This window comes from Cheilinus undulatus, linkage group 1 (genome assembly GCF_018320785.1).
Source record: "Cheilinus undulatus linkage group 1, ASM1832078v1, whole genome shotgun sequence".
NCBI classification, from domain to species: Eukaryota; Metazoa; Chordata; class Actinopteri; order Labriformes; family Labridae; genus Cheilinus; species Cheilinus undulatus.
The window spans coordinates 33,737,503-34,844,001 of NC_054865.1; the positions used below are offsets into that span (position 1 = coordinate 33,737,503).

The 1,106,499-nt window shown below is 39.3% G+C and overlaps 14 protein-coding genes and 1 pseudogene across 29 annotated transcripts; 7 read left to right on the forward strand and 8 right to left on the reverse strand.

Moving 5' to 3' along the window:
- Positions 1 to 2,054: 2,054 nt before the first annotated feature.
- On the forward strand, positions 2,055 to 10,935 carry zgc:162592 (uncharacterized protein LOC561993 homolog). The gene is made up of 2 exons (XM_041785553.1): positions 2,055 to 3,026; positions 9,480 to 10,935. The coding sequence occupies exons 1-2, from the start codon at positions 2,198 to 2,200 to the stop codon at positions 9,773 to 9,775; spliced, it is 1,125 nt and encodes a 374-aa protein (XP_041641487.1). The 5' UTR covers positions 2,055 to 2,197; the 3' UTR covers positions 9,776 to 10,935.
- A 6,635-nt stretch (positions 10,936 to 17,570) lies between these two features.
- On the reverse strand, positions 17,571 to 22,677 carry LOC121514493 (cytochrome b5). The gene is made up of 5 exons (XM_041794624.1): positions 22,211 to 22,677; positions 20,472 to 20,600; positions 19,535 to 19,561; positions 19,414 to 19,445; positions 17,571 to 19,033 (listed from the first exon to the last, which is right to left on the reverse strand). The coding sequence occupies exons 1-5, from the start codon at positions 22,409 to 22,411 to the stop codon at positions 18,940 to 18,942; spliced, it is 483 nt and encodes a 160-aa protein (XP_041650558.1). The 5' UTR covers positions 22,412 to 22,677; the 3' UTR covers positions 17,571 to 18,939.
- Positions 22,678 to 26,090: 3,413 nt separating this feature from the next.
- dhx38 (DEAH (Asp-Glu-Ala-His) box polypeptide 38) lies at positions 26,091 to 53,871 on the forward strand. Of its 2 annotated transcripts, none has more exons than XM_041786700.1 (27): positions 26,091 to 26,363; positions 27,178 to 27,506; positions 27,847 to 28,055; positions 28,420 to 28,581; positions 28,687 to 28,849; positions 29,166 to 29,284; positions 29,378 to 29,454; positions 29,553 to 29,708; positions 29,813 to 29,974; positions 30,081 to 30,188; positions 32,625 to 32,749; positions 32,847 to 32,984; positions 33,078 to 33,264; positions 35,228 to 35,413; positions 35,603 to 35,743; positions 36,214 to 36,324; positions 36,592 to 36,708; positions 36,827 to 36,934; positions 37,038 to 37,150; positions 38,084 to 38,292; positions 41,112 to 41,266; positions 43,331 to 43,486; positions 43,756 to 43,890; positions 44,319 to 44,444; positions 44,544 to 44,639; positions 47,764 to 47,885; positions 52,815 to 53,871. In XM_041786700.1, the coding sequence occupies exons 2-27, from the start codon at positions 27,181 to 27,183 to the stop codon at positions 52,894 to 52,896; spliced, it is 3,789 nt and encodes a 1,262-aa protein (XP_041642634.1). In that variant the 5' UTR covers positions 26,091 to 26,363; positions 27,178 to 27,180; the 3' UTR covers positions 52,897 to 53,871. The 2 variants fall into 2 exon arrangements, with proteins under 2 accessions (XP_041642634.1, XP_041642642.1); XM_041786708.1 differs by having other exon boundaries at positions 27,850 to 28,055.
- A 243,510-nt stretch (positions 53,872 to 297,381) lies between these two features.
- Positions 297,382 to 757,641, reverse strand: zfhx3 (zinc finger homeobox 3). 4 transcript variants are annotated; one of them, XM_041786249.1, is made up of 17 exons: positions 757,541 to 757,641; positions 751,338 to 751,412; positions 678,942 to 679,027; positions 603,321 to 603,434; positions 541,103 to 541,137; positions 513,389 to 513,437; positions 481,225 to 481,598; positions 407,745 to 410,252; positions 406,985 to 407,564; positions 400,844 to 401,340; positions 372,450 to 372,681; positions 330,430 to 330,537; positions 317,637 to 317,773; positions 316,904 to 317,104; positions 311,034 to 311,157; positions 305,098 to 310,614; positions 297,382 to 303,969 (listed from the first exon to the last, which is right to left on the reverse strand). In XM_041786249.1, the coding sequence occupies exons 8-17, from the start codon at positions 410,214 to 410,216 to the stop codon at positions 302,231 to 302,233; spliced, it is 11,607 nt and encodes a 3,868-aa protein (XP_041642183.1). In that variant the 5' UTR covers positions 410,217 to 410,252; positions 481,225 to 481,598; positions 513,389 to 513,437; positions 541,103 to 541,137; positions 603,321 to 603,434; positions 678,942 to 679,027; positions 751,338 to 751,412; positions 757,541 to 757,641; the 3' UTR covers positions 297,382 to 302,230. The 4 variants fall into 4 exon arrangements, with proteins under 4 accessions (XP_041642183.1, XP_041642176.1, XP_041642192.1 ...); XM_041786242.1 differs by lacking the exons at positions 481,225 to 481,598; positions 513,389 to 513,437; positions 541,103 to 541,137; ... (2 more) ...; positions 751,338 to 751,412; positions 757,541 to 757,641 and adding an exon at positions 469,271 to 469,673; XM_041786258.1 differs by lacking the exons at positions 481,225 to 481,598; positions 513,389 to 513,437; positions 541,103 to 541,137; ... (2 more) ...; positions 751,338 to 751,412; positions 757,541 to 757,641 and adding an exon at positions 417,065 to 417,125.
- LOC121504378 lies at positions 673,725 to 675,264 on the forward strand (annotated as a pseudogene).
- hnf4b (hepatic nuclear factor 4, beta) lies at positions 684,251 to 772,409 on the forward strand. The gene is given in 9 exon segments (XM_041779249.1): positions 684,251 to 684,366; positions 735,581 to 735,678; positions 764,196 to 764,352; positions 767,714 to 767,808; positions 769,823 to 769,971; positions 770,219 to 770,316; positions 770,318 to 770,352; positions 772,149 to 772,276; positions 772,278 to 772,409. Coding segments are annotated over 9 exon segments (1,008 nt in total).
- Positions 772,410 to 805,596: 33,187 nt separating this feature from the next.
- crispld2 (cysteine-rich secretory protein LCCL domain containing 2) lies at positions 805,597 to 828,562 on the reverse strand. Of its 2 annotated transcripts, none has more exons than XM_041783979.1 (17): positions 828,374 to 828,562; positions 826,780 to 827,501; positions 825,115 to 826,693; positions 822,874 to 823,224; positions 819,913 to 820,031; positions 818,069 to 818,201; positions 815,403 to 815,518; positions 814,897 to 814,997; positions 814,622 to 814,816; positions 814,482 to 814,542; positions 814,328 to 814,394; positions 814,106 to 814,236; positions 813,906 to 813,949; positions 813,719 to 813,791; positions 811,304 to 811,379; positions 810,232 to 810,362; positions 805,597 to 807,245 (listed from the first exon to the last, which is right to left on the reverse strand). In XM_041783979.1, exons 4-17 carry the CDS (start codon positions 823,147 to 823,149, stop codon positions 807,194 to 807,196), a joined length of 1,575 nt encoding a protein of 524 aa, XP_041639913.1. In that variant the 5' UTR covers positions 823,150 to 823,224; positions 825,115 to 826,693; positions 826,780 to 827,501; positions 828,374 to 828,562; the 3' UTR covers positions 805,597 to 807,193. The 2 variants fall into 2 exon arrangements, with proteins under 2 accessions (XP_041639913.1, XP_041639921.1); XM_041783987.1 differs by having other exon boundaries at positions 828,173 to 828,562.
- A 6,702-nt stretch (positions 828,563 to 835,264) lies between these two features.
- On the reverse strand, positions 835,265 to 870,939 carry usp10 (ubiquitin specific peptidase 10). Of its 4 annotated transcripts, none has more exons than XM_041783128.1 (15): positions 870,662 to 870,939; positions 853,242 to 853,310; positions 853,065 to 853,110; positions 852,638 to 852,697; positions 848,935 to 850,173; positions 846,114 to 846,205; positions 845,436 to 845,545; positions 845,295 to 845,353; positions 845,106 to 845,209; positions 844,602 to 844,701; positions 841,799 to 841,979; positions 840,221 to 840,386; positions 839,596 to 839,740; positions 837,443 to 837,508; positions 835,265 to 837,223 (listed from the first exon to the last, which is right to left on the reverse strand). In XM_041783128.1, the coding sequence occupies exons 1-15, from the start codon at positions 870,680 to 870,682 to the stop codon at positions 837,036 to 837,038; spliced, it is 2,646 nt and encodes an 881-aa protein (XP_041639062.1). In that variant the 5' UTR covers positions 870,683 to 870,939; the 3' UTR covers positions 835,265 to 837,035. The 4 variants fall into 4 exon arrangements, with proteins under 4 accessions (XP_041639062.1, XP_041639053.1, XP_041639080.1 ...); XM_041783119.1 differs by having other exon boundaries at positions 848,935 to 850,176; XM_041783146.1 differs by lacking the exon at positions 852,638 to 852,697.
- Positions 870,940 to 872,600: 1,661 nt separating this feature from the next.
- On the forward strand, positions 872,601 to 874,767 carry marveld3 (MARVEL domain containing 3). Its single transcript, XM_041789252.1, has 4 exons — positions 872,601 to 872,699; positions 873,125 to 873,394; positions 873,516 to 873,613; positions 873,818 to 874,767. Exons 2-4 carry the CDS (start codon positions 873,135 to 873,137, stop codon positions 874,426 to 874,428), a joined length of 969 nt encoding a protein of 322 aa, XP_041645186.1. The 5' UTR covers positions 872,601 to 872,699; positions 873,125 to 873,134; the 3' UTR covers positions 874,429 to 874,767.
- Positions 874,768 to 880,738: 5,971 nt separating this feature from the next.
- Positions 880,739 to 938,967, reverse strand: phlpp2 (PH domain and leucine rich repeat protein phosphatase 2). The gene is made up of 19 exons (XM_041788523.1): positions 938,637 to 938,967; positions 935,651 to 935,931; positions 923,298 to 923,431; positions 906,072 to 906,262; positions 904,274 to 904,399; positions 898,193 to 898,347; positions 895,638 to 895,784; positions 893,167 to 893,397; positions 890,974 to 891,176; positions 890,760 to 890,820; positions 888,886 to 888,981; positions 887,823 to 887,978; positions 886,608 to 886,808; positions 886,295 to 886,457; positions 886,073 to 886,203; positions 885,260 to 885,373; positions 884,335 to 884,529; positions 883,999 to 884,230; positions 880,739 to 883,872 (listed from the first exon to the last, which is right to left on the reverse strand). Exons 1-19 carry the CDS (start codon positions 938,847 to 938,849, stop codon positions 882,586 to 882,588), a joined length of 4,317 nt encoding a protein of 1,438 aa, XP_041644457.1. The 5' UTR covers positions 938,850 to 938,967; the 3' UTR covers positions 880,739 to 882,585.
- A 5,326-nt stretch (positions 938,968 to 944,293) lies between these two features.
- Positions 944,294 to 968,288, reverse strand: ap1g1 (adaptor related protein complex 1 subunit gamma 1). 2 transcript variants are annotated; one of them, XM_041811240.1, is made up of 24 exons: positions 968,159 to 968,288; positions 962,162 to 962,365; positions 960,967 to 961,091; positions 960,663 to 960,804; positions 960,412 to 960,508; positions 959,032 to 959,108; positions 958,610 to 958,618; positions 956,270 to 956,365; positions 955,938 to 956,018; positions 955,747 to 955,845; positions 955,612 to 955,667; positions 955,406 to 955,519; positions 955,168 to 955,308; positions 954,836 to 954,890; positions 954,541 to 954,663; positions 954,353 to 954,442; positions 953,631 to 953,755; positions 953,423 to 953,527; positions 953,154 to 953,295; positions 952,932 to 953,058; positions 952,645 to 952,749; positions 952,297 to 952,457; positions 949,016 to 949,114; positions 944,294 to 948,889 (listed from the first exon to the last, which is right to left on the reverse strand). In XM_041811240.1, exons 2-24 carry the CDS (start codon positions 962,360 to 962,362, stop codon positions 948,788 to 948,790), a joined length of 2,472 nt encoding a protein of 823 aa, XP_041667174.1. In that variant the 5' UTR covers positions 962,363 to 962,365; positions 968,159 to 968,288; the 3' UTR covers positions 944,294 to 948,787. The 2 variants fall into 2 exon arrangements, with proteins under 2 accessions (XP_041667174.1, XP_041667263.1); XM_041811329.1 differs by lacking the exon at positions 958,610 to 958,618.
- A 40-nt stretch (positions 968,289 to 968,328) lies between these two features.
- On the forward strand, positions 968,329 to 986,235 carry LOC121520628 (zinc finger protein 821). 4 transcript variants are annotated; one of them, XM_041804375.1, is made up of 6 exons: positions 968,329 to 968,464; positions 978,135 to 978,266; positions 978,421 to 978,539; positions 979,094 to 979,192; positions 981,067 to 981,233; positions 983,849 to 986,235. In XM_041804375.1, exons 1-6 carry the CDS (start codon positions 968,461 to 968,463, stop codon positions 984,834 to 984,836), a joined length of 1,509 nt encoding a protein of 502 aa, XP_041660309.1. In that variant the 5' UTR covers positions 968,329 to 968,460; the 3' UTR covers positions 984,837 to 986,235. The 4 variants fall into 4 exon arrangements, with proteins under 4 accessions (XP_041660309.1, XP_041660149.1, XP_041660230.1 ...); XM_041804215.1 differs by lacking the exon at positions 968,329 to 968,464 and adding an exon at positions 970,416 to 970,761; XM_041804296.1 differs by lacking the exon at positions 968,329 to 968,464 and adding an exon at positions 970,416 to 970,761 and having other exon boundaries at positions 978,424 to 978,539.
- Positions 986,236 to 991,589: 5,354 nt separating this feature from the next.
- atxn1l (ataxin 1-like) lies at positions 991,590 to 1,004,404 on the reverse strand. 2 transcript variants are annotated; one of them, XR_005991803.1, is made up of 4 exons: positions 1,004,294 to 1,004,404; positions 1,001,402 to 1,002,573; positions 993,003 to 998,545; positions 991,590 to 992,574 (listed from the first exon to the last, which is right to left on the reverse strand). XR_005991803.1 is itself a non-coding variant. In XM_041785387.1 (3 exons), the coding sequence occupies exons 2-3, from the start codon at positions 1,002,449 to 1,002,451 to the stop codon at positions 997,115 to 997,117; spliced, it is 2,481 nt and encodes an 826-aa protein (XP_041641321.1). In that variant the 5' UTR covers positions 1,002,452 to 1,002,573; positions 1,004,294 to 1,004,404; the 3' UTR covers positions 991,590 to 997,114. The 2 variants fall into 2 exon arrangements, 1 of the variants encoding a protein (XP_041641321.1); XM_041785387.1 differs by having other exon boundaries at positions 991,590 to 998,545.
- A 1,979-nt stretch (positions 1,004,405 to 1,006,383) lies between these two features.
- Positions 1,006,384 to 1,025,717, reverse strand: mtmr10 (myotubularin related protein 10). 2 transcript variants are annotated; one of them, XM_041786344.1, is made up of 16 exons: positions 1,025,160 to 1,025,717; positions 1,023,407 to 1,023,467; positions 1,020,330 to 1,020,466; positions 1,019,758 to 1,019,830; positions 1,018,627 to 1,018,769; positions 1,014,417 to 1,014,510; positions 1,014,137 to 1,014,284; positions 1,013,346 to 1,013,433; positions 1,013,042 to 1,013,130; positions 1,012,649 to 1,012,779; positions 1,012,446 to 1,012,515; positions 1,012,088 to 1,012,158; positions 1,011,631 to 1,011,803; positions 1,011,352 to 1,011,522; positions 1,010,503 to 1,010,685; positions 1,006,384 to 1,009,947 (listed from the first exon to the last, which is right to left on the reverse strand). In XM_041786344.1, exons 1-16 carry the CDS (start codon positions 1,025,214 to 1,025,216, stop codon positions 1,009,336 to 1,009,338), a joined length of 2,301 nt encoding a protein of 766 aa, XP_041642278.1. In that variant the 5' UTR covers positions 1,025,217 to 1,025,717; the 3' UTR covers positions 1,006,384 to 1,009,335. The 2 variants fall into 2 exon arrangements, with proteins under 2 accessions (XP_041642278.1, XP_041642273.1); XM_041786339.1 differs by having other exon boundaries at positions 1,006,384 to 1,009,950.
- A 4,294-nt stretch (positions 1,025,718 to 1,030,011) lies between these two features.
- myo1ea (myosin IEa) lies at positions 1,030,012 to 1,103,096 on the forward strand. 2 transcript variants are annotated; one of them, XM_041786478.1, is made up of 29 exons: positions 1,030,012 to 1,030,299; positions 1,053,474 to 1,053,617; positions 1,054,497 to 1,054,586; positions 1,055,818 to 1,055,912; positions 1,065,278 to 1,065,365; positions 1,067,206 to 1,067,295; positions 1,069,336 to 1,069,467; positions 1,069,724 to 1,069,858; positions 1,070,125 to 1,070,257; positions 1,078,191 to 1,078,387; positions 1,078,473 to 1,078,553; positions 1,079,205 to 1,079,291; positions 1,079,419 to 1,079,502; positions 1,081,432 to 1,081,599; positions 1,082,525 to 1,082,610; positions 1,086,332 to 1,086,413; positions 1,086,595 to 1,086,701; positions 1,087,895 to 1,087,993; positions 1,089,537 to 1,089,681; positions 1,092,684 to 1,092,798; positions 1,092,885 to 1,093,054; positions 1,093,146 to 1,093,291; positions 1,096,183 to 1,096,329; positions 1,096,586 to 1,096,743; positions 1,096,940 to 1,097,029; positions 1,097,128 to 1,097,332; positions 1,098,069 to 1,098,104; positions 1,100,129 to 1,100,298; positions 1,101,667 to 1,103,096. In XM_041786478.1, the coding sequence occupies exons 1-29, from the start codon at positions 1,030,297 to 1,030,299 to the stop codon at positions 1,101,741 to 1,101,743; spliced, it is 3,360 nt and encodes a 1,119-aa protein (XP_041642412.1). In that variant the 5' UTR covers positions 1,030,012 to 1,030,296; the 3' UTR covers positions 1,101,744 to 1,103,096. The 2 variants fall into 2 exon arrangements, with proteins under 2 accessions (XP_041642412.1, XP_041642420.1); XM_041786486.1 differs by lacking the exon at positions 1,098,069 to 1,098,104.
- Positions 1,103,097 to 1,106,499: the final 3,403 nt, after the last annotated feature.

Genomic DNA, 1,106,499 nt, shown 5'->3' on the forward strand with positions numbered 1-1,106,499 from the left:
GGTTCTAAAACTCAAAGACACAAAATTGCTTCTTCACTTTTCACTATTTGAAAAGAAACCATTACATCCAAAGCAAGTTTAGTAACAAATATTGCCATATGTAAAACAATTAAAGGGGTAGTTCAGTGTTATTGAAGTGAGGGTGTATTAGGCACTTCTCTAAGAACACATTGGACTAATAAAGTTGTTCTCTAAACTACAAATGTTGTTGAAACCTTCTGTTTCCTTCAAGACTTTATTCATTTTCCATCCTCTATAATTTAAGAGAAAAGCAACAAAGCCCAAGAAAAGGAAAATAGAGGCAGGCTGCATGCTTCCGCCAGTCCTGGAGGACCAAGTTTCACAGCGGAGGAGAGAAAATGCTTTCCTCAAAGAACAACTTAAGGAATCTCAACATTTACATCACCTCAATTACTGTGTAAACTCAGCTGTGAAGAAGGAAAATGCAGAGCTGAGGTCTCAGTTTAAGAAGGCTTGCTTAGACCTTTTTTGAGCTGAAGACAGAGTCATAGTATTAGAATATGAAGTACAGACAGAAAAAAAGCTTTAAAAGCTGAACACGGACTCTCAAAATGTGTGCCATCAAGAAACACTGACTGGAGAAGGGGACAGCCATGAGCTGATTCTGCAGCAGCAGACAGATCATGAGGATCTAGAAAGACAGACACTGAAGCTCCAGTCCTGTGAAGAAATTGGAGAAGCTGAACCAGTGCAGTTTAAAAAAATTTCCTATGTAAAAATGTGCATCAAAAACCTGAGTTTCAAGCTGCATAAGGAACAGGCAGATTTGCTGAAGAAGGCCTTCAAGCCCAAACAATGCCCAAGTGAGGAGGCCAGCACCAGCCAAAGGAACCAGTGCGGTAAGACTGAAGAGGCAGAGAACATCAACCTTCACCTTCAGAACCTCCAGCTGGATCTCCTTAATCAGGCCCTTAGTTTGAAGACTCTACCAATAGAGAAAAATCCAAATATGTATTAGTGGGTCAGAGCCCACCAGGATCAAGCGCAGCATACCATAGATGTGCAGTCCAAGGGGGAGCTAGAATAGAGCGCCCCCTTTATAGCCCAGCTCGTTCAGCTGCAGAAAGAGAACACAGAGGTGAAAGCTGCACAAAAGAAAGCAGAGAAGAAACTTTAAGAACAGCAGAGACTGAGAGATGCTCTGTTCATGACACCCTGCAGCTCCTTCACAAAAGCCAGGGGAGAAGAAGAAAGAGTGGGCCAGGAAAGAGTGACGGATGACCCAAAGGATCGATGAGATGGAGAATAAGATAGAATGTGTGCACCAATTGTGGAACTTAATTAATCATGATTATTACAATTAATCTTGACAGGCCTGGTAATTACTATTTTTAAAACTCTCATGGGTCTTATCCCAGCTTATATTTCTGAGACCCCTTATGCTGCCTTAGATCCTCAGACGGGGGCTTCCTGGTTATTCCAAAGTTGAGACTCAAATCTCAGAGCTCCCCAGCTTTGGAACGACCTGCCCAAGGTGATAACTCACTTTTACAGACTTGCTTTTTTGTGATGTCTTCTTTAACTATTTATCTATTTTTGTTTATTTGTTTTGCTGCTCTTACGTGTATTTTCTCTACATTGTCTTAACATCCTATGTTTGCATTCACGTACTTGTTCTATCTCTTTTTATCTGTTTTTAAACTTGTTATCCTTGTTTAGGGTTAATAATAATGTCTAACAATATCTCTAATTATATGATGTCATCTTTATATTGAATTTTCCTCGATAAATATATATTTTTATCATTTTCTATTTTTCCATGCCTTTTATGACCATTTGTCATTTCCATTCCTTTCATTTTTTTTTTTTTTAATTTACTGAGTTCATGCCTTCTCCATGTGCGTTAAAGCACTTTGTAAATATCTGTTTCAAATGCGCTATATGAATAACCTTATCATTGTTATCATAATGATAAATTTTTTTAACAATTTTATTAAGGCCCTACAATGTCATGAACACTATACACGTCTCAAATTCTTAAATGTAACTCTTTTGATAACAGGGAAGGAACTACATACAGGAAGGAGGTTGTTAGCTTGCAGCACTAATTGCAGCAGGTGTGCTGCTCATTGTTTGCTAACAGGCCATAGTCCAGCTCTCTCATTTAACACCACATCTCCGCTTATGGGCTACTTTTTGCTAGCTTTCGGTGTCCTCCGAACCCGTGTTGCCCTACATGCAGTCTTGGTTGCAGTCATGTTTCTGTGAAGGAAAAATGTATTCAAACTTCTCCAATGACTCCAACCTGTCAGTTGATGACCCCCAGAGACAGCACGAGCTCACTCACCGGTCCGTTAAGGTAAGCATAATCGTCGTGCTGGGCCTGATGATTACTGTTGGAAACATCGCGGTCCTCCTGGTTATTAGTTCCTCCGTGGCTGGCTGGTCGAGAAACTCTCGGTACCTTCTCCTCTCCCTCACTGCTGCAGACTCTGCGTTTGGACTGCTGGTCATGCCCTTGAATCTGTGGGTGAGTTTGCTGAAGGACTACACTGAGGGCCCAGATGCTCTTTGTCACATCGTGGCCTTTTGCAACGCCACCGTGTACTCTACCTGCATGTACACACTGGCCACGATAAGCCTGGAGAGGTATATAGCAGTGTTTTACCCGCTCCAGTACTCCTCTCTGATGACTAGAAAAAGGGCACTGCTCCTGATTGCCTTCGCCTGGTGCTTCCCTCCATTTTTACTGTCGCCAATTTCAATCCCAGATGGCATTATCGAGGTTCATTTTTCTACCTCGTCATTGGTCTGCAATCCGTCCTACTCCACAAACACAGGATACTCTCTGAGCCTGACATGCCTGATATTTTTTCCCTGCTCCATCATCATGACATACGCCAATCTGAGAGTGTGGTGTGCTGCCAAGAGACAGAGACTGAAACTGCGCAAATATGACTGTGCACGTAGCAGAAGGCACAATGTGGCATCCAGGGTGCTCATACCTGTGATGGCAGCCTACTACACCTGTTGGACACCATGCATGGCTGCTATGATCTACAATGGTAAGCAATGATTCAGTGGGATAAAGCCTGCTGTGGGGGAAAGATAAAGAAGGGACTGCCAAAGTTGAACCCCTTGTTTGATTCAATAACTAAAAGTTTATGTCTTCGTGATACTTTGGGAAATATTATAGTAGCCTGCATATTCAGTACCCTATTTGGAGAATATACAGAGGATTAATGTCTAGTTCTGTTCCACCAAACACAGAATCCTAATGCATTAGTAAAATTTTGATACATTCGATACCCAATGAGAATTTAATGTTTGACCCTATTTATTGCACATTAGCCAAATTTTCAACAATATTTACTCAATATTTATATAAAACAAAGGCAGTAATGTTAGACATGAAGTGCAAGTTGATAACTGTGATCACATAGAACTTACAAGCTAAAAGCCACATCTATCAAAAGAAACCCTTATTTTATAGACTGATTCAAGTCTTCATAACTCCTTGATTGTTCACTGTAGAAATGTTGCAAGATACGTAAACACTGCTCCAAAATTGCACTTCTTGCTAGTGCTAGTCAGTTAATTGAGTTGTACTTTCAGTTATAATCTTGGCTTAGCACAATCATTAAAACAAAATAATTGTACACCAGGGATGCACGTTATTATCGGCATGGTATCAGTATGCCAGATATTAGCTTCAAAATGTAATTATCACTGGTAATTCACTTCTTAAGCAAAAATCTGCCAATATTGATGATTTATTTGTATCAACAGACATGAAAATTTCTGCTTCTATTTTTAACCAATAGTTTTGTTATGAAAACCTGCCTATATCAGCTGTAAGTATTGGCCTTAAGAATAAATAAGTTAGTGGAGTTTTAGGCTGACCTATATCAGATGAAGTCTTTTTCTTTCTTCATCATCATCCTCTACACTTTAAAATGTGCTTCAGGACTGAAATTTGTTAATTTGTTCATCTGAAAATCTTGAACTGTGTGTTTCAAGAACAGAAGATCTAGGTCTGAACTACACTGAAATATCAGAATCGGCCAAAATTAATCTGCAGATATCAGCATATTGGATATTAGCAAAAATCCAATACCATGCATCCCTATCACACACCCTCCCTTTATAGCACAGCATATGTTCTGATTCCCCACCAAACCAGCTCTCACTTTAATTTAAGTGAAGAGCAGAGGAAACCAAAAGAGGATGACAGAAACACCCTTGTTGGGTACCAATATAGGTAAATGGACCAAAGCCATATGGAGCCTTTCTGGTTTTGAGGAATCTGACCTTGAACAGTGCAAAATAACTTGCAGATTTATTACCCCTTGCAAATCAAAAATGCATTTAATCAAAGTGGCAGGCATGGTAATCATGATTTCTAATCAATCAGAATAATTGTGCTTATGATATTTGCAATAATTATGCAGCCCTACATTTTGCCCTGTCAGGTGTCTTTAAAGGTCACAGATTATGCAAAAGTTTTCTGACAAAAAATGTGTCCCTGCCTGGTCTGTCTACAAACCCCCTCAAAATGAGAAGAGTCCTGTCTATCCTTCGCTTGCTGGCTTTGCTTTTCAGCAAAATGTTTACTCAGATAAGCAGTTTAGAGGTTTTCCTTTGGTGTCATGCAGGGAAATTCTATTCAACTAAACGTCAAGGTTCCCAAAGTAAGAATTTCATGCATTTCCTCCATAGCATATTTGATTTGTAGCCATAATGTCACAGATATCCTAGTTAGACTTACCACGAGCTATCTAAGTCTGAAACAATGGTATGTGTTCCTGTAGAACAGTGGATCCCAAGTGGGGACTGGGACCCCGGAGGGGTCACGAGATGATGAGAAGGGGGTTGCTGGATGCCTTCCATTAAACAAAGAATGTTTTAAATGATTTAAATTGTATGTTTTACCCATTATTGTAAAAATACATGTAAAAGAATTAGTTAATCGTAAACTAAAACATCATTATGTGACATTTATTCTGAAGTCAAAGTTATATTTAAAAAAAACCTAAAATTTCAGTCTGCACTCCACTATTCTTGATCATGCACGGTGTGCGCAACCATGCTTTAACCACCTCCAGAGATATTGGGAGTCCCCAGTTAAGGCATGGTTATTTTGCGGTTCCTTAAATTCTAAATGTGGACACACTGAAGCCCAGCGCTCTCTGATGACAGCCTTTGACAGCTGTGAGCTGATTGGTTTTGCCGTTGAGTTGACACAAGTCAGAGCATTTCATTCTATTAATGCACTGCTATCTCCACTTTGTAAAGCAAGCTTTGTAACCAAAGCTTGAAATATTCCTGACAGACACTCCTGGTGCCAGTTCACCCACCTCTTGTCTTGTTCCTGGCCCATCTCAACACGAGCAACAGAGAAAAAAAATGGTAACGGAGCAACAAGGGAAGCCACACCATGCTGCGTCACTGGTTTTTTGATATTGAATATCTGCCAATACAGAGTCCCAATCCGATATAATTACCTAGATTACAGTTTCAATTGTTACTACTAGATATCTCAAACTTATTCCATTTAACTCAGTACAGCCAATATTGTTGTAAAAACATAAAGTCACATTTCTGCTCAAAATGGTGTAATAGCTCTGTTTTGCTTTAATTATCTGTCTAAAAATAAATTTAAATATTCACTTAGTGCAGTGTTTAGTATTCAATCTGGCAATCAAAATCCACTAAAAGTGGTCAGCTAAATGACCTGAGCAGTCAAAAAAGTGAACTCAACCTCAGTTTCACTTAGAGGTGGTGTAACAGAGTCAATAGTCACAATAACATGAGTTCAGTAAATTAATTTTAAATATTGTAATTCCACTAAGAAGTGAACTTGACTCTATTAGTCACAACAAAAACTGAACTCAAAAAATTAATTAAAAACATCCTAACTCCACTTTAAAGTGTTGTAAACAGTTTCACTTGAATAGGGTCAAAAACATATGAATCATACAGATTCAAAACAACAATCCTTATTAAAATGTAGCAGCTTAATCTGAGATGTAAACCAAAACATTAACACTGGGATAAAACCCAAATACAAGGCACTCTTGTTATTTCATTGCAATTTCTAAAGTGCGAATAGAGCTGCTACATCACTTTCCCCCCTCACTTTTATTTCTCAGAAACCCAGCAGTGACATGGGGCAAACATCTGAGCTCCAAATGCTGGTAGTGAAGCTAACGGCGGTAAAGTTGCCTTTCTCTAGTATACTATCACATACTTTGTTGTAGAACTCTGGTAAAGCAGTGTCAGTAATGTAACGTGGAGACGGCTGGGCATAGCATGGGTCCAAATTCTCCACCACGGAGACCGGCTGGTTGTCCAATGCGATGAATTCGACCACCTTTTCTGTTATCTTTTTTTGCCTTATCCATCTCTCGAGGGTACTTGTCTGTTCTCTTAAAGTCCAGAGGCTGTTGCTTCGGTGAAGCTGCCTGTTGCTCTTGTAAAGTCCCCGTATTCCGCTGCATGTTTTGATCGGAGATGTCAGGTCAAATTTGTAGAATTAAACACAGCTCTGCTGCTACCACCTCGTGAAATGGTCGTGTTAGAGATGCTGCAAGTGGCCGTTGGACTGTTTCTGCTTTTAAGTTTGAAGTATTTCCACACCACTGACATTTTTAACATATGAAATGCTACTGCTGCTTTGTTTTTACTGGTGCCTTTATGGCCTGTTGTAAATTGTGCTCCATTTACGGCAACTGACATAAATGATCGGCTGGGCTGATCGGATCAAATTGCAGATCGCCGATCAATTAAAAATGCTTAGTATAGGCCCTGATCCGATACATGTGATCGGGATCGGGACATCCCTGGTCATTTGTATGTCCCCAGGATGTGAGTGATGTTGCACAATGTTAGTAGGATCACTGAAAGCGATTTTGACACTGATGCCAACTTGTGTTGTGCGTAGTCAGCACATGGTGTTAGGCTGCTCTGCATTTGTTAGACTGTTATGTGTATTTGGGCGCAACAAAGTCAGAAAGTAACAAAATATTACTAGCCTACCTAACATAAATATCAGTGAATATGTCAAATGAATTAATTTATCACAAGGGTGCTCACAGAGCAGACTGAAAGAGATGTTTTTCCATAGGTAGGCAGTGATTATAAAGGATACAAACACCTTGATACCTTCATAACTGTCCTTGTGTTAAAGGTCACACATTCAAAATACACTTTTCAGGCTTTTCTAGCAAAAATATGTGCCCCTGGCCCATCCACAATTCCCCCAAGAATCAGACCGCCCCCCTTCCCGATCCTCCTCTCATCTTACAGCTGAAAGGAGGATCAGGAGAGCCACATCCATTTTCTGAGAGGGGCAGAGTCAGACAGCTCAGTACCATTTAAAGCCACAGACACAGAAACAGCTCGTTCTGGGCAGGGATGAAACAGAGGGCTTTTTCAGAAATGCTAAAACCCAATACTGGAGTGTTTCACGGGCATGTTTTGTGGACCTCTGAGACCAATATGAACTTGTCTTAAAGGGGTAAAATATGTGACCTTTAAAACATGCTCATCAGACTACACAAAGAGGTACTCAGCAGTACTCTTTATGTTTCAAATGTCTCATTCGGTTGAAAGTCACTGATAAGCACAGTTACATTTTAAACCCTATACTGGTGTTTGTTAGTGTTGGCCGATTCATTGCCTCTACTGTAAATGAGACATTACTATCAGAAATGCTATTTTATGTTTTTTTGCTGCCATTTAGCGCTGGCATCCAGGAAATAAAATGTGCATTTTACATCCAGATGGTGGCCGGGTCAGGTGGGACAGACTGTGTGATGCCAGATGTAAAAGGTCTTTTACCAGCCATACCTATGCATCTGAAACAGAGAGGTTTAGACATGCCAGAATCCAAGATCTGAGTGTTTTCAATCAAGAAATTCACAGACATGTTTTTGGACCTAAGAGGCCAGTGTCAACTAGTAAACTTGTTGAGAAAGAGTATAATAACAACCTTGCAAAACAGATGGATATGCCCATTTTCTTGATTTTCACTGGCAAATCTATCTTGCAAAGCTCCTATCTGAACCGTTTGGGCCTGGTTAGGAAGTGACAGGACCAATTAGCGATGAGGGACAGTACTTTGGGTGCTGAGTCGTGACGTAAGCAGGCAGCAGCAAGAGACCGGTGTAGTTATGGCAGAAGAGGCTAGCGTGGATGCTGCTAAAGTGCCAGTTTTATTAGAACTTGACATTTCTTCGTTAGAAGAAGAACAAAGAACAACATTGAGTTATTTTCTTTTCAAAAATGACAAAAGTTGTGCACTGACATGTCTACAGTCATCATGATTCACACTATGCAGTTATGGAGGTTACTCCTTTGGTAGGGGCGCAGTTCAATAAATGGCTATGTCGCGTGTTTTGTTGCTCTGATCGGCCTGTAAAGATGTGACAGAACGTTCATCCAATCACCCTTAGAGTTTTTTTTCAAAGGCACTGCTCTTTCCCAAATGTTGTGTATGAGTGGTCTACCGGATGGATGTGTGAAACAAATCCATGCCAGGTTAGTATAATAAGTGACCTTTAATAATCCAGTATTTCAGAGTGTTAGACCAAAACCTTGTAATGTGGCTCAAGCTAATTTTATGACTACAGAATTTAAAACGGCTGTGTGGTGGCTGGGTTGGCACATACAGGAAATGTAATATCATTCATGCATTTTGAATTTTAAACAGTCTGGGCTGACAAGTTTCATAATTACAAATGTATTTAAAGTCAGTTCGGTGAGTATCTAGAGATATTTCACTGATAAGCAGAAGAAATCAGTGCAAGTTTAATTTCTCAAGATAAATTAATTTGGTTTTACACATGCATGCTTAACAGCTTTCCTCTCAATACAGATGTCTCCTTGAGTTGCTGAGAGAAATAGCTGTCACAGTTATTTATGTGCTTCTTGGCATGAATAAACTGATTCGAGGCCAGTTTTATGACTCAAACCTTTTTTGACTCTGTCTCATTTACCCCAAGCGTGTGCTGTCTTGGACTAATGGAGAATGAAAATGGTGTCACAGCTGAATATTTTTAGAAGTGAAGACCTTATTCTAAAGAGAGCTGTAATTCATCTGATACAGCTGAAAATCTCTACAAAATGAAGCTGACAGTCTTAACTGAAACTTCAAAGTGAGCTGCTGTCCAAACCCTACTGAACCTCACTGTAAAGTGGTTTCTGCCACTCCAACAAATCCATCAGTTAATTCAGTGCTTTTAATCCACACTGTGAGTGTTAAGATGATAGCTTTGCTATCATTGCTCTCTGGGGAAAGGCTCACGTCTCAAGGGTGACTTCATTTTTTATTATGCTCATCTGTGGTTTAAGCATTGGGTGAACAATGAAAGATTAATTTAGAGGCTTTTAATGATTATAAATCTGCCGTAAGTTGACTATTTGTGACCCTTTGTTGAGATGAGCCAACAAAAGGGTGATCTTTTTTATCCATTAAGAAACAGATGTTAACTTTTGTAATGTTTTCTGCCCCACAGCAGTATCAGGGAGCAGCGTACCAGAGTGGATTGAATTTGTCGTGGTCTGGCTGCCAACATCCAATGGTTTCCTCAACTGCATCTTCTATTTCTGGATAAACCGGAGCTTCCGCAGGAAATTCAGACTTGTCCTGCAGAGGTTTGCTCTGTCCCTCTGCCCCAAACTGGCTGACTCCTTTGGGTGTTATGTATCCTCAAAGGCACATTTTGTGTCAGGGGTTAACCACAACAACAATAGTGTTCATGAGCGGTCTTCCAGTGTATCCTCCACCTGCACACTGTTGAGCCTGGCTTAGGAGGAAGATCAGTTTCAGGCATGGGAAAGGAAAAGGTCAGTGATGTCTTTGGGGTTTTGTGTTGTCCTGCGAACTGCTTGACTGGAGTAAGATAGAAGCTATCAGGAGTAGAGATGGAGTAATGGCCAAATGGGTTGAAACAGAAACAGGTAATGATGGCAAGATTTGAAACAACCACTGTACAGTCTTTATTATTATTATTTAAGTTATCTTGAGTATTATATATTTTCTCATTTTTAGTTTATTTTATACATTTTCAGTCTAAGTGTTCAGTTGACTGCAACATTTCTAACTTATTCTATTTCTTTTTTTTACATAAACACGTAACTTTTCCAGAACTTGATTTTTTTTCCATGTATGCCTTCTTAAACCACCTTTTTAGTTGTTTTATAGTCAGCCATCAACCTTGTCTGTGCCCCAGAATGTTTTGCTGTTATTCAGCTTCATACAGTCTTTTAAAAGTGTCCAATTTTTCACATTTGAACTTCCCGCTGTAGTGAACACATTTCCTGTAAAACGTCAAGGTTAGCCGATTGTTTCATCACAAGAAACTGATATTTTTACTTCCATTCATGAGACATTTGCAAGCACACAATGCAATCTGATTACAAACACTTTGAAGGATTGAAGACATCAATCTTGCCTTCATTTTAAACTCTGCGTCAAAGACCTTGGCATATAACAGCTAGGAGAAGTTAACCTTTCAGTCACAGCATTTCAGTGCATGCATGGAGAAAGTAATTAGGCAGCTAGACTGTAGAAAGGTCATCGTATTTATGCAGGCAAGAGATAACTTGGGTAACTTCTGTGACTGTGGTTGTTTATTTTGAGATATTAAGCCCATAATCTTTCTCTCAGTATCCTCTACTACAGCATGGATTCAGCTTTTTAAGACCCTGTCACATCTCTATCTGAGTTTAACAGTTACAGTGAAGGAACATGAAATGTCTTATGCAACTTATTCTTGCGCTTGAGTTGCTGCTTGGTGACACCATGACATACTCCTGCCCCCCACGCCCACACCAAAAAAGCAAGATGTCCATCTTAAAAATGTAAATACTTTGCTATGTTTCTAAATTTTGAATTTTAAAAAAGATGAAAAAGTGTTTGATAATTATTGGTTTATGGGTTTTCTATTAAATAAAGTATTATGCCTTTCATTGTGTGTGAGTTGGGTATCAACAACTGTATCATTAGAAATATCACATTATCACATTGGCATTAAGTAAAGTTTCAATGTAGAGGTTTGTAAACATTCTTACTTCAATACTGAAGCTTGGTTTAAAACAGAGGTTCTAAGCCACTTTTTCCCCTTCCCCATACAAGAAGTATTTAAAAAATAACATTTTACATCCCCATGCCTGATGAAGGATTTGTTTAGTTATAGAATGAGTAAGATAAATCTCTGAAGCACTCTTGGGAAACAATTTAAAGACATTGGATGAAATGGGTAGGGGTCATGCAGACCTTAAAAACCCAATTTGATGCATTCCTTACTCCACAGTCACCTGCTGACTTGGAAAAAAACTGCATGAGCCCTTCACTAATGTGGTTTCAGGAGCATATGAGACAATTCCAATTACTGCAGGGTAGGGAGTCAATGGTTTAAAGAATCTATGCAGCTTTTTAGAAGAATGAAATAAGTTTATTGCTTACAATCCCAAATGACAATCTGATTCAATGGATTGTGAATAACAGATGGATTCAGATTTAATCATCTGTATTTCTGCAACAGGCTGAACAACAGAACTTTTTATTTATGCATGTGAGGGAATACAAATTATCTGTTTTTGGAGCAAAATAGTTCTGAGGTTTGGAAAAAAGCAACACAGTTATTCATTACTTATGATCTGATGTGATTAAGATTTGTAATTTACTTTATTTGGCTCACTAGCATGATTTGGACTGAATACAAAGAAACTTTCTTGAGTGAATCACTTATTTTCAGAGATTCAAATCCTTGCGGGAAAAGGGAAATTTGGAAATGTTTTACTGTTGGAGGGTTAGTGTTTTTAGCAAACCTTTTAGACACTTGTCAAATCTGCAAAAACCACTGGGAATCCCTCTGCAGACAGAAAATCTGACACTGGATCTCTGCATGTGGGGTGTTCCTCTGCCCTCATTGTGCCCTGTCTGTTTAATAAAACCCACTTAATCCATTTTTTAACATTGCCCCACATACCAGAAATGGTACTTATTAGGTTTTTCCTGAAGAGTAGACCTTTTCAACAAAATCAAAGCACTCTGCAGAGATCATGTGTATTCCTGCAGTGTCTGTAAGTGTTTTTCCAGCTGTCTGAGATTTCTGCCTCTCAGCTCTCCTAGGACGCTGAAGTGATGTGCATTAGCAGCCTCAGCTCTCCTTGAGGATCGCTGCTGGTAGAAATGACAGGCAATTCAGTCATGGGGAAGGAGCCCATGTGGGAGCTACATGTACTCCCACATTCATTCAAAAACGCTGCATCGACAGAGAGATCATCAGTCTCTGGGATCCCAAAGCTGACACATGAACATTGCTGATGTGGTCATGTTCAGTGAATGTAAAGATTCTTGGCTCAAAAAGTGGGAATATATCTAGAAGTGGAATCAGAAAATAAAAAAGCATGAATAAAAAGGCTTCTAATTCAAATTAGTGTGTACTCATTGTTTATGTAACCTGACACGCCAGATGGATGTGTTTCACACATCCATCTGGGAAACCTTCAATACTAAGCATTTGGGAAAGGGCAGTGCCTTTGAAAAACAACTTGGAGTGTGATTGGACGAACATTCTGTCTGTCACATCTTTACGGGCCAATCAGAGCAAAAAAAAAATACATGACGTAGCCGCGACTAAGCTGCGCGTGCGCAGCTACCCAGGAATAACGTGAACCATTGCAACTTTAGACATGTCAGCACACGACTTTTGTCGTTTTGAAAAGAAAACAACTCACTGCTGTTCTTTGTTATTCTTTTAATGAAGAAATGTCAAGTTCTGATAAAACTGGCGCTTTAGCAGCATCCACCCTAAGCTCTTCTGCCATAATTGCACCGGCTTCTTGTTGCTGCTTGCTTACATCACAACACCGCCCTTGCCTGAAAGTACTGCCCGTCGTTGCTGATTGGTTCTGTCACTTTCTAACCGGGCCCAAATGGTTCAGATGGGAGCTTTGCAAGATGGATTTGCCAGTGAAAAACACAGAAACAGGCGAATCCATCTGCTTTGAAAGGTTATTGTTCATGTACATCAGCTATAAACTAGTATTTCAGGCAAATGCAAGGGTGCAAAAACAGTCAGTCAGGGAAACAATCCTAATTATTTCTTCTTCAATTGATATCTCTAAAGTATTTTATTACACACTTCATCAGTATCACATCATCACACTTACAATGACACGTTGTCTGTCAGTTGCATACTGTTGCTCCCATCATATGTGACAGAATTGTGTTTAGTGTGCTGTTTCTTGACCATGAAAACCTGGAATGCTATGATGAATTTAAGTGGGTGCTCAAGTCAAATTAAACCTCTGAAATGACTGACCTCTAAAAATCTTGAGGTCGTACTGCCATCTTCTGTTTATAACAAGTATTGCATGTCATAGAAGGGGAGATGCTCTAAACAGTAATCTATTCATGACTTCTTGGTTGTTTTTTTAATGGAATGAATTTCTTGTGTTTTACCTTATTGTGTAGATTTTGCATTATATAATTTCTCAGTTTAATGTTGGTTTTAAAATGATGGTACATTGTGTGAAAGATGTGTTTTTGAGAAAACCAATGCAAGCAATTACAGTTAATTTGTGGTTAACTTAAATCCTTTATACTTTTTTATTCCATCCATCTCTGTGTGTAATTGGAGGTCATGCAGCTCTGGATATGTTCCATCTGATTAAGAATGAAACAATGGGTACTGATTTTTGCTTTCTGTGCTGTGCCACTCATGGACACTCTGCTCTGTGAGAGCTCTTATGGGGTTGCGGATGGATAGGCTTTAATTTCAATCACTGCTGAATGCTCCTCTCCTCGGGAGAAGTATGAGTGGAGCAGGCATATGCAGGACTCAAGTGATATTCTCTTTGGACTGGAATCCCACTATGGGACAGTTACCTAAGAAAACCAAATGTGTATGTTTTATGTACAGGTACTGTAAAATATTGCTAAGGCTAAAACACAAATGCACTGTAAGAGATAGTGTTATGCCTAAGATGTGAAGGTTTAGGTCAGCATGGTGAACTGATGTATAATGGAGAGATAAGACATTTAACACAGAAGGGTTGCACGCTTACAACACAACACATTGTATTTTCCATATATAGTCAATATTTTCCTCTGCTAAGGTTAGAGTTATTAGTGAGTGGCACTTTTTTGTGTACATTGAGAACAGCTAAGGTTAACGTTGGCTCCCTGTGCGCTTCAGGATTGATTTCAAGGTTCTTTTATTAGTTTTCAAGTGTCTTAACGGCCTTGGGCCCTCTTATCTGTCTGACCTGCTTTTACCCTATTGGCCCTCGCGCACCCTGAGGTCCTCCAGTACTGGTCTTTTAACTGTTCCCAACGTTAGAACAAAAACTCACGGTGAAGCTTCATTCTGTTATTATGGCCTACGTCTGTGGAACAGCCTCCCAGAGAGCCTCAGGGCTGCTGAGACTGTTGATGTTTTTAAGGGCAGGCTCAAGACCCACCTTTTTAATCTGGCTTTTAACTGATTCTCTTTCCACTCTCTTATGCTGCTTCTATTGTTTTATTGTCTTTTAGTTGCTTGTTAAATAATTTCTTTTTACTCTTTAATACATATTTATGTTGCTTGTATTGTTTTATTGTTTTTAATTTATTAATACTCATTTATGTTGTTATATTGTTTTTTTATTCCTTTTAGTATTGATCGTATTTTACTCTGTTGTCTTTTAGTTTTTTAGCTCCAGTGTTTTCCTCATGGGGCCCCTCCACACCAGGAGCTGTGTCTTGCCTGCCTGCGGGGGTGCCGTCCTGGGGGTTGTCCAGGCCTGGATGGTTGGGGGCCCTGCTCCAGGGCCTTATGGCTGTGGTGTGGGCTCCTGTCTGTCTGGGTTGGGATGGTCTCTGTGGTGGCGCCCTCTGTAGTCATGGGCTTGGACGTCTCCTGGTGTGGATTGCTCCCAAAGAATGAATGGTGTTTCCTCATCTGGTCCCTCAGGTCACAGCCATATTTTATTTTATCTTTGGGGTGGGGTGGGGTGGGCTGGGGTGTGGTGGGGTGTGTGCCTGGGGTAAGCATGTGTGTAGTATGCTGTATTTGTGTGTGTGTTCGTGTGCGAGTGCGTGTGAGGGGGTGGGGGATTGGGGGTGTATGTCTTTTAATGTAAGGCACTTTGTGTTGCATTTCTTTTATGTATGAAAGGTGCTATATAAATAAAGTTTGATTTGATTTGATTTGAACGTTAGTGAGACTAGGCCACAGCGAACTGGGAAGTGTCATAATTCACAGGACTTCTCCTTTCAAGGAAGGGCTGTAGGATCATCCTCTAAAGGGTTAAAGGGAGACACTTCTGTGTGCTCAGGGGCTTTTCTTCTCTGGGAGCTTGGGTGGAGACACACAGATGGGTGATATTCGTGACATTTGTAACTTTTTATGTAACCATTAATAAACTTTGGGTCAATGACCATTTAAGTTGAACTGATCCTCTCTGTGTCCTCCTGTCAATAAAAGAACAGCAGAAAAAGTCAGTAAATCTCAAAAAATTAAAATATCATGAAAAAGTTCAATATTTTTTGTCACTCGTTTCAGAAAGTGACACCCATATATTATATAGACTCATTACACATAGAGTGAAATATTTCAAGCCTTTATTTGTTTTTTGATGATTATAGCTTACAGATAATGAAAACCCAAAATTCAGTGTCAAAGAAAATTAGAATATTGTGAAAAAGTTCAATATTGGAAAATCATGGTGTCACACCCTAATCAGCTAATTAACTCAAAATCCCTGCAAAGGTTTCCTGAGCCTCTAAATTGTCTCTCAGTCTGGGTGAGTAGGCTACACAATCATGGGGAAGACTGCAGACTTGACAGATGTCCAGAAGACAGTCACTGACACCCTCCACAAGGAGGGTAAGCCACAAAAGGTCATTGCTAAAGAAGCTGGTTGTTCACAGAGTGCTGTATCCAATCATATTCATAGAAAGTTGAGTGGAAGGAAAAAGTGTGGTAGGAAAAGGTGCACCAGCATAAGGGATAACTGCAGCCATGAGAGGATTGTCAAGCAAAATCCATTCAAGAATTTGGGGGAGCTTCACAAGGAGTGGACTGAGGCTGGCGTCAGCGCATCAAGAGCCACTACGTACAGACCAATCCTAGACATGGGCTACAACCGTCGCATTCCTCGTGTCAAGCCCCTCCTGAATGAGAGACAACGTCAGAAGCGTCTTACCTGGGCTGTGGAGAAAAAAACGAAAAAAACTGGACTGTTGCTCAGTCGTCCAAAGTCCTCTTTTCAAATCAAAGTAAATTTTGCATGTCATTTAGAAATCAAGGTCCCAGAGTCTGGAGGAAGAGTGGAGAGGCACAGAATCCACATTGCTTGAAGTCCAGAGTGAAGTTTCCACAGTCAGTGATGATTTGGGCTGCCATGGCATCTGCTGGCGTTGGTCCACTGTGTTTTCTGAAGTCCAGCAGCCATCTACCAGGACATTTTAGAGCACTTCATGCTTCCTTCTGCTGACAAGCTTTATGGAGATGCTGATTTCATTTTCCAGCAGGACTTGGCACCTGCCCACACTGCCAAAGGTATCAAAAGCTAGTTCAATGACCATGGTGTTACTGTGCTTGATTGACCAGCAAACTGGCCTGACCTGAACCCCATAGAGAATCTTTGGGGTATTGTCAAGAGGAAGATGAGAGACACCAGACCCAACAATGCAGATGACCTGAAGGCTGCTATCAAAGCAACCTGGGCTTCCATTACACCTGAGCAGTGCCACAGGCTGATTGCCTCCATGCCATGCTGCTTTGATGCAGTAATTCATGCAAGAGGAGGCCCAACTGAGTATTAAGTGCATAGAAATGAACATACTTTTCAGAAGCCTAACACTTCTGTTTAAAATATCCTTTTTTTTAAATTGATCTTATGTAATTCTAACTTTCTGAGACACTGAACTTTGGGTTTTCATTATCTGTATACCATTATCAATATTTCAAGAAATAAAGGCTTGAAATATTTTACTGTGTTTAATGAGTCTACATAATATATGGGTTTCACTTTCTGAAATGAGTGATAAAAATATTGAACTTTTCATATTTTAATTTTTTGAGATGTACCTGTAGGCTATATTCTTTTCACCCTATATTCATAAAAGACTGGGTATAAGACATGCCTGCACACACTCAAGATCTTGTACCATTGCAATTTCACAGTTCATTATGAAGCATAAGAAAGGACTTCGGAAACCTTGCACAGATATACTGTATGTAAAGCAGGAATGGTGAAGAACTTCACTTTCAATGCAATTAGTATCCTCTGCCACCAGATACTAAAGTGTTGCTAGAAGAAAAGATTATCTAACACAGTGGTAGACATGCTCCAGTCCAAACTTTTTTAAAAAATGTGTTGCAGGCATCAAAGACAGATAAAAACATTTACATACATTTAAAAAGATAGGATAAAGTTCACCTGTTAAACTTCAAATATCTTGTTTTTGTACTTTATTCAGTTGAATATAGGTTGGAATATATAACAGGTAGCATATTAAAAATGATCATACATTTACAAATGCATGTATACACAAAATACTCACAATTCAGTTATCACTTGTTTTTGAAAATAAACAGATAACTTGCAAATGAATTTTTGAAAGATATATTTTATTCAGACTTTAAATGACAGAAAATCCCAGATGAAATGCAGAGTTGATAAATATTTATCTCAGGTCAACCAATTCAGTGATGACATCTGGAAGGAAATAATGTGGTTACATGTAAAAATAGCAGCAAGTTATATTCAAAAATGTAAAACTTTTGTGAACTTACAGGTGATAAACTAATGATGAATTCTCAAACTTTGTCCTTTGATAGATTTTTTTGGAAAATATGAAACGTCTCAAAATTTGTTTAAAAAGTTATTACAATTCTGTTTAAATATGTTGACAAAGTAAGGCTCTGATAAAACCAGGATGACCTCATTCAATATCTAATTCAAACACTCCACTGAAAGTTGGCAGTACCATCCACCCAAAACATAAGCTTAAGATGCATTACAATTAAACAAAATTTTGAAAAATCATCTGATAAATAACAAATGGCATAGTCTAGAACAATGTAATTACAAAAAAAATAATAATAATAATAATTAACTTCTTTCAAGGTACTCCCATAGTTATTCAGTTTCATCTGTTATATCTGGATAGTAAAATATTATTACATATTATAACAGTAAATTTATATTCATCTGTGGATTGGGTTTGTAAGCATTTTGATACTTTACTGATGACATAACTAGAAAATGGGAAATACTTAAATAATCAGTGATACAACCACCATTTTCAAAAAGAAATAGACTTAATAGACATGACACTGCAATTACATGACTGGAAAAAAGCACAAACAACTGAGAGATAAATGCTATCAGGCATTGCTTAACACAGGAACTGTGGTATGGAGTGCAGGGAATAAAGTCCTTCCTATTCAGAGTTGGGCAGCAGTAACATTTCTGGATTTATCAAACTATATCTAAATCAGCATAAAAATACTCATCACTGCAGACTTGATCCTTGATTCCACAACCACTTTGCATAAAGACATCTCCTTGGATATTTCCATAGTTGCAATCTGTCTGATACTCATGTTTGCATACTGGGATATTAATAAAAACTATCTTGGGAAGCATAAGGGCAAAGAACAAACAGAGACAAAACTGGGTCAAATGCATATGAAAGTTTAAGTTAAAGAAACAACATGACAACAAGCATAGTGACAATGATACTCAAAGAAAATGAAGGCAGACAATTTAATAAAGTCTATGACTGGCTGTCTATTTGGTGCACTTTATGTAGACGGACAAGAACAAAAGCACTTTATCAAACTGCTCTCCTCCTTTTCTCATTACAGAGGACGCACTCACTCCTAACTGTGTGCCTTCAGTGTCAGGAGATTTTGGTCAAACATTTCAAGGCCTCCAGATGAAAAGAATGAGAGGAAAGCTGGATGCCAGCACTCAGGAGGACTTGTGTTCCAGTGTGTAGTAGCGATACATAATGCCAGCAACAGTTGCAATAATAGCTGGTATCAACCATGTGGCCCAGGAGGTGCTGGGGGAAATTGAAAATATATATTCAAATAAAATGCACAAGTTTGGAACAATATTAAGATAAAGCTTAAAGATCTGTGTTTATTTTGCACATTTTTAGAATATTAAAGTTAAAATTGTTTACATTGATACGTTAAAGGAAAAATAGTTGGAGATAAAAATCATATTTTTTTCATTACAAGTAGAGAATATACAGCACACGCAGCAACTTATTTGTGCTGTGCAGTAATTTCCTAAGATGTCAGTATATTAAAGAAAAAACTTTGAACCATGCTGATCAATGTATACTTTCAAAAAGAAACTTGACTTACAAGCATATAAACACAAAAGCTGATGTGTAAACAATGAAACTAACGCATATAGTTTATCAAGATGACTCACCTGGACTCTCCTGAATTTGTGTCATGCGCCTCCTTTATCAGAAAAAGACACAGGAACACAAATTAGAGATATTCAGTATCTACAAAAAAAAAAAAAAAAATGAAAGATGTTTTTTTTTTACCTTTTCCTTCTTCTTCTGTCTGTCATTCTACAAAGAAAGTCAATAAAAAGGTATTAATTTCCTCACAAGATGACCGATACACATGATCACTTAAAAAAAGCCAGGATAAAAGTTATGTCAAGAAGCAGACTGCTCTCTAACACGCAGTTCTAGACTTGGATGTATGCACACACAATTGAATAATCCCACTGATAAATTTCAACCACTAACATTATGAACACTTAAACAAAAGGGATTTACATTTAAATTTCACAAAAAAAAAATGACTGGCAAAGAAACAATGACACTGATAATCACAAAAAACAGTTTCTTTACCATAAAATGAATCCATCAAATGAATGACAATGTTCCAAGTGTATTTTTTGCCTCAAAAATGTACAATCTAAAACTAACCCTGCCTAATATTGTTTGAATGTGTGGCCCTCTTGTTGTCTTATCTGACTCTGTCACTATCTTCTGTTGCTGTAAAATAGGCACCCCTTTTGTTTCCACTCAGTTAAAGGATGGGCTCAGTATTTCTTCCTTTAAACAAATGTCATGTCCCCATCAAAAACAGGTTCATCTAATTGTTTTACTCCTATGATTTTAACTGCCAAGTTAGAGATCAACTTTAAATGGCTTTTGATGCATCATCCTTATCAATCATCCTTGTTTGTGTAAAAAAAAATGGCATCCCTTTGTGGTTAAAATTTTGTACAATAAAGTAAGCAGGCAAACTCTACATCTGAACCAAAGCTGGTATTTAAGATGCAGTCTTTGTGTTTCCTTGGAGAGTTGCAGTGTAAAACTACTAGTAGTTGCATGAATACAGCAGACATTTTGATGGTATGAACCGGACAGCTGAATGATGTGTCAAAAGATATACATACTTATAAATACTGACTAACTTGTAAAGGTAGGCAGAAAATTAGGTATTTCAAAGCTAATAGTTTCTTACCATGTGAAGCTCCCCAATGTAGTACTGTTCAAGCATCTCCCTTGCATCTGTAGAATGACCCACATCCTCAAAGCTCTCTGTGGCATCTGCACCCGCCTGCTCCAACAAAACCTCCTCTCCTCCTGGATGCTGAAAGCAAAATATGGATTTACAGGTGGGGAGCCATTTTTTTCCTTCAATGGTTGGATTAGAGGTACTTGTGGAAATATTGTAATCATGGAATGTCCAGTTATTTGACTGAAGAGAGTTTCCATCTTATGAGTTACGGCTATTAAATAAGTAGACTGTGATTATGAGGATAAAACCATGTGGTTCACAGTCATAGAGAATGTTATACATTAAAGGTTGGGTATTCACGCACAACCATTGTAAGTTCCAATAAGTGACATCTTTAGTTCCCTGCTACTGATTAAAGTGCACATGTTTTGCTAAGGGGGTCAGAAAATGATTAGCTTGAAAGCTGAGCAACACATTAACTTGAATATTTTGGTGAAAGTGAACAAAACAGCAGCTGAATCTTTTGGTTTATTAACCGAGGCGTATGGGGAACACTGCATGTCACGTGCACGCGAATTTGGATGGCACAAAAGGTTCTGTGAAGGCAAAGAGGATGTCCAAAAACAAATCACAGTGCTTGATCACTCCCCCATTTCACCTGACCTAGCACCGTGTGACTTTTTCCTTTTTCAGAAGATCAACTCTGTGCTCAGAGGAACACATTTTGAGTCTGTGTCAGAGGTTAAAAAAAGCACAACATTGGTTCTGAGACAGCTGGCCTAAAAGACCTACTACACTGTTTTGATCAGTGGAAGACCTGAATGCAGTGGTGTGTTAATGCAGAAGGGGAGTATACTGAAGGAGAAAGACATTGAAAAATGTTAATGTTAAATAAAACTGTGTTATAGCATTAGTCTCGTTTTTAAGTCATACCTGGTGTTATACTTAGTATACAATCATGACAACGTTTTAGATCTACTTATTGTGCCTATGTGCCACCACAAACGACTAAGTTTTAAATTGCTTCACTTGCAACGAGTTCAAGTTAAAAGTGCAATATCAAAAGTCTATTATATTATTCGCGTTGAGAAACCCAGCATCAGCTATGTCTAATGGCCACGTCACGTAGTTACACTGCTGCTCATCCTTATCTTGCAGCTGCATAAGCGAGGTGAAATGTCACACTTTAATTAGATAAGATCACTGGAAACCTAGCATTACAAACAGGAAATATTGCAGTCACATCAGCCAACATAGATATTATTTTGAAAACTAATCTGCTGATATGATTAACAGGATACATCTATGTTACTATCATGCTTGTCTAAATATGCAACAGGGATGTTTGAAAACAACCCACATCTCATCTGTTAGCCACGTTAGCAAACGTTAGCAGGTATTTATTCATGCTAGGTGTTTCAGTTGTGCTTACGCTAGAGAAATAAGCTAAGGTAACATTGCTGTCACCTTGTTTAACCCCAGGGTTACTCAAGATTGCCGCTTCACACCAACAGCCATTCATGCTAGAAAAAATAAAATCACACTACAGACATATCAAGTCAATAGCAAAGGCTAGCAATTGTTTTGTAATTCCAGGATGTAGCGTTTGCGTTATGCGAAATTAAGTACTATGATCGGGTTGCCGAACACAATCTGCAGCCATAAACCAGCATCAGCATACCAGCATATCGTTAGCATTAAAGCTAAGTGCTTTCTTTCAGTGGACGGAGAGCATTTCTTACCTCTTCAAGGAAAGTTGTGATGTCATAGACTTTGTCGTGGATGATGAGCCATGTGTCATTGCTCATATTATGTACTCTTATATCCTCTAATGTGTAATATTTAACGCCATCTTCAGTGAGTTCGCATGTGTCCTCAACGCCCGTGGCACTAGCAGGTCCACTGCTAGTGTTTGTTAAGTTATCATTGATTTCCTCTCCCATTCTGACACTAACGCGAATAACCTACTAGCAGAGCTGTGTAGTTAGCTAACGTTAGCCTCAGTTAGCCTGGTAACGCTGATGTAACGCTAGCTTGTTCCGTTTAATGTGTTTCTCCTCGGCTTGAATGGGGTTGGTTGGCCTCAAAAGCACCGCGTGTCACCGTTAAAAACAGTCACAACAAAATTATTATACAAACGCTAAACAATGCTGGTTACGAAATCGAAAAACACCCCAACCCGGCACATCAGCAGACATGTGAAACTGGCCAATCACATACATGTTATTTTACTGTGCAGCACAAACATGACAACTGACCAATGAAACGATGACTTCCAGAGTGGGGCCCAATCAGAATCGACCACTTGATGATCATGAGACGAGGAAACCTACAATTGTTGTTACCAGTGCGCTGCTAATGCGCATACGATACTTTGCATTTCCAATTACATTACTGGAGTTTTTAATTGGTTCTAACGAGCATTTCGCAGTGGGGATATTTTAAGTTTCCCTTTTCAAATTTAGTGCTGTCATGAAAAAACGAATTTTTAATTGATTGTATTAGACCAGTGACAACAACGTTACTGTCAATGTAGGACTAAATGACCACCTTTTTAATTAAACTGGAGCAAAAGGTTACATAAAATTCCCACTCATTAAAAGCAAACTTGCCATACTTTAGTCATAACACCTTAAAGCATACCCATAACTTTATGCAAATATGGCTGTGTTTGTGATGATAGGGGGTCTTTACACAGATGTATTGTACTGATAGGTCACAGTTAACCGGTTGTCTCCTGTCAGTGTCTCAGCACTTTGGCTACCACTACAGTAAATATTGTAGTCCATCCGCTGTAGCTCCATTCAGGTGTGTATTTTGAAAAACATTAGTACAAACATAAACTGTTGCTAAACAGCGCACATTTTTACAAGATTAAGAATCCATATTCATGTAACAAATTTTGACCATATTATTCAAACTCTTTAACCTTCCCTCAGCTTAATCCCAACAGGCCGCCTTAATTCCCTGATCTCTATAGTAATCTCATGCTTTGCATAAACCCCTACTTCTCATGTGACAGACTTAACCAAAGTGTGAATGACTGACTTTATATCCCAGCGACACATTCAGGTAGCCAAAAAAGAGCCCAATACCATCAAAAAGAATACCACTGTTTATGATCTTTATAGGCTCTATTGATTATCATAAAACACAAAGAAAAATAATATTTTGATAGGAACTGATAAGCCAAAAATTCCTGGCCTGTGTGTTCATAAAGCAGGATAATGTAACTTTATTTATGATAGATTTTGGACATTATAGTCAAGGTTGTATAGTGCAATATCTCCTCCAGTTGGAATAATTTCACACTGTGAGCTTTTAAAAATGTAAATATGTTTAGGACTCAGAGAACATAATTGATTAATTGGCATATTTACTTTAAACACAAAAAAGACAACATAAAACCAACTGAAGAAAATAGGGCAAGAGAAGAAATAAGACACAAAAACCTTTATGTGTAAATGTCTGAGTTTACATGAGTGAAAAGGAGTAGGAAGAAGTATTAACTTATCTAATCCTACCTCTTATTTTCTGAACATTGGGCATAGATGCAAATTATTCCAGCATTATAGGCAGCTACATACTTTCTATATGTAAATAAAAGACAATATTTAATTAAAAACTTTTTTTTTGTCAGGTGATTATGTTGATGATGTGGATAGGCTGTCTGGGCCAAACCACTGAAAAAACTGACAGGGGCAAGTTGGTACTAACGCTGCTCTTTGTATACCAACAAGAACATAACAATGTTGTAGGTTGATTTGAGCTTTTTAAAGCTTATTTCTAACATTTAAAGTGACGTTTTTTCACCTAATTAAATGCAGTATTGATTATCATGGAGAACATCTGCCACACAATTATACTTTTCTTTTACCATGATCTTTTTCTCACAGCATTTGCCAGACAGAACCATGTACAAATTTTGGTCACAATAAAAACAATAATTTTGCAAAACGAAATGAAGAAAAGTAAAACTTCAAAAAGGCTATAGGAGGTTACCTAACTGTAGAGCGGTGATCATCAACTGGCGGCATGGGGGCCATATAAGGGCCCCCAAAGTTCCCCATCCGGCCCCTGAAACATCATACATTCAGAGTTTTATCAGCAATGAATTAATCTTTGATCCATGTTTGTTTTACAGACATCCATCTGTCAACTATTATAAGAAATTTGTTGCATGATTAACATGATTAAATAAATCTGCAGTCTTCAGTGTCAATTTTTACCATAGGCTCTTGGAGAGTGCAATTATGCCTGAGGATCAAAACAATAGACCTTTTGTTTTATTTTCCAATCAAACCTAGAGATGGACAACAAGTAGTCCTAGAAATATGTAGCTAAAATGTTTAGATTGCCTATAGGCAGTAGTGGTTGAGCTCACTGTGAATGCTTGAAAATTACTAACATTTTGGAAGAAAATACTAATACAATAATATGGTATTCAGACCAAAATATGGATTTTATCTTAGTTAATTTGAAAGTCTGCACCAGCATAAATCTGGCACTTGTGTAAATGTAGTTGATGACCCCTGCTTTGGAGACTCATGCAGCAATAGAACAGACAATTATTAATACATACATTCTTGTTGTTTATTAGGCCTAGTAATTTATTATAATCTATATTACTTTTATATCTTAATAAAGTTGTTTTTCAATTAAACACAAATAATTTCTTTGTTTTCTTGTGACCTTGACTCATTTTTTGCATTATCTTGAGATAACAACACCGTTTTTCTCGTGACCTTTATTTAATTTCCAGCATTATCTCAAGATAATGCTGTTTTTTTGTGATAATGACTTAATTTACGTTTGTTTTCCCTTGATAATAAGTTGATTTATGTCATTATCACAGGAAACCATACACTGAGAAAAATAAATCTGGGCAAAAGTAAATTTCACTCAATTTTATCTGTGATATCAACAATAAAAATCAAAGTTTCTAGCTTAAATACATACACTTCATTTTGTAGTCAGTTTCTTTTGTTAAAAATACAAGACATGATTTTTTTCCTAACAAGAATAATTTAAGTAATGTAAGCCAATCTTTTAAATTATACAAACCTAATTATTGTATTAAACTGTATTGAAAGCATGAGTCATTTTACAAGCTGAGTTTAATTGAAATCACATGTAATCAGAAGAAAAATTAAGTTAAACAAAGATTCGTCTTGTTGAATCTACTTGAAAATGTAAGTAAATTTCACTTCGTTTTTTGTTCTTGAACTGAACAGAGTAGTAGTTTTTACGAAGATTAATTCGGCCAATCTACAAAAAGAATGTATGCAAAAAGTTTCCTTCGCTTTTCTAAGTAGGTTGGGCCGAATATTTTTTTTCAGAAAACAATATGTAAATACATGGCCCTTTAGTAAGGCGTTTCTCAAAATTATTTATATTTCGGCCCTTACCCCTGTATTCTCTTAAAATACTATAATTTGTCTTCATTTCGCACGGTCTTGCTTTTAAGTATCGTATAAGTCATGACATCGATACTATTGTCCGTTGCTGCCTTGCTGCTAAGGTCTCTCTGTGTGCAATCATATGTTTCCCCCCTCTGATTTCCGCTGTCAATCTATCACGTTTAAATAAAGCTTAGGTTTTTTTCCCCCGCGCCCTGGAGAACTACGGGATTGCAATGGCGGCTTCCTTGTCTGTAAACATACGCGTTGTGTTTAAGACAGCCGCTGTTGTAATATTTTCAGTGACAACCACTGGTCACTTATTTTCTGAGCTACTCACCCACCCGGCTGTGGACCTGAAGCGCTAAACTATATGTGTGTGATTTTGCTTTTTAGTCCATTATTAACACGTGGGAGTTTTTTCGCGGCGTGGGCCCTGTTTCAGGGCAGAAACGGAGAGCTCACAGGCTAAACAAGGCTAGCTACTCAATTCAAGGTACGATATGTTTTTAATTTATTGCAAGCCTACTGAAATTAAACAAGTGGTGAAATGATATAATTCACTATTTACTTAAATTAGTCTAGCCTCAGTCTGACTCTGAGGCAACTTATGTAATGTTGATAAGGCAGAGAATAATATGTTTAAGGTGCAAATGTCATGTATGAATTTATCAGAAAGTTATTTGTTTTGGTATTTGCCGTGAAAGTTAGTCGATTTAAGATGCCCTTTGTACTGTAAATACAATTTGATAAAACAAATGATTATACTTGAGAAGAATAAAAACCAAAATATCAAGTTCATAGTTGTAATGCATCAATGTATTAATGTATTAGGTCACACTTCTTGTTTCAGAAGTGAAATGATTTGATTTGACTGCCTTAAAACTCATCGATACCAAAATACATAATCCATCAATAGCATTTTATGAGATTAAGGAAGTATGGCTTCCATACTTTAATGCGAGCTCCTTATCTCAAAAAAGCCTATGTTTGTTTTAAGGATAAATCCGAAACTTTGCCAGTTCCAACTCTATTTCTCTCGTCTTCTATATTAAAGTGAAGCTCTCTGGATTTGTGCTTGTTGGTCTGGCAGAACAAACATGAAAAACATGAAAACGCTTTCCTCAGATCTAGCATATTTCATTTGACATTCATCACTATTATCTTACCTTAAGTTATGGTAAATTTATTTAGATTTTAAATGAGATGAGATGTAGCAATAACATGCTCATCTACGGGTTTGAAAAATGCTTTGAAATATCTACTTTTTTACCTTCTGCACTGCATCATACATTATTATTTCCCCACAGATTATGGATGACGATGTGTCCATGCACAGGCTGGAAGGGACGGATCCGTCTGTTCAAGTCGGTGGACTGATAGTCAAGAAGAAGAGTGCTGCTGCAGAGCCCCATGTTTTCCGGGCACCGACTCCACGCACATCCTTACTTGGCTTGGATCGTCTGGCTGCTCAGAAAAGAAAAGAACGTGAGAGTAAGGAACAATCTGATGGTGGCGGAGATGACGGAAGTACAAAGAAGTCAAAAGTTTCTTCTTACAAGGACTGGGAAGAAGGGAAGAGTGACTCCGGGTCTGATGAAGAAGATGATGATCAAAACCAAAATACTAAGAAGGAGAGGTGAGAATAACTGAGACTGTATACAGACAGATGGACAAACAGACAGACAGTGCTAGTTGTTTAATTGTGTTAAACGCAATTTTAAAAAAATTAAATACATATAAAACAATCCAATAAAAGGTTAATTTGTTTCATAATGATATTTTGCAAAGACAGGCAACATTATTATTAGCGTTATCATACATGAAACTGCAAATTATCTTTAAACATTACCACCCCTTTCTCCTACATTTTTTGTCTTCTAGCATTTTATTCTCCTTTTACTGTGTGATCATTTACATGCAGTAGAAGTATACAAACAGTATGACCAACGTGTAATATTTTATTCCTGTCATTCCAGCAGGAAGTATCGTGTGACCGGCTCAGAGACTCCCTCAAATCCTGGAGGTGTCAGTGAGGAGTTTCGACGCAGACACCAGCAGAGAGAGAGAGACAGACGAGAGCATGGAGTCTACGCCTCCTCCAAAGAGGAGAAGAACAGAGACCGAGACAAAGACAGAGACAGAGAAAGAAGCAAAGATAAAGGAAGGGACCGAAGAAGTGAAAGAGGTAATTTAAAAAAAAAAAACACTTTGGTTACTTAGTCCCGTCATGGTAAATATATTTCAATGCAGCGTCGCTTTCATCAGTCTGCATCACCGTCTGGATCCAGGAATTTTTTAAAGGAATCTTTACTATTGGGCTAATGGCAGAGGTCTGCGCTCTCCGAGTGCTTTTCTAGTTATAATATTGTAAATTGGATACTCTTTTTTTTTTTGACCAGTTTCCTTTTTTAGAGTAATAACACCTAATATAACAAAGGGCACAATATGTACAAACCAGGCATGATGCCACCTTTTTGCAGTTTAACAGCTCTCTTTCTTTAATCTCTATTTTTTATTGACAGTAACTTTGTCTTGCCTGTGTCTGTCAGATGAGCGTGAGGGCAGCCGCAGCCGTGGAAGCAGCAGCAGTCGGTCAGAGCGTTCAGAACGAGGTGAGAGGAGCGATCGATCACAGAGAGACAACTGGTCCGAACGAATCAGCCGAGGGACTAAGAGAGACGAACCTCAGACACCACAGCATCATCCTAGAGGTAAAGTTCTTTCTTAAATCGGCTTTAATTTTAACACGTGATTTTCCTTGTATTCACAGCCTTTTGCTGTGTTGGTTGATTGGACTTATTTTTGTCGTTTCTAAGATTCTTTCACACCCTCACGCTCCAACTGGGACGAGGATGACAGTGGTTATTCTAGTTCAAGACACTCACAGTGGGAATCTCCATCACCAGCCCTCTCCCACAGAGAGTCAGATCGCTCAGACAGAAGTCATCGCTCTGGTAGAGAGAGTGAGAGGAGAGACAGGTAATAACAACACGCACCTCTGTAGCCATAACATTCATAAAAGCAATGTCCTTATTTTTCTGGTGCTTGTTTAATGATTTATGACTCATCCAAAAACCTCTATGAGATCAAACAGTACCTTACATTATTTGTGTTTAAGCTCCATGATGCACTTTTTCAAATCGTAACTGCAAAATTTCTTCAAACCCATCTTTAATGTTCTGTTACTTAAGACATCTCCTTATCTCATGTTCTACTTTATACTTCATAACATAAAATGCTTTGCTTCTGAGTTACTTTTGCTTGTACGTAACTTTCTCTTGGTCTGTGTGTTTAGGTCCGTCAGAGGCCGATATCCCGATGACACACCCTTGCCCACCCCATCATACAAGTACAACGAGTGGGCCAATGACAGAAAACATTTGGGCTCTACACCTCGTTTATCACAAGGAAAAAGTATTTTTCCTTAAAAGACACAACATTTTATGCTTTTTGCAAGCTTTGAGTGTTGTTTGTCCCATTACATTTCTTATTCCGTGTCTTCCACAGGTAGGAAAGATGAAGGCGAGGGAGGAATCTTATTTGACAATGAGGACGAGAAAGAGCAGTGGCAGGAGGACCAAAAGGTACGTTTAAAGTTCTCATTTATTATGCATTATAGAAGATATTAACTTATTTCCTGGTGATACTTTTTTTACATCTCCACTTATCCACTGTTTTGCAGCAAGCTGACAGAGACTGGTACATGATGGATGAAGGCTATGATGAGTTCCACAATCCATTCACCTCTACCTCTGATGAATATGTGAAGAAAAGAGAGCAGATCCTTCAGAAGCAGACTCAAAAGAGAATTTCTGCTCAGAAACGGCAAATCAATGAGGTACAGTGAAGTGCTTTGTGTGTTTTTACATATACATCTTTGTCTGTTGTTAGAGCATCTATATGGCTGTATATCATCTTAACAGGGTGTGTTTCTTGTTTCAGGATAATGAGCGGTGGGAGACCAACCGTATGCTGACTAGTGGGGTGGTGCAGAGGCTGGAGGTAGATGAAGACTTTGAGGAGGACAATGCTGCCAAAGTTCACCTGCTAGTTCACAACCTGGTCCCTCCCTTTCTGGATGGAAGAATAGTCTTCACAAAGCAGGTGACCCAAAAATGTCATATTCTGAGGCCTGTTATTACTAGGTGTGCTTTTCTGTTTCTGTATCTTTGGTTTTGATCTAACTGCTTGTATATTTTTCCTTCTGCAGCCAGAGCCTGTCATCCCTGTCAAAGATGCTACCTCTGACATGGCCATCATCTCTCGCAAAGGCAGCCAGCTTGTCCGAAAACATCGAGAGCAGAAAGAACGCAAAAAGGTAGATACAGTGGCAGGAAACAGTATGTGAACTCTTTGAGATGATCTAGTTTTCTGCATTGATTGGTCATCAAATGTGATCTGATCTGCATCTAAGTCACAAGTATAGACAAACACAATGTACTTAACCTAATACCACACAAATAACTATAATATTTCTTGTCTTTATTGAATACAGTCATAAAACATTCACAGTGCTGCTGGAATAAATAAGTGATCCTTTAGGCTGATGACTCTAAAAGAGCTAATTTGAGTCAGGAGTAAGCACACCTGAAGTCCAATCAATTAAAGGGGATTTGAGCCAGGTGTAGAGCTATTGTGACTTATTAAAACACAAACTTTTTGAGGTAACGCTTCACAAGAATCATCTGCTGATGTGAACCATGTCTCACAAAAATCTCCTAAGACCTTCAATCAAGAATTGTTGAATTGTTTAAGACTGTCAGGGGTTCCAAAGCCTTCTTAAAGACTTTAGGTGTTCACCAGTCCACAGTTAGACAAACTATCCACAAATGGAGATGATACAGTATCGTGGATACTCTCCCTAGAAGTGTGTACCCTGCCAGGTTGATGCAGAATGCTCAGAGAAGTAAAAAAAAAAAAAAAAAAGGACCCTAGAGTAACAGCTAAAGGCTTAAAGGAATTATTGGATCAATCAACATCTCTGTCCATGAATCTACCATACGCTAAAGATTGAACAGGCGTGGTGTCCATCACAGGACACCATTGAGGAAACCGCTGCTTAAAAAAGAAACATCACTGCGTGTCTCAAGTCTGCCAAGGAGCACCTTGACACTCCAAAACACAACTGGGAAAAAAACATTTGTGGACTGATGAAACTAAGGTTGAGTTGTTTGGGAAGAACATGCAGCAAAGCGTTTGACATAAAAAGGGTACCGCATACCAACCTGAGAACATCATCCCCACAGTGAAGTACATTGGAAGGAGCATCGTGATTTGGGGGCTGCTTTGCTGCCTGGACTGCGCACCATCATCGAGAGGAAACTTGAATTCCCAAGTTTCAAGGTATCCTAGCGGATAATGTCAGGGTGGCTGTTCCCCAGTGATCATCTGCCTTTTGGAGAGACCCAGTCTGAGTCCAGACCTGAATTCAACAGAGATGCTGTGGAATAATATCAAGAGAACCGTTCACACCAGACATCTAAGAATATGGGTGAGCTGAAGCAGTTCTGTAAGAAGAATGGTCCAAAATTCTTCCTGAAATTTGTCTTGGTCTGATCAGCATCTACCAGAAACACTTGGTTGAGGTTATTGCTGCCAAAGGAAGTTCAACCAATTACTAATTCCAGGATTCACTTACTTTTTCCAGCAGTACTGTGAATTTTTAATGGCTGTGTTCAATAAAGACATTGAATATTATAATCATTTGTGTGGTATTAGGTTAATCACATTGTGGTTGTCTATACTTGTGACTTAGAAGCAGACCAGATCACGATGATGACTAATTAATGCAGAAAACTAGATCATCTCAAAGGCTTCACATGCTTTCCTTGGCACTGTACATAAGTTTATCTATAAGTACTTGTCAGACAAATTCAGAGACCTCATTTATGTGTCTGCCTTAGGGTTGTGGTTATGATACTGACCAGGGTTGCAACATTTTTTATTATAACCCTGTCCAGAGTTTCTCTAGCCAGAAATGAGTACATTTCGGTTGTAAAAGCACCTATACATAATCTTATTTGAGGGAAAGTCTTTGCATTAACCCTTAATGCTAATAAACAAGCAAAATAATAATAAAAGCCAACCAGGAGTTTACTGTAGAATGAAATGTAAAAAAAACACTGGATCAATATGGACAATGTCAGTAGATAGATAATATTAATATGTGTATTACACTATTTAAAAAGCTAATGGCACTCATGACAGAAGAGTTTTCTGTCTGTTTTTCATGCATGTTGCGTTCTTGCACTGCACTAGTTTATCTGTTCCTCAGGTAGAGACTGAATTTGGTAAAAGAGCTTTCAGCTTTGCTGCCCCCTTTGCGTGGAATACTCTACAGACTGAATTGAAACTCTCATTAGTAATTCCACTTGGAGCCTTCCGTTCTATCCTGAGGGACAGACAGCGTGAGACCCTTGAACAATGCCTGTGTTTTAAATCTTAAATTATTGTTTGCTGTTGTGTTATAGCTCCTGCACTTGAAAATACTATTGCACCTCTAAAATTGTATGTTTTAATCTATACTGTTACTTCTTTGTAACTGTTCTTATGACATGTGCTGCTGACCTCTTGGCCAGGTCACCCTTGTGAAAGAGATCCTGATCTCAATGGGTTTTTATCTGGTTAAATAAAGGTTAAATAAAAATAAAATCTCCTCTTTATGATGGCTATTTATCAAATGGAAATCTACGTATTCAGCTGCAGACTGTATTTTTACAATCAAGTGATGTAACTGTGATCATTATGTTTTCAGGCACAGCACAAACACTGGGAGCTGGCAGGGACTAAGCTGGGGGACATCATGGGGATCAAGAAGACAGAGGAAGCAGATATGTCTGGGGGCCAACCAGTCGGTGAGGATGGTAAAGTGGACTACAGGTAACATGGCATTTTGATCTTTCTTTTTTAAAGTTCACAGGCTTAAATCTGTCACTTTGTCTGACCTGACCTTTTGGGGGATTTTAATCTTTCATAGAGCGGAGCAGAAATTTGCAGACCACATGAAAGAAAAGTCTGAAGCCAGCAGTGAGTTTGCAAAAAAGAAGAGTCTTCTGGAGCAGAGACAGTACCTGCCAATTTTTGCTGTCAGACAGCAACTTTTAAACATTATAAGGTAATTTTTACCTCTGAATTTCTCATGATATGCTCCAATGAGGTTTTATTTACTGACATAACTTTTCACTGTTTCAATGTGTTTCACCCTCAGGGACAACAGCATAGTGATTGTTGTTGGAGAGACAGGCAGTGGGAAGACGACCCAGCTGACTCAGTACCTGCATGAGGACGGTTACACGAGCTACGGCATGGTTGGATGTACACAGCCCCGAAGAGTGGCAGCCATGAGTGTGGCCAAGAGAGTCAGTGAAGAGATCGGCACTAACCTGGGAGAGGAGGTGAGGCTGCTGACTGCTCGAGCAAACATTAGTAAATGTGGCCTTTCATAGATTTTCTTTTCGGGTTAGGAAATCAGAAATTATTACAATACCCATAACCATCAAATCCTAAAGTTTTTACAGTCTGCTGTTTGAAAGGCCATTAAGATATATTTTTACTTCATTTGTGTTGAATAGAGAGTATGCCTCAATAAATTATGTTAGAAGGAACATAATCTCCAAAATGCAGGCACAGCTTTTATTAACATTGTTTTTCTCTGATTGTTAAGTTGTTGAATTACTCCTGAAGTATGAAAGAATAGCAAAGAGCCATTTTAAAAAATATTATATTGATAATAATATTAAATACTTTTAGCCCCCCCAAGCTTTTTTTTCTAACATGAAAGACAGTGACAGCAACAATGCATACAACATGCATTAACAATGACACACCTTTAGAAGCCAACACTACAGACTATTACCATTATTATTGACTTGAATTGCACAGGTGTGCCTACATAATGTAACAATTTAACTTTTCTCTAATGAAAGAGAATCTGGAAAATAGACTGCTATTACATAAATATCTGATAAATAACCACCTTAAGGACTTTTTGAACATTTAATTGATGGAGAGTACATCCTCAACTCTGAGTTACTAAGACTTGGAAGAGTCCCACTAGTTCCCACCAGTAACCTGGACTGTGGCTCAGTAGGCAGAGCCGGTTGTCTCACAGTCAGAAGGTTGTAGGTCTAATTCCCAGCTCCTGCAGTCACACACGTCGATGTGTTCTTGGGCAAAACACTTTTTGCTTCATCGGTTGTGTGTAAAGGGGTATTAAAGCATATGAATGGATTAGCTAATACTGATGGCCAATTTTCCATAGCAAATGCAGCCATCAGTGAATGAATGTGTGAATGGATGGGTGTGACCTGTGGTGTAAAAGCGCTTTGAGTAGTCGGAGGACTAGAAAAGTGCTACAGTCCAAAGGCCAATTTTCGTGGGTATTTTATATCAGGCATTGTTACTTCCGCCAAGGAGGTTATGTGATTGGCAGGGTTTGTTTGTTTGTTAGTTTGTTTGATAGCAACATAACTCAAAAAGTTATGGACGAATTTGATGAAATTTTCAGGAAATGTCAGAAATGGCATAAGGAAGAACTGATTAGATTTTGGGAGTGATCCGGATCACCGTCTGGATCCTAGAATTTTTTGAAGGATTCTTCACTATTGGGAGATAGGTCTAATGGCGGAGGTCTGCGCTATCCGAGTGCTTTTTCAATTTAGTCATGTTCTGATTCAATTAAATTTATTAAGAGATTTAATTTGGTGCATCCATTTGCTGCATTCATGACCATTTCCTCTCACATGATACCATTTAAGAAGGCTTAACTCAAGAATCGAAATGGATTTGTGACCGTCTACAAAGCCCATCTGTTCACAGCTGCCCAAGGAACAGTACTTTAAAAATAGAATAGGAGATGAGTGAGAGCTATTTTGTAATTTTAACCGCTTAAAACACTAAAACTCTTTGTATTTTTAAATCCTGTTCAAATGCCTATTTATTCATCCGAAAACTGCTGAGCAAAGACAGACAGTTTTGACTCCCTCTTGTGTTCTGCTGAAAGGTGTTTGAGAGTCATGTGAATTTTGTATTTTGTGATACACAGTCTGTAGGCCCCCTTCCTCAACCCAAGTACCAACTTACAAGCTGTGTCACAACGCCATCTAGTGAAAAAAATATAAACTGCAGCATGTTTTTCTGGCCTTTAATTTTGGCAACTGATGAGCTGCAACAAAGGAGAAACTGGTTAAATAACATGAATATCTGGCATAGATTATAAAATGGCTCTCTTACTGTAAACACTGTTAACTTGTTTTTAATCATTTTAATAATGTATCACTAGCATTTGCCCTGTAAGAATATACTGTGAGATTTGTATGACTTATAATCTTGAGTTGACTTTTGATGTTTGTTCTGCAGGTGGGCTATGCAATACGTTTTGAGGACTGCACATCTGAGAATACACTGATCAAGTACATGACGGACGGTATCTTGCTCAGAGAGTCACTGAGAGAGTCAGACCTGGACCACTACAGTGCTGTTATCATGGACGAGGCTCATGAACGCTCCCTGAATACAGATGTGTTGTTTGGCCTGTTACGTGAGGTCAGTGTACAGCTACATCAATATTTTTACAGATAATTCTAATTTTTATTTTCAGGGTATGAATGCAGCTTGACTTTCTGTGCTAAAACTGATAGTTAACCTTGTTAGTTTGTTGTTTTCTTGAGGGATTTCTTTGTAAAAACCTTTAAATTGCATGCATTTTTTCTGCCTTCTGCTGTTTCCTGTCAGGTTGTATCCCGACGCACTGATTTAAAACTCATCGTTACTTCTGCAACCATGGACTCAGACAAGTTTGCAGCATTTTTTGGCAACGTACCCATTTTCCACATTCCAGGAAGAACATTTCCAGTTGACATCTTGTTTAGCAAGGTATGTTTCTGATTGCTTTACTCTTTGATTTAAATGCACTTACACAGCATCCCCAAGTGTCACTACATCATATCATTATAGCAATTTTGGCAGTTTTATAACTTAACTAAGTATTTTAGCTAAGTTAATTGACATGCAACCTTAATCAGAGATACAACAATGGTGACAATCAGTAGTCAGTGATCAGTAGTTAGGTGTACTAGATGCCAGAATTCAATTATTACAATATAACAGACTGGCCACTGGCATTTGTTCTGCCACATTGTTTTCTACTTGGCTGGTGTCTGTCAACAAGACTGTCATCTGTTAGTACTGATGTTGAGCTAATGTATTGGTGCATTCTCAGCCTTTATTTGTAGTCAGTTAAACTATAATCATTTTTTACAAAATAAGAAAACTTTCTCTAACATTTGATTGTTGTAGTTTTGATATTGCATTGGACTTAAATGTTGTGTTTTGTGTTGTGCAAGACCCCTCAGGAGGACTATGTGGAGGCAGCAGTGAAGCAGGCTCTGCAGATCCACCTCAGTGGGCTAATAGGAGACATCCTCATCTTTATGCCCGGGCAGGAGGATATTGAGGTGAGGGATATCCTGCTGTATTATCACTTACATCATATGTAAAAACTGTGACCCCAGTAGCCCCCCCCCCCCAACCCTCCAATGAAATAAACATTTCCAAAGATTTTGGTAAATAATGCATTTTGTCCAGTAGTTCTGTAAGTACCTCTGACTGTAGCTCTAAAAAGGCTAATTATGACCTTTGCAATATTCTGTCCACATTCTTTTTCCATTTTTTTTAATTCATATTTGAAGTAAAGTATATCAATTTCACATTTATCCCTGTAGGTGACTTCTGATCAGATTGTGGAGCGGTTGGAAGACTTGGAGAATGCTCCTCCTCTGGCAGTGCTGCCTATTTACTCCCAGTTGCCCTCTGATCTTCAAGCCAAGATCTTCCAGAAGGTCTGTATCTATTACTGCCCATTATGATGCATGCATCTCTATACTTCTCATCAGTAAGTACTTGTAATTAAAACTACGAAGAAACAAAGCTGATTGTCTTTATTATATCCTTTGTAAGGCTCCAGATGGTGTGAGGAAATGCATCGTTGCTACAAACATTGCCGAGACCTCCCTCACTGTGGATGGAATCATGTTTGTCGTGGATTCGGGATACTGCAAACTAAAGGTACTACACCTGCATCACTTTTTTACAAATACTTTTTCACACATTAGCCCAGAACTTTACAGTAAAGAAATCAAAACTATTTTGAAATTTTTTCATTTACCAGGTTTTCAATCCTCGTATTGGAATGGATGCTCTCCAGGTTTATCCTATCAGCCAGGCTAATGCCAACCAGCGCTCTGGCAGAGCAGGACGTACAGGGCCAGGGCAGTGTTACAGGTAATGACCATGTTGTTATTTCTGTTTTGAACTATTATTAATGCATGGCTTTCTCAGTGCATTTGCTCAAAAAATACCTTGACAAGATGTTACATTCCCACTCTTACTTCCTTGTAAATCTCACATAATTTCAGAGTCTTTGATCCATGATCTCCAGAATGTTTCATGCAGTTTTTACTCTGTTGATAGAGGCATAAGTGCCATTAAAGACCCTATCTTTTTTTTTTCTTGGACCCTCCTTCTGTTGTACGATTGAGCAACATAAACACACAAAGAGTCATATGTTTTTTTCTGATAAGGACAGAAGATCTCTATGAATGCCTCATTTTATTGGATTTATCCTGTCCAAACTAAGCTTATGCAATTAGAGGAATCAGTTTGGTGAAGATTTTTACTGAGTACAGTTAAGGTGTTTGAGTAGCTGACTTTTAGCACAGAGGTAACAAGTTCTGCTGGTTTGCTTAGTTTGAAAGAAGAATTTATCCTCTCAAAGACTCATTTAGCTTTGACTCCAGGACTCACTTGCAAACCTTCATAGCCTGTACATTCAGTACATTCTATATATTGAAGGCATTCTGCAACAATAAACCCTAAAGTCAGACATTTTTAACTCTTGAAAGAGCTTTGTTAAAGACCTTTAGTTATCATTTCCCTTGAATGAATTCAGACTCTCAGAATTTTCCTCTCTGGCTGATTCAGAGCTGCAGATAATTGTTCACATCAAAATAATTCACACAAGTGCCACATAATAATATTTCTAAGAGAATCTTGGTCTGTTCATGACCGCAGTATTTACTGCAAAGACAACAAAGAATGTACAAATACTGACACAGTTTTCTAGTTTTAAAAAATACAATTTCAGTTCAGTTTAATTCTTGCTATCTTAAATTATCCACTCAATAAAATCTGTGTCCTTTTTTTTTTGTCCCCCAGGCTCTACACTCAGAGCGCCTTCAAGAATGAGATGCTCACTACCACCATACCAGAGATCCAGAGGACCAACCTGGCCAATGTAGTCCTGCTGCTGAAGTCTCTGGGTGTTCAGGATCTTCTCCTGTTCCACTTCATGGATCCACCACCTGAGGACAACATGCTCAACTCCATGTACCAGCTCTGGATCCTGGGAGCTTTAGACAACACAGGTGAGTGGTGAGCACGGGCTGGAATACCTAGAGGTGTCTTAAGCTTATTAATTTACCAGGCATGAGATTTTTAATTAACCTTTAATTTGACAGCATCACTGTGCTTGTCTTTTAGCCCTTATGATTTAGACTTGTTACAGTGAGGCCATTCGGCACATAAAGTCTCAGATTTCCCTCCAAAATAACCGAAAGGGCTGGTCTCTTCATCCATTCGTGCATTTTTACGCAGCGCCAAGGGCTTTGATGCTACATGACACACATAAACTCGATACTCACACACATATACTGATACACACTCGCACTGATGTGTTGGTAATGTAGACTGAAGGCTTCTTTCTGTTTAGGGACAATGTTTCAGAATTTTGGAGGATAAACTCAGATCTGAACTTTCTCCTTCTGCTTTAAAGCTTCTCTCTGTCCATGGAGGATCAGTGCGTCAGCGCCGTTTGTGTGTGTGCGCTCCAGCTGTCTGTCTCTGTCGCTTGTGCGAGCCAGGTTGTGAAGTGTGTCTGAACAGTGTTTGATTAATATTCTCATCTATATTCTTTGTTTGTTAAGGGTGATCTAAATGACAAAACTTCCGCAAATGTGAGCTTCATGCACCAAATGTCAGTCATCTATTATTTAAACAGATTTTTCAATTAATTTTAGACACGCATATGAAGACATTTCCACCATACAGTTTAAAGGAGAATAGAGCAGAGGACAGGAGAAGTTTGACACTCAACATTCTCTGGCAGAGATTCGTCATAGTGAAAATTAGAGATGTTCTTGTAATCTGCTGTAGTTTTTTCCTAATAAACATCCAATCAACAGTATTTTAATATTAGCTTAAACTTAATATACATTGAAGAAAATAAAAATATAAGTTGGCCTGGGGTCTTTAAACACATCTCTCACTAGTTTTCTTTCCAGAGTCTTTGAAATCTTTCTCTTCCTTCCTCTGCCAGGCTTGTTCTGATTCCTTGAATTTCTTGATACTTCTCACCTCAGTTCTTGACATTTGGAAACGCTGTGATAATAACTTTGTATGTCCTTCTCCTGCTTTGTGAGCATCAAAGATTCTTTTTCTCAAGTTGATTTATTTTATTTTTGCTGTGCTGCATTCTCCAGTGACAGCTCAAACCCTTTCTGAAATTTTTATACTGTGTGTAAATATGAAGGTAAACCTCAGTTTAACTTGATTTTACAAGCTTTGAGCATTACAAAGTCAAAGCTCATAATTGCCCAGTAGTGGTTTGTGCTATGGCTCAACAATGTGCTATGACCCTGGTAGTTTTTGTTTTTTATCATGAAATAATTTGGTTTCTGTGTGCAAAGTAAAATAATGTTAGCATCCAAAATAAAACTAGGATGTTTGGGAAGCTGTGTTTTCCTTGCTCTGTTTAACAACACTTGGGAAATACTTAAGCACTTAGGAAAACCTGAATTTTCATACCAGGGCTAATAATTTTTGTCCTCATCCATTTCTACATTTGCAATTCAAAGATAAACTGTATTACTTCACAATGCTGTGTTACTGAGACCTTCGTCTGGTTGATTTGTTATAAGAATCAAACAGGATAAAAGAAATATCTCATCATTAGAATCGACTCATCGTGTGTAAACTGTGACACACTGTGCTGTAAGTGTGTGAACTTCTGCCATCTGTGGTTATTATGCATCACAAGTGCACATTTTCGTTAAAGGGTGATTGATTTAATAATTGGGTTAAGGTCATTGATGATTTGGTTCAGCCAATGGGATTTTAGTAAATGTGAAGAAGTGTATAAAGTCTACAAAGTTGATACTAAAACACAATATCATTGATTCTTTATTTTAACAGAGCTGCACTGAAAATTATTCTAATCTCAGTTATTATTGGTGGACAAGAGGCCATTATATATTAAAGGCTGTATGGGAAAATAAAACTTCATAGTAAGGAAGTAAGGAAGTTTGAGCTATATTAGTCCTGCCATTTCACAAATATGTGTACTAACATTAATGACTTTTAGATTTTAAACTTTCCTGCTTATAGATTCACAGGCTTTCCTCTCTCTGCCTCTAGCAGCATCACAAATCTTCAACAAGTCTTGTAGAGTAGGACCAACAACATAAATCATCCTCTTTTTGAGATGAAGATGAAGCAGTGACAGAGAGTATTGGGTATTTAAGCGCTGTATTTCCCCCTTAGCGCTGCTTTGAGCTGTTAAACACAGTGATGCTGACACCACAAACACAGGCAGGAGAGTGGCTGTTTCAGAGGGAGCTGCAGCGATGATGCAGTCACTACAAAAAGGCCTGGAGGACTCTGTTGTTCAGTTTAGCCAGAGGAGTAATTGCCCAGTAACTGATACTGTGTTTGATTTGACCGGCCAAGTCTCATTTCTGTCTCATCCTTAGTCAGATTCCTGGGGATTTAGGGATTTGGGGATAAGGGGGGACTTTTGATGATTCCCTGTATGGTGTGTTAACAGCAGATTATCTCTGATTAAGGCTTACCTGCCCCAAACTGGCTGCTCTGCTTCTCTGCTTTTCCTCCTTGTAAGCTTCTTAGACTCTGTCGTCTAATCATTTAAATCAGAAGCGGCAAAGTTTTTGATCTTACTCTCTTTTTTCTCTCTGAGTATTCTCGGCTGTCAGCAGTTCATCCTCCTCTCTCACAGTGTTAGACAAATAAGTGTCACTTTATGCCGGCTTCTCCATCATGCCTGCAGGCTTTTGATGGAAAAGAAGCTTATCACTTGTCTTGGGCTTGTTCCTCCTACATTCTTCACATCTCATGCACCTGGATTTACTTCATGTGTGACCTGTTACTCTGTTTTTTTTGGTCTTCTCAGGTGCTTTAACACCTACGGGACGTCTTATGGTGGAGTTTCCCCTCGACCCCGCCCTCTCTAAGATGCTGATTGTTTCCTGTGACATGGGCTGCAGCGCTGATATCCTCATTATTGTGTCCATGTTGTCTGTGCCAGCCATCTTCTACAGACCAAAGGTATACTTATTGTTAATTATCAGTTTCATAATTAGTACTGACTCCAGATTAAGCAAATTCAACTGAAACTTTAAGCAAAAAGCAAGAAAAGGGGAAAGTAAGATATAACTTTCTGGCAGCCCAATTTTTAGGACTGATTTCAAGGTTTTACCTCAGCGTTATTGTGACATGTCTATTTATTTATTCATTATATCTTCAATTTTATCAATCAAATATTGCTTATTTTGTGGTTTTGGCTTTTTTGACTCGTAAAGCACTCAGTAAACCTTCGTCTTAATATTGCTCTTTATGTTATTACTACCTACAATTGTCACAATACCTTATTTTAATCTTAGTTATGCTGTTTATAAAAATCCAACCAAAAAAATATGTATTTACAGCAGCAAAAGAAAAAAGTCTAAAGGCATCCAATATGGGATATTTTATTTTGATTTCCAAAAATTGCAGACAAAGTTGTGCCCATTGTCCATATTTCATATACTGTATATACAGGTGCATGTTAAAAATCTGGAATTTCATATAATTTTAATTCTAGAATTAAACCTTCCATATATTTTAGATTCAACATTACAAAGTGAAATATTTCATGATTTTTTTGTTTAAATGAGCTTTCAGCTTACTAAAATCTACTATTTCAAAATATCAGAATTTTCCAAAACATCATCCAAAAAGGATTTCTAGTACAGAAATGTTGACCTTCTGGAAAATGAGGCTCATTTATGCTCGCAGTACTTGGTCTGAGCTCCTTTAGTCCGTGGCACTGCTGGGGTGTTATGAAGTCCTGGCTGCTCTGATAGCAGCCTTATGCTCGTCTGTTTTGTTGAGTCTGGTATCTCTGATCTTCATTTTGACACTCTTTATATATTCTCTAAGGAGTTCAGGTCAAACCAGTTGGCTGGCCAGTCAAACACAGTAATACCACGGTCAACAAACCAGTTTCTGGTAGTTTTGGCTTCACTGTAGGTAGGTGTCAAGCCCTGCTTTAAAAGGAAATCAGTATCTCCATAAAAATTCTCAGCCGATGGAAGCATGAAGTGCTCTAAAATCTCCTGGTAGATGGCTGACAGCAATGACTCTGGACTTGATAAAGCACAGTGCACCAACAACAGCAGATGGCATGTCACCTCAAACCATCACTGACTGTGAAAAGCTCAAGCACCTTGGATTTTGTGCCCCTGCAATCTTCCTCCAGACTCTGGGACCTTGATTAACTAATTGCAATTTAAAATTTACTTTAATCTTAAAACAGGACTTTGGACCACTGAGCAACAGTCCAATTCTTTTTCTCCTTAGCCCAGGTGAGGAGCTTAGAACATTTTCTGTGGTTAAGGATTGGCCTGACACTAAGAACCAACACTTGTAGTCCATTTCCTGGACCTGTCTGTGTGGTGGCTCTTGATAAACTGACTCCAGCCTCAGTCCACTCATTGTAAAGCTCCTCTCAATTCTCTACATTCTGTCAGATCAGCCGTCTTCCCCATGATTGTGGTTTTTATACTAAACCAGAGAGAGAGAGTATGAAGGATCAGGAAACCTTTATAAACTGGACTTTCCCACGATATGTGATTTTCATGAGCTTTGAGCTGCAGTCATTAAGATTAAAACAAAAAAGTCTTGACATGTGTCACTTTGTATGATATGAATCTAGAATATATATCGATATATAACTTTCTGAAGAAAATCACAGGAAAAAATGAACTTTAACAAGATATTCTAAATTTTGAGATGCACTAGTAATTGGAGCACATGGAGGCTTATAAGACAGATTTGTCCCCCAGGAATTATTAGAAAGCAAAACTTACAATTGCAAAACAAGTAACCAGATGCTCATGCTGTTCAGGTTTTAGTATTTGATGTATAAGCTGACAAAGTAACAACATAATGTCTCTATATGTAATGTTCATAGCTTTTTTTGCTGCTTTGCTTCATTTTAAACCCTCTGTTTGATAATTCTCACTATTCATAAAATGATCTGAATTAGAATTTTATTCCACAATGGGATATGATACCTGATGTTAGAAATTTTAGAGAGTTAGAGATCACCCTATCTTTGTGTCTCCGCAGGGCCGTGAGGAAGAGAGTGACCAGGTTAGGGAGAAGTTTGCAGTCCCAGAGAGCGACCACCTCACCTACCTCAATGTCTACATGCAGTGGAAGAACAACAACTACTCCAGCGTGTGGTGCAACGAGCATTTCATCCACACTAAGGCCATGCGCAAGGTCAGACTCTCTGCTACTGCTTTTTTACCCCTGGGCCTTGAAACCTGTCGATTTTCTTGTATTTATTGTGTTTGATTAGGTGTGGTGTGTCATTCAGGTCCTGTGGTCTTCATACATCCGGATGAATTATTTCAAATGTAGCCTGCAAACATGGCAGGGTCTCTCTGGGAAACAGAGGAATGTTTTTCCTTAAAAATAGTTGCTAGTCAGTGTGCTGGATGATTTTTTTTTGCATGATTCCCTTCTCAATGCTCTCTGTTTTTGTGCAGGTGCGTGAGGTGCGTTCCCAGCTAAAGGACATCATGGTGCAGCAGAGGATGAACCTGATTTCTTGTGGGTCAGACTGGGACATCATCAGAAAGTGCATCTGTGCTGCTTACTTCCACCAGGCTGCCAAGCTCAAGGTACTTTGTGCACTCTGGGTTTCCCTCAGTTAATACGCTACGCCTAGTGGCAACTGGTTGTGGCAGATTTATAGCAGCATAATTACAGAGCGGTGAAATATCCCTCCTGGCCTCACATTAATACAGCTCTAAAATCTGAAAGGGAATTTGAAATCATGACTATATAATCAGGGCTCTCCATTTGACTTATGAGCACCCAGCTAACCCAAGCAATCGTAGCCGTGTTGGATATTCTTCAAATTTATTTTCCTGCTGTCTAGGCCAGGTAGAGAAGCAAATTAACCCAGAGGACCTGCTCTGCTCTGACCTCAACAAACACACACTGGGACAAACACACACAGTTCAACTTCACACCGGGTCCCATTTTCCTGTCAAGAAATTCACCGTCATATGCTTAATTTGCTATTTATGTCTGTGTTTGCTCCCAGGGCATCGGTGAATATGTTAACGTGAGGACAGGCATGCCATGTCACCTCCATCCTACCAGCTCCCTGTTCGGTATGGGTTACACCCCAGACTACATCATCTACCATGAGCTTGTCATGACAACCAAGGTAAGAAGTCTGTCCCCTGTATAAACAGAAGCTTTGGTAGCGTGAAGAAAGTGACATTAAAATGTTTTGTTAATCTTAAACATTTGCTCTGTGTTGTAGGAGTACATGCAGTGTGTCACAGCAGTGGATGGAGAGTGGCTGGCAGAGCTGGGGCCAATGTTTTACAGCATCAAACATGCAGGACGGAGCAGACAGGCAAGTCAAGACATGGTTCATTTATAACACTGCCAAAAGAGTGCACTTACGGTTGCCAGTATACCGTATGTTTATTTGGCTGATTTTCATTCTTCCTTTTGTCCCAAACACTTTGATTTTGAGGTTTATTAAGAAGAAATATTAACTTGTGACACTTTGTCCTTTCTCTTCCCTTTCTAGTGAATCCCCTCTTGAATATTCTAAGGTTTATCAGTTCTCTCATAAGCTGCATTCACACTGCAAGCAAAAGTAGCCATTTCTACTTTCATATGTGTATCCAAACCAAACACAGGTCGGATCTTTATGCATTGCATCTTAGTCTGAACAGTGATGTTGGAACAGTGCATTCAGACCCCTTGGCTTTCACCTAAAGGTTTTTTAAAAATGCCAAGTAGGCTTTTATGTGTTTTTACTCTGAGGAGAGGTCTCTGTCGAGCTTTCTATCATAAAGCCCAGATCAGTGCAGGGCTTCAGGGATGTTTTTCCTTCTCCACATAGGATCTCTGGAGCTCAGTCAGAGTGACCATCAGGTTCTTGGTTACATCTCTTACTCAGGCCCCTCACCCCTGATTCCTTAAAAGGAACCCTGCATGATCAGACAAGTTCATCATGTTGGATAGATATTTGTATCTCTCATATGTACAGTATATTGAATTAAAAAACTCACTAGATATCTGCATTTTGAGTAATTTGAGTTTATAAACTCACCAGGAGGTCGCCATGTTTTGGTCCACACTGGTAGTGTGACGTCACAGTGCCGCAGCGCTTCTCAACATTCTTAAGCAGTAACCGCTGTTTCAGACTGGCAGCCAGTGATAGGCACAGACAATTTTAAGATTTAAGGTCTCTTCTATTTTTTTCTTGCACCACGAACGGTAATCGGTCAAACTAGACAGGAAAGTGATAAATACAGAGCCATATTTACCTTGTTGTAGCAAATATTTACGTCCACATTGGTAGAATATGTTTGAAATAAGTTTTCCCTCTTCACATGGCAGAAAGACAGCATTTATTCCAGAAACACCTCTCATTTTATGGCACTGTTAACTGTTTTCTTAGTGTATTATTTTTTACTGTAGTATTTTAGTCAAGTATTTGTACAGTATTTCTATAGCCTGATAAAGTAGCAGAAAAGTGCAGAAAAAGTAGTTTTAAATGTATTTTTATTGTTCCCAATAACTTTATCTCAATTAATAACTTTGCCAGTGAACAATGAAATTTCAAGTTGAAAACAATATCATGTAGGGACTTTTTTTCTGCTTTTAAACAGTGACAGGTTGGGGTTGGGCAATTAATTGAAATTTAGATTAAATCACAATATGGTCTGCTGCAATTTTCAAATCGCAGAAGGTGCAATATTTCTTTTGCTTGAGATGTGTCAAAATACCAGTTTAAAGCATTTTTTGCAGATGTTATGCCTTACACATCATGCAATCATTCAAGTGTCTTTTTTGAGAATAGTTTACAGAAAATCCTACTTTCGTCTTAGTTTTCTTATTCAACATGAGAATACAACCACTCATTTCAAATTAACAATAAGAGTCAAAATAATCACAATGAGATATTTTTTCAAAATTGTTCAACCCTAGTTAAATCTATTGTGTTGGTTATAAATAGACTAATGTATTGCTTGTGTTTATTTAAAATAACGTAAGATGAGGAACTTAAAGAATTATCACATATTAAATCACAATGTTGTGAAACAGTATCACAATTAAATTATTTTCTCAAATCATTCAGCCCTAGTGACAGGTCATTTTGACCTGAGGACATCAAGTTAAAAACAAAGATAACCATGAAATTATCTCAGGAACTGTAAAAGATGGCACTTCATCTTCTGCAGGCGGTTGTAGATCATCAGTTCTGCTTACTGTGAAACAATATTTCTTCACATGGTGCTGTGTCTGTCTTAGGTTTTGTTTTTTAGCACATGCTAGTCAGTTCAGGACTGTCCAATTCACCCCTGAGTCTGATACAAGCAGCATTCAAAATGAATATGAACAAGATAATCTTCACTGAGCATTAAGGCTTGCAGTGTTAACGCAGCTTTACTGTGGGCAGCTGATTTAGACAACTTACAATTTGGTTGCAAAAGTTTGGAAAATTTCCTTTCTTCTCCTCACACGATTGTACCCTCAGTCAGGGAACTGAGTCTGTAGAAGAAAGATTTCCTCAGTCTGGTTTGGAGAAGCCTGGACACTAACTGCTGAAATCGTCAGGTTCAGAAAGGTTTTGTGCCTGAATGGGAGAAAATGTGTATCTTCAGAGCCCAAAACATTTTTGAATCAACTTAAAACTATAGAGGACTGTGCCTCTGAGATTGTAGCCCCTAAAGTTTGGAGCTGTCTCCCTCTTTTATGGAGAACAGCAGACTCTAAGGACATTTTTAAGAAGTTGTTAAAAGTTTTTATTCAGTCTTAGCTTTTTCAGTCACTCTGGTTTTTCTTTAATATTTGATTGTAAAGCACTTTGTGGCATCTGTTCTAGATAGGTGCTGTATAGATAAACTTTACTTTAGCGATGAACCAGTTATGAAAATCAGGGCTGATATTGATGCACATGTCTAAGATAATGCATATTTAATTACATCTCCTTCATTTTGTGTGTGTTTTTCAAATGAGCCGTAAGATTTGATGGTTTTGTATTGTTGTCAATATCTGCCTTGTCTTTAAAACTGGTCTTTACAGCGGTGGTATAACATTCTCACACTTACATGTTCTTTAAGATTTGACCTTCAAGCCAACATGGGACTTCTTTTGTCCAAAAAACCCTCTTCTCTGAATCAGAAGTTACCTGTACAGGATTTTCAGCTTTAAATTGCTGCACATCAGCTCCTGACATCATTTGCAGATGCAGATGTTTGTCCACAGGGATGATGTTGGCTAATACTGATGCATCCCAGCTTTCCTCACCTACTTTCTAGGGAAGAGAAAGCTGATGCAGCAAATATTAGCGGCTATTGTTTTGAAATAAGGTTTTAAAGAGTCATTTAGGAGTCTGTTTGTTTTTTGTTTTTTTGTTTTGCCTCCTTGTATTTTTTGTAATATTTGCGGTTGTAAACGCACATCTTTACAGTTTTTTATTTTTCTTTAACCCTTCCTATCGCCCTTTGTTGCCTCTCCAGGAGAACCGCCGTCGGGCCAAGGAGGAGATCACCAACATGGAGGAGGAGATGTCCCTGGCTGAGGAGCAGCTGCGGGCACGTCGAGAGGAGCAGGAGAAGAAGAACAACAGCACTGGTGTTAAGTAAGTCACAGACTAACTCTCTTCTTTGTGCCTCCTCATCACACACGAACCTCCTCTAACAATAGTTCCCCCATGGCCCTCATTTTCCATACACAGTCGAGATAGAAACGTTTAATTTACCTACCTCACTGCCAATCCATATCTACACCCCTCCTTCCCTCTCCCCCCCTCTACCACTTTCTCTACTCACCCTCTCTCACTCTTCATGATGAGCTTTTCTCACCTCTGGTCCCCGCAGACGAGACAAAAAGAAATAATATTGACTCCTGGCTGACCCCCATTACTGCAGCAATTTAAATTGTGCCATAGCAGAGCAGAGAAAGGAGGGGAACGTTCAATTTCAAATTAGACCAAAAAATTAATTTCACACCCATTTGCCAGCTTTGTAGAGAGAAATAAGGTTATAAAGACAGACTTTAAAAAAAGAACTTTTATTGTTAATTAATCGTCTGGTTTATCTCTGAGAGTTTGTGTGAGCACGTCTGTAACAGATCTGTTGAAAATAATCACACTCGAGGTATAGGATTAAGAATTAGATTTAAGCAGAGGAAGCAGGATGTGTGATAATGAAAGGCAGCAGCTCTCCTGGGCTCTCTCTCGGCTGTCTTTGTCCTCCGACAGGCCTCACCAGCGTCTCCTCTGAGTTCACTGTGACCAGGATGGAAGATTTTGTCAGGCTGCTTATCACCTGACTCCCTGCTCACCAGCACAGATCAGTGGTGTGAATTAGGAAACGGTGAAGACGGTTGTTTTGTTTAGAAAAGTGGAGCTGTAAGTGATCGCTCTGAAGCCAAACCAGCTGGAAGTGGGTGCTGCAAGTGGAGCCAGTGGAGCTCCATTTGAAGCACTTAAAAGGCGATGCCAGGAGATTTACCACCAGTTATGGTTGGCTTTAATCTCAGTAGCAGTTGTGAAAAGATATTAGTATGTTTTTTTTGTTCTAATATGATTGTGCAATAATAATTATTGCATCAAGTAAAATGATTATGAAAGAAGCCTGTTTCCGTCTTGTCTATTGTTAAGACTCAGTCCTTCTCTTAGTCAGATGACATCATTCTATCCATGGATAAATCCATCCATACATCTATGGATACATACTGTAGAAAATACTGGACAAATCCTTAGAGATGTCAGCTATTTGGTTATTGAGGGAGGCTTTAGAAGAGGTGATCGAAAATGTCTTAAACTAACTTCAGATTAACAGGGAAACAGACAAAGGTTGAGTTGAGTCAAACCAGAAGTCAATTCTTTCCTATGAATGGCCTGTGAAACTCCATCTACCACTAAAGTTCAATTCTAAGAAGTTCTCGTGGCACATTGCAGAGAGACTGTATGCCTGTGTGCTAGCTTAATTTATTAATGTATTCATCAGCTTGATATGACTTACAGTCAGGGTAATCATTTTGGTACAAAATATAGCCTTGTTTATCAGAAAGCATGGAGTGTTGTCAGATTGTCTTGGCAGTTGGAAATATATTCATTAGGATTTGCATTAATCAAGATTAATTAGGGTGCATAATTGATACAGCATTTTAAAAAAACAATAATTGCATAATTTATTGTCTTATTCAGCACACTGTGGTGTAAAATAAGCCCACTTCTGTACCTCAGTCTTATTTATATCTTGAATTTCCCTTGGGATTAATAAGGTAACTTTTTCACTTATGAAAAACTCAACTCAGTTGCACCATCTGCACCTTGTGTTATTAAACACTTAGATTTTTTATTGTTTTCTTATTCCCTTTTCAATCCATGACAAGTTCCTTCTCTGTGTTAAAGTTAATGTCATAATCTTCAATCCACCCAAAGATCATCATTTACTTTCAAAATAAATGCAAATCTGTATCCAAACAGGAAGTCAATTGTCCTTAGTTGAAAACAGTACACAAATGCAAAATGAAACCAAAATGTTTTAAATGCAAAACAGTGGAAGTTTGAAAATCCAAAGAAAAAATGGATTACTTCTACTTAAATTTATCACTTGACAGTTCTAATATTAATATTACTGTTAGTTAACTAAAAAAATAATCAAGCTAATCACCCAATTACACTATTTAAATCATGATTAATCATATATTTAAAATACCACAATTTACATACATTCTTGTTAAGATAAAAGAAGTACAAGTATGGTATTTGCATAAAGAAATATCTAACAAACTGGAGTTTCAAACTATTTAACATCTCAACTCTGTTGTAATGGTTTGTAAATTACAAAATCTTCATTCTCTGAATTATATTATCCATAAAACTTCAAACTTAATCAGCAGACAAACATATCAAATACATAATGACTTCTGCTTTAAAGTAAACTGTTTGCCCTTAAGCCTTTTGTCTTCAATGATGTTGATGGTCTGCAGTCTTTGGTGACTCATTTAGCGATTGCATTAATCAGCCTAGTTGTTGTTTTGTTGACAAATCCAGGTCTGCTGTAGCCTGAGGTAATGTGTTTCACACATCCATCTGGGAAAGCTTCAATAGAAAACATTTGAGAAAAGGCAGAGGCTTTGAAAAAAAACTCAGTGTGATTGGAAGAACATTCTGTCTATCACATCTCTACGGGCCAAGGCTCAAGGTTTGTTTTTGGCATTTTTGTGCCTTTATTTGATAGAGGACAAGGGCGGGGGAGAGACATGTAGTAAAGGGCCTCAGGCCAGATTCAAACCCTGGCCGTCCGCGTACATGGGGCGTGCCTTAACCACTCGGCCACCTGCGCCACAGCTTTTATTGTTTTTGAAAAGGAAACAACTCACTGCTGTTCTTTGTTCTTCTTCTAACAAAGAAATGTCGTCAAGTTCTGATAAAACCGGTGCTTTAGCAGCATCCATGCTAAGCTCTTCCGCCATAATTGCACCGGCCTCTTGCTGCTGCTTGTTTACGTCACGACTCAGGCACCTGAAAGTACTGCCCCTCATCGCTGATTGGCCCTGTCACTTTCTAACTGGGCCCAAATGGTTCAGATGGAAGCTTTGCTAGATGGATTCGCCAGTGAAAAACAAGGAAACGGTCGTATCTATCTGCTTTGCAAGGTTAGGTCTGCTGCACTCCGCCAGTGTAGCTTGACGACCACTGCTTGATCCCGTGTTGGTGATAGCATCATTGCTAACACACAACTTTGGTTTCATCCAAACTCAAATAAGCCAGCTTTTTAAACCGACCACAGTTCGTCTCCTCATGGATCATTCCTGGCTGCATTTGGCCCTCCTTTCACCTCTTTATCCCCTGCCACGTGAACATGCGCGCTGTAGGACTACAAAAAGGAATATGTGTTTAAACCTGGTCATTTGATTAATATGTTATTATTATTTTTGATGAGTTGTTTCAAGATAAATCCTGAGTGTTAATGTTAACAGCCCTAATTAATAGATTTAAGTGTAAAGGAGTCAGCCTTGCGTAGCTGTTTGAACTGTTAATACGTCTTTTTAGTAAAATACTTTTTAAAATACACGCCATTCCTGGTTGGCCATCTCTCAGAAGTGTGTGCGGCTAATGACCTGAACATGTCAGATTAAAAAGCATTTTTTACTAAGCTGTAAACATTTTTATTTCTTTTGTAAAAATTGACTTATTAACATGGGTGTGTGTGACTTTTAGTGCTTCTGAAGCCATCCTCTAGAGGACACTGGAGGAACTGCAGATCATCGATGCTTGTTTATGGGTTTCATTTTTCAACCACAGAGGTTGACACTTGTTGTAATTATTTAAAAAAAAAAAAAGGTGAAATAGGTTGATAGAATAAATAAATAAATAAATAAATAGGTTAAACAGGAGTCAAGCTCTTGTTTGATTTATTTACACTGTAGACAGATTTAATTTCACTAGACTTAGAGAAATGTTGTGTTTCTGTTCTTTTCTTAGATATTTAAAACACCTAATTCCTCAAACCTGCCTGGTTTCTATTAACCAAGACCATGAGGGTCTTTATCCTTATTTCGGGACAAAGTGTAAAGTGTAAAAATTGGTAAAAGGTTGTCATGATAGTCGAATTGTTTACTTTGAATTACTTGTTCAAATCAAATGCATCATCACCAGTTTTGGTACCATGGTAAAAAAAAACACATTAATGTATTTTCTGGTCTTCAAAGATCATGAAATGCAAGCAAACTTTTATGCAAAGTCTGAGCACAAATATGTTAAGATACCAGTGCAATTTTGACAGTATGGTGGATTTTGCATGCTCATTTTGATGGATTCCCTCTCTATTCATTCACTTTTCATTATAATTGTTCAATAAAGTAACAGAATGAATTGTTTTTAAAACTTGTGGTATTAAAAAAGTATTTAAGCAAGGAAAATATTGACAACCCTTTCCTTTAAGATTTAGAGAAAAAAAAAGTTCAATATAAATTACTGATCAGAAGCCAGGTTAGTTCTCAGAAGTTAAGTTTCTCATTCAAAAATAAATGAAAACTTGCAGATCCTTGGATTTAATTTACTGTTAAACTCTGTGTGTAGCTGTAGTGAAAAATACTCATATTATGTACTGAATGGGCTCCTGAAAAGACAAACTTATTTAAATTTGCTGTGAAACCACCAGAAGCTCCTGTTTCAGGTGTAGTGCAACTGTTTTTCTGAAGTGTACTCGCAGACAGACGCTGGGGGACAGTGACAGAGGGGGGTTATGGCCTGATGGTTGTAATTGCTGTAGGTGTGTGTGAGGACAGAGAGGGGGAGAGATGAGGGAAGCGTGGGTAGTGTCAGAGTGTCAGCCCGCTGTAATTAAAGATGATAGATTTGCTGTCAGTGGCGTCAGGCTCTACTTCCCAACACTCATCCCAGAAACACCAGCTTGCCTGTTCTGGTCGTGATGCTTTTCATGTTCACACTCACCTTCAGCCTCATTTACAAGATGTTAAAACTAAACTGAGCGGTAAATAAGAGGCTTAGTGCTCTGTGCAGTAAATAAAACTTCTTTTTTGTGTGATTCAGGGGAGTGAAAATCTACACACCAGGGAGGAAAGAACAAGCACCCATGACACCTAGACGCACCCCTGCCCGCTTTGGACTGTAGAAGAAGGACCGTAAACCTCTTCCTGGACACCAACACATGAAACAAGTTCCACCTGCCTTCTGTTGCTCCCAGTGTGAAGGCAACCACCTGCAGTTCCTGCTCCTACCACTAGAGTGAGAACTTGTATAAGGCACAAGACTGAAACAAGCGTCAGGTCCCTCACACTGCCCCCTCCACTTAAAAAAAAAAAAAACACAATAATTCTTTATACAATGTGATGAAAAAAGGACAACTGTGTTTCTGTATATATTTCAGTTTATAGTTAGTGTTGTTGCAATAATTTTATTTGATATAGAAATGATTCATGTATGTTGATTCATGTATGTTGCACTTTTCACTACTCTTGAGAATACTCTCAGACAGATAGGGATCTGATTTCAGTGTTTTTTCTTTTTTGGGTCTTTGCATTTGTTCCTCTTTTCGCCGTTGTGCCATGACGGGCTCCTCTACAGACTGAAGCTCTACTCTGACGTTGCTTGTGGCACAAGTGTCTTCAAATTTTTGTCATCTTGTAAACACCGAACATGCAGACTTGGCCAGCTGACCCTTTTCTCCCTCCCGTCACCTTGTTTCAACAATAATCCGCAGCAGATTTGCTTTATACAAACATCAACATGCAGGAACATTTCAGCGGCTTTATTTTTATAGTCCTTGTGTTGAAAATAGCACGCAGCAGCTTCCTTTGAGTTTTTTTCTCTAAACAAATGTTTGCAAATGTGTCTTTTAAACAGGTAAATTTATTTGTAGACGTGCGCCCTGCTCTGCCCTCTCGGCTGATGAGAATATCACGCAGCTTCAGATAGACCGGCCTATCTGCAGCAGAACAGTTTATAGGAGGCCATGTTTGTAGTGACACAGGCTGTTTTGTCTTTTTATTAAACACAGATCTGAGGCAGCAGGACGACTGCTAATGGACTTTTTTTTCCTCTCGACATCTTTTGTAAATGAACAAATAAATGTTTGCTATTTTTTAAACTGATGTGTTTTTGTGCACTGCAGGAGCCTAACATAATTATGTCAGTCAAATACACTTTGTTAGTTTCACAGTGGTATGATTAAGTGTTCAGTGAGTGAAAGTGGTGCAAATTGGCCAATGCTATAACATCTGTAGGTGTAGTGTTGAATATTATTTCATCTGCTTCTAAGTCTACAACACTATTGTATTGTTCAGCTAGATATTGACTATTGTACTTTTTCTCCAGAACTTTTCAGAAACATCTTTCATAAATTCTTGATTCATAAGGGAGACACTTCCCAATCAGGGTTTCATTTAATAGATCATTGTCAGTATTGATCAGTTACTTGATTGATAAAATATGTCAAAACAAGGAATTACTACAGATTCCAAGCTGATAAACTTTGTTTTATGTAGTTTACAGTCAGACCAAAAACCAAACATCAGTTAGATCACTGGTTCCTAACCTTCTTTCTCAGGGCCTTCCTACTAAGAAAAGCAAATCCCCCACTAGTACCCACTTGTAAAAATAACATCAATTTTAATTGTTTTCACTGGAAAATCCCAACATAATGGGCCCATATGCACTTGTTCTTGACAAAAGATCTATATATAAACTAATCATTTTAACAATGGTGTTTAAAGGTCAATTGAAAAAATAAATAAATAAGAGGATCTGCTTAATTTACAAGAAAAACCAAACATTCTTAAGTTGAAAAAGTAATTAATTCAAGAGTTTTTTACTTTAATCTCAAAAATGTCAATACCCCCCCCCCCCCCCCCCCCAAATTTGGACTTTTTTGCTTAACAATTAACAGGTTATTTTTTTTTATCCTTAAGGTTGACCCAAATATGCCATCATACATTATATTTCTAATCATAATTTACAAAATTTACAGTGCTTAACAAATTTATTAGACCAACCTAACATTGTTATCCATGAATTTTCAAATTTACTGATTTACAAAAAAACTGAAAAAATCGTAAAGCACATTAATTTTTCTTGATTAATATGTCAAATTATAGTTATTTACTTGCATTCCTGAACAGAAAAATTAGTTTTAGTGTTTGAATGTTATGCTTGATTAATTTCTGACTTCTCAGAGAAGCCCTGTGAGCCGGCTCAAATTTGGGTGAATTCAGTTTGAAATTCCTCATTCCTGTTCAAAATGGTAAAATGTGGAGAGCTCACTGAAAATGAAAGAGTCCGCATTAAAGCACGTCATGATGCTGGATGGTCTTTGAGACAAATATGACAGGTGGTCTAATAAATTTGTTAAGCACTGTATACATCTGATTTTGCAAACTTCAGAGCAGACAGAGTCCCTGAGATCTTTGGCGCCTGCCCTAGGGCTGCCTGGACCCCAGGTTTGGACAAGAAACCCTGACTGCAGTGTGCAGTTTGGGGTGGAGCTCAACGCTGCTCAACATTGGCATTCCATTGGCTGAGTTGGAGCTTAACGTGGGCATGCTGGATCAAACCAACTACAGGGAGAGGGGTGGATGTTTTTGAGGTTTGGATAAAGGCACAAGTAGAGGACTTGCTTTGACTTGAAAAATATTAAAGATGACAGGACCATACTTAAAAATGGGGGATAACTGGAAGAAATTACAAATCGGGAGTACAGCGGGAGACGGTAAAAAGTGGGAGACTCCAGTGCAGTAGTATTAAGTAACGAACAGTGTCAGCATTGCCCTATCATTAAAGACCCTGTAAAGTAAAAATAAATCTGTATTTAGGTTTGTCGTATGATAGATCACTGTGTTGTGAACCCCCGGGTCAAATTTCAGTCACATAAAGCATCTCCAAGTTTATAAAATGAAGCTTCAAATCATGAAAAATGAGGCAGTAAAATCTGCTCCAGGATGGTGTGGGCGTGTCTGTTGAATGAGCTGAAACCACGCCCACTCAGGACACAGGTAGTCTGCAGCATTAACCCCTTCACTCATGGTGTCATACTTGGAAAAATATTTTCCCCTAAAAATATGAACCAATAAACAAAACATGCATAACCATAACTTTGCAATGAAACAAGAACATTATAGAAGCATACAAGGGTACAAGACTTAATTCCTTTGCACAAAATGAACCAGAAGTCCCTGCTCCAAGCGACTGCTTCCTTCCACAATATTGTAGTGTTAGAGGGGCCGGGTCATTCCCTACTGTGGGCTCATGACATCGTGAGCCCACATCTTGGCCCCGCCCACATGAAACCAAGCCAGGAAAGAGATGAAATGGCCTAAATCCAGAATTCAGTCACATGTAGATCTCAGAGTTTTCACATTTACAGCAACCATATTCCAACATTTCTAGACAAAAACTTTGGATTTCACTTTACAGGGTCTTTAATACTGAAAAGTATTGAAAGTATTCACAGCTATGAGAGAAATAAAGTCTAACTTACCTCCATTGTTCGTATTTCGATGCCAATGTATAACGATTTGATCGCTACCAAAAAATGAAGTTGTATGTGACGAGACTGAACACGATTGGTTTATGGAATGTTGAGATGGGTGGAGTCAAACGTTGGACCTGCCCCGAGGGTTGAGTGCCGCCTGAACTGCACACTGCAGTCAGGGGCTTCTCAGTTAGGAACCACTGAGTTAGATCACTGGTTTCCACCCTGGCTGTTCGGTCCAAGAGTACCTGGATGCATCAGAGGAACTCCACTTCATACCGGAAGTCGGAAAATCACCGCCATATCTTGTCCTCTAATACCGGAAGTCACTTGAACTGAACATCTTTGTTGTTTTCTCCGTGTGTCGCCGTCATGTTAATAGAGGCAAGTCCTCCAAGTAAGGAAATACAAGTAGATGAAAAATTTGCGAGTTGTTGGGTTAACAAGCATAGCAATAACGTTACATTAATTTTAATCAATCGATTTATGATCCAAATTCACATATCACAAGGATTGTGCACACTTTCGGAATAAAAAGCTCAAACGACGAGATTGCATGGTTTTTAGTCAATCATTTATAACAAATGATCCATGTTACCCAGTTTGTTGAATAAGGTCTTCACAACTAGTTAAGCTTATACAGTAACTGTACATTTTCTCTTCAACAACTTAAATAACATCCACTAACCAATTTCTAGCTTTATTAATATAAAGATATTATTATCTTGTGGCAAAGCAAAGCAAATTCTCACACTTTAAAAGCTGAAACTACATAATTTTAGGCATTTCTGTTGACTGAAACAATTATTTAGTATTTTGTGTCTATTAATAACTCATTTAAGTGAAAACCTTACACGAATGGATAATTAAAGCTACCTGATTTAAATGTCCAGAAAGTGAACTGCCACACTCATGATGAACTCTCTCTTCTAACTAGCTGTACTGTAGGTCAGAGAGGTTGAGAGTTTTGGTAGCATTTTGATGTATATAATTCCAAACATATCACCATCCTGTGAATGACAAAAGGGAAATTTTTGTAACACAGTCCCCAGAATAGTTATTTTTTTTGTCAGCTTCACTAAAGCGAGCCTGTGTGAGTGAATGTGATCAGAGAGAAACAAAAAGCGCGGGTCCGTCCCTCCCTCAGACGCTTGCACCCACAGATGTCACACATATCCATGAGTGATCCCCAGGCTTTGAAAGCCCTCAGCTGTAAAGATGTTGATGTGCTTTAGATGAAGAGCCAGGCTACATGTGGGTGGATCGTGTGTTTGGCTTTATTGAAGCTGTATGTAAATCTTCAGGTCACAAGACTGTTGAACAAAAAGCCTGCTAGATGCGATTCTTCATCACGTTCAGCCTGACATTTCTTGATGTCTCTTAGCTGAACTGCTCTTAGTTGCTGGCATCATTCTGGTGGGAAAAGAGGGAGAGAAGCGTGTGATTTCTTCTAATGTAGTGTGCAACAACTGGCTGTTTTTCTCTTAGCTGGATCCCTGTGAAGCACTTCTTTTCTTGTTGGTCAGTGATGGTCTGTCTCACTGTAACCCTTATGCAAATAAGAGTGATTATGAGCGTTCCCTCGACCTCCTCAATCCTCCGAGGCGTCTTGATTGAGTGTGGCAGGCGGAGGAGGGGACAGCTATAATGGACTCTACCAACTTTAATGAGACAAATCTCAGCTACGGGCTGACATTTTGAAATAGTCCTTGTGAATGACAGTGTCAGCAGTCACCTTTACCAAAGCTTTCGAAGGAAGGTCCCTGTAATGATGGAAGGAATTGAAATGGCCTCCAAGGCGGATGAGACAGGAGCCTCAGGATTACGGTGAAAGCCACGCCTCTTACACGGGCTCTGCTGCCACACCCAAAAATAAAGAAGAGAACAGCTCTTCCCTGCAGACATCACATCTCCTCTCTGAGATTTGATGGAGGGATTACGCTGAATGTTAGCTGTTGACCACCGTGAGATTTGTCGAGATGAGCTGTCCCTCACTTTAACTGCCCCGCCCCTTATTTTCCTCTCATCCCCCCCCTTCATTGTGTGTCTGGTGGAAGACAGGGACAAGCTCTGCTGTCATTACAAACTTAATAAGAGCAGAAGTGAGATTGATGAGAAAAACAGAGGCATCAACCGCTCTTTTAATTAACTCTTGTCCCATAATGGTGGCGGGACTGAGGCACCGAGCAAAGAATGAGACATTTTCTTTCTCTTTCCAGCCCCTCTCTGTTTTGTTGCCTCGCTCACCCCCGATAATGAACAGCCTTCTGGGACCCAATTACATCCAAGGCTGCATTAGGAGCGCAGCAGGCCCAGTGGAAACTTCAGCTGAGTTTCCCCCTTTGTCCCCCCCTTCCCACTCCCAGTTACCCTGCTGGAGATGGCCTTCACTTGATTGAATTTTGAATGTTATGCCCTCTCAACAAACACCCCCTCGTCTGCTGTAGTCCCCTACCTTCACCAGTCCTGAGCCCACATGTGGTTTTTGATGGAAACAGGAGACGATGAAAGCTTGTTGTTAGCTGTCCTTCACTTGGTAACTGCTTGCAAGCACAGAGTTGCTTTGTATACAAGGTGCAGGGCCACATGAATTTGTGCATGAGAGCCTGCTTTGTGTCCCTTTAGCATAATGAATCTTCATCTGAGGACCTGTGAAAGGAGATAATTTATATGACAACATCATCACAATATCAGGGTTGTAAAAAAACATTTTCCATTTCACTTAAAAAGGGAATCAAATAGTGAAAACAAAAAAAAAAACATATTGAGCATGCATGGCCCTTCCCACACCCTACAACTCACAACCAACACACAATATCAAATCAGCATCTGCCATTTATAACATGCTTCTCTTTACATTTAGAATAAACATGCACACAGTAAAAATGTTAACAAGTTAAAGATTAACATGCTCTCACACCAGATTTAACATCTATTTAGAGCAATGGTTCCCCAACTGGGGTCAGGACTCCTCGAGGGGTCATGAAACACTGTGAGGGGGTCAGAGAATATTTTTAAATGATTTTAAATTGTATAGTTTACCACTTTTGTAAAGATTTATGCATAAACAGTTTAATTTAAAATAAAAAACATGGTTATTTGGTGAGATTTATGTTGAATTCAAAGTGATGTTTAAAAATTCTTAAAAATGTAAGTCTGCACATGACTGTTCTTAAATGTATATGGCTGTATTCAACTTTGCCTCAACCACCCTCAGGTACAGAGGGGTTGATAATCTTACTTTTTAAACTACAATATTTAACAAAGGGACTTCAGGAGCTTCTGCAGCCAGCCTCAAGTGGACAGTTGAGAAACTGCATGCTTTTGCACTTTCACATTGTCAAGATTGTGTGTCTAATGCTGATGTGCTCAGGAGAGTGAGAATGGGAAGGGGTCAACTAATGGATATGGGACTGGCAGCTGATCTTCTACCAGCACCTGGTGCTCTTTTCCAGTCCTGATCCAGCTTACCGCATTAGTAGATGCCCAGGACCCGGAGGGTAGGACCAGACCTCAGGGGCTGCCCTGTGTGTCATAGATGGATCAGCTGGGAAGATACCTGGAGATATAGCGCATGGTCCAGGTGCAGGCCTGGATGATGGCCATCAGGAGGCTGAAGCAGTACAGGACCAAGGTTGATGCAGGAAAATGCTGAACAGGCATATGCTCCCATACTTGACCTGATCTTGTCTTCAAATTTTAACAGCTGGCATTGTCTCCTGAGTGAAATGATTAAAATGTCAATAGTTTTGCTGTAAACTATTAGGCTACCAATGTTTTGAACAAAATATAGTTTTAAAACTTGGTCAAGGAACAAAGACAACACATCTGCCTAATCTGCTTTCACATCCCTTCCATCCAAAACCCCTTTCTGTCTAACTTCTCTTGGTCTAAATATAGGAACCACTGGGGGTTCCCTACTGAGGGCAACAAGGAGATGACCCCCCCACCCAGAGTCTCTACTCCTCTGGATCTCTCACGCTGAACCAACAGCAGTGGACACCAGTCAGTCATTTGACCCCTCCATCCGGCTCTCAAGACCTTCAACTTTCTTTGTGCCATCGCCGCCTCAAGCCAGTCGATCATCTGTCTTAGATTAGAATCCAAAAACTCAAGTCTCGTAACCAGCTCACAACAGACCAACATCATCTCTGCATCCATCTGCTCAGCTCCTCATATATTCATCCCTCTACCCTTACCCTCATCCCTTACACTCACCCATTTTCCTACCACTTCATTATTTCAACTATACAAGCCCGTTTCTGCCTAGCGTGGTCTTTGTAAGTGAAGGGTCTCACAGGATAGACATTTCATAATCTGAGTGCCATGGCAATCCACTTAATGCTGTTTAAGTACAACACAAAAAAGTCAACCTGCAGGATCAAAGCCCGATCCTGGCACTGTTTGGTGAATGTCTTCTCCCACTCTCTTTCTGCATCTCCTGTCTTTCTTCAGCTGTCCTATCACAATGCAGACCAAAAAGCCCCCAAAATAATCTTTTAAAAAAAGAAAGTATTGACTTTACAGCTCCATTTGAGTGAGTACTCTTGGGAAGCACTTGGGAATGGCAGTGTTCCTTAAAACCTGCCTATAGTAACCACATGCATGCTGTCACTCAGGCTTCATCCAATTCTCTCTACAGTCTATGTTGTGCTATTTCCCCTTTGTACCATACCTACATACACTAGAATTGTGTCTGAGACCACCACTTCAAGTGGGCTCATAGTCCTGTATGCTTGTATTCACACTGATCAAATGAACCAGACTTTGAAGTGCACTCAGATCTAGGCTCAGCTCCCTAATGTGGAAACCACCCACAGCCATGCCATCAGTGAAGCTAATAAACCCCCCATGTCAACACAGCAGCAAAGCTGGGTACTACAGGGAGGGGAAAAAAAAACAAAATGTAGTGTTACTTTTTTGGACAATGTTCTTCAGAGTGTTGACAGACTCTTAAAAAGTGTCTGGAAGTCTCTTGTAGGACACGTACAGTAAGTGATGGCTGAATATCTCGATGTCACTGAACATAATGCTTTGGAATATTCAAAGCATTAATAACAATTATTGCTGTTCTTTAGTTTTCTCAGACACCTTAAGTGTGCTGTATTGACTGCTGTGCTGGAACGAATGTTGCCTATTGATTCTGCCAAGGCTGAAACCGATGGTGTCCTCCTCCCGTAAGGTTGGAATTAATCCTTGCATGCTGCTAGCGTGTGAACAACTTACCTACTGCTGGAGCGGAGCACCACCTCACTGCTTCTGTTTTGAACTCACTGGGTTTCTCATTCCTGTCTTCTGAAAGTCAAACCAAAGAAGTGATGGAAACGAACAAATGCATGATATTACAGTATACTGCAATGAAAAGGACAAAAAGCTGCTTAAGCTTCTTAAAGACAGGGAGAATCACTGACTACAGTTGGAAGAGGACTTTGAGTAATACTGGAGGATTCAGTAAGTGGTCTATGTTTGGAATAAATGCCCCATTAAAAAAAAATTACATTTTTCCCTCTGAACTTTGTTTTGATTTGTTTTCGGTCAAATGAATTTCTACCCAACAAAAAGACACCATTTACTTTTCTTAGAAAGAGTTACAAATGTGAGAGTGCTGCAGCAAGCAGTAATGTTTTTACTGGTCCTTTGTCTCATCCCTAACCAACACTTTGTGTATACTGTACTATCAGGCCTGGTCTAGCTCCCTGTGGACTGCATGGTTACTAACAGCTCATCCACTATTGCTTAGGGGTCTTATTTTGTTCTCCAAAAAAGACTTTATACTGTCAAACTCAGACATCCCATGTGATTGAAGGCCGATGGGCATGGAACTCTCAGAGCTGCCCTCAAAGCTGCAACAATGCCTGCTTTCACACAGCCAACTTGTGGTGGGTGGAATGGAAGAACAAAGGCAGACTTGTTAGGGTTTAGATGCCTTTATTATTATTTTATTTGGCTGCAATTTCTTGTCTCTCTGCCCATGTTCATTAAGATTTTGGCTACATTGGCTTGTGGGTTCCATGGCTTGAGGAGTAGATACTGAATGCGACTCAAAACACACACGTAGTTTGACTTTTCTTTGTTTAAATCAATGCACAGAAACTGGATCGTAAAAATTTAATTGCTGTTCCTTTTAACCCATCATAAATGCAACTTAAATTAACTTAAATGTATTAAAAATTACAGAAATTAAACAGTAAGTCCCTGTGTCTTAGTGGTGTTTTTCAGAAAGGAAAAAACACCACTAAGACACAAATATAAGGATGCAAAAAAGGATGATTCTACAGCTGAATATGTGAAAGTCTATCTTATGCAGACTAAACTTTTATCACAAATAGGTCAGGACTTGTAGTACACGCTATAAAACATATTTACAGTCCCATTTTGTATAACTATGCAAAACAGAAATGTGTAACATTAACCATCAAATGTGACTCAAAATGATACAAAACAAAAAAATGCACACATTTTTTTTCTTCAGCAGAAAAAAAACATTTAAGCCTATAAAATAATTCATGGAAACTGAAGTAAAATAAACCACACTTTCGTTAAGAAACCAATTAAACATAAATACGAGTCCCTGGAATTAGACAGTGACCTTTACTCTCTAAAAGCGAAGTCCAAGAGTCCAGGACCTGCAGAAACTTGGCCAGCATGGCTGCTGAAAACACACTGACGTTGGGAGTTTGGCTTCAAGAGACTCCTCTCCTCCTCTTTGGACTCTGTTTCAATAATCCAAGCTCGTCTCACAGTCAGAGCACAGCTAAAGCACATGGGACTTCATTCAGACAATACATGCAATAAATGGATGATCAAAGGGCATTAGAGCTGCTGAATTCAATGAATGTTACTCCACGCCTAATGGTTATTTTTGATTTAAAGCAGTGAAATGATGCTGCATGCTAGGTATTGTTTAAAGTCTCTGGAGGTAGTTTCAAAGGTTCAACAGAGTAGCCTTGATGATCACTGTGATGAAGATTATATTGTTAGACGGATTAAAGAAAACAAGCTTGAAAGATGCAGAAGACATTGGACTAAAAGGGAATGTAGTCATCTTCTGTTGTGACTACTTTAAAAAAAACTAGTCTTCTGTGAGTCCTCCAACTTTATGGTATGCCAAAGTCTCAAATGCTACAAGTTGTTGGTCAACATTACAAGTAAAATATTTGACAAAAAAAACAGGCATATTTTGACTAAAAAGTTAAGAATTTAAAGATAAATGTCTGTGTCAGCTCCCTGTACTTGACACTGTATGATATTTCAATCAGGAGAGACCTAAAGGGATATTTTGGGATTTTTGAAGTTGGTTCATATGAGGCCTTGTAGTGGCATTAGCCTCCAGTGATTTTTGTGAAAGTTGATCCTGTAGTTATCACAAGCTCAGAGAGATTTGGGGAATAGTGGCTGTGAATGGGAATGTTTTTTCCGCGTAGGTTAACAAGTTTTACATAAAAATGAACCAAGAAAATATGTTGTCTCGCCTCTATGCTGTAGCGAAAACGTACAAAGCGATTAATTTCTCCCCAAAAACCCCTCTGTGTTGGGCACTAAGTAACAATGCAGCTTATGGTATTTTGTCTCCTTCCACCACGCACTGATCCTCTGATTAGCTGTGTGGTTCTGGGGGCTTCTACAGGGATAACACCACACCAAGCTAAAACAAAGATAATATGAGCAATTCCAACTCGACTGATGATGATGTGCCATTTACTGTGGATACAAGAATTCCTTGCTCTGTTTAACAGCATTTGGCAAAGTGCCAGGAAAAAACTAGGCTAATTATATTGTCTACAACTGTAGCTGTCACTGGGAAACAGGACAGGTCACTTCTCAGTCACAGGGCTGATAAAAAGAGACAGACAACCAGTCACTCTCACACCTACAGAGAATTTACACAGACCAGTTAACCTAATAAGCATGTCTTTGATCTGTTGGTGGATGTTAGACTACTCAGAAGGAACCCACACTTGCAAGAGAGAACATGCAAAAGTCAAAAGAACCTATTCAAATGGGATTTAAACCATAAACTGTTTTACAGAGAGGTGACACTAACCTCTGCACCACCATGCATAAACAATGCATGTTATCACTTTTTTCTGCTAATTAAAGACCCAACTGATCATTTCTTATGTCTCCACACTGGTGGCAGCAGAGGCTGGAGGCGTTATTTTATCAGTTTATCTTAATCAAACTTAGCAAAAATATCCAACCTGACCCAAGGTTAAAGGGATTAGATTTTTGAGGTCATAGGTCACAAGTTAAGGTCATTGGGCGTCATGATAATCGCTTGCTTTCCAGAGCATTTTTGTGAATATATCTGAACAACAATTTGAGGGATTTTCTTCAAACTTTGCACAATTGTCTAATAAGACTCAAGGAATAACTGATTATATTTTGGAGGTCAAAGGTCAAGGTTTTGGAGCTACCATATGTCAAGTACACTTTGAGGGATTTCCTTCAAACTCTGCACATACTGTATGTTCACTCTCACTCAAGGATGAACGGCTTAGATTTTTGAGGCCAAAAGTAAAAACCATTGAACCTCATGGGCAGCCCTTGCTTGTACCACAGAAAACACTCCAGCCCTTCCTCTTGACCCTCTTCCTTACCTACACAGCCAGACAGCTCAATAATGTACAATGCTGACTTCAGTACAGGAAATTGGGGGTTTAAACCCCTGTCTGGGCACAGTCAGTATTCATAGTGGACCCTTGGGCAAGGTCCTTAATGCCACGAACACTTGTCTGCTAAATAACATTGTAACTTTTACTGTTTGCTGAGACATATAACCACCAGGCAGTAGTCGTTTTTTGGAGCTGTACACTATTCTTTTCTGGAGTCTCATATTTGGTTTGACCTTTGCCACCATGACATGTGTGATTTAAACTGACCTACCAGACCATGGAGCCAGCTTCTGGCTGTGTCACTAAGGTCTGGTCGATATACAGTAGCTGGAGGGGGGGGAATTGTCAGCTTGAAAAATCACAGTAACTTAAATCCCCTGTAACAATGCTAGCCAGACCCCCAATCAGCAACTGCTTGTTATGCTCCTTTCTGTGTCAAAACACTCCCTCATTACATGATTGGACAAAAAGGCTGATGGCTTTGTTATTTGTGATACGCTCTCTAACCAGATGTAAATTATAGCACAATGCAAATTTGCTCGAGCTCCCACAGTGTCCCAATCCCTCTTAAGCTTCTTGTTGACCGCGTCTGCCAGCTTTGTGTACACAATTGGCTCCTCAGCCGTTCCAACTGCATCGTTAATGTCTGCCCTTTTGTGCTTCTCAATTCCACCGGAATAAACAAAATCACACGTGCAAAATTATTTTCTAACACAGATAATTAGCGAGAGAAACAATCCAGAGTATGAATAATAACAATGTGCCTCAGTAACATTATAACTTTTAAGCATGGGAAAAGGAGGGATTTGAATGCCAGGGGAAATGAGCTTATCAAATAAAGCTTGAAAATGTGCAGTGAATGAAATGAGTCAATCATTTTAATGTGAGATGGGAGCCCTGAGGAGAATAAATAAGCAATCGTCACATCATGCAGGGAGAACAAATGAGCATGGTACACAATTAGGCAGGGTCACATTCTGCCAGAGCTGTGAGCGTGGGATGGGCTAATGAGCTGTGTGAGCCAGTGTGTTTGTGTGAGTTTGCGGGAATGTTTTCAGAAGAGAAAAAGGAAATTTGAGATAAAAAAGCTGATCCCTAGCCCTCAAAAAATTCTTATGTGCACACTAAGACAACAAGACAGCCAGACACACAAGCAGCAAGTCAGGCGAGAGACAAAGATGAAAGTAAGAGGGGCTGGTGTAGAAGAGGTGGGCTATCAGTCGACTTGGCATCTGGGGCAAGTAAACATGCAGGCAGACTGAGCAATGGGCAGGTACAGCAGCCAAACACGCACACTAAAAAAGAGAAGTGCCTCAGAAGGACCGGAGCTTTCAAAGGCGACTCATAGTTATTAACTATTCAATCACATAAAGGAGAGCTGAAGGCGTGAAAGGTTGCGGACCGAAGCACTTTTGCTTCAGTGCATTAAGAGCCTGGTCCAGCACTCTGGCTGCGTGAAAGAGAAATAGATTGCCTCCCAGGAAGATGACTGCTCAAAGGAGTTGGCTTTTTCGCCTTAATAACAGCAATCTGCTGTGAAAATCTAATCCCAAGTACCATTTACACCGAATCTAGATAACTTCTGCTTGGAAAGGCGTACAATATGAATATTTCATTCCATGATATACAAATAAACACAACACCCCCCATCAATCAGAGGACGTTCCCAAAGTGAGTGAACTGGAAGAGCAAATTGCTAATGAATACCATGCTGCTAGAAATGCATATTACAAATAGCATTGTGGGTATGATGTATAACTGGCAACAAAGAAAAACAATTCTTCACGAGTGTTAAATGCATCTAAATGTATAGACATGAGTGTCATGACCTGCTCAGTCCCAACAGAGAAAATCCAAAGTGAAACACTAACAATGTGGAAACCCGATTGACACACACAACAATCCAAGCATGAACACTGTCCCTCAATTGCAGTAATAGCTCCATCTTTGCCATTAAAGTCAGATATGGACGCACCCTTTAAGCCCCCTGCTCTCCTCCTGGCTGGCCTAATTCCCCCCTCCTCAGTGGTGGATGAGAGGGATCAGAAATCCATCCATATGCATGGCCAAGTATCTGCAGAGGGGATGTCAGGTCTCAGCCTGGCCAGCTTTCTGAAAGTACTGGTAATGACACTTAATGAAAGCTGGGGAGCTGAGCTCTGAGAGTGGGGAAAGCCTGTGCACCGAGCTCCCCTGGCCCCCTGCTGACATCCAGATTGGGGCCTTCAGACACCATAAATAAACAAACGTGGGAATAGATGTGCTATATCCCAAGCTTCTCCATGCCATTCCATCCACTTATTTATCTATTTATTATCATTCCCCAGATCTGTAGTTTGCTTTCAGCCTAGCTCTTTACTCTGGGCTCCCTGCAGGCTTTTTGAAAGTCCCAAAACATTAGCTGGACTTTGCTGCAGTCACCCACAGCCCTTAATGGGCTGAGTTTGCATCATCAGCACACCACTGGGCTCAACAAATACAGGCATGAAGAGCTGTTAGACCACCATAAATTATGCAAATATTCAGAAATGTCATAGAGCCCCTCTTTTTTTAGCAACCAGACTGCTAATTTTACTTTCTCTAATGGATGAATCACCTAGACTAAAGCTGTTCTCTGCCTTCATTAGCCTGTCATTTTCTAATTAAACTGGATGGATATGGAGGACTTGTACTCTCAGCAACAACTGTAACACTGCTTAACATGGGCGTAGCACAGGGGGCAAAAAGGGTACTGATTACCCAGGCCCACAGTAGTGGGAGACCTTAGAGAAGGCTGGAAACAAACATGGATTTATTTAGATTCATTATAATGCCTTTGTAATAAGTTTCATTATTGAATCAAAAATGACTACATGAAGCAGTCAACAGACTGAAACTTGTATCAAATAGAGTAAAACAAAAAAAAAATACTGGGGGGCAGAGCAGGGACAGAGAGCAAGAAGAGGATGATGGAGAAGAAGAAAGCAGAGACGAAGAGCAAAATGAGGATGATGAAGGAGAAAAAAGCAGGGACAGAGAAGAAGATTTGGATGGAAGAAGAGAAGAAAGCAGGGACAGAGAGCAAGATGAAGATGATGATGTTTGAAGAGAGGAAAGCATGGAGGTTTTTTTGTTGTCTAGAGGAAAGAGTAAAGAGGAGGAGAGGACAGAGGACGAAGGTAAAGAAAGTGAGAGAAACGCAGAAGAATTTTGCTTGTCGACCCAGGATCATGGCAAAAGAAGCTCACTGATTAAGAGAGACAGAGACAATTGATTGTAGACTTTAAAGATGTAGATATACAAAAAAATGGCACCCAAAGATAAGGAAGGCAAGCCATTTCAAAATTGCCTTTAATATTAAAAGTCAGCCAATGGGTGTGAGAAAACAAGACGAGATTGGCTCATTACAGTGAGAGTGAAGAGGCTCTGTACTGCATCCCATGCTTTCTGTTTAGTCATGGGGTGTCAAAGCCGTCCAAAAGCATTGAACAGCAAGGATGGATTAAAGGTAGTGAAAATCAAATGGCAAAAACTGTACAAAAAACTAACAGAAGAGAAAAGCAAAACCCACAAGGAGTGCTATATGAAATGGAAATGCCTAATAATACAAGTAAATTTAATTTAACCATAGTAAAAATATTGTTCATCAAAATAGCGAAGAAATTGGTAGAAAATACATAAAAATGCATTGATATTTTTAAGACAATGCAACATTTTTGCTTGGCTAGCAGGCTAAGGGGGGGGCTCTGTGTAATTTTATTTCTGGGGGCCCAAATTCACTTGCTACGCCCCTGCAGCTTAAGCAGAGAAGAGACGAGTGAGGAGGGCAAGCTGGCTGCAGTAATTCCTGTGTTGAAAAAGGTTCAGAGGCCCAAAGTAAATAGAAGGAATGAGGGGATAGAGAGGCTCTTCTTAGCACAAGCCCCTAATCAGTACAGTCAACACGTGGTAGATTGGGTTCACATCTTTTCACCCAGCTCTTGCTCTCCTGCCGTCCTCCCACCACTAAACTTATCCCTTCAATCTGCCCCAATTTCCCTCTTCTGAATCTGGGAGGATATCTGATAGGAATGTGTTGCAAGCAAATGCCAGGTAGCACAAATCTTCCAGGAAGGAGGTTTTGGCCAAGAAAATGAGATTGCCTCTACTGGGGGCCCCATTCCTCCAACAAATAGCCCTTCTTCAGGTGACAGCAGAAGTTCATATTTTATTTAGAAAAGGTTTCCATGGTGATGCTTGAATAACATGTTTACTTAAAGAGTCCTGTGTGGTCTCTGACAGCGACTAACACTTATCTGTCTGTCTGGACAGAGGAGTAGACGTCCTTGGGTCAGGAGGGTGCAAAGTTGGCCAACTCCAGAGGCTCAAAATGTGCCAGGGAGGTGAGGCTTCTTCATCTTCTGCAACATGTCCTTTGATCACTAACTACCATTTTCCACCTTCAACATTTCCCAGATAACTGCATAAATGTGTCTTTGGTGTTAACAAGCTTTAGCCATCAGTAGAGTCTAAGTCACACAGGTGGGGAGTGACACAAGCTGGCCAGAGTGGAGCAGATTACAGTGGAGGTCATGCTGGGTGCAGGAGGGGAGGAGTGCTAAACATGGTTGTATGTAAAGGAGAGAGGTGAGGCCCTGTGAGGTGGAGAGAGAGAAAAGTGCACAGGCTGCATTAGCAGAAGGACCCAGAGGCACAACCGGGGGTGTGGGTGTGGAGGGGGTCAGCAGCCTTCAAACGTAGATGTGAAGCCCATCCAGAGCTCTCAGGCTGCTGATTTCAAAGTCAAAAGACACAGACCATTACTCACAAAAACACACCGAGGACTATGCAAATCCCAAAACAACAGAAATCAACATGACGGCCAATAAAATCCTGGAGTTATGCAGCAGCTTTCCTCTTCACTTACACTGTCTGTGATGTGTTGGAAGTGTTCTTATTGACCCATGTTTCAGAGGAACCATTCCTCAAACACTTGCTCTGTCTGAAAGCTCACTGCTTTGTTACAGACTCTGTCTCTGGAGTCAGAGTAGAGACTACATGGTCACAGGGAGGGCGAGTATAGATTTGCACCATTTTAAGTGTGCACTATGGTAGTTTAAGGGAGTTGAATGATCAGAGCAAAAGTCAACAAATTGTCGGAATGGTCTCTAGTCAGAGTATGCAGCAAAGTCATCAGAGGAAAGGTAAAACAACATTCATGTAGACGAGTTTTCTGTACTGTCTGTACTGTTCTATGCTTCCTTTCGAGTGAGGATGTGGATGTAGGCTTTGAAAACAATAAAGTTGTGATTTCATTCAAGGTATATGCAGAAAATCTGACATCACATTGAATACTTTTTAAGACCTTTTTCCAGACCCCCTTTATTCATTTTAAGACCCTATTTCATCTACAATTCTTGACCTGTTACATAGCGACACAGTTTAGTTTATGTCTTGGAGTGATTGTAGGATGTTAATGTCAATACAATGGAAGGTGCTGGTAGTATTCTTAGCACAGTTTGCAAATGAAGATTTTTGGGAGCATTTGGAGATTTGACTATGTGGAAAAGGGCCTCAGTTTGATACCATAAGGTAGCTGAAAATGGAAGGTCTGTTATTTTTTTAAACAACCTCGAGTACCCCTGCACAGTCTCAAAGCACCTTCTAACAAGCTTTGAACTTCATTTGAAACTATAAAGTCGAAAACCATACATTTAGGTTTTGAGAAAAAAATTACACGGCATTATTGCCCATATCAGGATACTTGTTGCTTTAAAGGTCACATATTATGCAAAATGCACTTTTCAGGCTTTTCTAGCAAAACTATGTGCCCCTGGCCTGTCCACAATCACCCCACAAATCTAAAGAATCCATTGCCTCTCCCCCTCTCTTTCTCCACCTTTCAGAAAATGTGTTTTCTGAAACAAGCTGTTCTCAGATTTTCCCCTCATGATGTCATGTGGGGAGTTAGCACTGCCCCCAGGTTCGGTTGGCCCTCCCTGCTTTGAAGAAAGTTCCACCCTCCTCTCCTGATCCTCCTCTCAGCTGAGAGGTGATTCAGGAGAGCCACATTCATTAAGGCGATCCATTTCCTGAGAGAGGCGGAGTCAGAAAGCTCAGTAACATTTAAAGCCAGAGACAGAAACAGCTCATTCTGAGAAGGGCTGAAACAGATGGTTTTTTAGACATGCAAAAATCCAATACTGGAGTGTTTTATCAGCAACAAACTTCTCAGGCATGTTTCGGGGACCTCTGAGACCAATATAAACTTGTCTCAAAGTAGTAAAATATGTGACCTTTAATTCAGATTTGATGTAGTGTTGTGTCTATGGTGATTTAACTGTTGCAGCTGATAAAATATCACTCACTTTAGTTGAGTTAAATCAACTTTAATAATCTGCAAAATTCCATAAGAACATCATATGTGATCAAAGCTTAATATGAAGCACAAAAGTAACTACAACCCTGTTTGGTGAATGTGAAAATCTAAAGGGCAACACAATTTAAGACCTTATAGTATGGCATTTAAGACTTTCAAAACTTTTTAAAAGGCTTAATTAGGGCTAATTTGGGCCCAAAACCAAATATGTAACATGTGACTAGTGTCCTTGAGTACTTCTTAATGGTGCCTCTTCAATTTATGAAAACACTGACAATTGTATGTACACCCACAGCTTCCACCTTTATGCTTACTTCATTTTAAGCCTAAGAATTTTCTTTTTCTATCACTCTTGAAGTGAAGCTGAGCCTCATACTGTGCCAATCAGATGTTCAGACGTATAAAGGATAGACCTGTCATGCTTTTGGACCAACAAATATATTTTCTTGAATGTAAATAACACTGAAGAATAATAAACAGAGGTGGACAGTAGATAGGTTTTTTAATTCAGTGTTTTAATTATTAAATACAAATAGGTGTATTTAAATCATACTTTTAACACAAATTATAAGAGGAAACTTCTGTACACTACCTCATTACATTAAAAGTACACATTTTCAATTCTATGTCCAGCAACTGTACAGTAGTTTGTATTAACCATGCCCAGTATTAACATTATGTACAGACCCAATTCCAAAAAAGTTGTAAAATGTGATTTTCAAGTCCTTTCCAACCTATATTCAGTGTCTTTCAACTGCATTCAGTACTGTTCAAAGACAAGATATTAAATGTTCAAAGCCTGATCAATTTAAACTAAATTATTCAGAAATGAATGCCTGCAACATATTCCAAAAAAGTTAGTGCAGGAGCATGTTTACCACCTTATCACAATTTTGTCTAATAACACTTTAAGCATCCACAGGCACTAACTGCTGAAGAACTGAAAGGTGAATTCTTTCCCTTTCTTGCTTGTTGTACATTTGAACTTGCTTAATGGTGCGGGCTTTCTGTTTTCATATTTTTTGCTTTATAATGTGCTGTACATTTGCCGTGGTAGACAGGTCTGGACTGCAAACACTAGCACCAACACTCTTTTACTGCACAGTTTGTCTGTTAGCCCTGATGAAGACCTATGTGGTTGAAACACGTTGGCTTTAACCCCTTAAAAATGACCATGTTAACCACTCCAGGATAAAATCACCACAGCAGCCACAATTAATGCATTGGTAAGGCTACAAAGAAACAAATGTTAATAAAAGTGGCACAGTTTACCATTAGAAGCTCTCCTGTACTCATCTGATCATTATGATCTATCAAAAACAGACCTGTGGCATCAGACAGATTCCCCACAGTCTAAGTCCAGTCATTGTTTTGTCCAAAAACAGGATGACAGCCATAAAGATCCGTGGACTGGTTTTGTTTGATTTCAAATCTGCCAGTTGTTCTTAATAGTCTACTGTGTTTGCTGTAATAATGTCATTATAAGCAATGCTGTAGAGAAAAATGTCTGCCAACCTCCATCATTTCTGGAGTCTCCCGTTTGAAAACACCTAGTCTTTCCCTCATAAAACAGGTGTAAAATCCTCATTTTCTGTTCTACTGTTATCAATTTGGACCTGAACTAGCTAGGGCCTCATGCTCTGGTCCTTTTGAGTTTTCAGGCTAATACCTCCTGGCTACAGTCATCTTCAGACATCAGTTTCACAACACAAATTCAGACGGGAAAAAATATTTTGTTTTTTTGTTATATTAATCAACACCAGCAGCAGCTACAGTGAGTCTTACAGTCTGGGAACAAAAATCAGAGTGTCACCTTTTGTTGTAAATTGTTTCCTGTTAAAGGTTACAAAATACACTGTTTCATATTCACTTAGTAAAATAAGGCATTACAAATGTTAAAACTAACTTTCATTGTTTATACTGATAAGTACAGAGTCTACTAAGTTTTGTGGTTAGAATCACATGCTTTTATTTTGAAGTGCTTTATTTAAATTGTCGTTTTTTTGAGTGTTGTTGTTGCTAGCATGACAATAATTTGAATAAGCAGAGCAGAAGCCTGCGTTGTAACTTTTTCCTTTGTTCTAAGTGCCATCTCTAAGCAGTAAATTTTGAAGCTTGAAAGATATCATTTTTGTCATCAATGAAGCTTCACTATATGACACCATTCTAAAGACGTGTTTGTGCCTGTACTCCAAAAGGTTCAAAAACCAGCTTTTAATTTTGGTTGGGAATTCCTAGGAAGGTATTTTGGACTCATTTTGCTAGGAATTCTAAGGGGTTAAATGATTTGGACATGATAATAAAGGCTTTTGAAGAGTATCCATCCTCATTTTTTTCTACATTTACATGCTCGGTGTACTTGGTTTCCTCTTTTTATTTTCATCTTGTCTTTGTGTTGCATTCAATTCAATATGAGATGAAAAGTATTTGCAAATCCCTGTTTTCTCTTGTATTCACATTTTACACAGTGTCCCATCTTTTTGGGAGCAGGGTTTGTACAAGTGTTTGCTAAGGTTACGGTTTGTGTGGCAAACACATATTACATAAAAAAAAAACTTAGTTTGCTCAGAAATATTCATTATTTTGGAGCACGATTAAGGTCTTTCATTTTCTTTGTATACCTGGATCTTCTCCTTTTCAATCCTCTTCTCCTCAGCCTCAGCTTTAAATCTCCTGACCTCAATTTGCTGTACATCCAAACCCTCCTGAAGGTAGATTCATGTGTGCCTTTACTGTAAACACACAAACACACAAAAATTATTTTACACACTGTTGAATTTCAGAGTAAAGCACAAAAATACAACCCTCCTCAGTCCACTTTCACTTTCTCAGCAGAGATGGATGATCTTCAGGCTTTGCTCTTTTATTTTCAGTGCCAGTTTTTCATTTGTTGGCCTGCAGCTATGTACGGATATGATAAAATGTGCATTAGCTGTTGTTGGGATGGAAACCAATTATTGTTCACGTGCAGAGAGACCTCAGCAGTAGTATGATGTGAATTAAGGCCATACTTACATCCAGGTCCAACTGGTTGAGAGTGGAAAGCATCTTGTTGACTTGAGGGCCGTCTGACCAAAAACAGAACCTCCACCTCAGGAAAGAGAAAGAGAGAGAGGGAGGGAGGAGAAAGAGGGAGTAAAGGACAGAGGGGAGATAGCTTTGTGTATATTAAAAACAAATATCTAAAGTTAACTACTGTTGCTCCAATGATATTTCAAAAACTTGGAGGAAGAGACTCAGAAGCATTAGGTCCGAAGAAGACATTCATATGGCTAATTCAGGTTTTAGACTGATGATAACTAAGATTTGTTTGACTTTAACTACCATTAAGTCATATAAAGGATAGCATCTCTACTGTTATCAAATTCCCCCATAGATTAACGGCAACACTTCCAATACTTTGTCCCATAACCAATAAACCACACAAATATTTCTTCTTTAAATGACAGCATTTATTCAGAATTTACATCAAAACCGATTTTTTTTGTTGTTTTTGTTTTTGTGTGTGACATCTGAACACATTTCCTTAATGTTCAATACTCAGAGTCATAATTAAAGGCATATCACAGTGTCACTTTATGTCACCTTGTTTAGTTCACTAATTAGTGTTTATCTTGCCAATTTTAATGCAGACTTTGGATTAACATTTTCAACTAACCGGGCTTTCTAAAAGATTTGGGAGTTTTTATCACAGCTGCACTGACCAAGACTGAGCAGGATTACAGTAAAGCAGCAAAAGCTGCTAATACAATAAGTCTAAACTACTCAACAATGAATGTAGTTTTTGAACAATTCAAAGGGTTAGGGTTAGAGTAAAGACTACTGCATGAATAGAGAGAAGAGCTAAAGGTTTAAACTACCTAACAGCTCCACTCTCTGTCATGCTGCCTGACACACTCAGACATGCAGGAAAATCAAGTAAGAACAGCACACGTTCCTGCCTTTCTCTGCAGATAAGGAAAGCCTGAGGCAGGGAGAGAAGCAGCAAAAAAAAAAAAAAAACAGAGCAGAGCAGGCATTAGTGAAACATAATAAAATTTATTAGTGAAACAGAATAAAGAAGGAGCTGGGGTGGAGGAGGTTGCAAAAGAGCAGCTTGCAGAGGGAGCAGCAAAGCGTAGCCAGGCTTAAGCAGTTTGAATATGGCAGCATGAGTGCTGGCCCTGGAATCCGATCGTCCTCCATGTTTGTTTTTATTCTGAACTTATCTTTGATCAAGCAAGTTTCTTCTAGACCTCATGTGAAGGGAATTCTCACTGACTGTTAATCCAGAGGGCAGGTGTGTGGTTGATGGTCTCTTAGAAGATCATGAGATAATAAATCATTTGAAACTGTCCTTATTTCTCCCACTTCTGAAAATTGTTTAGTATGTGCCAAGCCCAAAGGCCATTGTACACTGAGCTTTTTTAATCTGAATTTTTGGCATGTTTGAAAATAAAATTGAGCTAATATTATTCCAATCATGTTTGAACACTGACGCTGAAATTTTTATCCGTCAAATATTTTTCAGGACAGGTTTGATTTTATGCGAAATTTCGCATCAGTCCAAGTCATTTAAATGGGTGCTTGATGATTCAAAACAGTGCCCAATGCTGCCTCCTCTTTTGCTCACCCCCGCCCAACCCCTCCTCTCTCTCCATCTCTCGCACTGAAACCTCACTTTCAACACCAGAGTTTACCAGTGTATTATGTGGATATCAGCCATGGAAATATCACAGATGAAAGCATACGTTTGTAGCCTACTCACAGGTAAGAACAGAGAATGAATTAAAAAGTTGCTCTCCATCTCTTCAACTTGGCTCAGCGCTATGACGCATGAGCATGTGCTGTATGAAGCTCTCTGTCAGGATGGATCCAGCGGGATTTTAAAGGCATGACAGAGCCACAGGCTCGCAATATGAAACGATTTGCCAAATTCTACGAATTTTTGAAGTGAAGGCAAATAAAAATGCATCTGACTCAGTGTGCAAGGTCCTAGTATATGCGTTCTTTCTGATAAAGCATCCGAAAATAACGGACCCAGTGTGTAAAGACCTTAATTAAAAAAAACTGATGAGCCATTTTCAATAGTTGCAAGTGTTTGTATAATGACTGGCAAATTCAGATTGGTTTAAGATATCTTTACCTCTGAGACTGCCACTTCAAGATCCCCCTTTCCTTTTTTTTTTGTAATTTTGCTTGTTTTGAAAAATAAAAATAAAAATAAAAAAAAGAATCATACAAGGTGAGAAAAACCAACACACTTTCTGTTTGTGGCTACCTTGTTGTGTCACTTATTCACCAGCCTCAGCCCCACAGCCATTTCCTGCCAGTCAGGGAGAGGAAGGCTATGAGTACACCATCACCACCATCACAATGACCTTTCCACAAGCCCGGGGAGCACGCAATGCAGAGGAGAGGCAATAAAAGTAATGAAAGAAGCAAAGGCAATTAAAGTGGTGTGTGTGAGGGGAGCGTGGCGGAGAAGAGCCTGACTGGAGGCGGCTCTGTAATGCACTACAGCTCCATATCCCCCATAATCCCTGTGTGATCGTAGAGCAACCCTGGTGTGCTCCCAGTCTGATCATCCTCTTGCAGCATTCACCAGCTAATCCATGCAAAAGGACAGCCATGCACATGCACTGTAAATACTACACATGCACAGACGCACACATGCATGTGTACTGAGGTCACGCAGAGGTACACACATCTATGCATTCACTGCAGGAGTAATTATTATAGGCAGCATACCATATGTACAGCACGACAAAGTAGGAAAACTACTAAAAATAAATGACCAAACACATTCAGGCACAAATGCACACACACACTTGCTCACACATGTTTGCTTCGAGAAAATGAGTTGCTCTCCTCCCGCCCTCTGCAGCGCCGCGTTTCCTTGCGGCCAGTGAGAATCATTAATGCCCTTCCTCTGATGCAGCCACACAACCAACAGCAATTATTTTTAAAAGCAAAAAGTGAAAACAGACAGCGAACGCACAAATATACACGGCACATAATCATTATTTTTTTTGGTAGGCCGACTTTGTGGGGGTTGAGGAGGTGGCAGCAGCTTGGACTTCATTTTCTCAGGCGGAGTTTACTGACCGCAAAATGACAAGGATGCTTTCCCTAAACCAATTAAGAGGCTGCAGTGCTGCTGTTACCATGTGACATTGACAGCACTTAAGGAGGCTGACACCAGGCCTCAGAGATGAGCCAGAGATGTGCTCTCGGTCGAGGAGTCAGCACACGCACACACTTACAGTGGAGTACACATGTATGCAATCATGCATGCACAGTCACACACATCAATAAAAGGAATGACACTGCAGAGCACAGAGCAAGGAACAATATGTACACCAAGAGCTCCAGAACAAAACAAACGTAATACCAGAAAAATAGTAATACAAGAGGGCTGCATCACTGAGGTCTGAGTGGAGCTGGAATATGAAAAAAAACATGAAAAACTAGTGAAAATTTAAGAAAGCATGAAATCCTTCTGCAAACCGTGGCCTTGAGTCTGAAAAAGACCTCATTATCTAATCAGCTTTAGGAATACACAGAAAAGGGCAAAGCCACAAGTCTCCCCTTTTCTTGACAACAGAATCTGATCTTGCCTGTAGTGTTCAATTAGTGAACAGTGTGACCTCAGGAGGTTACAACTTTTCTTGAGAAGAAGGCTGCATGGTCCACACTAATGACCACAATGCTCTGTGTGAAGGAGCTAGCACTGTGCCCCTTCTCTGTGCAGGCTATCTTAAACTAAAACCCACTGTTGAGAAAGAAGATGAGACTCATTTTCCTTCCCATTATAGAGTGCTCACATCGTAGTGTTGCTCAGGGCGTGTAGGGCATCGACTGGTCAAAGTGCCGCTTAAAGACGGGAGAGCTAGTGGGGAACTAGGCTCAATTATTATCCACTGTGGTCCTGGTTGCTTCGATGCTGGTAGCAGGTTTGGGTGACAGAGTGCAAATTCTAAATCTGCAAATCACCAATCAAGTATCTGCTTCTGTACTGCTACTCTAGTCTAATCTAATCATCTCTTTGTTATTGTGTAATCCTCTCCTGCTCACCTTCCGTCAGCTGGGAAAATCTCCTGCTGCATATTGGACAACCTATGCTTCCTCTGTTTACAAGCATACATATACAATCAAACATATGGTATAAGAGCTGAAAGCACACATCTAAAGCCATACCTCTATACCCACTAGGGGGCCTTGCACTTTTAATCCCAGAACAAGCTTTGGATTGTCTGCTGACAAATTAAAGGATTCTACAATTACCATCTCATGGTCTTAGTCTTCTGCAAATCAGTCAAGTTTGTAATAACCACTGCATCTTTCTCTGGAAGAGAGGGGGCAGTTGATGGGAGAACAGATTGTGGAGCCTCTTGAGGCCACCTTTTGATTTTGATACATGAAAAGATGTATAAATAAAATCAATTTTACTCTGGCACGTTAAGCTCTTGTTTTTGTTCTGCTGTATGTCTATTAACATTTAAGCTTACTGGGGGAAACAGTCATATTCATTGAATCTGTGTAAATGGTTGAACAACTAAGCTAATTTTACCAGAACATTAAGTCTAGGCATACCAGTAAGCGATTCAGATATGGATGTAGGTCCAATAAGCTTAACTTTATTAATTCAACTGCTTCAAACACATCAGCACTCCATGTAGTGTAGGTGACCTATAGCAGGGATGTCCAAACTTTTTTCACTGAGGGCCAAATACAGAAAAAAAAAAAGATGATGGTCACTTTGGTATAGATCATCTTAAGTAAATTAAGCTAGTAATATCAATCCAATGAAGGTTACTATATATGATTAGGGGTTACAGAAAAAATCAGCCTACATCACAGCTTTCCATTAATGCTGATATGGCAAACAGCCTATCAAGGTTAAAGATTTTGGGGCAGACAGTCAGATTTCAGGAGGGTTCACTCAGGCTACCTCTGGCTCCACCCTTGGTCAGTATGAGAATGACGTGTTTTATTGTCACAGTGTCATTTAGCAGATGCTTTTGTCCAAGGGGACATACATCTGAGATTAATTATAACACAAGCAAAGATCTAGACAGAAAGAAGTAACATCAGTAAGAGCCACAAAGTGTTTCAAGGAGCAGACAGTGGAGCAAATAAAGGCCGGCTCATCAGAGTGCCAGGAACGACAAAACGTTCTTATAGTGTGACATCATCAGTGAAGTGTCAAGGATGCCCCACAACCATGATTCAACAAGACCAAGATGTTAGAAGTTTTTGGCATCATCGTCTAGTTTGTCACCCTGACCTGATGACAGTGATGTGTATCCTGATGTTAACTATTATTAACCAGAGTGAGTCCCTACTTTTCGACATTGTATCATATTGTGTTATATTGTATCATGTACTGCATCTTCTTGTGTTGTATTGTGGAACTGTATTAGGTAGGCTAATTGGGCTCATTTTCTTTATGTTATCACATTCATACCTCAAGTTCTATCTGAAGGGTAGCCAAACCATATTGTCCTCCTTTTGATACATCAGGATGAGTCTATTATTGTTATCTATAATCCATAATCAAATCCATAATTGTTTCTTGTTTTTTTTTTCCTTTTTTCTGAGCAAAAGACCACTAACATCACAAAAAAGCGCTTCTGTTGTAGCCCTGACTGACACTCTCTGACCTGCCTCTCTGACGACCTGTGAACTCGCACACAGTTGCGGGGACAGTGGTGATGTCAGCATACGATGAGTGATTGAGATCATACTTATAGTGCATACAGGACAGACGCGATGCGAGATCTTGTGCTGCAAGCATCGGGAGAGAGAGAGGGAGGGAGAGCGAGTGGACACTGCGTGCACATAATTGATCACAGATGGCACCGATCTCCAGAAATAGATATCTTTAGGGTTAATTTACTAATGTGATGGCCAGGTAAAGTTTACTTTTGGTCAACTTTGTATACATTACCTGGACCATATTTATCATACAAACACTGTACTGATGTGCAGAGAGAAAGAAGATTAAAAACTCAAATGAGGGCCCCCCACGATGATGAGGCCCTACGCTCTATGTGTAGTCTCTGTATAGGCAGGGGCGGGCCTGGTCAAAACTAAGAAGTACAACACAATCACGCACAAGCTTTGTTGAAATGAAGGCCATTACATTTTGCTGCTGGTCAATTAGAAAATGGACTGAAGACTGCAGTTAGCCCCTGGGCCATAGTTTGGACACCCCAGATCTATAAAATCAATGCAGTTCTTAAAATGTGCTCCAAAGCCTAGTCACCAATTCAGTCCCTGGCCAACTGTTAAAAAAAATGATCACAAACTGTCCCTGAATAATAAGAAAAAAGGGATTTTTGCTTACATTGTGGGGTCACTTATAACCAACTTCAAACTATTTCCTCCCTGCATTCAAACATATATTTAGGTAAAACATGAAGACACTTCCAAATGGCATGCTTACTGACAGAGTTGGTTTCGTGGTGCACACTAGTCTTAAATGTTGGTCAAAGTAACTGAGGAAAAAAAGCAGCAATGAATATTTGAACTTGAAACAATCTTTATCTGAAACAGAAGCAGCCCAGCCTCTGGGTAACACTTTTTGCAGCTCTGTCACACACTCCTGAAGAGCGCTTACAGTTCAGATAATACAGATAATAGGCGGCTGTCAGTTACGCCCCTCTGTCCTCATCTCCTCTAATCAGCTCCCTCATCTCATGAAGCTGCATGGTTGTTTCACTAGGACTAAGTTCGGCAGTCACGTTCCATCTTAGCTCTGTGGTGGAGATTTAAAGCACATAGGTGGGCAGATGAAAGATACCCCTTATATGCATGAAAGAGATCAAATTGGGATTAAGGAGATTAATTTCAGATGGTAATTGAGAAGGAAACTTTTTCAGCAGATTTATCTAACTTTGTAAAAGATGTCAAATGTGGTGTGATTTAATTTGCTAACAGATGAATGGTTGGTAAATTGCTGTGCTTCAGGCTTGTGTCCCTTTGGTTGATGTAGAACCGTACATCGTCAAATTTCATGACTTGTGAAGATCTGACTCATTTCTCTTGGCTTCCTCTGGGGTTAAAGAATAATTACTAGTTTTGAAACACAAATTCAGACTGAAACTAATTCAATTTGTGGGCATGGCTTGAGGGTGACTCTGAGTGCTGTATAAACGTTGCAGCTTGGCTTCAATAAGAAGGCAAGTATGGGAGGGAACATCCCCCAACCACCACCGCCACCACCAGAGATGACAAGATGACCTTGGAAATCACAGTGCAGATGCTCATCTGAGAACATGTTTTAATACTATAATGCTCCCTGTACAGTGTGGTACTGCTAGAGGTCATATAAATCAACAGATAAACACAGAAGAGTGATTACGTGTCTTTTAATCACACAAGTAGTCTCATGTTTGTTGGCACTGAAACTCACATCTGTAAATTAAATGTTATGTATTTCAATCTTGTATACATTTAACTTCTTCTGATCTTCCTCTCTTATATATGCAAATGCAAAAAGCATGCAGATGCCTTTTATACAAAAAGAGTTTTTATGCAGGTCTTGTGCATTATGGGTAATGCCCAGTATATGTTGTTTGAGGTTTTCAACTGTATTTGCTTCTCTTTGGATTGTATCCTATCATATCGTAAGGTATCATATCACATCATAACATACTGCATCGTATCGTATCATCATATATCCTGTTGCAGCGTATCAGATCATATCGTACTGCATTACATCGTATCATATTATACTGGGTTAAATTGTAATGTAAAATGTCTTATGTTGTATTGTCTCGTGTTTTATTGTATTGTGTCCTATTGTATCCTGTTTTATTTTATCTTGGTGTATCATTTTTTCTTTTGTATTGTATCTTTTATCGTGTCATATCATATTATATCAGTTGTAATAGCAGTTTTATTGTATTGTGTTGTATCCCTTTGTATTGTTAAGTGTTGTACTGTATCATGTTTAATTGTATCATGGCGTATCATATTGTTTGTGTTGTATCATATTTTTTGTGTTGTGGTATTGTATCATATTGTATCATATCATGTTGGATCATATTGTGATTTACTGTATTATGTTGTACTGTATCCTATATCATGTTCCATCACATTGTGTTGTATTGTATAGTATGACATCAAATTGGGTTGTATTGTAAATTGTCAAATTATGTTATATTGGATCCTTCATCAAACTGTAAGACCTCATTGTTAGACAAGGCTACGGAACCTATAAAAAAATGAATCAGAGCTTCCTGCAGTTTTATTGTTTATGTACATTTGGTAATATTAAAAAAATCTGCATCAGTTCTTTTCTGTAGTCATGATCTGAAGAATTAATATCAAAATACTTTCAATAAAGCCAGTAATCTCAGCAAGTCAATTTGATTAATTTAATTTAAAGCAAAAGATCCATCGGGGTTCTCCTGATATATTGTCTGATGGTGTATGTTATGTATAAAAGTTTGACCAACTACAGAGTTTGAGTGAGCATTCAAAAACTACAACGATTTTGAGCTTTTCTGAAACTCTCTTTTGACCTGGCTGTGAGCTGAGTCAAAACTAGAATGAACTTATTCTCTGTCCACTTCATATTGAATTTCTCTCTGACCTGTTGATCCTACTGCCTGGCTTTTTTCATGCTACATGGTGCAGACTTCATGATGATCTTAAAGTTGGCACACAGGCCACAGGTTTCACCTAGCGTGGAAATTTCTCATTCAGTGTGGCATACAAATCCACGAGCTAAGCTGGCTGTGTGCCAGTAGAGAGTTAGACATTTCTAATATGAGCATTAAGAAAATAATAATATATATAATAATACATGTGATTCACATGAAACAAAAGTAATTATCAACAGTATTCCCTTTCATGCTGGTATCTTGTGTTATGTCTAGGGCTGGTAAATTAATTAAAATTTTAAATAAATTGCAATGTGTCTTACTGCAATTTTCAAATTGTAGACGGTGAAATATTTCTTTGACATAAAATGTGTTCATAATATCAGTTTAATACATTTTTGAGGTGGAGATGTTATACTCTACACATTGTGTAAACATAAATCATAGTGTCATTTAAAGAATAATTTACACAAAATCCTACTTTCCTTGATTTTTGTACGTCTTGTTAAAACGAAAGTCATGAAGACATCATTCACAATCCATCTTCAATTTGCAATGACTCAAAATACTCACAACTACATATTTTTCAAAATTATTTAGCCTTAGTTTAATCTACCATTTATTGTGTTGGTTATAATTTGGAATGATTTATTGCTTGCTTGTTAAGAAATACATAAGATGAGAAACTTAAAAAGTAATCACAGTATTGGGGAAAAAATCAAAATCTGATTATTTTCCCACATTGTTCAGCCCTAGTTATGTCACTGTGAATTTTTTTTAACAGATCTGAGTAAAGTGAGTCAATGCTTTGGCTCAAAAGCCGATGGGCCCACGATTAAGTGAACTGAAGATGAAAAGATTTAAATCCTGATAAGATTCAAGCAGATAAAACATGCACATTGAACCAACTGTGTGTTTACAGAGCAGTACACTGAGACACTTACCTCAATCAATATATTGATGTTTTGTAATAGGCTCTAAATGACTCAGGTTAGAGACTGCTGTGAAGTAAGCCTTCACCATGTTTCTCAATTCATTTCAATACAAGTATAAAACCCCTGAGATGACTAAGAAAAATAAACAGATTAAAATGCCTATTAAACTAATAAATCCTTTTCTTGGGGATCAAAATGACACGTTAAAAGTAGCCTGTAGGTTTGTTTCCACTTGACCACTTCACAGAAGTCCATTGAGAAAAATATATAAAATAATTCCTGCCTTGAGAAAAAAAAGGTTTGATTGAGATCATTTGCATCAAGATAAGATACACTCACTAAAAAAGTTAGCATAGCTGTTGGGTCTTCTATAAAATAAAAATGATATATATTGTACTCTCTTTAAGATCAGAACTTGAGTTATCTCAAGGTAATATCTACAGTTTTCTTTTAGTTCTCCTTCAAACTAGTCACTTCATTGGGGAAACATATTGAACCCCATAAACCCTATCACAGACTGTAAAACAACCATTCCAACCATCTTTTAAATACTAGTCAAATTTGCTAATCTGCACATTAAAATGAGAATTAATCAATTTTCCAATTGATTGTTTCTGCATTTAAAATAGTCTTCTGACATTAAAAGTGCTTCCAGTTTGTCATGCATGGAATTAAATCAGCAGAAGACAATGTTTGTTTGCATAGGGGAGGGATTCAATCTGACTGGGCAAGCTTTAACATTCGAGAGGATGTTTAGTAATTCTGCCTGCACAGTGTTGTTTTGTAATGTTGGTGTGTCACTGGAGCAGAAGTGATAGAACGAAAAATCAGCATGTGTGTTTGAGAGTGTGTGAGAGTGTTGACCAGGGCCTATTTACTGCCAGGTGAAGCAACTAATTAAATATCAGAGGGCAGGCGTGCTCCGTCCCTTCTCTCTCAGACATTAACCAGGACCAGAGCCACGGGTCAGAGCCCTCACTAACTCAGCGAGGTGAATTGTATGGAAAAGGGAAAGGAAAAAAATAAGAGGAGAAAGCTTGGGCTGGGTGAGGGGTGACACTTTATTAGTACATAAAAACAATGCTAATGAGGCTTCTAAGTGCCTTTTTTCTGTTCTCAGTTACACCACGGGTCTGCCTGTGAGTTGCTTTGCAGATATGGAAAAGGAGGTGGAGAGCACTTTCATCACAACATGCTGTGTCACCCAGTCTGACTGCCAGGAGCTAGTGGTGGTGAGGGATACTGTGGGAAAAACCCAAAGCCTTTCCAATGCTCACCTCCCTCTTCCATTGACGAGTGAGGTGCTGTAGCAGCTAATCGATGGCTTGTGAATTCCCTGTGCACCCCCCTCGCCAGGCTGATCAATATTCCTGGCAATTAGAATCCCCTATCTGCATGGCTGTAGGGACCTTGGGGTGGCTCGCCAGCCCACAAACACCCAATTTAGTCCTCAGCCTATCACATAATTACTAAATCCTCCCTAATGCCTATTGGCAGGTGGCAGGCATAGTTACAGCGGCCCCAGTGGCTGAGTGAACATGAGACCTTTGGCAAGGTGCTGGTTAAGATGCTCCCATCCCACTTCAGCCGGCCAGTTAAACATCTGATTTCACACGAGGGCCCCGACCTGAAATGATCCACCTATTGAACGCCTGGCCCACACACAGCCCAGATGGATGGTGTGGAATAAGAGGAATGGGATGAGGGATACAGGACAACAAAAGACACTGAACTAAAACATCTGTCAGCAGCTGGAGGTGACTGTAAGAGATAGAGCTGCGTTTACAAAGGTTCCCAGTCAAACGGAACACCATCATTTTTGAGAGAAAACCAAAGGTACTATACAACAAACTTGATTGCCAATCATGACTGTTTATATCCTTACAGCTCTAAGGAGAGACAATGTGTCAGGTAAGAGCTATCTTCTTCAGATGTGACTCAACCTCTGGCCTTATATAAGATATTTCTTTGATTCAAGACTCACTTTTTTAATGTATTTACCTTAAAAAGACATTCTCCATTTGCATCTTCATGTTTAGATTCTCATGAAATGCATTTAAAGGTTGGTGTGCTGTGTATCACTCCAAAGGCCCAGGGCTGTGAATTGATGGACACTTTCCTCGCAGGTGAGTGGCTGAGGCAGCTGCCACATCATACACACAGAGGTGAACGCCTCACACAATATATTAAAGTCAGCACTGGAGGCAAGCTGACCTGACACGAAAGCCTGTCACCGTCACTCCGTTTTCTGCCTGCTCTCCTTGACTTGCACAATTTCAGTCAATCTCTCTGTTTCAGTGACTTCCCACTTTGTAACTTAACACCTTCTCTTTTAAAACACAAGAAAATGGAGATTCACAGAAAGCCAACAGCTGAACAAAAAAAAAGTATCTGACATATTTCACTCCAGCAGGCTTTCAGGAGTTTGTGGAAGTATTTGCCCCAAAGAGACAGAAGGATGACATCAACCATATGTGCTGTGTCACACAAGTAGTCTTCTAGGCCCACAGACAGGCTGCATTTTGGGTTGTTAGCAGATGATGTCACGTTACAGCAAAGAACTGCAGGCAGGGGCAGGAGGTTTCAGCATAGAGAAGCACTTTCAAATGCCAAAGTTTTGTGCTTTTTACAACTGTGCCAATAGTTCAAAATGAAAAAAAAAAAAAGAAAAAAAAAAGCTACTCTTGTGTATCGAAAGTAGTGACATTATTAGGCAAAACAGTTTAAAAAGCTCACAGAAAAATAGCAGCAGACGTGGTTTAAAAATTTCTGTCTAAAGCCTGGACGAGCAGCGCCAGACAACACTCACATACAGTGCAGCTTGAAAGTTTGTGAACCCTCCAGACATGGTCACTGTTTTTGTAAAAAACATTAAAATAACCTTATTGAATGCACATCCATTCTCCAAACATGGTGGTTTTGATTGTGACCAAATAAGTCTACTTTGGACTCATCTATCCAGAGAATGGATATCCAGAAGGCCCCTGGTTTGTCCAAGTGCTCTCTGGCAAAGTTGAAATGGGCAGCTTTGTTCTTTTTTGAGAGCAGAGGCTTCCTTCTGGCAGCCCTCCCATGAATGTCATGGCTATTCAAATTTCGTCTGATTGTACACATGGACATCTGTCCCACCATAGAGGTCTGCAACTCTCTGGAGGTGATGTGTTGGTTGGCCTTAACCTGATTTACTATTTTTCTGGTGCTTCTGGGTGATATTTTTGATGGGCGTCCACTTCTAGGCAGGGTTTCTGTAATATTGAAGTCCCTCATTTGTAAATAATTTGTCTTAAAGTGGATGGATGGAGCTAGAATCTTTTGGAGATGGTCTTATAGCCCTCCCCAGACTGATGAGCTGTCACTACCCTCTTATTCATGTCCTCGGATATCTCCTTTCCTCTAAGCATTGTTGATCTGTATGGAACTACAGTGGTTTGTCTGGTTTCCTCTCTTTTTTGATTAGTGCTGGCCAAACCCTTTCCCAAAGAAGGCTAATTTCATTGGTCTGCTTAAATTATTAACTAAGCACCCAAATGTGTTTCACCTGAGTCTCTTACCTGCTTGACTTCACCAATGCAGCTGGGGATTTACTTATGCACAGTCCCACTAAACAAGTACATACAATGATAAACATAAATCTGACATTTCATAAATAAAAACTTGTGATGATAAAATCAGAAAACCATGGCACAACAACAGAAACAGCTAAACTGCTCAAGGGGTTCACATACTTTCAAGCAGCACTGTTGTGTTCAGATTCCACCAAGTGGTCCAGTTTGTTTTTTTACAGTTTGTCATGGTTTTGCATGGTAAACTTTAATCTTTATCTTCCAAGTGTTACCAGTAATGCCTACCCAGCCTTACTCTTACTCTTTGCAATGAGGAATCTGTCTCTTTTCAGAGATATGCATTAGAGGTCTTCATTTGGTACCATGGTGGGAAATTAGCAGCCAAATGCAGGTATTTTTAAACAGCGTCGGGTGAATTTTCTGAACCTGCCTCTGGGGCAGGCAAATAAAAGTAACGTAACTGAATGGCTTTGTGACGTAAATAGCATATATTGAGTCCCGTTTCTCTGCTTGTTCCTGCAGACTTCATGATCAGATCCGAGCAGAATCTGAACACTCACTAACCAAAGAGCTCTGCGGTCTCCTCCCTTTATCAAAGCTGCTGTCAAATGTTTTCAGTCGGCTGTGTGCTAAAATGGTTTGGTCATTAAACAAGGCCTGAATTCCAATTTGAATACTATAAGCATTGATTATCATATCAAACCTCAATATATTATGTTGATTGTAAAATTAGGGTGGCTGTAAAAAAAAGGAGAGAAGATTGTAGATTTTTGAGTCCACCAGCCACAATGGCAAAAAAGTTTATTTCCAACCCTATTTGGTACTAGTTTGGCATTTTTAAAAAATATGTATTAAATAACAACAAGAATGAAAACAGGAGCAAGCTCGTGAGGTTCCACTAAAATAGATGTTTCATAGCAGGCACATTTATGAACAGGAAATTTCTACTTCAATAGTACATCACCATTTCAATCAAAAATATGTTTGTTTTTTAAAAAAAGGAGGGGGAACTCTGTTGAAAAGGCGTAGCAAGCCTCTTAGCTCAGTTCAAGGATCCTCAAGACCCTTGTCTCTTGTCGTCTGGCTAGGAACGGAATAGGTCTGCAGGACTAAGGAACATCAACAACCTCTACACCAGGTACAGTGTATTGGTTAAACTGTGGGGAAAATCACTTTTTGTAAAATGCAGAGATCATACCTAATACTATAATATATTATACTTAATATTTCACATCCCTAGGACCACATCAGGAAAGAAATGAAACAAAACAACAAAACAAAATGATAGAATTACAGTTTACAAATGTTCAATAATTAAAACACAAAGGGACATTTGTATCCTTTTTTTCAGCAGCAAAGTGAAAACCTTGTGTCACTGCTTGTTGGCTGAGTAAGCAACATTATCATTTCATTTTCTGACTCAATTAATTGATTTACAAATGTGGGCAATGGGGAGACATTATTGGTAACATGTGTCCAGCACTAGTCCATCTTGTTATTTTAAGAAATGTCATTATATGCAACTTGTATCTTTCTCGGCTACAGCTTCATGACTGTAGAAAATTGCAGTGTGCAGGTCCATTCTGAACTTTAACGTACCAACTTTCCTCCTTTGAACATTGATTCTTAACAGGTGTCCTTCACTTCTTGCCCCCCACGTGAAATTCCTATGTCACTCTGATAACGTAACTACAAACAACCTATTGCTATGCCCATTTGAAGCATTAAGAAACATTTGACAAAACTATCAGAGTGAGAAACTGCACTATACTGCCATAGCTCACTCATCACAGAAGTAATTTCTGAGCTTCTTCTTGTGTTAGACCGTCCTTTATCTGTACTGCTGGTAACACTAAGGATGTGAGAGATCATTGCTTAATCATTGAAGGGTCAATGCTTCTAACTGTAAGGTAAGAATATGTCCCAGCTGGTACCTGCTTCCTCTCAGTGATGGCTGTGAGTAGTTCTTGCTTCAGAATGGTGACCCTCCACTTTTGAGCTGTTACCTCCTGTTGACTGTATCTGCCCTGGACCTCTGCCTGTAGTCAACCCCCTCCTCAAGATGCAATACCTGTAGAAAACAATTAAAGCATGCAGTCAGGACCCATAAATAACCTTACATTGTCTTACGTTACATTAAGATAAAATAGCCTTATTAAGTAAGCCTTTTTTTTTTTTTTTTTTTTTTTGCCATTTTTGGAAAATTCATGTCTGCTAGTCAGAGGGCCATGTTTGAGTTGGTGAAGTCTGGACACCTCTGCACCATGCATACTCAACTCCTTAATGCCTAGGGCACACTGCTCCAGGGCCTGGGGGAGAGGGGGCAAAGTGCACACATTCACTTGCACTTGCACACAAACGCACTGCGCTGTCACTTTTCTGTCACATACCCATGAAAATGGCCTGAGGTGAAGTAAGGAGAGGTGCCCAGAGCTTTACAAATCCTCTTGAAGGGCAGAGCAGAGAAGCATCTGCCTTCCTCCGCCCCCGAGCCATCTCAACACCTGCTGCACCGTACTCACTCGGCTGCCTGCCCTTAATTTGGTATTCCCACAAAAATGACACATGTATCAGGCAGAGCAGGAAATGTCCTGGGTCGAGAGAGAACAGCTTCCTGACAGGTGTCACCTCCAATCTGCACAGGCCTGCCTCTGATGTGTTAACTATTCAATTAACCAGGACATCGCACTGAGTGGGTGCCAACACCTAATTACCTCTGAGACCTTGCCTGTGAATGGAGTGAAATATGTGTATGTGCGTCTGTGGATGACAGGTCACACATCATGTTACTGTTAAGGGTTCTTCTCACTCTGAACCTCCTTGGTATTCAGATGTGTGGTTTTAAGTATGTGCATGTGTCTGTGACACAAGGAGGGGTAGGGCGTTCTTTTCTACCCTCAGTCACTTCTCTCCATTTATCCTTCTCTTACTACCAACCAATATCCTGCAAGAACTATAGCTTTCTGTTTTTAGTAAATATGAGAGCAAACATTAAATGAAAAGAAAAACAGTGTAATTTAGCCCTGTTTAAAAAGCACTCCTGCCGTGCAGCCTCTTCTTTCACCATTAAAATAATAACGAGGTGTCATTGAGCTCTGCTTCCATAGCTCCAATGTTGACACCCATCAAGACAAATCTATATTTCACGAGCACTAACAGATGTATAAATAGCCAAATGAGGTGCGCTAACCATCTATAAAGAAGCACTAAATGGTTGCCAGAAGATGGCGAGTGTCATGAGCCAGTTGCGTTGGCCATCAATCTGTGGATAGAGGAGAGAAAAGGGGAGAAGAGTAGCTGAGGAGTGGGCTGCATTGCGTGGGTAAGAGGCGAGGAGCGACGCTGCGCAACAAGCAGGGCAGTAAATCACATCTGCACGGCACGCTCGCCCCACTGACACACAGCCACTTCAACTGACACGGGGCTTGCTCGACAGCCTGATGGATCACCGCACTACACTCCATTAAAGGCAAACGGGCACAACAAGCACTGACATAACAAACAATTAGTCACTGCTGTGGGTATGGACTTTACATGCCAAGGGCCCGCCTGGTGATGGGCACACATTTCTGTACTAGTGCTCTAAGGTGCATTACCACAGATTCTTTTGTTTGATGGCAAAGGAAATGTACTGTTGTGACAGCTGTACCATGTATAATAGGATTTCATCTCAAAAAAAAAAACACACACCTGGATCAGATCTATAACTAGAAAAGCACTCAGACAGCGCAGACTGTCCCAAAAGTACAGAATCCTTTAAAAAAATCCTGAAACCAGACAGTGATGCTGATCACTCTTAAAATCTAATCAGTTTTTCCTCATGCCATTTTTGACATTTCCTGAAAATTTCATCAAAATTCGTCCCCAACTTTTTGAGTTATGTTGCTAACAAACAAACGAACACACTAACAAACTAACAAACCCACCTGATCACATAACCTCCTTGGCAGAGGTAATTAATAATTCTATAACAAACTGCAAAGGCTTTTCTTTGGATCAGTTTTACATCAAAATCTTTCTAAAAACTACATTAAACTAAAGTCTAAAATGTTGACCACAGGTAAACTCAATGCAGGTTATAAGCTGATCAACAACTAACATTGGCTGTAGCCATGTAAAGCCTAAAGCAATCCAAAGGAAAACAAAAAAAGTAAGGACAACATTAACAAGAGCATTTCTGTACATGTTCAGTTAACTTTAGATTGTGTCTTATCAGAAAAGGCTGGCTGCTGATCACAGCTGCCACTAAGTTTACCTTTTTTCACTTTACTTTTTTTTTTATATATATGAGATCAGCTGTATAAAACAGAAGATCCTGTTTTAGCCCACGGAAGCATTTTGTTTGTCCTGTGTGATTTTTTGTCCTGTAAAGATATATTTTGGGGCTTTTTGGCCTTTATTAGAGGGGTAGGACAGTGGATGGAGCTGGAAACAAGGGTGAGAAAGTGGGGAATTATAGGCGGTTAAAGAGTCACAGGCCAGACTTGAACCCTGGCCACCTGTGTACATGGGACGTGACCTAACCACTAGGCTATCTGCACCCTGTCCTGTGTGATTTTTAATGAAATAAACAAACTTAATCACATGCTGCATGCTATATAGCTGGTAACTTCACTCTGTTTGAGGCATTGATGATCCTGAATCTTAACTACATTTCCCCAACAGCTCCTCCATCCTATACAAACTGTTAAATCTTTGGCTGATTCTCATAATGAAAACAGTCTGAGTTGTTTGTACACAATTTTCCCTTAGGCATCTACTTTTTGCCATTTTGAGAGCAACTTTTTGTGCTTTTTCTTCTCTGCAAGTTAATTAACACATCTGATGTGTTTAGAGTTGTCTAATCTTTTAACTTTTGATTCTTGCCAATACTCAACTGAGAATAACAGTGGAAATAAATGTATACTATGGGCTGAGATTTGTGCCACCAGAAACTGAATTTGAATAATGATATTGAATTTGAATAGCATGATTTGAATTTGAATTTAATGTTTTGAAACTGAATTTAATGCTTTGAAACTGAATTTATTTGCTTTGAAACTGAATTTGTTTGCTTTGAAATTGTATTTTATTCACATGAGCATCCAACTCTATATATTCCTTAAATTTAAAAATAAAAAAATTCAATTTCAGTTCATTCCATTTAAATTCAGTTCTACAATTCAATTCCAGGTCAACGTGGCACACCCTTTATGGTATCCACTTCCATGAAGAGGAGTAATCGAGCACAGATAGTTCTCAACTGAGCGGGACTGCCGAAAATACAAGTAGAAGAAGAACTGAGCGGAGCTGGCGTCTTTTCTTTTTTGTCTCAAGACCAGGGACGCAATAATCAGGTTTGCATTAAGCTTAAAATTATTCATATTTATCATCGTTTACAGGAAGAAAAACACAATCCAAGTCCTAACATTACTGTAGCTATTGGAGCTAGCTACTAATACGGTTTAGCATAGCTTCAGTCAATATGACAGGGATACCTGGCTTCCAGTATTTTCCTAATTGTCACATAGACAAATCACATTTGCCATTTGAATCTGAAAATAATTTTTCTCAACGTTCATAATAATTGACAACTTTTAAGCATTAAAGTCTCCATAAATCCTCAAGAAATGTACTTTGTGATATATTAATCAAAACTTGCATAAATACCAGATATTAACTAAATGAATTAGGTGCTACTGACCTCTCTAAACCTGGGACGCATGATATAGGATTTTTGTCAACTTCCTATGTAGATATTTACAAATTCATTTAAAAACAGATCAGACCTAAAACTCTGGTCTCCAAAACAGACATTGTAGTTTGAGAATAAACAAAGAAATAAGCTTCAGTGCTTTGAAACATACTTTAAAGAATGAAAATAAACACACTCATCCTCTCACTTCACTCTTGTTTTTTGTTTTTTTTTTTGTTTTGTTTTTTATAGAAAGGACATATGAAAAGGACAAACACTGGAAACTGGGCTTTCATTGTGATGATAATAAATTGTGTATTTTGTAGGTAAACACAATGAAAGGAAGAACATAGCCAAATATTAACAACATACAGGTGTAACTCACAGTGGACACAACTGTTTACTGTCTTGCGTTGTGTGTGAGAGGCATGCATACGTGTGATTAAGAGGTCTGGTATTGCTAATGGAGCCTTGTCTTCAGAGGACAGCGTTCTTTGGATCCTTAAGCAGAGAGTTTCGTTTGAAAGAGCCGGACTGAGCACTTGGGGATTTATTGTGTCTGTTTATTGTTTACATGGCCTGGCAGAAAATGAGTGTGAAAATAAGTGTGCAGAGAGCAGCACCTCCACACTTCAATCACAGATGGAGGTGAGCTCCCCCATCAGACCTTTAGCCACCTCCACTCCTGGTCTCCAGCAGGCACCAACACCCATTATTTGTCACACACACATCTCTGTCTCAGCATGACTTTCCACTTTAGTGTATCAGTGTTCTGAGATCATCTCTCCTCTTGCCTCAGCACTCACTTGTGTACGCACTCAAAGTCACAGAGGCAAACACAACAAGTCTATGCATACGTGTGCAAAAACAATCCTGCTGGTGCACATCTAGGCATCAACACATTTAAGGCGCTTACACATTGCTATTTAAAGATGAAATATGTATTTTCCTGCGACATCTCACCTGTAATTTGTAACACATGGAGGCAGAATGGTTGGGCAAAATCATCTCATCCCCTGATTTGCGGCTGGAGGTAGTACCAGAGGAAGAATTCAGGGAACAAGCCAGCAAAGTGATTTCAGATCTACCACACAGTTACACACAACCACAAACATAAATACCATTTAGCACGTCTCACATCAATTTATCCTTTCCATTGACTGAACCATGCAGTTCAAGAGCTTCAAGAGCTTTTTATAACAACAAATCTCTTTCCTGACTGTATCTCTCTGACTCTGAAGGTTTCTCTATTGCAAGGCAAGATAGCTGCTGCTCTTTTTACTGTCCAGCATTTTCTTGGTACATTCCCAACTGTATTGCTACTGTGTCTGACTGCAATCGATTAAGATCAGCTGAAGCACTTAGTGAGGTTGTTTTTCTGATAAACTCTGTCTGTAAAAAAGGCACATCACATGCCAGAGTATGCGCTTGTCTTCAAATGATGGACACTGCAACCAGACTGAAAAAGAAGGTGATGTGATCTAAAAATTGATAATATTGTGAAAGAGAGTTTAAAATCATGGCAATCACTGCAAAACTTATCACTAACAACACCTACTTCATCCCTTCTTTCCCATGATCAGCAATATTTAAAATACACAAAGCCAACTTGATGATACACAAAACCACCTATTCATTCAGCATTGCAGCTCCAAGAGTTAAAACACCATTTACTCAAGCTGAATCTCAATGGACATAAGCACTTTCTAAGTAGGCTCTATGTACACAAGCACAATTTCTATGCTCAATTCCCAACTTTTTTATGGGATTTTTTTTCATCTTAACCTTATTAAGAATTCTTCCAGCCAGCCCTCTTGTACAATTTTTGTGTAAATCCAGGGTTTGCAGATGTGTGAACAAGCAGCAGCAGCAGGTTAATGATGAATATGGAGCTCAGCGGAAGTTCAAGCAAGAAAATTATTTCTTACTCCATAATCCGTCAACACTCGTTCATGTCTCTCCCTTCTTCCATTCCCTCTCTCTTCCTGCTCTGGCAATCAGCTGACTTTGAGCGTTCACTATCTAAAGTTCTAAGCTTAACAGATTCTGCCCCACAATGTTGTTTCACCAATCATCATGCACCAATCATATTTTAAATCACTTTTCTTCTCTTCCACAGTCAGCCTGTTGTTTCAGTGTGGACGCTGCAACCCTCCTCCACCCCAGCCACCTCCAATCAGTTCATAAGCATCTAGTCCAGATCCTCATAAGTCTTCTGTTCATCTCTTCCAGCAAACCTCTGTGTCCTCCTCCAAGCCACTTCATTGGTGTCCTGGTACAGCTTCTCAGAAGTCTACTCCTCATCTGATCCTGAATCCCTCATCAACACTAACACCAGTGTCTGGACTCAATAAAGGGCATCCTATTCCTGCTGTTGGCCTCACAATCCCTTCAAGTACATGAAGTCAACACGATGGAGTCTAATTGCCAAAGACATTTCACATTTCTCTTAAATCAAAATGTGTAAAACAAGTAATTGTTGACTTGTATTTAAGTTTTCTGATTGAAATATACTTCAAGAGATGGTCAGATTCACCTTTGTGCATATAATGAAGCTGCTTCACACTAGTTTCTGTTTGCCTTCATTCGATGTTCCTCTATTTTACTCGGAATGAAATATATAGTGTTGATATAATGGCAATAACTGTCAACATGTTGTCAGATGCTGCTTCACCAGCCATTTCTGCTGCATTTTTTTTCTCTGTTTCTGTCACATAACCCTTCCAGCCTAACAAGGATAATCTGCTGCTGTGAGGGATACATGTGAAAGAGCAGCTCAGGTAAACTTTAGGGGCAAGATGGTCTTGCTTTTAAAATACAATGCATTGACAAAGTTTGGTGAGTTTACATTGGGTGTTGGGACAGACACAGGTATATAATCACAATTTGCTCCCTTGTATTTAACTATTGTCTGTTACAGAAACACTATAGCCAGTGGTGGATATACTATTAATGGGTCAATTTCTCCCTTCATTGCTCCTACAGTTACAGCACCAGTTATGGGACTGAGAGTGACAGTTTGGGGTTTTGCTCCCACATGTGCGTGTTTGTGTTAGGGTTGATGCTGGGATGGAACCCAAGCACCGTCGGGGATTCAGAACCAGACAGATGTTTACCTACCATCTCCCTACAGCTCCAGTGGCGCTTTAATGACACCAGCTCTGGTGTACATTAGATTATTAGACTCCAGAGTACAATATCCCAGACTGGATAATATTGTTTTTCCTCTGGCTGATGATGCATTACAAAAATAAGGAATGGTGTTACAGATGTCTCTCGGGGTAAAAATAATAAATCACACAGACTTGTAACACAGTTGAAAAATGTGTGCCCACGAACACACCCACACCCACCAAACACTTTGGTGATTCATTTATTCTCTTTATTCCAACTGAGCGGTAGGCTGGGAGAAAGGAAATGAGACAGAGAAATGGGGAAAAAGCGATTAGTTTGCATTTAACTTGCAAACATCATTACAGCCTCGATACTAATTGTGTTGTTTTAAACTAGGGAAATCTGATAATGACTTCATTAGTGACTATGTAATGATGACTCCTTGGGTTTATAGAGGAAGAGAATAAATACAGAGAAAAGCAGAGTACATTTGTGTGTGACAGGAAGGAGAAAAGAACAAACACACTGTCTGTCTTTGGGATCACCCTTCAGATACACAAAAAAAAAACACAGTAAGAAGAGGATGACACATGCAGAAAGAAACAGCACCAAAGGCTGAACGGAATAAATAGAATAATAACAGAAGGACAGACATGGCTAAAGAGGTGTGTGTGTGTGTTAGTGTGGGTATGTTTCTAAATGTGTGTCGTCCTTAATGCAGGAGGGGACTGCTTGCGAAGGGGAGAGGTCTAATCCATAATACGGCAGCTCGCTGCATGGCTGCATACATTACTGCATACATTACTGCATCAATCAGTGCTAAGCTGCAGTGTAATTTTCTAACTCCCAATTTCTCTCCCTACCCCATCACACAGACAACACCCCATGGCTATTTCTGATGAGATTCAGAGCCAGGGAAGGGAATGAGGCTGTGGGGGGGTGGGGGTGTTTATGGAGCAACCTACCTTCCTCTCTCCCCTCCTTTCCTCTTCTCTCCACCTATCCATCCTGCACCCTGATTAATTTCCCACTAGATTGCTTGGCCAGCAGTATTATTAGCATAAAATTTCCATGGATCAAGCCCGGCTATGAAACACTTTCATCAAGCTGCTTGTCAAACACAAAATTTCAAATCTCATTTTGTTTCTAATATCATTTTCATACTAGGGGAGTGATGGGGAAAGGTATGAGGGGCTGCAATGTGGAGAGAGAGGCTGATGAGGGGTTGGGGGGTATCAGAGGATTGTTATTTCAGAGATAAACGGAGTCATCAATCAAAATTAAAAAGAGCACGAGCTTTGGAATGAGATTCTGTACTAGAAGGCACAAGTATGCACGCATGCGTCTCCATGTAGCAGGCCAAACAGACAAGGTCAGCACTGGGTGGATGGGCGGGCCAACATCTGATCTGAACACTTGTACAAAACAAAACATGTGAGCTCAGCTTAATCGCTCATCTTGTGGCACTTTAAGTCAAAAGCATTTCCTCATATCTGCATCCATCACCCCACATGGCACACCTCTACAAGCTCATAAAATGCCTGTCAATGTGATAGTGTGTTTGACAACCAGCACAATAAATTATTCTAACCATTGCCTTGATTACAAAATGTGTAGCTTTTGCCTCCCCCACAGCAGCACACTGTACCATTAATTATGAAAAATAAGGAAGGAGAGTGGTGGGGGTTTATTTTAATAAGGATACAGAATCAATGAAATCTAATCAGTCTGGGCTAATTAAAAAAAACTATATTGCTAAACAATCAAGGTGCATAAAGAAGATTACAATAAATGAACTGTGCCAAAAGAAACAGGCTCTAATTAAATGATATAAATTGTCATTCCATGGCAGCACACTGTTTGTTGACACCTTGAAGAAGAGTGCATGACACACCTGACCACCCTCAGGAGGCCCACTCCTGTTGCATCCTAAATAGAATTCATTAGACTGAGGGTCCACGGTCAATTTGTTCACACAAAACAGAGGACTAAATCTGTAAAGTAGCTGTTAAATTCTTTATTAATATAAAAGGGAGTCAGTGCTTCAGTTCTGGCAAAAAAGTCCTTTGTGATTAATCCACTAAGACTCTGTAAAGGATATTAGACTTTTCACTCATTGTTTTCAAATGCCTGCTAAGAATTTTCTTACAAATTCACTTTTTATACTCCTAATTAGACACAGTGATCAACCACAAAGGCAGGTCACTCCCCAAGTATATGATAGACACTTAATATGGAGCCAAAATACTCAATGCTAGAGCAGAACTCAGCAAAAATCTAAAAAGAAATGTTGCCTTCAGCTCAGTGGATGCATAGCTGTTACATTGTTACCTGACAACTACTGACTACTACACTATCAAAATAAATTAAATGAAAAGTATAAGAAGTAGATCTGTAAAAGCCTGACAGTTACTTGTCATTTGTTCAACATCAAGTTACCACACAATATGAAGTTATATAACAGTGCCTAAAAAAGTGTTACCCCATGGATGTTTCACCCTTTTATTGATTTTATTAATCATGTTCAGCAGATTTTTTTTTTGACAAAAAACTCTTTAATCCCAAAGTGAAACAGATTTCTACGATGTAACGTCAATTAAATAAAAAAATATAAAACATAAAATGTTACTAAGTGATAAGTGTTAAGGCCTTTACAATTAAGGGGGACGGGAATAAACGGCACGAAAATGCGAAAAATTAGGAGGCAAATTTTGTCGCGCCTTTCTATGTACATCAGGAGCAACGCAATTTTGCGTCGCAATATGTATGGGAGCAGATGTTTAAAGGAGGTTTCTCCTCCTCTCCTCCACTCCGTGCCCATTTTTTTAGTTTTCTTGTTTCTCACTGGTGAATCCATCTTGCAAAGCTCCAGTTAGAAAGTGACAGGACCAATCAGCGGCGAGGGGCAGTACTCTCAGGCGTGGTGGAGTTGTGCCGTAAGCAAGCAGCACAAGAGGCCGGTGCAATTATGGCGGAAGAGCTTAGCGTGGATGCTGCTAAAGCGCCAGTTTTTTCAGAACTTGATGACATTTCGTTATGCAGAAATGTTTGTTCTTTGTTAGAACAAGAACAAAGAACAGCAGTTATTTTCTTTTCAAAAATGACAAAATTCATGTACTGACATGTTTATAGTTGCCATGGTTTGAGTTTTTCCTTGGTAGCTGCGCACGCGCACCTCGGTCACGGCTACGTCACAGGTTTTGTTGGTCTGATTGGCCTGTAAAGATGTGACAGACAGAATGTTAATCCAGTCACACTCTGAGTTTTTCCAAAGCCTCTGCCCTTTCCCAAATGCTGAGTATTGAAGGTTTTCCATCCATATGGCGTGTCAGGTTACTCTACACTTGCAAACTGAAAAAACTGTCCTCTAGTATTTTACTATATTTGCCACATTCACTTTACCCTCTACCTTTATAAACCTTCCAGGACTGGCTGCTGAGATGATTTCCCCCAGCATGATGCTGCCGCCACCATGCTTCACAGTGGGATGGTGTGTTTGTGGTAATGTAGAGTGTCTGGTGCCTGCCAAACATAGCATCTTGTCTGATGGCTGAAAAGCAGCATTTTGGTCTCATCATACCAAAAAACTTTCTTTCACTTGACCATGGAGTCTCCAAAATACCTTTAAGTTAACTCTAGTCAAGATTTAATATGAGTTTTCTTCAGCAGTTGCTTCTTTTTCACTCTCCCCATAAAGCTTTGACTGGTAAAGGACTTGGGCAACAGTTGTTGTATGCAGAGTCTCTCCCATCTCAGCTGCTGAAGCTTTTGACTAGTAACACTAGTCATAGGTGTCTTGGTGGCCTCTCTCATTAGTCTCCTTTTTGCATGGACACTATTTGTGAGGACAGCCTCCCAGAGATCCCAGTATTTTCTTTTTATTGTTATATATGTGATATTGCCATGGCCATAAAATAAGAGAGAAAGGCAGTTTGGAAATATTTGAAAAAATCTTCTTTTGAACCTTCTATTTAAATTACATTTTAATTTGAATACAGCAGATTCTGGGACAGCTGTCTCTCTAAGAACCAAGAAATTTATGTAACTTTTACAGAAAGTATGATGTTTTTAGTGTACCAATATGTGCCCTTAAGTCTTTCAATTTTGACTTTAACATGTTCATGTGATACCTTTGAGGCAGTGTTAATTTTGTTGACTAAAACTATGACTAAATGTTCTTCAACAGCCTTTTTGTCCATGACAAAAACTAGACTAAAACTAGCCAAAGATAGATCTTTGATGACTAACACAAGCAAATACTAAGTTTAGTTTGTGTCAAGATGAATAAAACTAGACTAAAATGTTATTAAATTTTGGTCGGACATTCAAAATCCATTACATTTCACCACTCTGGTTAAATCTGTCAAAAAACAATGCATCTGTATCTTTTCTGGCTCTCAGCTGTAGAAAGCTGGGACCCCAGGTTTGACAGAGTGCAGAGAACACACTGCCATGACTTGGTACCAGATGTAGGCAAGAGAATAAAGAGAAAGACTAAAATGTGAGGACTTTTTATTGACTAAAATACTTTTGAGTTTTCATCGACTAAAACTAGACTAAAACCAAAAAGGGTAGAAATGACTAAATGTGACTAAAACGAATAGACATGTTATCAAAGACTAAGACTAAAATTAAAAATACCTGTCAAAATTAACACGGCTTTGAGGAATAACTGTACCTTTCATAATGAAGCTTTTCTCCGCCTCTTTAATTTCTTATCAGTCTTCACCTCTGTTCACAGGATCACCTCCTCCAGCTTCACTGCTCCATCACTGAAGGCTATGCAAACACAAAGAAACACAATCAGAAGGTCCAAGGTCAAAAAGACGCGAAAATGGACATGTGATCAGTGACCAAAGGTTACTCTGGGTGCATGTTAATACACAAATCCTTTGTATATAATGCTAATTGCATTTCTATGTAGTTTATGTGGCAGTATGTGACACAAGGTTAAAGTCACTGCCACTGACTCACAGATGTTAATGCATGCTTGCCCACACACACCAACACACTCATTTAAAGTTCAGTGAATCGTTATCACTTATCAGGAATAATTGCTGCATGTTTGTGCAAGTGTGAAATTGAACAAAATCCCACTCCATATAATTAAAGAAAACACAGTGAGTACACAATAACACAGAGAGGCCATAAGGGCGTAAAGACAGGGATACAACCCAAGGCAACCACAGCTTATTATGTTCATTCTCTATCTAAACCCCTGCCTCAGGTCCAACCTGTAGAATCCTGTCAAGGCTTCAGAAAATTTGATTTCCTAACCTATCACTGCTGCTACCCAAGCTCAGCCCTTCAACAAGATGGATCGTAAGTTCAAGAAGAAAGAACACTGAATTAGCCGCATCTCTACTTTCTCTCTGATACTATTTCCACCTCTCAGCTCCCACTTGCTTCTCTTCTTGTCGTTCTTTTCCTGTCATCTGACCCATCTGCCTGGATAAAAATGTAAAAATGACGTCTGCTGGTGCGTCTAAGGAAACACTGCATAAAGCAATTACTAACAAGATGTGCCACCCCCTCCCCTCCCTTTGTAAAGGGGGGGGCGTAGAGTGGGGCCAAGTGCCCTTCAGCAAAAATGAATTTTCCAATTTCAGTTAGTTCTTCCATGAATAAATAAACAAATGAATAATTGAAAGGAGCAACATAAATAAATAACATCACAAACATTTCGCCGGTACTCATAAGTATTCTACAGATAACTCCGGCTGCATGCTAATGATAAAAACAGTACATGAAGCAGGTTGAGATGCATTATTCACTGCTCTGCTCTAACCAAAATTAAATAAATAAAAATCTCTAAAGGAACTCAAAACATCCTCTTAGAACTGAAGTGACAGGCCTGTCCCATTTATAACACACAAGGACAGTGTGGAAAACAAATAACTGACCAGTCAGAGACATGCAAGAGGGAAAAAATAAACCAGCAAGGAGCTGGCAGCCATTGACAGAAACTCCAAAATTTTGGCAAGTTGTTAGAGGGAAAGTATATAATACTATAATACTTTCAAGGTCCAGAAGATGCAAAATGTTTATAAGCCCTGCCAAGAGTAATGTGACAGGATGAATTCTCATCCTGAACAGTTATTGAAAGGGGTGAACACTACTAAAAACAGTCATTTTCAATTACTGACAACAAAGTTTGCTCTGGGATGTTACAAGTTTTGTATTTTATGCTCCTGAAGAGACTCACAGTTCAGTTGTGTCAAAAGAAAAGAATAATGCCTCCAACATGAATTGCTATTAGTATAATTTGTAGTGTTTTTTAGAAGTCAAATACAGTGATAAAAACAGATGGAGGTGAGGGTCAAAGAGTGGGGACTAAATGAGGACAGGCAGTATCACCATCATGAGGCAGGTTTAGCAAAAAGAACCAAAGAATAACCAATAGCAGTGGTATTATGTGTCATGCTGATGGTTTTAAAATGAAACAAAGTAAAAAAAAAAAAAGTCAGTGTGATTCAAAGGTTGCTTGTTTGAGGGTCTTGATAGAAATTAAGGCCTGTGTACAAAGCTGGTGCTACTGTCAGTGCTTCGTCCTTGGTTTCAGAGCAGTTCTTATCTGCATTTATTGAGTGCTAAGTTACAAAAGTTGACTTCTTCTTACTCTGTAGTTCCAGTAACATTGTTTTTAAATAGCTCCATGCCTTCAAAGTTTAAATAAACCCCTAGACCAAATTTTCCAGCTGTAAGGGATGTACATGGATATTCAGTAGTGCTGTTACATAACAACTATCAACATACAAAGTATTCAAATCTACATTCTTTGTATGAGATGTACATAGTGACAGCCCTCTACAGGCTGAAACCTGGCTACTGAAACTAAATTTCTCTAATGGCTGAGCTGTTACTAACTGACATCATAAATCCTTTAAGAATCAAGTAGCCCAGTCCAGGTTTCTGTTTACCATCATGAGCTTCAGATGTCATGCCACATCACACTGCATCCGATGCTTGCTGTCCACACTGCATCCACTAAAAATGTAATTCTCTGTGCCATTAATAGGAACATTGTGACAGAAGAACAACATTGCATCACATCGCACACATTGTGTCACAACATTTGAAACTAAAAAAGTAATCGGTATCATCAAGCTGATTTTGTCACTTGCTTGTGTCAAATTGTGTTCAGTTAGGACATGGTGTATCACAGTGCTTTTATTGAGGTGTTTCATTAACTTTATTCTACAGGTTTACAATATATCAAAGATGTTCTAAAGGCATCTTACTCTACTCTTTTTACTGATGCACTTCAGTAACCCTAGGGCTTATTTACCCTTTAAAAGAAACCCTGCATGATCAGATAATTTAATGTTGTTGGATAGATATTTGTATCTCTCATGTATATTGAAGAAAAAACTCACCAGTTATCTGCATTTTGGGTAACTTGAGTTTTTAAACTCACCAGGAGGCCACCATGTTTTGCTTGCACTGGTACTGTGACGTTACTTAGCCGTAGTGCTCCTCACTGTAACTATGCAGTAACTGCTGATTCAGACCGGCAGCCAGTGTTAGGGCTGCATTTCACATGCTGTAGAGATGCTGAACTTCTTATGCACAGAGAGTTTTGAAATTTGAGGTCTCTTCTATTTATTCCTTGCACCACAAGCTGCTATCGGTCAAACTAGACAAGAAAATTATAAATAGAGAGACATATTTAGCTTAGCAAATATGTACGTCCACGTCAGTAGATTATGTTTGAAATCTGTTTCTTAAAAAACCAGATGAAGACATTGAGCTAAAATGTGTCTGTTTAATGAAGTTGTTCCCCAAACTGTTTCTTCTATTATATGTTTCCTATGTTCTATGTTTTTACCTGCCTGCAAAGCAAATTTCCCCTAGGGGACAATAAAGTTGAAGTTGAAGTTCTGTTTCAATGTTGCAGGTAAAGATAAACATAGTACAAAAACACTTCCGGTTTGCACTTTTCAAATTAAAGGCCCTCTTTAGCATCTCTTTGGAGAAACTCCCTTTGTTTGTACATAATGCTTTTATTTTGAAAAGCTACCAGCACGCTTCCACTATACACTGAATCAAGTCACTTGTAGAGAGGTTTATTGAGGTAAAACTTAGGAGAAATGACAGAGCTTTGACAGCAGGTAGACAAACCCAACACAGTGTACTCGTGCCTGATATGAAAGCTGTTATGGCAGCAACAGCTGCAAGCAGTAAAACGTACTGCCAGTCTGGAAAACCGGTTACTGCATACAGTTGCAAGAAAAAGTATGTGAACCCTTTGGGATTTCTTGGATTTGTGCATAAATTGGCCATAAAATGGGTTCTGATCTTTATCTACTGACAAGCACAGTCTGCTTAAACTAATACCGCACATGTTTTAATGTTTTTATTGAACAAAACATGTAAACATTCACAGTGCAGGGTGGAAAAAGTATGTGAACCCCTAGGCTAATGACTTCTCCAAGAACTAATTGGAGCCAGGAGTCAGCCAACCTGGAGTCCAATCAATGTGATGAGATTGGATGTGTTGGTAAAAGCTGCCCTGCCCTATAAAAAAAACACAACAGTTTTGAATATGCTATTCTCAAGAAGCATTGTCTGATGTGAACCAGTCCTCGCACAAAAGAGCTCTCAGAAGACCTATCATCAAGAATTGTGGAGTTGCATGAAGCTGGAAAGGGTTACAAAAGTATCTCTAAAAGCCTTGATGTTCATGTGTCCACAGGAAGACAGACTGTCTAAACTTTCTGGAGAAAGTTCAGCACTGTTGCTACTCTCCCTAGTTGTGGTCGTCCTGTAAAGATGACTGCAAGAGCACAGCGCAGAATGCTCAGTGAGGTGAAGAAGAATCCTAGAGTGTCAGCTAAAGACTTACAGAAATCTCTGGCACCTGCTAACATTTGTGTTGACAAATCTACAATAAGTAAAACATTAAACAAGAATGGAGTTCATGGGAGGACATCACGGAGGAAGCCACTGCTGTCCAAAAAAGAGCATTGCTGCAGGTTTGAAGTTTGCATAAGAGCACCTGGATGTTCCACAGCACTACTGGCAAAACATTCTGTGGACAGATGAAACCAAAATTGAGTTGCTTGGAAGGAACACACAACGCTATGTGTGGAGAAAAAAAAGGCACAGCACACCAAAATCAAAACCTTTTCCCAACTGTGAAATATGGTGGGCCATCAAGGTTTGGGGCTGCTTTGCTGCCTCAGCCCCTGGACGGATTGCTGTCATTTACAGAAAAATGAATTCCCAAGTTTATCAAGACATTTTGCAGGAAAACTTAAGACCATCTGCCCGCCAACTGAAGCTCAACAGAGGATGGGTGATGCAACAGGACAACGACCCAAAGCATAGAAGTAAATCAACAACAGATATGGCTTCAGCAGAAGAAAATACACCTTCTGGAGTGGCCCAGTCAGAGTCCTGACCTCAACCTGATTGAGATGCTGTGGCATGACCTCAAGAGAGCGATTCACACCAGACATCCCAATAATATTGCTGAACTGAAACAGTTTTGTAAAGAGGAAGAGCAAAATTCCTCCTGACCGTTGTGCAGGTCTGATCTGCAACTACAGGAAACGTTTGGTTGAGGTTATTGCTGCCAAAGGAGGGTCAACCAGTCATTAGCCTAGGGGTTCACATACTTTTTCCACCTTGCACTGTGAATGTTTACATATTTTGTTCAATAAAAACATATAATTTTTTTGTGCGGTATTAGTTTAAGCAGACTGTGCTTGTCTGTTGTTGTGACTTCGATGAAGATCAGAACACATTTTATGGCCAATTCATGAACAAATCCCAATATCCCAAAGGGTTCACATACTTTTTCTTGCAACTGTATCTCTCAAATGCCAATACAAAATTCTGCTGTCCTTATTGTTAAGTCAACTTTTCATATTAGGATGAGCTTGAGGGCTATCATCCCTGTGGCTTAATCAAAAATAAGTGAGGTCCATTTAGGTGTTTGGGAACTCTCAGGCCCACATGGCCTTCAGGCACATGAAAATAAAAATATTTGGAACTTGTGAAATCATGCAAAGCAAATCCCAGTGTCTCCCACCAAATCTGTATAAAAAATTTTCAAAGCCACAACTCTTCAGAGAAGCTGCAAAATTATTAACACTAACAGAAATGTCAGTAAACCAATGTAATCAAGACCATAGAACGGCAGTGTTAGGATTCTTCTCTTCCAAGAGCTCAACAGCAACAAATGGCCACAGTAAACTACATCCAAATCTAGACAGATCTCCATTCCACGACTCAACACCGTAATAAATAAGGGCCCCATTCTATCACAGCTAATGTCCTACTCCACAATAACAATGGTAGAGGAGGGGAATGTATTGAATGAGGAGTTAAACAATGATTACTAATCTCGTTGCATTAGAATAAAGAACAGCACATCAGCAAACACAAGGGAAGTTACCCTTTGTCCTCAGCGAGGCTCATTTTCCACAAAGCTCATTAAGGGATACTGTTAACATGCTTCCTAAGCACAAAATGTTAATTAAAAACACAAGGCTAATATGCATTTTTACGCCACGCTTTCCAACGCCATGGAGAGAAAAAATCTCATTTCCTCTGTGGTTCTGCTGATTGCAGTCTGATGCGTGCTGAAGTTAATTAGAACCCTGTGATCTGATGTGATGAGGGGGTGACCGCATGCACGGCACACTGCCACCAGCCCCCCCACCCCACCACTGCAATCAACCCAGGTCTGCTCATCATTGCTGCCGTAGACTAGGTCATTTCATCCAGACTGAAGGTCCCACCCTGCTGCTATCTCCTTCTCATCTTTCCATCTCACAATCTTCCTCCCTGTCTCTTACAGTGTTTCAGGGTGGGTGGACTCTGTTTTTCTCCTTGTGCAGACCAAAGAACAGGACGGTCAGATTCTTTAGTTTGGCCAATGTAAATCTCAATCTCTCAAAGGTGTATTACTAGTGTGCAGGCCAGGTAAGAATTAAGTGTTTGGAGTACTTGGCCCGGTTTATTAAGGCCAGTACCATGTCTTTTTCTACATTAATCCTGCTGTGGACTAATATGGTCAGTGAACTGAGTTACCCTTTCAAGTCATGGTGACAGCCTCGACATTAAAACAACAAGTCTGTAACAGCTCTGATAAGTTTTCACTTAAAGACGCACAAAGAGGGGGATCATTTTTATGAAGTGACAAACTCATACAGTGACAGGATCACCCCATAAAAGTCCATGGGAATGAAATGAACGAGTGTTCGCCGGGTGTGAAAATATACTGCAGCACGCACCTCTGCAGACCCTCCTATTAATCAACCTGTCCACACTTTGTTTTGAGAGTAATCTCGTCCAACCACCAGAGAAGCACTCAGCAGTAAGTGGCGCTTGGCTGTGCTTTGAAGGCCGTGGTTTATTGCCATCCCAAAGCACAGCAAGACTACGCTGTAAAAACACATCATCTCAGCGCTCAACACTTGCCTCCAGTTACTCACCTAGCACACAGAGATACAGCAGCAGGCCTTAAGACTGCCATACTGGCCCAAATTGAGATACCATAGTCAGAGTTGGGTAGTCCATCTCTTTTTAGCTTCTCTGGCACAAGACAATATCATTTTTTTACATTTCATAAAAAATGACAGTAAAGGTTGTGCTTTCTGAACTCCCATCAACATACAAGAGGAGTCAAAAAGCAGCACTAGAACAAGTTTGAATCAAAAGCTTTAAATCCTAAATAAAGAATGGTTTCTTGGAAAAGTCATTTTATGGAAAGGTCAGTCTGGTCTTATCGTTCATCCAACTTAAGAAAGGGAGAAATGTTATTAAACAGATTTCTCTTTAACTGACTTTGAGTATCAAGGTGACAGGAGTAAGTGTGCATCTTTGCACAAATGTTCATTTCTGAATGTGTTGTACGTACATCATGCTTGTGGACAAATTTTGAGGGCCTCTGTCGTCCTTCAGCTGCACTCCTTAAATCTTTTCATTTCTTTGAAAGTATTGCAAACATTAGGAAAACACACAAAGAATCTAGATTCAAACTTTCCATTACAGTTCTTTCTTTACTACCACTGAGCAGAGGCATATCAGTGGAAGAACATGGTTCATGACTGTGACACACTCTGTGCCTTTTTCTTGTTTTCATGAGCGGCATGGCCAAGGACACCGACCCCTCCTACACACTCCATCCTCTTGACTAAAGCGAGAGGCATCTAAAACTTTAACAAAACAAAGTGCCTCTTCCTGTTACTTGACCTCCTCATGAATGCTTCTTTGAATATTTCAATATTAGGACGGAGAGTGCCGGGGAAATCTTAAGCAAAAGTAAATAAAGTGCTGAAATATTGAAGTGCTGTGTGGCAGTCTGCAGGGGTAGTAGAGGAGTTTTAAAGCACAGATTCAAGCAGGCTGGAGATGAAGCTCTTATGGATTGTTCAAACTTCATAATCTAAAGCATCCATGAGCCTAATGAATACTACAGAAGCTACATCAGAGGTTGTCAATATTATAAAGGGCCACTGAGAAGCTGGGAATACTGCAAGCATGAATGAGCATCAACAATAAACAATGTACAATATTGAATCGCCACTGAGTGAAATCAGATTTCAAGCTAGAAGGAGGGAAACACATGTGGATGTTCTTAAGAGGGCAAGGTAAGCAGGTTCAGAGAAGTGATTGCTCTTAAATGGGTGACCTCCTGTCTTCCACATCCTTGAAACATGACATTACATTGAACCTGTGTCTAAACACTTGGTAGGAGTACATGAATGTAACATTCATCCTTCAAGGACGCACAGATTGAATGTTTTCTTCCAGGACCTCTGAAGAAAAGAGCTTTTGACCCACATCTTAAATGTGGCAAAGATGCAGCTTCTTCTAAGACATGGAGGTTAAATGGTCAAGGTTTTTAGGCCCCCTACACTCTCAGTCTTTTCAAGCTTCCCTCTTTCCAAACAAAGGACAACTGAAGTCAAAGTACATATAGGCACTTACATGTAGTGGCAAACTCTTAACCTTTTATTTAGGAATAGAGTAACATAGATATATACGTGCATTCATATGCCAGTATAATTACTTTCAGTCAACAGGAAGCATCTGACCTTTCTTTGCAGCACTTGCTGTTCATCCAGCACCTGCATCTTGCATCCGCCTTTCTCCGCACCTGTAGCTCAGGAATCTGTTCTCAATTCTGCCTTTATGCCTCCTCCTCCTCCTCCTGCTCAACACAAAGAGAAAGGGGGAGCAGAGGTGAGGCGTACAGAGGATTGAAGCTGTCTGTTTTTAAAGGTGTCAGCACACCCTGCTTTTGCATAATACATATCACACCTCAGAGATGATCCATTAGCAGGTTACAGCAAGAGAGCCAAGCAATAAGCTGACGAGATACAGCTTCAGCACACATGCACACAAATACACATGCGCATATTATCCTCCACTTTAACTGCTAGATGAGAGGCTGGGATTGTCCCTGTGGGGCAAACTTGTGTATGGCTGCATTTAAAACCACTTTCACTGGACTGACTTCTGGACTCCAACTTCACACTGCCTCCAGAGAAAGCACAAAAGATCAAATGTGTAAGAGAGAGAAGAGAAAGAAATAGAGCGAGATGAATATAAAGAGAGGTAGACAGAAAAGAGAAAAGGCACGCCACCACACCCCTCTGCTCTCCCAGACACTGATTTATAATTTTAATATCTTTAATTTCCACAGCAGCGCCCATTCTCCAAATGTCATTTTCCAATTTATGTCAAACTGTGTGACCATTTTTCTTAATACAGCTTATGACAAGCTAGGTGGTAATGCGGATATGCAATTCAGATTGAGTGTTTTACAGGCACAGCAGCAGACACACTGGGGTGTTTGTGTGTTTGTCTTTATCAGTGTCTGCTCTGTATTTTGGAGCGGAAAGACCGGGAGCACAATACACCCGGGAAAAATTGGATTCACCGCAAAATATGCGCCTTCAGGGAACAAAACCATAATTCTGTCATAAATCTAATAATTATAGTTATCATAATAAGAGTTATGATAGTGGCAATGATAATGTATTAAAATATGCATTAACATTAAGAGCTTGAAATTGAATGCAGGCTGGCTTTACGACCATTACATGAATATTGATGTTAATTAAAACAGAACCTTCCTTTTTATGTAACACTCCATCTTGTTGTAATGGTAAGAGTTGGACACAGCAGTGAACCACAAGGAGCAGAGGGTTTAACTGGTTGGTTTACTCTACTTAAGGCACTGTTGAGTCCCTCTTTGATGTGAAGGGGTCTAAGACCACCTCAGAAACATTGACTGTGTATAAACAGTTAATCAGATGAAGGATATATTTTCTGCTGTTTTTAACCTTCTTATTTTACACATGAAAGCATTGAGAAGCTTAGATATGGAAAGTTGGCTTTAAGGGACAAGTGTAGTAAGAAAAGCCGCACAAGCAGCATGGATGAGCTCAGCCTCCAGAGGATTGCTGCTTGAAGTCCAGTGTTCTCAGTTTTCCACATTTAGTGATGTTTGAGGTGCCATGCCATCTGCTGCTGTTTGTTCACTGTGTTTTATCAAATCCAGAATCAACGCTGTCAGCCATCTACGGGTAGAATTTACAGCACCTCATGCTTCCGCCAGATGATAAGCTTTATTGAGATTCTGATTTCCTTTTCCAGCAGGACTTGGCACCTGCTCACAGTGAATCCAAAACTACCAGAAACTAGTTTGGCGCCCATGGTATTACTGTGTTTGATTGGCCGGCCAACTGGCCTGATCTGAACCCCCAAGAGAATCTCTGGGATACTGTCAAGAGGAAGATGAGATACACCAGACTTAACAATAGAGACAAGCTGAAGGCTGCTATCAGAGTGGCCTGGGCTTCATAACGTCCCAGCAGTGCCACAGACTGATTGGCTCCATGTCATGTTGTATAGATGCAGTCATTTAAGCAAAAGGAGCTCCAACTGATCACTGAGTGCATAAATTATCACAATTTTTGAGAAGGTCAACATTTCTGTATCATAAATTCTTTTAGGATTAATGTTTTGTGATATTCCAATATTTTAAGATTGTTTTGTGAGCTGTAAGCTGTAATCATCAAAACAAAAAAGTCAGGAAATATTTTACTTTGTATGAGAAGAATGAAGAATATATGAACGTTTCACTTTTTGACGTAAATCAAAGGAAAACAATGAACGTTTCAATGATATTCTATTTTTTTAGATGCACTTGTGCATTGGTATAATACCTCCTTCATAACCACATGGAAGAATATGGAGGTGAATTTGATGGACATACCCAATCAGTGCTTGGACGTGTCAAAAGGGAAACAGAATCATCACAAACAACAAGTAAATGGGTAGCTAAATCATTTTCTAAAAGTATGGGCAGAGGAGGTTAAACAATTTCAAACCCAAATCAGATTAATCTGCTAAGATGGCTTGCATATGACAGAGAAGATTTTATACCAGCAATACAAAACCAGGGATTCAGAGCAATTTATAAAGGTATACCTTCATTGTGTAAAATTGAATATTCAGTCATTCATTTTCTATACCACTTATGCTGTTAGGGGTCGCAGGGGGGCTGGATCCTATCCCAGCTGTCATTGGGTGAGAGGCAGGGTACACCCTGGACTGGTCGCCAGTCAATCGCAGGGCTGACATGTAGAGATAGACAACGAGGCATGCTCACATTCACACCTACGGCCAATTTAGAGTCACCAAACCTAATGAGCATGTTTTTGGTAGTGGGAGGAAGCCGGAGAACATGCAAACTCTGCACAGAAACGCCCTGACCGGGAAGCGAACCCAAGACCTTCTTGCTGTGAGGCAACAGCATTAACCCCTGCATCGCCGTGCAACCCAAAATTGAATATTTATTTAGCCAATTAATATATATATATGCTTAAATGATAGATACGTATTCATGTATGCAGGTATCTATCACTGAATGTCTGTATGTGGGTGTATACATGTATGCATATTTATATGTGTTTGATAAATACACCCTTTTTTATAACATCTCATTTGAATGAGGCAATTTTATTGACCTTAAACTGAGTCCAATCCAAGACCATTTGCCTTTTGTATTTTGTTTCTCCTTTTCTTTTACTGTGATGTGTTAATATAGCTCTTTCAAAACAGCTACAAACACAGTGCTTAACAAATTTATTAGACCACCCTAACCAAAGTAAGGTTTATGCCACAGCTGCCATAAATTAACAGCATTGGTAATTACCAAAATCATTTTTCATGTTTCTGCAATGGTTAATACATGAATATGTAGAAGCTCTTTAACACAAATGATATTTTTAATGCTCAAATATAATTATTATTGTTATCCATGAATATTCAAATGTACTGATTTACAAAAAAACTGAAAAAACAGCAAAGCACATTAATATTTATTGATTAATATGTCAAATTATAGTTATTTACCTGCATTCCTGAACAGAAAAATGACTTTTAGTGGTTGAATGTTATGCCTGATTAATTTCTGACTTCTCAGAGAAGCCCAGTGAGCCAGCTCAAATTTAGGTGAATTCAGTTTGAAATTCCTCATTCCTGTTCAAAATGGTATAACGTGGAGAGCTCACTGAAAATGAAAGAGTCTGCATTAAAGCATTTCATGATGCTGGATGGTCTTTGAGTCAATGCAAGTAAATGCACCATCAATACTTAAATAGATTACAGTGATCAAAATGCTGACACACCTCATGGAAAAATGTACAGTGGAAAAATGTCATAGATTTTGAATGTCTGACAGTCCAGCTTTAACGTTTCAGTCTTATTTCAGCCTCCTTGATGAAAACAAAACTTACTTTTGGTCAGAGTTTTTATCTCCCAAGTTCTATTTTAGCAAGTCTTTGTCTCTTCATCCTCATGAAAAAAAGGTAATCGACCAGCGCTTTCAGTTATAGTTCTAGTCAGTGAAATTGACACTGATTTGCAAAGTTCGTCTCCAAAAGATCTAGCTTTGATTGTGAGACAAACTGTGAACCTGCACATCCAGTGTTTTAAAAGTCAGTGCTTAGATGAACTGCCTTGAAATCCCCTTCAGCTGACCAACAAAAAATTAAAATTAAATTTAAATATTGGTTTAATTTTGAGCTGGGAGACTAAGTAAATAAGAGTGTTCATTAAATGTACAACTGAAACAAATAAACTTAATCTGCATGTTGAGTGAGATATTGCCTGCTGTTGAGTTGAACTGCTTATTGTTGGCCTAGAATGGGGGTCAGGAACCTGTGGCTCCAGAGCCACATGCGGCTCTTTTGCCCCTCCCAAGTGGCTCTCAGCAGCTGTGCCAAATTTGAAATAAGGGAAACTTTTTTTAACATTAAACAAATAATTTTTGTAATGCTGTACGGAGATAGTTTTGTGTATTTTATCTCAAAAACGTGTAGCTCTTTCATTCACTTCTAGCTATTTTTTTTTTTAGAAATAGGCCTATTTTATCAACTTAAATACGCGTCATATCATGCCTCTATGGTGCAGCACATACTAGTGCTTTCCTATCATGGGAACAAAGGTCTGTGCGTGGTCTTATGACACCTGAAGCAGGAGTTTTGTGCCCACCGCACAAGTTAAGTTTTGAATATCTGAAATCTGGTTTAGCACAGCAAGAGGGAAGGTCGACTGTGAAAATGACGATCAATTTTGATACATTTCATACTAAGCCTGTGCATCCGTCAGACTAAAGTAGTGGCAGCCAAGAATGTGAGCAGTGATAACGTTAAAAACAGCATGAAAAACTGATACAATCTCACACTTTACATGTTTTATTGATATTCTCTACTCTGCTGCTTTGAAGTTGATATTATCATTCAGAAGATCAATACATTATATGATGATTTAAATATTTTTGGCGTGTAATGACTGTAAGGTTCAGTGTAAGAGTGTGCATTTGTGCTGTACAAGATGAGATTGTTGATGTTTGAGCTGAAAATGTCACATGAGTTGATGTGGCGCTGTCCACGGTGCTGACATGTGTCACTCACAGAGAGGCAGAAAGGCTATAAACAGCTGTTTCTACTCTCTTACGGATATTTGGAGTGATTATTGTGATTGCTCTGGTTTGTCTTGACTGTATTGTTGATCAAGTCTGTAACCCAGTGATCACGGATGTTATTGTTTATTGATCGGGCCAAAGCAGTATTTCCTACTACATTCCTGTGTGAAACGTAGACAAAAAGACAGCATCATAGAAAGAGGAGATGAAGTGGAGGTTTCATCCATAGGTGAACAGTAGGCTACTACCATATCCTGTATTATGTCTGTCTGACAGCAGGTGTAAGGAGTGTGTTTTGATGAATAAAGAAGTAATGGTAATGATTTTATCAGTACCATTAAGGATAAAATTGAATAATTGCTGCTGATAATAGCACTTATAGATAAAAATAAAAAATATGTACACAGTTGTTGCTATTGTAGTTCTCAATCCATAAATGCATCACATTGAATATCATGATTAAAATGCCAAGTAAGAATAAAATAACAACTAAGTGGAAAGTTACCAGTGAGATCAATAGAAGGCCACATACCTTTTCTCAGTCAGTTATGTTGATAGACCAAGACTTAGGCTAACTGACTGCATCATCTCCACTGGAAGGTTCAAATGTGTTTTGCGGCTGTTCAAAGATTTTCGGGAAGTGGGTGCGACCAAAAATGGCTCTCTCAACCAAAAATGTTCCTGATCCCTTGCCTAGAGGGACACAACAGATAAATAAACTTTGTTCAGACTGTTTATTCATTCAGACTTTTTTTGTATGACTGTGTTGCTATGGTGTCTGTAATGTTCCATGATATCTGTTTTTGTGTTTCTCTTAATGTTTTGGTTGTCTGGCAATAGTCCTGTCTTGTCTGTATCTTTGTCTGAGACCCCCTAGAAAACGAGATGATGCATCTCAACAGGCTATCCCTTTGATATAAAATATCAAATGTATACTCCAATGATCATTGAGGGGCAGGACTCATTTATAATGAAATGGAGCCATAGCAGTCATTCAGACAACAGATCATTAAAAGAACTAGAACACAGACAGATACAAGGCTATTTAAATTAAAAAATGAAAGATTCCTAAGAAGCCAAGACAATTAAAGAGACTCATTTAAAAACTAGAAAGACTAAAATAAAGGAAAACAGTTGAGTTCAAATATGTAAAATAAATCAAACCAATAAAACATACTGGAGTAGAACAGTTACAAACAGCGGTTGGGAGGTTTAAAATCACCTTTCTTAAATGTTCCGAAGTTAAAAGTGTATTGCCCTAGACTAGATGTTTTAGCTTTTTCTAAGTTCTGACCTAACTTGAGGACAATCAACAGTAACTGTTCAGAGGAATGTGTGATAATGCCTATCAGAGAAATGTATGAGCTTGGTGAAGCTTTAAAATATAAAGATGCCAAACAGAGATCTCACTGACAAAATTTGAAAAGAAATAACAACCTGGATTTGATTCATGACAATGCATCCAAAGTGGGAATTGGAAAATTTCAAATTAATCTAATTTGTGTTGTTCACACTGATAAAAAATAGATTTGTATCACTTTTCCTTCCATTCTGAGTATGTCCTAAGTGGCAGAGCAGACCAGCCTGTGGTATAATGGCTTCAAGACCTGCTTAGGATAATCATAACACTCTCACTTCCATCCCTCCTCTCCCCTCTGAGCCACACACTGATCGACTCTCTGTGAGTGGCGGCCCGCCAGCCCATGTTCCCCACTATTGAAAAAAGGGTAAAAATAACAGGAACAAGTTGTCGGAAATGAAATTTCAATTCATCCAGTCCCTTTATACACTGGTGCGAGAGCCTGTCGTTGAGAGGGAGGGATCAATAGTGTTTAGACAGCAGGGCAGATTTTCTAAGCGCCGGATCAATAGGAAGGAGAGAGGAAAAAATACCCTGGCTTTTCTTTGGCTGTTGTAGTAAATACGAACAAATCAGTGGCCTTAGGCTAAATGGATTGACCAGCTGTTTCCGAGTTCGGTGTTGTAAATAAAGATCCATTCTGAGGTGTGTAGTGGAGGCCCAAAGGCGAGAGTGCCGCTCTTCAGGTTGGCCCTGTATGGGCTTTAGTGGACTATAGTGTCCTGATGGGAGGGTGAAGGAGGTGAGGGAATAGAGGAGAGACACCGAGGGCGGGCCTGAGACCTTACTATGTGCAACAGTCCTTTTTTCCATCGTAACCTAACAGTTTAATAAGGGAAGCTAAAGCATCCTGTTATACATTTAGAATTTTCACATTGGCCACAAGTCAACTCTGTAAATAATCTCAATCACTATCCAACAGATTTTTTCCCCTTCTTTTCTTTATAGGTTAAGTAACACTTGAAATATCTAGCTTTGTCCATTACAAAGTCTTACAACCATTTTATACATTTCTCCATTTAGAGATAAGAGGTGTTTATGTTGCTTTGTTCATATCATACAACACTAATCTTGTTTCAAGGTGTGTCCTTTGCATTTTGCTAATTGAATCTGAGTCTGAGTCTGAATCTCATTTTGAGAGTTCACTTAAAAGAAAGCAGCCTAACACCAATGTCCTTTACTACGTATGCGTCATTTTTCTTTGAACATACAGTTTATACAGTTCATCCTATGTATGCATTTCTCATCGTCCAGTCATTAAAACATGTCATTTGTAAGAAAAAAGTAAATGAAAATAACTTCTGTATCTCTATCAAAGTTTAAAAAATGCATTCCTACAAGAAGTTAAAACAAACAATACGACTGCTCATTGATGTAAGCGACCGTCTCAGACCCATACAGTGAGCTAATCAGAGGCTAAGATCCTGAAAGGATGACTGATGTCCTGCTTGCTTTGCCTCACCTCTGGACTTATTAAAGAAAAACACCACAGGCAGAGCCTTCACAAAACTCATTGGTCAACCACGGTAGAGAATGTGATAGGTGAAATTCATCACTAAAACTTTTCAGCCCAAACAAAACACACATTGGAGCACCAAATGACACAAAAGCCTCTGGTTAAAAATGATGGCCTCCAAACTCAGTGAGGAGAGACTTTAAAGGACAAGTATGAGGGAAAAAGAATGGCTGTTGACTCACGCTGCAGGGTTGGGGGGGGGGGGGGGGACAAAGGAAAGAGAAAAAGAAATCTTAGGCTTTGCTTTGGCTGAAAACACTGTACAAGTAAGTTCAAGTCTGAAAACATTGGTTTCTGCTATAGAAAAAGCTCCCCTAACTCCGCAATAGTCCTACCTACACATACAGCACCGTCTGTTGTCTGAGAGTGATATTATTCTCTTTGCATCAGGAAATAAAACTGCAGTTTGGTGGAATTATTGTTGCACTTGCAACTGCACAAACAAATCCCACAGACAAGCCTTTTGTACAACTGCAGACACAGACAAAGAATCTTTACAAGAATACATAAACGGAGCAGCCAGACATGTTGTATGACTCATTTGAGAGCAATTCCACAATGTAATTGAAGCTTTGTGTGTATGCTTGTGTTTGTAAGTGCCACCTCTCTGTGATTAAGGTCACCTAGGATGAATCTGAAGCTGAGCAGCAGAGGTTAGAACACAAGTCATTGGCTTCCTGAACACATTACCTTAATGATGCCATTCCTTACGCCTCCATTCCAACACATTTAGAGATGGAGCAGTTACAATGTCTATTAAGACATTCAAATGTCTCCCTAAGCTATTTACCCACTGCTCGGGCAGAAAAGGGTAGCCTGAATTAAGTGTGACAGCGCTGACTCGTTTCCCTTTCTAAACAGACAAAATACATAGACTAAGTCATCAAGCAGGAACAGCCATTAAAAATTTAGATTACAGCTTCCTTGCCTTTCCGAAAACTCTCGTCTTTCTCTGCTTGTTAATAGGATTGTTTTTCTTTTATTATTAAAGTGTTCATTATGACAGATCGTGGAGCTGACTCTGAAGGCTGATTGTTCTCCTGTTCCAATGGCATCTGATCAAACCTCATTTACTCGACGGGTGGATAGAATGAAACGTCTGATCATTAACCCCGTGTCTGCTTTAAAGGAAGAGGTGGCTGTTTGCCTCCTACATATTTCATCTTTCAGTGAATCTTAGCTTTATATGCCTTTTTATGTAGCAAACATCAATGAAGACGGCTGAAACCTACTCAGAAAAAAAAAATGTGTTTAACACACTTGAGATGAATGTGGTGTCCTTAAACACCATTTACTTTAAATGACAGCTGAGAAAATGTCAAAATGTCATCATCAGCTTTTCTTCTTATACTCTAGTTCCCGTCAAGGTCACTGTCCTATGAGCTTTGCATCTGAGTGAGCAGTTCTTAATGTGTTCAACTCCCCACAGACTTTTTGTTCCATATTCTAGTGCATGTTGGTTTTTCCCTGTTTGGGGTATTCTTGGGAGGAGACAAGGGCTATTGAGAGTGTTTATGTTCCTGGCTTGTACAGAGGCTTCTAATGTGTAACACAGGGCACTTCAGCATTCCAACGCCTGGGGCTATTCTCTAAGTGGTCTTTACTTTGAAAACACAGGTGCCCTCCAGGGGTTGATGAGTGGTGGTTGTGTGCATGCATGTGCATGTATGAGGACGCAGGAAGCTGAGAGGGTAGATAAAGGAGTGGCAATGTTTTGAGGCTCATGCAGTGGTCTGAATAATATATCCATACATCATCAGTCCATGTCAGACTTTGATTCAGTGTGGTGGTCTAGTAGAAAGCACTGTGGTATTATCTTTAATAATGCAAGCTGGGATTAGGCGCTCACTCTCTTTTTGATAAATATGGACAAATCAATTAATTCTGCTGACATTCCCCCCAGAGCATGTACATAAATCCAACAGTGTGTTTGGTTTTCTTGTTTTGCTCTCTAAAGCAGGCCTGACTAGTTTAGTTTTAATGTCATTATTATTAAAAAACTCCTCTGTGTTAAGAAGATTTGGTATGCTTGCATAACACTATGTAATCAGTGTGAATGTTGATATTTGAAAATGTAATGAGATTTGGAGATCATAGATTAGAAACATAAAATTGCATATCCTTTGCTGCTGATGCATGAAAAAATAAATATATAAAAACCCCATAATGTTTCACATTTCAGCAACAATAATTACCAATCAGGCAACCATGACGAAGCAGGAAATGCATTCTACCACCTACTGTAGTATAAATGTGCAGCCATAATGTAAACCCAACACACATGTTTTTTAGTTTACAGGTGGAAAACAAGAACAATGGATGAAAATGTGAGTCTGTTATGCATTACATCAAGTTTATGGTGTCACTGAGGGCATTTCTGATGGGAAGGCCTCATAGCCATTTTAAAGGCTATAGACCACTTAGCAGATCTCAGCTGGTCCTGATGCCACTGACCTTGATAATGAGGTGCAGCTGGCACAACAGTCATTAGGCCTCCATATCTCCACCTTCAGGAACCATCTTTTATTTCCATAAAACCTTTTATCCATTTCTCTCCAGCTCCTCTGCAGTCTTTCACCAGTCGAGGGCTGTTAATGACTACAGCAGTATAGCAAATGTCATTACATAGCTTGTCTTATCAATACTTCTAAAAACAGAACATCAATGGAAATGGAGGCAGAGCAGATATAATATGTTCCTGGTTGTGTCACAATCTTGTACGTCTAATTAAGCTGAGTTTAACTGAAAGACTGCATGAGGGGAGAGAGGAGAGGAGAGGGTGACCCAATTAAAACCAAATCGAAACTCAGGCTCACTCTATAGTGTGGCTCATCCAGACAATGAGCAAGAACCTGTGAAAACAAGCAGAACAAGCTCCAGCAGTCTCTAAAAAGCCCAGTTACTGCATTAATATTCAAGCCTAATGAAAGTGTTGTGTTTTTTCTGCACTTGCCTGTCACTGCTCAGTTCATAAATATTGTCTTATTATGATCATCATGACGATATGCAGAAAATTTCAGAGCCAATTACCAGAATGACAGGTGAAATGGGTGCATGCTATGAAGAAATGAAGGGTTGCTATGGTGATATAGCCAAAGAATCAGACTGAATGTGTGTATGATCATGTGACCAATATCTGGCTGAACTGCTGCTGAGGCCCCTTACACCAAAGGACACTTAACCTCAATTGCGGGCTGCAATTGCCAGCCAATCTGGCTGAATTTATAGGCCATTTGTGTCTGCAGGTCCAGGCTGGCTGTGTATGTACTGCAGCCAAAACCAGGCCTTACAACCAAAACATGGAACATTTTTAACCAATAATTTCCTAATAACAGCTCTGAAGAGTCGAACACAGAGCTAAGGAAGATCCACCGGATAAAATCTGTATCCAAGGACACTTCTGATTACATAAAATGTCCAAGACACAAATCTGGAAAATAAAGGCACAGGAAAAACCCCTTATGTAAACATAAAATAATGCATATAAAAACAAATTGTCTACTAGGACTATGCAATTTGTTGGTGGTAGAGTAGACAGACACACAAGAAAATCTCATCTACTCTAAAAATATGCATATTTTCCAATCTATGTGCGGTTCACTGCACATCTTCATACCTGTATGTGCTGCGTGAACTGTGATCCCCCTTATTAGGAATACATTACCTTATGCATAGATGAGGATTAATATTTGAGAATGTGTAAAATGGAATTGGAAATGAATTGACTTGGATCAGAAGTTAATTAAAGAGCCCCTTGCACAAATATATCTTTTTTGATTGTGTCTGCTTGTACGGCAAGCCAGATGGGATACAACTGCACCAGTCAATGTCGACTCATACAAACTACAACTCTCAAAATAGAGATGAGCAAAAAAAAAAAAAAAAAAAAAGGTTATTCAGACAAAATTTTTTTACTTAGTGATTCAACCAATTAGAAAGCAAAAACATGAAGTGGTAGCACAGGAAGGCTACAAAAATTACTCTGATAGAATATGTTTATCTGCTAACAACTGATTAAAAGTCATTCAAAAGTGGAATACAACATAAAGCAATGCAGATCAACACTGATAATGATGCTGGAGTGAGGCGTGTGGACAGAAATTATACAAATAAATAAATAAGCCCAAACAAACGGGGGGGAAAAAAAATCATCCCACCAGAGCAATTACGGATCTAATCAGGGTTTGTGCTCTCCTATCTCGCTCCCATTTGCATCATAACACAGTGTGCAATATTAATTTCCGAGTTTACTGCTTATTGGAAGTGCAAAGTATGAAAAGCCATTAAGGCCCCAAATAGGAAAGCAATTTGCTGTCACATGGATTCAGCTCTATTAAAAAGAAAAATCTTGTTAACCATTTGGAATTAGAGTCATTTGGCAAAAGGCATTCTGCCGCACTCCAGTAAAATACGTAATTATGCTTCTCTTCCTTCCATCCCTCTCTTTCTTTCATTTGCACAAGCGTAGTGGGGAGTAGTGGATGGGGAGAGCGACTGGATGCAAAGGTAATTAAAGTTGTTGGCTATCTGTTTGTTTAATGTAGGGATCAGGCCAGCTGAGAGCCTTGGAGGCGAAGGCAAGATGAGAAACACATCCATTTTTCTGTCTCTGTCTACCAACCCCTGGGCTCTGGTCCATATATCACCAATTCCAGTTCGGCAATTCACTAAACAGGGATCTATCCATACAGGAAAAACTTGCACCACTATTCCTCTGAGCTTATCTCAGTTTCATTTAGGTTCCAATGGAGTAAAATCTCATTAGTGCTTCTCAGTTGTGGGTTTACTGTTTCAATTAAACCATCTCTGCAGGTCCTGGCGTTGTAGCAGATTAAAAACTATGTACTTTAAATGCTGTGCGCTGCATACGACATTTGAAACATCACTTTTGTTTAACAATGAAGAAAAACAGGAATGGCTTAAACTTTGTATGTGCAATATTTTTTTCAGCCTTATCAATATCAGTCTGATTAGTGATGGACTTCACTGTTTACATGAAAGCTGAATAAGGTGATCCCATTAAGCCATGCATACACTGTACATGCATCAAGCATTTAATGAGAATAAAACCCTGCTGTTCTGATTTGGCAGGGACAGCATAAGTTTGTTGTTGCTAGCCTTTCACCTTTCTAGACGTTAAACAACGCTGAGTCTTTTTAATGTGTCCAGCAAAAAAGTGGTGCCGGTCACAGACAAGTTTTTTTTTGCTTTGCTTCCATCATTTCCAACCAGCAAAAAAACTCATCACATTGTTCAGGGAACATGCACTTAGAATAACCCCCAGCCTTGACTGAGAAAAAAGAATCTAATCATGTGTTTACGTAGATACCAACACAAATTATAACGGCATACTGGTGCCCAGCCCCTCTTGATCAGAATAAAATCCTTCAGAATGGGTCAGATCAGAGCAGACTCTTCTAACTTGAGGCATTTACATGCAGCTGATTATTCTGATCTAAGGTATCAGATGTTCTTTAGAGCAGTGGTACTCAACTAGTGGGTTGGGACCCAAAAGTGGGCCAGAGTTGCAGAACTGTTTGTAATGGGTCGCAAAGTGCAAGACTATCTCAGATGTAAGGAAATTCAAGGCAGGCATGTTTCCATATATGTTATCTTGCTCTGTTTTGCTAGACAAGGGTTAAAGTCTGGCTGTTTTCTTGAGAGCCTAACCTACATATCCTGTTACCTAACACTGAAATATCTTGAAGAAAGCTGGGTATCCTATGATTATGTCTTAATTTCTTATAATATTAAAAAAAAAAAAAAAAAAATCTATGTTATTACAGAAAACAGAGGGATATAACAGGTTCACATGCACGTCTGTAAAGAAGTTCCGTCCAGTTTCTTTGCATGGGTTACTTTTTTTTTTTTTCCATCTAGGGTACAAACTGCAATAGTTTCTATTAAAATTAGTTTTAGTTGGTAACATTTTTTTTAATTTGGGTCTTGATTTCACATAAGGGCAATGGTGGTGGGTCCCATGGCTAGATCAGTTGAGAACCAATGCTTCAGTGTTATGTCATAACTATATAAAAAAAACACTACACAAATATTCAAGTCAAGTTTGCTATAAACGAACACAAAATGTTTCCAAACCTGTTCCCACCACAGTCTTCCACCACCAGACTCATTAGAGGTAAACTCTTGGCTCGAGTCTTCAGTTTAGCAGCATTTTCTAGATAGTGTCATGACCCCTTACTCATTGTTATCAGCTCAATGGGTAACTTATCCAACATAGGCTCAGCTTCCTTCACTCCTCCAGGAGAATGAAAGCCAAAAAAAGAAAAATGCAATTTATGGGGTGGCATGTATAGCCTCTTAGGTGTTTTATGGCTAGACCTGCAGGGCCCATTTAGGAAGCACTGCGTGCTCCGTCCTGACCACAGGTATTGATCGTCAGCAATGGCCATGGCGTGGCTGACTAGTTAAAGCCCTGCATGTGCCCTCACAGGAAGATGAAAATGAGGCCTCTGTGTGTAATGATCTGTGTATGAGCTGGGAGAGGAGGCCACAGACGCAGAGAGGAGGAGAAATTAAATCATTCCTTTGCTCTTTGAGGAGAGGCGCTGCAGCCAGCCATGCTCGGCTGCTTAATGTGGGATCTGTTTTTGAGAGGAAAATTAAAAAGGGAGAGAGAGAGAAACGAGTGAGAGCAGGGGAAAGAGAGATAAATGGCTGGATGTGGAGGCGGTAAATGAGAGCATCCTGATGCAGAGAGCTGTGTGCGGATGTCCCTAATGGGGTAGGCTGATGTGAGCTGTCTGGTAGCTGACCACCACTGTTACATTGCCTTCCTGCCTACCCCACACCAGGCCCTTCCAGCGCTGAGACAACCACGCTCCATGCTAATTGGCTGAAAACGACAGTGCATAACAAGTACAGAAGAGACATTGGTCTAATTTGAGAGGGGGTGAAACGATGGATAAAATGCTTCTAATCATATGAGGAATTTTCTTGTCTGTGAGGCAGAGACTGTGGCTTTCTCTCCCTCCCCTGAAGAGCCATGAGTCAAGACACAGAGGAACAAAGACTTTATGAGTTAAGGATTGTGAATCTATGCAAGCTTATGGACAAAAATAACCCAAGCAGCAACACCTGAAATCCACAAACACAAGTTAGAGAGTCAGCAAATACTTACTTCACAGTGAAGCCATTACTATAACAAGGAAAAATAACACGGTCTTTTAATTCCACTGTGAATACAAGTTTTATTCCTGCGCTGAATTTGTGAGTAGCCTAGGAGATGTGTGAATTGGACGATCACTCAGTGCCAAAATCACAGAAGAAATGGGCGTAGTTCAAAAAATAGAGTGACATACTCTGAACAACAGCTAAATGAACCAACTTAAATAGAAGTGATGGTGGGTGTGAAGATGCCAATCACTGAGAGTAACTAACAATGTATTGTATTGTTTTCACAAGACTAAGTCAAACAAGGCACAAAAAACCTCTGCTGAACATCATAAAACAAACAGTAACAAAAGAAGAGAAATGCTAATTTTCCTCACAACAACCACTTCCTTTGACACGTATGAAACGCTCAGAAGATGTGCAGGTAGTGTAAAGAGATGCCAGGGAAACGCCCAACAGGGACCAAACCTCTATGAATGCAATGCACCCTTTGCATGACCCCATCCTCAAAGCCTCTCAGTTCAGCCCCACAGGGGTGAGTGCTTGTTCATTTCACCTCAGCGGCCTCATTAACGCAGCCCTCTGCCATCATTAAGACGTTTGCAGTAAAATTAATTGAAAGACAGATTAAAAATAAATTAAGAAAAATGCGTTGCAGAATGCCTACGTGCACTTCATAAATCACCGGGGCAAAGCCAGGAGCTGGCTTCCCATAATTAACTGCAGACTATTTATTTTATCCTGACGGTATAAATTAGAATTCAGACGCACAGATTATATTAGGGCTGTCTGCCATGCGGAACTGCTGAGGGGTGTGCAGAATATTTTAAGGATACAAAGAGAAGAACACAGAGAGAGAGAGCGAGGTAGGGAGAGAGAGAAAGATAATGTGTAAAAAGGCAAACAATATGTAAATGCATACAATGTAGAAAGATAACATTTGCGTCCCATAGAGAAAGTATTTGCCCAGGCAATTCAGAAAGAAACAACAGACAAAGCAATTAACAGCAACAATCAAGTGCATGATTAAATGAAACAACAAATGTCTGATTAAATGAACTGTGCCAATTGTTCAATCAACTCATTGTTTGTAAAAAACAGGATACAATACAACTGAAAGTTTCAATAGCAACCCTTAAATTCACTTGTGTTCACTGTAATCTGGTGACATAACACTGCCCAGGAAATCTCCCTTTCTTCTTCCCTGCTGCTCTCCACTCTCTTGCTGTATCACAACCTGGCCACTTCACATGCAAATGCAGACTAAACCTCTTCTGCCAGTCAGCCTTCAGAACCCCCCCTCTCTCTCCCTTGCTGTCTATGCGTCACTCTCTGTGCTACAGTCAGTGCTGCCTCCTCGTGGGCACAGTGCCCAGACTGGCAAGGAGCCAGACCTGCTCTGCCAGACTGGACTGGCAAAACGCTCCCTTTCTTTCCACACTCCAGATTCCTCGCACATCCTTTCATCAGAATGCCTGTGGCCCTCTCCTCCTCCTTTCTCTGTCTTTATTCTGCACCACAGCTGAGATCCACACTTTGAAAGTATGCCCTCCAACCAGAGAGAGAAAAAATAATGCTGCCACTACTACTGCTGGGGAACAAAATAAAGCACTGACACATTTGAATGCTTGGTTATTATGCAATCACACTGAAGGCAAAACCAAGTTCTCTATAAACAATGTTACATCAAGGCACTGCACCAGGTATCAGGTGCAGAGTACAGGAGAATGAAAAAGCAAAGCAAGCCCTGAGATGTATTCGGTTTTGTACATTTTTATGAATCAACACAAAAGGATGGAATTTGAGCCTCCTTGTTTGCAGTGGTTACAGTGACAGATATGACAACACAATATGTAGCTGCCAGCAAACTCTGAGCTGTTTTTGACAGAAGAAAGGATGTGATATGATCTATATTGCAGTCTTTTGCCAAGGGATGGATTTTCTACATATGAGATGTACATTGATCTACTAAATACATACAAAACCAGCATAGTTAATGTACTGCAATTAGTATGTCAGTAGTCTTCTTTAAACAGAAGCATAAGAAAACCATGCAAACGTTGTACTGCTATCTAAAACAAGCAATTAAAAATATAATGGAAGTATCTTTTAATTCCATTTAGTAATTAGCTGGTACATTAAGCCCCATATACCAAGGCTGCTCAAAATTTAATAATTAAGACACAGGAGGATCTTTTGTAATGTTTTTAGTGGCCAATGTTGATGCTAATGTGGGCAATATGTTCAAAAGAAACCATGGGATTTGGAGGCTGTTATAGTTATAATAAGAAATCCTGCAGTGTACCTTTAAGAATTAATATTTTCATAGCCTGTTATGCAAGTGCGCCTGTGTCCTACTGTGACAGCCTCTCAGAGGGAGACTTGTGCACCGTGCTGCTCCCAGCACACCATCCATTTAAATCCTACTGTTTCACAGGGTTAGATCTACTTCCCCTCTGAGTATAATGCCAATTTCAGCCCTGTGTGTGTGTTGTGTATTTGGGTTTTGATGTGGAGACTCTTATCATGCCAGTGTTTTTTTGTAGGTCTGCTAGGGGTGCACAGAATAAAGAGGCAGACAGTGGACTGTGAATAACCTGCGCTGTTGATGGCGGGCTGTCTAGCTTGTTGCCAGTTATTACAAGTGTATAAACAATAGACTGATGACTCAGTGTGCCTGATCAACTGTTCATCTATCAACACTGGTTTTGCTCAACTAACAAATCTAAGATTTACTTGTTTAATAAAGCCAATGCCACATATACAATCATAACCTCACCCAGATGGTGTTAGCAAGGTTTACACCCCAAAATAACAAGCAGGTTTTTACAGTCATAGCACGTAAAACAACCAGTCTGACTCAGATGTATAATTTTGTTTCCCCGGTGAGTAAAATGCCTTGGAGGCGAGTGCATACGCAGCAGTCATGTTTGTTAAGATACATGGCAAGAGCTGGCCTTTTTTTTCTAAAGCACCGGAAAAACCAGTAAATCACCAGCAAAGAAAATAAATATATACTTATTACATTTTGCACACTGTATATTTTCACCTCCTTAACATATTGCACAGGCACAGTGCAAATGTGCAGTGCTGCACACGGGCAAAAAACATGCCATGAAAAATGACAGCAGGGAGGGGTAACTGCAGACCTGGAATATAATGGTGCGGTGGAGCGGAGGAGAAATAATCATACCTAGTGGTGGGGGATGAGGGGAGGTGGGAGGAGCAAGAGGAAGATGAGTCTGTGCCCTGTAGCAGGGAAATGGAGCTCCACTGCTCTGCTGCTGGGTCCCTGATTCCCCAATAACGCTGCACAAGAGCTCCCTTCAGCAAGGGGCAACAGCAGGCAGCGTCTGTACCAGAAATACATTTTCCTGACATCCCACGGTCATAGGAGGCAATTACAGATACAGCACTACTGGACTACATACTGAGGAACTCAGGGTTTAGTTACAATAAAACAAACAAAACTATGTTTATCAGAAATAAAGTATGTTATGAGGCATTCTAATGACACCATGATTCCAGCTGGCTTATGTCCTTCACAGAATTCTGATTATGGCCAACATATATTTGCAGTTCCCTCTGAAGCCATTAGGTGTCTCTCTTTCACTTTGCATGGCTAAGGCTCTCTCTCACCGAGTGGAGCTCCTCTGTTCCTGAACTCCCATCCACACATAATATATACACCATCATTTGAAAATGGCAGCTTTTTGAAAATTCACCTTGATTATCAGACATTAAAAGTGACTTCTCCAGAGCTGAGTGTCTGGCTAGGGGGATGGCTGCAGACGGTAGAACAATGCAGCAGGCTTGATATTAATGCCTGGCTGGGGTGTGCAGGGAAGAGAGAGGAGCCAGCCCTTTGTTCTCTCCTACAGCCAATTATTTTTTACGTGTGCCTCTTTTCAAAACAACAAGAGAAAATTTAATTTTAATGCACTCACTGGAAAAAAGGGGGGAAAACATCGAGAGTATTCTTAAACAGAAATATAGACTGGTATCAGTGGTTAAGCAAATAAGCACACATCTCTGTATGAGGCAGAGACATATGACAGTGCTAACAAGAATGATATCAACCCAAACACACACAGCAGCATGAATTTAGTCATGAAAAAAAAATCTCAATCTCAAACCAAAGCCCAACTGTGCAGATACCCACCTTTGTAAAAGAAAGACCAAAATGTGGAAAGAGACAACAAAACAAACCCACAGTTTTTTCATTTTACAGGAATATGCTGCAGCAGTGAGGTGCATGCTAGCATGTGCATAACGTGGACATGATAAGAAAGCACACTGTAAAAAAGCAAGGATTCCTGATCAAATGGCATGAAAAATAAAAACCCAGGATTGCTGTTGGTAGGTATGTGGCCAAATATTTTTCTAATTGGAAGGGCACTTTATCTTGCTGTCAAAGAAGCAGTAAAAAGCGGTGCTGTTCCCAGAAGGAGAGGAGCACAGCTTGCTGGCCTTTTATTAGTGCTGGAGCTCTGATATATGTGTCTGCACCAGACTTTCATCAGGAACCAGCAACATAAACACACAAAAAGTACACAACAAAATACATTATGAACAAGCCACACTGAAACCAACATTAAACATTTTGTCTGCTCTGCTTTCTTAACATGCAATCAGCTTACACTCAACAGAAGATTACTGCCAAGAAGTTTTCAACAGCAAATAAATGATGTTAGCGGTAACCAGGGAGATTTCTTAAGTTTACAGGTTAACAAAGTAGTAATAGATCAATTAAAAACTAGAAAAGGCATCCAAGTGTATAACAGTGATAAACAGAAAGAATACATGCTCAGTGCAAACCAATAGTGTAAAACGGCTCTGTGCACAGGAAGTGTAGAACCATTTAGTCACCAGAGAATAGGAAAGCACAAAATACAGCATGCGCACTCAAACACTGCAGCATGAACTCTTACATACGCACTTCATGCAAAGCTAGTTTTTGCTCACAAAGGGATTTCAAACTGACTCATACAGACAGACACACAGGCACAGACAAAGACAGGACGACTGACAGACACATGCACATACACACACACATACGTGCATCCACACACGCTTACAACACACACACGCCCACGCTCACTGCACACAGGCTAAATTAAATTTCAGTCCTTGGGCAGACAACTAAACTGCTTGTGTGTGGGACCTCCTCTGCAGCACAGCAAAAGCAATTCTCTGTAGATGGGGAAATTAAAGGGCAGAATCCAGCCTGTTTATGGTCCTCACTCTTTCCTCCTCTCAATCAAATGTTTTATTAGCAATCATTTGGTCCTAAAAGTCATGTACTTGGTGGGTAGCAGGTGCAATGACAGCCGGTGCCGGACAGACGATATCATTCCAGCTGATTCTGCTCCCAATTACTTACACCTGAGAATTCTAGAAGCTCTAATTGCCCACAAGATAACCATGTTTAAGAGGAGGTATGTTTACCTATACATTATACTTCCATTATGCCCTTGCTTTTAATTGTTTTTTCTTAAAAAAAAAAACAAACAAACACAAAACTGGTTGCATAAGGAGAAATGTGATTGAGTGCTATACAGTGCATGTTTATTGTGTTTTGTACACAAAAAAGGTTGAACAGGCCAGAGGGTGTCTGGAACTAGCTGAGCAAAGAATAAATGTATAAAGAAAACATTTTGATCCTACAAAGGGAATAATAATGTGAACAAAATGCAACAATAACACAAGACTTTATTGATTTGCTATGGAGAGTGCTCTACCTTGTAAAATCACTGTGAGCTTCTGTTGGCTGAAGGCTGAGCAGTTGGAAGCATTGTACCTGCTGACTGAAGTAGCCATGTTGTACAACTCTGCATGTAGTGGCTCGATCTTCTCTGGAGTCTGGATTGAAGAGAAAAAAAAGAAACACAATCAGTGATGTTAGTGTGTCCTTATAATTAGTATGTTATCTTCTTTATAGAAGGTATGACTCAGCTTTTTTATTGCACAATGCACTGTGTAGGCATGACTGTGACAAACATTAACAACAGAAAAAAGAGACAGTGTTTGTTTCTAGTTGAATAGCTATATAAAAATGAGTGAGCCATAAAAGAAGAAAGGGAATATTCAATTAAACAATTTAGGGAAAATGCTTCTGGTGATTGTTTTTGCTGTAAATATTTTGATGGGCAGGCTTCTGTTTGCACATTGACATGCATGTGCTGCCCCCTTCAATCACTCCATATTGTATCACTGAGGCATCTCTTTCTTACCCCCCAGCCCCCACCCTGCTCTGCTCCTCTCTCCTGGTGTCTGGAAGCAGTAATCTGTTCCTGAGCCAGCGCTGCTGGGATTAGGTAGTGACTGGAGATAGGATATATGCGTCATTAAAGCGGAGAGAGCAGCGTTGCAGAAGGAGAGAGACAAAGTCAACAAAGGTGACATGGAGACAGAGCAGACAAATAACAGAAACCCACATGTGCCCCCCCCAACACACACACACACACACACACACACCCCCACACACACACACACACGCACACAAACACAAAAAAGCCATACAAACAAAATGAAAGCAAAAACCTTTACTGTACGCTTGCAGCAAAACACATACATAGAACTGTTTTATTTTTCTAGAACTTTTTTTACAACTTCCAAAATTTTAAGTACCTCCAGTGAATGAGAATAATACATTGTTGCTGTCATGGGGCAATGTTTAAATCTAAGGCAGTAATGCTAGACAATTTATTAACATTGTGTAGACAGATGCTGATATAACTCAATGTTAAAATTATACCCTACATGAGCTCACTGTAGTTTTGTACAAAAAACAATGACTCGCTTAAGTGGCTTTTAAACTGACAGATTACTAGCAATTAATAATTAATAGTTGTACATTTTTAGGCTTAACTGTAGCATCATACAGTGCATTCAGAAAGTATCCAGACCCTTCACGTTTTTCTATTTTGTTATGCTGCAGCCTGATGCTACAGCTGAAAAAATTAGTTTTATTCTCCTTAATCTACACTCAGTACCCCATCATGACAATGTGAAAACAGAATTTTTAGACGTTTTTGCAAAATTTATTAATAAATATATATCACATTGACACAAGTATTTAGACCCTTAGCAAAAACACTTAAAATTTAGGTGAGGTGCCTCCATTTTCTCTTGCTCTTCACTGAGATGTTTCTAATCCTTGACTGGAGTCCACCTGTGGTAAATTAAATTCATTGACATGGAAAGGCACACCTCTCTATAGAAGGCGTCACAGCTGACAATGCATATCAGTGCAAAAACCAAGCCATGAGGTCAACGCAACAGCCCGCAGAGCTCAGAGACAGGATTGTTGCAAGGCACAGATTTGGGGAAGGCTACAAAAAAAAATCTGTTGCACTGAAAGTTCACAAGAGCAAAGTGGCCTCCATAATTCTCAAATGGAAGAAGTTTGACACAACCAGGACTCTTCCAAGAGCTGGCCAAACTGAGCAATCAGGAGAGAAGAGCCTTAGTAAGGGAGGTGAACCAGAACCTGATGGTTACTCTGAATGAGCTCCAAAGATCCTGTGTGGAGATGGGACAAAGTTCCAGAAGGACAAATATCACTGCAGCCCTCCATTGACCTGGATTTGTTGCAGAAGCCTCGTCTCAGTGCAAAACATATGAAGGAATTTTTGCAAAAGGGAGGAACCTGAGCTAAATTTCAAGTGTTTTCGCGAAGAATCTGAATACTTATATCAATGTGATAGTTTATTAATTTTAATTAATTGATTAACTTTATTATTGTTTTTATTTTTAATACATTTGCAAAATTTTCTAAAATTCTTCACTTTGTCATGATGGGATACAGAGTGTTGGTTTATGAGAACAAAAATGATTTTTTTCGACTGTAGCATCTAAGTGCAACATAACAAAATCAAAAAAGTGAAGGGGGTCTGAATTGTTTCTGAATGTGCTATACATACTAGATGTAGGGGAAAATAATTCATTAAAGTAATGCTAGTTTTTATTGGATAAATTTAAAAAATCCCTCTGGATGGATAATATTGTTGTCATAACCGTTTCAAGAAAAAAACATGCTGTATGCCGAGAGCAACTGACAGAGCAAACATGCCTCATGTTATCAATAAGGTTACAACTCTCAGTCATCTTTCATCTCTCATACAAAGTGAGCAAGTTAACACAAAGGAAAGATTTACTAGTGGAGAAATAAAATCTGTTTTTTCATCCTAATTAAAGAGGATAACTAGTGGTGAATTGATGTCATGTCTGTCTTGCCCTTATGAGCAAGTGAGCCGAAAACTTGGCCTCTGTGTAGACATAAAAGTCAAACCATTTAAACATGGATATGGATATTATCAAAACAAAACTATCTCCAATTTTTAAAACAAGCTAAAAACCTTGCTGAGTGAGAAAAGTGAAAGAAAATCAAGTACATCTTTCCTGTCAGACACTCCTGGTGCTATGCCATCTTCCTTATTCCTTGTTCCTTGACCATGTCAAAGTGAAAGTGACAGACAGGTAAATAGGAACTGAGTAAATAGGGAATTAACATTCCCCTTGTTGCTCTGCATTGTACTGTGTTGATCTCAGGCTGTCAGGATATTACAATAGGAATCACTGAAATCAAGCTGAATTTGTTACTGACATTTGCTTACGCCATGTGCAGTTAGGCCACTAGGTATGTTTTTGAAGAACTGTTCTTAGAGAAAAAGTAAAATCAGCTGCATGTTGGTACTTGAAGTCAACCACAACATTCAACGCCTTTTTACATCTATTCAGAGCGTTTGTTTAGAGTTTAGTCAGTCGAGAACAGATCACCTGAAAAGCAAAGACTTGACTGACTAGCATGTGATGTTCATGTTTTTCATAAATATTTCTCATAATACTCTAATCTCCTCTATAAAATTAATTTAATTTTGTTTTTGTTAAAGAAGAAAAAATACAATAACTAATAAATACAGAATCACAATACTAGCTGTACTGCAATTCTTCAGAATAACAATAAAAATCAAATCCAGCCCTAATTCATACAGTCAGAAATGTATTTGTTTAGATATGCACCAGGACGGAAGGAAATGTACCTGACAGAAAACCTTTAGGACCATTTCTAATTAATACATCTCATAATGAGCAGTATGTTCTGGCGTCACGATAAGATTTATGACTTGTTCCAGTAATTAATCCTTTTAATACTTTCACAATTTTATCTTCCAAGAATCTCTTTACCTGTTTCAGTGTTTCTATGAAGGTGTGCCCACAGGGTATCAGACATGCAGCAGATGTCCAACTCCTCCTCTGTCATCATATCCTGGCAATAAACCAGGTGAGCCCCAAGGTCTTATCCACCATCTTCCTGCTTTGTGCTGAATTCTGCAAAGGGCATAACTTAATGTAACATGCATAATTGTTAACAAACAGTTTGATATAATGAACAACAAACAAACACAAGACTGCGTTTTGGTCACTAACACACATTGTTTGTGTTACTTGTTAATTTCTGAGAAAAAATGCTGCAAAATAAGTATTTTAATGAAGAGATATGTTCAGGATTCTCTCTTGGCCAGATGCCATGACTGGTAGTAAAGAAAGTTAGCAGTGAAGCTTTTGTCTAGATGCTTTTTCAAGATCAGCCAAAACGAGTAAAATCCATTTCTTTCCCCTAAATCTGTGGAAATATAGTCAGTATGCCTACTACTAACCATCCCTATTCTTTCTGCTATGAATGGCAGTTAAAACTCTCACCTATCTTCTTCAGCTGTCACTTCTTTACTGGGGACGGCAATGACTATGTTTTCAGATATACAAATACATACACAAATGATTTACTGAATCATACATACAAGCTACATCCTGTAAGTATGTGATAGATCATTGCACATACACTGAATGGGACCGTTAAATATCTAAATCCCAAACAAGGGGCATAAGTATGACATTCATGTGGTACTTTCATTCATTATCTAATTGTAATTGTTTGTTTCACTAAAAAACTAGCAGGGCAGAAACTCAAGAAGCAGAATTATTTCAAAAACTCTTCCTTAACCAAAGTACTTGTGATAACTGATGTAGCTGAACCCACTAATTCTATATATATCGGGCAAAGTGTTGCTAATGTTTTTTTCACAACTAACTGCAGTCAGCCAAACCTTTTTTTTTACTACCACTTCCAGAGGAAATTCAACAGTTCAACTAGGCTGACATTAACAAACCTCAAGTTTACCTCCAACTTGATTACAGACATCTGTACTACCTATGCAATGCTTTGGCCAAAGTAGACTTTTAAGAGCTCCCCTTGTGATCTGTGTAGGAAAAGCTGCACTAACTGACACTTGTTGTGCCAAACTTTTTCCATTTGAGAATTATTGAGGCCACTTTGCTCTTGTGAACTTTCAGTGCAAAAGATTTTTTGTAGCCTTCCCCAAATCTGTGCCTTGCAACAATCCTGTCTCTGAGCTCTGCAGGCTTGGTTTGTGCTCTGATATGCATTGTCAGCTGTGAGGCCTTCTATAGAGAGGTGTGTGCTTTTCAAAATCATGTCCAATCAATTTAATTTACCACAGGTGGACTCCAATTAAGTTCTAAAACATCTCTGCAGAGATCCAGAGAAATGGGAGGCATCTCAGCTACATTCCAAGTGCTTTGCAAAGGGTCTGAATACCTATGTCAATGTCATATTTTTGGTTGTTTTCTTTTTAATTTATTTGCATTTTCAAAAAAATCTGTTTTCACTTTGTCATGATGGAGCACTGAGTGTAGATGAATGAGAATAAAATTTTTTTTTTTTTTTGACTGTAACAGTTGAAAAAATTGAAGGGGGTCTGAATACCTTCTGAATGTACTGTTGTTATTCAGAATCTTTTCACAGGTCTTGAAAGTTGATGACAAGAAAAAAACATGATTTTTTAAAAAATAGAGGTGCACTGAGGGGCAGGCAATATCTTCATTCTTGTGTACATCAGTTTGTACTAGTGATTGCATGTTATTAACTAACAAAGGTGAAAGGATAAATGTTTTCATAAGAATCAAACAGAATTTTAAATTACCATCATTTAGATGTTTTAGAAAAGGAGTTTTCACCATCTTTTTAATGTTTACTATCCAGTAGGAAATAAAAATAATTTCCTACTCATCTGTGCTTTTCTATAGTAGCCTGTGTAGCTACATAGCAATGCTATGACAAACACTGTAAACAATTTTGCATCTGTATCGATGACAAATGCAAATATGGGCATGGTTGCTTTTAAATTATTCCAAAGCTGAAATATAAAAACAACTGCCACTGAGAACTGCACCTGTATGTACAAACAAGACATGGACATGGTGGTCATGGTGCCATAGGTTGCGAGTTTGATAGCCCAAACTCACCTCTATAACATGGAAACCCCAAACCTCAGCATTTCCAGCGAGTTAAACCCAGCACTGCTAAGCACTGCCAGCCTCAGCAGCCTCCTTCCCAATACGACTTTTTCTTAACTGAGGAGTCTGTTCAATAATTATGGCACCTCATAAGGCATATTTACTTAAGAGAACACAAACGTTTTGTTTTCATTCACACATTTCTCAGACCTCAATTCAAAATAAGAAGTAAACAGCGGAGATGGGCCAGTGTGTACTAATACTGTGTTATTGTTTTGGTTGTGACCCCCTGGTGGAGGAATATTATATACTGTGCATTTAATCTTTTTTAAGTGCATGTGCACCATTATCAGAGAAAAGTCACATGACATGACAAGTATGTCATCGGAACTTTGCTCAACAGTGCCACTAGTGGGCAAAATCTCTGCAGGGTAATGATTTGATTGAAGTCTGTAAATGATTTACAAGTTAGCAGTTCTTGGAAAGGTTTGAATGAGAAACGGAGAGCCTAGAAAGCAAGTAATAGTGTTGGGAGATTTTTGGCAGAAATGTATAGGAGAGCAGTGGGGAGAAGTGGTAATAAGCAATGATCTGCACAGTAGCAGCACTGTGAATGTTGCAGTCAACAATACTGAGAGTGTGTGGCTGAAATGATACCTTAGGCTCTGACTGAACAACACAAACAGAGTCTGCCCAGAGGCATGGCAACAGGTGACACAGACAACATCAATCAAGGCAGTCAGAGATTCAGATTGGTCAGTGTTTTGTCCCGAGGGAAGGCAGCAGGCAGCATTTATTTTAAAACATGTCGAAAACCACAGTCATCAATCATCAGAATCCTGGTTTTGTTTTGCCTGTCACTGTGAGCAAGTGCCTGTTTGTCATACAGAACATGTTTGTCTGTTGACTCCATAGCTTGTGTAGTGGACATACATTTCTGCCTACCTGTCTGTGTGGTACTATTGTTACTCTTTTTCCTTCAGTGCAACTATTCTTTAAAAGTAATACCATTAAAGAACTAGCAGATGCCATAATGTTTGCATTTTGGATCATGTACCTGTTAGCCCTGAATACAATACAATATACACATGACACTAGAAGCTCCTTTTTTTCATCAGACAATAACATAAAAAAACATGATCAAGCTAAATGAATCAATGTTGAACTTAAACACCCTTTAGATGCACCTTTTAAGCAAAAAATGTCATTCTGCTTAAAACACACTGTCTGAGATGGACACATAAAGCATGATGAGTCCTGGCGAGGCCTGATGCAAAAATGTTGGCCTAGCAGTGAGCACTGTACCTGACTCTGGAGTTCTCAGGCCTGCTGCATCTGGCTTCGAAGCTGCTTGTGGTTCTGCTGCATGCAACTCTGCTCCTTTGGAGATCCAGACGCCTCTTCTGCAGTACAGGCAGCGACTGAGAGATCCTTGCCTCTGGATGTCCAGCTATTGAACCACAAAAGGAGGCAGGGCAGCGAGAGTAGGAGAAAAATCAATCCAGTACACAGAGCCTATCCTCTCTGCGCAGCCAACCTGCTCACTCTGTAGCTGATTCTGAGATGCACCATGGTTCTCCATCCTACTAAGCAGATTCTCAGAAAGAAACCACTCTTGGTCCTGTCTAGCTAAGGGCAGTCCTAAATCCTGCCTTTATTAACTTACGGTCAGTAAAAAACAGGAATGTGTTTGGGCTGAATTTTCTCCAAACCCAATTCAATACTTACTGAAAACAAATCTTTTACATTTTCACCATGAAATTAAACCTGAAAAGATAGTATGCAGTTATATCCTGCAAATTTATGATTCTGCTTGTAATCATCTTTTATGTTCGGCAACACAGAAGTAATTTTTTAGCTTTGTTTTCACAAATTTGTGAGACTTTCATGTCAGATTGAACGTCAGAGTCCCTGTTTGTATATAAAAGTGCATCCAAAGTTACCAATACATAACTGAAAAGGTGTCAAAGAAAAAAATCATGCAATACAATATATCATTAACTACTAACATTAATACTTAAGACTTTAATGTTGATATTTTAATTGCATAAATGCTGAAATTGTCCAGTTATGAAATGCTTTGACAACAAGCCGATGGTGCATCTTAACGTTTATGTAGAACATACCAAACAGTTGGCTGTCCAGTAAGTGCACCAATAAAAATAGGAGGGCTACTAATTAATACAACCTTGTCGAGCTAAATCACAGGAAGGGAAGGGATGGAGGGGAGGAGAGAGCACAAGACGATGAGAGAGAGAGAAAGGAGGAAGGAGCTTATGAGAAAGAAGGGAGGACAGAAAGAGAAAGACAAACAGACCTAGCTGCTGATTCATTTGGACGAATGCTGTAGTCCAGTGCGCTTGTTGTGGTTGTAGCGTTGTCGTTCTACAGGAAACCGAAGGCAGACAAGATGGAGACCCAGACAGGAACCAGGACAAACCATTATTCAACCATCTGCAAAACGGACTGGCAAATTCTCCCTGGAATCAACAAAACCCACTGATGAAAAAGATTTATCTCCGTTTCTGCCCTGTTCAGAGCACTGTTTTCTCCCCGTGTCTGTTTTTCTTCTCAGAAAAAGTCAAACAAAAGAGCCCGGTGGTAATTCCTGAATTAAAAATACAGATTATGCAGAAATCCATTTCACGGAATCGCTTTAAACATGTCTCATCCGTTAGCACTCTCTTTCTGTATGCGATCCACACTGATAACCCTGGTCTTGCTTTCTTTCCCTCACAATCGCTCCCTCTCTCTCTATTCTCCCCTCCTAAACTGATCAATACTTCATTTAAATCATGACATTAGCACACTACTACTAGAAAAAGAGGGCGAGAACAAATACAACAGAGCTTCTTATGTTTAGCAACACAGTAACGGATGTTAAATGTCAAAACATTACAAAATAAGTTCAAAATATAATGTGAAAAACAAAGACAAATATATGCAAGTGTGCGGGGGCTGTGCTGCTGTTTTGATTTGAGCTCCTGAGCCACACTGATCAATACACATTTAAATCCAGGCTGAGGAGAGCTATCACAATATCTCGTCTCATCAGAAAAAGGCAAACATGCAATCCCAATTATCATCTCAAATGACTAGTGTCAAGGGGACACATGTTGGATGCTGATAGAGGCATATTTCATATTTATTCAGCAGAATTTTTACATTAGCACCTGAGCGCATAATTGCCTAATATATATGCACACTCACACTTTTATCTATTCACATAATTCACAATGAGCACAATCAATACTGCCCTCGCCATACTCTGGTCCATGCTCATAAAGTGCGTCTGCATTAGATCATATAATAAGCTGTTCAGAAAACCCCAAAAGAGCCCGGCTAATTTCCTGGCGCTCACTGAAATTGTGAGCGAGAGTTACTGGCTAATCTTCCAGTTCGTCATTAAACCGGATATTTACCTGAGCAGCCTAAGAGTCACGGGCCTGGTGAGGGAGCAACACATCTCGACAAGTCTTTGAATGGTCTGATCCTGCAGAGATAAACGAGAAGAAGCCGATCAGGTCAGGTTTTCTCCATTGCGAACATGGATGAACAGAGGCGAGGACAGGAGAAAAGAGAGAAGAGAGAGGGGCAGACCGTAAGCCCAACACTAGGCGGGAAGTGGTGGAAATACAGCCAAAGTCGATCACTCCGGGGAACATGCACTTACATATAGTCTGGCGCCAATGTCAACCAATGAGCAATTAGGCAGACAAGACTAAAGTTATTGATCGGCGGTTCAGGCTCTTTTCTCAGGGCTAACTAGCCTGCCTCAGGTTGTGTGATGGCTGCTACAGCTGTGGACTGCAGGGCAGGAAAATGCTGTCCAGGAGATGTGGGAGGAAGGGCAGGGCAGGTCTCTCCCTCCTCAGGCCCTGAGCTCTTGAGTTAGGCAGTGGATATTACCATTTCAGTTATTATTGATTGCCACATGCCTAATAAGCCTTCATTTCAAACAGTCACTGACAGAAAGAAAAGCACTTAGGAAAATGCAAACATCCAATCAGAGCTATTAAGGAAAGCAAACAGTCTTGGCAAAGCATCAGTGACAATTTCTATGAGTGTTTTTTCTCCAATTTGCAGGATAATCAAAAAGATTAAAGTCAGGAAACAACCTGAAAAGAAAATGTTATTTAATACCTAAAGTGTCAGCAAGTTCAAATAAATTGTGCAATTTAAGCAGTGAAGAAAGCTGCCGTCATTTGGTCATACTAAGCTTCAAATTGTAAACAGACTTTTTATTGCAACACTGGTACTTAAGAGTAACAGTGAAAGTCAAAGCTGAGCAAAACAACATACTCACTTGCTGGAGTTTTTCCCTTACCTAAAGTGAGTCACAATGAGAGCAAGCATCTCAGAAGTTGTTAAAATTGTTAAATGACTATTCAACACGTTTGCTACTAGTCAAGCGAATTTTTAAAAACTAATACACGTCTTTAAGACACTTGAAATAAAAGAAATGATGGTTAAGATAAAACATAAGACAAGCAAAGGCACTACTGAATTTAATTGCAATTAATCTCAGAATTTCTGGAGTAAATCATAATTAGTTCCCCTTTTTATCTGTATATTTTGTTTTTCTATTTAAAACTGTTTTTGTTTCGTTTGGATTTTTGTACTGTCTTATATAAGGGCCAGTTGACTTCCTGTTTGGATAAAGACCAGCTTTTATTTTGAAATAGGAAAATTAAGAATATGTAAGCTCAAAACAAAGAGGATCATGATTCACATCGTGTAAAACACAAGACAAGTATTGTTCAAAATTGCTGCTGAAGTTACTGCAGTTAACAACAATTAGTTTCCTTTTTGTTTTCTTTAAATATCGTAAATATTTTGCTTTTAAAACTGTTTTTGTTTTATTCTGGATTTTTGTACTTTATTGGGCAAGACATGCTTTTATTTTGAAAGAAAATGAGAAACTTTAAGTCAGTTGATCCCAATGAAGATAATGCTTGATCGATCCACAGACGGGAAATACTGGATTTCACCATGAAAGCAACTATGGAAAAAGGAACTTGTAATAACCTGAAAAAAGTGAAATGTTTAACAGGATGCATTTGACTTTTGATATGTCCACTGACCTGTCTGTAATCTCTCTGTTATGATACTTTCAATGATCCATAGGCCACTTTGGCTGATAGATCCGGCAAATTAACCTCACAATAAACAAAAATTCATTGTGAGGTTACTGGCTGTCATTTCACTGGCTGTTAACTTTCAATGAAGACAGTGACATCAGCTAACAACAGACTGTACTGAGATGAACTGCCCGGTGATTTTGAATCATTGTACAGTTAGGGGGGGGCGTGGAAATTCCTCACTGTGGCTGGTGATATCATCAGCCCACATTTTTGCCCTGCCAAAATTTAACCCAGCCAGAAAAGAGATGAAAACTTTTTAAATTCAGCCACACATAGATCTCAGTGTTTTCATATGTTTACAGCAACCTTATTCCAACAAATCTAGTGTGTTAAGACACACATTTTGGATTTCACTTTACAAGGTCTTTAATGTATTTTACTTATTGTATACATATATATGTTAATGCACTAAGCTACTGTGGTCTTGTTCTTCCTGTCTCAACTGCCAATCCCTATTTTTTCAAGTAAAATCAGATTGCATTTTACAGTATTGGCAGATCCTTTTTTCCTTTATTTCTTTCTTTTTTCTTTTCTTTTTAATGAAGAAATGTGTTCTGGAAAAAGTAATATACTAGACCTCCATTAAAGCTGATTTGCCCTCTATTTTTAATGCAGACAGGTTTTGCATAACTGTGCTGATTTGGGAATTTGCAGTACCATAGCTAACTTTTCTTTTCTTTTATAATCTAATAGAATAGCTAGACATTACAGTCCCATTACATGGCCCATAAGGTGAAAAGAACAATGAGATACAACATGTTAAGTATAGTAAGAATGCATGGTAAAACAGATATTGTTCAGAGTAGCTTGATGTGGTGTACAGCTGCATGTATTAATTGTGCACCATGGGCGTAAGTAGCGCATAGCTTCAATAAGCAGTGTACTACAAAACCTTTCACTGAAACAGCAGTGGAGCACACAGCATTCTGAATTTACAAAATTCACAGAAATCATCTTGTACTTTAATGTTGAATCGTTTGTCAGTACATAGAAAGCATTTCTGTTTCCATTGACAATTCCAACTCCAAGTAAAGAGTTGCTGATACATGGGTCTTTAATCATTAGTAACATCAAACATTACTCTATTATTTCATATTTTGTTTATATTGGCGTTAATTATAAAGAGAATGTAGAGAATACTTTGTAATCCATGAAAAAGTACTGTATGCAAAGGCAATGTCTTACCCTTTTGTTTTAGCCTGTGCTTCTACCTGCAGTTCTTTTAGTGTTTTGAAAATCAAGTCTGACATTTCAAAAAGAGAGGGGCATAATAACAGAACGCCACATTTGAAAAAAAAAAAAAAAAAAACACTATCTGAAGCGATTGCTCATTCTTCACAGCTTCCATTACCTCTGCATCAGGACACCTTTAATATTTGGACTCTCCACGTCACTCTAGGCTAAATCCCTAGCAACCACCATAGCAACATACTCTGAGTTTAACGTGAAATGCATGGCAATTTCCCTCCTGCCACCAGCCAGAGGGAAAAAAACCTGAAGGAGACAGATACGCTTAGCAGACCAAAATTAAATGGAGGTAGGAACACCTAACAATCATAGCAAAATGCAAAACATACTTCATAATCAGTTGGTCGTATGTGTGGCAAAGGCAGAGCAGATGACAGTGCATGCTATAAAACTTACATGAGATGACAAATGTGCACTATTTACTGTGAAACAAGTGGGGTTTTAATTTACACTTTACAGAGAAACATTGCTTTTAAAATCTTTATACTTTTTCTCCCTTTGAAATCAATTTTTTGCAATGAGAAACCCCTAATCCGCTTTCTTTTTCTTGAAGCTATATTTGAACACATGATGAGGACTTAGCCTTTTCTAACAGTCATTTTAAAAAAATGTTATGTCAGCTTATGTGCAAACATCTACACTAACTCAAGTTAGTTATCAGGCTAATCTGGACCAGGATGTTGAAGGAACAGGCTTATCTGCTGACTAGAACAGGGATTTAAACACAGATTTCAACACTGGATTTTTATTTATTCTAATTAAAGTAACACAAAACAAAGCTTGGGGGATTTTAACACAGCTGTTTCAAATGGATGACTGAGAAACTACAACCACAACATCAACAACAACAGGAGAAAAGCTTTCAGAGCTGTTATAAAGTAAACAGTTGGAGGTGCTGCATTAAAAGGAACTCTGCATGATCAGACCAGTTCGTCTTGTTGGACGGATATTTCTACCTCTCATATGTAAACTTTTACCTACTTACACTTGACACTCTTACTGGGGTATAGGCTGTCAACCAGGGACCTCCAGAGTACTAAGTCACTGGTATTATTCTCTATCTGCAACCAGGTTTGGTGTCAGACTGGAGATCCCGCCGCCGGGTGTTTTTTGGTCGGCCTCTTTTCCGCTTCCCTTGGTCTGTCTGAGTTTACAAACTCAGCAGGAGGCCACCATGTTTTGGTCTGCACTGGTACTGTGATGTCACAGGGCTACAGCACTCCTCGCCGTTGCTATGCAGTAACTGGTTTTCCAGACTGGCAGTATGTTTGCTGCTGTTTACAGCTTTCATACCAGGCACGATTTTTGCTGCATGTTGGCTTTGTCTCCCTGCTGTCATAGCCTTGTCATTCCTCCTAAGTTTTACCTCAATAAAAGTCCCTAGACGTCACTGGATCCCGTGTATAGTGGAAGTGTGCTGGTAGCTTCTCAAAATAAAAGCATTATGTACATACAAACAAAGGGAGTTTCTCCAAAGGAATGCTAAAGTAGGTTTTTATTTTGAAAAGCGCGAACCGGAAGTGTTTTCGTACTGTGTTTATTCTTACCTGCAACATTTTGAACCATGTGGAAACAGAAAGCTTCATAACTAGTAAAAGATTGGGGAACAAATTTATTAAATAGATGCATTTTAGCTCATGGCCTTCATCTGGTTCATCAAGAAACAGATTTTAAACATTCTACCGATATAGAAGTACATATTTGCTACAATAAGGTAAATACGTCTCTGAATTTATCATTTTCCTGTCTAGTCCGACCGATAACTGTTCGTGGTGCAAGAAAAAATAGAAGATGTCAAATGTTTAAATTCCACGTGCATGAGACGTGCTGCATCTCTGAGATGCAGCCCTAACACTGGCTGCCAGTCTGAAACCGCGGTTATTGCATAGGAACATTGAGAAGCACTGCACCACTTTCTCTGCTCCTATCCTTAGACTAGGGATGTTCCGAAACCATTCTTTTCTTCCCAATACAATACCGATACCAAGGTGTTGGGTATCGTCCGATCATGACCCTAAAGTTATTTTTCTGCTGATTATTGAGTTTTACTCTTAAATATTAAAATAATAATACAGGGGGCTGCATCACAGGCTCTCTCTCTGTCTCGCTCTCTTATGCTCTACTCAGGCACCATGACGTGATTACGGAACAGTCTGCAAGTGGCTGACAGACCCAAACAAATATGGCGGTTAGCATTTGAATTAGCATTCAGGCTAGCGGTAATACATGATCAAAGTGGATAAAAGTGGATCGATTAAAGTGGATAAAAAGACGTTCAATATCGGGTTTACTGGTGTGGATTTAATCATTAAAGTCCCCAAAAGTCACACAAGTTCCAGGCTTGCTGAAAATGCTCCCAAAAGGGATTCAAAGTTTTGAGCCGTCAGCGTGCATTTCTTACTTGAGCATCGCTTTTCCCATTTTCTCTGAAGTCATCTCTCTTACAGCTGAGAGCTCACTCCTCAGTCCATCCAGAAAACTCTCCACTGCGCTTGCACATTTTTGTATCTGCAGAGTTGATAGAAGCATGGGAGAGTGAGGGAAATAAACAGACCGCAAAGGCGAACTAGCAATGTTAAGAGACGGACAACAAGAAACAGCACTGGATATTTCATCGGGCAGTAAATCAGATTTAAAAAGGAAGACGTTGAACTTAAATGCAGTAATCTTTAAACTATGCCGTAAGAAGATGCCGAGATATCAGCAGCACTAACACAACACGTCGGCAAAGACACGACCCTGGTGTCACAGTGATGTAAAATGAGTCCATCACTGATCCATAATGTCTCATGTCATTTAAAAAAATCTCTGCCATCAAACATTTACTCTTTACTATCCCTTCATATCATTTTTCAATCCATAACATTTTCATTTTTTCTTAGGTTAAATCATTTCATAATATTTGACCTGCCAATAAAATTAGGTCACAAAAAAGGTTTAAAATGCAAAATAGGGGAATCAAAAAAAGAGTGATTAATTGCGATAAACTATAGATATTCAGAGCTGAATTTCAATTAAAAATTGTAATCTTTATGCAGCCCTTATATATATATATACTAACAGGCAATGGGGAAATGGGAAATTGAATATAGAAATTGAAATTGAATACACAAATTTAAACTATCAAGGCCATTATTCATGACCAAAGAGGATGAGTGATGGATTATGTTTTCATGTGTTATAGTCCTCTAAAAAAGGGTATCCCTTTAAAACACTAAGAGCAGATAAACCCGGTTCCATCTATGAGTATTTATTGCCAGCCAGGGCAAAAACACACTCACTAAGGTGCTCTGAATAGCTATTAAATGAGGGTGGAGGTGACCTCTGGTTTTAAGCGGACGTTTTTCTGACAGTCAAAGCTCCAAAGGCCATCCTAAATGGATTTCCTAAAGTTTCATTCAGGAAAATAAAAATGGAAAATGATGGTGAGGCAAAGCTGTGTGTTTCAGGAACACACTGAACTGCTTGAGTGCTTACTAAAATTCTTTTTTTATGGAGTACTTGACAGGTGCTCACTCTTCCAAAGCAAACCTTTTGAAATTAACAATCATATATCTGAAATGCATTCATAAGAACTAGAATAACTTGTTTTTAGAGCTGTCAGAATTAAGGCATTAATTGTGATGTGAGTAAGGTTGTGTTTTTGCCCACTTTATTGTCCCTCTCGGCACACTTTGGTTAAGTCACTGCAGCGTCTCCCTGCGGCCACAGTGATGTAAAATAAGTCCACCACTGATCTATGATGTCTCATTTCACTCAGTGGACCAGTCAGAAGTCATCTGTACCTTCTGTTCTCAAAATTTTTACTTTTCAATGTTCCTTTATTTACTTTTCATTCCATAAGTTCATTATCAGTGGTCATAATCTTTGATCTATCGAAGGCTTCTTATTATCTTTAAAAACAAAAGCAGGTTAATATCCGAACAGTAAATTTCTGAGAGGCATCTGGCTGTAGACCTTTAGCAAACCTCTACGCTGGGGCGTTCAGCCGCAGACCTGCACGCTGGGGTGGACCTCTGTGCTGGGGCGTGACGTACATTGCCCGAGCCCACGGACCTCTACGCCGGGGCGATGACGTATATTACCCGTGACAAATTTTCTGCTCTATCCGCTTACTCACTGGCCTACCCTAAATCTAACCACTCTGATTTTAATGCCTAAACCGAACCACTCGGGTTTTAATACCTAAACCGAAGGTGTCGGGGTCTGTTACTGCATGGCCCATTGTAGACCCATACGTATGGGTCAGGGACTGCTACTGCAGCGTAGACCCATACGCTGGGGCGTAGGGGTCAGGGTCTGCTACTGCACGGCCCTTGAGGGGTCGGGGTCTGCTGCTGCATGCCAGCATAAAAGTCTGCCCCAGCGTAGAGGTCTCCAGCTGAATGCCCCAGCGTCGAGGTTTTGTCGAGGTCTGCAACCAGACCCTCTTGAATTTTCTTGTGACAATGCAAAAATTGAAAATGAAACAAAAGCAGTTGTAAATGCAAAAAGTGTGATCTTATAATAACTGAAATTATGAGATTAATTGTGATTTAAAACTTAACACTGACAGCCCTACTTATTCTATATATCAAGGAGTGGTGTGGCCGTCTAAGTCTTAATTTGGTCTGCATTCAGCTTACAACCCAGAGATTGACACATAGCATTTCTTAAAAAATACAACATGTTTTAAAAGGGAAAGATTTCTACTAATGAGAATATGCACCTGTCCTACAGCTTAATAGGTTTGATTTTTATGCTTTAGACCCATAGTGTAAAATACCACATTGTATAATTAAAGGTCTATTGTTTACCATAAAAAATAAGAACTGTTTCTCTTGGCTACAAAACAGCTGCATTCTGTAGCCTGTTAGCTGTTTAATTCATTTCTGCCACTGTGTACACCACACAGCCACACTCTTGCTGGTTAAAGGGATGAAAAAGCAGGGGACATTTTAATGAAAATCTGAAAAAACAGCCTTTCCCTGACCCTTTAGCCTTTGAAGTGACAGGGGCTTTGTGCGACAAAAGGCGAGAAGGGCTCAAAAGCTGGGTCTGAATCAGCTAGATTGCATCCCATCTTAAATGCAATTAATGAACCTCACAAAGGAGGATTATGCTGACAGGATTATTTTCAACAACAATGCAGCACCCGCAGCCAATTACAGACACACGCTATTCATGCAAACGCTAGCCCTCTTTAATTCAAGCATACAACAGCCTTCTAACTGCTAGCAAAGTCGAGTGTCCACTGAAGTAACTACAGCAGTATTCATTTCACCATGACTATGACTGTAAGATTTCATTAAGTTTCACATTTATTAAATTATTTATGTTACTAATCCATTTGTAGTGTGCCTTGTCTGCCACTCATCTCTATATAGTTTCACCTAAAATCCTCCATACTGCACATAAAGTGCAGAAATAGTAACTTAATCAACTCCTGTGAACTTTGCAGAGGAACGGAAATGTTTGCCTTCCTCCAACATCTGATCTCAAGCCCCTGACAAGGATCTAAAACTGTCTGCAGGCAAATAAGAGCTGTCTGGAACTTCTCGGGGCAATGCTAAATCAAATTAGCAAAAGCAATGTTAATTTCAAGCAGCATTTCATTAAAAAGGAAAAGATAATCAGCAACAAAGACTCCATGTCCTTCGGACTAATCTAATAATGCTGCGTTTGTTTGCTTTAATCACATTTAACGATTAAGAAGCAGAGACAGGGCTAAGTCATGTAGACAGAGGGATCTCATAATCTGCCTTTCATGGCCACCATCTGATTTCCTGCCATTCGTCACAGTATAGATGGAGGGATGAGCGGGTGGTGTGTCAAACTCTCAGCTGATGTTTTGCATTTTGCACTAGCCTCAGGATGGGACTGCTCATCTTCATCAGAGGAGAGGAGAAAGGGGTTTCAGGTATCACCCTATGTCAAACAGCGGCAGGACTAAACCTCAGATACTGACAGACCTCAGCTCTGAATTCTGAGGCCAGGATATTGATGGGGCTAGAAATCTGAGAACATCTTTATAATGTTAAGTTTTGTTATGCCAGTTTTCCATTTTCCCTTGATAGTATAATACTACCTTAATTGAGGACCTTGTATGTACCTCTACAATATATGCAGAAGTGCTATCTGGTAGAACAAGTCTCTTTTATTGTTGTTTACACGCTATAATAAAGGTGTTTAATTTCAAGCAGTGTCTTCAATGAAATTGCTTTTAAAGACATCATTATGCAGGTACATTTTCATTTTAAAGTTACAAAACGAGGCTGTTATTAATTTGGTAGGGTTTGGTCATAAATAAAAAGAAGTTGATTAAATTATTTCAGATTTCGATGTCTCTTACTATGTTACCATGTTATCCACTTTTTACCTCTGAAATAGTGCTTTCAGGCTTTTCTAACAAAAATATGTGCTTCTGGCATGTCCACAATCCCCTCAAGTTCCAGGAAATCCCCCCTTTCTCCACCTTTCAGAAAATGTGTGCTGAAACAAGCCATTCTCATATTTCCCCCTCATGATGTCATGTGGGGAGTTAGCACTGCCCCCAGTTATGGTTGGCCCTCCCAACTTTGAAGAAAGCTCCACCCTCCTCTCCTGATCTTCCTCTCAGTGGGCAGCTGAGAGGAAGATCAGGAGAGCCACATCCATTTCCTGAGAGGGGCGGAGTCAGACAGCTCAGTAACATTCAAAGCTACAGACACAGAAACAGCTCTTTCTGAGCAGGGCTGGAACAGAGGGGTTTTCAGATGTACAAAAATCCAATACTGGAGTGGTTTTTCAACAACAAACATCACAGGCATGTCTTGGGGACCTCTGAGACCAATACAAAGTTGTCTTAAAAGGGTAAAAATATGTCCCCTTTAAACATTAGAATGTAATACAGCTACAACAGTAAATGTAGATTGACATTGGGGGGAGTGCATATGATCCGTTACGCGGAAAGAGAGAGAGAAAGAAGAGACCATGCTTAGTTTGATCCTCTGTCCTGGTGTAACTCAGTTTACCTGTGAAGTGTGAAAACAATACTGCAACTGTGAATTACTTCAAGCACACAATCTGGTTGTTTTTAGACTGAAGACACTTTGTAAAAGGAGTGTGAAATTGCTGTAAAAGTGCACACTCTGCTCACTGTGTTTGTAACTGCTTCCTCTAGGTTGTGACTTTTAAACATAAAACTGTGAAACACATTTAACAGTATTAAAAAAATAGAAACCACCCAATCCTACCAGTTGTCAAACATGGTTTGTGACCAGGGTAGTTAAGCAAGAACAAACTGGCATAGGATAGGCTGACATTATGTTTTGTCTAAGACGAAAGCTTCAGCAAGCCAATGGCATTTGTGGAGCTGGAATAAAGCCACCATCAAGACAAACACCAGCAATGAAGTGTGGAACAGATGTGTAAGAAAAGACCAGCATGTCAGTGAAGTAACAGGTACAACGGATGCATGGACAGATCTCTCCATAGACTCATATGTTACTGTTAGCTAATTTGTCTCAGGGTAGTGTGTTTTAATCTGAAAAGGAGGTGACAGCAATGGCCTATAACGTTTGAACATCTTGTTCATATCATGGAGCATGATGTAGATGTTTTCTCTATATGGACACATTTAATAGCCCTCAGTTATATTACTATCTCATGTTACTCATTAAGAGCTGGGATTTTAAGTGCACCAAAAAACAAAGCAAGCCAACAGCAGCTCATGTGTGATGTATTTTGGTTTCTTTTACAGTAATTGTGAGCTGTAGGTATTCAGGTATTTGTTCATTAGGTCCCTACTTGAACCTGACCCAATGTCAGCAAAAGAAGACAATAAAAATAGCTACACAGAAAGCACCAGCCTTCATGCTAATAGTCTGCTTTGACATAATTTCTCATATAAAGGTATTAGTTTTAAATTGAGTCAGTTTCAAAACCAGGTAAAACCGTCCCATTTTTCAGTAAAGGATCACATTCAATAAATAATTAATTCTTGAGTTGTTGATACTGTAAATTATGCAGTGAAACATAATGTTTGATGGTTTTCTGGATTTAGGACACAATCAGCCAGCCATGTCTGTTGTGGTGATTTTGCCGTTTGCTGCATATTTTGCTGTATAACATAAAATTGTGGTAACTATTTCAGCAACCAGCACTGTAAAGGGGGTCGCTTGCTGAATAAGGAATAAGGAATGAAAACACTTGTGTTGAATTTTAAAAAAGCTCATCAGATCCTCCTCCCTCAGAAAACATTAAAATAACTCATTCCTCATCAGCGGCTACGATCACTTGAATGGAATCAATCAATTGTGTTCCGCTTGGCTTTGCTCTTCTTTGCTCTTCGTTTCCAAATCCAATCTCTCCCATGTCATCTCAGAGCACATTTATAAGAGCCCAGCCTCTTGATTATCTCCCTCCCGCGCCTTGACTCCCCCGCTGCTGCATGCTCCAATGTATTAAATTAAATGAGGTGTCTGTCCAGGTCACCCTAGCCCCAGCCTCCCACAACCCCCCGCTCTCACTGCTGGTAATCACGGGAGAGGACCCCTCCCTGCTGGTTTTGTGCCAGGCAGGCTGCATAAATTAGCATTAATAAAGGCTGGAAGGACCTGCAGTAAAGGAGGGAGGGGAGGACTGAAAGGAGCCAAAAGAGAGAATAGGGAGGGGGGCAGTAACAGCTTCAAACTGAACACCCACAAAAGGTTACATTTCTCTGTCGCCTAACCGTCTGCCTTTTCATACCTATCTTTCCATTCTGCAGCCTAGCCTCTGTTTCTCCAATTGCTATCTCCCACAGACAGGCTGCACGCAGCTCTGAGAAGTAAAACAGTGGTGGCTTGGGTTCTGGCAATAAATGAATCATAGATGAGGTTATGTGAACACTGTTAACATAATCCCATGGCTCTAGCTCAAAAAATACTGCAGGGCTCTAACGTCTTTGTTGTTCATCAAATATTGATGCATACATAATTATTTAAGCATAAGTGCACAGATGGTGTGAATATGTAGATACATTTCAGAGGCAGATGCGCTCTTAGTGTTAGCCTTATGAAGGCAAATTTGATTCTGCTGGATCTTATTAGTTTTAATTACCTAGGGGATACATATAATTATCTTGTCATAATGCAGCACTGATTGTGTGACGTTTGTGTGTATTCAGTTGACCATGATTATGTATGAAAACTGTCAAAGCAGCATGATGATGTACAGTATACTACTGCTTTTTGCTCGTCACTCCTTTGCTCTCATGTAATCATTTGTGAAAGCTCTGACAATTACAGGAAAAATTATCGTATCACTTCATTCTACGGCTCCCCAACTTTAATTGCTTAATGCATCTTTTACTGCTGCGCTGCTCTGCTCCTCTTGGTAACCCCCTCTATCTCATCATTTCTTCCTACCCCTCCTCCTTTTCTCATCTCCTCCACCACCACCTCATTTACTACCAACTTCTTCCTGGTAATTAAAGTTGAGCTGCAAGTAAGCCTGTAATCCAAGGGGAGCAAAATGGCAAAATCAGCCAATAAATACTAGTAGGTCTAACGTTTTCACAGAAGCTAATGCTAACTAGATGCTAACAAGATATCCAAAGATGACAGTCCATCAAAGACTGGACTCAGAAATCATCATGGGGGTTGCATGCATGATGTGAGTGTGCGGTAGAAGACTGCAGTGTTAAAGTTACACTTGTGTGCCTTTGAACCCAAAAATGGATGCTTAATGGAGCCTAATCTTTTTTAGCAGGAATTCAACTCAAGAAACAAGTGCATCTGCTTCAATGCAGTGAAACAAACATACATCTCCTGCATGAGCTGTTGTCAGTGTGTGGCCTGTCACCATCCCTGCAAAGTAAAATTAAAGCACTTATATTTGCCTGAAAATTTTTTGGCTTTCAATAGCAGTTAAGTGTAATAAACAATTGATTGTCAATAATAATTTTATTATGAGACTCTAATGAAGTTTACATTTAACAATAAAGTTAATATGCTGATAGCAGTTTCATACTGGGGGTCTCACTGGACAGAGGAACCTTCTGTTCAGTGCAAAGCTAAGTGAAATTAAAGGATGCTCCTCTTTGACAGTATGTGTCAAAGAGGAGCATACTTGTCCTTACAAAAATTTAACTTGGCCACAATGATTCAGCTCATCAGATACCTCCTTAAAAAAATTCACGCATTATGATCATCCCTGGAGAACTGAAATGGCACTTCTAAAAAACAAGATACAGAAAAAGTATGAATATCTAAGCTGAGATTCTAGAAAGCATGCAGACTATTATTAGAGGCTAGTACTGAACATGCCAACATGCTGTAAACACATCTCCAGTCAGCCATTACTCAGCTGTGCATTTCTCTTGACAGCAGCTTCAGTAGTAGCTGCTCTGAGGGTAGCAAGAAAGGCCATTATTAAGCAGCAGCCCAGCACCGCAGCTTGAGCAGCAGAGCACAATAAAAATTCCTTTTCTTTAATTAACTTTCATGGCCGGGAAAGATGACATGTTGACACTTGTCTTGTGTAGCACCACCATGATTTCTGCCTCCACATCTGCGCATTGTATAACCTGTGTGTCTGCATGCCATTTACCTTGACTAACACAGCAATGCTGTAAACATCATTGCTGTGGACTTTCCCCTCATTGACCCTGAGGTAAAAAAACAACAGCAGCAGTCACAGAGATGAAGATAGAAAACCAGGTTTGTAAATACCCAATTCTGTATTTTTTCAAAACCTGAAAATCAATTAAATTTAAACCGTCTGAGCCCTAAGCTATTTTTTAACCATTTTGTCTTGCCGGGACTTACAGTTTTAAAAAAGCTCGTAAAACATCAACTCTGCAGAGCACAGTCAAGCTCTAAACATTTTTTTAACAACCTGGGCTTTCAGAATATGTGTGCTACAGTAATGTCACTGAAATTTTGACAAAATTATGGGGTTATAACCACAAACACAAAAAATAAACAGAAATTAAAACTAAAAGATTTTCATGTGAGACACAGTAAACAATAATGACTAAGACTCGTTTTGCACAAACTTGTTCTCCTGTCTTTTGGGGACCAAAAGGTGAAAAAAAATCCTTCTGTGACAAAATGTCGTCAAAATATTTCCATGTTTACAAAAAAAGAAGTCCATGTGCTTTTTTTAAAACTGCTGATTATGAGCCATTATTCAAAGCAATTCCTGACTGCAGTGACAGAGGGATACATCTCAGGCTGTCTCTCTTTCTCTCCATTATGTGCCATTCTGGCCCTCTGCTTCAGTTTCAGCCTGCCACTGGTTGTCACAGCCCATGTGACGCCTGTTTTGGGATTGCTGCATGGTGGCTAATGCCATGCTAGTGGAAGAAACTATCAAAAATGGATTAAAAAGTGGATAAAAAGACATTCAGTTTCAGAGTTACTGGTGAAGATTTCATCTCCATATATAGCAGCATAAGAATGCTGAAACAGAGGGCTTCCAGAATAAAAAAGGTTAAAAAAAAAAGTTGTTTAACCTTTAATAATCCGTGAGTCTTCATGTTGTATACATCAACGTTGGTCTCAGAGGGTTAACTTATTGATACTGCTATCGAGTCTCTCAGGTTATTTCATCTTCACTGGGACAAAAACATATGCCCACATGAGCTTAAAGCACACAGCATAATGCATCAGAGTAAACCAAAATGCAGTACCTTCAACTGTTGGCTTAAAGTCATAAGACTCAGGCTGTGCTGGGAGTTAACATGCACTCATAACACTGGCTTCAGATGCTACAGGACTATTTTCTTCCTCATCTGCTTAGACCAGAGAGGAGGGTGGATCAAAACTGTGTTGCAAGTTCCATTAGTTAACTAGGCTAGAACCTAGTCTATGGCTGATCGCAACTATCTGGGATGTCTGTTGAAACGCCGGACAGGGGAGAGGAGTAGCTCCGCCTACTCCTCGGAACAAGGTATCAACAATGCTATATACAAAACATGGCACCAGTGGAGGTTCACTTAGCTTAGGGCCCTATTAATGGGGAGGGGGGGGGGGGGGGGGTGTCCATTTAAATTTGTTGGAACTCTGTTTTTTATCTTTACACTAATTTTACTGTTGAGGAGAGTTTCCTATTCATGTAAGTGAAAAAAAATCTCTGCAAATTAAATAGAATAACCTCAAAGTGAGATAATTTATTGACTGACCAGAGTTGGCCCACACTTCAGCACTGTTATCACTCTCTTTTATTCTTTATTTATTAGGTAAAAAAAAAAAAAAATCGTAGCACAGAACCATTTTCTTAAAGCATTTGCAACGCTATGCTGCACTGTACAGCCGTGTGTGAAGTTACATGTGTATTTTGCCAGTGTTTCAGTTGGCCACTTCAATAGGCTTGTGTTGTGTTTGAGGGGGTCGGGCTAGTGTTTGTTAAGTGACAGCCATGCATTAGCGATCCCCCCCGGAATATTCTCTCCAAATTTAAGTTCCTCTTTCTCAAGGAAGCAGTACTTTAGTCACATTAAATCAATTTCCGTGATTATCAGCATTTATTAGAAGATTCCATTTTTATTTGCCAATTCCACAATTCCTTTAACGCAGAAATTAGAGGGCTCCATATGCTCCATGGACTGCCATTAGATATCACCAATCTTCCCCTGACACAACTCTGTATGGCTCTAACAGTAGAGTCACTTACTCAGTCAGTCAGTCAGACAGTCAGGCACATGCCGACTTATATGTAGCGCTGACCATGGTGATCAGCCAAAAATATGAATCTACTGTTAGGCTATATTTCATGTTGAAATCAGAGGAATAAAAGTTAATTTTCTTACTTAACTAGAGAACTGAAGGTTATATTGTGATCAGTTCAAAGTCAGCTTGGTAAAATAAGCATAGGGTAAATGTAAGTTAAATATCATGAAGTGTTTAAATCTCACATAAAGAAAGAAAATTCTTTTATTGACGAAAAATTTGCATGAAGATGTGAAGATTAGGAATGTTTTTTCAGGAATATAAAACAAATGATCGATGGCATCATGACCTTTTTAACTTTTTAACTCAAGCTTTACTCAGCTTTTACCACTTCTGTAAAAAAATGAAGACTATAGAAAAGGGTATCAATTATCAATAGAAATTTACAAAAATCAGCTCCATCCCTAGTCACAACTGCGATAAAAAACACAATTATGAGCCGCTACACAGATGAATGTATTAACACTCCTGCTGATGCATGCTGAAATGAAAAAAAAATATATGATCAACATGACATTTTCACACAAGCCTTTTCTATTAATTATTTCATGCTTTACCATACCTTGCAGTAAACATCTTTAAGAACCAGCATGATCACTGTACATGTGTGCAGAAGTGTGTGTGTGTTTACACGCACGTTTGCCAAGGATGACACAAATTGGATCATCCAAAAATAAAAATGAATTTCAAAAGAACAGCAAAGTTTAACAACATCTAGAAACTCTACAGGGATTTTAATTAGTGTTGCACAGTCAACAGTATAGCAACCTACTTCCTTCTTACTAATAAACAAAGCCAGACTTCTTTTCATCATGAGTTAAAACACATAGCTGGTGCTGATAGGAACCACTCTTTTTCTGCTTAGTTTCATCTCCTGCATCTTGTCGTGCGTGGTGTGATAAAAGAAATGCTGTAGAGAAGAGGAAATTAAATCTGTGACAGATATCAAGACTTGGTCTGAAAGTGAAAAAAAAACAGCCTAGTATTTAAACTTAAGCCAAAATGTAACAAAGTAGTTTTCTTTACTGATAGGGGATTCAAAAGCATGTCCCTTTAGGCAAGAGTAACATGACATTTTTAATCTTATTTTGACTAAAACACTGACTCTATCAATATTGCTCTTCAGTTTTTGATGACAAAAAATAAACTCTGTTTCATGTTTTTTTAATATATTCTAGTGGACACAGCTGTTATCGACAGCCAAGGAGTAAAAAAGCCATTCATTCAGGAAAAAACTCGGAAAGCTGCAGCTGGCCACACTGGGAGTAGAGCATTGGCGTAAAGTAGCTTGGTGCATCCAGGTGCCCGGCAGGGGGTGTAGATTGTTTCATAGAAATCATCTGGACGTGTGTCAGATGACGTTGGTGTGTTTGGGGCATTTAACTTTTTTTTTTTTTGTTAGGTTTGAGTTAGTGCTCAGCAATTATATGGAGTTCCAATTTCAATCACAATTTTAGCTTCCCAGGATCATGGAAAAAGATAATTGTCATTAAATGAAAGCAAAGATACTGGATTATTTCAGGTTTCTTCAAGCATCAGAAAATCAGGAGTTGGATAAGAGTCATGCTATATGTATCTGGCAAAAGCAAGGTAAAATACTGCAGCAACACTGCCAATCTTTCTCTACATATAAGAAGACACCAGTCTGATTAGCAGTTAGCAAGAACAGCTAGGCTAACTATATTGGGCCAGTTCGTGCCATCACATACACTATGATGCTGTAAAGTCAATTTAACCCTCAACTTCGAAATGTGATCAGGGTCACAAGCAGAATTTCATACTGTATTTGTAAAGACTAAATACATACAGTGCAGCTGGAAATGAAGGCTTCAGGTAACTGGTTAAAGAGTGTGTAACACTTTTTAATCCCTACTTGCTGAACCATTACAGAAACTGTGGATCCATGTTTAATGCAGATGTAAAGCATAAAGGCATTTTTGCAAATACAGGTAAGTGTATAGTAAAGTGGAACCACAATGCTATTGTTGTATAAAAGAAAAAAACAACAGAAAGGTCTATTTCAACTGACATTACATGACAGCAGAAGCTCAACCACAGTAGCCCCATACTAACGTGGGCAGTAACATTACATGCTGTAATGCAAAGTGCATTAGGACATCCCAGCCCAAAGACTGTTCCTGCATGTCAAGCTTAATTTTTTCTAAAGATTTCAACCATGCCGCACTGTCAACTGTCAAATAATTAAATATTCTAAAATCCGTATTAAGTACTTAAATATGCATAAAGGTGGAGTTAAATATTAAAGCCCAAATTACAGGAAGGATGACACAAGAAGTCACTAAAGAAATTATGAGCCTTTAGTTGAGGGGGAAAAAAACTGTGGGTTCTAGACAATGCAACTGTTCTGGTGTAATCTCCTATCATCTCATTTTATTGCTCTACTTTTGTACCAAGAGCTAGACTCTCACAAGTCTGCCATTAAATCTCTCACCGAACACACTTCTTAGCAACTTTAAGGTTAGAGAAAGCCACAAAACACAAGAACTTACTGGTTTATAGAATTCGACCTCACACATGACAAGAATAATGAGAAAAATATTTAACTGGGGTTGATGACTGTAAGTATTCTGGTAGCCCATTAAAAACGTCCTTGTAATGTGGTCTTCCAAAGTTCTGTAGGGGCATGAGGAAGCGAGGGGGGAGGCCTAGTTTGATGGCAGAGGATGAGTCTTTAGAGGCAATAATATCCTCCAAAGCCAGGAGTGCTGCAGGAGTCAACCACAGCATTGTAAACATTTTACTGCATCCCTGCATGCTTTACTACTTTTACAGGGGAGGGAGATGTGCTTTTAATACTAAAGCAAGCTGCTGTATGGGCTCATTACCACAGCACCATCCAAACATATCATGACATTCATATACCCATTGAGAAAGACACACGTCGAATGGCAGATGTTTTCATATGTACAGAAACCACCAGCCATAGAGCTGGCCAAACACGTTATGCACAAAAAACCCTGAAATACTCTTCTATTTTATATCCAAAGTTACATCAGTTTCCATGTATCAAGTCCTTTGGATATTAGATGATACTCTTAAGCTCTGTCTCTGTAGCTTTACTTTTTTGATTTTGTTTTCAATGAGTGTGACTTGAGACGTTCTGCTTTGTGGAAGGGCAATTTGTCTGTGGCCTTACAGCATTAACTAAACAGGCGTATAAACTAACACTCGAGAAGACTACAGGGGCTGAGTGCACCAACTGGGCTTAAAGAAAGTTGTTATTATCTCCTGTGTTGGAATTAGCTATGACTGACTTTGAGGTTTAATTTTATACTGAGTGCACCACCTGTAACAAAAACAGACATAGCTGCACTTGGTCTTATTGTGCAAATTCACATAAACTTTCATTGAGAGGGGAGTGTAGCCAAGTAGCATGCTTACCTCCTGTTTTAACCACTGCTGGGCAATTAATCAAAAATTAGACTAAACTGCAATATCCCTTGCTTCACCCTTTAAATTGCAGAGAGCACACTTTTCTTTTTAACCTGAAATGTGTCAGAATACCAGTTTAATACAGTTTTTAAGTGGTAGAGATTTTATGCACCAACATTATACATTGCGGTATGCGGCAAAATAATCCCAATTAGATCCTTTTTCTTTTCAAAATCCTTCATTCCTAGTTTGATATCAAATATTGTGCTGGCTATACTATAAAACTGTTTTTGCTTGGGTTGTTGAAGAATACATAAGATGATGAGGGGGGTAATTTGGCTGACCCTAATGTCTGTGGGTTAAGGACTGAAGGATCCCAAAAGTTTAAAATGTAAAACCCCGTTGGCAGAAAACACCAGATCAACTCATATCCATTCTACGAATATATTAGACAGTCATCTAGGAAAGCTCCCATAGAAAACACTTGGCAAGGGCAGGACTTTCAGAAAATCTTTAGAAGGTGATTGGAGGAACGTTCTGCCTGGCACATTCATGACGGGCCAATCAGAGCAGAGCTCAGAGATGAAGCACTGAGCAATATCATCCCCCCTCCCCACCAGCTTTTCTTCTATCACATCTGATTGGCTAAAAGTTGTTATACACAAACACACATTGAGTCAAACACAGCCCTTATGCAGAACGATCAAAATAAAATATCCTCCCTTTATTCTGTGCTCTTTTTTGTTGGTGGAGGGGACAATCACAACAGGAGATGCGCAAGAACATCTCTGACAAGCAAAAACACCTTCTCTGTCGCAGAAAGCTTTCAGTGTTGCTCTCTTCACTTGTCTCAATAAAGAAATGTCCAGTTCTGACAAAAGTGTAGCTGTGGCTAAGTCAGAGCTTATCATTCCACTAGCAGCCATTGTATACAAGCAATTCACACAACAAGAAACCCTTTCCCTCTATCATTCAAGAGTGAAAAGATCTTTCCCAACATGAAAAGCTTTTAGGGTTGTTTTTATTTTTTATTTCATACAGAAACGTGGTCCAGTTCTAGGGAAATGGATGCAATGCTAAAGCTATATCGAAGGTATTTAAGGCAGTGGAGGCAGCCATTAGAGGGCTGTCAGTACAACTAAACCCCACCCGTAGCGCATCTCTGTATGTATGGCTCTATTTACCGCAGTGGAGGGAGCCATTACTGACGGCTTTCGGTAAAACTAAACCCAACTCTGTATGGTATGACTCTGAGGGTCAGCCAAAAAAATTATGAACCTTAAAAACCTCTCACAGTCTTTTATAGTGTATGGAAAGTTATGAAAAAAACCTACACAAAAACTTGCCAATCACAAGATGCAGACGATGGCCAAAACACTGCACTTGTCCACTCATTCAGGATCACAGTTTTGATTACATTAGTCCTGTTATCTGTACTGATGGACTCTGGACCAGTTTCTGACAAGTTTCATGACATGAGAGCCTCTTTAGACCATGTTCAAGGAGCTCTCCTGCGTGATCATCACGAAACAAGCTTGCTTGGAGGCACACATTTTGTAACTCCTCTCTGTCGATGTTATGAACTGTTAGACTAAGATAAGTCTCCGTAGTTGTGGAGAAGTGGAGCATGTTTGTTAGCTGCTAGGCCATCTTCTATCTGACGTGGACAACTCTGGCAGGGAATTTTAAGCAAAATTTTCACGCCCAGACAAATCATACATCGAATTGAGTGTTTTTATGAGATTTTGAATCCTGGCTTTTCAACAACACTTACTGGGGTCATGTCTTTGGCTTTGTGTTGTGTTACTGCTGCTGTAATGTCGGCATCATCTTGCGGCATGTTTTGCAGATTACCGCAGTAAGTTTGATGTCTTGTAAACCCGAATCATTGTCAGATGACAGATCCAGTGCTGTTACTCCTCTGTCTCTTAAACCGCTAACTCGTCACTGACTTGGTGGTAGTCTTGGTGGTCTGTTTACTTTCTGCTTTCTTCTACTGTCCCAAGCTTTTCTCTCCTCTGTTGATATAAAAATGTGCATGCACAAGGAGAGTTTGCTGGATGGGTGGGGGAGTGAACTCTCTGCTGTTAGAGAGAGGCATTCATAGACAATGGGAGAAGAGAAACTCCAGAGAGAAATGCTTGGAAACTCTAACTGTAGCAAACTAACTCTTACCTGATTCGCTCTCTCCCTGCCTCGGAGACTGGTTACATTTCAGAGGATTCATCTTGTTTGTGCTGTTCTTTTATCAATAGACTGTGTTCACAGGTCAATAATATGCCAAGTGGTGCGTCTCATAGTATGTCACAGCATTGTTACAACTCATTAACATGCTGATTTGTTAACGTAAGACTTCTATTCAGTAAAACAAAACAAGCAAGGGTGCTAAAGATTAATTAAATAATAGTTAATAATAGGATTTTAAGGCAAATTTCTGTATAGAGAGAAGGAGAAAGAGGCAGACATGACAGAGTGCAAACTTATGGACAAAAAATTGAAATGCTTACTGTACAGTCGTCCCATCACTGCCATCTTTTATCAAATTTTATTCCATGCTCAAGGAAAGTTTCCAGTCACATATATTGCCAACTTTTTTAATAATGATGACCAGGGAGGAGTATCGAAATCCAGTACCGATGTGGTACCGGTACCAACACATCTGATACCTACGGGACCTAATTACAACACAGATATCGATACTTCATTTTGATACTTGGCTATCCCAATACGACGCCCAGCCACTCCAAATGAAAGGTAAGAAAAAGGTTTTGGAAGTTACACAGGTTTCCTTTTCTTATTCCATGTTCGACTTGCATCTTATAAAGATAATTCTGTGAATAATTTATGATACCCAGAAAGCTTTTATTCTCCCATTGATTATCAACACACTTATTTTTCACCAAAAAGCATCGATTCAGACATGTTTAGGCACCGGCATTGTATAAAAAGTATCAATTTAGAACCAGAATCAGAAAAACCCTAACGATACCCAACTCTAACGATGACTCCTCTCTGCAAACAATTGTTCTTTTTGTCTGTAATTATTTTGCTATTACCTCTATCATCACTAGGACTAAAGGAGCAGGGCTGACACACAGACAGAGAGATGGGTACAGGCAGCACTGTTGAACATGCTTGTCACTTGAACAAGAAAAAAGATAAATAAGATCATACAGTGTTTGCTAAAACACATAGATTAGATAAAGACGAGTCTTAATCAAAGTGCCTTCTGAAATCTTAAGTCTCTCACGTTACATTTACGTGTTTATTTATAGAGGAGGACAGTTATTAGAATCAGAAACAGAGATGACAAATTGTGGAAGAGTTGTCGGCAAAGGAGCCAAAGGCAGGACTTGAACCCCGGCAGCCCATGTACATGGGCCACAATCTAACCACTAGGCCATCTGAGCGCCCCAAAATGTGACTTTCTAAAACTATTTATAGCCTTGAATTTCAAAAGTCTAATTTAGGTATTCTTAAGGATGCACAGGAACCCTGCAGATAGTTCTTTGTGCCCAATTAACCCTTCTACAAAACCTGTGACACTCCAACAATTTTGGCGTTACAACTTCAGTTGAACCACAAATCTCTGGGCTTTCTGCAAAACATAATCAGTACAATCAGAAAATATCATTCAATGTGAGCCAAACAGTCACCGTTTTGCCTGGTACATGAAATCTTAAAAACCCCAATAACATCAGTAAATAACATTAACATGTATCTTCCATAAGGGTTTGTAATTAGAAATAATTTGTAGTGATTATTAAGTGAAGCCACAAATATTGTCTCAGTGAATCATGATCATCTGGATTTAAATAGCTGTATAATGATTTGAATACAGTCATTGCTACAGCCAGTAAATGTTCACAACACAATTCCCACACACTTGGCATGTGTATTCGTACAAAGATGCACATACAAGATCAGTAGACAGGCAATAAGGAACTGTGTTATGAGAAAATGTTTCCCTATAGACACCAAGCCAACATCACAGACCCCTCCCCTCAGTAGGACTGTCATCACACTCTGACACAACTGTCTTTCATATTGGACGCCAACAAGAACAGGAGTTCAACAGACTAGTTTCTCCTTAAATTAATGACATTTGGACTTGACAGAGGTTACCTACAGTTTACTAAAGACATGGTATCCAGTTGCCAAAAATCATGTTTCCTGACATTTATGTACCAGATGCACAGAGTATGTGCTACCGTAATGTTACAGCTCAAAACCTTTCTATATACATATCAAATCAGGTGAGAACCTAATCTGCCTGCAGTGAAAATAGTATAGAAATGATTACTGAGAAGGCAGCCCTATTCAGATGAATTAAAGACATTTCCTGCTAATTTCCTATTGATTTCTTTTTTTTTCTGCTGCTCAGCTGTTGGAACTGCAGTTATTTTTTCTTCTGTTACATCATGTGTACACCCTTTTAGCTAACCTACTACCTCGAAACTAGTTCTGATTAAGGGACTTGGGGCACAAATACAGCAAGGAACCATTAGAACGAAGAATTACGTCCTAAAAGGCAGGGTTTGGCATTGCTCTTGAACCCTGTAAAATCGTATGGAATGTGTATAAATGGTGTACAGAGAGCCAGAAAGAAAGAGAGGAGACAGAGCAATGACTGCAGATAAATAGAGACAAGATAGAGGAATAAAAAAAGCAAGAGGGAGGGGAAATCGTAGTGAGGGATGGAGAAGAGAAATTAGGTTGTTATGTATATTGCTGGCAATTCAAACACGCACATTCCATCTGAGATCCCATCAGCTGTCAAATTGGGAAAGCGATGGGGATGTGAGAGCGGTAAGAATCTCAACAAGGCCTGAACTTGGCGCACCACTGAGACCTAATCAAAACACAATCACGTTCACTGCCAGAACAGACGCACACAGGCCTGCACCCATACACTCATTCTCTCCACTCAGATTCCTCACTCTCTTCCTCACACAAACACTGTTAAACAAATGTACACATAATCATGCACACACTCACAGAAAAACATTAACTTGCAGTCATGCATGGACGGACACATTTTGTCTTGTGCAATCACACTTTGGCCAATTTTAACCTATCCACGATTCTGACGTGAGAGATGATGTGTAAAACTGCCCGGTTAAATACAGGCTCTTATCTGTCGCTATGACCCATGACTTGGGTTTATCTCCATTATGCAGCGGCTCATTTCAAAAGCTTCACCTCTGTTGGAGGTTATTGGTATGGAAGACACTTACAGGAACTGCGGTTGCATATAGGGATCGGCTCAAATGCTTTTCCAACTGAGTTTAGCTTTTCTTCCTAATGCTCCTGCCCCCTGGCAGTCTATCTGCAGCCCCAGTCGAGTCCACTCACTCAGGTGTGACAGCATCACGGCCGACTAGCTCTCAGGTCAGCATTCTCCCCATTAATCCACACAGATAGGGTGAATGCTGACCACCGGCAAATAATTGCTTGCAGTAGGCTCTGCCAAAGACACTCTAAAGTGTGAACAGGTGTCTGAATGTAAAAAAACACACTTTTTTTACTTGTGTTTTGTTCAGTTCTGCTAAACTAAGAGATTCTCTGGGGTAGATGTCACTGATAAGATTAGGTCTGTTATGGTTGGTGCATTGTTATAATACTCAAGCTTTAACAGGAATACTGAATGTTTATTTTTTTTCTGTCCTATCCAGATGCCAAGGAATCTTACTGAGTGCCAAGTGCACAGATGTGTCAGATTCATAAGGTAAGAAGTGCTGACTTTGAAGTAGCTTCCTATTTACTCCTTTCCATTGAATTTGGCACCCTATCCCAAGAGAACAAAGGAGTAGAGCTGCTGCAGCTCAGCTGTGTCAAGAGCCCTATCAAATACTCTTGACTCCATCTGCAGGAGAGTAGACAATGGGGAAGCATACTAAAGATAAAGCGATGACATGATAGTGATGCACAACAAACTTCACTTTATAATACAAAAAAACACCATAAATAAAACAGAATATAGTATGCCCTTAAAAAAGAAAGCAAAAAAATTCACCCTCTACCTCCTCCTCTCGACATGATTTACATTGCCATAGTTATACTGATAAGTGGATGTGTCAGATAGTGAGGAAAAGTCAACCCAGTTTAAAACACAGACATCTTGTGGGAGGTTTGTGTAGGGTGTTCCTAGTGTGTTCAGAGTTTGGCACTAGTGCAGTTGTATTACATATCAATGAGACATATGATTAAAATGGAAATGTTTCACGACCAAATCCTTGCCACTAAACTCAGGGTTAGACCTTATGTATAAAGCATTAGCCAATTCATTAATATTGTGTCTGCCAGGCACACAAAGGTCAGCTACAAGAACAGGTTTCTAACTAACATTACTATCGCCAGTATGACATCAGGCCTCCAGAACAGGCAGGCTGCCAAGCACAGAGAGCAAGCTCTGTACAAGTTTCCTTCCCAGAGAGAGTCACTCCGAGGGGAGGATAAATGCTAGTTCACCCACAGGCTTAAGGGGGTCCTGTGGGGCCAAAAGTACGTGGGCAACGCAAGGGAATGAGTGGAAAAAGGAATATTTTGTCCAAAGAAAAGAACAGTGAATCTTTAACACATATACTCTTAGCTGTCCTTTTGAGAAGGATTATGGGTTTAGGTGCTACAGTGGAGCTGTAGATGTGCAAGTCCACAGAGAAAGCCCCAAAGCTTGGTATCAACTTAACACTGACACACCACACCATGGTTTCAGAGATTACAGGGAGCTCGATGTGCCGTTTGTGACACAAAGTGCAGTGTTGCAGACTTTAACACCCCTTTTTCTCCTCATTTCTTTTCCTCCCATCTGCTCTTGTCTCCTTCGCAGTCCCTTTTCCTGTCAAGTGGCGCAGAGGAGAAAGAGCCCAATGTCTGTGTCTGCTTACTGGGGCAAGTGAACATTTGAAATGACAGAGGGTGACGTTGGCTTGAGTGCTGGAGAAGATGCCTCAGAGCTAAGTGAAGGACCATTAGAGAGACGGTGATAAGATGCATGCATGTAGACAGGGCTACAGAGTGTTCACCTTGAGCAGTCTGGTGTCATCTGCTGAGGGGGGCTATCACACAGTGAGAGCATAGAATCTAACTCCAATAGGACTACATCGCAGCTGACAGCAAAATCAAACTGATGCGTATATGCACGGAAAGGTGCTGTGACCTCCACACCCCGTTATTATTCATGCACAGTGACTAGCTTTTGCCTTGATGCCTTCTCACTTCGGTTAGCATTCTTGTATTGGTCAACTTAGCAAAAAGCTTTCAAGAGCTACAGTAGACACTTAACATCAAGACAAAGAGAAAGCTAACACTGATAAAGTGGTGTAAACATCACAGAGCAGGCTTATATCATAACAGCTGGTTGTGTATTGGTGTGAGAACTACTGAAACATGGACCTTTCCTTTAAATAGGCATTCTCAGTTGCATTAGAGGATGCTAGTGCTTTGCAAGTTAAGTAAAGGTATGAATGACATCCTTTTGAAGTAGTGTGATGGCGAGCAAAAACTGTTGGTGATTTTGGACATTTAAATACGTACTTCACCTGTGGAAAACTCTAGGATTATGTGGTCATCTACCAGAGATGGGGACTTGAGTCCACGACTTGGACTCGGGTTGCACTTAAGTCACACACATCAGTGACTCGAGACCCAACTTGGACTCGTGATTTAAGACTCGTGCACAATCTTCAGTTTTTAATTTTTCCGTCATGATCTCCTGTCCCCCTGTCACTCTTTTCCCCATCGTCCCGCTCCCTTTAACTGTTCGTGCGTCTTTTACACGAAGCGTGTCAGTGCTGTTTGTGTGCGCTCCAGCTGCGTGTCTCTGTGTCGCTGTGTGAGCCAGGGGTGTGTGCTATATTAAAATATTATTTGGTAAATATTCCCTTAATACGATATGTTTATGGGGAACAAATAAATGTTAAAATCTCTGCATTTGCGTTGTAAGAAAACGCTAATTAAACGTTTGAATTGTCTTTATTTGCAGGGAATATAATAAATGTGATGTTTATTAATAATTAACGGATATAAAAAACAATAGTTCAACTTATTCTACAAATTACTTTCTTAGAAAGCTAACCCTGGGTAGCTGAAGCATTTTTAGTTGCATGAGTGCAAGGATACAGGATCAGGTAGCAGATGGCCCAAGTTTGTCTCTCATGGGTCAAACTCAAACATGCATACACACATTCTGCCTTTCTATCTCTCTCTCTCAATCTGATCTCTTCCTAGCAGTGTTTGCAGAGTTGGAAATGTTTTTAATAATTTATGCTGTTAATAACCAGCTCTGTCTCTATGGTAGAGTGGTTCTCTTCAAACACAGCTACGCGTGTGTGTGCCTGTGCACCTCACAGTGAAAATAGGACAGTGTTTGAACAGTGAAGTGAAGGTGTACGTATGAATGTGTATGTGATTGCAGTGTGAGTTATCACAGACTAGGCAGAATTGACTGATGTTATAGTAGAGGTTGGTTACAGGTTTGTATGGAAGCCCATTTCCAGCACTTAAAAAATAAAAATGCGGAAGTTAGGGAATTAAAAAAAAAAAAAAAGGATCTTAAGTCATAATTATGAGATAAAAAGTCAAAATTATGATATTGTTTGCACATGCGCACCACGTCCAGAGACTTTCCTGCATCCACACACCGTCCATACAATATGAACACTTAACAGTCATTTGTTTTAAGGTAAGTTTAATGTTTAACTTCAGTAAAGGACTTCTTATATTATTTTACGGTATCTTCAAACTGTCAATGGATGATTAAGTTCTGTTTACACCACAACACAGTGTCCCTGAATCAACAAACAAATTCAATGCATTGAGCTGCTTCGTGTTGCTCGCTGTCTGTGTTTCTTCAGATATATTATTGATCTTTGCACAGTTCTTTAAGTTAGCAATGTTATCACAGCCACAGTAACCTCTCATGATACACAGCATTGTAGCACGAAGAATCACAACATGCTCAAGACATGCAGCTTATGCACAGAGGTGCCCATTGAAACTTTGCAGTTCTCCTTTTCTGTCTTATTAAGTATCCTCAGTGTCACAGCTAGCATGGATAGTATTGATTATTGCATGAATACCTTGGCTGATCCTGAACGTAGAACCTTGAAATTAGATTTAAAAAATGTCTTGGTGCTTCATCAGCCACAGGTGTCATTGCTAGGTATAATAACCTCTATGTTGTAGTAATTAATTACAATATACAGTAATGAGGATTACTGTAATAATACATTTTTTTCTAACACAAAATATTTGGTTTGGTCCCACATTTTTCTCTGTTGAATTTTAATGACAATGTAATACAGCCAATAACGTGCATGAAAAAGGCAAAAAACTTGAATGAATGACAAAAAATATTGAATTTTTTCATAATAGTCAAATTTTTTGAGGTGTACCTGTATAACAAACAACTGGCTTCTTCCTGTAACGTATCCATGGAAGTGGGAAAGGGCCATTCGGAAGACACTTCCTGAGAGAGAGGTAGGGTATCATCAAGACTGGAGTAGTCCATCCCAGAGATGCTTTCTGTGTGCTTTCTTCTTGGTGGTTAAGTAGAAACGTAAGAGAGGTAACTTTGTCTTATCATACAGTTCCCCAACTATGGTGCTATCCTCTAAAGGGTGCTGTTGAAAGTCGGTTAAATCAATGTCAAAATCTGCATTTTTTTCAACTGCAGAGCCAGCTCAATCAAGTTCTGCTTTTTACTGTTTTTGGGACACTCTCTTTTATGGTTCTCCCCACCTTTTTTGGTGCATACCTGCACAAATACCCCTTCTCTAATTTTTTTTTTTGAGAGCTTTCCTCTAAGTTGCTCAAAGACCTTTAACTTGCGACTGGTTGGATCTTTTTACTTCTACCTGCAGTAACCGGAGACAGCCAGTTGGTCACCATACGATGGCAGGTACTTCCTCAGCTGTTCATCTGTCATGAGATTAATAACACTGGAATCAATCTGAAGTTCAGAAGTATTGAATTAATTGCAAACACAAGCTAAAGCACAATATTTCATTTACAAAGCAATTCTTAAATCTAGATTTTTAATTCTGATCTTCTAACTACCTTCTCCTTTTCCATTTGCTGTATGTCTTTTCAGGCACCTGCCTAAATCTTAAGTAGTCACTGAGCTCATCCATCTTGAGAGAGTTCAAAAATGCTCTGCTGAACAGAAATAAAACTAAATTAGAACTTAATAACTTTATTACATAACTTTACAAAACGTAACTTTAACAGATTTACATAAAATCTACATAGTTTGATTAAAAATGCATTTCCAGTAATTTTAATCCCTACATGATATTCAACTGATAAGAAAAGGTCCACTGTGTCTTGTTATTATTTGTTTATCTTTAAGTGTTTAAAAAAATTGGTCTTCTGATTTTCTAAACCTGCTCTATTCTGTCATTAATTCAGTACTTCAAACTGAGTAAGGGAGTGGCTCAGTCCTTTTCATTTTATAGTGAAGCAGCTATGACAACAACAGATGGTCGGCTAACTTTGAAACACATGCTTGAGTTCATACTGAATTATCAATAAAACACACTGATGACAAGAGCAACTATAATGCATGCATTATAAATATTTGATGAGAAATACAAAAATTCCACGAGTATGGGGATTTATTTTAAAACCATGTACAATGTGGAAAATACATTCATTGTTCAAGTCAGTTATTTTGACTTGTTTTAACATTCCCAGTAATATTTTGCTTCCTTCATGCATGTTATTAGCTATGTTTTATTGTCATTAAATTGTACATAAAACCACGGGTAACCACATATTGTTGTCTCTAATAAAGCGTATAATTACAATTATTATTATTATTATTATTATTATTATTATTATTACTACTACTACTGTAGCCTATATTATAATTAATTACAACATGAAGATTATAACGCCTGGCACAGGCACCAGCTCCACGGCTGTTGAGAAGAGAAAGCACCAAGACATTCTCGAGGTTCTACATTTGGGACCAGCCAAGATATTCATGCAGTAATCAATACTATCCATGCTAGCTGTGACACTGAGGATACTTAATAAGGCAGAAAAGGACCAAGTTAAGGAACTGTGCAAAGATCGATAATATATCTGAATAAACACAGACAGCAAGTAACACGAAGTAGCTCAATGCATTGACTCTGTTTTTGATTCAGGGACACCGTGTTGTGGTGTAAACAGAACATAATCATCCAATGACAGTTTAACGATACCATTAAATAATATAAGAAGCCCTTTACTAGAGTTAAACGTTAAACCTACCTTGAAACGAATGACTGTTAAGTGTTCACTTTGTACGGATGGCGTGTGGATGCAGGAATGTCTCTGGACGTGGTGCACTTCCGCAAACAATATCTCATAATCTCAACTTTTTAACTCATATTTATGACTTTTTATCTCATAATTTTTACTTTCTATCTCATAATTTTGACGTTATATCTCACAATTATGACTTTATATCTCATAATTGTGACTTTTTATCTCATATTTATGACTTCTTATCTCATAATTTTGACTTTATCTCATAATTTGACTTTTTATCTCATAATCATGACTTAGGATTTTTTTTTTTTTTATTATTATTCCCTAACTTCCACATTTTTATTTTTTAAGTGGCGGATATGGACTTCCATAGGTTTGACCTCTGTTTCAACAACAGGAAAAACAGAGATTTTCTGTAACAGCAGAAGGTGCTGAAAGTCCCACTTAAATATTATAAATGTCCCTGTGCACAATGTGCATAATGCAAATAATTGCAAAAGGGTCTGGCTGCAGCCCTCGAGAAAACCTCTACGCTGAGGCGTTTGGCTGGAGACCTCTACGGTGGGGCGAAACCTCTTCGCTGGGGCGTGACGTCATTGCCCAAGCCTACGCTTGGGCGTGCAGCGTGTTAGCTGTTGTTAGCATGACCTAGCTGTTGTTAGCATGACTACACCGCTGTGCATATGACACATTAGCATAGCCCTGTACGTACAGGTCGGCGCTATTAAACCCTGACTGGTTCGGTTTGGGCGTTTAAATCCGACTGGTTAGGTTGAGGCATTAAAATCCGACTGGTTAGGTTGAGGCATTAAAATCCGACTGGTTAGGTTTAGGCATTAAAACCCGACTGGTTAGATTTAGGGTCAGCCTGTCGGCAAGCGGATAGAGCTGAAATTTCGTCGCGGGTAATATACGTCACACCCCAGCGTAGAGGTCCGCCGGCTCGGGTAATATACGTCACGCCCCAGCGTAGAGGTCCGCCGGCTCGGGTAATATACGTCATGCCCCAGCGGAGAGGTTTCACCCCAGCGGAGAGGTCTCCAACCGAACACCCCAGCGGAGAGGTCTCCAACCGAACGCCCCAGCGTAGAGGTTTGCCCGAGGGATGCAGCCAGATGCCTCTCAATAAATGTTACATTTATAAACATCCTTACAAGTATACGCACTGCGGTCAGGATTTAAGATATTTTTCAAAAACATGTCATCCATTGCCAAAACACAAATACAGCTTACACAACTGAAAAGTATTATGCAGCATACAGGTATGTATAAAACGGTCTTTGCAGCCTCTTATATGGATAATGGTTTATTGGATGTCTGCACATCATTGCTGTTCTGATTATAATCTTGTATTGCTTTGGTGTATATTTTCTCTTTGGTACTTGTTATTGTCAGCCAGTCTATGGGAGCTCACCCTTTATTTCAGCCTGTCTAGCTTTCTGTTCCTCTAGATGGGAGGTGCAAGAAAGAGGCGGGGCATACTCTCAGCAAGAATGACCTTGGCAAAAGTCTGATGATTTGAGCCAAGCAGCAATATCAATAATAATGTAGAAATTAATAAGCTGGTGCAGTGGCCCGAGGGTTAGACTACAGGGGGTGGAGGTGGTGGGGATACAGTAGCGAGCTGTAATCGGTGCATTGGGAGGAGGCACAGCTAAAGGATGGTAAGAAAGAGAAAAGGGTGAAAGGGTTTTGAAGGGGGGGTTAGGGTGGTGTGGCAGAGGGAGTGATAAGTGCATGATTTCCTGAGCAGCAGTGTGGTGCTGCAGTCCATGCTGTCACACGTCAAAGAGGGAAGCAAATCAAAGGCAGCTCTTTTGATGAATATAAAACAGAGAGTCCTGCTGAGAAGCACTCTCCCTCCCTCCCTTTCTAATCATGGAGCCGCAGAGGCAGCGGGCTGCAGCCCCCCACCCCCCCCACCCTAGCACAAAATGAAAGGAGAGCAGAAACAAGGAGAAGGGGACGGAGAGCACACATGATCACAACAAAGGCTGCTTTATAATAGCAATAAACATTTGCCCTCTCGAGACATCTGCAGAGAATGATGGGTGCGGTGTCGCAAGATGGGAGAGAAGATGGAATGGCATCAACACATTTTTACCCCCCACCCATGCCTGAAGAAGACTCACCACCTATCTCTATTCTCTATAAATAGGGTACATGCATTTTCTCTGCAAACAAGAAACAGTCCAGCACTCCACAAAGCACTGTAGCATGACTCTTAGCTTGCAGGCTTTTAATAAAATGTCTCATACTCTACACAAGATACTCAAAAATACTATTACCTTACATATAAAAGTCATAAGTCACAAATCACAACATCTCTACTCCAGATCTAAAGCACATTTTACAGGAAAGATTATTACCTTCACCAAGGAGGTTATGTGATCAGGTGGGTTTGTTAGTTTGTTAGTTTGATCATTTGTTAGCAACATAACTCAGAAAGTTGTGGACGGATTTTCAGGAAATTTTCAGGAAATGTCAGAAATGGCATAAGAAAGAACTGATTCGATTTTGGGAGTGATCCGGATCACCGTCTGGATTCAGGAATTTTTTTAAGGATTCTGTACTATTGGGAGATAGGGCTAATGGCGGAGGTCTGCGCTGTTACCACTTTACACCAGGAGATGGCAGACATGAGTAACTTCAAGCCCAGCAGCATTTTGGCTGTGTTTCTATTCAAAGTTTTGGAGTTTGTAGAGTTTGAAAGATGCACGCCTGGTCGAGGAGACGAGTTGAAGCGTAACAGAGAGAAAGACAGCGAGTTGTAGTGAGAATACTCACAATGCTGGGAGGAACAGAGGAATATTCACCCTCTGCCATGACTTCCAGTTGTCCAGTGAGAACATGGGTGAGACTGTCAGTGCATCTGTTGGCACCAGCAGGCAATGCTTCCACCATGACAGTCCACCTGTTGCGAAGCTAATGCTTTGCTTCACCGTGTTTTCACTCCACTGGGGAGGGAGTAATCGGCGAATGCCGTGGTGGGGGGTACATGGGGACTGATCCAGGAATTTTTTAAAGGATTCTTCACTATTGGGAGATAGGGCTAATGGCAGAGGTCTGTGCTCTCTGAGTGCTTTTCTAGTTTAAAATTGTTTCTATTTTGTTCTATTTGAAAACTGGAACACATATACAAAAGCTCTTAACAAACAGTGCATATGTTTTTAGCAATGTAACAAAGCAATGCTTTACAGTAAATTACATTTACATGGTAATACATTACACTACATGGTAATGCAGTAGTGTGACACAACAGTTGTCAACTTCGGTAATCACTTTACCACAACTAATCAAACTTAAGTTTATTTATGCAATTAAACAATCAGTATCTGCATAATGGCACAATAGAAAAACAAACGACACGTTTCTTCTTCATGTGTTCCTATGCAACACATGTCCAACATTTAACATGGGACGCTAGCTTGAAAAAAAAAAAGGCAGAGCAGTTCAAATCAAGAGACCTTTTAGGCTTGGAGATATGATTGTAACTTTGAATTACTTTGAATGTGAAAGTAAAGTAAGACCTGTAGCCACAATTCTCCATTGCTGTAAACTTGTCATCAAGTCTTTCCAAGCACCTGCAAATTTGATATGTGTTAACACAAATCTACAGTCCTGCTTTAGCAGCTAGGGACCCCAAGACCCTGAGGGGCATGATGAAGACACCAACCAAGCAGCTGAAGCTTTATTTCCAACAGCAGGAATGGACAACAAGCAAAGATTAATAGGTTTGGTGTCACAAAATGTTACCTTTAAAACACAATGTAAATAGAATAAAATGTACACATTAGTTCCTCAGAAAGAAACAGTCGGGATTCTGGTAGATGATGATGTGAAGATATGGGGCAAATGCTCTCCTGTCGGTAGGCGTCAGGATACATGTTGTTGACGTCAGATCGGGGGTCAAACTAGACGACAAAGCAAGAAAAATTCTGACATGCTTGTCTTGTTGAATCATGGCCGTTGAGCGTCTGGGATGCATCCTTAATTATGTCACACTACAAGACCATTTTTCATTTACAACTTGCAAAATCTGGCAACGATTAGCTCTGCCGTTGCAGTTGGGCCAAAATCTAAGTGAATTCATGCAGTCTGAGTCTGCTCCTCTTCTGACTGGCTCCAGCTTGAGTTTTATTCACCAACTGGCTTAACTGATAGGGAACATGGATAGCTGCAGGGCATCAAGCTCATGTTGTGTAGTTTAATCACATGGGTCACACATAGTAGTGTGGGAAAGTGCCAAGTCCTGCTGGAAAATAAAATCAGCATCTCAAGAAAGTTGGTCAGCAGAGGGAAGCATGAAGTGCTCTAAAACTTCCTAGTAGACAGCTGCGCTCACCTTGGACCTGATAAAACACAGTGGACCAACACCATCAAATGACTGTGGATACTTTATTTGATTTCCAGACTCTGGGATCTTGATTTCCAAATTAAATGCAAAAATTTACTTTCATCTGAAAAGAGGACACTGGACCACTGAGCAGTCCAGTACTTTTTGTCCTTAGCCCAGGTAAGATTCCTCTGATGTTGCCTGTGGTTCAAGAGTGGTCTGGCACAAAGAATGTAACAATTGTAGCCTATGTCCTAAATATGTCTGTGCGTGGTGGTTCTTGAAGCACTGACTCCAGCTGCAGTCCACTCCTTGTGAAGCTCCCCCAAACTCTTGAATAGTCTTCATTCTACAATCCTCTCAGGGCTGCAGTGATCCCTGTTGTTTCTTCTATTCAACTTTTCACTGATGTGACACAGCCCACTCTGTGAACAGTCACTTTTGAATTGAATTACTGAAATAAATCAACTTTTTGATGATATTCTCATTTATTGAGATGTACCTGTACATCCCATGCGATGGATATGTGAAATAGTCTGACCTTTCAGGTTAATATTGAGCCAGCATGACATAAAATGAGATTGTGATTGTAAGATTCATATGTTAATTGTCAATGCTAAGTCAATAAAGGTTCTGCATTTTTTTATCACGTGAGTGTTAAAGGGAAGCAGGATTAATTATCCACAACTTACACTACAATCCACATAACAATGATGAACAGAACAGGGTCCATGAAAGTGCAATAGTCAGTCACATCAAGAGCTCAACTTGTGTTGCACAGCAGCCTCTCCTTCCCTGGCAGTGCTCCTTTACTGCTCTCCAGCCAACATTTGTGTGTGACACCAAAGCCTACTCCCACCCAAGCCCTGAGACCGGAAAGTGACACATGCATGGGTGTTGCTGCCGTTTCACCTCCTGCCTACTGAAGTATGAGGCAATTTCCTGCGAGTGGTGCATGGTGAGAGAAAGAGCGTGAGACGAGACGCAGCCCAGCTCTGCTGCTCTCTTTGATACTGTCAAGGAAGAGTAATGGCTCTCTGCAGCAACAGCCACCACCAAACTAATGTAGTGTGACTTTGGTTCTCCTTTTCAATGCGTTACCACCATAGTGAGTAAGAGGATGGCGAGAAGACAGCAAAACAGTGAAGAATGAGAGGGGAAGTATAGGTCTATCCAAGGAAAGACAGATTCCTTCACAGTTAGCATTCAGTTTCATTAACTTCTAAATAAACAAAGACATGTCAGTGATGTTTCTGTAATTGGAATGCATTTGTGCACTTGCCCAGTTCTTACCAGCCAGACAGGATGCTCCTTAGACTGTAGGCTAACCAGGAAAGCCTACAAAGCCAAAGCAGCACTGTTACTAAGGACAGCTCGAACTAATCTTTACAATGATTTCAAGGTCACAGTGCCTTTAAACACAGAGAGTGCAGCTTATCACTGGAAGGACCTCATCTAATTGGCCAATGTACTATCTCAGCAACAATAGCAGGCTTGTTCATTGTGCCTGACCTTGCAAATTTAATAAGCAGAGAATGAAAGTTGTCTCATCATATTTGCATATTTTTCCAAACAATTTCCACATTAAACCCATAAAAAGGCAAAGAAAGCTGCTCTATTGCAGACAGGCATACCTCTCTGGATGAACTCTTACCCTTCTGTCAGTTACAGATGCAGTCATAGTCAAACCAATCCAGAAATTATCCCACAATTATGAAGAATTAGAGGTGGATTCAAATTGCACAATATTACAATTCATTACAGTTAATTGAATGCCAGGGTCTTTAGGCTGACTGCCAGTTGCAAGATGTCAGAAGATAGTGGGTCCTCTGTGAAGCTTCAGGATGTGGGTTGTTATAGAGGGACAGACTGCTATTTTGACTTGGCTCAAACACTGAGTCTTACATGAGCCATCATTTGAACCCCATTATAGAGGCAACAGTTCAAAAAACTCCAGAGCACAGACAGGGCAATTACATCTCTGGCCAGTAGTAACACAACTGTTTGAATTGTATTAAAACAGCATGGAAGTAGTGATAATGTAAACAGTTTAGGAAACTAGTGCACAACACATCCTTGTCAATCAAAACCCTCAGGGCTTTTCCACTATGACTTTTGGCCAAACCAAGCCATACTGATTTACTTTTACATTACCAGTTCGGCCATGCCAAACCGCGTTGAGAGTGGTCCTGCTCTGAAGCAGGGCTAAAGCACGCCCGCCCCACCTCCAAGTGCGCCAAGCTGACATCAAAGCCATTCGGGTGTGCAGGGTGCGATTTGCCGTGGGGGATATACCCCTTTTCCTTTTGATATCCTCTGAGGACACATTTTAAGCCTACAGGGATTACATTTTATATCTGCCTCTGCTAGGACTGACTACAACTCTGCAACAGTGGTGGTCTAATGTCGGCATTCGCTGTGCGACTGAAACATGTATGACATAATGTGCTACGAGTGAAATCAGGATGGAACAGGCGCAGTGCCAGAATTACAACTTTGTCAGTGTCTACTAATAACAAAAGTTTAACCCTTTCCTCTTCTCATAGACAAATCAATTCTAGACTTTCTAAAAATAAAATACTGGCTATGTTTGAAACATTTAGACCATGACAGAGACAGAGTTTAAGAGAGAGAGCGAGAGACAGAGAGAATAGGAAAATAGCGGCACGTGGCATGTGTATGAATTTTGCTTTAAAACAATGTTAAGTCGATCAGACCAAACAGTGTAGCGATCAGACTGTGGATGAGATCGATGAGCGTTCAAAATGCTGCGTCATCAGTTCTTGACATCCCCCCCAAACGGGTAGCTCGGTTGTGGTGGAAAAGCAAATCCCTGTTGCACTGAGCTGCTGTGCAGAGTCAAACCAAACAGAGCCAAGCCACTCCATGTAACGGAAAAGCCCCAACTGCATTGCATAAATTACTGCTTAGGTTCCCACTGTTATTTTACTTGTTAACCTGAAAATGAGTCTTAAGACAGCATATAGTAAAAACAATCAAAATGCAAAAACAATTATCTGAGAATGCTTTACTTGTTTTTCAGGAAACATGCAATAAAGCCAAAAAATAAGAAAATATATGTTGTTGCAACAAACACCATGTTTCACAGAAAGCACTAATGAACTACAAACTATGAGAGAAAGTGACTTAATTCAAAAATGTAGTTCATGTTCCTTCCTTCAGGAGCCTCTTGGCTCTTTGTTTGCGGTGAGAAGGAAGGTTATCTTCTATCAATACTTTTCGATTACAGGTTGTCCTAAGATGTTGTATAGAAACGTGTATGGAAGGTGGTACAGGAAGCTTTGAATCACAACTATTATAAATATACAGTATTTTGAACACTGTTACACTGTCACCTTATTCCTAGCCCCCATAATACCTTGTGTGAATTCTGGATGTGACTTTTGGAGTGATTAATCTGTGTGCCACCTACTAGAGAGAGATGGGAGGACAATATGAAGAAATATCCTGAGATAATGTACACAAGAATATTAAGATAGCTTCCATAGCTACTTATCGAATTGACATACTAATTAGGTAGGCCATGTTTGTAGGTGGGGACATGACTTTATATTACATTAACGCTCATGTAGAGCCCAGTCAGAGCTTTAACATCTCAGGCTACATGCCTTGGTTTCAGTGTAAGGGTTGTTTGCTTGACTGTTAGCTGCTGACTAACAGTGTATCATATTTTGAAGTACATGTACAGTCGGCACAAAAACACAAGCAGCCAATATGGTCAGTGCTGTCAAATCCAAACCAAGCTTGGTTAGAACTAGAGCCCGACCAAGTGATCGACGGGCCAATTAATCTAGTGTATCAAAGATTAATCAACATCGGCCGATACGTAGCCGATACATTAACTTTTTTGCTGCGCAGGGATTCTGTCTGTGTGTCCCTGCTGAACTCAGCCTGAGTGCCTGGCCCTTCCCCCTCAGACACAAGCGAGTGCAACAGCAGCTCTCCCCCACTCAGTGTTGCCAACTTAGCGACTTTGTCACTATATTTAGCGAGTTTTCAGACCCCTCTAGCGACTCTTTTTCAACAAAACAAATCTAGCAACTTTTTCTGGTGTTTTCTGGGAGAGTTTTGGAGACTCTGACGAGAAAGCACATATCGTTGTTGCTCTTCTCAGTGAGCAGTGGGTGCTGCTGTGGGCCCCTCCCCGCCCCTAAGCACTCACAGGCAGCCCAGTCCTTGCACAGCAGTCCCTGCTGCAGTCAGACTCACTCAGATGTAGCAGAGAAGAGGACTAATGCCCGTTTCAGACTGGGAGCATGTTTTGCTGCTTTCATGTGCTGCACGTGTCAACTCCGGTTCCTGCTAGTGCGGCTTTCACACAGGGCGCGTGTCAGCTGCATCTCCCTGCTCTCAAAGCCCTGTCCTTCTTCGTAAGTTTTACCTCAATAAACCCCCCATAAAAGCGACTTCAGTGTACAGCGGGAGTTTGTCGGCAACTATTCAAAATAAAAGCATTCTGTACAAGTGAATGGAGTTTCTCTATAGAAATGATAAACTGGGCTTTTACTTTGAAAAGCACCAACCAGAAAAGCATTCATACGATGTTTATCTTTCCTGTGACATATTTTACCAGTGTGGAGACAGAAAGTTTCACTAATAGTAGATCTTTAGAGAACAACTTTATAAAACAGGCACATTTAAGCTTGTGGCCTTCCTCAGGGTTATCAAGAAACACAATGCAAACATATTCTATGTGCATATTTGCGACAACAATGTAAGTATGGCTCTCCATTTATCATTTTCTTGTCTAATATGGTCCACAGCCACAATATAAGAGTATTATACCACATTTTATCATCATCTAAGTTGCATCTTTGTGAAATAAACAAAGATAAATGCAACTGTTGATTCACATGTCCACATTTGTGTTCATGTACAGTATATATCCTGTGTATATCAATGTTGTTATTTCATATATCGGCCGATATATTGGTTATCGGCCAATATATCGGATATCAGCTGATATATCAGATATCGGCTTTTTTTTAGCCCCCAATATCAGCATCAGCCCCAAAAATCCTATATCAGTCAGGCTCTAGTTAGAACTCAACATAAATAATACTAGCATAGATACTTAAAGTTTTGTCACACATTTAGGCGGAAGATGTTCTAAAATTCTCATTATTTCACATATCAGTTCCTCTTTTTGAATGTCTTTTACTGATATTCATGATTTCTGTGGGCTACCTTTTCAAGTCAGTAATAATTCCTGATTAATTCTAAAAGAATCAAATCCCTGATACTGCCAGACCGGGAACAGCGCTTTTACAACACACTGTTCAAAAAGGGATTTAGGTTTGTCTGATTATTAGTGCAACTGAAAATGGCATAATGGGTAAAGGAACTTTGCAAGGACAATTCAGAAAATGCAACATTAATGCAGCGTTATTTACAACTTGAAATATAATGCAGTTGAACATCTGATTCAAATTAACAAAGTGCTGTTGGGTAAATTGAGGGTGAATTCTTTCAGAACAACCTTTGTTGGTGGTTTGCAACTAAAGTTAGACATTGGGAGAAACACATTTTCATTGCCCCAAAGTATCACTCATAATCACATCTACAGTAGGACCCCAGGAATAAGGATGACATTTTGCCTTTGTCCAAAAGGAAATTATTATGAATTCTACCTTCAGAAATCAATTATAATAATAATTTAAACAATTTAAGTCAAATACAACAATTTGATACAGGAGCAGTTGCAGTTTTTCCATACATACTAAATTAAAAGGTAAAATCCAGACTGTATGATGACTGCAGCAGTAAAAACTTTGATCATGTTGGAACTCAAAGAATGTTTTCCAAGATATCCGCCCTAATGTTTAGTTGTTATTTTCATTATTCAGTACAATACTAATGACACATTAACCAGGTTTATGAAGATATCAAAGTTTTTTTTAAGTGAAAACACATTGCAGATGTGAAAATACAATCTTAGGTTGTCATCACCCACAAAGCAAGCCTAAACAATGCAGCATAGTTCAGTTATGAACAGATGTAAACATAATGAATTTTTATTTGATTGCTTAGAATATCATACAAGTTCTTTGTGCCCAAGCACAGTGTTAGCTCATCTGCTTATACAGTACACAGTTTTCTTTGTTTTGCAGATTTATATTTGATGTATAAATTAGTTCATAATCAGCTCCACCAACACCACCACCCCTTAATCAATGTGTGTCACTCTGCAGGAACAATCTCAGGGAGACCATGGCATCAGCAAGACGTGACTGCTCAGTTAAATTTAGGAAAACTGCCTTTGGACCAACTGCATTTTGAGTGGGCAGCAGTAAAGTGGAACTCAATCGCTACAAATATCAGAGACTGCACAAGCTTCAGGGTTTAGAAAAAAAACCTTGGCTCATGGCTCAAGGCAAACCAATCACTTGATCACTGATTTAAACCTTTGTATGCACCAATCTCAAAGAGAGCCAAATGTTATTCTAAATGTGTTGTTCATGTGATTCACTATTGAAGAGTTTGTTTTGTTTAATTGTTTGCATGTTGTTGGTGTTTTATTCGTTGTATTGTCTGTGTTTACATCTTCTTACCCAGGGACCACATTTGCTCAACAGTTGCAAATGAAAGTATGTGAACCCTTCAGGATTTCTTGAATTTCTGCAGAAATTGGTCATAAAATGTGTTCTCACCTTCATCTAAGTCACAACAATAGACAAACACAGTCTGCTTAAACTAATACCACACAAAGAATGATATGTTTTCATGTTTTTATTGAACAAAACATGTAAACATTCACAGTGCAAGGTGGAAAAAGTATGTGAACCCCTAGGCTAATGACTGGTTGACCCTCCTTTGGCAGCAATAACCTCAACCAAACGTTTCCTGTAGTTGCAGATCAGACCTGCACAACGGTCAGGAGGAATTTTGGACCGTTCCTCTTTACAAAACTGTTTCAGTTCAGCAATATTCTTGGGATGTCTGGTGTGACTTGCTCTCTTGAGGTCATGCCACAGCATCTCAATCAAGTTGAGGTGAGGACTCTGACTGGGCCACTCCAGAAGGTGTATTTTCTTCTGTTGAAGCCATTCTGTTGTCGATTTACTTCTATGCTTTGGGTTGTTGTCCTGCTGCATCACTCATCCTCTGTTGAGCTTCAGTTGGCAGACAGATGGTCTTAAGTTTTCCTGCAAAATGTCTTGATAAACTTGGGAATTCATTTTTCCGTCAATGACAGCAATCCGTCCAGGCCCTGAGGCAGCAAAGCAGCACCAAACCTTGATGGCCCCTCCACCATATTTCACAGTCGGGACGAGGTTTTGATGTTGATGTGCTGTGCCTTTTTTTTCTCCACACATAGCGTTGTGTGTTCCTTCCAAACAACTTAATTTTGGTTTCATCTGTCCACAGAATATTTTGCCAGTAGTGCTGTGGAACATCCAGGTGCTCTTTTGCAAACTTCAAACATGCAGCAATGTTCTATTTGGACAGCAGTGGCTTCCTCCATGATGTCCTCCCATGAACTCCATTCTTGTTTAATGTTTTACTTATTGTAGATTTGTCAACACAAATGATAGCATGTGCCAGAGATTTCTGTAAGTCTTTAGCTGACACTCTAGGATTCTTCTTCACCTCATTGAGCATTCTGCGCTGTGCTCTTGCAGTCATCTTTACAGGACAACCACGCATAGGGAGAGTAGCAACAGTGCTGAACTTTCTCCATTTGTACACAGTCTGTCTTACCGTGGACACATGAACATCAAGGCTTTCAGGGATACTTTTGTAACCCTTTCCAGCTTGATGCAAGTCAACAATTCTTGATTGTAGGTATTCTGAGAGCTCTTTTGTGCCAGGCATGGTTCACATCAGGCAATGCTTCTCGAGAACAGCAAACTCAAAACTGGTGTGTGTTTTTTATAGGGCAGGGCAGCTTTAACCAACACATCCAATCTCATCACATTGATTGGACTCCAGGTTGGCTGACTCATGGCTCCAATTAGCTCTTGGAGAAGTCTTTAGCCTAGAGGTTCACATACTTTTTTCACCCTGCATTGTGAATATTTACATGTTTTGTTCAACAAAAACATGAAACATGTCAATTTTTGTTCGGTATTAGTTTAAGCAGACTGTGTTTGTCTATTGTTGTGACTTAGATGAAGATCAGAACACATTTTATGACCAATTTATGCAGAAATCCAAGAAATCCCAAAGGGTTCACATACTTTTTCTTGCAACTGTATGTTGTGCATTGCCTCTGTCAACTAAACAAAACTAAACTAAACTAAACTAAACTAAACTGTTTATCAAGCTTATCAATTAAATTGACTGTTCAGATTAAGTTGGTCAGTGTAAACTTAATCTGCCTAAACAAATAAATACATTCTGATTCAATCAGCAGACTGAACGGACTTGAATAAGCGTAGAAAAGGGAAAATATGAAGGGGAAGAGGTAGAGAGACATAACGCAGAGAGCAGAAGTGAGGTGGATGGGGGGAGTGTAGAGAGGCAGGGGTTGTCTGGAGCCTGTGGCCTGGGGCAGTGCAGAGAGATGAGCTGGTGTGCACACTGCAGGTTATCGTCTGCAAATGGTGGGGCTCCTCTAACAACTACTGAGGCAAGGTTTGTAGCACAGTGGGTCACAACCTACAAGTGTTTATGTGTGTTTGAAAGATGCATTTCAAAAATTGTGAAGCAATGCAAGACAGAGAAAGTAAACAAAGAGATAAATGAAAGAATGAATAAATAGACTAAAGGTTTTGAATAAAACATTGGTTAACACCTCTGCCAGTACTGTGCGCATAAGTTCCTAGGATCCCTTCACTGTGAACTGTAGGACAGATGTCTTCAGCTGAAAGCAGCCCTCCCTGTATCTTCAAACAGGCTCTCTGAACACATAGCACTGTTTCCTCTATGAAGCCAGTCATCATGTCTACCCTGTTCCAAGGCATCCCACCCACATCTTCTATTTGTTCATCATTGGTTCTGCAGCTCTGCGACCTGGCCACATGGGCTCTCCTTTATTGCTAGCTTCCCTAAGGAGAGCTGGGTGAAGCCCTGCGCTTACTTTATAATGTCAAAAGTTTGTGTTTCTAAAGGGACTATTATACTATGTTCATTATGTCTCACCTGGTACGAGCTGCAGCAGGTCCTGAACACTGTTTGAACTGGGTGTTCTTATTCTTCCTAAACCTCGGTACTAAGTAGCCTCTTTGATCTCTCTCCACTGTGACAAAGCAGCACCATGAAGCCCGCTAAATGAACCACTCAGAACTCAAGCAGCAGGCAACAACATCAAGTAGAGCTAGAGAGAGAATATGCAGATCCACGAGGTACCTAACAAAAAAAGGAAAAGATAAAAATACAGGGTCCTCAGTATAATTAACTAAAATGAGCTGGAGGCAGATGTGTGACTCTGAAACATAAAAGAAAAGATTACTTCCAGTATTTTTCACAAATTGCTCTGAAAATTAGGAGTTTACTCAATAGAAGCAGAACATTTCATCTGTTAAAGGTTATTTGTTATCTCCAGGCGCCCAGAAAGTACTTCAATTGTCTTGATCTTCCCAGGTCTCAGTGCTAGTCATTAGCATGCTAATCATAGATGATTTTAAAAACCTACAGTGAAGAAAGACACTCACAGAGAGAGTCTTTGTCATTGTACGGTCCCAAAAAAGAGCTCTGTGTAGCAGCAAGAAAGAATAAGCTTTTTGAACTAAATTACAATAAAAAAGCATCTTGGAGTAGAACAGGTGCTCCCTTGACTTACACCGGAGAGGCAAGACCAAAGGCTTGTTTTGTGATGCCATAATTCCTCATCTGCTCTTTGTAGTGTGACTGGAATAACAGACACAAATTTGAATTTTCCCAGATATTTTTCAGCTTAACATTGTTATGTTAGCCTTTCCTGTCTCTTACCAATTAAGCAGAAAAACTGGCACAGCTAAGATATCAAAATAGTGGTTTTGGAAGTTAATCAAATGTTTTTTAATGACCCTTTGGGAAGACCTCAGTTAAACTGATTCTAACTGATTAAAAAAATGTTAATTCAAAAGTAATGTCAGAGGTGTTGCAGTTTAAAGGAAGCAGAACCTTTATGCTCATCAGGAGAAACTAAAGCTAGTGTATCTAGTAATGTAGCAGTTAGACAACCATTGAGCAACATTTGTCTATCCAAAAATACTTATAATAAAAAACTAAAATGAGGAATACATCTGGGGTGCAAACAATAAAGACAGTACAAAGTAACTTTGAATATGCTTAAAAAACAGTATACAGTGCAATGGTTTGGTTACATGTCTTGCTTTTTGTGCTACACATAGTTTATACCTTACCATGCATATTTCCTCTCGGAAAATCTGCTTACAAACTCACCAAACCCATATTAACACCACCTCAATTACATCTGTTCCCAAACAGATCATCAGGGCTAAATGCCAGAGGTTACTCTCCATTCAGACAGAAATCAAAATGATAATGACTGCTTATTAGAAATTCTATCTTAAATTGTAAAGGGGAGACATCAAAAGGTGCTGACAGGGTGACTGGAGGCAACATTGGAGCTCAGAGATAATCCACATCAAAGCAGAGGCCAAGGGTGTGAGGACATCCATCAGGAAACCAGGGCTTTAACACATGTGCTGCAAAAATAAATACAGGGAGACAGAAATTCTCAATCTACAATTGGGATAATTGAATGCTCTGAAATTGAAATGTATTATTGGTGACCATTCCCAAAAAGGAAAAGGCAATTTTTGGGGGATGATGAGCCCAGCTGAAGGCAAGCCAGTGCAGACGGGATGATGTAGTTTGGAAAATTATAAATGATAGCTCCCCAGTAAAATGACATAAAGGAAATAATAAAATAAAACATCTAGTGGAGCCGTGATGAACGTACACTGAAAATGTGCACTTCAGTAAACAATCAGCCACTGGCAATTATATGAAATTGGACCAGATATAGAGCATTTCTATTCCGGCACTGGCACAGTCAACCTTTTAATGGCAAGCTGTTAGGTAATAGCTATGTGTCCATTGGTCATCAGTTTGAGTTCCAAACAACTCCTTTTCACACAGATCCATTACCGAATGGAAGCTATGGTTCACAGCTACAGGACAGTGGCTATCCATACATCCAAATTTCCTATCATGACAACCATAGTTCAGATAAAGGAACAACCAGAGCATGGCCATTTATGCATCACAAGTAAGACTCATATTACAGATCTGGAAAACAGAGATGAACACCTTCCCTGACCAGTCATCTGTCCTTCTGAAAAAGGTACAGGCAGACGCCATTACAGCACCGGCCTCATCACACTGCCAACACTTCCATCAATGTCAGTGATATGCCTACAGATAAATAACCTTTTTTTTTTATTGAGAATTTTGTATGAAAGTAATTACCAAGCAAATCTTAAATCTAATCCCATTAGTATACCAAAGGATCAGGCAGCCAGACTGCTGACTACTGATTTCCTCACATCCACAGCAGTTAAAAATTTGCTTAAGACTGCACTTAGCCACTACATGGCTCTCAGTTCCTCTTGTTATTATATAAAGCCACAACTCTTTCACTTACGGACTAATGTAATATCACACATCAATAACTGAGATTTTATTTACACATGGATTTAACAGCATTACACTGTGGAGTCAACACAACACAACACAGCACAGCACCATAATTACACTGATGAGTAAACCAGCAGCACATACTTCATTAAAGTCTAATTTTAGTTTCCCATAAACCTTGGATTAAATATTGGATTGAAAGTATTATTCTCTTGTGTGATAGGCAGCTACTATTCAAATATATACATAGGGTAGGTTTTAATAGCCAGGAACATGGTTACTACAGAAAACTAGGCTAGGTTAAAACCTAGTATATCACTGACTGCAATTATCGGGTATGCCTGTTAAAATGCCAGACTGAACACAAAGCCCTGTTGGCAGAAACCAGCTAATCTGACACAGATCGACTGATTATATTTCAAAATCATATGGGAATGCTCCCAGAAAGAGTTTGGTAAGGGCAAGACGTTTTTGAAAATCTTCAGACGGTGATTGGAGGAATGCGAAAAATGACATCATGTGCAGGCCCCCGCTGCCTGAGATTGCTGATGTTGGAGCTTCATGTAAAACTGATACCAAGGCTGCTCGGGAGACATGCAAAAACATCTTCTGTGCCAAAACAAGCTTTGCGCTGGTCTTCAAAAGAAATGCAGTCCAGTTCCGATTAAACAGCCGCTCTCCTGCAGCTACATCCAACCTAATGGCTACCCTGGCAGCAGCGCCTGGATACAACAGAAAGCCCCACCACAGCGATTGGAAACCCATGCCAAGCGAGAGAAGGGCGAAAACATCTTTTCTGTCACTGAGAGCTTTCAGTTTTGCCTTCTGTCCTTGTTTACAAAAAAAAAAGTTGAGACCAAACCGCCACTGTGGCTATGTCTGAGCTAACCCCCTCCACTAGCAGGCATTGTATACAACCACTGGCAACAACTAACCCTTTCCCCGTAACTATTACATACTCATGCTAAGCAGATTGGCAGAAGAGCAAAAACAATTTTTCTGTCACAGAAAGCTTTAAATGTTGCCCTCAGCATTTGTTTTAAAAAGTTCTGACCACTGTGCCATTGTGGCTAATTCAAAGCTAATCACTCCACTAGCAGCCTTTCCCTGTAACCATCAAATAGTCGTGCTGAAGCAGGTAGACAGTAGAGCAAAAACATCTTTCACAAAATGAAAAGCTTTTAGGGTTGTTTTTATTCTTTATTTCATACAGGGATGTGGTGCAGTGCCAAAGCTTTATCCAAGGTAATCACCGCAGTGGAAGCAGCCATTACCAATGACTTTCAGCACAACTAAACCCTGCCCAAAGCGCAACTCTGTATGTGTGGCTCTAAAAGTTGAGTCACTCACTCAATTACTCGGTCACATACAGACCCATGTGTAGGGCTGACTTCAGCAGTCAGCCCAAAAAACGTGCTACTACCCTGAATAAACCTACTGTTGCAATACTTACCAATTAATGTTTTTTTTCTCTCCCCTTTTTAGTGCATTTAATTTAATAGGTACACATATAAGGCACCTTTGCATAGTTTCAAAAAAGTGTATGCAAACACAAGTTATATGATTTTGTTTAAGGTTATATGAATTGTATTTTGTAAGCAAGGCATAAAGAAATGTTTTACACTATCAAGTGTAAAAAAATCCAGAAAATGCAAAAGTTGCTCAATTTTCCTGGGACATGTTATACCTAATCCAAAATTCTGTTAAAAATAGGAGCTAATGTGCTGCTTCTTCTGTAACTCAGTTTGTCTACCTTGATTTGTGAGTTTTCTAATGTCTGTACATAAAATTTGACCTGAGGGTACCCTGCATGACAGTTTTTACAAGTCATTGGGTATTCAGAAGAACTTGTAACAAATTACAAAATCTGTAAGAGATAATAAATTAGTGAAAGCAAAGGCTTCCTGCTGGATTTCCTGCTCTATGTACTGTACCTGCAAAAGAGCAGAATAGAAGAAAAAGCCTCCATCTGGCACACACACATTTCCTTATTCTATATTCTCCCCTTTCGCCCTTTTAACCCAACCCTCCACCTACAAGCCCTGTTATTCAACACAGCTGGGGAATTTCAATCCTACTTCATATCCTCGAACAAATTCCTTCCCTGATTACTGATGCATTTCAAAGCAGGCATCATTATATTTTCAGACCACTTTCTTTTAAAAATGTACTGAAAACCTTTATGCTGGTTCCCAAGGGCCCCCTTCTACTCTTCTGTTATGCTCTTATTAGTCTGTCTCTCTTGCTGCCTGCTGGGGGATCCACATTGCTATTCATTTTCTGTCTCTCTGACCTCTATGTGGATGGAATTCATCTGACCTATCCCTTGTTCTTTACATTACTTTGGAGACGAGCAGCTTCTGTCTGGTGCAGCTATTAAAACATAAACACCATTAAATAAAAATGTGCAGCAGGGAGGCATGTGAATAGAGCAAAAGAAAGGCAGGAAGGAAAAAAAACAGAACTCTTGTTACTGTTCAGTCCAACAGGGGTTGGTTCCTTTCTGCAAAGTGTAACATTATAATTCATTTGGACACAAGTTAAGAAAGTCAGCTGCCACAACTTGAAAAATGAAAAGCTACCAACTACTAATAAAGTAATCTGATTTTATGCAATTGCAGCCACTGAGCAGTTGCCCTTTACAACAACATCACCTTTAACAAAAACAATGAATAAACCTGCATTTTCATATTGGTTATATAAGGATTATATTATTCTGATTCAAAAGGCTGAGCTGGAAGTAAGAATTCTAGTTTTACAGAATGTGTGATGATAGTTGTCTAGTAGGGATGTAAAGGTATTTGTATTCACCCCAAACCGTCACAGCTCGGTGCACAAAGTCACATGACAAATACCATTTACTGTAGATTCTTCCTACAGTCTCTGGTCTCAATGGAGAAAACAGGTATCACAGATGGCAGCATTACCCACCAATCTAGGTGGCAGTAACACTTGTAATGGTTTGCTAAGCGCTTTTAAACGACCAATGAAAAAGAGGAAGAAGCAAGCATTACATACAATAATGAAAGAATAGAAGAGTTGGCTAGAGCAGTAGCAGAGGAGCCAAGAGACACACTGGCTTCTTCCTCTTCTCAGCTTCTCAGCACTGTTTTTAAAAAAGCCTCTGGATGTGAAAGCAGAGAGAAACAGCACAAGAAGTTATGCTAAGCAGACTACCTTGATACACACTTGTAGTCACTGTTCTACTCTGATTCCATTACAACATCCCATCCTGTGTTTACATCAGCTATTCTGCAGTCCATCACTGATGAACATGAGTCATAATTTGCAGAAGTTTTACACACTTTAGCCAGTGTTTGCAACCTCTACATAATCATGTATAAGGATGTTCCCAGGCGTTTATTTCCCCAGTCAAGGGTGACCATATGCCCCAATTTTCCCAGGACAGTCCCATTTTCAGGCCCTTTGTGCCATGTCCCAATAAAAAAATCAATAAAATGCCAATGAGTCCCATTTTTGAACAACCCCTGTCCTGACTTTAGCCAGTGGAAATAAGGAAACACCAACACCTGCCTGCAACACTTTCTCTGTATTATTGTTGTTGCTACAATTTGACAAATAGGAAAAACAACAAATGTTATGCACGTCAAAGCTCACTCTTGATTTGTCAGTACATGTGTCAGTCAATTTCAGAGTAATGATGTACAAAACTTAATGGAACTGTTGCTACTTAAACTGACTGCTCAGGAGGGGATCTTTGCAAAGCACCCCAAGTTATATCGCTATACAGTACAGAAAGATTACACCTTTTTTAAACTTGATTTTTTTTTTTTCAAGACAAGATTTTTGGGTAGACTCTCTGCTCTGTTTTTCAAAAGAAAAGTGGTCCAGGTGTTCCAAGAGTGACATCTGAGCTAACTGCTAACACGCTAGCAGGCCTAGGATACACCGGACAAGCCCATCGTAATTATCGGTAACCTATACCAAAGGCGGCTGGGAGTAGAGCAAAACATCTTTTCTTTTCTGTCATGGAAAGCTTTCAGTGTTGCTCTCTGCACTTGCTTTAATAAAGAGATGTTGTCCAATTCAGACCAAACCGCTGCTGCAGCTCAGTCTAAGCTAAGCACTCCACTAGCAGGCCTTGTATACAACCACTCTTAACAAGTAATCCTTTCCCTGTAACTACTACATACTCGTGCCGAAGCAGGTTGGCAGAAGAGCAACAACATTGTGTTCTGTTGCGGAAAGCTGTGTTGCTCTCTGCACTTGCTTTAATAAAGGAATGCTGTCCATTTCTGACAGAAGTATGGCTCTGGCTAATTTTGAGCTAATCGCTTCACTAGCAGGTCTTGTACACAAGGATTCACACACCAAGTGACCCTTTCCCCCTTAACTATTACATACAGGTTGGCAGAGGAGTGAAAACAAATTGTCTGTCATGGAAAGCTTTCAGTGTTGCTCTCTGTGCTTGTTTTTATCAAGATATGTCCAGTTTTGACAAAAGTGCAGCTGTTGCTAATTTTAAGCTAATCGCCCCACTAGCAGCCATTGTATACAAGCACTCACACCACAAAAAAACTGAGATACAAACAGATATGTGACCTCTATTAATTGTTACACAGCTATTGCCTAGTTATAGATACCCAGTCTAGACCTGAAATTTTGAGGACCATATTTACTTTTAAGAAACCTGCAAAATAAGAAAACTATCATATCTCTCAACATTATAAGAATGATGTAGTCTGGGGATTAAATAGACATTTAAGATACACCTGCTTTGCTCATTGCATTGTAATAAATGCTTCTGTTTCTACCACTATTGAAGCTCTACATTAACCCTTTGAGTGCCAGCGTTTTTGGCCATTTTGAGTCATCTTTCAAGACCCACAGAATATTTTGTACTATGGCTCTGAAAACACAGAATAGCTCAAATGAAAGAAGAAACTCTCTATTTCATCAAACAAAAACTGTTTGTTTGCACCTTGTTCCATTCTTGATTTATCTGAAGTTGAATAGAGGCTAGTTTTACCAAAAACACCACTTGTTTTCTAGAAATGTGAGAAAAATGCATTTTTGTGAAAGAGAGTCTGTCAAGCAAAACAGTGATTTGAATGTTATAATTTTGTCTTCAGTAACATAAAAGACATCTGAAAATTTTATTACAAATATTATTTTATTGTAAAATAAATAAATTAAATAAATATAAATACAAAATACAGCACAATACAACTAGACGGCCTCCACGGGACCCCCCTATGCGTCCACGTCCTCTCCTGCTTGCGCGTCCCCTGGCACTCCCTGTAAATTATAGAAGTAAACCCATTGAGACTGAGATCTCTTTCACAAGGGTGACCTGGCCAAGAGGTCAGCAGCACACGTCATAATAAATAATACATATTCAAGAGACAGATATTACACAATAAGTTAAAACAACAATAATTAAGAATTAGAGTTACATCACATTTTAAAATGCAGGAATAGTGGTCACAATAACAATTTAGAAACATAAGCACTGTTTCATGGACTCACGTTGTTTATCGTTTAAGATAGAGCAAAAGTTTTCCAATGAGATGAGTTCGGACAGTTTCAAATCAGTCTGGAGAGTATTCCATGCAGAGAGGGCAGCAAATCTGAATGCTCTTTTCCCCTGTTCAGTCCTGACACAAGGAACAAGCAGGTGGAGAATATCACAGGAACCCAAAGTGTAGTGGCTTTTAGTTCTTTGCAGAAGAGTACATAAATAAGTGGGAACCAAGCCAATAAGCGCCTTGTAGATCAGAGTCAGCCAGTGAGTGTACCTGTGAGCACTCGGAGAGGGCCAGCCAGATTTGGCATAGAGTTCACAATGATGAGTGAGGCGACTACAGCCAGTGACAAACCTCAGCACACAGTGATAGACAGTGTTCAAAGACTGTAGACATTTAGCTGAAGCAGTCATATACAGAACATCACCATAATCAAGAAACGGTAGAAAGGTTGCAGAAACAAGACATTTACAAGCTCTGACTGAGAAGCAGGACTTGTTTCTGTAATAGAAACCTATTTTAACCCTGAGTTTGGTGACCAAACTGGCAATATGTGCTTTGAAAGAGAGCTTGCGGTCGATAAGAAAACCCAAATATTTGTAATTTGAGACTAGTTCAATGGGAACACCTCATGAAATTACGACTGATGGGATGTTCCCTGGTAACACACTGGAGCTAGAAAACACCATGAGTTTGGTTTTGTCTGCATTTAAAACCAATTTAAGGTTTTTTAAACGAGATTGCACAACATAAAAAGCAGACTGTAAAAACTCAAAAGCCTGCATAATCGAAGATGACCAACAATAAATAATGGTATCATCTGCATAAAAATGGCACGAGGCATTTGACAAATTATCATATATGTCTTTAATATAGATGGAAAATAAAATAGGTCCTAAGACTGAACCTTGGGGCACACCCTTGATACCTCCAGAAATGACGAGATGGAGCCAGCCATCTGGACACATTGGGTTATCTTAGACAGGTAGTTGGCAAACCACGATGCTGCACTTTTTGACAAACCAATCTGACGAAGCATGTTTATCATTAAACTGTCATCTACTATGTCAAATGCCTTTGACAGATCGATGAACAGTGCAACACAGTATTTCTTACAGTCCAAGGCATCAATAAAATCATTTAAAACCTTAAGAATGGCTGTAATTGTGCTGTGTTGCTTTCTGAAACCAGCTTGAAAAGGTGATAAAATGTTGTTTGTGTCGAGAAACTCCTTCACCTGGTTACTGACGATACGTTCGAAAACTTTAGCAAGAATGCACAGTTTGGAAATTGGTCTGTAATTATTTATATACCAAGTATTGCCCCCTTTTAACAGGGGAAGAACAAAAGTCAATTTCCAGATTTTTGGAATTTCACTAATGGTGAAGCTTAAATTAAAAATATGAGCGAGAGGCTCTGCAGTGAAATCAGCAGCCAATTTAAGAAAGAAAGGGTCCAATTTATCAGGACCGGCTGCTTTTCTGGTGTCCAGTTTTGACAAAGCTCTCTGAACCTCAGAGGCTGACACAGGAGCAAAACAAAAAGAACAATTTGCAGTACTGGTTGCAGCCTGAGTATCCATAATTGAGGCAGGCTTAACCAGTTCAGGGTTTACAGAATCGATTAAGTAACCAGCTGAAATAAAATGTTCATTAAACCAGTTCGACATTTCAGATTTTTCAGTGAGAGTACAAGAATCTTTAATTAGAAAGCTAGGGAGTTCAGTTGCGGACCCATGACCAGAAGTAGTTTAAACAACTTTCCAAAATTTCTTGGGGTCATTTAGGTTTTTTGTTGTTTCAGAGAGGTAAAAGTCTGACTTGACCCTCTTAATTAAAGAAGTACATTTATTGCAAAGCTGCCTGAATGAAAGCCAATCAGTCTCAGTTTTAGTTTTTCTTGCCTTGGCCCAGGCAGCATCTCTTGTCTTAAGTAGATTACCAAATTCTGGACAGAACCAGGGATTATTACACCCTTTAACATGAAATTTATGTAGAGGGGCATGTTTATCAATTAATCTCAGAAATTCATCATAGAAGTATTTCCAGGCCAGCTCAACATCATCAAAGAGCGAAACTCTGCTCCAATCAAAGACAGACAAATAATGATAAAAGGCTTGCTCATGAAAGCATTTATAATCTCTTTTCAGCAGAAGTTGTGGCTTTGTCTTTGGGAGCTTGGCGTTTCTCACAGTTGCAATAGCACAGTGATCACTTAAGTCAGTAGCAAAAACACCTACATAGGTGTACTTACGTGGAACATTAGTTAGGATTAAATCAATTAAGGATGACTTCGTAGGATGTTTTACATTAGGACGAGTTGGACTATGAATTAATTGGGCAAGATTAAATGAGTCACAGACAGATTTCAAGCTGTTTGACAATGATGTCAACCAGTCGATGTTCAGATCCCCAACCAAAACAAGGTCACTCATATTAAACCTCTCATATTAAAAATAATAAATAAAAAATAATATATATAATCTATAATATAGAATGTTTTTTGTTCTTACCTCTTTTTCTGCCAACAGACGGTGTTGCAGAACTGCCTAGGGCTTGCTCTTCTCTCAAGTCTGCTTCTGAAATCACATGAGTGAACACATGAGTTATGGTTTCATTAGATAAATTTGGCTGAATAATCAGTGGGTTCTTAACGTTAAGTTACCTCCATCGCTTTGGGACGGAGAACAAGATCCGCTCCGCTCACTCGGCAGCCATTCCTCAGAGTCTGGGTCAGAAAAGACCGTCTCTGAAGTGTCGTTGCTGTATGTATTGAGCTGGCAAGTAGATGCCTCTTCTCTCTGACACACGGGGGAGACCTCGCGGCATTCTTTAGCCTCTTGGCCGGCCAAGGCAGATGAAGGAACACGCTGATGCCTGGATTTGCTGTCGGTTTCAGTGAGTTACCAATCTCTCATGCAAAAGTTTAAAGTTTCTTTCAGCGTCCGCTGGTGAAACTGGCCACTTGATCCCTCAGTTTTTTTGGGGGGCATTTTGTGTCAATACTGAATTTTTTAGAACTTGTAGCTTAGATTACTTCCGTCCCTGTGTCTCCACTTCATACTCTGATCTCACTGGCTTTGATCTACTGTCTCTTCCGTGTTTTGACTACGTATCCCAGAAGCCCCAAACATTACTCACAGGGAGCATGAGAGCGCCCCCTTGTGCCAGCCGCTGAAAAAACACTTTGACGTATATATACGTCAATGGCACTCAAAGAGTTAATATATTTTCACATTAGCTAGCTGTACAATTAAAACATTAAAGAATGAAATGAATCAAGTAGAAACACAGAGAAATACAATCAATCCTTCAGGCCTTTCATTGCCCCTGATGAGGACTGGGTGTTGACCTTTTTAATACTGTTAAATGTTCCCAAAATGTCCCTGCAGTATTACTGCATGGTGTTTAAAAACCACATTATATAAGAAGCAGATCAGACCAAGCAAGCAAGCAAGCAGAGCACATGCCTCTACAGTTTTTTCCTCTTTTAACGTGTGGTTTGGGCTGCTGTTACAAAACTTTTATTTACTCTGTAGCTAACCTTACAATGAATGGCTTACCAGTCAGCTTTTCTGGCCTTGTTTGATAGAAAAGCTGTGTGTGGTTCTATAAAGTGAGAAGGAGTATTAATCAACAACAGAGCTGTATAGAGCACCAAGCAACACTTAAAGCTAACAAGACATAATTTAATGGCAAGTTTAAGTAAACCATTACTGTTAACAACTAATATACATTTAGTGCAAATAAAATCCTGTTTTATGTTTGCATATGCTTAAAGAAAAAAGTATAAATAACTATGTGAGTCTAATCTAAGAATTTACTGACAAAATAAATTGTTTAACAGAGAGGAAGGTGGACAGATAAAAGGGAGGGGCTTTTATTGCATGAGTCTTTGATGTAAATCCTGAATGGCTGGTCTGGCTGGGAAGCCCTGCAAAGAACTGTTGGAGTTGATGAGGTAGTCCAGCTGAATGATATACATCGCCAGCCACAGGCGAGAGCTGTCCATTAGTTACAGAGGTTCCTGTAATGCCCAGCTCCAGTACATTATTTCCAAATGCATCAGTCAGCGTCGTGAGCACAGATAAATTCTAATGCTTAAAATCTGTAATGCATACTCTCACCGCTGCTATATTACGCTGCAGGTTCAGGAGGGCAGGAAGAGAGAGGGGGGAAAAATGTAATTTATTTTTCACTGCAGCCAGTATTCTTCCCATTAGCTTCAAACGTGAGATAAGTTATGGACTTTAACGAGTGCCTTTAGCCACCAGAGCACGCTGCACACAAGACTGCAGGCAAAGAGGTGGGGTGAGAGCTAAGAGAGGAGGGACTGGCAATGTGGATGCATGACGCTGATGACCCCGCACAAGTGCCTCACTGTGCTAAGTGAGGCCAGGATGCAGCTTTCAGGAAAAAAAGGAAAAAAATTACATTCAATCTTGAATACCACCATGATTTCATTTTACCCTGTTTGTGCTACTACAAATGCATGATTGCAACGAATTTCAACCGTGTCATTAATCTATATTTTGTGACCACCTGGCAAACAATTTAAAAAACATGGAAATGCTAACACAAACACACTGTATACAACATGTTAGAGGTAGGGATGGGTACTGAATTCGGTACTTTTACAGGGACCGACCAAATTCTGTTAGTACTCCCTAGTATTGATTCACGCAAAATCAAACGGTACCATGTCTGTGACTGGAAGAGTACTCAATTTTCCATGCTGGACGTGAATGCAGCATTGCACCCACAAGAGTAATCTCACTTGTCATGTGACCTCACATCGTGCTGATCGTGCTGCACAGCTGTGTCCTTAAAACCTGATATTCTGCCTCAGAAAGACAATTTACTTAAACTAAAGAACTGGATCTGTTTATTTAAAACACTGCTGCCTTCCAGCATGTCTTTTTCTGACTCTTCCCGTGATACCCAGGCAAAAACAAAAGAAAGTGAGCGGCGCCTGGGCTCAGCTACTTCTAAGTGACGTAAGTAACCTCAAAGAGTGGTTTGAACGAAGACTGGATGAACTTGGCAGCTCAATAAAAGACCTGAAAAAAGAAACTCAGGCTACTGTGAACAGAATCTCAAATGCCAAAAAAAAGAGTTGGACATCTAGAGGACCAGTGTGCAGCTGACACCAAAGCCCTGGAGGTCCTGTACAAAAAAGTGAACACACTACAATCAAGGTTCAAGGTCACCAATCTGGAGGCACACAGCCAGAGAAATAATCTGGTTTTTGTTGGCCTGGAGGAAGGTCTGGAGACACGCAAGCCTGAACATGGTAATCCTGATCCAGCCAAGATGATGGAAAAAATACTAAAATATATTCTGGACCTAAAAGACAACGAACCGGCGCCAGAAATTGAAAGACAGCACAGAAGTCTGCACCCCCGTCCTGGCCAAATAGAACCACCTTGTCCGTTTCTCATGCACCTGCTTCAGTGGGGTGACAGGCAAATGATCCTTGAGGCCGTGGCGAAGAAAAAACAGCTTTCCTGGTCAGGAAAGCCATTCCGCGAATTTCGAGAAAGTTTTGGAGCCAACACTTTATTTCTTCTACTGTAGTTTATTTCTATTCTCCAATTTGTCATTAAAGTAAAGGGACACTTAATAATTTTAACATTCTCTAGTTTATGCAGGAATGTAATATTTCATGTTATAACAAGAATAAAGCTCCATCATTCACACACTGGTCTGATGATGGCTGAAAGGTGAACCTTTAGATTACAGGAATATGGTCCATTTTTCAAAGGTTGTTCACTTTTAATTTTTGCACATTTTTGTTTGTGAGTTCATCCACCATAATAAGCTGACCTTTAAGACCCTTCACTGACCTGGAGAGCATATTTTAAGGGATAAAGCTGCCTCTGTGACCTGTTGAATCCTGACTGTATGATGATAAACTTTAACCTATATAGTCTCTGTCTCAGTCACTGAATGTGACAATAGTGTGTTTCTTTATGTTGGTGTCAATTTTTTATCAATATAAGTCTTATCAAATTATTTGGGATGCTGAAACTTTTTGAAAAATACGCTGTAATCAAGACGTCAGGGCGTTGAATTTAAATAATTTATAATTAAATGTGCACACGCAGAAGAGAGGGAGAGAGGGAGAGAGAGAGAGAGAGAGAGAGAGAGAGAGAGAGAGGGAAAGCACCAAAACAGGATCTGAATTGTGACGCCTGACAGTTTTCTGTAAAACTGTAGGGTCCATCAGAGAAGCTCATGAAATGCCCTGAAGTCCAGAGACACAAACTGAGCAAGTCATGCAGACAGCGCGTAAACCTGAAGATCTGCGTAGGTTCACCAGTGCAGGCATAGTGCCATTTTTCCATGAAGCCACAGGCACTGGCTGCGTTACACAGGACGCACGCCTGTAAACATCACTGCATCAACTTCTCTTCCCTCGTGATTTTCACGCTTCAAATCATGCATGTTACGTTATAGTAACGGTAAAAACAAGTGCATTGTGCCACACAAACAGCCGTTCATGCAAAACACAGCACACCGTTCAACAGTGATGTCCAGGCTTACAGCATGGGCACATATGGATACAGGACTGTTTTAAGCAAGGCAGATAATTTGCCTTGAGGAATTGTTTTAACCCAGTCACCCCAATAATTCGAGGAATTGTTTCAGCCCTAATCTTGTCGTCCTTGTTTATCCATTTGTGGGGCTGCATATTTTTCAGAAAGGAAGCTGCAAAGTTGTATAATAAAATAAATGGGTCCAAATAATGTCAGTTTGATTAGCTGGAATGTGAAGGGTATTTCAAACAAAATGAAAAGATATAAAATTATCACACACTTAAAATCCTAATCATGTGATTTGGCAATGCTCCAAGAGACCCAGCTTAAAGAAATAGAGTCTGTTAAACTGAGACAGAGATGGGTTGGTCAGGTTTTTTTCAACACCCGGCAATGGAGCTTCTAGGGGTATCAGTATTTTAATTTCAAAAATAATATTTCAACATTCAAAACAAATAATTGATAAAGATGGAAGATATCTAATTTTATCAGGCTTCCTTCAAAATGAAAAATGTACTTTAGTTAATGTGTATGCCCCTAATTCCGGACAAATACTTTTTTGGCTAAACTGAACCTGGAGCTGGCTGAATTTGCAGACTATCCCATCCTGTTGCACGGGGACCTGAACTTGGTTAGAGATGCCTCAACTGATAGGTCTGGACATCCCCTCCCTTCAGATTAGGCACTGTCTAGCGCTCTTAAAGAAATGAAATATTCACTTGCACTATCTGATATATGGTAGACTGTTAACCCAAACACATGCAAATACACTTTCTATTCCCATGCCCACAGGTCCTACTCTAGAATTGATTCTCTTATTCTCACACTCTTTAGTAGGCAATGTAATTGATTGCAAAATTCATAACATTATTTTGTCAGACCACCCCCTTATCAGTTCTCTTGGCTCCTACTGTCATTAACAATAAAACTAGACAATAGACATATAATAACTCCTTACTAAGAAACAAAGACTTTGCTTCTATAACTGAAGAAAAGACAGGAGTTTACAAGCATTAAACTTACATCAGTACAGTCAGTACAGACTGTATGGGAAGCTTATAAGGCAGTGATACTCAATACGTGGCTCTTGAGCCACATGTGGCTCTTTAGTGAGTATTTGTGGCTCTTCTATGTCTTCGTTTGAAGTTTGTTTTGTCCAGAAAACCTTAAAAAAGGTCAACTTTGACCTCGGACCGAAGAAAGCCATACTGTTGTGCAGCTATAGCTTTAACTGTCAACCTTTATTTTGTTGTCTGTAGGTTTCTAATGCCTTTATTTCTAATTCTCCCCTTATTTTTCCTTTTTTTGCCACATTTAATCAATTTTTCTGCTTTTTAAGCCCATGTTCCCACTTCTTTTTACCACTATCGTCCTATTTTTGGCCCTTTTTTAACCAATTTTCGACTCTTTTATTCAGCTTTTTGCTATTTGCAAGTCCCCCCCCAGTCATTTTTTGCCCCCTCTTGCCGATTTAAGCTACCTTTTGCCATTGAATGCCACTTTTTTCCCCATTTTGCCACTCTTGCTGCTTTCTGCCCACTTCAGTCACTTTCCATTCATTTTTTTGCAACATTGTTACTGCTTTTTGACCGTTTTTACCACCTGTAACTTATTTTTTCCCCCATTTTTGACAACTCTTACCCAGCTTTTGTAGTTTTATGCCTACTTTGCCCCTTTTCACCCATGTTTTGCCACTTCTTTGTCACTTTTTGAGCACTTTTCCCACTTTAACTTATTTTTATTGCCATTTTAACCCATTTATGCCACTTTCACCACTAAGATTGTGGCTCTTGCAAAGGTATTTTTCAATAATTTGGCTCTTTGGTTGAGCACGGTTGAGTAACACTGTTATAAGGCAACCTGTAGGGGGTGGATTATAGGGTACTCATCAGCTAAGAAAAAGGAAAAAACTGCAAGAAAGAATGCTCTGATTACTGAACTTAAAACCCTAGAATTGAGACACATGCTGGCCTCTGATAATATACAACATAAACGTGCATTGCTGGAAATTAGAATGGAATTACAGAAAAATCTTGCATGAAGAAAATGTGTTTACCCTTTTTCAGCTACGCCAAACATACTTCGAATTAGGTGATAAGTCAGGTAAAATGCTTACCCTCAGATTGAAGCAGCAAGAAAACTTCCAATCAATTTCAAGCATATGTAATTAAGATGGGTCTTGGTTTATGATCAAGTAGACATTAATGAAGCATTCACAAAGTTCTATAGCTCACTGTATAAATCAGAATATTGTATGTCTGAAGATGTAATGGAAGCATTTTTTGAAGATATAAACCTCCCAACTATATCTGAAGAGGAAAGGGAAGGACTAGACACTCCTGTATTGGAGGATGAAATTAAATCAGCAATCAAATCCTTTGTAACAGGTAAAACGCCAGGAGATGACGGCTACACAAGTGAATTCTTCAAGTGTTTCGAAGACACTCTCCTACCGCTTCTAATTCTGTTATTTAATGATATAGTAACTAATCAATCCATGCCTTTATCCATGCGGTGTGCGACTATCTCACTAATTCCAAAACCAGGCAAGGACCACCTGCAAATGTGTAACTTTAGGGCTGGGTATTGCCACTAATTTCCTGAATCGTTGCGATTCCAATTCTCCAGGCCCGGATTGGATTGGATTGGATTCTCGATTCGATATCGATTAATGTAGGGATATTTAAGTAAAAAATCTTGTTGGTTCTACATTTAAGAGATTCTCAGAAAACTTAAGTTGGAAATAGTAGAAAAATGTTCCAGTTAGGTGCATTATTAAAAATTTCAGGGTTAGCATTAAAAATTGATCCTAAACTAGTAGTATTTACATCACTATTTTATCTACCATGTGGCACATCCTGGATATGGTCTTTTTGTCCAGTTTGTCTCTGTAGTTGTAGTGTTTATATCCAAAATGCAGTCAGGTTTGGAAGTTCCTTCAGTGGAGCAGAGCTGCCAGACTCCCCCATGTTTGTTTTTACAGAGATAAGTCACTAACTGCAAGTCCAAGTTTAAACTCTTGTTGTTAAATGAATAAAATTAAAAAATAAGTAAATGTAATAAATGATTTTTAACTGAGTTTGATTAAGTCCATGATGTGTAATGACACTGAAGCTTATAATGTGGTAGTAGTAATAACAGTCACATTTTCAGATATAGTGTATACAGTCTGGTGCTTTAATGTTTGTCTGTAAGCTGTGTACTACAGACAGACACCTATGCTCTTTGATTAAAAGACAGAACCCACAGTGCTTACAAAAAGAAACATGCATCATGGTAGCTATCATATTATGTACATATTGTGTCGTTGAAAATGTTATATTATGCTAACTTGATAGAAAATCTACATGAGATGTGAGTTTATTACTCATGTCTTTCTAAATGACTGAGCGCTTTGTCATTTCACTGCTGTAAACGGTGGGGCTGTGCATAATTTGCACAGCTGTGAAACGGAGGACTAGGAGGTTGTATAATTAAGCACACTGTACAGAGCGACATATACGGGGGGTTCAAAAAACAGTCAGGTTTTGCTGCTGTTGAATGTAGCATCCTAAACGATCACTATCATGTGTATGAGTCTGCCAGGTCTGTAGCAGCAGCAACTAATGCATGTTATGTCAAGGACAGAGGCTTCTCTGCATCCAGCAATAGCTGTATCGCGGGATAAAAAGGGATACAAAAGGCTTAAAAAAGGAGTGATATAATTCATGTTAAATGTATGTTGAAAGTTTGTATCCAAGAAACTTACAGCATTCCTATTGCTGATTATGCCCTTTTTTGTTCTTAGTTTCACCCTCTTTCTAGTCAGTAAACCTGCGGACAAACTGCTGACTGTCTCCAGAGTTTTGGTGAACAGAAGGTATTTAACTGACTGCCAAGCTATATTCAGCAAATATATCGAGGGCAGTACAAGAGGAAAAGGAAGTAGTGGGGCTAGGTTTTAATTTGTGCAATGCAAAGAAAACCCACAGGTACTGTTCCCTCTAAGGGGGTTTACTGTGCAATTGTGCACTGCTCTCCCCAACAAGTTCTCACATTTTTTCTCATGTGTGCTGTGATCAAAGGCTCATTAATGCACAGGTTAGTTGGTACTGTAGCCTAGGGTTTCTACCTCCATGGGTGTCTCATACGTGAGAGATGTAAAGTGTGGCCACCACATAATGCAACAGCCGGCACACTGATGGCAGGGCCTGATACTGACAGCTGCCGAAAGTGTATGGATACCAGCCACGTAGGGTTCCTCAGTGAGGCACTTTGGTGAGCTGAATTTAGCATCCTCACAAACTCCACCTTCCTCTAAGTGTGCGTGGCTCTTAGTGCCAGTATGTGTGTGAATTGGATGCCTGTTTCAATGACTGATTTACAGATAAAGGGAGATTTTTTCCTGGTGTGTCCGTTGTGTGTCTTTGCACAGACACTTTTGGCTTCATGCAACACAAACACGAACGCCACTCACAGACAGACAAAGACAAGTGAATGTGTCAGTCGTTTAGACCTGAGGCTGCTATCTGCAGAAGAGGATTAAACACAGAACTGAACTTTTCTCCTGCTTTAAAACTCCTCTCTGACCATAGCGCATACGTGCGTCAATGCTGTCTATGAATAACCACTCTCTCTCTTTGCTCTCTCTCTCTCGCTCTCCTTTGCAGGGCATATTATAGATTAACTGTTTATTTATATTAACCATTCAAAAATCATAAAATCTCTTAAATCGTAATAACTGATCAGCAGGGCAGTGAGAAACAGAGGTGTACAGGAGCCAGGAATAGAAAAATTCTACAGGAGTTAAAGACTTCAGCTGAAGTGAGTAAAGCTGTAAATTTCTCAATTTTTATCATTTTATTTATTACAATAATGAGTGTTAAAACAGCTGTGGACAAATGCTTGTTAGTTACAATCACATTTTTCTTTACATTTCAAGGATTGTAAATTGGGGGGGTCAAAAATTTAAACAACTATATTGTCAAACATTTATTTCTCATCTGTAAACATTTTTATTTTAACATTTGTCTTTTATATTTTTGCTCTACACTCTTATTTAGCGGGATCTATAAATTTTCAGATGTAGCAGGATTGTATCGCTGCAGATCATCCTCCACCTTCAGACTTGCCTCGCTTTTGATCATTGTCAGTGGCCAAACCTGCACTGCAGAAACTGTCTTAGTGTTCAGTGACCAGAATAACACTGCCTTACATTGTCATTAGCTTGTACTTCGTTGCAAATTAAACACTGTGACTGTAGAGCATCATTAGGATTGATAGAGGAAAGTCCGAACTTAAATAGCTGACTCTATAGTGTTGTCTTTAGTAACTATAAATCTGTCCAGTTTACCCCCATGCACAGCAGATGCTAGCAAAGCAAATCACCTTTTTCCTGGTTTGCGGTTCTGCGCCTCCCCTGAAGTCCCGTGGCACCCCCCAGGGGAGGCCGCCTCACACTTTGAAAACCACCCATCCATCCATCCATCACTATTTATGCATGTATGAATGACAGGGTTGGAAATGAACTTTTTTTTTGCCTCCCTGCCACATCAGGAGTAACTTTAGGACTGTATCAGACCAATAAAAAGTGTAAAGTTTACCTCTGCTGTCAAAAAAGCCTTCCCACAAGCAAATGAGTCTGACCTCTGAAAGATTTAACAAATAACCAAAAAACTATTTAGGAAACCGTTAACTGTAACATATAACATATTTACAATAGGTAAGATTATACATTTCGGTAAATGTGCTTTATGATGATTGATTGTCCTCCACTGACTTTATCTACTCATTTTCTCTCTCTTCACTATTATTGTCCACACACATTGCATGTCTCTGTCTCCTCCTGCTGTCTCTATGCCTGTGTGATCTTTTGTCAACATCCCTACATTTAAAAGGTTGAAGAGGTTCAGTATCTGCATGAGGACGAGGTTTATTTACGAGCATAAATAACAATCATAAATATCGCCAAAAGCATCAGGTGCTATGAGAAACATGCACGCAAGGAATAAAAAGACATAAGGGGTTGTCCACCGGTTTATTGATCCCAGATGAACGTGTTTTAAAATGATAAAATGATTGTCAGGTGACCCGGGATAGGCCGCTCAGTCATAGTCTGTATAGGAACTGATCCCCTCCGATATTTACAGCTCACCTGCCCACATACACCTGTGAGGGACCACGCATATTTCTTCCTGCTGTGGTGAGAAGATCAAGAGGGAGCCGGTACGGACATGGGCCCACTGTTGCTGATTTGAACCACGTTTCCCACCAGTTTGTCAGTTTGCAGCGTGACATACGGGGGATTGCAGGGTTTTCCTGAATTAAAAGTGTCAGACTTGTTGCAAGAATTTAATAAATTGTGCTCAATTACTGCAATTTCGTGCTGAAATCCAGCTCTCATTTAACTAACTCAGACGTAAAACAAGCAGGGCATCGGTTCATGCACACATTTAGAGGATAAATCAGTTGCATTGAGAACTCTCTCTCATAATACTGAGTCAAAGCATCCTAGCAAACATTAGACCCCAGCTCTGACACGGGGAGAAGGGGGCAGGGCTCTCTGGTCAGTGAGCATGTAGGTTCGCTCAGCTCTGGTCATGGAGTCAGAGGGAACGAGCAGAAAACCAGGACTCAGAAATTGAGGCCTCGTCCACACGGAGAAAAATTCAAGGAGTAAACCCAAACCCGTTTTCTTGTCGTATCGGCGTTTCATCCTCAAGAAAAAGGCATTTTGGGAGGCCATCAAACATCACACATAGTGTAGGCCACTTACCTGGTATGCGCATATCAAATAGAATGGTAGGGGAAACACTGGACTCTACCTTTGAGAGTGAGACAGAGAATGCATAATGAAGTTAGAGCTGCATGATATCAAAGACAAAGCTAACTAGTGAGAAAACATATTAAACAAAGCTTCATGACAAACTTATGGTTGATGGTCAACTTTTTTCTTCATTTCTGACATAGATTTTAGACACAGGTAAGCAATATATGACATATGTAAAATACAACTTCAGTTAAAAGTTATGAGTATTGTACCTTTATCATCATCAGTCTGATGTCTAACCCTTATGGTTACCTCCCAAGATGGCTGTGACAAAAACCAGTAGACAATTTGTTCACAGAGGATGCTCTGCTCATCTTTTTTCACACTTAGATTTCTCATTTTGCTAATTAAATGTCACAGCAATTTGTGTAATAATAATATTTTGTATGAGACTGTAATGACTTTTATTGAACAAAACTAATCCTGAGGAACACAGAAAAAAATCATGGAATTTCCTTTTTAGAATAATGACTAACCTGACATTAGTGCTTTGTGACTGTACTTAGCCTATTCTTTTGTTCAGTTTTCTTACACAATAACAATGATAAACATTTAAAGATAAATAACAAGCCTTAGCAAATTAAAGATCTAAGCTATATTTAATGCTGCTTCTAACATTTGCTGGGAAATATCCATATGCACTACAGTGATGTATGAGAGAAGTTACTATTTTGATGTTTTAGCATGACACGTGCCTTCCCTATCCTCCGGGGGTTTTTTCTGTTTCAGCAGCGCTGAGCTGTAGTTGACTTTCCTCCTGAACATATCCTAATGTCAGTTATCGACAAGTGACTAATTAGCTTTGGGACTTAAGATTTTCCTTCAGCTGCAGTGGGGAGAGTATTAAACATGCATAATCAATATTCCCTGTAATGCTCAGCTATCATCTGTTTCTGTTTGTTAAAACTATTGGACTACTCAGTCATATATCAAATCTCTTCTTTTTCCATCACAAATGCAATTCACATATTTTTGTTGAACTTCATTCTGAATAGATGTTTAGAAAAATTTAAATTAACTGTTACATTATTTACAAAACCACTTCTGCTGTACTTGCAGTCAGTCTGTTTGCTTATTCATACTATCTGGTGCCAACACACATGTAGTCAACAGCCAAAAGTCATCATAATTTATCCACCTCTGACACCATCAATATTAATATTTATTCTAAAATTATACATTTTCTTAAAATGTATATGCAAAACTCCGGGTCAACCTTGCAGAGTTTTATGCATTTTTCCTCTGAACCACTAACTGGTGTCAGCACAACAGGCGTAGGCTATGTTGGCAGAGTATATAAAGGATTATGAATTTTTATTTACAACTGTTCTAACTCAGCCCTAACTAGCTGGAAGCTAAATAAGAAAAGACAGCAAGTGCCATGTTATCTCAACCAATATCATATCATGTGCCAGCTCTGTTTATCCTAGTTAAACCGCTGAGCCTTCAACGCATATAAATTATAAAGTGACTACAAGTATCTTAATTACTCTATCCACTCAGTTTGAATAATGCAGCATTCTGCTTACAACCATGTTAGTTCATTTTTCATGCAAAAGTTAACATAACTGCTTAACACTGCTCTGGAGTGGTGTATATTTCAGGAGTAAGCTCATTAGAGATGTGTCTGCATGTGTGAGTAGACACATGCATATGCTTCCATTGACTTAGCCTTATGGTGCATGCTAAATGCAGCTATTCAAGAGAGAGACATGTGGCAGTGGACATGTTTACCCTCTGGCACTTGTGTCTGATTCATCAGGCATGAGGGGGCAGGCTGCTTTAGAAGCATTAGCTACTAAGTGTCATGGTTAGTGCAACGAAGCAAAAAGACACACATTCATATTTACATGAACACATACAAGCACCTGCTCAGCACTGTCACTATTAATGTAAAAATCTAATTATGCTGCCATGGCAGTGAATTTATCCGCTGTGCAGTGACAGACATGAAATGACAAACGACACAGAGAGTTTTGCCTCCATGCTGATGCAGTATTATTTTTAAAGTTGATGGATTATTTTAGGAAGAAGCAGATCTGTTAAATGTAAAGCCAATTTAAGACTTAGATACAATAGCCATTTCTCAAAGCCAAGGAAGGATCCTCACATGGCTGTTTTTGAAGGATACTACGTTATCGACTGCCATTGGAGGACTGTTCCAATCTCGAGGATCCTCAAAAATTTTCCAAGGACTGAGTCCTTCAAACAGAGAATTTTCAAGGATACACATCTGTTTCCTCCGCTCACAGGAATTACCAACAATCCAATGCGTATTGATTTTCTTCTCTTAAAAATTAAAAAATAGCGTAATATCAGGAGAAATTCTGGTCCTAGCGAGCTCAATGCACGTTAAAATGTCCTGTTTCCACTGTAAATTTGTTGTCATCATTATTTCATATCATCAAAGTAAAGCTGGACAGGTAAAAGTAGTGCCATATAATATGATTATACTTTATAATTATATTCTATGATTATATTAAATGATCAATATGATTATACGATCACAATATTATATGCCACCTAATAACCTATCACATTATCATATAATGTAATAGGTTTTTAGAACCATAGGCAAACCATTTTGGTTTCTGTCACTGCCATGTATATGGGCCATGGAGGACTCTGGCCTGGCCTCCAAGGGTCCTGACTCAGGAGGATCCTTCCCACAGAGGAAGGATCCTGGACTTTGAGAAACAGCTAATATAAAGATACTAAGAAAACGAGTATAGGACTGAGAATACAACTTTATGTTGGTCTCTTTTACCTTTCAAACACAGTGTTAATTTTCATGCAATTGGGTAAACTTTACATCTACTTCAAGACCTCTCCTTGTTAATAAACAGCAACAGAGCAGAAAACCCCAGCTTCAAAAAAGAAGCATTAAGCTCTGACCCAGTAATGAGCATTTACAGACCTATTATCTCACTACAGTACAATGCTAGGTGTGACCTTTGGCCAAAGTCAGTCCTGTCATCGTTGTACTATTTCATCAGTTCCTAGATCCACTGTCAAGATGCTGATCTAGCCCATCATCCATGTCTCAGTGTCAACCAGTACACCAACAAGAACCTTAAGTTGACTTGTTAAGTTTGAGGTCACAACAGAGCAAGAGATGTAAAAATGTGACCCCTACTGTTAGCAAACTATGGGTTTTAACAGATTTGAGAGCTTAATCTACAAGAGAACAGTGATGTCTTTCACCCCTGCAATAGTGTTAACCCAACAACAACACCAACTTTAAATAAAGTCTGGACCTATAACTTTAGTCCTTCGAACATGCTTTAAAGTTAAAGGATGAACAAAGAAACAGACTTGAGACCTTGAAACACACTTTAGGTTAGAGTTATGAGGATAAGAAAAAGACGTTAGCTGTTGTAATGGTCCAGCCTGAAACCTCACAAACGTATTCATAACTATGGCTGATAATCAATATATAGTGACTGATAGTCCATATATCAGTTGTAAATATGAGCAAAAATTTTTAAATCTGCCGATTCTGATCATTATTTTTTTTCAGCTAGTATCTGCTGCTACAGGTATTATGCTGATAATAAGTGCATCCCTTAGTGTAGATACAATTATTACCACATTTAAAAAAATATATAATCAAAAAGGTTGTTTGCATCTCCCTGTAGAATCAAAGGAATTCTCTACATGGCCAGATGTGAAAGCTTGATAACAGCTACTAGTACTGCAAAACTAAAATGTATTAAGTGTAATCATAGGGGGGCTCAATATGCGAAATGTACATACTGACCCTCTTAATTAAGAGTCTTTCAGGGGAAAATGCCTGGCAGATCTGATAGATCTGTTCTTTCTCTTGTTTTTTTTTTTTGTTTTTTTTTTTTTTTTAATTAAGGCATAAAGAGATCCTTAAGCTTACACTAACAAAACACTATTCAGCTAAAATCAAGTCCCAAAACCTTTTCATACAAGAAAGATATGTTCACTAAACGAGGAAGGTAATCATCCCATTATAGGAAAGAAAAGCTTTTTCAAATGACGTGGCTTTCATACTAGCCTGGCTCAATTATTCATGGACGTCGGTGTTTATGGAGAGACCCATTTGTGTCTTCGTGATTTCAGATGCTGTTACCCTGAATGCTAAAACCTTCATGCTAGTGAAACAAGATTGCCACTTTTATGGGAACATCTTGTGCTGAAATAAATCCTTACCTGCTAATGTGAGATGAGGGGTCAGGGGGTGCAATGAATGTGAAGCAAGCTTTCAGTGAGAGTAGAAATCAAGCCTTAATTCGAATTCATGCCTCTCCTTAAAAACAGGTGCTAATTCACAACCACTTTGCTCATTCACATTTGTAAAATATGATCTAATTTGTGTTGCTTCAATGTTCTGAAATCGTCCTGGCTCATAAACTATAGAAGTTTAGACTCTGCCTGAGTAACAACAGCAGTAACACCACCAGGTTGGAGTCCGAAATATGAATGCACTTTAGAAAAGTGGCACACCAATTCTCAGTCTCCTTTCGCCGCATTCAGGTCATAGACAGCACTTGACAAGGTCTTTGTTACTATCTGATGCAGTGAGATATCTGCTTTCAACGAGTCCTGTTGAAGTTTCAGGTTAACTACAACTGCAACAGTCCACTCCTTCCTTTTGCTTATCCCTTGCTTAGAAGAGATGCTGCAGTGGCAGCCAGGCAGTGGTACCACCACCATGAGGAGGATTACCAATTGTCTGACAGGAAACCAAACTGCATATTTCTGCAAACTGCTAGGCAAGTGTCATTCATGCTGCTCCGCTTACTGTACAAGCTTGCTGTCTTGAAATGCATCATAATTTACTAGCATTTGCTAATCTGGCAAAACACAAGGCAGTAGCTAACAACAATGATTTCTTTTCTGGCTCACTTGACAGTCAAGGAAATCTACTTTGGCTGCTTGTTTTGGCTTCATTACAAATAAAACTGACTTAGGCAGACTTTCGAGATGTGCTGATCGTAAAAATTAGGGCCAAAGCAAACACAGATAGAAAAAGCATTTAGTCAATGGCTGATACCAATGCCAATGTTTGTTTTATTACTTCTTTTGGTGTAACACTCCCACCATGTCAACATATTCTCTCATGTTCGACCATAAAAACAAATCAGTATGTCCAACACATCATCACATCTTCTCTGCCAAATAAAAATCTCTTCTCTATGTCAGCAGTTAGGTGCACTAAATGCTTGCCTTTAATTTCTATGACACAAAAGATAAACACCTGCTACTGATACAAGTTAACACCAGCATTTTTTGCAGATGGCCAAAGTTGGTGAAAAGGGCTGCTATCAGCCAATACCAATTAGTAAAACTGATGAGGTTTGGTACACAATGTTTTCTAATAACACAAATCTTAACCAATCAAGAACACAGTCAATTAAAAAAAAATCTATATCATATAATAAGATATACAAATAAAAAGGGGGTGCATCAAAGCTTTATTGGAGGAAGAGATAACCAGCAGTGATCCTGTACATTTCCCAGTGGGCTGTACTGTCTGTAGTTGATGTGTCCTTCTTTGTCTCATCCCTTAAGAACCAAAAGATATCCAAAGGTGACTTGAATAGGGAAACTGCCTGATGTTTACTGTGTCTATGGACACTAGAAACACTAAGAGGCACATTATGCTGTCTTACATGATAAAATGTGTTTGGCTCTCTTTGTGCCTCTCAGTAAGCATGACCTTCATGATCAATACCTCCTTAGCTACAGTAAATCATCAGCACTGTACAAAATGGGTCCCCTATAATGACAGCATCTTATGCTAGTCAGTTACAAAACCAAAGTGCCTTAACTTGATGCACCCCAACATTATCAACACAGAGAAAACTACATCAAAAATATGAATGACATTGCATTGGTAGGAATTTCAATATCAAGTTCTGCTAAACAAGGTCCAAAATCTGGAGTAAGGTTTGACAAATTGATGCTTTCCTGCTTGAATAAGAAACAGAATCTACATTAAATACTTTGCATTTATTTCTCAAGTATGCAGGTGTATTTCTACGACAGAAAGGAAGTATCTATTCTAGTCTTTCCAAAACTTTAGTATGCTGTAGCCCAACTTGAGACTTAAAAATAACCTTGGACCGACCAAGAACCCTTGTACAAATATAACATGGAACTCAAAGTATTTTCCTTTGTGTATCTATTTCATGAACAGAGAATTGAGCTGCAAACGCCTGGCTTTGAGAGAGAGTAACATTACTTACAAATTGTTTGTCAGTAACAAGGTACATTTATTTTGTTTCTATTAAGCTCTGCAAAATCACTTAAATTTTCCTTGGTAATATTCATGTCTTAAATGTACTTTGTGGCCCAGCAAACACTTTCTCAGCAATGTGACTGACTCTAAAGGCACCAACAGATTTTCAAAATTGAGACAGAGACAATGTCACCAGTTCATCCAATACCAATGAAACCTCGACACAGGCCAGGATAAAATAGATGATAAAAAGTTACAGACAGTTACAATTTCTGTCTGTGCTGTCCTACTTCCGAGACTTGTATTTCATGAACATGTAAAATGTGTGTGGGTTTTATTGTTTGTTTGGTTTTTGTTCTTTTAAATTTTGTTTTTAGATACTGAACATGACCTCTCGCGTCTCACCTGCAGTACTTCTGGGCTCACTGGCCCACACTTTAGGAAGCTATTCAACTTAAATAGCTAATACTGGGAGTTTAATAACAACAAGACAGGAAATTTTAAGTAGCTTTTCATAGACCTTATTTTAAGGATAAATTTGTTGAAAACACACTAAATTCATAATTACTCACTTTTAAAAAAATGTCTGAATTGCTCAGATGTACCTCTTCTTTGGAAACTTGCTGTTCTAGGCAACTCCTCGTGCCAGTCATAGTCATTAAAATCTGTGATCAAGCATTCAGTTCACGACATTGTTAAACATGAACAGAACTTTTCTCACATCATACTTACTGCTAATGCACACATAAGACCAAAAAACAACACATAAACAGATCTAAAGCTTATACTGCCTTCACAATTAACATAACTTAAAATGTATAAATGGTTTATGACATCAAGCAGCAGAGACTTTCTCACATTAAAGACTTAAAATCGATCCTAAAATGATAAATTTAACTTGTTTTGGTTTTTCTACCATCACATTTAAGTGGCAGTCTAAATTAAAAGTTCAAAAGTGCAACAAGATGACAATGATATTTGTTTTCAAAGCTAACTTATATTTTTTTTAATTTGTGTCTATTTTGGATTAGTTAATAACTGGTGATTAATGAGCAGATAAGCAACCTCTCTTAATCCTGCTTGTTCCATCAAGCAGTCATTATCTGTAACCCTTGTTCCATCACTCAATTCAGGCCTTTATCATAGCTACATTCATATTAGACCTTATTTATTGATCATTGCACATACTTCTTATATATTTCAATCTTATCTCAGGAACTATGTTACTTTGTTTCCTTTTTATCTATATCACTAAAATTGTAATTTAGTGGACTGTGCACAAAATATAAAACCAGTTTGTCAAAATCATTGGTTAACAATAAGATCTGCAAAATCGACAGTGGTGTTTGAACTCATTTTTTACCACAGGATAGAAAGTGCAATATGCCATTATAATATAAGCTATTACAGGACAATTTGTGCAATTATCCAGCCTGAATGTTATTCCTGATGCATATTCAGATATAACCTTCAAGTTCACATATTCTACATTTAGATGAGCCATTTGTTGGAACTAATGAAAGGTATGTGCAGTATAATGGACTGCCAGCTGAATGATAATTTGAGAAAATAATTGCAGGCATGAATACATACAGAAAATTAATATTGGCAATTTGCCCACATTATCATACATGAGAAAAATGATGAATAGAAAAATGAAAAGCAAGGAACCTGGTCATGTAAAATAGCATTGGGAAAATTATTTTGACATTCTAATTGAGGAAAGTCTGTGTTCAAATTAGAAGAACATACTAAAATCGCAGATGGGGGAGAAAGAAACACAAAAAAGGTGAAAACAGAACAACAGAGGAGAGTACGTAATTCCACTATTTGGTCCTCCTAGCTTTATTTAATGCAAAGTCTGGATACTGCAACAGAAAAGTTGACACAATTCCTTTGTGTTAGTATGTGTGTATTCTTGTCCATGTGCTGGAGAAAGAATAGGAAACACATTATGTTGTCTTACATAATACGATCCCCTTTGTCTCCTTCTGCTTCTCAGTAAGCATGAACACACACACAAACATGCTGCTGTAAAATCTGTTCAACAAGGAAGGCTTCTTCAGCCTCATGAGGAGGTGGGCACATGCTCTGCAATGGGATGGTCATGGCACAAACACCTTTCTACTGTCACAAGCCCAGCAGTATCGAAGTGAGAGAAAATGTTAAACAATGCTGACTTCCAGCAAAGAGGCTGATGCAAAACTAAAATAACACCAAGTCTGGAATGTCTCTGAGAGCAGGCCCTGAATTCAGGGGGGAAAAACGTTGTTTTCGTGGTTTTAGTTTATTTTTTTGGTCAGCCGTTATGTCCTCTAAGAATTAGAGTGCGGTGGTAAAAGCCTTTCTCCAAGCAGTCCCCTGTGACTCTTCTTTTACCCCAGAACAATGTATGAGCGTCTCTTTAATCGTCAGCCTTACATCAAGTATGCAAAGCAGGCCAGTCTAACGAGTCGTAATAGAATAATTGCAGCGAACAAAAAAATCCAGCCGGGGAATGAGAAGCCCGAACAAATGTGGTACAATTAATATCACCCATCAGGATATGTCTGGTCCCGGTCTCCCTGGATACAGCCTGGATGCTCTAGCGTGGGCTTAGCTGGTCTCTGTGGTGGCATCCCCGGGTACTGCCAGAGAAGTGGAGCCCACCCACTCATACCTTGACATGCAGCCTCTCTCTCCTTCTGTTTGGCTCTTCTCTCCATCCCAACCTTCATCCAACTGACTCATGAGAAAATCCTTCGATAGGAAAAAGCTGCCAGCTCCAATGACAAGGGGGAAAAATCTCCAAAGCGGGCATCAAAGAAAGGGAAAGCGCAGTGCCAATGCTCTTGCAACAAAACAAGAAGAAAAAGTCAGATATCACGAACGCTCCGCCCCGTTGAAATCTCCCTGCTTTGTTTTTTGCCTCTCATTTTATTTAGTTTCACAGTTGTTTTAGAGAATTAGCATCTGCTACTGAGCCTTTGTAGAGGGATTTATGTGCCCCCCTACACATTTCTTCCATACCACGTGTCCCCGCCCCTTGCCTGCCTCCTTATCCTTCATCAGTCTGCCAGACAAGTTTTTCCCACCCAGTCATAGTACCCAGCGAGCAGCCCTTCATTGTTGGTGTGCTTGTTTAGTGTGGGTCTGGTCTGTGAGCGTGGTGCATGTCGTGCCAGCTTGGATAGGAGGAGAGAGGAGGGAAAAAAACTCTTTGTAAGTTATGGGAACACTATGAGACGAGCGCAGGCGCTCATAAATTATACGACTCATTTGCATATTACTGGCATAAGACATTATGCAAATACTGCCCAATTTGCATAATGGATTCTTCTTGTTGCCTCAATTGCCCAGACTCTGCTTTTTATTTCATAATAAAAAAAAACAAAAGAGAAAGAATCAAGAAAAAACAGCAGATTTAAGCACTGTAAAGCCATTGACATCGCTTCCTGGAAAAGACAGACTCTGCAGAAGAGAACTTTGTCTGTTTTCAGATCATCTTTTGTGACACAAACACAACACTCAGCAAAAAATTTGTACAAAACACATCGAGGCAAGAAAAAAAAAGCAGATAATCAGGAATTCAAATCCTGAAGTATGTCACAGTATGTACGAGTGTTGGTTAATTTCTCTTTTAATTAGTCCATTCTGCCTCGGCTATTACAGCAAGCTGCAGCACTGCTAATTAACAGCCATGTGCTTCTCTCCTCAGAGGGAGGGGGTTTTATTAAATAATTAAACTATATCAGCCTCCCACTTTTTAACCTCGTCAGCGCCGGACCAAATGACCAGAATTAAAATAAAAGAAAGAGAAAGCAGATGTGACCAAGATAATTATTTGATCAAATTGCGAAACTGATGAGACAGCTTAAGACGAGAGAGAATCGATAATTACCCGACATATATACAAAGCTTTTTCATAAATGTCCGATTAGACAGTAATTTGTTTACAACACTCGTTACGCTGCTCATCCAACAGCAAAGCAGATGGTCATAAATACAAGATAAATGATCGCGGTACAATTAAGGAAAATTGCAAATAAGACAATTAGGGAGAGACGAGGGGGAGTCATGGAGAAATATATTTGTAAAACAAGAAGGTAAAAGGTGGTCAAATAAAGTCTTTCATGTTTTTGAAATGCCAGGACAGCACTGTGTGATGGGATCAGCCCACAAAATGTTGTCTTCAGTCCGCTACCAGTGAATAAGGAGATTATAATGGTTTACTTTGTACTGTGGCACCATAAAGGCAGAGTTCATCCTGGTTGTGTTGCAAAACTGATTTTGAGTAGAGGTTTTTTCTTTTTATATACAGGACGAGTAAAAAGGAAAGAAAGAACAGTCAGAGCCAAAGACAGACACCGCATTTTCATGTCAGAGCGAAAAACAGCTCGCCAGCCGGCTTACGAGCATTGTTCGAACAAATCACCAGCTTTTAGAATCAATTAACCCAAATGTTAATTAATGTCAAGCCTGTAGAAGAAGAAAAAAAAGGAGATGGAAGGCGGGTGTGCTGGGCATGTGGAAGGAAAGCTAGAGAGAGGAGGAGGGTGGGTAAGAGAGGGACTGAGTGAGAAAGGGGATGGGCAAATAAGGGAAACAAGGAGCGAATGCGGTTGATGGCAGAGAGAAGTTGGCACAGTGCCATCCATTCAGTGGTAGCACCAAGGCGGACTTATCAGCGCTCTGTAGTGTAGATGGTTAGATGTGTCTAGGAGACAGAAGAGTCTTGTCGTCATTTTGGTAGAATCATACGTTTTGAGTTTTCCACATTGTTTTTTCTTTTCCTCTTTTTTGGTAGATGAGGGCAATCTTCAGTTAGAAGTTTAACTGAAGATTGGTGTTAAGAAACACATTCATTCTTCGACATCGCCTTAAAGAACAAGTAAACATCTGCTGATGAAGACTTCAAAATGTGGTTCACACCTGCATGAATTTCTGGAGCTTGTATTTGGATGGATTAGCTGTTGCTGCATGGCACCATGATGGAAGTACAAGAGCGGATTACCAACACTTTGAAAATAAAACACAGCTGCCCAGTACAGGAGATGTGGGACAGGAAGTGCACCGAAGTGATGGGTGGCACAAGAACAAGAGTGACAAATTTCTGGAGGCAGCTTCACATGGAATTAATGAAGGAGAATGAAATTCCAAAACAAAAACAACAGAAACTTGAGGCTGTTTTGTTGGTCTGGTAATAATTGGAGGGGTGGCAGTGGCACAAAAGCGAGCTCCTCCCACCCACTCCTTCTTGCTCTCTCTCTAATCATCTGAGGCACAGCTCTTCGTGCCAGGCAGCCAGCCATCTGGGCAGGAGACACCATGCCAACTCAGCCGCTTGCAGTAAAGGACATACCCTTGGAAGATCCCGGCAATGATAAACGCCATTTTCATCGCACAGTTGGCATTCATGGACTTGGGTGAAAGTCATTGGCTTTTGAGGATGCCCAAGGAGCAATAATTTGGCAATAGCGGGTCTCAAGTGGTGTGCCAGTGGGAATGTGATGGCATCATATTACACGACAACTGGCGAACGACGAGGGACGTATACCACTATTAAGCCAAATCAACAAAGTCGGATATTCTTCATGAATCAGTCGCCAAAAACAAAAGAGGAAATAACCAACAGACAGCGCCTGTTATGACTAATTACAGCGAAATTTGCTTTGTTAATTAGGGTGCCACCCTCAATCAAAGAAGCGACTTGAATTAACTACAAAAGAATCTATAATTGGGATTAAAAAAACAACAAACAAGATGAAGCGAGACAAAAGCGACAAACTGTTTAACTATTAGTAGAGGGTGTGAAAGGAGTGCCTCTTTTTGTGCCAGCTCCCTTCCCCCTTTACCCCACATTTTCCCAAGTGTAAACTGCCATTTCTTATTGGACTAGTTGGCAGACACACTTGAACATCTACCACAGGCACTGCTGCAACAGACACTGCCAATCTGCCAATCAGAGGAATGCCTGCCTACCATGGAGGAGGGGAAAGAATCGACCTCTGGGACTGTGCCTGAAGCTCAATGGCAGCTGTTTACAATGCCACAGACACAAGAGAGATTACAAATGCAAACATGAGGATGCATACTAATGAACAGCCAAATTAAATTATAATTAGTGGGCAGACAGGATTTAGTTTACTCCTATCCTTTCTATCCACTTCTGCTGACCAAAGTTAAACAAACATATTGTTTGTTCTTTAGAACATATTTTCTTGTAACAAGAGAACATTTTTGCTGCAGAACCATTTCATAAGTCACAAAAAGATCATAGAGTTCTGCATCTGTGGCAAGCCAAAAAATAGCAGTGAAAAATACAGTCATTTCTTAGTTTTACCTTAAATTCACAGCATGGTGGATATCAACTACTTTAGAATATAGTATCCAGCAGCAAGACAGCCAGGTGAGAAAGTGGCATGGACTCGAAACTCAGTGGAATGGGTACAGAGGGCACAGGAACAAGGATGAAACCTGAGTTCAACAGACACTGAGGGGGAGGTGCTGGCCTGCCTGCAACCAAACTGGGGGTAGGGAGGCCGTGGGAACTCATTACATCCTCCACACCACACATCTCTACCACTTTTTGCCCCTTTCTTGCCACCAAAAGAAATGAACAAACTCCACCCTTTCCAGGTTATTTCCTCCTGCGCTTAACTATCACAAACAGATGCAACGCAGACTTACCAACTGATTTGAGTTGCTGTCCAGGATACTCTCTTGGTCCGGAGGACTGTGTCTGGGATCCCACTAGTACACTGGCATCAGGCATGAAGCCAAGGATGGGCATCGCTACAAAGGCACACAATGGAGGATTTAATTAAGTTTGTTGTCATCGTTAATATGCACGGTCGGAATTAAGACAGTAATTAGCAATGCCAGGATTTTCATCGAATCAAAAATTGTTGTTTTTTTTCTTTCCGGATTTCTTGGAAAAAGAAGCATGGTTTGGAAATATGAATAATTGAAGAAGTCATCCAAAAAGAGGGATTATAAAATCTTTGTGCTGGCTACCCAACCTTGGCACTGCCAAGATGCCTGAATCTCGTTATACCACTGCTGAGGAGAGACTGCATGTAAGATGGCATCTTTTTGGGCATCCCAAATGTGATAATCGTGATCGCAACAAACCCGATTACTAACTGAATTTGTAATTGGTGTCCTACTTTTTTTCCATATTCATTACGGAGAAATGCGGATATTCTAATCTTTTGGAGCTAATGAACTTTGGATAATCACTCTTTTATATAATTCCATGGGGAATGTTAATTGTGTGGCGACTTCATTACACAAATGGATTACCAAAAAAAAAAAAAAAAAAAAAAAAGAGGGCTTGCATGAGAGAGCAGGACGAAATGGGGGTGGAGTGTGTATGAAAGAGAGAGAGGAAAAGCAAGAACGGGGATATTTTTCTTCCTTCGTTATTTGCCAGTAGTCAAATAATGCCACAGTACTCACAAACAAGCAGAGAAAAGCTCCGGCACTGCCAGTGATGTTCAATGCTTTCTCTTGGAAAACCTGCTCTCTTTGCTCTCTAGAGCACCAACTCTCATGTATGAAGACATCTGCCTCTCCTGCTTCTGGATCTTACAAAACTGGAGCGAGAAGAATCCTTCCCGGAATCTTATTTCTCTCAGAACTGGATACTATTGCTGTTATTCTATGATTATGATTAGTGAATTAGCATCATTGATCTTTATTCGAGTGATGATGTTGGCACCTGATCGAAGCGGAATGCAGAGGAGACAGCAGACGCTGTGGCGGGCACTGGCTAATGTCCTCTGTGCTTAATCATCCTACAGCAGAATGGTTTTATGCATATTTCATTTGCATATCATTAAACCGCCAAGGCATACAGGCAAATGGCAGCGGAGAGCGAGGGACTGGGAACAGAAAAGCATGAAATATAAAAAGAAAAAAAGCGGCTCATTATGCGATGACAATCTTCAAAGCTGTGTGCCTGCTTTCTGGCAACCTGCCAATTCGTTTAATTCAACGTTAATTAAAAAAGTCAGGGCGCTCAACCTTTCCGACACGGACTAATTGAGCACCTTTCAATCTGTGTAAGGAGCCATCTCACATACACTGAATGTCTGTTCATACTGAACTAATGGATGCTTGTGGATTTTTGAATGAAACTGAAATTCGACCTCTGATTTCACACTTTGTCAAATATTTGCATTGATCAGCCAGATTACAAACACAAAAACTTGGTTTAATTAGCAATTCACCGTTTCATGTTTTTGAAAGCGTTTAAAATGTTTTACAAATAAAGGGACAGATGTGAAAATAACTGTTGGCAGCAGGATGGAAAAAAAAAAAACGAGTTATGTGGACTAAAAACATTCTTTGATAGGAATATATTGGTCTCTATGATTATCATTTCCTACTGGCTCCCTGAGCAGGAAAACAAAACTGTCTCAAGTTATTCCTCTCATAAACTTGCCCTAATACAAATACATCCAGTCCCACGACTGGTTTTGCTCTTCAATTAGGCTTATGTTATTTGGATATCTAATGGTTAATTAATCCCCACTGTGCACTTTTACTGGCCTGTAAAAGAACACAAAACATTTTATTCAGACGTGTTTAGTTACGTAAGAAAATATAATGAGAATAAAGCACTTTGAGAGCTGGGCAGTTCTTTCCCTCAAATCATTCTAATGTCAAGATAAATAAAAAATTATAATACAAAAGGATCACCTCAGAGCCATGTTCTTAAGATATCTGCCAAAATAATGACTGAGATAAGTGAATTTAAAAATATCAGACAAAATAATACTACCTTAAAAAGTGAAAGAATAAACAAACAATACCCTGGTGAAGTTCTGTATTTTGAAGCCCTGAAAACAACAATTCCCTGGTAAAATTTTACTCCACAGAGACCTGTGTGTCTAATTGCGGATCTTCCCTTTTCCAGACATCCTTGCTTAATTCTTCCCCTATGCAAGTCAAATCCCCCCAAGCCAGAATATTCAAATGAAGTGAGCTTCACGCCTCCTGCAATTAGCTGTGTTTAGTAATTTGAGAAATGATTGCCTCAGGTGAGGAGGAGGGGCACCACAGACGGGGAGCAGGCTGGCAGGGGAAGCCCAGTGAGGTGGGTGGGTATCAGCCTGGCGCTTTGTAACCATGGCACATGCAGATGTCGCTGTAGTTCTTCCAAAAGCCTCTACCATCAGATCGGAAGGGAGGTAACGAGGAACTCGTTTGGCATCACACACCTCCACCACACTTTCTTAAGAGGAGTGTTAGTTTGCAAGATGGGTAGAGTGTGGGAAAAAGGCTGGCAGCCAGGGTTAAAGGGGCTGTCGTTGGTGAAACCAGGTCCCTCTATGCATGAGGAATTTGGACACAAGTGACCACAGTGATGCCTAGGAAAGGTTAGGCAACACAAGTGAATTGTCAGGGCATTTCTAAGTCTGTCATAAGGTGTAGACATTATGCATAGAGCTTATATTAATATGCATGTCCCGTTTTTTTGTGCAGCTCAGTATGTGGTGATATTGTTGGACTTCTCTGCCCTGCTTAGGCTTAGGTTATGACCTGAGAATCTCTATCTCTCTGAACAAACAATGCGTATTTCTTCACCCTTCTGTTACATGTTTGATTATTAATCATAGTTACATAGGTCAATCTGAAAGAAAACACAGAATCACACATAAGTTCTGCCATTGACAGAAAAACAGTACATTAAGCAGAGAAGAGAAAGGCTCCATACAGTACTAAAGTTATGAAATAAATACTTTGGACCAAAGTCTCATCATTAAATTTATTTAAGAGCAGACAGACACAGTTTATGAGGAGATTTACACAACAGCGTATAATGTTTTTCTACTACTTGACCAAAGTTTACTGATACAGACAATGTGTGCCAAAGACAGTATATGATTTATATTAAAATATAAAAACACATTCAGTTCTCTTTGCATCTTTTCAAGCTTAATTTCAGCCTCGTTCTCAAACTTCTCACTCTTAATTTGCATTTAAAATGCTAAGTCTAAGTTTGCTTCACATACATCATCGGTCACAGCTAGCACAGTGGTAAGGCCATACAACATGTAAGGAGGCTCCAAGAGAACTTCCTGGATTCCAGTCCGTCTGTACAACCAGTCATACACAACAGATGATAGGTTGAAGTAAATTAGCAGATTGTTAATCCTAAAAATCTGTTCAAATAAATTTTCTTAATAATCTCTATCAGAAGATATCAGCAGATTTCTTCTGTGTGCAGCACATTCATGCTATGTAATAGCATGAATGTGCTGCACACAAAGCTGCCTCATTTCTTGCTCTAATAATTCAGTAGTGTACCACGCTGAGTTCACCTAACCTTGCCTAAGCATCTGCACAGCAGTGAAATCCATGCACCTACACTATTTTCACTGCCTGCCAAACCAAAGTAAATTGTAAAAATCCCAGTAATCACAAAGAATCAAACTGAGCGTGCAGGAGTGGGCATTTAGTGACTACATGAGCCAAACTGTGAAACAGCATTTTCTCTTTAACCACTGTCTTTTCTGGGGTCTGCAGATGAAGTGGTTCCTAGTAATTCCATCAAATTAGTATTAATATGCTGTCACTGATGCAGTCGAGGTGGTCCACTGTATCTAGCAGGTTCTCCATAAACTAGTGTGAAGGTCAACTGTCAATCAGCCTACACAATATGATAATCAGCTTTTAAAGCCAGCATAGGGATGCCATTAACACCAGCAGTAATGGCTGATGAAAGAACTGTCATAACGGCAAGCCTCCAGGGATGAATGCTTATGGATTGGCTGGGAGCAGAGGAAGAGAAAAGAAGGAAGAAGCTCAGCAAAAGAGGGATATTAGCAATTTGTGAATCATGTCTTAAACTGCAGGTGCAACTGAGCCACTGCACATTAGCAACGCCTTTGGGGGGCTCTTTGGGAATTTTTAATATCCTGTTTGTGTCTTCACAAAAACTGAAAGCCTTTATCGGAGACTACTAGAGTAGGATGACCTTGTGCTGAACATGTCAACGAGGAAGCTGACTGTGAACTCCCTTCTAACAGAGAGGTCCTTAAAGCATACTACAGCTGTCAGAGAGATAAAGATGTACCATCAGAGTGTGACTATTCTGGCTGGTCTTTTGAGAAGCTGCGGCCTATTTCACTGTTTCAGTAGGGCCTACGTGACCGCTCATGAGAAACCTACTGCATGTTCAACAGAGACCATCCTGTGAGATACCGTCACTAAATGCCCCTTCTGAGCCCAACTGTGAGATTGTGTATGTGTGTGCATATGACTGTTGGCATGTGTGCAAATATGTGCAATTTACTGTTGAGGCAATAGAAAGTGACATAGAAATGAGAGGCCTGCCATAGTCCCGGCCTAGGTCAGAGTTTTACAAAGGAGAAAGGGAAAGGAAGTGAGAGGATACGGAAGACAAGACAGAGAGTGGGGGAGAGAGAGAGGAAGGGAGAGTGAAAGAAAGTGAGGGAGATGAGACGGTGAAAGAAATGGTAAGTCTGTGCTGAGTCCCACAGGGCCTGAACTGGGCAGCTGGCAAGGGAGCCATTACATGCATTTTTTCTGACAGCTCACTCTCTCATTATGCCAGCAGACAGTTAACACTACCTCTCTCACACCCCAGCTTTCTAATGCAGACGGGATTATTACCCACCACACATACACTTTAATAGTTTAAGTGGCTGCTTTGATACACTATACATTACAGTAGCAACTTAAAAACCATGATAGTTTACATTTGAGCCCTTCAGGGCCACTAAAAGCCTGGACCACAGTTAATGTATTTGCCTGCATTTAGTCAGGCAATGGCATCTATTGATGAAGTTAAAGATATCTCTACTCAGGGACCCCATAAAAGATTTAAATGATAGGGATGGGAATCAAGAACCGGTGTAAGTTGAGAACTGCTTCCAACTGGTTCAATCTATCAATATCACTTGCATTAAATCTTAACAATTTCCTTAACAATGCCTTACTTCCATGTGCCTTGAAAAACACAGTCTTGTGAGAGGTAGTCAGTAGGGGGGTGAATCTCTCCTTAAGACGATTTGATCCCAACCTCTATTCACAGGCTACGATTTGATTCACTGACAATTCATTAAAATACAGAACGATTCGGTTCAGTTTGTTCCGATTTGATCTGGTACCATCTGATTATAGAATAAAAACAACTTTTAACAAACTTACTTTTAACAAAAATAAATAAATAAAAAGGGGGGGAAACAAGAAAATTTCATAATAGTCTAAGTGTCTTTGAGCTTATTTATCAAAGCGACTTAACCCCAGGCCTCCTGTGCAAACATTATGAAATCATGTTTAAGAAAGTTTTCATCACACATATGCCAACTTTGAGAGTTAACTGGTGGATTGGTGGATAAATTAAGGTTACCAGTACCTACATTTTTGTCCTTCTGTACTTGTAACTTCCTTGGCATTATTAATCCTGATAACAGTAAAAACTAATCAAATTTGCCCAAGAAGCACATATTATAACTAATTTATAATCAAAAGAAGATTTGGATAGACAGAGCTCTGTGTGTCTGCTAGTGCAGAACAAGGGGTTATATTGAAGACCATAAAATAAAAACAGATTTATAAACATTAAACTTTCTCCTTTCATAATTCCTCTTAATGTGAGTATTTAGTCAACCTGTTGCTAAAATTTCATCTCCTCTCTGTCTGTATCTGACCATTTTTGATTGTTTTTGTTCTTGAATTAATTCACTGGAGATCACTTGATCTCCAGCTAGGGGAAGTCCTCTCTGTTTAATATCACATCAGTAGGTTCAGACATATTGATTTTGTCACTAAATCAATCACTCCCAACAACATGTTATGGTTATAAACCCCATGAATAAACGGGCTGTTGTCACGGTGATAACTGAAGACTTCCCCAAGTTTTTTTTTTTTTTTTCAAGATTTATTTTTGGGCCTTTTCATGCCTTTATTTGATAGAAGAAGGACAGTGGATAGACTCGGAAACAGGGAAGAGAGTGGGGAGAGACATGCGGTAAAGGGCCACAGGCCGGATTCGCACCCAGGCAGCCCGCGTACATGGGTAGCACCTTAAACCACTTGACCATCTGCACTCCCGACTTCCCCAAGTTTTTAACTAAGGAAAGTGTTTATGTTGGGTCTGTTAGTGCTCTGTTTAGCATCTCAGCTAAACTCCGCCGACTCAACAGGTGAGATTTATGTGCTGCCGTTGTCTTTTATTGCTTTTCTCTGAAGTGTACAGACGGGCAGACATTTTGAAAGTTGGCATTCCTTCATATTAAGTCCACATGACTTGATTTTTGAGGTGCAGAACTTTAACTGAAAGACGTTTCTGAGATGACCGGTGAAACACATCCAGCTACCTAGAGAGCACCTACAGCTACCGTAACTCTTGGGTCACCGCAGGTCACGCAAGTTTACAGATGCTGAGCCAGAGCATGGTGGAACGGCTATGAAAACAGGCTGCAGAGGCTCAGTGAACCGATCTCTAATGTTAAAAACAGTCCAAAGACCGTTTCATGCTTCATTTTTACCAATCCAGAGCTCTGCAGACCGATGCACTCTGACCTTTGACGTTAAGATCTGTTAATTGATCCATATTGGTTTATCTTTACACCACTAGTAGTCAGTGAAGCCAGCAAGAACAGAGAAGTTGAGGAAGTAAACACGGCAGAAAGTTTCAAAAACAGGCTAAAGTGGTAGGAAGTGTGGCTTCATTTCTCAAAAAATGACAGGAACAGCACTACATGTATTGTCTGTTGAACAGTGATTTCAAGTAAGACGTGCATCTCTTTGCACAAGAACTAGGGATGTTCTTAGGCGTCTATTTCCCCATATGGCTAAATGCCAAGTTAAATCCAGTTTAACTGACAAGTATAAAGAGAAGAAAATACCTGGAAAATAGTCAAATTCATCACAGGGTCATTGTGTTAGTGGGTGAGATGAGAGCCTGATACAGTGTAAAGAGTAGCTAACATTAGCAGCTAGCTCCACCAGCTTCACCATTATTTGCAGATTAATATCATGCTTTGATATTCGGCATCTTTTCACTTTGGTTGAGTAGTAATATGTACGTTCAACCCCCAAAGCCTACATACAGCCTGCAACAGCCTACATACCACTTTATTTGTTGTACCTCTTAAAGAAAACTAGGAGTAGTATTGTATTCAAATCTAAGTTCAGAGATTAAAGATCGAAAGAGCTGTTTGTCTTAACTGAGGCATTTCCAACAAAAAGATCATTTTTGTATATTTTAGCATGTTCTCCCTTGTCATTTAATTTTTTTTCGTTATCAAAACTGTTTACTATAGTCAGTAATTGAAGTGTGCTTGTCACAGACCCTCACTCGCATACACTGGCATACATGTTGTTCAGTGTTCAGAGAGAAAGAGACTCAATAAAGTTTGAGTTGCTAACAGTGGAAACCTATATAGTCTACTTTTTGCAAAAAAATAAAAAAATAAAAAAACAAAATTCACAGGAAGGAATCAATCGGGGATCAATTAAGAATTGAATCAATTAGAAGAATAGATAATGGGATTGACAGATAAAATTGTATCAATTCCCATCCCTATTAAATGATTTGTCTTACACTGAGTTTTGCATGTACAAAGATGTCATGTCTACAGTTGCACTGTATTTTGTAAATAAATTCCAGACTAATTTCAGTTTTGGATAGATATGAACCAGACATCTCTCATGAGATCAGGTTATAAAAATACAGTTTGTCAATGTTTGTCTGCGTCAGTCTGCAGGACCATTAAATACATTACAATAATATTATTATCATACAATACAATGTATTACTGCTGTTTTATTATGGGCTTGAAACAAATGGAGACAACCAAGTGAAAGAGAGGAGTTTGCAAAGTGCAGTATTAGGAGATATAACAGGACAATTGACATGCCAAAAACACATCCCTAGCAGTATGGCTATATCAACCCTGTGTGCATTGTGTATGTCTGTGAGGATAATCAAAGCCAAATGTTGCATGCTGTTTTGGTCACACTGTATACATGTTGAGGTTGAAGCAGTTTTGGAGTAACTTCTCTATGGAGTCCATGTCTCCTGTTATTTTCATCACCATGTCATTAATGGCCTCTCCCCTCATCCAACTTTTCTTCCCCTTTTTCCTATCCATTAACCTACCTGTAAAAGAATATGCAGAGTTTTTCTTGGCTCACCCTCACTACACCCATGGCTCTCTCTGCTTTGATAGCATCGTCCTGATACACTATAGATGCCAAGATGAATTCAGCATGTTGGACAGACAGCTGCAGTATGACTGAAATGAGATACTCCCTGTCAAATGTACAACATTGATCAGTAACACTAAATTCCTTAATAAACAAACTAAGTATGCAACATTGAGAACCTTGAGAATTATATGTAACTCACAACTTTTCATACTGTCCAAAAAAACACTAGTCTGGCTGGAATCTCCACTGATCTATAAACTCCAAATAACTGAGACTAGGATTGAGCGGTATTCACTTTTAATACCGTCATACTCTCCCCTTATCGGGGTATATGGTATTACCACCAGGTGTTTACAAACAACATTAGATAAGTGCTTGCTGGTGTGCACGTGCAACTACAGCGAGCAGAGCGTGCACCTCTACAGCTGCTTTATTCATACCTTAAACAAAATGCTACCAGTTAAAAAAACAATGTGTGTGAGAGGACTTGTACAGGATGGAAGTGATTTATAGTAGAAGCATCGTTAGCACTGAACTAAAATAAGCAACATTAGGCGAGACGCTCAAATTAAGTTTCTCTTTTTCCTCTCCTCTTCAACACATATGCAACCCCCTCCCTCCAAACACTTCCTCCCAGAGGTAAAATTAAGAATAATAATCACTAATTATCATACAGGATCTTTTTTAGTGATGCACGATAAGTATTTTTTTGAACCAATACCGATAACCGATAATTTCCTACTCCTGATGGCCGATAACCGATATGAAACCATCTTTTTTTTTTTTTTACAAATGTTGATTTTAAAACAGAAGTTTATTCAATGTATTTATGTACATCTGGCAGTAATAAGGGGTTATTATGTATTGAGCAAAGATATTTATTATGAATTCTGACATCACTCATGTTTACATCAAAAATGAAGAACAGTTCTGATAACTGTGATTTTAGTTACCTTTTTTTAGTTAAACATTTGTGTACCAAACACAGTACAACAGACACAAACAACTGACGTAAGTTTTCCCCCTTTTCTCTTAAAATGAATTTAAGTATCTTGACAAGTGGTCAAATCTGACATTTTAATAAAGTAAGCAAGAACTCAGCTGACTTATGTCAAATCAGACATAAAACCAAATGATACCAGGCTGTCATGCTTAAAAAATGAAGACGTTATAGAAATAAAGAGATCTGATGTTTTACATAAAGATTAATAATATGCACTGGCAGAAGTCATATCAGAAATAGGTTAAAAATGTTCAGGACACTATGGTCTGTGGCTAAACTTCTGTTCCTAACGTCAATCAGACTGAATGAAACCACATCGAACAGAGCAGGCAAGGATACGTCTATGAAAGCAGCGGTGGATCAGGAGACTGTGAGACTGATTTTGTCATTGTTAGCGTTGCGCCCTTTGGCTCTGGCAAACTTTCTGCAGTTTCCAATGCCTGCCTAAACAGCACTCTGCCTGGTAGCCTTTGGCTTGGTCCTAATGCCTGTCGCTTTGTTTTAACATCGTTAGGATGATGACTTTGAAGTGACTTATAAGAATCGTCATGATAAAACTCGAGGATCTTTGCGGGGCAAATTTTACAAACACTGTCGTGTTATCTTCCCAGTAAATACTGAATAACTCCACTGTGTTGTTAGCCTCCTGGCAGAGGCTGCCACCTCTTCTTCTCTGGTGCTTAACAGCGGGTCACGTACAGTGGCACCACCTACTGTTTCGGAATGTGTAGTCTTGTGAGAAAGAAAACAAACGCCTTTATTATCAGTGGATTTTATTGGTTAATATTTTATTATCGGAATAATAAAAATATGTAAAATATATCATCCAATGATTTATCGGTAACAATAATTATCGTGCATCCCTTATCTGTTTAGTGTGCTTTTAAACATTTAAAAATTGGACTTAAATATTTCTGCGCTGTGTTTCAATGGCGAGCTCCATCCACAAGTTAATTTTATCTAGTCAGCTTATAAAAGGACGCAGCACCTGTGGATATTGATATATTTGATCATTTCTCATGACTAATGTACAACCAGAAAGAAGAATTAAAATGTTTTTAAACTCATGTTTCCGTGGATCACATTACAACCAAAAGTCAACGTTTATCAGTTTGACGTCAGAGAGGACCAGAGCGCTGTGTCAGAGCGGTGTCAGTCCATGGTGCACGAGTATATGCACCTGTATATATGTGTGTGTGTTCACCAAATTAGCCTGACATCACTATCAGGAGGTCTGTTATCACGTTTAAAGCATCTTCACACACAGTTATGGGTGCTGACACATATTCTAGAGGAATTTATAACAAATATTCACTCATCACACAGAACCATCTTTATGACATAAATAAAGCAATACTATGGCTATTTTTTTATACCCTGGTATACGGTACTACCCTATTACTGCCCATTCCTAGCCAAGACTGCAAATGTGACGAGAAAAAAGCAAGACTAATAAGAATACAAGGAGGTAAGCACACATAAACATGAACACTTTTTGCAGTAGAAAAGTCCTGCTCTCATAAATTTACTGTTACAAGCAAATGATGGACATAAATAGACAGCAAAAAGATATTTCTTCAAGACTTTATAACAAATCCTCAAGCTAAGGCTATGAGAATTGCTCTGAAGAAAAAGACATGGCAACAAGCAAGTGTTAATGTATTGCAGCAAGCTGTAAACATAAAATATCAAATCAAAAACTCAAATTATATGAGTACATTTCTCAAATTTGTGGATATGTTCAATAAAGCATCATGAATAATTTTATCTTTGTAGGCTATGGGATAGGGTGGTATCTGTTTTTTAATCTTTCTAACATTTACTGGTGTACATGATATAACTGCAAGGTGTTTAAAAACCACATTATACAAGTACTTGCCAGCGTACACACGCAAGCATACCAGATTGTGCGTATCTGCTGGCGTTTTAATCAGTCCTTTAAAAAATCCTTCCAGTCCGAGACATTTAAAATGATGACACTGATTACAAGGGTGCTGAAAGTGATTTATAGTTGAAGCTGTTTTAAAAAATTCACAAGGAAGCTAAGTTACATCAGGACAAGGGATCAAATGATCATCTCTTTTTTCTCTCTCCGTCTCTGTGTGCATAATAGGTCCAATTCATATTTTTCCCTCATTGTTAAGAGGAAATGTAATGCATAGCAATAATCTTATGGTATTTAAGAATGTGAAGTAATGTTCGATGTGCTTTAAAACAAATAAAGATGGGCCTCAATTATTTGTCCTGCCAGCCACAGGTTCTCTTTACTTGAAGCTTTTTAAAAGTTACAGATTACTTTAGAGCCTTAAATAACCAACAAGCACTGTTTAATGACATCTAAGTTTCACATAAAAGGGTTAAGATAAGGTTAAAGGTTTTCAAAAACTCATGATGGTTTTCCCGCTGCAGCACACAACACCTGTGGTCATTAATAGCCTAAATTTCATCCTTTCTCATCACTGATCTACACACAGAAAGAAAAATTAAAGTGTTTATTTCTTGTTTATATTTGCGAGTGCCGGTGTAGTGCATGTTAAGAGCATATCTTCTCCCATTCTCTGCCAGGCCATGGCCATGTGCATGGGTATAGTGTATATTCACTGGTATATATGCACGTGTTCATTGTTTGCCATTGTGGGCCGAAATCATCAGCAGGATTTATCACATTTAAAGCATCTTCAAACATACAGTAGGTAGTGGTGCTGATGGTGGGTATGAACACATCTTCTAAAGGAAATTATTACTAAACATATGCTCATCACACAGCTCTGTCTTCAGCATGGTAATCAAAGCATTACTGTGGCTACTTTTTAATACACCTGCCCATTTCTAGTGGGGTAAAAGTATCTGTTTAAAGTGTGCTCTTGGTCATATGTGTGTCTGTATACTAACTACTGCTACCCTACATGGCTCTACTACAAAAACACTTGTTTTGATAATCTTAATTTATTCTTGGAAAACTCGATATCTGTCCACTCCTTGTAACTCAAGGACCTAGTTATAGGAGGAAGGTTTAGCCTCAATGTCTTTCCTTACAAATGACCAGTCTTACATTAAAGTCTTAAGGAAGGACGGAGGGAACAGTGATCCTGTAGATGGAGGCCCTATTTAAAAATGATTGACACAAGAGGCTGGTAATAAGGACCTTGACACCAATTTTCATTTTTTCCCAGAAGCTAAAGACATTAAACTGTGTTTTTAGTGCAAGTCTGAAGAATTAGAGAGAAAAAAGAGGAAATGTTCTTCTTACAGCTTCAGCTCTTTTCGCCTTTTACTTCTTAGAACTTTTTATAGATCTGCCTTCTTCTTGTATGTCTGCTCTTAGGAAACGGTTCATTAGGAAAAACTGCCTTTTTCTTTCTATACTTCTCAATGTGTTGGATAAGGATATTAGCCAATCTCTGACTGAGCTAGAGAGACAGACTTTCCACAGTCAAGAGTTGGTAAATGTGGATTTTTCAGAGTGCTTTCCTTATGTCTACCTCCTGTTACATTTGTCAAAGTGCAGGAGGATCAAACAGATATGAAACTACTGTAAGTATACTAAAGATTCTGACAGGGTTAGATAAGCTAGACAAAATACAAATAAGAACTTGAGAAAAATTAATTGGGTTAAAGATTAAATAACGTGAGACTAGTTTAAAGAACAGCAGTTGGTATACATTTAAGTAACTAACTACCTAAACTGAAGCTACTGTAATGGAGTAGCCTTTTTGTACCTGTAATTTCTTAGTAGCTTTTAAAATCAGTAATTTTACTTTTACTTAAGCACAGTTTTAGGGAAGTATTGATTGAATTTCACTATATTTTAAATAGCAACAGTTACAGAGTAAAAAAAAAAATTAACTAAATGATGAAAAAAGGAGGAGATCCAAGCTTTCTGCCAACTGTGTGAAACTGGCCAGTTGTTTGTTTTACAGGTTCCACATGTTGTTCAGCAACACATAGCGAGAGAAACACTCAGTTCCTATTAACTTGTTGCCCCTTCCATGTAGCCCTATTCCTATGTTTTACACGTTCACATGTAGGGGTATAATGTCCTTACTACCTCCGCCAAGTAGATTATGTGATCGGCAGGGTTTGTTAGTTTGTTTGTTAGCAACATCTGGATCCAGGAATTTTTTTGAAGGATTCTTTACTATTGATGGATAGAGCTAATGGCATGAGGTCTGCGCTCTCCGAGTGCTTTTCTAGTTAGAGATAGAGATCACAATTTTTGGGGATACAGATAGCAAAAAAACAAACAGATTGACACTTGTCGTAAACTTTTTCACATTTGTATCATGAAAGAAAATATAAGGCAGCAGCAAAAAGAAACCGAGGCCCAAATCTTTTACCAGCATATCAACAGCACCTGTAGGTGCGAATCTTTTTAGAAACAATCAACACTAAGTGGCAAAAAAATCACCCCGAAATGTCACATAAGGAAACCAAATTGATACTATTGAAAATAAACAATGAAAACAAACTTACCAAGGATACTGAAAACACAAGCAGAAGGAATTAATATACAAGGAAAACATTTCTTTCTTCTTTAATAAAAAAGTGTCAAACTTAATGATGAGTCAAAATCTTTTTTTTTTTTTTTTTTGCTATTTAGTGCTTTCTGAGCTGGCACTAACAGTCCTGGATTTTGTTGAGTTGAGCTTGGCAGTCCTCTAATGTCCAGTATTGTTGTCGCATCTGATGAAGTAAATGCCATCAAAGCCATAAACTCTACTACAAGGTGCACTCAAAAATGAGGGTTTAGGGTAAAAGTTAGTATTAGGACTGAGCCAAAGTTTCCACATTACATCCAAAATTTAAAGTTGTGCTGCAATTTATTAAAAATACGTAACTTTAATAAGACAATGTGGTTGTACACTCATATCATCTTACCTTATCACATAGAGGGAGAACTGGTTCTTCTAACACAAAGAATAATATTTACTTTAAGTTTACCAGTCTTTTACTATTCAAACCATAAAATTTAACTGCTCAGGGAAAGTTGTAAAAAAGTATATACCAACCCTTGAACATACTCTAATCATTAATATTTTGGCACACAGGTGTTTGCACACATGCATAAATCTTGTGAAGTTCTGAAATTTTCAAGATGGGCTGTAAATGCAGTCAATCCCCCCCTCCCCCCCTTAAAATGTTGATCAACAGAAAGCTATGCTCCAAAGATAAAAAATAGTTATCACAGCATCAGACTCAGTTTCTCTATTTTCAGTCTCCAGCTGTGAGGTGCATGTATTAACAAGCAACAAAGTTTCAGGGGCAGTCTGCCTGAGATTTTCTAGAAATTTAGGTTGTGCACAGAAAAGTGACAGAATAAAGTGGCGGTTGGGCAAAGAGAGTTGTAAGATTGGACCAAAGTATAAACTAAATAAAAAAAGAAACACTGCATCAAGAGCCCTTGAGAGGAGCATTACAAATGGTCACACAGAAGATTGATGTGGGTGGAGACACCGCAGAGACAGATTATGTACCAGGATATACTGTAATTGAAGTTGCTGTGAGGGCAGAATGAGAGAAATTAACAGCACAAACACAGGGAAGACAGAGACAAGGAATAGAGATAAGAAAGAGTAAACAGATCCATCTAAACACTTGTGAAATAAACTAGCTGTCTTCTAGTTTGGGAGTAAAAGCTGTCTGGCTACCATAGCCTTATATAATTCAGACAAATATCTTCAAAAGATTCCAACTGGGCACAATATACGACAAATAATCAGTTGTGATTTCTGGAATCAAAGACCAATATTCATCCACTGGCGCTGCGTCAGAGACAACTCATGAAGTAAACAAAGACACATGCGAGCAGGGTAGAGACATTACTCCAGCAGCGAAATGAATTAAAGACGCTCCTGCTCTGCTGAACTAAAACTAGTGTAGCACTACATTAATTACTTAGTCTAAAGTAATTTGTGCCTTTCGTTTGGACTGGTGGGAGTACACTGAAGTGGTGCAGCGCCAAAATCCATGTTATGATTCAGTTCGGTAGGTACCACATGTGCTGACACCAGTGTCATGTTGGTACCGGACTTCGGTTCTCACCCCTATGGTCCAAGTTTTATAATACCAATTGTTGTGCTCAAGTCAAACTAAGTTGATCCAGCGGAGCACACACACTTCAAACTTGGAGAGAAAACAACACACATTTTGCATAATACAATGCTGCATTTTTAATAACACTGATAAGATGGATAGCATTCGATTAGTTCCTGGCTGAGACACATGCTGATGAAGACACTCAAACTGAGCTGTTGTCTGTAACATATCACTCTGCTATGTTACTTTTATTTACCCACCACAGTGACTGCTGTTTTGAGCCATCAGTGAATGAGGTTATCCCTCCTGTATATACTAAAACACAACACATGTTTAAACCAGTGATAATGGTGTTAAAAAATTCCATTCTGGTGCAGAAAGTATACCAGAGATTGCAATGATACCAGTTTACTTACCACCGATACTTTGGATGTTCTAAAGATACTTTGCAAAAGCAATCAAATGTACCTCTGTCTTAAAGCTGGATTAATGTTTAAAAGAAATAAATGTACATGGAATATTTCACTTTCTGTGCATACATTTTTGTTGGATTGATTGAACTTGTGAATCTTATTTTTGCTTTTAATTGAGTAAATAGAAACATTCAAATCTGTGAACAAAAACATTTTCTAAAAAGGGGGAAGAGGGAAATTTATTTTGTAGTCAGTCAGCTTACATTTGCATTTTCTTAACTTTAAGCACCTGACTAGAAAGAATCATGTAGAACAAAATCTGATGATCTCTTTGATAATACTGCAGCTACAGAGTCACTAAATTGTTCTCTACATATTTTTGTCCGACGCTTCAGACCTGCATTATATAGTGGCAACAATCTGTACAGTACAACACTGCAAAGCTGCCAAGGGAACTATAGCCTAATTAATCGATAAATATCAGCTTTACTTATGCCTTAAATGTTAGTAGAATCAGCACATATAGCTAATGAAAAGGAAAAAAAAACATTTTGTAGTCTTTACGCATGCTGTAAACATTCTCTTCACAGACACATGTTGACTTTCCTACAAGAGCCTTAGTTATGAGCACTAAAAGTTACAGCATGTCATTTGATTGTGCCAGAGTCAGAGCAGCAGAACTGTGTATGCAGGGACACTGCAATATGCTACTGATACAGCTACATGGACAAGAATCTCTGAGTGTTTGACATTTTCTCATGATGACACTAATGACCACATCTTATAAATGTCTACTCGTGAGCAGATTTTGGAGTACAGCTTTTACTGCTCCTATTCTCCTCCGCACTTACTAAACTCAAGGAGAAAAAAATAATGAAAAAAAAAAAAACACTTTATCATGAATAGGATCTTAAATAATGTATGGTAAGAAAAGAACACCAAAAAAACACTGCAAGATGTATTTACTTGTAGGAGCAAGATAATTTGTTAAAAGCACATTAGAGCCATTATCACATGGCACATTACATCATTCAATAGTAGCCCCACTGCAAATATTAAAGCAAAACAAGGGCCTTCAACACAGAACTCTTCTTTATACCCTCCCTACAAGGCTCAGGAAAATTAGATTTTCCCAGCACTGTTTGGTAATTTGAAACATCCATCATTTATTATTAAAGAAAAGAAATAAAGGAAAGGAAGGGAGGTACTGCCTTTGGCAGCATTGGGAAGCATTGTCTTAAACCACAACCCAAAACTTTGTGGTTTTCCCTGCCTTTCCTTTTCAAAGGAGGTTTCTCACTTTACTCTCTCAAAACTGGTCAATGTGATGGTAGGTCTTAATTGTTTCCTTCTGTACTGAAAACATCATTTACTTCATGTTACAAAAATATCCAAATATAATAACATTTGAATGAAGCACCCAAAAAGGAAAAAATAGGGATTGAAGGGAGAGAAAGAAAGATCAATAGAATACAAATGATACAAATATAATACAGAATCTTACAACTACAGGAGTCATTTTGTTGAAAGAGACATCATTATTAAAAGGAAAAAAATGTTCTCTGTAAAAATATTAGACTTTTGTACAAAATGAAATATTCAAGTATTTGTAGGTTAAAATAGAAACTTTTTTATATGCACGGATTGTAGGATTCAAATTTCTAAATGTTTTTTTTTTAAATGACTAAACCTATGATATATTTTCAGAGCAGTGGCATAACCTAACAGTTTTAAAGCCAGAGAAATCCCTAACCTTTATAGCCGTGACAGAACATGTCTTGGCGGCTACCATGACAATGCATGTCATTTTAAGGATGCCATCCAAACTCATCCAAAGTCCACAGAGTGATGACATGTACACTGAACATGTATTACTATAACTATTGCCACAGATTGTCAACACAGTAAATACGACACACGTTATTTACAAGCTGTGTTAAATACAAACCTACAATCAGATTCACAACTTCCAATTAAGACAAGACCTTTTTCTCTGTGAGTCACCAAAGTCTGCATTATTCTGAACAGGCATTTGCCTGGTCAGGTAAGTATATTTCTCCTGAATATTCATCGTGACTTTGCAAACACTTTCCTTGTTATCTAAATGCCTTTACAGAAGCCAATAAACTCTTATGAAGCGAGGTGAGTGGCACAATTGTATGTTCCACATTAATAGGAAAGTAAAAGGGAGTCCTAGAAATCCAACCTAGATCATCTGCTTGACTATCACTGATCAATAGTTAACAACCAGTTAAACTGGCACTCCAGGGCTTCTGTCTCATTGTCACAGATGGCTTTATGCTTACCTCAGCATCAATACTGTTACAATAAAGTGTGATATAGCTCTGTGATTTGACTCATGCTGTAACATTACAATGTTTTCATTTACTGTTAAAAAAAGGATACAGTCCATTCTTATCAGGGGTTTGGGGTGGAGTAAAGAAGAAACAACAGTCATTGACTGCTTTGATTGAGAGCCTCCTAGTGGCAGAATTCTCATATTGTGCATTTAACAGTCCAGTTTTATCACATTCTGGCTAAAAATCTTCAGTATACACAGACCCTCTAGCTTTCAGTCCTTGTTTATTCGTTTTGGGCTCTTCAGCCATTCAGGAAGGGTTCAGTTTTCTCAAAACAATCTACATCTTTATGGATAAAAAATAATTCATTTTTGGTTCACACTGATTAGGTCCAAAGGATAACTTAGTTTGGAATGTCAGAATGATTTATATGGTAATGGATGCTGAGGCAGCAATTCGTAAGCATCTGAATGATGGATATGTCATGTCAGCTGGGACAAGGTGACAGACAAACTGCTTTGAAAGGCCCCCACAGAAACAGAAGGTGGTGGTGCATCTCACAAAGACATCCGGGAAATCCTTCTTAATAAAAGCTGCTCCATGTCCTTTTATAATCCTGCTCTGTATTATCAGTATGTTGCAGCTAAGTGTTGCAATTAGGGTGGCCTTTTTCATGCAAATCAATTTGACAGCACAACAATCAGTTGGTTATGCTAGCTCCTGCTCTCTACTCCTTTGCTCTCTTGCTCTCCTTCTGCCTTCTACCTCATTTTCTGTGGCATTTGCAGAGGTTGTTACATTTGCATTATTTATCATATAAGGTGAGAATATCTGCCACCAAAGGTTAGGGCATATTGTTATTAGCACATTATTACAAATGCAAAATACAAATGGTATTGATTTCCCCTGCCAATCTACAGTTTATCCTCAAAATATAAGTGGATCACTTTGCAAAAAAAATCATTCAAATCCAGCATGTGATGATGGGGAATGCACCCATCTTTAGGCAAAATTAAAAATGACACATGCCAAATAAACAGGAAGTAGAACCAGAGTTTTCCTGGAACAAACAGTATCCCATCCTTCCCAGTAGCGTACAAGACTGACAGACATCATTTTACTAGATATACTTGACATTTGATAGGTGGAAATACAACCTCCAGCCTTGACAGAAATACAGTCTAACAACACTCAAACAAAACCATACGCCTACACTGCATGGCTGCTATCATAAGCGTACATGTTAAAGGCTTCTCCAGCATATAGGTCCCTCGTGATGCCTGTGCTGTTGGAAGGTTGGTCATTCAGAATATTAATAGATATCATTTGTTCATAGGAGGAGTCCCATCAAAGGCTTGCATGGACTTGTGCTAGTATGATGGATAGATTTGGGTTTATTACCATTAAAAAGTCATTTACAAGACAAATAGGGTCTGGCTTTTTGAGTTACGGTTACTTTATAACACACTGGACCTAAAGAAAAAAGCATTAAAAACAAGCTGTTGCCCTATAGTTGTGACAACTACTGATTACAAGAGATTTTCACCAACAGCATCTTGTTTGTATGGGCAATAACCCAAGTAAACAGACAAAGTGTAGCCAGGAAGGTAGAGTTCAATATGGCTGTGGCTCTTTTCACATAAACTGTATATTCGTGTGAGTGCGTGTGTATGTGGTGTGACCAGAAGGCTTTTTAGTCTCACAGTGGTGGTGTCTCATTAACGTGCCAGCCTACTATAAAAACAGTCTAAATTCATCTCTTCATCAAAGTCCTTAGTTAAGTACAGAGGCTAGATGGGGAGACAGCCTGGCAAAATCAGAAGGAAATAACTGCATGTGATCTTTTTTCTAAGGGTCAAATAAATTAAATCTGACAGAAAAAATATCGAGGGAGGATTTAAAAGAGAAAAAAAAAGAGCTGTGGGTGAAAGATGAGAGAGGGAGAATGCAAGTGTTAGAGTGGAGAGAGAGGGGGGAAAATGTAGAAGAAATGCTGCAGGATGGTCTGTGTGCCTTTAAACTGAAGTCTCAATCTCACGTAGTTTTGTTCCTTAAAAGGAAATCAGAGGGCTCAGCTAAGGCATTGCCTTGAAAGTCATGAATAAACATCAGATTGCCTTTCTGTGCATACATCATACATCACAAGATGACACTACCTAATGGAGGAGGATTCCTCACCCTCCGACACATGAAAAGGCAGTGAAATTACCCACCAAACCATGCAGTTGTATGGTTCTAAAATGGACCACTGAGGGAGAGAAAGGGAGGGGCTAAGGAGGAGACAGGGGGGTAGTGATAAAAGGGTCTCTTAGCAAAATGGATCCCTCTAATAACCACATTGTGTCTGTCTTAGCAAAACTATGGCTAAATGCAGGAAAAATAAAAATAAACAGCAACAACCAATAAAATTACATTTAATGTAATGTTTTTTTTCCATATCTACAGGGTTTATGATCAGTTCTGGTACTCCTCTTGCCACAAGCTAGACCTCTCAATAATTTTTGCTGGCTTTGATAAGATTACTCCATAAATTAGCTATAGCCATTTCAAATCAGATGTTCAACAATGAAAAAGAGTCGAAGAATTCTGTTTGACTAAACAACGTATTTTTTTAACGAGAAGACGTGAAATGACCAGAAAGAAGTCATCTGCTAGTAAGCGCAGAGGGCATACTGATAAGAGCAGAAGCCTGTCTCGCAGTGTCACTTCCCAGAATGGACGTATAGCGAAGGTGCTGCCCCTGGCAGAAGAGCAGACCCATGAACATACACAATCTGAAAAAGATCATACACAACAAAGGGCAGGGGTCACACAAACAAAAGCATAGATGACTCTCAGACAGTGCAGCATATATGAACACAGTGTTTCCTTTGGTAAAGGGACAATCACCAGTAAGCCAAGTAAGAGGAAACAAACTCAGCATAACGGGCTGAAAAGTCTCTTCACTGTGCCAATTGCAAGAATGTATTCTTAGACAGATTCTACAGTCTAAAAGTGATTGTAATCCTGAACAGCAAACTTTGTAATTAATACAGCAAACATTTTAGACAAACTTAATGAAAAAAATGAAATGTTATCTAAACAGCCCTGAAGACAAGGCCAGATAAAATTCAGTCAGAAAACACTTGCGGTAATATGTTCATGAATAATTTGTGGTGGGGGGAATGGAGAACAGAGTATCATTTTGAGCTCACGCATGTCCTCCATTTCCTATCTGCAAGCGTGGGTGCATCATCTGCAGAGCCTAAGGCAACTATGCGCAGGACATTTCCACAGAGGATCACTTGGAAAATATCCATCAGAGGGAGATACTAATTAGTTTGAGTCTGTGTGTGCATGTGTGTATGTGTAGGTGTGTGCCTGCCTGTGCATGTGCATGTCGGGGCAGAGGGATGTACACCTAGCCAGGCGTGAGAGCAGTGTTGTGCAGCCGAGTGCAGTAATTTCTTTGATCATTTTTAATGGCCATTCTTTCATGTGAGGCTGCAGCTCACACACAGCTCCCTGCAGGTGTCATCTCATTCCTTCAGTTGTGGGATTAGTATGCGGCTGGCAATAAAAAGCCAGGCCATTACACTGTGCAGCACACATACATAATCTCAACACAGTGGGATCATTACCCTTTCAAAGGATGATATCAGCTCACAGTCTGCAGAGAGACACAAAGAGAGCAATAGAAGCTGAGCAAAAGAGGAAAAGGAACCAAAAGGAGGAAGAAATAAAGAGGCAGCGAAACACAGTTGCAGTGTGGGAAGAAAGGTGTGAGAGAAAGAGCTATCAATCAGCATTGCAAATAATGGCAGACAACACAGGGAAGCAGAGGATGATGGTTCTGTTCCCTCTGAAGAATTGCATGATATGGACGCAGTACCTGTTTGATTCTGCAATACAGCTGAAACATTCTCACCTCAACCACTGTACATGCTGTGGATAAATTATTTACCTGATTCCACCTTTCCTCTGTCTCTTACTTACAATGAGGTTGTGAAATATCTCAACATTTTCACAAAAAGGGCAAGTTCTGCGACAAACAAGTTCTTAACTTACAGTATGTTGAATTTTAAGATACACAGTGAATCACAGAAACAAAAAAGTCCGCTCAGTGCTCTAAGTCCATATGGTAGGATATTGTAGTGCCCCTCTTTCTACATATTATCTCAACACCCCTACACATACAGTGCTCTCCACACCAGCAATGGTAAGTATAAAGTCCTCCACAAGGGCAAAGAGAGCTCCCACTGTGCCTTTCAAAAACCCCTGCAGAAGTGAAAGGCGAGCAGATGGGTAAAAGGTCTGTTTGAGCAACTAAAAAGCCAATTTCATGATATGTGAGTCTGTACAAACCAGCATGTTGTTTCATTATTAATCGTTCTAAGGAGACTCTGAGAGTCTAGAAACAGCATCTCCCATGTTGTTCTATTGAACTCACTATAATTTAAAGCTGTCATCATTTCATAAACCTCTGTGTTCTCCAATCATTAGCCAGCAGCCTCTGATTTAGGGGCAGTGTGTTCACATGTTTTTAAAAATGCACTGTAGGTCTATAGCGTGTAAACAGTTTAATGAAGAAGGGCAAAATGAAAGCTGTTTCTGGATACAAACATTTAGGGTACAATTTTTAATCCCAATCACTGAATAATTGTTCTGATTTTGACTGAGTTACAGGATCAGATTTATTTAGTCTTGCCCCTTTTTTGCCTCAGTTTGAAGCCACCATCATTACTCTCCTCTCATTTTAACAGTCTGCCATCAGTCATCCAAATTTGCATTACTGAAGTTTCTCAAGCCCATCATGGATCAATATTTGGCCTGACATAAGGCAACGGTGCTACATCTGAAGTGAGAACTTTCAAATGAGATTTACTCCAAAGCAAGCCTTACACATCAGAGTAATTAGCTGACTCCAGGGAAACACAAGATACAATCCCAGAGCTTTGCATTTAGGCAGAGCTGCTAAGCCCTGGTATTCTTCAGTAAGCCCATTAATCACCAACAATCTGATAATATCAATTATTTCAGTAAACAAGGAAGCTGAGATCAACCCCCTGCCCCTCACTCAATCTCTGCATTAAATCACCACACAAAAAAGCTTTAGTAACTAATTGGAGTAAAATGGAGCTTTGTGAGGGATAATTGAGGATTTCTATACAGTGTGTCGTTTTGTCTTTGAGACGATGTACGTACCAGAAGAATGGATTATGGCTGTAATAGCTATAATAGGGGACCATTGTTTTTTAAGTCCTCCAGTAATACATGACTGTTGTTAGGATGTAGAAGAGTTAACAGGTTTCAGCTTCTCTAGTAGATACAATTCTGTGTTTTGGCTCAATATATTGTTATTTTTCCCTAAATAAAGTCTTGAATGGGATATTAAAACTCTCAAAGGTGAAACAACCTATTTTGAATTTCTAATGGATCTTGGCAAATTCTATCTTATCCCCTGGCCACTTACCACTGGACTATTTTTTAGTGAAAGGGAATTGTTTGAAGTAAAAACATGTCCTACCAGTCTGAGACCTTCTGATTCCCTGCATGCATAAGCAAGGGCTCCCGCTGGTCTGATAAAAGGCATGGGTTCCTGCAGCAAATGATGCCTTTCTCCAGACGCAGGCCTACGCTCGGCTTTTAATTGGGCTCTGCTGTAGCTGTGAACCTTAATGACTTTGTTCTGGTATTAAAAGATGCAGTGTTCAGGCAAGGGTCCTAACCTTTCCATGGCTGATATCTCTGTACTACACCTGTACCTTTACCCAGATTTCTCTTAACTGCTTATTATTTCTACAAAGCACATGTGATTCTTCGATTTCTGATAATCTCTATCATACATCTTATATGCACCTGTTACAGGAGCCAACCTTCACAGAGACTATGATGATACAACACTAAACCATTTAACCATGATTAAAGTAACATTCATTTTTCAATTTGAATTTGTACAATTCAGGGTACCTTCTCCAATTTAACAAAGACAAAACAGAAATCCTGATTGTAGGTCCACAAAAACAGAGACAAGAATTGCTATCCATTTCATCTTCACTTCCTTTTAAGCCCAGTGAGCATGTCAGAAATCTCGGTGTTATCATTGACACAAGTCTAAACTTTCAAAATCATATAACCAACATTACCAAAACAGCCTTTTACCACCTAAAAACATTTCCAAACTCAGTTCATTCATGCCTCAAACTGACTCAGAAAAACTGTTTCATGCATTCACATCAAACAGACTAGATTACTGTAACGCCCTCTATACTGGACTCCCTAAAAAACCATAAACCACCTTAATCCCAAATAGTGCAGCTCTAGTGTTAACAAGAACAAAGGAAATGGAACACATCACACCAACTCTGAGAAATCTTCACTGGCTTCCAGTCCAGTACTTCTCCTTGTTTGCAAATCTTTGAATGGTATGGCACCCCAGTACCTTCTGACCTGCTCACAGGCTATTATCCAGTTAGATCACTCAGATCTTTAGGTATGGGCCTCCTTAATGTACCTAAAGTTAGAGGTAAATCTGGTGAAGGAGCATTTAGTCGTTACGGTGCTGTCCTATGGAACAAGCTGCGGGCTGACCTGAGATCTGTAGACACTTAAGGCTCTTTTAAGAGTGGTCTAAAAACACAGCTTTTACTCTTGTACAGTACCTTAGTATTCTGGATATGTTGAATTGTTGTTTATTGCATTTACTGTTTGTTTTTTATCTTCTGTAAAGCACATTGAGTTTACATTTGTATAAAATGTGCTATAGAAATAAAGTTGAATTGAACTGAATTTATCAAGAACTTGCCTTTTTATTTTCCTTTTAAGTTACTCCATTTGAATAACCATTTTTCTTACCATCATTTTCTTACTACTGCTTCCTTTCTTCCAATCCTGCCTTTAAGAAAATTTGAACAGCCGTGTAATGGTTTTTGGTCATTTAAGTATTTTAGTAATTCATTAAGTAATTTAGTTTAATTCTGCCACAAGGGAAATTTAGCACAAGCATAAAAGGGCTTAGGGGATTTTTTTTTTTTTTTTTTTTTTTGTGATAAACGGTAATATTTTAATGTAGTAAAAGTTACTTGACACAAGTGATATCACATTTGGCTCATCCTTGAAACACATAATTAAACATTGTTTGTGTACCTAATGCACATGTTTAAATCTTAAGTATTTGTGTGAATACTTAGGATTTAATTTAAGTAAGGTAATTTCTTCAGACAGGCTGTCAAACCTCCCTCATCCCCCACCATACAACCCACCTCCCTCCCAAATACCCAGACCTGGCCAGTGCTGAGTGATAGACTAATCGATGTGCAGCCTAATCAGCCAGCTTAACTCTAATACCCTGGACAGGTCCACATCATTATCATATCAGCCTGCACACGTTTTGAGGTGACATAGAAGAGGCTAAAGATTAAAGACAATCTTGTAAAGAGGCAGCACATTTTTTAATATGTTGCCAAACCTAAAGCAGTATGTGGAGGCTTGGGGCTTAAGGTACAAAGAGTGATGACCATAAAAAAAAAAAAGAGGAGACTAATAAATTCACATAATGTCAGGCTGACGCTGACACTTTCTCTGCTTGGCAAGCATCATGCAGAAAATTGATTATTAGTATTACTGGGGAGTAATCAAAGCCACTAGTTGCTGCAGCCAGGCCAATGTCATTGTCAACCCATTGCAATACAACTGAAAAAATTTAGATTCAATAATCAAATATTATGGAGAGTTCAGGAAACTTGTTGAAGTGATCCATAAAGTGTTTTAACCAAACTGTAACCCGGCTGTAAAAGAGAAAAATAGGGCCAACATTAAGTCTGTGTGATCGAGAAATGTGGAAGACTCTACACACTTAATGCAATTATCTTCACAAAGACACACAAACAAGATGATCGGGAGTTTATGACGCTAAGCAAGATGATGACTTGACAGTGTTTCTGGGATCCTTTTAATGAGAATCACAAAACTGACAATCATCACACAGACGCCAAACAAAAGATGTCAGTAGAATCTGAATCATTTTATTTGTGCATAAATGTGTTTAATCACCAATCATCTCTGTAATATGTCTGCCTCCTATGTATTAAAAATGTTAAAACTCAAAAGGAGATTTATGTCATCTATTTTACATCGTCTTTTGTATGAATGTGCATCTTAATGACTTAACCCTATGTCTGTTTGTTCTTGTCTTTTGAGCAGAGATGTAATGAATTATCAGACTGACAAGGTTAGGATTTTGTAATGAAAAAGGGCAGGAACATTAGATCTAAAAAAAAAAAAAAAGAAAAAAAAGGAAGAAACCACTGTTGATTTTTTGTTTAATATCAAAGTTTTTTTTCTGATTTTAATATAATGGCTTCATAGTTGGATATTAATGTATCTCTCTCTGAGTCAGGAGTGTAACTAGAGGCCACAACCCCCCATCATCATTAATGTTTAAGATGGCTAACAACTGTGCTGTCAACAGCTTCCATGATAATCGACATGTCAATCAATGATGGGTGTGAGGCCAGCTTTTAGAGGGTCCCTAAGGTGGCTGCTTAGAGCACGCTCACTTTAACACAGTGGCAATGGAGGAGTGTAAACAGAGAAGAATATAGACTGCTGGATTGACTGACTGATCAATGCCATTGATCATTTAGCCCACAGTACCTTCATGTCTTTGCATGGGCTGCTCATGCCCCCCTCATTCATCCCACTCTTAGGCGTTAAGCTCTGGATCACAACAACCTTCCACTCAGTCACCAACAAGTGTAGCCTGCACACTAGAGGGAGACAGAGAGGAGGACCAAAAACATATGCCTGATTAATGGATCCTGGTTAAGATGTACTGAAGAAAGCATCATGTGTACACACACTGTTTGCTCATTTTGATGTTAAACAAGCTTTAATTTTATCTTTCATGTTATCATTATTAATTAATGGTCAAATTAACACTCAGAATAATGGTTGTTCATTGCTGCCATTGCACCACATAGTCATTTTATGGAAAAGGTATTCACTGAGGAGCTGGTGAAGACCAAAACGGAGCTAAAAGGGACCAAAGCAACTGCTCCTGTCGTAAGTATACTGCCACCAAGTGGCAAAAAAACAGCACATCGTTCAGTCAGGATATACAGTATGAAGGATGCAGACTTGATAAGATTTCTAATTTGATTCTGCATTTATTTTTTATTCTTTTTTATCTATTTTCCTCACTTGTTTGTGGTTTTATCCCCTTTTAGACTATAGCAATGTTCTGTCTCATATATGAATAAAACCATCATTGTTCTGAGGGGAATTTTTTCTTCACCAAGGGCTCAAAAAACATGAATAATAGGGCTAAAAAGATTCCTCGAATTATTTGAGCAATTTCGATTAAAAACATTCCTTGAGACAAATTATCTGCCTGGAGGCTTTGCTTAAATCAGTCATGTACCCATATACGCCCATGCTGTAAGTCTGGACATCACACCCTGTGTCGCAGGGCGGCTATTTGTGTGGCACAATGCACTTGTTTTCGCTGTTACTACAACGTAACATGCATGAGTCGAGGCATGAAAATCATGAGAGAAGAGAAGATAATGTAGTGATGTTAACAGGCACGCATGCTGCGTTTTTACGCGTCTACTGGCTGTGGCTTCATGGCAAATATGGCACTATGCCTGCACTGGTAAACCTACGAAGATCTCTGAGTTTATGCGCTGCCTGCATGACTTGATGGTGTGAGACAGCGCTCAGTTTGTGTCTGTAGACTTCAGGGAATTTAAAAAATTAAAAAATGTGTTCTCCATGTCAGTGGATGGTCTTAAAAGGTCAGATTCATACAGTGGATGAACTTGCAAACAAAAATGTGCAAAGAGTAAAAGTGAACACCCTTTGAAAAATAGAACATATTCCTGTAATCTAAAGATTCACCTTTCAGACATCATCAGAACGCTGTGTGAATGATGGTACTAAATATAGAAAAACTAAATATAGAAAAACTAAATATAGAAATATTATATATCTTGACTTTATTTATTCTAAAAGTCAGTCTATAATGTACGTAAACACCTTTCTTTTGTTTTCATTTCAAAAGTTGGCTGTATCCTACACCAATATACCAGTAAAAAGTGCTGAGACACAATATGTAATGGCCACAAGTGGATGTGCAACTATCACCCATTCACACTAAGGGAAATGTAACCTTATTCATTGTGTATTGCGAGCTGACACTTCACCGTGAAAGCATTCAAAACTTCAAGTTGTAAGCTTTGCTGAATGCATCTGAAATCATCATGCAAGAAGACAATTTAAAGAGGTAGTGAACAATTTAACATTTTTTTCAGCTGTACACTGAAGTATCTGACTGAACTATGATAAAACACATCAATGCTGGTGTTATTTCTGACATTTGCACCAAACTGATAAAAAAAAATGCATTTCATGGCTTTTATTAAGCTCAAACAGACATATGCTTTGAAAAATCTTTTCTGAAAGAGCGTGGCTTATGTGACGTAGAATCCTACCATCAGTGCTGGAGCCAACTGCCCAAACAGGTAGTGCTCAGGACCACCACAGTCAACCACAACACCACAGCCTGCATCAGGGGGACTCTGGAAGGGAAAAATCCTCCACCTCAAAAGACAGCTGTAAGCCAGTAATGCTGCAGCACTCTGTGTCACTTTCTGGCAAGGGGACGTCACTGTCACTCCCGCCTTATATGGAAAACCCAGCCCTCCCTCCTCTCAGTACCAAACTGCCCATTATTTGGGCATTTTCAAAAGTCTGAAGTGGGTGGAGTTAGCTCTGAGCTGGGGATTTACTTACACTTTAAACTTTTTCCCCACCTCTGACACCCCCTAAAACATACTGCATCTCATATACTGGGCAATTTATGTTCCAGACTTTATGGTAGTTCGATTCCTATTGCAAGTGAAAAGGGTACTCATTTTAGTGCCAGATTTTTGCAAGCATTGGGTATTAAATAAGACATTAATTGGGTATGCACAATACTAGAGACTAGATTTACTAGAAAACTAAATTTATGTCAATATCTGATATGCCACAACTGACTGATTCATTTTAGCTGATACAAATATGGATATAGATATACTGCTTCCAAATGTTAGCATTATTACAATTCTGATAACAGTATCAGAAATATGTCTGGTACTGCTTAAAATGCGGGTATTGGTATCGCCAAGTACACGCATTTATGTACTGAGGCAGTTTTATTCAACTTCATATTTTGCTTCATTTAGCCATGCTAAATGTTAGCTTTATAATATAAACCAGAGGTCAGTTCTTTTCATTACAGTGTTAATTTCATCGACTGAAACTATGACTAAAAATTTTAGTCAACAGTCTTTTTTTCCATGACAAAAACTAGACTAAGACTAACAAAAATAGGTCTTTGATGACTAAAACTGGACTAAAATCCATGATATTTCTCCACTGTGGGTAAATCTGTAAAAAAAAAAAACAATACATCAAACAATGCAAGAGAATAAATGCTTGGACTAAAAGTAAAGACTAAAATGTAAGGACTTTTTAAGGACTAAAATTAGAATAAAATATTTTTGCATTGTTGTTGACTAAAACTAGACTAAAACCAAAATGGGCAGAAATGACTAAAATGTGACTAAAAGTAAAAGGCATGTAATCAACTGTCAGAATTAACACGGCTTGAAAACACTGCACAGACAAACCACAGAAAGCAAAATGCCTTGATGCCAGGCTGATTCCACCGCTTCAATCATTGTATCGGTCTACATAAGGGGTGCGCGGTATATAGGGTAGATGGTATAAATGATTAAATTTGGCCTACGGTAGAGATTTGGACTCTACCGACCAATCGCGATAACACTTGTTGATGACGTCATCGCATCTGCCTCAGTGTGACATTGGCCTCAAGCACAGAGACCACGGAGCAGGAGGAGTTGGTTAAAAAAAAAACGGTGCTATGTAGAGGTGGGCGGTGGAGAGTGAGTTGTGACACACAGCTCAGGCTGAGTGTAGTCAATAGCGCGTTCAGCTCTAGCATCACGTGTAGCCAGGTAACTAATCGAATGTTGGCACAGTTAGCAGGCAGAAACATGTTTTTTCTCTCAAAGTCTGATGGCTGTACCACAACAAAGTCAGTGTGCTGTCTCTGTCAGCCTGCCTGAGGCTGTAACACAAGCTAAGTGCTGCTTTAGCTGGTCTCAGAGCCCAGCGCTGCAGCTCTTCCTCTTACAACGGCATAAACAACCGTTTAAAAGTCTATTTTAACTTATGACTTTTTTTCTAAGTCCACAGTGAGTCAAAGATTCAGGCTGCGATGTTAAATGAGGTCAGAAAAGCTGCTGTAAACTAGTCGTATTCTCCGGTATGGCAGCCAAAGTTAAGCTAACTCAGTGCTAAACACAATACTTCCATCAAGCTCTTCAAAATAAAAGTCCACGGCTGTTATTTTCCTAAAACGCTTTAATTGTGAACGCCTTTATTGGGAAGCGTGTTCAAGACATCAGCAGCTTATCACACCTCATCAGTTTAGAGATGAAATGTGAAACTTGGAGTGCAGGTAAGCAGAAGTAAACCTAGAGAGATTTAACCCTCTAGTATCCCTACAAACTGCTGCCTAGTGTGCAAAAAAATGCACAGGGGGGCTATAACTGTAAATAAAAAAGTTATATTAGTGTATTTTTAATTGTTTAATTTTTTCCTTGTTTCATCAACTTGTGCCATTAACGAAAATACCAAAAACTCAACAATTGTCATATCTTTTAACCCTTTAATTGCCATGTTTGTAATGTAAACAAACACATTTTTTTGATGAAAAAAAAAACACAAATTGATTTTTTTAAAGATACTACACTAAAAGTGAATAACTTATTTATGGATGATTGCAGCCTGGCATATGTCATTGATTAGTAGCAACATTGGTTAAAATGCATTATTTTTTTGTAAGGTTAATTATTCTAAAATACTCAAGTTTTTCACCCTTCTGCGCAAAAAAGCACAGCTTTAAATCGTGTTACAAATATCATACATTTCAAAATTGTTTTACCGTTATTGAATTTTATTTTTCTCATTTAGGGTCAGCCCTAATCATAAATGTCAAATACTAATTCATTTTAATTTTTTTAACTCTTTAAATGCTATGTTTCATTGATGATGTCACTGCATTTTTAGATGCATAATACACAAAAAATTATTTTTTTTTTGCAAGTTACTACATGAAAATTAGATTACTTATTTTTTGATTATTGCATAGATACACTCACAGACTCACACACTGATCTGCATTTAAACAAAACCTCAGAGGGGAGCAAAGGGCAGTATAACACTGAAATCTGGTGGAAAAAAACATGTTTTTCCTGCCCTCGCCCATATATGGTAAAAATGACATCACAGGGTAAAAAAAGGTCCAGGTGCAAATGTAAAGCCCCAACTCTCAAATGAAGCCCAGAAATCAGAAAATGTATGATTCATGCATTAATGGCTTATAGATCAAAAGAGGTGGTTTGAATGGGTTTAAATGCGCATTTTTTGCACACCAGGGATATAACGCTATAAAAAAGGTTTAATTTATTTATGTTGGGCTGATTGTTGAGGCTGGGACAGAATTTTGAAAATTGTGCAAAAATGAACAAAAAATAAAATACATGATAATATTAATTAAGAAAGAGGGCAAAATCAAAAAAACAAAAATATATCAACTAAGTGTGCATTTTTGGCACAAGGGGTACCAGAGTGTTAAAAAAAAATAAAACATGTTTACTGTGTTCCTATACTTAGAGATAAATTGAGTATGCCATCAAAGGCTTGTTTTAAGGGGATAAGGGGGTTAATAACACTTGAATTTGGATTAAAAAGCATTATCTCTTTTTAATTTTGTATTATCGTCAAAGGCAAGAAAAATACCGTGATATGATTCTAGGCCATATCGTCCAGGCCTAATCTATATGTTCTGGCAGCATCTCCTCTGTGAACTGTAGACCCTACATAAAAGCAGAGACCTCAAACAAGGAGCTAATTTCCCCATTTTAATGCACTAGTGGGAGTCTTTTCTCTGCCCTTAAGATGGGTAAATTCACAACGGCTCTTTTCAAGAGGCCCTGACATAAATTGAACAAGTAATGGCATTAAATGCTAACCTGGCACACCAGATGGATGTGTGAAACACATCCATCTGGTAAACCACTCATAGACAGCATTTGGGAAAGGGCAAAGCCTTTGAATAAAAAAAACTCGGAGGGTGATTGGATGAATGTTTTGTCTGTCACATCATTACAGGCCAAGAAACAAAACACATGACGTAGCAGCTATCAAGCTGCACCCCTATCAAAGGAGTAAACTCCATAACTGCCTAACATGAACCATGGCAACTATAGACATGTCAGTACATGAATTTTGACTTTTTGAAAAAAAAAAACTCAATGTTGTTCTTCTTTTAACAAAGAAATGTTGTCAAGTTCTGATAAAACTGGCACTATAGCAGCATAATGTCTTCCTCCATAACTGCACCGCTCTCTTGTTGCTGCCTGCTTACGTCACAACTCCACCGCACCCGAAAGCACTGCCCCTCGACACTGATTGGTCCTGTCACTTTCTAACCGGGCCCAAACGGTTCAGATGGGAGCTCTGCAAGATGGATTCGCCAGTGAAAAAACACGGAAACGGGTATATCCATCTGCTTTGCAAGGTTAATGAGTGCTGAGACAATGACAAATTTTAACACCCAGTTGTGAAAATGTTACCAAACAAATCTTTAATCTAAGATAAAACAGCAAATCAAATGACTCATATCATAATTACAATGCAATACCTATTACTTGCTGGTCGAAGAGATTCAAGACATTGGGTATCAGCACCTACACACAGTTCCATCAATTCTAAATTCATGATGAATTTTTATTCTTGCTCTTTTCTCAAAGCATCCATTTCAGACGAGATGAAAAAGTAATATTTCAGCAATAAAGCTTGATTTACATCCCCTTCGCTGCTCCCCCGTCTTCCTTTTTTTATTTGATCATTTAGCCAGGATCATATAACTGTATATCAGACACAAATGAAATCAGGTCCCCTGCACATTAAGGCCATGTCTTTCTGCAGCTAACATCCCCTCCAACCCAACCACCCAGTTCCCCAGCAAGCCAAGGGCATAGTCCCATTCATTTTCAGGCCCATTTCCTCCTATGATTAGGCGATCAATCAATCCCAGCATTCAATCTCATCAGGCAGACGGGATTATCTGCCCATCTTCCCCTCTGCCTCTTTCAACTCACTCCCTCTCACACACACACACAGCACATTAACATCAGATCAAGTATCACCCAACACAAGCAGTCTGCCACATCCTCTAACCACAAACAGACAGCTTCTCATCTTAGCCATCTCTCACTCAGCCATTCCTCCTCCTCCAGTTGGCTATGATCCCCCCCCCCACCCCCACATACACACACACACACACACACACACACACACACACACACCCACATACGATGTTAAGGCTAACTTTATAATTATCATGGAGGTGCAAAGATTCCCAACAGCCAACATCATGATGTAAAAGTGGAAATATGTTCAGCAACTTCATACAGATAACATGTTCCTTCACAATTTCTTCAAAGAGGAAGTGCATCTACACTTGCCCCTTAGTCAATAAGAGACTCGTAAGGGATGGCACCAAAACACAATATGTCTCTATTGTTGCATAAATACTCTTTATTTGTTGACCAATATGGACCACAAAAAGGAGGCTCAAGAAGCTTTTATGTAAACCAACATAAGTTGAGTTTACATTTGGTGTCACAGATACAATTATTGTGTACTTCTTTGTGGTCGAACAACCAGGGTTAATGCATTTCTTTAACTTGAAATGCAACAAAAAATGTGTATGCTGATTTTTCAAGTTTTTTTTACATCCTGCATTGTTTACATTTATGTTCATCTGACTACATATTTATTCCCTGCTTTAGCTGCAAGACTTCTATGTAGTAGTGCCGGGAAATTAATCGAGTTTCAATTTCAATCACAATTTTAGATTCCCACTGTCATGAAAACAAGATAATAAACTTTGGCCATAAAATTTTTTATATTTGTTAGTCAATTTCCATATATTGCTTTTTACAAAATGTAAAAAAATGTTTCAGTTGCTGGAAAGTGTTAAGCCTAAGAGTATGTGTTGCAGAAGTTGTAAAATCAACAAGCAACTACAAAAGCACTCGGAGAGCGCAGACCTCCGCCATTAGCCCTATCTCCCAATAGTGAAGAACTCTTCAAAAAATTCCTGGATCCGTCCCAATGTGCCCCCCACCACGGCATTTGCTGATTACTCCCTCCCCAGCAGGGTGGAAACACAGTGTGGCAAAGCATTGGCTTCGCTACGTGTGCCAACAGCTATACCCATGGTCTCACCGGACGACTAGAAGTCATGGCAGAGGGTGAATATACCTCTATTCCTCCCAGTATTGTGAGTATTCTCGCTACAATTCGCTGTCTTTCTCTCTGTAACACTCCGACTTGTCTCCTCGACCGGGCGTTCGTCTTTCAAACTCTATAAACTCCAAAACTTTGAATAGAAAGACACCCAAAAACTGTTGCTGGGACTGAAGTTACTCATGTCCACCATCTCCTGGTATAAAGGGGTAACAGCGCAGACCTCCACCATTAGCCCTATCTCCCAATAGTATAGAATCCTTAAAAAAATTCTTGGATCCAGACGGTGATCCAGATCAGCCCCAAAATCTAATCAGTTCTTCCTTATGCCATTTCTGACATTTCCTGCAAATTTCAGCCAAATCCGTCCACAACTTTTTGAGTTATGTTGCTTACAAATGAACAAATGAACAAACAAACCCACCCGATCACATAACCTCCTTGGTGGAGGTAATTATGTATTACAACTGTGATCTCAATACACTGATAATATCAAAACTCATCCTAAAAGAGTAACCTCTGGAGTTCCACAAGATTCAGTATTAGGGCCAAAGTTATTATATGAATGATATTTGTGCAGTAGGTGTTACATAAAAATTTGTTCTGTGACACTAATTTGTTTTGTTCTGAACAGAACCTAAAGGAATTGCTAAAAACAGTAGAAACAGAATTGATAAAAGTTACACAAATAGTTTGCTTTAAAGAAGTTATCACTAAATGAAAGTAAATTTAAACAATGTTGAAATTGAAAGAGTTTATGAAACTGAGTATCATAACTAATGAAACAGACATTATCTAAGTCTGTTTCTGTTCTTTCCACAGGATTCACTTAGTAGGAACTGCCTTCACTAACTGTACTCTTCACTTGTAGTGCCTTATATGACATACTGTGCTGAAATTTGGAGAAATGCATATAAAACTAACTTAGATCCAATAATTAAACTGCAGAAAAGAACTATTAGGAAAATAAATACATTTGGATACCGTGATTCTACCAATCAGCTTTTTATAGGATCATCTGCATTAAAATTTCTGGACTTTGTATATTCAAAAACATTAAAAATGTTTCATACGGTGAATAAGAGCATTCCAGTTTGTATCAAAAAATCCTTTAAACTGAAAAAGGGAATTTATAATTTGAGGGGGTTGCTAATGTTTGAAACCTTTAAAGTGAGAACAAATCTTAAGAACAGATGTGTGTCAGTTCTGGGAGTGATGAACTGAAAATGTATAATTCTATGTTGGTATTCAAAAAGACTTTAAGATGTAAAATAATCAAAGTTTACAATGTGAACTGAGACTTGATGGGCAGGATAGGCAAAAATAAGCCACTGGCTTCAGCCTTTTCCTTTTTCAGTTGCTGACTTACAAATTCTATGTAAAAATATCTTATTTGATGCTGGTTTTTATCAATATAGCATGTTACTGCTGAGTCTCACTACACAGTCCTCCACCTTCGAGTTAAAGTGTACAGTATTTCATGCATGCCAGTTTTGTGGGTCTCACACAGCAGAGCATGTAAAGCAAGCCATTGAGGATGCTGTTTTTTCCTAAACGAGAACCTTCATTTCATTTTAAACGAACAGTGGGTATCAGATCTAGTTGCACTTTAGAAATTGCACTGTAATAACAAGAGTGCCTTGTATTTGATATTTGGGTTATATTGCAGTGTTGATGTTTTGGTTTATGTCTCAGATTAAGCTGCTACATTTTAACAGGGGTTGTTGCTTTGAATCTGTATGATTCATATGTTCTGATCCTATTCAAGTTAAACTGTTTACTCCTCCTTAACGTGGAGTTGGGATGTTTTTAATTAATTTTTTGAGTTCAGTTTTTGTTGTGATTAATATAGTCAAGTTAATTACCACTTCTAAATGGAATTATAATATTTCAAATTCATTTATTGAACTAATTTATTACTAACTGTTACTACTGACTATTGACTCTGCTTCCCCACCTCTAGGTGGAACTGTGGTTATTTGAGTTATTGTTTTTGACTGTTCAGGTCTGTCAGCGGTTTTGACCACTTTTAAGTAGATTTTTGATCGTCTGATTTAATTCAAATACTGCAATAAGTGAAAATGTAACTTTATTTATTTATTTATTTATTTATTTTGACAAATGATTAAAGCAAAACAGAGCTATTACACCATTCTGAGCAGAAATGTGATTTTATGGGTTTTACTCCAATGTTGGCTGTACTGAATTAAATGGAATAAGTTGAGACATCTAGTAGTTGTTCAGTTTACTTTCGTTATTTTTGCAAATAACAACTCTAATCTAGATAATTATTAGTATTGGATTGGGACTTGGTATCAGCAGATATTCAATTTTAAGAAATTGGATCAGGATCAGAGGCCAAAAATGCTGATCAGGACAACCCTAGTTTTGAAGCATGGATTGTCCTTGTCATTAAATTATAACAGTTAACATGCTCAAGACTAGGGCTGCAATGTGAGCACTGGTAATGAACAGAACACAAAAGGTTAGGTTTCCTAAAGTCCAAAAACTTACTGATAATAGGGATGAGATAATTATAGATTTTTATGGTATGAGAATTACCTTGGATTCACGATAATTTGAATAATTTTTATATGTGAATTGGGCCCCAACTAATAAGGTTTATCAAAATAATTTGGAAGTTCTGTCTTTGCCTCATCTGTCAAAGGACTTTGTTTACATCTGCATCTAAAAATATCTTATAAATTCAGCTGTTATCATTTCTGTAATAAATGTTTTTCATAAGACTACTAATATAAACTCACATTGACATTCATCAGAAATTCAAATATTTATTGCTGCCTTTTGAAACAGATCTATCACTAAATTACACTGTGCATATGATTACAAGAAACAAAGCTAATGACTTATTTCGTAATTATTTAATTTCAATACTTACAAATTAGTATTTCAAACAATATTGTAATTTTAATAACACTGAGATTCATTTTATTCATTTATTCATTTCTCAGGGTAAAATGTCCCACTCTGGGTAATAAACTGAAGTATTATTGTTATTAACTATTACATATGCCTATTTTTTAAACCAAAATTTTTAATCCATTTACTCAATGTGGCTGACAGAAATCCCGGCCTTTTTATTTTACTTTATATTGTTATTAAAGTCTAAATCATAATTAATCAAATTCCATAGTACTGGTACTGGAAGTGTTCAAGCTGCTGATTTTCAGTTAGTTTTTACCCCTGCTATACTAGCTATACTACCATCAATATCAAATGTTTGTTGCTCACAGATAAGAGAAACAACATTAACATTCACTGAGTGATGCTCAGGAGGAATATTTTATCTTTTAATACATTACATTCATTACAGTTACTAAAGGCAGCAGTATTGTTTTTTAAATCAATACTAAAGCCAAACTTTAAGTGCTACATTGATTGTGACTGACACCTTTAATCTCTGGCAAACTCTATGTTTAAGCAAGTCGTAACAACACTCAGGTAGCAGGGCATTGTTTTACTTTGGTGTGTAGTGCTTGGCAGTGTTCAGCACTTAAAGACCCTGTAAAGTGAAATCAAAAGTTTTGTCTTAACACGCTAGATATGTTGGAATATGTTTGCTGTAAACATGTGAAAACACTGAGGTCTACATGAGACTGAATTCTGGATTAAGACTGTTAGATCGTTTTTCACCTCTTTCCTGACTGGGTTTTGTGTGGGCGGGGCTAATATGTGGGCTCATGATGTCACGAGCCCACAGTGTGGAATGACCCCGCCCCTCTAACACTACAATATAAAACCACAGAGCAGTCAAAAGTCAGTCAACAGACACGCCCACAACATCCTGGAGCAGATTTTACTGCCTCATTTTTCATGACTTTGAAGCTTAATTTTATAAACTTAGGGATGTTTTCTTTGACTGAAATTTGATTTACAGGTTTCACTTTACAGGGTCTTTAAGCTTGAAATATTTCACATTTACAGACAGGTGCTCCGTCGTCTAATACTGTGGTTATTGTTGATGACCATTATACCCCCAGACTGCCATCATTCCTACTTTCTTCCATTGGTGAAGAGTTATGCTATTGTTTCCCTGTGTTAGAGCTTCTAAAAGCTATTGTAGCATAGCTGGCCAAGCACAGTGCATCAGGTGTCATTTTGCTTTTCATTCTGCACAGGTTTCACTGAAAATGAGGTGCCACTCTGTTTCTGAACATGGGAATAGAAAAATAAGGAGAAGCAGAGCCTTTAAGATTAATTCAACCTGGCTAGTTACACCACGGTTAATAGTAATGCTATGTAATCATCCCATCCCCAACTAATAACTAAATTATGATTGCAAAATTCAAATGAAAATTGCAGAAATTCAAGTCTATAGAAACTCACTGCTTTTTTTAAATAAATTTTGATTTTTTTTAATATCTCAATTTACTTTGCAGAAGGCAAGGTATTGCAATGCCTCTTGGCAGACCATGTTGTTGGTTTCCTCACAAATCATGTTTTATATCTTTTACAGGCACAGTGTGACTGTCTTTGAATCTGCAATGTTGTGAGAATTCTTTTCAAATTTTAAGATAACAGCCAACACATCAAAAAATTAACAAATACAACCTCAGAAGGCAAACTTGGAAATAACACATTTACTGATCTAGAAGACATCAATAAATTAATGAATAAGCTATTGTATAAATAAAAGCCTATCCTACTCAAAAGTCAATAACAGTATCACTGTCAAAGTCAGATGACAATGTTATACTTAAAGATCTATCCTTAAGTCTCTAAACTGCCAAGAGAAGCTGGACTGCTGTGATAAATACCACTGATTAAACACCTAAATCCTTCACACCCTTTACTTAATTCATGTCATTGTTTTAATTTATGTGAAGGGACCTACCAAGAACTGCTAACTCCTGGATGCCTGCCTTGGTGGGTCCACTTTTCTGGCATAAATCTTTGATTCCCAAGAACAGCACAGTCTCTGTTGAAGGACAAAAAAATTAATCATAAAAGCTACAAACAGAAGTTAGTGTGTTTACAGGGGCAATTATGACTGTGTGCATATCAAACTGATAACATTTTCAAATCTATTATACACCAGTCACAACATTGGGTAAAGAGTCAGTGTTAAGAGCTCCTCTCAAGTGTGATGTGTTACTATATTTGACTCTTTGGTAAACCAACATTTTGGTTTTATTGATGAATTTGACACAATGAGGGAGGAAAGTTGTAAATGCTGCAATTAACTCACAAGGCATTCCCTCACATTCGGAAGGTCACTAACAACTTTTCTGTCACATTATGTGAAATTCATCCATGAAACCAAAACAGTGGTTTACTGTATAGTAAATACACCATATGGATACCATTTTTAGAAACAGAGTCCTGAATTAAAAACAAGCAGTAAGCTGTGGAGGTGGGGGAGCTGAGCAGCACTTCTGGTCACTAACTGGCTGGGAAATGCCTGGTGTGGCCACAGTGATATTGCTGGGGTGGTCCATGTTATGGGGTTGCGCTTGAGCAATGAAGAAAACTGAGGTCCATCAACTTCCAGTAGCAGTTCCTGCTCTGTTATTTAGCAGTCTTTTACTAGCACCCAGCCTTTCCACAAGGATAAAAGAGACAAGTCAAATTACAATTGCAAACTATAAGAATTAATAAAGCATATGAGTAATCATTTTTAGATATATATATGTGCAAATCTTTGTTGTGTGGCTTATAAAGAGAACATACTGTATATCTGAAATATGCTCAGCCATATTCAAAGCGAACATGGTTTAAGAAAATAAGCTGTGAATTAGGTTAGAGTTCAAAAACTTTGGACAGTGCTAATATGCCAACTCAGAAGGCTGCCACTGTGAGAAACTGCATTACTGATTTCTCCAGAGAAAACAGCAGTTCACATCTGTGGGGAAAAAAAAAGAATCTGCAGATGAAGATATGTAGTTATAATAAAGGTATTTAGGTGGGTATTTTTTTCTTCTGTGTGGGTGGCTGGTGATAACTCAGGGTGGGGTAAAGAGAAGGTTACGAGGAAAAAATCAGTTTGGCTACATCATATCCTCTTGCGGAGTAGCCTTGACCTGCTGGATGATCTTGATAGAGCCACAGTCCATTTAATTCATATGGATACTCTGACATCCCCCAGTATGCCTTATCTCAGTGAGGACCAAGTAATATATTTGGGATAGGATTAGAGCGATCCCACTGAGAGAGAGGAGGGGTTGATGGGTATTACTGACAGATGCACATAAAGGTGTGCAGACCAGCAGAATTGGTGCTACCAACAGAATATCACCTTCTAACCTTGAAAAGTAGAAAGGCAGTAGTTTACAAAAAAAACATTTTACTAACAAACTATATTACTGAGTGTCATACAGGTAAGCCTGCATGCAAAATATCAAACCCTTTGAACTAGTTAATTAAAATGGAGTGAGGTCATTTTTAATAATTAATTGCACCTGTGCTTGTCCAGTGATGACATGCCAAAATGTCAGAGAAACCTTGTATTGTCTTAGCTTGTTTGTTCATCACAGTGTAATGACTTTCTGGAGATTTTTTTTTTAATAACTGGACCACATTTTAAATTTACAGTTAAATTTTAGCCATTTCTTCCACAATTTAAAACTCCACCTGTATTAAAATCCTTATCGATTACATCAAAATGATGCATGGGCATGGACAAGTGTTGCAGTTAAGTTTCGCGTATTACCCCGAGTTAAAGAAAGGTCAATAATTGACAGTAGTGGATAGTTTGAATCTTTAGTTTCTCTAAAGATTCAAGATTGCTGTTTAACTTAAAAACTTCTAATAATACTTTAAAAAAGATGTTTGACGACGCCAACGTCTTTGTTTCTCAGCTATTTCTGGCTACTTTCCCTCTTTTCTCGCTTGTAGCTGTTAAGATAACACCAAGTCCAGGTCTTTTTCCTTGGGCTAGGATTTGGAAGTGATGTCCACTGCGGAATTTTAGGAACCCTGACCATTTTTAACTGGATTTTGTATGAGTAACCTCTACATATGTTGAGGTAGTCTGAGTATCTTTATTATGGGAGCTAGCTTGGTTCGCGTGTCAATGTTAGCTAAATCCCTGTAGGAATGTTTAGCTAGCAGGGCGTAAAATAGGAAAAAAGTCAGCTCCACCACTTAAGTTGTTTTGTGTCTCGCACAAGTTTAAATTGCGACAAAGCGTTAGCTAGCTGATAAACTTACATTTACTTTCACAATATTTGTAGTATTTGAGATAAATCATTAGGAAACGTGCAGTATCTAGAAGTGCATTTTCGCTACCGCTATGTTGGCTACGCACTTGACCAGTTACGTTGTGGCTGAGTTTTTGGTCGCAGCCTTGATGCCAGGGGTAGAGCGTTTAATACAGTTAAACATTGTCTACGCTATGCTGAAATATATTATTGTGCATTCAATACATATAATCATCATTAATTGTGCATACTTACTGCATCTCACTCAGTGTACTCCCACCAGTTTGTATACATCCAACGCCGACAACTCCATGTACACTACTTAAGTTAGCTGACAAGATCATTGATAGACCAATGGCACCCCCTCCTGGTCTGAGTATAAACCGTTCACCTCAGGAAGCAGTCGCAAAGTTCCCTGGATTAGGGCAGAAGGATAACCTGACACGCCAGATGGATTTGTTTCACACATCCATCTGGGAAAGCTTCAATAGGAAACGTTTGAGAAAAGGCAGAGGATTTGAAAAAACTCGGAGTATGATTGGATGAACGTTCAATCACATCTCTACAGGCCAATAAGAGCAACAAAACACGTGACGTAGCTGCTATCGAGCTGCACGTTCACAGCTACTGAAGAATAACGCGAAACATGGCGACAATAGACATGTAAGTACTCAACTTTTGTCGTTCTTGATAAGAAAACAATTCACTGCTGTTCTTTGTTCCTATTTTAACGAAGAAATGTTGTCAAGTTCTGATAAAACTGGCGCTTTAGCAGCATCCACACTAATCTCTTCCTCCATAACTGCACCAGCTCTTGCTGCTGCTTGTTTACGTCACGACTCTGCTGCGCCTGAAAGTACTGCCCCTCGTAGCTGATTGGTCCTGCCACTTTCTAACCGGGCCCATACGGTTCAGATGGGAGCTTTGCAAGATGGATTCGCCAGTGAAAAACAAGGAAACAGGTGTATCCATCTGCTTTGCAAGGTTAGCAGGAAGATACGTCACAGTTTATCTATTAAGGGTCATTCAGTTGCTTCAATTAACAAGCACTGACAAAACTGTATGAACCTGGTGCTCTTCACTTCACTGAACTTACTACCTACTTTATTTTTGCCTGAATAATTACCACTCTTCTCAAAGCAACATTTTTTAAAATTATTTATACCACAGTATGCTTCTTTAAAATGTAAACCATTCTTCTTTAAACAGAATTTAAATGAGTGGCAAAATGGATTGAAACTGGCAAAAACTGGTTAACAGAGGAGAAAAGAGGCAGAAAGTGGCAAAAAGGGTAAACAAAAAAGTTAAATGCAGTTAAAATTGGCAAAGAAATGGGCATAAAAAGTAAAAAAGAAGTTTAGAGAGGCATAAATGGATCAACAGGGGCAACAGAAGGTGGAATGTGGCCAAAAACAGGCAACAAATGTAGTGGAAAGCGTTACATTTGTGGCAAAGTGGCTTAACAGTGTCCAGAAATGGACAGAAAAGGTGATGAAACAGGATTTAAAATGGGCAAAACTGAGTCAAAAGAGACATTAGCATTAGCATTTCAGTAGAGAAATCCTTTCACTTGTACAGAATGCTTTTGTTTTGAATTAATCCCGACATATTTCCTCTATACACTGAATCAAGAAGCTTTTAGGGGGGTTCATTCAGGTAAAAATTATGAAGAAGGACAGGGAGATGCAGCTGACACACAGCAAACTCGCGCCCTGTGAAAGCCGCACTGGCAGGAGTCGGAGCAGACACGCGGCACACGCAAGCAGCAAAACATGCTCCCAGTCTGAAACAGACTTAAAAGTGGCAAAAATGGGTGGAAAAAGGATTAAAAGTAGCACAAATAAACAACTGATACCCAATAATTGCTTGACACATCTTTCAACACCAAAATTAAGTAACTGTTAGCCAGGGTGCTAGCACCAATGCTACTGAAACAACACACAATTGTACTGTAAATAAATCATAACTGGGGAGGGCCCTCTTTCTGGGTTTGTCAGGTGCCCAGCCATCTCTGTAGGCTGGCCTTGTACCACTTTTAGACAAACAAAGGTTTCATTCATTCATTCATTCATTCCTTTCAATGGTATGCCTGACACATGTTTTTTAAGTTTACATTTTATATTTTATAAAACTGCTAAATTGCAGGGGTGGTGGAATATTAACCAGAGGTCACATTCCACCCTTGGCACAATATCAAGTTAGGCTACTTCCCCTGATTAAATCTAATGCATTAAGTAGCATTTAGAAATGGAAAGTTAGACTAAATCCAATAAGTAGACTAAAAGGAATGTCTCCAAAAAGCTGACAGTGAAATAATTTCTGGATTTTTTTCTTACAGTAGCTTTGTAATCTTCAAATAACTAAATGCCCAGGAACTGGGATTAGGCAGTAATAAAGTTTTATATCTGCTCTTGACTAAAAAGCATGATGTTTGTAATTAATTTGTTGTTGCAAAACAGTCAATTCTTTATTGAAACATGTAGGCCTATTTCTTGAATGCCTCTATATAGTAGCATGGTTTAATCATTTAAGCTATTATTAGTAAAGCAAAAATACTATTTCAACCCCTTCAGTTGTATTTTAAATTATTTTATTTAATTTTATCTATTTAGAAATTCTTATCATTAAACTAATAGGCTACATTTCATAGTGGAAAAGAAAATGTGGTTTGATGGCAAAACTCAACTGCTGAAATTAGCTTTGGGTCAAAGGTGACTTTATCAATCAGATTTCAGTTTTTGAGGAGGTAGAGGGTTTCTCCATGTATCGCTTTGGTAGCAACACAATTTGGCCTTTGACAAATATGCCCTGGCATCATGCAAGGCCAATCTCAAAATGTAACCCAGCACATACAGAGGACCTAATTGCTGGCATGCAAATGAATTACTGACCTGACAATAACCTGATTACTAACCTGACACACCAGATAGACTGTTTCAAATCTACATTGCATAAATATATTTTACATTCATCTGGGAAAGCTTTCATAGAAAGTGTTTGGGAGGGCAAGAATTTTCAAAAAATCTTTGGAAATTGATTGAAGGAACGTTACGTCCGTTACATTCATGACGGGCAAATCAGAGCAACAAAACAAAATAAGCTTGTACACATGTGCTTCTTCTAGTAATTTGTAACATAAAAAAATCACAGTATACATATTTAAATCAGTGTCAGATACTTCCTGGGTTAGGAGGCTACTTGACTCAGGAGTGGGTGAAATGCTTATTTATGTTTGAAAGAGGAGGAAACAAAGAAGAGATGGACTTAGAGGAAGTATCAGCATCAGTACAGATTACTAATACAGACTCTAATCTACATGACACAACACTGCCAGAGTTTTTAGGAGAGAAGATGCTGGGCTAATGTTCCCTGTCATTAGCTAGTTGCTGAATAGATACTAGAATACACATCTTTCACCGTGGGATGAAAAACACATACTATCAAACAAGAAATCAGTGTAGGTCACAAGGGTGCATAGTAATGACATTTCTTTTAATTTCTTATTCTTCTTGATTTGAATTAATACTGATGTCTGAAATGAAATCATTGGTTTAGTCAGAAGGTTTGATAGGAGGGAGAACCCTCCTTGGGGCCAGTGTGAAGTGTCTAGCCAGTAAAAGTTGCTTCCCAAGGCTTATAATGTGACTATGACTTGGCAACATCTTTATTACAAACTAAGATTATTAAAAAGACGTCCCTTGGCAACTCATTATAGCATCAGCTCAGGCCATTTTCTCCTTAAGCCGTTAATTAAATTTGAATGATTACAAAAGTGCAGAACAGTCAACAGCTACATGACTGCAAGCTAGAATGGTAATGTGCCTGCAGGCAGATGACTTACTAATATTTTATGTGTTTTCCTTCATGATCAGAGGTCCTCGGCATGCTTGTTGGTCTTTCCAGAGTTGACATTTTTAACTGTCTGTGTCCTCTTTAATATCTTTGTTCTCTTGTGTCTTCTTTGTGTCTTTAAGAACTACTCTAACTTGTCTTTATGGTGATAATTATCATAACTGGGTTATTCAATAGGTTGGGAAAAGCTAAGAACAATACAGAAAAGGGTACTTTACTATACTTGTTCATTGCAATATTTTTAAATGTGAGAGCAAAAAAATCAAAGACATTGATAAGACATGCTAAGCAGAGAAGTATACTGTATGTGGTAACATAATTGCATGTTTTCTTCCAAGGAATCACAGTACATTAAAAGAGCAAATGTTGTGCTTTAGTACTGATGCTGTTTGGATTGCTTTAATTATTAGCAAAAGAGGATAAACTATAAATAATAAGTGACACAAGGATAAGTAAGCAGTTTTATTCTGACAGTTCATTAAAATAAAGTTCTGTTCAATTATTTAAAGTCTGAACTTTGACATTGTTTTCTAAAGCTTTACTATTTTTGTGCAATTAACACTGAGTTGCACACTGTACATGACAGTGTTCAGGGACATTATCATTAGGTTTTGGGAGATGTTAACGCCACTCTAGAAGAGGAGTTTGTTTGTGACTATGGCAAACTGAAAATAAGATTAATTTCCTACTTTACTGTCAAATCAAAGATGACAAAGGGCATTTGCTTTTAAGTAAAATGTGTTCCTTTAAGTGGATAGTCATAAAAAAAACTGAGTATGGGGCACAGATGGCCAAGTCCAGCCTGTGTCTCCTTTACTGCATGTCTCTCCCTCACTCTCTTATCCCTGTTTCTGACTCAAACACTGTCCTCCTCTGTCAGTAAAGGCATGAAAAGCTCCAAAATTAGTCTTTATGTTTTTTTTTTTACTGGAGTTGTGTTGGAAGAGGAACCTTTTCTTATACTGTAGTAGATTGCAAAGTCTGGGAGAAAAGCAAGAGCACTATGCTTAAACTGAGCTCTAAACAGACATGAAACATCATAAATACTTGCAGGCCTGCCCACAGAATTGGCTGGCCAAAGTTTTGCTTTATTAATGATATTAACACATGCTGGATCAATGGCATTAGTGCTAGCATCCTGGCTTACAATAACTTCAATCTGGAGCTGAAAAGTGTGTCAATGCGTGTCAATGTGTGTCATTGGTTTCTTAGGTTGAAAATATTCATTTGGGCCACTTTTGAACCCCTTTTCCCCACTGTTCCCCTCATTTATGCCGCATATTTCCAGCCCATTTTGGCCATTCTTTCACCCCTTTTCACTATTTAACCTGGCCATTTTTTCAACACTTTTAACACCTTTAACCCATTCTTAATAGTCTTTGACCCTTCTAATCCCTTTCACAACTTTCCCATCCATTTTTGCCTCACATTTGCATAACAGTAACACACTTTTACAACTTGTGTCTCATTTGTGCCTCATTTAACAATTTTTACTTGTGAACCCACTTATCACTATTTTACTGGCTGTTTTAGCAACAATCTGCCAATTTTAACCCATTTTTAAATACCTTTTGATCTTTTTTAAGCCTATTTGAACCATTTTTTTGCCACTCTAATGCTTATTTTCACCACTGTCCCTGCCAATTTTGCCACTTTGTACCTATTTAGGCCATTTCAATACATTTTTGCAATAATTTAATTACATTTACCTTCATGCTGTCTCAATTCCTTCCACCTTTTATTTTTTAAGATTTATTTTTTGGGCATTTTATGCCTTTATCTGATAGAGGACGACAGTGAATAGGTTCGAAAACGGCAAAGGGCCACAGGCCAGATTCAAACCAGGGCCATCTGCATACATGGAGCATGCCTTAAACCACTTAACCATCTGTACACCCCAACTTCCACCTTTTTTCTTGAGTCTTTTGAGACATTTGTGCAGATCATGGTTTAGCTATAAAGTCTGACATTTCCCTCTAAGTAGTTTAGTCTGTGCGCCCATCCACACTGTCAACAGTACCAAGAGAGGTAATTCTACTTACTGCATTAATAAACACTTTTTTGTTGCTTTGATAAGTGTTACTTTTCCAGTTCAACATAAAATATGGTTATTACAGATTAACTTTACAATGGATAATGTTTTTGCTGACCTCTTCATGGCACCCTTGTCTGGCTTGGCCCCAGGAAACTCTACCCTTTATCCCCCCTTATGGGCAGCCTTGATTACTTGTGAATGTCCGATATCTGCTGTCTTGTAAACCTATGAGGGTTTGGCACACTGTGTACTTGATAGGTGTATACAAACACAATCAGTCAATCATTTCTCAAACATACAGTCTCTCTACATAAAATATAGGCTTTAAAAAGCTTTATTCTTGTTGGAGCAAACCTGCCTAATTGGTACTTCTTTTTCATTTTATCAGTAAAAGTGTGATTTCCTTAACCAGAATTATGTTTGTCATCTGCAGCCAAAACCTTTTCTCATCATTAATGGTGGTGTTAAAAGGCTCACAGTTTTATGTCTGTGACAAGACAATGACAAATAAAACAGAAGGAAAAGACAATATGCGTCAAGCTCAATTATAAAAGGTGTCAAGCTTGAGCTCTTGTTTTTGTACCTAATTTGTTTCTAAACCCTGTCTTTCTAAACAGCCACAGTCTGTATCTGCCCTCTATTGGCTCCCTCTGTTCAGACACTTTTTTCCTGACTTGCTTCATTTACATGGTGATTTACTGACTTGAAGACTGGTTTAACATGTGTTTTCAGTGCATGGCACTTTTAAAACAAGTGTCTCATATGTTTGTTCATGGGCGAGGAGGACGGCACCAAGTGCCAAAAAGAAATAAAGCACAGCACATCTTGAATATGGAGGGAGCAATCGTTGGGTAACAATAAACAGTACAAATAACAGTAATTGACAACAAAAGGCTGGAAGTGAACCTTGAGTCAAATTTTATAATTTTCTTCTACTCTCTTTTCATCTTACTTTCATATTTTCTTAATTTTTAACTGAACTTTAGCTTTTTTCTTTATTGTTTTATCAGGTTACAGATGTACATCTTACCAAGTCATGCATTAGCTTTTGCCTTGCAACTTTTTTTAAATGTGCGGTATAAATAAAGTTAATATTATAATTAGGGCTGGGCGATACAGCTTAAAATTGATATCCCAATATATTTTTGCTATATCCTGATACACAATATATAATGCAATATTTTGAAATGGCCTCTCAACAGCTGTATATTGTTTAATTTAGCCCCAAATGACACTAGTTTGGTAATAAAAATAGATGGTTCTATTGAATTTTTAATAAAATTGTTTGCAGAAAGTAGGTTAGGTTCATGCCACAGCTGCCCTAAATTAACAGCATTGGTAATTACCAAAATCATTTTTTTATGTTTCTGCAGTGGTTAATACACCAATATGTAGAAGCTCTTTAACCCAAATGATATTTTTAATGCTAAAATATAATTATCATTGTTATTCATGAATTTTCAAATTTACTGATTTACAAAAAAACTGAAAAAATAGTAAAGCACATTAATATTTATTGATTAATATGTCAAATTATAGTTATTTACTTGCATTCCTGAACAGAAAAATTCGTTTAAGTGCTTGAATGTTATGCTTGATTAATATCTGACTTCTCAGAGAAGCCCAGTGAGCCGGCTCAAATTTGGGTGAATTCAGTTTGAAATTCCTCATTCTTGTTCAAAATGGTAAAACGTGGAGAGCTCAATGAAAATGAAAGCGTCCGCATTAAAGCACTTCATGATGCTGGATGGTCTCTGAGACGAATATGACAGGTGGTCTAACAAAGTTGTTAAGCACTGTACATCATGAAATACTCTGTCTTTTACAGTGTATGGAAAGTCCTGAAATGTTTTCTATGTTATGTTTACTACTGCTGACTATAAAATGATTACTTCCTCATTAAGAGTGATGCAAACCTACACAGAACTCACCAATCATGTAGTAAATGGCCAAAACCCTGCAGTCTAGTCCTCCATTCAGGCTCACAGCTGTGATTATATTAGTCCATTATCTGTGCTGATGGACGCTGGACCAGTTTCAGACAAGTTCATAACATGAGAGCGTCTTTAGACCTAATTCAAGAAACTGTCCTGTGCGATCATGGGGGAAGACAAGCTTGTCTGGAGGCAGGAACATTTTAACTTCTTGTTGTCGGTGTTTTGGCCTGTTAGGCTGAGATAAGTCTCCGTAGTTGAGGAGAAGTGGATCACATTTTTCCGCTGCTGGGCCGTCTTCTCTCTAAAATGTATGACTCTGGCAGGGAGTTTTCAGCAAAATGCTCGCGCCCAGGCAAATCTCGTATTCTGGGTTAAGTGTCTTTTCAACAACACTGGGCTCATGTCTTTAGCAACGTGTTGTTACTGCCGCCGTAATCTCGGAGTCATCTTGCGGTGTATTCTAACGAATAGCGCGTCAATTCGACCTCTTCCTTTTCAAAGCTGAACGACTGCTCAACGCCGCAGATCCAGGGTTGTTTCTTGCTGTCTCAAATGTCAGCTAACTCCCCGCTAACTAGCCATGCTGCTCTGTTTATCTTCCTCTTCCCTTGCGTCTCGCCGCTGATGCGCATGTGCAGAGGAGTTTTCTGGATGGGAGCAGCCGCGCAGAACAGAGAGTGAGCTCTTTGCTGTGAGAGATGCGTTCAGGGACAATGGGAGAAGCGAAATTCCAGCGAGAAATGCACGCTGACGGCTCAAAACTTCCACATAATTTATACTCGGATATTCGCGATATAGTTATTTTATACACCGTGGGTGGCAAAAGCCGGGATACATCGAGTATACTCAATATATCGCCAAGCCCTAATTATATTTAATAATATTATCACTGTGGCCACCCAGCAGGTACTAAATTTATCTTTTGAAAATACATGCAGTGCTTATTAAAAAAAAAAAAACCTTCACCCCCTTGGATGTTTTAACCTTTAGTTGATTTTATTAATTAATCATGGCCACTATAATTTAGCTTTTTTTTTTTTTTTTTTACGAAAATAAACCCTCTAATGCCAAATACAACATATTTCTACGAAGTAATGTCAATTAAATGAAAATATGTAATGCACAATAAGTGACAGCATAAATATTCATCCCCTTAAGGCAATATTCAGTAGATGCACCGCTGTTTGCAATCACAGCACTGAGTCTGTGTGGATAGGTCTCAATTATGCTTGCACATCTGGACACTGCAATTTTACTCCACTCTTCTTTGTAAAACTGCTCAAACTTTGTCAGGCTGCATGGGGATCAGGTGTGTATGCAGTTGCTGTATGTCGCAGCTCCTTCAGAGTAGTCATAGGTGTCTCAGTGGCCTCTCTCACCTGTCTCCTTCTTGCACAGTCCATGAGGACAGCCTGATCTAGGAAGATTTACACATATGCCATATTCCTTTCATTTCTTGATGATAGATTCAACTGAACTCTAGGGAATGCTCAGTGCCTTCGTTTTTTTTAATTCATTTCCTTACTTCTACTTTTCACTAACCTTTTGTCTGAGTTACTTGGGGTGTTCTTTTGCCTTCATGGTGTAATGGTAGCCATGAAAACTGATTAACCAGTGACTGGACCGTTCAGACACAGGTGTCTTTATACTACAATCACTTGAGCCACATTGACTGCACTCAGGTGATCCCTATTTCACTAATTGTGAGAGTACTAGGATCAACCTGCTGGACCTCTGTTGAATTAGGTCAGTCACTTTAAAGTGGGTATATAATTATGCAATTACTTATTTTACCTTAGATGTTTTTTCTGTTTAATGGCATTACGTTGTAGAAATCTGATTTCCCTTGGACATTAAAGAAGGGAAAAAGGCCAAATAACATTAACCATGATTGATTCATAAATCAATAAAAGGGAAAAAAAATCCAAGGGGGTGAATTATTTTCAATGGTAAAATACATTACTGTTCAAGATTAGTACACAGGTGATTATCATAACAACATTAGTATCATTTCAGAATTAACATTCATGAATCAGTCTGTGCTATATATGTGGATTAAGGCACTGTAGGCATTATCTATAAAACCACAGGTATGGATGTACTTGTGTAAGAGTCTCCTGCAAATCCAGCAGTCTGTCTGCTCTGAAGAGAGATGTTGTGTAAAGGTGATCCTGACATTAGCCACAGCTGTGAAAAGTGTGACATTAGCAGCTGTGATAATTGTGGCTTCAGCTGTTACAAGTGTGAGTGTGGCTGCAACTCACATCCTCACAGATCTGAGCATTCATGGATGTGCACATTTTAGACAATTACATTTATCTTAACCTCAGGAAACCAAGAGAAAGCTGGTCAAAAATGCACCTCAGTGCATTTTTTAATCTTTTGTTCTCTGTTTATACTGATTAGAACTCTTCAACTATCAGAAGTCCCTGATATCAGAACATTAACACTATTTGAGTTATTTGATTAAATCATTGATTAAATGGGGACTGAGCCAGATGAATACAAGGTAAATCTTTGCTTGTTTAGGTTATCATCTCCATCTGCTCAGTGTTACCCAGTTTACCCATTGTAGGACTGTGTGTATGTGTGCAAAAGAGGGCTGAATTATCAATCTGCTTTATATTTGAAAGTAATTAGAATTCTTCATTTCTCTTTGAAGCCCTGCAGAAAGACGCTGGCTGCTACTGGTGGTGGGGGTGACAGGTTAATTGAGGAATAATACCCTTCAGAATGATGGATTTTGGTGACTTGAGATGTCAGAATCCATTATAGGAAATTTAAATTTGCAATTAAAGTGGGAGGTTGGGTGCAGAATTCTTTCATTTTAATTCCCCCCTTTGCTTCCTCCCCTGTTATTATTAATGTTCTGCATTAAATGTCCAGGCCCTCTGTTCCCTGCTTTGGCACTTACTCACCTTCTAACACAGTTTGCCAAAACCAGGCTTAATTAATGAACTCATACATACAGTGAATCAAATAGTTTTCTCAGGGTGCTAGACAGGAGGGACATTTCAAGAGGTAATTGGAAAATGTTCAGGCTTTGGTGTGGAGAAAAAGAAGCAAAAGAATTCAAACCTCTACATATCAGGTTTCAAATTAAAATAACTCCTTCCTTTATTCTTTGTAATTCCTGATTTGATAACTTTACATTTTGATGCTTAATGTAAGTCTGCTTACTTTGTAACCTTTAAAGTCCCTGCAAAGTGAAATCTAAATGTTGTGTCTTAACACACTAGATATGGCAGAATAAGGCTGCTGTAAACCTGTAAAAACACTGAGATCTACATGTAACTCATTTTCTATTTAGCCTGGTAGAAAGTTGTTCATCTGTTTCCTGGATGGTTTTACTTTGGCAGGGCAAATATAGGAGCCCATAAAAACACTGGTCCCTTTGAGGAATTACCCTGCCTCCTTAAAGCTACAACGATATAAAATAATAACTAATCACTTCATCTCAGTACAGTGTTAGTCGTTGGCAATGTCTTAACTGAAAGTAAACAGTCAGTAACATGCTATCTTTTTGTTCATTGTGAGGTTAATTTCTCAAATCCATCAACAGAGAGATTTGCACCAGAAAATTTAAAATCCCCAAATTCTGTCTCGCTGCTCTGGCATAAAGCCAGGCAGCTGCGATCTGATATTTCTTCTGAGTGGGCGTGGCTTCAGCTCATTCAACCAATATGCTCACAATATCCTAGAGCAGATATCACTGCCTCATTTTATAGGATTTTGAAGCCTATTCTTATAAAGATGGAGATGTTTTCCATGACTGGAATTTGGCCTGGTGGTTCACAACACAGTGGCCTGTCATACAACAAATCTAAAATTAAGAGTTTTTTTTTTTTTTTTAATCACTACAGGGACATTAATTTAAGTAAGCTTTCTTTGTAATGTTTCGCCTTTACTCCTATAGGTAAAGGGCAGAGTCTGTAATTTAATACCGAAAAGCAGTTGACTTCTGGTGAGTGTTTGTGCAACATTTCACCTGTTTATGGAGGTTGTATAAAAAGGAGTTTGAGTGTTAAATTGTGTATGTCAACAGCTGTGTCATTAAATCAAATCTTTACCACCTGCCACACTCGATAGGCTCTTATATGTCCTGTTGTGTGTCTGACTCTTCTCCACAAATTACATTTCCAATTCAAATTGTTTGATGTACATTTCAAGGTGCTATTTGTTATGCAAAGATTTATTTTTTATGCATCAAGAATTCATGACATGATTTAGTAATCTTTAATATCCATGTATAGAGATGTTTTTTTTAAAGAAAGTTAACTTTCAGAGATAGCTTTCCCACCACTTGGAAAGAATTTTTCTTTGTCTCAACAATATTTTATACACATTCTGTTTTAAACAGTATGATTAAAATCCTTCAAACAAAACCATATTTGATTATAACAGAATAGGTTAAAAAACTGCAACATGAAGGAGAAAGAGGATGAGGAATGATGAGGAATACAGATGGAGATTGCATAAACACAGAGTCTTATAAATCAGGTCAGTTTAAATTTCACAGAACTATATCAATAAGAAAAAGACATGTAGGAATTTAAAATATGTATTATAAAATCCCACTCATGATGTGGATATGATTGAAAGTTCAGAGAATAACTCCACATTACTGTGAAGTTTAAACTGGTGCAATAAGGGTTGTGTTTGTGCATTAATAACCTAGAAAGAAAAGAGACTGAGTGTTTGGTAACTATTATGAAAATTGAGTCAGTGGGTGAATAAATTCAGCGTGTCTGTTCCCTATGAGGACTATCTGCAGCAGCAGCACATTAATGCCACTATCAGCTACTATATCACCAGTCAAAGTGACAAATGGCAGACAAGCGCCTCTCAAATATTCAGGGAGGGTGGAGCAGTGCAGGGGTGGTAATGGGTGATGGTGTTTTTCTCCATTTGGCAGGATTGCTTGTTGTAAAATTCTGGGGAGAGATTTTTGGGAGTAAAAGTGTAAAAAGCAGAGTTTGGAGTGTGTGTGTTTGCATGACTCTATTACATGCATCTGCATGTTTAGTGTTTAAGAGCTGAGAACAAATTATTGTCCTATTGTCCTCTCTCTACACCCCCCCACCCTCCCATCATTCGGACAGCTGGAAACAGAATTCATCTGATTCGTTCTGCTGCTTTTCTCTCTCCCAACTGCCCCATTCCCCCCACCATTCCCTAGTCCCCCTCACTGTCGTAATAGGATCTGCAGGAATCATTCAAAGGCTAGATATAATTTACTGCTTGCCGTGCACAATACCCCCTCCCGCTCTCTCCCCCCTCTCTCAATAGCACAAGGTGCCCTGCGGATGAACTAATCATACTTGAAATATTATTTCTGCTTCTTATTCCTCCATTTTATGAACAGCTCCTTTTTATGGTGCAATGGATTTAACCCCTGCCTGGTCACACCCACACCGGTCTGTGTGGGGAGAATGAGGGTGGGTGGTGTGGGCAGAGAGAGAAAGAGAGACAGAAAAAAATATTGTTTTTATATTTCTTTGTTTACATAGCTGACAATTTGTTCATTTTGATATACATTTCTTATTTTATCCAAACTCTGATTTCCCCTGTTAATGGCTTCGTACATGCTCGACCACAAAAAAACCCCATCAACTTACATAACACAGTGGCACTAGTATGTTATTAGCTGGCAGATACAAGTGTAAGAAACAAAACCATAAAAAAGCACAATTCCATGGGGCTCTTTTACCCATGATCCCTTTGCTCTCTTTATGCAATCCACATATTTAGACAAGTAACTCTTCTTCATTCATAATACATACACCAAAGTAAATGCTCTCATGCATAACCTGCTAGTATTAGCATGCACCCTGTGCTTTGTGGCTCTTTAAAACAGTACATAGGAAAAAATGTTTCAGCAATAATAGCATTAAGTTAAAAAGCTTTGAGTCACATTTTAAGGTCATATCTTTGAATGCAGATAGAACTGTTTCATGATCTAAGGAAAAATGATCATTACAACAATGTATTGGCATGGCACTAGAACCAACCATCTCTTGTGGAACAAGTCTAGATTAGGAATATTGCCCTAAAAACCTTCTGGGGAACTAGCATCGTTATTATGGTCGCAATTTCATATTTCCTTTCTTCAAAGTGGATAGATTGACTGACCTTCTCTGTTTTTTATAATAATTATTATAGTGAGCAGTGTCCTTAAGCAGTTGAATGAATCTGAGGAGTAAGTTCAAGATTTTCTCTTAAAGTTCCTGTGAGGAGCTTTTAGATTGTGTGATTTTGGTGATAAACGGACTTGAGCACTTTTCTAGACACGATTAGTCAAAGTAGGGCTGGGCAATTAAGTGAAAAACAAAACATCTAGAGCCTCTAACCTGCTGTTTCAATTATTTCAATTTTTACCCCTTGTAATTCTCTCTCTACTAATGTACCACCCCCTTAAAAACAAACTACTGGTTGTGTAGTTACATGATAGGAAGCCAGGTGTAGCAGGGCACTTATCCTACTGGAAACCCAAGAAAAGAAGTTATTTTCTACTTTTTATACAACAGTATGAAAATAACTTATGTTGTTTGCAAGAAATACACATTGTTTATTTTCTACTTTTCCTGGAAAATTTGACTTTTTACAAAAAAAAATTGTGATGTGTTTTTTGATTTCAATTGTTTCAATAAATAACCAAAAATTGTTTACATGTGCGTGTTCCTTGCAATTATTCGTTTTAAAATATCCCAATATTTACAGAACAAACAGAGTCGGAGGTTGGGGATGGAATAATCGTTCATTAATTGTAATCGAGGAGAAAACTTCAATTAACCGAGATTTTGATTTTTACCATAATCGCCCAGCCCTAACTCAAAGAGCTTTTGCAGACTAAGGCGGCCTTATAACTAACGACTTTTCCTACAATTTCAAAGTTGCAGACAAAATTCCAAATTTGGAGTAAAACCATGGGAGTCCTACTAAAGTCACAGCTTGCTCCTGCTGTCTCAGTCGTTAGGTGTAAGGTGTCGGACTCTGGTCTTTCTTCAGTCTTGGCGTTATGATAATATCAAACGTGTTTGATATGGTCGTAAGTCTTAAGTCTGGTCGTATGCAAATTGTGTTTCTCAGTGATGCAATTGCGTCCACAACCAATGGGAGCCAGTGTTGTGCGTAATCATATGAATTTACCACATTCTTCAAAACATGAACTTAAGCATAGATCAATCTGGAGTCGCTGACTGTCTGCTCAGAACTCAAGAGATTGAAAAACTTTTCTGCTCAGAGCTGCAGTCAGATCTCTGCTCATGTGCTTTTGTGTGCCTTGTCTGTCAATCCATTCCAGGCTGACATGACAGGTACAGTATACCGCCACTGGGATTTTCAAAGTAAAAGCTTGATCAGTTTGTTTCTGTGGTGAGACGACTCACATTTTCATACGTTACCTCTATTCTGAAGTGTTTCCAGGATAGTTCCTCAGTTGTTGTAGTAACATGGAAAGTTCCTTCAGTGTTTCTTTTCATTTCTACTAAATGTAAAAGATTTAAAAACATCACATTTTAAGAGATATTAACTCAAATGCGATCTCATCTCCTTTTGTGAATTTCCACCAGATGCATGATGGGAAATAATCTCAAAAGGAATCTTATTCTAGTCTTGTAATTAGTGACCCACAGTGTTTGCAAAATCTTAGTTTGCAAAATCTTAGTCTGAGACTAAAAACTCAACAGTTTGCCGTCAAATTGTCTTTAGATGTGAGAGGGTCTCAGATGTTAGTCTTTTTTGAGTCTTTTGAAAGTTTCAGAAAAGTCCTCTGTGAGGCCAGCCTTACACTTACCCATATAAATCCATTCACACACTGATGGTGATGTATGTAGAGTGTCCGTCAGTTTAATAATCCTCTTCATCCACACACATTCGCACACTACTAACTCAGCAGTGGGTGCAACTGAACCCCTGACCTTCCTGTTAAGCAATGACCAACTCGACCAACTAAGTCAGTCACCTTTGTTGTGGATTCTTTCCTGTAATTGCATGAACAGGGATTTGGTAAAACAAATCTATTGTATTACAAAAAAAAATGGCCTTATTTTAATCTGTTTGCTATGGTTATTTGAAAGGGGTCTGGCCGCAGACCACAGTTTTCAGACACATCTGTCAGGACTGACATGATCTGTCTGTCTCATCATAAAAATAATTATACATTGTTAACATTAGAGACTAAGCAAAAATAAAAAGGATGTCAGTGGGAACAGTAGCTTGCCTTAGCTTCATTAGCTTTAGCTAAAGCTACTATAGCTATGCTAACTACATATTTAATGTTATTAAATAAGCTAATGTAACTCCATTAGCTTCAGCTTTAGAAACGTGAGCTTTTAACGCTAACATAGCTAAGTTAGCTATGTAAGTTACATAGCTATGTAGCTTCAGCATATGTAGCATAAGCTAACATAGCTAATTTAGCTTTGTCAGCTTAACTACATTAGCTAAATTAACTATTTTACATGAAAAAAAATGTTGGATTGAGATTTTCAAAACTGTAACTGTAAGGTGCACAGTCTCCAGCTACGTTACCTACGTAGCTTGTGTAGCCAACATAGCTAATATAGCTAACATAGCTAATGTAGCTTATATAGCTTTAGCCTTAGCTATGTAAACTGCATTAGTGTATTTTCATGAAGAACAAGCTTAAACCTTTTTTAATTGGGTTTTGCAGGTCAGTGTTTTTATATCTTTTAATATATTAACCCTTACCTCAACCCTTACTTTAATGCTAACCAGGTGTTTAATCCAATTTTCTTTTGAAAGTTGAAGCGTGTATTTATATATATATATAAGTGCTGTTAATTGATTAAAAAAAATTAATCGAGTTAATCACATCACTATGCTGTGATCAATCATGATTCATCACAGCATTTCTTTAGTTTTAGTCTTTTTCAGATTTTTAAAAGTTCTTATTATCAAGTGTTTATTTTTTTTATTATTTTAACTTTATGTACAGCACTTTGAAAGTGCTATTTAATTGAAAAAAGTGTTTTATTATTATTATTATTGTCTATAAATTAACATTTAAAATACTACCATTTTCTCTTTTTTTTTTGGTTGAGATAAATTAGCACAAGTTTGGTGTTTAAATGAAGAAATATTAAACAAATTTATTTGTGGGTTATAAATTAAGTGTCTTAATTCACTGAGCAATAATATTTACCTCCGCCAAGGACGTTATGTGATCGGGTGGGTTGGTTTGTTTATTTGTTCGTTTGTTTGTTTGTTAGCAACATAACTCAAAAAGTCATGGATGGATTTTGATGAAATTTTCAGGAAATATCAGAAATGACATAAGGAAGAACTGATTAGATTTGGGACTGATCCTGATCACCTTCTGGATCCAGGAATTTTTTATAGGATTCTTTACTATTGGGAGATAGGGCTAATGGTGGAGGTCTGCGCTGTTACCACTTTATACCAGGAGATGGTGGACATGAGTAACTTCAATTCCAGCAGCATGTTTCTGGTGTCTTTCTATTCAAAGTTTTGGAGTTTACAGAGTTTGAAAGACGCACACCCGGTCAAAAAGACAAGTCGGAGCATAACAGAGAAAGACAGCGAATTGTAGTGAGAATACAATGCTGGGAGGAATAGAGGAATATTCACCCTCTGCCATGGCTTTCAGTTGTCCTGTGAGACCATGGGTGCTTCCGCCATGACAGTCCACACATAGCAAAGCCAATGCTTTGCCTCACTGGGTCTCCACCCCACCAGGAAGGGAGTTATCGGCGAATTAGATTTTGGGAGTGATCCGGATCACTGTCTGGATCCAGGAATGTTTTTAAAGGATTCTTCACTATTGGGAGATAGGGCTAATGGTGGAGGTCTGCGCTCTCTGAGTGCTTTTCTAGTTATAAACTGCAAACGAGCCCAGAAGGCAAACACATCAGGTACAAAATAACTTCTGCTGTTAAGTGAATAATCAGGTGTGCTGTTATCCCGAGGTAGCTGTGTTTGTTGGCTGATGTCCCGTGGTCTCTCGTCAGTGTAATAAATGTAGCTCGGGCCAACTGCTCCACTTTAATTGCCTTTTTAGCTGTCGTGCATTTTACGGATTCTTGTGACAGTAGTTCTCGTAGGTGTTTTGTGGTACGGGTCATCAGAGGTGACCCAGATGAGGTCTTGAAACCCCTTGTCGTCAACGATATTGATGGTCTGCAGTCTCTGGCAACCCATTAACGATTGCATTAGTTAGCTTAGATGTCATTTTTGGGAGAAATCCAGGTGTGCTGGACTGCGCCGGTGTAGCTTGACAAAATGGCTTGATCCCGTGTTGTTGTCAGCGTCTTTGCTAACATTAGCAACATTAGCTACCATGGCTTGATCCTGTGTTGTTGTTAGCGTCTTTGCTAACATTAGCAACATTAGCTATCATGGCTTGATCCTGTGTTGTTGTTACCATATTTGCCAACATTAGCAAAGATGCGCTTTGCCTGGAGGTGGTACTTCAGACTCGTTGTGCTTCGGTGTAAAGACAGTTCATCACCGCAGTATGTACACACAATATTTGTTTCATCCAGACTTCCATTAGGCAGCTTTTTAAATCAAAATTGGCCGTGAGGCAGACCTGGGTCTGTCTCATCACTGCTGGCTGCGTTTGACCTGCCTTTTCATCCCAGGGATATCCATGCAGGGGGACTACAGGAGGAAGCTGTGGTCAAACTTAGTCATATAATTAAATTGCGTTATTATTTTTTTAACGAGTTAAGCTACAACAAAATCCCAATTTGATATGTTATGTATGTAAGGTACATCAAAAGATGTTACTACACTGAGAGTTCAGTTATATTGATATGCCTTTTTTACATCTGCATTTGTTTGGTTGGTGAACAAATATTAAAATAAGATGGCTATAATAAGGGTCATCAGCAGCCACAAGTAGCTAACTCTTATTACAGTCAACTTGTATTTTTAACTTATCACACATTATCAAGTCAATACTTGACAAAATTATGTTAAAGAGCCGATTTAATGTTTATTTTAAATAGAAAAATTTACAAAAAGCATATGGTGCAAGTAGTCACTGCTTCAATGAGGCTGGTTGAGTAAAAAATATATATACCAGACCTGAATGCAGCAAAAATGCTTAAACCCACAAAATTATTATTGACTGATTTACTTACTTCCTAATAATAGTCACATATTTGTTGCTTCATCCTGATATCTGGCCGGTCAGGTCCAAGCTCTTCTTTGTCCTCCTCTCAAAACGCCTTATTCTTAAACACTCCACTGAGTTTTCTTATTGCATTTTGCTACAGTCTTCCTAGCATCTCTTGATTAGCTAACCAATGAACACAGGCACAATACCTGGCAGAAAGCCAGTATTTACCCCGACGGTGCATGACTTCTTCTGTGTGTTGCAAATTATGAAGCGTTTCTTTCTGCTGCCACCTGTTGGCGTCTGGCAAATGGTTAGTGATAATCCCTTCGTCGTTTTATCTATGTTCATATAAATTTATTGATATTTAAAGCAAATGTTTAAAAAATTATTTAATGAACTTAAGATCTGTCCTCTCTTTGTGGAGAGTCATGGGGGGGGGGGGCAGTGCTCCTATTGGCTAGCCGCCACTGCTACAGATGCAAATGAAGTAAAGTATCAAGAAAATGTGAGACAGAAGCTATAAGGATGATTTAATGATAAATTCTTATAGATTTCTGTCATAATTTCTCTAACAATACCCTGCAGATACAGCTGTACCGTAAAACAAAACAATCAACACAAAGTGCAAACTGTGTTAAAAAATACTTATGAATAATTAAATAAAATATTTTTTCACCTGCCTGATTAAATGGAGTAGTAAGTCTAACTTCATGTTTTCAGCATACTGCTTTTACAACCACGTACCAAGTGGTAAACAAAAAGAAATGATAAACATCCCTTAAAGTTTCCCTATCACTGTCTGTATTTATGCTGCATCTACTTTAAAAACAGACTGAAGCTATACCCTGTTGGCTATCCTTCATTAAGCTCTTCGCAGACACACTTTAACACCCTCACAAACACATTAAATCATGTTGTCTCTGTTGAATATGCTCCTTTTGGCTCAGCAGATGTAGAGATGTAGGGAGTGTGAGTTAAAGAGAAAAAGAGTAACAGAGGGAGAGAAAAGCGAAAAAGAGAAAGAGAGAGAGAAGTAGACAGAAGGCAGCGATCAGCTGTTCACTTGTACTTAGGGAGCACATTTACTTTCCATTGATTTCCAATGCTTTAGTCAATTTCCTGTCACTTTTCATTGCAAGTACATGTGATCTCAGTTTAGCTGCTTGTAGAAGAAAGAAGAAAGTCCAAAATGGAGATTTTAAAGAGCCTTAAACCCAACCAGTATGGTCTGTGTTTCATGCCTGCAAAATTTAAGATTATTCTTGGCAGGTTGATAGCAAGAAAATGGCTTTGATGTAACTTATTAACCACCAAAGTCCATTATGAGGACATTACATTTTTTTGGTTTAGTGATAATTTCTGCTTTAAGACTTTTTTAAAATAATTATCTGGAATTTCCATTAAATTTTAAGTAATTTATTTCAAATACTGAGAGAATTTGGTATGATTTTAGGAATTTTCATGGATATTTTGGGAACATATCTTGAAATTTGCAGTATTTTTATGGATTATTTTTGTTAGCCTTGTTTGTATATTTTGGAGAGTTTCATTGGAAATTTTGGAGGAAATTTGCTATGAAATTTTACAGTACTTTCATGGGACATATTTTGGATGTTTGACAGGCAAAATTGTGAGGCATTTGCATGTAAATTTTGGAAATGAATTTGAAATTTTGGCCAATTTTATTGGAATTTTTGGGGGAGATTTGCTTTGAAATTTTGAGAGTTTTTTATTGAAACTTGGGATATTTATTTGTTACTTTTTGCAACCTGATTGGGAATTTGTTCACGTGTTTGTGGAAATTTTCTATCCTTTTTATGGAATTGTGGGGAATATATTTGTACATTTTTGGGAGTTTGCTTTAAAATTTTGGGAGGGATTTGTTTGAAAATATTCAAGAATTTGCATGGACATCTTGGGTAAATTTTACTGGAATGTTTAGGCTTTATGGCAAAGTTTGAAGTTGAAAGAGTTGGCCAATATTCAAAGAAATTTTGAGTATTTTTAATGGGATCTTAGATCTCTTAGAATTTTCACAGAAATTCTAAGGAATTTGTGTGGATTTTAGAAAGGAAATTTACAAGAAATCCAAAACTTTTAGTGTATTATTTTTCTTCAAGCTTGGTCTTAACAAGTCCTGGTCCACCATCAAAATGACTCCACCATACCTCTCTAAATGACTGACACCATTTCTGACTGACTGAAGACCCCCAACAACTGACCACCTGGTTGGCACAGAGCCAAAACATCTGCTCTAAAACACCCAGTGCTGTATTTCATACAGATACAGAACCATCAAGAGATCTGTGGACCTAATTTATTGCCTGGACTAATTCCTGTTCAAAGACAAGGCTGAGCTTTTAAACTTACCAGGTCCTACTGATTTCAAATAAGTGGCAAAAAATGAAAAATGCATTCCGAAAAAAATGTCAGGTCTCAGGAGATTAAAGAAGACAAAAGCTTTAAGAACAACTAGTGTAAAAATAACATGTTTACAGAGTGAAATAAATGTAGTGAAAGTAAAAACATACAGAAAAATTCAAAAGTAGATCAAGCTAGATAAAACATCAAACTGACCATCTTCAGACAGCAGTCCCCATAAGTCATTAAATGTACCATATCCTAAGAAACTGTTTTTACCACTTTTTCCACTCCCTTGCATTTGCTCCGTAGCTGTTTCTTCCTTTACTATTTTCCACAGACAAAGCAAACAGAAATATTTATTTATTTATTTTTCAATCTCCTGCTCCTTTGACAGTGCACTGAAAATACTCATTCACCTAGTTTTTATTTTAGTCTTTTTTCCCCATCCTCTTCTCTCTGAGAGCATTGCTAACTTAATATTCAGTTTAAAACAGCACAGCTCCAAACAAAGGGCAATTTTTTTCCTTTACCGAGCACATCTGCTTGCGAGGGAGACAGGCCTTAACACCTGGAAGTAATAAAAGACCAACAACGAGAGAGAAAATAAGGTAGGATTATTGTTCTGTGCAAGGAAGAGATTATGTTCAGAGAAAAGACAGCGAGGCATACGGCTACACTTTCACCTCAAACAACAGGAGGAAAAAGCAGCTGCTGATTAAAACTGAAATGAGGGGAGTAGGAACATGTGAAAATGAAGCACACTTTCAAGTAGAAAGCTTTATCTAAAATGGAAATAAAATAGACCCAAATATTTCAAAGCTCCTGCTGAACTATTACTCAGTAACAATGTCTTTATCTTACAAAAATGATAGCTGAGAGGAAACAGCATTACAAATTCCAAATTTTGATGAGACGCATTTGTTTCATTCTCTCTTTTTTCTCTGTTTTGTGTTGAAGATGCTGTGCATTTATTAGTTTTTTTTTTTTTTTGTAAGACCCGATCTGGCTGTAATTTCATCTGAGTGGTGCAGAAAATAATAAGCAGGAGATGTTATCTTACTTTCCATTGAAGCTATCCTAATTAACTCCCTTTGAAATTGATATTTACTATAAAACTTTGTGAAAAATGAGCTGCATTACTCATTTAGCATTCAAGTGCAGAGTGATATAAAGAAATAGGAACATGAATATCTAATTATTTCAGGGCCAAGGCAAGGGACAAAACGTGCTGCAAAGACAGGTAATTATTCTGCAGGATCCAGACGTTTTTCTTATATGTACGCCTGATTCAAAGGAGCTGGATCTAGGGAACATTTAGAGACAACATGAAATGCGTCTCTCCCCAGGTATATGACCTTACAGCGCCCCTGCACACAGTATGTCGGCCAATAACATCCAGCACAATCCAAATAATCCACCCAAAAAACGTTTCAAACTGTGTGAAGGGAGCGAGGGATCCTACACAGTCTCTCCCTTTCTCATCGCTCTCCCTCATGTTGACTGGAATGACATTAGATGCCAGTGCTTGTTTGTGCTCTAATGACAAGTAAGAGGGGACTGCTGTCTCCATGGCAACTGCTGAGGCTCAATACATCATACCTCGTTACAGTAGTCAAGCGGGGACGTTTGGTCAAAAATTAATATGTCAGGGGAGATGGGGGGGGGGGGCATTGTGGGAAGATTGCCCAACATTTTTTTAGATGAGTTTGATAACAGAAGCATTTAAATGGAGGCCTGTTTATTCATTTCAAGCTGCTAGGTAGGTCATAATTTCAAATGCGTGTTCAGTGACCTTGGCTTGATGCGTTAAGAGTGTCATGTCTATGCAGGAAAGTCAGTGTGAAGGGGAAAGAGACATACTAAAGGATAGTGTGTGATTGTGAGTGAGTGTGTGTCAGGGGTAGGGCTGGGCCTAAGGCTGCATTCTGCAAATTAAATGTGTATGATTCATATTTGTAGGAATTATAGCAAAACAGAGAGAAAGTCATAATACTCACCAGTCTGTGTCTGACTCCTGTCTCTGTGTAGGATGCTTAATGTGAACTGAACGGATGTTTGAGGATGAGAGAATAGAAAAGGAAAAATGAATGTTTTTTTTTTTTTTTATTAGACTGCTGTATTACTCATAAGTATGCATCAGAAAAACACTGCTTGAAAAGGCACTTTTGCACATGCCAGAGCAAAAAGATACAAAACCACCCTGGCCTCCATCCTTGTCTCCAAAACCAAAATCTAAAGCTGTGCATTTAATCCGAAACATTTTTGGAAGCCTTTTATATTTAAAGGACAGCTAAAGAGAGAGTGGAAAACATGGAGTAAAGAGAGGAGAGTGACATGAGTCAAGCCATGTAGGACAAGCGGCAGCCTCCAGTGTTGAAAAATGAAGCCAATGCATTAGTCTTATAAACTGCAGTTCCTCAAGTGTCCACTTGAGGCTGGCTCCAAAAGCCCTAGAAGTTCATTCACACCCATATTAAAATGACCAGTTTGACAGCAGAATTAAAAATGATTGCCATCTGGTGAATCAAAATAATTTTGTCTAAATACCACAGAATTTTATTAGCACACTTACACTGTCACATGCGAATCAAGTGGGCCCAAAGAAGAACCCAGACCGATCATCTATGACAGCCACTCTCACCAACCGTTCGGCTGAAACACTGTGTATCTCAGAACAGAAATAATAAAATTAATTTCAAAATAGTAATAATTTCAAAATAAAAGTGGATTAAAATTCCATTTAGGGTTAGGATGCCAAAAGTTAAAAGTTAAAAATCTGACCTGCAAAATGATTATAAAAGGTTTGATAAGGCTGAGTGAACAGTCTTCCTACAGGAAAAAAGCTCATCTTCTATAACATTCCAATGCAGCAAGTGCAGTTACGTACCTCCATTAGTTGCATAAGCTAAGTAGATAACAGAGCTACATACCTATGTAGCTAAAGTAGCTAAAGCTAAGCTCACAAAGCAGCTATGAATGCTTTGTATAAAACAGGGGATGACTGGACCCAACTACAACACACTGGCGATGATGAAATAGACAAAATGTCAGTTCAAATTCACTTAAGCAAAGCAGGGTCAAGATAGATAAACAGTCAGAAACAAACAGTCTAACTGGGGAAAGGCAGAGGATGGATCAGAGCCAGAAATAACCAGCAGGATGAAAAAACACGAGCTGGTTCACAGAAGACAAACTCAGTGTTTCTGAGCAATTCTATGAAACACCAGAAAGTCCAAGAACAGAGCAGACAGGATCCAAAAACGCAGAGGGAAAACTCAAAGCCGGGAAGAGAAGGCTTAAGTGTTTACTGGGAAAGAGACAAGGTTCAGTGGTTAGAGGCTGGTAGGGTCGGTGCCGGGTAGTCAATCCAATGAAGAGTGCTGGAAAGTCTTGCACGAAGGCTAAGGAACAATCTGGTAGAGAAGCAGATGAGGGGCAGCTGTGAGCACAGGTGATGGTTGTGGCTGGCAAGCAGGGCAGAGCAGAGGCAGCAAGAGTGGAAAAGTACTGACTGAATGCAGCGACAAAGCAGAGGAGTAAAACTATGACAACTTATCTATGTGTTTATATTATCTGCGTAGCTAAGCTAGCTTTAGCTACATTGCTAAAACTAACTTAGCTGTAGATAATGTAGCCACATAGCTAACTTAATTAAACCTAAGCTCACAAAGCAGCTATGTAAGATATGTAAATACATTATTTACTATATAGATAATGTATCTATGTATTATGTAATATATCTACGTATTAGCTTTTGCTACTCATGTTAAATCTTGGGTTGCTAAAGCTAACTTAGCTACATTGGCTTATGTAGAAACATGGTTACGCAGCTAGCGTAACTATGTTAGCTTTAGCTAAAGCTAAGGAGGCTTAAGCAAGCCACTGTTAGTGTAACTACTTCTAAAATAGGTTTATACATAATTTAATCCCCGATTATACAGCATCTCTGATGAACGGTCTGTGGGAGTGGCCATCAGAGATAAATGGTCTGCAGCCAGACACCCCTCAAAGGAATAGGTGCAGTTATGCAAAAGTTAAAAGGGATCTAAATAAACTTACAAACAAAAACACACTGTACTGGGTGATTATTATTATTATTATTATTTTATTTTATTTTTTTTATTATTATTATTATTGGAGCTCATCCGTTTTATTATACTGGGGCTAAGTATTTCATACAGTTAGAGGCATGACAGGCAGGCTTGTTCCGGCCATTAGCCAGGACCCTAAATGTGCACCTCAACGCTATGCTTTTGCCTATTTTGAGGCAGATCAATGCTTTATTTGAGATGGCATTTCCAACAATCATTTTTAGCTTCAGAAGTCTGTTTAATAAACCAGTGGGTGATGTTACTGAGACTGCACCCATGTTGTTTTCAATTTATGGTCAAAGACTCTAGCTTACAGTGTTGCTGAGCTTACCCACCAACCTATCCAAAGACATACATTTTGTACAGCCAGATCAGGTGCATTTACAGATTTGACCTTGAATGAAATTTCTGTGTCATAACTGTAAAAGAACTGATTTATTTTTAATTGAAAAAAAAAAAGAACGATTCACTCATTATTCTTCTTCCTGACAGAAGACTGTTTCCACCTAAGAGAGATTCTGTTGTATTTTTAGAGCATATATTTACAACTTGCCATTTCATTTTGCTTTTGAGGTTTTCAATTACTTTGAGTAGGTTTTTGTTCTTCCTCTAAAATGATGTGATAAATATAACGACTTTTTGATTTCTGCAATATAAAATGCTCTGTTCCTCAAATGTGAAACCACATTTTGATAAACCATCTTGAATGGCAGCTCTTTTAATAACGAGAGTAAATCAGGAATCCGCTTTCATGTATTCCCATGTCCTTCTCCAGCGACTACCTTTGCATGCTTGTGCACATGGCAGGCTCAGTGATTGCCACTTAATCATGTGGGAATAATTAGTCATTCACTCACTTGACAAAAAGGCCTCAGTAGGACCCTGTAAGATTTAATTATGCCACAATCTCAGGAAGACAATAGCTAGTGATGATAAGAGAGTCATTCCTATTTGTACGTAATCAATGTTTAATATTTATCATTCAACAAGCTCTTATGGAGACAGCTTTAATGAGGACTTATCTTCACTTGAGTCCCTCTTCAACACTTTCAGCTCTCGCTCCAATTGACATTTACTGACCTCCTGCAGAAGACAGAAGTGGGACTGTTTCTCCCACAGGATCTGTTCAAGTCTTTGAAATATGTTCTTAGAGGGTTTTTTGATGAAGGGTTAAATTGTTGATGTTAAATGAAATGTTGCATTCTGCCTTGCTTGCTGCTAATTAGACCATAATTACAGCAGAGCTTTGCAGGCCTGTCGCTTCCAATTAAAAACACTTTTGCAGCCAGTTGTCCTGACCTTTCTTTTGAAAGTTGTAGGCTTTAAATTAGCAACACATACAGGGGATAAATACTTAGAAATGCTCAAATCTTCATGTTCAGGAATATAAGCACACTTTTTCTTTGAAAAATACTTTTTTTCAGGAAATATTCCCACTATACAGACTTTGTTAAATACAGGGTACCAACTTAGATGGTCAACTGCTTTAGCTACTATGCAGATGCATTAATTACATCTTTATCATTTATACCATAATGCTACACACATACAGTACAGTGCAGGAATATTAGGCATGTTTGGTAAGGTGTAGATATGGAAAAGAAGTCCATCCAAGGGTAGACATGAGCTGAAAGGAGGATTGGCACAACCCCAGTTGTGCTCAGGATGTCCTTGCATATTACCAGGGACACTGGGAAATAAGTTTTTGAAAAAAATAAACAAAGTCCATACCTTTAGGACGGACTAAGGGGTGGATGTGGCGAGTAAGCATGGCCTAGGGTACAATATGGGCAGGTAGGGTTGCCAGGAGCCCCTGGTCATGCTGTGGATACCCCATGGCCTTAAACCTGCCAGAAGTCTTCAGGTGTCTTACCAGGTGTGAAAAGGCCTGGACAAAAGAGATAAGCTTTACTTTGGCTGCAGAGCGACACGTGTGTGTCGACCAGAGGTGGGTAGTAACACATTACATTTACTCCTTCACATGTACTTAAGTAGTTCTTTTGAAAAATCCTACTTCTGAGAGTAGTTTTTGAGCAGAGTACTTTTTACTCCTACTCCGTTACATTTGTGATTTAAAAACGATACTTCTACTCCCTTACATCGGGCATGCACTGGTCGCTACTTTTTCTTGTCTATCATTTATTTTCATTAATTAAATTTTTACACTCAGCTGAGCTCTCACAGCAGTGTGAGGTAAAATCCTCAGCACCACAGAGTAAACTGAGGAGTGACCCCTCCCCCTTAACTATCAACAGTTGGAGATATTGGCTGAAGATGTAATACCTGCATCTCCTTCAGAGGAGCATGTTCATCCCTGGTCCAACATCAAGACTCCTTGCCTTTCAAACAACGAGGAACAACAGCCACATAATGCGCTGCCTACTGTGTCTACCTAAAACGGTGGAAATCTCAAGCTTCAAAAATAGCACGTCAAATCTAAGAAAGAATGGTATGGTAAGTAAGCTTAACAAGCTAACGACTGCACTGCTAGTTTGCTAAACGTGTAAAGTTCAAATCTCTGTTTTAACTCACAGACTGTGAAGACACAGTTGTGTCAGTGATAAATGATGTCCTTCCCCAGTACGACTGGTGATGTCATGGGCTCATATATTTGCCCTGCTTAAATTAAACCAAGCCAGGAAAGAGGTGAACAACCTTTTAACAGTCTAAATAAAAAAATCAGTCACAAGTAGATTCCAACATACTGTATCTAGTGTGTTAAGACACAATGTTTGGATTACACTTTAAAGGGACTCTAAGGTTTCTGACTTATGCTATGAGGCTGACAATACACTCAATGACTGATTAAAATGGAATAAATGTAGGTATAAAACAAAGATTGGATAAAGACACATCTAATTCAAAGTGCCTTCTAAAATTTAGAAACACTCATTGGTAAAAAATAATTTTTGAGTTTTTTTTTTGTTGTTGTTGTTTTGAAGGCCTTTGAACAAAAAAAATCCAATGTTAGCGTCTTTGAGACTTTTCAAGGATCTGCAGGTATCCAGTTTATGTATATAAATATATACTATAGGTGCCCTTGACAATGATTGTCTTTTTTTTCATGTGAAAATTTAGGACTTCTGTTAAAACAAACATTTTTAGGCTGCATATCAACAGGCTATTGAGCTCTTTGCAATTCAGTGTTGCACATTTCCTGTTATAAATTGGCGACTTCAAATTAAGACTTTAACACACGTCTTTTTGAGTCCATAAAGAACTATACTAAGTAGATATCAATGTGACAATTCTGTGGCGCTACTCCTAAAGTAAAAAAAAAAAGAATTAAAAATATATAAAGATGATTATTAGATCTGTATAATGCTTAGATATTAGTGTTACATATGACTAGTGCTAAGGATGCATATTATCAGCAGGAATTTTAGCTAAAATATATGATTATTGGTATCAGCAGCTCTAACATTCTTGCAAATATTTACAATATATATACAGGCTGTAACTATCAGCCCATATCTGCTGTAAATATCAGTCATATAAATAAAAGGTTTGTGGAGTTTCAAGCAGGACCATCAGACCTACATCAGCAGAAATCTTTAAATCATGTTCAAAAGTTTTTCTAAATGAATGCTAAAATGAATTTGTATATATTGGCATATTGGATTTGCCAAATCTTGACATTGTGTATCCCCAGTTAATGGAGATTAAAGGGTAGATGCATGCTTTCATTTGTGTATGTACACACAAACTGACATAAGTCAGTCATAAGTCAGTGCCTCAGTCTGGCCAAAAAGTGGCTGGACTCACCACTGCAAAAGCTTGTCCATCTATAAGTTGCAGTGAAGAAGAATTGCATATATAAGAGATGATTTATTGCACATTGGACCCTTATTGAATGAGCGGAAGGAAGGTCATATTTCATTAATACTGCATTGCTCAATATAAAAAAGTCAAAATAAAAGTCAGACACTCTTTGATTCCTTTAGGGTGAAGAATTTGTAAATGGCCCAGCCTGTTTTCCACAGTGGTAATGTGCCCTCCCTCTCACTGAGAGGAGCTCTCAGACTGACTGAGGAGTGTCTCAGGCCTCCACAGCACACCTGGTCTCTATTATCTCTCCATTTCACAGGCTTGCACCCCCTAACAGGGCAGCCTGGGAATGGGCCTGGCTCTTTCATCTTCCCATCATTATAGCAGGCAGCCCAGGGTCAGGGCCCAGGCTGACAGGCATTCCAGCAGCAACACACTACGACTGATTTTGGTTAAGGTTTCAAAAAATACAAAACCAAAGTCAGAGAAATATTAATAAGAACAAGTCTCAGAGCAATTATTGTATTAAGAATTCTTTTCAGATTTGACATTCAGCCCAAAGCTATGTGAAATATGACGCTGCACCTCAAAGCTGTGCCTCCCGCTTCCTCAACAGCATCACTTTCCCTCGAACAAGCCTCAAACCCTAGCCTCCTTTATGTTCTCTATAACATAGATAGATGTTCTACTTGCTGAACAAACACACAGCAAAGACTACAGGGTAACCCTTTTTTTTATAAAACCTACCAATATGAAAGTAGTGTGTACAAGTGTGTGGTGATATCATGCTGAGTGTTGGGTTTATTCTGCTGCTTTATCACCCTTAAATCTTGTCCGCAGAGGGACATTTGAAGACAGATCAAGGGGAAGCCAAATTCTTCCCCTTCATCTTTTTTTAACTGTTAAAGGGATTTAACAGACCCCTTCAGACAATCTGTGAAACACATTTATGGAGAAAGGATACACCACCTGATGGTTCAGGTCTGACATGGTCCAACCATTATCATTTTGCATATGAGAACAAAATGAGGTGTGATAATTGATCTCTCATGTACTCCAGCTCACTCTCTCACGCTACTATCAGCACAGCTTGGTTTAAAGGCAAAAACACTCTCAGGTAGAGCTACTCGAAGCCTTTTTAATGCATCATCACTTTGAGGTTACAGAAATGACACCATGAGAAGCACTTTGAAGTGAAGTAAAATTATCCCTTATTTCTGCCCCCACAAATGATTTATTAAGGGGGAAAAGGGGGGAGGAAAAGGGCAGAAGAAGGATAGGGAAGGACAAACACATTCCCAGCACATATTCTCTTCATTACGAGTGAGGGGGGTGAGCCGATCATTCAATTACTGACTGCCGTCACAGGCTAATATTCCTGCCTGTCAGGGCCCATTCTGGCTCAGTTTTGGTCAGAGTCCTTCTGATGGACCTCATTTCCTGTTAAACAGAACCAGAAGGTGCTGTGAAAATGGCGACACCTGATCCTGTGTTCAGGAGACGGGAAATGCTTCGGCAAAGGCCCAGAGCCTGCCAAGACCCTCCATGCCTCCTCCAGCATGGGTCCCATGTGGGTGGGAAGCCAGCATGATGGAGTTTAGGCAGAGGGGTTTACAGGCCACTCACTTGAGCACAGGTGGGGGCTTGCTCCTATATGTGTATCATGGAGTTTTTGTTCTACATTATAAAGCCATATGAAGATGGGTTAACACATTTAAACCAGAAAACTTCAGGCTACAGTTCAAAAGAAACAGACTTCTCCCTTTTATTTTTTTCATCCCATTCAATTTTTCTTTGATTGTCGCTCACCCATCATTTTACCTGACGGATTAGATTGAATTAGTTTGACCTGTCCTGAAGGCTGCAGCGTAATTTGGCTTTGACATTGATAGGGTAAGGAGACAATGTAAGGAGGTATGCGTGGGGGTGGAAGTATGAATAGGACTATGTAATTTACTGGGAAATAATAGGACTGTGTGGCTTTCAGGCTCAGCAGGGAAATTCCTGCCCCATGTTGTTTCTGTCTGTCAGGGGTTTACCCACAGTAGTATCAAACCCATTAGCAAAGTTAGCATGGCAGCTAATTTAGCGAGGTGGTTCACTAGCTTGGACACAATAGTATCTGTTATCCACAACACCTAATGGTGACACCCTCCAGTTTGTTACTTCAGTGCAGCTCAGAACAGTTACACATCTCTCCATCAAAGCTTTCAGGTTTATGGTGAGTGAAGTCTACTTACTTTACCAGTTTTGTATCCAATTCTTCCTCGTGAAGTCAGCATATCCACATGGCGGCTATTTTCCTTTCACAACATGCTCACTCTGGAAACACAAATGCTGTTATGTTAGCATGCTGTCTTTAGCCTGGAAGTCTGTTGTAAAAATCTTTTTGGTTTTTTTCACTTCTTTTTTAACAGTCAGTAAAGAACGGGAAAATCAGGAAGACCTGGGGGAACTTTTTAAAACAAAAAGTGTGTCCTGAATCACTTAGGCCTACTTATGTACTAAATGTTGAATATGTTAATTGCATTGGTGCATATAGCGTGTTCACACTAGTACTCAAATGCAGTTTACTACTGGTACACTCAAAACTGTCCAAGAATTAACTGTGGAATAATGGACACTTCACACCCTCAATGAACGCCATATTGGTAATGTAGCAGATTTAGCAAGCTAGTGCGCTAGCTAATGTTAGCTTCTGCTAGCTAGCTAGCATGTAGCAACTGTAGCACATTTCAGTCAAGAAAAGGGTATTTAGGGCTAAATAAGTGCATTTTCTTTAAGGGAATAAAAAAGCAAGTGACATAAATCTAATAGTGAGTGAAAATTGTTGTCAAATTTTGATTGCTATCGCTGACATCAAATTACAACTTTGTTAACTAGAGGAAGAGGAAAACAGGCAGTTAAAGTGTCGTCACTTAATGTTAGTGTGGGAAATACTTACCTGCTGTGATTAAGTGCTCTGTACTGCATTTAAAAATACTGTATTATAGTAGGCTGAATCAACAGAAGTATGCGATTTGAGACACACTGACCACCATTTGCCATTCTGCCACCTTGCTAGCTAGGAAGTGGATGCAAACGTTACATTCAGAGAGTGTTGTAATTATAGGACAAAGTAGGCGTGAACTTCCAGCTAGAATATTAGATAGTAAATTAATGATTGCTTGAATTAGCCGTTGTCTGTTGGCAGCTAATGTGTTAGGCTATAAAATATGTTGTTTTGATGAATTAAAACCTGTGAAATCTTTGCTATGGAGTAGATTGACCATGTTTTCAACCCTATAAATAGGGACGCTTTGATTTTATCGTCATACCATATATAAGAGCTCATAGCAACCAAAAGAGATCAACTGAGTGCACTGTGACACACTTTTCAGGCCTCTCAGCTCTTTCTTTCTTTCTTTCTTTCTTTCTACTGTCACCATTTTTATTTAAAATGAAACATAAAAACACAAAAATGTCCCAACAGTAAAACTTTGGATTCTTTGTGAAGATGCCCTTCTGAGCAGCTTGTTTAAACTGGTATTGCCTCACTGAAGTGGGTTTGAAATGGCGTATGTTGGATGTTTGCCATACATCGGAATATACTGAAAATATACACTAAGATTGCAAAATGCAGCATACTTATAACCTGGCTTTTACAGCTTTTTGGAGCTCAAAAGGAAAGACTGACTTCCATTTCATTAACGTAAATAATAGTTTAATTGTACTGTGTTTATAATAGCAATAAAGCTTATTCATTCATCATTACAGCTAGCCTATCTGATGTTATGCAGCAGCTCTGACACAAAAAACACATCAGTTGGGAGCTTTAACATGCAGTGTATCAGTCACGTTTTTCTATTGGTTAAATGGCAACTGTCTTGGCGATGACAATGACAGACAGACAAATTAAAAGGAAGTGTTGCAGGAAGTATTTCCATTGGCTAATATCAAGACAGGGGTTGTTCAAAAATAGGATATTAGTGTTTATTTATTATTTATTTTTACAGGACATGGAAGCAGAGCTTGAAAACATGACAGTCCTGGTTAAACTGGACATATGGTCACCCTACCGTGGAGTCATTTTACAGCTACAAAGGATATATTAATTTAGCTCCTTAGCTAACAGTAGCTTAATTAAAAGTAGCAGGATGCCTACAACATAGAAAAGGCATAAATAAAACATAACAGCTAGCAAAGACATGGATAATAAAGGCTGTCAGATAACTGCACAAAATATGATATTTAAACAAATTTTGTTAATTGATTTTAATCCTGATTTAAGGTTTTTGCTAGCTTACAGCTGTCTCTCATGGTAAGCTAATAGCTACATAGTGTGTGAGAACTATTATTAGCTGCTCTTGAATGACGGCTAATCAGTTATCAAGTATGTTGTTATGAATTTGAATGTGTATATTATCCTACAGATTTTTAATGTTTAATATTTTTTATGATGATAGGAGGCTAGAAAAAGGCTTCCTTCCAGTTTTCCCTACATGTGTTGTAGGCCTTCTGATAACTGAACATCTACTCTCACCCTGGACGGGATGTCAGAGGGAAAATGTATGTGTGAAGTGGTTCTTGTACAGCTTCTGCTCCTCATTTTCTGCCTTTGTGGTGTCAAGTGGTAATGCCAACTCTAAAGTCAAGCACCCATTAGAGAGCCATGTTTTCTATTTAAGACAAGGACCAAGAAAGCACAGCAAAACCTCTGCTTTGTAGTCATTTTGAGGAGAATTATAGTCTGTTTGTACCATTTATCCCACACAGAGGTTGAAAGATGATACTGAAGAACTTTAAAAACCCCAACAAGCCATTATTATAACAAAGCCAGAACTTAGACCTCAGCCTGGTAACACCACCCAGCATGGGTCAAACAGAGTCTGTGATATTCTATCCAACAGAGCTGTGCTTGTCTGCTGCGCTATGAAAGAGAAAATTCAGCGGTATGTCAGGGGATATTTGGGATATACGGAGGGTTGACTGGTCTAAAGAGACAAATGACTGGAGGAAGCTGCCTGCTCCACCTCTGGCTGAAATGACTGAGTCAGTGAGGTGCATTGAGAATTATAATTAAATATGGGGCCAAAGATTGGCAAGGTGGACCCTGTACCTTTGGGCTGGGGGAGAATGGGTTTGGAGGCTCACATTGCCCTGGGCCTGTGTTCGACTCAGGCACTAAACCAATTTCACACTGTGTGACTGGGCCTGGCCTGTTTCATTGCAGCATCTGAGTGTGAGTGCCATCTGGTCCAGGCCTGTGAAGGAAATGGCCTTGCTTTTCACACTGATCGGATTAGGGTGTTTTTAATTCATTCGGGATGTGCCCTTGCGTGTTAATTGGCTCAATATGGCCAATGAATCTTGCCTGTTGCTCAACATAGGATGGCCTCTTCCTTAAACTCTTTTCAGGCGTTTGATGCTTCGATGGATGAAGCTGTTTATTTCGCTTTATTTTCCTCCTACATGGGCATTGATCTGATAAAGTTTAGGATTGTACTTAATGTTTAAAAATATCTAGTTTTAATTCCTTTAACTACATTGAAAAATGATATTTTTAAAGTTTGGATTAGATAAGACACATGTAATACACAGAACATGCAGTATCCTGTCTAATAAAAAACTTTTATAATTTGACCAGTTTAGCGGGTGGACCTTTAAAGTCTGCCCACAGATCAGGCAGGGCCCCTAAAAAACCCTGCAGAATGGGCCCTCTACAGTTGTGATTTAATGATAAAATCATTGCTTTTGTAGTGGATCAGCAGCATTGGTGTTAGCATGCGTCTTGGTTAAGTTACCTCATTTTGGAGCTGAAAGTGTGTAAAAACATTATTGGGCTCTGATGTTAAAATTATTTTTTCGTGTCACTTTTTAACCCTTTTTAACCACTATTTTTACCCATTATTATTTGCCACTTTTCATGAATGTTGGATTATTTTTGCTACTAAGAAACCGTTTTTGCCACATTTTAACTCATTTTCATCATTTTTTTCTTCCAATATTTGCCACTTTAAACACATATTTTGCACTTTCAACCCAATTTAGCCACTTTAAATCCATTTTCGTCTCACTTTCCACCTATTATTTACCCTGTTGACACATTTTAGCCACTATTATACCCCTTTTCATAACTTTTTATGCCAATTTTAACGGCATTTTACTACATGTACTGGCCATTTTTGCCACTTTCCATCTATTTTATGCCAATTTTAACCCATTTCTGCCACTCTCAAAGCATTTCTGTTACATTTTGAATCTCATTTTATCACCCTCTTCAACCATTCATGCCAATTTTAACCCATTTGATCACTTTTTCAAGAAAAGGGCTGTACATTTTTAATAAAGCTATATACGAAGGCATAAATAAATAAAGATAGTATTGATGATGATTTTGCTGACTTCCATGGGCCCCCCGTTTTGTTGGATCCCAGAAAGTTCAACCCTCTGTCCCCCCTTAGGGACGGCCTTCAGATCTTGCCTTCTAGATTAATTCCTCGATTAATTTTGGGACTTTTATGCTTTTATTGTGGAGATAGGACAGTGAATAGCATTGGAAACTGGACAGAAAGTGGTAGATGACATGCAGGAAAGGAGCCACAGGCTGGATCTCAACATGTGGCACACCATCGGACAGGGATTATTTCTCTGTTTTATGATGATTTTTCACAAGGCAATGCACATAAAAAAGCTGCATCAGAGCAAGAAATAATTGTACTCTGGTTTAAATGATGCTTCAATATTTATTCAAATGGTATTCCTGCATTTTTACTCATAAGTGTTACAGATATAATATTCAGTCAGAATGTGGGTTCCAGTGCTGAACAACTCTTATTTCAGTGAATATAGTTCAGCTCATTCTTTCATAAGGTAAAACAACTAAAATTGAGGTTATTTTCAACTAGCAGTTTACAGGAATAGTCTAAAATGAATTTCCTTTTGGTAATTATTTCTTCCAACAATTCATGTCATTTTGGGTTCAGTTTTTCCGAGCTTTATCACCACCTCCTCTGATTACATTAGTTACACGCAGCCACCTCTAATTACACAGACGTTCACAGTTGTTGCTTAATCTGCATCAATTAGAGTAGGGCACTGAGTCTAAATATATCACATGTGCTGATAGTGTTTAAGGGGCTCAAAGGATCTGACTAGCACACTCTACATTTAAAGTAAAACTGTGTTCAATTGTATTATAGTGGATACAAGCCATAATTTCTAACTGTATCTCAAATAACAGTAGGAGCTTACAAGTGCAACAGATCAGTGCTTGTATCACTGTTACTATGCTGAAAACTCAGTTTTATCTAACAGTCAGAGCTTTGTTTTCATTGGGAAAGATCCAAACTCCCAGGCCCCCTGAACTCCCCTCTGCTTACTCTGCACTTTGTATTGCTTTTCCAGAGGGAACATAGATGCAGAATTTGAAAGATGGAGGGAGATAAAGACTGAAGAATAGACTAAGCTCTGAATTTATGACACAGGCAGAACAAGAAAACAGCCCATAATGGAGCTTTTAGTCTGATAGGCTGAATTTGGCTGTGTAGCATACCGCTGAAGAGTTTGCCGTATGTTTAAATTTCACATCATTTAGGGACTGACTTTAAAAGTTGATATGTGAGCTTTTGTGTTTCTCACTGCAAGTATAGACTGCTCCTTGTGTTGAAGATATAGTGACTGTAAAAAATAATGCAAGTATGTAATTAAACTGTAACTGTTAAGATAAAGGGAAAAAGATGCTGCTTCAAATATGTTTGTCATATCTTTTAAAGTGTGAGTACATACACTATCAATACACTAGTTATGGTTTATTTTTATCCAATACTGGTCGGCCTTTGTGGAACAAACCTGATTTTGACAGTGAGTAGTTGTATTCCTTAAAATTATATCTATAAACAGCTTTTGATACTTTTACATGTCATCAACTCACTTATGAAGCTCGTAGTAAATAAGTCTGTATCAGCGATTTTGACATCTACTGTTTGCACAAGTCCTTAACCCATAAAGGATGTGTAAGCCATTTTAAGGCCTTTTTTGGTCATATTTTTTTTTTTTTTTTATGTCAATCATTTTGACTGGGTTAATTCTATCAACATTTATTTTGAAAGGTATATTTTTATAGAGAATTTTATTTTAATACCAGAACAAGTAAAAAGCTCTGTAGACTTTTTCTACATGTGAGTGTTTGTGACCAAAAATACCCAATTCAAACCCCTTAAAACAACGTTTGATGCTCCATCACAGTAAAAAAAAACATGCATTTTATGATATTAGTCTTTAATTCTGGAGTCATTGCTTCAGATTTGCAGGTTTTCCTGTTCATAACAAAATATCAGGCATTTTCCACATATTTTGAAAGCGTGCTTCTTCTTGCATGCATTACTGTAACTACTTAAAACATTAACATTTAAAAAAAAATCACACATAGTTGTTGCTGAGTGTTAACATATTCAAGGCTGTAATAATCCCTTTCAAAGAAATTCAATTTGCATGCTATGTAAATATGTTTTAAAAATTTTACATTACAAACATCAAGTTTTTCCCACTTCAACTGGCATTTAAAGGGTTAAATTTTAAAAAGTTACTAAAATAAATCAATTAATATTAATAATTGATACTTACGATGAGGTCTGATCTACTTTTATTTTATTTTTACTTTTATATTTTTATTGTCATCAATGAATCCTGCCATTTTTGGACACAAACACCCAGAGTGTAACAATTTGTTTCACACCATCTGAGAGTTAATAAGTAGAGCTTACACTGAATATTTAGGCTTGGCATATCAAATTTGGTTAGTAATATCGCTGCCGATATAAAAGAAGCAAGAGTAAGACACCACATACTACCAGAGACCTGTGTCTTTTTTTTTAAAGACTTTTTTTTGGGGCCTTTTCATGCCTTTATTAGATAGCGGAGGACAGTGGGTAGGCTCAGGAAAAGGGACGAGAGAGGGGAGAGACGTGCTGCAAAGGGCCACAGGCCGGATTCGAACCCGGGCCGCCTGCATACATGGTGCGCGCTTTAAACCCCGCAACTGTCTGTGCGCCTGAGACCTGTGTCTGTCAGGGAAACTTCGCTGAAAAAAGTCATAAACATTAGCATTCATTTTAATGGTCATACTGCTTGCTGCAATAATAAGGATACCATTTTAAATATCCTTCTTTTTTATTTTAAAAAATTATCATCACTATGGGTTAATTATTATTATTTATAAGTTATCAGTTTTATTGGTGTCTTCTTCTCAAAATAAAACCAAAATAAGCCCGTCTTGCCCCCCTCACATGCACCCCTGTGCTTTCCTTTCACACTGCAGCTCATCCTTTTTCTTCTCTCTCTCCTGTGTTTCACTTTAGTGTTATCATCATTGGTCTAACTTTTATTAAATCCCCTTTAAATATACATCGTCAATATTTTTTTCAACCACAAGCTGATTTTAAAAGCTGATGTGCTCAAGGAAGGAAGGAAGTTAATGTTTGATTCCTGATCAGAACCAGCAGGGGAACTTAACAGATTTTAAGAATGAATTCACAAACTAAATAATGGATGAAGTTGAAGTTTGACAAGAGGATGCAGAATCTCCAAAAGTAGTTATCTTGGGGTTCATTTAATAATTTGTGAGGCCCAGGTAAAGTTTGTTTGGTCAAAATTGTATAGACATTTCCTTGATCGTATTTATTATACAAATATCGGCCTGATGTGCGAGAGAGAGAAGAATAAAGTCCATCAAACCCCACAACAGAAAAAGAGGACACCAAAGCAGTGCAACTTATGCTCATACTTTTTTAATGTATCACAATGAGCAAGAAACATACTTGATGAAATATTTTCAAAGGAGTATATTCAATTACCATCTACAATCAACTTAACTAGGACAACAAGGTTTTGTGACAAAAGTTTCTTTAAAAGTCTGAAGTTCCATGTGGTTGTATGTATGTTAGTTTCCATGTAATTTGGTACAGTTTGGAAATCTTCATCATATAATTACAGTAACAAAAAAGCTAACAAGACTACAGTATAGAAAAGACATCAAGAACAACATTTTTGGTTTAACTTGCTCTTTTTTGTACATTGCAAGGCTGTTTTTTTCTACCCTCGGATGGGCTGCCTGGAGCCACAGAGCCATGCTTATGAGGCTCGAAGGAGGAGTAATTCAAGGAAACAAAAAAAGAAAAACAAAAAGCATAAAAAAAACATTGTGGCACCAGAAGTCACAAAAGGAACAGAGAGCTCCAAGTAACAGTTCATCTTTGAAGTTGGAGCAAATGGTTGTTTGGTTGTTAGTTTGGTTGTTAATTTTGGTTAATACGCTTTTTTAGTGTAACTGCCTCTTTAAGAACGACAGCTTTGAGAACCCGTCCCCTCTCTCTGTTGTTCATTTCTCTCTTTTTCTAGATAATGTACCCAACAGAGAGAGGGGTGAGCCGCCATTCAACTGGAGAGCTTTGACTTGTCAACCAGAGACAAGCACGAGGAAATGAAACGGGTAAGCAACATGAATCGGGAGAAATGAAGCAAGCATCTCTGTCCATCCTGTCCTGAAGTTTGGAAAAAAGTCCATCAAAGAGCAGAAGCAGAGGCAGAGCTGGAGAAAGAAAGAGACAGACAGAAAGGAGAAAAGAGGCAGCTGGAGCCACTTAAGTTCAGTTTTTCTCTCTGTGTTACACATGTCCATTGGTTCCAGAGTCCATTCCCATTACAGAGTTGTCAGTAATCAAATAAGGAGGTGGTTTTTAAAGCTGTTTTCGAGCCTGCCTTAGGCTCCCATGCCCAGTTTTGGTGTGCCCACAGCCTCTCGTGTCCTCCTAACAAGACCTCCAAAGCTTCTGAGAGTCCTTTTTTTCCATTCCTTCTTCATCTCAAAAACAAACATAAAAAAGTTGATGTCTCGTTTTAAATATATCTATATCTGTATACAGGTACACGTTCGTTTTTCACAGTGGGAAGAAAGATGACCTCTACAGCAAAACCTTGTCTTTATCTCTCTCTTTGTAAATGTCCGTTAAAATCAAGTATCCCAATGTAAGTCAGTGGATCCAATCATCCACTATAGCATTTTGTGCCACAATAAAATATACAGTTATCTGGGGCACAACTTGTAACTTTTTTCTCTTTTTGTTTCAACTGCATAAAGCTTTGGCCACATTCATATATTCAATCAAAGTAAAAACTGCTCAGTGCTTCGGTTTCATCATTTCTGATCATTGATGTTAAAATTTGATTTTTTAAATTTCACTTATTCATAATCCAGCTTTGTGGTTCAGTTTGTTTTGGTGTGTAACATATATATAAAAAAGGCAAACAAGAATAAAATTGAATTGATGCTGGCTCTTATGAATGCACGTTCACACACATACACACACTTAGGCATACAAACACACAGTTCATGCTGGCTGAATCTGATGCAGAGACCTCCGCTTTGTCCTCCACAAAAGAGCCCAAAAAGATTACACTTTGGAAAAATTAAAGCGCAAACAATATCATAGAAACAATATCACACCATAAAGTGGCCAGGTCATACTTTTTGTTTTCAATTCAAATTAAAGCTAGTGTTAATTTAGGATAAAATTAATATATAAGAACTCAAATAAAATACAAATACTTATAAGAAAATAACAATACATGTCTGACATTATATGAAAATTAAAATAAAACCAACTTTTTGGAGAAAACTGTACAACTTAAGGGTACAAATGAACAGTTTTTTAGGGATTGGACTTTAGAGATATAACAAGCTTGCAGACAAAATCTCTTGACTTTAACAGCATGCTGTAGTATTAACACCAGATCACACTGCTCTGCAGCACAGAGCTCTTTAAACACATCGGAGATTGTGCTGTGTATTTGTTAGGGCAACTATATTGGCTATACAACAGTGGCCAAAACGTACTTCTTCACAAATTTAAATAAGGTTTTGGTTTAAAAATAAAACTTTTAGTTCATCGGTAAGAGAGTGGGGGTACCTACGCACATCCATTTCCATTGCAATAAAATGACTTGGGAGACTTCTTTGGACACGAAAGCATCCTAACTATGTGAAATCAAGGGACATCTTCAAGAAACCTCCTTCCTTTCCAGAAATAATGCTTTGGAATGAAGATGTCCCTTTGGAAACCTGTAATCTAAGTGTGGAAGTGGCACCCTGCAGACACACGGGACAAGTCGCCAGTAGATTTCACCTCTGCAAAAACAGCAATCATTTCCCTCTGAGACTATGTCGACTGGCATAAGTGTCATTAAACCTAAGAGACGCATCAGTACCAGATGTATTATATACATTTTTTGGTAACCACTATTACTTGCTTAACAAGTAAGCAACAACCTTGACTGGATGGAGGGATTCTCAGCAATGTTCCATACCAGCACAAAAAGACATATGGAGGTCACTTTGTTCAGCAACCAATGATGCAAAAAATGTACACAACAGTTTACAGTCACTTTAAAAATTAGGAAAAAATAGATTGTGACAATTCAAAGTAATTCAAATGAAACAGGATCAGTCCTTGCTTAAGAAAAAAATCCACTGTGTTATTTGGAATGCACTGTTCTTTACAAACGTTATAGATCATTGGCTTTAAACATTGGTCTGTTCAAAAAGAAAATCGGCAAAATGTCCTTTGGAACATATATTCACAGTCTTCAAAGTTCCGTTTTTGCAACAAGAAAAAAAAAGGTGTTGCAGAGGCAAGAAATTGGTTTATTGTTTGTTTTAGTTAAAGCTTAGCCAAAAGCAAAATGAGCATGCATCTAGGTACTCTTTTTTTCTTTCAAAATTCTACATTAGCAGCAAAACGTATGTCCTTGAAGACCAGACCTTATACATTTTCTTTAAAAAATGGACATTTGAATGTGACAAAAAAGTCAAAGAAACATTAATAACCTCTATCTTACAAACTGCAATGGCTCTGTAACGGTGCTACTCCACAATGCAAGGACAAGGGCCCTTTTTGGTTTTTGGTATTTACGTAAAAAAGCCACCTGTTTGCTTGCAAAGAAGCAAAAACGGCAACTCTGATGCGTACTCCTTTATCTTCTAAAACTTTGTTTTCTTTCCTCTAAAAACAGCAACAAATTCTCAAGTATAAAGAAGCCTCTTTTCTCATATTTATGCACCAATGGTGAAAGTGTTTAGTCTTTGGATTTTCTTTTTGTCTTAAAGCGTGAGAATTATTATTAGTATTCTTTTTTCATTTTCATTTATGACAACAAAAATGTCAAAATGAAAATAAAGACTGTAGCCACACTACATGAAGAACAAAAGACCTGCTTTGTAGTGTACATATCTACAAACACAGGAGAGCAGAGAAAAATAAGTGCGAAGAGAGGAACAAGTAGTGAGAAATAGGAGTCAGACAGTGATAAGTGCACAAAGGTAACGCAAAATTAAATAATATAAAACTTTCAATATTTCACCCAGGATCTTTCTGTTTGTCTGATTAGCACATAACTAACCACACAATAAATTTAAATAATTCTAAAATAAGATCCTGCCTTGTCAGGAGGGGCATTTTGGGTGAACATTTCCCAAGAAGTTAAGAATAAGACAGAAATAAAGTCGAGATAAATTACTTGTCCATAATCTAGTCTATCGGAATGACCAAGACAACATCAAATGAAGCGTCTTAAAGTTGGACAATACAAAAGCTAAATGTACACAAATTTTTTTTCAACCTACCATACTGTTTAAAGTCATTTCCAATGCAACAATCTACTTAACACCAAAAATGTTCATATCTATCATAAATACAGAGGGTTGCTTTTTTAATTAAAACTCTTTTTATCGCCCATTATTATGCCTGCAATGCTCTCCTATGTCTGGGTATAATGGGATTGTGACCCCTCCTCTTCCCCCTTGAAAACAATTTCTAATGTGAAAATCAGCAACTCATTTACCCTTTTTGAATGCCCAGAAACAATGCCTTGTTCAAATATCGTTCAACTTAAAAAAAAAGGTTATTAAATCAAGTTCAGAACAAAAATGCTCATCTTCTGTTGAAAACAAAAGATGCCAAACATGGATCTGTAACAGAAAAACATCTGTGAGCTGTTGACCTGAGAATAAAATAGACATTACATTATTCTTTTTCTTTTGCAAGCCATTGGTATCTGAATGCTTAAATAGCAAGAAAAGTGAAAGACTATTCTCCCATACAGTACATACTGGCTTTTTGTGACTGTGCTATTAAGTAGAAATTATTACAAAACAAAGGGACAGCTTGTTGACTTGGATTTCTTCAGAAGGGTTCTTGGGCCATTTGTCAACTTTGAGGCAGTCCATTGCCATACAGTACAGCATTCCTCTACCATTATCCAAACATAACTGCAGCAATCTTTTCTATTCTCATATATTAGTATGATGTATTTCAGTTGAGTAAAACAAAACAAACAAACAAACAAACAAATAAAAAAAGAAAAAATGAAAACCAGCATGTTGATATGGGAAAACAATCCACTAACATTTAAATTTTTGGTTACAAGCTTTGGAATTGCAGTTAGTCTTTACACATCTTTTCTGAAATTGGTTTGTATACTTTACTGTATTTTTAACATTGCTGCTTTTTATGTTTTTTTCCATTTGTGATTTTTTTTGTCTTTTTTCATATTTTTTAAATATTGTCCATCACTGAAAGCTCTTTTACAATCTGATGGAGTCTGTTCCTACACTAGCAAGATTACTACTACAACTACTACTGTCTTTGACAAAGCCAGGCTGCTGCGGCTCCTCCGCCGTCCTTCCCAGCCTGTCTGCTGACTTCTGACTGCTGTCAGAGTCAGACTCGTCGGTAAAGACGTCTGTTGGTATCGAGGTCTGAACTCCTGAGGTGCTCAATGAACTTGAGGTAACCGTTGAAGGTGAGGACATTGGAGGAAAAGAGGAGGAAGAAGAGGAGGGACTGGCATTGGGCTTCCCAGCTAAAGCTCTGGAGAAGGGGGCCTGGGGCCATGGTTTGCCGGCAGCTGTGGTGTTGAGTGGGGTCGTAGAGGAGGAGGAGCACAGGGTAGAGGACACAGCAGAGGATGGCATGGTGGCTGATGTTGTTGGCGGGGGAGGGGGGCTGCTGATGGGATGAGTGGCAGACTGCGAGGTAGATGCGGTGTTAGGATTGGGGAAGCAGGCTGAAGAGTGAGGTAATAAACTAGTAGCGTGCTCTTTGGCATTTCTGGCTGATCGCTTGATTGTTCTGTGTTTGTGCAATGCCGATTCCAGGTGTTGACTGAGTGCTTTTTCCCCATCCAACGTGGTGTCACAAGCCAGGCAGTCGTACTGACTTCCAGCCCCTGCACCTACGCCACCGGGGACACGCAGCAACATCTCTTGCAGGTTTGCCACAGACTGACCAAAAAAACAGTTTGATTTAAGGTGGGTTATAGCCGCTTCTTCCTTGGTGAAAACTGCTTGACACTTGCGGCATGCCAGTTTATACTGCACCTTGGGGACGATATACTGGTCTAGATGAGGGTCCACAGCTTTGCCATCCATGTCATTCTGCTCAGAGGGAACTTTATTATGAGAAGAGGAGGAAGAGGAAGAAGTGGGGGGTTCACTATGGGGATTGCCCTTTTGCTCCTCTGTTTTCGCTGGATCTTTGGCAGATTCTTTGCGATCCCCCAAGGTTTGTGGGGTAACTGGAGTTTGGCTCGCCTTGGGTTGCTGGATCTGCTGAAGCTGCCGCTGCTGTTGCTGTAGTGCCTCCTGCAAGCTCTGCTGATATTGCTGGTAATGCTGCAGCAGGGACCCTGGAGACAGGCCCATCAGTGCTTGTGACAATGCTGGGTTGTAAGGGAAGAGACTTTCCATACCATACATGGGCTGCAGGTAGCCCCCCTGGAGAGCCCCTGGGATCTGTGGGGTGTAATACGGGGAAAAGCCAGGCATGAAGTAGGGCAGGAACTGGTTTGTGAGCAGAGCTGTTGGATCTGATGCCAAAGCAGCCTGCAGGGCCTGAAGCTGCGCAGGGTCGACCACATACTCCATGCCAGGTGTGGGCATAGAGGTGGCAGGTACAGCTGTGTCTGGTTTCTCTTTCTTGGCGCTGGCGGCAGAAGTGGAAGGGGCAGGGGTGCTTCCAGTTGATGATGGGGTTGGGGGTTTCTCTGTCTTTTCCTTGGGCTTCTCCTTTTCTCTTACCCTCTCAGCATCACGTTCTTTGGGGGGTTCAGGCCGGGAGCCGGACTGGGTAGTCGAGGGAGTGGAGTTGGATGTGGAGGTGGGGCTTGAATGGGAAGCAGACGTATTGGTCTGCGCCGGGCTCGACGCGGCGAGAGACGATGAGGAGGGAGGCTTGTTGGGCAGTCCAGACGTGGGGAGGCTCGGTGAGGGGACGCTGGCACCAGGCATGTTCAGGAGGTTTGAAGGTTTTGGAGGAGTTAAAGCTGAAAAGATTCAGACACAAACAACAATGTAGGTATAAATAGGTGCATTTTGATAGACAAACACATTTTTATTAGAGGATCATTCAACTTAAATTAGGTTGCTTATTTCTGAACATACATAGGCTGAACAATATGCATGTTACAAGTCAAAGAGTAAGGCAGTCAAAATGTTGTTACCATGTTTTTATCAAATCTGTAATTACCTCTGCCAAGGAGGTTATGTGATCAGCAGGGTTTGTTAGTTTGTTCGTTAGCTACATGACTCAAAAAGTTATGGACGGATTTTGATTAAATTTTCAGGAAATGTCACAATGGCATATGGAAGAACTGATTAGATTTTGGGAGTGATCCGGATCACTGTCTGGATCCAGGAATTTTTTAAAGGATTCTGTACTATTTAGAGATAGGGCTAATGGCGGAGGTCTGCGCTCTCAGAGTGCTTTTCTAGTTTTAATTTTAAAAAGTAGTAAAAATAAACTAAATCTTTTTCATAGGACAGGAGCTAAGGAGATTAATAAATCTAAATACAAGATGAAAAATGCAGGAAAACTCCTGCATACTGTCTAAATCCTTAGTTTCCAACTTGTGGGTGAGGACCAAGAAGTGGGTCTCAAGGCTATCTGCAGTGGGTCACAGAAAACAATATGTGGCAAAAGCCTACAACTTACTTTTACTTTGAAGGATATGTCACTGTCTGTTTTCTGCCATAGCTTTTGTTTAATCTCAAGTCAAACTTGCTCAATTTTTCATTAAAAACATCTGGTTATGATTAAAAAATACTTCAGACTGTTGGGTTAAAACGTCTCATAAATTAGTTGGTGATGAATCCTGATGCCAGACCACCTGAGAACCACAGGTTGTACAAAAACATAGGCTACTTGTCAGTACCAAACATTGCCAAAGTTTTGTGTAAAATAGACAGTATGCAAAAGTTTGCCTATAATTTTGTCTTATTGCAAATCACAACATGTGACTGATTGATGGGATGAGAAATTGTGTAAAGAGTATAAATGTTATATACGTAAGTTATGACAGGATGTGGTTAATTATATTACATTTTGCCATCAACAGCTCTGCACCTGAAATATAACGTGTGCATTAGTAAATCACTGCCAAATTCTGACGTACCTGAATTAGATGAGTTAAAGCTGGAAAGAGAGGGGCTGCCAACCCCTGGCAAAAGCACAGGTGGGATGCCTTGCAGATTTGGATAGGCTGACTGTAGATTCAAAGCCTGCATTGCAGGGTTATCAAACATCCCTTGCTGCTGCATGGCCTGCTGCTGTGCCAATCCTAACACTTCATTGGCCTTCTTAATGCGGTCCATCTCTTGCTGGGCCATAAGTTGCCGAACAGTAGCTGGGTCAAAGTACTCTTTCTCTTTATCGATCTGGCTGCCAATGGTATCCTTCACCTTTGAGATGTGTTGCTGGGAGAAAATGTGATCACGAACAGAGAGGCGGGCACTGTACTTGACACCACACAAAGTGCATTCAGTCTTCGGCCCCTCGTAGGATGTCTGATTTATTCCGAAGTGCTTGGCCATGTTGAGCTTTGCCTTTTTCTCCTTGGCACGTGCATTTTGAAACCAAACCTGAACAACTCTCTTTGGAAGTCCGATATCATTGCCAAGTACCTCACATTCCAGCATTGTGGGCGTCCTGTAGTCATTAAAACAGGATTTCAACACTTTCAGCTGGAGGTTGGTCATCTGGGTTCGGAAGCGCTTTTGGCCAGGTCGATCTCCGCTGTCGATGCTCCTGCTACCCGAGGCTCCAGGACTTGGTGAACAGGGGTCAGCAAGGCTCGACGTCTCACTGTGGTCAATCATATTTTCATTGTCATAGTCCTTAGCATAATAGCTTGTTGCAGGACTCACCAGCCCTGAGGACATTTGGTCATCATTATCAAGGATGGGGACCGAGCCCCCAGACTTAGACAGGTAATCAGCACTGTTGTGACTGTGCTTAACATCAGCACTGTCATTATCAGCATTGGCCTCGTCACCTGTTGTTGTGTCTGTGATTGCTGTATTCACAGAGGAACAGTCGTCATTATCCAGTTTACTTTGATCAAAGCTGAGGTTCACTGAAGACATAGCTGCACTCTCAAAATCCTCCATTCCCTCAACTTTAATAGAAGATGGGCTAAGCAGAGCCCTGGGAGACAGATCCATGCTTTTGTTGACCGGTGACATGGAGGAGCTCTGTCCATCACTGTTTGATGGGGCTAGTTGGCTTGAAGTCTCTAGGGCGTCCATTTTTATTTGCATACCCTCGTGTTCTGGTAACATACCTGTGAGAGCTAAGTTATAGCCAGCACGTTTGGCTTCATGCCAGTGACGAGAGCGAATGTGTGCCTCCAGGGCAGTTTTGGCCTTGAAAAGAGCTCGACAAAAAGGGCACCTGCGATGAGCTTGTGCAGGCCCTACTGCTCTAAACTGGCCTTTCCTCTCTCTAGCTCTGGTGTTTTGGAACCATACTTGGACTACCCTCTTTTTTAATCCCACCTCATGAGCAATGTGATCAAGCATTTTGCGTGTAGGATTGGAATCTAATAAATACTTCTGATAAAGGATCTCTAGCTGCTCAGGTGTGATGGTGGTTCTGAGCCTTTTGTCTCTCTGTGGCTCCTCTCCGCTATTTGTGCTGTCGTTTTCTCCTGGGCTGGTGCCAGCTTTCTCCTCTAACTTCCTCTTCAGGGAGTTCATGGTGGAGGTGGGGGTGGACGGAGAGGTGGCAGAGCTGCTTGGGATCTGTGGCATTGCCCCAGAGAGTAGCTGACTAGCCAGGAGAGGATTGCTGGGATCAAATAGCATGAAAGGCATGTCAATTGGACGGTCAAGGAATTGAGGGTGGATGAATTGATTTTGCACAGAGAGGAAGTGTAATTGCTGGTGCTCCTGCCAATGTTCAAAGGAGGGGAAGCCAATTTTGCACTGCTCACACTGGTAAGGGATCATCTGCTGTGCCAGTTGTTGTGTGGCAGAGGTCAGGTGTGCATTGAGGCTCATGTGAGAGGCTTGCGATGAGGCTTGACTTGTCTGGGAGGCTGAAGGACCACACTGCTGTTGTTGCTGAGAGAAGGAAGACGATGCATGTTTGATAGGCTTTTGAATCTTTTCTTCTCTTTGAGGTCTGTGGTGTTGTGCCTCAGACTGGGGTGGATGTACAATCTCCTGCTTAATAGAGGATTGGGTTTCTCGTGGATCAGCTGATATTTCTGGCAACTGCTTGGGCTTCTCATCAAAGAGGTTTGAGGTGGTTGCTGGTGATGCTTCCTCTTTTTCAGTGGATGGGAGGTGTGAGAAAGCTGAAGTGGAGGGTGGTAGTGGGCACAGACTTGAAGAGGAGGGCATTGGGGTGTGACAGGAAGACCCAGAGGGAGTGTAACATTCACTGGAGAGATCCAGCGAATCCTCATTTTGGCTGTCATACTGTCCATCCTCGTCTTCATCTTTGTAACACAGCTTCTTTTGGTGTTTTATTAAGTCAAAGATTCGCTGGAAAACCAGACTGCATTTCTTGCACTGGTAGTTCAGATTTGAGGTCCGGATATAGCGGTCATTTGACAGCTCTCGTCTTTCTCCATCTTTTGCTCCTTCTCCCTGGTTTTCATAGTTCTTTCTTGCCTTTTGGCGAGCATTTTGGAACCACACAACGATGACACGAGTGGGGAGGCTCAGAAGGTTGGAGAGCTGTTCGAATTCATCATCTTTGGGATATGCATTGGCATCAAAGAAGTCTTGCAGCACTCTGAGCTGGTAATCAGTAAATCTAGTCCTGGATGATCTCTTACTGCCATATAGCTCATGTTTCTGGGGCTCAGGGGAAGGAGGTTTTGAGTCAACTTTTGCTTCTTCTAATGTTGTAGTTGGTGGATTATTAAAATTGTATGGCGAATCTTTATTGCGTTGCCGTTCTTTGAAAAGAGTGTTCCTGAACCAGTGCTTTATGACTTTTTGAGGGAGCCCTGACTTGTCGGCCATCTCTTTAATCTGCTCCTCATTTGGTGAATTGTTAATATCAAAGTACTGTCTCAGGATCCTGAGCTGGTCATCTGTAATACGTGTGCGTGGCCTTTTGTTCTGCTGCTGCTGCAGCATGGCTGGTGTAAGCTGCTGCTGATAAAGCTGGGCCAGGTCTGAGGCTAGGCTTGGCTCCACAGATGGCAACTGGGGAGGCAACTGAGTGGGCAAGGACTGAAGTGACATGGGTTGCATCATGAGTGGAGAGAACAGGGGCAAATCCATAGGCATGGGGATTTGGGCCATCTGAACTGGCGGCTGTGGGGTGGGTACAGTTGGAGGTGTGAGTGAAGCAGCAGAGACAGGGATGTTTGGTGTAGGAGCTCTTTGGGGTGGAGGAGGGGGCGGAGGTGGAGGAGGAGGCGGTGGAGGAACGGGAGCAGCCTCTGGTGTAGGAGGTCTCAGTGGATAGAGTTTATCATAATGCTCTCTGTATTCCTTAGCAAACCTCTCAAGGGATCGAAAAGGAAAGAAAGCCTGGTGGATATGCTCCTGGTGGCTCTTTAGAATCAGTATGTTTGAAAACAGCTTGCCACAGGCTTCACATTCCAGTTTCTCTAATCCCTCAATGGGGTCCACCACTCTTGTTATCCCACCTGGACCACTTGATCCTGTAGGGCCAGCTGTCTTTTTCTGAGCTTTCTGTTTGTTTTCATTGTATTGTATTACCAACTCAAACCCAAAATTTTCCAGCAAGGCTTTGGTTGCATTCCCTCGAGCATCTGAAGCAATCCTAGGTGGAGGCAAACCTGTATCATGGTTAATGTTTATTGAAATATGCTGAATGTCCTTCTTGTCTTTTGACTTGCTGTCTGAAGAATCTTTGTGAACATGATCCTCATTCTTCTCAGCTGTGTCCCTCTCCCTTTGTATTTCTTGTTCTTTCTCATTCTGGGAGGAGGGAGTTCTTTGCTTTTTCTCAGCATGCTGGAGGAGAGATGCACTCTGCTGGAGCAATGCCATCTGCCCCTGAGCCTGTGAGTGAGACTGCTGCTGCTGTTGTTGTTGTTGCTGCTGCTGTTGTTGTGAATGCTGCTGCTGAAGGTGGTGATGCATCAACTGTTGTTGCAAGCAACTCTGTTGGGCCTGCTGGGCTGAGTTTTTTAGATCTTCCAGCAATGAGGAGGTTGACGATCCTGCGAGGCCAAGTGCTGAATTACTGATGCTAATCTCTGGGTTTAGTTGAAATTCTGCTCCAGGGATGTAGAAAGGAAAAAGCAATTGCTGCTGTTGCAGGGGGAGAAGTGCATCAGTTGTCATAGGGAAGTGCTGCAGAAGTGCTGGGTTGAATAGCTGTGATTGTAACAGAGCAGCCTGCTGTTGGAGTTCTTGCTGAAGCTGAGCTTGAGCTTGTGCTTGAGCCTGAGCCAGCTGCTGCTGCTGAAGCTGCTGCTGCTGTTGTTGCCCCCTTGTAGACAGCATGTCATACTTGGACTTTTTTAACTCATGGTTTTCAGATGGCGAGGAATGGCAGCTCACTGAGGAGTTTCCCAGATTTTCAATGCTATGACTCTGGCCCATGTGGTTTCCTCCATGTGAACTCTGAGCAGTATGAGACCCAGAAGAACTGTGGTTGGTAGAGCCTGTAGTTGAGTTGCTGGCAGGGCTTGGACTAGGTGTTGAAGTGCTAATACTGGACCCCCCACCGCTTAAACCAGTAGCACTTGCTGGGCTAGTGAGCCCTCCTGCTGCTTCAAGTTTGGCTGCTCTAGCTTTGGTCTGGTGTAGAACAGAGCGCATGTGGATCTCTAGAGTAGAACTCTGGCTGTAGGCCACATTACAAGTGCTGCACTTGAATGGCTTGTTGTCAGGGCTGCTGGTGGGCTCAGGCTGGCCAGTAGTGGACTCCTGAAGAGCCCTCTTCACCTTGTGTAGGTGGGAGACAGAGTTATAATGAACCAGAAGGATGTTCTTCTGTGTGAAAGACTCTTTGCAGACAGTGCACTTGAAAGGGCGAGATGGATCCAAAAACTTCTCCATGGTAAAGTTTGGGCCCTTTCTGAATGGCAAAGCACGTTTTGGCTCAGATCCAGAGTCTTCCTGTAGAGAGCCAGAGTCACTGCCTGTTGGGCTTTGTTTTTCCTCAGGATCACTTTCATCTCCTTCTTTGTCATCTTCCAGCAGACCTCCGTGCTCCTCACCAAGGGTGGGGTCACCCATAACCATTATGTCACCATTCATCAACAAGCCCCCATAAAGCTGCTGGATATCAGCCTCACTCAGCTCCAGGTGGCTGGTTTCTAGATGTTTCTTCAAAGCCTGCAGTGTTCTAAAGCTTCTCTGACAGAGGCAGCACATGGTGGCCGCTCTGATTACGTGGTACTGTGAATGGAGCTGGAGCTTCTCAACAGTCTTGAAGGCCAGGCTGCACTGGTTACAGCGGTACTTGTACACATGGCGATCTGACACAGGCAGCTGGGGCCTTTTGTTGTGAACTTCATTAAAGTGCATTTGGAGGGAGTTGGAGGACTTAAACACTTGATTACAGCCTTTTTTCCAGCACAGGAATCCAGTGGCATCGTCCCTCTCCGACTGTTGATCTTCCAGAGGTGACTTTTGAGCTTGAGGCATTTCTGTCGGGAGTGACACCCCAGTCTCCAGATCAGCCTCTGATGCATCTGTGACAAAAATAAACACAACAGAGAATTCATTAGATTTCTACATTTACAAAGTGCAGCTTTTCCACAGCAGTGTCAATAGGTATAATCATATCACTCATCTTGTTGGTTATGAAAAGAAAAAGCAGACTTAATTACAAGGCCTGTGAATACCAAGCATCATTCAAAGCTTCTTGCTGAGTCTTGTTAGCATGCAAAGCTTCATTGTGTGCCTTTACACTGCCTCTGAGAGATATGATGAAACTATTACCAACACACTTCTTTTGCAGGTGATAACATTTTTCACACTTCATTTATTGTGCATAAACATGATTACATGTGATCATAACAGAACAATATGATAAATATGTTTTTAAAAATGGCAAGATTTGGTGGGAAAAAGATGTCTGCTCTAAAATAACACTGAGTTGTATACTAACCAGCTTGTTTCTTTGTATCTTCAGAAGTGGAGTTGGCTGTAGCATGAGGGGTGCTCTGAGACTCTCTGTCTGGACTCGGTACAGGTATGAACATGCTCGCTGGCAGTGCTTCACTTGCTGTTACCTGGAAAAATAAAACACAAAAGAATTTAAGGGTGAATAGTTGTACTTGGAGATACTGCCATTTTTCATTTTACTTTCAATTATCAGCAAAAAAGTAGATTACAAAGTAGATTACTCATTACCACACTGCTTTCATTGTGAGTCACAGAAAGTAAGCTTTCTTGCTTTGGTATATGATTGATTAAGTTCATGGACATTGAGTCAGATTGCATCACAGCCAGCTAAAAGCTTTATTATGGGATCTGATGAAAGAGTCTAATGAAAGAATTCAAAACAGTAGGCACACAGCTGTGAGTTCAACTTAAATTAAAAATGACTCAATCTTGGCCATATAGCAAAATAAGAATATGCTCTATAATATGAAAGTAAAATCAAAAGTAAACATTTCAACTAAGAGGGTTTGCATTTTAAACATTCTCCCTTTATTTTATAATTGAAATATATCGAGGACAAATAAGTATTGATTGAAAAAGTACAGAGAGGATCACAGTTTCTTTCCACTCTAAAAAAGTTGGAGCCAATTATGAGTAAATGACAGCCAACTCTGTTTATTCCTGCCGTCTCCCTAAACTTTCTCTGTATCTCCCTCTGATAGCCTTTTTTCACCCACAAAACCTGATAAATCATCAGAATGACTCATTAACACTTCACTATTTAACAATAATCATGGGATGAAATTGGGTGAGGTTGAAAGACGAGGTCCTGTCTTTTTTCACCTTCCTTCAATTAACTTCTCAAACAGAGTAATCAGATTCACTATACATGCTGCATTTTAATTTTCACCAACCAACTGACACAATCCTTTTTTCTTTTTGTTTTTTCCTTCTGAAACTCAGATTTGAGACCCTCTTCGGCTTTTGACTTTAACATGACGATGTAAAAAGTTTCCTTTTAAGTAATATGAAATAAAGTCATCTTTGATAAGTAAGACAACTAGGAGACAAAATGTGGTTAGCAAACAGTTGAATCTACTTCCTGGCCTGGTTGGGAATTAAGACCTTTGGTATTGGTATGGCTATTACATAATGAGACTGTGATTATGAGGATAAAACCATGTGGTTCACAGTCACACCAAGCGTCATATATTAAAGGTTGTGTATTCACACACAAGTGCTGTAAGTTTCCAATAAATTACGTCTTTAGTTCACTGCTAGCTGCTGATTGAGGTGCACATTGTTGCTAAGGCATCAGAAAACTATCTTAAAAGCTGAGCAACACATTAACTTGAATATTTTGGTGAAATTGAACAAAGCGACAGCTGAATCTCTCCTACATTAACTGAGGTATATGGGGAACACTGAATGTCATGTCCATGGATGTCCAAGACGATGAACATTCTGGGCACCCATGCACATAAAAAACCTCTGACATTCAATAAATTGAACAAATTGATCTACAACTCATGATAGCAAAAATGGTCTGATCAAGGAAAAATGTGTCCAAATTTGTGGAGACATTTTGGTATAAATTGAAGGATATCCCACATTTTTAGAAAGAGTGATTATATACGATAAAACTTGGATCTACAGTCAATGCATTGGAAAACACCATTCTCACCAAAGATAAAAAAAAAACACAACGCAAGTCCAAATTCAAGGCCATGTTGATTGTTGTCTTTGACATTAAGGGTATCAGTTTGGAGGAGTGGGTTTCAGAGGGGTCAACAGTGAACACTAATACAAACAGGTTCTAGAAATTCTGGGAGAAAAAGTCAGAAGAAAGAGACCACAACTGTGGAAAAATGGTTTCACTCTTCATCAAGACAATGTGCCAGCTCACATTGTGCTCTTGGTAAAGCAGTTTCTGGCCGAAAAACAAATCACAGTGCTTGATCACTTTCCCTATTCACCTAATCTAGCAAAATGTTACTTTTTCCTAAGATCAAATTTGTGCTCAAATGAACACGCTCTCAGTCTGAGTCAGAACTTAAGAAAAGAATGGCAGAAGTTCTTTGACAGCTGTTTGAAGAAGACCTACAGCACTGCTTCGATCAGTGGAAGACCCGAATGCAGTGGTGTGTTGATTCAGAAGGGGAGTATATTGAAGGAGACAGGCATTGAAAAATGTATATATTCAAAATAACTGTATTACAGCATTAGTCTCATTTCTTGATAGCCATATCTCGTATGTCATCATATAGCTCCTCCCTATGTCTTTCTCTTTATATTGTCTGTTCTGGTGGTCTAAACTGTAAATAATATCAGTAAAATTCATCTTAAAGAAATCAGATCCATATTTCACCTAATGTAAATTACCTCAGCAGTATATTGTCCATTTACAATGTCAGACAACGTCATTATTAAAAAAAAGTCTAATAAAAAAAATAAATCAGCAAATAAACTGGTTATGTCTGAAGGAATTAGAATCAACACATAGGATAATGCAGTGACAATTCTGAGTGCTTGATGCTTTGGTTCATTCATTCCATATGCTCTCTGACAACTTCTCTAATAAGTACAGTGAAGATGCTGCTAAATGTACTGTGGCTTGTCATATAGCCTTTAGGGCACATCCAAATGGAGTAGAGCCATTCTGAAGTAGCAGAAGCTTAAAGGTTAGCTTGAATATTGACGCTTCCTTTACAAATTACAACCCTACGAGGTTAGTGTGCCCAATAATTAAGCAGAAAAGAACCATCTATGTCCTCCTTTTTTATTGTTACCTTGCTATCCCTTAAAAAATGAGAAGTGGAAAACAAAACACAAAAAAGCAATAATTTACATTACAAAGTGAAATGTTTCTCGACAACTGCTTCATTAGTTGATAAGTGGAAAGAGCAGAGTATCCCAAGGTCACTTTTAATTTGGACGGCCTAATTGGCAAACATAGTTCAAAATGGCTATCATCCAGCCGGACTCAGAATTAATGAAGCACAATTATTTTCATTACCCCTATCGTACAGGGAGAGAAAATGAGACACAGTGAGAGAAGGAGGACCAGAGGAGTGTCTTTATATCAAGTTTATACATACTGTACTGCATATATGTTCTGTACAAGAGACAGAAAGGCATGAAAGACATGAGCTAGAACGAAAAAGAAGGAGGACAGACAGAAGAGATGATGGGTGGATGAAGGGTGTAAGAGTGAATGCATCATTATGCATGCTTGGCAAGAAATAAAAGTCACCTATTTCAGAATTAATTAGGCTCTTCTCCTCAGACATGTGAAAAGGATAAAGTGCTGCTCAGTCTGCATTCAGCAGTTATAAAAAGGTACTAGCTTCAATGTGTGTTATATTACCTCTGTTCTATCACCGTCCTCTTGTAGTGGTTCAGTACATTACTACCTCTATAAAAGGAATAAATATTGCTGCCTACCATACTAATGTGCTTGCCATTTACTTTCTAGATGGGGGATGAAGATGGTTTTGCAGCAGAAAGAGCAATGTTTTATCTGGTGATTGTCCGGCAAGCTATTTGGTTTCACAGAATAGAGCAGAACAAAGATTTGCTCTGTGATTTATAAGAAAACAGAGCAAATAAAATTTTATTTCCCCTTGATGAGCATTAAAGGTGGCAAAGAGAGTATTCTCTCTAGGTGGATGAGGGTGTGTCAGTGCATTTCAGCTGAAATAAATGTGCCAGTTTCAGTAAATAAGGGTAATGGAGCATAACTCAACGTAAAACAGTGTACACATTTGGCATCTTATTTCCTTTAAGAGTGCACCTGAGCATTGACTTAAATTTTAAGAATAAAGCTGGGGGTTTTTTAGACAATCCTCATATAAAAGCATTTTTTTTCTAAATAAGACTTAATTTTCACCTGGATTCTAGTGAATAATAACATTTTGTTGCTTGGACTTGAATCTTCTATTGCAAGGAAACTGATCAGTTAGTTTTGATACATATGAGCAGTTAATTTGGTGAACTCAGACAAGGCAGTGTTCAAAATGGTAGAATCTGAACTGGAATTAGGAGACCTGCTCTTCCTGAAAAAATTATAATAATACTAAAATATACATTAAGCCAAACAAAAAGAAGGGAAATGTGCAAATCAGAAATATAGGACAAATCATTAACAGTGGGCAAGTGAATTTGCCTACAGCTATTTTACAATAAATGGTCTTTGTTTTAGACAACAGGCTGAATTTTAGCTGTCTGGAGGGAAAAGAAGGGAACTGTTCTTTCTCCTTCAGCTGAGCAGTCACTGCAGGGTGAGGGTTTGATTAGTAGTTAGTGTCTCATACTGCTGAACCCTACACTTGTCCTTGACCTGACCCCCTGCCTGCAATATGAGCGATTATGATATGTATAAGCATTAATATGATGGGGGCTTTCATAGCATAGGCTTAACTTGCTGTGATTTTGCTGCCATTAAGAAAAAGTATAAATGACTGGGTAGATGATGACATGCACAATATGCAATGGAGTGGTAAGAGGAGCTTATCTCAAGGCATTTATGGTGTCTACATGCTTACACAAGTACACAGAGTAGACCCACTCATTTTCCAGTCTGCATTGAGTATACCTGCTTCTAAATCCCCTCTTCTAGGATGGCAAAGGCAACAAAAAGTAATCTGAGTACACTAGTGTGTATTACCCCCCAGCTGCTGAGGAATATGAAACACTTCGATCAAAATCAGGGTTCCTACACACTTTTGAGAATCAAATGTAAGGCTTTTCAAAGTCTGCAGGAACCTTGAAAAATGCATAATTATGAGGTTGTCTGTTGCCTATAGTCAGTGGTGACGGTAAAATCTGCTCCTGTGTGTGTGTTAATTTCATGATGATTTGTACTTCACAAAGCGTCAGAAGTTAAGCTACACTTTGCAATTCTAAAGGCCCATTTTAGGTGAACTAAATATGTAGAATGCTCTTATTTGTCTTTGTTTATAACACCGGGTGGTCATCCTTGGCTGGATGGGCCGCTTAAAAATGTGGGGGATATATTAAGAGTCTAACCACTTCTCCAGACACCACTAAGCCACTGGGTGCCTTTCAACTATGTCATACTGACTGAACTAATCTCAACTCTACTCCTTTTTCATGATTTTCCATTAGGAATCATACCTGTTTTCTGTTTTTTTTTTTTTTTGGTATCACTTCAACTGTGGTTCCAAGCTAGCTTAGCATATAATAAAACTTGACATAAGCCAGTCACTGAGTGGTCAGAGTATCATCTCTAGGAACGTCATTGTTGGGACGTCTGACATAACAATCAAACCACTGTTGTATGTAGCTCCGTATTGCTGTATGACTTCCCAAACTCTTCTGTACCTTTCAACAGTATTTTGTCTCTGAAATCAAACTCATCTCCTTGCTGAAGACTAATGCCACATACTGAGAAACCAGTTTCACTTTTTGCCAGTGTTCTCCGTTGTTGTTGTGTTGGACATCACGGCAGTATTGCATAGAAATGCAATGTAGTCAAGTAGGAGGAACTATCCAAGTATAAACTGTCAGTGGAAAGAAAGTGTGATACCAAAACCAAGTAGAGTCGGGCCAATTTGAGACAAATTGAAAACAGCTATATTTTGTCATGAGCTTTGCTTTTCTCAACTGCTTTAATGAATAACTGATCACCTAAAGTACTTACATTCTTTTTCTTATGGTGCTGGATGACCAGAATAAGCTATTTCTACTTGTAATGCCAAGCTAAAACAACTAGCAGAACACAAGGAAAGCAAACTGATAAGGGAAAGGGTTGAAAAGCATCCTGTACTGAAAAGTGTAAAAAAAATTAAAAATAATGTTAGGATAAAAACCCCTCAACCAACCAGCATCCAGTCAGGCTACAGGGGGACTTACTGTGGCAATTAGCTTATCAACACAGTCTGGAGCCACACTGTGGAGGTGTGTGAGGTGGAACTGCAGGTGGATCTTGTTGTTGAGCATGTCCTGACATAGTGGGCAGCGTAACATAGGCTGGACAGAGTGCTGCGTCATCACGTGCATTCTGAGACGGTTCAGGTCCGTGTTGGTGAACTTGCAGTAGGGGCACTGGTACATCTACAGACACAGAGAAAGAGACAAAGGGGGGTTAAAGGGTTAATGGGGTGAATTAGGTGCAGTGAGCACGTTGGGCCTGCTTGAAGAGGGGCTGCAGATCAGGGGAGATATTTGGGCCCCTTCTCCCTGAAGCAGACAGATCCCTCTGATCACAGACCACTGTGTAATACTGAGCACCACTGAGTCTTGGCACTCACTTCAAAGTGCTCTCATCTGTCAAATACAATATTGATTTTCCACCTTATATACAATTAGCAGTGCAACTGAAGCAGAAATGTTAAAATACTTTTGAGTAGATTGGAAAAAGGAGCCGGCATATTTAAAGGTCACTGAGATAACTAACTAAATTTATTAGTAGTATATTTTACATTTCATATTTTAATTGATGTGAGTTTGAATCTTATAATGAGGGCCTGGTAAGTGAGGATAAGAGATAACCTTCAGCAAGACTCCCCTAATTCAAAGAGAGGGTATTTTATGAACATCTGAAGACATCAATAGTATCAAAACAGTCTGCTTTTCTAACTCTCACCTGCTCTGCAGCGCTCTTCTCAGCCGTCCTGGGACGCTTTGAGGAAAGCGGGCTCTCTGAGGTCTCGGACCGTGAGGAGGGCCTCTTGGAGGGGATCGGGGAATCCGACTGGTGCCGTTCTTGGTGGCCGGTCACCGCTGAAGATACACAAAACAGAGGGATAAAGAGAGGAAGAGCAGACATGTCAAAACAAGGCGAGGACTTGGCAGCCTGGGAGCAGGTCAATCAATAACAGTGTGGATAAAGGGCTTTCTTTAATGTGATACTGCTTCATTTAATGGAAACTGGGCAGAGATGGTGCTTTAATACGACTCATGTCTGCTCCAAAAAACACATCTTCCACGCTACTGTATGCTCTTATGGCTGTCTTTCTTGCGTTGACTTGTAAGGTTATTATACAACAGCAGAAACAGCTGATAAAATATTGACCTGACACAGGATGCAACTAACTACATAACTTTCTTTACCCAAGAGAAGGTATACAAAGAGTATCTTACTACATTTTACCCTTGTTGTTAAAGAAAGGATCCTCAAGGAAGAGCAGATCAAGATAGCAATGTTCATATTTTGATTATCCCTAACAGTAGCCTGAACTTTGCCTAATAATTAAATAATTTCAAAAAATAAGAAATTTGCCAGAGATAAAGAAAACAGATCTCATAGTCAAGTGCCCTTATTATTGCCTGTCTTAAAAACTTCCTCCACTCTATGTTTTCAATGCAAGTGAAATGATCAGCAGCTATTTCTCCTACCAGCTAAGCTTGCTGCACTGTGTTCTGTTCAAGTGGTCTGTGACAAAGAGAAAAAGGAAACAGCAGGGTTGGAAAGCCTCTTGTTAAACCTTTGGGCACATCTTGATATATCGTCAAAGCTAGGCTGCACACAACAAGAAGATTTGATTTTTTGTTCAGACATGAAAACATGCCATTGGGCTCAGAGAGGACATCAGACCAAAGGTTAGTCATTCCAAAATATTTCAGCAGGACACAGCCATGTTTCAGCCCCTGGAAACAAAGCTGTAGTCTTTTTTTAATTAGCTGCCAGTCTTTAAAAATGTTTTCACAACAGTCAACTGCACTTTGACTTTCAAAAGCTCAAAAATTCAATCACTTATCAGCTAATCATTTAAAAGAAAATAACACTAACAAAGTATTTTTTCTGCAGAGCAAGGCCTCACACAAGATCCCTAGCAAACAAGATACCCTGCAAACCACTCTAAAACTACTCCACTTTACAGAGCAAACGAGAAACCAGAGGTGGCACACAGGGAGGCATCACAGCTGAGCACTCGGTTAAGCACTGGCTCACAGAGAAGTTAAACCCACATGAAGCCAGCATGGGGGAGCTGCAGTAGCACCACGCTGTCACCAGTGGAAAGAGTTCACTTTGAAACTTAAAGAGGTGTCTTGCCGATCCCTAACCAACCCATAAAGAGTTAAATTTGGCCTGATTTGTACAGTCCTAGAAGGGCAAATTGAGAACAGAGGGCATCTGTGGTGGTGGGTGGGTGGGGGCTGTTGGCGGGGTCAGGTTAAGCAGGGCTGACCATGCTCCTGCTCCAGACATTAAAATGTCAGCTCCAATCAGGACGAGGGCAGTTGAGCTGATTACCCAGTGGGGGACCTGGCTTTGGACGGAGCAGCCTGCAAGATCTCCCAGAGACACCGGGATCAGCCGGGGAGGCCCTATTAGGGTCCAGTCACAGTCAATCCTATTAAACACATCCGCCAATAAACAAAGAGAATGTTAAACAAAAGGAACCTCCCATTCGCTGACATTAACCTCTCAGTCATGGTCCTGTCCTCGCCACTTCCTCCTCCTCCACCTCAGCTCCCTTTGATTCCACTCAGACTTCCCCTGAGCTCATCTCTGGAGGAAAACAAGGACGGTGATCTCTGTAGCTGCTCAGTAACACTATTAGCAAGTTGTTTTTCTTATTTCAGTTTTCACACAAAAGGCTATAGGTTTGAAGTGAGTGTCATTATACAGTAACGGAAACAAAAACGAACAAAAAGCAACTACTGTATAAGAAAAGTAGATGGTCAGCTTTGCCGTGTTGTATAGCACAACTGATGGAAAGCATAGCCTCCATTAGCAACTTTTGACTTCTTACCAAAGGCCTCATAGCTTTAAGTTTGAAGAGGAAAACTAGTTGCTCAAGTACGATGCAAAAGAAAAAAGTTTTCTGCCCCCACTGCATGGAAAAATCTACAAACTGAACTTTAACTTCAAACTTATTTATCCTGAATCTTCTGTTAACTTTGGTGAAATCTTTGTCGGACAACCTTTGTGACATTTTATGTTTCTTGAATCTACAACACAAGTTTGCTTGCCTACTGTTGAAACTGTAAGTAACGGGTTAGAAGGAGGTTGCAGATCTTCAGGCATTAAGGTTGAATCAAATCAATCGTAAAGAATCAGCATCAATCCACCATAATAGGGTAAAACTATTTATATGTAGTTGCAGCATTTTAAGCAACAGCTCCCTTTTTGGTCATATAAAGGAACAACAATAACAAAATCTTAGGTAGACTGCATTTCTGCACGGAGTTAAGTTTCATTGTTATTTAGAGTTTAATCCAAGTATTACTTGTAAAAGAGTCCCTTCTTTTGCATCCATTAGAGCTTATAGTGCATGAAATGTGCAACAACTAGTAAGTGCACACGTACAGTATTAAGAGTAGGCATAGATTAAGCAGACACAAGTATCCTCTCAGCCTCTCGATTAAGAGGATAAACATAATTGATTAGAAGTATATTCCACTTTCACAATTACTCACTGAGCACCAGAGAGGTGAAACAAGTGGCAGTTTACGGTGCGTCATTGGAGAGCTGCTGCACAGGGAACCGAAGCAGCTGTCTACTGCATGGTGTTTTAATGTTTATCTGCAAGGGAGACACGCTGAGAGAGGAGTGTGTGGGGGGGGGGGCAGATGGAGGTCCAGGGAGACTCACTCACACGCAGTCTTCTCTCTCGTCACGGCCAATTAGGACTCCATAAATCTGATCAATCGCCTTCTCTTGAGAACTCTACACCATGACTAACCTTAAAGAACTGTATCCTGTTTTCTCTTGTCAAAAATGATGAAAAAGTGACCGAAACATTAAAAAGCTTGAAATGAAATAGAGTTAACAGTTTGGGAGGTTTTTTCATCATTAGGTACGGTTTTAGTGTGAGAGATTGGACACTGCTGTCCGAGCACATGTGAGATACAGGCGCACAATCAGAACCAATGACCGAAACATTGGGTCCTAGTAGAACAAGGTACAGGACTATTAAGGGGGACAATTTTAGCAGAGAAGGATCAGACATATACTATAGATATCAAAATAGATGATATATACAATTTTTGAAGTCAGTGATAGTGGTTCAACTGATGGAAGCAACAAAGAGTGCACAGGAATGCCGCAGGAGAATTTCTTTTTTACATTATCAATCCACCCTCACTGAGCTACTCTTGAAATTAAAGTTTCATTTAGGGGCACTTAGATGGCCTAGTGCAGTAGTTCTCAACTGGTGGGTCCAGACCCAAAACTGGGTCATGCAGCTCATTCCAGTGGGTCACGAATTTATGCCAGGAAAAATTGTAAGAAATTCGTGCAGCAATTTCTCTCAAGGGGGTGTTGACGAGTCCTGAGTGAGAACCACTGACCAAGTGGTTAGGTCGTGCCCCATGTATGCAGGCCGCCTGGGTTCAAGTCCAGCCTGTGCCCCCTTTCTCACATGTCTCTCCCCCCACTCTCTCATCCTGGTATCTGATTCACTGTCCTTATCTATCAATAGAGGCATGAAAAGCATAAAAAAGCATAAAAATAGTAAAGTCTGGAGCTCAGACAGTTCAAAACATGACAAATCAAAGAGGCAGGGCAAAACAAGCATGTTTCAAAGACCACTCAAAAAGGTTTGGCAACCCACTTTTGGGTCTCAGCCCACCAGTTGAGAACCATTGGTTTAGAGGTCCTGTTTGAGTGCAAGTAGACTTTTTAGGGTTTTTAAGTAATACTGCACTTCTAATGTCATGCAAACATGCAGCACTTAATGTTTTCATCCCATTTTTGTCTTAAAAACTCATCTGATGATTACTGACCTGTTACTGTTTCACATAAGTTCAACTTTTTATGTATTTAGCCCATCTTTAATCCATTTTAAGCTTGAAGTTTATCGTTCTATAATCTTTTATCATTTTCATATGTTTTATAATTTCATGATCTTGATTTTTTTTCACCTGCATGTCGGATTCTAGCACCAACTTAATGTTTTAACTACCTTCAGTCTTTTTCTGATTTTACAGCAGCTCAGTGTTTCTTTTAATTTCTTTAGTAACTGACTAGATATTATTTTAAATAAGGGTTATCCCCTTAATAATCTCTAAATAAAGAAAAGGACAACAACAATATTAAAATTGGGTCAAATTACTCGCAATTTTACAAATGTCAAAACAATTTTCTGATGTGTTTGTTTCATCAAGACTAATCAAACCCTAGTTTTTTTTTTTATTCTAACAAGCTGCACATATTTAGCAATTTTACCTTCTTGGGACAACCCTGACAAACTCCTATGACTGATTAGATTTACACATCTTGTAGCTTTTCATGGAGACCACTTCATGCCCCCCTTCATCCTGTGACCTTAATGTCAGTCCGTCTGCTGCCACCCTGACCTCCTCTGCCTGGTCATTACACACAGACCCCCCCTCATCCAAGCCAAACCTCCTCTGACAGATACATAGATAGGGTGGTCTTTTGTTTGAAAGCACAAAAAGAAGCAAAGCGTGAGTGGAGAAAAGGAACCTTAAGAGTCAATTAGGTGATTATTAATTCATGCCCCTTTTCCGTAAACCACAGGCTTCTGTGCTGTCGAGTCCCGTAAGTGAATTGGACTTTGGCACCTTGTCTCACCTCGCAGGGCTGGACTGTATTATTCAAGCAGCAAAGGGGGGCTGTCAGCACACTGTGCTGGTCTCTGGAGCAATCACAGCCTTGTTGTGCTTTTAAAGAGGAGGGGGGGTTAAGATGGCGGATGGACAGGGTGACTGACACAGCACAGACTGAATTAACTATGACGGGTCATCTGCCATTGAAATGTTCCAGGAGTGCAATCACAGCTGCTATTAATCTGTTTTGTCCTTGATGGAGGCTTTCCATATTCTAAAATGGTAGTTACAGTAAAAGCAAATATGTGAGGAAGAATGTAGAAAGATTCCTGGTTAGGGGGAATTCCCCTCCTACTGACTGACATGGGGTCCTCATCATCTCCAGAGCCTCTGCCCCCTCATTACCACAGTTCATGTCTGGCTGTGGCAGCCTCAACTCTCTGGTTGTGAAACAAAAAACAGTAAAAAACCCCACACATAACCTATCATCCAGTCCGTCCATGCCAGCCAGTCTGCATAAATTTACTGTCACTTTGCCCAGAACAGCCGCAGTCTGACAGTCATTTTTAACTTAAAACCAAACACACAAATTCTCAAACACTCAAACATTGTCATTGGTGCACTTTCTGATCCCTGAAACCTTTCACCTTCACACTGCAGAGGCCTCCTGATGTCCCTCTGCTCCTTGCGATGCAAAAAAAACCCTTCCCTACATCTATTCCCTCTGCAAGCTGGCCATTAATATGGAGATGATTCTACTCCCCAAGTGCTAAATTCATCCTCCTTGAATGATATGCTAACAATACCTGAATATTGTCTTTTCCCTTTCCCTATATCTGTCCAGGTTTTTAATCTGCAGCCGGTGTCAGAGCCCAGAGCAATAAAGGGCAGAAAGTGTTCATCTTATACTTCTCAGGTAATTATTATGCATTCATTTTAAAAGCAGAAAACTGAAACCTTGAACTAAAGATATTGAAGGTACATATGAAATCATTTCCTGTGACTCCCTGGTCATATTTCTTATTCCTATTATAATCCAGATTTGCATTTATAGAACAAATACTTTAAGATGTAGAGACAGAGTTTGCAGCGTTATAACATGATTGCAAGAAAGGGGAAATCTGAGGTAAAGAATTTGAGAGTGCATATTAATTAACTGAGGTGTTATTTATCTTCAGTGTGCTGAATGGACGGGATGACACAGCGTTCACCTTTACAGGACGTTCAGAGACACATAGCAGCAGTGCTCGGCCATTAGACACCTCGTGGTAAAACTCATAAACACTGAGCTTTCAGGGAGTTGGCTCACAAACAAGGACAATTTATGGCCTATTATCTTCAAAGACAAAAGGAATTACAATTTGAGGGATGACAAGCACTCAAAGGACGTGAAATGAATATGTTAACATTTTCAACGCTCTGTCTCCTGATTTCTCACACTACTTAGGGTTTAAAAGCAAACACAAATCACTGCTGCACTGAATATCTCCCTGTTTAGAGTCACATGAAGTGAAACTTAAATAACTTGGTTGTAACTAATCAAAAGCGTGCAATTTCAACTCCAAACATAGCTAATATTTAATATACATATCTGCACTCTAATATGGAGAACTTAACATTTGGTTCATAGAGCACAATAAAAAAGGAGCAAACTGCAATGCCACCAATCTGGGTCTAGGGGATGCTAATCATCTTCATTAAAAGGATCAAATCCTGCAGCTAGAGTGAAAAACACCACATCTGATTCCCCTGCATACAAAACAAACCTACATGTGCACATGTGAATACTACAGCACATTTAAAAAAGCTTGGACCTTTTATTTTTAATCTGAGCTGAATTCAGAGCAGGGGAGCCTGCACTGATCATCAGAGAAAGATGCTAACAAATTGGGCAGTCATATAAATATGTTATAGCATTACATGTCAAAATGTGTTATCTTATTCAAAAAAATATTGATTTGTGCAATTCTACAATAAGAAAAAAACTCAAAGCAAAACCTCTGCCTAAGGTGTTCTTTCCATATAGCAAAATCTTTCATTATGTATAAACATAGTCTTTACAAATTTATATTGCACTTATCAAGCCAAATATGTGAGTGTGAAAGCAAAATGTTTCAGGCATAATGGTGGGATTATAGCATGCTCTTTTCATTCACAAACAATGTGTAACAGTAAGCGGCCTCTAATCAAATGCTAAACTGGAACCTGCATGTCACCTTTAATTAGTGCTTCACAAATTTATGACAAAATACTCCCACATACTTTTACCTGAACAATACTAACATGTAAGGTGAAGCTAATTAGCCAGCATAGAAAGTGAATACATTCACTGCATACAAACACTAAATATTCTGTTTCATGTTTCTATTGAGGAAAAAATGCAGCATGACAGCAATGAAGGCATCTAAAAGCACCAATTAGTTTCATTATAAAGATTAAATCACTCTCAATTTATTAAACTCATACACTGGTAATGGCAAAATTATCAGTTTTTGTGTTTAACCCAATCTAACCCTCACCATATACCTAGACAGGTTGCTCCTGTCTTGTGACCTGTGTGTCATAATAGACGTTACAATCTCACTGGCTGCCAACATATCTGCCTACGGGTACAAATAAAGTAACCTGAATCTCAACCTGACAGACTCTGTTGTTCTGAACAGCTTCAAATGTTTGTTTGATGTTATATTGTATATGAAAGGAAAAATCAAACACAATGGCATGATTCAGGACTTAAAATATAGAAAGACAAGTAAAAATAAATTTTCTCATTGATATCTCTTTTTGAGTAAATGTCCAATCACTGTTCCTCTTTCTCACTTGTTAACATTTTGTTTTCTATACACTTTCTAGTTGTTTATAATTCTTACCCATGCTTATACTGCTCACTGGTGTTTTAATTGCTCATGTTTTTTTGCATTTCCTATTTCTTATTCCATATTGTTGTTTTCCCACCTCATTTTGTTCATATTGCTATTATTTATACTTTTCTTTGTGTCTATATTGACATGACATTTCCTATTGGTTTTACATCATTTAAATGTGTTGCTAACCCTGTGTGTTTCCTATAACACTCATCGTTGTTTTTATACACAGAGAAGGACAGTGGATAGAATTGGAAACAGGGATCCAGAGAGTGTCGAAGATACTTGCGGAAACTGTCTTGAACCCGATACCCCACATATCTAGCTCATCTATATTTGTCATTACTGTTTACACTTGCTATTATTGTTTATATTTTCTATTTTGTACATTCATCTTATTTAGATGTCCTGTTTCATTTCTATTTTTTTCATACTTTATTGCTCCTTCATGCAATTATGACAAAAGCTGTAACCCTGAAATTTTACTCTAGTGATAAATAAAGTACTTCTGATTTTGAAGGAAGTGAAAATTTCAAAGTAGATTCTTTGTTTACAATTCCATCCAGGATAGTGATATAACTTTAAATTGATCACATCTCTTTCGAATTAAGTTTTTAAAATGTATTTGTCCCCTTTTAAGTCAGTCTGTTTCTCGTAAATTGAATAACCTGAGAATGTGGTTGACATAGGCTGCAGAATACTTTCCAACCTTTGCACTAGTCTGAATGTCCAGAAAGAGCTGTAGAAAGAATTAATTATCAGGCTCAATTTCAGGGGATTACCCTCTTCTAGCCCTAAAACTGAAAAATAATTCCTTTCACACTCATCCTCATCAATCCTGCACCCTTCTAACTTTCTCATACATTTAAGCCAAATATGTCAAAGCACAGTGTGTCCATAAACAGTTCCTCTCCTTCCTCTGCTCTTTGAACGTTCCTAACCACCCTACACTTGTTCCTCTGTTTTCCTCCATTCTGCATCCCCATACATTCAGCTGCTGCATAAATACGCCACCTGCTTTAATGAAGGTGAGCGTCCTGCTCCTCCTGAGCTGAAACCCTTCCTCTTTTAGGCGCTGCTGTCTCAGCTTGATGAAGAAGGTGTGAGGAGAGAGGAAGGGGCTTACGGCTATCCATTTATACATATTTCATGGCTAACATTAAAAATGACCCTTTGAATTACTAATCACGCAGGCTGATTAAACTACAGCTACCGCCAACATGAACAAAATATATGAAGATTTTTGGTGTTTCATTTCTAATCACTTTTTTTAAACTGGTTTTTATTTCCATCTAAGGATATACAGTTTGTCTTTATATTGTAAATCATGAAAACTTGCACCACAGCTGCCTGCAAGGTGGAGGTATATGACATTAACATATGCCTGAATGCCTGTACATGAACATATAAGTATTATCTTTGAGATAAATAAAAAAAACAACAATAATGAAGGCATCTTTCAGGAGCTGACATGCTGAATACATATGCATTTTACAAAGGCTTCTGATGTACCTCTAAATGATTTTAATGAATACTGAGGAGCTGCAGAACAAGAAAGAGAAAATAAGATTGACAGTAGCTTTAAAAAGGAAGAAGCCTTTTTTCTGTGCACACTAATGCTGTCTGTCTGACAGTGACTGTCATTTGTAAAGGAACAATGTTGTGCTCTGTTCCAACAGCTACATGACAATGATGAGAAGAAATACTTCAGTAGTTCTAATGATGGACCCCAGAAACAGCTCCGCCTCAGACAGTGGGAGACTGAACACCTTTCAGATAAATAACAGGTTGGCCAGGACGCTCATACACCACATTCTTACATGCACGCCATCTGTGTGCCGACTGTACAAACATCTTCAGACAATCACCAGCCAAACAAGCACTCCTCTGTTTACCAAATGCATTGTGAGGTCTTCCCTGCTTTCTCTCCTACAAGATAGCTTCTCTGCACTCGCTCTGAATGGGCATTGTATTCATCATCACAAAAGTTTGAAGTACAAAAAAAGGACCCTTCCATTAAACTACAGCTGTCGAGCTTTCGCTGACAACACAGCCTTGAACCCAGCACCCCACCCTACCTACCCACCTTTTTTCATTGACATCAAACAGAACCTCAGACCTGGTTCCCTAATGCACATGCTATTTTTAACTAAGAGTTTCTAATAAGCTGCTGGGAAGCTGTAAATTTTTCATATGCAAGCACATATTTCCTTTGTGAAAACACAGAAACACACTTATTTGGTGATTAGCGACTGACAGAGGGGAGGAAAGGAACTGAATATGCTTGTATCAAATTGCATGCCTTTCAAAAAGGAGAAATCCTAATGCGAAGAGTCGTCTTCCTGTGCACCACAGGTATGAGTGAATTATTAATCGGCCAGCTCATTTTAATGCTTTTTAAAGTGCTTTATTTTGATGTGCTAAAACATACTTTTAGCCATATTCAGTCAGGCATGCATATCATTATTTCTTCCATCAAAGAAGAGTGTCGCCCTTTCAAAGAGCACAAACAACTCAGCCTCATTTAAAATAGAAGTTCGAATATCAAAGACATTTTACAAAGGCTGGGCTTCAAACACTGTGATGAAGTTTTTTTTCTACACTTTATAAGAAAAAAAAATCTTAGGTATGCAAAAGGTCTGGATTGTTTTCCAGCTTTTAACCTGACTAGTGTAAATCAAAACATCCTGCAGTAACACAAGAAGTGAGACATGTGAGAAGCATCCATCCAGGCCTGTAACTGTTCAGAGTCATCACTATCAGAAATCTATTGAATCAGACATGTCTTATTGTTTTTCACACACAGGCTCACAAAGTAAACTGAGCATGAAAAGGAAAATTAAACTCTATTTCATCTACATTTAGGTATCAGGAACTTGAATACAATCAACAAACAAAGCACAATTTAAGATTTAGGACTAATCAGATGAAGTGATACACATGTGTTATACTGTATGAAAGCCAAAATATAAAGTTTATACACATGTCAGTAAAATTTTATGCCAGGCATAAAACTGGGTAGTAATGCCACCTGTGGTCATTCAGCCTCTGTATTATACACTGTAAAATAGAAATAGTTGAGCTTACTTAAAAAAGGTGAAAACTCTAAATCTGCTTCTGCTTACTGATATGATCAATAAAGAAAAAAAGAAAATATCTATAGTATACAAATAGACGTTCAAATTGCATTCATATAGGCAAACTGTATAAAATTAACTTTTTCATTTTACATGTTAGAGCTTATACTGCAATATAAAAAACAGTTTGAACATTGTATTACATATAAATGTTTTCTTTATTTTGGAAAAACCAAAACCCCACATTTTGCTTGTTATGCTCTTTTAAAAAAATTTATATATAATATAGTATAATGGTTGTGATGGTCAGACTCCGAAAACAATCGTTTTTAAATCAAGTAAATGTAATCATGTAAATGATGCTTTTTTGAGATGGAACTGCATCATCTTCTCCCAAAAATGAGAAGTTTTGTTCATGTTTCAAATCTAACTTTGGCCAAAAGATTGCTTGAAAACAGTGCATAGAACTGCCTGATGAGCAAAAACTCACTGGGGAAGCATCCCTCTGGACCCTCCCAAGTTTGGGTTAACCCCCTAATATCAAACACGTCTTGATTATATCATCCATTATTTGGTTTCTCCTCACAGGTAGTACTTCACTAACTTAGTCAGTTACTTCACTCATGGTGCAAAAGTGTCCAATGCCCACAGGCACCTTAGGAAAACTATGCAGATTCAGGGACAATTGTCAAATTATTTGAGCACTTAGCACTTTATGACATAAAATACTTAAATTGTTTGTATTGTTAACTTAGAACTAAAAAATGAGTTCTATCAACTCAGAGAGAGAGAGAGTAAATTTTTTAACCACCTTTTACTGTTTGGTTTAAGAGTGTTGGTAAGTGTAGAAATCTTCAATATGATTGACATTTTCAAAGAAAATCAACTATACCCATGATTTATGTAACAGTTTTTAAGAGTATCTATATTGGATTGAAGAGTGAAATGATGTAAACCAAATAAGGATGTTCAATACTTGAACTCTAAATAATAAGAAAATTAAAAAAGAGAGAGTATCTATATTGGTTCTACTTTAATAAGAATACAAAACTTTTATTAGCTGTAGCACTTTTTGTTAAGAAAACTAAGACTGCTATGAGGGACCTCAACTAGTTGTGTCCTCAGTCTATAATATCATTGATGTTATCCTAAAATTGTAATCATATGTAACATGCATTATAGTGGCATCCAAAAAGTGTCAAAAATGTCCCAATTAAAAAAATGTGTCCAATTTAAAGTTAAAGATTAAAATTGTATAAATGTTTCCCTTTTTGTGGTTGATAATGCCATCATTAGCCAAACATACAGGAAGTAAAAGTATCTGAATTCCACAAAGGCTTTTAAGTCTTTTAGTGTAAGACCCCCAAAGTTTAAAAAAATATACCATAATATGAAAACATGACTCAGCTCTGAGCCTCAGATTCTTCCAAAAATTCTCTAAATGCTTCCTTAAAATACAGCCTACACTTGACCACACATTGTTTAGGCCCAAAGCTCCTCCCTGCACTGTAAGCTCAGCCCTTAAGTATTTACCACCTCCACCTGTCAATAAAGAGCCATACAGATAAAATCCTCCTGCTCTGATAACATTACAGATCTACGTGTTGTCTGTGTGTAACAAAGTATAGCAGGGGGGCAGTGCTACCACGTGTGTACATCCTGCTCATACAGGCCCCTCTCTCCTCACATCACCTATTGAACAAAAACAAAACATGGGTCACATGTCACCTGAACATATTCACTAAATTGAGTTTATTCTAAGTGTGTCTGAAAGGATTTTCTGCCAGAATTAAACAGTAGCATTGAAAAACCAAAAATGGACTCAGGGAGTTTTAGAGTGGGCTTAATGCTTTAAAAGCTTTAAATATTTTGTTAAATATATTTAATATAATTTAACAACAGGCCTGTTGTATAGCACCATTCAGCTGCAGGGCCCCATGTTTCCCCTTAATGTGTGTGGTGTAAATATTGGCCTTACCTGTCCCTTTGGTGAGCTCCTTCTCCCCCCCACTTTCTCTGTCTTTGGTTTGGTCCTCCTGGTCTGTGGTGGTCTCACTAGCAGCCTCCACATCCTCACTCAGCTCTCCTGAAGGGGGAGGGAGGACGGGATATGTAAATTACCACGCCATCAGAATTGGTGGAAGCACTTAAAGGGACGGCAGCGTTTTTTTCTATAGGAGCTCACAACAATTACATATGCTGACACACAGTTGCAAGGCTGGCAGACAAAGAGGGCAGAATCTGCGTTCTGCTTTCTGTCCTGTGCTGTCTGATCATCCCTCTGACATTCTGACAAGAAATATAGAAAATAATCTGACTTATGAGGGAATTAGAGTAAAATATTTACTGGCAAACTGGTTTACAGGCATACATTTTTAGTGTATATTTTAGAACAAATATATTGTTTTTCTCCATGTATTCATGACCATGAAACAAATATGGTTTCCTCTGTTTAATGTGGACATAAAACTGTGGAAAAAAGCAAACATCTGCTCTGAAGGGGGCAGATGGAAAAATAATTGTGTGAGCAGCAGTATCCTTCAAGAGAAAGACCTTATACTTGACATTCTCTTTCTCACACACCAACACAAACATGCACACATAATACAGACCTGTCCCCTGCTGCATTCTGCTAGACTACTTACATCCCCCAGCCTCATGTCACTTCCTCTATCTCACCATTACAAAAAAAAATCATAAATATTTAAAACTTTTAGAGCCACATTTCATTTTATTTTTACGCCGAGTCAAAGGCAGAAATCCCCTGTCACCACCTTAAAAGCCTCAGCTCGATACATCAGGCCATTTAGAAGCGTCAAAGTCCAAACAATGGATATCCAATAACGCCATTTGTAAGTAACACACAGAGGAAAAGATAGCAAAACAGATAATAAAAAGGGCATCAATCTTGTTTATTTCCCTCCAGTGCCCCCTGAACATCCCCTTCGCCTGTTAAGTTTGTTTAAAAGTAGTGGGACTTGCATGCAAATGCATTGATTTGACAACAGTAAACTAGGCCGCAGTCAATAGGCCCTATCAGTTATTACACCAGTCAGCTAATTCTCAGCAAATGTACTTAAATACTCTTTAGAAAGTGCTTTCATGTTCAGGTCTCGGCTGTATGAGCTATTGATGTATTGACAATGCTACAACAGCTACTGAAATATCCTGTTCAAGTATTCAGCCCTGCAGTCATCACACAGCCAATCTGAGCTCACCACATGACTACCCGCAGCCAAAACCACTTTTATGATGCTACATTATCCCTACACTCACTGGTTATCCTGTCACTTATGAAATATTACGCACTGTGTACACAGTCAACATCATGTTCTCTAACTCAGCTTTGTGTAATTATCATAGATACACTTTAAACACTGCTATAAATTTTATTTCAAACATTTCACTTTTTCTCTATCCAGAGATCTGCTAACAAATTGTGTTAATAAGATAAAAATTTATTTAATAAAGTTATTTTTATCTTTAATATTTAAATTTTCCTTCCTCCCGTGTATCAGAAATATGTGTTTTTCTCATAAGACTTAAAAATGTAGGGCGGGGGTCATCAACTACATTTGTGCAAGGGCCAAATTTTGTTTTGACAGGCGCTTTGGGGGCCAGACTTTCAAATTATCTGAAATGAAATAAATATTTGGTCCAAATAACATATTATTGTATCAGTGCTGCTTTCAAAATGTGAGTCATTTTTAAGCATTAACGGATAGATCAGTCCCTGTCACAGAAATATTTAATCTACATATTTCTAGGACTGCCATGTTGTCCATCAATAGGTTTGACGCTGTGTCCTGATTGGTGAAAAACAAATGGAGGGAACAGGTCTTATATTTTGATTCTCCCTCTCCAAGAGCATGGAGTTGACAGAAAACAGCAGATTTAATCAGGATGTGTTTATCATGTATCACATTTACTTAGAATAGCTGATGGTGGATTTCTCTATGAAATGGATCGAACATGAAGTCATTCCTGATAAAACTCTCACAATCTTGATAAGTTTGGGGTTAATTTGAATGATGTATGGGTTTAAGACAAAAGATACCCAATCATCTTTTTTTCCTCCTCACATATCCTGGATTTAATCATCTTTTGGGGGCTGGATGGGGAGATCTAGGGGTCCTGCAAGTTGATCAGCACTGATGTAGAGTATGTAGCAGCAACTATTTTCCTTTTATTTATAGGCATAACTGTTTTTCTTGTTTAAGGCAGACAAAAATGTTGCTTCATGCTAATCCACATTGGGTTATTAAGGTTAGAAAGATTTAAGTAAAGGGAGACTCCTTTGTATTTCTGGCAGGATAAGAGAAACATCTACCATTTCCTGCTTGCTGCTGTGGGAAACAGCTGTGTGAACAGAGTGACTGCTGTGTATGCTGTGTTCTTCTTACTCATTATGATCCTGTAATCCAATGATTGTGCCTTTAAATAAAGATATTTTAAAGGAACGACAGCAGCAAAAAAAAGCATTCTAAGACTTCCTTGGATCCCACACACATCAATACATTTTTTTCTTTTATTTTTAACCCATGTTTCTATTTTGTTTCCAAGGTAACCCATGAATTCCATCCATTATGGCCCATCCCATCCCATGCTGGTGAGGCGGATCTTAAAACATTCCCAGAAAAACCAGAGATCTCCTGCCGAGTGAGTCACACAATCCCATCTAACTCCCCGCCCGCATAAATCTCCACAACTGTGCAAGAATTAGGATACTGTACTGCTGCATAGGTGCTCAGATTACAAAATAATCCCCAGGTAAATTTTTTCACCTTTAAAAACGGGGCAAGGTGTCATTTCTTAGCGACGTGACACTTGTAGTGAGACTAATTCCCCACCTACACATTAATACACACTTTGTGCTTTAACATTACTGTGATAGGCAGGCAACATTTTAATGCCATTCAGCTTCCCTGTACCCACCCCCAACTTCCTGCACACATATTAAACATTATCACTGATATGTTTTCTCCCTCCTGTTTTCTTTATTTAGATGTTTAATCAAAGTGTGTGACACTTTTAGCACACACAACACAGAGCCCCTTCCATAATTTATGCAGAAATGCAGACATTTAATTCCAGGAGCAGCGTTACATCTCTAAGTGGCAGATGGATTTGCCTATTCCTCTTCTCATCTCCAACGGTATTACAGAATGATTAAAGCCAGGCCGGCCATAATTAATGAAAGGTCATGAGTGGCCTAAGAGTAGGATGCAAATGGAAGAGACACTAAAATTGTAGTCATAGATTAACTCTGGAAATAGATGAGGAGAAACACTCAAAGCTATGGCAGCAGGCCATTTCTAACCCAAATCTGAGACATGTAAAGGACAATAGCCTGAAGGTTGTCTTCTAATTAATTGTCTTCATTAACCATCCTAATACAATGATATGAAACAGTTCCATTAATCTAATCATGCAAGCTGAATAAGCCCATTGCCGACACAGAGATTACACTCATTTGTTCTGAGCATATAAATATCAGCTTTGCTCTGCCAGTCACTCAGCAGGGACAGTCCATGGTCTCTCTGATCCACCATCTCACAGACACACAAAAAACGCACACACTGGAGCAGCACACAGGCGCTTAGCAGCCTTCCTCCTCCTCTTGTGCTTTACCACTGAGTGCAGAGGCTTAATCTGGCCCATAGGTGTCACTCCATACAAGCTGGGAGAGAGCAGCTCCCTCACACACATTAATGAGGTGCGGGAGGGCGGGTGTGTGGGGGAAAGCAGCAACAGACAGAAACACACAGAGAAGGAAGGAGGAGGGGGGTGGAGGGGGGTAGAGAAGAAATATGTGGGAGATGACAAAAGCAGATGCTATGCAAGAGGCGTCCGGTGAAGATGAGACACTGAAAACGGCAAGATTACCTTCAGATGAGAGAGAGCGGCCTTCCTTTTTCCCCTGAAGAGCAGTGATTACAGTAATGCTAATCAGACTGACAAGCACAAACGGCCCGATAAATAATTGATGGTAACCACTGCACTTTCCAGTATTCCTTCCCAGACTGTAGAGAAGAGCAGCAGCAAGTAATAATAGTCACTCTAGATATCTTTCACTAGGTCAGGCTCCTCCTCCTGCATGCTCGGCCTCAGCAGAATACACTGCCGGGATGATAACTGCTTTTTCTTAAAGTACAAAATTCCAGTCCTACCTGAGAATGTCCTCCTCAAACACTGGTGACAGTCGGCCCTTCTTAAGGTTGCATATACACTTTTCTCAGTCAACATCACTGTCTCATTGCTATCTCACGGTTTTTCGTGAGTCCAGGAGAACCAGCGCGGGGGTGTCTCCCTCTCCCCGGCTCTGGAGTGCTAGGAGCGAGGGTTGAGCTCTGCCTCTCTCCGGGGCTCTTGTGCCGGAGCTGTGTGTGTGTCTAAGCTCTCATTACTCTCATTATGATTATTGAGGCTGTTGTTATCATTTTAACCAGGTGTCACAGGATGGCACTGCATGTCAAAGAGGTGTGCACCCCCCCTTCACACAAACACTAGATTTATCCAAGGCCTGGACAGCTTCCTTTTCTTTAACGCTGCACTGTTGGATAAAGAGCAATCTTATTTCACACTTCACAGACTCTATCTTTCTCCCCTACTTTTTTCTTTTTCAAAATCCCCCTTCTGCTCCCCCCATCATCCCTTGCACCCCTTTTCCTTATATCAAAGTTGGCCTGACTCCGGACTAGAGGGTGCAAAATGAAAGTGACAGGAGGGTACCATGGGACAATGAGACACAGGACCCATGCTGAGGGCTTTCATGCATTGTCCGCTCCTCATATCAGCACCTCTGTGCCCCCATATGCAAGGCACCCCCCTCCTCCCCCTTTATAGCACAGGAAAACCCTCCCACCCTTCGTAACCCCCACCAACACACACAACGCGCACGCTCACAGAAGCGTCCTCCTCACATGCTACCTCTCATAAAAACCACAACAAACCAAAACATGGCCACCATAAAGGCTGAGACAAGAGGGACTTCAGCTCATGACCAATAAATAAACCACAACAGGGTTTTACCATTGATCTTACTGAGCACTGGACAACAAAACAAGTTAAAATTTGCAAAAATAAAAGCATTTGAATGACAAGCATTCATGCATTCTGATACACAGCAGGGCTGTCATAAGATCCTAATATTTAATCGAGATTAATCTCAGAATTTCAGTAGTTAATCCTTTTAATCATATTTTAAAATTCCACTACTTTGCATTCAAAACAGTTTTTTGTGTCATACTAATTTTTTTCTACTGTCTTTAATAAACTGTTTGGATACAAACCTGCTTTTATACATAGATCAAAGGTTATGACATGAACTTAACCACGGAAAAAGGAACTTGTTATGGACTAAAAGGGAAAATGGGCACAGTTGAAACGTAAATGTTTAATAAAATGTTTGATTGGAATTGATCGGGCAACTGGTGGCATATAGCCTCTGTATATGGGCACCCGCTGACCTTAGTCAGCACCCAAAAAATTAAATATCTTAATGTCAAACCATTTCAGAAATTCTGTAGTTAATCATGATTTATCTCCCCACCTTAAAATTTCTAAATTTTTCAATTTGAAAAGTTTAAGCTTTATTTAGGATTTTTACAGTAAACTAAGTGTAATCGACTTCCTGTTTTGATTCAAAACCTGCTTCTATTTTGAAATAAATATAGCGCTTCAAATAGATTCAAAATTATGAAACAAATTTTACCACTGAAAATTTAACTTACGGTTTAAAAGAAAAAAAGTCCAAAAAGTGCCAAATTTTGCAATTTGAACATTTTTTGTTTAATTTTGGATTTTTGTTGGGATGCATGATATTAGATTTTTGCCAATATCCAATGTGCCAATATTTACAAAAACAGCTGATACCGATATCAATACTGATATTTAAATGTAGTTTAGACCTAAAATTTCAGTCCTTAAAACAGACTTCAAATTGTAACAAATGAGGATGACTAAATACAAAGATTCTAGCTGATGTAGGTCTGTTGGTCCAGCCTAAAACTCTTCTTCCTTATGTGTTTGTATGGCCAATATTTTAAGCTGATACAGGCATATTTTTATAGCTAAAATATTGTACATAAAGACAGAAATGTTCACATCTGCCGATACTGATATCATGCTGATAATATTGTGAATCCCTAGATTTTTTAACTAAACTAAGACTTCCTGTTTGGATTCAGACCTGCTTTTATATTGAAAGAAATATGGCACTTCAAATAGATTCAAGATTATGACATGGATTTTACCAGGCACTTTGTATGGATTAAAAGGGAAAAAGGGCATAGTAAAAAGGTAAATATTTGATAAAACAAGGCACAGATGACTTTTGACTAGTCTACTGAGCTGTCTGTGAGTTTGTTAAAGTAAAATAAGACATTAGGAGCAGTGTTGGACTTCCCTGTGACTGCTGAAAGATGCTGACCTTGCATAACTAAAGTGTTTAGAAAGGAAATAAATCAGGCAGTCGACCATGATTTAAAAAATTGTGCTCTAATTGTGAATCTTAATCGTGCTTAATGCAAAGAATCTTGACATTGACATTCATATAGCATTCATTTATAAATGTTTCATCTTCAGATGCAATATAGAATAAAAGTGCAAACACATGTTAAAACATGAATATAACTTTAGAAAAAAACACAAATAAGCAATCAGATTTGGAAATATGTAAGAAAATACAAGACACTAGACCTGCTACACAAACTGATAGTGTCTCTGCCTTTCTGCTCCTCCTCCTCTCTCCCTCCATCTCTCCCACACTCCTGCACATTTTGAGAGAAAAGAAGAAGAGCAAGCTACCTCAGCACTGCTGGTTGGCGTTACGTGTTAGATTCCTGACCTGTCTATGGGGGGATCCGCTGGCCTCTCCCTGCTGGCCCTGCTGTGACCTCAGGATCTAAACGTGAATGAATACTTTGTGTCTCCATGGGGCTGAGGGCAGGAGGGGAGTGGATGGAGAAGAGAAGAAGAGGGAGGAGGGATAGAGGAGGGGGTATGGGGGTTTAGGGGCAGTTAATAACTAAAAAAAAACTTAAAACAGCGAGTTAATCACAAACAGCAGTGATAGCTCACACTGCCTTGGAACAATATCTCTGTGACCCCTCCTCCACTAGCTTTCCTCCTGCCAGTGCCTGCTCATCAGAACTGCCCCACAGGTCAAATACACAATGCTTAATTTGATCCCCTTTGCCTTTTAAACTCACAAGCCATTTTTAAAGGACGCTTTCAGGCTACAGAGACAAAAACAGAGAAGTCACAGGCATCCTTCAAGAGAAAAAAATCAACATTTGACTAATTTGATTGCTAATTTGTGCTCTTGATTCTTAGAAAATTGGGAACTGTTAACACCATGTATTAAATATCTTCCCCTAAGTGTTACCTCCTGGGAAATTACACTAATTAGAAAGACTTCTCATGCTAATAGCATGTTTAGATACATTACAAATAAAGTGGATAAAGTGAGAGCTGCTCTACTTATTCTTCTTTTTGTGTTTTACTTGAAGGAGAGGAAGATCTGGGTTAATGTGGCTTCACAGGGAGTGAGCATTCAGGGACTGCTCACTCTTCTGCCTCAGCTCACACAAACACACACACATAAACACAGCACACTTCTTTGACTTTCTTGAATGTCCGAGATGATGGCCACTCACTAACACATATTACGTCCCACAATGGAGAATGCAGGCTGTACTTTTCCCGGCTAGCATGGTGGACTAAAAGCCCGTATAGGGGGCAAAAACATTACTGGGCAGTGCTCTTCCATCTACTCTGCCTGAGGGACATTGTCCTGCACAAAGAGTCACTCAGCCTCTCTGCCACCCCCCGCCATGCTGCCTCCTCTTAAATCAACCTCCTTTTATTAATGCATCTTTTTCTTTTTTTTCCCCCACTAGCTCACACTACAATGCCTTCACCTATTTGCAGCCATTCAAAGGGACCAAACAGAATTGGGGTGGATTGACGGACAGGGGGAAGAGTGGGGTGGGGGTGGCTGAAGGGGTGTCTGATAAAAAAAAAAAAAAAAAAAAAAGCATCACTGCTGTCATGAAGGGCAATCACATCAACTCTGAAATATTCACCAGTGGGTTGGAAAATGCGATGGTACAGTTATGACAGACGAACAGGCTACTCTCCCCCCAATAAGCCCCCCCCCCCCCCCCCGCCTCCTCTCTCTCCATCAGGGCGGAAGCACGGTGGACACTCTGAATATGTATAACCCGGAAAATGTATTGATTTTTCATTTGACGAAAAAAGGGCCACAAAAATCACATAACCTGAAACTGTCACAGCTCTTTTGTTCATAGCTCATCTCTCCTGATATTTGGCTTTTGCCACAAACTCTCTTTAATTACCAGGTATAGTGAGCTTCAGAGCCTCCCTCCACAGAGACACAGCCACATGCAGCCTGCTGGACTTAACAAGGCAGCCCACATCTATTATATATGACATACACCCGGCAGCTTTTGTTTCATATCTGACTAATAAGCGTACTGAATATGACTATACCCACAGTTTGTTTTGTTATTAGACACCAGATATATAGTGCAAAGAGATTTCTTGAAGGAAACCTTGAAAATTAAAAAATATGGTATGCCACATTAAAAATAGCACTTTCATATTAAATCTAGAGCCAGAGCTTTAAATTCATGTGCTTTTCTGAAGAGCTTCTGCTTAACATGAAATTCTATTATTGATCTGAGTTTTCCCAGGTAACAGGCAGTCAGGTGTGTGCATGTTTGTCTGAGTGTTCGCACTTGTGTATGTGTGTCCATTAACAGGTACTTATCTGTTTATCTCTCCTTTTAGGCACCGCAGACCAGTACAGTGGACTGTCTGAAAAAGATCTCTGTCTGTCGATTTATTGAATGCACCATTTGCATATCTTTGTAGTGCATCCATCTGCCTGTGGACTGTTCTGTGGAGGTATTAGCTCAGAAAATCAATGTTGCCATGGTTGGATGTATGTAGCGCCTACCACGGCGCGTGTTGGGAGTCCGGCTCATGGCTCCCGCATGGCTCCTGTTTACACGAGTCCTGCCAACAGAGGCTTTCCTGCCAGTGCTTCAGTCTTTGTAAAGTTAAAGTACACAAACACATTTCTCAGCATGCCCCTCCAGAGCTGGCTGAGCTGCCATCTTTCTCGATGGTCATCCAGCCTCCTCGCCTCCAACCAAAGCCCAGGGTCTGACCGGCTGTTTGTTTATGAAAGCGTACACCCAGATAAAACAGAATCCGACAAGGTTATGAATACAAATTTTGCTAATCAATTTTATTTAAAATATAAAATATAGGAATCATTGATGTGTGTGTGCTTTTAAAGTTTAACTCACTAGCTTAGATGAGAAGAGAGGCAGATAGGAGACTGATTTTAAAAAAAAAATCTTATTTACCTCAAAAAATCTGCACATTTCTTCATGCATACAATGTAAGATCTTCCTCTGTATGTACAGTATATTTGTCTAATAGAGATTGCAGTGGATACACTGGGCAACTTTTCCTATAACAACCACTCCGGCTGGATGCTCCTAGCTAATTGTTAAAGAAATCCAATGATTACACTGCACAGGCACTTTAAAACATCCAAGAGAGTGCTTCCACTTATTGAAAAAAAACTTGTGCTACCTCCATCCATTCGGTTTCTAATACAAATCAAACATGGGGAGCTTTCTTTCACCATTTGTCTTTCTTTCTGTTCCTCTTTGCATAGCCCATCCATTACTTTCACATGAAATATGAAAAGGCAATATCCTCTCTGTGTTTGTACTGAAGCGTAATGCAATTGTGTTGTCATTTATAGGAAATAATCGCAAACCTCTCTTTCATTTTCCAGTTCAAATAACCATGAAAAATTAGCCTTCAATGTCAGGGAGGACAACAAAGGGATGCACACAGACTATTGCTTCACCACCGCGCTTGACATTTCTCCTTAATAGGAAAACGGCTGGTTGTTTCTATCTTTCTTTTTCAATCTTTTTCTTTTTCTAACCTCGTTTTTTCCCCCTAATTAAAAAGTTCTGCGCTCAGATCTTTCTAAATCTTTTGTGCGTCTTTACCGAGTGTGGCGGGTCTATCTGTATGAGAGCATGGAGGGTTGGAGGGTTAGAAACTCTCTGGTCCCATGCACGCTGCACCCTGCTCATTAGCACCCCTGCCCCTGTCTGCTAATGGCTACTGCTGGAGCGAGATGTCGCCAGACAACCAATACGGGGCCCGGGTCACCGTGACTACCGTCCAGCAGCCTGATAGATAAATAATTCAAGAGCTATCAGACTCCCTGGCAGCAGAGCAGTCCCAAAAACACACACTTATAGGACAGAGCTTGTAAAGGCCGTCCTAACTGATCAGCTTTTAGCCCTTACAAATGATGTACAACCAGATGTCTGTACAAGAGCGAACACAATTAGCCTTAGCACTAGTCAGAGGGTCCTTCTCATTTAGAGAAATCTTTATTTTCTTTGCGAGCAGAAAAGTAATGGTAATTGCTCTCTGTAATACTGCCATTAAAGGCTTAATAGGCAGGTTGTTTTACACTGTAATTATGTACAAAATAATAAACTTACTTTGCAGTGCAATTATTGGAGATGCATTTAACTAAGTTAATGTTTTCCTGACAATAATAGGTACAGAGAAAGCAAACAAATGTGAATATCAATACTGCAAGGCCATGTTCTAAGTACGCCCCTAATATTATCCAAGTTTATGAGCAAATGACAAGACTAGTTGCCTTTATTTACTTGAGAAACCTTGAAGTATCAATGTGTCAGTGTTATGACAAGGCAACACTCCATCACACATATTCCCACAAAAATAAACCAAAAAGTAAGGAAGTTTGTGTTTGGTTGATAATGTTATTATTGTAACAATGCTTCTTGGCAATAAATGTTACACCATTGGGAAGCCTGTTTATTTATTTTTTAAATGACGTCACATTCGTAAGGAACATGCATTTGTGGGATGAGCAGCGTAGCTGAGTATGTGGGATGTACCCATGAAAAATGTGCCAAATCTTCTCGGCCAGTGTCAAACCACTTTGGCACCTGCTATGTTCAGCGATGAGTCCGGAATCTGCCTGCAGCAGTTGTGTTATAAAGTCAAAGTGTAGAGAAGATGAAGAGAACACTATGCTGATTGCTGCTCCAATAGAATAACATGTTTTGGTGGAGGCAGTGTGATGGTGTGGGACGGCATCTCCCTATACCAGGCTGGGCATCATTGGAGGCAATCTCAATGCAGAGAGATATCAAGATGAGATTCTGCAACCAGTGGCCCATATCTCCACAGTCTGGGACTGAACTATATCCTTCAAGATGACAATGCTCACCCCCACAGAGTGGGGTTTATCAGAGACTACCTCCAGGAATTTGGGAGAGGAGAGGATGGACTGGCCTGCCAGCAGTCCTGACCTCAACCCCACTGAACACTTGTAGGATCAGCTTGGGCGTGCTGTTTGTGCCAGAGTGACCAACACAATCACGGTGGCTGACTTGTGACAAATGCTGGTTGAAGAATGAGGCGCCATCCCACAGCAGTGTGTGACCAGCATTCAGAAGGAAGTGCCAAGCTGTTGTAGCTGTTTGTTGAATGGATAAATTGTTAAATTGCCAATATGGTTTGTCTCTTCAGACTTTAATCAAACAATCCACCAAACAACAGCACACTAGAGTCAATAGCAGAATTTGGCATTTGCAGAGAAGATTTGGCACATTTTCATAGGCACAACCCACATATTCAGCTCTGCTGCTCATCCCACGAATGCATGTTCCTTACGAATGTGGCACCGTTTAAAAGGGAAATAAACAGGCTTTCCAATTGTATAAGATGTATTGCCCAGAAGCATTGTTTCAATAAAGAAATAATATGCCAAACACAAATGTCCTTACTTTTTGTTCTTAGTTTATATCATCACTAAGAGTTGGCCTAACAGTTCCTAAGAAGGCTGTAACCGAAAAAGGACCGACTCTAAAAACAGTCTCATTAAAGACTTGTCAATGTGCCAGTTTTAATCAATCATGCCTTGATTTTTATTACTTGTGGTTTTAAAGTGTTTGTTTAGTGCATTTCTAGTGTGGTTTTAGTGTTTTTTTTTACAATTTATCTGCATCGATGTCCCTTTAATGTGTAATCAAGGCAACGACTTACAGCTGGTGCAAGGAGTGACTGCTGTACGGAGGCCCGAAGAGGTGCTGCAGAGGCACTACTTTGCACAAGGACCTCAAAGTGACTTCTCTTTTTATCATTTGGACTTTTTTTATCTTTAGTTTTAGCTTATTTTAAAGACACTTTTATTGAACATTTTTATTCTTTAAATAGAAACATTTTAATTTAACATTTTAAAACAAGACCAAACTGCATCCGGTTCTTTTTAACAGTGGATAACAATTTTATTCCTGGTGTAGTTTTAATCTTAGTGTTATAGACTCATCATTATCAGTGATCCCTGCTTGACATGCTAAGGGCTGGCGCTATATTAAGTGAAAACTACAACAAACTTCTCCAAACACAACACTTATTTGCATAGTTATAAAAAAGTGATTCCATCTGGCAGTATGGCTTGTGATGCATATAATGAAATTTCCTCTCAAAAGGCTAATGAAAAAGTCTCATCTCATGCAATTAGCTGCTCTTTTATTCACTTCTTGTAATGTATTATTTTATTAGCACATAATTCTGCCTGTATTATTTATTTATTTGATTATGTGCACACCTTACAGCCTTAATTACAAAATAGACTCAGCGCCAGATAATGATGGGAGGCAATGGACCAACACAAGCATCATTTAAACTGATTATCCTTCTAATCTCAGTGGTATATGCACCCTGTAAAAATCTAGGACTAATCAGTATGCTGAATGGCTTTCAGTTCTACCTGAAATTCAAAAATGTCTCAGAATGACACTTGACGGATCAGCCCTACATTCTTTATGAAAGTTTATTGAAATTATCTCCAAATGTGGTCATTTCATCTTAACTCTGAGTATCATTTGTTATTTCCTAAGATATATTTTTTATGCGTGCTTGTATTAAAACTTGCCTTGTTCTGAGTCGTCATGAACTCGTCCTAATACCGTGAAAGTGGGCTGAAAGCTCCTAGAGGGGTGGTACTGTGCTGCCCGCTGCGCAGCTCTCCAGAGAAGGAGACTTGGAGTGATTACAGTCAAACACTGCTACTCAGTTATCTTTGGCTCAGCCACAGGAGAGGGAGAGGAAGAGGCTGGCAGAGAGAGAAAATATGGAAGTGATGATGTGGCTTAAACATGGACCAGCTATTTCTAAAATGACCAATATGATTAGTATGTCTGATGCTATTCTTGTAACATTTACCAAATGCCTAAAAAAGGAAAAAAAGGGAACATACAAGACAGCCCAGTAGGAATCACTGAGGCCAAAAGTTCTTTAAGATGAGCACCAAGAATGTTTGATGTCCACACTGTGCTTTTCCCCTGTCCAGAACAGCTCTGTAGGAGAAGAGATATTATTAAAGAAACTTTTCAAATACCCCTGAATTCTGAAGTGGAGGCCAATTAAATAGTTTTGCTGCATCCATTTTGTGCCAAGAGAACAGGTACAAACAGGAAGGTAAGGGGTAAGTTTTGCAGAAGTGGGAGGAGGAGGAAGGGGGAGAGTGCACAAGCATGTAGGTATTTACCTGATCAGCTCGTCAGCAAGCTCCACTTACTACAAATGTAATATATGCACATTGCAGAACATTATGATGACACAACATCACATAATTTAAGGTAAATTTTACTTTCACAAGCTATGTTAATGGCGTAAGGGTCACATTTGCAGCATTTATTTATAAAACGTGGGGGTTTCTGCATACCCCTCTCTTGGTTTAGCGCTGACTGTGCATAAAGGTATGGAAATAAGCGGGTCGGTCAGAGTTGTGGAGTCCGTAGCCCCTCTAACGCATGGTCAGGGATTAATAACCCCTGCCCTATGGAGACCGATGCCTGCTGCTAAATTGGTGCTGAGCTATACCACATTTTGCATTTGGATGGTATGTGTGGCTGTGGTTGTTAGTGTTGCTGTTGTTTTTATAATGGGCGCCGTTATTGTCCTCGCTGCAGAAGACTCTTCTCACTCATTAGCCTGAGGTTGGCGAGTTACGGGTGAGGGCCCAATAAGGTAGAAAATTAATTATTCATCTCAGTGGTTGGTGTTTGGTGCTGTTATGGGGCCTAAAGCAGGGACTCTAACTAGCGGAGGTCTGCCTCTGGAGGACTGCTGGAATAAACAATTGGAAAAGTGTTATGCCGTGGGTGTCAGTAACCAGGAGAAAGCAAACACTAATCACCAAACTAATCATTAAAACAAGCTGCCTACAATAATGTATCTCTCTAAGGATTTATAGTTTCATCCCCTTGTGGACTGATCCAGCATCCTAAAGCTCCATCATGTCCTGAGTCTCGATCCTGCTTCTGCCTCATGAATAGGCCCAAATACAGCCCCCTCCTCTCCATTCAGCCATGGCTTCTGTTGGCTCCAGCCAGGACCAGTGGCCTCCTGAGAAGGCTGTGATAAGAATTCATTTCTTCCTATTATGTGCTCTTGTCCACTGCCTCAGTTCATCAGTTCAGTGCAACCAAGTCAATGAAAGGGCCTGTAATGAAGCAATCAGATGCAGCCTGGTTCTCTGGACCCCAGCACTCCATTCCTGGCTCCCAGACCTCGAGCTCCCAGTGCAGGGTGTTGCATTAGGGTGTGTGTGTGTGTGTGTGTGTGTCTGGGGGAGGGAGGGTTGTGGTGGTGATGGGAGAATGGACACAGTCTGCACAGACAGGAGGCATTAATTCAAGACCTTGTCTTTCATAGACTGGAGGATGAGCTGCTCTCACATGTACTTTACACCAGGTCTGCTGTGTCCTGTGGGCTCAGAGAATCATGCAGGTTTAGAGAGGCCCATTAGTTTAACTGGGTGCAAACATTGCCAATAAACCAGCCAGTGAGGTTTGAAAAGCACAATGCACACAGGTTTCTGGTTATGTTGCTTTGATGGAGATCATTTTTCCATCTCCTTTCATCTAAATTTAGATTTTTGTTCACTACGATACAATATATGATAAAACACAAAAAGATACCAAACATGGTATGATACCATATGATACGATAGAATACAAAACCAATACGATAGCATACAACACGATAAGATACCAAATAATAAGATACAATACAATACACTACAATACAAAACCAATATGATAGGATGTAATTCAATCTGATACGACATGATAAATACCAATATTATACAATATATGACACCATATGATACCATACCACACCATATCGTACCGTACCGTACCATACCGTACCATACCATACCTAAACTTAAGTCATGGCTGTATTTTAAATTACATGTGTTATCATACATATTCTGCCAAGGTTTTTCTGACATAGCACTCTCCGCTTGCAAAACAATGCTCCTGTATGTTAATGTCACATAATAACTCAAGTGAGAGGTCAACAGTTTCTAGTACCAGATGTCATTAATAGCTCATATCACATTTTAAGTAGTAATGGTGACAAATTCTTACAGATATGTTGGTATTGGAGTCAGTTTCTATCTGCATCCAACCATTCCCACTCTATTGTCCGCACTGCCATCCCGTCTCCCTTCACCTCTTCACGTCCCTTCAACATGTGGAAACTATTACGGGGGAGTTAGGGAGAGGAATGTATGTGTTGAATCTTAATCAGTGCCTTAAAGTGGAGGACTCTTGCTCTTCTTGTCTAGTAATGCTGTGAGAGTTTCATTTTAAATTAAAATAGGGCCTTTTTGATCTACGTAATTTTGTTTTCTCTCCCTTCAGGGACTGGAAATGGGTGGCGTTATCTTTGATCAGTCTCCCTTCCTTGTCCTGTCTTATATACACACTCACGTACAGTATAAAAACATGGTTGCACTGTTATATGGAGGATGTTATGGAGTGGTCAGGGTTCAATGCTAGGGTGCCAAGTAGAAGAAAACAAGAAACAAAACAAGGGATAAAAAGTAACAGTGATGCTCAAAAGTTGCCAATGCAGAGACAAATCTGTCAGCAATGCTGCTTAAAATAAAAGAGGTTGCCTGTTTACCGTAGTTCCCCTTAATCTGCTCCATCCAAACCCAGTTTTCCACACTCCACAGTTCACCTGCTGCCAGCTGTGGCAGAAAGACCCAGCGGCTGGATTCTACCTGACAAGAGCTCCTTAACAAGCAGCAGTCATTAACCTCCGGTGCAGGCAGCTGCCATGTGATGTAGTGCACTCGGCCTGCTGCAGAAGGGCCCTATTGATCCAAGACATACTTGGTGCCTTCCTGGATGTTTATAATCAATATGCAAATGGCCCGCGGCATTGATTCAATATTAATTTTCAATTAGGGAATTCTCGGGGGGTCCTGAGGGGTCAATACAGAACTATTCAGAGCAAAGGCTTGAGCAAGTTGCAGGCATTGACGTTCCTCCACCCAAGACAACTTACTTACTGTTTATTTAGCCTGCCCTGCTGTAAGTCTCGATTAAGGCTTCGGATAATAGGCAGGGAGACAGATGGGCCTTTCTGCACTTCTACTGCGCTCATTATATAAACTGGATTTTGTTCTACAGGGTTTGTCCAGACTAATAAGTCATTATCTCACGCTTAGTTCCATGTCTTACATGGTTTCGTTTATTTAGGCAGGAAATGTTGAAGTATTAAAAGAATGAATTTGTACATATTTATGAAAGCTTTCCAGATATGAAGTTTGCAATTTTTCAGACTTTTAGGAATTAATCTTGAATCAAAAATGTTAAAAAATGATGAACTCAGATACCCTGAGATTTAAATATGTCATAGTGATCCTTGAGCCCTACGTGGCAAAGCAGACACATTTTTCAGACAAGCATCCATAATTACTTGAAACAGACTGCAGAAGTCATGTAATGCTCAGTGAGTCAAGAGTATTTACTGTAAATGAGAATAGGAGGGCATTGAGGGTAAAGCCCAACAAGCAGCATGACTTTCACTTACTTAACACTTTATTGTTTCCAAAGTTGGGCTAACAGTAACGCACCAATCGTTCCTGAACTCTAACTGTGCGCTAAAATGCAGAAAACCCTGTTTTACTTGCAGCTTATGAAGAAGGGACGGGTTCAAAAGCTAAGCAGTGACAGAGGAAATGACTTCCAGGTTAGACAATTCTTACTTTACAGCACAGAAACAATAGTATTGATTTTGAAAGCCTGCTATTATTCATGTACAGACAGTGTGTCTATTAGACAGGGCTGTGGTTTGATACTTGGCTCTGATTCTCTGGCTCACTCTTTGTTTCTGACTGTCAAGACAACCAGGCTTTTGTGAATGAGGAGACACTTTATAGACATGTTCATCACAGTTTTAACTAGCCTGCACGTAAAGATGTATAATTACACCGATAGCAATGACTTGTCTCTGAAGTTACCAGTAAGTAAGAGAGTATGTTGTGTAACTACTGTCACTGCTGTTGGTTGTTTTCTTGTTGCAATAATAGTTGAGGGTTGAACCCTTTCTGTACTTTAATTCAAAAAATAAACTTCCAGCTCTAAAAGCTTATAAAAGATGCATGACAACATGAATGTGATTATGCTAGAATATGACACAATGACTATTTCAGTTGTCCTACACTTCACTACCATGGAAAGCAATTTAAAAAACACTAAAAATGGCACTCTGTTTTTCCCTTCTAATTCTGAAAACCTAAACATTAACCTAAAACTACATCTTCTCCTGTGCTCTGTAAATGGACTAGGCTGGAGTGCAGCCTTACAGCCATGTTAACTGGCAGTAAAGAGGCAGCATGAGAAAATCACTAAGAGTATAAAAGAGATAACCTGGTTGGACTATTTGCGGTGCTTTCCTGTAGATGCACTAGCTGAGGTAATTGGTTTAGGGATAACATTAATTACCACATTGCTCATTAATGGATGAAGCCTTTATTGGTTCCATTGATCAGCAGGACCTGTTAGCCATCATCCTAAGCAATGGTGGATGTAACAAGCTTACATATTGGCATATCAATTAATGCAATCAATTCCTGTCTAGCAGTTGCCATTCCCCGTGTCTACCCCACCCTGTTCTAATCACCCCCTACTTTCTCCTTTATCATGTATCTGTACAGCCAGGACAAAAGACTCATGTCAAACCAAAGTTTATTAAAGGATTTCCTAATTGTTCCTTAAATTGAGGCTGTTGCACAGTAGACTGATTAAAGTGATGTTAGGGTACTGAGGGAGAAAATGTTAGTCTGACTGGCCACCAGTGAGTGTAGTCAAAGGGAATTCAGGCCTGAAACTGCTCACAGGGGATACAGCATTCAAGCTACACACCACAGGGAGAGAGATTTCCAATGCTGTTTTAAAAACTTTGACTAGATATAGCTAAAGCACTTCAATCCTTTTAATGAAATCATCTTATTGTACATCTTATAAAAAGAGTAGATTATTTCTGCAATTATTAAAAAAGGACAATGTAAATTCATCATTATTCAGACAAATTCAGTGTCAAGTCATTAAAACAGACATGAAATACAATGTAATCACAAGAAAAAAACTATATCTAATACTGGATGTAATCAGATGGTATGGTTATAGTTACCATGGAATAATACAGCTGAAGTGTTGACACAGTAATCTCCAAAAAACTATTATTATTGTCTTTTAAATTTATGAAAGGATAGTGACTGATTTGTGTGGTATGAAGCTCTTAAGTAAAGGTCATTTGTTGTATGACTTGTTCTGTAAAAAAAAAAAAAATCAAGCTATAGCCCTAGTTCAGGCAGGCCTCGGAGTCAAGCGCTGCCATATTATTAAGATCAACTGATCTCACGCAAGCCCTCATCAGCTGATTCACTCTAAGCACAGTATGGCCGTCATATTTAAACTGCCTAGCTTTTAAGCTTCGCTGCTCTCTCTGCAAGCCGCTTTTGCAATACTCCCCCACCCCAGCTCCTCCTTTATTCTGCTTCTGACTTAATCATTTTGTTGTCATTGATGCCTGCTCTGCTCTGAGTGTTTGCTGCTTCTCTCCCTGCCTCAGACTTTCCACATAGGGTCGTGGAAGGGAAGGGAGAACAACCACACCGCCAAACACAACAATAGGCACAAATTAATTACTGTTAATAAAGACAAAAATTTATGACTGCAAATCATGTGTGTTTTTTGACACAGTGGTCCTGACTGAAACAGTCTTAAAGTGAACACTGAATCCAATCCTTGGATTTGATTTTTGTGTGGCTCTACCTTTTCATTTCAATTTCTATCACAAATTGTGCCTTCAACAGTTTTTTTCTACTCAGGAGGAAAAGCCTGCTTAGTTTTAAACTTCCTCTTTTATAAGAGATCAATGCGCCTTTTAAGGAGTCATTGATTACAACTTGGAATCCTTCTTGTGTCACGCGTTCTCCAAAGGGGCGACTGACTTCAAATACAAGGATGGTGTTCCTTGGTAAAACATGGTAAAATGGGTAGAACATGAGGAATGAATGAGGGAGCAGGGTTTGATAACTGAGAGCACACCATGACAAAGTGGAGGGATTTACCGTTGGGCCCGCAGCACTTCATTTGCTTAATAACAGATCATTCTATAAGAAAGTGGCTGCTCTGAGGGGGATATCACCCAACGAGGATGTCTCACTTGCAGAAATCCTATTTGAAGACAACACCTTTTGAGCGCTCATCCTCCTCCACGCCTAAGACGATCAACGCGCATGACAGGCCCCATTAATATGACGCCCCATGTAACCTTGCTCTTTCTCCCTCTCTTCCAACAGGAACAAAACTGATAGCCAAAGAGGAGGGGCGTTATGTTCTGACTGAGCATGTAACGGGAGGGGTGCTGCTCGTTTTGGGGAGATGTCTTACATATCGTCCTCTGAGCGTCCTGGAGTCACTTTGTAGGCGAGAGAAGAACATGGAACAACGTGGGAGGTGCGTTTGTTTGTGTTTTATGTAGAATCATGTCGCAGCCGATGTTGCTGTCTGTGATGAACATCCCCAAGATGAAAGAGGCCTTGAGTTTGTCACAAGAATGGACTTCCTTTGCATAGGGTTTGATTTCATTACAAATGTGGCTCACTGTCCACTACACAGCAAAATGACACAAGCTGACAAACAAGGGCAGTGCTCCTGAATGAGTTTTTTTTTTTTTTTTTTACATTGTTAACATGCAAGCACTGGAAATTCTAACCTTGCCTTACTGTGATCACAAGTCATTCAAGTCCAAGCTATGCCTATTCCAATGAGACAAACGCTTGTTTAACAGGCTCTTGTGGCAAAAATCAGATCTTAAATCCACCATAAGGACTATGCCTCCAGTGACCTCCTTGTGTTTTTGTGAAGGTTACTGTGAATATACAGGACACAATATGTTTACCGGGTGGTGTTTTGTGTCTTGTAAGGACTCATACATGCAGGCAGTTAGTCGGACACCCCTTACTCGCTCAATGCAGGACCTCCTGAAGGCCCCTGTCCCCTGAGCAACGCACAAGTGGGCTGAGCAATTAACAATTTCATGCTGATTGCCTGAAGCATGTTTTGCTATGCCATAAAGATAATAGCATGAAGGGTGCAGCGGCAGCAGCCCCCGCTTCCCCCTTTCCCCCCTCCCTCCTCTGGTGTTCCTCTATTGCCTCCATCTCTCAATTCTCTCCTGTGCAATTCACATGTTGGAACGGCACGCTGCCTGCTTGCTTTATTAAAGACACTCTCCCTGCTTAGAGGGTGCATTTAAGAAAAAAAATATATAAAGATGACTCCCTGAAGAGTAAACAGGGATGATTATTAAAGGGAAGGAGAAAACTAGAGTCTTGGTCTCCCACTGGCTTCTTGATTTGAAAGTCTAATTTGGCAACTGCACACAACAGGCGTGCAGGTAGACAAAACAAACAGGTTCCATTTCCCCAGACAAAGGGAGCATGCTCAGAGTGGCTGCTGGTGACAGCCCTCATCTTCCTCATTCTCTTACCCGCCATGGCATGACAGCAATCCACTCTGTCCATGGAGATCACCGCTGTGCAACAGGAAAATCTGTGCAACACTAAACCTGGTATTTGTCTACAGAGAAGAGCATATTTAAGAGTACAAAGCACTGGCAGGATATTTCACAGAAAATAAGACTTTCCCACTCACTTACAACCCTAGTAATGTTTCTATCCGTCCAAGATCTTAATCACCTTTACTCGACATGACTTAATAAGTGTTTATCAGAAAAAAGACAAGCTTTAAAAGCACTGAGAATATTTCTTTCCTATCACTATAAAATGTGTTACTCTATGAATTCAATGTGCATAAAGGTTTAAAATGAATTGACCCACATCAAAGAAAACCTTAGCCACCATCACTAATGTGTGGATAACACTGACTGTAACACACTGTCCTCTGCCTGCTCAGTTCACATTACACATATAATACAAAGAAGCTCAAGTGCTACCTTGATACCACTAATGATGTTCCAGGGTTAATGAATGCAGATTTGATTAATGCAGTGTCTTTGCAGATCATTTGGCAATGTGAGAATGTTTTATTTTTGACTGTAATGGTATGAACAGCAAAGAGAAAGTAATACACTTCATGCACTCCAATTTAAGAAGGTGTCTTGAAATCATTAGCAATTTCAGGTTGTGTATTACACAGAGAGAAGCTTTCTATTACCCAGTATGACTTCTGTTCACTTTGTCATTAGTATCATTGTAGTAAATGGCCTCTGGAAAAAAAGTGTGTTTCCTTTTATGAATATTGCCTGTGAAAAGTTAAAAGGGAGTCTTTTCTTTTTTTTGTTAAAACAAACTAGTAAATGACTAACTTCATTAAGTCTGACAGCTTAAATGTTCAGACTGAAACATTATCAGCAGTCTAACCCTATTTTCACTGTTTTTAACTATGTGAAACAAACCCTAAAGACATAAGGAGGAGCTTTGGACAATGGGCTGCGACACCAGCCCCCTCTGACCCACCCTCTCTGACCCCCCCACCCATCCAAGCTTCTGGTTGCCCTTCCACCCCCCTGGCTGTGTGTGAAAGTCCAGCTGGCGTTATGTCAGCCTCGACACCTAGCCTGAACATGGCTACATTACAGGGCTCATATTGTTTACGATATGGAGCCTGTCATTAATTTACATTCTTAAGTGGCACACACACATCCACACTTACAACCAGATAAGGAGAAACATGTTTTTACATTAATTTATACGATACAAAGCCAGACCCCAACCCCAGACACACCAACAACACACACTCACACACTTATAAATTGCAGTCACATCCCCCTGCTAGAAGGGGATGATAATTGCAGACGGCCAATAAATTACTGCTGCCTCCACATCAATTATAAGCATCACGTCTGGCAATGAGGAAAATGAGATCTTGTGACAAATTTCATGAGGCTTGGCTGCCCAGCAGCCTTTCTTAACATGCTACAGATAGCAATCCCTTATCTAGCCTCTGTAATGGGGAGCAACGGATAGAGAGATGGAGCTGCAGCCATTTAATTAAAAAGCTGGGGGTAGGGGGTGGAGAGGTGTAATTCATTGAAAAGGCACAGGAAGGAGACAAAGCCTTTGTCTCCAATACATATTTTGCTCAATATTGTCACTCATCAGAGGCCAGGCTTGTATCTCCTCTGACAGCAATTCTGGAGATTTTTCCCCTCTTTGTGCTCGTCTCCCAGCTATTTTCTTCTCTGTTTCTCTCTCTCTTCCTCCCCTGTTTTTTATATTTCCCAGGAGTCCTCTGTTTTCTCCACTGGGACAGCTCCAGCCCTTTTTTTTACGAATGACTGCAGTGGACAGACAGTGGCACTGAATGAAATGGCCCCTGCACCTAATTGTATTCCCACCTGGGGAAGGCAAGCGAGGGCGGAGGCTTCAAGAGCACAGCAATGAGGATTTATGGCAGATGGGGAGACGGCAAAATAAAACACCAAAAGGGATGGCTCTTAAATCTCATTCCCAGTGCAATATTCATTGTAGTCGCAATCGGGTGTGCTGATAGAGCGTTGAAAAAACGACCGCTGTGTTCAAATTATGGCTGTACTCTCTACTAATATTTAACATCATTAGAAAATCATTAGAAAACCATCATAAAACCTGGGATTATGACCAGAGCATTAAACACAATGATTATTCAGTGTGTTCCTTTCCCGCTTTGCCTTGGAAATGAGATTTGCTCTGCTGCGGGTATGTAGGGGAAAAGTAAGAATATTTTTCATAATTACTGTAACATTTGAAAAACATTGGCTTGCATGAATTACTATACCATTATGCAGTTGTGTTTGTCTGCCCAAAAGCAAAGTTTTCAATGAGGTTTTGCATGGGATAGTGCTAATGCATTTTTATGGGATTAGCAGCAGAAACAGCGCTAATATTTGACTAAACCTTGACCTTAGAAAAACTTTACCAATAATGTGGGCAGCTAAGACGTGCTGATTGATAGCATGCATAATTATGAGAAACACTGAACAGCATTTTTGCAGATGAAAAATGCTGTTTCTCACTGTATCACCAACACAGCGATCAAACTATGAGCCATTAACTGCACTTCACAGATCTATTTTCAACTTCTAAAAAAAGTAAAAAAAAACCTGGCTTCATACTGCAAATAAGAGTGTATATATCTTGAACTGTACTCTGATGTACTCCTTGAAGAAAGGGAGGGCCAATAGTGTCAGAGTTGAGTCTTTACTTTTTGGGATTTCTCGGCAGCCCCATTATCAAGAGCAGCCATCAGCACAAAGATAAAAGATCCTAATGGAGCTGGCCCTGGTGGAGATGAAAGGTGCAGAGATGGCACACTGTTATGAATCTCTAATGCAGCCCATGTTTCTAAGGTAATGACTGACTCTCAGGCCCTTTTCACAGGCTCTCCTGCTCAGGGCCCAGGCGATAAAGGTCTCCTATTCCTTGTCACTAAATAGAAAGGCAGGAGTGCCATGACCCTTGTTCTCATTTGTGCTGAAAACTATTTTGAGAAGGTAGACAAAGTTTCAAAGAAAAGCACCCCAGAGCCTACTCTGTTTAGGTCAGTGAACAGACAAAAGTAGTGCAAACTAGTGATGTTCAATTCAAATCTGTTCAAAGACAAGTTATCATTGCATTCAGTTGACTTGCCTAATGTTAAGAAAACACTCAGAAGAAAGTCAAAATGAAGTGCTATCTTGTAAAGACCAGATCACAGTGGCAGTAGGTAAAAGATTAGAGGTTAGTTAGCAGAATGTGGCTGATATTAGAAGTCATTTTATACTTTGGCTATGTATGAGCAGAACCTGACAGCCTAATTACAACTTTAACCCCATTTTCTAGCTAACAAAGTGCAAAACTGTGCTGTTTCAAGATGCTATTGATGCTACAAGTTTACCGTTGTTTATAATCTAGTAAAGAGCATTATGGCAGCATGACAAAAATGATGAACTAGAGCTACAGCAGCAACTAGTGGCAGCTGCATTACAAATTAGGCACAGCATTTGAATGGAACTGTGGAGGTGAACTAGGGCTGAAAGATTTGGAAAAAAAAAATTCTAATTGCCCCAATACTGCAATGAGATTTAATATGCAATTATTTCTTAAATTCCTCATCTTATGTATTTCTCAATAACCTAGCTTAATCATTCTATGTTCAGGGTTTCTACACTTCACACACAGAATGTGACATTTCTTGGTACACCAGACAGAGCTGTATTTTCTGGTTAAATGGACTGTTAATGAAACATCACTTAATATGGACAAAGGGGTTTATTTTTTGGTCATAGACACCCAATTTTGATGATTTCTTGTACATTTAATGCCACTTTTGTATCAATATATGGTTTAGTGATATTTATCGTACCATATACAACAATCATATACACGTAAAAGAACAATTAAACTCCCTGTACAGGGAATTTCAAACTTTGTATCTCAACACACTAAACTGACACGCCAGATGGAATTGTTTTACACATCCATCTCAAAAACCTCTCATACACAGCGTTTGGGAAAGGGCGGAGGCTTTGAAAAAACTCGGAGTGCCGTTGGATGAACATCCTGTCTGTCACATCTTTACAGGCCAATCAGAGCAACAAAAACAACAAGAAAACAACTCACTGCTGTTCTTTGTTCTTATTCTAACGAAGAAATGTCATCAAGTTCTGATAAAACTGGCGCTTTAGCAGCACCCATGTTAATGTCTTCTGCCATAACTGCACCAGCCTCTTGTTGCTGCTTATGTCACGACTCTGCCGCGCCCAAAAGTACCGCTCATCGATGCTGATTGGTCCTGTCACTTTCTTACCGGCCCCAAACTGTTCAGACAGGAGCTTTGCAAGAGTTGCCAGTTGCTGGTTTGCCAAACTGTTAGAAAGTTGTTCACCTCTTTCCTGAATTTTTTTTTTATTCGAACAGGACAAATATAGGAGCCCATGTAATCACTAGCCTTGATGGAGAATTAACCTGCAACCCTAACGCTTCAATGACCATCAGCCACAGTGGTCATTAAAAGCATCATATCAGAGAGATTTGTGCCAGAGAACAGTCAATTTAATCCCTAAATTATGTTTCCCTGCTCTAACACAAGAGCCAGGCAGCTGCACTCTGATCAGAAGCATTTTTCTGAATTTGACAGGACTGCATTTCTCGTGAGTAGGTGTGGCTTCAGCTCATTCAACTGACACGCCCACACATCCAACAGCAGATACCACTGCCTCATTTACATGATTTTGAAGCCTAATTTCATGATCTTGGAGATTGTTTTTATGGCTGAAATTTGGCCTGGTGGTTTATAAGACAGCGACCTGTCATTACAAACCTAAAATACATATTTTATAACTTTAAAGAGACTTTAAAATCGAATAAATGCAAGTAGAAAACAAAGTTTTTATAAAGACATGTCTAAGTCAAAGTACCCTCTAATATTTAAGACTACTTACAAATAAGACATTTTATGAACTCTGATTTAAAAACTCAAATTAAAGACTTATAAGGATCTGCAGGAGCCCTGTATATTATAACAAACACAATATCTGGTAGATTAAACTAAGGCTGCAAAACTGAAGTATATCTAATTTCCATTATTTTGACAAGTTTCAAATTCAATATGAAATGCTGTATTGAAGGTAATGATGATTTTACGTCTTTTTCATTCTTAATAAGAAAAAACTTGTACAAAAATGAGGAAAGTAGGATATTTTTTACAAATAATTATACAAAAACTTTACACTTGCACATGAAACCAGGAACATAACATATGACATTAAAAATGTATTAAACTGGTATTTTGAAAGAAACTTCAGGTCAAAGATATAATGCAGCTTTTGTACACGTCCCTAGAGCAAACTTACAATTATGTTCTTTGTTATTAGTAAACTAGACTTAATGCACTCCAAAGTGTTGAATGGCATAATCTTAGTTTAAAATAAATATCACCCTTTTCCCAGCGCCCCTCGGAAGACAGTAAATCTTTACTTTCAGATGCTGAAGTATGCGTGTTTTACAGTAGGTGAAGACTATGAACAACATATTCCTTTTGGGTCAATGAACAGAAGGCTAATGTAAGAGCAATTCCTTGTCAGGCTTTTCAGAGTAATTGAACTGACACTCATGAGAGGCAATGTTCTTTTGAATGCATTATTTGGCACATATTCAGGCTATTGTCCCTTAAACTTTGGCAGCATAAAAATGATGCCCTTTGAACAACGGGGAGAGGTGAAAATACAGTGAGAGAAAGAGCGAGTCTTCACTCCAGTCCCTTTCACAGAACCTAATGGATTGTGAGCACTTAATGCATTAATCAATCAATATCTTTCACCGTACATCAACAACGCGACCAAGTTATGAATGACCTCTGTAACAAAAAAAGGACACTTTAATGCACACAAGATTGCTCCTAGGTTAGTAACTTGGGCCCGGTTTTTATCACGCATGATTACACCTTCACAAGGCATGAGGCTATTACTAGTGCACTAAATCTATGCAGGCAAGGCTTATATTATTTGCATATTCAGTCAGGAGAGGTAGAGTATCATTGATTCACTTGCTACATTCTGTTATTTGCTTTTATTTTCTTTGTGTCATATGCATTCAAATATTTCTAATAGGGGTTTACATCCACTTTCTACTGCATACCAAGGCCACAAATGTATTGTTACCTCTTGTGCATTATAATCCTCGAGAAGCCGCAGCTTTGGTCACCAAGCATCATAAAAATTGCTCTGAGAAGACATTATGAAAGGTAAGTGCTCTTCTTTGTAGTATGGCTCAAGTGCTAATTCAAAGATGGTCCCCCTTATCTAGAAGATGAAAAAAACTCTCAGCTGAGAGGAATCATTATAAGAACAGGGATATACACCAGTGTTTGCCCATTGACAGTCATTTTCAGTGTGGAACCACCATCAAGGTCTGTTCAATAATCAGTCAGTCAGATTTACATCTGCTTTGTGTTGGCTAAGAGTGATACTGGCAGGAAAGCATCTTCAAAAATAACTATACAATTTGATATATGAATGATTCTTTTTTATGACTATTGCAAGTGTGCTAGAGCTCCTAAAGAAAGTCTCCCTGAATATGAAGCAATCTATCCAAATATTATCTCATTAGATGACTGGATTCTGATAACAAGAAAGTAATAAGGATTCCATTACTGGGTCAAGAAGAAGCAACAGAGAATGACCCTTACCTTTTCTACATTTGTCTTGTGGATATGAAAGGAGAACAGGGAGGATACAGGATGATAATGGAGGGACAAAAAGGGCAGGATAAGGATGGTGGTAACTACGAAAGGGGAGGACATGTTGTGGGGTCTCCCTAGTGGAGCATGGAAGTGAAGCATGGAGAAGGAGTAGAACAGACAGGAGCTGATTGCAGAGCGCTGAAGAAAAGAGGAGGCTCACAAACTAATGCTATTGTGGTCAATGCACAATAGCCCCTGCAAAGTGACTGCAGAGGGCCCTTAAACAAAGAACGTTTTGGCATTTGCCTTCCCCCCATCCAATCAGATTCTTTTCCCTAGTTTAACCAGACAAAAACAGAGGCCATTTTTCCTAATTCTGGCTGCCTTACTTGCCTCTGTGCCTCCTTAAATGGAGTAGACCTCTGAGTGCTAGCCTGTCTGTTAGACTGACAACGACCTGTGACATGGATCCAAACACATCCACTGTGTTCTCCTTTCTACAAATCTCACAAATATGTGTCCCAACTAAGTTTCCCAGGTGTGTGAAGTATTTAGCATCTCAGTGATAGGAGCTCATTTCCAGAAAAGTGGCCCACCATAAGGGTGATAATTTTCTTACTGATTTACACTGAAAAACAGAGGGGAAGGATGGTCAAACAGATATGGTCTCCTGTACTCTAAAAAAGCTGATATTTCCTGCTGCAACAAGTCTCTGAGAAAGGCATACTTCCGGATCTTTAAAGGGAGAAGAAAAGAAAATAAAAACTAGAAATGATGTGCCAGAGCCTTGGTGAAACTTGTAAGAAGGTGGACAGATTAAGTTCCAGAAAGCAGATTTTAGCTTGTTATGACTAGCGCTGGAGTAATATGTTACTAAGCAATCTGTTTGATTACTCAGATTACCTTTTGTTGGAATATATAGGTTTTTATTTCCCCAATATCAGTGCTAAATTGATACTTTTTAAACAGGGTTGTTGCTTGAATGCTGCCTAAATAGATACTACTTAAAATAAAGTGTTAAAAGTGCAGGGTTTCCTCCAGAATTTTTTGAAACTGTGGGGTAAGGGTTTGCCAACGCCTGACAGCCCATCGCTATTGTTTTTATCCAGTCTTGTATTGTAGCAGAAATGGAACCAAAGTTCCGCCTAAGTTCTTACGACAACAAGCTATTTTTAGATCGCTAGCGTCTCATTTCCATCATGAGACACGGTTGATGATGAATATATCTATTCAAGTTTACCGCTAATCATCGGATTATAATCAGGGAAGTACTAAACTAAGCGAAAGTAATGTTTATCAGCCATCCGTGTGTGACGACAGACAGGAAGTTGAGACACTGGTGTTCGTTTTTCAAAATTAAATTACTTAGAGCAGTGTCACATTTCATGATTACAATTTCAAACTCCTGTGGTACATAAAAGTGTGCAAATATAAACTATATGTTTATGTGGATCCATTCATACAATATAATTTACATTTTTAACATCTGATAAAAAAAGATCATAATTCTGAAGGCATGGCGGCTTTTACTTTGCCGTGGCGGTGCGCCGCGATCAATTACATGTAGCAGAAATCCTGAAGTGAGTGAATTAAAGCTGTCTTGGTGGCGTAAAAGATTAAGAGAAATATCTAAAAAAAAAGACACGAATAGAACATAGTAAAAGAAAAGGAAACTGATTTCACTTTCTTGTAAGAGACTCAAGCAAAACTCATATACTGGTTCTGCATTAGAGACAAATAAAGTAAATGTGTCAGTCAGTGTGAATATGTCCTCCAGATGTTATGCTCTGGACAGCAAAACAAAAGACATTCATGCTCTGCTGAAATAAAGGAAGCGCACATAAATAGCACAAATTCTATAACCTATTTTTGTGCCTTTTTTCTGGAGTGGCAAGGGGTTGTAGGGCACTGAAATGAAGCATCGAAATCTGTGGTGTACTTTAGTCTGGTAGGTATCGGATATGTCAGTACCAGTACCTACATGGTACTGGTGTCAGAACTCATCCCTACTAATGAGTATCGTAACATGATAAGTTCAAGTAATCCATTATTACTTCTTCATAAAAGCAACCATCACTGAACAAAACGACCCCATTTCCATTTTGTCCGCACAAATAAAAAAGCATTGAAGCATCCGCACAGTTTCTGCTTCTCTCCTACCTGTTGGCACATTGGCTTGTAGCTAGAAAGACAGCAGATAGGATAGCATTATGATGTGGAATTATTTCCATCATACTAAATATTAGCATGAAAGGGACAAGGACATCATAGCAAAATGTAAGTTTATAAGCTTCTGTTGTGTTTGTCTCAATGAGACATACAACATCACTCAGCAAGCACATAAAACTATATGCCTCTGCCCAGTTCATTGTAAGACTGTGAGCATATCAAAGAACTATAAAGGTTATCACCGCTATCATTTGGCTGCAGAATTGAAGATTACAGGCAGTAAACTAGGTTGTAGATTGACAGAAGAGTCGGTACATTCGAAGGCAGACAAGCAGTCAGCTATGCTCTGTTTTAAAAAACAGACATGTAGAACTAGAAGGCTTAGTTAAAGGTTTTAGTTGTGGGTAATGCAGCAGAAGCATGCTGATGTATTTCTTTTCACAAAAGGTAACAAGTAACATGACTTTTACTAAATGATTTACTTTTGAAGGTAATGCCACCCAACAGTGGGTATGACAGTCAAGCTGATACTAGTACATCTTTATGACTTATAAAAGCAAACTAGACCACTAGGGGGATGGTAGATTATTTCAATAGACATATATTAATGCCTGAAACTGCTCCGTAGGGATGTTGTCAGATGAGGTGATTCAGAATTCTTTGTTAAAACAGACTTTTTATACATTTTTCAGGGCAACGATTCAAAACGAGTGAGTCATATGTACAGGGCATGTTCTTCTCAGCGACAGTTTGGATAGTTGATGCTCTAACTCCCTCTTAATTTACTGATCTTGATTGAGAAACAAGATCTTGAATACTATTATACTTAATACTCATTAAATACTATAAATCCTGCTGTTCATATTACACCTCATCTCATTATGCTGCTTAATAAAATAAAATGACTAGTAGATTTTTTGAATCCATCCGCCAAAGTGACAGGAAGGTGAAAAACTTAACTTCTAACCCTGGATTAGACAAACAAACAAACAAACAAACAAACAAACAAACAAACAAACACACAAAAAACAACTGAAAGTTCCTCACAGGAGATTTAAATTACAACTTGCGTTTCTCTGGTTACAGAAGTGATTTTGTACCTATTTCTTTTTTTTTTTTAAATACTAAACTGGATAATTAAATAGATCATATGTGACATATGTACTAAGTTTTACTAAATAAGATGTAGAGCATTAGATTGTTGTTAACACTCAGGTATAACTGATGCAACCACATATTTATACATTTGGCTGTACATTATCTATAGTATATCTACATCCTCATTGATTTACTGAAGGTAGTTCCTGAGACTAGCTCCAGTGAATCTACTCATGTATACTTTAAGATTCAACACAATGGGAGTAGTATATGATGAACAGGAGCAGGTAAAGAATGTTGGAAACTTACGAATGATGTCCAGGAATTTGAGAGTGAGGCTTACTCAATTTAAAATTCTGCACCGATTTATTGGACCCCAAGCAGGCTTTTTAGACTTGGCTTAAAAGACACATCTACCTGCTAGAAACATTGTGTGGATAAGGGTACACTGATACATGTACTATGGTCATGTCCCATGATTCATCAGTATTAGATAAAGGTACATGGTTACAAAAAGTCAGTTTGTACTCTGTCCTATGCTCTATGTTCTTGGGGACTGTAAAGTATTATCTGCTTTTCCTAAACCATTGATATACTGGATACAGACTGCTATAATGACTGGTCGACAGATCATTCTCAGGAACTGGAAGAAACCCGCAGAACCTCCTTGTCAGAATTGGATAACAGAACTGGTTGTAGCTGCTTATGAAAGAATGTCATACAGGATTCAGGACAGAACAGAAAAATACTTCCTGAAATGGGGCATGTATCTTGATATCACTAGCAGGCCAGAATGAAGATAGAATGGATGAGCTGTGGGTTGATGGATTAGGTAGGAGACAAAAGAATGTTGTCATGAGTTTATTTTTGCAGTTTAATTTTTGTCTATATTTTTAGCCACACAAAGGTATGTTGACCCCTCCTTGTTTGTGGGTGGGGGGTGGGAAGCTGTTTTTGTAACAGACTGTGATGTTTGTTGTATGTGTTTGACTGATTTTGTTATTATAAAATAAAAATACAAGTCATAAAAAAAGATTCAACACAAAGTAATTACCAACTTTGTTTAAATGAATAGATAATGACATACTGTATATACCTCAGTGTTTCTGTACAAACACGAGCATACTCTTCATCCAGCTTATCAAGGGCACATTCATCTTCACAACTTAACAAAAACAAAGCCATCTTCCTCCTGAGTGGAAACTACACAATCTTTTTATAGCAGTACTCGGCCTAACATCGCCGACCAACGCAAAAAAAGGACCCACATGCCCTTCCCTCTCGACTGTGCAGCACAGCTGAATTGACTCGATATGCTCTCATGTATGCTTACTGAGCAAGTAGCATGAAAATTGACCTTTGCTTGCTTTCTAAACACTGGATTATTCATCTTGATGCTTTAAATTGGTCAGGGTGGGTTTTTCTGCTGTATCCAACTCATTTGCTTTCTCTCTCTTGTAAATGTACACCATTTATTTAGAAATATGGTTGTATGTAAGAAGAAACGCTTCAAATTACATAAAAAAACACACATTATCATGTAACTTATTGTTAGAAAAACTATACAGTAGAAAATCATTGCAAATGTCAAGTAATGAATCATAAAAAGTACCAATTTAAAGGTAATGTGGAAAGCAACAGGATGTATATCCTTAGAACATTAAATTTTAACTATTTTGGGACCAAAATAATCTTGCAACAGTTCTTCTTTAATTCGCTGTTTCTAGTGTTAATAGCAAAGCAATGTGAAGCCTGTAAACCAGGAATAGACATGCTGAAATTTTCATTTATATATGTCTCAATAAACACAGTCAGATCTGAGACTATAGAAATAAAACTATGCTCCAATTGCATAAACCGTACTCAGCTGAAATTTATAGGAGGTATGAGTCCAAACCTCAAACTAAGTCAAATCTCTCACTATGTGGTGCAAAAGCCTGGCTCCTCACTCATTTTTCTCCTCCTTAAATATTATCCATTGCATTTCAAGCTCCTTTGCTCCAAACGGACAGTGGGAAGAACCTATCTGCAGCCAACTCATAAAAGAGCACTGACTGAACAGTGTCTTCAGCCAGACTAAGACAGACTGAGGACCAGGACAGACATCATAAATCTAACAGAAAGAATAGCCAGGTTTCAACCAAACAAAAAGTAATCCATCCCTGAGCAGCTGATCACATATTAAACATAATCTTGCTATGGGTATGGTGCCATCAAGACTTCCTTTTCTTGACAAATGCTGTCTTCACTGCCGCTCAATCACTCGCCGCCACACAACAAGCAGTGCATGTGTGCACAATGGCCTATACTAGTCAAGTCACACTCCCAGTGGGCTGAGGATTTATGTTCGACAGCAACACCCAGCTGCATCGGGTCAGAGGGTGTAACGTGTGGAAAAGTTAACACATCCAGGATAATTTTCAATTTCAATATTTTCAAAGTTCCCTCTAAAGTCACACACTCCCATCACCGACACACCGCAGCAGCCTCCCTCCCACTCATATTATCCTTTGGTGTTTTTTCACCAAACTCATCCATTTCTCCTCATCCACCCTCCTCTCACCCTCCTCAGGTGGTGTGTAGTGTGCTGTGGAGCACGGCATGAATCAATGACTGGTGCTCACGCCCACAGGTAAAGGTTAGAAAGGTTCACTATTGAATTATTTCTGCACTTCTCTCATTGCTGCCATCTGCCTGGCTGCTTTTAGTTGATGTGGTTGAGGCACTGGAGGGGACTTTTTTTTTTTTTTTTTTGCTAATGCACTCAAAACATGGACGCACGTGTGTGTTTTATGTGTGTGTGTATGTTTTTTGTCTGTCAGGATGTTTTTGTCAAATGAAACTAGCATAACATGGATTCGCACAACACACTCACCTACACGTACACACGCTCTGCTCACTACTCATGCCTATCTATCAGAGAGTGGATAATGAATCACAACATCTGTGCTTTCAGCCAGTCTTTGTTTCATCTGCTTTTATTCTAATGGAGCCTTCGGAGTGTGAGGGCAACATGCTGCTGGATAGGGCATCCTTCACTCTCTGGTTTTGTTTTGCTGTCAGGGAGGCTGATCGTCTCTGCTGGACCCGGGGTGAACTCATCCATAGCACAGATCATGCCCTTTGATCCGCCAGCTCTCTCTGGGGGGCACAAACAGCCTTATTAAAAATGGCTACATAAAACTTTCCTCGCCTTGACTCGATAGTTCCCAAACTTTACCCCCGCTTCTTCTTCTGATGCTGCCTATGGTCAAATTGAGCTGCCTAATTCTGACAGCGAGCCGCAGTGTTCACCCAATACCAAAACATAACAACAAATGAAGCTATCTAAGTGTTTAACAATTTATCGGTTCAAGTTCTAAGACCACCTGGCATCAACTTGCACTACAATCAATATCATAGATGAGGCCAGGCAGGATGTAAGATGATAATGTGTGCCTGAGGGGGAGTTCAAGTAAAAGTGCAATAAACTAAAGAAAACAAGATATTACAAGTACCACATAAATACAAAAAACCCAAATCCAAACAAGACAAATATGAATGTGCACTCTACTTTATTTACGAGTATTTTTCCCTTAAATTTTGCAGCACAAAATTAACTTATAAGAAGCATGTGTGCATACATATGTATCTGTTGTTGAAAGACACCAATGACAGATGATATTATGACATTGGATGTTATTGTTATGGGGCGCTTCCATTAACCTTTATCTAATTCAATGCTTATGAGAAGACTTTAATGGATGTGGCTTTATTTAGCTGGAACAAACTATCACTGTATCTTACCCAGATGTTTAAATAGATCGTTTTTAAAAAAGGGAAGAACTATTACTCAAATTCTTTAACTTCCAGCTCAACCATTCAGTAAATCATACTTTGAGTTACTTGGCTTAAACAAATGTAATGTGATAAAAATGCAATGTTTCCTTTGTTTTGCAGTGTTCTCATTTTTTCAACACAAACTAACAGTGTTACTTACTGAACTATATAATGAGAAATTGTGTCTATGAAACAAAAAGACAGTTTTTGTGCTGTAGCGCCACACAGATGAGATAATTATGTTAACTGCAATATCTGATTTTGTTGAAATGAAAGCTGACAATAGCTTGAATGATATTGTATACATATAATGTCCAAGAAACAAAAATATGTTTATTTCTTAAAGAAATATACTATTTGACTGAATTTTTGCACATTTTTGACTATGTAATCAGCACTTCTACCACATCCAGCTCAATCATTTGGTAGCTTTATCACTTTAAGAAGTTCAGCATAAATGCATTATCACACAAATTAAGGTCCATAATTAGGGACTCAATTAATCACATGCTTTATTGACCCTTTCAGCACACTGTGGTTAAGCCACTGCAACGTCACCCTGCAGCCACAGTGATCTAAATCAGTGGTTCTCAAATGGTGTGCCTTGAGACAAGTCTAGGTGTGCCTTGGGAATTCGTCTGACTTTACGTTAGTACTACAACTGTGCAAAACTTAAGACACTATAACCAGTGCATCACTTGCAGGGTGTCAGGATGCTACAAAAGGAAACTGTAACCAAACTGATGTTGTAGCTGGTGCTCGCTCATATTGCATGCAATTGGGACATGTTGCTACACATGCTTAAAAGGCTATTTTGCAAGGACATTAATATGGTGTGCCTTGAGACATCACCTTGATTTTTGGTGTGCCTTGGGCAAAAGAGTTTGAAAACAACTGATCTAAATAAGTCCAACACTGCTCCTTAATGTCTCATTTCATTTAAAAAACCAGACAGCTCAGTAGATAAGTCAAAAGTAATATTGCCTTGTCTTATCAAGGATTTACTTTCTTACTATTCCTTTCTCTGTGGTAAAATTTGTGTTTTAATCTTGAATCTGTCCCCCCTTCCAATGTGTTACAACATTGTTAAAAGCTCTCATAGTTCTTGCATAATTAGTTAAAATTTTAATTTTCTGTGATTAAAATAATCACAAAAGGCTTAGATTTAAAAGGTTAACAACAGAAATGGAAACAGGCACTGGAATGTAAGTTGAATGTATTTCTGTACTGTTTGACAAGACTACCTAGTGTGCATATGTAGATTGGATGTTTAGTAGACAATTTTGAAAGTACTGTATTAACAGAGAACTGATGGACTGAAGCTGAAATGAGTGGATCCACCTAGGCAAGGTAGCTTAACATTGTTACTTTTGGTGGAGTACTGTTAGCTGTACTGTTATGTTTTTTGTCCGTGAACTGTTGTCAAAGCTGTGAATCACATTATCCAATGAGAAAAGCCAGCCACATATGCCTGTAACACTGCTCTGAAAATGTTTAGGGTGTGAAGAGCTCTATTAAACACATTTTATACAAGCAGTCATTGAATTTTTACACTCCGCGTTGTTTAAACTGACTTGTTTCTCTTTCATCTCGTGTACCTGTATGGCACTGACATGACTGCTGCTATAATTAAACCCATCAAAACCATTATGTCTCTGTCACCTAATCTATTCTCTCCTGCGCTGTCTGTGTCAGACTGCAACCACACACTTCCCGCCCTTGCCTCTGACTGACAGCCCCGGTGGAGGCTGTGGTCACTCCGTGTGAGTGGCATGAGGGGCAGCAGGGCTTCTGCATTACCTTCCCTCCCTCCCTCTGAGCTCTCTCAGATCCTAAGATCCGGCCGCTCACACCAGTGATCGCCACCTCTGCTCTAATATCCAGCAGCAAAGCCTCCAGGCCTGAAAATAGAACTCATTAACACGTTTAGTAAGTACAAATGAGATGACTGTCTCCTGATGGACTGTCTATCTTTTGGATCAGCTTTCAAGGAGAGTGTCTGGGCAATGACAAGAGAGGGGGAAACCAATATTATAATGTGCTGCCAGTCTTCTCTGAAAATGGGCTTGATGACAGGGTGAGCCTCTTGCACCCACACACTGACTGATTCTCTAAGCAGACGATTCGGACACCTATGTGTGTGCTCATTTATGAGTATGTCAGTTTGCAAAATAATATGTGGTGCATACTTACACCTATTTGATATAACTGACAGTGTAATCTCACACAGTGCAAAAATACGAGGAGCTCACAACTGTAAAACTGAAGTAACAGCTCCTACCCAAAATATGAGTGCTAACTGCATTTCCTATTTTAAACTTCTACTCATTGAATTCATCCCCTTTTTATTGAATACAGACTCATTTAAAGAGTGTCTTCCTCCACAAACTGGATCCCTGAGCCAGGCTGGCACAGCAGGGCCCAGTCTTGGCCCTGCTGTGCCAGCCTGGGGGCAAATCTTGCCAGTGTTTACACAGCGAGGGTTCAGTCAGCAGAGGTAGTAAAAACCTGAACACAGGACATTTTTATTCACAGCCTATCCCAGAATAGAGTTGTGGCTTTCTGGTCAATTTGCTATTACGGGATGAGCCAGCAGAGGAATTTATATGAAGCCGGTCCATCAGGCAGGGGGCACAAAAAGAAAGACTTTCCCTGTGTTCGTTAGAGCAGCAGGGTCATATGAATGCTGATACACAACTGGAAAATCTATAAAGCCATCATTTTGGCTTTTTAATAAATGTCTAGTCTTTTGTAATATTTTCAAAATGAAAAGTAATGTATTTATGAATTTCCTGGCACGTTTTGCGGACAGCAACCAATTTCCTATGCTGCCTTGATGCCCTTCGGACAGGGATTAGAAGGCAGGCGACTGACGGAGGCCTGACTGAGCTGTGGGCCCTCTGGGGCCCGACTCATCCAGGCCTGCACAGTCCTCATCCTCATATCCACTCTGCATCACCAGGGCAATAACAGCCTTTATTAAAAGCGCATTGCAGCAGTGTCTGACTATACGACTTACTTTCAGATTGGCCATAATGTGGCATGCAGAAAGGGTCTGGTGGTTAGGGGCTACAATATCCTGTTTCTGGAAAGGTTTACTTTGCATTTTAACAAGCATGAATAAAGGAGGACATTCCAGAAATGGCTACCGTCTGTTTTGTTCTTGCCTGTGGGGAGAAAAAAGCTCAGTTTCTGGCCCTTGCATGCCATCAGAGCGTGGCCTGGCTCACCTCTGATATTACCTGGCTTTAACAGCTTTAGCTTTGCTACTGGACATGCAGATATCAAAAATATGATAGCAGTGGAGAGTAAAGCCCTGTTAATATGTTGCAAGAAAGCAGATGGAAGCAGGGGATGAGGCAAAAAAATGAAGACAATGTTCAATGCAGTGCAAAAAAGGACTCATGGTATAACAATTTGGACACACCTGATATTGAGAAAAAATTCTCCCTGAGCTGCAAAGTGTTATGCAAAGCCCAAATATGTCTGTATTTTCTCTATTTTCATTTATTACTGCATTTTTCCATGTAAAAGCCCATTTTCCTGTCTTTTCAGAGCATTTGAAGAATTATGCATGAGGCAGAGAGGCAGAGGGAGGCATGAGAGGGAAGAGAAATGCCTCTGTTGTCAGGACAGGCCTTACTATTAGGTGTGTGACCCTGAAAGCGCACCCCTTTTAGCAAAACAAGCAATGGATCTCATATTGGATTCCACTATTATGCAGTAATTTGTATGCATCCTTTCGTCTCATTTCCAGTTAATAATGCACACACAGCGCCCCTGCCCAGTTTCTCAAACTGGTCATTAAAAGTAACGCTGATCTTTTACTGGAGGCTTAAGTTCCACTTACAAGCTCTCATGGTGTGCTGGACGAAACCACTGCAGAGTCAAAGTGAGATAACCCCCTCCCCACACCAGCCTTCGCCCTTGAATACCCAAGCTTCCACAGTATGTCTACACGGACTGGAGACAATGACTGGTGGCTGCCCAGGCAGCCCAGCCCCAGCCTTCTCCTTCCCAGCCTCCTCGACTCACAGACAGGGATTTCCTCCTGCGTTCAGAGCCAAGCCGTCACAGCCCAGCGATCAAGGGCCTGCCATCTGTGACTGAGGCAGATTTACAGCAGGAGCTAATCCACACTGTCAGCCACGTTTGTTCTCCATCTCTGCCTCCTCCTTACACAAATGTGCACCACCACCGCTGTAAAATACTAATATTCTCTCCTCCTCTCTCTCTCTCTTTCACTCTCTGCACACAAAATAAAGCAAACATTTTCTTTTTCTGCAGAAGGGCATACAACCCTTGAGCGCAACTTAACTTTGCCCTTTTTTAAAGGCATGATCTCATTCTGCTCTGTGCTCAAATAATAACTTTAGTCGATTAAATGCTAAGAAATGAGAAACCTCAATGTGTCATGGAGTTATATGCCCTGGTGAACATCATTCATATGAAATAGGGTCATCAGACACTCAAGTGTCACACTAGCACTCACATGTAAGCCCCCAAAACTCATTTCCCCCCAATCTCTTTTGCATCTGTGCCTCAAAGTTTCTTTTTCTTCAGATCTTGATGCTTTACATTTCCTGCTTTCTCTCTAATAACTACACCTATGATACTTTGTCAAACCAACTCACCTCACATGTAAATGCTTCAAAATTCCCCTTCCTTTCTCTGTCATTCCAAAACTCTCTTTTCTATTTTGTGTATGTACCTGCCTCACAATGCTAACCTAAAAACCAGAGGCTAACACTGCTGCAGTGAGAGCATAGCTCTAGTCAGTGATCCCTGCTCACTGACCAGCTGTAAAGGCCAGGGGTCCCTCTGAGGCCCCCTTTGTTTCCCCATAGATAAAGGGTTAAAGAAGACAAATGGAGCGGGGGGCAAAAGTGAAACATGCCTAAGCAGCACTTTTTCAGTATAGGCAGGAATTAAAACAATATGGAGCTCCTATCCCAGCGTTAGTCTAATTGAAGAACTGGACACTCAGTGCAAAAAAAGAAAAGCCCATGACCAAATCAAGAGCATCAACATGCTCAGAGGATTAAACAATACAGGATCACACATGAAGTATCAAGGATACAAGGGATATAAGGTATGACATAAAGGGATATTGTTTGTAAAAGGATTATGTACTGAAACCATCATGATTTAGATGAGCATTTTCTTTTGGAAAACAGCAGCCACCCAATGTTTTTGGTAAAAAAATCCCTTGCAAACTACAAGCCCAGCACCTATCGGCAGCAAAGAGCCCACTCACAGGATCACAGAACAGCAGCAAGCAAGCAAAGGAATTACTGTCTAAGTGACCCAGAAATCCAGGGGCAACTTTGTTTTAACAAGCCAGGCAACGTTCCACTGATTTAGCAACTATGCCTCAACCACAAAAAAGAGAGCCCCGTGCCACAGAAGAGCTAGCAAAGAGGAAATTAAACATTACACAGGGAGGGAATGGTTCAGCCTTAAAGGAGGGGAGAGGCCCTGAGATGGACCTTCACAGCTGATGGAGCTGGAGTGAGGCATTTGGGTTGTGGCGTCCTGGTCGACAGGAGATGTTGAGTCAGCAATCTTCAGGTTAATCAACAAGAGGCAGATTTTTATGTATTAAAAACACCTCTCAATGAACACAATGGGGCACTGCCGGGCTGAAAAAAAAGGGGCAAAGATCCAGTTTATTTGATTTTTTCTGCAGCTATTACATGTTTCCTGAACCCTGCCTATGAACACATTCAACATATTTGGAAAGAAGGAAAAAGGAATTAAAAACAGATGCTAATAATGCTAAAAGCACTACGTGATGTCTCTATGAGACACCGAATAGGGCATGGACAATAATAGCTGTATAGAAACAACTATATTGAAGCTTTGTTTGTGTGCAATGACACCACCAGTACACAGCCCTACTGTAGGGGGTCAATTATTTTAACCAGAGCCTGGGTCCCTCACCCTGGCACAAACATGGAACTAGCACATCATAGGTCAAAGAGAGAGAGAGAGAGGGACTAATAAACACAACTTCCGCAACAAATGCAGAAAAAGCCAAAGAAGCAAAACATATCCTCCGATCTGGAGACACAAAAACAGTAAATTCCCAACCGCCCCAAGCCTTTTAACCTAAATGGCCCTTCCTCTTGCCTTTGCATGTTAGCATGTCCACTGTACTGTAGTCATTAACATATTTGGAGTGCAGCGAGCAGAAAGCTTAATTGTCCCTAATTGCTCAGCTAAATATGTTCTCTAATGATTTGCTTCAGATCTGTGACTGCCTTTTGCGCAATTTCCCGGCCACTGGCTTCATTATCCCTGCCTCCTTGGAACAAAGCGTCTTCACAGGCTGGCGTTTTTTTCCCCCCTGCATAACACAGACAGCAAGTATGTGTGCGAGGGAAGTAATGGTTCCCTCTTGGAAGGACACACAATAGAGGCCCTTTGTCAGGGCATGGGAGCTAAAGTGATTGGAAAACCAAATCTGTGCTAAGAAAGAGTGTTAACTGACCACAGCTCAGTGTTCCTAATCACTCCGTAATAAATGAGCAGTCATAGCACTTTGTTTCAGTCATGCTACTGTTGTTGTAGCTGAATCTGGATATTTGGTGTTCTTGCTGTTGTTGCAGCTGCTGCTGTTGTGTGGCCCCTCCTACTTTGGCCCTAATGCTCTGTCTCAATGTGTCTTTAATGGCTGGAAATGACAGCTCCCATTAACAGGGATTTCTGCTTTTACTGGTAAGGGCCGGCTTTAAAGGAATATTCCATCTAAATGATATGAACCTAAAATATTAAGATCAATAATATATCTAAAAATAAATCAAGTTAGGAGTCACAACTTCAAGTATGATGTTTTTTAATTCCATCTCTGAGTGGGAACCTGCTCTGCTTTATTTAATTAGAATCATACTTAGCTCCATCAATGGTTGTGCTACAACATATTGTTCTTGTCTAAAAATAGCACTGTGCATTTAATACTTTTGTACTCCAGTTATAGCTGTAGCCCCTCAAGCATCTTTTTGAACTTAACTTCAGAAAACTAGAACAAAACAACAGTGATGAAAAATTTTGTGGGAACTGTAGTTTAAAAAAGATTTTATCAATTAATGTCAAGGCTTTCTTCTTGGCAATTTATCAAAACTAAGCCAAACACAGGGTTATCATGAGACTGATCGGTATTTGTTCATGGGTAAAAACTAATATGGACATAGATAAAGAGATTAAGATAGCAAAGCATTGACAGACACACATGAAGAGATACTCAAAAAGGGCCACAGGGTCCAGTTCTGACCTGTATCTGAAGAAGGACATTTGCGGATGGTAAAGATGGAGCTGAGGTCCTCGTCCTCCTCCGGCAGACCCTTCTGCAGGCGCTGGAGCTTCCTGAGGCTCTCGCTGCGCTGGTGTTTCATGGAGCGCACATGCTGGATCAGATTGAGCTTGGCCTTGGTCGAGTAGTTACACAGCACACAGTGGTAGTAGCAGGCATCACCCTCCACCGCGTTCTCGTGCTGCTGCAGGTGCTGTGGGAGGGGATGGAGAGAGAGAGAGAGGGAGAGAAAGAGAAAAGGAAAGAAAGAGAGAGGAAAAAAGAGGTTATTGTAGATGGCAGATAGCTGGCCAGGCACCACCGACTCACTTTCACTCAAACAGTTGGCAAATGAACAAATCAATTCCCAATCACAGCCCTGTTGTTTAACATCCAGACCTCTTCCACTTCAGGACAACTGTTTGGACTGCGCACTTTGTCTGCGCGAGTGTCTGTATCAGTGGGCTAACAGGACAGGAGAGGCCTGGGAGGCACACAAATCTCACGGGCCCATAGGCGGGCAGGAATCACATCAGCCACCCTTCAGAAAGCCATGGGCCTGCAGCCTCGTAGACGGAAGGGAGCATTGATCCCCTTCACTCAACAGAAGCCTCCCGTCTCTGAAAAGGAAACTCCAAACATCTGCTTGTTTCACGCATGGGATGCTAAATATTGATCATGGCGAGTTAAATCCTCGCTCTCTCATGGAGAAAGAGAGGCAAAGTCGGCCGGTGGGAAGGCAGGAGGGGGGAGGTTAGTACATCCCGAAACATTCCACAACAGGAGGACAACCTTCAGAGGACAGGAAATCAGCTTTGCTATTGACCTGTCAACCTTAGAACTTCCTCTAAGACTCAACAGCAGGCCTGGTCCTGCTTTCAGACCCCCCCTCAATAGTGACACAACATGCCTAACACCCCCGCAGTGACACCATACCACCACAAGCCCTAGTCACACCACAGAGCTCCAGTCTAATTACCTCCTGCATGGCTCAATCAATGACGCAAGGTCGACACAATATGGCTGCGCCTGGTGTGAGCAACAGAGTTATTGACCACTGTCCTAAAGCATCACACTGATTGTTTCTGCATATTTACGATAAAAAGCCCCAGACTCGGTATGGAGGATGAGAAAAGCTTGTCATGTGCTGCTCCTAATAGCAAACTCTGGAGTCTCACTGTGACTTTCCGTGGCTTCAATCAATGTCAATCATCCAAAGTTTTTCACTGTTTCACTCTAATCTTCTTGGCACCCATGGGTCATGAATGCATGCTGAGAGGACAAGAAATGAGTTTTAATATATTGTATATCATTGTATAGCTAATTTTATTAACTGTTACATATTGTCCTCAACCCTTAGAAGTTGAAGGCTATTTTTTCTCTTTTGTCAATATATTTTCTGTCAATATAAACCACCCAGAAAATGTTTACCATGCTCATGTTTGGTATCATTCTTTTCAGCAAAACATCGGCTTTATGAAATAAAAACTATTTTTTAACTTTAACTTACTGGTTTTTAGATATAGACCTTCAAAAACACAGAAAAATGCATTATTGTAAAAATATATACATCAAAATATGATGAAGTTGTGATTTCAAGAGTTGGAAATTTAGAAAAAGTTGAAACTTCCACATGAAACTGGTAAAATTACATAAATTAAGCTAAAAAAGTTTTTTCCCCCACAGAATACATATGTATCTATTGGCACATTTTTGTTCACTAAGCAATGCCCAAGTTTTAGATAACTTTTATACTTGAGTACACTGAGAACAGTTTGGCATTCTTTGCATTCAAAGACTGTGAGGCAGTACAAATTAAACATCCAAAGATATATATGCAACAAAAGTCAAGCTTAATGCAGAAAATTACAATGATATACATTGGTGTTTTCCCTAGAACTTAGAAAAATTAATACCACCTTTTGCAGACTTTGCACAACAAAGCTTCATGTGATTTCGCTGTACACTGTACCAAGGCTGAAATTTCTGATTTTATGTACTGTTTATGAAATGTCAGACGGTAAAGAGAAAAATACATTTTTGGGCCATGAATACTCAAATTCAATGACTTCTGGCACATGTCATGCCTCTATTCTAACAATATGCGATAAAGTGAAATTAACACAGGTATATTGAGCTGATTCTGAACAGTTACTACAGGCAGGCTACTTACGGGCTGCATTGCTGTAAATGCTATTAAATGCCATGTAAACATGCATGTACAAAATAAAAGAATGATAAAAATAAGTCACATTGTCTAGTAAACCAAAGGCATGTCTTAGTCAAAGTGCCATCTAAAATGTAACACCTTTCAAAAGTTAAAAAAAAAAAAAGATAAGACTTTTCAAGACTTTTATGGCCTTAAATTTCAAAATTCCACTTTAAGACTTTTGAAGACTTTTCAAGCAGGAACCCTGCTTAAATGTCCCACTGTACAATATTTTATGCAATCAAACTACAAGAAGAATTAAATTACATGACATTATATTACAAAATAAATGACAAGCATAGTGAAATGTATTTCCTTAAAGAAAAATAAAATGCCAAAGTTATGAAGAAATTATCAGTGCTAGTCCTGTAGAGTATGGAACACTGTATGCCATTTGTAAAATTCATTTTATTTCAAATTAAAATAATCATTTTTCCTTTTTTAACTGACTTATTGACATCAAACAAAAACTGACAGAAAGACATCTTAAAAGTCACACTTCTCACACAATTTTGCAATGCAAAATGTGGCTTTGTTTTTATGTAATCATGTGACAATAACAGTGTATGATGATGTCATGCCAGAATGATCGTGGACCTCCAAGGTTCAAAAACGCTTTAGACTCAGTTAAGCCAGATACTTTAAAAGCCATGGTATATGCATATTATTGGGGATTACAATTGTCAAACTAGGCCAAAGTGACTGTAAAACATTATTAAAACATGTTAAATATGGAAATTAAAGGTCCTGAGGCAAAAATATTTGTCATTCTAAACCTAAATAAAGAGACTTATTAATATATTTATACTAAGATGGTTAAAGCTCTTATGAAGAGTTTAAGTTTGGCTTTCCCTGCAGATAAAATTGCTCCTCATAACTCTTTCTAGCTTCCTTTAACAGTCACATGCATCAGTTGTAAGTATTTGTTTCGGAAAATGTAAACAAAGGCTATTTCTTCAGTGTATTGTAAATTAATCTGACACCTACCCCCCAGTAGCAGTTATTACAAGAATTACACTTTACCATATAGAAATCTTATTCTTATTGCTAATAGTCAGGTTTGTTTTTATAACTCATAAAGAGGCTTCAGTATTGATTTCAAACTGTTTCATGACTGTGTAAAAAAATGTCATGGGAGCTTTAACTACTTTTAAAGGTTTATTTTTCTTTAATCCTTTTATTGTACTTTTTTTAAATTTGAGTATTTTACAAATATTCATCATTAGCTTTCAAGATCATGTACCCTTGTTCTTTTACCTCTCAAATCATGCTAAGACTCATTAAAGGCTTAAGGAAAATGAACTATTCAGCAAAATCAAACTGAACTGTCCCTCAAAACCCTGCATGCCCTGTTTGGCTGGCTAAAAAAAAAATCTAAAAGCAATGGAAACATTAGACATTTAACCACATTATTTCTAAATCAGGTGTTGACAGGCTGGAGGAAAAAAGTCCTAACAATATTATGCCTCCCTAAAATGCTCTTGTCCCTTTCTCCTAATGTTTAATTTTCTGGCAATATCATAATATTGCTATGGGGTTTTCTGAGCTATTGTGTTTCACTCTCTTCGGTTTCATATTTCTCACTTCTACACCTAAAATGTGCATTAAGACACCGCTTCCAGGAAAAAGGAATAGGAGTTTTTTTCTCCCCCTCCTCTTTGTGAGCCCCACAGCTCGGTGTAATAGAGTTATTAAGTGATTGTAAAAGGCTCTGTGTCTCTGTGCGCTCTCCTTTCTTGCCTCGTTTTAAGCCATCCATGATGTCATGAATAGGTGTTGCTGGATATTGTGGAAGCCCTCCTCCTTTTCTTCTGTGCACAAATATTGCATCAGAAGGTAGACAGAAACCTGAAAGACTGATTCAGTTATAGATATCACCAAATCCATCATGCACACTGCTTTTAGTCATAGCAGATGTCTTGAATTATAAAAAAGAGAGAGTTCTGGCTGCAAATGACTCAAGGCTGCAAAAATCTACAAGAAGACAAGTTTAAAAAAAATATGACAGCACCTGACCGAAACTTCAAAGCTAGTCTCAAGGGGTAGAATAAAATCCTGGAAGTTTTATAGTTTCCCATAAAAAGCAGGGGGTTTATATAGGAGTGAACCTGAGACCGCCTGCCCCTGAATCGGCTATAATTCACTATAAACCTGACTGGCCCGGGAAGATGGCCTCAACAGGGCCAAGTCTGGCCTGCCCCAGTGCTTGTAGCTCTGTCTGCAATATCAAACGGTTACACCTGTAAACCTCCACTTTCACCATCTCTGCACTGGCCATGACCCTGAGCAGTCTGGGGCGTTTTAGAGTCACAAATGTGGCCCCAGCTGATTCCGTATTTCAGGGAGGACTGAAGTGGACCATAGTGAGCAGAAGAAGGGCACAGTTTAGCCCATGAGAACAACAGCTCTGTGGTCAAGCATGCACTAACTGCCTTGATGGATTCTCACTGGATTCCAAAGCAATTATCCATGTGCAACACTCCTAGGATTGTATCTAAGAGCCCAAACAGAGTGGACACAGTAAACTCACAGTCTCTTTGGTTCACACACATGCATGCGTGCTTACTTTAAATGTGAAACATAATAATGCTTGAGACAGGGCCTAAGTCTGTTTCCTATGAACCTGCAATGAAACCCCTATATGATAAATCACCTCAAACTGCAGTGCAGGAATTTGGCAGCTTAATGAAAAAGTCATGGTGATCTGGGAGGAGTCAGTCGGCGTGGGTTTCTGGGGTTTCAGAGTGCCCTGCCGAGGCCCCAACAGGAGGGGAGCTGTGGAGTAGAAGCTGGCTGGGTCAGTGGCATGGATTCAATAGCACTGAACTGTCTGGGAATTTACAGCCAGTATATAGGAGATTCAGCTGAGCAAGTACAAATGTGTGAGCCCCTTGAATGCTGTGATGTTCTCAATTGGGCATGGGAGACATGCTGTGTGCACATGAATGTACTGAATGTGAGGTCTGATTACCAGATGAGTTAAAAAAAACAGAGTTGTTTTAAATGTGTCCTTTGTAATAGAAAAAAAAATACATATAAAATCCCTGTTGCTGTCTTTGAAAAGAAAGATGAAAATCTTTCATAGTCCGCTAATTTAAAAACCAAGCTGGTTGGATAACTCTAAATTACTGGTTCCCGAGTGATAGCACAATTACTTAATATTTTGTTCAAAGGTGTAAAAAATGAATGTTTACTCATTTGAAAATATCAGGCTACTTAGTCAGTCAGACTTGTAATTTAGGTTATAATGAAATGAATTGAAATTTCTGTTGATGTTAGAGAGCCATGCATTGCTTTTTTGTGTGGGTCCAGGGAGAGCTGAGCTTTTTTTAGGTACACATAAATGGGTCCAAGGAAAAAGGTTGAGAACTAATGCTCTGAATGATGATCTGATACTATTTACATTTAAAATATGTTAGATTAAGTCATTTGGGCTCTATATTGAGAGGTCCAGTCCTAAGCCTTATTCAACAGTACTGGTTTTCATAGTTAAAAATGCAATCCTGATTTTTCAAGTCTCTCTCTTCCATGGAGCACCTTATCTCTTTTCTGTGGAGGCTGAAGCAGTGCTCTGTGCTTTTTCAGGTAAAGAGGGACAGGGGCGGTGTGGGCACCACCCCATCCTCTCGCTCACAACTCTACAGCGCACTCTGCCCTCTGAGTGGGCAATACGTGCCGGTATCAGTTTCACCACCCACCCAGAGCACTGCATACATCTGCATTTCCATCCACTTAAATGCAAAGTAAAAGTGCACCTTTAACACAAAACAGTGTGGTTGCTGAGAGTCCAACTAACACAAGATAGAGGTGGGTATTACTGGAAGGCTGGAAGAGAGACAGGGCCGGTAATTCCAAAGAATGGCTCCCAATGGAGCCATATAATACAGCATGTACACACAACAAACACATACCAAAGTATAGACAAAGAGAACATCAGAAATGCACACAGACAAACATACACACTCTCACACACAGCCACACACACCATTATGGCCATACTCTAATTTCCACCATTAAATTTGGCAGTGCTGTTAATACAAAATTAATGCATTAAAACAGATGACTATCTGTGAGCTAAATAGCTATCAATTCTAAGAGAGCTGCCAAATTCCCTCTGTGAGAGAGCCAGTGAGTATCTGCCGGGATATCGCTTTGTAACTGTCTGCAGGATTCTCGGCACTGAGCGCTGTTGTCTCTGCCTATGTGTCTATGCAGGCATATGGCTTCAGCAGATGGTTGTTCAACATGAGTCTGGTTCTGCTCGAGGTTCTTGCCCATTAAAGGGAAGGTTTTCCTCACCACTGTAACATTGCTTGAGCTCATGGTGATTAATATTGGGTCTTTTTCAATAATATATCAAAGAGTAGGGTCTAGACCTGCCCTCTTTGTAAAGTGTCTTGAGATGACTTTGGTTATGAAGTGGTGCTACATAAATAAGGACTGATTAAGTGATTGATATTTATATACATATGTTTCCCAATATGCCCTTGGACAGAGTAATTAGGTATGTTTTATATGTTTCTATGTGTATTTATTTGTGTTTAGATGTTGCCTGTTGTACAGTGATCCCTGCTGGGATTCTAGAAAAAAAAAAAAAGCCAACACCTTTGTTAGATAAAGTGATGTCAGAACAGTATAACAACCAATGAGTTGACTGTATTTCACTCTCAACGTAGACAATGTGCCCGTTGGGTTGAAAAACAAACCATGGCCAAAGATAGAGGAAACCACCCCTCACTGTGTGAAAACTGAAGCCATCTCATTCATGTACTATAGAGAACATGCTCCTCTGACCCCTTTCCTCCCAGCAGCAGTGCATTTGTACATACAGAGAGAATAGTTTGGGACTTTGCTGTCATAAATCTGCACTCTGGGAATCCCCTGGAACATAAGCAGGTTATTTAAGAAAGTGAAGAGGCAGAGTGAGTTCAGCCTATGAGTCCCCGTCTGCCAGCAGCATGAACAACAGCTCCAACCACAGAGGCCCCACTGGGTGCCAAGTGTGGTGGCTGCTTTGAATTAGCCAATGCAAGCTGCAACATGCCTAACAGTTAGCTTGTGGCTTAAAGGAGACTGTGTACTCCAGGCCAAAAAAACTACCTTTCACTGGCTTCCTGAACCCCATCCCCACCTTTGTCCTTCTTCTCTTTTACTCTCTATAATCCCTGCCACCCCTCCACTGCATCCTGTCCCTCTGTCTCAAAGCCCATAATGTGCTAAGTTGCTTCCTCTGCTGCCTTAGTGTAGAAATGATCCATCACTACTGGTGAATAAAAACCGGCTGCATATTTGTCTCTGGGAGAGGAGAAAGAAACAAAACGGACCTCTGTTTCATAAGGGAGGCCAGAAAGGTAAAGATGGATCGCTGGAGGTGTCCTTGGAGAGCATGACTTAACATAGGCCAATGAAACAAAGTAGCGTGGGGGGTTGTGGGGGGGGGGGTGATGAGGAGTTCATAGAGACACTTAAAGACAATGCAGCTACTGGTGCTCCACACCCACCACTCTTACTTACTTTAACATTAAATAAAGCAATAATTATCGAATTCTGTTTGAATGAGTAAGATGCTAGAAAGTAAACAATGGGAACATAATTGCAGAGGGAAGGCAATCAATGCAGGCAGTCATTTGGGCCATGTTGATTGTGTAGGCTGCTGTAAGTGTGTGTGTAAGTGTGCGCACATTCGTGTAGCTGCTGAAAATCTAAGGTGAGCCAAGGGGAGTGCGCGCTGTGACAAGGAGCTGAGTAATACACTCTCACATACGCACGCACCAAACAAGAGTTGGGTAATCCCTCCTTCAATAATGAACCAGGGCTTTAAACAATAGCTCTCAATCAGCTGATCAATGTGTCCACATAATTCATGTTCGAGTCACTGTCTTTGAAAGGGGGAGGAGGAGGAGAAGCAAGCAGGCAGTGGAGAGATCAATGCCCTGTGTGGTGATAACGAGCCTGGGCCTATGCCCACAGGAGCCCCGAACTGGCGTCCAGGGCCGCTCTCATTAAGAACATTTGGATAAGCATGGCCATACATACATAATGTCCTCTTGTAATCATAGCCAGATAAACACAATTCCCCCCTTTTTAATGAGCACGCTCATGCTTCTAGTGACACACAGTCATGCCTCCAAAACAGGCAGGAAATGATGTCAATCCTCAAACAAGAAAAGAAAAAAACAGTCAAGCAAATTAACAGCAAGCTGTTGGCCTCCTCTTTCAGTAGCTAATTAACAGCTTAACCTCCTGGTGCTTTTATGAAAGCCATGCTGGGAGGAGCTTGCCAAAATTGCAGTACAATAAGTCTGCCTGCAGGAGGCGAGGGCAGGGTGGAGCCATGGGGGTACCCAAACAACTGCCGCAGCCACTTGATGACATGTGCACTGGCAAGGTACCATCTGGAAACTGAATGAGGCAGATCAGGACCTGCCCTGGCCCTTCTCTCCCTTACCCACAGCACTATGTCAACATCAGAACCCTTCATTTAGGACAGCTGTGACAATAATTACTTGTACGGTACACTTGCGGAGAACATTTTTTGAATTTCATCATGTCAAAACAGGAAGCACAAAGGCTGAGAAAAATATGTCATGTGTCTAACACTTTTACTACAATGGTTTTGAGGACATTAGGGAGGAAAAGAAAAGGTTTCTATTGCTGCAAGTCTTTTGCCCGTGACAGAGCAGGTAAAAAATACAGATCATACAAGAGGAATGTCTCCATTTCTAAAACTGTGAAGGCCACAATGACATTTTCACAGGAGAAAGAAAATGAAAACACCTGCTTTCAGCACCAATCTTACTTCTCAATACTCCTCCCGATTCTCCAAGACAAAGATGACTACATCCAGAGGCCACTAATATTACCTTTAAACCCCTCCCTGTCTTCTGGCTACAGAATTGGGCTGACATCACATCTAGTGTGGCAAGTCTGTAGTCCTGTGCATTGTACTGGGATTTGTGTATGCAACTTCTTTGAATGCTTTATGTGAGAATGACATTAGTCAAAGGACACCTTAAGGTATCTCTTTGACATGGTCCTTCGAAACATGTTTTATTTTCATGTGATTTAGAGGAAAATCTTTGGAATGTATGAAAGGCATTGCATTAGTTGGCTTAACAGAGCAACAAAGGGCAATTAATGAAGTATGTGCTCACTAAACTATGTAGATCTACTCTGAGCCGCACTGTAGGTCACTGAAGTGTTAGTAGGGTAAAGGCAGAGGCGGCCCTGGTTGCGCCCTCACATCTGACAAGACTCTCCAACACCTCACTGCCTCTTCATTTGTCACTTGCCAGCCACACAATGGCAGGACGGCCTTGTCGAGCCGCTGCACATGTGGGCAGCCAAAAGATTGCTCAAGGAGACGAGGGATGAAAACGGGGATTTGGAGAGGTGAACGAGGCCTGTAAGAGTAAAGGGGGGGAGTTGGCTGGGGGGGTGGGTTGGATTAAGATACAGGCATACACTTCTTGTAATGATTAATGCAGTCGGTGAGAATTAAATTCAGAGCAGGAACATTACCCAAACACAATTAGCGGTCGAGAACAAACATCACACTATGTCGGGAATGCAGATTCATTGGCGTATCATTACAAAAGGAGTATCCATCACAAGTCAACAGAAGTCCAGAGGAAAAACTCTAGAGAGTATTAGTCCTCTTCACACTTTTGTTGAATACTATGACCTAAAACAGGCCTCTAAATGTGCCCACAGCAAAAGGGGAGACCAAACAGCCCTGCACACTACCTATTGTCTTTGCCTGATCTCCTGTTCCACCTCCTGGCTGACGTAACGACACAGAGGAGACACAGAATACAGTCTCCTCAGGCTTGTATTATCTAGCTTTCACCTCTGGCGTCCTCAGTTTGGTAGTGTAAATATTTCATTACCACATAATTGGTTGCTGCTTCAGGCTATGCAATAAGACTGCGATAGCTGTAACACTGTATGCCTTCCGACTATCCAGTAACGTTTTTTATGTAAAATTCATAGAAATGTGTTTTGGAGGAGAAGTGTTTGAGATGTGGTTAAGGGGAAATGTTTAGTTGTTCATGCACTGCCCTCACACAAGCCCGCCAGAGACAGCAGCTAATTAAGAACAGCGATGATGTGCTCAGCCAGTGTCAATATTTAACCCAGTCTTACACGGCTATCTTTATTAGCAGCATTGCACTAACAAAAGGAGCATCGTGGCCTTTGAGAGGGCCTCTTCTTAAAATGAAAATTAACAGGGTGGAGTGGGGTTGAGTGGAGGTGAATATACAGAGTGGGTCTATATGTGGGCTTATTTTGCATGGAACATGAAGTGCCTTGTTGGAGTGAAACTGCTGTTGAGGGTTCTTCAAGCAATTCATACAGCAAACACCCACCAGTTTCACCTGTAAACTCTGCCATACAGGGCAACTAGAAGGCTGCAACTTTAATGAGTCAAATCCTGACATGGCTCTTTAAACTACAGATAAAAAGCTAAAGATTTGGAGTGTAGTAAAAAATACCATTGCTTGTTCAATTTGTATTATTTAAAGTGTCAGGGTCCTTGTACGGGAAAAAGCTGTACAGTTCATCATTCAGAGTGTAGATTCAACTTCTGAAATTATAATGAATATCAAAGAATTAAACACAGAAAGGGCACAGCTGTTGTCCCTACTCATGAGAACCAAATTTGGATTTTTTTGTCTTTGTAAGACCCCTTGTAGCCTTTGGCCTATGCCCACAGGGAGCCACAGCACTTGAGTTGAAAAATGGAGCTGTGAGCAGCAGCTCTCTCCTTCCCATGAGCATTGCCAACACTATCACTATGGGCATTACTAACACAGATTTCTTTACACAGCTATTCTGCTGGGTTTGCTCATTAGCCAAAGGGAAAAAAACATAACTGCACTCTCCATTAAAAAAAAAAAAAGAAACAAAAGTGCTCATTGATCAACGTGATCAATTGGTGATCAATAACCTAAACCCTCATCATTCCCAGCGCGGCGTAATTGCAGCTGAGATATAGTTGTCATCACTGAAAATCAAACACAGAGCAGACTAATTGGAAGTGCACTATTGCTTTGGTCATGCTGGCAAAAAGCTTTACAAAGACCCAGAAAGACTTCCCAAAATAACTGCTCATGCCATTAGCAAGTGTCATCATGGAGGTCATTGTGCTGGCTGCCCATCTGGGGACGTTTTATACAGCGAACAGCAAGCCTCTACACAGGAGCGCTTTGTGTCTGTGCTCATGTAACTAGTGTATCTAAGTCCTAACATCACTGAAAACTAATTTTATTGGACAACTTGTGATTTTAATCTAATGTTTTGGAGGAACGTCCTTATTAGACAATTTGTTGCTGACCTTTGTGTTATGCAGTGGCCAGGAAAAAAGATGTCATTTTCCACTCGAGTAGTTAAGCACTATAAAGAAGCTTACAGAGTGGGTAAAGCAAATAGGTGTGCCTGATATAATAGATATCTCACAGACTGGCATTGAGGCAACCTACCCTTACTGGCTACACTATATACACTGCTCAATCGTGCAAAAAAATCTCAAACTATACTTCAAAGCCTACCACTTTTCCCCTTCCTGTTTATTGATTACATAGAGCTCTTGTTCAGTAATTGTGCAGTAAATCAAGCATGGTTAGCAGTAATCTCAACCCCGGGAGGAAAGTGTTAAAGGTAAAACCTGCTGAAAAGTGCATAATTACGGAGCTGTGTTCAGCCAGGAGAGAGGATACACTCCTCCCTCTCACATTTCTCACACATTGCCTGCCTGCGCAACCAGCGGCAGTAGGGAGAAGGGGTTGGCAGAAGAGCAATGCAAAGTGTATACAGTTTCTAACCACCTCTCTCTCACTCCCTCCTTTACTCTTTCAATACTTCTCCCTCCCAATGCATTCCCAACCAAAGCGCCGGGGGCGCCATGCTTGTAAAGAAACCACAGCCTTTTGAGTGCCTCTTGTATTTACAAACGGAGGCATGTTGGAATCAAAGGCATTACCACATGACATAACACATTAAACAGCTGGCAGATTGAGAATTTATAGACTGGATAGATAGTGAGTGGCGTAAACTGGAAAAAGAGACACAGTTGGACCAGCTAAGCTAGCTATACTTGTTATGAGAGCCAAACTTACCTAAAGCAGAGCACGGGAGAGGAGTAAAGTGCAGAAGCTCCCTCCTTTCCCTCGCTTTGCCTTCTCTTTTAACACACAGCTCAGGCTTTACTCCAGGTGGAGACAGCTATCACTTTCCCATCAACTTCCTGTTCCTCTCGTCTCTCCGCCCCCCTTTTTCTCTCCGCTCTCTCACTCCCAGCTGCACAACTTGGTTGTCTGTGCCATGTTTGAAGATGAACAAAGCTGAATCTTTTCCCCCCGTCTTCTGAAGCACTAAAATCTGCAGTTAAGAGATTTTTTTCCTCTCCTCATGCCTTCTTCTCTTATCCTCCTCCCCCAACACTTCCCCCCATGTTGCTGTTCTGCCTAATATTACCTCAGTTTTTATTTCACCCTCATCAGCAGGGACCTAAAAATAAATGATAAATGGAATATGATATTTTAAAGTCTTATCTCTTATCTGTTCTTGCAGGGGGAATAATAGGATAGTTAATCCTGCAGATCCTACTCAAATTGATTAATCAGCACATGCGGACAATCAAATAAATGATTAATATTCCCCAGTCCTGTGGTCGGACAGTTACCCCTGAAACCATCAGTAATAATTCAGTAACCCTTTCCAGACCACAGGCTGCAGCTAGTCAGCCTCACTCAGCATCAGCTCTCTGATGTTCAGCAGGACTTTGAACTCCCTCCACAGAAAGTGAAACACACCAGGGGTAAGACAATCTGCAGTCGACTTTCTCTCAAACCCTCCGACAATCGCTGCCTACCTGATCAAACTCAGAAGCTATATACCATATATACAGAAAAATAAAGGGAGCACATACGTATAAAGGATAAAAGCTGCATAATCTAAAAGCTTTTTAGGATAGGAGAATCCCCTCAAACTACACAAGGAGAGTATACAAACTCAAATGAATGCTGTTTTTTTGGTGACAACAACACACTATATATCCACAGCACTGCATAAAGTACAAAGCTCATACAAAACCTAAAGTAACATATTCTTGCTGCTTACGTGAGTGTTGATTGTGTTGGTTTTAAAAATATGTGTCATGTTGTCTTGCATGTTTTGTTGTCTAGTCATTTCAGTGTTCCCTTATGTTAAAGACCCGCTGCAGATGAAAATTAGCTGCAGATTAACTACTGCAAATAAAATAGCAACATTGAGTGCTGTATAATGTATATTATTCTTTTACAATTATAACAAATAAATGCAAAAACAAAAAACAAAAATACCAACATGGTCAAGACTGAAGATGTTTGTTGTAATTTTGAGTGTTCTGAGCAACCTTAGAAAAAGCTTCTGCAGGTTGGACCACAAAAAGAGCAAATATCAGATGAAAAAAACATATTTGATATTTTAAAATAATAACTACATTGAAATAAAGCAAGACAAGGGCTTAGATAATGCAAACACAATAAAAAATCAAAAGCAATGATCCTGCTGATATAGGGCCAGAACTGTCAAGGGAGCATCAGCTGTCCCAGGCCTCACCACTTCTGCTACACACCATATTCCAGCATAACTCCTCAGTATTTGTACTATTATGGGAATAAATGTAAAGATGGAGCTTTGGGGTATGATAGGATTTACATGAGAGAATGTTTTAAGGTCATAAGTTTCAATTTAGGTTGAAAAATTGATCAAAATTGATACTTTTGAGAGCCATGTGTTTTTTAAAACAGCACAATCAATCAGTCATTTTTTTGGTCTAACACTTCATATCTGAAGTTACCTTAAGACACTTAAAAAAGAGGGCAGGTCTAGACTGTACTCTCTGATGTGCCCTATTATGATAAAGACTACGATAAGAATAGCACTAGCAATATTTAGCCCTCTTACAGTGGCGACAAAAACCCTTAAGGAGCGGTAATGTTGAGATTTTAATGGTTGCTAGTATTGAAATGTACTGAAATGTTATAACTACAGATCATCAGACATATTTTTACCAAAAGTTGCTGCAGAAGAAGAGAGAGCACTGTCTTAGTTGCACAAAAACATTGGCAATGTTTCTGTAACAAAGCTTAGCTGATCTTTTGTGCAGTTTAGACGGTATGTAGGAGTTTGTTTGCAATTTCTTTGGTCGCTAAGCCTTATGGTATTGACACAAGCATCAATATGATTTGATTTGTCTAGAATAATACAGAAGTTTTCATATCTGGCATCATGACAACCCTAGTTGTAAATGTGGAATGTCTGCTCTGCTCATAGTAGACCTGGGGCTAAAGTTATGCAAAGGTATTACACCACTCCAGCAAACCCAAACATATACACAGCTTACTCACAGCCACCCCCCCTAAACCTAATCCCTCCTCTCTGCCGTACAGGAGGCTTGGCCTTTGTGCTGCGTCTGGCCAGCTGGTTGCCTGAATCAGCATGTGCAGCTGTCTCCTGTGACGAACACAGCTCCACCAGCAGCAGGACACAGTGACTGCTCACTGCATTGCTATGTTTTAATATGGCTGCCTGGCATTACTACAGACATATAAAACCCACCTAAGGAGCCACTGACCTTTGGGGGAGTTTACACAGGCGGAGAGCAGGCCGAGTTTTAGCTATAACACATATTGATGGCCTTTAACTAGTGTTTGAGAGCCTCGGAGGGTAATGCTATTAGAACTAGACCCACAACTGGGAGAAGACAGAGCTCTAAAGTGTGAGTGGCCATTCAGTCCTCTTGCCAATATGCCCGGTGATATATAGCTTTGTCTTTAATAGGTACGGGCATGGTGTGTAGGGCAGCACAGTGAAAAAAGCTCTGGTTTTATATAAGCGTTACAGTTCACTTTGATCTCCTCTCTTGCTCCACTGTTTATAAATCAGCCACACAAATATTTATGAGCGGAACGAGGAAAATGGCTGGTCTGGTTTGTATCCCTGCCCTCCCTCCCTCCCCACTGCGTTCCCTCCCTCTCCCTGTGGCTGATGTGTGGATGAGGCCACCGCAGACGCAGAGCGAGTGCATAGGCCCCAGGCCACATCCATCATATCTGCCCTGTCTCTGGCTATTGTGTGGCCCCGAAGAAGGCTGACCTAACCAAAGCAAGTAACAGAAAAGACGCCACAATTTGTACGAAATGCAATAAAGAACTAGCCTAGACAACCATGTAAAATGGCTCATTGCTCTAATGTATTTTCAGTGTCTTAAATAGTCAGACTAGAGCATGTGAATCTGTCATATGAACAACAAAACAATGCAACCGTCAATGGCATTCCTGCTCCGGACTAATGCATCACTAGTTCATAAGTAACGAAGATCAATTAATTAATACAGCCATGTTCAATACGTATTGCCTCTGCTCTATCTACCTATCTGTTTCTGCCTACAACACATAATGGGACTGGCCTAGAGCTTCTGCATCCATACGCTTTAATTGCTCCCCCCAGCCCTGACCTCTGGTCCAGATCACTCTGATATACAGCATCTCTATTAAATTGGGAAGTAGGTAAATATTCTTCTAATGACCCTGAGTTGTAGCGACACCATTGAAAAAAGAGGGGAACAAAAATCAATGTTGTTTTTTTTTCTTTTTGCCCTTCACCAACTCTATTAGTTTCCTTTTTATCTTAAGGTCGACTCCAAAACTGTGCTGAAAGACCGAGAAGAATGGGCAGACACTTAACTTGAATGTATTTGGGTACTGCAGAGATTACAAACCAGTGCTTAAAAGTGAATACATGTGAACAGCTTCCTCACAAGCCTTTGGCATGTGCTACCACACTGGGCAGACTTTATGTTAACCAAGCTGAATGTTTATCCTGCAATCTCGGCTCAAGATAATGCAAAGATAACGTGTTCCAAGAGGAACACTCGAGTGGATGTTACCTATCATGTGATGTGTGCAGAAAAATGGTTTATGCCGTGTTATGTTCTCGTGAATGTGTCTGCACATGCATGAGCAGTGTACAGTAAAAGCTGCATGTGTGTGTCTGTGGGCAGGGGCAGGCAGGGTGGGGTAGAGAGGGGTGATAGTGGTGGGCTGGTTTGTCGATCGATGCAGTGATTGGCAGTTAATAGCTTTTCCTGTTCTGCCTTGGTAACCCTGGCCTGATGGCTGTTGCGTCTGATCAGAGATGGCAGATGGTGTTTGATTTTCGTATATAAACCTCTGACTTTGTGGAGATGGCTTCATCATGTTTTAATGATTTAAAAGTTAAGTTGAATACTGGGAATAGTCCAATGTTGGAATCATCTTTCAAAGAAAGTCCCTTACCTCGCTTCCAGATGTGAGGACTGATCTCTTTTCACTACATGTACATAGCCTAATACTCTGCAATAAACCACTAAATTCTCTAATGATAAATCATAAAAAATATTCACAACACATGTTTTTCTCCACTTACTACTGTCCAACCATTTCATTCTCAGGCTTCATTTTACAAGCCACTAAATCCAAAAGTATCCTCAGATTCAACATGGATGACCAAGTGCAAAACCCCTCAGAGATCAATATAATCATCGACACCAGAAGCTGTATCACCAAACCCTTTGTGGGTGGTAATGAAAGAGTATGCTGGTAACTGTGCCAAAGAAAAGGCAGAAAAAGTTGTAACTCAAGGGAAATTGAATGATAAGCTTCATTTGGTGTGTATGAGAAGATGGTAGGGAATCCTAGTGTGAACAGCAGGTCCTAAAAACTGATATTATTTGACTGATTTCTGAAGTCTCATTCCAGCCTGACTTGGCTTGACTACTCCAACTGCTTATGACTATGGTTCAAGCCCATAATTGAAGACTTTTTACATGTCATCCCCTTAGAAGTTCAAAAACAAATTAACAGATTACATCATGAGAATAGGGAAAAATGAGAAGACCTACTAAACAGTAACCTCACACACACAAAAGAAACTTTCATAAAGCCACAGCATGGGATATATTCCCCAGAAACCTCAGAGCAACAAGACAAAACGAGGTAGTATGCATGCGCAGCTCCAGTAGTAACACGAGTTTGACAGACAGGTGCTGTCGTAGGTTATAGATGGCGGAGCTTGTTGTTGGATAAAGCTTATACCGAGGCTGATCAGGAGTAGTTATAATAAACATCAGTAGTCATAAACATCTTCTCTGTCAACTAAAGTTTTCAGTGTGGCTCTGTGTGCGTGTCTTAATAAAGGAATGTGGCCCCGTTCTGGTAAACTGCCGCTATACTAAGTTTTAGGCGAGTAAAGTTAGCTTGCCTGAGGGTACTATTGACCCAACCCAGGTCATGCTCTGTATGTCCTTGCATATTACCAGGGGCATGGGAAAATAATCAGGTAAAAAATAACTAATAAATAATTCCACACCAGAGTCAGGGTTGGATGTGGTGAGTAAGCAGGATCTAGGGTACCATCCGGGCAATAAGGTTGTCACAAGTTCCTGGTCATACTGTGTATGTCCAAAGGGCCCAAAAACAGCTGGCGGTCTAAGGGTGTGTTGCCAGGCCTGGACAAAAGAAATACTTGACCTTGGAGTGACATGTATCGAGCTTGACTCTGGCCGCCATTCCACCATCTCCAGTCCGAGGATTTGGCACTGCAGGTCCTGTGATGAATCCCCCCCTCCCCACATGCCTAAAAATTAAGCATATGACTTTACACCTGAGCTAAACACTATGTCAGGGACAGTCAGTGCTATTGGCTTCCAACTACCGCCTTTTTTTCAAATTAAATCTCATATGTGCGTTATTAGTATAAGCCTTATTTTCCTCAAATGACGCTAATTGGTCAGGTCTGTTCTCAGTATTGGCAAAACTCTTCATATAGCAGCATTGTCAGATTGATTTGCCTGATGACAGACATGGAATCTGGCCAATACATCTGCTTCGCAAGGTTAGCTAAGTATCACAAAGTAGATATTTTCAGAGAAGAGAATGATACGAAAAAAGAGGGGTCATACACTAAAGAAAATAAAATCCATTGTTACCACACAATATACAGAACCATCCCCAGAGTCTGCATTGTATTTTTCCAATTGCATGAAAGTAATCTGTGGAATTATGCATACTTGGAAACAGCAGAGAGATGTAGGTCACACTGGGACTCACAGCTGCCAAATAAATATGCCCTCCCTCCTGAAACATTGACAAATATAAAATTATTCGCTTTACATAACTTATTAAGGTGTTCAGACAGCCCCCACCCCCATCCCACACAACTTTCAGCATGCAAACGACCACACTGATCATTTGAATACTAATTTGCATTCCATATCTCACCATTTCATGTTCAAACTTTAACAGCTCCCTGAGTTTTCCCTCAAACAGTAGCTGCACAGACAGTCCTTATGGTTCAAATTATTTCATCATGACTTTTCCAACCTAACAAACATAAATTAAAGAAATTCCAATCTAGTGACAGAGATAGGCCATCTTAAAGAATGATCCAAGTCTAGATTATTCAGCAGTCTTTAATTTTGGGGCTAGTGTTGATTGAATGTGGTGACATAAAAAAAGAGAAGAGATTGTGGGGCTGGCGAGGAAGGCAATAAGGAATGATGGCAGACAATTTGGGAGTGAGCCTAGCAGCTGTGGAGACTTCCTCAACTGTCTGTATCTCTGAGGAGGACTCAGAGGAAAAGATGCCCTTTGTAAATCATCATGAGATTGAAAAGGTCTTTATATAACGCAAATGTGTTAAACTGCCAATGCTGAATAAAAGCTGGCACTTCAGATGCTTACTTTCAACAGCTCTGGGCAGTAAAAGTGAGGCATCCGACAGTGTGGCCCTGAGGTATGCCACATAAACACAGCAGGGTGAGGTGAAGGTGAGTAAAGAACTGAGATGATATGTCAGGGAGGGGCTTAAAGGCACGGTAGTTAAACTTTTTTTCCAAACAACACACTGTCTATTCTGGGCATCAGTTTGTCATGAAGGAATGTGAAGGCCATTAAGTATCGGTGCCCTTGAGAAACTGAAGAGCATTCTTGTCCCCAACTCTTAAAGCTGTCTCTCTCTCTTTCACTCACTATCACTTTTCCCTACCCCCCTCTCCAGCAGTAAGTTTAAAGTAGAACACAGGTGTAGAAGACGGCACCCGTGGGAAAGATAACATTTGGGAACATTCCTAGGGTTAAAAAAGATGTTTTTTTCTGATATTCTTCATCTGGGGAACTATGTAATTGCCTTGGTTCCATGACTGTGCCTTTGTCCCCTTTGTGCCTACACCACACACTCCCCATCACTGACTCTTACATCACTGCCAAGTAATTTCCATATTAGACTTTAAACAAGAGATTTTATTCTCTGCTCTTTTTTCATTTTTATCTTTCCATTATTCATCTTTTGTTTTGCAGAATAGAAGGCATGATGAGAAAACAAGGTGCAAAATGATCTTTTCCAGAGCCGCTAATAAAAACCTCATGACACCCTGGGCTGTACCGCTTAATTACAAAAGGATGAAATCTTTTCTTCTACATCTGGAGAAAACATTGTCTGCATAACACTGATAGATTTACAGCTCCCAGTCCTAACCCTGAACTCCAGCACACGGCAATTAGGCAAAAACATGGATGGACATCCAGCTCCGTGAAGTTAAGGAAGAGATGGCTATTTTTTTCTTGGCACTGAAGGAAAACCTCAGAGGCCCCAGTGTTTCAAATAAAAATTTTACCCAGAATATAGTCCTTAGGAATCTGGCGGATGGTTACATTTTTAATCCAGTCTTAAAATTGTGAGCTGGACTTTTCTATGCACATCAGAATTTGTCCTAAGTTTACCCTCCAAAAAGTCTGCTTTTAATAGAGCTTGCTTGCAGGCATCAGCATCTCTCTGACCCATCACTAACAACAAACAGCCAATGAAATCCAGACAAGAAATTGCTGAAGTTCTGCAAATTCAACATTAATCGATGCACCACAAAACAGAAACCCTTTGGGGTAGATTTGTTAAAACAAAGAAAAACCTCGGTAAAACAAAGGCAGAGGATACACTGCACACTTTGGAGCTATTTAAATGTCTGCAGAATTGTAGATCAGATATTGTTTTGATTCCTAGTAGAATACATTTATTTAATTTACTCAATATTGCTTATAAAAATCTATATTTATCTTCCTAAACATGGTTTTAGACTTACAGGGGGAAGATTTCTGGGTAAGGAGAATGCAGAAACCACCAGGGCCACATATCCATCATTCTGTAAAATATATCTGTCCCATGACTCTACTCAGGAGCCCAAACCCAAACAGAAGAGAGCTCCCTGTGTGCTCATCCCAGCACCAAAGACCTCCTCCCCTCTCTTCATCTGTCTCTTCACCCTACCTTTGCTTTTTCATGTACAGCTCCACTGAACACAGACCTCAGAGCTGAGTAGTTTTGTGGCCCTGACCACTCGGAGGCCATTAATCTGGTGGCTTAGCCACTGATGTATTGATGGCCGAAGCCAGTAAGCCTGCCCGCCTCACTCTCTCCATCCCTTCAGCTTAACGGCTACATTCACAGGATCCTACATTTGGCCTCATCAGAGCTGTGTTTACCTGCCTATTGCCTTCGTTAGTCTCTCTGATGCATTGGCTAGAGGTCGCCTGAGGTGCTGACAAGTTAAGCAAAAAGACCCAAGATGTTTCATACAAGCCACAAACACAACAGAGTGCTGACTGAACTCTAAAGGCATCCCAGCTTGGTTGAAATATATTTGACTAATTCAATGGCTTTCATTCTAGTATAACACTCCTATTCCTCTGCATACTAGTAAAACCCTAAAATTAGTGAAAGGGTTGGAATTACCTTAATTATCTTTGGTGTGCATGCAAACATAATGACAGCCATCCTGCATGGCAGCTGATTTTACTGCAGTTTGTCTACTACATACACAGAATTAACAGGAAAATGTGAGGGCCATTTAATATATGGAACATTAAATGGGTTGTTTGGCCATTCTGTGCTGCAATGGAGGAGGTAAAAAGACAAGCTAATGACTGATATGTCTGTAATATGTCTTGGCAAGAAAGAGGCAGGCAGAGCTAAAGTATAACACAATTTGGAAACAGAGCCTTCTGTTTGTGCAGGAGGAAGTTTAACCACCATGTCATTTCTTTCTCCATTATACGGTTATCCCTTATATTTAAAGGTTAGGAAACTTTCAGGGGTGTCCCAATCCCGTGTATCAGATCGGAGCCAATAGAAATATTTTTTAATTGATCAGAGATTGGCAATTACGTCAGCTGTCATAAACGTGGGACAATTTGCAGCAGGCAATAAATGGGCGAGTAAGACAAGAGCAGCAATGTCAGCAGTATGAAAATACTTACAACTTGAGAGCGAAAACAGTCCAACAGCCATTTGCAGCATCTGTAACATGACTGTTTGGCGAGGTGGTAGTAGCAGGGCTGTGTTTAATACTACCAATTTCATCCGGCATCTCCAAAGTAAACATGCAACAGAATACGGTCTTCAGATGACCTCCTATCTAGAAAAATATGAGTATCAGATTGGGACTCGGAATTGGGGACAACCCTATGAGTTTATCTTAAAAGGTGCATGATTACAAATATGAAAAACAAATTGAGTGTCTTAATTTTTATGGGCTCTTTATTTAAAAAGGAGCATTGATGTACTCACAACAATGTCAACAGTACTATGCTGTTAAATGAGGAGCAAACATTTTCTCAAACTAATGAAGACTAACAGAGAGAAGACAGGGAAAGGGGATACAGACAGAGGAATTAGCATGGGAAAATGTATTGTTTTCTTGCAGAAAAGTAGTAATAAAAGGATATTGAGGGGAGGAAGTGTGTGGAAGAAGAGTAGGATGATGGCTTGAATCTAAGATGTATAACAATAATGTTACTTCCACTTTCACTCTCCTGATCCAAAAAAAGGAGGAATCAAGGAGGAAGAATAAATCCCACAACTAAACCATATATCACTGAATTTGAAATAAAAGAGCAATTAAGTGGATCCAATCAGTGCTTTGAACCTCTGCTGCAAAAAGTGATATCACCTTACTTCCTTTTCCCTGTTATTCAATGACCAACCTGCCTATACTGCTAATCAGGCTGACGATATCAGGGTCAGTAACTTTGTTGCATATGACACTAGCACTGCTCTTGTACAGAAACAAAAAAAAAAAAAAATAATAAACTCAACAAAAAGAAACAGTCCTTAACAAAATGTCCAAGGCCCTTATAAAATTATACACCATCTCTGTCCATTTAATTCTTCTTTGGCTGCAGAAGAAAAAGCACAAAGAATGCATCTTTATCTCCACCACAGACCCAGAATGGAAAAGCTGGTCTATAATGCGCTGAACTCTTTCAGGTCCAGCAATTGTGGTGGACAGCCACTGTGAGAAAAAAGCTGGGAAAGGACCAGTTTCCCTTGTCTAAGCAGCAGCCTGCTCCCTCTCTTTCGCTTTCTTTCACTGTCACTTTGTAAATCCCAGCAACACCCACAGTAGGGCAGTTGCACGTACAATCAGCAGCAGCAGCAGCAGCAGCAGCAGCAGCTGTGCTACGGGTCAAAGCCTGACCCACTCTATGGCTTTCACAAGGGGTGGGAGCTGGAAGGGTTGTGAAATTCTTGCACACTGCCAAACACTAAGCCAGAGCAGCCCCCGCCTCCTTACTTGCCTGATAGCCCCTATCTCTAAACCAGCCCTATTTTCTGCTGCATGCCACTCCTTCCTCCAATCAGAGAAACTGAGGTCTACTTTACACCAGGATCAGGATCATGGCTGTGTTGATTAAAGATCTGTTACAGTGGGCCCACACAGAATCCAAATACTTCCTTAGTGTGCTCCATTGATGACATGTACGTCACTTGGCCTGAATCATATTATAATACGATCTCTATGAGCAATTAAAATGATACATTTCATGAGCCCTATGTTGTCATCTGCTGGCACTTTAGATTACAAGATTGGGCTGTGTGTGTGTGTGAGGTGGTTTGTGTGTGCATTCACACACTTGTGCATGTGAAAGGAGAGAATGGGCTGTCTCCCAGGATGTGCAGCGAGCGCTTTATTAGAGCGGTAGTACCAGTAAATCAGAGCTCAGCTCTTCCTGGAACTGCTGCAACCTTTTCCACTGAGCACTATTACTGAACAATCATAGGCTAGCCATGATAATTAGCAGAGTATCTATCCTTCCAACCCTCCTGTGCCCCCCCCCACCCCCCCACCCCCCCATCCATCCACCCCCCATCCCCTTTCTCCTGTCTGTCTCTTCATCCTCCTTTTAACACTGCTCTTCTTAGAAATGTCTACTGGGTGAGTGGGTAAGGCCAGGCGCCCACGAGACGTCATTCTGCGTGAGGAGATCTCACTATAACGTGCTGTGATTTTTGTCTTTTTTTGGCTAGAAAGACAATTTGGGCTCAAACTTCTGTCCTCACGCTAAGAAATTCCAGAAATGTCAGGCAAAACTTAGCCTTCCTAGGAAGGTTTGCAGCTTTGAAAAGGAATTTAATTGCCAAACCAATCATAATGAGGATGGAGGTCACAAAAAATCTAACATCAATTTAACTCAGAAACACTTTAAGTGAGTTTTGAGTTGTACTAACTCAGTTTTTGTAACCTGTCATAAACACTTTTATATAAAAAAGTTACTTTTACTCCTTAGCCAAAAAAAGAACATTTCACTTTAGTTAGCTTTTTTTTTAAACAGATCAAGTATTAAGAACTTGTAACACTGTTAACTGCACTGTAAGACCAAACAGTGAAAGGCAGTTATAAAAAATTGAGTTGTGCTTAATCAAAAATCCAAAACAGCTATTTCAACCATCTTTCTGAGTTGTCAGAAGACATTTTTAGTTAAAAGTAAACAGAACTCAACGACTTCATGCATTTTAGTCAATGCAGTCAAATGATGTGACCATCATCTCTCAACCTGCAAAGTTTTCTCAGAATGGCTTTGGGCATTACTGTTGCACCATGAGTGAAGTCACTGACTGATTTAGAACGGCCCCCAACTACAATACACAATGAATGGTATACTAAACTTCATGGAAGAGGACTTCCTGGATCAATGTGCACCTTTTGGTTATTTTCACTCGTAGACACTTAGGTTAGCCTACTTTGAGTGTCATAAATGTTCAAGTTTAAAGTATGTGAAAGAGGGTTACACTCAAATTAGCATTTGAATCTCAGTTTTGAACACTTCATTAATTTTGAACTGGCTTTTGAACACTTAGAATAAAATACTAATCATCAATACTTAATACTCAGAAATATTAAGTAAGTGTAACTGCAGTGCAATTAAAATAAACAAGCTATGTGAACTCACAAAAGTCAAGTTTAGTTTACTTGTTATTTTTAAAGGTAAAGATTTTCCATATGTTTTTTCAGTAAGCTTGGATAATTTTATTTGACAGTGTACTAATGTACAAATATCTGTGAGATGTTAAAATCACAGCAAAAATCTCCTTTGGCATGAGTTTAAGTTAAGACTGATCCTCTTTTTGAGTCCAGAGAGCAATTCATAGCTTTAATCGATTGAAAAACTGGATTATATTTGAAGGAATGCTAAATAAACTGAACTCTAATTGTCGTTGTTTCCTAAAGTATTTTGTAGACAAGAGGATTGGAGTCAGTCCTTGTAGTTATGATCATTAAGCCAGTGCTTCTACAAAGATCAGAAGCTAACCACCTAAATGCCTTTTCATGTAACCACTAATCCTTTCATTAACATTACAACTTATTTTCCTTCATTATAAACTGAGATCACTCCCTGTAGAGTGCAGACATTTTCTTTCCTGTGTTGACTGGTTCTTTTGGATTACACTGAGGGGTTAAAATAAGAGCACTTACTCCATCTAAGATACAGATGTATTATTTTTCTTAATGGGTCAGCTGCTGGGCTCATTTAACAGCATGTTAGTGAAGAACATATGATCAAAAGTCTCTGTTTCTCATCAGTAAGTAGCAAATAGTGGATGTGACTGTGTGTTTAAGACAGAAAAAGAGCTAGGTGAAAAGTTTGTGTAATAATGTTTGTTCTCAGTAGAGCAGGACAAGGACAGAGGGCGGGGTGTCAGGACTTTCTTGCTTAAAGATTTCCCCGTCTGATAGTGAAGGCACTTTCTCCCTTTCTTTCCATGGCCAAGCGGCATCTGGAGTGGATTTTGTGCTAGCAGACACCGAGGAACATGATTACATTCGGCTAACTGCGCTCTAAACTGATTATGCATGTGCCAAGCTAATGGACTACATTTGCAAGAGGAAAAATAACATCCAATCAATCTCAATTACCACCGATTGCACCGGCCCCCGAGACAAGGAAGGTAGCCAGCTAACTCCCCCGTGCTCCTCCCCTTTCCCCCCAACCCTTGACTGGAAGCTGAGGCCTGTGGCTGGGCCTGCTTAGGCCCCACCCATTATGTCTGGTCAGGGAAGCCAGGGCCTGGGAGCTGGATTAGCCCCACTCATCTCACCTCTACACTAACAGCGAAATCCAGAGGCCTACTGCTAATGGTGTAAGGGCTATCAAATTCACCCACTATGTATGTGGCTAACTTTAAAGTGAGAATCAAAGTTGGGTTAGTTCAAGTCAGGGAGTCTCAAAGGGAGCTTCATATTTTGTAAGTTTGTGTTACTTTAAACCTTCTAAGCAACCATCTGTTTATGCTTAGGAGTGACCATTCTGGGAGCAGATGGGTGACCATCAGAGCCTCTAAAAAAAGCCAATAGTGCAAAAAGAGAAGGTGAAAGTAAGCTACACTGGGCTGTACTGGAAGAACACAGCATTCAGGATGAATATCTTTCAACTTAGAAGAGAGCACACAGGGGAACACAGCATCACCCCCCACTGTGTGCTGGTCCATGTGGTTAGGATGACTTGCTGAATCTTTCTGCGGTCTTTTGAAGCATTCCAATACATGGGGTGGTGGGGCTGATATTTTTAGAAAGCCCTAATATGGGCCGCATACCACAGACTCTCAAATTATCCCATCCAGCTTAGCCCTCAGTTTAAACCTTCCTTTTTAATTCCAGTAATTACAGGGTCCAATTTATATGGAGCTGTGCACACAAAGGGCCTGTTTAATGCAAACCAGTTTGATTTGGGTGAAGTGTCCCAAGCATCTCCCACATCTTACAGTCTGTTTATGCTGACTTGATGATTTATTTTCTCCCAAAAAGGTTAAAAATGGTGCCATTTGCATCAGATTTCTTTTGGGAGGAATAAATGAATGGTGATTTTCCTCTTTTTCTGTCTTTGCATAATATCCCAAATTAGGTTTACAGGCTTGTGGGCTTCTGTGGGTTTTTGTGTTCAGTATCTCTACCAGGACAGTAAATCCAATGTGGGACTGTAACAGTCGGGAGCTAACGCTACAACAGTCCTCACAACCATGTGCTTGTTTTCTACTAATCACACATGTAAGTCAGGAAATATCGTAATAAGTCTTCTGCTCTGTTTCTGAGGAGTATCTAGGATGAGGAGAAGCTTAAGAGGACGCAGTGTTCTTGGGTTGAGAGAGCAGGTAATTTCTGGACAAATACACACACTCTTTCTCGGAAGATCAATTGGTTTTAAGAAATATGGAGCCATCTTAAGAGGCTTAAGTCATAAAAAATGATCATGACTGGATGTGTTGTACATATTTAATCCCCCCACAGCCTGAGCAGCAGTATGACATATGTCTCTTCTCTCTTTAAAAACTTGCAAGAAAAAAGAAATAGAGGAAAGGGAAATATATGTCTCTTTTTCTTTCTGGGCTCACAGCAAAAGAGGAAAGCTAAAAGATAATATAAAATGAATTGTAGCCTGTCCTGTGAAACAAAGAGGGACTCCTGCTCCAAAGGTGTGAGGTAGAGAGAGTATGCTAGAGCATGTCTATTTTGGGCTAATGTGAGACTGTCATTGGAATGTGGGCCAGTATGTCCAGCAGCAAAGGCCAGGAGAGGATGACCATGGCCTGGGAAAACACAAGGAGATTTTGCTTTTCTGCTGCATCAAAGCTTACTGTCCACATCATTTTGCATATTTGCACTATCTATAAATAAGCTGTGTATCAGAAAATGCTCTCAAACCAGACTATATTTTGTCCTCCAAACATCTTCTGTGTAAGTATTGTTCTAGGAGCCCTGCATTACACCTCCCGCTTTCACAAAACACCATAAATTGATTTCCCTCCTCTAATTTTATTTCAGCACCCAGAACTTGTGAGCAGGAAGCATTACTGCTGTGCCAGGGGCTCTGATGAGGCATGTGCCTTTAACACCTTCTTTCCAGAGGAGGTCATTCTTTAATAGATGACTATGCCAATACATAACAGAATTATTTAAAAGGGTTTCCTGTTTTCTTTGTTAACAGAGCAAAGCCATTAAAGGAAGGCAACAACAGGAAATGGTGTTATATGTTTGTTTCTGCTGACATGCTTACAGGGGGGAATGTGGAGTTAGTTTTGTGTGTTGTATGTGTGTATACATGTGCAGCTGTGCCAGTTTGGGTTAAGCGCAGAGTGGCCGAAGCCGCAGACAAACAGGATAGGTACCTAAGTGGAATCAGGCCTGTTAGATTTATGGCCATTTGTTCAGAGAGTGTTCATCCATTGGCTATTATGGAATGATTAGAGGAGAAGGTGAAGCTCCAAGTCCAGAAAAAATCAATACGGCTGTCGAGAACGATTCAGCCTTTCCCGCTCCGAGGAGTATTAGCACCAAACCTCTGTCTCCTCACACTTCTTCATTCGTCTCCAAGTGATTCACCCCTAAGCCTCCCAGCCAGCTTCACCTGCCACCTTCTCCTTGTGGACACAGTGTGGCCCTGCCTCCATATGACTTCTGGGAAGGCAGGGGTCAAACAACAGAGATGTCATTCATACTTTGGAAGAGGAGCTACTTTAGTAGAGTGGGCAGAACTAGAACAACTGCTTTGTCTTTCTGAGGGCAACCAATTATAGGAATATTTTTGTAAAACTCATCAAACTCTAAAATACGACACAAACACACTACTTCTTGACCCTTAAGTACACTTCAAATATTAAAACAATACAGCCTGCAGTAGCACAAGTGCAGATTGTATTCTCTGCTGCATGCAAAAGTATAATATCCCTCAAGTAATATCTGAATTCAGTGTTCATCTGCTGCTGCCATGAAAAGGTTGAATGGTGGGTGTGATAAAGAAGCTGAAGGACTACTAACCTTGTAAAGTTTGAGGCTAGCCTCATGGCGGGAATTGACAGTGTGCATCCTCAGCTTCTCCAGGCTGTTAGTGTAGTAGTCACAGGCATTGCACTTCAAGTGCACTGGATTGCCAATTGCCACACATTTCAGTCGCCATTCGTTGCCTTTTCCCCCTTCTTTGATGTGTGCCACAAGTTGGTACTTCTGCACGTGTTTGTCCGTCTTGCAATGCAGCTGGAAGTTGGCCTTGAGCTGGGTGGTGTAGTGGCACAACTTGCACTGGTGAGAGTCGCCCACAACGGCCCGCCACTCCTCCTCCGGTAGGCTGCGCTCAGCGCCCATATGCATGCCAAGCACATCCAGGTTGTCAGTGGTGAAGCGGTTGCACACGGCGCACTGAAAGAGCTTGAGCGAGGGGTCGCTTGTCTGCGATAGACTTTCTCCCAGGGTCATGAGTTCTTCAGACACTAACTGCCCACTGCCCAGCCGCACATCCATAGGGATCTCACCACCTACTAAAATGTCAGGGGAACATAAAGACACACAAAAACAGAGGGAGAAAAGGGTTAAATAAATACATTTAACATAAGGTTGAACAATAACTGTATTTATGCACACATATATAGCTACTTTCCATAGGGACTTAGACCTCACACTGCCAGGAAACACAAGTGTACATGGTACCCTGTTTGGGCTGGTGCTCTCTCTTATGGCCTTGCTGTAAATACATTCCAGAGGCCATGATATCTACAGTAAAGGCAAGTTATTTTATCATTAAATGAATAAATAAGGAGTTCCAAAGCATACATTACTGTTAATCACATCCATCACCCCTGTTCAGTGAACAGAAATGTATGGAAAAATTCACTTCGCTGCTTGTGTCTGTCTCCTTTTTTCTTATAACCTTTGTGGAGACCTGACATGCTATATTAATGCTTGTGGTTTGGCCCAAATGATGGATATGAAAAAAACAGCAAGAAAGCCAATTATGCAAACTAATGCTGATATAGTCTAAAGGCTCATTTATGCTCTACATCCTTATTTCTCTTAAAGCTGACAGATAAGGAGCAAAGTTGCAATACCACCGGTATTCATGGGGGCAGTGTTGAGCATTGCATCTCAAGCCAGAATAACGAAACACAAGGAAGAGGAATAGTTTGAAAAATGTCAAAACTTTACATCATCATTCTGAGGAGATGTTACAGAATATTGTAGGAGACGTTAGAAACTACAAACATATATGACCTCAGCTCACCATGGCAAAGAGAGAGACAAATACAACTCCCTATCTTGTCTGTCTGTCCAGGGCAGAGGGCGGACAGGGGAGCAACGAAGGAGTTATGGAGCTCCATGTGAGACAGTTACCTCTAGTCAATTCATTATTTAACATCCACCCCAATGTAAGAAACATGTGTATGTGGCCAGTGATGGTTTTAACATTTAAAATTAGGGATGCACGATATTGGATTTTTACTGGTATCTGATATGCTGATATTTTAAAACTCATTTTGGCTGATACTGATATTTAATTACATTTTTTTCCACTGTAAAAACACCAATTCCATCCTGTACTACAAATATATTTTTTAAAATATTGGTCGTCTATTTTTTTAAAAACTGACAAAACATTTGATTTTTATCAGAAATGAAGGATGTATTGTTTTTTTTTTTTCAAATACAGCCATACACTAATGAAAAACTTACAGTAATGTCTTTGGGCTACATTTGCATTACATGCTACATGTACAGTATTTTTAACAGTACAGCCAAAGTCATCTGCATCTTTGAGGGCAATAAAAAGCAGCAAAACATCCTGCTGACACTGAGCTCCAAAGTGCAAAAAAAAAAAGCTTATAAATTTAGATTGATTCTCCTTATTACTCAGCCAGTTTGCAGGATAGCTCCCTGACATACTCCTGACAAAGTGCTTTAAATAACAACAACAAAAAGACAGATTCTTAAATGCAAAAAATGTAGCTGTAGTTCAGAGCTTATATATGATTTTAAATTATTGAGACTCAAAATGAAAAAAGAAATACAACTTCAACTGAAGTAGTTGTCCTGATTCTGCTTTAAACAGCACAAACTAACTAAGCAACCAAGTTTAATGGGCATTTTACTGTAAACAGCTCTGTAACAACACAGTTACACCTACATCTCCAATACTGGAGACAGAAGACAGAAGTCCATCATTGCTTTTGCCATGTTTTGTGCACTGTCACCTAGCATGATATGCATGTTCTTTTTCTCTATTTTCCATATCCCAAACAGGTTATCAAAAGCGGCTGCAATTGCTTCTGCTGAGCGAGCACTCCTGTGAGTGCAGGACAGGTTTTTAAAGAGTGAAATTCTCATCTATCCACTGAGGCTCAACATGCTAACAGGATGAGCCCGTGGTGAAGCTAATATATTTAGCTTTAACAAGGAGCTTCTCTATGTGACTGGAAACAAAGTTTTGCAGTTCAGGTAAGGCTATAAGCACCTGCTAGGTATAACATAGCGGGGCTTTAAATACATCATTAGCCTGTTGAAGCCCATATATTCTACCACGCTAAAAGGCTGATTATCAAGAGCTATAAATTCAATGATATTCCTGTTCAGCTCCTTACCTTTGGATGGTCGCTGCTTTATTTTTTAGCTTTGTCCAGTGACTTAAGTAGAGGCTGCTGACGAGTTTTCCCTGGCACAAAGTTTTGTCATTCTTTATCTTATGAAAGTCCTAGTAGTCATCAGGGTGACAGTTTTTAAGATGCAGAATTAAACTGGTGGTGTTAAAGGTGTGTTGTCAAGTCCTCCTCGCATCACATGTACTTTACAAGTGATGCAAACAGCTACTTTGCTGTCTTGTTCCCACACTTCAAACTTCTCCCAAACAGCCGACATGATGAATTTGTTGTTGGCGCACGCCCGGCGTCATCGCATGTGCTTAATTATAGCCAGGGAGGGTAGGCCTTTAAGAAACCCTCTGAAATGTTTCACAGACTCTGCTCTCCAGTCATGGCTACCTACGCTGAAAACGCTATATGCTCACAATGTCCAATCAACCAATCCAAGTGTCTATGTAATCCTCATTTCTCTTATTTATACCTTAAGATTTTTCTCCTGGACCATGAAGATCCAATGATTTACATCAGACCTTGATCCAGTCTCTCACTAAATTCGGTCCAGGAAGACTTTGATTTGTAGCATTGCATCTGTCTCATATTTTTCTGTTTATATGCTGTAACCAAAATATTGCAAAGGTAAATACTCAAGCTCATGTCAATATTTATACAAGGAGAGATTGGTAGTGCTAGGTGAATCATAGAAAATGCTGACTCAAAAAGTTTTGTTGCTGGCATGTTCCCTTATCCTCTTCCATAACTAATGTTTCTGAGTGAACAGCTGTCAGACTTATCTTTGATACTCTAACACCATCCAGCTACAAGTCACAACCCTGACCCTTCTCCTTAACTGTCTTTGACACCATTTCCTATCTTGCTTTCACCACAGTAGCAGACTCAGGAACAAGATAACCAGGACATCAAATGAGGTCAACATTTGTTGCTTATTTCTTTGAAAATAACCTAAAACTCAAAAAGTAAGAGCATAAAAGCACAGCTCTCACTTCACCAGCCTGGTCTGAGAGAGATCCCTCTGTGACGGCAGATTCTCTCTTAAGATTTATTGAGCCCAATGTATCATACTGTTGAGTTAATACTCAAGTGTTTGTGTGTGATGGCTTCAAGGGTTCCTCAAAGGGTGACCAAGGATGACACCACTATAGTTTATGGACCCAGACTGTGTCATCATTGCCTCCCATGTAACATGCTTATTACAAGTCACCTCACAGAAAAACATACAAGATGGCAGAGGAGGAAAAAAGAATTAGTCACAGCAATCAATTCTTGTTTGTGTCTTTGAACTGTTGACAGCTGGAGACAAGTCTGTGCAAACTGTGGGGTTTGTAGCTGGGCCTGCCAAACACGCTGCTGAATTACACATGCTGAGCCCTTCCTTGACCAAGATAAAATTTATAGCTGCAATTACAAAGTCAGAAAAATTGAGAACTCCAGTGGTGAAGTCCCCACAGCAGTTTGGGAATAATGATATAAAAGGGCTGATGCAAACTGCCTAAAGGGGAGGGCAGGGAGAAGAGAACAGAGGTTTGGTCCTCTAATTCACCTTTTAGAGCGAAATAGGTCAAAGAAGTGAACTTCAAATACAGCCATTGTTGCATCAACATATTGCCACTTAGAGCCTTGGTACTCAAAGACCAGGGACCCCTGGAGGTGGATAGAGTGTACGATGTTGCACAAGGCATCATGAACAAATATATATTTTAGGGTGCTTTTGTACACAATACTTGTATTTAAGCACAAATCTCACTTAAACTGAATCATTTTAAACTGAACTCATTTGAAGCATATTTGTTACAATAATGGAGAAAATATACTTCTTTAAAGGTAGAATATCCGACATTTTACACTTAAATGTAATAAAAATCAAACATATGCTATGTAAATGTTTTTCTGAGTACAGTACCAACACACTGAATTAAAACTTCGGTACCCTGTAGTTTTGTTTATATGGGATGTTTATAACTCTGTCCCGACCGGATTGGGGCAGTAACCTTCTCCTCTGGCACACGCCACTCTCCTCCTAGATGCGCCCCCAGGGGCAGCAGTGCTGCTGCAGGTAAACGTTTCACCCAAACAGCTGAGAGGAGTGTAAATGGCAGGCCTCCAGTCCGAAGCAGCTGAACAGGCCTGCCACCGACTTCCCCTCCACCTAAAAAGCCTAGACATTTGTCTAGGAAACCCTCTGACAAAGCAAAAGGAAAAACTAGAGTCAATACTGGACATGCTTTTCCTCGGTGGTGAGCCCTACGCGACGCTAAAAAGCTCTCGCATGACTCAGAACTGGCTTTGCTTCTTGTGGATGCGTAAGTAGGCTACATCTTTTCATTCATTGTGCGCATTGTCTCAACGTTTTTCCAGTGTTGATTTATTGACACAGTACTATTCTTATGGTTGGACATTTAAGCTGAGTGTGACAGCGCGGCTGAAATAAATGTGGGGTAAAAATGAATGGAAGCTAGGCGTGCTAATGTTAGCCTGCTGCTAATAAATGGAGGCTGCAGACGGAGGTAGCTCTACTCAAATCAGGTAGTGTCTCAAATTTTGTTTATCTCAAATCATCCAAGTCTTGTTTGAAGCTGATGTTTTCATGTTTAATTGATGCTATAACATAACCGGCCAGGATAAGGAAAGCTCATGAAATGGTTTACTACAGCTGAAAAAAGATATTAGCAGTAAAGGTTGCCTTGAATGTTACATATAAACTTGTATATGATCGGTGTTTAGGATCAACAGAAGCTAAAGTGGCTAAAGGGGAAGGCTTCAAAGTGTTGGAGGTGTGTAAAAAACTCCTCTTTGATTACATTTTCAAGGCTTTGCTCTCCTACAACACCTAGTGGAAAAAAAAAATCGTATAGTCTACCTTTAAGTCATTTCAAATTTCCCTTGGAAAGCATCCCATGACACCCCTTTGGTGCCTAGAGACCCACTAGGGGTCCCAACCCTCCCTTTGGGAACCACTAACTTAGGTAACTGTATGAGAAGAAAAAATGAATCATGCCTGGGCTTTGGTATACTACTTTTCACATTTACGACTAAATGGGTTAACTAAATACTTGGCATTCTAACCTTGTGCTTCACAAGGTTATAATACGGATGGAGGATTTAGGTATTGCACATAGGCTTTTTGTCTATAAGCATGTAACTTTAATAATGGAATCTGTGAGATTCTGGAGTGATGACCCTAAGCAAATTTTTTTGAATAGATCAACTCTAACGTCACACTATTTATGCTTTAGTGACATTCTGCTGGTAAAAAAAAAGGAAATAACGGCAAGTTTAATATGGCAGACATATATTCATTTAACCATCAAACTATAAATGGATGCTTTGCCTTGTATTGCAGCAGTGGAATGAGAAAATGTAACGCTATTATGTCTGTAAGATTGGTGTGTAACCCAGCAACAGAAAATGACATTAATGATGTTCAGTAGAAAAATCAAAGAATTGAGATTAATCTAAGTTGATGCCAATTTCAATTTGTACATTTTGTTCCAACTTGTGGCATATCTGTGCATAAGTAAAGGATAATGGGACTCACCAAGTGCAGGGGCCAGGGCAGCCATGTTGGGATCAAGATGAAAACCCCCCATCAAAAACTGGGCTTCAGCTCCTGCTGGGTCAATCTTAAGGCCTGGTGGAAGGCCCATGTTCTGGGTCAGGTAATATTGGTAAAGCTCAGCCTCAGAAGGCGAAGGCATGGCTCCCAAGCCAAGTCGGCCATGCTGCATCTGACTCACATTCTGCTGGAGCAGCATCATGTTGTGCATGTGCTTCTCACTGGTCATGTGGATACGTAGGTTCCGTGCAACGTTGGTTTCATAGTCGCATACCTCACATCGCCAACTTGGTTTGTTCTTCGGCTTGGTCGGGGAGGGGGCCCCACACGGTCCAGCCATATGGGTGGAGGACTGCGTAGGATGGTGGTGGGGAGGGTGATGGCTACTGGCCTGGGTCACTGAGGGGACAGCCACCACTCCTCCTGGGTTATGTCCAAACACTTGCTCCTGCGCAGAGCCAATGGAGCCTCCATTCTGCAGTGTCTGCATGTTGTTCAGGTGCTTGTCCGACTGCATGTGGATGCTTAGGTTGCCCTTTGTGGTCGTTGAGTAGTTACAAACCTACAAAATACATAACAGTTTCTATTGAAATGAAAACAGTTACATTTGTTTCATTAAAATATTAGTAAATCTCTTACATAAGTCTGAATGCCTCGATAAATCAGCAACACAAAAGCAACTTTAATTACAACCATTTGAAAAAACAACAAAAAAGTACTTCCACATTTCTTTGCTACATACCTCACACCGAAAGGGCTTGTATCCACAGGTATAACTTTCCCCACGAGCCAAACGAGGATGACTCTGACCACTGCTGCAATACATACAGGAGCCTCCAGAGTCTGGGTGCTTCTCTTTCATGTGGGCCTCCAACGTCTGCTGGTATTTGTAATGCCAGTTGCATTTTGGACACTTAAGTGTCTTACATGAATTGCGAGAATGCATCATAGTCATATGACCACCTAAAGAGCGTGAGGATCCTAAGACAGTGTCACATTTTGGGCATTCTACCCCACTCCCTCCACTGCCACCAGGCCCGTGGTTCTGTGAACACTCGCCCATCCCTGTTAGGTCACAGGAACCACCTGGAAGTGGGTGGGAGTGACCATGTGATGAAGGGTGGAGGTGATGATGATGGTGGTGGTGCATGTGGTGATGGTGCAGAAGGGCTCCATTTTCCTCCTCTCCCTCTGCCGGGCAATCATTTGGTTCTGGAGCTGTGGCACTATCTCGATTGGCACTTTCATCAGCAGCAGCATTGGAGGACAGAGGTGAGGAGGAAGTGCCAGCAGTTTCATCCTCACTCCTTCTGACGGCAGCTGCCGCCATTGCCATGGGAACAGTGGATCCCTGGCAGTTAAAGCTCAGAGGGAGCTCTGAGGTCCTCCCCCCACCATCGGCAGCTGAACCCTCTTTTCTGACAGAGGAGGAAGTGGAAGCGGGGGCTTTGCTGTTGAGTGTGGAACTGACTGCAGAGGTGCAGGCAGAAGGCTGGAGAGTGCTACTAGGCATTAATAAAGGAGATTTGGAAATGCTTTGGTTTGAGACAGCTGGTTCCCTTGCTTCACCTCCGCCACTGCTACTGTTATCACTACAGGCCACTGCAGTGCTTCCTGCCTCCACCTCGTCTTCCTCCTCCCCTAATAACAGTTCTTCTTCCGAGCCCCCTATTTGGCTCGATAGATGCTCCTTGCTTTCATGTCCCTCAGTGTCCCCATCCTCTCCCTGGCATGCTAACTCTTTCCCAACAGGCTCCTCTGTTCTCCCTCCCTGTTTGGGCAGGGCACTGGAGTCTTTGGCAGAGCCTGGGGATGAGGTAAGAGTGGATGCTTTGGGGATGTTCAGCCCTCCAAGAGAAAGGGCCGAGCTTAGTTGGGTCTGTTGCTGTTGCTGGAGGCTAGAGTCAGAATCTTTGTTTAGGACGGTCTCACCGCCCCCACTGCTGCTTCCAGGCTCCAAATGGACACCACTAAACGTGCCATAGAAGCTCTGACCAGGGTTAATGGGGAGAAGGGTAGGTGGCAGAGGAGTGCTCTTATTTTTTGGTTCCAGGAAACTGATGAGGGGCTCTTTGTCCTTCCCAATGCCCTGGATGATGGCAGATGCATGCTTGTCCCCCAGCAGCTGACGCTCATCCTCACACAGTGTCATGCGGTGGTCATGAACAGCATGAGTGGCAAAGGAACGCGCATAGCCAAAGGACAGCTTGCAGAGAAAACACATGAGAATGGGCTTACCCTTGCCATAAAGGGCTAGCCCATCAAATTTGGAGAAATCCACGTTGTTGGGAACATCTTTGGATACACAGGACTTCTTGGCAGACCCATCGCTGTTTAGGTAATCCTTGTTGCTTTTGTGCCGCACATCAAAGACACGGAAACTGTGCAGGACAGGGCTGAGACCTGCCATGGTTGAGGTATTGGGGAAACCTTGGTCTGAATTGCCAAACCACTTCCCGAAGGACGAGGCTATGTGGAACGTGTTAATGATCTGAGGGTAGACCGTGGATGAAGTCCCAGCAGGTTCCCCCGGTTTTCCCCCACTGGTGAGAGAGTTTGTGGAAAGCAGGCCGGGTACCATGCCCCCACCACTTTGGATCAACTGACTGAGGCTCTCTACGATGTAAGCTGAGCCATCTGGCTGGTAGACTATCTCTCCAGTCAGGTTCTCAACATCACTAATCTCCTCTTCCTCTTCTTCCTCTCCTTCCTCACTCCCACTTTCTGTAGCTCCCTGTTGTTGCGTAGGCTGATGACGCAGAAGAGTGGGCATGCCCCCTCCCCCTGAAGCCATTGGCACCCCAGGAAAAGGTTGAAGACTTGGGAAACAGCTGTCAATCTCCATTTCGTCTAAGTCTTCTGACTCTTCCTCTTCTCCGCAGCTCCCTCCTTCTTGCTCTTCTTCCTCAGTTCCCTCTCTTCTAGGATGCAGCTGGCCTGTGGCAGAGCTATCACGGTGGACTTTGGGTGATGTCTGTTTCGCCTGCTGCTGCTGGGACTGGAGCTCTCTCACCCTGTCATAAGGTGCACTCGGGTTTTGGGGTTGAGAAGGGTAGGGAGTGGAGAGAGACAGGGGGTCCAGGGAAGGGGCCTGGTTGGTGCAAGGAACCTGTGAGCTAGAGTGATCGTTCCAGGGCTGTGGTGGTTGCTGCTGCTGGGAAGAGCTGAGCCCATCGTCTGTCCCAGAAACCACAGGAGACTCACAGCTGTCCATGCTGATGCCTACATGAGGCGTTCATCGCATCCAGGCCTGAGGAGACACAAAAAGAGAGAATAAGAGGTTACTGTTGTGTTTAGGGTATCTAATTCAAACATATATTCATATGAATAAGGAGTCAGAAAACTTCCTTTGTTAGACAAATGTTGGAATAATAAATGTCTAAAAATTCCAAATATTAATGACATCCAGTAATGACAGAAAAGAAAAAGAAACTTTGAAAGAGGTGCTATGTATAGACGCCTTGGAAGAAGAAAATCAAATGTATGCTGCAATGGGTGAGAGACAAAAGGCTGAGATATAATTGAAAAATGACACCATGCTCATTACACTAGATTAGGTACTTAAACACAATACCTGAGACAAGCACTAATAAGCCGTCCATGATTCATCTTCCTGCCATATCAGGAAGGTAACATCTTTTATCTTCACCTTCCAAACAACACCCCTAATCTTATATTCTGCAAATCCTACATCCGTTTTTAATTAACTTGCAGTCAGGAAAAGGGAGAAACAGGCAAACTAAATGGATCAAATAGATTACTTGTGAGATAATTAGACGCTGAGAAGCCACCCATCAGCACATTGTACATTTACATAACTGAAAAACTGCAACTAAAAACAGCTATTCTTAACAATATCCCCATTATCACTACAACTTCAAGGTGTGCACACATGAGAATGATATAATACATGTTCATTATTGATACAGATGTCTGAACTTTAACAAGAGTAATAAAAAGGCAGTATTTTCTATGAGCCGAAAATACATGAGCTGGGTTGGGACTTCATGCAGCTGTGTTTAGATCTTCCATCCAATAACCTCCACGCTCAGCCTGGTTTCAAACAGTCCAGCCATCCTCCGCCTCTGAAATAATAAATGGGATCTGAGCTTTCGGGAGCTGGCCATGCCCCGAGCATCTGAGAGGCCCAACACAGGCTGCAATTTAAAGCGCAGAAGAGATAAAATGATAGCGCAAGATACTGCTGAGCTAATAATTTTATTAAAGGGATGCAGCCAACATTGATTAAAGGGGGCAATCGGGCTGAAACCAATAACTCCGGGCTGCCCTTTAACCCACCAGTGCTGAATATTACATGAGCAAAGTTTCCCGGCACCATGCTTACTGCCATGTCCCGGTTGATTAGCACGTTCACTGCTTGCACTTGATTTATTTACTTATTTACTTAGGGATGCAAATTTCAGCTGTGATCAGAATGGAGTCTACCCCCACAGCCTCACATATTAACCACTAAGAGAGAGAAGAGATTGATAATGTCTGTCTGCAGCTCCATGAATGTCTGATGAAGCTCGCCTCCTACACAACATACCTGAGACCTCTCCAGTCTAGGAAAAAGCAGTTGCTTCTCTATTTGGAGTTCAGAATAAGGAGTCAGAAGAGCAAACTATAAACAAAGTAATATAAAGAAATAATTTTAAAGCAATAAGGAACTAAAACAGCATGGCTGCAAATATGACTTGGATGTTATTGTTACATTTGGGGACAAACATGCAGTTAGTACAGCTCATGCTCTTTTGTTGTACACAGTGAAACCTAACCCCAGTGACCCCCGCCTTGCTTTGCATTTAAAATGAAAGATATCAGACTGGCTGCCTTATTAACAAGATTGCTTTGTACAGCCGGACATGATTTAGAGATGGCTGCCATATTGAGTGAGGGGATACTGGTCCTTATGGTCAGTATTTATTATCTGCTCCATTAATAAGACGCTATGAGCTCAACAGTCATTTCACACAAATGGACTGAGGGCATGCAGAGTAATGCAGGAAAAAAATACCATACGTCAAACAGACAATGATTCTTCAAACTGAAGGCACGTGGATAAACTGCACAAAATGACATGGAAAAAAAAAAAGAAAATGCTACTTGTCTTTAAGAACAGCCTCATAGGAAAAGTCTGGGCGTCTGAGAAAGAGTGTTTCACACCTCATCCTGTAATCTATCCCATCAGCCCCTCCTCCAGATTCCTCTGCCTGTCTCAACCAGGCCTGGGAACTTTAAAGCCCACTTGCACAACTAAAGGCTTTTAAACGGCCAGAATTCTAACTTCAATTCAATATTAGTAAAAATCAAATGATATTGATGCCTTTTTTGATACAGAAATGTCAAAAAAGAAGTCCTAAGCTCTCAGTATAGGGTCATCAACAATTACAAGTAGTCATGCCAACTTTCTGAACTGTTTTGGTGCTGGAATTTTGCCAATTAAATTGTGCGGCAAAGACTGTGTGCAGGAGCTTTTACCATTTTCTAAGGATTCAGTTCTTACCTACATGCTTGTTATATGAAATAGGTGTAGTTTATTTTGAAGCTTTGGTATAGGGCTACAGGACACTAGCAAAAACGGCCATTGCATTAGTTTTTCCTCCCTCGATATAGTGCAATATTAAAAATATTGAGGGAACAGATGAGGAATTTTTAACATAGCTTTTCCAGACATAATAGTTCTATTTTGGATGCTTACATTATTTTACTTTGCACACAGCATTTCCAGGTTTCAAGAGCTGGAGCAGGAAATTCAAAGAGAACAGTACAGAAAGAGAAAGATTTCAAAGACTCTGGAAAGAAAGCTAGTGAGACATGTGTCTAGAGACCCCAGAACAACTGCCAAGTTACTAGTGAATGACTTAACCAAGTCAGGAAGTAGTCTCAAACTAGACATTCACTCGAGCCCTGAACAGGAATGGATTGTGAGAACCAAGGAAAACTCCAATTCTGCAGAAGAGACACATTCAAGTCGAACTGAAGCATTGTAAGGACAACCTGGAGAAGGATTATGCATACTGGAAACATGTCCTTAGGTGAGATGACATCAAAGCTCTTTGGCCGTAAAGATGTTGCTTTAGTTGGGAGAAAGAGGGGAGAGGAGTATAACCCAAAAATGCCGTCCCTGCAGTGAAACATGGCAGTCGGAGTAATGTGCTGGAGCAACATCTGACTGTGTCAATATGGTGTGAAAGCTCGGCCGTTTTACTTGGCACCCCATTTAAAAAGTAAATGAGTGAAAAATAATTTCTTTAAAGTATGTTCATATTGCACCACTGATGCCATTGTGATATATTGCCTTATTTTTGTACTTTTTGTAATGTTGAAAAACACATGGCATTGAAAATCATCAGGATATTGAAAGTATTGACAACCTTCACAACCACTACTTAAGACTATTCGTCAAAATTGGTCTCCAAAGTTTGTGACTCTTATCATTGCATAATCCTGAGTCTGGAAAAGAGCAGCTCCAGTGTACTGTAGTGAGGATATGCCCCCGTCCAGTCCCATTACTGCTGTGAGGATACCTGAAGCAATTAGCAGTGGACAGGATAACACGAAGGCTCTCGATCAGTGCTGGAGCTTTGAGCCAGCTTGGTGTGTCCACTGCTTACAGAAAACAGGATTGTCCTTTAAAATCAAGATGGTGTAATTCAATAACCTGCAGTGGTTACTGATGAGCAATGGGATCGTCTGGAGTCGGCAAGTCGCAGATGGGCCAACTGATATAACGCTGTTTGTCTCTTGGAGGTCTGCCTGGCTCAGTGACACCTGTTTAAAGCAGGAAAAGCTTTAATCTCTGGGAGGCACTAAACAAGTCCGGGAGACAGACAAAGAGACGCGGTCGAAGACGAGGGGAAGTGGAGGAGGCCAGTGTCTCTGTGTGCTGACTGTGTTAATAACCACAAATCAAAATGATGGAGCAGCCCACTAAAGGTGACTACTGCTGAGTGGTGTTATACAAGTTTAATGAATAAAAAAGTTACTATTTTGTTTTGCTTACTGGCACTTGTGCTGCTTTAACAAAACAAGTCATCCTGCCATGGCCTCTCCCCTTGAATCAGCTCATAATTTTGAATGTGGGCCCTCTGAGTTGACAATAAGAAGGCTGTATGCAGACAAAACAAGCCTCAGTTGACAATAAGAGATGATCAGAGGGATGAAAAGGCTGAATTCCTGAGCTGATCAGAGGGAGAGAATGCAGATGACTGGAGAACTCACGCTCCTGCTGCCACCTGCCTTCAAAGGATTTATACCTGAGCCCCTTTGCTTCCACTGTCTCTTTTCTAAAACAGTTTAAAAGTCCTGTGTTAAAAGGTCTCAGTCCATACAGATGCTGTCATACAGTGGATCTGGATTTGTGGATGTAAATGAGACAGTTTTTAAGTTATGGGTCCTGTTTTTAGGTAGGATTTATATTCAGGAGGAATATAAAGGGGACATATTTAACCCTTTAAAGACAAGTTTATGTTGGTCTCAGAGGTCCCAAAAACATGCCTGTGAAGCTTGTTGTTGAAAAAAAACTCCTGTACTGGATTTTTTCATGTCTAAAAACCCCTCTGTTTCATTCCTTCTCAGAATGAGCCATTTCTGTGTCTGTGGCTTGAAATTGTAATTAACTGTCTGACTCTGCCCCTGACCACACCCCTCTCAGGAAATGGATGTGGCACTCCTGATGTTACAATGTCACAGACACTTCTATCCAAAGTTTAGGACCTGACTGGGATTCAAACCATCAATCTCCCAGACAAAAGACAGCAGGGTAACCCACTGAGCTATCCGGCATCTCAGCTGGCAGCTGAGAGGAAGATCAGGAGAGGAGTGTGGAACTTTCTTCCAAGCGGGGAGGGCCAACCAAACCTGGGGGCGGGTGCTTACACCCCATGTGACATCATGAGGGTAAAATCTGAGAATGGCTTATTTTAGCACACATTTTCTGAAAGGTGGAGAAAGAAAGGGTAGAAGGGAATGGAGTTTTCTAGTATTTGAGGGGATTGTGGACAGGCCAGGGGCACATATTTTTGTTAGAAAAGCCTGAAAAAGGATTTTTTGCATAATATGTCCCTTTTAAGGCTAAAACAACATCTGATTATAAGCATATCTCATACCTGCCTGAAGGCCTAGCCTGCCCTCCTGAGTACCCTGCTTGCTAGACTTTCCTAGGGGAATTAACTCTGCCGAAACCCCTGCTAAGAATGCTGCTGGGTTACTGGTGTGATGCAGCCGTGACCCTTGTCTATCCATATACATGGTAGCAGCGAGAGAACACCTCCTTATAGCAAGGAAAAGGATGCTTCTTAATACGCCTAGAGGAGCTCTAACAATACACCAGATCTGATTTTCAATTGTCCCTCAGTGATGTTGCCTGTCTCTGTCTGGTTTCTGAGCCATCACTGAGCCTGGCCAGCCACCGCAGGGTAAGGGGCGCTTATTGGAAAATCAATGGCGTGAACGCTAAGCAAGTTACAGGAAGATGTGGGAAGGAAAGGTTCTTATTGATAAAGCAGGGGAAGGCCTTTGATGTTGCACTAGGGACATGCTCATTGATGGGGGAACCATTGTAGTCCTCAGGCGGGGAGAGGCATGGGGTTTATCTCCAAGGTTTGTTCCAATTAATCACCAATAAAAGCGTGCATGCATTGCACCCTTAAACCCGTTTTAATGCCAGACATGACTTAGTAAATTCTGGTTTTAACACTGGGCTCTTACAGTGAGTGGATTTACATTTCTAACACTGCAGCACAAGTGTCTCTTTTCTTTCTCTCCAGTTCAACCTAGGGCCTATGTGATTGAATAACCTAAAATTCAACTGCATGGGGAAATTTTGGTGTGAAAGCAGACTTGACTCACAAGATAACTTATATGCAAAATAAAAAATATCTTGCAATCAGCTATTTTACTTCTTAGTCCATCAGAAACAATAGCAATGATTCAAGAAGGCTGACAGGGAAAATGCATATCATCACTCATTGTCCAAGACTGCGGTCACAGGGTATCTTTGTCACAGAGTTAAAAGCCAAACTCTGATAGACAATACACCATTATTATCACAGGAACACAAAGCTCTTGTTCAGTTTTTTCCAGAACACTGTAAATCAGGCAATTAACCATGTAGAGCATTGTTGTTTATTGTGTGCTGTAAATATTCTGTCTGCTTTTCTGCTAATGCAGACATAAGGGTGCTTCAGTATTGCTCGAACTGCAGGAGGCAAAAAGTCACCTCAGGTCGATGGCACTCAGCCTGTAAACAGGGCTTCCCGTAAAATCAATGATCTTCAGTAGGAGCTATCAGTCTGTGGAACAGAAATAGCCGTGGCTGTGTTGAGTCTGAGGCAGAGCGAGAGCTGTGCTGTGTGTTTACATGGCTGTGTGAGCAAAAGGGGGCCGGTCACTGGGACGTCTGGGAGTATTTCTCTGAGATAGAAGCAAGAACAGTTACAGCAGCTGACACTGTTGGTATTCTATAAAGTAGTTAGAAGGTTTCATAAATGCTTTGTAGGTCCTTGATGATCAAAGTAGCTTTAAAACAAATATATCTCATACAGCTAAAATAATTCTTGCTGATTACAATAGGAGGAAACTCAAATACTCAGGAGGCAATGTACTGATTGTTTTATTCTCTCAGCACTCAATTTTAGTAACCGTTTTGCACTAGTTATACAGGCCAGAACAGGCTAAATTGATTTGTTTGTAGTATCAATTGCCTCCTTTGTTAATAGACCTGAAATAGAAGCTTGAAAATGATTTTACCCTTTAAGGAGCACCATCAAATTCTCCTAATCCATTATGTGTTGCAGAACGGAAGAAAAGTGATTTAAAGCAGAGCAGTGAGATCACAGAGCAGGACTGTATATCACACCCATACACAAGCTATGTCTGATTAAATGATCTGATCAGAGCTCAGCGTTAACTTCCCAAAGTCCTCCAGAGGGGATTGGCACATGCATTAGTGTTCCCTCAGTTTTGGAGGGTGTGATAGAAACAGCGTGCCGGTGTAATTAGAAGTAGTTAATTAGCTGTGGGTTAATTACTGGGTTGTGCAGAGTGTTGGTGGAAGACCTGGTGGGGTGGCAAAGCAAAGGGAAGCAGCGAACACGCAGCAGGAAGCTCCCAGTCTCCCGCCAATTAGCAACCAGCATGGGGGGCTTCTGTGGCACACTAGCAGTACAAACGTGAGAAGGCTCGTATTATTTTACTCAACTGAGAAGATGTAAAGAGAAAGCAAACAAAATATGTCTCATAAACATGGAAGCTTTACTTTTTTCCAACAGTCCAAGTAAAACATGGAAAATGTTTACAAAAAGTTCTAGAGAACTTAATAAAAATGATGTGGCAAATTCTGTGAACACCAGATTTTGAAGTAAACAACCAAGGAAGGATTTTAGAAATGTTGCTTCTTAATAAAGAAGGTGAATGCTAGATTTCTTTATCAACCCTATTGACAGAAAACATCGCATTATTTTCCTGTTATGTCCCATGTGGTTTATTTAGAATGCTTTATAATTTATAAGAGCATTAATTATCTTTCAAATTAAGGTGTTGATGTATAATCAGACAAAGGCTATCGGGCACAAGCTTGCGTTCACCCCCAGGCAACCCACTGCACAGAGCGCTCACAGTGTACACACTAAACACAGCGGGGTGCCTGTAAAATTGCAAAGAGAGAGAGAGAGAGAGAGAGAAAAGAGAGATAACTTCAAGCTGCGTCTTTTACATTTTTATCAGATTAGTTAGATACACATCCACCATTTCTGCTCAATTTTAACCAACAGACATGGATATTGAATGATTTGCAACAGTCTGACATGGAACCTCACAGCCTTTAGCATGCAGTGCTCACTTTCCCATAGTAAGGAATGCAGAGAGGCTCAGGGAACATTTGATACTTTGTAACCTGGTCTGTCTGGCACGAATCAATCTGAAAATCATGATGCTTGGGAAGATTTCGAAAAAGTCAAAAAATCCCATGAAGATATTTGCAGATATAAAGTAGCTTTGACTATGTTCTTGTAGTGTTTGCAGATTAGCAGGAAAATGGATAAAGAGAGGCAAGTGAACTTGAGATACAGAGCTAGAAGAGAATGAGAGCTGGAGACACATGTCCAATGAAAGGTCAGGGACAAGGGGGAAATATGCTGATCAAAGCCTTCCAGCTTCACGACCTTCATTTCTATTAATTATCAAATCTGCTCCCTATTTATATCTGCGGGGAGCAGACGTTCTCTCTGGAGAGGATGGAAGTGAAATCTGCAAACTACAGTGCTTTCAAAGCTTCTGTTTGCACTCACTCTGTTTCATATGCTCTCACAGGATGAGGGTGGCAGGGTGAGGTTAGGAGAACCAATGACCATGACCATCTTGTTTAGCAATGCTGTTGTTTGGACAGTAAAGGAAAGAACACTTTGTACAGAGGACTGCAAAGCTGGCCAGAGGTCAAATATAGAATCATGCTGCTCTACATTTTGAAAGGGGATGCTTGTGTATGCATTAAGGTCGTCAAAATCTCTGACATTTTGGTATTTTCAGAGATGGTAAGATCTGATATTTTGAGGAGGGACAGTATCAGAAAGATACAATTTTTAAAAATTCAGTCACCTTTTTTTTTTTTAATTTATTTTTGGCCTTTTTTTGATAGGACAGTGGATAGAGTCGGAAACAGGGGAGAGAACGGGGAGAGACATGCAGGAAATGGTGCCACAGGCCAGATTCGAACCCGGGTCTCCTGTGTATGTGGCATGCGCCTTAACCACTCGACTACCGGTGCACTGAAATTCAGTCACCTTTTAATCCAAGGCTGCCATGAGATAAAGAGAGAATGCAACAGCGGTTTGCACAAATTGCATAAATACATTGCCAACATTAACGCTGTCAATACATTTGTACAGTTAAGACACTGTACTGGAAACTGCCTGCAATTAAAAAACAATGAATTTCCCAACATTGATGGACCAGGGCTTTTATTTTTGCTAGAGTGATATCAAAGCAGGTATTGCTGCTTTATTACTAGCTTAAAATTCAGGTATAGTGACAATGCTAGCATGCCTGACATTCTGAAAAGCTAAAGTAACACAGCCAGATCACATGCTACCATACACATGTACACATCCACACCTTCCCGCAGCTCAGCAGTTAAGTCGAGCCGACCACAAACATAGCTGTTAAAATGATCAATATCATTGAAATATTAAACCTGAAGAAGCCACATTATTGATTGGCGGCCAATGATAAAACGGTTTATTATCACATATGTGGGGCTTTATGTAAATGTTTTGGAGAGATCAAGTGTAACAGCAACCATTGGTCATGGCTAAAATACCCACCACCCCCACCTCTCAGCCCCACACACATTCTCTAACCACCCAATCATGTCTCAGCTCTGCTCACTCACCCTGTCACCTAAAACCACATAAACTGCACTGATAGGGGTGAACAGGGAGATGTCATTACCACTGCTGCTTCTGAAACTGATCAACACACTGAGTGCCAGTTGAAAGAGAGACATAGGAGGAAGGTAAAGGTTCTGGCTCCCCAGAACAACATGGTTGCTCTAGGCTGTGGTCTAAGGCAGTGGTTCTCAACTAGTGACCTTCAGGCAGATAATATCGTGCATCCCTCATGCATCCAATGATAATGTATTCATTTCTTGAGACCAAATTAATGTGACAAAAGAAAAATTAAGTTCTTAGAGTTTTGTTCTGCCTCTTTGCTCAGTCATATTTTTTGTTCAATCCAAGGTCAAAACTAAAAGGGTGCATTGGGAGCGAGATCCTGCAGGTCCCGCAGGATCCAATGCAAATCTTGGGGGAGCAGGCGGTTTTGACATTGTTACGTGCGAGAGCAGATGGACAAAAAAATTGCTGCAGGTCCCAGAAGACAAATTTTATGCATGGGAAAGCAAGTAGGGATGCACAATATTATCTGCCTGAAATCTGAATCAGCAGGTATCTGAATTTTGGAAATTTACATTTCTGAAACATACGGTATCAAGAAGTGTCAAAGAATTGAAAATTGTCATGCCTTCGTCTCCAGCAGGCTTGACAGCAAACAGGGCAAACTGTGGAGCAGACTCCACAGCAGGCTGCATGCAGAGATCCCGGCCTCACAGACAGATAGGGGACATGGATAACATTTCTATAATCCTAGGCCTTTCTGTGTAATCTGGAAAACAAATACCTTAGTAATGACCCTGTGCTGCACCTGGTGAAACACAGGGTTCACTAGCACCTGGAATTACACAAGTATCCACCGCAGAGCACTCTTAAAGGGACATACTCCTCCAGAAAGTTTTACAGGAAACCAACATATGGTAAAAAGAATGATCTCGTTTTAAAACTGGAATATCAAGCAGAGAAGCTGTAAATCTAGTATGTTTAATGGTTAAACTGGGAGACTTTGAAGAGCATGCAGTGGTTGAAGGATGGGGGTTAGCAATGCCACAAGCCTGAGGGTTAGGCCCAGTGTTTGGCTAAGTGTCTAAACCTGAGCAGGGCGATAAGATCCCTTTTAGAAGCCATGCGAAGGCCAAATGAGCGGGAAACCTGAGTAATGTGGGTGAAAGCTGTGCAGGGTGAGAGCAGAGATGTGGAAAGTCATGCAGTGTTATGTGTGGAAAATGGAAACTTACTATCTCTTTTACACACCTCATACTGAGGAGTGGTGCGGTCACATACTTATCAAGACACACATAGACATACACGCACATGGAGCAGGGATTAGAGGGTGTCCCAGTGAAACCATTCTGTGGAAATTATTTCTTTACAGAAAAAAGCCATGAAAGCCAACAGTGACCTGGCCCCTAATTCTGGAGTAGGATATCCTGGATAAATAATTAGAGGGCTCCTTTGAAGACCCTGCACAACCGAACCATTCAGTCCCCACTTCACATTTGTTAAAGTCATTAATGACAAAGATTTAGAGAGAAAAGTAAGAAAAAAATCTTTCTGGTACACAAATTATTTTTTTTATGAGGCCTGGCCCAAATTCCTCTCTGCTTAACTGAAGGCCTGATCCTGGGAAAGAACTGCACCCGTTTCAAACAATAAACCTCTGGGGAAAATGTTTTCTATTGTCTCCTTCCTCTGCTGAATTATGAGCATTAATAAAGTTAAAAGAATAATGTGCCCAGTCTTTTAAAAGAGGAAGTGAACAAAGAAAATGTTATGACACTGGATGTCATGAGACTCAGGGCAAACAAAGCAAAAAGAGACAACAGTCTGAGACTGCAGAGAATGTTCGACTGTTTTATAATAGAGAATAGCAGAGGAGCTTTATCACATAGCTGCTGAAATTATTTAAAATTTTCTATCTTAATGGAAAAAATTCAAATATAATCCATTCAAATGACTCTTATTCCTAAGAAAAAAATAATTCCGTGAAATGTATTTCAGATGCCACAGCATACTGCCAGAACATCTTTGATTAAAAAAAAGAACAAGTAACCTTCATCTTTCATCAAGAAGACAAGCCTTCTGATCACCAGTTAACATGCCAATGGGAAGCCTAATCTTTACACTAGCAGTTTCTAAACACAACACATAAATCAGATCTTGATACGATCCTCATCTTGAAAGGAGAGCAGAGCTTGCCCTACAGTTTACAAGGACAGCTTCCAGGGCAAACCTTTAAGAAGGTGACGTGCATTCCTTCTGAGTGGAGCAGTGATGAGAAACTGTCAACAGAGGAAAAAGGAAGGAAAACAAAAAGAAAACAACTTGTTAAGTGTATAACAAGGTGGCCTGGAGGGCAATGCTGAAAGACACCTCAGCACTTGACTCTGAAGTGTGCGAGGAAACATCAAACGGCATTTTCAGGAGCTTAGTTGAGCACTGACAGAGCCGACCACGGCGTTCAGAGACCCATGTGTGAGAGGAAAAAATACAACACTTTGGCAGGAAATAAAGAGGTAAAATCTCAGGGAAAGACAACTGTGTATCTTGAAGTAGTAATCTGAAGTGTTCACATGCACTAAGACTGAGCTATGTTCAGAGGCGAAGACCTCCAGGGAGCACATAAGGAAAGCTTTCTGCCATTAAAGTACAAAAAGAAAACAGCCCATTCTGCACACACAAAAGAAATTCCTAAAAATGTCTTCCTGTGTATTGTATAGAATAAGTGTGCATGTAACAAAAAGCGGCTTAGGTGGGAGGCAAGAGCAAAGGGCAACATTCAGAGCATCTTTACTGCACAGCAGCTGAAAGAAAATCCACAAATTTACGACCATTATGCTGTTGGCAGCTCAGATGCCTGCACCAAACTTGGCACAGTTGGTATTTAAAGTGTCCTGGCCCTTTAATCCAGGGGGGACAGAGCTGAAACCTCTTCAAAAATCTCAAGAGGAAAAAAAGAGACAGAGGAAACAGATGAATGAGTGATAGGGAGAAGCAAAAACTGGTGTGATATTTTAAGAAACGTGCAGTGTGTTAATAAGTTCCCCTTCTTCCTCTCCTGGCCTGGTCTGAGTGTTGTGACAGCTCCGGTGCTGCTGGAGCTATATTTGAGAAAGACCAGCCTCCTGCCCCCTCGTCTCCACACACACACTGTAGGCCTTGTTCATCTGCCTTAATGAAATGGCCACATGCCTTCTCTCATCCCTGAGCAAGTTGCTCGCACACTGTAGCACCTGGTAGATATAAATCAGCCCCACTGAGCTGTATTTGGGAAGTGAGGCATTAAGCATGACATGGGCTGTCAGAGTTCAGATCTCAGAGACCGCAACATCTAGCTGAACCGCTGCAGAGCAGACCCAAGCCCGAAGAGCGGGCCTTACCATGAGCCTCTTATCTCCTGCCTTCCAGCTCCACATGACATGTCTGCCACATCTGGGTCCCAGCTGGGCAGCCTGCTGAGCAGAGTGTAGCACGAACAAGGGTTGGTAGGGGAAGGCTGGAGCACCCATGGTACATTGCTTGATTGTCAGACTCCCTTATGCAGGGATCAATGGCCTCAAAAGCGTCAGGATTTAAATCAGTGTTGTTTGCTTCTGTTATCTGTCATCAGCTGTGAAGGCTTGTGGGTATCATTACAGTTTTAAAGTGGCATACATTCTATTTTTGAACATGTGATAAATGTAGCCGTGTGCATGTGTGTTGGTGTGAGCACACTGTATGTATTAAGTGTTCGCATCAGTGGAATTTCTATCACGTGATCGAGGGGTCTGAAGGTCAAACTGTGTGAGAGAACCCACACATTCCTCTGAGGACAGGCACATATTTAGTGTGAAAGCATGTGTAAGCATGTTCATCAACTTGGATGCATGCATGTCTAAGCTTTCTGAATGTATTTCACTCTGAACTTTGCATGTATTTATGGGATGAGTCAGACAAATACACAAGACACAAAAGCAGGTAGACAGAGCATGCACTCAAAGAGAAAAGCGCTCTGAGAAACAGTAGAAAAAAGGAGCTAAAGGGCGAAGATGAAAAATTGTCATCTGCTATGTTTTTTTTTTCAGGAGATACCAGGAACTTACAATGTAAGACAGAGGGAAAAATCAGATTTGAGCTCAGGAAAGTAAAGCACAGAGAAGAAAAAGGAGATGAGAGTACAATGGAAGTCCAGGTTCAACTCAGCCCAACTGTAATTTACATTGCTGGGTAATTAGCTTCAGGAGCAGGGGCTCCAGCCAATGACAGATACCTATTACAGGGAACAAGCAAGCATATGAGGCAGGAGCACAGCACTACTTTTTGCTGAAACTTAACATTCATTGATTCAGTCTGTCAGGGGGAGCAAGTGTCAAGGGCATAAAAAATGCTATGTGTAATGTAAGGACTGCAGAGAAATCAATTAATGGATTTAAGGTTATCTGTGTCAGAGGTGAGTAAAGACCCAGTTTTAAATGTGAGAAAGAGGATGAGACCCTGCAGCTGATGTCGCTGAGTGGTTGTGTTATGTTAAGAATCTATTTGAAACGGATAATGTTGTTTAAATAGTTTAACTCTGCTCGGTATATGCATGCACAGAAATGCACAGATGGATGAGCACACACATTTCCAGACATAAAACCCATCACACCCAGAAGATAATGTTGAAATCATTACTAATAGGGTTGTTATGATACCGGAATTTTATGATACAAGTCAAATTCAGACGATTGTGATACCTGTCTCAATGACACTGCAACAAAAGCAGAAGCTTTGGGCTACTAAAATAGAGAAATGTCTTGTTTTGATTAACAAAATCACAGTCAAACTCATACCCCTGACTAGACTGCACATAAATATTGCCAGTGCTAGTGTGGAGGAGTATGCCTGCAATTTCGCTTAGATCTATTCTCTTTAACACTATTTAAAAGCATCTTATATTATGTGAATTGTTACTCTGCAATACTACTGATTATTAAATAAGGCTGTCAAAAGATTAACAGTTTAAATTGCAATTAATCTCAGGATTTCTATAGTTAATCACATTTAATCATAACATTTTTACTGCATCTTAAAATTCCACCCCCCAGACAATGCTGGCTCAACTTAAATCTTTATGTTTACTTGGTTTATACCTGACATAATTTAAGAAACTCAACATCATGTGTTGTATCACCCATTAAAGTTATCAAAAGTGCACCCAATACTTCACAATTTGTTCACTAAACTTTAATCAAGTTCCATTTTTTACAGTATATATCCAGGCAGTAAATATCATTTATCTGCCTTAAATTTCACCAAAATACAACTGTACCATCAAGTATTGGTAGTTTCCTAGGGAGCCACTCACTCAAGGAGGCTCACTGTAAGCCCTGAGCATTTTGAATGTCGCCCCAAATTTAAAGCAGCTACCAGACAGTCTACTTGTCTACTCAACTCAGACTCTCTTTGCATTGAATGCACTTGGTGTTTTAATACAAAGTTTTAAAAGTGTGTTTATGCTCACTGCCCACTTTATTAGGTACACCTGTTCAACTGCTTAATTACACAAATAGCAATGCCAGCTAGAATTTGCACTTGCTCACCAAAATTGGATAATAGAAGATGGGAAAAACATTGCCTGGTCTGATGAGTCTCGGTTTCAACTGCGACATCCAGATGGTAGGGTCAGAATTTGGCGTAAACAACAAGAAAGCATGGATCCATCCTGCCCTGTATCAACAGTTCAAGCTGGTGGTGTAATGGTGTGGGGAATATTTTCTTGGCACACTTTGGGCCCCTTAGTACCAACTGAGCACCGTTTAAACTCCACAGCCTAACTGAGTATTGTTGCTGACCATGTCCATTCCTTTATGACCAGTGCTCTCATCTTCTGATGGCTACCTTCAGCAGGATAATGCACCATGTCCCAAAGCTCAAATCATCTCAAACTAGTTTCTTGAACATGACAATCAGTTCACTGTACTCGAAAGGCCTCCACAGTCAACAGATCACCAGAGCACCTTTGGGATGTGGTGAAATAGGAGATTTGCATCATGGATGTGCAGCTGACAAATCTGCAGCAAATGCATGATGCTATCATGTCAATATTGACCAAAATCACTGAGGGATGTTTCCACACCTTGTTGACAATGCCACCAAGAATTAAGGCAGTTCTGACAACAGATGGGGTTCCAACCCAGTACTAACAAGGTGTACCTAATAAAGTGGCTGATGAGCATATATATCAGTATCACTAAAAAATTAGTTCAGAAATATCGGCACTTTAGACATCTGCCACAATCCAGTATCGTTTGTCCCTAATAGAACTGAAACTACTGTGATAACCTTGATGATTTATGACTTCAGAGGCATATGGCCGGAGTGAGGACAGAGAGAATGTTGCAAAAGAGGGAAAAATATTTAAAAAATAAAAATCTGGTAAATCCATTTACATAATATTCAAATTATCTTCTGACATAAATTAAACTACTTCAGATGATGTTTTTAAGTTTTCGATCAAGGGAAATAAACCTCTTCTCAACAGCAGGAGACTCAGCACTGCCTAGTGGTCCTTGAGAACTGCACATTTAATTAGTGATGTCATTGTTTTGACATTGAAAGAGCATGCCAGCAAACAAGATAAACAACATCTCTCTGAGAAGAGCACTATCAGAATACTAGCTTGTAGACTGCAGCGAAAAGCACTTTGGAACTTAACTCTTGGGCTTTATCCAGCTTCATTCAGTCGTCCATATGACTGAGGAAAATTTTACACACAGCACCAAGCTGCTACACCTCTGCTCTGTGTGCGGTCATATTGTCATATATGTGAGACTAAACAGCAGCCAGACACTGTGCCATATTGTGAATGACATTTGCTATGGAGCAGTGAGTTTCCTCTCAGGTTGTTGTGCCAGTGTACTGGGCATAGCTGAAAGTCTTTACACATGCCAACTAGAGCTGCAACTGAAGCCAAAAGTCATGACAATTTAATCTAAACTTAAAACACTCATGCACACACTGAAGTACAGCATACTACAGACAGAAACAAAGCAGATCAAAATGTAGGAAACTAAAAACTTTCAGGCTTTAAGAGCAGGGCTGCTTTTCCATGTGTAGCCACTTCCTCGCACACGCACAAAGACAAAAACATGTTAGCAAGGAGGTGAGAATTAGAGCAGGGCCAACTGGCTCGCCCTGAAAGTTCAAGTTGAGTGCCACTACAAATTACAAGTTGACAGCTTAAATTATCCCCAGTATGTGTTCCTTACAATGTACGTGCATGTTGGAGTTTGTTAAGGCAACTGCCTCCTGACAGCTGTTCTGGATGAGGTATTTACAGTGCAGCCATTATGTCGCCCACAAAAAAGGAGAAAAAAAGAGGAGAGAATATAATCCTCAGTGTGACACACTGACCAGTAAATGCCCCAGACCAGCCACCACCCCTCATGTTGTCAATGATAAGTAAGACCCATCTCTAACAGATGCCCCCATATTTGAGCTGTGGAGGGGGGGGCAGTGTAAAACGAGAGGGTGACTAATTGGTTCATAACCTGTAATTGGGGAGACGTAATTGGAGTGGACTCGCAGATGCCAGGTGCACCTTCAGGAGGTGGGGCAGCAGTTTGCCCTTTGACTGACTAGAGGAGAGCGTGCGTGTGGTTGTGTGAGAGTGTATGTGTGTGCATGCAGTGGGCAAGGAAGGATTAAATGTGGGGGGGAAACAACACTCATATGGCAAGGGCCCCTGAAGAATAGCATGGCGTGTGCCTGTTAGGTCCTGAAAACCACATGAAGGCCCACCAACTTAAACATGTCACTATGCAGCACCACCACACCTCATGCTAATAAGCATATGGACATGAATACCCACTTATATTTGAAGCTCCTCCAAGACTTTTTCTCTTGGCTTTTATCCTGTATGCATCATTAGAAAACTTTGTCATGAAAAATGCTAGGAATGTGCAATATTGGGTTTTTCTTATACCAACATTTATAAATTAATTTTAGCCAAAACTGACACCCACATATAGATGTTATTCAGATCTACAACTACCGTTTTTAAAACACACTTAAAAGTTTAAGGATGAACAAAGAAAAAAACTTCAGTCTTTAAATGTACAGTGTGTAACATTTAGCAGAGTAAACTTGGTTAAAATGGAACATTATATTAATAAGTAGGTCCATGTTTAAATTTGTGTTTAATTGCCTGATTACAAAGTTTTTCTTTTAATGTTTTTCTTTAACTGAAAAAAAAAGCCTTGTGTTCATACAAAGGGAGGGTCCCCTCCATGCACTTCAGAATCTTGCACTTCTGCATCTTGCCTGATTCTGCAGGATCACAAAAGGGACCAACAGTGTGTCTCAAATCACATACTTCTGTTAATATTCTACAATACAGCACATTTCAGTGCAGTATAGAGCACTTAATCACAGCATGTTAGTACTGTCCCAAATCAAGCACTACCATTTTAAGCTAACAGGAAGTGATGATGGTCCAATCGCCTCTGTTTTCTTCTTCTACTTCTTTTTAAAAAAGAGATGCCTAAAAGATGTTAAGAGATTGTAATCAAGATCTGATGGCTATTTTCACTCACTATTAAATTGGCTACTTTTGTCCTATTGGCTTCAATAGGACAAAAGTATTTGGCCTTAAATGCCCTTTTCTTGATTGAAATGTGCTGCTGTTGCTGACAACACATTAGTAAGCTAGCGGATGCTAATGTTACCTAAAGCGCTACAATGCTAATAGCACAACAACCACTATGTCACTAACATGGCATTCATTGAGGCATCCATTGTGATACACTCAATTCTTGGACGTTTTTGAGTGAGAACTGCGTTTGAGTATACTCCTCAGTGTGAACACACTATACACACTTAGGTACTCAAAACGTAGTATTTAGTACAGATGTATGCAATTTGGGACACACTGCAAACAACAGGCATTAAAAAATATCCAAACTAGAAACTAACTGTTAGATGTCACTAATATTTCCAATTTCATATGCTGTACCTTGAGACGAAACAAACAAACAAAAAAATTAACTCAAGCTGGTGTAGGTCTGTTCTGCCTGAAACTTTACAAACTTATTCAAGCGTACAGCTGATATTACTTGCTAACATAAGCTAATATTTACAGCTGATATATCAGTTGTAAATTTTGATAGAAATTTTCATATTTGCTAATAGCAACATAAAACTTTTTAGGCTTATTCTGGCTCTGCTGATACTTATACCATGCCTATAATATTTTGCATCACTAAAAAAGGCTGTTAACAGTTTACATTTTATCTCTTCCTTTGCCACCTACCCCTCAGCAGCAGTGAATTCAGGCAGTGAAGATACCACTACTGAAGTGATCAGTCTTGTTCCTGGTGGTCCTGTTTGCTTTTTTGTCTTTTTTGTCTAGAGAGTACAGTATCTATTCAGTCTGTTTTACAGCCTTTTAAACACGTAAGCTTTAAACAGCTTCATCTTCCCATGTCTCCTTTTTTCTGTCCACTTTTGGAGTAAGAAATCTGCAGCTCAACATTTTCTCATGGTTCACATGGTGGGTCAATGTGATCAATGCGCTCATGGCCCACCTAGCCAATACTACACCTCTCCCAATCAATGTAATGGGGGCTGAGTGTTAATTGGGACAGAGTAGGGGGAGGCTGGGTGATGGAGTGCGATGATTTTGTATTTTTTTGCAGAAGCATCAGAAATGCAGCACACAGTCATAATGAAAGCTTCTTAAGGCAGCACACTTGGTTAAGAAAAGTATTTATGGATGTTGTGCTAAAGTAGCTGTGGAACATAAATGGGGGTATTTGCAGGAACATCTGTTTGTCCTCCAATCAACATATGATTATTGGTTATAACTCACAAGGCCTGCAGTTGCATGAGTGTGGCCTTGCATTCCCCCTTTGAGCAGGAATGTAGGTAGCACCCATAAAAAACATACTTCCTATTACTTGTCTCCCCTTCCTCCTGTCATGAGTCACATATAAGTCTGCATGCGGAGTTCTCTAGCATGTACCAACTTAGAACTCAAACAGGCTTATTTTGACACGTTAAGAATGACACATGACAGCACTTGAGCATGTGATAAGGATTTAATTGAAATGAGTAGACTGACAATGGCTAGTGTTGACTGCTCACTTCTATGAATGCTTCCTTCGCAAAAAGTAATAAAACGAGAGGATTCCTAGACACTGAGCTCAGTCTGAAGAGACACTTGTTTTAAGAAAAGTGGCCTTCACATCCTGCTTTGAACAAGACTATAGTACTATCAACTTCAAAAAGAAAGCAAATCAAGTCCTCTCCACTCCACAGGCATGCCTCTCATTCATCAGGGGAAACAAGCACTAAAGCTAATGATGAAAAATTAATCCACATTATGCAGTGTGTGAGGATTTTTTTCTGTTTACAGGTAGAGATATTTGGCTGCAATGTATCACAAATTGTAAAAACATCCTTTCTGCATCATGTATTTTTCGTGTGCAATCCTGGTAAACATTCATGGAAGAAATGAACAAATTAAACACAAGCAACAGAGAGACAGTGTGAGCAGTAGGAAAAGCATTACAAAATCAACTGTTTATCCTGCGTGCTTAGTTCATGGTTGTTTTTTCTGATAAAAGCTGCAGCTGACAACTTAAAAAGTATGTAGAGCACAGGAAAACCTGCCTGACAGATATTCTGTCTGTCAGCTAAGTGGAAGTAGGAAGTGTTGGTCGGGGAAACAGCCTCTACCAGAGTAAAGGCTGTTTCCCTTGTGTTGCCTGTTGTCTGGCCCTGTTTATACAGGCCACAAGGTTAGTCAACATGGCATCCAGCCCAGAAAACTGCTCAACAATACACCGCAACATTAGGTTCCACTTGCTAGGTAAAAGTGCAACATGCATACAACAAAAACCTGATTTTGTTCTCTTAACACCTTTTTTAAAAAATTATTATTAGTCATAGAAACAACACCTTCATCATTACTATGTAGTATTAAAAAACATAAATCCCCTTTACAACGCCTCATCTATCTGTGCCATTGCCTGAAGTGAGGACATCATTGATCTCCCACCATTTTGAAGCAATTTGGTAAAGATTAATTAACATTTCCCCTAGATCTGCCCATCCTGCTGACCAAATGAACACCAATGGGTCAGAAGAAGGGTTAAAGTCAGGACACGGTCAGGCCAAAAACAAGGTGGCCTCAGCGAGACCCTGGCCTACCCCCAACCTCTAAATTACCGAGGCTGACACCAGGGAGTGAGAGGAGTAGGCCTACCTCAGCTCTGTACCCAGGCCATTGGTTGAGCAGGTCAAGACCTCCCCATTAGGGAGCAGGTCAAAGCCACATAACTCTTTAGCTAAGGTGAGGGTCACTGTGATGCTCTGTCCGGCCAGGGTCAACCAGATGTCTCTGGCCACTGAGGTTCATGGCAATACAATAAAGTAATCAATCTGACCACTGGACCCTGGTCAATAATATACTCCCATGCTGCACCAGGTCACCACCTGTTCCCTGGCCTCTCCTTGGACTGTCCTGGCCTCCTGAAATGCTTAGGTCTTGGATTTCACTGTCCTGAAGGGATACTTGAAGACCTGTATGGACCATAATCAAACCCTGGGCCAGGTTAGGCAATAAGGCCAAAACAGTGATTTACATAATGCACCGGATATAGGCAGACAGCCCCAGGAAGAGCTTGATATCAATTCTTATAGTCATTTACAGGCAGTAAAATCCTGTAAAAAAAAAAAAACAATTTTGTAAAAAGAATTGATGCTTTGCTACGCAGACAACGCCTCTATTTACACAAATGATCTGTAGGTATGTTGTGGCAAAAGTGTTCAGAAAAGCATGTGCCCTCTTTTAGAGTAGAGTCTAAACACTGAGACTCGCCTTTGTTCAAGGAGGTTAAGGTGGGCATTCTTCCTCTGCAACAGTTCCATGAATACAGAAGAGTCCTTTCAGAATACCTTCTTCTTGATACTGATTCTCCCTTTCTCTCTAATTTCTTTGGGTTTTTGTGATAAACATTGCTAGTCTTGTTTCTTTCCCCTCCCCTCTCTGTTCTTTCCTCTCTGCCCTCTCATGCTCGCCATGAATGGAGGCAGACAGCATCCTTGGCGGCTGCCAGGATGAGGCAGCAGTTAATTCTTGGCTGCCCTCCCTTTCTGCTTAAAGGCAGGTATAGAGTTTCCAACAGCTCCAGCTGGCTGGATACAATGGAGATCTCAGTGCAGGGGCACAGATCCAAGCAGGTGAACTAACTTCTCCCTCCTTTCCCTTCTGGCCCCTTATCAGCAGTGCCACTAACACCCCCAACAACTGAGACTCTACCACAGTCTACCCTATGTTGCTCGAATTCCAAATTCCTGCTCCTAAGTCTCACACCATTTCCTGGCCAACAGTCACACTGTCTCGCAAAGAAACATAAAACTGCAATGATAAGATCTGAAATTGGATCTAAAAAGCTAATGAAACAGAGCAGGTTCATAGCAGAACACTGCTGAAATATGCTGCCATTAAAAACAATTATATAATTTTTTTTTACCATTATATGTCTAAACACGTGCATGTTTTCATGCCTGTGTTTTGACTCATTTTGTATTACCATCACCTTCCTTCCTTGTTTCACTTCAGCTCTCTTCTGCCAACAACATGACATGTCATTAGGCAGTATAATCAGCATGCTATTTGCATACATCTGCTTTATTTTATTGATTGCTCCTCATTCGTTAAGATTCAGGGTATATAATTAATGACCAACCCCCTGGTGCCACACTCTGGGGACAGCTAATTCCACTGCATACTAAAGGGATTTCAGCAGAGGGCACAAGTGGGCCTGTCACAACGGGCACTGGGCCAGTATCAGTCCCGGTCCCCTCCCCGCCTCCGGCTGTCCTTGGTCCCAGCCAGCCCCTCTAACAAGGAGAGCCCTTCCTGGGCCGCGTTAACTAAAAGGACAATTATCTTGAGAACAATGATGCTTTTCACAGGGGCTGTGTTGTCATTAATGCAGTGGATCTGGTTACAGCAGCCAGCTTAAGCTAATTAAGGAATGCTATCTGTGGACTCATTGCTTCTTAATTAAGCAAGATTCATTTCAAAACGAGCACAAACAGTCACTTTTTGGGAAGAGGAGGGAGGTTGTTCTACCTTTGAAATGTGTTTGTGTTAGCTAATTTTGCAGACAATATTCTTAGGACCAAAACCCAGCACTTATCATTACTGTCCTGCATCAATATTTGCTGCATAATGCCGGCTTGTCACACAGTCAGTCAAGAGAGAAAAATAAAAACTGATTACAGCGTTTCTACACACTTTTAAACATCAAATTTAAGACCTTTTAAGAACAAAACTGAGAATACCACTTTTTGAAAAGAAAATAATCATCTTGGTACACCAGATCAGGGCTGAATTTTCTGATTTAATGTACTGTTTATGAAATGTCAAACGATATAGGGCAAAACAATTTTTTGGGTCATAAACCCCCATATTTGAAGATATCTGGCATACTGAATGCCTCTATTCTATCAATTTGTCATATGGTGATGTTTATCGCAATACATTTTGGCAGATGTGCTGAGCTGATTCTAAACTATTAATAAACAGAATAATGTTTTTTGTCAGGGAAGACTTGCCAAAATAAGAGTGTGCTGCACCAGTGTTTTAGTGCACAAACTCCTAGCCTCGATGTTTGAGAACTGAACTAGTGTTTCACAACAGTACAGGGTTTATTAAACGATAGTGAGTCAGATATAATCAAAGGGGGGCCTGGGGTGCTTCCACAGGAATTTTGGAACATCCAACACTAAATTTCCTGAATTATGGAGAATATTTATGCAACAATTTGTGGAAGAAGGGTCACCAGTTTAGCTCAGTGGGTAGAGCAGGCACCCATTTACAGAGGTAATACTCCTCAACACACTGGTCACAGGCAGAGGTGGAAAGTAATTAATTACATTTACTCAAATTACTGTAATTGAGTAATTTTTACTATATTTACCTTTTTCAGCTCTGATGACTATACAGTAACATTTTATTTCATGTGAGACACATTTGCACCATGAGTGAAGTTAACCCCTGATTTAGAGTTCCTGTCTGTGACTTTAGGTATTCTCAAAGAATGCATACTGTACATTCTTCATCAGTATGCAGGTTGACTGTCTGCTTTATTCTTACCAGAGGAGACCAACCTTACCACAGATTTTCAAGAGGTACTGCAGCTCCGTCATACTGTAAAAATATTCAAGACTTTCAAAAGTGTAGTTTAAGCGTATGTGGACCATTATAGACACTTTAAACATGTTAAATTTAACTCTATATGAGTTAATAAGCACTGTTAATTTTGCTGTGTATTTTACTTTATTATAAAGGTGTGACTTTAACTGGACAACCAGGTTGGAGATCTATTTGCATGTTTTTCTTGCCAATAAGGAAAGATCATATTTTACTGTACAACTCCTCAGTCGCTACTCAGTACTTTAAGTAAACTTTAAATTAAATACTTTTTACTTTTGAGTGGATTTATGGACCAGTTGTTTTACTTTATAAGTACATTTTAACCAGAGCAGCTGTACTTTTACTTGAGTAAGATAGTTTTCCACCTAATAAAGGCAAAAAAACCCAAAAATTATCTTTAAAAAATGTGGGGGAAGATGGTTAAAATCGTACAGGGTAAGCTTGAAAAAAAGATTTGGATATGGACATGTCTTAGTCAAAGTGTCTTCTATAATTTACAACCTCTCTCTGGAAAAAATCAGAGTTTGTATGGCCTTAAATTTCAAATGTGCAATTAAGGCTATTTAGGATTTACAGGAACCCTGTGATTAAGAAGCTCTACTAAACAGCTCCTTATATAATGGCAGTAAAGCCACAAACGTAGAAGACCTTGCCTGTATGTGGATATAAAATGGTTAATACTGCAAGCCTTGAGCCTTTCCTGTCACAAACACTATATAAACCACACTGTTTAACCATCTTTCTCCACCATTAACATTGTATTGTGATTAGAAATGGCTGACTGACTGACTGACTGACAAACTGAACACTCTGAGAACAGTTGCTTTCCAAAGAGACAGCTGACTCTTTCTTTCCAAGGAGCCTGCTGACCTTTTACACAGGAGAGGGCTCTTAGTCACCAGTCACTCAGCACTGACTGACAACCTGGGGAAAACTGAATGAGAGAGGGAATATTTGTGTGCGTGTTTGTGTGTGAAGGGAGAGAGAGAGAAGTCAGAGAGTGTACAGGATCCTGCAGAATTCTCCACATCCTCGGCTGCTCTCTAAAGACGCTCTGACACATGTGCAGAGGTTAAGATGACACATAAGCCCATTCAAAGCCACTGCATATCCCATCTAATGACACATGCTTACTGCTGTCTCAGGACTCCAAGACAATAGAAGCTAGTCAGCCAATCCTATGCGACCCAGTATTATAAAACACTGGCCTCTAACATTAAGTCTTTTTGGTATCTAAGGGGTGTGTGGTGGTTTCAGTGCTGGATCGAGAGAGCAAATGTGTAAACACAGACACACATGAGCGCAGCAATCTGGTTTGGCAAGTATATATGTCCTTACTTGCTGGGTATTGTGAAGAAGGTTACAGCTGTTGATTGTGATTAAAATGTAAACAAAAGGCGAGTTCAGAGAGAGGGCGAGTATGTGAGTGTGAGGGTTAATCGACTCTCAGAATCCTCCACACCCACTGAAAAACTCCTGTTCTTCACACAGCCTACATGCCCGGTTAACGTCAGGAATGGACTACTGAAATTAATAAGTCATCTTCAAGAATGCAGTCTAGGCTATTCTAGACAAGATCTTGATTGTTAATGTACTGCTTCTATTTAAAATAGCAAAAACGATTGAAAATACTTCAGGAGATCCTCTACAAAGCTCCCTGGATGCATCATCTAAAAATAAGGGTTTATCTCCTCCCTGTGGTTCCCGTGTCTGGGGTCATCATGATCCAATCGCGACTGCAGCAGTGCTACCTCTTCCATTTACCCTGCTTTTAGCCTCTCAACAAGAAAAATGTACTGTTTTAAGTAATCCTTGTTTGTACTGACCGTAATTGATTGGGTAATCCTGGTTTAACATGCACTAAAACCAGTGCTTAAGAATCTATTAGGAAGGCTAGCAGCTTAAAGAGGCAGGATCTATCTAATGTTCACTTCTAGATCTGTGATTCCATGCCTAGAGGTCACATACATGCATTCAAAGACCCTTTCTATGCTCAATGCCACTTAATTGAGCCAGCTCTCTCCTTGTTTCTGTTCTCTTTCCCTCTGTTACTGGATTTCTCCTGCCGGTGTCCAAGTGCTGCTTTCACGTGCCAAGGTATTGCCAGGGTTTATCCTCTGAACTCCACTAGCAAATCTCTTGGCATCCTTCCATCAACCTGGTGACACAGTTCTTGGTGGTGTTACAGGCAGCTTCACGAGAGCCACAGCCTCTCCACAGACGCCATGCCCAAAGTCCCTGTCAAGTTGACATGACACACGCCATGCCACACACTCATCAGTGTGACAACCCTGTCATAATCAACACAAATCTGTCAGCGTCAGCACGAGGAGCAAGGGTATTATGGGAAAAAGAGAGGAGAGGAGAGTAAAGGCAGACTAAGTACAGGTGGTGACACTGTCATCTCTGTCTCTGGGATCAGGCAGCAAGTGGGACTCTTGCACATAGGACAGTCAGACTAGCAGGAGGCTAACACGGGCTCCTCCTTCTCGCCTGACTGCTGTGGTTTCTACATGACGCAGGAGGAGGTGGGGAGGTCTTACACACACATACAGAGGAAAGAAGAGAAGGACAATAATCCCCACCAAGACCTCTGCCCTAATGGGGCCCACTACTGTAATTACAAGGCACAGATTTCAGATCAGGCACTTAAGTAGCCAGCTAAGAGTGGCCAGAAAACAAAATGCTCTGTAATTATCGTCTGCCTCCTCTCTCCCCTGGTGCAACTTCAGTTACCTGTCATGCTGCTGTTTTGTCAGGAGTCCGTTGTTTCCTGGATTCTCCCTAATCCATGGCTGGAAGCAGCCCTGGCAGCGCGCCTGCCTGTGCAAGATGCACATTTCAGCTTGCGGGGGCAAGTGACGACATGGCACACAAAGATAGCAGAAACCTGAGTCCGCGCAGCCCCACAAGCACATGAATGCATTTTTTTTACAAGAGAAGGGAGGAAAAGAAGGAGGGGGAGTGTTCAGTTTGCTCAAGACAAAAGAAGCATTGTGCGCTGAAACTTTATATACATATTAGAAACTCGAAACCCGTAGCCTCTGCGAGCAGGATTCTTGTAACTGTGAACAAGATAACATTACCTACCATTCTTTCTCTCTGTCCACAGAAAAAGCCTTCAATCCTACTTTTCTGCATGGGTCTTATTCCTCATGATGGATGCCAGTTTTTTTGCAGGGTCATCTAATATCAGCGATAAGAGAGAGCTGTGGTCTCCAGACAGTTTTGTGGCCCATTAGGTAACACATTCCCCAGGTGGAGCAGAGCAGCTTGTCGACAGAGATTTGCACTCAGCATTCTCTTAGCTCGCAGTCACCATCCGCTCAACCTCTCAGGTGTTTCAGAAGGAATGTTACATCCATTCCTAGACTCACCCACTTCAGCCTGGAATGCATTCAATGTGTACATCTGCTTGAAAAGTACATCTCTATGGCTTTCCAAAATAAGAGCCATTTATTCTCCCATTTTTAAAGCCTGCTCTTTGTTACCTGTGACCATTTTAAAAAAGGTCAAGTGGAAATTTTCGACAAAAATAAAGCTCATGCAGTGTAAACGCACTTTTTCCTGAATCTTTTCTTTTGGCACAAGTCCGTTCTTGTTCTTGTTATAGCTGAAGAGCTCCTTATCTATTTTTCAACAGGGGAAGTTAAATAACCACATGCACAGAGCAAATAAACTAAATCTGACACATACACGACACTTCAGGAGAGGGAGGAATAGAAGCAGAGGAAGATTTTCTGGGGGAAAATTACTCATAAAGTCCAAAAATAATTACCTTCCTTCCATACAAGATTTTAGAATCAAAAAGACAAGAAAAAGAAGAGGCTTTTGAACTAGCACAGCTTAAGTAAGTCTGCATCCACAAGCATGAGGAAAAACTACCAACGTGGTGACATGATCAACTCCAGACATGTAATTAACCTATTGCAGTCATGCAGTCAGGGGGGAAAAATGGACAGACAGGCTCATAATGACAACCCCCACAACTTGTAATTATTATTCTCAAGGGACAAACAGACACGCAAAAAAGGAGGGCCTGCAGACAATAAGGCCTTTAAACACCAGCACCAAGATGTGTTCCAACTAATATGCAACAAGGTGACATACAGATGTCATAACAACCAGCTTATATCATCTAATTTAGGTTTAAAGGTAATGAGTGTGGTCTGTGGAGCATAATTATATCGAGCCCTGGACTGTATTTTGGTGTTTAAACATAGAAAAGTTCTACACGGTCATTGTGTTGTCGAGTTACACTCAAAGCAACTTTTTAAACAAGTTGTTTTAGTGTATTTTACACAGATTTACCAGACTGCTCTGTGATGTTTTATTGCGTACTTTTATACCCTGCTTGTTCTCAGAGAAAATAAGGGGCTTAGGTAGGCATCAGCTTCCACTTAGCCCAGTAAAAGAGGAAACCCAGCTCTCAACGTCTAAGAATCTAAAATTCAAAAGTTATTTATAGGGGTATAGGGTCAAAGTATAAAATCCATCAGTGTAGACAATAAATCCTGAAACCCTTTCCTTTATAACAAGAGACAACAAACATGGGAGTGGGGCTGACTAATCCTGATGCTTTCCATTTTGGTTCTGGCTCAGTGTTTCTATCATAAAGTGATGCTGTCAGTGTTTGGATTAAAAGGCAGCTTCCATTTTTACAAGTTCTATTAATATGGGCTTGAGGTGGATGAATCATTGTGAGGCAGACCTGGGTTTTGTCAGAATAACTTGTTCCATGGATACAAAGGTTAACTTTTTCCACTGATCTTGATTTAACTAATAACAGTACTGACCAGCACATGCTCAATTGTTTAAAACTTTACAGTGCCCTGGTGAACTCGCTGCTCTTTATTCTTTAGTGTTATATGTGCCAGGAAAAAGAAATATAAAAGCACTGTGATGAATACAGAAACGCTTGTGTGTGATTCTGCACGCTGCTACTTTAGGTGACTTCCAGCCAAATGATGTAACTGGCGCCTAATGTGACCCTTTCCGCCATGAAAAGATCATATCAAAGAGTGAAAATCCTACAGATAAAGTGGACTCAATATGAACGGTGTCTTTGTCTTAGCTCACTCTGACTGCTCTGTGATCGTCCCGGCTGAGCTGAAGTAAGATCGGTTTGGTGTGGTCAACTTGCACCTAGGGAGCCTTGAGAGTAAAGAGGGCTCTAAGTTAGTTTTAATAGGCACATTATTTCTACCCCGAACACTCGCGCAGGCTCCACTCTGAGCCATTGGCTGTTTGAAGTTGGTAACAGCTGTAGTGTTCCAGCCTTTATTTAGAGGTCAGCACACTGACTTCACTTAAAAGGAGAGTGGGACTAAAGGAGAGAGAGAAAGAAAGGAGAGAAGGCAGTGGGAGGAGAAATAAAGAACAGAGAGAGAGAGAGTGAGAGGTGAAAGAATGAGTTAAAAAAAGAAAGAGTTACTAGTGTGGCGAGGGATTAGCTAAGGGAGAGGTTAAAAGTTTGTGGAGTTGCATCTGGCCTCCTGCCTGCTCTGTTGTTTATTGCCGCGGGCCTGAAGATCTGATGCCAACATTAACCACACCTGAACCACTCCAGAGCGCATACACAAAAACTCACAGGGACAAAACAGAGGAGGACTACGCACCGCGCAGCACTCCTCTCCAAAGCTTTGGCAAGACGTTACAGTGTGGCAGCCTTTTGTCCTCTCTACACCAAAGTGTGTGCGTATACATTTGTGCATGAACTACACTAGCAGATGCCAAGTCATGACTTCTCATTTGTTAATACCCCGTTGCTCCTATTACCCTCAGCTTTCCCTTCCCGTCGTCGTGCTCTGTCACTCTGGATGACTGCCTGGCTGCAAAGCCTTGGCCCGCCTCAGCCAAATCTCTCTAACTTAGCCTCCCAACGCCTGGCTCAACAACACTTCCAAGTCTTCACAGAGCTCCACAATAAGTTCAGTGAACTCAAGGCAGATAGGAGTTCTCATGCTCTATGTATGAGTCCCATAAGCCAGTGATATAATACTGTCAGGACCAGAGGAACACACAGGGTCACTGTGGGCAGAAGAATGCTTGGATGCCACCCACTGCAGATCCAGGGGACAGACCCTTCTCTGTTCGACTCCTCTCTTTCACTGGAATTCCCCTTAATGGTTTGCCAACTTACACAGGGTAGAACGTACATGCATGTGTGCGCAAAGATCCGTACTAAACAGTGCGGGCACAGGAGGGCTCGCGAGGGAAAAAAGGAGCTCGGAAGAGGACGGTTACCAGACACTGGGGGTGGTGGTGTTGAGGGAAGGGTATTCCTTTTTGCCACAGGCAGTATAGACAAGCCTGGCATCCAATTAGTGCAAGCTGAAACCACCCCCACCACCTCTACCACTTCCCCACTCCCCCCTTGTCTCCTCCCCTCTGCTCAGCCGTGCCCTGCTCTCCTGAACTTGGTATGGTCAGGGCTGGAATGTTGAAGCAGGTCATGTTCACATGCACATCAAAAGCGATTAAGTACAAGCCTCCTGGATTAAGATGAGTCTGTGGGCCTTCACATCTCAGGCTAACCTCTTGAAAGCACTTGGCTTCCTCCTGCCACAACAGTATCCAAATTCCATTTGGCCTGACACAGGCCCCTCCTTTGCTTGTGGAAGTAATACCAGATTACAGAGCAACTGTTGTTAAATGTTGATATAATGTGTTTTTCTTGTATTTTTCCCCGCTCGTTGTTTGCACAGCTGTTCTTAAACAGCGGGACATCTCGCTGTGCTGCTCTTGTATGGCTTACTCTGTATCAAAACTGATGTTTCATTTTAGTTTAATATGCGTAAAATACATAAAACTCTGGCTGTGACATGGAACTTCTTTGAAAAGTATCAATGGGTATGTGTGGCACATTTCAGCTGCAGAGACTTCCTTTTTTCTTTCTGCCTCCTCTAGCTAAAAGCCAGCTGTGCATAGTTTGGCAAGCTCTCCCTCGGCAGCACTGTGAGGGTTAACTAATCCTTCTGTGACTCAGGTATATGGGACATGTCCTGACAGGCGACCCACAACTCCAACACGCACTTCAGGGATCTGCACAGCCCACAAAAAAGGGGGGATTTTCATCGGGGGAAGAAGGTCTAAGAAAAACAAAAGGTGAGGAGGAAAGATGAACACCTTCTTGACAACATTCTTGTCTTTGTTGAATCAAAGTAGGCAAGAATAAAAGAAACACCCATCAAAACACCCATTCATAAAACATACCACCTAGGTGTTTGTGTTGAAAGGAGAGGAACAGAGTCAGGAAAGGGGCCACAGGCAGGTCAATGGGTACGGGAAAGTTTGATAGGAAACATAAATACTGTACAGGGAGTATTTACACAGAAACATGTGATCTACCCATCTGAAGCCTTTTTCACGTGCAATTAACTCCTGAAATTTTTAATAGAAATTCAAGAAAGGCTGCCCATAAAATCTACCTGACATGCCTGTTCACATGCACCTCACTGCAGCAGACCTTCTCTGATTGGATGGGGGGGGGGGGGCTTAGTACAAACATGATATAAGGACAAAGTACAAAAGTAGTGCAGGAAAAAACAGTGTCAGTTTTTGCCTTTGTTTTAATGCTACTCGAAATAAATGTACTTACAGCATCAGAAAATGACTAGTTAAGAATAAACAGTGCCCAGAAAAAGTATTCACTCCTTCGGATGTTTTAGCCTTTTGTTGATTTTATAAATCAAACTTTGGCTTTTTTGACAGAAAATGTCAAAGTGAAAACCGATTTCTACACAGTAATGTCAATTAAATAAAAATATGTAATGTAAAATAAGTTACTGCATACATATTCAAGTCAGTATTTAGATGCATTTGGGCTGCAATCACAGCACTGAGTCTGGACACTGCAATTTTACTCCATTCTTCTTTGCAAGACTTTTTGAGCTCTGTTAGGTTGTATGGGGATCAGAACAGCTCTTCCCAAGTCCAGTCACATATTCTCTATTTGATTGAGGTCTGGGCTTTGACTTGGCCACTCCAGAACATTCACCTTGTTTTCTTCTGTGTTTCTTCACTGTTTGCTTCAGGTCATTGTCTTGCTGGAAAATAAATCTCCCAAGCCATAGTTCTCTTGCAAACTGAAAAAGATTTCCTCCAGGATTTTCCTATACCTTGCCACATTCATTTTACCCTCTACCTTTACTATCCTTCCAGGGCCAGCTGCTGAGAAGCATCCCCACAGCACAATGCTGCCACCACTGTGCTTCACAGTGGGATGGTGTGTTTGTGGTAATGTGCAGTGTTTGGTGCCAAACATAGCATCTTGTCTGATGGCCAAACTGCACAATTTTGGTCTCATCATAACAAAGAATTTACTTGCACTTGACCATGGAGTCTCCCACATGCCTTTTGGTGAACTCTTGTCAAGATTTAACGAGGTTTCTTCAACAGTGACTCTCTCTTTGCCACTCTCCCATAAAGATTTGACTGGTGAAGAACTCAGGCAACAGTTGTTGTATGCAAAGTCTCTCCCATCTATGCTGTTGAAGCTTGTAACTCCCTCAGAGTAGTCATAGGTATCTTAGTCTCCTTCTTGCATGGTCATTCAGTTTGTGAGAATGGCCTGATCAAGGCAGACTTACACATGTGCCATATTCCTTCCATTTCTTGAAGAACAATTTAACAGAACTCCTGGGTATGTTTAGTGCCTTGGAAATGTCTGATTCCATTCCCTGACTTAAACTTTTCAATAACATTTTCTCTGAGTTGCTTGGAGTGTTCTTTTGTCTTCACAGTGTAATGGTAGCCAGGGCTACTGATTAACCAGGGACTGGACCTTCCAGGCACAGGTGTCTTTATACTACTATCACTTGAGACACTCATTCACTGTTCTCAGGTGATCCCATTTCACTTATGGTGAGACCACTAGCACCAACTGGCTGGACCTCTGTTGAATTAGGTCAGTCACTTTAAAGGGGGTGAATATTTATGCATCACTTATACATGACTTTTTTAATTTAATTGACATTACTTTGTAGAAATCAGTTTTCACTTTGACATTACATTTTTATAATTTATTTGGTCAAAAAAGCCTAATCATATTGACCATGATTGATTTATGAAAATTAATTAAAGGGTAAAGCATCTAAGGGGATGAATACTTTTATAGGAACTGTACTTGTAAGCTGAAAGAGCATGAAGCAGCTTCATAATGTTCATGACGATAACACTGGTCACGTGATGTGAACATCATCATCCCTGCCTTCAACCTTGCTATGAGTTATCCTTAATATTTCCTGTTGCATTCACATTAGCTTATTTTGACTTCACACTGAAATTTTAGAGGGCGGGCAGGAAAGAGCCAAGGTAAAGGAGAGAGAAAATTAGTCATCACTGTTCACACATGCAGCTCATATAAAAAAGTTTTTAGACATTTTCAACACTATTACTCTCCCTACAGCATCCCTCCCTCTGTGTGTACATGTGAGCACCCAGCCGGCTGGAAGCTCTCCCAGGGCCCAGATGCTCACTGTCAACACCGAGATTCCAAAGAGGAAGCAGGGCTTTACAGCAGCAAGCTGTACACACAGCTAGGACAGGCAAAGACCAGGAGCCAGAGGAGGACAACCTGCTCCACATAAACATACACCTCCCCGTCTCCTGTCTGAGCCACTACTGGTTCTGCTTCCTGGCTCAGGATGGGCTTGGTTCAGTACAAGCTTAGGAGCAGTGAAGGCCTGGTAGTGGGGAATGAGTTCCTTTTTTTTTGCCAGCCTGCATGGGCCTCCTCTCTCTCTCCGCCTGCCACCGTCAAGAGGTAAATAGCTATTGGCTGCTCAATAAGTGGCTTCAATGCGCCGGAGTGAGGGGCCTTTTCCCCCCACACTCTCCCAGCCTTGACAAGCATGTATTGACAGAGCAGTTACACACCAACCCATTGGGGGAAATCCTCCACATTGTGCCCCAGGCAGCTGATAAATGGAACTCATACAGTACCTGTAAGCATGATCTCCCACGCATTGGACACGCAAAGGTGCATTTGCGCGTACACACAGCTCAATACTACCATACTAATGCAGACATAAGTGAGGAGAAAAGGAGCTTTATGGTATATAATGCAATAAACCAATAAAGCTGTGGGAAAGGGGAAGAAGAAATCAAAAGTTGGAGCTGTGTTGTGTGTCAGACATTGTGTTTTCCTAAGCTTTCATAAACAGAATAAAATGCAGAGACCTGTCAAGTGTGGTGTGGGGTTCAAACTCAAAGAAAAGTTCCAATTGATAAGTGGACATAAGTCAAAAAGCACAAATAAACAGACAAAGAGAACAAGGAACTAGGTCTTGTCCAGTTGCTCAAGGTGAAGAAACTTCTTTCTGTCTGTGAATTCAGCCTAATTCCGTTTTAGCAGCCCTTAGACTCTCTAGCCTGCTAACAGGAGCCACTGCAGTCCTGAGGAGGAGCCAGACACACATCAAGAGAGGCGGAGTCAGGATTTGAGTCCCCAACACGGGGGAAAAGTGCTGTCCTGTCTCATCCTCCCTCCCCTCCTTCCCCCCTTTCATGTCCAATCCACTGCTGATAAATAGCTAGGGGTGCTGCGTTCGCTTTCACTTTGTGATATGATGTCAGTAACCTTCATTGATCTGCGGGCGGGCAGGCAGGCCTTATCGCTGCCTCTCCCTTGTGATATACTGTGATCCAGGGCCCTGACTGCTTTTTAATACACTGCACTTTAGGTAACGGTGTCGCAGGCTAACCACCCCGCCTGCTAACACCTGAGGCTGTATTTTACAGCAGTGCTGCGATGGCCAGAGAGATTACACAGAAACTAACTCCGGGAGAGCCTGCCAGCTAAATGATAATAGTGGCTAGAGTGGGACAGTGGAGTTGTGATACGGGAGAATTCTGGATGTTTTTTCACCAGGTCTGATAAAGCAGAAGTTCTCATCTTAGAAAGATGCACTGACAAGGAGGTGACCTTATGCATAAATAGGCTGTGTAAAAAATATGTAAAGAGGTTTTAACTCCATCCTAAATTTATGAAAGGCCCCTCTTTTTTACTAGAGCCTGTCTATCCTGTGCCATACCATCTACCTAGGCTGTTTTAAGCCAAATCAAGCACCTGTGTCAGAACACAGAGCCTGTGTTGACAGAGCACAGGGCTCTTACAAGAGCTGAATTAGCGCTGACAGCCACTTCCTCCCACCTGATTTATACCCGCACTCACTCAGAGACAACACCTGAGCTGATTGCCGGCAGTTGGATCCATATCACGAGCACCCTTAACACACCAAGAGAATGACCATGACTGTGCCGTGAGGTGATCTGTTTTTTCTCCTGCTTTTGGCGCACTGTATACTAAAAATACCAAAAGTTTAAGACAGGCATTTGGCAGAAGCAGTCTGATCTCATCCATGACATTTAAGAAAAATGCATGCAAGCAGTATTAAAAACAAGCAAAGTTGTATTTAAGTGAAACTATATAACCTTTAATATACACATGGGCATATTCCAGCTAACCACCACCCCCATGTACATGGGTTGAGGAAGGCTGCAGATAAAGGAGACTGGACGAATAGCGGGAGAATTATCCCAACTATTGATTTTAGCTGTTGGGTATTACAGACGGAAACAGCGGGTTTATCAGGCCAGGATCCCTCTGCACTTTCACTAACTAAACGAGTATTTTCCGGGCTTATCAGGCAAAAAGCCTATTACTGATGGTCTCAGCCTCCCCCACAACTAGACAAAGGGAAAGGTTGGCCACCATTATGTAGCCACTGGACGGGTTAGGTTGCATGGCTCTCTTTGGGACCTCTAACACTTAGCCAGTGCTTCACAAACCCAAAATGATGTACATGTTTTCAGAACCGATATAAAATTCCTCAGGGGTGTTGCACATTATATTTATGTATATTCACAGTGATCTGCTCATGGACCTACAACCTCCTCGACTGCTTGCGCTCTAGCTTCCTCTCTCGCTGTCTGTCTGTGTCTCTCTGGGTCAATGTCATTTCTATGGCTTCTATATACGAGGCCTATAACAAGAGATAATGGGAAGTGCTATAATCCCTGAGTGGAGCCTAATACCAGCTTTAATCACAAGGAAAAAAATGTATGTTTTAATTACCGGCTAAAAGATCCAGACAGATACCTGTCAGGTACCAATTCCAGGATCCTTAGTGAGTGCGTCTTTCTTATCTGTGAAACCTGAGGAAAGCCCCGTGCTCAGTACGCATGCATGAATTAAAAGAGCTCTCGTTGTTTTAAGATGATATTATACTTAGAGACAGCTTGAATGTATACCCATTTCCCAATATTAATAATGAAGAAGAGTAGAGACAGGATAAATTTCCCTCAGCAATTACTGTGGAAATCCATATGCTGATCAATGTGCAATCCCAAGGATTGTCTTAATACATATAAAATATAGACAATACTGCATGTGTGTAGGAATGCGCATAAATTTATTGTGGCGTAAAATGACCCCAACAAGATGAGAATATTATTGAAGGAATAAAATCTGGGTGTAATGATTTACATATTTCATCAGAGGCAGCAATGAAAGAAAGTGATTAAACACGCTGAGAGAGAGAGAGAGAGAAAGAGAGGGAGAGAGAGATGGGGGAGTTTAATATTGACAAGACTGATCAAGACAAACTGCTTAACAGAACAAAACGATAAAGAAATAAAACTACTTCCCACTTGGGCTTGCCATAATAAAAGTGCATCATGGAACAATAAGACATATTGGATAAATATGTCCACCAGATGCTCTGAACTGTGGTAGTTTCAGCCCGTCTTGTTCTGACTAAAGACTACAAGAAAAGCATTCATCCATTATGTCAACACCAAAAAGTCCATTGTTGCATCCATGAGGTGGAAGTAAGCCTTGAAGAGGAGTTAAAACAGGACCAGGACAGATATGGTAGTCAGACCTGGCACCCACAGAGGGGGCAGTGCTCATCTGCCCACCGCCCTGCCTTTATGTCTCCAAGTCAACGCTGTAATTTGCTCGGGGTGGAGATAAATCTTATCTCAGAGACCTGATTAAGTTTTTAATTTACACTCCAATCAATAGCCCAGGTCTATTGGCAATGTGTCTAAAACTCTATTTACCAAAGGATTCCCTGCTATCAATTGATCAAGGACCCGGCAGCCATAAATTATGGGAACATGTGTGTGCGTGAGAGAGAGAGGGTAGACGGAGTGAGAGAGAACTGGTGAGAAAGTGGTGCGAAAGTGAGACAGTGGAAGAGCCGGGTCGTATGAGACTGATTTTAGGATAGAAAAAGATAAGTAGGAAAAAAGAGTGGTCTGCATGACCTGAGAGCAACACTTTTTCAGCTCTGCTTAACAGGATTCAACAAAACTCCAGCTGATAATCCAACAGTTGTTTTTTATCCGTACAGCCAAGCTCACCTATACTGAATCCAGTTTCAGAGAGATGTAGATTTTAAGATGGGAAAACGACTAGTTTAAAAACAAACCTATTCTTTTTTCAAGGATAGATAGAACTGAAAGTATTGAAAATGTAAAAAAATCTAAATTCTTTTATATAACGAGGCAGAGGAATAGAAGAAATCCATCAAAAGATTGCAAGGTTAACTTCTACACACTGCCTAAACAGCATGAAAACACTGACAACATCAATACTGAATTGTTGCCAATGTTTTGGTGCAACTTAGAAGGCGTGCAGGATTTTGCCTGAAACTTTTTACAATGGGGCTTTTCCATTACACTGAGCACTTAGCTCTACTTGGTTTGACTTGGCATGACAGTCCAGCACAGCAGGGGATTTACTTTTCCCAAATTTCGTTCATTCAGGAACACTATCGTCACATATTTAACCATTATTGCAAAATGGATACAGAGTCTTACTTGGTGGCGAAGTCCCTGCTCAAAAGATGCTCTTAGGGTTAGTCAACCAGCATGCTTTGACTTTCCAGGGAGCGCATAGCTAGAAACCCCCATACAGATAGATACATTTATGACAATGCGTACTAAATACAATAAAATGAGTTCAAAAGCAATTAATTCATAGTAGCATGAATCTCAGTATGAGGGTACAACAAGCTTTATGTTATAACAGAGGAGGCTGGGGTGGAGGAGGTGAAGCTTTGCCACCAGCAGCAGTGTGGTGCATCAGCATTAGTGCATGCAGGGATTAGTGAGAAGTACGTCTTATTTAAATGCACTGCCATGTTGAGAGGAAGAGCTGTGACTGGCTGTGGGAGCTGGGAGGTGATAATTGGGATAAGCTGGCTGTCAACTGATCATGGCTGGGTGTATGACTCCCGTTTCCTGCATGAACTAAAGCTAAGGTTCACTTCTGTTTCGCTAGAAGAAGAAGAAGAAGTACTGTTTGGTTTAGCTGCCCACTCACATCATGCCTGTCTATGCTGTTGTCCCGAGTTTTTTCAAACTTCAGTGCAGCGGTTGTTACTTAAACACGTCTGCAAGGCATCCCTGAATGATGATGAACCACTGTGATGTCACAGTGGCACACTTGGAGGTAGGGCCGGCGCGGTTAGGTCCTGCTCCAGAGCAGGACCATTCTTGGCGCAGCCCTGTGTATCCTGGTGCAAAACTCATGATGGAAGAGTAAATCAGCACAGCTTGGCTAAAAATCATAGTGGAGAAGCCCCATAAATAACTGAATACACTGACAACATCTCTCAACATCTCAACTGACAACATCTCACCTGAAATTTGCCAATGTTTTGGTGCAGTTTAGAAGGTTTACAGGAGTTTGCCCGTAACTTCTTACAATTGAAAACAAGAAACTGCCCAACGTTGTGTGTCTTGGACTTTACTTGTTGTTGCTGTGGTATCAAAGCAGGTGTCAGTATGTTTGATTTTTGACCGCACCATATAGAAGTTTAAAACACTGCTATCCTCTAGCAGATTGTCTAGCAACAAAATGCTTTTCACTCTAAAGTGACTCTCAAAGATTCACATCCAGAGTTCTCCTTCTTAATGTCTGGGCACATGAGACCTCCCACTTCCGGCCCTTTCTGCATGAGCAGCACTATCTGTTTACAGTGCCTACTTTCCCAACGGAGCTGTTAAAAAGAGCTCCACTGGGGTCTGGGTTCCCCCACACTGAACTCCTACATGCAGCTCCTTCGCCATGCTCCATGGCATTCTGCATGGGAAACTAAAGGAAGGATTGTTCAAGCACCCATTTACACCACTGTGACTTCCAGGAAACAGCCCTTTTCCCCTCCAGATGGCTATTTTCAGCCATTCAGATGTTAGTTTAGGATTAAAGAAAGATGGAAGATTAGCCATACTGCTCTGCATCATCAGAACTGTAAAGATCCAATTAATATTATCAGAGACCATCTTCACCTGGTTTCTGAGCCTGAGTTTGATGTGAAAACAAAGGCACTGCCATTTTAAAAAGATTACAGACACAGATCAGACTCCACGCTGATTTTTTTTCCCATGCAGAGGAAGCAAAGGGGAGGGGAAAAGGAGGGCAGCGTTATCACCGTGAAGAAAGTGTCGTCATGGCGGTTCTGCTCTGACCCTGCTGACTCGCCAATTCCTTAACATGAGATCATTTTGGACAGCTGACCTCAATATCAGTGCGCTCTGAGAATGAAACGGATCCAGCGGAGCTCCCTATTCCCCTTACCATGCCTGCAAAACATAAGCAGGGCACACTTAGCTGCCAGAGGATTAAGACTCATTTTTTCATTCCTGCATTACCATTAATGGGAATTAGAGGACTTGAAAGGGCCAACATAAACAAGCAGTTTTCCTCCATTTCTAATACTTTCATGAGACATTAATGAATAAAGGACGAACAGCATCAGGATATTTTTTCATTCCTTAAAGCAGATAATAGCGATTGTCTTAAAAGGAGAGGAACTATTCCCAAGGGTCATTCAAACTAGCCCTGTATGTTTTGCACCTTGTACTTAAAACTGCAACATGCAATAATAAGGTAGGAAAATATTGTTGTAACAAATGTTTGGGAGGATGTTGTGCGCTACTTTGTCATTAGTGGAGAGGGTGTCTGGTAAAATCAGGCATAAACATGTGTCAGAATTACATGTAATTATAGTTGAAAAACTTCCGCATAGTGGTATGAATCACCTCTGCAGCTGGCTGGCGTGGCAGCAGAGAATACTCAACCCTGCTATCCTCACCTGCATAAATGCATGGGGGGGGGGGGAGGATGCACACTGAAGAAGACAGACAGGCTCATGCTATGCCAAAGAGCCCCTGTTGCTGGTCATCCGCTGGATTATCTGAAGAGCCACCAACGGATATGTGCAATCAGCCCCATCCCCATGTTTCTCGCTCTCACTCTCTGCCTCTCTGGCTAATGTCTCCGCCTGATTCGATTGAGGCAATTAGGCAGTAATCTATAGAGCTAGGGAGTGATGGAAACATTTCCCACTGTCCTCCTCATGTTTCTCAGAGCTGCTATAATTAGCTAACTTTGCTTCTCATTAGACATCAGAGCAGTATTTACATACCCAGATCCAATTTGGCTCTGTGGAGCCCATTCCTTTTTAAACTCTGAAACATGTCTGTAAACAAAGGAACGGAGGAGCTGTAATCTGCCTTTCTCTCAATCAAACATTTATATCTTACATTGGGAAGACACAGTCTATCCAGAGTATAACAATGTCAGAGTTTGTGTGTAAATAAAACAGGAGATCATTCCAGAGAAGTGTTGTTCTACGTAGATGTGAAAGAAAAGAAGGATGGTGTGTTATGGCATGAAGTTTTGATCTTAAAAATGGAGGATATCCTTCCGCCCCTGGTTTCAATGAGCCGTCATGGGAACTGGAATGTTAGGCCCACATATATTCCCCCACGGCTCATATTAAGGATGATCGTTTTTGCAGAGAAAGCAAACATTTGTCACAGGGAGCGCTGGAGGACACTAAACTAAAATACATATGGTCTGATTTTAAGTGTCTCTTTTGAGAAACTATCAGTTCAAGCTCTGTGTGTCTGAACTGATCATCAAAGTTAAATATAACAAAATAAAGTAGGTACTCTGGAAACTCATTCAAATAAGGTTTTAAACTGCAGGTGTTACAATGCAAGTTTCGATTTCCATGCTGTTTGCTAGGATATTTCCAACACAGTGTCAATGTCTGCTCATCTTCTATGTACCATAAGCTGGCTCCTGAACTGGGCCAGTGTTGTTCACTTAGTTACACCAGAATTAGAGGTCAGATGTTAATCTCAAAATTCCTGTTGCTAATTGTGATTGATTTCCACTTTTTGTCAAAAGCTGTTTTTGTTTCATTTTGGATTTTTGTACTGTCATGACCTGAGGGTAACTGTTTCCTGTTTGGATACAGACCTGCTTTTATTTTGAAGGAAATATGGAACTTTGGGTAGATTTAAGATTATGGCATGAACTTGACCATAGAAAAAGGAACATTTTATTGATTGAAAAGAAAATGAGGGAACAGTGAAAAGGTAAATGTTTGATATCACAATATGCAGATGACTTTTCCACTGAGCACCGAGTCTTTTACAACTGAAATATGGGGCATAATGGTCTCGTGCTTAGTTCACGCCCAATGTACATGGGCGGCCTGGCTTCAAGTCCAGCCTGTGGCTCTTTCACCACGTCATACCCCACTTTTTCATCCCTGTTTCCAGCTCTATTCATGGTCCTATCTCTCAAATAAAGGCAAAAAAGCCCCCCAAAAAACTTAAATGTGAAATTATTAATAATAAACTTTGCACTTGGTTGAATTAGATTTTGCTTCAATATTTGTACATAGTAGAGTTTAGGAGAATAGTCCACTAAACAGCAGTAAGAAATGGTAATTTAAAAAGTACCAGAAATGATCAGAATCATTATAGGTGCTAAACAGTCCTTTAACTTGTTTTATCTCTATACAAACAGCCTGTGGAGCTCAACAACAAAGGTTGGAGGGAGAGGCCAAGGATCAAAACAGAGAGGATGTCTCTTTAATGTTACTTCAGGCCTGGAGCAGCTCTGGACACCACCCTGACTTGTACTGCAATTGTAAACTTTTCTGTTGACATGCAAAGCAGCATGGATCATTTTATGTCCCCATAGCAACACTGTCCCTGCTTTGCAAGAATGTAATGATTAATCATGGTTTGGGGAACAATAATTGCTACAACATCAACAGAGTGTCTATGTGGGAGGTGTGTGTGTGTGTTAGCTGTCTGAGTGTTTATTTCCCAGGACTAGAGGTCAGTTATACATGGTCACTGGCTTTAGATCCCCAGTAGTTACCACAGACACTGCAGCTATAGGTAGAAAGCTGACTGCATGTTTGTGTCGCAGCTGTATTACGTTCTCAAAGACTTTGAACGTTTAAATTAAATGTCCATGCATTACAATAATCAAGTACCTCTTGTGAACTTGTACTTTTTGAAATCAGTCATTTATTTTTTCTTTCTCTAGACAAAGTACCATACTTTACTAGATCTTAAAAAGCACCAGTAAGATGGTCAAAAAGTGAAAACTAAATGGCAAAAAGAGGAGGTCCAAAATTTCTATTAACGGTGGAAAACCAGCCAGCTGTTTTGCTTATACCGCCATATGACTGTCAGGCACAAAAAGGAGAGAATGACTCCATATTACATCTAATATTCATCATAGCATTGCTCTTTATTACTAAGGTGTGCCTTTTATTGCACAATTTGCTGTATTTTTATGTTCCTGTGGTAATTACACTGTAAAAAAGATCCTATTTCACATTTCAACTCTACCTCCTCAGTTAACTAAAGAAACTACCCAGTACTCAGTACTTTGAGTAAACTTTACATTCATTAATTTTTACTTTCACTTGATTAGATTCATGCTCTTTCCCATTTTATTTTTCTGTAACATACTGAAAACAATTTGAAAAATAAAGACCTTTGTAATGGACCACAAAAAATCTGATTAGTTTTTTGTTGACTACTGCATATTTTAATACTTGTTTAATACGCTGAAAAAAACTAACATCCAATTTACTCAGAAACACTGACTCAGTTTTTTTGTTTCCAGTTATAAACACTTACTACTAACAAGTTACTAATACTTCTTGGCCATAAAAGCCAAAGAACTCCATTTACTTTAGTGTACCTGCTTTAAACAAATTAAGGACTCAGAACTTATCCTGTGTTTAATTAAAATCCAAAACAGCTATTTCAACTCTATTTTTCTGGATAGAACTCTTGTTTAGTTTTAAGCTAACAGTACTCAAATCATTTAAGTATTTTTTGTCATTGTAATTAAATTATTTGACTATCATCTTTTAATATGCATAGTTTTTTCAGAATGCCTTTGGGTATTAAACCCTTTTGCACCATGAGTGAAGTTACTAACTCAGGTAAACAGCTTGTGTCTATGGGGGGAATGTTAATCTTGAGTCAATGGGGCGCTCATGAGACATCAGCTGCTGGTTTAGTGGGTTACTTACAGCCATTGTGGCTTTTGGTTGCTTAAGTTAGCTGATGTTAGCTGGAATGGTAACTTAATATCTTTAAAAAATATTATTTTGTCAGTAACTGAGTACTAGTTAAATTTTCAAGGTAATCGGTTGCCTATAATATTTTGAGTTCTATGGACTTATCAGGGTCTACTGTACACCAAAAATAACTGAATTAGAACTTAGTATAAAATTAGTACAACACAAAGCAAACAATTGAGCTTAAGTACTATAAAATTAAATCAATATTTGAATCTCAGTTTTGTCTGCTATGAAAATATTTAATCCAATATTTGTATAGCACAACTGAAACACTAACAAGTTATTTGAACACAAGTCAAGTTTAGTTTGTGTTATTTCTGAGGCAAGCAGTTGTCCACATTTTTAGTAAGCTCAACTCTTTTATTATACAGTATAATAACTACTTTCACTTGATTAGATGTTCTGTCCAATCATAATTTTCTGTAACATATTGGAAACAATTTGCATAAAAATAGACCTTTGGCACAGAGAAGAATTAAAACATGTTTCCAATGCTTTTTAGTGGACTCTTGCAAATGTTGATACTTATTTAATAATTATGTGGCTGTTGGATTAATTAAAGGTGTTAGGGGTGAAACACTTTTCCAGGTTGCAAAAATTAGTTTCTTTTTAAAATAAGTACTGTTTGTGCTTGTCACTGCCTTTATTAGATAGGGCAGCTGGAGAGAGGCAGGAAATATGGTAGAGAGAGCGGGCAAAGACATGCATCAAAGAGCGTCAGGATTGGGATTCAATCCTGCGACCAGTGTGCTGAGAACTGTAGACTCTGTTTAAAGGTACCTGCTACTAACTGAGCTTAACTGATACAAAGTTGCTTTTTCATTGGTGAATCTGTGCCAAAACTAACTGAAAAAAAAAAACGACTTCATGCATTTGTAGAGTTCATTTGCAAATGCAAAAAACTCATTATTTTTCATACATTTTCACAAAACATATTTTTTTAATTGTGCGCTTAAGGAAATATCAGTCAGAACAAAGTGGTGTGGCTTTGACTAAGTAGAAATGACGCAACAGAATAGATGTAGCTTTAAAAAATTGGAATGATATTATCTGGAGAACACAATAGAAAACAAGTCTATGAATATTTTTAAGAATGATTTATCTGCTTTGCAAATTAACCTTTTCATGCTTTTGCACAAATTTTCCTCTATTCAAAGAGGTCCTCACTGGTCTGAAATTCAATGTTTGGGTGTTATACACAGTACGTACTTATACTTCAGTAAGGAAACCTAAATTACATGGGTTGAATTCTGACAAGACGAACAATCCTAAAGCTTTAATAGCTTAATGTTAGGATGTGAAAGAAGAACACAGAAATTCAATCAACTCCTTTGCTCTGCCTGAATGCATATGCAGGAGTATAGCCAGGGTAATTCAATCAGCAGCACTCCGGCCTGACACAGATTCACTTTGACAGTTGTGCTTTACCTATAATTCATCTTACTGAAAACAGACACTTTCCCAACAATAATATCTTTCAACTTCCAATACCTGGCAAAGAGGTGAGTGAGAATTTAATAACAAGTTTTCATTGGCTAACACCACAATAGCTCCAGATCCCATATAATAAAATAAGTTTTCTGTTTCTGATGTCTCTAGGAAAGCAAAGAGTACTCGCGTAGAAATGTCCAATAAGGATACAGGGATGATTTATGCCACAGCATTTAAGTCTGCACACTTTGATCAGACTATATGAGAACACAAATGCACATTGACTGGTAGTGGAATGCAAAAGTAAACAGAGTGAGGGGCAGAGCTCTGTGTGGGGGTCCAGATGGGCAGGCAGGGAGGCCTGTCCTGGGAAAGGGCTGTCCCAAACTCACACACCCCCTCCTCAGTACCCCCTCTGGCCCCTGTGTGCAGGCAGGCCGGGAGCTCGCCTGGCCTGAGCAGCAGAGGGTTAACTGCACTGCTCGGTCACAGGCGTGAAGTGAAACAATGAAATAATGGCAGCGAGTGAACGCTCAAAGGCAAGAGGAGGGGGGCGCACAGGGTGGGTGTGGGGGCTCGCCATAGGCTCCTGCAGATGTTGCCAGGCTTCGGCGGGTCACACAATCACACGTATTAGCATTCCTGATAGAGGGAGCCCGGATTAGGGAGCTGAATGCCTTTCTCGACTCTGTAAGGGCTCAAACACGCCACAGAGGCAGAGCAGAGGGAGAGAAATCCCAGACATGTGGCAAGGAAAGGTGGAGACAACAGTATGGGAGAAGAAAAGTGCCCGCTGACGGCGTTGAGGAAGGCCTAGCTTATACAAAAAAAAAGGCAAGCACAATGTTGAAGGAAGCAGAGAAATGGAGAGAACAGCAAACACTGAGTAAGATTGACAGACAAATTGCAGCAAATTGACTAAAAAAGCTAATGAAAGAGTTTAACAAACAGACAATAATGAGAAATCAAGCATGTGATAATTTAATGGTTTTGTGAGGCTGGCAGAGGGAGTGTATATGAGAAACGCAGATTTCTATTTGTGGCTGAATGATTGAATGAGCATAGACAAACGGCTTTCTTTCTTCTTTGTATGTGTGGGTGAGCAAGGGAGAGCAAGAGAGAGAGCAGAGACAAAAGCCTTCCTGGGAGTTTGTGAGTGCCGTCCTGTCCTGCTTTCCCAGGACAGAGGTCTGGAGAGGCCTCATATTTCTAGCTGCTGTCAGGCCGGGGTGAGAGGCAGAGACAGCGAGGGGCAGCTGTTTTCTACGAGGTACCCCGGCTCCCTCACGCATACACACACACACTTCTTTGATCCAGCTTGGCTTCCTTTCACCAGCCAAGTCTCTCTCCCCTCTGCAACTGGATGCATGTGTGTCAGAGGGGGAACACATGAAAGTAAGGGGGTGTAAATGGAGTAGTAAAGGGGCACAAGTGCTGGCAAAGCATGGAAACAAACGGTGAAACTTCATGTGCTAAAATGAAGTGAAAGGCAATGCTAAACCAGGGCTTTTTCACTTCCTCTCTCTTTGTTTTAACACAAGTCAAATAATTTCACTGGAATGCTGCAGAGCCAGTCTGAAATGATTGTGTATACAGCAGAGATTGAGGAATATAGAGGGTATAGGGAGACATACTGAAACGTACATGATAAGAGACACTCCTCGTAGCAGTGTATCTAAAATGTTAAAAGCATGGAATCAAAACATGATTCAAAATCTAAACAAAGTCAGCTGCCTGTACTTTCTATCAAGACTTTTGAGACAGAAGAAATTCAGCCTGTCTTGTCATAACTATATGCAAATTTGGGCACAAACACCAAGCCCTGCTAAAGCATATGTATACAAGGCTACAATAGTAGAAATGTTCTAACATTATTTTTTCCTTCCAGATAGCAATTCAGATACCAGAGCTTTGAGTATCGGCCAGTGTTTATTTTGTAAAATAAAACTATGACTTAAAATGTTTGACTACCTTTTTCCCATGAGAAAGACTAGACTAAGACTAGCCAAAAATAGATTTGTGACGACTAAAACTGACTAAAAGTAAGTTTAGTTTTTGTCAAGATGACTAAAACTAGACTAAAATGTAATTTAGTTTTGGTCAGACATTCAAAACCCATGTTATTTCTCCACTGCGGGTGTATCTGTCAAAATAAAATGCGTGTGTAGCTATTCTGCCTCTCAGCTGTAGAAAGCAGGGACCCCAGGTTTGTCAGGGTACATGTAACACACCACCATGATTTGATGCCAGATTCAGATAAGAGAATTAATGCTTGGCCTAAAAATAAAAATTGAAATGTGAGGACTTTTTATGGACTAAAACTAGACTATATACTGGGTAGAAATAACTTAAATGTGACTAAAACTAAAAGGCATTTGATCTGAAGACTGACACAAAAGTTTTAAAAGCTGTCAAAATGAACATCGGTGTCGGCTAATACCTAGTAATGATCTAATACCAGTGTAAACTTTCTAGACCGACTGTGCTGTAGAAAACACATTATTTTAGCCCTTTGGTGAACTCAGACCACGGCTCAACACATAGAATGGTCATATACAGCCTGTCTATGACATCTAACGTTTTTTTTTCCTGTTTATTTTTGTGAGTTTTACTACTCAATATTAAAATAACAGTGACACAGAAGGCCACATCACAGGCTCTCTCTCTTCTTATTATTCTCTATTTAGCCTGTCTAAGCATGCACAGTTTAGCAAAGCATGGCGTGATGACAGAACAGCCTGCCACTGGTAGGCAGCCCCTCATACAGCAACTGCCATTGGCTTTTGTTAGCATCAAGCTAGTGGCAAAAAAAAAGATAAAAAATGGATAAGAAGATGTTTAATATTGGATCTACTGGTCTGGATTTAATCGTTCAAGTCCTCAAAAAGTTATCCAAGTTCCAGGCTCACTATAAATGCTTCTGTAAGGGATTTTAAGGCATGGATGGCATCAATGGGACACTACAACAGGGAAAAACAAAGTAAGATGCAACCATGTATGATTCAAAAGTCACTTAACTTTTAATACCCTGTGTCACTTCTTGTCGTATACAACAACACTGGTCTGGAAGTGTTTTAAACAAACACATACAGAATAATTAATTTCAGGCAGCCTCTAAACTTTGGTGCTGCAGTGAGACCTTTTTTTGTTTGTCTTGCTGCTCTTAAAACAGTAACTTGTGCATGTAGTGATTTTGAGCAGCAAAGAATAATTTATTTCTGGTTTATAATGCTAACATATAGTATGGCTAAACAAAGAAATATAAACAAGCAGAGACTGAGGAATACAGAGAGTATAGGGAGACATACACATGTTAAGAAACGCTCATTCCCCATAGCAGTTTACCTGAAATGTTAAGAGCATGGAATTAAAACATGATTCAAATCTTAAATCAAGCTAGTTGTCTGTACTTTCTAACAGGTCCTTTATGAAAGTAGAAATTCAAGCTGTTTTTGTACTATGTGCAAAATAGGGCCCAAAGACAAGGACCTGCTACAGCATGTATACAAGCAAACAATATAAACAACTTTCACATTTTCCTCATTAAAATATTAATCTCTTATCATTAAAAGTTTATCTACATCCTTTCAATAAGAGGACTTGGCTGTGGTTTTAGTACTTCAAACAATAACAGCACTCTCAGAAAGAGGAAGAGGAACAGAAACTGTTCAATTCATACAAAATAATAAATAACTGGGTAACACTAATACATCAGCTTTCCTGTGTTAAGGTTTTGTCTAGCAGAAGGTATAATTTTATCGTAAAGCAGGCAAAACTTTATGCAGGTTTCTAGTAAGAGGCTCCACCGCTGAAGCATTGTCTTTGCATCCTGCTGTCATTGTACTCAGATCCCTGACAACAAAGGGGGAAAATAACAGGCAGAGACACTGTGAGCACATAAAAACCTTCATATTTGACAGTTAAGGGAGGTGTACCTTTGTCCCCAGCCAATGACTATCACTGACTCTACAAGTTAATATTTGCTTCTGCCTGCTCATAAATTTGCATTGCATTAGAACCTGACCTAAATGCATTTTTATCACCCAAAGTAATTAGCTGAGCATTAGTTGTAGTAGAGAGGGAGAGAGAAGGAGAGTACTATGAGGATGAACCCTTCCTGAATGGGTGGAGGCTAAATTGACGTTAGCTAAATGAGGGATGGCTGCAGAGTAAAGCCGAGCTGGGCCACCAGATGAAAGAGGAAGTAAACAGGGCTAGTGTGCTGCCTCTTTAATCTACTACATTAACTCCAGCACCACAAGGGGAGGAGCAAAGCATGCAGGCAAACAGCAACAGCCACACAAAAGGGGAGTGTCAATGAGGGGGTAATAAGGAAAGACAATGAGTAAACAAGCAGGGGAAGTCCGGGGCCTGGCGTGCTAGAAACTCCCTGCTTCTCACAGCCTGGCACACACAAAGACCCTGCTGTAATTAGCCACCCCAATAGGTTGTTTAGCATTTGCATATAAATGCCCTCGGAGGCAAACGCTAAACACGCTGACACAAGCCATGCCCAAAACAGACGTTCGCCACACCTCTACCCCTCCAGGAGGTCTCAGGGGTCCACTTATGCCGGGAGTACCCCCCCTCCCCTTGTCTCGTGCTTGTACCCACTATACAGGCAAGCTGGCATCTATTACACAAAACCCAGAGAGAAAACCAGAGCGCGGGTACTCATTTCTTGTTTCTATGCAGAGATTGTGAAACAGTGCAGCCAGGCTTCCTGTTGAAGACCTGCACAGCCATCTGTCATGTGTAAGTGCATTTTGCCCCTGACCACAGGACTGACAATCAGAGCGAGCAGGTGTCACTCGACTGTTTTCTTATAGAGAAATAATGCGTGGAAGACAGGAAAGAACATAAAGATTCAGCAATGTACCACCACACATCCATGCAAATGACATAGACAGAGATCCTGAGGAAGTCAGGGGTCCAGAGGGTGTGAGAAACAAATGTTCTGTCTTCATTAAGGCCAAAATGTGCACGCGAGAAAACTACAAAAAGTGTGTAGAGTGGAGTCAAATGTACACTGCACATACACAAGGTTAAACAACATATGATGTGTGTGCTATTGCTTTTTGATTTCTGCAATATTGTTGTACAATATGCTTCTCATGGCACCTCTGCCTTAGTTCACACTTCCTCTTCTGTCTGCTGTTGTTTTGACAATGGAGATTCATGAAAAAATATAGAAAGGAAGGAAGTGATGAGGCTGGTGTCTGTGCCCTCCCGCCCTCCCTTTCCTCCCCCCTTGCCCTGACCATTGCCCTGCTCTCTCTCTTTTTCTACCTCCTGCAAAACCATATTCTCTCCAAAGTAAACAAAGCCTGTGTGTCATCCACACACTTGTCCTGCTCCTAGTAAGCTAGGAGGGAAACATCTACACAACCCTACAAAGCTACTCGATGTGCTAATCCTAAGCCTTGAGTGCAGTTTGATCAGTTTACTATGCTTACAAAGGTTCTCTGAGCTGATCTCATTGTGCAGGAAGAGCAAAAGGAAAAGGTACAGCTATCTGCTAGCATTAATAACTTGGTTCTCACCTGCCGTGTGGCCTGTTGTTCCCCACCAGGGCATGATCCAACATGAGGAAACACCTGGCTCCAACAAAAAGCAGGCTTTAAGAGGAGCAGCATTTACAGCCATCCTCGTACACATTTATATGAACTTTGCATGAACAGCAAGAGCAAAGCTGAAAAGATGCTGCCCAAATTAGACCTGTAATTTTGGATTTTTTTTTAATTCTGTAAAATGCCGCTGATTTTAACCCACTCTGAGTGAAAATGAATTAAGGGTAGCAGAAGATAGATAAAGCAGAGCTTTTTTTTTTTTTTTTTTTAGAGGAAGGGGCACTTGGCATGAAAGAGGCAAAAAAATGTTTTAACAGTCAGTATCCGTTTTGAGCCTCGCTCTTACCTCAGGCTCACTTCCTATATGTGGTCAGGGTGTGTTTTGTTTTACTGCTTCACACAACAACGCTTGCTTTCTTTTTGTCACCACCTGGGCAAAAAAAAAAAAAAGTGAAATGTTCTAACCTGCAAGAAAAAAAACAAAAAGGGGAACGATACATTTGGTTAAAAACCATAGTGAAGTGTGATGAATTATACAGACAGGGGATTAATGGTGATTTGACATCAGAATAAAGCTTATTCCTGTCGTACCGGGGCAGATTAAGCCAGTGCATCACCAATAGCTGAGCAAACTAGCCGGGACCCTTATATTCATTCATTACACAGTGGGGGAAAATTAATTCCAGGGTGACCAGACGAGGCTGATGACGTCACAAAGCCGAGGTCACCGGTCTGTCACGGCCGTCTAGCCCTGTGTCAGCCCCACGGGACCTGCCCCACCCCCCTCCAGCCTAGACCGATTCTTGGTGAGCATCTGAACGTTAGAATGATAAACCAAACAGTCGTAGGAGGCTCTGTGTCAAATGCGTAAACGCCGCGACACTGTCACTGTCATAAGACATCATCATGAGCACCAAACAGCAGTTAGAGCATAGCCTGCCGGAGAGGTGGGAGCATGAAAACCATCAAACCAGAGCTGCCATTAAACTGGATATTCAGACATTTACAGTTCCATGTGTATGGGAGAAGAGAGGAGAGTGTGTGCAAAAACACACCTATAACCCCCCCCACACACACACATACACATGGTACATCTCTGGTTTTTCGGTGTTGCAATGTGGGAGTCTGCTCCTCTCTAATCAATTTATTATGAGGCACTGGGGTCCTTATGTTTGTTCATTTAACACAGGGAAAATGAAATAGAGCATTTGTTTTAGGTACAGTGAGACCCAAAGAGGAGGAAACACGTGATTCAGGAGGAGGAGGAGAGGATGGAGAGTAGAAGAGGGGTGAGGCAAAAGCACACACCTTCCTGAATAACGTCGTGGCTTTGAGGAAATGTTGCTTTAATTGCAGTTTGCTGGAACATTTAATGCGGTCTGCACGACACCTGGAATAAATGGTACTCGGGACCATGCCAATTATAGTGTAATTCGTCCAATCAGAAATCTTTCATAAATCCACCGACATGCTCGCTGCAACAGCTAGATGCTTATTTGACGAGATGAGATGGGATGGCGACAGACGCACATGCAGTATATCTTCTTTTTAATTACAAAGTCTGGAGAGGTGGGAGTCTGCTATAAACAATCATCTGTGCAATCAAACACAATAGCACCAACACTATGCATTATAATAATACATGCTCAAACTGAAAAAAAAATTATCATGTGCAAGATTTCTATCATTATTGCAAGTAATGCAACAGAGAAAAATAGCAAAATAATGTAACAGTGCACAGCTACGGCACTGACACGTTTAAGTCTTCATTATTCATTCAGCAGCTACGACAGCACCACCTCTGTGTTTGATTTGATCATAATAATCAGGTGGTGGATATCTGGTTAGAAATTTAATACCTGTCAGTTGTAGAAGGTATGAAAAAATGCAATCATTCTGTTGGATATAAATCTCTAAAAAACAAAATGATGCACATTTTCAGTGTTCTATTTAGAAATACTAAGCATCTGCCAGGTGTCTATAGTTCTTAACACTTTATATTGTAATATCATGTTGGTCAAAATACTCCCATGCCATTAGATGCACTGTTCCAGAAAAAGGAATAAGCTACAGTGGTAAAAGAGCCTTCTAAGCATGGTGAATAAAAATGTCTCCCTATTACAACAATTGTGTGCACATACTGTGTATTGCACACACAAACGTGCCCATGTGTTAGCAGAAAAAGGAAAATATGTCGGCAGAAGCTGGAGGAGAGCTGACATCAGAGGACTACGGAGGCTTCAGCACTTACAGGCCATTTTATTGCTTTGCTGTGGTCAAGTGAGGTGCACCGAGCTCAATTCCACCACAACAATGGCAAAGAGGGCCGCAGAGACAAAAGGGGGCTATCCCTGATTCTTAACCCCTTCGCTACTGGCAGATCAGTCGCCCAGGGCGCTGAGCAAACACCAGGCCACCTCAGGAGGAGCTGGGGGAAGTGATAAATAGCGAGGCGAAAACGTTTATTCATACCGTTTGACAACAGCTCACATGCACAGTGAAACAATGCATGCAAACAAACCACACGGCAATCTATCAGTGTGCACATGGAGTCGGCTGCTCTTCCTGATCAGAAGGAAGCAAGTCGCTAGCTTCACCTCAGTCCTCCTGTCTCACACTGAAACACACTGCAGCCTGCTCTGTGTGTGTCTTTCCATCTCTGCTGCCCCTCCCTCTCTCTCTCACTTCAACTGGGAACACGGACAGGCTACTGCACATTTGCAAGTGAATTACACTTTTTGTTGGGATTTTTTTTGTGCGTGCATGAATTTGGAAAAAAAAAAATGGGGAAGAGGGTGTCCGAGGGAAAAGGGTTCTCCTGCCATCCCTCATTTCTTTTCTTCTCTCTCTAATCCTGAGGAGGATAAGCTGCGAGGTACACAGAGAGGAAGTGCCATAGACCTGCCGAGGTCCAGCACATCCTAGCAGTGCATTCCTGCAGCTCCAGCTAGCAGACCCCTGGACAGGCAGATGCAGAGTAAAACCCTCTGAGCAACACTGGAACACTATTTCTCACAATCAGAGTGGATGCTAAAAACAGTCAGCCTTGAACTAATCTACAACATACACTGCACAGAACTGCAGATATGTTATTGTAAATGCTGAAAAATTGATATATTCTATGATACATATTTTAAAACACTAGCTGTCGGTCTGTTCTGTTGTTAATACTGAGCGTGTGCAGAGAGGAGAATGAGTGGCATAGAGGAAATGAGTTATGAGGTATATAGTGGTGTATTTTTTATATCGTGTTCACATAAAATTAATCTGACATTTCAAAGCAGCCTTAACCCACTGACTGATAGAAAAGCTATGAACGTAATAGCTCGATTTTATGAACACACTGTTTGGTGTAAATAGAGCCTGTAATGTTGCATTATCAGATGACCTGGCTGTAAATTATTGATGAGGAAAAAAATGACATGCTGATGGTCAGGGGCTCACAAATCACCTGACTGAAACCAAATGTGTTTTTATATGAAATAGATTTTTTTTAATTAAAGAAAAAGAGAGTAATTGCTGCATTTAATGACTGTGGGAACTTGGAGCACAGATTTGTTTTTTTATTAAAGTTACACTGCTTTAATAGTAAAAATATTTTATTCTGCAAAAAATGTGGAATAAAAGGGCAGCCTGTACACAACGAACCCACTCTCTCTCTTACACACACACTTACATTTGAGTTACACAATACAGATTTCACAGACACACATAAACAATGCACGGCCAGTTATCAGTCCACGGAGCACAGTAACATAGAGGAAGAGGAAGAGGATGACAAAGAAATAGGGGAGGATAAAAAGACGGCGAGTGTGTCGTCAGAGTCACAGGCCAGAGGGGCCCATGTATTGTTCCAGGGCTCAGTGTGCGGAGAGAAAGGCGACCTGGGCCGCCTCTGTCTAAGCGTCCTCCATGTTTTATGCATTCTGTCCTTTGTGATGATAAGCGCCAGTGTGGAGGGTGGAATGCTGGCCTCCAGGGTCCAAGAGAGGGGTTGGTTTTATAGTGGGGTGGGGTGGGGGCTGTTGGGGTACAGCTCGGTTGAATTTCGCAGCCCCGTTGTGGAGTGGTCCCTGTCATCCCAGCATCGCCCGCGAGTAGGCATATGTAGCCCATACACCACTGCTTCTCCCATCACTGTTCACCAGAGCTAGCTGCTGCTGCCCCAAATAGGATCTGCACGAGGTCAGATGTAGCCACTATGCTACCCACACCCACTCATGCAGCTTCTACAATATTACCAGCTGTGGACAGGCGTGCATCACACAGGTCCTCCACTCACTGTCTTTATCCCTCTTACAGCACTACTGTCTCACAAACAGTCCTGTTTGCGACAAAACTGATATGGTGCATTTATTATAGTGCCATGCTGGAATTGTAGTCAAGGACACACACATCATAACATCCCTTCCATCACGACAACAGCATCTATTTATTGTCAGAGATGGAATCGAAATTTGCATCCATTATTATTGTGCTCTAGTCTTGCACAATATTCCATGACAGCTTGTAAATTTTCTTGCAGATGAAAATACTGAAAAAATTGCTTTTTTAACATATTTCTGAATTAAAAATGATTCTAATTCATATTTCTATTTGCATATCTATTGTATGTTGCTCAACAACCAGAGCAATGGGATGCTATGACAACATAAGTCTGTCTTAATTTAATCACTGATAGATATATGGAAACAGCTCAAAATATATACTTAAAAAAATCAGAATAATAAAGATAAAACAAAGGTTTATAATAATAATTCCACAACACGGAGCATTCAGTTTTTCATAGTGCTAGTATGCACACAAATCAGAACCCAGCTCTGCACACGCAGAGACACATGCACATTTTCCCTGTCATAAATCTAGCCTACCACAATGATTTAACCAAGATTGTTAACACGATAACATATTGTGAGAGAGCAAAACCACAAAAAATCCCCGACAACTTCACTTGAAAAAAGATAAAAGGACGACATTGAAGAAGAAGCTGAAAAGAAGAAGAGGGGAATTTTTTGAGAGAAAAGAGGTGCTCTCTGAGGATAAAGAGGAGTGTTTTTGGACACTCTCGGTTGCTGGAATTAGGGATCAGGTATTGCATTCATACACACATGCACACACACCTGAGCATGTCATCTCTTCCACTACCCCCTCCTCTTGTGCTAAGCAGAGATCCCCCCCCCGCTCCTTTACGATAGCATGACATGTAACACTGGCCACGGCTGCAGGACGACTGGAAGAACTGGTCCTCGCTGCATGACCTCACGTATTCAAACACGCTCATCAGATTTAAAGGCATCATGTGTGGCCTCATCTACACATGTCTATACAGCTAATGGCTAAGACACCCACTGTGCATCCTTCAATTATTTTTAAAAATATAGGCCTTGTGTTAAATTCCATGCTGACTTTGTCTGTGTCTGCATAAAGTTAAAATTAATAAATTTAAACAGACTGATAGTAAAGTGCAAAAATGCTTATAAATAAGATGAGCACTTAAAAATACCTTAACACCAGAAATGTCTATATTTTCTAAATGAGAGCATAAAAAGGTGGATTTTTCTGTTCTATGTGCATAAAGTAAAGTGTATTAAATCCATCTATGGCCTTAGCCAGCTGACAGCCCAAAGAGGGCTCACTGAGGCCGAGGACAACGCGGCGGCGAGCTCCCCCACGGTGCGGGTGCCTGAGCACGAAAAGGTGGGAGTTAAAGAGGGAGATATGCCGAGACGCACAGTGAGAATGTGATGGAGAGAGAGAAAGAGAGGGAGAGGCACAGTGAGAGAGGAGGAGAAGAGGTTGTGACAGCCAGAGGCGCTGTCTCCCATCTCTCTGCGTTACCCCCAAACCATGAAACGAGCCTATCCATGATGACTGCTTCACTCCCTTTATCTCCTTTACACCAGTGGAAGTGCTGCTCATACACAGTCAAATGACGTCTGAATATACCTGTCATTGAATATGGTAATACAGGAGGACCAAGTGTAATCCAGAGGAGAAACCGTCATCACATTACAACTGTACAACACCCAGATTATGCCTATGGTGTTAATAACAACACTCATATAGCATATCTATCATTACACCTTCATGATTTATCCTGTAGCTATAGTCAACTAATGCACAGAATAATCATCATGGATGAAAAATAAAGCTGCATTATTTTATCACTTTGGTCTGCTTAAAAAATAATTTTGTATCTGAAAAAACTGAAGTTGAATTTCTTTTGTAAGAGTTAAAAAAGCTGTCTAATGCTGCAAAGATCTGTGGAATCTTTACAAAAAAATCTAACAAATTCTAATTAAATGAATTAAATTAAGCAGATGAGTGAATAAGTATTTTTCCCCTATTCAAGGCAGTGATAAACTACTTCCCTATTTTCTTTTTTGAAGACAAACAACCCACACAACCCTACTGGTTTAAATATTAAAATCTTACAATTAAAAAAAAAATAAAACAATTTAGAAAATAGAAATCTTGACTTGATAAGCACTAAAACAAAGAGTAAAACTTAAGTTCAGGGTGAATCTGGCCTACTCTAGATTATTTTTTAAACCACCGTCTGTGCTAAAAGCACTACTCTGGTGGTAACATTAACATCAACGCAACAATCCCAATCTCACATCCAAGACTGAGAAGGAAATAATACAGTTAACTACACCAACGCCTGACAAACACATATTTGAAATAGAAGACTTGGAAATGAAGCCAATGACATTCCTATAGCTTTGCCAGAACCTGTTATAATTAAACATAAATATGACAATGAGACAAGACAGGAAAATCAGACAGGTGAGATGACAGTAAACATTTGTGCTGTCTTTGTTTTGTAACAGAAGCCGAGAGAGGGAGGAGGAGGAGGAGAAAGAGGAGGAGGAGGAAGAGGAGAGGAGTGTTACTGTCAGACAGGGGAGGAAGGGAGATCACTCCAGTTTTGGCACAGCAGCTATACCTGCCCTGCACACTGTAGCACCTTTGAGTTTCTGATCGATGGAGTCAAAAACACACCTTTTCAGACAGAAAAACAAGATGAAGACACTTAATATGAGTGAATCCTTCTCTGAGTGCTAATCTCTCTCTCTTCAGTCTGAAAAGTAGGGATCTGTTTATCTGACCTCCTCTCCTGATTCCTCCTCTATGGCCCATGGCTATCTGACCCCTCCACCCAGCTCCCCCTCCTTCCACCCATCCTACCCCTCAGCCCCCCTCTTTTTTTTTCTTCTCCCCCCTGCCAGACAGCCTTAACGTTTTGTCTTATTGAACCTGCTACCAGACTATTTTTGTTTCTCCCCATCCCAAACTAAAGCCAAAGTCTTAATCCTGCAGATGCTGACAAGCACAAGTGCTTTGTGTGGCTCCCAAAACATACCAAACAACAACTCCCACAAACCCCTTTCTCTCTCCCAGCCAGGCAGCCAGGCAGACCCACACTCTCCCCATCATCCCTCGGCTGTTTGCGCGGGGGTTTCCTCTCCTCTCTCTTTTCTTTTTTATCTCTGCACTCACTCCATGACCCCTGTTCCCCCTGTTTCTTGCTGTCTGACCTACCCCTCCACCCACACAGCTTCTCACACCCCTTTCTGTTTCCCCCCACAACAGTACACATATCCCATCTTGCCTCTGCTTGCTCGCCAAAACCTCTCTCTTTTCCGTCTCTATGTCGCGTAAAATATCCAAGACTGACGCACAGTTCTCGCTGGTTTTTCTCACCACATCGTGCGTAAAATATCGCTATTTTTGGGCATATTTGTGGAATTTTTCGGCATGATACAACACCTAAACGACAACATAACATCTCTTCATTTTTAAGGGGAAATTTCGAAATTTTTGGCAATAGCATGTAGTTAAAGGCAGTGTCATAAACTATATTTTTGCAAAAGGCCCATCTAGTTAAGAGAAGCTGTCTCTTTGCAAAGTGTTTTCCTCCAAGAGTGCAGCCTCTCTTTTGGGTTTGTTGAAGATATATGTTGGTTTAACTTCACAAAATCCTCCAAATGTTAACTGGCTAAGCGGCTGCTAAATGCATGCAGTGACCTATAGGTTTAGCCTGGACCATACTTGAAGTTTCCGGCAGTAACTTTCGGAATAATTATGTCTGCTTAAGGTCAGACTAATAGGGCACTGTTTTGTTTTAATTCCGGTCAGCGTTTCTCGGGGAGAAAAAGTCAGATACGGTAGCCAAGTAGTTGGAGGCAGCAGATACGCAGCCTCTGCCTATGTCTCCTCTAAACCACATGTCTGCTGACTGAATCGCAGCTCACACTCCCAGGCTGTCCGTGTACAAGGTCCTGCTGATCCGCTCTTGTCATGGAGGAGACCCGGGGCTTCGTTTTTTCCTCCTTCAACACACCACCACATTCACCTAAACACTCACACGCTCGCCAACACAAACCCCCTTTCGCGCGCGCACGCACCCATACACACACACGTCGATCGATTTGCATGTGACTTCGTCAGGGAATGAGCCGAGAATCGACTCAAAAACATCGCTTCAAAGAGGCAAAGAGCCACGATAAAATAAAAAAGAAAAATCCCGGACAAAGTGGAGGGAAAGAGGAAAAAGTGTAGCGATAGAGGAACTAAGGCAGGGCGGAGGGATTGCACATTTCAGAGAGAGACGAGTCGGAGAAACACTAAAAATGTGTTTATCCAGAAGAGGACTTTATAAGCATACGATTGTGCTGAAAAGCCCTGGATGTGGAAAGGGTCAAATCTGTCAAAATTAGAAAGCGAGAGAGATGGTCCCCTTCGCCCGGACGCACACGGACCCACTGGCTGGACTTGGAGCTCCTTTTCTGGGCTGCGCTCGTGTGGAGCTGCCGCTGCCCTCCGTCCGCTCCACACAGCCCCCTTTCACAATGCATCTGTGCCTCAAAACACGTTTCTTGACACCCATAAACCCTCTATACGTTTTCCCGAGCCCACCGAAATGCACATATTTGTTTGAAAACCGTGTTTTTCTACGGCCAACTGCTGGAGAGGATCGCTGTTCTTGCCCATTTCTTATCTTCCATTCATGAGGAGGAGAGGACGAACGCTGATGTAAACACAGGTAAACGATACAAATACAAATCGAGAATAAAAACTAAAACTACTTGCATGAAATGAACTTGTGATCGCTAGTGTTTTCTCACAATGTGAGAATAGCCAGCTCTGCTACACGTAAAGTACGAACAGATAGGGAACAGAGATTCAGATAAGTGCACAGCGGAAAGAATAGGATCGTGGAAACAGAGAGGAAAAGAGACAAACGCAAAGTTGAAACTTACAATTTCTCGCTGCCGCTTTGTGATCCTCGCTTTTTAATCCAGTATTGAGATGATTTAGCTAAAGATCCCATCAAGGCAGTCCCCTTTTGGTCAGTTTGCGCTTAGGGTGGCAAAAGAAAGAACATTGTTGTTGCGGAGTGTAAAAAACCGAAGTAGGTACTATTAGTTGTTAAAGGCAATATAAAAATAATTTGGATGCAAAGCAGGCGATGAGTCTTGTGTTAGAGGGAGCGAGGAAGAGGTGAAAGTGAGATCTGATGATTGAAAAGAAAAAACTCTTTGGATCTTTATTCCTGCTAATTAGTTTCCTGCAAAAAATGGCTGTGATTAATTCAGTGCGCATGTGCTTCATTACACAGGCACGAAGGGAAGGGCTAATTAGCCGCCTTCTGGATCAATAAGATTCAGCAAAGGAGAGAGCTCGGGAGAGAGAGGGAGGGAGGGAGGGAGAAAGAGGAGGGAGGGAGGGATGGATGGATAGATACAAGTAAGAAAAAGGAGGAAAGTAATGATCAGGAATTGAAAATATGGAATTAAGAACAGCGGAAAGTAAGAGTTTGATTAGACGGAAGACAGTGAGAGTTAACACTGGAGCAGGCAGCCAGTAAGGCTTAGCTCGGCGCTACTGGCACTGCTTTTTCTCCGCTTTTTTTCCACTTTTTATCGTTTTCTCGTCCCGTTTTTTTGTATTATTTAATTTAAGATATCCGCATAATGTCTCCCTCAAAGCACACAGGCGACCATGCCCTTTTTAACTCTGTCACTTCAAGGCAAAGTTAGTCATTTTAGTCGCTTTACAGCAGCACGCGGGGCTCTTTCTACAGTTAGTTTACAGTGTTGCGATACAACTTATTGAAATACATAAGTGAGTTACGGCAGCCGCGAGGACTCAAACGTAATGTCTCCGTAGTTAACCTGTAACTCCGACTTTTTTTTTTTTTAAAGTTTGTAGGCAACTTAAAGAAAAACACGACAGGAAATACACCAGCTTTGAAGCGATATTTACATGTATGTAAAAGTAAACGGTAAACGTAATATAAAGGCTGCCACTGTTTGTCATTGAACCCTGCGATGACCACAGTTTGTCCTATAGCAGCACCCGTAAAGTATCAAGCTAACAATGTTTTTTTCTATTGAAAAATTACACTTCAAAGGCATGAAGGATACCTAGACTTTCTTTGACATAAAACAGGACTTTTAAATAGTTCTCTTGCGTAGTTTGGACAATTTTACTTCGCTTGAACCACCCTTTAAAGCGCCTACATAGATCTTTTAAAGTGTATGTTCTAATTTCATTGAAATATGAATGATACGGTTGTAATCCTTGAAGAGAAAAGATAACTGTAATACAACTTAGAGAACTCACACGTAAGCGCGTGCATGCATAGTAAGAGTAAAACAACAAATTAAAGACTCATAATTTCAAATTAAAGAGAATTTCATATTTATAAAATAATCCCTGTATTGAAGAGTGGGACGGAGAAGTTGTGAGAGACGTGTCGTTTTTACAGCCAGAGTCAGCTCCAAAAGTTACTTTATATAATGCATCAGAAAAATAATTTATATGACATTATTTTTTTAAAACAAGATTATTGTTTTGAATGATATGTGAGCATTAATACTAAAATTTTTGACATATTTTCTGTAAATGTTGAAACTCCTGACTGCTGCTTTGTGTTACAGTGTGCAGAGCAAGTCCAGGTCTTTAAATAAATACACACTTTCCCCAGCCTTGTTATTTCCTGACTGAATGCAACAATTTCCTCAAATTTTACACAATAACTGGTATAGTTTAGAAAATACAAATAAGGTTATATTTGTGAACAGCAGTCCAGCAGTGAAAGACTTGTAGCTGGAGCACAGAGGCATGATGGGGAAACAGGTTATCGTGACATCTATTACGAAAGTGGTGGGAACACGTTGTCAATACGTGTAGGTTCTGTGAAATAATAATAACAGTGGAAATGTGGGACAGGGTGACAGAGGCGTTTGGTCAGCGCCGGCCTGCATGCTTTAAATTTATTTCACTCAGAGAGATTTTCAGAGAGAAGGAGAGGAAGCCCAGATGGTCAGTGTCTCATCTGTCTTTGATATGTTTCGTGATTAGGAATTTCTGAATGTCTTGCAGATCGATACGGATATTAAAATGTAGAGCTTTGTTTGTTATTCATCATAATCTGCGCTTCTGTAAGTGACGTCCTCTCGTTTTATTCCAATAATAATAATAAGGTAGTAAAAAAAAGAGTGAACCTGAGAGTCTGTCAGTGCTCTTTGTTATGATAATTTTATTGTTGATTCTCGGAAGAAACGGACAATCCTTCATCCCCAGTGTGGACACCTTTTCTGTGCAAACAGCTCCAGATAGAGTCCTGCTCCACTGGATCCAAGTACACAAGCTTTCACTGATCACATGTGCTGTGTTTACTGAAACAATCTGGGTTTGATAGTCTGCTGCTACACGCTGAATTCCGATACAAAGAGGACAGCTGAATTAGACTGAAATTCAAACATTGTCCAAGCATGCTCTGGAACTTGGCAGATTTTTGCATCAGAGATGAGATATTTATTTTTGTTGCACAAAAAAAAAGCATGGCATGGATGAATCTCCAGCCTGATTTTATTTTCAAACCTTCAAGAGACGCGTTAAATTTCCTCTGGTGAGGCTTTAATGGCAGATGAAATATAGGGTATATTTTAGATTTTCCAAAGGCCTTTGACTTAAAGGTTAGAGGGGTTATGGGAGCCCCATGGGACGCAGATCCAATCGCATACATCCTTTAGAAGAGCCCATGAAAAATCAAACTTCTTATATTGTTGCCTATATGACCAAATCCCAAACTCCCCCTCTTCCTCTCTCTATTTCTCCTTCCCTCTCTCTCCCCTCTGCTAAAATATATTGCACTGGAGCACGGCATTTCCTCAGCACTTGCCGTGCAGAAGCCGATGCAGCCACTGATACCTGTTATTTTAAAGCATCTCCATCTCTTTTACAGCATGCCTCTCTCAGAAAAAAACTGCATCCATCGTCGAACAGCTCGCATTTTTTGCTCGTGCAGAGGCAAAGGCTGCAGGAATCTCGAGGATTTGTGCGCGCGTGCTCTCCCGGGAAGAAGAGATAGTAAAAATGAATAGGTTGAAAATAGCGTGCGAGAGGAGTTAAAGGGGGCTACGAGATAATAAAAGAGTCGGGTGTAATTTGAGGCTCGTAGAAAGGCAGCTCTGAGCCAGTCAGTCGCCATAACGCCTAACAATGCAAAGTGAAGTTTACAAATGTATGCAGAGGCCTGATTGACACGACTCCATCAGTGAGCATATAGTGTGCATGGGCTAAATCAAAAGAGGTGCAGCCACGCGGAGGCCCCGATGCTTTTAGGGCCCGTGCATGAGTGAAAAGGGGAGAAAAAGAGGGGGAACTGACAGGGTCTGAAGCTTTTGTGTTAGCAGCGTTCAATTGCGCCTCTCTGTGGGAAGGATAACTGTCCACGTGCCAGCCTCAATAGGCACACATCGATGAGTGGCATTGCAAATTCAACACAACCTGTGGCTATGACAGCCCGTGGATATGACAAAGAAAGGCAGAGGAGCTTAAAAATGCTAAATGCTCCATAGATGTGTGGGCCATATGAAAGCGCTTGACCATCACCACAACAGCAAGGAACAAAACGGGGTATTCAGAGCCACCAGCGTTGATAACGTGCGTGACCCTTCACTGAGACTGATCAGACCTGGACTCATCAGACTTTTACATGCATTTGTTTCACAATTAAATTGTTATTGTTTATTCGCAAGCCTCTGTGCGCGCGCCAAGTCCACGCACCTTTACGCACACACGCGCAACGCCAGATAAAGCACAAAGGAAGAGAGAGGAAATGAGCACTTAAAGATGAAAGCTCTGACCAAGAAAAGTCGCAGAACTTTATAAAAGAGATAATAACTTTTAAATACCAACGGATTTAAGGGTTTAAGATAATGATAAGACGCAATATTCACAAGAGAGGCGCCAAGTGGATGTCCAGTCATGGTAAACAGATTAAAAAAGGGAACAAACATTTTTAAGGAAGCATAAGCATGACATGCTTAATTTAACAAGAAAAAATTAGAATAAAGTGGACAGAAGTTCAGGGTTGATGTCGCAGAAACATACAAAAATCAATGGGTAGATTTTTTTAAACGATTCCAAATTAACTGGAAGGTTAATTTTCCTTTAGTATGTTTTAAGTCCATCCTGCATTCATCCTTAATATTTTAAAGAAGTATGGAAAATTCTGAATGTGCATTCACTGAAAGCCAAATCCTTTTCAGTTATTCAGTTTCATTTTTAAAAGAGTGAAATAAAGATGATCAAGCTTAAAAAAATCCGGACATAATTAAAGTATCCAAATCTGATCATTTATACTGGAAGGAATATTTGGGGGAAATATTAATTTAATGATCAAAATGATTCTAATGAACTTAATTTCATTAGTGGAGCTTTGTCTCTCCGTCATCCTGATGTGAATGAGAGCTCAAAGTGTGCGCTGCTCCCCCTGCCTCAGAGCTCAGCTGAGAGCTGCTGTCCGGCTCTCCGTGTGTGCAGGGTGGAGAGGGCAGCGCAGCCAGGTGCAATGGGAGCGCCCTCTTATGTTCAGCCTGACCACTGGGATCAAGCAGCGCATCAACTCTGTTACAGGAGCCAAGCGCCTGCGGACCAGCTGCTTCCTGCTAAAGCTCACAACAGCCATTCAGCAAAACATTATCAGACTGCGTGGAAGTGCGTGTTAATGAGCTCGAATGAGATTGTCGGGTTAAATGCGTGGTTAGAAGAGATGTGGAGTGTCCACAGCGGAAATCCTAAATATTTCTGTTAAAAATTCCCACCGAATTAAGTCATTAGTTTGGATTTAAAACAGAGCATACATCCTCTGAAATGAACATGTTCTTTAAAGTTCCTGAGGAGTGATGCTGCAAAAGTCCAGCACAGATCAAACTTGCACTTGGCATAATGAGGATTGCTTCCAGCAATCAGCAGCGTGGATATTCAAATTCACCGACTGATTCTTATCAAGACAAAAAAAAACATTGTTTTATAAAAAAAATAAATAAATAAAATCTAGTAAATTCGTTTTAATTTGTCATTAGCTGTAGATGCAGCGTGATTTTTAACTAGATCTTCCTCCAAAGTGCTCTCTGTTGGACAGGAAGCACATCTCTCTGCAAACCTTTATGCAAAACAGTTCTTCTAATCAACTTTCTGAAGCTGATTTTCAAATCTCCCAGCAGTGAACCCTCCTGTGCCCCCGTTGTTTCTTATTTTTATCATTGTGTCATGTTTGGCACACGGAGCATGTTGTTGAAGTGGAACATCTCAGAATAGTTTTTTTTTATGTGTCTCCATGTGTGTGCAGCTCTGTGACAAACCAAAATGCAATGTGTGTAATTGTCATTTCTGATGTTTGATGTTGTGTGCCCTTGTTTGTGTTAAATCATGTTTAAAACATAACATTTCTTTAGCATTTTACTGGCTTTTATTGATTGCAGATGCATCATCTACCTCCAGTGTTTAACAGGAGTAAATGTGATTTACATGTTGGTGTTTATTTTGTTTAAACGTTTTAAAAATGCTTTTACGCACGTGTTTCCATCCCTTTTTGTGTGTTTCTGTTTGATTTTTCCCCATGCTATGTAAATCTGTTCATGGTAATATTTCAGCCATCTCCTTATTTGATTGTTAACTCTTTCACTCAATCTGTATTTTTGTTTGTTTGCTAATTTGAGCAAATATTAAAATATTCCTGGTTGAAATTCGTTGTATCATTTATGTTTTTATTAACAGCAGAGTATCCTCACATTTAAACATGTCCAATAAAAAAAGCCCCCAATCTTGTCATCTTAACTCATGTTGCAACCCTGCGCAGCACAGGAGCAAATCTGGCATCACATTTGTACGTAAACAAGCAGAGTGGGGTTCTTCTGTGTCAGCTGGCGGGATTTTAAATTTTGGAATGAAAAAAAAAAAAAAAAAAAAAGCGACGCGTGGCCGTCTGGTCAGTCTGCCTCATTTCCATGAGAAACAAGAAGCATATCCATTTCTCTGTCTGTCCATTCACTCTCACCGCCACTACTACCTTATTAATGACCCCATGCATTATTCACTAACTGTTTTGACGTTTGCAGTTTTAGAAAAAATAATCATGTTAACACGCAATCAATCAAAAGAAGAAGACGAAGTCTAGCAGTGGAACATCCTCAGAGATCACAAATACGAGTTTTGTTTGTTGCAGATTTTTGGTTTTATTGCCCGAAATGTTTCATCCTGACCACTGAGAGGAAGACGAAGAAATAAACCCAAACCAAAAACACATTACACAGAGAACACCCCCCCCCCCCCCAAAAAAAAAACTCAACGAGCGTGTGTGTCTGTCTGTCTGTCTCATTCCCCTGTCTCTCCTCTCTGCCTCCTTCCTGCGTGCACGCGCGTCTGTTTGTGAGCATGTGTATTCCTGCATTGGTGCATGTTTTGGAGGGATGCTGTATATGATTAAAACATTTATTATTATCATTATTATTATTATTATTATTGTGCAGACATGTGCACAGGCACACATGTTAATTGGCAAAAAAATATATAAAATAGAAACAGTAATAATTTGTGCAAATATCCAGTCCTGCCTAGTCACACCTCACCAAGTCCTTTATTCATATTTAATAAATATATATAATTTCATGTTGCTTTATTTTGAATAAAATAAGCTATGGACATTATAATAAGTTCTGCCACATATAAACAACTTCAGACAATAACATCCACATTTCAGTTTGTGGATTCCGTCTTTAGGGTTTTAAAAGAAGCCCCCTCAACATAAAAATAACAATAAATTAAAAATATAAATTCCAAATAGAAATATTTGTCTTCCTGCATTAAAATAAAAACAAAATGAAAAACAAACAAACAACAACAAAAAAAACAAAAAACAAAATTAAGGCTTCCATGATGGTCATCTAACCACAGGTTAAAAGTAAATCAATGCTTTATCAAATGTTATACAAAATTTGTGATTTCTTAATAATTTTAACCCTATAATGAGGCTGAAAAAATTCTTGTGAATCTGCACATTTCATGCCAAGGATCCAGTGAATAATGGAGAAATCGTCAGAGCTGCTGTCACAGACCCTGGGCTTGAGACAGGCGGGACTCGTGGGGTTTTACACACTTTGGAAAGGCTCACTGAAACAGAGGGAACCTAAATCAGAGCCATATGACCACTGCAGGCAACAGCAACACTGGCTGGTGGTAAACCGACCCAAAGAGAATGGGAGGAGGGGGGGGATCACAGCTCCCCACAACACCCAGCCAGCCTGTTTCTAAAGCTACTGTGTGCTCGCTGCATTTGCACTCGAATATAAAAAAAAAGAAAAAAAAATTCTTGATGCAGAGAAGAGCCCGCAAACAACACGAAGAGATGAAAGATGACAGGTGGAGGCGACACAGACGGCAAATACACATCTAGGATTATTGCCAGGGGGTCACATCGAAATTCTTCGTCTCACACAACCTCTGGATGCTTCAACGTCATCCAGCTACAGTGTGCAGCCTGGGTCAAACAAGACATAATCAGAAAAAAAGCACCACATAGCAAAGAAAATATAAAGTAGGAATCAAGGCAAGGCTTTTTCAAAAACCACTTAGCAGAGTTTTAAATAACAAGGTAAAGCAACTGCATTTATAAGGCTATAAATGCACCAAACCACACAGCAAAGACAGAGCACACATGTGTTTTACTATTAAAATTACTGAGGAGATTAATGATGCAAATGGACTAAAGTAGCCACACTAGAGCACAGAGAAATAGCAGATGTTTTTCACTGATGTTTTTATGTACATTTCCATCTTATTCAAAGTGTTTGACAGTGATGTGAACCCAGTCACAGGAAAACACATTCAACCACACACTCAGTGCTGGTGCTGCTTGAACAAGTGAGAGAAGCCACTGCAGACACGTGCGGGATCATGCAAAAATTTTACATGCGTGGAAATCAAAAACTGACATCAGACAACACCCTGCTGGTGCAGAGACCCAACACACTCACCTACAACATCATGGGGACATGCTAAGGTGCCCTCTGGACCCAACGCCAGAATCACAACATCAAAATTTTAAACTTTGGTAGTAAAAATCAAATAAAATCAATAACTGTGTTGATATCATGGAAGCAACAATTGAAGTCAAAGGTGAATAATTTCAGATGCTTCATTTTTAAAAATCACAGGCAAACTCCTGCACACTTTCGATACCAAAACTCTGCCAATATTGCAAAATTCAGAGCATTGCCTGCAATTTCTGATAGATTTATCCTTTCCTACTCAATAGATTTGTTTTTTAAAGTTTCTATAATTTTTGATACTATAAAACAATGAAATAACAGATTAAATTGTTTTAAATTATGGCATTGAAAACTTTTAAAGCCTTGTTGTGCATGTAATTTAAGCAAAAGTCGAATAAAGGTGATCCCTCCCATCTTTCCAGCATGTGGTGAGTGTGGGGTCATAGTGTCAATCAACTGTTTGGCCCCTGTGCTCAGAATACCTCCCTGAAAGTGACCCCCCCTCCTCTCCCTTTGTAGCCTTAAGAGGCAATAAAACAGAGTGATTAGTGGAGCTTTTCCCTTTTTTAGGTGTTAGCTTGTTAAGGGAGTTAATAGTGAAGGTGTTTACTTTTACATGACAGATGCATCACAGCAGGGGACATTCTCCTGCATGTATTTATGTCTCTCATACAAAAATCTTTCCAAATAATGACTTGTGGCTATCAGACACACAGAATGACACCTGTATCCTCGCTACCTGCACGCCCGGCTCACATGGCCTGCTCTCCTGTTGTATTATGAATTTAAGTACATGTGTAAAAGTTGGCTGTCCTCATTCCTGTGGCAGAAATACAACCCTTCACCTCATTCAAGCGCATACTGCGTGTTTTGTTTAGCCCAAGCCTGCAGTCTGACTGTCTGTCTTTTGTGTGTGAGACACAGGACATGCCTGTGCTGTAACATACACATACCTGGCACCTTGTCAGAATAATTACCAACAGAGTACTACCACTTCTAGTTCTGCCACATAAGCATTTAATGAATGCAAAAAGAAATCATCACTACTTATACTGTGGCACTTGAATGTAATAAACAGGTTGTTTTGCTGCTATTAAGGGCAAAGAGATATCAACATGAAAAACTGACTTTGAATTCTAAAAGGTCACATTGTCCCTGTGGTCAAATAGCAGACAGTGATGTGATGCTCTCTGTTATAGCTTCAAGGTTAAAATGTGGACATCAGATCACGGGGACACTTTGACTTTGTAGCAGCTTAAGGAATTATGTGGAATCAAATTAGAGCATGCACAATTAAGAGTTACACTAATTAAGACAAAAAGAGCCTTTTTAAAGGAGTGTTCCCATGTTTTTTTTTTACAAGCAAACCAAGCAAATATAGCTTCAGAAATTGAGGTTTTAACAAATCTAACCATAAACATACAGAAGATTTCTGCACAATATGATATTTAGCAAACATATATTATATTTCCAGTCTGATTGAAAAGGATTATGGTTTGTTTTCCTCTGTGATGATGTTTTCCCTTGTTTGTTGTGTCTGAAATTGTGTTTTTATATGAGAATGAAGAACAAACATATAGCCTGCAATGTACACTGTTTAATATCAGATTTGGCTGAATTTTCAGAGATGTCTTGCATTATCTTGCTTGCATATTTATACTGAGGCTGACTTTAATAGATGTGTTAGTCAGCTAATTTTGTACTTAATTTTGAGCATTACACTTCTAATTGTATACTAAGACCATTATATTTAGGTATAACTTATATAATATGATGAATTCCCCCCAAAAAGAGTGAGATATTAATTGTGCTTGCATTACAATGCTCATGAATTTAAAAGTATATATACATATCACAGTAAATGCACTTTTTTCTATGTATGTTAGAGCTATAATTCTGATGAAGTGGAATTGAAAGATGTATTGGCACTACCTTCCTTCTAGAACATTCACATGAGAAATAAAGCATCAAACAAGAATGATAACCGGTGTTTTGTGTATTTTTGATGTAATGTTTTTGAATAGGCCACATGCATTTCCCAAGGAAGAAAAAGGAGAAGGGGGCGAGACAGAAGAAACTGGTTTGAACGTATTCTGTTTAGAATTGTAAATGTATTGCATAGGCCCTGCTGTCCAATTACATATATCTTTCATGTATGAAATCATGCATGTCTTTGGCTTTAAAAGGGGGGGGAGGGCTGGCACAAAGGGAGCAACCCCAACTGCAGCAGAACAGTGTGCAGCCCACATGAAAAATAAGGTCTAGTGTCGGAGCCGTGAAGCCCTGGGCGAGGAATGAAGCTCCATCAGTGCACAGGCCAGGGAGGGGAGCTGCTTTCCTCCACGCTAGAGTCTCTCCTGCTGTATTCTTGTTGTCTTATTGTGAGGCGGCTGACCCTGTGGGTCCTAAATCAGACTTTACAGAAAATACATTTCAGATCACGTCCTTAATTAGCTCCACCACGACAAATATTGTTTTGTTGCTCTTTCATGTGTTTTATTTTTCCCAATACTAAAAATAATCTTTAAAGATGCAGGATAAAGAGAAAATAGCTGTTTATTTATTTATTTTCTCCTCTTTTATTCTCATTTTCAAAACAATGACTTGCTGCTGGGTGCTAAATTTCAGTGACCCAAATTTTGTAAAATAACTTTGAACTTTTCAAACAAAGCTGTTTGGATGCTTAACGACATAAGTCATCAGTATAACTCATTTTGTGCATCCTGCTGCGTTGGCTGCCAATCTTTATTACATTAAATCCGTTTCATTGTTGAACCAATTTTTCATTTTTAATTAGGACTATGTTTTCAAACTAAAATAATGTGCTTGTCTGCAGCACAGAAGCTAAATTTAGCAGTTTTACCTTTTCTATAATGGGGGAAATGTTTTGTCAAAGCTTTATCTTAGATTTTAAATCATTCACTGAGGGAAAATAAAAATCACACACTTTCTCTTATCAAGCAGAATAATTTAATACAGTCCAGATAAACTGGGATCAAGCCTTAATCACACTGAAAATGTGCCGTCAATCTTCTGCAAAACAACCGGGAAGTCAGACCCCAATATAACTAGTAGAGTGACACAGAGCAAAATCAATTTCAAAGTCACTCTGAATGGAAATATTCATTTTATGAGCATGTGCTATGAAGCCCAAAAACGCATGTAGGCAACAGAAATGTGCAAAAGTGGCACATTTGTGATGAATACAGATTCAAACACATACTGTATCTTTTCTTACACACATATAAAACATAATAGACACCCATCTGCTACCACACACACAACCAGCAGTGACATTTCATCAGCAAGAAAATCACTTTTGCGCTGTTGGTACAACAAAAGACACCCACATCTGGGAACATTCACAGGTCCCATTACTGACAGCATTACTGATAACTGTTATGGAAATGGAGCGGTGGAGTGTATACGCTAGATGTGTTATTAGAAGTAAAATGTAATGTAACATCTATATAAAAGGGTCATTTTCACTTTTGTATAAATACGTTGGGTCACTTCTACGTAACATGAATGTCCAGTGTGACTTAAAGTATCTAATGAGAGTATGCCCAGCACATTCACTCCAGCTCTGACTGGTCAAATCCACAATAAAGGACAGTGAAGAAGCCGAGGCAAGCGCCTATCACCAAAACCGCCTGAATGTATTCAGAGCCTCTAATCCGAGGGGAACAAACAGGTGGGCTGAGCATGAAAGCGGGGCATTTATCAGCCACCTTTCCTTTACACAAACTCTGGAGCTGAGCTAACCGTGTGAGGGGACACGGACTGGGGGACAAGTTGGCTTCAAAGCCCTGGGGAAGTTAAAGGGCTTAGGGCTTGGACAGCAGGAGCATGGGGGGACTTCACAGCCTTACCTGATGGGGTTTTTGGTCCGAGTTGCCACCACGCGGAAGCCTCTCTGTCTGTGTTTTCTTTTCAAGTGTGTGTTTGAAGTCAGCAGGCAGAAAGGTCACGCCCTCTTGGTCACAGCAGGTTCGTCGGAGCAATGTAGGATGGCCAGCGGCTATTGCTAATGTGCAGACTTTCGTCTCTTTTACTTTGTATACTCAAAAAAATAGGAATACTAAAGGAGAATGTAAAGCTATTGATGCGGTGCCTGGGCACCTTAAGAAGTTTTGGTGAGATACTCCTAGAATTCCAGGTACTTCCAGGATGTTACAAAGCTATATTGTTCGGGATTTAGGGACTCCCAGGTCACAAGAAGAGCAAATCAGGATGAAGCCATCACCTGGAAGAAGAAACAAAAGAACAAAGAGAGAGAAAGTCAGAGACATGGTTTGAACACAGCTGGAAATCATGACAGCAAAGAAAGAGTTTCATGGCAGTTGTGTACCTCATCTCTGAAATCTGAACTTTTAATAAACATCTGACAGGAGAGGCAAACCAAATCAGCAAGATACCATCAAGACTTCATCTTTTCTCAAGGGCAACAAAATTAATCTCTAATTATTTGGATGTAAGGCAAAGCCCCTCATGACCTCAAGTTAGCATTTAATAGCCAATGATCTGCAGCAGGTAATATCTCCTCTTATATATATTTTAAAAAAGAGAAAGTTAATTTCCCTGTAACCAGAACAAGACATATTCTTGTGATAGCATATATATAATTGCTTGTTCTGCACAGAATCTCCTGTATACAACTACAAAGTCTCATACACAATACATATTTATTCAATTGTCAATTCAAGCGATGAGAAAAAGCATGTAAAAAAAGACTTTGAATTCCACATGGGCCTGGTTTATGAAGTAAATATACTTGTCACATGTTCCAATAGTTCCACTGCGACTGAGGTTTTAGTTAGGGAATACAGGCGAGAGAGAGGAAGACAGTTTGAGATAACTGAACAACTCTTTTGAAGCCACTTCCATTTGGAAAAACCTTGTGCGATTATTTTTACCTCTGTGGTTTCAACTCGAGTTAAAGCCCATGTTTAATTGTTCCCAAGAGTTCTTATTGCGGTGCTGATAAGGAGCTGGGGGAGCGACGTTTAAAACTGCAACAAAAATAACTAGACTCCTGCTCATTGGCCACAGGTCTGAAAGAGTGACAACAGAGGATCCAAGCAGCAGAAAGAGAGACGGATGGGTGAAAAGAGAAGCAGGCAGACAGTGGCAGAGGGATTTGGAGAGTATGATGAGTTTGCATCTAGTTTAGTCTAGCTTTTCACTATCACATTTAAAATATATCATAATGAATGATCATCCTTTACAGCTATCTTAAATGAAGAGTATACAGTTCATTACTTTCTAATCAATACGTAAATTATTTTTACGGCACTGTTTTGTCAGCAGTTACAGCAGACAAGGAGCAGTGCTGTTAATTTGTCGTCTTTCTCCCCCCTCTCTGTCCAAGGCCATGACTTTCCGGTTTGTCAGGGCGACCTGTGGGAGTGTGTGTCGGATCAATAGCCCACCCACATCCAGAGCCGCGGGCAATCCCTGACCTGAGCTATTGATTAGGCCTGGCTCAGCTGCCAATAGCAATGTACTGGATGTGACACTGGGGCTAAGACAGGAGCTGAGGAGGGGGGATTGTGAATTGCCAGTGGCAGCCCCACAGCACACCGCAGATAAAAGTCAATTCCACTTAACCAAATCACTGACAACTAAATAGTTAGCAGACAGAAGAATGCTGAGGAGTCTCTGATGGCAGCAGCTGGAGGACTTTGGGGATTTCCCAGCCCCTGACCTGGAGCGCAACAGGCCATGGGAGCAACACTGTGACACACCCAGGCCTGGATTCTTGCAGTGAGGATGACCTCTGCCTGCGCTTCACGATGTCTGTCTTTTAATCTGGACACTCCTTGCTCTACAGGTTACATCTGTGTTATTAATAGACTGGGAACACCTGCTATCAATGCTATCAGAGGTTGATTATCATAGCTTTCCTCTCCTGCTGCTTGGAGACCAATAATTTATTGTAAAGTCGCCTAGAAGTTAATGTCAATGTTATAATGACTCAGTATCCTTTTATATGTCACACTCCACAAGTTAACAAGTTGCATTAAGTTAACTTGAGTAGCATCTCATTGACTTGAGGTGAATGAACTTAATTCAGACAGGACCACTTGGTCAAGAAATACACATGATTAGTGGCTATAAATATCATTTTATTCGCAGTTTTTAATTAGCACCTATGCTGTTATTTATGCTTGGTATTTTGGCTGTTCTGGGATCCCCCTGCCCTTCCACAAGACTACATGGAAACCATTAAGCAGGAACAGCACACCTTCCTGCTCTTCCTATGCTGGTAAAGAAAGCCTGAGGCAGGGAGAAGAGAAAACTCAGAGCAGAGCAGGCATCAGTGACAACAGAATGACACCGATTGAGTTGGAAGCAGAGCAAAGGAGGAGCTAAGGTGGAGGAGGGTTGCAAGAGCAGCTTGCAGAGAAAGCGGCAGAGCGTAGCCAGACAAGAGCAGTTTAGACATCGCAGCATGAGAACGGTTGGCCAAGGGAGTGCTTTGAGCAAATCAGCTGGCCGTCAGTTGATGAGGGCTTGTGTGAGATCAACTGATTTCTATTATATATGGCAGCGCTTGAATCTGTGGCCTGATTTCTACTGCTTGCTACAAAATTAAGCATTTTTTCTAACTGAAATTAAGAATAGGAGTCAAAAGGTTATAGCTTATAATAAAACTGACCCAAATATAAATAATAATCGAGAAGACATTAATGAAGTGGCAACATAGAGAAGTGATTAAGGCTGCCATCTCATAGCTGGAAGGTCCATGCATCAACTCCTGGTTTAATTATAAGTTAAATAAATAGGTTTTTTTGAATAAATAATAAATAATATCCCCTTTAGGTTCAGTCAATTTAAAAATTTTAAGGTGGCCCAGACACTTACTATGATAAAGTTCTAACAACTGTTTTTATTTTAAAAGTGCTGCAGTCATTACTCTGATTGTAGTCATCCTTATTGCTCATGTAAGCCATATTTTACACCTGTTACAGCTAAATCATTCTATAAATTTGTTGTGATTTTATTTGCTGAGTCTGTTGGTTATGTTTTCCCTCGCCCTCTTTCTGCCTCTTTCCCACATTCAAGCTCACAGTAGGAGGCTTTACACCTGAGTCTGGTTCAGCTCTATGCTCTTAAAGAGGAAGTTGGCATTATGGAAATAGCGCATGCCCCATGTACAGAGGCTATTGTTCCTGAAACAGGTGGCCTGAAATTGGTTTGAATCGTTGGCACTTTGACACATGCCATTCTCTATTCTCTCTTCCTGGTTTTCTATTTTGTCATCCTCTGCAACAAAAAGACCCAAAATAATCATAAAAAAGAAAGTCTTCCCAGTCATTGTTTTTTTAAGTGCTGGGAAACCCTTTCTAAAAACTCTCTTGAATTCCTGGCAAATATAAAATACTAAAGATACAAATTCTTAATATGATTCCTTATTCTAATGATAGCTAATACTCCTGGTATTTATTCATTTCATTAAGTGTCTTTTTATATGCTGTCTTAAAATTTTTTACTAAACAATAATCAGTTTTTATTTTATTCTCTCTCCTCCCTCCAAGTTTCAGCGACCCTGAGGGTGCAGAGGATCACGCTCCATGTACGTGGTTCAAGTCCGGCCTGTTGCTCCTTTCCTGCTTGTTTATCCCCCAATCTCTCATCCCTATTTGTGACACTATCCTCCATCCTCCTCTCCAAATAAAGGCAAAAAAAAGACAAAAAATATATTGACCCCCTACTACCATTTGGAAACAACACTAGTACAGCTTTTGAATTTACTGAAAGGCTTACAAATAATTGTTTGATTAACTGATGATTATTTATTTGGCAATTGTTCTTATTCTCTTTAATTGTCTTACATTCTAGAAATTAATCCATGAGTAAAGTTTCAGTACTGCAACATGTTTTCGGATATGTAATGTGAAAAAGGCTGCTTCAGGGAAAATAAAAGTGCTGTGAGAGTGCTACACAACTGTTGTGTTGAAAATGTCCTGCAGTTTTTTTTACAGCAGCTCTAAGCCTTACAGTAGTGTTTTGTGCCCTTCCACAAGGATATAATGTAGTCCCACTGAAGCTGTCACACTCCTTTCGATCTATCTTGCTCCCAGTCATTACCAGTCCATATTAGAGTAGTTTACATGTCACTTTACCGCTCCTTTGCCTCGTGAATGTAATTCTGTGGCTACTGCCTCCTTGTGAATTCAGCACCTATCTATGGCTCCATATCTCTCCCAGTAATTGCTGGGTGACAGAAAGGCAATACTGACCACTTCATTATAGGACAGCCCGACTGACTGGACAACTGGCCTCTTGGCTGCAGGTCACTGTGGCCACTCTGACCTTATCTGCCCAGGTCGTCAGGGGTCAGTCACCCAGAATTTATAAGGACTTTACCAGAGTTGCCGAGGGTGCCGTACAGCAAGGTCGCCTGACCCCGACGGACTACTTATATCAGGTATTGATTGCAGTTTGTCTGCCTCAGTTGAGGATAGACTAATCTCCCAACACTGGGTCTCAGGGGCAAAGGCTTCAGTGTAAAGTTAAGTATTGGAAGTAACAAGAGTGATGGTGAAGTGAGTGGATACTAGTGACCAGAAAAGGGACACAACAAGAGTTGTGGGGCTTTGGGGTTTAAGAAACAATATGTGTCAGAACAGTTAAGATGTAGTCGCAGGAGTGCAACTACAACTGCTTTTCAGACCTGGAAAAAGGTTCTATTCTTAGGGAGCACAAGGGGGATGCTGCACTGTGCATGACAATTTTATGGTGCTATAAAGGTCCATGGTCCAAGAGTCTGCTTTTGTTGTCCTCTAAACACACAGAATTCCTGCCTATGTGCATTAATTCATCATCTCATTAGCTTATTTTAATAGAAGACCATTAAGTTAACAAAGAAGGCTATTAGTATTTATTTATCACTTTCATCAGCCCTTTCATTAAAACCAGCTGCAAAAACAGCTAGCAATAGGTCTGTCTGTCAAACATGTTTAGCTGAAACATATAGACAAATATGTGTGATTGTCAGTCTGCAGTTAAATTGTTTTTGTGTGTCTGCGTTTGTGTCTGCACCATCCTGCACCAGTGTGAGACCCTTTATGTACATACTAAAGCATCCCTGATGCTCGTTAGATCTCGTCTCTCGGCAGCAGCTTGGCACCGTTCATATTAAATCACAATAATGGCAGATGAGCTCTCGCGCTGCGGAGACAAGCATGTGTTTGAAACTGCACTTTATTACACTTTGTTCCTTTAATCAAAAAAAAAAAAGTACGCCAAAAGATAACCCGGTTTTTAAAAATCCCAGATAAACAGCAACGATTGCATCTTTAAATAATAAATGATCTGCTGCCTCTTACAGCCGGGAATGTAACTGAAAATAATTGAAGACAACAATGTCCTATAAGAGCAGCGCTTGAGCACTGCTGATTCAGAATCTGCCATAACTTCAAACATTCAGTCATAAAGTATGGATAATCTGTGAGAGAGAGGCATGCGTCTGTTTACAATTTCCTTCTAATTAAGGCTACACGACGGGGTCTACCTTTGGTAAAGTTGATGTGTGTTTGTTAGACTTCCTGAGAAACTGTACCACTGGCAAATTAGGGCTGGAATACAAAACGAAACAAACAATAACACTCTAATATGATGTGCAGTCAAGGAATGAATATTTCACCATCTGTCTACATTTGACACACTTTCAGGGGAGAACAAAAGATTCCTAAACAAAAAATTGCCCAAACTTGGTCTTAAGACAATAACCTTGTTGACCCTGAATTAATTCACAAAATACAGCAGTGACTTCAACTTCATCTAATATCTCTGTACCCTCTTTTTAAGGCTTAAAGATATTTCTGAATGCAGAATGGAAGGGAACAGATCAAGCTAACAACCAAAACTCCAGAATAAGACAAATCAGCATGTTTAAAGATGTGTGCAAAGACACGCCTAAAACTCTATGTGTACATATGAAGTAAAGCTTCGCTATGACTATGACTCAATTAGGCCACTTAATTGGATGACTGTCTTTACATGTATCAGCATATTTACACTGCAGGAAGACTGATTTATTGGCAGAAGCATGTCAGACTCCACTATGGTTGGTGGCAATATTCCCCCCTTTCAGCTGCTAGCCATCAGACCCTCTTCCAATCAACCTGTGACGTCCCCCCTCACTACCGCCGGTAGCCTAGTGGTTTGGTCTGTGTGCTCCATGTGCAAAGGTTGTTGCCCACTAAGCAGATGACCTGGGTTCAGATCCAGTCTCGGGGTCCTTTCCCACGTGTCAATTCCCACACTCTTTCTCTCAACAAAAATAAACAAATAATTTTGAGGTCTTGATTCTAAATTTGGTCTTGATTGTGGCTGACATTCACCACACCAGATCAGATTGTGGCGCTACCTGCACCTACTTCCTAATTTCATGGTAGGGAAAAGGACATAGAGGAGAGAAGAACAAAGATGAATGGTTTTCTGCAACCTTTCTCCTCATATCCTTAACAGCAACCTCTACATCCCACTTCTACCTAATAAACCTGAACTTTTTTATCCCTGCTGCCCAGATTCTGCTCCCTAAAGATTTGCCAAACCATTAGGTCTAATCTCTTCTATTTTAGGATGATAAGAAAGTGCTTGACAACTAATTGTGCTTTCAAGTTTTAAAACTTGATGGTACTTTCACACCTTTCTTATGGTTTAACTGCCTGGTCTCAGGCAAATCAGTCAAGCAGTCAAGATTTTAAGTTTTAGTAATTGTATTAATTTTCAAAATATAAAGTTTGTCTTTAAACGCTTAAATGGACTTGCTCCTCCACCTTTCTGTACATATATGGAGACTACAGAGCTGCAGCGGACCCACCAGAGCCGCTTCATTTTGCAAAACATCATTTGTTCTGACTGCTTTCTCTGTAAAAGGAGTGAAACCCTGGAACTTTCTACCTGAACAGCTGAAACTTATCACAAACTTTGCTTCCAAATCCTGGTTAATTCAGAAACAGAGCTGTACTCATGTTTTTTTTTCCGTAGCATTGTCGCTGTTGAATGTGTTTTTACTGTCTCATGTTGTACCCAGTTCACCGTCTCCCTTTTAAATCAACTGTTTTGCCTTTTAATTCTCATAAAAGCCCTTCTAGGGATGGGTGTTGCAAATTAGCATTTGCTGTAAACACTATGGCACTTGCATGAAATGGCTTTGTATACTGTATCTGTCCCTAACAAATACACCTTAAATGAATAAATACATTTTGCATATTAAAGCGTTTTCTCTTCACCTGTTTCTCTAAAGACTCCTACCAGTAAATTGTCCATTTTCCAAAATAAACTCAAATACAGTGACTCACACTGTCCTGCTGTACTTATGGGGGCTGTTGCACCCAACTCTTTGTGGCACTTACTGATGTTTCCTCCTCTCAGGATCTTTGCTTACTCTCAGATGTATGATGATTTGGACAAATAGGTCTGATAAATGACATTGTTACACTGTAGTATACACTGCAGACTGTAGCACTGTCAGGCCTCAGGTTAGTGTGAGCTATGTCCTGTGAACATCAAGGTTTCCTCCTGCACCTTCCAGTCACTAGCACCTTGTAGGCAGTCTGACTCTTGCCAACTTATAAACTTACCCCCTGAATATTCCTTTCCCAAATGGATCAACTGGATGGCTGCGCTCCATTTCTGAATACCACCTGAGTTCACCGGTTTTTGTCTACTTTCAGTGCCTGCTGCCAAGTTTTTCAAAACCTGGTTAGGTCACCTCATAGAACAACCTTTCAACAAACTAGTCTTACCACCTTAAAGTGCCCATTGTGTTCAACCCTTGAACACGTGTAGCCTCAAGGAATTTAAAATGACTATCCACCACCATCTTATTTCTCTGAAACCTGCTTTGACCCACCCCAGTCGGCTTGAGCTAAGCCCCAAGCCCCTACCCCCATGCCAACTGCATTACCTACAATTTCTATACGGCTGAGAGCTGACTTTACTTCTTGTTTTAGTAGTTTTGGACATCATTTCTTTTCTTTGGTTGGATTTGAGACAAAGCTATGTCTTTGTGATAACAACAACTCTGTCCTGACCTCTGCATGCTTGGACTTCTCTGTTAAACAAGTATTGGTAGCTATGCTAGGCCTTTCCAACAAAATACTCAGGTACTCAGACACTGAGGAGCTCCTACTCATTTCCTTGTGTATTAATAAACTAATCTTTCAATCCTCTTCACCTTTCGTATTGATAAAAATAAATTGACAGTGGCTACATCAACCTAGAAAACAATGCAATCCACATAAACGTAACTTCTCTAGGAGCCCTGATGTATTGGTCCCTCCTAATCCCTCTAAATCAGTGGTTCTTAACTGATCTAGCATCAGGATCCATCAGCATTGACTTGATCATAAATCGCAACTCAAATTTCTTCAATTTTTCAATCATACACAAATGTTTGAACCAGAATTGGGCCAGTTCAGACTTGAAATGGAACTAAAACTGTGACAGAACTAAGAGATGGCTGTATATCCCTCAAAATAAAATCACATCATAAACTTTCTGCCACATATTTTTCCAAGCACACGTCTAAGACACATTGAAAATGGCATCAGAAACCAGTTTTGGGTCCTGACCCACCAGCTGAGAACCAATGCTCTAAATCATCTTTCAGTAGTTGTTCTATCTGTTCACTGTCACTCAGGTTTGCTGTAGAGGACCTCAACTAGACTGGCATGTTCACACATATTCTAAAGTTGAACTAACCCAGTAGTCTGACTTTGTTTTCAGCATCATGTAAATTTACTGACTGACTCAGGCTTTTAAGCCATGTTTACATCCTTGAGATGATTATATATGTCAAACTTTTTCTTCATGAGTCTAATTACGTAGAATACGGTAAGCGTTGTGCTGATGAAGGTGATGTTTCCCATCATCCCTCTGTGAACCATGCCAGCACTGTGCTGTGTGTCTAAGAGGGATAAGGCAGTGCTTGATGATTAATCACTGGACATAATAAAGCTTCCCACCAGGAGCACACAGTCCAGCTGATTCCATGATATGATTGGGGCCGATTAGAAAAGAGAAATAATCATTCCTTACAGTGCATTCATAGAAGGCTCTAATGATATCCTCTGATTGGAGCTCGGCGAGGAGATAATAAGCTAGGGGGCCGTCTTCAGAATGGACTCTGAGATTATTTCTTTAACTTCATGAAATGGGGCCATGGGCCTGGATGCTGCAGATTTGAGGATTAAGATAAGCTGACCTTTCACATTATGTTGCCATGTATAAAAGATGAAGTTTACACTCTCTCATCACATTAGACCTTATCAATGGCTGGAGCCTCTGTGAAGCCCCTTTGAACATCACAATGGTTTTTTTAGGCTTGTATACAACAGGCCTCTACCCCCTAGTGTGGGATTACTGTGCTCTTGTGTGTCTGTGTATGTGCTGAAAGGGTGTGTTGTGGATGTGCATGCTAGCTTTTAAAGTACTAATCCATTTTTTAAAAGTGTATTCCTCTGTCCTCTAATTCGTGGTCATTCGGGACAAGAAAACAAAACTGACACCATTAGGATAAATATTTAATCCCTCAGTTTAACCAGTGTGGACTATTGGCACATTCTAAGGTACAATCATTGATTATCAAATACTTCACACAACACAGTCTCCATGGTGTTGGGACAGGATGCTCTGACCTGTAAGCGAGACACTCAGAAAAGGGGAAAAAAAACAGACTATTTTAACAGTTTTCCAAAATATCATTGTCAAAAGTCTGGTGTTGAATCTTCACATCTAAGAATTCTATGAAAAGAAAAAAAACTGTCAAATGGAAGGCAAAATGTCACTTGTTTCAAATGCAAACCAGCATGTTTAAAACATTTTCTGAGATCAAGTGATATGATGTTGAAACTAGAGGAGTGATAAACCTGTCACTTACAAATACTGTCACTCGTTTCAATCTGAAAATAAGTGAAACTATATTTGAAACAAGTCAAACGATCTAACCCCAATGGCAGTTTTGTTTTCTCTTGTTTCGCAGCAGAGAAGACTAAATTGAGATATAAACTTTAAATTTCACAAAATTTGGAGGGTTCATGAGCAGTGAGTGACACTTTTGGATCATATGAGAGGCGCTCGCTCACTCTGCTGGGCCCAGCTGAAGAGCTATAGGCTTTTACAGGCATCAGACGACCGGCCAACAACTCCAGGCGTCTTTGATGTGGGAGGCATTGCTTACCCCTATAACTTACAGCCCAGCTCTGCAGGGACTTATTTTTATAACCTCTATTATTTTCTATCATAAATATTCAAATCCAGATCTTAAATCCAGAGCTTAGTGAGGAGAATAGCCAAAAACAACATGCAGCTCTTCAGCTTCCCCCAGCTCTCGCTCTTCTATAGAAAATCATTATGAAGATTAATACAGAAATCAAACAGAATGCTGAGATGAGAATGTAAAAATAATGCACTCATATGAAAGACTCGGGATGGAATTTTTTGGTCAAGGATCTTGGGCTGTTTTGTTCTTTATTTGTCTGAGCTTTTTGACACATTCTGCATTTCCTCCTTTCGGCTGTGAATTAATATTTGCAGCTTGAATATTAATCCTGATTCAGTGCTGGATTAGTTTGCTATTGTCCCCCTCTGTGCTGAGCTCTAAATAAAGGCGCTGACATGGAGAGGAAATCTATACCTCTCTGCCCTGCAAACAAAGACCTCTGCACCCAGAGATAACACATGTCCCTGCAACACAGGCCCCCCTACTCTCCCCACACGCCGCATCCTCCATCTCATGCTCCCCCGTTTCTCTCCCCCTCAACCCTCAGTTCCACATTTCCCCCTCTTCTCACTACTCTCTTCCTCCCTCTCTCCCTCTCAGAAAAACTTTGCCATGGTAGATTTGCAAGGCAATTGTGCCCTTAAACCGCGCCTCTTCCTCAGCTTATAGCATGCATTTTCCAGAGTTTATCAAAGAATACAATGGGGTTATGCTTTCACCATTATTCTCCAGGCAAGAACAGTAATTTAAATGCACCAGTACTACTGAGGCAGGGCGCAGCCCTGCTGTCTCACTATGGAACAGAGAGAGATGAAAATGCGTTACAAAAAACGCACTGCATTACTTTGTTGACCTTTCCTGTTCTCATAGTTTACAAACAGCTGTGAAGCTCCTTCCTCTGGGCTCTTTGTACATCAGAGACGAGGACTGATGGAGGCACGCCATGCTTAAATGAAGGGCTTTTTCTAACTTGCCTCCGTTGTGGCTCACAAACACAACCGAACAAACACACATTTACTTTATCTCTGCCGCAAAAGCAGCTGCCAAAGTGAGGGAGGAAATACATAGTGAAACAGATATGATGGAATCCTTTCATGTAAGTATATATTTTAACAGACAGCCTGCTCAACAACAAAAGAAAAAAATATATAAACATATGCACACATCAGTATAGCCACCCACACACAGGAAGAAGTTTAATTTTCTCCTCCATTGTAATAGCATAGCTGAGGTTTTTTTTTTTTAAGTAAGTCTGTTTTCATAGTAATTGAAGTTAAAGTTGCACTGCTATTTTGATGCTACTAAATGCGTCTAGCACAGTTCATCTCAGACTCCTGTCGAAAATGAACTGCCGTCCTCAATGACACTAATCAGCACATACCTGCAAGCTCATATAGTCAGCTACAATATCTGCACGTAAACTCATGCTTTATCACTGTATTGTGAAAGCAAATAGGAACATTGAGTACTGGGCCTCAGATGGTGCGTCTACATGTGTGACCTTAGGCTGAATGCCAGGTGGATATTAACAGGGAGCTGAGAGGAGGAGGAGGAAGATGTAGGGGACAGAGGATGAGGAGGATAGAGGACTAGAGTAAAAGGATAAGCAGAAGGAGGTAGTGAGAGAGAGTTAAAAATATAGTGAAAACAAACGAGTGAAGAGGCCGATGATGGAGGAAAGCAGACAGTTGGACGTGGACCTGACCAGCCAGACTGATGGGACTGGGCAGCCATAGTGATGCCATTATGTTAGTAATCAATCCATTGGTGTCTGCGTGTCTGGGTGGGCAGATACTCACAATCTGGAAGGGGTTAATGGGAAATCAATGAGAGGGATGTGCTTATGAGCAGGACATGGGGTAAGGAGGGGGACAAGGGGGGAGAGAGAGAGTGAGGAGCGATCGTGGGCCGGGGAGGGGGAGATAGGAACATTGTTTCCTGTGATAGCAGCAGACTTCCCAGATGTTATCTGTCATTCAAAGCAGCACTCTGGTGACCAGATGTTTAGGCTCAGCGTGCTGGAGTGGGTACACATCCTACTGTGGGATCAATATAGGTCAAGTGCATGGTAATATTTATCAGCAGCCTGCACACACAGGACACTGATGCCTCTACAGCCCACCACAGGAGGAAGAGTCTATTTATTCAAAAATATATCCTGTTGATATACTTGTTTATTTCACAGGGATATTTATATGATGGTGCTTTCTCATTAATATGGATCATATGTCCAGACCGCCTCAGCAACATCTCTGTCTAAAGTCCATTACGGGAAACAAAGGGGAGCGCTGATTTGGAGAGAAAGGTAAAATAAATACAGCGAAAAATCAGCCAGAGTAGTTTTCTAAAAAGGCCTGGAGGCATTTGGGGAGGTGGGTGGGGGTTTGGAAGAGGGGAACCAAGAGCAGGTCCCAGTACAGTCAGGCTCTTTGTAGTTTGAGCAGTCTGAACTAGCCAGAGGCTTACTGCTCTAACCCCTCGCACTTGCACAGACTGTTTGGGGAAATTACACCACAGAGTAATAATTAATCAAGTAAACGCTGAACTGCTTTGATTTGGATTACATTAACATATTATCAATAATGTATTAATCAAATACAAATAAACACCTCCGCATAATGGCATACTTAACTAACTGCAATTTCACACTTGGTGGAAAAGTTGTGCTCCTTTAAGCAATGAGAAAAACAGCACAGTGCTGAGGAGTAGCAGAGTTATTGTGGTCTTGAATGCAACACCTTGTAGCACTTAACTGTCTCTGTTCATCAGCTCCCTTCTTCATCACTGCATAACCCATTTCAAGTGCATCTACCAAGAGGCGAAAAATTATGAATTCATCTATTTATGCTTAACAAAGGGAGAATGCATCATGCGGAATAAATAAACACACTACTGATGAGGCACAGGAAACACAATGCACGTAATTTGTGCAAAGCTACTCCAGGTTTGATTCCAAAAGCAGCTAAGTGGATTGAGGAAAAAGAGTTAGTCACTTTTATCATTTTTGCAGAGGAGTCGAATCAGCTCCGCTTTTGTATTTTCACTTAAATTCATGTTCTGTTTTTCTCCGATAAGTTGTGTTGTTTAAAAGCATCCGTTTCTCGCCTAACGCTTTGTTCATCGGGGGGAAACTTCATGCCCAGGGATTTTCTAAACACAATTCATCAAAGTGGAACGGCAGCCTTTTTTTTCTGCATTCCTAATCCTTTTTGCTGCAGATGAGAGATTTGCTGTTCAGACTCATTAAGATTAAAGCATTTTGCCAGAGTTATTTAAGAATGCAAAGTTCCATGTGAGACCTCTCAGAGTTCAGAACAGAAGAAAATCCTATCGACACGCTCGGTGCACTGGGGGCTGATCTTAGCCTATATTTCTATATTTGGTGTCAGTGATTGAGTGATAGCATGTGAAATGTTTTTGCCTGATGCATTCTTTACATTAATAGGAGGCTGTTGGTGTCATTATTTATTTATTTATTCACCTGAAAACTATTCCACTCTGAAGTTTTCTCCTCTTTGTGGACATTAGCTGTCTTTTACCTCAATGATGGCTGATATATAATGATCACAGAGAGTAAATGTGCAGAAAGGTGGTGTTATATTTTGCTTTCTATTATTTTAGCTGCAGCTATTTTGGCTAAAGTAAGGGCCTCAGTCATCTGCCTGGGCAGACAGTGTTCAGCTGGAGGAGTCTGCAGCTTTTAAGTTGAAAACTAAATTATCATTGGACCGTGCTGAGCGTTAGTCTTCTGCCTAAGTATTTTTAATATTAGGGCTTTTGACTGGATACTCAGCAGTCTTTTGGCTGCTCTCAAGCTGGAGAAACACTCAAATCCCATAGTCGGTAGAACACAGCTCCAGTCTCGGCACCTTTCCCAAACTTTCCAACTCCAAGTGTCGCAATCTGGTTCCATTTTACAGCTGGCCTTGAGATTGTAACAGAGCCCCTTTCTCTCCCTCCTCAACCGCATATTTAATCCCTGTGCTTATGTCAAACTTAATTACAGGACCTTGTACGAAAAAATAACAAGTGAGCCTTGTAGAGGGAGGGAGAGAGGAAAGGGGAGCATTAAGAGAGGGAAAGGAAAAGAGACAAAGAGAGAATACTGAGAGGTGTGAGGAGAGGAACAGAACAAGAGGATAATTAATCTCCACACTCACTCTGTTAAATGACCAAACTGATAGTTTTGATATTTCATTTTAGCTTTGAATATTAATTTTGATTTTTTTTTTTTTAGAACTGAAGCCATTGGATAAGTTATACCTGTAATGTTTGGTCTGCTTCGCACCTACAGCACTAAACTATGATGGTTAAACTTGAAAAAGTGTCCTAGGAGACATATTTTTAGGTTACAACAGCAGCATATTCTCCTGAACCCAACAAACCAAAAATAAATAATCATTAGGTCAGAGTGTGTGTCTGTCTGTGTGTGTTTGCGCACATAAAACTCTTTACTGTGTAGAAGTGGAACAGCCAGGGAGGGAGATGTTTAGTCTGTCAGTTTAAAACTATTACCTCAAACTCTGAAAATATGAGCTGAGCCTGTCGTGCATCGACACAAGGAGACAGCACTGTGAAGAACAAACCTTTGAAAAGTCTAAATCAATTTTTGGGGGAGCAACATAACAAACGCTTCACCGCGGTGAAGAAAAGGGGATCTCTCTTTTTTAACAGTTTGAAAAAACACATATTCATACAATCTTCATAAAGCAAAACAGCATAAATGCAGTATACATGAAACCCTTTGAAAAGGGAGATGACAGAGAGGGAGAAGAGGAGAAGACACAGGGATGCTCCTGAGGGAAGCACACAAAACATACAGGAGGACCACCCCTGTCATAGAGAGCCCTTCATATTCTTTCTCTACATGCAGCACACATCATAGCCACCCGCCCTTTAGTAAAAGCCGGCCCGCTTAGGATTTCCCAGACTGGACTGGAGTGGCCAGGCTGTGGACCAGAGGAGGGAGAGAGGTTCCCATGCCACTGGTGCTGGAACTGGCGCGCCACCCGGAGGTATTTATAGCAGACCGGCACTAAAGGGCCGGGAGAGAGGGCATGCTTGTTTTCCTTTCCATTCCCCAGGCACTTTCACCAGGCCTCACATGTGGGTGTTAAATATATACCCAAATACATGGGAGAAACATCGAGGGGAGGCGGAGAAAAAGAGGCAGAGGAGTCCCTTGGAAGTGGGGGGGGGGGGGGGCGGCTAAGAGTGGAGAGAATGAACAGAACAGTCAAAGAACGGGAAGGAAGATAGTAAGACAAGAAGAGAAGATATGGATAAGAAGTGATGTAAGGTAGGAAGGAATGAAAGAAGGATAAGAGAGAGAAGTAAAGGATGGAAGGGGGAGAAATGAAGGATGAAAGAAGGAAGGTGGAAAGGAAGAAAGGAAAATGTAAGAAAGGAAATAAGAAACGAAGGAAAGGATAAAGAAATAAAAAAAGGAAGAAAAGAAGGAAAGAAGGAAGGAAGGAAAGAAGGAAGAAACAAAGGAAGGAAGCAAGGAAGGAAAGAAGGAAAGAAGGAAGGGAATAAGGAAGGGGCAAAGGAGGACAGAAGGAGGGGAGGAAGAAAGAAAGGAAGGAAGGAATGATAAAACGGAGAAGTAAAGGAAAAAAGAAAGGGGAAAGGAAGGAAAGAAGGAGCAAACAAATAAAGCAATAAAGGAAGAGAGGAAGGGGATAGATATGAATGGATAGGGAAGTAGAGGAAGAAATAAGGAAGGAAAGAAAGATACTGACAGTGGATGGAAAGAAAGAGCTGAACAAGGAAAGGAATAAAGGAAGGAAGGAAGGAAGAGCGAAAGAGATGAAGAGGTGGAGGAAGGAAGGAAGGAAGAAAAGAAGAAAGGAAGGAAGAAAGGAAGGGGCTCATCTAATTGTTTATTGTATTATATAAATGTATTGCTCTGCTGTTTGCAATGCTTTAAAAAAAAATTATTTTATTGGGGAGTTTACTTTAAAAATCTCTTCATTGGTGCACTTAATCTGTAAATTTTGCTCATAACAACATCTCATACATGCCTGTGAAAAATATACAGCCCACTTAACACCCCAAAAATACATACCTCACATACTTTATTCATATATTCATTATTCTGTCCATATAAGTACTAAACTGCTGTAAGCATTATGCACAAATTCAAATACAAACTCCTTGAATGTGTAACCTACTTTAAACTTACCATGATTGTAATTCTAAGACTGATTGTGAAAAGAAGAAAAATCTGTGAGAACTGTAAAAAGCCAAATGATACAGAACAGACCCTTCTCAAGCTTTCAGGGAGCTCAGAAAGAGAGGGAGTCTCAGGGCTACCTCCAGGAGCCAGTCCAGGTGCAGACACAGATCAGAGGTTAGGGCCGAGTTACACCCAGGTCATCTAGAATCTCTTCAGACAAAAGGTCAAAACAAGTGGGCATGTACAAGGAGGTACAGGGAAGCAGTCTTGTTGTTTTGGTCTCCTAACATCAAGGATTTTTGGATCATAGCAGCAGCCCTCCCCACCTCCAGCTGCTTCCTCTATATACTCTGTGATGTATGTCTCTCTGCCTCTCTCTGCATGGGAATTCCAGAGTGACATTATTACTATGATGAAAACAGACCCTATAAATACTGAGCACTATGATGAATATAACAGCGATTATGGGGGTAGAGATAATTAGATGAAAGAAAGAAAGAAAGAAAGAAAGAAAGAAAGAAAGAAAGAAAGAAAAAAGAAAGAAAGAAAGAAAGAAAGAAAGAAAGAAGAAAAGGAAAGAAAGAAGATTAAAGTTAGCTGTTTTTGTATTGGGGAATTCCTTTCAACTGTGTCTTAATGTATGAAGAATTACAGAGAAAACCGTATGTGGTAATCATCTGGGTCTCTCGGAGGGGCCTCATGGGGCTGCTTCAGTGATCCTCTCTCCTGTCTCAGCTCCCTGCTCCCTCACATCTCTGTAAAAGCCACCCCGCTGTCTACTTTTTTAATGATACTTTGGTCAACCAACAATTAATAAGCTGCCCCACAGATGCCTGTTAAAACTGAAATCGCAGGAACAATGGAGTGCTCCCAAATGGGGCCATCCAGCAGTTCCTGCTATCTAGTGCTGTAGGTTTTTACCCAGGTCAGCAGATCTGATCTTTAAGTCCTAAGACTACAGCTTTAACAACAGCCTGACCTGAGCCCCTGTCCAAATCCCCACCGTGCAGCAGCCGTCCCACCAGCTGATTGCGTCAGAAAGATTCCACAGCCATTGCCTCTGTTTTTTCATACTTGTGGGAAAATAGCAGTTCATGTTTCCTTGGATGCTTCACACATTCCTCACCCTGTCTTCACATTGCAGGGGCCTCAGAGACTGGGTAGGGCCAGAGCCACTCCAGAGGAGGTGCTTGGCAGTTAAGAGGTGTGGCTAAATAAAAGGAAAAAAAATAAAGGAAGGCAATGTTTTATGTTTATTTAGGAGGGAGTTGTAAGGCGATGTGAGCTCAAAAAGGCACTAATTACATTTCCCGGAGTTTGATGAGGATAACAGAGCTTGGACAGAAACTTTCCAGCTCATTTAACCTCTCAGAACACAGCTGGGAATTATAGATAAGAGAACATCTGGAAGTCACAAAAATACTTCTCTAGCGTCTAATCCAAGCTAATTCAAAAGTCACCACATCCTGCAATGAACGACATCCCAAAGCTAACTCACTGACAGCTCCAATATTTCAACTTTTGTCGTAAAGAGAAGTAGCCTGTATGGTATTCTAATTATGCGGGCAAAAGTTCATGCTTTCTACATCATGCAACATTTTTTGCTCAAATTCTATAATCATACTAAAATAGATGTTGTAGAAAAGTACCCCAAATTTCTACAACCATTAAAGCTCACATACTTTTACACTATTCAGAACTTTGTGCCACAAACATTAACATTTTCAGTCTTAGTCTTTAGGGTTTAATTTAAATGACAGATGTTTCAACATCCCAGCCATGTCAAGAATTTCAGACTCTTCTGTACACTGCAAAAACTCGAATCTAAGCAGGTGTATTAGTGAGACAGGAGGCTTTATGTTTAGGTTGTATGTACATGAGATGGACAGAAGTATTTGGCCACACCTGTTTATTATTAAATTCAGGTGTTTCAATCAGACCTGTTACCACAGGTGTCTGGCAAATACTGCTACACTGTTACAATGTCATTTAGCAGACGCTGTTATCCAAAGCGACTCACATCTGGCAGGTAGGCAGGTGTTCCAGGAGTTAAGGTCCTTGCTGACTGGGATTCGAACCATTAATCTCCTATACTATTCTATTAGTCAGCAATGTAACTCACTGAGCTATCGCGCCTCCATTCTGAAGAGCTCAGTAACTTCAAGTGTGGTACTGTGATAGACAGATGCCATCTTTGCAATCAAAAAGTAAAATTTCATTCCTGCTGGATATTCCACAGTCAACTGTAAGTGATTGGAAAGTGGAAGTGTTTAGGAACAACAGCAACTCAGCCACAAAGTGTAAGACCACGGAAAATCACAGAGCTAGGACAACAAATGCTAAGGCACATAGTGCGTAAAAGTAGCCAACGCTCTGCTGATTCCAAAGCTGAAGAAGGTGAACCTTCACTGGAATTGACGCAAGCACAAAAGCTGTGCAGCAGGAGCTTCATTGAATCCATGGCAGAACAGCTGCATGCAAGCCTCAACTCACCAAGTCCAATGCCAAGCATGGGATTGAGTGTAGTAAAGCACAGTGACACTGGACTGTGGAGCAGTGGAAACATGCCCTGCGGACACACTTCTCTGATTGGCAGTCAGGTGGGGAAGTCTGGGTTTGGCAGATACTGAGAGATCATTACCTGTCTAAATGCATTGTGCCAACTGTGAAGTTTGGTGGAGGAGGGATAATGGTATGGGGCTGTTGTTCAGGGTTTGGGCTAGGCCCTTTATCTCTGCTTCCAACTTAGGGAAGGCCCTTTTCTATTCCAATGTGACTGTGCCCCAGTGAACAAAGCAAGGACTGTAAAGACATGGTTTGATTAGTTCATTGTGGAAGAACTTGACTGGCCCACACAGAGCCCTGACCCCAACCCCATCGAGCACCTTCGGGATGAACTGGAACAGAGATTGCAAGCCAGGCCTTCTTGTCCAACATCAGTACCTGACATCATAAATGCTCTACAGAGCAAGGGTTAACTTACAAGATCTTGGAGCACCCAGGTCTAAGGTCAAAGTCATAGGGCCTCATGTTCATTCCTTGCTAATCTTGTGAACCCCTTATATCTCATTCTTTGAGGGATTTTCTTCAGACTATCTTCAGATGATGATCTGACTAGATTTTGGAAGTGATAGGTCAAAGATGAAGGTCATTGACCTCATAACTTGCTTGTGAATGCAACACGCCATGAATACTGTAAGGGATTGTCTTCAAATATTGCGCAGATGCCTGCCATGACTCAAGGATGATCTACTAGAATTAAGAGGTCATAGGTCAAAAGTGAAGGTCATTTGAGGCTTGTGTTCATCCCCTGCTTGTGTGTAAAAATGCCTATGAATGCTAAGAGGGATTGTTTTCAAAATCTACAAAATTTTCCACTATGATTGAAGGATGAACTCATAGAATTCAGAGGTTGAATGTCATAGGTCAAAGTCGAAGGGCTCCCTTGCTTGTGAATGTCATGGAGGGATTTCCTTTGCCTTTATACAATTGCTCCTGTAGGGCTCAGGGATGAACAGGTTAGATTTTGGAGGTTGAAGGCCAAAGTCATTGAGCCTCATGGTCAGCCCAAGCCTCCAACATTTCTCTGATTTATACTTTCACAAACCTTCACCTTGACCCGCAACTGTACTGTCAGTGTCCAACATCTGGATACCTCAGGTAGGTGTATAAAATGCCAGATGGTAGTTCTAGTTACTTGTTGTTAGCAACACATGCCTTACATTTTATGATTTATGTCTTGAAACAAAATTTTCATCTGATCTTGTCAGGTGAATGTGACTTGAAATAAGTGTAGTCATATCTTTTTGACTGGAAACTATATGAAAACAACTTGCTTAGATGCGGAATTTTGCATGGCAGTCATTAAATGCAGGTGCAACACACAGAGACACAAACAGAGCTTAAACAGCTTGGCCAAATTCAAGTTTGGTCTCATCCAAAATTCCTGACCTAAAAAATTGCAAGACAAAGGTAGTTAGAGTCTTGATTTATGCACACTTCAGCTCAGGATGAAGGGAGCAGGACACAGTAGCAAAGCAATTAATTTTGATGCTGAAAACATTATTAATGGTAATGTTTTAAACATCAAAGTGCCGGCTGACAGAGACACAGCATCTCCACTCTGACAAGATGGAACAGATGAGCTCACTTGAGTCAGTCAAGGTGAGGCACGGGGGAAAATGTAATCTGTCTTTCTGTTGATTTTTCATTTGGATTTCCAGGAGGAGCTGCGAGGTTTAACGCATGTAAATAGTTTCTGTAGTAATGTAGGCCAGCATATGACAGATAGAATCTGTATCTGTCATCATAGCACAGATACATCATGATTCAGACTTCTAAAATACAAGTACTTCTGAATGTTGTTGGCATGGAACAATTAGAAAAGGATGGTAGTTTTCTGTTGACCAAAGGACTGAGTTTAACCCATCAGATGTATGATTTAGTGGACCCACCATCAGTCTGAATGCATGAATCTTAAGTTTATAATGACTGAGTGGGCCAGAGAAGAACTCCCTCCTCTATCTGTGTGGACTTCTCACTTTAGCTTTGGGCAAAGGGATAAAGCCTCTCTCACTCCCACATATTCATTTACCCCCCACCATCACACCAATTGAACCAGGGAGTCTGGGGGGAGCACATTGATATTCACTACACGTCTCCATCCCCCAGCCACAACCATCCCCACTGGAAACATTATTTCATTACATTTATTATGCATTCAGCATAAGGGAGTTGGTGAATGTGCAGTGTGCAGATGTGTGTTTGTGTGTGTGGGTGTGGGCAGTCTCAGATGTTCCCTCATATGTATACATGGTTGTGACAAGCCTGTTGTAAAAAGAGTTTTAAAGAGGGTGTAAAAATATAAAACGCCTCAGGGGTCCATTGTTAATGGTACTTAGTTTACTTTGTAAGACGGAAGACAAAATATTTATTTCGCTCTGTTTTGTGTCAACATTAGAAAAAGGGATTCTGCATTTTTTACAATGTAGAGGGACAGAGTTTCCTGCGGAGTTTGCATGAATTTCCTTAGTTTTTGTGTCCACATGTGAGCGGGTACCGCGTCTCACGCTGAGCTGGAGATGAAGACATGCACAGACAGAAAAAGAAGATGGAGATGGAGAAATAGACCTAGATAGATCTTTTATATGACCCGGTGCTCCATGGGCCTCAATCCAAATCTCACTAGAACAGTTTGTTTGTGAAGTTCTTGCACAAAAAGCCCTCTTAAAAGTCGACTTTAAGCGGCTCAACACATGACGCTGTTGTCTCATCCAAACTGGAATCAATTTGGAAAAGAAACCCTTTCACCTCTGATTAAGTACTGCTCTGTCTTTGCTGTGGCACGCTGACCTTTCCAGAGGTCTGTCTTGTGCTGTGAGGAGAGGCAAGCCAGATGATACGCCAGGCTAATTAGACTGATTGACGTCGGAAGGCAAGGACCGAAGGTGGCTTCTGTTTGAACCCTCAGCCATTAGTAAGGATTTACAGTCTAACAACGACACAGATTCAATGCCTGATGTCATTGTTAGAATCTCTTTTAAATGTTTGCCTTGATGCTTTTCTGTGTTTTTACCCTCTGATGTTCTCTTAACTCTGACTCTAGATGTGACACCAGTCTAATTCCTTATGATGGAGAGGACTCATCTGCAGATAATATAATGGATGGATAACAAAGTCAATCAACCATGCACACAACATAAAACAGTGGCAATTTTGGCCAAAGGTAAGTCAGCTGGTAAATTCACACTTGATCATATTGTTTGATTTTGATAGTCTTCCATCCTTATTTTCTTTTGCACATGAACTCCTGAAAATTTTTACAAAACTTTAGGATAGCCTCTCAGTCAATGTCCAGAGTTTGGCTTTCACATATGCCTCTTGTAGCAGGATATTTTAGCAGTTGTGCAGGAGTAGAGGGTCTCAGGATGCAGAAGCTGACATTCCAGATGTGTTTGGCCGGAACAAACCCATGAGTGTCCTTCTCTAATATTAATCGATTGCTTCGTAAATATAACAAATTTGCCTCTGATTAGCAGATTACTGGGTGATATGCTAATATTAAAAGATCAAATTGGGGTGTTGTTATAATCATGCACAGCTAGATAATAACCATGTTTGTCTACACAATGGTAAAGATGACAGCAAAATCATGGCGGTCAGGGCACCTGTTAGATTTTTATCCATTCTGTTGCATAAACAGCAGTTTTCAACTCTTTTTCCCTTTTTGCCTTTTCCTGCTTGTGTTCAATTTCTCTTGATGATTTTTTTAATATTTAATTCACTGTCTTTATCTTATTTTACCCAAAATCACAACAAAAAAGGTGCAAATTGTATGATTTGTCTATTTGTCCTGTAAAATCCCATTAAAACTCGTTTTTTAAAACAATAAAGGATACAGCAGTAATGTTTATAAGATGGCAGATGAGGCAACAGTTTAACACTATATAAAGGTTCCTGGCTTTATATTGTCTCAGTACATTTGCATACAAAGGACGGTCAATCTATAGTTCTAGCTCAATTAGGCAATTTAACAAAACTACTCTCCTTATCCTAGTATAGAGTGCATTCAGAAAATATTTGAAATCCCTTCACTTTTTTCAATTTTGTTATGCTGCGGCTTGAGGCTACGGACCAAAAAAAAATAGTTTTTACTCTCATTAATGTACCCTCAGTAACCCCATTATGAAAAAGTGAGAACAGACTTCTTGCATATCAATTTAAAAGAAAACAAAACAAAAAAAACAAAACAAAACGAAATATCACATTTGCATAACAATTCAGAACCTTTGCAGAAACACTTGAAATTTAGCTCAGAATCCTCCCATTTCTCTTGACTGTTGCTGAGATCTTTCTACATCAAGATTGGACCCCACCAGTGGTAAATTAAACTGACTAGGTGTTTTGGAAAGGCACACACTTATAGCCCCACAGCTGACAATGCAAATCAGAGCAAAAACCAAGCCTTGAGGTCAAAGGAACTGTCTGCAGAGCTCAGAGACAGGATTGTTGCAAGGCACAGGCACACATCTGGGTAAAGCTACAAAAAGTTCTGATGTAATGAAGGTTACCAGGAGCACAGTGGCCCCCATAATTCTCAAATAGATGAAGTTTAGGGTAAACAGCACTCCTCCAAGAGCTGATCCTTCGGCCTAACTGAACAATCAGGGAGAACGTCCTTAGTAATAGATGCTATCAAGAACCCAATGGTAACTGACTCCTCCAGAGATCCTGTGTGGAGATGAGACAAAGCTCAAGGAGGGCAAACATCACTGCATCCCGTCACCAATATGGGCTTTATGGCAGAATGGATAGGCAGAAGCTTCTCTTTAGTGCAAAATTCATGAAAGACCACTCGGAGGGTGCAAAAAACTCCAAATGAAATCAGAGTGGGTTTTCATGAATGGACAGTGGAGAAACTATTTCCTGATGGGAGCATGTTGTCTGTCCCCTCAATGATAAATAGATGGTGAAATGCCCCTTTCAGCTAGTTACTACAGACCGTCTTCCTGTTGACTTTGCAAACAAGTTAACAAGCAGGAAACTGGTTGTATGTCAAACATTCCATATAAAAAACTTAAAGCTCAGTACATTTCTTACATATTCAACACTTTACTTTTGGCTCAAAAGCAATGCACACTATCCCTCTAACTATAGGGATATCAGAGGACAGACGGTAATGCAACTTCTGCTATGCTATGCATGCCCATCAACCTCCAGGTCAATGCTTAGCATGAAGGTAGCAGAGCAGGAGCAGAAAACCTCATCCAGTTTGGGTCCCATTAAAGTGTATGCATGCAAGAATGCATCAGTCTCCAACCCCGTTATCTAGGTGTGTTAGTCAGACTTTGAGAAATTTGACTTCAACTAGACTAACAAGTTAATATGCATTTGAATTTTCCCAAACCTCATGTAAAGGTTCTGAGTGCTATGTGTAAATGAGCACAAGTCTATTGGCAATTGTACCACAGCACAAGCAGCCTTAGTATGTACACAAAGATACCAACCTTTTGCACCAGTGGCACTGGCTCTGACTTCTTGCAGAGATTTAACACATAGGTCAGCACAAAAAAGCACTTCCAAAGTCAGGAGTGACATTCTGACCACCTATATTCATTATATGCACTCCAATCAGAAAATTTGGGGAAATTTTCAGGAGGGCATGGCACATGTGAAAGTGGTTTCTGACATGGCTGTATCTACAACAGCGTGACTCTACCTTATCTTTCTTTACTCCTCACACCCTTTGCCCTAGTTAAAGCAACCTATAACATCTGTGTGTAACATATAAAACATTGTAGTCCCTAGAGCTATAAAACATTGTCAACCCAGAGTGCTTTGAGAGAAGGATTCAGAGAGAAGGAGTCCATCACAGATCAACCCTTGGTCCAGACTACAAATACTTCGCCTTCCTCACCTGGAGAAACATTGCCTAAAGAGAGGCCTGGTAGAGAGAAACCTCACCTCCAGTTCAAGCGGATTCCTCTGCCCTTTTATTTGCTCTCGTTTGGCTGCAGGGGGAACGTGCTCCACTCTGACCTGGGGGCACTCATCCAATCAGCTCGCTATCTGCTGCAAGGGCCTCCATAATAGTGACATTTTTCCACCTCGTCAATAAAGTGGTGAAAGCCACCCTCCGCCCGCTACTTGACCATTTAACTTCTTCCTGAAAAGGCCCTTTTTTTCTGTCTGTCTCTGTGTCTGGCTGAAATCAATAAAAGCAGAGCAAGGAAAGAGGCCAATCCAGCAGCTGCATTAACTGCAACTGCTGTACAAAGAGGATGGCTGGCAGAGAAAGGCATACAGGAGAGCTCGCATCTGCAGTCCTCTCATTCATGCAGCACTGTGAGCAACCTGCTACTTGTTTACACTCTATATTGTTGTCCTGTAGAGAAAAGGGGGCTCCAATCTTGCTGAAAGAAAAAACTCGCCCATATACTTCCAGATTTTGAATATTTACGAGTGTATACTCTTAAAACAGATCACAACCTCAACAACTGACAACAGCTATATGCAACAAAACAGACACGCGGGCCTCTCCGCACATTAACAGATTGAAACTCCCCAGTGTCTAACAATCACTGCTTGCCTTGGCTCATTTTGCAGCTGCATTCACACGTCACCACCACACGTCTGCGGTGATTGACATAATGGCATCCGAGTGAGAACAAAATGTCTTCCGATGAAGGAGCAGGAAGGGGGAAAAATGAGAGAGATGGGTTACATCTATGCCCATGCTGAAATGAGTGCCATGCTTTGTTTGGTTATGCCGTCGGAGCTGAAATTGATTGCTGTGAGACGCATGCACCAAAGAGCCGCTGCATTCAGATGAAATAAATAACACACTCCCTTAGAGATGTTGGGGAGAAACAGAAAGTGGGGAAAAGGGAAGAGAAAGAGAAGGATGAGGTGAAAAATGAATTTACAAAGGCAAAAAGGAGAAAATAAAAGGTTGAGTACAGAGTGTCATGTCTTCAGTCAAGTGCTACAGTAAAGAGACAGCCTGGGAGACATCTGGAGCCACACACAGCTCTCCCCCAACCACAGACAACATGTTGAGGGATTAAACTTCATTACAACATGTTATGGTAATGAATGGGCTGTGGCTACTTCTGGATGTGTTAGAGTAATTACTGCTCTCCAGCATATGTGTGACTGACACTTGCTACATGTGTCTGCTTGGCCATGTGTCTGTCTGTCTGTTTATGTGATCATATTCCTAGGAGGTTATGTTTATTTACTGAGCTTGATCAGAGTGAGGACGATGCAGAAGAAAGTCTTGCGTCTAATTAAAAGAGTGCAGCACTTTAATAGCTCCCGTCATAAGCAGCTCGACAAAGCTCTTGCTGGAGGATGGGTTAGACTCTGTGGTTTGGGCCGATGTCTGGGCATCTGGGTCTAGGGTATGATGCCAGAAAGGGAGGAGGGACACATGAAGCCACACACCCCAGAGGGGTGAGGTTGACTCTGGGTCACAGAGACTGCCTGGCCTTATGGCTGACAGATGTTTGTCTGGTTCAACAAGAGTTGTGATTCTGGAAAAAGTTACACCACACCTCTCTCCACACTGCAATCATCTTCCCTGTGTAAAGACACAACTCATAAATCATCACTCAGCAAAACATAAGCCGAAACTCCTCCCTGGATTACAAAGCCTTTGATAAACAATGCCACTTGATTCCGCTATCTAGTTCTACTCCACTAAGTATCTGTGTTAGCTTGGCTTCTAGTAGCATTCCCATGTGGAGCATTGGTGTGTTTTTGCGGCAGACAGAGCTCTGGAGCCTGCTGCGGTTGGTGTGCTGCTAATGTTGCTAATGATCTCCACAATGGAGAAACAAAGATGGAGCCAAGGGGAAGCCGTGTCCCCAGACTGCTCCTTCTCCCTTATGACAGTACAACAGGGATGGGTGGCTGTTGTTTATGAATTCCCACACATTTCAAGCATATGAGCCTTATGTGGTTGCTCATACAGGGGTCTGTGGCGTATATGAGTGTTTGTCAATGAGGGTGAAACAAGGGCGAGGTTTGTGTGGCAGGCACGTGGTCAGGGAAGCAGCAGGGCAGCATTAGCGAGAAAGACCGTTTTCTCGTTAAGATAGGGGAGTAAGGGGAGATGAAACGATAGCGGATCATTAGACTGGGATTGCCCGCAGCTTGCTAATTTATGCAAATTAATGTCTTGCCCGATGCAAGAGGAGGGGGAGCAGTACCACCACTTGGGAAGGAAGCAGCGAAAAGGTTAAACAGCCACACTCTGCTTTGTTGGTCTGGAAAGAATCGCAGCGTAAGCCAGGGAGGGCTGCGGTGTACCAAGCAACAATGATCAAGAAACGCACACTATGCCAGCCCTCTTCCTGGCAAGGCGGGTAGAGAGGCAGCCAATCAGGTCGTGCTGGATCTTTCACAGGCGAATGGCATGGCATACTGGCCCTTTCGTTGCCCCGCCTCCCCTTCCCCGCTGCACTGCAGCTGCCCAGAATGATTTTATAAACATTTTGCCAGTGGATCAATACCTGTATTGATCAACCATTGTGAGAGTGATCCGTCTAAAACCCAGAGCAGCCTAGAGCTCAGAGATGGGAGGAGCGAAAGAGAGAGGGCTGCAGAGAGGATGGAGAAAGAGAGAGAGAGTCTGCAGCCACGGTGAAAGGGAGAAGAGGTACAAGGGAAGAGAATCTGAGAGAGAAGCAGCCGTCGAGCTGAAGGCAGGTGGGGAGGTAGGTTTTTGGACGGTGCTGCCAGGCCACTTGGACTGAGAGGAAGCTCATGGTAATTGCTTTCTCATTAAGGAAGGGAGGGTGAGGGCGACTAATGACTACGGCTTTAAGTATGCGGGTAAGTGACGGATGGGGAAATAGTGCGAAGAAATGTATATGTGTTAAACAAGGGGGGGGGGGTTCCCCCAACCTGAGGTTGCTAATGTCTGCACTAGTCTGGCCTGCTGTGTAGCACTCTCAGGTTCATTGTTGCATGTTTGTGTGATTACATGAGGTTCAAAGGCTTTGAGTATGTAGAGATGAGTGGTAATTTAGAGTTTGCACAAAAACTGTTTACCCTGCTCAGTCAGTTACTGACTGTACTTGAACTTTTCTGTGTTTTGTCAGACTGAACAGAAGTAGTCTGAGAGTGAAGGGGCCACAGTCTGCCTTGTGACAACATGAGACAGAGGAGGCCTCGCTGATGCTGCAGTGATGAGCCCAGCTGCTAAACTGAAATCCAACATGGAAATTCCTGAGATTCAAAGACCAAAAGGAATAGCCTACAAGCTGGATACAGACCTTCATTAAAGGAGTAAAGGGAACATTACTTATCAAGGCTACAGCAAGGGAATGATGCAGAGAAAAATGGCTGCAAGACATCTGTGCAACACATTATTGTTGTGCTGAACTGCTGTGGATAAAACAATTTTTGGAATGTTTTGGAAATTCTGAAAATTAACTGGATTGGATTTATTTTTTGATTTTTTTTTTAATTTTGTCTTTTTTTCTGAACAGGGAATAAACTCGACCACTTAACAACTGCAATGAATGTCCAATGAAAGGCCCTAAGCTGTGCTGCACAGGAGGAGTCAAAAGGCTCTTGGGAGCTTCCCCCCAATGCCAAAGGGAAATCAAGTTTCTATTGATTGATTTTAATGTGATTTCCTTTTGTATAATTGTGGATTTTAGGGAAGATATATTCCTCTAAACGACGGACGATGACCCTGATAAACCCACTTTACACTAAAGATGGTGTGTCTGGAAACACACAAAGAAAGGGCCTGCACTTCTGCTGTGTAGTTCCTTGTGAACATGCAGTTTGTGAATGAACAAAAACCAAGGATAAGAAGTAAAAACACAGTTCTGTTCAATAAACTGCAAAAAAAGGAAAAATGATTACCCTATACATTAAGAAAATCCTATCAAGTTTTCGGTAGTAAAGTTAATATTGGTATGAACTGTGTACTTAGAATATCATATTCTACAGAATTACATGTAGACAATCAAACATTCTGAACAGAGGGATTAACACATGTGACCTTTGTCGGCTATTTTAGAAACATTTTTAAAGTCAAAAACTGTATCCCTGTTGCAAGGACTATGGATTGGGACACAGCTCTTAACTCGAGACCAGATTGTCGTACATCACTTGAGCCACACTTAGGCCCTATTTATATAATGTTTTCAGGTAAAAGCGCAAAACTTAGATGTGTTTTGGCTATCTGTTTACACGAGAACGGCCTTTTGGGTGCCTGAAAAAGGAACCATTTGGAAATCAGTTTTCAAAATACCCCTGTCTCCATCGTGTAGACTGGCAAAACGCAACTTTCTAAAAATGCACATGCACACTATAATAGCAGTCAATTGCCATGAGGGAGTAGGGTTTATGTACATGCACAAGGAAGGAAGGAAGGATCTCTATGCATGTGTGTGTTTTGGTTCATTGCAAAATCACACTGCCAACTACTGGCCTGGCATGTATACTACAGCGTTTTTGATGTTTCCTGCGGTCTTGTGTGCACCGAGATTGTTTCCAAAACTCTGCAGTCTGCATGTGGAACTATTTGAAAATAAAGACGGAAAATGAAGCAGAGCATAATTGTGTAAACAGATGCCAACAGGACAAAAATGGAAACCAATATGACTCAGCTGCTGATTAAGTGAGGAAGATTGGCATCACAGTACAAGCTTTTTTGAGCCAAAGTTGCTCCGTGTGCTCTAGATGAACATTACTTTACATGTTCAGAGCAGCAATATGAACGTTTTGAGCCATCATAGGTATGTGAACTGTAAATAAAAAAATGGAGGAAAACTTTGTTTAAAGCCTAGGAATGACAAGACTAGAGAGAGACGAAGACAGAGAGTAGCCAAAGTCGGACTTTAATCCAGATTTATGAAAAACTGTACCAAATGTATTCAAATTAACAAAATGGCCCAGAAGGTGTCATCTTTAAGAGACAAAATATAACGTAATTTCAAAGCTATACGGTCATTATGAAATACAAAATTTGAAGAAGAATCCCTTTAAGTCTAGATATATGGATATTAGTTATCGAAACAGTTTGACGGCAGACAAAAAATCTAAAGGATTGTAAGCTCGACGATCCTGACGATCATGGGGGCATATCCTGAGTGGAGCCTCGTTGACTATTTGTCTGAATAATCCTCAAGGCCATAATGCCTCCAAAGGAAAACCCAGAACAACCAATGAGAGCGAGCAGACCAGGTACCAACCGCATCATTGGTACTTTCACTGCTCACAAACATAAACACTATTGTACCCTAATTCCAGTCAGGATTTCATCCTGATTCTTTTCCTTATTTCATAATTTTTACTTCATCTGTAATGTATATCAGGACAGCCTGGTGGAGGAACAGCAAGCTGATTGTATTGATAAACAGACAGGTGTCTGTTATGCTTCTGAAGTCACATGATCACGAGAGGTTGCTGGCAGATCAGCAGGTGTGTGGTCTGACAGTCTGGCTGAGTCATGACGTGTGTACATTACCATGTTATTATAAGATGAAAAATTATTTGAATGTATCCTTATGTCTGTGGTCTCCAACGTTTTTTTTCTTTTTTTTTTAATCCTCTCAGATTTGAAACGTTAGTCAGTTTTCCTGTAAAATCAATGCCTCACATTGTCACTTATTTAACCAAGTATGGCTGCCCATCTTGTTCAGTCTAGTGAGTCAAAAGTTTTTCATATTTGCGGATGTAGTTAAATAGATATAAACTGAAAGATACATAGATAGAAAGATGGACATAAAGGTCTTCAATTAAACTTCCAATGGTTTTAGAGGTATTTGTTCCTTCTTCACATCAATAGCATTTTTATTTCAATGGGATTAACACTGAAGTGTTTAATCCTTAGCATAATCACCTAACAAAGATTTAATTCATGCGATATCAAAGCAGCTCTGAGACACTGAATCATTTTCTTGTTTCCTTTCATCCGTTTTGTTTGATTCAGACTCGTAAAAAACAAGCCCCTTGGAAGAGTGCCAAAGCATAAATTAGGATCTTCATTAGACACATCAAATCTAAATTACTTTTCAATTAACAGGCCAGTCAACCTGAACTAATCAACCAATTAGTCTTTGTGTGTTCACAGAAAAGCTAACAAAAGCACACGAGTCCCCCGGGAGAGCAGTAAAACACTGCCAAAGACTGACAGTGCAAATGAGAGGCTGCTGGTTTACAAGAGAAAGGCAGGATCAGAAAGTAGCAGGGCATACATGTGACACTGAGCTCTCATCACTGTTCACCCCTGCCACTTTTGGGGAAATTAAACTTCAACTTATAAGACATAATTAAAATAGCGTGTAAGGAAGTGTGGAAGAAGGGATGTCTGAAGAATGAGAAAATTCAAACATAATTGATTCTATTAGAGTTTTGTTTATGGACAGCGTTTCATACGTGTGCTATTTTAAGTTTGCTTTTCACTAATATTGAGTTTGCAATGAAAAGCTGTTTATTTCTACTATTAAACATATAATTTACTAAAGCAATTGGAATGGGAGTGTTTAACTGAATTTGTTAATTGGCTTTAAGTGGGCGATACACTACTTTTATTAAGTTTTATATCAATACATTATACTTTTCAGACTAACAGATAAAACTGTGGCATCTAGTGACTTTATGAAGGTTGGACTTTTGCTCTTACCATATCTTCATGAAAACTATCCAGGAACATTTGATATGTTTGTCATTGCTTCAGTTTAGCAGAGTGAAACACTTTGTGGTGCCTTGTTTGCTGCTGGGACCAAATTTTTCATGGTTTTGTTATTCTTAATATGTGTTTAAATATGGTGGTGCTAAGAAGAGGAATCCACCAAAAACTACAGGCAAACTCCTGCACACTGTCTGAAATGTACAAAACCACTGGCGATGTTTACTACTAAGAAGTTGTGAATGGTATTTTGCAGTTTAGACAGTGTTCAGAAGTTTGCCTGCAAATTTTGATAATTGAAAACAATAAATCAACCCGATCCTGGGTACCTTGGGCTTTCATTGTTGATGCTATGGTATCAAAACAGGCACTGATGTCATTTGATTTTTAATACTACCATATCAAAGCTTAAAATTCTGGTATCTTGGACAACTCTAGCTGGGACATTTGTGTTGCACATACCTTTAGGCCACAGGCAGCATGGGCTGTTCAAAAGTCTCCCGAATGCAACCTAAGAGAGAAACAAACACACAGATGACACACAAAGACTTAAAAACATACAGTAACGCAGGGCAGAGTAACTCTGGCTTGATGTGTATTTTAAAGCGGTGACATGACAACCACATTAAGCAGAATTTCAAGCCAAATTTCCAAAAAGTTTCAATTACTTGAATTTCCTTAACAAGAAATGTTTTAGTTTGGAGCTTGAATGGAACAAAACATATGACTGAATAAGCATGCTTAATAATTGCATCATTACAGAAGCCCTGGAAGGATATGCTAACACAGTGATACTCAACATGTGGCTCTTTCATGACAAGTTTTGCCTTTTTAAGTCTTACTGGTAAAAAGTAATTCTCCCAGAAAACCTCCAGAAAGGGAAATTTTGACCTCAGAAATGATCAGTTTCAGGTCACATCAATCAGAGTGATTCCCACACTTGTACAGTAGGCTTTAAATGTAATGTTAAATCCAATTGTCAACCTTTATTTTTGTCTGTATATCCATCAGAGGTGAGCAGGAAAGAACATTCAAGATATACAGTGCTTAACAAATTTATAAGACCACCATAACCCTAACCAAAGTAAAGTTTATACCACAGCTGCCCTAAATTAACAGCATTGGTAATTACCAAAATAATTTTTTATGTTTCTGCAATGGTTAATACACCAATATGTAGAAGCTCTTTAACCCTAATGATAATTTTAATGCTAAAATATCATTATTATTGTTATCCATGAATTTTCAGATTTACTGATTTACAAAAAAAATGAAAAAAAAAATAGTAAAGCACATTATTATTTCTTGATTATTATGTCAAATTATGGTTATTTACTTGCATTCCTGAACAGAAAATGAGTTTTAGTGGTTGAATGTCATGCTTGATTCATTTCTGACTTCTCAGAGAAGCCCAGTGAGCTGACTCAAATTTGGGTGAATTCAGTTTGAAATCCCTCATTCCTGTTCAAAATGGTAAAATGTCTAGAACTGACTGAAAATGAAAGAGTCCGCATTAAAGCACTTCATGATGCTGGATGGTCTCTGAGACAAATATGACAGGTGGTCTAATAAATTTGTTAAGCACTGTACATCACTGATTCATGGGAAAAGGAACAAAACAAGTTCCGGACTTTAGTTTGCACTTTTGTTTTACTACAAAAATTTGAGGTGGTTATTTGTGTAGGTTGAGGTCTAAACTATCAGGTGTGTTTAAGAACAGATTTTTCATACAACATTTTGCCAAAATATGACCTTTTTTCCGGTCATATCTTAATTTTTGTCAACTCATCTGACACGCAAAAATGTATTTAATTTCTTTCTTATCAATTCAAGATGAATGTCTTGAATGATAATACTGTTGTTCAGTAATGATTTTTGTCAATAAAATGCATTATTTTCACCTTCTCTTCACTCATCAACAAAAAAAACAGAGGAACAGACCAAGCTTGCACTGATTAATACATATATTTATATGTATATTTTAGACTTTACTGGATTCACAACCCTAGGTTTGGATTGTGGCTCTTGCAAAGGTTTTTTAAACAATTTTGCTCTTTGGTTGAGTAACACTGTGCTACTATTCATTTTATTTTACACCGTCTTCCATGATAATATGTTCATTTTTTATTGTTTTCTATGATTCAAGATTATAACACATCATCATGGTAAAACAAGCTTTGTTATTCCAAGATAATTAGACAAATAAGCTGACAATGTGTGGATGTATGTCTGCTTCCGTATATTTCTTTTTTTCTGCTCTCATTTTTAAGGCATCCATTCACGACCCACTTTTGGGTCCTGACCTACCAGAACCACAGTTATAAAGGGCTGAATTTAATTAATTGTATGCTATTGCTCTATTCTGAAGGGTGAAGGGACAGAGGGTTGCTTCTCTGCTCCTTCCAGCCCACAGATTTAAAGGTCTGACATCCAAAGGTTCTCCTCTCCAGGCCAAAGGGGGTTGCGGAAAGAAGAACACCATTATTGTACCAGTAAATGTCAGAACAACCCTGTCTAATTGTGCCATTACTAATTCATGTTTATTAATGCAGTGATGTATTATGGCTCCACACACAGACTGAGCTTGTCTCTGCCTGTCATGTACAGCTCATTCTGTGCTGAGGACGGCTGCAGGGAGAGTGTCAGGGTTCTGGGCGTTGTGTGTGTGTTTGTGTATGGGGGGGGGGGGGGGGGGCATATGGTGCATGTAGAGACTGCAGTGCCAAGTAGTGTGTGACTTAAACATGAAAGCAGAGAGGGTGAGAAGGGAGTTGACTGATGCTGCTGGTGTCGTCTCGCTGGCCTCATGCCAGAGCCCCCTGGTCCCCTGTGCCCCAGCCCCCCTTGCTACCCAAGAGCCTCTAGGCAAGTACCACAGTTATTGTTTTCCCTGCCAAGCAATTAGCGGCACTTAAGGTTTATTTAGTCATGCACTAATGTGTGCTAATTAGCTCGGGGCCCAAACAAGCCCCCTCATCCCGTCACCTTGTCGGTCACATCAGAGCGGAGCATCAGCCAGAGACAGTGAGGGAATCTGAGGGAGGAAAAAGGAGGTAACCGAGGGTGGGATCATGGCAGAGGCAGGGGGAGGGAGGTGGAGCAGAGCTAGAAGGATTACACGAGCACACCAGCCCAGCTCTGTGGATCAGCACTTTTTAAGAGATCTTCAGGGGCCTGTTGGCTGAACGCATAGCAGGAGGAAAGGGCAAATACAGCCCAGTTACACTTTTATAGAATGCTTTGTGGAAAAACACCCCTGACACACACCTCGGCCTGGCAGCTCGGTTTGTCATATGGCCCAGGGGGCTCGGCTGGCCTATCACGTGACCACTGTAATGACCTTAAGGGGCAGCCTCCTCAACAAGACCGGGCCACTCCCATTGGCTGGACTGCTCTTTGGGAAATGCTGCTTGGGTCACTGCATAATGTGTGATGCATTTGGCCCTCAGGCTGGAATAAAGAAAAAAGAGGAAGGCAAACTAGGCCATGGAGATTATGCAAAAAATGGCATGTGAGGTAAAACAAAACAAAACATAGCCGGGCAAACTGTAGTTTCTCCTTGTTTCTGGTCCATAATGCTTACAGTGATATACATAATATAAACAAGATATGAATGTGCAATTTGTCGTGGGCGTTGAGGGCAAATCTATTAAGAGGCAGAGTTTGTGTGATTAAAGTTTCATTGATTTATTACTAGTTTGTGTGCAATCTGTTCCAGCAATGTGAGGGGCTTTGGTTTATGTGATTATATGCATCCTCCAGGCTCTGTGCTAGATGTCACATGTGTCAGCTATAGTTCGGTCCTCAATTCATTCACAAAACAGTTAATGGTGATTTTCTAGCAGTTGTGGTCAAAGCCTGAATTAAATATTGCATTCAATGAAGAACACAGGGCTAACACAGATCATGGAAAAACAGAGTCAGCATAGGTTAATCATGTACAGAAAAAAGATAGACTGCACTTTTTTGAACAGTGATCCATGGAGGCTGCAGAATGCAAGAGGATCAGTGCAGGATGTGCTATAACTTGCTACCAGGACAAGAAATATATTTCATTTATCTAAAACACAATGCAGAGTGTAGAGCAGTGGCTCATTTAATATATGTGAGCAGTTGAAGGTCAAAGGCAGGTTCAACTTGCATATGTGGACCTTATACATATGTAAACATAAAACCCATCAATCTTAGCTGCTTGGTGTGGGTGGGGGAACATTTGAATTACTTAATATCAAACAGCATTTGGCAAACTTTACAGCACATGCCTTAGATCATAGAAAACAAGAAAAAAATGCTGATGCAAGAGATCAGAATGGCCATTTTTGTGTTCAGTGTTTGACTGCCAGATGCTCTCTAATCATCGCAGAACTGGGCCTCTTCATGGAGCTATCAACTAAAATTACTCTGCAGTCTGGAAGGGTGGTGCTATAAATGAAATATCACTTTCAGTTTTATCTCCAGGGGCAGCGTGATGCTCTGCACCAATCAGAAACCCCACGAGCCAACCCTTGACCTTTTTCATCTTAATATGACTACCATTATCTTGCAGAAAATTAGAAGCGGCTCGCTATTGTTCGGTAGCGACAAGGGGTGGAGGTTATTTAAAGATAAATGCTTCAGTGTTCACTATCCACGCAGCAATCACGCATCATCAACGTGCAGCGGACAAGGAACATGTCTGCTGAAGCCGCGAGGCTGCATGAATGCACATGCGCACATGTGAGACTATCCATGATGATTGTTTGGTTGTAGTGTTGTCTGGTACACCTGCCTGTTGGTGTTGGGCCAGCAGAATTCACATACTACTTTTACATTGATATGCTAGTAATACAATCAGTAGCTTTAATGTATAGGTTACAGCATACAGTTGTAAAGTTTACCTTGTTGCTGTATGGCCATACACAGTAAACTTGATCATTACTGACTGAGTCATGAACATAACTGCTGATAAAACATATCAGCTTGATAATACATGAACAGACCTGATGAAGGCCTGAAATGACATCAATACATCATACTGGAAAAATAAAAGTGGAGCTTCTCTTAGTCTGTTTTAATCTCTCACAGAGATAGAAACACAGTAAACATGTACTGATTTAAATCATAAACAGTCTAAAGGCTAATTTGGTTTCAGGAAATGATTTTCTCTCCTTCATGTGTAATTATTAAGCAACAGTTTTCATACAAACGCAATATATTAAAGTAAATGTCAAAGAAGTTATAACTGAATCACATGCTTTAGCTATAGCCATCAAAATAAATGTACATTTTTATACAAATGTTCTTACTGACATAGTGATATATACAGTGCTTAACAAATTTATCAGACCACCTGTCATATTTGTCTCAAAGACCATCCAGCATCATGAAGTGCTTTAATGCGGACTCATTCATTCTCAGTCAGCTCTCCACATTTTACCATTTTGAACAGGAATGAGGGATTTCAAACTGAATTCACCCAAATTTGAGCCGGCTCACTGGGCTTCTCCGAGAAGTCAGAAATGAATCAAGTGTAACATTCAACCACTAAAACTCATTTTTTTTGTTCAGGAATGCAAGTAAATAACTATAATTTGACATATTAATCGAGAAATAATAATGTGCTTTACTATTTTTTCATTTTTTTTGTAAATCAGTAAATCTGAAAATTCATGGATAACAGTAATAATGATATTTTAGCATTAAAATTATCATTAGGGTTAAAGAGCTTCTACATATTGGTGTATTAACCATTGCAGAAACATAAAAAAATTATTTTGGTAATTACCAATGCTGTTGATTTAGGGCAGCTGTGGCATAAACCTTACTTTGGTGAGGGTTAGGGTGGTCTAACAAATTTGTTAAGCACTGTATATATATATATATATATATATATATATATATATATATATATATATATATATATATATATCTGTTGAAAAGCCTGAAGCCTGGAAATTTAAAGAATGTACTTTTAACCTCTTTACTTTTAATGCTTGCTTATTCTAGCATGAATAAGTTACTTACTTTTAATACTTTTTCTGTTTTCAGTACGGAAAGTTCATTTTTACACTCAGCTATGTTCAACCAATCCCTTTAAAATGGTTTTATTTCTTGTGCAAAAATTACATACATAATATCATATCATGTGCATGTTTTAAATGTTTTAATTCAACTTATATTACCAAATGCTTTGCCAATAACCCCATAAATTCTCCTGCATACCTTTCATTTGCAGTTCAAATCAACATAATTAGTAGAGATGTGCAGGATTTTTGCTGATAATCCAATATGCCAATATTTACAAACAATTTTAGCCAATACTGATACCGTTATTTACATGAAAGTTGGACAAAAAACATAGGTCCTTAAAACATACAACGTGAAGTTTGAAAATAAACAAATTTAATCCCTTAATACACACTATAAGTGCAAGGAAAGATAATGAATAAGAGAAAAACTTCAACGGATGTAGGTCCGTACAATGTTGTCAAAATGAATAAACTTAAACTAGGGAGGCACAATATCATCAGCATGGCATTGACATATATTTGCTTAAAAGCTTAGTGACCCATATCGGCAGATATTAAAAATTATACCAATAATCAAAACCAATATAGAAACAGAATGTACAAATATATTTGCAGAGTTTTAGGTGAGGCCAACAGGCTTTCATCATCTAAAGTTTTTTATCTGTTCGTTTTTATTTAGAAAACTTAAAGTGCATTTTGAGGACTGAATTTTTAAGTCCAAGCTACATGAATGAATATTAGCATTAAAATAGGTTTTGGCTAAAATTAATTTGTAAATATCAAAAATCTAATATTGAGTATCGCCTTGATAATAGTCCTGAAATTAAACATACTGCCCCTATGTTGAATGCTATTATTATTATTATACACATGGTTCCTTTATAAATCAAATTTAAGACTTTTTAAGACCTGAACTCAGAAAAATTAATACCACTTGAGATTTCTTGGTACCCTGGACCAGGACTGAATTATTCTGTTTAATGTACTGTTTACGAAATATCATGTGGTAACAGACAAAGACATTTTTTGGCCATAAATACCAAAATTTGATTATTCCTGGCACATTAGGTAATTCTAGTCAGTATTTTGTATGGTGATATTCATCATAACACATTTTAGGTGTGCTGAGCTGACTCTAAACTGTTTAATCATCAAAAAGCAGAATAATGCTTTTTGTCAGGGACAACCTGTTAAAATAAAGGTGGGCTGCAAGGATTTTTAAATAAGAGACTTGGTAGATCAGATGTTAGAGAACTGGACAAGTGTTTTACACCAGTATAGAGTTTATTTAATCACAGTTAAAATCAGAGAGGGGTCTGAGGGTCCTCCCCCAGGAAATTTAGAACATCCAACACAGAATCCCCTGAATTATGGATTCATTATCTATTTTTTTTTCTGCAACCATTGGTGGGGGAAAATGATCAAAATCAAACAAAAAACAAAATTTGGACAAGGAAATGTCTTCAGTCAATGTGCTTTCTAAAATGTAAGACCTCTCACTGGTAAAAACTTTTTAAGGCTTTTCATGGCCTTCAATTTCAAATGTGCAGTTTAAGACTATTTAAGACATTTTAAGGATCTGCAGGAGCCCTGCATACAACCAGCTCAAAATCATTTTCAAAAGCAATCTGCTCTGATAATCTTTAGTTCCGGTCATTTCAGGTAAGACTCTGAAATCATGAGGGTGAGCTTTTACTTTTCTGAGAGCAACATTATATGTAAGCAAGCCAAGTGACCTCAGTATCTAAGGTTCTCTCATATTTTTGTAGTTTTAAAAGCCATAACAATTAAAAAAAAACAGTTTTAAAATTTGCACAGCATGGTGTGAAAATAAATCTGACCATGAATTTACGACAGCTCTGAATGTCATAAAACAGCAGGAAATCTGCAGTTCTATCCAACATATGTCAACAGCTTCCAAAATAAATGAATGCATTAATATTTTTGTTCTTTTTTCACCTCAGACATTAGTGATTATCTATTATGATGCATGCAGAACGTTACAGAGGGTCACTGGATGGTCCTGCTTTAAATGTTATATTTCCATGACTGGTTCATTCTCTCCATTTCCTGTTCATTGTGTGCAAGCAAACTCCATTGTCTGTGGGTGGATGCTGCTCGGCCCTCAGAGGGGCCATCCCCAGGGAGCACTGCATCTTTTATTAATCAGGGGCGCTGCGCCACAGCCCCGCTTATCTAATTTAGCAGCCCGCCACAGATACAACTATGTTGGGCCCGGTGTGTAGAAAAGGGACGGGCTATGGGGGTGCGTTTGGGTGGAGGTGGGATGGGGGTTGGGGTTGCTCCCCTCATTTTTTTTCATATTGTGGGCGATGCAAGGAGGGTGGGGGCTGTGAGGAGGGGGGCAGCGACTTATCAGACACCTCGTCACCAAGTTTTAGGACTGAATCACAATACAGCAAATTACCTTCTGCTGACAAGAAAAAATGAGCGTAGCCCCCATATGAAAAAAATAGGATTGTCAGGAGGAGGTGACACATTGATTGCTTAGTATGCGCATCCAGAAGGCTGGGGTTCAGAGGCGTCCTCCCTATATATATGTAGAAGAGGTGCAGCAGTGCACAGCACAGCCATGAGGGGGGAAGGAGAAATTGAAATGCCATGTTAGATTGGAGTCCCTTCCTCAAGCCAATCTCTCTGGTCTGGATCGCCACATTAGTCCGCCATATCATAGCACAGCCATAAGTTTTACCCATGAATCCATTTGTGCAAAGAAGCAGTGAAGGGCTCCAACATGCAGGGTGCTAGAAAACTCTCACTCATAAGGTATATGCATTGTATATAAACCCAGTGACACCGACCAGCTAACACAAACAAATTACACGACTATAACGTGATCTTTAGATGTTTTATAGTCCTCTCCTGCTTGTCCCTCCTCCCCCTTCTCTCTCATCTGTGTCATAGCTCCGATGAATCAGTGTCACCGGTGTTGAGAGCACTTACTGTCAACCCCTGCGCCCCGGGCTACGCCACTGATGGACACAAACTATAAAATATCAGCCCCCTGGGGAGACATCGCTCAAGCACTGCCCCACAGCCCCGAGGGGGTGTGATCTGGTCAGTGTGTGTATGTTTGTATGAGTGTACTGAAAGAGCAATAGGGCAATGTGTTTGTCTTTGAATCAGCTGTGATCCTGAATGTATGGTTGAGTGTGTGGGATAAAACGGAAGCTCAGATTACCCATGCCTGTGCATAAATACATCCTAGTTTTATTTGCTTTAGTCAGGTATGGAAAATGAGTAGAAAAGACAGCATACACGTCTGGGCTTCCTTAACTCTTTCTCAACCCTGCTGAAAAAACTACAAGCATGCAACTGTATGGGAAAATCGCAAATGGATCAATCAGTAAAATCAATGGTTGTGGTTGTGGTTAAACCCCCCCCCCCCCCTCCTGTTCATGTCAGGCACAAGGAGGGTATGAAAGTCTGCAGGGATAAAATTTGAAGAGGGATGGGAGGACAATCAGAGAGGAGAGAGAAATTAAAAAAAAAAAAAGCTTTTCAGCCCTCAGATGAACCTTCCACTCAAGCAGTCTTGTATTGCTGCTATTTCCTCCCTTTAATTCTGCAAGGCCAAGGTTTCTGCAAGTTTATGCTTTAGTCTGTGCATGCATACAACCACATTCATGTAATATACAAGCACTGTACTATATTGGCTCACCTGTACACCACATGCATGCAATTTTCTTGGAAAAAACACCCCTATTTACCACATTTCAAAATATTAACTATTCATTCACACTGTCTGCAGTCTATTGCTGGTTGATTCACATTATACAAGTGTACTAAAGGGCTCCTTTGAATTTCAAGGACAAAGGCATTAAGGGAAGAAGGCAACCAAGGTGTATAACAGTGTTTTGTTGCCCTGTGGCAATGGGACACACTCTAAAGCTTGTGTTACACTGTACTATTATGCATTACTACATTACATTGGTGTTACTGGCAGAGCTTAAGGACAGCTTGAGTGGCTCATGAACACACAAGAGGTGCACAAAGATAAAATCAAAGCAAAATCAATCAGATTGCTGTTTATCTTCAGTTTTTTCCTCTATTTTTTTTGTTTCTCAGCACAGTGCCATAATGGGAAAGTCATGAGGCCTAACGTAAGCATTGCATGATCAAAACCAGTTATTCTTAGAGCCTGGCAGCTAAATGACAGAAGACAACAAAGTCCTCTCTGTTTGATCAGGTATATTCAAAGGGAGGTATAGGAATTCAGCAACCGTTCAATTACAGCTGTCAAGGGCTTTGTTTGTGGACTTATACTGGCTTGAGTCTGACCATTTTTTTACTATAGACTGCATTTTAATGAAACAGAAGACAGAAGTGATCCGTTGCGCCTCATCTTGTAGGAATAAGTCCATACTCTGATGTTGTGAAACCTCTGTAAGGGTAGTTTCCAGGAAAAAGAAACAGCTTCAGTAAAGTGTGATATCATATACAAATGTCCTACATCAGTAGAGACAGTCTCGATAAATGTTACTTCCAATCGGAGCGATGGGGACTGCAGCCCGCCCCTGTAACACTCACTTAAGTTAGGCACTAGCCTGCTGAGCCAGCCGCCACACAGTAAAACTCATCTTTAATTTGTGATGAGTGTAATGCCATCTCCACTTCATGATTATGTGATATTCTTCACCTCTGCCATAGCCAATGAGGCCAAGAGCTGGCAGTCTTAATGAGGTGCCTCAGAGTTCAGCTCAGAGGAAGGAGAGGTGGGACGATGGGTGCATGAGGGGAAAAAAAAGACGAAGATGAGGAGAGCAGGAGTGATAAACTGATAATCACAAAATTTACACACACTTTTAAATCTTTTGCATGTTTTATGAATATCATATCCAATAAACTAGTTAAAAATGGGTTGAAAGGAGTCATGGTCATGCTTAAACAGTGAGAGGGAGTCATTAAGTCTTTGCTCAGTGATACAGACCCCAAAAACACTTGTTAGTGGAAGCATGGCATCTGGGTTTTGTGGAGGATTATGTCCACACTGAGATCTCATGAGAGACTTATTTCAAGTCAAGTGCATTGCTATGCTCTTCTGGCTGGTTCGAGTTGTTATGAATAAGTAAATAACAACATTTTTCCAGTCGTTTAATCTCTGAGCACTGCAATTAGTAAGTCTGTAGTTTGTGCTGCCTTTTTTGCTGCCCTTATTATTGTTATTGAAATGTCACGATCTTATTTAGCTCAAGGATGAATAATAAATAAGCTATAATTACTGTCTTGAATGAGCCGACGGCTCGGCTGGGTCAATGGTAAAGGCAGACCTGCCCCCCCCCCCATCCTTCTGCATCTCTCTCTTCTCCTTCTTCTGCCTCTCTCTCTTTAATTGGATCTTGTAATTAGTTTCTCTGATGGATCTGGGAGGTCTGAGGCATCCTCTACAGCGTTCATTAGTGTTCTTAGAGGAGGGTGAAGCTTTTTAAAAGCTCGGCCTGGTCGTCCCTCACATGTCATAACACTGGATATGATGCTGCCCAAATACAATGACAGAGTCTGACTTAGGTTTGCCTTTTAACAACCAAAACAAAGCAACTACTGAACTACTTTAACTCAACTCTAAAGGTGGGAAATACTTTTTTCTCTCATTAAACTATTCAAGAACATATTCCATAGGGGCACCGTAGCTAAGAGAGTTCAACACTGTAAATAAAAGCCTAAATAATGATGGCAGCACTGTTTCGAGACTCTTCAAAGAAAGCAGAAGGCTGTCAGACACATGTACACAGGGCAGAAGCGCAGGTAGCAGTGTGATCTGAAATCTGAGGTAAAATGTCCTTTGGTTTAATATCAGAGCGCTGACCAGCCTTTTTTTTAGAGGCACACACTTACACATACACACATATGCACACACTTTTCAGACCTATAATATACAACCCCCCTGTAGCACCCCAACACCATTTCCCCCTTTGCCTCTCCACCCTCTGATGGCCAGGCTACACTAGACATCTCTCCCTAATCAGCAGCCTCGTCTCGCTCAGACTGGTTGCCATAGTAATATGCCGGCTGGTAGACATGGCAACCACTCTGAGGTCCACTATTAAATGAAGAAGAGTGGAGGGAGGGATAGGGAGAATGGAGTTGGGATGAGAGGCAGAGGGAGAGGAGAGACACAGCGAGATTGTCCAAGATGGGGGAAGGAGGTTGTTGGAGGGTGGGGGGCACAGGAAAATGAAAAAAAAAAAAAAAAAAAAAAAAAAAAAAAGATGGGGGAAAGCAAGAAAAAATGAGTCCAAGAAGAGGGAGAAGGAAAAGGAGGGGCAGCTGGAGGAGGCAGAGCATCAGTGGTGCTGTTTGAGCTACCTATTTCACTGTGTCGTATTAAAAGCTTCTGATATGTGTCACAACAGTGTCATTAACCTAAAGCATGACGTCATTTACTTAATGCTTTACACTTTTTCATTTATACTCATGAAAGGTGCTTTTCAGGATAAATGACTGTAAACTAATATCAGCTTTTAAAAGATATTTGCAGTGTTGGTGTCAGTTCAGGTAGAAAGAACTTAGAAAAGACATTCATATTCATTAAAAGTAAAGGCTTTATTGACTGAAAAGTTACATGACAGACTAACTGATGATTTACTGTACTAATTATTAGTTCAATCTATTTACGATACTTGGATGCTTTAAGTAATCTATTCACTGGAACTCAAATGCTGTAAGAAAGCTCATTGTGGTAAAATGCCTCACCACATATGCATCTTTTAACTAATTCATCTACTTACCTTTCTTATTACTGATCAAAATATTTATCATTCTAAAATGCTTAAAGTAAATAATTCACTGTAGCTCCAAGACTGTAAGAGGGCTCTCTGTGGTAAAATGCCTCATCTCATGTGCACTTTTGTACTGATTTTATGTACTTACCATCTTTATTACCTGTGCAAAGGAAGTTATGTGACCGGGAGGGTTTGTTAGTTTGTAAGCAACATAACTCAAAAAGTTATGGACGGATTTTGATGAAATTTTCAGGAAATGTCAGAAATGGCATAAGGAAGAACTACTAGATTTTGGGAGTGATCCAGATTACCGTCTGGATCCAGGAATTTTTTACAGGATTCTGTACTATTGGGAGATAGGGCTAGTGGAGGAGGTCTGTGCTCTCCAAGTGATTTTCTAGTTACTAATTTAATCAAATGCTGCAAGTACTTAGTCTTTTCATTGTAACTCAAATACGGTGAAAGAAGCTCACTGTGGTTGAATGCCTCATCTCATATGCACTAATCAACTATCTTAAAGGATCTTATCTACCTCATGTAAATCTGCCCAAATCTTTGTATGTTTAAAACTCATATCTAGCACACTTTGCACATCTTGCAACCATACTATCATGCACATCGACTTGTATTTAACAGAAATAATACCTCCAAGAGCTTCTACATATTTAAATATTTTTTCCCGCTTTATTTATTTTTTGTATTTAGTGTTTAATTCCTGTACACTGAGAGAAAAGCTAACCAGAGTCAAAATTATTGCGTAAGCATACTTTTGCAATAAAGCTGATTCTGATAAGTAGCCTGGTTAATAATTAGGAAAACGGCTTGAGAGTGTTAATGTCAAAATCTTACATATGGTCGACCTGTTTATCTTTGAAAATGTGGGTCACCTCCCTCTTTTTAAACATAATATTTCAGATTATTTTGCCTACCAGAATAAAGTGGTGTGGGCTGGGTAGTTTTTTGAGCCATTTTTATTGTGTTCTACTGGTGCATGCCTCTCAACAGAAGTGAGAATTCACCAGGGCACACATATCTTCATGTGTCTCTACTGCGATCAACCTCGATCACTCTCTCTCACCTCTTCTCCTATCTCTCCAACTCTTCCCCTCCATCTCCTCTTATTTTTTATTTGGCCCTCACCTATATCTTGGAGTCTCTTGCCACCATTTTTATCACCGTCCCTCTTCTTTCTCTCTGTCTTGCCCTTCCATTCCCCTGAAAGTCTGATTCTTTAATGAATTAAATGCCATTCCATCGAGATACCGCCACAGCAGTCACACAAAATAGCATTTGTTGCCTTGTGTGTGAAATTCCTCTATGAATTGAAGCCCTCTCTTTCTCCCCTGGAGCGTCTTATGAAAGATAGCTAATTGCATGTCCGCATTGTGCCGTCAGTCCCTGCTTCCCAAGCGCTCCATTCAGAGGCAATTAAAGTGAGCTTAAACAGAGTAAGAAAGTGCGTCATCCTCTTAATGCAATTAAGGAAGTGTGCACACAAACATACAGTAATACTTTGAAACACAAAGATAGGAACACATAAAGAGGAGATGGAAAAAAAAAGGCAAGCGGAAAAGGTTAATTTATCCGCAATGTGAGCTCATGGCTTGGTGCCATGTGTCAATATCTTTCATAATCTTGGTTTTGTTGGAACATTATAATGTCAAGGTTTAAAAGGCAAAAATAAAAGCCACAAATATTGACTGTTTGGATAAATCGCATTGATTTTGCTTTCAAATGGTGCTAAATTGTTTGCATTAAGGTACAAATGTTGTATTTCTGAGTATGAAGCTCCAAAAAAATCATCATCTTTGATTTTCTTTTTTAAGATTATTTTTTGGGCTTTTTGCCTTAATTGTGATAGGCCATCTGAAGAGAGACAGGAAATATGGGAAGAGAGAGTGGGGAAAGACATGCAACAAACAGTGCAGAGACCAGGAACTGATCCAAAAGGCATCTGGCTGCAGGCCTCTATGGTGGGACATTTTTGGTGCATCTGTTGCAGACCTCTGTGACAGGGCAACCTCAACTGTGGGCCGAGAAGTAAGGTACTAACACTTGTTGGGTTTTTCTTTAATTAGTGGTGTGTTAGTTTTAATTCTGTCCCCCTCCATCTTACCCCAACCCATAATGTTAAGGGTTAAGGCGCCTAACCCTAACCTTCTTTTGATTTCTCTCAGTTTATGGTGCAGTTTTAATTTTAACCCCCTGCCCCTTACCCTAACCTTTAAGGTTTGTGTGCCTAACCCTCTTTGGGTTTTCCTTAGTTTGTGATGTTATTTTTAATTTCATTCCACTGCCGTTTAATCTAAGCCTAACCTTAACCTGCTTTGGGTTTTTCTTTAGTTTGTGGTGTGTTATTTTTAATCTTATCCCTTCCCCTAACCTTTAGGGTCCAGGTGCCTAACCCTAATCCTCTTTGGGGTTTCCTTAATTTGTGTTGAGTTAAATTTGAATTTATCCCCCTTAGTAAATTTTCATTTTTTATTTATAAAATTCTGCTGTTGTGAAAAAAAAACACTTATCATAACCTCTGACAGTGAGTGGAAAATATACATCATTCAGTACAATATTCTGGTTCCAGCATGGGTAATGAACATCACTTCCTCCCCCAGGGTCAAGGTTGCCCCATTGTACAGATTTGGAACAAATGAGCCCAAAATGCCCCACTAAAGAGGTCTGCAGCCAGATCCTCTTGATTGATACCACGACCAGCGTGTCAAGGACTTAAGCCTCTGTATTATGGGTGCCTGCTTTACATACTGAGCTAAATCAGTGGCCAACAATTTGAATCTTGAATGTGTTTACCTTATTTATACTTAGAGTTGGGAATCATTTGGGTTTTTTCCAATACCTGTGATAAAACAATACTTTTAACTACTTTTTTTTGGGCAAATTTGTTGACAATGTTGGTTTTCAGGGGCGCCATATAAGAAAAGTTAAGATGATTCTAAGGGCCCATGGCAGCCAGAGACCCTAAAACTATAGAGCTAATTTTGGATGTTTTTTCTTTTTCTCAGGTGGCAAAAACCTTTGGCAGTGCCCCAGCTGGTTTAAAATGCACACTCAGTTCAAATCATACCAAATCTGCAATAAAGACTCCTGTGAATTTTCACTAAAAAAAACAAATACTGAAAAAAAAAAAAAAAGAATGTGTCTTAGCCTGCTATGTAAACCGACTGACAAAATTATAGTATTAAAAGCTAATTCAGAGCATAATCACATGCACTGAGTTGTGGTGCTTCTGTTGGCAAGGAGTTGTTTGGTATCATAAACATCACACAGATTGTAGCATAGGCACAAACAGACACGCTGCGACTGACTCACAGGTTGAACTGACAGGCCTGTGGTCAGACACAGGTTGTTTTCACTCCCCCAGTCATGCTCCAACACTTACATCCCAGCCTCTGACATTTGCTGTGTGATTACAGGCCAGCATGATCAGCTGAAAATCAGGCCAGGCTTCATTACAGCAGCACACATCTAGACCAGTTTGTGTGCTGCTCGCTGGGATGGATTGTTTAAATGTCTTGTTACCTTTTTATTAGCTTAACTTCTGCCATTCCCTTTTTATTTTAGTGGAAGTGAATTTTCAGTCATTTTTGAGAGCCTCTTTAGACAGGCAAAAGGAGCAACTTGGGAAGTCTCTCCACTTGTTACTCTCGCTTCAGCACTTTGTGTGGCAGCCTCATCTCCTCAACAACTTCATTAATATTTTGTGAGACAGCCAACCACAGAAAAATCACAGCCAAACCTCAGCCAAATCCAAGTTGGGACAGACCGAAGCTGCCAAGTCCATGGAGGTTAAACAAGCTAATGCAGAAACTACAAATTCAAAGTATGAATATACCAACAATTACAGCAGTGAATAAAGCTTCCTGTTCGTAGCACCTTTTTACCTTACCTATTTTATCCTTATAAACACACTTGAGCCACAAGAAGTGCATGGTATTCATGCAGTGCTGCTTTTGTCCAATGTGAAGGCTCCATTATTATCATTGATCTGCTCATTATAGTTTATTACTCACCAATTGAATTTCCTTAATTTTCAAGTCATTGCATTCAAGTAAAAAGAACTGAGCTGAGATGTCTCATCTGACCTAATTGGTCTGTGAGCTACCATTAGACATTGAGAACAGAACGGCCATGCAAGCATTCACACTTTTATGCCAATCTCACAGCCACACAGAGTACCTACTGAAAATTATTTCTTAAGTTCTTTTTTAATAAAGCTTCCTCTCTAGTTATATATATTTTTTGTCTTACTTTGACCTTTTCTCTTCTGGTCTGTTGTTTACAAAAATATATATAAATCTACTTCAATACATGTAGAGTTCACACGCACACTCATATAAATAGACAATTCAAAGCTGGGAGGCCTTCTGTGTGGCATTTTGGTGCTATGGAGACAATTAGGGTATATTTCAAGATTCAATAAATCACTTTCATTTAAGTTTAGTTTCACTCTCAAATACAGGTCCTACAGGGGTTGAATTTCCATTGAGATTTTGGTGGACTGGCTTACATAAATATTACTCCATAAATGTCACTTTATCAAAATGTACAGGAACTGTATTTTTTTACCCTTGCTTTGGACCCCTGCAATTGAGATATTAACATACAGTGTCACTTATTTTAATGCTGCATAAATACATAGATTGAGCATTAATCCACAGAGGTTCACATGAACAGAAAAACCAGTAAGAGTCACCCAGGTGTAAAGGATATGTTCACCTCTTGCCATGCATTGTGGAAGCAAGAATGTCTGCTCTGTTGGGACGACAGATACTTTGTTTGCACTGTCAGAAAGGATGGCTCAGCTGTGGCCCTAGTGTCTTGGGGGGGCAGTGGGTCTCAGTGACAGAGGAAGGGCGTGCTGTCTCTATCTGTATGTCTGCATGGAGCATAAAGAACCCATAGGCATGAAACTGGGACTCTAAAGTTGCTTACAGTGACTCCACAAATGTGCATGCTTAGTCATGAAATTAAAACAGTGTAATTTATCATATTTTAGAGTATGACCTCTAATTTTGTTGTCCTTTACCTCCTTAATCCTGATACACACTCTGATCTTGTCTCTGTACTGTGGTATCATTTTATTTAATTAATCTGTGGAGGAAGAGCCTGAGAAGTAAAACAGTTATCTAGAACTGCTGCTGATGTAAATGTAACTAAGGTATATGATATTATTTCCTCATACTTATGATAAATGCAAACTTTAATTGGTTGGTCCTTGGTGTTACTTTGTATAAAGCAGGCTCTTATGATAATGTAACAGCTGAGAATTATATATTTCTTTTCAGAGAGCACGTTGCTCAGGGCCACATTCTGGACCTTTTGTAGTCCTGGACAAGCCGGGCTCAGAGCCTGAGGGCATGATGAAGTGAGCTGAAACTGAATTCACCTCAATCCTGCTGTTAGCCCAGAGCTAGCTTAGACATTTTTGTATCCTACATCAACTGTATAGTTCAACTTAAACACACAAATGACTTCTTTTTCTTTGAACATGTGAAGACAAAAATATTTCAAAGTTATTAAGGTCTAAATACAACCCCAAACTTACTTTTAGATTGGAAGTTTTGTGACAGTCCAAACACTACTGAATTACTGACTGTGGAAGCTTTTCAATATTTCTTTTTTAAACTACTGTGATCCAGGAAATGACTGACATAAATACGTAGAAAAAGATAAACCTTTTCATTTTACATTAGCTGAATAGATATACATGAAATGCAGAGCTGCAGAAGCTCAGATAACCATGAATCAAAGCCACAAATCACTGTAAAAATCAAACCTAGTTGCACTTCCTTATTAGATGAAGTAGCCCACTAAATATGATTTAGCTAAATGTACAATTTTTCTGGGAACATGCACGTAAGGAGAAAGATGTGCAGAAAGGCTTCCAGGAATTTCTACTGCAGAAAACTTGTCTGTCTTCTTGAGAATATTATGCCAAAACACCCCCCCAAAAAAATGCCAGAAACAAAGAAGGCAAACAGAGGATTTCTGGCCGTCTCACAATGAACTGCTTGACTGCAATGGGGGACTTTGTCACCTCTCTTATTCAGCCAGTGCGGTCACCATCACAACCTATTCTGACACCAAATGTAAAGTCCAACTGCCCTCCAAATCCCTCCCAATTATAAAAGGTCCTTGAGTTGCTGTTTTGCCCCCTCTCCAGCTCCTGTCTGATTACTGAGTGTGGGGCGAGCCGTGCAGGCAATCAGCCGCAAAGCGCAGAGGACCAAGAGGACCGGGGGAGAAAAAAAAAATCAAATCCAAAACACTGCAAAAAATAAACCAAAGGGGGGACTTCTGGACAGCAATTACAGACCATCCAGCCAGGCCTTTGCTCGGGCACTCAAGAGCTGCCGTGATTTCCGACAGAAAAGGTTATTAGTTTTTATTGGAGGAAATAGATGCTGGGTGGCTTTAAATGGCACAGTAATGCAGGGATGGAGGGGAGGGTTGGGTGGAAAGAGGCCTTCTGACCCAGGTCTCCCAAGGGTCCCATTGGGCTGCTGGAGGGACGCACAGAAGGCATCACACGCCCTCAACCCCCAAAGTCCTCAGATCCTACAACTCTAAGGCATCACCCTGATCCTCGGCCTTGAACTCCACCTGTACACTCTTCCTCTTTTGGCTGATGTCCTTTAATACAGAAACATCATCATGAGTGAGGTTTGATGGCCTCAAATTGAAAATCTGATCATCCTCGGACTTTTAACATTTTTGATATTTTAACATCAATCCTGATCAGATGTACGCGTTGTTATTTTCTGTAAATACCCGATGAGATAGAATTATCTGAACTTCTGAAGCATTGATTATTTAATCTAAGCCAAAAATAATTGTTTTGAAAATGCGATTTATTTCTGCAGAGAGACTTTGAGCATAATTTAATTTACAAGTGTTTTCCACAGAATTGAGTGAAACCCTGGTGTTATTCTGGTTTTTATACCACTACATGGATATTCTGCAACATAAAATTTTATCTCCATTTCAAGCTGTGTTTGTTTATCTGCACATACACTCTCTCTCTCTCTCTATCACACACACAGTAGCACAGCCATGCCTAGCAGCTGCACATGTGAAAACATTATCGGAGAGCGTGGCGGCTGCATGTTTGCTCGGCTCGGTGTAATGACTGCCTGCAGATTTCCTGTCACGAGCACGTGAGTCTGCGGCTCCGGGAGGAGAAGGAGAAGTATGCGACCATATTTGCCTTTGTGCTCGGGCTGCCTGTGCGTGTGTACTCTGCTGTGTGTGACGTTATTTCAGAATGTGTGAGCTATGATCTCCCTGTAGCAGATGAAGTGCTGTCCACGGGCATCGGTGTGTTCGTGTGCGCTGATAGGCACTTATCAGACATGTTTACTTTTATCAGACAGAAATGTTTTTAATGATTTCACTGTTACTCTATTCCGCGCCTATGATGCAACAGCGCCGCAGTTTAGGTGTGTAAAATGCAATTACTTTGATTATAAATGTGTGTCAAAATATGTCACTGCAGATAATATGTTAATACTATCTTTTGTGAGTGTGTGTTTCTCTTCATTGTGCTTGCTGCCCTGCTCTCCTCTTCCTCATCAGTATTCAGGGCAGGTACGCTCCAGCACGGACCCACAGCTCAGTAACTAATGGAGGGGCTGATGGGAGCCTGATGACGACCACAGGGCCATTTGTACACACACACACACACTCTCACACACACACAATGCGTTTGTACAAACACAAACACTCTGGTCATTTCCAGGCACATCTGCACCCCGCATCATGCAGGTAGCAGCCAGCTAAATTAATTATTCTGCCTATTTTATATTGGTGATTTTTTTTTACTACACATGGGATGCTGTTTGATAAATTTTAGCATCTCTCCAGTATGTGAAGAACAATTATAGAGCAAGGCATCATCCTCTGCTGCCTGTGTTGGGTTTCCTGCTGCTGCTGCTGCTGTTGCTTTAAATGCTTGGATTTTGCCTTCTACTGTGTCCATTGTAAACTTCTCGAGTGAATCACTGCCCCTCTAAGTTGATTGCCAGGAAGTGCAGGGAATTAAAAAATGAATGCTACACCGGGGTCAATGCGTTAGAGTGGTATACATGTGCAATATAACTTAAACACAGGTGCTTATGTTTTATGTGGAACTTTCTTTAAAAAAAATCCCTTAAATTGATCAGAATTGAATGGCCACTACTGGTTTACTCAAATGCACTCAAAAAGAATTTAGACCTCCTTCATGTTTTCATTTTTTTTTATGTTGCAGTCTGATGCTACAGTAAAATGAATCTTTTTTTATTCTCATTAATCTCCAGTCAGTACCCCATCATGACAAAGTGAAAACAGAATCATAGAATTTTTTGCAAATTAATTAAAAATAAAAAAACTGAAATATCACATTGATATAAGTATTCAGATCCTTTGCAAAAACACTTGAAATTTAGCTCAGGTTTTTCCTTTTACTAATAAATAAATTGGACATGATTTGGAAATGCATGCACCTCTCTATGGAGGGCTTCCCAGCTGACAATGCATATAAGAGCAAAAACCAAACCATGAGGTCAAAGGAAGGCAACAAAAAAATGCATGCTGCACTAGAAGTTCCCAAGAACACAGTGGCCCCCATAATTCTCAAATGGAAGAAGTTTGGCACAACCAGGACTCTTCCAAGAACTGATTCCCTGGACAAACTGACTAATCAGGGGAGCAGGGCCTTAGTAAGAGAGGGGACCAGGGACCCTATGGTCACTTTGAGCTCCAGAGATCTTGTCTGTCGAGATTGGACAGAGTCCCAGAAAGACAGCCATAGCTGCAGCCCTTCACTGATTTGAGTTTTTTGCTGGAGAGGCTAGACAGAGGCCTCTCCTCAGTGCAAAACACATGAAAGCATGCTTGGAGTTTGCAAAAAACACATGGAGTACAATGGAATGCTGAGTGTAGATTAATGACAAAAAGTATATGTTTTTCTGTAGCATCTGGCTGCAACAATGGCGAAATCAAAAACAGTGAAGGAGATCTGAATACTTTCTGGATGCACTGCAGATTGTTTGTATGAAATAAAGATCTTTGTGTGGACAATAGTCCAATATATTTGGTGACAATTTTGCTGGTAGCAGCTAAGAATGCAGTCACTTGGAAATGGCGCAAAGCAGACCCTACTCCTCTGCAAGTCAGGCAAGAGATCTATGGAAAGACTAATGAATATTTTGAATTCAACAATCAAGATTATCAAAAGCAGACTCTTCAAGGGGAAACTAATGAAACCCCGGATGAAGACAGAGATGTTTTTAAAATGTAGGAGAGGTTCTGTATCCCACTGACATGAGCTATGAATGTATATATAGTGCTTTTACATGCATTGTTTATTTTTTTTAATTCCAAAAGGAAAATCAAGTACTAGTTAAAAGAAAAGATATGGGAATTGAGATGTGAAGAAAATCTGTCCCACACTAAAAGATTTTTGAGACCCCAGAAGTGATGACAAATTGACAAATGAAACAGTTTTGTCCTATAAGAGCAGGCTTTCCCAAACTTCAGTATGCTGTGGACCTGAAATCCTCTAGGGTCCACCAACCAAAACATAAGACTGAAATATTTAGTTTTATTAAGAATATTTGTGTTTCATGAACAGGGAATTACAATACAAATACTTTGCTTTCCGATACATCAGCATTACTCAGAAAGTGTTTCGGTAGTCACAAAGTACAATTAATGAACCGCTGCCATTTCTTTTGTTTGAATCAGGCATTTAATAAACGTCACTTAAATTTTCTTTTCAAACATTTCTCTTTGTAGTTTGTGGCACACCAAACTCTTCCTAAGTAGCATTTATGTCTCAGAAGACCGTGATAAATTGTTAAAGTAGGGAGCAAGAAGCGTAGTACAATGTCTAACATAGTGTCACCAGTTAATCCAACACCAGTTAGACTGCGACACCAGTTATATACATCAGAAAAAATAAATGATATTAAGGATTTCTAAGTCTTAAATAATAAGATATTATCAAGTGTTTTATGATAACTTAAATTGTGACTTAAATACTTTTTAAATTTTCATGATTTTCCATTTTTGTAAATGACTTCTCACAGCCCACCTACACTACCTCTGGGGCACATTAGTGGGCCCTGACACACTAATCTTACTAAACCTCACAGTAAATAAACACAGAACATGGTGGACATGAAGAATTGACAATCATAGTGAGACTAGTTTTCACTGAAAAGTCATAAATTGAGTAAAAAAAATTAAAAATACAGATGAAATAAATTGATTTGATTGTTGTTGTTTGGTCGGGCCATAAATATAATTTATCTATAATTAAAGACTAGGAAATAGGCAAACCTCTAAATGTGAAAATGATTTGTTCTTGTCACTGGTTTATATTGTCAGTTTAGTATTGTCTGGAAATTCGGGTAAAGTAAAAATGTGAATGAATTTGGGGGCACTGATGTCTTTTCTACCCTCTCCTTTGGGTCAGAGTTGCGACATACTACACTGAATAAAATACAACTTGATAAATGTTGAGTGAACCAGTTATGAAGTATTGAGTTCTTTTTGATCACTTAAAGTCCCTGGAAAGTGATGAAAAAAAAATCTGTATTTTAGGTTTGTTGTATGACAGGCCACTTTGTGATGAACCACCAGGCCAAATTTCAGTCATGAAAAACATCTCTTAAGTTTATAAAATCAAGCTTTAAAATAATGAAAAAAAGAGGCAGTAAAATCTGCTCTAGGATGGTGTGGGCAAGTCGGTTAAATGAGCTAAAGCTACACTCACTCAAGAGAAATACAATCTTCTTAAATTTTAACATGCCTTTGATTAGAGCAGAGAGACAGAAGTTGGGGATTCATTTGACTGTTTTCTGGTACAAATCTCTCTGTTATGATGCTTTTCGTGACCAATAGCTGACTGTGGCTTATATATGTATTTCTATTGGAAAAAAAATTCAGTCTATGTAAAACATAGGGCTCTAATATTAGTTTTTACAGTGAATGTAATAAGGCAATTGATTGCATCTGTGAGAGTCACACACAAGGGTAGGGGCAGTTTTTCTAATTGCAAAAGGCAGATACACTGATTTGTTGTCAAACCTCAGATTTTTAGACCCAGTATAATTTCTTGATAAAAGTTCTTGTTAATAAATTCATGAGTTGAAGTTAGAGCCACGGCTCCCTTTTGTCTTGTTTGCGTGTGTTAACTTCACTAAACAGAGGCTTTTCTCAAAGTTCTGCATCAGGCTGCCTTCTTAGGTCAGCACAATTCCTAGTTGGCTATTGTTTTATTCCACATGACAATCCACGGAGTCGGATGCTTAGCTGTTCGGGGGGTTCCCCCACACTATCAGAGATGGCATCTTAAATATTGAACAAGTTTAATATTTATGATTTGAAATTGGTGCAGGTGCTGGAAGTTCAGGAAAAATCTTGAATGATAATGGCTGTGTAGGTTCATGGCTATCCAAATCTTTGTCAAGGGGGGTAACTTGGTCAATCTTTTGAACAATTAAAAAAAGAAGGAACAAGAGGACTTTGCTTAGTTTGTTTGAAGGGCAAAATCAGGCCCAAAATCAGTCCGCTTATCTAGTAGAGTGTGTACTTCACATTCGGTCTGTCAAATCAATCACATATAAATAATCTTAGACTTAATATCTCTGTCAGATAACAACATGACTGTATCTATCCATTTTCCTTCTGCTCCCTCATGTTCCCTCATACAGGGTATCTCCCTCGTCCAACTTTTCCTTTACCTTTTCGTCTTTTCCTTTCCCTTCCCTTTTCCTCCTTCTCTTCCTCTTGCTGAGCTCGGGCCAAAGAGCTGACAGCCAGCGACCTCAGGGGTCTCAAAGGCTCCCAGGGAGAAAGGTAATGGGCCCAACCCCGGAACACACTCTCACTTCTCGGCACACATGGGCCTGCCGGCTGCTTTGATCCGGTAGCCCCTGCTCGGGTCTCCTGACGCCCGGTGAGGAAATTCATAGGAACAACTGGAAGAGGCCTGTGTTTATTCAGCTCCTTTAATGAGGAGGGAAACGGATTATCGGGGGCCTAGATCTCCCCGAAAAAACATGGGGAAAGAAAACTGCTGCTCCTTCCAGATGTTGCTCTATCGCTGGTCACTCTGAAGGAATCCAAGTGAGAGAGAGAGAGAGAAAGAGAGAGAGAGGGGAGGAGGATTTCAGCATGCAAGAGGGAGAACTAGCGGCTGACCAGAGAATTTCCTCATGTTTTCTCTCTTCTCCTCTGTCTGGCCAGATGTGGGAGCTGGCCGGCCCAGAGGAGAGCAGCCGCCCAAGCACAGTGGGGAAAGCTGGGGGAGCTTACAGACATATTTTTTTTCTGTTTGGGGAGGGGAGGGGGGTTCAGAAGGTGTAGGTTACTAAAGCTCTCAGGCATAAGCTTTTCTTTAAGCAATTTGTGCTGTCTTAAAGAGAAAAAGAAGCTATTTCCTGAGCCTGTCCTGTAACCTCTAATGTGTTATTTTTCCAATCTTTTCCACATAGTTTCATTGTAATCCTCATTAACGTACAGAGGAGAGTGACGTGAGAGCACGTGTAAAAGCCTGTTGGCCTGAGGATTGAAACAGAAGCCTCATCTTTCACCTACAGTAGCTTCAACTATGTCTACAGGTGGTGCTGGTGACTACACTTCTGTACCTGCAGACACAAAGCTCACTAAGGCTGTGGGTCACGCTCTTGACCCTTCAGCCAGAAGACTGACCAGATCAATATGTCTCTCAATTGTCAAACCATTTAGGAGAGGATTACGGGTCAGACACTGGTCACAGATCCACACTCACACAGAGGTCAGAGGTCAGTCTGCGGTGCACATTTACATGTGATTTTCACTTATCAGCTCTTGTTTAAAGAAGCACCTGTGGTGAAAATATTTTAAATAAAGGAATCACTTTGAGGAGTGTCCAGCCCCCACATCCAAACCTTATCCTAACTCGTAGTGTCGAAGTTGAAAAGAGCGTCTGATTGCATCTTTGACATCAGATCATCCTGACCTTCATCCTCCAGACCACTGAACCTTTAAGGGTCAAGGTCAGGGCAGTGACTGACTGAAGAAGAGGCGTCTCCTGTGTGTGAGTGAATGTGTGAGTGAAAATGTGTGTGTGAAAAAGCTTATGACAGCAGAAGCTTAAAGTAAGCAAAGATTATGATCCTAATTATTCAGCTACTGTCTAATGGTTACTCAAATATATTTACAAGACCCACTGTGCTAGTAAGCAATAATGAATCCTGTATGTGTAATCACACTTCATACTTCATAACTATAAAATACACTTAAGTAGATCATTGAATCTAATATAGGAAGACACCATTTAATAAGTCTTGATTATAAAACTTGCATAAATCTTGTCTTTATTAGATAGAAACAGCTAAGGCGATTTCTTAAAATGTCAGTTTTAATACACTATAAAATGATGACATTACAGTTTGTATCTATGTAGCTATCTTCTTAGCTTAATCAAGACATGATTCAACAAGATATTATCAAACTATTGTTGCAAATAAGACATCTAAATCAGATGGCTCATTTTCATAGGCTTAGATTGTTAAAGATGTATTCATTATAGATGATTGTTTTTTTCCTTGATGAAATGATTAAAACACACATTTTTCGTAAGCATAAATCCTATCATAAAAGGCCAAAAACATGACATAAAAACCCAAATTTGATTACTTTTGGCACATTTAATGCCTCTTTTCTATCAAAATAACATACAGTGGTATAAACATAGCATAGCTACAAAAAAAAAAAAGGAAGAAGAAAAAAAGAATAAATGTAGCTAGAAACTAAGAGTAGATAAAGACATGTCTTGGTCTAATAACCAGTGCCAAAAATCACACGAGGTGAAGTTTTTGTGCAAATTTCATGAGTCCTGAAGCAAAATGTAAAGACAGTTGTGGTGAAAGAGGTTTTAAAATGTTATTCTAGATGCCAAATAGCTCCAACCCCCCAAGAAAGTGTCTTTTTGTCTCTTGTCACATGAATCGCATGCTTTATTGTCCCGTTCAGCACAAATTGGTTAAGCCACTGCAACATCTCCCTGTAGCCACGGTGATGTGAAATGTCTCACTTCAGTTTAAAAATAGTCACAAACAGCTTAGTTAACAAGTTGAAGGTCATCTAAACCTTGTGTTACCAAACATTTACCTTGTTTACTGTTTACTTTTTTCATTTTCAATACATAACAAGTTCCTTTGTATGTGGTAAAGTTCATGTCATAATCTTTGATATACCAAAGAGTCCTTCTGCTCTCCAAACAGAAAGTCAGTCAATCTTAGTTTAAAAAAATCAAAAATGAAACAAAAACAGCTGTAACTGGGGTGTTGATGGTCTAACGGTTAAGTCAAACCTTTTGTATGCAGGCAGCCCAGGTTCAAGTCTGGCCTATGGCTCCTGTCCCTCATGTTAATCCTTACTCTCTCGTCAATTAAATTCAGTTTATTTCAACTCAACAAGCTTTACTGGCATTAAAAACATCTTCACTTTGATTGCTAAAGCAATTTGCAAATGTGTGATAACACTAAACAGAAAAAAGTTTTACAATTGGTATCAAAAATCGAGGTTTAACTTTAGAATTATAAAAACAGAGAAATTCTATAATAGTATATTTTACTCTCTCTTCCCTGTTTTCAATTAATTCCAAGGCATAACAAGCCCAAAATTAATCTTAAAAAGGGGTAAATGCAAAGTAGTGGAATCTCTAAATGCAACAAAAAGGGAGATTAAACATGATTAAATACAGAACATCTGAGATGAATTGTTATTCAGTATCAACATTGTTTGATAGCCCTTAAAACAATAAATTAATGGTTACTGTACTTATAAATAAAATGCTGAGCTTGCAAGCCTTCTCAGATTTTTAGTTTTTAAGTCCTTTTTGTTTAAATGGGGTTTATCATTCACTCCTGGCACTTTAAGAGATCAACTTTAAGAAATAAAACTGAACAAAATCAGCAAAAATACCATACTTTAAAATCCATTGTGGCAGCATTAGCTATTTATTTATTTTAATATTTATTTGGGGGTTTTATGCCTTTACTTGCAGAGAGGAGGAAAGAGGATTGAGTCATAAACAGGGATGAGAGAGTAAGAAATAGCATGAGAAAAGGGCCTTAACCTTGGCTGGAGTACCTTTTAATAGTTATTTCTTTGCGTTTTATAGCTTTTGAGTAATGGTTTAAAAGTAATGGTTCATGTGGATAATGTGAAATATGTGGATGTACAAAGAGCTTCTCTTAAAATTTAAACTCTAACCCTTTAGTTGACACTCGACTTCCTCAGTCAAGTTTTCAAGAGTTTGTTTAGAGATTAAATCTATATAACACAAACTTTCTTCAAAGAAAGTATTTCCCCAAAGTCTCATACATGTGGAGAAACTACAATGAGAAAAAAAAAAGTTTCAAGGAAACACTTACCAACTGTGAAGCAGAGGAGAGCTTCCTTCACAGTCCTGCAAAACATAAGAGAAGAACATCAGTGTCCAAAGTCTTCAAACGCACTTTACATCCTTCAAACAGCTGTCTGTAAGAACACAACAGTCAACCACAGGTCTAACTGTTCCTGTTGGTTTATTACAATAAATATTCATAGCATTCTGCAAACATACTTCTTACTGACCAATAAAATTCCCCCCAAGGCTGTTTCAAGCTTGCAACAAGATCTTACGTATGAATGGATAAACCTGAATAATCTCTGGAATCACAGCCTGCCATTATCATCATACTGTTGTTTTGTGCTCATTTCTGCTGCAGGCTTTGTGTTGTTTGTTATGAAGTTATATTACAACCCGAGGATATGGAAAGGACACTGCAAAGACACGCATTGAATACATCAAAGCTTAAAGGAAAGATTCTCTTTTTTCAGGAAATATATGCATTTAAATAAAGGGAAAAAAACAATCTGCTTTTATACATCACTCACAACACAATCGTGTAAAAATACAGACTCCTAGACAAAATGTTCCTCAGTTTTCAAAAATGTCAGGCCCCTGTTTCCAGAGTAAAGAAAATAATCTTTGACTTCTCATCAGGTCAGTGTAGTTTAAGGTCTCTTTTCATACTTAACTAAAAGCTGACACCTCATATGCAAACTTCATACACTTATGCTATCTCAGGGTCATGGTAACTGTAATATTTGCTGATATTAGCACTGAATGATATTTGCAAAAAGTGCCGTTTTGATATATTTTTCGCATTCATTTTACCCTCTACCTTTATAAGCCTTCCAGGGCCTGCTGCCAAGAAGCATCTCCACAGCATGATGCTGCCACCACCGTGCTTTACAGTGGGGATGGTGTGTTTGTGGTGATGTGCAGTGTTTGGTGTCTGCAAAGCCTAGCGTCCTGTCTGATGGCCAAAAAGCACAACTTTGGTCTCATCAGACCAATGAACTTTCTCTCACATAACCATGGAGTCTCCCCACACGCCTTTGGTGAAAACTAGTTGGCATTTAAAATGAGTTTTCTTCAACAGTGCTTTCCCTTTTTGCTACTCTCCCAGAAAGCTTTGACTGATGAAGAACCCAGGCAACAGGTATTGTATGCAGATCTCTCATCACAGCCGCTGAAGCTCCTTCAGAGTAGTCATAGGTGTCTTGGTGGCCTCACTCAGTTTGTGAGGACAGCCTGATGTAGGCAGATTTACACATGGCCCATGTTCCTTCCATTTCTTTATGATGGATTTAACTGAATTCTGTGGAATGTTCAGTGGTTTGGAAATGTTTTGGTATTTATCTCCTAATTTATACTTTTCAACATCCTTTTCTCTGAGTTGCTTGGAGTGTTCTTTTGTCTTCATGGTGTAATGGTAGCCAGAAATACTGATGAACCAGTGACTGGACCTTTCAAACACAGGTGTCTTTATACTACAATCACTTGATACACATTCACTGCACTCAGGCGATTCCCATTTCATTAACTGAGACAACTAGCACCAATTGGCTAAAACCCTGTTGAATTAGGTCAGTCACTTTAAGGGCGTGAATATTCATGCAGTCACTTATTTTACCTTACATACTTTTCTTTAATTGACAATACTTTGTAGAAATCTGTTCTCAGTTTTACATTAAAGAGTTTTTTTCTCAAACAGCAAAATTATATTGATCATGGCTGATTTATAAAACCAATAAAGGCTAAAATATCCAAGGAGAAGAATACTTTTAATAGGCACTGTAGACCCTATTGTATCAATGTCTTTCTTCTCTAACAGAGGCCAAATTTACACAACTATCTAATCAGTCACATATAAATGATTTTTCATTGAAAGGACTACTTCTCCAGGTAAAAATACAGGTGAGTTAATTTTTTAAAATAAGCCACAGCTTTGGGAGCAAGATTTCAAGCCCCATCTTTTTCAGATCAAAGGTTGAGCCCCGAGATACTATCACTAAAAGAGATACAAACGAAAATACAGGGCCTTCTATAAATTTAACAGTAATTTATCAACATTTTCTGAGTGACATTAAACTTTATTTTCAGTGATCTTAGTGTTATAAATGCTGAGCCAAAGCCAACACTTCCTTGTTTCTTCCCTGTACAGTACAGCGTGAAGCTGTTATAGCCTCAATCAGCCTTTAACCCCTGCCCTGAGACAAGGTAAAGGCATCCATTCCCCTGACTCCAGGTCAGTAAGTAAGCTTGTATTTTTGGATGGCTGCTGCTGATTGTGTATGCACTTTAATAAGTGTGCTGCAGGTCAGGCAGATTTATAGGCCCTTGGTGGGGTGGAGGGACCAGACTCCCTTGGCCTCCAGCTTCCCTCTGCGCCATTACGCCAGAGTGAGATATAGTGGGATATTGATCCCAATGCCACTTCATTTTGCAATAACTATTACACGATATTCTCCCGGGCTGCGTGTGGCTCCTGATTTATGCTGCCTTGCTATTTACATTAGCAGTAAGTGTTTTTCTATACAACCTGCGGAAGGTCTCACAGCTGCACAAATGGACATGTGAGCATACGTATTCTGTACCATACCTGTCTTTTTGCTGCCTTTGATGCCTTTCCACAGAGGCAGGGGTGCTTAACACACCGCCGCCTGCTAGGTGAGTAATGGAAGATACGACATATAAGCATATGGAAGAATACAGCCCAGCCTTCATTACAGTTTTGTGACTGACCTTGAGGCAATGTTATTCTCCTGTATTATAGCTTAAATACCTGCTTGATCACATATTCTCTCTATATTATTCAAAGGGATGTTTTTGAATTATTTAAGGTTATTTAGTCCCTGCCAATCCATTGAGATGGAGCAAAAATAAAAAAGAGACGTATATGTGAAGAAGGAAAAAATATGTGTTAAATAATGTGTAACTGCATTAAAATATAATCTAACATACCTAATAGACTGACGATACATTAAAAATCATGAGAGCTGACAACACTGCGCCACAGGATGAAAACATCTTTGCCAAAAACTAATTTAATCAATTTCTTCTCATTTGCAAATGATATGATATGAAGAAGCTGTTGTCATGATCAGGATAATTAGGATACACAACCTGCACCGTCACCAGCTGCACACTCCAGAGCTGGGTCTCTGCCAAAGTGGTTTCCCTTGCAGTGCCAGGCTGGTGCTGAGTGTTTGTTTACACACAGAGGGAAGCCGTGTCAATGGCATAGTAAGAGTCATGAATGGGGAGGAAGGGTGGGAGAAAGACTCTGTTAATACTGACATTCCCACAGGCAGCCCCCACAGGGGTGCACTGCCCCAGATGCCAGCACTGCTACACAGTGCCACAACAGGAAAACAAAAGGACTAATGACCCTTAATTGCTTTGGAGCCGTTTAAAATCAGATGAGTCTCGCCCAAACTGCAGTATGTAAATCAAATCCCCCTCCTCGCCCCTCTTTCCCTCGGTCAACCCCCTAAGCTCTCTCCCCTGGCACAATCAAGTCTTTTTTCGCATAAGGGGGCGGGCAGCTGAGCAGGCTTGCTGCCAAGTGAGGGGAGCTGGCAAGCGTGGTAATGTGCAGACACTTGTTGCTACAATGGCTGCCTGTTACGCCAGCACATGGTAGAAACAGGGCGTCTAAAGGGGTGTGTGTAAGGAGCAGATGGGCATACTATAGGCTGCACGTGCTCCCGTATTAAACATGGTAATAGAAAAGACGCGTGCTCCACTCTTGGCTTTCAAAGCTTGCAGACACTGCGCGCATGTCCCATTCATTAAAAGGTCCATTCATATGCAACACCAAGTTTGATTGTACATAAATGCCCCATTAAGAGAGTAGGGGGTCTGTTTGTAGGGTGTGTGCGAGTTTGCACAAATGCAATTGCAGCTGCATGTTTGCATGTGTGTTGACATATCTTTGAATGTTAGTTTGTTTTGTGCATCCTTGAAGGGATTAAAGATGCTTAATTTATTTGTGGAGACTGCATATTGAATTTTATCTTGATCAGCAGACTTACATAACTTTTGCTTTGACTATTTTTACACATTTTTAATCTGTTTGTGCAGATTTATCATGAAAAAATATACAAAGTAGAAGTGAAAAAATTAGATTTAATGCTAAAAATTTTAAATTATGTGTTTACAGTCCTTCAGTATTTAAATATTCCAGTTAAACTTGTTACTACATGAATGAAGAAAAAAGCAACCAAAAATGTGCATATTTTACTGACATAATTAAATTAAATGATTAAGATGTGTAGTTTTCTGTTTATTGTCTCCTTTTGACTTCACTCTTACAGCATATGATGTTTGATGGACTGAGCTGCAGACAAGGCAGGTGTCTAAAGCCCCTGACCCAGTGAGAGGTGAGCGATGTCCTCCAGTGCCCCTGGGTGTCCCAACACTCCCACCAAACCCATTAACATCCAGCCTTAATGCATTTTCTATATATCTGCATGCTTTTCTGCTATATATGGAGTCTCTGGTGATTTAAGGACAGCAACAAACCTGTCCTATTTTCAGAGTGACATTATTGATAGTCTGTCACTTCCAATTGTAGGTAACTGCTAATGGTTGTTTTATGGTGCGTATGTCAAATCTGATGTGTGCATTTTTTTCCCCAATGATGTCACGTAACCATCTGCTGCTTTTTGTTTTATCTGAGTGTAATGATTGCCTCAGTAGCACACTTTTATTGGGACAAAAATGTATGCCTTTTCATGACAAAAACTGTGACTTTTGTGGAAATTTTCTGAACAGAAACACCTCAAAATATTCTTTTTTTTTCTCAAAATTTTGTGCAAAAAAAGAGGAAAAATATAATAATAAAAATACTTGCATGAAATATAACTAAGAAAGGATGCATTTAGTTTTATATGTTCAATTTGAAAAGCTTCAAAACAGACCAACACCCTCTCCTAACCCCTCTGCTCTTTATCCACTCCACTGTTTTCTCCCTGTGAACCTGCATCCCCTCTTGTCATGGATTAGCCTCCATACTTGCATGAACAAAGCCGCAGTCAGCATGTGTTTATGTGTTGGTCCATGTGCCATGTGAAGAGGGGACGTGTCTCCCACTTGTGTCCGGATCTTAGAGGACCTCAATTTGTTTGGCATTAATCAGAACACCTGCATAGAGAGTGCCCTGTGTCAGTGGCGCACTTTGTGTCCCGATGGTTTCCTGGGTGTCACGCTCTTTGTTTCCCCACTTGAGTCATCAGTGTTGTTTGAAATCAATTTAACGAGTGTGCCTGAGACTGATTTGAGTATGCAAATGCTGGAATGGGGAAAAAGTAGAGAGAAACAAACAGGAAAAGATGAGCAGAGGGGGGCGAAAAAGGCTAAAGAGAAGAGATCTGTGTACTTGGAATTGTTTTGAAATTAAAGAGCAATAAGCCATCAAGTGTAAACAAAAGACAAAACCACCTAGGAATAAAGTAAATTTGGCTCTTCAGTACAATGACACTGTCCTGCTCCTCTCTCAAGGACAAGGCATGCAAGAATGCAATGTTTGAGTGGAAAAAGAACAAAAAACCATGACAGGACAAGTAAGACTAGGTCAGAGAGAGGCCAGGAAAGAAAGGGAGAACAAGAAAGAGGTAACAGAGGAAATATATGAATAAATTCATGGGGCACAAAATGAAAAGATAGATGGAGGGGAGTGGAGTAAAAGGAAAAAGGAAGGGGGTTGGAGTCATCAGTAGAAGATTTTTATTGTCCGGACACAGGAGATGCACACAAAAGCACTGGGAAGATTCAATTAAGTATCATATGCAGTGACCTTATTGCCATGGTTACGGAACAGTGGAAAATATTAATCAAGCCTGCACTTGCAAGAGGGAGAAAGATGGTGGAAGGAGAGATAGAAGGAGGAGAGAGGATAGTGGCAAAATCTAAGTATGTATTTTAATGTATGTGCATGATAAGAGGAAAACAGTGCATATTAGCTATAACCCACAGGTTTTAACTCAACATTCATGGTTTTTCACAGTTTACAAAAATTCTATTTGCAATAGTCCCTCCAAAATCAAAAACGCATTTTTCCACCACTAAATTAAGATCTATAAATCCCAGCGTAGCTTAAAGGTAGCATTAGTTTCCTTTAGCTTCACTGATGAGCATAAAAGACTGGCCATGACATTCAGACCTCCTTCTGAGAGGTGAAATGGACACATACAGAGTGAGAAAGCATTATTTGTTTCCATAGTGTGTGCTTTAAAGCTCCAGTGTGGATTTTTTAACCAATTATAAAACAGACTAAAATTGACACTGATGTTTTTCAGTAAGCTAATAAAGCTAATGAGATCATCTGACTATTTTTTTTGCTATTTTTCATGGCTGAAAATGCTGGTGTGGGGTAGGCATCAGAAGAAGTGGTTAACAACACACTGCAAAGACAGCTTCTTTAAATGATGAATCACAGCAGTCTTGATGAGCGATACATTTGACTGTAAAAAGCAGAGGTGTCCAAATCCCGATTGCAATGCATCAGATCAGAGCCAATAAAGGCATTTTTTAATTGATCTGAGATCAGCGATTTGATCCTATCAGCCCACAATTTGCAGAGGCTGACATAAACGTGCAAGTAAGACAACAAAGTAGCAACATTAACAACCCCATGGTTTAAATGTCAGTGGCATGAAAATACTTCAAGCTTGAGAGTGAAAACTGTCCAACAGATACTTGCAGCATCTGTAACACGACCGTTTATTAATACTACCAATTTGATTGGCATATCCAAACTAAACATGCAACAGAATATGGTGACTTCCCTTTAGCAACAGAGGAGAAGGCGGCTACAGTGAAAGAATAAATCCTGGACTTCAAGAGGACAAGGTAACTACCCTTGAGAGAGGGATAAGACAACAAAAAAAAATCACAGAAAAGGATTTGACAGAAAAGGCTGTTTAGACATGTGTATGACAAATCAGCTGTGTGTCCACAGAGGGCGCTTGAGTCAACACAAACCAAAAGTTCCTTACAGGAGCTTTAATCTATTTGGTGTATCGCGGCTTTTGCCATGCATGATGTATAGAGTGACTATATCACGAACATTGGATTACAAATTATGTGGACGTTTTGAACCTTCAGCGTGCATGTCTCGCTGGAGTTTTGCTTTTCCCATTGTCCCTGAACGCATCTCTCATAGCAGAGAGCTCTCTTCCCGTCCATCCAGAAAACCCTCCTCCGCACATGCGCGTTTTGTATCAGTGGAGGAGAGAGGGGGCAAACGCTATGGGTAAACTGAGCAGCATGGCGAGATAAGACTAGTTATCTGTGCTCAGAGACGAACAACAAGAAACAGCACTGGGTCTGTGATCTGCCAGGGGTTAAGCTTTAAAAAGGAAGAGGTCGAACTCACATGGTAGTCATTAAAATACGCCGCAAGATGACTCCGAGATAACGGCAGCAGTAACTCAACACGTCACTAAAGAATTGTTGAAAAGCCAGGATTTAAAACTTTTATAAAGACACTTAACCCAGAATACGTGATTTGCCTGGGCTCAAGCACTGTGCTGAAAACTCCCTGCCAGAGTCAAACACGTCAGAGAGAAGATGGACCAGCAACGGACAAATGTGACCCACTTCTCCACAACTACGGAGCCTTATCTCAGCCTAACAGCTCACATCGACAACGCAGAGTTAAAATGTTCCTGCCTCCAAACGAGCTTTATTCCCCCTATGATCACACAGGGGAGCTTCTTAAATAAGCTCTACAGATGCTCCCATGTTATGAAATTGTCAGAAACTGCTCCAGTGTTCATCAGCACATATAACAGACTAATGTAATCACAGCTGTGCGCCTGAATGGTGGACTAGACTGCAGGGTTTTAGCCATCGGTTGCATGCAGGATTGGTGAGTTTTGTGTAGGTTTGCTTCACCCTTTATGAGGAAAATAATCATTTTACAGTTAGCAAGAGTAAACATAACACAGAAAACATTTCAGGACTGTCCATACATAATAAAAGACAGAGTATTTCGTGATTTATGTATGTTTGATTTGTTAGTAAAAGTTTAAATTAAGTCCTTGTCAAAATAAAACTGTGCTAAATTTGACTTTATATTGACTTTTCCCCTGTCTGCATACAATTTAATAAAAAATCCAATAGAACAATCTATTTTAATTACCAAACTCTAGTCATTTGGAGCTGAATAAACATTATACAGCCACTTAGAGGACATTTCAAAGTATCGCGATATATATAGTGTATCAAGATAGAGCAAAAATATATATTGGGATATCAATTTTAGGCCATATCGCCCAGCTCTACTCTAGCAATGTATTGATTGTTAATGCTCCTATTGTGATGAGGATAACATTGTGATAACTTCCAACCCTAGTGAGAAAGAAATGTTAAAGAAGGGATGTCAGTGACTGTTCCTGCTAAGCTTAGGGTCAGTGCTTTCCAACAGTGGAGCTTTCTTTAAAGACAATCTTTGTTTTTACTCCAATAAGTGAACTATATATTTAAATGAAAAACAGCCATCATGCTAAAATCAACATTCCCCTGGCCCCAGATGTAAAATGAGCCCAATTCAAAGCTCATTTCATACTGGGTTGAACTCACTTTGCAGCTCACAAAAAATTTGTTTTAGCTAGCTCTCTGTATTTCAGGTTGAATTTCAAGTTTCCAAGTGTCTGTTGATGCTTTCATATTGACTGAGGGAAAAAAAATCTAGCATTCATCACACATGACTGAATTCATTAATAACAAAACTCGCAAATGTTTGCTACATAAAAATGAAATGTTTTCATCCATCAGTGTGTTTTCTTCCTGTGTAATGGTAAACTTGCACATGGGTCTAAATAAATCCTCTGAAAAACAGCACTTGCATACTGTTACAGAGTCAGACGGAAAAATTATGACGATCATTTCAATCATATTCCATTATGATGTTCCTCTCAGTCACATTTCCCTGCACACTGCAGAAAGGGGAAAGTTGAAGATTGTTCTGTTTGATGAAGCTGTAGAGTGTTTGCTCGCTGTCTGCAGGGACTGTCTTGAAAACAATCTATCTGAAACTCCCCCGCTGAGCAAAATGTTAAATAAACAAAGGCAGGGATAAACAAAATCCTTCCATTTCAATGTCACTGAGAAGAAAGCTAACATTTTAATACTGCGATTGTGAAAAGGAGGTGGGAGCCATAACGCGATCATCGTTTAAACTTTGAACACATTATAATTTCTTATTTGTTTGCTTTCTCTCAAAACAGATAATTATAAATATGTTTGCTGTGGAAATATAATTGTTCAACTTGTTTCGACCAAATAATCCCTTTCTAAATGTTTCCTAATTTACCTGTCTTTCAGGGGGTGCTCTTCAGGACAATTGATGAAGGCCATTATTTATAATGTTGAAAACGTTGAGAGAATAAAGGAAGCTTAAAAAAATGAAAGTAAAAGTAGCTGTCTAGCAAAATTAAAATTTCAAATTTAACCAACTTTTACAAATTAATATAATGCAGTGTAAATATAAAGCAACTCAGGGACAGGGGCCTTATTAAGAGGGATTACCAAGAACCTGATGGTCCCTCTGACTGAGCTCCAGAGATCCTGTGTGGAGATGGGACAAAGTTCAAGAAGGACAACCATCACTGCAGAACTCCACTGATCTGGGCTTTATGGCAGAGTGGCTAGATGGAAGCCTCTTCTCACTGCAAAACACGTGAAACATGAAACACATGTTTTCAAAGGGGGTCTAAATACTTTCTGTATGTACAGTACATGTCTTTTTATTGAATATTTACTCTTATATAGAGCCAAGCTGAGCCAATGCTCATCCATGGTATCTTCAGTCTGGCCTGTTAATAGAATCAAGATTCATGCCCCATCTCAAGAAATGTTTTGTTTTTGTTCTGTCCTGTATCCTGTATAATATTCTTCCATATGATGCTACAACATTCAGTTCTTTAAAACAGAAAATATTGGCACCCCTGAATTTTTTCCAGAAAATACACCATTTCTCCCAGAAATTGCTGCAATCAACAAATGTTTTTGGTATACATGTTTATTTCCTTCATGTGCATTGGAACAACACAAAAAATCCAAAGAAAAAAGACAAAAATGACATAATTTTACACAAAACTCAAAAAATAGGCTGGACAAAATTATTGGCACTCTCAACTTAATATTTTGTTGCACAACCTCTGAAAAAAATAACTGAAACCAATCACTTCCTATAACCATCAACAAGCTTCTTACACTTCTCAACTGGAATTTTGGACCACTCTTCTTTTGTAAACTGCTCCAGGTCTCTCAGATTTGAAGGGTGCCTTCTTGCAACAGCAGTTTTGAGATCTCCTCATAGGTGTTCAATGGGATTTAGATCCAGACTCGTTGCTGGCCACTTCAGAAATTTCCAGCGCTTTGTCTCTAACCATTTCTTGGTGCTTTTTGAGGTATGTTTGGGGTCATTGTACTGCTGGAACACCTATGTCCTCTGATGCAGACCCAGCTTTCTGACACTAGTCCCTACATTGTGGCCCAAAATTTTTTGATAGTCTCAGATTTCATGATTCCTTGCACACAGTCAAGGTACCCAGTGCCAGAGGCAACAAAATAACCCCAAAACATCTTTGAACCTCCACCATGTTAGACTATAGGTACTGTTTTCTTTTCTTTGTAGGCCTCATTCTGATTTCTGTAGAATGACGTGCTTTTCCAAAAAGCTCTACCTTAGTCTCATCTGTCCACAGAATGTTCTCCCAGAAGGATTGAGGCTTACTCAGGTACATTTTTGCAAACCCCAGTCTGGCTTTTTTATGTTTCTTTGTCAGCAGTGGGGTTCTCCTCGGTCTCCTGCCATAGCGTTTCATCTCATTCATATGACCACGTATGGTCCAGGCTGACACTTTTGCACCCTAAGTCTGCAGGACAGCCTGAATTTGTGTGGAAGTTGACTGAGGATATTTATCCACCATTCCAACTATCCTGCGTTGCATTCTTTTGACAATTTTTCTCTTCCATCCATGTCCAGGGAGATCAGCCACAGTTCCATGGGTTATAAACTTCTTGATTATATTACGCACAGTGGACAAAAGAATTTCAAGATCTCTGGAGATGGTCTTGTAACCTTGAGATTGTTCATATTTTTCCACAATTTTGCTTCCTAAGTCCTCAGACGATTCTCGGCTTCTCTTTCTCTTCTCCATGCTTGGTGTGACACACACAGGCACACAACACAAAGGTTGAGTCAACTTTTATACATTCTAACTGGCTTCAGGTGAGATTTTTATATTGCCAGTACCTGTTGCTGCCACAGGTGAGTTTAAATGAGCATCACCTGCTTAAAATAAAATGATTTACCCACAGTTTTAAAAGGGTGCCAATAATTTTGTCCAGCCCATTTTTTGAATTTTGAGCAAAATTATGTCAACTTGTATTTTTTTCTTCGGATTTTTTATGCTGTTCCAATGCACATGAAGGAAATAAACATGTGTATACCAAAAACATTTGTAATTGCAACAATTTCTGGGAGAAATGGTGTATTTTCTGGAACAAATCCAGGGGTGCCAATATTTTCATCCATGACTGTAGCAGTCTGTGTCCAGTATATCACTGGCTTAGGAAAAGCAGATAACACTTTAGGCACTTTATACTTTAAATATTGAAAACTTATACTAAGTCACTTTGGACATACACAAACCGTGGAATACCTCAGGGTGCTGTTCTTCGCCCTCTGTTTTTTTTCTACTGTAAATTTCCACCAGCATAAATTATATACTGAGATAACATCAGCATTCAATGCTATGCCGACGACACCTTGCTTTATCTTTCCATTGGATCAAGTAACATTACGTGATGAGACAGTGCCAATCAAGGCTTTATTAAAAAACGGTTGTCACACCCAAAATAGGTCTGATTTTTCATTCATGATTACTCCAATGTGGTGAACCAAATGACACTGATAACAAAAGGAAAATAAATGTTAAAACTGTGGTTTCTAGCTTTGGCATGTGAGCAGAAATATTTTTAATACGTCACACATTTTCATCTGGTGGTTTGATACAATTTAACTGCACATGTATTTTAACAACAGTGGTGATTAAGACTTGGCTATGACTAAGCAGCAGTATTTAAACACTGTCTTAGCTGTACTGGCTGTAATATCCAGACTAATGACTGCTGAACTTTCTCCATAAAGGTTGCTTTCCTGTTTGAGGAAATTAAAGCAACTGAGTGACATCCTTCAGATCATAATTAAAAAGCTGTCACACTTGCCTCTGTCATTTAACAATGTCTGTGTTTTAATGACTTCAAACACCTTGCTCATCCATCCAAGCCCCACTATTTAAGTTTTCTTCTAGCAAGAAACATAAGCTTCATAAATGACCAAAAAGATCATACTTGGCAAAAACTTATGATTGCTATAAATTGCTAAAAAAAAACAAAAAACAAAAACAAAAACACAGCCAATAAACACAATAAATTGTGTGTACTTGGCACAAAAACACAAGTACGCAGTTGTAAATACATCTTGCAAATACATGTTTAAAGATGCACAAGAATAGGTTTATAGTGCTTTTCTTGTTATATATGATACCAAATTAAACACATACAAGACAATTTTATCACAATCTGTGAAGAGATTGCAGATAAAATGACTCAAAAATGGTGAAAAATAATTTGATTGCATTTTATTAAAGCATGAAAACAGAATTTTAAGTGTTTCGCTGCAGTTCCTAAACTCTAATGAGAAACTTTACTGAATATTGAGCTGTTATACAGAACTTTGATGAGAGAACTTTTTAAAGAAGTTGAAGTAAGTTGGTTCTTTTATGAGCGATTTGAAGAGTGACAGGCTGAGGTCATGCGGGAAATCAGCCAATAATGTCATAACTGAGTGATTTGAGTTCAACATTGGTTCCATCCCCTGCCTACTCTAATCCTGAGCCCTAGTGTCTGGAATTACCCCCGCCCATCCCTGTGGCATGTGAAGATCCAAGGGTGAGACACAGACTGAGGTGTAACAGTAGAGGGCCCAAGCAGAGAGGCTGTTAAAGTGCATGATGTGACCATGACCACTTCCAGAAACAATTTAATTCCGCAGCCTCAGCCATCTCCAGCTGATCTACTCCTCCAAGGTCATTAACTGTGCCACAGAAGGTCACATGATTAATGAGTGACAGACCCTCTGGTGCAATAACGTGTATGAACGTGGCCCATTAATTAGACAGGGGGGCCAGAGAGAATGAATGGCCAGGGACAGCTTGGCCCCCTCACAACCCCGTCTTTCCCAGACCCCATTTTTCATGTTCATCTGAACAAACAGACCCTGAAACCCTCATAATTAGGAATGCATGATAGTATTGGCATAATATCAGTATCTGCAGTGTAAAAAGTTAGTTGCCGTTATGTATGAATGTAATGTAGGATATTTCAGTTTGTGGCATTTTAAGCAGAATCAACAGCCCTCCGTAAGCTTTCTTTTTACATCCCCATTCTTTACACTTAAAGTGGATTCTAAGGACTGAAGGTGTAGGTCTGAACTGCATCTGCGTGAATTTTTAGCCATTGAGAAGAATGTATTTTTGTGTTATTTTCAGCTTTCTCAAGACTGTCTCAGGGAACAACCATGCAAGGATAAGGTGCTCTTCAGGTTTGGGGGACAAAATTTTAAGACTTGCCAGAATATTTGCAAACTTAGTTCATCGTATATTTCCAATATTTCCAAACCAAAATGAGTTTGGAAATATTGGCATGTTGTTTATCAGCAAAAAACAAATACTGTGCATTTATACTCAAATAACCTCTGTTCTCTTTCAAAAGCCAAAACACCCATTCTACTGCTGCTACTACTGCCTCAATGCTTACATTTTTTTGTAAACTTTTTTTTTTTTCACATGACAATATCTCAGTCACTTTAATGATCTCTACCATGGAAAAATCCCAAAATTTTTAAAAACTGCATCTATTTTGCTAGATAGGAGCACAGGAGAAAAAAAAATCTAATATGGTACAATAATGTTCTGTTCGGATTGAACAGTGTGCTGAAGTTTGCCCACATTTTTTGACACCTAAAAACAAGACATAGCCAAATACTGGACACCACTTCTATTATGTTGCCATTACATTAAATGTAGGGATTAACAATTTGGGAAAATGATCTAATTGTTTCAGCATCATAAGATTTTTAACTAGAATTATACCAAACTTTGAAATTGTATTATTATTGACCTGTTGGATGGAGGCCTTGCCATAACAACCATTCTATCACTGTACTTAATGCAGGTAAATGAAGCTAAGCAAAAATGTCAAAACAATGCATGCTTTTCCTATCTTATGCAGCCTAATGCAAACACATAAAACACAAACAGACTATTTCACTGATGACTGCAACAATGGGTGACTGGGACTTCTGTTTTTGCTGCCACTGTATCAAAACAATTATCAATACTGTATGATTTTTACTACCATATCAAAGCAAAAAATCTTTTATCATTACAACTCAAGTATGTATATCAAAATTTAGGTTTTATGAGTCTTATTAAGCATGGTTCAGGACAAAAAAGATCAAAATGCTGTTTAAAGTGCTGTGAGCGCTGGCCCCAGGTTGATCTGGGTATCAGGCATCAGAACGTTGTGTTGTTGCAGACCTTTTGCAAGACTATGATAAGCACTGTGCATTACTGAGGGCAATCTCAGAGAGGAAATGAAACATTCTGCTGCCACAGACTGGCTTTATTAGAAGACAACAAGTCCGGCCTCTCAGGATATACAGATCAGGAGATTTAATTGATGCTGACTGACTGTCAATGCACTCCTATAGCAGGGAGAAACAAGAGTGTTTAACACTGCTCCATTGTAAACAGTATTCATTTCTCAGTCTAATCAACTTAATGCAATTCCAATAAGTCCATTTCTTAGAGTGGCCGTGTTGATTTGAAATCTCATAGCCCCCTGTTTTATTTTCACCACTGCCAACAAATGTAATGGCTGCTAAGTATATTGGGCAATAATATAAGAATGCTCTACATCCAGTGCATGCATTTCAATTTTACCTTGAGGTCATAGCATTATGGATATACCCCAGTGGGGTCATTAATCATAAATACATACACTGTATGTAATAACAACCAATGGGGAGAAGTAGACTTGAGGGAAGCTTTCAGATGAGGACTTGTGTAAGACCAATGGTCGTATATGTAAACAAATCTCATCATTTCAGCCGGTGCACCTGGGTCTGTGTTTTCCCAAAACTGGCACACAGTCAGTCTGTCGGTGCATGTAACTAGAAGTAGGCATTTTAACTGTCATTGTTTCAGAAACATAATAAGCAGTGACAGGGTGAGCCACATTCACTCAGAGCACAACCAGGAAAACTACATCCTTTAGAAAGAGGGAAAAGAAGCATGAAGTGTGTGTTTGTGTAATGACGTTTTATCCAGAGCTGAATTCTAGGTCAGAAGATCTTTATCTGTCATTATGAATATGGAGGAATAATAATTTATGAGGCCTGCTGATAATAAACGTAATTTTGAAAGGTGCTGCTGACATTTTTTGCTACTTTTTTATAAATGAACAACAAAAATAAAATAAAAATATTCTTGCATCCTATCAAATATTGAGAGAACCCCTTGACCCTTTCTGAATAAAGCATCTCTCTGGAGATTTGACACACATCTCTCAGCACAGATCTGAAGACAGCCATGAATGTTGTTTGCCCTCTGATATATTTTTAATATTCAGATCATATCAAATATGTCCTCTTTCAATAATTGATCTATCTACTTGCAACATAACACATGCTGAGCTCTGGTATGTGATTTCTACGCCCCAGTCAGTGCATCTTCTTGCTTTTTTTTGTTAAGAAAAGCTTCGGCTGCTGGTTAAATGTGATGCACTTGGCTAGGGGAAGTACCCGGGGCGTGCTCTAGCGAACCCTGCGACCACAGAGTTGCTGGGAATAAAAATACACTGGTAATGCACTGACAGGAGAAATATTCTGAGAAGGATGTAATTTTTTGTTAAAAATTCTGTGTTATCAAATCATAAAAGCTATTTAGTAGTTGCAGAAATATCTTAAGTATCCTGCTTGTTGGATTTATGTGCATTTGTAAGTGGCTCAATGCACTTTTTTTCATTTTAAAATGAAAGCAAAGATATTGTGCCAAAAAATATATTGTTTTCAAAGGGAACACAATGTAACACAAACATATCAGAGTCTAATGGACTGAGTGTTTTTCATTCCATCTTTTGACCAACAGCATCTCCTGTGGTGGCTCATTTCCTTAGTGCAAGAGGGTTCCCACCCTCCATCGCAGCTAGGCTTCAGGGGGGCACGCTGGAGAAAATGCAAGATGGAGGGAAGGAGCAAAGTAGAAGAGGGGGAAACCACGCTGGGAGAAAGGAAATCTTCCATGTGCAGAAGCAGAGTGGCTAGAGGACATTTCACGCTAATGGCGGCCGGGCCAATTGAAATGACTGCGGCGCTGCATGATTTGAAGGTCAGGAGACAGCGGATTATATTCCAGTGGTGGCGAAGGGGGATTGGAGGAGTAAAATGGTGCCTCCCCACCATCCCTGCCCCTCCTCCTCCTCCTCCCCTCTTGAATTATTGCAGAAGATGGAATCAACATCGCACCAAACCCCACCTTTATTACGCTGACACCCGGCACAACATGAAACACATAGTATCGCTCAGGTTTCCTCGGCGTGCGTACATCATAGTCAGATATCCTGCTTTGGAAAATTCAGAAGCTTATAACACAACAAACCAACTTGCTCCCTCTACAGCATGCTACTGCTACTATCTTTCACTGTGTTAATAAACTATTTTTGTTCTCCCTAGTAGTGGCATTAAAAACATTATGCTCAATGGTAAATAAAGCAAAAAAGAAGATAAAATAATGAGAACTTGTGAAGGCCAGAGAATGAACATGCTTTTTCTGTAAACTGTGGATGCTCTTATTTCTATCCTTGAGAGGGAATCACAATAAAACAAGCTATTAGATTTCCTCCCCTCGACATGGGTGACGCACCATAAAAAAAAAGCAGGGCTGAGAAAGCACAATATGTATCCTGGCTAATGGATGAGGTTGAAAAGTTGGTCACACATGAGGAAAGTGTGAACTGATTTTGCACATGGCTGCAGTAACAAGTTTTAATGGGATGTGAATGACCGTATTTGTTTATAGTACACTTGTGCAAAGCAAAATGACATGATTATGATGTGCTTTAATCCAGTGTATACTAAGAATTAAGGACTCCAGCCTAGCATGCAAACACACATGAAAAACAACGAATAAGACAACAAAGATGTCATGAAGAATTCCAGAAATCAGGAACATTAATGTCAGAAGCCCTGAAGGCAATAGCTTCTCTGTCTGCTTCATGTGATTTTATAACATCTCCCAACAGCCAATGCAAATGTCTCAGGACCTCAGAACATCTGAATGCAAACATGCAAATATAAGACTTGTTGTTGCTGTTGTTATTAGCAAAACATCAGTATTGACAGGTATCTTGATATAGCTATTTCAAGTGTCAGCCAACAGTCTGCAGATACATGCAGTGCAGCATCCAATCAGAGCTGCTCTCTGACACTGACAGCGCCGACTTAGGCGTCTTATAGGAGGAGAGCAGATGCCACTCTTTGTGAACCGCCAATAGAGAAGTTTGTATCGTTAAAGGAATAAAGCACAGGCTTTTACTGCTACAATGGCATTCACATGCTGACAAAAGCCTCAAAACCAAATCAGGGAATTTAAATGACTCAAGTCAAATATTTGAACCATTCACTATTCTTCACAGAGAGCTAGGGGAAAGAGCTACTTTAAGAGAATATAGTTTGAAAAGACAGTCAGCCTTGAAGAAACAGCATACATCTCTTTTTACAGAATGTTTCTCTATAATAAAAGGAAAAGAAGAAGTTCTACAAGTGGAGCATTTTTGTGGAAATTTTGGGTTAGTATGTGCAAATATGTAAGTTTCAAAAAGTGGGACATTTTCTCTCCATACCAGAATAATTTTCTTTTATCAGGCAGTCTCAAAGAGCCTCATCAGGTAGAGGATCACAGTAACCTGTCCATGTGGTTGCAGGCCAATAAGACAGTCAGTGACCAATCCCATGTTTTAGACAGAATGAGCAACCACCCTCAGGTTAGGGGTTTAGAGTTCCTGAACGGGTTTGACATTTACTTATGCTCATGTCTGGAAAACTTTTACATAATAACAAATAAGGCAGGATAGGTAGAGGTGTTTCTTGAACCCTGATGCTATTTATCATGTGTCCCAGGGAGCTCTAAATCTTTTTAGAAGTAAATTACAGGTGTTTGAAGAAGATGCATTCAGTAATAGTTGTTTTGACTTATGTCACTGTGCTCTGTGACTCATGATTGGTTTATTTAGGTCTGTAATTGTTTTGTGTTTTATGTCTGTAACTTTGTTAAATTGACAGTTAACTGTCTTAGCCAGGAGACTAATGTAAATGAGATTCTTAATCTCAATGATCCTTGGTTAGTTGAATGTAAATGATTAAAGTACAATTTTTCAGTCATTATACACTATGTATCATGTTTAATGTGTATGATGCTGTTTTTTATAGCTGCTGCATAGGAGGAAATCCAAAACATGTTTTTCACTTTGGAGACAGTTTTCAGTGAGGACATTTCTTGTGAGATCTTAAACCATTTCAACCACAATATTGTATTAAAACATAAAAAGATATTTTAATATGTTAAAGTTTGTGTTAATAAATACTGTATTTTTTGCACCAAAATTAGTCTGTTTACTAAAAATCTTAGCTAATTTATCTTATTACTTCTAAAATATTAGAGTTTTCAAAAGATCAAAATTTCTTATTGCAACTAATCTTAGGATTTCTATAGAATGTAAAATGACACTTTCTATAACCAAAACTGTTTTGGAGTCATTTTGGATGTGTCTACTGCCTTAACCTAAGGGTAACTGACTTCCTGTTTGGATACAGACCTGCTTTTACAGGGAGACTGAACATTTTAACAGGAACTTAACCACAGAAAAAGAAACTTGTTAACAATCATAAAAGACATACAAGGAGCAGATGACGTTTGACTTGATCACTGAGCTGTCTGTGAGTTTTTAAAGGGAAATGGGACATTAAGGAGCAGTGGTTCGCCTTTTTTGCATTTCTGTTGCCACAGGAAGACAGTGCCATGGCTTAACTAAAGTGTGCTTAAAGTCCCAATAAAGCTTACGATTAATCGCAATTCAAACATTTTACCACACTAATTGTGGACCTTGATTAATCATGACTAATGCGATTAATCTTGACAACCCCCCAAAAAATGTAATTACACTTATTATAAGCCACTTTAACCTAAAAAGGACAGGTGGAAATCTTACTTCATAACATAAGAGGACAAAAATAAGAGCTGAGCTGCTTGTTCGCAGGAAAAATATCTGCTAATGCATAAAGAAATTTAACTTGTTAACTTAGCTCCAATATTGTCTTGAAATAAGATAAACTCACAAATTTAGAAACACACATCTCATTTTAAGACTTTTAGGGAAAATTTACCTGCTTAATTGGCAGATATTTCACCAATGACAAGTAATTCAGGTCTTTATTTCCCTTTAAATACCTTGAATATTATGTTCTTTTGGACTTGGTGGACAAATATTGCTTAAAAGTGTAAGCAGACAAATATTCCTGCTAGGGTAGGAGTTTTTGCAGTAAAAAGCAGGAGGGTCTGGCTGCAGACCTCTACAACGGGGCAATGTCAACCGTGGGGCAGGTAAGTAATTTTTATTACCCAAGCTGGAACCAGAATGACGTACTGAATGATTTATAATTCCTGCTCGCTGTCAGAGGGTATGGTAAGTGGCTATTTTTTACAAAAACAGAATTTTATGAATAAAAACTGAAAATTTATAGAGGGGGATAAAATAAAAAAATCACACACCACAAACTAAGGAAAACCCCAAAAAGGGTTAGTACCTTACTTCCTGCCCTACAGTCAAGGTCGTCCCATTCTAGGGGTATGCAACAGATGGGCCCAAAATGTCCCAACATAGAGGTCTGCGGCCAGGTGTCTCTCGTAAAAACACTTAATTTGGAGCAAAAGTTACAGTACATTTAGAAACTTAGATTAAAATAATTTTTAAAAAAATTACAAAAATATAACAGAATGCATTTTTTTATTTTCTAGTTGTTTTGAAAGGAAGATTGTGATCCTTAATATCATGAAAAAAAATACAAGACTTCCCATTCTGCTAGCAGTACTGACATACAAGAAGGCCAGGTTTTGCCCAGGTCATTAGTTTTTCATGAAGTGTGTTCTGTTGTACAGCATGGAGGAACACAGACAGTGAAGGTGCTAAACTTCTTTCCTCCTCAGCCAGCCAGTGTGCTTGTAAAACTCCTCAGGAGATAACAGACAACTGAGGTAGCCCCCGTCAATCCAGTGCATGTTTGAATGGCCGACCATGTTAAGCTCTTAAAGCAGGCTTTAATCCAGGATTTTAGGAGCAGAGCTAAGTTTGGCACGTTATCATGGTGAGGACCAGACCTTAGCTGGAGTTCAATCATTATGCAGGAGCACTTACAGCCTCAGTCACATGACCAGGACTACAACTACAATTAAACTGAGATAATAGGCATGTTGAGGAAAATACAGTAATGAATCTAAAGTGAAATCTTTGACTTTCTGGTTTATATTGATCTGAATTCAGTGGTTTTGGTTTTGCTAAAAATGAATACAACACTTTTTGCAGTCACAAGGGTCAGAAAATACATTTAACTCCATCATCTTAAACGTTTGTGTCACTTTCTAACAAGGCCTGAGCAAGCTTGAGTGACCTCTTTATCCAGTTTCAGTCTCGGCCTCAGTGCTAGCTTCGTCCCTGTAGACAAACACAGGCCAGACCAGAGCAGAGAACACAGCAGAGCCTCCTCTGCTCTGCTTGACTCCAGATATACACAGGCCAGCCCAGATCGGCTTTGTAGATAACTGTGCAGACAGACAAACATATTAAAAGAGAACTCCTGACCATGCATCTGCAGAAGTAGCAATATCATGTTTTAGCTCTGGCATAAACAGCCATAAGGCAATACAGATGCAGCAAGAACAAAGTCACATAAAACAAAATAGACGCACACGCACAGACTTGGAGCAATCGTAGGGCGCAGTCATAGGGCTCAGGCCAAGGCTTAGGGCTAGAGAAGGGCTTAGAACAGGGTGTGCTTGCTGGCAGATGGGGGATATTAGGGGCACTGTGCTGACTGATATATCTTCCTGCCTGGTGTAGGACCTGACTTATCATCTGACATATGAAAAAATACCAGAGAAGCTGTGCAGAAAAGAAAGGAAATTAAATGAGAGAGGAGGATGAAGGCTGGGAGCATACCAACGTGGTAGCAGGCATCTGTTCTGCTCTCCATCCTCACTCACAAACACAACACATGGAAGCACGCACACTGTCAAGTGCATTGTACATATCAGGTTTTATTCACGTTTCTACTTTTATTCTGCTTGTGTCATGAGTAAACAGGAGCTGAAACAGTGTGTGGCTAATACTACAGACTTATAAATAGTTTTGTACGCTTGTAAGAATATCTTCTACTTCCTGTGTGAGATTTATGGAGATGCTACATGGAGCATCACTGTATGAAAGTCTGAGTTTATGATTGTTGACTGGGTTGTAGAGGACAGACAGACACCTACAGATAAAAACATGCAGAACATACTGACTTCAACTAAATTTCAAAAACAATCTGAGCATACATTGACAAACAATATCACTAGGGGTGATACACATAGTGATATCTAATATGTCATATTTTGCTAATAGTCAAATAATTGTCAACTATCACAACATCACAAAACAGTCGGATAAAAACAAACAGGCTTAGACACGTTTTGGTTTAAAATCTCTAAGTTATTATGAATCACTTAATGCTATAAACTGAATGAAAAGCAGAAGCTGCAAGGTATTTGTAATGCTAAGTGGACTAAAAAGCAAGGTGATATTTTTGCTAATGTGATGTAAAAAGAAAAAAAAAAAGCAAATCACTTATAAATAACACCAATAACTGAAGGGAAACATAATAGGTCTAATTTAATTTAACTTCTTGGTTTATTTAAAGAATAATTATTTTCAGACTTACTTTAATAAGTATTTATAAGTTAATATTTGTACAACAGATGCTACAAGGCCAATAATTTAAAATAAATATAAAATCTTATTCTGTTTACCTGACACGTCTGAAGTGTAGAAAAAACATTCTGTAAACCAACTTCACACTGCAATGGTAAACCAACTTCACACCATAACAATGCAAAGCTTGTTTACAGAATGTAGCTAAATTTAGTAGTGCTAGCACTGCCTGCCTTCCATCCTCTTTCCAGGTTAACGTCCACACCCCACTGCTGAATATCGTCACTCAATGCTTTGGTTATGTGTAAATATAACCTGACATAGCCAACGGACAACTTTCTCCAAATTTTCTAGATCAAAACAGTGCTAAACTGTGCCGATTCCATGAGATGCTATTGATGCTAGCAGTGAGCAGTTGCTTATATTGGAGCAAAGAGCATTCTAGCATGAGGGTAGTAGTTATTAAGAGCAACACAAATAAGTGTTTGATTGAGATTTGCAGCCAAATGAGGCTCTTTGAATCCTTTGACAATTTTTAAACTACTTGGGTTGGCCCCTGAATTTTGGACTTGGGATTTGGGTGATAGTTTTTAACCATCATTTGGTGTTAACACTTTAGCACGATACAACTTAACTCACAATTATAGCAAAAGAACAGCCAGTTGGTCTTTATTAGGCAAAAAAAACAAAAAGAAACAAAACAAAACAAAACAAAAAAACACATAGACGGATTTTGGTTTTTCAAGGCCAATACTGATACTGATTATTAGAAGTGCATGCAACCAATAACCGATATTTGTGACTGATGCGCATTTGTCGTGATAAACAAAATTTACTTAATGCAGCAAAAGTAAAATTACATGTTAAGAAATAAAGGAAAATAAACAATTTAGCACTAGCACTATAGCAGCAGGACACAGGAAGTAATGCCGTACACTCCCTGTGTCAGTGCCAACCAGGCCTCAGAGTTGATTGGCTGGTATTTGTTTGCCATCAAGCCAGTCAGATTGTGTTGTGGGCAAGAGAGTGATAATGAACCAGAGTGAAAGACACACCTTGCAGTGGAGTCAAAGTAGCACTTATGGATTGATTGATTCTGGCCGATTATTGTTAAAAGGCTAAATGACAAATATCAGCATCAATAATTGGCCAGACCAATAATCGGTTTACCTCTTGAAAAAATTACAGTTTCTTTAAACATGTTTAGTGAAGTCGTAAGTTCACTCAATCTTACTAATACGCAAGGCCCTAAAACATCATAATTTCTCTAAGAACATTAAGATAATGAATTTCCTCTGAAACCATTTAAAAAGATGTTAATTTTTTTTGTCCCTCTGGTTGACTGTATTGTGTTTTCAGGTGTTTTGCCTCTATCTTTGTTGTTTCAAGGGTAGATTAAATGTCTACTTCAGCTTCTTTTTCTAACCAATAAATTAAAACAGTTGATTTAAATGACTTCAAGTAATCAAAGTGATTCTCATAAATGTTTGTGTTTCCACACAGACAAACATTCACATGACTCTAGATTGTCCACACACACCTCAGTAAAACATATTTGATATTGTGAACACCTGCCCTAGAGGCATGTTAGCTCTGTGAGAGGACAGATAATTCTCCAATCAACACAGGTCCACTTCAAATCACTGCAGCAAAAAAAAAAGAAAAAAACTCTTATTAACACTGGGATAGTTTATGTGCATGGTATTCAGGTTCATGTGTGTTAGTATGAGTGAATATTAAGAGAGAGAGAGAGAGAGAGAGAGAGAGAGGGTCCAAATGGATTTCAGCACTGGAATAAATCACTGTCGCCACAGAAACAAGCCGACAGCTGTGATGGATGGCTGAAATTTTTGTGTTGATGTCTTTAGTATTGCTGACAATTTGGTAGTCCCGGCTTTTCCACTTTTCCTGTGCTTGCGTGTGGCTAAACACGTCTAAATGCTGGCACATACCCAGAGCTACAGACGGTATTTCACACCTGCTCAGTCCAACGCTAGAATAAATAATATTCTTTGCCATGGTTTTTTTAAACATGAAAGGCTTAAATTACAATATGTGTAACAAAAATAGAAAACAAATGTACACTTTATACACTTTTTGAGATATTTAAAAAAGTAACAATATTACATTTTTGCATACTACATAAATAGAAACTTTGGCACTTTTTTAAGGATTTTCCAATAGTAACGTTACTGTGAATGAACTGTTGACACCAACGTGTTGTGTGTGCACGCTGTGGTCACGTGTTCTTTTTGCACCTGTATACGCTGACCTTACCATTGGATAAAATGTGGCCACATGACACAGTGAGGAGAAGTTGTGTTTGCAGAATAAACTGTCTGTCTGTTCAGGCATCTGCTTGCAGTGGCATCCAATCAAATTTAAGATAAAAGCCTTGCTTATTGATCACAACCTGTTTCACTGTTATCTGGCCTAGAAGATGTTACTTTAGCCCCATCCTTAAATACAGTCACCCACTTTTCAGATACAAAGCTAGACACAAATTTGACTCAACTGGTGCAGCATCACTCCCAAAAATAAAAATGTTGCTTTTAACCACAGGCTATACATAAAGCACTCTATACACAGATCTATACATGCCAAGCACAAAGTTATACAAACATAAGACAACTACCTGTACACGCTCTCTCTCTCCCTCCCCCTTTCTCTTCCTCACACACACAAAATAAAGAGTTGGGCCGCTCTAAGCCAGCCCCCCCACAATCCACTGTTTCCATCTGCTCTCACCTGGCAGGATCAAAAAGAGCACACTTCCCACAAACTTACAAAGAATCAATACTTTCTCCAGCAAAACAAAGCAGCCACAGCCTGCGCCTGAGTCCCAGCTCCAACACTAACTGTACTCAGTCCTGCACACTGAAAGACACAAACCACAGAGCAGAAATTAGAAAAGATTTTACTAACCTTACTGTCTGTTTCCTTTCCTCCCTTTCCCTCCTTACGTCCAATCCCCCTCTCTTTTTTCTTCTTCTGCTGCTTCTTGTCCTCTACACCTCTAGTTCTGAGTAAGTCATGCAGGAGCTGCTTCCTGCTCCTGCTCCTGCTCAGCCCTACGCCACTGTATTAGTCTGATTTCACACTCTGCAGCCTAGCCTCTTGTCCTGAAGGGGACGGTGAATGTGCTGCTTATTTAGAAGCCGGCGCGCACTACCTGGGCTTGTAGGCAGCTGTTTAAAGCACGAGGCAACATCCAGGGTGCATAATACCCCCTCTTCCTTACACACACACACACACACACACACACACACACACACACACACACACCTTCCCTCTCTCTCTTTCTCTCTCTCTCTCTCTCGTCCTCTCGCTCAAACACTCCTGCACACACACACTCACTAACTAGCTGGCTTGCCAGATAGGCAATGGCACAAACACGCACGAGCAAAGTGAACACACACACATGCAGGCGGTCTGTCAGAGGTGTCTCTACCTTGGCTGGGATAGCAGGCAGTGTGAAAACACACACACAGAGGCACAGTGAGCTGGGCTGGCTGCTCCGTTCCCTCTCCTTCTCTCTAAGTGTTTAGAAGACAATTTCAACAAGGGATTGCTCCCAATCTACTAGGGTGATCCACATGGATGAGTTATAATATGCTTGCCACTCTCTCCCTCTCTCTTGGCCCCCCTCTTCTTTTTCTTCTTCTTCTTCCTCTGCCCCCCCTCTCCCTCTCTCTCTCTCTTATTCTCACCCTCTCTCTCCTTCTCTCTCACTCTTTCGCTCTCATGCTCGTTGTTTTAGCCTATTATCGAGCCGTCACCGCTCTCAATTCAGGAGGAGAGCCTTCCTCCCTGCTCTTGGATTCTATATTTCTCTCTGGATGTGCATGAGATGGGGGCCACAGACTGACTCCACCTGAATGCATATTAGTGAAATGCATTATTTATTGCAAAAGCTGCATTCATTTTTTTTTCTGATATGCCGGTGGACACGAAAGGGGGGGAGGGAGGGAGCAGTAGTGGTGGCTACAACAGCAGCGGAGCGGTGTATTTGTGATATGTGTCTGTTTGGTGGAGGCAGAGGGAGGGGGTGAGAGGGGGGAGGGATAAGGGGTCAGGAATTTGGGATGGCAGGGGTCTAAGAGGGGTGAAAAGAACACATAAGATATGATTTTTAATTTATTTATTTATTCAGTGACTGGGATTGCCTTATCGTCCGGGGTGCCGCTTAATGACATCACTGCCGGCTTCTCCAGGCTGTCCCAAAACACACTGACACTCATTTTTCATCAGAAATACTCATGTGTGTGCACACATGCTCACGTGTGGCAAAGAGTCCCAGAAAAATGACAGCTAAAGTGTTAACAATGAAAAAAAAATGGGACAAAGAAAAAAGATTTTTCAATTAAAACCATGGCTGATGGTTAAAAACAGTAAGCTCTACTATTCAAATAATTGTTGACAAACCTGAAATATGAATAATAATTATGGTCAAAAATATGAATAAAACACATAGACATATCTATACATATATATATATACACATTTATATAGGCCTACTAGTGCTGTCAGTTGATTAAAAAAATCAATCTAATTAATTATAAGCTTTGTAATTATTAATCTAAATTCATCACACATGTCCATAATTTGAGAAAACTATTTAGTATCTAAACAATCAGATATGACATGCTTCTGAATGGCATCAGAACTTTTTATAAGCTTTTGCAACAGAAACAAGTGGTAACTGAGGGCAGATTCTCCACCTTTTAGTCAATCTAGGAATTTTTTATCTGTACAATATAGATTTTATCCATAAAATTAAAAAAATTCTTACCTGTGTTCCAATCAAAGTTAAAAAGCTACTTTAGCTTGTTGTGTGATGGCATCAGAGTGCGATTAATCAACAGACAATTTTTAATCATACTTCTTGTGATTAATCAATCAAAATTACTAGTTCATACAGATAAACACACGTACACGTATTTCTAATCATGCTTTTTCACAAAAGTGTTTATTTATCATCTAATTATTACTAATTATTTAATAATTCTAAAACTCTGAGTTCAAATGTGAGGCAAACGTTGAAGTAATGCTGGGGAAATAATCAAGTTTAAATTTCAACCACAATTTCGGCTTCCAACAATCATGAGAACAAAATAATTGTGATGAAACAGTTAATGGGTGCCACATACTGCTACACTCATTTACTCTACAGTGTTGGGAGTGTTTAAGTTTGCTAGGTGTATGTTATGCAGATGTTTAAAAATCAATGATTAATTGTGTTTAATAATCCTGATCTTAATATCAGTAAAAATAATCTTTATCATGATTTTTTCCATAACTAAGCAGCCCTGAGTTGAGGTTTATAAAAGAAATGGTTAACATTTGAGGAAACTCTTCAGATTTTCAGATAAGGTCATTTAGCATCTCTCGTTACTTTTGTTGTAACCTTTCCGTAACTCTAGTATGCTGCGGCCCAATCTGAGACCAGAAAATCTTCAGGGGCCCACCGAAAAACCCTAACATAAGAGTTTAATGTTAACCCTTTATTCTGCATATTTTAGGGACGTTAATGTGAATGCTTCACTTTTAGAGTTGTTAACATTTCCTTGAAAGTGTCACAAAGTACAATTAATTTGCCACTGAGGTTTCTTCTTTCTGATCAGGCATCTGCAAAGTCAACTTAATTTTCTTTTTTTGTATTCATCTCTGTTAAGGTACTTTGTGGTCCAGTGAACTCTTTTCAAGTAGTATTAATGTCACTGAAGACACGAATAAAACTTGTGCCTGGGACTAAAGCAGAATGTTTAAGAGTGTCACTAGTTAATCCAACACCAGTTAAAACATGACACCAGTTCCATTCATCAGACAAAATAAATGATAAAAATGTGACATGAGTTAAAACTTAAGCTGTGTTTTATTACTTCTGAGACTTAAACTAGTAACATGCAATTAAGTATTTTGTGATCAATTGAAATGTAATTTACTTAATTCTTATAGTTTCTATGATTTTTATTTCTTGTAAATGACTGCATGTGGCCCACCAACAGTACCTCTGGGGCCCACCAAAAAAACCCTCATAGAACCAAAACATGAGACTCAAATATTTACCCTTTATTTATCATATTTCTAGGCAATTTCATTGTGTTGTGTCACGAGATAATCTAACACCAGTTAAACCATAACACTGGTTCTATACATCAGGCAAATGAGTGATAAAAAGGTTATGAGTTAAAACTTCTTGGTGTTTTTGTTACTTCTAATACTATTGTAACTAAGTAACCATGTAATCAGGTATTTCATGAACTTTTAAACTGTGATTTAATTGATCTTTTGTAAGTTCTATGATTTTTATGTACTGTAAATGACTGCTCACGGCCCACCAACAGTAGCTACCTCTAGCCCTGGCCCACAGTTTGGAAGCACTATTGTACCTCTAAATCTAAATCTCCAGGCTCCTAATTCACATTATAATATTAATTAAAAGGCAATATATTATATCATATGAATGAATTAAGTCTAAGTTGATAAAGTCAGTTTGCATTTAACAAAAATAGTTTTATTGGAACTTGTGCCATTCGATTTAAATCAGCCATTTATAGACAGTCAGAGGATCAAAACAAATCCCTAAAATAACCCCTGCCCTTTGTGTGAGCTGTTTCAGTTCAAACAGAAGGAAGAGAGTTTAACACATGCATGCAGTGTATTAATAGCAGATGAAAACTTTAAATAGATTACAAGTTTTCTGAGTGATGGAGGATTGCAGGTGTCAAAAACAAGAGTTCCAAAATACTTGATTCACTTAATACAACGTATCCATAGCCTTATACTGAATGCTACAGCTTTAGTTTGTAGTTTTGATTTTAATAGTTTTGATCTCGTTTTAATAGTGGTGGCTACAGAATGCATAAAAGCAGCACACTATCAGTCAGAGAACACACAACGACATGAGATAAAAAGGTAGAACGGGAACATTCAAAGGTTGCTCAGACTTTGGCCTCGTCACAGACACAGAGTCAGACAGAGGAGGGAGGTGGGGGTGGAAGTGACTGTGTAAGCTGGAGTTGCCACGCTCGCATGGTCAACAGGCTGCTGCAATTGAGCACCCATGGGGGCAAGCGGCAGGCCGGAGTCATGACTGCAGAGTGGACCCCCAAGACTCTGTCAGCAGTATTGGTCTCTCCCTCAGCAGCAGAAATAGACCAACACAACAGAAACACAACCAAGAAGCAAAAAAATCAGTCAAGATGAAGGCTGAAAGCCTCTGCTGAATACAAAACTGTTATTTTTCCACAGTACAGCTAAACTTTGATAGACTTCCGCCACTCCAAGATGCTTAAAATGAAAACTTTTTTTTAATAAAGAGAAAGAAAAGTTTGTTAATTGTTTACTATGCTAATCTTAATTTTCCAGAAGTCAAATCCATCCTGATACATTTAAGAGCTTGGTCTTTAGTCACAGGATGCCTATCTTACTGCACCTACCAAAGGAAATGATGTGGCCCAGGGCCCAGCCCGGCCATTCTATCACCGCTATTAGGGCTTAAGCAGAACTGCAAAATTACTCCATTGGCATTAAGAGTCCATCTCAATCATTTTAATACTATCATAATCATGAGACTTTCTAATATTATTTTTAAAAGCCTTGGTGAGAGGGGAAAAAACGGATTTTCATTTCCTTTGCTTAACTATCTTAAATTGTGAGCGAGTAAGTGAAAGGAGGAGAAAGTGATATCTTATGAGACAGGAGAAAGAAAAGTGATAAAGAGTCACCTCTACCACCCCCACCTCCCCTCCACCTACTTCTTTTCACCACCACCACCAACCCCTCATGCTGCCACACACCTCCTCCGTGTCCCTGCAGCATCTCTCTGCAAGTCACAAGAGATAGAGAGTTGAAACATAACCGAGGAAGACAATTAATATTAATGTTTTAACAATGTGACTGTTAAAGGAGACTTCGTCACACATCTGTCACACAACCTCCTTAACATTACACCTCTGTGCTACCAATTACATGTATACTATATGTATACGTCTCCTCATGTGCATCCTAATCAACACTAGCATCCATTAACAACAGCAAACAATCAGAGAGTTAATGTTTCCTCCTCTGCTCTGTTTTTAACTTTCAATTTTCCTGAATAGCATTATTATGTATTATTAATATCTCTGAATTATTACTCATTTTCCCTCTTAAAATGGAGTGCTTTAATTCACATTTGAAGTACTCATCAAGGCAGTGCAGTCAAATGAATATGGAAGGATACATTATATTTGCAAAAATGCAAAGGCTGAATTAAAAATATATAGCAATACTAAAATATTAACTATTAATTTCAGAAAGATAATTTGCACAGTGGAGGAAAAAGGGCTTTTCATTACTTCTGTGGCTCTCTTGCCTTTTTTGAAGTCTACCTTTTGTGATTGCAGGTCTCTGAATAATATGCAATTATCATGTACTTATCACTTGTGCATCAAATACACTGAATATTAGATTTCCATTATAGTGTGTTCACTTTCATGAACACAAGGCATAAAAAGGAGGGACGGGGGGAAGTGTGGCAGAAGTGATGTAGTGTAAAATTCATGTCCAATACAGAATCAGGAAAAAGAAAGAGAAAAAAAAATCAGGTCCAAACATGGTAGTTTGAACCATCTCTCCTTCATTTTTTTCTTACAATAGTGAACTCTAATTCACCCTTGAAAGCGTGACCTTGTGCTGTGTGACAGGAGATAGCCGCAGCATGAAGACAGGACGCCACTTATCATCAAGGGACGAGGTGGCTGTTTAATTTCACACTACCAGTGGCTAAAACCCCTGTTAGTGTCGAGCGTCACAATGGCCGCTACGCTGGGGAAGCAGCTGTCCTGGTGATGGGGGTGTAAAGAGGAGAGGGAGGAGGAGAAGGACAGGAGGAATGGTGTCTGACCTCTAGCGCATGCCCAGATCTCGTGTTTCTGCACACAAAAACACCAGAAACAAACACAAACATGACCACTTTCCCCCGCTTCAGCTTTAAAATCAGAAGCAGCGTGAGGTAAGAAGAGGAAAGGTGCAGGTGTGATGGCGGCAGTCGAGGGCCGACTTTCGTCGTGCCGTCCACCCCGCAGAGGCCGATATAACCGAGAGCCCAATTGCTTTCTGAAGAGCTTTCCATTGTCTGCTGTGATGAACTTGAGCTCTGGCCTCCAACCCGGGGGTCTCTCTGTCTAATCCTGAGTGCCCCTGGCTCCCCTCCGCAGCCCCTCCCTCCCATCTACACACATACTACATAATACACAGCCTTCATCTGAAGCCTGACATGACTGCAGGCTTCAACAGTGACCAGCGCCTCCCCACACAGCTGAATATAAAACACAGTAATGAGCCGAGTGAGAAAATGGCTTCCCTCTCAAACATGGCTGCCTACTGATGGCCAGATGCGAAGCCTGCGTGGAAAAAAGGTCACCTCTCCAGTCTTTTTAGTACCCCATCCCCCTGTCTTCTTCTTCTTCTTCCCTTGCTGCTGTTTTCTTTTTTTAATTATTTTCCTCTCCCTCTTTGTCATCTCCTTCCTTCTTTTTGCTTCCACTTTCCCTCCCTGGTCATTTTCCTTTTCCTTATTTTGTATGCGGATGTGGGCTTATTATTTAAGAGACAAAGGAAGGGGATCTTGGGAAGAGACAGGTGGCTGCCTCTGAGTGATGAGAAAATTACCAAAGTGAAATCCAACCCCTGAAAAACTCTCCTACATGGAGGGTAATAAAAAAAAGGAAATAAAAATAACCGTGCCCCTTCCCCTTTTTGGTACAGCTCAGCAGGAAAAGGAGCAACCCCTCCCTCGCTCCCTTCCCTCCCCAGTTTTCAAATCCCCTCTGAGCAGCACAGTCCAGCCACATATATTCATTTTTACTCCTGTACTCCCCCAGTGTCATTTTTCTCTATTTTCTCCACCGGTCGGTTGCGCACAGAATGTTCTGAATGCATTTTGACTGCTTGATTTCTATTTTCATAATATCAGAACATCAAGTTAAAGAATATGAATGTTTATTCAGCAGAGTGGGGAAACGTGCTTGTATGGGGTGCAGTAGCTCTTGGGGGACAGAGCCCGTGCTAAATCAGTAAATCACTCCATCTGGAAGATGAACGGCATGTTTTGGAGTTCATTGCCTTTCGTCTCGGGCGAGTAGCCGGTGCAGCGGCGGGGCCCAGCAGGCTGGAGCGGAGGTGTCTGCTGATGTGGATGGTTACAGGGGGATAATGAAGCAGTGACCAGGGGGATCGGCCATGTTCTGTTCACCTCGTCCTTCCCGCTGTGAAAGGGCCAGCTGCAGAAGACGACTATCAGTCCGCTCTCGTTTGGAGCCATCATAAGGCCCGCTGTCTGCTCAGATTGAAGAGCTGCTTAGAAAGTGCTAAGGTGTGAAAACGGTCAAGGTTTTAAGTCCTTTACAACTTTCATCTTTTTTCAGTCTTGAGTCAGCACCACGTTGGACCATTCTTCTGCTCACTATGAAAAACTCCACTCCAAGACTGTCCTTGCCATCATCCATCTTTTCAACCCATCTGTATGACAGTTTTTCAACCAAAACTCAGTTCACCTAGGCACACCAGTATGAAATACTAACTCAGCTGGCCACACAAATCTACACCACAAGGTTACTTTATCCAAAGGGCCAAATTATGTCAAGAATATCAAGCTGAGGGCCAAAACATCCACGACTTATCCCCCACAGCACACACAGAGGTTGTTCAGATTATTGTTGCTTTGATTAAAATAATTTCAAAATTACTGAGTAGTAGAAGTCATACGGTAATGTGAAATTCTCAACACCTTACTAAAGGTCACACAAGAAAGAACTTTAAAATCATATAAAGGGTGTCGGTGCAGACCTCTGTCAAAATAGGTACACAGCAAAATCATCAATGTAGTGCTTTGGCAATAAGAAAAATCACAATCAAGACAAAGCACAAGAACACAACAAGAAAGACAAAAAGCCAACAACAGAAGAACAAATGAAAAAATCAGCCAACAGTGAACCCCAAAATCAAAGCAACCCAGTAGACACATAAAAAACCTGAGAAGATAGAAACTTAGTAAGACTTCATGAAAACCCAGAAATACACAAATCCAGCATAAAAATAAAAAACAGAATATCCTAGACCAATCCAGACAACACAGGAACCCAACCACATAAAAAGAGAATGAAGTACCAGAGATGTAAGAGCATAAAAGATATCAAGAAGAGATAGAAATCCAAACAGTAAGAACAGATGAAAATGATTAAAATATGTAGTGATTAATAAATCACAATAAACAAATCAGAAAGCTAAAAATGGCTAAATAATAATAATGAAAATTCTGATAATAAAATAAAATAATAATAATAATAATAATAATAATAATAATAATAAAACAGGTAAAAATGGATATAAAAGTAAACAGAGGTATAAACAATAAAAGTGGAAGGAGGGGGTAAAAGCTCTAAAATCAAATAGATAAAGTGAAAATGTAGCAAATAGAATCAAACCAAGCGTAACAAAGCAGAGAAGAGCAGACATAAAAGTTTCAAGATAAAATTGAGAACGAAGTAGAAAATTTAGTGAAACTAACCAAAAGAGGGAGCAGACAGTAAAAGACAGAAGACAACATCACATAAAAGAAGGTCTAAAATTAAGTTTTAAGAGGAGATTTAAAAGACACCACTGATTTTGCATGCCTTATCTCCTCTGCTAGGTCGTTCCAAAGTCGAGGAGCCTTGATGGAGAAGGCCCTGTCAGCTTTAGTTTTGGATCTCGACTTTTGGACGACCAAGAGGTCCGTGCTCAAGGTTCTAAGGCTGTGGGCTGGTTAAGAGGAGGTTAAAAGATCTGCTAAATACCTTGGAGCCAGTGCTTCAAAAGTGCTTTAAAGGTGATGAGTAAAATATTAAAGTCAATTCTAAAACTTACAGGGAGTCAATGCAGGAATGCTAAAATGGGGGTGATGTCATGTTGTCTGTTAAAACCAGTAAGAAGCCAAGCTGCTGAGTTCTGAACTAGCTGTTGAGATGTTTTAACTGATAACGGACAGAAGAGAGTTACAGTGGTCGAGTCCTGAGAGGATGAGTGCATGGATTAGGCCTTCTTTTTCAAGGTCTGACCAGGTGAGTACTGTTTTTATTTTGGCAATGGTTCAGATATGGAAAAAGCATGACTGGACAACTTTATTGATGCAGCATGTGAAGGTGAGGTCTGCATAAAATATTACTCCAAGATTTCTGGCTGTGGGTCTGATGTTTTCTGAGAGGGTACCAAGATTGGATTTGAAGAGATGTGTGGAGTTTTGAATGTTAAAAAAGTATTATTTTGGCTTTTGAGTTACTGAGTTGAAGAAAATTCTGATGAGCCGTTGAGCAGCTGATATTGTTTAAACAGTCTTTAATAGCACATAGGTTTCCAGGGTCCTCAGGTCTCAGGTGCAGGTATATCTGTTTGTCATCTGCGTAGCAGTGAAAGGAGATTTTATAATTCTGAATTATTTGGCCAAAGGGCAGCACATAAATAGAAAATAAAATCGAACATAAAACCAAGCCTTGTGGTACACCACAGGTTAAAGTAGAAATAGACTAGGAGTGATATTCTATTACCTAGTGTTGAATTTAATACTTTCAGAGTTTCAGAGTATTTTGATATTTATAACTCTCTTGTAGTCTTCATTTTTAACACAGTGTTGTTGTTTTTACACATTAAACGTTACTTCTAACACAACAGTGTGTTATTTCCTTTCATTTTGGGTCTAAATGTAACTATTTAAGTATTGCCACCTTGTATTTTATAGTTTGCTGCCGTCTGCAAAAACTTCATATCTTCAAAATCACCACTTTCCAGGAAATTAATTTTTTTTTCTTATTTTTTTTTTTTTTTTTTACAAAAATTAAATATTCAATGGTCATAGTTAGCATCCTATAACATTTGTATTGGTTGAGAATTAAACACACAAAAAAAACATTGAATAATGAAAAATGGAGGCATAAGGTTTCGGCTTTTCCCCAGCAAACTGTGGCAGAATTAGGTGTCTCCTGGTACAGGGCAAAGAAAAAAGCAGAGCTAGGAAATGCCCTTTGATTAAAATCAGCATCTCATCCTTTACTAAAAACCAACCTTTGCTTCAGGTGGAACTGACCAACTCATCGGATATCTTCACTCATGGTGCAGAGGTGGCTAACATCAAAAACAACAATAATCCACCAGAAACATGAGCAAAGGAATCCCAACAGTGACTGCTGTACAAAAGGAAACACCTAAATGCTCCTAAACCTAAAAAAAAACTTGTCTTATCTAAACGCTTTGCTCAAATGCATGATGGGAAAAAAGCTGCCATCCAGATCTTCAGTTGCTGTAGACAGCGCTTGCATCAACTGAATCTGTCAAATCACTCCAAACTTAGGGCCTTTTACTCAGAATGAGTTAAAATCGCACTTTAGGAGTTTAAATGAACTCTGAAATGTTTAGCACAGATTTCAACACTCCAGTTTTTGGTGTTTTGAGCAGGAAAACTTCATCACAATCCCATAACTTTACTCTTTATATAAAGTTAGGAAAAATTCAATGTTGTTTAAAATTATGACAATGTCTGTGCAGGCTCGATAATTGCCACTAGTGGGACGGACCTGACCAAAGGGCCATCATTTGGGGATCACTGTTAAAGAGCATACAACAGCATTAAAAACACTAGACAGACTGCATCCCCTGTTTTAGCTCCTAATATACTCTGGCTAAGAGGTTCAAACTATTTCTGCTGACAAAACAGAATCTTACCTGCTTATCAAGCAGTTCATGCATTCATTTATTATTTTAGTGCAAAGACTGATAAGTCTGACTGCCATACACAATAGATAAACATAGGCAAACAAGTTCTAGGAAATTAAGCAAGTTTCAATTTCAAATTTGATATTGGCTTTCCACAATGATAAAAACAAGATAGTTGGGATTCAGCACTTGTGCTGCATGCTGTGTTGTGCTTGTTTTGTCCACAGGTTTTGTTATGTGGTAGGGAGCGTACCCTCCCTCCCTTTACAGCACGTGTGCTATGCCCCCCTCCCACCAAATGACCGCAGCTCCACATCTCAGCATGGACAGAAATTCACACAACTGAACTAATATCACAACAGGGGCCACTAAACTCACATTATCAGTGTTTTATTTCTTATCCCTCTGCTTGCTCATGCTACCAAAACTGATTGGACAAAATATTTTCATGTTTTTAGCTAAACAGGTCAATCAATAGTTTCTTTGAGCAGGTTACCTTGACCATGTCAATCATACATTTACCAATTTAATTTCAGTGGAGAGCAGAGGGATTCACACCACATACCCTGGTTATTTAGAAAAGTGGGAGAGCCAAAGAAGATGATAGAGAGGCAGCTTTTGGTTGACAAAAGGACATAATAACCTCATATGGAACGACTCTGGTTTTGAGGATTCCTACAGGGAACAACGCAAAACAACTTGAAAATTTGTCACATAGTTGTGGCTGCCCCCCAGGCGACATGACAGATGTATTTGATCATTGGAAATTCAGATAAAGATGCCATAAATACGGATGCATGATACTGGATTTTTTCCAATATCCAATATGCCATTATTAACAGACTAATTTTACCTGATATCCATATCAATACTGATATTTAAATGCAGTTTAGACCTTAAACTTCAGCCCTTGTAACACATAATTAAAAGCTCGAGGATGAACAAATGAACACATTTCAGTCCTTAAAACACACTTTAAAGAGTTAAGAATGATGATGAATAAAGAAAAACTTAGGTGTTATAGGTCTGTTGGACTAGCCTAAATCTCCACCAACTTATTTGTTCATAAAGCCCATATTTACAGGTGGTTTTAAACATTGTAGAACCGACCATATCAAACAAAATTCTCCAGACAAGTCCAGATAAATATCTTTTATCAATGCATTAACAGCAATAGAACGTGTTTGTTGGTCTGAAATGTTTTATCATCCATAGCCGGGTAATGGAAAATCCTGACGGGCTTTCAAACACACAAACATAAAATGAAATGAATCTGTTCAACTCTGATGTCATTTTCCCTCCAAAATAAATCATTTCACTGTTAAAACCTTAAATCTCTAAACTTAGCAAGTGGATTTGTGTATGCTCTCCTAAAACCATTTCACTCTAGGTAAATATTTCATTCTAAGAAAAAAAATGTAAAGCAGAGTGCTGTTAAATTGGATGTTTATACCTAAATTAGTTAGTGCATCTCATTTCAAGACACTTCAAGACATTCTGTTTGCTGCATTGGCATTGCCGCATTTTTTTTTTTTTTTTTTTGGATTGCTTTAACACCTTGAAATAAGATTTTTATCTGTACTCAGAGTAAATTTGGAACATATTATATCTGTGTAAAAATAAATTAGACAAAAGACTCAATTTTTGTTGTATGATGCATTAAGGTAAAGATGAAATGTTTGCATTAAAATACTAAAATCTTTGTTATTCAGACTTTGTAAATACTTCAGGGTTTGCTATCATTGCAATAATTCATAACAGTAGTGTAATAAATTCCATTTCATAAGTGAAATATTTTTATTTCATTGAACAATCATTTATATCTACCTTTAATCTTTATACTCTCTACCTGCTCAGTAAAAACTTTCCTGCTGTTGCAATCTAAATTTTTCTTTTGCATGTAACTCTTTACCGTACAGTAAACATTTTGTACAGTGACATTTTTAAAATGTGTATTCGGGTTAATTACATGTGAGGATTGATTCATTTGCATTTGCACCACCTGACTTTTGCAACTAATCTCACATAAACAAAAAAACACTCTGACAGATGTTGTTACCTTTGTTCTTGTTAGAAAGTGGAAACATACATTTTTAAAATAAAGAGTTTTCTGGTTAAACATTTTTCTATCAGTTTTACATTGGTTGTACCACCTGACAGTGAAAGTGTACCTGTCCATCTGCAACTGAAAAGAAATGTTTTTATCTTAACTTGAGAAGGACCTACAAACCATTTCACTTGGCCATGAGTTTCAGCTGGAGTCAGATAAATGTATAATTTTGCTACAATGGGTTTTAATCTCTTCATTTTAAAATAAAATATCCATGATTATGGTTGTGCCACACTGACATTTAAGAACTTAGAATTCAAGGACAATAGTTTTATTACTAAAAGTGATCTTAATAACTTAAAAATTATACATTTTAATGGCATTTATCTATTTCAAAGATTTCAACCATACAATCATGCCACATGTTCTAATTTAAATTTCTTACTATTGAAATGTTTGGTTTTTGTAACAGTGTAAATAATCTATTCATTTACTCAGATGGTTGTGCCACATAAGTTTAAGATGCCAAAAAATAAAATTATAAACAATTATTAAAATAGACTGAAAATGTTTTCTGGCAAAGTAAGCTTTGTAGAACTAACTGATGTATGCCATTAACTGATTGATATTTTTCTAAAGGAAATAATAAATTCATACACAAAAAATACGCACATCATGTTATTGACCCTTTCTGTTGTGTCTCTCTTCTTACTTTAATGTGTTTCTTTTGTAATGTGTATGCTGGGCACTTAAAGTTGAAGCATTTTGACTTTGTTGAAGAATTAAATTATGAAAATTAAGATTTCTATCTGTTATTTACATCCATGTTATTTACACAGATTTAAAAAACTTCCTCCCAGTTCACTGGTTATGCTTCTAAACTATTGTCTCATCAATCAATATGAGAGAGAATCTGTAGATTCACAAAATTTCATCATGACCTGTGCTCTCCTTAGTGCAGATTTTAATGATTTATAATAAACTTTTTATGCATCTGACTTGTGCATTTTACGTATAATTTTACACACCAAACGTAAGTCTTTGCATTTAAATATTGTAAAGCTAAAGCTAGCGATGATACATGCCTTAACCAAAAATTCAATCTCCCATATCAAATACAGCATGTATGAAACCAATAGTACCACCCTACTCACCTGCACCTCAAAGTGCAAAGTGAGGCAAAACAAATTTAAATAAGTTGATAGAGTTTATCAAAATGACAGGCAATTAGAGCAGCTCTGACCATGGGTTTGCATGCTAAATGAGACTCATTTAAGTAGAAGGAGACATATATGTTATAGAAAAGAGAGGCAGAGTTGTGCAGCTCTATTTCTGATCCTGGACAGCCCTGAATTAAATATCCCCAAAGTCCATTAAGGCTAAACAGCCGCAGGAAAGACTTTGTCTCACCACAGAAAAATGACAGTAAACTCAGGCAATCATGCCACCAATCAATTATGTATGAATTATATTTTTCTCAGACAGTGTAAAATGTCTTATGTTAATTCCCCTAAGTATACAATACGCATTACTTTTGAGGGACGTGACCATATGCATGCAGTCTAAATGAGTGTTTTTTTCTCCAAAGATTTATCAGCCTCACGCTGCAAGCTGAAATGAAAACACTGAGGCTGAGTTGTGATTCCCGCAGATCAACTGTAACTGCAGAGGCCACAGGCAAAGCTCTGAGTGCTGATAACCTCCACGGCTGTAAATCTACTGATAGACAACACCCCCAGAAACTAAAAATAACAAGGTCTGCAGGTAAACTCTCAAAGAAGCTGCAACACCGTTAAGACAAAAGCAACATGACGAGACAGGAGGAGAGAGGGAGCGAGAGAGGCTAAAGCCGAGGGGGGGGGGGGGGGGGGCATTGACCTGACCTGTCTGGTCTATGGGTCTATGGGCCTGTTGAGCCTGTGAATGGTGAAGTCCCTAAGGTCCCCTTTGTGGCCCCAGATCTCCGATAATGACCTCAGACCAGCCATGATAGTAGGAGACAGGTATTGGCAGGCTGGCTGACCGGTGTGTCAATAATTGGTCAGTGTGTTAATAACGTACAACATAATGAGCTCAGTAAACTGACCGGACACTTAATGTGCAGCTGAGTGTGTAAACCTTCACAACTTCAAAAACATTTAATAATGAAAGCTCTGGTGAAGATGTTCTGACTGGTTATGAAACAAACTGACATTAATGTTTATGTACCTTTATTAGGAATGTAATGATAGCCTGCAATATAAGTTAAAGTCAACACAAATATGGACAATTTAGTTAAGTTTTCATAAAATATTACAGTACTCTCTGATTAACCAGTAGGGGGGCTTTGTGTGTTCGGCTTTTCGTGAAAAAGAAATGATTGGAATGTTTTATCGCATGCAATCTCAGAATTTCTGTGGTTAATCATGATGAATCTCTCCTTTTTGTCACATTTTGAAACTCAGTGTTTTTGCATTAAAACTTTTTTTGCCTCATTTTGGGTTTTTGTACTGCCTGACACTATAGTTGACATCCTGTTTGGGTACAGACCTGCTTTTTTTTTGAAAGAATAAATGATGGAACTCAAGTTCCTTTTTTTAGATCAAAGAAAAAGGAACTTGTTACAGATTGAAAAGGTGTTGAAGGAACTGTAAAAAGGTGAATGTTTGATTACACAATGTGTGATAGCTTTTGACTTGTCCACTGAGCTGTCTTAGAGTTTGTTTTTAAGTGAAATGGGATATTCAAAAATGCAGTGGTGGTGTTATCTAACATCATTGTGACTGCAGAGAGACGCTTCAGTAGCCTAACAAAAGTGTGCAGAAACAGACAATAAAGCATGCTATTTATGTGATTAAAAATGTTCATGCACTAATTCTAGACCCTAATTACAGCACAATTAATACTGACAGCTCTACACTGTAGAAATAAATATGAGGGCCCAACGTAGAATAGCTTCAAGATGGTGGCAAGAAGTTGGTGATTTACAGAACAAAGATAGTAATAAAGACAAAACTTTAAATAAATACGTGAATAAAGACAATTAACTTGGTACTTTGGTCATCATTTATTGGTGAAGACAACTGAATCAATGTTGATGAGATGCCTCACGTTAATGATCGGTTGTTTTATTGCTGATGTTTATAGTAAAGAACTCTTTAAACACCATGTTTGTAGCCTCTAACATTGCATGGCAGCACCTGCATCCTGTAGGACCTGAAGCATTTTGTGGCACTTACTGAGGAACAAAATAAAAGCCACAACTGATTATTTACAGATTTTCCCTAATTATGTTCTTTTTAGTTATGTATATTATGTAGGATTTGTTTTTAAATGTTCATTTTAAAGGATTTTTTTAAATGTCCCTCTAAAGTGAAATCCAAAACTTTGTATCTTAACACACTAGATATGTTGGAATAAGGCTGCTTTAAACAACTAACAACAGTCTGTTGTTAGTTGATCTCACTGCCTTCACTTAAAGTTAACAGCCAGCTACAGGGTGTGTGTTTGTTCATTGTGAGGTAGATTTCCCAAATCTATCAGCCATGGGGACCAATGGGTTATTAAAAGTAAAACAGAGATTTGTGCCAGAAAACAGTAAATTCAGTCTCTAACTTCTGTCTCTCTGCTCTGGCAAAGAGCCAGGCAGCTGGACTCAGATCAGAAGAATTTTTTTTAATTTGAAAGGATTGTATTTCCCCTGAGTGGGCGTGGTTTCAGCTCATGTAACCAACATGCCCAGAGCATCCTAGAGCAGGTATTGCTGCCTCATTTTTTATGATTTTAAAGCTTAATTTTATAAACTTCTAGATGTTTATCATGACTAAAATTTGGCCTAGTGGTTTATAACACAGTGGCCTGTCATACAACAAACTTAAAATAAATATTTTTTAAAACACTTTCAAGGGACTTGAAGCAAAACTTTCAAGAAAGGCTTTTACAAGAAACTGACAGTAACATTTTTTATTTAAAAAATGCATTTTTTATTATCAAACTCATCTTTAAAAAGTACTTCTTACATTTATGAAAAAAGGAGGGAAATAAGTGTTTTGCCTTTAAATTAACAGTGTTGAAACAAAAGAATCTTATTATTTATAAAACAACCTTGATCTTATGCCTTTATGAAAAACAGAAAAACTTACAAAATAAACCCTGATATGATGCACCCAGTACTGATAACATATTACATCAAAGGTTAAATGTAGTTATACATTCTTATCCTTTATAACCTTTGAAAAGCAAACATGACCATAAGCACAAACAATAACTATGTCATCACAGTTATTCCCCATACCTGAGCCTGTTGCCAGGGGTAGGTGTCAGATGTAGAGAATTACAGCCTGCAGTTCAAACTGTTTTTTTTTTTTTTTCACATTTTCCCCAGAAATTACTCTTGATAATATTTGCACAGATGCTTGATAATATAGCACAAGTAAATGTACATGGCTAGATCAGCAAAAAGGTAAAAGGTAGAAATTTGTCCATCAGAGGCCAAAGTCGGCCACCAACCAAAAGTTCCAAAAGGAGCTTTAAGAATATCATCTCTGTAAAAAATTTAGTTTGATATTTAAAAATAAAAGAGGCCTTAGAGTAAATAAAAGCACATTCATAAAGTTTTAATAACGGATTAAATCTGCATTAACAGGGAACAGACACACACACATGCACAAACTAAGCCTCTTCATCTCTTCTCTCTAACTTCACTGACAGTTCCTGATGATCTCCACAATCACAAACTACCCCCCACCCCCCAATATTACATGCAACATAATCCACCCTCACTCACTAATTTGTTTTCTTTTGCCCTTCTTCAGTGTCAATGTGTAACCGAGCCCTTGAATACATACAAATTTAATATCGCTAATAGAATCATTATCAAATTTAGATCAATATAAATTTAGCCTGGGTGCCCATAAAAGGCAGCAATATTGAAATACAACACTGTCTGTGCTCTTTCATTCTTCCGCCTACAACTGACACACACTGCCATCAGACATGAATTACCAGACAGGCACATTACAGCTAATAAGAGTTGCACAAAACAGCCTTTATTAATGCATGAGAGAGTCTTTGATCCTGGAGGGAAAGTTTCTCAGGGAAAGCAGTAATCACCAGTGCTCAGACAACACAATGAGATGCTTCCTATTACCTTCAGAGAGTCAACAATGTGGCTGAGGTCAAATCAACCAGAGCCCTTACAGCGTGTCTCCACAAAGCTGATGCATATAGCTCAGCTAAACAAAGCAGCAGGACAATCAGACTGTTGTCATTTTTACCTGGTGGAGGCTTAAAAAAAAAACCACAGCAGATCTGTCGTCATGTAGGCCTTCAAACACACAGAAATTACTTTTAAGGGTGTAAAGAAAAGGTTACAGCATTGCTAAATGTAAGACTTTCCTGAAATTCACCAAACACAGATAGGAAGTTTGAAATGCTGCACTATGTAAAGCTACTATTTTCAAATGTATCTCACGTGGAATGGCATAGACTTTTAACGCACAGCATGCAAATTCCACCACCAGGGGGCTCTCAATCAAATCAATAACAAAAGACTAGAGAGTACTCAGGGGTCTCATTTATAAACACTGTGTACACACAAAACGGGGCCTGAAATTAGCGTGCGCAACTTTCCACACAGTCTGTGATCTATAAAAAACAGACTTAACGGTAAGATGTGCACACCTATTAGCAAACCTTGAGTCATGTGTACGAATGTTATAGAGAAAGGGACATTTGGGACACACTGAGGTGTTGAACTGAAGCTGGTTTGTCTATTAATCCATCTGAAACAACTAGTTTCACTAAATAAAAAAACTCTAGTCCACCATCCACGTCATCATAAGCAGACATTTTCATTTTTACACAAGCCTGTTGAGCCATATTTTACTTCTAATATGCAAATACGTTAATTTCTTTTTTTTTTTTTTTAATCTTTCATATGTTTCATTACGGAAATCTCACCTTCATTCTCTCAGAGCGTCTGAGGCCAAACCTTGACGTCATCATTTGATGTAGAAATCCAAACAGCAAGAAGCAATAGAAAATGCAGAATCAAGAACATAGCACCGGTACTTCTATTGATTTATAATATTTCTCGTTTTCACAGTTTTAGTTTGAATAAATTTCACTTTGCTGCAAGATGCAAAGACAAAACAGAGACATGGCGGTGTCTGTTCCACATGGTTTTATCTTTACCCTCTCAAAAATGAGAGTCGTGTGAGATTTCTCAGTACACCGGGCAGAGCTGAATTCTCTAATCTAATACACTGTTAATGAAAAGTCAATAATTAGGATTCATTTTTTTGTCATAAAACCCAAATTTGATTATTTCTGGCATATTTAATGCCTCTTTTCTATCAATATAATTTACAGTGGTATTCATCATAAATGCTACAAGCATACTCAGAAAACAAAGAAATGTAGCTAGAAATGAAGACTGGATAAAGACTTATTTATTTAAGGTACCCTCTAAAATTCAAGCTCTCATTAGTAAAAGCCAGACTTTTTAGGACTTTTTATAGCCTGAGATTAAAAAAAGACCTTTAAAGACTGTTTAAGCATTTGCAGTAACCCTGTAAGTATCAAAAGTAGTAAGTAAGTAGTCAAAACTATTTAAACATTGTTCCCTACAACTAACTGTCTAAGTGAGACACCTGGGCAGATGTGTGATGAAGACTGAACTTCATAAACATAGTGATAGCCTGGGATTCTGTCTGTTACAGATAAACCCAAATATGTTTGTGAGAAGATTCACATCTCTAATGGATATTAAGAAATTCTCTGGTTTAAAGACTGTTGGACATATTTTGGGTAAAAGACATCAACTAAAATATATTTAAAATAGGAGAAGTCAACTTTCATTAACGTATACGTTTGAGTGCAAGAACGCCCCATATACTTTTAACATATAAAAACAGTGAAACTATAAGATCAATTTGACAACTGCAGTTCATTTGTAAGCATAGATACAGCCTCTATCTCCATCATCCTGTCTGTCGAACATACTGACAGAGTCCCTTATACATTTTTTCCCCACTCTGTTTAGTGTGATAAACTCAAGAAAAGTTAACTTCCTTGATTTAACAGGAATCAATATTCTAAAGTCTGCCCCTCCTCTCAGTAACAGTATTAGACCCCATCACAAATGATCCATTGCAGGAAAATTTGAGTTAAACTTCTATTCCAATCATGTGGATTTTGACAGAGCCTGTCACATTATAAAGTCTGAACATAGTTACAAGAATTGCAAATGATTGAATGTTATTGAAGTGGTCAGCAAGTAGCTCATTCCCCACAGACAGCCCCGGGGCCTAGAGGTGGCCAATGGGGAGCAGCTTCACAACACCTCGCTATATGCTACAGTAACATGGTGAGAGGAGCGAAAGGCAGAGGAGAGGACCCCTGTTTGAGAGATACAGGTGCCACTGTAAATTTATGACCTGACTATTTAAGACCAGAGTAATATATTCCCTGTTCGGCCGCTATCTGCTGTTTATATTTCATTCTGGCATGTAGGAGTCCTCCAAAACCTGCGTATGAGAAGAGCAGCACACACAAACAATGTGTCATGTCAAAACAATCCGTTGTTGTTTTGAAACTCGAGGCTAAAGTTAAAAGTCAATGGTAGAAATTTCTTAATCTTACTCAAAGAACCACTACAATTTATGTTATTTCTTAAAAAAGGGATTTAATTTGAAAGCTTACTGGAGGAAATATGGAAATTTAGGGCGTAATTGAAAGAAACATATTTTTAAAATCACAAAAAAACATATTTCTACTGCAAATTTATCCCCTTTAACTCAAAAGAGAACCAGGTCTTGGTATAATTCTATAGTGTAATAGTCCTCTGTCATACACAACATAGATGTAAAATATGATCATTTCAATGAAGGATAATAAACAATGATAAAAAGCTATTTTGGAAGCTACAGAAAATTCTAAAATAGTCTTTTGAAATTATTCTTTTTTATTTTGGCCTCTCCTGAACACACCATGCCAAATCTTTATCAGTCAGTACGATGCACTAAGCAGTAAAATTTAAAAAGTATATATTCAGAGAAAACTATTTTCCTCCAAAACTTCACTGATCATGTGAGATTTGGGGTTTTTGACCCCGACTGCAGGAGTATGCTAATCAACCTAAGGGGTCAACGGTCACGTCTGGACAGAGACAGCATCCCAAACACGGACACAACGAATGCAGAAGAACATCTGCTCTGTGTGCGTCACACAAAGCTGTCCCCTCTGAGCCCCCTCACAGCCCTCGAGAGCCTGGGAACGGCTCAAAGTCAAGGGCAGCCTCCATAAAAACTACATGCTGACTTGACAAAGCTACAGTCTTTAACTAAAAAAGGTGAAAATTAAGTATTAATGCTCTCAAAAGAAGCTTTTTTCTCCTGATGCTCTCAAAATTCAAAAGAAATCTTTTAAAAATAAATCAAATAATTAATTGTGTTAATATCAGACAAGAATATTTTTAAAATCACTTTTTTAAAGATGTAAAAAGGATCAGTTCAGTCCAAAATGATTTTAAAAAGCAGTGTAAAGATAGTCCTTAACAGCTGTAGGCTCTCCAGCTCCTGAGAGGTTAACCAAGGCTGAGGCCAAGCTGCTCGAGGTCAAGGCGTGGTAACCTTTGAACATGAGTAGCCTGCTTTGAATATGCATTGTACTACATTACACACACGATGCCCTGGTGACACAGAGATCACCCCTGTACACATTCGCTCTCTCTCCTTGGCAGCCGAACAATACGCATGAAAGGAGCCGTCAAATGATGTCAATAGTTGGATCAATACCCTGGGATGTCTCAGTTTCCCCCTGCAGCAAATGAAGAGCATTAAACAGATCCTCCTGGGCAGAGCTCTTACAACACTTCCAGGAGCTACAGTACAGACTGAGGGACAGCTGATGTATGTCTCCTCTCGCAGACATCGCCACATGCGTGCCACATTTCCCCCTGTCTCTCTAATGTGCTGCTGATCTACACCTGCTGGGCCCGGAGGCTGCATAGGTATACGCCATACACTGACGGCATCCATCACTCAGCAGGCCTTATTATTGCCATTTAAAATACATTTAAAACGACTCGCTGGAGCCACTGTCCAACGCGGCATGGATGCTATGATACTGATGCGTTAGTGTGAGGAATGTTTCACAGCAGCAGTTTGGCTTGGAACAGCTGGGATCATTGGTGCTCTTTTTGTTTCTGGGTATGAGCTAAGGGCTTTTAACCAAGAATCTCCAAAGAAATCAGTTAATTAGAGTTGTGTCTTATAGTTGTGCTGGATTCTAAGGTGGAGGACAAGGGCAAAAAAGCTGCAAAGGCCATGAAGATGGCAATTAGGAGGGACAGGTTACAAACTCAGAGATGATGTAAATGAAAAAACACAATAACTCTCAAACCCTGACACACCAGATAGACTGTTTGATATATCCATTGCATGGATATATTTCACATTCATCTGGGAAACCTCCCATACAAAGTGTTTGAGAAGGACAGGACTTTAAAAAAATTTCGAAGGTGACTGGACCAACATTCTGTCTGTCATGTTGATTACGGGCCAATCGAATGACAAGCCAAAGTAATGTAATAGGATCGGTAGCTCCAGTAATAGCCTGAGCTTGACAGCCTGCTGTAGTTTATGAACAGTAGAGCTTGTTGGTGGATAAAACTCATGCGGAGGCCGGTCAGGAGAGGTGCAAAAACATCTTTTCCATCAAGAGAAGCTTTCAGTGTGGCTCTTTGCACTTGTTTTCATAAAGAAATGCAGCCCAGTTCTGATACAAATGCTGCTATACTATATCTAAAATCAAGCTAATTGCTACACTGGCAGCAGCCATTGTTCACACCGGCTTACAGTACAACTAGACCCCAACTGGAACTATCGTAAACTCATGTAACAGCAGGTTGGGAGAAGAGCAAAAAAGCATCAAAACTCACCAAAATCTTTCAGTGCTGTTACTTCCTCTTTTGTTAATAAAGAAATGTGGTCCAGTTGTGATAAAACTGCTGCTATACTTTGGCTACAACTGAGCTAAACGCTACACCAGCAGTAGCCATTGTTATCAACTTCCAGTACAAAAAACCTCGCCTGCCGCTTCATATGCTTAAAATAACGCTAATTGGTCAGGTCCATTCTCAGACATGGCGCAAAGTTTCAGACTGGAGCTTCACAAGATGGATTTGCCTGATGACTGACATGGAATATGGACAATCCATCTGTTTGCAAGGTCATAACTCTCACCAAAGACAACTGAAACGTGCCCAAACTGCAAAAAGCCAAAAAATAACAGCGCAGAGAATGTGCTGCATATACGATGTATGGCTATGAAACAATGAGACTGTGCTTATGCAGAGAGGATGTGCAAGACGATGAACATTCTGGGCGCTGATGTACATTAAAAAAACATTTAACTGATTGAACAAATCGTTCAAATTGATCAACGACTCAGTATAAGAATAAAAGCAGAAACGGTCTCCATTGTTAAAGAGACAGCCCCACAAATTTTGCATGAAAAATTTTAATGTGACCAAAGTGTGTGTCAAAGTTATCCCAAAATTTCAGATTCTATTTTGGACCAAATTGAAGGTAATCCAAATTTTTTAGGAGTGATTAAAGTGTGATGAAAATCATATCTTCTGATACGATCCTGAGACAAAACGGCAGTCAATGCATTGGAAAACACCATCGTCACAAAGGATGATGAAAGCACAGCAAAACAAGTCCAAATTCAAGGCAGTGTTGACTGTCTTCTTTTACATTAAGGGTATCATTTTGGAGAAGGGGGTTCCAAAAGGGTGAATCAACACCATTACAAACCGGTTCAATTAAAACTGTGAGAAAAGAATGACAGAGATTCTGAGAAAGCAGTCTGAAGACCTTCTGCACTGCTTTGATCAGTGGAAAAGCCAAAACGCAGCAGTGTGTAGATGCAGAAGGGAAGTATATTGAAGGAGAAAGACACTGAAAAATGTTTATGTTCAGTTAAACTGTATGACAGCATTAGTCTAGTTTTTGTCACTCGTCAGCCACTGCAGTATCCTTTGAATCTAGCTGGCCCATCTAAACAGCATCTGTGTGCCAGCGAGCCAGGCCAGCCCTTTGTGGAGTAATCTGCGACAGGACTGAGTTTCACAGGACTGATACATGCTCCCAAGCACTCAGGTGAGCTTCGTAATAGACACAGTCACTCTAATTCCCCTTCAATTCTCACCTAAAATTGAAAGCTGCCAAATGCAGCCTTAATTACATACCACCCAATCAGAGCTTAAGTGTAACCTTCTGCCCCCCACTTCCCCCAATCCCCATCCCACCTTCGCTATCACCCTCCCCTCTCCTCTTCTGGGAGAGAAGAATGAATGAAGTGCGTCCCCTCCTGAGGTCTACACATATTTCACAGTGGGAGTAAACAGGTCTGGAGGATATGGGATGGATATATTATGTATATAGGAAAGCAAGTGTGAGATTTAAGTAGCAAGCTGCTTGGTCAGCACGGAGGCTGCTGAAAATGCAAACAGATCAAGGAACAAGCAGGGTTATGGATCTCCCCTTGTGTGTAAATGGGCAAGGTGTATTGACCCAAATTTAATTATTTATCCACCACCCATTCCCCTTTGTGTCCCCTTTACAGTGACAAGCAACTTGAAGCTCTTACTATCTGAACAAATCTTATTTGATGAGCTCAAACATGTAATGACTGATGATGTAGAAGACAAATGGTACAAGGAGCTGCAGAGTGATGATCCTTTAAATAATATGGTTAGAAGACATTGTACACATTTATACACTTAAAAAATGTGTAATTTATGACCCAAAAATCCAAAATATTGTTTTAAAGGTTTTCTGTGCTGGATTTGTAATTTCTTCTTCCCCCTTTGTTTAGGAGCAGTTCTTGTACACAGTGTTTCAAAAGCATCTATCTCCCCTGGGCCGCCAAATAAACCAGGGAAGTCTAAAGACAACCACAGTCACCGCGCAGCTATTCTCCATCCTCTCTAATCACATGATCAGGGTGTCGGCACCACATCCTCTGCGCAGGGAGGGACCAAGCAGCACGCAGCTTACCACCATTTTGTGTGGGGTACCTGGCTCCTTTTGTGTGAGTACCTGGCTCATTTGTTTACCTGCATAAGAGTTAATATATCAGAACAGGTGCAGATGCTTCACAGGGTGCTTCTTTTTTTTTTTGTAACAGTAAAACGCATGATGGGCACCTTGCTGATGCAGCGTTAAAGCGAACGCTGCAGACGAAACATCACAGGATATCAGCGCGCCTCGGCTGCAGACCATTCTGAATTTCATGTCGTGTATCTTACTCCTCCTCTCTCTCCTTCCTCGCTCCTGGCTGTGCTCCCGACAGACCCCTCTCCTCCCTGCCATCCGATGTGTGAGGCACATATGGTGCAGCGAAATTGCTGTCTGCGAGAGCATGCCTCTGCCTGTCCAGACTTCATCAGAGGGATTAAAGAATGGGATGGGGGGGGGGGATCAAAATAAAATGATGATAGTGGGGCTGTGGCTTTTCTCTCTCTTTTTCTCCCTCCTCCTCCTCCCCCACTTCGCTCTGTTTTAAGTAGAGTGGAACATCAGATGACAGGAGGCTCTCTTGCAGGGGTTGCAATGGTTTACAGGGAGAAAGGTTGCACGATCGGTGAGCCGCACTGGGTTTATTTGGCTCTGACAAGGGTTCACTACAAAGGAAAACCAAATTACAGACAGTACTGTTCCTCCCTTCACACGGCCACTGAAGTTCACTTACAAGCTGCATCCAATTAACAGAGAAGGGACTCGGGGTTCAGCGGCAGCTTTGATTACTTACCCATTCTTCTCTCATGTGTCCCTTCTTTTAAATAACATAAATAAACAAAAGATAAATGTGAAGCAGGACAGAATAATATGTGTATGCAGGGGTGAAGTGTTGTAATTTAAGAGTTAGGGATTTTAGGGACAAAGGAGAAAGGAGAAGAGGGAAGATTGCAGGATATTAAGGAGAAATGGATGTCACATCAGGCCCCTATAAAATAAAATCACATGTGCTTTCATCACGGCTCGATATGAGTCTGATCAAGGGAAGAGGTCATTACTTGGTCTCCTATTATCAGTGAGAAAATCAAATAGTTCTTTCTGTGTGTATCATTCTGTAGGATTGAGCATGTTCTTTCTTATATCCATGTTCAATCAGCAAATAAGAAAGCATCATATCAGTGTGATTTCTTGATATACAGTATGTGATGATTTCTAAAATAATTTCTAATAGGAATATTATTTTGAGTCCAAAAAAGCAGAAAATAATAATATTCACATCTAACAGTTCCTACAAAGCAGGAAATTTAAAATTAGATTTAACTAGAAACAAGAATTTAACAAAGATTGTAAAAGGCAGGGTGCACTTAAAGGGGCTCTATCATGTCAAAATCAAAATTCAAAGAAATCTTTACAGGGAATAAAAATTCCACAAACAGGTAAGCTCTATCCTAGAGTGTGCATGCAGATCTGCTTCCACAGTGATCCTCCTAAATGACTAAATCCAAGTAAATAGGGCTCCATTCTGAGGTTTATTCTGGGATTTACAAGACACCAGATCTGCCCCCTGTATTTGAGACAACAAAAAGGCAATCTTGACATCTTGCCCAACCAGCAGATAATATTTGCTGTTCAGAGACTGGCTTTCTTTTGTTCCATGTTGTTATAAACCCAAGACACTTGAAATTTAAACCCAGTTCAAGAAATATTATTTGCCACAGGGCAAGGTAAATCTCTTGGCGGGGCCTTTCAAAGGGTTGCCCTGGGTTTGTTTACAATTGATCTTATTTAAAAGTGGATTTTTTGTTTTACTTTTCAAAGGCATACTTTCTGGCGTGATCTTTTAGGTCAAAGGAAAGATGAATGTTATTTTTCCAATTGGAGAAAAAAAAAAGAGAGAGAGAGAGAGAGAAATAATCAGAAGGCAATAATAGAGAAAGCCCTGTTGCGCCACTGGTTCCTCCCAGGTCTCTAACTTGCACATGTAAAATAGAAACCACATGCAAGATAACATCTGCAACTGCTGCAAAGAAAGTTAAAGAAATACACCCTGGTGTGAGAACAAATAAATAAAATTCAAACTGCCTGTTTTTTCTTTTTTTGTGATTTTCTGATACATGGGTTGCATCACGAAATATGGAAGAGAGAAATATTAAATCATACCACTTGAATGTGCGTGTCTTCCTTTATTTGTGCATGTGTGTCCTGCATCTCTGTGTTCCAATGTGAAAAGAAAATTGTCTATTAAGTGTATAAAACAGCTGTTCCTCTCTGTGTTTGGGAAGCAGACTACAATTTTTATTCACCCTAAGGAGTAAGCTCAGAGGGAACAACTGACCCGACCACTGACCAATCACCGTAAAGCACAGGAGGGGTTGAGAGTGGGGGTATGGGGGGAAAGATGGAGGAAGAGAGGAGTGGTGGAGACACCCCCTTTGCCTGCCCTATTGAACCAAACTCCTTCATCTTTGACAGTTATTCTATTTTAACTAAATCAGTGCTATGAGCTCAGCCAATGAATCACTATTGATCTCCATCCTGAACATGAACTTGAACATGTTTCAGCTTACTCAGACTTAGCTAGGGGGGAGGCGGGTGGGTACAATTTGTAGTGAGGGCCTTGAGAGGGTGGACTGAAGTTAGCCAGGGACTATCCTCCTGGGCTGGGAGGGTTTGCCTCCTGTTCAGATAGGCCACACAGGAGGAGGAGGTCACAGGCTGCAGAGTGACTTTAAAGCTTACAGCTCCTGGGGAACAAGACGGACAAGCAGAGGGCACAGCAGCAGGGACGGCCCAGTAAAGACCCCTTCATGTGGACTACACCTGGGGTAGCCCACGGGCCACCCAGATAGACAGCACTGTACAGAGGCAACATCACAGACAGAGTGAGAACACACTTATAAGAGGTGTTTTATTAAACACCTAAATACCGAGGAACTATTACATGATAGAATTACAGTAAAATTAATATGTAGTTACTGAGTAGAAGAACAGAAATCCTGCTAAAAACCTGGACATACAGGGAATTGATCTGTTTCTATTTCACTCTCAAAATAATGACATAACTTTAATTCATGATGGCATAAACTTTCATTTCTGAAAGTCTAACAGGGCACCAAATATCCCTGTTGCACTGCTTTACAGATAAAAACATTGAAAATATTGTATATTTTTTCATATATTTAGCCAACTTTGTTCTATCTTCCCTAAAAGTGGCTCTTGCTGCACTTCCCAGTCTCTAATAAAACAAAGAACACTTGTTTCTTCCAGAAGTTCCTTTAAAAGGCTAACCTGAATTTTCCCACCTTTGTAAACAGTGCTGCTCTGCCTACATCATCACACACTCATTTATAGTGAAAGTACATTTTAATCAATCATATTTTCATCCAACAAAAAGTGTCTTGGTTTCTACAATAAAACTTTAACAAGATGAAAAGATGCAGAAGCTGTAGCAGCACTGCAGCACTACTCAGAGTTTTTAAAAGGGCCCAGGCCACTGCTAACATTTTAAATTACATCTCTGTCTATTGTGTTGCGCTCAAGCTTATGAGAGGCTCCCCAGGGCTCCTTCATTTTCCCAGAAACTCCCTCCAAGGCTCTTCAGGTTAACATGCCCACTTTGACTATCAGATCAATAGTTTTAAATGACTTCATCACACCAAAGAGGCAACTTTCTGGAAGAATTGGTCCCACTGTTACCACTTGACAGGCTTGTTTTGTTGCAAAGTCTAGTCAAACATAACTAGTTGTTCACAGAAATTGAAAAAAAATCTATGATCCAACCCAGCTGTAAAATTTGTTATCATTTGCACATTTTATGTAAACTGTTTAGGAAATTGAAACAACTGGATGAGATGGATTCTAAGAGGTGTTCAGTCACAAAAAGGGAGTGATGGGTTTCGCCACAGTAGCTGTGGTGAGAGGTGAAAAATCCCTACTGATATGGCACGGCCTCTCTGCACCTCTTTTGTTCTTACTGGACGTGGGGTGATGTCAGTTCACTCCCGAGCCTCCCTAAAATGCCCCCAAAGCCTGGCCAGCTCCTGAGTGGGAGTGTGTAATCGGTCCTGGCAGAGTGCTGGTTAATGGGGGGCACAGGGCCATGGGTTGGAGATGTATTCATGTGCGTGGCGTGGCGCCTGGACCCAGGGTGACACTTCTTCATTCCTGCTGCCTCAGGCCAGGATTAGGACCGCGGCCGGCCTCACAAAGCCAGCCGTAATGCAAAATCATTTTCATATTAACCTCGTCTCTCCTCCCTGGGCCTGACAGTGGACAGGCCCTGCGCTCTTTGGTGCTCAAATTATCCTCAATTACTGGGGAAAGGCCAGGCGAGGGGACGTCACCTAACCTTCACCATCTGTTAGGTTCAAAGCGTTAGCAGTCGGCCAGCCCGCCTGTCTCCTGCCTCCCCTGACCTTTCCGCCTCGGCCAGCTACTGCTTCTTACACAGAGCAGCCCCCCAACTCTCCAACCCTCTGCTCCCTCCCGGCCCACACAAGACCCGCCTTCTCTGGACACAGCTGGGAAGTGCATGTGCACACATCACATTAAGGGGGAAAAGGTTATGTCACGCTTCTTCTACAAAGATATGAATATTCAAAAGTGTGCACAGACTAAGGCCAAAGCCGTGGCAAGGCAGAGGTTAGGTCAGACTCCAACCGATAAGCCGGTTTGTATTTGAACTGAAAGCTGCTTTAATTGGCTATGAAATTAAATTTTATTTGAGTGGATTTCAAATAAAATCCTCTTGTAAATTGTCTGGGCCAGTCTTCCTTTTAAGGGTCATGTATAACAATATATTTTAGGAACTCATTTTTTCTTAGTAAATCATTAGTTAAAAATTTTTTGTAATAACACTACCTGTATTTCTGCCAAAATTGTCTTTTTCCATTTCATATCTGCAAAATCTTGCATTTTTTTAAAAAGATTCCTTACTTTATGTAAAAAATACTTTTTTTTCTTGTTCTTTTAGGATCTTGCAGAAATGTTACTTCCTGTCTTGTGCTTTTATTGACTTTCCTCTTACATATACTGCAAAAGTTGCCTTTAATTAAACATTCATCTATATTTGAGATTGTACTTGTGAAATATTGAAGAGCTCTTATTTCTCGTATAGTGAATGCACCTCTTAATAATGCAGACAGTGTTTTCTGTTTGTTTGGAGCCTGTGTGTTTTAGCAGTTGCACTGTGTCCATTTGGATTTTCCAGTCTGTCTGGCCACTCAGGAGGCCCCCTTTTCTCAGGTCATCTGGCAGGACCTGATGGCTCTAAAATAACTTTTAATAAGTCTGCTGAATAATAGATGGAGTGTTGGCTAAAATCAAGCTAAGAGAGGAGCAGAGCTGAGGACAGCAGACAACAACCACGTCCCAGGCACTTCCTTCACCATCATCATCATCATGACCATCAGCGGCAACAGCAGCCGTGCTCAGTCTACGGTCTCACCTCCTCTCCAGACGCACAGACTCTTAGAGGTCAGAGATCATGGACTTGACCTTGTGGCCCCCAGGAGAACATTCACTTGGTTTGGGGTATAATTTGAGATTTATTCAGCAGGAGGCCCCGTCTCTGGCAGCATTATGCCTCATTATCCTCGGGTCCTCTGTGATCATGGGGCAGAGCCCAGGGCAGACGCATCAACACTCCATTTTACTTACACCTTCACAATCCCACAATCAATACCTCCAACTGACAACATTAGTCATTTAAATATGTCTTAACTGGCCTCAACACAAAATCATTACTGCTTCAGATTTACCTTTACTGCCAGGATTGACAGGCCCAATGCTGTTTTATTCATGTGTTATTTAGATTAAATTCACAATTATGTCATTATTAAAATATCATGAAAATATAGGACAATTTAAATTGATTTAACACAGAAAATATATTAACAAAATAATTAAATAAAGGCCTAAACCTGCCTAGAAAAATGGTAAAGAGCCAATTTAAATATATTACTTGGATTTTCTTTTTTTCCCTCCTTTTTACAGTAAAATTTCACATCACCAAACAACTACCTCATTATAAAAAAAAATACAAATACAAATATCCATTTTTTTAAATAGTCATTTTGACTGTTTTAAATCAGAAATTTGTTATTATTAAATCTGTGTGGAGAAAGCAGTAAATTTAGCATGAAAATTATGCTTACAGGGGCCAAAAAATACATCTAAGGCCTAAATGCAGCAGGCTGTGCAAATTCTCATCACTTTCTGTCTAAAAAGGAGTGATATCTTTCAGAGGCAGGCTAAAAAAGAGTGATCATTTCCATTATGTGTGCTTCACTCTAAGTGGGTCCCTGTGGAGGACAATTTTGGAGAGATCTTTCCTGATAAGAAACAAGCCCCGCATGCATTAATATTACATTAGAGGCAGCATCACAGAGCCATCTGCTCAGTCAGTCAGGTAAAGAGCTTTTCATTGACATCTCCTTATCATGTTAATATTACGCTCATCAAAGACGACGACATGGTGGAGATAGAGGGAGGGGGGAATTCGGGGGGGGGGGGGGGACAAAACGTGCAAAATTACGGATTATTCTTATGAGAAGTCTAAAAGCAGGAACAGACAATAGCGTGGTTATTTAGGTCACATATTCGCTGTAATGCACAAGAAAGAGACAAATGCCGCAGGAAAGGCGTCGTTTGCGTGTGGGAGTGTGTGTGTCTCGGTCGCAAATATGACATGCATGGCCGGTCACACACAAACACACACTCAGTTTCTATCTCTCACACACTCAGAGAAAGGAGAGAGTCGTCAGTGGCAGCAGCAGGAGGGGTGTAAATCTGCAGCGAGAGGGAGACAGGTGCAGAGCTCTGCTCTCTATACTGTAGCTTAAATGCATTTTAAGTCCATTCTCGGCCCACACTGCTCCTTTTTTATTCCAATGAGATTATTTTGGTGTACGCTTTTGTTGGCGCGTGCGCGCGCTGCAGCAGCGTGCGCCTGTTTTAGAGGGCGTTTTATAAAGTACAATAATGGCAGACAAAAAAAAAGGAGAAAAGTAGGATATTGTTTTAATGATAACGTGTTTGAGGTTGGGATTCTGGCACAGTGCCATCCTCGTGCAGAATTAACTAAATCTCGCTCCTCCAAATACGTGTCAGGTTAACAAAAGGCGGAGCAGGCCGGGAGGGACGAACGGAGAGAGGGAGGGAGGGAGGCGGACGCGTGCCAAACTTTGTCACTCTCATTTGAATGTGAATAGTATTTACCAGTGAGAGCTGCTTACAAGGACCCCGTGTGTACAATACACAAGCAACCTCCTCCCCTGAAGGATTTTTCAATTAACCACCCCTCCCTCCTTTTTCCTGCTAATCGGGGCTAATTAGGCTTTATCGCGGGGTAATAGCTTGTATTAATTGCCTCGCGGGCCAACTGTTGAGGAATGCGGCGCGTGATCCAATTGAATCTGACAAGTTTATTCCGTCTATTTAATATTCATTATATTCTAATAGGACACTTGTTAGAATGGAGACAATTAGGCCCATCATTGCGAGCAACAGGCCTATGTTTTATTCTGAAAATATCCTCCTTATAAAGCCTAGTGGAATTTAAAACTAATTGAATTAATATTTTTTAAAAGGGTACACAAGCCTTTGATTTTACAAGGCACACTTTGATATAAATTACTTCAAAGACAAAAGGGAAAAGGAGTCTTTTTTGGCTGATATTCAAGCTATTATTTTTAAAAGACGGCAATGTTTTTCAAAATAAAGCGCCACTTCAGTGCGATAAAAGGCCTTTTGTTTATACTCTACAAAAACAGCCCTGTCCGCCTTAGAATTAAAGAGGCAAAATAAGTTTCTTTTAATTTATTTCATGTCAGATATCCAAGAGAAGTTCTAAATATTAATCTGACATCAGGCAAGATTTTTGTAGACCTAAAATTGGCAAACAAATCATATTTAGACCTGCCACAATCAGACGTTTCACATACGTGAGTTTGTTTTCAAGTTTCATCCCCAAACATCATTTATTTATCCCTCACCTTCGTCTCAACTCCCTCAGAAAGAAAGAAATAATAATGTTTATTTAGGCCTCATTATGAAGAGTTACCTTCAGTCATTCAAACACCAAAGGGATTTCAAACATGACATCATAGTTAGCGCGCGAGCTGACATATCGTATAGATGCTACAGAGGATGGGGCCTGTAGTCTTACATAGCCCCCAAATTGATGTGCAACTAAAATAGAAACCTCAAACATCAATGCAGGATGTAAATGGATCTACTCGCGAGGAGGTTTGATCATTAATCAATTAACATTTGTGAAACAAAATAGTCCGTGTTCGGGAAAAAAGCACACCGCGGAAGCAGACGAGCGATCATCTTTGTAAAGAGCATGTGAAATAATTATTGCCCCGGTGTTTCTATTTATACTGCTTACAGTAAGCTATTAGCCTCTCCTTTGTGCCATCGCATCCATGAAGGGCGAACAGAGGCCTAAATGTGAGGCGGGACAGTAGAGGAGGGAGAGTGTGGATGAGGGTGATGGTGAGTGCGGAGGTGAGGGGGAGTAAACTCACCCTAACTTAAGCCCCTATTTGATTCTTATATTCCACATCACTTATATTCAACACTGAATATTTTATAGGCCCAAACAGCCTCACTGGGCTGACTATGTAAATGCAAGGCCTCTTTAGAGAAACGTTTAAAAATAAAAGCCTTTCTGAAAGTCATCAATTTCATTCCGGATATTTTGCAAAGCGTCAAGATGGTGGTTTCATTTTATTGTCACATTTCAAGTGTAAATCCACAGCCAATCACATGCATAGCACCATTTGAATAAAAGAAATGCGGCATATTTATTTTAAAGCAAACTGAAATAAATAAAATAGGCTACATAAATAAAAGGAAAAATATTCAGAAGGCGGTGGATATTTGTCCCCATCTCTAGAGCCGGTAAGCATCTCTCTCTCTTTCTCTCTGCGGCTGGGTGTCACAGCAGTCACATGGAGGCATATGGCTCTCAGCTGCCCCCCACCCCCCCTCAATGTCTAACCCCCCCCAACCAGCCCCTGAAGTTCAAGGTCTTTGCAGCCAGTGACCATTAACAGAGCCGGGGGACACAGACACAGCGCGTGCTGTCTGCACGTCTCTGCAGCACCAAACAGGCCAGTCCAAATCAGCAGCATAAATACATTATTTTCATTATTTTTTCGCTGTTAAAATTGACTAAATGTTTACCTGTGATAGATCTGAGATTAATTTAATTAACTTAACTAAACATTTATGATTTTGATTACATGTTCAAACTAAACTAAAAGGCCTATTTGACATAACCGGAAATGCAATCAAGAATAAAATATACGTCGGTTATTTCAGTAAAAGCGCATCTTTACGGAGTTCAAGGCAATTTAAAAAAATAAAATGTTTGATTCACTTTTGAGTGCATCATTTTTTACTAAAGACAGCCTTGTCGCACATTTCCTAAAAATAAATTAATTGTGCACGTGCCTCAGTTAAAGTTTTTCTTTTTATTTTAAATAATTAAAGAAACAAAAAACAGAAACATTAAGGACTTTTAATCTTCACAGATAAAAAGTTACATTTATATTTGCACCGGAACTACGTGTCATGAGGCCCTAATTATGTTTACTTAAATACTCAAAGGAACTGAAAAGTTTCCAACGTTAAAAATGTTTGAAATGATTTTCTTAACTTCAAAATATACACGCTGTGTGGTTAAATTGTGAAAAAACTCTGGGTGCAGTTTAGAATTAGCATCCCATACTAACAGCTAATAAACATCATAAATGTTGAATGATGTATTTAATTTATTTATTTATTTTTATTTTACCTTTATTTTGCAGGGAAAACCCTAGGTGAGTTCAAACATGTCCTTTTTAAAAGTGTCCTGGCCATGACAGCAGCAAACAGAGTTATAAACAAAGAAAGAGCAGTCATAGACAGCAAACAAAATGCAAGATATGTAGTCTATGTGCCAAGAGACACAGGATAACAATTAAAGCAGCAAATATTTACACAAATCATCCACATTTGTAAATTAATCAAAGCATCTGCAGCCAGGTGTGTCTGCCTCACCTTCCTCTTGAAAGTGTCCAATGAGATCAGTTCACTGAGTTTCAACTCAGAGGGAGCAGCAGATTTAAATGCCTTTTTCCCACATCAGGTCTGACCTTTGGGACAGACAGTAAATATATCATATTTATGGTATGGTGCCTGCAGAAATTGTACACTATTTCTGTTAAGTAAGGATATCATACATGTTATGCTTGTTTGTTATAATACAATTGTTCTTTACTAATTGATTTTAACGTTATTTTAATGCCACATCTGGAGTTGTTTGGAGTTAGAGGATATTGGATTGCTGAAGTGTAAAATGTTGCTTTCAGAAATGAAAACTGTTTTAATTGTATGTGTGACCCCCTTTTCCAACAGATTTGTGAACTAAATTGCACATGAGCTGCTTATCAGAAGTGCTCCAGAAGCTTCAAGAAGAATAAAATGTGCAGTTTCTCTGAACTTATTTATTCAGATAGATATATATAATGAGGGGACTTGTATCCTAAAAAATGTATCAAATAATAAAATGACTGTAACAATAAAGAAAATATCATTAATTAAATGCCCTAACATTCTAATTTGATCCAAATTAATAAAATAAGCTTCAGGCTCTAAAAGATGAAACAATCTGATCACTTTAGACAAAAATAAGCCGCCTCATCATTTGGAAATTTGTAACACCACACACAGACCCCCATATGTTTTTGTCATGCCTCCTAGTTGTCTTTTTTGCTTGAGTAGAGACCACTTTGAGTATCCAGAAAGAAGAAGATAAGTACAGGAATAAGAGGAAGATGAGGATGAAGGAGTAGAACATGAAATGATGAAGAAAATCGTTGAGAAGAAACAAAAAGTCAGGATATCAGGTGGTCCCAGGTGTCTGCAATGACATCTGAATGGACTTCCTGCATCTGCATAGTAGAAGAGATCCTGTTTCCTCAGAAAGTCTCTTGATGAGAGACAGGTCATGACCAATAGCCTCTGTCTGACACGTAATTGGTGATATTGATTATAGGTTATCATATGCTGTAGACCATTTGGAAGATAATGCTGCAGGGGTTCATTTGTCAGCCGTTAAGCTCTTGAACTGGTGATGTACGTGTAAATTAAGTTTTAAACAACTCCTAAAAGTCTCACCTATCCTCTAATAGATGGACTGCTTAAGTTATACTACAAAGCAGCACAAGAGGCGATGACAAGTGGCTACTCAAAGGGACCCAGATGAAGTCCTTTGCAAAGGCTTCAGAGCAAAACCCATCAGGAATTCTTTTGCTGACCCCTTGGAAAAATATCCCATCATCTAAAAATGAAGGTGACATTTACAGGAAACACCTTTTCCTCCTGCTTCAGACCTGTGAAGTAGCTGCTGGCCTACAGGAATCTGGAAGTTGATGCAGTATGTCAATCAAAAGTAATTGGTAAGGGCAAACTTGTAGAAAAAAGCCACTTTGAAATGAAACTAGAGCTTCCATATCAGTCTTTGACTCTGTACTCCTTGTTTGAACAGTAAATATGCCCAAGACTGTTAAATCAGCAGTAGATCTGATTGCATAGCAAGAAGGAAATGCCCCATATTTGGTTAATAACTGTAAAGAATCGTTGTTTAAGAAGAAGGCAGAGTCACACAGTTTGAAATAGAAGTAAATGTAGAGTTTGAAGTTTTAGTTGTTCAAGAAAATGAAGCATATCTATTTTTCTCAAACTTATTTTCATGCATTTATTATTTAAAAAAGGAAAGACTCCAGTAACCACCTCAGGGCATAAAAAAACAATGTTGCAAAGCAGTCCAACAGTTAAACTGCTTCAGGATCATCACACAGTTTGCCACATATTTTGGTTTTCATCTCAGCAAGGAATAACACTTCAAATACACAAAATCATAGCAAAGAGAAACGCTGTAACCTTTGAGAAAGTCGATCAGAGGCGATCAGAGGTGCAGAAGCACCTAGTACAGCCCAGAGCAGTAAAGACAACCCACTTCAACTTGAAAAAAAAAAAAAAAACATGACATTTGCCACCTCAGAGCAGGAAACGTGTCTCTCTAACTGTACACCTGTAAACCTGCAAACCCACACAATGGAGATCAAAAAGGGAAACCAGGCTGCAAACACTATTAAAAGTTACTCAGCGATGAGCATGGAGTACATGCTGTGTGCAGTGTGTGTAAAAAGTGTGTGTGAGAGAGAGAGGGAGAGAGAGAGAGAGAGAGGGAGGGGGAGAGAGAGAGAGAGAGAGAGAGAGAGAGAGAGAGAGTGAAGAAGTGAAAGTGTGAGTGAGGGCTGGTCAGCGGATCAGTCAGTCAGTCAGCACAGTGAAAGAGAGCAGGGCAACATGGGTACCTGTTCACAGAAGTCCGGTGTTGGGATCAGCCCTCCAGCTTGGCATGCATTAATTATCCTCCAAGAAAAAAAGATGGCCACTCGATCGACTCGCTTCCTGACCTGGCACTCCTCCTATACTGTCCCACAGTCAGAGGAAAGGATGGATGGAGAGGAGCAAGAGAGAGAAAGAGGAAGACGAGGAGAGAGAGACAGAGAGAGAGAGAGAGAGAGAGAGAGAGAGAGAGGGAGAGTCAGATCCACTACTGCCCTGACACCATGACTGGTCCACGTGAGATTGATCACACACACACTGAGGCCTCTGCAGTGACAAGGGGGGAACTGCCAACGAGTAGCATGCTTTGTCTAGCCCGGGGACACGCACACGTACACGCACGCGCTTGCATGTTTAAAAGATGCGTGGACCCGTGCGTGAGCTGACAAACACACATTCACTGCCCGTATCCCTCCCACACTGACTCATGAGTGTAAGTCATATTTTCTATTTTAAAAAATAAATCCATCACTTTCCTGAAACAACACTCAACATGCCTTATACTACTTTTTCTTATTCTGTCATCCACACTGTGAAAAGGATTGTTTTTTTCTTTCAGAAGGCCTGATTTGCATTCACACGCTGCCCCCTCCCTGCACATCTGCTCAGCAGTCTGATGCCTGTTAGGTGGCGGGGGCAGCTGAAAATGGACAGAGAAATAAAAAGGGTCAAAAGTCTGGCATTGAGAGGCGAGAGGACCGTGATTACGCACAATAGACAATAAAAGACATGCATATGAGCGGCGGCAGTGTGCCTGGCCTCTGCACCTTCAGGGAGGACAGGGTTCACTCTAATCTTATGAATGCCTTATGCACACAAACACACTCAGACATACAAATGCAGCAGAAAAAAAAAACTATTCAGCAAGTGCAAAAAAGCTATAAAATTGACGATCATATATGATAAATACACACTCTTTACATAAAAAAGGAGTATGTTTTATGTTGCCATATAACAGAAGAGGGAAAAATTTTATTTCATCCCACCCAATTAAATTTCCAATCAACCTTCATCAATACTTCCTAGCTGAAATCAAAAGATTGTCCCAATTTTACCATCAAATTTTGAAGCTAGGGTACTGTGAATATATAGTATATTACTCATATAGAAAATATACTAAAAGTTCTTTTTTCATTATGTACTATAAGCTGCAACATTTCAATCCACATGACAAACACCTTCATCATGGTACCTCTATTCATTTCCAGTAAAATCATAATTGACTACATCCTTCTGTTGCAACCATACTGTAAGTCAAATCAACATGAAATAGTAAGATATAAGCAGTGATGTGATGTTGAAAATCAATTTGCATTCCATTAGCTAAATATAAAGGCAGGCAGTTGAGTCGTCACTTCTTAGAAAAATCACATTTCCCAAATCAAGCGTCCCCTTCAGCCATCCTCTCCTGTCACTACAGAGGGGCCGTCTCCATCAGCTGGCCTCTATATGCAGATTGATCCAGATGGACATGGCATCCAGACCTCCTGTCCCCCTACAGACCCTCTGGCTGAACTTGACTCCCAGGACTACAGATGGGGAGGGAGGGACCCTCACCTTTGGTGAACCCTGCACCCCGACACCCTCACACCCTCCCTGTGCAGCAGACTGAGCCATCCATCCAGTCTCCCAGTATAACCCCAGATTGAATTCAGGCCGCTCTCCCAGCAGCTATCATCACAGATATAGCTGATCAATACCGGGACATTATCACAGAACGCTTCCTCAAACACAGTGTCAACAAGCCAGCGTTGGCCGGGGAGTGTGTGTGTGATCACTGAGGTGGAAAGAAGCCGCGGCCGGGTGCTTACGCCGAGGAGCCTCAGAGAGGAGAACCCTTTGAGCAGAGCTTGAACCCTGGGGGGCTGCAGGTCTGACTGGCTCTGGTGCTGAGCATGCTGGGCTACAACTTAAAAGGAGATCAGAGGGCTGTACCTCAGAGCAGCAAAGCCCTCTTCCTCCTCATCTCGTTTTCTTCAACAGCACACTCAGACTGCACATTTACTCCAGACTTTAACAGACCAGGGTACGGTTCACTCTGATTACTAGACATTACAATCAAATCATCAGTGCACAAAGTACAGTAAATAAGGCAGATTTATGCAAAAAGGTAGTGCTGATTGACCTGTAAGTGAAATGGACTGTCTTCCCAAAACTGTCTTGAAATTTTGGTTTGCAAAGCAGCTCAATTTAAGAAAAAAGAGGGCCTAGAAATATAAGGATTCTCAGCCTTTTTAAAATAAAGTGTCTACTCAAGAACAGGTTATTTGGAAATACTCCACATTATTTAATGTCCTATGCAAACACTAGGTATAACTGAAAAGATGACTTAAAAGGCTTTTCTAATTTTTAGCATGTTAGAAGGGACCTGAAGGAGAAAACTTGGGCCTAATCGTGGGTGTAGTTTGCATTCTACAATTTGAAAGTTGTAAAATCAAAGGTTTGGGGGCTTATACTGCAGTGTATATGTTTTAATGTCTTCTTTAGCTAAATGATGTTTCAATGGTATATTTTTGAGTCTCTATATATGAACGATGCTCTACAAATAAACCTGCCTCACCATCTCACGGGCGTCCCAGCCTTTCGCTGACCCGGTGACACCAAGTGCTCAAATCAGTGTGCAGTCTGAGCTGTTGTCTCCCCTGCTCTCCCATAAGGCCTCCCCTGCCATTCTAACCTTGTTTCTGATCCAGCCCTGCTCTGCTCCTCCCTATACAACACAGTTTTTCCCTCTCCCCCTGGTAGGTGTCTCATATATGGGCCTTATCGGAGGCCCATCTTCACCACACAGCATTTACCTCACTGGAGCCCAGCAGAGAGAAAAAATCTGTATCTTCATCAAACACCAGTCAGCAGAGAGAAAAAAGGGGGATTGAAGGACTGCTTTATGAATTATTTAGATTAAAATCTTTCTCTTATTACCTATCCTTTCCTTCTGCCATTCCATTTTCTTCCCCTTTCTCTTTCTTTTTTGGTTAAATTTTAAAACATTTATATCCCTCTGTTCCTGAGTAAACGAGCTTGGGGCCGATTTTCCATTAAAAATAAAAGTTGAAGAGAGGAGGAAGGAGAAGAGGTATGTAGCTTGGTCGGTTTTAGTTTTTAGTCATCTTTAATCAGCCTGGCGTCTCTGTGCCTGGGAAGAAAAGAGTCAGATGAAACAACAGTGAATAGATTTTTTTTCTCTCACTAGTTTTCTTCACTCTTGGATGTTGGAAAGTTAAAAGAAAGACTTTCTTACCTTTTATTATTACTGTCAGCGAGTCCTTGCTCATTCTGACTTTGTTCAGAGGTGTAAGTAATTTTCCAACTTATTAAAATAATGATGCATTAACAATGTACTTGCCATTATCTTAGGTCAGGTATTTTTTGAATGGTGGATTCACAGCTGAGAGCCTGAGCATTTCTTTAATGATAGTCTGGCTGAATCAAAGAGACTGGCCTTAACCAGAGCCATGATCTTTTTTATTCCTCTTTTTTTCTATTACCTCCTGGTTTAAATTGCATTTATTCATTAGAAAAAAAATACATGAGCAGAAGCACATAGGCTTGTTTTAAAGGCACAAAAGCTGTGTTCACAAAAGTGCCTGATTTGAGAAAGCTGTCAGAAAGAAAAGATTGCTAAGCGAATTCAAAACAAAGCTTATACAACTGTATAAGCCTTTCAGGTTTAAAGTCAATGCTACAGCGCAACCTCTGACTTCTTCAATTAATTCAACACGAGATAAAGAAAAGAGGAATATATTTAATTGTCATAATATTTTGCGCAAAGAATATTGAAATCAGTGGGCTCAGAGGTCATTATAAAAATAATTGGGTGTATTTTAACAAAATCCTGAAAAGTGTCAAGGCTTGTATCAAAGAATAATTTCATAATTCTGCACATTTCGCACACAAAGCAAACAATAGACATAAAGAAGCTGCAGACCATTATTCAGGAAGACGACCTGAGTCTGACTTGCGAATATGTCCTCATCTCTGAAGGGCCATCATAACTAGACCATGAGAGCAAAGGTCACAAGGCCCCAAAGGAGCCATTGGGATCCAGTAAAAAGAACCCAAGCGCTCCATAGAGGGCACTCAGAGACAGCTACAAGACGAGCCAGACTGGAAGACAAGAGGTAGCTGCAGTTTACTCCACATACTGTCTGTGGTCTAAGGCTTGCTGTTTATGATGCAGATGTGATACACCAATGTAGTCATACATCCTGAGTAGTGTGTGTGTGCTTAAATGTGCTCTTAATAAAATATTTCTGGGGCTGTGCAGAGTCCTGGTCCCTGCGCTCATTAGAGGTCTCCGACCAGCTTGATATGTGGGGCTCTGCTCCATAATGATTTATTAAGGCTTGGGGTGGGGGGGTTTGGTGGGTCCAAACTGCCTCAGGACACTCCAACCACAGAGACATTTAAGGGTAAAGGCTTGGAACAGAGGGTGCCTCTGAACAGATTTACATCATCCAAGATGCATTTCAAAATGAATTATGTAAGAAGAAATGAAATACATAGGAGTTTCACTATTTTTTGCCGCCTTTTCCCCCAGCTCTTTTTTTCCCTCCTCCTCCTCCTTCTTCTTCTTCTTTCTGTCCTGCTGATGCTCTCATCTGTGTCGCCCTGAGGTAAATTCACGGCCATTTGCTTTATGCAGCACAGCACTAATGGACAGACAGGAGGACATAAGGGATAGTGTTTAAAAATGAATGGAAGAGAGAGGGTCAGATGTGCACAAACAAACAAGTCAGACTAATTCACAGGTGAAGACTGGACTGTGATGGGATGGGAGAAGATGGACTGGGGATGCAGGACTGATGAGATACACAGTTTGGAGTGCTGGTTTGTAAGTTCAGATGCTCTGTTACAATGCTGGTTCAACACATTTAGAGTAGCAGATACCTGGAGGCTGACTTAGCTGTTTGAAGGAATTTCACCTGTCTAAACCTACATATTACTGTCACAACTGTGTGGGTAGAGTTTTAATGCAGAATACCTACTTTAAATTGATAGCAGTTTTTTTGTAAATATAGTGTATTCAGACTAGAATGTATAATGTCTATTTGTTAGGGATTGAAAATCAGGGTAAGTAAGACATCTGCAAAGAGATATTATGCCCTAAGAAAGCTAACAAGAGCACTGGTTAACAGTCTGATTGCTGCTGTGGGTAGATGTCAGACAACGGCATTGATATTGTATTACAAAAATAGACTTTGAATATGACTCACATGCCAAAGGATAGGATCAGCACATGGATAAGGTAAACCACTTCCTTAACAAAGGGTGCCAAAATCAAAGAACAAAACATTTCTCACAGGAGCTTAAAGTTTTGTAACATTTTATATGAACTTGGTTTTTAAGCTGCACACATACCCAGGCTACAAAATACTACTTACACTGTCAAAAATGCAATATTCTGATTTTACTTAAATGAGGATAGTCCTTTAATAAAATGTTGCTTTGATAATATATTTGCTTTGTCTGAATCCCTCTTAAAATTAAGGGTCATCAGCCTGCAAACTGCCTTCTGCAAAAATATACTGAAGCCATTCAAATAGATCTTAAAAACTAGAGAAGTAGTTAAATAGATATTTGGATAGCGGACAACGACATGTGAAATTTTCTGCTCATAAATCTGAGTACATGATTAGCGAATGTGGAGCCCCACAAGGATCAGTTTTGGGGCATATACTTTTTAAATTTGATGTTAATTACAGGTGTGAAGTTAAAAAGTTATCAGTTTGTGTATGATATGCAGATGACACCATTTTTTGACAGCTTAAAAATTTTAGTAGCAAGTGTAGAAAATGAGGTGGTCTCACTGAAAACATAGATGGCAGTCATATTAAAATAGTTAGTGTAGATTTTTAGGTGTGATTGTATACTAACATGAAAAGCTCATAGCTCATGTGAAAACATAGGAATCTGAAAATATCTGTTTTTAAAAAAGCAATGTTTCTGTTGACATTCAAGGTAAAGGAGATTCTAACTTTATCATATCTTAGTTACTGTGTTGAAATTTCAGGTAACATAAAGATTATCAAAATAAAACAATCATTTGTATTGCAGAAAGGAGTGGTAAGGATTCTACATAATACAAATGACAGAGAGCAGAAAAACAGAGAACTGATTAAGGTAGAATGAATGAAATTTGAAGATTTGGTTGATTTGCAGACAAAAGTTATGTTCAAGGAAAACAAGTGGTGAACAGGATGCCAGTGTAGCTCAGTGGGTAGAGCAGGTGCCCACAAGCAGAGGATGTAGTCCTCCACGCACTGTTCCCAGGATTGATTCCCGATTTCAGCGTATGTTTGGTGCATGTCCTCCGCCATTCTCTTTCCCCGTGTTTCCTGTCTCTCTTCAGCTGTCTTATCCAAATAAAGGCAAACATGTCCAAAAGACATTCTTAAAAAAAAAGCAGAGAGAAACCAGATTTTCTGCAAAAGTAGTTTGTTTTTAGCTCAGATGATGAGGAACATAGGAGGAAATGTAATTTTAAGCATCACATTACACTTTAAAACATATTCATATATCCGTGGTTGGTGTCTAACTGTGGGATTCTTTTCAGAGTGATCTGAAGAACTATGAGTATGCACTGGTATAATCAAATGCAAATTTCACTTCAATCATTTTCAAATGAGTTTTAATGCATTCTTTCCATACTGAAATTCTTACATTTGTATCAACGTGTAAATTTAACCTTTAAAAGGAGTCGGAGTCAGAGGAGTTTGTGTTTCATTTCTTCCTTTTCATCAATTGATTTTGGTATCTACTAGCTTAAATGTGGGCAAAATTAAACCATACTGATTGAAACATAAATATATGTGTAATTTATTCAATAAATGTGGGTGGGTAAATATAGTTTTTCCTGTTAATATTATAGGGGATCTAAAAATGGAAAGAGGTTGGTGACCGCTACTTAAAATCGTGGGAAATGAGTGTACTGTAAAATGCTGTTAAAAAAATGACTTGTTCTAACTTCAAAATCCAAAATAACTCTTTCGCTTGTATGTTTCCCAGTTGATAGAACACATTTTAAGTTTTAAGTTATTTTTGTCACTGTAATCAAATTATTTGACAATCATCCCTTAATCTGCACTGGTTTCCCAGAAAGGCTTTGCACCATGAGTGAAGTTACCCACTCAGTTAGAGAACTTCCACCTGTGGGAACCACCTTCAACATAGTAAGGATGATGTACTGAACTCTGAACTCCACTTCCTGGAGTATTTTTATTCTGAGGTATTTTGGCATTTTGTCAGCTTTTCAGCTCATGTGTCTGGAGAATTCCGAGAGGGGTGGGTCATGTAAATGGCCAAACATGTAAATAAAGTATTCATTCATACAACAACATTGCTTAAAACGTTAAAAAATATGAAAGAACACCAGAAACTATCATTGACTTTGATACTAGTGAAATGCAATCTCAGCAGAAAAGACCTGGATGTCTTCTGAATAAGTATCAGGTCTCCTCAAAGCTTAGGAGAAACAAATATTTCTTGATATTTGTAAGAGTAGCACAAGATGTCAATGCTGTTAAAAGGTTTGTATAAGGTGAAAATATCAACTATGAGAGACAGGCAAGGCCTCTGTAGTACAGTGTGAACAGGTGAAGGCTGCTGTTGGTCAGTAGACATGAGAGCTGAGAGCTAGAGTGTAGTGAGTCATGGAGGCATCTCTACAGTGAAAAGCTTGGTATCCTCCACCAGAGGAAACAGGCTTAGTGGTTGGAGGATAGATCTTTTTTTCCCTTGCCACAGTTAATTTTCAAATCTCCAACATCCTATGGCTGTCTGTTTTTCCTCTTCTTCCTCTCTGTTTTTTTCTGCTTTTATTCTTTTCTTTTAAAATGAAACTGGAGCTGGGGCGGTGATAGTGATAGATGGCTCAGCGCTCTAACACTTTATCCAATCCGGCGCAGATTTCATCCAATAAAGAATCACTTGTGCACTCTCAAACTAAATGGAAGTCAGGCAGCGGAGAGAAAGGGGCTGCCGTGTGTTTCTGAGCTGCGAAAATCAAATTTTCTTAAAGCTACCGCAGCAGTGGCTGGCGGAAAAGGCAGCAACAGCCATGACTGGCCAGGGCCACGTCTGCACACACAATTTAATCCATCACAGAGCACCTGACACCATATCAATCAACCTTTCATCAGCATGCCCCCCGACCCCCCCAAAAAGAGGAAAAAAAACAATATTTCTATTCAATCACCTCAGACTGAACCAGGCCTTCAACCCACTGACCAATGGAGACGACCAGAAAAGTCCTGCTGTTTAGAAATCTTTTCACATGAAGAAAGCATAAAGTAGAACACATGTGCTCTTTTGTGTATGTGTGCCAATACACAAAAGGGTGGAGAAAATATTCTGAAATCTAAGTCCTTCCTTTTGCTTCACCATGAGGTAAAAATACACACATGGAAAATATTTTCACATTTAAAGTAAGGAAGCAAAAATGTGTTAAAAATACTTTCTTCAACGCTGTTTTTTCTTTCAAACTATCTAAGTGTTTTGACACCTCCTAGAACCACATGTTTAAAGTCAATGTTATTTCAATGATTGGTAGGACTGATAAGGAAGGAAACTTTCAAAAATATTCCAATTCAGACTACTAGTAAAACCCAGACCAAAAGACAAAGCTAGGTCCACTTCTTCAGGGCATACATTTAGAAGCACTCCTGAAGTGCAAGTCATGTTTATCTACTTCATAGGACAGGTGTGTGAGAGAAGAAGAAATACATAAAAAAGCAGGAAAACTCCTGCACACAGTCTATGTTGCAATGCTTTCTGCAATTTAAAGAATGCAAAAGTTTGACTGCCTTTTTTGTCATTGTATGGTAAAAGGGTCTTCATACAATTTGATTTTTACGTGTATCCTATGACTGTCAGACCAGAGTAGTTAAAAAAAAAAGGTTGTGATGACTTAAAAATCCAAAATAGCTATTTTGTCTCTATTTTCAGAGTTAATAGAACACACTTAAGGTTTTCAGTAAAGGGGACTCAGAGAAGTCCTGACCGTGGGAACATCCTCAAAATGACCAGGATAAGTCACTGAACTCTCTGGAAGAGTGCTTTCTGAGTTTAAGTGCAACTTTCAGTTTTTCACTGTAAGACTACGGAGTTTGGGGTTGTTTGGAAAAAAAAAGAGTTATGGTTAAAATTAAAATTCAAAACATTTATTTCAGTTCTGTTTTCTGAACGAATAGAATACTTTTTTAATTTTAAGAAAACAGTACTCATTCACTCTAAGTTTTTTTGTAACTGCACTCAAATTATTTGACACCCGCTTAATCTGCAAAGTTTTCCCATTAGACACTTTTGCACCATGAGTGAAGTTACTGACTCAGTTAGAGAAGTCCCATCTGTTAGGGCCAACCTTAATGTCCAATGGATAGTATGCTGACCATGATGGAAGAGGACTTCCTGGTTCAGTACCTGTCACTTTAGTTGGACTACTTTGAGTGGCATGAATGTTTAACTTTTAAGTGTGAGATAGAAATAAGGGAAAATTGCAGTGGATAAAGAATTTGTAGCTTTATGAAATACTTAAGCATGTTGATTGAGTTGGATTTAAACAGAATTTTGATGTAAGGAAAGTTTCCACTGTGTAGTTGAACTTGAAAATGTCAAGCTAACAAATAGAAATGCAAGTAAAACTGAGTGGATATAACTTAAAATGTCTAAGTACTTGCTATTGAATAAATACTGTTGTTTTCAGGTACTTAATTGTTTTACATTTAATTGTTTGAGTTCTATATATCTTAACTTAAGTCTACTAAACATTATTGCTCAGTTTTACAGTGTATCAAAGTCTCAAATTCTGTGACAACCCTCATAGAAATTATAACATGATTGCCAAACTTACTAATAAAGCATCACACCATTAACCAGGGTCATGGTTATCTTTTAATGTATTGTTGTGTCTCAATTGCCGTCACTTCCTTCATTGTTTTAAGAGGAAAAATGTAATTTAAGATTCGAGACTGTATTTTTATAAAGATTTAATATGGTGAGGTGAGGGATTACCTTTACAATTGTCAGTGGGCTAATCATAATTTTAATCATTTCAATTTTAACTGTTACTGTGTTTTTATAACTACTGATGCTTTGATAATGACTTGATTATTGTTTTCCCTATTTTTTCTTGGAGTTTTGATAAAACAAACTTTGTCTGGGGCTTTTTACCCATGCTGCAGATATAAAAAGTGTCAACATCATACACATTAAACAAAAAACATTTTAACACAAAACACTCAGTATTATTACATTATTTAAAAAATCGTGAAGATTAGGCACATTAGATTCTTAAAGTACCAGTGAATAAATGCAAACATAAATCACAGTCCTGTGCCAATCCTGCCTTATTTGCCATTATTTAAGAGCTTAGGCTCAGGGATACAATCATTTTATAACTCTTTGGTCTACAAGTCTGAAGCTCCTACCAGAGGGCAGTACCTTATACTCTGTTTAGAACATGAGATTGATCACCTACAGTCTAATTGGCCAGCCTAATAGTAGCCTGTTCAAAAAGGGTCTGCAGGGATGTGTGACTTTTACCTGCTATTAATTTTCATGTAGTCTAAATCCGTTGCATCAGTTTGGATTATAACTATACAGACGGGTTACCAAACCATGCTGGGATACCTGGGTATGCTCTTTAAGACTACCTGATGACATAAAACAAACTTCTGGTGAACATCATGAACTCTCAGACAACATTAAGAAATGTAACAGTTGATGTAATCTGCAGCACTGATTTTCTAACAATGTTATGGAATCTGTGTTGATGTTTGGATCCCAGAAAGAGTAGTTGCTCCTTCAGTAGTGGCAAACAGAGATCCAAATAAATAAATAAATTCCCCATCCTTCTTTAACTTTTCCTGTATGACAGTAAACCACCACCTCCCCACCTACACCCTCCCTCCCATCACTGTCCTTTGTTCCGGGAATATAGTCCCTCTAACCCCCTCTGTATCCCACAGGCTGTGGCTCCAGTGGCCTATGATTTATAATTCATAGGGGCCGCTTTTATATGGGACCTTAGTCTACCTGATACCCTGCCACCGGGCCTGTCCTGGGACAGTGGGAGGGGGGCTCGTCATTACGCCTGACACCGGACTTCTAACATGACACCCGCCTTCTTTGAAGCCCTGGTGCTGTATGTAAATTGGACATAATAATCTATTTTTTCCAGTCAAGTCACCGAGTCATATTCCCGAAATGGATGCTGTTCTATTTCTCCGGACGGCCATTTTGTTTCTATCAACTTCCTCTCTGTGTTTACTCTCATTCTTCCAACATTAACATAGTACTTTTCCTCACTGAAAATTGAACTTTCATTCCTCCACTTAAGCCTTGCCTATTTTCACTGACGTGTGTGTGACTTGTTTCTCTTTCTTCCTTCAGGACCTGTAAAGCTCAGGTCTCGGGGTATATCCACATTACTTCCTCTCTGGTTCGTTCTCCGCTCTGACCTCCCCCCCTGCATACCGTCGAGGTCTCCAACCCAGGCTGCGCTCTGTACTCGCTGCTCTTGGCCTAGGGCTCTGCTTGGCCTCCATGCTCCACTGGCTCCCTAAACCCTGCTGAGGCTCCAAAAGGCCAAACACTGTACTTGTTGTGGATGCCCCACCACCCACCAGTGTCTCTGGTGCTGCAGTGGAGGAAAAAGGAGGAGGTTGGAGGGTAGGGGAGGGGGGGTTAACTTGTCTGATTGCCAGCAGCAGCTCAAATGACAAAGAAAGAAGCAGCTCAGCCTGGATCAGACGCGTGTATTATTGTTGTTGTTGCTAAGTGCTCCTGACTAATTATTCCTCCCTCATTTGCAAACGGGGCCATGGCTCGTTTGCATATCAATAGAGGCCGAGAGGAGAGTACCATGTCAAGAAGCGCGGGTTAAGCGTGTGGCTAAGCTCAGGGAGCAAAGAGGCCATCATCCCAACAACAAACAGAACCCCCACCACCCACCCCAACTCCATGCCTCCAGAACCCACATCACTACCATGACACCCCCTACTGTGTTAGTCCAATAAACAGACGAAACAGAATGGAAGATAGGCTGTTGTCTGGGCACGGGGGGGGGGGGGGGGGTGACATAGCGAAGAGCTCTCTGTCAAATCAGCGGGGTTGCCCCTGGATTAGTTCAGTTGTAACACAACCCCAGCGCTCCACGGAGATCATTTAGGCAATTATCAGGAACAAGGCCGGCTGCAGTGTTGAACAGCTCACTTCAAAGGGGCCTACACCAGATGAACAGTTACAGCACACTGGTCAATTTCCATACAAGACCCCCCACCCCATCCCCTCCCTCCACCACTCTCCTCCTTCACTCACTCCTTCTCTGCGTATGCCTCCAGGCACTTTGACTGTGCTAATGAACATAACACCCCCCTCCCCAACCCCAAACACATACACGCTTACTCTCGCTACTATATGATGAGAAGTTCACGCTCTCCCTACTGTCCCTCTGACACACAAAGAGAAGCAGTAAAGGACAGCCAGCCTTACATCAACTGTGAAAAACTGAAGGGATTCAGATTCTGAACGTTCAGAATATTCCTTTGCAATTTATTACCATGATAGGGCGCTGCTGGGAGGGGAAGAATGCATCACTTTTAAAGTTAAATTTAGTATCTCTTCAGATGTTGGTGCTAAAGATTGAAGAGAAAAATAAGTGTTAAAGTGTTGGTTCAGATGCACAGTTTGAATAACGATAATGATTTAAAGTTTTTATTTTTCCCCTGTCAGAGAAATGCTTTTTGTATTTCACTGCTGGCACCCTGGTGAGGGAGTTTTTCTGCTGTAAGATCAACCTTGGTAAGTTGTAATAAACTGCTTCACACAAACCAAACAATACATCTACTGAACTAAAAGACTAGAGAATACAATATCCAATAATATCCAGCCCTATCTGAAATATCTAGCCCAAACTGTGGGTATTACATCTCTGTATCAATTAAATCTGATGGTCTTATTTGAACGGTTGAGATCACTCTTCAAAGGAGCCAAAGTCATTCATTTATTCAAGTCAGGTGACCCCACATCATTTTAAAAATTACCACCCTATTTCTTTATTGCCATGTTTTTCTCAAATTCTTGAAAAGCTGGTGTTTAAAAGATTAATGAAACACTGAGGCAAAAAAATAATATTCTTTATAATCACTAATTTGGCTTCCAGAAAAATCTCTCAAGTCTTTTAGCAACTCACTGATTGGATACATACGGCTTTGGACAATAAAGAACATGCAATCAGTGTATTTCTGGACTTTTCAAAAGTGTTTGATACTGTCAGGGTTGGATTTATGATTTTGGGGCCCTAGATGAACACAGGCATGGGCCCTTCACATCCATAGTTTTCCCCCTTTAAAATTCTTACTTGTCAAAATGTCAAAGAAAGTACTACTTTTAACTTGATGTAAAACCAACCAAAAATGACTTAGCAATGTTTTTGTATAGAAACATCCAGAGGAATATCGTCTGCCATTGGAATCTGGTAACCAAATGACAATGTTACATTTCAGTAACAAATGACAATCTTTATTTTTCCATTTTGGATTGTGTTTCTTTATTGGTCATGTTTTACTAACCAAAACGTATCAAAATGTGGCCAAATATTTGTATTTGATCTAAAGTGTGTATAATATGTATTATAAAATATTTGGTAAAATAACACAGCTACAGCAATGATGATCTTTTTTGGTATTTCTCTATAGAAAAACGAAAAAAGGTGTATTACATTTTATTTACATTTGATCATTTATGACTGTGACATGACCACTATGTAATATTTTAGATTTGAAATGAGTTTCTTAACCCCTTTTAATTCCAAGAATACTGGGGGGTGCAAGAGAAAGCGTTGAGTTAATTATATGTCTCCTAATCGTCTGGGGCCTCAAGCAATTAGGCCCCAAGCCTGCTTTTGCCTAATGGTAAAGTACACCTCTGGATATTGTCGAAAACTCGATTTTGCTTTCAAAGACAGTTTCAAAAACTATGTTCATAACAGAATTCAGTATGTTTATTTCAATGGTCATGATTCCAAGCATAATAAAATCCACTATGTTGTTCCTCAAGGAACAATGTTAGGTAGATAATATTGCTTGAGTGCAAATACAACTTTTCAGTTGCTTTTTGCAGACAACAACCATCTCTTCTTACAAATAAAGATTTAACTGGGTGCAGGAGGCCTAGTGGTTTAAGTGCGCCCCATGTACATGGTCAGGACATGGCATGGAAAGCTTCAATAGGAAACGTTTGAGAAAAGGCAGAGGCTTTGAAAAAAACTCGGAGTGTGATTGGATGAACTTTATCTCTGTCACATCTCTACGGGCCAATAAAAGCAACAAAACACGCGACATAGCAGCTATCGAGCTGCGCGTGCACAGCTACGGGGAATAACGCAAAACATGGCGACTATAGACATGGAAGTACTCGACTTTTGTTGTTTTTGAAAAGAAAACATCTCACTGCTGTTCTTTGTTCTTCTTTATCAAAGAATTGTTGTCAAGTTCTGATACAACTTATGCTTTAGCAGCATCCACGCTAAGCTCTTCCGCCATAACTACCAGCTCTTGCTGCTGCTTGTTTACGTCACGACTCTGCCGTGCCTGAAAGTACTGCCCCTCGTCGCCGATTGGTCCTGTCACTTTCTAACCGGGCTCAAACAGTTCAGATGGATTCGCCAGTGACAAACAAGGAAAGAGGCGTATCCATCTGCTTTGCAAGGTTAATGTCCTCTGCTATCAATAAGAGGGCATAAAAAGCCCCAAATAAACCTTCAAAAAAATAACAAATAAGGATTTAACATCTCTCCTTAGAGTACAACATCGAGATCTTTCAAAGTACTGTTAGTTGGTTTCAAACTAATGAGTTGTCATTAAATTAGGACTGTCAAAAGCTTAAAATCTTTAATTGCAATTAATCTCAGAGTTTCTGTAGTTAATCCCAATTCATTGCACCCTTTTTATCACATTTCAAAATTCTCCTGTTTTGCATTTTAAACTGTTGTTATGTCATTTCTATTTATTTTCTACTGTCTTAAACTCAGGGTTATTGTTTGGATACAGACCTACTTTTATAGGTAGTTAGAAGATTTTAATATGAACTTAACTACAGAAAAGTAAATTGTTATAGATTGAATGAAATAAGAGGACAGTAAATAGGTTCAGATGGCTTTGACTCGTTCACTAATCTGTCTGTAAATTTGTCAGTGAGACATTAAGCAGCGGTGGAGGACTTTTTATATCACTGTGGAGGCAGTGAAGGCTGACATGCAATAACCAAAGTGTAACCAAGTGTGTTTTTGATTTAAGTCATGCAGGGTTTTACCTCACCATCACACAGATTTCTTATTTCTGATGTGTTATTAAAAGTCCCTTGGACTGTGGACAATGTGTGGGTGAATAAATAAATAACTGTCATGAGTGATTCTTGTTTTTCCCACAGTAAGATATTTTTATTTTCAGATATAATGCTCAAATATTAGAAGAAGGCATAATATTCAGTACAACTGCCATTGATTCATTAAATTGTACAGAGAGGCTGCTCTACAATCTGACAATTCTCTGTAACTATAATTAAGGGTAAGATGTCTCAGTGAGCAGTGCGACAACAAAAATGTGATATTAAACACACCCAAATTGCCAGTTTTCTTTTAAAGAAGAGCAAACAAGGCAGGCCTAATGAAAATGTTCAGTCTTAATAGAGTTTTTTTCCCCTATGTCTGCACAAAAGTCTTTTCAGAACAAAACTTACACCCAATCCTCTCTCACTGTCTGTCACACACACATACAACAGGCTCTGTGGCACAGCACTTTCTAATCAGACTGGGTCATGTTTTATTGTAAAGATCCAAGACAAACATACAAGCAACCAGATCCTTCACTCCGGATAGAGTTTCTAATCATGCACTATAAATTATTCAGCTTCGAAAAATCTGCCCTCCCCAAATGTTTATTGATGCAGGACCAACAGTGTGTGTCAGACTGCTGGTGACATGGATATGGATGCTGCCATCAAAGTTCGGAAGGAGCCACAGGGCGAGGCGGCAGTGGGTAGACCTGGGTCAGAAAGCCAAGGATAGATATCCTCATGGTCAGATGAGAGCAAGAACCTCAGCCATGGAGACAATCGATCGAGTTAGAGGATGTGGAGACAAAGAGTCGACAACAGAATAAGACACGGAAATTAATAGATGCTGATAAAAGAAAAGACAATGTGATGATGGGAGGGGTTATGCTACCTGAAGTTCCCCATCAATTAAAATGAGATAGCGTGATAATCCTACTTTTTAGTATTTTATACTTTTTGGTGTCTAGCAACACATAAAATGTGGAATAAGCCAAGCCAGTCCTTTTTATGGCTAACCTATATCTGAAAACACAAAATCTGTCAGTGCACTCAGAATCTACACTTCCTGTGATGTCATAATGAGAGTCATCACAATGTTACCCACCCCTAACTTCTGACTTAGTGATTGCCCCAGGCATTGATAAACACAACTGTACTACTGTCAGCAAACCCTCTGGAAGAGAGGGGCGGAGTGAAGCGTAGCTCATTTGCATTTAATGAGACACACATCACAAACAAGTGTTCTAAGAAAGGCTGCCTGGAGCTGGTTTATACAGGGTCAAAAACCTCCACTGGGGCCTCGATATTTTGGCCAAGCATTGCACACACTTTATGTGGACTTTGTACCACTGGGGAATGTTAGAAAAGGTGAAGAAGGGGTACGACAAGTCACCTCTCAGACAGAAAGTACTATATAAAAAAAAAAACATTCATTATATTAGTCTGTTCTATTGTTGGACCTGTCTTTGCTACTGTATTAAAAATATACTATACCAAAAAATGTCATCTAGAAATCTAACATTGGAGAATTTCAGAAAGACGGAGAAATTGAGAATGGTCGTATTTAAGGCTTAAATATATATACAGTGCTTAATAAATTTATTAGACCACCTGTCATATTTGTCTCAGAGACCATCCAGCATCATAAAGTGCTTTAATGCGGACTCTTCCATTTTCAGTGCGCTCTCCACGTTTTACCATTTTGAACAGGAATGAGGAATTTCAAACTGAATTCACCTTTTTATACCCAAATTTGAGCCGGCTCACTGGGCTTCTCTGAGAAGTCAGAAATGAATCAAGCATAACATTCAACCACTAAAACTAATTTTTCTGTTCAGGAATGCAATTAAATAACTATAATTTGACATATTAATCAAAAAGTAATAATGTGTTTTACTATTTTTTTTTTTTCAGTTTTTTGTAAATCAGTAAATTTGAAAATTCATGAATAACAATAATAATTATATTTTAGCATTAAAAATATCATTTCGGTTAAAAAGCTTCTATATATTGGTGTATTAACCATTGCAGAAACATAAAAATGATTTTAGTAATTACCAATGCTGTTTTTATAGGGCAGCTGTGGCATAAACCTTACTTTGGGTGGTAGTCTAATAAATTTGTTAGCACTGTATATATATATATATATATATATATATATGTATATATATATATCAGCTTTACTCAATATAATACTATACTATACAATCCCATACAATACAATGCAAAATGATACAATACAATAATTCTATACCATACCATACCATGCCATGCCATGTGATACAATTCGATACAAGGGATGCATGAAATTGGATTTTTGCCAATATTCGATATCTACAGATTCATTTTAGCTGATACCGATATCAATAACGATTAGGGGTGTAAAGGTATGTTTATTCGTACCTAACCGATTCGGTACGGGCCTCTCGGTATGGTACAGACATGTACCAAACGAATACATATGGAGCCAAGCTCATACACAGAAGGAAAACCAGAGAACAACTCACTGTCACACCATCCTGGCAACCACAGCAAACGCTAACAACAGCATGAATATTCCCAGATAAAAGTGTTTAGGAACACTTTGTTTCCTAGTAAAATACAACAGTGGACAAAGACAACAACTTTAGCTCTGACATTATTCAGCAGCTGTGTAGCTAAAAATACGTCATCCAGCGGACCAATCAAAGCATTTGAAAAAGCGCCATTAAACAAGAACGTCACTGTAAAGAGAAGGAACAGCAAAGTCTCACCAGCCAGTTATAAATTTCTTATTCCTTAAGATCGTTTTTATTATAACAATGGTGCTCTGGCTCTGAGAATCAAATTAATTTTACCTTCATATGTCAGCCTCGGAGGAGTGAGAGAGGTACTCTTCAGCTGCATCAAAGGTAAAGTTATCCTCAGATTTCACATGGCTCTAACCTCTTTATCCGTCAAGATGGGCTGTGAAAAGTTCTCCCAAACTTTGTAGTAGGTACCATTGGTTAAAAAAGTAATCAAGTGCTGAAGTCTGTGTTGAAATCAGCAGGAAAGATGCTAATTAGCATACTTAAGCTAACGCACGGTAGTATGATGATGCGTTCAAGTTGGCTGGGAAATTTCAGTGTTTAAAGAATGGGTATAAATATGTCAATATATCAATGAAAATAACCTAGTAACTCAAAAATATATTAATTTAGTAATATTTTTAACCATTGAAGAACTTTTGAAAGGAGGCTGCAGCATTATAAATAATAAAAATGTAATTTGGCACGCCGCTAGTCGAGTTGTTAAGGTGTGCGCCATGTACGCAGGCGACCCAGGTTCAAATCCGGCCCGTGGCACTATTTCCTGCAAGTCTCTCCCCACTCTCTTCCCTGTTTCCGACTCTGTCCACTGTCCTATCCAATAAACGCAAAAAGGCCACAAATAAATCTTTAAAAAAATGTAATTTATTCAGCCTATTTATTTTAATACAATTTAATTTAAAAATTAAAATTACATTTTATTTATTTGCTTCAATTACCGTACCGAAAACGTACCGAACCGTGACTTCAAAACCGAGGTATGTACCTAACTGAAATTTTTCTGTACCGTTACACCCCTAATACTGATATTTGAATACGTTTTACACAACTAAAAATTCAGCCCTTTGAACACAATTTAAGGTCTGAGGATGAAAAAAGGAACACACTTTTTTCTTAAAGCAAACTTTAAAGTTAAAAGAATGAGGATGAATAAAGAAAAGGACCTCAAATTACATAGGTCTGTTGGACCAAACAAAAACTCCACTAATTTTTTAGAATATATGGCCAAATTTTACTGCTGATACATGCTGATATTCAAGACAAAAATATTGCATGTACATATCGCCAGAAATACTTATATCTGCTGATACAATATTTGCCTTTTATCAGCTAATATCTGCCGCAGGCCTGTAGTCAACCAAAGAAAAACTTTATCAACCGAAATTACACCAAGGCACCAATCAATCGATTGGTTGTTCATGTTTTAAACAAAAAAAATCACCTAGTTGGGGACCTGTTTAATCCATGATGGGTTCCTTACTCCACCTTTTCGGTAGTCTATATGAGGGTTGAGTTGCCGACCAGGGTGGCCTTGATTAGACAAAAGCTTTTCGACCAATTGACCAACCGAAATTAGGCTGTCAGCCCTAATCTGCCAATACCAGGCCAATAATATGGTGCATCCCTATTCAATACTATACCATACCATACCATATCATATACCATACTATACCATACCATACAATTCAATGTGATACAATTTGACCATACGATACAATACTATACGATTCCATACAATAGGGTAAGATACATACCTACCATACCATACTATGTGATACCATACGATAAGATACGAAAGGGTACAATACAATACAATACTATATAATCTGATGTGAAGCGATAAGATACAATACCACAATACCATACAACAGGGAACAACAGGACATTACAACACAACACAATGTTTATGTCACTTTCTACTGAAACTCAAAAAATCAAAATTTCCATAAAATTTAACATATATATTTTTTGTGTCTTATTTGATACATTAGGTGCTTTTGGTAACTGATAATCTACTTGAGGGTATTTTTTTTTTATCATTTATCAGATTGAATTCAGAAGTTTTTTTTAGTAATTTTTTGATCATACTGGTTAGATAGAGGTATAAAAAAAGAATGTATCAAATATGATACAGCATGCTTTAAGGGGTTAAAATGGTTAAATCTAAGTTTGCACATGACAACAAAAATGTAGGGGGGGGTGTAGGTTTCCACTGACAGACATCACTTGTGTATTATTAAATGCAGTGTGTCCCCTCAGTGCTAAAGTCAATACATCGAAATCACTTTACTTTACCTACTAACTTTGTGTTGCTCTAAAGCCAGCTTTGAGACATGCCCATTGGTGAGTGTATGAGGTGATGATTGAAAGCACTGTAAGTTTTAACCACCTAAATAGACAGTGGGGGTCTCCAGTATAATCTGACACCAATATATTGGGGGGTCACTAGCTGAAAAGCCCATGCCTTATGAAACTGTGTTGACTCAGTAGTATAAACTTATCTTTCTTGGGCGTTTTTATGTTTTAAGTAAGTGTACCTGAACAATACGGCACAATGTAAAACAATGTGATACAATATGATATCATGTGCCTTATTGTTCTCTTAGAAAAATCTGTCTTCAACCCATTGGTAAAAGCAGTATCTATTCTAAAACATCATCATCAGAAGTCAGTTCAAAAGATTATGGTAGGGTCCCCTACTAATTATGGCAGAGTGTACCTTTAAATACAAAGAAAACCTTTGTGTCAACACATGTTTTCAATACTTAGATGAAGTCATTATAAAATGACAACATTTAACAAGAGATCTATGTTTAGATTATAAATACAATTCAAAGTTTCCAGTATATTCTTTTTTCCAATAAGTCATCCAACAAATGTAACTATAGCAGAACAATATTATCCTTAAATATATTAAATTCACATACAGAAAAATAATAAAGCATCACATTCTTAGTTTTTTCACGGCATCCTCCTCTTCTCTCTCTTTCATATCTTCCCCATTAGATCAGAGTGGGTGTCGGAAAAATTGGCTAATTTGTATTTGTTGGGGATGTAAACCGGTTTAAATCTTTAATAAAACAACAAGGATGAAATATCAGGCGTCAGCTGCAGAGCATGAAGGACAGCATTTTTATATCCTGTCATTTCAAAGCCTGGGAGATTGCCTGTGTATGTGTGTGTGCCCTTTAAGTTTGCAAATGATTTGATGGTGATAATATTATTATTTGAAATATTTACCTCCCCTCTATGAGACAAAGGCATCAGCTCCTGAGGCCGTGTTCATCCACACATCCCCAAGACAGCAATTTTTCAAACATTCACAAATGAGTTTCATATATCTTAACGGCTTACTGGCTTCATTTCTAAATAACATTACATTTTGAATGGAGCTGTTGCTGCACAATGGAGGATCACTTAGCAGGAAAAAAGGCCCAGGCCTGCACTTTGGATTGTTCGTTTTAAAGATTAAAATGCAGGTATTATCCTTGTATTTGAGATGACTGGTTCAATAAATAACGTTTCTCTCCCTATTGCAAGCTTTATGAAAAGAAAAGTTTTGTAAAAATGAGTAAAGTCATTTCTCCAGTGAGCTCTAACGTGTAGTGATTACTTTAGATAAAGATCTACAACAGCAATAAGGGTGAGTTTTATCTAAAAAAAATGTAGCCTGCAATTTTCATGTACAATGTCAGCGTCACGCTCTGCAGTGCCACGGTTTTGCTCCAACCGAAGGCGAGGGACCTCGCCCTCTGGAAGCATGTCTAGAGCGCCCTGCCCTGTTCAGCGATCATTTTGGTAGATTTTTCTGATGAAATATGAGGATGGCATCAAATAATTATCCATCCATCCATCCATCCATCTTCTTCCGCTTATCCGAGATCGGGTCGCGGGGGCAGCAGCCTAAGCAGGGAAGCCCAGACTTCCCTCTCTCCGGCTACTTCATCCAGCTCTTCCCAGGCTTTCCCAGGCCAGCCGAGCGACATAGTCTCTCCAGCATGTCCTGGGTCTTCCCGGGGCCACCTCCCAGTGGGACTTGCCCAGAACACCTCACCAGGGAGGCATCTGGACCAGATGCCCGAGCCACCTAATCTGGCTCCTCTCGACGCGGAGGAGCAGCGGCTCTACTCCGAGTCTCTCCCGGATGGCCGAGCTTCTCACCCTATCTCTAAGGGAGAGCCCAGACACCCTGTGGAGGAAACTCATTTCAGCTGCCTGTATCCGCGATCTCATTCTTTTGGTCACTACCCACTGTTCATGACCATAGGTGAGGGTGGGAAAGTAGATCGACCGTTAATTCGAGAGCTTCGCTTTTTGACTCCGCTCTTTCTTCACCATGACAGACCGATGCAGAGACCGCATCACTGCTGACGCCGCACCGATCCGCCTGTCGATCTCCCGCTCCATTCTTCCCTCACTCGTGAACAAGACCCCGAGATACTTGAACTCCTCCACTTGGGGCAGGATCTCATTCCCAACCGGAAGATGGCATTCCACCCTTTTCCAACTTAGGACCATGGTCTCAGATTTGGAGGTGCTGATTCTCATCCCAGCCGCTTCACACTTGGTTGCAAACTGTTCCAGAGAGAGCTGAGGTCCCGGTCTGATGAAGCCAACAGGACCACATCATCCACGAAAAGCAGAGACCTAATCCTGAGGCCACCAAACCGGACGCCCTCAACGCCCTGGCTGCGCCTAGAAATTCTGTCCATAAAAGTTATGAACAGAACCGGTGACAAAGGGCAGCCCTGGTGGAGTCCAACATGCACCGGGAATGAGTCCGACTCACTTCCGTCAATGCGGACCAAGCTCTGGCACCGGTCGTACAGGGACCGAACTGCCCCTATCTTATCATATCAAATAATTATTCCCTTCAGTACAATAATTCATATTAAATTTCTAATACCAGTCAAAATCATCACAATTAGATATTTTTTCAAAATTGTTCAGCCCTAGTTTTATCTAATATTGTGTTGGTTATAATATATAATGGTTTACTGCTTGTGTTTGTGGGAAAATACATAAGATGAGGAACTTAAGGAATAACCGCATATCAAATCGCAATATTGGGGAAAAAAAATCGCAATTAAATTATTTTCCCAAATTGTTCAGCCTTACCATTGACCTCCCAGTGACCTGTTTCTCTCGCTGCAGAATGAGAGGTAATGTTGAGCACTGAGCTTTCTGATCGATGGGTAGTGATGTGGTTTTGCAGTGGCTGGTGCTGAAAATAGACCTGCAGCGTGTCTCTTGCTAAGAACAGTGGAGTGGCGCTTAAGGGACATGCCGGTGCTGGACTGGAGTACAGGTAGTGGAACTACTCTGTTTGACTAGAGAGGGAGCGACATGCTCTGCAGTACGATTTGCCGTAGCAATGTAAAAAGGACCCTTAGATGAAGTAGATAGCAGAGCAAAGAAGCGTAATTCTGCTGCCCTAATGTTTTCATTTATCAGAACATCACAAGTAAGCACTCAAAAAACAACAACATGGGTGTCTGTTACATGAACCTAAGTCTAACATGTGGCTTCTATTGTATAAAATCAAGTTTTATGGTTGAACACTTTCAAATCATGTAGTTTTAACATAGCATGCAACAACTTAAAATTTACTAGACTAATTTATGTTAACACAACCTAATTCCAATGAGTTAAAATTGCAAATCACCTCTGCTTACAACTCCAGACCAGTAGGTGGCAGTAATGTGCATATTCTTAATAAGGAGTACCCCTTTCTATTTTATATCAGTAGAAGGCCATGGTAAAAGGTGTGTCCCTACCCCCCTCCCTGGCAAAGTCGACCTAAGTCTCTTATAGATCAGTCCTCGGTCCTATGGATTCGCTTGAACTGGAAGTAGTTTCTGATCCGCCATCTTAAAGACCGTGCCAAAGCTCTTACGCGACCCAAGCCATAAGACTGAGGACTGAGATTTGAAGACCAATGAGCAAAGACACATGAGAGCATGCTTCCTGGAACTCTTTTACTCAAAGACACGCCCCCTTATTGGATATCACTCTCTGAATGGACGCTGCTACACGGTGGATGTCAGTGAAACTTTACAGCACCAGCAGAGATAAATAATGGAGGAGAAACGGAGTTTATAACAGACGATAAAAGGACTCAACAGACTCTCAAGAGAATGTAAACATCAAAAGTTTTAAAAGGCTCATTAAATGATGGGTTGGGATTTTAAAGAAGTGTTTGAAATAAGCATTTACAGTGAAATACTGAGAATATATTTTAAAAAATCAATAACAAAGAGTGAATCAGTATGGAGTTTAATATTTGATTCGTTTTCTGATTCCCCTTCAAACATCAAACATGTTAAAGCTCTTAAAAGCTAAAGATTCAGATACAAATCTTCCCTTTCCTACCAAACACCGGCAACATTGAGACATTTTTTTTTCTACATTCAGTCCGTCATAACCTTAATTTAGTCAAAAGATAGTCGTAGGAAATAGAGCCATGTTTTGTCCGTCTGATTTATTCCAAATTTAGCCAAATAATAATCATTAAAAAATGACAACGTTACAGCGATGTCTTGACAGAGATGTATTTGTAGAGACATCTTTTCAATGACCTGAAAATTACTGCATTTCACCGTTCACTTTTCTATTAAATCTAGACGTTGTTTAGACAGAGTGGAGACATTGAAACGTCATTACAACTATTTTTTGCTGGGTGGTATATTGTATTTAGTAAATTCTGTTTATCTGTTTATAGATCATGAAGATAATTAAAGTCAGACAGCAGCAGTCTGTCAGGAAGAAACAAGTTTAAATCATCACAGGGTTCAAAGTTTCTATCAGTCTGGTAGTGAGCATCAGGTTTGATCATTAGCCTTCACACTGAATAATTCTGATAAATAACTTTGTAATATAGCATTTGCTGGTAGAAAGAGTCCGCATGTTTTTGATATCAAAAAATAGTTGAAAAGACGTTAACAAACATCTCCACTATGTCTAAACAACGTCTAGATTTAATAGAAAAGTGAAAGGTTAAATGCACTAATTTTCAGGTCGTTGAAAAGACTTCTATGTAAATACATTGCTGTATGGTCATATTTTTAACGACTATTATTGGGCCAAATTTGGACCAATCAGATAGAATAATTTAACAATTTTCTACGACTATCTTTTGTCTAAATTCAGGGTTATGATGGACCGAATGTAGAAAAAAACTCCAAATGATGTCTGGTGTTTGGTGGGAAAGGGAAGATTTATATCTGAATCTTTAGATTTTATGAGTTTTAACATGTTTTATGTTTGAAGGTGAATCAGAAAACAAATCAAATATTAAACTCCATACTGATTCACTCTTTAATATTGATTTTATTAAATATATTCTCAATATTTCACTGTAAATGCTTATTTCAAACACTTTTAAAAAATCCCAGCCTATCAGTTATTGAGCCTTTTAAAACTTCTGATGTTTACTGCAGGTTTCTCTTCATGTTCAGGCTGATCCCACACTGAGACCAAACACTGTAAATGTGGATATTTGGTTAGAATAAATACAATACAAATTATCCAGACACAGCTGTTTATGCCTCCTGACAGCTGATTGATGATCAGCTGACTGATCATCAGCCAGCACCGTCATCATAATCTGACGTAGCTTCATGTGACGCTGCAGAGGGAAGGACGTCCCGTGGACCATTAATCGTCAGCCTTATGGCTTCAGTCTTCCACGTTGATTCCTCGGTCTCTCCATGAGTCTCTGATGGGCAGGACTAAGACTCAAGGAAAAAACTCACGCCAAAGACCCAAGCCATACATTAGTGAAAGTGAGACGCACCTATAATCATATTGTGGCGATCCAGGAAGCAGTCGCCTGGAACAGGGACTTCTGGGATTGTTTTGTGCAAAAGAATTCACTCTTCTACTGTTCTGTAATGTTCATGTTTCATTGCAAAGTTATTATTATGTATGTTTTGTTTATTGGTTCATGTTTTAAGGGGAAAATGTTTTTCCAAGTATGACACCATGAGTGAGGGGGTTAATGCTGCAGACTACCCTGTCTATATGTGTCTGTATTTGTGATCTAAATAGAAGCTAGCTGCTTATGCTTATTGCAAGAAGGCTTGTTAAACTCATTTAGCTTGTCTTGAGCCATTCCTCATCACAGCTTGCCACAATATCATACAAGTTTAAATGGCCCAAGAAAATTACATAAGTGTGTTACATTTACCCTTAATAATAATAATAATAATAATATCTGGAATTTATAAAGTGCCTTTCAAGAAACGAAAGGACACTCTACAAGAACAAATCTAGTTGGCCTGAACCATGGTAATTAAGTAACAGTAACGCAAATACATCATGTTGACCCAACATTTTTACATTTGGGTCACTCAACAAAATTGTTTCTGGCTAGGTTAATGCATTTTACTTAGATGGAAATACTTTCTATAATTTTATCACGTTCACTGAGCAAGTTATTTTTTTGAGTGAGATATCTTTATTATTTTGGTTGACCTTATTTTTACAGTTTATTTTGTCAACCTAATTTAGGTGTAAAAAAAGCATGTCACAAAACATTTGTTTACAAAATCAACAGCCTATGTCAAAACTAAGTACAATAAAGTCAAGCACAAGGTTCATGTTCTAATGTGGGCCATTTTTCTTTTTTGTTTTGCTGCAGGACAATTAAAATTGGACACCCTTGATGTTCAGTAAAGCTTATCTATGTCATCACTGTTTCAATCATTTAGCCTCTGAACTTGTAGATTCTGCCATGCTGTGTCATTGCTTTCACAGGAACAACGTCAGCAGATGGGGGAGTTGCTTCATGACATTCCTGCGTGCTGCCTCGTCCTTTAAAGAGATCAGAGCTGGCACCTCTCTGCACAGAGCAGACCTAGGTCAATCATGCAGTCTGTGCATCAGAGAGTGCCTCCATCCCCACAGGAGCACTCTGACCCTCTCATCTAAATATTGCATGAATTACATGTGCAGGGTTTTCCATAGCGAGTTAACCACCGCTGATAAAGACAGATGTTCCTCCTCTGCACAGGGACCTGCTAAATATAGCTCCTCCAGATGGTCATATTCTTTACTCTGTGTGTATGTCAGAGATACAAGGAAGCTCCTTCAACAGGATTCACAGTCTGGAGATGATAGCAACACACACAAGTATGAAAAGCGTATCTGTCAGGCTTTACGGCAGGTTGAGTGCCAACAATTATCTGCCACTAGAAGTCTTGAGGAAATAGTGCCAGAGTGTTTTAAATATGACATGAAGGTATCAACAACGTCCTTATGTTAAGAATGCATTAGACTTATTGCCTGGAAGCAAGCTCCTCATAATGAAGTTTAATTCCTCTGATCTATATCAGTAATTGTGCTGTGTTACTTCTAATTATAGCAGCAGCATTGATAATCCTGTTAATACCAATCAGATAGGCAGCGCAGGCAGAGTCAGGGAGGGCGAGCGAGAGGAGAGGAGGGAGAAAACGATTACTTTAAACGGCAATGGGAGTTCTATCAACTAAGTAGAAAACCATTTACATGCCTGTAACAGTAATTATCATAACTACCACACTTCAAAGGCTAGTTATGCTATTTTAATACTTCATAATGGGTTGTAATTACTAGTCATTATAATGGGTGGTAATCTATTGTGTATGAAGTTGAGTATATTTTCTAAAGCTACAGTAAAAACATCTCAGTTTGACTTGATTTTAGCATCACTGTGGAGAAGGTGCTACTTCTTTTCTCTATGCTGGTCTCATCTACATCTTATCCTGCTGTCTGTAACAGTCAAACAGATCTCTTATTGTGAATCGTTGTCATGGATGGATCAAAAGTTTTTAATGCAGTACTTTTTGACTCACTTTATCTGAAACCTACCCTCAGAGCTGGGCACAAATACAGAAATATTTGTCCTCAGTAATTGTCATAGATCTTTTGATGAGTTTCTTAATTATGGCTTTGTATAAATTCAGATTCCTTAAATGTCTTTCTCAAATCAACATTTAGGCCAGAAATATACCTGCTGTTTCACGTTATGCTTGTGTATGTGTATTGTTGTGTCATCAATCCTGTAAATATATTTGTTTATGCACAATACATGTCATTGGGGAATACCTCTACAGGGCACACTGGAGAGCTCAGGCCATACACAACAATGGGATGTGTGGGATATAAACTACAAACATGGAAACACTAGAGGAGGTTAGGAGGTTAACATCGATGATTAATAGCAATATCAGATTAGCTCACTTTCTGCACTTTCTCCAACATTTCATTCGTGCACAGATGCTACCCTGCTGGTTTATCAGTTTGATTAGTGACCGTGTTAAATGGTGACATTGTTCTGTTCATTTGGCTGTGTTCATAGTCATTACAAAACATGTAAAGAGACTTCGCAAATAACCTATTGTTCGTTTTTTGTTATTGTGTCACAATAGACTCATCAAAAATGCATTTAATAAAAATTAAAATAATACAAACCATCAAGGACACATGAAATGTGTTGGTTTCTATGCAGAGACGGTAACACATCTTAAAGATGTGGAGAACTGTAGATTTGGCTTATCAGTTTGTCTTTTAAACTTTCAGCTGTAGTTGTCTCTGCTGGTGTGTGGACTATCACTACTTGTCTGCCTTCACACTGCCTCTATCACTTATGTGCACACTAAGGGTCACCGATATTGTTTTATTAGGACTGATGCTGTTACCAATCATCCATAGCTCATGAAACAAATAACCAATATTTGGATCGATATGCTTTTATCATGACGTACAAAATATACTTTATGTGGCAAAAGTAAAATTGCATGATCAAAAATGAATCAAAATAAACAGTTCTACCATAACTATCAGCATGTGAAATGGCACAGAGTAACACAGGAGAAACAGGAAAACAGGTGGTGATAGGCCCACTGTGTGAGCAGCACCAAGGATCAAGTATTGACTGGTTAGAAGTAAGGTGATAATGGCTCTTGGTTTTTCATTAGTTTTTATTATTTTTTATTTTGTTTTTACTTTCTGTTTTAGATTTCAATTAAATTTTATTAGTTTTTACTGTCAATTTGTTAGTTTTGTTTTGTTTTCTTTTTTTTCAAAAATGCTTCATTTTAGTTTAGTTTTGTTTTCGTTTTTGTATTAGTTTAAGTTCTTTTAAATACATGTCAGGATGAGTTAACATCATGCATTTTTAAAAATACACTCAAACAGACTACTTTTCAGTTTTCGTTTGACATATTTAAAGTTGATGTTTGAATTCAACTCAAGACATTAAACTACAACTGTGTGACGTCTTAACCAATCAAATCAGACCATTTTACACTCCCTGGCTATTCTCATTTGACATCTAGCCTATCAGATTGTGACAGAGGAACGTATATCTAAGGAATATGTTCTGGGGGAATACTAAAGCGTGGCACAACTTGTGCCTCACTTCACAAACACTCACCCCACCCCCTCCTATACAATGCAAAGCATGTCAAAGCAGCTGCACGAAACACCGGCAAACATCACGTAGCTTAACACAGGGCAGTACTGTGCAGCATAATGTTGCACTTTCAAGAAAGCTCATCCATGCTTCAAGGTATTTTACTTCACCACACCAGAGAGTCACAGAGAGAAAGGTGTGTCTGGGCACGAGGCACACAGCTGAAGTCACAACTTGAGGACCTGCTCACCCCTCGAGGGCTTCAAACTCGAGTCGGACAGACTCAAAGTCCCGTAGTCCAAATGATGTTACATTCGAGTAACAGTTAGCTTAATGATTCCTCCTGTAGATACTGTTGTTCCCTTTGGCCACTTAATGAGCCAATACGTGTTGTCTGATGTAGCCGTCTGATATGAGGCAGATGAACAGACAGCAATGTATGGAGGGAGCTGAGAGAACCGTTACAGTCAGGAGTAGAACACAACGCAGCATCAAACTGCATGCACTGTTACAGACTGAGAAAGGAAATAAAATTTACAGGTTTACTTTTAACCATTTAACTTTAATGTGACCTTCTTATTGAGTTACTATCACTCTCTGAGAGAATAGAAGGCTTTCCTCTATTACATCATAAACATCAGTTAGGATGTGATTATACAAGTAGATGTGTCTTAAAATGTTGGAAATATCTGACAATGTTACACTGGTTATAATTATTTTATATCAGGGTTATCCAAACTGTGGCTCCTGGGCCAACTGTGGCCCTTTTTCAATAAATTTAAGGTTATTTCTATTCAATTAGTAAACATTTTATTCATTTACATAAACAGGACACCCTTTTTAAGGTAAAATTAGTGGAAAGGTTAAAAACAGAATTCCAAAAAATTAAAACGGAATTTGGCAAAAAATAAAACGGATTTCTTAGGGCCCTAAAGGAGAGATTCACAGATGGAGAAATGGGTGAGCTGCAGACAAAGAAAATTGACATATTTTATCAGCGCAACAAGTCCCTGAAATCGCACCCAGATGCACATATCACACTAACTTAAGTTAGACATTATGATGTTCCAGACCTTTTGTTTAATACATTTTCTCTGACTGGACCTCTTTTAATTTAAGTTGATTACCCCTGATCTATGGCATTTTTGGCCAAGTTTTCGGTTAAATACCTGAAATAAGGTCTGTGGTGAACACAAGCTCAAGATATTGTAACATTTTTGTCTACGACATTAAATACATTTGAAAAGTTCCCCACTTTTGAACTTTATATCTGTTCACATCTTAATGAAGGTGGTGGCATCAGGGGCGTAGTTAGGGAATTTGGGCCCCCAGAAAGAATATTACACAGAGCTCCCCTTAACCAGAGAGCCAAGCATCAAATGTTATGTCATTTTTACAAATATCGATGCATTTTAGTGTATTTTTGAACAATAATGTCCAAATTTATGTGCAATATTTTTAATATGGTGAATTCAAATTTACTTGCATTATTTTGCAGCACTGGATTACACCATTTGGACATTTTTAAGAGAGGAGCAGGGGGGCCACAGTACTGTATTTTATTCTATTTGATACAAATTTCAGTCTGTTAAGCGACTCAATTAGTCACTTCTTATTCAATAATGACACTTAATACTACGAAAAAATAAATAAAAACACACTTTTCATTGCAGGTTTCTCAAGGGCCCCTCCCTACTGTGGGCCCGGGTAATCAGTACCCTTTTTCCCCCTTGTGCTACGCCAATGGGTGCCGTGGCAACTCAGTCTCCCTCTAAATCATATCCTTGCATTAGACATGTGGTTGGTGACGCTGAATTCAGTTGATCATCTTGTAGCTCAATATAGCATGACACTACCTTTTTACGTTCATATATTTACGGACAAAATGTGTTGCTTACATTATCCATTTATGAAGATTATCTTTATGCACAAAATTTCATAGTTACATAGTTTCATAAACTTTTATTGGACACAGATCTTATTTGCAGCAATCCAAAAAAACTAAGGAAAAATCCCATGGGCTCCCCACCGAGGGAAATCCATGCAATGCTAACTTCCTGGTTTTGCCTACAAAATTATGTCATCATTATCAACTTAACTGATTATCTATAAAATAAAATGCAGATACCAATAACTGGCAAAATGCCAGATATCAGCCTAAATAATCTGTCAGGCCAATAATGGGTCTACCCCTAATGCATACTGCATCTTTTGTTGGCGTGGTGTCAACTTTAAGGACGTGATCATCCGGTGCATCAAAGTGACACTTGGGATGTTAAGCATTTGCATGCATGTAGTTCACAGCAACTATATCTTCAGTCTTACGGGCCCACCTCACTGTGGGCTGGTGATAACACATGTATAGATCTAAGTGTTTTCACATGTTTACAGCAACCATATTCCAACCAATCTAGTGATTTTTTTTATTTCACTTTACAGGGTCTTAAAAGGATGCAGTGTGATTGGATTAAATGTATTACTTGATTTTGAGTGCAGCAGGATGTTTTTTTTGTAGTAATATCAGGTGGATAGTAAACTAAATTTAAATGACTTCAGATTGTTATTTGTCTGTAAGTGGTCTGGGGGGTGCACAGATTGTGGCTGCTGTGTTAGTTGGATCTTGAAATGGTTTACATGGTCGGAATCACTGATCATAACTTTCTAGTATGGCATGACTGAATAATCATGGTTATTAGGAAAAACACAGCGACAGCCTCAGGGGTGTGCCATCAGACTGTCAATAAGTTCATGTTAACTTGTACTAAGTTTGAACAGATTTGACAAATTGACTGTTTTATCAGTTAAAATTATTTTAACTGAGTAAATTGTTTGAATTACTATGCCTACCTCTATTGTGTAGCAATAATTATAACAAGCATTAAAATCGCTATTTAGGGCTTATCAAGCTTTGTTTTGATGGTCTTTTGCTTGTGTAGGTCATACAGGTGCATTAACAACCAGCTAAAAGTCCTCAGTGTGGCTTTAAGTCATTGTATTGCAGGTTAAAATGGATCCTATTTAAAATGTATGTTTTCCTCTATAATGCAACCATGAGCTTCTTGGTGTTGGAGTGAAAAATATTTTCTGTTGGATGAAGGACCATGCTCCTATTTGGATAAATTCAAATGTTTCTGGCTATTCCGCTTGTTATTTTTTATCTATTTCAATCCTTTAATTCTAGTTTAAACTGCTCTACCTCAGCTGTTTATATGTATATAAACAACCTCTGAGACTTTGGCATGTCAGTAATGACACTTTTTTCGGTATTTGCAATAACTGGAATCAGAGTCTAAGTCATAAGGATGCGTAAAAATTACAAAAAGGTTACCAAATGTCTTTCTCTCATCCAAAGCCATAATGTCCCCCTACCCTAAGACTGGCGTTTACACACATCCAATCTATTCACTCCACCCCCCATCCCCATATTTATCCCCCCTGTCCAGTGCAGAGATGCTGCAAAAACTGATAATCTTAAACATGAGGCTGGACAGAATTTGATGGAAAGGTGGTGATAAAAAAGGCAACACAGAAAATGGATGAAAGGCATAGAAAATAGATGCAGATCAGCAGAGGAGGCAAATCCCTCCTGTGTCCATCTAAATGAGTCCAAAGGGGACCAAACAAAATGGTCTCCCCTCTGCCCATTTACAATTCAAGTAGCCTTGTCACACAGCATCTTATTAGAAGTCCTAAATTTTAGAAATGCCCTGTGCATTGTCAATAAAGCTTCTTTACCATGCTTGAAAGAAACCGTGCAAAACAGGCCTGACATGAGATAAATAACTCAATGACGGGGGGAAGTGTCTGAAGGAAAAAAGTTAACTTTCTCTTATTTTCCCCTTTGTTTGCCTGAGGAAGGATGTTAGTGGAAGAGAGAGGAAAACTCTGGCAATGCTTGAGCTCCTTCATCCTGCTTATTACAGCACCGCCCCGGCTCTCTGTCCTCCAGCCTTTCTGCGCCTCACTATTTTAACTACACCTGTCATTTGCGGTCCAGTCATTTTACCTCTCTGCTTGGCTTTCTTTCGCCGCTTACAGGGACTGTTAACTGGGCCTGTCTGTCATGCTGGCTGGGGCTCAGGCTGATTCTGAGGCTGGGGCGGGGGCAGATTTAGGCTCGGGTGAATGGCGAGAGTTGGGCAGGCGAGGGTGGGAGTAATTTTTGGAAGGGGTTTGGGGGAGTTGTAATGAGCTTGCAGCAATGCAGAGATATAGGAACACTGCGTGGTTCCTCTTCCCTCCGCTGTGAGGCATCCATCTTAGCAGCTGCAGAGACAGAGAAGGAGGAGAGGAGAGGGAAAAGATGCGGTGATACAAAACAGATGTGGTGGATTCCATATTTCTCTGTACCTCATAGCCCGCTAAATCTTTTTGTCTGTTTCAGTCTTGCTCACTTTCTCCTGTTTCAATCACTTACAGGCTTCATCTTGTGTTTCAGGTGAAATACTGTGGATTTACGCCGTACTTTTCATTGAAACATCAAGCTGACAGACTTTTCCTGTATATAAGCCACTATTCAGTTTAAATATGGTGGAAATCAGGAAGCTAGGAGTAAAGATATGTAACTATAGAAAATAAGATATTACATTGTTGAATGCCCAATTTCTTCTGCTACCAAATGAGAAAAATGTAAAATGCTCATATTTGGAATATGAAGAACATATTTAATACTCTGAGTTTTTAGCTGGTTATGAAACACACTAAAATAAATATTTATGAATCTATACAACCTACAAAAGCAGGAAGAGATCTTCGGCAACAAGACTGATTATTTCTATGATGGTTGTTTCAAAGTCTGGTACTGCCGCCATGGGGTAGGTGTCAGCTCAAAGCACTTGGCTATAACAGCCTTTTATTTCTGTTTTAAAGAACCAAACTGGGTGACGTATTTGACTGTAAAAAGGAAGTAACAACCTCTATTTCAACATTTATAAAAGCAACATTTAAGGTAGCATTTCAGTCCAAAAGGGAACAAAAATCGATAAAAAACAGAACTTCAAAGAAGGAGCTTTAAAGCACAATGTCCTGTCTATGACACCACCAAGCCAACATCAGTTTGTCTGGATCCAAAAGTGCTCTAAACATGAGTTAAAGGGTGGGCTTTTAGTGGGTTTCGTACTTTGAGAGTTTTTAATTACAGGCACTTTAAGGTTCCCTACAGAGAAGCTTTAATGAATCAACAGAGAATTAGCCTGCGGGTAAAGAAACAAGCCCATAGCAAATTGCAGCAGAGTAAATATAAAATAACACAGCTTGAACCAAAAACACACACAAAATATGAAATCTTTGACTGCTTTTTCTCCTAAGAGATATAAAAATGAGGAGTATTTAAGATAAGCGGCTGAATATGAGCTGTGGTATACTGACTACATGTCAACAGTTATTTATATCAGCATTATTTCTTGAAACTTTAGAAGACGACGACGTTGGCAAGCAAACAAAACACATTTAACCTTCCACAAAAGCCTATACAGTAAATGCATCAAGACTAAAAACAAAACTCTAAAAAGGCCCCTATTGACTGAAATGCAGTGCCACCCACTACAATAAGTTGCACTCAACAACAGAACACAGCGAGAGAAACGGAGAAGTAGAGAAAGCTACTCGTTATCTTTGAACCTTCCCCCATCTCTGGAAAGTAGATAAACAGAGAGCCAAGTGGCTGTGTGTCTGTTTCTTCACTGCACTGCTGCTGCTGTTGTTGCTTTATTATTTCATTAAGTGTAAATCCTGTCAGTGCCACACCACCCCCAGCCCGGTCCAGTCCTGCCACTCCACCCTCAGCAGGTTAAATTATAATTTAATTACCAAGCCTTAGCTGCATAAGCTGCCTGGGATCACTGCCCCCCCTCCAGAATAATTTGAAAAGATGGTGTCTCCCCTCATCTCCATGCTCCTGATCCACCAGACCTGAGCCCCCTGGAGGCCCACTTCAATATCCCACCTAATTATCTCCCTCAAATCAGGCACCTATAACACAGAAATATCAGTAATTAAGTTGAAAAGGAGAAAAAAAAAACGTATTGTTGGGGAATTCTTTAAAGGACTTTTTTTCCTCTTGAAGAGATGGATAAGAGCTGTAGGTGTGCCCTAAGGAGATGTTTCTTTAAGCTATTTCTATCTCATACTTTACTGTATCTGCAGTGCAGCAGTGTTACTTTAAAAAGGGCCACTAACTGCACTGTAACACCCCCTGACATACAGGAGCTTATTCCTGGACAGCAGAGTCACATGACAAAGCAAAACACAGATCTGACATCATCTGAGTACATTCGATTTGAGTTATCTTACTAACTCAAATAGATTTTACTTTAAATTGATTAAACACAGTCTAAATAAGCCTAATTTATAGATTTATTGATTTATGAAATGTATTGGTGTTATAATATCACTAGCTTATTTTCCAACTCAGATTAAAGCTACTTCGAAGCTCTTGTGAGACTGAAAATTATACTGATGTCTCCCTATGACCTACGGAAGCAAACTAGTCTATCAGCAACAAGATCAATGGTTTCTGTGTTTTTATCTTTTTATGCTGGAAACCAGTGTAGTGCAGTGGGGCCAAAGGAGGGATTCTATTTTTAATGATAAGGTAATAAGATAATAATAACACCTTTTTTGTACTCATCCTCATGTGTTTACTTACTGGTCTTTGATTTAACATTAAAAGTAGGCTTACACTGCAAATCAAACTACCATAAAATCAGATCCAGCCTGGTTTTGGAGGTCTCTAGGGGAAACGGTTTTAAGAGCAACTGAACCCTTAGACTACATTTTTGCAGATGAAAGCCTATGTACATATGGGGATTTAGTGGATCAGTAAGGGTCACAATCTTGACATTTTAGCAGGAAGTATTTAAATTCTATATTTGTGCTAAAAAAAAAAAGTGAACAGTGACTGCCCTCTACAAGTTGAAACTGTCTGCTGCAAATGAATTGTTAAAAAAAAAATCTGGCTGATCTGGTGCTAAGTGATGTATGCGGTGCCATCTGTCACTTTTTCCATGACTGTTAACTTCACTGTTTTGCAGCGCATAGCCAAAATTTGCAACTCTACTGATCACAAACATGCTGTGTTACTGTAGGATTGTGGGTAATGTTTTGTGGTTGCATGAAAACTTGAGTAAGCCATGTTTTTCTTGTAATGAGTTTGATAATGAACAAACTTTTATCTTCTAAACAGTCTTCAGTTGAAAAAATGACTACTGAATACACCAGTCATGGCAAATGCGAAAGTTCAGCGGGGAAAGGCTGATCAACCAATCATAATGTTTCATCTCTCTAGTATTGTTGGTGATGTACCACTGTTGCCCAAGATTGCACATAAATCATGTTTTTCTTAAAATAAAGAGAATAACATCCAAGCTTGTGTCTTCTACATGGCCATACTGTATATCTCTGTTTCACACAGAGGTAGTTCATAGAAAGCCTACCTTGAATGGTTATGACATTTTAGCTAATAATTCAATCTGAGACAGCAGCATAGACTGAATCATGTTGTAGCTGATAAGGACAGTAGGAAGGGGAGGAGTGGGCATGTCTTATCCCCCCTCCCTCCCAACAGTGTCCATGACGTGTTTGTGAATGTCAGAGTAGATGCACACACTCTAACTCTCTTAACTGTTATCCTGTGAGATTATTTCTATTTGGCTCAGTAAAGTCAACAACATGCAGTTTTTTATAGCTGTGTAGCTGCTAGCAACCAGTCCAGCAACTTTGCTCTCAGCCTACACTGATAGTTGTGAAGCACAGACCTACAGATTGCCAATCACGCTGCCCACCTGAGTCTTTTCAAAACAACCAGCAATCAACAAGATCCATACACTCAGTGCTGCCAGCCCAGTGTTACGTTAACACAGCTTGCCCTAAGAAACAAAGGGGCAGCTTGCAACACACAACGGCTGGGGACAGATTTTTATCAGGTCTCCTGTAATGTGTGTATGACATCAAGATAGTGGTGGACAGTAAACCAGTATCAATACCGTCACTGGTAAAATTTCTGCCATGGCATAACAAAGTGATTTGTGACAGACAACAGCAGTCAGATAACAGGCCAAATGTCACCCGTTTGTGTCTGTGTGATTGATGTGAAGCACAGTATTAAGTTAAAAGGTGTTTTCTCTCCTCCCCAAGTCTGTAATAATGGCAACATGAAGCGAGTGTTTGCTCTGCACAGCGTCTCATCGTTGGGCTTTACTACAAACTGAGCTCAAGACAGTTTGTCTTAAGCCCAGCGCTACAGCATCTCGTATCATAACGACATAAATAACTCTTTAAAAGTGTGTTTAAACTGATGATCTGCTTGTTTTAAGTCCATGATTATTTAAAGAAGCAGTCTGCAGTGAAAAACAAGGTCAGAGAGGCTCCTGTAGATTGTAGAACTGTAAACTTGGTAATACCTCTGCTAAAGCCAAGTAAAATCAGTGATAGACACAGCAACTCTGACCAATTCTTCACAAAAAGTCAGCAGTTTTGGTTTTCCTTGAGTGCTGTTATTGTGGAGGCCCACATCAAGAAATGTGACGTTTACAGTAGCAGCTTGACACACCTCAGCAAATGAGTAGTGAAACTTAAAAGTTCTAAAGAAGTGAACACAGAGAGACTTCTAAAAAGTTCTTCTTGTGATTTTGTGATCAGACATGACTCGAGTGTGCCATGACAGATTTATTTTAGAGGGAGAAGGGGGTTGTAACCCCCAAATATGCATTTGTATGCATCATTGCGCTTAATTTTTTAATGATACAACATAAAACTGTAACCACGAAGGGGAAAAAGGAATACCAGGATATGATATTTAGTCCATATCCCCCAGGCTACCTTATCAGATGAAGAAGTAGGCATTAAAATTGTATCCCATTTACCAGAATTCATGGTAAATCAAATCAAGCTGTACCTGTGAGTTGTTATTAATGATCTTCTTCAATCACATTTAGTAAAATGTTCCCAGCTGGCAAGCTGTGTAACTACCACTGAACCACTGTGGTTTACACTTAAAAAGAAGCTAAAAACAGCAGTTTCCTCACCCCAGTCACAGAGACAGACATGGTACCTACATGTTCAGTAAAGTGACACAGAAGGAAAAAAATCTTTGGTGTATCAGCTGCAGTGATGTGTCAAACTCTGAGATGCAAGAAAAACAAACCTGTAAATCAGCTTTGACAGTCATTGAGAGGGACAATGACAACTATGTTTCATTGTGTCACAAACACAGAAGAAATATCTTTTCATATGAACTTCCTTTGTCTGCATTTATTTGAATGTAAATACGACTCAGCCGGTACTGGTTTATTATTCCTTGTCAGATGATCTCTTGCCAAGGATGAATCATTTATGAGCGGATTTATTTTCAAAGAGAGATAAAATCATAAACTCCTATGGCACAGGTTGTAAAAACACTACATAATTATTTCTGGCCAAGAATAATGGTGTCATTTTCTCTGCGCTAATTTGACACCACAAAATTGGGAATTTCATCCAAAAGAAGGCATTATACCAGACTGCAGGGAAATGTAATTTGAAGAAATCAAGGATCTAATACACTTTATAATAGCACTGAAAAGCAGAAAGTACTAATTTGCTATTCATACTGCTTTCATAACATAACTACAGTTTAGTTTAACTCAAGCGTGTCAGCGTGTAGAGCTCTGTTAAAAACCCTCTCCACATGAAAGAGCCCCTTTTAACACACTTTTTTTTCCTTGAGAGACAAAGATAAGTAAATACAGAGGAGATAATGAATAGACTGGAAAATGAGTGTTACCGCTCTGTGCTGTTCAATCTCTGGGACAATTGCAGCGTTTTGGGAAAAATTGCCTGCAACCCCTCCCCTCACTGCACCGCACCCCCCATGTCCATCACACACAGATGCGCGCACACACACACACACACACATACACACATATTCACTCACTCATCTCACCCCCTCTCATCCTATAATCCTCTAGCAAAGCCCTCTCTGTCCATGCGGACCCCCCACCCTGCGGGACCCTGCCAAGGCAAATTAGAGAGGGAAGGGGGGGGGGGGCTTTTGTTTCGAAGCACTCTGTGAAAAAGAAAAAAAAATCCAAATCATTTCTTGAGCTGGAGCAATTTGACATGCTGTGATAACTGCTCTGTCAGAAACTTCTTTGACATCTCTGAAAGAGAAGATTTTTTGCCACAAAACCAGGGTTCCATTTAAAAAACAGGCTTGAAAAGAGGCACAAACTCATTAGGCTGTTTAATTACGCCCTTTTTCTCGCCTCTCTCCCCGTCAATCTCTCATCTCTGTCAAAACAGAGGTGCAAACAAACTGGCTCCATCCCAAGCAGTCCTCGCTCCCATCACAGCTTTCTATTTCACCCCACACATCCTTCTCTTTGCACAACATCTCATCCGCCTTTCACCTTGTTCCTTCCCTCTCGTACCTGACATTATTTTGTGCCTCCAAGAACAATCTCATCTCTTCCCCTCCTTCTGCTCATTCTATCACTCTCTCCTTTGTATTTTCCCTCCAAACCAATAAGTTAGCTTGTTGCCTTGCTGTTATCCTCAGTCCTTTTGTATAGATGGGCCACTTGTGTTCTTAGGGAAGTGATGTTGTTTGACCACAGTTCACTTGCTACCTTTTCCCCAACAGTGTCTTCTGGAGCTGCTGTTGGAAGTACAATCACAAAGAAACAGCACATAAGCAATCAGATTCACTGACGGGAAGAAAAAAGTCCTGTTTATCTCTCAGAGTGTCCCAGCAGATGAGGAAAATGGATTCAAGCAGCAAATAAGAACTATGGTTTGTGTGTGGTAATGTTTGCTCAAAGATATGTGTATAGGTCAGAGTCAACAAGGTTTACTGGCAGAAAATATAGAATTTTTTGCAACAATGTAATGGATAATCTTTGGATTTAACGGATATTTTTCATTAATGACATATGGGCCGATTGATTTCTATTCGTGTTTACTGTACTAAGTACATTTGGAAACACACTTTCAGTACCTCAGTGTCATATCATCAAAAGGAAATTAAAAGAAAGTTACAGAATTTAACAAAAAATATATATGTGTGTGTGTGTGTGTGTGTGTGTGAATACCCTGTAGTTATTCTTGGATATTGCATTTGCAATTGACAACATTTATCAATCATATAAGACAGACTGCATACAGGAAGACATAATAACAATAGCAATGAAAGTTTCTCAGAGTTTCTCAGTGGTATCAGAACGTTTTACAACCTTTTAAACTGCAACATAGGTTTATATTAAATGGAAAACAAAGAACTTCAGTAGATGTATGATGTAGAGGCAGTTTGGATAAAACCTCACCATCTGTGTGTGTGAACTAGGGGTGTAAAATTTCACAGAGTTCACAGTTCAGTTCACTTTGAGGTCACCGTTCAGTACAGGTTCAGCTAATCGATAACAGAGGAACATAAAGTTCCATATTTATAATTCTAGATTTTCCTATTGTTTGAAACTATCAATAGTGCATCTTATATTATGTTCCATCTAGTGTTAATTAAAACTATCAGTGATTGCTGCTACAGCCTGTGATATATAAGACTTAATTCAAAAAAATAAAAAAATAAAAAGCAGAACAAAAATAAAAAACCTATCTCCTGATTTACAAGAATAAAAATAAATGTAATGTAAAATACAAATTAAAATACGTGCATTGAGATCAATTAATCAAATTTATGATTAATGAATTGTGCTGTGAAACTATTGTTAATAAAAAAAGCCAGTGTAGTGGATACTCGAGCAAAACCCTAACTCACTGAAGATTTGTAGACTTTCTTATCTTTACACAGGATGGGATGTTACAATGGAGTATGAGCAGAGTGCTTAAAATACACGACTGTAGTTGGTGTTTTTTACTTCTGCAGGTCTGTACATAGTCTACAAAATGTATAAGCATTGCTAATATCTTCAGTACTCTACTTTCACATCCAGAGGCTTTTTAAAAACAGTGCAGAGATGAGGAGAGGGAGAAGAGGTGAGCAGGTTTCCCTGATGTGCTTCTCTTAAAGCAGGAGCTAACTTTTCTTCTTCGTGTGCTTTGTTTTGCCGGCTTCTTTCTGTTTTTACTGCCACCTGCTGTATATTGGCAGGTAAATATTTTTGTTCGCTTTTTTAAATGGTTCAGACATATTTTTCATGACTATGTGCACCGAACCATGACACTGGGACAGGGATGATTTGGGCGAATACAAATACTCCTACACCCCTTGTGTGAACGTACATTCATCTCACTAGAGGCTGACAGGGATGGGAGAAGGAGAGTCTGAGAGCAGATGCCCGTTTGAGATGGGTTTCATCTTTGGGATGAATGGAAAATATTTGCAGAGATTTTTTGGTACGCATTTTCAAATTTACAAAGCTACTAACAGCAAATCTTTCTGTATTTTTTTCAGCAGATGGATGGATGGATGGAGAATATGATTGGTCTGGGTTCCTATTGTTCCAATTGTTTTATGGTACTTGGTGTCTGTGTCTTGCCTGTATCTTGATGATGTTCATGATGTCTTAGTTGTGTAGAATGGCTTCATGTCTGCACTCTGATTGATATCTGTGATGTCTTAGTTTGCATGGCTTCACATGACATCTAGGTTTTGATGTATATTGATCTTGATGAATTACTATCTCATCCATATTCCTGTTTAGTTTCTTTAAATGTGTGGATTCTGCTGATGTTGTCTGCATGTCACGTTCTGTCTTCTTATCTTTTCTTTGGGTGGCTGCTTTGTTCTTCTGCTTGCTTCTGCACTTGTCAAAGCACTTTGTAAACCCATGTTTTTAAAAGTGCTATACAAATAAAGTTATTATTATTATTATTATGATTGAATGATTGATATATGAGTGATGAATAGAGATGTAGATCATAACCTGGGTATCAATAATGTTTCAGCTTGTCAATACTGCATTCAAGTTTCATGGGTTCTGTTCATCAGTTCAAAGGGCATCAGCACTGTGCGTCAAATCAAACCAAAATGCCGTACCGTCAACTGTCAGCTTGAAGGAAAAATACTCCGGCTGTGCTGTTGAAATCAACAGAATACAATTTATTCGTGGACTTACAAGTGGATAGACGGTTATAACATGATGCGTTCAAGGTCAGCTCAGTAAAAATGACTACTGGGCAAATGCAAAGCTTATACCATTTCTGATAAAAACGTCTTGTGATTCTGTCTTTCCAGCAAACAATGGAAATGTATCAAAAGTGGTATCAATAAGGACTTGGAATTATATGGGGTATTAATAAGGGTATCATAACTGATTAAAAAAACTAAAAATTTACATTCCTAGTTGACAAAGGATGGACAAAAGTAAAAATCATATAAGAGGGTTTTAGTGTGAAAACCCTACATTTAAAGATTAATCAATCAATATTTAAGAGCCTGTTAGTTCAAAAAAATCCCATAAGCAGTGCATGGTCTCTAAATGGAAATAAAAAGTGGCATGTTCATCCATCACTTGTATTTTAGCTGAGCCGGCAACTGCATGTCTGTATCATACCAAGAAAAATGGACATAGTCAGATCTGAATTCTGCTGAATAAGAGCTCTCCTTGAATGAAAATGTTCCCAACAAAAGAGCATAACAGACTTGCAAAAGTTATTTTACTCTTTGAATTCGGCCTTCAGATTCACAAGATCCTTACCATGTCAAAGAAATGTGGTAGACGTTGGACTGATATGCTTGAAAGCTCCCGCAACAACTATTGTTAAAACACCAAATCTGGAGTACCGACATCCAACCTGCAGCATAGTGAGATTTGTAGAATCACTGGCAAGACACATTAAAGCTGTTCTGGTGGCACTAGGGATACTCTAATGCTAAAACACTGTGCTGTGTTTTTTCTTTCAATTTGTTACCTGTTATCATATATACGACTTTTTATCAAGCTAAACATCATCCTTCACTGAGTAAGGGAAAGTTTAACACATCTGTTACGAGTGCAGTTTGAAAATAGTCCAACAAGGCCCTTCATAAGTGATGGTTTGACTGATACGTATCTGGAGATTATTCATTGTGCAAGTAAACGTGTATTTTTGTTTAGCTTGCCATTGCTTTTATGATATAACACAGTCCTTATGGCCATACATTTCCTTCACTCTGTCATCTTTTTAAGATTAAAGAAGCGAACAGAAAATTTGACTTTTACAGATCCAATTACAACGGCTTACCCGCACCTTTGGCTGTTCCACCATACAGAAGCTATGCAAACAGAGCTTTGCATCTCACTCTGCTCTGTTCAAACAGGAATGTCAGTGATTGTTACCTGAAGGAGAATCGCTCCATAAATAAAAAGAAAATCTCAAAGATATTCAGTGCAGAGTTTTCTCAATAACCTCTTCAGCATCAGTTGCGTCTCTGAAAAAACACTCAATAACTAAATCAAATTGTGTCACTCAATACACTTTTCCCACCCTTTGAGATCAATGTATTTTACATTCTTCATCCCTTTCTGCCAATATCAATGATGGAAGAACATCAATAATGACAGCTACATTTGTATCTGTATCATTTCAGCGATGGAATCTATTCCTCTCCTGCCCTCTACTCCCTCTTCAGCCGCCAGCAGCTCCACAGCTCATGTTCAGCCAGGCGCGCACAGGATATTAGCTTCTCTACCAGCAAATTTGCTTTTCACATCTATTTCTTTCTTCTTCTAACCAGTTCTTGGATGGCTTGTTATTGAGCTTAGTGTCCACAAATGCCATTGATCCAAGCCAGAACTGAGATCCATACTCGGGCACTTTAACACTCTCTCAGCGTGTTAGTAATACTAATCCTGCTCCTCCGGCAGGCCCATTGATTTTATAGATTTCCCCCAAAGTTGTGATAATGATATATCATTGTTAAATTTGGTAGAACAAACTGCTTTGCCAATCCATCAATGTGTGCAGAGGCTCTGATTCAAAGATGGTCTACAAGTCCAGTACCATAAATCTAACACTTTAATATCACTGTCCATCTTTTTCTTTGAACTGAGGCTTCACTTTCATACCAAAGCACACACAAGGAAACACAGTATACACAGAGAAAAACATATAAGAGACAAATCTTGTTCACCTGAATGTAGGACCCAATCATACACCTTACACACAGGCTCCCCTGTAGGGTGCAGGTTATGATGGGTGGCACTAGGTCTAAAGTACCTGAAAAACAAACAAATTACAGAGACAGGACTAGACCTGCGGAGAGGAACTGCAAAGAAAAATGAGAAGAAAAATGTTTACAGTGAAAGCATGCTCATATTATAGCTGATGAAACATTGTGGGGAGCAGGGAGCAGAGCAGGCAGAGGTGAAAGATAGGACTGTGGAGGCTGTGGGGCTGAGGGGGGTGGGGTGGTAGAGGGATGAGCAGGGGGAATAGTGAGGCCTGGAGAGAGAACTAATGGGCAACACAGCAACAGTTCAAACCCGAGGCGCAGCGAGGCAGCAGTGGCCTGACACAGCTGAAGGCCTCAGAGGAGTGCCAGGCCTATTAGAGCAAGATAAGGGCCTGTTTGGAGAAAGCATCCTCTCAATGGTGCACTGGCCAACAACACAGGCATGGGCATCAATTAAAGACATAAAATATGACGTGGAAGTAGGAGTGCATTAAATAAAAACAACAAACTGCCAGGGCTCCTGTCCTCCCCTGCGAAGAACTGGGGAATGGGCAGGGAGCATCAGGGCTGAAATACGGTCAATTTATTCTCTGCAGCTTTGTGAAGGTGGGGGGAGTTTATGATGAGGTGCAATGTAAAGGGGAGAAAAGAAATGAGTCTGGATGCCTTCTGGACACAGAGCAGCGCACACAGATGAAAGATGAGAGACACGCAGGCTCACCTAAAAAACTCCACTGCAATCTTTACAAGAAAGAAAAATCTTGGGGGAAGATGACTGCTATGATAACTAATTTAGCTTTAATTCACCTTCAATTCCTTCCTTTTAAGCCTACAGGCAGGAGGCGATATGCCAGACAGCAGTGGCCTAGATTTGGGATGGACATGGAACGTGCAAACAGTCATCAGATTGTCTGAACTGTTTGAAAAGCCAAACAGAATTAGAGAAATGACACTCTAATTGGCAGCAAATCCAGCAAATTGTGCCCTCACTTTCACAAAATCGTTATCCGCTGACTAAGGAGGTCAGAATCTGCCTTCACCCACAGGGTGTTTTACATCTTCAGCCTTGCCGTGTCCTCACAAGGTGCCTGTCGGCTGCCCTCTGGAAGGAGGTGTGGGTGGCAGACGGCCTTCATGAAACACCAGTAAACAACAATGAGCTGAACTGACACATGCTGCTGATGAAGGGGGAAAACAGTGAGATTCTCCTGTTTTTGTTTAGAATCTATGCGCAAGAGTACGGAGGCTTTTCTTTCGGTTCGGCCTGGGTTAATGTAATTTCTGTTCCGCCTGTCGGTTCCAGAGACCCGGCTTTGTGAGCAGTGGTCAGGTGAAGCCTGGACTCAGCCCCCTATGGCCATTAGTGTGGAAAGAAGACAAGCAAATAAGCAGAGGAAAGCTTGATGTGTACAGGTCACTGCACAACCAGCAGTCAAAAAGCATCTTACCCTGGAGATTGTTACCGCGATAACATGCAGTGGGAATCTGAGGACCTTAATTGCTGGTCACTCTCGCTTTAGAGATGTTACGCAGATTCTGGGTGATTTGTGTTGTCCTGCTGAAGGCAGTGGCAATACGGATTTGAGATTGCCAAGAGAAGATGGTGTGGATGTAAACTCTCCCTGGCAAATCCCCATAAAAACTGAGGACAAAACACAGAGATATATAGTGTGCAATCTCCAAGATAAATATTGTCCATTTACAATTATTTATTTTCTGTTTACCAACCTCTCCCTAGGCTTCCACACCATTTCCATTGCATGCCATCTTTAAAAAGCACTGAGAGTGAGAGCCAGCAGTAAACCTTTAAGGATTTGACTTGCAAAAAGCACCTCATATATTGTTTATGAAAAAAAAGCAGAGGGTCCCCTCCCTTCACCTGCCTTGGAGCATGTTAGTTTTATTTACTTATTTTTAGTCGTGCTCTAGTTAGGGAGAGGCACACTTGTCTGACTACATCTGTACAAATAAAGACAGGCCATGTCCTCATCTGTCATTTCTCATAAGGAGAGTCAAAACTCGTCTATTCACGGTTAAGATTCTAGGGTGACATCTTCAATTGAGTCAAAGGAGCAGGATTTTGTACTTTACCCCTTAAGAAAGGGGTAGGATTTAATAAAAATGCAGAAAATGCCATCATAACATTGAAATATTACAGGGGCAAAGAGATTTAAAAAAGAATCTGTCACCATGTGTCAGGTTGATCCACTCTGCAGAAACCTCCTTTTGTTAGCAACATATAGAAGAAAAGGGCAGAGTGGGGAAATTATCCTCTGTAATTGGTATACTGATCAAGGACAGGCATGGCAGCCAAACAATGCAACCTTTAATTTATCAGAACTCATTATGAGCTATAATACCAAGAGATATTAGAATAAATAGCAGGATCACACTCTTATGTCTAAGTTATGTTGACTCTAAAGAGACTCAGGATACTGACAGAAATATAGCGAGTGTGTGTGTTGAAGGTGACGTTATGATGCTTAAACCAAAGTGAAGTTCATCTTTGACATGACTTTGACTGACAGGCAAAGTTCCTAATAAGAATATCAGAGTTGTTGCAATTCTCATCCCAGATATATACCTAATAGTGTTCTCAGAATCGCGTCAGTCCAGGTCGATACCAAATTTGCCAGAAATGTAGAACCTGTGTTTAAAAATAATACAACTAACAAACCTGACAGCATAATTCATCCAAAAACCTGTTAACTTTAACAACTGAGCAGAGGAGTATACTGTTATAGTATTACATGAAGATGTCTTTGTCCAGCTTTGTCACAGTCACAATCAGGAGAGTAGCAGTGAGCAGCATAGGGACCAGTTAACCTTATTCCATGTTTTACCTTACAAGACAAGCCTGTTCTACTTTTGTGTCTGCGGCAGATGAAAGACGTATGAAAGCAGAGTCGTCATCTTCAGTGTGTTGAGTTGAAGGCGAGGAGCAAAAAGAGGGAAAAAACGTATTTTGTTCAATTCTGGACACTTTTAAAGCGTCAGCAACCCACTGACCGGAGGAGAGCTCAGGTGTTTGGAGTGAAGGGATGTTACAAAAGGTAAGTCACTATCTTAGTTGTCAACTTTTCAAGTCACAGGTGTCACGAACTGTCTGAGAGTAGGTGACAAAGAAGTGAGTCATACATAAATTGAGTTCATCAAAAAAATTAATGTATTACATATTAGTTAAAATAATAAGAATAATGTAAATCAGGCAGATCAGTCATGAATGAAATGTATGAATGAGTGTAGAGTGTTGTCGAGTGTAAACAAAGCCAAACAAGCTGGTGGGTGTCTGAGAAAGGGGGGAGAGAGATGTTAGAGTGGAACCTACACTATATTGCCAAAAGTATTCACTCACCCATCCAAATAATTGAAATCAGGTGTTCCAATCACTTCCATGGCCACAGGTGTATAAAATCAAGCACCTAGGCACGCAGACTGTTTCTATGAACATTTGTGAAAGAAAGGGTTGCTCTCAGGAGCTCAGTTCATTCCAGCATGGTACTATGATAGGATGCCACCTGTGCAACAAAGTGGCATGCTACAATATTAACATTTCATATCACAATAATCATGAGCGAAAAAAAAAATACTGAAAGGGTGTTTAAGGACTGAAATTTGTTAATTTGTTATCTTACAAACTTGAATTGAGTTTCTTAAGGACTAAAGTTTCAGGTCTGAGCTAAGAATGGGCGGTAATATGTAATACTGTATACTGAGGTATTAAAAAATAGCCATGGTATTGCTTTAATTACCGTCATGAAGACGGTACTGCATAAAAAGCACAGGTTTATTAAAAAAAAAAAATGCCTTTAGAGTATCTGTGCATACCCACCAGCAGCACCACTGTGTGTGTGTGAAAATGCTTTAAGGTGATGACAGAATTTCTGTTAATGATGTTGGACCAATTTGGCAAACGACAAACGCACACATACCCGCATAGAAACTCGTGCATCATGGCCTGGCACAAGTACTGGCACAGCACAGCATGGCATGGCACGGCTGTATAGTCTTCTTTAAAGGCAAACTGTTAAACGTGCACCACTGGCTGTACTGTGATCCATGACAACATGAGTTTAAGTACTTTTATTCTTCTTTCTGAGTGTAGATCAGTGATAAAAATTATGAAGTCTATTGAAAACCAAACACGCTGCATCGTGCAGCAGCAGCAACGCCAGGCACAATTAAAACCATTGAAGAGTTTAAAATGTTAAAACTTATTTTACTGCGTTTTATGTTAAATAGATGAAGTTAAGTATTGCTAGTTGATTATTTTAGGCACTGAAGTAGTCCCTACTGTTTTATAAGTTTTTTATAGAGTGAACTTGCAGCAGGACAGAGCTCGGCATTGTTGCGCTATGGAAGAATAAAATTTAAGGCGATATTTATCTGATTCAAAGCACACTGAACATTACTTAACATTCCCAGAACCTATATGATAATATGTTATTATTTCTCATTTACCTCTGGAAGGAGGGGAGGCAAGAGAGAGGAAAATAGTGCACGTCTGTGCGGAGAGGAAAAAGAGAGAAATGCCATTTGCACCTGTCATGAAGTAACCGCTGACTTCTATGATAAACATGCTCACCTGTTAATCACTTCCAGTGCCCCTGTTTTTTTTTTGTTTTTTTTTTGTTCTTTTTTTAGCTGAAGCGTTTTGATAAAGGATTAAATGAAGCGCTGTAGAGGCACATCCTCTCTCTCTCAAGTGTTGGAGTTTTTTTTTGGACACCTGGCGGTAATACCGTCTACCGCAATAAATTCTGGGGACAGTATGACGGTATTAAAAAATGGATACCACCAAATCCTAGTCTGAGCTACATTTAAATATTGGTACCGATATCAATATTGGTATCAGCTTGAATTGATTAGTAAATATTAGCATATTGGATATTGGCAAAAATCAAATAACGTGCACCCCTACTTACCTCACCCTACCTTACTGGTGGGAAAATAAAACTTTTTTGTGCGCAGATGGTCAAGTGGTTTAAGGCGTTACACTTGTACGCAGGCAGCCCAGGTTGGAATCCGGCTTGTGGCCCTTTACCGTATGTCTCTTCCCACTCTCTTCCCTGTTTCCGAGTCTATCCACTGTCCTTCCTCTATCAAATAAAGGCATGAAAAGGCCCTAAAATAAATCTTAAAAATACATGGTTAAATAAATAAAACTTTGGCTTTATTATGTAATCAGGAGAACAATAAGGGCATAAAAACTGATAATCACAGCATATATCCTTTTACATTTAATTACTGCAAATTTTTCTCCTATTATGCAGGCCTACTCTATACCATGTGAAATTCAACCATTTCCTTAACACCTCTAGGTAAACAGACAAAGAGCTGAGAATTGGAGCTGTCTTTGAAGCATGTGGAATATTTCCTAAACAATAGAGAACTGATGCTAATGGAAACTTGATGGATGAAGGATAATGTGTCTAAATGTGGGGCAGGTCTTGACCTCCTTAGACCAGTCTGATGATCAGCTCCCTCTACAATCCAGCACCTTTGTTTAATGTGCCTGTCCCTGCCATGCCACGTCCCTGTCTCATTTTCCCCCTGCAGAAAGTGAAGAAAGCTCCTCCACAGCTAGCCAAAGACTCCTTCTCCCTAATCGCCTGAAACATCGCTGCATCACAAAAATGTTCTCCTGAGCTCCTGTGAAATATCTGTGAAATTAGCGAGAAGTGCTTGAGTCTCTCTGTGCAGAAGCTCTTCTCACCTGGAAAATGAGCCTGTACGTGGACGTTAACCCTCTTCCTTCATACAGGTAAAAATGGACGCCACATGGATGGACATGGCAGCTGAAGTGGTAATATACTTTCTTGTGAGGGATCAAATTTTCCTCAACACCCCTCCCCTCTTTATTATCCAGACTCCTCCACTGGAGATGGTGAATGGCTTCATTGTGTGGCTGATAGTGCATCTCTCATTAGCTTGCAGTGTGGAGCAGAGTGGGGCCAAGGCAGGTTTTTATGGCTAATCTGATATATGGTGCTGAAGACCCTGCAGTCTGGCCCCAGACAGGAATACAGGCAGGGGTCAGCAGGGTCCATGTCTTAGAAATGACACTGATACACACACATAAAAACATGCACACACTCAGCATGTGCAGTGATTCCAAAAATGCTCTGTATAATTGAACACATTATAAGCTTTGTAATATTCATAAAAGCGTCAAATATCTTTAAATTTCTATTACAGCAGGATATTGATTGTAAGACCATCCATTTGATCTAATTTAACAATTTAGCTTCAAAAATTACATTTACTAGCTCATAACACACGAGCAGAAGCTATTTGGAGGTGCAGAGGTCACTAATCACCGATTGTAACCTCTCCAATTATGCCACCAAACCCACCCTGCACACACCCACACATCTGAGCATATTACAAGGACAGGGTGCAGCAGTAACTGACACTCAGTGCAAGAGCTCATTATCACCTTTGTCATGTTGTGAATGGCTTCCTGTCCTGGGCATTGTGCAGGACCTGGGTTGCGGGCTCCTCCTGCAGCCAGAGGCAGGGATAAGGGGCTCTTCTTCTAGTTTATTTAGCTCTTAAGGCACAGGCCCCAAGCAGCAGCCCTCCCTTTAGCCTCAGTGCAGCTGTTCACCAGCATGAAGACATGAGGCGAGAAGGGGGCAACTCTACCAGTCAAACCTGGCAGGTATAATTGCACTGAAAATCACTCTAAATCTGCTCCTAAAGGATCCCAGGGCATGGGGGATGTCAGCCCCAGTCCCATGCAGTGAAATATGTTAAGAGTGGAGCCGTCTTTTTAGGGCTGCATGCACAAACACACACAGCTCACGCTTACCCACATTTTTAGGAAGCATATGTGTACTCTGTATAGGTACAGTAGATACACACGCACCAGAGAGAGGACAGATGAAGCTGTAGGGCTGACTGCAGGTTGTTCCTCTTGGCATCAAGTCCACTCAACTGAGAAGACATTTCCTCATTAGCCAACTTCAGCTTTAGACAGCTGTGGGGCGCACACAGACTGCATATATGAAGGTGTGAGTGTTAGAGAGTAGGAACATACCACTAACCTGACACGCCAGATGGATTTGTGTCACACATCCATCTGGAAAACCTTCAATACTAAGTGTTTGGGAAAGGGCAGAGGATTTGAAAAAAACTCGCATTGTGATTGGATGAACGTTCTTTCTGTCACATCTTTATGGGCCAATCAGAGCAACAAAACATTATGACGCAGCCGTGACCAAGGTGCGCGTGCGCAGCTACCGAGGAATAACTCGAACCATGGCAACTGTAAACATGTCAGTACATGACTTTTTGTAGTTATTGAAAAGAAAACAACTTACTGCTGTTCTTTGTTCTGCTTTTAATGAAGAAATGTCATCAAGTTCTGATAACGCTGGCACATTAGCAGCATCTATGCTAATGTCTTCAACCATAATTGCACCAGCCTCTTGTTGCTGCTTGTTTATGTCACGACACCGCCATGCCTGAACATACTGCCCCTCGTCACTGATTGGTCCTGTCACTTCCTAACCAGGCCCAAACGGTTTAGATGAGAGCTTTGCAAGATGGATTTGCCAGTAAGAAACACGGAAACAGGCGTATCCATCTGCTTTGCAAGGTTAACATACCACAGTGCTTGTGTAAAAGAAGGGAGGCGAAGAGAAAAGAAAGAAGCTCAAAAGTAGTAGATGAAAAAAAAAACAATCTAATCACAGTATCACAGAGTTTCAGCTCTCCAGAAGTAGTGAAAGGTCTGCCAGCTTGACCTGCATCTCTGACCCATCATCCGTATGTTGCTAACCCCTGACTGCCAGAGGTGCTGGGCTGTGTCCTATATGCTTTCCAGTCCATACTAGGCTACATTTCCTGGGCCACGCGAGGAGTCAAGGCCAGGGCCAGAGCTCAGAGAGAGGTGCTTCATGTTTGAGCTTGCCCTGCCCAACCACAGAGCAAGAGAGATGAGGGGATGTGTGAGAGATAAATCACTAAGTGCCTCACCTTGGGTCACCGATCACACCAAAGGCCACCGGCAATCTCTATTTGAAGCACTGCATTTGCTGCTTCAGGGCTTTGCACTCTGGCCTTGCTATAAATCAGCATATATACCGTCTAACCCCATCGCTGCCTTTTTCTCCACATCCTTCCTCTTTATTTTAGGTCCTATATCACATGTTAAAATTCTTATAGTAAAACCCAGTGGGGTAAGAGAGGCCAATGCAGAGATACACCTAAATTTTCACAGCAAAAACTCTGATCTGAGCAAGAGTATTTGTCTCATTTTGATTCAAAATATCTTTCACAATAATTATAAGCCCAATTCATCACAACTCCAGATTAACATCTTATTTTAAGATATTAGAACCAAAAAGTAAGGCCTGATTTGCCTGTTACATTTTTTTAAATATGCTTTGGGAGCAATTAAACTGTACCCATTTGAAGATGCACTCTCTAAATTAATTGGTACCTCTAATATCCGGACAAATAAGTTACAATTTCATTGTCCCATTTGCAGGTTTTTACTCTTCACACTAAGAGGAATCCCATGTGTAAATCAAATCTAACAGACTTAATTTACATGCTTCAGATCTCCTTTGTTAGTGAAATATAATGGAAAGAGTTAAACCAAAAGCAGTATTAAACTCATCTCTGCATGTTGCTCTGTATAAATCACTAAGAAAGATGAACAAAATCAAGTGGAAGTTTGAAATTAAAAATCATCACTATTGTTCCATGCAATTAAAAGCCAAAATTAGAGTCCACAATGTCAACTTTGCTGCAGGTGTTAGTTGATAAGAAGAACAATATGCATCCAAACCTATCTTTTTGGTGTAGAAAATGTAAATAATGGTTTCCTTTCTTCCTTACTTCTTCTTTGATTCATTTTGACAACAAGACATCGTTTTAGGTAGAAGCATGATGCTGTCAGTTTCCGTGTGCCCCTCTGCATGCTGTATAATTTTCTGTTCTTAATATGACAGGGATACTTCTTCTGTGAAAAGTCATTCAGAGAAAGAGAGCTGCAGGCTGGGTTTAATGATCTTCTGTGTGAGTGTTCAAGATGGGAGATATTTTAGACAGCAAAGTCCTGAGATACTTTACATGCAATAAAAAAATAAAAGAATATTTTCAAAGTGGCAGATTTAGGGCCCAAGATACCACCACTGAAATTTCCAGAACTTACACCCCGAATTCAGGATTTTTCATGTAACAAATCCAAAACTTTAGGAATTTTCTTGACTCAACTCTAAAGAAGCAAAATCAATGAAAAAAGTGAATGAAAAAAGGCAGAGAGCCATACAGTCAGGCAAGGCTGTCTACATACGGGGGGGGGGGGCTCCTGAAGATCGGTAAAAACATCATGAATAACAGCCATTGATACTTTAACGAAAATAGTTAAATTCACAAAAGTTACAAAAGTGCACAATATTTCTTCACTATAAATGTACTATTTCTGAATGTTACCCATTTTACTAAAACAAACTTGTTACAACCATGCCAGAACCTGGATTAAAGGTAGGATACTGGAAAAGTAAGGTATAGAAAAAGAGGAGCATTTAACCCCAAAAATGACCTGTTAGTGAACCTTTTTCAGTTGGGTCCAAAGTTGATCTGAGCCTTACAACACAAAATTAAAAGTTAAAGGCTAAACATTTTCACAAACTTCTGCCCTTAAAAAAGACTTTAAAGTTTAAGGATTGATGATGAATGAAGAATAAGACTTTAGCTGACGTTGGTCTGTAGTCTTGCATAAAACTCCACTAACATTTTCATTCATACAGCTGTAATATTGGGTGTAAAAAGCAGCAGAAATTTTCATATCTGCCTGTACATGCCCATTATATTGTTACTGGCATGTATGCATGCAAGGCCACCCATAAGGGGGGATAAAGGGGAGAGCGCAGTAAAATGGGGGGGCCCATGGTCAGGAAATCATGGTCTACTGAGAAGTTAATCTGTGATAAACATATTTTATACGTAACCTGAATAATAGAATGTCATAGCTGTTTTTTCAAATTGTAAATCCCTTCTCTTAAATCAAAACTGCCTTTTTGGTAATGTTAACAATTTGGATGGACACGCTGATATAAATCATAGGAAAGAAATGTCAGACTTCAAGGCTAATCTGATGTGCATGGAGGCCAGGATGCCAGAGAATAAAGTAGAAGGAACTAGGATACTGTTAAGGGAAAATTAAACAAATAATTACAAAGACGCAAAAAAAAGCTAAAACTGGCAAAAGTGGCGTAAAAAGGTGTGAAAAGTAGTACCAGAGTGGCAAAAAGTGGTTAAAGATGGGATAACAGCAAAAATAAATAAATAAATTAATTAATTAATTTTAAAAAAGGTGAAAAGTGGTCAAAAATTGGCAACAATGAGTTAAAAGGGGCAAAAAAGTGACAAAAATGGGCAGCTCTGGAGTAATGAAAAAGGGTTAAAAGTGGGAAGAATTGGTTAAAATTGGATTAACAAAAAAGATGAGCCCAAACAATGATGAAAATGGGTCTAAGTGTTGCCTGAATAAACAATTTGAACACCAGGAACCAATCATAGTTTGACACCCTTTTCAGTTACAAAATGATGTAACTGTCAGCCAGGACGCTAGCACCAATGTTACTGATCCAACACACATGCAGTGATGTCATCAGTAAGTCATAACCTGGGAGGGCCTATTTGCTGGGTTTTTCAGAAGCCAAGCCAATTCTGTGGGCAGGCCTGTATGTATGACATGATATCATTCAATCAGATCCAAAGACACCCCTTTACAGAGTTTATGAGGGGCCGAGTAATTTGAGTTGGCAGGCCTGAACTCAGGTAGTCTGTACATCTAATGCGACACGAGTTTAAGGAATAAAGGTAAACAAGATTTAAACCGCTCCCTGTAACTACAGGCCAAGGCTGTTTCTTTTGATCTTACAAAACAAGACAAAAAAATCCCCCATCAATCTTTATACAAATAAAAATTGATTTACGAAAACATTCGTGAGAAAAATCTCAATGCTGCTACCAGCTAATTTTGACATAAAATAAAAATTTTGCTCCATTAAGGCCAAGTCTTAATTTGATGAGCCCCCACTCACATTTCCATGGCTAATTTGAAGAATATGCATGACTTAAATCAGAAAGCTGTGAACTGCAGCCTTACATACTGCCTTTATTTTGATAAATTGTGCCAGAAAAGTGGAGAAATCCTGCTTTTGGAGCCAATTGCCTGGACACTCTTTGCCCCCCCGTCTGTCCAAAAGTCAGCCTGTCAGCCTCGAATCTCCTCTTGTGTTACAGCTCTCCTTCTTCTTGGCTGCTTCTCTCCTCAGGTGTCATAATGGCGTCAGACCAGACCTTGATGGAGGTAAGATGGAGGTAATAAAGAGCGTTCCACAGGGAGCAATGCATGGGTGTCACATGTGTGGTGATGCTGTATCACTGTGGAACAGCAGGACTCCATGCTGCACGAGAATGCTTTTACTGTGAAAGAATGCTGCAGGAGATACAATCACATGACATCTAGCACCCTGACAGGCAGACACCCTGCAGACTGAGGACATGTTTGTGAGTGTGCTCATGTATGTGTGTCTAGGGGCGTGTTACGAGCTAGCAATAGAAAAACAAATTTTAAAAAACAGGCTGGTGTTAAAAAAGAACGAGTGAAGAAAGAATGAGGGTCTTGATTTATTCCACTCAAAAATGAACATCCTATTAGGACTGGAAAATCAGTCGTCTCACTCTCAAAAGGATCTGTGTCAGCCATTCAGGATGAATCCCAATAATAATCAGAACACTTGAGGAGGAGTATAAAGAAATTTAAGGGAGAAAAAAGATATTCTATGGCACAGTTTGGCTTCAAATATGCTTATGATTGAGGAAAAAAAGGGTTGTGAAAGTGTCAAAGAGAAGGAGAGAAGAGTAAGTAAGAGTAATTTTACTTCTTCTATTAACCTGACGCGATTACAATAGCCTGATGGGCCACCTTATTTCATGGAATATTAAATTCAAATGTGGCTCAAAGGACAGTGCTGAAGAGGGGGAAGGGACATATGGTCTGAGTGAAGCCTCAGTAAAGCGTCTGCCCTTCAAAACAAACAGATGCAGGATGCTCTATAGCTTCTGTGCAGTATGTTTGCAGCTGTAGTTTATCTGTTTGTATGACTATTACATCAAATATCCACTACTGACAAACTCAAAGACCTGGAGAAGAGACTATCTCAGGATTTTTCACTTCATCCACAGCAGGTCCTTGATATCAGCTGTCGGATTTCAGACAGGGAATTGATTTTTTTAGGCATAAGGTCAATGTTTATGGAAGGGTGGCTACAAGCAGCAGAGAAAACGGTTGTTTCACTTTGAGAAGAACAGGACAGCATGAGATCAACACCAATTTCATGGCTGCTGGCTTTTTGCCTTGTTACCATAGTATTTAGTGGAACATGGCTCACCTTTTTTCTTTGAAGCAGCTCAGTTAGGACTGTGGCGTTTGCTGCCTTTCAAACATTGGCAGGTCTACCGGACATTGAGTAACAGTGGGAGATTAAAAAAATATGTAGTTAGAAGTTGAAAGAGTCTGAGTCAAAGCAAAGACAGAAAAGCAATAAATGGACTGAATGATGCATTTTCTTTTATATAATTTGAATTAAATGCAAATATTTTGCAAATCATAAATCCACTATGGGCATTGGTATCTTTCAAGTTTGTAGTGTGCAATGTTGGCCAAAATGATAATCATGATCATTTTGTTCAATTTTGAGAACACAATTATCAATCATTATACATGTTTTTTATTTTGTAAGACTCATAGCATAATTACCCAAGTCATTTATTTGGCCAAACTGTGATATCTGCCTAACTCAACTCTCCTAACACTGCTGATTATGTGCCTTATTGCCTATACCCTCAGCCAATCAGAGTACTTGTTACAGTCCATAATCACTGCATGCCTAAGTCCTCTATTAATCATTATCTATTAAGTCACTTTTATTTGTTAAGTAGTCCTTTGTGTGGCTTTTTTGAAGAAACTTGTTCACACATCTTGTAGAATTTACTATTACAGTATAAATGAAAAAATCCTGTGTTGCAAAGATATGTTTTTTCTTCTTCCTTTTTTCTAAAAAAAACTTAAAATATGACATTGACAGTTATGCTATGAGGCTAACAATATGTCTTTTCTATTGTCTTATACCTAGATACTTTACTTCCAGTTTAGATTTTTTTCTTATTTTGAAAGACAACAAAATTCCATTTTATCACCAAGTGGTTTAAAAAGTTCAATCATATTCAGACCATACATGACAGTGGAATCATTAGTGAAGCTGTGAGAATGTAAGTTTTGTTATTTCACTGACTAAACTGATGAATATCACCAATAAAGCAGTTAACACTTAAAGTCCTTGTAAAGTGAAATCCAAACTTTGTGTCTTAATTCCTAAGATATGTTGGAATAAAACTGCTGTAAACACTGAGATCTATGTGTGACTGGATTTTGGACTCTGTCCTGGCATGCATATGCGGTTTTACCAATAAGCAAAGGTAGGCAATTGCCTGGGGCCTTGTCCATAAGGGGGGCCTCAAGAATTTGCCTAGGTTTGTTTTTCTACAATTATAGCTCACTTCTGTTTTTGCCACTCCCCAGGTCAAAGAAAATTATCAATATTTTAAAATCTAGAGCAGGGAGGAACATCATAAAAAAGACGCACGGCAGAGCGCACGGCAGAGCAACTGCAGCATCACCTCTGCTCTCTCAGTGAGTCTTGTCCTGTCCACACCTCTGACTAGTTTCTTGCACAAGGGCCTTAACGTATGTCAAATCCAGAGGTTCTTGCCTGGTAGAACCAAACTTCTTCCCCTGAGTGGGATTAAAACAGCTGCTCTCAGGATAACAAATACTTTCTCTGTGTAATTGTCCCTCAACCACAAACACGGACATCGTAAGTCACTTTGGTGAGCGACTCAGTTCAATCTCCAGCCTGGTTTAATCCCACATTATAATAAATCTGTAATGCCAGACTAATATCAACTTATTTCATTTACATATGATTTAATTCTATGTCATCAAGAAGTAAAATTATGGTCTTGATCACTTCAGTTTAAACAGGACATCGTTCCAGCTCCCATTTAATGGCAGAAATTCTTCTCATAATGGTTAAATTGACTTAATAACTGAACATTCAATCCTAATCTGGACACAGGCTGTCCTATGACATGAGAGGTCGGCATGTTTGATCTTGGCACAGCGCTAAAATGCATCCAAAATACGCACAGAGATAGCCCAGTTCATGACGCGTGCAGGGATGTCAGGGGGATTCAGATAAAGTGGACATCAAGAAGAACAACTCTAGGGGCTCAGACATGTGTTTAAAAGTCAATTTTTCACTCAGCACGTGAGGGTTTGCAGCAATATAGGCAGAAATAGCAGAGCAGCGTGCTAAATCTCACAGGATCCACCTCTCTGTCTCTCTCTCTTTCATTCCTTTCTCTCACTCGTCTCCTCTCTGGACTCTGTGCACTGATCCCAGGTCAGTTGAAATAATCTCAGGGTCAGATCAGATATCACTGACAACAGGTTCCTGTTTGAAATCCATAAACAGTCACGTTGAATGTATATTTATAATGAATATTCCAGTCTTGTAAATTCATCATCAGTGGGTCCTAAAACGTTAAAATCTGTAAAAATTGTCATGTTACAAGGACAGCATATTTTTTCCGGACCTGTTTAGATTACCTGAAGGTAAATTCTCATTCTAAAGCAGCTAATTAACCGTTTTGTGTGCAAACATGCAGCACTCATTAAATGGTACCTGCATCTAATATTAGATCATTTAGATTTATAAACATTACAGCAGCCTATATATCAGCTTTGGTTGTATAAATGTTGCTAAGAAAAAAGCCCAACCCACAGGACGTCTTATTGGAGCAATCTGGCCCCCAACCCAAAATGAGCTTGACACCCCTGTTTTGCTGCAGTACACTGTTTTTAAAAGTGCTATATAAATAAAGTTATTATTATTATTATTATTATAATTCAGACGAAAAAAATACTGTTTGGATTATAAAAACCCATGTAATACAACTGATTTGATGCAGAAATACAACTTAACTCTTGGTTTTAATTAAGTTCTTGATGGGACCTTTTGCCAGATATACTTACTAAGATATTGTACCTGAAAACACGAAACCCTAAGAACCGGAGAGTACATGAACTTCAGAAAATGATGAAGAAAAGCCATTAGTTTGTACATTAAAATCATTTAAGTAGAGAGAGTCTTTATTCTCATATCTCTTTGGAGGAGGTGTGAGAATTTTTTTGTTTTTTTATTCTTTGTCTAAGGTGAATGCAGTTTGTCCTGCTTGATGTAACCAAGTATAAACTAATACTTAACCTAACAGATGTTGGTAATAATGCAGGTGATATTACACTGAAGGGAGTTAAATGTGTTATTAGTGGTGCACTGCACACTGTGCTGCTTCTGTTAAATCCCATTCATATGGCAATCATCAAAGAAGTTGAGGCGAGTGATATTAAGTGGGGCCTCACATTGATCTTTGCCTGGGGCCTACAAGTCACTAAAACCGCCCCTACTGGCATGGTTGGCACGGAAAATATCTTCACCCACCCCCCCCCCAATGCTACAATTATATAAAATTACCAAGCACCTCATCTCAGTACAGTCTGTTGTAAGCTGATGTCTCTGCCTTCATTGAAAGTTTTTGTTTGTTCATTGTAAGGCAAATTTCCCAGATCTACCAGGCATGGTGGCCTACGGGCCATGAAAAGCATCAAAAAGGAGAGATTTGAGACAGAAAGCAGTAATTCCCAACTTCTGGCACAGAGCCAGGCAGCTCAGTCTGATCAGGAGCATTTTTAAAAATTTGAGAGGATCGTATTTCTTATGAATGGGTGTGGCTTCAGCTCATTCAAGCAATACGTCCACACCATCCTATAGCAGATTTTACTGCCTTTTCATGATTTTGAAGCTTAATTTTATAAACTTAAAGATGTTTATCATAACTAAAATTTGTCCTGGTGGTTTATAACACAGTGGCCTGTAATACAACAAACCTAAAATACAGAAGTTTTTATCACTTTATAAGGACTTTAAGAGAAATGGAAGGGCAGAGCAGAGGCTGATATATGGGTTGCAGGCAGTGGGTTTGTCTGTGTGCTCATGTGGGGTGGAGCCAGACAGCTAATTAACATTTAAAGCCACAGAAACGCCTCTCTGAGTAGGGCTGAAACAGAGGGGTTTTTAGACCCCCCTGTTTCAGCCAATAAAATCCAACAATACTGGAGTGTTTTTTTCAGCAACAAATTTCACAGGCATGTTTTGGGGACCTCTGAGAACAATATAAACTTGTCTTAAACGGGTAAAATATGTGACCTTTTAAAAGCTGAAAACACAGTGGTCATTTGTTGATATCGGGTACATCAGAATATAGCTAACATAAGAGGGACTTAGAATAGGATTGCTTTATTTTGTAACACCTTTAGATATAACAAGCATGAGGGAAAGCATGTATTAGAGGTCTCTAAAATGTGCATTTAAGTGTGGATGTCTTTTTAAACACTTTAATGCCTGAGAGGAGAATGCTGCCTCCACTTGGCCGTATCTAATGCATAGCAGGCCTTTCCTGCAGCAGACATTTGCAAAAGCACAAACTGTACTGCACGGACTATTTTCCAGCTCTGTGCATTTACTTAAAAAATAAGTCAGATTCCATGAAGATATGAGTGTTCACATTTAATGATTTTTGATGATACTTTTGATGATACTGTTTAAAACTGAAAGGGATATTTTTTATTTTTATTTCAGTTTTCTGTGTCATTTACCACTTAAATGTCCTGTTTTTTAGGATCAGTGTTTCAGGCTGTCCTAATCCACAGCCAAATAAAAGACACTTCAATTAAAAAGACAATTAGACTTGGAGAAACCTGAGTGTGACTTAGATGTAGCTTTATATTTAAAACATAAATCTCTTTTCTTGCCTTTGACTGTTCTGTAAGGCAAGTTCATGCCACTCCTCCTTTGCTGTATGATTAAATGCTATGTAGTTATTACAGACTGCTAATTTTGAACATTTAAAGGAGGCTTTATTATTCCAATCAGAACTTATTATTAAGTATGTTTTCACTGCTAATTCACAATATGGTCTCTTTTATACATTTCCAGCATTTTTGAATCACAGGCTATATTTTCCATTACAGAACAATGAAGCCTGAAGTCAGCACGGCACCATGGCCCAGGTGGTAAGTGAAGACTCCTGCTGTCACCAGCGGCAGCGGGTCTGCATGGGCTCACTAAATACAGGAAGGAGAAGAATAAGAACACAGAAAGTGTGTGTGTATGTGTGTGTGTGTGTGGGGGTGGGTGTGTGTGTGTGTGTGTGTGTGGGGGGGGGCATGACACTCTTCAGCTTACTTTAAAGAATTTATTCCATTCTTTAGAAAAGCTGGACTTGTGATGCCTCATTTCACAAATGTTCCTCAAACACTTTGTCCACAGTTTTTTAACACTTCATCAATAAGGTAAAAAAAAAAAAAAAAAAAAAAAAAACACAGCTGCTCTGTAATGTTGAGAGGAAATGAAGTTCGAAGGCAAACTCGTCATTAGTCTTCAAATGAAATCAGATGAGAGTGAGTGTTCAAGCGTCGTTATCCAGACCGCGCTTTTATGAGCAAACACTGTGCCTTCATATGGGATGCATAATAAGCACCTCTACCCTCTGGGAGAGTGCAGCCATCAATGCAGCTGAGCGGTGTTGTGATAAACCTCTTCTATCAGCACGGATCTGCATTGACTATCAGCTCTCTGGGTGTAATAACAGAATAGGACAGTAGCTAACCTGCATCAGAAGAAAACCCTCAAGAGCAATAATAAAAAAAGAAAATGCATCAGTGCTCTATCTTTGTAATTACATACTATCCATATTATGGCAATCTTTTCATGAAAATGTCACAGCAATCACGTTTAATACAGTGGTAAAGACATAAGGGGGGATTACACTTCACTAAAAAGACATGAAGATATACTACACACATCAGAGGACATGCACATCTCATACTCCCAAGTGCACCACCAAGCAGATAGGGCTGCAGGGAGGAGCAGTGAGTTGGGAGAACACCCTTTAACTGGAAGATCTTAATTCAGAGCTCCATGTCAGGCAGCGTATGAGCTGCGGCTGTGTTTGATCAGCATACTGGATCGGGACAAACTGCACTAGCCCTGCTCTGTGGCTGATTCTGATGTCAGACTTGTCTTTATGGAGTTTCCAGTTATAATGGTGATAGATTTACCACTTGGAAATGTTACAGTTCTTGAAACAATCAGTCCTCAATTTTAGATAGAGGTAGACAAAAGCACACTTATTTAGTGTACTATAAACCTCAATTCAATAGCACGATAGAAGAGCAGCCAATAAATTATTTTTAAACACAACCTATGCACAGCAAAGATGGAAAAAATATACATTTACAACAGGACAAATACTTAACTCTGTACAAATTAGTTATCATAAAAAACATTTATAAATGATTTATTAATGCAAAGCCTTAACGTAAAAAACAACAACAATCCATTAGAAACATGAGCGAAGGGATACCAGCAGTGATCACTGTACATCAGGCAACATCTAAACACATCTAAATATATTTAACACATTTAAAACACATATGAGGACTCTACCAAAGGAACACTCTACCCAAGGGCATGATGGGATAACGCTGTCTACATATCCCCAGATTTCAATTGGTAGTGGGTGGAGCTTGGATCAACATTGAATTGAGTTGAATTTATCAACACTGTCAAACAACTCCAACGCTGTAGGCCATTAAACTCAGAATTGAGTTAAAATTACACTTTGTGAGTTTAATAAACTCTGAAATATTTAACACTCTGGATATCAACACTCTAGTCTTTACTGTGTACAAGTCAGTTAAACTAATTATTAATCATTAATACCCAACAATAACTAAGCTTCAGGGTTCGGTACAAGAATGTGGATGTTAACCTGCAAAGAGGATCAAAGGCTGGCGTTGTTAGCACTTCCTATTTTAGCTCGTTTTGAAAACCACTGTCACACTATTCAAATATTTCAAATAAATTGTGCATGATTTTGACTGTTTCCTGAGTAGATACTTCACCCCGGACAAGTCGACTAAGTGCATTTATAAATGCATTTAACTGGATGCGAAATTATTTGTCCAGGAACATTACTAGTTTTAGTTATCCTCAATTTAGGGATATTTCTGTCTGCTTGAATACCTTCATAATAAAAAGGAAACTAGCAAAATAGAGCACATTTTCAGCCCACCTCATAGCGATGGTGACTAGCTCCAGAGTGAGAAGAATGAAGTGAGAGAGGAATCAGAGGGACGAGGTCGAGAAAAAGAGAACTGACTGACCTGGACGCTGACAGCTTTCACCTTCTATGTCAAATTTCCTTCCTCATTCTATGGGATATGGTTCAAATTAATAAGTCCTTCAAGCAGAGACCCACTAAAATTAATATTGCACTTTTACATTTTGGAGTAAGTGAAAGCAGAGACAGTGAGGGGACTAAAGCATTTTTTTCCAGAACAAAAAGAGAAGCAAATTCAGAGACCTAAACACACAACATTTGTCTTTATTTTCCTCCAGGGTACAGATAAAAATCCAAGACAAACCTAAATCTACCCTACAGCTTTGGAATCAACATGTGGTTTTGTTTTAGTGTGATGTAAGGAGAAAAGAACCAAAAGAAAGGGCGGAGAAGAACACCACATAGAGGGTGTTTACAGATCTCTCCACGCTCACCACATGTGATTACACTCTGATGTTTAACAGCACAATTAAGGTTTTTATGGAACGTGCAGGAGTCTGGCACGATGCTCCTCTAGGCTCTCCATGTTTGTGGGTTCGGCACTTTCATTTCCTTCTAAACTCAATAGCTCCATCACAACCACATCCCTGGTAGAGTTTAAAAAAAACCTCAAGGTAGAGTATTTGAACAGAGCACAATTATTTTAAGATGGTGACAGATGCATGGTTTGTAGATTTTGGGGTCACTTTTAAAGGTGTTATAAAAGTGAAAATAAATATAATACTAAAGGAGACTAACTGTATGTCATAGGTTGTGGGCCAGTGTTTGAACTGCTGTGAGGGAGGTAGAACCCACTCGGAGCAGCCACCAGGAGAGAATACCTCCTACATTAAGAACACAGGCCTCTGGTCTGCTTTCCACCACTACCAGGCCTAATCCCCTCTGTAGAGCCCTGAAGCCTGGGGGCTGCTACCACACAGAACCACAGGAGGACCAGGACAGCCCTGCTCTCTTACAGCTGTCCCAGCAAGATACCTCAGTCTGGGGGTTCCAGCAGAGTGCATGACGGCTGCCTCTGCTGGCTTCACATCACATAGCAAGCACTCAGTTGGTGATTTTTGTTTGTTTGTTTGTTTATATTACAATAAATACCATACCATTGACCTGTTACCAACATATTACCATACCATGAGATTTTAATATCATTAGCAAATTTTTTCACAGTTCTGGATCAGCAAACACTGTTACTGCTTTTCTTTACTTAAAAAACACAAATATTCAATGATTCTGTTTAAAATTAACACAGGAGGTATTATTTCCATATAGTTATTCTTTATGCCCATTACTACTGCTGTAGAGTAGATGTTAGATGAGGAAACTAATTTTTCCCTGCCAACATATTTTATATATATTTTTTTAAGTCAAAGATTTATTGTGAGTTGCAAGTTGGACCTACAAAATAAAGAAAATAAAAGCTAATGCAACCATAAAAGTTTCTTATATGAGCTTCAAGTTAAAGATGCATCCTTTAAAATAGGAACAGTGAATTTGTATTTTTAAATTTGACATTAGAAGAAAGGATGTGCATCCATAATGTATACATAACATCAGACTCCCTTTAAAGGTTGCTTTTCTCTTTCTTTCTTACTGAAGATCTGACTGTTTGATTTGTGTTTTTCTTCACATTTACAAGGCTGCAATTTGATGTGATGCATTAATTGAGGCTATATTTAAAACAACATGTCATTTAAAAATATGAACTACATGATTCTTCACACTGGCTGTAATGCCATACCCTTTAAAACCCACTAGGAAAAGGCCAAACAAATATAACTCCACTGTGATGCTGCTAGCCAGTCTGGTCTTTTTGTTTAAATACCACTATACACAGTGGGTGTGATGGGGAGAGATTTATGGTTTAAGATTCTGTGCTGTGGAATATTCTCTCTGACATTTATAAACGACAGCATTTATATGAGCTCAGCCCAATCTTGAGGCTTGGAAAACTATAAATATATATATAAATGTGTGTATGTTTGTATTTTTCCCCACAATGATAAAGCGAGGGGGGGCATAGTGTTTGCACTGGGGGCAAGAGGCAGGTGAAGACAGTGTGTGCTGTTTAGCAGAGCTGCTCTCTTTCTCTGTGTCTGTGCTGCATCTCTGCTCCTCCACTACGGTCTGTTATCAGCCCAGATGATGTACTGATATGCATCTGTGTGTGTTTTCTTTTTTCATGAGACCTGAGATTTTCATGTAACAGGTCACCATAACCCTAACACAGATGTTTTGTTTTTCCTCTTTTAGTCTAATCTTCCATCCAGAAAAGCTGCCCGGGACAATTCACCTGCTAAATTTCCCTGGAACACACAGCAAATAAAGCAATCTAATACAGCTGGGATCTAAAACATTATGAAAAGTGCTTGTCTGCTTAATAAGTCTGCAGTCTATGGACATTATTGCTCAACATATTGAGATATTGTCATTTACAAACCATTACAACTAAGCTGAGATTTTAAATGAAGTTTAAAAACTACAGTTAACCATAAATGTATGTTTATCTCAAAACAAAATGCAAGTAAATGGTTGTATTTTAAATGAATGATTAATCATGATTAATCACAAATAATCACAGTGTATCTATGTGATTAACTTGATTAATTTTCTTAATCATAAACAACAATGTTAAAAATACCAATCCAATCATAACATAGATTTGTACCAGAAAACAGTAAATTTAATCCCTAACATTTGTCTCTCCGATCAGAAACATTTTTTTTTTAATCTGAGAGATTGTATTTTTCGTCAGTGGGTGTAGCTTCAGCTCAACTGACACGCCCACGCCATCCTAGAGCAGATTTTACTGCCTAATTTTTCATGATTTTCAAGCTTAATTTTATAAATATAGAGATGTTTTTCATGACTGAAATTTGGCCTAGTGGTTCATAACACAGTGGCCTGTAGAGATGTAAGGATATATCCTGAATTGGCAAAACAACTATACAAATAAAGGGGGGTTTAAATCGATATAGTATAGCTTGTATATTGATACTTTGTATGAACAGTAGGGGGTGCTGCCTGCCTTTAATGCTTCTAATTCCACATCATAAACTCTCTTTAGCTGACCTGAGAACAGCAGGTACACAGTCACCACAGGAGTGGATGAAAACTTTGCAAAAGTGGACATGTCGTCTTCTTTTAGGTCAAACACTCTGAGATGCAGATAGTGTGTTAATAATGAACGACTGGGACTCTGACAATCACAGCTCATCTAATACCCAGTGAGTTTAAATTCATCCTCTGAGACACACACTGGGAGAAAATAATGCTGAGGTTCTGAAGTCTGCTATAGCTGAATGGGAACTTGACAGGGCAAATCAAGAAATTGCTGTTGTCGTCGCTAAGCCACAGTAAACGTTGCCGAGTTAGCCGAACTAGCACATCAAGTGCTTTGCCCACATGCTAAATTTGGGCAAAGACTGCGTGAACCCTGTGTCAGTCGTTGACTAGGATGGGTGAGGCGAGTTGCAGCTTTCAGCTCAGCAGGCAATGCTGTGCTCGCGTCCAAACAGAAACTACTGGGACCGCCCCCACACAAGCTAATCATCGATGTAGCAACATGTTGAGAAGTGGAACTGTCCATTCTAGTGGTGGAAATAAAACACTGCTGTCTCCTCGAGTAAAACCATATCTCTCCACACCAGCCACTTCTGTCCCAAGCAAAAGGGTTTATTCAACTGCAGAGGACATTTTTGGATGTTGAGAGGTCTCAGCTTCTGCCTGAGAATGTAGAGATGCTAATATTCCTTTAAAAAAACATTTAAATTCCAAACCAGGAGAATAAGCTCCAAAGTTGTTATTTAATGGGAATATTTATTTATTTTCTCAAAATAGTTTAAAATTAGAAAAATGTCATTATTCAAAATTATATTTTTCTATTTTCATAGATACTTCCAAAAGAGATATTCTCAGTTTAACTTTTTCCAAGGTCAAATATAAAAATGTGCAAGTTTTGAACCAGAAAGTAAAGTTAAAATTTCAAAGAGACAACTTTGTTAAATATAGAAACATATGAAAATGCATTTTTCTTTTTTTTTTTTCAAATAGTTTTCTTGAAAGAAAAACAGGGGTTAGAATAGAATCATGGGTTGAGTGTATCCTTACATCCTTAGTGGCCTGTCATACAACAAACCTAAAATTACATTTTTTCATCTCTTTACAGGGACTTTAATGTTCTTAAAAAACAATGAGCATATAGTGCTCTATGCCACTAAAGTTATTTGCTGTGTTTTTCTTATATTAAAATTGATGAAATGATTTCAAATGATATATCAGTACTCTTTCAACTTTTTCAGCAAACTATAACAATGTTGTGATATTACTGGTAACCATGATATTTTGGGTCACTGTAATACTTAAATTATAATTTCGTCACACGTCTAGTCATTACACCCAGACCTTCATCCAAAGTGTGTAAATGTGCATTGGTAGCATGAAGGTATTCCTTATTATTCCTTATTAAATGCAACCGTTATCTAAATGCCCACATTTCTATGACCTTCTTTTAGCTTTGCTGTTGCAAGCAAGTATGGTGACATTTCACTGAAGACATTTCTTCTGTGAGTTGAATAAGGAAGTTTCCCAAAGGCATTCCCTTTCAAATAAATCTTAAAATGAGAAGGATTTTTTGACAAATACCTCCTCCTGACATTAATTTATTGTTACAAAAAAGTCAGCAATCTTCTGTGATCATCCAAATTATGACATGCATCATCCTATTCTGTGCCGACAGAGACAGCTGACTATGTGTGAGTTGAAAGTCTTCAGTGTCAGAGGAAAACAAGACATTCTGAATGCTTTCCATTGTCGAGGCCACCAAGACAAGAATATCAATTAGACCAAATATTCCCTCGTTTCAAGGCAAGGACATCAGTTTACCTAAATGTTCACCATTTTTACTTTGGCAAGGACATCCAATTAACCAACCATTCACCCTCTTCTAGAAGTCAATAAAGACTAGGCATAAAAGTGTGCCAGAGCCCTCTGCTCCACTGGATATGACAATAGTCTGGGCTGCCGTTGGGAAGAAACGCAACAACCTCTGCTCCCAAATTAGACCTACCACTGAGCCTGCTGACAATGGGATGCTGGGATGCAATTACCATAAAAGCTAGCGCTCCCTCCCCTCACTGCCACCACCTCTCTATGTACACCCCACACCATCCCTGACCTCCATGTATCTTTCAAAAAAGACTCACCTTGTTTTTCTTCCACCTCTCATTTGAAGAGAACCACTAGAACTTTGGAGCTCTGTATCAGGATCAGGCATCCTCAGATTCAAATCTATTTGGTGGAAGTGAATTTGAATGTTGTATGTATGTGTTTGCTGTATGTAATAAACAGCATGCGATTCCCTTCATCCAGCAGGGGCCCATGTGAGACATGGTTAAATTCAAGATGTCAGGGTCCCTTTGAGTCAAAATCCTGCTGGGCTGAGACCTCTCTGATTTAGCACCCTTTTCTCCCCTTTTTTCGCCCTCCATCTCTCTCTCTCTCTCTCGCTCTCTCTCTCTCTCTCATTATCTTTTTTTTTTCCATTCTTGTCTGATTCTGTCATCCCTTGATCTGCTGGACGCTGCCGTTGCACTCAGCCGCATGCTTGAAAAAAGGGGATGATAATAGGAAACAAAGTGAGCACGTTGGTGGGAGCATAAAGGTGTTGACGTGAGGGAGAAAGAAAACAGCACTCAGAAGTAACCTTTAAGCAACATGGTCATTAACACCTCCATTACAAACCATTCGCTATGAGCAGCTCTATTAGTCATTCAGAGCCCACGCTTCTCCTCAAGACAGCCATACGTTTTTTCTTCTTCATCTTTTTTTTAACAAGACAGCAGGATAGAAGAAAGACCTCTTTGTTTTCTTTTAAACAACAATCTGTCATCATTGCTCCCACCAGCTGTTAGTCAGTCTCCTGCATTAAACTGATCTGCCTGAATACAGTTACAGAGCTGTGATGATGTGGCAGGTCAAACAGGTATCTTAAAGACCAACAAATGCCCTATCTGATCAAATTACCTCATTTGATGGAAATCTAATGAATTAGGAACTTAAATGATACTTGAACAGAGAGAAAAATTCCATCAAAACCTAAAGTGTTATCTATGATATTCAAATTTTCAAAAGCAATCCATAAATATGTTGGATATAGGAGATGTTTGTGCCATCAATGCTCATTATTCAATTATATCTGGATCTGGTAAAAAATATTCATTATTTTCTGGCCACAGTAAGAATTATTTCTAATTTATTCCCATTTCCATAATTTGAAAGCAAAAATGTTTCTACTAAGGTTGTCAAAATTTCAATACATTCCCATACCAAGTCTTTAAAAAACAATCGAATCTTCAACATTTTAATGATATAATATAGTTAAGTAACAATACTTTAAAAAACAAGCAGTTTTTAGTCCAAATTTAACTCAAAACTACTGCATGAGAAAGACAGAGATAGGTGTCCAATCTATGGCCCAAGAGCCAACTAAGGTCTGTGGTCTGTTTTTAATGCACCTGCATTAAAATCTTAAAATAAAATAAAACACTGCCTACAATAGAGCAGTGGTTCTCAACCTTTTTGAGTCGCAACCCCCAATTTAACATGCACTGGTGTCCGCGACCCCCCCAAACCCCCCGCCCTCCTCCCAATCAATGGCATCATGGTGACTGTTGTCAACGACTCTTTGAGGTCTCTGGCTCTAAGACAGGAGATTGCAGTGCTTTTAAAGAAAGGCGCCATCGAAACTGTACAAAGTTCTTGTCACATGAGGGGTTTCCATTCAGCTTATTTTCTAGTTTCGAAGAAAGACAGTGGTTATCGCCCCATTCTCGACCTCAGGAAGCTGAACCAGTACATAAAGGCTCTGCGTTTTCATCAGTTTGGGGTGCTCCCATTCAGGCTTTTGCTTGCTCCTCGGATCTTCACCAGAGTCACTGCAGCGGCACTTTCCCCTTTGCAGGCCAAAGGCATGCGAATTCTTCCCTACTTAGACGATTGGCTGGTTTGCGCTCCAATGCAGGAGCAGGCGCTCTGTGACACAGAAACCCTTCTGTCCCATGTGTTGGAACTGGGATTCACGGTGAACTTTGCAAAGAGCTCCTTGATTCCCAGTCAGTGCAACACATTCATCGGCATTGCTCTCAACTCAGTGTCGATGAGGGCTTTGCCCTCCCTCCAGAGGGTGAATGATATCCTCAGCCTTGTCTCTCATTTTCAGAGGGGCAAGAGAATAACATACAGACTACTGCCCTGGTTACTAGGAAAAATGACAGCAACAACGGTCATCCCTCTAGGCCTCCTCTCGTTTTGCCCTTTGCAAATCTGGGCCAAGGGATTGGGTCTCAACCCCAAGAGACACCAAAACAGGATGGTACTGATATCAGGCCGGTGCCTTTGGGCCTTAGAGCCTTGGAGAGACAGAACTTATCTGTGCTGCGGTGTTCCCTTGGGCTCACTCCCCTCCCGCTGGGAGATAGTAGTGACGGATGCCTCCCTCTCAGGTTGGGGGGCTGTGTGGCACCACAGGACAGTCAGGAGGACTTGGAGCTCCCGTCAGAGGCTCTGGCACATAAACATGTTGGAACTGCGTGCAGTCCATCTAGTGCTCAGGCGTTTTCTCCCCTTCTTAGAAGGCAAACATGTCTTAGTGCGCTCAGACAACACATCTACGGTTTACCATGTGAACAACCAGGGGGGCACCAGGTCCATCCAGTCCCTGTGAGAGGCACAGAGGCTACTACAGTGGGCATCACCCCATCTTGTGGCCGACATGCTTTCCCACCAGAAGCCCCCGCCTGGCGAGTGGAGGCTGAATCCTTTAGTGGTTCGGATGATCTGGGAGAGGTACGGCAGGGTGGAGGACAGAGGCGTCAGAGGCTTCGACACATTGCCCACTGTGGTTTTCCTTCTCGGAACGGACCAGTCCACTGGGACAGGATGCACTGGCACATCCCTGGCCAGACTGCCTCCTGTATGCCTTTCCTCCTCTTCCCCTGCTCATGCTGACTCTTCACAGGATAGAAAGAAGCAACCATTCCATGCTGCTGGTAGCCCCCTACTGGCCAGGGTGGCTCTGGTTCCCTGTGGTTCATTGGCTTCTCAACGGAGTGCCCTGGCCTCTCCCACAGAGGCAGGATCTTCTGTCCCAGTTGGAGGGGTGTATTTGCCAAAACGTCTTCAGCTGCATGTCTGGCCGCTGAAGGGCCTGGCTCCCTGCTGAGCTCCTGTGAGCAGGTGGTAGTCCAGACTGTACTCAATTCGAGAGCTCCCTCCACTAGGGAACTGTATTCCAACAGATGGGAACTCTTTTCCAGTTGGTGTACGGATCAACATGAGGATCCAGTGTGTTGCTCTGTTCCTGTGTTGCTCAGGTACATGCAATTGTTGTTCGATAGAGGTCTTTCTGTCTCAGCCATTAAGGTATATGTTGCTGCTATCTCAGCTCAACATGTATTTGTGGATGGCCGTAGCATGGGTTTGCATCCTCTGGTGGGTCGCTTCTTGAAGGGCACTCTATGGTTGTGGCCTCCATTTGCTACATGGGTACCTTCCTGGGATTTGCCTATTGTCTTAGAGTCCCTTTGCTCGTCACCATTTGAGCCACTGGATCAGTTCAAACTCAGATGGTTATCTGGTAAGACCGCTTTTTTACTCGCTATGGCCTCTGCCATAGCGAAGGTCGGTGACCTTCACGCCCACTCTATTTCCAATGACTGTTTACGTTGGCATTCTGATGGCTCTGGGGTTGCCATGTGGCCTAACCCCTTATTTCTTCCTAAGAGGCTCTCTGCCTTTCATGTCAGGCCTATCAACTTGGCAGCTTTCACCCCACAGTCTGGGGTGGAGGAACTGTCCCACAGTGCTGGCCACCTCTGTCCAGTCCGGGCCTTGAGACAGTACATTCAGGTTTCTGCAGAGTTGCACTATTTGTTTGTCATGGTGGTTCCAGGAAGGGACAAGCCTTGTCTAAACAGAGGCTCTCTAACTGGATCGTAGATACCATCTCCATAGCGTACAGTCTGAGAGGCCTCCGGGTCCCTTCTGTGAAATGTCATTCTACCAGGAGCATGTCTAGCGTTCCGCTCAATGACATATGTGCTGCAGCTGCATGGGCTTCATCCTGCACCTTCGCTCGGTTCTACCGAGTTAATGTGGCAGCCCCTCATCCTGTGGCAACGGCAGTCCTGTCTGCTTCTTCAGTTCATTGCTAAGCAAGGTGAGTGTGTATCCTCATGACCTTGTTGGTATGGGTCATCCAGGTATTGCATACCGTCTCTGGCGGTCAGGAAAAATGAAATAGAACGAGTTACAACTGTAACTAAGGTTCTATGAATCCTGGATGACCGTCAGAGTTCTCTGTCACTTGGAATCTTGTCGAAAAGATTCTGTAGGAGACAACTGCTGGGTGATGGGGCTTCTTATCAGATTGCTTTTGTCACCCAGGTCACATGGTGACTTTGTTGGTATCATGTCTCGACCTCTTGCGCCACTGCATGATGATATCCAGGTATCACATACCGTCTCTGGCAGTCATCCAGAATTCACTGAACCTTAGTTACAGTTGTAACTCTCGTTTTATTTAGTTTCAGTTCACTAAAATGATTTTAGAATTATAGTTTTAGTTATTCAGTTAGTTTTAGTTAACCTAAATAACCTTGCTGTGGACCACTGGCAATTTATGAATTACAGCCCTGATGTCAGTGTTTGGTGCAGTGCCTCCGCATGGGATAACCAAAGTCTGTAATGTACTCAAATTTACAGACATTTCTAAAGGAAAACATAAGGTTTCAGCATGGCTGCAGCTCACACAAATTTATACGGTGCTGTGCACATCGCATTCTGCAGGTGACGTTTCCTATATGTGTGCTGTACATACTGTTAACCATAGTTTACAATAGATAACATGTGCTTAAGTTCTCCTCAGTGTATTTAACAGTTTCTATATCTGTATCAACCTTTCCCATTGCTAATAAACTAGTGAAGAATCTCCTCTAACTCTCCCACTATGCACTGAGGTTGCATGAGTAACCTGTGCGTATCTCCAGCTGATCAGAAAGAGGAAGAGAGAGAAAGTCAAGCATCACTTCTGTTAATGTATGAGAAAGGGAAACATCTCATGTTAAATAAGAACATCTCATGTTACTTTTAACAGCTCTTATACAGTTGATACTGTTATTCTGCGGTCTATAAATTTGGGATCCACAACAGCCCTCCTCGAGCAGATCAGCTGTTGTAGCCTAAGCACTGTTGAGTGATGCATTTCAAATGATAAACTGTGTTATGCATGAAATCAACAGCTAAATGATACTGATATAAGATCAGGCACTTGCAACGAGAAACTGTAGAAAGCAGAGCAGAAGCGCTGTGCGCTGTGCACGCACACACATTTGGATAGCAGAGTTTGAATAAATAAGTTGAGTAAAATAAAGCCATTTTTACTCATAAGCTGAAATTAACTGAAAGAGAAGCATTATTAATAACTTTTATGTGTCTAAACTATGTTAACAATGTGGTACACAGCCCCTTTTATAAGCTATACACTGTGAAAAACATAATTACCACCCTAAATTACAAAGATGTCGATTCGTACATGGTAAGTATTACCCGTGAACCTGTTTGTGCTGAAATATGGTCAGTAATTTGCCCATGGACTTTTTGAGACATGGTCGAGTCACACTGGATGAAAAACACAAACATCCTGTGCATTTATTACAAATTACCAGAGGTCCCTAGATAATACTTGCCCGATGTGAATAGGGCATTAGATAAAGTTAAGTTAAGGGACATCAAAGTGGCCCTGTCACATTGGTATTTTTTCCATATGTGGAGAAAGTTTGGGCACCCCTGGATTACATCCTGTTTTATACTACAGATACTGTCTAAATTTCACTGATACAATGGCAATGTTTAGGCAATTTTCACAGTGTACAGCTGTTGGCTAACACTGTTTAGTCATTAAGACACGAAACTACCTAATATTTAGTACCGAGAACTTCTTTTTATGTTGGTTTTGAATCAATACTGCTGATTTCTGTACTAACACTGTGCTGATAACACAACTTTTTATTTCACATTCAAAACAATTCCCTCCAAACTGCCTGAGTGCCCTTATATGGGCATTAGAATTTTGTGGATTCCACTTTATCCTCATTAAGTAAAGTTCTGCTTTTATAATGATAAGCTAACTTCTTTCACACTGTTTCTGTTTTAGTTAAAGCATAATTTCACATTTTCCACGGTTTCTCTTTGCAGTTTTAACTATAAATTCAGTTTTTTGTGATCAAAGATGGTCTTTTTCTCTAAACACCATGAGAATTAGATACACATTTTTACTCTCATGTATAGCCACCTGAAATGTACTAATTACTGTTCTACAAATGATAGTTATTTCATAATTCAAAACTGGATATCAAAAATGAAAGGAGTCATTAACACCTTTACCAGGTGTAATGGAAAAAGTAATTTGTTAGAAGGCTGAAAATAGGTCTTCTTTCTCTACCCCAAAATTATAGCTTTGAAACACATTATTTTACAGGTTTGGATTCAAAAATGTCCTCCACACAGTGCTAACAAGCCCAAAAGAAGCAGGAAGAAGCTTTAATTACAGAGGTGCATATATTACTACATATCAACCCCTGCTGCTACAATATTAATTATACTGTACAGCAGAGATTCTCGTCAAGCTTAGCCAATTACAAAGTTAACTTTCTCTCACTTTAGTCTCGAGTCATGTATAGCATATTTTTAATCCCTCCAATTACAGTTTAAGTAGTAGTCAGTGCAGAGTAAAAGAAATTGGCATGCACAGCTATTGGAATATGTCAAAAATTAGCCAGTGTGTATGACACATGGATGAGAGACGCAGTTGTGTATTTACCTTGTATGTCCGTACATTGGTGGATTCTGAAAGGAAGATTTAGAGGGTACCTCCAAATGTTGGACACATATTCTTGGCAGAAAGTCCTGTGATAAGAATAAGATATGTAGAATCAGTCTTTAATGTTGCAATGAGGTATCTGGCATCAAGGAGTACAGAAGCCAGTTCAACAAACTGAAACCCTTATTAATTATTCCCTCTTTAAAACAGGTTTTCAGGTTCAAACATTATGTTGCAATTGCATAAAACAACAGTACAATGCTGACAGAGAGTGTAATCTTAATCCAGGCAGGTAGCATATCGACAGTTTGTGTTTTCCCATCGATATTTTGGTATTTCTTAAACAACATTACTAGTACTGTCTTGGTAAATACTCAAGTCAAGGAACCTTTAGTCATACTAAGATGTTTTGATAATTTCAAATTATGAGACATTTTTGGAAAAATGATATTGGTGCCAGATTAAATAGTTTCATTCTATCAGGAAGCCAAACGCATCTACATTTGGACAAGTCACAAGATTTACAGGAGCAAAGAGAGAATAGTTGGATGCATCTTTTTGCATTTTTGATCTGTAATTTGTTTGATTTTAATCAAGATGACACTTAACTTGGATTTTCTACACTCACAAATACAAAGCAAAGATTTTTTTAAAGTCCTTCACAGAAAAAATATTTATGGCGAGTTCACTCTTTTTCTGTTTTTCATGTTTGTAATAAAATCCCACACAAATAAACCAGTAGATTTTGTTTATCAAAGCACTTCAAAAGAGTATATAGCTTTAAAAAAAAGTGTAAAAATCCTGCTGTGCAAATTCAAACACAAGCAAGGACCACACAAATCCGCACGTATAAACGCAGACTTACACCTAAGTATTGGGTGCAAATATGAGCAAAGTCAATTTCAGCCGGGTCGTGCATGGTGATGCTTTCTCTGATATTGTAGTGGTCATGCTCTGCGTGTGTGTGTGCTGTGGACGTGAGTGGATCCAGCCAGGGGAGTTAGTGCAGGGGTGGAGTTGGGTTGGGGGTGGGGGGGGCTGCTGGATGGGCCGAGGGTTTCTTTGAAGTCTGGATTCCAATTAAACCCCTGACTGAGTTCTAAGCGCACAAGAAAAATGACTGAGGTACATGACATGGCCAGGTCCCCTCATCCAGCCAAGCCTTTCCATTTTGGCCCCTTTGTCTCCCTGCAGCTCCTAATATTTATGATCACCCCTCCTGACATAACCCCCACGTCAGGCCTCCCCCCACCCACCACCACCACCAACGCCAGAATAGAGGGAAAAAATAGACGGGACTAAAAACAAGGATACAGCGTCCGAGCCAGAGTTAGACCCTGAGGTTTATTGTTCAAGGAAACTCTGAGAATATCTGACACACTGAAAGAAACACAGGATGAGGATGAAGAGGAGGAGACGGTGGAGGAAGTAGATGATATGATACCATACAGTAAAAGGAAGGATAGGATAAAATATGATACTGTATGAAGGAAAAGATGCAAAAGGGCGGGAGGAACACGATGCGATACGATACGATACAATACGATACGTACATTTCAAAGAAAATACAAATATTGTGACAAAGATCTTTGTTTTATTTAGCTCATTCAACGCGTCAGCCCTTACAGTGCCTGCATAGAAATAAGCTGGCCCTTGTGCAAATGTAATTGCTGACCCCTGCCATAGAGAATACAATGTGATATATTATAAAAGGAAAGGATACCAAACCACACAAACGGAATACATACAATATAAAACAATATATAGTGATTAAACAGAAAAGGAAAGGAACAAGGATGAGTATCGTAATCTTGTACCACTACCAGTACCTCCAATGCCTACTGAACCAAATTAAATCACAGATTTTGGTTACAATATTCGACATATTGATATTTACAGATTACGATTAATTTTTGCTAATGCCACTATTTCAATGTATTTCACACCCAAAACTTCAGTTCTTAAAACACAAAATTGAGAGTTTGAGGATGAACAAATTAAACTTCATTCCTCAAAGCACACTTTAAAGAATAAGGAATGATTATGAGTTAAGAAAAAGACTTCAGCTGACATAGGTCTGTTGGTCTACTTTAAAACTCCACTAACTTAGTTGTTCGTAGGGCATTTATTTATAGCCAAAATATCTGATGTCAGTATCAGCTAAAATTTACAATACTGACAAATATTTAATACTTTATTTTTATTTACAAATCAAAACAACAGCAGGACTGTTCAGACAAAACAGACCAAAACAACACTGATTATTCACTTTTAAAGAAAATATTTACCCATACTCAAGTCATGCTGATAATAATCATGCATCCCTAATTTCAGTGCTTCATTTCGGTACCCTTCCAACCCAACAAAACCTCCTGTAATTCTTAAAAAAAAAAAAAAAAAAGGCAAGAAACAGTTATTTCATTTATGTGAACTTGTTTTATTTCAGCAGGGTATGGACTCCTTTAATCATAATAAAGGATGTTCCTGAGCGTCGTTTTCCGTATTCGACTAAAGGCTGATTTAAATTTCGTTCGTGACGTTAGCCTGATATACTCTGTACAGCAAGGCTAACATTACAAGCTAACACTGCCAGCCTTCGTTCCTCTTTGCAGATTAAAATTGTGCTTTGATATGTGGCCTCTTTTCACTTTGAGTGGAAGTTATACATGAGTTCAACCCTTGACAGCCTACATTCCACTTTATTTCCATTTACAACTTTAAAAAAACGGTCACACCACGCTGTTCCGACTACACGCTAACAGCTAAGCCTGTGACGTGCCAGACAGGAAGGAAGCAGCCATTAAGTGAAGCCACAGCAGCCTCTAGTGACGGGAGGTTCATTATTGTTTAAAAGAGCATTATAGATATCAGGCCTGTGTTTAAAAAAATGATGGGTATTCATTTAGCCAACTCGTAAATCCCACGCCAGCTAATTTGATAATAGAATTTAACCGTTTGAGCGATTAACCACGTGCATCCCTAATCATAATGCTGTTGTAAAAAATGACTGGTATGTTCGTGTTTTCTTACTGAGGTCATGGTAACACTGACTGCCATATTTACTTTATTGCACGTCTCTGCCGTGACATCATATGTTTTTGTTTTGTTTTTTTTTACACCTATTTGCTTTACTTATATGTTGTATTGGACCTTTTTAAGATATTTCTCAGAATCATTTACAATGCAAAGATGGCCTTTATTCATCCAGTGTGTTAACACATCTTTTCTCTCTTAAAAATATGGATTCAGGCTCGTTTAGGTACTAGCACCATTTGAAAAGTATCCATTTAGCATAGGTATCAGAAAAAACCCAAATGATACCCATCCCAGGAAAGGAAAGGAAAGGTGTGTTATAATCCTATCAGATATTGTATAAATACAAAGATACATTGACAACAAAATGAATGAAAGACAGACAAAAAAAAAAATGACATAAAAGTGAGGTAAATGTTTTTTTAAAAAACTTCAGATCTTGTAGTACATGCATGGGCTAATGTTTCTTTATCAATATATTCCTTCATTTTGCCCAATGGGGAGTGTTCAAATCAATAATAGCTCACAGAAGCAGAAGTGTAGAGGCTTTTTAGAGACAATTCAAAGAAATTCTTTGTTACAAAAAAAGTGTGATTATTTTGCTTCTAATAGTAAAAGAAAACCATGTTACTTCTGTATGTATTTGGTGAGGATGTGCTAGAAACACAACGCCTGCACAGTATATGAGACATTATTATTCAGCTATACAAAGCAATACAATAGCAGTTACTTGTATTTCAGTAGCTAGCCCTCATAGTAAAAAGAAACTTATAGAACAGGACTTAACACAATGCCAATTTTTCTTAGAGAGCCTCACCATACACCTTTACAAAACCCCTGCATCTGGCTGCTACTGCACACAGTTTTGTTCTCTCTTGAAAAAGTGATGGTAAAAACAGAGAAGGTGCACCTTAGCTGGGGGACATGTTTTTGTTGAAAGCGAACGGAGAGAAATGGTTGATTTCAGAGGTATCAGTCCTGCAAGGCAACCGCGGGCGATTCATACAGTACCTGACACTCTGCCTAAAACACACTGCAGCAGCTTTTTCAGGGTTTATTTCTGCACCTTTTTGCACCTGGATTCCATTCACTCGAGCACTCTGAACAACATACAGCAGATAACGATACATACTCCATAATTCATTCAGCATTGAATTTCATTTCCTTTCTTTTTTTTAAACATATACACCCTCGCTCCGTACCACACAGACATACAAAGTGCAAAAGTGCAAGCATGGTATTGTTCCCCTTCGAAGTGAGGAAGTCAAATATAAAACAACTCAAATACACACACTAAACACACAAACACTCTCTGGAATAAAATACTGAAAAGTGTCACAGACACCTGGTCAAATGCTCATATGATTCCCAATGGAACCACGCTGAATAAACTACTTCCTGCGTAGGAAGGGTAAGAAATGGAGGCAGCAGCAAGATTTGAGCTGGTTTTATATGATGTCTGTTCCACACAGAGGTAGAGGCAGGGATGGGACAGAGCAGGAAGGGGTTAAAGCTGGAAGCCAGCAACCTTTTATCACACTGAAAGGAGACAGGGCGCTGAGAGGTGCAGAATGGTAAATATTTCAACATGATAGGTGACATAAACAAAAGGTTTACTCTCATTCCCACTTTTTAAGTTGCAAAATTTCGGGGCTGGTAATTCATAACAGCAGTCCTGGCTGACACACTAATGCGGCACTGAAGAAAAGACCTATGAAAGTCAACACGGGGGAAAATATCTTCCACATATCTCAGTCTGTTTCCTCTAAAACTCAACATTCCTCATCACAAAAGTATTATTGGTATTTACATAACATCAAAAAAAAAAAAAAATCTGAAGATTTAAAATGGCAGCTTCACTGCAAATATATATTATTCTGTAAGTATTATAAAATGTAGACTTTATAGAGGTACTTCTACTGATTTAAGTAAATTTAAAGCATTTTGAATATGTTTCTTTAACATTTTTCTCACTTTATTATATATACCCTTATTGTTTCGCTAAGTTCTTTTTTGAACTTCTCAAATACTTCCCCTACTTCCTATAAATAAACACCCTCTCCAGCTCCAAACTTGGGGCCTCTCCTCTGTCAGAGACACAGCACTCGGCCTCTGCTCCGTGTCAGAGAGCAGTCTGTCAGGGTGCCTGTGAAAGCCAGATAACCCTTTGATGGAGAGTACTGGTGGTTATTGTTGTCTCTACCCTCCACCTTTCCCTCAAACACATATGAAGATTTATTGAAGGACGGGGCCGAGCAGCAGGAGCCCGCGCTAACATGGCAGGCCAGGATGGCAACAGGAAAAGGAGGCAGGAAGAACAGAGGCAGGAGAGGGACGCACCAGGGGGTGATGGGGACTCCTCTGACCCGCCTGTGGAGGACACAATGCTCAGGTATGCCGGCTGTGATTACATGGCTGTTGGGGGGACAAATAATCACAGGACAGCTCTTGCTCTGTGTCTTCCTCTCTAATAAAGGACGTGAGAGATGGAAAATAGAACGCCAAACAGAAACATCTCTGATAATCAAAGCATAAAAATACACAAAGCTAACAGAAGTGGTTGCAGTATAAATGTGTGTATCTGTTGAAGTCTTAATATGTGTCAATTTTACAGGATTTTACCTGATTTAATGTGCTAGAATTTTGATATTAGATATGTGTGTTGTTTGTATTCAATAAATGACTTTTTTCAACTTATATTTATTCCCTGAAAAGTGTCATTAAAATGCTTTAATTTCCACCCTTGCATGAAAAGATTATTTGTAATTCTTTTAAACAAAGCATTTGTAAATTATTATTCAAAGCAGTAGTACAAGGCCACATCATAGTGAGAATATTTTCACGAGTGTAAAAATCTTTAACAGGTGAACTGGAGAGGGAGTGTGTTTGTGAAATCATGACCTGTTTTTTTCTGTTTCTAGGCTCCAAATGATACTGCAATACAATTATAACACAAGATCATGTTTAAATATAAAGAAGTATATGCAGTATAAATAAAATATGTCCACATACCATGGTGACAATGAAATGAAGGTAGAATAAAATGTCACTGATGTGATCATATACTTATTCAGTACAGCTAAAAGTTGATGTCTTGATATAAAGAAACATAATTGAATTTACTTTTATCATTTCACTTTCCCCTGATGTTTTACGATGAGTGCATTCTATATTGTCTTTCACAGGACCTCATTCATTAAGACATAAATTTATGTTGATTACATCTTTAAAATATACAAATACTTTATAACAAAAAAACTCAGTGAGGTAAAACAAGTGAAGGGACAGACAGAGGAATGAGATAAAGAGACAGACAGACCAAAAAAAAAGGGGGGAGCAGAGAGAGAAAATGCACAGCAGCAACTCATAGTGCCCTCTTCTGCTCAAAAGATGTAAGATGCAGGTAGTTTTTCCTTTTGATCATCAAAAAACACAAGTGTTAAGGATATGATCACGTGCACGGCATTGTATACCCTTATGTCATTTTAATATTTAAAGGGGTCATCTATTGCATTTATTAACCTCATTTTATCTAGAATGCACCAAAAATGTCATTTTAAGAGATAGAAACAGGTGCCTTATAATCTGTGCACAGTCCCCATTAAAATAACAAGGAATAGCCTGAGACAAAATAGAAGAAGGCACGAAATGCACGAAAGAGAGCCACATGCATGGAGAGTTGCTATATTTTCAGTCCGAGAATCTTCAAAATCAGCCGTAAGTAAAGAAAGGTGGCAATACAATCATGACTGTTTACTGCAAAATCTGAGCTGTGGCTAAGTCAAAACCTGCCTGACCACATTACATACATATATGATAACTCTTAGTGTCTCTGTACATGAATTTGTATATGGTTTATCTCAATAGAAAATAATCAGCACAGATGCTTTAAAATCAGCCAGTTATGCCATACTGCACACCTCACTTTAAAATGAATAGCCCTTTAATCTTCATCCATTTATTACCTTATACCTCACTATGTAGTTGTAGTGCCTTCTTGTAATGTGCCTTTAGTTTCTTACTCTTTTTATTGGGTTTTTTGTTTTTTAATGGTTAAAATGTGCCACCATTTTTAACTCTATTTTATTCAAGTTATGCTTTCTAGATCAGCAGTTCTCAACCGGTCTGGCTTAAGGATCCAGCAGCAGCTCCTTAAGAAAAATCGGGTCCCAATTTTTTTAGAATTTCCAGCTACTTAAATTGATTCATTGAAAAACAGACCCCAAATAGAGTAAAGCATAATTCAACACAGAGACCTGACAAAATAAACAAAAGGATTTGTATGCATACATCTTATTATCCTTAATATTCCTCAGACTGCATGAAAATTTGGTGATTTCTTGAACAAACTTCTTGTTATGTTACAGATTTACTGTCCGCATAGACTCTTTGTCACATCATTTCTTCTGGAACACATTAGCGACCCACTCGAAAGAGCTTTGCAACCCACTTTTGGGTCCTGACACAACAGTTGAGAACCTTTGTCCTTGATGTATGATGACATATGATTGGAGGAGGCTATACTTAGTTGTTTTAGTGCATATGTTGCACTTCTTGGAAAGAATATTCCTACCAGTGTCACATAAAGTTAAGACAAGACTGATCAGGTTAGTTTAATCAGAGAGATTTAAAGGAATAAAGTATGACACAACTACATTGTGTTTTTGGATGAATTAACATTTGCACTTGTCCAATTAAGATAATAACTGACTCTAAGATGAAAAATATAAATAAGCAAGTGGGAATTGTAAAACATAAGAAGATGGAACATTTGTGACTGTTGAATGTATCGTGTTTGTGAATCTTCATTGTGTCTGCATATAAAGAAACAACATTTTATAACTCTTACAGAGAATGTATACTCTGAGTGTAAGTGGGGTCTTCTTCCCTGAAATGTTAAATGTGTACACCAGAAGCGGATGGCGAGCAGACATCTGTGAGGCTGTGAAATGATGACCCATTTTTAAACCCATATTTGATTACCTGGTTTTATTAAAATTGGATCCAAAGAGACCCGTTCCCCATTTGAATTTAATGAAGGCTGTGTGGCTGACAGGAGGCTTTTGATTTATACACTGTTATTAAATCCGACAAGAGAGCCAGCCAGGTAAGCAGGCAGAGAGAGGCAGGAGGAGAGAGAGAGAGAGAGAGCAGGACCCAGAATTCAGGCCCTGCACCCGGCACAGATACCCCTCCCTCCTCCTCCTCCTCCTCCTCTTCATCCTACCTGCTCCACTGTGAGTGAGGAGTGCAGGAGCAGAGAACAGCCAAGGACACATGCTGTGTGGCACCCCTCTCTCACATCCCTCTTCCTCTTCTGATACCTCCTCCATTATTCATATTAAAATACAGACTGATACAAAGATGAATAATAAATGCAGTCAACACAAAACAAAAGCTGGCAGGGCAGACCAGCGCTGTCAAGGTGGTCACTTGATAGAAATGAAAATGTATTGCATCTATTCATCTTAATAATAGCGTATATTAAAGACACAAACAAATGAGGATATCATTATTCAAGATACTATGGAAGCTACTTGTGCCTTCTTTAAGATGTAGCTTAGTTTTCTTTTATAAATGGTGCTACATCTACTTGATCACATCAAATTAGTTCTAAAGAGTGATGCTGCAAATTGAAAAAACTAAATTCAAATATTATACTGGAAAAAAGAAATATCCAATTCTTACTGAAGCAAAAATGTCTTGTTTCATGGCAAAAAAAAAAAAAAAAGATACGTCTTGGAGTCCTTGGAGTATTTCCTCTTTGAAACTTCAAAGCCAAAGTAGCTGTCTAAAACACATCAACACACTTACTGTAGGAGATCCTCACTCTTACAGTCCTCGGCTACACTACTACACTACAAATCACAATCATTCACCTCAGTGAAGACACTGTCCAGGGCTTTAGATGACAAAAACCGCAGCAAAAAATAAGGCTTTCTATGATTTTTCTTGCAGGATTCAGAGATGAACAAAGAAAAGCTTCACTACCTGTAGCTTTGGATAAGGAGCAGTGAGTTTGAAGCTGACTATCAGTGTTTTTCCTGGAGGTCAACAACCAGTAGAAAGCATTAACACCAGGAAGACACTGAATAGAAATTTACTCGATATAGAGAGACTAATATATTATTAGAGTACTGTTTTATTGCCAAAAAAATGATACAATTCATGAAAGCAGCAGACAAAAAGTCTATCAGATCTCACAGTGTGCCTTTTTAAAGCTGATTAGATAAGTGCCTTTATCTTTAGAAGTGGTTTATATAAAAGATGTCATTTATTTCGAGCATTCCAGACGGCATGATTCAAAATGTCCTTGATGTTTGCTTAGTGATTAATATTAGGAAGATTTGCCATGCAGAGTTTCACAATTAATATGTGCTCAAAACGTCGTACGTCTTCCTGAATATCTATTCAAAAAGAAAAACGGGTGAGGATTGCATTTTGTTTTTAATGTTTTGCTCAAGCAGAGCACCACTGTCATGCCTGCTTTTTTTCAGGATGTCAGACAAAAAGAGAGGAGAGATGGAGAGGGAGGGATCCTGGAGGATGGGAGGAGGAGGAGAGGTGGGGGAGAGGAGAGATGGAGGGGCTGCTGACATGCACTTGTCTCCAATCTCTTCGAATCCATTGCACAATTCATCTGCTTTGTCTCTACTGCCACGGCTGAGGACAATCAGACCAGACGCCCATTAGATTCCTCATACTACCCCCCCAACCTCCCTTATGCACCCCTTACCCCCCCTCCCTCTCTACCCCAACACCTTTTTTTCATGTGACATGCTGACTGAAGGAGAGGAGAGGCAATTCACAAGCCTCCCCAAATGGGGGAAATGTCAGGAAGGGAACCCACATCAAAACCATGTTGTCATGGAGATACAGTATGGTCCAGAAATTACACAGTAACACATAGGCACTCAGGATATACAATACACAAACTGCACAAGCTTTTATGCACACAGATAAATACATTTGCTTTGTGGATGTCTGCGGCAAAAATAGACTTTTAACCAGCTCCAGTTTTTTTTCTATACTAAATTTCACTCCTCAATTCATTTTTTTCATGTCAATATGAATGGAAATTCATATTCAGAAAATTAAAACAGTACAATACTTCTTAATATGCCTTGGATAATAATCAAAACATTCATTTTTATGGCCCTAATATTCAAAGTATTTTGTACTTTAAACAGTTACATATCTTTTCATTTTATCTAAATTAAAAAAGAGCATAAATGCTTGCTCATTTAAATAAAAATTAGTAATTACACGTCTTTTTACAGCAATGGCATTTATTTAAAAAATAAGGTCTTAATTCTTCTGCACCTTTCAATACAAGTCAAACCTGGACTCGGTAAGTACCATTATATCAGGATATTCAATACCAATGAAATCGACTCGGATGCCTTTGCACGGACGTGAAAATGCTCCCGCTTCAGGGAAATTCTACAGCAAGGTCACGTGACCACCATGCCCATCCACAGTAGCCATTCCTCAGCCGATAGTGGTATCAGACAGACAGTGTCCCTGGAACGCTTGGCATTTCGATGATCTCTTCTCATAGAAAAAAAGAGAGGCAGAAAGAAAGAGTGAAGGGAGGAAAAAGATTTTTAAAAATGTGCTCTTTCACCTCGCTTGTTTAGGAGGCTGCCAGCACTGAAAGCAGAACTAAACCAGCTCTGCCATAGTGCAAGAGGATCTCGCATCCCAACAGTCTTACTCGCACACCACGCAGGCTCACCGGGGTCACTCTATTGAGGTTATACTCTGCTTTGGACTACATGAAAAAAGAGGAGATTGAGGGATATTAATGGTAAATGTGGCATAGTTACTGCTGTAAAACCCCTTCTTTGCCCTCCCTTTTTTCTTTGTTTGGCCAGAGGAGCTGAAGGCTTAGGGATAAAGGTACTGCTCAAATCATGAGACAGGGATAAAGGCAGAGAGAGATAGCGAGCTCTGACCCAACGACAGAGCAGTGGATAATTAAAACACCCAGGGCCCCCAAACTGCCCTCATCCATCTCTCCCTTCTTTTTCTCTCCTTCTTTTCCTCCTCTCTCACACAGTATGCCTCTCCCTGCTCCCCAGAAAACACACACTCACACATTTGAACATTGTCAGATAACAAAAACATACAAGGCGACAAAAATGCAGATTGAGACGATGTTGGATTTTGAGCACTGAGATCCGCCAATGACGGGTCCTCTGGGTAAAATCTACAGAAGCAGAGGCACACAACATTGCTCCCACTGGCTCTGTGCGATCTGTTTATTTTTCATTTGTACATTTTTAAGGATCATGAATGATTCCTGTTTTTATCTGATTGCTCCCAGACAGTCTGCCTCCACTACCTCGTAAAAAAAAAAACACAAAGAAGAAGAACAAGATGGCACACAACCATGCAGTCCCTTTAATTTAACAACATCTCTGTGCTTTTGTGTATGGCTCATTCATTCCATATTACATTCACTCTTTCATCAATATTGGTGCAGTTAATTCTGATAAAATAAATCTAAACCACATATATTATTATTATTATTTATAGGCTGTAGTAAATGTGTTTGCTTTCTACTAGAATATATTCCCTCTGTTTGGACAAGCATCAATTAGAGATGAACTGAGAGGAAATTAAGCAGAACATATAAGAAAGGCATGCATGCCTGAGAGAAGATCAGAGAGTTTCTCCACACCACCATGAAGAAAGAAAAAAAAAAAAACGACAGCCATGTCTGTATATCATCTACGTATAGAACATCCAGGCGAGGGACAGGGCATGTGTGTGTTTTTGTGTGTGTGCCTGTCTGCTTATATCAGGTGATCACAATGTTCCAACCATGAATTGCAGCTGGGAGCCATGCTCTCAGGCAGGCCACACTGCCCTCTCTTGGCGGCTCCAAAAACTGCCTCTGGTACACTTCACCTAACAACAATTAGATCATCAGAATCATTCTTTTCTTCTTTTTTATATGCAATTAAACACTCAAAAAAATCTGGATTAAAGAGAGGGTTGCATGCTACTTCCTTATGATTCATTTCTGCAAATATTTCCACTTTCTTTCATATTTGATGAAGTGTGACCGACTGGACGGCCCACTTAAAACAGAGCCAGCTCCATATGTCATATGTGTGGTCGTTGACCTAGCATAAAAAAGCTGCGCGGTGTCCTATGAGCGGCCCCGTGTGTGAGTAAGGAAGTGTGAAAGCAGTGCTGTGACTGGGGAGTGGCAGCTCAAAAGGACCCCCACACATTGGCCAGACTGAAGTCATTACCAGCCAGGCCCTTTGATTTTTCCACATGCAAAAACCTCAGGTCGAAGACCAATAAGTTCATCCCCCAGGAATACCACTTTCTGCCGCTGCTGTGTTCATGTGGTACAGCTGTCTGACCGCACAGCACCGATTCAGGAAGAAAATAGGGCAAAGTGTTAGCACTGATGAATTTTGAATGTGTTGGAGATGATTTATTAGAGCACTTAAAGGATCTGTGGGATGTCCTTCACACCCGGCTTGCCCTCTAATAGACCCCAGAGTAAAATGACACTGTCTTCACTAACCATGGCACTGTTTCAAAACTCAGACAGACTTTTACTTCACATGTATACAGTATATTCCTGCATTTATGAGAAGTGTCTATATTTGCCTGGAGTGAGGGTACAGTTAGTGTGGGAGGTATCTACTTTCTGCATGATTAAGAATTTTGTTGAGCTGCAGCTAAAGAGGCCAGCAGACGGGTCAGGGGGCGTGAGAAAAAAATCACCTGCTGCTCACTGACCCACTTGGTCAACTGCAAGGTTCGTCTGGCTCCCTAACTGTGTGAATGTGTGTGTGTGTGTTTGTCTACTATATCATTAACTATTCTTTAGACTTTGACACTGAAAGCAACCTCGACACAAATCATGCACACATAAAAACTTAATCAGATGGACGTAACTTTTCACATCCAAACAGGAGCTTCACTATCTGACCCACAAATTTTGAAACCAACAGTTTTTCATCGAGTTCTGTTCAAACTTTGGGATTGCAATTCTCATATAAGGAAACTGTCTTGTTTGATGTGTTCATTTAATGTTCAACTCACACATAATCCTAACAAACAAGATGTTAGCTGCCCTGAACAAAGTTAGTTAGACTGGAGAAGAGATGGATATCTGCAATACAATTTTTATTTACAGCAATTTTCATGAAATTTTACCATTTTTCTTTTTAATAAAGAACATAGGATTAAAGTCCTTTTCAGAATAAAAATAATTTTTGTAGGAATGTTAAGATTAATCAAATTAATCATGATTAACCAAGGGCCACAATTAGTGTACTATTTTTTCTTAATCACAATTAATCACAAAATTATTGTCTCCTTTCAGCACACTTTGGCTGAGTCTCTGCAACGTCTCTGAAGCCACAGAGATGTAACATAAGTCCACCGCTGCTCCTTAATGTCTCATTTCACTTCAAACATCCACAGACAGCTCAGTGGACAAGTCAGAAGTCATCTGTTATCAAACATTTACCATTTTACGGTTCCATTAATTGGTTTTAAATTCATTAGAAGTTCCCTTTTCCATGTTTAAATTCATGACATAATCTTTCTTCTACAAGCAGGTCTATGTCCAGACAGGAAGTCAATGTCCTTTAGTTAAAGACCAAATGAAACAACAACAGTTCTGAAGGCAATACAGTGGATTTTTTTTTTAAAAAGAGTGTGGTTAATCGCTTTTAACTACAGAAATTCTGAGGTTAACTGAAATTAAACAAATTAATCTTTTGGCAGTCCCAGATTATTGCATTTTAATTTTCTTAAAGTAAAAATACATTACATAATTTTCCTTTTTTTGTACTTGCTCCTGTCATGTCTGCACATCACTCTTCTTCAGCTATCATCATACAAGAGAAGTCAGAAGCAGACAGTGCCATCTGCTGATGAACAAAGTGGTACTGCAATATATATTTCTGTCAAAATGATTTTATTTCTACATATCTATTGTTTATATCCATTTTTGAATTGAATTGCAAGGTACTGTGACATGCTAAATTTGAATTGGGATAAGGAGTATATACTATAGTTTAATTATCATAGTTTAATTATTCATAATACAGCTATGTTTGAGAAAATAACACTCAAATCAAATGTCTTACTTTCTGTACATTAAAACAAGAAGAGGCTAATGTGGAAGTAAGTTTCAAACAGCTGAAAAGCTTAAGTCTTAAAGAGGCAGTGTGTAATATTTAGCCTAATGGCATTTAGCTGAACTAACTTGGTAAAAACAAAATGTAGGATTTATGTATTGGACTATCCAAATAGGATTTATCACCAGAATATATAAAACTGTATTTCTTTTTTTTTTTTTAATCAACTTTGGCTAAGGCTTTAATTCATACATAGGGAAGGTCCCCTCTATAGACACCACCATCTTGGATTTTTGCAGCATGCATGTTTTTACAGCACCATAGAGAGGACCAAAAAACACATACCCATTTTATCAATTCCACTGGCTGTGACTGTTACCACCAGAGAAGTGAGCATCGCAATCTAGACTCCGACTATCAGATGTTGCTAATACTCCAAATTTTACACACTGCACCTTTAAAGAATTTAAAAATGTCCCTATATATACATATATATTAATGAAATAAATGTGCCATTAAAATATTATACAAACATATGCAAAATAAATATCTTTTCTGTATAATTTTTAGTCACACCAGAAAACTTTTGGTAACTTAACATTGTGTTAAGGAAACCTACTGGCATGTAGCACCCATCATGGCATGCAGTGGCAGCTGGCAGAGCAGCTCCCTGCACACCTGAGCCAAGCAGAGAGAGAGTTAAAGTCTGCGACAACGGATCTAGCAGCTTTAGTCCCCAGAACAGCCAGCTTACACAGATAAGTGGGCCAGGCTGGATAAGCCTCACAAAGTATTCTATTACAGTGCCAATTACCCTTCGGTAAATAATATGGGGATGTGGAGGAAGCTACCAACAGGATGTGCAGTGCATGCAGGTAGTCTAAAAAAATCCTTATTTTCCTATGTTTCCCTAAATAAAAGTTGAAGACATTTAAATACAGTTATTTTTCTCAGTGATACATTTAGCAGTTTTATTGCATGTTCTGAGTTTGCATCATGCCATCCAGCAGGTGATCACAGCTATCAAGTGTTTCATCATGCTACAGAGAGCAAGAGAGTCCACAGTGGTCAGGCCTCCACCGGGCCCTCGTGGCTTCTCTCCAGTGGGGCCTGAGCAGCGTCTCTCAGCAGACACCCACAAACTGGGCTCTCTAATAGGGACAAATTGGCAATGTCTGTGCGGGCCGGTGCTGTGTGCTAGGAGCTGTGAATTGATAGTGATGCCTAATGATCCCCCTGGGTAGATCAATACCAATAATCCTCTTTCCCGCCTATCCTCCTCATTGACTATAGAGAACCTGGAGGAGCTGGTGGAAAACTGCAGCCCAGAGTGACAGGGCCACGAGTTCAAGGCGGGGGCCACCAACTCTCACACAGGTGCTATAACTTTTACTTCGTATTCACACTGAAGAGGAGTCGAAACAGAAAACAACGTAGGATTTTGTTCTCTTTTACCTAACAGTAGCTTGATATTCAAACACCAAAGTCCAAACTTAGGAATACATCTGCACAGGCAAACAAAGACACAGAAAATCAAATGAAAACACATTACTTCTCCCCAAATAAACGCACACCAACAATCCTCACAAACTGCAAGAATTAAATCAAAGCTCCTTTATTCTAATGCACTAGCTGATCAATATTTATTCTCCCCTTTATGCATTTATTAGGTTACTCAATTTCACTGGCCAGTGGGGCCTATTTTTTTATCAATTATTTGTAAAGCACTGAAGCCACAGGCTCCAAAAACTTCAATTGAGAGGTTGTTCATAACAAAGCAAAGCAGATCAGTTATGCAATTACACAACATACTCAATAGTTTGCTTGGTGTGTGTTAAACAAGCAAATGCTAAATCCTCATACACTGTTTATGTATCTGTATCACAGCTGAGTGCAATAAAAGTGCTCATATATTTTGTCCTATGCTGTAGAGTTTTGTTAAAACTGGATGTTGCCTTTTCTAAATGTTAAATTATTTTTGTCCACACAGAAGAACTGTTTAGATGAAGGCAAGCTGAAAATATGTATTTTTAAAAGGAGAAGCGAGCGGTGAAGCTCAGGATATGTTCAGCAGCACAGGGGTGAGGTGAAGCATGCAGTCCCGATGGACCTCAGTGTGCATGTGTGTGGATTTGTGTGTCTCTGCATGTGTGTGTTTAAGCTCCGCAGTCATAAAGCCTCACATCAGCCCCTTGCACCCCGTGGTCAGCAGCTGATTACTCCCACCAAACACATCCATACACTTTATCCCAGCTGTCACAGTGCATACTCATTACCCCCCTGCACCAGCCAGCTGACTCCACACGGCCACACCCGCCTGGACACGGCTCCGAGGCCACACCGGGGACGGCGAGAAATCACAAACTGGACAGGCACAATTAAATTTTCTCCTCTTTTTTGAGATTTACAAGAAAATGTTTCAGCATTAGTGCTAAAAACAGCTCTAACACATTGCTTTTGCAAGAGAATTATAAATGTCAGTTTAAATGTACATCAACCCATCATTACAGTGCATTATTAAAATTCAATTTACTGGAAAAATCTGTAGATAAATCTATAACATTTAAAGCAGATTCCACTGATGCATCCTGATGTTTTCATTAACTATTGATTTTCAATAGTTCAAGTCAAGTCAATCAGCTCAATTTCTCCAAGAGCAGAATCATGACCAAACAGCAGAGACATCATCAGGCGAGCAGATATGAATCTGTGTAGCAGTATCTCAAATCGATGAAAGGAGAAAGAAAGTGTGAAGAATGCAAAGTTTAGTGAGATGAGGGGCGTATCGGTCTCCTAAACAAGCACCTGAACTGCTCCCATCTTCATGGTACAGCCGTCCCAAATGTTACACATGACCAAAGTCTGTGTGTATGTCAGTGTGGGCGGGGGGGGGGGGGGTTCTATCATTGACAAGAGTGACACACTCCAGCTCCTGTCACACAGTAGGTGTTTCTCCATGGAGACCCAGGTGTTGTGTCTCAGATCTTTTCGGCTTCATAAAAACACTGCTTTAGCCAGTGCATCAATCAATGATATACTCCGTAAGCTTTTACTGCCACCTCATACAACCACTTTAGTGCTCCATGTCAAAGGCCATGACAATTTAGATCAAAGCTGAGGGAAAACATATCGTATCTACCGTGTATGGTTATTATTTCAAGCAAAATATATCCCTGAAATCCGGAAAAAAATTGAGTGAGTGTAAAAAGACGTATTGTTACAGTGTGATGAAAAGAGAAGCAGAAATAAAAGGAAGAATCAGAAAAAAGGAGCTGGAGGTACGGTATTTACTCCTGTGTGATACTATGCTATAAACCTTTTCTTTAATAGGCCAAAAATGTTTACAGATATTCTTTCTCTTGTGTTGTTTTGTTTTGTTTAATGGCCTTCAAACTTTGTAAAAGCTGCTGCCATGAAGGAACAGATCACAGCTTTATTTGATTGTCATGAAATAATGACTTTTGCAGTTTGATGAAAACTACAAGAAAATAAAATAAGCAACACTTTTACTTTGATTGTAAAGTTGAGGAAATTAAAATTGATAGACCTTGTCAATTTCTAACAAAAAATTCAATTAAATGCAATGCATGGTTTGTCAAGATAAATTGGGTTTGTACAGTGCAGTTCATAGAATTTAATTTTTGAAAGGCTGCAACTATCAGTGAAGATGGCAGCAGTTAAAAAGTAAAACATCCACTAAAATATGCAAATATAATTAAGCTAAGAGAAAAATCAGAGGTAGTTTTGTAATCAAATCAAGCAGAAAAGGTTACTTCAATCAGTGTTTCTGTGATGTTATAAAAAAAACAACAGACAGCATGCCAACGTCTCCTCCTTACTTGTTCCACTGTTATTCCCCCTCGTCCCCCTGTCCCTGCCACCCACTACAGCAAAGTGCAGCGCTTAAACAGCAGCATTTAATTCATTACATCATTATGTCATCTCATACTAATCTGCACAGTGGCCTCCACTGCTTTGACATGCAAATGGATTAGAAAAACGTCTGGGGAGGTACAGGGGGAGGAAGGAGGGGGCAAAACAGCAATCATCACGTCTTGTCAATGGGGTAAAAATATGCCCTGAAGCTGCTCTTGCATTTTTTTCCCTCTTCCTTCTCTTTAACCGTATTTTTCTATCTTTTTTTTCTCCTCTCCCCTTCACGGCTCCCCTTTTTCTCTTTCTCCATCTTTGTCAGCGGATGCCCCAAACAAAGCAGCGGCAAGATCACACCAAACCCCGGCAATCTGTTGAGGATCAGGCTCCCTATGGAGAACATATAAACAATAAAAGCGTGTGGCGTGCACTCATGTCGAGCCCCCTCCCATAAACACATGCCCCCTCATCTGCATATTCACAAAAAGGCCCCTCTGGCTTTTCACTCATCAGCAGAAAACCCCTCCCCAAAGCCTCATCAGCACACGCCAGGTTGACTAGAGGAAAGGCAAGCGGGCAAGCTGGCAACGTGTGCTGAGTTGGACCACACAAACATCAACATCATACACAAACAAACACAAAAGCACAAAATCAATTTTTTTTGCACACGCTGAATATACAAATGCACGATGGCAGAGTAAACAGAGAAATCAGAAAGAGAGTTAGTGAGATCTGGTGATGTGAGCGCCGGCCATGCTCATCTAATTTCCACCCCTCCTCGTTTCACCCCCCCTTCCCCCCTCCTCCCCCTCCTCCTCTTCTCGTCTCTCTCTCCTCTCATCATCAGGTACCTGGTGACGAGCGGCCCGTGATAATCCGCAGCCTCTAACCAATCAATCAGCAGCATCGTAATCAGCGGCGTAGAGAGGGAGAGAAAGAGGAGAAAAAAAGCCCATAACTTACCCTGGGTCGCCTCCAGTCTGCTCAGCACAAGTAGAGGTCTGTTCAGAGGCTCTTTGGCTGCAGCTATGTGGACTAGTTCACCACAAATACACTCTGCTCAAACCTTTTTTTTATCTAAATTGATATTTTTCACTGCATCATAAACATGTTAGAAACATATAAAGCTCTCCCCCTCCCTTCTTTTTCCTATCACTCTGACTCTCACTATACCTCTCTCTATTCCTCCCTCTCTCCCTTCCTGTCACTCTCTCTCCCCATTTCCCTCTCTCCTCCCTCAGTGTCTGCCTGTTGCAACAGTGTGGACATATACACATGCAGCATACAGTGGAGATATATATATATTAAGAAGCATGCAGAAGATAGCAAAAGGCTTGCTGGTGTGATATCCTGCAGATCTGCTGGACCCTGTGTGTCTGTGTGTGGATGGGTTGTGGGGGGAGGGGGGTGGTGGTGGGAGGGAGTAGCGAAAAGCAAGGGAGGGTCAAAGCTAAATGTTCTACAAAGAACAGGGGGACTGAATTGACTTTCTTTTTCTTTGCATCAAACACATATTCCCTCCCTCCTCCTTCTTCCTCTTCCATCCACCCCCCCTTCCAAACTCCATTTTACCCCAACCTACCCCCCCACCCCCCCACCCCATTTCTGCTCATAGGCATTCCCCCTCTCCAGACATCAGCATCCTTTGAGGGGGTTAGCTGTCTGTAGGAAGAGGAAGAGGTAACGCCGCCTAGCAGCCTTGTACATTTTGCCTTGAGGGTGAGATAGCGGAAAAGCCATGTGCTATCATCATTTTTTGAGGTGTGCAGGAAAAGTAAAGACAAGAAATACATACTGGTTTTACACAGCTCCCCAAAAGATCTGATGCTGAATTTAGCATAGGATTACACAAAACCTCTCTTCAGAAACCTCTGAACAGAACCCCCATTTCTACTGACTCTGTGATTCCTCTCCTCCCCCTCACCAAAAGATGCAGAAAACTCCACACAACCTGCAGCGAGGGCATGGAGCCTAAGTTTAGTTCTACAATAGAGCTAAAGCAAACACGCACGCACAGAACGAAACGTAGCAACTGTTCAAGCACTCTCTCTGTGGAGAGATATTCCTGAAAGAGTACATGCACTCTCTATTTCTGCATCCCTGTACATGCAAACAGCTCTGTCTGGCTGTCCTGTTGTATGAGGATGTCAGGAGGAGGTACATGAGGGTCAGGACTGCACTGAAAACATAGAGCACAGAAACACTGTACAGTAAGGAGACCAACTGTACAAGCTAAGCTGCAGCTAAGTTATGTAGCCTTGCATTAAGAGGGAAACCATAGCCCAAATGAAACATAACATAGGGCTTCATTTATACATATCTTCTTCAGATTTTTCTTGGATTTAGAAAGTTTTTAAGAGAAACCTCATTGGTATTCATGACATGCTCTTAAACTGCTTGTTCACACCTGAATACCAGGTGTTCATTAGCTAGCTAGAAGCATGTGCATATTTCTCCTAATTAGCACAGAGAATCACCTCTTTAATGCCCATGTAAGTGGAAAAGACTGAAGGGTAGTGTGCAAACACAGAGGGCACATGAGAGTGAGAGGAGAAGAAGCCAAATCTTAGTGACCTCCACATTAAAATAAACTGTAAAAACAATGACAATAATGTGGGATTCTTCAGCAGTCCTAGGGTAGATATGGTGCTGCTCCGCAGGACACCAAAAAGGAAGATTTAATTATGCTTTTAGCACCAGTAGTGGATACTGAATATGTGCTACAAACACATTAATTGAGTGAAATCACTGGACCAAACAATAACACAATTTGACAAGTACAGACCAGCTGCAGGTACACCTTCCTCCACAGTTTTCTTGCTCTGAATTGCTCAATAAAAACAGCATCTCATTAGGTGTATCTACAACAGAAAAAATATGTTTTGTTTTCATTCATAAATTTCTCATAATGAGGGAGAAATGGAGTTAAAGTGCACTTCCACATTCACGCTGGAGGTGGTCCCTGGAAGCACATGTGACACCCTATTTTATTGTGTCATTCTCGATCTAGCACATTTGAGCGCTGATGAGTAAAAAAATTAAACATTTTTCCTCTCATTCCAGCACTCAAATGTTCATGAGAGTGCTCCGGAGTGTTTTATGATTTGTTCTTAGCTCAAAGCATATTACAGATATAAAAACTTTGCTGGATGTCAGAATCTTCTTAAAAACCGCGTAAGAGGGTTTTAAGAAGAAATTTCTTCTTAAGACCAGTTGGTGAATGAGGCCCAATGCCCCCAAAGGACTCATGGGGATCCATGTCTCTCTCATATTAAGGTGGAGGTGGAAGAGTGATGGGAGGGGAAAGATGCTACCCTCAGAGTCCCATCTGTGTGTGCTTTTGTTTTATTAATCTTGTGTATTTTCTGTAGCTATAGCTCACAAACCCGTCAACTGTGAGTCTCCTCTGCCTCCTTGACCCTCAGACCACACCCCTCCACCCTTGTCCTTTCTGTCACTGCAAATAAATACAAGCACAGAACCGCACATGCGCACCCAAACCCTTGCACACACAGAGTCCACCAATTTACTCCAGCTCCCTCTTTTTCCAGGGCAACAAGCACAGGTTACTCTGCAGGGTGGAAAGTGGGCTACACCTGCAGAGTACATGTACGCTTCAAATTAAAAAAAAAAGAAAATGCTTGGCCCACTGGATAGAATTCACACGGCTCGAAACAAGACACAATGCAAAAATACCATCAAAATGGATGGGTAGACAACACAGAGTGACTAGTTTCAAAAACTCCAGAGATGAAACAAAAGAGGAGTGGAGGAGCTAAAGTGCACAAGTGTACCACGCTAGATGAGAAGCCTCCATGTTCTCAATGAGGAGAGACAGAGAATTTACGCAACATGGCAGCGCTGTGTTGTAATGCATCAACCCTACTGAGAGCAGCACTGTCACTACCACTCTTCATCATCAGCAGGAGCAAAACACCAGCCATGCATTGTCTTTGGGGCAAAAAATGTGAGTGTGTGTCTGAAAGCATGCAGAAGTAGGTTCATGTGTGTGTTTATGTGCGTGTGCATGTGCTATGTTTGCGTGCATGAATGCGTGTATACGTGTCCGCCTCCTCGGCATCCATATTAAAGAGTTTTGGAGGTGACTGTGCTTCCCTGGATGTCATGAATATAAGAGAAAGCATCCATCTTCGTGGAATACAATTTCACAGGTAGTGACAGTAAAACTGACTCCATCCTCACAGAGAGGAAGAAAAGAGGGTGGAGGAGAAGCGCAGACAGACGAGGCTGCCAGCCATCTTCTGATTTTCTGCACACTGCTAGATTTTCCCATATTAAACTTAAGACTATCATGTTCTCATCGGTGAAATTCCACTAAAGACTAACCACGCTGATTGATTCAGCTTGATTCAACGCATGCTGACCTTATTCTAGCTTCAGCTCCTGTGAAACGGGCCTAATGTCTGTCGCAGACTCATCCCAGAGACAGACATCAGGTCACTTTTCAAATTCTGTCTGGCACTTTACAAGCAATTACAACTAAACAGATGCAAAGTTCATTTCAAGAAAAGATGGAAAAAGTTTTAAACTTAAAAAAAATACATTAGTAGAATAAGACTCATCATATTTAACCTTACAATAGAAGAAATGTTGAAGTTTACTGACCCAGTTCTTGAGGAGAGCAGCAGCATGTTCTTCAGTTCAACTGCTATAGAGAACACATAATATAATGCATAATCACATTTCACATGTACACAGTGTCAGACAGTGTTTTTTTAATTAACTGCCAGATAAAGACACATGCATGTCTTCAATTACAGTACATTTTCATTAATGGTGTGAAAGTGGAATTGCAGGTGGGAACTTTCTCAACCCTACCTAGTACACTGGATGTAATTAATCTAATTAATTAATCAAAGGGAATTCTTCCTGTCTTACATGGAAAAAGTTACAGTATTTAACACCTAGCTAATCATCTTAATCACGTAGGAGATAATGAGGTAATTAGGGCAATTAAATCACAATTAACACCCAAAGATTGAGTGATAATTTCCTTCAAGGAGACAGTTGTGGCTTTAGAGGTAAAAGCATAAAATCTGCTTTATGTTCAAAAGAGGATGGGAAAAAATCTTAGGCATAAAGAAAAGCTATAAGAAATAAAATTAGTCGTAGAGAATGGAGCATGACTAATGGTAAATGACAGCTGTCTGAGAGGCCATCACTCTTTTATATGATGGAGGGAGATACCCCCCTTTTGTCACAGCCAATCATTACAGCCTTGAACATAAGCAGAGAAAACAATGTCAAGTTCAGGTTGAAAGAATCCAGGAGGCAGGAAAAATTGCTCCAAAAGAAACATGGCTCACATGTGAAAACAAGAACAGCTGAACTGACAAGCAGCAGAGCCCAGATGCAGAGAGGAGCACCATGATAGTAACTGGCTCCTGCCATCAGAGAGTCGAACCAGGAGGAGACATTACAGAACACACTCGGCTCTCTTGTTTCTGCTCTCTTAGTAAAAAAAAAAAAAAAAAAAAAAAAGAAAAAAAAAAACACCCTACCGAATTCGTGCACCTCTCTAAAAATATTTGCCAAAATACACAGAAAAAACTTAACATCCTTGCATGGCTGTGTTTTTGTCAAGTGTACACACTGTTCCAGTTTATGTCTGTTCATTTGATTCACTGCTAAAAGATGCACATGTAATCCACAGAAGGAGAAGACATTTCGCGGCCATGTTTTATTCCAGGATTCTGTTTCTGTTGTTGTTTTTTGTGTAAGTACACGTCTCTGGCCTCATCTAATGGTTGTGTGGTTGTGTTCTTCTCCACCGTGGTTGTGTGACTCTCTTTCTGACCATCGCATTCGCTTCAGCGAGAATATCCAGGACTCTCCGCACGCTCCATGGACAGGAGTTGATGAAAAACATGAGTGACAAGATTCATGGCTATCAGAGCAGCTGATGAAAATGGTAAGGCGAGAGGAGAATTCTAAAAAAAAAAAAATGAGCCCCCTTCTTTTATTTCTTTTCAAAGAGGAGACAGAAGATGAGGGGTACAGATATGTCAGGAGACAGAGAGGGAAAAAAATAAATAAACACATCGCCCCCTCTGTGTGTCCCCCCAAACCCTCAATACCTCACACCCATGTCAGGGGCGAAATAAGAACAAAGAGATATTACCTCTTTTATTTTTAGACTACTGCGGCTGCTGCAAATAATAAAATATATATCTACGAAAAAAATGCAATATAAATGCATTTTCATATTTCAGAAAATTATACATATTTAATTTACAGTTAAATTACTGAATTAAATGCATGTCAGTTTACTTTTTCAAAAGTATTTTGTGACAAAAATACATTAAAAAAATGCTAAAAACAAATGCATAATTAAATAATTAGTATAAAAATGATTTCAATATAATAGCTTAAAGAAAACTAGGCACATACACTTTTTTAAACATTTTAAATATATGAAACAAATGTAAATTAATTTGAAAACTAACTTCCTTAATTTTATAATTATAGAAATTGTCCAAAAGGTAAAATCCTGGAATATATCTTCTGTGTGCTGTGTCTTTCACTCCTTTTTGACTCACTGGAATAGCACAGCAAAGTCAGGCATGATTCCATCATGCTTGACTTTGCTGTGCGGACACGCCGGGGATTCAGTCCGCTCGCGCTGTGACTTTGGCTGTTGGGCCAGTGCTAAAGCATAACAGCCTCTTTCACTTTCAGCTCCCTGTGCGAGGTCAACTGATTCCTACCAGATGCATCTGTACATAAAATCCACCATCAGACTCAGCCAGGGGAAGGTCCTCTGTTGAGTTTAAATAAACAGTAAAGGATGTCAAAATATAAAAAGAGAAAAATAAAAACATCCTTGTCATAAATTATTTTTAATTTGCTGCAAAAAGCAGCAGCAACAAAATCTTTAGTTGCAACTTGTTTGCAGCTGAAACTGATTATTTATACCCTCATGAAATTTACGTATATTAGTGAAACAGACAAATGTATTTAACTGCTTTGAAATAATATTCAACAATTTTTATATTTTGAGACATTTATTTTCCAGTACACTAAACATACTCTGCCTAAAATTCATATCTAAAATCATCTTAATGCACACTTAAATTAGACAAAAAAAAAAAAAAAATTCTATATCCAACAAACAAACTATGGACAACTTGAGATACAGCTCCGTTTTACCACAATGTGAAACCGGATAGAAATGGCACATGTCAGGACACCTGTGCAGCAGCCAGCAGAATCGGTGCTTCAGCACGGGGCGAGGGGGTGAGGGGGCGAGAGGGCTCCAGGGACAGTGGGAGGAAATGGCTGCTGTGTTTGTTTGAGAGGAGGTTAGCAGAGGGGCAGGCTGGATTCTGCTGTGGCCCAGATTTTTTTTTTCCTCCAATCCCTTTTGTCTGTTCACTCCATGTTTGAGTGGCTTTATAGAGAAATTGCTTTTATTGTGTCCACTCAGGAAAACCAAACGCAAAAAAACACCTCCAGCATTCAGTCTGGAGACAATGCTCACAAAAGCGGTGAGGAAATGAGTTACCAACCAGGATCAACGTACCAACAATGTGCTGGACTTCTTGTCAGCTGTTCTAAATGACGTCTTACGGTTAATGAAAACCTTGCCACATGTTGCTCCTTCACGCAAAACTTTCTATGTGTGTGATGCGCTCCAATCAAAAACTAACATGAATATGACCACAACGGTAAACCTGTCAGAAGAGAGATGAAAACAGTGTAAACATCTGTTTGTCTTGAAGGAGAGGAGCACATGCTCCCTGTTTTGGTCTGCAGGCTGATAGATTCACAGCCCAGGCCAGTGGTAATACAGTGACAGAGCGCCACACTAAACTACACAGTGGCAGGATCCCTCAGTGACTTTCTGACCCACTGTTTGGAGTGAGGTTGCAGGTGAAGTCGGTAGCAACTTACTAAAATACACAAGCTGAATAGTAGCTTCTAAAGGTCAATAACATGATGTGCCAGAGAGGGCCACACAGATACTGGGTCTAAAAGTTGTCCACAAAACATACTGTACTTGAAGGGGATATGTTAGATGTATCATTAATAAAAGGCATTTTTGGACAGTCTTGCTGTTGGCCTAAAAACAATTTTAATCACTTTGGCACTGTTTGAAATCAAAGCATACATATTTTCTATAAAACACTAATGTATCTGTTTACGTTTTCCTCTATTTTAATATCTTTTAAACCTCAAGGACATTTAGAAATTTAAAAAAGCATTTCTGTCAAAGCAGTAGGAGGGTTTCTCATGACTTTCAGCATGTGCTGTGTATACACACAGACTCCATTATTCTTAAATAACCATGCAGGGCTCTCTCACATGGGTCTCCTGCAAAAGAACATCCAGCGTAACATAAAAGGCTGAGTAGTGCAGGTGAAGCCATATTCACTGTGTAATTCTTTAAACTCACAGAGGACTTCAAAAACACCAAGAGGAAGAAAAAGGGAAGGGAGAGAAAACGTTTCACATATCGTCATTTCTCTATGCATTACATTTTGTAAATTGTGAAATCGTTGTGAAATCTAGGTTCAGGGCTCTGAGACTGCACGTGTACAGATAAAATAGGGGCATAAAACTGAAGCATTACCATTCACATTATTATACACAACGTTTCCTATTCTCTTCTCTTGGCTGAGCAATTTCAATGGCTCTTCTTCCACGCCAGGAGCATTTGTGAGTATAAATGATAACACAGGCTTCTTACAATCAATGTGCACTTCCTTGTTTTCTGGCTTAAGGAAAGCCATAAAGCCCTGCATCTGTATGTGTTAAATGAAGTGTGCAGCAGCCACATGAGTGTATGTGCATGTCTTTTCGTGTGCACGTGTGTTAGCACAGTTGCATGCTCACTCACATTTATTTGAATGTGTGCTGAGGAAATGGCAGGCTAAAGATGCAAGATGGGGGAGGACACAAAGTGCTGTTTTTTTGTTTTCCATGATCCTGTGTATTTTTGGTGGAATGATCTGATGCCATTTTATCCAGGACCTGAAGAAAAACAACAGAAGTAAGTGGCAAGATGCGGAGGGTTAAAACACAACACAAAGGATATGAAAAATCATAGTAGTGCAGGGAGAATGAAGATGGGAAACAGAGTAAGAATGACAACTAGTCAGAGAAAAACAAAATGACACAAGAGTCCACCAGTCAATGAATCGCTCAAACTTTACTGAAGCACCCCACTCATCCTCCTGTCCCATGTCCTTTCAAAAAGAAAGAACGTGAACACACATTTTAAGGTTAGGTGAACACTTCACCTTGTCCACAACACAGACAGACAGCTGAATTCTGTTCATTTGTGATTCACAGACTCTGCTGCTCCTGTTCAAAATCAGCCCACAAACAATTCACGGCTACTTGGTCAGTTGTTGCTTTAGTAATTTTGTGTTGATATTTTCTTGTGCATCTTTTCATGTTTGAAGGATGTCAGGGTACAGATGTCGCCTACACACAAGGTTATCTTTTGGCTTATCATGTCATGGCAATACAAATTCATTTCATATTCATCCGAATGGTTGTTCTCTGCAGGGGGTTCATGGCGCTACCTATCCCACTCCCCCTTTTTCTCTTTGATTTGGCTCATTTGAGCGCTGCGGTCCCCGGCAGCTTGTTAGAACTGCCACCTCGGTGACTCTGCCCCCTGGATGGAGAGAGAGGAGGGAGAAGGAGGGGGGGTGATGGGGGAGATGGCAGAGATGGAAGGGGTGCTCAGGGGGGTGTAGAGTGAGGGTGAAGGGGGTGCTGGATGATAGGTTGGGGAGGCCTACCCCAGAGCGCTTTCACAAGTCACGGGTGAGCAAGCAAGGTTCAGTGAGTGGAAACATGGAAAACCTGAAGGAGGCACACCATCTACTGGCTTTATGCGGGTACTGCAGTCTGCTGTGAGGGAAAAGAAAATTCTCACCAAAAGATCAATAGCATAGTTTATTTCTACAGTTAATACTGTGTTAAGTGCACAAGTGCTCTATAGTATACTGATCTTTTTTGAGGATTCACATTCACTTCAGCCAAAAACTCTTATTTTCTCATCCAATGTTTGCTAAAAAATAGGGCTGTCAGAATTAATCACATAAATCCCATTTAATTAAGTTCCACAATTAGTGCATATGTTATTTTGATTGTGATGAATCTCATGCTTTAGTGTCCCTTTCAGCACATGTATGTTACCACGTCAGTGTCTCACTGCAGACACAGTGATGTAATAAAAGACCACCGCTGCTCCTTAATGTCTAACTTCACTTTAAAAAACTCAAGACAGCTCAGTAGACAAGTCAAGACAACTGTAACTTGTGTTATCAAACATTTACAACGCATGCACACTATTATCGGTATCAGCAGATATAAAAATGTCTGCCAATATTTACATCCTATATTTTGGCTCCAAAAATCTGCCTGAATCAGCTGTAAATATCGGCCATATGAAGAAATAAGTTGACCTACGTCAGCTGAAGTCAGTCATCCTCATACCTTACATTTTAAAGTGTGTTTTAAGGACTGAAATGTGTTAATTTGCTCATCATCAAACTTCAAATTGTGTGTTTTAAGGAATAAAGTTCAACATCTGAACTTCATTTAAATCTCTAGAGATTTTTGCCGATATCTGATATCTGCAAATTGATCTTAGGGATATGGATACCGATATCCATATCAATATTTACAAGTATATCAGGCTTAAAACTTCAGTCCTCAAAATGCACAACCTAAAGTTTGAGAATGAACAAATTAACATATTTCAATCCTTCACGCAATTTTTTACGTGTAAGGAATGATGATGAATACAGAAAAAGACCTTACGCTGACATAGGTCTGTGGTCCAGCCTAAAACTCCACTAACATATTTGTTCATACGGCCGATATTTACAACTGATAAAGACAGGTATTTATAGCCCAAATATTGGCATATCATAAATATAAATATCAACTGAAATTTTCATTTTCTGCCAATATCGATATCACAACTTCATATTGTGCATCCCTAAGAAAAATCACTTTATATCACTGTATAACACAAAAATAAGATACAAAATACAATACAGAAAACAACCCCTCGTTCAAAGTCCAAATGTTTTACCCACTTTTCTTCCCACCACACAATCCTATCCCTCAGTCCCAAAAATTATCCTTCTATCTGTTCCATTATTTCCTTTCTAATCCATAAAATGTTCCTTTTTTTGTGGTAAAATTCATGTCAGTCTTTGATCTACCCATTAAAGCAGCTCTTTATCCAAACAGCGAGTCAATAACCCTTAGTTTAAGACAGTAGAAAAATCCAAAATGACACAAAAACAGTTTTAAATGCAAAATAATGGATTTTTTTTTTTTTTTTTATGAGGTTAATCACGATTTTAAATTTTTTTTATCATGGCCACCGCTGGGTGGAGCAGGCGCTCATATAGAGGGCTATAGTCCTAAACGCACTGGTCTCTGGATCAATTCCCTGTCTCGGCGCATGTCTTCCCCTCATTGTCTCCCCCCATATTTCCTGTCTCTCTTCAGCTATCCTATCCAAATAAAGGCAGAAAAGACCCCCAAAAATAGCCTTTAAAAAACAAATCTTTTGACAGCCCTACTAAAAGCCACAGAAAAGCATGTAAAATAACTGAAAATCAAATCATTCTCAAAAATGACAAGGAAGCTGTTCCTGTTTTATTATTACTGACAGAGTTCAAAAACAATGGGACAAGAGACCCAACTGCTAAAATTACCCATAATTACTCACATGTGTAGCCTGTAGGGGTGGGACTCACTAGTGGCCCCAAGATATGATATTGTCACGATACTGGGTCATGATTCGACATATTGCGATTTTAATCATTTTGCAATACAGTGAGTATTGCGATACCATATATTGCAATATATTGCAATCTATACCATTTCTGCAGCTGTTTAGCTGATTTAGCATTAGTCTTGGCCTCATGTTTGTTGCATTTCTGTAGTATCTTATTTTCATGTAGCACCTCTTGCTAACCTCATGTGTCATGCCCGTGTCATTCATGCCCTGCTTGTATTCCCAATGTCCTTCCCCTGGTGCTGCCATGTATGTTGAACTAACTTTCTCTTGCTGTATGACCGTTGACCTCTGCCGACCTCACTGGACAATTTATTGCTGCATTTAATTCATTTTTCTATTGTCACAGACTTCAGTTCAAATTAGCACTTAATTTTAAAAAAATCGATACTTGGTGGACGAGACGATACGATATATCACCAGACAAAATGTCACAATACAATGCTGTATCGATTTTTTCTCCCACCCCTAGGAGCCTGTGCCTTGATTTCAGGTAAATTTTAAATAAACGCAAACCTGCATTAGATACAAGTGGGATTGAGTTCTGTGTTACCTCTGTACCTGCTGAACACAGGCTACATGTGAGAAAATGAATTCATAAAAAGTGGAATCATTGTTCTCCAACCTTTCTATTTTCCAAGGTCGTGTTCATTTATCACAGCGGGGTGTGCAGCATAGACCGGACAAAGGCTTGAATATATAATGACAGCTATAGGATAAACAGTATGGGGCTGTGGGGATGAGGGGCACAACATATTCAGCATCAAGACTTGGCCTGATTAGATGTCCAGACATGCCATAACCTTGGGGATCTGCCAGCGAAAAAAGGGGAGCAGGAGGAGGCAGAGGAGGAGGGGGGGGTGGATGTGGGAGGGTTAAATGCAGACAGACAGAAAGGTGCAGACAGAAACACACACATAAGAAAAGAAAAAATGCATGAGGGAAAAAAAACCCTATTCAAAAAAACATTTTCATTTTCTTCCATCTGTACATATATAAAATACAGTGAGGTGCCATTACAGAACCCCACACCCCCCTCCATTCTCCCTCTCTTCACCCCATGAAAAAAATAAATCTAATTTTCCCATCCCTGCCACAGAAACCCTCCCTCTACACACACACATACACATGCACACCCCCTGTAGCCCCACCCACCATCGCTCCCAGCCCACAATCATGAAGGCTCCCCCGGCCCCTTCCATCCTCGCTTTCATAGTGATGCACCATTTCTTTCTCTAAGCAAGGCTCCATTTTGTAATAAGTTCTGATCAGTGTTTTAACCAATTTGCGTTCAATCCTCAGAAAATGGTGGAAGAGCCCGGGTGGAGAAGTAAATGGTTGGAGAGAGTAGCCGGGAGTATGGGGCTGTACGAGTAAATAATCAAATATCAGAGAGGGATTACTGTGAATTTAAGGCAGTGTCATGCTGTAAGTTTGCATGGTTTCACTGGTTCTATTACAGATGTTTGTCACTCCTTCCACAGATAAATTATCACAATAACCAAGTTTGTCAAGATTTGAACACATTAACTGAGCAACAAAACTTTGCTGAGTACTTAAGTAGACAGGCAGCGATGAGGATATGGAGGCCAACTCAGCTAGCTGACAGGTTAGGTAGAAATACAGCTTTTCTGCTTTTACTTCCAAAAAATAGAGAAAATACACTATTAATGATGACTACTAATACCTTCTACTTTTAACTTCAGCTCATTTTGCACAGCCTTTGTAATAACATTTATTCATGGTCAGTAAAAGGTGACAGGGTGAAAATGAGAGGCAGGTATTCTCCACAGTCAGTCCTCTCATACTGAGTTTGCATTAGCTATTAGATGCTGATGCATACTGTGGAAGGTAATGAATTTGATCATGCATGGACATGGTGATGATAAAGTGAGACCACAATGAAAAATAATATGAAACTACTACTAAAAAAATTGCAGGGGTATGATTTTAAAAAATCACATACAGTATGCCAAGTTCTTGGTGCTGCAGAATGGTAAAAACATAAACAGAAAAAGGGTTCAAATCTGTTTTTGTGACAACTAAGGTGATTGAATCCTCCAGAGAGCCAATCCAGCTGTGTAAATCACTCTTGCTTTTGTACAGAGTAGGGATGGGACATGATTTCTGCATGTTTAAATAATCACTAATTTATAAAAACTTAAAGATGGGTGCAGATGGCTTAAAGCTTAACATGTCCCTTGTATAAAAGCTAGTTTTCTAAGTGTGCGTGTTCATATTGTACCTGTGGCTCTTTTCCTGCTTGTCTTTTCCTGCTCTGTATTAATGATTTCCTAGAGCCACTGTCATGCCCACTTCAAATAAAGGCAGGAAGTTAAAAGAAAATATTGTGAAAATCAAAACTGTCATGTAACTGACAGTGCATTCAGAAAGTATTCAGACCCCCTTCACTCTTTTCAGTTTTGTTATGTTGCAGCCTGATGCTACAGTAAAAAAAAAAAAAAAACATTTTTAATTCTCATTAATCTACACTGCATCATGACAAAGTGAAAACAGAATTTTAGAAATGTTTGAAAACTTAGTAAGAATACAAAATTGAAATATCACTTTGACATAAGTATTTAGACCCTTTTAAAATCATTAGAAATTTAGCTTGGGTGCTTCTCATTTCTCCCAATCTTTGCTGAGATGTTTCTACACCTTGACTGGAGTTCACCTGTGGAAAATTACATTGATTGGATAATTTGGAAAGGTACACACATCTCTATAGAAGACCTCACAGCTGCAACAGGATTGTTGTAAGGCACAGATCTGGGGAAGGCTCCTGAAAATTCTGTTGCACTGAAAGTTCCCAAGAGCACAGTAGCCTCCAAGATTCTAAAATGGAAGAAGTTTGGCACAACTGGGACCAAAACCAAGCTGAGCAATCAGGGGAGCAGAGCCTTAGTAAGAGGTGACCAGGAACCTGATGGTCAAAGAGACTGACTCCAGAGATGCTGTGTGGAGATAAGGCTAAATTCAAGAAGGACAACCGTCACTGGAGCCCTCTACCGTTCTGGGCTTTATGGTGGGGTGCTATAGATGGAAGTCTCTCCTCAGTGCAAAACACAAAAGCCCGCTTGGAGTTTACAAAAAGCCCTATGTGAAATCTCCAGTTTTTTTGTAAAGGTCTGAATACTTATGTCAATGTGACATTTCTGTTTTTTACTTGTAAAAGATTTGCAAAAATGTATAAAACTGTGTTTGCACTTTTTCATGTGTAGGTTAATGAAAATAAAAAATATTTTTTGACTGTAGCATCAGGCTGCAACATGACAAAACTGAAGAAAGTGCAGAGGGTCTGAATAATTTCTGAATGCACTGTTTATCGTCATTATTTTCCCTGCTCCCAGTTATCATGCTGCACTCATGTCAGAAGGTGGCTGTTGTATAAATGAAAGGAGTTTGCTATTAAAAAATAAAATTAGATTGAAAGAAATTAAGTGTTATATAACACAACTGGATAGACCATGTAACCATGTATAAAACTAACTTAGAATTGGCCTCTCTGATCTATTTTACTGAAAATATCCATGTAAATAATCAAACAATCTTCCAGTGAGAAAAGTAGACAGTTTCTTAAGACCAGTTCAGACCAAAGACTCATGACGAGATGAGATGAAATTTGCAAATGCTTTCAACAGGTCGCTCTGCAACATTCTTAAAGCCTGCAAAGTTCACACAGATGCAACTGAAGGAAACAAGCATCATTTCCACAGCAATGGCTCTCAAAGTGATTCAATCAAAACAGATTTATTTCTCAAGCACAACAAATCTGTCTATACAGGGAGGGCAGATTTGAAATTAAATGTTTTTTCACTGTAAACTGATTAACTTGATAATGCGTAACATAGGCCATAATTCTGTCTCATCACTAATTCCTTTGTCATCACTATCATACAGTGGCAGCACACATAAACACAAAAATGCTTTGCTAGTTCAGTCTTGTCATAACTATCTGTGGAGAATAACATTGTTTTTTCCATGGATGAATTTAGCCATTCTGCCCTAAAATGTCTCATGTTTTAGCACTCACAGCTGATGGAGGGGACAGGAGTGTTTGTCAGGCTAAAGTTTGCATGTGAAAAGTTGAAAAAAGATAGATGTATTCATTTCCAAAATGCACAGCCTTATTTCATCTAACAGAGTATTCTTCCTTAAATAAATAGTTGCTGGCATTTAGAGACTATCAAAACAAGACTTCCATTCCGTATTTCCTTTGTCTGCTTGCAATATCCAAAAACCAGATGTTTGCAAAATGACAAACTGAATCACAGGCAACAGCATCAGACAGTCTGATCTGATCTGAGAAGGCTCGGTTTAGACAGCTGCAACTGTTGATAGAGATGTTTTAAAATGGTCCTGTTGCATCTCAAATCTTTGGTCTGAACTGGGCTTTAAGTTAGTTTTAATGCTAAATGTTAGCCTTTTTCAAGCGATTTCCATTGTATGTTAGCATCAAGCTAACAAACTAAGATGTACATGTATGAGAAAATGAGCCATTAGCAATAATCAAAATTGTTTTTCCAGTTACTTCTAGTCAATCATTATTTGATTTGAAATGCACATCATTTATATGGACCAGCAGACCTCCACACATGTGAACAGGAAAAAGAATCAAGAGCAGGACTTCCTGGGGTCCATATCCAGTCACGATCCAAGAACTAGTGGTCAGCTTTTTGGAGGAATGTTAATAGGTGGTTCAAATCATGTTAAAGACTAGAGAGATAGCCAAGTTAATTACTACATAGCAGAGGACAGCTTTTTTTCTGGATTCTGAATAAGTTTTTCATTAATGGTGTCACATAGATCAGCAGTTATCAGCACCTCCGGAGGGATAGCAGAGGGGGGAAAACAATCACTGATTCTTTCACACAATTTCACCATCTAATTTCCGACCATGCATTTTGGAACAAAATTAATTTCCTTGCCTATCTAATAAATCAGAAACAAGTGATTGCTGTTGGTGAAGGCACAATGAGATCTCTGCTCTCTCTACAGACACAGTGAATGCTTGTCCGTGCTGAAGCTGAGACACGTCATACAGACGGGGCTGTGGGTCTGTGTGGGATCTCCCTCTATAGCCATTTCCTCACCATAACAATTCCAGCTCTCATTCACACAAAGGCTTCAATTTGTCTTTTATTAAAAACAAAGTCAGGCAGGGAACTCTGTTTCTGGGAGTTACTCTCCATCATCCCTCTACTTCCTCGTTAGCTAACGTCTTCTATGATCACCCTTATCAATCACGTTGGTTTAGAATTCAAAATGACCAACTGTGAATGCTAAAATAGCTCTGAATTAGGGTTATAATATTCAGTGGTCTGCATGATGTGCTGTATGCTACATTATACATGCAGCATCTTGTAAGATTCAATGCATGTTTTCTGCATGGCTTCCCTCTGAAACAACTGGGGGGTTTTGAAGATCGGCTATATGCTAAAATGCCTCAGGCTATCCTTACAAGGTTATAGAGCATTAAGAGTCGGAATGCACACCCGGGGAGAGGATGGAGTGAACCCCACACACGCACACAGACACGCACGCACTTCAGAGGCTTTGGGGGGAAGGGTGGAGCTGCTAGGAGGGGTTAAACGATGGTGTTGTAAAACATTTATCTGCTTCAGATAAGCGTTAGATAGGTTGAACCTCATCCCCTGCCATTACAGAATTACCCTAACTGCTGCCATAGTGCAGCTGAGCATAGACTCTGTGCCCGATCGCTCTCTGCCATCCTATTGATTTTCACACCCTGAGACAGTGTGCTCCCAAAGGGCAGTAAATTATAGGGCGTTTTACAGGGAATTACACCTGCCCTGGAAACTTTACAGGGCTACCGGTGTCACAGACCACTCTGGCAACTCTCACACTACACTGTGAAAGAGTGGACAGAGTTTTATTCAGTCCTTTCAACCACATGTTAAGCATGCAGTAACACTGTGGCATACAGGGAGGCAAAAAGAACTTAAGTGTAGACCTGTACACTAAACATGACACAACTGAAAGATTGCAACAGAAGGGTTATACTTGTCTTTGTATCTTTGGGGTCAAAATAAGGCAAAATGCTCATGAAGATACATTGTCATACTTTGTCTTTTGGTAACAGAAAAATTGCAGCTGTATAAGAGTTAGAGGACGCAGAACATCCCTGGATGAATTTAAAATGAGGGAATTTCACTAACAATGCTGTAAACTTCTGCTTTTACAGAATTGTTTCATCTTAAACTGCTGTCAAAACTTTTAACCTACATTGGAGAAGAAGAAAAAAATAAAACACATGGTCAGAAAAGATGGTGCCAAGAAAGGTCAAAATTTCATCTTTTTACATTTATGCTAATGTGTAAGATAGTTCATAGCTCAAAAACATAATTCACGATGGCCAGCATCAAATCAAAGCTACTTAACGCCTTGAGGATAGAGGTTAATGTAGTGGAAGTCAATACTCGGCGAGGGTTTCAACAAAAAGTACATATTCTTCTTTAACTGCCTGAAACAAGATTAAAATGGCAGCTTGACAAGAACGCTGACTTTTATTTATGTGCTGTACTGCTGATAATTCATAAAGCACCCAGAAGACTATTATCCATCTTCTTGCTCAAGACAACTGTGCAATACACGGACAAGGTTTAATGCCAAGGGGCTATTCTATAGAGGAAGGAATAAAGGAAGGAATTGTAGACTAATAAAACTTCCTTAACTCTGCAACACCTGGATATACTGTATGTGGTTTCTGCTCATTTCTTCTCCAGCTCCACTCACTCCAAGTAAAAACTAGCTCTCAACACCAGCACTCACTGACCTCAGGATAGCCCTGCAAACATGAAAGAGCCTTTATCTGTTCCAGGTGTGGGCTGACTCATGCTGCGAGAGTGTGTCTGAGAGAAAGTGAGTGAGCGAGAGAAAGAGAGAGACACAGATGTTTATGTACATGAACAGATTTGAGATCCACAAGCAATTTAGCAAACGAAAACAATACGAGCACACTGAACATCAAGTTCCTTACATACAAAAGTGATCTGATAACCATGTTCTCAGGCTCTGGACAGGCCATGTATCATGTATCCAACTAAAGACTGCATGTCTGTGTAGCTGAAACAATCTGAGGTTCATATGCATCATTAAGATGTTCTGTTTATCACCTGTGATCAGAGACTATTTACTTTATAAAATCCATAATGCTAGATGATTACAGATGGTAAATCACCTAAAAACATCGTTTTCCATATCTTCAGACTTTCTTTGGATAGCTAGGTCAAAAAATGTGTTTTGTACATCACAGTAGACAGTGTAGGAAGTTGACAGTGAAGCCAAAACAATAGGGACTGTTTTTGGTTGCCCTGCTGGTTAACCTTCATCAAACAATCCACAAACAGGAAGCAAACTTTAGAAGTAAAATACGTAACAAAAAAAAGTATCCTGAGCACAATTCCTGTCACAATGGTTCGCTCAGGTCAATTAATGTCCAAGTGTTTGATTCTTTAGAACATTTGTTTTAGCCGGTTTTTCCATATCAAAACAGTGGGCCTGGGTGATAAATCCATTATAAACGACAAAGGAAAGTTTGTACTTAATGTTGATATATAAAACTATAAAATACAACATTATTCCTTATGCTGCTCCTCATACTTAAAACCTCCCTGAAACTACATGAGGCACTTTTAAAGACAAGTTTAAACCTTGCCCATTAAAGGGTAGTTTTGCCTTGCCACCAAAGTTTGCTGAAAGTTGCTCAGTGCTGGGCTCTTCAGAAATAATACTATATCATAAATATACATTTTTTGGGTCTGTCTTTTCTACAGTCAAGAAAATTATAAAATAATAAATTGGGTTTGGTGTAAAAATTCAGAGATTTTACTTTAAGGTCACATCGCCCAGCCCTAGAGGCAGCATTAAGATTGACAGCTCTTTTGATGTTTTAAACTGGATTAGAAGAGTAGAGAAGGAATGGCAAGAAGATATGTAGCGCAAACATAGGAGTCACTGAACTTCCCGTAACTGTGAGTGTCTGCTGTAAACGAACACATGAATCTGTTCTTCTGTAAACTCTACTGACCTGAGTGATCTTTCCTGTTTAAATTCTAAGTTAATACTGTGAGCCCTAAGCTATTTTAACCATTCTGTCTCGCCTGGACTTTTTGTCTTAAAAAGCGTGTAAAACAATTATCCTGTGGTGAACAGTCAAGCTCTAAGCATCCTTTTTCAGCCTGGGCTTTAAGAATAAGCGTGCTGTAGTTACAGTAAGTCACAAGCTGTGAGACTAAGACAAAATAAAAAACTAAGCATAAATTAAAACTCAGATGTTTTGAGCATGACCCAGTAAACAATAATGACTAAGGCTTACTTTGCATAAACTTGTTCTCTTATCTCTTGAGGACCAAAGAGTGAAAAAAAATCATTCTGTGACAAAAAGTCTAGCAAACATTTACATTTTTACAAAAAATGTGCTTGTGCGTTTTTCTATTGGGTGATAATGAGCCATTATTCAAAGCAGTTCCTGTCTACAGTGACACAGAGAGACACAATAAGGCTCTCTATCTCTTTTTCTCTCAATTATAGGCTATTTAGGCCTGGCTCATGTTGTCTCCTCCTGTGTGTACACATGCACTGTTTGGCAAAGCATGACGTGACGAGAGAACAGCCTGCCACTGGTTGTCTATGATCATTCGATTTTTATTTTGGGAACTCAGAATAGTGGCTATTGCTAAGCTAGCTGGAGAGATGATCGAAAATGGATTAAAAATTAATAAAAAAAAAAAGCATTCAATATCGAAGTTACCAGTTTGGATTTTATCTTCAAAGACCCCAGAAAGTCAGCCTAGTTCAAAGCTCACTATAAAAGCTAGTGTAAGGGCTATGACGGCATGGATAGTGTCATAAGAATGGCACAATGGAGGGCTTCCAGAGAGGGGAAAAATAAGTAGCTGCGATTCATGGTTCAAAAGTTATCTAACTTTTAAACCTGTGTCTCTTCTTGTTGTACATGACAACGTTGGTCTCAGAGGGTTAAATGAGAGCTTAAGTTGGCAGCAGAGCCTGAGGCATTGATTTCGAGGCCTCAACAGCCACTTTCTTTCTGTGCATTTTCAGACTCCAAATGACATTACTAGCACAATACGTCAGCAGCTGTTGCTGTGGTACATCATCCATATTTACATATTATACAGTCTTTATGTGACATACACGCAACTTAGTTGACATAGTCAGAGTTGTATGCTTTATAAAATTTTGGCTGATTTATATTAGGTCATTAACATTCAGCTCCCCACATCCTCAGTGGATTCATCTATGTGGATCACCAGACACATAACTGCTAAAATACACTACAGAAAAGACCCCATATAGATAAATACAAACACATCTGTGCCAAACAGGATGATGCACCCAAGTGACCCCAGCCCCCTCCGCTCCTCCCTCTTGCTCTGTCTGGTTTCAGGTTAAACTTGACCCATCACACTTGACCTTAGGGGCTTGGCTCAGCACTGGTGGAGCAGAGAGAGACAAGGGCACAGCTGTGAGGGAGGGTCCGCAGCAGGACAGACTCCCCTCTGACAAAGGGAGAAATTCAATTGGAGCGTATTAGTGTCCGAGTAGTTGAATATCACTCATTCTGGCTAACTGGAAACATCTTTTCTTCTGCGCTCAAGGCAGCTTCCATTAACCTCTAAAACAGCAGGATGGCCACAGAGAAGAGCCTCAACTCTCTGCAGCACTCTATTTTTAACCTCTGATACATATTGCTGTGGTCATTATTTTCAATGTTTCTGTCCCGCACTGTCAAACGCCTTGCAGGTTTGATGTATGAACGGTGGTCCATCACTTACATTGTTCCCCAGGACAACCAATGAGTGTGTGGTTCCCTGCAGTGGGCCAGACAAAGACAGATAGATGGGCCTGGCTCAGGCCATACGTACCAGGGGACACTTCTCAGGACAGCTTACAAATAGGACTGAGAGGGAAGGGATGAAGCCGAATAAAAGCTGATACTCCGCAGAGCTGCTCAACCCATAACTGTCACCTCTGCAGATTGAACAGCCAACCTAAATGAAGATAAACTATCGATCCACGGAGTAATATCTTGTGTTTGGTAAGTCTGCAATGAGGAGAAGAGACGCCAGAGAAAATATTCTCACGCTATTTGAATATTGATCTCAATAGTCAAGCGTACTTTCTAAACATGAAACAGGAAAGAATTTAGGCGCAGGATCCAACTCCTCTCAGGGAGCTGCTTTGTAACAAATTAAAAACAAGAGGAAAATCATACTGAAATTGGGTCCCATCTAGCTGCAACACCCCCCCACCCCCACCCCACCATCCCAAATGTCTCTTTTCTCCACAATCAGTGTCAGAAGAAGCGGCGAGGAACGGTTTGTGAGAAACACTTATCTAGCACAGCGGCAGAGCCCTGTTCCTACACCCTTTATCTCACCAGGAGATGGAATTCAATATACAAAAACCCCATCATGCAGCAGCATCACGCCTGTGCTGGGGATAAGGGCAGGGTTGCCAGGTAATTGGTTGGTGGTGGACGAACACAAGGTTTGAGACTACCCGTGGAGGAGTGGAGATTACAGGAAGGGGTGGAGGGACTGGGTAACTGGGAGTCAGTATGGGGGGGGGGGGGTAGTAGTGGTTCTTGACAATCTTTCTCCTCTATCCACCCGTTCCTACCCCGCCTGCTCATGTAATCTACAGCCCCACAAATGCATGTGCATGCTGTGCGCTTGTGTGTTGGTGTTTTTCTTTTTTGTTCCAGAACAAATAAAAAGCATGTCAAGTTTATTTGTATAGCCCCTCTGTCACAATGCAACCCCCAAATCCCCCTTTAAAAATACTAAAAAAAACAGGACAATACTTTCTTTCTATTCTACAAGTTTGCCATTTGCATCTTCAGTGCACGTTAATTAATAAAATTCCTCACATCCATGACATTTAAATTAAAATTAAAGCAGATAATGTCACAACAGAGAGTGAATATCATTGTGGAGCAAAAATAATTTCTCTCCTTTGAGATAATGTAAAGGGGGATTGGAGGGTGATGATCGTACACAGAACAGGAGAAGAGGGGGAGCACACAGGAAATCCACCAGCACACCATTTCCCGTTTTCTGACTCTGGGAGATAACGGGGACAGGAGAGCGAGAGATAAAGGAACATGTGAGAGAAAGAGAAAGAAAAAGTCATTTCTCTGATTTATTTATGATGCAATGAAGGTATGCTGAACGCATCAGAACATGCAGCAGTGGTCATATTGTCAGGGAAGATGAAGTGTCTTCATAGCCGACTGAGCGGACGAGCAAGGAAAAGAAAGGGGGAGAGGGAGAAAATTAGAGAGAGAGCGACAGAGAGAGAGGAGGGTGGCTATACTGCAGAAGGGTGTTAACCATCTCATCTCTACCGCACCACCGCACTCGCCACAAAATGGCTACTTCGTTCCTCCTGACGGCCGGCGACCAGGAGGGGGGCCATCTGAGCCGCAGCAGTTTCATCTCCCACCTCTGTAGCCTTTGTCGCCAACCTCAACTATTTCTCATATTTATGGACTGGTTTCACACAACACTCTGATAAGTGCCATTTTACCTGCATGTTTTAAATCGGAATGAAAGCTAGTCGGTCATCCGCATTTTTATGTTCAGGAGACTTTAATTTGTCTATGTGACTGCAAACAGTCCATCTTGGACATACAGTATGGAGAACAAAAGAGTTTAGTAAACAAAGAAAGTGAACTAAGAGATCCTCAGCATGTTTTCATGCTTCTACATATGCAAACTTAGAGAAAGATCAGCTCAAAAGGATCTGAGAAACATTTTCTAAATAAAATAAAAGCATTACACTTTCATGCAAAAACATGAAGCAGATGTAAGGGGAAAAGTCAGAGCAGGTATTGTGCATACTGCTGCCTGTTAACACAGGACACGAGCCCATGTCCAGGGCAACATCCCCCTCTGCAGGCAAAGAGTACACAATCACTCTTCACAAAATGCTCTTTGATAAACTAAGATGGAGCCTTGGAGGCCATTTCCTTTATTACTTTCAATATTTTCTTATTTTTCTGTTCAATAAATAGAGGAGTGTCTTAGGAGCACTTAAGATAATCATAATCAAAAATGTATAAATACTTCTTTCTTTGCTGTGTCAAACATGGAACAAATTCAAAATGCTCAATCACAAGACTAACTTTGTACCACTTTTAATTCTTGCTGGCACATCAGAGAGTTGTGCATACACCGGAAAACAGTGTGAATGCTCTAATTCTGAGGTTTGGTCTGATTATTCATTGATGCTCAGAGACTCAGTGTTTGCTGCTTTGATCAAAATGGAACATCAGTCAATCCTGACTGAAGATCATTCAAAAAAAGATCATTCATAGTACACTATATGAAATAATCCTCTCCTGCAGCACATTTGCCTGCACATTTACAAAATTAGAAACTAATTATTGGGCCAATGTGCTTCTTAAACCAACAATGTACTTAAACTAAAATAATTTATCGCAGAGTGAAAATGCCTTAAGTTATCCAGTTCTACAGTTCTTTAAGAGAAAAACTTGAAAAAGTTTAAACGTAGTCCTTGCATGGTATTATGATTTTAAGGGCATCATAAGCCGATCAATATTTCTACATTAACATTCTGCTCAGAAAATTAAAAAGATTTAAGCCTGATACAAAGAACCGTCTCCTGTACTTATGAGGAACTATTTTTTGCTGCAATTTATCCAGCGATTGACCTGGCACTTTTCCCTCTGTGTTATGGAAGATTTTGCAACTGAGCCTTTGAATCGACTGATGCTTTAGCACAAGCCTTCAACTCCAAAGTTATTTCTTTGGGATTTCCTCTAAGTTCTTTAAAGAAGAGCTAGCATTTGGAATACACATTATACATAAAAACTCAGTCAAATAAACTAACAAAGTTGGGGGCTCAGCAGCATCAAAGCATTCCTGGGCTGGCTCGAACCAAACGATGAGCCTCATGTCTTTGTGAGCAGAAGCTCCGAGATGTTCAGCACATCTCAGAGCCTGGCTTTAGATTTTTTTCAACAGATTATCTTTTGGTCTTTGAAGCCCACAGCCCACCTGCTCCAATCCTGACAGCGCTACTCCGGTTTCCAGGCTGCGGTTCCATTGGTCAACATAAACAGCACCTATGAGCCTCACCCTCGGGGGAATTCCTATTTATTACTGACCAAAGTCAGAGCCGAAGCTTCTCGCAGATCTTCAAAGGAGCCCGGCAAATACGCCCCCTATGAAATATGAATCATTTGGGAGAGAAGCTTGAAATCTAAAATAATTCTATGAGTATGGATAAGTCAACATGTATCCTTGATCTACCTCTATGGATTAAAATTTCAAAAAAAGGCCTCGCTCAGCCAATACAAATTAAAGTCTGACAAATAACACTGAAGATAAAACTTTCCTGATATGCTGAACAGGAATTCATCTTTACTAATACAGATCAACCTCATTAACAGTAATCAATTAAATAAAATCTTCATCTAATTATAAAAATTAACCACCATCAAGGTCAACATCAGCAAAATATTTCAAACTTCGCTTTAGGATGAGTACTACATTGGCCTTGAGTATTAATGTAATTTTTTTTAAAAATAACTAATTTAAAAGCTGTTTTGTTCTTCTTGCACATACTCATGCATGTTAAGTGTTCAGCAATAGTGACTTATTATCTGAAAGAAGACAGGAGGTGGAAGTATGGAGAGATAACTCAGAGACAGGAGTGCACACAAAGTGTTTTGTACCACACTGAACCTTGTTTTCACAACAGCTAAGACAGGGCAAAACGTCAGCAAAGCCACATGGAATCACAACTTAAGAGGGCAGGAGTTAGCAGGTAAGCCCGAATGAAAGGGGGTCATCTTGCATGCTACCTTCAAGGTAGAATGAATAATAAATGGGCCAGCAATGGACACAGAGAGGTGCTATCAATATTTTAATACTTTCACCTCTAATTTCAGACTCACTCTTCCAGATTGCCACCAATGTCGCTGTACATATACTCAACCTTCCCTACCAAGCGATAAGCAGATTAGGCTCACATGAAAACAGAATCTGCATTTTGCAAAGAAATGCTGCACTGACTTGTTCTGCTGTGTCTAACTACATTCTAAACTATTTCACCTGTTTATGTGGCTGAGTGAAGTTAAGTACGGTGCAGGTATTTACAGGTAAAATCACTGCTGTGAATTAACATGAGTAAGCACAAAAGGTCAAAGCAAGAGGAAGTGGTTGCTATTTTAAACTTACAAAAGAAATGTAAACACATGAAGAGGGAAAACTTTAGACCGACAACCTCAAAGTGGTCCAGCGCCTGAATCCTCTGACGCAAATGAATGCAAACAATTAGGCTGAACAAACTGAACTCAAACTTAAAACCGCTTTTAACTTTTGTGTTTATGCACTCTGCTTCAGTCTCTGGAGGCAAATGAGATATGTACTCCTCTGCCAGGCTTTGTGCATAAATCCTTTTGTCGTCCCCTCTCTCATAAAGTGTCACTGTCCTGATTACCCTGCAGTGCGGCACAGAAGCAAATGGGTGAGTAGCAACAGGGGGAATAGGGGTGGGGTGGGGGGTGTGTGTGCGTGAATGAGATGCTCACTGACCCCTCTACCATCACAAACCAGCAGTCTGATCTAATATCCTGACTGGCTGAGAGAGGGGATGGTTTAGAACATAGCAGGATAATTCCCCCCTGCTGTAGCCTTTGTTTCAACTCCAACCATTGACTTTACAAACCAATTATTAAATGAAACCACATTTATCTTTACTGTTGACTATTTAGAAAACATATAAGCACCTAAAACCATACCTTGAACTTAGATGTTACTTTAAGATATGGGGAAGCAGAGCTCAACTCTCATGGAAAATTCTCCTACATATGTGAAATTCATATAATTCCGCTGTCTGCATTGGATGGTGACATTTTAAAGGTTAACAAATCAATATTCCAGACGCTTCTCATTTAATAACACAGGAGATCTGGTTGGATAATGATGACCTGGACTGCATCCAGACACAGTTCTGTAAGCCATTACACTATGCAGGGTCCAAAAGTAAAAGGAGGGAACTCTAATTGAGAGTCTGATTATTTGTGTGTAGCGCAGTCTCCTCAAATATCACAGAGCTTCTCTCTACAGCGAGGCCTGTCACTCAGATTTGTGTCCATGCACTATTATCTCAACTGTTCCCAAGTTAAGTGCTCAGATCCAATCAACCAACAACTGAGATGAACTTAATTTTTTAATTCAGGACACTCGTAAAAAGTTAGTTTCATGCCTGACCCCTTCTTCTAGACTCCACATGCCAAGGCTAAGTTGTGTATGTACTTACTAATGGATTTATTCAACCAAGTCCCCACAAACTCCTACACCACAGCCAACAGACAGGCCTACAAACCCTCGCTGCCACTCAGAAGTCAGCACAACGGACAGCGGCACCAGGGATGGGATGCATCCCGTGTCTGTTCACATTAAATGAGAGGCTGACGATGTTAATTAGGCAGAGTAAATTTACATCAGCAAATTATGTAAGCAGCTAGAGGAGTAACAAAGCGTGATACCAGTTAAGTCACAGCTTGGCAAACGCTGCCCTGCCACTTCATGCTGATGTGGCCATGGTCGATCAAGCAGAGAAGCCTCAAATGCCAATTAGACATGAGTGGGTAATTGTGCCGGGTGGGGGGGCTGGTGGCACAAGGGACTTTGTTACAATGTCCTCAGGCAACTCTGTGTTTCATAGCTCTCTCCGACATCGCAAGTGACACATCTGAGTTCACTGATCGTACTTCTCACTCCGTGGCTCACACACACATATAGGCGCACACACAAACACATACGCACACACAAGCACAGACTGTCTGGAGAAGAGAGCCAGACAAACAGGAAACAAGTCTGCAGTTTTCAACAATTTTGCAGATATTATTTGAATTCATTTAAAAAGTGAACACACTGTGGTAAAAAAATTACAGATGAATAACCAAAATTGTTTGTTCAATAACTAATTTTCTAAAGCTAGATACGCTTGCCTACAAGTCATTTGAAATTACTTTAAAAAACTTCCAATGAAACCGGCTCATTAAGTTTCAGCTCTTTTACAATTCATTCTAAGTAAAGGGAGAGGCAAATTTTTAGTCTTGTTCTTAAGTTAAGTTCTGCAACGCATAAAAAATTCCTGGGATTAAAGTTGTAAGTTCCTGGAATCTTCCAGCTGATGTGGGATGTATGATACTATCAGCATAATGACGCTACTGGAAGATAATTATCACTCCGTGTTTGAAAGGTCAGAACGAAGGATATCTTAATTTACATTATAAAGATCAGTTTGGAGACAGTGTGGTTATACACATGGATGTGTCTAACAATGTTGGAAATATCTGGCTGTTACACTGGTTATAATTATTTTACATCATGCTTATCCAAACTGCATCTCCTTGGCCAACTGCGGCCCTTTTTTTAATAAATTTACATTATTTTTATTTAATTAGTGAACATTTTATTCACTTACATAAACAGGACAGTCTTTGTTATGGTTAAATTAGTGTAAAGGTTAAAAAAAAATCCAGAAAATTAAAACAGGAAAAATTGAATTTTGGGGAAAAAAAAAAAAAAAAACAGATTTCATAGGGCCCTACTCAAGTGATCCCCATTTCACTGACTGTGAGATTACTAGCACCAACTGGCTAGACCTCTGTTCAACAAGTTCAGTCATTTTAAAGGGAGTGAATATTCATGAACTTATTTTATTCATATATATATATATATTTGTTTTTTGTTTTATTTTGTTTTTTTAAGGGTAAAACATCCAAGGTGATGTGTATCCTTTTTTTATGCACTGTTATCAGCTGTAATTATGAACCTACATTGGCTGTAAATATCGGCTTTATGTACAAATAAGTTTGTAGAGTTTTAGACAGGACCTACAGCCTAGGTATGCACATTATAAGCCAGCTAAACAGTTAGAGCCAAATCCCTTTGTAGTCGGCAACAGCATTACAAGTTGGTTTTCACAAATCGTTAATATATTTCACTAGTTAAAGCCAAAAATCACGGTGAAATCCTCCAGCTGAACTGTAATGTAGCTGCCTGCCACTAGTAGCCACTTTAGCTGTTACAGTGCTCTGTTATAAAACCCTGCTAACTTACAGCACCAATGGAACTTGTGTGAACAGCCCAGATTATCGGTATTGGCTAAACTGAATTAGTATATGTCTGCGTAATGGATAGCAGCAACTCTATATCGTACAACCCTAATCAGGGAGCATACCTAAAATGGACATTAGTGATATACTACTGTATACTACACATATAAACACATATAAAACATATATAAAAACATATAGTAGTATAGGGGTCACATATTGCAGTATACTACTACTCTAGGAAAAAAAATATTTATTATCTAACAAATCTTCTACATATGTGATAGCAAAAGAAAAGACAGTCTGAACTTAACTGTAAACTTTGTTACTTTTCTCCCCCATGGAGATTCCCTGTTTTTTACCCTGCTCACCCCTGTATTACCTCTTTCACATGTAGGTAAAGCCTAGAGTAAGGAACCAGCTGTACTCATCTGTGTCCTTGTAAGTCAGCATGCAAGTCTGTATGGAGGAGTTAGTCTGTACATGTCAGTGAAGGGTCTCTGTGCGTCTGAATTCAAATTCAAATTCAAATTCAAAATTATGTTAGTGTGTTAGTGAAATGTGTTTCAGACACACAGAGACCCTTCACTGACATTTACAGACTAACTCCTGTTTCTTTGCAACTGTATTTGGTGTGGAACCAAGGAAAGATGTTGCTGTGGATGCAGTGCAGTTGCAGCGGTGGATGTAAACAGGCCATCCCCTGTAAGAGACAGTCAAACATACAGAGTTACATTATGACCTCTGCACCCTTCCAAAACAATGACCTACAAACAGCTTCATCTATAAATGCACCATTACTAACTGATTCTCATCAAAGATGTTATTTAACTGGCTAATATATGTTTCAAAATAGTTATTTTATATTATTAATCACTAATGACAATGCTCTGAAAACTGTAACTTGGTGCCTCTGAGACCTGGTCTCACATATTTTTATTTGTAAAGTTATTTCAGTTTAATCATGTGAAATAACAGTGTCTAAATTAGCAATCTCTGGTACCCCATCCTATGCAGTTTCGGCTCCAAAAAGTGATGCTGCATCCCTGTATAAAATATCACAACCACTGCTGCCCCCATTATTATTGCTAACAATTAGTTCTTGTGATATTATATTTAAAAAAGAACACCAAAAACTATGGGGGGAAGTGTAATGACAAAAAAAAATGCAGTAGAGGGTTAATAGTTTAACATATTTGTCAAATTTTCTTGGTTCTTTACAAGACAAACTTTATAACTGACAAGGACTGTATGTTAAGCTTTTATTTATTAGGAAGTTGTTGGTATTTCAGAAATATTTTTACTATAATGTTTGTTCTTAAAAGTATGTCCAAGGCAGAAAATAATTTAACTGTATATTTAGTACATGAACTAGCAAGGCCATGTTATTGGAATTGGAAAGCTTGTGGACTGCTACTCTGCCAAGTTTAGACTAAAAGAGTCTCTCCTCTCTGAAGCACTACTGGTTTTCATCAAGCCTTTAGCTCTGATGCCCCCTCTCTCTCTAGCTTTCACAGCAGGACCCAGCCAACGATGCCCACCCACACCTCAGCTTTATCTTGATTCTAATTGGCTCAGACCGGTCGTATGCTTCTGTAATCCCTGCATGTTAATACTCCCATGGTAACATTCTCTCACCTAATGGCCACACAGTGAGAGGCCTTTTCAACCACATTACCTCTTATTGAGTTACGGAGCCCCATCGTTCCAAATAAGACAAATTTAATTGACCGAGTCTATAAAAATCTCTGTGCCGCTGTGAAAGACCTGTTTCTTGGGTTTCTTTATTTATTTATTCTCTCTGTTTTCCCGCCCTTGCGGAGAGAAGCTCTGCATGAGGCTGGAGGAAATTAGGTTTATTCCACTCTGTAAGAAAAAAAGGAAGGATGCTGAGGAGAAATTCAAAGGTTTCAAAATTAGATCAATGGTCTCAACAATCAATCAAAGGCAGGGTTCCTCAGGTGTCAGCGCTGGTTGTGAGTTCAAAATGAACCTTTAAAACAGCAGGTACAGAGTCCGCTCTTTAGTGAGCTATGGAGGGGGGGCCAAGACATGGAAAAATCTGAAAGAAAAATAAAAAACGCAGAAAACTGGCACAGCCTAGATGTTCTATTGCGTCTATCTTATTGTGTGCCTTTTGGGCATATTTTATGCATAATAAGTTAAGGACTTGTGATGATTCAGGGTAGGAAAAAGGGAAGCAAATTTAGGTTTTATTAATATATTAAATTGCAAATAATTTGGAATTTATGTCAGACAAAGATGCTAAAATAGCTTAAATTCATTTGTCAGTGAAAGGTGTCTGAAAGTAGGAGTTTCTTTTAAACTTTTTAAAGCAGTATTTATAAGAAAAAGGATGTTTGTGCCCTGACTTTCACCCACAATACACATAATCCCGCTACGCCCACTGAAGATACTACGCTCAACGTGATACTTAAGTGATTAACCAAATAAATATGATATCCAGTATAAAATCCGGGGATTGTAGAGCTGATCATTTAAACACTGGCCTTAAATGTGGCTGTTCTTTAAAAAAGGATAATAAGGTGAAAAATGTCTGGCATATACTAAGGTAATCCTACCAACAGAGTGCTTCCCCGTGAAGGATTTAACTATTCCCAGCTACTAGATAAACCAGATATTATATTGGAGCAGAATATGTGTGTGTGTGTGTGTGTGTGTGTGTGTGTGGGGGGGGGGGGGGGGCATAACCTCTGTCTACCGTCAGAAACGCTGGGATGACAGTGGAGAGGTCTGTAATTTGCCCAGGAGGATTTTACACCTTACCATATTTTGAAAGCGACTGAATTAACTTTCTGTCCATTAAATCCTGTATCAGGAAATATAATTCCTTTTCTATTCCCTTTTCCCCACCTTTTAGAGAAATTTCTATCAATCTCATTTTACGCATGATTACAGTTTTAATGAATGATGGTCAGTGTTATTGCGGAGGTTAATCTCCGCTTTCTCTTCTTAAATGCTGGTAACTGGGCTAAACACAGCTGATAAAGCTGCAGGCTGAGAAAAGACCTCAAAGAAGCAATTTGCTTTCTCTCAAAGGCATTCTTACATAATTAACATTTTTGGTAAAACCATCATATGACTCACAAAAATCACACAAAAAACCCTGATGGGTTTCATTAAATGCTAAATCAATCCATGACTGAAATAAAATTCTCTTTTTAAGGTACTTGCTCAACACAGCCAGAGATTGAACTAGAGAACTTAAACGCCCTAGTTTGTCCTTGGTCTTGCTTGATGCTCTTAAGTCCCTCTTTTTTATTTTTCCACAATATCAAAGGAAGAGAAAATCCCTGAAAAGATCTCACAGTGAGCACAACCTTATCATCATCTTTTATAAGGTCTGGGTCTGAGATCACTATTATTGCTGTAACTTTGATTATCTTAGCATGTACCGATACTTTCTCAAACATCAGTGTTATCAGTGAGTAAGCCAGTTACACATCTCATCAGTCAGCTACATTAATTGAAATGGAAGGAAAACTTTGCATTGCACTCAGTGTTCATTTAAGCAGTTCAAAGTATTGGCTAAGTGTAAGTTGACGAGTTTCAAGCACAGTAAAGTAAAATATCCTTGGATTCAACATTCAAATGCTCATGCGAGATGAATACTAATGAACTTCAAGAAGCTGGAAGAAATTGGGAATGGGGCAATTAAAGAATGCCTGAAGCAACTTTACAGAGGGCAAAGCATCCAGTCTTTCTAATTAAATCCTGTGGCAGCCACCTGGCCTTTCACCTCCTCCTCCATTTTCCTGAGCTCCCAAGTGGCAGTCATGAAGAGGAGCGTCTCCTAAGCTTCATATTCTTCTTCACACAGGCTACAAAAAAAACCACTCATCTTGTTCATGGGCAAATGGTCCCAACAGATCCAATCAGTCGTGGAGGACTTGGGGTCATGGAGATATAGCTGTTACTATTTACCACACATCTCTGGCTCCCACAGGATTATCCCAGCACAATATTTCTGGCTCAAAAGTCAGCTGGTGACAATTCAAGCTAGGAAGAGAGACCTGTTTTGAACTTTTAAGAGGACTTTTCTCATGTTACTGTGGATTTTCTCTGTACAGATGATCAGAGATCCAAACGGGGTAAAGTAAAGTTTTGATTGGATTCTTGTGTCGGCTCTCATCCTAAGTGTGCATGTCAAGGAGGTTCAACCAAAGGCCTAAACATCTAAAATCTGAGACTGAGGCACAGCACACACTTTTGGCACAAGGCTGGAGAGGGCTGAAGCACAGTGCTTTACGATTAAAGGGAACACAGAGCGCAGGATAAGTGAGGTTTCACAACCTCGCTCCCGCAGGGATCTCTTAGAAGTACAAGACAGTGAGGAGGAACGACTGTCAAAGGAAAGCTCCCTGGTAATGGTACGGAAGTTAATAAAATGAAGGAAGGTAATGGAAATTGGTTTTAAACCACTGGCCACATTCCTCCTGAGATAGAGATGGCTTGGACTAATGAAGCCTGACAGCCTATTCCACAGCAGTTCCACACTTACAGCACATTCACCTCCAACACCGTCTCCTCCCACCACCAGGACGAGCAAAGGTAGAGAGGATAAAGTTACAACTTCACACCCATTAACTACTCCCTGTTATCTATTTATTTAACACTCAGTAGAAACCCAAGAAAAGAGTGCAGTGGAAGCGTGGCCCTTTCAACATCTATACAACTACGATTCCTTCATTCTGCAGAATGAATGAAGTTCAGGTCGACCCAAACGACAACCATTACTTCACATTAAGTACAATATTACAGAGTTAAATGACTTGGCTTTCCAATGACCTGAGCAGCTTAAAGAATGAATGTCAGTATTTCCCACACATAGATGGTACAGGTGGGACATCAAAGCATATTTAAAGCCTCCCAAGTAAAGGCGCATCACAAAAAAACAGAATGTCAAGTAGGAGTTCATTTTCCCATGATTTACTTCAGAGTTAAATTTCCACGTATTCTAGATTCATCTTATACAGTGTGAAACATTTTTTATTTTTATTTATCATCTTACAGGGCATGAAAAACAAAAATCCACGATCTCAAAACAGTAGAACATTGGGGAAAATGTCAGATTTGCAAAGGTTTTCTAAGCCTTCATTCTCTCACTCTGGTTCAGTATCACAATCACAATCATGGGGAAGACTGCTGACTTGACAAATGTCCAGAAGAAAATCACTGCCATCCTCCACAAGGAGAGTAAGCTACAGAATGTCACTGCTGAAAGGGCAGGCTGTATCAAAACATATCCATTGAAAGTTGACTGTTACAGAAAAGTGTGGTAAGAAAAGGTGCACAAGCATAAGGGATAGCCGCAGCCTTGAGAGGATTGTCAAACAAAGCAGATTCAAGAACTTAGGGGAGCTTCACAAGGAGCGGACTGAAGCTGGAGTCAGTGGAGCTACCATACACAGACGGGTTCAGGAAACTGGCAACAAGTGTCGTACTCTCAGTGTCAGGCCAATCCTGAACCACAGACATAATAAGCTTCTCACCTAGGCTAAGAAGTAAAAAACCTAAACTGTTGCTCATTGGTCCGGAGGTCCAGAGTCCTCTTTTCAGATGAAACAAAATCTTGCATTTCATTTGAAATTCAAGGTCCCAGAGTGTGGTGGAAGATTGGAGAGGCACCAAATCCAAAGGGCGTGAAGTCCAGTGTTTTGGGTTACCACGGTCAGTGATGGTTTGGGGTGCCATGTCGTCTGCTGTTGTTGATCCACTGTGCTTTATTAAGTCCAGAGTCAACACCGTCAGCCATCTAGCAGGAGATTTTAGAGCACTTCATGCTTCCATCTGCTTATGGAGATACCGCTTTCCTTTTCCAGCAGATTTTGGCACCTGCCCACACAGTGATGCCAAAACTACAAGAAACTGATTTGCTGGTCATGGTATTACTGTGCTTGATTGGCCAGCCAATTGGTTTGAGATAAACCCCATAGAGTATTTCTGGGGAATGTCAAGAGGAAGATAAAAGACATAAGACTCAACAATACAGAAGAGGTGAAGGCTGCTATCAGAGCAACTGGGCTTCACAACACCTCAGTAGTGCCACAGACTGATTGCCTCCATACCATGTCACATAGAAGCAGTAATTTGTGTAAAGGGGCTCCAACCAAGAAGTCAGAGCATAAATAAGCCCAATTATCCAGAAGGTCAACATTTCTGTATTACAAGTCCTTTGTGAGCCTTAATCATCAACATTAAAAAAAGTGATGAAATATTTCACTAAGTAATGATGATTCTAAAATATATGGAAGTTATAATTCTTAAATCAAATCACAGGAAAAAAAAAAAATTTTTATGATGGTCTAATTTTTTTAGATGCACGTGCATATTCTTTTCTTTAAACATCAATGCACAATCACCATCCATGCAAAAGAGAGATGTCAACTTCCACATAAATGTACTATTTATAGAGGAACATTTCATGCTAAAAATGCAGCTTCCTAAGTCGTCATTTTGGCATTTTCCTGCAGCTTCTTGCTAATATTATTCTGTACTCCTGCACTTACAGATGATGAGCTATCTCATCAACAATAAGTCTTCATACATGGTGCTCACCTGCTATAACTAATGATTGTTAAGAGAAACATTTTAAAACAGAGAGTTATGATATTTGAACATCTTTATACAACGCACTGCAAATGAATACTGTCAAAGAGCACTCACTTATGTGGGTTTTCCCAAATCACTGATAGCAGCAAACACTGATAGATTGACTCAAATTGCAACAGAAAATGTCAGAAAAACTCTGACTGTATGTGCCAGTTTCATTATTGGAAGAGTCAAAATGATTAAAACCAGTGTAAAATCATATGCACAATATGCATATGATCACTGTTATAGAAAATTTTAAAGACACTTCAGCACTAGATTAGAATTTGCCCAGACTATTCATTAGCAATTAGTTCAGATCTTGGGTAATCTATTTACTGTGGAGACAACTATTTTTAGACAATTAACACTTAAGGCTCACCTAATTTTCTAATGAATATTCTCAGGGTTAATTGCGTTGGTGCTATTGTATGATAGAATAAGGGCAACCATGTCAAGGAGGAAAAAAAGACTCACAAGTCCTGAAGTCAATCTGAAGTTGTGCATAGCTCTTCTAGGTTGTGGTAGAAGAACGGGATCTGGTTTCCAAGCTTAGAGATTTTTTTCACCTCATAGAAACAGTACAGTGAACTTGAAGTCAAAGTAGAATTTGTATAGTTGAAGAAGCACTAACACAATATCTCTACTTTAAGAAAAAAAATCAAAGATCTTATTGCCAATCATTGATGTAGTTATTCACCAACAATGAACTTTAAAAATCCAAATTTCTAATATTTAAGTTCATATTTTACCCATCGAAGCACAGAGCTGCAAAAACACTCTAGCCACCCAGAGGAAGGATGAGCTTGTGCAAGTGGGATCCAAAATCCAGACATAATGTATGTCTGACCGTAGTTTGTACTTGAGTACATGTAACGAAACTAACCTAACATGACAATATCTTTTAAAAATAGTATTAGATTGTCTCGAGGGTACAATTATGATCAGTTTAATTATTTATATCTAAAGCTAAGTGGATTTCATTTCTTGCCAGACAGTCTGGTATGACATACAGACAACAATCTGACAATCAAACAATCAAACTCTGTTTTGTTTCATTGATTTTTGTCAATTGACGGTAATGCCTCAATCTAGGACATCACAGCTTGCAAGAATGGCATCAGAGTTTAAAATCTGCACACTTGCAACATCTATTAGATGCTGGCAACCAAGTTAAGTCAGCCACTCAATGAAAACCATGACTATCCTGAACAAAAGTATGGCTTCTCTGGATGTACATAAACGAAAAAAATATAAATATATCTAAAAGCTTGATCCAAAGGGAGCCTGTGGACGGGGCTCAGGTTCTTCAGGTCAGATCTGAAGAAGCCTTTTGGAGGAGAGGAGAAATGTCATCAAGAACCTCAACTAAGCCCAGTTGCCCCCTTTTAAACAAGCTTTGGATAACCATGACATAGTTGGAACTTACACGAGCCAGGGTGGGCAGAGGTTTTAAATTAATGATAAACGGTAAGAGTTGGACAGAGGTAGACGGTCGTTAAAGATTTAATATACAGCAAATGGCAAAAAGTGCACAAAAATTTAGAGGACAGTAAAGAGAAGAGACAGAGAGTGAGCGTGCTTTAGTACAGCGTCTCTGCCCACTAAAACTCCCTGCTGCTTCTCTCCTGAAGTGGACTTCCTCTAACCTCACAACTTCCTTCCTCTGTCTCCGTTTCATGTCAATGTGGAACAAATGCGTTGTTTATTTCTCCCTAAAGATGCTGTCTGAGGTGTTCTGCCCACGCAATCCATCCTTTCTTATAGTCATCCAGATTTATAAGTGGAAGAAAGTTTATGCGGGGCAGGAACTATCAATTATTCAGTCAGAGAAATAATATAGCACCCTAGAAAAACTGCCTTTTGAGAGGCAGAACCCTCCAGCAGACCCAGACTGATCAGTGCAAGCCAGTCTGTAGTCCATTTCACAATGTTTTTACTGTGTACACCAATTTGAAAAAAACTGTGAAACTGTATTACAAAACATCAAAAGAACTGTATGTTAAAGGAAAAGTGTCGAATTCAAGGGAAAATTATTCATTTTCTGTTTTTTTTTTCAAGATTGCTTAAGGCACAGTCATCTTATCCAGAGGATAATGAATGCTGTTTAACAATTATCTTTTTGATGAGAAATATTCTCACAACAGTCCTCATGCACACCCTAGTGGAAACACACGGGGGATGTTTGAGGTGAAGGCACTGGGACACAGCTTACCCCTGTTTTTTAAAGCATCAGAGACAAAGAGAAATGTAATCAAGACCTGACTCCCTTCAAACTTTATAAATAAAATATCATCTTACTGAGACGCTACGACAACCCCCTCCATGCCACAGTGACATGAGAAGCAGGTATGACTGTCCAGGATGAGGGCAGCCAGAGGAGAGTTTGAACCAGGCGGTGTTAGATAGTTATACTTAATGAACTGAAAGAAGAAGCAGTTTTTTGGGGTCCCTATGCCCCAGGATGGCCCAGACTCGACCAGAGCCAGCCTTCAGACAAAGGTGCTCTGTCTAATCTGGCCTCATTTTATGCCTCTTTAACCATGACCAATGTATTTAAATGGCTGTTTCTTTGACAGATGCTCAGTTCAAATTATTCCTAACTGGAAATTTGTAGGAGTGATATTAAATATCCTTCAGGCCAGGCTGCCTAAAGAGAACATAGGAAACATCAAAAGGCCAAACACTTCAAAAAACTAAAACTAATGATCCTAGCCCTCCTCCAGGGAGAAGGAGGGCTTCAAAAATTGTCCAACCTCCCCCTGGCCACAAAAAACATCACTCCTTTAAATAGAGATTTGACCATTTCCCCAACCCTGCTGCATTTACAAGTGATTTAACATGAGATACATAATGTATATCTCCCCATCTTTGAATCCACAGGGGAGCAGTTAGGTAGAATACGTACCATCTTATCTGACACATCTGTGGTATATAAAATCTACAATATAACCCTCAAAAAGACATTAAAGAATTTCCTCCCCTCCATCCGTACTACTTTGCTGTACTTTCCACAGCACTTTCAGAGAATTTTAAAAACTTGTTTCTTTTTTCTGTCTAGATCTTCAGTAAAGTTCTCACCACTGAAGGAGCTGCACCACCACCGTGAGGCCGCTGCATGCGGAGCAATCCCAAGGAGGAGAGAGATCAAACGACAGAGTCAGAAAAGGAGAGAAATAATGAGAGCAGGGAAACAGCTGGCAACATTCATCTTAAACCCTGATGGGAGTCGACGGCAGCGGTTAAGTAATAATAAACTACTGAACCTGCAGGTGTAAGTGGGCTGACTGAACAGACACACCTGGTCAGACAGGGTGGGGTGTCAGAGGCGAGAGAAGTGAAAGGGGTTAAAAGTTTACACACTTACAGGGGTCCTACATGCAGGAGTGTGTAGATCTATATAAGGTGAAAGAAATCAGTGTACAAGGAACTGTATCATTTTTCATTCTGCAGATGCTTTTATGTATATTCTTAAAAAGTACATAAAGTTTCCTTTCTATTGAGTCAACACAAAATACTTAAAGTTTAACTATCAAAACGGACTTTTAGGGATTCACTACTTTTGTTTTTGAGGATTGAATAGTAGTAAAAAAAAAAAAAAAGGTGAGTCATTCCAACCACAAGTCTTAATTTTAAAAAATGAAAAAAGCTTCTAAACATAAAATAAGCCTCAGGCAGGAAATTGCTCCTTACTTTAATTCTTTCATTTTTCTCCTCCCAAAATATAAAACACCAAACTCTGCTGACTCACGAACAGCATTTTTGCCTGATAGATTTAAGAATATGTTTACATAGTCCAAATGCATAGTTATAGGAAAAATGACTTGTATAGTTTATTGGCGTTTTTGGAATAATAATAGTGAAATGAATGGGCACCATATGGACTGCTGAGTGTGGTTTTTCAGCTAACTTTCTCTCCCTGTAAAAAGCTTTTTTTTCTGAAGGCTGAGTCTAAACAAAAGGCAAATGTTTAAAGTCATTTCTGTGAAGTCATGCCTGGCTTTGACAATCAAAACCCCAAACTCTCTAGCCTAGAAACACCCACTGCTTCAAGAGTCAGAACGAATACCTACACAGATTAGTGCAAATAATTTATGACACGACTACTTTAAACACTACTGACATGTTTTTGTTGCAACAGCCAAAGGAGCGCAGAGAGGCAGAGAGTCTGACAGTCACATTTCAGGAGGCTACTTCCAATAAACAGAGCAGGGTTGTTTCAAAGGAGGCTGGTGAGGGAGAACCACACTCGGGTTTGTGCTAATATTTAGTCAAAGGTTGCCACACAGAGACAGACTTTACACAGTGCATCCTGCTGGTTTATTTCTCAACAAGGTCACTGCTGTACCGCTTCCAAAGGCTAGATATACAAAAACATAACAATAATTCTCAGTAAAGATATTGGAGACTCTAGGGAAAAAAATAAAAATACTCTTATTCATGCATTTGGGCTAGGGTTGTCACAATAGAAGATTTTGAAACTTTGGTGAGATTCTAGTAAAAATCCAGTAATACTGTTTTTAGACCATTGCCACAAAAATATACATGTATATGTTGATGTCTTAAATAAAGTACACAGTACACTGGATTTTTGTCAATATGTAATTTACTAAGATTTCCAAGATCAATTTTGCTGATACTAATTTCAATACCAATATATACATGGTAAACAAAATTTAATTCTCACCTTTAAAGTCAGTCACAGAAAAGATGATTTCAGGTGTCCATTATCTCAATTTAAAACTTTATATTTTAACACTATTTTAACCGTAGCCTGGTTTTATAGGTGCAGTGTAATATTTAGCCTAGTATCATTTAGAGAAAAATGTAGCATCATATTTTTAGAATGCCTATCTACATTAGTGTTTAATCACCTTAATAAATAAAACTATTTAATGCTCCTTAACTTAGAAAAATGATTTTTATTTTTGTATATGGAGGCTCCTCTCAGTGGACTCCACCATCTTGGATTCATGCATTTTGCATGTTTCCACAGTACCACAGAACAGACCAAATAACAGGTATCCATCCTTCAAAATTCAACCGTTTGCCACGGTTACAACCAGAAGTGAGCATTCCAATCTAAAATCTGACCACACTGCATCTTTAATGCATTACTACCACCAGGCTGTAGCTGCGGTGCATCTATAGGCCATTTGCTAAATGCATTTAATAATAAATAAAGAAAGCAGCAATGTCTGATGACACAACTGCAGTGCTAAGAAACTACTCCTAATATAAGAAACAATCTGTTTAACAGAACAGGTATTGATCTATTCAACCAAGAATTATCAAGTCAAATAGATTGGTTCTTAGATCACAATTAGCACAAGGAAATGCTTTAGATGCAAGATGATTTAGATGCAAATCCCTGTCCACCTCTTCTGAAAATTTGAATTTTTCTTCAACTGTTAGTGATTTTCAAAGAGTATTTTTTCTTGAAATGCTGATCCCTTGCAGCTGATAGATATGGCTGATATACTGGCAGTAAATATCAGCAGAAATCTTCTATTTGCCTGTGACAATGATTAAATTCTACGCTATAATCTGCCAGTATTGACTAAACTGCACAGATACACTGGCAATATTTCAGTACTAAATACTGCCAACATATTTGCGCAATATACAAACTATTCGCTTTCTGATTTACTATTCCGTAGCCTTCTTACAAACATAACTGAAGATCTGAAGTGGGTTTTTTTAGTACTTTTCAACACCATATATAACTAAAATAATAAAGATTAAATCATTTTAAAACACTGAAATACTGTAAATTTAAGCAACCTTAACATGGGAAAAGAAAAGCTTGAAAACTCAAATTTCAAGTTCCTTTTTATTCCCACTACCACTATGAAACCCTTCCTTGACAATATTATAATGTATTTGCCTTGGATTGATATGTCTACAAATAAAAAACAGTTAAGGGTTGCTACATAAGTTGGGATTTTAACTTCACAGGAGAGAAAGAAAAGCTCCTTCATGCCGTCCCTGTGTCACTGAAAGCTTGACAAGCACCAGCTGAAGGCACAAATAAAGCTGCAAGTGAACATTAAGTTCCTTCTTTTAGTCAGCAACAATTTCAGTCTTACAGCAGTTTCAAGTAGAACCATTTGGCACTGGTGGGCTGAAATGCTGTGCCAGAAATACCAGAGCTCTGGGGTCAAAAGTGTTTAAGAGTTTAGTTTCATCCACCCATTTCAAGTTGATCAATTCAACACCAATTGTGCTTTCTAGCTTACTCCAGACCAGTTTCAAGGAATCAGGCTTTATATGTGTTTCAAACAAGAGAAACCAGCCATAGATATTCAACTTAACTAAAGTCAGTTTCTCCCCCTGAAGGGAATTAAAAAAAATCCCAGCTATGACTGGCTGGATGTAAACCTGTAAGTATTAACCTGGAACAGCTGTCCTGTAGCCCCGGAGAACTCCAGGGTCCACCATCAGAAGAATGAGCCCACAGTCCTGTTAGCCACATGCTGCATGAATTTAATTTTCAACATCTGCTGGCTTCATGCTTCTATGCTTTCCATTCCCACTGCACATTCTTCACAAATTCAGTAGCTTCCTTCTTCAGCATTTGTAAATGTTGTTGATTGTGGAAAGTGTCCATGTTTACTTTAAATCCCTGGTTGTTTCAGGGCCAGCTCTAATTACCTACAGCTGCTCACTCCAGGCCTTTCACTGACCATAGTTTTAAACACATGGTAAGCATTTTTCAGTTAAACGTTACATTTCTAATGCATGCTAAAAAGTCTGTTTGTTAAAAGCACACATAGGACGCAACCTATCTGTGTCATCTTTTCTGGACTCACAATGAGCACACGTCTACACATGGCAAAACAGTAGTAAAAAAGCATTGCTTTTGTTTTCACACTCAGTTGTAAATATTTGGTTGACCTCTCATAAATCGACATAATGGCCGAGTGAACTAACATGATGTCAGTATCAGTTTACAAAACATACACTACACACGCTTTCACTGATCACTGCAGTACAAGAAAGCCTACCCTGTGGAGGTCATCTATATGAAAACTTTGGTATTTTACTTTGATTGTCAGCCTACTGAATTACATTTTTATTTATTCTCTCATGCCTGTAGTGTCTGACGGCAAAGATGTGAGAGACAGAGAGAGAGAGAGAGAGTGTGTGTTAAGGCGCAGTCAGCTGCTCTTTGCCTGAGGACCTTGTCTGCTCTCACCTGCTCTGTTTGGCGGCAGTGTAACAGCGAATTTTACACCGTCTGGGACACAAATTGGCATTTTGAACCCTAGTTATTCCTCCAGTATAATCTAATTAAAAGACACTGCCATGGGGTAAAAATCAGAGCATTATAAAGTTTGATAGACAGACAGACATAAAAGTGTTTGCAATTTCACAACATACCGGGCACGAGTGTAAAACTTCAGAGCCTTGGCTGGAAGAGGTTTGGGCTAACTGAATTAGCCCAACTACACGCTCTGTGGTGAGTGTGGGCACAATATGAGGTTCTGAAATATGATTTAACTGTAGTTTCAGCTTTGAAGTCCAGCCAAAGATTGTGTGACTGACATTAGATATTACACTATGGATGGATGAGTGAACTGTGTGTGCTATGGGCACCAAAGGTGTTTTTATTTTCTTTAAAAGCATGCCTAAGTATAGGGTTTCCACTCACATTCCACTCTGGAAAAATTTTTGAGTGAAAGCACAATTGAAAAGCAAGAAATGCACAACATGACAACTTTATACTTAAGGTAAAAGCTGCAAAAAAATACAGGGTCAAGTTGAGAAATGGTCTTGCTGCAGATATCAGAATGTTTTTCCAAACAATTTACCTCCATTTCAGATGCAAACTTGCCAAAAAACAGTTTTTAGTGTTTTTTACAAGCATGTTTCTATTCACAGGCTACCAAAGGCTAAGTGTAGCTGGGAATGCACAGGAAGAATACAGGTACTCAAACCAGATCTGTCAAAAACAGACTGTCACTCAAAATATCCTATTTCCAGGTCTCCTGACTAAGATGATGTAAGAGGAAAGAAATGAGTTTGAATAAAACATGAGAACATGGCAAGAAGCTTTATTTCTGTATGTGTTTATCCATTTATTTATTTACTTATTGCTTACTTGTTAGGGACAGATACATTTAACATGGGAGCAGTCATCCCATGCAAGTATCACAGGGTTTACACCACGTTCCAAATTATTACGTAAATGATATTTTTCTCTGAATTTCCTAAATAGTCGATGCAAGACAGTCATTTTAATTTTCAGGTCATCAACCCTTATATCATAATTCAAATTTTAATGAACAAACCTCTAAATGATAACTTTTTTTCAAAATTAAAAAAACACTCAAAATACACTGTTCAAAATTGTTATGCACAAGAGACTCTCAAAACATTTTATAGGTTTAAGAACTGAAAATGGTCATTTTTTTTAAATTGAAGCATTAGGTCGTCATATTTAGTTAAACCAAAAGCTATTTCAGTCAAAAACATCTCTAACAGGCCAAGTTACATGTTAGCATAGGACTCCTTCTTTGATATCACCTTCACAATTCTTGCATCCATAGAACTTGCAAGTTTTTTTGAGAGTTTCTGCTTGAATTTCTTTGCAAGATGTCAGAATAGCCTCCCAGAGCTGCTGTTCTGATGTGAACTGCCTCCCACCCTCATAGATCTTTTGCTTGAGGATGCTCCAAAGGTTCTCAATAGGATTGATGTCAAGAGAGGATGGGGGCCACACCATGAGTTTGTCTCCTTTTACGCCCATAGCAGCCAATGACACAGAGGTATTCTTTGCAGCATGAGATGGTGCATCGTCATGCATGAAGAAAAAATTTGCTATAGAAGGCACTGTTCTTTTTTTTTGTACCATGGAAGAAAGTGTTCAGTCAGAAACTCTATATACTTTGCCAAGGTCATTTTCACACCTTCAGAGACCTTAAAGGGGCCTACCAGCTCTCTCCCCATGATTCCGGCCCAAAACATGACTCCACCACCTCCTTGCTGACATCGCAGCTTTGTTGGGACATGTGGCCATCCACCAACCATCCACTACTCCTTCATCTGGACCATCTAGGGCTGCATGGCACTCATCAGTAAACAAGACTGTTTGAAAATGAGTCTTCATGTATTTCTGGGCCCACTGCAACCGTTTCTGCTAGTGAACATTAGTTAGGGATGGCTGAATAGTAGGTTTATGCACAACTGCAAGCCTCTGGAGGATCCTACACCTTGAGGTTGGTGGGACTCCAGAGGCACCAGCAGCTTCAAATACCTGTTTGCTGCTTTGTCGTGGCATTTTAGCATCTGCTCTCTTAATCCGCTGAATTTGTCTGGCAGAAACCTTCCTCATTATGCCTTTATCTGCATGAACCCATATGTGCTTTTCTTCACAGTATGATAATCACTCTTAAGTTTTCGTGAAATATCTAATGTTTTCATACCTTATCCAAGGCACTACACTATGACGCTTTTCGGCAGCAGAGAGATCCTTTTTCTTTCCCATATTGCTTGAAACCTGTGGCCTGCTTATTAATGTGGAATGTCCTTCTTAAGTATTTTTCCTTTAATTAGGCTCACCTGGCAAACTAATTATCACAGGTGTCTGAGATTGATTTCAGTGATCCAAAGAGCCCTGGGACACAATACCATACATGAGTTTAATTGAAAAAAAAATTGAATGTTTATGACACCAAATCCAATTTGCATAATAATTTGGAACACAGTGTACAATGCATATTAGAGCAAAGATATTAGCCATTACATGTGACTTCAGTATCTAGAGCAGGAGTGTCCAAACTTTTTCCACAGAGGGCCACATACAGAAATATATAAGAATGGTGGGGCCACTTTCATATTCCTTGACTTGAGGATATTTAAGAAAGACCAATCCAGGGTCAGTTCACACATCCTTGGCAAATGAACACACCTCAATGGCTTGTTAATGGCTGGCAAGGCAAATAGTCAGTCATTTTCTGTATTTTGGGGAGCCAATCAGATTTCAGGGGGCCCTGTTCTATCAGGACAGTATAAATCAAGATATCTTCTTGTCAAAATGTTTGTCTACAGAATCAACATGGTAGCACGACCTAGTGCTGACATGGAAAAGTACAGTTGAGCACAGTCTTCATCATCTCATGTGGGCCATATTTCATTTTATTTCTAGAATAGGGTTAATAGCTGCACGGCAGCGTGCCACGCCAGATCACCAATGTCAACTGTTAAAACAGTTAAAAATTCTAAATACAGCCAGCTTTTCTTCAGTAAATTTTGAAGACATTTATTTTTGGATCTTTTTTTGGGGTTAACTCTGAGTGATTGAAGCCAAACTGCTGTTAGTTTTCAGCAGATGATGACAAATTGCTGCTGGAATCCCTACCACAGGTGTGCCGAGGAGGCCACCTGCCTTAAACAACTGTATGGAGGAAAGACAACTTCGGAGCTCTGGTAAGGAAGAGCTTGTATCGGAGATGGCCAGGAAAAATAAAGAATCAACACAGCTGTTTGAGGAACATAAGAAAATCAACAGCAAAATGGACAATATGCAGGATAACTTTGAAAAGCAACTAAGCAGTATGAAGGAGGATCTTTAGTGCGCCCTCGAGAAACAGATGGTCTCTAAAATAGATAGAATTCATTATTCTCTGCAGAAATCAATCAAAGAGAACCACACTGCGGTGATCACGGAACTTGAGCGGTATGGCCGCAAAATGAGGGAAATGCTTGATATTGAGATCAGCCGCCTTCAATCACGTATGCTGGTGCTGGAGGAAAAGTTTAAAGCAAGCTTTGACAGCGCAGTGGCTGCAACCCCAAAAGTAAGATTTCCACCCAATGTATCCATAATTATTGCTGGCTTGCCAAGGGAAGACAAGAAAAATATTACTGTTACAGTTCAATAGCTGTTAAAAGACGGTCTTGGAAATGACAGCCAAATCAAGGATGCTGTAAGACTCAACGGGAGAGGAGGGCAGCCCAGCGTGGTTAAGGTTGAATGTGCATCCACGTCAGACAAAATTGCCATTCTTCGCCTAAAGCGCAAACTGAAGGACCATGACAAGTACCAAAAAGTATTCCTCAGATCAGCAAAATCCTACTCTGACTGGTTGCTAGAGGTGAACTTTAAAACACTAATGAGAGAAATCCCAGCTGGCAAGGACTACTGAATTATGGGAAGTGGTCATCTTATGAGACGCTAGAACATAGAAAGGTGGTCTGAAACAAAAGCGGGGAATGGCCACGTAGGTACCAGTGTAAACCACCATGATCGTAATGGTAGAGATGCTCGCAGCAGCTGGGAGATGCAAAATAAATGGCCTGAGAGGGAGAAGCAAGCTTGGCAAGAGCATCGGACTGTGCGCCACGGAGGCGCGGCATGAGGGGCGCAATGCCTGGTCTGATAGAGATGCCTGAGAGAGCAGTAACATGACAAGTGAGAGGTTGATGGGTGAGGAGTATGAAGGTGAAAGCACATGAAAAACTTCACATCTACACAGCCTAAATGAAAGTATTTCACTTCTCCATTGGAATGTTAATGGATTGAAATATCATAAGCCCACATTCTCCTGTTTTATTGATTTTCAAAAAGCCTTTGATTTAGTCAATCATGACTTTTCAAGATTTAAACTTAGCAAGATTGGGGTTAGTGAAAAATTTAACCAAGATGTTACTCCTTTATAGAGCACCTGTGGCATGCGTTAAAGTGAATGATCACTTTACAGAATGGTTTCCCACACCCTCTGGGGTTAAGTAAGGTGACATTTTATCACCAACGTTGATTGCTAGTTTTAATAATAATCTAGCTGGAGAGGTAGAAAATGAAAATGAGGATTATTTACAAGCAATGCTGACATGTGTTCATGAATGGTGTAAGAAATTGAGACTCTGGGATCCCTTTCTCAAGGTTTTACCCTCTCTGGAATAAGTCGTTTGTGGAGCCACAGCTCTTCCTAGACCAACTCAAAATTAACTAATGTGAACATATAAACAAGCAATCACATATAAATCAAGGAAAGGAAATAGAGAGCTAAAGTGGGGTGGGGGGTGGTGTGGGGGTGTTCTGTTTTGTTCTAATTAGTCTTCTCTCTGTTATAATTTTCTTTTTCTTGTAAATGGATCAATGCAACTTTAACATTGATTGCAAAAGACATTTTAGATGATGCATATTGGTCTTGCATGTATGTGTGTATTTAATATTTTTTATATTTATGTTTATTTAAGTATATATATATATATTTATTTTTTTGCTAATTTTGTCCCTTATTATTATCATTTTTTTTTTTATCTTTATTATAATTGTTGTAATTTAATATGGTAATATTAAATTGGTTTACTTTTATAAGTGCTCTTTTATAATTTTATAATTAGTTAATAGTATAACTGTCCATTTCTTTAACCTCTTATATGGTTACTTGTCTTGTTCTTGTTTTTGTTTTTTTGTGTTTTTTTATATTTATGTTTTTTTTATGTGTATATGCCAGAAGTGGATATTGTTGGTATATTTTGCAATTGCTAATAAAACAATCTTTAAAAAAAAAAAAAAAAAAAAAGAAATGGAGACTCTGAATTAATCAAAAGAAAACACAAGTTAGGAATTTTCGTAAACCAGGTAGAGAAAGGAGTAACTTTCTGTTTTTTTTGTGGGGGACAAATAAATTGAGTTTACTGATAAATAAAAATATCTCGGTCTTTTTCTTCTTTCTTACATGGTCCCTCAGTTCTGGGAGATTCAGCAAGTAGAGCACTAGGGGGCGTTATAAGTAAAACTAAACCACTCAGAGATTTGGGCTTTCCCACGTATTCCTTGTCCTATTCTAGATTATGTTTCAGGAATGTGGCGTTATAAAAGATTCCAGAAGTGTGAAAATGCCTACAACTGTGCCATTTGGTTCTTCTTAGGCCTACATAAGTAAGCCCTGGTTCTGGCAGCTAATGGAGATATGGAGTGGGGCCCATGCGAAATAAGGTGGAAAGTTAGCATGGTGAGTCTGTGGAACAGGCTTGTGAGGTTACCAGCCAGTAGGGTGGCCAATAAAGTTTTTCTTTGGCATATGTCCGTCAATGGTGAGTGGGCATCTGAAATATTTGATTTACTTAAAGAGCATGGAAACAGGGAAAATTATTTAAATATAACCAATGTGAATTTAGACAAGTTTAGATCAGAAATAAGGGATAACTGGACCAAATCATGGGCAAATCAAATCCTGCTGAAGCCAAAATTACAAACTTATTGCTTGTTTAAGAAGGATTCTGAATGTGAAAAATATGTTGAATATAATTTGCCAAAAAGCTGCAGATACCTGTTTGCACAGCTAAGGTGTGGTATATTGTCAATAAACATTGAAAACTTGCAGATATAGAGGGGTGGGGGAGGATGAGAGAATCCTAGAATACTGTGAGCTAAATGAGGTGGAAAATGAAATTCATCTTATTTTGTATCTTATTTTCTACAGGAAACATTGTTTAGAAAAGTTCAAGATCCTGGTTTTGATTTAATTTATATGGACCACAGTACTATAATGAAATATCTTTTTGATAATGTCTTTGCTTTGTCTGACTATCTCTTTAAAGCATGGGAAGAAGAAGAGTCACTTATAACAGATAATTGTATCAGACTGTCACGAGGTTTATACATTTCTGTTGAATATATATTTTGTTTTGTTTGTAATTATGCTACTTTCTTTGGGGGGGGGGGTTGTGTTGGTTTATAGTATTGTATGTCTGCCTCATTTTACTTACTGGAGTGTGGTAGATGTGTGTGTGTGTGTGTGTGGGGCGTTGTATACTTATTTACTGATATTGTACTGTGCTGTAAGGTGCTGGCCTGATTCTGGAATATTTACTGTTTTGTTAGTTAATGTGTCTGAATAATTCCATGTGGGTTGGGGTCATGTAAATGACCAGACACGTAAACAAAATATTCATTCATTCATTCATTCTAGAATCTGCTGCAGGCCAATCAAAAACAGACTACGGGCTGCATTTGGCCCCTGGGCCACAGTTTGGACACCCCTGATCTAGAGTATGTCCTGATGAGTTAACTTAAAAAAAAAATCAAAGTTCACCACTGTGATCACCAATCCAAATCAATGCATATGAACCAAAGCACAATGTGAGACATCTTAAAAGACAATAAATAACCAGGCTTCATAAAATATAGAGAACAGCTGTGTGAAACGACAGAGGAAGCAGTAAAGCGTAAGGGAGGGCTCAGAATTTTCTATAATGGATAAAACACAGATCAGTATGGTAAGGGAGAACAGGATATACTAAATCTACCTCTCTTGGAGCATTAGACAAAAGCTGTCAACATGAAAGAGGATACAAGGTCTCATATTTTGTAACAGGAGGAAAATGTGATTCTGAGATTGTCAAAACAGTGATGACACACCACTGGTCTAACTTGCTGCAAAAATGTTGGAGATTAATCTGTTTTCCTTTAATGCTCACCTAGCAGGGTTATCACATTTGACAATTACTTTCTGGTCGGTGGTCTTCTAAAATAAAAGCCAACATTATGACCACGCTGCAACAAACTTCACAAAATGCTGTAACTGAATGAGGTTTGATGATATGACAAGAATGTAACTCTTATAAAGTTATTTCTCAGTGGCTCCATGAATACAGCAATGGTGAATGCTTGCTTAAGCACAAGAACCAACTGTTCGCTATGACTGACTTTTGGTAGGGACTATGAACATTTACTCAGACTGGATGCACATCTGAAAATTGTTACTTATCATTTTGTGCACTGTATGCAGTTGTACTCAGATTGGGTTTCTTTAATGTCAGCCTCAGAGCTTTTTACTTTTGCACAACTAAGTCTGTTTCTAATGATAGCTCAACTCTTTGCTTGAAACAATATAAAAGGAAAAGATTCTTCTAGATGAATTAAATGCCTTCAACCTGGTCACCTGTCAATCAAGCCAAATGCTCCAGACAGACATGCATAAAGAATTATAGTGTATCATAAGCAGGACTCAAACCAAACTTTAGCAAAAGGTAGAATAACATTGGTGGGAAAAGGCTGTTCAACATGCCAGTGAGACATTAAAATATAACCCATGGGTCAATATGGGGTAAACAGCTGCATTCCTTTAAAGCTTTACCTAAAAATAAGCTTAACATGTGACTTAAAAAAATCCTGAAAACCTCATCATGGCAAATATGACAAATAACATCCCAATGATCTAAGACAGTGGCCTTTAAGAAATGCGCACATGCATACAATTTATTTGTCAAAAAGTACCTTGTTTGTTGAGGACATGTCACATCGAAGGCAAAGTTGAGCACAACCAAGCCGTCTCAATGGACGTGCTCTGTTAACAGGGCCGTATTTAGAGGCAGAGGCCATGTCTGTTTGAACTTAGCCTTACAGTTCTGTGTTCATTTAGTCACCAGTAGGGATGAGTATTAAAATCTGGTACCGGCATAGTACCAACACATCTGATACCATGTGGATCTAATTAAAACATGGATTCAATACCCTGCCATCCCAAAATGAAAGGCATGAAAAATGTTGTGAATTTGTGTGATTTATGTGCACTCACTTTATTTCAACTCAGTGTACATGCCTTTATATTGTTTTGCTGACAGAAGTAATATCTCTGCTCTGATTGCATTTTCCTACCAAGGAAATAATGACTCTGACTGACACATTTACTTCATCGTTTGTCTCTGACACAACGCCAGTATTTGAATTTTGCTTCAGCCTTTTACATTAAGAAGTTAAATCAGTTTCCTTTTCTTATCCCATGTTTACTGACATTTTTTAAAGATATTTCTGCTAATCATTTGTGATATCTAAACAGAACAGTGTGTGACTCAAGTACTGATTCACGCATTGTTTAGGCATCGGTCCTGTGTACTGATTTAGCACTAGTATTTAAAAACAAACAAAAAGAAAGACAATACCCAGTCCTAGTCACCAAAAACTCTGTTTAATACTTCCATAAGCATCTGTCTTTGATCTTAATACTTTGGGAAGATATTTCATTTTTGACTAGTGTACACTGTGTGGTTAGTTGGAATTAGAAATTTCTGGATCAACATATTCACTAAGGATGCACCAACGCATCAGTTTAGTATTGATATCAACTGATATTTGGGATCTGCAGATGAACACTGGTCATTAGCAAAAAAAAGTGGCATGAACAGATATTAGTAGGCAGTAGTTTTATCTGATGTGTTATATCAATTTAATGCCGGCATCAAGTACACCCAACACCTGAATCAAACAAGAGACTTTTGTGCTGAGCAGAAAGAATTGTCTGTTGGACAAACTCAACATGACTTAGTTTATGAAAATGTTGGCATGTGGGAGTTCTACACCAAAAGAATTGATATAAAAAAAACAAACAAACATAAAGGTATCAATAATAGCTGTCAGCTAAATTGTTATTTTAAACATCAGTATCGGGATCGGCCCAAATTTCACAATTAATGTATATCTAATTTCAACTTACATAGAAGTATTAGATTACCTTAAGTTGGCAGATTGTGATTAAATGTAGTTTACATTCACTAAACCTTTACGTTAACCAAATAACCAAGTATGATTCTTAGGCAAAGCAGCAACAGCAGCAACAATGGGACATTTCATTTCTGTGTACCCTGTGTGACAATAAGCATTAAAAAACTGAATGTAATTGCTCTCCATTTATAATCCATCAATATCATGTAGACATTTCATCCCTTTTCTTCTTGTCATAACTCCTCTTTCTAAATTTCCTGAGACACTAATGAAAAATGAACCAAAGAAAGCAGATCATGAAAAGACTATTTGGTTTCCTCTTGGTCCCATTCTCTTCAGTCTATGCTCACAGAGTTTTTTTTATTAATTTTATTTAATTATCCACAAAGCTCTTTTTTTTTACCGGGCCATCTCTGTCTGTGTCCTACTCCCACTGTGTGAGCTTTGTAATTTAATAAAGCTTCATTTAAGAGAGAAGTTGATTAAAAAATTAAGCTCCACTGATCACCACAGCCACAGCCCTCCCCATTATATGAAAAGATCCAATATTTCATATTATGAACATGTCGGGCAGAAATTATCACCGCAGGACAAGTTAATGCTTTCCACACAATCATATGACAATGACAGCAAACCCCACTACGGAGAATGTCCCATTTAGAAACGGAGAATTACAGGACTTAAAATAATTTCCCTCTTTTGCTCTGGGTCAGAATTTTTTTCTTCTTCCCTTGTTCTTGCTGTCAGCCTTTCATATATGAACTGTTAAATTTTTATTCATAATTCATGTTTTATTTCCACTTAAGACAGCAGGTGACTGCTAAATCTTGCCTTGTGTAGCTGTGGAGGAGATATCTTGTACTTCTAGCTTTTTAGAGCGAGTGATGACACTGTGCAGCAACACTGGGCTGATGAATAAGACAACCTCAAACCTACTGCCCTCTGCTTGGTTTCACTGTAGAAAATCGCACCAACAGCTTATTTACTTTTAGCCATACAGCCTCTTTGAAACAGAATTTCCTTAAGTTATCCCATCTGTGTACACAGGCACACAAGCCACTAATACAGAAAATGTGCAAGCTGTCAACTTCTATTGTTACTAGAAAAGAAAGGAATAAATGATAAATGTTAAATCTACAGTGCAGCTTAAAGCTAAATACCGTCTCACTGCTGAGGAAACATAATCCACACAATTAATGCTTGAAAATTATAGCCTGGATCTAGTGGCAGTTTTGAAACCATAACTTATTGATTTGGAAATGAAAACCTGTACTCTTCAAGGTTAAATCCAGTCCAGCCTCATTACTGTGCTGTCCTTGAGAGGCCCCGCACCAGGGCTGCTGCAAGGAGCAGAGAGGACTGCTTTAATGAAGGTGAATTTAATGGGATTTAATGTAGCTGGGGGCAATGGAGCAGCAGAGATATGGTTTTAACAAAGAGCAAGGGACCAAGGGTACAGCCAAGAGAGCAGCCATTTTCCTTTCTTTTTATTTATTTTACATTCAGCCGAGCAGAGTAAAAGCACACCACATTTTCATCTGAGTCAGCCCTAAGAGTCGGTGGTTACACTTCTGTAGTCTGGGCAATACAGACCTCTAGCTTTCCATGCTTGGTTCACACAGATATCGTGTAACAGCATGTCATTTGAAAAAATCTATAATGACAAAGACAACACAATGTTTATCTTAGAATAAAATCCTCCTTATTTTAACATTACCTTTTTAACTGGATTCCTTTTTTTACATTCATCTTTTTTGCCTTTTTCGTTTAAAACCTTTGTGATAGATTGTTGTAATTCAGCTGGAGAAAAAACACCCACTATTGACTGAGGTAACATGATTCAAGATAACATGATGACGCAGGCGTTTTTTCACATTTACAATCACACGTTAAACATCTTTAGGGAGCCCAGCAGGGCTCAGAGTCACATTTATGATCATTCCTGCACACATATAAACTATAAGATCTATTTTCTCTCTCCCTCTCTTCTTACTTAGCTAGAGTTCTGATAGACTAAGCAGTTGCATCTTATCAATCCTCTTCAGTTCAGCACTGTGTGGATACTTCAGGCTGTTAAACACAAAGCTTTAGGACAAGTCCGAACATTTTTTTTTTGTTGTTTTCATAACCTGTCTCTATTATTAATTGTGTGGAGCTCTCACAGATGCTGAATCCCATTTGCCTCATGCAGTTTGGCCCTTCAGCTGCAAGGTCATGATCACATGGCTATGCCTTCAGCTTTTCTAAGCTTGATGGGAACAATGTGTGCCTCCTGCAAATAACATTAAATAGCCTGCACCTATAGTAATGCCCCATAAATATGCCAAAATCTCTAAAAGCATAAAGAAAAAAACCTTCATACCTGATTTTGGAGCCCTTGAACAATCATTTCTCTTATTTTCCCTCTATCCTCTCCTGCAGGAGGGCTGACAGGGAGCTAATTCACAAACAGAGAGAGGGGGAAGCAAAGATGTGATTACAGTTGCCAGTGCTATCATATATATCATAAAGTGTTTGCTGTTAAAAGCAGGACAAGCTCATTACTGCTCATTGACCCCCTAAAGAGTTGGATGCAGCGTCAAGACAAAGGGCTCTTTCATCCTTCATTTCTTTCAAATTCAGCAAGATATTTTCATCCAAGATTTTACTTACATTTTATTGTTAGATCTTACTGTTACGTACTGAATTACAATACCAACCACTTAAGGGAGAGGGGTTAAAACATCGCTACAAAAGTAGAAAACAAAAGTAGAACATAAAAACATATACTTAGATACATGCACCAGCTCATTAAGACGTGCTTTTACAAGACATCAACCTTGTGTATGCACTGATGTGATACTTGAGCTCAGTGCACTAGAAAATGAGAGAAGGGCAGAGGCTATCCAAGCTCTTTTCTCTGTCCTGAGGCATTTGAGAGCATCTGTGGAAGCAGCTTAAAAGCTTGAATGACAGAAGTAAGAACTCAGGATCAAGGGTCACTAACAAGTACAAATAGCATGCAGAATATTTCACCTGAGAACACAATCATTGGGAAGGTATTTGTAATAATTAAAAACAAAAGTTTCTGTCATGCAGCTTAGAACCAATGTGTCATTATGATCATGATGACTCTGAGGTGACATTTTGTAAACATTTTGTTTTAACTGGAAATAAAACAAAATCTCAAAGAAGAAAGTCAGGCCATCTCCTATAACAAGAAATCATTCGTTAAATACAAGGACCATTTAAAGCCTTTTATCGTCAGTGCTGACAGTGATTGAAAAGGATTAAAATGGTCTCTGAGAAATCTTTCATCTTCCTCACAGAGCTCCCCTGCTGACCTGCAAGCAAGAAACCCCTTCCAGATTTTTCTCCTTCCGGAGAATGTCATCTTTATTTCTAAGTGGACCGAAGGAACCTTGTCAGGGCCAGTTAATTCCTCAAAATTACTAAAAAGCCTTGATAGCTATAAAACCAGCCTAATTGTTAACACATCTGCATTTTCTATTTAATCTTTGACTTTCATTGGTGCTGTCTGTAATCCCTCAAACATGACTAATGGGAAACATTAAGTACAGGTTTGGGAACAAGTGGTTTTAATTAAAATACTACGGAGGACTTTGGGAGAAGGCTATTCTTTTAATCGTTACTTAGAGCTTTTATGTGAAGGCAAGGACACACTCTGACCTTGGAAAATAAAAACAAGCTTTGAGTAAATTATATAGATTCATTCAAAGTTGAAATATCATGTTTTATTTTCTCTTCTGGCACTTTGGAAACAGCAAATATAATTTAAAAAAACAGCTCCACACTGCTTTTAAGTTGACATATAGCCTCAGAAACCTTTAAGGCAGTTGGCTGGCTCAGTGATATCCTTCCCTGAAGATTTTAAAAGGACAAGATCACCTTTTATCAAGCTTTGATGTTAAATGCATTATAATCAATGAGTTGTTTAAAGCAATACTTCAACATTTTGGCAAATTCGCCCATTGCCATAATTTCTATAGTCTTAGTAATAAGTTTGTTACCTTTAGTTGTCAGTGCAAGCTATTTTTAGATCGGCGCTGCCAAGTTCGGACCTGCTGTGGCAACTCAATGTAAGCAGACGGTATTCCGGCTTTCCCTCATCAAACTCATCAAATACACAATCCAACAACTTCAAAACGCTCTCGTGGACAAGTTGTGACCTGTACATTCATCACTTTGTGTGGTTTAAATATTTAGCCCTTTTTTGAGAAATTTCAGAAAGACATTTGATTTAGCTCAAAAATATGAATATGAATTAACACTGGTAGAAAAAAAAGGCCAATAGTATCTCTGTTTTCCACAGCAATTCACCTTTTTTTTTTACAGGAACTTTTTTCTGTTATGTTCACCACCCAATATCGGTAAATAAGCAACATACATGATAAACTAAAAACAATCTCATCTAGTCATGACAGTATCACTATATCACTGTGTTCCTCATCAAACAAGTGAAATAATCAGTAATGCAGCAATTTGGGAATATCTTCTTCTTGTCTTTGACAACGGGAGTTATGTCAGAGAATTTAAAAGTTGAGGAAATGTTTTTTTTGTGTGTGTTTAAAGCTCTCTGAATAATTATAGATCTTTATCTATTTTTCCCTGATTTTCAGAGTATCTCTTTTAGGATTATTTTTCACCTACAATCCCCAATACCAAAAAAGTTGGAACATTGTGTGACGTGAATAAAAACAGACTTTTAACCCTATATTCAATCAAGCACAATGACAAGATATTTAATGTTCAAAGTGATAAACTTAACAGATTTGTTTTTAATCTACACATATTAAATTCATGCCTGCAACACATTCCAAATGAAGTTAGGACAGGACAAAGAAAAGACTGGGAAAGTTTGGAAATCTCAGAAAATATTCAGAGCATTCCACAGGTAAGTAGATTAAATGGTAACGGGTGATAATACCATGACTGGGTGAAGTAGCACCCCTGTAAGTCTCAGTCCTTATTTTTCTCAAAAGATTCAGAGAAACTGGATAAATCTCTGCACATAAGGGGCAAGGCCAAAAACCAAAAATGAATGCTCATGACCTTTGATCCCTCAGGCAGCACTGAATTAAAATCAAAATGAAAAAGGGAATGCTACATAACAACAATACCAACAAGTGCCACTGGCTTCTCTGGGCCTGAGCTCATCTGAGATGGACTGAAACCACATTTCAAACTGTTTTGGTCCCTTAATTAAAGAGGGAAAGGATCCTGCAGATTGTTATCAAAGTATATTTCAAATGCCAGCATCTGTGATGGTGTGCGAGTGTATTTGTGCCCACAGCATGGTTAACCTGCACATCTGTAAAGCACCATTAATACTAAGCAATAGAGGCAGGTTTTGGAAAACATATGTTTCCACTCCAGTGATGTCTTGGTCATGAATGTTCTTTTTTATTTTAGCAAGATAATACCAGTCTACATTCTGCACAAGTTACAACAGCATGGCTTCACAGTAAAAGGGTGTGGGCTCAAGACCTGTCACCCACTGAAAACGTGTGGTGCATTATGAAGTGTAAAAATGTCAATAGAAAGCCCTGTTCAGTTGAGCCACTTAAGATAAACATTAAGCAAGAATGGGGCAGAATTCCACTTTCAATACTCAGACAATTAGTGTCTTCAGTCCCAGATGTGTACAGGATGGTTGTAAAAGTTTTCTAGATCACTGTATTCTGTTTTCATTCACATTCTACACAATATCCCAATTTTTCAGGAATTTGGGTTTGTTGATTCAAATTTAATTCTGTGTTGACACCACTACAGTTTTTTGAAAAATCATCCCACTTATATGACTCTACTCCACCAAACTGACAAAATTAGCTATGTACTTAATAATCATGATTTTATTTTGAATTTTAGAGTCATGTTTTACTCAATAATGTGTTTAGATCTGGTTTTAATTATACTCTTTACAAATGGCTAAAATAATCACGCCAAAAAATTTTAGTTTGGGTTTGTTACTATAACAAAGCCTGACCACTGTGTGGAGTTCCCCAGGGTCCATTCTGGGACCATTACCTTCTCTTATCTGAATCAATGACCAGTCTATTGCCTCATATGTTCTTTTCCGAGTAAGGTTTGCAGCTGATATAACTTTAGTAATAATAATAATAATAATAATAATAATAATAATAACTTTATTTGTATAGTACTTTTAAAAACATGGGTTTACAAAGTGCTTTGACATGTGCAGAAGCAAGTAGAAAAACAAAGCAACAAACCCAAACAGAAGACAAGAAGACAGAACCTGACATGCAGACCACATCAGCAGAATCCAAAAACTTAAAGAAACTAACCAAAAATATTGATGAGATAATAATTCATCAACATCAGTATACATCAAAACTTAGACGTCATGTGATGCCATGCAAAATAAGACATCACAGACATCAATCAGAGTGCAGACATGAAACCATACTACACAACTCAGACATCATGAACGTCATCAGGAAGCAGGCAAGACACAGACATCAAGTGCCATAAAACGATAGGAACCCAGGCAATGCAGGAATCCAGCTACACAGGCTGAGACCGAGAGGACCAAAATTAAAGACGTGAGAAATTAAAAGAGAAAAAAGGAGGAGTAAAAACAAAACAGGAGATAAACGAGAAAAGGCAGTAAAATGTAAATAAGAGGGCAAAAACAGATACTAAAGCTAGGTAAAACAAGCTCTAAAACTGTAAAAGCAGTAAAATTGATAAATATTGTAACAGAGGTAAACAAGGGAAGCAATAAAGACATAAATGCAATAAAGTGAGGAAGACAGTGATGATTAAAAACAACCAGGGGGCAAGGAAATAAAATGAGGTTGACAGGGAGTAAAGGTGAGATTAAGAGGAAATTAAACTAAAATAGATAAGAATCTGTGTGAGGATAAAAACCAAATACGAAGAAGACAACATCACATAAAAGAAAGTCTGTAAAAATGAGTTTTAAGAAGTCATTTAAAAGATGTCAATGATTCTGCATGGCTTATCTCCTCGGGCAGGTCGTTCCAAAGTCAAGGCGCTCTGATGGAGAAGGCCCTGTCACCCTTAGATTTGAGTCTTGACTTTGGAACGACCAGGAGGTTCCCACCCAAGGATCTGAGGCTGCAGGCTTTACCGCGTGTCTCTCCCCCACTATTGACCCTGTTTCTGACTCTATCCACTGTCCTCCTCTATCTAATAAAGGCACAAAAATGCCCAAAAATAAATCTTTAAAAAAAAAAAAAAGTTCTATAATATATTCTGGAGCCAGACCCTTCAGTGCCTTAAAAGTAACAAGATCGTAAAATCAATTCTAAAACTAATGGGTAGCCAGTGTAAAGATCCTAAAATCGGGGTGATGTGATGTTGTCTGTTAAAACCGGTTAGAAGCCTAGCTGCTGCATTTTGAACCAGTTGAGGGCGAGAGAGGGATTTTTGGCTGAGACCTGATAAGAGAGAGTTGCAATAGTCCAGATGGGAAAAAATGAGAGCGTGGATTACCTTTTCCATATCTGACTGGTAGAGAATTGGTTTTATTTTGGCAATTATGCGTAAATGAAAAAAGCATGACTGCATAACTTTACTGATGTGTGTTGTTAAGGTAAGGTTGGAATCAAGTTCTACTCCTAGATTTTGGGCTGTTGATTTAATATTCAATGACAATGGACCAAGGCTGTTTGTGAGTGTATTGGGAGAGTTTTGAATATTGAAAAAAATGATTTTGGATTTGGAATTATTGAGTTGTAGTCCTCTCTCTTTCAAATTTCAATACAGTAATAAGGGAAGCTAATGTTGGTTTAGCTGGCTGTGTGAAATGGTTTAAACCGAAAATATTATCTTTGAAAATAAAGAAATCTAACTTAAAAAAAAAAATTAAGTGTCAGAAAAATCATACCCCAAGGATTTCTCAAACAAAAACAACTGATTTTGTTAAGATGTCTTAAGTATCATCTACTAGATGAGATCTCTGGGAATTTATGTTGATGAGAATATGAGTTGGGAAGAACAAATACAATAAGTTAGCACAGAAACTAATAAATATCTCAGTTTTACAAGAATGGTTAGCCATCTTGTCAACACCAGTTGCCTTCTTATTCTTTACTATATTTTCATTTATTTACATCTTTGGTGCTATAATCAAGTTTGGGTAAGTCGTCAATGTATCTTTGTTTTGTGAAAATCTTTTTGTTATACATTTTAAAGTATTATTGCTACAGTTTAGAGATAGGTGTAACAAAGGAGGTTTCACAACACACTCACATGAAGGTAAATGTCTTATGTCTTTAGCTTAATTGTTAGCTTACTACATTTCTGCTTGACCCACATGGTGTCCTCAGGTAGGCTATTTCAATAACTAAGTCCTTTTGGAGTTGGACAAATGTTAGCTGTCTTGCTATTCTTAAGAAGAGATGAGCAAAAAAAAAGAGAAACGTCGTGGCCTCAACATTGTTCTTTCAGTCTGGTACTGTTAGCTTAAACTATGGTGGCATTTTTGAAGAAAACGGTGGCACTTGACACTGATAATAAAACCTCATATAAAAGGCACCGTTAGCTAACTTCAATTTTCTATCATTTGAGAATACTTACTGTTACTTTGTAAACACATTTCGCTAGTCTTCACTTTGCCCGCAAACTAGTAAGTTATCCGTCGGTTGAACAGTCATAAAGTTTCCATTAGTGGTTTCTTTAACGGCAAGTGGCGGATATTTGTCTTATTTTCCGTTAAATACGTTCCAGGAAGTGACGTAATGTTGACTTAAACCCCCCCACTATTTAAAAAAGAGTTTGAAAACGTACATGTAATTAAATAGCACCATGCACAAAGACATGAATAAGTTTACGACATTTAAAAAAAAAAATCAAAGACCTCTTGGCATCCTGCAACCTGGAGCCACTGGACAACTTTATCTGACTTTGCAAACAACTTTGCAAAGCTCTAAAAGTTCTTAAACTGCGGTCTGCTTTTAGAGATTTTAAGTTTCGAAATGACGAAATCTTCAATCTTTGAAGATACAACTTCAAAATACTGATGGATGCATTACACAAGTCAGTCAGGTCCAACTTAATGTCTAATAAGTATTCAGAAACATTTGTCAGGTCATGTTTTCCTTATTCAACCACTATTTTGGGATCAGTGTTTAATATGAAAACAATACCACCCCCACCTCCCCCCCACCCAAAAAAAAGGTCTGGTTCCTCTGGTTCTTAAGCTCTGAGTCAGTCTGCTCTTTTACTTTGTAGTTAACAACATCCATCCCTCAACACTGCTGTGACAATGGTTGTGCAGAGCAGGAAAAAGAAAGAGCTTATGGCTCATCTCAGGTCTGTGTCTATCCATCTGGAGAAGACATTCAACAATACAGGTTTGTAGTACTTCTTCAGTTGATTTCTCTCTCTCTTTCTCTGGAAATGCCTCCCAGACTTGCTGGTGTCTATGACAGGCCCTCTCCTGGTGAGCTTGCCTCCATGATGAATAGCCACCTTTCCGCTCTTTATCGCCCCACTAAATCATGTGCTTACCATGCTTTTATGTCCATTTTTTTGTGCTGTTTTGTTTTACTTTACCCCATTTTTTGAATGAAACTCCAAGTGGCCTTGGTTTCATCTTTGGGACAAAACAATATAAATCTTTGAGGATTCGTCAATGCTTTGTTGAGATTTGGGCTCTTTTTACAATTCAAACTTTCTCTTCTGAAATTTCAATCATCACTGTGTAAAAGTATGTGCATGTAGAGCATGTCTGTGAGAGTAACATTTATATATGGTCAGAACCCAGAGATGTATGTATAGGCAATGGAGGGGGCCAAAAGAGTTCATACAAGGTAGTAGATAATCAAGGCACTGTTTGGTCAATAAACATCGACCAAAGCTATTATTATTAGACACTGTTACATAGCAGTCAGGAAAAGTGTACTGCTGCTCCACTTCAGTTTGTGCATTGTGGATGAGTCAGTCAGTTGTGAGACAACAGTGGACGGAGGTCCACACCATGGGTAGAGTATTTTTATTTTCATTCCAGTACAAAAATCATTTTCCTTCAAAATACATGTGATAAGACAAACAAGAAGTTGAGTGGGAGAAAATGAAAGTAGGTCATATGGAGGGTTTGGATGCACAGGTTATGTTGGGATGTAGTGAGAAATGGCATTTTTTTGTAAGGAGCAAACATCATCATAATATCATCATCATCCTTCCACTGAACTTTCAAAAATAGGCTATATATCTAATTTTCGTGCTATTGAGAACCACAAAAATAAATAAGAATAACGTTTTATATGAATAAGTAAGTATTCAGATGATGCCCTGCTACAGTAACTGCACATGGCTCCTCAGATGAAAGCTTTGGGCAGATTTGGTGTACTTTATCGCCCCCTAGTGGGCAGAAGAAATACCTGGCCTTTGGTCTTGGCGATGCATGATTAACTTCTTTATCCAAATAGAATCAGTTAATATAGATTGACAGAACTAAACATGCAAATCAATAACTGCATTAAATTTTACTCTGTCAAACCAAATTGTTTGGATTTTAAAAGTAGCAACTGATACATAAAGTTCCTCACCTCTTTATTCTATAAGGTGATTTTATGTAATAATCTCACTCAGCTTTCATGGCTAATTTTAACCAATCCCTGATAAGAATCTCTCAGAGCACAGACCCTCTTTCTGCAGTCTGCTTTCAACTTTGAGGCTTTGATAACCTATCAATCATCTACACAAAGCTTAAATGTGCAAGCCCCTGTCAGGGGAGGTCTGACCTGCGGGCTAGCGTGACATTCAAGGAAGGAGTGCTACTCACCCAGGAAATCCCATTACGCCAAAGTATGATGGATATCAGTACCAGGAAAGCTCATATGTGGTCTGACATATAATTTGTTATAATTTGGAAAAAAAAAAAAAAGGGAATGGCCACACTTCTATATTCTTGTCTTTCACTTTTTGAGGAACGATGCCTCAATGCATGCCACAACTTATTTTTCCACATTTAAGCACAATAAACATTTCTTTTGTGTTGTTATTTTCGATTCTATAAGCTGCTGAGAGTGTTGTCACTTGAATTAAAAAAGATAAACAGACAGTAAATGCAGAGGGTAAATAGATCTGTACAGTTGCAAATTTACCCAAAAGATTATATTAGATATATTTTCAAAATGTCCTATCTGCATGTAGTTTATTATCTTCACAATGTGCATGCATCCATTCAATGCACATAAAATAAACGCTGAATGTTGAGTCACCAGTGTTTTCCTGATTGCATTTCTTCCATTTTTCTTGAAATTTATTACTGTATTGAAAAATTGCTCAAGTTTCGAGAAGTTCCACTTCTAACAAATTAACTGTATTGCTCCTTTGTATCTGGAGGAGTAGATTAGCTTGGTTTGGGACCCCATTGTTGATCAATAACAACAACAATTTGATGGAGGCTTCTCTGGGCAAAGGTGAACAATGGAGTGAAGTCCCTCTTTGTCATGACAGTAAAAACTCTTTATCAACACCATGGAGACAAAAACACCTATTTAGATAAGTAAATGCCACCTGTACCCCCTGTAATGAGCCATTATTTGTGCAATGTCACTTATCTCTGAACTAAAAGCAAAGGTTAATCAGGCACCGTCTGCTCTCTGTTTGTTTGCTCTATATCACTCTTTCCTGTCTTATTGATTGTTCTAGGTAGAAGAATACCATGTACGTTTTAGCAAAAAATTGATGAAAGGCTTCCCAGCATGCAACCTTTTGAATTTATCGACTTTTCTGATGGCATTTCTCATCCTAATAAAATAAACTAGTCATGAATATATTTTAACATGTAAATAACATCGCTTTCTCTTTGGTCCACACAGTGAGCTTTGTTTACCATTTGTCTGAACTTTCCCATATATGCAGTACAGATAAAGAAACTCGAAAAACAGACAGTGGCACATATTTCAGTGAGAGTATGCCATCACTGAGCTGTTTTTAACTCTTCAAATAGTGACAAAAGTGTCAAAAGTGACATTTTGAGGAAGTGCAACACCTAGAGAGTGAATCAAGAGGAGAAAGACTATGAAGAAGGAAGGATATCGAGTCACACGGGACACCTGTGAGAAAGAGATACTAAGCTGAATGCATGATCTGGAAGTAAAAGTCGATACAGGTTGGAGTTTTGCATCCTAAAACCTAAAAATCCTCCTGATCTAAGGGCTTTGCTGAAGCCATGAAGCTAAGTGGGACTACCTTTCAAATGGAGAACAGGCTCTGATCATTTCAGTAACTTGTTGTTGATACTACCACAAACAAATAAACAGGCATGGGGGGAAAAACTTTACATTGTCTACATATAAAGACACCCTTCACCTGCCACTTTGCAACATTTTTTAATTGAATAAGAGATTATTCTATTTTTATTCATAGTATAATGAAAGAGAACCTTGTATGAAATACACCAGGGGAAACAAGTAAGCATGTTCATGTTTGAAAGTTGTTAGATTCATATTTCTCAGTTTACCACATAATCTAAAAGAATACCAAGCAGCACTCCCTCTAAATTTTCTCAGAGGTCTTCAAAAGTCTGATCTAATTAATCAATACTAGCAAAAAATTTAATCTAATTAGATCATATTATGTTTAATCAGAGGCTGTATGTAATTATATTGTATCGTATGGTATCCTATCATCTGATATTGTATCATATGAAATCATATTCTTTTGTATCATATTGTATTAGATTATCATATCATATATCATGTGATGTGGTATGGTACCATACTGTATTAAACTGTATCGTGTCCTATTATATCGTATCATATCATATGGCATTGTCTGGATTGGTATCTGGGTGTCATGATTGATCACCAGCTTACCTTTATGGATCATGTGACCTCAATTCCTCTGTGTGTCCTATTTAACCTTTACAACTTCAAAAGTATCGGATCCTACCTGACATATGATAGCTCCTGGTATGGGGTCTCGTAATATCCCACATTAACTACTGCAACTTAGTACTGTCAGGCCTCCCTGCATGCACATGTAGTCCAAACACAGCACGTCACTGTACTGTTCATCCTTCTACTCTGGTTTCCAGTTGTAGTTCGTGTCTAACTAAAACATCTCCTGTTTACCTGGAATCCCTCATCCAGGTCTGCACTGCCTCTCGTCCACTCCGCTCAGCCAACAAAAGGTGTGTGGTACTTCCATCACATCAGAGTCTTAAGTCACTTGCTCAACTCTTCTCCTCTGTTGTCTCCTGATGGTGGAATTAATGACTAACTCCATTCAATCTGCAGTCCCTTTCTACTTTCAAGAGAAAGTTAAAGACCCAGCTCTTTAGAAAACACTCTGCACTTAGCTAGAGTATTCTCCTCTGTTGTCCCCAGTGGTAGAATGAGTCTCCCAAATACAGTTGGCTTGCACTGTCCCACTCTACTTCTGGGGGTTTTGCACCCAACTCTTTGTGAGCTACCCAGCACTTGGTACTTTGGTTATTATTTGTTGGTGAAGACAATTTAATTAATGGTAATTATGAGAGGTTTCATGCAAATGTTTCATCGTTGGTGATTACTGTAAAAAAACAAAAACATGTGCATAGCCTCCAGCACAGCATGGCAGCACCTGCTACTGATTGGACTGTGGCAGTAACTGATGCTGTTTCCTCCTGTCAAGATATTTGCTTTTATTGTTCTTACTTGACAAAAGCTTCAGCAAAATGACATTATAACATCATATCATATCGCTGTGTATCGCATTGTAACGTAGCATATCATATCATATTGCATCGTATCATGTTGTAACATAACATCCAGTCCTCAGGTATCATCATTATTAGATGTTTTAAAAAGTACCTGTGGTGTACTGTACAATATTGTATCGTGTACTTCCATGTTATACATCACCATGTCATAACATATCATATTGTATTATATGGTAGGTTATAGAATTATATTGTACAGTATCAAAAAGTAAGGTATTTTGTAACATAGTAACATATTCTCTCATAAGATGGGGTTTTGTATCATATAGTATCCTACTGCATCATATTATGTCGCATTGCATCACTTCAGATACTTATCAAGAAGTCATAGTTCTGATCACAAAAGCTAATCAAATCATTACAGTATAAAAGCTCAGAAGCTGTAAACATGGTGTTTTTCTTGATTTTTTTTACCATGCTTAAAAAATATCCAAACAATAAATCATTGACCAAAACTATTATTATTTTCTCTTTTTGGAAATTTTCCTTTAACAATCTACATGAGTTGAATTCTGTCCTTATTTCTTCTTCATAATCTTATCCTCTGTCATTATAATAATAAGGGCTCTGATGGGTTGAATTGGGCCCTTTCCTTGACACTTTAAATGAACAGGCTGCTGTTGAAAATCCAAATGACTGCGAGGCAAATATATTCTAATCTCTTAATTTAATCTAACTGATCTTTGACCACAGAGAGCATTTTCCTGGTTAAATTGTAATCCCTGGGTGCCTCATCGCCCCAAAATAAATATGCAATTTACATACATTACAGCCTGCAGTCTGTACAGTAGAGGCATGTGTGTGTGTGTGTGTGTGTGTGTCAGAGACAATCCTGCAGCAATCAAACACTGTGCAGGATGCAATTTAGAGCAACATGGAGGGAATTTAAACAGAGCACCCAAAGCAAAATTAGCCAGAGGAGAGTAGTGGTCCCTGGCTTTCCACTGACCTCTAACTGCTTTAATTAAATGGGGAGTTTCCTCTTCCTCTTGAGTAATAAGTAGCAGTGCTCCTCTGAGGCCTTTGGCACAGGCAGTCAAACAGTGCAGTGATATCTCTACCTGTAACCCTCCTTTTATTATCATCAGCACTGAAACAGTGTCCAGGTGATTCCTGAGAGGCTGTAAATTCACAGTCAGCTCCTTGCTGCAAAGTTATGTCTGTGCACAAGGTTACCTGTGTTCACAGAGGTGGAATAAGATTCATTATGCACCCTCGTTGAAGAGAGGGCTCATGAATGATCGTCACTGTCTAAGTGTCTGTCAGCTCTTAACAAAGTTAATGTTCTTTCAGCTTCATGATCCTTCTCAAACACCTATGGGGCTTATTAGATGAGACTCAAGGATGTTTGTTTATTCATTGGAAAATAAATAAAAGAGGTTTATATCTTAAAGGTCAGAAAGAAATTTCTTGCCTATGTAAATCTCCACAGGAGTTTTCACTGTGTACAGTCATCATCAGACATCTTTTCCTTGTCTGTGACTACCATCTTTTAATTGTCAGACTAACGGGTATCAGCTCACTCCTCATCACTCTCACAGCCTGATTAAAGGAGGATGCAGTGTTGCATATTTGCAGGCAGAACCTCAGGAAAACATTACAGTGTATCCAGCTATGATGGCTGCAAGGCCTTCTACATGAAGATCATTCACAACAACCACACTTACAGCTGCAGGTGAGTCCCATCACAGATGCATACAATACAACTCTGTCATTTTCTATTTTCATTAAAGCCACCATTGTCTTTAAATAAATGTTTTGCCATTGATAGTGAACACCACTGATGATGAGAATGAAAAAAAAACTTCAGTCAAGTAAAGATGAGAAGTAATACTGAGGTGTCAAAGTTATCACCTCTTGTACTGTAAGGTGTGCTGTTTCATTAAATAAACTTCACCTTTTAATAGAGTAAGTAACATAAAGGACACTTGAATTTGTCCAGGCATGAAAGCAATAACATATATGATGTAGCAGAGGACTCAGAATCAGCGATGGCTTATAGCAGTGGTCTGTCTGTCTTTCCCATGTGAGAAGCTGATGTAGCCATGCTTTGCAGACATATGGTTCTGTGCTGCAGCAAACTGAAGTGTCAAACTGAAAAATGTAAAGTTTAATCAACCTCAATTTTTAAACCTCTGACAGTTTAAATCTAATCAGGTGTTTATATGACAATTTAAACTGCTACGATTTCATTGATCAAAGTCAATATTTTGACTTTGTCTGCTAAAGCATTCTTTTTCATAAGTATGAAACTTTACCAGGTTCCTCATGATGTTACCTAAGCCAATGTCATTTGATGATGTGATATGATGCAATAAGGAAACCTTACAAAAAATGTGATGTGCTATTGTAAAATATGATAGGATTTTTACAAATTGATACAAAATGATACCATTCTATACCATACGATACGATACAATGCTGTAAAATTCCATACCATACCATGCCTCACCATTTCATTACATACCAAACCATACCATACCACACCATACCATACCATACCATACCACACCATACCATACCATACCATACCATGACATACCATACCATACCATACTATAGCATACCATACCATACCATACCATACCATACCATACCATACCATACCATACCATGTCATACCATACCATACCATGTCATACCATACCATGTCATACCATACCATACCATACCATGTCATGCCATACCATGTTATACCATACCATACCATACCATAGCATACCATACCACACCATACCATACCATACCATGTCATACCATACCATGACATACCATACCATACCATACCATGTCATACCATACCATGACATACCATACCATGTCATACCATACCATGACATACCATACCTTACCATACCATAGCATGTCATACCATACCATACCATACCATACCATACCATACCATACCATGTCATACCACACAACACCATACCATACCGTACCATGTCATACCATACCATACCATACCATACCATACCATACCATACCATACCATACCAAACCATACAGCACCATACCATTTCATACCATACCATACCATGTCATACCATACCATACCATACCATACCACAACATACCATACCATACCATACCATGTCATACCATACCATACCATGTCATAACATACCATGTCATACCATACCATACCATACCATACCATACCATGTCATACCATACCATGACATACCATACCATACCATACCATGTCATACCATACCATGACATACCATACCATACCATGACATACCATACCATGTCATACCATACCATGACATACCATACCATACCATAGCATGTCATACCATACCATTCCATACCATACCATACCATACCATACCATACCATGTCATACCATACCATACCATACCATACCATACCATACCATGTCATACCATACCATGTCATACCACACCACACAACACCATACCATACCATACCATGTCATACCATACCATACCATACCATAGCATACCATACCAAACCATACAGCGCCATACCATTTCATACCATACCATACCATACCATACCATACCATACCATACCACAACATACCATACCATACCATACCACAACATACCATACCATAACATACCATGTCATACCATACCATACCATGTCATACCATACCATGTCATACCATACCATGACATACCATACCATACCATGACACACCATACCATGTCATACCATACCATGACATACCATACCATACCATAGCATGTCATACCATACTACACCATACCATACCATACCATACCATACCATGTCATACCATACCATGTCATACCACACCACACAACACCATACCATACCATACCATGTCATACCATACCATACCATACCATAGCATACCATACCAAACCATACAGCGCCATACCATTTCATACCATACCATACCATGTCATACCATACCATACCATAGCATACCATACCATGTCATACCGTACCATACCATACCATACCATGTCATACCATACCATACCATACCATACCATACCATGTCATACCATACCATACCATACCATACCATGTCATACCATACCATACCATACCATACCATGTCATACCATACCATACCATGTCATACCATACCATGTCATACCACACCACACCATACCATACCATACCATGTCATACCATACCATAACATACCATACCATACCATACCATACCATACCACACCATACCATACCACACCATTTCATTACATACCATAATAAACCATACAATACCATACCATATGATACTGTACCATAACAGACAATATGATATGATAGAATACTATACAATGCTGTACAATTCAATATGATACCATTCCATACCATACTACACCTTACCATACAATACAGTATGATACGATATGAAATAACACGATATGACATGTTGCTGTACGATTCAATGGAGTATTATATGATATGATCTTCAACGATACCATTCAATAAAATACAACATGATATGTTTTCTATAGACTACGATACACTATGATACAACACAATACATTACATTATGTGATGCAGTCGGTTTGATATGAAATCAAATAGTAGGATAGGATAGGATAGGATTTAATATGGCCTGTTGCTGTACAGTGCTGTATGATAGGATATGATTTGATATATGACATGAGATGATACAACATGATACCATATGATATGGTATGATACAATACCAGTCCGGACGTAACTGCATGATACTTTATGATACAGAAAGATGATACATTTAAAGAAAGATAAAACACTGTGATGCTTGCCTCTGCTAGCATTCCGTTTGTGTGGCCACGACCAAATTTTGAGCTGTCCAGTCGCCTTGTGGTTAATGTCTGCTGCAGATTCTGGGAAGGAATAGGGAAGAAACTGTGTTATGTAAAGGTGACAACTCTGGTGCTGCTACATCTTTTTGGCTGCATCATTTTGTGAACGTGTCTAAATTGTTATGAAGGACAAAACTCAGTAGAACTTTTTATTATACTACCCAAGCTGCATAAAGAAAATTTCCCTGGCAAAACATGTATATTTTTTGCTCTGCAATTTTCGTTTCAGGTTCAATAGGCAATGCATTCTCAACAAAGACAAAAGGGAGCAGTGCTGCCACTGCAGACTCCAGAGGTGTTGCAAGGCTGGAATGAAAAAGGAAGGTCAGGGGAAATAATTTTCCAGCTTTTCTTCCTTATTTGATATAATAAATCTCTTTTTTGAATCCTAAATATCTAAATGTGACCACAAGCACATTCATATATTGTTTATATCATTTATACTAAATGCTCATTGAGTTTTGCAAGGCATTACTTGTATCTTACAAACATTTTTGGAGTGATTAACAAGTGAAAGACATTTGTGAAATTAAGTGCTTACATTCTTTGCCATTGGGTTGATCATGTGCTGAATGTTTACATCTATTTTCCTTTGGAATCCTATGATAAGAAGGGGAGAAAATAGACACTGAAATGAGTGATGACTATACTCTCTATACATGTATAATTAACACTGCTGACCATAGACAAATATTTGCTCTGCAGCAAAGATGGAGCTCACAGCCCTTGAAGCGAATCCAGGGCTACTTGCTTAAATGTTTTTTTCTCTAATTTGCCTGGCCTGCACTTAGCACTGTATTATAACTTATGAATAAAGCCAGGAGCGAATACAGGTTAGAAGATACACATAAGAAAAAAGAGACTCTTCAACCAACGCTTCATTTGATACTGTTCATCAGAGCGCATGTCATGTAGCTGGTTGTTGTTGATGTTCCACAGAAGACTCAGTCGGGACATTGTCATGCAGGACCACGTTAGTGAGGCACAGAGGGAGAATCACACTCCTTCTCCTCCTCTGGTTTGATTAATACGCTCCTGATTGGCTGCTGAAAGGACAGCTCTGATGACTGATCGCTCTGACATGCGCTCCTGTTGTGTGACTTTGTGGAGCCATATTGGAATCAGTCTGAAGCTGAACAGATTGCTCTCTTTCTAATGACTATCACAGAGGGGTCATCAACACAGGCTGACATCTGCTCCAGTTAACACCACCCACACCAAACATCCAGGCTGACACACCCACTTTTTATCATTAGTGGTGCATGCAGGGAGCTGTTGTCCACATTAGAATATTAAATCAAGATATTTCTGATCAAGATGGGTCATCACAACGGGATCAAAACAGTTCCTTCTACAACTTTGACTGATGAAATACACTCTTCACTGGGAGAATCAGTGAAAGGTTTTCTTTACATGTCTTTACTATCATTTTTTTTTCTAAATGTAATCAGTTCTTGAATAGATAAGTGGTAAGACAACGACAGTACAGATTCTAGAAAGAATTTTCTCCAAATCCGATATCAATACTTGGAAATTTTTTTATAATGATATGATTCCTTAGATGTAACTTGATGCTGAAAGTTCTTTTTGTTTTGCTATTTTCACCTGTAAGGGTATGCGATAGTAGAAGTCTGTAGTGGATATTCCAGGGGAACTTGGTACACCTGACTAGCCATCAGCCACCTTGGTTTGAAGAGGAAATAAATGCACATACAATGGCTTGCCACTAGAAGTCAGTGTATAGGATAATGCACTAGAGTCTACTGTAGTGGCTAATGAGCAACTACGCCATTAAAACCTGCATGCATGTGCAAGAAAATGGCTTTTGAATAGCTGTACAATGTAGTGACCTCTGTGCATGAAAGAGTTAAGAATATGTGCATTGCAGAAATGTCATGGAAAGTTGGATGGATGGATGGATGGATGGATGGATGTTTATAAAAGCCACAAAAAGTTATGATAAAGCTTATGAAAATAACAACCATATACATATATTGCATGTAACAGGAACGCAAGAAAATACATTGTAATTTTTTCTGATATTTTCCATTGCAAACATATTTAATCTTGTCTACTAGTCTTGTTCATGCTACTGGGGTGTTCTTCATGATGGTCAAATTGGGATCTCCATACAGCATAAAAATCATCTTCTACATGCCTTGTCTTGCTTTAACCTTCACAGCTCTCATACACCTGACAGCATCATCGCCTTCTTCATCTCCCATTTACCCCCCTGACGAACACACTCACACACCTTCTCTGAGCTTCATTTTCACCTTGCTGTATCACCTGAGCCCACTGTGAACTCACATTATGCTCTGATTCTCTCAGTCCCCAGATCTGATCTCACCTCGGAGTCTTGACATTGACACCAAGAAGACGGCCAGTGTGGGAGACGTGTTGGAGTCCATGAAGCAGCAACTCCTCCTGCTGGTTGAGTGGTTGAAATACATCCCAGAGTTCTGTAGCCTCCCTGTAGATGACAGGGTATGAAGGAGACTGAAAAAGATTATATCTATTCATGCAGAATATTCACATGTTTATGTTACAGTTGTATCTGTGCCCTGTTGCAAAACCACTCTGCAGAACATCTCATTCTTTGTGCACATAAAACCTCCAACAATGTAACAAGTGCTTTTTAATTTCATTATAGATCTTTTTTTTTGCATTTACATTCCATAATTAGATATTATGCACATGAGTGAATACGTTTGTCCGCATTGAACATGTAAAGACTGTCATCCCCATGAATGATGCTAGGATGGAGCTTTCCAGAGTGGCTCTAAGGATCCAAGAGGAGCTGGTTAAACCTCTCAGAGAGCTGAACATCACACACATGCCTGAAGAGCACTGTCTTCTTTTCCCCAGGTCAGTCAGCTCAGTTTTAAAGAAGGTGACTTTGGATTTAATGTTGGCACTAGAAAGACAGTTTGTTTTTCTTATGTTCCTTCTTAGGTTTATTTATTCTCTTAGATTTTTTTGCATTTGCATTTTAGTTTGAGGATTTTGGCTTTAGTGTTGATCTGTTAGATTCTTTGATGAAATCAGGATGTGCTGAAACTTGGAATTAAGAAAGAAGTCCAATTCCATCTATTTGTTCTGTGAAAAATACTGTGATGCAAAGTCAGCTTTTAGATCCATATTTTGCCTGACCTCATCAACACCTCTGAGGTGCAACGTAGTAGACATCACAGAGTATTGATATTATTGTTAATGCCTGTGGACTGTTAGAATTCCACTCTGTTATCACTGCTTGAGTTTTTTTTAAATGTTTTGCTTTGACTGTCTCAGAAAGCATTGTTTTAATAGAAAAATCATTTTTCTCTCATTGATACGATTTCAGTTTAGCAAATTAATAGCAGCAGCAGTGAATTCTGTAGGGCATCCTAACATTTTTAAGGAATAGTGTCCACATTTTTGTGTGCATTGAACTCCTCTGTGGGTTGGTTTATCATGTTTTTTTCCTCCAAAACACTTGAAGGCAGTGCAATTGTAGATTGCAATATTCTGCCAATAGGGTCGGTGACTGTCAATACATTTTATTTTGAAATCCAAACTCAAGAAACAAGCGGTTTGCCAGTTCTAAATAAAACAGTGCGACACAGAAAACCACTCCCTTAGCTCTTTCTGGCAGTATGAAATTGCTAATAAAAAAACAACATATTTAACAAACGTTTTTTCCATTTGCCGAAAGGAAATGATAAAAAAAAATCTGTTTGAGTCTAATTTGCTTTTTGTTTCTCAATTGAACATCAAACTTCCTGAAATAGCTGAGGGCACATTTAATCCATGTTTTGCTTCCTTTAATTAGAGATATATTTTGGGGCTTTTTATGTGTTTTTTTATAGAGAAGAGGACAGTGGATAGAGTTGGAAACGGGGATGAGTGTAATCATTATGGATTTCTTGTTTCAAAAAGTAAAATCCACTGGCCATAAAAACATCAACCCACTGATATGGTCTTTTATTCCAAATATTCAGGGTTTGATAACACCATCCATCATAGAGAGCTAACAGTGATGGCGATTTTTAAAAAAACTTTTTCAAGAGGGCAAATACAAAGTGTGATTTGTAACCAAATTTAGAGGAAAATTAAGTTTTAATTTACACTTAATTCATGTAAAAAGAAAAAACGCTGTATGCATCTGGGGTACAATGCAGCAGTAGAGAAAAATTGCATTAAGTCTGATTTGTGTAATCTGCCAGAATATATATTCTGTTTTTATATTATTTGATTTTTAATATAATAATCAAATGAACTTGATAAATGAACTTAAGCTTGTATAGCACTTTCTTAGTAGTCTGACTACTCAAAGTGCTTTTACACAGCAGGTGACACCAACCCATTCACAGCCTTTCACTCCACATTCGTACTCTGATGGCATGGAGATTGGCAATCAGGATTAGCTAGCCATTCATACGCATCTGTACACATTTACACGCCACCAGCAAAGCACTGGGAGAAAATTGTGGTTAGATGTCTTGCTCAAGGACACATCAACACATAACTGCAAAAAAAATGTAATCACCACTTTTTTGCTCTTTAAAGCAACCCAAATCTTCTCTCATTTACTTGTTTAACATCTACCTTTTTTACCTCTAAAATGCATCTTCAGTCTTTCTTGTTTTCCCTTCTCATCTTCTTGTCTTACCTCTGTCTTGCACATTGTAAGTGTCTGCAGAATCCTCAGGTGGTTTGACATCTGCATTTCCAGGCTCATCTGCTATTTGAAGAAGCAGCCAGTGGGGGCTTTGGGGAGCTCCTGCTCATCTTGCCACCCTTGCAGAGAGTGAGCCTGGCAGATGGTGGAGATGCTGCATCTGGCACAGCTGCTGTGAGAAGCCAGGATGAAGAACCTGCTGTCGGAGATGCTGCCAGGGGAGGTAGGCAAAACGAGACACAGAGTAGACAGGAAGCAGGGGTAGGAGACCAACTCTTTCTCAAAAGAAATTGACTCAGCTATTTAGTTTGTTAACAAAGAAAGAAATCAGGGTCATTGTTAGTACTTTGAGCTCCATGGACTTTAAACTCTCATGTGCTTAATGCTGTTGTTGATGTTTGTCTGTCTCTCAAAGCTATTCCAAGTTTACCTGCAACCCCTACAGACTGGCACTGAGGTGCAGCTCTACTTTAACAACGATAATTTTCAATAATAGTTCTCTCTATCTTATTGTCATCCAAGCTGCTAATGCTAATATTGCATAGTTCTGTTTTCCATCAGTCATGTTATTATTGCTAATTCTTCACATATTGCTACCATCATATTTGATGTTAAAGTCATATCCTACAAAATGGAATAGAAGTTTATAGCCATGACAGCCATTTATTTGTGTTCCATTTGTTGTTTTCTTGTTTTGTTGTTTCTCCTGTCCCTCATTTTGCATCGCCCTCCTCCGGTTTCCTGCTTCATAACTTTAACTCACATCTAAATATTTGAAAATGTCTCTGGGCCAAGGGTCATTTTCATAAATACAAATATATGGTCACTGTTGGTTTAATATCTGTTATAATTCCATAAATCCTGTTTTTTTATGCAAATGCATTCTATTTCATGACACAATATTTTAAATGTTTATGTTTCATCATGTCTGTAAGACTCCAACTAAGTATTGCTTGATATGAAGACACTTAGGGGTCTTTTTTAAAGGGTCTTTGACTTTGCTGTTGGGACCCATTGACTTATTTTTGGATAAACTAACTATTTCGATGTTGTTTACTCTTTTGGCCATATTTACTGCACACTAGAAATACACATCTTAATCATTTGAATTTAATTTTAGATTTGTACTTCATATTGAAACACAACTGTGACTATATCTTGAGGCACCAGGCTATGGCCTACATTTGCCTAAACATGAAGACAACAGTGCCTATTGGGTCTTTCAATTTTATCTATACATACAGTTTGATTTTCTGCATGTTTCTTTAACAGCATCCACAATGCTTCACTAGGATGGTGGGAGCGATAAATCTGGTTTAACATGGAAATCTGTCAGCTTTTCATTGAACTCTATCAGAGCAAAACAGTCATTCCTACATCCTAGGTGTATGCCTTTAGCTGAAGTTAAAGTACCAGAAGTTACCAGCAGAGGGTGCACAACACCTGTTCAAAAATAAATTGCCCCTGAAGCCTTCATTTCTGATTCCTTTTAATGTTGTCAAAAATAGTGCTTTGTCATCTTATTTTTACTCATTCATAAATGATTTAAAAGTATTTTATATTTAATTTACTTTATTATCTTTATTTTTTGATTTGAATCCCCATTAGTCACTTCCATAGTTGCAACTCCTCTTCCTGTGGTCCACACAGACAAACACTGAAAATCCATATAGATTTCAATTATGAAAGTCCAAAGAGAAGAAACACACAAGATGTACAAATCATAATTAAACTAAGTAATAACAGAAGTACAACAGTTACAACAGACTCCAATAAGGCCAAGATGAACCCACTGGCAGTCAAAAGGTAATCTCTCTTTGGCTTATATTAAATGTAATCAAAATGCAGTTTTAATGTAATGTTTCCTCTTAAAACAATGAGTAAATCTACAGTAACTACACATGATACAGAGGGACACACTGTAAAACCAATCAAGTTAAACATACTCAAAATATTTGTTGACACTGATAACATTAACGTTTTTAAGTAGTGGAAATACATTTTTGAGGTGGACTCAAGTTAAAGTATGTAATTTACACTACAATCCCTGATGGGTTATTAGAACTGTAAACATTAGAAGTAACTCATCACATACAAATTTTAAGTCACTGAAAAAACAGTATTTGTCTAAGTCATGTTAAGTTAATCCGTTCAGTTTTACTATTGATTTTGTGTTGGGCTAATTTAACTTTTTAAACTACATTGTGGAAACTTTCCTACACTTTAAAATTCTGTTTGAATTTGATTGAAAATAACATGTTTAAGTGCTTGTCATAACACTTCTCTTTCCTTATCCGCCGCATTTTTCCCTTTTTTCTATCACATACTTCAGTTTTGAACATTCGTGCCACTAAAAGTAGGTCAACTTAAGTGACTCCAAGTTAGAAAACCAGAAAGGTGTACAATGAACCAGGAAGTTCTCTTTCATCATATTCAGTATACCATCCATCATTGTGGCCGCTCCCTACAACTGGGACTCCTCTAACTGAGTCACTCATGGTGCATGGATCAGTTCACTGAGAAGGTTTTTTTTAAAAAAAAAATACATTTTGGGGCTTTTTATGCCTCAAATCAAAGAGGAGAAACGTGGACAGTTTCAGAAACAGAGATGAGAGAAAGGTGCTGCTGTCCAGACCAGAACCCAGGCAGCCCGGGCACATGGGGCGCAACCCAACCACCAGGCCTTCTGCACCGCTAAACAGGGGATATGAAAAAGAATGGAAATGATTAAGATTCAAAGAAAACTCAAATGTTTTAATAATTCATGAACACTTTCTTCTGTAAATGAAATAACACTAGTTCTGGAGGGCTTTTTGACCAGGGATTTGTAAAGCATTACATCACAGTGATGGATGAGGTGTTCATCAGCACAGAAGCTGATTGGCTGAAATGATTCACTAACAGCTTCATCTTAACAATAGCTTAATCATACAATGAAAACCTTTTTCTTGTAACTGTATATGTTTTTATATCTTAATTACCAAATCTTTACAAAACCAGAGAAAATAATCCATCCTTTACTCTCCTCTCTAGCTGACGTGAACCACATCCACAACCCTGCGTGTAATCTAAACAGTATACTGGATGTTAATTCCTCCGTCCTGAAGATTGAGCATTCATGATTTCTTCAAAAAACACTCATACATCATACAATTTAGGTTAGCTAAATAATGATGTCTTCTGTTTCTATTTGGGACCATATCGGGCCTGTGTGACACGCTGCCTGAACCCAATCAACACTGAGAGAAGTTATATAACAATTTATAATCCTATAAAGTAAAGCGGTTCAGTGTATAATGAGGGGAAAAAGTCACATCTTCTCGAAGTCCACATCACAGTAATGTTTACTGTATGTGCTTGGCTTGCACTCTCATCATGCACATATGGCTTATTAACTCGTATAGACAAGCCAGATTCCTTTCAACTAACAGAAAGACTCACTGCTGCAGTGGGACACTGTGAGGGATAGCAGGGGTCAAAATGAGTTCATTCATTCAGCTTTGATTTAAATCAGGAGGAAATCGGAGTTGTTTTAAAAGTAGTGTTAGAGAAAAAGATTGATTTACCTGGATTGCCCTTAATGAGAAAGAAAATGTGAAGTCATTCATAATTTGATCCTGTCTGATGTAGTTGGATTATTTTGACTTTTTAATGGGTTTTTCCTTGAGTTCTCATTTACTTTAACAGTACGAAGGCTGCAATTCAGCAGGACTTTTCATTCAGGAGACACTTGTATCCAAATTATATCAGAGTAAATGCAACAAAAGCAAGGATCTAGAAAGAGTGGGAAACATGTCAATGAACAGCTTCAGGTCAGAAAGTGCAAAGAGGCATTGCACAGGGTGTGACATCAAGATCTACATCCTTATCATCATGAATATCCAAACCTTAATAATATCCTCATCAATACCATTAGTAACATCAATATCAATAAGTGTAGAGGCTTATTAAAAAACAAGTTGACACCACAGGGTAAATAAAAATATAGAAACCTTCATTTATCTGGGTAAAAGTGTCAGTGTGGACCTATAATGTCAGGAAATGTATAAATGTGGAGAACAACATGGATAGGGGTTTCTTTCTATTTTGGTCTTATAATACAGACCTCTGTCAGTGTTAAACTAGTTATTAAGCTTTAAGCCTTCAGGGATTAGGCTGCACAGGGACACAGGCCTCACAGCAAGACAGTTAGAAGGTCCCTGGTTCAATTCTCTGGTCAGAGCTTTTCTGTGTGCAGTTTGCATGTTCTCCATGTGCATGTGTGGCATCCTCCCACAGACCAAAACCTCTTCATTATGTTAAATGGGGACTCTAAATTGCCCATAGGTGTGAGTGGAAGCAGACCTGGTTGTTTGTCTCTATACTGTATGTCAGCCCTGCGATTGACTGGCGACCAGTCCAGGGTGTACCCAGTGACAGCTGGGATCAGCTCCAGTCCCCGACGACTCTAAAAGGAATAAGTGGTGTAGAGAATGGATGGATGGACAGTAGGGGCTTCTGTGCAGTCTGAGCAAAGCTTTTAACCGTCATCTTGTGAATACTGAGCTGCCAGAGAACATTTACATCATTATATAACAAGAATAAGATGACAAATTTGAGTAAACAGATTAATCATTTTGTGGCCTGTGCTAGCTTGGTGGTTTGGTTGTGTGGTCCGTGTAAAGAGGTCGTAGTCCTTGAGTGGCTGAGACCACACATGAAAGCCAAGCTGACTTTGCAAAGGGTCTGATTACTTATGTCAGTGTGATATTTCAGTATTTTATTTGAACAAATTGGCAAACATTTCTTACATTCAGTTGTCTCATTGATATTATAGGTTACTGAGTGCAGATTAATGAGAAAAGAAATGAATGTATATGACTGTAACATAACAAAATTGAAAAAGTAAAGGGTGTCTGAATACTTTTTTAATGCACTGTATATATCTGCATTAAAATGTTCACTAAAACTCACAACAAAATACTCATTACTTCATCCTTTTTCATCATTAAACCTAAACCAAAATGTGGCCAATTATATAATTCAATAAAACTATCTTTTCAAAATGATCAGACTTGTCTTTCTATATATTGTCAAAATGTGAAAACTGCATTGTCTTGCCACACATTACTTGATCATTAGACTAGCTATGTGTAGAAAAAAAAAACATGTTGAAAACACTAGCATGTGATGCATGTGTGACTGCTGATTTCTGAGATGCCTCATGTGTATTTGTTGATGCAGGAGGCAGCGTTTTAAAGAGTTGGCACATGTGTTTACATTAAAAATCAGATCAGGGAGGTCATATTCACTTAATCTTTCAACGGCCTGGGCTTTTCTGTGGGCAGTGCTGTCTCATGTAGAAGTTGTCCAAAATTCTGTCACAAAAAAGGTCAAAATCATAATTTTATATGTTCATGAAAGGCCATATTTTCATAAAGAGATAAATGTGATATTAACCACAGCAGAGGTTCAGTTAACATCACCGCCTGACATTGATTAAAACTGTAATGTGATATTTTCAACTTGCTGGAAAGTTCTCTGTAATTACACTTACTATTAGCAAGAAAGGGGAGGGATCGGGATTTAAAATCCCTTCATTTTTACCTATCTGCTTTAGCAGGAAAACTGGAAGCAAAAACATGACTTGAAGAGTACATGATGTTCATTTCTTGTGTAACATGGACAAGAAATACACCTTGGAGTGTCAGAGAAATGTTATCAGTAGTAACATTTTGACAAAGTATGACGACGACAGAGCCTCAAAATTTTGCATTTAATAGTGAAAAAATTTGCTTTTGATTTTTTTTATTATTAGCAAATGGTTTTATTTTAGAATAAAATTCATTGTAAATTAAGTCTTGTGTCAAATTTGGTGTTCGCTTTAGCCCACCAAACGTTCCTCAGATCACAGACCAAACAGGCCTTCATCTGAGCTTATCCTCACATCCTTCATGCACTTAATGAGGTTTTTAAAACAGAAACATGAGAAAGTGTAAATGGGTTCTTTGTCATACTAAGGTTTCACTTTTTGTCACTGTTGAAAGGTTGAGCAGTGACACTGCTGTGATACTGTTGGTTTCATTTCCAGAGGCCTGCTGTGCTCGCTGTCTATTGATCTGTCAGTTCAGCAGAGTGATCGCTGTTTAAAGCTGAACTGTCTCACAGCTGAATGTCATCCTGCACAGCCTGGATGGAAAGAGTCCACAAATAGAGATCAGTCAAGAGACACTAGTACATGAATCAAAGACAAATATGTATTTGACAAAGATGTGATATTAAACTATACTTAGAAAATCTTTGGTGCTTGAACTCTGCTGGGATATTGGGTGATCAAGGGGTGCTGTCCATTATCGTGATGCGGTGGAGGTGCTGGCTGATACTGCTGGTCAATGATGTTGACTGGGATTGACAGAAGATGCTGTCCAATGCTGATGAGATGAAGAGGTGGATCACAGTGTGAAAACTGGGGTTGACCAGTCCAGACATGGCTGATTTAAGGGTGTTGGGATGAAGATGAATGGGATTGAGCTGATTTGGCAGAGACAGAGAGATGGAGGGCCACATGCAACTATGACATATAGGACTGGTGGAGGAGGAGTGGAGCAGCGCTATTTGACAGTTGTGACCAGGTGAAGGAGTGCACTGAACATAAAAAGTTAATAAAAGATAAAAACCAGCATGCAAACTACAGTCTTGGGAGTGATCCAGATCACTGTGTGGATCCAGGAATTTTTTAAAGGACTCTGTACTATTGGGAGATAGGGCTAATGGCGGAGGTCTGCGCTCTCCGAGTGCTTTTCTTGTTAAATACTATTATGACTGTGCAGTTTCACTACAAACTCTCCAGTTCCTCTTTTTACTGACTAGCTGTCTGTTATGAGTTTTTGGAGCAGGAGACAGCCAAACTTCTCAGAGATTCTTGGATATCTGCTTGAGTATAAATATTGCGTAATCTCCTGGATGGCAACAGTCTGTCTTGGTTCTCTTTAGTGAAGGGAAAGGCTTGAGCTGTGCCACAGTATTATTTGATTATGATGGTTTGGAAAGAGAGTGAGGTACATATGGGGAAATACTGACATCATCACATCATGGGTTGTAAAAATCAAATTTGCGTCCATTTTATTTTTCTAATCTTTTTATAAGGCCAAAAGAACTTCTGAACTCTAACTGTGCAGAGCACGTGAGAGTATTGAAGAGGTTACAACAGTGCATCAGAGGGATGGGCCGTGGCTTTTTGGTGGGTCCAAGAGGGTTGGTCAGGAGACATCTTTTATAATGAATTTTTTAAAACGTAAATAGAGATTTAAATTCAAAATCAGAGTTTTAAGGTTTGTAAAATACTTTGCTATGTTTACATATTTTCAAACAGTCCCATATGTAATCAAACATAGCCAGAAAATTTGGCCTGCATGTCAACTTTTTATCATTTATTTGTCTGATGTAAAGAATCGGTGTCACAGTTTAACTGGTGTTCGAATAACTGGTGTTTTCCATGTAAATGTATGACAAATACACCGGCATTCACAGCTTCTGAGAACAAATTCCTTTCTTCTTTTTTTAGAACTGACGACAACATAAAACCAAAAAAATGTTAGTTTTAAAATTCGGACTCTCCGAAGATGAACAGTCTGCTGAAAAACAATGCAATACAAGCATCTCTAAGGTTTGTAAGTCCTTCAATATTTTGAGTCTTGGATGTAGATGTGAGACTGACAATCTCAGGGCATTTTCAATGTCCAGCTTTGTTTTTTTTTTGTTTTGTTTTGTTTTTTTGTCTTAATTGCAGCAACAGCAGAAAAAACAATGAATGTTGTAAAAGGAAAGAGTAGCTTTCAATGACACTTTTGAATCTGAGGTGACATCAATGAACTGCTCCTGTTTTTGCAGTGTTGAAGTCATCAGCTTGTGTTGCTTAGCCTCACCGCGCCGCGCCCCCCCTAACATGACCTCGCACCCCACCTGGGGGGGCCCATGGCCCACTTTGGGAACCACTGGGTTAGAGTGTGAGTCCCGTCTTTGGAGTGCTCCTGGTCTTCATCTTCATTCCCCTCCTCCATCATGAACCTCATCTTCATCCCCTCTGCATCCCCTCATCTCCTAGGAAACCAGGATGGACAGTCAACTGGGGATAATGGTTGGGTAGGAACTCAAATGAATTTATAGAAATTGAGTCAAAACAAAAGAAAGGGAAGAAATTTTGTGTTGCTGATTTTTTTTTAATTTCAAAAAGATACTGTTCATTTTTTGTTTTACTTTTTAGGTCCAATTTTTAAAAACAAGTCAAAGGTCATGCTTTTGTGATTGTGACAAAATGCTTTTGTTATTGTTATCATAACAGAACAGAAAAATGAAAATGAATGATAATACAGAACAGTTCTAAACCAAAGAAATCAGTGTTAGTGGGAATTAATAAAGGACATAAAATACAAAATTTAAATGTATGAAAAATTCAGTCCCTTGCATCATCTTGTAAGTAAGCCAGATTTGTGACACTCCATCCATAAATGTTCACCTTGTAATAAACAGTCTCTTTGAGTTTGTGAGGAAAGACAGTATGTGTCTTTCTGCCCAGTCCGGCCCAGTCAAGTCCACCTGCCACATGTGTTCACTGACCTCTAAGGTAGCAGAGACAGACAGCAGTCTTCTTTGTGTTATGGATTTTCGAATGGAAACAGCTCCAGCTAAATATAGCTGTGCAGAAAGCTGCTTTCACCAGGTCTGAATTTCAATCAAGGACCCTGTGAGGAGAAGTAGCACTTCTAGTTTGAACCTGAATGCCTTATCATGGCCAAATTAGTTGAATTATTCCAATATTTCCATAGTTTTTAAAGAGAAGAAGAAAGGAACATTTCCGAAGAAAAGTCGCTGCTGCAGGAAAACAGGGTGAGATAAGATCTGGCAAATACTCCTCTTAACATGAAACTGTGGTCACTTCTAACCCTAACCCTACCTTCTAGAAAACCCAAAAAAGGAAGGATTATTCATTTCCTAGAATCTAACTGTATTGTTTGTTGATGCATACACTTTAACTGACAAGAACAAAGGGAATGTCTGCTTGGAGCACTTAAGTGTACTGTACTGACTGTCCAATAAATTCAGTACCACTCACACAATGAAGACAGATAAACACTGGCATGCCAGAACATTTTCAGGCTTCAAACAGTTATCTGCTCCTAGATCAGAAAACTATAAAGTGATCCAGACTTAAGCTACACAAGCTCTGTAGTCCAAATGTATTTTATAAGATGACCTCAAGGCCCCCTTATCTCTTATTCATTCTTAAGCTAACTTTTAAGCACCCTTTAATAGGACATAAAAGTCTTTGTTGCAGGTGTATAAAGTTTTACAAGGTTCTTACAAATGTGGAAAGTTTCCCATCCACATTAGAGCAAGTTAAGGAAAGGGCTCGATTTAGTTGAAATAGACCCACCAGTTCTGATCTGAAGAGTGATTAGATTAAGAAGATTTCATTTTGAATATCCTGAGGCCATCCTGATTATCCTGATAGGACAGAGATGTATCGTAAATACAAGTGTTTTCTGATGTGAAAGGAAAGATTTGTTCCTTCAAGGCATTTAACAAAATAATGTATTGCTAAAACACATTCTCATCCATTATCTATATCTAAACTGTTTCTATATATTGATGACGATGATGATGATGATGATGATAATGATGATGATGTTATCTGTCCTATTTGGGGTTGAAATGGGGCTAGAGCCAATCTGACCCTATCTCTCATCTCCATAGAGATGAGAGATAGGGTATGCCCTGGATTGGTCCCCATTCAATGGCTAGGTTGATATACGTCACACATGTACACTAAAACTCACAACTACCACTAACTCAAAGTCACCTACAAAACCAACAAGTATGTCTTTGGACTGTAGGAAGAAGCCGGAGTATCCAGAGAGAACCCATCCATACGTGGGGAGAACATGCAAATTACACATAGAAAAACCTTGTCCAACCAGAGGTTCAAACCAGGACCCTTCTTGCAGAGAGGTGGCTGTTTTAACCCACTACTGCACCATGCAGCCATGACAGGCTTTTAGTGAATGTAAAAAAACATAAGAACACACCATTTTCAGTTCACTTTAACTCCTGATACAGAGTCATGTTTCATAGTACTAAGTTCATGACACAATATCATCACAAAAACATTAAAAACACATTAAAACTGTATTTTTTAAACTTGGAAATCGGAGCCTGGATCAGGAGTTAAACCTGCAACCAGTACATTGAGGACATTTGCTCTACCATCTTAGTGAAAACAGCAGCCAAAAATACAAAATTTACTTTGTAGATATTTACACTCAAGATCTGCATAGTCGTACAAGAAGCAAGAAGGTTTTCAGTTTGAATCCCGGTTGGGCAGGGCCTTTCTGCACAGACAGGCATGTTCTGCCTTTGTATGTGTAGGTTCTCAGCAGCCATTCCAGCTCTGGGATTTTTGCCTTTATTAGACAGGATAGCTGAAAAGAGAGAGGAAATATGGGGATAGAGAGAGAGGGAGGAGAATCCGTGTATCATTCGTTCATTTAATATTTGATTGATAATTGAATGAGAAATAATGAAAAAATGGTTCATTTTCTTGTTTTCATTTCTGAAACGAAATCAAATAAACAAGAAATGATGCGTCCTTTTCAATTTTGCTATGAATGTTGGGATCAGAGAATGTAATATGAAAAACCAGCTGTAAGCAGTCAATTTGATTGCAATATTGATTCGCGTAACCTGGTGCAGGTGTGCTCAGAAAAGCATCCTGAGAATCACATGCCCATCGCTGAGGAGTTCACGCTTCCTGTAATGATACGGAACACAAACTCTGGTGAGGCGCACTCACACTAGGCAATCTGTACTGTGCCTGGGTACGTTTGAACCTAACAGTCCAGTACATTTGACCAGCATGAGTACACTCTTCCGTGCTTGGACACAGCATGCTTCCCTGGCTCCAGCACGGAAAGACAATGTGGACCAAAGCATGGCAATGTAAATGAAGGAGCACAAGTGTGGGAGCGTGACTTAACTTAAACAGGTGTAAGCAGTTAGGACCAAGTTAAGTCACGCTCCCACACTTGTGCTCCTTCATTTACATTGCCATGCTTTGGTCCACCTTGTCTTTCCGTGCTGGAGCCAGGGAAGCATGCTGTGTCCAAGCACGGAAGAGTGTACTCATGCTGGTCAAATGTACTGGACTGTTAGGTTCAAACGTACCCAGGCACAGTACAGATTGCCTAGTGTGAGTGCGCCTCACCAGAGTTTGTGTTCCGTATCATTACAGGAAGCGTGAACTCCTCAGCGATGGGCATGTGATTCTCAGGATGCTTTTCTGAGCACACCTGCACCAGGTTACGCGAATCAATATTGCAATCAAATTGACTGCTTACAGCTGGTTTTTCATATTACATTCTTTGATCCCAACATAAACAGCAAAATTGAAAAGGACACATCATTTCCTGTTTATTTGATTTTGTTTCAGAAATAAAAACTAGAAAATTAACAATATTTTTATTATTTGATTTGGTTTTTAAAACAGAAAAGTGAACAGTTAGCCATTTTTCATTTATTTGTTATTCAATTATCAATCAAATATTAAATGAATGAATGATACATGGATTGAAGAGATACTCTAAACAGAGCAGGATCAGGAGTCAAACCTGTGACCAGTGTGCCAAGGACTGTAGCCTTTGTGTGTGAGTGCCTGCTCTGCCCACTGAGCAAAATTGGCACCCGCATCCTTAGTTCAATCTGAAATTGGGAAATAAAGGTTGTTCATTTGGTGTCCATTTTCTAGAGAAGCATACATGTCATGTTGTGAGGACCCATCTTTGTACTTAATTTACAGCTTTATTTGTTCACCCTTGATACAACCATTAACTAAGCTCAGTCAGGTCTGTGAGTGTGTTGGTGCTAATGTTTGCCTGATAAGTACTTTCTATTTTTCCTATTTTTCACAACAATTAAACACAACTTGACAGCCTTCTGAAGCTGTGTTTATGGGAACAACTTAAATGTTAAATCATCAAAAACGAGCTTAAACAAACATGCTCATAAACAAGCTCAGATGTAAACACTTAGAATAAAAGCAGAAGGAAATTATTCACTCTGACCTCACTGCATCGTGAAGTAGGCGGACAAAAGGTGATAAAATTGATTTAACTCTGCTGTAATGTATGCGTCACTACATTTGCATCCTCATCCAACAGTGTTTACAGGCAGGGAATTTTATGGTCAATAAAAATAACTTTATTTACAGAGCCCTCCTTTTTCAGCAGCAGCAAAGATTCAAAGTGGGTGTTATTACAAAAACACAGAAAACCAAGGAAAATGTGGATTAGGGTAGAAAGTGTGAATTAACAGCACAGTTATTGTAATATCCCTCACAGAAGCATACAGTATCACACAAAGGGCTGACATAAAACAGCACCCACCAGTGTGTCCTTTGGGCTCTAAGCTAATAATTGCTTTGCACAGATCAGCATAAACCAGCCTACACTGTGTTGACCAGCAAGGTTTATTTGGCTAGAGGAATTCTGGGCAAACGAGTTTAGACAGAGAGGGGTGACTTGGGGACGCAGGAGCAGCTGTGTTTGCTGGGATGAGTAAGAGCCGTGTGTTGTGTTATGCAGACCTTCCAAGAACTCCAACATGCAGGATTTCAGTCAGACTTGTTGCTCTACTTACATCCAAAGTAGGACAGTCCATACATAAACATAAAATAAGTACACAGAGAAAGCGCTGGAGTTGTGTGGTGCAGTTTTACTAGTAGGAGTTGGATGAGAGGCTGTATACTTGTGGTGTCGTCAGTCACGGAGATGGCAGGGTCTCGAGAAAGCACCTGTTTACATAGACAAACTTAGACACTCCAGTACAAACTCATGCAGTTTGTGTAGCATACCCATCCAAAAAACTCAGTCTAATGGTCTAAAGCTTTAACAGGCATCCAAAAAACAATTTAATAGTTAGAAAACACATAAAAAAGTGATTTCTAAGCAAAACCCTACCATATAATACATCATCCAGTACAAACTAACCCTGCGTATATTATGTTTGTAATATGCTATGTTTAAATATTTTTGTTGTTGTTATAATTTTGTGCCAGACTCCTCCAGGATTTGTTGTTCTCAGCTCTGCGTTCACACTGACAGGATGGAGTTCTGTTCATCTTGCTTACGTTTTGCTCAGAGGCTCTCACGTGTTGTGTAGATGTTTTTGGTGTGAACTCCATCTTCAGCTGTTGGCCCTTACACTGCCGCCTGACCATTACACCAACAGGGACTATAATGGCATTATGAAGTATGTACTTGAAGATAGAGTTGACTCCTTTTGCAGCTGTAATGGCCTCCACTTTTCTTGGAAGGCTTTTCACATGATTTTGATTGAGTGTTTCTGTGGGATTTCTGCCCATTCATTCTGTAGAGCATTTAAGAAGTTAGACACTGATGTTGCTGAAGAAGGCCCATCTCATAATCTCCGGTCCAATTTATCCCAAAGGTGCTTGATGGGGTTTAGGTCAGGGCTCTGTGTGGGTCAGTCAAATTCTTCCATAACCAACTCATCATGTTACAATAGAAAGGACCTTCCTCAAACAGTTGCCACAAAGCTGGAAGCATAGCATCATCCAAAATGTCTTAGTATGCTGAAGCACTAAGTTTTCCCTACACTGAAGATAAGGGGCCTAGCCAAAACCCTGAAAAACTGCACCTTAACATTATCCCTCCTCCACCAAACTTCATGGTTGACACAATGCGGTCGGGCAGGAGACGCTCTCCTTGCATCCGCCAAATCCAGACTTGCCAGAGAAGGGTTATTCACCCCTCAACAGTATACATTTCCACTGCTCCACTGTCCAGTGTCAGTGTGCGCTACACTACATCATTCGATGCTTGGCATTTGACTTGGTGATGCGAGGTTTGCATGCAGCTGCTTGTCATTCAGTGTAGCTCCTGCTGAACAGTTTTTATGCTTAAATACATTTTTTTTCTCAATCTATGTAATTCCAAAAAAGGGGTGGATACAGTGTGGTTTAGTACTGCAAGTCAGTGAGCAAAGGCTGCTGCTGATGAACAGTTAGCATGGATGTACAGTGCTCAACAAATTTATTAGACCACCCTAACCCTAACCAAAGTAAGGTTTATGCCACAACTGCCCTAAATTAACAGCATTGGTAATTACCAAAATCATTTTTTATGTTTCTGCAATGGTTAAAACACCTATATGTAGAAGCTCTTTAACCCAAATGATATTTTTAATGCTAAAATATAATTATTATTGTTATCCATGAATTTTCAAATTTACTGATTTACAAAAAAACTGAAAAAATAGTAAATCACATTCATATTTTTTGATTAATATGTCAAATTATAGTTATTTACTTGCATTCCTGAACAGAAAAATGAGTTTTAGTGCTTGAATGTTATGCTTGATTAATTTCTGACTTCTCAGAGAAGCCCGGTGAGCCGGCTTAAATTTGGGTGAATTCAATTTGAAATCCCTCGTTCCTGTTCAAAATGGTGAAACGTCATTGAAAATGAAAGAGTCCACATTAAAGCATGTGGCGTGTGAGGTTACTACCAGGCAGTAGTTCTAGTTTTACAGTAAACTGAGCACTAAAAGAAGAAGCAGCTCATCTTTGCTTCATATGATTTCCCTGTTTTTGTGCAAATGGTCTACATATGTGAGTTGGCTTCCCCAACTCAACATGTCAAATGAATTTATATCATGGTTTCAGAGGGCTTACTACAGAAATAGTGGTTCTTGAATGACACATGGGACAGGATGAGTATTAAGATGTTGTGGTTTTGGCTCATTAGGAAAACAGCTGGAGAGCAGACATGGGGTAGAACAAGCAGAAGAGTTATTGCCATCTTTTCTTGAGTTTGTGACAGGCACTTTAAAGTTTGTTTTATGCAAATTTCTAGAAATCCTGGTGAGTAAAATTAATATCATGCACAACATTTGCAATCCACTTTCACAAAGTATTGAATAAAATAAACTCGAATGATTTCCAATCTCAGATTTGGCCACGTCAGATTTCTATAAACTTTCTCTGCATCAGCAGTTAACCTAACCCACAGGACCTTTGGATCTGGCTCACCTCTGATAGTTCTGTCCTTAAACAAACATACACTGTGTCCAACCTGATGTGACTGCCCGCCTGCTTTCAACACCTACTGGTGCCAGCGTCAGAGGCTTACCAGGGATTCTTGGAGACTTAACAAGGAAAATAGAAGAAAATCAAGATTTTATTAGGTACAGAACACTTCACCTTGATCCTTTCTGGCACTTTATTTGAACTTGGAGCAACATCTGGCCAAAATCTGGGAACATGTGTCTTACCTTGAGCTGAGTAGGTCATCTAATCAGATAAATGGTGCAAAAAAAAGATGGTCAAATTCATTATTTGAAGGGCATCTTTTCAGGCTAAGATCAGGCTGGTTTGACTTTGTAAGCAGAAGAAGAAACTGAGTAACAAACCTGAAAAACATATGCAAGTTCCTTGTCATGCTGTCTTGCACAGAACTTAACATTTTGTCTCTAGTGTGAAGCAAAACTTTCCATGAAGCTGAATGCTAATTGTCACTCAAATATTTTTCCACGTGGGTGTAGAGGTCTGGGACGATGCAGGAGCTTAGGCTGTCAGAGGGATCATCTTCAAGACTCAACTTTAAACACATTTTACAGTCATGTTTTCATGTGGTGAGACTATTTATGTTTTATGACCTCTGTATTTACTTTACATTTCTTTATGTTATTTGCAGCTATTTAATTGTGCTTATGCAAGTAGATTAAATTTATTTATTCTTGGCACAAACATAAAAATGAGGGGAAACAAAACAACGTATTATATAGATGAAGCAGAATCCCACTTGATTGTGTTCTGCCTTCAGCCCCGGATTACATAACAACTTCAGAGACTCATTTATTTCAAGGGGAGGGACGATGATAAATGGTACTGTGATAGAACACATTTCAGGACAGCAAAATCCACAAAAGTACTGGAATTGTCAGCGCTAAATAAAATTTATGTTCTTTTTCTTGGGACGGATTTAGAGGTTTGAAGAAACAATGAGATAAATGCAGGAAGATGATGACAGACACTGAAAAACAGAGTCATACAGGGTTGACATGAGGAGACTAATGTGTTCATCATGAAATGTTGCATGTCTCTTTAAAAAAAAACTACCATTTTACAGTTTTGAAGAGTTATTTTTATGAAATTGATGTTCAGTCAAACAAAAGCAAAAGTGCTTTTTATCCTTTTTGCATTTTTTTTTCAGTGGGAGAGAAATTTAAAAACAGATATTTGTGTGGCACACAGTAAAATATATATACAGAGCTTCTTACACCATGTTCAGGCTCAGCTTAACAAAACTGAAATAGTGAAGGGGGTCTGAATACTTCTGATTGCACTGCATATGTGCCCCCCAAAACCACCATCACTAAATAAAGTTAAAAAAAAAAATAAGAAAAAAAGGTTTTGCTCCTGTTGTTAAACTATTGGCTTCTTAAAGAATTTGCTTAACAAATGTGGATTAGTCGTCTCTAGACCGAACCAGATTCATGACCTTCTAGATGTGATGTTACATTCAATACTAATCATGTGTTTTAACCCTGGCCTTCCTCTGCTCTTGAGCGCCTTCAAACACACTGATCTGTCAAATTTCCTGTAGTGAGTGTTCATGTTGCCTCATCCTGATCCACTCCATCATCCTTCTCAGTCTCCACATGACCTGTGTTTTTACCCTGTGCAAAACCTTTTTTTTTCCCAGTTCAGTACCAGAGAGAAATATGTTAGAGAAGCTTAGGAAACAGGTTTCTTTCATTGCCTGGGATTTTTTTTCAGACAGCTACTGAGCTTCTGGCCATGTAGCTGCCTCTGTGATCTAAAATTTAAGAAGCAGTATTCTGTCTTTTGATCCCTTACAGGATGATGTATGTTGGTCACATTTAATCCATTTTTGGGGCTCTACTGTAACTGGTTTACTGGTAAAAAAAATTCTCTTTCTTACATTTTTTTACCTTTACATTTAATGCAACCAGTTGCCCCAAACGCTGTTATTGCATGCAATCACTGCGTCTTGGAAGCCATGTCTGGATATGGTAAATATACTGTATGTGCCTGTTGAGCACATTATTTGAGTGTGTTACTTTAACAAGGCAGGGAAACATTACTTAATGTCCTAATGGCTCCTTTAAGCCTGGCTCACACTAAAGGACTTTTAAAATCTTAACTGTTTTTTTTAAAGGTGAGACCCCACACATGGCAACACATGATGTGGAATGATAAAATCCACATACAGGTGCATCTCAAAAAATTAGAATATCATGAAAATCATGAAAAAATTAAATATTTTTTGTCACTCTTTTCTGAAAGTGAAACCCAGATATTGTATAGACTTGTTACACATAGACTGAAATATTTCAGGCCTTTAGTTCTTGACATGTTGATGATTATGACTTACAGATAAGAAAACCAAAAATTTAGTGTCTCTAAAAATTAGAATATTACATAGGTCAATTAAAAAAGGATGTTTTAACAGAAATGTCAGGCTTCTGAAAAGTATGTTGATTTTTATGCACTCAGTACTCGGTTGGACCTCCTTTTGCATGAATTACTGCATCAGTGAGGCGTGGCATGGAGGCGATCAGCCTGTGGCACTGCTCAGGTGTAACAGAAGCCCAGGTTGCTTTGATAGCAGCCTTCAGGTCATCTGCATTGTTGGGTCTGGTGTCTCTCTTCTTCCTCTTTATAATACCCCATAGGTTCTCTATGGGGTTCAGGTCAGGCCAGTTTGCTGGCCAATCAAGCACAGTAACACCATGGTCATTGAACCAGCTTTTGGTACCTTTGGCAGTGTGGGCAGGTGCCAAATCCTGCTGGAAAATGAAATCAGCATCTCCATAAAGCTCATCAGCAGAAGGAAGCATGAAGTGCTCTAAAATGTCCTGGTAGATGGCTGCATTGACTGTGGACTTCAGAAAACACAGTGGACCAACGCCAGCAGATGCCATGGCAGCCCAAATCATCACTGACTGTGGAAACTTCACACTGGACTTCAAGCAACGTGGATTCTGTGCCTCTCCACTCCTCCTTCAGACTCTGGGACCTTGAAGAGTCTCCTCAATGAGAAATCGCAAACCAAATTTTGATATTTTTTCTACCCTTCTGAATTATTAAGAAATAGGGGGGAAAAAACAAATAATGTAGTTTGGACCTCAGTTAATACTTAAAGAGACAAATCAAAGAGACAGGACAACAAAAGCATGTTTTCAAAGAGATTCATTGACTTTTGGTGATTTTATTTTCAAGACATACCTTCTTGACCCACTAAAAACAGCCCTACGACCCACTTTTGGGTCCTGACCCACCATGTGGGAACACTGATCTACACATACCACACACAACTATACTGTACTATTGTAGTCTCCACTTTTGAAACACAAAATCTTGCACATCTAAGCACAGATTTATGCAACAAGCTAATGTGGCTAGCTGTTAGCTCCCTGCTACATCTATAGTGGTAGCGATTCTGGTCCTGCCCTCTCCCTTTTAAGTTGCTTTGTGGTATATTTTACGGTATACGGCATACAAACATTTGGGTTGTTATTGCTCTGTTCCACATAACACTTTTGCTCATGTTTACCTGGCTGTCCTAAGTGCTCGCCCTACACAACAGGATTCCTGATTGTAAATATTAAACATGCATAATGTCTTGATCTGAATTCAGAGTGGCTCTTATCATCTTCTGATCTTCACGAAGACTGCTAAAAACTTGGTTTCGGAGTACTGCATGGGCCACATGAGGCTCGATAAGAAGAGTATCTATGAAGGACTGTAGAAAAGTCACATTTCAGGAATTGTGGCTGCCAGCTTTTTTAACATTTTTATTTGACTGAGTCAATCAGTGACAATAACAGACAAACCACATCTATATTTCCCAGTCCGACTGTCAGACAGACACATCTAATGAGTTCCAGAAACCCCCCTGAGCTGAAGCGCCATTCATGGTTCCCGTCTTACATTGATATGCGTCAGGATGGCTTCACACTCCTGTCGGCTGTCTGATTTTCTGCCCCTGCTAACATACAACACCACAACCAGTGAGTAAGTCGGTTTGCTCAGACGTCAAAGTCAAACCACCACTCCCAAAACATAATTTATGGTTCCCAGAAAGACAGAACCAAGATGTTTTTGTCTCTATTCTTGCCCCTCAGATTGGTTGTTTGAACCAGATTTTGAATATAACTGCACCTCTAAATACAGCCATCCACTCATTATTAAAAGCAGTGACTATCAATTACAGAATGGAAAAATATACCATTCTGGTTTATGTTTTATACAGCGATATCATATGTAAGGGCTCTCTGTCATTATGTATGATGCATGTCAAATAAAGTCCAGATACAGCTAGAAAACCATACAAAGTCATCTAAAAACTTACTCAACCTTAACTCTTTAAAGCCAACTGTATCATATTTGATACACAGTTTTGTAAGACCTCTGTCTAATCAACATGGTCAATAATTTCCTTAAAAACCTTTTGAAAACAAACTGATGAGTGGTTAAGAAATGCCTTTCAAGTTATTATCAATAGCCAGAAATGCCTTATGCATCAAATGTGATAGAAAATATATATGTGTGAAATTTTATGGCAATTTTTGTTTTTTGGGTTTCAGTAGACGGTTAAAAAAAAACATCTTATTTCCAAAAAAAAAAAGAGAATTTTCAGACTATTATTTGAGGCATCAGACATTAAAGGGTTAAATGCTTATGGTTAAATGGTCAAACTATTGCCACCAAACTCCATTAGTTTGTAAGGAGATGAAATCTAGGAAATGTTCAACAAATTATTCACTAAAAAAAGAAAACTGTTTTTATAGTACCGCTAGTCAGTTGTCAAACTTGGGGAAAGGTCATCATCAAGTGCAGAAAACCTGTCTCACACTTGTCACTGCCTTTTTTCTTCTGGGAACCAAACCTTTCCCAGAGTCCCTTGCAGCACTGTGCGAAAGACCACTAGCAAAGGACTTTAAAAGTCTGGTATAATATCCTCACGACCACAAGCTGGGACTTGGATAAGGAAGTCCAGGCTGACATTTGTTTTGGCAATGCCAACGTAAGTACATGCAGCCCTCTGACATCAGAAACATGGGAACAGTCTCCTCTGGGTATTCATTGAGACGCTGATTCTATTTAGCGGCATGAGAACCTGCTGTTATGACATAGGAGGGGTGATGAAGCTTATTGACAGGGTTGCAGCTGCAGAGGATTTGTTTAAAGTGATACAACTCCTTCACACAGACTGATTCCATCTGCAACTTTCACAACTGTTTATGCCTTCTTTTGCTTCTCTGAATGCAGGACACATCCAACAAATGCATTAAGCAGATGCTGAAGTAAACACGAGTAACAATTAAAACAAAACAGTCCACTGTAGAATAACATCCTATCTTAAAAAATGGCACTTTTCAGGCAAAGAAAAAAAAGTCTTTAGAAAAATGATTTATCCCTGAATGACCTTAATCAGCTTTTTCTGACATGTTTTATTGCTTTAAAATGTGTGGGTTTTTTTAGTTTTTATGTTGCAGCCTGATACTGTAATTCTTTAAATTCATTCTAACTCAGTGCCCTATAATGACAAAGTGTAAACAAGAAATTTTGGTTCAAGTTCAGTCAGGTTGGATGGGGATCGTTGTGGACAGCCCTTTTTACATCTCTCAAGAGATGTTTGACAGGGTTCAAGTCAGGGCTCTAGTTGGTCCACTCTAGGACTTTCTCAGAGTTGTCCCCAAGTCTCTCTTGTATTGTCTTGGCTGTGTGCTTAGGGTCATTGTCATGTTGGAAGGTGAACTTTTGGCCCAGTCTGTTCAGTTGGTTCTGAGTGCTGCAGAACAGGTTTTCATAGAGGATATCTCTGTGCCTGCTCGATTCAACTTTCTCTCATCCCTGACCAGTCCCCTAGTCCCTGCCGCTGAAAAAACAGCCCTACAGCATGATGCTGCCACCACCAGTTTCACTGTTTGGATGGTATTTGGCTGGATGAGCACTGCCTGGTTTCCTCCAGGCATAATGTTTATAATTGAGGCTGAACCATTCAGTTTTTAATTCATCAGACCAGAGAATCAGGTTTCTTACAGTGAGTCCTCCAGGTGCTTTTTTGCTAACTGAGTGGGAGTCGTGTTTTGCACTGAGGAGATCATCTAGCCACTCTGTCATACACCCAGATCGATGGAGGGCTGCAGTGAGGGTTGTCCCTCTAGAACTTTTTCCCACCAACACAAAGGATCTCTGGAGTTCAGTCAGAGTGACTATCAGGTTCTTGGTCCCCTCTCCTTCTAAGGCCCTTCTCCCCCGATAGCTTAGTTTGGTGAGGCGACCAGCTCTTGGAAGAGTCCTGGTTATACCAAACTTCATCTATTTGAGAATTATGGAGGCCACTGTGCTTGAGAACCTTCAGTGCAGTAAAAATCTTTTTTGTAGCCTTCCCCAGATCTGTGCCTTGCAACAATCCAATGCATTAATACTACTGATATCGATGTCAGTACCAAGTCTATACTTGCACTTGTATGCATAAAACACTGCAGATACTGCACTCAGTATTGTTTTGCGAGCAGTGTGCTGCTGAATTTACAAGAGGAAGTGACAAAGATCTGATGAAAATATAGCCAACTTTTTAAAATATTTTCAAGACCTTTAATGGGATTTATATCTATACTCTGCATCATGTATCAAAATCTAGGTACTCATAATTGGCCTGAAAAAAAAAAATATGTGGATTAATCCTTTAGAAAAACTGCTCAAAAGACCACATTCTTCTCATACAAATTAATTAAAACGTTGCCTGTCACTCAGTTTGAAGCTAGAGTAAGCAGCACTCCCTACAGAGAACAGAGCCCAGTGTTGTGACCCTCTCCTTTAATACAACAGACCGACTGAGCCATATCTGGAGTGGAAACTTGGTCTGACTTTATCACCACATTTCAAATAACATGGACCTCCATTTGTCCATTACAAGCGATCGAACCACTGTACTGTATGCACAATGCATCTGAGCACTGTCTGTTATATAACATGTCCAAAGTTCATCATTTAAGATATCTGCTTTTGTGATGGATGTGTCACATCTGTGCAGGCTGATCCACTGACTGCTGGATAATTAATAGCCAATAAACTGAGGTTAGCATCCACAGGTAGGGAATCTGTTTTTCTTGGAATTTGGAAAGTTCAAATGATTCTGGAAATATTTTTGCATACCTGATAAAGACAAGGATACAGTAGCTCTTCAAATTCAAACAGTTTTGTCTTCCATTCCTGAAAAGAGCCTGATAAAAGAGTGCTAGAGACACAATTTATGACCCCTCTAGAGATCCAACACATATTGTACTGTTCAGTGTGTGACACAAAGAGAGGGAGAGGGTTATGTAACACAAAGGAAAACAAAATTACTCTATGTACTCAATGTCAACATACTAGAAGAGTGGCTGGAAACTATTAAGCTTTAAATCTGCTGAATATACGTGCTCACATTTAGATTATATATTTTTTATATTCAGCAATACTGTCATGGAACTGTACTGCAGAAAGGAAAACAGCGTGATCCCTCTTTTAAGTTTTTCTTTAACATAGAGATGAAATAAAGGGAAAAATAATAGCAAGAAGAAGAAAAAAACAAAACAAAATACTAATGACACTTTATGACATTAGAACATAGGGTGTCTCTTATCTAATAAAACAGGAGAAAATCTTTTCATACAGGTGTCTGTAAAATAAATGAGTTGAAACAAAAAAAGGGCATTTAGGGAGGATATAGATTTTCCATTTTTCCCATGATTCTTAAAATTTGTTCTTCTGAAGCTGCAATGAAAAGGTGATTCGTTCCATTACATATATTTCATAAGTTATATTGTTCCAGTCTTCTATAGTTGGAGCTTCTGGCTTAAGCCATTTTTTTGTTATTGCCTTCCGGGCAGCAATACTCAATAGAGATGGGCGATACCAATGTTTTTTAATTCGATACGATACCGATACTTTTTGATGTAACTTTATCAATACTGATACTGATATGATACTTTTGAAGAGAGAAAAAAATATTGGACTTGCAAACTTTCAAAAAAGTTACACATTTCAGGCAGTTAAAAAGGCGTATGCAGGTCATTTAGAAATTCATTTAGGGAAAAACTTGACTAGGGAAAAATATAATCATAGCACAAACTTGTATATAGAATTAAAATATCCACAACACTAGAAAAGTACTCGGAGAGCGCAGACCCCGGCCATTAGCCCTATCTCCCAATAGTGCAGAATCCTTTAAAAAATTCCTGGATCCAGACGGTGATCCAGATCGCTCCCAAAATCTGATCAGTTTTTCCTTATGCCATTTCTGACATTTCCTGAAAATTTTATTAAAATCTGTCCACAACTTTTTGAGTTATGTTGCTAACAAACTAACAAACAAACCAACAAACAAACAAACCCACCTGAATACATAACCTCCTTGATGGAGGTAATAACCAATTTCTTTTTTTTAAATTCAGATAGAAGGGCTATGTTGGCCACCTATACACACTAATTTGAAACAAAAATGTAACAAATACAAGTCATCAAAGATTTTCGTACAAATATTTATCTAATGTTTCTACAACTTGGTCTTCATATATTTTATGGTGCTGGCATGTGGTCTCAGTATTTTTTTAATGTTTTCTCACAATTTTGAAATTTACTTAGCGACCCACAGTGAGTGAGAAAGACAGCAAGATTCACATCACAGACTATAAAATGACTTCATATGTGAGATATGGAGTTGCTGAAATCTGTTACTCATTAATAAGTGGTCCTCAAAGTCACGTGGTACAGCAGGCTCGACATGTCTGATTGGTCCTCAAAGTCACGTGACACGGACGAGCAGGTAAGGCACGTTTGATAGGTCTCCAAGTTCACCTGACACGGACGGGCAGTAAAACCAAAACAGTCTGGAAGAGAGAGAGGCAGGGAGGCACTCTGTGGAGAAGCGGTGGTGAGACGTATTTTATAGTAGGCTACTCATTTGGTATAGATACTTTGCTAAAGGGATCAATACCAAAGGAGTACTTGGTAAACATCGATATATCCATACTGTAGTATTGATCCTCCCACCACTAGTGGTAAATAATGATGCAAAGTAACAACAAAACTGTTGTAATTGTTGTGTTCATAGAAGTAAAACATTTGAGATCAAGATTTTCCTCCTTGTTGGAATCCCACAAATCTGAGCTTTTTTGGCATTGTCTCCATTCCTATGCTAATTTGTTTGTTTGTTAGCGCCAGTGTTGCATTTATTGTTATGTCATTTCTTGCTGCATTTCTATTTGTTGGTTAGTTGACGTAGGTTGTAGCAGTGGTCACATTATGAAATAGTCATTCTAAATTTCTGAGAGTCAGAATTTTTTCCCAGGCTACCTTTGGTTGCAAAACCATGACAATGGCCGTCTGTCAACCTGTTTCACAGTGTGATATAGGACCAAGACCAAAGATATTGGTCATCTTTCGTCTGGGACAGTCCAAAATCAGTTTTTTAGTTTTACCATGCTGCACTAAATGTAGACACAGTGTCATAAATGGTAGCCTTCAGAAGAAATATGGATCTTCAAATGTTGCATGAATCTTCATTCTGACTCAAGGATGAGCTGACTGGATTTTTTAGGTCAAAGGTCAAGGTCATAGGGCTTTGCACATCCCTTCTTATGAGTGTGTAATTTCAATAATACTCTAAGAGTATTTTTTTTGGTCAAAGTTTGTACAGATGTGCACTCTGACAGGTCAAAGGTCAAGGTCAAAAGGTCTCTTCATTACACATTGCTTTAAACATTTCTACCACAGAAAACACCCAAGCCCTTCTTCTTTACCCACCACTATACTTTCACTGTCCGGCTCTTGGACATGAAGGCATCAAACAACTATGCACTTTAAGCGTCTCAAAGAACTCTTCCAACCCAGACTGCTTTTGAACACTGAACATTAGAGAGGCTGCTTGATTTAACCTTTCAATAACTGGATCAGTGTGGATCTTCAGAAATAGAAGTGAAATCCCTGCATTCCTCACACTGATATCAAAATTCAAATCAAATTCCAGTTATGCATCACCCTCACACTATCCCTCATTTCTTTATCTGCTATGGGTAAATGTTTATGATTTATTTAGATAAATAGTGTCAAACTGTTTAGACAAATCTGTGGTCCCATAAGGGCTGAGGCCAGTTTCATCTGACTTCTCAGAGCTTTTCTCTGGAAGGAAACCTAAAAACTACACTACACTGGTTTTGATAGTTGTCTTATTCATTCTTCCTCGTCTGTGGTTTACTGATGTGTACAAGAAAAACCCCTGTGAGGATAGAGCTATTTAAACAGACAATAACACTGGGCCTCGAGCCTTGTTTACTTCAGTTTAATTTTCCACTTGTCTAAGCGCCCCCCTTAGAACAAAGTGGTGACAAACTCTTCTGCCTCTCATTGATTCATATGCTTACCAAACAGGGTAATAACCAACACAGAGAGGGGATACAAAAGGAGCAGCCATCCATGATCGGCATGTGTTATGTGTCGGCTTGAGTGTGTGATGCTGGAAAACAAAACTGGGCTATGAGAGTTCTCTTTGTTTTACCATCTACAGTATAATGAGACTCTCTATATTTGGACTTTTTAACTGACAGCAGGTTTATGAAACGGTTTTTCTGGCACCCATCATTAGCCAGTTATTGGACTTATGGGAATCCTTTGAAGGTTTGAGTCATGTAGATGAGTGAATAGGGTCTATCACCTAACCCCATCATTACAAACTCAGTCATCGTGAAAAGCAATGGTGAAGAAAAAGAAGGTACAGTTTCTTTTCAATTCAAAAGACGCATTGAGAAATTTTTCTTATTTCAGATTTTGGATTGTCGTAACTAAATGGCATTACAACATGAAGCTGATCCAGAAGTGCAAGCAACTGTAGTTCTTCCAGTGTTCACTAGAGGCTGGCTTGACATGCTATCAAAATCCTAAATAAGCTCATATTAAAAAGCCCATTTGCCAGCAAAAATTAAACTTTACAGGCCAGCACAGAAAATGATTTTGGTATGAATTGCTTACACAACTCATCCATTTAGATACTTGAAGGCTAAGTGTTAAGCATAATTTGGGATACGGCTGATCTGACTGATGAACTGGCTCATTTTAAGGCCTTTAGCCTCCTGGTTTGGGACCTCAGAATATCTTCTCTGCTTTTTGCAGACAATGTGGTTCTGTTGGCTTCCTCTGCTAAGGACCTCCAGCAGGCAGTTTGGAGCTGAGTGAGGGTCAGCACTTCCAAGGCTGGATTGCTTCCTGTTGGTGGGGGGGGGGGGGGGGGTCTGCCTGAGGTGAAGGAGTTCAAGTATCTTGGGATCTTGTTCACAACTGAGGGTAACAGGAGCATGAGATTGACAGACAGATTTGCAGCATCAGCAGTACTGTGGGAATTGTGCCAGTCCGTTGTTGTGAGGCAGAAGCTCTCAACCCTCACCTATGGTCATGAACTCTGGGTAATGAGTGAAAGAATGAGATTGCACAAACAAGTGGAGTTTTTTTCCAGAGGTTGACAGGGCTCAGGCTTTAGAGAGAGAGTGAGTTCAGACACCCAGAAAGAACTAGGAGTAGAGCTGCTGCTCCTTTGCATCGAAAGGGGCCAGTTGAGGGAGGAACGTAAAGCTGGGAGACCTTAGGTAAGACCCAGAATGCTCTGGAGGGATAATGAGTCCTGTCTGCTCAGTGAATGCCTCGGGATGGCCAGAAGGAGCTGGAAAGTATCGCTGAGTAGAGGGATGTCTGGGTTGACTTGCTCAGTCTGTAGCCACTGCAACCCAGCCTCAGATAAGCTGAAGAAGATGGATGGCCTCCTGGCCACATGAGACTAAAGGTCTGTCTCTTGACAAAACTGACTTAAACTTAGTGTGAAACAGCATTTTTAATATGGTGACCACCATCTAAAGGCTTCTTAACTATGCTTCAAAAAGCAATTGGTGAGATAACTGAGACTAAGTTGTCTGTGGTTAAAACTAGGGATAGAGCTCAAACCCAGGTAAGGAATAACCTGGCTCTGAATTTTTCAAAACACAAGAATCAACAACATTTTGGCTTCTTGATACTGCTGCCTAGTTTCATGGGTTCTGTTACATAACAATATTTTATCAAATCAGTGATGCAAAAACAAATAACAGTTCTTGCAGTGGGAACATAAAACCAAAGCACACTGGCGTTATGCATCAAATCATTCCAAAATTTGGTACCATCAACGTTCAACTTGAAGACAAAGGCTCCAGCTGCACTGGTAGTAACATGCAATCATAATACGATAGATTGGTAAAGACTGGGGTCAATAAGGAGTATTGATAAGGGTTGATTGATTAGCTATCACCTGGCCATCCCTGTGGAAGTCTGACATACTTGTCAAATGTTAGGCAAAAAATATCTGTGACTGCTGGTGGATGAATTGCCCTGAAATATGGTTTAAATTTGGTAGATATCCATTGTGCCAATGGTATATATTTTTGTGACTGTTGGATTCATCTTGCAAGGCCACCAGGACAGAACCCAGGAGGTTTGTAAACTAAGAATTGTCACAACTGTAATGATCGTTGTGCTTTTTCCCAGCACATAAACATTTCCATGTAATAATGCCTCTGTAAAAATGTTAGCATGAAGATGTTGGCATTTCATTTACACAGTAAGAACCAACTTTATGCTTTGATTCAGCTAACAAAACCTCCAGTGGGACTAATATATCCTGAAAAGGGTTAATAATTAGGACATTTGATTGCAAATCAAGCAAGAAACTGAAATATCAAGCATGAAACTGTTTATTTTATCTTTGCACAAGTCAAATTAAATCCAGATGACTGTTTCTTATTCGTCATCCATAAATATTCATCCATGAACAGGGAAAACCAACGTGGATTATGGTTCATATGGTTCATAACACAATGTACTGAGTGCTGTGGCGTATGTGCCCACACTCTTGTGTTTGATCAATGGGCTGTGAATCTTGAACACACCCTTCCCAGAATTGAAGTGCTTTGGTGTTTTGTGGAAGCAAAAGACAAACTGTCGGTGTGACTATAGATCTAGCGGGTGACTCGACTTTGTTGAGCTTCTCCTGTCCCCTTTGGTTGACTACACACCATCACCACAGATTCCTCGTCATGTCACTGACAAAGAGCCTTTGTTCTTTTGCTTGGGTTTGCATCTCTGGGCCAGAAATCACACAAAGTCCCAGTGGAACATGGCCAGAGATTCACTGCTGAGGCCCTCATACCAAAAAAAAAAAAAAAGATAGGAAGAAAGGCCCAACCAAGTAAAACAGCAGAGGGGATATATTACTCAGGAAGGCATCATCGCATTATGGTTGGTGGAGTGGTTTGGCAGCCTTAGTGAACGATGATGCTGCTCAAGTTCTGGCCTTTTTGGCTTTGCAAAAGACATAAAAAGTCAAATTACCTTTGTATATTGATAGAGTATGTTTTCTTTACTTTTACTTCGTCACTCGTCTCTCCTTCTTCTATCTGCAGCTTTTCTTCTTGCCATTGTGTGTTTAACTGTGTGACTTTATTCCATGTCTTCATTGCACCCAACCATTCCAGACTAAGCAGCAACACACCAGATGATTTTCAGATCTTAATAAATTATGAAAATGTGGGAGACCACAGACATAAGGACTGTTTCGAAAAGTAGGCAAAATAGGCAAATAAGCATCTTTCAGACTCTGATAATCAATAAAATGGCAATAAAATAAGTGATTTATTCTCCCCATGTGGTCTGGTACCAAATGACCCACAGACTGGTACCAGTCCATGGCCCGGTGGTTTGGGACTGCTGCCAAAGACAATACTAAACAATGTCAAGGCAAACAATCAAACGTGAAGATATGCCACTTTGATGGAAAGGTGACACTGTTGAGAAACAATGTGGAACTATGTGGAACTATGTGGAACATAACACATCTTGATAATAATAATACTTTTATGCATAGGTAACCACAAGATCCACTATCATTACAGTACTCTGCTTGGCCATCACTGTAGGACAGAGACAGAACTTTCAAAACATTGTCTGTTGATATATTGGATATAACCAGTTTTATAAGATCTTTTTATTTATTATATAAATCTATTCCACTTATTTAAGATAGAAACGGCTTTTGTATGAATACAGCTTGCATCTACAAATCCTGCATTTTTGAAAAAATAGGCAGGGCTGTGCCTCTATTTTCAGCTTCTGAAATCTAAAATTCCTCCATAAAGGCTGGTCTTACCTAACTAGCTTTCTTTCTTGAAATATTGTTGCCACTGCTGCACACAATGATGTCTTACATGTGAAACTGCACGTGAGAGTGCAGAATAAAGAGGTTTCTGTGACTTTAACGCAGTCTCTGTGTACATAACGGTAAAAAAATAATAACAGAAAAAGGTCAGGGGTCTAGTACAATATTTAATTATGTATAGACCTGTTTTAAAAGTAGTTACATTAATGTGGTTTGCTTTAGCTTCATTAGCTTTAGCTAAACCTGACATGGCTATACTAGCTACATTGTTAACAGTATTACATAAGACACTGTAGCCAAGATAGCTTTAGCAACATGAGCTTTAGCAAGCATAGCTAAAGCTAATGTAGCTATGTAGAGAATGTAGCTATAAATCTTATGTGGCTGAGCTAGTAGCTATGTTAGCTATGTAGCTAATAGTAGAGAGTGTGGTTGAGACATATAGGAGAGAAGCTTCAGGCAGGACTTGAACCTGGCCTGCCTGTGTATATGGGGCACGACCTAACCGCTTGGCCATCCGCACCTCAGCTACTTTACCTGTAGCAAACATTGCTAAAGCTCAGGTAGCTACACAGATAATGTAGCTATGTCACTTACATAGCTGCCTTTTCGAGCTTAGCTTTAGCTATGTAGTTATGTCCCAGTTACTTCAGCTTTAACAAACTTAGCTAAAGCTAATTTAAATACATTGATAACGTAGCTATGTAGCTTATGTAGCTGCTTTGTAAGCCTAGCCTTAGCACCAGTACCTAGAAAATGTAGCTATGTAGACTACATAGCAATGTTAGCTATGTAGCTTACATAGCTAATGTAGCTACATATGCTATGATAGAAGCGTTAGAATGTTTTCATGGAGGACAAGGTTTTTCCTGTAAGCAGACTATTTACTCAGCTTTATTAAATGCTTTATGATGTCATTATGCAGGTCAGGTTTTTAACCTTTGGTTTTATTGCTGTTACCTTTACCCTAAACCTAAACAGAAGTCTAATCCAATTTTATATGGAAAGTTTTACTGTGCCTCTTCCGTTCTGAAAGAGACAATGAACAGTGTATGAAGGGCCATCATAGATGTATGGTCTGCAGTCAGATTCCCCTCAGATGGCTTGGAAGTAGTGAGGAAGCAATGGAGGAGCTAGACCTGAACACCAATAAAATGTTATGGAGGTGGCTGGGGTGGAGAAGGTTTGCAGGCATTGCACTGAAACAACAGACTGACTGTGTGGAAGAGAACAGATTTTGAAATATGACAGCAGCAGGATGAGATTGAGAGAGGTTTGATGCAAAATGGGATTGGCTCAGAACCTAAATAAGTAGACGCCCATACCAGCTGATTACCAGAGCGGGAATACAGCAGGGAAAGGAAGATGTGAATGACTGAATATTAATGAAAAAAAAAAAGGATAAATGGAGATCAAAAACAGTCCTCCTACTTGAACCTAGGCTAAGCTTTTTTCCGTGACTTGTTTCAAAATTTCTCAGGTCACAATTTGATATAAATATCTGTGGACAAACATGCAGTTGTGAAAGTGTAGCAAACTGTTTGGAGTGCTGTTAAAGTAATTTTCAGGTAAAGCATGAGGATAAGACAATAAAAGAATAATGTTTTTCTAGCTTCTTTCCCTGCTTGCATTCAGCCCATCTCTCCCTCATGTGTGCTACAGCTTAAAAACAATAAACACAGAGATCCTTTGAGTTCTAGGTGCTGCTGTGGTGCAGTGCAACAAAACATTGTGAAAAGCGCATTTAAGGACAAGCTCACGCAGGTTGGACTGAGTACCGGAGCGTTTTCTTAGAGCAGTCCGCGGATTTACAGGGTGAGTACAAATCTTCATCTTTAGTGACACTAGGAGTAAAGCAGTCATCACACAAGCCAGTCGCAGCTGTTTATCAGTCAGGTGGTCAGAGGTCAGTCCAAGCAGGGCTTAACTGATACTGAACATCTGCTCCTGATAAAACCCAGAGAGATCAAGAGTTTGTACAGGTTGATCAAGTTTACTGTCTCTGCTTTTCTCTGAGATTTTGGGACTTTTAGAGTTACTCAGCTCCTAAACAGATGGTTACTATCATTAATCAGTAACTGTATTTGATAGGGAATTATTGTAACATGATTTTTAACGCACAACATAGTTTGCGGGGTGATGAAAGATGGAATATGCAAAAATGTTGAACTTTTTTGGTGTTATTATCATTCATATCAAATTATGCAAGTCATTCAGCAAAATAGAAAATTCTAAAGATTGGTGGGTCCTGTTTTAATTTCACTTCCTGTATACAATAAAATCAATAGAGTTTTTAAGCACATGACTCTATATATATATATATAACAATGCTTGCAAACAATGTGTAAAATCAGAACATTTTCCACTGTAAATTATATTTTTCCATCTCTTAAATGTCCTGTTATCCTGTTAAGTAAAAAAAATATGCAACTAAATGGTATCTCAGCAAAAATACCCTTCCTTCGGCTTGTGTTCTTCTGCCATTTATGAGGGAAGGGAGAGATTTGCTCTGCATCCTGACCAGGAAGTATTAGAATTTATTAGCTGTGATATAGTGCTGATAACATCATCAGCCCACTCAGCTTCTGTGATAGGATTCACAGAGCTCTGAGCCCTCCTTCATTTGAACTGAATCATGAAAATCCATAACTAAAAGTAAGATGGTGATTTCCAAAGTGGGGGTGTCAAACCCTCAGGGGTGACGTGGGAGCACAAGGGGGTTGCATAACTTGGAAAGAAGAGGATGAAAATGGAGCTAAAGGGGGAAAAATAAATTGACTTTATTTGTTAAAATAAGGTCATATTAGAACACATCTCAGACTTTGCCTGCCTATGAGTGACACTGATGTATCTGAGAGTTTCCTCTGAAAACTGGCTACCTACCTCCTTTACAATGGTACTTTTATGGTAAATGTATAAAAAGGGTCTGAGTCAACTGAGCATCTGCTTAAGCCTAGTTTGCCCACGCTGTAAACAGAAGTGAGGACAACACAAAATTTCTGTGACTCTATTGATGTTTTTGAAATGACAAGGCAAGGCCTAACCCTGGAATTACATATTCGCTCTGACGTAAGAAGTCTGCAGCTGGAGCACCCCTGAAAAGGGTTCCTAAGTGGCTTCTGATGTGTTGGCTTTCAGCTATGTTGTCTCTCATCTAGTAAATGAGTAATACTAGTGTATATGTGTGTATATCTTTATTTACACTCAACATTTGGCCAAGATTTGTAGTTTTTGGCTCTGTTATCTAAAAAAGATGCCTCAAAAATGATGTGCCAGCTCTGATGGCTTTCTGCAAAATAGGGAAGGGCCCAATGTTAGTGTTTGCATGGGTCCCCAACAACTAAAGCTGCCACTGTGTGCAAAGAAAGGAGGAAATTATATATGCATCAAATTTTAGCTGAGCCTGTAGTTTCTTCCTTTCTTCTTCTGAATCATTCCACCACTATAAACTGAGGCCATCTTGGCAGATTATGTATGTGGTCATCACGTAAAACTGATTACTTTGGTGTGATATTCCACTTCAATCTGCATGCATTTTTCTGCATAGAGCTGAGAAAGGTAATGAACATGGTTAGAGATGTTTTTCCAAAGATAATGGGGGAATCCTGGGTGGCCTGAGTCAAAAGTTGATATACAGTGCATAACACAAAAGTTTCAGTCTGATTTTGTGGTCATAATTGATTTCATCAAGTTGCATGATCATAAGTCTACAGTTTATTATTTTTCAATCAATACCCTACATGTATAGGACTCCACATGCACACTTTGGTGTTGTAGCAACGTGCCTGTATAATTAGATAACAACTAAAAAGAACCCCAGTGTTTACTGCTGCATAAAATGAAAAGCTCATGTTAGAAAGAATGAAACATCATGTACTTCTGGTAAGTTAACTTTGTCAGCGCTCTGCTGCACGTGACAGGGCAGTTCCCTTTAAACCAGCTATAAACAGACAAAGCATAAATGAAGCCTGACTAATGGAATCACCATGCCCATGTAAAAACCTCACCTAAGAAATATTTTTTTTTCTTTCCTAAAAGTACCAAAAATGCACAAAGCATACAAAAAGCATTAAATTAAACAAGCTCAGCTCAAAATCTTTCCTTTTGGATGATTACTTTACAGGACAAAAATGACTGGAACAGAAAAACATGTTGCTTTTGTAAATCATACTTTATTTTCAAATTGTGCAAAACAACATGGAACCAATCCTACACCTGTATAAACACAAAAAAGCACATTTATACATATCTACTGAATGACAGATTGTTCTAGTAAAAAATCCTAGTATTTACATTTTCCATAATTTTACAAAATCTGTAACATTTCCCATACAAATACCCATGAAGTCAAGGCCTAAATGCACAGCATAGCGATAGGACTGAGGTAGAGTAAAGGATAAAGTTCCATTATCATACAGGAAGAGATTTCATAAAAATATTTTTGTTGGCCAGATTACTAAGACATTAACAGCAAGATTTACTGGTACTCTGTTTTATTTAGGAATCTAGCTTGGCCACACATTCCTAAATAACAGACTGGGTTTTCCTTATATTAAGGTGACATAGCAGAGATGATAAGACGAAGATAAATAAATCACAACAAGTGTAAACAGTAAAAAATAAAAGTAAAGTTTCTAAATCAGGGCTGTAAAATGGCAGCAGAACCAATATAGTGATAGACTTAAGTGTGTATATTATGCATTAACATTCAGCTTGATGCTGGGATCTGTTAATTTACTCACCGACTTGCATAAAACATGAAACATCAAATCATGTGACACATTCATTTGTCTTAGGTGGGGGAGCGGGAAGAAAATGTAGAATTTCATTCATTATGAAGAGTCAATAGAAATGAGAAGAAAAGAAAAGCATAAGGCAATAATAAATATAATATCACAAAATGACCTCTTGTTACGTTAAACACATCTACTGTCTGTTAATGTTGTTTCATATATCTACAATATCTCCACTGCTCTAAGGACCCTCAAATTACAGCAACTTATCAATGTACCAATTTCTCTGATTCACCTCCACGTGTCAGCCAGTGAGGGAGACACATTATCTAACTACAGCAGTGCCTGCTGCTTCTCTATACTTCTACTTACCAAACTGTTTCTAATCCTTTGTGTCTGGGTCAACCCGAACACATCACTCCACAATGAGCACACCTTTTAACCTATTAACACAGTTTAGACTCAGGTTAGGCCTAAATAATAATCAGCTAAACTGGGTATTATCCAGGTGAGCAGAAAAAACATGAGGATAATCAAAAATGTAAATACATCATACCCAGTCAAATAAAATCATATATTCTGTACACAATGATTAAAAACAGTGTGATCAGTTTACATTCCTGTGCATGAAAAGCAATTATATTTGTTATAGGAACATTGATGTAAACATAATACTTTTTGTCATTTTGCAGCACCAGGTGTGTAATGCATCATAATATGTCTGAACATTCTGTATTCACAGATAAGGTAAGTTATAAGAAATATCCATATGTAGAGTCAAAAAAGGGGGGAAATGAAGTCCATCCAAGTATTGGGCAACAACTACAAGTTGGCAACTAGTTATAAACAAAGGAGGGTGGGATTTGTGTCCATCAGCCTGTTGGGATGCTCTGTTTCCACTGAAGGTGGAGCCACAGAGACAGAGGAACAGCCATGTTGTCCAGCCTGTGGGCACTTTGTGTCCTTCAGGAGCAGCTGAGGTGACTCTGTTGGTCTTTGGATTTCTGAAAGGAGTCTCACACCCTCACAGTAAAAACTCGGAAAGATCCTCCCTCCAAGTTGCTCTTGCTGAAAGCAAAAAAATAAAGAAATACATCACATGTGGTATGACAACAACAGATCCAGCCATTGTTCATTTAAGTTTGTGCAAGGCCAAGGAAAATGCATATTTGAAGTCTGACCTGTGTAGTTAATCAGGCCAAATTTCAGGCATAAACAATAGCAAAGTACACAAAATAAAGTTTCAAGATCATGAAAATTTTTACTTGTATTTTCTGCTCTGAGATGTAGTGAAACTACGTCCACTCATGGGAAAGAAACAGCTCTCTTAACTTTAAAACACCGCATTTTGGATTCTGCCTTCCAGAGAAGATGGACTTGTGGGTGCTAGTAGCACCATTTGGAAGAACTTAGGATGGGAACCAGAAGGTTGCCTGTACTATTCCTAGTCAGCCAAAGTCAGGTCTGATAGCTGGAGAGGTGCCTGTTCACCTCCTTAATACTGTTGGGGAGCTCTTAAGCAAGGCACCAAACTTCAAACTATTTGGACACCTCTTTGTGGGCTACACTGTGTCCCTCTGACATCTCTCTATTTGTGCATGTTCATGGGATCCTGTTTGTGCATGCACAGGTATATATGGAAATTTGTGTGTAGCATCATCAATGCTTTTTCCCATGAGGGATTAATAAAATACATCTTTTCTTTCATGATATTACTTTTTACAGACTTTAAACACGTTAAAGCTGAAAGAACATTTTTGATTTATCTGAACTCTTGGAAAAGCAAAAGATGCTAATACATCTAGGTTTGAGGTTAGACCAGTATTCTACAAACTGAACCTGAAGTTAAATCAAAAACATGCTACTTAAATTCAAAACTAGAACTACCAAGTGCTGATTTAATGCCTCTGTGAGGTTTACAATTGGTAGACAGTGAAAGTGCAGTGGTTGGTCAAGAGGGTGGGCTGTGTTTTTATGGCCTACAAGTTCACCCTCAAGTCCAAGTGTGGGTTTGTGCCAAATTTGACAAAAATACCTCAGTGCATTCTAAAAATATTGTGCTCACATGACTTAAGGCCCTTTCACCGCTCTACCTCCAAAATGTATTCAGTTTATCCTTAAATAAGAGGGGAAATTTGTGCAAAGTTTGAAGAAAATCCCTCATAGCGTACTTAATATAAGAACAGCATGGGCAGATGGATGGACAGCCCACAAACACGCTGCCTCAGGCTCTTGTGATCCCTTGCTAAGAGGCACAGAAATACATATTTTGTGACAATGTTTGCTTGCAAGTAACACCCAAGTACTCCCATCGGCCAAATCATTTAAAAGTACCCTAACAATGTGTTGTAGCAATCAAACACATTGGCAGTATGACTCACTTGTTCCTGTCAGATCTTTACCATCCTCCACATGTGTTAAACTTGATGACTTTGCATGTAGTTTGTTAGCAAAGAGACCTTGAAGCTTTGCCATGATCAATAATCACACAAGGCCTGTGCAATTTGCATCAAATTGCAGATAAGTGTCTGTAAAGCAATGCGCTGACTAAGGGGCTGACATTATGTCCAAGTAATCAGATAGGCTGTGATTACTTCCCAGCAGGCCACACTGCCCCCTCCACCATGATGTTGGCACCTGCCTCGGACTCTCCACTCGCTTTATTGACCTCCTGTCCCACTGCCCTGAGTGAGGCCTTCACAGCTCTGCATTAGATTTCATAGAAGCCAGACTTGGATTATTCTGGCCATTCAGCACTTTATATGCTCAACTGAAATGCCTGGGTAAAGTAAGCAAAGATCCCATGTGTGGCCCATCCACACATTGAACCACATCATTACTCTTAGAGAGCTACATGCCAGTTGAACCGGCCACAGGGGCTTCCTAACCTAAGCTGAGTCCAGGGGAGCCAGCCACAGATGTGAGAATGATGTGAGAAACACGGAGAGCATGCAGGGAACCCACAGTATTATAGGACGCATAAATAAAGATATGGTGTAGATAATAAAAGCAGATTTTTTGCCCATTTTTAAGAGTAACTGTCAAATGTGCTTACCTAATTTTGCTAAAAGTGTTACTGTTTCATTGCAGTTGTGTCTCAGGGTTCTTTACACCATGCAACATTTAACATAATATGAAACCTCGAAATAAGCAGTGTATTAAAAATGCATACTATTCTGTGTCTATAATGCAACGCCTACCAAAGAAATCTGTTTTAAATTAATTTTAAGTAGTTTTTTTTTACGTATTTTACTTTAAGATCCAGGGCATAACAGTTCTAATTACAATATGAGGTTTAATTTTCATTCATTCAATTTTTTATGACATTATTCTATTACACAAGAACAAATAAAAAGTTCTGATAATTGCCTTTAAATCCCTGCAGGCATGGAAAATTTCTGTGAATGTTCATGTTTTCACAATCACAATCACTAGTACATGCATACCACCTGAAAAGTAGTATACTTTTTCCCTAATCATGCAATATGGAGTGGTTTTCCAAGATATGTTGCCTTATATGGCATGTATGGGAATACTCCTGGTTTTGGACAGACCATCAGATTTTACATTTTCACACATAGGCTGACCATGAACAAAGGACTAGGTTAGATTATTTCCCATTTTGCGGGTCAGTAAAAACTCCTGCTATCCAAATATATGTGCAAAAATGCTAAAAAGCAGTTTTCATGATATGTCCCCTTTAACACTCTACCACTCATTACTACTAGAGAGGCTTTGCAGTTTCACAGCTGCCAAATGGTTCCCTGTTACAGTAATGGAAGCTGTCAAACACCATGTCTAAACATTTACGGTTACTCTTATTTCAAGACTGTTCTTCTTAAAAACTCTACAGCGAGACTGTTAGGAGCCGAATCTAAAAATATATATTTGTGGACCTCTGTCTATATTAAGTGTCGCAATGGAAACCTGCAGCTATTTGTCATGTAGCCATATCCATCCATCTTAGTGTTTTTTGTTATTGTGCAGCATTCCTTAAATTGAAAATATAACTAGGGTAAAAATAGTTCACTACAAAAGAAAACAAGAGTTCTACCTCTCAGACTGGATGCCATTTTTCAGAACTCCAACGTAACTCTTTCTTTTGTCCAGTGGAAGAACATCCACTAGACCACCGTCAGGTTTGAGTACCCCTGCATGGATGGCTGCTTTACAGATACTGGAGCCCTGTGAAAACAAAGAGAAGTGCTTCAACAAAACGGTAAACATACCTTTCGATATGTATCATTATTTATTTGATCAAATATAGAAGAATTAAGTAAAGTAATTCACACATATGTGAGCATACACATGCACTGACACATGAACTTTCAATTGTTTCTCAAGCCAGTGCAGCAGAGCACAAGCTCTTATCAGCAGCTTGGAGCAGAATCATTCATTTTTAGTCTAAACACTGATCCCGCTGTACATACACCCCTCCAGCTTCTAACCATATGGTTTATGTCTCGTGTAATCAGCACTGGCCTCTACACATTTGGGTGACTTAGATTTCAAAACCCTCTGGGGAACATTTGCTATGAGCCATCCTGCTGCCCTTTTCTGTGACTGCTGTAAGACTTAAAAGGTCAAGAACTCCTGTGATGGCTGTGCAGCTGGACATCATCTAAGAACAGTCTCAAAACAACATCTACTTCCTGTAATTGTCCCAAACCTTAAAAACATCCACTACATTTACCCTGAAGAGCACTTCACAGCAAATTATCGACTTTGATGAGATGATGTAAACCACTTTTCACGAGGCCATTTCTTCCTAACATTACTGCCTCTGAGAGACAGGCACTTAGTCTGAGATAATGCTTAAGTAACACTATGAGTGGTCAGGCCAAACACGTGGTGATGATACATCTTGAACTGTCTCTGGCTTACTTCAGCATTACTCCCAATCTCCATGAGCCATGTCCATGCAGTGATTCAATGACTTTCCATTGCTATGTACATCACAAAGCCTGGGAACTCTAACTTAACCACGCTGCAGATCTACCAATCCTTTCTCTTCTTGCTTAACTAATGAGACGTGCATGCCTTAAAATACAGAAAATGAATGGCAGGGAGTTCTGGTTTTCCTTTTCCATTCAGAAAACATACACACATAACTTTGTATTACCTACCTCTGCGTAGATGTTGTTCCCAATCACAGGCGACCAATAAGAAGGCTGAGTCTTGCAGTTGTCTGGGCAGAAGATTCTGCGAAAGAAATCAGATATTAGAGTGAATTTTCACCTTTATTTAGAGCCCTGCATTCTATAGTAACATTTTTAAGTAGAACTCTTCATGTAAAAAGTATTCGGGAAAGTCCACTATGAGTTTTCAAAACCTTCAACAAAGTCTGCTGACTGATTTTTGTTGTTGTACCGTATTTATATATCATATGGTGTGCTTCCACAGAGCGGTCTGGTTCAGTTTGGCTCAGTACGGTACATTTTCATTTGTGTTTATCCAAAGTTGGGAAGGGTCCCAGAATAACTAATCAGTACTGTCCTACTTTTTACTGTTGATATCCCAACCAACAGGTAAAATGTACCCATATTTTGAGTGCTTTGATTTTCATAAACAGAACTGATCAAGAGCAATTACTTTTCCACAAGAAACAGCTTATGAAACATAGAAAGGGAGTCACTGTCGGATGATGATCTGTCATACCCCACGTCATCTTAGGACTGATCACTCTTTCCTGAAACTTCCCTAACATCAGATTCTTCTTCACTCAAAGCACTGGGCAAAACTATTGAAATTTCACACCAAGAATGTCTTTTTTGGCCATGGTTTCCATGTTGAGGGTTGCTCTATGACTTATGATCAGGCAGGGCAATATAGAAAGATTTCTTTTCCATGGCAACATCCATTGTTTATCTGCTGGTACAAAATAAAACAGAGGGAAATTAATGGTTCCTTATACGGTAAATTTTACCTGCGTGGCTGTTTTAGGTATAAACGGGCATTTATAAACATTGGGTCCATGGGAACAACTTTTTTATGACACCTGGTGCAACATAAACTTTTACGAAAAGTCAATGACTGAGGGACAAACTTAAACTCATTTTAAGAACAGCCTCAGATAAATAAAACTAATCACCTGATGACAGTTCTAGTGTTAAATATCTTACAGCTTTCAAGAGAAAAATTTGAAGGCTGTTTTTGTATTTTGCAAATAATGTCAGTGTGTGGTACTGCCCATTGGAGATGCAGACCTTCCTGGGGATCATTGGTAAAGAGGAGGTGCAGATTGACAGAGGTTATTATAGTTAACTAAAACTAACTAAATAACTAAAACTAAAAGGTAAAAATCATTTTAGTTAACTGAAACTAAATATAAAGTGAGCTCTACGAGAAAAATGAAAACTAACTAAAACTTAATTCTGTGTTGACTTGAATAAAATAAAATTAGAGACGAAATCTCCTTAGTTCTGTTTTTTGATAGCAGCAGACCTTCTGACATGAACACCCAAGCCTGGAGAGAGTGAAGTGGCCTGATTTGATTGACTTCACACAGTGGTTATTTATACAAACATTAAAATTGAATAAATAAAATAAAATGTGATGAGCACTCTTGGGTGTTGTCCTGACAGGTTTCCCATATTGCTGAAAAAACCCCACTACAACTAACAAAAACTTAACTAAAACAGAGTATTTTTTATAAAGTTAAACCTAAACTAAACTGAGAAACCAGCAGGAAAAACTAATAAAAACTAAACTGAAATCTAAAACAAAAGTTCGGCCTATAATCTCACCGTGAAGTTTGTTTAACCATTTATTATGCAATATAATATGTTTGGCATCAGGCTCTGACATAATCACTCCTCATAGATTTTACATGCAAAATTTGAGGAGTTGTAAAATGATAGCTTTAACCCCCAGTCGGAGCCAACAGGTGGATGCTGGGGTGGAGGTGGGTTGAAGGTGAGAGCACAGCGTTGATCCAGGCGCAGCGATGCAGCAAAGGCAGAGAAAGGAAATTCTGTAGCTTAAATAGCCCTCTAGTTTATGAGGATGTGAGTCATGTGATTTGGTTAAGATGCATGTCAAATATGAATGATTGTGCTAGAGATTACTGGCAGAACTAACTTGCAGGCTTCGTTTAACATAAAAACTAAACAAAATAAAAGCAAATTAAAAATCCAAAACTTTTATAACCTTGAGAGGGACGTGGACAGAATTTTTGAGAATGAGAAAGTGTTGTGCTCATCTCACTAAGGATGGCTGAAGAAGGGTTCATGCAGACATATAAGCAGTGCAGGACCACATGCAAAAAGATCCAGAGCTTCTCTCACAAAGACAGGTATTTTCTATGTCATAATTATGTTTTCTTATGATTGGCCATGAATGGAGTTATATGTGTTGATTATTGCATGTAAGAAAGTCCGTCTACCTGTGGTGACATTATGTGATGTAAATCATTAAAGTAAAGGTTAAATACTTGTTATAAATGAAAAATGAGGGAGTTACAATTTAACTGATAATAGTTCTGATGAGAAGTGTTAAAAAGAAATATTTCAATCAGCTAATTAGTTCATGCTTGAACATACCTAGGACAGTTTGTGTTGGGCTTTTTGTAAGGACAGATTTCAGCCACTGTGGTGTAGCAGTCAGCAGTCATTTCTGTCACAAGAAGAGATGAGAAACAAACATATCATATCTAATACATTTCACTGGAAGATTGAGTCTACTTAACATTAGTCTCAAAGCTCCTGCTAGAAACAGTGATTCACTCACCTTCCACTTTGGCCACCACAAAGGCATTGCCAGGTTTGTATTTACTGTAAAAAACATCACATGGTTTAGAAATCAGGCTATTAAGTAGTTACCATAAAAACCCAGTATTGCACAAAATGTGAATCTTAGACAAGGGGGAATTAGTTTCGTAAGTGTTGCACTAGTAAATTGTGATTTTGACCTATTTAGACAAAGTATACCTAAGAGACTCGATGCCATTCTTTGTGGCTTTTACAAAAAATGGGAACTTGTCCATCCTTGTGACGTCGACCACTCCTCCATTGTTGTCGATCACACCAAAATGAATTGCAGCTCGGCAAATACTTGATTGCTAAAGCATAAGAATTAAACATTTATGAAAATGCATTTAAAGTAAGAATTGCTGCATGATTCGGGTTGTTTATTTTTTGTTGTTCACTCACCACATCATAAAAGAGAGTTCCCCAAACCTTTCCTTTCTTATTAGCACAGTTAGCAGGGCACTTGTATCTACAGTGACAGGAAAAGTTGAAAAGTTAATATTGAAAATTTATAGTACAAGAATAAATTAAATATATGACCAAAATGTATTCAGACCTGTTGCAGGTTGCACCTCTACATTTATCTCGCAGCCGCGTCTCACATTTAATGTTCTGAGCTGCAGGAACAAGACAGAAAATTAGAGAAAAACAAGCTAAACATGAAAGTTAGAGGCTAACTTTAGAAGCTTCAGCTACCAAGAAAGGTGCTGCTGGGAGTCTTTGATGATGGCACCCTGGGTGTGCTGGGTTTAGGACTGGAGGGTTTGGATGCTGGTTTCTTTGGAGGGGACGGTTTAGGTTTGGGAGCAGGTTTGGCGGTGGTACGAGGTGGCAGTGGAACCTGAGGCTTCTCTACCTCGTTCATGTCCTCCGTCTCTGAATGCTCAGAATCTTTAAACAGAATAACAGAGGAGATTCAGTTTGGCAATTTGTTGGCAACTTTAAAATAAAAATGTGGTTCTTTTGCTTACCTTTGAAGCACAAATTATTCCTGCATCCTCCTCCGTAGCTGGGGGGACACTGGGAACAAGGGCGGCCATGCTGGTAAGGAGCCTCACCGATCCAGTTGCCTCTGCAGAATTAACAGTGGAAAGCTTGAATGAGGTGGAAATGAATCATAGGTCAGGAGTACTTTGGCTCATGTAATTACTTCAGCATCCTTTATCTGTGGTCAACACTCCTTAAAGTCATCAGCCCCCCCCCCAAAAAAATTGTCTGTCAGGCAGTTACATCCTGTGGAAAACAAGTGCCTGCTCTTTCCCACTTTCTTTCCCTTTGCTGCACAACTTCTGTTTCTTTCTGAAAAAAATTGAAACATCCTTAATATGTCAAACAAACCTGTTTGACAACTAGAGCTACATGTCTGCATTAGAATAATATTAAGAAAGTAAGTGTAGCATTTAAGAGGAAAGATGTAAACAATATCGAGCCAGGAGAGCAAATGTGCTGATGAACAGCAGAGGAATGTTGATCTTACTTTGGGGAATAATTGCACACAAGGTAAATGGCGTTCTCCCATATTTCTCCCCACACGTCCATCCTCGGACACGTGTGCACGGCACAGCCTACTCGGTTTGTGGTGGCCCAGACCAGCTGTGAAAGAGGGAGGGTAATAAGAGAAGAGCTAAAGTTAGCACAAAGAACACATAGCAGGCTTCCTTCTGCCTCACTTTCTCACTTAATCATTCCAGAAATGCAACTAGATTGGCAGCCGTGATTATTGAGGCCACTGGGACTTCAAAGAGTGCCACGTTGGTTATTTTATCCCAGTCTGATGCGCTTTATGTCTTAACCCACTTTCCACCACTGACACCATCATCACCCAGTAAGAAAATGTGGAAAAAGTAGCAGGTTTTAATATCCTCTAAAGAAACAGAAGTCGGCACAAGGCTGAAGCTGTCCAGGGTGAAATAAAACGCCTTATTAAACACAGAGCCTCTGCAGTGGTGTTAAAGATGAATGATGTGTCATTTGACAGCAAATACAACACAGCATGTTCCATAACTCCTCCTCACTTTACTCCCAAACTCTGAAACATGTGCTCTGTCTTTTTCTCTCCCTCCTCAGGAATGTTCATCTTTCCCAGTAAAGCAAGAGGCCACTGGAAGCAGTGAGTCAGCACACTCGCTGATGAGTGCTGGAGGTTTAGTTTAATGTCCACTGGAGGGTCCAGGGTCTCTCTGCATAGGTAGTTATTGGGTATGACACTTGTAACACTCTCCAGCAAATAAAAGACACAGACAAGGTGATGATGCTGAGATTTGGCTCCGTCTCCACTCTGCAGCATCTTCACAAGAATCCAGGTCATGCAGAGAGGGATGTCTGCCTTGTCTGGAAATGACTACCACATGGCAGTGATCAGGTTGCAGGGTGAGGGCAGAGGGAGGAGTCTGGATGTTTCTGTAAACTCATCCCAGCAGCCACTAAGTAAAGTCTAGTGGAAGAGGAGGTCAGCTCTCCTGCTACTGTCTCCTTTAGATTGGTTTCTTCAGTGTCTCATCTGCTCTTTAACTCTTCTCCTGTGTTTTTCTTCAGACAACTGATGTTCTGTTTATCCACCTAAAATCCCTGTTTGCTCTGTCTGTAAGTTACTATATTCATGCCTGCCATTTAACCCCTCAACACCTCTGTCCATAAATATGGTGAAATATCATACAGGCAGCACAGCACAGGCTGTACACTGACACTGCACAACCCCTGTCAAGTCACATATGGGAACCATTTCAGATAAAAGAAGGCACATGATCTTAACACGTATTGAATTTTATCATGAGTGAAGCGTATTTCCAGTAGACAGTTCACAGGAAGAAAACAAGTACATAGTTAAATCAACAAGTCAGTTGCAAAACTTTCTATAACTGTAACTTTCTACCAGTTGCTTTTCTATCATGTAATGCACTGCTATGGAATTGCTGAATAAATGGAGTTAAGTGCAGAGATGGTGCAGCATGACAAATATTACCTATTTCCCTCCAAAAAGTATTCTTGACTGTTAAAACTTTGCACCTAATTTACCAAAAATATCTTAATACGCAGACTTTGCAAAAAATCCAAAATATGTTGGAAAATTACATAATTTTTGGTATGAAAAATGATCTGGTTTCTGGTTTAAGCAGTATATAGCATGAACAGCCATCACCCCTGACTGGCAGCATTGTTGGTTATAAACCCCAGCTTCCATGTTAATAGATGGGACAATTGGTCAAATACATACATCTCAAACACAGTTATATTGTCAGGGTAAATATTACAATGATTTGTCACAAATTTTTCATCCTTCTCCGGTTTATTAATGATTAATTAATCAAGGCAGTAAAAGGGAGGCCTGTTTGACATCAGCTTACCGGTAGGGTCTTTGGAAGCCAGTCCAGCGACACATGAATCTATGCTGCTGAAGAATCTTTGACAGTGAATTAAAGGAGTGTTTTTGTTAGTGGAACAGGTGTGACATCAATAGTAAGGCTTTTCCAGACAATTTCTACTTTGAAGACCCCAAATGCCTGTCACAGGGATATTTTGGCTTCATCTATGTACCAGGAGTCATAATGTAGTTCTCTAACAAATACATTTACATTTCTTATTTAACACAGTAAAAAAATATCTGCAGGCAAGTGCAGTGAACACGTGTTTTTAGATGACTCCCTACAGCTCTGACTCCATCATCACTTCTTAAGTTGTGAATTGGTTTGTAAACAAAAGCAATGCACAGAAGTCTTGGACTGGAGTCTCTTACTCTTACTCTACACCTGAGGTCCCAGAAAGTTGGCCTTTGCTTCCAAAGCATCACTGTCCACACACAACTGCAGATGGGTTCTAAGACTGCCGTGAACAAAAGTCAATCACTGACAGCTGAGTCAGAATTATGGCTTTGTTGCGGCAGTAGCAGCTATTTTAGCATAAGGACGCAAGAAATGAGGAGCTGGCTAAAGTTGTTGGGGTCCACCTTTGTATTTTTATATTTTTCTAGTCTCCAGCTCAAGCCGACGCCCACTCAGTGACATCATCTTGTTTCACAAATGTGGTCATTAGTCCTTAATTGCGGGCAGACACTGACGTATAAGTGTGAAGCTCCCTTTTAACCGCCTTTTGTGTCTTTAAATTTTCCTCTGAACTCTTTACCCCCTTCTTCCTGCTTCGACTCACCTGGGTGTAATGGGTGCACATGGGCCCTGAGCAGCGTTCTGGACACCAAGGGTTGCACTCATGGGGATAGGGGTAGGTGTAGTCTTTCACTTCATCGTACCAGGCTTGAACATGGAAGCTAGGAGGGCGGTATCTGTAGGCACACACATTCACAAACAGACAGAAAAACAGTAGGCTCAGTCAGAGGCCATCCAGGTTCTACGGGCAAAAGGGAAATATCTGAGGGAGCTGCCAGGTGCTTTGGCTCGACTTGAGAAAAACTGCATGAACCTCTCCCCCTTCCTCCCCCTCCTCTCTTCAGGCCTGAGTCTGAGTTTGGCCTGGCACACGGGAGAGCAGTCTGATCCCCTCCATAACAGGGGAAATTAGATCAGACTGGAAAAAAGCATCAAAGCAAACATAAACATGGCTTCACAGTCTAACAAATCAGTTGTAGCTCATATTATAAACATCTCTTTTTACGGAATTGAAAAGTGCTGAGCGCACAAGTGGATGGAGAGCAGAGGGGGAGAGGAGAAAAAACTCCACATCAGTTTTCTGGCACATGAAGAAAAGAAAAGAAGATGGAGAGAGGAAGGGAGCTGTGAGAATCAGAGTGGATTCCTGAAAGGCACCTGCTATGATTGTCAGACACTGTTGTACACAAAGACTCACTGTGTGTGCTGTCCACTCAGACACAAAACACCCATTCACAACATCAACCTTAGTATTTTACTCACACTGAGTAGTTATATATCCATGCTCGTGCATGTCCAAAGTTTATTAGAGGAGCAGATCAGGTCAAACTGGTTCTGACAGAGAGTTGTTGCCCCAGTACTTTTAGAGAAAAGACCGCTGCGCTCACAGCAGTGACAGTTTATATTTCAAATCATTATGTGACAGAATGATTCTACTTTAGTGCTGTGTAGGCCTGGGCAGGAAATGTGAGATTTGCAAAATGTTGTACATCAAGTCTTGACTATTGCCAAAAGCAATGAAAGTTGATACCTAATGCCATATCAAGATTTTAGTTTTATCAACTTCTTCTGGACTCTATTATTTATAAACTGGAAACACATTCCTCAATTTTTTTGCAGTTTAATATCTGAGCAAACTTTCTGGATTGCAGTGTTCAGACAACATTTAAATAAAAACTCAAAAACATTTGCCTCTTTTCCCCCCATTCCATTAACAAAATTAGCTATAACTAATGTTTTCATTTATGTAGGTGACTGATATACTCAAACCTTCAGTTCATAACAATGGAAAACACCAACTTTTGGGTCACAGAAAAGAAAAAGTTTGGCGGGCTAATATGTAGATGCTAATTGGGTTTAATGTTCTATGATCCTTTCAGCTATAATTAGGGCATAAGCATTCTGACATTGTCCTATTAGTGGCAAACTCAAAGCACAGTTAAGGCTGAAGAATATTTCACTTTTGCAGGTGCTCAAAAACATAGGATAAGTGGAGAAACAAATTTTACCCCGATTCTTAAACTACAAGGGATAGCCATATTCACACTTGCACAGAACTCCTGAAAATTGTCAGATTTTGTCCTGGCTGCGCTGCTTTTATGAATAGAGCTTAGTTTTTCACCCACACTGAAAGTTCCCTGTTAGTCCTCTAGTACTTTTCCCCCCTTCCCACCCCTCCCTCTCTGACTGGCAATCTGTAGAAAAACTTCCTGCAGTGAGGGACAAGTGTGAACAAGCAAATCAGGTATTTTTCTGGAAAGGTTGCCCTGAAAATTTTCTGTGAAAGTTTCTGTAAAATCTCAGAATTGAATATGTGAAAAAGATTTTATTTTAGTCTCAGTTTTTAAAGTCAGTACATAACAGAATTTGTGTGTTGCAGCATCTCACCTTCCCCAGTGCACAGCCAGGTTTTGTCCAATAGATGGGAGCAGGTCCTGAGGCCCATGGTCCCAGTGACACTGCTCTGACCAGTGAGTGGCACTCCGCTCCAACTCATCATCCCAGACCTGCACACAGAAACAAGGACAACTATCTCACAAAGAATACTTTCATTAAAGCTGTAAATGTCAAGATGCACCTGCTGCACCTACTATAGCATGAAGCATTTTTATCCACATCATGTTCTGAGTGAAATAACCACAGCCTGTTCAGTGCTACTTCCTTCCTTCCCAATGAGCTGAAACTGAGCTGCATACAAGTACAACATTAACCTGAGCTGTGACATTTGAGAGGAGCAGCTGGCGCCTGGCCCTCGTCCACTACAAATCTTTAGCAATCACAGCTGAATTATCTACATTTCCTGAGTGGGTTTCTTTACAGTGCCTGAGAGGAGGGTGGAAAGCAGAGAAGACACTTGACTCCAGTCGTGAAGGGGGGGGCACTATGAAGGGAGGGAGGACTGTATGTTTTGCTGCATGGCTGATCTCCGCAGTAAATTTCCAGCCTTTTGGTGGTCGCTAAAACATGCACACACAGACACCACTGTAACCCCAAACACTCATAGACTAACACACTAACACAAACACACACACTCACTCTGCCTGTTGGCTGGAATTTGAGAGAGCACTGGCCTGTGTAAATCTTCAGACACTTTCCTCCTCGGTTATAACCGCACAAACAGGCCACCACTGCTTCATGAACCTCAGGGTTTCCAATAACCTTGTGTGTGTTTCTCAACAATAATCTATCACCAACTTCACTCATTGATGCGCCACATCATCCCCAAATTTCCTGTTTTCTCGCGTTATTCTCTGTGTCCTCCCCTGACCTAGCCCTCCCCTTACTCTCCTGTCTTCTCTCACACAAAGCTGTTTGCAGGTAGTACAGACTCAGCATTAATGAACCTGCTTGTAAAAGAGCAGCACAGCAGGCTGGAAATCATTCAGCAGCATTACTGGATGTTTCCAGCAGTGAGAAAAGGTTGTTTTTATAACAAGAACATCGCTTTTACAAGGCTTATTTCAAAGCTCAGTGTGGCTGATACATTTAAGTTAAAGGGGAATTCCTTTATTTTCAACTTGTGTCTCATTTTCTCATGTTTAGATGTTAGACAACTGGCAGGATTAACAATTTTTGGAATAGCTCCTGTAGATTACATCAGCCAACATCCACATCACAGCTGCAAATTAAACCCCAATTACAGGTGTGCAGGTGAAGTCTGCAAAAAAGTGTCAAAACTAGACAGTAAACTCTACAAATGAGGAAGTCTAGCAATAAAACTTTGCAGTGAAATAAAGGGTGAAGATCAAAAAGTGTCTTGTGGTCTGCCACTAGGGGAGCAGTGCTATATGGCATCCACATATGCCATAAACAGTGTGGCTCATGTGGTCGATGGCATATCATTAGGAGGCTCATGCCTGATGCCTGCACCACCATAGCAAATCGCAATAATAAAGTGCAGAAAGCGTGATCCTATATTGATTTCCTTAAGGGCTCTTTTGTGCAACATTGTTATGTGGATAAGGTATCTTTGTCAATTAATAAGTGTAACTAAAAGGGAAGTGACATGCTGGTCAGATTGGCATAATATTGCATAATCAGTGTTGGGTGCAATATGGTACAAAGTAAGGAGGTATGAGTTACGTAAAAGAAATGCAACTAGAAGTGTAACTAGTTGAATATAGCTGTGCATAATAGGGAGACTTGAGGAAATCCAATGTGGGGTTGCACCTTCTGCAATCAATTATTGTGAATGGCTGTGGTGGCTAGGCTATCTGTATTAGCAGGGATGAGTATTGCTACAAACTTATCGTTATCACTTGCAAGGATACAGTGAAATATGAAATTACTATCATCACAGAAATACCAAAAAGTTATACACTAAGTTTTTTACAAGAGATGGAAAAAGGTCGGTACCAGAGTGACAAAGCTCTGGCACCAGGCGCTGTCCCCCCTGATGTTATGCCACTGGCCTCTGCATGAACACAAAGCTTATGGCTAATGTTGATGCCCACACCTGTATGTTACTGCTTCCCTAGCAGCATGGCACAAGCCAGTTGTAGATCTTTGCTCTGCTGGGATCGGCATGATAAGTGAATAAGATAGATCAGGATGGCAGAAAGTGGAGTGAAATGTGTAGAAGCTTGGTGAGCTTGTTGTGTTCGATTCCAGATAGAACAGCATGTTGTTATTTGTTTTTCGAAATAAAAAGTAAGAATGATGCAAACTTTTTGCAAATGCATCCACATTTTAAAAATTATCTTACTATGCAGCCACAACTTTTGGAACAAGCAAGCAGTCGCTTCAAACTCCACTAACTCCAACTTTCTCCCTTCACATATTTTAGACTTTCCTTGAGCAAGAGCTGACTTTTACCCTGACAGCTGGTCAGAGGTCATTTCTATCTTGTCAGAAACTTAAGAAAAGTATCCAAGTATGTAACTGACTAACAAGTTATTTTAGTGGACCTAACTCTCCCACCTGTGGCTGTCCCGGAGAACTACTGTAATTGCTCCAAAACCAAAACAAAAGATTAACTGCTTCAGTGGATTAAAAAGGATTTGGTTGCCTCAAATTTCCCACCTGTGGTCTGATCTGTCCCAAAGGATGTACAGTGCTACGGCAAAATTGTTTTGCAACATGCATGCCAATAAAGTTTATTGAACTAAATGGAATTACAGTGCAGCCATGGATAAAGTGTTGCCACTGCAGGCTGAACCAATCTAACCAAGCTATTCCAAAAGACATATTATCTTTTTAAAGACCTTAATGGATAAATTAGACATTAAGGGAGTAGAGCAATTCCTTTTTAAGCTCCTCGTGTGCAAGAGGAAGAGAGTGAAACTTTGAGATATCATGTTGACTATAAAATAATGTGTCAGATCACTGAGATAATGAGACATGCCTCACCATGAACTCCATATTTGAGGCAGTGGGGTAGACGCCTCCCCTCAGCTTATTGTGCAGCTGCAGGATCTCCTCACGGTCTGACCACCGGATGGCTCGTCTGGTCCTGTTGCCAGCCGTGTCACTGTTGCCGTTTTGGTCCGCTTCCTCTTCATAGCGGCTCAGCAGCTGCCTGAGCTCCTTGGAGTCAGGCAGGAAGAGGGAGGCTGAGTCCCTGACACATACCAGCAGGAGGGAGAGGGAAAGGACAGACAGCCAGGTCATGACGGCGTAGGTCATTCTGACACTTCAGCTATCTGAGATTTGACTTTCAGACAACGGCAGAGAGCTGATCCTCGGAGATTCAGACGCAACCTGCAGGGAGGAAATATTTCATGAGTCTTTCCCTGCTGTGAGAGTCAACAGAGCAAAGCAGAGATTACAAAATAAGGTTGCAGAGATTATTAAAGTTTTCCTTTTTTCTGACAAAGTCTGAAATTCCACGAGACTACAAGTATTCCAGCCATGATTCAGTACCAAAAACACTCATGATCAGGACCAATCATCAGACGCCTCCTTTATTTCTGACAGGAAATGTTATTGCATAATAATGTATTCTTTTAAGATTTAATGTCTTGTGTTAAACTATTCGTTATACTGGCACTGGGCCTCTTCAGATGTGATCATTTTTACAGCTGTGCAACGGAGAATAAAGTCAATAACAATCCTCTTTTAACATCATCCAATAAGGGCTCAGCTGTTATTTTCCTCTTTCTTTCCAGAAGCAGTGATGCATCATAGACATACATGGTCTTATTGCTGTAATCTGGGCATCACAGAGCTGCCTTCATCATGATGGTGTCATAACCTTCTGCAATCAAGCTACGGCATCATTTTCCTGCAATACCAACAAAGTGTGCAACCTTAATAGACATTGTCTTGTTTCAAAGCTTTGAAAGACAAAAAATAGATGAAATGTTCCACAGTTAAGTGAGTTTCTATATTCAAAAGATATATTCTATCCTCACAGTCATGATAAAACTTTACAAAACAAACAGTTTCAGGAGAAATCCAAGCTTCAGCATTGGTCATATCACTGCCTTTAGACTTTCTCCACTGTAGCTGTGAACAGTATACTGGGAAATACTCTCTCTCCCTCCTTGTCTCCTCACTCACTCTCATTATTTTCTAACCAAACTGAGCAGCAGGGTGGGACACAGAGGAGGGAGACCTGACAGGCTTTCACCCTGCTGAACCGTCTTTGAACAACAGCCTGCATTCCTAACATAACCAGGGGCAAAGTTTTTTAACTGACCCTGTATCTGACCTCTGTCTGGACAGAAACAAAGATAGGGATGCTGTCTAGGATCAGAGCTCATCCGCATATCTCAAAGTCACAATTTTTATAAACTAAAGAGGAGAAGAAAGGAAAATTAAACCAAGCTTCTGCTCATTTGGTTGCTCTTATCCTTGAATCCCAGTGAAAAGGCGGCTGAGGTCTGGCACCGGCTGTGTCAACACGCTGTGCCAGTCCTGGGCACCACACGCTCCCTCTCCTTCTCCTCTCCCTGTGCCCCTCTTTTCACACTAAACCTCTACCACTTTCACTGTCTGTGCCCTTCTCATGGCTCTCATGAATTTTATACCAGAGTGACAGACAGTGCAAAAGAATCAGGCACGTTTATATCCATATCTCACCCATGGGAGCTGCTGAGGCCTCAATGCATTTGGAGTGTGATGTGAAGAGGGCTGACCTCAGATCTACCTCACCACAAGGCTGATCATAAACACAGCACAATTTACTGACCCTGCATCTGAACTCCATCTGGACAGCAGCAAAAGAGTGATGATGTCCCTCCAACCCCTGGGTTGGAGATGATCCAGATATCTCACAGACACAACTTCAAAGGTCACTTTTTCTCAAAATAATTCACCCCTGGACCTCTAATAATGTATTATCAAGTTTTTTGTGTTCCATTTTTTAAAAACTTTCATTTTATAACAAGGAAAGAAAAAATACACATACATTTTATTCTAACAAATTAGTGAATCAAAATAACGTTAACTTGGCTTGAAATGTGACTTTATTCATGCAAAATTGTTAGTTATACGGTGCAATAAAGAGTGAAGTGCACAGATATTAGCCAGGTTCACTGTTCATCGTTTCAGTGTTAAATATACTAACTATAAAAGTTTTACTGCAGCCTCATGAAAGCAGCTGTATGACACGGTTAAAATGAACACATGTAGTCTGTCATTGCTCACCTTTAACTCTCAGTTATCCTGTAGCTTCAATCTTTTGTAGCAGTTTCCTCTAGAGCTCTCTTACTCCCTGTGAGTTCTCCCGGCTGCTGCTGGCTAGAAGACTTCCTGAAGCACATAGGAGCTGTGTAACTCCAGAGCGACTCACAGCGCCTTATATAGAGAAGGAGACCCCTCAGGACCTGGACCAGAAGGGGAAAAAAAACCTCCTAACTCTCCCTCCACACCCCCCTCTCCTCTCCTCTCCCACACTCGCCAGCCTCCCTGAAGTAGGCTGTGTTCTTGGCACGGAGCGCGCGCAGAGTGCGCACGATGACGAGCAGGCTGATGATGTCACGAGGACGTCTTACAAATACTGTAAATCAGCGGTCTGTCAGGAGAGTCAGCGGCACATCACCCCAATAAAATATGATACAGTTCTAACCAAGATATGTATCATCGTTTTTAACCACAGACATGCGTCAAACTCCCCAGCAGAGCAAGACAAAACTAAACAAAAATAAAGACTCCTAATTCATTTTTAGGTCAACATTATGTCTCGAAATTATTTCCCACAACTTTTAGGCACCACTTTCCAGGAAGACATCATGAAAAAGGCTAACTAGTGCCTTGATTTATGAACCATGAAAAATCATACACTGTCAGAAAAGAAATGTAACTGATATTTACCATTTATTTATCGCTAACTATAAATGCTCGCTTTGCTTTATTGCTCTAATAACAATAGCTTTTTTCTGTAGTTGAAACGTTATTTTAAATAAACTGTAAACTTTTATTTGTTCCTGTATGGATTATGCCTGTATCTCTAGAAATAAGTGAACAACACACGTAAACTTTTTTTTTTCTTCTTCTACAAATGGCTTTTCAAGCTCCCATGAGGAACTTTCAGTTTGTGCTCATTTTGGCGCCCCCTTTGTTCAGACTATGGTTCTGATTTATAATGTCTTCTACAGCCAATGTATTTTTTCACTCATGTTCACTGATGGCTCATATGACCAGTATTTAAGACACTGATGGACAGAAGCTCTTATAGGTCAACATATAACACAACCATGACAATTCATTTTCATGTTTTATCCTCACGTCTCCACAATAAGATTTTTATGCGTGTCACACAGTAAACAATAACAACTGAGGGTTCTTATTGCACAAACTTGTTTACCCATTTCTTGGGACCCAAAAGTGAAAGAACAATCATTCTGTGACAAAAAGTCCTTAAAATGTTCACATATTCACAAAAAAGTCTTTGTGCCTCTTTGTATTGGCTCTATTTGTGCCATTATTCAAAGCAGTTCCTGTCTGCAGTGACACAGAGGGCCACATCACCGGCTCTCTGGCTCTCCTTTATTAGCTAATCAGGCATCTAAGGGCGCATTCACACCAGAGCTGTTTAGTCCTCTTTGAACGAACTCTGGTCTGTTTTCCTGGATAGTCCGGTTCGCTTGGAGTGGTGTGAAAGCTCACACGTACTTTGGTGCGGACCAAACAAGCGGATTGTGGTCAGCTTGAAAACAGGTCTCGGTCCACTTCCAAAAAAACCCTGGTGCGGTTTGTTTGAGGTGTGAAAGCAAAGCAGACCAACCTGTGAACCAAAGGCAGTAAGTGGCATAAAACGTAATGATATACAGATTTATATGTGTTTTAATACATTTAAATACAGGTCAGTACCTCGCTTGGCGTCTGTGTAGCCATAGCAACACGTCGTAGTCGGTGCTGATTTATTCGTCTCGTGTAAAGAATGACATGCTGGATAGCTCACCACCTCGCTGGTTGCTCGTAATGACCCAGTGCAAAAGCAGAAACCCCAAGATGGTGTAAATGCTGTGTTTTTTCATTGTTTATGTGGAAAAGAAGACAGACGGAAGGAGATGGATTTCCGGTTTCGTTTTCTTCAACGCTTTCTTTCTTCTTGGTCAACGTTTGTTTGTGACGACAGCGCTCCAAATGGGCAGAGGTTGTAGGTGTTCAGACAGTTTGGTCCGTTTGACCAAGAGCAGTGCGAATGCAAATCAAATCAAAGGAAAGTGCAACAATGTTGCAATTTCTGTTCCAAAACGGACCGAGTCCCCCGGACTATCACATCTAAAAATGACCTAAGAGTTAAGGCATTTGCAGTTTGATAAAGCATGAAACAATGACGGAACAACCTGCAATTGGTTGACAGCCCATCACAGAGCATTCTGGGAAAACAATATAGTATTAGGCATTAGCTGCTAGCAGCAGAAATGATCAAAAAATGGATTAAAAATTTGATAAAAGGATATTCACTGTCAGATTTACTGGTGTGGATTTAATCTTTAAAGTTCCTGTAAGTCACCAAAGTTCCAGCCTCACTCGAAAAGCTCCCCTAAGGAATTCAAAGGCATTGATGGCTCCATTACAGCAGCTTGCTGCAAGACGGAAAAAAGTAAGAGGTTATGGTCTATGGTTCAAATATTTCTTTACTTTCATTCCCTATGTCTCTTGTCTTACACAACAACATCAGGCTCAAAGGGTTAATACAATTTATTCTTTTTTTTATGTAAATGTTATTGCTGTATGGTATGTTGTATATGTCCTAAGGTCATGTTCAGTACTGTTTTGTGAAATTTGTCATTAATAATAATCTGAAAAAGACTATCACATTCATGCAATGACAGCTCTGAGATTATGTTGTATTTGCAGCAGAAATGATCATTTATCACAGATTTTGTTTCTTACATACATTTTGGCATTTCTTTTCTAATAGGTTTTATTCTGTTTTCATGTGTGCTGTTCTGCTCTCTTTTTTTTTTTTTTTTTTTTGTCTGGAGCAGAACGTACATAAAAACCTGTCCTCTGTCCCTCTTATTACAAACCTTATTTAAAACACCATGTTTTAATCCTCAAAGTTGGAGTCATAAATCATCTGAAAAACTTTGGATAAAAGCTTCTAACCTTCATTTGAAGCTCCTCCACATTGAATGCTATAATATTGTTTTAAACATATCATTACAGAGCTGGTGTTAGACAGAGCAAAAAAAAAAAAAAAATCAACAGACGAACAGAAAGTTCATCAGGTGTCACTGTTGTATTTCCTTACCAACCCTGCTGACAGCTTGCTGCGTTTTGGCCCAAATAGTTCACATTTTATTCCATCATGAACTTGATTTCCGTCTGAAACATCTCAGATGTTTACAAAAACATGGCCACTCTGATGGAATGCCAGAAAACTGAAGTGTCGGACAGATTTTCTTCCCACAAGATTTTTGCCAGTTATGAAGGAAGAAAAATACATATTTACCAGGAAGTCTGGCCCATCATGCATCTGCTATCCTACTCAGATGCCCTGCAGGGATGCTCACAAAGGTGGCCACAGTCCATAGAGAAGAACATTATCAGGACACAATGGAAAAGGACAATAATCAAACTGGCCACACTGTCACCAGTCCAGGTACTTGGACAACACTTCCCTTCTGCTACAAATCTTGTGGAGTATGTCAGATTTCTTTAAGAAATCTGCACCAATGGCTTTTTCCTTTTCGTCATTAAGCATTGACACACAGTAATAACCCCCAGTGATTACCCAACAATGCAATCACATCCTGGGTGTTGTAGAAATGGCTGCTGCTGCCTTTACACATCGACTGTCCACAGATCGAACCATCCTGATGTAAGAAACAAGAGAGGAAGATTATATTACATATTACGCCAACACAAAGTTCTCATCTGGTAACTGTTGCAAGGAATCATTGGCAACAGTACAAGTCATGGCCTGCCAGACTGCCATTGCATGATTTATTTTTCTGTAACTTCCTGTGAAGCAGACTGAATCAGCTGTGGGTGACTGTTGGGTTTGGACCCCAGCTCCTGCAGTTCATGCATGTCCATGTGTCCTTGGGCAAGACACTGAACTCACACTACTTTATCAGTGGCATGTAAATGTGCATGGAATTACACAGGGGATTAGCTAATATAGATGGACAGTTCTCCAGAGCAATGTCTGCCATCAGTGTGTAAGTAAAAGGAGTGTGGATGGGTAGGTGTGGTCTGGGGTGTAAAAGCGCTTTGAGGAGTCAGACGACTACAAAAGCTCGACACATTTCACACCTGCACACATGGTGATCAGAAAACCTGACTGAACCATGTCAGGTAATGTCCTGGTTTCTAATTTTTAAGTTATCCTGCTGGTATACCAAAGGGTTTAAAGTCTAACTTATTGTATCTTATCTTATAATGGAAAAAACAGCTTTGCGTTCTCAAGATAACCTTATATGTAAGTCTAGATCTTAAGATCACAACTAAAATGGACAAGTTATTTTGGAAAAATGGTGTAAAATAAAATAAATGGATAGATGTCCACCTAAGGCTTCCATACATCATGGTCTTCTTACCACAGTTCTTCTCCCAGGCACACATTTGCAATCTTTGACCTACTTTTGGGTCCCAACCCACCAGTTGAGAACCACTGCTCTAAAGCACATACAGTACAGAATATCATTTCATTTTAAAGCTATCAGGAGCATTTCTGATTGAAGACTGTAGGTTTCATATCAGTTTCTATTTCAGTGGATAAATGTTCGGTGTGTTATCTTTTAAAATTTTGTTCATTAAGCAAGGTCATCAAAAACAGTACCAGGCACTGATTATTAGTGTAACTCTTTGCATGCCTGTCACTCAGAAGAATCTGCTGGCCTTTCAACTTAGCAGTTGATTCATAATTTACTGCAATAACATCCTGTCTTACCAAATTATTTCTGATACACAGCTAAACTAAAGTATGAGTGTGTTTTTCACTTGTTTTGTTATTTTTAAAATCATATTGCTGACTGCAGAGCTTGATTAAAATTTATGAGCTGCCAGTTGGGTCGTTTTCCTTCCTTTTATTTTTGGAGATGGGTCAACAACAAAATTCCTTAGAGATCCCGTGTGACAAACATTGGTAATCTTGTAATTAAGAACCGACTTCATTCAGATGTCAGGATGTTTTTTTTCTTCTTAGAAATGTTTTTCATTACAGCATCAACACAGATATAATTCACACCAGGCTGACTGGGAACACAGTTGAAAACAAGATTACACAACTCCAACATCCCTCTCTTTTTTGTTTTAGACATTATATAACCTGAAGCAGGTGGAATCAGACTTCTTCTGATCGTTAAATTCTAGAGGAGCCACCGTCCATTACAGACAGTCCACTACTCCACCACTCAGAGTAGGTTTATTTGGAAAGGGGGCTTATGGAGGTCTTTAAAACTGTTGTTGTAGCAGTGTTTACTTTCCGTAGAAACTGAAGAGAGCTGGTGAAGCTCTTAACGAAACACTAAAGGGAGATACAGATGAGGACAAACTGGGGGAGGCTGGATGAAGAGAGCATATGGTAAAGGGGGCAGATTATAAAAACGAACTAGAGAGTGGATCGTAAATGGATCAGGAACTGTACTCGAATCATTCACAAGCTACTCTCAGTTTTAGGCAGCGGAAGTGTTGATGTCTGGAAATCCTGTTTAATATAATCAAGGTTTGCATTTCAAGGATTTACAATCCTTTGAAATGTAAAAGTAAACTTGATTCTATCTTACAAGCATTTGTCCATATAAAAGCATTTGTTCATATAAAAAGCAGGAAGCTTAATGATGGATGAGACAAAGCACATGCTCTTCTCTTGTGCTTTCTCACCTAATCACAGTCAGGTCTCCTAAAGGACTTCTACCTGCGCAAGTTACACAGCACATTACAGAGAAATCACACTGTTATAAACATCAGGGCTTAAATCCTTTTGTTATAGGTCCATTATAGGGGATCCAACTCTTTCCTGGTCTCATTGTGGATCATTTTAGCCAGATTCATTCTTTAAAGCACTGCATTTACATAAAAATGGACATCCATTTAATGTTAAAAATCATTAATAATTGTTTAAATAAACAATAGATTATTTGAATGTGTTTAAGTTACCACTGAGAAAGATGTAATCAGCTGTTTTAACTCTCATTATTGTGATAAATAAAATGATAAAAACAGAGAAATTTACAGCTTACTCTCTTCAGCTGAAGCCCTTTTAACTCCTGTAGAAGTTTTCTATTCCTGGTTCCTGTACGCCTCTGTTTCTCACTGCCCTGCCGATCACTTATCAGGATTTAAGAGATTTTATAATGTTTTTGATGGGTTAATTATCATTATACAGTAAATCTACATTTCCTGCAACGTGGCACTTATCAAATGTTTTGAAAATTAGCTCATATACCGATGATTAATCATTAGGGTGTATTGTCATGATAAAATATAGTAGTGGAATGTTAAAATGATATTTCACCACACGTTAGCTAGTGTTTGTCTGTCTGTGAGTGGCATTATTGTTGTCAGAACAACATGAAGCCAAAAGTGTCTGCGCAAAAACGCACGACGGACGCATCGATAGACTCGGCCACATGGCAGTTATTACGGAAAAAAAAATCGAGAGGTGGAGAGCATTGAACTGTTCCCCCTTAGAGGGAACAGTGCTCCATGGTGGATACAGAGGTGATGAGAAAGCAGATATTTCAAACATGAAAGACTTAAATGCCATATAGTGAAGACTGCATCAGAAACTTTTGAATGAAGGGCTGGCACCAGTGGAGAACATGCCGGGCATTCCAGTTTTAAGGTCAAAGGGTTTGATCAACAAACTTTAGAGCCAACACTCATGGTAGAAGATAATCTGATTTCAAATATGTAGGGTATGGGCAGCGCTGGTGTGAAGGCATGAAAGGACAAGTTAAGAAATACAAATGTACTAGGGGAGGCCTTTTGCAGAGATCCTGGCAGTTTGTTGTTCATCACTTAGTTTTGCACTACACCAGGGAGGTATTTCAGTAAAAGTTGATGAAAATAGATTAAATGTTGTACAAAATAGGGCTGTATTCACGCTCTCAACTCTTCTATGTATTGATTTGCTGGTCAGGTGCCCCTGAGAGGTTTAGTAGAGGCTAGCAGGAAAAGGCTGGGTGAAAAATTCAGCTGTTGGAGTTTGCAAAAACTCTGCCAAGAGGGATGTCTATGTGATATTAGATTTTTTATTTTAATCAAATTTGCAAAAATTCTGTTGATTCTGTTTTCACCTTTGCATGATGGAGTACTGAGTGTAGATTAATCAAAATAAAAATTATTTTTTTTACTGTAGCATCAGGCTGAAATAGAACAAAACCAAAAAAAAAAAAAATGAAGGTGGTCTGAATACTTTTTGAATTCAAGCTATTGAGATCTGACACCAACAGGCTTTAAGAGGATTTATATTTAGTAGGACCATCATGATTAATCACATAAATCACACCTAAGGTCCACAAATAGACCACTAGTTTTTTTAATTGTGACTTAACGCATGCGTATTTTCGCAGCACACTTTGGTTAAGCCACTGTAGCATCACCCTGCTGCCAGCAAGTCCACCCCTGCTCTTTAGTGTCTCATTTCACATGAAGAAATCTCTAGACAGCTCAGTGGACAAGTCAAAAGTCATTCACACCTTGTTTAATCAAATATTTACTTTTATACTTTTCCTTTATTTACTTTTCTGTCGTTAAGTCCACGTTAAAATCGTCGCTCTACCTATAAAAGCACGTCTGTTTCCATACAGGAAATAAATTAGTTTAAGAAGAAAAAATTACACGAAAATAGTTTTGAATAGGAAAAAAAAGTGGGATTTCAAAATGTGATAAAAATTGCAACTACAGAAAGTCTGATTAATCAGAGTTAACATTTTTTTTATCTTCTGACAGTCATAATTTATTGTATTTCGCAAGAAACCAGAAGAATAAATGGCATAAAGATGCATTAAAAGGGATTTTTTTTGGTGGGTTCCTCCTATGAACAAAGTAGTGCCTTATGTCTTTACCAGTAAGTTTTAGTAGTATGCAATGAAGGATGCTCTGCTTTCTTTTTAAGTGTGCAACCTTGCGATTAACATGTCAAAGGTCATTTCTGTGACGTGCTGTACATCAGTGTGCCTAACAGCAACATCTGTGGCAGTTACCAGTGAATACAACAACTCTTCAGACACCATCTTGTTGCTGTGGGTCTTGTTTTGTTGTCAAATCGATGTATCTGGAAGCCTATTTCATAAGCAGGTTTATAATCCCTCACATCACAGGAGCATGAAATTTGTTTATACAAATACCCTTTGGTTGTTTGACACCTCTGGGAGCAAATTCCCTTTTCTTATTTTTTGAAAAGAGAGCTTTGAAGATGCCAGGAAGACCTTCAAAATGGTTAAATCAGCTGTAAGTGACCAACTTTTGTGTATACATTAAAAATCTGCTCCCTCCAGCCAAGTGGGTTTAACAACTGTCTTCTGTTAAATCAAACAAACCCAGAAAAGTCAGAGGTTTCATAGCAGATCCTACAGATGTGACGCTTTCCTTTTGTTTGTTGTCACGTGAAGACTCTTTTTTTTTTTACTTTGTAGCTCCTTCATCTCCCTTCTATAAGTATTATTTTCATCCTTGGCACTTTAATTATCTGAGAAGCACAATAACATGCTCATATTACAGAAAAGTAACATGTAGGCCTCACTCCATTGTGTTCTTCGCTGTGTATGGTGCAGCAGCAAGACCAATAAAATTACAGGCTTTGTTGAAAAGTATGTTGTCCACATTTTCAACAAAACCACTCAAAGCCTTAGAAAGTCCCATGTGGAGTGGGCTAGCATGTATCCATGCACCATCAGTCCTAGAGCATGGCTGAAGGAGACACTTAAGACTATAGGTGGTCTGTAAGTGGGTGTTCGAACATGTAATTTGCCCTTCAGGCTGCAGGCGGCTTGAGAAGAAAAAAGTTCTCGTTCTGACATTAACAAGGAAAATACTTGATGGTAAGTTTGAGAGTAAAACCACATTTCAGTGGAGAGCAGGAGGACTAAAGAGTATGAAATACTAAATGGCAGAAAACCCTTACATAGCAGATTTTTCAATGATGGGTCTGCTTTCCATTAAAGCAACAGAGGCAGGGCTCTAAAGAGCACTGTGGGCACAGAAGCAGCCAGCTGAACCACACGAGGGGGGTTCGGACATAGCACAGATACAACACATAGTATATGTTGACATGCATGAACAAGAGCACAATTAGCAGCATGTGGTAGACCAGAACTCTGTGGATAGTTTTTGTTTTATTGTGCACATTGTTCTGTAGGCCAGTCCAGGGACTGCAGATGGTTTCAGTATATATACTGTATCATAAGAAAGCAAGTAGTCTTCTGACTACACTTCATTATAGCAAACTGCTTTTTGCACAATCCTTTATTTGAACAATTAACAAAATAGAATGCTGGAGGCTTAAAATTAAAAGACAGTATAGATTTCGTTTGTAGTTCGATATCCCAACATTTCCCAGCAGACAATAGTTTTAGGAGCACATACTGAAAAGAGAGACATTATTGAAGCATTTCACCAGCACATTTCCTGACCAGCTGTGACAGACAGAGAAAACTTTACAACAGAAAGGTGTCCGTTCAAAGTCCCAACTGTCCAACATTCAAAGGGGAGAGAAAGAAAATATGCAAATCAACAATTTGTGCAAAAATGACTACAAAGCCTGCAGCACAACAGAACTATTGAAAGGGTATGGATGATGGAGATAGAGTGTTTGATCAGCATGCCTCTGGTTCCTGTGCGGAACGAGTGGTGGATACGAGACCTCCAATGGAAACAGCAAAATAAAGGTTACATAGAGATAGAAAGGCAGCGGGGCCTTCTTAATGTTGTCCTTTGGTTTATTCTGGAAAGTTTCTCAACTTGAATCCACCAGTGGGTCAATCGAGAATGTGCAGCACACAATAATGTATCACACATTCAATTATTTCAAACAGGTATAAACTTCTGGTAAAATATATTTCTAAGTTAAACTCATCAGTCTTTGGGAAACCATGAACCACTGAAAGGGATGCTTTAATTGAAGAGAAGCCACTGCTATCAGCAGGAAAATGTGGGACAACCACACTGTCATCTGTGTACAAATTCATAACTGATGAACAAGTGCACTGATGGACTTGAAGGAGGCTTATGAGGTTTAAGATCTCACCAAAGTCCTGGAGAAGTACTTAATGATTACTGATTTAAGTTGTCTTAATACTGAGCATCAGACACTGGTGCTTGGAATGAAGTGAGTTTGAAGTGGGAAAAACTTAACTAAAAATGAAAGAAAATGGAAATAAATATCAAGCAAAGGAACTAGTTCAATTTTATTCATTGTTGTGCTTTAGCCTGTGTAATTTCTTTTCAACACCAATTCAAATGCAAGCATTTTTCTGTAGAGAGCGCGAACATGGGGACATCCAGTACATGATCAATAACAAAGAAAAAAATCTAACATTGTTTAGTAACTCAAACAAAAATCATCACAATCAATGAATGATCCAAAATCAATATCTTCAACAAAAGCAAACACTATCTCCTTTTGTGCATATGTCCAGGGGTGTATTTAATGCAGAGCGGAGCACAGATGTAGTGCCACTGCCTTCACTGCTCAGTTTCCCTCGACTGGGAGGAAAAGCAGAGCCACAAAAGAGTAAAAACAATGGTGTCAGGTACATTCTCCTAACTCCTCACAGACATTAGACTTGCTGTTGGCGCCTGATTAGGGTTAGACCTTGTACACTGAGTGGAAAAACATCACACGTTGAACCTAAGGCAGCCCCCGCTTTCTGCTGATCAGGGGGGTAAGAGGGGCGGAGTGGCTCAGAACTACACTGACAGCCACCTTTACACAAGTGGAACCTTCAGACAAAGACAAAAGAAAACGAATGGATAGAGAAGGAAATGTACAAAGTAAACAAAGGGCAGGTTTTGCAGTGGAATATCTGTCTTGATTGGTAGCCATCTCTCCAGTGCAAGAACTGAGTTGAAAAACTAGCGCAGCCCTTCGGGACCCAAACAAGTTTTCAGTCAGCTAGATTTTATATTTTTAGTCTTTTTTTACATTTTAATCTAAATATCTGCAAAATATGCATTTGCCTGTCATATTGTAATCATCAATCAGTTTATACTTTGTGCACAGAAGCTTATTTGTTATTAAATTCTAAAGCGCATTAATATTTTTTTAAAGATAGTCTTTCTAAATCTAAACCCAGATATCATAATGAGAATCTCTCAAACAAGGAAGCGGTTCAGTTCCCATTCAATGTACCACAGACCCTTTTTTCCTGTTTTTGATGGCTCAAGTTGTACCTAGATTTAAAAGCATTGTAAAAGTGAGGAAATGGAGGAGTTGGTGGCAGAGAAGACGACGATCTGGCCTTGAGGAAGAGACACTCATGGTAATGCTGGTGCTGGGCCTTCTCAATGGGCAAATTCAAACAGGCTTTTTTAACTGCTGCAAATTCATCAGGCCAACAGTCCTCCTTTGCTAAAAGGCAAACACTGATATCTCAGGGTCATTTCCTTGAAAAGGTAATTCAAACAAAATTACACCAGCGCTCCACTTGCAGCCTGCGGCGGATAGTTCTTCCTGTTTGCAAGTCCACTGTTTGCTATCTGAGCCGAGCTGTGGGCTCAACCAGAGGTGAGTCTTAGGTCCAAACTTGTAACCCCAACCCTAACTCTGTCTATTCAACGGTCCTTCCTTGTTGCTTTAAAAGTTAAACAAAAAAGGACAAAAAAGAAAAAAAAAAAACAGCAGTGGTGCACAGAGAAGAAAGTGCAGTCACAGGGAAATCTTTGTGAGTGCAGCTTGTTTCTCTTCTTCCAAAAAGAAAAAAAGATACAAGGAAAAAGGTGTTGGAAAAGCTGGTTCTCAGGAAAGCAGGGTCAGGAGGGAAGTAGAGGGGAATCTTGCAAGAGAAAAAGTTGGGCAGTGTTCCTGTTCATTAGTCTGGTGTGTGTCTGTGTTGTGTGTTGATGTTCTGTTCTGTCAACAAGTGCATTTGGAGCATGTATGTTTGGTGTGCCTTTGTGAATATTTTCTTGCATGTGTGTTGAGATGCGTGTGTGCGTTTGTGTGTCTACAGCAGGTCGACGCGGCGGTAGTACAGCAGGTAGGCGGTGCGCTCTGCAGTCTGCTTCACCACATGGTACTGGTTGATGACCTTCACTATTTGGTCGTCAATGCGCAGCCAGCCGTTAAGACCGATGTGGAAGACATCCGTGGTGTAATGACCGCCTGTCGCGCTGTTCCCATGGTGATAGACAACTGGATTATTGAGACAAGGAAAAAACAATTGAGATATACTTTTAAATATAACAACCAACAATTTTCAGGCAGTGTGAGCAGTTGTCTACTTTGAGCTGTACATCACTGACAAATAACAACACCCACAATAACAGTTTGTTACAAAACAGCAGAATCATAAACCCTTACAGCAGATGTAAAAATATAAATCAATTATATAAACACCAGAACCAAACACACCTGCAAAGAGCCTGTAAGTTCTTTGGCCTTTCACAACTTTGCTCCGCACTCCAGAGGACAAAAGATCTGAAAGAAAGCCAAGGTTATAAAACTCCACTGATTAGACCAAGACGCCTTTCAGCATCGTTTAATATAATTAAACACAGAATGTGTTACAGCATGTTCCCTATGGTGGCCTGTTAACTGCACTGTAAATCTTCACCCATTTAAAGGATTTTATGCCTTTTTGTTCATGCCTTGTACCCAAACAAAGGAGTCTAAAAATGGAGGATTTTTTTTTTTTTACATTTTCTGCTATATTTTAAAAGCTGTGGTAAATATAAAAACAAAACTTTTGTGGTGATAAAAGCTACATCAAATTAGCTGACTTACAATTTTATTTGCATTGAAAATCCATAAGTTATTTAAGTTATTAAAAAACACTTTAACCCTTCAAGCCATAGGCTATTGTTAACCACTGTGTCTCACTGGACTTATTGTCTTAAAAGGGTCAAACATCAACTCTGGTGCACAGTCAAGCTCTAAACCTCCTTTTTACCAGGAAAACCTGGGCTTTATAAATATGTGTGCTGCTACTGGGTAAAAAAATAAATACCAATAGCCAAAACAACATAAAACTGGCCTGTTGTTCAACGTTTAAAACAAAGGACGGTCAGTAGCATAAAGAGAGAGAAAAAGTCCACATTTCACCCCAAATTCTGTTCAATTTTACTTTAGGTTAAGTCACACTTTATAGTAGAAAATCTGGTTAGATTCATATTCGCTTTTAGATTATATTTCAATGTAAAAGCCCCTAGTCTACTAAAAGTAGCTCCTCAGTACTCAGAGTAAACTTTGAATGGCTAACGAGACTTAAAACTAAAGGTGACAGAGCCTTTTCCATCATCCACCTGCCCCAGGAGATAAGGCATGCAGAATCAGTGAAAACACTTCTTAAAACTCATTTTTATAGACTCACTTTCATGTGAAGTTGTCTTATTTGGTTTTAATCTTCTCACAGATTTTCCCTTCTTTTAGTTTCTTAGCATGTTTTATTTCCTCCTAACATTTACTTGACTTTATTCCCTATTAATGTAATTTTATTTCCTTGCTTCCTTTGGCTGTTTTTAATCGTTATTGCCTTCATCACTTTAATGCTTTTATCTCTCATATAGCTAATCTTCTGTATTCCTGTGCTATTATATTTGTTTTTTTATTTATTTTGTCTCCTTCATTACATTTTATTGCCTTTTACTGTTTTTATCTTCTCCTGTTGCTATTCCTCTTTGTTTCTCTTAATTTCTCACGTTATATTTTGGTCCTCTTGGTCTCAGCCTGTGTAGCTGGGTTCCTGTGCTGCCTGGGTTCCCATTGTTTTTATGGTACTTTTGATGTCAATGTGATATCTGCATTCTGTTGATGTCGATTATGTCTTAGTTGTGTAGTATCTTATGATGACTGCACTCTGATTGATGTTTTTTCATGTCTTAGTTTGCATTGCATCACATAATGTCTGAGTTCAAGATGTCTCATAATGTTGTAGAATTATTACTGTGATCATATTTTTGGCAACGCACTTTGTAATCCCATGTTCTTAAAAGTGCTATACAAATGAAGTTATTATTATCATTATTTCACTTTTACTTGAGAAGATTTACAGACTAGTCATTTTACTTCTATTTTAGAAAACTCTTACCAAAGTAACTACTTTTTTTTGTGATAGTCTTGTACTTTCTTTTTTAAATATCACTTCATCATCTTAACCCTTCTAGGCTTTATCTACATCTGCCTCTGATTTTGTGAACCGCTATAATTTAACGTGTTTAAGAATAAAAAATTCTGGTACTACTAACAGTAATAATTCAAGCTAAAGAAACATCACTGTCTTGGACACTTTCTGTTCAATCATCTCTTAAAGTAGAAAATGTACCAACACTCATCAAAATATCTTGTTAAATTAAAAAGAAAATCTTGTGGTTTAATAACCTTGTGAGTTATTATTAGGAGTCTTGTAATCCTTTGTTCAAAACATTAAGCCTGTCAGGATTTATCAAGGTCAACTTTGAAAATTCAATAAAAAAGGAAAGCTCTAGCTGACATGGTTTCCTTCTGCATGGAAACAAAAACAAAGTTCAGTTAATGCCTGCAGTGCAATGCCAAGTGTGCATCCATACCTTTGCTGATTTCCAAGTCAACAGGGTAATCAATGTTCTTGGTCAGTTTCTGGCAGCCTCCGGTCTTCTCAAAAACAAATCTCTTGAGATGGAGCACCAGCACAGGAGGAAGCTCTTCCAGAGTGACCCTTCGGCTGATCTCAATCTGAAACGATGAAAAGAAATGTCCAGTCAAAGAACTCGTGTCTTGCGATAGTTCAATATCAAGAAAAGACTGTTCAAGGAGAATCTGAATTGAAATAGAAGGCAATGATCTATTTTTCTAAATAATGGGGAATAAGACAAGTGATGACAAGAAGTGACAATTCTTAGAAGTCCATAAGCCTATCTAAGCAGTGACTTTTAAACCAAGACAGTTTGGGTTTTAAAAGTACAACATATAGCCAGGCTGTAGCCAAAAACTAAGACAACAGAAAAACCAGGACACAAGATTTTTAAGTTAGAAAAGAAGGCAGTTTAGTTTGAGAGCAGACGATCCTTCAGGAACTTAAAAACACAATGAAACTCAAGATCGTAAAAATATCAAACAAAAGGCATCTTCTATTTACCAAATTTTCTCTTTTTCTCTGATCTGTAGGCATTTCAGACAGATCATCACCTCGACAGTTCAGTCTACTAATCTTACCTCCTGCTTGGTTTTAGAAGTGTAGCCTTGGACCGACTCTCGTGCCACTAAGGTTTCTAGAGCCTCCTGGACAGTTCGGATTTTCTCTGACTGGATGTCCAGCTGCAGGGTGAAGAAAGGCTGAAGGGTGGCTGATTCTTTAGAGTTCTGTTGATACACCACCGATCTGATCGAGAAAAAAAACACACCACGTTAGAAAATAGATAAGAACACATAATAATATGAACAATGTGTTTTTTAGAAAGAGATGTTCCTATTTGTTATCCTGCCTCTTGTGACATCAGCATAAGAGACTGCTTGATTAACAGCAAGAACTTGATGTACCACGCCTAGGAAGGGAGACTGCCACTCAAAAACACAGCTCCCATGGTAACGTGGACAGTTCTACACAAGATTCATTCAAAACACATGATAACCCTCTCTATACCATTAAAAAAATTACAAGTGCATTTAAACCAGTAGATCTTTCACATTCTCCATATACTGAATGCTTACAGAATTTCTTACATATGACAGAAATACATCTAGAAAGACCTTTTACCATTAAAAACAAATATTCTGCACATGATTTCAGTGAAAATCATAAACATAGATGTAAATATAAATGAAGAATTCACTCTCTGAGCTCCAGGCTATTTCTAATATTGCTGTCTTTGCTGTCCTTACTCTTGCAAATTCATCCCACTACTGCATAAGGGTGAATGTGTACTAAAAGTTAAGTTAAAGCTGATGGTCACATTATATAGCAGCCTCTGCCAACAGTGGGATCTGCACTGTAAAAGCGCTTTGAGTCGTTAGATGACTAATAAAATACTTTAAAACCCAAGTATCACTTGCTGTTGATCTCTGTTAATGTATAAAAAGTGAATGAATGTCTCTGCAGATGTGACTCTGCAAGGTTAAAGCGTCAACACACTTGTGCTTATTATAGTATCTAAAATTGAAAACATCGAACATCCCAGTTGCTTTTAGTGGCCACCATGCTTCTACTATAACCCTTTAACCAGTTTAGTTAATTGAGATAAAAAAGTTTATAGATTTTTTGAGAAAAGTTTCAAAAATAGAATTGCTTCCTAAAAAAAGGGACGGAGTTATTTCAGAGCTCCATGCCTGTATACACCACACTCTGTAAACATTTACTTCACAGTCACAAACCATCACTGAAAAAATAATCATGGGACCAGTGCAGTACAAGCCTGTGCCAGACCAGAACCTCATGTAACATATGATTAAGGCAGGCTACACTTGTACAGGTTTGTGGCCTTTTCCAGTTTGTCTGACAGTAAAGACCTTTGTTTGTGAACTCATGTCTCACGTCTTTCTGCCGAGACTTCTGACCTCACTTGGCCCACAGTGGCTGTTATTCTGAAGGATTGTGGGGACTGGTTGGACAAAAGCTTTGGCTGACTTGTGACTCTGAGCTGTGATACTAACATGAAAAACTACAAACTAAGACAAAGGCTTGTTGTATTTATTTGCACTTAAAGAGAGGGATAAAGCTATTTATCTTTCTCTAGATACCAGTATTCCTTCCTTCCAACACAGGACTCACTTTCACCTTTCCATCTGTCAACATACCTGATGTGCCCACCGAATATATCAGTGATGGGTGTGCGGACAAAGTCAGCTTGGCGAGTGATGGAAGTCTTGTTTCTGGGGCCAACTTGCTCCCACTCGTCCTCGCTGCCCTCTTCCTCCTTATCAGCATCATCTTCCTCCACACCTGGCTGGGACTCTGGCCCATTTGGTGTGGGAGCTTCTGTTTCAACAAAACATGAAAGGCAAAATTTTCAGGTCAAATGAACAAGCCACTCAAGCAGCCCTGAAGTGATAAAATGTCATCTTCCTCTCATGTTGGTTCATGAGTTACAGAAATTAAAAAGAACTTCAACAAAAAAATAATTAAGTGATAATTAAGATTGTATTTCAAATGTCAAAAACACTTATGTGGTGGAGATTTCGACTACTGATGCAGCGTGATTTGGAAGAGTTATAGAATTCATCTTCACCTACACAGACTATATAAAGAATATATGAAATTAAACTGAATATTTTTTAGACCTTTTTAAAGACCCTCTTCATACAGTTTATACCTCTATAGCATCTTCAATTTCATCAGCAGCAGCACAGTTATGAATATGTTTTGTGCTGAAAGTAAGAAAGATACGACAAACAAATGAAAATGCTGAAGTTATCTCTTAAAGTTCAAAATTAGGATTTCTTGGAGAATTTTAGACTCGATTGTGAGGAAAAAAACCTAATACCATAAGGTGGCCGACAGTGGAAGGTCTTATTTTCTACCTAAGTCTGGCCACACACAATCTTAAATGATTTTAAAAACGTGGGAGACCATAGACATAAGGACAATTCAAAACGATTTTTCATCTTATAATCTAAGCACACACATTCAATGATTCAGACTGTTGCTGCTTGCTCTCATTGGTTGTTGTGGGTCCTCCGTCGGCAGCACTACAGCCTAGGCTTGTAAATATCAAACATGTTTGATATTTAAGACTCAGTGTCTGGGAAGCTATGACACAATTTGGAGCAGTAAAACAATTGCGCTGACACCACAAACATCAGGATTAGTCAGACCAATAGTGGTTTGCAACGAGGCTCCACTCAGATTTTGCACTGCACTCAAAGCTTAAATGTAGAACACACAGTACATTTAGATTTTAAAAGAAACCCTGCATGCACAGACAAGTTAATCTTGTTGGATAGATATTTGTATCTCAAATGTATATGGAACTAAAAAACTCACTAGATGTCTGCATTTTGAGTAAATTTGAGCTTTTAAACTCACTAGAAGGCTGACATGTTTTGATCCACACTGGTAGTGTGACGTCACAGTTCCGCAGCGCTCCCTATGAGCGCTCCTCTCCGATCCTATGCAGTAACCGCTGTTCACAGTTTTTCTGCATGCAGCTGTTGCTGCCATACCAGCTTTCATGCCAGGCTGAGTTTGCTGTGTGTTGGTGTTGTCTCCCCGTTGTCAAAGTTCTGTCATTCCACCTAAGTTTTACTTCAATAAAACTCCATACAAATGACTGGATTCAGCATATAGAGGAAGTGTGCCCGGAACTTTTCAAAATAAAAGCACAGTGTACAAACAAAGGGAGTTTCTCCAACGAAATGCTAAAGTGGACTTTTACTTTGAAAAGCGTAAACTGGAAGTGCTTTTGCACTGTGTTTACCTTTACCTGAACCATGAAGAAATGGAAAGTTTTATAAAGAGTCGAAGTTTGGGGAACAACTTTATCAAACAGATGCATTTTAGCCAGTGGCCTCCATTTGGTTCATCAAGAAACAGATTTCAAACATATTCTACAGATGTGCACAGAAATATTTGCTACAACAAGGTAAATATGGCTCTGTATTTATCATTTTCCTGTCTAGATGAAAAGATAACTGCTCATGGTGCAAATAAAAAAATGAGAGGACCCCAAATATTAGAATTCTCCATGCGTGAGACACACTGCGTTTCTGAGATGCAGCCCTAACACTGGCTGCCAGTCTGAAACAGCGGTTACTGCATAGGAACGGAGCTGCAGAACTGTGACATCACACCGCCAGTGCAGACCAAAACATGGCGGCCTCTTGGTGAGTTTATAAACTCAAATTTACTCAAAATGCATATTATCTAGTGAATTTTTTAGTTCAATATACATACAAGAGATACAAAAACCTATCCATCAAGGTGAACTTGTCTGATCATGCAGGGTTCCTTTTAAGAAAAAACAAAACAAAACAAAAAAACGGTATAATGGCCCATTTCAGGATGCTTACAATACTCTTTAATTCTAATTTAATTTAAAGCCAATAACCTCTCTAGATTACTCTAAAAATTATAAAACATCAAAATTTAATACACTATAGTCTTGCATTTAAGCATTTAAAAAATTTTCATTTTCGCAAAATTGATCAACTTTTACCGTATTTTCCGGACTATAAGGTTAACTTTTTTTCATAGTTTGGCTGGTCCTGCGACTTATGGTCAGGTGCAACTTATATATCAAAATATATATAATTTAACATGTTTTTGAATGTTAATTCATGCTGACTGACATGCACAAGGAGTAAACGTTACCGTCTACAGCCATGAGAGGGTGCTCTAGGCTTGTGACAACTATATGCTTCTCCTGTACCACTGAAAAAATTAACGAAAACTGGAATCGAGCAGCAGAAAGCGACTTAAACTCCGAAGTGACTTATAGTCCGGAAAATACGGAAATACTTTAAGACCCTGCAGACTTCCTGCTTATAACCAAAAAAAAAAAAAAAAAAACGCAAGGTATTACTTTAGATCTAGGATACTTGTAATGACCTTAACTGTCCGGGGACACAGTTTTCAAATGAAAAAAAAAGTAAAGATGCATACTCTCTTCCTGAGGCGAGATAAGTTTTTTCAATGCCAGCATCTCCTCGTGCAATCCATTGAGAGTGAAGCCGAGATACTCCTCCGCATCCTCTTGTCGACCCTACAAGTGGAACGAGGACATCAGCACCAATTAAAAAAAGCCTTACACAGAATCAAATAAAGCAGGACTGTGCACATGTGAAAGTGCACACGCAGTCATTAAATGAAGTAAACAGACCGGGCAGAGTGCTTTAAAGGTGAGACAGGATGAGTGTTAGCCTCATTAAATCTCTACATAATGATCACAATCAGCACATTCAAGTTATTTCATTCATTAAAACCAAACAGGAACTGACTCAGCATGTGTAACCCAGGAATTCCCTCTAACAGGTGAGATATCAGCGTCTGATCTGAGAAGTGTTTATACAAACAAACAAGTACGTTTCCTTCAAACAGTCTGTTCCTGAGGAAGTGCATTCAAAGAGTGTGCTCATCAAAAACACCTTCATGGTCAGCGCATCTCACCTTCTCAGAGAGGCTTGACTTGATTAGAGTGAGGAGTCTGTAAATGTAGGTCGGTTCAAAAGGTACTCCAGGCCGAATGTCTTTCATGACTTTATCACCAACAGCTGTGGATACAGGAATCAAACGGTATGGTTAATCTGACACATAATGATACCCAAATGTGTGTGGACAGACTGTGTAACACCTCACCTTGCTGTTTGGCTTTAGATGGCACAGGCATGTTGTTGAACTCATTCACCAGCCGTACACTGTCAGAAAGAGAAAAGCATAGATGATGTCTCTGAACACTCAATCAAGCAGTTAAAACTAGAAAATAGAGATGTTACTTACAAGTTGTCTATCATGGGTGTGGAGGTACATGGTCTCTGCGTTTCACTGTGCAGAGGAATGGACTTCATCAGGTGATACATGGGAGGACACGCGATCAGGGCCTGTAGGGTCTGAGTGTTCAGAGTCAGGGAGGGAAACAGCATCGGAGGAAAACAGTAACTCTTTTGCACAAATATTTTTAATCTGGCACAGATGGATGAATTAGTTCTGATTTAATGAAACTCCTGGCTTCATTTTGAAGCTTTTAAAATTTGAGATGCATTTTGAACTGAATTTCCAAGAAGAAGAATCAATTCCAAATAGAAAAAGGGAGGGATGGTCATAAAAACAACAACAAAAGGACAAGACATTCATGAGTCATGTAACCTATAAAAATAAAAATGCCACCTTAAGAAATGTTTGTGGACTTTAAATAAGTCTGATGAATTATAATAAAGCTTTCATTTCTGAATGATTAATAACAAATCATAAGATTAATGGATAGGTTTAAGAAATAGCAGTTAGATGCTCTCTTACAAAATAAAACATTGAAAAACACAAGCTTGACTGAGACAAAGCACTATTTATCCTTTGTGGCATTATGTTTAATTAGAGCTAATACTCAACCCATAGTCAAATGTGGAAGCAGGACAAAAGTGTTTTTAGGGGGTGCCTGCAAAAAGCAGAGTAAAAGGATACAGCGTTGATATAGCACCAGTTTCCCTTGTTGATCAGTCCTCTCGGCTGCAAAGACACTGGTTTATGTATCAACTTCACATTCTCAATAAGTTCTGGGGATTCAGGAAAAAAAGCACAACTTTCTTAAACATACATGTAGATGAATATATACAATAAAAACAACATAAGTACAAGGTTTTGGGGACTTTTGGGCTTTTAGGTCATCAAAACTGTTGTTCAATGATAAATCTTATCCAGAAACATTGCTACAACAAATAAGCACATTTTTACAAGTGTTCATTCCTATACTGCTGTCCCTTGTGGTAACAACATCAGAGACTGGCAAATAGGAAAAACTTTGATTTACCACGCCTAGGAAGGGAGACTGGCATTAAAAAACACAACTCCCATGGTAACGTGGACAGTTCATGTCAGTACAGTTATGAATTTCTCAAAAGAAAAACAGCCATAAAAGGAAAGCTGTCAAAAAAGACTAAAACACCAAATGTTTCAAGTACACTCTGAAAAACATGGTTTAAAAGCGACCCACTTCTTTTATTCTCATTTTTCTGCAGCTCCGGTAATTACTACTCATTCACTGTGCCAGTGGCTTTGCCTTTTCTAATGTTGTTACAAAACATTTCTGTATAACATCATCAAGTATTTGAATTAAAAAGTGCCACTGTATCATGCTGACCCACAAAGACTTTAATCAGAGCTCCTGTGGAGGAGAGGTGTGGCATATTGTTTCATAGACACTATTATGAAATATGACTGGTTTTATGAAATATCTAACGAGAGGACGGCTTCATGAAGAACTGAGTAACCTTTAAGAGAGTGGCTCTTTTTTCAAAAACTGTTTACTATAAATCCTTTATGAAAAATGTCCTAAATAAAATATTTCTCCCTGCAAGACACAGTTGTGCAAATGCCCAGGCATGCTCCTTTTGTTTAAAGTGTGCTCTCTGTGACATCAAAGTGGAAAAATGTGCTTAAATGCACTGTGCTCAAAATGTGTCAAACTATGTTGAAAAAGTTATTATCACCATGTTGCACCTTACTCGCTATTTTTTGTTTTTCATAGTGCATCAGTCCAGTGTTTTTATTCTCAACTGACTGCTCCTAAATGGGATATTTTTAGACCGAAAACCTAACACAAAGCCTCCTGGTTCACAATAACACATGAATAAAACTTCCATCCAAACACTAAGCAAAGCACTAAGCAAATATTCCTGGATAGTGCTGGTTAGAAAGACAGCGGGCCTGAAATGTGCAGTTTCATCAGTGAGTTAAAAGTAAAAGTAACTGCTAAGTTTCCCTACTGCCCTGAGGGAACAAATGCATAACATTTAAAACATGTGAGCACACATGCAACAAACATCGGCTAACAGAAACCTAAAAGGCTGCAAACTGCTTATGAACCTGGAAATTAATAGCTGGAAACAACACATGGAGCAGACTTGAATGGAAAAAAGTTCAGAAAGATGTGGGCCAGCAACAGACTGATGTATATTCTATGTTTTTGCAAATTCTAAAATAAATGAACCACAAAAGGAATCTAAAACTCACTCTAAACAGCATATGTTTGTGTTTTCACTTCAACAGAGCCTCGCCACATGAAACAAACCTCACTTGTTTTTCCTTTGTTTGTTTACTGGCCAGAATGGATGAACAAAATGTCTAAAAGGATTATCTTTTGGATGAAATTATTCAGGTTCACCTTGTTGGCTGTTGAGGCTCAGGCTCTGTAGATTATTTCAGAAAATAGAAAACTGAAAATAAGTCAGTATTTCAAATGGTATATAAACAATACCATTAAATAATACTTCAGCAATATTTGTAACCACCTCAGAATGACTTCAAAAATACTATATACACTAGTATTTAACATCCAAATTGTCCAATTTGGAAATGTAGAAAACTAAAGTGCACTGAAGTACTTCACAGAAAGATCTGAGAAAAAAAACTCTCCATCTACAGTGGAACAGCAGAACATCATTTTGCTAAGAAAAAAACCTTGCAAAATAAACCCTGCCTTTCAAACACTGTAGGTTACACAAATGTGACGTGTTAAACTATTACATCTATGTTGTACCACCATCTAGTGTTCATTTCTTGAATTTCTTGAACATGGGTGCAAAATGCCCATGACTCTTTCCAACATTGCAAAGGCCCAAACTTTAAAAGCAGCTCCAGTTTAAAATATATGCTCAAATTTGGTACACTGTAACAGTTCTATGTGATGCAATGCAACAAGTCTCACACAAATGCAGCTTTATAAAATGTGATAACTATCAGTTAGCTCAGCACTGTCAGAGCAGTTTTAAATAAACATCTTTGGAACCAATGTCTTGCAAGCTGAATTATAATAAACAGTGTACATAACTGTTCATCCAGTTTACATTAATAAGAGCAGCAGTATTTGGAAACACATTAAAGTGCAGTGCAACACAATACCTCCATCCACACTGAGCCAAAGTACAGTTGTTATCATTCTGACACTGAAACAAACATTGAATAATAATAAGCTGCTTAAAAATATAACTTGTAGAACTGTTGTGTTTGATAATATTGTACAGGTGTATCTTAGAAGTGGCCTTAGGTGTTGACAGCATATAAAAATCATCTGAAGATGATGAAATTGGACAACAGATTACTTCTAGATTCCTAGAACATGTTAAATGCTTTAACCCACATCAAACTAAATGAGTAGGAACTGTAGAATTGTTTCAATACTGCCACCTAGTGGAGGGAGTGTATACTAAGCAGCAAAGCTCATTCTCAGAATTTTAAGCAAAAACATTAAATGACAGGTAAGAAAATCATCCTTTTCCTTTAATACCTGCAAGTTTAGGGGCCATAGGATCCTCTGATACATGGACAGGGCTATCTTTAACCTCTCCAACTTTCTCAGGCTGCTCTGGTGTAGCGGGGGTGGGTGACACCACTTCCACAACATTTTTTACCTCCACAAAGGCCTGAGGGCCTCCAGGCAGAGGTTTGGAGTTGTGAAAGAGGCTTGCCCAAGATTTGGGGAGGTTGGCAGTGGGTGCAGCTTGAGTTGCAGGCGTATGGGCCTGCTCAGTCCCTGCTGACTGAGCAGAAGAGTCTGGGGAGACCTGCTGAGCCTGCTCCCCACTCTCACAGTCTTCTTTGTGTCCGTCTGCACTGACAGGAGTATTGGGCTCCGACAGCCCGTTAGCTACTGCACTGTCTGCTAGCTCCCTTCCTTCCAGCTCAGTAGTCATAATGGATGTGGCAACAGAGGGGGCTGCCACAGCAGCTGAAGGTGGAAGAGGTGATTTGGAGCGGGGGCTTTGTGAAGTATCTGAAAGATCAGAGCTCTGTGGGGCCAAAAGATCTGGCTGCTGATCTGCAGTCCTTGGTCCCTCTGTCATCCCTCTGCTTTGAGAGGATGATGACGAGGAGGAAGTTGCATTGTTGCCGTCTGATAAAGAAGGAGCTCCACCTGTTAAGTCCAAAGAAGAGTCATCAGGGCTATCACAAGTCCTCTGATTGGCAGTGGCTGTAGGGGCAAACTTGGCTGCTGCCACAGCAGCTGTTGATGTTGCCATGGAAACAGGTCCAGGGGTGGAAAGTTCTGCCCCTGACAAAGCCTTACTGTCCACATCTTCAGGACTGTGGTGTGGGCCACTGAGTGCATGTCCGTTCACCAGCGCTGCGACAGGCGTCCCATCTGCCGCACTGCTGCTGTTGTTGTTGTTGCTGCTGCCTGAGGGATCCAGGTAGTTGTAATACCCTGGCGGTCGCTTTTTCTTTTTCTTCCTCTCTCGCTGCCCCAGACTGCCAGGGAGTCCGTCCATGTCCTGGCATGCCTGGTGATTGTCCAGGGCCGAGGCCTCTGAGTCAGGCCCGTCCAGTGAGTTGAAGTGAGCTCCGTCAGGGTCGTCAGCTGCTGAAGGAGTCGTCTGCTGAGCCTTCTGGCCTGACTGACAGCCCAAGATGAACTCCGGCGCCTGGGGGTTGAGGGTGCTTGACACCTTGTATAAAGGATCGTTCACACCGACAGGCTTGGAATCCATCACCTCGTCAACGCCAAACTCGATGTGCTGATAGTCTTCTGCTGCAGAAACATTTCAAACAATTAGAAACACATAGCTCAATTTACTGTTACAGACAAATTACAAAAAATATCATACACCTTTTTACTCTGTACAGTAAAAAAAATACCCTTTTTTCAGAACAAATAGGCCATCATCCAAAAGGGGTCGTGGGAGCTTTCTGACAGGATCAGACATCCAAATAAAATGAAAAAAATCCTGCTGGATCTATTTTTGACTCCAACAACAACAACTGTTGTGTCTATGCTCAACTACACCACATTCCTCCTGGGCTTTTTTTAGATCTCAGAAATGCTGCAAACAAATACAGTAGTAGGGGATTCTACTTTAAAGATTAAATTAGACAAATTATGGAGCATCAGCGCTGGCGTCATTTCATTTCTATCAAAAACTGACAAAGATGTGGTGGGGGCTTGGGTCATTTTTGGAGGCCTAGTCTTCTTTTAATTTCTGTTCTGTATAACTAAAAAACCACAATAACATCAACTTCTAATTGTTTAAGTTATCAATCTGTTAACAAATGCATTAAGTAGATTTGGGCAGTCTGTGTTAATGTTTTTTAAGGGGTCTTTTGATTGAAACAGCAATAACATTTGATGGAATTATAAGGTTATACAGAAATAAGTTACTGTGGTTTTAGGTAAATCAAAAATCTTTTAGCCATTGCTAATTTCACGAAAAATTTCAGATGTAAATTTTTCAAAGGCAGCATCTAATCAAATTATGCCAACTGAAACTTTTTGCTAATGTGGCCATTTTCCAAAACTGAGTAACTTTAGGGGTTTAACAGTTCACAGAGGTCACGTTTGAGTTCGTACCTGGGTTTTTTGGTCATGGTTTGGTTCATTGGTAAAATAGATAAAATCCTGACCTTATAGGCCTAATTCAAAGTTTTCCTCATTTATTAATATTACTTGTTACTTTTAAACTTGACAATCTACAGTTTGATCCTTTTGGCATGAAAACTGCCTGTGATAGTTGTTACAGGCGGTGGTGTATTAAGCCTGAAGAAAATAAAAAATAAAAACATTTTTTTAAAAAGATGCTAAATTAAAAGGAACAAAGATGTGAATGGTCCAATTTCTCATTAGAATAATACAATTAATAAAGCATAACAATAAAAATAAAACGCATTTATAGTGCCTTTGTAAGGAATCATATCTAATTTATATAGCAGGACACCCTCAAATTAAACAGCTATATGCTGATAGGTAGAGGTAAAGAACACCTGCTATAGTGTGTATTACTTGTGTAAAATCAAGACTCGTGTTCGTCAGAGAGGGATAGATCACATAAACACAGGATGACACGTAACGGAGGCAAAGCAGAGCGCCTAATACACACGTGTAGCCACTGTTCTCTACTTCTGTGTATGAGTGTATGGCCTTATGTATTAGCATAGCTTAAGTCATTGACCTTCTCTGCTTTCAATCTTGCTTTAAAACACAGTGTAGAGAAGTTGGCAAGAGGAGGAAAAAGCCAGAGTATCTCGCCACTCCTCTGCTACTGCACCTGTAGCAGATTTTTCTTATTCCTGTGTTCTGTTTTGCTTGCTTCTTTTTCTTCTTTGGTTGTTTAAAAGATGTTAGCTAACACTTGAGAGAGTTACTGCTGACACCACTGTCAGGGAATACTACGTGCATCGATCTGTGACGGTTTGGGATGAATACAAATACCGTTACACCCCTAATTTATATATAAATAAATGTTAGATATTGTCTTCTATTTCTACTAAACATTCCTGACTTGAAGAAAAGTGTCATTTTGGACATTTGGTTCTTTTGTTTCAAATTATCCATTAAAACTCAAAACAAAAATAAAAAAAAATTAAATATATGTCAACATTAAAAGGCAAATTTACTCTGTCATTCAGTTAAAATGTGTTGATTAAATAATAATTAAGCAGTAAGAGGGCAAGGTGAAAAGGTGAATAAACAGAAAAAATTAGTAAATGCAAATCAAAAAGGGAGAGAGAGAAACGTTCAGGAGTCTTATATCATGAGTACCCCAAACTGTAAATTCTGACATCTGCAGCGGTTAAGAGAGGATGAAAACAGCGGTTACCCTCCTCTACTGGATTAGCTCTTCTGTTAGTGTTAACATGACTGTAAAGTTCAGTCAGCAGTAAACCTTTCATAATGTAAGTCTAGAATATGTACACACATGTTAGCATCACATAAAACCATCACTTTGCCCTTAGTAAATTAGCTGTGATTGTTAAATCATCTGAAAATACAGTTTATCTTTAAGAGAGCAGTGGTGAAAATGCATTATATGCAGGAGAAGATAAGATACTCGTCAGTATCTTGAGCATGCAAAGCTCTACAGATTTTACCCACAGGCAAGAGAGAAATACAGGCGCAAGGTTTAGAAAGCCACCAGTTTTTGAAACCTGGATTTTGAGTTTTACAGCAAACGTACAACAGCTAGTCAAGCCACAGGGTATCAGACTCCTCAACTCACCGCAAACCTGCAGTCCCATAGACTCCATAATATAAGGTACAGCAGGAGTGCAGTAACTTCCTGAATGATCGATACAAATCAAGGTAAGGCAGAAAACATGTACATACATGTACCATTTCAAAGACAGGTGGCTGATTTTACATTTTATTTTGTTTGCCTGAAATTTAAAGAATCAAATTATCTGGTTTATTCTATTCTTCAGTCCAATGATTCAGTCTTAACAGTACACTGTATACTCTATGGATTAACATATAAAAGCAATAGCATGAAAGCATTTCCTATTCACGTCAGACAGGTCAGCTCAACCTTCTTTAAAAAACTGCAGCGATGTCTTTGAAAAGCATTTCAATACTCAGCTCCTGATAGTCTAGAGAATTAAAAAATAATAAAAACTACTCATTTGTGATAAGATGTAAACTGTACATACCAGAAGACTGACTGACACATGGGACTTTGTCATTGAACGGAGGAAGCTGTCAGAAGGAAAAAAGGGGAGATTAGAAGAGACAATTATATGCACAGATTACATTTGACATTGTTCAGCTCCGAGGCTTCATTTCATTTATTCTGTTAAAACATTTGTGGTTTTAATCCAGCTCCTTACCTCAACATAGCATCGTGGAGTCACGAAAAACTGATTGATTTCATCAGGGCTGAACTCCCCGAAGATGTACTGAGGAGAGAAAAAAAAACATTAGTTGAAAAGACCAGGAATAAGTGGGGCATCCACTTGTCTCTTTTTTTAAATATGACAGTTAAATACTGAGAAACAGTTCAAGAAGTGCCTGACAGACCATGTGGAATCCCAAAACCTGAAGTCATCATGAGACTAAATAAATTACTGAAAAGTAAACACAGAGGGGGGCAGGGCCTCCCTGCTCATAGCTGGAACAGTTTCAAAAGACACAGTCATTGGATAAATAGGTACAAGGGCTTTTACTAGAGTCAGTCATCAGCCAGCTAAGACCGCAATAAAGCTGGTACAAAGGTAAAGCTCTGCACAAGTGATGAGTCATGGCATGTAACACATAAACTATGAGCAAACACAGCCTAGATATGAACTCAGGACGGTTGCTTTGAGTGTGGGTTTTATGACTTGTTAACTAAGGTTAATAAAAAAACAAAGAAACTGCATCTTTTCGATATAAATCAGTTTTGTACACTTGTAACTTTCTGTATTAAGAAGAAATGGAACTTGAGATTCTGTCTGGACATTAACAGCATATGCTGATGATAACTAGAGTATAAAAATAGTCCTTGCCGACCGTTTCATACATCAGTTAAAAATCTGGAGTGATAAAGTGTCAATGATTAATTTAATAGTCACTTCATAAACCACTATTAGTGGCACTCAACCTGGGATACTGCAACATGTCTCTCAGATAGACAGCATGAGTCAGCAGTTTTTTTGCACCTTAAATTACAGCCTCAAAAACACATCGACTCTAATTAAAAACAAGACCTTACACAAGGGTTATTTACTACAAGTGACCAAGAAAAGACACAGACAAGTAATGGGGTATCAGAGCTGATATCATGCTGAGTCATGTCTGCTGTTGATATTTTAACTTAGATGAGGATGAAAAACAAACTGAAAAAAAAAACAAGAATGAAAAATATCCAACTGAAAAATTGTCAAGAGGATGGATGAAGAACATCTATGTAATAAAACACTTCAGAAATAGTTTCAAGTACTCATAGTTGTACTCTGTATCGTGAGAACTCAAATGTAAGTAACTATACTTCGTGCGGAAAAATGTGCTCTGGGTGAATCCCTAAATCAAGGTATGCTTCTTATTCAATAAACATTGTGTATTAATGTTTTTATGACATACTGACAGCTGTTATTAGTAGGGGTGAAAGAAAATATCGATACACTGATAGATCGCGATATTTCGCAGCGCAATACTATATCGATATTATAAAATGCAGTATCAATCATTTTTAAAGTAATAATTTACTTTATTGGTGCAGTAGTTTGTGGTGTAATTTCACCCCGCGACCACTAGTTGGCGGCAGGCAGTTGACTCTTCCCTCTCCTCCTCTGCATACACAACAGATCACGCAAGACTTCCGGTCTGAGCGAGCCGGTTGCTCATACCTACCCAGCAGTGCAACTTCTGTTGCATTCGTAGCAGATATGTGGACTTGTTTTGGCTTCCAAAACATTAAAGACGGTACAGACAGGAGTCAAGTCATTTGTAAGATATGCCACACCAGAGTGAAATATTTTGACAACACAATGAACCTGACGCTAGACATCATAGTGATAACTTAGCGGCTAACAGCTAACATAAAAGAAGCCTGCTGAGGCTACCGGTGATTTTTACTCATGCCGCTATAATGACCCAGTCAATACTTTGTTTTTTTTTGTAAGGACCTGTGCCATCGTAGTGCCATTAAGAATGACGGCTTCCATAATATGATTAAAAAAACACTGGCCCGTCACGTCATGCCCTCCTCACAACACAGTCCATCAGTCCTTAAAGCTGGACATGAGGATCAGTCTTCCTCACAAGCACCTTGTCATTACGTTACGACATATAAGCTGATGTACCATGAAAGATAAAAGATTTTAGTACATTTACTCTATATTGATTAATTTTTCCACTTTTCTTTTAGAAATCCTTAAAGCATTTTAATTCATAACAAATGGGGAAAATCCTCATCTTCAAATTGCACTGAAAGAGTTAAAACTCGAGATCCGTGATTCCCAACCTGTGGAAGGTATTGCAAGTGGGCCGCCAAATCATTGCCAAAATAGTATGATTTTTGAGATAGGAACTTTTGTTGTTATCTAGAGGTTATTGTGTGGACAGCTCCTTGAAAACTGTAATACTGAAGGTGTTGCAACATGTTACAGATGCTGTGTTAGTGACTGTGGCGCTTCCAACATGTTTCTCCTGTATTCAGTTCAGTCCTTTATGTTCAATCTTCAACAAAAAAGTGTTCTGAGAACGCATTATATGGCCTCCGTATTTATGGGGTCGGAGTCGGGCCGTGAAAATGTTTGAGACTTAAAAGTGGGCCCTGAGCTGGAAAAGGTTGGGAACCACTGGTCTAGATAATCCAAGACCATATATTTTATAATACACTACGTATTTTTTATTTGTATACTACACAAAATTTATAACAATACATTTTTATTAATAGCTTAATTCTGTTGTTACATTCCATGTTAACATAAAATTAGTTATCTATTTCTATAAATAAACATACATATATGTTAAATTACAAAAATATCGCAATATATCACAAAATATTGATACCAGCACCCCTGTATCGAGATTCGTATTTATTGCCAGATTCTTGCCAATACTCACCCCTAGTTATTAGAAGTATTCTCATTTCCTGGAGTCTGTTAAAGAACGTAGGGACACCTACGACTGTTAAATTGTGGCTTGTTTTAAATTCTGTGCATCTTATGATCATCGTGCAGCACCTTTATATAGATAAGACGATTACTAACCACTTCATTAAATTTACTTCAGCACACTGCAGAGGCGGACCCATTGCGCCCAGTGTGCTCAGTTGTAACTGTAAGACCTCAATGGCACCATGTCAAACTATGTGATGAGACTCTTGTCCCATCATTGCTGATAGACTGGCAACACTAAAAGATCCTGACTGCTCATCATACACCAACATCACGACCGTCTACTTCTTCTTCTGACAAGAAGAAAGACAAAACAAGAAAATTATGGATTGGATTATGGACTCTTCCCAGTGTCCTATCAAGAGGATAATATAGACCAACGCTCCTTTAAATAGAACTTAAGGTATGAATGTGATAAAATGTCAAGGAATTCACTGTCTGTATACATAAATCCTTGGAGGGAGAAAAAGTGTGGACTTGTATGATGTCACTCTGGTTAATGATGAATGATACAAAGATGGGGGGAAAATTCTCTCCTATTGGTAGGCATAAAGATTCATGTCATTGACATCAGATCAGGGTGTCAAACTAGAAGACAGTGCGTAAAAAAATGCAGACATCCTAGCCTTGTCGAATCATTGTCATAGGACGTCTTGGAAGCGTTGTTATTATGTCACATGGCAAGACCGATTGTTGTTCCCAATGCTCATAAAGGGGCCCGAGTTTTGACGATGAGCTGCGATGATTCAATCAGGCCAAAATCCGGCTGAAATCTTCTAGTCTGAGTCAGAGAAGATGTAAGATGAGGCAATTAAAACCTGTAACTAAATTTGGATAAGGAGAAATAATGCCAGGATGGGACAAAAATCCAGTCATTTCCTTTTCTCTTCCATTTTCTTTCTTTCATCATAAATGTAGGGGAACAGGGGAAAGTAGTGCATACAGCCTAGCCCCACAGGGTTGAGCTCAAGCCTAAACAGGCTTCTCATCCTAGCGCTGCTTTCCTTGTCCTCTATCTCACAACTTTTCTTCTCTTTTCTCTCCCCTCATGAAAATGGAGGACACAGGAGACATTCTGCACACAGCCTTACCCAGCAGGCTAAACAGGCTTCTCACCCTGACTCTGCCATCCCAGGGACCGACGTTAAGGTTTTTGCCTACTTGCTCTTCAGGGCAAGTGCTTCCCAAATCTACTTGCCCCATCTAAATTCCTACTTGCCCTGTCTAGGAGGTCCTTTTTCTGGCTGTCAAGTGCATACATTTTGCTTACAACATACTTGGAACTAAAATCCATTGCCTGTCGACTGTGGAAAGCAATACACAACACTTCTTTCTTAAGTAAACTGTATTTATTAGCTATGTGTTAGCCCACTGAAATTATATTTAACTTTGTACAGATCAGTGCAATGTGAAAGCTGCACCAGGTTGTTTTCAGAAGAAATTCAAACTCAGGAATTTAATATTTACAATACTAATAAGGTAATAATACAAACTCAGAACTATTTTTTTCGTAACTGATGAAACAAAGTATTCTCAGAGTAAAATGAAGTCAGCAAAACACTGACACTAGACAGGTGGTGGGGTCTGCTACATATGCACCAAGTATAAAATGGTGCTTTTCTTCTGTTTTTTTTTTTTTGTTGTTGTTTGTTTGTTTGTTTGTTTATTCATCATGAAACTGAAGAAATATTGTTGACACATGAAAATCAACCAATTAAGATTTTTCTTGTTTGATTAAAAATGTCTTCCCCAAAACTTCAGAGTGCCCCTTTAAAGCGCTATTTCACAGTTCAACCCTGTAACTGCAACTCCAGACCAGTGGTACCAACCTTATTTTACCAAAGAGCCACGCCGTCTAAAAAAGACTTTAGCAGGAGCGTAGATGGTCGAGTGGTTTAAAGCACTATCCATGTATCCATGCCCGGGTTTGAATCCGGCCTGTGGCCCAATCCCGCATGTCTCTCCCCACTCTCTTCCCTGTTTCCGAATCTATCCACCGTCCTTCCTCTATCAAATAAAGGCATGAAAAGGCCCAAAAATAAACCTTAAAAAAAGAAAAAAAAAAAAAAAACTTTAGCGAGAGCCACAATACAAACCGGGAATGTAAGGTAGATAAAAGATCAGTTAATCTGTAGTTGAAATGAAATAAAACAGTGGTTGGTGGATAATTATGAGGTTAAAAGGGATACAAATGTCTGTATAGAGTCAGAAGAACCAATATATCACTGATAATGACCATATATTTAATTTATTTATCACAGACATCAGGCTAAAACCTTGTACCTTAATTTTTCATGATTTCAAATTTGTTATTATAAATCATATTTATATCATTTTAATAAATTATAAACTTTTCATTCCCTGAAAAGTTATTAGCATAAAAGAGATGCTTTCCAATTTTTTCCACTCATTATTAATTCTTTAGTAAAAGGGGGAGGGGCCTCATACTCGTCTTTGCCCTGGGCCTTTAAATTACTAAAACCAGCCATGCCTCACACCTGCAGCTCTCCAGACACATTGTTTCACCCTGCCTCATTTTGGAGCTTTGGTTTTATATTTCTGCTCTTTTGACAACATTTAGCCTATGATCATTAGTGCATTAAAGATCAAATAAAACACCCACATTTGGACAAATTTCACTAGATATGATGTTATTTCCACGTGTGATCCGTGTAAGTTATGCTCATAGTTGACACGCATCATCATAATCATGACTGTCAAAAGAAATGCGTGTGAAAAGCATTGGCAGGATGTGGCTGAAGGAAAAGTTAAAATGAGGAAATGGGAAGCTTCAGATTAAACACAATAGCACATTCAATGAATGAGTTTACTTAAGAGACACAACACCGGCGGACTTCCTCTGCTCTCTTCTCTTACACACGCTCCTCCATCGAGCGCATCCGGTGATAAAAAACAGATTTAAAATAATAAACGTTTAAATTTGGAAGTTAAAGCCTGTCTTCTTTATGTGGGTAACAGATTTATTGATGTGACATACCATGAATCTTTACTGATGACAGTATTTACCCTCAAAAAGGTTTTTAGTTTAAGTTTGTGCAGCTGTCTGCATGTCAGCAGACAATGGAGGCAGCGACACACTCCATCTGGTTACTCGGGGGGCTCCATAGTAACAGAAATGAGAGAGAAAAATAATAAAATTAATGAATAGAAAAGCTCAGAGTTGTGCTTGCCCAATCGGACAAGTCCTTACAAGTTTTGCTTGCTCATCAGCTTTTTGAAGTTGACCCGGGAATTCGGGCAACCATTAATGTCGGACCCTGCTTCCCCATTTTTTTAACACCTCTCCACTGACTCTGCTCCCTGTTCTGTAATCTTTGCACCTTGAATAGTTATTTTTCCAGTTTTTCTTTCTGATTTTTGTTTGTTTGTATTTTCTTAACATTTTACACAAGAATGTGGTAGTACAAAGAAGTTCTGCAGGCGGGTATTATGGGTGATAAGCATTACGGGGGGGGGGGACTCTAGGACACCAGAGCTAACGGTCAAGCCTTCTCAAGGATTCACGGACTTAACTTTAAAAAAAACACAATTAAAAGGAGGTGAAGGGATATGCACACTTGATAACCCTGCTGGTGTGTTGGCTCTTGTTGTTGATAAAGTTTCACAGATGATTTTGGATGTCATCAGATGCCATGCAGTAAGGTAGGCACTATCAGCACTGTCAATACTTGGAGCTTGCGTGTGTAGAGCCTGGGTCTATTGAGGTTGGCGGTGCCATCTGGGTTGAGAAAACCGTTAGTAAGGGCAGGGTAGGTTAGGCAGGTATCAGTAGGCCAGAAGCATTGGGGTGAGATTGCTGTGTATGTGTATGGGAGGAGTTAATCAGTAAGCGCTCTTCATTCTGACAAAGGCACAAGCTTTTTGTGATAACCTCATATTGCATGATCTCTTTCAACTGTCTCATAAAAATGAGAATATTTTGCATCCAGATAAGCAGTATTGGGCTATTCCAAGGGTGAATGGTAGGTTGTAATTGGTGTGTCACTTACTTGAGTAAATAAAGCTGCTTTCAAAAATCCACCCAAGAGAAAATTAGCAGTGCATGAAGAGGTTGTTTTAGTCCTTTTAAATATTGATGTGTAAACAAAAGCAAGCAAAGCACAGTAAAAAGGGGCATTTTGAATGACTCTGCTCAAAGGACAGCTGAAGCTTTCAGTTGAATGTGTTCTTGCTTGAGTTGACATTATGAATCAATCAACACACCTTAAATGTCAAGTTTGTCCTTTCTGTTTGTTTTATGAGCTCTTCAACATGCATGATATTTGCATGAGTATTGGCTGCAACTTAATATGCTCCAAAAATACAAAGACCTTCTTTTTTTATCATAACAGGCAGGCATTGATTGGCCCTAGAACCGAAGAGAAATGCTGCTTTATCAAAAAAACAGGACTTTAAAATAAACTGCAGATAACATTGAAGAAAGAGAGATCCAAACAAATAGGGTTGATCAGGCCTTAAAGCTGTTGGAGCATCTTTGAATATGTTTGAACCTCTTTTTTATGGAACATTTATCAAGTTGTGCTTTTTCATTCATTATTTTGAAAAGAGGAAATAACAAGGAAGTAAGGAGAGGTGACCCACATGTATGACAATCACTTACCCAGAGCCAACAATGCAATACATAATTGAAAGCTTTCAAAGTCTGGCACTCAAAGATGATTACCAACACAAACGCACATGCTTTAAATGAAGACTTTATCAAGAGTAAAATGATTGTGTACATCAGGTTAACAAAGACTTCTACAGCAGTCAGTATAACTCAATCTGATTTACAGGTGTTGGTTTAGATAAGCCTTATTAAAGGTAAGTCAAAAAGCAGATAAAAGGCACAGACATTTTTAATCCTGAACAGGGTCTAGGACCTACACAGATGTGCCTACAACATTTTAAACAAGTAAATCAATGACAGGCTGGATGCATCGTCTCTTCTTTAAATCACTTATCTTTATTTACTGCATACTATTAACTCTATTTGGCTCTTCTTCTGACTTACACACACTTCTTTGTAGGAAAGACTGCATTGTCTGACCTGAGTTTCCACATGTGCATACAAAACAAAGCAAATGAGAAAAAGTGAAATGAACTCACTAGCTATGCCACTAATCCTCTCAGTGCAATGTGAAAGGGGAGGCACACAGAAAAGAAAGTGCAAATCAAGCATATGTAACTCTTTGCAAATGAGGCCCCACGCAAGGGCCCACATTGCTGAAATGGCACTACAAGCGACAAACAGCCAGTCGTAATCCAGCGGCCTTGGGATGGCTAATACAACCACAACAGAAAGAATGTCCCTTTGCTTCTTTCTGCAGGCGTGCCACACGTACCACACTAAGCTTCCCTTGCTGTCGGTTTGGACTGAGGATTAGCCATACAAATTAGCCATCTGTATGATTTCAACAGAGAGTAGTGACGACATCACAAACTTCTTCGCGTGCACTGCACACTCAAATACATCAGCACTGCGGGGAGGGCCTAGTATAGACCAATGTTGAAGTAACACTTGAAAAAGTGTTACGTTCAAGTTCAACTCAGTTACTCCTACTACTTCAAGTGCTGCAGTATCAGAGGTTTTCAACAGACTAAAATTGAAAATATCCACAGATGCATGCCTATTAAGATAAAGGATGGGTATGATTACTCAGGTACTTGAGTACTTGTGGACATCCATACTCATGCAGTGTTTCATTACTCTTGTACTGTACACGCATTGTTTAAACTTTCAATAGTTTGATTTGACAAGCGTTACATGTTCAACCAGACTTCCTGGGTTCTTCTAACTGAAAACACTTTATAAGAAATAATAGGAAGAAAATAATCACTACACTGAGGTATTTTAGGGCCCTATGAAATCCGTTTTCTTTTTTCTTTTTTTGGCCATATTCCATTTTTTCCATTTTAATTTTTTGGAAATCCGTTTTTTAATATTTCCACTATTTTTTTAATTAAAAAATCTGTGTCCTGTTTATGTAAATGAATAAAATGTCCACCAATTAAACATAAATAACCTTAAATGTATTGAATGAGCCACAGTTTGGATAACCCTGATATAAAATAATTGCAACCAGTGTAACAGTCAGATATTTCCAACATTTTAAGACACATCCTCGTGTATAATCACATCCTAACAGATATTTGTATTGTAAATGAAGAAATCCTTCCGTTCTCCCAAACACAGAGTGATAGTGACTTAAAAAAAAGGTCACATTAGAGTTAAATGGTTAAAAGTAAACCGGTTTCCTAAACTTTTCTTTACTCTCTCAGTCTATGACAGTCCATGCAGTTTGATGCTGCATTGTGTTTTACTCCTGACTGTAACGGTTCTCTCCTCATCTCTCTCCACACGCTGGTGTCTGTCCGTCTGCCTCATATCAGACCGCTATGTAAATGCAGACATGTATTGGCTCGCTAAGCAACCAAAGGGAACTACACTATCTACAAAAGGAATTATTAAGCTAATTGTGCCTCGAATGTAACATCATTTAGACTACGGGACTTCATAAAATCTTGAGTCCGTCCGACTCAAGTTTTAAGCCCTCCAAGAGGTGAGCAGGTCCTCAAGTTGTGACTTCAGCTGTGTGCCTCGGGCACAGACACGCCTTTCTCTTTCTCTGACTCTCTGGCCTGGTGAGGTAAAATAACTCGTAGCACAGATGAGTTTTCTTGTAGGTGCAACATTATGTTGCACGGTACTGCCCCTTGTTGAGCTACGTGATGTTTGTTGGTGTTTTCTTGCAGCTGCTTTGACATGCTGTTATTGTTTAGGAGTGGTGGGAGTGTTTGTGAAGTGAAGCACAAGTTGTACCCCGCTTTAGTGATTCCCCCAGAACATATTCCTCAGATATACGTTCCTCTTTCTTAAAAACAAAGCATTTCAGTCAAATTCATTCATTTTCCGCATCATATAGCAGATTCCATTTTTATTGGCAAATTTTGCGACTCCGTCCGCGATTCCGTTAACGCGGAAATCATAGGGCCCTAGTATTTTCCACAGACAGCTTTGGCAAGTTTGATGCTTCACCAGATAAACTGAAAGGATAAGGAGAAACCAGCTGAAACCATCAGCTTGAAGTCTCATATCACATCTTTGCAAGCCCTGTTAGCATCAGTTAGCACAAGTCAGGATGATACCAGAGCAGTGAGATGGCGCCTGCTAATAACAAAACTTGAGCCTGGATGTATGGTCAGATTTGGTTTTTTTTGTTTGTTTGTTTGTTTGTTTGTTTTTGCGGGAAGGCTTCCCCAAGCTGAAGCCACAATCTCTGCAAAAACATTTCAGTTTTCAACCCTTCACAGAATTTCTTTATTCTTTTTTTTTTTTTTTTGTTAGCATGGTATCCAGAGGACTTATTTTGAAGGATGAAAACAGAAGCTTTGCTTTTGCACGGTTGAGGATTTGACGACAATGGCTGGGATAGGTTTAGCCAGTTTCGTTCATACCATAGAGCACGTTTTGATGTTTTCTTTGTTTTTTATTCAGTTTAAGTGCAACTAATCACTCCCAGTCTTGTCAGCATCAATTGTTATTGCATTGAGAACTAGGATTGAATGTACCGATGAGTAGCACATTGCAAAACATAGTGGGCTACAGGTAAATCCCTGTTCAACATTTTTTACAGTGTAAACTATAACTGGAAAGTATTCTGGTACACAATCACTAGGAAATTTCTAAATTTCTAAAAAAAAAAAACCACTAAGAGGTAACTATAGGACCAAAAAGGGAGCACTTTGGATATCTCAAACATGTACCAAAACGTCAAAGAAACACATATCAGGAAATTTAGCAATTATCTTCCACATGACATGGTTGTGTGATGCAAAAAAAACAAATATTTTGTCTTCATATGATTTTAGCAATACATTGCACAAACGTATTTCAAAATATTTAGCCAGATAACTCTGAGGAATATTATGAAATGACTCAGAGGACTTTGCTTTCAATTAGGAAACTTTACACCCAGAACTATTTGACAACAATAAAACTTACATTCATGTTTTTAAGGGGTACGATTGTGTCAATTTCTGTAACTTTTTAGAACTGATTATTTGATCCCCACACCTGTTACACAATTTAATTGACCTACTGTACAACTTTCAAAAAATTAACAGACCTGACTAGACCTGTAGTCAACCAAAGAAAAACACAGATGACCAAAATAACACCCGGGCACCAACCAACTGACTGGTCGTTCAGGTTTAAAAAAAAAAAATCTCCTCATTGGGGACCAGTTTAATTAATGACAGGTTCTTTATTTAGGGCCCTGTGATTTCTGCGTCAACAGAATCGCGGAATTAGACAATAAAAACAGAATATACTATATAAAGCGGAAATCGTGGAGATTGAATGAATTTGACTGAAATGCTTTGTTTTTAGGAAAGAGGAACGTATATTTGAGGAATATGTTCTGGAAGAATCACTAAAGCGGGGCACAACTTGTGCCTCACATCACATTCCGCCACTCCTAAACAATAACAGCATGTCAAAGCAGCTGCAAGAAAACACCAACAAACATCACGTAGCTCAACAAGGGGCAGTACCGTGCAACATAATGTTGCACCTACAAGAAAACTCATCTGTGCTACGAGTTATTTTACCTCACCACACCAGAGAGTCAGAGAAAGAGAAAGGCGTGTCTGTGCCCGAGGCACACAGCTGAAGTCACAACTTGAGGACCTGCTCACCCCTCAGAGGCTTAAAACTCGAGTCGGACAGACTCAAGATTTTATGAAGTCCCGTAGTCTAAATGATGTTACATTCGAGGCACAATTAGCTTAATAATTCCTTCTGTAGATAGTGTAGTTCCCTTTGGTTGCTTAAAGAGCCAATACATGTCTGCATTTATGTAGCGGTCTGATATGAGGCAGACGGACAGACACCAATGTATGGAGAGAGATGAGGAGAGAACCGTTACAGTCAGGAGTAAAAAACATGAAGAGTCAAACAGCATGTACTGTCATACACAGAGAGTAAAGAAAAGTTTAGGCAACAGGTGTACTTATAGCCATTTAACTCCAATGTGACCTTCTTTTTAAGTTACTATCACTCTCTGAGAGAACAGAAGGATTTCTTCATTTACATTATAAACATCAGTGAGGATGTGATTATACATATGGATGTGTCTTAAAATGTTGGAAATATCTGACTGTTACACTGGTTATAATTATTTTATATCAGGGTTATCCAAACAATGGCTCCTGGGCCAACTGTGGCCCTTTCTCGATAAATTTAAGGTTTATCTTTTAATTAGTGAACACTGTATTCATTTACACAAACAAGACATTCTTTTTTATGGTAAAATTAGTGAAAAGGTTAAAAACCAGTATTCCACAAAATTTTAATGGAAAAAACGGAATCTAGCAAAAAAAAAAAAAAAAAAAAAAGGATTTCATAGGGCCCTACTTACTGCTCCTGTTTAGTAGTCTAAATGATCTTACCAAAAAAAACAAGCCTTTTGAACGACTCGCCGACCAAGGTGACCTTGATCGGACTAAAACCAACCAATCAAATGGAAGTTATCAGCCATAGATCTGACATCGTTACTTACATTTAAAAAAAAAACATTTCTGATAGTGTTTGTTTCTACAACCAACCAGTTATGACAACATTTATGTTTTTCTGGAGACTGAAAATGTACTCGCATATAATGTTTTGGACATCCCTTTGACTGTTCTAGCATCCAGTTTGTACCTCTGCCTTTAAGAGGGGCAATACTGATGTTCAGAAGTGTCAAAGTATTCACATTCATTACTCAGGTAGAAGTATAGATACTAGGGTTTAAAAAGACTTCTGTAGAAGTTGAAGTATCAACTCAACTTTTATACTCAAGTAAAAGTGTAAAAGTACTAGTTTCAAATTTTTTTTTTCTAAAGGCCATAATGACTATAATGTTATATTAAAATGTTATCGTTTAAAAATTTGGGATGCACCTGTTTCAGCCGCATTTATGCCCATTGAAAATGAACGCATTTTAGTACAATGCAAATACATTCAAGAACCATATATGTGTACTACTGAGCATTAACATGTGTTCCATGGAGAGGAAGATATGATGACTAGTTGCTTTTAAGTATTGGTCTTCCTGGCTACCAATCTCCTTGCTGGTGCTTGGCTGAGACATTTCACTCGAGTTCTTCTGAGTCTCCATACATGCTACATACATCTGCTATTTCCTTGCTGGAGTGTGACGTGATTTGTGTCGCAGGTGTGATGGATCGCATACAAACCAATAAGGTGTCAGAATGGTATTGTGTTTATACTTCTCATCCAACCACAATCAAATTCACTCTATCTGGATGGCACGACTTATCTGGATAGGTTTTTGGTTTTTTTATTTGTGTTTTTTTGAACAATGACAAGCCGGAAAGAAAACAAGCTGAAATGAAATAGGAGTAACGAGGCTATTTTTAAAATGTAAGGAGTAGAAAGTACAGATAATTGCTTGGAAATGTAAGGATTGAAAGTAAAAAGTCAGCTGAAAAATAATTACTCCAGTAAAGTATAGATACCCAAAATTTCTACTTAAGTAAGGTAACAAAGTATTTGTACTTAGTTACTTGACACCTCTGCTGATGTTGTACCACAAGACAAAACTTGCTACAGACAACTTATCTTGTACAAACTGGCTGACGTACCACCAGAAAACTAACAGCTGCTCAAACAATCTTTGTACTCTAATCATAACAACTTATCTGAGCATGAAAATGCTACAGTGCCACAACAAATAAGGTCAGACTAGTTTTAAATGAGTGTGTTGCATGCTTTTGCGCTCATATTGGTGATGAAGTGACAGAATGGCATCTGTTAACAAAGCAGGTATGAGAAGAGTATGACTCTGGAAGAAAGTAATAATTTGCATTTAACCTAAAAGGATACCATAACAAGGAACAGATCAGCAGTTCAGTTACGTCCTGTAACAGCAATTTAACAACATGATATAGTAAAAATCTCTTTATACAGTTAGCAGTAAGCCACATTGTGCTACCTGCTGGCTTAGGAAATTTAAGTGTGATTTCTACAAGATCCTTCCCCTTCACATGGTATCACTCATGTTGCAATCAACCACAGTGCATATAAGTTAAAGTGAAAGCTTGAACTTTCTGCTACTAACCCAAAACCTTAAACGTCTCTCTGCTGGCTACCACACTACTTTTACAACACCTAGCTCATGATGCCATCTAATACAGCAGTCATCAAAGATGTTTTTTACAACGATCCCTTTTCATGAACTGTTTTAGATAGACTGATCCATTTTTGTCAATTTCAGGCTTCAGCTGCTGTTAAATACCTTTGTGTAACACCAAAATATCTGCGTAATATTTAGTCTAGTTAGATAAAAGTTGTTTCATTAAGAGATGCAGCCATTACAAAAATTAATCAGCAGCTGTTCTGATAATCTGTTGCTTCCAACTTCAGTTTTTTTCCTCCACTCTACTGATAGTAGGCATAATATCTTTGGGTTTGTGGATGCTCTCAACAGTCAAAACAAGGTATCTGTGGACCTTGGACTCTGGGAAAAGTCACTTTTTCTGCACATGACAAACAGTTGAAGAACAAAATGGTATCTAGATCCTTTATGAATATGGATTGTTGCTGCCAGTTTTTTAGCGCCTAGATGTACAAAAGATTTGATCATTTGAATATTTGTTTTGTTCAAAGTATGCTCACTTTTTACATCTCACCAGCTTACAAATAAAACAGCAGCATGTTAACATCTAGCACCATGATGTGACGTGGTAATGGTGACTTGCTAAACGAAGTATAGCAGAGGATCTGGAGAAAAGAGTTGCAAAAAAGTTCAACTTTTCCTTTACTTACCTCATTCACTGAGAGTTTTTAAATAAACATTCAGACAATCCCATCTTAATATTGAGGCTATTTAGACTTTTCACCTAAGACCTCAGCAACACAGTGATTGAAAACACATGCTATTAAAATTGATGCCACACTTCAGCTGCACTTTGATTCAGTATGCATTGTTGTAGACTAAGCTGAAAAACATTTGCCAACTCAAATGATAGTCTAATTTGTTTGTGAAGACTGAGTGAAGTCCCAATGGGAGTGGAGAAGATTACAACCCCACTCACAGATTTATGCTTCATGATCAAACACTGGGTTGAACCAAATAGACACACCATGAAAAAAAAAAAAACAACTCTAAGAATGTTGCAATAATAGTCTGGAGCTTTAAGAGCCATACAATTCAAACAGACCGTGTGGTTTATTATGAAACTTCGCTAATACAGGAGTGTAATTTCTGGAGAACAGATCCAGAAGAGAGTAAGTGATGAGAATAAACTAACTTAATTTTTAACAGAACGTCCTCTGCATGAAGCAGGATCCCTTATCTATAATAAGTTGTGTCTGAAGACCAAAAAAACCAACCAGGCCAACCGGCCCATCAAACCACTAAGCCTGGATATAAGTGCAGTAATTTAGGTAGGTTTCTCTGAGGTTACTGTTGACAACTTAAGAGAAAAAAAACACACCTACATCTATCTAGATACTGTAGATACACATTATTAATTACTGATAAAGGTCATAAAGCACATAGCCTAATCAACAACTACACAAAAAATATTTGTGCCAGGCTTTTGATTAATTCAACATTTAAAAGACAATCCTTTAAGATCATTTTAATCAGAGTTTTATTTCTTTGAAGCCAACAACCGCCTTCTTAAATTTCAGGAAAAATATTTACTATTGTTCAATTTATTATTACAACTATGCAGGAGTTTGTACAAACTACTTTAGTCGTAACCTAACAGATTTTTTAGGCAGAGAAATGTTTACAGAGAAATGTACATGCCTAAAAAAGACTAGGCCTAACTTAGCAGTCTTCTACAAAGCGTGTACTGTCAGATGTAGATAAGGCATAGTATTTTTAAGTATTTCAAGATTTACCTGTTTTGCCATGTTCGCTCTCAGATGTATGTCATCCTTTCGGCTGTTGGTGTCTTATCCTGACACTGATCATTAGCCTGCCTTACCTGTTCATCCAGTGTCTTTTCACTTAATATCTATCTCTAATTTCAATATTAACATTTTGCAAACATATCTGTTTTTTTCATAGTAAATCAATATCATACAGAAATTATCTACCTTTGCATTAGATGTGAGGGGATTTCCGTGAGGTAACACAGGAAAAACATGTGCCAAATGAAGCAATCAGACAAAGAGAAGAAGTCCATATCTGATTGCAGAGAGAGCTAGACAACTGTTATTGAAGACACCAACTGTCAGCTACTGGCAGATACTTCTGAACTATGTTCCACTCTTTATCACAGTAAATAGTGAAGTTAGTCACGGTGTATAGACTTATCATCATCTTATAACTGTATTTCAATTGACACAAGTATTACGGTTATTATAATAGGAAAGCACTATTTAGTCATTTAAGTACTTCACAGTGTGTAAAGCAAGCATAGGCGGGTATTCCCCTTTCATACTTTCACATTGCTGAACTGTGAGCCAATAGAAACACTGAGTATTAAGGCCAGTAAGAAGTGTGAAGCATGCAGAATGAAGTTTTCAGAGAGGTTTCCCTTTTAAGGGTCGTTAGCCACGTTGTGATTATTGAGCTGTCAGTTACAGTTGGACACGTGCAGCAGGTTTTTCTATCTTTACTATCATCTTCTTTCCTGTATTTTCCTGAGTTGAAACTTTTAGTTGTCAACTTCTAGAAACTTCAGACCTGGCATGCCTCTGCATGCACAACTAGAGTTAAAATGGGCCTCCCACATGATGGCTAACTTACTCCGAAATCACACTACAGTGGATAAGTTACTACACAGCAAGTCACAAGGAGACAAGAGGTGTAGGCGCACTTTAGACCTTCCGCATGCACCTCCTGTTTTAAAGTTGTTTCACATTAAATAAATATCCGCTAACAAGGAAGGCCCGCAATTGTGTTTAGCTAGCGAAAAGACTGCAAAGTAACACCACACCACCTGTGTAAAAGCTGTTAGCTTGCTATAAGCTAAATGAACAGCATGAAATTAAGATATCCAAGCTCATGAGTGTTTAGAAACTGCAAATAACCAAATGCAACCCACTCTAAGAATAGTATCATGTTTGTTAGCTCTACAGAGCAACATTAAATTGCAGTTACAACCAGTTATAAAATATATGCGCCTGGGAAGGCCTGTCGCAGCACGGAGCAGGTGGGCCATGCATACACGCAGCAGTTTTCAGTGTCACTTTTCTGTTGCGAATAATACATGACACGTTAGGGATATCACACCAAAGTAAAACAAACAAAAGATTAACCCCGCGTACACATCATTGAACTAAAAGTGGCTGTCACATCCCAGTCAACTGTCGCAACTAGTACAGCTGTCTTATTTGAATGGAGGGACCTCGGGCCTGTTAGCTACCATGCTGGTTGTGTTTCAATGAGGCTTAGGGGGGCATTAGCAAGCACTTTTCAGTACTTACATTTTCAATGACACGACCAGCAAGATAATACAAATAAGAATACACATGTGACCGTGCTGTCACTACACCGTAGCTCTGTTCTGAGTTAGTGAGATTAACAACAGAGGGCTTGCAATGAGTCTATAAATAACGTTAGACGGCGTGCAGGAGGAGTTGTTATGCAGGCTAACGTTAGCTAGCTAGCTAGCTTAGCTACCTGGTTGCTGTAAGAAGCCATGCTCCCGGTGAGATTTTCTCTTCTCCGCTGACAAGATGAAAACTCTCCCGGGAAGGTGTTGTTGGTTTGTGATGACAGTTACAAAAGGTGTCCTACTTCGACGTCATTGTCATTTTCCCAACGTTGTCCTGGCAGTCGTTAGTTTTGATCCATGTAATGCATCAGCACTTCATGCTGCTCGCCTTGCCGTCACCGCCATTTCTGTCTAGCTTCTTCCTCGCTTGCTAGCCAAGCCAGCGCGCGGTCGGTTGCTTGTAGTGGACGCGTGAGCTCGAGGAATACGAGAAACACTTCCGGTTATTGCTGGCTGGGAGTTCAAAATAAAATCTTTATCTCTTAGTCAATATAATCTCCTTTACTCGTTGGCTGTGACATGTGACCTTTTGGATATGTAGGGATAAAACATATTAATCCGCCACATTATTCATTACAATCAGTAATGAATAATGTGATTGACTGTGGTAAAATTTTTCATATTGTATGGACATTTGCACTAATCAATGTAAATTGTGTTATATTATTTTATCTTCCTCATGTGTAACTGCCATACTAATGCGTAGTTCTATAATTCTGATAAAGTCTATTCAGGGTCTGGGACCCTTTGCACACCTTGCAACATTAACATCATTTATCTTTTTAAAAAATAAATTTCTTATTTTATTTTTTTAATAGTTGGAGTTCAATTCCTGGGCACAGCTCATATCAGGACTGAAGAGTAACTCTTTATATACTCTGACAACTATAATTGAGTAGTTTTTGGGGTACTTGTACCTCTTTAAGTACATTTTGAAATCTGTACTTTTACTTTTAGTTAAGTACATTTCAACCGGAGTAACTGTACTTTTATCTGTACTATACTCATGTAATTTTTCCACTTATTTGACAGTGTTGATCCACCAGTGTTTTTTCAACACTGTATTATTGATTTTCAGTTTGTGAGTGTAGTTTATATGTAGTGTGGAAAAGTGTAAAAACATTTAAGGTTTTAAGTTGAACGACGTATTAGTTACAGTTAAACTGTCAAATGTGCTGTGTAATTCACTTCATTCTAAGGTGTGTGAATTTACCTGAAAAACCTGGATGGAGCTATTCTCTTATTGCTATTGCCCATAAGGAAAGATTTTTTAAACTGTACTGCTCCTCGGTAGTTACTCAATTCTCGGTATTTTAAGTACACTTTAAATTAAATCATGTTCACCTTTACTAGAGTAGAGTTATAGACTAGTACGTTTGCTTTTCCTTAAGTTAGTTTAACCAGAGTGACTTTACTTTTACTGGAGTGCAATAGCTGAGTACTTTATCCACCTCTATTAGAGACTGATTGGAATTAAATTCATATATCCTAGAAAGCTGTATCAAATACCTAAAAAATATAAACAACAAACCGATTAAAAATTCCTGTGTAACGTTAAGACCGTGGGACCGTGGATGATCTCATTGACATGGCAGTTATACTTTATTCTGAAGGGATTTTTTAAAACATCGGCGGAAGTCAGATCGTTGGCTATTGCCACGTGCTTTACGAAAGAAGCGTGACCGTGCACTGGATGCGTCCAGTCTGGGTTGAGGCATGAATCGCAGATTTTTGAATTGCAAGTAAAGCGCGAGTTAAACCAACCATTTCCCCCTCTCGTTAGAAGCACTATTTAGGCCCATGTGTCCTGTCATATTTGGATCCAAATTACTTGTTTTTTTTAAGTGTAATTAAGTGGTCAGTCCTAAACGATGTAAATGGAGTAAGACAATATGAGTATGATAAAACGTAACATTGAATACCCACCGCAGCATAGACAAGTTTTTATTGTGCAAAGCCAACATCTAAATGCTACTATTTAACACTAGCAACATACATTTCCCACTATTTCCCCATAAATTTGGCTCGAAGTAGTGGGCGTGACACGGCACAGGTGAGGAGGAAGGAGGGAGTAGGAAATTGTAAAAACAGGAAGCTGGGAGAGTAGGTCGATTTTTTTGGTACTTACAAAAACACGGCCTCGTTGTACACAGAGTCCTAAAGGTAGGAAATTATAGTGTTGTATCTTAATATTATTCGTGACTGCTAGTTATCTTCAACGTGATAACATGAAACCAAACACGGTAAAATTAACAGGAAAGTGAGGCTTCGTTATAGTCGTGGGAATTTTGCACCTCGCGGGATGAAACAAAAATCAAATACATTATGAAAAGCCTCCTCTATTACATCTTCTTAATTTTCATATTGCTTTATGTAGGCAGTCTACCTCCAGTGTTTGTCCCATCAGTTCTTTGATGAGGAAGCATCTGTTTTAGGTTGTTTACTTCACACATAGACATTAATCCACTCTAAATAATCCTCCACGCTGCTTCACTGTCCTCCGTGGCAGCAGCAGAGACACAAGCCAACTATCCACTTTGTTTAAGAGTGTCAGTAATGGGATTTATGTCTGTAATCGCTTTTTGTAGGCAGAGGGAAATGCCAGAGAGAGGAAGACACCACCAGAGGACTGATGAGTATGCAGAGTACGAGAGAAGGGACAGAGACTATCCACACAATGGGGACCACCACACTTCACACAACAGCAGAGGTCACAACCAAAAGCAAAGAGCTCCAGACGACAGAGGCTCTGCTGGTGACAGGAGGGACAAACAAAGCAGACAGAGGGACATGACAAGTAGCCCTCACAAGGAGGCACCTGTTTACAGAGACCACAACAATGAAGGACCCTCAAGGCTGTAAGGGACTGTGTGCTTTACTTTTGCTCCTACCTTTGACCATGTGCCACTTGATTGATTTAAACTCACTGTTATAAATATGTTGTGTGCAAATCTCATTGAACTACTTCTGTTCTGTTAGGTCCAGAGAGATTTCCCTTTATCACTCTGAAGGGAATTATTATGAGCAACATCCCAGAACAGCTCTATACAATCTCAGATACATTTTGACCTCAAGAGGTGAGAGTATAGTTCATACTATGATCATCTAAAGAAATGTTAGCTGAAGTCAGAAATTGTGTTTATCAGTATTTCCTATGGACAAAAAAACTCAGTAGAGAATGATGTTGGCAGGTTATTTTCTTAGTTATTACCTCAACAGAGTACATGTATAACCTTTATCTGTCTACACACTAGTATCAATGTTGATGTTGTGTATTCCAGGCCTCTGCCAACTTATGGAGCTGTTTTTGAATCTTCTTCTCGTCATCTGTGCTGGAGTACCGTACAGCAACAACGGGGGCTACAGAGACCTTGCCAGCTTGGGTGGAATCTACTATTATCACTTTGGTGGAGCTGGTGCCTTCACTGGAGCTGACGCAGACCGAGTGAAGGAGCTGGACAGACAGTTTCACGAGCTCAAGAAGCCTCCGTACATTTTCACCATGGTCTGCGGAGGGCTTTTGATGATCTACGCTTGTGTCATGCTAGCCCTGGGAGTTTTTAGAGTGCCTTACCGCTTCCCTCCTGCGCTGCTGGTGGAGGCTCTGCTTAACCTCCTGATTGGCCTGGGCTACATCCCAGGGATGGCCTTTTACTTCATTAAGCTGCAGGAAACCTATGACAGTCAGATCTGTCAGGAGAGGGAGCAGATGTACAAGAGCAAAGGGCACAAGGGCTTTGAGTGTCAGTACCATGGTGCAGATATAGCAGGAGGCTTGTTTGCGGTGCTGGGGGTGTTTGTGTTCATTTTTGGTGCAGTGTTAGCTATCAGAGCCTTTAAGTTAGTGAGGGAGCTAAAGAAGCAAAAGACAAATGAGAACAATCATCTTTGACACAATGTATTTTACAGCTTGATATCCATCGAACAAAATCGGGATGGGATAGAAATCCCTGTTACAAGCAGTTATAGAGATTTTTTGCCATAGTAGTGACAGAAGAGCAGCCTTTCTTTGATATTTTTATACCTTTATAAGCTTGGAAGAAGTTTTTTTAAATTAGATTTTTATATAACCGTTTCTAAATGTCTGTTACTTTTACTCAAATGCTCTTTGTTATTTTGTGATGCTCTTGATGTTCTAAATGTCTTGTTTTTGGCTCTGTGAAGCACGTTGATTTGCTGTAGAATGAATGGTGCCCTATGAATAAAGTTGCCTTTTACTGAGCAAAATTCATATTTAGGCAGATAAGAATGACTTCCATTTTTAAATAGCAATGATATCAGAGTAGATCAGAACATAAAATAGGCAAAACCTCGAAATGTGTACATTTTTGAACAACTTATTTCTTGTCATTTCAAGCAAAATACATTAAACATTGACAGTGGGAGTCATTTAATTAGAAGTTTGTCTAAAAAAATTATCTCCTGCCAAAAAAAACCCACCATAATCAGTTCCTTCTCAAAGAGCAACTTGCCAATGTAAACTGTAAAACTGTAAAATTGTTTGAGGAAAGACAAGCCTGTTCATGACTATATTGGCAGTTGGGAATTGAAATCAATTTGCAACCCTGTAACTTGTTTTTGTCTCTATTTGAATCCATTTACAGCCGACAAAAGCCCTAAATGTCTTTGTGTTCTTTTTAATGTTTTTTTAGATTCCAAAATGTTGTTTCTCCACTAAGTTTTCCATCTTTCACTCAAGTTAGTAAATGTGAACCATTTTCCCTGATTTACCAGTAAATAAGATGTAGGGCTATTCTGAGCTCCACCAATAGATGGCAGATGTAACACAGAAGCACAGACATGGTGATGTGTTCTTAGTGCTCAAGGTTTAGCTGGACAGGGGAGAAATGAATGAATATATTACCTACAAACCACTAAGAATTGGTCAGTACTTAGCTCATCATTTATAAAGCATTATTATATGGCTTAAATGTCAATTGTAAATACATTTCTAAATGCTTTATTGACACATTAGTGAGGCATTGGTAAAGGGCAACAGTTAGGGTAAGGGTTAATGCTTTATCAGTGTATCAATTAAGCATTTAGACCCTCATTTATAAATGACAAAATATTAATGTTTTTTTTAGAGCTTTTCTATAAATGATGCTTGATTCATGCTATTTTTTTTTCCAAACTGTCACCAAACATTTATTTTTATTCTAAAGCTCAGGACTAAACCCCTGTGTTTTCCTCATTTGAAATATGTGTTGGTTGTCCTCGCGGGTCAAGTTTGACCCAGCCTGGTTTCAGTGTTTTTAAAGTTTTTCTGTGTTACATAATGTTCTCCAACGATTTTTTTTATGACTGTAGCTATGTTTAGAAGACCATTGGTTGATTACAGACTGGTATATGTTCAATTTTAGTTTGATTGTTTTTTAAAACCTTTAATTTATTTTCGGTGGCAGCAAACAATCACGTGTTGTCCTCACAGGTCAAAAATGCCCCACTTTGGTTGTCTCATTATAAAGCATAAGTAAATTTATCACCCATTTCTGTGTTTAGACTTTTGAACCAAAAATTTTTCAAGTAATTTGCTAGAATATTAAAATTGTTTATATAATTTTAGTTCTGCAGTTCTATGCTGTCAGTAACAGGAAATTAAGCTCTTTAGTGTCAAATTTAGCAGAAACAATACAATATTTGAATTGAAGTCACAAACTCATGAACACTTAATGATGGATTAGCACCAACAGGTCCATTGTTTTGAAAATATCAATCCTTTTTTTAAAGTCCAAAACTGACCTGGTCTAGTTTGTCTTGTTTTACAGCATGAAATCTATTATAAAATTTTTATGTTTCATATTTTTAGGAGACTTTAATCTAAGTTCTTATTTTTGGTATTTTTGATCAATGATCAGGTTTACATTTATCTAGCTCCCAATTTTGGTGTAAAATAAACAGAAATTCTCCATTCATTTGGATCATTACAAACTGGTGCATGATCAGTAGTAGTCAGGATAATCACAGACTATATCTGATTTAATCTATTCACAAAGTTTAAGTTATTTTGTAACTTTGATTAAACTGTTGATTTTTTTTTCTCCCTCAATTGACACAAGCAAATTTTCAGAGTTTCTGCATCTGTAAGTGACTTTTTATTTTAGCCTAAAATGTATGACACTACTAGTAAAGCTAATTTTACTGTCTTACTCTAAGCATGCCCAGGTGACATTTTTGACTGTAGCATGAGGTCAACCCCAGAATCTTCTTGCAGCAAACATCAGAGCCAGGTGAAAAAAGTGGTGTCAATGGACACATACTTCTCAATTCATTTACTGTTGAATGGTCTGTTCTCTCCATCTATTTTTTGGCTTAGGCGTATACTGCAATTTTCATCCGACTCCTTAACAGTCGAAGTGGAATGTCAGCTCACACTGTGTGACTCAATCATTTACAACACACGATCATCACCCGCGATCGATGTGCTCAGGCCACAAGTTGAGTGCTTGCTCTGCATGAGTGAAATTGGGATGGACTGTAACCAATGTCAGATGAGTTTCTTTAAAAAGTCCCATAGACAGAGGTTGAAGTGAGATCTATTGTCTCATTTTTTCACTTCAAATAGCTACAAGCAGCAACAAAACCTCTCATTATCTCTTTCTTGCCCATAAACAGCATCAACAGCAAACCCTACCAGCAGCTAAATAGTAACAAATATTCAGCTGGAGGTCTGTGGGTAGGCCTATTTCCTGCTTGCTCATTGTGATGGTGAATGATGCACAATCAGGCTGTAAGTCAGCTCGACTTCCAAGTGAGTCATGCAACTCAAAATCCATGTCTGAATCAGCTGAAAATTGCACAGTGTGCGCCCAGCTTTACGTGTTAAATTTGTGAATTAATGTGACAGAGAATCAAACAAATATAATATGCATACAATATTTTATTAAAAATGTTGTGTGGATCATTTTTAAAGCATTTGAAGTCTACTCAAAGAGCCACCTAAATGACCTCAGGGGCCTGACCCTTGACCCAGGGACTCCAATTGAATAGCCTGAAAGTAGAGTATTTGCAAAGTGTGTGGTAGGGAACCATCCATGTTATTTTTAGGTGACTACATCAGGGAAAACCCATATTTATTTGGTAAAAACTTTTGTGAACAGGTCAAAAATGACCTGAGGACGACATAAAGGTTAATCATACATATCAGAATAAACTGTGTTTATTTTTTCTCACAAAGAAATCAGTCAATTTGATCATTTTTATTGGCATAAAATCATAAAAATGGTGAGCAAAATGGACACTGGACAAACAAACTTCACAGTAAAAAGTTTATTGCTACTTGGCTTAAAGTTAATTTAAAAACAGCTCAACTGCTCAAAAGGAATGATAGCAGCATTTAAAATCAAACAACAACGATCTTTCACCGTCAAAGATCACAGGAGTACAATTCTGTCTGAAACACAGCAAAAGTGCTCATTGTTAGTTTTGTTCCTAAATAATTTTGAACATCAAACGGAGTGTTAGCAGGAGTCCTTGTGCTAAACCTAAAAAGCCTTAGATATGCTCCATTATGGACAAATCAGTCACATTTTTGTATGCAATCTATGCTTTTATGTTGATTTATATTAAGGGCATGCTTTCAACATTAATATAGTTTGATTAGTACCTCAGATTAAAGTACCATGACAAGTGATATTTTCTGTAGAATCCCGATCATTTATCATCTGTTAGTGGAGGGGGAATATATAGATTTGCATGAAACAATTAAGTACAAAAATAAACATCAGATTCTTGGCATTGAGAAAAGAAAATATTCAAGCATTTCTAGAAAATAATATAGGGAAAGGAACAGTGAGATTAAACAATGGCTACTTTGGTCACACGTTAAACAACGAGAGCATCTTGGGTCAGTGTCACTCATCCCGCAGATTTACAGTCAGTCAATTTTTCACACAGGCATGCATACGCTTACTGTACATGTGCACTTAAATTACACAGAAACACGGACAGTTTACAAGATTGTAAAGATGTGAGCAGAAAGGAAACGATCCCTTACAGATGGTAATGAGTCAGCGGATAAAAAGACACAGACTTACTGGAACACAGACACTCTATTTTGATGCACAAAGGGATAATGAGCATTATAGAAAGATATTTGAGAATTAAAGGGAATATTTTAAGCTGATGCACTGTCTCCTGTCCTCCCTCCTCCTGTTTCTATGCACACAGATGGCATATGTACATGCACACTGATTAGCACACTGATGGATCATTGTTCAAATATACTTCATCTTTGATATGTGTACAGGACAAGACAGCAGGTGAGTATGTGGAGTCAACCAGGAGAGTCACAGAATTAGTGTACAGCCGTATACAAAACCAGACTTTAATAGGTGGAAGAGCACTAAATCTAAGAGTGCAGTGCAGTCCCAGTGTGATTTGACAGGAAGAACTGAATCAAATGAATAATGAATAAAAGGTAAAACTAAGAAAATAATTACAATGTAATGCAGTTTACACATACAATCCCACATGCATACTCATACACACATCAGTCACAAGTCATTTTCAGACATATTTAGAAAGTGTTCATGTAATTTAAGGTGAAATGAAGCTATGACAGACAGATATAGATTTATATATACAGTTGACATTTTGCATATTTGTATGAGTGAATTCCCAACATCAGTTGTGAACACCACTATTTTATAAAAGCTAAAACAAAGTTCCATGTCTCCTTTTAAAAGTTCAGCTTTCCAATGTTTTCCAGGTGTGTGCTGACATTTTTCACAATCATTATCTGTCTTACAGCTTTTCTATCTCCTCCTGTGGCACACTGATCCATGTTTCACTACCATCGGTTCAGATGCCAGACACCATGTGTGGGTTCTGATACTGGGGATTTGGCCACAGTCTGACCCACTGAGTCTCAAGGTGTTTGGTATTTTAAACCCTGCACAAAGTGACTGGAAATAAATTCTCAGAACCAGAAATATAACTTCCAAATGTATAATTTAGAAACAGAAAAAGAAACTTAAGTTGAAATTGGTGTCTATTGCAGAGAAAGCATTTTATCAATGCTTCCATAGGGATCAGAGCAACAATTATCTCAAAGTACTGTTTTAATGGTTTCCTACTCCTATCAGGGTATTTAAGAGAAAGCTTCTTGGGTATAGTAGATGGCTACGAATAAGTCATGATATGTGTAAATAATGAAGTACATACAAACAACTGCAATTCCTCGTCTGCAAGGACAGGGCCCTGTGACTTTTGTTTATATGGACAGAGTTACTCAAGCAGATCCTGTTAGAGTACTAATGATGTCTTTACTGCTGTTTGTGGTGCTGATGTTAAATAGTATCAATCAAGGCATTTGGTAAATTCAGATGTAACTGACAGCAAAAAAAACATTATTCCTATTGGCTATGTATTCTAAGACAAGAGGTGATATGTTGGGTTGAGGACACTCAGCGACACAATGTCGATAAATCTCTCTTATATTAAATCAAACTGAAACTTAATATTAAATTTGGTCTTTAAAAAGTGCTTTCATCAGTTCAATTCTGAAAAAAAAACACAAAAAACTTGAAGAAAACAAGGAAAAGTTCAGACTTAAGGCATGGTCACTGAGCTTATCACTCATTCCTGTGGAGGAGAAAAAACTTGAGGGGCTGCTTTAATGAACAATATATAGTCCACATAGATCCTTCGTCATAAGAAAACATCAAAGGGAAAAACAAAGAGCTCATCCTTTCAATAATAAATATTAAATATTGTTACTTTAAGGCTAAAGGGAATACTCAAAGGTCCAGCTGTGTGAAAGCTGTGAAATGCCAGTGATGTGTAGAAAATATACATATATATTGTAGTAATCACTGTCATGAGCAGTTAACCGCTTCGACCTTCTGATGACCACAGCGACACTAAGCTGTCTTCTCTTTTGGCACAAGGTGCAGGCAATCTTAAGATTCAAAGGCTGTATGATATTCACTGATACTTTAAATTATAATGGAGCGTATAGTGACTCACTTTCAGAATAGTTAAAGTCCCTGTAAAGTGGTTAAAAAAAAAAAAAAAAACTTTATTATAGGTTTGTTATATGACAGGCCATTGTGTTATGAACCACCACGCTAAATTTCAGTCATGAAAAATACCTCTAAGTTTATAAAATTAAGCTTCAAAATCATGAAAAATGAGGCAGTAAATCTGCTCTAGGGTGGTGTGGGCATGTCAGGTGAATGAGCTGAAGCCACACGCACTTACGAAAAACACAATCCTCTCAAATTTAAAAAAAAAAAAAAAAGTTTCTGATCAGAACCTAGCTGCCTGGCTCTGTGCCAGAACAGCGAGGCAAACTCACATGTAGATCTCAGTGTTTTCATACATTTACAGCAAACTTATTCCAATATAACCAGTGTGTTAAAACACAATTTGGGGATTTCACTTTACAGGGAATTTAAATATGACAGTAAATGTTTAAAAAAATATTGGACACCAGTGATGCCAACAGCAAAACCAATTTAAACCAGCTTTAACTTAATGGGAAGCAAATGTAACACTTAACCTGTGTGGTTTAATCACAGCACCTTTAAGCGTTTATATACCAAGGATCTGTAAATAGCTTATATGAATTGAATGTTTGTGAAAATAGAACTTTGTCAACTCATAGCAAGATATAATTTGCTTCTATATCATAACTTATAGTGCACATGTGTGGTTCTGCCATAGAACTTTATAACATCGTATGTACACTGAATAGATCTAGTTCTGCTTTTAACAGGCCAAAATAAAACATGGATCGTGTCTGAATGTATGAGCTTTGAAAGCAAAGTGTAAAAATATATAAATGCCAAATGTAAACATGTTAATAAGATAATCTTCAGGGGCAAGGGAAGATGTCTAATATTTTCAAAAAGGTAGCAGCCTTCAAAATTAAGATGCACTTCAAAGTACAACCTTAACACCAGTGGAGTTATTTCACAGTACATGCAAATACTGTACCATCTCTCAGTGCTTGACAACATACTGCATGGTTAATTTTTGTGCCATTACTTGTTTGTTAAAGTGACTGATATTAAATAATATATGATTTCCAAACAACCAATCTACTGTTCAGTGATCAATAAACTGAATAAATTTGAGTAATACTAGGATAATCTGAGACAGTGCATAATCAACACTCAAAACTACATATTAAAATAAAGGTTGAAGTATTTTTTTCAATTTTACACTTGCCCTGTACAGTTAAAAGGCTTTGATATAATTTTGACATCCATTCAAAATGCATCTCTCCAAATAGCAACACTTCTTGAATTTAACGCCAGCAGCTCAAGCACACCATTAAGCTGGGTGCTAGTTTTAAGTGTGATTCACACTTGTTAGAATTTTTATATTTATAAAGATTCTCTTTATACTGATTGGGAATGTGAAATAAAATCCTACCATGACAAAACTCATGATGCAAATGCATTCATTCAGTCTCTTCCTATGCACCTTACAAGCATATTTATGTGGTCTAAATTCCTTTTCAAGCCACAGGAACAGGCAGAGAGCAGAAGCTGTGTCGGCACTGGTCTTTCTAAGACACTGCCCTGCTTCAAATTTAACTAGCAAAGTTCACGTCTTCTAACACAGCCTGGATGTGGGAGAGCTCTGGGCAGAGTCTTCTGCAGTAGGCACTTTTTCAGGTTTCAGTCACAGGGCTTCACTCGAGGACTTCAGAAATCACAGACCCTTCATGGAGAAGATCTGACCATACTCAACACAATCCCTACACTCCCAGTAGATTGCTTTCCTTCGAAAGTAAAGGGAAATGTTGCCAACACGTTTAAACACACAAGATGCCCCTTTTCAAGTCAGGCTTGTTTTGTTCTATCATCGCCAGCAATCCTGCTGTGAACTATGTCGCTGCTTTTACCTCAGACCCAGCACGTAAATCCATTTTAGCCTCACACTGATGTGTAACTGATGACTTTCAAGGTCCCACGGGTTTGCTCTGCCTCCACAAATGGCAACTTGAGTCAGAGTATCCCAGATTTAGGAGAAAAACTCACCGTCTCTTAAATGGCACTATCAAAGTTGCAGCCATATGCCCTGTTGTGTCTCCCTTCTAGAGCGCGGTATCGTAGACTTCCTGCTGTAAGATGGGGACTGGGCGTGGACCTGGGACTACATTAGGGGCAAATGCAGGTGGATGTGGGTGATCCCACACTGGGTCCTTTAATGACGGGGGTATAGAAGGTAAAGGTGGGGCTGAGACCAGAGTGGTCTGGCTTCTCAACTGCTCTCTGACTTCCTGCTCCAGACTGGGAGGTACAATAAGCTGATCTTCAGGGTCCTGCTGTGCTGGAGCAGTGAAGTACCCAGACTTCTTCTTGGGAGCCTCCAGTGCAACCTCGATAAGATTATGACTGTCCTCAGGGGCAACCACAGAGCCATTGGACAGCTTCTTTCCAAACAGGCTGGATGTGGAAGGAGACTTCTTAAGGTCGGCGATCTCTCTCCCACATACAGCCAGCAGGCAACCGTTTGTGGCAGAAACTACCACGCTGTTTTGTCTGCGCATTTTGCCGTTGGGATAGTCAGAGCCCCGGTTTTCTAGGTTCAAGTCTTTGGGGCTGTCGGGGGCTCCTGAGCGCAGCTGGAAAGCACAGCAGTGGATGTCAACCTCCACTTCTAACTTGCTGCCATTGGAGATGACACCCTCTAGAGGAGCTTCATCGTCACTGTCCAGTCCATTGTCAGACTGGTTACTGGAGAAGGTAGCAGAGGAGGGCTGCCGCTGGAACAGGCCTGGGTGGGTGCCTGTACTTGGAGCGCCTGGAACCATGATCCCACAGAGTGTAGTAGCAGGATGCAGGCTACAGCGTCTCTCTGGACGAGCTGCAGGCCCAGAGGAAGGGTGCTCATCTGAAGCAGTGGATCCTGCCTCACTGCCCACTTCTGAGGCTGATGTCTCACTGCTGAACTCAGATACAACACCACTGCTAGATGAAAGGGTGGCTGTGTCACTGGGACCTGGGGTCACAGTCACAGGGGCAGGAATGGTAGGGGGAACCCGTGGTTCAGTTGTTGAGACAGGCGGCTCGCAGGTACAGCTGTCCTCGCCTATATGCAGGGACACCACCACAGCCTCAATGTTGTCCTTGCAGCCATAACTCTGAGCAAGAGAACACAGCTTCTTAGCAGCAGCACGAGGATCCCGCACTGCCTGCACGGTGCAGACGGCCTCCTGGAAAGAGACACGTTCGAACAGCGCTCTATTCCCCAGGATCAAGAACTCATCCCGGGAACAGAGAGGCTCAGTGTGCACCCAGGGCTTTGGAAGCACCCAGGGAGACAGATAAGAGCAGCCCAGCAGGCGAGAGCAGCATGTCACTCCGCTCACTTTGTTATCCTACAAAAGACAGGAGCCATTAGAATCAATCAACATCATATTACATAACCCCCTGAAAATGAAACAGGATCAAAAGTTCTACATAATTCATCCTTGTATAAGAAATCAATGTAAGGATAGCTGTACCTCTGTAATAATGGCTTTACTGAGTTTAACTCTCTCCATTTCCTCTGTGCAGTTCTCCAAACTGTAAACCTTTGAGAGAGGAACAGGTCGCCCACCTCTGCATAGCACGGCCTGGCATGTTCCCACATTGGCCACAGTGAGGCTGAAGTAGCCTCCTGGATCTGAAGGCTCATGGTGAATATAACACAGCAGGGCGGAAGCACCTAGTTTCTGTCCAGCCATACCAAGTTTTCTACCAAATAGAATCACACAGAAAAGCTGCAGACAAACCAACTAAAAAGGGCCTAAAACAGTTTAAATACAGTAAATGACAAAGCACATTAATCATTGTGTTACCTGTGTGAGGTGAGAAAAGTGTTGCACATGTAGACACTGTCAATATTGGCATGCTGGAGCTCCTCACACAGCACATCTCCCATGGTGCACTGTAGCAGCCGAGGCACTTCCTCATTGCGGTCTCCGTCAAATATCCCATAGCATGCTTCCACTCCGTCACCAAAGCGATCCACAGCGAGCACAGACACACACAACCTGCACACCACACATTAACAATCTGATGAATCAGCAGCTCCTATACAGAGGTAAACCTCATGCATACTTCAGCATGTGACACTGCAACCCCAGGCCAAAGGAAACCGCGGGGGTGACAGCTGATGAAAGACACCACTCTGTGGCCCCCTGTTGTGGCCATGACCCTGCAGAAACAGCCGGGCTCACCAGGCTCTCAGTGGTGCCCATAATACTGTAAGAGGAACTGAGTCCAGGAGAATTACTCGTCACCACTGAGCATCGCTTAAAAAAGGTCCACTGACTGCTCAGACACCAAAGCTAGGAGCCTGTGATTCAAGTACTGACTCAGAGTTTTTTTTTAACCTTTATTTAACCAGGAGAATCCCATTGAGATTAAAAACCTCTTTTTCAAGGGAGTCCTGGCCAAGAGGCAGCAAAGTTCAACACACAGTATACACCTGCTCTATCCTCTATCAAAACAGGAGAAAATAGATGTATACTGAAGGCAGCAAAACATGATTTAAATTATGATCTGACCAACACTAAAGGACTCATGGAAAAGCTAAATAAAGCATACAGATTACAATAAAAATCAAGTATCTGTATTAAAAGTTTTAGTAGTATTAGGTGGTAAAAGTGTTTTTTACGCTGTAAGTGCTTCTTTTTCTATATGGCTATTTAGAAAAATAAGTTTTCCTACTTGTTTTCTGAAGAAAACTGTTAAAAAACAAACACATGGAGAAGTACCCACTTGTTTCTTTGGCCACTCATTTCAGAGTAACCATGGTTCCATGGAGTTGGGGCACTCAGTGAGTCTCCTGGTGATGCAGTGGATTTCTGGTCCAATTTAAGAGTTGGGATGTGACTAACAAATAAGAAGAAATAAAAAAGAATGCATGTTAGTTGAAGGTTTATATACATGACTCATTTTCTGCCTCCTCTAGTCACACAGCAACATCTTATTTTTATTATTACAGCATGTCAAAATGATTTCCTAAATGACTGACTTCCTGCAAGCAGTGTTGATTTTGACAGCTATTTTTAATTCTAGCCTCAGTCTTAGTATTTGGATTAAATGCATTCAGTTTTAGTCACATTTTAGTAATTTCTACTCTTTATAGTTTTAGTCTAGTTTTTGTTTGACAAAAACTCAAAAACATTTTAGTCTAGTTTTAGTCCATAAAAAGTCTTCACATTTAGTCTTAACTTATAGTCCAAGCATTTATTCTCTTGCATGAAGCTGCTAGCAAATTATGGTAGTGTGGAATTTTCAATCAATTATTTTATTTAAATTGTCTTGGAAACAGTGTATATAGGTGATGGTTATGCAAAAATAAAAATACAAAATTCAGAGGATGCATGCTTTACATGGATAGTCAGCATGCCCCTGGAACCTCCAAAGTTTGAGCTAAGCCCCAACCCTGGTCTAGGTGTTAGGCCTGCCTATGGCTCCAGTAAGTCTTCTGAAGACTAAAATCCAAATCAAGGATATTGCTGGTCATATTTTACTTTACACAACGTCAGTAACCAATGACTAAACTGCTCCGGATTTTCTGTCACTCACCTAAAGAGGTTTAGGGTTTTGTGTTCCAGCATCAGGCTGCTGTTGCCTGTCAGGTCCAGCTCCTGCAGAGTAGCGGGCAGCGATTCAGGCAGCTGGATCTCAGTCAGCTCATTACAGCTCAGATCTACGAGCTATCAAAATACAAAATACACACAAGTTAACACAGTTAGAGCATAATCACACACACTCTAGCTGAGAAAATAAAACAAGAGAAAGTCTGACCTTGATCTCAGGCAGGTTGAGGATCTCTGGGAAGACAGTGATGTGGTTGGAGTGTGCTATGAGGGTGTGCAGTCTCTTACAGCTGGACACAGTGGAGGGGATGGTTTTTAGCTTGTTCCCACTTAGATTAAGCTCTTCCAGCAGTTCCAGCTTACTGAGCTTACTGAGGGCACACACCCAGTGGAATGACATCGCAAACAGGAAAATAAAGACAGAAAAATGTGAACGACATAATAATAAAATAAGTTAAAATGAAGACATTAAAGCCAACTTATTAAAAACTGGCAGTGACATAGAAAATAAGCTATCAGACCTGGCAGGGAAGGAGAGCAACTGGTTGTAGGCGATGTGCAGGATCCGTAGGTTCTGGTGTCCAACTAACACAGCACCGCAGTTCTCGTTCAGGTTGTTCCCTGTCAGATAGAGCTCTTGGAGAGTGCTGAGGCTTTCCTCTGATTGACTGCTGGGAGGAATATTTTCCAGGGCATTTGCTGACACATTTAAGTGCTTTAGGCTGTGAAGGACGACAATAAGAAATGAGAATGCATCAAAAACACACACAGGAAAGAGCACTAAAAAGGGCTGGATTTTTGTCCGGCAAAGTCATTTAGACTTTAAAAACTTTCGTGTGTTTCAGAATCAAGTTCATGTTCTTTATGACACCAGTTAAAATGAGCTTTGCCCCATGATACAGATGAGTCCCCAGAGCAGATCCTTTAAATATAAACAGCTGAGTACTGGTAGTAACAATGATTACACAACAATATCAAGACGTCTCACTTATCCCTACTACAGTTGGCATGACGAGGACATTATTTACATTATTTACTGAGCATTTGTTGCTCTTGTGCAATCTTTATTTTCAAGTCATTGTTAGTGCAAATCACATACTGAACAGTAATAAGACCTGTCACTGAACCATGAAAGAGTAAATTATAGTCAGAAATTGTTAAATTAATTTTAGCAGTTCAGCTGTTGGCATCTCACTGGTTACATCCTTTTTTAGAAGTATGCATCCGCACATTTATGAATAAATCAAAAAGGTTAAAAGCATACCAATAGTTTTTATCTACAGCAATCATTTGTTTCCATCAGCTTGCAGTCTAACTTCTTTCTCTTTTGAGCTCTGCAGCTTTTGGACCACAAATCAGGAAACCCATCATGCACAAAGCAGTCCCTACCATTATGTCTCAGCATTAGAGACAGTGAAGTACATTAGAGCATTTGAACTGCTAATGGGTGTTAAGTGATTTACCACACAGGAAATAGGAGGGCAAATAAAGCTCCGGTTACGGTCTGGAATGCGCCATTGATTTTGACCACAATCCCTTCATACAGTCCATATTTCATTCCCAAAACCATGAGCTGTGACACAGTATGGTCATCAGCAACCAAACAAGGAACACTGTAGGGAAAAATTTCAGAGTAGAGGGGCCAGCTCCTGAAAAAGTCGAGTAATTGCTTGAATGGGCTTATAGAAAGAACTGAAGACAAAGATCTGTAGAGAAACAGGACTTCAGAGACTCACTTTAAGGCCTTGTAAAACAGACTCTCTGGGAGCTCAGCTAGCTTGTTGTGCTGGAGGTCCAAGACTTCCAGAGGGATGTGATCAAGTAGGTCAGGCACTCTCTGCAAACGATTGTTCCCCGCCAGCAGCTTTCTCAAACTCAAGCTGTTGAGCAGTCTGTCAGAAACCAGAGGAGGCGTTAGAGACAAGCAAAATAAGAAAAAACAACTACAAAAAAGAAAAAGAACCAAGGAAAATTGTCTCCATCTGCAGACTTGACTACTTGTGAAGCTGGAAGGAGAGGAGCTTTTTGTAAATAATCCTTTGGTGAACAGCTCGGCTGCCCTTACAGACTGACACAGTGGCATTCAATTCCATCCTGAATCCATTCACATGTGGAATCTTTTACAACACACACTTGAGATTGGCACTCTCCTATCCCTGAGACAATTAGAGTCACTTATTTACAATTATTTTGATTTGGTTTGTGATTGTTTCTCCGAATACAATCTTTATTATTTGTGCTAATATATGTGATCAGACTTCTTTAATTCTGTAAATCAACATCATTTAAATGAGGGAAACCTCAATGATCCTTGAGATTTAAATAAAGGTTGTTGAAGAGAATTTGTGGTTTATGGTCTTTGTGTTGGCATGTCACTGTTGTGGAATAAAAAATTGGTAAAGAAACGATGGCTCGAAGTGAAAGAGTCTAGGTGTTACAAAATTTCAGCATAGATTTTTTTATTTTAAGTAGTTTACATTGACACTATCTTTCACAAAAAGATATGTTTCTATTAAGCCTTTCTATATGCTCTATATTATATGTCTCTATTCTTCTTCATCTGCAATTTCTCTTCTATAAGAAATTCCTACAGAGAAAGTTTTCAAAAGTGGTCCAGCAAAATGAGCAAGCTAACACCAGCATGACGATGTGTAATGTAACACCTGCTCATCTTATTCTGGACTGCAAAGCAATCTGTCAATTACACACAGCTGAGTATATTTAAATTATGCAACATAAAAGGAGAAGTCTCAGCAATTCAGGGTCAGTGAGAACAAGATTTAAAATAAGGTCAATAACCTGGAAGGAAGCTCAGACAGCAGGTTGTGAGTGACGTCCAGCATCTCAATTTTTCTGCAGTCACACACCCAATCCTGAAGGTACTCCAAAAGGTTCCTGTCTCAACACACACAGTCACACAAAGGAGGAGACACACAGAAACACTCAAACTGAGCAGAGGAGAGGTTTTTCTAAGTTGATATGATGACCCGGTTTCTAATGTATGAAAAAATGCATTATTATCTAGCAGAGTAACTTGAGAACATAAATGATCTAAATCCAAATTTCAAAATGCAATGTGAGTTTGAAAGTTCAGTAATCAAGGTCATAATAACATTCAGCATCATAAAGCAATTCTCAAATCTTGTGACAGCTCAGTCTGAAAGGCAGACAAGAATTCATGCAGGTAAGGTCAATATTTTCAATAAAAATGTATCACTGCACAGCTTTTGTACAAACTGATTAAAAAAGGGGAAAATAGAGCACACTTGAAGAAAGTAAAGAAAAAAGTAAAATAAAGATTGCTTAAGGTCTTCTTAACAATAGAATTTGTTTTCACATACAAAAACACATTATCCTGATTTTATTCTACTTTCTTAGGTGTTTTCTGTAGCCCTTGAGTTCTTGTATATTTTGTGCTCTGTTGTATGTGTCTAGTGTTATTTAGTCAATTACCTTTTGTGTTTCACCATATTTTGTATGATTTCCAATGTGTTTAATATACATTCTACCTTTGGAGTTTTACCTTGTATCCTCCTATGTTTCAGGATTTTGACTTCCTTTGTATTTTATTCTAGAGTTTTAACTCCCAGTGTTTTGTGTTACATTCTTTGTGTAGTAGATTTCCCAGGTCTTAGTTTCAAGTATCTAGTGTTTTCTTTTGTAATCCATGTCCCTCCCTGTGTTTGAGTGTCCCTTGTGTTGTGTTCTTTGTATTCCCTTTGGTTGTTAGTTTGTTGCCTTTGTATCCTCCTGTGTTTTCAGTGTTTCCTAGTTGTAGTTTCTAGTGTACTTTTTTGTTGTCCTTCAGTCCTTGTGCATTTCTTGGTACTGTCTTGTGAAATGTTCCATGTTTCCTGTTTTATTTTGTAGTTGCCTTCCCTTGTATGTGTTTCCAGTTTTTCTTCCTGTCTCAGTTTCCCTCTACTGTGATTACCCTGGCTGTGTCCGAAACCCCTCACTCATTCCCTCATAGTGAGCAGCATATAGTGGACTGTATAGTGGACTCAACAGCGAAAGACAAAAATGATTTCGGACACTACTCCAGCTGTGGGAAATGACATCACCGTACCACAATTAAAACTTTATATATATATATATATATATATATATATATATATATATATGTATATTCACTATATAGTGAATAGAGAGTGGTTTCAAACACAGCCCCACACTAGTTTCACCTGAGTCTCGTTAACCACACCTGTCTCTCCTTGTGCAATCACTCCCTGTGTATTTAGTTTCTGTGTGTCTCCCTGTCCTTGGTCAGATTGTTGCATGTCTTCCCAGTGTGAACCTCAGTGTGGACCTTACTCCTCGTGCCTACTGTGTTTTTTGCCTATTGTTGGACTTTGCTAAAGTAAGTACTGTTGATTAGATTTTTCCCTTCGTGAATCCTTAGTTTAGTTATTCTATTGTGTTGGACTTTATTTATTTTTTGGATTTTCCTTTTTGTTGGAATTAAATCATTTTGAGTTTTCTGCATTTGGGTCCTCTCCTGAGTTTTTTGCAAAACATGACAAAAAACCTTTTATACTTTGTCATGTTAACACTATGCACAACCAGATAAATGAACATTAAGATGCAGGATCTATTTTTAGACTGAGAGCCTCTGTTACAAAATCTGTGAACACAGAGTCTATGGACACTCCTTATACCCAGCCAGAACTCACTGTGATAGGTCCATGTGTGTCAGCTGGTTTGGGACTGGATAGATGTTGACTGTTGTGAGGCCTGTGGGCAGATAAAAGCAGTGATAAGCAGCTACACATCTGGGCTGTTCATATGTGTTTATATGATTAATGTTTCACAAGGGAGAAGGGCCTGAGCAAACATACAGACAGTCAGTAAGGCAACAGCGGCTAGTTGACGCTCTATTTGACTCACGGTTGCTGCTGGCACTAAGCATGCGCAGAGTGAAGCCACTGAGTGTGAGTGTCCCCAGCTGGTTGCGTTGACAGTACAGAGTCTCCAGGTTGCAGATAGAGCTCAGGTCTAGTGAGTCCAAGCGATTGTCCCGCAAGTCCAGCTGGGTCACCTGGCTTACTGCCTCGAGGTTCTCAGTTTTTACACAGCGCAGCCCGTTCAGTCTGCATTTAAGGGAGGGCAAGAGATGAAATATCACTAGTTATTCCTTCTGGAGCTGGGAAATAATTAGACAAAGCATTATGATGAAATCAGATTGAATGCACTGAAAGTCACTGATTTCATCCTTGCAAAAAATGACAAAAAACAGTAGTAGCTGGGTATTGCAATGGTGTTAAAGAAATATGAAATGTGCAAAAATTAACACATTATTTCCAGGATAACTAATAAAAACAGTACTGAAGATCAAATCAGAAACAGAAAGATGATTTTTTTAAAATGTGGAAAAACCTTGAAATAGTGCAGCAATCTTTTAGAAAAATCTTGATAAAAATAAAGAGGAAAGGATAAAAACATTTTTACACAAACCACACCTTAAAGTGTCAATAGAAATCTAAGACAACTGTAAACAACCGAGATGTCGTGTTTGTTGAATGGAACAGTACGACCACTCCTCTACAGCTCCATTTATAACACTTGGATCAACGTTTCTATGTTTTTTTCATCCTGAGTTCATGACTCCATGCTAATACTTCACTGAGAGCCTGAATGGGATTTTCATCCTATCTGTACTGTTAATGAACTATAACTCATCTTTTATGAGAGCTGCCAGCCCACCAATCTACCACAGATGCACCTTTATAGCGTTGGTCCAGCGCTGCCATATAACCAGGACCAGCTGATCTCACGCAAGCTCTCATCAACTAATAGCCAGCTGATTCACTCTAAGTACACTATTGGCTAATTGCACTCATGCTGCCATTTTTAAACTGCCCTAGCCTAGCTATGCTTTAGTGCTCCCTCTGCAAGCTGCTTTTTTCAACCCTCCTCCACCCCAGCTCCTCCTTTACGCTACACTAGTGTCGTTCTTTTATCACTGATAGTTGCTTTGCTATCATTTATTTTTGCTTCTCTCCCTGCCTCAGGCTTTCCCTGTAGGCAGATGAAGAGCAGGAACTGCTTGATGCTTTCTACTTAGGCTCATGGAAGGGCGGTGGGATACCAGAACGGCCACACTGCCAAATATAAATAACAGCAACAAGCGCTGTAACTGCTAATAAAGAAAAAAATTTATAACCACAAATCATGTGTTTCTTGACAAAGTGGTGCTGACTGAAATATAGCCTGCCATTGCCAAACCACAACTTAACTAAAACTAGATGACTGGCTGGCAGTGAGTACAGCACTGGTGGCTGTTTGCTGGACACTCAATCCCCAACTGTTCCCATGGAGCTGCTGAGAGGCCAACAAATAAATCTGACTGCAGTTGTAGGCAGCTCCCAGGTGTGAACGAAGACGTGAAGCAGGGCAATGAAGAAAAACTGCTGTGCTCAGCTAGCCTAGCAACTATAAATAATAGGTCGATATAAAGGAAATTCTGAGAAGAAAGGAGGAAATGTTTGTTGTTTTTGAACTGGAGTTTATGTCAGGATATTTATGTTTTTTCAGTGGAAGGGAGGTAACATCCATCCATCCATTTTCTGTACCGCTTATCCCTTTAGGGTTTACAGGGGTGCTGGAGCCTATCCCAGCTGTCATTGGGCGTGAGGTGGGGTACACCCTGGACTGGTTGCCAGGCAATCGTAGGGCTGACATATAGAGACAGACAACCAGGCACGCTCACACTCACACCTACGGCCAATTTAGAGTGATCAATCAACCTAATGAGCATGTCTTTGGTGGTGGGAGGAAGCTCGGAAGAACATGCAAAGAACATGCAAACGCCACATAGAAAGGTCGGAGGCAAACCAGCAACCTTCTTGCTGTGAGGCAACAGTACTAACCCCTGCGCTGCCGTACAGCCTGGAGAGGTGTAAGTAAAAAGAAAAACTTTGAGGGATTATTCTCTTGTGCTCTCTTACTCTCTGAGTGACTGACAGTGTTGCCATCTCTTTACACTGTATTTTTCATATTGATCGACAGAGGAAGAAGAGCTGGAAGAGACTGAGGGAGGGAAGTGGCTAAGAGCTGTTTATGGCCTGGCTGGCCTCTTACCGGAGGTCAACATTTTTCAGGTGGCTCATTCTGGCCAAAGCACACAAATCCAGACTTTCTACTCTGTTCCCAGCCATGGCCAGTTTGTCCGATGCACTCAATCTCTCCAGCACAGCGGGGATATGAGAGAAGTTGTTGAAGGAGAGCCCAAGGCTATTGAGCTGGTTTAGACTGCCCAGCTCGTCAGGCAGGGAGCTGAGATGGTTTCCATCCAGAGACAGCGTCTGCAGACTGAAAGATGGAGAGGAGAACAAAGTAATTTGATTTATTTTCCCTCAATGGAGAAATGAGTGTTTGAGTGCATTTGTAGTCATACAAGTGGACTCAAAGACTCACACTTTACTGAGCAGCATCTTAGAATTGAGCAGAACCACAGAGTGAGAAGACTTCATGTGGTTACACATTGAGATATTCAAACTGCTTCTATATTTAAATGCTAAAAATAAAAAGGCAAGGTATTTCAAATAAAATGTATTTGCTGAAAAATGAGAACAGCAAAAACTTTTAAGCAATAAATGATCAAAAGCCCCAAAAAAAAAACCAAATAAAAAACTTCACAGTTCACAAAACAAGTGAGCAAGATGGAAAACCGTAAAAAAACATACAATAAATATTTACTATCACTCTCTCTGGAGAAAACATAAGAATATGCTTTCTGTTTTGTCTATTTATTTTTCAATGTTCCAACACATTTCACCATACATATTTTACATATTTGTATTTCTATTTAATTGACATTACTTTGTAGAAATCTGGTTTCACTTGACATTTATGAGTTTTTAATTGAATTTCAATTGTTTTTAGTCAAAAAAAAGCCCAATAATATTGGCCATGATTGAATTATGAAATAAATAAAATGGTTACACATCCAGGGAGATGAATACTTTCTATAGGCACTTTACCAAGAAATCCTGTAGTATGGTTTTTGGTTCCAAACATAGCATGTCACGTTCTCCCACGCTGTTTATTAATTTTGATGATGGGTCTTCACTTGAGAGAGTGGATGTGTTTAAATATCTGGGACTCTGGACTGACCCTGAGCTCTCCTTCAAACCACACATTGGTTGTATTTGTAAAAGAACTTACAGTTATCTGGGCATGTTGTATCACTCAATTAATTGCTTTTCATTTTAAGGAAGAGATTAATTTCACAACTTATTTTTCCCATCCTAGATTATGCTGACATTGTTTATCAAAACACTTCAGAGAAAATCCTTAAACCCTTAAATACTTCACATAACTTCCTCTGTAGATTTGTTTTGAGATGTCCATATAGAACACACCTCTGCTTTATGTTTGACTCACTCAACTGGCTTCAACCCAAATCCAAACAATAGTTTCACTGGTTTCAGTTTATTTTTAAATGTGTTCATTTCGATTTTCCACCATATTTAAAACAAGTACTTGCTCCATATACATCTCCACATCCACTCAGGCATATGAATTATCCCTTCTTCACCATTCCTAGAGTTCATTAGGGAATTGGTTGTAGGTCATTTAGTTATAAAGCTCCATCTGACTGGAATAAACCCCGAGTCCATCACATCTTTCCACAGTTTTAGGACAAATCTGTTGCCTTCTTTAAAAACAAGATGCTCATGTTTCAGAGTTATTTATTTATGCATTAATGGGGGTACACAATCATATATGTTATCATATGCTTTGTGAGGATATCTACATGTATGATATATGTGTATGTAGACACATGTTATGTATATGTTCATGTGCGTACATGTATGTGTGTATCTATATCTACATGTATATGTATGAGTGTGTATGCATGTGTATGTATACACAGTATATCTGTAGGTATGTACATGTATCTACATATGTGTACACATATGTATGTATTTATCTGGGAGCTGGGGATGGGGTGTAGGGGCTGAAGAAGTGGGAGAGCTGTCTGTATTTGTTGTTTTTTTGTTTGTTTGTGTTTGTTATGTATTGTAGTTTGTATTGTTCTATGTTTTTGTGTTGGGACCCCCTTGAAAATGAGATTCTGCATCTCAAGGGGCAATCCTTCAATAAACTGAAATTGAATCTGAAGCTCACCTTTGTACAAAAGCAGACCAATATGTCCTATTGGGGTTTTTTCATTTAGAATTGCCGTTTTCTATCAATGTTGCCTTAATTCTAATTTGTACTGGTTTACAATGTGTGGTTGTTTGAGGTATTTTTTATTCATTCATTTATCTATTTGTATTAGAATTTCATATTGACTTTTCTAAGCTTCATTATTTATTACTTTTATATAATTTGAGAGATTTCTGTGGAAGTTGCTGCATAAGCTTGAATATTGAGAATTAATTACTTACACTTACTCGTACATGGCACATTTACTTTTATAATTTACTTTTAAGTTTATTTAGGTTTGTCTGCTTCCAGACCTATCCAAACCTATCTGTTCCTATACTATATTGTTTTATGTGTTGGGTGGAGTGTATGTGTGTCACGGTGTCACTGTGTCCCACCTCTGAAGGCTGCCTATCTGCACAGGGATGGTGTGCAGACTGTTACAGGAGAGGTTGAGTTCAGTCAGAGTGAGGATCTCGCACACACATTCAGGAAACACACCCAGACGGTTGTGAGATAAGTTCAGGCTCTTCAGCTGAGAAAACCTACAAAGAGGGAAACATCACAGAGGACCTGAAAATAAATCTACAAAAAAATTTCAACTTTTTTATTGTTCTTGACTTTTTTTGTGGCATTTTCCCATTTCATTTGTATAAAAGGTTAAAATTACAGAAGTGTTGTAACAATGAGTGAGCACAACAAAGCAACACAATATAATTAAAAATCTGCACATACAATGGGGATGCATTTTTTTCAACCAAAATGTAATCAGAGGCTGCAGTTTAACCAACAGAGAGTTAAATTATGTTGTGCTTTCAAACAGGCAACAGAAGATGACTGGTTAGGCACAGAGAAGTTGAGGAAAGCACTAAAATCATGAAAAGGATCACTAAGAGGTACCACACTAGCATATAAGCTGACCTGCTTTTGTCATCCATGCAGTGTCATGTCTACAGAGCTATTTTTTTCACTCAGGACAACAAAGTAATGGACAAGAAATGTGAATAAAAGAAGATATATGTTGTACCAGCAGATGAAGCTATATACAAATTATAGTAATAGGGAACAATAAAGAAATTAGGTGCTTTAGATTCATTCCCCATATATTCACTGGGGGAGTTGTGTGCTGTTATTTATGCTTTGGGCTTGCACCATGTCACTATGATGGCTATGAGGGCATCTGGAAAAAGTCAGTCAGAGACCTGGCAGCCAAGAAAAGGCAGGGTTCATATTGAAAAGTATTCAGGATCTCCGCTATTTGTACCATAGTAGAACCAGGGAGTGATGTTACTGAATTTAGACTGGCCGTCAAACAGTACAACCAACTGAAATAGATGATGATAGTTTAAATACTCTGATGCCTAAGGAAAAATGTTGTAATCCCCTAAAGTCTCAGCTGCCTTTTTCAACACAAATAAATCATTTCTGATATGTGTGTGTTTGTGTGTGCATGCAGCTGCATTGTGTGTCCACCCTGCTGTCCTGGACTCCAGGTTTTGATGAATGAAGCAGTGCCATACACAGACACAGTGAATCTTCCATATTATTGCTATCATCCTCTCATCCCCTGGGTGCTGTAAGTGATGGAGGTGGCTGCCATGAATCATAACAGCGCCACAATACAGACTTTTTCTCTTTATCAACATATCCCCCTTATACATATACAAACAACCTGGGAGTGGAACTACAGAAGAAGGGGTGTTAACATATCAGATAATGATACAGGACACAAATAAAGAGCCACATAATGGGAAATGATTCAGTTTCCTGCCTTGCTGATAACACAACCTGGACCCATTCTGTTTTGACATGATCTGAAATAAAAAATGTGATGAGCAAGATGCAACAAAAACTTACAAAACAGCACTGCAAAAATCATCAATGAGTTGAACATTGAGACAGCTGAGCTGCTGGAAAGTTTGAGTCTACAATTACTGAAGACTGATTCGAGTAGCATGCTGAGGTCTTTGATAGCAAAAAAGCTTCATGCCTTCTTCCAACAACAGCAAAAATGGGACACCAAAAATCTTCTTCACAAGTGATGCCAGAAAGACCTTGAGCTTGACAGGAAGATTGGTGTAGCATTAGCAGGACTGGAGACGTTGTACCAGACTGTAAAGAAAGAGCTGAGCTGGAAGGCAAGGCTTTCAATTAACCAGTGGGTCTTCACTCCAGCCCAAAACTATGGTCATGAGCTTTTCATAGTGAATGACAGGATCAGATTGCGGATGCAGGCAGTTAAAATGAGAATTCTCAGGAGAGCTTGGACATCTGGAGGGAGCTTGGAGTAGAGCTACTGCTCTACTCGTAAGGAGCTAGTTGAAGTTGTTCTGGCATCTGATCAGGATGCCTCCTAGCCATCTCTGTGTGGAGGTCTTCAAGCCACAGCCAACTGGGAGAGACCCCAAAGCAGACCCAGAACTCCCTGGAGGATATATATATATATATATATATATATATATATATATATATATATATATATATATATATATATATATACACCATCTGGCCTGGGAATGCCTTGGTATCCCTGGAAAATATAGCTGGGAAGAGGGATGCCTGGGTTGACTTGCTTAGCATGCCGCCACCATAACCCAGCACTTGACAAGCAGAGGCAGATTGATGCATGGATCAGAAAAAAAAAAAAACTCTTTGAATGAAAGACAGTCCTGAACCATAAAAGTCAGATCCTATTGTATATGGCAGCTCCTATTTGTTGAACCTGAAACTTTAAACACAGCAACATTTTGGACCAAGTACAATATTGTGTTGGCTGTAGCACAGACTGATGCCCAAATTTGCAGAGGTAGTTTGTTGGTCCAAAAAAAAAATGAAAACAAAAACCCTCACTGCTGCATGATCGAAGTTAAACATCAACCTTCTACATTCAGATCATGTTCAATCTGGTAGCAAACTATTGTGAATGGAGCCTTTAGTTTAAGGATGTGATTACCTGGGCAGGTTGAGCAGGCCTCCAGGCCCGTGAAGGTTCATGAAGTTGTGTCGCAGGTTGAGGTGAGTGATATCCTGACTGTAGAATAAATATTCAGGCACTACTTCCAGGCTGTAGCAGGACAAGTCCACCAGGCTGACTGTCTGAGACACCACCTATATATACATATACAAACACACATACATGAAGACGCACATACAGAAGGAGTCACAAAAATGTATTGCTTTAAATGATAACTTTTTCCTGTTTAGTAGCTTCCGTATTATAATATCAACATTAGCTCAAAGTTGCTGCAGACCTGATAGGGCACACAACATTATCTTCTACAATATTGAAATGATAGTGGCTGAAAACCAGGGGGAGAAAATCACCTTTAGATAAGGAGTTTTTAAGGTTCGCTTTATCAGAACTACTATAACAACATGGCTGTCAAGAGACATCATTAAAACTAGATGGTAATGTTAGCCTACCTGTTCCAATGTAAAGCTAATGTAAGCCAGTTTTTCAAACACAACATTTAGCTATAAACTCAAAGAAGAACACCCCCCCCCCCCCCGTTCTCTGTTCTTGAATTGTGGCATTAATAGCTCTACCTACTAAACATAGGCGTTAGGGTATTAAAACAAGGGGTTGACTGATTAGCCTGGCCGATTATTGTGGTGATAATTGGCATTTGGCTGATTATCGGTATCTGCTATATTATATTTTACCAATAATCAATAAAATAATTTAATAAAGAAAGTGCGCTACTTTGGCCCCACTACAACGTGTGTCTTTCCTTTAGGCTCTGTTTTCACTCTCCACAGTCTCACCAAATGCCCTGCATACAACATAATCTGATTGGCTAGATCAGTGGTTCCCAGCCTTTTTTCCTTTGAGCCCCCCAAACTTGTATCAAAGAAAACTTGAGCCCCCCCCCAGGACCAACACAAAAAAAGTGATATGTGTCCAAAATCAACATGAAATATAATTATTTCATGTGTAAATCGATATAAAGTAGCCCTAAACACAATTTTTTACCCAAGAACCATTGTATGAGTTATTTATGTGTTAAACCATGATCCCCCCCCCCTTAGATGACAGGAGTACCAGCCAATCAACACTTAAGCCTGGGTGCCATTGACACAGTGTATGGAATAACTTCCTCTTCTCCTGCTTCTACTGTGTTAAGCCATGCAAATTCTCATGTTGATAGAGCTGGGACTACTGTTTATTTTCCTTCATTTTTTTGTATTATGTAATTTTAAATTTGCCAGATTAAGTACATTGTCATAATAAATGCATCAGTTCTAAATATCAATTATCTGTCTCATGACTTCTAACAATCGGTATCAGTATCGGCACTAAAAAAAAACGATATCAATTGACTCTTAATCAAAACCTTCCTATTTGCACCTTTGCAATCCTACAAGAGTTGAGCAAAACAACTTAAAACTCAGTTCCAAATTGGGGTCTACTCTGACCCCAAATACCCCCAGCAGCAAGCTTTAAACACAAATAGTTTCTATCCTTAGCAAGCAGTGACAATGGGTAGAGTAAGCAGCTATATTGGACTCAGTTTATGCAAGCGGCCAGCTGCCTTGCAAAGATATTACTTCAAACACATGATGCCCAAGTTTCCAGTTCACCGGAGTTTATCTGCCAGGGAAGCATCATTGTAGTGAGAGAGATTGTGTAACATGAGCCAGTTACAGTCACACGTGAGTAAAAATGTCTGTATTCACTAATTTAACAGTTCATTATGCTCCCTCTTGTTACAATAATTCAGCATTATTTAACACTTCTACAATCCATTTTGTCTCTTAGACAGTTAAAACATTTGGTGGTAATACTTTCTTATGACCTGACCTATTGTAAGGCATTATAAGAACATTTATATATATGCATTTTAAATGCACTATTATGCATTGTAACAGCTGTTATAAGTCACTAAGCAGTCATAACAACTACTTGTAACATGCTATAGAATGACTTTGGTGGCTGTAAGTAAAGTGACAGCACTGTATGAGGTTATTAATAATTATAAGATCTTTTGACAAATTTTTAACAACTTGTAAGCAGTACATGAGACTAGGTGTGAGAGGGTCTCAGGTGTCAGGCTGCACAGAGGCAGCACAACACCTATAGCCAGCTGGGGAGGAGGCGGAAGTGGGGCAAACAAGCCGGGCTGCAGGCTAGGCTAAGAGCGGCCACACAAACCTGCCGTACCAAACATCTATCTTGCAAATGCCCACTCTGTCACCAACAAGATGGGCAACATAAGGATGCGGATTTGTAACCACCACTTGGACAACTGTGTCTTGATAATAACAGAGACCTGGCTGCACAAAAACATTCTGGACCTAGCCGTGGAGCTAGTAGGCCGCAACATATATAGAGAGGACCAGACACCTGACTCGTAGGACTCGTGGGACTGCACTTTGTGTTCCTTACTTTTAGGTGTTTATCTATGTATTGATATTGTTTACTGCTACAGAGGAGACTGCCAAATTAAATTTCATTGTGTTTTACAATGTAATGACAATAAACTATCTATCTCCAAAGCAATTGTTTGTATAAGTATTGTGAAGTAATTTTATTTTACACTTTACTTACAGTCACCAAATACTGCTTTTAAGTTGTTATAAATGTGTCAAAAGATCTTATAATTATTAACCTCATACAGTACTGTCACTTTACTTAAAGCCACCAAAGTCCTTCTATAGCATGTTACAAGTCTTAATAACTCATTCAATTTGAGAATCATAGAAATCATAACTTCTAATAATGCACTGAATCAGTTTTCTATGAAAATTTATAACTGAACAAAGTTGGAGGAGTTAAAATGCATTGTGAAACTCAGAATTTATACACATTAAGTTACACTGCATTATGAATCATTCCTTCATAACAGCTTATAATCACTGCTCATAAAGACTGTTATAAGTTGTTATGACAGCTTATAATGACTCATAACAGCTGTTATAATGCATTATGAATACATTTATAATGCAATATAAATGTTCTTATAATGCATTATAACAGGTCTGTTCATAGAAAGTGTTACCCATTTGGTCGTTGTTGAATCTAGGGTTTTTCTAAATGATTAAATCTGAAGTCTGCAGTGCTACTGAATTGTTTCCTGTAAGCATAGATAGACCCATGATGAATGAGAGTCAAACACATAATATCCTCACAAGCGGCTGTATTCACAGTGCTGTTAGAATCTCCTATTTCTCCCACTGTAGCCCAGCTTTTCCTCACATTTCTCTTGTCCAGAACACAACTGCAAAGACCCTCCATCATCCCTGAGATGATTGTTTACAGTCCAACAATCATCGCAGGCTATACCTAGAAGTGCTCATCCAGTCCGGTCTGAGGCCAGGCTCCTCCATTAACTACAAGGCTGCACAGAGCACAGCAACCCAGAAAATGGGACGGCTGCTCAGCAGAGCGTGACATAACGTCACTGCTTTTAGAGATGACAAACACATAACTGCTCATCTCGCACAAAAAAACTACTCATCTGCCAGCAAGTTTAAGAGAGAACTTCCCCTGACAGATAGTAATTTAATAATGTGAGTGTGTGAAGAGAGAAACAGATGACTTAGAGAAAGGAAAAGAAGAAATAAAGCCAAAAAATCCTCTTTGATCATTGGGATAGTATGTCAACAATATGACCCAGGAAAACATATTCACACTACAGCTCACCAAACAGATTATCTCTCTGCTTATCACTTCTTCTCAGTGTCTTTATCAGTCAGCAGCATTTGACGTCCATCTCTTGTCTTTTTTGCAATTACACTTAAAATCTCATGATGCCTCAGACAGAATCGTTAATAAGACGGTGCCATAGTTCACCCTCTGCTGTGCAGCTTTCACTCTTTAAAAACCGAGGAAGGTTGTATGATGCAAATAAATAATGAATATATTTTGCTGGCTAAATTAACTGCACAAGCACTTTAAGCCTAAGTGCTATTAATGTGCTTTCAATGGAGTTTATACTAAAAATAACTAGATATTGTTAAAATTGTATACTGTTGTTGAGATTGTCTCTATACTGTTTCTACATCATATATAAAGTGAGGTTTTGAGAAACATGCATTTATTTCCCATAGGAACTGTTTTATTGCACACTTACATATTAACACAGCAGTCCTGAGTATTCCCTTACACTTGAATGTGAACCTTTCTTTGGCAGTTGTCCATAAAATATCACCTTTTCTAGGATTAAATTTTGAGCATCGTTACTATGAAGAATCTTAATCAATTGATAATTACCTGTAAATGACAATGTTCAAACTGATTCTTATAGGTAAGGCAATACACTCACCGGCCACTTTATTAGGTACACCTGTTCAATTGCTTGTTAACACAAATAGCTAATCGGCGAATCATATGGCAGCAACTCAATGTATTCAGGCATGTAGACATGGTCAAAGACGACTTGCTGAAGTTCAAACTGAGCATCAGAATGGGGAAGAAAGAGGATTTAAGTGACTTTGAACATGGCATGGCTGTTGGTGCCAGATGAGCTAGTCTGAGTATTTCAGAAATTGCTGATCTACTGGGATTTTCATGCACAACCATCTCTAGGGTTTACAGACGATGGTCCGAAAAAGGGAAAATATTCAGTGAGCAGTTGTGTGGATGAAAATGCCTTGTTGATGTCAGAAGTCAGAGGTCACTGGTTCAAGATGATAGAAGGCAACAGTGACTCAAATAACCAATTGGTACAACCAAGGTCTGCAAACCATCTCCAAAAAACATTGCCTAGTTTGATGAGTCTTGGTTTCAGATGGTAGGGTCAGAATTTGGTGTGAACAACATGAAAGCATGGATCCATCCTGCCTTGTATCACCAGCCTGGTTGTGGTGGTGTAATGGTGTGGGGGATATTTTCTTGGCACACTTTGGACCAACTGAGCGTCGTTTAAACGCCACAGCCTTCCTGAGTAATGTTGCTGACCATGTCCTTCACTTAATGACCTCGGTGTTCCCATCTTCTGATGGAGACTTCCAGCAGGATAATGCATCATGTCACAAAGCTCAAATTACCTCAAACTGCTTTCTTGAACATGACAATGAGTTCACTCTACTTCAATGGCCTCCACAGTCACAAAATCCAGTAAAGCACCTTTGGGATGGTTCTAACACCTTGTTGAAATTATGTCATGAAGAATTAAGGCAGAAAGGGGTCAAAAGGGGGTCCAACCCAGTACTAGCAAGGTGTACCTAATGGCTACTTCTCTCTCTCTCTCTCTCTCTCTGTCTCACACACACACACACACACACACACACACAATTTATGCAATGTAGCATAAACAGTGGCCTATATCCACTGAAAATGTTCATCAGTAATCATCCCTGGTCTTCATAGGAACCTCTTGTCTCAGTCTGATCCTAACTACAGTGCACTAAGAGGCCACTCTAACCCAGTAATCCATACCACCACAGTCCAGAGAGATCCAGGACTTAGCATGAATCTGCAACTAATTGGATTTACTTTTTTTTATCTGTTGGCTTTGTCCTTCCATGGCTAATTGTATGCTGGCTCTGCCTCAGTGGAGGCTCTCACAGAGCTGTTCAGCTTCAGGAAGGAGCCGTGGAACAATAGCCATTAATGAGGATATTAGAGACAAAGCAAGCAGAGCAGAACAGAAACAATGAATTTTTTGATGAACAGCTGTGAGAAGCTGGTAGGATTTTAACATGCTGTAATAGAAGACAAATACAAAAAATGTCTTTGGGTCATGTAGCATTTTCAAATCAACAGAAACTTACATAACAAAAGCTCCACTGCCGAGAGTCTTTGTAAAATGAAACATGATAGAAATCCCCACCTTTAGAAGAAAATTATAATATGTAAATAGAGATGTGATGTTCAGCCAACACCATTGAGAGTCTTCCTCACTGGAGCCAATCAGAGAGAGACTGGTTTCTGATTGGACAACTCACAGGGAGAGGGCTTTTAACATCTAATCTTCAATTTAAGTACAAGCCCAGAGGGACTAACTGTAAACAAACTAAGTGCAGCTGAGAGGAAGCATGGGAGACACACACACTGTTCCTCTAAAACACAGTAACACACATTTTTGCCTACTTTTGATGCTTGTCGATGCCAGCGCTGGTAGTCTACCAGTGTGTCAAAGTTGACAAAGTATGTCTGTGCCTGGGATCCAGCTGAGCTGAACATTAGACAGTGTTGCCTCCGCTTTACCTCCTCCACCTACAAAAACACAACAGACGTTACAAAGAGAAGAAGCAGTAAGAGAGAGAACACTGAAGGAAATTATAGCAAAATTTTTACCTTGGGAGGGTACATAAGTAGTGCTTTTCTTATTTTTCTAGAGATGTTTCATTTTTTACCAATAATCTATAATTTCTGTGGTATTTTGTCAACAACAGCCAAGAACATGTTGCTTTGAATTCATATCCCTATTACCCCTCAAAACAGACTGTAGTGTTCATCTTTATGCAGATATTCTACTTTTCTCCTCTTATATATAGTATTTGATTTGTGTAGTTGTATTAAATTCAGAGACCATCTGATATTGGTGGTAAGTTAGAATATATAGGTGTTGGTACAGGGTCCATGTAAATGGTAAAAATAGCTGAAGAGTGGCAAAATGGGTTAAATTGTTTGAAAAAAATGTTTGGAACAGTACAAATGGGTTTAAAATGGCAAAAAGTTTAAAAAATAGTCAAAAAGTGGCCAAAATGGGTTGGGGGGGGTACAGAGGTACAAATGGGTCAAGAGCGGCAAAAAATTGGCAAAATGGAAAAAAGCAAAAATGGGTTACAAGAGGAAACAAGAAGGGGCAAAAATGGCAGAACAGCGACAAGTAGGTTAAAAGTGGTTAAAAGGGGCAGAAAGCAGCACAAATGGTATAGAGTGGCAAGAAGATGAGCTATCAATGTCTGAAAAGCAGCAAAAATTGGTTGAAATTGTTTTTTAAAATTGTGTAAAGCAGCACAAATGGATTAAGAGTGGCAAAAGTGACAAAATGGGCAAAAAGCAGCAAAAATGGGTAAGAGTGACAAAAACGAGTGAAAAAAAAACAAAAAGAGTTAAAAGTGGATAAAGGAAGTAGCAAAACTGTGCAAAGCAGTGAAAATGTATTGAAAAGTCACAAGGGTAAAAAAAAATTAAACATCAGAACCCATTGATAGTTTGACATACTTCTCAGCTCTTAAATGAGGAAACTGTTAGCCAGGATGCTAACCAATGCTACTGATCCAACCCTCTCCTGATACAGTATATTGATGCCATCAAGCATTCAAAACTGAGGAGGAACCAATCTCTGGGTTTTTCAGGGGCCAAGCAAATTCTGTGGGCAGGCTTGTGTGCAAACTGCAATTAAGCTTTTCTATGTACAATCTTAATAAGTCAACTACTTCCAGAAAATGGGCCGAAGTATAAAGATTTAAAACTGATGTTATTGCTTCCCATGGTTCATTTAATGCAGTTAAATCAACTGCTGAGGTGAGCTTTCTTGTTTTTAAATGCTATGCTTGTTTGCCTACCTGCCATTCAATTTATTATCATTCTGCATGCATTTTTACTCTTACCTTTTGTATAATTCACCTTATTCTTAATAAATATCACAAGTCTGCCTGTAATCCTCTGCCTTTGCGCTGCATTTGCTCTGCATTTCCTATTATTATGACAGCTGGTGTATTGTCTTTTGTTAGAAGACATTCTGTATACAATCTGTGTCCACACACTTGAGATTTATTATTTATTTAGCTGTCTGAATAAACAGTGGTACATCATAAAATTAACTGATATCACTGCAATCAGCCACGTCCAGCTGTCTAACCCAGCTGTGTTGTTGCAGTGTATCAATGAAAAGTTAACCTCCTGTCAAGCTGCTGACATACAAACACTGAACTCGTACCTTCCCCCCCACCAGGGGCAGGATATGCATCTTCCCGGTCAGGCTGTCTTTGACTGAGGCCACGATTAGACAGGTGCCGCAGAGGATGACCTGCCGCTCTGCCCACTTGTGCAGCTGCGACTTTCCCTTCCTTACGCTGAACATGCCTTTTAGAAGGGTCCGCTCCTGCTGGTCTGCATTCACTGGACGTTCTGGAAGAAAAAGCCCACACACAGAGGTTAGAGATGATCTACAAATAATAATCTAATGCACAAGGACCCCTACCCCACGGTTAAAAACAATTGCAGCTAATTAATAGCAGATGTTGTGAACTTATACGCTGGATGAATGCATCCAGAAGATGAAGTCATATACACACACACACACACCCCCACACACACACACACACAGGTCAGAATGATATCACCACAGATTAGTCACCTTAGCTTATTAATACCAGGAAATGATCTGACATCAGCACTTAGGAGGACACTGCCCTATTATCTCATATGCTGTACATTTGGATCTTTTTACACAATAAGAGGTTCAATCGCAAAGCAAGGAGAAGAGAGTTTCTCCATTAAATTCAGTTATCAAAATTAAGTTAACCAGAGATATTGTACAGCTACGTCCTAGCTACAGCTAACTGGAGCCGATGCAAAATCGAAGCTAACTCTCTGTTTAGGACCTTTTTGGGTTTGTAAAACCCAACTTCTTGAGGTTTTCATAGCTCTTCCTCTTGCATGTACCTTTTATATTTGTGTGCATGTTTTTCTCATGCTGAAATTTGACATTTAAATGACAGATGAGCAGAAGGGAATGAAGCAAAGTATCTTCACTGTGTTGAATTTGCTCAGTCCTTTACCTAGGTTCCCTCGGTTGGCCGTATCAGTATGGCTCTGTTTGGTTGGGGATTTTTCAGTCACGGCTATGCACTGACAGTGAAATTAGGGCTCATACTGATCATGATGTTCATAATAATAACTAAGCTGATGCGATGATGCCAATGCCAGTCCAATGCCAATGATTTTTTTCCTTCATTTTTTTGTGTAACACTCCCACTATGCCAATATTTTCTTCAGTTTTTGACCATTAAAACAAAATGGTGTTTATCCAACAGATCTTCTGCCGAGTAAAATATTTCATATTTGATTAAGCAGCTAAGTGTGTTAGCTGCCAGTGTGGTAGATGCCAGCATAAAATTGACTGGACACAACAAAATAATGCTGGCTACTGATGGCTGATCACAACATTGCAAAGCAGATGGATTTGCCAGACTACACGTCTTTGATCAGCCAAATCCATCTTGAAAAGCTCCAATCTACAATGTTTGTGCCAAACCGAACACAGTTCGGACCAATCAGGGTCATTTAAGGAGAATGAGGCAATGGCTATGGGGAGGGTTTAGTTATACTAGCCGTTTGCAATGGCTGCCTCCAGTACGGTGATTAGCTTGAATGTAGCTACAACATAACAACAGTTTTATCATAACTGGACCACATTTCTCGTGGATCATTAAAGGAGGGGGTTGCCAGGGTATCCAATGTCTGCTGCTGCGGTAGTTAGCTGAAATGTAGCCGTAGGAAAGTGGCAGTTTAATCGGAACTAGACCAAATTTCTTGTTAACAAGAGAATAGAGTCATAACAAAAGCTGTCTTCGGCAGAGAAGATGTTTTTGCACGTCTCCTGACTGGCCTTGGCATCAGTTTATTCTACAAGGAGCTCCATCATTCACAACTAGGCAGCGGTGTCCTGTCAGCTCAGGAAAAGCGGAAGTGTAAACCCCATTTTATCTTGTCAGTCTGATTGGCCCATCATAAATCTGACAGATAGAATGGTTATCCAATCACCTGAGAATTTGTTGAAAAGTCCTGCCCTTCCCAAAAGCTTTCTACGGGAGCTTTCCCAGATGAATGTGAAATATAACCATGCAGTAGATATATGAAACAAGTCTATTTGGCACGTCAGGTTAGGCTGTTGATGCTATTTAATTTGTTGATGGCCAATGGTTTTGAACCGGGTCGAAATAAGCTGATTTTGATATTAAACCAATGCATCAGTGCATCCCAGTCATGACCCACGAGTATGGAGAGTGCCAGTGTTAGACCTGAAAATAAATGTGAGTCATATTGCTGCATGAATACCACCTTTTCCAGACCAAGTGAAACTACTTATTGGGTACTCATATAATTACAGCTCTCAAGATGACTCTAAAAGTATGGTCTATTTTCAGCAGATGTTCCACCCTTTCTGACTGTTATAACAAAATGGACAACAAAAATCACACAAGTACCAAACAATATAGAGCATTATAAAGAAAGGTAAAACTGATATGTTGTCATATGTCAGTGCATATTCTCATGCTCCTCTTGCCAAATCCTCAGTGCAAAGTCTGCAGTCTGCTCTGCTTCTGTAATCTTTATTTATATTAAAAAATCAAACTGTAGAGGAATTGTAAAATTGAGTGACTGCCCTTTTATTAATCTAAGATGGTATAACTGGAAGTTCAAAACAACTTCATTGTTTGGGACACATTGAGTACATGGAATAAAATCAAGGCTCATTACAAACTAGAAAAAGAGTAGTTTTTAAGTTTTGGCAGAATAAAGGTTGGAACAACTTGCAAAAGTCTTTGATGGAGGAACAGTAATGTAATTTAAAACAGACTAACTTTTATTGATATACAGATAGGCATTACGTACCAAAAGACATTGATATACCCAAATTATCTTTTCTGAAAGACATTCTTACACAGTCTTTTCCAAAAAGATGTATCTTATTTGTTTACAAAATCGTTGGTTTAAATCTCAGCTGCTCCACAGATCAAATCAGAAAGCAATGCCAGATTGACATAGGAGAACAAATAGAAGAAGACATATGGGCATCAGTTATAAAATACACTTACTACATTGAGCTGCAATACTGACAAGGAGAAGCATTTTAAGATATAGTATAGACTCCACTGTACACCATCGCTGAGGGGCAGGCTCGGTCTCTGCTCACCAATTTTAATTAAGTGTAATCTAGAAACTGCAACTTTTTCACACATGATTTGGAAATGTGCTAAAATTCAACAGTTTTGAACTGGACTTTACTCCATGAACTTAAAAACACAGTAAATCTGGCTGCTATCAGCCTGTAACATTGGAACATAAGGGAATCACTGTGGTGATGTAGGAGTTTTTTTTTTTTGCTGTTGTTTTTTTTAAATAAATGGGCATGTCATACCTACTGTGTTTGTGTTTCGTCAAATTTCCAAGTTCTTAAAAAAAAGGTTCTAAATATATTTTGCAAATAATGTACCACTGTTGTCAGAGTCTCAATAAAGCGTATAAAACATCAAACTGCAGACATAATTCTTACTCTGCCTACCAGCTTAATGAGGGCCGACTAACATCATGCTGTGAGGTGGTATCAGGGTGGAGAATCAGCTATGTTTTACAACTTGGTATCAGCCCCATATCCAGTACTGATACCAATACTGGTACACCATAAACTCCCAGGATTTGCTATTTTGCTTCACGAGTTTAAATCCATCTTTCTTCCTGCACAAGTCTTTGCAGAACAGAGATCTGATCAGAGCTGATGATTTAAGTTAAAAGATATAGGATTAGAACATCAAGTTATGTTCTTATTTTAAATATACCAACACTGATTCGGTTCTTAAAAGATGCAGATATGGCCAAGGTTTAGGTTGATTTTCTTCCCAAGGTGACAATTCCTCCTGCCACTCTGTGCAGATCAAACATGCAACTGTAATATAAACTCCACACAAAAAAAGCCAAAGTGAATAGCAGGTGAACTGTGAGTGTCTCGTTCTTGGTAGGGATAAACTGATGCATTACTGAAACATTGGTATCAACAGGTATCGCCCCTAATGACAAACATCCGCCCATTGGCAGATAATGTGGCATGATAACAGCGACTTAACAGCTGATATCTTTCTCTAACTACTGATTAAAGAATATTTTTTTTCTTTGGCGGTGGCACAACATCACCTGTTTGACGAACTCTGTTTCGTTTTCATAATCAAACATGAGAGAAAATGTTGGCAGTACCAGCATCAGTAATGCCCAGATTTTCACAACCAGTGCATCTCTAGTTTTTGTCTATGAATATTTATGGCTTTTTCTTTCCCTGCTCCGTCTTTTTCTCTACAGTTATCCTAGCCTTGCTGTAGCATCACTCATATTGATCAATGAGTCAGGGCTCTGTCACATCAAACTTCATTCTGTTCAATTAAATTATGCCAACTTGCACAGCAGGCATCCTTAGCTGGCTAGAGCTGAAGGACACATCAGACTGCGGTGTCTCTGCCAAGCTTCAAGAACACTCAGGTTAATGACAGGTCAAATAAGCACAGAGGAGACACTGCCTCATCCTCTTGTCCTGTGCTGTTAATTTTTCCTCAAACCAACTTATGCTTCCTCCCACTCAGAGACTCTGGCGGGCAATCTGCTCACTCTCTCTCATACTGTCTGCCTTGCTCTTTCTCTCTACCTTCACATTGGCCCCACAAGGGCATCCAAATGAAATAAAAGGTTGCTTGTGCTTTTCTTTGCCAGGGAAACTGGTGATGAACACACCAAGTGCTTCTGACAACAAATTGGCAGGGTGGACAGATCAATAGTAGAGATTGGTCCTTGGGTGTCTCCTCGTGTGAAGATACAAATAGAGACTAACTCCTTCAGGGTCAGTGATGGGGAGAATTAAACTATGTGACAGAGGGGGAAACACCTGCATGAGGAGCTGGATATCAAACCATCTTACCTTTTCATGACAAATCAAAGTCTATCTAGAGGCCATTACACTGAAAACTGTGAAGAAGACACTGAATGTTTACAAACATTTGATGGATGCAAAACCTTAATTTATAACAGTTTTAACTCAATTTTAACTCAGTATGTTACACGTTCACACATCTTAGGTTGGTTCCATTTGAGAATGTTAAAACCATTATAATTAAATGTGGAGGTAAATATGACCTAATATATTTGTGAAAAAAATTAATAAAAGTAACTTTGATCTTTTTTGTATTCATTAAATGACTTTGGGTTGATTTTATATGGGAACTAAAAAAATGGGTTTAAGTTGTGTTGAAATGTCTCTTGGCTGTCCACTAGTCATGAAAGCAACATCACTGACCAGGGTGCATTGAAGTAGGTGCTGTATCGCCTTTAAATGAAGTCACAAGACTCAGGTGAATGGCTGCTATTGAGAGGGCACAAGGATCATGGTCCTTCTCAAAGTCCAGGTCACGGGGACTGTTAAACATATTTGGAACTGGCTAGTAAGTATGAGTGATTACATAACTGGAATGGTCATGTCATATACCTGGTGAAGGCAGAAATAAAACAGGAGACTGACATAAGCGCTGTACAACTTTTACCCAGCAGCTTCTGATATGCTATCATATCATCCTTTAATCATATAATATGTGCTATATAATCATAAAATCCTATTCATCCAATAACATTATATAGTGATATACTATAATCATAACCCTGCAAATGACTGGCAACAGAGGGTGTACCCTGCCTCTTGCCCAATGACAGTTGGGATTAGTGGTGTAGAAAATGGATAAATGGATGGAAAATAATCATATTCTATGGCGCTTTTACTCGTCAAGCTTTACTTTGATGTCATAAAATTATGATAATATATTTACAGGGGAAAAGGGACTGTACTTAAAAGTGTATTGAGCAGTCAAGGTCTCAGCTTCCTCCTGATTTTGTGCTTTTTAAAATGTATTTACTTTTTATTTATTTTTGAAGAGAAGGAAATGGTGCACACTAGATTGTGGGTATCCCCTGTGAAGGATACATTTGTGAATAATATATTTACTATATATATATTTATCATAAATGATATATTTTATGTCTTTCTCGTTTTTAATCAGACAAACATATTCAAAGACAAGGAAAGTAGAATTTTTTTCCAACTATTATAGAAGAAGTTGAATATTGACTCTTGAATATTTGCATGATGTGTAGAATAGCATGCAAACACGTTCTCTGCCTCAAAAACATTTACTTAACTGGTATTTTGAAACATATTCAGGCAAAGAAATATTGCACCTTCTATGATTTTGAAAATTGCAGTAGGACACATTGTGATTCAACCTAGATTTTGATTAACTGCCAAGTCTTAGTTGAGACCCAACACCACTAAAATTAAAGAGGACATATTATGCAAAATACACTTTTTCATGCTTTTCTAATAAAAATATGTGCCCTTTGCCTGTCCTCAATCCCCTCCAAGAATCAGACCCCCCCCACACACACACACACAGACACACACACCTTTTAGAAAATGTTCACTGAAACAAGCTGTTCTCAGATTTTCCCCTCATGATGTCATGTGGGGAGTTAGCATCGCCCCCATGTTCAGTCGGCCCTCCCCAATTGGAAGAAAATTCCGCCCTTCTCTCCTGATCCTCCTTACAGCTAGCAGTTGAGAGGAGGATCAGGAGAGCCACATCCATCTCCTGAGAGGGGCAGGGACAGGGGTGGAGCCAGACAGCTCAATAACATTTAAAGCCACAGACACAGAAACAGCTCGTTCTGAGCAGGGCTGAAACTGAGGGGTTTTTAGACATGCAAAAATCCTATACTGGCATGTTTTTCTTAAGCAGCAAACTTCACAGGCATGTTTTGGGGATATCTTTTCCTTAATTTACAGGTCAAATTAGGACTGATTTGTGTCTCTCTTTATTGTATATGCTGGGGCTTCAGAAACATTGGCTGCTTGAAAGGATATATAGCTCCACCTTAAAATAACAAGTTGTACAGAAGTTTTGTATTGATACTTCAAATTTGGCCTGCACATGCAAGAAAAATAATGCTTACGGGCACTCCCAGGCCTTCAGCCAATAAATAAAATGTATGCTTGCTGAGTGAGAAAGTATTGCTTATTTACATAACTGTTCTCGTTCGTTATTTTGCTGCCCTAACAGGAAATATTTTCATGGAGTAAATCCACAGGAAGAATCCATACAAATCTCTTCTCAAGATGAGAGAAAACAATCACATGACAAGCTGTTCATAAAACACTTTACTGGAAGATTTGTAAAAAAAATTACCATCAGCAATACCAAAGGGTTCAAGAATGGGACCAAAAACTACAACAGAGAGTCAGACCAAAAAACTATACAATACCATAAAAGTAAGTAATTAATCAAAACACCCTTCCTCTGTAAATGTCACAATAAACTCATCATCACGCACCCACTCGCTGCAAACCGACACAGGTTGACACGATACTTTCACTGGCTTTACAGTGTGACACCAGAAACAACCACAAGCCAAACTTAGCTTTGTTATGCTGTCAGAGGGCTTCACTTATTTAAAAAAAACCTTCAGGATGTTAACAGAAAGTCTGGTCAAGCTCATAAATATCATGAACATCTGAAATCCATGAGAGGATTTTTTACAACCCTTAAAGTCAAGTAGTTTGATTTAATATATTATTGAAAGTAACATCATTATGTCCTGGACCCACATCCCTCCTTTAAATTTTAACCATGCTACAGAGGAACATCAGATTGTGAACTTAAAAAACAGATTTATCAGAAATGAAAAGTTCCCTCCAGGTCCACAACAATCAAAATACTAAAATGCAGTATTAGAGGAAGCCTATAGTAATGTTTACACAAGCCTGAATTCTAACTATCATCCATTCACATACATAAGTGTACAGACATCTACATATTGCTCTTGGCACTTCCATATCAATACAACCACTCATCTGAAAATCATTGGCCTATTTACGCAATATCAAATAAGTCATAGCCTAAAGAGCCAACTGCTAAAACAAACATTATATCCCTCAAGGTCTATTGGGGCTGTTAGTTGCCAGGGCAACAGGTTGTTCACAAAATCAAAGTCCAATCTGAGAAGGTAAACCTCCACACTGTCTGCAGCAACCGTCTCCATCAACATCTCCGCAGAAAGCCGGCCAAATCAGTCCTCTCCCACTAATGACAAACAGTGTTTACCATTCCCTGTGGTTCTAGAGGGGTTTGGAGACATGATCGCAGATGTTGTGAAACACTGTTTTCTATTGCAGGATGTTTTTTTGTCCGAGTGATGGGAGTCAAGAGAAGAAGGACCACATGCTGCTTCCTCTAAACTAATCATCAACATGTCAAATGGTTTCCTTGGAGAAGCTGCCAAACCACAGGGACAGTGTGACAAGTGACAGATCAGAGAGAGTCAGCTGTATAATTTCTTATCTATCCTTCATTCACATAAAAAGAGGCAGTGACCTTCACTCACTGGCAAACTTAGTGACATCTCACTTCAGGTGACATATCAGATAAGCAATGAAGCTAGGGGTCAAACTCTGTTCCCTTGTCACCGTAGAATAAAAATAAAATAGATACAATTGGAAAGAGGGAGGGACTGGAGTACTGGAAAGAAAAGGAAGTTAAAATGAAAGTGGGTGTGAGAAGCGTAACAAAAGAAAGGAAAATAATTACAGAAAACTGAAGGCTTTGGCCAGAAAGTTTTGATTAACACTGAATGGATTCTCTTGAGTGAAGAATGTCTTATATATGGACATATCTACAAACTATACTTTTTCGATATAAAACAACTTTAGTCTATAGCCTAATATTGGTCTGGGCATTTTGCCTTTCTTGAATCTGTTTTTAATCACTACTGAATGATATGAATGCAATTGTTGAACACAATACTCTCTGTATCCCAGAGCTTTTTTGTTTTGTTCAAGATTGCATCGATTGCGTTAGCATGCAGTAGGGGGTCAGTGGAGGAGGAAACACAGTCTGATTTGACTCAGAACAGCAAGCTCCTTTTGGCAGAAAATTCAAATTCAACCCACCTCTCAGATGCCTTCTCCTGGTGGTCCTTGTTTACCTCTAATAAAAAAAACAACTTTATGCTAGAAATACCATTTTGCCATCAACTGTGCATTAAACAGATGGTGCACGGATGAATGCTGCTTTAAAAACAGATAACAAAAAAGCAGACTATTAAAATGGTCAATATTTTTCACCAGTAGAAGACAATCTGACTGGAAAACTGGGCACGAGTCTATGATATGAGTGAGTCTTTGGATTTTAAATAAAAAAGAGGAAATACCCATAAGAAACAGAGCTGCATCACAGTTATAGCATATTACAGGGAGGAGAGGACAGGAAACCACAGAGAGCCTGCTCTCTGCAGAATTCTGTACCCCAAGGCAGTTTTTGCAGGAGCCTGGATCTGAATATGATTTTCATTTGTCTCCCTAAATCTCACTCTGACTGCTTCTCTGCTTTGGTCACTGTAAACACTTTTTTCCTCTTTTTACCTTAAAATAACAGCAACCTTTTACTCAATCCATCCCTGTGACGATCATCTATCTCATCTCCTAGGATTACTACAGAAATTATTTTCCCTCAGACTTTAGGACATCGTTTTCTCCATGTATGTTATCACAGGCTAAGACAGCCAGTCCACATTTTAGTTTAACTTTTGTTTTTAAAACAGCCCCAGTCAAATCAATAACATATAAGGTGAGTTCACATTGCTCACAGATGGCTTAATTCCTCCTGCTCTGACACTTACAGAACATCTGAGCACAGGATAGACAAGGGTCACCCATGCAGAGGTGGATCAGGGCCCTGTGTAACAGCGGCAGTTTACAGTAGGCTTTTAGCATGCTGCAGCTGTGTGGGTTGACACAGAGAACCGCTGGCCCCTCAGGTCTCCACAGTTGTTTTCATTAGAGCCGATTTTTATTAAGTCAGCATTTAGAAATGTTTACTCCCTTGTTCATGTTTTGTTTTCTTCTCATTTGTGCACCACAGCAGAGGTGTGTGTGGTAAGCAGGGGGACTGAAAAGGTTAGACATGACTTTCTAGAAGTCCCTGTAATGTCAAATCCAAAATTTGCATCTTGACACACTAGATATGCTGTAATAAGGTTGATGTAAACATGTGAATACGCTGAGATCTACATGTGACTAAAGCTTGGATTTGGACCAAGTTTTCAACTCTTATCTAGCTTGGTTTTATTTGAGCAGGGAAAATATTAATATATAAATTTCCCAAACTATCAGCCACGGTGACCTACGGATCATTAGTGTGTCAAAACAGAGAGATTTGTACCAGAAAACAGTAAATTGAATCCCCAACCTCTGTCTTTCTGGTCTGGCACAGAGCCAGGCAGCTGTGCCCTTAAATTTAGGATGAGAGAACAAAACTAAGACTTTTTAGCTCCAAACTGCCTGTTTTGACATAAATGTGAAAGTTTCCCTGGTGGCTTAAAACAGAGTTGTAACATAGCAGCACAGCAGATAAATGATTCCTCTAGTCAGGTTGTAGCATTGTTTTATTTAAGAGAAAGGTATTTCTCGTGAGTGTGTGTGGCTTTGTCTCATTCAACTGACACGCCCACACCTTCCTAGAGCAGATATTACTGCCCCATTTTTCATGATTTTCAAGATTACTTTTAAAAACTTAGAGATGTTTTCCATGACTGAAATTTAGCCTGGTGGTTCATAACACATTTGTCTGATTTTTTTAATGACTTCACAGGGACTTTAAGGGGTTGGTGGAGTTTCACTATGTGAATACTGAGGCTCACTGATTGGCTAAAAAGAAAAGAAAGTCATAAATATGAAAAAGAACATTTATTTGCATTTGGTTTTGAAAGGGAGTATTTCTTTTGTCAACATGCATTCCTAAAATAGAAGTTAACTAACTGTAAGCCTAGGTGTGTTTTAAGTAATACTGCCTCAGGTTTACCTTGTAAATGCTTTCAGGTTGGGAAAAGACTTTCAAAGCCTTTCACATCAGGTGGTTCTGTAGCAGCTGCAGTCTTTACTGATGGACCACAGCTTCCCTCACCTGCTTTGTCAGATCATTACCTCTGACAGCTGCTGTTAGACAAGCTAGCACCTGGGAGAAGGATCTCCGAACACGGCCGCTGCTGTGTGTTTCAACAACACATCACAGCCCACCTTCAACACCACTGTGGGTGGGAATGAAAACCAGGGGTACTTTGTGCTGCCAAAAACGGAGGTCTTTTAGTGAAGCTGTGTGACTAGAGAACTTCTAAACACCAGCACAGAAATAGTGGGTGAATACACTTCAATAATTCACCACAAACACACACAAAATAAACCCTTAAACAGCTACCTTCCCAGCTCTATGGGCAAATCAAGCTGTTTTCTCAGCCTTGGCAGTGTGTCAAGTGCCCAAGTACCAGTCATGCTGCCTGGTCCCTCTTTTCCCATGAGTGGACAAAAGGAGGCAGGAAGTCTCCAAGGGGCCTGGCTAGACTCGGACCAGTGTGGCCTGACTACTGATAGTATCCCAAGATACAACCAGTTCTCATGCTGGCAAAGGGGAAGGAACAGAGCTTCCATAGGACACAAAGGGACAAGAATAAGAGATCATTGTGATCTACAGAAGTTACAGCTAAAGAAACAAGAAGCTGTAATACCAACCAAACTATCTATCTAATTATTGTTTGAGAAAAAAACACACACATTTGCTATGTTATGAGTGTGGTAGTTCTAAGCAGACGCTCATCCATACATTTATACACTGCGATCCTCTTTGATAACAAATAATTATCGGTTGTTCCCTTAAGATCTTTCCTTATTTATCTAGTTCCCTTGAGAAATCAATGCTGCACTTCCTGTGATAGAATATTAATTTCAGGTTTTTTCTCATGATACTAGCTTATTTATCTTCTTATCTTGGAAAACAAAGCTGGTTATCCTATTGTATCAGATTAATTAATTTCATTATCTCAAGATAACAAGCTATGTTTTCTCAAAACATTAGCCTCCTCACTGTGAAAGGCTAAATCATGACATGCCATGCTGCCTTTTTGTACACTAATGAGGTAAGTTAAGTCTATTGCTTAGGTTTTGTTTTTTTTACTGTTTTTATTTTTCATAGAACAACAAACAGGATTAAAATAATACAAGTAGCAGATGGGGTCATTACAGGTTCAACAAATAATAGTTCATGGATTCAAATCAGCTTCTAATGCACAGTCAAGATAAGAGTAGTTAGAGACAAACCCTTGTGTCACTGAATATTATATTAAGTCACCTCCTTTGCAGTTGTAACAAAAAAAAAACAAATTAAAAATCAGTTATACAAATTACCGAATGATATTTTTATATGACAAAACAAGTATCTCCATCACTTTAGGTTTACATATGATTTCCAGGGTTCCCAGTACCTTTCAAATTTATCTCTGGCATATCTTAACACTTGACCTTCTCTCTAAGATACACTACAATAAAGTTCTTGTATTGTATTGTATCGTATCTTATAGAGAAGGTCAAGCGTTCCATACATAAATTTACCCAATGACCTCTTTCCATTCAGCAATAGATGGAGGCTGCTTGTTGAGCCATTTTCTTGTTATCATTTTTTGTAACTGGTTAATAAAATTTGTATTAACCCCTTGGAGCCTGAAAACACAAATAATAGCCAGAAAATTCTAATTTTTTGAAACTGAAATGTTAATTTAACTTTCTACTGAAATTTTTAAAAATCCAAATGTCCATTAAATCTAACATATACATTTTTAGTATCTCACTTCATTCATTAGGTGTTTTTGGTAACTGATAATCCACTTGAGGGCATTTTTTATCATTGATCAGATTGTATTTAGAAGTTTTTTTGAGTAATTTATTGAGGATATTGATTAGATGGAGGTATCATAAAAGTATGTATCAAATATGCGACAGCAGGCGTTAAGGGGTTAAGTATCTGTCTCCTCTCTTTAAGCTTACAGGTAAGACACCTAAATACATAAAACTGAAAGATAGAACTATATCTGAGCCAAATATTGGTTTTATCTCTTCTGTAACATTTTTCCAAAAATGGTGAAAGCACAGGACAAAAAATATGGAAATGTCCAGCAGATTTATGCACACACATCCTCCAGCAGCAACTGAGCTTAGGTCTGTTAGTCTGGGACTCTTTAATCTTTGGGGTTATGAAATATCTTAGGATAGTTTTCCAAGCAAATTCCCTCCACAGACCAGAGCTGGTGGTGGAAGAAGATGATGTGCAAATGTTTAGCCAGTCGTCCTCAGTTATCTTTACATTAGCTTCTCGTTCCCATCTTGTTTTTACATAAAATGTAGAGTGACCTCTTTCTTCTTGCAAGGATTTGTAGACTTTTGATATCCATTCTCTGGTTACATTACCTTTGTAAGCTTCCACAAATATCTTAATCAGGATTAATACTCTGTCTGTTGTGGACTTAATAATTTTGTCAAAATAGTTTCTCATTTGAAGGTATCAAATCAAATTTCTGTAGGTTATAGGTTTCTTTAAGTTTTTGAAAGGACCACAACCCATTACTACTGGTAATTACTGAAAACCAGGTGATTCCTGATTTCCTCCATTCTTTGAATCTATTGTCTAGTTGAGCAGGTATGAATTCGCAAATTCTTTGTCCTTCAACATTTTATTCCAAATGTTTGGTGGAACGGTTACTCAAGTGGAAAGATTATTTAAGTGTTTATTTAGAAGGTTTGTGTCTCCTAACAGGAAAGGGAGAGGTATGTTTATTTGGCTTTGCTCTATTGTCTTCCATTTAGCATCATATGTGTCATCACACCAACAAATTAAATAGGGTAGGGTAAATAGGTAGGCAGGGTAGTGCCAACCCCCCTCTGTCTCTTGAAAGTTGTAATGTCTGAAATTTTATCCTTGTGTTTTTTTTCCTTTCCAAATGAAGGATGAAATAACTCTGTTCCATTTGTTAAATTGCTTCGGGGGTATTGCTACTGGTAGTGATTGAAAGAGAAAGAGTAGTTTGGACAATACATTCATTTTCACAGCTTCTATTCTGTTATGCATGGACATTGGTAGAAGAGAGCACCTGTTTAGGTCTGTTTTAATTTCTGCTGTAATAGGAGCATGATTGCGGTTTTCAGATCTTTAGGTATCTGGACCCCTATATATGTAATACAGTTGTTATTCCACTTAGATTGACAAAGTCTGGATGTACTCTCCCCAGGTTGGCAGTTGAAAATTAAAGCCTGTGTTTTCTGTAAGGTTTAATTTGTAGCCTGGGTACAAACCAAAATCTTTTAGTAGGGATAATACTTTAGGCAAACTTGTCTAAGGGCATGTAAGCGTTAAAAGAATATCATCCATGTATGCACAAACTTTGTGGTGATCCTCCCCGATTAAAATACCCATTACATCACTATTCTCTCTAATGGCCTGAATCAAAGGTTTGTCTGTTTCTTTGTATTATGTGCTTTTGCAACTTTGAGCATGAATAAGAGGAAATCTCAAGATTACATCCAGAAATTGATCATTTTTAAAGAAACACAGGGTGAAAAAGGTATGGATGCATGTCCCCTTCAGGCTTCCTTAAACTATGAAGACTGGACGGCAGTTATTTCTTTATTTTCCCTTCAACATATGTCAATATATAAATCAAAAAGACATAATATTGTAAGGCTCCAGAGTGCCTTGTCAAACAGAGAGTTGCAATAAAAGCTGAAGAAATTTTCGTTTATTTCAGATTTTCCTTTCAGTGGAACAGCACCACATTTCAATTTGGGGAGATTTGTGTACTCAATGTGGGAGGAAATACATGTGATCCTTTTAGAAGCTGTGGTTTACTCGGTCTTCCACTGTCTCTGGCACTGCATCATGAGAGCAGCTCTGAGCCCAAACATGAGGCATTCCACTGACTCAGCAGTCACATCAGTGGCCTTATTAAGTGGAAACAGATTACACAACAGCGTTCAGCGTTTACATTAATGGCAAACTCCAGAACTTTTGTTGCTGTTAGGATGCGTTCACAATGCAGGTAAGTTACCTAAATACTAATCTTTTTCCCTTGTTTAACTCAGATCTGTGTTTTTAAGACAGTTTGAACACAGCAAAATCTGAACTTTTCAGAACAGATTTGGGCCACTTTTTCCATTTTTGCAGATCGAAATAACAAAGAGGTCTAATCATTTGCAATCAGCCTCCAAAGTTTGACATCAGCAGATCTTTATATTTCACAAACTCAGAGTAAACTATGATATTAGAAAACTAGAACTAAACACTGCTGTGAGATTTTCCATTTCTGGATAGTCAAAGTACAACTGTGGCTAAAGAAAAAGGGTTGTGGTATATTCCGTGACTGTGTCTCAAGTGTCTTTGAGAAATCATGTTCTCAAGCAAGAGATGCACATGAGCCCCATGACCTTGACCTTTGACCTAAAAAAAATCTGATCAGTGCATCATTGAGTCAGAGGGGATATTTGTGTAAAGGATGAAGAAATTACTGCAAAGCCTTCTGAGGATAATACATACACTAGCAAAGGATGCATGAGGCCCTTCACCTCATACCTAAACCAGGGGTTTAAACTTTTTAGCCTGTGACCCCTAAAATAAAGGTGCCAGAGACCGGGAATTCTCATTGTGCCTGCTGGTGGTTGAAGCATAGTTGAGCACAGCCATGCACATTCAAGAATAGTCATGTGCAGAATTACATTTAAGGACTTTTTAAAACATTATTGGATTTCAGCATAAATCTAACCAAATGACCTTATTTCTATTTTACATTTAACTAATTGTATGTATATATTCATATGAAAATGGGTAAAACATACATTTTGAAATTATTCAAAAATATTTTGGTTTTTGGAAGGTGACCCTGTCCCAGTGTCCTGGGACCTGCCCCCATATTGAGAACCACTGGCCTAAACAATCTAATCAATTCCTTCTAGAGTCAGACTGAACATCTGTGCAAATTTTGAAGAAAATCACTCATATTGCTCTTTAGATACCAAATTCAAAAGCATGTGATGCACTTCACTTCACTTCAGAAAGTGGATCAGTTCATCCTTAAGTCAGGTTGAATATCTTTGTGTAAAGTTTGAAAAAGTCCCTCAAAGTAATCTAAAGATAAAGCACTTGCAAGAATGGCCTAGAAAGCAAGGGACAAACATGAGGCCCACTGATATGTAGAGTGTCTCACAGTCTAAGCATGACCAAAAAATTGTCATGAACTGGCACTACACAAATCACTTCAGAGTAAACCAGCTAAATATGAACATTTGTTAGCTTCTTTGGTCAGAAAAGTGAAAAATTGCACAAAATCGTCATGATTATCTAGCAGTGTGAACCCCACCATAGGTCTTCAACATCCACATTGATATGCCTCTGTAAGAAGTGAACCACATTCATAACACTGAAAATACAGAGTCTATCCTGAAATAACCTTTACAACTGCTAAGGATGGCATTTTGTCAACGCAGGGGGTTCTAGTTCCTTGGCTCACGACCTGGAGATTGAGCGGGGTACAAGGGTCTGTCTGCTCTGAGGTTGTTAAAATAAGGGTCACTCAAGCTATCTAAAACCATGATAATACACATGAATGGTTCATACAAAAGTCTTTTGGTAACAACACTTGTGTTTTAGGCTATTTTTTGGCTTTAAATGATGAAAACAATTCTAATTGATGTATATATTGACAGCAATAAGTCGTTTCATGTGGGTCGTGATGGGCCACAGCTCTTCTTAGATATGTGAAGGGGGGCTCAGTGAAAAAAAGGTTGGGAACCACTGTTCTAGATGATCAGTTATATCTATTTTTGAATAATACCTCGATTTTCCGTACAGACAAAATTGGGATTGAGCATCAAGGCTTGCAGTGTAAAGGTAATCTTAGAGTATCATCAAGTGCACATTCAAAGATGTGAAAGCAGGAGTTTTGCCAGCTGTATTAAGACACGTGCAAACATATGCACATTACTGGTTTCTTGAAAGAGTTGTGTCTATTCTGTAACAGCTTTAGTATATCATGATGACACAGAGCCACTTAGTCTGTTAAGTCCTCGGGTCATAGGAGCATTTTGACAGCAGCTGATGAAAGACAGCCCCACATGGGGATTGAGAGACACCACAGGATGATGGACAGTCAATCTCCAATCATAAAACCAGGATAGGTGTGTGCTGGTACCCCTGGCTGTAGAAAATAGCTGACACCTTCAGAAAGGCATCATTCTCAGGGAGTCTCAATAAACTGCTTTCATTTTATACAGATGAAAATCTCTGCTAAAGGCACACACAAGCACACAAAAGATCAAAACAGGATGTTCTGAAAACAATTTTCTAACGTTTGACCCACTGCAGCCAGCTTTTAAGTCTCAGGTCTGTTTTCAGCTGGAGACACATGACTCCTGCCAGATCCCACTGAGCAGCAGCAGGTAGTGCAGTTTGGGGGTGATGGGCCCTACAGGTGGGTCAGTACTCACCACTGTAGAATCGGATCAAGCAGCTGAGGTCTGAATTGGCTGCCTCTTGCTGCACTCGCATAGGATCTGAGTAGCCCAAAGCTGCCAGGTAGTCATACACCATATGGAGAGGACGCTCGGCTGGGTCCAGCCTCCTGCAGGGCCAGAGAAAAGCAGAGACAGTGTAACAGTGTCTGCAACAAAGCAGTATAAGTACTTCATTTCACTCTGACTAAGAAGGCACATGAAGCAGTAGGGACAGTTGGGACAGTTTCTTTGTGACCGCAGCTGAGAGTGTTTGAATGATCTTGCGGAGCTGTCTAGGTCATCTCTGAAAACTATTCTTCTTTAGGAGGGGCAGAGTCCAGACTTGTGTATATAAAGCACATTGAATAAGGATAGACACCACTAAAAAACAGAACTCAGTAGCTTTATTAGCATTAGGGATGCACAGATCCATCGGTTAAACATCAGTATCAATCGACATCAGCCTTTTTGAATAACATCAGCCTCCGGCAAATGAAGTGGGCAGGAAGATCAGCTGCAAATGTTCATCTGTTGTGTCCTAACGATTTAATGCAGACATTATGCTCTTGATTTAGAGAAAATATTTATTGCTGGGCAGAAGATGTGACCTGTTGGACAAACCCTGATCTGTTTTTTTATGGCCAAACATGAGAGGTAATGTTGGCATTGTGAGAGTCTTACACCAAAGGAAGTGATGAAAAAATCAGTATCAGCATCAGCATTGGTAATCAGCTAAACTGTTGATTTTTTTTTTTTTAATGAGTACCTCATCTGCCCTTATTTTTTTTATATAATCGATGCATCTCTGACAGGCATTTCATCTCCCATTTTGAAGTAAATTGGTGTTCCACAGTGGAATTCCTGGAATATCCTTTTCTATGTGTAAGTTTGTATGAAATATTCCAGAAAGTACTGTTTTCTATCTGTGTACCTGTGCAGTCAGGCTTATGACAGAATAAAATGCTATGATGTTGAAAAAATCTGTACAACCACCTTTTCAGTGCAGTTACAAATAAACAAGACCTTACCAGTCCCCTATCTATGAATGCTATAAAACTATGAACTATGATCACGCTGAAGAAAACATTGCCATAAACTGCACCTGGGTTTGTTTGATAAGTGTTTGGTGTTCTGTTAAAAGAGAGATATTCTACAATAACAGTCTCTAGATGGTTACATTGCCACAACCTTTCCAAACTAACGTGTGTTGTCTCCCCTTTTTGATTTGGAAAAACCCAAATCTACCATTGAAACTGCTTCACCTTTGGTGATTTATGTCAGTGAAGGTATGTATCAATCATTTCCTTTTATATTGTGCAAAATCACAGCAAAGTAAGTCTAGTGACACTTTATTTTCAGAGTGAGTCTAAACCTTACTTTTAATGATGGATTAACTATTGTAGTTAAGGCCTTTTCCAAACGTAAACAGATATTTTCACACATTTTAGATCACTGACAAAACACCTTTCTGAAAACTCAGCTTTGTATGTGTAGATGAGGAAAACAAAGTCTACTCAGGTGATCCCAATTTCACTAACTGTGAGACGACTAGCACCAGTTGGCTGGACTTCTGATGAATTAGGTCAGTCACTATAAAGGGGGTGAATCAGTCACTTAGTTGACATTACGTGTTTTTATAATAATAATAACTTTATTTGTATAGCACCTTTAAAAACAGAGGTTTGCAAAGTGCTTTGACAATAAGCAGAAACACAATAAAACAGAACATCATCATAACACAATCAAAAACATAAAGACAAAACCACATCAACAGGGAACCCATGAAAGATAAGGCCAGCAATGTAACATCATTATCGCCCTAGTAGACCCATTACAAAGTCCAGAAACATGACGAGCTGAAAATACACAATGAATCCTTGATATATAAAATTCCACTGTGGAATTAAAGACAAAGAATAAAAATATAACTAAAACTAAAAACCCAGAATAACCTGGATGAATCCAGGCAACACAGGAACCCAGCTAAAAGAGACCTAAAAAGAGACCTAAGGACCAGAACTGTAAGAGCAATAAAATAAAATAATAGGGGGGATAAAAGGAATATGAATCAGAGCAGTAAGAAGTAGAATAAAAGCAATTAAAATGTGTAAAGATAGTGAGTCATGATACAAAAATAAGAAAGCTAGTGGTGGTAAAATACTGTTCATGATAAAATCATAACAACAATATTAATCAGTTATAAGGACAAGGCTGCAGAAAGAGGTCAAGAGAATAAAGAGGAGGAGGAGGTAAGAGCTCTGAAAATAAATGGGAGAAGAGAGGAGATACAGTAGCAATAAAAAACAAGCAAGGTAACAATAAGAAGCAGAGAGGAGCAGACATAGAAGCATTAAAGTAAAATTTCAGGAAGCAGAGGGAAATTTAAAGAGAAAACTGATAGAAGGAAGGAAGGCTGCGGCCTGGCTCATAGGGGGTTAAAAGTTCAGTTAAATAGCTTGGAGCCAGACCCTTCAGTGCTTTAAAAGTGATAAGTAAAATCTTACAATCAATTCTAAAACTTACAGGGAGCCAGTGTAGGGATGCTAAAATAGGGGTGATGTGATGTCGTCTGTTAAAACCGGTAAGAAGCCTAGCTGCTGCATTCTGAACTAATTGAAGGCGGGAGAGAGACTTATGAGTGATACCAGGGAGAAGAGAATTACAGTAATCGAGTCTGGAGAAGATGAAGGCATGGATGACTTTTTCAAGGTCTGACTGGCTGAGTATTGATTTTAATTTTGCGATGGTTTAGATATGGAAAAAGCATGATTGGACAACTTTACTGATATGGGATGTGAAGGTGAGGTCTGAATCAAACATTACTCCTAGATTTCTGGCAGAGGGTCGGATGTTTTCTGAAAGAGTACCGAGACTGGAAAGCATGAGGTTGGAGGGGTTTTGAATGTTAAAAAGTAAAATTTCTGATTTTGAGTTATTGAGTTGTAGAAAATTCTGAGCCATCCAGCAGTTAATATCCTTTAGACAGTCAGTAACGGCAGCTAGGCTTCTCGGGTCCTCAGGTCTCAGGGGCAGGTATATCTGTGTGTCGTCTGCATAGCAGTGAAAGGAGACTTTATGATTCTGAACGATTTGACCAAGGGGCAGCATACAAATAGAAAATAAAATCGGGCCTAAAACCAAACCTTGTGGTACACCACAGGTAAGAGTAGAGGTAGAGGAGGAGCGGTTACCTATGATGACCGCAAAGGTTCGCTCTAAAAGATAAGAATAAAACCAGCTAAGTGCTGTGTCCCTGATGCCCACCCAGTCTCTAAGACGTTCCATTAAAATACTGTGATCAACCGTATACAAAATACAACCGTATTTTATACATTTGACTTAATTTTGTAGATTTTCTGTCCTCACTTTGACATTAAAGTTTTTTTGTTTTTTCAAAAAGGACAGACTGTATAGACCATGCTTGATTTATAAAATCAATAAACAGGTAAAACATCTAAGGGGGTCAATACTTCTTATAGATAATGTAAGCATCCATCCAGATCATTCAAGTTTTCCTGCATGGAATAACTGGATTTGTAACCCCCAAAAGTAGAATTTGTTTATTTTTTTTAACCTTTATTTAACAGGGAGAAAAAACCCATTGATTAAAAATCTCTTTTTCAAGAGTGTCCTGGCCAAGACAGAAGCAGCATAGTCAAAGTTACAGACAAACAACGAGTTAACATACAAGAAAAATGTCAAACAACAGTACACTGAAAGAGAAAGCAGTAAGTAATTGTTAAAACCAGCTACAATCAAACACATCATTTAAAACATTTGTAGACAGGATAATCAACAGGGTATATATTAAAAATGCTTCATCCTCTTCTTATTTTTCAACGAAACCAACATAAAATGCTCAGAGCTTAAGTTATTTTTGTGGATTTGAGTTAATCTGAGGAAGTCAAGAATTCCTCACTTTGGATGCCTGACAGAATAATGTCAGCCCTGCACCGGAGCACCCTGGCCTCTTAAAAACCACATATTCAAATAAATGCTCTGAGCGGTATAAAAAGTAATAGTATAAAGTAGTCAGATTTCAATATTTCTAACTTATTATTCTGGACTTCCACTCTCAAAGACCTCAAGGCATATGACTGGGAAGCACAGATGCCAGCAGGAAACCAATGTTTGTGAGCCAAGACTGAATTTCACAAGCACCTACTGAGGGGACTAGAGCAGCTGACATGACCAGTTGGTATACTTCATACAAGATGGAAAGAGAAGCAAAGGTGTAAATGCCTACATTTAGCAGGAATGTGCTGCATGTACGACAGAACATTTTACAACACCAACACAAACAAGACTAGGTAAAACCTTTAACTTGGATGACAGCAATTATCTGGGATGCCTGTTGAAATGCCAGACTGGATTATGTGTTCTGGCAGAGTGATTAGTTTTTGGGGTGTGTAATTGCGCTGTCCCTATTGTCTGCCCTGTCAGCAGGAAAAAACTAACCTGACAGGCCAGATCGATTGAATATATTTTACAATCATATGGGAATGCTCCCATAGAAAGCTTTTGGGAAGGGCAGGACTTTTACGATATTCATGATGGGCCATCAGAGCAAAAGATGCCGTAGTGCACATGCGCTACTCTTGTGCAGGCTACCGCTGCCTTAGATTGTTAATGGCTTAGCTTGAAATAAATTAATACCAAGGCTGCTCAGGACTTGGGAGACTTGAAAGAACAACTTCTGCACCAAGACAAGCTTTTAGTGTGACTATTTGCAATTGTTTTAAAAAAGAAATGTAGTCCAGTTCTGATTAAACTGCTGCTTTCCTAAAACTACATCTGAGCCAATAGCTACTGCAGCAGCAGCCCCTGGATACACCAGAAAACCCCGCCATGACAATCGCAAACCCATGCCGAAACAGAGCGGGAGAAGAGTGAAAACATCTTTTGTCACAGAAAGCTTTCAGCGTTGCTCTCTGCCCTTTTTTAATAAAGACATATTGTCCAGTTCTGACCAAAGTGCCCCTGCGAGCTATTAACTCCACCAGCAAGCATTGTATACAACCACTCACAACAACTAACCTTTCCCCATAACTATCACAAACTCAAGCCGAAGCAGGTCGGCAGAAGACCAAAAACACCTTTTCTGTCATCGAAAGTTTTCAGTGGTGCCCTCAGCGCTTGTTTTTAAAGTCAGTGCTGTCCAGTTCTGACCAAAGTGCTGCTGTGGCTAATTCCAAGCTAATCACTCCACTAGCAGCTATTGTATACAAGCAGTCACACGAGAAGTTAGCCTTTCCCTGCAACCATCACATAGTCATGCCGAAGCAGGTCAGCAGAAGAGTGAAAACACATTTCACAACATGAAAAGTCTCTAGGGTTGTTTTTATTCTGTATTTCATACAGAAAGGTGGTCCAATCCTCGCAAAATGGACGCAGTGCTAAAGCTTTATCTGAGGTTATCTTTGGTTGGAGGCAGCCATTTCTGACAGCTTTCAGTACAAAAAAAGACACTTTGTGGTGAGTTATATCAGTAACTAAAGTTAGATGGATCAAGCCTGTGTTTTCTGTGTCTTTGTTTTTCGTGTTAGAAATACAGAGGTTTGCAACAGAAAGCCAAGGTTTACTTATGCTCCGTAATCTCATAAACAGGGCCTTTTTTTTAGAACTGAGGCATTATAAAGGAAGTTTGTGATAGTAAAGATATGTTTTTGATTTCTATTTTTAAAGTACAGCTGGACAAATGCAGCCAGTTAATGATACTGGCTTCAAAATATGGATCTATCACTATCTGATTGGCAGAAAACACTTAAAGCATCATTGGTACACACACTACGGCAAACTAGAAAAACATTTATTAGTACTCATTGCTAAGCTAACATCAGTCTTCCCTCTGTCAGCCTTTCTGGTTTGGTGGATCACGCCATATAATTCAGACAGCTATGTCTTTAACTCCTCAATGCAGGATTTAGAAGGTCCCAAGCAGCAAGAGGAGGATGACTGACTGTCTCTGTTGACTATTCCCACTGAAGCTGACACTTAGCGAAGACATGCCTCATTTGTTTACAAATCTTCCAACCTTGGGCAATCCTGCAAGACACTGTTAAAACTCTGCTAAGTGCCACCCAGTGGGCTTATTCAACCTGAGAGTGGGAGGTACATTACTCAGAAAATACTGAAATGTGTCTCTCGAATCACTGTAGACATACACAGTGGCCAATCTAACAAAGACAGGTGAGGTATACGGAACAATGATGTACCCACACAAAGGCTTTTTCACTTCATGCTTCACCTAATTAGACCTTTCTGAGCTGTGTGGGTTTATATATTCAGAGGTCAACTGACATTTTTCTTTACACTTCTACAATTATTATTAGATTTTCTGGCAAGCCTCAGTATGTCTCCAGCCCCTTCTACCTGATTTGAGATCTAGATTTAAAAAAAAAACACAACTGAAAATGAGTGTGGGTGTGCTGACTGACTTGGTTTACAAGTAAGGAGACCACAGGAGAAATGTGTTTCTTTTCACCTGGGTGTATTTTACATTTTATTAGCTGGCGGGGGATGTGATGCCTCAGCAATCACAGATCCTTTGGCAAAATTCAAATTCTCACCACAGAGACCAAACACTGACATAAAGATATTGCTGTGAAGGAAAGACAAGAAGAAAAGGAAAATTCCCTGCTGTGTACACTTGGTAATGAGTGGCTTTCATGGTGCTAATGGCAGGTACCCTGTATAAAAAATACTCGGAACAAGTACAGCAAAACTTTTAGAATCACAAAAGTCCAAATTTCAATCAAACAAAACCTTGTTATGGTTTCACGTTTCATGATCAAGCAAATGCAAAATCCTACTACTAATACTAACACTAATGTAGCTCGGCAAAAGTGCAAGCAGGAAGACGTTTTCTACTTATTCATACCTCTCCCTTCTTCCATTCTTTCTCTCTTCTCGCCCTAGTGATCAGGTGATTATGGGCATTCACTACCTTAAGAACTAAGCTAATCAGATTCTTCCACAACCTTGTTTGACCAATCATCATGCACCTGTCATATTTTAAATGTCATCCTTTCTTCTGCAATTGTTTTGGTGTGGACGCTGCAACCCTCCTCCACCCCAGCCACTTTGATTTAGCATCTAGTCAGATCCTCACAGGTCTTCTGCTTATCTCATCCTGCATAACTCAGTCTCACCCTTTAAGCCAGCTCACTAGTTACCAGTCCAACTATTATGAAGTCTACTCCTCATCTTATACTGCATCCCTTATCAATTCCACCACTTGTGTCTAGACTCCACAGGGGGGTATCCTATTCCTGCTTTTTGCCTCACAACCCCTTCGAGTACATGAAGCAGCGCTGTAGTACTCAAGTCCAGGACTCGGACTCAAGTCCAACTCGAGTCCTGATTTGGAGGACTTGTGACTCGACTTGGACTTGAGCACTGACGACTCAGACTTAGATTCGGGCTCGAGCTTTAACTGCATCAGAACTCGAGGATGAAGAGGAGGACTCAAAACTTTTCTTCTTAGGAATATTTTATTCTGTTATATGTTGTTTTTGTGTGAGAAAACCCCTCATAACTGATCATTGTTCATGCAGCGCCCGGCACATGCGTTAACCTGCATGCGTGGTCACGTGTATCTAACCTGCTGTCTGTGAAAGCAACCAGAGCAGAGAGAGCAAGAGGAGCAGGCAAGCCTGGTGACAAAGAGAGAAGCTGATAGGTTGATAGGTAGCTTAAAGCTGTGGCTCTTCTCTTCGGTAATCTTCACAATAAATTAAACTAAAATGCAGCTGGCCTACCTTTGAATCACTGAAAATCTCTATCAGCTGCTGAACAGTTTCGACTCGTCATATTAGCTGCTGTTGCTGCTGTACAGAAATCCTCCTTGGTCTTGGCCAGAGTGATAAAAACTCTTAAACCTTGTAGTGAGTCCCTCGTAGTGAGTTAACATCGGCGGGATAACGCTGATTAGTGAGCTAAACAAGGTGGCAAATTATGATGTTTTTAAATACAGCTCAGACTTTAGAGCTTTACAGGGGGGAAAAAGTTAAGACCTTTTTATGATGTGTTCAAATGTCACACCGAAAAATTGGAATTATAGTTTTTAGCAAGAAATCTGCATAAATCAAGTCATTTTAAAGGAGAAATATTTACACAACTGCTGTAAACAGCTCCTCTCGTCCTCTAAAATAAAAAGTTGATGAAATTTATACATTAATAAAACACATCAACGTAACCCACCAGGAAAGCTGGAATTGCTTAAAAATGATTCATAATTTAATTTAATTTGGCTCTAGGTTTTAGGAAACCTGGGGCTCAACTAGGACTCGAACATGGGTAATGGGGACTCGACTTGGACTCGGACTCAGACTCAGATAAAGGGGACTTGACTCGAACTCAACTCGGATTTTTCTTTGGTGACTCGGACTCAAACACTAGGTACTCGAGACTCGACTCGGACTCGAGGTTTGGGGACTTGACTATAATACTGGTATGAAGTCATCACAATAGAATTTAATGGCCAAAGACATCACACATTTCTCTTTCATTGAAATTTGGAAAATAAATTATTGTTTAACTAGTATTAAGTCTCCTCATTGAAGTGTCATTGCTCAAATGTTCAAATTGCTTTAACAAACTTGCTCTCCTCCACCTTTTCAGAGGTTATCCAACAAGAAATGACCCTACGTCCTTTTTAGCCTTGTTTCCATCAGGGGGTCCGGTTTGATTCAGTACAGTTTGGTATGGTTTGGTATGCTAAACTTGGTGGGCGGGCTGTAAAAGCTATGCATGTGAAGTCACAGTCAGCGCGAGTCAGCTGGTCCAGCCACAGAGTTGTAGAAAGAATGAGTGACAGAAATCAGTAGGGAATAACCATTAAACAGACTTTACTCTGCTGTACTGTGAGAATTTGCCACATTAAAAATGCAGTAAAAGTTCAGCTGGTGTTAAAATCAAGCTATTAAGTCAGAAATCCTGGGTGCACTGATCGTGTTTTAAAATAGGCTGCAGCCCGAAGTTTTACAAACACGTCCAACCACTACAGAGCGATGTTTTCACAGGTTACCTAAAGTAAGAATTAAATTAATAACTAATTACAGAATAGAATCAACAGTTCTAAGGCTTCGTATTCACAAAACTTCAGCATTAATTCAATTTCACATCCATTGCAGATAGACCAGGTTGATGCGAGCCTTCAGGCTCTGCTTTGTGTTCTTAAAATCAGGTCCAGATAAACATCAGGAAACTTGATTTGTGGCCAGATATCAATATCCATAGACTAGGAAACAGTTTGGACCTCCGTCAAGTCCAAATATTTCTGATTTAAGCAGATATTAGTCCATTTTTCTCCCGTTGTTGCCCACTCCTCACAGAGCAGACGTCCGTGTTTTGCAGCCCGGAGGTGAGCAGCTGAGTTGCGCGCTAATGTGACGTCAGTATAACCCCCTATTGTTGTGTGTGTAGCTCCACCTTTTTGGTACGGATAGGTAAAATTGGTACCCCCTACGGAAGGGTGGGATGGCACGGGTCGTTTTTTTGGGACCCTTTCCAACTTTTGCTATATGGAAACACAAAAAAATGCCTGCCATTCCGCGCCAAACTGAGCCGGACCGCTTGGTGGAAATGACCTATATTTTGGTTGCGCCTGACTGTCTACAGTGGCCACTTGATCTTGAAGGATTTACCTAAAACTTTATCTCCATGCCCTGATCAGGTATCTTACAAGATGTTTGATTTCTGAGTACGTTTCCTTCAGAACCAATCATAGGGGCATTTCAAACTGAAATCTGTCTGATCTCTTACTGTGCAGATAGCACGTTAAAATGGATGAGATTAGATTTCTCTGCAGGGTAGCTGAAACAAACTTAAAATTACAGATGGAGGAGCTTGGTCAGTTTTAAGGCCTGTGGTACAGTATCAGGCTGCTAACTCCTCTGAGAGGAGCAAGCTGTGATGTCTGGGAGTCTCCAATTGAAAGGAAACTGGGAGGAAACCCCAGGCATACCCAAAACATGTGGGAGGGATTACGTATGCCATCTACCCTGGGAACCATTAGGAATCCCAAAGGAAGGATGCAATGCTGGGAAAAGGAGTGGAAAACTCCTCTGCTCACCACGTTGGTACTGTTTGCTTGTAAGCTTGATGTCTGGCTCCAAAATGGATTGGCAAAAGCACATACTGCATGTCCTTCATAAAGCATGTTCATCTTAAGAGGGAGGTTTTCCAAGTGAAAGTACAGCATTACTTCATCAGGAAACAATCAGGACTATGTCCCCCTGTATGCAGCACATCTCTATAAGCTATAAAAATAAAACCACTAAAAAAAGCTTCACTCATGCCCTTAAATACAAATCCTTTTTCAGTGTTTGTCTCAGCTCTGTTGGCAGTTTCTAATTTTCATGATGCTCACTGATATCACTGAGCATAGAAAATAAATCTTTAACAAACAGGGAATTTATGTTTTCAAAAATAATAGCATAAGAATTACAGAAAGTACAAGTGTAGAAGGTCAAGCATTAATGGATTGAACAAACAAATACACTTCTTAAATGTCCTAGATTTAATGGTTTGTCTATCTGCTGTCTGGTTGTAGAACCTGAATTCTTTGTTGGCTGAAGAGAAATGGCTGTCTTAAATTCCCAGTACCCTGTTTCTGGATGTTGAATATTCCCATATTAAATTTTAATTAAGCTGGCTGTAGTCTCTGGCAGGTGGCAGTTTTATGTGCTGTACTGCTTCATGTCAACAGAACCAAACATCCTCCAGTCTCTTTTTTTCTGTATAAAAAGTAAAGCAGAAGTACTTCCATGGTTTTTATGATATTCCAGATGATACTATATAGCAAAAATATTTAAATTCTCAACTATAAATCTGCTTAATTTTTGCTTGAACATATACATCTTGCAAAATCTTCAGATATTTATCAATCAAGTGAAACAATACTACGACTAAAAGTGACTGTGATTACACTATTGCTGATTTCTCTTCAGACGCTTCTTTTTTATATCTCTGTGTAGGATTCCCAGGAAAGCAAAACACAGAGTGGCCCAGATTCCTCTCTGGTCATGGATCAGTGAGCCAACGTTTTATTCTCTCGCAGTTAATCAAGGGGTCATTTTGCCTTTTCAGTCAACATAAGTCTTGTAGAGCTTAAGCATACAGTCACGTTCCCTGAGGATCTCCTGAAGTGAGGTGCTGCGGGAGTGTGGGATCTTTGAGTTACTCATGTTTTTTGGCTGTCTGCCTTAGAAGTATAACATTAACCTCTAGGTGTGAAAATGTCCAAAAAAGACCAGGCCAGAGATATATACTTTTAATGATTTGTATCATATCTAAAACATTTCAAACTGTTTTCTAACTTTGAGATGTCATTAATTATTTAAAGAAACCAGTTGGATGTATTTGACTGTCCAGAGGGACATAGGGGAAAGATAAATGTTCAGAGAATGAGGTAGAAAGTGAATTAACTATCTGTGATAGCTAACATTACCATATGGCTTTTTGGGAATGAAAAGACAATATCAATAAACAAATGAATACCGCTTCAGTAAAGCAGGGTATACTGTATACCTCACATGACCTCACTCTTTAAAATTACTTTTGAGTCCAATTAGATACATTCTTACAGCCAATTTTGGGTGTTTAAAAAATAAGGTGACATTCATAGAAGTCTCATGCTACTGTCAATCATTGTTTTTACTGAAAGACCAAGAACATCATGTATTATACATGGTTTATTTTAGGACATTTGAGTTATACATTAAATAAATAAGAGAGTTTAGACATTTACTTCTAAAATAGAAAGTATTAATAGCTTTTTGTATGTAATTGTAGACAACTGTAACTATTTAAGCTTCATTGTGTCTATTCTTGCTGAGATGTGCTCCCATTAAAACCTATGCAGCTGTCTAAACCAGCTGCATTACATCACGTTTCACTTGCACTGTACTCACATAACTGCAACTAAAGCATCTTCTATCACATGAAGTCATTTATTTCTTTTACTTTTCTTCATATCTTTGTTAGTACGTGATTAAACATTCTGCTGGGAGCTGCTGGGTGCTCTTTAGTGCACTGTACTGAATAGATCCAATAAAGACACTGATGCAGAACTGCAGCTGTAAGATGCTGCATGCATGATTTAATCCTATTCAGAGTAAATGATAAAGGTTTAGCCATTGTTGTTGTGCAGATATGGGGTGAGGATCTCTGAAATACTCCTGACTATGCTAAAGAAAAGATTTATAACCTCTTAACCACAGTAGGTCTCTAAGAAAATAAGTTAAACATCTATGCCAAATTGTAAGCAGGGTTCAAATGTATGTTTGCCAAAAGGAAAAAAGGCACAATTTTCCAAATGAGTGTCCAAGTTTGTGTGTATTTACCTGACTAGGTCTCCATGAAGCTGGACATAGAGCCCCTGTCCATTTCTCTGAGCACACAGCTCCTCCACTGTGGTACTGGTGGAGCACAGCACCAGCTGCAGGTCTGTCTGAGGGGTGGAGGAGGCCTGAGGGCCAGACACAGGTGGTTGAGGGTCCACTGTCCCCCCATACAGGCACACACAGCCCCTCTGGGTGTCCCCTTTTAGCCAGTCCCGCTCTCGAGATCCAAATCTTGTCTTCCTCGTAACACACCCCCGACTCCCATTCCGCTTCATGTTACGCTGCTGACATAGAAAGAGTCATCATGACACATGGGTTGACAATAGATACATATCAGCATGCTGGACACCCATAGAGTGTCTAAAGAGCTTCAGGGTTGTTCAAAATGTTATCTTGACCGTCCCATAGGTGCTAGATGGGATTACTTAAACACATATGTGTTGGTAGATAACAATTAGGTAATCTCTAGAATCTACTAACTAAACTTCCATGTAGTTGCACTTGAGTAGGAAAGGGCACATGGACTTAATGATAATCATCAATATCCAGTTTGTGTAAAATATTTAAATCCTGTCATTGAGGATAGTAACAATTGTTTTGTTCTCTGTAGACTCAGCCAAACACTTACTGAAAAGGCTTGTTTGCATTTGCCTAATCACTTGGAGAGATGTTAGCCGGCTGTGCAGTCCCCTAATGTAACTCTGATATCATGCAACACTAAACCGTATAAATGTGATAATGGCTGATGTTCTGCTAATGTCATAACATCTCTGTAAAATCAGCAACTTATGAAACACAGACACACAGGCACAACAAAGGAATTGTGCTATGTATTAATCTATACATTATTCTTGTCCTGGGCTCTGTAGAAGATGCACAAACTTTACATTGTTTTCTGTTCTGTGAAGGATGCACCTTAGACCTCTGCAAGTGATGAAAATCAGGGGAAAATCCATAGTCATCGATTAAATAAAAAAAAATGTCGCTTTTGCCTTAGTTTCCTGGCCACAATTTCCAGGGACCTGCAACATTTTCTATTATACTGTTGGTGATTATTTTGTTCCTGCCAACAGTTAAAACCCAAATTGAGCTGTGACAATTTATTAGATAACTACTGAATTATTTCTTTTTAAATAGCTTTTTAGAAGTTCTCAATTAATACTCTCTTAATTACACTGATCAATTCACTTGGGGAGCCTCTCAATATCAACAGCAGTGTTCAGATAATATTTCATGTTCTATTATATGACTAATGGATCAATGAATTTTGAATGGTTTGCAACACAACTTAGTTTCCCGTTGACGTTATTTTCATAAAATGTGTGAAAATAATTATGTTGTCTTCCATATAATGAGCAGGGTCATGCTGTTTTTATCTCCTGTCAAGGATCATGGAAAAACTTAGCACTAAAAACCCCAACTTTTTAGTATTTTTGCTCATATATTTGGGTATCCAGAGTATAAACGAACCCCCAAATTTTGAGAAGCCATCACAGTTAATGTCTGAAAACTAAACAGGATCTGCACTCCTTGTGTTGTCATCTTGAGAGTCATCATAATGATACCTGCTTTTCTACTGGTAATTCTATCTCCTGCTCTGATAGCACACAGCTGTGCTCATGTCAGTACACTCCCATAGAAGAGATGGGTGGGGTGAGATGGGGCAAGTCTTTTTAGAGATGGTTTATACAGGGTCAAAACCTTCTATGGCGACTGATCCATATTATATCTTGACCGAAGCTGGCATTTCACTTAGACCACAGAGAGACTATGTTCAGAGGTGGAAAGGGGCATTATAGCCACGTTTAACTTGCAGAAATAATCTGAGCATCATTATTACAGAAGTTAATGAGGTGAGAGTGTAACTGTTATGAGGTCAGTCTGAATGTCTCATTTGCTTCAGGTGTACTGCTTAACCCATTTGCTAATCAGCTCTTTTAATTTATCAAAGGAGTGTGTAAGGGAAGCATTAACTTCACTGATGTCTGCTCAGCAATCACCCAGTGGTCAGACCAGTTACAACTGGGCAGCTCCCAGGTATAAATGACTGTGACTGTGATAAAGGGCCTGGCTTGTTAAGAGTGTGCATGTTCAGCTAACCTGTCCTGTAGCAGAGAGTAGTAGATAAATACACTGTATGTTATATTCCCTTCTAATGAAATTAGATGAATTTGTCTGCAAATGATAGTTTTACTGGAGTTACCATTTAGGCTTACAGATGACGTGGTATGTCGCAATAATACAAACTGTACTCTCCATCATCCATATTTAAGCACAAACTTGCATGCATGTAGGGTTTGGATTTATCCCATGATGTAATACACAAAGTCCAATGTTTTAGCAGCCAACAACTTTTAAAAGATAAAAAGTAAGGTTTTATCAACTCAGACAAAATCCATTTAACTTCTTTAATGATGCATTTTTTTAGAGCGGGGTGTATTTCCTTTTTTTCTGATTTTCTGAGCATCATCCCTTCATCTACAGTTTTGTTATGCATACAGAAAACTGAACAACAGCCACATTCTGTGTGCATATGTGTCTGTCTAGCACAAACAATCACAGCAGGCTGCTTCCTAAGGGAATTATGTGTCATTATAGATCATGTATCTTGCCCTACAATTTCATTTAAAGTGTGCAGCAATGGGCCTCCCTGTAAAAGCTTTAACTGCCTTCAGTGTGTGAGCTAACGTGTGTGTCACTGTGGTTTGTGGCTGTTAATTGGCTCTGCTACATTCCTCTTTTAATGGCAATCATCCTCATATCAATCATCAACCAGAGGATATCAATCACAAGGTATCACAGGCATTACATAATATTACAAGGATGCGTTTTCATTCTCGTGCACTTTGCCCTGCTTGACTCACATACTGCAATGTAATAAAGCCTTGACATGTAACACCATATAGAGATATTTATCGGACACTTTGTGAGGCTTGAATCTTCTATAGCAGCAAAGAGACTGTAATTTCTCTCGTTCATGACTTGCCTTTAGCACTCGGATCCCCGTTGCAGCATGGGCTCCATGACCACTGCGGCTGCCGCGACCTGCAGTCTGATTCAGCCCCGCTTGGTGGACCACCGTGTCCGGCTGCCTGTCTATGCAAGCCCCGTTATCTCCGACATCACCTCCTTTCTTGATGCCCGTTTTGGTGTTAGCCGCCTCAACCGCTGTCTTATTATCCACGTCCTCCATCGCCATGTATGATCCCTATTAAGAGCGACAAAAACCAAGAAGCGCCGTCCGGGTGTGCGACAGACAAATTCCCACGGAGAGGTGAAAATTCATCCTGTGTCGGTGCTGCGACGCCATATCCAGACTGAATCTGACCGCTGTCAGATAGGCCTGCTGGAGAGCTGATCAATAAACATTAAATGGGCGGGTTCAGAGTGTTTATTATTCATCAGCCACTGCCCCTCTCTGAAGGCAGACTTGACACATTTACCCCAGGGCAGTCATTTACCACTTGATGCTGCTCACAATGAAAAATCACGATATGCCCTCTGAAGGGCGTGTCTTCATCTACTGTCTGTTTCTGAGTTTGTAGGTCCATTTGTATTACAGTATGAGTGATGTAATTTTCCTTTTATATTTAAAAGCTCTTATAATGCCGCTGTTTTTTTTTTCGTTAATAAGCGAGCAACATCTGGCTATAATAATGAGTGATCCACAAGTTATATTAATGCTGCGCAATCGATAATTTACAACGTTATTCTTTGGCAAATGATTATTTCACTACATTACATATTAAACATTAATAATTTCATACAACAGATAAAATGCCTATAAAAATATTCACCCCTTGGATGTTTTACTCTTTTATTTATTAAAATAACAACAAAAAAACCTCTTTAATGTCAAAGTGAAGACAGATCTCTACAAAGTAATGTAAAAAAAAGTAATGTAAAAAAAGTGACAGCAGAAATATTTATCCCCTTTAAAGTATCAGACATAATTCAATAATGCTAGTAGTCTCACAATAAGTGAAACTGGGATCCCTTGAGTGCAGTGAATGTGCCTCAAGTGACCGTAGTATAAAGATACATGTTTCTGGAAGGTCCAGTCGCTGGTTAATCAGTACTCCTGGTTACCAATCAATTCTTGATTAGAGTTCACCAAAAGGCATGTGGGAGACTCCATGGTTAAGTGGGAGAAAGTTCTTTCATCTGATTAGACCAAAGTGGTGCTTTTTGGCAATCAGACAACACGCTATGTTTGGCAGACACTGCACATCAACACAAACACAACATCCCTGATGTGAAGCATGGTGGTGACAGCATCATGCTGTGGGGATGCTTCTCTAAGGCCAGGCTTGTAAAGATAGATGGCAAAACAAATGGATGTGACAAAATATAGGGAGATATGACGTATTCTCTTACTTTAACCAATCACTGAAAAGCATTTTTAACCCCTGTTTGCTACAGATGCTAACAGCTAAAAATAACGCTTGCTAACTGCCGTTAATCATCAAACAACATCCAGTGTGGATGAAAAATGTGACAAAGCATTTTGCCTATGTGAGTATTGTGAAGCCTACAGCCTAAACCTAGAGCCAGTATAAAATAACACTGATATCCAGTGGTGAAATCGCTATCAACACGAGATAATATAACAGTGGACGGCGGAAATGAACTCCGCTCATGGAAAACAACTGTGTTACTAATAATGGAGAACACAGTGCTGACTCCAAATTTCCGTTAAAATCCTCAACTCCTCGTCACTCTCTGAGTTATCACTTTTTAGAGCTATCACTATGACAGCCATAGCCAAGACAGAGGACTTTACACCTAGTAGGGGTTAGGTGTAAGATTTAAGTTATAACTTTAGCCTACGTTGAAACTATCACAGCTGGTGCAACACCTTAAATGTTAGGGGAGCGTAAAGTAAGAACTTCCGTTCAAACTAGGCTACGTTTGAACTTACACATAGCTGGTGCAACCCATGGCAGACCTCAATCCATTAGAGAATGTGTGGGTGGACCTGAAAAGGGCTGTTCATGCCTAATCCCTGAGCAACATGGCAGAGCTTGAGCAGTTTTGCAAAGAAGAATGGAGTAAAATTACAGTGTTGATGTGCAAGCATGATTAAGACCTATCCAAAGTAACTCAGTACTGTGATAGCAGCCAAAGTTGAATCTAAATTCTGATTTGAAGGGGGTGAATATTATGCAGTCACTTATTTTACATTACATATTATCTGACTGACATTAATATGTAGACATCTATTTTCACGTTGACACCAAAGAGTGTTTTTTGGTCAAAAAATGAAAAAAATCATTTTCACCATGGTTGATTTATAAAATCAATAAAATTTTCAATCACCCAAGGGGGTGAATGCTCTTCAAAGAATCTGTATAACTGCAGATGAAGAATGATTCTTTAAAAAAAAAAAAAAAACTTGACCTTACTGACTACCAACCTGGTTACCTAACCTATGGTAATTTATTGGTGTTTACTATTTTTTTTAACATCCGTATGGCAATTAGATAGATCTTCATCCTTATTAATGACACTGTAAAACCTTATCCAATATTAAAATGTAATTCAAAAGTTTGACTATCCATTGTGAGACAATGGATGGCATCGTTAAGATTTTAGCCAACGTTTATGCTAGTGAATTGATTAGCTAGATTTGCTTAGTAACAAGTTAATTTAATAACACCATATGAATATTTTTTACAGCCATATATCCATGGGTTGAGTCTTAAGTGTCATTAATAACTCTTTTACTCTTGCCATATAAAAAATAAGTATTTCAAGAGTCTAAATGTCGACTGTAAGACGCTTTAAAAAGTTTACAGGTTTGGCAATATGCTAGCTAACTGATACGCTTTTGCTACTTCCAACCTAACCACCTTTTTTGGTAACTAGGCTAATAATAATTTTGGATACTAATTGTTAACATGTCGTGGACTGATTTCTGCTGAAGTCACAGTCCTCTGAATTAGCCTGGTTTAGAATTAAAAACCCAGCAGAGGGTGTAGCTGATTCAATGGTCTGTCCAGGGACCATGGTCTCTCTCCAGCAGGGGTTGTAGCTGATGCCATGGTCCCTGGACAGACCACGGTTTTGGCTACAACCCTCTCATACTAATCCAACGTGGGTTTTTTTTTGGCGGAATATTCACTCACGTTCATATAATCCTTGTTTACAACAAAGAGCCTATATAAAATCCATCGTTATCAATTATGTCAAATACAACAGGGAACATGCCATGAAATTGTAAGGCTGCCTCGCTCCATGTGTTTAATATACAGACGTTTTTATTGTGTTGGTTGACGTTGAATAAAGGGGAACTCTTCACTTTGTCAGTGTATTTCAGAAAAGAAGGAAAAAAAACTCAACTCTCCAGCTACATAGTCCGGTGTTCCCTGGATAATATACCGCTCCTATGAAAGTTTGGCTGAGACGCCAAGAAAGCACAAAGCAATCTGCAGTTGACTGACTTCACTAAATACTGTCCCGGAAACCACTTCAAAATAAAAGCCTGATAAAACGGGGGCAGCTCAAAGTGGCTCTTGAAAAAGGTTATGTTTTTATTTTGAAAAGTACACCACAAGCGTCGTCGTTTCTGTTCAGGATTCTTACCGAGTGCCGTCTTTCCATCTTCAGCTCACAGAGCTTTAATTCCCGCTGACTCATGGCGTTTGCGGTCATTCTCTTGTCTCCACAGTAAAAATACGCTCATGTTTCATTCATGGCTGCATATTAAACTGTTTAGTTCACGTTTGATCTAAATATGAGCGCGTTTTGACACAAAACTGCCGTCAGTTCACAGACTGATCCGCTGCAGACAGCCTCTCAGCTGTCATTCTCTCTGGGCAGAGCTCAGCTGTTCCTCCGCCACGCAGTATTTACAGTATCCTATCTGAAGTGAAATGAAGATGAATCGAAGTTGCGCATGCGCAGGTAGTCTACAAGTGTGAGAAAACGGGGTACTGCGTATACATGGCACAATATCCCGTTTTCTTTTGGAAAGGTAGCAAAAGCGGGTTTCTCCAAACCGGGATACTGTAATATCTCGAGTATCCCGGTTATGAGTCATATCCCGGTTTTAATCATAATCGGGATACCGAGTTTACATGCGCAAAGAGAAACCCGGTCATTCATATTCCCGTATACATGAGAAAAACTAGTATCCCGGTTTCTGATCACTGAATCATATCTGCTCAGGCGCCTGTGATGTTATTTTACAACACCAGACGAGCTCATGCCACTTCTTCTGTCTGGGAGCAGGCCTGTTGCCTTCACCTGCAGGCCAGGCCGCAGTGCTTGCAAACTTCCTCAGGCGGGACATCCACTCTGACTCTCCCATTGCCTTGTGGGACTTGGATTTTCAACGCTGCGCCTTTAGTGACATAAATGTGGAAGCTTGTTTTCTAAATTTAAATTTAAATTACAACAAATCACTGTTTGACAATAAAAATGATAATTTTCTTTAAAATATAGTAATTACACCACAATATGAACCACTGAAGATATTTTGGCAAAGTTTGAAGCTACGACATTAACATGGTGTCTATAAATAGTACGTATTATCTCATAAGAAGTCCATCAGTATGTTTCATCTTGTCTCAGTATAACAGAGGTATCCAATGTAAATCTGTTTCAATAATCCATCGTGTCCATTGGGGGATATAACGTTGTATCGACGGTTTTAAAGCGTTGGTTTACACAGTCGATATTAATAAAACTTTTTAAAGACAAATTTTTTTACCTGTGGAGGCTCCAGAGAACAAGACGTTATCACTCATTGCTAATTTTGATATTAACTGAATAGTTACCAACAGAAGACGTGTGTAGACGCAGGCATACCTCATATAAACATCAGCTAATAACTTGTTAAATAACACAAAAGTGGCTATTATGAGGTAGTTATTTGGTTAACTGTAAAAATATCAGATTATATCCACAACTAACACATAATTTAAATCCTATATGGACCATTCGGGTCAAATGGACCTCTGCAGGTTTTTCTGTCAAGCAGAGGGAACCTGATTCTTTTTTAAAAAAAAAACCTGTACATTTGTAAGTGCTATACTATATTTTTTAAACTGTCAGGGACATTTATTTTACAGATAGTAAACTGTATTTATCCACTCATATCAAGTTGGTTGTCCTAAATTATATGCAGCCACTTACAGTGCTGCCGGACAAATAGAATTTTACTTTCATCCACAATTCTGGCCTCCCAGATCATGAAAACAAGATGATGGTGATTCAGCAGTTCTTTGCCACATAGCATTTTGCACTCTGTATGTCCAGAGGTTTCTGATGTGCAGTAAATGGTACAATGTATGCTCTGCCCACAAAAAGAGGCCTTGTTTTAATTTAAGTGAAGAGCAGGGAGCTATGGTGTACACTCAGGTTAGTTAAAACAAGTGAGACAGCTAAAGAAAATAATAGTTGGTTGAAGATTTAAAAAATTAAAAAAATCCAAAAGGTTAAAAGATCATCAGTCATTTTGAACCACTTTGGTTTTCAGGAGCTGCACGAATATTGAGATTTCTTTTGATGGACAGCTTTATACGGTCCCATTAAAATTTTGAAATTAAACATTGCTAAACACTGCTTCAAAGTAGTCACTTTCAATAAACAAGTTTTGCCACATCCACAAACCAGGAAAAATAACTACCAAGGATCAACTAGATTTTAACTTTTTATTCGCTTGATCATTTTCTCCAACCCAAAGACAAGAATACACAGCATAAATTGAAAATATCCCATTTAATAGTTTACAGCTTTTCATCTTTAATCATTATTTCATACTTTCAGTCTGACATTCACACTCACCTTGAAGCCATGGAACTGGAATCCAGTTCAACATGTCATACTCGACTGGAAAAAGTGAACCCCATGCCTCTACCCTCTCCCAGCAAACCAGTAACCTTATTGTTGTACAGTCCGGACAGGCCTCAGGGGTTACAAACAGATTTGTTTTGAAAATACAATGGATTTTTTAATTTTTTTTAATTCAACAGGGAAAGTGAACATGGTGGCAATTCAGATGCTCTTCCAGCCCTTTAAACACTGAATTCACCCTAAAAATTAAAAAGAAATTGAAAAAAAAAAAACAACTATCCAATTTATCCAAATGATTGATGTGCACTTTCTTTGCCCTCTTAGAAACCCTGACAGTATTTTAAGGACAATCTGAATAACTTCTTCTTGTACATGTTAGCACTGACCCTTTAAAGTGGCATGACAGATTTTATAATTTAAACTTTTCTTGCATTTCAAAAAAAAAGCTTCAGGTCAAGAGTAGAAATGACATTATTTACACTGGTTTTCACATGCAGCTCAGAAGCTGAAAGTTGAAACTGCAGCCAGAAATCATGTCCTATCTAGAGAAAAGACATGTAACACACCATCATCCTCGCTCTCTCACACACGCACAAACACACATACAAGTTTCACTTCAAATGCTGATGGACATTTGTTTCCTTTGCTTTTCTTCCTTTTGAGTTAATAGTGTCCAGAGCACTTATGTTGGGTTTATTTCCATTTTTTACATTGAAAACTGCATGAGATACATCATCGTTGAAAATAAACTAATCAGAAGTGGATGAAAGATTACTGGTTGAATAAGACACACACAACACCAACATAAACATTCAGGAATAGATGTATCAAACTTCCTTTCCCATACTATCAGCCCTATGTTTTGCACAACTCCCCCTTGTGGATATTAACATATAGCACAGGCTTGTCCCAGGGTTGTAAAGGGGATAAAGCAGCTCTGTATAAACACACAGACTAAATAAACCTTCCTTCTTCTTATATTTCCATGATAAACTTCCATGTAAAGTAAAATTCAAACAAATAAGGGCTCAGATCAACTTGACATGATGTGTTCATGTTTCAGCTCCACCTTTCATATCAGAGACAACTAACAGAAGCTGAGAGGTGTGCAAGAAGAAACAAACATTAGCAACAAGGAACAAAAGCAAAGAAAGATAGCCAGAAGAAAGCCTTGTCAAACCAAGTATAGACAGCACTGTACCAGCACACACTTAGCACATAAAACATCTTTGAGCTCTTGTTTGAATAAACCTCAATTGCAACTTAAACCTACTGGACCGATGAAAGATAACTCTTAAGAGGATAGAAGTAGGGCCTGGCCTGATTGATGTTTTCAGAAAGGTGCTACATGTCAGATGAAAAAATAACCAGGCAACTGTGAAAGCACACCAAGACCAAGGGGCAAAATTTCACAAATCAATTTGTAAGTTCAAGAGAGTTTAATAGACTTAAATTGTCACTGGTGCAGACAATCCACCACATATAAGGCCAAAAAGAAGAGTTACATCTTGGCAAAACCTGCCCCTTGAGAGAGGGCGTGGACAGAGGCGTTTGAGGGTTGGAAGCAGATTAAGCAAGGTGCCACTTCTGCTGCTATGCAGCACTGTGCTTAGGTTTCTCAGAGTACATCATTCAGACAGCATCTGTTAGGACAGACTCAACCCTTATTTCAAAATCATAAGAAACCCCCAATTAGTCGCCTGCTGACTCACCAAACCACCTTTATAAAAGAAGTAAAGATGACACATCCAATCATGATTGAAGAAAGAAGAAAAGTTAATCAAATGCAGTTCAATTGCATCCTTTTAAGATTTTTTGTACATATGCATACAATTATACTTCCTAGCTAATCTTATGTCTTCATGTGGGTTTTATTTAATTTGATCAGCTTTTGTTTTACAACTATATACAATGTACAGGCAGCAGATCATATATCTTTTACAATGAATGAGTGATGATACAGGGAAGTCTATATAGACTATTGTTGACTAATCTATTTAGACAATATACATGTGAATAATTGGAATTTTTAGAAAATGGTATCTAAAAAAATGATGAAAGATAGTACAAGAGACAAACTTGTAAAAGCCCTCAATATGTACAAAAAAAAGCCAATATAGCATTTGTCAATAACAGAAAAAGGTTAAACTGAAATAATTTTCTCCATATACACATATCATAGCTCAAAAATATTTCCAAAGCTAATAGTTTCTCTGATTTGGTCACAGAAGTTAGAAGATAAGTGAAGCATAGTGAAAAGAAAAAAAGAATACAGCCTGATTGAACATCTGAGGATCTCAACACAACATCACAGGGCTGCTAAGCTTGTTTAGTAATGGCATGTTCAAACTGTTAGTTTCTTTCATGCAGATGCTCCTCTTGATTGCAATTCTTGACTTCACAAAGTGGGTCAATTTACTGCAACTGAAAGTTAACAGAAAGAGAGAACATTTTGAGGTATTCAGGTTACTGTCCCCGACAGCATGGCCAGAATCTGATTTGGAGAAGACGAGAGCCAAAAAAATCAAACTAACAGTCATCACAGAACAGCCCATCCCAGTACCTCACCACCTGATCCAATCTCACATTTTAATGTTTGTTGATGGGGAGACTCTCAATGATATTTTACTCCAATGAAACAATTTCTGATAACACTTAATGCCAGCCTGTTTAAATTGCATCTATTAGCTGCCATAATCTTTAATTTGATTTGTTTTGATACCATTAAACCAGAATTTTTAAATGTACAGTATGAAAGAAAGAACAGGATCATGTTGGTATATTTGTTTAGATAAACTTCAACGCTGTGGACATCCAGATGGGACAGTACCAGTAGGTGACTGATCGCACTCGGTATGAGGTACAGAAGTGAAAAAGTAAAAGTGTAAAATGAAGTGATATACCAATTCAAATTCATCAGGACCGTTCCCCTCAGGCTTAAACACACAAGCAGACTTACAAACGAAGCTCATACAGAACTCCATAGTTCAGGGGCTTTTATCTAGCTAAGTCAGAAAGGCACATCACTTTGATATCAGGCATAAATAATTAAGTCAAATTACTGCAGAAATAAAACATACTTTCACAAAAATAGTGCGGATAAGAACGACGTCTCCATCAAAGTAGACGGCCATGAAAAAGAAGACTTGAGGGAAAAAAAGCATTCAGTGCATGTAACTACATTCATAACAAGCTTCATTTACATATATGTGCATGGTGACTTAAGTTCAACCAGATAAAACAAATCTGAAATGTATTTCAATTGCAGGCTACACTGTGAGGACACAGATGCAGAAAAAGTTTAAACGTAGATCTTAGACATAAATGCAATCGGCTTTCTCTTAAGATAGATTTTAGCCGTGGATTGTATCCATCCTGAATGAACAAACTTTATCACACTATGAAAGCAATTAACCATTCATATTTTAAATACAGATCTTAACCTAAAGCTACAGATGAGATGATTTTAAGAGAGTTGTGCAGGTAGATCTGAGCAAATTTTCTGAAATCAGCCAGACAGGGCATGGTGGATCTGTCTACGATCTTATCACAGAGACAGAACAGACAACTTCCTATAAAAATATAGGATGAAGAGGCCAACTACCTGAACCAGGATATCCCCTTAGAGCTTGAGTTGAGGTGTGATTGCGATCCTAACAATGCTCAAACATGCTTTAAGCAAATTAATGTAATTCAAAATGAATACAACTCTGACAAGTTATATATCATATACTGGGGTTAAATGGGTTATCCACTAAGTCCTTGTTACTTACGAGACCTTTCAAAGGTTTTTCTGCTGCCATTGTAGGACTGTAGGTTCATACTAAAAGACCTGAATGCAAAGCCAATCACAAATATTAATCAAGCAATTTGTTTCAACTGCATTTTAGCTAATTATGAATGAGAGTAAAACTAAAGTTACTGCAGTGCTCATAGTGGTCACACTTTGTCTCTACAGTGACATAAGAGGTAAAGTGCACCACAGTGGATGGTGTGCATATGTGCTATTGTGGGAGCGGTAATGGTGCTGGGCAAAGGGTGTGAAAAAATTGTACAACTACGCAAAGAGTTAATGAAAACCAATTAAGAAAAGAAAATACAAAAGTTCATTGATTGATATGTTTCCCAATTATTCTGGGGATTCCAATAGTCAAAAGGGTCTTCGTAACATCTGTATTTTTCTCCTGTTAGATGCTCTGCTGCTTCCCATGCAACTTGAGGGCAGCGGACTGCAGTGACGTCACAGGGGGATCCGTTGGAAGAAAAGGAGGGAGGTGAAAGGAAAATCGTTTTCATAGTTCCCTTGGTGGGGCTTTAAAGAGCGACAGAAGCAGCCCATCACTGCCAGGACTGAGGGGGGAAGTTATTAACCTCAGCCAGGTCTTGCACAGGCGAGCCTTTGAGGGTGTATGTCAGCTTGATCCTCATTCGTAGCTGTTGCTGAAATTTTGTGAGGATGATTGTGTTTATAACAGAGGAATTTTCTTGAAAATAATTTAAGACCACAGAGGTCTTAAAAGTATATTTCATTGCACAATATCATTGTATTTTAAAGGCCAAACTTACCTTCTGTGGGTTGAGGACTCTGATGACCTGTGTGACAGTTCCCTGGTTGAGTGCTGGGACAACATTACTGCTAGGAGAGAGGAGCTGCAGCTGGAATGTCTGACAAACAGAAAGGAGACACTTTGTTTAAGGGGTTTAAGGTTAACTATGCAGAAATGAGAGAGATGACCACATTGATGACATACTGACCACTACTGGTGGATCCACTATTCTAACAGCTTAAAGGGACCTTTTAAATTTATGATCAGATACTGTGATAAACAGAAAATGCAGACATTTGAACACCACTCATATGGTCTTTTTTTGCCTGATCCTTCATGACTGCCAGATCTCCAAAACACATAAAAGGGGTTAATCTTTCAATCTGGCCAAACACAGGCACAGTATAAGAATACTGGCACTAGAGGGAGTTGATGTACAGTGATGAAGTCAGTGTCTTTGCTCTGCCTGGAGAATACTAGGCACCTTAAAATAGCTTACAAAAAATGCAAGGGTATGCAAAGCGGTTTCTTTAAAAAAATCCCAAAATTAAAAAGTAGCACTGTACACGAAATCACTGCCATCATCTGTTTTAGGAGTCAGCAGGGTTTGTGAGAAATATAGATGGTGTACACATCAGTGGCTTGATCACTCATCAAATCCACTGTCCAAAGAAGGGCTAAACTGTAGGATTTAAACCCTGTAAAACTAATGAGGAAACTCATTAGGAATAAACACAAGAGATGCCCTGGCAAACTACTATCAGACAAAGTTTATTAATTTCTTATTTGTATTGTATTGTATCAGTATTAATGCTTCTAGTCACTGATCACCAAAACCGATCACCTGTGGTTAATAATTTTGTGTCTGCTACTGAAAAACACAGTGTGTGCAATGCAGTGTAATTACAGAGGCTCAGTGAATTTACAGCCTATAAGTATAAAGCACATTTGATGAACCATATTATATTAACCAAAATACAGTGCATTCAGCTATCACCTTGAAAAAATGTCAGTTTGTCTGTTGCTGCCATAGGGGTCAGTCATTCTTTTCCTATAGTTAAAGCTGCCACAGTAAGATCCCCAAAACTTTTTTAAAAGTCCTTCAAGTCAAAAAAAAAAGGTTATCCAATAGTGAAATCCTTAGTTAAAAACTGTGTTGTCTATGTTGAAATCCAGTGTTAATTTTGACAGCTATATTTCATCTTAGTCCAAGGCTAAAATGTTCATTAGTTTTAATTACATTTGAATTATTTCTACTTTTTACAGTTTTACTCTAGTTTAAATCGACACGAACTAAAATAAAAACACTTTGAAGCAGTTTAAGTCTATAAAAAGTGATTACATTTCAGTTAAAATTTTTAGCTAAAACATTCATTTTTTTTTTTTTACTGTATCTGGTGCCAAATCATACCCGTATGTTCTATGTACCCTGCAAAACCTGGGATCCCTCCAGAGGAGCTACAGATATGATGTGTTCTAACAGATTTACCCACAGTGGAGCAATATCGTGGATTCTGAATGTTTAAAGAAAACTAAATCACATTTTAATCAAGTTTTAGTCTCCTTGACAAAAACAGAACAATTTTTTTGGTGGGGTGGGGGTGGTGCCTTTGATAGAGTGATAGGTCAGTGGATAGAGCTGGAAACAGGAATGAGAGATTAAGGAATGTCATGCAGTTAAAGAGTCACCCGAACATATGGGGCGTGAACTAACTACAAGGCCATCTGTGCCCCAAAAACTACACTATTTTTTTCATCAAAGACCCATTTTCAGCTAGTCCTAGTAATATATAGAAAAAGGTAATCAAGTAACATTTTTAGTCGTACTTTATGCTGAAAATAATTAACACTGTTGAAATCCATGTTGAAACTGGGAGGATAAAAGCTAGTTTGCCACTTAAATGTGATGAATATATGTTACTTTATGATGTATTTAAGGTTCAGTCAGTAGGAAAGCGCTGCTGCAGAAGGTTGGAGATCTCATGCTCGATGTGGACGGGACCTCCATCTGTCCATCTTCCGAGGTCCGAAACCTGGGCGTCATCCTGGACTCCACCCTCTCCTTCCAGTCCCACATAAAGTCTGTCACCAAATCTGCCTTCTATCATCTCAAGAACATCTCCAGACTCCGACCATCACTCCCTGATTCTGTGGCTGAAACACTCATTCATGCTTTCATAACCTCCCGCCTGGACTACTGTAATGGAGTCCTGTCTGGAGTTCCCAGCAAAACCCTGGACAGGCTTCAGTACGTCCAAAACTCTGCAGCTAGAGTTCTCACCCGCACTAGACCCTGGCAACACATCACTCCGACCCTCATCCACCTCCACTGGCTCCCTATCAAGTCCCGTATCAACTACAAAGTCCTCCTCCTCACATACAAATCTCTCCATGCTCTGGCTCCCCAGTACCTTTCTGATCTCCTCCATCCATACACACCATCCCGCAACCTTCGATCTTCAGACACCGGCCTACTTTCCATGCCCAAAACCAAACTCCGAACCTATGGAGACAGAGCCTTCAGTGCTGCAGCTCCCACCCTCTGGAACACTCTTCCTGCAGACATTTGTAGTGCTCCATCTCTGGACATTTTCAAAAAATGTCTCAAGCTTCTTTACTAAACCACCCCTTACACTCATCCTACCCCTCACATAGTTTGTCCATGTCTATGTGTTCCTGTAAAGCGTCCTTGGGTTTCTTGAAAGGCGCTATATAAATTCAAGATATTATTATTATTATTATTAAAAAGTAACTCAAAAATTCATCATTATGAGTCTGAATGCATATTAAAAAAAGAAAAGAACATTTAGGTTGAATAAATTTAGTTATCTGGAGGTTAAATAACTGTTTTCTTAGAAACTGCATCAGTTTTACAGCGTGACTTAGTTTAGTTCTGAGACTAATTTCTTTTCATTATACTATTTGCACTGTTAAGCCTGTTGAATAGGCTTCATAATTTTTCCAGAATATTAACTGTCAAATAATTATAATAAATGAACACATCATTTATGAATCATCAAATTGTGTATTTCTGTTAACTAAGTGAAAGCATGTTCTTCACTGAATAAAAATGATTTTTTGCTATTTTACCAGGTCCCATTACACTTAAAAGCTAGTAAGATGGAACCAGGTGTACCATCAAAACACAAGACATGATCTGCATTAGTACTGGTATCAGCAGATTGCCCTGATGATTATTATCGATGCATGCGCAGGGAAAAAAAAACTATCGAGGCTTCCCTAATAAACATCAGTACATGTCAGTACATGTTACAGTTTGTCCTGCCTGTGCTTGCTTACCTTTGGTACTGCAGCCTGAAAAACAAAGTCCGTCATATCTGCCTCTGTTGAGTTGGAAGCATGGATGGTGATGACTGCGATGTTTGGATTGGGGTTAGCTCTCTCAAACGTGAAGTCTATTTTCAGACCGTTCTTGTTGTATGCTGTCATAGGAGGAATAGCTAGGCAGAGAGTTTAGAGAAGCAGTTCATACAAAGATTAATGCATGTGATGAGTAGCATACATTTGATTTAACATGGTAATCAACAGGAAAAAAAACAGAAACAAAGTGCTTTAATAAACATGGGTCAGTCCACAAACTACTGAATGTCTTGGTCTGGACAGTCAATGGGAGCAGCTGATTCTCACCTGCAGCTGCAATATCATTAAAGAGGGGCTGTGAGGAGAGCCCATCCAGGAGGAAAGAGGGTTGGGAAGTGGGCACAGAGGGAGCAGGAGCAGGGGGAGGGCCACCTAGAAAGAGGGGACAGCAACACACCAGGGTTTGGGTTCACCCTTTTACATCAACAACAAAATTTGTATCTACTGAGCAGGAGCAGGAAAGGGTTAAACATTACATTTACAGCTGTGGCTCGCACACTGGGTCCTATCTTTGCTCTAAAAAGTGGAAATAGACTTTTAATAAAGTATCCTACCACTTAGTGAGAGATCACCCAGCAGATCAAGCAGCTCTCCTCCAACTGAGGCTGGTTTAGTGGGCATTGTGGTCTGGATCACTGACACCACATCATTACTGCCAAGCAGGTCTAATAGGTCATTAGCCTGAAAGACAAGGAATCATTAATTTTCAAGGAGAAATATTGATGTGCATACTATATTAAATAAGTACAATGCTCCAGCAATTAACATCATCTCACCTGGTTGGCTGGCTGGGTGACAGGTGGTGGATGTTTCGGTTCCACAACAGAGGGCTCCGTCTCCCCATTTGTCTGGACTATTTCCGTGGGGCCATTAGAAGCCGTCTTCTCCATGACGGGCATTCGTTCTAGAAGAGCTGGCCTGTAATCACAGAATGAACAAGGATTAGGCAGAAGTAGAAACAGGCTGACCTAACTTAACTACAAGAGGCTCTTTCTTATCTACTAAATGGTACAATGTAGACTCAAAAATATGACAGTAAATTCACCTCATGTGGTCATATTTCTTGAAAAGCGCATTGTACTCCACTGCTCTCTGCTGAAGCTCCACGTCGATGCTGCTGCCATAAATTGAAACCACCTTCTTGATTCGGCTAAAAGAAAAACATTCATGGGTTAGAAATGGGGGAAATGGAGTTGGTTTTTCTCAGGAACATCATTAATTTTGCAACCAAATGTTTCAAAAGCTGAACTGACTTGACACTGCTGAAGCGAGTAGACAGCTTCATGATGGCAGTGAGAGCATAACCCCGGGTCACAGGTGTGGACAGGTTGGACACAAGAAGACCTTCAAGCACATCCAGAACTTCATCTTCAGACACCTTAATTCAACAAGGAAGGAAATACATATCACTTAAAGATTTATAGCAGGACTCCTACATACTTTTAAGAATCAAATCCAGGATTTTTGAAGATCTTTTAAAGACCTGAACTGAGAAAAATTAACACTGTATTTTGTGTGGCACTGTGACAGTCAAAAATTAAAGGAACGTGAGATACCACAGTACACTGGACAGAGCTGAATTATCTGGTTTATTGACTGTTAATGAAATGTCAAATGAAGAAATTCTTTTGGTCATAAACATCCACATTTGATGATTTCTGGCACATTAAATCCCTTTTTTCTATCAGCAGATGGTTTATTCATCATAACACGCAAAACAAGCATATACTCAAAAGAGTGATTAAAATTGAATAAATGTATTTAGAAAATACAGATTTGATAAAGACACGTCCAATTCAAAGGGTCTCCTAAAATTTTAGACCTCTCACTGGTAAAAATAAGAGTTTTTGTGGCCTTAAATTTAAATAGTCCAATTCAAAACTTTTTAAGGATCTGCAGGAACCCTGTATAGTTTCTACTCAACATGTGTGTATGTATTTCAAAGGGGTTTTAGACAAGGTTCATCAAAGTTTACCTGAATAGGCTCCTCCTCTTCACACTGTCCAGACACCAACAGGTCTCCGTACTCTCCTATGCACCAGGATGCCACCTGCACTAGAGGTTGCTATAGAGCAAAGAGAAATACAACTTAATGCTGATACCCTCTAAAGCCACAAAAACAGGGCAATAAAGGATCTTGACCCAAATGAGAGGTGATCATACCTGCGAAATGTCATCCAGTAGTGCTTTGTAAAGTCTCTGTACTGTGTAGGCATGCATCTCCACACTGTTAGTGATGAGTTGAATGAGGTTGGGAACAGAATCATCTCGCACATAGCTCCCTGCCTTCAAATATAAGCAGAAATTTAAATTAGAGTAAAGAATATGCCCCAAATATCTAATAAGTTAGCTGAGGATTTCTCTAACCATTTTTTGGTGCAATCATTCATTCATATTCATTACTGTACTTAAGTCAACTCTTGCACTGTCATGAGAAACAAATCCAATATGTACATACTGTTGTCAGGACTCTCATGATGGTGTCTATGTGCCATCTTTTTGAAGGAGCGTACCTGTAATGCAAAGAAAACTATGATTAGTCCCTGCAAAGGACAAAGACTTATAGTTAACTAGGATTGATCCAGTAACTAGACAAATGCTGTCAGAAAATAAATGTTATCAGCAGCGTCTTTCAGACGATGGATCACTCATTTTATCATCATACAGCATTTCAATGTTAGCTTTATCCTGTCTGTGGTACAACAAAAACTGTATTCTATAAAACAACAGGTGGATTTTATGTCGTTTCTGTTAAGTCCTCATGAATTTTTCATTCTTGCAATGTCATACTTTTCTGCAGCTAAAAAGACTCCTGATGCACAGTCTGCCTTGAATTCAGGGTCACACGAGTCCAGGAAGTAGAGGAGCTCTTTCATCATGCCCCTTATGTTGTTGCCATTCACCAGGGCAAAGCTCAGCTCCATTGCACGTCTACACAAAAATGAGAGGAAGACAAGGGTCAGAAAGGCAACACTGTGAGAAATTTAAAGCTGTGGTTAATGTCCTCATTTTAATTAGTGTAAAGTACCTCTTGATGGACACATCCAGGTCTTTTAAACAGTCCACAATGGTGCTCCGATGCCTCTGAACTGCATTGTGGTCTGTCTGAACCGTCTTTAGTAGAGATGTCAATGCCACATATCTGGAATTGTGAGTTTAATTAAAAGATTTCATCAGGGACTGACAATGGTGCTTCTTGTGAAAGAATGCTTAAAGGCCAAGTGAATTAATTACCTGATATTTTTGTCATTGTTAAGAAGGAAGCGTCCCAGTATGTTAATGGCCAAGACCTAAAAGATAACAGACCTTGAGGAAAGAGAAATTCAAAAATGCTCATGCAAAGATTTGATCCATTTTATATTGACTCACCCTCAGCCCGCTTTCAGACTTGATGTCCATTATAGTCAGTACAGTCTCGTACAGAATTGCATTGCCTACATTTTTACTTGTCTCTGTGTTTGTTGCAACCTGCAAGCACAAGTATCACACATTTGTAAATTTACACCCACTCTCCTGTAGGATGTTTATGCCAAAAAATAGTGATTATGATTCATCCTAACCTGTGCAAGAATGTCATTCATCGCTTCACTGGACTCATCATCGCTCTTGCCTAAAATTCTCAGTAGTCTCAATATCCGCACCTAAACAAAGAAAAGAACAGAAATCAGTGCCATCCTGTCAGTTCACTTGCCAGGTATGATGTGCCTTAATGGTGCAAAAAAGATAAACTTGTGTCAACTCCATGTCTGCCACTTTGTTTTCTTTGTGATTTTTTCCAGAAGCAGGATTTAGCCTGCTCACAGTATATTTGGAATCTTGGTAAAACACATTAAGCCAAATCTAGGCCTTCACTGAAAAAATAAAACAAATCTCAAAGAAGAGGGACAATTACCTGCAGGAATGGATCACTTATGCCTGAAACATCATGCTCAGGAGAGTATCCAGACATGATAAGGTTCTTCAGGATTCTTACCAACTGTGGAACCAGCTACAAGAAGACCAAAAACACAACAGAAAAGAAGAGGTATCACAATATTTTGTGTAGATCATTGAGTTTTCAACTTTCAAAAATTGACTTCAAGAATCTATTAATTATTAATTATTTATTAATAATGCTCATCATTCTCATTAAAGATGGCAGCCAACAAAGCTCATTAAAGAGCAAATCTTTTGTTGGAATTTGTTTATTGAAGCAGAGCTATTTGGTTAAAACTTGGGTGCCCAAATTGTCAAAATTTTAATGCTGTGAAATCAAAATCATGATTAAATAAAGTATTAGGTTAGAAAATGAAGAGGAAATATACTGCATATGCACACATGTCCCTTCGGTGCAGAGCTACATAAAAAGATGTATATTAATGGACTGAGTTTATTCAATTGAAATAAAAGTTATATTCAAACTGAAAAGGTTCGTAATCTGTAGATGTCAGTCTCTTAATGCCTTTCAAATAAGACTGTCAAAATGTTAACTTTAGAGAACGCTCTAACGTTTTGGGAAGCAACTTATTGTCTTAACCAGCATTAAATAAGAAGACTGGTTCTCAGTTTCATCTCTTTGTATGGTGTACAGAGATAAATCAAGCATTTTCTATGCTTAATACCTAACTATAGCAGAAAGACAACTGCTGGATTGTGAATTCATGGAGGTGAATTGATTAATTGATCCAACTAATTTTTTATGCCAAAGACACACCAAAGATAAAGCCACACTCTCAGTGTTCATATCAAGGCAATATAGCCTCTTGTGCTAGTATCTAGTTGTTATATAGTTGTAGTAATATTGTATAGTTGTACAATTTCCTACAGCACTAGACTAGACTTGCCTCAAGGCACACCATTTGAGAACCACTGGTATAAGGTATTCAACTCAAATACCCCTGAATTTTGAAGGTTTTTTTAGTGGGCTACAATCATTGTCTGAAAAAGAGCAGTGATATAAAACTGCAACAGGCTCTTTTGGGTAAATACAGCAGCCTACATTAAAAAAAGTTCTGAAATATGTAAAATGGAGAAATTGACTTATTCTTTGAAGATCCAGAAAGACAAGTAATACCAAATTTGGAACAAGTGGATTGAGTGTGTTGCTCCAATGGGGCGAGATTTTGTGTGACTCCACCAGACTTTTCATACTACCCTTAGAAGGAGGCATCATTGCTGTAAGCTCCTGTGACTCCTGTATAAACAGCTGAAATGTTGATATGGTTGATTAAAAACACAAGAAAACTAAAGTCTACAGGTAACTGTAGACATGGATGCACAATCTGGAGTATGTCAAATGCATGTGTATAATTTTGACAGGTTTTATAGTGTGTATATGTAAGCTGACGATGATGATAGAATGGATTCTCTAAGAAATTACGATGGAGGGCTGACAGACCGTATCAGAACCAAGTGGATCCACACAGACTAAGTGGCTTGAAACGAGTCCTTCTTGTGCACAGACTCGAGAAAAACTAGAGAAAGGTATTAATGTAGAAAAAACTTCCTTCTCACATGAGATTAAAATAACAAAAAAGAGGACATTCTTGGTTTTAGTAGTTACTAGCTGACAAGATCTGCTTGTAAATAAAACAGGTATGATTTTTTCAAAAGTTGTGCACGTTTCTTATTAGTTTTTATTTGTTTTAAACTGAAACCGTCGCTGACGAGCTCATGTTACAAGATGCAAGGAGATCAAACTGATATGAAGCCTCATACTTGCTTTGAGAATGATGACAATAAGTAGCAACCCAAAATGCCAGAATGGATTCTTTTGAGCATAGAAAGTGTTTAGCATTTCAAGTGTCAGCCTGAGTATGACTAGATTCCTAAAGAAAGCACCTCTACAGACCTGAGACAGTTAGCAATATCCACCCTCTAACAATGGCAAAGATCTGGTGAGAATAATCTGTCACTGGAAACAACACTTGAGGCAATCATGTGTAAACACACCTTCCCAGCTGCTTTTAAATGACAGTGACGGTGAGCAAACAGTGAGTTGCATATTGGGCTAATAATGACACTCAAAACAATCGTGAAAAATGTGTCTGACAAATGGAACAAAAAATTCTTTGAGTAATATTCAAAACACTGACATAGTCATGATCACTGTACAAATTGAATAAATTAATATTTCAAATTAAAACACACATGACATAAGAACTCAACACAAATTGGGTTACGTCTGAGGTGACTGTGAGGAGTGATTACTATTACAGCATGCACCAGCTATGAGATCAGAATGTACTCTTACCTTCTCATTCTAACACAATGCAGGAATTGTAACAAAGACAAATGACAGAAAAAATATGAGGTAGATGTTAGGGAGGGGAAACTGGAAGTCATTCACTTTCAGAAAAGCTTGAAATAATGTTTAGATCATGAGCATGGGGTGTGGCGCTTCTGTTTTTTTTACACCTAAAGAGGAGAGGTACAGCAGCAGTTGAAATACAAGAGGAAAAGACAGCGGTAGGAGATCAAAGACTGAGACATACTCTGGATGTAGAACAAACCTGTATCACAATCTAATCCTCAAAGGTTTATAGTACTGAGCTTAACTTACAGCAACTATACAAAAATGAAAAGCGTATGTAAAGTGAGAACGAAACATGGCATGAGCTTAAGACAAATGCAGTCATTATTCTAAGGTGCTGTAGATAGAAAATCTGTTTGTACCTTTCTGAAGTGGGCCAGCATGTCAGGACTTCTTTCACACATCTCAGTTAGGAGGACAACTGATGTATGGAGAACACCTGAAAAGTGGACAGAGTCAGTTTTGTTCTGAGTTTGTCTAGTTCTTAATTAACTTTCCATCACTAATTTGCTGTCACCTTGTAGTTTGTGTGCTTGTCCCTGAGTGTGTGTCTCCACAGCTTACATACCACTTGTAATTGGGCTAAACTTTATATACTTCCTTTTGTTATGATCAACTTAAATTTAGCATGGTATGGGGTTAATCAATCTTTGTCTGTGTTACGTTGGCTGTGATCCTGACTATTTGAGAAGTTTATACATAGCTGTTATGGTCATTTATTTTTCCCATCTAACCCTACCATTAGTATCTTTGTTGAATGAATAAACTGGTCTCACTGAAATGGCTCAATGTTTTTCTGCACTCAAGTGCTTTTCTTGGTCTGAAAACAGACTATGTGACAAAAATCTTTCTCATTCTGCTGTAAAACATCCACTGCATGTGCAAAACAGTGGATGAGAGGTATACAACTGTCAATAGCTTATATCAAAATATGATAAATGTTTTGTACATGACATCTTCAAATATGCATGCTTAGGCTGTAGGTGTTTGGCCAAGCCAACCAATCACAAAGAAGTACCATTCAAAAGTAAGAAAAAATCAGCTGCACTGGCATTCATATGATTAACTACAGAGGTCATCAGCTGACAGCATCATAAATCAGAATAATCATTTTATAGTGAACGTTGCAAGATTAAGAAAAAACACATCAGCTGAGTGCTGTCAGTGGAAATTTGTGGTGGTGATGAGAATGTTATCTAAACATGTTTAAAATATTCAAAACTGACTTCTAGAGTATTTTTGTAAGTAATCAAAAATTCTGTTCTGGTTGATATTGGTCAGGTGAATAAAAGTGAATGTACACTACATAAGAGCAGAGTACAAGGGCTAGTAATTACTGCACATGCATCTTTCAAATTTTTTAAAGACATGTCAGTTTTACACTCCCATATTATTGAAGACTGTGGATAGTCGGACTGAAAATAATGATCTATAAGGATAGTAGCAAATAACATCCCTTTGATAGTTGTCTTATTTGAAGCATCACTATTACACTGACACACAGTGTCAAGGAAGATCAAGCCCCCCCTATATGAGGAACACAAAAGCCCCAGAGTTTATGACAGACTCATTAATTCTCCTCTCCTCTGCAAAGGACAGCACCAAAAGGACATGAGCTGCCCAGCTGTTCTTAGCAGAGTGCTGTGAGTGGCAGGAAGTAGAAAAAAAATCAGCATTTGTGGAGGGCAAGCACTCTTCCTTGCAAGCAAGCAACTGTATCCTGACAAACTGTTTACACTTACCATGGTTTTTCTCGCTCAGCAGGTTTTTTGTGGCTGGAAGGAACATTTCCATAAGTTCTGGAACCTTCCTGATGACATGGACTGCACACAACGCCGCCTGTCAACAAAAGAAAGCCATCAGCTCAACCTTCTACACACTTCATTAGTTTTTAATATTTGTTCAGACACATGCTGACAATAGTCCATGAATAATTAACCATGGAGTTTAAATCTATCATTAATCATATAAACGCCACAATAATAAGGCTTACCTTTTTCCTTAAGTAGGAGTTGGATGTTTTGAGCAGCTTCTCAACTTCCCCAGCCAAGTCACGACACATTTCTGAGGAACCCATGCAGCCAAGAGTGCACAAGGCCAGGCCCTGGACGTACTGTGTGCTGTGATTCAAGTCACTTGGGTGGGAAGAGAAGGCTAAATGAGCCAAGGAAACTTAAAAGTACTTTTGGATGGCAGCTAAAGTAACACATAAGTAATATTTTTAATGTATTCAAAGTTGTTCAACAGCTGTATTGCAAAAAGTAGCATTGTTTAGAAAAAAAGATTTCTTTGCTTACTTCTTGATGCAATTTGTCATTAGTAGGTGGACGTCCTGCCGCTCATCCAACAGCAGCATAGCTCCCAAATAACCTATTCGTTTGTCAGTGAACTTCTGGGACGCAATCAGCTTCAGGCACTCCAGCTGGAAATCAAATCAGTGTATCACTTAACGATTCAAAGGTATGATATTTTTAATCATCAGTTTCTTCACTAACTAACCAACTTATTGAACTAAGCAGACTTTAGTGGTTTGTTGTGGGACTCCAGGCATCAGGCGACAGTTGCTTGTAAACAAATAAAGAGCAATCAAGACTGCTTCATGTTCTTCTGCTTTATGTTCTTATTAGGGCTGGGTAATTAATTACAAATTAGATTAAATCACAATATTGCCTGTTGCAATTTACAAATTGCAATTTGACTGTATAAATTGTATTATCACAATGTAAACTGTGGACCCCAGGAAGAATAGCTTACAGGTGATGCCAAAGCTAATGGGGATCCAAATAAACAAACAAACAAACAAAGCTGCAATATTTCTTAAACTTGAAATGTGTCAAAATACCAGTGTTATACTTTTTTGCAGAAGATATTTTATGCACATCATGCAAACATTCAAGTGTCTTTTATAATAAACATTCCTGTTTTATTTATTTAAGATGAGATGATGTAAAAATGATCATCATTCAATATCGCAGTTGATATCAAATTTGCAATATGAGCCAAAAAAAATCACAATTACCTATTTGTTTTAAATTGTTTTGCCCTAGTATATTCCATATAATATTGTGAAAGTTATAATACAGAATTTTATTGCTTGCATTTATTGAAAAATATATAAGATGAGGAACCTAAAAATAATCGCATATCAAATTGGCCTCGCAATATTGGGGAAAATAATCACAATTACATTATTTTCACAAATTGTTAAGCCCTAGTTTTCATCCACTCAGATAAATGGACTGACTAATCAAAAATTAGTAACAGCTTTAATTACTGTAACATAACATCCCATAACATGACAATATATGAAGGCATAAAAGTTAGTTGACCACAGCTCTGCATTTGTGCAATTAATGACAGTTTTGCAAAGGCCAACATTAGCGCAAGAATACCTGCAAGCATCTAATACAGTATGATCCTAGCATTCCTATATAGTCATTAAAATTTCAAAAGCTCAATATAGTCATGGCCCACTCCCCCACCATCACATACCTGCCCAAAGTGAGCTGGGTAGCCCAACATGTGCATATAAAGTAGCTTCGCCACATTTCTGCAACGGTATGTATTGTCTTCCTCTCTAAAGGACGAGCGGATAGCAGCACACTCTTTCTGGATCATCTCACGCTCCTCTGCCTGGGTCCGTGCCGTCCGGATAGTCCGGATCAGCTCCCGCAGTCTGATCGGAGCTGGCATTCTCTGCAAAACAAAAAGAATTGAAAAAGGTTGGCAAACGCTGCCTTGGGGTTGGCACCGAACAGCTCCTATAAACAGAAAAAGGCTACACAACTACTGATCAGGCTTCTAGGGCTAAAGCTTGTACTATCATTTTTACACCGGGATATGTCACAACCGATTTAGAAATACAGCATTAGGCAGGGAAAATAAGACTCACCCACTGTACATTTTAAAGTTCACTTGAGTCATGTGTGTGTGAACGCACTCTAGTTTCCATCCTAACACCAGATTTCTCCAAATAACCTAGTTTTTAATATGTATGCAAAATACATTGACCTAACCTTTACGTTTACAGAGCATTCAAGCCACAGAGAGAGACAAATAAATGACTAACAACTTCTTAAGCCCCAAATAATTGAATCAATGAATGGCTACAGGAGGCAAACAGATGACTATTGCTTTAAGAGCTGCCGTTTTCATAGTATTAAAAGTGCCGATGGAAAAGAGAATGGCAGGTGAAATTCAATTCCAACACAAGAGAGGCTTCTGAGAGCACACAAGCCTTAAGCCACAGAGAGGGGTTTAAATATTTATAAGTACACGTTTAAATGTTAGAATTAATGCTTAATTTTATATGTACCAATAATGCCCCAAAAATACCATTAAAACTAGATTTGACCTTCACTTATCTTACTTGAGATCTCTTCAGATTTTTAGTTTAATCTCTTGTTTCTTGAAAATGGCAATATGTTTTCACAGTGGGGCTGAACAATTTGGGAAAATAATGTAACTGCTTTTTTTTAATATTGTGATTTAATGTGTGATCATTTTTGAAGTTCCTCATTAAGATGCATTTCGACACATTTCTGCTTAAAATAAAAATCCTCTCTTCTGTGATTTGGAAATTGCAATCGGACATATTGCAATATAATCTAAATTTTGATTAACTGCCCAGCCTTAGTTCATGTTGCCATAAAACTCTCCATGACTCCAGTCAGCTGTTAAGACTCCAAGATCTAGATGAATCCAGAGTAAGGTGAGACAGTATGTCTGCCAAAAACTGATTTTACACAGATATACACGAGTTTGGAACCTGTTACCTACCGGGGTTAACTATGAAATCCACATCCTCAAGTTTTTGGCACACATAGCATAATTCAAAATTCAATAACTGAACTTCAGTTCTTTTAAAACTGGAAGGTTATTACTGGTGGCCTCTTCTACAGAGAGGTACATTTTGTCTCCCATCTCATGAGGCCTTTTATCTGGTGCCCTACAGTACATAATTAAGCTGCTGGAGCAACAGAAACTATGGTAATTACTTGTCAAGCAAATCCATTTTGTATTCAGAAACATAAAAGGCATTTGGACAGAGCAGGGACCCTAAAATATATTGTGGTAAACTACTGGAAGGCAAGGCTTTGGTTTCCCAATGAACAATTGTGTTCTTCTTAATGTAAGGCATGTCTACAAGGACCACACACTAACACTCAAAGATGGTTAAGTGTAAAATTAAAATTAGCCCTTAATGTTACTTTAATCCAAGTGAGAGAGAATTTCAGATCAAACCTGCTACACAACCAGAAATATCTTTCCCCATACATTCAGCACACTACTGATTAAGTGAGGAGAATTCCAACACAGCATGTTTTGATAATTAATGACACCAACAGTTGACCACCTGCAAATCTGTAAAACAGTATTGTTGTAGCTCAGTAGAAGTGTTTTACATAACCCCATGTTGCTAGCATCACTACTGTTGTTCTAACGAGAGTCCAGCCATAAGACTTATGGTTCTTTCCAGGTCATGAGCTGGCTGTTTGCCACAGAGCTTTACATGGAAATTCAACTCCAAGCTCCCATTCCCACATGACACACGATCATTTTTAGATTAAGGTGGCTGTGAGGAATGAGCTTTAGATTAAACCAACTTCAACCTTCATTTGGCTTAAGAGACATTTGGAATTATTTGAATAGCAAAATAGTAGTTTCCCTACATGTATCTCTGTGACATCAACTGTAGTTTAATAAGATTCAGGCCTTGAGGAAATGAGGGCATCCTTTGTTGCATAAGATGATGGTTTGTCAAGAATCTGAGAATTCACAGAAATCTAAGAGAAAGAGGGAGGGGTGGTCAGGCAAGGGCATGCTTTAATAAAGCAAGAGATCTGCGGTCTGTGTTAACACCATTTAAATTACCTGAGCTGAATGGACCTAGTGTTAGGCTCAGTAAATCAGGACTCCTTGCTGTGTTTGTAATCAAATGTGGTACACATAAAGAAGGTAAATCCAGCATCTGCTGAGAGGTGAGGCTGTTAAAGTTACAAGTCCTCATTCTTGTAGTAAAAAAAACTACTTCTATAATCAAAATATAAAACCACACCATTACTTTCACTGCTTTATTAGTTTTAGAGAGAGAACACGTGTTTTTCACTTAAAGAAAAAGTTACACTGAGGGGCTAAGTGGAATAGGAAGACCACTGGATCACAGGGAGCCTTTTCCAATCAACAGTTGGGCAATGACGGCAAATGATTCACTAAACAAGGTTGGTTTAACTCAACCTTAAAACAAAAGACAAAAATCAGTTTTGCCATTAAGTCATGCAATAGATTGTGGTGGTGATCACAAGAAGAAGTCACTACAGCCCATACTGGTTTTGTCAGACAAAGTGGCACACTTTCATTCCTCACTTTCAACACACAAAACTGCAGGTCATCTTATGTGCCACAAAGCTAAAGAAAACAAAAGAAAGGCAGAAAAACCTAGCTGTGTCACGAGTAGTGACACATGTACCTAAAACTTTTTTTTTTTTTTAACATTTCTCCTTTTGTCAAGTATTGCAGAACAACTACGTCTAAGAACCCAATGGGTCATTTAGTCAGACTGTGAAATATCATTAATCTCATTGATCTTTCCTGTTTGGGTGTAGTTTGCATGTACTGTGAAGTGTTCATAACAAGTTTCTCTCTTGAGAAGCCTAGATAGGCTACCAGAGCATGACAACCAGCAACAAGCAAGAATCATGCCAGAGAGAGAGAGAGAGAGAGAGAGAGAGAGAGAGAGAGATAAAACAGCGTACTATCGAGTGGTATCACATCGGATTATTCAACTTAAAAGGATGTTATAGTTTAGGATTGAAAGCAAGACATATCATCTATCCAGTACTACTTTCTCTTCAGGAAAGCGATATACAGTTAAACATGGCAAAATGATAATCATACATTTTCAATAAGTGGAAAATACAGACACCACAGGGGAAAAGGCTTTTTCCCTGCACAATTTGTAAAGTTGTTGTAACCTGCTCCCCTTGTCCCTTTATTTTCTCTCTGTTCTCTAATATGTACTCACAAATGAAATCCTATCAGGCTAGACCACTCTATTCCATCTAATATCATCCTGTTTAAGTGATAAGCTGTGTGTCATTCTGAATAATTTAGAGCTCTTCATAACACACAGTGGTGTGCACGTGTTACTACCTGCTTTTTACATGCAGTCTAATGTATTGTCCTTCTAGTAGATGAGATTATGTGCTTTCTGCATGAAATGTATGATTAGTGTTTTGCACGTAATACAAGTTTTTGGTTGCCCCACTCCACACTTTCTTTTCTAATATACATGTGTATGAAAACAGATCCAAAGATTTGGTAATGACTCACTAATATGCACATCTAAGTTAGCCTGTGAATACATCACTGTTAATAGAAGTCATTCAACCCCCCACCCCCCAGCAAAACCACTTCTACATTTAAATTGTCAGTCTGATAAAGACACGCATAAATATATAATATGACATTACTTGGACTGCATGCGTGAAGCAGAGAGCCATAACTAGCAAAAACCAAGTAAAAGTCTAATTGTTTGGACATCAGGTGAATTTACAGCTGTCCCAGTAGAGACTCAGCAGTCCCCCTAACCAATAAAGAATGTGATGAGGAGAAACAGGGTTTCATCTTGGCCATATGAGACGGGGCTTCAGTTGAACTAAACAAACAGTTATTTATGTGACTGTTGGGTTTTAAACTAGCCAGCAGGCATAGCAACCAACACCAATGCTGAACAAGAATTGTTGCTATCTCATACAGAACTTCTCCACTCTGATTTAGTGTGGCTGCTGTAGCTGTGAGGAAGTAAACAACAAATATCGTAACTGTTAGACTAATAATCTGGTGCTGGTCACTATGATTGCTATTGACAGAAGAGAAAAAAAGATTTGTATGAAACACCATACAAAAACTCCAGAAATCAACTGTAACAATGAGATACCTTATCTTAAAAAAAATCAATCCAGTGTTTGGGATACATTCTTTCAAACAAAGAAACAATGCCTAATATGAATTAAAAATGAACTGTAATTGGAAAATGATCATTATCCCTAATGCAAACTGAAGCTTCAATAAACACATTTGCCAAACTAATCGTAAGACCACAAGGTTAAGATTGCATTACTGTCAGCAGAGCAAAAGGTTAACTAGTTGTATTTCAGGTGATAGTTGTCTTGTAAGAAACCTTATTTTATGCTGTAGTCATGTTATCCTACTGAATTATTTAAGATCAGAAGACAACCTTGGACTCTGCTGAGTCCTGGATACCCCTTCCCTATCAGTTCTGTTAATATAATGATGATCCTGTTCATAAGAAGTTATAACTAAAAGCTTGTTTAAGCTTTGGATCAGATTATTTAACTTCCCACTTGTATGGAAGAAAATATGTGACAGGTAAGAGTCACCCATACAGCACGTCATACTCTTTTGCTTACTTCCTACTCACAGCTGACTTCCTTAACATAAACCAACATATTGTTTGATGATATACGATATTTCTGAGACGACGTGGACTACCTGTCTAGTAACTATCTTGTTGGTTAATTATTAATTAAAATGTTTCTAACACTGTGTCGCTAACTTATTTAACTGGAGCAAAAAAGGAGTCCACGTCCTTAACAAACTAAGCTAGCCATCGTTAGCTTCCCGGATATCTAAGGCTTTAGTGGACATATTGCTGAAATTATTGTAATTGTTAACGATTAATCAAGTCTGGAGGCACGAATACGCTTCCAGATAACATTAACTGCTTTGTTTTACTTAGCTGGAACAAATAACACAAGGAAAGTGTACGCTTACGACATGCTAACACTGGTATACACTAATATTTCCAGTGAAAGGGCAACATATTGGGTTGACACTACAGCAGCACCGTCACCTTGGCTGACAGTTTGTAAAAGGAGTATTTACATAAACACAATTTGACATTTGTGTCGAGCAGAAACGACGGGCCCTTAAAGGCTGGATATGACACCCGAATCTGATTGCCGATTGATCAGGACATGATGCAGTCAAGGCCTTCTTAAGGCATTTGGATTATAAGCTAGCAAGTCGTCTGTGGCGTTAGCTGGCTAATGAAAGCTGACAACTCGTCAGTGTATCTACTACTTACTATAAATACTGTCCATAACAACGTTAACAGGCTGACTGACGTGATGTTGACTGGCTATAAAAATATTAAACATACACTGTCATTGTGTGCTGTCAAGATGACTATGACTAGGTGGACTACCACACAGCAGCAATTGCTAGTGAGCTTTAGCAACATCCCTAGCCCAGCAGGTTGTTAGCAAAGCTACAAGGCTATGCTAACCATGCTAGCTAACTTGGCTGCTGACAGGCACAACCCCGGTACACCGAGGGCTGCGACTTCCTATGCAGCGCCACTGTGAGAGTTGTCAACGTAGATACAAACAAGCCACTGATTATTATTTAAGCGAAATGTCATTTTCGTATACTTCTACCGACATAGTATTGTTAGAATATACTTACTAGCCGTAATGATGCCAGAAAATAACTGGAATCGTCTCTATTAGCAATAGAGGGAGGAACACACTAGACATGCAAAATGGTGGCTACTCCAGCCTCAGCACATCTACCGCAGGCGGAGGGTTACACTGACATATCCCAGAGGTTGGTGAAAGAAGCGCGGACTGGCTCTGGCTGGCTCTTCAGAGCTGAAGTTTGACATCAACGTACAGTAACGTTAGCTTGTAACGTTATTAGAGGATTTATCCGCTGTCTGTACTTCTGCCCGAGACTCCACACTGATATGCCAGTGTTCACTGGACACCATGGGTAATGCCTTATTGTGTCTTCATAATGATGAGAATTGTCAGTCTCAGTTTTCGCTTCTGCTAGTTGCTAGCTTGTAAACATGATCTCCTTCATCGTTTTAACTATAAAGAGCTAGGTTGGGCTTCTTATCTTTAGCCAGCTAGCTAACGTAAACGTTATTTTATTTATTTTAAAAGCTTGTTGACTCGTTGTAGTTAGGTCTAACTTGGTTTCAATTAGAGCCGTTATCTATTTCATATGTTGTTTCTATGAAGACGCTATGTATTTTAATACAAAAAGAGATTATTCTGTTGAGATGGCATATTTTCTCTTTACCCGCGGAAGAATACATTTTTACCCCGTCAATGTTGTGTTGCGGTCCGTTTACTCGTGGCAGTCACTGATGACGACTACATGTAATGTTATGACTTTAGCCGTTCAGCGAGTTTGAGCGCCACCTATTGTTGGCATTGCAGGTTAGGCTTGACAAAGGTCGGTTTATTTTACATTAGAAAACAGGGCCTAAACAGGGTTGGCAGATACACAAATTGCCCAGATTGCGAGTTCATGTCATAAAAACATAAAATATCAGTCCCTTATCTTACAATTAATTTACCTCTTTGGACTGTGGTAAGATATTTCAGCCCTTTGTTTTCATTGTGTAAAAGCTAAACATATGTCAATATATTAAAGAAAATACTGTTTTGGTTATTCATTCTGCCCTAACATGCTAGACTCTTTTTTTAAAAATATGTACAAAACTTTGGTCAGTTTGTTTCTTACTGTTTAGGCATATGATTCAGCACTATTCTAGTTTTTGCTCAAACAGACACTCATCTAGTCAGTTTTTCATAACTTTAGATTAAAAACAAAAAAAAAAAAAAAAAACATAAGATATTTTAACCCTACTGGTTTGTGCCTATAATAACTGAATGTAGCTTTAAGAAATCATTGAATTATTTCTGATGAAAACCCACACAGTTTTAAAGGTTTGGAAACTGGGAAAAAAAATCACTCAAATTTTAACTCTGATGTGACTTTTCAGAGTGTTTTTGTTATTGTTTACTTCTAGTTTAGCTTTCATATTTTCAACAGACATGTTTTTGTAATGATACTTTAAAAAATAATCCCACCTGAGGGGAAGAGACGATGCAAGGTATTTTTCTCTGTAAAGATCAGACCTACTCAAATTAAAGCCCCTATATAATGCTGATATGGGTTTATCACAGGTACAGATTTCGCATTTCCTCGATATATTTCAGCCTTAAAACACGAAAAGATATATAAAGGCCTACTATGTACAACCAGGTCTGTCATTGCAGGTTATGTCCACCAGAGAGCACTAACAAATTTGTTTTGAAGTTTAAAGGTTTTACACAGCACATCACTCTCAAAGTTAATAGGAACATTAAGATATCTTCAGCTGTATCATTTTGTCTGATGCAGTGTAATGCTATTCTAGATTCTATATTCTTAGTGGGGCGCCAGTTTTCTTAAGTCAGTCTTGCCTAAAATAATGTTGAAAACGTGCCTTAGGATGCATGTGCATTTATTCTCTTTGACTGTGCTTATGAAGGATACTTTGTGCTTGACTGTCATCCTCTGATTAAACAAGGAATATCTCTAGATATAAAAAACTGAATGATAAAACGTGATTATTTCACACACACAAGTTGATATGCATTGAGCAAAATAGCCCTCAGATATGTTTTAATTTGTAAGGCCTAATGAGTTATTTCAGATTGTGTGATTCGGACCAAAACACTCGAGGTTCCCTCCACACCGTCGTCGTTTCTCCCATACCACCTGAATGCAGCATAAGCATCTTAAGCATGAACTCCCCATCGTCCCCGCATATCCCACAATCCTATTCGGTGTGGCTTCATCGCTCTTACGTTAGTGATCAGCTGAGCTCGTGCATCGCTGCAGTGAGAGCACGGCTGCCAGCGGCTCGAGATCGGAGCAGCTTGGGGGCCGCTCGGTGTCTCTGTGATCGGCTTTGGACATCATTTAACCCCTCTGACTGACTGGGAGACGGGGCTTTTTTTGACGACTGCAAGAATGTGACTCTTTTGTATTTTCGTTTTTAATTTTTTTTACTCCCCCCCGTTAATGGGCCAGACTCTGCTGAACGTGGGGACGATTTGATCCCATTCACTTCTTCTTATTTTGCTCACCATCAGTCCCCCCTCAGTGCGGAAAACACCTGGAGTGGTCCCAGGCTATTCGTCCGGGATTAGGAGGAGATTCCAATTTTATACCGGGAGTGGGCAATAATATGTCCAGGCGAAAACAGACCAACCCCTTCAAAGTTAACTGTAGGTATTTCCAGCCACTGGTTAATGCTGTTTCACCAGTTATTTATTCTATGCATGTCACATCCGTTACCCGCTTATCCTCCGTTTTACCGTAGTTTGACCGATGAAGCATTTTCATATGGAAGAAAACTGCATTTACATTGTTCCAGTGTCATCATTGATGTTCACATCATCTTTTAACTGATCGTACAGTCACATCTCTAATTACGTTTAAATATCTATTCAGAGTCTTGTTTTTGTAGCTGATATGCCAATACGTCCCAGCACTGGGTTTGCATGATATAAGAATCATTGATTACCACTTCTGTTGATTTACAGACTAAATGGAGGTACAGCACAATGCCTATTTGCCTGATCAATTTTTGGTCTTGTTTTTATTTTACATGGCGCTCTTAGGCATAGAATCACTCTCATCACAACTTAGCTTTATTTACTTTATATAGCACGTTTCATACATTAAAAAAAATGAAATGTCTCACAAAGAACTGATGGGCAGAAAAAGGTAGAAATTGTTAACAGTTGATATAATTATAATGGACTAAAACAAGAAAGAAGACAAAAAATAATCATAATGTGGCATGAGTATATTTACTGATCAACAAAATTTCATTACCATGAATATAATCTAAAAATTTAGCAAATGCAATACAAAAATACGATGCTGAAAAAAATGACTACATTGTGTTATTTACCTAAAAGTTGTGCTTTCTGTTTTGTCAGACTCAGCAGGTTTGATGAATGGATAATGTGTAATTGATCTCATCACCTCAATCTGATCTCCTGCTGATTAAGCAACATGTTCTCCTTAGCGTCTTTCCTTTGAAAATTGTCCTGTTTGGCTAAGAGACTAGCCATTTTCATCCGTTCCTTTTGACAGACATAGGCCATCAGCAGATAATATGGGCATGAACAGACAGTTGCAAACAAACAGTTGCAGGTGTTTATTTGTTGTTTCCTATTCAATCCTCACATTTAGCACAGCTAACTGCCAGTTTAAGAGGGGATTTATTATTAGGCAGTAGATCTGACCCGTTGGGAAAACTGATCTGTTTGATGGTCAAACATAAGAGAAAATGTTGGTATTATGATAGTGTTGCACCAATGAAGTAATCAAAAAACGATCTTCATCAGCCCCTAGGTAAAATTGTTATTGTAGGAGAAGAAAAAAGGTCTTCACACCAAAATGCTCCCATTTCAAGCATTTTGCCAAATAAATGCTTGAAATTGCTTGCTTGAATGTTGGTGAGTGGACCTTTTTCCACCTTTGTTTTTTGATCCAACACCCATTTGACTGATATGAGTGACTGACTTTGATTTTTTTTTTAAATTGTTACTTTAAACATCATTAACTGCATCGGCCCAGAATTTTTACATCTGGTGCATCTCTATTTCCATCACTATTTATGCAGTAGATTCAAGGAGAGGTCTTGTGGTTGTGTCTAGGGCTTTAGTGATTCGGACCAAAAATCATATCATGATACTTTTTAGATGAACCTCAGTATTAGTCTAAGTAGAAATAAACAAAGATAAAGTCAGTTCTAAGTTAGAGCCGTATGAGCCAAATGCCAGTTTTTACACAGGCATTTTTATGGACATACAGCTGCACAAAGTCGTACTTGGGTAAAAATAAATGCCAATTCGTGAAAAAATAGTTAATGAATATGCTCCGTAAAATATATGAAATAAAGAAAGTGATGAATCCCAACTTAGGCCAGACATTTCATTTAGATTATGTTGTGCTCAGTAAGCACTTTGCTGTTTGTGGTTCTTACTCCAAGCCAGCATTTCAACCTTTTTACAAAAGGCACTTAGTCACCCTTGTAAAAAATGTATAAAAATACAAAAATATAACATTCCTATGACTACTTAGGGATTGATGAAGTAAAAGAATTGATAAGATGACCTAAAGTCTTGGATGAAATGCTTTGTGTTGTGTAGCACTTTAATGTGTTTCACACTCTATGAACACCTGCCAAACTGAAAAAATTCATGAGCCGAATGCCAACTTAAACCAAACCAATATATTAACAGTATACTTCTTAAATGTTGTTTGAACATATATTGATAGTCCATACCATATCAATGTACTGCCCAGCCCTATGTCTTCCTCGTGTTTGTTTGGGCTTGTGGCTAGGGCTGGGTGTTGTTAAGAACCTCACGATTCAATTCGATTTCAATTCTTCAGGTTACGATTCGATTCGATATTGATTTAAATGCTTCAATGTCAATTCAGTAAGAAGTAGAAATATACAAATAACCTATTGACATTTTTTAATAATTATTTTCATGCCCATGTGAACATATCTGGTAAGTCACCTCACATTTTCGAGCAATAAAACATCTGAAAATTAAAATTTGCACAATAACAATTTATTTGTGCATATGGAGTACAAAAGTAAAAAACATGACCGTTTTGCATAAAGACTGAAAAAGTAAAGTGCATGTAAACTTAAATAATATTTCTTTCCTCTTGGAAATTGTGATAAACGTCACATAACATGGTTATGGTTAGTTGTTGTTTGGTCGAGTGCGGCCTCCGTCCATACAATGCGAATCACACGCACAGTGACCCCCACTGGCCAGGAGGTGAATCGATTCAGAGGATTTGCTGAATCGATATTGAATTGGGGGAGGAAATATTGCAACGCATCGATTAATCGATATTTTTACCCACCCCTTCTTGTGGCTCACAGTGTTCGTAGTTTCTGAATTTTGCTTCAAGGTGTCATATCAGTGTAGTTTTGTGATGAGGTGAAACAGATCCAGATTTCCATTACAAGGGGTTTGAGGGGACAAGCCTTTCCACTCAAATCTGCATGCATGTGGTCATTTCAGTTTGTTCTGTCATCCTAGTATTACTGCAACATGACAGGGAAGTCAAGAAAATGTGTCAACAAAGTTAAAATGATTCGCAGGAACACAGAAAAGTCTCAGCTACTCAAAACATATCGTTAACCTGGACTTTGAGATGAGAGTTGTCGTTTTATAACTGCTGTTAGAATGAGATACATGTAGTATTTCTTGGTGTATTAAGCCTATTTAAGGAAATGTTTCTTTTTATTACGGCCTGGCATTTACTTTATTTTAATTGCCTGAATTGATACTTAGATTTATTTATTTCTAAGTGAGGTATTATAAACCTTCATCCTACACTTTGAAGGACTTTCACAGTTTCTTTTCATATCAGATTACTTGCATGGCTCTTACAAAGCTTAATTTACTGAAACAAAGTTATCCTGAGAAGACCCCTGGTTTGAATAATTCTCTGTCTCTTGCATAGCTTTAGCTTTTGTCCCTGTGACCCTTGTTTCCCCATTCTTGATTGACAGCATGCAGACCTTCAAAACATGTCTGAGTCCACAGAGAAGGGGGCGTCCAGTGTAATCTGCTGAAGTTATGTGCGCTGAAGCCCTCTTTTCTAAACATAGTTTGTCTAAACTGCTGTTGAAATACATCTAGCACTTGCGACTGCAGTAATCCCTGCGGGCTAATGAGCTCATTTGCTGCTCTGTGACACTTCCACTAGAGTCCAGAGCTGGAGCTTAAAAAAGTCCTCTGGAGGGCCTGATACAAGGCGTTGGCATTAGTTAATGCACTCTTTGCCAACATTTTTAGACCTACAAGCTCCTCACTGGAGTGTAGTTTTGCACTTCAGATTTTCCCCTGCTTCAGCATGATTGTTTTACCTTTCTTTTCTTGCGAGGTATGAATTGCATGCACAGAGCTGTCCCCCCTGAGAGGGTCAGACTAGATAGACAGACTGATAGACCAGACAGGCAGGGAGACAGTCTGACAGGCAGGCGGGCTCACATGCACACATACACACAAAGGGAATTCCACACAATAACTGTCTGTCTCGCTATTTGTGGTTCTCCTTGATGTAGAGAAACAAGAAAAACAGCATTACATAAAAGTTAATTAGGACTCTATAGAGAAAAATGAATGTGTCCTTCAGGTTGACAATAAATGCTAAGTTTTTCGGACATTATAGGAGGTGCATGGGGTGCTTTGGAACTTGTTAAAACTTTGATACTACTAAAAAGTAGACCTATATGGATACAGAGGCGACAGTTTATGTAAGTTGCACTTGAGAAGTACAGCACAGTGAGTTTTTTATACACCTGTGGCTGTCAAGTAAGGAGCCAAAACTAATGTGTTTGAGTTGTTGCTTGTTCATCTGTGACTGTTGCTTTTCCTCCAGCTGGAGCAACATCCCAAAACAAGCATCCAAAAAAATACTTTCATCAACTCTTCCTTTCAACAGAATAACTCTTCCACGCTGAAATATAGTTTATCATGTCACCCACTTGTAGATAAAAGCATGTCACCAGTTCATCAGAGTGAGAATTGATCAGACGTCTGGCCCGCCATCCTTGTTTTCATATGTGTGGATGGAAGACGGAGGCCCCAGCACTTCCTGCAGATTCAGACGTGCTGTGTATGTCTGCATATGTGTGTGTTTTTTTGAGCAGCTTAAAAGGACATGGAGGGGGCTCTGAATTCAACAGGACCCCCATTGCTTGGTGTTTGAGCAGAGTTTTTGGCATTCTATCTTTTGTCTGTTTTGTTTTGCACGCTTACCCCTCCAACCCCTAACCCACCCACCCAACCTTCCTCCTCCTCCTCTTGTCTCTCCCTCTTCTGTGTCTGTTGGCTGATGAGTTTGTCTCTTTGTCTGGATTCAGTCAGACACTGCGTCACCTCCTGCCTACAGACACACAGACTCAGAGATAACATCACAGTGGCAGAGACTGAGAGAGGATGGGGGGGGTAGTGAGGAGAGACAGATGTACAGACAGAGCCCTAGCAGTGGGGGGATGGGTATCTCTCACACATCAATCATTGGCTATGTGCCGTGAAGCCTGCTTGTTGTAGTTCATAGTTCAATACTCCGACCCACACTCCCTCTCCTAATAAATCCTTTGATTTCTATGGGAAGAGTGCCCAAAAGGGTTTCACACACTAACTTTTCCCAATAAGCAAACCACTACAATGACATGCCATCCTCACAGACCATACTTCTGTTTCCTTCATACTCAGAGAGGGAGTGAGAGTGTGTTATACCTCAGGATTGCGACAAGGGCTGTAATTACTTCTGTCAGTCTCAGGTAACTGAAGTCAGGATCTCCATCCCATCCGTGTTAATGGGGAAAGAGAGCGAGCACACAAGGGAGGAAAACTGGATTTAAAGATAAGGATGAGCTTGCTGTGAGGAGCACTCAAAAAATGTCTGTAACGAAGCCTTGTTGGTAGTTAAATACACATCTGCATGTTCAAGTCGTGATAAAGAAAATTGAAGGGATGTCAAAGACTCCTTCAAAACACAGGACTACAATAAAACAAAGAGTCGCATCACAAAGAGTTAAATGAGTCACATATGGGCTGTCATGGTATGAAGCTTCATCCTCCCCCTCAGAGCTGATGGTATAGATATGGAAGTAGTCAGCGCTACATACAAGCAGGGAGGACAGAGGGCGAGCCAGGCTGTTCAGTGTGTGGGTGGTACTGAGAGAGAGCGAGAGAAGCTAGGCAGTTAGCTAGAGGAAAAGAGTGCAGGCTGCTTCTCCCATGGGACTGCAGCATGGCTGTCGAACAGAGCTAGCATGTTATCTGCAAGTGTATATGTGTGTGAAAAGTGGGGGTTGGGATGCAAATGAAGTTAATGTGTGTGTGCACGTATGTCAGTGTGCAAGCCTTGCTAGCTTAGCATTCATTATGTTTCATTGTCAGATGTTTCACATAAAAGCAGGCTGATGAGAGATTCCATTCTTCTAGTCTGCATCTTAAAGAGGATCACAAAAGTCATTTATTAACAATCCAGCAGGAAGCTCTTTGGAAAGAAGCAATTCTGACCTTTGGTTTTACTCTCGTTGCTTTAATCATAGGTGCTTAATCACATGGCAAAGATATCAGAAATCAGAGGCCTGAACGTATTTTATGCGTGTTACTTTGGACAAAATGGAATATGGGGAATGGACTACTGTTGAAAAATTCATTACTTATTCTGTTACGCTATGACAGTAAACACAGTCTCTGTTGCTATGGAGATAAAACACTTTGATGATGGTTACTGTACATGGGTTAACAATGTTGGTTCTCTATTACAAGAGACATAGTTTGTTAATGTGTTTAATTTTTTTGTTAGTATGTTGATATTTTCAACACAGTATAGGTAAAAGCAGGAATTGGCTTATTGCCTTATTGACTCAAAAGCTTATCATCAGCTGCAGATATTAATGGCTGATACATTGTCTTTACTTTATCAGCAGATTGTCCAAATAAGTTTGTGTCCGTTTAAAGTGGATTAACACAACTACCTCAGCTGAAGAATTTATCATTGTTCAATCTATTTTATTCTTAAATAAGAGCCACTTTTATTTAAATTGGCTCATTAGAGCTTACTTACCTTGCTGTATAGCACTGTAACATTTGGTTTAACTTTCTGTGAAATGTGCATTTTGTATTTAATGTGCATGTAATTCAAAGAAATTATTTCCTTATCATCATGGATTGGTTTTATTTGAAAAGGTTTTAGTGTATTATTTATCAGAGATGCAGGATATTATTGGCATGATGTCAGTATCAGCAGATATTTGCTTAAAAGGGAATTATTGGCATCGGCAAATAGGAACACTTCTAGCGATATTGACCTCCGCCAAGGAGGTTATGTGATTGGGTGGGTTTGTTTGTATGTTCGTTTGTTAGCAACATAACTCAAAAAGTTGTGGACTGATTTTGATGAAATTTTCAGGAAATGTCAGAAATGGCATAAGGAAGAACAGATTAGATTTTGGGAGTGATCCGGATCACCGTCTGGATCCAGGAATTTTTTTAAAGGATTCTGTACTATTGGGAGATAGGGCTAATGGCGGAGGGCTGCACTGTTACCACTCTACACCAGGAGATGGTGGACATAAGTAACTTCAATCCCAGCAGCATTTTGGCTGTGTTTGTATTCAAAGTTTTGGAGTTTATAGAGTTTGAAAGATGCACGCCCGGTCGAGGAGACGAGTTGGAGCGAAGAGAGAGAAAGACAGCGAATTGTAGCGAGAATACTCACAATGCTGGGAGGAACAGAGGAATTTTCACCCTCTGCCATGACTTCCAGTCGTCTGGTGAGACCATGGGTGAGACTGTCAGTGCATCTGATGGCACATGCTTCTGCCATGACAGTCCACGCTTAGCGAAGCCAATGCTTTACCTCACCATGTTTCCAAGTCGTCATAAAGTTGAGATTTTGTGAGTCTAATTGGCAGGGAAATCTGTTAAGAGAGACGTTTTGTCATATCAATATACAGCTGGTCCCAGCTGTCTGATGATTGTATCGCACGAGTCTTGATGACAATTATGAATGATTCTGTCTTTTTCTCCAGGGCCATTCCACACTTCAGGCATCACAGGACTACAGCACACTATTAACATGGACGGCAGGGACGAATTCACCGAAGACAGTGAATGCTGCAGCAACAACTCCCAGGAAATCCAAGAACAGGATAGCATCACAGGTACAGGATGGATGGAGAGGATGGGATGGGGACTGGAAGGGTGGTGAACGACTAGATGGACTGTGTAGGGCGTCTGACGGGTGTTAGTGAGAGTAAGCCCTGCTCTCTGTTCTGTTGTCTGTCTGTATTGATAGGGCTGTGTTTGCCTCCATAGAAGACAGCGATAGTGACCTTGACAACCACGGTGAAGACTCGTCCTCCAACACCTCAGCCGACGACCACATGACCACCAAGAGATCACAGTGCCGCCTACAAGGAGCGGGAGTCAAAGAGGTGAGAGAGCTGGTGCCTGCACCAGACAACAGAAATGGGCTTCAGTAAAATTATTTTACTTTGGTAGCAAAAATCTTCTGGAAGATATAGTGATTGAGGACTTCTGTGTGGTGTGAAAACGTGACTCATTAAAACCTACAGTTGAGAGAAGAACAGCAAAGAGCTTCATAACGCCACTGGTTTCAGGCAATATGTTTCGTGCCTACACCTTCTGTTGAAAATGTTCAGCTTGTGTGTGAGTCACATCTGTGACAGCACCCAGCATCATGTCACTGAGTGAGTCACTGGGACCTGTGAGAATTTAGCTCATTCACACACTTGACACATCAGCATACAGCACTTTCAGAAACACTCGATATTTCTGTTACAAATGACACAGCAAGAAATTGGAAAAAAAATGCAGTTCCTTTTGCTGTTCTCTCATCATTTATCATGTGGTATGATGAGTTCAGTTTAGCTCTGCCTTTCACAAGAAAGGACAGCAGTGACAGAATAGAATAATTCTAGAAATCAATGAATGCATGAATATTGTATTAATAGTGTCTTTTCCTCAGGAGAGTGAAGACGGGGCAGAACACGGAAACAACTTTGTTTGTCCTCTCTGCACGCTGGATTTCAGCAGCCCTGAGAAGCTCATCTCCCATGTCTACCAGGTGAGAAGAACATTGTCTCGTCTGTCCTAATCCAACACACTTCCATGAAAACAAAGACGTTCTCAATCCTTTTATTACAGACTGTTTCTAACAAGTGAGTTGTAGGTCGCAACCTTTAAAACCCCTAAGGAGCTTATTCAGAGTTAGTACCTCAGTAAAAATGCAGACTTGGGAAGAAGTTGTTGACTTGTATGATCCCACTTGGTGCTTACATTGTCATGCAACTGCATGGAAGAGTAAACAGTCATGGATTTTTTAAAAAGAAATGCCATGAGGTAACATCTTTGAATGTGGCACATACCGATATGTGTTAAGCAATTTATCAAGAGCCAGTGGAATAAATGCTTCAAAGTTTGTCTGCTTGTGTCCTCAAGGATGAACAGATCTACTTTAAAGGCTTAAGATTAATGTCAGTCTGACTTCACATGTACCAACCCAGTTTTTGGGGGGCTCAGTAGTAATGTCATCTGCAATCAGAAGGTCATGGGTTCGATCCCAAGCTCCTGCAGTCACATGTCAAGACATTGGGGTGTGGATGTGTATGAATGGGATCAGTTCCAGTGTGTGATAGTGGAGTAAATGGGTGAGTGTGACCTGTGGAGGGATTTTGAGAGACCATCTACTATCACTTTAATCTGAATGTACCTGTTTGTGTCTGACTCGACAAGCACTTACTGAAAGTCATACAGTCTGCAGATAAATGAAGACATTTAAATATGAGCAGAGATATTCTTTGGTATTACCTCTAGAAGATAGTTTTTCATTGATGTGACTCTGATCTTTAAACAGAGCTCCTGTGGTTTGTTAAGGGCTTAATAAGGTTGTAAAATTTAAGGTCATAAAATGTCCTAAAAAGTCTACTTGTGAAGGGTCTTAAATTTTATGACACACTTGGATTAGGACATGTAAACACTTTGTTAAATTCATAGTTTTAGTTAGCATTATGTTGCTTTTTCTTTTTCAGTTTTACAGAAATATTTGTTCACATGACAGTTCATGGCAATTACAGTCACATTTATAGCATTCATAACCCATAATGGGTGAGATAAAGAGAAGGAAGATGGAAAAATGCCACTTTAAGGAAACTTGAATTGGAACGTTGGTGAAAAATACAGAGAATAATTCTGGTGCGGCTTGCAAGATATGTGGAAAAAAAAACTTTTAAATTTGTTAAGACAGAATTCAGAGCAGCTGAGTTCCACATCAATCTGAAAAGATGCAATAGGGTGCAAAATCTGTATTTTTTTGTGTGTGTTTAAAAAGGCCATAGTCATAAATTAGTTTTTAAAAAGTGTTCAGCCACCCTGTTTAAAATCAGCTTACTCATGCTGTAAGCCAAGGCAGTAATTCTCTTTTACACCAAAACACGATCAACTTGTTGTTTGAGGAGGTAACTCATTCTAAACTTTTGCTAGGGTTCACTGCTAGTTTTCTACAGTTCGCAGCATTTCATTGTAAGTTATGTAATTGATATGTTTTATGGCAAATATTTCCAAATGCTTAGTTAAAAGTCCTTTTGCCTAGTCTAAAATATATAGAGCTTTTTTTATTATTTATTTATTTTATGCAACTAGTTTATATTCTGAAGTCATTGTTTAATGTTATTATTTAAGCATGTAAACAACAACAAAAAGGGTTTCTAAAAAGATGAAAACCAAGAAATAAGACAAGGACTTCATCTGCAAACACTTCATTATCCCAGTTATATGATTAAAAAGGAGACAGAAGATGTATAAACATATCCATTCAAACTCCAAAACTCATGAACCCAGCAACAACAAAGAGACATTTGTCGTCCTGACGTTGGTTTAGTACATGGCACCTTTTTCTCAATGCCTGTTGTGCTGATTTCGTTTTTTTTTTGTCTTGAACAGCACACAACTATGATGAGCAACACCAAGAGCTATGTGTGCCCAGTGTGTGGGCGAGCCCTGAGTTCGCCTGGCTCGCTTGGACGGCATCTTCTCATCCACTCGGAGGACCGCCTCTCCAACTGCGCCGTCTGCGGCACACGCTTCACAGACACCAACAACTTTAACAGGTTCACCTCATCACTAATTTATTCTTTTAAATCTCAGGTCTTTAATGAAAACAGCTTCTAAAGGAAGAGAATCTGAGATGTTTTTGCTGAGATTTTGTTGATGCATCTGTTATTACATCTCACTGTTGATGGTTTTACTCCAAAATTATACTGTACTATTAATAACATGTCAAATTACCTAAGTTAACCACAAGCCCCCATGGTTTTTATTTGACTTAAAAACATAATTTTAAAGGGGGAAAAATACAGTTTTATGCTGTTCTTTTCTTTGTAGTTACAAATCTAATTACTGTGTCTCAGTTAATCAAACACACAAAATATAGAGATTCATTTAACTACAGCAGATGGTGTTGTCAGATTAAGACTGAGGCAAACAGGATTTTTGATTTTTAAGATGAAAAATTCTAGACTTTGAATTTCTTATGTGCAAATAAAATGAGTATCAGTCAGAAGATGAACCTTCACCAGAATTTATTTTTTATGTGTCTTTCAAGGTTATAAAATCTAGAAAGTATTTTTTGAAGATCCAGTAAAACGCATTTGAATACAGCAAACAGAAACTCCATCAGTCAGTGGATCTCAAAGACTGAGATAGAGCAAGATGCAGATGATAAGGAGTAATAAAATTAATACTGACAGATTTAATGGAAGTAAACTTGCATGTTGCTTAGCAACTACCTCTATGTAGCAATGTACACTGCACTGGCAAGGTCAAGATGCATGATAGAAACAGAAACAAAGATCTGCATTCTGCTTTTTACAGGATTAAAGGAGGAAGAGAAGAGACCATACATCCAGTATTGAATAGTGTCTCATATTTCTTTATGTCAGGAGAAAAAAATATGCTACTTTAAACTGAGCACTGATGCACAAGAACTGTCTCTTCTTTGTGTAAGGAAAACTTCTGATGCTTTAGCAGTCTATCTAAAGCATCTGGCACATATAACCTTAGCACAAAGAGTAAGAAAATTTGTGTTTGGTAGAATATTTCTTTGTTGTAACAATGCTTCTTAGCAATAAATTATAAATCGTTGAAAAGCCTGGTTATCTCCCTTTTAAATAGTGCCACCTTCATAATTAACATGCATTTGTGGGATGAGCAGCAGAGCGGAGTATGTGGGTTGCACCCATGATAAATTTGCTGACAGTCAGGTGCCTGATTGGCACCTGCTCCAATACCTGCTTGGTATCTGCTCCAAGAATCGGCATGCCACATTTTACTGATCTGGATGGGGCCTGTGTAGGGCAACTTCAAGCTGGTGTTCTGCAAAACCAAGTTGTGGCATTATTTGCAGTGAGCCCTAGTACCAAGTTCCATTTAACGGGGGATGTCAGAGACATTCTGTCAGCACCTAAGAACCTCAGGTTGTCTTCTACAGATTTGCAGTCACTCTTTAATGAATGCTGCACAGATAGAGTAACGTCTTTAGTTGGAGGCAGTGTAATGGTGTGGGGAGGCAACTCTTACTGAAAAAAAAGGGTTTGTTATCATTTAAAGCAATCTCAATGCAGAGATATCGAGATGAGATTCTGCAACCAGTGGCAATCCCATGTCTCCTCAGTCTGGGCCCAAACTCTATCCTTTAAGATGACAACGCTCACCCCCGCAGGGCGGGGTTTATCAGAGACTGTCTCCAGAATTTGGGGGTGGAGATGATGGGATGGCCTGCCAGTCCTGACCTCAACCCCACTGAACCCCTTGAGGTTTAGGTCATGCCTACTTGGGCATGCTGTTCATGCCAGAGTGACCAACACAACCACATTGGTTGACTTCTGACAAATGCTGGTTGAAGACTGGGATGCCATCTCACAGCAGTGTGTGACCAGCATGAGGAGGAGGTGCCAGGCTGTTGTGGCTGTGTATGGTTCTTGGACACGCTACTGAGGCTCCTGTTTGTTAAATGAATAAATTGTTAAATTGCCAATATGTCTTGTTTCTTCAAACTTCAATCATCCAATCCACCAAACACCAAACAAGAGTCACTGGCAGAAAAAGCAGTTTTGCATAGGCAGAGAAGATTTGGCAAATTTTTCATGGGTGCAACCCACATACTCAGCTCTGTTGCTCATCCCACAAATGAATCTTCCTTACAAATGATGCAGCATTTAAAAGGGAAATAAACCGGCTTTCTAACGGTATATGATTTATTTGCCAATCATTGTTAGAAGGGGGGGTATTTAACCATACTACCAGGTGGTTGTTACATCCTGCTGACTCCTGGCCAATAAGGATTAAGTGCAACTGAAAAAAGTTCACTCACTGTCATTACTACAAGCTGATTTTAGCATTTAAACAATAAAGTTATATACTTAGCCTTTCATGCAAACTTCTTAAAATGGCTGTGACAGAAGGTGAGATCCTTCCATTGATTGTTGACAGCAAGACAAATCTAGAGGAAAGAGAAATTTAGGCTGTGAATGGTTGTCTTTTAATGCTTCTTTAGAGCTAAAGATAAGTCTTAACAGAAAAAAACAAATTGTTAAAAAAATCAGTAATATTGACTTAAAAGTATAAAGGTGCAGAATTGTGTGCTCTCATCGGCAGGAAAGTAAAAAGTGTATCAGGATTTCATTAAGGTCTGACATGTTTTTTTAAATACTGTGCATTTCCCCAGGGAAAAGCTCAAAGATGTTCTCGACACCTCCAGACTGGATGTCAGCAGTGGGAGGGACAGTTGCTCCCTGACCCATTCCCTCTCTAACAGTCCCATGGGCAGCCCAGGCCCTGGCTCCTGCTCCTGCCACGGACCTGGCACCATTCACAGCCCTAGCTCCTGCCAGGGACCCCGCTCCTGTCAAGCACCTGACCTCAACCCCAACCTCTCTCAAGCCCACCGTACCTGCCAGGGGCCTAGCCACATCTCCAGCCAGTGTCAAGGCCCCAGACCGTGTCATGGCCCAGGTTCTGGACCATGTTCAGGCCAAGGAACATGCACAGGTTCTGACCAAGGACCCTCCTTCCCCTCACTGCCTGACAGTCTCCTCTCTGAAGGCCCATCACTCGCATCAATTCCTGATGCTCTAAACTCCTCTTCCTCCAGCCTTCCTCCAATCCCCGACATCCTGAGTCCTATGCCCGTGTACCCCGCTGGAGTCCTGCTGGTGTGCAACAGCTGTGTGGCTTACCAGCAGCTAGTTGAGGCTCAGTCTCCAAAAAAATGGGCACTTCGCAGGAAGAATGAACCCCTGGAGGCCCGGCTACAGCGTCTGGAGCGTGAGCGCACAGCAAAGAAGAACAAACGAGCATGTGAGACGGATGAGGAGAGGGAGTTGAGGAGGCTGCGAGACCGTGAGGCCAAGCGCATGCAGAGGATGCAGGAGTCAGATGAGCAGCGGGCGCGCAGGCTGCAGAGAGACAGGGAGGCTATGCGCATGAAGAGGGCCAACGAGACGCCAGAGAAGAGGCAGGCAAGGCTGATCCGCGAGAGGGAGGCAAAGAGGATCAAGAGACGTCTGGAGAAGATCGATCCTGCTCTGAGGACGCAGATAGAGCACGATCCTGCTGCGATGGCTGCCCTCACAGCAGACATGAGTCTCTTTCAGTTCCCCTGTCCCATGCCTGTCCCTTCCATTGATAACGGCCTGTTCATGAAGCTGCCCTGATTAAACCAGGAACTTCCTGGCTTCTCGCAGCATCATTAACCTCTGCACTATGCCACCACGCTGCCATGGTAACAGCGAACCATTCCTGGCTGCTTCACTTCCAGCCTCTTCTGTGTCGAACAGCTTCAAAACACAAGCTGCTTTGTTAAATACAGCAAAAACTACTTCAATTTCTAATTTATTACAATGATGAAAACCTTGGGAACAGGGTTGAGAATGTTTCATGTTGTATGTATGATGACATAAACGCATGTTGTAAAGAGATTTATCAGCCCTTCAGGGTGCTCTCAGATTTAACACAGTTCATTCTAGTAGGAGCAGTTTAACCTACTTAGAGGAAAACAAATCTTTTTTGCACATTGACCTTCAGTGACAGGAGAGGGAGCGGGGACTCTGTAGCCACAGCCCCCAACCCTCCTTCCTTTCTGGTCCACTCCGCTAGCCCAGTGACCCGGGTTTACTGGTAGCTACACCTCTCTTTCAAGCTGCCTCCATGGGTCCCTGGGAAGTTCACATTCAGTCAAACTACCTCAGCCGGCGTCGCAGTGGCGCCCTCTGTCTTGTGGCTTACTGCATTCACACTCCAGGCTTCCAAAGCTCTCTATAAAATGTACACTCCTACAGAGGATGTAGGTCGTTTTCAGCAGTTTTTCTTTGCATTTGAGGTCAGCTGCTTAAATAGAACACAAACATTCACAGGAGTAGGGTTGTCATGATGCCAGATTTCTGGACTTTGATAGGATTCTAGTGAAATCAAATGATAGGGGATGCCTGTTTCAATACTACAACAGCAGAATTGGGTCATTTCTTACTGTTTTATTACAGTACAATTGCAGGCAAACTCTTGCACAGTCTGTTGTTGATGTTGGGATGCACGATATTGGACTTTTGCTGATATACCATATGCCTATATTTCCAAACTCATTTTAGCCAATGCCTATATATATACTAGTTCTATCAAAATTGCGAATAACATTTTTTTTGCTTATTAATCACACTCTGATGCCATCATACAACCATATAAAGTAGCTTTGCAACTTCCACTAGAACACTTGTTAAAATTCTCTGTGCTCCTGAATTTTTATAATTTATAGATAAAATCCATATTCTGCAGATTAACACCATCTAGAAAGAAAAATAAAAACTGATGAAAATCTAAAACTATTATAACCTTGGTGTGCACACAACTATTCGTGAATTTTAGCCGTGTTCAACAAAACTACAACAATCTTCAGGTTGGGAAGGCAGTCTCTGGCACCTTTATACCCGAGGGTAAATGTGTACATTTGACCGTTATTTAAGGCTGATATAAATTACAGTGCTTAACAAATTTATTAGACCACCTGTCATATTTGTCTCAGAGACCATCCAGCATCATGAAGTGCTTTAACGCAGACTCTTTCATTTTCAGTGAGCTCTCCACGTTTTACCATTTTGAACAGGAATGAGGAATTTCAAACTGAATTCACCTTTTTATACCCAAATTTGAGCCGGCTCACTGGGCTTCTCTGAGAAGTCAGAAATCAATCAAGCATAACATTCAACCACTAAAACTAATTCTTCTGTTCAGGAATGCAAGTAAATAACTATAACTTGACATATTAATCAAGAAGTAAGAATGTGCTTTACTATTTTTTCAGGTTTTTTGTAAATCAGTAAATTTGAAAATTCATGGATAACAATAGTAATTACATTTTAGCATTTAAAATATCATTTGGGTTAAAGAGCTTCTACATATTGGTGTATTAACCATTGCAGAAACATAAAAAATGATTTTGGTAATTACCAGTGCTGTTAATTTAAGGCAGCTGTGGCATAAACCTTACTTTGAGAGGTGGTCTAATAAATTTGTTAAGCACTGTATATCGCAGATATGTACAGCCAGTATGCTTCGACTGTAAACATCAGCAGAATCTTCTTATCTGTGATACCAACATTGAACTTTTTTAGCTATCATCTGCCGGTACTGATATCATGCTGATATCGTGCATCCTGACTCCTCCACCACAAACCTGTTAAATCAAATAGTTATTATTTTAAGTTTTAGTGTCAACATTTTTGACAACCTTACTCCACCATTTGATTCCTAACCTCTGAATGTTTGGTCCTATTTTTTGCACTTGCTGTTGAGCAACATTCCCCCTCTCCTCCTGAGTTGTACAACTTAATGAAATCAACCTTTTTAACTCTCTTTGCCAATAGTTCAAGTTTCTTTATCCAGTATTATTACACGCTGAATATTTTGCCAATGTCATTTCTTATTTTGTTACAGAGCTTTTCTTTGGCTCACAAGTCTGTGCTGCTGTTTATTGTACTGTACAATACATTAGTTACCTCTTGATATATTTTGGGCTCATCATGTTAAGGAATATTGTGCTAAAACGTTCCATTGAGGTGTTACAATGAAACAGTTCCTGAAATGTTTTTTGTTGACAACACAATTTGTCACATTACTTGAATTAAGCCCACAAAGACACAATGATTTCCTCATAAATGAGTATAAGACAGTGGCTTTTATTATCATACAGAGGATCATACACAGATGCAATTTGTGTAGCATTAACATGATTATTAAAGCTGCAGTACCTTCAGTTCATGTACCACTTAAACTGGGGTTATATTCTCTGTCAACAGAAATGGTGGATAATATTTATTTATTCATATAATAGAGGAACTCATTTTACATGTTTGATTTCCCCGTCTGTTACTGAGCACTGGGGCTAACTTCATGACACATGCAGCCCATACTTGGAGATTTTATTATCTATATTCATTAACCTCATTCCAGCACATATTTATGCAATATGATGTGAATATATTTTTCTTGTGAAAATGTTTGGGTTATGTTGTTACCGTCAGTGGTATAAAAAAGTGTGATGATGTTTAAGTTAGAGGCCATGTTTGGATATTTCTTTTCTTTAATTTCCTGCCTGTAAGGTTACCTCCAGTTTTTCACTGCTTCACTCCTCCAGATGCAAATATTTACAGAGTCAAACAAGCAGTTTCAGAAAAATCCTACACAGGATCTCAGAGTTGAGGACAAGTACTGGTTCTGTTTGAGTCACTCCTAGATGAGAGGTAAATCTACCAGTTTGTTTGTTACAGCAAGAAAAAAATATATTTAAAAGTCTTTTCTAGGAGTGCGTCAAACCTCTATGCAACACGTTGTTTATTCCAAGGGTAATTAATTCACTTTTGGCTGAAACTATGCAGACTGCAACTTTCATTACAACAGACTTCAATATAAAGAGTTTCGCTTCTCAGGCAATTTAACTCAGTGAGTGGGCTCAGCGCCTGGACAACACCCTGCTCCGTTTAATCATTTATAGTAATTTATAGTTTTAATCAGTCATGTGACTTTTCTAGAGACACTTTGTCTTCTACAACGTGTTTTCTTCTTCCTAGTTCAGCACATTAAGCAACAGGGTCTCACTGCCATTAGATTCATGACAAAATGTAACAAGGGCAGATGAGTGTTCTTGACAAAGTCTTCAGGTGTCATTTTTCCTCTCTTCTCTCAGACTATGAATACCGGGTATTCTCACAGGTTGCTCTTTGAAATGCTGTGATCTCCCTCATCCTTCAGATGCGACAGCGTCCTCTGCTGTCTGTCATAAAATGACAAAGGAAGTACTCCAAACTCTGAAGTGATGTTGGTGTCAACAGCAGTCTTTTTGCTATCAATTAGGTAAGCACTGCATGTGGTGAAACTGCACTTGTCCTAGAGTGGTTCAATATGAGCTTGTGTTCTACTGTTAGTTTATGCCTGCCTGTTTTTTACAGTTTAATCAAGAGAAAAATGTTACTGGCCTTTCTATAGTATTCTATCAGGATCTTCTCTCTCTGTCCATGTTTACAAAACAAGACTCTCTGAACAAGGCCAAATGAATGAGCTAAACGGCTAACAAGAACATTCATGCTTGCTGCGATATCAATGCATCCCGACTGGACGGCACTTTGAGGGATGCTATTCTCTGTTACTGGATTAACAGATGTACAGACCATGATGAAACCCGGTAAAGAATGTGGAAATAAACATTGACTTTACATACATGGTTGTGTCCAGTATTTTTCCTTTCTGCTTTGTTATGCACAAAAAAATGCATTTGTGGCTGAGTTCACAAACAAGTCTCAGCCTTTTTTTTTTCTGGTTGCCTATAAACTTGAGAAAGTGAAACTTACATGTATTCTAGAGCCATCACCCAATCACACAAAGTGAAATATTGTAATGGGGTCTTTTTTTGTTTGATTTGTTTAAATTTTGATAACAGCCTCCAGCCCACCAAAACTTGAACCCCACTGAGAATCTATGGGGTATTGTCAAGAGGAAGATGAGAGAAACCAGACCCAACAATGCAGACGACCTAAAGGCCGCTATCAAAGCAACCTGGGCTTCCATTACACCTGAGCAGTGCCACAGGCTGATCGCCTTCATGCCACGCCACATTGATGCAGTAATTCATGCAAAAGGAGTCCCAACCAAGTATTGAGTGCATAGAAATTAACATACTTTTCAGAGGCCTGACATTTCTGTTTAAAATATCCTTTTTTTATTGATCTTATGTAATATTCTAATTTTCTGAGACATTGAATTTTGGATTTTCATTATCTGTAAGCCATAATCATCAACATTTCAAGAAATAAAGGCTTGAAATATTTCACTATATGTGTAATGAGTCTATATAATGTATAGGTTTCACTTTCTGAAATGAGTGACAAAAAAAATTGAACTTTTTCATGATATTCTATTTTTTGAGATGCACCTGTACTACATCTGTGTGACTTGGCATGGAGCCAATCTACCTGTGGCACTGCTGAGGTGTTATGAAGACCAGAGGTGGATCCCATGTCTCTTGTTTATCAGTCCTCTGTCTTTGCTCGAACTGTCCCAAAGACCCTTAAGTGGTTTTAAGACCGAAGCCATAACCTGAGGACTGAGATTTGAAGACCGATGAGCTGAGACACATGAGAGCAGGCTTCCCAGAACTCTTTTTACTCAAAGACACACTCTCTAGATGTTGTTTAGATATAGTGGAGATGTTTTTTAACATCTTTACAACTCATTTTTGCTGGATGGGTAGTCAGTTATTTCTATTCATTAGATTATGAAGAGAATTAAAGTCAGAGCAGCAGTCTGTCAGGAAGAAACGTTTAAAATCATAGCGGGGTCAATAAAAATTCTATCAGTCTGATGATAGTGAGCATCAGGTTTGATAATTAGCCTTTGCATTGAATAATTAGGATAATAAATAATTTTGTAATAAAGCATTTGCTGGTAGAAAGAGTCCACGTTTGTGGTATACTGCAGGTTACTCTTCATAGGTGTTTGTGATCCCACACTGAGACCAAACTCTGTAAATGTAGATATCTTATTAGAATAAATACAGCACAAATTTATGGAGACACTGTTTATGCCTCCTGACAGCTGACTGATGATCAGCCTGCACCGTCATCATAAACTGACGTCACTTCACCTGACACTGCAGAGGGAAGGACGTCTCATGGTCCAGTAATCGCTCTTTTGGCTTCAGTCCTCCACTTCGATTCTCCAGTCTCTCCATGAGTCTCTTGTGGGATGGACAAAGACTCAAGGAAAAGAGTCAAGCCATATAAAAGTAAAAGTGAGACACAGCCCTGGTTGCCTTGATAGCAGCCTTCAGCTCATCTTCCTCTCAACAAAACCCCAGAGATTCTCTATGGGGTTCAGGTCAGGCCAGCTGGCTGGCCAATCAAGCACAGTAACACCATGGTCAGAAAACAGTATAGTGTAGTTTTGGCTTTACTGTGGGCAGGTGCCAAGTCCTTCTGGAAAAGGAAACCAGTATCTCCATTAAGCTCCTCTACACATAGAAACATAAAGATCTCTTAAATCTGGTAAACAGCTGATAGTGTTGACTTCATTAAGACCAATGGACCAACACTAGCAGATGATATGGCAACCCAAACCATCACTGAAAAACACTGGACTTCTAGCACTATGGATTCTGTGCCTTTCCCAACTTCCTCCAGACTCTGAGACCTTATTTTTCCAAGTAAAATACTAAATTTACTTTCATCTGAAAACATGTCTGCACCACTAAGCAACAGTCCAGTTCTTTTTCTCTTGAGCCCAGGTGAGACGCTTATGACATCCCTAGGTTAGGAGTGGCTTGACACATTTGTAGACCACTCCCTGGACTTGTCTGAGAGTGGTGATTCTTAATATATGGACTTCAGCCTCAGTCCACTCCTTGTTAAGCTCTCCTAAGTTCTTGAATCTGCTTTGATTAACAATCCTCTAAAGGCTGGGCTCATTCCTGTTGCTTGTGCATCTTTTCTCACCACACAGTCTGCCCTTTCAGCAGTGACCTTCTGTGGCTTACCCTCCTTGTGAAGGGTGTCAGTGACTGTCCTCTGGAATATAGTCAAAGCAGAAGTCTTCCCCATGATTGCAACTGTGTGTACTGAGCCAAAGTGGAAAAATGAAGGCTCAAGAGACCTTTGCAAATTTGACTTTCCCACAATATTGATATTTTGAGACATCAGTTATTTGATTTTGGTGAGCTGTAAGCTGTACTTGTCAAGATTAAAATGAAAAAAAAAATCTGATGAATGGTTGTAGTTTGTCAAAAATTTTGGTCACCATTTCACATTAAGGAGGTAGTGTTGTGTCCTGAGGATAAACCTCTCTCCCAGCAGTAACATTCATGTAATACCATTTTAGATTAAAGTTAACATAAATGGAAACCACAACTGAAGAAACAAGACACACAGGTTGGATAATAGTTTATATTTATATTTGTATATATATATTATATATTGTGTTTACTTAACAAACATGATAAATGCAATGTCTCCAAGTTAGCTGTAACAATAAAAATACAATATCTTTGTGTCCTTAAAGTACATAGAAATTAAAACAGCAAAACAAAACAAAAACATAAAACCGCCCTAAGTAGTTCACAGAGAGGTACAAATATACAGTACAAATCTATTTTATTCAAAAACGGTACAAATAAGAATGCAACAAAATAGAGATATTAATGCTTTGTTAAAGTCAGGTAGGTGTAGGGTATTCTAAGGGAGCACTTTCGGTCGACAACTCTAAGGCTTCTGATAAAGATCAATACATATTGGTACGGCCATACAATATTAAAACTCACTATACAAAGTTCATACAACCTGGATTATACTTGAGGATTGAATGTTACATTTACATCATTGCATATATTTTGCAGATTTAGGCATGTTTAAAAAAAAGATGCTGTTTTTTGTTTTTGTTTTGTGAATAGTTACATGTCACATAAAAAGCAGTCACCATTGTGCCGAAAAAAAGTACAAATCTGAAAACACACAGACTTCTTTAAAACTTTTAACCGTTCTCATTCTCCTGATTTAATATGACATCAGCAACGCTGAAACCATCCCAAGTTCACCTTTCATTTTGGGATCAAACAACAGGAAGTAGTTCACAAAAAAACATCCTCACTGTCAACATCACGAAACAAAACAAGCCATTGCATTACCATCCATGGAAAGCTTTCTGATTTATGCTGCTCGTCTGTCTCCATTTACTCAAACACACTTTCCAGAGACCATTAGACAAAGCACCAGACACCACACACAATCCATTAATGCAAGGGATACAAAAAAACCTACTGATCTTGTGCAACAACAATAAAACAACCGACGTGTGCATGTCTGGCTGTCTGTGTGGACTTAATGGACTGCCCTCCGTTGCAGACACTCTTGGCATCGTCTTGTTAAAAAAAAAAAAAGTGCAGAGAAGAGCTTCCATTTACTTCACTTCCACACATTAAAAATAACAGTTAAAGGTTGTTATTAGCAGAAAAAGTGTATCAAAATATAACGGAATAAATCATGAAAAAATTGCCGTTGGGCTTGACATTTCTGATTCGCTCTTGAACAGCCTGAAGAGGGAACACCAAGTCTACCAGAAGCATTATTCCATTATTTCACACATTGTACAAAGCAGAATTTAAGGCATTATCGACAAGCATCATCAAAGCTATCTATAACCCCCCCCCCCAAAAAAACTATCTACAGAAACACACAAACTGTGATTCCTCAATGAGTTTGTGTGCTTTAACATGTTAAACTCTTCAATTTACCAACAGTTTTCATCTAAAAACACTGTAAAAGAGGGCGTTTAGTGCAATTACTTACAGCAACAGACTATCAGTGATGTGAAGAAGATTCATGTGACATCTTGGTTAGTATTTTCCTGTGAAACATGGGCAGAAACACAAAGGCTCATGATAGCACAGGAAGGTGTTTTCTGTGAGGATGAAAAAGAGGTAAAGTCACAGGTGGCACAGGTTTGCACCATTAAAGCCTAAATGCATGTTGACCTAGAATACAAGGCTGAAGCTGCTTGGCGATTGTGCCAAAACACTTCAGAACAAACTTGCAAAATCTGATTGACACTCATCTTGAATGGTTTGGCTCTTGACTGTGTGGCATCGCATGGAAAAATAAAAGTATACAGATCTGAGACTCAGCAGGGAGGCTCTGAGCAGGATGAGAGGGACCACTGAGTAAGAAGTAAAACAAGCAAAACTACCATTAAAAATACTGGTGTGACTTTTCCTGTTAAAAAAGATCATTTTAAACAACTGTAAAAACGACTGCATCAGCCAACCTGCCTCAGAGCTGTACTTAAGACAACGAAGTTACAATACTGTGAGTTTACTGCATAGAAAACGCCAAGACTACCGTGCATCAAAGACTAGGTGAAACGTTGTCAGGATTAGATATATTGCTTACAGCATGAAACATATACAGCAAGAGTATGTGATCTTGTGTGAACGAAAATTAATGACTGAATGCCAATTTCTAATTGCAAATGATTTTAAAGGATAGATTCACATCTTTTCAAGTCCCTTAATACAGTAAAAATGAGCTGCAAAATTATTGTAATCATTTCATTTTTTTATGCAAGGGTCAAAGTACATTTAGTAAGAAAACTGACGGCTCACACTGCTTCTATAGAGTAAGCACTGGGAATCAAATTAAACCAAAAAGCACCTTCAACTGACTTTTAAAAAGCTGTGAGCTCTGCAGCTGCTGTGGATCAGTCAACCTCCTACACTCAAAGCAGCCGGGGTGGAATCAACCAAACTTTGTAGGAAGTCCTGTTAGTTAAAAATATCAATTTAGTTGGGTAAGTCAGTGTTATATTCAGAAAGAAAAAAAAGCTAGTTAACTAGCAGTAACATATCGTTACATCATGTGTTTGAGGTCAAGTCAGTAAAATGACTATCAGGTTAAAAAAAGTCAGGATGTGTTCAAACGTAACTTCAAGAAAAGGAAATGTGGTTTTGACATTTCACTGTAGGGGAAACTTGTTTTTCTTTGCAATTTAAAATAAATAAAATGCTTCTACTCAGTCATCACTGGTATATACAGAATGCATGGCCACTTCAAACATTTTATATTATATAAAAATATAAATATTGGGATCAATGAGGACTAGGACTGTTAATCAATACCCACGTTGCCAGTTATTGAGGCTGATATTTGGCTCATTATCTGTATAAGCATTTAGTTTTACCAATAACCAATATAATCAATGAATCAAAAACCTATGGCATATGGCATCACTTCCTTTTTTTTCTGCTGCTGCTGTGTTGCTCTGTACTATTTCTTGTGCTAAATGGTTTAATTTTTATTTTTTGATCATGCAATTTAACTTGTGTCATTTCAAATACATTTTGCTCGCCACAAATGCATCTAGATTCCAAATATCAGTTATCTGCCTCACATTCAGCACTCAGGCCAAATATAGAGGTAGCCTTCTTAGAGCTATAGTCCACATTCATTTGGTAGTATGAATGCTAACGAGTCCTGGACCACTAACAGCATTGACCCTAAGTGCATCATCTGCACTGTTGAAAACTAGGATATCACTGTCGAACTAACTGGTTCAGTACAATGTAAATAACATATTGGTTTTTATCTGCATATGCAGCAGGCAAACAAAATGGACACACTGTTATAAAAAGTGTGCAAACTCTTACACAAGAACTGTCCACTTGTAAACTGAGCACTTAAATCCCATGTTGATACTGGGCAGAAGCAGGGTCTTTCTCCCCATCAACCTTTGATGGGAAGGTGAGAACTGTTTGAAACAAGACTTGAAAAAAGGTCAATCTCTCCATTAAATCAGCTAATAATGACAGCGTCAGAGGATAAGAGTCTACAATGCCCCACCAGGTGAAAAAGGAGGGGTCACAGACAGTGCTGGGGGTAAAACGCCAACACATTAGTCGGACACAGATCTGACAACCATGAAAGTAACTTTCTCAGCAGATTAAATGGAAATAAAAATCCATCAGGTAATGCATAGAATTATCAAATGTTTTTTTTTCCCCCAGAGATCAGTCAAAAGATGGTAAAAAGGTACTATGTAATGTACGCTTTAATGGGAATGTCTGTGTGAGGAATGCTTTCTGATTATAAACCTACACATGATTCTATGTATGGTCTAATTGCACTTATTTTAAACTTTACCCTTTTGAATTTTTGGATTTCACTGACAGAAGTAAACATCTGTCAAGAGGAGGAAACTGCAGCATTCATGTTGGCTGATTTGTAAACAGAGTTAAAAATGCACGTCAGTTTTTTCTCTCTCTCTTAACACCCGACACCTCAAACAATACTTCAGAAATATTCCCTTCATTAAAAAAAGACATCTACTATATTGTGATTCCTATAAGCAGGTCAGTGTGAAGTAAATGAGACATTTTTATGTGCAACACAAGACAATCATAAGATTCGCTGGAAAAACTAGAAGACTTTTAAACAAAAAGACGGGACAGAGGTGATTACAACAATTAAAGTCACGCCTGCCTTGGAGATGCATTTGAGTCAATCTACATCAAATAAAATATCATCAGTGAGATGCAGAATTAAAAAGCGATTTGACCTTCAAAGATTTCTTGAGTATTCTGACGAATGCATGTTTTGCTTGTGTAGAAAACACTTAAAGAAAATGAGCGTAAAAATATAGCATCACCTTTAAAATGGGGGATTAAAGAGGGTCAGATCGCCCACTTCTGAAGTAAAGAGATATATAAAAGCCAACAAACAGGGAGATTCTTGGGGGAGAATAAACTATTGCTTTCATTTGGTAACTGAGGAAAAAGGAACAACTTCAGGATGAAGACAGTGCTCCATCACTGACTCAATCTCCCTTCTATTCTTTAGGCTAAAATGGCTTGTAGCACATGATGTGAAGAGGGAATATGTCTCCTCCAGGAGGCTTTGGTGATGACCAGCCAGTGCCTCCGCCTCAGTCTAACATGCCTTTCAAATTCAAATAGTCTCCAGTCTGGTTTGGAAAACTGAGGTGAAGTGAGGAGGTGGGTGGGACAATTATTTTATGAAGTGATGGCGGTTCTTATTGATGATACTGGAATGCAACATGTTTCTAGTTATCACAAAGAACTAAGCCATCTTCCATCATGTGGCATATATATCATGGTGGTTTTTAATATGAAACGGATTGATGCACAGACAGGCTGATTGATTTTTACTATCTTTGATTGTAAGACAAGGAGGACATGCCACGCTTGGCCTGAGAGAGGATCCCATCCTATGCTGAACGAGAGAGGATCTCTGCTTACAAAAGAGGTTTTAGGCTCCTGCTGAAGAGGCGCAGTGTAACGTACTGACTGTTAGCATCAACAGTGCCAACAAATCACTGTAAGAGCTGCTGAGGTCTGCACCTGTACTCTGTTTTTTGGATAAATGCTTTTTTTAAGGATACAACTTCTTAGGAATTAAAGATCAAAAGCTGTGATCTTTTAAATACATCAGAACCTGCAGAGTTGGTAGCTTTGTTGTGCTTAAAGCACCTTTTTTTGTGGTCTGTGGTCGTCCAAAGAGACAGTTAGTTAGCAACAGATTTCTATAAGGTCACCTCTAAGTATAGAAATGAGGAAGTGACCAAAAGAGAGAGGGAGTAAGAGAAATGCAGTGTGTAAGGACTATGGTAGGAATTTCAACAGCTACATACTTTCTACTCAGCTCTTCACATCCCTGTCAGACCTCAGTTGGCTGGGAGAGCACAGCCTTGTATCCTTTGGCGAAGGGACAACCAAACCACACCACAACTTCTCTCCTGATATACACAGATCTTATGGTTTTTACATTTTAGGTGTGCAAAATCTCAAACATTCTGAGGCTACATTCGCACAATTTTTTCCTCTTTCTCTCCTTGTCAGACTCATTCTTACTTGTGGCAGTCTCTTTTATAATTGCTACCAATTATGATGCTACTTCCCTGCATTAGAGCGCCCCTCAATGGACAGTTTGACCTCCTGGGGGATAAAAGAAGGCCTTGTGTGGCCGGAGGTGCTAATTTGAGGGCGTGGTGGACCTTCGTCTCCCTTCATATTGTATCTTTGGAGGGCAGGTGAGGACCAGCGCCTTTGAGAAGCCTGCATTGCTGCCATCCCTGCCCCTGCAAAAGCAGAGCCTTCTGTGTGCAAGTGGAAACTACTCTGGCTCCTTGGATGCTCTGCTGAGGTCCTACTGGGTCTGATGGGTGACTCAATTTGCCCAACAATCCCAAAAGGTGCAGCGTCATCCTTATCAACCACATCTTTGTCTCCCTCCCTCTGTCTTTCTCGGTGGATTCGGTCCAGCCTGAAATGAGATGTAGGCCGAGTCTGCTGAGGAGCAGGTGGACCCATGAGCTGGTGACCAGGTCCTGATGTAGCATTTGTTTTGCTAAAAGTCCTGGGCAGGTTCTGTTGCTGTGGATGATGGTGTTGTGGTTGTTTCTGCTGCTGTGGCTGAAGCTGCTGCTGCAAGGTGATGGATACGCAAACGTCTCCTACCTGCAGATGATGGCAGGCCAGGCCGTAGAGTTGGGCTGTGCGTTCAGGGCTGCAGGATGACCAGCCCTGGCCAAACACGAAGAAGGGATGCTCTGGGGGCACGTCGATGGTCACTTTGCTCTGCTGCTCCCCAACAGTAAAGTGAAGCGACACAAGGCCGGGTCTCTGCTGGCTGGCTCTTATGTCCACAACCATGCTGGAGTCAATCTTAAGCCCTCCACTCACCTCGGCACTCCGCACAAAGTCCTGAGTCTGCAGGTCCTCCACGCGCTTCAGCTCCCCTGTGGCCAGTTGGATAATTGCCCCCTTCATGAAATGTGATGGGTTGCAGGGAGCTGGGGCAGGAGTGAGGCTTGAAGCTAAGGCCTGAGTTACATCTGCTGCAGGCTGGACAGGAGGCTGCTGCTGTGGGGGTGGCTGCTGAGCTGGGGTCTGCTCTGCCCTCTCAGGGAGGCACACTCTGGCTGTAGAATCTGTGGCTTTAAAGCTTGGATTAGAGGAGGCCAAGGTGGTGGAGGCATGGCTAGCTGACGCATCGTTAGCCTGTCCTGGATAGTGTTGCTGTGTCGGTTGGGGCTGATGTGGCAGGTGATACTCCAGGGGAATAAGGACTGGTTGCCCATTGGCCAGCATGACGGCATGGCCTTGCTGCCCTGATTGGGGCTGGACACCTGCCACTCTGGGGTCACTGTAACCCAAAGGCTGGGCTGTGTACGCAGTCCGGCTCGAAACTAGGCCTGTGTTCTCCCCGTGCCTGTGCTCTCTCTGAGCACCCTGAGAGAGGTTTAAGGGTGCAAAGGAGACCTCTTTTCTCACTCCACCACTTTGGCTTGAAGAAGCCAATCGACCAACCACCTGTTGCACCTGGAATTCGAAGGAACAAAGTGTTTGTCACATTATTTTGAATTAGCTGAAATTTTCATTTAAAGTTATGGCACAATTTCAAAACACATCTAATAACTGGGGCTAGTGGTTTGGTCATGCACCCCATGTACAGAGGCTGTAATCTTTGGTCCCCACTGTCTCTACCCAGGTTTTCCTGCTTTATCCACTGTCTTATCTACTAAATAAAGGCACAAAAGCCCATAAAAATATAGTTAAAAATTCAAAATACCATATATCAAAGAGTGTGAGTTTGATGCATCTTAAAAGAAACAAGTTCATATAAGGACTACATCACTCAAACTTAGTTTGAAGTTATTTGGGGTGCAGATGGCCTAGTGGTTTAAGGCCGGTCCCATGTACGCAGTTGGCCTAGGTTGGAATCTGGCCTATGGCCCTTTCCTGCATGTCTCTCCCCACTCTCTCGCCCCTGTTTCAGACTCTATCCACTGTCCTCCTCTATCAATAAAGGCACAAAAAGCCCAAAATATATCTTTAAAAAATTGTTTGAAGTTACTTAAATACAAGAGCATTAATCATATGGGAAATGCTACAATGCCCCCTTTATATTTAACAGGCTGCTAACAGGATGCACACAATTGTTTTTATAAAACATAAAATCACCCAAAAATTACAAAACATAAATAGTTTTTAAGTTTTCTCAATAAGGTATCCAATGGTTAACTATGAACATTAATTATAAGCATTTCTCTGTGTTTGGTCAGTTCAAATAAGAAATTTGCTTTCAATTTTGGCAGCTAGCTCAAACCAAGAACAAACCATATCACCTACTAAGGAATCAACCTGCTTCCTTCCCCTGCATAGCACACCAACACAAAAGAGTATGTTCACGCAACCACAAATAACCTCACTGTAACTTTCGTCCAACATGGGAATTATCTGGCTACAACTCTACCTACAGAGCCACATCACACAATGATGAGAGGAAGTGGAGTGTAAAATAAACACTAAGTATTAGACATACTGACATGACAAGGCACACAGTAAGTGCACATATGTTCTTGTAATTTACAAAACCTAGGCCACAGAAAACACTTAAAAAGGACAAACTACATAGAAAAAGACTGGTTCACTCTAAATATCAGGACAACACCGCATTCCAAATTATTATGCAAATGATATTTTTCTCTTATTTTCCCAAATATGAATGCAAATGACAGAATATTTTTCAAGTCATCAACCGTTAGAGCATAATTCAAATGTTCCTGAACAAACTTCATAATGATAACAATTATTAAAAAAAAAGAAAAAACTCAATATGCACCATTCCACATTATTATGCACAACAAAGTTTTAAAACATTTTATAGGTTGTAAAGAACGGAAAATGGTCATTTTTTGAATTTACAGCATTAGGGGGTCATATTTACTGAAATCAAAATTTATTTAAATCGAAAACATCTTTACTGGCAAAGTTACATGTTAACATAGGAGCCCCTCTTTGATAGCACCTTCACTATTCTTGCATCCATTGAACTTGTGAGTTTTTGGAGAGTTTCTGCTTGAATTTCTTTGCAAGATGTCAGAATAGCCTCCCAGAGCTATTGTTTTGATTTGAACTGCCTCCCACCCTCATAGATCTTTTGCTTGAGGATGCTCCAAAGGTTCTCAATAGGGTTGAGGTCAGGGGAGGATGGGGCCACACCATGAGTTTCTTTATTTTTATGCCCATAGCAGCCAATAACACAGAGGGATTCTTTGCAGCATGAGATGGTGCATTGCCATGCATGAAGAAAACTTTGCTACAGAAGGCAATGTTCATCTTTTTTTACCTTGGAAGAAAGTGGTCAGTCAGAAACTCTATATACTTTGCCGAGGTCATTTTCACACCTTCTGGGACCCTAAGGGGCCTACCAGCTCTCTCTTCATGAATCCTGCCCAGAACATGACTCCACCACCTCCTTGCTGACATCACAGCCTTGTGGTGGCCATCCACCAACCATCCACTACTTCTCCATCTGGACCCTCCAGGGTTGCACGGCACTCATCAGTCAACAAGACTGTTTGAAAATGAGTCTTCATGTGTTTCTGGGCCCACTGCAACCGTTTCTGCTTGTGAGCATTGGTTAGGGGCGGCCGAATAGTAGGTTTGTACATGACCACAAGCCTCTGGAGGACCCTACACCTTGAGGTTGGTTGGACCCCAGAGGCACCAGCAGCTTCAAATACTTGTTTGCTGCTTTTTAATGGCATTTTAGCAGCTGCTCTCTTAATCCGATGAATTTGTCTGGCAGAAACCTTCCTCAGTATGCCTTTATCTGCATGAACCCGTCTGTGCTCTGAATAAGCCTCAAATTTCTTCACAGTATGATGTTCACGCTTAAGTTTTCATGAAATATCTAATGTTTTCATTCCTTGTCCAAGGCATTACACTACTTGACACTTTTCGGCAGCAGAGAGATCCTTTTTCTTTCCCATATTGCTGAAACCTGTGGCCTGCTTCATAATGTGGAACATCCTTCTTACGTATTTTTCCTTTAACTAAGCTTGCCTGGCAAACTGATCATCACAGGTGTCTGAGATTGATTTCAGTAATTCAAAGAGCCCTGAGGCACAATATCATCCATAAGTTTAATTGAAAAACAAAAATTTGAATGTTTATGAGACTACAATCCAATGTGCATAATAATTTGGAACGAAGTGTAGATTAACAGACTCAGCAAAAGCAAACAACAGTGGGTTAATATGCAAAACCAAGAGCTAATTCCATGCAATTACAAAAGTGTGATTTAATTTGATTATCAGATGTCTATATTTGTACATTTTTAGAACAACTGGATAAGAAGTAGCATAAAAGGAAGTCATCAGAGTGTCTTACCTCCAGGTCACTGTCTGGAGTGCTGCGCTGGCCTGGTGAACTCCTTCCCTCCTGCCTCCTGTTCTGCAGGCCTCTGTCTTGGCTGTGCTCCTGTGCTGCAGAGCTGGATGCCACCTGCAGCAGACGAGAGTTTCTAGCAGTGTAGGCTGGATCCACAACAACAATCTCCCTGGCTCCCTGCTCTTTATCGCCTCCATTCATCTCTGGTTCATTCTCCTGCTGGCCACTGAGGGGGTCTCTGGTTGCAGTGGCAGCCCTGGTGCCCTGCGGATGATAGAAGACTGGCATCCCTCGAGAGCCGACGTCTGTTGCAGGCAGGACCCCAACAGTGCCAAGGTGCTGCTGGGCAGCTTGCTCTGAAGGCAGCATCAGTGGGACACTGCTGGGTACTGCAACTTTGGCAAAGGTATGAGAAGCTACCTGGGCCTGGGGAGGTGGGGAAACGACACCTTCCTGTATGACAGATGGATAGGGAACAAGGTGGGATACAGCATGGGGCTGAGGAATGGTGCCTGAGGGAGAGATTAATGACCCTGGGACAAAGCCAGGGGGGAGAGCATAAGGTACTGCTGCATAAGGGGAACTAACAAACTGGAGAGATGAATGAGGGATCTGGGCATATCCAAGAGGAGGATAGGGAAGGCCTGGGTGCTGCAGGAGAGGTGAGTGTACAGTGTAGGCTGGAGAGATATGGCTCAAAACAGGGTGCAGACTGGTAGGCGATGGAAGTGCCACTTTGTAGAGCATGCTGTACTGGTCAACAGACACCGCTGGTAAGCTTTCAGAATTATCCACTCCATAATGAAGCCCTGGCTGAGCTCGCAGCCACTCTGCAGATGGAGTCCCTCCCTGAGCATCACTGTTGGCTGCAGAGTTCTGAATAGAAACAACTTCATCTTCTACAGCACCGCCACTGGCACCACTGCCAGTAGCCCCTCCTCCTGCAGCGACACCTCCCCCTGTCCCTCCAGCTCCACTGCTGTTACTAACAGGAAGGTCCCTCTTCTTAGGAGGTAGGCACTCCTGGTTACGCTCCTGAGCTTGTTTCATTGCAATCCTCTGATCAACCTGGTGGCTTTACTGTACTGCACAGGAACTGAAACTTGCAAGCAAGTCAGCCTGCACAGAAACCAGTTCTAAAAACACCTGGTTCACCTCATCTACCGATTCACCTGAAAAAAAGAGCAAAAATAAACAATTACAGCAATCATGTCAAACCACTCTTAAAACATCCAGGTGCTCACTTTTACTTTGCAATACCATGTGTTTTAAAAGGTTAAATCTCTAATATTCACATGCTCATTTGCATTGTAAAGTCTAAAGCTTACTACAAATCTTCAGCCATATTTTAACCTAGAGCTGCTGCAAGAAAAGAGACAGCACAAGCAGTCAATCCAAATTCATATCGACAGATACTTATGTTTTTTAAGCGTTTCTGTTGTATCTTCTAGCTATTCACGTTGAAATTAGATCTTGCAGTTGAAGAAGGAAAAGAGGAAGTTTCTCCATACGTTTAATGTGCCAGTGGCAACCAGGCTCAAGTGCCGATTGGCTAGTACTCATGTGACATCTAGCCAGTCAAATTGTGCTTATGCAGAACATTTGGTTGGACTTTGTAGAGTGAAAACAGAGCCAGAGGCAAAGACACACCTTGCAGTGGAGCCAAATTAGCACTCTTTATGATTATCTAATTGTATCTATTATTAGAAAAATAAGATGCCAATAACAATAATTGTACAAATGCCAAATATTAGCCACAATAATTGGCCAGGTCAATGATCAGTTGGCCCCTAGCTGTCACTGTATTTGTAGTGTGAAGGAGTATCCCTGCATTTGTTGTTTATAATTGGTATGCATGTTTTTTGATGCTATGGTATTGAAATAGATGTTGATATTATTTTACTTTCAATAGTATCAATTTAAGACCATGGCGTCATTACAAGTTTGATTTGTTATCAATGCTTATTGACATTCAGTGAGACCATTTTACGGCTAAAATAACTGATGAAACAGCATTCTAGTCACACTCAGCTCACACATTTTAAAATCTCCGAATACTAAAACTTATAACTATCAAGTAAAGGCATTTCCATCAGCTGCCCCCTCATAGTTCCCTCTCAGTTCTGCCACAAGTAAATCAATTGTACTTCGATATGTTTACTTTGAGCTAAGATGTAAAGCTCCATATGTTAAGCAGTGGTGAACAAACATATGGATTATTACTGAGATAGCAAGCAAAGACCAAAGTACTTGGAAGTAGCTGGTTGAGTAATTTATGATAAATCTGAATCAAAGTCTTTTTTCACTCCTCTTCCAGTCCATGATCCTGACTCAAATGGTTCTTGTTTGTCTCAACAAGTAAAAAGATTTAAAAAAAAAAAAAAAAAGAAGAAGAAGAAGAAGAAAAGAAAAAAAAAGAAAAAAGACTCAGTCAACCTGCTCTTTCGGATGAATCTACTGATAACACTTGATAGAAGACCAAAAGAATATATATACAGTTTGAGGAAAGAGTTTCCTACAAGCAGCAGTCTAAAGTAACTCTGTTTACCGTTAGCTAGTCGCTGCCTTGGCTAAAGTTAGCTAGCAACTTAAGAGTCTTTCTTTCCCCGTTAAAACCGAAAAGTGACCGCATGGCACTTTGTAAACTAACGCTGCTTGAAAAGACGTTGAAGTAGCGCATACTGCGTGAGGCCATTTAGTTATCACGATAGTTGATCACTGGGCAACAGCCTAGCGGTTTTCGGCTAGTTAGCTAAACGGCTAACACAGCAACAACTAGCTGTATCACCTGAATCAACTCCAGCTCGGCTCACATCTGCTCACAGGCTAACATGGCAATACGCACAGTGCACGTCACATATGTATCTACTTTGTCCAGTAGTGCAGACGTACCTCCAAATGTCATTGCGAACTGGGTTTCCTTGATAGAAAAGTTGATATGCAGAGGGACAATTGAAGAAATCAAGGCTAGGGAGTCGAGCCCATCTCGAAGGCCAGCAGAGGCGCTCACCAATGACGTCATCATGTTGATTCAATTTCCTGTTTTTTTTTTTTTTTTTGGAGGGGGGGTTTGTTTTGTTTGTTTGTTTGTTTTTTAGGCACGAATATCTCACACGTACATAAACAAAACTTCTACATCTAGACTCCCCCCTCATGAAGTTGCAAAAATACCATAATCCTGGAACTCCAAGATTCAATGACTTTTAGCATAAAAATAATTACATTAAAGCTCAGTAAATGAGAAGGTCCGACCCGTTACATAAAAATGCAGAGGTGGTTGGATGAAACAAAAACTAAAATGTCTGTGTACATCAGAGCTATTTCCATTATCTATTTATTGTATTTGTTTATTGTATGTGTATGTTATTTATTTATTGTCTGTGCGCACCAAATCAAGCACTTTATGTAATAACTGAGCTTCTATGACTTTTTTTTATTTGTCACATATTTAGGGATTTGGCTCAGAAAATATTTATAGGTCAACGCAGGTAGGTTATTTTAGTCACACAAAACAAACGGCTGGATACAAAAAAGTGCTGGTGTAACATTTTTGTGTGTGTGTCAGTTTCTCTTTTGTAATATTAAAAAAATCACATTGAAATTTGAGTCACGTCAGTAAACGCCAACAATATTTAGTGTCAGATGATATAAGTCTCGTTATGTAAAGGTAAAGTCATCATATGGGCATATAATAATAGACATAAAATAATTCTAGATATGTGAAAAGTACAAGGCTGTTGTACTTAGATGTATCTAGGCAATAAATCAAGTAAAAGTCTTAAGTATTTCATTTATAATTCACTTGAAGTACTGAGTAGCTACTGAGGAGTTGTACAGCAAAATATGATCTTTTCTTACTGCCTTAACAACATGACAATATAAATCTCAAACCAGGCTGTTTAGGCAATATCATACTTTTATTATGAATAGAAATGCAACCGGCGTTTTGGGATGTCCTGTTGGAATTATTATCTTGCTATGTGCTACTTACCGTCATGTGTAGTCAAAGCAAAAAAAAAAAAAAAAAAGGCCATTATCATGCCATTTACAAAAAGCTAGAACCTCATAGTTTTTACTTTTTTTTGAAAGGGAGGGAGTGTTACTCAGTCACTAATGTTTTTTTAATGTAATTAAGTTCCCCAAAAATATACTTAAGTAAAACTACAACTATTGATTTCAAAATGTACTCATAAGAGTAGAAGTACACAAAAAGCTACTCATAAAGTTTTTAAGGTAAATGTAAGGTACTTTTCAATCTTGATAATTGTAATTGTAATGAGAAACTTTTCATGTGTAACATAGTGATTGAAAATGCATAAAGAACAGCCCAGCTACAAGTACTCCATGTTCTGTAGGTAAATAAATCAACAGCTGTAATATAGTTCATCAGTATGAAAACAGAAAAAAGCACAGGTGTGTATTAATTAAGAGGACCAAACTGTAATAAGAGGATCAAGTGAGTGGTTTGGTTTAAGAGAAAATGTAACTGTCCATGAAAAGTTATCCATTAAACTTGTACTTTCACTGCTGTGACCTGTCACAATGTCTGCTGGTAAAATTACAGAGAGCCAAAGTCTAGTCTGGGGTACTGGATCTTTCAAATGCACTAAACAGTTCAAAAAGAATAATTGTCTTTGATTTTACAACAAAATTTTGCAAGCTATGGCTGGCTAAGAGGTAAAACAAAGAAAGCATTGCTTATTTATTCTCGTATTTTCTGTTTATCTGTTTAGGGTGACATCATATGTCAATGCAAAATCATTAAAAGTAATATGTATACTCTCTTCACCAGTTTAAATGCATCTCAGCTATTCACTATCATAACCTCATGTCTTTGAACAAATGCTTAATCCAGTGGCGTTGTGAATGCCTCATGAAATATTTATGAAGAAACTGATTCAGACTGTAACCCATGCAGCCTTAGTGTTCTCGTACAGCAGGTACTGGAAAACACGAGTGTCAGGCCATAAAAACACTTTGGGTTGTTTCATTACTACCTTTTAATTTTTGACGCAGTTCAAATATCAACACCAAAAAAACTGTACTTTTTTATTATCTCTCTTATGGGATACCCCTTGAGAGTTTTATGACAATCCAACAATTTTATTATTTGTTGGGATTTATTGGATTTAATTTTGCTTGACACAAAGCTCCCCAAAGCCTTTGTCATTGTGAGTCCTAATATCTCCTCACAAATATGGCTGGTATTTGGCAGGTGAAATGCAGTTGTGTTGTCTATTTCATTGAGACAACTCTATTTATAATCACATATTCTATACGCACAAGGGCTACAGTTATACAATATGAGGATGACTGAAAAAATAGTGTCTTCACACAGAGAACAACAGTGAAAATGTAAACCACCCTTTTCTTAATTAGCAGGATCTTTTACCTGTCCCCTAAAATTGATCAGGGGTTGTGATATATGGGGATTGTGTAATAAAATGGCAGAATTCATTGGACAAAATTACCAGTGGATTCTCAAAGACATGATTTTTTCATGAAACAGATGCAGGTCAAATAAAACCGGAACACAGATTCAATTGAAAAATAATGTAATGATTAGTCAATGATACATAGTTGAGCCTTATTTTCTGTTAGGAAAAGCAGCTTCAGTGCAGGACCTCTGAATTAAACTAGTTGAAAAGAATAGTTAAATCAACAGTTTTAGAAAAACTAATAAAAGTCAACAGGTATCGAATACAGTTACAAAAATGGTCAATCTTCCCAAAAAGGCACAGGGGATGTACAGTAGAAAAATGCATCCCTCTTAGAGAACATTTGCATAAGTGAATAAATACGTCTGCTGATAACAAAGATCAAACTGTGTCACAGTGGAAACACGGTCATCATACAATTACAGCAGAGTGCAACAATGTTCATTAGTGGAAACACTAAGCATATAAATATCTCTCCAGAAAATATAAAGACTAAATCAAAGTTATTTAGTACCATTTTCAAAAATATTAATTGGAAGATTTCAAGCATATACAGTATTATAATATTCGCCAAAATTATATCTGACAACCACCTTAAACAAACTATCCTATATATTGAGTAAAATGTGCAACTATTAGCATTTGAGAGAGCAGGTTCTGCACTCAATCTATAGACATCTATACCAGAAGAAACCTGAACTAGTTATTGCCAAAGAATCAATCATTGATCTGAATAACATGAGAAAACTGCTCATTCTAGCATCCCAGAATTAATGCTCCTGTTGAACAGGACAGACATCGACTCTGTCCAGTGGTGTTAAATTAAAAATAAATGCCAAACAGTTATTTTAAGACACTATAACACAGCGCTTGTTTGCATACCAGTCATAAAGAGGCACCGGAAGACAGATTCATTACGCCCAACGTCTCTCAAACCATTCTCTAGTTCAGCAGGTTGTAAACTCCTCAGGCAGATACTTTTAAGGGTGTCCAAATGCCACAGAGCCTTTGCAGCACAGACAGTTCAGCTCACTAGAAAATTCTGAAAGCATCAAAAGTTTGAACACTTATCTTTCAATCACTAACCCAACTGAAAGTAGGAAAGTAATGCTTCTTGCTGCCTCTTAATGAAGGACAAAGATCAAAAAAGTGCTGTCAGAGTTACATACAGTTCTCTTTGCTTATAACAAAGCCTTATACCATTAATGTTTGTTCTTTTAATGATTTTCCTATGTAAATTGGAGGACTGAAACATCCAATTAATCACCTGGTCCACTTATAAAATTTGCAAACCAAGTGATTTATTTCCAATTCTTTCATATGTGCTGCTTTGACACTGTGTCACCTGTCATTCACCCGTCACTGTCCTGCTTATTGGATAAGCAACCTTAATGCCAGAAATGCAGTTCACAACATCCTAATCTAGAGCCTGGTTTAAGTCAAAGCCCTTATATGTCCCTTTACTTTTATTTATAGTCATTAGGCTTCCATAAAGCTGAAAAGTTTCTCCTCAGCACCTTACCAGAAGGCATCTAAAAGAGTTTAATAAAAACCCCCTTCATAAAAAAGAGGAAATATCTACCACAGTTTTAAGCCCTCACAGCTCCACTTTCCCTCAGAAGTATTACCTGCTTTATGAGAATTAGGACCCTGAATCAAACAATTTGCTACTTACAGTGAAACCCCAACACAACCATAAACAGTGGGCACCTCAAGCAAATAGCATTAAGTTTGTGCAAAAAAAAAGCCTCATTACATTCAACCAGGCCAGTTCCTATTCTTTTTTTTACCACATAGAAAAATACTCGTTATAAATGTTATTTTCTGTTCCTCTTTTGAAATTAAAATAGAGAATATATTAAATTACACTTCTGGGAAGGTACAGATAAACTGAGTTCTTTGAAATCAGTGTTAGGTGAGTTGCACCATTGTTGCTGCAATAAGAAATGGGTAATTTCTCATTTTAAGTTCTACCATTCACTTACTGGAATTTAAAAATTGCACGAGTTCAAGTACGGTTAAATGTTGGAGAGGGAGTTCAATAATTAAAACTCTAAAAGCACTTTGTTGTATGATATGCTCAGCACTAGAAAAGGTTTCTTAGCCTTGAGAAAGACCAAAGCTGAGTAGACAAGAAAACACATCGATGAAAAAAAAAATGTATAAGGTATATTTCACAGTCAGAGGAGACCTCACAGTAACAACTCACTGGCCAATAAGAAAGATGTGCTTCAGTTAATCCAATTGTGTTTACTTTAGTGGACAATGTTTCCTAATCAAATTAGATAAGACCTCGGTCTAGAAATTACCACAAATGTTGATGCAGCATCAATGGTGTAAATTCTAGCTTATAGTGATTGAAAATCAGAAGTTAAGAGTTAAATTTTCTATTTCTCATATTCCTTCCTTGTATTTAAGACTGAGGTCATAGAAAATAGGATGGTTAACTTTTACACAGACCTGTACTGAGCTCAGAATATTAAGCCCTAAAGCCCCTCAGATAGCATCATTGACAAGAGTCTCTGTGGAGAGCCAGATTCTTGCCCCATTCAGAAATTTGCTAATCGGAGTCCCGTGGATACCGCGGCGGCACAGGTTTCCCATTGGGGAGAAAGGAAAGGAGGAGGTGAGGAAGTCTGGTGGTGTAGGGGGGTCATGTGGGGAGCTGGCCTTAAAATACATCCTCCTTTGATCTGAAAGGGGCCCACTTGGGCTGGGGAGTGGCGTGCCACCTGGACTGGGTCCCTTGTACCGCCTAAGCTGGTTCTGCAGTATCTCAATCTCGTCCACCAGTTGGGAGAGCTTGTGGTAGGCAGTGATGGGACCTCCTTTGGGAATGCAGGCCTCGGGGACCCAGCGTAAGAAGAAGAGCTTCCAGAGAGCCATGTGTGAGGGCATGAAGAGGGGAATGAGGACACCCTGCTGGTCTGCGGGTCGGGAGAACCAGTCCCTGAAGAAGCGCTCTGATGGGCTTTCATCTTTCACTGGGGAGAAGTCAGACCTCAGCTCTGATACCAGAGAGCCCCGACGAGTCAATGTGTCCTCTCCACCCTTCACCCCATTACGAACAGATGTAGACTGTCCACGTAATGTGGAGCTGTAGGATTTCTGCTGGAGAAGGGAGTAAAGATTTAGACAGGGCAATGTACTAACACTGAAAATCCTGAAACCTAAAACTTAAGAAGGAACAATGATTTTTGCTGTATCATAATTCAACTTCAGCATCTTTTCTAAAGTTGCTGATGATACAAAACGATACACCTGCCATTAAATCTGATCTGCAATGAAAAAAAAGCTGCTGACAAAATAAACTGCTGATGTTGACTGACTGCAAAGCTACAAAAATGTGCCTGTTACAGCAAAATCTGTAAGAAAATAGCAACAATGATCAGCACTGGACAATTAGAAAGTGTGTAACAAATTCAAAGTGCACCTTTAAAATTGTCAACATAAGGACATATTTAAATCATGCTAAAACCCAAACCAATAAGTGATAGTTTTATGAATGACTTGAAAAAGCTTATGTTTTTCATTTATCATGGCTATCAAAATTTAAATAAGTTTAAGCTAAAGTTTAAGTCTGTTACTACCATCAGTAAAAAGTATAGAATTGAAAAACATGCCTTCTGTGATTGCATTTATAAACATATAAAGCTTAGGTACCTTCGTGCGTCTGAAGGTTTTCACTTCCCCATTCTGCACACAGGCAGCTCCTTTGCCTACATACATGGGGTTGTTAAAGAGGGTTTGGTCTTTGGTGGAGAACTGCTGTGACCAGTCCCAAACAGGAGGGAAATACACAGCAGGGTCTTCTCCTTGTGGGATGGCTTTATTCTTGGCAAAGTCCTGCACAGTAAACAAGGTTACTCATTCTATTTGTTGTGAAATATCCTGGATATGGTGAGAGAACAACTCTACAATAGGACTGAAACAACAGCATACGCATGTTTACCATAAAAATAAGACCCCAGACCCCATAATTTGCCCTGTTAAATTTACTGGTTACTTTATTGATCATGAGTTTGAATCTTATTCTCCAAGCGCATTACTCTGCATGCAATCCTGCAAATTATCTGGTACATGCAGAGGTAAATCATGATCTTTTACATGAAATACCACAAAAACATGCTTCTTTGCTACACAGTAGCACAGTAGTATCCCCTAGAACCCACAATACATGTCTATGACTATGTGAGAAATAAAGACCTTAACTCTTAACAGGTTGTTTTTTTATTGATCTATTGACAGAATCATTAGTATTTTCACTATGATTCCTTACTTTAAATAAGCACAGATATCTTTATTCATTTACGTGCTTATTATGTATTATGTTAGGTTCATAAAATAAAGAAGTAGAATTCAACATTGTCATTTAACTTATTCATACCTATAAACAGTATTATAGTGTAATCTATTGGATTGGTTTCACACGGTTTCTCCTTACAGCATTTCCATGGATAAACAAATATACCAGTAATTATACTATTAAACAAATGCAGTTTTATCCCTCACCGCCAAGTGCTTAGCACGCTGTTTGGGAGAATTGAAGAGGAAAGTACTGAAGAGTGGAATCCACATGCTGTCACTCAGCACTGTCAGATAGGCCTCTGTGAACTCAAATGCTGCTGGGTACTGGTTCATCATCTGCCACACACAGTCCAGGAACAACATGAACAGTGGAGACTGGAGGGAGGGAAAGGAGAGGAAAAAACAGGCAGAAAGAAGTATGAGTGCCTTTGTAAAATCTGTTTTGTCTCTTTTAGATGATTACAGTAATTGTTAGATAAATACCTCTTCTTTCTCGCTCTTCTTCAAGTGGTTACATCTGTCCAAGAAGCGATGGCCAGCCATCACCCACTCCTTCTGAACCAAACTCTGGAAGCCAACAATGCTGCGATAATGAGGGTCCAACATGAGCTGCACCAGGGAGGACACCACACAGTTCAGGTCTCTATCCTCTTCCTCTGTAAAGGTGTAAAAAGAGAAAAAAGGGTTCAAACAAGCAGTTAAAAAGGAAACATGTTCAAGGTCACTTAGATTATACTACGGCAAAGATTCAGATTTGTAACTAATATTCTAAATTTATTACAAAGTTGTGTAACGTGTTTCAAGCCAAATGGGAAATAATAAAGAATGCAGTTTATTGTATCACTGCATGGCTTCAAACTGTAAGGCTGACCTCACGAATATTACATGAGCTCAAGATTGATTTAAAAAATAATATTCATTTATTTATTTATTCATCTACCTTGAAGAATGACTGAAACATTCTTTCCATCCAGGTGGTAGACGATCTCAGCTGAGTGCTTCAGGAAAGCTCTATGGACAAAAACAAAATAGATGTTAGCCGACTTTTAAAGCATTCCAGCCTTACACTCATGACTTTACAAAATAAATTAGTGAACTATATAAAAGTGAAAAAACTTTCCAAATAACAACCATAACAAAAGCAGTACACTACATTTACAAAGGTTTTCACAGTGTGGGAATAAGGGGAAAAATATTGTGATGGGAAAACAGGGAAATTTAATTTGCTTTTTTAAAAAACGATTTGAACAGCGGTAGTTCACAGAGAACCTGAGTGCAGTGTCAGGTCATTTACACACCTGACATGCTCCAGCCATCGAGAGTTTTCAATAGCTGAAAACCACCTCTCCTCAGACTCCTCAAAAGGTTCTGTACACAACCAAAACAATCAAACACTAAGACACATACAAAACAACAGCAGCATGTACAAAAATCCACTACACATTTGTAATACTGTCAGTAGAATTTTAATGTTTCTGTTTTAAGTTGACGTGGTGCTCACCTATGACACAGATCTGCCTGACCCTCACAAAGGCACTCTGAATGTCCTGGATGTTGGGAAGACACTTGTCCAGATCTAACCTGATGACTTCACCACGCTGCGGGTGGCTTTTTGTGACGGCAGTGAAAACTCTGCCACAGGTTAGACGTAAATGACAGAGTTAGGGTTTTTTTTTTTTAAATATCTTACACAACAATAGAAAATAAATTGTATAGTCATATTGTTGTATTGAACAGTAACATATTTTGTAGAATACAGTTAAATTAAAAAAAAGAGTTGCTCCGATTAATATCAAATGACAATTCTTTCATATCTGGTAAAAAAAACCAAAAAACTGTTATCTGCTGTTAAACTACATGTTAAAAAAGGAATCAGGTACAGAAAATGTGTTACCTCTGATCAATCTTCCTCTGCTGGATTGGATCACTGATGCTGGCCATGCGTACAAGAGCACTCCCGTTTGAGTGATTCCAACACCAACGCTACAAAAATATAGATTTACCTTAAGTCTATGGATCAGTTGGCAATTATATAGGACTCAATAATTAATCATGTTAGATGATACTTCAAAGTGCCAAATTATCATTACAAATAAAAACTCCACTGAAAATAAATGCCAATAAGTGATTGAAATGGTCCTTAAAAATGTTTACCAAATTCAGATATTTTATAGAAATAATCAACACTATGTACTTACAGGAATGCGACTGTCATGGAGGAATATCGAGTACTGCTTCAGATCCTGATCTGCCAGAGAAACTGGAACAACGTTGTACTCTGGGAGGCTACAAGAAGAGTAGTTGAAAGACTGGTGTTACAAAGCAATCAAAAACACACATCTAAAATCTGGAAATATAGCTAAGTGTTCCTGCTAAACATAATTGTAACATTTGCCATTGTTAAACACAACAGTAAATGTTAATTCATGCTGCCATACAAATATTGTATTAACAGCACTGAACCTTTATTCATAGACTGTCTGGCATAAACTTTTAATCCTTAGGATTACTTTTTTGTAGAGGAATCCAAATTAGAATAGACAACGAACAGTTTTGTTCAAGCTGCCATTTTGAATAACTTTTTCTTTTTTTACACAGTTCATAGTTGTGCAACTATTCTGTGACTAATAAAAACATCACTGCAGCGCCACACTTTGCAACTGTGCCACAACCCCAACATGCACACAGATGTATTTCTGAGTCTTCTCAAATTTCTCACACAACCCTTTACTATCTATTCTTAAAATTTTATTGTGATGTCATTACTCAGATAAATAGTGCATATATTGTTATATACGTTTTTTCCTTTAGTCACTCATGGGGTGCGTACGGTGTACAGTGTACCATCTTGCCAAAACATACGAAGTATGAAAAAAGGGCGAAATTCATAGTGTCTTTCACAACTAAGGCCAACTGAGGGAGCTATAGGAATGCTCTTCCTATGATGTACGTCATACAGTAGCTATAACAAACAAGTAAAGCTGAAAACCTTTGTGAGATGGCATAACTCTCATTGATGGAGCACACCCTCCACTCTGACGCGCCTGTCCTCTTGATCTCACGATCCCAGTCTGATGGACGGTCAAAATTTGGGGTTTGTAATCCACCTTGAAGGTTGGAACCATTAACTCGCTCTCCTGGAAATAAGGATACACAGTGAGATTGCTTCTAATGCATGACACGGAGAAATTACTCATTCACATATTCAGATAATGATGGAACTTCAACTTAAAACAGCAGTTTAAGAAATACACCATCCTTTTGCTGACCTTTAGATTCATGGTATCTCCGTCCTTGATACTCAAAGCCAAAGAGCAAATGAAGGTCAGCTGGATGAGAGTAGTGGGCAATAGCAAGGCAAACCTAGAATAAAAGACGTTAGGGTAAGTACAGCTAGTTCGTAGACTCAATCTAATACTATCTAGGCACATTAGGTGCTGTCACAATCATTTCCTCCCAAATCTGTTTTATTTTGTGTCCCCTTTGTCACCAAGAAAGTTAAAGGGCCTATTCAGAGCCAGTACCTGTTAGGACAAATTCTTCATGGATGAAGTAAAAGTTGCCGGCTCTAAACCAGGAAATGCGGTTCCAAAGCAGAGATGTGCATGGCTAAACAACTACAAAATTTACTGTTTCCACCCTCACAAGCCAATACCAGAATAGTCGGTCAGTTAAATTAATTAGTTATATTTTTATTAATTCAGTTGTGCAAGTTATTGTCTGCTGCTGCCCTTAACTGGAGCCTGTGGCTCCAGTTAAGGGCTGCTGCCAAAATGCCAAAATTCTCTACCACCCATATGTAATCCAGCACAGCGGACAGATGGCATTTGTGAAAGCCATGTTTTTTGGCTGAATTCTGATCTGAAAATTGGAGATAAAGCTGTATTTTGGCTGAGCCAGATAAAACTGTCATATGACCACCCAACTGAGCAATCTGTAACCACATTCAGCACAGGCAGGCAGGAGACACTGACCTGCAAGGCCGACCTTAGGATAGTGGTGCTAATGTTAACATTGACCACATTTGGCCAACATTAATGTAGAGTACATGACATCATGTAACCACAGCCACCCCATGCAAAGTATTTTTTTCTTAATTTTGGCAGTTTTCTGCTTTGAAGTAAGTTGCCTGGGAACACTGGGCTTCATTCAACAATATCTGCCCAAGATATTTCTTAAATTTGTTCTCCAAAGGCCGGCTCAGACTACACAATAATTTGGTCTTTCACAAAGGCACCATGTCAGACTATGCAACAAAACTCTAGTCCCATCTTGGCCAACAGTCTGGCCACATGGCGATGCAGAGATAATAAGCAGAGGCTCTCCTGTTGGTAGGTTTCAGGATTCACATCGTTGACATCAGGTCAGGTCAAACTAGACGGCGATGTAAGAAAATTTCTGACTTGGTAGTGTTATTGAGTGGTGGTTGTTGCATCATTGATTATGTCACACTACAAGACCGTTGGTCATTCCCAGCACTCAAAATCGGGCCTGAGTTTTGATGATGAGCAGCAACGCTGCAGTCGGGTCAAAATCTGGCTGAATTTGTGCAGTCTGAGCCAGCCTTAAGAGAAACCTTTGAATAGCCCCCTTTACGCCCATTTAAGGGCATGAGACTGCAGGGCAGTTTGCAAACACAGAAGACACACAGGAGTGAAAAGAAAAGTAGCAAGATGTCAGGAATGTTCAAATAAAATAAAACCATCAAACAATTGAAATACTTTGATAGTTCTAAAGTGGATGTTGTTGTACACCAAATGACACCAAAAGAGAAATATTTAATTACACTTTTAGCACTAGTAGAGGATATAAAATAGGCAAGAAACACATTAATTGGATGTTTTTACTGGATCAAATGGTGCTTTTATGGGGGAATTCAGCATTTTGCAATCAAGCTCAAACACTGCACCTTTAAATTAGTGCTTAACTATATTTAATTTCTATTTTTGTTCATTTTTTTTAATCAAGTGTTGAATAGATAAAAATGCAGTGAAATAGGATTTCAACAAATTATGTATTTTTGTGTCATTCTTGGGGTAGTACAATTGAGTGCTGATGAGTGCAAAATTAGACATGTGATCCTCTCATATCAGCGCTCAGATGTTGGTAAAAGTGTTTTAGAAGTTTGTTCTTATCTAAGAACAAATCAGATTTAAAAAAACTGTCCAAATTGTCTTTGAAAGTGTATGTTTTAAGAACAAATTTCTTCTTAAGAAAGGTTGGTGAAGGAGGCCATTCCTGTTTGATAGAAGAATTAACATATTCCTGATCAGAGCAGGGGTGAAATTATTAGTACAACTGCACTGCAGAAGATATGTTTCGATCACAACTTAGGCTTGCAAAGCCACAAGTAGCACTTGTAACCAGCACATGTAGTCCTTTGTTGTTTTGTTCAGCCTAGCTCTCACAAGGGCTGCAAGAGGAACCAACTGCAAACCAACAGAAGCAGCAGCCTAGAAATAGAACTAGCTTTGTGTTGGAGGTAAGAAGGTAACATCAGTGTGCTATGATACACTGGGGAATGTTCTGTAACTGTACAAATACCAGAACAAGTGAAACCTAGTAAAAGCAACTGTTTAACTGACAGTGCATGGCTCTAGGTTTTCAGGACTGGATGTGTCTGTGGCAGCAGTGGAGTCACACAAAGCAGCCTATTCAGTAGCAAAGTTGTGAATAACACAAGAGGACACAGAAAAAGTGTGTATGTGTGGAGACAAGGCTGCTCCCAACTCTGTAATTTCCTATGGCAAAATAAGCTATTACATACTGGCTTAATTCCATATGTCACAAAAAAGAACTGAGGCCTGTTCAAGGTTCACACTGTAATTACATACATGGTGTCCATAAATAAATTACAAGACGAGAGGGAGGCCAGACTCCTTTTCTATTTTTAAAATCAACCTTCTAAATTCTCTTCAAAGCAGCAGAATGCATACAATAAAGGAAATCCTGCATTTTGAACTTGATTAGTTGGAATACCAGAGAAAAAAAGTACTCTGATCAATCCATCTGCAAGGTTGGTAGCCAAATGTGCAGCAGGTATGTGCTGTGGAGCTCTAAAACCTGCACAAGAATTGCTCCCAGATGACATGGTTAGAGATCAGACATTTAACTGTGTGCACTGACATTCATGTATATTTCATTGGCACGCTGTAAAGACATATACAGTCGTTTCGGCTTCTCATGGGCTATGTGGTAAAGCTAAAGAGTGCTTCTGTTGACTTTTGTGCAAATAACTCACAAACACACATTGGCTTTCAAGGTGACTGGATGTTTGTTTTGTCATCCATGTCTTTGTTTTGTCAAGTATATTTATAAAGTAGTCACATGTTCCTAGGGCCAAACAAGTTTTGTTAAAGATGAAAACTTGCAGCTTTTTAGCATCTGCTGACATTTTCCAAATAAAACTTAGAGGGCAGGGAAGTTTCAAAAAGTCAGTAAAAGCGTGCTGAGGCTGACTTATTAGACAAAGAAAATGTGTTTTATGCTGGTTTTAGGGACTGCATTAAATTTAGGTTGACACAATTCTTGATTGCCTTGCAATGGATCGTCACTGTAACTGAATATTAAGGATTATACAACAATTAATTATTGCCTACTGCCTACTGAAGTATAAATGCCTCAATTAAATTCTAATATCGGTCCATCCAATCTCTGAGTGTGGGAGATGAGTCAGAATCAGCCGCCAGTTTTATACAACCTTGACAATTCTCAGATTCCTTTTCCTTGAGTAAGCATTGTTCTTAACGTCTCAAATTCAATGTGTGGCAACTGAAAAGTTAGTCATTTCTATTTGGATGGACAGTGATAAAATTTGGTGTGATCAAAAAAAACAAAACTCATCACAGAAGAAGGGGTTAGGAATTTAAACTGAGAATGGGTGTACACAGCAAAGGGGGAAATATAAAAGGGACATTTTTGCCCTTGATTAGGGGAAGCTGAGAAAAAGGGAATGGTGTAAACCCAGCGATTACTCATTCCAGTTTAAAAAAACTTTCAAGTCATGTTGTGTAACAGCCTTTCAAAATCCATTTTTTTTATATTTAATTCATTTGGTACTTAAGTTTGAGGAAGAGTTTTTCTGATGTCTTAATGTTGATTTTGTTAAGGTCATTGGTTTTGGTATATTATCTCCCACTTTTTGTTACCTAAATTTGAAGAAATGCAAGAACAGAGAGAAGAAAAAAAGACAAAACAGAATAATCTCTCATAAACATAAATTTGCAATGGATACGTATGAAGAATAGTATAGTACAACAAAGGATGTAGCATGAAAAAATGAACAAAATATCATTTACACTCAAGCAGATTCACATTCATATGCACATAACTAGGGCTGATTTATTTTAATTCAATTAGAACTAAAGTTAAGGGAGTCTTTTTCTGATAATTCAATGCCTATTTTTAAACAGCGTTTCTTTTGATGTTTTATCTCCCATAGAGTATTCCATCAAATAATTAAAATGCACTTTTGCTCACCTTTTTGGCGCTCTCAGGTCCAGCTTCATCAAAGCAAAACCTAATGATGCGTAGGTCCTTGCAGTACAGGATGAGCTCTGTGGGGTTGAACTTCAGCTTTTGGTTTGAGCCCAATACTTTCTTCTTTCCCTTAGTATCATTTACTGGGAGGAATAAACACAAATGACAGAATGCAACTATTAAAACATACAAATATCTATGCTTAGTTTTAAAAAGTGAATTAGACATTATCTTCCCTTAAATCCGACGGGAATAAATGCCAATACAAAACACATTTCTGCCAATGGCTGAATAATGACTTCTGTGTTATTATGTGACTTAAATTGTAATTGTAGTTTCACAGTGTTTGACACTTGTTTCAGATGAGTAACATAAATTTGGCAGCCAGTTGAAGAAAAATGTTGACAAATCAAAAAAACATTTGAACAGCTTTGTCTCGGCTCTGTAAAATATCGAGTCTCTTTATTTGTCAATCAGTAAATCATATGACAGCGCTAGCATTTCATCTTTTTTGTCCAGTAACACAACTTAATATACTATCATGTTTTAATTTCTGCAGTAAACATGCTTCTGTAACATCTGATAATGTTAATGTTGTCTTCAGTTGTCCAGCTCAAATGGGTCAAAAACAAGCCGGTTTCAACAAAGCCCCATGCCTCATTATTGAAACACAACAAACCTTCCTCTGGGCAGATACCCCTGCAGTGTCAGCTATCAACAGCAATGAGATATATAAACAAGACTAATCCCTGCCTGGCTGCAGCGCCACTAATCACTGGTTTAGCTGTGACATCACTTGTTATCAGACTGCTGATCAGGACAAAACAACAAAAGGATCTCAATCATCCAAGCTGTCAAAGATTAAAGGGGGCCTGATCTAAATTTATGGGTGATTGTAGATCAATTGAGTAAAACAGGGTTGGAAAGATGTCAGTCATTCAACATCTCCTAAAATGTGTTTCAATAATGCTTTTATTAGCCTGCTTTTAAATGTTTAAAATTCTTAAGAAACTGATGGTTAATAAAACAGATGTAAATAACTGCATTGACAATGGCAAACCTGCAGAATGCTTCCAACAGAAAAGTAAGGTATGACAAGTTTTTTCATTACAAATGTTTAAGCAGATGTACCTGTTACTACTTGCTCCAGACAGGTGAGGGGGATGTCGTGATCTCCCAGCAGGAGGTGTGACAACTTGGATTTCTGTGGGAAAAGATGAACAATATTACATTACTAGAACATCCAAATTCATTCCTTCAAGTACTGCTCGATGGACTGAGTTAAGCTGCTAAGACTGAGCAACTATCAAGTTCCACTTTGTTATTATGGCAACAATCTACCACATAGCTGGAAATGACGTCTGCTCTCTCACTTCTTGTGCGATATCAGTGACAATGTGGCACAGGAAAGCACACAAGTTTTCCTTCCTCTTTGCCAGACGCACTGTACATACAAAAATGGCGGAAATACAACAATTTGGGCCGTTATGCACATATAGATTGAAAAATATATAGCTTAAAATGGACCCATGGATGGCTTCAAAACACTTTAAAGGTTCTTACAGAGTTGTAGGCAGAAGAAAAAATTGGTTTAAAATGTCATAATTTAGACATCAAACAATCAGCACTATATAGTCTTAATATCATGACTGGCTAATTATTCAAAAACAGAACACTATGGTAGAGTCAGTCAGGACAGATACCTGCTTTGTTGGGGCATCTTGAGGGATGAAAGAGACCTTAAAGTTGGTGCATATCAACTTCCCCCAAAGGTCATCCTGGCTGCTTTCAGCACTGATGCATTTCCTCACAAAGTTCACCTCATTAACTACGATCTCCCCTGGTGACGGACAAATGAGAGAGAAAAAAACGCTGTAGTAAAGTAACACTGTGTTTAGAATAACAAAAAGAAGTAAAGAGATAAATTGGACAGTGATGGACTTTGTGCACATAACAGCTCTTTACTTTCTGCAGTGAATTTACAAGCATCCTGTTATGTGAAATGCTTTATTCAGTTCCTCAATTTATTTCAAGTTTTCTATTAAAAATCAGACTACTTATTGAGCTTCATATTTAATACATATTGACTAATAGTTGAAGGAAAATAAGTTGACACATAATTTTTTAAATGTATTTGTGGAAAAATTACAGTTCTAGTAGTTAAAATGTGTTTGAAACAAATACAACAAGAAACCTGAATAAAGCAACAAATATCACCTTTTTCAAAAGGTTATACTTGTTTTATAATTTATTATACTGTTCACATCAACTACTGCCTTCTAGGGAGAAATTTCTTCACATGATATACACCCAAATAAAAACAGGCTTAACTACTACCACGACCTGTCAAACAGTGATGTCTGGTACAGAGTACAACTGTTAGGGAAGTAAATGACAAACATTTTTTCATAAGTTTCCTAACTAATGCTGAATGGCTTATATAACAACTACATCTAAACTTTCAACCAAAATGTTCTGAATAAAACAAAGGATTACACCCTGGTTTAAGTGTATTTCCTTATATTTTAATGAGTAATCGGCATGCAGAGGGCTGAGGTTAATGAAACAGGTCTTGTTTTGTTAGATTTTTGTAATTTGTTGTGTTGTTCAAGTCTGTGTTGCTAAATGACTTATAGAGGCTGAAGCTATTTTACTCAAGGCTTTTTCCTCAAAAAAAAGACAAAATGCCCCCTTTGCACAGTTTCTCTGGTGATGACTGGGACAGAAATCCTGTACAGTTATGCCACATGCAAGTCATATTATCAATTGGAACAGAGTTTTAGGCTTACAAGGCAGCTTTTCAAATATGTTTAATGAGTAACATGACCCTCGACACTGGGATAAACGCAAAGACAAGAATGCAGCTATAAAAAGTCGCCCCTAGGATTTTAAAAGATGAGAAGTGGGGCAGCAGGGTGGAGTCCTGCAGACAGTCACATCAAAGAACAGCCGCAAAGCAGCACAGAGCAAATGTACATTAAGTTAAAGACAAGTTCACAGACTACTAAACCAGTTGGTCTGATATGTTGGGAAAAAAACAAGCCAGGACAATAATAATCATGGAAAAGCTGTCAGGTTAGAAGGTACATATTATCAGGTATGTAGCAGGTAGCCAATTAAATTCTTACACCAAACTTGACCTAATTAAACACAGCCCATTAAATGAAAGCAGGTTTCAAATAGAGAGTTCTTTAATAGAGGCTCTACAGAGATCATACAAAACTAAACTGAATGAGCTGTATCAATTGCTCGAGATCTGCTGTATAGTTACTCCTAATCCTGCACAGCATAATACAAAGGGTGAATTAAGCCACACCCATGAGGATCTCACATCAACAGCTCAGACCTGAACCTGAATAAATCTTTGAAATGAGAGCTCTCCCTCTGTTCCATGATGGTACTGGAGAGTCACACTTAAGTTGTGCATTGATGATGTGCAAATGCATGAAAAGTAACTTTCAATGGCCCAGAAGTGTAAACACCAATGAGACAGGGATTAACTTTGCTGGAGACTTCTGCTCTTACACATGATGTTGTCAGACAGAGGTTTCTTAATCCTCATGCAAGGATATGCAAGCATTACAAGAGTGCAGCAAAAATGAACTAACATTCAAAATGAAGTGGGACTGTCCTTTCAAAAATCATAAAAAATAAAATGCATATTGCTATTGGTCTAATATTTTGATAATAATTTTCATATGAATCAATCAGTAAGTGAAATGGCATGCTCTATTTATTTAATGTGAGCTCAACATATTTTGCAGCTGATGGGACTGTAAATAACATATGAAATAACCATATGTACAAAGAAAATTGTTTATTTTTTTGGCCACTATTTTAAAATCCTATTAACAATCCTTCTTTCTATAAATATTACATACCATTAGAATTTCTCATGAGGACGAGACTACAGCTACTGAAAGACACCCACAGAAATTCCTCACCATCCTATCAACACCTGAGAGTACTTGTACTTGCTTTGTTTGACCACAATGACATGTTTGCTGAGCTGAAACGCCTGTTAGACCAGTCTGATTAAACACGACTGATGATGTAAATCAAAAAAGGATGACTTATTGAACAAGCCCTAATCAGTCTTCAGTGGACAAATACAGAGACATTGAAACAGCGTAGCAGTCAAAGGAAATGCAACACCGACTCAGAAACTAAATACTCTACTTTAGAAGGCTTCTGCTGGATCCTTAAAGTCCATGACTTAAGTTTACAATTTAACACTTAAGAACTTTTCCAGATCTACCTTTTGGTGTGAAAAGCAGAGACGACTATTTGAAAACATTTTCATCTGCTTGCCCCCATAACACTGGAATAGGCATGAGTTAGACATCCTTCAGGAACAGTTAACAAGATTTCGCACGTTACTGATTTCAATTCAAACATAAGACAATCTACGCAAGATTGATAACTTTTATACAGAGACAGTTTTAGTTCCATTAATGATGGAACACTAAAATTATAACTGCATATTTAAAAACGGTTTTTGGTCTGAGATGGAGTACTCCAAAAATACACTCTAACAGCAGTGAAGGCATTAAGTGTAGAGAAAATGCATGTTTGCTTATAGAAGAACAGGTATTAAACTGAGTATTTCCACAGCACTTGCAAACATGCTTCATCACAGTCCCAGTCATGCCACTTAATGTTTCCTACTACTCTCATTCATCAATACTCTATTCTACTCCATTCATCCATAGCCAAGTTCAATCAGTCAAACTTGCTGTTCTGTTGCCATCTATTTTAATAATGCAGAAATACAACTTACCTTGCAGTAACGTAGGCTCCAATTTTTTAATAGGTTGTTCAATAGTTTTCTTCACATCAGTCTGGAGAAAAAGCAGAGGGCACAGAACGGTTAAATGCCAACCTGTTAGACTGTTAATGAATAATGGAAACAGTCTGTCACTTACAGGGGTGTGTGTTGGGGGCACTTAAATGTGTCCTTATTTAGTAAATTAAGAAGGAAATTTTACTTGTTTCTAAGTGATGGAAGGATAAACGGAAAGGATTTGTAGTAAGACATGCATATTCCCAACACCCTAAAGATCCAGCCATGGTTACCAGGTAACCTAGCAGTCAAACATCCTTACAGCTGTTGGGATTTATTCTGCTGTATAAGTAAACAATTACAACATGCAGTCAGGTATGATAATCCCGGTGCATGCTATTTAAACAACCAGAGGGAACCAAAGATACACAGCTGTCAACTCATACTATTAATACTGTATCCCCAAATACTGCTGATACCCATGGACACAGTGACAGCCAAGAAGTATTTGGACTGTCATCTGTTTTTTTTCTCTGTGTTGGCTTTACTATGGCTCAGATTTCAAGTGAATAAAGACTATGAAGTTAAAGTGCTGACTTTCAACTTAAAGATGGTTTAGGGGGAGAAAAGTGAATGTCCTTCACACCCTGAGGGTTATATATAAAAAAAGAGCTACAGTTTCCACATAGACCATAAGATGGGAATGTAATGTAAATAGCCAAAACCAAAGCTAAAGATTAGTTCTTAACAGTTTTGTTGTACTTGACAGAACGATCAAAAAATCCCCACCTACATATTGCACATTAAGAAGCAAAGGTAAAACGGCCAGAGTTAATAAGTTACACAGAAAACAGCTGAAGTTTGCATTTAAAATAAAATCACTCATAAATTGTTGTCAATTCATTAACTGAGCAGTGACCGTTAGATCACAGCATGTCAACATTTACTCAGACACAAGAGATTTATTTAATTTTATATAACCAGGAAAACCTCATTGAGATCATTACTCTCGTTTACAAGAGGGTCCAAAGATTTCTATATGTTAGTTCAACATAAAAGTGACAGTAAACATGATCACAGTTTTTTATGACAGTATGATGATGAGTTTATGAAAAAAACAGCCAGCAAAAAGCAAAACCCCAATGGATAATTGTTATCTAAATACTGACAAAAATGCAAAGCAGTCTTTGCCTTGAAACACTGATTTTGTTTGAGTTGTTTTACCAGCACTTGTAAGCAAATACAAGGACTGTGTGTCTCTGGGAGTGCATACACATGGAAGACAAATTATAGATCAGTTTTTACTCTTGTTAAACTGGTGCTAGATCCGTAACAGGAATTTTAATTCTTTCTACTAGACAGAAGAGAGTGATTTTACTCTTACAGGTCACTGACATGTCACTTGACAGTGACAGTAAAGACTAGAATACAGCCTGAGTTACTTGCTTCTGCATTTTTTCTAAAGCAGGGTATCGTTTAACTTAATATAAATTAAAACGTGGCCTTTTTGTTTGGTGAGTTCGACCAGAACATTAGCAAGTGAAACGAACAGTTTGAAGTCTGCATGTTTTTTTTTTAAGTTATCATGTCTTGAAATCCTAACCAAACATCAAATGTCAGCCTTCCTTCCACAACACCCCAATCACAACTTCAGCCTAAACTGAGTCATTAAAAATACAGCCAATACTGCTTTCTGGTCATTAACCGCAAAACAGGAATTTAGTGTACTTCAACAAAGTTAAATACATACCTGTACAGGAGGAAGATAGCACTTGAAGGTTGGTTTCGGGGGTTTGACAGGAAACATTGTTTATTGTCCGCCCTCTCAAATATGTTTCTAAACAGGCGCTTGACAAGTAAGCGCTTGGCTTCTGCCAGTGAAAAAAATACCCAAATGCTGCCTCCAATAAAGTTCAGGTCAATCTTTTGCTCAATAGATCCAACACGACCAAATGTGAAATATTCATCGAGATAGCCTGGGCCAGCGACGGGACTCCTCCATTTCGATAAGCATACGAGTAGCAGTTCACGCTAGCTGGCTGAAAAAGTTGACAGAAGTTAACGTTGAAACGTCGGCGTTAGCTTCGCTAGCTAGCTAGCATAAAGTACAACATGAAGTTTACCGACGTCGTAAACACGAGTGAATAAAACAATAAATGCAACTTAAAGGCGTACGTTTTGAGTCTACATTTTCTTTCCACCTGTTACTGCCTTAGTTTCCCTCAGTGACTTCCTGAAAGTCCAACAAATTCAGCCAAACGTAATACCTGATGCTGTGAAGGACTTAACGGCCATGTTTATAAAGAGCCGAGGTCCCGCCCTACTTCCGGGCTCCGCTGTCGAGCTTTATTTTTTATGCCGAGTTTTTCTTTCATCAAACTTTCTTAAAGGCTGAGACTTGACAATAAAGTTTTCAGCCATTATTATTAGAACATTGGATATTTAGTACTTTACGCAGATGTCAGTCTTTATACCATGCTACTACTGTATATTTTAATGTTAACGTTGTAAGCGTTTGGTTTATACCGTACGCTACATGGACTACAAATCCCATGAGAGCTTGATCCAGTCCTGTGGGTGCACATCGTGCAGATCCAGAGATGGGTGCGTCTATTTTTTCCGTTTTAGAACTTTATTTAACACTGTGCGATTGGTGCATTTATATGGAGTTTAAATAATAATGCTTTCATAAGTCATTTAATTTTAAAACGTTTTCCAAATTCATGTTTGGTTGACTCAGTCAAAACCTACATAAATATAAACTTAGTAAATATATTCAGTAAATATTCTGGATGACAATTGATAGTTTGCGAAGATGTTAGGAAGAAATTGTTGTCAATACGTATGCATTTATATTTTACCTATAGCCATTTTAGTCCATCTCAACACGAGTGTCTCTGGGATAGTCAAATTAAACCCCTTGTATACATTAGATTTGACCACAACCCTTTAAGAAAAAATTATCTCCAAAACATGTTTCCACGAGTTTTTTAAACTCTATTCTGATGCTTTTAGTTTGTATGAACCAGTTTATCACTCTTTCTGCATTATTCCTCAGTAAAAATAAAAATTCAACAGCATCAGAATTGTCATATAAGAGTTGAAGCACTAGATGGCACTATTGGTTGATAACTGTCACTTTTTTGGGGGCGTATAACTAATTAAAAGAAGCTGTGCAGGCAATTAAAAATGTAATAACTTAAGGAATGAAAACAAAGCCCCACAGCAATCTCAAATAAGAGCTAACATGCCATTTAAACTTGTCACAAAAATATTACCAGATATGGCAGTTTTCAAAAGTGCGTTGGCATCACATTTGAACGGAAATGACTATTTTTGAAATTATGTGAAAGCACTAGTTCATTTAATCACAAATGTTTATTAATTTAAGTGATCCACTCAGGTTCACTTTTTATCATAATGTTTGGGCATGTTTCTTTCTTTCAAATTAGTCCAGGGCAAATCAATCAGCATGTCAATTGAAGAAAAAAAAATTAAAAAGCATTGGTCATTGGTTTCTTCAGCCATTCCTAAAGTGAGGAAAACATATGGTAAATGTCTTTGGGTCTAGGTGGTAACACACACTCTGAAATAGTGCAAATCCTCAGCTGATGATTGAGTCATGAGCTTTTTCTCAAACAAAGAATGCTTATATTCAACATATCATACAAAGCTAAGCCTCAGTCACAGTCTTTCCAGTTTTATTTTATTTATTTTTTATTCTTTTGCTGTGTAGAACATCATGGTGAGGCAACATTTTAATTAGCTGACTCAAAGTGGCAGGGGTCAAAAGTAAAAAAAAAAAAGACTCATTACTCAGGATCAACAGCAGACCTACACTTAGGTGTCCTGTCAGAGGAGAAAGTGGCTGGCCTTTAGTGTGTGAGTTGACAGGTTAATTAGAAGCAGGTGTGCAGGCAGGGACAGGTGATGGGCAGAGGAGAGGGATGGAGGGCAGATGGAGAATGAAGAGACAGCTCTGAAAGGATGGATATTAGTAGTATAACAAAATGACAACTGACCCACCTAAAGGTTATTATCGGGACTTTCATTACCTTGTTACTGAGATGTTTCACATACTGCCAATGTGCACTCCCTGCTTATGCATTTTATATCATTTGCTTTGTTCAAAAGAGTTACTCTCTCCAGATGTTTCAAAAGTAGCCTACTTATTTTTCTAAGACATCTTGAAATAGTAACCTCAAGTAATTTCTTTGTACATCTCAGTTAGTAACAAATATGTATCATTATGATATAACTTTTAAGCTTCAGTTAAATATGTATCATTTGAAGACCTGAAGTGTAAAAAGTGCCAGTTAAAGGTGAATTATCACTATATTCATGACGTGTATGAGTATGCTGCAACCTGCAATGAAAAGTACTCGGAGAGCGCAGACCTCCGCAGTTAGCCCGATCTCCCAATAGTGAAGAATCCTGGAAAAAATTCCTAGATCCAGACGGTGATTCGGATCAGTCACAAAATCTAATAAATTCTTCCTTAAGCCATTTCTGGCGTTTCCGGAAAATTTCATCAAAATCCGTCAGTAAGTTTTTGAGTTATGTTGCTAACAAACTAACAAACAAACCCTCCCGATCACATAACCTCCTTGGCGGAGGTAATTATTTTGTAAAAGGCACTGCTGACCTACAATGTCCACTAGGTGGGGTCAAAATACTTCACCAAAAAAGCTCTGGGGATCGCACCATCTTATTTGTCCGTCATCTCTGATAGTCATTTGTAATTGAAAGTGTTGCATACATGCCATTCTTGCATCAGTACAAATAGCCTAAAACAAGTGAAACTTTTTATTTTCCAAGGTGACACATTAAGGCTACTAGGCAGTTGTTTCAAATACCAATGAGTTCTTTAAGTGATGTTTTGAGGAATTTTAAAATGTATTTATCCTTGATCACATGCACACACAGGCACACACATCTCTGTTGCACAGAGACAGCCTGTTAGACAGGTTACACCCAGTCAGGGAGCCACCTCACCGCCCATCATTTGAGGGCAAGCCTGAGTCTGGCTGGAGACTGGTGTTAGCTGGCTGTGAGACATGGATGCCAGTGCCACCAGTGCATTTCAGAAGAGATCTCCTTAATGTTTTTGAGCTGCAGTTTAACTTGTCTGAGAAGGAAGTGAAAGAGATTCCAAATGCTAAAATAAAGACTTCCCTTTTATAAATAATTACCTCAAGTGATTAAATACATATATGTGCAAGAGTCATGCCAATGATGCTGATAAGCCAGTCAGAAGGATTAGCCATTCACCATGTGTGTGTGTTTTTTTTTAAGTTCAGCAAGGGCATATCCAGGTGGTGGCCAGGGGTGGCCATGGCCACCTTACATATCTGATTGGAAATCCTAGGGGCCACTTCAAAAACCTGAATTTTGATTGTTTATGTAGTTTCCCAGAGGTGAGACATACTTCAGTGGAGGTTTTGGCTGTGTTGCTGCTTGTAACTGTCTTTGCATATTTTGTTTTTTCTTTGTACTTGGAACTTTGAATTCTGACATCTTTTTAAGTAATCAAAATGAAACTAAGAAGACTCACAATACAGTATGTTGTCATTCTGTTGTGCTACTTTTAAATGTTGAATAAAACATAGGATACTTTAGAGTGAGTTGCTTAATACGATATGAATAATATGAGACAGGGTAACGGCATGTTTTTATACTTGTATGTGAACATATATTTCAAGCTACTCCACAGTGCCACAGCTGGGCCCCCCATTCAAATAAGTCTGGCTACTGAAGTAAGACAACCCCTAATTGTACTCTTGTAAACTTTTCTCACTTGGATATTATTTAATTTATTGAATTATCTGTTAAACTTTACTGAAAGTGAAATGATTGCACCTACTTTAAAAATTGGAGTGGTAGAAATTTAAGGCAAATTACAAAAAGGTACGCTTTGGCCTGATGCTGGTGTAGAGCTGTGATCATCTGCTTGTTACCCTTTAGGGCTACATCACCCCGCCTTCAGATGTCCATCCAGCCCCCTGAAGTTGAATTGATTTAGTAGAGAAAAAAAAAAATGTTGTGATAATTAGCTGTTTTTAATCCCCACAGCAATAAAAATGTCCCCCAAAACTATTGAAATTGGAACAATTTTATCAGGCATGACTCAGAATTGATGTTTTATTTAAATTCACCATCAGAGTTAATCAAACATGAAGCATAATTACTAAACTCTTGATCGAAACTGGTATTATGGGAGAGTGCAATATCCCTGCATAAGGGGTAGGTTAAAAAATGAAATAAAGAAAAAATCTGGCCCTTTCAAAATGTTACGGAGTAAACGGAGAAAACTATCGAAAGATTTTTGTAATTTAACATACATCTACTGTATAATCCACTGGAGCAGGTAGGAAGGCAATAAATACAAAGAAAGTTAAGATTTAAGAGTGGTCTGATGCTGAATAATTAGTCCTCAGTACTCGAGCCTGTTGTTAGGAGGTCAAAAAGTAAGCTGCGCATGCTCAGTTGTTCCCCTCCCTTTTCTTATGAATATTTAAACATATCCCGCGTCCAGCGTTCTTTGATTGGACCTCCCGGCTCAGTTTCCTGTGTTATGTTTTCGAGCTGAGTTTTGAGGGCTCTGCTCCCTCCGTGAATGACTAAACAGGTCAGCTCTGCGTTGAACTCTGCTGCTCTTCTGCTGTCAGTGTGGGACTCACATCAGTCTGCAGTATGGACCGAGGACAACGCTGAGGAACCGCATCCATGCTGTCAGGACTTTATCGGGAATATCTTCTTTTAACTTGGAGACTTGGTGTAAGAACAGGAGTTTTTTACACAGTGTGAACTTCTTTGAGGTTCACACTAACACTGGATCTCGGGGAATACGACAGAGAAGACTGCGAGTGTTGACTTGAAGGCTGAGGATGGTGAGTGATGCTTACACTTCTTTGATATTATCGCGATATTTAATAGGCTACTACTTAAAACGTACTAATACAAATATTAACATAATGTCGCCGTCTATGGCTTAATAGTTGTAAAAACAAACGTGGAGGCTAGGGACTTTAGCTTAAGAACAATAGCCTAGCCAATTTAAAGAGCATTTTTAATTGGTGCTACTGAAATCTTTTTCTTTACATTTCTTTTATTTACTAAACAATGAAATTACACACAACTTCCTTCCTGCTATTTAACTAGCCAAGCTGAGTGAGTTAGCCTGGCTCTAGCCTAAAAAATATGACAATTTTATAATGTTTATTCATTTTTCTCATAATTTGAGGTAAAACTTTGTCCATATTTAATAATTTCCCCCCATTTATTTGTCACACAAGTCTGTCCCTGATTGACTTTTACTCTTACAGCACCTCTATGATTTTTTAGGGTTTAATGTGAAGCTATTATAAAACACTTACTCAAAGCTTCAGATGTAAGCTTGCCTGAGTGACACCCACAGTCTCTTTAAAAAGCATTAGTTAGATTCTTTAGCTACAGCTGCTTCTTTAAACCGGTTTGTCCTGGAGGAAGATGAGGATGCCAGAGAACCTGTGTCAGGTGGAGTGTGTGTACTGTCTGTGTGTACATCTTGCTGTGTGTGCTTGCATTACATCCAGACAGGTTTTTCCTGGTTACTGAATGTCATCCCTGCAGCAGACACACCTTGAGCTAAGTTATGGAGGACGTTGTGTGGCCTTGTTGTGTTTTGGCAACAGTTCTTCAAGCCAAGGTGCTTTGTGGATGGATTTACACTTGAGCTGTTAAACATACAAACACAGCTGATATGATGCTGTCTGATATGAAGCCCCTGCTTTTTTGCTGGTTTAAAACCAATAAAAATATTGATATATATGCCCTGATAACCCTAAGGTATAGAATATGTTGACATTAGAATATCTAAAAACCTGCTGTACACACAGTGTTTCTTTTAAACAGGTAGGACTGAAACCTGTTATGTTTTGCTACCTACAGTGTTTTATTGAACCTGCAGGTTTGGTTGCCCAGAGACGAGCTCAAATAATAAAGGTTGCATAATATGGAGTCAGCATAACCGAGCCATGACTGAGAATTATAAGCCATGATGATTCAATTCAAATTTTTGAAATTCTTTATTGCTTACACACTTTCTTTAAAGTTAAAAAGGTGTGTTTTTCCTTTTTATCATTTTCAAATAAATAAGAAAACACTCTCCTGATATGAAAGATTTGAATATGATGCTGATAAAGTATTAAATATCACATCTTAACTTGAAAGACTGGAGTATAAGGAACCCTATTTTTTGGTTTCCATGCTCAGTGTCTGGGTTAGCAGACACCAGCATTGCTCACTGGTTCCCTCACTGCCAGATGCTGAATAGCGGGTCGGTATGACAGCAGATGGTTTGCATTAGTTTCTCGTACAGGGAGGTGCATACTGAGTAACCCCCCTCTCCCTTAGCGCTCCATTTTCAAACCAACGACTGCAGCAGTACATTTGCTCAGGAATTCAAGCCGACTCTCTCCAAAAACAGGACGAACACCCATTTGGAGGACCTGGGGAACTCGTTAGGCTTGTCGCTCCTCCTGATCAACCCCAATCATCTGTGTCACAGAGCTCTAACTGTGTTTTCACTCCTTTGTTTGTGATTAGGGACATCATGAGTGCTGACTTTTATTTGCACTTGTTGCACATTGTAAATCAAAGTTTGGTAGTATCTCACTATTTTTCACACAGATAAGGTGCTGTTATCCAGGATCTAGTGATGATCTTGCTGTAATAATCTTTTATATCAAACACTGCATTTGCCCCAAAGTCAATCAGACATTTTGGTTAAATTTCTTTATTATTGTGTATTTTTTTCCACTGTAGCTGTTACATCTGCCAAAACATCTGACACATAAAACATAAACTGGGTTTAGCTCTATTCTAAATGAAGTTGTCACTAGGAGCTGCGTTCACTTACACATATTTTTTATTCATACTTCATCATGGTTGTCCCGTGTTGACATTAGACCCTTGTATTCTAGTAACAAGCATACTTGAAACATGATATTGTGAATCCTGGAAGTGGTGAGGCTAAGTGCATCAAGCGGTTTTCTCTCCTTGTGACTCCGTTTGTTTACTGCGTCCCCTGAGCACTGTGTGCTAACCCTCCTGTGGCTGAGAGAGAGTAGCTACACAGTTGGACTCTGTTTGCCTCAGCCTTGTTTTCAAAATGACTGCTAACAATCATAGTATGTAGGAGTGCTTCTATTTTGCTTGAGTTGGATGTATTTTATTTGATAGGGATTCAATATGTAGCATAACACTCATGTTTTGTTGAAAGCACTGGTTCTCAACTGATGGGTCAGGACCTAAAAGTGGGTCACAGAGTCATTTTCGTTGGATCATGACTGTGTGCCTGGTATGTCTTATTTGTCTTTACTTTTTGGTAGTCATGGTTGTACCAAGCTGCAACATTTTTCATTAAATATCTTCTATGCTGGGGCAGTGTATATGCTAGTTTAAAGTTCTGCATGTCATTACAGCAAGTGCAAGCAGCTGGCACTGTCATATGCTGCATGAGACCTAACAATATAAAAAACTCAAAACCAATTTATTGTGTAATGCAAACTTCACTCCTCAGAACGTGCTGGAACATGACGACACAGGCCAGAATGTTTTGGCGCCACTTTTTAACCACTTTTCTTCCTAAGGTTAAAATTGTGAAAAGATAAACCCATTCTGCAAAAAAAACAGATGGTACTATAAAGCAACACATCTGCATAAAAACTGCACATTTAGGGCTTTGCTGAAATAAATGGAATTCCTTGCACAGGAGGACAATCAAAACCCTTTTCTCCTAAGGAGAGTGAAAAAAACAAGACTGTGGCTAATATACTGAGGCAACCTTTCAGATTTTGGAAGGTCTTATAGGCCCGTAGGTCATGATTTCTAAATAAGGAGGGGTTGTGTCTTGAGGCTAGACTAGTTGAAACTCAATGCTTTAGAGCACTGGTTCTCAGCTGGTCTAGCCTCAGGACCTACCAGTGTCTTAAATGACTAAACATGACCCAAGTTTCCAAAACATACCCATAAATGCATATTATTGAATGGTAATTGTTGCAGCTTGGATCTCAGATGGAACAAAATATATGACTGAAAAAAGAGACGAGACAGAACCAAACTGTTTTAACACCAGAATTTTTACTAATTTTCCAGAGAGCTTGAGGAATTACCACATTATCATGGGAAAGCAGCTTTGTAATCAGAAGAGAAGGAGATAAATGGATTAAAATATTTAAAAAATATTTAATTGAAGTTTGTACCTTAGATGGAACAAATCATGTGTCAGGACCCCAATTTTTGGTCCTGACACAGCCGTTGAGAACCACTGAGCTAAAGTACATGTGGCACCATATAATACATAAATCCTATAAACCAATATTAGACCGAAATTTAGAATAAATCCACTAGTATCGACTGTTGTTCTTTAGTGAAGTCTCTTTTTCTTAGCAGCTGTTTTGGTCCTGTAGTCTGAGCCAAAACAGCTCCACGGTTGATAATGTGGAGAGGATGCAGCTAATTAGGCCAATCAAAGCTCAGTAGTCTCCTTTAAAAAAGTGAACAGAGAGCCAAGCTATAATTTTCTAAGGTTAACTGAATTTCCCTGTCTGGCCAATAATGACACGGTTGTTTGTCAGAGAACTTTGGTGAAGTGTTTAAATAACACTCTGATTGTCAAGATGCTTATCCTTCATTCTCATGACTTTCCTGATCCTCTGGCTCTTCATCTAGTGTCGCTGTGTTTAGTTGACACTTGTGGTGAATGAATTATCCCAATGTGATGGATCGCCATAAAATCTGATACATTCATTCATTTGCGCCTCAGAATAAATATTGATATCTTGATTTTTATTTAAGTTCCAATTTATCTGCAGTTCTTGGGTCATGGCAGTCAATCTAATAAAAATCTAATAACCAGTACCTTATAACACATTAAACTTAAATGACATGATCAACATTATGCCTCTTTAGCTCTGTCGCTGTGATACCTTTATTGGTTCTTGGGACTGGTCAAAGAGATGATGAATGACCTTTTGCATGTTAGCTTGTTTGCTGAGTATCATTTTAAGTTATTAAAGCTGCAGCACATTGAGCTGTTGTCAGCTTATTTTCCAACCTGAACCTGAACTGCCTTTCTTTAATGGAAATAGGCAATATGATATTACAGTACTGGATAAATGAGGTTTGTTATAAATGCTCTTATCTGCATCAACATATCCCTGTAGGCGATGCACAGGATAGTGTCCTTCTATGCTTGTTTGATATAGTTTGTGCAGTCATGGCCTCGTATTTGCATGTATAACTTCCTGCTTGCAGGACAGGGGAACAAGGTCAGACTTTTTTTTTTCAGCCGAGCTCTGCTTATCTTCACTGATAGCTTCCTATCATCATGTGGGATGAAATCTGGCCCTTGAGTCTGCTTTTGGAAACCTTTTCTAGTGGAAATTCTCATTTGTCTTGGAGTTGTCAGTAGCAGTAAGTCATGGTTTGGTGTGTGCATATTTAGTGTTTAACCTTACTTCCTTAAAGAGACAATGTACCAGCACAGGGGACCGAAGTAGTAGACTCACTGATACACAGCCTCTATGCAAGGCTTTGGTTTTGATGTAAGTTTTTGTGATTTCTGTCCTTAAGTGAATGAAAATGTTATGAATGAATTAATTCAGATTAATCTCTTGGCTTTCTCATTTGAATCTTGTGGCACAAGTAAAAAATGGGTGTTCAAATTAATATCTTACAGTGCTGTCCACAGAGTTTCATCTTCTTTTTGTGCATTTTAGGCACACACTTTATGAGATAGACTCCCGCAGTTTCAGACAGCAATCAGTGGGAAACAATAACTCAGTCAGATCTTTAAAAGGCTTATCAGATGATGTTTTCCTCTATTAAAAGCATGAGCTAACTGTCTGGAAACAGTCAAAAATAGCTGGTTTGAATTAGATGTCTGTTTTGGCATACTTCCCATGGCAGGGTTGAGTCAGTGCATTACTAACAGTGGAATCATGTAGTGACCAAAGTGTAGTTGTTTTCATTCATAAACAGTAGATTGGTGTGTGCTATATACTGTATAGTGCTATATTAACACTTGATTCACCTGAATGTTTTAATGTGAAATATTTAAGAAGCAGTAAAAGGAACATTAGAAAATACAAAAACTTGGTTGTTGTAAAATTATACTACTTGATTTTCTACTTGAATCATCAGATTTATCAGTTAATTTCATTTTTGTTGTGTAGCATTTAAAAGAAAAGTTAACAACATTGATTGATATGGTATCATTATATGTCTTTATTTACTATGTGGATTTTTCTGAAATATAACTTGTGGGCTTGAATAAATATTGACCTGGTAACGACCATGGATGTATTTGGCTGCTTCTGTTCTTTGGTCTGATTCATCAACAGAATTGATTACTAACAGCAGCCTTGTTTGAAAAAAATGAACAAAACTAAACACGCGTGTTACCCCTTGTCACTTGCACTTGTCACTTAGACTGGTAAACTTCATGAGTGAATGCACCAAACCTGGTTGACAGACTGTAACATTTTCCAAGCAAGATTTAGTTGTACTAAGAGCAGGGCCAGATACTCCTGTTTAACACAGCAGTAAGCAAATATTGATGTATGTGAGGTTGAACAGCCCTGATATTTACTTTTGTACCTCACAAAATGTCACAGTGAAAAATAGTCTTTCATGCTGTATGCTAAAGTGCACAATGAAGTGCATGATTTAGGTTTGTTTTTTGTCTGTATTCTAATGTCTAAACTTATGATCTTTTGTTTTACTGCATTTAGCTCTTCTTTTTACATACTGCAGTATAACATATATTACAACTTGTGCTTCTTTGATATTTTTTATAGTCCATTACTTTAAAGACATATACGTCTTTTTTAATATTAAGGGAAGCAGTTGGATTCTCTAGTTAATTCCTGATGCCATGCAATAAGATGGTAGGATGGGATGTGACAGGATAGGATAGGATGGGATGGGATACGACATGACGAGATGAGATGATAGAATACAATATGAGACAGTATGATATGATATGAGATGATACGATACGAGATTTTAACAGACAATATTAAGATATAAATGATACGAGAGGATGGTGCAATATGATAGGATGTAATAGGATTCGAGATGTGACAATACGATATGAAAGAATAAAGTACAAAAGGATACGATACGATAGGTTATGATTTTATAGGATACAATATGATAAGACACCATATCAAAGGATACCATCAAAGGATAAGCTGAGATATAGGATAAGATACGATACGGTACGATAGGATAGGACACGATAAGATACAATACGGTAAGATACGGTACAATACAATACGATACGATAAGAAACGATACAATATGATGATTCGGTATATACAATAAGGTAAGGTACAGTGTGGTGGGGTGCAATGGGATACAATAAGATACAATACAATACTATAAGATACGGTAGGATACAATATGGTAGGATACGATGCGATAAGGTATGGCACGGTGCGGTGCAGTACGGTGTGATACGAACGATACAATATGGTAGGATACGATATGATAAGATACGATTATGATACCATAGGATATGATACAAGATGAGACAATATGATACGACATGACACAATGTGATACAACAGGTTACGATACAATTAGATGTATGGCCTATACTTAAGATCACTATAATGATAAAGTGATTCTCAAGTTCAAGTTCAAAATATGCTTTAATGGCATGAATAGTTAATACCTTTGTTGCCAAAGCAGGTCCAGGGTTAGGGTTAGGGTTAGATAACTGATATATTTAAAGACACCCATATACTGACCATGATACTGTGATTGTAATTGTAGAATACAGAATTCACATTGGAAGGTAAAATTCTGTATCAATCAGTGTTTCCCTCTGTACTTGGGTGGTCAGGGTGGCAGAAGGGATCACCCCACTTTACTGGCACCCAGGCTTTTGTGTTGATTGGCTTGTAGTCATGTCACATGTAGCCATTCAGATTGTTTTGTATGCAGGACATTTTGTGAGTCTGTGGAGATTGCAGATAAAGCCGGGGGAAAACACATCTTGCAGTGGAGCCTAGGTCGTGCATTTTTTCATTAATTAATTTGATCAATTATTGATTATTGAGAACAATAATCAGCCAAATACTGAATATGAGCCTCAATAATCGGTCAGGCCGATAATTGATGTACCCTTCATATGTTGCAAAAAGACAGAAATATCCTCACTTTAGAAATGGCTCACTTGATATTCTGTAATCATTGCAGGTGAGAGACATGTGTGACAGCTCATTGTTGGTGAGGTAGAATATTGCAGCCATCATCTTGGAGTGCATGAGTACAGAATGATAGCTGCAACAAGCAGCTGCTAAAGAATTTTTAAACAGTGGTGTAAGAAGCTGAATTGTTAACATGAGACAGCGCTCCACAAATGGTGCATTTAGTGGAGGGACATACTTAGTAGACGCCTCTCTCTTGTCCATGAATGTTGACTATATACAGACATTAAAAAAAAAGATTGGTCAGCAAATAAACCTAGGTGGGAATCACTCTCAGTGTATTTATTTACTGCAATTTGGTGTCAGTTTAACCTTTAATCACACTTATTCTTTTAACTTTTTTACTGCTGTGACTTTATTTAATCTTCTTTATCTCTTCTATTTTGACTGTTATTTTCCATTTGTTTCACCCTTCATGTCATCAGCGCCAGTGTAAGGAGTAATAAAGTAGGAGCCTGAGGACTCAAAAAGGCAGTGAAATCTGTTAGGAGTGCTTTTTTTCTTGTAGTTAAAGTATTGATGATTGACGCCAGCAATGTCTTAATTATACTACATGTCAAGACAATATCTTCCTGTAATTATATTTTGTCCCACCCAAAACTAATGGTGTATCACTGTACATCTGTAAGTGCTCATCTCCATTCTTTTATATTTTTGTAGAAGCGCTCTTTAGTTACAGCCTGCATCATCAGCGGGTGCGGGCTGGTCCTGTTAATTTCTGTTCTGTGACCTCAGCAGCTGACTCACTCTTTAGCTTCATTATTTTTGTGTTAACACTGGTGGAGCTGATGAAATCAATGTCAATACATTATGTCATTAAGAGAAATTAAAAGCATCACACCCCTTAACCAGCTCACACACAGTACAGCACTAAGTGCTGATTCATTACAGTGATGCAGTTTCATAGATGATTCTATGCAGTTACGGTCACATTATCATACATGTCTGTTTTCCTCCCGTTATCTAAAGATCTCTGGAGAACAAGTGTTGTTCACCAAAACTACACTGTGACCAGAAAATGCATTCTGTGAAAGGTGAAAGTGGAGCACTGACCTGTCTGACCTCAAGTGACCTTTCTCACTGTAATGTTAGGCACCTTTGACTGTTGTTAGCCTTACGGCACTAGAGCCAGAAGGACTGGGATATTGTAAACATGCAGAGTGAGAGTGCTTATAATTTGTGGTGTTTTTCAGCCATATAATAAAGAAAAACTTCTACTTTGATTAATCTTTTGGAGATCTTGGTGACTTCCTTCTCTTTTTGCAGCGGTTTGATAAAATGTGCTGCCACTATAATGCCATAGTGATCAAAGTGGAGGACCCTTCTGTCAGCTGCAAACTTTAAAACACTGACTTCCCTGTCCTTTAGAAAGCTTCCTCTCTGAATTCAAGGTTTTGACCAAAAACTCCAATATTATGGGTACACAAGCCCCTTTCTACCTCCTAAGAGAAGAAGTATTCATTTGTGTAATTCATCATTTACTGTGGCTGGAAGGCAGGTCCACTTTTTATGGCTTTTTTTTAACCAAACAGCTGCTGCTTCTTTGACACAATTCACTCTAAAGCGTTTAGATTAAAAGAGTAATTGAAATTTCTGTCTAACATGAATTAGCGTGTAGCACGAGGCATGGCTATGAACGATTTTCCACTGCAGACGGTTTATTTACATTGAACCACTACTGAGGCAGCTTGGTGGCATGTGCCTTGTCTAGAATTACTGCTGAATTCCTCCCTGAACCACGCAGTCTTTGATATAAACTTTATTAGCAGTCTCGCTGTTGATTTAATTTGAGACAGTTTAAATCAAAAGCTTTCCACATTTTATAGGAGAGCTCTGCCTCTGTAAAGCTTGTTCAGACAGAGGTGTGCTAAAAGTCTTCTGGTATCTGTTTACTCTTGATGAATATGTCCTCTCTCTCTAGGAGGGACAGCGCTCAGCCCTGCCCTACAGCTACAGGATTATAACATCATCACAACCAGGCAGTACTCATGTTACCCAACCCTCGCAGATGAATATATTTCTTTTCATTCTTTCCCTGAATGTGACCTCAAGCAGCTCAGATCCATAGCAGAGGGAGGAGTCTAGACAGGGAATCAGAGAAGAGGCTAGTTGATGTGCATTATTTATACTGCTTTCACAATTACAGTCAAGTGTCAACAAGTTATTTTGCCAAGTGGGCTGGGGGTTTCTGGTCTGAGATGTAAAATATTATTCCTTTAACTCAGATTTTCCACATATTTCATTTTTTCAGCAAAGAAACTCAGGCTGCAAGTCTTAGCTTCAGTCAGGGAGTTAGGCTATAACCAGACAGATGTCAGACAGGTTACTGCTGTTGTTATATATTTGCTTCTCTGTTAGTACGTTTGGAGGAAGATGAGATGAGGCCTGATCAAATTTTTAATGGTATTAAAGGATTAAAAGGGTGCTGTCATTAGCTTTAGGGCCCAGTAAAGGGTGGATTGGGTGAGGGTAGTCCGTGTGGGAATTAGGATTTCCATGAGCCTCTGGTTGTGCTGTGGATTTCCCAAGGGCTAGAAAGCTGCTGGCGGTCTCCGGCCAAGACAAAACGGACGCAGTTGAGCTGAACTTTGCTGCCAAGTCTACATGTGTCACGCCTGACATTCCACCCCCTCTCCAGCTCTGGGCTGTGGCACGTTGGGTCCTGCGGTGAATCCTCAGCACCCTTCATGCCTAAAACTTATGCACAGGACTGTACATATGATTAATATTTTGTGTCCTAAATGATTTTATATTACAAAACAGAAGACCATATAAACACAAGCTTATGTTGTCCCATCAAGTTTAATTTTTAAAAGTTTCTGTGTTGAAAATTGTTGGTCAGTAATACATTGTCAATGACTTTGCACAGAATAATGCACCTATATGAAATCTTTTTGTTTTATTTTATTCTATTGTGCTTTTTAATGGCATCCAGAATTCTTACAAAGCACTAATACAAAAAGATGGAAATGAACATACCTAAAAAAAATGTATCAGAAATGAACATACTCCCCTTTAACTTTACTTTTATTTTCCATCTCAAATTAGAGTCATACAAAAAAGCAGATTTCATAAACAATATCAAGGTTTAGAATTGGCAATTGGCAATGATACAAGCAATAAGAACATTAACTTTTACTGAACATCAAATATAGAAAAACTGGGATGGGAGGAATTCCTTTAATGTGAATTAAAGAGCATTAAAAGAAAACTGGTTATGTCAGCCTCACACAGACAGTGATGTCATGGTTTGAGATGTCCTTTAGCAGGTGCACCTGAATACAATTATGAGCCATTATACAACACAATGAAATGATGGAAAATATGGTGGGGGTTTCTTTTGAATTGTGATCCTGCAATCACTGAATAATAGAAAGTGCCAGGGAAAAATATCACAGGAAGGTAGTTAAAAAGGAGAGAGGGAATTTTCTGGGTTTTATATGTGAGTTTGAAGCAGACATTTTTCCACATAATCAATGCAAATTGTGCAGCCATTACTGCAGGGAAGCAGATCAATGGGATGTATTGTTTTCCTCTTTTGTTGTTGGGATACATTTGGTATAACTCAGTTTTTTTGTCCTTAAAATTGGCTTCTCATTAAGCTGTTATATGTCAGCTTATTTGCTCTAAAAACCTGAAGTAGCGCTAGAACCTAGACAGATATTTTCTATAGTTAAATCTTCTTCTGCAGAAGGAATGCCAGTAGGTTATGTCTGTGTACCTAATGTACTCAGGCTGTATAGGCTCTCTCTCCAGTTTCATGCTCTACTGTCTATCCTGTTGCTACAATAAATGTATAAAAAGACCAAAGATAAGTCATAAAAAAACAAAAACAAAAAAATTCTTGTCTTGCAGTGTAAGCATTTTCTTTTCTCTCTAACAACATGCAGGTCTCCATAGCCCACTGTGGAGCATACGGTAAAAAGTGAAGATCTAGACTACCATCAATAACTATATTTATATATTTTCCATCTTTATTGTGACCACTGGCTGCTTTTTCATCAACAGTTTTAGTTTAGGGGGATATGTGCTGAAACCGTTTTCTCCTCTGTGTAATTCAGACAGATTTACTCTTTAATCAAGTGTTAGCCCCATCTGGAGTTTTTAACATCGCTTTAGATGAAGAGTGTGCATGCATGTGTGTATTTGTGTGCGTTTCAGTGGGCTGAGTTTGACCTTAATGAGCGTCCCATCCATCAGAAGTTAAAGGCTGTCTGACACTGTGGGTCATCGCTTCTCTGACACCACACAAACACTCACATACTCACACTGGTTCTTCTATTAACTCTGTCTCCTGTCTTTGTTGATCTTTTCCCTCGGCCTTGGAAAGGCCAGCTGTCTCAGTCAGCAGTTTTATCAGCATCTGGCCTGCGTACACACTGTGTGATGTTGGACAGAGTACAAACATAAGCAGCAGAGACCAGGTGGAATGACTGTTTAGAGAGTTGTAACTCCTTTAACCCTTGTGTTGTCTCAATATTCTGATACTTCTTTTGTCCAAAGGGTCAAAAATAATCTGCCCTAATTAAACTCCTAAAAGAATGCAGCTTAATTGAGCTTTAAATAAAAATATATATGTATTTGGCCTGAAGAAAGAACTGAGGATTCGTCACATAATTAGGTAATATGGAGGTTTTTCTACTTGCAGAAAGACTGCATGTCACATTATCAAAAATCAGGACCTTTTCATGTTTGTTGAAACGTACCGAGTCTTTTTCTTGTCAGTTACTTGTTAATTCTATCATTTTAAGCAATATCTATTCAGGATCTTTCGGGACCCTCAATGATTGGTTTACCACCAGCTTCCGCCTACAGCAACAATTGAGCCACCCACTGGCAGTGCATCCCTGAAATGTGAAGCTTAAAATTAATGTAAAAATTGAGTGAAGAGACTGTATGTACAATGCCCATAAAAAGTGTTCATCCCCTTGGATGTTTTACCCTTTTATTGATTTTATGGATCAATGTCAATATAATTTGGCTTTTTTGACAAAAGAAATAACAAAAACCTCTTTAATGTCAGGGTGAAAACAGATTTCTACAATTCAACAAAAATATATACTGTAAAATCAGTGACTGCATAAATATTCACCCCCTTTAAAGTGACTGACCTAACTCAACAGAGGTCCATCCTGTTGGTGCTAGTAGTCTCACAATTAGTGAAATAGGGATCACTAAGTGCAGTGAATTTGTCTTAAGTGATTGTGGTATAAAGACACCTATGTCTGAATTGTCCAGTCACTGGCTAATTAGTATTCTTGGGGACCATTACACCATGAAGATGAAAGAACACTCCAAGCAACTCAGGGCAGAGCCTTTGAAAAAATACTCTGAGGGTGATTGGATGAATGTTCTGTCTGTCACATCTTTACAGGCCAATCAGAGCAATGATGTAGCCGCTATCGAGCTGTGCCCCTATGGAGGCGTAAACTCCATAGAGAACTGCATAATGCAAACCTAAAGACTGGACATGTCAGTACACGACATTTGTTGTTTTTGAAAAGAAAATAAACAATACTGTTCTTTGTTCTTCTTTTAACAAAGAAATGTTGTCAAGTCCTGATAAAACTGGCGCTTTAGCAGCATCCACGCTAAGCTCTTCCACCATAATTGCACCGGTCTCTTGTTGCTGCTTGCTTACGTCATGACTCCGCTGCACCTGAAAGTACTGCCCCTCGTCGCTGACTGGTCCTGTCACCTTCTAACCAGGCCCAAACGGTTTAGACGGGAGCTTTGCAAGATGGATTCCCCAGTGAGAAACATGGAAACAGGCATATCCATCTGCTTTGCAAGGTTAATAAATCAGGGGATGGCTACAAAAATTGCAAGGTACTGAACATCTGAACTGAGTTCAGTAATATATACATCATCAAGAAATGGAAGGACTATAGCATATGTGTAAATCTGCCTAGATCAGGCCGCCCTTACAAAACCTTGGTGATCATGCAAGAAGGACACTAGCGAGAGAGGCCACCAAAACACCTACGACTACTGTGGAGTTACAAGCTTCAGCAGCTGAGATGGGAGAGACTCTGCATACAACAACTGTTACCTGGGTTCTTCACCAGTCAAAACTTTGTGGGAGAGTGGCAAAGAGAAAGTCTCTGCTGAAGAAAACTCATTAAATCTTGCATAGAGTTTGACAAAAGGTATGTGGGAGACTCCATAGTCAAGCGGAAGAAATTCTTTGGCCTGATGTGACCAAAATGGTTTCTTTTTGGTCACCAGACAGGATGCGATATTTGTCAGACCACAAACACACCATCCCAAGACCTATCCACACAGACTCAGTGCTGTGAATGCAGCCAAAGGTGACTCTACTAAACACTGACTTCAAGAGAGTGAATATTTATGCTGTCACTTATTTTGCAATACAAATATTAATTCAGTTACACTACTTTGTAGAAATCTGTTTCTCACATTGACATTGAAGAGATTTTTTTCTTTGAAATTTTTGTCAAAAAACAAATTATATTGACCATGATTGATTTACAAAATCAAAACATGGTAAAAAATCTCAGGGGTGAATACTTTTATAAGCACTGTAAGCCCACTTGGCTCACTACAGGCCTGCATCACTTACTTTAAAATGTGTGAAATGATTTCCTGACTTCTCTTACAGATCATTCAACAACAGCCATGTTAGTAACTACAGACATTGAAGCAGTTCGTTTAACTAGGCAGTAATTCTTAGACAGAGATTGTTTATACTTCATTTTAGCAATGAACCTGTTGAGTTTCAGCCTCAATGTGGCTTTGTGATAACCGAGCTCTTAGGAGGGATTGTTTTAAAAGTTAAATTTGTCCATACATTCAGGAGACGACTGAAATATGGTTATTAGAGTTAACTGGAAACCAATTTTGCCTTGACAAACTTAAATAATTTAGGATTGTGAGAAATTAAGGGGATCAAAACTGTAAAACAACACTGGTTTCATGCATCAACAAATAATTATGCAGGTTTATGACATTGCTGTGATTGAGAGGGTCTTCCTAGGGGATAAACCAAAGATTTCAGAGGTGCAGGAGCCATTGTCTGCTGTGTCATTACATTTGCATATATTAACTAAAATCATGGCCAACTTCCTTATTGTTACTGGATAGTTAATATGAAGCTTGTTTGGGATTTGTTTGGCTGTGGGTTATTCTTCTCGGATTTATAAATAAAAAAAAAAAATAAGATGGAGGATACATTTTTGACACTAATGTACTATTTTTCTGTGCTCAGAGAGAGGATTGTTGCAAGGCAAAGATCTTTACAAGACTACAAAAATTATGTTGCACAGAATCTTCCCAAATCACAGTGGCATCCATAATTCTCAAAAGGAAGAAGTTTTGCACAACCACAACTCTTCAAGAGCTGGTCACCTGTCCAAACTAAGCAATCAGGGGAGAAGGGCCTTAGTAACAGAGGTGACCAAGAACCACATGGTCAATAAATAATAATAAACAATAAAAAACCCCACCCAAATGTTTTTTTTTTTTTCGGACTGCAGCATCAGGCTGTAATGTAACCAAATTGAAAAAAGTGAAGGGGTCTGAGTACTTTCTGAATGGACTATATATAACAGTGCATTCAGTACAAAATCCCCTAAATATTTGTTTTTTAAAAAGACAGCTGTAATTTCGTTGGACTTTGAGTCACTTTGGAAACTCTTTGGACCAAATTTGCTCATTAATTTGTGACACATGTTTACCAAGTGCGATTACTTGAGGCTTTTTCCTTGGCTCTGACACCAGATGCTTTTTTCCCCCTCTCACGGTCACTGCTGGCTACTTATTATCTTTTCCTTGATCACCAGTTGCTCTTTAACCTCTTTAAGTAAAAAGGTAAAAATTAAGTCAGAACTTGGAAGGCCTGATAGATGAGATGTTATCTTTTTTGCCTGAAACCCTCCAAAAACCTGCCTCACTAAAACATTAACATATGGTCACAGTTGCAAGAAGTAAGTGAGCTGTGTAATATTAGAGATTGTTATTCTTTGCAGTCAGCACAACTACACATGCAGATCCAGTGTATACTTCACAACAGGAGATTTTTAAAAAACTGTAGGTCAGCATTAATGTAGGAATTGGGCAGAGGCATCAGGTACATGGTTGCCCAGCTATTTTACAACATAAATGTTTATTAGACATGGGGTCTTGCCTTAAGAAGGTCATTCTAGGCTTCATTTTCCAGCTGTTTTAATCTGCCTTATGAGGGTCTTTTTAAGCTAGATTCAGCTCCAGAGGCTAGCTCTAACTAAAGTCCTGTGGTTCCTCTTCATCGTGACACATCTTAACTCACAAGCTTGTATCAAAGTTTTATGATTTCTCAAGACTCTTAGTGCAGAGTGATTAACGTCTTTAGCTGCTTCCTATTTTAGCAGAGAGGAATTTATTCTCATGGCTCTCATCCAGATAGGCAGAGCAGAAACATGGTGGACTGTGAGTCTGATCCTGATGTTCAGAAGGAGAATGGCACAGAAAGGAGAAACGAGGGGAAAAGTGCCGCTTCTGATCCTGAATCAAACCCAGTCATTTCCTGTACAGCCAGCCAGAGCTGCTCAGCACTCGCCATATATGGTCATGGTATTTGCATGGAGGGAAACCCGCCTGGCCTTATGGATCAGGACTTATTGAAATTCCTCTCTATTAACTTCTGGGAAAAGGTCCATAGTTCCATAGTTTGTTCTTTTATGATTTTGTTATATTTGAATCTCAGAGGAGGAAAATAATCAAGTCAAATCTGTCAGCTTTGATTTCTCCTTACTTCTATGACTCAGTGTCATTAAAACACTCATTAAAATATGAGATATTTCTGGAAGCTGCCTCAAAACAAAAACTATTATGTCAGATCAGAGGCTGTGTAATGAGTTTGTGTGCTCAGAGCAACGTGTGCTCCATGGTGATGGTGTTGTTTTGCCCCAGTTTTAGTGTGTGTTTGTGAGAGTGAGTGTATGTGAATACTGTTAGGCTTCAAGAGGCAAACTAAAGCGATGTTCTTATAAAACCTATGAATTACAAATAAATATCACACACACAACCCACAAAATGAAATAATGTTTGACTATCAGCCACCAGTTTGTACTTTTATAATGAGATAAAACATAAAAGTTTGCTCTTGTCAGCTCTTATCACACATAAGATGATACACTTTTAATAGAACTAATGATCCTTGCAGTTGGCAAACAGAGCTGAACCTGTGATTAAATTTTCTGTTATCAACCATCCAGAATTACCATGACATGGATGTCTGAGAACCTTCAAAGACAAATGGGCTATAATTTTCACAGGGCTTAAGGAAAATTACTCATTGATAGTCACTGGAAATTATTCAAAGAAAAGTCAAAGATTCTGCGAGATGGACCAGGATGTACTTCTCAGTTTGTTAGCTTGATGGTAAAACATAATGAAAATTGCCTTTTAAAGGCAAACAGATTTAGCATTGCTTCACATTACCTGTTTTTTCTTAACTCTTTATTTTGAATTCTGAAAGGCAGATATCAATCCACTCATATGGATGGAAAAGTAGCCACGTTTTCCACCACAGTTCAGCCTTTTAAATTTCCTTTTTGAAAGTATTAGGAACTAAGTACAACATGGGAGAGGTAAAGTGTGCACACAAGATAAACCACAAGCATTTCACAAATACTTGATTGAAAGAAAAGTACATCAAAAATTATAATAACATTGTAGTTTAGTAAGATTAGATAGTTTCACAAGGTCCTTGGATGGTCACCTCCACAAAATCTGTCTGAATCGGTTTGACATATTCAACCCAGTTGGTCCAAAATTTCACAAAAGCGTGTTTCTGCAGACTTGAAGAAAACGTGATCCTTTCCCTAACATCAATATCATTTAAATTATCAATCCACTCCTCTATTATAGAAGGTTCAGTAAGTAATCAGATTCTAGCAATAGCTTTTTTACAGGCATATGTCAATTTGCCAAACATGTGTTTATCACTGCTTCTTGTCTAAAAATCTACATTCCCTAAAAAATAATGTGGTAGGTCTTTTTTAATAATGTTTTAATGCTTTATGAAACACTAACCAAAATGGCTTTCACAGAAAATGTGACAGTAGTTGGCTCCCTGAAAGGTTACCCTATTTCTTCCATCTCTGTTTGAAATATTGTGTTGTGTTATTTCTTTTTCACAAGAACCTCTTAAAGTTTAGAGATAATTCCCTCATTTGAAATGATAAATTACCTGCCTGACAGCATTGTGCCAACTTTGAAGTTTGGTGGAGGAGGGATAATGGTGTGGGGCAGTGAAGGCCAATCTTAATGCTTCAGCATACAGAGACATTTTGGAAAATGCTCTGCTGCCAACTTTGTGGCAACAGTTTGGAGAAGGCCCCTTTTCTATTCCAACATGACTGTGCCTCAGTGCACACAGCAAGGACTTTGAAGACGTGGTTTGATGAGTTTGGTGTGGAAGAACTTAACTGGCCCGCACAGAGCCTTGAACTCAACACCATCCTGCTCCTTTGGGATGAACTGGAACAGAGATAAATGATATACAGAATGAATGGGCATTGCTGAAAACCTTCCAAGAACAGTGGAGGCTGTTGTAGCTGCAAAAACGGGGTCAACTCTGTATTAAAGTACATGTATTTTAATACAATGTCAATACAGTCCCTGTTGGCTGGATACTTTTGTCCATATAGAGTATATCAAAACACAATAGATAGACATTGCTGTACAGGTGAAGCCAAGTGCAAGCTGTGACTCATATTTTCTTGTCTATGTTTAAGTAGTTGTGGAGTGTGGTGCAGATTCTTTGTTTGTAGAAAGTTGCCTCTCTAAATTCATGTCATGGCGCTGGGACCCCCCTTTGGGCCATGGAGCCATGACATAGGCGGTAATTTGTATGCATTATTCATAGGTAAAGTTGTGTATTAACCAAAATATAGTTGCAGCTCACTCAGTTCTTCATTAAGTGTTAATGTATGATAATAGTGTTGTTGGGTAATGCTCCACCACAACTTTACCTGGTGAATAAACAAAATCTGTCCACACACTTCACAAAGATCAAACTGTTACCGAAGGTTTAAGAAAGAAAAACAAAGTTACTAAGCTGCACCTTAGTCCATGGGTTGAGTTTGTTTGAATACAGGGTCAATAAATGCAGTGAAACATACATTAAAAGTTATGATGTATTCTTTATTATCCACACTAATATAGTGGTTGTTGTGGGATGGAGAAACATCAGTTGTTAATGTAAATAAAAAAGTGCTTTTACTTTTTATACATCTAAACAAGTGCAGCAGTTTGAATTGCTTGGCAATACAAAGAAGCGTTTTCATGAATGGTAAGCCCAAAACAGAAGAGAAATCTCTGTAGGGGAAGTGACCCTCCACCCAAACACCCTCACTGCAATCACTTCATAAAACGACCCTCCAACCCCGGCCGCTCTGACGCTGTTCAGCAGCCAGTTGCAGCAGAGGAGGTGGAGTGAGGCTGTTTGAGGCACATCCCAGATGTCTTTGTGTGTATAAGAGCAGTCCTCCTTCCCTGTGCAGCTACTCCCTGTGCTCCTGCTGCAAGTAGGAATATTTTCTTAGTCCTTGCGCCTCATTAAACAAGGTCTAAATCAAAACAGATGAATCCGTCCTGTGAATATTTTAACCTCCTACGTGTTAATCTCATTACCTCTCCCTTCATGAATGTGCACACTGCCATTCCAGACATAGCAGAGCAGAGAGAGGTTAAATATAGCACAGACAATTGTTTTCACTTTGGGTTGGGTCAGTCTTGCTCCTTACTTTTACAGAAAACACGTCTTTCCCTCTAAAAATCCCAATATTGATGAGAAGTTGACAGCAGAATGAAAACTAGCACAAGCCTGAGACTATAGAAGATGAAGCTTTTATTCTGTTGAAGGACAGTAAATATAACAGACATAAAGGTGGTAACATCAAACACTCTCATCAGTATCCCCTTGTTCTAGCAGGATTTGTTGTGACACTGTTTTTCTTTATGTCTTGCCTTCTCAACCTTCTCTCACTCATTGTCAGGAGGTGTTTTCAACATCCCTGGCAGTGACATCACCATGTCATAGTTGCTATGGAAGTGAGAAGTCAGCATCTCTCTCTGCTGCACCTCTGAACTTGTAAAACATGTTAATGGGCGTGATCTTGAGGATCAATCAAGCTATAATTGGCTGCTTCTCTCCCGAGGGAAAATACGCAGTGAATTAGGCAGAAAGGCTGTAAACATTCTTCGCCTTCTCCCTTGCCACAGTCAAGTCTGTAAAAAGTGTCTAATTTTGCCGTTTGTAGAGAATTAAATCACCCTGGAGGATATTAAAAGCGTACCCTCCTCCTTGGTTTATACTTCAGAATTAATTACTTTATATAAAATGACTTTCCACTGGTCTAGAATAGTGGTGTTACTTTGTGGCCCTTTGATATTTTCAGTTTTTCCCTTTTCAGTATGTTTGATCTTCTTAATATCTGTTGCATAAATTTGTGTGCTTATATGTGAACATATCAGCTCCAAAGCAAAATAAAAATGATGAAAGATATTTGACTTAAACAATAGTTGAGCAGCCAAGTAGTAGAGAATCACGTTAGAGCAGGGGTGTCAAACTCAATCCCAGCAGGGGCCGGATTCTGGATTCAGGTCAAACCCGAGGGCCTCACAGGGTCACCTTTTGAACCATAAACTGACAACCTCATTTCACTAGTAATATAATATGACAAAAAACGTAAATTTATTAAAGAGGTCAAAACATGAAATTGAAATTAAAAAATAATGTTTTTTAAAGGCAAATATATTAGAAAGAAAGTCAAAATTACGAGTTTAAAAGGTCAAAGTATGATTCAGATTTTAAATTGTGAGTCTAAAAGGTCAAACTATGGGATCATGAAGTCAAAGTTTGAAGTTGAAAATATGAGGTAAAATACAAAATAATTGGTTAAAAGGTCAAAATATGACTCAAAAATGTTGAATTATGAATCCTTAAGCTCAAAATATTGTATGAGAAGTCAAAGTTTTGAGTTGAAATGCTCAAAATACGAAATTAAAAGTCAAAATCCTAACTTTGAGTCCTAATTGTGAGATGCAAAATTGAAAATATGAGATTAAAACACAAATTAAATTATTTTCCCACATTCCTGATGTTTTATCTAAATATTTTTACTCCTTTTTCAGATTGTATGACTTAACAAGAATACATTAAATCATCAAGGATGATGGGCCAGTTACAACATAAATATGAGATAATCTTGTGGGCTGGATTTAACTGTTCCATGGGCCAGATTTGGCCCTCGGGCCTTGAGTTTGACACCTGTGCATTAGAGGTTCTTAAAGTGCTTCAAAAAGGTCAAAACATTAGGAACACCCACCTGTCCATGACACTTGGCAGACACCATTGGTACAAGAAGATTACCAGCCTAAATGGACCTGGAGTGATATTTTTGTCTGTGTGTAACATTAAAACACTATTTAAAGTTCCTTTTTCATAAAGATAATCTAAAGTTGAATCTAAGCTTCGTGCTTTTCTTTAAAAAAAATATTATTTAAGGATTTTATCCTTAAAATGTCATCCAGGAGCCAAGCGCATAGAAATATAGATAATATGATAGTATGAAATCTTTAAACTTCCTCTACACAGCATCATGTTGTTAAAGCACTGATTTCTCTTTTTTTCTTCTAATGGCATTGTCAGGCTTTCCTCTGTGCTCCTTCCTCTTCCCTTTGTGTCCTCACTGAAGAGCCAGGAAGTCAGGGGTTAACTTGTGTGTTGACTAATGTTCTGGATGCTCTCTGTGGCTTTAAGTGGATTTTGGTCCAGGAGAAAGAGACTCACTCCTCACAGCACATTGTTACCCTCATCCACAGTAGCCAGACTACACTGATTCATAGCGCATGATGGATGACCTCAGTCCTCTAGAGACTCACTCTGAAATAAAATAGCAGAAATGACCAGACCGTGAGGATGTGGGGGCAAAAAAAGCTGGGTCAAAGCTTCTTTCACACTTGGACAAATAAAACAAAGCACTTCTGGGAATCTGACCTTGCACTGTTGTAAAGTAAACGCAGCTCATCATGCTGCTGTGATCACAAAATGTGCACACTTCGACTTTTTGTTACTGTAAAAATAACCACAGTCTCCTCAGCTTTCATTTAGTCTGATTATTTCAACAGCTGACTTAACCACAGCCTCTGAGGTTCACTAAAATACTGATATGGATAAATTGAGCTCAGACGTGTCAAGACACATGCGGCCATGATGGCTAGAAGTACATTTAAAGCAGGAAACTTCAATGCTGTTATAATATCACACTGCTGTGTTCCAGTTTGTAGGTCATAATACTTTGAGTTAAATGTTGTCATTTAATTGTTTGTGGTTATTGGATTACTGTTAAAATAACAATCTGTGAAAACAAAGCGATAATCAAGTTGTATTTCAAGGTAAGATAAGTTAGCTATTTGATAACTGTTAGCTAATGTATGGTACTAGTTTATGTTAGCATTCAAGTACTTCCTTGCTTACATTATGCCAGGCAGGAGAAAAAAATCTTTCAATTTAACATAATGCAAGGACGGAATTTACTCTTTTCTTATTTTAACATGTCATACTATCAAACAGCAACAATATTTTCATTATGCTAATTACCGCTATCATGCTAACAGTAGAATGCAAGAGCCAGACTGAAAGCTGTTTCATTCTGTTGTTAACCTTCTGACTGCAGATAAGACGGTTATCAAAAAACGAGTGTTATCTTAAATTCTGGCCATATTTCTCTCCCAACTTTGTGTTAGCTGTCATTTTTTCAGTTCCTAATCAATCAAAAGGGATCTGGCTGCAGACCATAGATCTCAGACGCCCCCTTTTGCATACCACTACTGAGATGACATCTATATTTCAGAACAGATGTGATGTAATTTTCTTTAACAACTTTTTAGGAATTAAAAAAAAATCTACTTTATTTATAAATAAAATCTGGAAGTTACATTCATTAAAAAATACATTGCAAACACACAGACTTAGCAATATTTCATTTAAAAAAAAAACAGAAAAGTGGTCAGGGGTCTAATCCAGGATTAAATTATGTTACCTGTTTTAGAAGTAGTTATGTTAGCAGTGGCTAGCTTAGCTACTTTAGCTCTATTTGATGCTAACATAGCTTTGCTAGCTGTGTAGTTAATGTTACTAAATAAACCATTGTCTTAGCTAATTAGCTTGGCTTTAGCAATGTGAGCTCTAGTAAATGTAGCTAATAATACTTTGTTAGCTTCAGCTATGTTAGCTATGTAGCTTTGTTAGCTTTAGCCTTAGCAATGTTAGCTGCATTAAAATGTTTTCATGGGGATTTTTTTTTTTTAATGTAAGCAGACCATTTTAAACTCTTAACTTGGGTGAACATGCCAGTCAGTTTGCTGCTGTCAACGACTAAGACTAATGAGATTTTGTCCCTAGTTTTGTTTTATCTTGATGAGTTTGGTCAGCACACAATAAAGTTTTAGTCAGTTTTCATTTTTGCAAAGCTTAGTTTTTATCTAGTTTCAGTTAACTAACATGATTTTAACACTTTAGTTTTAGTAATTTAGTTCATTTTAGGAAAACTATAATAACCTTGCTGTAGCCAGACTATCTTGGGGATCAATCAAGAAGTGATACAACATTAATGATTTGTCAAACTGTAATTTACACAAATAAGAACCAGATAAACATCAGTTTGAGCTAACAACAGCATTTGAGTGTCCTACCCTGATAGTGATATCAGAGGGAAATTGCAGCTCTGTTAACATGTTGAGCTTTGTCTTTGTGAATGAACTAACAATTGCACTTTGTGTGTGTTTTGTTGCAGGGGAGCAGGGGACAGTACCGGTACCACTGGCAGAGCCACAATGTCAAACTCAGCGGAGTGGATGACATGGTGCTGCTCAGCAAGATCAATGAGGACGCCATCGTGGACAACCTCAAAAAGAGATATATGGACGACTACATCTTTGTATCCTTTGTTCGCTACTGCAGATCACAGCCAAGCGAGAAATATCTGAGCCCCGTCTCATGCCCGCATTTCCCAGAATAGCTGAATGGTCATTCATAACGTCACAGCAGCAGTGAGTAATAGCTCAGTGTCAGGAGGTAACGCCTTTACGCAGGCTCTTCATAGACAGGAAGCAAAGGGCCTCTCTGTGCATACCTCCATCCAGGCCTCATAGCTGCTTCTCAACAGATTCAGATTAACAACAGTTTTATCATTCTGTGGTGCACTTTTAAATTTTCAATGATTTTGAAATTTTGTGCTGAGAAATCTCCAATTTACTCAGAAATGCCAGATTGAGGTTTTCTGAAGTGCAGCTGTGGCCGTGTGCGCACACATGAGCTGTTCATGATGTAAAATGAGTTGATGAATGAATGAATAACCTCTTTGAAAAGGAAACCAGAGCGTCCACAAAGCGGCTTATTGCATCAACTTTATCCACACTCTTACAGTGCTCAAGATTACGAAGTTTAGTAAATGCAGGGTTTGAGATCTCTGCGCCAGGCCTCTGATTTGGGTCAATAAATAGCCGTAACTGAGAGGTCTCTTTGCCAAGGCTGTGGGTCACTGTAGGCCACCCACAATAGCAGCTTTATTTGCCTTGAGCAGCATTTTGGCTTGAGGGCATAAAACCTTACAGCGTTACATGGCCGGTCTATTTTCAGTCATTTGTAAGCTCTATGTACTTATTTAGTCACAATCCAAATCATCAGATACTGCTGCGCTGTCACACTCCTCACATAAAGGTAGCTTTGATTAAATTATTTATGTGATACGGCTTCATTATCTCTTTGATTTTTGCTTCCATTTTCTTGTAAGATCTTTAACATCTAACCTCCTCAGACATATATCGGACCTGTGCTCATTTCTGTCAACCCATTCAAACAGATGCCGTACTTTGGTGAAAAAGAAATCGAAATGTATCAAGGCGCTGTAAGTATAATGATCTATAAAAACATTTGCAATGACTTTTTGCATCCTGAAAGGTTTAAACCCAAAATGTGCCTCATATTTAAAGTGTAATGGTGTTCCTTGAGGTCTAAGAAGGCAACTGTCCGAAGGACAGAAGTTTTTAAAATGAGCTGGGTTTGTTTCAGTGCAAACTTTCCATTGGGTCGGCACAGATGTTTCTGTCAGAGACTTGACTTAACCATTGAGAAGGTCTGGCAGTACCTTCACAGAACAGCCTGTTCAAGTCTGCCTCCTCTCTTGGCTGGCTGGCTGAGAGTGGGCTTGTCTTCTTAAGCCAGAGGATACACTGAATGACTTTTAAAATCCTCACAGACTGTGAAAACGCTCAGCATTACACATGCCAGACTTGACAGTATAAGGGATTAAAGTTGTGGAGAGGGCACTGCCTTCAGATCATGGTGCTATAAGGTAAAACTACAGCAGAAAGTTCAAATTAGATCAAGAAATTTTAAAACACTCATCACAGTTGGGTGCTGTGTTAGAATATTTTCATGGAGGAGAGCTTTTTCCTTTAAGCAGACTGTTTAGTCAGCTTTATTACATGTAAGGTTTTGCAGGTTAGGTTTTTTAACTCTTCACTTTTGGTGTCCTAACCCTTACTTTAATCCTTACCCTAACCCCAAACTGAAGTTTAATACAATTTTATTTCAAAAGGTTATGCTTGTATTTCTGTTCTGAGATATACAGTGTCTAAGATATATGGTCTATAAGAGAGGCTGCAAGGCATGTACTGTCTGCAGTCTTGGAAAACACTGGCATACCTCATGTACCTCTTATGAACAGTATTGAGACATCATGAGTTTTGAATATCCAACAGTCCAGCAGTAACATTATAGTCTATTTTAGTCTCCTTGACGAAAACTAAACTCACTTTTCATCAGGGTTTTTATTCACCAGTGATCTGTTTTTTTAGCCAATCTTAGTCAATTTTTCCTTGAGGGGAAACGGTAGTCGTTCCACATATTACTGGGGAATAAGATATTTAAGATCTTTGCTATGCAGACAACAGCTGGTATTAAAGTGGTTTGTATTATTTTTGGCTTTAAAGTTTATGGTGGGATTTCTTGGCAATAAGAAAATTTGGATGAACACCAGAAATATCTCTTAATGTGTTCCTAGTATAAACAAGCTTTACCAGGTTTTATAAAAGCTGTTTTACCACCTTGATTTAAATTCCTTTGTCACCTCTCAGGCTCAGTATGAGAACCCTCCTCACATCTACGCCCTGGCGGACAACATGTACAGAAACATGATGATTGATAGTGAGAACCAGTGTGTCATCATCAGGTAAGACTTATGTAACTGTAATCACAATCTCTGCCTCCTTCATGCATAATGAAACTTGACTGCACATGACAACTAAATCTGTAGCATAGCACAAAAAAAGAGCTTTTTTAAATCGAAACTTTCTCTAATGTGGTGTTGCTTTAATTGATCGAGTGTTCTTTTGTGCTCCCTTCCTTCTGTAACTTAGATCTTTCAAAAGTGTAGGAAAGGAGAGACAATGGAAGGCCTAGAACAATCTGATCTGCAAGGTGTTCAAAAAAAACAGAGCAGTCTGGGAGGGAAACATTAGAGCAGAACAGGTTCTGCCACATGATTGTGAACAGCTGACTGTCTCACTGAAAGTGACATAACTCTCTTAGCTATTCAAATCTTTTTAATCTTTAGTCAAATGATGTAAAGGTTGAGTAGAAAAAGGCCTTAGTATTGAAATCTGAAAAAGCAGAATTAACAGCTGGATCTGGCCTCAGTTCAGGATATGAGATGGAAACAAAGCGGTCATTATAGCGGCTATTTTTGAAGAACTTCCTGGTTTGAAAAGAAAAAAAAACAGGAAGAACACCTGCATGATCCTTGGTCCAGAATGTCTTTCTTTCTCTCTGGATTTGGGGGGATTTCTCGTTGCTTTTACAGCCTTTTTGAGTTTGTAGGTGGATGTTTTTGTGCTACAAAGCTGCAGAGAGAAAACAGTGGTGTCATGATTGCAGCCCAGTCACCTGAGCAGCATAGTGGTTACTATAGTGCTTACCTCATGATGAATAGACCCTGCTTCAGCACTTTCTGCCCGTTGTTTGAACAGCCAGCAGTTGCTAGTTCAGGTTCCCACATAGAGGCACTGAGGTGGATTTTGTTATTGACTAAATCGGCAAACAAAAGCATGGAAGTGGTTTTATGATGAACCAGGTCTGAGCAAACAAAGGCTGCTGTGAACTGCTGGCCATGCAGCGCTGTCAGCATCAACCTGTGTTCACATTCTGTTACTTTTACTGAGGAAGTTTGTCAGGTAAATTTGAAGAGCAGTTTTGACTTTTGTTTGTTTTTCTCTGTGCACTTTCTACCTTTCTGCTTATTTCAGCATGTGGCTGATGTAGTTTTATCCAGCACATCTGGATCAGATTTAAAGGGATAAATGGAAGCAGGTTATCAGTTTAAGCACTCCCGTTCAAACTATATGATGAAATCGGAGCCATGACATCTTTAAAAGACCCTAGAAAAACTTTTGTCAAAAGAGACGCGACTGCTTTACATTGCTTCACATCTGTTCATGGATCAGAAACATACAATCCCTGAGTTTCACAGACAAACATGAGTTTCTGGGTCTCCAAGCAGGTTTAGATTTCACTTTCTCAGTTATCATTTCACCTAAACAACAGCTCTTTGTCCTAGAAAAGAGTTTTTTCTAGTGAATGTGGACTCATCGTTTAGACTCTTTTCTCTTTTAGAGAAGTATCCATGTGCCAGATTTGACTGACCATCTTTAATTGTGGACTGACTCTTGTTTACTAATTTACCAAGTTCGGTTTGGTTCAGTACAGTTGGTACAGTTTTGCATGGTAAACACTAATCTTGCTTTAGTTTCCACAGCCAAGTGTAGTAGTACTTTTTTGAGTACATTTTGAAATCTGAAATTTTACTTTTACTCAAGTAAATTAAGGAAGAGGTATTTTACTTCATTACATTTTAAAAAGCATTAAGTACTGAGTAAAAATAAAAAAACTAAAAGTCAAAACTAGAAACTAGAGCGCAGACCTCCGCCATTAGTCCTATCTTCCAATAGTGAAGAGTCCTTTTAAAAATTCCTGGATCCATCCCCATGTGCCCCCCACCACGGCATTCGCCAATTACTCCCTCTCCGGTGGGGTGGAAATATGGTGAGGCAAATCATTGGCTTCGTTAAGGGTGGACTGTCGTGGCGGAAGCATTGCCTGCCAGTGCCAACAGATGCACTGACAGTCTCACCCATGGTCTCACTGGATGACTGGAAGTCATGGCAGAGGGTGAATATTCCTCTATTCCTCCCAGCATTGTGAGTATTCTCGCTACAATTCACTTTCTTTCTCTCTGTTAAGCTCCGACTCGTCTCCTCGACCAGGCGTGCATCTTTCAAACTCTATAAACTCCAAAACTTTGAATAGAAACACAGCCAAAATGCTGCTGGAATTGAAGTTATTCATGTCTGCCATCTCTTGGTGGTAACAGCGCAGCCCTCCGCCATTAGCCCTATCTCCCAATAGTACAGAATCCTTTAAAAAATTTCTGGATCCAGACAGTTCCGGATCACTCCCAAAATTTAATCAGGTCTTCCTTATGCCATTTCTGGCATTTTCTGAAAATTTAATCAAAATCCATCCATAACTTTTTGAGTTATGTTGCCAACGAACAAACTAACTAACTAACTAACTAACTAACTAACTAACTAACTAACTAACAAACCCACCCGATCACATAACCTCCTCGGCGGAGGTGTTTAAGAGGTTTTAATAATAATAATAATAATAAATTTATTTCTAAAGCACTCAGTTTTAGCTTTTTGACAATGAAAAAGACACTGGCCAGCTGTCGGCTTTGACTACAAATGACGGTCAGTAGTACATATTGAGAGAATGATTCCACGTAAGACCCCAAAACAGCTTTTGCATTTTAATTTAATTTAAAAGTTTGCTTTAACCTGGAGAACCTGGTTGGAGATCCATATTCTCATGTTGTTATCACCACTAAGGAAAGATTGTATTTTACTGTAAACATCTGCAGTAGCTCCTCAGTACTCTCTACTTAAAGAAAAAGTCTTAATGGTAAGACTTTATTTAAAGGGGCTTGCAAAAGAATAACATGGAACTGTATTAATCATGACAGGACACCTGCCATTATGCAAGGTTGGTTGTCAGCGGCTAAAGGGGGCTGGCTAAATAGAGCTGAGAATAAAGGTTTGGATTCAGTGGTGTGGAGCCGCGTTTTTAAAAGACTTACTCTGTCCTCCAGAGCTACAAATAAACTACATTTGATACGTGTACAATTATTGATAAAGGAGGATGGGGAAAAGCTGTATACTATACTTCCTATACTTTTACTTTACTAGATTTATAGGCCAGTACTTTTACTTCTACTTGAGCACATTTAGACAAAAGCAACTTTACGTTCACTTGAGTACAATCATCTTTTACCTTTTCTACCGCTGGTTCAGCATATATTCAGTCTTTCTGCTAACCCTGTTCATTCATTCAAATCCAAGACTTAAGAATAGATGTTTCTCCTACTTTAAAGAGTTTACAACCTCTCTAGGAAAATATATTAGGCTATATAAATGAAATTTACCTTACTTAAAGTTACTGTTGTTTCCAAGCCGTTGCGCCAGACGTCATCCTGCTCCCCAGTCTTTTACCACTTCCTCTCTAAAGAACTGAAAGCAGCAAAGTAATTATTTAAGGCTAAATTATAGCACAGTTTGAAACTGGCTGTTCAGTTAAGAGGTGGTAAGACTCCCAACAGGTCAGGAAAAGACAGGAACTGTACAGTAAGAGCAGACACTGAACTTAAGTCTGTCAGACGTTATAAAAAGGGATTTTGTATATATTAGTGCTGAGCATCTTTATCAAAATATTATATTTTATATGAAGTCATGTGTTTTATAAATAAGAAAGTTCCATCTAATTTATTAATGTTCAATATTTTATGTTCAGTGTTTAATGTTAAGTGTGAATGATATGTAATGATAAGTGTGAATATGACTTTTTGTGGCTGCAGAATGAGTGAAAAGCTACTCATTTTCTGGAAAATTAAAGTTAATCTTGAACCTTGGATTAGGTCATACTCTACTCAGATCCTCCATTACAAGATTTAATTCCTAAATAGAATCAGCTTCATCCAATTTGATCTTATCATGTCATAAAATATGCTTTAAGAAACTTTAAGAAATCAGGTAAAAACAACGTTAATGCACCTTGCCCATGAAATTAGAGTTGTATATATCAACAAAGTGTTACATTGTGTGATTGTGTGACTTTCTGGTTAATTAAGGTTAAAAAATGGAATAACATAACAACAGTTAGAAGTTCATCACTGTCCAAGTCATCATCTCCTCTTCTTTAGTCTGTAAAATGAGTCATTAGGACAGATAAAGGCTGACACAGTTGCTTGAACAGTAAAACATCAAAGTTTTTAGAACATCTAGAACACAATGTCACTTAAAAATCTTCATAGTCTTTGTGAACATACTCTACATGTGTTTGAACAATCTCTCAGGGAATGCAGTCTGCCTTATTAGATTTTAAACCTCCAAAACAAGAGTCAGTGTTGGCTGTGTGCATCCTTCTCATAGCTGGTGTCAGTAATGATTTACAAAAGTTAACATTTACACCTCAGTGCTTCTCACATTGTTTAAGTCACGTTGTTTGGTGAATAAATTTCTGCAGAGGTTAACCATGTCTTTAGCGTTTCAGCGCCACAACAATGACACTCGCCCAGTCTTTGTCTCAAAAAATAGCCCCTTAAAGAATAACTCTCATGGAAAATAATGCTCACAGACAGACTCAGGAGGGTTTTCTGACACTCAAATTAAAAGCTCAGCTCAGAATATCAGCTTCCTGTGGTAACTTGTGTAGAAAATACTCCCAGACAATGCAAAAATGGATTTGGGAGAGATTGTGAGGTCCAGAGGGGGAAGGGTTTGAACTGTATAGAGGCTGCTGTGTAATAGAGTGGCTCCCATGACTTCCTTAAGCAGCCTGTAACAGTCTGCAGCTGTGTTTCACACAGAGGCATTACCATCCTAACTCCTCTTTAAGGCTCTGAAAGAAAAAAACAGACTGTACTGTTATCCACGTCCAAACCACATACGTGAAAATAAGTATGACGCTGGCAAAATGAAAGGCAAGGAGGGAAAGCGATGAAGGAGAGATGATGAGCGAATAAAACAGTGAATGTGGCAAAATGGAATTAACATCCTTATTGCTGCAGCAGTAGTCTGCCCAGATGTGTCACAGGCCAGCACACATTAACCTCTGTGTGGACATGTGCTCATACATTCACAAATATACTTTAGTCTGCAGTGAAGGGAGTTTGTACACATGAAAGCAGGAGCTGGGGGTTCTTCTATTTATTCACGAGGTTCAGTATAACTGATGGGTGCATGGTCAACTTTATTTGTGCAGGAGACGTGCGCATAAGCATGGATATTCATGCCATTACATTTATAAATATACAAATTGGTAATTAACAGTTATTCCTTACCGTCTCATGTGTATGCAAATGTACCAACAGACTGTATATAAGATTAATGGTTGTGACTTGGCAGGATATTGACAAGCCAAATGAAAAACTTGTGCATACAGTGTTGTAATCTTCTTGATGAGCTGGAGCTGGAGATCAACTCAGACCTTAGGCTGGCCACACACTGCTATTATAAGCCTGTTTTTAGGCCAGATTTGCTCCCCCAGTTGAACAAGGGGGCCTGTCCTTTGTTGAGGCTCATAGCAAATAATTATTTGTATGATACTGTGGTGTTAAAACGTATTACTTTTCTGCTCCCTATCCCATTGTAGCCTCCCAGACCTCAAATATCAAACAGGCTCTGTATTTAGTTCGAGGTTGTACTGTAGCTTATAGAATACCTACAACAACCAATTAGAATTAGCAGACCAGTTAGCGTCACCAATAAGATGTTGCATACTTTAACAGCTAATAAACATAATCTGAACTGTACCTTCATCTCAGCCATGATTTCAACCTTATTCTTCTCCTCATTTTTAACTTTTGCTGCAACTGCAACACATGCCATGACAGCCAGCTGAGGATTTAACTGTCCTGGGAGCTTCTAGTCATGCACCGGCACATAGGCGGTGGGTGCCTGATAGAGTCACCTTGCTCTTGGACCGAGGCAGAGAGAGCATCTGGACAGCAGCATCCATTGTTTGAGCAGCCCTATTAAGGGTCCACTCTGCTCACCCTTCATGGGGAAGGGGCTAGAAATGTGCCCTAAAAATCGAGGTGCTGACATCTCATTGATTATGTGGTCTTCAGGGCCAGAGATTGCAAAGATGTGAGCATCACTAGGGCCATGACCTGTGCAGACGACTGCTGGATATTGCCTTATCTGATCTACAGTGAACATCCAGCTGCGGCATAAAAGGAGGACTCAAGGGAAATGGACCCGCCCCAAGTTCAGCATCGACAGCCTGGGAGACATTAACAAGGTGCAACAACTTCAGAACACCCTGTTTGAGTGGCTCCCTGAAGGATATCCTGAGGATGTGGAAGAACACTGGAGGGCCCTTAAGACCACCATACTCGAGACTAGCCAGGACACCATTGGCTACAAGACCAGAAGTCACCAAGACTGGTTTGATGAAAATGACGTTGAAATAGAACAACTAATTGATGCCAAAAGGAAAGCCTTTTGCTCTTGACAGAACAATATCAATTGTAGGGCTAAATGGGCGGACTACTCCAAGGCAAAGGCACGTATCCAGAGCAGGGTGAGAGAACTGAAAAACAAACGGTGGACTGAGAGGGCCCTTGAAATTCAGAGGCTTGCCAACTCAGGTGACACTAGAGGTTTCTTCAGTGCTACCAAGGCTGTGTATGGCCCCAGTTATCGAGGTCTCAATCCCCTCTGCTCCAAAGATGGGCATACCTTCTTGAAGGATGAGGTGGGGATCAGTTCCAGATGACAAGAAAACTTCCAAGAGCTCCTGAACAGAAACACCACAGTTTAGATGGAAACCATCAACCAGATTCCTCAGTGACCCATCATGGAGCATTTGGGCGACCCCCCAACCGGAAGTGAGGTCCTCGATGCCATCAGGAGACTGAGCAACAACAAGGCCACTGGACCACATGGGATTCCTGCAGAAATCCTAAAGCAAGGTGAGCCAAAACTCCTTTGCCACCTCCATAGCCTCCTTGATAAGATTTGGGATAGGGAGGAAATCCCTGCTGGCCTTAGTGACACCCTGATTGTCACCATCTTCAAGAAGGGAGATAACACAGATTGTGGCAACTACAGAGGCATCTCTCTCCTGTCTACAACAGGCAAAGTACTGGCCCAAGCTTGCCAGCAGCAAGAGAAATGCCAAGAACAACATCTTCCTCTGTACATGGCGTTCATCGACCTTACAAAGGCCTTTGATCCTGTGAACAGAACTGCTCTCTGGTGTGCACTCTCCAAGATCAGATGCCCAGACAAGTATCTGAAGATCTTGTGTCTGTTACATGGTGACATGACTGCAACTGTAGTAGGAAATGGAGGCTCTGAAACGCCCCCTTTCAAAGTGGACACTGGTGTCAAGCAGGGCTGCATCATTGCGCCATCTCTATTTGCCATCTTCATCTCCACCATCCTCCACCTCACCAAACCTACCTGAGGGAGTCAAGCTCACTTACACAACCGACGGCGGGCTCTTCAGCATCAACAGGTTCAGGGCAAAAAGCAAGCTGCTCACATCCTCCATCACTGAGCTCCAGTACACTGATGACAACGCCTTAGTTGTTAACTTGGAAGTGAACCTCCAAAACATCATGGGTGCTTTTTTTTTTTTTTTTTTTAAGATTTATTTTTGGGCCTTTATTAGATAGAGGAGGACAGTGGATAGAGTCAGAAACAGGGTCAAGAGTGGGGGAGAAACATGCGGTAAAGGGCCTCAGGCCGGATTCGAACCCCGGCTGCCGGCGTACATGGGGAGCGCCTTTAACCACTAGGCCACCTGCTCACCCCATCATGGATGCTTTTGCCAGAGCCTACCGACTCCTGGGACTTGACATCAACATCAAGAGAACTCAGATTCATTACCAGCTCCTGACACACCCTCCCAGGTCCCCACGATTTGTGTGGACAACAACCCTCTTGAAAATGTGGATCAGTTCCCCTACCTTGGCAGCCTTCTTTCCACAAGAGCTGTCATTGATGCCAAAATCCACCACCGCATAGGGTGTGCCAGTGCAGCTTTTGTCAGGCTAAGTGAAAGAGTTTTTGAAAATTGGGACATCCAGGCCAAGACCAAACTCCTGGTCTACCAAGCTGTAGTTCTGCCCATCTTCTCTACGGGGCTGATAGCTGGACCACCTACAGCAGACATCTTAAAGCCCTAGAGCAGTACCACCAGCAATGTCTCTGCAAGATCCTCAGGATCAGCTGGGAGGCTAGGTGAACCAATATCCGTGTCTTGGAGGAAGCCAACGTTCCCAGCATCACTACAACCATCATAAGACACCAGCTACGATGGACAGGTCATGTCATATGTATGCCCAACAACCACCTTCCAAAACAGATGTTGTATGGCCAACTGAAGGAAGGACAGTGCATCCAAGGAAGGCAGAAGAAGTGGTACAAAGACAACATCAAAACCCACCTTAAAAAATGCAGCTTCAGCCTCAACGACTGGGAGGAGGCTGCCCTCAACCGAGACATGTGGAGTATGATGGTCCATGAGGGCTCAGCACAGCAAGAGAAGGACCTCCACCGTGCCAAAGAAGCAAAGAGGCAACAAAGGAAGGAGAGATCCACCAGCAAAAGGCTCCTCAAACCACAACCACCACCACGATGACACCCACCCACATATGCCACCACTGTAGCAGAGTTTGTGGATCTAGGATCAGCCTCCATAGCCACCAGATGACCCACAAATGACCAGACCAACCGACAGGAGGACAGTCATACTCACTTCAAGTGATTGCGGATGATAATGATGAACTGCAAGTGTGGATCAGCCCATAAGAGACCCATAAGAGATCCTTGCAATTGCCCTTGTTTACTACTAGTAGGCTCTATCTTGGATCTCTAGAGATGGGGCCTATATGGGACTTATACGAGATGATCCACACTTGCAGTTCACATGGGCAATCACAGGTGGGGCCACCACGGAACTCTCGGAGAAATCCACATGGGACCCATACTGTAGTCCACATAGAACCCATGTGGGGCCCACAAAGACATCCTGGCAGGGATGGAGCCCCTCCCCAGTCTGTGAAATGTCAGTCATCAGACCCTGTGATGGGGAATTTCACTGATAACGCAACAAAATTAATTTGACATAAAAGCTATGAGTAAAACCAAAATCATTAAAAGTGTTCTGTGGATTTTGGGGTCTAGCTATAGAAATCAATCAAAGATGGAGGAAGATGAAATAAATGAGGCTCTTTAGGTCAGAAGTAGAAGCTTGGACGGACTGAAAAGTGGGTTTCAGGAACCTGCACATGCAGATGTTAGAAATTAGTCACTTTAGGACTGGTTCACTTACTCAAATAGATTACATATAATTCAAATGACATGCGGTATCATTCAAAGCATGAGACTGGTGTAATTTGTCTAAGAGGCTTACATGCATGACGTGCTGAAATGTTCATTTATTTATTTATCTATTTTTTTTTACCCTCAGTGGAGAGAGCGGAGCAGGAAAGACTGTGGCAGCCAAATATATCATGGGCTACATCTCAAGAGTGTCGGGGGGTGGACCCAAAGTCCAGGTGAGAGGAGTGTCTTAGAGGACAGTGTCATTGATGCATGTGACACAAGAGAATTTTGATGTTTGCTGCACAGATAAAAGATAACAAAGTCATCATTCACTTTTTTAACCGTTTTGTGATGTAATGATCTGAATGTTTTTGCATCTAAATTCCTTGATAATACAGATTTTAATACAGAACATGTTGATACAAGTTGCAAAAAATAAAGAAAGTTAAAGGTTACTGATTACCAAAATGAAAGGCCTGTTTGATGTGCTAGAGCTGCAACTAAAAAAAGCTCAACTTCTGCTTTATTTTGAAATACATAACTGTGCAGAACTTTCAGGCATGTTTGGGCCAAAAGTTGAAGCTGTAGTAATGTGTAGATGTGGCAACCAAGCCTGCCTGAGGGCACATCAGGCAGGCAGGAGAACCGATGCACCCCAAGTTGTTCTCTGGATGTCCTTGCATATTACCAAGGGGATGGGAAAATAATCTCTTGAAAAATTAACATAGTCCATACCTTTAGGGGCAAAGTAAAGGATGGATGTGTTAAGTAAGCATGGCCCTGGGTGCCGTCCAGGTGGATAGTAGGGCTGCCTCGAGCCTAGTAGGGCTGCCTGTTACTACTTTTTCCTCCTGCATCTATTCCTCCTCTTTAACCCAATCCTTTTCTCATCATCCTCATCTTTAGACCCTTTTATCAGCCTGTCAGCAGCCTCTTATACCCCCTGCCCCCTTTCAGCCATCTGGCACCCCCCCAAACCAACAGATGTCAAGTTCTTAAGCTCAATAAAGATCTAAAGTTTGATGAGGAAAGGCCTCCACCATGATGGCAGGAGGGTTTTTTATTTAATCCACTCAGAGCTTCTTGAAGCAAGACAACAATGTCAGAAATCATCTCCAGGCTGTAAATTAAACAGTAGAGCTAGACTCTGCCTGGTTTGGCTAAATCCTGTATGTTTAACAATGTTAATGCACACACATTAAGCTAGTTATGTAAGTATTTCTCTTCAGTTTGTCTAAACAAATGAGACCATTAAAGTGCACACACAGACACAATGCTTCTGAACTTTGCCTCTAAAATCATCCATCTCCTGATCAGCATCGCTGTATGTGCACATGCTTCCTTTCAGCGTCACAGTGTGCTGAGGACGGCACATGCATTCTTATGCAACGTGTTTATAGTTTTGGTTCACATGTGAATGAGAATACTTTTGAATTGATAATAACTACCTGCCAGTAAACTATTTGTTGATCTGGCTGTTATTGTCATCTTGACAAAGAATTATCGTATCTATCATTAGTCAGACATAATAACTGGAAAGATCAGGGATATGCTTGTGAATTCATTATTTAGATATATTTAAATAATGTTGGAAAACATTTCTGAGCTTTGGTTGATATTTGTTGGATTCAGTTCATTATAAATAAAATAAAAGGAAGCAGTAATAAATTTTGCTAATGTAGTCAACTTTATAGATATTCATGGAAAGCTAAATGAAGTGCCTGTTTATTTTCTCCTCTCCTATAAGGTTAAATTTAGGATCCCAAAATTTCCGAGAAGCAACCTCCACACAACTTCTCTGTACAATAAGAGAAGTAGGAACAGCTCTGTCTGCTGTACCGATTTAAACCTCATGTGTTTCTGACATGCAGATGGCTCACAGGACAGATAATGTCCTCCAGACGTTGTATGAATTTGGACTTGTATTTGTGCATATGTGTGTGCTTGCATGGAAAGTTCCAGAGACGTAGCAGCAGCCTGTCAGTCAGGGTGTGAGATGTGTGGGTGATTGTATCTGCTGTACAGTCTGCCTGTGACGTAGCTAACAGCTTATTGCCTCTTGTCTCCTCACAGCACGTCAAAGACATCATCCTGCAGTCCAACCCTCTGCTGGAGGCTTTCGGCAACGCCAAGACTGTGAGGAACAACAACTCCAGCAGATTTGTAAGGCTTATTTTTCTGAGGAAGACTTCCCTTCTGTTATGATGTTTTGACCCAGTTCATTATAAATTCTTCTTAGTTAAGTTTTTTTTTTTTTTTTTAATCAATGGGCAATGTGCATTGACATCAATCATTCATATGCAGTAAATGAAATGTTTGCACTAGTTTTAGCCAGTCACTTATTTCCGTCTGTAGTCACATAGAACTGACACAAGACATACAAAACATCTGACAAGACAAAAAGTACAAATTCCATGAGGTTAAAAATGGAGTGCCTCAGGGCTGGAATTCCCACAGCATAATGCTTCCACCACCGTGCTTCACAGTTGAGATGGTGTCTTTGTTGTCATGTGCAGTGTTTGGTGTCCACAGAACATAGTGTCTTGTCTGATGGCAAAAAAAGCTCCATTTTGGTTTCAGCGGACCAAAGAACTATCTTCCACTAGACCATGGAGTCTCCCATATGCCTTTTGACCAATTCTATTTGAGATTAAGTGTGAGTTTTCTTTAACAGTGGCTTTCTCTTTGCCACTCTACTGGTAAGCTTTGACTGGTGAAGAACCTGCGAAACAGCTGCTGAAGCTTGTAGCTCCTTCAGAGTAGTCATAGGTGTCTTGGTGGCCCCTCTCTCTCGTCTCCTTGCACAGTCACTCAGTTTGTGAGGACGGTCTGATCTAGGCAGATTTACACATGTGCCATATTCCTTCCATTTCCTGATGGTGGATTTGACTGAACTCTGGGGGCTGTTCAGTGACTTGGAATTTTTTTTGTTTCCATTATACTTATACTTTTAACCTTTCCCTCTGAGATCCTTGGAGTGTTCTTTTGTCTTCATGGTGTAATTGTAGCCATGAATACCGATTAACGAATGACTGGACTGTCCAGACACAGGTGTCTTTATACTACATTCACTTGAGACACATTCACTGCACTCATGTGATCCCCAATTCACTAATTGTGAGACTACTAGCACCAATTGGCTGTACCTCTGTTAAGTAAGGACAGTCACTTTAAAAAGGGTGAATATTAATGCAATCACTTTGACATTACTTTGTAGAAACCTGTTTTCACCTTGACATCAGAGTTTTTGCATGTTTCTTTTGTCAAAAAAAGCCAAGTTACATTGACCAGAATTGAATTATAAAATCATTAAAAGAGTTAAACATTTAAGGAGGTATATACTTTTTATGGGCACTGTAAAAGTCAGTTTCAAATATTATAAATCCTTTGGAGAAGAAACTTTAAAACTGCACGCATGATGTGTTAAAAGTTAATTTTCAAATTTCCACTAAGGATACACTTTTTTAGCAACTTTTGTGTGTGTAAGCTAATTTGCAGTGTAAGTGAGGATGACTCTGAGACTCTGTGGCTCAGACATAAATATATGCAGTAGGTAGTACTTTCCCCAGAATAATTTGAGGACTAGAGTTTTCTGTGGCGCACCTTTGGGCCAAAGCTGAGACTTTAGAAGAAAGATTTGCAGCAACAGCTTTTCCTCTGTTTTCTGTTTTATTGCATGAGGATGGAAACCTCATGTGTGTCCTGGTTAACCAATACGGTACGCTGTAAGGACATGCTGCAGAAAAGGACATACATGCAGAATCACTGAGGCACATCCTCTTCTACTATCAAAGAAACCAAACAACTTACAGGAAAATCAAGCAACATTTCTAGAAAATGCGATCCCTGCACATTTTTTCTGCCGAGTTTAAGAGTTCAAGTTAGCATACAAAGAATCATTGTCCCAGTATTTGGGATATTTTTGGATCTAGTTAGGGGAAATGGATTTGGTTTGGCCTCAGATCACTTCTTTTTGAAATCTCATTTGCATAAATAGTGTCTTTGTTCACTTTTGAGACTGAACCAGATATTACATGACAGGACTGTCTGGAACAAATAACAAGAGAAAAAGGATCTTAAATAAATGTACACACACCATCACCACTCCTGGAACGGCCTGGTGCCAATTTTTCAAATCTTATAGCTCTGACTTTAAGCTTTTTCCCAGCAATACTGAAAAGAAAACATGCTTTGATCCATCAGGGAAAATACTTTGAGATCCAGTTCAGCTCTGGGGGCGAACCAGACGGAGGGAAAATCTCCAACTTCCTCTTGGAGAAGTCTCGTGTCGTCATGAGGAATCCTGGAGAGAGGAGTTTCCATATATTCTACCAGGTGAGACTGATTTTTCAAGCTCAAGTGTGAGTGGGACACGTTTGGCTGTGGAAAGAAGGGGGTCTGTGAGGGGATTTCAGGACACATTGCGTGAGGCGCACCGTTTAGCTGCAGGCAGAGTGTTGATCTGTTTTAATGGTGGATGGCTTGAGGTCTAAAGAAGAGTTCAGTCATACTATAGTGCAGTTTTCTTCTCATGCAAATTGAAGCACAGCATACAAAGCATAAACATGATCAGCAACTTTCTGCTCCACAGTTGATAGAAGGAGCCAGTGGAGAGCAGAAGAACAGTTTGGGAATCACAAGCCTGGATTACTACACTTACCTCAATCAGTCTGGTTCCTACAAGGTGGATGACATCAACGACAAGAGCGACTTCCAGGAGACGATGGTTGGTCTGACCCCTTTTGTTTCTAACTTAACACCCTCTTTAGTGTTGTATGTGCACATATCTGTATTCATGGGTTCACAGCTTCTCTTCCCCACCTCTCTTTACCAATCCTCCTTTGTTTTCTCTACCAACAATCTCCTCCCGTTTTTGTTTACAAGTGAGACCGCAAACAGGAGTAATTAGAAGACATGAGCTGTGTACCACAGGAGTGTGTAAACCCACTCTCCAGCCCTGATTTAGCATGTGCCTTTCCTTTGTTTTCCCAGCATGCGATGGATGTGATTGGCATCACAGCGGAGGACCGCTCTATGGTGCTTCAGATTGTGGCTGGAGTCCTGCACCTGGGAAATATTAGTTTCAAGGAAGCAGGCAACTATGCTGCTGTGGAGAGTGAAGAGTGTAAGTAAAGTCACGCAAAAACCTTTGCCCAGCTTAGTGCTCAGTTGACCACATTCACACAGAAACCATTTTCTATGGAAAACACAGAGAGTGGGGACCTCAAGTGTTGTTATTTTTCTTTGTTTCAGGTTGTGAATTGTTGTAAAGAAGGGAACCAAGCAATTCTCATTATTTTAACACTTCTTAAATGATTAAAACTGAAAGATAATAAAAGTTAAAATCCATAGAGACAACATCAGACCATTATCAAAATAAAAAGAGCATATTTGATCATTTATTAGCTAGAGGGGGACTATGACTAATGTTGGCATTCAGCCTCCGAGGCTAAAAGATAACACTACTAGTAGATAGGATGAAGCTTAAGCTGATTATATCTGTGGGTATTACCTTTTTACTGCGTGAAACAACTTAATATTACAGACTTTTAATCGCATATTTATTGTAAATACCAAACTAAAGTAGGCTTATGTTTTTCAAGAAACTTGAATGCTAGCTAAGCTTTATCCGTTGGTAGCTAAACTTGGTCAACAAATAAGTTGTTTTCCTCTGAGATATGGCTGATGTCCTGCCATTTCTAGATTTTATTTTTATTGTCACACAAAAGAAGTGGCATCCAAACACTAGATTTACATTTTCTTTGCAAATATGATACACAATATTAATTGCATGACAAATGGTATCGGTGGATACGAAAACTCTTACTTCTAAATGTAGCTCGTTAGATTACTGCATTACATACTGAGAAAAGTAAATTATTACATCGCTGTGTTACCTACTGAGAAAACTAGTGCTCTAATGCTTAGATTTATATTAAAACCCTTCAACCTCTCGTTCCAATTGTCAGAAATGAAAATGACATATAGTGATGGCACATCTGCCTTTAAATGTGTCACCTCTGGCTTATTTACGGCCCATAATCTGTAACTACATCCTGATAACACCACTTAGAATCAGATAACAAACCGGGCAGAGGTGTACTGAATTACACACTTTGCTGCATTTTTGGAAAAGCTGCACAGCTGATTGAATGAAAACAATACAACATGAGCTTTTAAACCAAGTGTTTTGATGCTGATCTTGTCCCTTTAATCTATAAATTAAACTTAAAGGGAATAATTCCAGTGTAAGTTATCACTAGCTCGAAAAACTAGCAACGCACACGTACTGACACAGCTGTTTTTACCTCCTGCTGTAACGCAGCTACATGCCAACGCATGCAGGAAAGAAAGAGGGACAAACAGTACTAATGCTTTGTGGAGTTTCTTTTTTCCTTTCTGTTTTTTGTGGCCACAGAAGAGAGAGGAAATAAGGATTTTTTCTTTCAGGAACGGATTACTTTTACGAAAAGGTAACCAATAACATTACTTTTCTGAAACTGATTGCGTTACTCTTAAAAAGACTCTCAAAAAAGAGTGATCAGATTACTCTTTGGGTAACGCATTACCGCAACACTGGTCATATCAAAGTAGTTTAAGGTCTGAAACACATTTAGATATCTGTATCGATATCAGTATCAGATGAATTTAATCTGTAGATATCAGCATATCAGGTATCACCAACAATCCAATATTGTGCATCCCTAAAAGAGGGCTATATTTTCTCTTCTGCATGACATTAAACTGAGAGAATAAGGACTGTTTGATAATCATGGTCTGTAATTATTTGTTATGGCAATCAAAAGATTTTGCCACAGCCAGAAAATTACCACATTATTTGTTTCTGGGTAGAAAATCAGTTATCTGCTCTTAAATGTTTGACACTTCAGCAGTCTTTCATTGTTATGGCTAGAGTGTTGTTCAACCTGATCATACTCAGACAAATGTTTAGGTAAGAGGACACTGGCCATTCTTTTACGGCTGAAAGACAAGAAAAGAGACAGGCATTAAGTGAGGAAAAACAAGCAGAGTGTCTATTGACATGCCTGTTGCCAAAATATGCCAACACTAGCACGCTCACATTTTTCCCCTGACAACTGTAGCACTACAAGTGAATGTGTTTGTTATAACAGGCCTAATGGTCTACAGCCATGCTAGTGGCTCATGGTGGAACTTGGTTCAGCGGTGCTATGAGCTGAGCGTAAGAAAGTATGTACGTCAGTGTTTACCAGGTTTACTGTGTCAGTTTAGCACGGTCGCATGCCAGACTCTGACACAATAGGATCCTGTCTGTTTATGTGTGTGTGTTTCAGCCTATGCATGTGTAGCATGATCAGAAATAAAGTGTAAAAACTGAATTTCCTCTTGTAGAGTTAATGAAATGTCTTCTTCTTGCACTTCTGCTTCTTCTTCTCCTTCTTCTGTATTCATGGGCATGTTAGCCAGTTTTAGATTTGAACTGGTTTCAGCAGTAGATGAAAATCATGTGAGTTATTATGGTCCTTGCTCTGGGGAAGATGAATGTTTGTACAAAGTTTGATGCACCTCTGTTAGACAGCCAGCACATACATTAGTGGAATCCTTGACGGGCTGGCGGGGCTTGCTGAAAAATCATCCAGTATATCCAGTGGTTATATAGTGAGTGAAATTTGGACTGAAGCAAAGAATGATAAACATGCTATCAAGAGAGACTTGGTTTTAAACATTGATAATAATCAGGTTATGACTAAGGCTAAGGACAATGCTGCTGGCGTTCATGCTGAGTCTGGGTTTTTTGTGATTTTTTCTTTTTATTGCATATTTTTCTCTCTGGATGTCTCTCTCTCAGTGTCCTGAGCTGCCCCTCTTTTTTTGGTTTTTGCAGATTTTTCTTTCTTACCACTGTCACTCCCTAAACTTTTATTGTGTTAATGCAGGGCTGAAGCCAACTGTCTGGAATAATCCAGGCCCTGTTAGATTACCAGAAAATAAAATGCTACTGAAGGTCTGGACATATTTTGTCAGACGCTAAAATTAGCTGGAAAATACTTCTCCTCCTGTCCCCCCATCTCGCTTGCTTTTTTTCTCTGCCTCAAATTATTCTTCTCTCTTTTCTTTTTCTTTCTTTCTTCTTCCTTCATAGTGCTCTGTCTCTATAATGGAGATGAAAGAGTATTTATCTGTGTACAAAGCTGCAAAATGTTTTGTTCTTTGCAGATGTAACAGCAGCTATCCATAATCTCTGCCTTTTCCGTACAGTCTGGTCTTCCTTATTCCGTGCTTAAGCTTATGTGTGTTGCACATATTCATACCCTCATATGCTCCCCATATGAAACTTTACCAGCCAAGTCCACATAGATGTTTACTCGCACTTAATAGAAAGAGTCAGTGCGTCATCTTTGGTTGAAAGAAATGTTAAGGCTAGACTCTACTAGGAGAAAATAATTTAAACATCAGTTTGCTTATTGGGGCAATTTTTCTGCCAAAAGTAGCTTGATCCTGACAGTAACATGCTCCTTTTATATTGAAATTCTTGCCTATTTTTTTGGATTTCATGCTTTTCAATTCAACTTTGGGTCCTGACTACACTGTAAAACTGGACAAGTTGAAAATATGTTAAAAATTTTCAATATGACTCAAGTTAAAATATTAAATTTGCCTCATGTCTTTCACATTTTTCAATTTTGAACATGCCAACCCAAATTAAACTAATTTGCTCGGCTACAAGAAAAGAAGAACGAAAGGTGCACTTTGACCCAAAAACTGCTGTTCACTAGAGTTCAGTACCTCATCCAATGATGCTATGCTGAAGTTGGTCACCATGGATGGGACTTATGTAACTGAGCTGGCAACTTCACTCATGGTGCAAAAGTGTCCAATCCCCAAAGGTTTTCAGGGAAAATGGTGCGGATTAAGGGATAATTGTCTAATAATTTGAGTAAAAGGACAACAATACTCTGAGGATTGAGTACTCTTTACTTTAAACTAAAAAAATAACTCTATCAACTCAGAAAAACAGAGGTGAAATAGCTAATTCTGGGTTTTTAAGTGAACATACCTCATATTTTTTATCAGCCTTCTTCTGTTCAGTCTTAAAGTGTAGAATCATTTTGGAGTTTCTTACCATTCTTTTACAAAAACTGCAGGTGTACACAGACTCAGATAATGATAGAGCATTAGTTCACATCCACATCAGATGAAAAGTCCATTACCTTTAAAGATGACACACATCATACCCTCTCTCCAGCTTTGAACACAGTCCCATGTGTCCTCTAAATTAAGCATATGTGCAGTTCTATAATATAGTGTACCAGCTGAGGGGCAGGTATTCTTATAATGACCTGTGATTTCACAATGAGCTTAGATTCTGAAGAGACAATCAGATTTTATGTTTTCAGACACACCTGGACCATGAAGAAAGTAAAACCAACACAAATGCTGGTTTTCATATGATCCCTATTAGTTTGACAATATTGTTTAAAAAAAGCGATCTGTGTAATACTTTGCTAACAGAATTCTTTTTTTCTAGAGCCTTAACATGTATGTATCCAAAGTTTCATTTTTGTAACCCTATTTTATCTCAAATCTTTGCTCCCCCTCACCCTGGCAATCAAGCCAAGTGAATGCTGTTACAGTGAAGCATTGGGTGACAAAAAGACATATACACTCCTGATCAAAATGTTAAGACCAGTTGAAAAATTGCAAGAATTTGCATTTTGCACTGCTGGATCTTAAGAAGGTTCTAAGTAGGGCTTCAAAATGCAAAAGAAGAAATCGGAGTGAGACAAAAAAAAAAATTGGAGCAAGCAATTTATTGAAAACAACAATTAAACTGAAATAGGCTGTTCATCAGCTGATCAAATTTATAAGACCACAGCCTTTTTAAAGTCAAAGTCTTTGCAAAAATGTGGATTTCATTTTCATTTTCTGTCAGGTATTCAGCTTTCTGTCTTTAAACGTAGTCGGATTGTTGAGCTGCATAAGCAAGGCCTCTTGCAACGCACCATTGCTGCTGAGGTTGTACGCAGTAAGACAGTCATTTTTAATTTCTTAAAAGATCCTGAGGGTTATGGAACAAAAAGTCAAGTGGTACACCCCAAAAAAATTTCACCAGCGCCGAGCCAGAGGATCCGATTGGCTGTCCATCAAGACACAGGACGATCCTTGACCCAAATTAAGGCAGTTACTGGTGCTGACTGCAGCCCAATACGCATCAGACGTCATCTGCGAGGGAAGGGCTTAAAAAACAAAGAATCATCTCCAAAGGCCTTGTCTCCTTCAACGCTTCAAAATTGCCCATTTGGACTTTGCAAGGGAGCACCAAACATGGGACATTGAAAGGTGGAAGAAAGTTTTATTCTCTGATGAGAAAAAATTTACCTTGATGGTCCTGATGGCTTTCAACGTTACTGGCATGACGAGGGGATCCCACTTGATATGTTTTCTACGCGGCACAGTGGAGGGGGTGCCATCATGATGTGGGGTGCTTTTTCCTTCAATGAAACAATGGAGCTTCAGGTTGTGCAGGGGCGTCAAATGGAGGCTGGCTACGTGAAGATGTTGCAGCGGGCATCCGTCATGACTCATCTGTGTGGTAATGACTGGGTTTTTCAACAGGACAACACCCACATGACAAAGGACTTCTTCCAGGAGCATAACGTCACTCTTTTGGACCATCCTGCATGTTCCCCTGATCTAAATCCAATTGAGAACATTTGGGGATGGATGGCAAGGGAAGTTTACAAAAATGGACATCAGTTCCAGATGGTGGATATCCTTCGTGAAGCCATCTTCACCACTTGAAGCAACGTTCCCACTAGCTTCCTGGAAACACTCGCATCAAGCGTGCCAAAACGAATTTTTGAAGTGATCAATAAGAACGGTGGAGCTACTCATTACTGAGTCCTTTTTTTAAACTTTTATTTCTGTTTTGAGGGGGGTTTCGGGTTTTTTGAACTATGTTCTTAAACTTTTGATCAGCTGATGAACAGCCTATTTCAATTTAATTGTTGTTTTCAATAAATTTCTTGCTCCAGCTTTTTTTGTCTCAGTCCCATTTCTTCTTTTTGCATTTTGAAGCTCTTATTAGAGCCTTTTCAAGATCTAGTAGCGCAATTTTTCAACTGGTTTTTAGATTTTGATCAGGAATGTATGTGTTAGTTCAGAAAGGCCACAGAATCAATTGATACTGATATCCACTAATTGATATCAGCTGATCTGATGGAAGCTCTCATCAGCTGATGGCTAGCTGATTTGCTCTAAGCACGTTAATGATGCTATAATTGCACTTATGCTGCCTTATTTAAACTGCTCGGTCTGACTACGCTCTGCTGCTTTCTCTGCAAGCTGCTATTGCAACCCTCCTCCACCCCAGCTCCTCCTTCATCCTACCTCTTACTTAATCAATGTCTTTTTGTGGTCACTGATGCTTTGTTCTGCACTGGGTTTTTGCTGATTTTCTCCCTGCCTTAGGCTTTTCTTATCGGCATAGGAAGAGCAGGAATGTGTGCTGTTTCTACTTGATGCTTTCTATGTAGGCTTGTGGTGTGGAATGGCAGAGGCATAACAGAACATGCATCCAGGTCGTGGTTATCTGAATCATCTTTAAATGAGGCAAATGGACTTGACTGGGTTTCCTTTTCCAGGAAGCTCAATCAAGCTCAGTTTTCCCTTTGATGAAGATTTGGATTGCATATAATATTAAAGGAATAGTGCCAAGTGGAACCAGGTTAAAAACTAAATACAACAATTCAAAGATGCTTTCTCTAGGGCCCTTAAAGTAAAATAAAATTACCTATTTTAGGTGCTAATAAATGAGTTTTACACATCTGTTAGAGGAGTTAAACACATGCTCTGACTCTGTCCTGGTAAAAGCTTTCCCATTCCACTTAATAAAAACAGCTGCTTTGACTAACAAATCACCTGCAGAGGAACTTTGTTTTCTTACGTAAGAGGCTCCAGGCTGTAGTCTATACATTCATACTTTTCCTGTGAACACAAAGAATGACTTTGCTCATGGTTTAAGGAGGCATATGGTCAGTCACACCCTTCTGTCCCATAAGGGGAGCTACTGCAGCGGTCTGTAGCATTCCCAGACAAACTGAGTCTGAGAGCCATTTCCTTTTAGGGGAAGTGAGTCATTGTAATAAGGCAGGGAGGGGCTCTCAGGGGAGAAAATCAACGCCAGGTTAGGACAAATGATCTGAGGCGTTCTCTACTCTTTTTGTTCAAGTGTTAGCATGAAATGATCCTTTATTTTGTAGTCAGCTTTGAACCAAAGTTAGAATGCTTAGACTTCTCTCCAGAGTGTTTTTGTCTTGTTTGTTTCAGAGATTTTTACTCCAAAGTTATGGCTTTAAACCACAGTTGCTTGCATTGTGAATATACATATAAGCCTTTATTATTTTTTGTTAGAGTTTCTCTTTGATTGATGACAGTTGATGGGTACTGGGAGCAGTGGTTTTGCACTAGCTCTTTTCAGTGATGTTTAAAAAAATTCTCTTTATTCATTTCCATACTTTTTTATATGAGACATAGTATTACCAGTAATGAAACAGCATCAACTTGATGTTACCTAAAAGTTGAACTTAATAAAGTTCATTAGCTGTTTCTGAAATATTTCTTCATTTATAAATTAATCTACAAAAAAATAAAACTGGAATATCACAGTGACATAAGTATTCAGACCCTTTACCCAGGACCTAGTTGAAGTACCTTTGCCAGCAATTACTGTCCATGTCCCATAAATGTAATTTACCACAGGTGGACTTCAGTCAAGGTGTAGAAACATCTCAGCAACAATCAAGAGAAATGGGAGGCAGCTGAGCTAATTTTCAATTGTTGAGAAGAGTCTGAATACTTAAATCAATTTGATATTTCAGTTAATTTATTTTTCATAAATTTGCCAAAAAAAAAATCAAATAAAATTAAATAAAGAAAAATACAATAAAATTCTGTATTACTTTGTTATTACGAGAGACTGTGTGTGGATTAATAATAATATGTAATCCTTGTAAAATACAAGGAATGCAAGTTTTTAGTATGTTTGTTAAGGTTGTATCCTCTTTTTCCTTTACCAGTCCTAGCCTTTCCTGCTTTTCTCCTTGGAATCGACCAGAATCGTCTGAAGGAGAAACTGACAAGCAGGAAGATGGACAGTAAATGGGGAAATGCAAAGGAGTCCATTGACGTCACCCTGAACGTGGAGCAGGCGTGTTACACGCGTGATGCCCTCTCCAAAGCCCTGCATTCACGGGTGTTTGACTTCCTTGTTGAGGTATTATCATATTTTTGAGTAAATTCTTATATTTTGAAATATGCACAGGTGTTTAAAGTTTGTTAACTCAATCCTCTGATTTCAGTCCATCAACAAAGCCATGGTAAAAGATCATCAGGAGTTTAATATCGGAGTACTGGACATTTATGGATTTGAAATTTTCCAAGTAAGTGTTTCTGGCTTTTCACAGGCTGAGACATGGCTGCTGGATTTTACTGTGGAGCAACACATAGATTAGATTAACAGGTTTTACCGTTGAGCATTTAAACAGATTAAAAGAAAAGGATAAAACTAATTTATAAAGTATGTGGATTAAGTTCTATGTCCTGATTGAAACAACAGACCTTCACAGTCTTCCTAATCTGATTATTGTTTAAGTTTGAAGACCCTGATTTGTTGAAAGGCTGGACAACTGAAGTGCTGTCATGATTATATTTGGCTTTAAAAGAGCTCAGTGTTTTCTGATATGAGTCACAGACTCATATTAGAAAGCATGAGTAATATCTAAATGAATTCAGCCACTCCACCTGTCTTTAAGGTCAAAGGTTTTCCTCTTAAATACAACATTAGTAAAGGTCAGCAGCATTTTGTTCACCTCAGGTTATCAGACAGAAAGCCCTGCTCCAACATAACATAAGGCTTTGGCTCAACTTATTTTGTACTGAATTGCACAATGGGTCTCTTTTCCCTAAGCGTTGTGCAGCCTGTGTTTACCTTCAAACAAATCCTACTGAGCTTAAAAGATATCCATGCTGTACTGAAGAAAGAGCTCACTTAGTGCCTATGGATTAAATTGATTGTGTTGTCTCTTCATCAGAAAAATGGATTTGAACAGTTCTGCATCAACTTTGTGAACGAGAAACTGCAGCAGATCTTCATTGAGCTGACTCTGAAGGCAGAGCAGGTACATTTTCTCCTCATTCTTTGCTTTCATTGTGGATTATTTTATTATCTTGCTCCATATGATGTCCTTTACTCTGACTTATTGCATATATGCATGGTAAACTCAAGTTCAATGCTTCTCTTTGTAGGAGGAGTATGTGCAGGAGGGCATCAAGTGGACTCCGATTGAATACTTCAACAACAAGATCGTCTGTGATCTCATCGAGAGCAAAGTAAATAAATGAGAGGAAAAATCAAGAAGACTCAGTTGACCCCTACCACTTAGTACTTCAAGACTACAAAATCCTTCATTATAAGATTATGTTTGGGCTTTATTTTGCCTTTATTATGAAAGGACAGCTGAGGACAGACAGGAAATATGGGAGAGATTAGAGGATGGCCCGCACCAAATAGCGCTGAAACAGAGAATGGATCCTGCAACCAGTAGGCTGGGTACTATACACACATTATCCTTGACAATTATAGTCAGAGCTGAAATCATAAATCAGATTTATTAACTACTAGATTAACTATTTATTATAATTAATGAGTATTTTACAATATTGCTCTTTTATCTGCAAGAGCATTTGTAGGTTTCTTATTGCTTATATGCGATTTAACTATTCTTTTACATTTTTCAGCAATTTGTTAAATTAACCCTACAGATGGATGTGTTTCACACATCCATCTGGTAAACCACTCATATGCAGCGTTAGGAAAGGGCAGAGGCTTTGAAAAAAACTCGGAGGGTGATTGGATGAATGTTCTGTCCGTCACATCCTTACGTGCCAATCGGAGCAATAAAATGATGTCGCCGCTACCGAGGAGTAAAACGGCTCTGGTAAACTCTGTACAGAACTGCATAATGTGAACCATGGCAAGTGTAGACATGTCAGTACACGACTTTTGTCGTTTTTGAAATGAAAACAACTCACTGCTGTTCTTAGTTCTTCTTTCAACAAAGAAATGTCGCCAAGTTCTGATAAAAATGACACTTTAGCAGCATCCACGCTAATGTCTTCCGCCATATCTGCACCGCTCTCTTGTTGCTGCTTGCTTGCATCACAAATCTGCCGCACCTGAAAGTACTGCCCCTCATCACTGATTGGCCCTGTCGCTTCCTAACTGGGCCCAAACGGTTCAGACTGGACCTTTGCAAGATTGATTCGCCAGTGAGTAACACGGAAACGGGCGTATCTATCTGCTTCGCAAGGTTATAAACAAATGGTTTAACAACCACATAAATGCATTTTAATGTATATGTACTGTATCATTTGTGCACTTGTAATGGCGTTATATGCAAGAATAGTGTGCATTAAAAGCTGCCTATTTTCTGATGGCAACAATGCATTTAAATGCTAGTTTGCTGAGCATTTCAGATATTTTTGTAAACAATATTTTGGAGTTAATGTAAATTATTTCAAGCAGGTTGTATTCTTATGAAGATGAGTGGAAGAGGATGGAGGTTTTATTCTTTTGTCACCTGTGACAAATTGCAATCTCTGTAAACTTGTTTTAAATTTTTGATATTTACTGAATTTCTTTGTACACTGCAGATCTTACTAACTTCCTGATGCATTGCTGTGAGTTGCAGCATAATATCCTCAAATGGCTCTTAATTTGATTCATCTATCCCACTGAGAGGTTAAATCCGTGAAATGAACAACAAGGGCTTTAAAAAAAGCCTCCATCTGAGAGGAATGGGGATCTGTATCAGTGCTTAAATGATTCAGACCCGTTTTAGTTAATCCACTGACAAGTTTACATGTGTGGCCTGGATGGAGGCTTGGGTTCTTTGAGTTACAGACATTGTAAGTGCAGCATAAACCAAGGTTATGATGTTAACTAAAAACACTAAATACTAAGCAAAACGTTGTTTTATAAAAATATTTTATAACTATGGTAGATGAATAAAAAACACCAAGAAGAAATAGTAGCAAATAGGCAAGGAAATCTGAGTTAAAAACACATCTGGAAATAGTTTCTTAATTATCAGAATTAATGCTGAGTATTTTCATCAACTTAAATTAACTGGACCTTGAAATCAAAAAGAAAAATTTCTTATTACTTAGTTAACTTCAGAATAAATAACCTCCAAGTGAGCTATGATTTAAGAGATATAAAAGTGTTATTGATTCCAAATGTTTCTCATGTAATCCTAGAATCCTCCTGGCATCATGAGCATCCTGGACGATGTGTGCGCTACCATGCACGCTGTTGGCGAAGGAGCCGACCAGACCATGCTGCAGAAGCTCCGAGTCCAGATCAACACCCATGAGCACTTCAACAGCTGGAATCAGGGCTTCATCATCCACCACTATGCTGGCAAGGTCGGTCTGAGGAGCTTTATTTACAAACAGTACATCCATGTCTAAAAGAACTGTGGTTCTTAAATATTTCTCTTAGTAAGCTTATTTTTATACCCTGAAAGTATTTAAATCACGATGATCAGCACAAGGTTTTCTCCACCTTCCTTCATTTGTCTCTGCCATGGTAAAAACTGAGACTATGTAGTTAATCATGCATTTCGCAGTAGGAAGCTGACAGCAACTTCTGGAAATAGAAAGTTATAAAAATGTTATTTTTTATGGTGTTGGTATGGGAGCTGTGCCTGTTACACCACACTTTGAGATCTGTCATAAATATACACAGCTGGTATTTGAATTCCATTAGTCCATGCCATCATCTTCCTCCTTTTAAGTTTTACCGTCTAAACAAACCCCTTTCTCTCTGTTACATCTATTTATGGTTGCAGTCCCTCTTCTTCTGTATCCACGTGCTTCAGTGTCATACATGATCAATCTTACTCTGTTTATACGTTACAGTTCATCTGTAGCCTTTTTTTGCATTCTTTTTCATTGTGGTGGTCTTGGGCTGAGGTAGTCTCGTGTCATTCTCCAGATGTGTGGTGGCCTCAGCCTGGCACACATGCCGGGGGCTTAATGAGCCATGCTATAAAGACTTGAGGGGCTCCCATGACCGGGCTCTGAGCATTCCTGCAGTCTGTGTCTACAGTAACGCAGAAACAACATGCTTCAATTCATACACTTTTAAACCCCTGCTGCTTTTATAAGAGAGTTAATCAAGGGAGGTGTAGAGTTTGGATTTGCAACCCTGTCATTTTGTTCCCTCATAACATTTAAGCCCTTTTTCACATAATATTAGTCATACTTCCTAATTTTAACACAAGTCATTTAATTCCTGTCCTTTTTTAATTATGGCTCATTAAAGTCTGTCTGTGCTTCTCTCCTCCAGGTGTCTTATGATGCTGAGGGTTTCTGTGAGAGGAACCGAGACGTCCTTTTTACTGACCTCATTGAGCTGATGCAGAGCAGTGAAATGTGAGTAACTCGACATGTGGTGAGAGTTTTGATAGGGACTCCTCTATTGTAATGCATATGGCAATAATTAAAAACATGAGACTGTCAGACGTTGCAGTGCAGCTGGAAACAGGCAGTATGCAGCAGAGGTGTGCAGGGCAGGGTTAATGTGCTGCCCTCTGCCCTAAATCTCATCTCTCTGGCTGCTGTCCAGATCTGCAGCTTTTTTGGGGGGTTTACCCAGCCTTGAACATGGAGTCTCCTTGTGGGGCTGCATTGTGGAGTCTGCTCCCTCTGGGTTTTAGTTTCTTGGACTGTCTTTGTGTCAAAGTAGCCATCTGTGCAAACAGCCTCACATTGTCTGTGTGACCCCTGCAGGCCTCAGGCACCACTTGCCCCCTTTGTGTTCACATTTTGTTTGGCCTCAAAGAAGGTTATGTCAAAATCCCATTCAGACACGTGCTGGAAAAATCATGCACTTTCTCCCATATTTGCTCATGTAAACATGTACATTAATAAACATATAAGTGCATAGTTAAAAGAGTTGGCTTGGCCACGGAGAGAGGAAGCCTGAGGAGGAGGAAGGAAGCAGCCTCATTCCACAGAGCAGCAGGTTTGAATAGAGAAGAAAGGAACGACCACTGTTGTCAGCTGGACATTATTATCAGACTTCTTTTCTTAAACACAACCTGCTGATCCTTTCTCCTATGTCCATGGCCTTGATTCAGATTATCAAAATCAAACAGATATGAGAGGAAGCCAGAAATGGGTGAAAAAAACAAATGTTTGCATAAAAATCTCAGAAGGAATAAATAATAACACCAGAGGTGGCGATGTAAACAAGCTGAATTAAATAAAATTAAGAGCAGCTTTCAGCCATGCCAGACTGTTTCCACATATTAATCATGCAAGTTTTTCCATTAAAAACAGGTGACATTTTTTAAAAGGATCTGTGAAAAACATGTCCTGAGCATCTAGACATCAATTTAGTGCTTCAGAAGGGAAACCATTTAAGTTTCAACAAATGGCCTCAAGGCAGACCTGAAAAAGGCAGAATTAGCTTTACTAGCTAAGTTTGCTTATGCAACAAAGAATTTGACTCCAGTTAGCTTTGCTCTCAGTGTATAGGAATTAAACATTAAATACAAAAAATAAAAAAAACTGAAAAGTCTTGAAAATTACGATTTACATATGAACAAGCTCTTGTAGGTATTTTTCCAGTATGTACAAGTCTGTGTGTATCAATAGTATGGTTGAAAGATGTACAAAGGGTGTAAGAATGCAGACAAGACATGATCAGAAGTTAACCTCACACGCCAGATGGATTTGTTTCACACATTCATCTGGTAAACCTTCCATAGATGGCATTTGAGAAAGGGCAAAGCCTTAAAAAAAAAAAAACTCGGAGGCTGATTGGATTAACGTTCTGTCCGTCACATCTTTACGGGCCAATCAGATCAACAAAACACATGACCTCGTAGCCCCAAACTGAGGTGCGCCGCTACCGACGGGTAAACTCCATAGAAAACACGAACCATGGTGACTGTAGACATGTCAGTACACGACTTTTGTGGTTTTTGAAAAGAAAACAACTCACTGCTGTTCTTTGTTCTTCTTTTAACAAGAAAATGTCATCAAGTTCTGATAAAACTTATGCTTTAGCAGCATCCATGCTAATGTCTTCCTCCATTATTGCACTGGCCTCTTGTTGCTGCTTGCTTACGTCACAACTCCGCCGCACCTGAAAGCACTGCCCCTCGGCACTGATTGGTCCTGTCACTTTCTAACCAGGCCCAAACTGTTCAGATGGGAGCTTTGCGAGATGGATTCGCCAGTAAAAAACACAGAAACGGGCAAATCCATCTGCTTTGCAATGTTATGAGAAGTATGAAAAATGATTGATTAGTGCAAATGGGATATGAGGTGATGCATTTTTCCACAGTCTCCATACTGATTTAAGTTACAGTTAATAGATTAATTATTTACAGCATTTAAGTACTGTAAATAGATTAAGCGAGCTAACGTAGGTATTTAAAATATAATAAAGTGGTGAGAGGAAGTGCAGGATATTTTACATTAAACAAGGTTAAATGAAAGTTCTATTTTATGACTCTGTGACTGCTGAGTAGTCATCATTACTATTCCAGTCAACAAAAACAAATCCTCAATATCATCATCGATTATTCAGCAGTCATTAATTGTTTATATGAAAACGCAGTGAACACGTGTTTATCTGAAAGCTAAATGAACTGTAAAGTTCAAACCCATGTATTTTTTTCTTCAAGAGATCCTAGAAGGAGTTTAGTGCCTTGGTTGAGCTAAAAAACACCTGAGCAAATGGAAACTACACAGATACATGCAACATTCCTATCAGCAGCACATCATACAATTGTGATTCTGCTGGGACAGAAGCTTTTAAATTATAATTATATAATACATAAAAATGTTTACCCTTAAAGTGGTTATCAAGCCTTAGGGAGATTACACTAGCACTGGTTAACCAGGGACCCACAATTGTTGTTAGTGTCCCTATATTCAGACTTATGCAAGAATTCAAGGGTTTGAGTGCATGCTGTTGGATTTTGATAACACTGTTTGTAATTCCCTTCATTGTAACACTTATGCGTTTGTGTAAAGGGTTAGTGTCATGACTTACTGTATGTCTGTGAAAAAAGATTATTTACTTTGGCACCAAAGGAAATATGTGATAAAAACTGGATGGATTGAACTGCTGCCCACAAAAACAAACCCATACAGAGATGAATGTCTTCTTTGACACTTTTAATACTCATATAGCCAAAAAACCCTCACATTTCTGAGTGTGTTGTCAATAACTCATGCTATAATTAAATCCCAACTTTATTAAAGGCTCGAGGTCCAGATATAAAACAACACAACCCATTTTTGCCATTTTCAACCCATTTTAATTTTCTGTTTTTAAGAAGGCTATATACTATGGCACAAATGAACAAAAGAAATATTTGTCGCTTCGATCGGAGTGGTTTTTCTAAGGTAAAAAAAAAAAAAAAAAAAATATATATATATATATATATATATATATATATATATATATATGTGTGTGTGTATATATATATGTATATATATATATATATATATGTATTTATATATATATATATATATACACAGTGCTTGACAAATTTATTAGACCACCTGTCATATTTGTCTCAAAGACCATCCAGCATCATGAAGTGCTTTAATGTGGACTCTCATTTTCAGTGAGCTCTCCACGTTTTACCATTTTGAACAGGAATGAGGAATTTCAAACTGAATTCACCCAAATTTGAGCCGGCTCACTGGGCTTCTCTGTGAAGTCAGAAATTAATCAAGCATAACATTTAACCACTAAAACTCATTTTTCTGTTCAGAAATGCAAGTAAATAACTATAATTTGACATATTAATCAAGAAATATTAATGTGCTTTCCTATTTTTTCAGTTTTGTTGTAAATCAGTACATTTGAAAATTCATGGATAACAACAATAATTACATTTCAGCATTAATCATATCATTTGGCTTAAAGAGCTTCTACATATTGGTGTATTAACCACTGCAAGAACATAAAAAATGATTTTGGTAATTACCAATGCGTTAAATTAGGGCAGCTGTGGCGTAAACCTTACTTTGGGTGGTGGTCTAACAAATTTGTTAAGCACTGTATACAGTCAAACGTCGATGTTCCATGTCAGTTTCTAACTTGTCTCTCTCATTTGCTCTCCTACAGTGCTTTCATCAGAGCACTGTTTCCAGAAAACCTCAACGCTGACAAGAAGGGTCGACCCACAACAGCAGGCAGCAAAATAAAGGTGTGTACTGAAGAGTGTGTACCTGTCCTTCTGCTTTATCAGGGTTACTGTGGGAAAAGGCCTGTGAAAAGATAATGTGTGTTTGCTGTTAGGTGGGAACACAGAAAACTCAGCAGCTTATTTCGTCACAGCAGCTTTCACATCATCTGCCTTTATTTTATTCTCTTATGCCTTCCTTTAGAAACAAGCCAATGATCTGGTGAGCACACTGATGAAATGCACTCCGCACTACATCCGCTGCATCAAACCAAATGAAACCAAGAAACCCAGAGACTGGGAGGAGAGCCGGTAAGTGATCGACTCACTGTGCCCCCTGTGGTCCTGACAGTGTCACATGACTCCATTCATCCAGTGCATTAAACATTTAAGAATACTCTAAAGGTCAAATGCATCCACATGTTTATAAATGTATCTATCTAAGAAACTTGTATGCTAAATTAAAAGAAACAGGGTGAATAAATAAATGATGTATAATGTATGCTTTAAGCATAAACATCCATATTTAATACGATTTTTCTGCAACTTTGTGTAAAAGCCTTCTATTCTTGAGTCACAGTTGACATTATAACATTTAAAATAATAGGTTGTTTATCACATACATGAGTGAAGGTAAATTATGAGAAACTTGGCTGAAAGTGAAACATACAGTAAATATCTACATAAAGTAGAAAATTGATTTTGCAGCTGGTGGAGGAGCCAAATCAACTGAAACATTAGCATCTGCATATTAGCCATAGCAAGTGGTGTTCAGCACCACATCATTAAATCCAGACCATAAACATTTACCTAAAGTAACTGTGAACAGGTCAAGGCTGTCTTTATTCTCTATCATTATGGATCGTATATTGTGTGATCTCTCTCTCTCACTTCAGTTCAAATTGAACAAACTGCATATTAATAAACACAACTAACTTTCCTGTTTAAACCAGTTCATTGTTGGGATAATTTCAGCCTCCTCCCATTTTCTTTTGCCTGTTTTTGGAGTTTTCTGAAGACAAAGTCATGTGAGCGGTGTTAAAACAGTCCCCCCTCTTTATCCCTTTGTTTTCAGTCTCCCACTCTTTCTTCCAGGCTCTGGGTATTACATGTTCAGAGTGCTGTTGTATTGTTCAGAGCCTTTGACCTTCCTGTTGTGAGTCCAGAACAGGCTGGCTCATTAGCAGAGGAACTTGTGTTTTTTGCAGGAAGTCTGAGTGTACTAAGTAGTGTTTAAGGTCTTTGTTTGAGGGAAAAGTTATCAAAATGCAGCTGTTTTGCATACAATGACCTGGGATTTTACCTTCCGCACTGCACAAAGTCATTATAGTAGAGAGTTGAGTCATCTGCATATATGAGAACATGTTTGGCCTCACTTCAAAGCTGTTCTGATCTGACAATCACTGTGAAATTGTGGAGAATATGTGGTGATTGATGAATTATTTTTAAGGCAAAATGCCTTCTTAATCTACAGCATGTATCTTATATTGTTTTTCTGTCTCTAGAGTAAAGCACCAAGTGGAGTACCTGGGTCTGAAGGAAAACATCAGGGTAAGGCGTGCTGGCTACGCCTACCGCAGAGTCTTCAGGAAGTTCCTAAACAGGTAACGGGCAAAGATAATATAGAAGTAATAAATTTAATAAATTTCCAAAGTCTATCAGCCACGGTGGCCTATGGCTCATTTAAAGTATTACATATTACAGATTTGTATCAGAAAACAGTTAAGTTAGTTCCCAACTTCTGCCTTTCTACGCGGACATAGAGCCAGGCGGCTGCGCTTTGATCAGAAATTTCTTATAAAATCTGAGATGATCATATTTCTTGTGAGTGGGCGTGGCTTCAGCTCATTTAACTAATATGTACCAACCATCCTAGAGCACATTTTACTGCCTCATGCCTTTTCATGATTTCATGAAAATTCAGATTTTTTTTCACTTTACAGGGACTCTAATATGCTTTTTTGAAGTCCAAGAAGTAAAAAAAACACAGCAAGAAGATTTAACTTATGTGGCATCTTTTCAATACTTATTGTGTCTGATTACAGAGTGGGTGTGGTGGTTTAAACAGTGCTGAATTAACTGGTGATGCTTCATCAAACATTCAACTATGTTGCGTTAATGCTACTAAAAAGGGTTAATGTGAATGCACATTTTGAAAGATTAATATTAGAAAAGGATATAAAGGTGACTTTACAGATGCCTGTTCAGACAAAATAAGTGCTGGTGGCTCTCCTGTGATGCCTTGAAAAATTAGGCATTCTCAATGAAATTTTCTGTTTATGAAATAGAAATAAAGAGGCAAATTCTGTGATGGGATGTGTCATGTTATGATTGAATAAAGGTTTTGGTGATCCCCAGGAGATTCTCAAGTCTCAAACTGGGCCCCAGTGCACTGAAGTTTTGGAAAGGCTGTTCTAGACTGAGTTAATAGACTAATTAGCTTGGTAAATTCTGTTAATTCCCATAGAATGAAAGTATGTAGTTGTTTCTCATTATTGACTAGGAAAGATTGCCAAATATAGTGAACCCAGAGCAAAAAAGCTAGAAATTATCCTGATTCCCATGTAAGGGCTCTGCAAGTGAGCCAGAATCTGATGAGTTAAAAATAATTCAACACCACCTGAACACAAAAAAATGAGCTGGTGAACTTTCTAGAGAGACTGATATCTTTATTGTACCAGGCTCTTTACATACTTGATTTTCATAAAAGTTAGACATTTAATGTTCCTCTGTTTGAATGGCTTCACTTTTAGAGCCAGCCTCAAGTGGCAGGTCAAGAAATTGCAGTTTTTAACCATTTTCTTCAGATTTTATTTTGTATAAACCACCTCTTAACAACTATTACAGTCACAGTTTGATCATATCTACTTTTAATTTTGACTCAGGTTAAAAATAGAGATGTATTGTATGGATGTTTATGCAGATACTGACCCTGAAAGCTGGCCATCCATGAAGCACTTATCAACATACAGTACAGTCTGTGTGTCATTTTGTTTAACCCGCTATAAAAATGACCTCTTAATGGTTTCATCACTGACCTCATGCTAACTCAAAAGGATAAGTTTTAATGACTGAATCTGTGCCATCCAAACCCAGCCTCACCCCTGTGTAAAATGCTTTATCAATGATAACCGCTCTACTCCTCAGGTATGCCATCCTGACCAAAGAGTCCTGGCCAACGTGGCGAGGAGATGAGAAGCAAGGTGTTGTCCATCTCTTACGGTCTGTCAACATGGACCAGGATCAGTTCCAGCTCGGTCGCAGCAAAATCTTCATCAAAGCCCCAGAGTCGGTATGTTTGGCATCTTATCTTCCACAGACTCCCATACCTCACTCAGCTGTGGTGTATTTGAGCATCAGTATACCTTTACTCTGTACTAAAAAGACGAAACTTGCAGCTCAACTTCCTCACGTGAATGGTACTACTCAAATCACATGTGAGAATGTCTGTTGGCAGGCAATGACGGTTTTTTCTAAGCGGGGGAAAAAACTGAACTCACCATTTTTACATTAAACACCATAAAAGGGCACTAGTGTCCTAAATCATGCTCAAATCCCTGTTAAAGGGGAGGAGATTGAACATGACCCTCACACCACGTCAGCACTGAGTCAACATGGCTCTGAAACTAAAACACAAGCACAGGCTGTGGTGGCAGAGGTTTTTTTTTTTTGGGGGGGGGGCATCGTAAAGGCCTGTCTTTTTCCACCATAACTCTTTTTTTCATGATTCCTATGAAAGCAGCACTTGTGTGACGACTATGCTCTCACTTACTAACACTAGTACACATCACGCACAAACAAGCATGCAGGGTGATGTATGTTCAGGGCTTATACACACACTTCTTAAGTTTAATTCAGGCCTTAATGTTGATCCTGAATGCCTTTACTCATTCATTGCAGCCGTGCATGCCACAGACTGCCCCCCACACACAGCCTGAGCGCCCAAGTCACAGAGGTGTGATTATGAAACGCAAATATCACACAGAGCAGAGCGCTGAAATGATCTGCCAGGCTTCTCAAAACAAGCCTCTCTGTCTGATAAAACACTGACACCAGCTCATTAGCTGGGTGACTGAAGCCTTTTTCTGTTGGGTGTAATAAGTAAAGTTTGTTTGACACCAGGCCAGATGTTAGAGATGAGTTTCTCTCTCACTGTGCTGATAGATGAGCCGTGGCTCACTGTCTGTCGGAGCTCCTACTGTGCTGAGGGAGAATGAAAACTGCTGTTTTTCTTTATTTGGGATTCTGTTAAGAATGGGTTTTTTGTTTCTTCATGATATATTTAAAATTTCTGCAAACTCCAGGGTCTGTTGTTTTATGTTTCTAATGTAACATTAATGATGAGCACCAATGGATGATCAGAAAACAAGTATGTAAAAAGTTAATTAAAAATTATGGTTGTTTTTTGTTTTGTTTTGGTTTTTTTACAAGGAAACTTGTTAACTTCTAGTTTTCTGCTTTTGAAAAAGGAAGACTTGTCTGTTTCTTTCAATAATCTTTTGCATTCATGGACTTTTGGACAAAGGTCATTTGATCATGTCATAAATTTATGTTGTACCAAGTACACTGTAAACCCTAATTGCTATCCAGCATCACATGAATTAATTTCATTTCACTTGATATTTAAGTATATCTACTTATTACTAGATTTTATTAAATAATGTTCAATTACAGAGTGATTAAAACCATTTCACTGTTGTTTCAAGTAAAGTCAACTTAAAGTAAGCATGTAACATCCAAAGACTGAGCTGCCCATTTGCTGATTGACAACACTGTCCAGTAGGTGGCAGTAACCGGGTTAAAGCAAAACTCAAACAAGCAGAAAAAGAAGAAGAAATTTAACTGTCTGAGCTGCCTGTGTATTTGTTTGAGCCAAGTTTGCCCACGCTGTAAATGAAACAAGGACTACACAAAATATCTGTGATTTCAACTTGTGTGTGGCTCTCTTGATTTTTTTTAAATTATAAGGTAAAACCTAGGTACTTGAGCTAAGTATTTTTTTGTCATCTTAATTAAGTTGTTTGACAATCATCCCTGAAAAGTTTTCCCAGAATGCCTTTAGGCATTTGACGCTTTTACACCATGAGTGAAGTTACCGAAACAGTGAGTGGTGTCCAACTTGTAGTATTCCATGTGCATGCGATATGTAAGGGGTGCAGGGCGTGATGGAAGAGCTCGTCCTGGTCCAGAGTGCACTTTTCAAACATAATCACACACTGTAGGACCGACAAGTGAGAGACTATTTGACAAAAGTTGAAATGAGGTAGCTTAAATAACCATAACATCCACATCAGCCTTTTTTCTTACAACTTTAGTTTTAAGAAAGCAGTTCTTTAGGTATCTTTTGCATTCCACTCAGATTTTGAAGATCATTCCTGAACCTGCAGAGTTTTCCCAGAAGGTCTTTGGGCATTAAACACTATGCACCATGACTGAAGTTATCCACTCAGTTAGAGAAGTCACCTTTCAGTCATTGCCACTTAAAGTCACAAAAGTATTGTCAGAGTGGTATGAATGTTTGTGTGAAAGATTTAAGCTAGTCACAATAGATGAGAAGAGTAAGTTGACCTAGAAAAAATGTACAATTAAAACTTATTGAGCATACGCTGACACGGATTTTTCCCTCTTATTAAGATAAAAAACATAACCATGATTTTAACTAAAACCCCACCTGCTGTTTGTGTTTGGATTAATCACCTGGGAAGTGATAATGCAGAGTCTGTATGTAAATCACTGTCTCAGTGTTGTTTTTCTCCTCACAGTGCGTGAGGCTGTAGTTGATCTGTTGTGTTTCGGTGTTGTTGATGGTTTGTTCCTGCGGCAGGCTGCTTGATACCCGGCCTGATCCAGAAGTGGGCAGGATGTTTAGTCTGGAGGGAGAGGGCAGAGTGTGATTGCGTGTCTTGAGGCCAGTCAGGAAATGACATGGACCGGTGAAAGACTGGTGGTCTGTCAGCAAAGAGTCAGCTCCTCATGCAGGAAGTGGTGAAATAACACCCATATAATAAGATTTTCAGTGAGTTTTATGTTTATACTGTATGGCACTGCATTAAGTATACAGTAAAAGTAAAACAATGGTGGCAGATATTATAGAGGAAAATACTGCAATAAATTACACACTTAACAGTATTCCGGTTAATACAATACAAAATATCAACATTTTAAAACACATTAAGGGATAAGCACATTTTTTAACACATACTGTCATTACATAACACGTCTGTTCAGATGTGTCTCTCTGAGGGATCTAAGTCACTCACTTTGTCTTTCTGTTCCCCTTTTTTTGATCCACAGCTCTTTCTGCTTGAAGAGACAAGAGAGAGAAAGTTTGATGGCTACGCCAGGACTATCCAGAAAGCCTGGAGGAAATACGTAGCTCGCAAGAAGTACGTCCAGATGAGAGAAGAAGGTGAGTGAAGGAACATCTTTAGCTTTATTTTTCTGTCTATCTGCCTCTGTCTCCCTCTCTCACACTTTTTCAATGGGTTTGAACAGCTTCTGACTTGCTGTTGAACCGTAAGGAGAGGCGGCGACACAGCCTCAACAGAAACTTTGTGGGAGACTACCTGGGGATGGACGACCGACCGGAGCTCCGACAATTCCTGGCTAAGAGAGAGAAGATTGACTTTGCAGACAAAGTCACAAAATATGACCGCCGCTTCAAGGTCAGTCTCTTTTTGTCTGTTTCTGTCTGTCCAAATAGCTGACAAATAATGCATTTTTAACTGTCCCTCCATTATTTTGCGCTCTGTTCAGGGGATTAAGAGAGATCTGATCCTGACCCCGAAGTCTGTGTACCTGATTGGAAGAGAAAAGGTAAAACAGGGACCAGACAAAGGCCAGGTGACAGAAGTGCTGAAAAGGCGGATTGATGTGGAGAAGATCCTGGCAGTTTCTCTAAGGTAAAAAATAGTTACACAGTGGTCAGATCTAGGACACACTGAGTCACCTCATTTAGTTATTATAACATCTGCATCAGATATTGGCATCAACTCTCTGGCTTAAAACCTGCTTCACTTCTCTTTTCATTTACTTTTCTGAAGTCAGGGTTGTGCTTCTTTGGGTAGACTTAAATGAAATGAACAGTATAAAATCTGGTACTGGGGGGCCTCAATCAAAACAATAACAAAAGGTGACAAGTAGAGATGCTGTACTCAACTCAACCTCTGAAGCTTCTCGTTTTTAATTCGGGACTCTGTTCAGTAAACATTGCACTTCTTAAGGTGTAGTTTCTTTACAGTAAACCACCATTTTTGTTTCACAGAGAAATTTCAGATAAGGAGAGGGAAAAGCTGTTTAAAAAAGCCTTCCTGATTGACAGTGCGAGCGATCCCAGAATGCTTTGCTTGTAGCTTGTATCCAAGCAGAGCATCTCGTCTCTACTTGACCTGGAAATGTCAAGTCAAGCCACAACATTACAATCATAAGCAAGCAGCATAAAACATGAAATACAGCAACAGAACAGCTTATAGTGACAGTTCACACTTCCTTATGTAGCAGTCTTTTACATAAAATCCAGCATTCCATACTATGATAAACATATTGTGTCCATCATAGAAAATGAAGCATAAAAATTAACCATGCCTCCGCTTTTGAAAAGTGTTTGAACTATTTGAACTAATATAAGTACTTAACAAAAACATATATAACACATGAGTTGTCACTTTATGTATAAATTTCAGTCTGGAAAGTCAATGAAGTCACCTTTAATGAGAAAAGGCACAAAAGTAATAAACGTTGTCATAGGGCATTTATGACCAAACAAACACAGCTCATATAAACAAATATGGAGCTCTAGTAATCTGCATAAGTCAACTTAAAGCACAAAATCCTGCTGCTACATTTCACTTCCTCCTACTCTCCAGCTCATGAGAGTCAACAGATGAAAATTAGCAGAATCTATAAACTTCTTGCATGACATCAGTTTTAAACTTTTATAGAGTTTTATTACAGTGACATGCTTCCTTCCTTCCTCAATTTGTTTTGAGGTATGCAATTTTTGGGCTTCGAAGCTAACGGGACGTTCTTCCTAAACTTTGACGAATTTGTTGATAGGTGTGACATACGCTATATGGACAGAAGTATTCAACCGCCTGACCATTACACCAATAGGCATTTTATTTAAATACATGTGCTCCCCGCTTTTGCAGCTATAACAGCCTCTACTCTTCTTGGAAGGCTTTCAACATTTTGGAGTGTTTGTGTGGAATTTGTGTCTATTCATTAATGAGGTCAGACACTGATGTTGGATAAGGCCTTGCTTGCAATCTCCGTTCCAATTCATCCCAAAGGTGTTTGATAAAGTTAAGTTCAGGACTCTGTGTGGGTTAGTCAAGTTCTTCCACACTGAACTCATCAAACCATGTCTTTATAGTCCTTGCTTTGTACACAAGGGCACAGTCATGTTGAATTCGAAAAGAGCTGTCCCCAAATTGTTGCCAGAAAGTTTGAAGCATAGCATCGTCCAAAATGTCTTGGTGTGTTGAAGTATTAAAGTTGGCCTTCACAGGAGATAAGAGGTCTAGCCAAAACCCTGAAAAACAGCCACAAATCATTATCTCTCTTTCACCAAACTTCACAGCTGACATAGGTGACATTGTCTGGCATTCGTCAAACCCAGACTTACCTATCTCACTGCCTAAACAGAGATTCACCACTTCACTGCACACGTTTCCACTGCTCCACTGTTCAGTGTCATAGTGCTTTACACCACTCCATCTGACGTTTGCCTTTCTTTTTTTTTATTGATTTTTAGAATTGTTAATACAAGGGGAAAAGAATTTAAAACAATAATTTCTAACAAATTACGTGTTCATCCCTTAATAAGATAATATATAATAATATAATAATAATAATATGCTTTTATTTTGAAGCCCAGGTTCTCCTGAGGCATTATGGGTGCTGATGACTTCACAGAAAAAACAACATAGTCATGCTGCAGTTGAATTTTAAAACCACTTTCAATGAGTCACTTTATCCATAGAGACCATTGCTTTTAGGAGGTCATTTAAAAAAAAGTCTTTAGTAACAGAAGATAACATCTGACAATGAACTGTTTCCCAAACAAACAGTATATTCTCCAGGAAACCTGGCGTATGTATAGTGTGTACATCGCAGAGCACAATGTCATGAATCTACTTCAAAGCCATGGTCTGTTTTTCTAATCACATAAGCCCTCTTGTTCCTGTCAATGTCACATAAGGCACATGAGAACATGTGGAGTATATTACACCCACCTTTAATATATTTGCCTGTGTGCCTGTCCTTTAGTGCAGGTTTCAGGGATGTGGCTGAACACAGTAAAAAAACTCAAATAAAAGAATGTAGGCTTCTTTACAACAGAGACAAGATGGGAATAGGAGCCAGTGAGAGGCTTGTCAGCCCTTTGTTGTTGTTGAGAATGCAGTATAACTTGTTTTAAGAGGAACAAATCACAGAACTATTGGTGCGAGCATGTGGCTTTTGAGTCACTGAGGTAATACAGACCAGGTGGTACAATGAGCGAAAGCAGGAGTTAAAAAAAGCTTATCAGGGACAAGCTCGACTCCTCTGGGAGGAACAAAGTATCCTTGTGTGGGATAGGGGCAGAGGCTGTCTCCCCTCTTTAGATGATAGGCTTTCTTTGTTTGTACGCAGATGTGAAAGATGAGCCCCATTCTCCATCTTAGTTTCCCTTAAAGCAAAGAGATGTCTTTACAAATCACAATTTTTTTTTTTTAGAAATATTGGCTTATCATCTGATTTTATATCTTGTGTTACAAATGAGTCAGTAACTGCAATCTTTGTTTTTCAGCACAATGCAAGATGACTTCATGATCTTGCATGAGCAGGAGTATGACAGCCTGCTGGACTGCATCTTTAAGACAGAGTTTATCAGCTTACTGGCTCGTAGGTTTGAAGAGAAAACCCAGAGGAAGCTACCACTCAAGTTTAGTAACACGTAAGTAAACACAATAAAAAAAAAAAACACCCACAAGCAAAAAGAGAGTTCAAATAACAAATAAGCCTCAGTCAGTAACATAACTATGTGTTTTTCATCTGAAACTGTATAAAATTTGCAGCAAAACTTTCTTAATTTCGATCAAAGCATTTGAGCGGGCTTAGTCTTACAAATAGTATCTTTATCAAGTTTCTCGACAATTCAAAGAGAATGTGTCGTTAACTTGAGCATCATCAGCCTTGTTTTTGTCCCCCAGACTGGAGATGAAGTTAAAGAAGGAGAACTGGGGCTTCCTGAGTGGGGGTGGCTCTCGGCAGGTAGTGTTTGTCCAGGGTCAGGGAGACATGCCCGTACTGAAGCCCTCCAGCAAATCTCTGCAGGTCAGCATCGGCCCCGGGCTGCCGAAGAACACACGTGAGTATAAAGGGACCTAAAGTCCAGAAAAGACCTGTTCTATTAACTAAGATAACACAAGAAAATGGAGAAAGTTTAATGAGTCACCTCTGGGTTTTAGAGCAGTTGAGTTAGTGGTATATCTAAGTGGAGCTAAGTCATTCTTTATTCTTTGTTAGTTATTTTATTCTCTTTCCCTTTCTTTTAATCTGCTCAGGTCCTTCCAAAAAGAATTTCTCTCAGGGTCGCTCAAAGGCATCCAGAACTCACCAGAACATCCCCTCTCGAGCTGCACCGGGACCTCCAGGTCATTGTTCACATCAGCAGTCTTACCCCTTTATTTTTCACAATCATTTATTCCTAAAATACAGCAGAAGACATTTAACTGAATTTTTTCCACTACAGTTGCTCACCAGAACGGGGGCCTTAAGAACACAAATCACTTAGCCAATCAGAGGAACTCGCAGCATCACAGCCAAAGGCATCCCTCAGCCAGCAACGGGACACGCCCCATCCTGCCCAGCAACATCAACCAGGTGAAGGAGCGAGGAGGCAACCGGCCGCAGCCCAACCTGGACTGTCTGAAAGTCCCTGAACAAGGAGCTGCAGGGTGAGAAACACAAAGCACAATACAAAAACAACATTACGTAAAGAGGTGGACAAAATAACACGCACACAAGGTGGATTAAGATGGAGTAGTGTCATCCTGTGAACACCTCGTCGGATTATCTCTTCATTCAGTTGGTTTTATTTTGCAGATTCCCCCTCTGACAGACTGTATTTACTAGTTTGATTTGGTCTTTGTAGCTGTTTTTCCTACTTTGTTTACAGTGTCATCTGTCAGACTTGCATTTAAGAGCTGTAGAGGTCGTTTTATTGCCTAAAAGAAAAACAGCTCAGTGCATGACCAAAGCAAACTGAAAGAGTGATGATACATGATAATGTATCACAGTTTTTCTGACGTATTTGACCTTACTTTATAGGTACTGTAGCAAATGTAAAAAGAAAAACCTTTAAATTGTAATTTACTTTAAAGTCCTTTTTAATTTCCCTTGAGGATAATTTAAAAAAAAAGATAGATTTGCATTTTGGTCACCAGATAATGTTAATGGCTGATCTCTGCAACCAACTCAAGCATGACACATTTCTGCAGGTTAGTTCATGACGCTTTTAGCTTACGCTGTAAGAAAACATGAGATCATTTGTATTTTTTAAATATCCGATCACATTTATGGCACCTTAAGTGACAGCTATTATATTTGCTCACTGGAACCGTAGGCACACACTGATCTACACAATTGTGTTTGTGTAATTTGCCATAATTTGGATAATTTATTCTTTTGTAGTAATGGAGACAGACGGCCAACTTCAAATGGAGGAATGTGAGTTGGAGCGTTTGCGATGTTTTGGTGGTGGTTCATGAGTGTAAAAGCTTTTAAAAACAGAGCAAATAGATGATTCTTCTCTTGTACTTGTTTTTTTTAAAGTCAAACTCACATTAAAAGTAGAACAGATGTACAGATGAGGACAAAATTATCAGCCCCCCTATGATTCTTTTAAAGTATATCTCAAGTGCAGTCAAATAGAGGGGGGCATTTTTATCACAGCTTTTCCAAACATCTTAGATTTATATTGGATGCTTACAATATTTTACTTTGCATACATAAACAAAATTATTTCACAAAAAACAAAAACTACCAGTATAAAAAATTCAGTAAGGGTTTGAACTGTCACTGAGAAAGCATCATGGCAAAATCCAAAGAAATCAGTTCAAACTTGGGAAAAAGAATTGTTGATGCTCACAAAGCAGGAGGATATACAGCAAGTTCCTGACCAGATGAGACCAGACTAGAGCTCTTTGACCACAGAGATGTTGCTTATGCTCCGAGAAAGAAGAGAGAGATATATAACCCAAAGAGCACCGTCCACATAGTGAAACACAGCGATAGAGGTATGATAGTGTGGGGATGCTTCAATGCATCTGGAACTGGGAATCTCATAAAGGTGAAAGGAATCATGAAGAAAGAAGGATATGTGAAGATTTGAAAGAAGACCTCAAGCAGTTGCTTTGTCTTCCAACAATGACCCAAAACATACATGGCTCCTGGTGAAGAACTACCTTCAGGAGACCAAAGTGAGTGGTATTGAGTGATCTGCACAAATCCCTGACTTGAATCCCATTGAAAATCTGTGGAGTGAACTGAAGGGCTTGAGAGATTGGCCAAAGGAGAATAGGCTGGGATTCCTCAGAAGATGTGTGTTAGACTTGTTGAAAACTACATTAAATGAGTGCAGGCTGTTACCCAGCAAAAAGGAGACAAAACTGACTATTAGCATCAAGGAGGCTAATAATATTGACCTTCAAATAATGTAAGCATTCAAAATAAAACTAGGATGTTTGGAAAAGCTGTGTTTAAAAAATCTTGGCTCTGTTTAACAGCAACAGAAATACCTTAAAAAATTCATAGTGGGGCTAATAGTTTCATCCTCATATGTATTTTACAACTAATGTTTCACTTTCTACTACTTTGCTGATTTGATGACGAGAGTTTTCTGATGTTTAATCAGTAGATCTTTTAGTTTTGAGTTCATGAAATACTCTTTTTCATGAGAGAATCTGTGCTGTGCAGCTTCCCTGACTTTAGTCAGGAGTGTCCTTTATTATAAAGAAATAACAGACAGTGACATTTTTATTTATCTTGTATCAAGAACCATACTTGATAACTGAAATATAAACACTTATTAAAGATGTTTATATGCTTCTGATATCTTTTCCACTCTTCATCTCTAAACTATTTGATCCCCAGTTTGTTGGTATTTTAACTTTTTACTAGTCAGATTTTATGTTACATTTGGCATTATGTTAAAACAAAAAAGACACTGGTTATTGTGCAATAAGTACATATTCAAGGCACATTAAAAAGTACCACTGACTGTGGATCAACTCTGCTCTGAACTTTGTAGTCTCTAAGTTTTGTGAAAGATGTAATGTGCACTCTTTCACCATCTTGTGGCTTATTTGGGAACAACAGCTTTTTTAAATGAAAGAAGGTAAAATTACTGTATCTTCATAACGCAAACAACTAAAATGATAAAATTCTAGTTAAGAGGATTTAAAGTTGCTGAAATGTATAAATGAGATCAACCATTTTATATGTGTTTGCTTGATTTGACAGCTGTGAAAAACTAATTAACCAACCTGGAATGAAAATGCTTACATTACAATATGGTGTTAAGGTGTGCACACTTATTCTTGGGATGTACTTTGTAAAAATTCAATTTCACTTCACGGCTTCTTCTTAGTTATCTTCACAGCTTCTGCAGCACAGTGATCTGTTGTGAAAATTAAAATACTTCAGGTATTAGGAGTCTTATTTTTTTCCTCCCTTTCTTGAAATCGTTTCAGGGCTCACAGACCATCAGTCACGAGGCCTCCACCTGGAGGAGGACGACCTAAACCTGCACCCAAACCCAAACCCCAGGTGCCCCAGTGCAAAGCTCTGTATGCCTACGATGCTCAGGACACAGACGAGCTCAGCTTCAATGCTGACGACGTTATCGACATCATCAAAGAGGGTAAGATGAGAACAGGGAACGGGTTCATAAAGTGAGGATCTTTGGAGACTTACAGATTTTTTGGTATACGTTACTTTGTGGCGTAAATCTTTTGTCCTCCAAGTACAGCAGGAAAAATTCAATTAGGTACGTACACTATATGGACATGTGACACGCTAGTGCTTCAATATTTACTCAAGAGAGGAGAGTCTCTGTTGAATAAGCAGGTCCAGCTGATCTGGACTTTGCTGATGAGGCTTTGGGGGCTCTTAACTTGCTGTGTAAGGAGGCTGAAACAATGGGGATGCATGTCCAAAACAAACATCCAGGCATTTGAGGATGCCTTGGATGCTGCCATTGAATCTGTCTGTGAAGAAGTTGTAGAGCAGTTCACCTATCTTGGCAGTCTAATCCATCAATCCGCTGACTGCGAAGCTTCAATCAACCACAGACTTGGACTCGCACATGGGGCTATGGGTTCGCTGAACAGGACAGTGTGGCGTTCCCAGTGTCTGAGCATACGGACAAAAGTCAGAGTCTTTTGGTTCTTGGTCCCTCCGGTCTTACTATACTCCTGTGAGGCCTGGATGTTAACTGATGGGCAGAGCCACCCACTGGACCCCTTTGTGACAACTTCTCTTCGGCACTTCTTTGAGTATCAATGGCAAGACCATGTTTAATGCTTAAGTGCTCAGGAGAGCGAGGAAGTAAAGGATCAGGTGCCTGATGCGGGAATGGCAGCTGCACTTTTACCTGGCATGCTTTCTGAGGCCTGATCCAGCTCACTGCAAACTGGGTTCTCCTGGATCCTGTTGGCTGGTCCAGACACCAGGGGCGAGTGTGTGCATTGTGGAGGGGGTAGTCAGGAGGATACCTGGGGAGATGGGGCATGGGCCTGGCACAGGCCTGGAGGATGGCCATCAGGAGCCCAGAGCAGTACAGGACCAAGGTTGATACAGCAAAGTGCCGAACCAGCATATGTTCCCACACCTGACCTAACCTTTTACCAAAACTAAGCGATAACAATCAAGCCTGACACCATGACTGGATGGTGCTGTTGGGATCTAGAAATCCTCATCTCAATGATTTATTCTCATATCATATTTTTTTATGTACATCTCACATTTGATGCCTATGCATTGAGGCCCCTTTGTGCATGAGGCACCATGCAAATGCCTACACTGCTTATGATTGTATGATTCATTGGATATTTCTGTTTCTTCTCTGTTTAACATTCTGTGTTTTTGTTTATATTTCTCTATTTTGCCTTTAAATATATATGCAGAACACAGTAGTTTAAGTTTATACTTTAACCAGCAATAAAATGTATTTATCTTTCATTTATCATGATAAATATGAGAGAATAATCCAGTCTTTTCTGCTGTCTAGATGCATCCGGATGGTGGACAGGACGACTACGGGGAAAGCAGGGACTTTTCCCAAATAACTATGTCACCAAGATTTGAAAGCTGCCGGGTCACAGATGCACAAGGAGGAGGTGAGAGAGGTGGCTGCATCCCTCGCTGACCCTTTCAGAGGATGGGACGGAGCACACAGATGGAGAGAGAAGTGCTGTGAGATCCCTCGAGAAGAGAAACTCACACTTTCTCCATCACTGCCTTTGAAGTAAATGAATGTAACTCCATCACACCACAAGACCGTCAGGCTCTGCTTTAAAGACAAGGAGACTGTTTGATCCCGGGGTCTGTCCCTCAGAGTACTGAACAAAACTATTTATTGTATTTATAGCTTTCTGTGTTCTCCTTACCGTCTTTTATATCTTGCTGAGGATTTTTGAAGCGCTGGAAATGAAGTATGCTTTATCTGTGGGACCAGGCTGTGATTTTTCCTCTCAGTGTATCTTTTTTTAAGATGAAGGTGTGATATTTATTTTGGTGCAACATCTTCAGGGGACAGACTTTAAGAAAATCACCCCACTGTGATTTTATAGTGATTTTAAATACCAAAGCAATATCAGTTTTAATAAGCCTGTTCCACATGTTCAAAAATTTGAATCAACCAGCTGGAAATGAGCTTTTTTGTCATCTTGTTTTTCTATCTTTTTAGTATATTTTCTTCACAGAGTAGAGGCCATGTATACTGTATCCTGAGCATGCTGTCTGTGGTGTATTAGCACTTTATCGGTACAGGTACTACCTTAGACACAGACACCGTCACTCGTTCATGCCACAGCCAGTAAGTCAAGTCTATGAAGGACAGGTTGCCAAGCTAGCAATATCCAGAGTTACTGAGGAGAATAATTTGTTTACATGTAATGATAAAACAGGCATTTTTTTAGATTTGATTCTGTATATGTGTTCATATTGAGGAGTACGCCTGTTTCTTACAGTTTAAATTAATTGTTTTGTACTTGTTTCTTTGCTTTTGTTCCTCACAGGGCTGTATTATTTCCACTTCAGCTTCATAATTATGGTTATCACAAACTAGGGTGAATGGATTTTTGTTTTGTCAAATGTTGTTTTATGGTGAAAGATATTTGTTTGACATTTTTCCATGGCACTACCAAGGATTTCTTTTCGCTTCTGCTTGACTGTTTCTGCACATCTTTTGCACTGCTGTTGCATTACTTACACATTCCTTTATTTTTGAAAGAAAAGAAAAATTCACGTTATGCTCCATTCAATAAAAACAGCTGGGACTTTTGTCATAAATCTTCTCAGAAATAGCTTGATCTTGGATGGCTGACAGCATCCTTGTGCAATACAAAACAGTAAAATTTAATAAAGCATGTAATATTGTGTATTTAACTGCTTTTTGTTTTATTTTCAGACAACTCATTCAATAAACAATGAACAATGTCATGTGTATGTTTATTACAATATTCACAGACAAACAGAGCCACAGATCAACACTTAGCCCAGGGATTTCTAAACTTTTTTCACTGAGGGCGGCATACAGAAAAATGTAAGAATGACTGGGCCACTTTGTTATGCCTCACATTTAGTGTAGTAAAACGAGTGCAGGTTATGTTTAACAACTGAATATGCTTCAAGAAAAAAACAGCCTACACCACAGCTTTCCACTAATGTCTGACAAGTGAAATAACCTGCCTTTGTTTAGGATTGTGTGGTGGTCAATCTGATGTCAGGGCACCACTGTTTTCTAATGCAACTTATTTGATTTTTAGAAACTTGCTTCAGGCTAAGTGGCAATAAACAATAAACTGCAGTTGACCAGTGGACTGTTGTTTGGAAACCTTTGACTTTTAGTGCCTATAAAAAGTATCCTCCCCCTTGGATGTTTTACCCATTTATTGATCTTATAACTCAATCATGCTCTTTAAAGTTATGTCAGCTAAACAAAAATATGTAAGGTAAAAAAAGTGACTGCATAAATATTCATCCCCTTTAATGTGACTGACCTAATTCAACAGAGGTCCAGTAGATTGGTGCTTGTTGTCTCACAATTAGTGAAATGGGGATCACCTGAGCACACTGATTGTCACTGGTTAATTAGTATTCCTGGCTACCATTACGCCATGAAGACAAAAGAGCACTCCAAGCAACTCAGAGAAAAAGTTATTGAAAAGTTTAAGTCAGGGGATGGATACAAAAAATTCCAAGGCACTGAACATCCCTGGAGTTACTATGGCACGTGTGCAAATCTGCCTAGATCAGGACAACAAAACTTCTATATTACCTTGCATTTGTCTTTATTTAATTGACAATACATTGTAGAAATCTGTTTTCACCTTGACTTTAATAAGGCCAAAAAGCCAAATTTTATTGACCATGATTGATTTGACAAATAAAAAAGAGGGTGAAAACTGGAGTAGTTGGACAGCTCAGTGGTTTAGATTGTTGACTTTGGTATGGGAGATCAGGGTTCAAGTCCCAGTCAAAGCACAACTGTCCAGTGTGGGCCTTTGGGGAAGGTCCTTAATGCCAGAACACCTGTCCCAGATGCAAGTTGCTTTGGATAAAAGTATCTGCTAAATTACATTGGAACATATTAAAACATCCAATAGATTACATGTATTTCTTTTTTACTTGTCTATATTGTTGACATCATCAGCAAAGTATTCACACTGTTCCTTTAATATTTGTAATGGTAAAAATTGTCAATATTGCCACATTTGTTTTGTAACATAAACAATTTTCAATAACGTTTGTTAAAAAAATAATTAAACATTAAAAAAAAAAACTTCTATTAGAATGTCATGGTGTTTTATGTCCCCCTTGTGTCTGCAGACGGTACTGCACTGTTCTAATGGTTTGGATGCTTGAAACCTCTGGGTAAAACTTAAACAGAGGTGGGAAGTAACTAATTAAATTTACTCAAACTGCAGTAATTGAGTAGCTTTTATGAGTACTTGGACTTTTTTGAGCACATTTTTAAATCAATGGTCTTACTTCTACTTAATTAGGTTTTAACTGGATTAGCTGTACTTTTCCACTCCTGTTGACAACACAGTAGCACAAGAAAATAATTCCACACACATTGTACAACAGCTGTTGTAGACACATCTAAACTGTGTTTTAGTTGTTTTTTGATGGTACCTGTTGTATTGTGATCCCAGCTGGCTTTCTTCTGATCATGTTTCTGAGGGATTGTTGTTGTTTTTGATATGAGACACATTTGCATCATGATTAATGTTATCCACTGAGTTAGAGTAGTCTTCCAGTGTTCCTGAAGGAGGCATAGTGCATTTTCTTCATCACAATGCATTGTCTTGCTATGAGATTGACTCTCTGCTTTGTTCTTGCCAGAGAAGACCAACCTTGCCACAGATTTTCAAGAGTTACTGCAGCTCTTTCATATTGTAAAATATTAATAAGTAGTGTGGACTAATATAGTCACTTTCAAAAAGGCAAATTTAACTCTATTTGAGTTTAATAAACATTGTCAATTTTGCTGTGTATTTGACTTTATTACTGAGGTGTGACTTTACCTGAACAAACTGGTTGGATATCTACTCTCTTGTTTCCCAATAAGGAAAGATCATATTTTACTGCCTGAACTCCCCAGAAGCAACTCAGTACTTAAAGTAAACTTTGAATAAAATACTTCTTACTTTTACTTGACTAGATCTATAAACAAGTACTTTTACTTAAGCAAATTATAACCAGAATAACTGTACTTTCACTGGAGTACAATAGTCATGAACTTTATCCACCTTTGAACTTAATTTACTCAGTAATGCTTTCAGTATTGCTTACTTTTTATTTGCTTAACAAATAGTCCTTAAAATCAACCTTAACTTTACTTTTTTTTACACTACAGTGACTGCAGTACATTAATTTGTCTTGTATGAAAATAAATCATTTCGGATTTTTAGTGCTTTACCAACAATAAAAATGTAAAATGGTCAAATTTAACAGTGGAATTTACCATTTATACATCTGAGTGCCTTATTGCCAGCACCATTTACATGGCAATCCCTGTTCCATTCCCAGACATATAATATGTAGGACTAACATTATTAATTGGATTTTAATGGTTATTAATGATTATTTATGAATCTGATGATTATTTATTGGACTAAGGGATAATTGATTACGTATATTGCATGGGCAACTGTTTGTAAATTATTCACTGATGCTGCTAAATTGGTGATAGCTGCCAAACTAATGTGATTAGGGTTTAGATCACATTGTATGTGAAGAATACAATGTGATCTAAACCCTGAATCTCAACTAGTTGAATCTTAGAACCCCCCACCACCTCCTCAATGAGAAATTGCATCCTAAATTGTTTAAAAGTGCATCATTACAGAGGCCCTGGAAATTTACACACGTATATACTGTATACATATCATTTTTCTCTGTGTTCCATGATAGCATTTCAATTTGGTTGCTTTTTAGAGATCATGAGAAATTAACTCCTGATCATGAGAAATAGGGCAGAACAATGTGGGTCTATTGCAACCCCCCACCCCAAATATTGCAATTGCAATTCAATATGCAACTATTTTCTGAGTTCCTCTTCTTATGTATTTCTCAACATACACCCAGTAAATCATTCAGTAGTATAACTAGCACAATATTTGGTTGATTAAACCAGTGCTGAACAATTCTGAAAAAAATATCTGAGTTAGTGTGTCTAATTGCAAATTCAGGATGAATTGCGCTACGTTATTGTTTTAATGTCTTTCTCATTTTTAATAATACAAAAATATAGGGAAAGCCACACATTTGTAACCCACTTTGGGTCCTGACCCACCAGTTGACAATCACTTAAAACACAAACTAATATGACTTA

Coding starts and splice junctions, on each gene's coding strand:
- atxn1l (XM_041785387.1), bottom strand. CDS start 1,002,451: ATGAAACAAGCTCAGGAGCGTAACCAGGAGTGCCTACCTCCTAAGAAG. Junction 998,546..1,001,401: donor CTCCAGACAGTGACCTGGAG/GTAAGACACTCT, acceptor TTCGAATTCCAG/GTGCAACAGGTGGTTGGTCG.
- LOC121514493 (XM_041794624.1), bottom strand. CDS start 22,411: ATGGGAGAGGAAATCAATGATAACTTAACAAACACTAGCAGTGGACCT. Junction 19,562..20,471: donor ACATTGGGGAGCTTCACATG/GTAAGAAACTAT, acceptor CTTTCTTTGTAG/AATGACAGACAGAAGAAGAA. Junction 19,034..19,413: donor ACAAATTCAGGAGAGTCCAG/GTGAGTCATCTT, acceptor AATTTCCCCCAG/CACCTCCTGGGCCACATGGT.
- ap1g1 (XM_041811240.1), bottom strand. CDS start 962,362: ATGCCAGCTCCGATCAGACTGCGGGAGCTGATCCGGACTATCCGGACG. Junction 960,509..960,662: donor ACTCCTACTTAAGGAAAAAG/GTAAGCCTTATT, acceptor TTTTGTTGACAG/GCGGCGTTGTGTGCAGTCCA. Junction 954,664..954,835: donor TCATGAGAGTCCTGACAACA/GTATGTACATAT, acceptor TTATATTTGAAG/GCAGGGAGCTATGTGCGAGA.
- marveld3 (XM_041789252.1), top strand. CDS start 873,135: ATGCCAGAGAGAGGAAGACACCACCAGAGGACTGATGAGTATGCAGAG. Junction 873,395..873,515: donor AATGAAGGACCCTCAAGGCT/GTAAGGGACTGT, acceptor CTGTTCTGTTAG/GTCCAGAGAGATTTCCCTTT. Junction 873,614..873,817: donor ATACATTTTGACCTCAAGAG/GTGAGAGTATAG, acceptor TGTGTATTCCAG/GCCTCTGCCAACTTATGGAG.
- myo1ea (XM_041786478.1), top strand. Junction 1,082,611..1,086,331: donor CTGATGCAGAGCAGTGAAAT/GTGAGTAACTCG, acceptor GCTCTCCTACAG/TGCTTTCATCAGAGCACTGT. Junction 1,093,292..1,096,182: donor ATCCTGGCAGTTTCTCTAAG/GTAAAAAATAGT, acceptor TTTGTTTTTCAG/CACAATGCAAGATGACTTCA.
- usp10 (XM_041783119.1), bottom strand. CDS start 870,682: ATGGCTTCTTACAGCAACCAG. Junction 853,311..870,661: donor TGGCTTCTTACAGCAACCAG/GTAGCTAAGCTA, acceptor TTCTCTCCTCAG/TACATCTTCGGGGAGTTCAG. Junction 840,387..841,798: donor ATATTCGGTGGGCACATCAG/GTATGTTGACAG, acceptor TTTCTCGATCAG/ATCGGTGGTGTATCAACAGA.
- phlpp2 (XM_041788523.1), bottom strand. CDS start 938,849: ATGGCGATGGAGGACGTGGATAATAAGACAGCGGTTGAGGCGGCTAAC. Junction 886,809..887,822: donor CTGTTTTACAAGGCCTTAAA/GTGAGTCTCTGA, acceptor CGTCCTTCACAG/CCTAAAGCACTTAAATGTGT. Junction 884,530..885,259: donor ATGAGTGGCCAAAGAAACAA/GTGGGTACTTCT, acceptor TGTGGTGTGCAG/GTTGTGTGTGTCTGTGCTCG.
- crispld2 (XM_041783979.1), bottom strand. CDS start 823,149: ATGACCTACGCCGTCATGACCTGGCTGTCTGTCCTTTCCCTCTCCCTC. Junction 814,817..814,896: donor GAATAATTTGTGCTTCAAAG/GTAAGCAAAAGA, acceptor TTCTGTTTAAAG/ATTCTGAGCATTCAGAGACG. Junction 813,950..814,105: donor AATGGCATCGAGTCTCTTAG/GTATACTTTGTC, acceptor TGTTTTTTACAG/TAAATACAAACCTGGCAATG.
- zgc:162592 (XM_041785553.1), top strand. CDS start 2,198: ATGCAGTCTTGGTTGCAGTCATGTTTCTGTGAAGGAAAAATGTATTCA. Junction 3,027..9,479: donor GGCTGCTATGATCTACAATG/GTAAGCAATGAT, acceptor TCTGCCCCACAG/CAGTATCAGGGAGCAGCGTA.
- mtmr10 (XM_041786339.1), bottom strand. CDS start 1,025,216: ATGTTTCCTGTCAAACCCCCGAAACCAACCTTCAAGTGCTATCTTCCT. Junction 1,019,831..1,020,329: donor AAGATGCCCCAACAAAGCAG/GTATCTGTCCTG, acceptor CTTTTCCCACAG/AAATCCAAGTTGTCACACCT. Junction 1,011,804..1,012,087: donor TGTTTCAGTCATTCTTCAAG/GTAGATGAATAA, acceptor ACACCTTTACAG/AGGAAGAGGATAGAGACCTG.
- dhx38 (XM_041786700.1), top strand. CDS start 27,181: ATGGATGACGATGTGTCCATGCACAGGCTGGAAGGGACGGATCCGTCT. Junction 29,285..29,377: donor TCGTTTATCACAAGGAAAAA/GTATTTTTCCTT, acceptor TGTCTTCCACAG/GTAGGAAAGATGAAGGCGAG. Junction 47,886..52,814: donor AACAACAGCACTGGTGTTAA/GTAAGTCACAGA, acceptor TGTGTGATTCAG/GGGAGTGAAAATCTACACAC.
- LOC121520628 (XM_041804215.1), top strand. CDS start 970,722: ATGTCCAGGCGAAAACAGACCAACCCCTTCAAAGTTAACT. Junction 978,267..978,420: donor AGAACAGGATAGCATCACAG/GTACAGGATGGA, acceptor TTGCCTCCATAG/AAGACAGCGATAGTGACCTT. Junction 979,193..981,066: donor TCATCTCCCATGTCTACCAG/GTGAGAAGAACA, acceptor TGTCTTGAACAG/CACACAACTATGATGAGCAA.
- zfhx3 (XM_041786249.1), bottom strand. CDS start 410,216: ATGGACAGCTGTGAGTCTCCTGTGGTTTCTGGGACAGACGATGGGCTC. Junction 330,538..372,449: donor ATGTCCTTCTTCAGATACAG/GTCAGAACTGGA, acceptor CTCCCCCTTCAG/GAGAGCTGAGTGAGGATGTG. Junction 311,158..316,903: donor TTGATAAGCTAATTGCCACA/GTAAGTCCCCCT, acceptor TTATTTTTCCAG/GTAACAGCAAGTGAAGCACT.